General features: G+C 36.6%; 2 protein-coding genes and 2 long non-coding RNA genes across 4 annotated transcripts; all 4 read left to right on the forward strand.

The window, feature by feature from the left end:
• Positions 1–309,705: 309,705 nt before the first annotated feature.
• Positions 309,706–672,867, forward strand: LOC148127996 (low-density lipoprotein receptor-related protein 1B-like). Its single transcript, XM_087925379.1, has 11 exons — positions 309,706–309,775; positions 309,876–309,989; positions 476,031–476,168; positions 551,407–551,526; positions 553,664–553,792; positions 562,348–562,605; positions 584,207–584,369; positions 651,577–651,799; positions 657,002–657,173; positions 670,860–671,003; positions 672,623–672,867. The coding sequence occupies exons 1-11, from the start codon at positions 309,706–309,708 to the stop codon at positions 672,865–672,867; spliced, it is 1,776 nt and encodes a 591-aa protein (XP_087781505.1).
• On the forward strand, positions 355,974–357,412 carry LOC148127997 (uncharacterized). The gene is made up of 2 exons (XR_015740789.1): positions 355,974–356,111; positions 357,025–357,412. It is a non-coding gene; the product is annotated as an uncharacterized LOC148127997 (long non-coding RNA).
• A 5,491-nt stretch (positions 672,868–678,358) lies between the features above and the next one.
• On the forward strand, positions 678,359–687,222 carry LOC148127998 (uncharacterized). Its single transcript, XR_015740790.1, has 3 exons — positions 678,359–678,539; positions 684,633–684,852; positions 687,037–687,222. It is a non-coding gene; the product is annotated as an uncharacterized LOC148127998 (long non-coding RNA).
• A 3,338-nt stretch (positions 687,223–690,560) lies between these two features.
• On the forward strand, positions 690,561–974,501 carry LRP1B (LDL receptor related protein 1B). Its single transcript, XM_087925463.1, has 77 exons — positions 690,561–690,573; positions 691,464–691,586; positions 695,395–695,535; positions 700,410–700,535; positions 707,096–707,212; positions 718,778–718,858; positions 741,309–741,473; positions 745,457–745,639; positions 748,052–748,252; positions 749,170–749,415; positions 752,774–752,971; positions 757,204–757,408; positions 760,283–760,447; positions 761,762–762,006; positions 764,703–764,834; positions 767,797–768,024; positions 769,910–770,084; positions 771,301–771,395; positions 775,482–775,631; positions 799,302–799,442; positions 801,233–801,358; positions 802,413–802,544; positions 802,844–802,978; positions 803,729–803,858; positions 807,857–807,983; positions 808,155–808,267; positions 808,569–808,693; positions 817,483–817,854; positions 833,120–833,309; positions 834,562–834,766; positions 836,895–837,087; positions 840,779–840,904; positions 846,599–846,727; positions 846,894–847,013; positions 847,415–847,528; positions 849,429–849,578; positions 849,707–849,829; positions 850,496–850,615; positions 851,997–852,125; positions 853,267–853,389; positions 862,543–862,730; positions 866,570–866,753; positions 868,113–868,198; positions 875,237–875,359; positions 877,959–878,140; positions 880,204–880,403; positions 882,106–882,294; positions 883,305–883,453; positions 883,792–883,885; positions 889,560–889,676; positions 898,278–898,397; positions 900,884–901,003; positions 901,799–901,915; positions 905,044–905,150; positions 907,276–907,405; positions 909,579–909,685; positions 910,579–910,711; positions 916,446–916,568; positions 916,986–917,108; positions 918,284–918,421; positions 920,882–921,016; positions 922,253–922,372; positions 925,656–925,897; positions 929,641–929,864; positions 930,929–931,035; positions 933,856–933,972; positions 937,986–938,159; positions 939,358–939,483; positions 940,619–940,783; positions 944,137–944,298; positions 950,056–950,230; positions 952,818–952,922; positions 963,416–963,492; positions 964,811–964,901; positions 965,746–965,884; positions 969,230–969,328; positions 972,891–974,501. The coding sequence occupies exons 1-77, from the start codon at positions 690,561–690,563 to the stop codon at positions 973,029–973,031; spliced, it is 11,241 nt and encodes a 3,746-aa protein (XP_087781589.1). The 3' UTR covers positions 973,032–974,501.
• Positions 974,502–990,366: the final 15,865 nt, after the last annotated feature.

Below are 990,366 nucleotides of genomic sequence, written 5' to 3' on the forward strand. Positions count from 1 at the left end.
ATTAAGGAATTGCAAATACAATCAAGAAAAAGTCATTATGAGTAACTGAGTATGGTATTAATCCAAAAATTGGGCTTATCACAAGAAGTGATATCCTTAGACTTTGGATAAATTCCATCAAAGTCTAATTTATTTTTAAGCTTTTTCTCCCCCTAATGAAAGCATGAATACTTCAGTGGGGCCAAGAGAAAACCAGTAAGAATTTTTATGTATTTATTTGTTAAATTAAATGTATTTGCCACCTATCTTGCCATGGGGCGATTCCAGCAACCGGGCCACACAATCAAGCGAAGTCCCATCCGCGGGATGTAGGCAGCACGCAAAACCACACCTCCAATCTGCAGAGAAACCTTTCTGCATGGAACTGGTCCCTGGGGCCCAAAAAGTTGGGAGCTGCTGTTCTAGGTGGTTTTACAATAAAAGAAAGGAAGAAAGATGAAAGATGTATAAACAGAACAGAAGTAAAATGCTGTAATAGAACACTACAATAAACGAGGACAAAGGAACACACTGAGAATGCATCAATATGATAACCCAAAAGATGGATGGGTGGAGAGCAGAGAGCAAGGAGAGGTGGAGGGAGAATCTACCATCAATCTAACAGTCTAAGGTCCTGGAAAACCCAAGCTGGTTTTCTTCATAGGGTTGCTACTCACAGTTGCTGTGTGCAGAGCATGAACCATTTTGTGCTCTATTTTCTGGATACCAAAAAAACAACCAGACCAATCAAAGTCAGGCAAGTATCTTATCAATTTTGTATGTGTGTGTGTGTTGTCACTCTCTCCCCAAAGAAGCTGGGATGAGAGAAACCACTTAATTCCTTACGCCCATGTTCCTGCAGTATTGCAAGATTTTCTTCTCACTTCCTTAACCTATGGGAGAAAATTACTGAGTACCCTTAATGCAGGGGTGGGCAACTATGGCCCTTTTATGAATTATGGACTTCAACTCCCAGAATTCCTGAGCAAGCCATGCTAGCTCAGGAATTTTGGGAGTTGAAGTTCACAAGTCATAAAGGGGCCATAGTTGCCCACCTCTGCCTTAATGGAAGCACAGCATTTAATTTAATAATTGTAGACAGAATCACCATGTTGGCCCTTGTCTGTGGTTACAGATAGTCCTCGACTTATGACTACAATTGAGCCCAAAATTTATGTTGCTAAGGAAGACGGTGGCTAAAGTGAGTTTTGCCCCATTTTATGACCTTTCTTGCTACAGTTGTTAAGTGGATCATTTGGACATTAAGCGAATCTGGCTTCCCCCATTGACTTTGCTTGTGGGAAGCCGTCTGGGAAGATTGCAAATGGTGATCACAGGACCCCGAGAAAGTGCAACTGTCACAAATACCTGCCAGTTGCCCAAGCCTCTGAATTTTGATCCCATGACCATGGAGATTCTGCACCAGTTGTAAGTCTGAAAACCCATCATAACTCACTTTTTTCAATGCAGTTGTAACTTTGAACCAAACGAAAGTCGAGGACTACTTGTATTCCATCTGTGATCCTCAAGAACTGATTTTTTGTTTTTAAGTAAAAAAAAGTCAGAATAAAAATACAAAAACGGAGGGGAAGAAGATCCTAAGAAAACAGCAAAGCATTGTAACAGCAACGTGACATATCGGAAGGAACATGACCTCCTTACAGGCCATTTCAAGATTTTATTTTATTTTTCCTTCTGCATTTTCCTTCTCTTCAACTTCACACTGAGAGCATTGAGCAGAATGAACAGGGCAAGAACCAAGATTGGTTTACTTTGTGCTTCTTTTCAGAATGGTATAAAAACCGTACAAATTAAAAACAAATCTAGCTAAGGCATGAAGATCAATAGAAAGGAATGAACCACGTCTTTTACCCTGAGTTGCAACGGCGCTGCTGGTGTGGAAGAAAAGATGCCAAAGGCGGCGCGTTTAACGAGAAAAATTCTCCCTCCAAATTCAGCGAGGTTGATTCCCTCAGATAAATGAGAGATGACGGACGTTAGGCAGCCTGAACTGCTTCCTCTTATATCTAGGCTGCTAAATCCTCGTTTGTTAAGAAGCCTGGCATACATAGAGGATTATTATTTCTTCGGGAAGTAAGTGGTATAAAACTGCTTTACCCGCTTGTTTCGGGGTGAACGAATCCCCCTCCCCCCGCTTTCCTCGCTGAAGCGATCCGTACGAAGTAATGATTCTAGATCGATCCTACAGGGGTCGCTCTAGCACCACGAACGGAACAGCTTTGCTCGAGGCGGAGCGAGATACTACTTCGCGTAACGAGGGCAGGCAGAGAGCCGCGAGTAGCAAAAGGCTGCTTGCTCGGAAGAATCTGCCAAAGACTCCGGCGCTATTTGAAAAGGACGCTTGGAATCGGATGAAAAGATGAAAGGTAGAGAGAAGAGACACACGCACTCGTTTAAGCACACATACACACACACACATACACCCGCGCGCGCGCAACAGGCGGAATCCTGTTTCGAGCTCGCTGTATTTCACCGAGGGTGTATTTTGTTTTTGTTTTTGCTTGGCTTTCCTGCGGAGGCCCTGGGCTTTCAAAAGGCTCCCTGGTTTTATTGCAGCCTCAGTTGGCATCCCGACGATGCTCCGGATCGCATTTGGTTTGCCTTTCTTTGAAAAGGATTTGTTTTTTATTAACACGAGAAAGAAAACTTACTTTCAACTCGGACAAGAGGGAGAAAAAAAACTTGTTATTGGGTTACCTGCTGAAGCATGTTACTGTGTGTTAGAATGGTATACTTTCAGGCAACAGAAGTGGGGCAAAGAGAATACGTTTATTTATATTTTATTTATTTGTTGTCCTACCTTTTTTTTTAAAAAAGAAATAACTCAAGGTAGTGACTCAAGCGCTAATGCGCCTCCTCTTTTCACTTTTTTGGGGGATGGGGGGGTTGTTGGTCAGAACTAGAGTTACTGGCCCAAAGTCACCCAGTTGGATTTCATGCCTGACAGTACTAGAACTCACAGTCTCCTGATTTCTACCCTGGTGACTTCTGCCCCTCTTATCATGTGCTCCTATGAAAGTTCTTGGATATTGCTCGTATAAAATCAGAAGAGCTGGACAGCTGCCCTTTGAGTCACAACATAATCCTATTGATTTGCCCAAATGGAAAAAAAAGGGCTCCACAAAGCAGTATAGGAGAGAAAGATGGCAAAATGCTTAGCCAAAAAGTAGATCACACTATCTATACTGATTCCCATCTTCAAGAGAAGGTTAATCCGTTGGAAAACACCCAATTCCATTATTGTAACAGGAGGCTCTTTTGTTTTCCACTGCTTCATGATTTATTGCTGACATTTTTCTCTCCCCTCTCTTTCTTTCTGTCTCTCCACCCCCACTCCAAAGAGAGAAGGTTAGGGGGCTGTGGGTCCCATCTGAAAAGCAAGGTGAACACAGTTGACAAATGTTTGCAACCAGAAGCAGGGTCTGGGCTGAACAAGATGCTGAAGTAGGGGGGTAAACGAGGATTGTATAGGTGTGTTAAAAAGTGTGATTACAGCAGATACGGCTTTTTTTGCTCACCTAGCAAAGTGCTAGCATGCAAATTTATTCTTTCACACAGTCAACAAAGTTTTGAGATTCTTCCTCTTCCCACGGTAACATGCCTGAGTTTATGTTTTATTTATCTGCTCTTCTAAACTTTCCACCTTGTATTCATAAACTCAATGTCGGATATACAGCACTCCATTCGCTTCCTCCGATGTTCCCCACAACAACCTTGTAAGGTAGGTTGGACTGAGAAAGAGTGATCGATGCCATGAGTCACCCAATGGCTGAAGCTGGACTACAACCTGGGCCTCCCTGGTGCCGGCCCAAAATCTACATCAAAGTATCCTATTACAAAATAAAGAGAGCTGGTTTGGTGTAGTGGTTAAGGTGTCAGGCTAGAAACCAGGAGGCTGTGAGTTCTAATTCTGTCTTAAGCACAAAGTGACTCTCAACCCTTGGAAGAAGCAAATCACTTCTGAAAAATCTTGCCAAGAATACTGCAAGGATTTGTGTAGAAAGTCACAGGAGACAACACTGACTCAAAGGGATCAGGAAAAAAAAATGAAGAAAGGTATCGATTGAAAAGATGCATTCTTGGTGACGAGTCTGAACATTTGGCTGACTGTGCAACCAATGTTAATAATAATAAAGAGCTTACGAAGCAAAACTTATTGAGAAAGAAAAAAGCTGGGTAAAAGTTAGAACTTGGATGGGAGACTACTAGGAAGTCCCAGGACTGTAGGCAAGAAGACAGTGGCAACCTGCTTCTATTCTGTTATTGAGAAAGCTGCATGAGGATATGTACAAAAGGCACTCGGGACATAACTTAAGAAGTGCAAGATTTGCAACACAGGACCTTCCACATTCCCGGCCAGATATTAGCAAGAACTAGTGAGGGAAGGAAGGCAAAAGCCTACTCACAAACTTGATAGATCAGAGGCCCCCAACTTTTGCGGCTTGACAGCCCAGTTGCGGAGGAGGGGGGATCCAGGCCACTTGAGCAGTGGGCTGATGTGTGTGTGTGTGTGTGTGTGCAGTTCCACTCGTGCAAGCAGCGAGCCAATATGTACACACATGCACAAGCAGTTCTACTTCAAGTGGAACTGGGTGTGCGTGCCAACTCACCACTCTCACAAATGGAGCAGTGCATGTGCACACCAGCCTGCTGCTTGCACAGCCCAGTTCTGAATAGGCCACAGCCCTGTAGTGGACTGCAGCTTGAGGATGGGAGACTCCTGTGATAGATGATAATTGAGAGAAAAAGAATAGATAGATAGATAGATAGATAGATAGATAGATGGATGGATGGATGGATGGAGAGAGAGAGAGAGAGAGAGAGAGACCATAACATAATACCACAATTTTAGGTGGGGAATGGTTGCTTTGGATTTTTTCCTCCTGCAAAATGAATGAATGAATGATATATATTGATAGGAAATCCAACATTAAACTAAAACCAGCTCCTTCAATTTGGTTTATACACAAACATATATAATTTATCCATCTCCTACACAGATCTCATACCCCACTGATTCATTCAAAGCAAAATCTCCCAAACCATTTTTTTTTAATGTACAAAACCTAGCTGGGCCTATTGCTTGTGCCAATTATAAGCATCCATGCCTAGCAACGATCTTCAGTTTTCTAACTGCCTTATAATTTTTCTATCATTAAAAAAATTACCCTTGGATGTATTTTCCTGGAAGCAAACCCTGCAGAATATTTATTTTCGTATTGACACAAGATTGTATTGGTGGTCAGCAGCATTGAACTGCATGGTCAATTTCCTCTAAGAAACCAGAATCTCAGACAACGTGGCAGAATAATCTATGTTCAGAATAAAGCAGGTGGAGGGAAAAAAAAAAAAAAAACACCAGGTATACAAACCAGAGGTGGCATTCAGCAGGTTCTGACCATTTCTAAAGAACCGGTAGCGGAAAAATTGAGTAGTTCAGAGAACCAGCAAATCCCACCTCTGACTGGCCCCACCCCCATCTATTCTCTACCTCCCAAGTTCCCAGCTGATCGGCTGGGTCTTCTTTTGTTCCCCTGCACAGGAGAACAGAGCTGGAAAGCAGGCTAGTGGGGTGGGGAAGGAATGGGAATTTGCAGTAACCTTCCCGCAGGAATGGGGAGGGAATGGGGATTTTACAGTATCCTTCCCCTGGAGTGGAGTAGGAATGGAGATTTTGCAGTATCCTTCCCCTGCTATGTCCACCAAAACACGCCCATAGAACCAGTACTAAAAAAAAATTAAATCCCACCACTGGTACAAACTCCACCGAAAGATATGAAAGCTATTCTTTCCCTCTTGCTTTGAAGGAGGAATTCAACAGGGCACAGGGCTGAGAAAGAAAAGAATCCAACTTGTCTTCAGACTGTGTAAGATTACCGCTTAAGTCTCTTTGCAGACATCACAATAGTTTTGACAGATCTCTAACAAAAGGTGGCTATAAGAGCATTCTAATCCTAGAAATGAGCATGCACATTTTGTGAGCTTTTGAATTACATCTTTTCTAGCTGGATCTGCCTTTTCTATGGTTCATGTAAAAACAGCCTTCCCCTATATTTTAGAAACGCGGGCTGAAGAGGAGTGAATTTAAATGAGTGCAGTGGGAGGAGGCAGAAATCTCTTGCTCACCTTCAGGTGATAAACTAATTTTCCTTTGCAATTTTCTTCTTTGGGGCAATACTTTCTTCTTTTCTGCATCTTGATAAGTCATTTGAAATGTCAATCAGTGAATGGTAGCTCTGAAAAAAATAAAGCCCATGCTTGGGATCGCGAGAAAAGGGATCCCAAATAAAATGATTTTATTAAAATAAAACTGTCTTGAGTTGTCCATGTTCACATTTGGAAGGGTCCTTACTTTAAGGCTGCAAAGCTTTCTAATAGTGTAGAGCCGTGTGCTATTTCTTCTCCCACAGGAATAGAGTAGAGTGAAAAATGTCAAAAAAAGAAGATAATCTGCAGGATTGAACACTTTCCCTTTGGAGAAAAAATGATACATGGAGTCCTCAGCGTACGACCATAATGGAGCCCAACATTTCTGTTTTAAGTTAAGTGAGTTTTGCCCCATTTTATGACCTTTCTTGCCACAGTTGTTAAGTGAATCACTGCAGTTGTTAAGTTAGTAATACGGTTGTTAAATGAATCTGTCTTCTCCGATGACTTTACTCATCAGAAGGTCACAAAAGGTGATCACATGACCCCAGGACACTGCAACTGTCATAAATATGAACCAATTGCAAAGCGTCTGAATTGTAATCCCATGACCATGGGGATATCACAATGGTCATAAGTGTGAAAAGTGGTCATGTCACTTTTTTCAGTGCAGTTGTAACTTTGAACAGTCAGTAAATGAACTGTTGTAAATTGAGGGCTACCTGTGTTTGGGGAAAATTTTAATTTAGGAAAAATCAGGAATAGATGTCAACGTGACCACCATTGAATAAGTTATCATTGTATGGTCTTCTCTGACTCTCATTATAGCAGTATTCAGGCTGAGTCATCAAAGCTGTCTGATGAGTTGATTTTTTTCCACCCCAAAACTGAAACCAACTAACTAACATTTGAAGGGTAAGACTATCAATAGCCATTAAGGTCATGTCATGAATTTATGGTGAGGGAAAATGGATGGTTTCTATATAGACCAGATTAAAGGGATCAATTTTAGTTTAATGTTAGATTCCCTACTAATATGCAGCATCCATCCATCCATCTATTTTGTAGAAGAAGAAAAAGGCAAACCATGTCTCCCATGAAATATTGATGTTAAGAACAGAAAGAAAAGAATATTTACCTTTAATAACCTGTGGTGGGTTTTGTACTTGTATCAAATTAACTTTACTGGGAAGTAATATTTTGGACTAGGTAGATTCATATTCTGATGGAGAAATTCCCTTGTCTTCTAATCTAGTTTACCTTGCCATTGACTTTAATGAGAGCTCCAAATAACACAATTGAACTGAATGAGGAAGGGACTCATGTATTGTTTCTCTGTGTCATATAATATATGTAGATATATGCATAATTTTGTATTTGTTTGTTCTGTCATGTTTATGTAGTGTATGTTGGAGGTGAGCTGCATGCCACAAATTTCATTTTAATGTATGCCAATTAGTGTACATTCAAAGTGACATTCTATTCTATTCCGTTCTCCTACCACCCTGGCTGGGATTGAATTCTGGTCTCTGCCAGGAGCTGCTGCTTAGGCCCTGCAGTAAATCTCCCAAGAGCCAGAAGAAGACTCATAAGCTTAGCACAAGATTCAAGGATGAAGTTGGATGCAGCAGTCCTACCAAGCAGCCCCAATTACAATAGTTTCAGATTCTATGAAGTTTTAAAATCTTGGTCTTTATGTATGTCCAAAGGTTTCAGTCCTGAATGTCTTTCTTCTACCTTTTTGTTACGATGGAGAGTGTCATGCCCCTGGTGGAGTCTGACTCTGAGGAAGAGGAGGAACAGCCAACAGGGAGTGGGAGTGTGGCTCCAGAGGTGGTGGAGGAGGCTGGGGAAGGGCAGATGCTGGCTGAGCAGTCAGAGGAGGATCCAGGCCCATCCCCTATCCATCCTAGGTCACGCAGGGAGGAGAGGATCAGGGAAAAGTGAGGTCTACTCAAGAGGAGATTACCATGATCCTCCTTGTGGTTTGCAGGTAAGAGCTATGTATATAAGTTTGCAACTGCGCAGTTAGAATTGCTGAAGTCAATTAGTGTTCACCTTGAAAGAGGCTTATCTTTGCTGGCGTTCTTCCTGTGGACTTTTCTCAGTTATTTTCCTGGAGTTTATAATTAGTTATCTTGGCTTGCTTCAGAACTCTCATCAATGCGGTTTGTTTTGGTTTTCTGTTTGCCTCATTATTTACTTTTGAGACTTTAAACTGTGCCAAATAAAACAGTGACGTTAAGTTGAAGGCTTTACCGGACTTTAATATATGTTTTGGGTTATTTTGACAGACTATGGGTCATCATATTGAGCATTCTGCTCATTCCTTATGCCAATTGTTGATGGCACTTGGCCTTAAGAAATGGTCCCAATTGGGACTGGGCTTCTGATTTCTCACCTTACCAGCTCATAGCCTCCTCAGGTCAAAACAATAAATTATATTCACTACATCACATAGATAGGCTTTTATGATTAATGGAAGGGTTCCTGATGATGAAATAACCACTGGGAACAGCAGATATACTGTAGGAATGTGTCCCATCCATTGCAGATGGGATGGTCATGTGTCTGTGTGTGTCCACAAGTATCTGAAGCAGCATCGTTACTGTGGTGAAAACCTCACCCCTTTTGTATATATGTCGTGACATCACGCATATTTAGGAAAGGGGCAGAGTGCATTATGACATTGCTTTTATCACTTCAATGAAAACGTTGGTATCTATTATGAAATTTATCTATTATGTATCCATCATCCATCCATCCATCCATCCATCCATCCATCCATCCACCCTAAAATGCTTAATTGACTCCAGATCCTCCGGCATAATCTTCAATTTGGCATTGAGTTTTTCCTTAAAATAATTAATGAGTCTGATACCTCAATGTCTGTCAGGTTCAGGTACAATAAAACCTCTGGTCACGACCATAATTTGTTCCATTATTTTGATTGCAACCTGATTTGGTCGTGACCCTAACCTAATTTTGGAAATGGGGCATTTACAAAAAAAATGGCACAGAAGAGGAAATTGAACGCAAAAAAAATGTGCATTTTTTAGTCAGAGCCCGATTTGATCATGGTCAGAAGTGTTCTAATAAACCAATTTTCTTTTCTCTGACATGTGGCTAGAGACTTTTGATTTGTATGAGGGTAGATTTGTTGGAGCCCTGACACAGTATTTACTTACTGTCAGGTCTTACAACAGTTCATTTAGTGACTATTGAAAGTTACAACAGTACTGAAAAAAGTGACCTCTGTCCGTTTTTCGCACTTATGATTGTTGCAGCATCCCCCTGGTCATGTCAAAATTCAGACGCTTGGCAACTGGCTCACATTTAGGATGCTTGCAGTGTCCCAATGTCATGTGAGATCCTCTTTTGTGACTTTCTAATAAACAGAATCAATAGGGAAGCCAGATTCACTGAACAGCCGTGTTACTAACTCAACAACTCCAGTGATTCACTTAACAACGATGGCAAGAAAGGTCATAAAATAGAGCAAAACTCACTTAAACAAATGTCTCACTTAGCAACAGAAATTTTGGGGCTCAATCGGGGTCATAAGTCATGGACTACCTGTACTCTCAAATCTTACCCAGCAGGAAATCAGAGAGCCTTTGTATTTGGTAAATTCAATTTGGTACAGTCTTGGAGAAAATAACTCCCAGTTTCCTGTTTTCTACCTTTTCCTTCCTACTGTCTCGCTCTCTTTAAAAAGTTACACTTCATTCATTTTAATATGTACATGTCAGTAGACAGGAATAGTTTTAAACAAGATGAGTTTTGTCCCTATTTAATTCCCTAATATCCCCTTCCCCCCACCCCAAGCATTGGCATTGTGATTTGAAAGCTGCCATAAAATCCCCTCCCAGTCAAAAATGCTGAGATAGTAAACAACTGTTCACGCTTCTTTGTACTCTGAAGTTAGCATAAAAGCTGAGCTGAGCTGAGGGAAATGAGTGGGACTGAGAAAGTGTTTGGGAAATAATATATTAGATGACAATTCAAAAATTCTTACTGTTATAAATGTTATGATCTTTGTATGTCTTTATTCTCTTGTATTTTTTGTCACACCTTCTAGTTCTACCAATTCCAACATCCACTGTGTTATCAAATGTCTCTTCCTTATTAGTCAGTCTCTTAACTGAGAGCTATGCTAATGCTAGCACTTCAACAATTTCCTGTGTGTGGCAAACACAACAAATTATAAAATAAATATATAGGTAGTCCTTGACTTACCATAGGGGTGTTCCAGTCTCTCAGGGGTTGCCACAAAGAAGAGGGAGTCAAGCCAGTGGTGTTATGCTACCAGTTTGGCCTGGTTCGGCCAAACCATTAGTAAAAATAACTACTGGTTCAACTGAATTGGTAGTAAAAGAAAACTACCAGTATGGCCGAACCAGTTCCTCTGACGATTAGCTGAGAGGATAAAAGAAGTGACAAGTGCATGGGCAGGTGGAAGGGTTGCTCATAGCTTTTTGTTTCTTCATCCTTTCAGCTGATTGGTTCATTAGGGTGATGCGCGTGAAAGTGAGAGGCGCATGCACGTGCAATCACCCACTGAACCGGTAGCAACCAAGGTAGGAACCCGCTACTAAGTCGAGCTATTCTCCAAAGCACCTGAAGGCAGCAATGGATGGAAACTACTCAAGGAGACAAGCAACTTAAAACTGAGGAGAAACTTCCTAATAGTGAGGACAATTCATCAGTGGAACAACTTATTTCCAGAAGTTGGGAATTCTCCAATATTGGAAGTTTTTAAGAGATTAGACAACCATTTGTCTGAAATGGCATAGGGTTTCCTGCCTGAGCAAGGGGTTGGACTAGAAGACCTCCAAGGTCCCTTCCAACTCTTGCTACTCTGTTAAAAGGGGATCAAATGACCCTGTCACATTGCAGTCATCATAAATATGCGTCCTCTAAATCTTGATCACATGACTATGGAGATGCTGCAATGGTCGTGTGAAAAATGGTCCTAACTCCCTTTTTTCTGTGCTGTTGTAACTTTGAATGGTCACTAAATGAACTGTCGTAAACTGAGGACTACGTGTATTTATGTAAATAAAAACCAGTAAAGGATACACTCACTTCCCTTTTGCATATGGATGCATTCAGGCCCAAATGCATGTGGCTTTTGTAGTATTAATCAACACTTTAAGCAAATTTGTTCAGTGTGCCAATAGATTACAGCTAATGATTTAAACCAAGATTATCCTTATTTTTCTCTTTCAGATCAAGAATAATGCTTAACTTTTGAATGGTGTACCATCCAGATTCAAAAAGTAAGTAGAATCAGGACAACTAAATAGGACAAGTAGGAACAATAATTAAATTTGCTTTTATGTTAACTTTCATTTAATGAGCATTGCATTTTATTAAATATTTTAATGTTCTTATGCTCCATATATCTTATACTTTTTTTTCCACTGACTTGAATTAGAAATTATGATTGCTTTAGAGTTTAGAGGAAGTTAACTTAGCCATATATTTCCTTGAATAATTAACAGATGGAAATAACAAAATATTAAGACAAAGCAATATGATTTTCCATGTCATCTTTATCTACTTTAAGATCAAGGAAAGAGTGCTATAGCATATGTGAAAGCAGCCAAGAACTGTGGTGGTGCAGTGGTTAGAATTCAGTACTGCAGGCTAATTCTGCCCACTGCCAACAGTTCAATCCTGACAGGCTCATAGTTGACTCGGCCTTCTATCCTTTCAAGGTGGTAAAATGAGGACCCAGATTGTTGGGGGAAATAGGCTGATTCTGTAAACTGCTTAGAGAGGGCTGTAGTAGAGCACTCTGAAGTGGTATATAAGTCTAAGGGCTATTGCTAAATATAAATCTAGGGTTAGGGTTAGAGTATTCTTCGTTGGTCATTTTGAAGGTGTGCAGCAAGAACTCACTGAAAGAACATACGATGTGCTACAAAATGTGTGGTTGTGTGTGCAGCTCACTTTGTTATTTTTTAAATGCTAAGGGTAGGCAAATGCATAACCTCCAGATGTCTAAACATGTTTAATTCCAGCATGTATAGTTAATCTGTGATTCAGAGCATGGTTTGAATGTCATAAAACGAATTGAATAAACCATAGTTGTGTTAATCCCATGAAGAGGCTATAGCTTAGTTTCTCTTTTTAGAGTATCTTCTGTATATGGAATTATCCTCCCATTGATCTCTCTGTGGCACTTATTGCTTTGGTAACCATTCGTTTGGTCATGTCCTCATGTTAGCCTTTGTCTCTTCCCTAACCCATAGCTGAGGCATTTTAAAGTCATATTTAGTTACTCCAGTCTCATAATAGAGTTTTCCTCCTTTTCCTGGCACAGTTTTGGCACACCCATGATTAAGAATGCATCATTTAATGCAAACCATTTCCCCTGGGTTGCATTAAAGGACCAACTGCTCTGTTTTGTTTTGTTTTTAAAGGGAAGGGTAAATTTTTAAGTGGGAATTAAAGGACAGCGTTAAGTAGATCCCTGTTGCTTCATGCTTACAAGAGCAGCCTAAAGTGGATTCGTTTCCAATGAATTGTTAGAAGAACACAGAGGTGCATCTAATGTTAATTTTGGTTTTTTTGTGTGTGCATAAAGTTAGGCATAATACAGACTTGGGACTTATGGTGGAACAGATTTCCCATGAGCCTCTGGCTTCAGAAGTTGGGACATGACAATTGTTTTAATTATATTCGGAGTCCGCTGAGCTTCCATTCACATTTGGGATTTGCACTTTCAACAACCATGTATCTGCCAAATCTGGGAATCGGTGGATGTTTTTATTTCTTTTGAAGACTTTTACAAGTTTGTACTATCCCTGAATGCCCCTCTGTGCTTTGAACGGCTGGTAATACACTTATTCTGAAACTTGTACATGGAGTAAGTATGTGAAAAAACATACCGATACGATGCAAGATATTGTGTGTGGCTTTGTGTGTGATTCACAGATTGGTCCTTAAAAGCTAGATATTTTATAGTAGAAATCTTATCTTTCCTGCCATTGTATGCTAGGGGGTTAAAAGGAGCTTAAAGTGGACAGCACAAGGGTGTCTTCCTATGAATGAAAACTAAGGGCCAAATCAAAGTTTTCAAAATCTGTAGTGATCTTTCCTGTTATTTATACATTTCTAGATTAGGGTTTGCTACTACTTCTAGATCAGTGATTGAGGGATGGATTGAATGTGTGCCATCCAAGATTTACAAGTGGACAACACCCACTGTCCACAGGCTATCATACGAGGACAAAGTATGCATTGTAAAGATAGCTTGGAGGTGGGAGATACTTCCAATGTAATCTACTGGGTCCCCTGCATGGATTGCCTCTGTGACTAGGTAGGACAGATGGGGAGGAAGCTAACCATCAGATTGCAAGAATATAAGCGAGTGGTCAAGATGAGGAAATCCAAACTCATTGGTAGCTTTGCATTGCAGTGAACAAAAACACACATTCAATTTTGCAGCTACTATGATTGTTGGCCGAGCAGGCACAAAAACAGCCAGGGAAGTGATTGAGGCCATGGGAAATGGGTCCCTGGTCAATGAATAGGTATGCTGATTTATCACCTGCTTATCCAGTACTTAGGAGGTGAAGGCTTGGCAGCACAAGCAAACAACAGCCAATGATTTAATAGCCACCCATCAACACCCCAATCTACATCTAAAAAGCCACATGCAATAGGTACCATATAAATAACACAGAGAGAAAACATGCACTCTGCTAGAGAGAAGTTCCCTGAAGATGAGCTACAGTACAAGTCCGAAATCTTGGAAGACCAAACCTCTGATCCCGATGATCTACCAGATTGGATCCTGCAACATTATTATAGGATACATTTATTCACTTTCATTTGCCATCAAGTTGTTTTCAACTAGCCATCACCTAGATAGATTTTCTCTGTGATCTAAACCAGTATGGAATATGATTGAATATTGCACCATGGTGAATAGGAAGGTTTAGGAGCTGTTCAAAGAAATTATTCTTTTTTAAAAAAAGTATTCCATTTTCATCAAATAGTATCATAGTAGCTTCCATCTATATTTATTTTTGGCAATCCAGACAAACAGGCCCAAATGTACTGTATATGTGGGTCTGGTATGTTTGTGTAGTTTTTATTACATTTCATTCCATGTCATATTTTGTTTGCTATGAGGATGGACTTAAGTATTGCAAAGTATTGATTGACTCATGGCATTCTCTGCTAGCATAAGCTCTCAAGCATAATGATACAGCATAATGCAATACAGGTAGTCCTTGACGTACGACCAGAAATGAGCCCAACTTTTATGTTGTTAAGTGAGATACTTAAGTGAGTTTTGCCCCATTTTACAATTTTTTAATCTCAGTTGTTAAGTGAATCACTGCATTTGATCAGTTAATAACTTGGCTGTTAAGTGAATCCGGCTTCCCTATAGACTTTGTCAGAAGGTTGCAAAAGGTGATCACGTGACCTTGGGACACAGCAACGATCCTAAATATGAACCAGTTGCCAAGCGTCTGAATTTTGATTACATGATCATGGGGATGCTGCAAAGGTTGTAACTGAAAAACGGTCATAAGTCACTTTTTTCAGTGCCATTTTAACTTTGAACGGTCACCAAATGTACCATTGTAAGTTGAGGACTACCTATACAACATTGGCAGAAATTAGCAAACAGCAAAGACAATTGTTGGCTGATTCTGAACTTTTTGGGGGGTCCTGAAGATTCATACATTATTGGTAGATAGAATTCCTTCAGCTAAGCTACAACAGGGAAGACTTAAAGAACATACACACATTCTTAGAGCACTTACATCTCTTCTGCGACAATTAAATGACTATGATTGAATTCCTGCTGAAAAGTTTCCAGAGTTCCTAAATAGGCAAAAATGACTAGACCTAATGATTTAAAATTGCAAAAATAGTCAGCAGATTGGTGCTGTTATTTCACTGTTAAGTCTCCTTTCGTGTTAAGTTGACTCCTGCTGACCACAGGAACAGGTCCATGTTGTTTCCTTGGCAACTATGTGAGTTAGCCCCCACCTTTATTTGTTTTTGACTTCTCCGTCATTAATTATTCTCTTCATACAAATTACAATTAAATTGGGAAGAATGTGTGTCTGCAGCTATCAACAATACAGCAGGAGATGGTTTACATGCTTTAGATATTTAAATGAATGTCTGACCTTTTTTTAATTTCTCTAATCGGTTTGGTAGATGAGAAGAAAGGCTATTCTGAAACCAGAATAACTAAACATAAGGGTTAAGTTGCCTGTCTCATGGAGTAGAATTGAGAGAAAGGAGGATTTGCCCTCTAACACAGTTAGTGGGATTTCTTTGTACCATAGTTAGCCAGTTGTAAGGAAGAATCTTGGAACAGCTCATTTTTCTGCATCCAAGTTTGTTTTGATATTACAGATAAGTGCCCAGCCCTAGTCTGCACACATCTCTGCAGACAATGCCTATTAAAATCTGCAAATGCATTCCTTGTTAGCAAAGTATCAATGCTTACAAAAGATATTTTACTCTAAATGGGCTAAACGGATTTCAGTACCACAAAGTTGCTTCCGTTTATAGGAAGATAACTTTAGCGAGCAGACACTTGTTAAAGGGGGGGAGGAGCCCTCCCTAATTTTGAAGTGCTTTTCTTAGAACTATGCTGAATGCTTCATTATGAAATGGATTCCTTAAATCCAAGCGAGGCTTCTTTTCTATCTTGCTCTCCTTCCCGAATCCCTTTTTTCCCCTCCTTCTCACTATTGTTCTTATGCTGCTTGTTCTGTGTCAGCTGCTGCCTAGCAACATTTTTTTAATATCTGGAAGGACAGAGCAGGACATGGGGCTATGTCCCAAAATGTTGCCAATCTAATTCCCTAGCAACTTGGGGTAGAGAGAAACTTTCTCCTTGTCAGAAGCTGCAGAGATCAGCCCCTTGACACAGTCCAGTACCTTTGATTCCTACAATCACTGTCTTTTCTCTCAGTGTGTGGACTGACAGGAAGTAGGCGAATCGACGGTTGTGACCGTCAGGCATGCAACATAGCCATTGACACAATCAGTAGAAGAAGAAAACTGATTTCTCAATACGCTAATCAAAACAAGTCCCATAATTGTGAAAGTAGAATTCACTCAGGGTGATAATTAATATTCTCTGTGGCTTTAAAGTAGTAGGGTAAGGAATGATTGGTTCAGCTTTGTTAATTTATTTCAATAAGCTATTTCATAATATTCTATAGCTTGATGAATTCATTTATTTAACTTGTCAGTATTAATAACGCCAATTAGGAAGAAGTTACAATACACTGCAGGAACAAACTGGTTTTGAATAGCATTTGTAGGTTTGATCTCTCTGTTAGTTCTCTTTATCAATGTCCTTGTTTTTGTAACAATTTTATTAAAAATTTACAGTTAAAAAAGAGGAAAAACTAATACAAGCTACAAAAAGAAAAGTTTAAGAAGAAGAAAGCACATAAAAGAAAAATACAGAAAAAGAGAAGAAAAAAAGAAAAAGAAAATCCCAATTTATCATCAGCGTTGATGATACTTTCAATCAAGATCCTCAGTAGCATTTATCTACTTCATAAACACATTTAGAGGAAACCTCTCTATATATTCTTGGATATAACCTCAAGGTAGTTCTTCTAAATGCAATTGTATTGGGATATACCTGAGAAAGTGTTTGGAAAATTGTTTCGTCAATTTTCAGCAATTGTTTTCCATTGAAGGCCCCATGGGCTTCAGAACTGGGTTTGTGGTTGTGTTCAACCTTCCCCTGGAGTATTCTTTTTCTAAACTAAATCTAGAACACTCATCAACAGAACCATTCTAGAATAAATGCTTTATAAGCATACTTTATTAAAAAAATGGAAGTGTCCGGGATTCTAGAAAACTAATTATTGCGTTTGATTGCCTCAAGTATTACTATGTTTGGTTGTTCCTTCTGAGGAGAATAGTATTAAAGTTGTTACATTGGAGAATGACAAAAAGATTGCTGGATTACCTATATTTCTTGCAGCAGTTCTCTGTGGCTCAAATTTAACTTAACATTGTTTTGCCAATAGAAGAAGGGACTTCTCAATGCAATTGCCAGTACTACTTTTAGAACAAATGGTTAAAATGTGCAATTCTTAAAAATAAATTTAAAAAGTGAGCTTTCTCCTTATAAAGGGTTATAATAGCCTTTCCTAAAATACATATCTGGAATATTTTTAAATTTTAAATAGGTTTATCATTTACTGATTTATTTTCAGGACTTATAGGCTATTGCAATCAACCAAAAATAAACACTTTCATGTTCTATTTATTATCACCTTAGTAAAAAATAAAGTGTATTTTAAACAATGAGTGTCCAATCAGTGCATCATGCTGTTTGGGTGTATAGGTGAATTAAAAATAATGGTTTTTTTCTGGTAGAAAGTAAATAATATTGATTTTTTTTTTGTAAGTTTTATTTGAGTTTTCACAAAGAGAAAAAAAATACAAATAAAACATCTTTTTTGAAAGTAGCATAATCCCAGGTTACATTTCTCCGTACAGACACAAAATCAGGTTCATGCTCATTTTTATATTCTGTTCCATATCTTATTACTGTTTTACATTTTCTACATAGCTTCTCCCCTCTTTTAATTTTCTCAATTTTATTTTAATTATCTCATCTCAATTCAAATCATTGTATTTATATTTTTTGTCTGTCCTGTTTCAATTATCTATTATCTTTTCTCATTAAACAAAATTTGTCCTGTAGTTACTGATTGGAGTATGACGCCTTTATATCTTTTCCCTAAAGTTGTAACATTCAATATAATACATAACTTCCATTCAGATTCTGCTTGGTACATTCTTAAAATACACACTGTATTCTTAAAAAAAAGAAAAAATATATAAATGTATCTAATTAAAACAACATTCCATTCCAATTCAATTCTATCATTAATATTAATATTCATTAAAGTCTTAACATCTTTAACATTACTTTTTAATTAAATATCATACTTCTATGGGAACAATTATAAGCTTTCCATAGTTAATTCCCCCCCTCTTCACTTATATTTTATAAAACATTAACTAATTAAAATGTTCCCGTTCCTTCCTAATTCAATTTTCTCATTTATTTTATTTCACCTTTTTAATCACAAACATTTCACTAAATTACACTAACTATTTTATCCCTCATTTCCAATTTTCTAAAGTTATTTCTATTAGTAATATAACAATACAATCTTATGTACCTTTACAGAATCCCTTTTTCGGTTAGATTTTCACCCATTATCTCTAAATAGCTCCTGTTTCTCTATATCTTGCCCCAGTCCTTTGTAACTTCTTTTCCTTTCCTTCTTCCCTCTCTTCTTCTCTCTCCACTTTTTACCCCCTTGTCTCTCTACCTCTATTTCTCTCTTCTGTATTTCCCTTTTCTGTTGCTTTCCAGTTCTGTACTTATTTTTTGAATTATTTTTCTTTTTGGTTGGTTGTTTTTTTAAGTCTTAAATTCTCCATTCTCTTCCCCCCCCCCTTTCCTTTTTCTTCCCCACATAGAATTACTTGTTCATTAAAGATAGCTTCTTCTTTGACCCAGTCTTCTTGTTTTGCAGTCTTTTGTTGTTTCTCATAGTTCCAATCTCCATTTCTAAGAATTGAAAAATGAAGCCAAAAGAACCCTTCCCTTCTTGTGCATCTTCTTTGTCCTTTGTAAGTTCCATTTTCAATTCATCCAGAAGTGGTGCATTGTATAAATTTTTAAACAACCACCCAATTGATTTTAGTCATTCAAATATAATAACCAAGAATCCAAAGATCACCAAATAGTTCAAATACACGCAAGCAGTTTCTTTTTTGCTCTTTTTTTCCCCACTTTCTCTTCCTGGGATTACTATTTAGTTGCAAAGTTTCAGTTAAAATGTATCTTTTAGAAGTCTTGATGAAGTTTTACTTTAAATTCTTTTTAATTCCAGGCAGTCTCCTCCCTCTTCCAGATCCTGCCCTTATTCTTTTTCTCTCCCTTCCTGCTTATGAAAAAGAAAGTTTTTAATGTCCAGAAATCTTTATTATCCCTTTGGCATTTTGTTTTATTTTCAGCTTAATTGCCTATTGATGTCAAAGCGGATTTCTCCAATTTCTTATTTAAGTCTCTTAGCTGTCAGTATAGGGAAGGAGAGAGAAGGGGAAAAAAAGCCAAGCCTTTCCCTTTTCACTTTCCTTCGCTGCTTCCGACTCTTCTTTGGGAGCAATGTTATTTTTCAGTAAGTTTAAATTACAGGGTACCTTGGTTGTTGCTTTTACAGTTTAACTTGGTCAGCCAAAATGTTATCTTCTTATCTTCCTCCTGCACATTCTTTTCTGGTTGAGTTCTTCTTTGTGGTGGCCATTTCTGACCACCGCTGCAACCGCCTTCGGGAAAGGGAGTAATGGCCAGCTGAGGAGGAGAGATGCGGCTCTCCTCGACCCTGCTGGCAGTCTCCCCCCACTTCACCACCTCTACGGGGTGGCTTAGCCCCGAAACCAGCTGGCTCTGGGCGCTCCAGCAGTGAGCCCAGACAGAAACCGCACATGATCGTGGATTTCTGTCTGTCGCCGAAGCCCTTCAAACTGGAAGAATAATATTGATTTTAACAATATATTTACACTTCTGTTTCACATTTGTAATTTCGGTACATAAATTTGATTTCATAATGGACAGTGTTTAATGGAAATGAAACAGAGATAAAATAATCTAATGAAAGTGAAAAATATCTATTCTGTAATATATCTTTTAAAATTATCCATGATAATTCCCTTTTAGTCATATTTTATTTATGGAGCTGTTTTTAACATGATTCCTTAAAGATAATTGAATTTTTATTTATATATTGTTATGTCCTACAAATTCTCCAATTCAATTTAGAAATACTTAAAACTTAAAATTATAATTATTCTTTTATAAATGCATGTAAATGCCCATATGATACCTAATATAGATTCAGAGCCAGTATATTCTTCAAACAATCTTCTCAAGGGTAATATTAAAACTCCAAACTCTTTTCATTATAATAATATTTCAATGAGAATAAAGAGAAACACAACAAATAAATTAAAAAAAAATACTTGTGATGACTGGGAACATTGTTTAATAAATGTAATTAGATAATACAGATTCAGGTTTAAACTAAATTTATACCCAAGTAAATTATAGAAGTGCCAAATTAATAGGCAGGTTTCAGAAAACGTGAATGGACCTGAGACCAGTTAACTTTGTAAAATAGATAATGAGAAAGCAAGAAAAATCAGATTACGCTTTGTCCTTCTTTTACATTATTGGCTGCAGCAAAGCATATGGTGGGGTAGATCCTGCTAATGTAGAATATATTATGGCTAATATAAATGCCTGAATAGGGGTCACCAACCTTTTTAGTACCATGGACATGTGGTGACAGCTTCAGTAGCTTTGATAGTGGTAGGAATGGTTACACATGCACAACCTAAATCCCACACATGTGCAAATAAAGCTTTGTGTGCTCACCCACCATTTTAGTGGCCCGGTTCCCAATGGACTGTGGCCTGGGGCTTGGTGACCCCTGTGCTAGAATAATTGATTATTCATTCAGGAAAACTTTACGATGAACTAGAAACTCCTGAAAACAGGAATTTAAAGAACCTAAATGGTTCCAATTTAGATCTTCTCCTGATTTTATTTTACATTCTCCTTGACAAAATTCTAGTATCTCACAATACATTAGCCATTTGTGTTTACTTAATATTTCTCAACTATAAAATGCTTCTTGTCCTGAAAGCCGCAAAGGTGTTTTGGAGCACAACCTTGGCTTGTGTCTATTCCATGTTATCAATATAGCACATCTAGCTTTAAAATCAATATTAACTTTGACTTTATCATAGCCCAAATAGCCATGCCACCCAAATGTCTGGTCATGCGCTTCTAATTCCAGAAGCCTTTTATTTCTCAGTGGTACCCAGCCTTTCACCCAAACCAAACAGCAAGCTGCAAAATACAATTTTAAATTAGCTAAAACCAATCCTTCTCTTTCCTTTCCATCCTGTAATACCTTATATTTAATTCAAACAAGGGACAAATCAAGGTTCTTCCCTTTTTTCCTATGTCTTTTATACTTTTATCTCTAGTTACTGGCAAGATCACAGCTCACAGCTCCATATTTATGGCTAGTATCACAGTCTGGCTTTTATTACATGTATCTTTTGTTTTGTAAAACACATCAATTGTCTGCACTGTTTAATAATAAACAAAAAACATTTCCACTGAGGTTTGCTTCATTTGTCTAATTAAATTGTTGTTTAACCAAAACACTTTCATTAAATTGTTATCATTCAAAGTAACAATCCCCTTTATCTATTTGCATATTTTATATCAATTCTTGTTCAGCTGTTTGCTTAAAGTTCTTAAGTTTTATAAAACTATTTTTAATGTATTGATTTATAATCCAGAAAAGAATGACAACTCACTGAGTAAAATCTTATTCTGCCACAATGAAGATGTCTCTTTAGTTGGAGATTAATTAAAAAACCCAGACTAAGAAATGAGGTTCGGCTGAATTTTATGTCCATATAAATTATTGTACTGTCAGAACCAGCCCAAGAATGACATAGAACAATCTAGCCACACTTCAGTTCTTTGCTCACACCATAATTCTATATTACTTTAGCCCTAACAGTAAATCTATATTACTTTAGCCCTAACAGATAAACCCTGGAATATTCTAGTGAGTTGCTTTCCTAAACCTCTTCCCCTGGCTCTGATCCAGCACTGGGCTATGTTGTCTCTTGTCTTTTCTCTCTCTGTCTTGGAATATACTTCTTGGGAAACTACCACTTCATTGTGGCCTCTCATACCACCTCTCTCTTAGCAAATAGAATCCATCATATCTATGGATGTAAACTTAGATGGAATCCCTTGAATCACAACCATTGAGTCAATCGCAAAAAGTTCCATCCCTGAAGCTTACTCATGAGAAACAGCTGTCTGGAAGGTAAGTGGATGATCTCATGATCTCTCCTTTGTCCAGAGACATTTTCAGGCCAGCATGCACACTCTGGCTGCTGTTCTTCACTGTAATATGAATCCCTGCTCTTTCAGAGATCTTTAATTCAGGTTGATCCTAACCAGAAGCTCCAAAGAGAAGAATACTTTTTTGTGACAACAAAGATAATAATAATTAAAGTAATAGATTTGAAAGTAGCAATGCATGGCTGTGAAACCTGGACATCAAGCAAGAAAAGGACAAAGTAATGGCTGCTTTCAAATTAGATTTGGAGATGATTAGTAATAGTGAAATATTGCAAGAAGAAATATTGCAATTCCTCTTGGCCTGAATAAAGAGAATTAGCTTCCTTGAGATAATCATCAGTAAACAAAAATTCTCAAACTTTTGAGTTGTGGCACGTAGGTGGAATTAAAAAAAAATCAACAGAACAGCAAAACTTCAAAAAAAAAGGAAAAATAAATAAAACCCAAGAAAGTCCAGTTGCCTTTTAGAAAAAGCACTTTTGTCATTTTCACTTCAACCTTAATTTGAAAGCTTGGCAGATGTACTCTTGCAACTGGACACATTGTCAGCCTTGGGTTTGGTTAAGGCTGCTTTTTTAAAAAATCTTATGAGGAATAAATGTTAATGTTCTTATCTAATACTTATCTAATCCATGACAATCCTACCGAATTACATTCCGTTTTAGTTTAAAAAAAAAAGACTGCATTCTCATCCATAACTTAGTGTCTTGCAGTTATATTTAAATTACAGAGGAGCCCACTTCTTCAAGAATGTGAATGGCATAAAGAAGATTCCATGCAATAGGTATTTTCTCAGAAGTCAATTCTGTTGATTCCCAAATGCTTTGTTCCCAAAAAATAATTTTAGAATTGCATTCCAACACAGTGGAGTGTTGGAAGTGCTGATGGCCATTCATTTCCATGGTTTAGTGTATCTAATTCTGATTCGGAGCAAACTCAAGTTCTAGGCATCATTGCCTGGGGAACATTCAGGACTAAAAATAGAACCCTATTCAAGAAGCAGGGGATGACCTGAAGGCTACTGCACAAATGTATCAAAACAGGGCCAAAATGCATACTGCTTTGAGAGACAGTGTGTGCCTACAGGAGTGCTTTTCCTTCAAAATTAATTTTTAAAATGGCAGTATTTAGTCCATTTAAAAACAAAACAAAACAACACACGAGCTTGTTGTATAAACCAGGGGTGGTGACATGTAGAAATAATGCATTCCCAATTCATTTTTGTTTTCTTACCTGGAGAAATAGCCGCAGGCAAATTATCAGTTTGAAAATCACCAGTATGCAAAGGTGCAGGTTGTTGTTGTTTTACCAATTCCCAAAGAAATCCAAACAGGAAAAAAAAATGATCTTAGATTTTCCAAACCAAGAAGTAGCCTGGGTTTATTGAAGATGCTCTGCTTCTAGCATTAAAATATTGTTTAACTTACAGGTAGTGATAACCTCCCCATCAACCAGTAGTGTTTAGCTAGCCCAAACAGAAAACTCTATAAAAGATCAGTTGCAAGGGGGGAAACCAACTTTGGGTGGTGAAGAAGGATACATGGCAACACATGGTGGCTTGGAAGTCCTGCACATTCCTACATGGCATTTATGCAAGTGAGCTCATTGACTGGCCATAAGCTGGGGATGCCAAACCTGTTCTGATCTTATTCTCTTTCTGACCCTATTGGTCCTAGTCCAGTCCTAAATTGTATCTAGAATACATATTACAGCCTCAGAATCCAAACAGTTAAATGGGCAGACGATGCAATAGATTGTGATTAATGGGTTCAATTCAACTTTTCCTTCTCTCCTATCTCCTTGCCTGTAAACATAGGAGGCAACCATAATGATTTTCCTGGGGTGAAAAATCAAAGAACATATACAGCGAGGCACTAATGACTTGGGCATCTTGTCACAGTATTGACAGCTAACCCCCCCCTCCCCAAGGAACTTTGGGAGGAGGGAACCTCAGTATGTAGTTGAGATTTTTTAAGGGAGGAGAAGCTCTTCTAGCTAGCCTCCTAACTTACTAGTGTTGTATCTGCTGTGGCTTTGCTAGAAGGTCAAATACCTTCCCAGTGTAGATAATCATGCAGTGCATCTTGAACTGCACTGAAGCTTCCTGGCACTTAATGCAGCTTGTGATGCAGTGATGCTATAAGAGTGCACCAAAGCACACCCATTGCTGCTCAACCCTCCACATTCTGGGTTAGCTGTGATTTCCAAGTGGTCTTCAAGTGCAGCCTCACATTGCAATAATCCACATGCAGCATGACCAAGGCTTGAGTAATCGTGCTGAAGATTGACACTGAGAGTTGGAAGATGGGATCCATCACTTTCAACCACTGACATTGCCTTCCCTTCGAGCACCCCATCCTTGGAGCCCCCTTATCCCCCATCATGATGGCATCGCCTGTTCTTACTTCTCATCCTGTTTCAGCCTTCCCCCATTCCCTCCCCTCTCCATCCCAGCCAAGTGATCCACCCACACCCCTTACAACCCATTGCTACCTCCAGCTCTTCCTGCTTTTAGACACTCAACCACCCAGGAATGCTGCCATGTGGCCTGGGCATCCAACCACACCAACAGCCCCTACCCAACCACTAGCAAAGGGTAGCGCAAAAGGATCAATCCAAAATGGCCACTTGCTGCACCTCTGTTCACTCTCTCCCCCTACCTCCAATCCCAAATCTAGAACTTTTTCAACCAACTCACTGCGTCAGCCTGGGCCTTCTCAGCGATTTTACTCAAGCATCAAGCCAAGAAGTGAGCCCAAGGCAAAAACACAAGCACTGTGTAAGGAAGGGTGTTTAACAACTGTATGTGTCGTGCAGTCTCTGGTGAAAAGTTTATTCTTTTTTTTTCTGCCTTGCTTTCTGTCAAGCCAGCTGGCTTATAAGGTTACCCAGGGAAGCTCCCAGACAACCCCGACTTCACAGATAGATTGAGTCCTCTCGGTTTTGCCTCAATTCCACTCTTGGGCTTTCCCTGCAGATAAATCTCCAAAACGGGCAAAATCTTCTGGCCAAGAAGCTACTTCTCGGTCCTCGGTCCTCCCTCAAGAGGCAGCTGCCACTCTCCAAAGGCACCTGAAGTTTCCAGGTCTCTGCAAAAGACCGGTTTTTTTTTGGCCGATCCATTCCATTTGACCCAAACCTCCCTTGACAGTTTGCCGTTCAAACGACCGTTCCCATGAAAAAAACACAAAAACACCCCTCTCCCCCCCATTTCAAATCTTGCCCTTCTGCCCGCTGAACAGACTTGGCTTTCTCTGCTTCTCCTCTCCAGCATCTAACCAGCAAGCCTCTTGGGCTAACTCCTAGAATTACCGGGGTGATTCCTACATCCCTTCCCTTCCCCACTACACACACACACACACAAAAGGGGGTGGGGGGGGGACCGGGATGCGGGGTGGGATGCCAGTGGCTCATTCCGGACTCCCGACTCGGAAGGATGGAAGGGAAACGGGAAGGTCGAGGTCCTTTTCCCGCGTTCAGCCCCGTGTCTTCTTTTCCCTCCTCCTGGGATGGTTACGCGGCGATTTCTCGGGTGTTCTGGGCGCCGCCTCTTCTTCCCAAGTAATAACTATGATTTATGGGGGACGCACAGGCGGGGACTGGGGGAGGGGGGAGCGGGGGGAGAGAGAGAGAGAGAGAGAGGGAGGAGGGAGGGTAACGGACGGCGGCGGCAGGAGCAGGAGCAGCAGCAGCAGCAGCTCCCGCGATTAATCAGTGAAATTCGCCTCCTCTGGCACCGCTCGCCGCCGCTCTTCCTGACTGCCCCTCTTTTGCGTGATGTAAGATCAGACGCGCTCTGCATCGCGGAGTCAAGGCGCACCACCTGCTCCGGCTCACAGCCACCTCGGCAGCCGGCTGAGAGAAGCAGGCGAGGCGGCCAGCGGACGGACGGACGGACCGAGGGACGGGGAGGGAGAGGTGGGGGGGGGAGAGGGAGCTGAGGCTCCCCGAGCAGATTGTTGTGGTTGTTGTTTCCCCCACCATCACCACCACCACCACCACAGCCACAGCCACAGCCACCACCTCGGGCAGGTTTGCCGTTCCCCGCCGCTGTCCCGCCACCAAAGGTCCTTCGCTTCGGCGCGACTTCCCCGGAGGGCGCCGCCGAAACCCCCTTTCCGGCGCTTCCCAGCGGACCGCCCGAGTGGACCGAGCGCTCCTCCAGCCATGCCCGCCTTTCTCCTCGTCGCCTGCCGCTTCGCCCTCCTTTCGGGATTATTTCCGATCGCTCCGATCCCGGCGGTGGGAGCCGAGCCAGGTAAGTCAGGCGTCTGGCTCGGGTGGGGGGGCGTTGTTCTTTCGCCTTCTCTCTTGCTCCTGCTTCCCCCGCCGCGCTCGGCGTCCGATTTTTATTTTTATTTATTTTAATTTTTTTATTATTTTCAATGTTTTCCTTTTATTATTATTATTTTTTTGGCTAGGTCTCAAACTTAGGGCCAACTCTTGGCAAGCCCGCCTGTGGCGGAGAAGCGCTTGCCTTCGCTCGAAGAACCTCCGTGGCGCTGGGATCGGGTGCAGGGAAGAAGCGCGATCCTGCCCTGCCCCTGCCCTGCCCTCCGCCGTCGAGCGAGCGAAGTCCGGTCCTCTTGCCAGCAGCGGGTGCCGACTTCGCTGCGCCTCTGCAGAGGGTTGGCGGGGGTTGCCTTTCTGAGTTCCCTTCCCACGCTCGAGGTTTTGAAAACCTGCAACTTTTGTTTTTCTCTTCCATCTGTCTTCTCCCCCCCCAAAAAAAATAATGTAAAGGGAACTGGTCTGGTTTGCCTTCTTCTTTACCTCGCTTCCAGGTGGATTTTTTTTTTTGGGGGGGGGGGGTAGGGAAAGGTAGAGGACCCGAGCGCGCCGCTCTGCGCTGCCAAAGCGACCGCGGGCTACAAACTTCGCTCGTTTCTTCTCGTTTGGCTAAGCTGACCAAGCCTTCCCAGAACCGGGCTGAAGTCTGAAAGTCAAGCGAGGCTTGAGATGGGAACCGCACACGATTTCCCCCCACCCACCCAACCCAAAAAATCTTGGTCCTTCACAGGCTTCCTTGATAATAAATGCTGCTTATCTCTTACCCTAAACATCCGTCCTAAAGAATGAAGTAATCCCTAGGGATTACTGTGGAAATTTACTTCCACATCAGGACGATTTCGAATTGCAATCCTTCACGGGACTTCCCTTGAGATGGAATCTGTCCTAGGCTTAGATTCCACCCTTGCTTACTTGGAAGTAAGTCTTATTGTCTTCGGTGGGATTTACTCTGAAGTCAGGGTGCGCTTAGGTGAAAGCGCCATCCTAGGAATGCCTTCTCAAAAGTCACCCTTCATATGGCTTGGATAAGACTTGGGTTAAAAAAACAACAACAAGGGTAACCTAAGCAGACGTGAATGTGTCTGGCTGTTGCAAGCATCCAGATCTGCTTTGGGGTGAATTTATTTGGGCTCGGTTTCTAACAGAGGTGGTGGCGGTGGTGGGGAAACAACCCCAAATGGTGTGACCTTTGAAAGAATATTTATTGTAGTTAAAATCTCTAAACTGTAGTCAGATGATCCTGGTTGGTGCCCCCCAAAAAGAAAGAAGAACGCAGGACTAATTTAATTATAATTCCCACACCTCCGTGATTAAACAGAACAAGCTATGCTAGGAAAACTTCTGGAATCCTCTGATTAAAATGAGCTGTCCTGCTACCAAGATGATGGGGCAAATTATCTCTAGATGCACTTCAGGCTGCAGGAAGCCTGGAGAATGATACAGAATTGTGCTGTCGGAGCAGTGCTAGGTAAAACAGGCTAGGCACCTCCATCATACGACAGCAGTTCTTCATTGATATAAGGTTATAGATTTATTATCAAGCAAGAAATAATAGGCAGGAATGGTGCAGGCAATGTATCTCCCTAACATTATTGGCACACATGTGAAACTCTCCTATGTTAGGGTTTGGTGAGGGTTCATCTTCTCCGGCAGTATAATTTTGCAGTTATTGACTCTTCACTGCTTTGAAAAAAACCTTTTAAAATATGCTTCCTTTGGCTTTTTTTTTTAATCTCACTCTTATCTATTGATGTTCATTTAAGCAGTTGGGTGTTCCGGCAAGGCTACATTAAACTATCCAGCAACATTTAAAACAACAACAACCCACAAGCTTTGCTTTTCTTTAAAAAAAAAGCCCCCTAGAATCCAGACTTTAGGATATTTGCAATATAAACATCTAGATATCTGCTCAAAAGCAACTTCCATTAAGTTCAATGGGCTTGGTCCCCTGGTAAGTAGACATCCAATTATCATCTTTGGCTGCCTTTTTGTACTTTCCTAAACATACAACTGTTCCTGTTGGTTGCATATTTAAGAGAATAACTTCCATTGATTCCAGTGGGACATTCCTGGGAAATTGTTTGGAACTAAGTTTCATTAAAATGGCAGCAAAGGGATGTTGGACAAGTCTGTTTGAATTTTATTACCTGATCAACAAAGCAGTTTTCAGCTGGATAACAGCCTCTCTCCCCCCAGTCCCTTGATATCTGACAAACAGGCAAAAAATATACAAGAAAAATATCCCTCTTGCAGTGTGGTGTGTGTATCCCTGCATTTTGCACGCCAGAATTCCCACATGTTGCATGTCTGGTCATTATGTTCCTTTTAAAAGTGACAGCTACTGTGAAAGAAGTCCACCACATGGACTCATGTAGATGTTCCTGCATAAAGCACCACTTCTAAAAAGACAACATGCATTTCCATGTAAATAGATTCAAAATCCAGGGACCTGTCCTACTTTTGGATCATGTCCTACTATCTTCCAAATCTGAGACACAAATTATTTAAAAAATAAATGGAGGATTAAAACTGTGGGCAGAATATCAGCATGTTGCCTATTTCACTGGTTTGTGAATCACGCTAATTCCTGACATCGATTGTTTTCTTGCTCACTGAAGAAAGGTACTTGATTTAAACGAAGGTTATTTTTCTGTATTTTGTGTTATGTGCCTAAAGTTTATTATCTAATTCTCTAATTTATTAAAGAGAAATGAGTTAGATTTATTTATTTGTTCCTTCATTTATGTATTGTAGCTCAAAACACACATCAAAGTAAGATATGTACTTTCCACTTCATTGGTACTTAATTCAGAAAGGTTAGTGATTTTTCCCAACTCAAACTTTGTTTCAGGTTAAATGTGAAGCAAACTCAGATAGTTGTTCAAGGTGTGCAAACCGCAAACCGCAAACCAAATAAGGGTGAGAATGCAATAAATATTATGATCTATAGCTGACAAGAGGGGGGGGGGGAATCTAGATTCTTATTGTTGTATGGGAAATTATACCTGCACTGGAAAAACTTTCCATCTCTCTCTTTTTGCTCTCTACAAGCTTGATACCAAAGTGTTTGCTGTCTGTTTAAAACTAATTTGAAGAAATACAAATGGCTTTAGGTATGCTGTTTGGGGCCCTTGTTTCTCCTGTAATTGAACTACTGAACCTGTTAGATCAATTTCCCAGCTGGTTATAAAAAAATTAAATAGGTGTTGCACACTACAAGTGACAAGAACAAAAATCATTGCTTGGCAGAGTCTCAAAAATATAATGCTTTAGCCTTGGGAAAGATTTGAGTTGAGAAGTGTTTGAGAGAAGATAAAGGAAGGACTATGAGGTAAGTCCTTGAAAATCCTGAAAATCTTCGATATCCATGTCTGAAATTTCTTCCTTAGATACTTCATCCTGACCCAATTTGGGGATCTTCAATGTATCATCCTTTCCAGCATGTATTCTAGAACTTTACAAACTTTGATTGAAACAGAATTCTTACAATTACCATTAAATTTGCTGTAGAAATTATATTTACAATGAGCCCTAGAAACTAAAGTGACTGTCTTCACTTGGTATAGAGATTGGCAGATAGCAGTTTATTTAGAAAAATCAGGAAAATGCTTTCTGATTTGGTTTGGTGTGCCTTTTTTTTCCGGCTCAGTTCCATGCCTTTTAACACTCTAGGATTATGGGATAAAAATACTCTGTCAATTTAAGTTTGAATCAATCCACCGTGAAAATTCAACGTCCTGTACGTTATACTCACCAAATCTTATTCACCCAGAGCCAACTATCTCATCATACCGCTATGGCATGTCAGATCAGAGAGAAGCTCAATGAATGTTTTTTAGAAAGACCTGGAGGTTGTGTTTAAATGTGTTGGATATTCCAAACTTTAAAGAAATGTATCAAAACATGGGAACTCTTAGGAAGAGACATTTTTTTTCCATCAGATTAAATTGAGGACATATCACTAAGATCACCTAAAGGGATTAGAAGAAGAAAAAAACCTTCTAAATTACAGTTTAATGCTAGTTTTCTTTTATAGGTTGCAGCATACCTTTCAAAAAATACAATTGCAGGTGGCAGGTTGCATTTGAGAATGTCTTGTTAGGTCATAATGGAAAGGCTTGGTGAAAAATGAATGAGAAGATTTGTAACATGGGAAAGAGGATGAGGAAAACATCTATCAGAAGGTTATTTTTGTAATGTTGGATGCATGGATGCACAATTTATTTTCTTGACATGATTTCTTATGGAAAGCAACATTTTGTAAAATTCCGAAGGAATTACCTTGATAGAGAGATCTAGGTATTGATGTTAGAAGCCACAGGATAATACTAAAACTTACTTCAACTTCAGGATGGTACCTTTTTTTTCCAAATGACAACACATTCCCATTTGTACACGGCTACAACTGAGCCTAGATGGCATAATATATACATACATTCGAGCAAACATTGTTTTTACAAAGTTGAATTTTTATAACAAAGTTTTTCTCAAAATATTTGCAGAAGGTCATTCTGGAGTACCAATAGCTAAGAGATGCCAACTTCCTTTAGCATTATATTTCGGAATGGCACTTTGAGATCCAAATCCAGCCAACCATGGGTGGGTGATGTCATGGAATATGCTTAGAAATAGAAGCTGCAAATTGGCAGTTTGTGCATTGCTAAGCTGCTTATGTAACTTTACAGTTTTTTTGCATTTTGGGTACAAGTTCAATTGCAATGAAAGAAGCATCTGCACTTCAAGGCTTAATGGACCAAACCAAGGGTCATACTTGGCTCTGGTGAGCGGACAATGAAGCCTAGTGTAGCTTCAGATTTTCTGAAGCTTCCTTACATGTAACCTTATTACAGATTCCAGGACCCTCCCATTGTGTGTACAATATTTACAAAATGTATACACAGCTGAAGTCTATTTTAAACCCAAATCAGATTGATTTCTATTGAGAAATCTAAAAGGTTTCTGGTTAAAGATGCTTTCTGGTTAAAGATGCTAAAAGACAGTGATTTGCTTGTTTTTTTCCCAACAGAGACCTGTTTGTTGTGTTGTGTGTATTTTTTTAGCCAACAAAGTTCACATCCGACATCCACCTTGCAAAGAGCATATTGGTATTTATGAGAAGTATTACATTGTCAGACATGAAAGCACACTGTGCAGTGGATCAGACAGATGTTACACCAGCAAGATGTCCTTGCTGTTTAAACTCTTTCATATATTGTTGACTTAACAAAGGTTTCATACAAAGCTGGTTTGATTTTACCTAAGGAAGATGTCGTGAATAAAATCTACGGGAATTTTTTTTTCCTCCTGTATCCAATGGCCAACCATATGTCACTTTTGAAGACTTACATCTAAAAGGACTGCTCGTTTTATCTGCTAACTATATGTAAGTAGAAGCTGCAGCAACTTAAAACAGAAAGGATCTGTTTATCAGACAGTAGATGTGAACTGAAAAGGAATTGCTTTGCACTGATAACTAAAGATTTAATAACTGAACTATTTTTCTTTTAATCCTTATTTTAGAACTTTTTTTTTTGTTATCTCTCTGTTTGGCTTCCAAAGGGTCTTACTGAGTATGTTTTTAGGCTTTGCTTTAATCTCATTATTAATACTTTAGAATTAGAAGCTGAACATTTAGAGTAAAAAAATGTGCCGTTTCACATGAAACTCCTCCTTGTCGATCTGATAAAAAGCATTCTCAGCGGTTGTAAGATGGGAAGTTCAAAAAAAGCTCTTCTAGGGTTTCAGGAGAGAGTTTTTTCTCTCTCATCTTTGCCAATCTCCCCATTCCTTCATTAATATATATTGTAAATATGCGCAAGAAGATTTACAGAGGAAAGGCACGGAAGGACATGGTAGTATAACCCGCTTTGATTCTTTACAAAAATATTATATACGGGGAGCAGAATTTCCTCTATTTAAGACTTCTGTTTTCTTTTCCAGTTTCCAGTTAAAAATTCTAGAACCAATGCCAAATCTCATATTTTTTTCCCACTGGTTGGTGTACATCGTGCATGGGGGAAAAAAGGCAGATCACAGGATTATCTCAGTGTTGCATACAATTAATAATAAATAATTATCCTTCCCATTGTCCCTCAATAGCATTCAAGACGGAGCACAGGTTGTTCTCTTATTCTGTTTACAAGTCGGCCTCAACTAATAACGGTTCATTTAGTGACAGTTCAAAGTTGCAAGGGCATTGAAAAAAGGGACTTACACTTATGACCATTGTAGCATTCCTGTGATCACAATGCAGATGCTTGGCAACTGGCATGTACTTTGGGGGTCAAGCGATCACCCTTTGTGATCCTCTGACAAGCGAAGTCAGTGGGGAAGCCAGATACATTTAACAACCGGGTTAGTCATTTAACAATTGCAGTCATTCATTGAACAACCATGGCAAGAACGGTTGTAAAATGGGGCAAAACCTCAGCTTAGCTATGGAAAGTTGGAGCTGAATTATGGTCGTAAGTTGAGGACTGCCTGGACAACAGTGTTCTGTGCATGTTTGACTTAAAGACTACCCCTCCCCTGAACAAAATCTGAGTGGATTTAAAGTGGGATCATCCATGGGTTGTGCGATTTTCCACTAGCGTCTTTGAGTATCACCAAATCATTGTCCTTTTTACTGTTAAATCAGCACTGTGGTGTGGAAGAGGAACTAAGATACTAAGATCTTGCCAAAGTTCAGCTTCCTGCTTATCGCATCACAGCTGAAAAGGCCTACGTGTGTCAAGAAAAGTAGAAAGTTTGGGAAGGGACTTTTTTTCTTGCTCATACAGAATTATCCTCATTCTGCATTCCCATTTCTCAGTCTGAGAGTCCAGAAAATCAAAACTGGTCAAGTAAATGCTTAGCAAAATAAGAGCAGGGAAATTGGAATCAAGGAACCTTTTGAGAAATGATGAATGTCAAAAAGCTCTCCACCAAGTTCAAAGCGTCCCAGTTTCTAGGTTACCAAACATGCGTCTGCGTACTTAAGGAAATACACTGAATTTTCTGCCATTTTATTGTACATTCAAGTCACTCCTGATTGCAGGTAATTGCTTGGACAAGTTCCTGCAGTTTTCTGGCAAGATTGTCAGAAGCGCGTTGCCACTGCCTCATTTCTAGAGCTGAAAGGAGGTGACTGGCTTTGTACTGAGGATGCGACTAGAATTCACAGTCTCCTGGTTTTAAGGCCTAGCGCCTTAAACCACTACACCAAACTGGCTGCCATAGAGAGTACACTTAAGAGATGGGTGGGAAGGATAGCATTACAGAATTGAGAAAAGACTCGGCATTTGGGTTGACAAGTGACAGACATACGCACTATGTGCATTTCAAACAATTTTGTATGAATCTAAATTCACGCTTCACCCCATTTTGAGCAAATTACATTTTTAAAATAGTTTGGTGTTAAACACTCTCACTGGGGATTAGTAAACTATGGACGCAGATTTGCTGCTGAATCAATATATTCACCATGGAATGCTGTGCATATTTACTCTTTCCCAGAAGCACATAGGACAGTATAGAAACCTCTTTGTTTTTGTTTGTTTTTGTTTTTTTAATGATAGACAGCATTCTGATTTTCTTGGACTGAATATTCCTTAACACTTTAGACAATTAAATATGATGCATTTAATATGTAACCCATATTGACATCTCTGCTTCTCCGTTTCTCCTTCACTTTTTAGAGCTGGCTATGGAGTGGGACATTGCCAGGATTCCCTTGCCCACTATTAAGTTAAATGAGTTGTGACAGTCCTCAATCTTAAGAGGAGGATCAGATGTAAAGCTGTCCAGCTGTCTTTCAAAGGGATGAGATTTCACATTTCAAAATCTCTAGCACTGACTCTGGAGGTTACCGAAGTCAGATCCATCCACTTAGAGCTCAGCAGACTGGAGAAAATTTGCTTTAAGCAGGATGATACCATATAGGAAATAAGACAGTTTGGTAACACAATTGAAAACAAGCAGCACATATGCAGAATCTTAACCAGGTGTCAACCCGAATAGCGGATTCATATATCATGTTGAGTCACTTTGTGATTTGTCTGGTTTTGGCTTAGGAATGCAACGGGAATTCAGATGGTGTAGTTTATAAGCTATCATAAAAGGGAGTAGCAAATCGTCAATTGTGGCTTATCTGACACATTTCAATGAAGCCATTAACATCATGCATAAACCAGTTAGGGTGGCTTTGGATTTGGTAGCATCGTTTGATTAAAATAATAGAAAGGGCATGCAATTTTTTCCCCTTTATTTTTGAAACGGCCCTCGGGAATATATTTTATATATATATATATATTCCCAAGGGCTGTTTCAAAACTAAAGGGGAAAAAATTGCATGCCCTTTCTATTATATATCAAAGACAAAGGTAAAATGTACAGGACAAATAATTCTCTCCCACATTCCATTTTTTACATAATTAGAATACCTCCTGAAACACCTTAAATGAACAGTTCAGCCAGAAGATATAAATTTGAATAGACTTAATACTAACACATCTCAGTGTTCTTATAATTACAGGGACTACTTACTGATGGAATGTGCAGAGCACATTAGGAGCCTTAATTACACATTCTGTTTTTAATCTCAAATGGCAATGTGTTCATAATGCATGCAGTTTTCCAAAGAAATTTAAAACTTGCATCACTTTCCTTGTTTCATTTCAAGATCCTCTGTGAGCGAGTGGAATTAGTTAGGGTTAGTTGAAAGCACTTTGATCAACAAAGAACATCAATATCAGTATTGTCCCTGCAAGTATTAATCAAACCTATCTACGCCTAACATTTTTGATGCTGATACCTGCTGTAACATTCAACCCTTAACAATAGTTTTGAATATGATGTAGCTAGTTGTAAATGGCTCACCTTCATTGGCCTGATGAAAGAATCCAAATGACTTTCATCTCTGCTCTGCAACATCCAACACTTGAAAAAAAAATACTGCAATATGGTCCAGAAACCCACCACCACCACCACCACCACCTTCTTATCTCTAACCCTCCCTCTGGATATCACCTAAAGGAGACCATTTCACTCCCCTGTACATGGCCTCAAATGGTTGTGTCCGATTGTGTTCTGTTGTTTGCAGAGTCTCTTGGGATTCTGACTTTTGTGGGTTTCTGTTTTGATGGATACAACACACAGGGATGGGCAACTAGAACATTTCCAAGCTTCTGCTCAGCCAAAGAAATGAGATTACAACCTTCCCCAAATGTAATGAGGTTGTTTCCCCTCCCTCCCCTACACACACACATTTTAGTACCAGGAAACCACTAGCCTGGGGGAAAAGATAGAAGATCAGCTAGACCAGTATTGAAGAAGAGTGAGCCATTCTCTTCAAGTTAAGAGAGCTCTTTTTCTTTTTAAAGGAGCAATGGCTAGGCCTGCAGGAATCCTGCTGGTAATACAAAAACATAGCCAGTGTGGGTAGAGCATATCACTCCCTCTTCCATTTTTTTAACATTTAAAGTAAAATATGTAGGCTGAACATATTGAAGTGTAGCAAGGGATTTGTTTCTTTTTTACAGACATGCTGTGGGAAAATGCATCACTGTTGGCAGCTGGCCATTGAATATGAGCTTCAGGTGTGAGGCTATGGGAACCACAAATATGAGCTCGGGGACCACATGAGGTAGACAAGCTTACAGGCTACAACTTGTATGTCTTTAAGTATAGGAGAATTTAAATGCAACACTGTGTGAATGCTGGCATTGAGGTAGCAGACTGTGATCTCATTATTCTTTTCCTCCTCTACATTTCTGCTCCATCCTTTGAAGGTCATTATTCAATTATTTTTACAAGAGACAACCTTGCCTAGATGAGCATACTTTTCAATACCCAGTGGTATTTCAAATACACCTGGTATCCTGAATTGCACAATGCCACTATTGAACCGTAGTTCATTCTTATACAGCTTCTACCCTGAAACAAATGTATGCTAAATTGTAGAGTTAGGAATAGAACATTAAAAGAGAATGCATTCTACTCACACTGTTATTTTTATGAAGATTTCTCCATCTCTTCGGTTCCCGCTGAGTGCCTGCCTTGCATGAGCATTTGTGTCTGGCCATAACTTTCAGAGGATTTCCATGGATGAATCTGGTGACCTATTCTATGCTCCCTCATACACATATAAAGTCCCTGGTTCCTTATATTTGAGCAAGCTGAGATAAAGTGATTTTGATTCAAGTTGTCATATAATGGAAGAGTGCTTACTCTTCAGAGGATATAGTTATATTAAAATCTCAGTGTAATAAGTCCTCTCACCTAAGAAGATTTCAGATCTAACAAACCAAAATTTATCTGGACAAGTTCCCATCCTGATCATGGATTAAGTTTCGAAGTATATTAGACAGCATTGACATAAACCTTCAAACTGATATTCCGATTTTATGGACACTGTTCACTCCCCTACATTATGGGTAACATTTAGAGTTTCTTGTATAAAAAAAAAACAGAGGAAGAAATAACCAGGTGTCAAAAATGTTGTGCCTTTGGCATGTATCAATCACATGGGTTTCTGATGCGGCACAAATGATCACACACGAGTCTTGTATTGTGAACAAGCCACCTACAGTATTGGCACATGTTGCCTGTTCCCTTTCATTTGATTCTCCTTACTAATGTTAGGAACAAACAAATCAAAGATGATTAGTTAGATCTGCCACTTAAATCAAGATTTGTGCTGCCTTTTATGAGCTGGGATCCATAAATCAGGAACAAGCCTCGGCTTATCATCCTGATCCTGACTTATAAAGGGGAGAAAAGGCTAAGCGTTCAATCCAGTTGACATACTAAACTCAAAATATGAATCCTTTTAGTAGTGAAACACCAGATCAAATATCTGGATAGAGTGATGGTGATGAGGACTACAAAATGAATGTGATGTCATCTTATCCAGATAGGGTTGTTTTTTTCAAGGAAACTGGATTTTTTCCTTATCTTTTTTTCTTTGCCTCTCTCTCTCTCTTTCTCTTTCTCTTTCTCTTTCTCTTTTTCTTTCTCCCTCTCTCTCTCTCTCTCCCTCCCCTCCCTCTCTCCTTCCCACTGTCCCTCTCTCCCTCTCTCTTTTAAACAATAAGATATGTTTATTTTCCAGCTAACAAAATTATGTTTTTCCCATACTATTAATATTGATTGAGGGCATGCATTATGTAGAGGAGTTCATAGATTGCATGCATGGACCTTTGGGGAACAATATACAGCTAATCCTGCTGATGGGATGGGATATTCCTCGGGCTAATTACTTCTACAAAAGCTGTTAAATAAAGTGGTATCTTAGGAAAGAGATCTTTTTTCAGATCAATACATACACACACACTTCTGTAATTCTTACTAACTCTGTTAGTAATCTGTTAACTCTCCCTTTCTCTATCATCTTTGTCTATCATCTCCATTTCATCTCTCTATTTTATCATCTCCATCTCTTTCTACCTCTATCTGTATTTCTGCTCCTACTTTTGCCTTTATAATCTCTATCTCTATTTCTAGCTCCATCTCCACCATCTCCATTTCCAACTCTATATCATCTCTCTCTCTCATTCTATTATGTCTATCTTTATATCACTATCACTATCACTATCATCCCTAACCCTATCGTTGTCCCTGAATTTGCTTGGTAAATTATTTGATGAATTTTGTAATAAAGATGAGGCTATTAACACTATGTTGGGAAACGTAATTAAAAGCAGCCGTTCTCTCAAGTGCTGAAGTAACAACACAGAGCAGAATGTGGTAGCAGATGCATTTCCTGAGATGTTTCTCAGTAGATGGTGCTCAGAGGTAAAGAAACGTATAGGAATGACAAAATGCAAAGCAGTAGTTGGAACTTAAAGGGACAAGGTCACGATTTAAACACATAATTGGATTTTTTTTTAGCCTAACTTTAGACACAGAAAACATCATTTTAATGGTTCTTGGACTGCAGGTCTTCAGTTTATGTAACTGTGGAGCGTTTTTTTTTAATGATTTAATAGGATTTTTTTTAAAAGCCAACATATATCTCCTGGGAAGAAAATTGTCAGAATATGTTTTTAGTGATATTTCATATTGCATTGTAAATAAAAGTGGATCATGTATACACCCAAAGTACTCTGTCTCATCCTTTATTACCTCCAATTTCTGATCTCCAGAATGTGTATGTATAATGTTTCTACTTGTCCAGAGGCTGGATATTTTATTGTATCTATGAATAAGTTTCCTTTTACTAGACATGTCTCTTGGATGATGTGGATTAGAGTAGGATACCTTATGATTCACTACTAGATGACACGTCATGTCAAATTCAATATTATCAACAGCTTAGAATTGAGCTTTAAGGATCAACAATTAGCACTATCAACTTAGAAGCCAACAACTTGCTCTTGACTATGTCTATATTTGTAAGAAAGCTATATGCATTAAAACATTTTTTTTACTATTTTTTAGTCTTGAAGGTGTTTTTCCTCAGCAAGTTGGAGATTGCTATGAATGGAGTTATTTTCAGAAAATATGGGGAGAGTTCAGATTCTTTTCATTTTAACACCTAATTTTGGTAGATTCCATTGTCTGAATGGTTTTTTCTCATTCACAAGATCAAACTGGCCAAGGCTTTTTGTGTTATGCCTATGATAAAAGAAAAGGAAAGGAAAGGAAAGAGGATTTCTTGTTCTTTCCATGTGTATAATCAAACTGGATGGGCATCTGCTAAGGAATTCAGAAGGAAAAGTAAAGAGCTACTTGTGTATTCTTAACATTTTGCCATCCAAGACAACTGAAACATTTGGCCTAATGATCCATCCATTCCTGGATTTACATCATCTCTTTCACAAGGGGCCCCCAACCACCAGTCTATAGATTGGCACAGGCCTGCAGCATGCCAGAAACCAGGCCATGCAAACAAGCAAAGCCCCATCCATGGGATGCAGGTAGCATGTGAAACCACATCCCTTTTGGTCCATAGAAATACCTCCCTCCACGGAACTGTTCCTTGGTGCCCAAAGGTTTAAAGCTGCTGTCTTACACAACATCATTCTCTACACTACACTACAGCAAGATCCATTTTATTTCTAAAGAGATTTGTGGCAAGATTGATTTTCTGATTGACTAAATGAAAGATTATGACCCATTTGACAGATACGTATTACAAAACAGCATAAAAAAATAAAGCATATTATAAAATTGAAGCACCATTACAAATCCAGTATTGCAAAATTTAATTAATGGATTAATAGAACATTTTGCAGATGGCGGAATTTCAAGGTTATAATTTAACAAAGGTGGTATTCAGCATGTTCTGACCAGTTCTGAAGAACTGGTAGCAAAAATTTTGAGTAGTTTGGAGAACCGGCAAATACCGCCTCTGACTGGCCCCTCCCCTATCTATTCTCTCAAGTCTCAGCTCACTGGATGGGCCTTCTTTTGTTGCCCTCCACAGGAGAACGGAGCTGGAAAGCAGGTTAGTGGGGTGGGGAGGGAATGGGATTTTGCAGTATCCTTCCCCTACCACGTTATGCCCACAGAACAAGTAGTAAAAAAAAAAAAGAATGCCACCATTGCAACAAAGGAACACTTGAGCAATTTGAAATTGGAATCCTGTGTTTTCAGCCACTTATTGGATCAATTCATGAAATGTTTATAACCCAAACAAGAGTACCAGAGGTGGTATTCAGCAGGTTCTGACCAGTTCTGGAGAACCGGTAGCAGAAATTTTGAGTAGTTTGGAGAACCAGCAAATACCACCTCTGACTGGAGATTTTACAGTATCCTTCCCCTGCCACGCCCACCAAGCCACACCCACAGAACCGGTAGTAAAAAAATTTGAATCCCACCACTGAAGAATACGAGCAAAGCTAGTAAAGGCCCAACTGTCACTTTGGTGTGATTTTAGATGATTAATCTAAAATCTGCTCTGAATTTATTTAATGTACATATGATGGTTTGGCCTTGACATTTTATAGTAATTCAAGGATTTTAAAGAAGTTTTCTCATTAAGTGATTTTTTCCCCCCAAAAAGTCAGAAAGCCTAGTGATATATATGTGGGCAAATAAGGCATTTAATATGCAGACACACCACTTTGGAAAAGGGGGAAAATATTTTCCTTTTTATTCAAATAAAACTTTACTACATAAAACTATTTGATTTACTTTTAATGTTTAAATGTTTGAAAAGTTATTGCCATTGCATGCATATTACTGTAATATATTCTTATTGCCAGCATGATGCCCCTAAATATCTTTTCATATAATTCTTCCTCTGGAAAGATTTGATGTTCTGACAGCACTGCACAGTTTTGTGCTACAGGTTCACTACAGAGAGAAAGGCATGTGTTTCTCTCCCCACCCTTTTGCCAAGATAAAAGCTCCCAGGAATGTCTCTTGTCTTGTTCTTGTTATCAATAGAAGGTTCCTTCATAACTTCTCTATACACTGCAGGGTCTCCAATGACTGGGAAGCTGAACAGGGCAGGGCCTGCAGAAGAAAAGTTTAAGAAATAAGCAAATATGTAAAATCTAATAATTTTACCACTACTGAGTTTTTATCTAACCACAGGTTGAAAAGCTTCATTCTCTCTCCTTGCAATGAACAAAGATAACTTAAGAGTTTAACTTTTCTATGCACTTCTACACAATGGAACATTCTCTTCCTTTGAATAATTTTATGAAGTAAAATTTAGGAGAAGAGAAGAAAAAAATAAAGTCTGTGTGTGTGTGTGTGTGTGTGTGTGTGTGTGTGTGTGTGCTTATAGAAACGTTCAAACAGTCCATGGAACAAAGGTGTTGCACCATAAAACATATTCCCAAAGTATGTATAAGCGCATTAGCGTGCCTACCATACCTGTCCTATTGTTTCTTTTTATTTTTCTTATAAGTATCCATTTCATGTATACATAACTATGTTTATACTTATACCTGTTATCTTGTTATACCTGTTGTACCTGTTATCTTATAATCGCTTGACAATACATAATAAAAATAAAAAATAATAATTATGTGCCACCTTGCTGTCCATCCACCTTCAATGCCCAACATTTCAAAGGCTGTGTTTGGTGATTCTCTCAGATCAATAATTCCATCCGTGAGAGCAGAGGTCTCCAAACTTGGGAACTTCAGACTTGTGAATTTCAAGTCACAGAATTCCTCAGCCAGGCATACTGACTGAATTCTGGGAGCTGGTGTCTTAAGATTGCCAAATTTGAAGACATCCTGCATTAGAGGATGGAAAACCTCTAATTGATATGCATATCTTTTTGGTTACTTAATGCTCTGCAGCTGTTTTGTTTTTTCTATCCTGTGGTACTGTTGATGGAAGGGTATTTTTTTAAAAAATGTTATCATTACTTAAATTTGTGCATCAACCAGTTGGATCTATTGACCATGAAGTGGCAATGAATTGTTGGGTGAGTGGGTGTGTATCTCTTGGTTACTATTTAATGGTTTTCCAGATTTATGTAGGTGGTGAGCATGTGTAGTTGAAAAGCTAGAATTAGAGGAAGGAGTCTAACTGTGTGGACTGGGAACTGTAAACTACCCAAAGAATATTAAAGGACAAGAGGAAGGAAGGACCCAGCGTTCTTGGCAAAAGCCAATTGGAAAGGGATTATTATGCCAGACAAGCTACAGATTTACAAGGGAGAGTCAATGGTAGGTATGTATGTGTAGGGGGTGAGATGAAAACAGTGTTTGAACCAACAAAATCAACCCTCCACCAGATGTCCCAGGGCAGGCTAGTCATTTCAGAATTTTACACATTCTATGTTGGCCAGCCAAGTGGTTGACCAATTCACTTAAAAGAAAAAGCTGTAGAAAAAGTTGAGTTTCTTGAATACCTCATGCCAAAAGAGGCAGAACCATTTGGAGCCACATGTTTGTTCCCACAAAAATCATCTCAGACCAGTTCCTCCACATGCACCCACATGCCCAGCTATTCCTGTGCGCAGTGTCTAAAAGTGGAATAAAGAAGAAAATACCACTTCCAGAAGTACCTTAAGCCATCCTCCAGCTGCTCGTGGATGGAAATAAGATGCTCACTAGTGGGTGAAAATAAGATACTCACTAGTGGGTATGTTTCTCAGAAACCCTAGTAAATTCCTTGCAAAGGCTCAAGGGGGATTGTATGGATTGGACTTTTATGAGTTTTTTTGGAAAGAGCTCTTTGGATTAGAACTGATGATGTCTATACATCTATAAATGATGTCTTCTTCTCCTTGAATTTCTATTGTCTGCCTTGCACAAGCTGGATTTGGCAAATGTGGCTCAATTCAGCTATATTTTTTCATGACCACAGAATTTAGCAAACTAGTAGAATTAACATGAGAACTGCTATACAACTTGTGTTGTGTTGTATAACAAACTGTGGCTACTTGTACTAACTAGAACAAATCAACACCAACACTGTTTTTTCCAACCTGAAATGTTTTTAGGCTCAGTGCATAATTTGAGCAATTAATATTATTGTTTTTCTTTCTGCCTATAGACTGATAATAGTCCTCTGCAATAACATACAATACTCTGCTTTTGTTGTTATGCCTTTAAATCTTACCAAAGCTGTTCTGTCTCTAACCTACAATACATACTGCTAATTATGAATGTTTTAAATATATTTCACTTGTTTGATCTTTTTTCACTTTTGCCACTGCACACGAAATAGCAGCCTTGAAGTATGAAAAAATATGCAGACCATTGAATTACCTGATTATGCTTTTTTTCCTCTCAGTGTGAAGATTTATTACAGCAATTATATTAATGGCCAAAGATCTACAACCATTTAACCTTAAACTATAACAATGTACTATTTTCTATTTTTAATTAAAGTAATCATAAAAATTCATTATATGAATATATACCAGGGACATATGCATGTATGTTCAGGCTCACTGAAGTCAGTGGTTATACTATTAGTTTGAATCGGATGAAGTTGAGTGTTTGGTAAGCATTTTATTTTTCAAATATATGAATTACAAATTGCTTTTTTCATTAGCTCTTAAGAATAGTTAAATACAAAACTAATTTGTAGCATAGCCATTTGTAGCAAACTGGGCCACATTTTCCCCCTTTTGTCACTACTTCTAGGCTTGAATTGTCGTAGAATGTCAGAATGCTTATGTTGTATTTTTGTTTTTTATTTAGACTATACACTCTCCTAGAATACTGAAATATAAACCCTATGCCAGTTCCAGTTTTGTGTAGTGGTTAAAGACAGAGAATTCTAGTCCTGCCTTAGGCATGAAGCCAGTTTGCTGACCTTGGGCCAGTCACTTTCTCTCAGCTGTATGGAGCAGGCAACAGCAAACCACTTCTGAAAATTCTTGCCAAGGAAATGGTGCGGACTTGTCCAGTCAGTTGCCAGGAGTCAAAGACTGACCTGAAAGCACAAAATCAAAGCCAAACACTCAATGCAGCTGTATTCCTTCCAACATGCCCCCCAAAATCCTTCCACAGATTCGAATAACATAGCTAGAGTACTTTCCATTTTAAATCTGTTAACTATTGTAATGCCACATGAATGAGGCACATGATTCACTCACTTATATTCCCATCAAGATGAACACATTTTCCCAAGAGGCTGTTCTATTGGAAATGGTTGTTGAACAGTGCCCTAACGAATGTCAAGGAAATAAAATTATTCTTATGTAAAATGAGAATGTTGGCCAGATATAGATATCTATAGTACTTGTTTGATACTCAACTGCTTTGAATCTCATCAAATTTGGTACTCAACACAAAGCTAGAAGTTTTGTCCTGATACTTATCATTTGTTTGGTACTCAATACACAAATTAGAACTTGTCAGTGTCAACTGTCTTGTCACTCACTAAATTATTCCTTATGGGAAAAAATAGTTTGTTAATCATTGTTTTGGTACTCATTGCACCTCCTGGAACCAATTAACAATGAGTACCAAGGTACCTCTTTATATTTAGATGCTATATTGGAGGTGGGAAAAGTGAGAGAAGTAGGGAGGTTAAAACAACTCCTTTTCTTTTTTAAATAGGGAATAAGAAATCCCTGGTATTCAGGTAATAGTTCTTGAAAAAGATATGTGAAGGTGCCTAATAACTTGACCCCTGATATTTATTGTGTAATTTACAAAATCATTTATCTAATATTTTTACATTAAAGTAAATGCTCTGACATTTCCTGATATAAACTGTACCTAACTATTCATATGCTAGTGAATTTCCACTTTCATCCATCCTACTCAATAGTGTCCTCAACTGTCCACCTCTATGGTAGACTGTTATTTTAATTGAATTTCATTCTGTTACCAAGTTTAAGCTTGTGATTATCTGTTGGTGGTCTTCATCTACAGCAAGAGACCCCACTCTAGTTGTCACTTCTGTTATTTTGAGAATATATCTTGGGCATTCTCATGAAATAGTTCCTGTGATGGGCATGGTATTTAGTTATGTATCTGAATATATACAAAATGCTTTTTGTTTCAGGATGCTTTCTACTACCCCACAATTCTTCCAAGATCTCTCCCTCTGTGTCTCCCCCTCTCTCAAATAACATAAACTAGAAGCTTAGTTACTACTAAGAAAGGTTTTGTGGGTTAATTGGCATTCATAGGCATCATGTTAGAGATGCATAGCCTAGAGCCAACAACTTGCCTCACAAGTTGATGGCTCTATGATGGCTACTCCTGGAGGAAAGAGAGAAGAAAGAAAGAAAGAAAGAAAGAAAGAAAGAAAGAGAGAGAGAGAGAGAGAGAGAGAGAGAGAGAGAGAGAGAAAGAAAGAAAGAAAGAAAGAAAGAAAGAAAGAAAGAAAGAAAGAAAGAAAGAAAGAAAGAAAGAAAGAAGGAAGGAAGGAAGGAAGGAAGGAAGGAAGGAAGGAAGAAAGAAAGAAAGAAAGAAAGAAAGAAAGAAAGAAAGAAAGAAAGAAAGAAAGAAAGAAAGAAAGAAAGAAAGAAAGAAAAGAAGGAAGGAAGGAAGGAAGGAAGGAAGGAAGGAAGGAAGGAAGGAAAGAAAGAAAGAAAAAAGAGGAAGGAAGGAAGAAAAAGAAAAGAAAAAAGCAATTCTGAATTCTTTGCCTGACATGGAGATGAACAGAATTAGACTATTCTTTTTCCAATGGATGCTGTTATAGGCAAGCAAATGTGAAAGACTATGTGAGGTCTCTTTTGCAGTCTTTATAAGGTACATTGAAATATTGCTGTTAGCTGATGACAGATACACTAAGAGTTATAGGAGTACAAAGAGTCCCCCAAGTACTTGCAAACCCTGATAAGCAGCTGCATTTTTCAGAGAAGTACATTTCAGAAATAAGCAATTTTCAGATTTCATTAGCCAGTAACAAGATTCATAGGAACATTTGCTTCCAAGTGCTGCTTAAAATATTTACTGTTTAAAACATCCTTCAGAGTTTATATCATTCATAATGTCAAGCTTCTCGCCGCATCTTGATGAAAGATTTTTCAGAAATATCTCGAATGCCTATTACATTGCAATCCTTCCCCTTTTCAAAAAGCACCATCTGTATTTCTTATTAAAAACAAATTAGTTTTAAATAAAATCCATTATCTGGGCAATAGTACATAAGATACCTTGGCTAAACTTCTCTTTTCATTACTTAGGATGGGATGGTTGCAATTGGGGGTCTTTTGTCTGAGCAACCCATTTAACATTCATTTAGCAATGTGCAAGCTACATGTGCTTCTTTGGAAGCTCGGGAACATCTGCTCCCTACCAGATGAGTTATTTCAAAGCTAAAGTATTGGTGGTTAAATGACATTAATCTTGAACTGAGATCTCTGGAGGCTCAGATTAAAGGAAAACCATAACCAAAAGTGAATTCTCCGTCCAATTGCTTCAAAGACATTTAGGTAAATCAGTCTGTATCCATGAAAGTATATTTGAAGGTAAGTCTCACAAATGTCAATGGACTTCCTCATTGGAGAAAGTGTATAATCTCATATGGTGAAATAATACAGCATCTCTTTCAGAATTTGTACTCTGTTCACTGCCCATATCTATTGAACTTTGTCTTCGATCAAGAATATGCTGTATTTATTTGTAATGTCTGCATATCTTGGATACAGAGTGAATAAGGTAATAATAATAAAATGCATAGAATATCAAATATTAGAGATGGAAAGGCCCTCTTTCTACATTGATTTCTGGTGCTTACTATCATCCATAAAAAAATTGATTGTTATTTTTCACACTATTTTGTCTTTTGGTCACTCATTTTTTAAAATCATTTTAGAGTACAAGCATTCATAGTTTTAGATGAAAACCCTTTTAGTTAAATGGGTCTTTTAAAAAATATTATTTATATATATATATATACAGGGGATGAAGGTGGAAACTACTGTTAGCTGTCCAACCCCTTCTAATGTGAATGTATTTATTTATTTAGCATATGGCACGTGTTAGCCAGGGATCAGCTAGGTGGCTGGCTGCCTCTGTGAAAGGAATTTTTTCAGGTGGTGTTATCTTTACCTGTGGGACATCTGAATGCTGGTAGGCAATTGGGGGAGGGTCCTTTCTTGTCACTCTCCGGTTTATTTGCTCATAGGAATCAAGCCGCCAAGCTGCTGATCTCAGCAGGGTGCAGGCCCAGAGTCTTACCACGTGAGCCACCGTGGCCCCCTATTGGAATTTTAATGTCAAATTCCCTCCTTATGGAAGGTCAACAGGATAAGGGCAGGTAATACCTGGGGGTTTGGGGGGCAAGATGTTCTAAAGAGCCATGGCCATTGCAGAGAAGGTTCTGCTCCTGGACCCAACCAGCCAGAATTTCTGGACAATTCCATTACAATTTTGATCGTAGTTATTCTGAGGTAACCCCCAAGTTAATGTAGAAAAGTTTAAAGAAAGAAACACAGATTTTCGTTTCTTTCAAATTATAGGTAAAGGTTACACTCAATACAAACATATCAAATCTTACATTCTTCTAATGATACTATCATATTCTATATAACACTGAAGAGATTAAATGGACTATTTCCTAAGTGAGTCGTTCATCTGGTTCACTTAATTAATTACTTGCAGTGTAGAGTACACGCTGCTCCTCAGTCTTTACATGATATCCGATTCACTAAACGTTTGAGAACCCTGTTGCTTATCGCTGCCATTTCTTGGCAAATTTGGCAAACCATGTCTGCTATTGGTGGTATCTTTGCAGTGAAAATGAAAGTTAGCTACCGTTCTGAAAAAGGCTTCCCGAGACCGTAATTAAGCATTATTTTCATTCCCAGCCGTTAATGGGAATTATTTTCATTCCCAGCCGGTAATGAGTCCCAAACAGCCCCTTTGAGATAAGAGCCCACCTTTCTTTCCTTTGAATTACTGCCAACAACTAGAGTGCCAAATGAACTATAAAAAACCAACAGAAGTACAATGTCCACACAGAGCTTCAAGGATTAATCCGAACAGAACAAACGACTTTGCTTCCTGCAAAGGTTTCATCGCCTTTGCCTGTCCTTTACACCTTATGGGAGGGGCAATCACCTCCCAGCCTTACTCCCGAGTCACCCATTTTGTTTCAGCTGCTCTTACCTTCTAGCAGCTCTGGCACACGCACACTGGGAACAGGCTCCCCTGGGTCCTCTGCCTCACTGCTGCCAGACTCTGGAGGCTCCAGGGGCAGCACCCCACTCCCAGATGGTCCTGGCCCCATCTCTACATCAGACACAGGACCCTCATCTGAGTCCTGTCCAGACTTCCGGACAGGTCCCCATTCTTCCCCACTGTCTGAACCACAATAGCTACATCCATTTCTATACAAAAGTGGAATTCCAGTTCAATTCCAAATCTCTTTCAGGATGAGGAATGGTTGGGCTCTTACACATACAAGGAGGTACATGGTTAGAAATGTGTCTTTGGTTAGAAATGTGTCCAGGAAACAATCACCATGTAAGATCATCAGTGTCTGGGTGATGATCAGGAAGGGTAATCAGAATGTAGAGATCTCATACCCTTAACATTCCCCCACAACACTGTTTCTCATAAGAGGAGACTGGCATTTAATCCTCTTCAGACAAGACTACCCAGTCCAACTGAAATTTTCTAGCTATTATCTGAGCTTGACAGGAATTCCATGCACACATCTGCGGATAAGTCAGCAGGATATGTTAAAAAATATCAAGATGACAGCCCAAAAAAAGGTAGAAGAGTAAGAAGTCTTCATCGTCACCTTACATTTAAGACACCAAGGACTGTGTAGGGTGGAGGCAGTTCAAGAAACAACCAGTTCTCAGGTATGAGAATTCCAATTTCTGTGTGCTACAAGACAAATAGAGCAGGTATATCATTCATTTAAGGACTGATGCTCCCTTTGGTACATTTCTTGGAGCAATCTATCAGCCGCACATTAAAACCACTGAATTTTCTGTGAAATCTTCAAATGCAAAACTGACTTATATTACAGACTTTTAACCTAGAGGTCATTGCAACATAAATTACTATAGCCTCTCTCTGGTCTGGAGGATTGCAGGTAGCTTATTTCATATCTGTGTTTCTATTTAGATCTCCAGTTACAAGATTGGATCTATTAACAACTCCTGAATAAGCACCTTAGGGAAATATAAATCCATCTACCCTTCTACAGTCTGCCTAACCACTTGCTGACAGCTCTTCCATCCGTTCAACATTAAGTTTTACTGTATTGGTCCACATCAAATTGTTACTGAGAGTAGACATTATAGTTCAGCCTTCAACCATCATAGATTTGAGACCAGATATATAAGACGTCTATTGGGATTAAGCAATATATAGGATTAAGTACCTTATTTTTTAAAAATCACTCACAGTGACTTAGGCTATATGGGTGGTATAGCAATTTGAAGAATGAATGGAGCCAATAAATATTATTCCATATTTAAATGTAGCAAAATAACATAGCACACAGACTGTTCATATTGTTCTTGTGAGCCTTATCATTATTTGTCTTTAGATACTACCGATTTACAATTCTGGAGGCTCAGTGGCTGAAAAGGATTCTCTCTCTCTCTCTCTCTCTCTCTCCCTTCCCTCTCCCTCCGTCTCTCTCCTGCACATATTTAAAAGAGTATAAGAACCATGCTGAAATGTCATAAATATTTTAAAGTAATCTCAGTTGGACTACATCACGCACCAATATAATGATAGACCCTCATTTTCTGTTTATTCTATTGTGGATCATCACCCATTTCTTAAATGTGGGAATTCACAATGCTATCTTCTAACTATTTCCAACAATTGTACCTTCCACCTATCAAGTTCTACTTCAAAAATATTGTTTTCCATTCTTAACCCCCCACCTCTCTCTCTCTCTCTCTTTCTCCCCCTCCCTCCCTCTTTCTCTATATTTACTCTTGCAACATCTTCAGCTCCAATTGGATATAGAATCTGTCACACTCTCCTTAATTTTTCACTATTTGTGCACTGTTCTGTAATGATTATATTCCTTAAAAAAGAAAAACCTTCAAATTGAAATATAGGCAGCTGATACAAAGCTTCAAGTTTCAAGCTATTTGTGCACTGTTCTGTAATGATTATATTCCTTAAAAAAGAAAAACCTTCAAATTGAAATATAGGTAGCTGATACAAAGCTTCAAAGTTTCAATGAATGCTGCTTCCTTGCTGAAGTGAATCTGAACTATCCCTTGCTCATGGTCATGAAGCTTCAGTGGATCCAGATTCTATGAAGAAATGTTCTTCTTTCTCTGCTCGTTGTAACATCGAGGCAATGATATAACGGGAATCAAGTGTATATGTGTGTCTTTGTGTGTTGGGTGTGTATAAAATTTCTAAAGAAAATGGGGAAAGGGGATGTAAAGGTATCCATGTGTGCAAATATCTGGGAAAGCAAAGGAAAATAATGGAGGCTAATAAGGAGGAAACAACCCGTTAAAGAGAAAACAGGGTCCTGTAGACTTACTCACACTGGGACAGATCAACGACATTTGGCTTTCCTGCATGGATGAGAGGTCCTACAAGGCCCATAGTCTGGACCAATCTGGATCTATTGCCAAATCACTGAATGTTTAAACCAGCTTCAAGAGTAGCTGGAAACCACAGCAGACAAAAAGTGTATGTAGCCATGCAGAATTGCCCAGTCTCATATACAGAAGGCATATAAATACAGGTTATTATTGGAACACACACTGCAGACAGAACTGAATGGGCAAAATACTAATAATAATTAATAGTATTAAACATTAAAAAATAATTTATTATTTATTTAGCATATGATGAAAGCACGACAGAAGAGAAGTAAATATATTTACACAGTCCACATAATTATAAGCAAAGCTACTATGAGGGTGTGGCAATGGCCTCATAACTGGATGTTCAGTTCAGTTTTCCAGTGATCACCTCTGGCGATGCTTCATGCAGGTCTTCTCTGGAACCAGAGAATACATGTTATGGGCAATTTGCACAATATGTTTAATAGTTTATATTATTCATTAATTATTATTAAACTAAAATGATATGTTAATAACTATGTAATACTATAAAATACATACTAATAAATATCAGTCTTGGAGACTTTAATCTGCCCTTGCACAGTGCTTTGTGGCCCGCCAGCAGCCGGTGGAGCTGGCAGCAGACTTGGACAGTGAAGAAGTTGGGGAGGGACATGGGCCAGTCCTGGAGCCTGGGGAAGGCTCTGATGAGTGCTCTGCATCGGAGGCAGAGATGGGGCCAGGGCCCTCTGACAGTTATCAGCTGCCTTTGGAGTCAGAGATCAGTGGGGCAGAAGAACAGCTGGAGCCTATTCCCAGTGTGCACATGTGCAGATCTGCCAGGAGAAGGGAACAGCTAAGAAACAAGGGTTGACTCGGGAGTAAAGCCACAGGTGGATGGTGAATGACCCCTTCCATAGGGAATAAAGAGGAGTGAAAGGGGAGTGGTGTTTGCAGGAGACAATTAGTTCAATTCATTAGAGTGAAGTTCTGTTCCTGACTTCTTGCTAAGTATTATCTGCTACAGAGTAGTGTTTGAAAGATATCGTTCTGGCAGCTCTTCAAGCCTGATAAAAGTCTGTAGCTGTGAACTCTCTTGCAAGACAGTTGGCCGGGAGAGGAGAGGAATTCTTTGCAGAGAGGAATTCACTTTAAACCAAATAAAAGGGGTTTTATCAGGATGAGGAGTCGGCTTCGTGCTTTTGGGAAGCCTAGGTCAGAACAGGTACAGAATCTGGATCAGCTCAGGAGTTCATGACCATCATGATTACCATAGACCTAATTCAGGTTCATGATGTTGCTCACATGTTAGTGTTTAACCTAGGGCAGTTATAATATCTTCTGAAGATGATCATAACCTATAGTCATTTGTCATGATCAAAAAACTGACCAGTTGCTTTGGGATTTTTGTGGAGTTGAACCTATGAAATTGCTCTTTCCAAGGTGACTAATGTATGAACTTCACAAAAGGAGGTTTGGGTTACTCCCCAGGTGAACAATGGATGGATTTCACAGAAGCCCCTTCATGGCATAGGGCTTCGCTACTTAAGAAACCGCTTGTTTTTCTACCCATCTGGTTTGGACAGTTAGGAAAGGATATGCTAAGATTCCTGTTGATTAAATAGTGTCACCTCCTAGAAACCTAGGAAGTATACCTTCTCTGTGATGGCTTCCGTTTGTGGAACAATATCCACCAAGAGATGCCAACTGCTCTTATCCTTTTATTTATTTATTTTTCAATTTGTTAAAGAACAGGTTTCTCTTCCAGGCCCTGGCGCTAAGAAATTTTTGTCCTCCAGTCAGCTGTATTCTTTATCTTTTGTAATATTTGTAATACATACTTTAAATTGCAAGTGGTCTATAATCACCGTGTAGTTAGATAGCCCTGAAATGGAAATAAAAGAATAAATTAAAAAAGCCAACACAGTGATCATGCTAAAAGATCTGTAATTATACAGAAAAGATTAAAAATGAAAGAGGGAAATAAGGCTTTCTTAATGTGTACCATAGCCAAAGAACTATACCATAGCCAAATTCATGCCACTAACAATCACTCGTAGATATCCAAAGCAGACACCAAAATACCAACTGGATTACAGTAGCATCATAATGCAGATCCCACCTTTAGATACTTTTATCAGATATTTGGATGTTAGAAGACGAGAATGAGTTTATGATATCCTAATCCGAGTTTTATCACTTTTACTCAAATTTGTGCTTCCTCAAAGTCTGTGCTCATAATTTATAGATTTCATACAACATTTTGAAGAAAGAAACTTTGTATCAATCAACTCAAACATCACCACAATGCAACTGTTCTCCTTGTTTCATACATTAATTATGAGGCCCTTTTTAAAAAAAGAGAAACAGGTAAACTGAGATTAATAATCCAATTGTGTGATCACTATTCTAACCTCATTATCTGCTATTCTATACAACTTAGAATAAAATTCAAAAAATAGTTAATTAATAGACCCGGAACCTGGATACACTTCTCCAATAATATTCTGCCAGAAAATGATTCGATATTACATTGCTTAATTGGTTTAAATCTAAAAGGCAATACTTATTAAGTTTCTCTCTCTTTCCCAATATTGTTGTCAGGTGCACTATTAAAACAAATGTTTCAGAATCATAAAGCTTGTTAAATTCATATTTAACTGAGCCTGGAGACCTTGGTTGATCAGGAATGGATGGAATTCATAAACGTTAAACATACTTGAATTTTCTTACCCAGGGATTAACTTTAGCTATCACTGTTTATTTTTGCAAGAAACATTCAATCTCAAGTAAATGCTTTGGCAGTAACTCATCCCAAAGTGCCTATCAATATGAATTAAAGAACTCCAACCACATACCGATTCCTTTCCATCTTAACAAAATATTTATCAATTGAAAAAGATATGGAAGTATTTAAATATGTATTTAATTTAAATATCTCTAAGTGAGAATATGGTGAAGTGGGGTTGACCTAAAAACGGTACTAGATTTTGTTTGAGATTACCTCCTCTTATTCCTGTATGCTAATATTCTAAAAAATAAAATAAAATAGAAGTGCTTGATGTTAATCAGCCAGTTTGGTAATAAGTGTTAGAAATACCTTTCTCCATCTGATATTTCTTTGTGAAGCTTAGGACATAATAGGTAATCAAAATTGCACTATTCGCTGCTTGCTTATAATTTGCAGGATATGAATATCCTGCAAAGAAAGCAATCTCAGCTCTCAGCTCTTTAAGCATGTATCCGCACTTAAGTGGATGCGCAAAGCCTTTAACATTTTACGTTACAAAAGGTACCACCACGAAATATGGTTAATATTAGAAACCATTATACAAGTGGAAACATTCTTGTCCTTCTTATCTGATGCACAAGGAAAGCAGTAGCACTCTGCTAAGAAACAATGCATAAATATTTGGGAGAAATGGAGCAATAAACACCAAGTGATAAAATTGAAAATGAGACCTTTAATCTTAGTGTCATAGAGTCAAAGGCTCTAGGATCTGGAAGGCATCATAGTCAAGCTACTTAGTTCTCTGAACTGTCTTTCAGAGAAGATCAACCAACGCAAATCACATACAGCAGCCAGCTGCTCATAGCAGGGACCATTCTGTATGATTAAACATGAGCAGAGGAGCACAGAATACTTGTCAATTATAATTAAATGAAACTCATTCCACAGATTAGGTTGAAGACTTTGTAATGCTTGATCATTAGAGAACTGAAGGAGATAATACTCCGTCCCTGCCTCACCACTTGTCGAGGTCATTAATTTCTTTCTTAAGAGTGCCACTCTGAAGCCCTGAAGATATATGGCCATGATTGAAACCATATGGAGTCCAGACTGAAGTCAAATTGGATGGCGCCCTAAAAAAAAATAAGTCAATTTTCTTTTTTAGACCCTGGGCTTCTTAAATCTGATGTACATTCCTATTTGAAATAAGAACCAAACTGGCAAGGAGAAAGGAGAGACTATTTCTCCTATTATCCTCTCTTTATATATCTGTCAGAAAGTTTTCCCTTGTTATTTCTGAAGGTTGCACAGCTCTGTTGAAAAACGTATTTGGGAAATATGACAGGCTGCAAGAGGCGATGGGACCATAAAGTAGCTTCTTGTAGCATTCCACCACTGGAAATACTCCATTCATTCATAGCTTTTTTCAGGAAAAAAAGTAGCCTTTCACGTGTAGAAGAGCAGGCCTGGAAAGCAAGGATTGTAAATAGAATAACATCTGCCATTGGTTTGTGTTTATCTATCCTGCAGAAGAATAAAATATGCACATCCAAATCTAACAGTAATAGAGTCACAGGGAAGCTTTCGGATTTACATACTTTTTAGTGATTCTGGATGCTGGTATCAGTAAAGTATTTGATGCATAAAACTGTCTTGCCCACATCCAAAATGTGCACCCATGTAAGGATAGCCTCTATCAGACTAAAAATGAATAGGCATATATGAAAATCATGCCTATAGAAGCATGGTAAAAAAATATTAGGTTCAATTATTTTATCTAGATTTCTTTAGATTTTGGATACTTCCAAATAAGGCTTTTAATATGAAGCTGCCTTGCCCTGAACATGAATTATGTTGGAGTTTCGATGGCATTGTCTTTAAAATGCAGCCCTTTTATGTTTACTTTTTTTTAAATTTAATTCTTATGGTAAAAAAATGAACTAAAGGCAGGGAGAGAAAAGAATAATTGAAGAATCCTGTTGATAAGTAGCATTTGGAGCTATTCATCTTGGAACAATTCATCTTCAACATATTTGAATTGTTTTCATATCCAGACTTCTATGGTAACATAATTAGAAGTGAAAAAATGTATACTTGGCAATTCAAATACTTTTATCTTCATTGAGCTATAATAGCCATTTGGGCATATCCCTTAAAATCCTTATGGCTTAAAATGTGATGTGCCAATGAGATGGTAATAGAAGTCTTAAGGAAAAATATATATCACAAAAGGATTGATAAGCAAGGTGGAATGTTCTTTGTAACTAGAACTCCAAGAAGAGATTTTTGAAAGAGAAGGAAAATAAATCAGGCCTAAAAAATTAATTGTATTGCATTCTTCAATAAACATTAGAGCTGTTTCAGTAAGTCTGGTCAGGATTCTATCTTTACTTGTACAGTTGAAAGGTTAATTACTCATTTACTAAGCAATGCCATTTTCTTTTTTCTTTTATGATTATCTCCACTTGTTATAAGCCCTAAAGCTACTTCCAGAATGCATTGTACTCCTGCATTATGCCTGTCAATTAGAGTTATTAAATCATAGAGTTTAAATAATGAAATCCAAATATATATTAATATACTTATGTCAATGAATGCCTACTGTTCTGCATTATGAATGTGACCAATCTGATTTCAGCAGCAGATGAGCCTTTCCTTGGCTAACTTCACACTTCAACCGATGTTCCTGGGGAGTTGTGGATATTGGACTGGTATTCTACATTTAAAGTATTTCCTACTAGGATTTTCACAGATGGAAATTTTTTTAAAAGATGAAATATTGTTCTGTAGCTGTAGATTTGGTATTGCAACAGCAATGAGCTGGTTATAAATTTATTAGTCAGTGAATACTGCTGATGCTTAGTCACAACCAAAGTTGAGTCATAAGCTATATTTCACGTGTATAATATTCATTTCTCTTACCCAAAGAGTCTTTTTTAAAAAGTTATTAACAACATCATCATCCAACTGTAAAAATGACTGTGCGTGGAGCTGCATTAAGCTTCTTAATAAAATTGGACACATTGGCAAGTAGGCTGCATCATAAAATGAAAACTTTAAGGGTGTTTTTAGAGAAGGGGTATCCAACTCAAGGCCCACGGACCGGATCTGGCCCACAAGGTGCTTAGATATGGTGCGTGGGGCTATCCTGGAAATAGTGAAGGACCGGCCCATGGTGCTTCTGCCAGTAAAAACAGAGCTGGTTTGGGCCACGTGTGGCCCTCCTGAGCTCCACTTTCACTGGCAGAGGGATGCAGGAGACTGTTGCAGCTGAAAACGAAGCTCGGGAACATGTTTTCGCTGGCAGAGCGCTTGCGCCACCACAGGCACACCCCCAACACAAGTGACATCATGCTGGCCATGCCCACCGTGGCTCTCCTGAGGTCAAATACAACACTGATGTGGCCCTCAATGAAATCAGATTTGACATGCCTCTTTTAGAGGATATGATTGTGAGAGGATAAAAGTTCAAGAAGAAAATAATATCCGAAGACAAATTAGTCTGGTGGTGATAAAATATACACATTATACAAACAGTCCTGTACCAGATCATAGAGATGAAATGACTTTATTTCTCAGAATTAATAGTGTTCATGGATGAGGAACAAAATGTATTATTTGCATCTATTTGTGGAAGGACCGAAGTTATATTTTAAGAGTACAAAGAGGAAGCGTAAGGATGTAAAGAAGAGTTGATATGACCAGATGAAAGCAGACAAGTCCATGAAATGAGTAAGAAATGGTAACCAATTAGAAATAGTCTTCTAATTTTCGCTTGGTGACTCCATGAAATTTTCTTGATCATTATATGGAATTGGTCAACCATTCCTTCCTTCTGGAATGGTTTGTGACTCCCTAATCTATCCTATAAAATTGTACTCCCATCCTGATGATGAATCAGATCCAATTTTATTTAGCTTCTAAGACCAAGAATGTCAAGCAGGTATTACCACTTGCTGTTGAGGCTCATTAGAAGAGACTGAAATAAAAAGCTACAAAGCCTTATTTTCTAAACATCTACCGGAATCAAAGTTTGGAAGTATTATGGAACTAAAAGTGTGCTAATAAAAGATGAAGATGCTGGTTTAACTTGTTATAAAATACAGTGCGAGCTCAAATATGTGAAATATTATCTTATAACAATCAAATGTCAGATAGAATTCAAAGGTCAGACAGACATATGATGAAAAATTTTAGTTACAGTAAGTTTTATATAGATGTTAACCTAGCAATGTATGGAACGATCTTTTTTTTTTCCTCATAATTTAAATTAGCAGACTCTTTCTGTACATTTACTTTTTTTTACTGCATGAAGCATTATTATAAATGACATATTTCTAACATTTGGGGAAGGTGAGCTTCCCCAAATGTGGTGCTTTAATGAGATTGTCACTATAGCAACTTGCTTCTGATGATACCATTTGTGACTTCTTCTACACAGATGTACCTTGCCACAATATAACTATGGGATGCTGTTTCGTGTTTTTCTCTTAAAACAGTGATTTTACAGTTCTCCTTATACAATGTTTCTGCATGAGATGCAATAGTTACAATATAACAGACAATACTTTCATCATGTTTGTCTAACTCTGCAAATACTTTTTCCAGATTTAAATTTAAGGAAATACGAACAGAATAAAAGTAAGCTACCAGTTCTATTTAAATGATTAATGCTAAAATAGAGAGGTTGCATAGCATTTCTAAAGTCGTTATTTGATCAAGGGTTTGCAACTCTTCTAAAGTTTAAGTTTTAGAACATACGATCAGGGGTGGGCTTCAAAATTTTAGCAACCCGTTCTCTGCCAGTTGCTGGGTAGATGTGACAATAGTGGGTGTGGCCTAGTTGGCCTCCTGCACCATGGTGGGTGGGGGGCTGTTTTCACCCTCCCTGGGCTCTGGAGGCTTTCCTTGAGCCTCCAGGAGGGCGAAAATGGCCTCCCTGAGACTGGAAATGGGCCTGTTTCCAACCTTCTGGAACTTCCAGGAGACCTATTTTTTACCCTCCGCGAGCCTCCACACAGAGCCTGCACTTATGTGGGATCGAAAACAGGCCATGTGGGGACTCCTGGGAGTGGCACGGTGGGGTGGACGGGGCCAGCCATGGGTGGGATTTGCCAATTTGCTGAATCGGCTATAAAATTAACTGGGGAGAACCAATAGCAGCCCATCCTTGCATACGACTAAGAATGTCATACATCTGGAGTAATTAGATGTGGCTCTTTGACGTTAGACTGAAGTCTGCTTGCCTGAGCAAGTTGGATAAACTGGTCTATACTTTAATGAGTCCTTATTCTATACAGATTGTCCTTGACAACTGAGCCCAAAATTTCTGTTACAAAGTAAAACATGTGTTAAGTGAGTTTGCTCCATTTTACGACCTTTCTTGCCACAGTTGTTAATGAATCAGTCAAATTGTTGTTAAATCTGGCTTCCCCAATAACTTTGCTCATCAGAAGGTCATAGAATCCCTAACTGATGATCAAGTAACACTACTGCAGAAAAAAAAAAAGTCCCTTCATCAAAACATATTAGAAAGATAAACTTTAAGATCTAAAATTTAACAAGATGAACACAACATTTTTTCCATAGTTTGCATTGTGTACTATATGTTATTGGGATTAATCTCCATAGCAAACTAATGAGTATTGATACTATGATACTATGGTAATTTATATCATTTGTATTTGAACACTGTATTTGTATTTCCTCCATTACTAAATTAAAACAGAACATAGGCAATATTTATTCTAACATTTATAGTCATAGCTTTAAATGAAGTAATTTTATGTTCATTATGCTGTATTACAAAACATCTTAGGTATCATATGTGTTCAACATTTTTTGGTTGTACTATTAAATTGCTTGAGCATTCAGGATTGTAAAACTTTTGTTTTCTTGCAAAAAAAAATATTCTTGTAGGTATTTTCAACTTTATCACATCATGGTAGGTGAGACATGCTTCCTCTTTGCATTTGAAATAAGAGGGATTGTTGTGGAAGACCATAAGAACAAAATGTTAACCTCAACCAATAAGGCAGACTTCTGGTTGCATGGAACACCTGGACAAGAAGATTTCTACTATACTACCAGGGCACTGTTAGTCCCAATGCACCTGCTGGATTAGGGAACCATTATGATACCTTGTCTCAATTTATTGTACCTTATTGTGGTTGAAGTCCATTGCTTTGATATGGTCAATTGGCAAAGCAATAATTCTACTTACTGTATTTACTTACTTATTTACTGTTGTTCATGCACTCAGTAGTCCCTGCTCTTTTCTACTCACAGTTTGGTCAAAGGAGTTAGGAGCAGCCTTACTTAACAAGCCTTACTGCACATTGTGTAATTTCAACTTTCTTGGTTGGTCCAAGATACTTTTTGACCTTGCTGACCCTTATGATCCATTCCCAGTTTAGCCTCAGGTGTAGACCTAATGGTTCCCTTAATTCCATACTAAGCAAAAAAAACCAAACAAACCTAGATGTTATGGAATAACTCAAAGAGACAAAGGGCATCTCTATGGAGGGCTTTCTCCAGCATCAACATCCATTAGCTAGATATCATGTTATTCCTTGTGCTGATTTATGGCTCAGCTAACAGCCTACTTCAAGCCACATAGAACTCTAGGTTTTGCTTTGCAATGCTGAAACACTGCAGAGTTTGTAAACAGATCCTATCCCACGGCTGGGAATTTGTTTCTACTTACCTCTCAAACCTTGGATTAAAGCCAACTTTTCCCCACACCTCATAGAGGGTTAATCTCTATGGATCTTTAAAGTGACACTGAATGATAATGCCCCAGCATCTTCACTTGTCCCGATTACTACAAGACAATTTTGCATCTCTTCCTCCGTGCACACCACATGAATTAAAAATCTGTTGGACGCCATTGATTGACTGTCATTCTTTGCACTCTCCTCAGCTGCAGAATAAATTCTGGCCACATATGGTTGAGGGTTTTTTGTGTACGTTTTGAGGTTGGCAGCACTGACTGTGATTGAAGATCAGATTGAAACTGGGTTTAGAAGAGTTAGTTAGTTGGGTTTAGAAGACTTTTTAAAAGCCATTGTGTGCTTTTGCATTAAGCATATTTGGCATGGTATTGTTGCAAAAATTATTAGGCAAAATGTAACATTCCTAAAATGATTTGTATGTACAGCTTATCTTTGTGATTTTTTTTTAAAAAAATCATCAGATGTAAGAAGGGGCACATCTATGGGACTAGTAGAATTAAGATTAAGAAAGCAATTGGAAGGATTGCTTGGATATGTTATACGTATTTACTATATTAATTTGTTTATAAGATAATAGATAGATAGATAGATAGATAGATAGATAGATAGATAGATAGATAGATAGATAGATAGATAGATAGATAGACAGACAGACAGACTTTTTTCAGCAATACACTAACACTTTTCTGCATCTGTAGAAATATTCCTCAAGTGCTCTCAAATGGACCACCACCTCAACTTTATGGTCAGAATTTGAAGTAAGATGTTGAAGATCCTACTCTGCAGAATGAACAGACTGGACCCCCAAATATAGCAGGCAGACTTTTCACATTTTGAAGCAATTGAAGTCATGCATATTGCCACCTAAACAACATGGTGCTCCCATTAGCAGGGGACAGAGAGCACCCTAAGGTAACCCATGGTGTGGCAGCTGACAAGTTTGAATGGTGTATAAATGTGCTTTATTACTATATATCTTCAAAAGAGATAATACAATAAAAAAGCTGAAAAGGGAATGAAAAGAACAGAACACATCCTCTTTATCAATCTACACCCAGATAAGGAGGAAATAACACCAGACAAACAAACAAGTGGAGAACAATATCCTAACCAAGGAATTACCAAAGAGAAAATGACACCCCCACCAACACGGGCAGACAAAGCTAATTTGTCTAAACAGAGAACAAATCTCACATTCATTTTCATTTATGGTGTTACCTAGTTAAGTAATAAAAAAAAATCTACAAACAAACATCCAAATTCAGAAAGCACAAACTAATCACTTCTTTGGTTTCCCTCATCTTGTAGTAGCAACTTCCCCAGGAAAATCTGAAGAATTCAAAAATTTGCCAATTATTTTATCCAAGTTTGCTTGGTCCTACTAAAGATATTAGCTGACTAAAAATTTAAAAAAAAAACAATCCTGTGTCTTTTCAGCTTTCCAGGGAATTTGAAGGTTTGAGGAAGAGCCTTTATGAGTTGGATAGGAAGGTTTGACAACTCAGATCCTTACCCTAATCCTTGCATGGTGAATATCAAAGCTTATTCCAACTCTGGTTTTGTACATAATACAATGTAAGGTGTAGACTGTATGGAGGAAATAGACTGATCCACAGGAGATCTCAAGATAGATTTAAGATTAGATAACATTTTGATGCATCATGTTGTGCCATCTAGAAAGGTTTTGGAAGTTGGGCTGTCTGTATAGAAAAAGGCAAAGGAGAAACTGGTACTTCCTATTTGACAGAATAATGGATTGGTGAGAAATGGGATTTGAACTGCTTGTAATAAAGACAACTGGGAAGGCAGGACTAATATTAGTGAATAAGAAAAATTTCCACTGATGATTTCTGTCCATCCTTGGAGTGAAAAGAAAGCAACACACAATCCTCATAAAAACAACAGAAACTCTTTTTCGCAGACTGTGCATTGCCTATAAACATATAATATATTTTAAGATCTCTGGTGGTCTTTTCAATGCATTTCAGCATCCAATGCTTTTTTTTTTTTTTGCATGATTAATTTGCTTCTATTTGCATTGTGGCCTTGGATACAGCAATCTGCAGTTAAATCTGCTATTATGCAGATTTTGTCTGTAAGGGATAGTGTGATTGATGAGTTTCCAAATTAGCAAGGGTGTAGGAACTAATATAGATGTAAAACTGATCTTTGCCGGATATTCTCAAAGTCATTATTCACTGAATAAGATGGTAAATGAAGGAATTATATAACCATCAGCTCTCTAGACAAATAATTTTTTTCTTCTGTTTGCCTTCAGGAAGTGAATGTACCTTATTCCTTATGATTGATTGACCTATGGGGGTGCAAGCAATTTTCAGACAAGGGATATTTAATGATGTGACAAAGGTGGGAAAAGTAGGACAAATTGGTTTCTTGTCTAAATATTCCTGGTTTATATTCATGTTAACACAACAATTCACTACCTCTTCTTCAGTGATGGCTTTAAGTAAGCACAGCTGTGAATGAAAGCCGAGAAAATATATAGTTCAAGATATTAGGTGATAATTCAGTGGCAAATAGAAAATTAAATGGAAAAAGAAAGGAATACTGGTACATTATTTTAGAGCAGACAGTTGGCAGAAGTGCCATTTTTGAGCTGCATATATATGGTTGACCACCAGGTGACAGCAAAGATTTAGATTTTCTTGTGTCTCTTTGCTGCTGCTTCGGCCTAGATATGACAATGTCAATTTTTTCTTTATTACTTGAGAAGTCAAGGTCATGATTTTACATTTTCTAGTAAGATAGCTGCTCTAGAGGAGAGTTGGGATTGCAATTTTATTTTATCTTGTAGCAAAGAACATTCTATAACAAAGGTAAGCTGATTTCAGGGCTTATGCGATCTATTCTAGTTTAGTTTGTTATTTAGAACAGACAAAACCAAATAGAAAAGCCTAAGCTCCTTCCCAGCAGAAGCTAGACACAAAAATATTGTGGATGGCTGGTGATAATCCACGTAAGAAGGAACAAGGGTGCCTTTGAATAGTGCAAGTTATTAACCCTCCCCGTCTCCAAATATTCTTCCATTATTTTGAATGAATAGAAGAAATTGAAAGGCAGAAATTGATGTCCCCCATGGAAGGCAGCTGAAAGTCAGAAACTCTTGGTGATTTATTAGTCAGGTTTACCAGATGTATTTGTCTGGAATGGTATAGGGTCTCTTGCTTGAGCAAGGGGTTGAATAGAAGACCTCCAAGGTCCCTTCCAACTTTGCTGTTCTGTTAAAATGTCTGACAGAAAGTCCTCCACTTATGTCCACAATTGAGCCCAAAATTTCTGTTGCTTAAATGAAGCATTTGTTTAAGGGAGTTTGACCTCCTTTTATGACTTTGCTTTCTAAAATTGTTAAGTGAATCACTGCAGTTGTTAAGTTAGTAACATGGTTGTTAAGTGAATCTGGCTCCCCCCATTGACTTCGCTTGTCAGAAGGTCGCAAAAAATGATCCCATGACCCTGGGACACAGCAGCGGTCATAAATATGAGTCAGTTGCCAAGTGTCTGAATGTTGATCACGTGACCATGGGGAATGCTGCAATGGTCATAAATGTGAAAAAATGTCATAAGTCACTTTTTCCAGTGGCATTGTAACTTTGGACAGTCCCTAAATGAACTGTTGTAAGTCAAGGACTAACTGTGTAGAATAATGCTTTATCCGTTGCTTCATTTATTGGTATCATTGTCTGGAAGTACTTTCTAGTGTCTGATAGTGGGTTTCCAGACATCCTTGTGTGAGGAAAAATCAATTGTACTTAAAACATGTCATTTACTCCAAGTTGTATCTTCCTTATCCTTTCCAGTCCACCTGAAAGGATCTACTGCCCTTCTCCGCGTTCTAATAAATGTAGTTTTGTAGCAACTGTTAGAAATGATTCATCTGAAGTTCCCTTCAATGCGGTATTTCCCATTCACTTTGAAACCCTTTCCTCATTTATAAGTGTCTGCTGATTTGTTAACGATAGTTTTTCATGATAACCTCATTAAGCCGGCCTCTTTGTTTACTCATGGTCCCTGGCCAGCAGCAATGCACTGCACAGACCAACCAATTAAACAATATAAATTAAAGTCATCAAATCAAATTCCATGCTGGTTTTTAAACTCCATTCAAAGTCAATCAGCAGAGAATATAAATATAAATGCAGCATATGTGACATGAATTTAAATAATATATGCCTGGTGGCTTGGTTATAAGGCTTGAAGAAGTAAATGATTTGCTTGGGCTAACCGTCCTTGTTTTAATGAAATGGAAGTTAAGGTTTTAACAAGTATTGTATTATTGTTATTGGACTGTCTGGGTTGTAATATATTGTCTGACATCGCTGTATGTTTTTTTTCCCTTTCATGCGGCAATACAAGAAAGAAAACTTGAACATGAGGGTGGGTGCTTCTCATCCCATTGCATCTGGGCAGGAGAAAAGGGGGCAGTGGTCACATGAATGGATAAAGCATAATGCTCAGTATAGGACCAAATAGCCTTTAGAACTCCATCTCCTTAAGATGCTTCAGATCACATGAGAGAACAAAAATAGTACCTGCCTGCATCATTTTAAAGCTTTCCCCTGGATTGGACAACATTTATCTTACATCAAGAAAATGATGGAGTTCATTTGAAGTTTTGTAGACACAGTGTCAAGTGTGAAAGACCAAGTCTACACATGAAGGTTCCACTGAGCTGATTTGTTGCTCAAAGCCTTTGCACAGGAATCTTCTCAACTAATGGTCAGTACCTGCTTAGAGTTAAGTAAGGGTCAACGGCACTTAAAGAGGGTTGGACTAATTTTGCTTGTGACTGCACAAGGGACTCTAGATCTTTCTTTTCACTCTTGTCCCCAGTTCTGCCATTCCTTCTCCCACACCTTGGCTCCATTTCTATTGTTGCACACTTTGAATAGACTGTTTTGGAAATCAGATCCAAAATACCACACAGTCCTGCTCAACAAGTATACTGTTCAATAATTTGTGAGGCCATATTATAAAAAAGCTCTGGAGAATGGGAAAGGTTAGTTTTGGTTATGTATGTCTATATTGAGAGATACAGTCTTTGAATTCTGGTTCTCGATAATTGTTGAAGGTCTTTGCTTGAGTACTTTCAAAACTTTCCCCAGAAACTGCGCATTTAAGAGGTAATGATTCAGTAGCTAAATTAGACCACCAGAACTTTGTGGCAAGTCCTCTATACAAACACACTTTATCTTTTGCGGCTTTCATGTGAAAAGGGGGGCCATAATATATTCAGTTCTATAAATAAAGTCATTATGCTTCATTGAATTTTTTCTTTTGCTTCTGAATGTTCATTAGTAATAAGAAGGATATGAATATAAAAAAAAATGGAAGGACACTGACTAAAAGATAACCTGGGGAGGAATTTTTCATTTTGGAAGGTGATGACATATATAAAAAAAGTAATGTCAAAAAGAATGCTGTGAAATTTGGACTGACCCTTATTTCAGCCACTGATTAGATGTTACAGCTTCATCATCAATATCTCATAGCTGCCTGTTAAGCTTTTCTTTTAAGCTGATGCATGTCCTTGAGACAGAAGTGGGTAATATCTTCCTGGAATGGCATAACCCTAACAGCCCAGAAATTATATATGGACAGGGAGACAGAGAGACAGACAGAGAGACAGACAGACAAAACGATAATACCAAAACGGAAATATATGCATGACAAACTTTCCATCTGTCAATTACAAAAAGCCACACTGTTGTATTCACACATATACTATGCTAATACATTACAGCATCCTAGCTTCTTATGGATGAATTTGAAATATATGAAAGCCAAAACCAGATAAGGCAACTGTGATATCATATTTTTGTGTATTTAATAATAATATCCTACGACAATACCATTAACACCAGCTTATCCCAGATATTTGGGAAGGACTTGATGGGTAGATAAAAATGCCAAATCCAGTTTAAACATTTGGCTGTGTGGAAACTGTAACAAAAACAACAGAATAAGGTTGCCTCAAGAAGCTTGGTACAAATAAATACTTAGCAAACATATTAAGGAATGCCAACAATGTAATATTAAATATAAACATTAACTCATTGCAAAAACAAAAAGAACAAAAAACCAACAACAGCAACAACTAATGGACAGCATGGCTACAGTTATAACTGAATGAAAAATCAACAAAGAAAAAAAAAGGTGTACCACAAAAATGGAAGACCAGCTTGGAAAACAAGATTAGCATGCTACGATCAGATGCAAGCAATCTAGAACAGATGAAAGGAAAAAGCTGAAGAACAAGAAGACCAAAGAATACTTGATCAAGAAATATCATCTGAAGATAAGGAAGATCAAGGAAACACTGGAAATAATAAATCAGCAAATATAGCTATACCCAAGAAGATCAGTAAATATAAAGTTTAAATTGCATACTATAGGTAGAATCTCCAATTTCAATTGAATCAGAAATGTTTCTACTAATTCATCAATGGGGAAACTGTCATGAACCAGTCAATACCTGACAAAGAAGAAACAGTGCATTTGGGGAGAAGCTCTGGGACAACCCAAAGAAATATAACAAGAATGTCACTTCGATAAAGGAGGTGGATAAAAATAAAAAAAAAGAAATAAAAGAATGTGTAATAATATCAGAAATGGTATTAATAGGAGAATGGTAATAATAGGAGAAATGGGCAAGATCAAGAATTGGTTACCACCAGGAAAAATGTACTACATGGTTTTTGATTGAAACATCTGACTACACCTACTCATTGCCAAACATACTTCAAGTAGGTGAAACTGAACATACAACAAGGTGCATTAGAATAACAGCAAGAAATACACCGGCCTGCAAGCAAGAACTAAAATAAACAAAGTAATAGTAAATTAAGAACTTATAATACTCTACAACAAGCATCTGCCACATAACATCCCAGACTTAACAATTGTTGATAAGAAGAAAAAAAATGGATCATAGACATTGTAGTATTTGGAGCCAGCAGAAAGAGGAGAAAGAACTGGAGAAAATCACAAATACCTGCAAATAGAAGAAAATGATTGCGACAAAAGAAAGGAAAGGTGGTATCAATAAAACACCATCAGTTAATTGCAGAAGGCAATCCAATCTAAAATGTTTGGCTGACTATATAACCATCTGTAATAAAAATAGACATTTCCACATTTCTGTTTTTATCTACAATTTTACCCATGATTCTCAAAACAAATAGATTTATTTTCATTTACCATAAATATTGTTCAGCTTCTTGTTTAATTTCTTTTGTAGACCCAAATGTAAATAACTATTTATTTCCATTATCATTCCTTTTTTGGATTTCCAGGTAATGTAGAAATTCAGCTGGCAGACCTCAGGTGTTCCATGACCACTCCAGCTTTATCTTATTGAAATTAAATTGGATATTTGACAAGAACATCTGGTTTGTCCTACATACTAAAAGAGTAACAGTGATTTGTTTAATTTGGATAATAATACCTTGGCACATTAAATCAAGATAAGTGTGAACCCCTTTTGTAGGCCATAGTGGTACATTAAATATTGCTTCCCATTTTGTCCATCAGAAAATGAGGCCTAATGGCTTCAGATGAGCAAGGATATTAAATCAATTTAAATCTGCAAATGTCATTTCCTGGTTTGGGGGCGGGAATCAACACTTACTGTATTTAATGATGTTTAATGGGAAAGGATTCTCTGTGTGAACAAAATAGTTGTGAATATTTCAGCAGACTAAACAGGGAGATGATCATCCAAATACAGTCATTATCTTATTGAGATTCTCTTCATCCCAATTTATTCTGAATAAAACATTGACACACACAGACTTATGTTGTGATCTGGCAGGGTTTTTCTTACTTTCTTGAAAGAAATATAATCTAATTACACAAAATGGTGCCATCTAAATAAGCGAGAGCCGTTGTTTGCTTTCTGAGATTTATATTGTACAAATCACTTCATATTTCTATGTAATTGTCACCCGAAGCTGTACTATGCAATAAGTATCATTAACAGAATTTCTTTCATAACAGGTTTTCAATTCACCCTGATGACTTTCATTTGACTATCGTAAAACTGTACTGGCTTGGGAAAGGTACAGACCATTGGGGCGGTACAGTCCATTGATTTTAATAATAGCATAATGTGTCAGATATAGTTTCATTGTTCTTTGTAAAAAAATAAATGAATAGTTCTCATTGAACTATTCTCACTATTTTGGCTTTTGGATAGAATGACTGGTTCTACTGTAATAGGAAGGCGTTAGATTGAACAATAGTTTTACCAATATTGCAACCGATGTTCTGTATTTATAGAAAGAAAAGAAAAAAAAAGGCTCATTTAAAGACATTAAATAGGTGATAATCAGCCTGGCATTTTAAAACCTGTAATTTTGTCTGAAACTCAAATTTCATTATTTTCAAAGCTACAGTAGATGATTAAACATGTCATTCAGCAACGGAAGGCATTAATTTGTAATCACTACCCTATCAAGGGATTATTATGTGTGCAGTAGTGCTGGCTAGCACAACAGCCTCATGGTCAAGGCCTGATTGAATTTTGACCCACTGGGGAATTTGAGACACTAAGCCTCTTGAGGCTGAAGCCCACCCAGACCTGTGTGCACCAGTTTCAGTACAGATGGAGAAATCACCAAACTAGGCATTAAAAAACCTTTGCTGTTTGCTTTTTAGAGAACCAAACTCCTTTGTGAAACAGATGAAGAATCATCTGTTGGAACTCTTAGAGAGCCTTTAATTGAGTCCTGGCCCATGAGAGAGCTTTCAAGTGTTATTAAAACTCTTAATTTCTTCACCCATAGTCCATATAGGCAATGGTGACATAAAAGAGGAGGAGGAGATAAGCAATTCCAGAAGAACTATGTATTATCTGATCTGATTTAAACGCTCATTCAGTCTTTCCTTGCTCTTATTTCAGTGAAGGAAATCTGCCTGGAGAATTCTGTTTCTGGGAGCTCCTTGGTGCTCTCTGAGTTTGCTTGTTTTCTTGCAGATATTTCATTATCCAAACTAGGTATCATCATCCCCCCCTCCCAAAAAAAAAAAATAGTAAGAGAACACCTGTCTGATCTTGATGAAAACAAATCACCGGGGCCTGATGGATTACATCCCAGAGTTTAAAAGGAGCTGGCAGAGGTCATCTCAGAACCACTGCACCATATTTTTCAAAAATCCTGGAGCACCGGGGAACTACCAGAGGACTGGAAAAGAGCTGATGTGGTTCCCATCTTCAAAAAATGAAGAAGAAAAAAAACAGACCCAGGAAACTGTAGACCAATCAGCCTAACATCAATACCTGGGAAAATACTGGAAAAGATAATAAAAAAACAGATCTGCCAACATCTAGAAACAAGTAAAGTAATAACTAGCAGTCAGCATGAGTTTGTTAAAAACAGATCATGCCAAACCAATCTTATTTCATTCTCCAACACAGTGACTAAATTAGTAGAGCAGCAAAATACTGTGGACATAATATATTTAGATTTCAGCAAGGCATTTGACAAAGTAGACTACAACCTACTTCTTAATAAGCTAGAAAAAAGTGGAATAGATAGCACCACCACTAGATGGACTCGCAACTGGCTGGCCATCGGTACTCAATGAGTAGTCCTTAATGGGTCTAAGTCTACATGGAGGGAAGTAAGCAGTGGGGTGCCACAAGGTTCTGTCTTAGGCCTAGTACTCTTCAATATCTTCATTAACAACATAGATGAGAGAATAGAAGGGGAACTTACCAAATTTGCAGATGATATTAAGCTGGCAGGAATAGCTAACACCCAAGAAGATAGGCTCAAGATCCAGATGGATCTTGGCAGACTAGAACACTTGGGCCATATCTCACAAAGTGAAATTCAATGTAGAGAAAAGTAAAGTCCTACACTTAGGCAAGAAAAACCAAAAGTACCCATATAGACTGGGTGAAACCAGGCTCATTAGCAGTGACTGTGAGAGGGATCTTGGAGTCTTAGTTGACAACCAGCTAAATATGAGCCAGCAGTGTGCAGCAGTGGCCAAAAAAGCTAATGCAATCCTAATTTGTATTAACAGAGGAATACAATCAAGATCAAGTGAGATACAAATACCACTCTATAAAGCCTTAGTAAGACCACACCTAGAGTACTGCATCCAGTTTTGTTCACCACATTATAAAAAAGATGTTGAAAATCTAGAAAATGTACAGAGAAGAGCAACCAGAATGATTAGGGGACTGGAGGCTAAAACATACAAGGAACAGTTGAAGGAAGTGGGCTTGGCTAGTCTAGTAAAGAGAAGGACCAGGGGAGATATGATAGTGGTCTTCCAATATTTGAGGGGCTGCCAGAGGGAGGAAGGGGTCAAGCTATTTTCTAAAGCTCCTGTAGACTAGACAAGGAATAATGGATGGAAACTGAACAAGGAGAGATTTTACCTAAGGAGAAACTTTCTGACAGTGAGAACAATCAGCCAATGGAATAGCTTGCCCTCGGAAGTTGTGGGAGCACCATCAGTTGAGACTTTCAAGAAGAGATTGGACTGCCATTTATCAGAAATGGTGTAGGGTCTCCAGCTTGGGGGGGGGGGTTGGACTAGATGACCTACAAGGTCCCTTCCAACTCTGATTATTGGTCTGTCTGTCTATCAGTGCTAGATCTATTGATGATGATGTTACCTAGTTTGGTTATAAAACATCTGTAAGAAAACAATCAAGTTCACAGAGCATCAAGCACCCCACAGTTCAACCTTGAGCTACAAACGTTCTCCTTTATTGAAACCTGCTTCTGTGCACAGGTCTTCTCTGCTGGATCAAACTGAAAAAGCTTGGGAAATGATGCAAAAAGTGGAAACTTTTTATGTTATTATTCTTGATTCCCTCCAATATTGGTTCATAAAAGTGGGAGGGGTGGATCTGCTTTTCAACATGACATCTGAAATAATCGAGAGTGGCACGGAGTTTTTCATTTTCAACTTTACTTTTCATCATTTGAACGTCAACAATGTATGATTCAGGACTAGTGTGATTTTATTGTACCCATCCTTTTAAAAAAAGGTTAATAGGGAAATTGAAATCCTTGGTATGAGAAAACCGTTTGTTTTATTAAGACATTTCATTCCATAATGGGAAGAGCTCTAGGATTGAAGCCCAAAGATTCATCTTGCCAGAGTGAACAAACCAATCTCTCTGGGAAGCAACTACCTCCTACTGCTGCTTCTCAGAAGTATAGTGATCAGTGGTAAATTTCTTCTGAATAATGTTTAGCAATTCACCTCAGGCTGCAGTTTTAGTTGTTGGCTCAGATGTATTTTCCATTCAAATTAGATATACTTACTTCGAACTAAATATACTTGGGACAAGAGATGGAATCTATTCAAGCTTTAAATCTGGGACAACCACTTAATCCATGAATACATTCATTGTTCTGTTCCAATCTATTTATGCTATAGTAGTGTGTGCCACATTGTAGTTTTGACAGCATAGGGCAGGGATGTCAAACTCAAGGCCCGTGGACCAAATCCAGCATGCAAGGTGCTTAGATCTAGCCCTCGGGGTTGCCTTGGAAATAGTGAAAGACTGGCCCATGGTGTCTCTGCCAGTGAAAATGGAGCTCAAGAGGGTCACACACGGCCCTCCCAAGCTCCATTTTCACTGGCAGAGGGTTGCAGGAGGCCATCACAGCCAAAAATGAAGCTCGGGAGCCCATTTTCATGGTAGAGTGCTCCAGCAATCACAGGTGCCCCCAACAAGAGTGATGTTGAGCTGGCTATGCCCACCCTGGCCATGCCCCTCCTGTCCCCGAAGGTCAAACACAACCCTGATGCGGACCTCAATTAATTTGGGTTTGACACCCCAAACATAGGGTATTGGCATAGCATAACTTGGTGTCTGGAGACTTGTGGATAGTCTCAAGCAGAAATGTGACTACTAGTCAACTAGACTCCCACCAAACTGACTGCATGAGAATGGTAAGATAAAATTTTGGGGAAGGAGGTCAGGCCTGTGCCACGATCTGCAGTCCAGAGACATTAAACTTGCCCCCTCTCTTAACAACTGCCTTCAGTCTAGCTGGTGATTCCACCATATCTGGAGAGATATTTGCATGCAGATAGTCTGGTTTTGAAGTTAGACAAGATCAGCTGTTTTTTCTATAGTGTTCCCAGAATGAGTAGAAGGGATTTCTCAGTGAAGGGATAGACAGATAAGTAAGAAGAATGATAGATAAGTAATGGTAGATAATGGCTTTTTAGCCATTATTAATCTTTGCAGAAAACAATGGAAAGAATGCACATTCCTGAAAAAGATAGGATTATGATTATTTACAAAAGGCAGAATACTGGGGTCGCCTGTAATCTGTTGCCAGGGTTTTGGAACAAAAGTGCCCAGGCAGGCAGGTTGATATGGAAAGTAATCTCAAAGTGAAGACCTTCAAATATGTGATGGTATTTTTTATATCCTTATAACTTTACAGAGAAAGACTAAAAGTCACCAAATGAATTTCTGTAACTGGGCATAGACTTGAAACTAAGTCTCCCCTGGCCTTAAGCAGACCCTTTAAGCACTACATCCCAAATGAAGGTGGGTGGAACAAGAATAATAATATTTGAATACTTCTCTCCTCTCCTGACATGTGATATTTAGGCTAGGATATTTCTGATGTACCTGCTTTGAAGGTTATGGAAATTTTTGACATTCAAGGGAGAACGAAAGAATTAGTGTGATCCAGTTTCAAGAATAATAGCACTACCTAGACCATTTTCTGAAAATCTACATCAGCATTTTGTGCTGCTATTAACCTTTTCGATTTCCCTAGGGAAATCTGTGATGTGGGGAAGGAATGATGGCTTGAACAGAATCTGGGTATGATTGTATCTCTTTCAGAGCAAGAGAGTTTCTTTAGAATGCATATAAAATCATAATTCAATGCTTTGAATCTCTATATTATTGTATTACCACCACCCCTTTTTTTTTTCTCTCTCTCTCTCCACAGATCCACAAAGGAAATATAACAGTTGTTTTAAACTGTGTTTTCAAGGTGACAGATGTCTGGGTGTGAATTACTACTTGTTGAACAGAACTAGTCATGGAAATATATATTCCGCATTTTGCAATAATAGCTAGCAATTCTGGCCAAAATAAAAATCATCGCTATGTACTCATTTAACAGTTGCTATAAATTACACATATTGGTTTCCATGCATAAATTAAACTACGATAATTTAAATGGAAATACAGTATGCCATATTTTAGAGAAAAGGCCTATGGTTTCATACTAGGTACATCTTCTGATGATGCCAGATGTTAACAGTTGATAAGCAATTTAAAACCACAGTTCTCCCTTTTTAAACTTTATATTTCAACTGGATTTGGACTGGAGTGCCCTTCATAATTTGCACACTGAAAGAAAAGATTGTTTGCAAGGATAGGAAGGATAGTGACCATTCCATTAACATAAAAAGCAGGTTTTAACAACTTATGTCCTTGATCTAAATCCAGCTTTCAGAGTGACATGCAACTTCATCCTATCAGCATTTGGTCTCTCAATACTAACAGGCAATATGGAAGATTTCCCTACTCCTTAGTGGAAAAAGAGGTGATAGAATACAAAGCAGGGGGGAGGGGAAAGAATTAGTACCCCTGGTAGGTGGTAACACCTAGCATTCTTGGCCGATTTAGAATACCAAACAAGATCAGATTTAGTTGTGTTGGTATAAATCAAAATGTCAAAAGTACCTCTTGACATTTTTGTGTTTGGATTGTACTGTTTCATAACTATGAGAGCAGGTAGCACTTCTCTCTCCCAACCCAGTCTGAGAAATGTAGAGTGATACACAAGACGGAGGACTTGAAGAAAATGTTCCAGTAACAAACTGTTCTGTTATCATATCAAGAAATGGTATCTCCACGCATGTAACTAGACATCAAGTTCAATTTGAAAGTAATGTTTACCTTATTGAGGAAAGAAAAAGAAATTGGTGAAAGTCAAGTTTCTTCATAAATTTTGTCCCTTGCTCATTTTATAATGGAAACTTGTAGAATAGGAACTACTGTCTTCCAGATACTGTTGAAAGATAACTCTTTGCATATTTTATCATTAACCATATATGCTGGAATATTAAGTTCTTTAATATTGAAAGGGAATGGGAATTTGTCGTGAAGAAGAAGAAGAAATAATTCTTCATAAAGAATGTACTGCAGGTCTTCTCTTTTCTCTGGCTCAGAACTTTACAGGTCCCTCATCTTTGTTGGAAAGAGATGTTTTTTGAACACTAAAGAAAAAGGTTATTTGACCCAAAGAAGCCTGCAGTATTTCACTATCAACTTCTATTCTTACTTTTTTTTCTGATGTATCGCTGGTCTTTGAAATTTGGGTCTGAAGCTCTGGGTAAGCTTGGATTCTATTTTTGGAACTTGATTTGTTCCTCTTTTCTGCTTGAAATTTGGCTTGGTTTCTGGACTAATTAAAGTTCCTGACTTTCTACAATACTGTGCTTATAGATTTGCTGGGTCAACAGCTTAGCTATGTCTGTGACAGACTAAGAAAGCAGGTAAAGATAATAAAAGTCGAAGAAAGCAACTTTTGTTCAAAGGATATAAATATACTTTATATTTATAGTTTTATAGATATAGATTATCTTTTCAGCTTTAAACATACGTTAACTGAAAGTTTTTTTCCATCAAATAGTGAAACTGTTTCGCAAATATACAGTGGTCTTTCAGGAATATCTAAGGGATAAGCTTAAAATCAAACCAGCTATTTGTTTAAATCCTTGACTTGGAGCTTGAGGATGAAGGATTGGCAGTGGAGGTAGAAGGAGGTGGAGAACCAGGCAAGTTATTGTGAAGAATGAAGAATTTGTGGTTTTTCAAAAGTGATTGGATTGAAATCCCCAGTGGGCACATGCTACATGGCTAATGGTAACAGAAGTTGCAGACCAACAAGAACTGGAGAGTCACATATTTATCATTAACTGTCTATGTACAAAGGTTGAATGAAAAACAATGCCTATGTTATAAGTCACTAACAGATGGGGGAAATGAGAGGCTAGAAGCTCTGACATGTTTTTTAGCCTCTGTTCCTTCACTTCAACCAGTGAAACATTTCTGTGAGAAAAGTGAATACTTATCAGCACACTTTAGGCAATGTGCTGAGATTGACTTGACTGCCAAAAGAATCCATGCATAAAAAATTCACCACCGAACGCAGGTTGTTTATAATGATGACTGTGCTGATATGCATATTATGCATTACTGGGTCAAAAATGTAGATGGTGAACTGAAAAGAACTGATCTCTGTGATAAGGAATGAAATAGATAATCTGTGACATCAGCTGCTAAGTGTCACATGAGAAAGGTTGATGAACTGATTAAAGACGGCTGAAAGATCACTCAAAGGGAAATTGCTGTCAAGCTTGCCATTTAATAGGAATGTGTGGGTCGTATTATTGATGTTCTTCAGTATCAGAAGGCTTCCCCAAGATAGGTTCCTTGAATGTTGATGGCAGAGATGATAGACCGAAGAGTTTAAATTTGTTAGCAACAGTTGTCTGCTGTGAGAATGAAGGTAGGGAATTTCAACACAGCATTGGGCAGCAACAAAACATTGGCTTATCATTATGACTCAGAAATGAGGTGTTCAATCCATTGGAGTAACTTCATAAAGTTTTACCTGTAAAGAAGGGAATTCCAAATCCAGGTTTTGGCAGAAAAAAAATGGATGCAGTATTCTGGGGACACAGATAGTGTCATTGACATAAATGTCAAGGATTTCCTTGTCCAGTTGTGTCCAACTGTAAGGGCCAGTGCTTATCTCTGTTTCTTAGCTGAGGATGCCAGCATTGTCTGAAGACATGACTGTGGTCATGTGGCCAGGATGACTATATGCCAAGGCACACGGAATGTTGTTACTTTCCCACTGAAGTGGTATCTGTTTATCTACTTGCATTTGCATGCTTTTAAACTGCTGGGTTGACAGGAACTGGGGCAAGTAAAAGGAACTCACCCTGGCATGTAGTACCCGAGTCTCCAGCTGACAAACCCAACATCTTTAACCTTAAATTGGACACCAATACTAACACTAAGCATTACATGAAAGAACTTAGAACTTTGAAACAATAATTAAGTGGAGTTTGGAGGCACAAGCAGAAATGTTACTAGGCCATCTCATGAACCACCTGAAGGCAACTGTAAAGATGAATCAACTATTTTACATCACTTACTATACAATCCAAATTTGCCCCTGTGTAATTTTTGCTAGAACTGAAGGAATACCTTTATGAGCAGTTCTTTGCCTCATATGTTGGAAAGCACTTACCTGTCCTGGCTGAAGGGACATGTTTCACAACAGCTTTAAGAAACTTATCCATTAATGGCAAAAATATGTAATGAACGGTAGCGATTAGGTAGATAACCACATAAAAGAAACAAAAGAGCTCATTTTGAAGATTATTTTCTTATTTCATAGCTCTATGAAATATAAAGCTGTGGAATGGAGGCACTATTTTTCATTCAACCTTCATATTTTTAGTAAGCTGGGAATTCTGGAATGGCCATTATTGACTTGTAAAGCACATGCTTTGCATTGGACAAGTTTCAATTCAAGCTCTAAAAAAATGATTCAGCAGCAGAAATTCAAAGGTCAGGAAGAAATCCATGGAGACTTGATGCCAGTCAGTATAGTAAATACTGAATAAAGTGGACTCAGATTCGGTGTGGCATGTACATCAGCAAAATGTACAACCTGTACTGTTGCTAATCTAAATAAATATATGCAAAAGTCTGTCAAATAAATTATCATAGCACTGACCAGGTGACTTAGAAAGAGTCATCAGAAGATTAGCTATATATATATATTGCTCCTCAGGTGTCTCTTGCATTTGATATGTTATATAAAGTAAAGCAAAGCTGAAATGTTCTAACAGGGATTTAGTCAGCAAGGGGAGTTACACATGAATAGTAGAAATAAATATAAAGCAAAACTTAATTCTGTAGGTGCAGTGAGATTATCAGCAACCCTTAAGAAGCAGGGAAAACATGTCTTGAAATGAGAACAAGCAGCTTCTCTCCTCTAAAGTACCTGCATAAATTCCCCTCTGGCTATTTTTGATTTCTATAATTCATACTTGCAGAATTAAAGAGGCTATCCTCCCTCAAAAAAGTTATTAGCAGGGAAGGTGGATAGACCAGGGGTGGGATTCTACCAGTTCGCACCTATTCGCCAGAACCAGTTGTTAACATTCTAAGCAGTTCGGAGAACCGGTTGTTAGAAGAAATTAGTGGCCTAATCCTGTAAGGAAGGCAGGAAGGAAACATTCTGGTGTTGCTTACAGAAACTGCCTCTCCGTTAAGCCTTATTACATTCTTGGCAAGACTGTCTCAGGAACGTCTCTGGAGTTTTTTCCCCTCCTTTGCTGGTACTTTGCTTATGTGGAGTGACCATTCAAAGTTACAGTGGCACTGAAAAAAGTAACTTATGACCATTTTTCACACTTACAACTGTTGCAGCATCCCCACAGTCATGAGAGGCCAGGCAAGGAGATGCGTACTTAGATGTGAGTGATATTGAGTTGGCCACACCCAGCCAATAACATGACCAATAACATGACCACCAAGCCATGTCCATCAAGTCACATGACCATCAAGCCATGCCCACAAAACCGATTGTTAAAAAATTGAATCCCACTCCTGGTTATTAGCTTCTTTGCGGGGTAATGCACAATGAATCACAAACTAAAAGAGGTGCCTACATTTATTTAGCTTCAACATTACTTTAATTTCATTGTAGTGCAGTTCATAAGTAAAGGGATGCTTTATATAGCCAAAAGGAGTTCTCCAAGAGGACCTGATATTGCATGTCAAGTGTGAAACTGACATATTTCACTCAATAATCAATATACTGTAATAAACTCAGGGTATCACACACAAACTTACTATCAAGGCTCCCACAATCCACTCCCATTCAAATCATGAGTCTCTAGCTGCATCTCTCAGAGTTAAAAAAGAAATCTTTTATTAGGAGTGAACAATATTGGCATTACCTGGATGCAGCCAACTCTGAGACACATTATTCATCTCACCCTTGACCTTGGTCTTCCCCCACCCCCTGGATGTATATTCTCCAATGGGACACATTCATAGCCAAGAGTCATCAATCATGTTCTCCAGTAATAATCTTGCATGCCAGAAGCTTTGCTGGCCTAGCAGTTATCTATCAAAATATTTAAGGTATGCATTGCTTCCCCCGCAACTCCCTTTCTGCTGATAACTCTAAAAGATCAGAGTAATATTTTTGAGTTGACACTTACCCAATGGAAAAGCTCTCACCAATTTTATGCATAAGCTATTTCAGTGACAAAAAGTGGAGTTTCATGTCTACCCATGCTGAATGAGAAATGGGATTTCTAGAATAAACCTCTGTGTAAATCTATATGGGTTCCTGAAAAGAACTATCGTAGCCTTTCTGCAATGGAGCAGGAGGCAACAATTTCAGCTTTAGAGGCAAGCTAAGAAAACTGTTCCAGCTTTTTAATTAAAAGTTGTACTTTAGTTTTGCAAAGGTCATGTTAGCCAAGGGGAGAAAAAGCCCATGTTACAGGAGATCATGCAAATTCTTCTTTTTAAAAATTGAGGTTATTTGCTGGCTACAGCAGAATAATTGGTTTTGCAGCCAAAATAGGGGTAGAAGGGAGGACTCAGAATGTCAGTATTGGCAGCAGGTTTTCTGTGCCACGTCTACTTGCTTTGTCTTACCTGCTGCAAGAGGTTAACAATATATGAAAGGGGTTATGGCCCCTCAATTTAATTCCCAGCGTTGAATATCGAAAGAGAGAAAATGAGTCTGCGATGGATTCATATATTACAACTTCATCAGATATTAGTTCAAGGTCTCCTTAGAGAAAACCAACCAAGCACTATTGAAGCTAAACAAGATGGATGGCCAATCACTGCTTTGCAGAGCCAATTATCAGGGTATTGTGCTACCACATCCTTCCGGACCCACAAGTATGTGTGTAGCAGGAAATTGAGCAATGTGGAAGACTTTTGGGGGCCCAATAATGGGACAAGGGGATATGTGCCAGCTTTAGGTTATCAGTCCTATACTGAAATACCCTTTAGCCAGGGATGGGATTCTACCAGTTCTCACCTATTCGCTAGAACCAGTTGTTAACATTCTAAGCAGTTCAGAGAACCTGTTGTTAGAAGAAATTACTGGCCTAATCCTGTAAGGAAGGCAGGAAGGAAACATTCTGGTGTTGCTTACAGAAACTGCCTCTCCGTTAACCCTTATTACATTCTTGGCAGGACTAGACTTCCTGTCTCTGGAACTTCTCTGAAGTTTTTCCCCCCTCCTTTGCTTTTACTTTGCTTGTGTGGAGTGACCATTCAAAGTTACAATGGCACTGAAAAAAGTGACTTCTGACCATTTTTCATATTTATGACTGTTGCAGCATTCCCACTGTCTTGAGAGGCCAGGCGAGGAGATGCGTGCCTCGATGTGAGTGATATTGAGCCAAAATACACCCAGCCTATAACATGACCACCAAGCCATGTCCACCACCTAAGCCACAGAACCGGTTGTTAAAAAATTTGAATCCCACCCCTGCCTTTAGCACAAGGATGTCCATCTGGTGGCCCATTGGCCAGATGCCTCATGCACAGGCCACGCCCATCCCAGTTCCACAAAGAGAGAAAACATCACAAAACGTCATGTGTCAGCAACATGATGCAGCAAGTTTGACACCCGTGCTTTAGCACCAGAGCATGAGTAGGCAAGATGTGTCCATTCTTATTTTAAGAGTCAGTAGAGCCCCCTCCACCACCATAATGATGCTTAGTTTAATTAATTGGAGAACCTATTGAAATGTCAATATAAAGTTAAAGGATATTTTAATATACAGTAATTAAAAAAAAAGTTTCATCTACAGTTGTAAGCTGGAACACAAGCATAATGTGAACCTAATTTACATGCTCAATGTGCTTATTGTGGCCCTTGCCTACATTTTTCCCTCAAACTATTAATCATAGACTCAAGCTAACTAGAAATGGCTTGCATTAGAGGAATAACTGCCTAGTGTTATTGGATCCATTTATCTTTCGGTTTCCTCTTCTCCTTTTTGATTTAAAGGAACCTGTAGATGATAGAAAGAAGAACAATATGATGCAGCTTTAACTATGTGTACATATAACTGCTGTGAAGAATATCAGAAATCACTTCTTTATATCTTTTTGCTTTATAGTTTTCTTTTCTTGAAAGTTTTGCTTTTAAAAAAATCTTTTTCTTCCTTACTTTATATTAGTTTGCATTTTTATCTTGTATAAAATTTTGGTGTTGCTTTTTTTTTTTTTTAAGGAACTTGAGTTGCTTTTTATATTTCGGATGGACCTCGGGGCACTGACATGCTAAAACATGCAAACTAATTGATTCTGGATTGGTTTTAGGAAAATGTGGTTAAATCTAATTCTACTTTGTCCTGGTAAAGATCACTTACAAAGGGTAATTGGTTTAAAAAATGGAAGTCAGTGCCCATATTCTCTTGGTGGAAAAGCAAAAGGGAAGGAGGGAGGAGAAGAAATGAGTGTGAGGCCCACAGGGAGTGTTTTTGTAGCTCTAACTTCATGGTGAGGCGTGATGTCTGAAGTAGGCCAAAGTCTAGAGAAATCCCTTATGTTTCTCTTGAAGCTTTAATCTCAAGGTAATGACAGAGAAATGGTCAGAAAGCGGCTTCTTGTGATTACTTTAGCTCCAATGAGACTCCTGTCAGCAGGCAGAATGCGGCATTATTAGAGGGAGGTCACCCCAAAGCATAGGCGCTGCATATCTGTGCTGCTGAATATAAGTAAAATATCAAAGAAGAGGTTAATGTTCTGGGGAGGAAGGAGAAAGCGAGAATGCTCAGGAGGAAACATAGGTGCACAGCAATTGGCTCTTGGCTAAAAGGTACGGTAATATATTATAGAAAGGTAATTAATCAGAATGAGGAAGACACAAACAGTAGATTCTCAAGGGCAATCAAGAGCAATCAAGAGAATATAAAGCACTGTTTAGAAAAAAAATGGAAAGCAACCAGGTGTCTCATCTCAATGAGATCTGCATTTGCTTGCTAATGTTACTAATTGTGATGATTATGTGGTTTAGCTGTCTACCATTGGAGTATCAGCTGCATTTTACAAACTTTGCTCTGAAAACATTTGATCCTGTAAACATTTTGATATAGATAGGAGAAACAAGGGCAAAAAGGAAATGCCAACAATGGAATTAAGGGTAAGTGATCCTAAAGCGCTGGTTTATCATGCAGATAGCCCACATTTGTTTCAGAGGTTATTAGAACAGTGTCCCTCAATCGCAGTGACTTTAAGATGTGTCGACTTCAACTCCCAGAATTCCACCAGCTGCCAAGGCAACTGATGGAATTCTGGGAGTTGAAATTAACACATCTTGAAGTCGCTGAGGTTGAATTGAGGTTTGGCAAAAAAAAAATGGTGATTAAAAACAACCACAAAAATAGAGTAATTTCCCCCAACCTGTTAAATGGTAGTAAGCAATTTTGGTACATACTGTAGGACCTTAATAGATTCCACCTTCCCAATCTACTCTGGGACTCCCTAGGGAAATATTCTAAATAAAAAAATAGTTTCAACTGGTTCAGAAGAGAATTGACAAAGTTTCTGCTTCCATCTCCGTGGACCTCTTGAATGAAAGCTCAGCAGGGTTAATATTTATGGAAACCTTAAAGTCATCCCTTGACATAGTGCAGTTCAGTCTGGGACTCTGGGGCATAGAATCACACCCTGATGCTCCAGAATTGGTTGGGTTCCTTATCTGTAGTTTTCACAGATGTAATTAAGTGAATAAAAACTTCAGTTAGAAAATCACAAAGTAGTCAAAATAAGGGTATCTGAGATAAAGCAGGGATTTCAAGATTTTTGCTGAATGCTACAGGTGAGATTACAAAATGGCTGTTGTACAAGATTGCCCATTCATAAAACATCTACCTTGATGACCTTGGAAAGCCATAAAAACAGTACTTCCTGCAACTGCATATTTACTCTTACAAAATATCCACTTCACAGAAAGGAAATTAACACTTGGGGAACTATACTGAGGCAAAACAACCATCTATCAATACCTCCCATAGTAATGCAACTGACAAACCCTCCATAACTCATGAAAACAAGCCAATTTATTTAATTCTTATACCATTTTCAGAGGTAAACCATGTAACAAAAGAAAATCAACCCATTCTATCAGCCATGCTCTCTCTCTCTTTCTCACTCTCTCTCTCTCACACACCCAGCTGTTCTTTTCCAATCGTGTCATCTTTTATTATTTCTGAGTTGACTGAACATATTTTTAAAAAGAGTCCTAGATTGGAGATACCTGCCACTTTTAATTATCAGAACATTGCTGGTGCCTAAGGACAGTTCTGGTAATAAAGGTGATATAGCAAGCTGGCACTTTGCTTTTAATTATGCTAGCCTCCCAGTGAAATAATTTTAATCATTTTTTTAAAAAAAATCAAGAGAAAAAGAGGACACCAGGTGTGAGGATCAAAGCTGGCAAGGGAAGCATTTACATATCTTATGCCAGAGGAAAACATTTTATAAACAAGGGGCAGATGGGAAAAATCCCCTCCTGGGCCAGAAACACCAGTTAAAGGACAATGGCCTCAAAAAAGTGGTAGAGGCCCAGTTGTTTATGTAGGGAAGGATTTCTGGGTGAAGAAATTCTAAGATTCACTATTTCTTTTTTTTTTCCATACCAGCACAGTTTAATATGTATATTCATCTTATCTGTTCAACTTCATATCTTTTCCCAACTTCTCTTTATTTCTCCCTTTCCTTCTATTCAATTATATTTCTTTTGCCTTAAATTGTATATATTCATTATATCCATCTGTCTTATTTAAAATATCATTATTCTCTTCCAACATTCTTCTAACATTTTGATAAACAAACAAAACACAAAACATAAATACATAAAACTTCTTTTGGAAAGCGGCTTACCCCGGGTAACATCTTTTTGTACAGACATAAATCAAGTTCATGCTCACTTAATATACTATTTCATATCTTATTTAACATTCTATATTTTCTATATATTTTCTCTCTTCATTCACTCTCTTAATTCTATTTTATTTATTTCATCTCAGTTTAAATAATTATACTTGCATCTTTTGTCCGTTCTCTTTCAATTATCTATTTTTCTTTTCTTTCTAGTACAATATTTCTCCTGTAATCACTGGTTGAAGTATGACAACTTTTTATCTTTCCCCTAAAATAATACATACTTTCCATGCTGATTCTGCTTAGTACATTCTAAGTATCACATTTTAAAATAATAAAACAAACAAAAAAAGGAGAATTAAGTTTATAAAATAGTAAAAACAATATTCCATAGAAAGTTAAACTTTATTGTTAAATCTTAAACATTTTTATACGTTCCCTTTAATGTATCATTGACTCATATAATATTTCAGTTTTCTAACTCAATTTCAAATACTAATATCTACGATACAATCTTATGTACTTTTGCAGAATCATTTTTAAAATTATAGTTTACCCTTTGTCTCTGAAAAAAAACTGTTTTTTAACATCTTGTTTTAAACCTTTATGACTTCTCTTTCCTTTTTCCCTTCCTTTCTTATCAATTCTAGCCTTTTTATCCCCCCACATCTCTCAAACTCCACTCTCTTAATCTTCCCTCTCTGTTGTATTTCTCTTTTCTGTTGCTTTCTAACATAGTATCGATTTTTCATCTTATTTTTCCCTTTCTTGGTTGCTTTTTTAAGTTCTGAATTCTCCGTTTTCTTTCCCCCCTTTCTCTTTTCTTCTTCAAGTGAGATTGTCTGTCCATTAAAGATGGCTTCTTCTCCTTCATCCCAGCCTTCTTGTTGTATTTCTTGGTAGGTAGAAATCGCCATTTCTAAAAAGTGAAAAATAGATCCAGAAGAGCCATTGCCTTCTTGTTCCTCTTCTTTTAACTTTTGAAATTCCATTTGCAATTCTTCAACCGATAGTGCCATTTTTTCCCCCCTTAAGCACAACCCGGTTTGCAAGGCTTCGGCGGCGGCAGGAATCTGCGATCGTATACGGTTCCTGCTGTGCTCGCTGCCGAAGTGCCTCCGATCCAGCTGGATCTGGAGGATATGGTTGCCCCGTAGAGGCAACCGAAGAGAGAGGAGATCTGGATAGGGGCATGGAGGTATCGCAAACCCCCTCCTCAGCCGGCTAAACTCCTTTTTCCCAAGGCGGTGGAGCAGCGGTCAGCAATGGCCACCACAAAGAAACCTGCAGCTGGGTAAGATTGTGCAGGAGGAAGTTGGAGAAAGTGAAAGTTTTTTGGCTGAACCGGGACAAGAAGGAACTTTTAAATACCCTGGAATCTTAATTGCTTGAATGATATATTATTTCCTAAGAAGATTGGAAAGCGACGGAAGAAAAGTCTCCCTCCCCATGAAAATAGCTGATGGAAATCGGAAAAACCTGCTTGGGCATAGAAGGTAATTAAATTTCAAACTTAAAGCCATGAGGATAAAAGATTTCTGAACATTGGAATCAAAAATTAAAACCTTTTTTGCTATAAGTGGGAGGGAAGAGGTAAAGAACTTATTTTAAGATTGTATTGAAGGAGACTGCTTGCAGTTTACAAGATTAGAAATAAATGACAATAAGACTTCTAAAAAATTACTTTGGGACTGTGTAATTGAACTCTACCCCAGGAAGAGAAAATATAAAATATTTTATAAAATATAAAAAGAATAAATATAAAATATAAAAAGAAGAAGTGCTAAATGAAATAATTTGCTCTGATTTGGATTGCTTTATGACTTTTGGATTTTTGGGAACTATTTTTTGAAGGATTAAGATTCATAGGATGGCTTCCTAAATATGCAAAACATCTTATTTATCCAACATTCTCCTGCCTGCCTATGAATGGAAAGTTGAGAGACTTAATCACCATACCTGGTATGAAATCTTTTCCCCTAAGGCAGGTTTCCACGCACATATTGGTACACACAAGTGTCACACTAAATAAACACAAATTACAAAATCATGGGGTAAAAGCTGCTGAACTCCAGCAGATCATATCTGCACTCAAAGCCAACCATAATGTAGCTTTAATCATGACTTGTTTTCTTTTTGACTAGTACTTCAGGAATATTTATCGCTGATGTCCAGACAATGCCAACAACTATTGGTTCCATCAGGGTTAGAAAGCTATCATTCCCAGGATTGAGGGAGGCTGGGACTGTCTCTTTTGCCATATCCTTCAGTTGATGGAATAAAAAGATGGAATAAAAAGAACAGCAAAAATGCTGCTCCAAGAATATCTTTTCTGTCTGAACACTTTTGCCCGGTAAATGTATCTATAGACTAGAATGGAAGTTGGGATATGGACAACACGATAAACTATATAAAAATACTAAAATAAACCATACCAAATAAGAATTTTCATTAGAAATCTCTAAAACCAAGTTTGACTCCAGTTTTCACTAATTGATCAATTGATTTGGCTTTGCAGCATTAATCTAGGTTAAAAGAAGCTATCTAAAACTTCTGCCTAAGGAAGATACCTCTCTCTCCCTCACCCTCTCTCTGATTTGTTCATATTTCAATATGGGGGAATGTAGTAATCCTGGACTTCACCATTTTGTCATGTTAGTCTGACAGTTGCTGTTTAAACACACATACATATACAGATTGACATTTAACATAGTATACACTTTCATTCTAATTCTGCTCAGTTAATTCTCTGTTCAGTTCTTTTGTATGGCACTGATGATAAATATTGGAGTGAGATGAAATGTGTCTCCTTCATTGTTTTTCCAATACTGGAATGTTCGTAAAATACTATTTATCTCCATATCCAGATAGAACATTTAAAAAACCATGCATACAATGGCATTCATGAAATTCTTTGTTCTTTTTTTTCCATTTTTTGGATTAGAATTAAGGTAATGTAATATTCCACCATGTTCCTTTTTTGTTTTGGTAATATATATATATATATATATATATATATATATATATATATATATATATATATATATATATATTTATATATATATATATATATATATATATATATATATATATATATATATATAGATAGAGAGAGAGAGAGAGAGAGAGAGAGAGAGAGAGAGAGATTTTAAAAACATCTCTTTCAGTGAACAATGTGGTTCCAGGCTTACACTTCAATACAAACATTACCTTAGAATATATTTATCTTTCACATTCAATTCTATATCATATCTTTACCATTTTTCCCATGAATTTTCTCCAATATTCTTATTTTCTTTATGCTTATTAAATCCATTTTCAGTTTATATATTAACTTAATTCATTTTTCTTTGAATATTCTCATATCTTATTTTATTGACTAACATTTTTATTTTTTATTCTAAATTCATTGTACCTTTATGCTTTTATCTATCACATTTACAATTTTATCACATACTTGTATTTCATTATTCAGTATTTCATCTTAAGTCTAATAATTCCAAAGATTCCCCTTTAATTACCAATTAGAGTATTCCACCAGTGGTGGGATTCAATTTTTTTTGCTATCAGTTCTGTGGGCGTGGCTTGATGAGCAAGGCAGAGGAAGGATACTGTAAAATCTCCAGTCAGAGGTGATATTTACAGTTCTCTGAACTACTCAAAATTTCCACTACCAGTTCTCCAGAACTGGTCAGAATCTGCTGAATGCCATCTCTGGTGCTAACCCTTTGTCTTATACATCCCTCAGTTTGTTCCCTTTTAATCCATAATCAAAGTTTATCATAATATCATCACTTTATAATTATCACATTCTCCTATATATCACATATGATTATAGATGGATGGATAGATAGATAGATAGATAGATAGATAGATAGATAGATAGATAGACAGATAGATAGATAGATATTCTACATAGTATTCTTTCCCTCAATTACTTTCTAAATAATTTATTATTTCAAATATATTGATATATTCACTTAATTATAGAAACTGATATTAGCCTTTTCATTAAAATCCTCATAATTCATTTTAACTGCAGTCTTTGTTTTATTAAATATAATTCATCTTCTTATTATAGCTTCCAATTTTCACATTTATTTCAGTTATGTCCATACATAAATTAACAATAATCCTTAAAAAAAGAAGCCAATTAAAAAAGAAATATCAGTTCCATTAGCTTTTAAAAGCTACGTTCTTATATATTATATTACCTTGCAGAATCCCTTTTCTTTAATCTTTATCTACCCATTATCTCTATGTCTACTAACTAAACAATTTCTTTTCATTTTTATTCGGTTTCCATATCTTATTTTCTGGTTCTTTTTCTTATTATCTCTTTCTTCCTTCATTTTTCCCTCCATTTCTTACTTTGATTTTTTATCCCCTCCCTCTTTAAAACTTCTGTAATTCCCTTTTCTGCTGTTTCCTTTTTCTTTGTTTGGCTTTCCAAACATTTCCCTTTTTAATTATCTTTTAAAATCTCCAATTTTTAATTTCCATTCTTTTTTCCCTTTGTTTTAGAGTTCATTGTTCCATTTGTTCATTAAAGCTGGTTTCTTCTTTAATCAACTCCTCCTCTTCTGTCCCTCCTTGTTGTTCTTTGTTCTCCAGAATTGCAATACAGCACAATTCATTTCTTTCATGTAACATTTCCCTTATGTTTCTTAATTCCATTTTTGGAACCTGTCAAAATTCAAATCCTCTTAAATTTATTTCCACCCTTCTTTTCTCTCTCTCTAGTCGCCACTTTGTAATCCTTTTAAAAAATTCTTTATACCTTGATTCCAGGGTATCTTTATGTCTATATATTATGCCTGGTCTCCATGCTGTCCATTTGTTCACCGCTCCAGCACAAACTTATTTCCCAGATAGTTTCTCGTCTTCAGGGCAGCCATTAAAGACTGCCACTACTACCTGTCTTCAAGAGGAGTATACCTAGCCAAGGGGGGAAGATGTGGCTTCCCTTGACCCAGCTGGTGGTCGCCCCCTCTTTCACCACCCCTCCAGGGTGTATCCAGTTCCCTTTGGGATCTTTTGACAAATAGAGCACGGATCAAAGCTGGGCATGAGTGCGGTTTCCAATCTGTCTTTGACGGAAATGCCACCAGAAGTTCTCCACCACATTTCTTAATTATTCAATTCTGAGTTCTACAGCATTTCTTAACTTCATATGCCTGATTCTGAAACCCATGGCAATTGATAATGTACATAAGAAACTATATGATATACAACAATACACATCTCTTAACAAATAAATGTGAAATTTAGCTTGCTCTCTTCTTTCTCTGTCTGCCTCCATATCAAACCAACACAATAAAATTGTTAAAAATTACAGTTTCTAAATATTCTCTTTCCATCTGTCCTCTTCATTCAAATAAACGGCAAAGATGCAACTTGGAGTTCCTTCAGGACCAAGCAGCCTTGGCTAATCAACTTGAACTCATTTTCCTACAGTCCAGTGAAGTAAAGATAATTTATGTCATTTTTGGACTTCATGTAACTTCGGCATATGCAGTTCCCATTTAAAATATGAGGAGAAGAAAATAGAATGAAAAATTACTACGCTACATTGAGTGATCAATGAAGAGTTGCTGAATAATGAGGAGGAGAGAACCATATTACAGAGTACAATTTAGGAGCTAACCTGCTTGTGCAAGTTGTGTTAATTAATGACTTATAACCAGCAGTTTAAAATATTAAACTTTAAAGCAGATTCCAAATTGGAGGAAGAGCTGTTTAATTTTTGCACCCTCTATCCCAGATAGCCGATCTACACAGCCATCTCCATTGGGTAGCTGAGATCCATTTTCATTTGTATTGAATTTATATTCAAGCTGTGTTCTAAGGATGATTGAAGGACTTAGAACTGTTTCATTTATTTTATCCTATAATTTTATGTACATGATCTTTATTCCACCTTTTTTAAAAGCTTTATTGGTAAGTCAAGGCAGTGAACATATATAATTACTCCTTCATCCTGTTTTCCCCCACAACAACCCTATGAGGTGGGTTGGGCTGAGAAAGATGTGACCAGCTCAAAGTCACCCAGCCAGCTTTCATGACTAAAATGGGATTAGAATTTATGGTCTCTTGGTTTCTGGACTAGCACCTTACACCATTACACCAAACTGGCTCTCTCCTTTGGGTTTTCCTCCCCTTCTTTTTAATTCTTGTAGTGTTGACTCCTGGTGATTATCTGGATTAATCCCTGCAGTTTTCTTGGCAAAGTTTTTCAGAAGTGGGTTGCCATTGGCTATTTCTTAGAGCTGAAAGAGAGTGACTGACACAAGGTTTCCCAGTTGGCTTTGTGCCTAAGTCAATACTACAACACCCAGTCTCCTGGTTTTTATCCTGTTGCCTTAACCACTGCACCAAATTGGCTCTCGCCTTGTAATGTTACTGTAATAATAACTATAATAATGTTACTGTACTATTACTGTAATAACATTTTCTAATATATAGAAAAACCGTGAGTTGGGGATTTGTTTGAGTTGATTTAGTATAAACATATCTGGGGTCAACTTATGAAAATAAATGGAATAGTAGAAATTCAAATCCTGACTGTAATATAGAATCGTAATTGCAGTTTTTACTAGGTCATCCTACGCAAACCTGAAAGAAATTAAACAGGGACAGAAGAATCTAAGAACTTCTGAAAAATAATTAATCATAGAAAAAATTATTAACAATCTTGAAAGTCTGAAAGCATTGCTCCCTATGCTTTCACTTTTGAGAGAATAGTAAGGGTCCCATTTGAGATGCATCTCACACTCCTTTTCCTTCAGTGAGTTGAGAAACATTTTGCCCAGTCATTTTTTCTAGGCTTCAGCTCTTCCTCCTGTTTCCCAAGGTCATTCACACATACCATTACATTAGATGACCTTTTATTTTGGGCAGGAGGCCTGGTTTCCATCTGTCATTCTGGCAATGGGCAATTTTACTATTGATGTGCTTTTCTCTGACCCTGTGAGAACTAATTCTCACAGCTAGATTGTTCTGGGAAATCAGCAGGGCCAGGTTCTCCATTCCATGCTCTACCAGTTTTCTCGGATATTTTATTGAAAATGACCTTCACATTCATTTTTCGAATGTGGCATCTACTCATAACTTGTTCCAGCATCCTGCAAACAGTTGAGCTGAAACAAGCGCCTGATTTTATTGCTCTGACATTCGGTGCCTTCAGAATGTTTCCTGGAACAATATAATTGTATGGATCCTTTGTAAAACAGCCTTGGGCTCAAGGAAGAGTGGGGGGAAAAAGGAAATGCTATTTCTTTTCACCCTTTTTTTCTTTTTCTATTTGCCTATTAGCAGTAGTGAATGCACTATTCTAGATATGCTGGTATAAGAAATTCTTCATAGGTCTGCTTTCTGGGATGCTAGTGTTATTTTGAAGGCTCCAAAGAGTAATGGCTAATGCCTGTAGATATCCAATATGGTGGAAAGCTGTCCACACTGGCCTTAAGATAAAGGTATGAGGAAGAGTGTGAGAGGAAAGATTTATTGATTTATTTGTATCCTATCTTTCATTATTTTTACAAATAAGTCAAGGCAGTTAACATATGCCACAAAACTTCCTCATCCTATTTTCCCCCACAAAAACAACCCTGTGAGGTGTGTTGGGCCAAAAGAGAGTGACTGGCCCAAAGTCACCCAAACAGCTTGTATGGCTGAAGTAGAATTTGAATTCACAGTCTCCCATTTTCTAGCCTGGAGCCTTAACTACTAGGCCTCTCCCTTGTTTGGGATGCACCTATGTAGAAAGAAAGCATAATGAGTGTTAAGTATGAAGAACAAGGATTCTGATGGCTAATAAGAATAAAATAGTTAGAGCCTGCTTTTCTGTCCTAAGGACCATTTTTTAAAGTGGCCTGGACCACAATAATTCTTAGATTTCAGAGTAAGAGGGACAGGTTTTGTTATGAAATTGCTCTTAAGCTACTGGCACATTGCTAAATGCAACCTGGGACTTTTTTGCTTTTCTCTGATGAGTGAAAAAAAAGGGGGTTCATAAAATGGCTAAATCTTTCCATTTATTTCCTAACTCCCAAATGCCTAGTTTGGTTCTAAACCAGGGAAAAGAGAAAAATATGTATTTTGGAGTATTTCACGGTTGGCACATGGAACACTGGAAACTGCCAAGCTTTTACAAAGAACTTGGATCTGGTTTGATTTGAGTAACTTTCATTAGCAATCTGGTTTTTAAAACTGAATCAAACATAAAAGGCACTGCTGGATATTGAGCAGGGGTGAGATGTATGAATTCCATCTATGCAAGCTTGCAGATGTGTGCCCTCAAAAAGCGCAATTGCACAATGAATGAATCATATTCTGTATGCTACTCAATTAAGCCATCATTTTATATATAACAGGTTCTTCTACTTGCTTTGTCTATCAAGCATTTAATTTTAATATCGTACATAAATACATACTTTATCAGTATCTCCATTGCTGGAGAAAAGAATTATGCATTCTTTAAAGTACACTTTAGTTATATAAAATGTAGATTGCATTGTCAAAGTGTAGCTACTTATTCATACTATTGGTATTTTTCATGCTCTTTTCAATTTTTTTCTAGTTCTGCACCACATTGATTTGAGATTTGGCTTTGCAATCTTTACATCCCATCAACTTACATGACTATTTGCAACTTACTCTGGTTCCTTCCAGTTTTAATTTCATTTATTTTTTTACCAAGCATCTTTCTCAATGACCAGCGTACAGAGTTTTGAAATCTCTGCATTTGAGGCAATAAAATCTTTGCAAATGAAGGCTAATATACATATCCCAGGATAATGTTGTAGGAGCCAATCTCATTCAATCACTGGGACCAAAGGTTTGTTCTTCCAAGCTTTCAATTGGAAAATTTCCCTGAGGGTGGGCTTCAGCACAAGTCCAAAAAAACTTCAAAGAACAAACCTCTGGTCCCAGTGACCAATTCAGATTGGATCCCGCAGTAAAGTTTTGCAGGTAATGTTTTATTTTCCTTAGCTTTTGAGAATATATTATGGAGTTGCTATATTAATGTATAGTCATTTATTAGATTGTACTGTCATACTATTTAATATATTTGAATATGATAGGTTATAACTAAAATGTTGCTAACTAAAATTTTGTTGATCTAGAATAGATCAACAAAAATGCTTTTATTTATCAGTATGTATTCATCAAATTTCTACATGGCTCATCTCATCTGAGCAGTTAATGGTAAAAACCTCTTTTCTTGAGATGCTTAGATTTTCCAAAGGAATTGGGGTACGTGTACAAATATGGGTGTCAGGATTCCAGCAACCACTCTAATTAAATCAGGATTCTCGAGCCAAACTTCAATAAACTTCAAAGGATTCATTAGAGGTGACATACTGGTACTGCCCTGTATAAAGCCAGTTCTGGCATACATAATTTAGAAGTCACCTGTCATCTATGACCATGTTTCCCCTTCCCCCCCGGGTATTTCAAAAACCAGATTCTCCAATTGAGCATATTCACAGTCTGGGTGTCATCATTCACATTCTCCAATTAAATATATTTGTGGGCAAAAACTCTGATATTTTAGTTACAGTCTTTTAAAGATAAGGGTTGGAATGTATTTTCGCTTTCCCCCCCTTTTTATGGCAACTACTAAAACAGTCATAGGAATGTTTTATGAGTAGACAATGGGCATGTGTACTGATTTAAATTTCTACAGGTGGATTACTCCTGTAATTAAACCTTTGATTATTCTCAATATGATATAATAAAACTTGGATTTGATCCAGTGAAGCTTTTTTAAAAAAACTTTTATATCATTAAAGTTAACTTTATTTCAGCTCAGCACTATTTCAGGTCATGGTCAGGTGCTGAAATCAGCAGTTCAGTAGGACCTGAAGATCTCACTATTACCTCCTCCATCACTTTCATTCCATGTTATTAACAAGTTTGGTGTGGGTCCCCCGACACTTAACTAGATACATAGCTAGCTCAAACATCATATTCAAAATGTGTTAATCGATCATTCCTCAAGAGACTAAAGAGTGTTATCAAGTAGGATGCTATGAGAAGCAGTTCTGAACCCTGCCCTATTTAATATTTGCACAGGGTTTGGGAACAAAAGAGGTGGGGAGAAGGTTGATCGGATTTGCAGCTGGTATGAAACTGTACGATGTCCCTAATACCTGAGAAGATGAAGGCAAAATTCAAAGTAATCTTGATACGTTGAAGAAATGGGCTGCAAATAACAGAATAAAACTTAAGAGGGGCGAGTATAAAGCATGAAGCAGTATTACTATGTGTATGGAAAGAAGCAGCTGCAACTTTAGTTTGCAACAGTGCATATAAAATTTCCAAATCACAGGAAGTAATGGCTTCCTTCTCTTCTGCTCTTGGTCAGAATCCACCTTCAGGTGTCCACTTTTGGGGCACCACATTTTAAAGAGGATTCAGAGAAATTATAGCAGGTCCAGAGAAAGTCACTGAAGATAGTAGAAATGAAACCCTAAAGAGAAAGATTGAAGTTTAGCCTTAAAAAAGACTGGGAGTAGGTTGGGGGGCGGGTGGGGAATATGACTGCAATCTTCAAACAATTGAAAAAGGTCACATAGAAAGTCAGAACTTGTTCTCTTTTGTTCCAGAATTTGCAAAACACAAAAGAATGGATTTAAATGACAGGTTCTAATGGAACATCAACTCAGCTCACAGAGTGAAAGCAGTTCATCAGTGGAATATGGATAGATGGTTGGGGGCGGGCTTCCTTTTACTGGATATATTGGAGCAGAGGTTAAGCAGATCAAAGGTAAAATTCAGTGGCCTTGAATGACTGCTTCCAACTCCCATCCTTTGATCATGCATAGGCAAACAGCATTTAAACCAAGATGTGGATGGAGGTTTAGTGAGTAACAAAAGAAAAAGAAAAAAACCCAGGGAGAGATAGATTGTGCTCTCGTGGAATAGTCCAGAAGCTTTGCTTTACTCTTCGTTTTTCTCTGATGATGTGCCAGCAATGAGTTCAACTATAGAAAAATTAGGCTGAAAAACTGAGTTAGTATTATGCTAAAATGCATATGCTTTTTTTGTGAGTTACCTGGAATGTCCCTAAAATTAAATAAAAAAAAGATCACTGGAAGAGTTTTCAGAGGAATTGTGATGGATGGCTCTTCTCTTATGACATATTCACCGACTAATCATGGAATTTATAATGACCTCATGTTGTTATAAAATGCCATTTGAAGCATCTAAATTGGAGATTATCCTAATGGTAAACTCAAATGTTAAACATAATGGCAGCAAATTGCTTGGATACCATCCAAAGCTAAACGTTTTAAGTTGTCGCTCAGGTCCATTCTGACAGTATTCAAATTTTATTTAGCTGTTTTTCTTTATTATGTTGAAGAAATTTCTCTTCCCATTCAAATTTATCATAATGGCTTTGGAGCAATAGCAAAGAAAGAGGAAGGAAGGGAAAAGAAAAATATGTTTAATTAAACAGAGTCTCAGTCATTGAGACAATTATTTTATAAAGGTAATTGTATTCTAAACACAAAGATATTATTATTTATTAATAATAAAAGTGTTAAGTACAAATTTCTTCCACTTAGGAAGTTTATCAATGGTTACTGCTTGCTATATATGACTTATAAGCTAGAGCAACCTTTGTGACTTTACCTAACTGACATACAATTTGTTTAAAACTGCCAAATCGGGGCATTCTTAATGTCCCATTTCCCACCTGATAAATCTTATTATGTTCCGCTCTTCCCTTCCAGAGAACAAAGGAAGCCCTTAAAGGAGCTCTATCATTAAAGAATTCTTTAAGCTTGAAGTTCTTTTGATCTTCTCAGCTGGTCTCCCTTTCAAGACCTAATGAGGCCCAACCTTACTTAGGGTCTGAATCAAGAGAAGATTAACCACGTGCTGTCAGCAGCTGAGGCAATGGTCAACTTGCTTAAAGACAAAAGTCACAAAGCGAAGACTTACCTTTGGTCTTCCTCACTTCTTCCTCCTGTCCCATAGAGGTGACCTAGCTGGGTTCAAGGCAAGGGTGGGCTGCTACCGGTTCACCCTGATTCACACGAACTGGCAGCTAATTTTATCATTTTTAATAGGTAGTTCAGTGAACCAGAAAATCCCACCTCTGGCTGGTCCCACCAACCCCATCCTGCCCCTCCCAGGAGTCTCCATGCGGCCCATTTTGGATCCCAGGAAAGTACAGGGCCCGTGCAGAGGCTTGGAGAGGGTGAAAAACGGGCCTCCCAGAGGCTCCAGAAGACCAAAACGGGCCCCGTATCCGGCCTCCAGAGGACCTCCAGGGCCCAGGGAGGCCGTTTTTGCCATCTTGGAGGCTTGAGGAAAGCCTCCGGAGCTGGGGGAGAGTGATGCACCTCCTGTGGTGCAGGAGGCTGACTAGGACACACCCATTATGGCCATGCCCACCCAGCAACCAGGCAGAGAACCAGTTGCTAAAAATTTTGAAGCCCACCCTTGGTTACAGGAATCCAGTTAACCACTATACCGCCATAGTTACTGTTGTCTATATGTCTGTGTTGCCAGCTAGTGGTTGTCTAGATTAGGGGTCGCTAACCTTTTGGATGTCATGGACCACCATACTCACAATTTTAAATCCCGTGAACCACTAATATGAATTTTGACTGATGCTGGCTTGCTGATGTTTTCTCAGTGTCTCTTCAGAAAGCAGCAGAGATCCTGGGAAAATCTCAAAAAAAGGCTGCAGGAAATTTCCCCACTCAGTTTTCCTACTGATCAATCATTCTTTATTTGAGGTCACAGGATACCGTCTCCAGCTCCGTTCTCAGGCGGGGGGGAGAGAGAGAGAGAGAAGAGAGACTTTTGCCTTCATGCAAGGAAAGCAGCAGAAACCTTTCTTTCTCTCTCCCAAACTCTGCCAGAAATGGGACTTGTTGTGCCAGCAAAGCCTCTTGGAGCAGGATCCCAAAGATTCATTTCTGGCAGAGTTTGGGGGAAAGAAAGAAAAACATTTGTTGTTTTCCTTGCATGCAGCCAAAAGCAGAAGAAGAAAGAAGCAGAAAGAAGCAGCCCGGTGGCCAGGCCAGGCAGCTGGGGCAAGGGGGGCAAATTCTCCCCTTCGCTCTTTCCCCCCTCCCCTCACTACCTCGTGTTGTTTGCAATGCAAGCGACGCAGGTCTTGTGTTCTCCCGGGTCATGTGGGTGGCGCAGTCTTGTGTTCTTGCGCAGCCTGGATTAATCGCTTTGGGGGATGCTTTGGGGGGTGACATTTCTCTGTGGACCACCAAAATTTCCTTGAAGACCACCAGTGGTCCCCGGACCATTGGTTGGCAGCCACTGGTTCAGATCTTTTCAGCCAAAATTGAGCAAGCCTTCTTCTCCAAAGTCACAAAGGGGCAGCCTAAAAGGCCAAGGGCAAAACTACCAATAGAAGTCTGTGTGGTGATGAGGCAGAAGGTTTGGGCAGGTAGGAAGAAGCCAAAACAAGCTTCCAAGTCCTTTCTTCTGGCAGCTGCCAAGGTACATTTTAAAAGCTTCCTATCAGGACAATTGGCCCTACCATGACTTACCCATAAAAACAGTTTTTTAAAAAGCCACCTATGTGAGACAAGGAGAGGGAAGAAAAGTCATCAGGTACTATATCTGAGAGAAAAGTGTATGAGATGGAAGGGTCTCTAGGTTTGGTAAGAACATATTTTTATTACTCTTTATTGTTATCTGTTGTTTACATCAATGTCTTCCTTTCCTCATGTTTTCCTCAGAGTATTTTAATAACCACATACGTACATTCGCACACACTCTTAGTACAGGTAGTCCTCAACTTATAACAGTTTGTTTGGTGACCATTCAAAGTTACAATACCACTGAAAAAAGTGACCTATGACCATTTTTCACATTTATGACCATGGTCATGTGATTTACATTTGGATGCTTGACAACTGGTTCATATTTATGATGCTTACAATTTCCTGGGGGTCATGTCAGAGGTGGTATTCAGCACGTTCTGACCAGTTCTGTAGAACCGGTTGGGAAAATTTTGAGTAGATCAGAGAACTGGCAAATCCCACCTCTGACTGGCCCCACCCCCATCTATTCTCTGCCTCCCAAGTCCCTGCTGATCGGCTGGGTCCTCTTTGGTTGCCCTACACAGGAGAACAGAACTGGAAAGCAGGTTAGTGGGCTGGGGAGGGAATGGGATTTTGCAGTATCCTTCCTTTGCCACGCCCGCCACACCACGCCATGCCCACAGAACCATAGTAAAAAAAATTGAATCCCACCACTGGCATGCGATCCTGCTCTGCAACCTTTTGACAAGCAAAGTCCATGGGGGAAGCCAGATTCACACAATAACCATGTTACTAACTTAACTGCAGTTGTGCTTGTAAGTTGAGAACTATCTGTAGATTTGTAGAGTGGAGCTATCTAACATTTACTACAAATCTAAGTCTAAATATTGGTTATTGTTAACGTTTGTCTCACACAGTCAGCCAGATGGAGATGTTTAAGACTGAATTTGGCATTTTTATCCACCTATCAAGTTCTTCCCAAGGACCTGGGATAGGCAGATGTTGATATTTTATGATGTTAGAGGCAACTTTGCAGGATGTAAGCTGTTCAGAATAAAGCTGCCTTTTGCAATTAATTTATGATCATTTTGTCAGTGCAGATGATCAATGCAGATGGTGTTCAAGTGATGCTCCAGTTACCCAAGTGATGCTCCTATTAGAATTGGTAATATCTTTGTTCCCTTTTGCCACAGTTATGCTACCTCTGTTGGTAGATCTTTACATTTTGTTATTTTCTCCAGTTCTTTTTCTCCTATTCCACTGTCTCCAGGTACTGCCATGTCCATTATCCAGACTTTTTTTATTAATATTATTGCAGTAAATGTATCAAAGTGATACAGATATAGTCTGGAGCTTTGCCTGTTGATAAAAACTCAAGTATGTGAACTGATGGGACATACTGTATATAATGTGAGGTAATTTATAAGCACATTGCTAATGCCTGAAGATTGCAGTTGAATTCCACTTCCAATTTCCTGGAGGCATTGCAAATTAAGTGTTGAAGTGGTTGATGGAAGACCTGGCATTGAGGACTTTATTCTTTCTTTCATCCCATACCAGAGAGATCCTTCCAGAGATCAAAGGTAGCATGTAATTATTAAATAACATTTTTCATGTCTTTCAAAGACTGTGAGTTCTAATATCTCATGGCTCATTTGTAACTGTGTCTAAATTCACTTGGAAATAGAAAGATTTTTATGATGCCCTGACCATACTCCCATTCAGGCACCAAAAGTTATCATGTGCTTTTAAAGTTACAGTTACAAGTCTTCTCTTTTTACTGCCCTTTCCTGAACTTTTCATTTTAAAGAGATTTTAGCACTTTTTAAAAGCCAAGTGAAGCACTAAGTGTGAAATAGATGCCTTAGACCCAGGTAGGTTGATGCCCTGAAATGGTCAAAGGAATTGCATTAGTTGTTTTTTTTTTTAATCATTGGCTCATACTTTCTGCCAAGTTATTTTGTAACTAATGTTTTTCTGTAGAACAAAAAAAAAAAGGCTAATTTCCTAAACTGCCTCCTAGAAATTAAATTTTTCACAGAAAAATTTATAGGACAGGAGAATCATCCCTGTATGTTCCTTTCTACGTTTCCCCCTTCCTGTTATAATTGCACTGGACCATAAAACAGTTTCCCCACCATAGCTTCAAGGTTTAAGGCCAACATTCAGATTCAAAAGAAAGCTTCCCCACCCAAACATTAAATAACATCCTCAAAGGTCCCCACACCCTTAAATGTCTGTAGAGATTCTCAATCATCCAAGTCATGGCTGTCCGAAAGGTACTTTCTCAAAAGCAACTTGACTTTCTTGTTTTTATTTATTTATTTGATTTATTTGATTTGTCAATCACTTACAAGATAATAGATATGAGTATAAACATAGTTATTAATACATGAAATGGATACACATAAGAAAAATAAAAAGAAACAATAGGACAGAGACAGTAGGCACGTTGGTGCACTTATGTACACCCCCTACAGACCTCTTAGGAAAGGGGTGAGGTCAATAGTAGACAGTCAAGTTTAAAGTTTTTGGGGTCAGAGTCAGGTAGAGTATTCCAGACATTGACCACTCTGTTGCTGAAGTCTTATTTCCTGCAATCAAGTTTGGTGTGGTTTACCTTGAGTTTGTATCTATTGTGTGTTCTTGTATTGTTATGGCTGAAGCTGAAGTATTCATTGACAGGAAGGACATTGCAATGTATGATTTTATATACTATACTTAAATCGGACCAAAGGCGATGTAGTTCTAGGTTTTCTAGGTCTAGAGTTTCAAGTCTGGTGGGGCATAAGGTATTCTGCAATGAGTAGAGGAGTGGAGAACTCTTCTTGTGAAATATTTCTGGACTTTCTCAACTGTGTTAATATCAGATACGTAATGCAGGTTCTAGACTGATGAGCTGTATTCAAGTATTGGTCTAGCAAATGTTTTGTATCCTCTAGTTAGTAGTAGCCTGTATTTTATTTTCTGACTTTTTTTTGCCAATATGTAGGGCAGAGCATTTATTTGTTGAGACTTGAAGTTGCCATTTGTTTGACCATTCTGATACATAGTCAACGTCTTTTTGAAGGGTATCGGTATTGTCTGTGGTGTTGAATAGATTTACATCATCAGCGAAGAGAACACAGTTGCTCTTGATATGATCACAGAGGTCATTTATGTAGATTATGAAAAGAGTTGGTACTAGAACACTGCCTTGGGGGACACTACTGTTGACAGGTACAAAATTTGATAGGATGCTCCCAATTTTGACCATTTGTTGTCTGTTTGACAGGAATGCTTCTATCCAGTTATGCAGTTGTCCAGAGATACCGTAAGATTTTGGTTTTAGGAGTAGTTTGTCATGTACCACTGAATCAAAGGCTTTACAGAAGTCTATGTAGATTGCGTCTATTGCTTTGCTCTGATCGAGTTGTGTAGTCCATATGTTTTTGAAGTGTAAGAGTTGCAGATTACAGGATAGTTTTTTCCTAAAACCAAATTGTTTATTAGAGAGTAGGTTGTTTGTTTCTAACTGGAGGATGATGTATTGGTTAATAATTGATTCTATGACTTTATAGGTGACGGAGCATAAAGAGATTGGTCTGTAATTTTCAACTAGGCTGGGGTCTCCCTTTTTGAAGATGGGGATGACTGTGGCTTGTGACCATAGTTAGAGATGGTTTTAGATTGCATAGTGCTTTTTCAACATTGTCTTCTGTAAAATTGATATGTATTAGATCATTGTAGTTGTCTGTGATTTGACTAGGAAATACTGGGCATGATCCATTGCCGTTTACAAATACTAAGCCAAAGAATGTGTTAAAGAGATTGGCTTTAATGGTGTCGTCATTGCAGTCTTTACCATTAGGTCCTTTCAGGGGTGAGATGGACCTTGAGTGTTTTAGTTTGTTGTTTACAAAATTGTAGAAAGCGCGGGTGGAATTGGTGCATAGAAGGTTTTCCTCTTGTTTAATGTGATAATTGGTGCGTTCAGTCTTTAACTGGTGGCATACATTTTTGTATCAGCTTTTGAAGTTGGCAACATGACCAGATTTGTTTTTCCACCAAGGTGATTTCTTTTTGGATTGAAGCTTCGTTATTGTTTTGGGTAATCTTTTTTTTCTGGTTTTGGGAGTTATTGGTACATATAGTTTGCTAACTCTTTTGACTTCAAGTAAAAATATATTGTATTGTAATGGTCTTCAACAGTATTGCATCCAGTGAATAGAAGCTGCCAATCAATGGATGAGAGATTGTTGTCTATAAAATCATAGTTGCCTGTTTTGAAGTTATAATTGGGGATCACATCTTTGTGATGATTTTTGTGTGGACGTATACTGGATGTATATTGAGACAAAAGTCAATCATGTTGTGGTCACTGTTGGAAAAGGGTTAATTTGTATTCCGTAAATTGAATTCAAACTATTGCAGAAGATGAGATCGAGGCAGTTAAGTTTAGTATTGTTGGTTACTAGTTGTTCCAGTCCCAGATTTGTTACAGCATCGTAGAAGGTTGCATGTACGGATTCAATTTTACATTCATTTAGGGTCCAGTTAATATGAGGTAAATTGAGATCACCAAGAAAGATAAAAGTGTGTGGGCAGGATGTTGCCCATGTTAGTAATGAATTTAGCTTGTTTACGTGTTTGATGGCATAATCAGGGGCTCTGTAACATAGTAAGAATCGAAATGTGATATTTAAGGATAAAGATTCACAGATGATGGTCTCAGGAAGAGCAAGCTCCTGGGTAACTTGGATGTTTTTTAGATGTAAGGACTTTTTATAGAAGATAGCAACATCACCTCCTCTACGGATTTCACGAACTGATCGGTAAACATGATAGTCTCTTACTGTGGTAATGGAGTCAGAGAGAGATGTGTTGAGCCATGTTTCACAGACAAATATGATGTCAAATTTATCTGTATTTAGTAAGAGGAGAAATTCAGGTATTTTATTCACAAGGCTTCTTACATTGAGTAGCTTGTATTTAAGCCCAGTTGTAGTTGGAATTGAGATAGTTAGGGGCGTGCATGCCTAGTCTTGGATGATGGCGGATTGTTTGAAGTAGGGTTGGTGATAGTGGATTGGTTGAAGTAGAGTTCTTTGAAGATGTTTTGCTTCTCATCCAAGAAGCTTCTTCAGTTCGTAAAGAAGAATTGAAGAAGCTTCTTGAATGAGAAGCAAAATATCTTCCAGGAAAAACAACGGAAGTCCAGTTATCTTTTGAAAAAGCACCTTTGGGACCCCAGATCCTCAGAATGTATTATTTTTACAAAAAGTTGTTTCAGTCTTCTGCTTCTTCCCAGTAGTCAACAGAGCTTCAGCTGATCTAGTTGCTGGCAGAGAGATGTAGAGATGCTCAGAGCTGGCAGATTTAAAGTTATTGTTAGTAATGATGACAGCACTAATGATGATGATAGTACTAATAATGATGACATACTGTTAGCAATGATGGTGGTATAATTTTTAAAGTTGAATGCAGCCCCTGCTGTGAAAAAGTTTGCCCAATCTGCTATAAATCATATTGCAGACCTCTCACCGAGATACTGAAATCTCAGCTGTTCTTATCCCATCTAATACATGAGCTACTTGATACTACAGTTTGCAAATATAGAAAAAGCTGCATTTCTTTTCCTCTTGTGTGTCACCCATAAATCACCAATTATGTCCCCAGTGGTAATCTGTGGTAATCAATAGATGTCACAAGAGCTGATGGGTAATCCTTTCTGTTTGCCAATGCAGTTCGATATCTTGAATTTCTCCACATTGGGTACCTTCTTCATGGGTTGTTTGAAATGCAAGTGTCAACATTCCCCAAGAGTAATGCAAGACTGTTCAGGGCAATGACTATAGATTCTGGGAATTGAAATTGCAACTCATGGTGAAGACATCAGGTTGGGTAAAGCTAATGGATGACATAAACATTATAGGTAATGCAAATCTCAAAGGCCGTCTGCCTCTTTCTTCTAAGAGTCATATGCCTACAAATATAAAGGAATAAGGCTGAATCAACTGAAATTACACAATAATGGTAGCTGGTAACTAAAGGAGCAATCTAGTTGGCCATTTGTGACTGGCATGAGGTGATTCAGCAGAATAATGCCCATTATGTAGAAGCTGCTCTGGTTGTCAATATGCTTCTGGGCCCAATTCAAAGTGTTGGTTTATAATCTAAAAACCAATTTACAGCTTAGGCCTTTGCTATCTTTCAGATTATCACCTCTGTGCAAGTTTTGACCAATCCATACAATGTCACCAAGGGCACAACCCTTATAGAGATCAGCTCAAGAGTATTGGACCTGGAGAGTGACAATCTCAATGGCACAACATGGTCATTTGTGACCTTAAGAACTGGGTCTAAGATTTAAGGAAGTGGGAACATGTGTAAAACAAAGGTTTTTTTTTCCCCTTGTACATAATTAGGAATGGGAATAATCAGAACTTGAAGATTTCTCTGGTACAGTCATATGGCATTATTTAAATAAATTGATGTCTAAGGGAATTTGTCCACTTGAATCACTATATCCTTAATCACTCCAGATAATTACACTGCTTAAAAATTCAGAGAGCATATATCTGTACATTAGCTATTACAAGGACTGTGTTTTAACAATGTAATTAAGTAAATTTATTTTTTTGCTTTTTTTAAGCCTCTGTGACCTCCCACTAATTAAATAGTATTTTGCAAGACCTCCTAGTCAAATGTAAAAGCAACTGAATGTGGAACTCCTAGTTGAATTTGTAAGATCTAATGGAAAGTCTAAGGAAATATGCATTACAGATAAATTGGTCCCTTCAGAGCACATATAAACATTTGGAAGGCTCCTAAATGCTTACCTCATTTCTCCTGGGGAATAATCGGAACATCTTGATAAAATATGTACTTTTTTTTCTTCAGCATCCAGATGTTCAATACTGACTGGGGCTGCATACAGTTGTGGGAGCACTAATTACAGTCAATGACAGTAGAAGTATGAGACAGATATTTATAACACATCTTCAGGCATAGTTAGCTGCCAGGTCTATATTAAGAAGACATACAATTTACATGAAATGAACAAACAGTATACAGTATGCATGCTAGTTCTTAGATAAGCTTGCCAGTTTAGAAAATCCTCTATGATATTGCTGATCTTTCTTTAATGGCACATCTGTGGTTCATTCTACTTAGCTTGATATTGCCTGTCTAAAGCTATTAAATTGGATCCAATATGGCTCATTGCATATATATGCATATATAAATACACACAAACCTGTACCTAGTTTCTTAGAAGTTCCTGTTAATTTTAGTGGACTTACTTCTTGCCAAGTGTGAAGTCTCTCTAAACCTCCCCAACTACCAGGACTAGGATCAGACTATGCAAAAACCACAGGCTCCTGATGAGGAGGCAGACTGCACAGACTTTCTGCCTTCTCATGCCATTTTTTAAATATACAGTATATTTCAGCATGGATCCGGGGCTAGCAAATTTCCTTCCTTCCTTCCTTCCTTCCTTCCTTCCTTCCTTCCTTCCTTCCTTCCTTCCTTCCTTCCTTCCTTCCCTCCCTCTTCCTTCCTTCCTTCCTTCCTTCCTTCCTTCCTTCCTTCCTTCCTTCCTTCCTTCCTTCCTTCCTTCAGGCATTAAGAACCATTTCTCTGAAAATTGACGCTACTCAGCCAAAATCAATGTCAGTACATCTGTTCAGTTTGGGTGACATTTCTAACTTGTCTAGACTGTTATGCTGGGCTGTTTCAGATAAAAGTCTCTGTATTTTGAATGTGTTATGAAATCTAGGCAGCTGCGCTTTCAAGATTAAAAGATGCTTGCATCCTTTAAGACATCCTTCACACAAAACAGCTTCTGCATTGGAATCCCTATGCATTGCACTTAGCCCTAACAATGCCATAAATGCATACTTTCCCCATCCCTATGAATTACTGGAAGGGTGGCAGAGAACTTACTTTCATTGAAGTGACTTTAAATATACCGCTGTATGTATTTCCTAGGGCTGGAAGAAATAATTGAACATTTTTATAAGGATGCTGGAATGCAGTGTTTCAAATCATATGAGGTTTCCCCCCAAAGCACCCCCTTTTATGTGCGCACAGCTTAGTAAATATTAATTTTTCTTTGTAAGAGGACCTGCGTTTCCACAGTGATATGAAAGAAAACGTGTTTATCTGCTTATTAGGAATGTGACTTGACACATGTCAAAACGTTATGAACTAATGTTGAGGGTTTTGTTTAATAGCAAAGGCACACTTTATATTCCTATAAGGAATGCATATACCCAAGAATATAGCCAACACTTTATGAAAACAAAATTAGGATGAATGCATGTTCTAGGACACAATATCATGAATACAATGAAGGACCAGCTTTGATTTACAATACTGAAACACCAACTAATCCTTTTAAACAGAAAGAACAGCAGCTACAGGGCAGATTGACTCTTATTGCTTCTAATTCTGAATTGGAAAGGAAGATAATTTTGTTACTTCTCCCTGAAAGGCCTGGTTCTTTCAACAATTAATGTCAAGCAAATTGGGTGTGTAAACCAGGAATAACCTAGAGGAAGATATAGGAGCTACAGCATTAGCACAAGAAAGCAAAATATGGTTGTTTCTTCTCCTGGGCTACTGACTTTTTTGGCACCTCCTAAATCATGGGGATTTGTGCACATATATAATTCCATTATTTAGCACAAGGATGTGCAGTCGAATCTTTAAAATAAGTTCATCGTATGGGTATGTGTGTTATACTCATATATCTGCATGTGCATATGAAATAATATAAAGTACACTATACAATATTCATGCTTTTTGCACACGTTTAATGGAAAAGGAATATCAACCGAGGCTGGTTTTTTTTTATGTTCAAGCTTCTCTAAAAATGACTTGAAAGTTTGGGCAGATTGTCAGGGCAGGTTCATCAGAGACAATCCTCTTCTCTAACATTCTTCCCTGGATGTTAGACACAAGATCTTCTCTGATCAACAAAAAGACAAAGCATGAATATTCTGTTGCCAAAATAGTATTAGATTCCAATTTTGGCAAGTCATGGATGCCTTATAATAGGCCTCTCTCCACATAGGCATCTCTCCACATGATCTCCTCTGAAAAAAACCTGTTATACTGAGCTTAAAATAGAACTTTAATGCAATAAGATTGTTTCCATGCTCAACAGGGTCCAATTCTGATTACGGACAGATGGATAACAAAAAGGCCGTTAGCCGAACAGAAAAACTGAATTGATATATGGCAGATTGAGAGTGATATAACAATTAGAGAAATTGTGCGGTGACTTTATTTAGACGTATGTGTACTATGCATTGCTTCATCTAATATTTCTTAACATATTTTCCTTTCAAATTTAGTCCCAAGCCTTCCATTATAGAGGAGAAAAGTAAGCATGTTAGATCAATATTTATTTCTTACAAGCTTTCAAAATCAAAGTCAGGTTGAGTAAATATTATACAATAATAATATTTAGCCAGCATAGCTGAAAGGTATCTAAAAAGTCCAGAGTTTTATTAATTAGGAAACCTACTATAACACCATTCTCTAAGATGGCTTTTCAAGTAACTTTCTTCACAAAGTCTCTCTCTCTCACACACATACACACACACAAACACACAAAGCAAAATTTGATCTACAGTACCATTAAATGGATCTTAGCACCTAGGTATTCTAACAGAGTTCTATTAAAATCTTTATATATAATTTATTTTTTTTCTTGTTCTTCGAATCGTATATTCAGAAGCAATAGAGATCAAATTTGGTCTACCAAGCTCCATGGCAGCTGTTCAGATACTGTGGTAGAAGACAATTATGGGCTTTTTTTCTATCCTATTTAGAGACAAACCTAAATCTTCCAGCCCTTCCCCACAGCATCTAGTCTCCAAGACCCTGGCTGGGTTTTTTCTAGTCAAGGTAGTATTCTTAAATTACAGTCCCTAGAAGTTGCTTCAGGATTCTAGATGAGCTTTGTCAAAGCAGGATACAGAATGAAATGTATTTTAAAACATATATTATTAAACAGAAACACATCATAACAATATCAATATTTACTGCCAGATGATTAGGCATTATAACACTCTTATGTTTTCCTATGAGGGAAAACATATATGTTCCCATCTCCATTATCTTCCATGACTTGCAGAAAATCAACTTGATTTGTGTACCTTTCCAGTAAATTCAGAATGCTAGTTTTCTAAGATGATAAATTACAAGAGAAAAAACATCAAGAATAATGTAGGCTTGTCGTTTCAAGGCAGGCAGAGGGAAATCTATGATCCCACAACACCAAAATTAGCCAGTATAGCCGATGGTGATGGATGATGGGAACCATTGTTCACCAGCATTTAGTGTTCCACAGGTTTCTCATCCCTTCTGCCAGGAGTCCCCAAACGTGGCAACTTTAAGACTTGTGGACTTCAATTCCCAGAATTCCTCAGCCAGCTATGCTAGCTGGAGAATTCTGGGAATTGAAGTCCATAAGTCTTAAAGTTGCCACGTTTGGAGACTTCTGCCTCCTGCAGAGAGTCACCCTCCACTTTGAGGAAAAGAAAGAGCAAAGGCAGAACTAGTAACATTGACTCAACTTTACATTCATAAGGAAAATTAACATTCAAATAGAGGTAATATAGAGTTGGATTTAATGTTGTCTGTTTGACTATGGAATGGAAACTGCTGGTAGGATAAATTTATCCTTTCCCCACCACTCTCTCACTCTCTCTCATTCTCCCTCCCTCCCCCCTCTTCTTTCTCTTTGTGCTATTCCTTTCCACCCTTCCTCCCTGTGTAGCCTAAATGTATTGTGGAGAATTGGAGCAGAAAAAGAAAGTAAATTCCCTTTGTGCAATATGTGGGTTGGAGCCAATACAACTCCCTTTGTTCTCTTTCTTTTAAAGTGCAAAGCCATTTTCAAACTACTGGCAGTAACAATCTTTAAATCCCATACATAAATACAGTTCTCTCTTGGACAGTTGCACGTTTGAGAATGTTTCCTTAGTTTTCCAGTTTGGGTGCTCTCCCTTTTATAAACTGTCTTATCTTCAAAAACACAAATGTCAAGAAATCATGAACTCAAAACTTGACTGAAATGCATTAGCTACTTTAAAGCTCTGGTAGCCTTATGGTACTGGACTGATTATGCCTTGGGACATCATCTAGAAAATAATATTGCAGGTCTGATAAAGGTTCTTTAATAATGACCTGTAAGCTGCCCACATTTGAGGACTGAATGAATTATGCCCTTATACTTTTGAATAATTAGAGTAATGAGACTACCAACCACCTCTTTTTCTGTTCCTAAATTTTGACTCTCCATCCATTGGAAATTCTGTCAGGAATTCTAGCCACTGTAGTTGTTTGTAGATATACTATGGTTGCCTATAGCCAACCAGTCTGAAATAAATTTTGACAATAACAAGCAACAGTAGAAGAATGATAATAATGTAGGAACTGCACCTTGCAATTGGCACCACATCAATAATAGCATCATCTCACCTTAATATACACGGTTTGTGGTTCCTGCACATTATCTTCCTCTAATACATCAGTGTCAAACTTGATTTCATTGAGGGACACATCAGGGTTGTTTTTGACCTCAGGGGCTGGGGTGGGCATGATCAGGGTGGGCATGGCCAGCTTGACATCACTCGTGTCAGGAGTGTCTGTGATGGTCCAGGCGCCAGCGAAAATGAGCTCCCAAGCTCCATTTTCAACTGCAATGGCCTCCTTCCGCCCTCTGCCAGTGAAAATGGGTGCCCCCCCAGCTCCATTTTTACGGGCAGAGGACAGCAGGAGGTCGTCGCAGCCACAAACAGAGCATGGAGGGGAGGCACGCAGGCCTCCTGAGCTCTATTTTCACTGGCAGAGGCACTGCGGTCTGATCCATTGCTGTTTCTAGGGTGGCCCTGCGGGCCAGATCTAAGCCTTGAGTTTGACACCCCTGCTCTAATAGGCTGCAATCGTTCATAAGCAATGCCAGTCTGGATGTCACAGAGAAGAAACAAGCCCAACTTTGTGCAAAAGAACTAATGGATACAAGTTTGATTTCAAGGGTCAAAACAAGGACAAAATAACATCAAGAGCATCTCAGTCTCAAAGTACAGTATATTCCCTTACAGGTCTCAAAGTAGACATTTTGGGTGGGGGGGAGGGAGTTCACTAGCACAATTTGAGAGATTGCTGATCTTACGTACAATGAGTGGTTTCAGGCTATCTCAAAAGAACTTAGCAAATTCAGTGGGCCTTTGACAATTGTTAATGGATAAGATACTTGTAATTAATTTCACATGTAATTTGCATCTGTACAACCACCCTGTTGTTCCCTCCCTTTTTTCTGGCACGCTCATCCCCATTTAAATGCTGTATTAGTTTAGTCACTCAATGCATCTGATGAAGTGGCTTGTAGCTTATAAAAGCTTGTGTCTTTTAATAATTTTGATTAGCCAGAAAAGGTGTTAGCAGATTCCTGCTCACTCATGTCCCACAAACATACTTTCCTGATTATGTCATGCCATCTCTTTGTCTATGTCATATTTTGAAGGATGTCTTTAAGGGTATTTTCTGAAAGGCTGCTGCTTAAATCATTCAACTGAAACCACTGTAAAACATTTCCTCCCCTTTTAAACTAGATTGCCTGCTATAGATTTACGGAATCTTAGATTTGGAAGGTACTTAACATGAATATATAGTGTAGCTCCATGGCTGAACATATACCTAAAACATTCCTGACAGGAATCTCAGTGGTGTAATGTATAGTTTTGAGCCGATGAAAATAACAGCAGAAGAAATCTGTTTCCCCCAATACTTTTTTGGGATTTCCTGAAGGCATTTCAGCGGTTGGATTTAAATTTTTTTGCTACTAGTTCTGTGGGTGTGGCTTGGTGCGCATAGCATGGCTTGATGGTTGTGGCTTGGTGAGCATGGCAGGTGAAGGATACTGCAAAATGTCCATTCCCTCTTCACTCCTGAGGGAAGGTTACTGCAAAATCCCATTCCCTCCCCACCCCACTAACCTGCTTTCCAGCTCTGTTGTCCTGGGCAGGGCAACAAAAGTAAACCCAGCCAATCAGGAGGCAGAGGATACATGAGAGCAGGGCCACTCAGAGGTGGTATTTGCCGGTTCTCCGAACTACTCAAAATTTCCGCTACCATTTCTCCAGAACTGGTCAAAACCTGCTGAATGCCACCTCTGATGCATTTGGAGTATTCAATAAACTGACATTGGACTCAATATCCCTCTGGATATTTTTATGATTTTATATGATCCTTCTCTGGCACACAAACCTGCATGTGTATCTATTACACAGGAACCCGAGGCAAATATATAGTGCACCATCCTCCTATATTTCTTCACAATAATCTTGTGAGGTAGTTTGGGCTGAGAGTCACCAAGTGAGCTGCTGTAGCTGCAGATAGAGTAGAAACAGAATCTCTCTGGTGTCAAATACATTAGCCACTATATACAGTATAAGTCCTTGCCCATTCTGTTTCATTTTTCAATTGCTTCATACTCTGAAACTGAGTATATACAAGCTCATCCTTTGGCTACCAAAATCGTGCCCTGGTCCTGCCCTAGTCCACAGGAGGGCATGTGAACCCATTTTTAAACTGTCTCTTATGGCTTTTTATAACCCAGTGGAAAAGCCAGCAGGAATTCTAAGCTGTTCTGAGGTGAGAACTACAACATACATCACTGTGGTGATAATTAAATTAAAATATGAGCATAATTATGCCACCTGGAAAAAGACAGGGGAGGTCATGGTTAAGCGATGACACCAAATGGCAGGATGTGGCATGGAGGAGGAGAAATGAAGAAATAGAGAATGAAAGAAGTGATCATCTCCAGAATCATAAGGAAGGATACAGAATGAGGAGACAAGAAAAGATGGAGGAGGAAGGTCATGAAAGGCACTTTGCAAATTCTACCTAATTAACTTCTCAGTTGATATAGCAATGATGAAGCTTTGCAAATGAGTTCAGAAAGAGCATCAGGCAATACAACTGCCTCTTCCAAATGACATCCTTTGATGCCAAGGAAGCCCTTACAAGGAGGAGCAGATGGAATCCTCCTATGATTATTCAAGGGCAGATCCATCATTCCATTGGATATTTAAATCCAAATTTACTGAACTGTCAGAGTGTAGAATTGAGAATAGGATATTGCAAAGTGATGGAATTCAAAATGAAATTGTTGAATTATTGGAAGGAACAAGAAGGAAGGAAGGAAGGAAGGAAGGAAGGAAGGAAGGAAGGAAGGAAGGAAGGAAGGAAGGAAGGAAGGAAGGAAGGAAGGAAGGAAGGAAGATTTCTGAAGTTTCCTATCAGCTTCCCACAAGGAAACCCACTGAGGAAGCTGCAAAAAAAAATCAAAAATTGCTCTTGCTCTCCCTGCTTTTTTGGCCATGCATGGCCATCCTCTTTAGGTAAGGAAATCTCTCTGAAATAAAAGCTCAACATGGCATGGGTTGTTTAGTCCGTATTAATGTAATGTAAATGCAGTGTACTGTAATGTAAAATGTAAAATGTAAAATGTAAAATGTAAGGAAAGGAAAGGAAAGGAAAGGAAAGGAAAGGAAAGGAAAGGAAGAAAGGAAAGGGGTAAAGGAACGGAAAGGAAGGGAAGGAAGGGAAAGGAAAGGAAAGAAAAGGGAGGAAAGGAAAGGAAGGAAAAGAAAGGAATGAAAAGGAAGAAAGGAAAGGGGTAAAGGAAAGGAAAGGAAAGGAAAGGAAAGGAAAGGAAAGGAAAGGAAAGGAAAGGAAAGGAAAGCCTTATGTGTTTCAATCACCAACCACCAACGGATTGTGAACCAATTTTTTCTTGCATAGCCCATTCAAAACAGCTAGGCCAATATTAGGTAAGAAAATATAATTTAAATCCTGCTGTCATAACTACTGCTTTGGAATAATCATATGAAAATGGTGAGTAAAACTTTTTTAAAACTATGTTCTGACATCTAAGGCAATAGATATCCTCAATCAACTAATTACTAAGCAGCTGAATGGCATAAATTCAGGTAAAACATTGGTTAATGCTCTTTAGACAACATTAATTAGATGTCCTGAAACTCCTACAGTTTTGAATGTATCAGCAAAACTTTTTATAGGTCAAAGCAATAATTCAGTTCTAGTGACCTCTAAAATCTTTACTAAAGTACTGTATATATTTACAACACATCACCAATTCAATACACAGAATTAAAGTTTTGTATTTTACAAAATCAAAGATCGAGTTTTTAAAAGTGTGCTCCTTATGATCTTTAAACATGATTAATTATTTTAGGCTCTGTTGGGCTCATTAGTAGATGTTTTTAGAAGTCTGATTATCTACCTTCTAGTATTGGAAATATACCTTGACTGTAACCTTATGGCTTTTGGCTGTTATTGCTTAAGTAGTCTTACAATGATGAACAAAGTTATGGAAAGGAAATCAAGGTTTAAAGATGTTAATATATTGCAAATACATTTCAAACATTTGGAATTTGTCCATTTAGGAAGAAATTAGGATTATTCTATACTTAGACTGTTGCCAAATTATTGTCATGCGATTCTAGAAAGATGGTTGTGTACTAGATGCCAAAGTTTGTCTTGATTAATTTTTCCAAGAGTGAGTACCATAGCTCTCCTCAATCTTTTTTCTCCATATTGAATAATTTCTTTAGCCTGTTTTCTTAGAATATGTCCTCAACTCCCGGTATCATCCCTGTTATCTCTGCTGAATTTGTTCTAACCTATCAATATTCTTCTGTAAATGTACTCAGAATATTAGGTCGTTTTCCAGGTATGGAATTAGTGCAGAGTGAAAGAAAGTAAAGATTTCATATATCTTTGCTACAGCATTTATTATAATATAACACAGAACTGTGTTAGCTCTTCATCTGTTGACTCACATATCTGGTTCATGTTCAGCATGTTGACAATGACTTACTTCACCCTATATAGAGTTTTCAAGCTGTCTTACATGTTTGCCCCAGTGGTGCATTTCAAAAAATGTTTGTACACGGCCTTGTACACGGCCTGCTTTAGTTCTACAGAGGAATTATTGAGTCTGTCATCTGCACCTCTATAACTGTCTGGTTTGGGTCTGCAACTAAACAAGACAGACACAGAGTTCAAAAGATAATTAGAATGGCAGAAAAAACAATTGCTATCAACCTGCCTTCAATTGAGAACCTGTATACAGCACAAGTCAAAAAGAGGGCTGTGAAAATATTTATAGACCCCTCACATCCCGGACATAAACTGTTTCAACTCCTACCCTCAAAACGACGCTATAGGGTACTGCACACCAGAATAACTAGACACAAGGACAGTTTTTCCCCGAATGTCACTCTGATAAACAACTAATTCCCACAACACTGTCAAATAATTTACTAAGACTGTATTACTATTCTTATTCTCATCCTTCCTATCTCTTCCCGCTTATGACTATAACTGTGTTGCTTGTATCTTTACAATTTATATTGTTTTATTTGTTTCCTAGTATGATTCAATTGCTTATTAATAGCCTATGACTATCACTGTGTTTTATCTTATGATTCTTGATGAATGTATTTTATTTTTTCTTTATGTACACTGAGAGCATATGCATAAAGACAAATTCCTTGTGTATCCAATCAGATGAATTCTATTCTATTCTATTCTATTCTATTCTATTCTATATTATCTGTTCTAACATTTTCCATGTATTGATAGTAAGCACACCGGTTGATAATTACTGGATTTTTTTTTCTTTTTCGAATGAATGAATGAAATATTGCTATTTATTCTGAGCCTTTGGTATAGGGCAGGAGAGAAATTGAAGAAGGTACAATAATTGAGCATAAAAATTCCAACACTCTCCTGGGAGGAGTATATAGTAACAGCATTTCTGGTTTCCCTCGAGTATATGTGAAGGCATCTGAAAATGTCATCAGATCAGCATCTCCATTGACAGAGTTTCTTAAGGGCATTACTTGGGAAATCTAAACATAGAACAGACATTTTAAGTAATACAGGAGCTTGTGTGTCAAACCATTATGGCATACAATGGTCTGACCTCCCTTTTCAAGTCAAAGCAAAATCTGTTTTTAGTGCCAGGGCCCAATATATGATAAATGAAGATGTTTTAGAGCAGTCAAAGAAATTGGGGCAGCAAGGTTAAGAACCAGAAATATAGCAGTCTCTAGACAGTAACCTTCATCCGTGCAATGCTTTATTTGATGCAGCATCAGGTCAAAACTAGAACTAATTATGAAATGACAGAAAAGAATAGTTTCTGCCTTCATACTCCTCAACTATTTTTATTAAGGTACCCAGGGGGCATTTGTTTTCTTTGCATTTTCTTTGCAAACACTTTTTTTAATTCACGAGTTTAGCACATAATGTGATTCTGACCTTTGTCATTTTTTGTCAACACTGATAAATATTTTTCAATATGCCCAGGTTGAAGTGCATTGTTAGATTTTTTTTAAAGTTCTTTTTAATTAAAACTATAAAAAGGGGTAGATAGGGTTAGGGTTATGTAGATGGGTAGCTGAATAGGTGGATGGATAGATTTGTGGCTGGTTAGTTAGCTAGATAGCTTGATATTTAGAAAGATGATAGATAGATAGATAGATAGATAGATAGATAGATAGATAGATAGATAGATAGATAGATAGATATTGTTGCTGTTGTTCATTTGTATGCTACTAACTCCACTGATTTTAGGTGTTTTAAACTCCAAATAATTTGCAAATCCGAGTACAATGTATAAACTAGCCACAAATGCCATGGTCTCTGAGACATCTAAAAATGAGACTCAGGAAAATTACCTTTTAAAACACACAGACAGTTACACAACTATACAAAGTATTTTTTTTTTCCCCTTCCATGAATTGGAAGCTCTAATATTAGAAATCACAAAGATACTATATTTGTAATTGGCCAATTGCTGGAAGAGAGCCATTTGGTGCAACAATTAAGGCATCAAGCTGGAAACCAAGAGAATGTAAGTTTTTTTACTAAATTCCCTTCACCTGACAGTATAAATTGTCCATATTGAAAATTATGGAAGTTCGTACTCATATTAGGAAAGTTTATTTTATCTGTATCACATTACCTGTCCTAGCTAAAGTTTAGGTTTGTGAACATTTCCAAGTATCTTGATGCTTTTGCATCCTCTATTTTAGTAGAGTGCTATGGATCAACTATGTCCTCATTTGCTAAGTTAAAACCTATAATCAATATGGCTTTCTTCCTAAATTGTATTGCTTGAAAAAATAGAACTTGAATTTGCAGTTCACATTTGCAGTATGCAGAACCTTTCAAAATTTATCCCTTGCTACAATGCCCCCCTTTTAACCCTAAGCAGCAGTTCCAAGAACTTTTTAACAACGTTCTGAGCTTGGTATGATGTTTCAAACTCAAAGGAGAGCTCTATTGAACTGGAAATCCATCAAAAATCTTGAGAGCAGCATATCTCATACCCTGTGAAGCTGTTTTGCATTAGAAATAGGGTGTTTCAAACTCAAAACAGGATGCTTTGAGGTTTTTTTTAAAAAAGGTTTGGATTTGAAAACTTTTGCATGTGGTACATGGAGGTGCCCTGCTTAAAATATAGTCAGTATATTGAATATTGAATTAGATACTCATTTAAATACTTCGCAGGGTCGTTGGTGCTCTCTGAGATTGGTGGTTTTCTTGCAGGCATTTCATTACCAAACTAAGTAACATCAGCAGGATTGTTGATGATGTTCTTACCTAGTTGGGTAATGAATTGCCTGCAAGAAAACCACCAACTTCAGAAAGAACCCCACAGTTGAACCCTGAGCTACAAATATTCTCTACTATAAATACATTGTAGCTTGAAATAAGGATGTGATGGGAGGACAAATGTTTGATGAAAATTGCTGCCCCCCGGGCTTCACTTTTTGTATGTTTAATTTTTGTGTTGCTTTTACTTCAAAGGGAAGACACTGTGGGGCATTCACATCTTCCTTTCATTCAGACAAAATGGCACCTGTCAATAATCAAGCTTCTGTGAAGCATAATCTTCACTGTTGGAGACTTTGTCACCTCATGGTTTTCACAAATATATAATCCAGTTGCTGAAATGCTGTTTTGGCATACTGCGTAGGCTAACATACTTGATGAAAACATTTCAGGTTATCTGTATTTTTATAACTTGTTGTTATCATAAAGCTCAAGTGAGGTTTTGGGTTTGATTTCTGATCAAATCCAGATCCAGTTCATAGTGGCAAGACTCAGTGTCAAGTCATTTATTGAATGCATCTCATGGATGCATTTGGGGCGGGAGGTGCTAGGATTATATAGACGGAGATGAAAATTTTGGGGTCACACAATAGTAGCCTTTGTCTGTGGAATAAATGTAGAATGTTTTGATTAAGTTCAGGCATCATGTGAAGGCAAACACCATCAAATCCAAATCAAACCTTTATTGTCAATGCACAACATGTGTACAATGAAACTGAAAATATAGCAGAGGGCTGACAAACTTACAGTCTGCAGGCTGGATGCATTGCATGTTGGCTGTGCCCACGCCCAGTTTAGCGAAGGAAAAAAGTCATGTGACACCGGCGTGATGACACAACTTTGACACTCCACATATAGCATAACATGTAAACTCAGCCATTATTATTTGTAAATTGTATTTAATAGATTGGGTAAAATCAGCTAATTATGATTATTTCATAAAGCTTGGTTATGTGATATATGAATGTGAAGGTATGTGAAGACCATCACTGGATTGGCTTGAATGTATAAGGATTTTATCAGAATTTCTTTATTAAGAAAATACTTATTATTTTAATAATGTTGGCCTCATTATAGTAGACCCTTATGATCTTGAGCTTCAAGTAATAAGGAAAGAAAATCTTTATTTGATTGTTTTGGTAGTTGTATTTTATAATGTACCAAATTTTCAACTATTTGCCTGTTGTGAAAGCATAGAACTGTTCATGTGCTGTCCAGACAGTATATACTTAATTGGGAATTGAGATAGTTAAGTGAGAATTGGGAGCTGTCCCCTTAAGGGAATGCCTCATGGTAAATGTACTTAATGCATCATGGGAAATGTAGTTCATGTCATGTGGTCACATCTGTAATCATGATTGGTCACTGAATTGACCCTTGGTTGGGTTGGGGGAGTTTCCTTTACTCTTGCCGGGACCCTAGCTTCGTGCTGGTGCCTTACCCTTTGCTCCATCCTTATGGGATGAAGATCACTATGCTTTCACACTATGAAGTCAGATATGCAAAGATTTGGACATTGAGATGAATCTTGACATAACTGTGAGTTATACCTTGAGGATGCCTTGTGATTCCAATAAAGAAACTTTGTGTGGAAGCCTTTGTAGAGTTTGCCTGTATGTCTTTCTATTCAGCCAGCAATTTTAAAGACAGAACAGTTCATGTTATGTTTATTGTTGTTGACAAGGTCTGAGCATCTAAATATTCACTGGAACACCAATTTCCTAAAGTTCTTTACTTTAACTTCATTTCAGTGTTAACTCAGCATTACATTAAAACCCTTCCAAAAGCAGTGATCATTAGGATAGTGATATTTTTGTACATGCATTTTTAAAACAGCCATTGAGCACATTCAACAGCAGCCAAATTATTAACCAATCCATCATCCTCCACTTAGAAACAAACAACCTACTCTCTAATAAACAATTTGGTTTCAGGAAAAAACTATCCTGTAATCTGCAACTCTTACACTGCAAAAACACATGGACTACACAACTTGATCAGGACAAAGCAATAGATACAATCTACATAGACTTCAGTAAAGCCTTTGATTCAGTGGTACATGACAAACTACTCCTAAAACTAAAATCTTACGGTATCTCTGGACACCTGCATAACTGGATAGAAGTATTCCTGTCAAACAGACAACAAATGGTCAAAATTGGGAGTGTCCTATCAAATTCTGTACCTGTCAATAGTGGTGTCCCCCAAGGCAGTGTTCTAGGACCAACTCTCTTCATACTCTACATAAATGACCTCTGTGATCATATTAAGAGCAACTGCGTTCTTTTCGCTGATGATGTAAAGCTGTTCAATACCACAGACAATACTGATACCCTTCAAAAAGACCTTGACTATGTATCAGAATGGTCAAACAAATGGCTACTTCAAATCTCAATGAAAAAATGCCCTGCCCTACATATTGGCAAAAAAAAAATCAGAAAATAAAATACAGGCTGAATAGTCAAGACCTTGTTGATGATCCAAACTCTCAAGGATCTTGGAGTACTCATCTCTAATGATCTAAGTGCTAGAGCCCACTGTAACTACATAGCCAAAAAGGCGTTAAGAGTTGTTAACATAATCTTAAGTAGCTTTTTCTCTGGTAATATTATGCTAATAACTAGAGCATACAAAACATTTGGTAGACCAATACTCGAATCTAGCTCATCAGTCTGGAACCCACATTACGTATCTGATATTAACACAGTTGAGAAAGTCCAGAAATATTTCACAAGAAGAGTTCTCCACTCCTCTACTCATTGCAGAATACCTTATGCCACCAGACTTGAAATTCTAGACCTAGAAAACCTAGAACTACATCGCCTTTGGTCCGATTTAAGTATGGTATATAAAATCATACATTGCCATGTCCTACCTGTCAATGAATACTTCAGCTTCAGCCATAACAATACAAGAACACACAATAGATACAAACTCAAGGTAAACCACACCAAACTTGATTGCAGGAAATAAGACTTCAGCAACAGAGTGGTCAATGTCTGGAATATTCTACCTGACTCTGACCCCAAAAACTGTAACCTTAGACTGTCTACTATTGACCTCACCCCTTTCCTAAGAGGTCTGTTGGGGGTGTGCATAAGTGCACCAACATGCCTACCATCCCTGTCCAATTGTTTCTTTCTTTTTTTCTTATATGTATCCATGTATTCATAACAATGTTTTTTTTTTACTTATAGCTATTATTTTGTAAGCAATTGCCAAAAATAAATAAATGAAAATAAATTTTAAAAGCTAACTCTGCCATTAGACAGGACTCCTAATTTATTCTTTAATTCTAACCTTGTTGAACATATTTTACCTTCCATTGAAAACAGTGTTTGAGTGCCTAATGGATCAATTAATATTGACTTTTGCACGGCAAGTAGAAGCAAATAATTGTCTAAAAGAAGATATAGGCTTAGATTAGGAACAGTAGAATTGTGAAGGCTTTTATCAGTAGGCTTCAGTATCATAGAATATATCACAGAATATCATAGAATATTCAGATATAGAAATCATGAATAAAGGAAAACATGATTGCCCTACTTTTTTTTAACCCAGAACAATGTATTTAATTCCACATGAATTTTAAAAAAAACACACACTCATGTTATTAATTTCAGAAATTGGTTTAGGATACACAGACAGACAGGCAGACACACCAAACTGGGAGAATCTAGAAAAGAAAGAAAATTCCCCTTTGGATTGCCCTTGAATTTGCTTTTCACTTTGCAGGCTACAAGTGGTAACACTATTCCATCAGATGGTCCCATATGGTTAAAGGGGCAAAAATATCATAATAAATGGCCAAAACCATATTCTACTTTTTTTCCCCAGGTATTGGCTTATGTTGAGTTATGGTGATTTACATGCATTCCGTCCTTTGAATTTAAAGGGATGCTGGCTTTTATTATTGAATCCCTAAAGAAAGAAAGAATAGAATAGTGTAGCTAATTAACATTGGGAAGCTTCTAACTGCATCAGGGCTTGTTTCTTGTGACTGTTACCTGAAGGGAAGAGCTGGTGAGGTTACCCTGCTGATCTTTTTAGAAGCAATCAAATTCCTGAATTAGGAAGACAAATGACCCCCTCAATGTTCAAAGATTTGTTTTTTCCAACTAATACAGGGTGAAGCAAAGATTGTTGCTTGGAGCTTGAGTGTGGGCTCTTTTGGCAGGGGTGGGGGATATTGATTTGCTTTCGGAGGAGGCTTTCAGTACATATACACAAGATAGCAATAGCAATAGTTTTTACATAGACTTATATACTGCTCCACAGGAGATGTGGTGGCTCAGCGGCTAACACTCCGAGCTTGTTGATCAGAAAGGTCAGCAGTTAAAATCCCTAGCACCGCATAACAGAGTGAGCTCCTGTTACTTGTCCCAGCTTCTGCCAACCTAGCAGTTCGAAAGCATGTAAAAATGCAAGTAGAAAAATATGGAATATGTATGTATGTATGCATGCATGCATGCATGCATGTATGTATGTATGTATATGTATATGTGTGTATGTATGTGTGTGTGTATGTATGTATATATATATATATATATATATTTTCTTAAGTTTTCGCGGGTACTTACATGTATGGCATTCAGCTTTGTTCGGGTATTTTCCCACGTCATTGTAGTTGTGCTTTTAAAGTTGTAGCAACGTTTCGGCAGATGAGATTGTGCTTCCACCACACTTCCTCGTAGAAAGCAGACTCACACCCACACAGAAGATGAGCCACGACCACAGACCAGAAGCCGCACTGCAGCTGCATCACTACCCACTTTAAACCCCTCCAAGCCATACATGAAGCAAACTGACACCCACCATGAAGATGCAGCACGACCACGAACTGAAGCCGCAGGATCACAGCTCACCATTTTTTTTCTTGATTTCAGTAGAAGAGAAAAAGACAACAGAAGGATGCATCTAGGGTTTTTTTTTTTGGGGGGGGGGAATCAGAATTAACCCCAATACTAGAGAAACATTCTGCTTATTCTGTTCCCACATAACTAAAAAAGTGGCAAGATGGAGAAAAATAAGATTTGTGGACTGAAAAGCCATACATACTTTCCTTTCTATCTGTTATACAAATTGAACATCCTTGCCCTCAGAAAAAGTGACCTTTGCATGTACAGGAACACATTTGACTGCAACTGCCCACCATTGTTTCAGAGTATTCAAAAAAAAAAATTAGTAGAGGTAGTCCTTGACTTACAACAGTTCACTTAATAACCATTTGAAGTTACAACGGCACTGAAAAAAGTGACTTATGACCATTTGTGACACTTACGACCGTTGTACATATGATCCATGGAAATGTGATTTACATTTGTATGCTTGACAAATGACTCATATTTATGATGGTTTCAATATCCCTGGGTCGTGTGAATCCCTTTTGCAACCTTCTGTTGAGTAAAGTCAATGGGGAAAACAGATTCACTTAACAATTGTGTTACTAATTTAATAACTGCAGTGATTCATTTAACAAATGTGGGAAGAAAAGCTATAAAATGGGGCAAAACTCATTTAACAAATTTCTCACTTAGCAACATAAATTTTGGGCTAAATTGTGGTCATAAGTTGAGGACTACTTGTATCTACCTTAGCAGATTTTTCTCATGTTTAGTGCATAATGGGTCTGCAGCAGAGGTGGTATTCAGCAGGTTCTGACCAGTTCTGGAGAACCGGTGGCGGAAATTTTGAGTAGTTCAGAAAACCGGCAAAGCTACCTTTGACAGGAGATTTTCCCCTGTCATGCCCACCAAGCCACACCCACAGAACTGGTAGTAAAAAAAATTGAATCCCTCCACTGGTCTGCGACAAATATTTTCATATCTCAGAACTTCATTGTTGTAAAAATGGTTTTATTGAAAAATATTCTACATGTAATTCTGCCATTTGTGTTCTCTTGTGCATATTTTCACAAATTTGACAATCTGGCAATTCTTGTAACAATGAGCTTGGCTCATGGAGAGTATGTGGATATAATTATATAGCTTTCTTTCAAACAGTACAGAACTGGTTTGAATATCTTTTTCCCAAGATGCTTACCGAAGTTGGATTTCCTGTTGATCGTCAGACATTGGAAATCTGCCATCCTTAGATATATTTTTTTTTTCAAAATCAATGAAGTCTGCAATGTGTTGGGACACTGAGAACATTAACAGGGAAAATACAGTTTGCGGTGTAGCAGGGGAAGTAATTTTCTGCAATACATCTAAAGTGTCATCAGTACATCAAAAAACTTCAAGGAAACTTGTTCTCTTGAAATTGAAGTGGATTAACACCTAATCTTCAGCTTTGTGCAGTGCTGGTAATGCAAAGGAATGGACATCAGGACTTATTTTTGTTATACTTGGATTACATGAGAATTGTGCTAAAAACAAGACATTTCATTACAAAAGTGTGTTCGGGGTTTTATAAGAAACTAGACAACCTGTGACCCATTGGGTCATCATTTCAGAGATATTTCCTTACCTAAACAGAAAAGCAGAATGACCATGGGTAGGTAAAGATCAGTGGTAGTAGAAGTAACATTTGACTTCCTGTTGTCTTCACCATTAAATTTCCTTGTGGGTATATAGCAGTGTCATAAATCTCCCCCCTCCCTCCCTTATTCACTCACTCACTCCATCTTTCCTTCTTTACCAGCAGGCAAGTAAGTGAAGGAAAACACATGGGAGTATAAACACAGAGGAACCAGTGCAGGGGGCATCATTTTTCCATTTACTTTCTCCTTACAAGCTTTCCACAAGCAAAGATTTTGTTAGTGGAAAGTGGGGACAGGGGGAAGCATCAGCAATCATATCAGTTCCCCATCAACTTGTGGGAACCCATCAGCAAATGTTGAAAATGATGCTCATGTGATTCTGACTGAACATAGCAGTGACACTTAGCAACAAGGCAGTGGCACTAAAATTGCAAAGATTTCACCAGGTTTCCTTCCCTCAGAATAATGGATCCTATCATTCTGTAAATTAGTTAATTTGAGATGCCTTTTTGACAGTTTTGCCCTATGATGCCCTATGATCTCTTTTTCTTTCTTATATGTATAAAAAGGATGTGTGTGTGTGTGTGTGTGTGTGTGTGTGTGTGTGTGTGTGTGTTCCAGCATAACTTTGGAATGCCTCGAGCAATTTCAACCAAGTTTGGTACACAGATGACTCTGGAAACAAATACTGTGGGGATAAGACACTCCTAACACCCCTTGGTGTGTGCGCGCACCTTAAAATGGCTACTAATGTACAGCACAGTTGACTTGCCATGGTAACGGCTTCACAATACTCCACAAGGGGGCTCCCACTTGTGGAGAAATGGAAGAATTTGCGATGCTGCGTGAGAGACAGTTCAACAGCGTGAGTCCCGACTACAGGATTTTCCTGTCTAATAGGAAATGCAATGCTGGGCAATGCCGGGTTATTGGCTAGTAGTATATAACAGCGAGGAACTTAGGTCATCATTTCAACAGTGAGCTTGAACTGAAAGGATGCTTTTCTTTTCCAGGTATAAATACATGTGGGATATTAAGTAGGTAGGAAACGGTAGCCATTATCTAGTACATTCACCAAAGAAAATAGCAGAAATTCAGAGGGAAAACTACACCAGTGACATTTTGTCTCCCATTTTGTAGCCATAAGATAGCAGAGAGGCAGAGAAACCAAGAATTTTAATGTTCTATTCTCTGCAAATGCTGCCATAAGTTCCAAAAGAATCTTGAACTGAAACACCTAATCAAATTATGGAAATATTCTTTCATTCAAAACATAGGTACTTGGAAGAAATCACCGGTAACACATTTTGACTTGTGGATACTTTAGCTAATGTCCCCACACACATCTTCTGTAATTTTTCATTTCTTTATTTCAATTACATTTCCCAGTTTGCTTGAAAACTTAACTGAAATGCTCTTCCGATTAGATCTCTCCTGTGTCTGTATTTTAAAATAACCTTGGACCAAATGCATCCATTGCTACTCAGCTCGTTCTAGTTTTCTTATCAAAGAAAATTGCATCAGGGTCTTAAATGTGTGCTTTGCATGCTTGCAGTGGATTTCATTCAGGTAGTGGTGTTCTATTTAATTTTTTTACAAGTCATTGGCTATTTTCCAACAGAGGCACTTCTGGAGAGAGAGAGAGAGAGAGAAAGAGAGAGAGGGAGGGAGGGAGGGAGGGAGTGGGAGAGAGAGGGAGAGATGGAAAAGTTGCATTGAAGAAGCAATGTACCACAAATTCCACATATTGTCAACAAACACAACATTCTACAGAAACACAACTCTTTTGCATGAGTTCATATGGCTGTTTTCATAATAAGAAAACAGAAAAAAAGCTGAAAACAAACCAAATAGAATAATTATGCAGCTGATGGTTTTTCCAGCCTTTCTGCTAATTAAATGGTATTATTTTTAATATCTGGCTAAACTCATTGTACATGTTAAAAAGTTGATGCCAAATTTCTTTCTAAGCAGTCATTATACTTGCAAAAAGCATGTGATCACTTCTTTAATTGCTTATTGGTGTACATAGAAAAACAATTTGCATGTTGCCTCTGGATTATTATTACTTTTTTTTTTATTTAAGAATTATTATCAAGAAAGTTACTGACATAGACTATTCCAGACATCTATGAATTCCCACTGGGGTGGGGGTGGAGATATCCAAAATGCTGGCAAAAGTGCCAAGCCAATCAATCAATAAAGAGTACGCATACATTGAATCTCAGTTGCTGCATCAATTCCCCTTAAGCTCACCCTTAAATCTAACATTAATCACCATCATCTGCCACTTAGAAGCTAGAAAGTCTGTGCCAGGAAAAATGTAGAAACATTGATTGCTTTCTGTGTGATGCCTGGTGGATAAAGCTAACAGCGTTTCTGTTTGGCTAGCTGAATAGATACTTGGAGGTGTCTTTCTTAAATAGTTATATTATCTACCTGTACCTGGAAACCAAGCATTTTCAGAAATATAAATGGAAGGGAGGTCCATACACTTTTGAATCCGAGCACCTGGAATAATAGTGTAATGGAGCTAAGCTGGGGTACAAATGATGTTGTTGACACATCTCACAAAAGTATATTGTAACATGAGTAAGGAAGGCTGAGGTATTTCTTTAAAAGAAATGGGAAAATAATATGTGGCAGGGACACCATAGAAATCAATAAGTATGGGTTTCGGTCTGCAGCGCTTTGGGGCAGGCAGGAATCCGTGACTGTGCATGGTTTTTGCCTGTGTTCACTGCCCGAGTGCCCTGAGCCACCCGGCTTCAGGGTTAGCCACCTCCGTAGAAGGTGGCGAAGACAGGGGGGACCTGGCAGGGTCAAGAGATATCGAACCTCTCTTCCCTAGCTGGCAAAACCCCCTTTTCTGAAGGCAGCTGAGCGGCGGTCAGAAATGGCCACCATATAGAAGCGCTCAGCTGGGAAAAGAAAGTGCAGGAGGAGTTGTGAAGAAGTGAAAGTGTTTTTTTGCTGACCGGGAAAAGTAACAGCGAAAGTATCCTGGATTTTAAAAGTTGCCAAAGACACATCGTTTCCAGAGATTTACAAGCGGCGAATGGAAATTTAAAAGGGAAAGTTTCCTAATGTGACAGTGAACAGAACCACAAGAGAAATCGGAAAGCCCACATTGGAGGTAATTGAATGCTAAAGGGATAAGGATTTCTGAATATTCAAAAAAAAACACCCTTTTTTTACTGTAAGTGGGAAGGGAGAGGAAAAAAATTTGGAGCAGAATTTGAAAGTAAGGAGGAGATTGCCTAGAAATTCAAAGAGTTATTAAATATTAACAAGACTTCTAAAAGATATATTTTAACTGGAACTTTGTGACTAAACAGTAACCCCAGAAAGAGAAAGGGAAGAAAGAAGAAGGTACTAAAAGAAATAGCTTATTTGGATGGTTTGGTGATTTTGGAACTTTTGGGAATTACCTTTGATTAAAAGCACTTGGGTGGTTGTTTTGGAAAAACCTTTTCTCTCTACAAAATGGCATCACTTCTGGATGAATTGAAAACTGAACACCAAAAATACAAAAAAGAAGAACAAGAAGGGAAAGATTCTTTTGGCGCTCTTTTTCAATTTTTAGAAATGGCGGTTTGTACTTATGAAAAACTGACTGTGCAACAGGGTGATTGGGATAAAGAAGAAGCCATCTTTGATGAACAAGTGACTCTATTTGGGGAAGGAAAGGAGAAAGAGGAAAAGAAAAAGGGGACTTTAAGACTTGAAAAAACAACCTCCAAAGAGAAAAATAAGGTGAAAAATGGATACAATGTCAGAAAACAATAGAAAGGGGGAAAGCAGAAGAAGAAAAGGGAGGTGGAGAGACAAGGGGGTAAAAAGGGCAAGGAGAAGAATAAGCAAGGGAGAATGGAAGGGATGAGAAGCCTCAATGGTGGGGAGCAGGATGTAAAGAAACAACATTCTTTTAGAGACAATGGGTAAATTTAATTGAAAAAGGGGTTCTGTAAAGGTACACTAGATTGTATTCTTATATTTGTATTTAGAAATAATGTTAGAAAATTAGAAACAACATGTAATCAAAAATGGGATAAAATATTTAGTGTAATTTAGTGAAATTTTTGTGAGGAAAAAGAAGGTAATGAAATAAATGAGAGAATTGAAGTAGGAGAAATGGGAATATTTTAATGAAATAATGATTTAAAATATGTGATGTGGGGGGGAAATAATTATGGAAAGTATAAGTGTTCCCATAAAAGTATGATATTTAATTGAAAAGTAACATGTAAAGTGTTTAAGATATAAATGAATATTAATATTGATTAGATCTGTATTGGCATTAATAGCTGTTTTAATTACATCATATACCTATAATTTTCTTTTTTCTTTATAAAAAACGTTGTGTAATTTTAGAGAATAAAATTGTGAATAAAATAAATGAAATGAAATAAATGAGAGAAGTGAATTAGGAAGGAACGGGAACATTTTAATTACTTAATGTTTTATAAAATATAAGTGAAGTGGGGAGGAAGTAACTATGGAAAGTTTATAAGTGTTCCCACAAAAGTATGATACTTATCTGAAAAGTAATGTGTAAAATGTTAAGATTTAAATGAATATTAATATTAATGATAGAATTGAATTGGTAAGGATTGTTGTTTTAATTATATTATACATTTATAATTTTTTCCTTTTTTTAAAATATAGTGGGTAATTTTAGAATGGGCCAAACAGAATCCCAATGGAAGTCATGTATTATATTAAGTGTTATAAATTTAGGGGAAAGAGTTAAAGGCGTCATACTCCAATCAGTGTACAGGAGAAATTTTGTTTAAAGAGAAAAGATAAATGGATAGCTGGAAATAGAACAGACAAAGAATAATAAGTATTATGATTTGAACTGAGATGAGATAAATAAAATAAAATTAAGAAAGTTAAAAGAGGTGAGAAGTTATATAGAAAATTGAAAGTGATATGGAATGGTATATAAAATGAATATGAATTTGAATTTGTGTCTGTACGAAGAGTTGTAACCCGGGATCAAGCAGCTTTCAGAAAAGATGTTCTATGTTTTTATGTTTTGTTTGTTTGTGTATTGTCTTTGAAAATCAATAAAACTGGTTTTTTTAAAAAAGAAATCAGTGTATATAGCATGTGGGAAGAGAAATTCAAGAGGAAGCGTTGTCTTTCCCTCATAATATTATAAAAATGGCCAGCCTGCAGGTTGTCAATGTCGCCAGCTTGTTTTTGCAAGCTGCAAAGACCCCTAGGTTCAATAAAATAAATGCAGTTTAAATTTCAGTGAAAATTAAATTACCTGTTTTGTAATTTGTTTTCCCAAGATAAAATAACACCAAAACTTTAAAGTCTCCTTCCAGGACTGAACATTTCAGCCATTCCCCGTGATGTTTTATTGACGCCTTCAGACATACATTGTCTAGAAAATAATCTATTGGAGTGAAGTCCAAGTAACACAGTTTCCCTGCTCTTTTATTAGAATAAAGGATCTTCCATGCAGCTGAATAGCAGTAAGTTCAAATCATACAAATGAAGAGCTATCTTTACATAGTTCCTAAAGCTAAAGAATTTCCTAATACAAAATTTGGTGATCAATACTGATTTTAAAGAGTGACAAATTAATGACTGATATAATGGCACATGGTTATAACAATTATGCAATACTTCCAACACTAGGAGACTATGTCTCTCCTGAATATTTCCTGGGTACCAATTAATTCCCATTGGCAAGGGAACTAGTGTCATCTGTCTAGACCAATTAGGGAATCACTGCCCTATGCTGTATAGGTAGTCCTCAATTTGCAACCACAATTGAGCTCCAACATTTTGTTACAAGATGAGTTTTGCCCCATTTTACGATCCTTCTTGCCACAGTTGTTAAGTCAATCACTGCAGTTGTTAAGTTAGCAACAGGGTTGCAAAGTGAATCTGGATTCCCCATTGACTTTGCTTGTCCGGAGGTCACAAAAGGTGATCACATGACCCTAGGACACTGCCATTGTCATACATATAAGCCAATTACCAAGAGTCTGAATTTTGACCATGGGGATGCTGCGTAGGTCATAAGTGTGAACTCAGTCATAAGCCACTTTTACAGCCTGTCAGTGTTCCAGAAAAGCAAACTCCAAAAGCAAAACTCTGAGACCTTTGTAACTTTGAACAGTCACTAAATCAATGGTGGTAAGCAGAAGACTAATAGTACTATAAAAATTCCATGTAGAGGAACATTGACAGCAACTTTCTGCCGTTCTTTCAAAGCATTCTTAAAAATAGTATTTATTGTAGCAGATTGTTTTCTAGTTTAGTGAGGTGCATAATTGCTTTGCAGCAAAACTCTTCCCATCTCACAACTTTAATATCTGATGCAGGTTTATAAGTGTAGACTATTGTTTTTCAAAATCATTTCTTTGTCTTAATAAAAAAAAAATATTCAGTATGTCATTCTGCCATTGAATTCTCTCATGGTTCTTATTTTCCCAAATCTACCAGTCTGGCAAGTCTTGTAACTAAGGACCACTCTAAAATAACATATACGATCTAATAAGGATACTAGGATGTTTATGTACCTAGGACAAATTGTTCCACCTGGTGGAAAACACAGGAGGATCAATAAATGTCAATTGTTTTGTTTATTCTTTAAAGAATTACCTATTTCCTTTGTTTCTTAGCAAAACCACTCCTTGTAATCACCTGCTTGCAAACTAAGTACATCCCTAATGTGATATTTTGATAGGTTCTTTATTCCATCATAGGGATTTTCCATTGTTAACTGAAGCATTCCTAAGCAGGAATTGGGGAAACAGTTGTTTTCTGCAGCTGCTTTGGCAGCTGTCGCTCCAATGTGCTGTATATTATATTTAGTAATTTTTGTGATCTACTAGAAAAAAGAATAAGAGCAAAAAAAGATGATTGGAACCATTCTGGGGCAACAAATGATCAGTTTGTGTAATTATTTGCATCGCGCTTAGATGCTCCAAAGATCTAATGTGAAATATTTTTCTTCTTTTTCTAAAAAGTAAAAAAAAAAAAAAAATCAAACCCTGGGGTAGTAATTTCACAGTCTGTTAGCACACTCTGTTCGTGCTTGTTCAAAGGCAGCTGGGTAGAAGAACTGGAGAATTTGTCCCTGCAGAACAGAGTTTGGGTTTCTGCGTTGTGAGTTGATGAACTGAAACAATGACATTCAGCAAACAAGTTTAAAGCTTTTTGTGGCAGATATGAAATAGAGAGCAAATATTTCTAGTGGACTGTATAGGTTTGTGCTATCAGAGGCTCAGATTGCCTCGGTCAATCATGAGCCCTTTGAGATGAAACTGGCGACAGCCTTGCGTAAGTCAGGCCCATTGACTTTTATTGTGTTGCGACTTTTATCCTCAGCACCAATCTAATACAGCAATGACTGGCCTTTACATTCTAGTTTAGGCCATCAAAGGGAAATGTTGCCACACGAAGGGAAGAAATGACTTATTGACATTGTCAGTGTCAAACATTCCAGCCCCGAGCCATTGGGAACAACCACAGGGTCTTACTCAATAATGTGGATTGCATTGCTATGGCTTTCTTTGCTGTGGCAGGTGTGTGAAAAAAGTCCACAATTGGAAGGTTAGTACTTCAAGGTGGGGAGAAGCTGAGAGAGCACAGTGCTCTCTTTAGTTTAGGAGAATGGAGCTGGTTTTCCTTCAAAGGTTGCAGAATTACAATTCCCAAACATCATTTAAATAGACTGGGGAGGGTTACCCAGGTATTCCTACAAAGCAAACAACATTGAGAAATATAATAAATTATAGGCACGTGGTTCCCACTTATTTATTGTACCACATGTGATTTTGGAACAACGTTTGCTCTAGAATCACAAGAAAAATGGCACAGGGTGGCCCCATTTAGACTGAAAAATTGCAGTGCTCACACCAAAGGCAAAACAGATAGGTTATTATTGTATTATTTTTTAACGTGCAAGCTATTTAAAATACGGTTGTTGATCACATTGGACAATATCCTGCAATTGAACAGAATGTTTTTATTATGTTAACCTTGGAGGTTCTATTGACTATGTTCATAAAAACAAAGGTAATCAAAATAAGCACAATAGTAAAATCCAATCCCAGTACTATACTATTGTGTAGCTGCAAAGATCCATAACCTTTGGCTAGTGCTCCCAGGTTTGATCATGATGCCCTAATTGCAATGATTATCTTATTTATTTTATTTATTTATTTATTTATTTGATTTGTCAATTGTTTACAAGATAATAAGTATAAGTGTATACATAGTTATGAATACATGAAATGGGTACATATAAGAAAAATAAAAGAAACAATAGGACAGGGATGGTAGGCACATTGGTGCGCTTATGCATGTCCCCTACAGACCTCTTAGGAAGCGGGTGAGGAAAATAGTAGACAGTTTAAGGTTAAAGTTTTTGGGGTTTGGGGAAAAAACCACAGTCAGGTAGAGTATTCCAGACATTAACCACTCTGTTGCCGAACTCGTATTTCCTGCAATCAAATTTGGTGCGATTAACCTTGAATTTGTATCTATTGTGTGCTCTTGTGTTGTTATGGTTGAAGCTGAAGTATTCATTGACTGGTAGGACATTGCGATGTATGATTTTATATACCATAATTAGATCAGACCGAAGACGGCATAATTCAAGGTTTTCTAGTTCTAGAATTTCAAGTCTGGTGACATAAGGTATTCTACAATGAGTAGAGGAGTGGAGAACTCTTCTTGTGAAATATTTCTGGACTTTCTCAACTGTGCTAATATCAGATACGTAATGTGGGTTCCAGACTGATGAGCTGTATTGAAGTATTGGTCTAGCAAATGTTTTGTATGCTCCAGTTAGTAGTGTGATATTACCAGAGAAAAAGCTACGTAGGATTAGGTTAATAACTCTTAATGCCTTTTTGGCTATGTAGTTACAGGTGGCTCTAGCACTTAGCACATCATTAGAGATGAGTATTCCAAGGTCCTTTACAGAGCTTAGATTAGATCATCAACAAGATCTTGATTATTCAGCTTGTATTTTATTTTCTGATTTTTTTTTTCTAATATGTAAGACAGAGCATTTATTTGTTGAGATTTGAAGTTGCCATTTGTTTGACCATTCTGATACATTGTCAAGATCTTTTTGAAGGGTATCCGTATTGTCTGTGGTATTGAACAGCTTTACATCATCAGCGAAAAGAACGCAGTTTCTCTTAATATGATCACAGAGGTCATTTATGTAGAGTATAAAGAGAGTTGGTCCTAGAACACTGCCTTGGGGGACACCACTATTGACAGATACAGAATTTGATAGGACACTCCCAATTTTGACCATTTGTTGTCTGTTTGACAGAAATGCTTCTATCCAGTTATGCACTTGTCCAGAGATACCATAGAATTTTATTTTTAGGAGTTGTTTGTCGTGTACCACTGAATCAAAGGCTTTACAGAAGTCTATGTAGATTGCGTCTATTGCTTTGCCCTGATCGAGTTGTGTCGTCCATATGTTTTTGCAGTGTAAGAGTTGCAGATTACAGGATAGTTTTTTCCTGAAACCAAATTGTTTATTGGAGAGTAGGTTGTTTGTCTCTAAGTGGAGGATGATGGATTGGTTAATAATTGATTCCATGCCTTTACAGGTGATGCAGCATAAGGAGATTGGTCTGTAATTTTCAACTAGGCTGAAAACTAGGGTCTCCCTTTTTGAAGATGGGGATGACCATGGCTTGTGACCATAGGTTAGGCAAGGAGCTGGTCCTGAAAGATTTTTCAAAGATTATGCTTAGAGGTTTGGCTATGGCAGTGGATAGCTTTTTTAAGAAGTAGGCACATATTCCATCCGGCCCAATAGATAGAGATGGTTTTAGATTGCGTAGTGCTTTTTCAACATTGTCTTCTGTAAAGTCAACATGTATTAGATCATTGTAGTTATCTGTGGTTCGGCTAGGAAATACTGGGCATGATCCATTGCTGTTTACAAATACTGAATGTGTTAAAGATGTTGGCTTTAATGGTGTCATCGTTATAGTCTTTACCTTTAGGTCCTATCAGGGGTGGGATGGACCTTGAGTCTTTTATTTTGTTGTTTACAAAATTGTAAAAAGCACGGGTGGAATTGGTGCTTAGAAGGTTTTCCTCTTGTTTAATGTGATAATTGGTGCATTCAGTCTTTATCTGGTAGCATACATTTTTGTATCGGCTTTTGAAATTGGCAACGTGACCAGATTTGTTTTTCCGCCAAAGTGATCTCTTTTTGGATTGAAGTTTCCTTATTGTTATGGGTAATCTTCTGACAATCAGCACAATAAACATCTAAAGAATTAAATGTCTGTATAAAGAAGGAAGAATGGCAGCATAAAAGTGGGTGTGTTCACCACACTGGGTACTGCCACAAATGTCCAAAAAATGCTTTTTCCGAAAGACAACTGGACTTCCTTTTTTTTCCTTTGAAAACCTTTTGCTTCTCATCCAGGAAGCTTCTCCAGTTCATCTCTAAGAAGCTTCTTGGATGAGAAATGACACATTTACAAGGAAAAACAAAACAAGAAAGTACAGTTACCTTTTGGAAAAAGCACTTTTTGGACAACCATGACCTGGATGATTGAGAATCTCCCTAGATATACTGCCACAAATATTTCATTTTCGTTACTCCCTCTTTTCATTGTAGGGACATGGACAGAGAAAGAAAATACAACTTGCTTTACTTGCATTTGATTTTGTTTTCCTTTCTATTTGCATATGTCAAACTGGGCAAGCAGGTTTAGAAGAAACACAGATGTGGCTGTAATCTCTTTTGATAATTTACTGTCCCAGTCAACCATTTAAGCTTGGGCATCTCTACTGAAATCAGTGAGATCCCTCTTTTATTTTTTCAGATAAAGCAATTACCAGATTATTTTTTTCTAAAGAGGTGACATATAACAAAAACAGGAAACACTGAAGACTGATTTCCATCTCCTATTTGATTTTGGGGCGGGGGGAATGATTTAAAAAGACACCATAATTACCCTACCATAAACATCATTGTCTTTATAATATGATTCTTTCTGTCCTCAGGAGCTCCAGTATGCTCAGTGACACTCATTCATTACAATGGAAGGGACAACACTAAAAATTGAAGTCACACTTGTTTTGCAGTTTTGCCCACTTCTAAAGTAGCTGCATAAGATGCACCTCATGGGCAGGACACCAAATCTGTCACCTGCACATAACTTAGATCATTACGCATGAAGAGAACTCAACCTTTTTGTAATGGAAAGAAAGATTTTTTCTCTCTCTATGTGAAGCAGGCCGATGTCATTTTACTCTCAGGAACCTGACTGTTACTTATAAGTGAAAATAAAATTAGTTCAACCTATCTGTGCAAGCAAAACAAGAGATGGTCAAGGTGTATTTGAAACAATCAATTGCACACCAAAGGCTATGATAGCAAGAAGACTCATGGAGCCAAATGGTGGAGATCAAAAAAGAAAGAAAAAATGTTGCTCTTTTCTTTGAAGTTTCTGACACTTAACAGAGTTGCCCTTGATGAATCTTTTCCTTGTATGTTCTTTCTACCCAGCACGTTACTGGATTTTAACAAGACAAACAGCTTTATCAAATGACTCTTGGAGCAAATGTCTCACCACAAAGTGATGAACTAAGTAGTTCTGAGCTCTCTCCGATCGATGCTATCAGTTGGATGGGTGCACAAGGAATTGACCTGTACATCTTTTTCTTTCTCTCTTCTGGGTGGCAATGAGGAGAAGGAAAAGGCTGCTTTGGTGTACACAATAGCGGCCACAAGACTGACTGCTTTCTGCTTCAGAATATCTAAAAATAGGCTTGCAAACATGGTCTACCACTTTTGCAAGGAAACAAATCACAACAAGATAGACTGTCGCGCACATTGGCAAGGTGGAGGTTGTGTGGGGGTTCTGTTTCGTCAGGTATGGAGGGACTTATGTATGTTTAGTTTTCTTTTTAATACTGTATTAATCCTCTTGGGAAACTCAATGTTTGTCTTTTCTACTTGGAAATGAAGTACCTGGATACAGCTCTAAGCTTCCAGGCTGTCAGTTTTCATTTCCAGACATGCAGAACTAGTTTAGTTGTTCTATGAAAGAATCTGTCACTTCATAACTTTTACTACCATGAAAGGATGAGCATGTAAGACTTAATTATTTAATGAGATTTCTATGTGCTGCATTTTTATTGCCTCAGGGGCAGACACATTTTGGAGACTAGGAGAACCATTGAGATTACATGATGAATGTGCTTACAAAATGGCAGCCACTCCCATTTGACAAATGGCAAATGGCTTTCCCTCCCATCCTCAGATTTATTCCCTTTCAGGGAGCTCCTTATGGGGCTCAGCATATTCCTACAAATAAATACACTAGATGATGTTGCTAAATGAAGAAAAGTATGCTTGCTTAAAGTTGTTTGCTTCTGCTGCGACTGCAGCATTGAAAGGAGTTCAGGTAGATAGTTTGTGGCATCTTAGTCAAGTGCGTTGAGAAACACTAGAGCTGAACAAAGCCTTCTCTCTGAAAGAATAACAATGGACTTTCTGTAGCACTGCATTTGGAGAGAATGTGAGTTTATATGGCTCACATTTTGCTTCATTTCATCAAGATACATTAAGTACTGCTCATATCAATTGAGTTCAATGAGATTTCCAAAGTCACTGATTTGTTATATTATAGATATCTAAACTACACGATAAACAAGTATATCAAACAAAGGTGTTATTTCAGATTTTTTTTTTGGGGGGGGGGGGTTACATTTCATCCAACTAATGCTGCATATTCAGAAAGTCCTTGTCAGGTACTTGTCTGTTTTTTAAAAATTGAAATGTTTTATTTGCTTTTAAGGAAGCCCTGATTTAGCTACTTGCCTTGGTTTCATAGTTTTTCTAGTATGTATTACTATTCATTTCCATACGTCATTACTGTGAGTCAAGACTTATAATATGCTAGAGATACAGAATTACTTGGGTAATAGCCAGTTGAAGATCTGATAATAAATTTCATAGTTTCCTACTTTCTTTACCAAGCTTTTGAAAGCTGGAATGCTTGTTGACAAAGTGCGGAAAAAGTTTTTTCCAGATCAATAACTATATATTTTAAGCTGCAAATGGAGTACATACAGTGTGATCATTAATTCAATCCGCACTGCAAATTAAAATTGCCCTTTAGGATGAAAATTATAAAACAATCAAATATTAAGAATGAGGAAGGAAAAATGTCAAATGTGATTTCTTAATTGGCAATTATATATTTTTTCAGATAGACTTCAACATATCCAGTGAAACAGGAAAGATGAAAATGGTCATCTATTAATACAGTATTGTAAAATGAACTATAAATTATATTAGAAAATGATAACAGTGGGGCTAGTAATGGGTGTCCATAATGCAGTTACCTTAAACTTTCAGGGCTGATTGTAGCAGCAGTTTCTAGGACAGAAATGGTCATTTTGCAAACATATGGATGCAAGGTCTATATAATATCATGACAGGTATCGGTTAATTGAAAAAAGTGGGAGGGAGAATCCATGGATTTAAACACAAAGAAGTTCTCTATATATTCTCAGTGACAATGGGGCAATCAGCTGATGGGGCTTCATTTTTGTGAAGATTTTAATCTAGGTGAGCCATGTCTGTGAGTCTTCTGCCAAGTCTAGCTAAAGAGCTGAGCTAAATCATGAAGTTTCTGGAGATCTGTGATTTACCGTCAAGTCCTGATTACTAATTCCTGATAATAATTAAAATAGCAGCCAACTGTCACCTGTTGGGTGGCATGAGTGATAGTTTAGTCAGGACACTGTCATCCTAATGATTGGCTGAAAGTGTGAGGAATAACTTCTTCAAGGTTATGGACTAAAACAAGCATCCTATTTTTTTCTCTTTCATCCTGTTGTTGGAAGAAATAGCCATCTGGTTCAGTTGCAAGTCGGGAGAAAGGCACCGGAAACATGGAGGCTGAATGGAAAGATGGTTTAATGATGAAGCAACTCCACCAAGCACATAGTTCTGGTGTAGTTGACCACATGGAGTTGAGAGTGGGGGGTATTTATATCTTCTCTTGGGCTTTGCACTTGAACTTCCTGTTCCTGTGCAAGAACATGTATTCTATTGGCTGTTGTTTGACTCCCGTGGAGCTTGTCTGATCTAAGTTTGGTTGAAGTTTGAACTGCTGGGGGTGGTGCAACTGAGATGATGCAATGAAGGGGCTTTAGACAATTCCTATTGTGGCTGAGGGCTAATCCTACCTTTGTTGGATCTTGGGGAGGGTATTTGCCTATGAATAGAGCTATCTATCTCTTAAGTGCTGACATCTGCTGTAGGCTATTAAAGAAGGTGGGGGCTGCTTTCCAAGAGCGTGTTTCTCTATTTCTCATCCAGGGAAATATAATATTCCGCCTTTTTAATATTTCTCAAAATATTTCATTCTTTTAGGAGAGAGGTGGGTGCTAACTTTCTACACTGACTTCCTTGCATGCTCTATTGAAGAATTTCTCCAGAGGGGAAGGAAAACAAAAAACAAAAATAGCTAAGCTACGGAAGATATTGGAGTTCTTTTCCCCTTTAACATCCACCTTAATTTAGTAGAAAAGTTTTGAATTTATTCCATTTCCTAATAGTAACCATAAAATATGCGGACTGATTCTTGCCTCCCTGCCACAAAACATCCCTGCTATCAAAAATAATTTGATTGATTTGCTTGTGTCTGTAGATAGTCTGAATCAGGTTCCTCACAAAGACGCTTGTACAAAATCATAAATCTTGCTTCCCGTCCTAACTTTGTATTTCAGTTTAGATTATATTTTCATTAATTCATGTACTATTTTTACTGCCTTGCAGACAACAGGGCAGTGATGAGAGAAATGTTTATTCCTATTTATTCATATCAGATATTCCCAACCCCTATCCCATCTATTGTGCAATGCGAAATGGCCTTGCAGTTAGCAAATGCATGCGGCAGCAGCCGATTTGCTACAAGATGATTGCATGTTGTGCTGATGTAAGGATCCTTTGGGCACAATGAAATTTCCCTGTAGCACCATAATCCTGACACTTCATTTCAACTCTGGAAGTGCTGTGTATATGCTCTACTGCTGAGCTGTATCACCTCAACAAATCAGTAGTTACAGTTATTTCCTTGTAGCCTGAAACTTGGGCTTTGCAGTTATTTGCTATCTACATCAGCGTCTAAAGGGGGGAGGGATAATTATGCCCCCCAAAGCTTAGCAGTCTGATCCATAATTGCAGCATACATTCTGAACCCAGAGAAATCACACAAAAGTCATAACCAGAATGTCAGGTTGGAGCTCTTTGACTGAAGCAATCCTCTCAAGCAATTTGCCATAATGATGATTTACTTCTGAGTAAACTTGCATCAAATTGGGTTGTTAAGACATTGTATGGAATCTTGCGGCAGCTCTTCTGACAACTATCCTGGGGTTTGCTGCCTGACTGATGAAGTGTCATCACCCCATAAATCATGAGTTATCCTTCAGGAGTAGCTTTATCTCTCATTTAGTGTGAAGTAGTCTTGATGAGCTGATAAGTATTTGGTAAAACCTTGTTTCTTATCCTATGGGGGCAGTGCTAGCAACAGAGAAAATGGGCTCAAATCTTTCATAATCACAGATCACACATATACAATCGCACAGAGACATCTAACAAAAGGTACAAAATGTTTTATTTGCAGCTGTAGACTTTCACATAGTCCTACAAAACATTCAGATCAATTATTTATGGATTGCTGGCACTGTGATTTGTTAAGTGCAGACAGTGAGATGGCTGGACTGCCCCTATTCTATGTTGACATCAAAAATGGTTCAATATCAGTCAACTTTTAAAGGTAGCAGCTTCGGGACATGAAAGAGGAGGTTGATGCATATCTTCAGTTCATTACTATGGGGAGGGGGAATCATTCTCCCACTCTGGCGGGGTGAGAAAACTCACGTGAATGCTTAGCCTAAGAGTATAAGCATGGCAGCTTACCCTGAGAAAGTTGCTATGAATATTGTTCCTTGCAATCCTCGGAGGTTCTCACCAAATTTGGAGCCTATCAAATTGGCCTTTTTCATAACATTTCAAATTGAAGTTGCAGCTGGTCCTTGGACAGATGAATAAATCTTAAGGGTTGTTTTTTTGTTTTTGTTTTTTGCTTCAGTGCTCAGGCCATTTCTGTGACTGACACACCAAATAGTAGCCACCAATCATTGAAAGCAACACTGCTGTCATGAATTTAATCCGCGTGCAATAATTAATTACGTATTTCCTTTCCCTGGGATTTAAATTGACCGCTCATATTGCTGAAATGGATTTTTCTAAATGTACGGCCACACCTGCCTTGAGAAGGAGCAATTATTTTGAAGTTGTTCAAGGGTAGCCTGGCCTTATATCTCAAGGCTGGGGAGGCAGCAGAGCCACCTCAATTCAAATAGCTGACAATCGGATTAATCTGGGGAGATGACGTGAGTGAGATCATATGTCAAGGGGATGATGATGAAGTGAGAATAATCCAATAAAATACTTTGAGATCTTTGTCAGGGGGCGTGAAAAGCCATGGCGAAGTACATTGAGAAAGAAACATCAAACTAATTCAAGCAATGTAGGGTCCTGTGTTCCCATGAGATATGTAAGATTTGGAAGAAAAAGCTGCTGGAGCTAAAATTGAAACAAAATATGGAACAGCTGACCAGATATTCTCATCACTATCCTCCTGAGCATAATGTAAAGTAAAAGAGACTTATTGATCAGCTTAGGTTTGCAAAGTGGACAATTCCTATTGACTTCGCCATCCTTGATTATTTATTTATGAAACTTATATACTACCCATCTCACTCTGACTCTGGGTGCCTTATAATTAAAAGATGATGAGCAAAGGCACTGTTTGGAGAATGCTGGTAATGCAAAAACAGCAAAGAGCTGGTTTAAATTGGTTTAAAGCTATAGCATCTCTATGTACATCAGGGCTGTCAAACTTGTGGCCAGTGGGCTGGATGCGTCATGCCCTGGCCACGCCCCCGCCCAGTTTAGCAAAAGGGAAAAAAGTCCTGATACGTCACATGATGCCACCATGATGATGTGAGTTTGACACCCCTGATCTCCATACAGATAGTCCTCGACTTACAGCCATTCGTTTAGTTGCTGTTCAAAGTTACCACATCACTACAAAAAGTGGCTTATGACCCTTTTTCACACTCACAACTATTGCAGCATCCCCGTGGTCACACAATCCTAATGCAGACACTTGGCAACTGGCATGTACTTAGGACTGTTGCAGTGTCCTGAGGTTGTCTGATCCCCTTGGGCCATCTTTTGACAAGCAAAGTCAATGGAGAAGCCAAATTCACTTTACAATCATGTTACTGACTTAACAACTTCGATTAAGCCAGATTCACTTAACAACTGTGGCAAAAAAGGTTGTAAAATGGGGGCAAAACTCACTTAACAACTGTCTCATTTAGTGACAGAAATTTTGGGCTCCATTGTCATAAATCAGGTCTGTCAAACTGGCAGCCTATGGCCCGGATACATCACGTGCACCCACCCCAGCTCCACAAAGGCAAAAAACGTTGCAACATATCACAATCTGGTCGGTGATACGATCGAGATTGACACCCATGTCATAAATCAAGGGCTTGCCTATTCTCGCATAATCACATATTCTTTGAGGGTAAAAGACAAAACAGAACCTTAGGCAGGTGGAGAATGACCCTAGGCAGAGTAGCGTTTTCTAAAGCAATGACTCCTAGATGACTTTGTATGTGTATTTTTAGAAATCCCAGCTTATTTGACAGCTGTGAATATTAAAATCCAACACACCTGCAGTATGTATATATGTGCGTGTGTATGCATGCATACACAAGCACAGACACAAAATATATGATTATTTATTCACCTACAGCAACATTGCTTGCGTTATGACCATATACCCTGCAATTAAAACAATTATTGCATTGGATATACAGCACTGATTGCACAAATCAACATCACATTTTCTTTTCTGAAAAGGACCCATAGACATCAAGAATCCAAACACATTCCTCATGCCTAAGAGCACAATATTGTTAAATACTGAATATAGTGTGGTCTTGATAGGGGCAGATAATGGAATTTCAATAATATTTTGGCTACCATCTTTGCTACAGTTCAAGGGTTCCCGTGGATCACTGTTCGTCTCAAGCCACAGCTAGCATAGTTCAGATACTCTTCTTAAACCCCAGAGTATGGAGGTCTTTGCAGCAGGAGAAAGTAAAGCTATGGACCCTTATTGTGGGATTTTGAGCAGGTAGCAAGCATGTTAAGAGCAAGCTGGTCACCTGCAAGATTTAAGGCACTCATTTCATCTTTTAGAAAACTCCAACCACTAAGAACTCCAGTAGATGCTTTTTCCCCACCATTCAGGAGGACAATAGGGGAGAGTTACACTCTTCATAAGGCAGAATGTTTCTCCTGCCGACTCCAAGGACATCATGAACATCTATAGCCATGTTCCCCGGGGCCCCTTGGCAATAAGGTGAAGCTAGAACTTCTCACTGCTGTTATTTGGGGTAGCAAAATGTTGGGTCCCTCAGCACATTCTTTTGAAAAATGAATAAAATATGGATTGCAGAGAAAATAGTACTGATGTGGGTTGGGACTAAGAAGAAATGTAAACAGAAAATTACTTCCAAGAAATGCCTATGAAGGTGAATTAGTAGAAACTTCCTCCTTTCAGTTTCACTGTAGAAATGTGATGGTATGCAATACATATACTTACTCACAGTGCTTCAAATAAATCTCTAGTAAATTAAAAATTAAGTTGGAAAAATTTTAAGAGAATAATATTTTACACCAAACCGTTTTTCTTAACCATAATTTCCTCACTTTCACTTTTCTCTTCAGCTATAGTTGAGACAATTAAGGGGAAAAACACCGGTTCCTTTTTGAATATCCTGTATTTTTTTATAAAAATATAAAACAGAGAAAGAGGATAATCATCATTTTATGGCTGTGTATGGAGATGCTGAATATTCTAGGTACAAAATGATTTGGTTGTACAATCATCCCTTCCCCCCCCCCCTCCAACAGAGCTTAGCAAAGACCAATATCCTGAAATCTAATGAAGAAAATTGAAGTCTAATTAGGACATCCAAGGAAGAATATTGAAATGTAAAGTACAACCCTAATTAAAAGATTTTGTGGAACTTCAGGATTGGTTTTATTTAAAATTTAGATGAAATGGAAAATACTTCAATATTATTCAGCTGACCGGGTTTCTAACTGTCAGTGATCTGATGACAAAGCCTAGGGTTCTGCACGTAAACAAAGATGCATAGGTAGAATAGAAAATAGCATAGAACAGAACAGAACAGAACAGAACAGAACAGAATAATAGAGTTAGAAGGGACCTTGGAGATCTTCTAGTTCAACCCCTGCTTAGGCAGGAAACCCTATAGTTATATCCTATGTCAGTGGTGGCAAACCTTTTTGGCACCGAGTACTGAAATGGGAGCATCCACGCGGGAGTGCCGGAAACCGGAAGAGCAGCATGGGAGCACCAGAAACCAGAAGCTCAGCTTCTTGGCGCATGCATGTGCACCGGCCCCTGGTCTTCTGGTTTCTAACGTGCATTGCACGCACAAAGCCCAGCACACCGAGGAGCTGCTTTTCCATTTTCCAGTGTTCCTGCACATGTGAAGACCAGCTGGCCAGCGTGCATGTGCGCCGGAACCCAGAAAACCAATGGGTGATGGCTGGCATGCCCGGAGTGATGGCTCTGCATGTCACTTCCGGCACGTGGGCCATAGGTTCACCATCACGGTCCTATATTATCTATTTAAATACTGAAATACTGAAACTCTTCTGGAAACCAGTCCATCAAAAATGAGACATATGAACTCTTAACAGGGATTGTACTAATGTTTGTATTAGCTAGTTCCAAGGATTATGATGAAGGATAGGGCTGCTACGGTAGCATTATGGTCTTTTTAAAAGTTTATGAAACCATTTTTATACTCTCAAATTTTATATCCCCCAGAGAATGCAAAACTTTATTATTTTTATATGTTAGTGTCTTTTCTTTTCTTTTCTTGTTCTTGGACATTGATTTTATGTAGTGGCTTGGTTCTGTTTTTAATTTTTTAAAAATTTATTTATTTATTTGTTTGTTTGTTTGCTTGCTTGTTTGCTTATTTACTTACTTATTTATTTATTTAATGTGTTGCTTGGTTTTGTTCTTTGTTTCTCAACAGAACTTTTTGCTTATTGGCTTAATATAGAAAGACAGCAAGTTAACTAAATCAGCAAATGTACTCAAATCTACATTGGAAGAAAAAGACTAAGCAAACAATCCTTAAGAAGCCATTAGAAATGTTAATATCAGAAAACACATATATCTTCAAAATGTCTGATGTTTGTAGATAGAAGATAGATAGATAGATAGATAGATAGATAGATAGATAGATAGATAGATAGATAGATAGATAGATCATGAGGGCTGCAATAGTTAAAATACATATGAGCAGCTTCAGGAATTCTGGGAGTTGAAGTTCACAGGTCATAAAGAAGTCAGAGTTGCCCACCTCTGCACAAGAGGATTTTTTCTCCAGAATTCTCTCATCTGGGATGCTAATGAATAATCTTCTGATCTCAATTCTTTAATGCCGGGCCTCTTTCCTCAAAATATCACAAAATTTCCAATTTTTAAATGTCACAAAATATCAGCAAAGTTTAAAAGACAAGCAGCAAGTCAATAGATGTTTATATTCTGGACTTGCTGTTCTTTTTCATTTCATTTTACAGAAGGGGGGAAGAATTAACCTGGCACTTCATCTTCATTTTAAAACAAAACGGAGGGTAGGATGGAGAGAGACAGAAATAAGCCTTAGGGAACACATTCATTGAAAGTATTGATTACCATAAAGTGCAATTTTCTAAGAAAACATAAAAATAAATAAAGTATACAAATACAATAAAATGATTTGAAATTCTTTGGGAGACAGATCACTTTTTAAAAAAAATGATGGACAGTGTTATAATTAAAAAGCTATCAACAATCTGGGGTTTTCAAAAGTACTTTGTCACCTGAAGCACATTCCTTGTAATTATCTTTTAGGCTTTAAGCTAGATCACCATTAACCTATGAAGAAGAAAGGTTACTATGCTTTCTGGTGTGAGAAATTGTATCATCATGTAAATTAAACCCTGTTAGGCAGTCAAATTGGATTTGGGAAAATGATTGGGTATTAAATCTAGTCATGGATGCTCTCAAAGAGCAGAAAAATATGAGCCACTAAAGGGAAAGAAAAGCCTTGGAAAGCGTTAATTTTTCTCCTCCAAGCATTCTTTTTCTCTGAATTTTTTCCTCTTAAATTTTTATGACTACTATATAAGGACATTTTTGAAATGTTGGTCTCCATAAGATACCCCTCCTCTTCTCCCAGAGAATGCAAAATGAGTTGACCCCAAGCCAGATTGCTGTAATACCATTACAATAACTCTCCACTATGAATCTTCCAGCAAGCAATTGTCTTGGTGAATACACAAATATTCCCACAAGCAACAAAAAGAAAAATACAACTATCAGAATATTCTACTGATTAAAAAACAAAACTTCAGTGTTACTCAACAACATTTTTTCCCACCATGCAATTCTAGCCTAGCACTTTTAACCACTATTCTGCTCCCACTCTCCTTATTCAAATAATATTTAACTGCATTTTTTAAAATGGATTTATATGTTAGGAATTGTAATGAGGTCTTCGGGCTATTGTTATGCAGTCAAATTTGGAACAGAAATATATATCACCTGTAGAAATATTTGTATACTGTTTCTATATATTTATCAGAGTAGCTTGTTAGTCCGTTGAAGCAGTAGTAATTTACACCTTAAATTTTCCTGGATTACTGCTCATTTCATAAGGCATCCAGAGTACCATGCTGTGGTGGGGTATGTACATACATCCTTTGGTCTCAATGTAACACACCACTCACCAGAAACAGAGTATGGATCATCAAAGCTTTTGCTGTAATTAATTCATCCAAAAGCCACTGTACTTTTTTTCATTTCTGGACACTGCATGTGTAAGTGATACTGACTGTGATGAGGATGTACAGATCTCTGTTGTTAGGCAGGAACCCCCACAACAAGAAGCTGTCAATCATATTTTCTCTCTACATTAAAAAGGAACACATTTGTGGCAGTCCTGCATTTCAACTGTCTGTTTCATCTAGTATCATCTTGGGTCAAGAGGATGGTTGGAAAGTATAGGTGCACATACTGTCACATAGCAAAGGTCATATTTTCCTGAGAGATGTTCTCAGATACAAATAGTGTTCTTCAGAAGGTTTTACTTCTAAATGAATTGTAATTGTATACATCTGTGAAAAGACAATGTTATTTTTTTAAGTTCTCATTGTATTCGTAACTAAAAGATAGAACATAATTTTATAGATTTACCAGGTAAAACAAGGGTTCCTTGTTGTGGTTTGACTGGGAACATCTCAGTGTTATACCTCTTCTTCTGACTGGTTTAACTGGTTCAACTAAGCCATATCAAGAACATAGTTTTTTCATTTATATGCCAGAAATGATACGGAAATGGGTTTTATACAAAAAGTATTGTACAATACTTTTATACAAAAAGTATTGTATTCAATGCTTGCTAAATCTTATTTTCTTGGGAAGTGAGAAATCAAGGACACATTGGATAAATTCATTCCATCTTAATGGATCTTAGATTAAGTATATTTTTGTGTATTTTTTTGTTGTATGCCTCTGAGATAATGCAAACAAGGACCCTCGGTTCACAACACTGCTTTCTTTTGTTTGATTCTTATGAGACAGTATAGATAGAGAGTGATAAACACCATAAATAAAACTGGCTTCTCAGCATTCAAAGCTGTGTGTAATATTTAATTGCTTCTCTGACACACATATACACTCTCCATACATGTAAGTGCTGAGGACTATGAAGGTGCCATTATATCCCCCTAAGAAACCTGTCAAAAATGATGTACTCAAAATTCTGTTGTAGACATGCTGTACTTGTGTTGAACAACACTCTTGCCTAAGATGACACTGCCATTCTTAGCAGGAAACATCTTGTCTCTTGCTAATACAATGTCTACAGCAGAGAGTTGTATCATTTTGCCACAGGATGTGCAATGGGTACTTTATGTTTCAACAATCAATAGGATAAGATCAGGTTGCTTGTAAATTTAAAGCCTCAACAGGCAGCTCATATTTAAGATGTAGCCTTTTCTTTGGAGGTGCTAGCTGAAATAGATAAAATCTGCCAGCATTTTAGTGGCCTATAGCCAGCAGTGAGTCTTTGCTTTCAATTTGTAGAAAAAGGATAATTGAGATTGTGTGCACAACAAATCAGAGGATGCCTCAGTGCCATATAAACCTTTAATAAGCCTTAAAATTCAAAGCCAAGGCACATTGAAGCAAATTGCAAAGGGTACAGTTACTTTGTACATGAAAGGGGGCGCAAAAAACCCTCTAATATGCTTTTAACTTGATTCTCCCACTCCTTCACAAGGCCATTATTTATGAACTTGGCCAAAAAATGACAAAAGTATTCGTAGGAGAAAAAATATATATAAATATTCTCTAAAATGATTTAGTTAGCTCTTGGTTGTTGCCTCGGCAATAGAATATTTAACTGACAATATTAGAGGAAACAAAATCTTGTTTAAATGAGAGCAAAGGCATCAATGCTAAAGACATTGTGATCTTAATGTCATTTCCTTCTTCTCCATCTTCCCTGAGCAGTTGGCAGGTCGGCTCTTGGGGCTCAGGACCCCGGAAGCCCCCGGTTATTGGGATGCTGCTTGGCAATTCAGAGATTTGGGTTAATGTCATCATTCCAACCTACAAACTCCAAACCAATAGACTCCGAGACAGGCATTCTCTCAAAGTTCCATTTTATTAGTCTAGTCATACTGGCACATCTGGGAAAACGTGAATCGGAGAGTTCTGGGTTTTCCCTTCATAATTGAAAATCCAAAACCCATCCCCTGCACCCATCAGTCCATCACATGATCCAATCACCAGCTGTCCCAACTGGAGACTTTCCCAGGTGCAGGTTGGCTTGTCCTTGACTCAGAAGAAGAATAGTGTTATGTCTAAACTTCCACCTCTCTGTAAAATCCCCCCTCCCAAATTCCCAGGCACTACAATGTGGCAGCATAGAAGTTTCTAAGTAAAATATGACTTCCAAAGCTGACACTTTAATGTTATCTGAATATAATTATTTTTAAAACATGGCTCTTTATGGGAACAGAGAATGGGTAAGTACTGTAACTAAATGTTGTCATTGTTTCTGGAACAAGGAGAAGTGAGAGGCAGTGTGTGTGGCAATGCTTAAGGAGCCAAACTAGGAGTAGAGCAGAGGTGGTATTCAGCAGGTTCTGACCAGTTCTGGAGAACCGGTAGTGGAAATTTTGAGCAATACCACCTCTGACTGGCTCTGCCCCTATCTATTCTCTGTCTCCCGAATCCCAGCTGATAGGCCGGGTCTTCTTTTGTTGCCCTGCACAGGAGAATGGAGCTGGAAAGCAGGTTAGTAGGATGGGGAGGGAATGGGATTTTGCAGTAACCTTCCCCTGCCATGCCCACCAAGCCATGCCATGCCCACCAAGAACCAGTAGTAAAACATTTTGAATCCCACCACTGGAGTAGAGAGTCTTGGGTTCTAGTGATTGGGTGATTTGGGGCAGCCTCGCAACAAGCCGACTGATAAAGAATACCACGTGTTTAATCAGTAATAAGCTTTGCTGTATTGCAATACATGCAATCCTCCAAATAAGCGGAACAGATTTTGAGAACAGGAATCTAAAAAACAAAAAAAGTTTCACCTAATATCTCCTGAAGCTATGAATAGGGAAGGAAAATTTGGAAAATTAGGACTAGGTAAACCATCTGAAAGAACGTGTGGGGAGAAAAGAAGAAGAAACTCTGAATAAATTCATTTGGGATGGGAGGAACAAAGAAAAAAATTGGAAAGTGATATCATTTCATGTGAAGAAGCTAAGATTTCTACCTAACGCCAGAAAAGCATGATGGAATGTGCGCTGAGAGAGAAGCCGAGATTAAGATACTACTGTAAGTGCTCCCAACTTGGATGGAGGAAAGTGGGAAAAATTCAGAGTACCCCACCGTAGAATCTCTCAAGACAGATCTAGTAGATCAGAGAGTTCTACGGTGGTCCTTGATTTACAACCATTTGTTTAGTGACCATTCAAAGTTACAACAACACTGAAAAAAGCGACTTATGATTGGTTTTCATGGTCACGGGATCAAAATTCAGGCGTGTAGCAACTGGCTCCTATTTATGACAGTTGCAGTGCCCCAGGATCATGTGATCACCTTTTGTGACCTTCTGGCCAGCAAACTCAATGGGGAAGCCAGATTCCCTTAACAACTGTGTTACTAATTTAACAACTGCAACTTATTGACTTTAATAACGGTGGCAAGAAAGGTCATAAAATGGGGCACAGGTCACTTAGCAAATGTCTTACTTAGCATCAGAAATTTTGGACTCAGTTGTGATTGTAAATTGAGGAGTAACTTTAGCTTTACTTAGGCAAGATTTTGTCCCTTTAGGAGTAAGCAAATAAAGGAAGTAGGTTGGGTTAGAAGAAGAAAAAAAGAGGTCAAGTGACATTGTCAAACAATTCCCAATGATTTGATTTAGCCCCAGGCAGGCTGTTCCACACAGCGTTCTAACATTACTATGTTTGGGGAACAGGAACTCCAATTTAAAACAAATATACAAACCTTTTTGCCAATATAAACCCCCTGACAACTATAGTTGGGGAAAATGAAGTCTTCCATAATGAAATTCACTGAACAGGCTGATCAGAACACATACATCTTCGGTACACTGATTTGACTGCCCACCTGAATGAATGGGAAAAGAGATAACGATGTTGTGCTATTCTTGTCTTGTAATTCCAATCTTGTGATTCCAGTCAGTCTTGTGATTCAATCAGCCTTGTGATCTAACCAGTCACAAGACCGATTGATCAACCAGGACCTATACAAACGAACAAGACACTGCAGCCAAAAACCCCACTGAAGAGGTCACCTAGTTTGGTAACAAAAAGTCTGGGAGCCAAGCAGCAAGCTTGGAGGATAAACCTCTGCCTAAATCTACAACCCGAGCTACAAATATTCTCTACAATTCCTAAGATAATGAGGTGATAAGGCCTTGGAAGTACTTTCTTGGCACAAAGATTCATGAATATAAGACACTTGGAAAAGAAAGAGGACAGAGACGCCATGTTCTCAGTTGGTTTGACCCAGTAAGTTGATTGGGTGCTTCCAGAAACATTGGAAAGAAGATCTGATGGGCTACCAGATCAAGGATGTTGTGGGAACAGTTCTAGATGGGACGTGTATACACACATATACACAACTGAAGTGTCCATGGTGCTAGGAGTACTAATGATGTTACCTAGTTGGATAATGAAACATCTGCAAGAAAACAACTAAGCTCAGAGAGCACTAAGACTCCTCATTTCAACCTTGAGCTACAAATATTCTCCTTTATTGCTATATATGCAAAGCTTCTGGTGCCCATTTCCCTCTTCCCCTCCTATATCAGCAAAGGCATCTACAAGTAGTCCTCATCTTATTATCTGCTGCTGTTTGGAGTTATGTGGGACCCTCCAAAAACACAAATAAGAAAATTCTGATGGCCACCCCTCCACTCAGCAACTGGCCCATATTTACAGCCATTTACAATGTCCCATAGTCCCATGACTGCAATTTACAATGTTTTTGCCAAAAATTGGCATGTACTTCTGGTTTCCTATATAAAGAACACCCATTGGAGACAACAGGTTTGCTTAATGACCATAGCGCAGAGAAAAAAGTCATAAAATTGTGTTGATCACCTGATGACTCACTTAATGATTTAAGGCTGTAATTCTGGGCTCAATTATGGTTGTAAGACAAGGTCTGCATATAACACAAACTGATGGTGAAAAAAATTGTAGGTTCTCTGTATTGCCTTTTTTTCCTTGCACCTTAATAATTCAATGCAAGTCCGTAATGATGCACATTTCATCATTTGCCCCTGCTTAACTTTCCTTTCAGTTGTGGATTATATTATTTTATAAACAGAACCTTTTTGCTTAAATGACTCTGTGAAACACTGCAACTGGGCACTACAGAAATGACAGGAGGCTCATAGTATTAACATGCTATCCTTTGAAAGTCTTCTCTGGGAGACACGTTCAGAGTTCTAATCCCTGTTTCCTAAGCAGCCAAGAAAGAATCCAGCTTATTTATTTGTTTTTCTCTTCCTGATCCCCTGGCTGGATTTAACAGAAAGATAGAATAAGATAAGGCTTGATCTTTCAACCTTTCAGCTGCTTCACTGGCCAGGGCAGATTTTGCTCTCAGCATGAATCTTTTCCATCATCACCTGAAATTCTAAGCCTGGGTCCGTGTATCCATTTTTATCCTAAGAGCAGAAGTCCTGCTTTTATCCCTGTCAGGCAAAGCTTTAGAAGAGAAAGAGCTGCTCATTAAGGTATTTTAAGCAGAAAGATTTTTTTTTTTAAAAAAAAGCATATCCAACCAAAAGAGATTTTTACAATTGACAGCTGGTGAAATGCTTTAGGTGGTGACATTTGCCTGTTAATATATTCCTACTTCTGCCATCTGCTCCACATCATCTTTCTTCTGGGTTTTCAAAATTATGCAGGCCTGTCCTCAGAAAGTGACCTTATGACTACCAACATAAAAAGAATGCATTGCTTTGATCAAATTGTACGTAATGGGAATGTGATTACAGAATATGTTGCCTTCTTCTTAGGCCCCCAAAGCAATGTTTTTTTCCCCTCCATCTTTTCTTTTTTCCATAACTGATTTCAATTGCTATTTCATATTGTGACACTTATAATTCTATACAGCAATCTAAACCTGAAGATTCTGACAGACCTCAGTAAGTTCCATAAATCCATTATATTGTTCTGAATAGAATTTAAATTGGCAAACTGTGCTAAGCGCCAGAATAAATGTACTAAGAACATCTCTTCTTCTAGAATGGTAGCTGCAAATGATTTTATGAATCATTAGCTCTGATACAATATTCTTACCTGTTTTGGAAAGCATTTGTGGATCAATTTCTTTTCATCTGTGATATGATGTGAATGAGTTTTGACCAAGTAAGTATTGTAGAAGTCCAACACAGTTTATGACCAACAGATGTTTTAAATATTGCAGTAACGGATTTTTTGTCTTCAATAAAAAGAGAGATGCAAATTGTGAAGAATTAGTCGTGCTGTTAAAACTATCGAAATTAATGTACCTAACTATGCTTTTTACAGTGTCTTCTTTATACACACTTACATTGTTTATATAATTATGGTTTGCTGAATGAGGTACAAAGGGTTGGATGCAAATGAGCCATAAATTCGACCCATAAACCAGAGTTGCCTGAGTTCTAAATCACAAACTACTTGGTATGTAATGTTATTCTCATAATGCTGTTCCCACAAAGCCTGTCAGATTCCCTTTTCCACAGTATCTAGAATTGGGGGGGTGGGGGAGAGAATCACCTGCTAAGTGTGGTTTTGTCTTTTCTTTGAACTATGTTCTACCTCAGGAGTGTCTAGCCTTGGCAACTTTAAGACTTGTGGACTTCAATTCCCAGAATTCTGGAAGTTGAAGTCCACAAGGCTGGCTGGCTGGGGAATTCTGGGAGTTGAATTTCACAAGTCTTAAAGTTGCCGAAGTTTGATTTCTCTGGTCTACCTATTGTGTAGGATTGTAGTGTATGTCAATGTAATTTAGTGGTTAGTGGGTTGGGCTAGAAATTGGAGAAGACTGAGGTTCAAGTGGGTAACTTTAGACAGTCATTGTCTCTCAGCTCAAAGGTGGTTATATGAGGAAAAACAAGATAAGTTATATAAATGTCTACTTGAGCTCCTGGAGAAAGGTGACTATCAAGTTAGCAATGAAAATAATGTTTGTATCAGGAGAATACTTACAAAGTTTCACAACACTAGCCCTTTTTCTCTTGGCCAAGCAGGCAGCTGTGAACTTGGCTTGATTCAGTCATTTATCCAATTTAGGTGTTTCCATTGTATGGTTTAATTGGGGTGGGTGGGATTTGTTTAGTCCTGTGCATGACTGATTCTGTTTGGAATTAAGTTTAATCTCTGGTTAATTGGCTGAATCAATTAATTGTTTTTTGACATTTGCATATCACACTAATTCTCCCCACGATTTGATTGAAGAAGTGCGAATAGGGCCAATGGATTGATTCACATATCACATTAAAGCATTACATGGTTTGCTTTATTTTGCCTTTGTGTTGTACCAATTCAGGACTGAATTTTGACTGGAGACATTAATATCCTCCTTTGAATACATTTTGTCAAATGAGTGACATGCATTAGTGAAATCTCCTCAATATATTAGATTGACTTTCATATAAATTTCCTAAATAAATAAATAAATAGGTGATGGACTAATTAATGGCAGTGTTAATATTGAAGGAAGATGACTGAATTCTGAACCTACAGAGTACTTGAAACATTTTCTAGTAAGTAATGATCATATTATGTTTCTGGGATGGAAAGAACAAAGAACTGTCTGTCATACTTTTCATGGTTACTGTTGAGGATTCTATCTCTTCAAAGAAAATTGTAAACCAGATCTGGCATTAAGATTGGTGTTGCAGTTGCAGGACAGATCACACAAAAAATTTGCTCCATTTTACCATATACAGCAGCTTTGAGTTTATTGCATCAGCCACCATTCTCTTTCTCCTCTGAGATCCAGTGCTGTAGTTTGTTTAATTATAAAAGGAGCATCTTAGTTTAGAAAGATGCACAGTTTAGTTTCTGCTGTAAGAGTGATGATGTGGCAAATCAAATAAAGAAGTATGTGCATAGAGAAGCTTTTCCAGGCAAAGCAAATTGGAGCACTGCAGTTGAAGCTGTCGGTCTGTCTACCTAGCTATATCTATTTACCTATTTACCTAGCTACACCCCATCTTTATTATTTTTTATAAAGAAGAAGAAGAAGAAGAAGGAGAAGGAGAAGGAGAAGAAGAAGAAGAAGAAGAAGAAGAAGAAGAAGAAGAAGAAGAAGAAGAAGAAGAAGAAGAAGAAGAAGAAGAAGAAGAAGAAGAACAACAACAACAACAACAACAACAACAACAACAACAACAACAACAACTTTATTGTCAGTGTACAAGTACAACGAAACTGTGGATGCTCCCCAGCAACTGTTCGTAATACAATAAAGCCAAAGCACTTAAAATTGAAGATAAGAAAAATAGAGTGCCCACGTCTCCATTTGCAATTAGAGAGTACAGTATCTATGAATATACACAAAATATACATCCAACACTGACTGTGATACTTTGCCGAGTATAATACACAAGAGTTGGATTGTACTGTAATATGTTATTATACATCTGAATGGGGTATTGAGATTTCACATCTTTTCACATCTTAAGAAGGTGATGAACACACACAATGCTCCTTCTTCCTCCTGTTTTCCCCACACTGTGAGATGGGTTGGGCTGAGGGATCATGACTGGCCCATTGTCATGCAGCTAGCTTTCACACCTAAGGTGGTACTAGAACTCATGGTCTCCTACTTTCTGGGCTGGTGCCTTAACCTCTAGAGCAAGATTATCAAACTCATGGACCGTGGGCTGGATGTGTCACATGCTGGTTATGCCCACCCCCAGTTTAGCAATGGGGGGGAAAGTTGCAATACATCATGTGATGACAACGTGTCATCACGAGTTTGACACCCCTGCTCTAGCGCAAACTGGGTCTACATTTGTCTTATTACCATATTATTTTCATGTTTGGGAGATGGAGAAAATAAAACAAGAAATCCATCCCCCAAATAAGATTAGTAATGCATATTTCATGTATTTCACCTGCCTAAAAACTTCATCAGACAGCATAGATTCCTGCGACAGAAGAATGATAGATCACTCTGAAAGATTTTATACAAAATAAGACAAATACTAGGCTTTCTTTCAAATGGAGTATCTCATTTTTTTTTAAATGTATAGTTTTTTCCCTCTTTTAAACTATTCCTGTCACAAACAAGTATTGAACTGTCTGCAGCCAATCCAATAGCTCAATACTGTGTGTAAATATCACTCTGCTATTTCAGTATTATAAAAAGTTAACTGCAAAATACAAATGGAAAAAAAAACAAGTTTTTTTTTAAGGCAAGTATAAACCAGGTGGAGCTTGCATTCTATTTTGCATAAAAGAGTAGCACTATACTGATATTATTTAATTTGCATTTTGCTAATGCAAAATGAGTAGATAATAAAAATGCTCTTGAGTAGAATTATCTGGTTTCCAAACATATTTTCATCTATTAGGACAGAACTGAATCTAATCAGTAAATGTTGTGTTTGCTTTTCTGAGTGATGTAAAGTCCTGAGGATTTCTGGAAGCGGCAGACCCAATCATTAATTCCAAATCCATTGATGATATCACAATGCAGTTTGTACCAGTGTTATTTTTCTTCTTTATCATTACTGTCTGTTTCATCTTCCATTGCTGTCATGTAATATAATTGGCCCTGTAACCCATGTGTTATGGTGCCATCACAAGGCGATATCTTAAGAAGAAGCAGCACTTTTTGCCACTTGTATTTTGTAGTTGGTTTTGCAGTTGGGTGATATTCACACATTATTTTATGAGCCTGGAGAATGCATGAATGCATGAAGGAGGTGACTAGCCCATGAATGCATGCTTTCTAAAAAAAACCACCCACTCTAGCAAGAGCACCAAGAAGAATAGGGCAACTTGTTGTCTTTACACCACTGATAAAATCCAGCTCTTCATACTGGCATTAACTTCTTGATCTCATCTATCCTTCCTGTCATTTTGAAATTCAGTATAGGGCATGCCTTCTTAATTTGTAAAATGTGCCGTGTGATTTGAGGTTAAAGAATGAAGCAAGCAAGGTTTAAGCCACCATTTGCTATGAAGTGTACAACTTTAAAAAAAAAAAATCCTTGCTTTTTCAAGTTGTTCAAAGAATGAAATGGACAGAGGGGAGAGAGAAGCAGCAATGGGAGTGGCAAGAGAAATACTTTCCTAAAAATAAAATTGGATTTTCTATAAAAGCTACTAAAATTAGAAGAACATAGGACCAGATCAAAATGTTACTCCAACTAGCCTACTATTCTGACAAATTACTACTGTCTAAGGATGCAAGTAGGATTTATTCCTTAGCTGAAGATACCAGGAATACAGCTAGATCAGTGATAGAGAACCTATGACACAGGTATCAATTCAACCCAATGTTTTGGGGACACATCAACATTCACCAACACTCTACAATAACTATTCTTAAAAGCATGCTCCATTCTTGCATGATTTATGGAGATTGCAGAAGCAGTGTGAGAATGCGCTATGCTTAAGGAACACCATGAGGTGACCTTTTTGAGTGGCTGCAGTAGCAGTGCAGTAAAATTGAGGCCCAGGCCTTGTCTTCAGGCCCAGCTTTGGGGCTGCCACTGAATGCCACTGTTCAGGGTGGCCTAAATGTGGAGAAATTAGAGATTTTGTTTGCGGGGAGGCGACACACCAACACTCAGGTTTGGCATTTTTCACATGCCAAGCCCAAAAGGATTGCTATCGTGACACTATACTCAATCATTGTATCAAAATGGTATGTTTTGAAGCAGTAAACGTTGTTTTAAATCATCGTAAAATTCTTGACGTAAAACAGTTCTTTCAAAGTTACAATGGCATTGAAGAAACTGACCTATGATCTTTCCCCCCTCCAGGGGTGGGATTCGACCGGCATTACTATGGTTCCGTTATTACGTTTTGTGCATGCGTGTAAAATAATCTTAAACTGTGCTGCCCAGACAGCTGAAAAGCGGTGCACAAAGGTGTGCAGCATTCGAAAAGCCTCTTTTCCCCTGCTTTTTCAACCTCAGCTGTGCCGCAGGAAAAAGTAGGAAATAAAGGATAGGTAAGAGCCTGGGCGGGCAGGTGGGCCAAACAGCAGCAAACACAGAACTGGTTCTGTGTCTGCTGCTCTTAAGAGCTACCAGTTCTATAGAGCCGGGCATAACCGGTAGCATCCCCCCTGCGCCCTCCTTATAACCACTGCAGCATCTCCATGGTCACATGATCAAAATGCAGATGCTTGGCAGCTGGCTCATATTTATGACAGTTACATGTCCTGGGTTCATGTAATCATCTTCGGACAAGCAGAGTCAATGGGGGAGCCAGATTCATTTAACAACCATGTTATTAACTTAACTACAGCAGTGATTCCCTTAACAACTTCAGCAAGAAAGGTCATAAAATGAGACAAAATTAATTTAACTAATGTCTCACCTAGCAACATAAATTTTGGGCTCAATTGTGGTTGTAAATCAAGGACTACCAGTATAAATGTCAGTAAGACAGAAAGAATGGAAAATGAATTTCAGCTTTAGCAAACTGTTTTTACTGACTTGAGCCCTACTATTACTATTACTACTTCTACTATTGCTACTTCTTCTTCCTTTTTAAGATGTAGTCTTGTTCAAAAAGAAGAAGGAAGGAAGGAAGGAAAAGATTATCTAAACTCTAATAGAAGTTGTAAGAGATTTTATTGTAAGTAGACATTGTTCCTCAAAATGAAAGTGACTGCTCTTGTCAGGTCTCAGACAGGGGTTTATTTTTCACTAGTGATAAACCATCATTTATGGCAAAGACATTTTATCTAAAGAGCGCCCAGAGCATTATTGAAGTATTGGGTAGTTATTAGAAACTGTTGCTAGATATTTTATTGCAATAATTTATTAGATCCAAGCTAGAGACCCCACAAAGAAAATTGATGTATAATGCTGGGTACAGGTGGAAAATAGAAAGCTTCTATGCTTTTGAATTATTATATTCATTTGTTTCCTGACTTGGCTATTAGTCTTTTCTTTCTACCAAATGTTTGCTGAATGTTTCAAGTCTTCCAGAATGCAATATTACCTAGGAATGTGATCTCCCAGATTGCCTTGCTGATTGACTTACCTTAACAGATGGAAAAGAGATGGAGCCAATTGAGACCTTTCAGTGCCAATTGTTAAAATATATGATAAAAATAATTCCATCATTGCCACTTTGATACCATGACTGATAAAGACCAGACTTATCCATACTGCAAAGAATCCGCTCCTGTGAACTCCGCGCAGAACTCAACAACTGTCTAGACAGTGGAGAAAAGGATCTATACATTGACTACAGAGCTGATTGCATCAAAAGGAAGTCATACAACCCACAACTCTACATCCAACTCTACCCCATCCAATCCAACATCACTCAAAACTAGGCATGCACGCCCCTAACTACCTCTATTCCAACCACAACTGGCCTTAAATGCAAGCTACTCAATGCAAGAAGCCCTGTAAATAAAATACCTCAATTTCTCCTCTTACTAAATATGGCTAAAATTCGACATTATATTTGTCTGTGAAACATGGCTCAACACATCTCTCCCTGACTCCATTACCACAGTAAGAAACTATCATGTTTACTGATCAGATCGTGAAATCTGTAGAGGAGGTGGTGTTGCTATCTTCTATAAAAAGTCCCTACATCTAAAAAAACATCCAAGTTACCCAGGAGCTTGCTATTCCTGAGACCATCATCTGTGAACTGTCCTTAAATATCACGTTTTGGTTCTTACTATGTTATAGAGCCTCTTATTATGACATTGAACATGCAAACAAGCTAAATAGACTACAAACATGGGCAGCATCCTGCCCACACGCTTTTATCTTTCTTGGTGACTTCAATCTACCTCATATTAACTGGACTTAAAAAATGTACAACAGAACCCACACATGCAACCTTCTACAATGCAGTAACAAACCTGGGACTAGAACAACTAGTAACCAACAACACTAAACTTAACAACTGCCTCGATCTCATCTTCTGCAATAGTTTGAATTTAATTTACAGAATACAAATTAAAGAACCCTTTTCCAACAGTGACCACAACATGATTTACTTTTGTCTCAACATACATCCACACAAAAATTTGTAAACAATGGAATCCCCAATTATAACATCAAAATAGGCAACTATGATCTTATAAACAACAATCTCTCATCCCCTGATTGGCAATTTCTATTCTCTGGATGCAATACTGTAGAAGACTATTACAACATATTTTTACTTGAAGTCAAAAGAGTCATCAAACTATATGTACCATTAACAACTCCCAAAACCAGAAAAAACAAATTACCCAAAACAATAAGGAAACTTCAATCCCAAAAGAAATCACTTTGGCGGAAAAACAAACCTGGTCACGTTGCCAACTTCAAAAGCCGATACAAAAATTTATGCCACCAGATAAAAACTGAATGCACCAATTATCACATTAAACAAGAAGAAAGCCTTCTATGCACCAATTCCACCCACGCTTTCTACAATTTTGTAAACAACAAACTAAAACACTCAAGGTCCATCCCACCCCTGAAAGGACCTAATGGTAAAGACTGCAATGACAATACTATTAAAGCCAACCACTTCAACACATTCTTTGGCTCGATATTTGTAAACAGCGATGGATCATGCCCAGTATTTCCTAGTTGAATCACAGACAATTACGATGATCTAATACAAATCAATTTTACAGAAGACAATGTTGAAAAAGCACTATGCCATCTAAAACCATCTCTATCTATTGGACCAGACAGAATATGTGCCTACTTCTTAAAAAAGCTACCAACTGCCATAGCCAAACCTCTAAGCATAATTTTTGAAAAATCTTTCAGGACTAGCTCTTTGCCTAAACTATGGTCACAAGCCACAGTCATCCCCATCTTCAAAAGGGGAGACTCCAGCCTAGTTGAAAATTATGCTGCGTCACCTGTAAAGTGATGGAATCAATTATTAACCAATCCATCATCCTCCACTTAGAAACAAACAACCTACTCTCTAATAAACAATTTGGTTTTAGGAAAAAACTATCCTGTAATCTGCAACTCTTACACTGCAAAGACATATGGACTACACAACTTGACCAGGGCAAAGCAATGGACGCAATCTACATAGACTTCTGTAAAGCCTTTGATTCAGTGGTACATGACAAACTACTCCTAAAACTAAAATCTTATGGTATCTCTCGACACCTGCATAACTGGATAGAAGCATTCCTGTCAAACAGACAACAAATGGTCAAAATTGAGAGCGTCCTATCAAATTCTGTACCTGTCAACAGTGGTGTCCCCCAAGGCAGTGTTTTAGTACCAACTCTTTTTATTCTCTACATAAATGACCTCTGTGATCATATCAAGAGCAACTGTGTTCTCTTCGCTGATGATGTAAAGCTATTCAACACCACAGACAGTACTGCTACCCTTCAAAAAGACCTTGACTATGTATCAGAATGGTCAAACAAATGGCAACTTCAAATCTCAACAAATAAATGCTCTGTATTGCATATTGGCAAAAAAAATCAGAAAATAAAATACAGGCTGAATAGTTAAGACCATGTTGATGATCCAAACTCTGTCAAGAATCTTGGAGTATTCATCTCAAATGACCTAAGTGCTAGAGCCCACTGTAACTACATAGCCAAAAAGGTGTTGAGAGTTGTTAACTGAATCTTATGTAGCTTTTTCTCTGGTAATAATACACTAATAACTAGAGCATAGAAAACATTTGCTAGACCAATACTCAAATACAGCTCATCAGTCTGGAACCCACATTACGTATCTGATATTAGCACAATTGAGAAAGTCCAGAAATATTTCACAAGAAGAGTTCTCCACTCCTCTACTCGTTGCAGAATACCTTATGCCACCAGACTCGAAATTCTAAACCTAGAAAACCTAGAACTACGCCGCCTTTGGTCCGATCTAAGTATGGTATATAAAATCATACATTGCAATGTCCTACCAGTCAATGAATACTTCAGCTTCAACCATAACAACACAAGACCACACAATAGATACAAACTCAAGGTTAACCACATCAAACTTGGTTGCAGGAAATACGACTTCAGCAACAGAGTGGTCAATGTCTGGAATAATCTACCTGACTCTGTGGTTTTTTCCCCAAACCCCCAAAACTTTAACCTTAGACTGTCTACTATTTCTTTTTAACAAATTTTATTCAGTTTTTGACATTAAAAACAAAAATCTCTTTTTAGTGGACAACGTATTTCCGAGTCATCACCTTTACATACAAATAGGACAGCAATTATACATTCATATATGCATACTTAATTCTATTATTATTCTATTTTCCATTCCAAATTTTCAGTAAGGAGAAAAACAAACACATTAATTCTAGCCTCTTTCATTAATCTCAATCGATACATCTTTTTGTTTCATTTCAATTATTTCAAATATAATCCTTTAATATTTGTTTTAAAAATAAAGATAAACAATATATGTTTGCATTATTATTATTATTGTTGTTGTTGTTGTTGTTGTTGTTGTTGTTGTTGTTGTTACCAATGTCGCTCCTTGCTTTTAATAGTCTATATTAACTTATTAATTTTGTTGGTTCTTTAGTCTGTCATATTCCCTTTCCATTACACATTCTTTTTATAAATTCTAGATTAATACACATTTTAACATTAAAGAAAAAAAAACAAGTATAGGTTTCCCCCTTTTACTGCTTTGAGTGTGACGCCTCAATGATTAAAATATACCTTTATTCCCTCATCTTGACCCCCAATAAACCATTATTTTTAAGAAGTTACAATAATAATCATTACATCTTTTCATTTGGCAAATAAAATCAAATAAATAAATCTGTGAGCTGTCATCATTGTCTTTTTCTTCCCTTGTTATTATGTGCTTATGGGACAAACCACATTCTTTTATGCCTATGGAGATTCTCAGTCATCCAGGTCATAGTTATCCCAAAGGTGCTTTTTCAAAAGGCAACTGGACTTTGTTTTTAACTCTGAAGGTGTTTCATTTCTTATCCAAGAAGCTTCCTGGATGAGAAGCAAAATGTCTTCAAAGGAAACGAGAAAGTCCAGTTGCCTCTTGAAAAAACACCTTTGGGACACATCCTTTTAATTTAAAACTTTGTTTCTCAAACTTATGCTACCATATTTTGGGGGATTTCTGGAAATTAAGAGGGCAGCAGGATTTTAAAAAGGCAGAGTGGGACTAACAAAATAAATGGATTTTATGGGCAGGTAATGTATGATACCACTGAGGCAAATAAACACCACTGATACAAGTAAATAGCTTCATCATCACGAATCTTCATTATGGAAATGATAGCCGAACCATTTTGCCCTGAGTTTAGTATGGTAATTTGTATTTTATTTATTTATTTATTTGTCAAGCAAGTATTAGATAACAGGTATAGTTATGAATACATGGAATGGATATGAATAAAAGTATCCATTTCATGTATCCATATCCATTAGTATGGTAATTCTGCCAACTTTTTTTTTTTTAAAGCCAAAAGACAGTTTTGAGCCTGCAAGTATCCTTCTGAAACATTGCTTTGAAAGATCCTATTTATCTGAATGACTGAGCTCTAAGAACTATTATGCTGATTATATAAAATTATAAAAATCTTGGTTAAAAGTGTTCTGCTATTAAATGGATTTGGATATGGGCTTAGGAGTCGGTCAGAGAATGTTAATACAGTAGTTTCACTTTAATTGTTAGTGCGGTTTTTTATTTATTTATTCATTCATTCATTTATTCTTTCATTTATTTGTTGGTTTGTTTGTTTGTTTGTTTGTTTGGAGCAGGAGAAAAAAATAAAGAATATAACATAGTCCTCTCTTTCTCAAATGTCTCTGAGATCCTCATATATACAATTATTTGCTCTAAGTATTCCCTTTAGAAGTAAACATTCCAAATGAAGCTTTCATGAGTACACATAAACATACACACAGACACAGACACACACTGCAAAGAGATATTAATACATTTAGACATACCTGAAATAAATAGTCTAAGCCCTAGCAATGAAGCAGAAATAAATATTTCAAGGCTGGAATCTATTTGGTTTGATTGTCACATATTTGAGTGCAATGTAAGGAAATTATGTTAGTAGCACATATTTTTCCTATCCTGGCTGTATAGCAGAAGACTTAGTGCAAAAATCTCTACTGAAATTATGACATTCAGTCTCTCTGCCAGCTCTAGCAACAATTAGGATTGTGAATCTTCTTAAACCTACTTCTGTGACTGTTCTATGGAAAACTATTTAACATAACTTTAAAGCTTTGTACTACAAACCTACTGGGAACTGTTTCCACTGAGGCAGTAAATGTCATCTGGCTTTACCATCTGAAACGTCAGGTGAAGGCTCACTTGACTGAACTCACATTTACTACATGCCTTTAAAAAATGCCTACCCAGGAAATATGAACTGTCTGACATCCAGTTGGGGAGCTTTTAGTCTTAAGAATCCATATCTATCATTTGAGAAGATTTAGTCTAAACACAGATTTACCATTCCAGTGAGAACTGGGCAAAGGTTCCTCTCTTCTTTGTGCTTGAAGGCTGCTAATGAACTTCCCCCTATGATAAGAAATGGAAAGCCAATGAGCTCTATAATTAATGATTCCCCTGGCAGGTATTTCTTGTGCTTTGAACAGCAGTGCAGCCGAAATCTGGTGAGCTGAAGCAAGCATTAATCTCATAATAAACTGCTGTGTTTATAGAACTTCAACCTGCAGCCAATAGGCAGGATAAAAGTCTAAATCTAGAGAACCCTTGTTTAGTTGCTCTTCCTGATTCTATGCACCATAGCACGCCAGGCTCTCCTGTCCTCCATTGTCTCTCAGAGTTTGCCTAAATTCATGTTCTTTGAGTTGATGACACTATCTCATCCTCTGCTATCTCCTTTTGCCTTCAATCTTTTCCAACATCAGCGTCTTTTCAATGAATTCTCTCTTCTCATTACATGACAATAGATTAGATAGATAGATAGATAGATAGATAGATAGATAGATAGATAGATAGATAGATAGATAGATAGATATAAACAGATGTAGATGTAGTAGAGATGATGGAGAGGGAGATAGAGATATGATTCTGTATGGCGTGGTTTCTCTGAAAGGTGGGTGTCCTTGCCTATCATCAGGAGAAAACTGAAAAAAACCGACTAATGAGAAATGCAATTTATCAAAAATAGAAGCAAAGTGGAAGAGGAGATAGAAGTGGCATAAGGGAAAGCAGCATTTTCCTTTCTGAGCTACAGAATTATAAATGATCACTGACCATTACAATGAAGAGATACAGAATATTTGAACTTTTGGCTTTCCTATATACATTCATTCATTCATTCATTTGATTCCTCTAGCTGCCCATCTCAAATAGGTGACTGGACAACTTATTTATTAAATATTAAATTCTATTGTATAGTGCAATATTAATGCAATATCTGTGGTTTTCAATTCAATTGTATAGAATGTGAAGGATGTGTGTTTGTGTTTTACTTTCATACTTATAATGTACACAGAAGATGGCATTTAATTTCATTGTATGAGGTGCAATAAAGTAAAGTAAACTTTAAAAAAAAAAACCTAAAGAAATTATGCCAATTTATTCTATGAAAGGAATTTTGTAGTAATGTATTCCATTATTTTAAGATTTTTAAAAGTAAATAAAAGGTATACAACCAAAAGAAAGTTGTAAAGAGATGCTGAAATCTTGATCAGTTCACTTTCTTTGTTTTCATTTCCTTTGTTTTCATGCCAAGGGCATGCAAGGAAAGAGCTAGGAAGCCTCGTTGTGTATTTTGAATCCGCTCATAAGCTTCTTTACTGAAGTAAAAAAACATTAAATTTTTCCTCCTAAGGATTTAAAAGTAGATAACCCCATGATGCTGAACACAGATGTACAAGAAAAAAAAATACCACTACTGCTCTACTTTTCTGGGGGAAAAATTAGTCCACATTTTTTTGTTTAAATTACAAGTTCTAATAATATTAGAGGTCTTCTAAAATTATTAATAGCTATTCAAACCTTAGTTAAAAATATATTAATGAATAGACTCCTCCCCCATATTCCAAGTTGCTCTCATAGGAATTATTTATGTTTAGTGAGTAATTTAGAATTACTCTAAATTCTTTTTCTTGTACTTAGGATCTTTAGTTTGTTTCCTATTTTCTTAACAGAAAACAAATCTGCTTTATCATTTTATGTGACACAGATTTTGTTTGAAGACATCTGCCATGTTGTCTTGTAACTATACCTGGATGTGTCCAAAGAAAACATATTCAACTACTTAAAAAAAAAACAAAAACTTTTCAGCTTGGTATCTGAGTCCCTCACAATCTTTGTTACAGTCCTTTGAAAAAAGACTTTCTTCATCTCTTTTTATGGGTGTAAAAAATTACAGCTTTATAACTATTATTAGAGAATATGGTATTTAAAAGATTTGGTAAGCTCATTAGTACTTTTTAAATATATATATCTATATTTATCTATTTTAGCACATCTTAGTGTGTTTCTTTCTCACAATTAACCAGAAATGCAAGTTGTGAGAAACAGAACTATTTTGACAAACCAGTGTTCCGTGTAATGGAGTATTAGATTTTTACACCACACATAGCACCCCCAAAAAGAGTTCCTTCCTAGCAAATTAAATTCCAAAATCAATGTTCAAATAATTTTGTTCTGGCTCAAATAGAAAAACACAGAGAAACTTCAAATAAGAATGTTCTACTACAATTCAGAAGGATATTACAGGAGACACAATAAAAATGTATCCAGCTATTAGAAAACTAGTTTAACAAGGGATTTGTGTCCTTTTTAATATCCTTTCTAGAACAATTAATGTCTTTTCTAAAAGCAAACAAAACAATGTCATGTCCCTTAGAAATAAATGCACGTCAGATCATAAAAATCAGCAGTAAAGGTCCTAATTTCTGTATTTTTCGTTGTGTTACATCTGAGCAAAAAGTTACTATTTTTAACTATAATAAATGATTTTGCATTAATTGCATCAATCCTCCAACCTCAGGTATAATGTAACTTATCTTGTACAGAAAAAATGCCCATTCATGAGTAGTAGAATACTTTTAGAAGTGAACAATAAACCCTCAAAAGCTGGATGCTTTAAAATTTCCTTTTTCTATACTTACAATATATAAAATTTATAGAGTTAGTTATTTCCTGCTCACATTTTCCTTCATAATTCTCAAAAAATATTAAACTCCTACATTTTAATTTTGAACCCACAGTGCAGTATATATTGTTCTTGTTCCATACTAGCAGGCTTGAAGACCTGCATTCCTATTGGTCCGGAAGAGTCGGGCCATGATTGGATGAGATAAGAGCTCGTGATTGGTTCGTAAGGGGCTTGCCGCGATTGGGTAAAACCAAGCGCGGCAAGGTCAAAAATCTGTCATTGGCTGCCTAGCCGTGGCCGGCTCTATAAAAAGAGCTGCCGTGGCTAAGGAATGACCTTCCAGCACACCTACCCAGTCAGTCATTAGGGCAGAGAACCAGTTGTTAAATTATTTGCCCCCACATGGCCCCGCCTCACTCCTCCCCTCCAAGCACCTCTTGCCACATCCGTCCTCGGGTGTGTTGTTCACCTCTCTCTCTTTCTCTCTCTCTCTCTGTTTCTCTGTCTGTCTGTCTTTGTGTGTGTGCGTGTGTGTCTGTCTGTCTGTCTCTGTGTCTGTGTCTGTGTGTCTCTGTCTCTCTCTGTGTGTGAGTGTCTCTCTCTCTCTCTCCTTCTCCCTCCCTCCCTCTCTCTCTCTCACTGTCTCTCCCTCTCTCCCTCTCTTGTCTCTCTCTGTGTTTCTGATGTCGCTTCTATTGCCAGGGGCGAATGGGGCAAGGTCACATTATGACTCTGCATCGTAATGGACTCCAGGAGGAGAAGGAGACACTGTCTCCCCCATTGTGAAATACAATGCAAGAGCAGTGGGCAGGCTATGGAAGTGGCAACAGCTCCGAGCCCAAAGCGGCTTATAGCTCTGAGCCTGAAGCGGGGGAGGCGAGGATTGCCTTGAGCGCAAATATACCACGATGAAGGCAGAATACTGTTGTCATGCAAAGGCAAATACAGGAGTGCTTCACTCCTGTTCTGGAATATGGAGCGAGTCTCCTTCTCCTGCCATCATCCTTACCTTCTTAGGCCAGTGGAGAAGTGACTGGGAGGGGAGGGGAGGGTCCAGCCAGCGGGGGGATCAGCCATCAGGGAGTTGCAACGGATGGCCAAAAGAGCTGCATGTGGCTCCAGAGCCGCAGCTTGCTGACCTCTGCTCTATTGGATACAAATTATGTACCATCTATGGGATGCAACTCTTGATAAGCAACAAACAATAGTTTCTTGTGTATGTTCCTATCTGTAAAAATAGGAAACTATTCTCGGACTTGCTGTCCATGCAGGAAATGACCAAGGTCAGGAAACTATCTTTATGGTAATGGCATCAAAATGACAGAAATTCTTTCCAAGGGAAATTGGTTAACCTTGTTTTGCTTACTTCTCGATTACAAGAACAGTATTTCTAAAGAGGCTTTTAACTTGTAATGCTGGATCATTGACATGTATGTTGTGCTTTGTCCTATGTGAATGTGATACCAATGTGATTTTAGATACCTTACCTAAATCATCTTGAGGAGACCTTGTATTGTAAAAGGCAGATTCAAAAATGTGATAGATACATAAACAGTGCAGATGTTATACTGATAATGTATCATGCTATTTAAATGTTGTAAAGAATAATAACTACACTAGTGGTTTAATGTTCTTAGTTTCCTGACAGATGACTAAGTAACTTTGATTAGAACAAAGTTGTTTGTCTCATCAAAGTGAATGCCACCTTTTAAAAAAAGGCAGTTCAACAGATGTTTCGAAGCAATTTTTGCTGCTTTTGTGAGACTGCAGAACACACTCATGGTAGATAAACATTGGATAAATTAACTTAATTTTGGTTAGTGCATGTCTCAATTGGAATTATATTATCTACATTGTGCTGATTTTCTGGAAAATCTGTTCCCCGCTGGAGAAAAAAAAAAGCAATTGCTAATTGTCCTTCTTGTTAAGGAATCATATCTTCTAAAGCTAATGCACATCTCTTAGATTTTAGGTCTTTAAAGGCTCAAGCTCCCTACTAAAACTGGCAAGCCCATGCATATGTAATAGACCTACAAGTGCTAAAATGTGCCGTTGGTTTTCTGGGATCTATTTTCTGGGATCTGTTCCCAGCTGTCCTCTACTATGTTCCCAAAGAGTTAAAGGGAGTGTTCTGTTAATAATGGCACCTTATCACAAATCTTCATGGGGAAGCACTATAAATGGAGCTCCATTTGTATTGGAGTGCCAGAATCCACGCGTGTAAATTTGCCCTTACAGCGTGCTGGGTAATGGTGCTCTTCAGGACTCCAGAGGATTCCCACAGGCAATATTTGGATAGAGCAGTATTGATAGAAGATCTACATGCAACAGACATTGGTCCCCATGGAGCAAAACAGAGCAACTCAAGGGCAAGATGCCACTGACAGGATGTCTGCACATTTCTGAAGATGATTTCACTCAGCATGCTCCTGGGGAATCTCCCTGTGCTGAGCTCAGCTAGTTAGTCATCCAACGGTCCAAAGTTCTACTCTGCAGTGCAGTACAATTTGTGGAAATGGCACTGACTTTTCAAAATCTGTGCCCTCACTCCCCTGAGTACACAATTTGTCAAGGCAGCTGTAGTCTCTAGAAAACAGGAGGTCATCCTAAAGACTCTTAACAGGTGTCAGTTACAAAAGTGAACAAAGCCACAGCAAAAGCTAAAAGTTTAAGGTGGTGTATCTTTTCTTCTTTTTTTTTTAAACATTTGTCTCAGGAAAGTCCCCAGTTTGGAACCATCTTCCCAAAACCTAAGTTCTCTTCGAGTCACCCTTTTAAAATAAAAATAATTATCTATAGAGGCCTATAAATCAATGACAACCATAGTTTTCCCCTTTAAGGTTAATTAGCTGCCATTATCTGTGAGATATTGTAGAAATGAATGACAACTTTGACTGTAGTTGTGAAATCAATAGGAGCAATAGAATAATCCGTTTTGAATTAGATGATATTATATTTCCTTTCTTCCTTTGAAGTTAGATACATCTTTCTAAGGCAGTCAAAGTGATTAGAAAGCCATTATAACCAATAAGACACTGTTACTGGTAACCTCTGTAGATGAAAATTCAAAAGGAGCTAGACAATCTTACCAGGTTTAGCTGTGCTTTTTATACAGACCTGCTATGCAAAAGTGTTATAATTCTTAAGAAGCTTAAGTCAAATAATTTCTTCTTTGTGTGAATTAGACAGAAAGAGGCCATAGAGTGTAATTTAGATGCTTTGTGGCAGAATATGTAGAGAAAAAATTAATTTGGGCTTTGATCAAGTCATAGTATATTCCTCTTTTCTTGATTAGAGTTCTGCAGAGATTATGTCTCTGGTTCTTTTCAGAAAATTAAAAGAATGGATACATATAAGCTTTGCATATATATTTAAGAACAGGATGTTTCAAACTTAGTGTGGATGATTGATTAATAAATATGCCCCACGCTGGCCTATATGCCTTATTTATTCCTTCAGTGGCTTACATAGCATAAGACAAATTTAAAATATCCACAGTAAGCTTAAAAGTTAAAAACAAAAATCCATAATAGTGAAATAAGGACAAAATAACATTTGTTAAATAAACTATGTTTCTGAGCAAGTTAAAATTCTGCCTGGAACAGGTCCTTCTTCAACATCTGCCTAAATGTGCTCAGAGCTGGCAATAGCCTCCTCTACACAGGGAGATATTTGCAAACAATTGGCACCAGAGCCTCATTATTTTAGATTTTTTTTACTTCCCAGTGTTAAGAGAATAATTATTTTCTAGATGATCTAATAAGTTTGATCAAGCAGTCCAACGGATATTCAGGTGCCAAGGCATAAAGGGCTTTATAGGTAAAAATTGTCCAGAATCTGATTAGGGGCCAGTGTAGGGCCTGCAATATAGATGTAATATGTTTTCAATTACAAGAACCAGTTATCACATGGGCCACTGTATTTTAGACTAACTGTAGCTTCTGAGTGGCTTTAAAAGGCACTCCCCCATAAAAAAAAGATTGCAGTAATCTAAATGGGTCATAACAAGGATATGATTTGAAGTAGCAAGTTTCTCTTGAATCAAGCAAGATAAAACTGGGATACCAGCCAAAATTGGGCAAATGTGTTTTATCTATGGCTTCCATTTGTTGAACCAGCAGAAGCTACCAGTATAAGTCTAGAAGGACCCCCTAAATCATACTCTTGTTCTTTCTGAAGTAATGCCTGGCATCATTGGAGGAATTGATAGCAATAACACTTAGACTTATATACCGCTTCATAGTGCTTTACATCACTCTCTAAGTGGTTTACAGAGTCAGCATATTGTCCCCAACAATCCAGGTCCTCATTTTACCGATCTCGGAAGGATGGAAGACTGAGTCAACCTTGAGCCCCATCAGGATCAAATTCTTGGCAAGGGCCTGCAATACTACATTCTAACTCACAGCTCATTGATTGTTGAACAAACTGTGTGCATCTCTTATCTGGGTTCAGCTTTAGTTTGCTCTATCCCATTCAACTTTTATAGCATCTAGGGACTGGGATAAGATATCAATGGCATCTCCCATTCAGTGTGGTGTAACAGTGTAGAATTAGTCCGAACCAGTAGTATCCCACCCTGGGTGGGGCAGGAGGTTCAGAAGACCCCCTCCCTAGTTTCTTGGGCTATAAAGGAGATGAGGGAAAAATGTACTTTTAGTCTTGCAGATTCTATCAATATCGCTGTACAATAAGTAGAATTGGCTGCCCTGATTGTATTTCCTATCTAGCTCACCCCATAAGATTGACAGTCTTGCAAGTCTGAAACATTTCTCCCCCAACTGTAGGAGTTGACCAGGCTGAGCCGGAGGGTTCAAATCCCACAAGAGATTGAAGTCCAGCCCACTTTGAATTCCGTGAATTCCATTGACACTTTATCTATCACCAATTTTCTTGACTGTTGGTAATTCAGATTCTTATAGAGAGCATTAGCATACAATAAACTTACATTCATTTGTACTGCCCAAACACCTGATTTACTGTGTTTGACATTGACAGAAGATGACTTAGAGATCATTTTATCCACTTCCTTTGAGTTCTTCACCCAGAAAGAGTCTAAAATTCCTAAGTCACCAAAAGCTGTCTAACAGCACTCAATATTGTGGAAATTGTGAGTGATTCTGTCAACAAAGTGCAATGCAAAATACTCATAGTAAGTAGGTGGAAGATATTTCTTTGACTTTAGCCTAATATGGAATTAAACCGTCTACACAAACCTGCTGGATTACAGCAAATTTTTCATCCCCACGAAAACATTGGATGCATTGTGACTTGCTCGCTCATTGAGAGGTGGACTAACCACTCAGTTGAATCCCAATCTGCACCGAAGTGATGGTTCATGGTGAGATACAGGACAATCCTTCTTACTTAAGTGCTTAAGCCACTCGGCAAGCATTTAAGAAAAAATGCATCTTAACCATCTTTCCTTTGATTCAGTTTTTCTTTCTGTGATTCAAAGAGATGTTACCTCTGTTACAATTTTAGGGTACTATTACAAAATGCAGTAATAGCATCAATATTTTTTTTTCCAGATAAAGAATACACAATTAGCTAAATTTAAGCTAATATTATATATTGGAGGTAGCTATTGGGCTAATAATAGATCCCACCTCCCTCTCCCCGCGCATCCTGCTTCCTCCCCTCCCAAATTTTAATCAGAATATTGTGCAACACATTTCATAAATAAAAAAAATCATAAATTGTAGATTTACTATCAGTGCCAGATTTACTAGGAGTAGACTATTGGATAAATGCTATAGAGATCACACAAATTCATGCTTTAGGGTTTACCTGTCAGGTGTGATTGAAGAATTGGGTGTGACTAAAGCTGCTTAGGTTCTTGCAATGATTACTTGACAGTCTGTTAGCAGAAAAGGTCCTACCTTGTCATTTTAGGCTAATACTGGCCTTCTAGAAATTCAGTTAGAAGCCACATCAAAAGCAAGAGGCTGACAGGCTGATCAGCCATCCTTTGCCTTCAAGCATGCTCCGTTAGTTGTCTGTTTTGTAATTTCCATTCAGTTCTTTCTCATCCATCTGGCTTTCATGTTCCAACACATTGGGGTTATATCTCCTTGTTTCCTGTTGGTTGCAGTATCTTTATCTGTCAATTCTACAAAGCAATAAATAGCTTGTGTGATCAGTGGGCTAGCAATGAGATTCCAAGGGAGTAGGAAGATAGAAAACTGAGATCAGAGAGCAAGTAGATTAGTCACTTACTTATGGATTGAAAAAAAATCTATACAGGCCCAGCTTTATTTCTTTACAAAGAAATAAAACGGCCAGACAATTTCTTTTTGGAGTAGGCATCATTCTAATGCCTATCAATAAATAACATAAATCATCTAATAGCATAGAGTTAGAAAGGAAAATAAAATCAAGAAACATATAGAAATATATGTCAATGGTATATGCATGCTCATTCTTATTTATTCTTATTTATATATATATATACACACATACAAAACAGATACACAACTTGAAAGAGTTATAATGCAAATATTTAAAATATTAATTTTTAATATTTATCATCAGCAGTATAATAAGAAAAGGCCTTGTTAATACAGCTAAGTAATGGAAAATTGATCTGAGTCCATTTAGCCTTGGTTATAGAATTTTTTCAAAGAGATTTTTTTAAAACCAAAGAAATGTCACAGTGATCTGGAAGAAAATGAAATTTAAGGGTTTTTATGATAATAAAGAATATTATAATTTTATGATAATAAAGGTTATTACAATTAAAAGTCACAAGGATAGTCAATCCCAGCAGGAATCACTGTCAGATGATTTCCCCATTTTTTTCCAATTTGGGAAATTTTTAAGAAAATAATCGATTTTTATCTCTTGTGTGGCTAGCACAGGTCAGTCTATCACTTTAGGATTTACTTGGTTCCCTCTTTGTCTGACTGAAAGTTCATTTAAATCTTTTTTTTTTTTTTGCTTGAATCTGTAAACCACACATTCATAATATGAAAATAGAAAAATATGAAAAAAAAGTATTTTGTTCTGATGTTGCTGACTTGCTACTTTTGTTAAAATAAGAAATTACCTGCAATTCATTAATATATATCACATTGTTTTCCTTTAGAACGTTTATAAGAACTTGCATGGTGATTTTATCTATCCTCGATAATTGGTTTATATATTGCTATTAGATTAGTATTTTCAATTCTGCTATAGTAATAAAAATAGTGTTTCGGGTATATTCTAAATATACGATTTCTGGGCCTTAATATTCCAGAGATCTACTACATTAGAGTTTTTCAAACTGGGACCAGTAGATCTCTAGGTTTCTACGAGGACTTGAATAAGTTATAGGGATTAAAGGAAAATCAGAACAAAAGCCTTCTTCATAAAGCTCCTTTCCTCTCATGCAAAGAAGTTTTTACAACCCTTGCTCATATAGTGACTATCTTGATTAGTGACTGTAAATATCCATGGTGATAATAAATGGCAATAAATAACTTATTTTCCAGCCAATGTGCACATTTATGACAAATTTCATGGACCTGATGAGAAAAGCCTTCAGGTTTCTGGTTAATTTTGGTTAGCCAGCTGGAGGATTCTAATAATCTAATTAAAATAGAGTGGGCAACTATGGACCCTTTACAACCTAGGAACTTCAACTCCAAGAATTCCGGATTTTAAGTCCGTAAAGGGGCCATTAAGGCCACAGAGCTAAATTTGTTAATTTGTGCTATTTGTGGAATGTGCTGCTTTGTGGAGAAAAGTAGCTCAGGAAGACATTATTTGTTTAAGCAATCAATCTCTTTGTCCTGCAAGGGGGCAAAAAAGCTAAGAAAAACAGGAAAACCTTATGAAAGAATTATATCTGAAAGAGATGGCAGCAATTAGTAATTCTCCCCCTCTCCCTCCCTCCCTCCCCTCTCTCTCCAGTCATTTAATGAAAAGTTACTGGAATAGATTGCAGGTACTAAATAAGGAGAAGGTGGTTTTTTTTCCCCCTTAGTCTCTTGTAGATCTGCTATGCGATCCTTTCTGACTTTATGTAAACGTTCTTTTCATTCCCTTATTGTGGCTATTATTAGGACAATATAGAGCATCTGCAGCTTTCAGGACTGCAAAATGAAGCTCCTCTGATTGAATTGTTAAAGCATCAGTGTCTCTTGAAAGGTTCGCCAAGCTGCTGCAGAAGCTTTTCCAACGCCTCTGTGCACAAGGCAACTTTCAAAGCAAACCCATCCCTTTAAGGTTATTTTTAAAAAGAGGTGCCGCTTGCAATCCTGTGCATTGAACAACACCTCTTTCAAGTGTTTTGCACAACCTTAGCTATTACACTAACATGAGGGAAACACAATTCTGAAGAATAAATGTATATACAGTAGTTTTGTTGATGTTTTATGTAAGATGCCCGAATAGTAATAAATATAAGATCTTGGTCTTGAGCCTTTAATGCCTGTCTTGGATAATGCATTGTGACATCATATAATGAGCATGTATTACTCAGTGAGAATCATTCCACAGCAATGTCACAGACAGAAAAGGCAAAGGCAAAGAAACCCCTGTCCATTGTTTGCATGCCCATTGTAGTTTAAAGACAATGTGATTGAATTCAGGTGATTTGTTATGTTACCTCATAGGCCATTTATCCCATCTGAGACAACTTCAAGAAGGCTCTAAGTATGACCTGAGTGGACTTTGTTTGCTTGCTTTTAATCTCGATGTGGCATAACTTGAAATATACCTTGGCACACAATTTCAATTGCTTTTCTTTATCTGATTGTTTACAGCATGGAATCGCATAGTATTCTTGAGTGGAAGCTCCTAAGCCTTTAATTTATATTTCCGATGGGAATACTTACTGCCTTTTGTGTATGTCAATCAAAAGAAATTTGTCTGAATTAATTCCATAAAGTCGCAAGAAACATTCATGGATCTTCATGAGGGAAGATTAAGACCTGGTCCATCATGTACCTAATATAGATCTTCTCTCATAAAGATAGTCCATAAAGTACAACAATGGAGCCCAACATTTCTATGCAAAACAAGACAGTTAACTGAGTATTGATCATTTCATAATCTTTCTTGCCTCAGTTGTTAAGTGAATCACTGCAGTTGTTAAGTTAGTGACACAGTTGTTAAGTGAATCTGGCTTCCCCATTGACTTTGCTTGCCAGAAAGTTGCAAATGATGGGCACATGATCATGAGATACTGCAACTGTCATAAATACATGCCAGTTGCCAAGCATCTAAATTTTGATCACACGACCAAGGGGAAGCTGCAATTGTCATAAATGTGAAAAATGATCATGTCACTATTTTTTAAGCCTGGGTTGTTGTACTTCAAGTAGTAACTAAACTAATAGTTGCAAGTTGAGGACTACCTGTCTTATGACCTCTCTCCATTTTTTTTCTATATTTGATTTTTTCTTTTTACTTTAAAAAGAGTTCTGTATATAGATTTCAAAGAGGGACGCGGTGGCTCAGTGGCTAAGATGCTGAGCTTGTCAATCAGAAAGATCAGTAGTTCGCTGGTTCAAATCCCCAGTACTGCATAATGAAGTGAGCTCTGGTTACTTGTCCCAGCTTCTACCAACCTAGCAGTTCAAAAGCATGTAAAAATGCAAGTAGAAAAATAGGGACCACTTTGGTAACAGTGTTCCGTGCGCCTTTGGCATTTAGTCATGCCGGCCAAATGACCATGGTGATATCTTCAGACAGTGCTGGCTCTTTGGCTTTGTAACGGAGATGAGCACTGCCCCCTAGAGCTGGAAACGACTAGTATATATGTGCAAGGGGAACCTTTACCTTATATAGATTTCAATACTTAGCCTGGCTTTATGTAATATTACTTTGCTACATATTGATATTCTGGTAAGTACACAATACTTCCCTGTAATGCTACTTCTTGCATTTACATAATGATTGCTATTGTACCAACAGTAGCAGTGTTTGTAAGAGTGTGTGTGTGTGTGTGTGTGTGTGTGTGTGTGTGTGTGTGTGAAGTTACTTGGGGTAACAGGAACACAGTCCTGCCATTTTAAACATGGGTTTTTACATTAAAATTTCAATTCTTAGAGGGGAGAAACGTTATTTTGCTTGATGCAGAGAAAACAATGTTAAACATATTCTCAGTGAAAACAAAATATTTGTCTCCAAGTATTTAGGGGGAAAAAAGCAATGGAGTATAGCAAGGAGACCTCCATTGCCTGAAATTTGTGTGGTTAATCTTACCAGGAAAAGCTCAGATGGGCTTTTTAACGCTATCTCTTTTCCTTTCCTCTCACCTTATCTATGCATTGTTTCAAGGTCACATATCACACATACCACTGTCTCCTCTGTTGTCAGTCAGAGAAATACCATCTCTCTCAGACTCACACCCTGCATAATATTTATTTTTTAAAAAAATCAATACAATATCTAGGGCCACAAGGTCAAAGCCTGCAGTTATAGTTTCTTGGACCATAGTAATGTAGTCATCCTGTCTCCTGTTCTGCACACATTATTTCTTTCTTTTTCTTTTTTCTTTTCAAAATGCAGAGGCATCTTTCTCTGGCAATGCTGAAGAGAAAGGGTGAATTCCTTCCATATTCATAAGTCAAATTTTGTTCATTCAGCTCCTCCGTGCAGCTGTATCAATTCATTACAACATATCATTTCTGCTGAAATTGGAATGGATCTAATATAGATCCAACCTGATGAAGGTGGTAAAAGAATTTGTCAGCTAAAATATTAACAAAGGACACAGTGTTCACAGAGACTACGAAGAGTGCCCTCTATAATTGACTACTATTTAACTAACATTTTATTATCAGAATTTATCAATGTTTACCAGCATGTAGTGCTCAGCTGGGTACTAAATAAATCTGCCATTTTTCATTTTAAAGCTCCAGGAATAGATTGGTTTCAATACTACAGTGATAATTGATGTGTACTTTTGATATGCTGCTAATGAATAAGATGATCATATTTGAACTGCGTATTTCCAGTTAGCCACCAGACAGCAGCTAAGGGATAGAGAACATTTAAGTCATCTCTGGCATCTAGTAGCCATCTGGATTTTTATTGCCTAGATGTGGTAACTCTATTCTAACTTTGGTTCCTTCTAGGCTGTAACCTTTTTGTACTGCTAAAAGATTTATTTTCCTCTGCATTGTTATGGAAAGAAGAAAACAATAGCTTTTATGTAGCTCTGAAAGTATTGCAATTAACTCATTGAGCAATACCAAGGACTGATTCCTTCATAATATTGCCTAAGACATTTTTCATAGATTCGTTTTTCTCCGTTGTTCACAATGACACTTCAAAAGTGAAATAAATTAAAATATGAATGGGTTAGCTAGAAGAAAATCTGTTAAATATGAAGAAATTCTTCTAAATCAACAATTAGCTTGAAGCTAACAATAAATACAGAATCTAAAATCAATTATGGAGTAAGAAAAGATGCAAAACAAATTAAGCTGATATAAGAAAAGCAGCAGAGATTTATTCATAGAAATTAGTTTGAAATCTGAAGAAGTTATTGAAATACATTTTGGTTTTGAACAGAAAAACAGGATTAAAAATATATTAACACATAGTTAAACGTTGGAATAAGTCATCTGAGAGGATAGCAGATACATATATACATATATACATACATATAAATACTAAATACATAAAAACTAACACAACACTAAGAAAGATTTTGATTTCCTTTGCTGCAAATATAAATATAAAATTATTTCTTACTCATTTACTCACTTATTTGTAATACCCAGATTTTTTTTGTTCGTCATCAAATTCACAAATCATTTTTCTGTTTCATGCAAATCATCTTTAAGGAGTTTCCAGTCAATCATAAATGTAGATATCATATTTTTCTCTAATCAAAGAGGATAATTTACCCATTTCCTCAAGTTCCATCCTCTTCAACAATCATTCCTCCATTGTAGGTAAGCATCAATCCTTTCCACTTTTGAGCATGTAATAGTCTCAGTGTAGTTATTACACACACACACACACACACACACATTTATACATTCTAGACAGTTTCTTTGGTGATAATATATCATTTTATCAACATTCATTTTAAGGCTAGAACATAATGTAAATTCCAATCCTTTCAACCGCATATATTTTCCACTGTCCATTTGTATATTGTCATCTTTTTAAATTCCCGTTGCATCTGTTATGAAGTTCCCTCTGTTTCCACCTCTTCCTATTTTCCTTCTTTCATTTTCTAAACAATCTCTTACATTCTAGGCAGAATTCAGTCTAATCTTTGTTGTTTAAAAGTAAAAATAATTATTTCCAATTAATCCTATTGAAATGAGACCTTTTTCAGTGTTGAGTTTTTCAGCTAAAAGGAATATTATTTTCTGTTGTGCAAAATGGAGATCTCTTTCAAAATAATTATAAAACTATTATCCACTTTCAATTTTGTATTAAAATGCTACTGGAAGACTTGGTACCTTATCTTCTTCTTAACAAAATGCCACAAAATAAATGTAAAGTAGATTGCACTGAGATTATTTTTAATATTTTTGTTAGCAATTCCTCATATTACTTTGACACAGTTAATTTTCAAAACAATAAACACAACCTTTTGAAAATTCAGTACAATATAAACAAAGAGGAAAATGTTATCTGTAAGAATAATCTAGAAATCGGAATAGATACTAATAAACAATTTTGCTATAGAAGTTATTTATTTAAACCATTTTATACATTTATATAAATATGTCAATTATGAAAAAATATTAAATACTCCTTAGGATAATAATCACGAAGTTAAATAAGGATGAAGTTGCATGCACGTTATTTCGTATTTGTGATTAAATTAGTTGATGGTTGGTACTTCCGTAATCCAGTTGGAAGGTAGTTTATTTTTATCATCACCATGATTGGATCCCAGTATGTTAGCTATACATTAATCAGAGAAGATTAACTGATGATTCTTCAGTTTTTGTGGTGGGTACTGCCTCATATTGAAAACAGAATTAAACTAAATATTTTTAATCATACAAATCAGTATATAGTGGATAAATTAATAACTTGTTTGTAGCATAATCCTGTCCAAGAGGAAAAATAGGCTAATAATTGGAATGCAAACAAACCTATCACTATGGAGATTACACAGAAATGTGCCCTGCTCTGACAAAGCAAAGAGAAAAAGAAAGACTAAGTATAGGAGAGTTAAGAAAATAGTGGATTTTATATTGTAAGACATCATGACAATTTAAAATTATTGGAGTAAAGATGATATTAGAGAAAGTTGCAGGTGAGCCTCTTACCTTGCTCTAGAAGGCAGGATAAGATGGCCCACTAATATGATTCTTTTTTCCTTGTCACCATGGAGACCAAGGATCCTCTGATTTTCAGGAAATGTAAAAACAGATCTTGGGTCAGTAGACATAATTTGATACAAGTTATGGATTTGCTCCCAAAACCATTGTCAAGATAAATATGGCCTTCTATACAACTAATAAATGTTTTCCCCACAATTAGCATCTCAGGCTGCTACCCTCTCAAATGATCTTGGGCTGTATATGAAGCCAGAAAGCATTTTTGATGATAAATTTTTTTGCGTGAACATGACATTTGTTCTTTTTTTAATTTCAAAGATTCTTAAAATAAAAATAGTTAGGAATAGTGGCCAGGTTAGAAACCACCTCTAAGTCCTGACACAAAGCCAGGTGAGTGACCTTGAGCTGGTCATTTTCTCTCAGTCTTAGGAAACTGGCAAGGACAAACCATTTCTGAAAATCCATGCCAAAAAACCTGCAGGGACTTGTCCTGGCAGATGTCAAAAGTTGAGTGACTCCAAGGTACCAAAAAAAAAAAAGAAGAACCAAACAAAAAAAAATTAAATATCAGATAGGTAATAGATCTGATAAGTATTAAGGGAAATATTCAAAAGTGCAATATTGAGAAACCAGTCTCTGGCATATGCTTTGAATGGCTCTGGGTTTCTTCTTTCTGCTTGATTGGAGGCTGTGTGGGGATATCATGAAAACACAAGATATAAATAATTGAACATTATAAATAACTTAATAATGAAATAAATTATGTGTGAGTTGACCCCTCTACCTTGTTTCAGGTTGTCAGCCTGCCATAACTGACAATACAAATTAGAATGCTATATGTGGGCTGGCAGATCACTATGTAATAAGAATCACATTAATTAATTAAAATTTAGAAATTACATATTGGCATTTCAACTATTTCATTAGCAGCTGCCATCCAAGGGTGTTAGATTCCCCATACTATTTTAGAGAGGTGTTACTTCTTCAGTCTGTGTTTATAATTTTATGGACATTCCAGGGAAGTTGGTTTAAAGGAATCAAGTGGAATGGAAACGGTAACACTTGTGCATGAAGAATTTTAATTGAGTCTGCCCACATAATTTGTCTTTCAGCAATCTCCCAGATAACTAGATTTAATATGCTGTTTGCTTCTTGACTATCTCCGCCCCAATTTTGGCCATGTTATTAGATTTATTCGTATTCATCCTCAGTTTATACATTGCACAGTGCTTTTTATTCTTTCATTTAAGGTGTAAGAATATTTCTCAAATGAATACACTATCTATATTTGTCACAGAACAAAAATGGATTTCTCTACAGCACTATTTTTGAAAAGTCTTCATTTAGGTGGGTTCTACTTCACTTCTAATGCTTAGCAAAAGATAGTTTAAATCACAGGTGGTATACAGCAGGTTCTGACCAGTTCTGGAGAACCGGTAGCAGAAATTTTGAGAAGTTCAGAGAACAAATACCACCTCTGATAGGGGACTTTACAGTATCCTTCCCCTGCCACGCCCACCAAGCCATGCCCACAGAATCAGTAGAAAAAATTTGAATCCCACCACTGGTTTAAATCATATGAATTTAACACCCATATATTTTTGTAGCTTTTGAACAACCTCAAAGCAGGAAGCAATTGATTGAGTAACCCACATTGGTCTGATTTATATAGTATACAACATTTTCCTAGGGAATAGGTTTCAGATTAAAGTAAACCAAACCAACAACAAACCCACGTTAGGACTTAATATTCTACATAGTTCCAGTCACTGAGTGACAATAGAAAGCTGTTCATTGCTGGGATAGAGTCACTTCACATACAGCTAGAGGTGATTTGCCATTGCCTTCATCTGGGATTTTTTTTTCAACTTTCCCATCTACTTGAAGCTTTTCCGTCCTTTATAAGCAATGACGTCTTTCTCCTCCTTTCATATCCAAGACAAGCAAAACCATTAGAGCCTTGACTTTTCAAAAGATAGATACTACCAATAAATGCCTGAATTTAATATTCAACATTGTTCAGCCCAGGGTGATTTAAAGAGTGTTTTAAGTCTTCAGAAGTCCACTTGATGTTTTGTTTTGCACCTTTGAATCAGTGTTGATTCCTGGTGACTGCCTCAATAATTCCCTGCAGTTTTCTTGACAAGATTTTCAGAAGTGGCTTGCCATTGCTTCCTTCCTAAAGCTGACAAAGAGTGGCTGGCCCAAGAATACCCAGTTGGCTTTGTGTCATAGTTGGGACTAAACTCATGGTCTGTTAGTTTCTAGTCTTGATGCCTTGACCATATACCGAACCAGAACTCCCATTTCAGATACTGAGATGAAAAAAGGGATAGACTATTATCATGAGCAACAATGTTTCATTTTTGAATAAAACATCCCATTTATATGGTATTTCTTGTACTCCCAGTTGTTCATTATGGGTAAGTACAAAAGCATCAAAAGCTTCCCTAGAAGAGAGACGAAGAGTTTTATGCCATTCCTACCCTGAAATGGAATTCTGTAGAAGATGAGTCAGCTGTTTGTAGCTTCTTTCAAAAGCCACTTGGAATTAAGTGGAGCCCAATAAAAACTGTTTAAAACAATATTAAGTCCCTATGTGATCTATGACAGAAGTGACAATCTGGGGTATCTATGAGAATCCCCGTTCTTAACTATATAAAATTGTCAAAAAATGAATAAACCAGCCAGTGCCAAGGGAGACACAGAAGCACTAGTAATAAATGCTAAGGTTTTGAGACTATTTTCCAGTTAGAGAGTTGGGTACTTCAAGCCAATGCAACCTCTGGAATAAAGAAAAATCCATGCAGTTCGGAGAAGGAAAGTGGCTGCAACCTAAACACTGATTGGTTGGTTGGTTGGTCAACTGATTATCTGCTATCAAACTGATGTTGACTCTTAACTACATAGATAAATTTTCTCTACGCTGATGCTGGCTTTGGAATTCTGTGAGTTGAAGTCCACAAGTCATACAGGGGCCATAGTTACCCACCCTTGCTGTAAGTGAAATTAGTGGCCTCTCTTAGCTCTCCCCTTCAGAAAGCAAATAAAATTAGAAGCCTTTTTCTATGGAAAGACCCTAATTCTGATAAGAACCTCATGAGTTGTGCAGAAAAGTGAGACTCCTGAGAGGACGGTTATTGACTTTTTTTTTCTTTCGCCTCCATAAGTGGCTGTTTCAGAATTTCACTGAAGCCATGTAGGCAATTGCCTGCATTCCCCTTCATTGTGGTGTAGCCATTCAGCTTCAAATTGTTGCAGTCATTCTTGAATGGCTTATTTATAGATCCTTAGGCTGGGAATGGTTCAGAGGAGTTAGCAGCTGGAAAAAGAGTTCAGAAATTGCTTTAGGGGAAACAAAGCCAGTTTGTCACCTTCCTTTCCAGCCCAGTGCATGTTGCAAGGATGACACAACTGCTAGGCCTTTCATTTTTCATTCTCCTTTTCATTCTCAGCCTGGACATGAAGCTAGGATTGTTCATAAAGATCGCTTTTCATTTTGCCTTGTTCGAGGAGAGCAAGAGGAACAGTGAGACCCACCAAGGTTTAAAAATACAATCCAATCCATTATGGGGGAAAAAAAAAGATAGCAATAGAGCAGAAATCATTTAAAAGCCCTGCAAGCATCAGAGATGCACTGCTGACAATTGAGTATTCAGAGATAGGATCAAGTTGGATGTTCTGGTCAAAATGAAATGTCTGGTTTTGCAAAAGGAAAATCTCTCCAGGGCAAGATCTGCATCCCAATGAGACTGGGATGGGGTAGCTAGAGATAGATATTGATAATGGTAATGAGCAGTTGTCCTGGAGAAGACTGCTGCTTATTCCTTGGACAGTAAAAGTGACCAACAAGCAAGTATCGAAGCGCAAGACACCAGACACAGCACTGCAAGACAAAAATCATAACACTGCAAAATCACACCTAATTTGGCCATGTCATGCAGGGGAATTTGCTGGAGAAAGCAATTGTTTTGGGAAGGGTTAGCAATAAAAGGAAGCCAGGCTACTAAAGAACATGGTGGAGAGGCCACCAACAAAGCTGAGACCAGCCAGAGAGTAGAACAACGCAAAGAAGTAGCGCAAGATCAGAAGATGTAGAAAGACCTGGCCCATAAAATCGCCACATTTGCATAAGGAACTTAAGGTGTATGCAAAACATTTTTCACTAATTGTGAGATAGGGTGGAATGAGAAAGAGTGACCATAGTGGATGGTGGAATTGCACTTGGAATTCCCTAGTCTAATTCCAACAGCTCAATTACTTCACAGTACATACTTTGTTCCAGGGAAGGAATAAAAAAAGCTGCTTTTATCTAATCATAACAATAAGAGATATTAAAAATAAGTGGAATAGCCATATAACTTTCAAAGAACACCATCTTAGAAAATTGCTCTGTAATATAATGATTTAAATATAATGGGCCAGCTACCATCACTATATTATAGTGGATAATATCAAATATAATTGAATGCAATGCCCCTGTGATACTGGCAGACATCAGATTAATGTTGGAATCAAAGTCTCAATGTGAATCATTTGGAACTAACAATCACTGAGAGCTAATTAACTGTATACTCTTAAGGGTGATTATTAACAATAATATTAAACAAATGATTAGGCTTATAATTGTTGACTATTTATGGTATACAGATTTTTTTTTGAAAGAGTTGAATGCATATCAGGTAGTATATACAGTGTCCTGTACAAAAACTTCAGATTCTGGAATTTCTAGATGATATATCTACTGTATGTATCTACCTCTATTTGGAAAACTCTCCAAGTAAAGAGATATGTGACAAAGAAAGTTCAGTATCTTCCTCAAGCCAAGATAAAAAAATTGCTTTTGACTTAATTCCAGAACATGTGAATAATGTTGACATTTACTAAATCTCATATATTTCAGTAGTATTTTTTTTTACTACCAGTTCTGTGGGTATGGCTTCATGGCCGTGCCAGGGGAAGGTTACTGCAAAATCTCCATTCCCTCCCTACCCCACTAACCTGCTTTCCAGCTCCATTCTCCTGTGAAGGGCAACAAAAGAAGACCCAGCCGATCAGCTGGGATCGGGAGGCAGAGAATCGGGAGGCGGGGCCAGTCAGAGGTGGTATTTGCCGATTCTCCAAACTACTCAAAATTTCTGCTACCGGTTCTCCAAAACTGGTCAGAATCCGCTGAATACCACCTCTGATATATTTGCTATAAATGGCCTAGAGTTAAGAAAGGAATTTAGAGTTAACAAAGGAGTTTGTATAGCTGTATTGTATTATTGTATATGATAATGTATTGTATTTCATTCGTATCAATGTATTCACTCATATTGATTGCCTGGTGGATTGACATGAAACTATATATTTATATGCACAGTATATGAATAAATTAATTCTCATTGTTTTAATTTCAAAAATTTAAAAACAAGCTGAGATCTTGAAAATGGTGACTATACTCCATATTTCATGGTCAATTTCTATGAGATTATATAAAGCGGTCAGTTGCCAGGAGAGTAGGAGATGTACTAAATTAGGAAGGTTGTTTTCTGAGCTTCTTTCTCTACCCATTATACAGCTCTGGCCTACATCCTCTCTTATCTCACCATTCCCTACAAAGAAATGCCACATTCCCCAAGGCCTTTCTTGCAAATCATTTACCCCTCCTTTTCCTTTTTGTGCTCTTTTTCCAAACTATTGCACAAAATGATTGGAAGCACTCCTTGTAGAGATGCTGTCACCAGAGTCACCATTGCCTTGGGGGTTAACTAATTAGAGCTGATTTGGGATCATTCTGCATGCTACAACTCTTCTGGTACTATTCTCACCATTATAAGCTTATGGGTTCCCTTTCATATGTTGATGGCACAGTATTGGTTCAACTTTGTTTTCTGTTCTCAAGAACATGGTATGGGAGAGTTGTCAGGTAACATTTTTGCATCACTCAGGGATTTTTCAAGGTGGGCAGTTTTTCTGTTTCCAGCATTATGTGGAAGTTCATATAAGATGGCGGCTGCACCAACCTGGCATCCATCTTCTAACTCATAGAATAATTGTAGTTTAAGATTATTCTGTAAAATGTACTCTGAATGCCCAGTAAAAGCAGCATAAGAATAATGTACATTTTACAATGTTATGAGGAAAGTACTGGCAATTTTACTTTTCAGAAAAGTAGGCCAAACATATGATTGAATAATAACTTTTCCCCCCTGTCTTCATTCTGTGTTAAACCACAAATTGACTTGTTAGAATTTGTCTTTCTTTAGTTCAAAATATAGCCCTAAAAGAAAGCTTAATTTTCCAGGAATCTTTGCATTTAAAAATACCTGGTGAGTCAATTACAGAGTTATATCATGGAGCATATGAATGTACTTGGAGAAGAAAGAGATGAAGATAAGTTATTTAATTCAAGTCAGAGGTTGCTATTTTTAAAAAAAATGTTCAGTCCAAAGAAATAGGGTTGAAGAGCCCAATGAGATAAGACAAATAGAATGGTAACATTAAAAGGATAATATTAAAGGTCTAAACTTGTATGAATTTACAAGTAGCACGAATGTTAAGGCTTACATCTTTTCACAAATGACAATGCTAGAATGAAATTCTATTCAGCATGAAGAAAGCAATAAAACCAGACCTTTAAGTCTTTGAAATTTGAATGCCTCAATAGACTGTGGAACTAACCATTGCGGGACTCTTTTCCAACCTGAATGAAGAATTACATATCTAAGCACCCGCAAAGAAAATTAGATTAAAAAATATTTCCTTGACCAATTCCAGAACTGGAAATTCCTACATCCTTTTTCTATATTATAATGAAATATGTGTGGATAATTGGTTGCCCCACCCCCAGGAACAGAATTAGGGACCTGAATTCAGACTTTCTCATTCTCTTTCCAAAAACAAAACAAAAAAAGGTGATTAGTGGTGTTTTTAATATTTTCATTTTTTTTGCCTTATGAAAATCTCTCATATTTTCACTGGACTCTAGATAATTTCAAAACAGGTATGTTTTGAATATTCCACCTTATATTCACATAACTAGCTCTATACCCATGCTTCGCTATGAAATTATTGTGATCGGGCTTAGCTTTTGGAGAGGAAAATAAGGGGAAAAATTATGTCTCTGCCTATGAACATCCATCGGTATTCATCTGGCTAGCGTCCTGTCAGTGTGTGAGAGATTTGAGGGCTGTTTGGAAACTGAAGAAGTATTTACTGTGTGAGCAAGAAGGAGACAGCAAGGAGCCTCGGCGTGGTTTAGCTCAACTGTTCTGTACTAAAGCTCGTTGCTGCTATGAAACTCAAACTGAATCGAAAACTCCTCTGCTCTGCTTGTGTTTTGTATTTGGAACAGATTTCTTTTCAGGTGTGGAGAGGGAATAGAACTCCTTAGCACCAGAGCGTGTTAATAATAATATACGAAATACTAATGCTCTGATGGTCATTTTGAAAAATCCTTTCTTAGTGAGCACCTAGAAGCCAAGAGGAACATACGCGCCAAATTTCAAGTTTGTAAGCTTTACAGTTCTGGAGATTTTGTGATTATGCATGAGTGATATTTCGCTTTTATATTTATAGATAAATTACCATGTCTGCTACATATTGAGGAGGTGTGTGTATGATATTTTTTCCTTTTATAGCACTGCAACAGTTTGATGGAGCCTGGTCTTGGGGGAAATTGTTCATGGCATTTAGAATTCATATCAGAACAAAAAAAAATTAAATGCCTTAGCATAAAACATAGCAATTTAAACCTAGACCCATGTCAACTAAATAAAGTTTTATAGAGGTAATAAGGACAGACATCACCTATTTTCTGAGATGGTGCAATACAAATGTAGCATTGTTTTGAAGAGATCAAGTAAGATCCTAAACTGGAATGATTAAGTGTATTCCTATAAATGAGACAATCCTTGTATCTTGCATAGAAGTATAAAATCATACCAAAATCTGATTGATGTCAGAATATTATTTGAAATTGTATCAACATAATCAGTATGCTATCATCCTGAAATGGAATCACTAGCAGTCCTTCTTTTCACTGAATGTCTGGCAGATGCCTAAAACATCTATCCAAAAAGAAAGGAATGAAAAGTCAGTAAAATAAAAAATGATTGCCCAAAGATTTTTCAGTTCCTTTTACATGCCACTCCTGTCGCATAAGATTGAAGGAACCATAACACAAGGATTTGTTCAATAAGGGAAAAAAGATCAGTCAACAGCAACACAAAAAGTAGGCCAATCTAACCTCTGATTTCTCTTTACCGTGTAGATCAATATGGCTTGAAGTCACCTTCTATGAATAAATAGCTTCCAGCTCAAGGGATAGGCCTGTCAGGACAGAAGAAGCAGAAGATTTCTTTGTCTCTAAATAAGCCAATAGGCAACAGGGTTTGATAAATAATTGAACCCTTAGGATTTGGGCAGAGAAAGACAAATGTCAACGTTTTTGGGAAAAGTAAAAGGAACATAAGCTGGTAAGCATAATGCTGACATGCCAGAGGAAAAGTCTAGCACATTTTTGGTTTTCATCACCTGGCATTTGCCTCTATTACTTCTATATATTAGATTTGGGCACTGATATCAGCTGTAATATATTTTTGTAAATGTATATTGTATCAGTAATATGTCTATGGAGATTCTCAGTCGTCCAAGTCATGGTTGTCCAAAGGTGCTTTTTCAAGGGGCAACAGACTTTCTCTTTTTAACTTGAAGTTGTGTCACTTCTCATCTAAGAAGCTTCTTCAGCTCTGACTGGATGGTGGAGAATGGAAGAATTTATACTCCTTGCAGACAGTTGGTCATTTGCATTCTTTTAGAGGCCATTTGGAGGTTTATCTGTGTCCTTGGGGTCACCTGAGTAGTGCAAATAAGAGTGGAGTCTTCTTGGAACTGCTGAAGGGACTTTGTTGTAGACTGGAGATAGATGATGTCGTATCCCTGCCACTCTGTTGAGAGAGAGGAGAGGCCTGTTCACTTTTGACATAGATGGCCTCTTTAACCTCTCTTTCAAATCAGCGGTCCTCTCCGTCCAAAATGTGGTCTTTGCTGTTCTTCAAAAGAGTGGCGTTGGTCTTTCAAATGCAGATGGACCGCTGAATCTTGTCCTAAAGGGTTTTTATCAGTAATAACAGCTTCACCTAGCCAGTCTAATTGATTGTTACAGTTGCATTCCATACAACATCTGTGAGGGGAAGGATGGCATATGAGACACGTTTTCAGAACATTAGCTCATGCTGCACATTCTAGCAAGAAGTGATGTGACATGATGCATCACCTGCAAACACACAGACAAAAAGAATTGTTTAAAAAAACCCACCCTAATATGAAGCTGACTGAGTCAGCCAGCACACTCTGAAAAGTGGAAATGTAAATTAGTTTTTTTTTTTATTTTAATTGTAGGTTATGCATGAATGAAAGGTAGCAATGGCACTGAATATACTTGAATATTCATAACGTAATGGACATCATTTTGAACACAGGAGACTGATTCTACATTGTATAAAAGTCTGCATTGCAGATGGTTCTCTAGATTTGGGCAATTTAGGTTTGTGCCATTCTGTCCTTAATTACAGATATCTGGAACTTCTGAAGCAAGAATTTCAGGGCAAATTGACTTTGGCGAAGACATATTGAGAATGAGTAAATCCATGAAGTTAAAACTGAAGCCCTTCTGATGTCAACTATTTGTCTGACTTGGCATAATGTAGGAGTAGCTATTTTCATGCTGGATGCTTAGGCCTAACCCAAAGGACAGGATGTGAATGAGATCTCAACCTGTGAATCTTCAACATTTTGCTTAGTCTACGGAAGCCAGGTATTTTGAAGAACTTGGTAAAACTAAGTCCAAATCAACTAGATTTTTTTTTTTTTTTTTTTGCCACTTGAAATATGAAAAATCCTAGAATTATCATACTATGGCAGTACAGGTGCCTTCTCTGGCAAGTATTATAGGATTGAAGGACAGTAACTTGATTTTGTTCTATTGCTTGTATCTGTTATATTGAATTCCAATGTGATATGATCACTCTCCCCCAAAGTTCCTGCAACTTCAATCCCCTTTATCATTTCATCTCTGTTAGCTGCAGTCTTATTTGTGATCCTAATACCTGAAGCTCTATGAAACATCTGGGCACTCAACTCTATTATGAATGTGAAAATATGTGAGTACAGACTGCTGTCTTTCCATGACTAGGAATTTATTTTCTATATTGATATATCGTATTTTTAAGGGACATGGTGGTGCAGTGGCTAAGATACTGAGCTTGTCGATGAGAAAGGTAGGCAGATTGGCGGTTCGAATCCCTAGCACCATGTAATGGAGTAAGCTCCCATTACTTCTCCTAGCTTCTGCCAACCTAGCAGTTCAAAAGCATGTAAAAATGCAAGTAGAAAAATAGGGACCACTTTGGTGGGAAGGTAACAGCGTTCCGTGTGCCTTCATTGTTTAGTCATGCTGGCCACATGACCACAAAGACATCTTCAGACAGCACTGGTTCTTCAGCTTTGTAATGGAGTTGAGCACCGCCCCTAGAGCTGGAAATGACAAGCACATATGTGCGATGGGAACATTTATCTTTGCCTATATCGTATTTAAAAACTGTCCATCTTTCTCATAAAGCAACTCTGGGCAGTGTGCAAATAGACATGTAAACATGAAAACTACATAGAAATATCATAATAAAAGACAATTAAAAACAGGAATAAAATAGTTGAAGTACCAGATTAAAGTCTGAATGAGTGCTTGAAGTTCCAGATTAAAATCTGAAAAATTCACATAAAATGCATTTTTAAGTGCAGAACTCAATGAAGTAGCAACTCTTCACATAGAATGTTACTATTGCAACATAGGATAAAATGAGATCAGGATTTTTCAATCTTGATAACTTTAAGATGTACCAATATTAAACCTCAGAATTCCCCAGCTACCCATGCTTGAAACACTGTTATTTGAAATAATAGTTTGAACCCTTGGTATGGAATAGGCAGAGCTATTCTTAATATAGATTATCTGGAGCTAAAATACATTTCCCCCCTAATGTCTCTGTTACCTTTGCAATATTCTATAGCTGAAGAATCAAATTACTGAAGTAATACAAGAGGCTGATCCAGGCTTTCAGTAATACTATCTTTTATTAACAATGTGAGTCTGATTTTCTACATTACTCCTCATAATAAGGATGTCTGCAGAATTTTAAACCAAAGTTTGGCAGAATCTCAAAGCAGGGGGCATGGGGAAGAATTAAGCATTTTAACTCGGGAAGTATTCTTTCTTTCTAACAATTGATTAGCATCAGGAATTCAGCCTGCAAATAAATATCAGTAAACTATGGAAAGGGGCACTATATTATCCAAAAAGGAAGTTTTCCTTTGTTTTCCTGAGTATTTTTCTTTTAATGCGGTGAGAATGTTTAAATGATCTGTTAAAGAATCACCTTGCCATGGTTTTCCACTAGTCTTGGTGCTGGTTTTCACCTGACATGAAGTCCTCACAATGCCAGAGGACAGGATAAGAAGTAATGGATAGAAGCTTGTTAAGGAGAGATCCCACTTAGAAGTAAGAAGAAATTTTCCGAGAGCAATTAATCAATGGAATAGCTTTCTGCAAGGGATTGTAGATGCTCCATCATTGGAGGTTTTCAAGAATAGGCTGGACAACCATTTGACTGGGATGGTATAAGTCACTTGCCTTGAGCAGTGGGTTGGACTAGAAGATCTCCAAAGTCCCTTGAAGCTCTACAGTTCTATGGTTCTATTGAGCAATACAATGTTATGATGGAAGTGCTATCTATATTTTATTGGGGTTGGAGATAGGGATGGGCAGGATGACAGAACATGGTAAGTGCACTGTGGGAATTTAGGTAATCCTTATTTATTTATCAGCACCACCTAGAAAGAATCAACTGGCTATGAGATAAAGTTGCAGATGTACTTCTCTGCATCAAAACCCCAAGGCACAATTTGACAGGCACAATATGCTTTTTCTATCTGTCTGTCGGTCTGTTTCTGTCTCTCACACACCAAGACCCAAAATAGTGCTTCTGTTTACTCTAAAATACAAGCTGCTTTCTGTTTCACTCTCACCCAGAGAGATGTATGCAGAAACACAAGCACCTGCTACATGTAAAAAATTACTTCTTCAAATTGTATTGGCTTTATGTTTCCAAAACAATGGGAATTTCCACTTTTTTCTCTCAAAAGCCTGGGGTGGAACACTTGCAACCTTCCAACCAGCTTCAGACTACAGTGCCTTTCCCATCCAGCCTGCTGAACCTCAAACCCCATCAGAAGAAATAATAGCTTTTGGAGACACGTTATCAGGCCCTTGGTCCATGCTTGAACAGCCAATCTACATCGCCTTATTTGTGTGCCAAATGCTGTTGTGTGCCTTTGACATTGTTTTCACTGAGCTTTTTAAGACAACTCCAAGTTTTCTGATAAATAAAGATGAGAAATTTTATCTATGAGGTTTCATATGTATGATATGTATTATGAATTTAACAGATTTAACAGATAATCAGAGTTGGAAGGGACCTTGTAGGTCATCTAGTCCACCACCACCTGCCCAAGCGGGAGATCCTACACCATTTCTGACAAATGGCAGTCTAATCTCTTCTTGAAAATCTGAAGTGATGATGCTCCCACCATTTCCGAGGGCAAGCTGTACCATTGGTTGATTGTTCTCACTGTCAGAAAGTTTCTCCTTATTTCCAGGTTAAATCTCTCCCATCTATTATTCCTACAGGCGCTTTAGAAAATAGCTTGACCCCTTTCTCTCTGTGACAGCCCCTCAAATATTGGAAGACCGCTATCATGTCTTCCCTGGTCCTTCTCTTCACTAGATCAGCCATGATTGTCTTAGATCTAATTGCCTATACACATACAAAAACAGCATCAGTACTTTAAATCTAAGATGGATGGATGATTGGATAGATGGATGCTTGGATGGATGGATGATTGGATGGATGGATGGATACAATCTAGTTTCCTATTCTTAAGCTCTTAGGCCATAAAGATACAGATGTTAATGATGTCATGCCTCATATATGAGGTATTACATGGCTGTGTTTTACATTACTAAGAAACAAAACAAAGTCTGCATTGTTTACTAATACTTTCTTAAATAATATATATATATATATATATATATATATATATATATATATATATATATATATATATATATATATAAAACCATTATATATATATATTTTGAGAAACTGCTTTATATTCATAAATAAAACATACCAAGGAATTTTAAAATGACTGAAATAAGTAATAAAGAATATAGTAATAAGTAACGATAATGATAACTCAGTGGAATCGCTTGCCTTCAGAAGTTGTGGGTACTTCATAACTGGAAGGTTTTAAGAAGAGACTGGATAGCTATTTGTCTGAAATGATATACAGTAGGGTCTCCTGCTTGAACAGAGGGTTGGACTAGATGTCCAAGGTCCCTTCCAACTCTGTTATTTTTTTATACTGTAATAAATAATATTCTGTGCTAATTTAGTGTGCTCTGAGGCAGTGGTTTGCAGACATACATTCACATTAGCCTATCTTTGATTGTTCTATTGTTGTTGTTGTTGTTCGGCTCACATATTGTGGGAGTATTGTGTTTACTTTGGAATCACTAATATCAGGAGTTTATAAAAATAAGTCAAAAGATTAATCAGAATCCAAGAAATAGACACATGTAGTTTAATTTATTTATTTAAACTGAGTGTGAAAGACTGCATGGGTACAGATGAACTGTACAAGTTGGATCTTAATAAGCCATTTGACAGTACAACTGTAAATATCACTTAACGAACCGGTATTTAGATCAATAGAGAACCAGAATAGAGAACTAGAATACTGAATCCTTTTTTGCAATTAAAACGAACATGACAGTCAGCAATCCAGAAAACCACTGCCTTTTGCATAATGCATTCAAAAGGAGGCTAATCAACCAACTGCCTGAGATATTTTAATTTTGATTCCATGAGGAATTGAACTTGATTGACTTAGTAACCACTTACTAGCCAATTATTTTTTGATTCTAGAAATCCAGAAGGCTGCAGTTAATCATTTCAAAAATGTCTACCTGTCTGTCTGTCCGTCTGTCCATCCATCCATCCATCCATTTATCCGTTCATCCATCTATCCATCCATCCATCCATCCATCCATCCAACATGGTGAAGAAGAAAAAATCTAAAAGCAAAATAATTGGGATTTCAGTATTGAGCTATGAAATTGAATACAGCATTTTATGCGATCGTTCTGTTATATTTTCAGACTGAACATTCCCAAGGATGGCATTTATTGTCAATGTCTATAATTTGCATTACCAAGGGTGATCCATGAACTCAAGGGGCACAGGCCCTGTGAAGGAATGCAAAATGTTGGAGCTCTCATCTCTTGAAATGTGCTGGTCTTGTGAAGGAATAAAGACGATTTGACTTGACATCTCCTGCACCCTTGCCCTGTAGCACCAGGCTGAGTTTCTTGTAATTATTGCACTCTTAAGAACAAGCAGAGTTAGTCTTGTGTTTTAAAGAATATGTACCTTTGCCCTCAGAATTTTAGTTGAGGAGAAGGGTTGAGTCATCTGGGGCTTCAAGTACTTTTGAGACCTTGGATTTCACTGAACTGAAGGAGGCTGCTTGCAAACTACAGGGAAATGGCAAAGTAATGGCAAAGTAATGGGAATAATACTATCCTAAATTTCACTAGCGAAATTAGGTGGCTTTTTTTCTTGGAGGTCAGACCACTTTATTCTGCCCAGAAAATTCATCACTTTATGTTAAGATGTTAAGTGGATTGTTTAAAATTTATTTTTAAATCAAACTGATGGTAGGATTTATAGCTGTTCTGGAAACTGGCTGAAGGAAGGTAGGAATCAGGAATATTTATATTCTTTAAAATTGTAACAGTTTGTGAAAATGATCTGGAAGTTGACAATAATCAAAACAAATGGAAACAGGTTTAATATAAATTCCCCTTTCACACGCATCTTACCTGTACCGTAGTATTAAATTATTCTTCAGATCACTTGAAACGCCTTCATGCTAGCAAGGTTAATACAGTCCTATTGCTACGATAATAGAAGTGTTGCTGGATTTTCATGCCATTCTCCATATTTGCAGCCAGGGATATTATGATTATTTTACAGTTATAATATTCGAAGCACTTGGGCTCAGCCTGCATTTGAAACATTTATAGAAACAGATAATTTATCCAACAGCATTTATTAAAATTTAGCAATCATAAAAGTAGAGCAGCTGTGCATGCAGACATGGGCCAATTTATTTATTTATTTTTGTGCTTTAAGTTAGTGATGACTCCTAGCAATTGGAAATCTCCTCAGCTTTTTATTCCTAAAGTCCTTTTATTTTCCTTGCCAAGGTTTTTCAGCAATGCTTTGCCCTTGCCTGCTTCTGAAGGTTGAGAGAGAGTGGCTGGCCCAAAGTCACCCACTTAGATTTGTACCTAAGGCAAGACTGGAATTTACTCACCCCTGATTTCTAGCTCGGTGTCTTAAGTGCTACATGTAACTGGTTCTTATGGCAGATAAAACATAAAAAGGTTTCCAAATAAGAGAGAAATATTAGAATAAATCAAACAGACAGGCTAACACTCTCTGTTTAATAAATTACACACAGTTAGGAGAACACATACGATAACTCCCAACTGCATAGTTTAATTTTTACATATTTTTCTTCCCCTACCTCTGCTATAATGGCATTTCTTATTTCCATTGGTATATGTTTTTTTCATGGACCTGTATGAAATATGAGAGGCTGTAATTTTTACAACCAAATCCAGTACAGACTGTTATTTATTCTAAATAAATTCCAGTACAGAATGTTATTTATTCTAAATAAATTCTTGGTAGGTAGCTGAGGAAGACTGATGAATATTTTTTCTCATCAGCAGGATTTTATCTTGAGATAATATCCGGTTACCAGATCATTTTAAAATGCAAAGAGCTATTTCTTCTCAAATACAATGTGCTCCCCTTCCCTTGTTATTTTCTAGTATTTTAGGATTTGCCTCTTTTCCCAAGCTGTTTTATAAAACTTTCAAACAAGGGGGCAGCTTTTTAATAACACTGTAAACAACTTCTTGGATGTTGAACTATGTTTTACTAGTCAGTTAATCTTTCTGAATTGCTTGATGAAAGTTCCACTATTATTATGTTAGACCACAAATACTTTGTACATAAACATTATTTCCCCAAGAAGCCACTAGTCTATTAATAGTGTCACTATTTTCTCAATCGCACTTACCGTGACTTTGGCAAAGACCCTTTGGCTGTGATTCAAAAAGTTTATCCCCATTCTCTCACTCTAGATAAGCATTAGATTTTATTCTTCCTCTGTTCTAGAACCTGCTCACCCTTATAAATATTCCTGGTGATCTTTTGTAATTCAATTATTGCAGCTCTTGTGATAGTTAAAGAAGAAGAAGCTCCTTGGCAAATAAGTGAAATGACATTATTTTTAACAAATTGGGTAGAATTTCCAAGCTTCTATAGACACAGACTTTGTCTACAATTTGTTAAAAATAATGTTACCAGTGTCACATTTTATACTTTTATGTTCAGTATGTTAGTTCTTTTTTTTTTCTTTTTTCTGAGAATTCCTATCAGTATTCTTTTTCCCCCCATATGATTGATAGCTTTGTGTGTTCAGATAAAAGCTTTTTGAGGGGTCCTTGGTGCTCTCTGAGCTTGCTTGTTGATGTTACCTAGTGAACATGATGAAATGTAAGAAAACAACCAAAGCTCAGAGAGGGCCAAGGACCCCTCATTTCAACCCTGAGCTACAAATATTCTCCTTTATTGGAAAGCTTTTTGGTCCTTCAACGTATTAATAGAAAAAAAAACCCTGTTTAATCTCTCTTTTTCTAATAACCAGAATATACAGTTATTACGACATTATCCTTTATAGAGAGATGATCTGAAAATTATTCAGCCAAATATCAGGACTAGTGTGCATAAGAACTTAATTACTATGAAAATATAATCATGTATAAGCTATAAGGGAATAAATTTTAGGGAAGAGTGCTTTCATATATGAAATATATGATTTTATTCATATATTTGTGAATAAGATTATGATGGATTATTTCTATAAAAAGAACATCTACAAATAACAATTCACATCTTGCATTTTGTGGTAAATAGTAGTCTGCCCCCTTCCTAAATCTTTGGAAACCAGATAGGGGCCAGAATTATTTAGAGATTTTGGTCTGGGTTACAAGCCAAATGCAAATTGTTACTAGACTAGAGAAATGGGTTGTGACATCTGAGTTGTCTTCCATTTGATTCTTTGTGCCTAATAGACAGTGTTTGCCTTCTTGCAGCAAAGAAAGTAGTTCAACACAGAATAGAAACATTTGACCACTTTGTTGAATCTGAAAGTTTACATGATATACTAGCTGTAGTCAGGAGTGAGATTCAAATTTTTTAACAACCAGTTCTGTGGGTGTGGCTTAGTTGGTGGACGTGGCTTGGTGATCATGTAACTGGGTGGACGTGGCTTGGTGGTCATGATATTGGCTGGGCATGGCCAATTCAATATCACTCACATAGAGGTACTCATCTCCTTGCCTGGCCTCTCATGACCGTGGGGATGCTGCAACAGTCGTAAGTATGAAAAATGGTCAGAAGTCACTTTTTTAAGTGCCATTGTAACTTTGAATGGCCACTCCACACAAGCAAAGTACCAGTAAATGAGGGAAAAAACTCCAGAGAAGTTCCTGAGACAGGAAGTCTAGTCCTGCCAAGAATGTAGTAAGCGTCAATGGAGAGGCAGTTTCTGTAACCAAAACCAGAATGTTTCCTTCCTGCCTTCCTTACAGGATTAGACCAGTAATTTCTTCTAACAACTGGTTCTCTGAACTGCTTAGAATGTTAACAACTGGTTCTAGCGAATAGGTGCAAACTGGTAGAATCCCCCCCCACCCGGCTGTAGTAAGTGAGTTGGAAATAGGAAGAATGGGATAACATCTCAATTCTGATTCCCAGCACCAGAACTGTGACTGTGCTGTTATGTACAGCTATATAAATAGGTAGTGAGCTCTGTGTTCGGCTGCAGTGGCCTCCTGCAACCCTCTGTCAGCAAAAACAGAGCTTGGAGGGGCCACACACAACCCTCCCAAGGTCTGTTTTCACTGGGAGAGGCACTGTGGGCCACTCCTTCCCTGTTTCAAGAGTGGCCCCTTGGGCTAGATCTAAGCACCTTGAGTTTGACACCCCCAGTATACAACATTGATTCTATCAAGACATTTACTTTTCAATTGGACTGGTTGGGGACTCATTGGTAAGGAAACATTGGGGACAGATTACCCTCTTTGGCATCTTTTTCCATCGCATGGCCCATCTGCTCTACCACCCAACATTATTAAGCATTTTTGTTTATGTGAGTTAAATGGAATTAAGATCTCTCTCTCTCTCTCTCTCTCTCTCTCTCTCTCTCTCTCTCTCTCTCTCTCTCTCTCTCATTTTAAAATATTTGATGGTTTGCTGACTTTAATGCTATATTGGGTATAGAAGTTAGCAACGGGAACTCATCATCTTTAAAGACAAAGTACAAGGGTAATTATATCTAAAATCTTGCATGGAACAGAAGCTTTTTCATGGTCTGGTTCCAACAGAACAAAGACAAGTAAGAGAATTCTCTTCAGGAATATTGTTTCCACAGAAAAAGTCCTTTTCTTCTTTTTATCAGCTTGAGACATCTTGTTGACATGCTGTGTATCAAGGCCTTTGCTTCAATGGAATAACGAACATACTGGAATCTTACAGGGATGGTGTGCTCATTTGCAAAATGACAAATGAAGCTGGGAAAGTGTATGTTCCTATTCAGACTTTCAAGCATAGGTTAAATTAATGGTTTGTCAGGAGAGAGATGCATGGAAGGAAATGTGTAAGAACTTGTGGTTTATAGTATGTGTCATGTGGCTTACTGCATGGAAAACAAGGAAGTAAAAAATAGAATAATAATGTGCACTGACTCCTGAAAACATTTCCCATGGGAGGGACAATTGTTACCAGAGAAATAGATGATACAGCAAGTGGGTTTGCATTCGTGTGATGCTCTTGGATCACTTGCAAAAGCCAGAAGAGTCATAAGTACATTTTATAAAATAATAGCAAACATTTAGAATGTATTATGTCTGGAATAGAAATGGCAAAGGCCATGTCTAATTGTGGGGTTAGGATTTTTTTTTGGTGGGGCTGATTTATGAGTGGGAGTGCACAGTACACAGGAATCTAAAGGAAGGGAAAGGAAGGGAAGCGAATAGAGCTATGTGTCAACTAAAAAGGTATTCCTTTGGAATTTTTAGCTGCCAGAAAAGGGGAATGAGGGAAAACAAGGCATTCTTGAAATGCCTAGATAATCAACTCGGCAACCCAAAGTTGTCGGAGCATAAGAAGGTTATTGGAGAGCATGATGGATGACTCTTGGAGGCTGATGTGTCCTATTGGAGAAGTCACATCCAGAGGGTGGGGGGAAAACCAGGATCAAGGGGAAAATGTATGATATGATTTAGTATCGGCTGCACCCGGCCACGTGCCATCATGACAATTTCTAATAAACTAATTTTTCTGAGATGCGGCTAGAGACGTTGCTTTGAATGAGGGTGGATTTGTTGGAGCCCTGACAATATGTTCTTTAGGCAATTGCCCTGTGGTCATTCCCCTGCCTCTGCCCCTGCTCATAAGTGGAAGAAGATTCCTGTGGCTTATTTTAGTTGTGTTTTGTTACAGATACTAGAAAAAGACAAAATTAGAATAGAAAACCAGGAAATGACAACTATAATTATCTCCGTCCATCTGTCCTTTCATCCATCCATCCCTAAGTTGCAATCAGATATCTCTTCTACCCACCTATGCATCCTAATGGATTGAAAGCTGGTTATTTCTTAGCAAGAGAAGCAGTTGACATCTTTGTACTGTTATTATGGCACGCTGTCTGATCTTGGGCTCTGTGAACTTGACTGGAAAAGGCTTTTAGCCTTCAACCCATATCAGAAACTTGTATCAACTTTCTCAATGGGCTGAAGAAATCCATTCCTCTTGATAGGAAAACTGCTACTGTCAAATCAAGTCATTGTGCTTCATTCACCAAGCTTCTTTTATTCAATGAAGATGTAAAAAAGGACTTCAAACTTCCCTTGACTTCTTCTGAAAGTTGCCAAACTATTTCTTTTTTTTTTTTTTTACCTTTGGGATGGTCTGCCATAATCAGTTATTGTCTATTTTCAAGTTACTTTAGAACAACATCGAGAACATCATTCTCTGTGTGATATAACATTATTTCTGTACTTCATATTTCTATACTTTGGAGGAAACAGCTGTCCTCATGAGAATGCTTTACTTTTTATTTTTAAAGAAAACAATCATATTAACATAAGCTATCCCACCCCAATGCCTATGGAGATTCTCAGTCATCTAGGTCATGGTTGTCCTAGTGATGTTGTTTTACAAAAGTCAACTTTGGACATTGTTTTTCCTTGAAGATGTTTCACTTCTCATCCAAGAAGCTTCTTCAGTTCTTCAGAACTTAGAAATGAAAGATCTTAAAGGAAAAAACAAAGTCCAATTGCCTTTTAAAAAAATGTACCTTTGGGACAATCCCATCTGAATTTTTCTCTCATGCACTGGAACTATTTTAATGTCTGAATTTCAGGAAAGAGTTTCTACCCCAAAATATGTTCTAGAAGAGGACCATACAGAAAAAAAATCAAAATTCCTTTAAGAAGAGTGAAACTTCTGGTGATAACTGGATAATCCATATGTTGATCCTGTCAGTAATACAAAACTGGTTTGCTCTCGTCTTCTTCTAGCCTAGGCTATAGCACTAAGATATCCTTATTGTCTCATATCCAAACATCAATCAGATTTGATTCTTGGTAACTTTATAAGATCAGCTATGTTCAGCCAGGTGTGGTCTCCTGCAATAGAATTATTTTTAAAGAGTAAAGTAAAAGTTCTCAGCTATGCTTCATAATCTGGTAGTGTATCCTGGATCTATATCAATGATAGAAAAAATGATCTTGACCAAGGCATGCGGAGGGCAAAATCATTAACTTTGGAGTGATCCTGTTAATTAAATCATATGCAATTTCTTTAATTGATGGAATGATTTCCAAGAATGATTTTTTTCCTTCTAAGAGAACAATAATTCAAACTTAGTGACAGCCTTTAGAGGGAATTGCACACAAGATTTTAGGGAAAGTAATACAGATTTGATTGTTCATGTCATATGATTTCAGGAAAAGCAGCTAACAGCATTGAGTTGAGTACTACAAAAGGTTGTGTAGAGACTTTACAGAAATTCATATGATAAATTTTTAAAGGACTCGTGTCATCAGTAGACATTGCTGATAGACTTTGGAGGGTGAAATTTTCACAGGACAATTTTGTGGTGGGTCAATAAAGATATTTCTAGTGAGATTTATTAATAGATCGCATAGCCAGTCAGAAATTTATTTAACTCTTTGACTATAAATGTAACATCAAAGAGATCCTAGTTTATATGCCTATGCTTATTGCAGTGCCAGCTGAATCGTCTGATTAGCATGAGATATATCTTGGGAATTCAAAAATATCATAGATTTATAGTGTTTTCACAGGTTCGCATCATTTTTTCATTTCCAAGCAATTGCATGCTATTTGCATATTTTTATCTTACTGAAATATGTGCACAATTTCTGCCATATTATTGTTCAGAAGTATCCTCATTCTTTTATTGCTGATTTTGGGTAGGCAATCTGTCTGATGAATTTTCTTCTTTATTTGACTTAAGCTGCTGTCTCAAATATCACAAAACAGATATCGAGCGTTTGAAAAAAGGAAGCCTTAACTAAGGTTGAGATTCTCTTATAAAGGCAGAGGCTGTTGTTAATATCAAAGAATAACAGTGCAATGTGATATTCACATTAATTTCCAAGTGACATTAGTTATCCTATCACTTTTCGTATCTCCTGGGCTTGGATGTGTTTGCATCATTTCCACTGAAACTGATGAGAAGTCATTTGGGGCACTGCAATGTTATCCACCTACTTTAATAAGCCTGCAGTCTCCTAGATCATTTGGCTTTGCAACTTTATTTGCAACTGTATGAATCTTGGCATACATCCGATCTGAAGTACATGGGAAATTTAGAAAGATTATTAATCACACATAGGTGTGTAGCAGTACAGATTCTCAACTTGGGAAAAGGGCAATAGATTTAATACCACATATTTCTGGTAATACTGTTTCAATACAGAAGGATAAAGAGCCATGGTGGGGCAATGGGTAGAATGCAGTATTGCAGGCTAATTTTTGCCAATGTCCAGGAATTTGATCCTGACTGGCTCAAGGTTGACTCACCCTTCCATCCATCTGAGGTTGGTAAAATGGGAACCCAGATTGTTGCGGGCAATATGCTGATTCTGTGAACTTCTTAGAGAGGACTGTAAAGCATATGAAGGAATACATAAGTGTAAGTCCTCTTGCTAAACTCCTGGATTTCACAGATTTAAAGCCGGTGTGTGTGTGTGTTGTGTTGCTAAATGCCCTAATTCTTACACCATGGAACATCCTTGCTGGACATTGTCTTCCTTTACTTTGTAACATTTCATTTTGCTTGGATTTTCATGTGAGAAGGGATGGATTCATTTGTTACAAATGTCTTATGTCATCAACAATCCAAAGTAAATTTAGTGAATTCCCTAAATTCGTCCTATAAGGCACAGGTCCATGTCTAAGTTCTGTGTCTATGTCCTTTTTCTCTAGGCGATAGGAAATGCCAGCTGTAAGAATGCAATGCCAACAAGGCATAAATCTTCATGAATCAAGCCATAGTCATGCTTTAATTCTATTTCTCTAATTCCACTCATAAATTATGAACTTATTATTTTAAGGAGTTATTTATCAGAGAAAAGTGCTAATTGTTTTTCTTACGTTGCTTTTACTGGGATTTTTTTTTTCAGTTGTTTTAATAGAGGAGGAAGAAGGAAGTTCCTGATTGCATGCATGTAGGAACAATCACTCAGTAGCATAGCAGATGCTACATTCCTAATCATAAAAAAGCCATATTCAAACCACAGCACAAAAACAATATTAGAGAATTTTGTGAAATCCATGGATTAAATTAAAATTAAAATTAAATCCATGGATTTAACTAACCTAATTCATGTTTACTGAATTGCCCTGCTGATCAGGACACAGTTACCTTTGGTACTCTACATGTTGTGGGATTTTATGAGCAATTCTTATTGCGTACAAAAAATGCTTGTATTGTACTGGGAAAGTTGTTTATGCAAATGATTTTACAGTTGTGTATTTTTTTTTAAATGAACCGTAGGATAATACTGATACTCCACAGAGTGAATCTGTGATGAGAGCAGGCAAAACATAATGGGAATTTAGTATAAGCTGAACAGCGTTCCTATTAAAGAAAAATAGGAATGAACCTGCTGTGATACTTCAGTGGATGTCCTCCAAACACATCACCTTGTCTTACATAGGCTAATGGCTGAATTGGTACATATGTGGGGGGGAAAGGAGATCTAATTACACATTTCATTTAATTCCTTCTCTTCAGTAGGCATGGCTGGGCTGAAAGACCAGGGGTGCTTAATTCTCTTACTTCAAAATTGACCAAGCTGGGTGCAGACTTTTTCCTCTTAGTAATTTCTCTTAAAATGGGAACCGAAAAGGAGGTTTGGTTGCGTTACACTGCAGGATCCTTTGTTCTCACCTTCTCTGTACTTCATTAGGGTGTTTCAAAAGATAGATTGTAAGTTTATGCAGCCCCAATTTACCCAGGAATAGATGATTTCTTTTATTTGGTGGTTCACATTTCAAGATGAATAGATGAATCATTATATTAAACAAAGATGCTACTAATAAAGCTGTATGGCAGGAGTTTGACATCATATGATATCAACAATTGTATAAATAGCAATATATGGCCTTGCTTTATGGTCCTTGTCTAGTCCTATGAATAATAGTATGAATCAACCTTCTTCAATCAATTGTACCAGATGTATTTGACTACAGGACCCATAATTTCCAGTTAGTCCATCATGTGTTACCTGGGAATTGTCATCTGATACATCTGAAAGGAACATATTTGAGGCATGCTGACATAAGCTATGCACACAGCACTATTTTTTCACTGATGAAAGGGGTAGAAAAATCACATTTTCAGATTCATAGACAAGCATATATTTGGACATCATAACTTTACTGGGAGGAAAAACTTGTAAGAGTCTAATATCTTTATGTAATTTTTGAAAAACGCATTTTAAATTGTGGTATTTGGACATTGATTTTGGAATAAAAGGATGTCAAAATAGATTAAATGTCATTGCTCAAGCATCTAAAAGCTGTCAGCATCTGAATGTACATCATTTACTCAAAGGCTAAAATGACATAAGAAATGAATTTCTTGCACTATTTTTAAGTTCTTATAGCTTGCAATTAAATGGTAAGTCATTAGCTACTGGCTTTATATATAACACTCATTCTCGAATGATTTTTTTAAAAGCTTGATTTATAAATGAAGATTAAAAACAAGCCAGAGTAGAACAGTAACTATTTTTCATTATTATTATTTCTTCATAAGTATATCATCCTTTGGGAGAAATTCTCATGTAAAGACTGGTCTTTGCTTGCAGCATGAGGTACCATATCAAATGTGTGCTGGGTGCGGAGAGTTATCACTGCTTTATGATTAATGCTTTTCCTGCCATCTGGGAAAGATATGCAGCTCTTCTTCCCTCTTAAATTCACTATTGAAAAATAATTTTGCATATCCCTGCGCTATTAACAATTTCCAAACATAATACATGGTAGAGGTAGAGGAACATCCAAGCTTCAAGAGTTTATTTATTTTATTTATTTGGTTTGTCAATTGCTTACAAGATAATAGGTATAAGTAAAAACATAATTATGAATACATAGATACATATAAGAAAAATAAAAGAAACAATAGGACAGGGACAGGAGGCACGTTGGTACACTTATGCATGTCCCCTACAGACCTCTTAGAAAAGGGGTGAGGTCAATAGTAGAAAGTCTAAGGTTAAAGTTTTGGGGGTTTGGGGAAGAAACCACAGAGACAGGTAGAGTATGCCAGACATTGATCACTCTTATTCCAGACATTGACCACTCAATCAGTTCAGTTCTTTAACCTTCTAAAACCATTTGTGTAATTGTGATTACCATTTGTGTAATTGTGGTTTATGAAATAATCTGTAATTACTGGTCTGTACAATTCAGCAATTATGGTTTAAAATCTGCAGTGCTTTTGTTCACTGAATATAGTACCCCAACGTCAACCAAGTCATTGCTTGAGTTAACTTGATAGTTGAACTCAGCCATTGTTTTCTCCCAACTATGGAACAATATAGCTAGATGATAGCTAGATAGATAGATAGATAGATAGATAGATAGATAGATAGATAGATAGATAGATAGATAGATAGATGATAGAGAGATAGGATAGAGAAATAGTGATAGCTGATAGATGAAAGATAGATAGAGATAGATGATATATAAATAGAGATAGAGAGATAGAGATAGATGATAGATAGAGAGGGGGGGAGGGAGGGGGGGGAGAGAGAGAGAATTCTAATGTATTGTGATTCCCTATGTATTCCCAAATCCTGACTGTTCCGAATGTTCTATTCTATCCCAGTTTTACCAAATATCCCCAATAAATTGTAGCAATGCAAAATGATTTTCCTGAATTAGCTTTGGGCACAATGCATACCTAGAGAACAGAAATGGCTTGGCTCATCCTATTTATGCTTCTGCCAGTGAGGACATATCACATCATATGATATGGTGTGAAAGAGCGATACAATAAGCATGAGGGTTTATTGTAAAAGATAAGTTTATTTATCACCTTGTTAATTTGGGGAGACTGTGAATCTCTTACAAGTGAATCTTTTAAAATAGACTTTGACATAACTGAGCAGGCTATGGTGCAGAACAGTGGAAAAGTGAATCTCTTTTTCCCATTGGTGTTCCTTTCTACCATTGCTTAAAACCATTGAATTTGGCAAGCATGGTGAATAGATAGTGTATATTGAAATGGATACTAGTTCGTCTTGCTTGTTTTACCATTTAGACTATTCTGCAGGGCTTCTCAGAGCGAACAGAAGATTTATTCATGGCACTTTGCTTTTCCAGAGAAAGAATCCTTTTAATAAGAAATCATTTCTTTTCCCTCTCAAAGCTTTCAAGTGTGTGAGTGTGTCTCTATGTGTGCATGTGTGTGTGTGTGTGTGCGAACCCCCTCCTCCCAACACACACACACACACACAGACACACATCAATGCTGGGATATACAAGGCAACCAATGGTTGGGAAGGGTTTTGGTTAATTTTCAATCTCTCACAAGCCCTGTCTGTGTGGTAGAGCTTAATAGCTTTGTGAGAGAACTGAAGTCTCATTCTGCACCTCTGTGAATTTAAATCCAGGTCACAGAGAAGGCAAATAGCAAATGACACATTTACCATGCCACCCAGCTGCCTCTCCTAATACAACAAGAATGCTTCTGGAATAGACACCGCATGCTGATACGAAGTTCTACGCATTTCACTTTTTTGCAAGAGAAATACAAAATGTTGCTTATCCCACGACAGTGGCTATTTTTCTCATTTATAAATCCCCCTTTTCAAGACGTCAGTGATGTACAAAACACGTCAAAGTACCCTGAACATTAAATAATAATAATAATAATAATAATAATAATAATAATAATAATAATAATAATAATAATAAAGCTGTCCTTTCCTATAACTGAGCATGCTATTCCCGATCATTGAGCCACATTCAAAGGCCCTGTAGCCATCAAAGCAGCCAAATAATCTTTTCCAGATCTAGGCAGTGAGACAGTATATCATACCAATCACGGAGTTTTTTTCTCTTGCATTTTCCCTTCGAGACACAGCATTTTTTCAAAAAAGTTGCATTGCTTATGTTTTTTTTTTTCTTCCTTTCTCCTTTGAACGTCAGAAATGAATCTCGTTTTTTTTTTTTGTTTTCAATTTGGTAGTTGCGTGGGCATATTTGGATTTGGAAACTGCAGAGGGGAAAAAAAATCACTTGTTGCCTAAATGACAAAACAGTGGGGGTTTGGGGGAGGGAGATTTTTTGCAATAAAAGAAAAAGAATCCGAGTGCAATCATATGGATTGGGGTTTTGTTTGGTATTTCATCAGCGTCCCTGTAACACTCAACTGAGTGAAAAATGGAAGAAATATGTCTCTCTCCATATCTTTGTGGACACTGTAATTGCCTTCAGAAGATTTCCTCCAAATATATCTTCCAAGTGGAAGGACATAAGAGAAAGGACAAGTAGACAATGGATCTTGCCATCTTCCTAACTACAGACTGTTTTCTCCAGAGAGTTTACTTGCTATTTACATCCCATTGCCTTTGATTTAATTATAATTTTCTCATCATTCATTTTATGTTTGCTTTGTTCTGTTATAGATACTTTGTTTAGAATGTATTAAACTTTTCTGAAAACTTCCCAGAAAACAAGTTATTAAATATCTCTACCTACAGTTTATAGTTATATAACTCTCTCTGTATATCTAGATCTATAATATCTATATCTATATATCTATATCTATATCTATACATACTTATAAAATCTCCACAAAAATCAAAAAGAACACTAATAAAGGATTTATTTTTACAGTAAGTTTATAAAAAATGCAGTTAAAAAGGTTAAACAATGCAAACTGAAAGAAATAAAAGAAAAATAATAAAAAGCAGAGAAAAGAAAAAAATGTAAAGAGAAAATAAAGAAAAAATAAGAATATAGGAAAAAAAAGGAAAGGAACATATAAAGAAACTACTTTTTTCATCACAACAAATATAAATAAACTTAGTAATTTATTAGCTTCTGTTACAATGTAACAAATAATCTCTTCTTATACATCATTTCTTATCTATTAATAAATCCTTAAAATCTTATCGTTTAGTTCTGATCAACAAAAGTCCATTCAGGGTTATGCAAAGTAACAGCATATAAAGTCACTTTTACTTTTAACAATCTTGAACTTTAGTCCCTTCAAATAATGTCCTAGAATTTGATTTTTTTTTTCCAGTGGATGATATGTAAATTCTGTTTTGGAACCAGTACAAGATATTTCAGTTCTCCAAAAGCTGTTGTGATGTGACATTCCAAACTATTAGAAAATTCTTCACAAGCTGCCTCTTTTTCTGTTTACCATGCTTTAAAAAGGGTGTTTGTGTTTATATAGCAGTATATTTGAAAAAAAAAAATCAGTAGGCTCTCTTTTGTGAAACAGCACAAAAGGCTTTTATATAGGCAGTATTAAAATAACTTATAAATTTATATTTGACTGTTCAGATATTATAATCTTTGTTACATTTTCTGCAATGAAATGAGTTATTTATTGACATTATGCTAAATATAAAAAAGATTATTTGGAGAACTGATAGTCATATTAAATTCCTGATGCTGTTGCTTATTTCATATCAACATTTCACCATTTTTATTAAAAAAAAGAAGATGCACAAGTTGCATTTCCTTTAAGAGTTGTATTAGCTTTAATGAATCAGTTCCTTAAAACAGTGGGATCAATTTTCAGTCTGGTGCAAAGTGTAACCTTGGTTTAATGAATACAAAGAGGTGCTTTGCTTGTATTTTCAAAGTTTAAAATTCTCCTGAACCTTTTTGGGGAAACGCATAGCTATCCTATTTTGAGAGAACAAGCAATTCAATCTTGTCCTACTTATCTTAGTGGTAACATTAATAGGATCTAAAGTTCTGTCTTCATTCTCATGTTTTTTTAATCTCTCTTTTCTAAAGGGCAGAAATCTCTTTTCTGGGTTGGGTTGGTTTGACAGAGTTCTACTATATGCCTGTATTGAATGCAAATGATTAAATTTTTATTCCTAAGTATTCAAATCATCACAAAAGCAACAAGCTATCATGTTTTGCCATCTGTTGATAACATTTCAAAATACTCTTTAAAAGAACCCATGTTTGTAGATAGAGAACTAAATAAATTACAACTTACCTTTGGCAACTATTTAACTAAAAATGACCAAGTTTCATTTTTCAACCAATTCTTCTTTTGTTTACTATTCACACCTGTGATTTCTAATAATTATTTTCTTGTTGTAGGCATAGTGGAAAAATCTGACTGCCTGGAATCTAATATTGGAATCCAATAGGCACCATATTGTTGGGCCTGTTAATTAACTCTATTTTATTAGATGCCAAATAAATTTCACTCACTGAGTGACGTATAGAGATACATATTTAATCCTATTGATTTCTGTGGGAATTAGAATTCATGTCATACCCCAGATTTCTCTATGTGGTTCTGCAGTTTGGTATGTTACATTTCATAGTAGAATGAATGAGCAGGGTAACTGAATTCTCTAGGACATCCAATTATTCTCCTTATAACATACTTTGTTGTGAGGAATAAATATATATTAAGGATAGGCACTTAAAGCATTATAGATATGGATTAGATCAGCAAGGTATTGTTTGAATTAATGAGTTGTTTAGGATGGGAAGAATATCACAGTTGCATCTGTAAAATGGCAATGACTGTGTTCATTTTTATGTCATAACGTTCCACAGGTTGTGTTAAAGTGATGACAAAAAGGAAACAAAAACCTGTAATCTTCTTCTTATCTTGGCTAAACTAAAGAAACAGGTAAACAATATGGTAACAATGGTATGTTCACAGCTGGAAAAAGATGTCCCATTCTGAATGTGCAGACTTTCTTCTGTTATCAGTCAAAAGAATGGCTTCTTTACTAGTCCACACAGAGATCTTGATTAAGTGGCTGAGAACATTTCTGCTGTAGCAGGCTAAGAGATAAAATGGCTTCTGAAAGTGAAAATAATCCAGTCATTGAGATTAATGTCAGCCTCTTGACAGGTGATTACTCTTGAAAGCACAATTCTTACAGAAGCTTCTTTAACCAGATTTATTGAAAGGGAAGAAGGAGAATGAAAACAACTGTACTGAACAGATCCAGTTTCAGAAGTCATTTTCATTCCAATAAATAGTACTTAGTTTGGGGAACTTTCTATGTGCTTGGAAGGATTCTCCCAGATTTCCTTTTCCATAAATAATTTTTGTGGGCTTTTGGGAAGTAAAGTTTGACTTTTTTTGTTAGGAAACATAACAATACTGACTCATATTCTCCTAAAGATAGCTCTTGAAATTCCTGTTTGCTATCAGCAATATTACTCAGGGATACTTGAAAACCATACCACTTTGTAGAAATCATTTTGAAAAAAATGTACATCTCATCTAAATTTACCATCAAGTCCAAAGTAAGGTGAAACCCTGAGGTGTTTTCAAGTAAAATTAGACTGAGGATTACCTAATGAGGGAAACTCTGAAAAGAGGACTTGCTGAGAGCAATACAGTTAACTTTTCAGGAAATAAAAATGAAGTTTGATGTCTGTGGAATTTATTTATTCTGACCTCCCAACAATCACACATAGTGAACCCTGGGGAATCTATTTCTTATTGTGATATCTTTCATCCTTGTGTTACCTAGTCATAGGCTCAGCATATATAGAGAATGACACAATTATGTCGCTTCCATCTCTGTGAAAGGAAAGATGTGGAGGAATCAATAAAAGAATGCTTATTTCAAATTGCAGGCTCCAAAGAATAGAATATTTAGCAAAAAAAACACAAACTTTTACCTAAACAAAGCTTTACATTTCCTTGAAGATGTCTTCTTACCATGACCTGAGTAATATTGACATTTCACTCAATGTGATTCGCATATTCCCAAGCAGGTTTTGTTGCTAGTCAAAGCTTGTAGACCGTATATTAAAAGAGCTGTAGTTCTGAAGTTACAATAAATCTGTTTACTTTTCTCTCTTGTGATCTTGTTCTTCTGTAGCTTAATACATAGTTCACGTTAAGCCATAGTGACTCGATATTAATGTGAATTAGGTGTATAGATCCCAAAACCAAGGAACTGTATTGTGTGCCAGACCAGTAGTAGGATTCAAAAAATTTTTACTGCCAGTTCTGTGGGTGTGGCTTGATGGGTGTGGCAGGGGAAGGATACCGTAAAATCTCCAGTCAGAGGTAGTACTCAAACTACTCAAAATTTCTGCTAACAATATTCCAGAACTGGTCAGAACCTGCTGAATACAACCTCTTTGTCAGACCCTATTCCTAAGAAAACCTGCTTATCTAACTCTGAGTGGTATACAGTCCTGTACATCTGCTATTTGAATTAACAATAAACACAATATAAATAAGAACATCAAAATTAAAAGTAAAAATAATAGCTGACAATACAACCATACATCAAGCAAAAAATCCGAGCATTCTAACTCATTATCAAGTAGAGAGATGCTTTTCTGGAACAGCTCTGAATGTCTAACCAACAGCTTGAATTTGAAAAGCAGATACCTTTAAGAGTAGACAGTTTGGTTTGTGAAAATTTCTTAGATATGCTGAAAGAGTTAGATGATGGCCGCAACTGCTGATATAATTCATTCTATCAAGATATTATTTACAGGAGCAGTTGAAAATTTTGATCTCCTATTTTGTAAGTAGCATTTACCTGTTCTCGAGAGTTGTCCTTTTATTTTTTCCTGGCTTTTGAGTTAGCTGAAACATTAGAAGGTCTAACAGAGACATAGGAACCAATGAATGAATGAGGAAGGAAAGAAGGAAGGAAGGAGAGGGAGGGAGGAGAAGCTATCAGAATGAATTTCACTGTCTTTCTGTCTCTGTCTCTGTCTCTGTCTCTCTCTCTCTCTCTCTCTTTGTGTGTGTGTGTGTGTGTGTGTGTGTGTGTGTGTGTGTGTGTTTAGGTTTGTTTTTCTCCCCCAAATCCCTTACGTACATTTCTTTTCTTTTCTTTTTTGCTTCCATGTTTTTTTTTACTTGACCAATTAAAAAATCATGTTAATAAAGCCCAAATAATGTCAATAAATTTTCAGATTACACCCTTTTTCAATTAGAAAGAACAAAAGATAATATGACCTGTTGCATTTACATTGTAAAACTGATGCTTTATTAAATATATTGTATTGTTGCATTTTGGTAAGAAGTAATAACATGCACTAACTCAAACCTCAGATTTAATATTTTCAGATGTTTATATTTTTTGGCACACAGAAGTTGACTTATAGCCAAAAGACTATTCAGCATCAGCAAGGCAAAGATATGACTCCAACTACTCAGTGGTTTGCAGAATTAATATAAATCAGCTATGAATAGCTAATGAACCATGCCTTCAATGTATTGATATGTCTGCAAATATATGTTTTGTATATTTTGTTTCTTTTTTAGCTTTCCCTCCTCTTCTTTTATTATTTTCTGCATTGTGTTTCTTTGGTCTTTTTTTATATTTAGTTATGTTTGTATCAGAGGTGGTATTCAGCAGGTTCTGACCAGTTCTGGAGAACCAGTAGCAGAAATTTTGAGCAGTTTGAAGAACCAACAAATCCCACCTCTGACTAGAGATTTTACTGTATCCTTCCCCTGCCATGCCCACCAAGCCACACCCACAGAACTGGTAGTAAAAAAATTTGAATCCCACCACTGGTATATAGGATGCATGAATAATCAAGATAATAGTTTAGCACCCGAACACTTTTGCTTTCTGCTAGTATCCTATCTGACTGCTCAGAGAGAATTGCCAGGGGGCTTATTGTGAGGTTCAAATTCTAATGAATCAGTCAATAATCAAACATACAAACTTCTGTGATGAAAAAGGGAGGCATGATTTCTCATTTTCTTTCTCAACATATGAAGAAAAGTGTTGGACTGGCATAAGAGAACAGAGATTCCCTTCCAGAAGCTCCTCCTTTCATACTATGGGATTTATCAAGTTGGCATGGAGCAGTGGTGGGATTCCAAAAATTTTACTATCAGTTCTGTGGGCGTGGCTTGATGAGCGTGGCATGGCTTGGTGGGTGTGGCTTGGTGGGAGTGCCAGAGGAAGGTTACTGCAAAATCTCCATTCCCTCCCCATCCCACCAACCTGCTTTCCAGCTCCATTCTCCAGTGCAGGACAACAAAAAAAGACCCAGCCAATCAGCTGGGACTCAGGAGGCAGAGAATAGATGAGGGCGGGGCCAGTCAGAGGTGGTATTTGCCAGTTCTCTGAACCACTCAAAATTTCCACTACTGGTTCTTCAGAATTGGTCAGAACCTGAAGAGGTGCTGAATACCACCTCTAGCATGGAAGATAATCTAACCATTGAATGCATAAAATTTCTCTTCACTGCTGTGGGTGTGTCACTTTTATAGTTCTATTCCACTGATAGCCTCAACTTACAACCATTCATTTAGTGACCCTCCAAAGTTACAGCAAAACTGAAAAAAGTGATTAATGATAGTTTTTCCACACTTATGACCGTTGCAGCATCCCCATGATCAGGTGATCAAAATTCAGACGCTTGGCAACTTTCTCATATTTATGATAGTTGCAGCGTCCCGGGGTCATGTGATCACCTTTTGTAAACTTGTAGCCAGATGCACCTAACAGCCATGTCACTAACCCAACAACTGCAGTGATACACTTAACGATTGTGGCAAGAAAGGCTGGAAATGAGGCAAAACTCACTTGACAACTGTCTCGCTTAGCAACAGAAATTTTGAACTCAGTTGTGATTGCAAGCTGAGGACTACCTGTACTTGTGGTCTGACTACATATAGATTAAATCCCACCACTTCCTTACTCTTATTATTATTATTATTATTACTTGCCCTACTTGATGCAAGAATCACAGTCAACATTTGGTACAATGGATTAACATTACAGTCTCAGTCTCTCTCTCTCCCCCTCCTCTCTTTTACATTTTTCAACTCAGCTAAACAAGATAAACATGCTAAAAACCTTTAGGAAGTAACAGAACAATAGTTAAGAAATATCAACTTGCTCATGGGTGGGGGGGAGGAGGTTGTGTTTCAAATGAGACCCAGATAGATGGCAACATTGTAGATGTTTTAAAATAGACTAGGTTTGCCAGGAAACTAAATTAACATAACTGGTGTAATGTCAGTGATATCAAAGTAATAATAGAGTAGGCAAAATGCAATAGTGTTGTATACAACCTTAAGTCAACTTTGAACATGGCAAGTATTTAACAACAAAGAATTGAAAACCGGGTTTCATGACATTCCAATTGCTCTCTAATAATTGCATTTTGCTAGATACAGATGTCTAAATCTCAGTATCAGAGTTATACTAGGGTGTATTTTCTCATGTCTTTGGAATGTGACACATTGTTGTACAAAACAACGTTAACTTGCATTGTGTACTTCTTTTTCCTCTTCTCTTCTCAGCATCCCCATTTTTAATTTAAAGTAAACTAGGAAAGGCTGCAGGAGGAAGGCACAACCTACATGATTTGCTCAGTATAGAATAGAATACTTTATTGGCCAAGTGTGATTAGACACACAAGGAATTTGTCTTGGGGCAAATACTCTCAGTGCACATTTGTCAAGAGTCGAGAATCATAATGTACAACAGTTAATAATAGTCATAGGGTACAATAAGCAATCAAATCATACTAGGAAACAGTCCATATAAATCGTAAGGATACAAGCGACAAAGTTACAGTCAGACAGTTACAAGTGGGAGGGGATGGGTGATTAGGAGTGATGAGAAGATTAATAGTATCAGTAGTGCAGACTTTGTAATAGTTGAACAGCGTTGAGGGAATTATCCCTTCACTGTTAGATGGTCACTCTTCGATTTTATCCTTTTCATTTCTCTACATGAAGCCAGCGTATTAACATTTCCCCCCCATACTATGCTACATCTATTCTGTCATATTTTGTTCCAATAGTTGCTACCTTACATCCAATAAATGTTTTTTCTGAAACCTGGAATATGTTACAGGATGGTCTTTTTTAAATTTCTGTGGAACATTTTGTTCTGCAGAAAACTAAACAAACAGTTTGTTCTTTATTTTCTGGATGAACTGTCTGGTAAATTTTCTCTTAGCAAAATCTTAGCAAAATCAAATAATAACGAGGATTTATATTTAAAAAAACCCATCAGAATAATGTGTAAACATGCATAAATCTTTGATGGTGGGTGTCACACGTCTTACATTTAGACAATCACATCTTTATGAAAGAACAATACAGGAACATCTCAGTAATTACAATGCAAAAATAATCTATAATGAAGAACAGAGATTTCTAACAAGGATAATTGTATGCAAATTCTACTGTCATGTACACATATTTTTGCACTCTGCAGCCCACAGGTGCCATCCAAACTCACAGGATGCCCAAAGTCCTTCTGTGAGGGACATGGGTGGTTCAAAACTGTGATGAATAAATAAATAATGGCATTCATATCCCCATAGGATATAATTGTTTTTCTAAGAAGCAAAACAAAAATAAACTTGAAACTATTATTAGTGTAAAAGAAAACAATTTACATTAACAAGTACATTAACAAGTGATAAGATATTTGACTGGAAGCCAAAAAACCTGATAAACTAGACCACGGGTCTCTAAAATTACTGGACATTCTGGGAGTTGAAGTCCAAAAGTCATAAAGTTGCCAGGTTTGGAGACCCCTCAACTGGACTAATCAGTGCCATGTCAGGACTATTTTGATTGGAACAGTTATTTATTTATTTATTAGATTTTTATCCCACCTTTATTATTTTATAAGTAAATAATAACTAAAGAAGAAACCTAATACTCCTTTCTCTCCTATTTGCCTCACAACTACATCCTCTTTGAGATGAGTTGGGCAGAAAGAATGGCCCAAAGTCACCCAGGGGGCTTTCATGCCTTGGTGGGATTCTACCAGTTTCCCTACCAGTTCAGTGATCACGTACTTTGCACATGTGCGCGTGTGTGCAGCTTTCCAAACACCAGCTGAGGCTCTGCTGCACCAATCATTTAAGAGGATAAAGAACATAAAAGTGCAGGGGTGGGTTGGAGGGCCAATCCTGCGCTTTTCTCTTCTTTCTCCTCTCAGCTGATCGTCAGAGCTTTTTTTTTTTACTACCACTTGGGATGAACCGGTAGCAATTTTTGCTACCGGTTCAACCCAACTGGGCCAAACCGGTAGCATTTCACCACCGCTTTCATGTCTAAGGCAGGGCTAGAACTCTCAGTTTCTTGGTTTCTAGGCCAGTACTTTCATCCCTGTACCAGACTGGCTCTCTGTTATAGTAACACTCTATCTATGTGAACCAGTGATGGATCTGTCCAAGATATCTTTTCAGGTTGATTTCTTGGAATGGGTTCAAACTTCTCTTATCTCACCATTGCCTTTGGTTTTTCCTTCCTCTGCTCCTGCAAGGCAATTCCCTATACTCTACATATTGGCTCATTATCCAAAGTGATTTAGTATGTATCTGGGGATTTGGCATGCAGTGCTAGTTCAGATGGAATGCAAGGGACTCTGAAATGTCAGAAGAGATATCTGAATGTTCTGTAACAATGGATGATAAGACTGTTAGTTAATGCACCCTTAATTTTGTTACAAACATTGTTCCTTAAATTCTATCTCTCTATCTCTGATGTATTATGCTTTTGAAGGGAAAAAGAGTCTTTGGAAAATTGAGGGGTGCTCCATCTCCTAAAACTGTTGCTTTTTTTGTTTTGTTCTTGAATTACACAGCCCTTCTCCTTAGCAGCTGCAGTGTGCACCTAGGAAATACATTTAAACACAGGCAGTCCTTGACTTACAATAACACATTTAGAGACCATTCAAGGTGACAACAACACTGACAAAAGTGATTTATGACTGTGTTTCATGCTTACAACCATTACATCATCCCTATGGCCACGTGATCAAAATTCAGACACTTGGAAACTGAACTCGTATTTGTAATGGTTGCATTTTGTCATCTTCTGACAAGCAAAGTCAATGGGGAAGCCAGATTCTATTGTTAAGTGAGACAGTTGTTAAGTGAGGGTTGGGGTTAGGGTTGTTAAGAGATGTTCTCTGGTAAGAAATGTCATAAAATGGGGCAAAATTCGTTTAACCAATGTTTCGCTTAGCAATAGAAATTTTGGGTTCAATTGTGGTTGCAATTCGAGGACTACCTGTAGTTGCTAACATAAACATATTAACTATGCACCTTTTCCTTTTTAGATACAAAGTGCTGCACAGCCTTAATTATAACCAGCATAGTGCTAAACAATTTCTGAAAGAGAGTCTCAGAAGTGGAAAAACAATAATGACGTAATAGGTTTTCTTTCTGTGATTAAACCAGAGATCAGACTAAGCATTATTGTGATTTGTTTGATTTTGGCTTAATGTTGTATGTGATCCCATCCAGTGATTCGATCTAATAGAACAAATTCAGTCAATAAAAGTTTTTTTTTTTTTATCTGAGGATAGAAAGTTGCCAATAATATCCTGCCAGAAAATAAAGAAAATTCAATTTCTGATACAGGGTTTTTTAAAAATTTTGTTATTTTATTTATCTTCCTGGGTTATAAGTTGTTTAAATTATGAATAATGTTAAACAAAGTTGAAATAATCTAAATTATTGCCTATCTATCCCTTCCTATAATATTGTATCCATTTTTACTAGGACCTAAACATTAATGATTTGGTGCACAATAAATTAGCTAATATTTCTCTGACTCGACAAAAGTGAAGAGTACAGTATATTCTTTCTAGAAAGAAAAAGAAGACTATTGTGAAGAAAAATCCAATTGTACACATGAAGCACTGAAAGAAACCATTTATTTATTTTATTGGTTTGTCAAACATGTACAAGATAACAAGTATAGGTATGAACATAAACATGAACAAAGGAAGTAAATGCAGATAAATGGGGACAGTAAGACAGGGACTGTAGGCCCTCCTCCTTTAAGGACCTCTTAAGAATGGGGTGAAGTCCACAGTAGACAGTTTGAGATTGAAGCTGTGAGGGTTTGAGGCTGTAACAACAGAATTGGGTAGAACATTCCAGGTATTGACCACTCTGTTACTGAATTCATATTTTCTGCAATTGAGTTTGAAGCGGTTTACCTTGAGTTTGTATCGATGGTTGCCCATGTATTATTGTGGTTGAAGCTGAAGAAGTCATTGATAGGCAAGACACTGTAGCAGACAATTTTGTGTACTATAAAATACTGTAGTAAAATTCAATGGATCCTTAAGAATTTTTGCTAAAGTCTTACTCAAACTGGTGTTGATATTGACTGGTAATTCTGAGAACTACAATCCTAAAATGAATTTGGAGAGCATCAGGTTAAGATTAGAGAAGTACAGTGGTACCTTGGTACTTATTGTTAATTGGTTCCGGGAGGCCAGAAACGATGAATATCAAACACATTTTCCCCATAAGGAATAATGCAGTGAGTCACAAGGTAGCTGATACCAACAAGCTCTAGCTTAAGCATTGAGTACTAAACAAATGATAAGTACTGGGACAATATTTCCACATCAAAATGTGTTGAGTACCAAATTCAATGAGTTTCAAAACAGTTGAGTATCAAGATACCATTCTATCTCTGATTACTTTTGCACTGATTCAATTACGTAGCTCCTGTATGTCTGATTCTTGAGGAATGTGAGAAAAAAGTACACATGTTTTTTTTACCTCCATGCTAGCTCCAGAATTGCATGGACATTGTGGCTGACAATCAATTACTGAGTATGAAAATAAGATTTCCTTTCTGGAAACTGAGTTCTGTAAGTCAACATAGCTGGCATTCATAGTGATTGCTCATACTTACTGAACTAAAAATCCAGGAAAAGTTAAAAATCGATAATTAAAGATATTGAGTCAGAAAAGTATTTTAAAAATAAACAGGGAATTAGATTGCTTTGGATGCATGCATCCAAAAAAAAAGCATATTACTGAAAATATGGATTTTACTTGCTGGAAAAATATTTTTTTTAAATAATAAACGATTGCTACACGAATAGTCAGAAGAAAGTGTGAATTTGCTAACTGGAGGCCCCTGAATTTTATTAGAAAGATTAGCTGAAAGTAGCATACAACCTCTATTCGTTCCTGGGCACTTAGGTATATGTAACCTATCAAGAAAATGATAACCATTGTGGGAATGATTTTTCCCCTCCCAATTCCACTCCACCAAATCACCCTTTGAGATTGCTTACCTTGTACAGTAGTTTTGCTTTTGCCTCTTTGGTGGAAATATTTACCTTACTGTTGTAAAAGGAAGAGGAAGAGGAGGAAGAGACAGCTGGTTCTGATTTGGAAGTTCCAAAGCATAGACCAACGAATGATCCTTACCAAAAAAAAAAAAAAAAAAAAGTTTTAGCTGATGTAACAATTTCACATGAGCATATGTAATTTGCATTAAGAAAAACACTGTAGCTTCTTCAGAAATAGTGTAGGACAATATTTCCATGCATACATGAAGTTTATTTAAGCAGACTGCTCAGTGTATGTTATTAGTGTAGGTTGGCATTCCTTTTGCTAAGAAATTTCTTAGGTTGGCATTTCTTTTGCTAAGAAATCTTCAGTTAGATTTGGAAACCTGTATAGGCTTAAAAGCGGGGGAGGGAACAGTATCCAGGTTCAGCCATCCCCATTGACTGTTCCATTTTGCACTTAGACAGACTTGCGGTTATCTTCTGAAGTTTGAGAAGTTAGTGAGAAGCAAGATATTTTGACTTGGGACTGTGTTGTAGTAGCATTTAACTAATAAGCTAGATCTACATTCATGATATTGCCTATGCAAAACCAGGAAGTAAATAAAAAAGTTGTGTTAATTTCAAGCTCCATTAGGTACAATACCAAACAAATAGGAAAAGACCAAATGGTAGAGAAATTTATTTTCAAGTTTCTGAAGTGGTATTAAAATCAATGAAGAGGAAGTATTAATAAAATCTGAATAATGCCTTCATTGCCTCTTTTTATTATGAATGTTTATGGCAAACATTGAGTAAGTAATTGTTCTGTGCAAAAATGATTGCAGACAGAAATGTCAACAGAACTTACAGTATTGCATAGAAGACTATAGAAGCAAAAACTCAATTTCTATATTCGATAAAATAGAAAAATGAGGCAGGTGGGAGAGGAAACACAATATTTATATGCATATTGCTTGTATGAAGGGTATATTTCATTGATTAATTATATATACACCTGTATCAACTATTAGAACAGCAGAGTTAAATGATATGGATATGAAAAACTATTAATTGATGGTATTCTACACAGTTCTGTCTTTACTGCTCTACTGTTTAATATATATATCAAGGGGGGGTCCAACCTTGGCAACTTTAAGACCTGTGTACTTCAACTCTCAGAATTCCTCAGTCAGCCAACACCTCCAGATGCTGACAATACCAGAGGAAGGGACTGATGGGAAATTCTCCCCAAAACTTCACAGTATTTATCTAGTATTTATGCAGTGTGTGCTTCAGTCTAATGAGATTAAAGTTTGTTAGGCACAAGGAAAACATGAGCTGATCAGAGCAGTATGTTTATTGCTGTTTGCCTGTACACAGGAATCTCTCTAGACTGAAGCACATATTACTTAGCTTCTGGATACTGTGAACTTTTAGGGAGGACCTCCCTTCAGCCTTTTCTTCCCCACAAGAGACTTAAGGTTAGTCAGCCATTTCACTCCTCCCCTCAACTCAGCCCCATATTACACCACACCAAGGCAGCAACCAATACCAGTGAACACTCAGCTAATGTTAATTATTCATTTGTTTAGCTTTGTTTTTCATTATAATCCAATATTGTTGGTAGTTAACAATAGTAAAACCTAAATGTATAAAGCAATTGTGGTAAAAAAAATTGCAAAATTATAAAATCATAAAACCCAAAGATGTAGGAATATTCTATATTCCAAGTATCATGCATTACGAAAGCCCCTCTCCCAAGAATTGAACTGAAAATGTAAACTGGAAATCTGTCTTTTAGTGGGGTGGGTGAGTTACTTCAAGGTGTAAGTGTGCTGCCTAAAACGGTCCAAATAAGGTAGAACAGGACAAAACAAACAAATCCATTTTTACTGTGATTGTGAACCAGTAAATAAATAGAAATTAAATCCAGAAAAATGGTGGCTGAAGAAGAGCTGAAGAAGCTTCTTGGAATGAGAAGTGAAATGAGAAAAACTAAAAAGTCTAGTTATCTCTTGAAAAAGCACCTTTGAGACAACAATGGTCTGGATGACTGACCATCTCCATAGACATTCATTTGATGTCTATGTAGCTATGATTAGTTTTGAGGTTTTTCAATCCCTCAAAAGGATTCTCAGTTTTGAGAATGCTTTTGCCCCACAAAGAATATTAGATTTGTAGATGGTGACTGAGGTGAGGAACGCCTTTTCAGTGTTATGATTAGAGCAGCAGTGGTGACTCTTCCTGATCCACCAATCCTTTCCTTAATTACAACTGATTTTGCAACAAGCAATTCTACAAATTGCAGAGTTCTACAATTCTGCAAATTAGTGCGAAATGAAGCAGCTGGACTGCTGATCAGCACAATGTATAGGGATGTAATTTGCATCTAACATGAAGCTCTACATTGAAAGATTTGGGCTAACAACTAGATGCTTTCTATGAACAAGTTAGGTACTGACCTTAGAATAGTTAATATCTGACTATCTCTTGGACCACCTCTCTCATAATAACCCTACCTAATAATTAGAGGAGCAAGAGGGACCTTTTTTTAATGATTTTAGTTGTAGCTATGATTAGTTTTGAGGTTTTCAATTGTTATGTTTTAAGTTCTGCATTTGTGTTTGTAATAAGCTACTTTAAGTGAAAAAGAAAGGAGAAAAGCTGGCTAGAACTGGATAGAAATATCAATTTCCTGAAACAGAAGTGTATCAAAATATATCTGCACCTAGGTTTATATATTTTATTTCCAAGGTTCAAATTTTTGGCTATTGCCTTTGCAAATCTCTGAGCAATTCTTCCTTATCATTTCCTTATAAATTGAACTGAGCTGCAGCCAAGCAAGAGGTGATGGCCATTCCATCTGGCTTGTCACTACTTCTACTTATTTTCATTTTTCAAACTATTTCACCTGGAACATAGAAGAGCTAATATGTAGTATGAGGGACTGGTGCCCAGGTGTGCTATTTTTCTTTTGCTTGCTCGTCTCTTTCTTTTGTGATATGCCTTTTAGATTATATCAGGAAGCAACAATCTTGCTTTCACTAACTGAATGGAAACCAATCTAGGAATCTGTCTTTGGGGAAATGAGATAGGAAGTGCTTTCAGTCCAATAAGTAAACAAGCCAACTATTGTAGCATATTTCATTCCAGATGTACCTTAGCTGAGGAAGACCTATAACTTTAAAAAAAAAAACCAAACAGTTGTCATTTCCATGTGTATGCTGCTGTCAGTCTGGAGATTGGCTGTTTATCCATTCAGACCACATTAATAAAACTGTATCAAGTATAATAGTTATATCCCCACATATCTCAGAATAGACCAAGAAATTTAACACTCAGTAATTAAATTTTGACAAAGTAAATGTTTTATGAATATAAAATGCCATCAAGCAGGCTGTAGAAAATCTGAGATGTGAAAATATTTGTTGATATACATGTGCACACACAAGCACACATGTCCAACTGACTGGTTACAAATTATTCAAGTTGTTCTGAATATCTGTGAGGGTAAACTTTCAATATCAATTGGAAGTTTTAATCATTTTTAATGCCATGTTGTGGCAATTTATATTATTGTTATTTAAATTTGCTGGTTCATAGCTTTTGCCCATGTTTCATTTCTTTTCCTTCAACACTTCTCTCTGTGTTTGTGTGTGTGTGTATTTAAAATTCACTATAGAGAAATACTGAGACTTAAACAATTGTGCTGTGAAAGAATGTTGTCAACATTATTAGGCTATGTGCCAAAAAAAAATTAGAAAAGGCAGATTGAAAACCAATTGCCACTCACTCAACCTCTGTGGGGTTTACTCTAAATTAATCCCATTGGAATCATTATAATTGTTTGAAAAAAAATGTCACATACAATGTCCCTCCACTGCATTGAAATTAAATGTCATACTACAAGAGCCAGTAATAATGAGATCCAGTTTGGTCCATTGTTTCAGGTGCTGGCCTAGAAACAGCTGCTAACCTACTATGTAGCATGAACCTTGTAACTATAATAGAATCTTTCCTTCCTTTATTCCTTCCTTCCTTGATCCAATAACAAAGATCTCATGGTTGCATAATGAATATTTTATTGTGAAAAAGGATTCATTAGGGTCTGGGCCAAAATTTTGCTTGGTTTGAGTAGCCAGCAACTACATTCAGAATTCACAGACACACACACACACACACACACACACACACACACACATACATGCCAGTGGTGGCTTGGGAGGTGGGGATATTACCTGAAGCAAGATTTGTAGGGAACTAGAAGCCAAATGGTATGATAAATGGTTGTGGGAACCGGGTATGTTTAGCCTAATGAAGAGAAGGACTACCGGGTGACATAATAGCAGTCTTCCAATATTTGAGGAGCTGTCACAGAGAATAGGGGGTCAACCTATTCTCCTTGGCACCAGAAGGCAAGACATGAAACAATGGATGGAAACTAATCAAGCAGAGAAGCAACCTGGAATTAAGGAGAAATTTCCTAACAGTGAGGACAATTAACCAATGGAACAGCTTGCCTTCAGAAGTTGTGGGTGCTCCATCACTGGAGGTTTTAAAGAAGAGACTGGACAGCCATTTGCCCAGAATGGTATAGAGTTTCCTACTTGAGCAGGGGAGTGAACTAGAAGACTTCCAATGTCCCTTCCAACTCTGTTATCCTGTATAAGAAACAGGATCAAACAGGAGGACAATCTAATATCCATTGTAGCAAAAATAGATGTGTAAGTTCAGAATAGCTTGCAGTACCATGGACAAGTCACTGGACACCAGGAAGGCGGCCTGTGGAATCCTGAGTACAAATGATTCCTTCTCTCCTCTTTTCAGGCATTGGGCTGCCTTTCCTAGGTACCCTTTCTTCTATAGAAGGTGAATGTCCCAATTAAAGAATGAATCATAAACCATAAGTTAATAGACTTTGGTTCAAACTTAAGACCTGAATCAATTTCTCCTCTAGCATTACTAAACCAAAGGACATAACGAACTGATTCTCATTTAGACTGGAGCTGGGTACTAGCAAAAACCATGCAAATGTTAACATAAGATGCATTCCCTTTCAGAATTACATAGTTTATACTTTGGAGGACAAATAATGCTGTATTTTAAGAGATGTCATTTAACAGCACTAGGAAAAAAGAAGACAAGAAGAACAAATAACAAACTTAGCTGCTGAGCATAAGGAAGCATCCATAATTTGCGTTTAACTACTTTACATTCTCCACTGAATCTTCCTTCCATTTAGCTTCTATTTTAAAACAGTGAAAACTGATTAAGAAACTCCAGTAACATTTCTCTAATTAGTATAGCTGTTGTAATGGTGCATGGTATATGTTCAGTGTATATGCATTTTAATATCTACTTCATTTTGTAAATTGGTGTTGTGGCACCAAAAGGACTCAGGTCAATTAGTTGCAAGAATACTCTACGAACATTATTTCCATAACAATATAAAATGCACATGTAACAACAACAGATGTAGCATTGAAATACCATTGATACTGAAGCATATTTATTCCTTCAGAAACTAGAGCTGATCTATACCCCCTATGTTTTCAGAAGTATTTGCAGAAACTTGGGTACGCCTAAGAACGCATTAAGAACCTGACCATTACTTTAGATTCATATAACCATGTAAATATAACCTATGGAGATTTCAACATTTCTCAAATCACAGTGTTCTGTGTTATGTGATAAATTGATTTTAATAAGTTAAAAAGAGTTTCAGGAAGCTATAAATGTCATTAATGAGAAGTTTTGGAGGAGCGGGAGCATCAAAATTCTTACTGGATATGCATAAATCCCTTTAGTACAACTAGTAATAGATGTTTGAATTTTAGCCAAAAGTCAAATTCTTATTGCTGACAACTTTATACTGTATATAGCACTCGTCTAAGCCTGTTGTTGTTAGCTGGCAGCAGGTGCGGACGGCTGAGGAGAGCGAGGACTCAGATGAGGGGCCAGGTTCATTAGGGAGTGGACTGTTGCCTTCAGAGATTGTAGGGGCTGGCAGCAGTGATGAGGAGGTTCCCGAGGAGCCTGTACCAAGTGTGCATGCATGCAGGATTGCTCATAGGAAAGAGCAGCTAGAACAGCACGGGTGACTTGGGAGTAAGGCTGCAAAGTAATGGCCCCTCCTTCAAGAAGATAAAAGCCAGCTGTGAAATGAAAGTTCTTTGCAGAAGGCAAAGATGTTTTGAAACTCCAGCGTTGTGGACATTCCAGTATCCTGAATTTGTATTTGAAGATTCTTGTATTGCAAATTATTTCTTGTCTGTTATCTTTTGGCAAGTTTGGCAAGGCTTGTGCTTATCACAGCTAATTATTTTGCAGAAGCATTAAAATATTTCTGTTCCCTTTGGATTGTGTTTGATTTGTTGGAAAAGGGTGTGGGTCAGAACAAAGCCATACTTCTCGGACTATGTATCTTTCATTTGAAAAAAATAATAATAATTCTGTTGGATCAGGCACTTGGTCATTTACCATGAACTACCATGATTGCTCTTATTAAATTAAATTAAAGGTATTAAATTAAAGAGGTTGGTTCTGACCTTTAAAGCCTTTCAGGTCATGGATCCAGGTTATCTGAGAAACCATCTCGCCTCAATGAGATTGGCCCACCCAATCTGCGATGGCAGGTGGGGCAGGCTATGAACCTCATTGAGCAAGGAATCCAGCTGATGGGAGTTAAGGAGAAGAGTCTTCTCTGCCTTGGCTCCCGTCCTCTAGAATATTGTACCTTTTGAGGTAAGATCCACACCCATCTTTTTGGCCCTCTGAAAGGGCCAGAAGACCTGGCTCTACCAAGAGAACTGGGGCTCCAATGGGGCCACCCCATTTTGGAAGCAGTAAATGGACTAAGACCCCAGTTTCTCCCTGTGGGCATCTTGCTCCCTTCCTTCCCTTCTTTGTTATTATTAAAGTCAATTTTAAAGTTAACATTTGTTCTAATATTTCATCATGTTGATTTTAATAATTGTAAAGTATTAACTACATAATAGGGTGTTGTTTTTTTTATAAAAAAAAAGGCCTGAAGGATGATCAAGGATAGTTCATAATGGAACTAATATGGCATCTTTGCTTTGGCAGCCTGCCTTTCAATGTATTTGCCTGGAAGTCCTAAGTCTTTCCTCCAGATCTTCTCCTTCAGAATAATTGCTCATTCAACATCTGATTGCAGTATGGATAGCATTCTTAGATGAAGTTTCTGGCTCCTTCTTCAGCAGTACAATTCTTTAAAAATGCCACCCCTGCATGGCAGTTAGTCTCAATAACAACCAACACCAAGACAAATGGAGGCTGTTTTAATGATTGATTGCAGCATGAAGGTCTATGAAATAAATGTGCTCTTCATAGTTGTGTGTGCCATTTAGCAAGCTGTCAGCAGCATCTGCGAGTAAGGTGTGGAGGGAGAAAATAGGATTAAGGATATTGTTACCTTAATCAAGTCCTTGCACAAATGTGAACACAACCTGTTAAACTTAATTTAGAACAGAATAATATGGCTCTTAAATTTTTGCTTCAGCATTTCACAGTTTCTTTTCCACCATGACACCCCTTTACTTCAGATCTGTTGGGGAAAAAAATAAAAGTAACAAAAGAAGGAATGAATTAGCGGCTAGGTGCAGACGTGGGAAAAGCAAATGGCAGTCAAGTTAAAGTGTGTGTGTGTGTATGCGCCCACACACACCATACTGTCTTAGTCAAAGCAAAGAATCCACAGAATTAATATGCCATTGATGGCTGTGCTAATGAGGAGCTCACAGACAACTCTGCCACTTGTGTGATAATTGCCCTATTAGCACAGCAGCCATTAGATACAGCATCTGGATAGTGCCTGTGTCCCCTTCACTAAGGGATGGTGCATGCATTTATTTACGATTTCAGTCCTTAAAGTGTAAGCAAGATGAAATTCCTTGTGAAACACGAGAGTAAAAAAAAAAAAAGCATCTGAGCCAGACATGCTGCTCTAATAAAATGTGCTGAAAATTAGTGCAGCAAAACTTTCAATTTAATGGGCCTTGACTTAACAGACTTTGGATTTAATGGACAACATTTGAGTTTGACTTCACTCCCATTTAGTGAACAAAACCCACTAAGCCCACATGCAGATGGCATAATGTGATAATTATGCAACTGATGTAAATGTAGACAAATCTTCAGCTTTGATGGGTAGTTTGATTTAATGGACACCTATTTTCCCCCAAAGGTCCATTAAACTAAGATTTTTCTGTATCAAGAATTATCTGTTTATAGCATTACCATTTGACAATTAAAGATCAGATTGTGGGTCTGAGTAGAAATTAAATTCTGGGGACACTGTGGAAGAAACTATTCTTTTCCTCACCTTTTCAGTACAGGAAATGTTTACTTCAGTTTTTATTAGTCATGCATGTCAAAAGGCTCTGACCAAACCACTCTAAGCATGGAAATTAAATGGGGTCAGAAACAATCAGTACTTGGATGAGATGCTATCAGGTGATATAATGCTGCTGGAGGGAAACCTGAAAGGTCCAAAAACATCCTGAATGAAACAGTGGCAAAGCACATCTATCCTGTGTCAATATAATGGTATCCAGGTTCTCAGAAGGAATGAGGTATGGTTGTATTCAAAGAATCATCAAGATACTTTAATAAATGTATGTTTCTTAAAAACTTTGTTTTTATCCATACATTTATTTGAAGGAGATCAATTTCCAAGTCAGCTGATAAGGATGATGATGATGATGATGATGATGATGATGATGATGATGATGACATTTATGATCATAATGGATGTTTATTGGAATCAGGCTTAATCAGTGGGACAACTTGCCTCCAGAAGTTGTGAATGCTCCAACACATAAGTTTTTAAGAAGAGATTGGGCAACCATTTATCTGAAATGGTACAGGGTTTCCTGCCTAAGTAGTGGGTTGGAAAAAAACCTCCAAAGTCCCGTCCAACTCTGTTCTATTCTATTCTATTCTATTCTATTCTATTCTATTCTATTCTATTCTATTCTATTCGATTCGATTCGATTCCATTCCATTCCATTCCATTCCATTCCATTCCACTCTACTCACCTGCTGATCTTCCATCTTAGGAATCTGATCTTCAAACTCAACTGGAACCTCCTCCCCATAAACTTTCTTAACTATCATGAAGACGTGAGTTGATACTACACTCCCATCTCACATGTTTTCCCCGATAAAGAAAGTACAAAAACAGGGAGATGGAAAACAAATATAGCTTTACAAAGTTTTTATAACTTCAGTAAATATTTTTATGTGGCATCTATAATGATCTGGAATATACCTACGGGAGCTGTATTCTGGATATTTTTAATTTTCTCTCCCAGAAGCAAGAATAATTATATCAACTTTGGTCAAGCTTCCCAGTTTGGTAATAGAAAGAAATTAGGTACTTATATGGTTAATCCTACATATGCTTCTGCCTCTGTTCCTCTTTATTCAACTTTTACCTTGCTGTCCTCACTTTCTGGACTTTGGTACCATACAAAGCCTTAAATTGTCAGATAGATCATAAGATATTGACTTGTCAGGGTTTTTTTTAACATTACCAAATAATAATACATATTTTTATAGCAAAATATCTCCTCATCACATTCATTTGAAATTTTAAAATCTTTGCTTTTCCATAAAAGGCATTATGTCTGCAAATGTCAACCCATTTTGCCAAGAAAAGAAAGTTGCTGCAACGTCTTTAAGTAAATACAATTTTCAAAGCCTATTGAACATCAACAAAAACTTTTTGACTTATTTATTTCAAATGGCAGACTTTATGCTTTGAACATTTAGCAATAACAGTAGTACTTATGTACGACCCCATAGTGCTTTACAGCACTCTCTGGGCAGTTTACAATGCCAGCATATTGCCCTCAACAATCTGGGTCCTTATTTTATTGACCTCAGAAGGATGGAAGGATGAGTCAACCTTGAACCTCGCCGTGATTGAACTTGGGGTGGGGGTGGATGGCGTTTGCTGCAGTATGGCATTCTAACTACTGTACTGGTGCTCCAGTCATTCCCTGAATTTTTTTTTTTTTCAGTTGTGTCAAACAAATGCAGTAATAGTTGGTTTCCAAAGATAGTGGGAACCTAAAGCTGGATTGGATTTCAATACTTTGGATTTAAGTCAAATTTCTGATTTAACCTCACTATTGGAGGGGGGAGAGGGAGGGGAACCTGACCCAAATTTTATGCTCAGAACTCATCCTGATTATGAGTATGATTATTTAGATTCAACAACACTTTGATCCTACAATTCCCTTAAAAAACAAAGCAAAAACCACTGTCAACTGGGTAGATTCTAGAATTGCTCAATCCAAGGCTGTAGCGACCCTATTACCTACGTAGCTTATCTGCAACTGTGAACTAATCTTGTCAAAGGTTCTCCAGTCAATATTCTGTAAACAGCTCTGCTATGTGAATGTCTAACAGTTCCAAATTTGGAACTTGCAGTTGCATGCCCTGTTTATTTTTGATAAGACCAAGTGTTTGCAGTTCAAATTTCAGGATCCTATTCACTAAGTCACACTCTGTTATTAGCATTAATGATATATATGATAAATGTCTGCTAATTAGCTGGTGCTTGAAAATGTTTTCTGGTGACTGCTTCCCTTGTGAACAATAACCCCATTATCGATTGATTCTCCACTCCCCCACCACCACTACCCAAAACAATGAATACTTTAATGGCTAATTTTAGACAAATTAATTACATCTTCAATGATCTCGGGATCGCTGATTTAAAAAGCCGAGAGAGAGATGACTGTATAACATACTCCCACCCTCACTCAGTCCCTCATTCTCCTACATTTGTTTATCCTAAACAATGCACGACACTTAGCATAGGAAATTTGCACAGTATAAACAATTTTTCTATAAACAACTTTCCTCCCAAACCCCTCCTTTCCTTCTCACAATATTAGAGCTGAAATCTGAATTTACTATGGCATTTCATTGGGTTGGGATGAATTTTCTATCTGAGCTAATGTTTATTGTCCCTCTATTATGATATGGCATATATGCTACCAAAGGTACCCAAATATTATTATTATTTTAAAATTATTGTAAATAATTTAAAAAATATGAAATATTGTTATTTTCATATTTTTATGAAAAATATGAAATAATACATGAAAATAAGGCTGTGACTTGACATTTTCCCCAGCAGGCTATCTCCATTCCTTTGTCAATACACATTGTCACAGAATACAAAACTCATTTGAGCTACCAGAAGCTACCTTGAATAGATTTAGGCAAGTTTGAGAGTTGTATGGCTTTGGCTAAGGAAAGAAGCGGATTTGAGCTTATGATGTATTAGAGTTTGCAGCAGAAATTCAAGTCCAGAAAACACACAGATGACTGATTCAGCAGGATCATTAACTTCTTTATAATCGTAATATTTGAAATAAAGTTTACAACACCATTTGTAGATTCTTTCAATGGAACATAAGCAAAAACATAAGCAGTAGCAGCTCCAAGCAAGGATGTCTAGTTTCACTTTCAATTCTCAGCAAAGCACACAGAGCCAAACCACACCCAGGCTGTCAGCTCCCATTAGGTGATCTGTTGCCATGCTTGCTTTGTTAACCATGTCTCTGCCAGTTAATGAATATACTCTGACTTGACCAAACTGCGGCTTTCCTCACAATTAAAACCAGAGGAAATTTTATGGAATATGCAGAATCAAATATTGCAGAGAAAGAGGAAGGGGGAAGGGGGAGAGGAGGAAGAGGTTTATTGTTTTCTGGGAATGTTCCAGTGTAACAGTGTACAGGACCTTAAAAAATGGAGCAGAACTGTTTATGCGCCCAGAAACAAGAATAAAATAAAATTCAAGGGAAATATAGAGTTCAGTCTTAAGAACTGCATTCATCAGCAAAGCAGATATCCTCCTCATGGCCTCTACTCTATAATATATAATTGCATTTATTTTGAAGGTTATGCAACATCCTTCTCCCTAGGATGTGCTTGGCCCCCAAGCTCCTCTCCTTCCACAAGGGCCTGAAGACCTGGCTCTGCCAGTTGGCCTGGGGATCAAGTGGGGGAGTACATCACTGGAGGCGGCAGCTGGAATAACTTACCCCTCTCCCCTGCCTGCACTTCCTGCCCCTTCTCCGCTCATCTTCTTATTTTCATATTATTGTACCTTTATCTGTATTATTTTATTTCTTTACTGTTATTATTTTTACAACTCTTAATCCGTTTTTCCCCTTTGGTTTTACTGTTGTAAGATGCTCAGAGAAGTCCCATGGTGAGTTAGACAGCAAAACAATTTAACAAATAAAATAAATGTTCTAGTTCAGATTTCAAAACTGAGAGTGCCGTCTGGAAGAAATGAAGTCCTATTGCATAAGCGAAAGTCTGCTTTTGCAATACAGCCACTGATGGTAGTTCATGATGGCTAATGAGCTGAACACCGATATAGAAATGGCCTTGAGAAGTTTTTTTTAATCAATGTTGAATTTAGAAATATGGAATAGAATTAATATGGGCTTTGAATGAATGCAGATACAGAACAGGATTTGAAAAGAGAGGTAGGGGACTGGCTGGAATATATAAAAAGGAAGGAGAATTGTGAAGGAGACCCAAGATGTTATATTATATGTTATCAGCAAGCTACCCATTTAGAAAGCTTCCAGAAACACTAATGAAGTTAATTTGAAGTCTCTGGACCCAATCCCTCCATGAATTCCCCTGCCATCAGCCAATTGAAATTCTGGAAGAGGCATAATTCTGCTCCCCCAAAGGGTATTTGGTTAAAGAAAGTTGTGCAAAATTATTATGAAATTATATAAAGCGATGCAAACGGTTCCAAAAACACTGTATTGTGCTAGCAACAGTATTATGTTTATATTTATATTTATTAGTATAGGAGTCTCTGTGGCGCAGTGGTTAGAGTGCAGTATTGCAAGCTACTTCTGCAGCCAGCTGACTACAATTTGGCAGTTCAAATCCTATCAGGCTCAAGGTTGACTCAGCCTTTCATCCTTCCGAGGTGGGTAAAATGAGGACCCAGATTGTTGGGGACAATAGGATGACTCTGTAAATCGCTTAGAGAGGGCTGTAAAGCTCTATAAGGCAGTATATAAATCTAAGTGCTATTGCTATTATCACTTTGGAGAACAAATGGATGATGTTAAGATGTAAAAGTGGTTTTGGCCCACCCTTCCCAACATGTCTTTAGAAAATGGGTCTAAGCAGCCATATTGGGGAAACATGGAGACCCTGCTGCCATCTATGTCACTATTAATAAAAATGCCATTGGTATAGGAGCATATCTGATTTGGGAGGCTTAGCTACTGTTGAGAATGTTATTTTCTGGATTCCAATCCTTCTCATTTTTCTTAGGGCGGGGACCGGTAACATCCTCTCCCTTTCAAATAGTCTGAGATGGACAGATTCTACTGAAAGAAGATGGTCCCTGATGTAACTAGGACCCAAGCTTCAAAGGGTTTTACAGTAATTACTAGCACCTTGGTTAAGGCCTCTGGGTAATTAATGCAACTCTTAAAGAATAGCCTTAACATCTGCCAGCAAACATACGGTTGTGTTCTGTGCCAGCTACAGCTTCCAAATCACCTGCAAAATTCATACATAAAGCAAACTGTAGTAGTCTAAGTGAGAGATAACAAAGTACTGCCTTCAGTCTCTCCTGGTCCAGGAGTTGGTGGCCCTAGTAAGCCAACTGGGCATGTCCCAAAGGTACTTTTCCAAAAAGCAACTGGACTTTCTTTGTTTTGCTTGAAGACATTTCACTTCTCATCCAAGAAGCATCTTCCACTGAAGAAGCTTCTTGAATGAGAAGCAAAATGTCTTCAAGCAAAAGCAAAGAAAGTCCAATTGCCTTTTGAAAAACCTTTGGGACAAGCATGACCTGGATGACTGAGAATCTCCATAGACCACCAACTGGGCATGGTTTCCATCTGCTGTCCTGGGAGGAACCATGAGTCCAGCAGAACCCCCCAGATTGTGCATGGATGCATTTAGTGAATGTTTAATTCTTCCTATATTTAAAAGTTTAGCTTAGCTTAGTTTAAAACTCTATTATCTACAATTGATAAATTTCGGTTGGTGTCTGCAGAACTTTAAAAAATCTTGCTGTAACATAATGACCTTAATTACCAGTTACGTCAATACATTGAATTTTTCACATTCTGTTTGTGTCTTTGAAGTGACTGGATCATATTCTGTTTGCATATCTAATAATCACAAGATGCACACTCTTAAAATTAAACATAATTTCTTATTGAAGCTCATACACCAGATATTAAGCAGTTTAAACCAGTATTTCTAAATACCACAAAATCTTCTTGATCTCTAAAAAATCTGTTCTACATAGCTGTTTATTTTCAAATGAGATGCTTAATTGACCTTGGTGTTTAAACTTGGAAAAATGACTGCACCACACTGTTCCTTTTATTGCTGCTGTGCAAGTGAAAATATACTGTAAATATTGTGTTGGCCTGGCTGGGTAATAAGTAGTATTGCAGTTCCTTAAAAATGGTGCATTTAATCTAGTGCTTTTGAAATGGATACAATTTTCTTTCAAAGTTATTGCTGCTAAATACTGGAAATCAGTTCTAAAAAAAATGTTCTTGAGAATAAAAAGAAGCACTCACAATATGTAGGTTTGTGACGACCTATCCAAGTGAAGGGTAATCAACATTTATCTTCCTCCATTTCTTCATCTCGGTACTGTCTTTAATTTAAACCCTGAGACTTACCCATCAATTACAGCATGACCAATCTTTGAGCAACTCTAGTTGGTCTGTCAACCTACTGGCACCTGTGCCTCTTAATAATATTTTACCAAATGGACATATTGCTGCCACAGTACTGTAACATTCTGCCTTTCACACTTCTGAATTAACCATATCCGAGTACAAAATCTATCTCTGACAAATCCGATCAAGTATCCGTTTGCACGTATCTGCCGAGCGTTTGGCACTGTGTCCACTTTACAGTGTGAATAAGTGTGACAGGGATAAATGTCCTTGTGCCTTCCTAATCATTTCACACTTTTGGTGAAAGTATAGAAAACTTAAGCATGGTTAGTGTATGTAATACAGGATATATAAGAATATGTTTGACATTCTCTATTCTACAGGAAATACTCACACTCGCATTCTCATTACATCAGTGTGGTTGCATTATGTCTTTAATCTCAGAAAGAAATTTGGATTTGGTTAAAATTTTGGCATTATGCTAAGTCCTCTTACTATTTATTTATTTATTTGGGATAATTAATTGTAAGCCATGCATTGTCCATTGAAATAATGGAAACATCCAATTGTGGTTGTTTTCCAACAAAATGTGCTTGAATTGACAGAAACGAAAGTTACTTAATAAGTACAACTAAAATGTTATCCTGAGTCCAATGTATAACCCATTCAATAACATGTAACTAGTTCGGATTTTATCCTGGCTTGACCACAATCCATTAAGGTTTCCTATCCAAATCTAATTCATCTGTTTTTAATTCCTGGAAAAACTGGTAAAGGTACTGAGACAAATTCTTCCTGCTCCTATTTCAGACTCAGTCTATACATTTATTGGCCTTGTCCAGCAGACCATCCTGAACTGCAACATGATTAAATAAATGAAAGATAAGTCAGACAAGCAGAATTCTTGGCTCTGTATTGATTATGAGGACAACTTTTCACAAAGATCAGCCTCCTGTGCCATGAGACCAAGAAGGCAAAGAACATTCCCATTCTTTAGTAGATGGAAGCCATGGTGGGATTCAAATAATTTAACAACTAGTTCACCCAGGGTCAGGTTAGCTGTTGTGGGAGGCATGGCCCATCCCCATCCTCCAGCTCCACCGTACATGTGGGATGAGCCTCCCACAATGGCCAACCTGACCCTGGGACAACCAGTTGTTAAATTACCTCCTCCCCCTGCTATCAAAATGGATCCTGAATGCTGCACTGCAATGGAGAAACTGGCAATGGAGTGTCTGGTATGACGGAAGGAGGAGTAGCAGGTGGCTTCCTTTTTCCCTCGTGCCAGGTACTCTGTTGCCTGTTTCTCATTTCAGCACAGAACCCAGGATCCACTTTGATAGTGTGTGAGGGGAGGGGGCAATTTAACAACTAGTTCACCTGAACTAGTGTGAACCAGCTGAATACCACCACTGGATGGAAGGTCCCGTTAATAGGTGTGCTGCTTTAGAACTTGTTTCTAATTCATAGTTAAAATAATGAGTGATTTCTAGAACTCTCTTTCTCTTATGACATCTCTTTGGAGCTTGTGATTGTTACCACATTTCATAAATATTCCATGAATTTGTTATGTGCATTCCTTGGGGTGCCCAGAAACAGCTACTGTAGTCATAGTTATGCCAATTTCTGGAACTTTCATGCTCCAAAATGGCCACATGAATCATAGACAAATAAGAAAATGACAGGAAGGGAAGAACTCCATTTCTCTGAAAAATGGTATGGGTGCCTTGTGATTGTGCAAGGAAAGCTGTTGATCAAGAAATTTAAATGGTCTTGGGTGGAAGTTCCAGTGCTACTGCTAGGTGGGATCAGATTCCTTCATTTCAGAGCAGCTGACCTCTTTATAACCCATAGATTGTATCACCTTTCCCAAACTGTCTCTGAAAACACACTTGCTGGAGATTCTGGGAATTTCAGTCCTAAGCCATATAGAGACTTCCCTGTAAAAGAAGGCTACATTAACTGCTCCATCATAAATCCTTACAATCCATTAACTCTGATTTGGGCAATGTTATTGATTATATAGTTATACCTCAAAGTCTTGTTAGATTACTACAAGCTGTAATCTTCAGAATGTAGAATTAAAGTATGTTGTTATGATACATACCAGCTTCCTGAAATTGCTAATTAGGGGATGACTGCCAGATTCTGAGCTCCCCAAATTATTGCTGTGATTGTGAGTGATGGAAAGCATGCTTCCATATTATATGTGTACCCGTTCTAAGCAGTTCCTCCATAATGCTTTTACATCAAGCAACGACCAACATATGTTTGCAGAATTAAGATCATCAGCATAAGTCAATGTGTGGGTGCCACAGGAAAATGATGCCATGAAGAATAAACTCCTAAGCCACTTAGGTATAAGAGAGCCAGCTTGGTATAGCAGTGAAGGCCTCAGGCTAGAAACCAAAGGGAATGCAAGTTGTACGTTTTTGGCTGCCTAACTTTGGGCCAACCCCTCTCTCTCAGCCCTTGGAAGCAGACAAGAGCAAACCACTTCTGAAAAATCTCATCCCCCCCAAAATGCAGGGACTTGTCCAGGCAGTCGTCAAGACTTAAAAAGTTGATTTGAAGGCATAAAAACAAACTTGCCGGTAAAGGTTAATTTAGTTAATATGAGTACAGAGACTGTGACAGATTATTCCTTTGAGGATGAGATAGTGAGGCAGATTCTTAACAAGGAGAAGGCTGGCAATCTCATTAGAGGATTGATCTTCAAATCTTTCAGCAGTAGGAGCTAGGATCTCTGTGGTTCTGGAAACTAATTCTAGGGTACGAGTGTGTGGGTGCCACAGCATGGCAGGTTTTGAAAGAACATGAAGGGATAAATAGTACCAAAACAAGCTATTTTTCTTTACTTCTATGATATGTACTGGCTGTCGAGTCAGGACTGCCTGAGTCAGGACTTTCTACAATAGAAAAAATGTTGGAAACATAGAAATAGCTTGGATTATCAGGCTGGTTTATATCAATCTTAAGCATGGGGGGAAGGACCCTGCTTTAGTCACTGCCTTAATGTTAATTCTCAAATTAGCATCACCAATTTATTTGTTGGAAGGCGAAAGCTGCTGAATGAAGATCTAAGAGTAAAAGAAAGTTCCCAGAATTCCAGTCACATGACTTCTACATTGGCACTCAGTGCAGATGTATCAATTAATTAAACTTTATTCTGAGGCCAGCTTTAATAATGTATTCTGAGTAGTGTTGCACTTAATGTGTACAGAATGGAATACTGTTGCCAGGGCTAATATAAGGTGATTGGATTAGAAGTTGCTGGCTTCTATCTTTTTCAAAATATATATTTTTTAAAAAACTGGATAAATGTACGTGCACTGTGCTTTAAGCCTATTCATTTGTCTATTTGGTTTATTTTATCTCTCCTTTATTTTTGGTCAAATGAAGGCAGCATGCATACCTAATGCCCCTGTCTTTATTTTCTCAAGAGGAAAAACCCTGTGGGATGGAATAGAATAACAGAGCTCGACTTGGAAAGGAACTTGGAGGTCTTCTAGTCCAACCTCCTGCTTAGGCAGGAAACCCTATACCATTTCAGACAAATCATTATCCAATCTCTTCTTAAAAACTTCCAACGTTGGAGCATTCACAACTTCTGGAGGCAAGTTGTTCCACTGATTTACTTGTTCTAACTGTCAGGAAATTTCTTCTTACATAGTTCTAGGTTGCTTCTCTCCTTGATTAGTTTCCACTCATTGCTTCTTGTCCTGCCCTCAGGTGCTTTGGAGAATAGCTTGATTCTCAAATACTCCTTAACTTTGATACTACCTTTCTTGCCAGAGATCTTTATCCATGAACCTCATGGTCTCATTCTTGGCAGAAGAAGGTTCTTTTCTTGTACTGCCTTGAATTAAGTAGTCCACTTAAGTCTTCTTTGTGGCAGCCTCTGAGTTATTGGAACACTGCTATCATGTCTCCCCTAGTCCTTCTTTTCACTGAACTAGGCATACTCAGTTCCAGCAACCATTCTTTATATGTTTTAGCCTCCAGTCCCCTAACCATGATTGTTGCTCTTCTCTGCACTCTTTCTGGAGAATGAACATCTTTTTACATCGTGGTGACCAAGATAGTGTTATGTTAGTTAGGATAGTATTAGTCTGAGATTGACAAGGGGGAACTGAATATCTTTCTTTTAGGTAAATAATACATAGAAATTTATATTCTCTTGAAATGGCTAGGCTTGTAATGCAAAATTAAACAAAGACTTATTTCAATCACTAATGGGTTATATCTTGGTTGCACTTTATTCTTTATGAGATAGCTACAGTATATAAAGTGGAATCATCTCTCTCGTCTTCATCTTGTAAACAAATACTCCTTAACCTTGAGATGATCTCATTGACATCTGCTATAAACAAATACTCCTTAGCTTTGATACTACCTTTCTTGCCAGAGATCTTTATCCATGAACCTTATGGTCTCATTCTTGGCAGAAGAAGGTTCTTTTCTTGTACTGCCTTGAATTAAGTAGTCCACTTAAGTCTTAAGTAGTCATGGTGATATGGTCACTTCCATATCCAGGTACTTAATTCACTCTCCTGTTCAGGTCATAAAACTGTCACTCAAATTTGCTGTGCTGAAGACAGAGCAATACAGTTGGGCTGGTCCAAAGTCACCAAGCCCTTGTGAGGACTAGAACTCTCAATCTTCTGGTTTCTAGACCAGCAATTTAACTGTTATACCAAATTGCCCTTTACTACTCATTTTTGGTAAGTCAGGCTCCTGCCTGTAGTCTACATATTAAAACAGCAAACTGGTACCTATTTATTGGCCTACAATCCACGTTTCTGACATATATTGTTTCCCAGATACTCATTCACTCTCCTGTTTATGCAACAACCCATGAGTTGAGAAACTGGATATGCCAGAGCTCTCTCTCTCTCTCCCCCCTCCCTCCCTTCCTCCCTCCTTCTTCCCCCTCCCTCCCCCTCCCCATCTCCCCTCCCTCCTGCCCTCCCCCCTCTCTCCCTGCATGTTTGAGCCAGTGTGGAGACAGAAAGAGAGAGAGATGGCAAGAGAGAGAGGTTAGAGATAGAGATGATGGAGATGGAGCTAGAAATAGAGACAGATTATAAAGGCAGAAGTAGAGGCAGAAATACAGATAGAGGTAGAAGTAGAGAGAGGGGGAGACTGGGCCAAGTCACACAGCGGGTTTCATGTTGAAAGCAGAACTAGACGCCATGGTTTCCTGGTTTCTAACCTGATGCTTTAACCATAATTACAAACTGGCTCTGGGCTGTCAGAGATATTGGTTGCTTTAATCCATAGCTGGTGCGTAGGGCCTTGGGGTCATTGGTTTGATGGGGATATTTTTGATAAATGATATTGCTTAGCCACCTCACAACCTTGGTAAGATATCAAAATGTCATTGGATATTTCAGGAGGGAAAGAAAATAATGTTTAAAAAATCTTGTGCAGTTGTGATACTTCAAATCCGTTATTTGGTTTTATTAAGGTAAAGTTTTCTTTGGCCATTTGGATTTAGCTATTGGTTCTGTAGTAAATACTGCATGAAGGAAGACCACACTTACAGTGACAATGATTTGAACCTATGTAGAATAGAAACCATGAATGGTTAAAGAGTGCTTAATTGTTTGATCCATGCATTTGATATATGGGCAATAAATGGAATATTTCAGCTGTTATTTTTGTTCTGCCATTTGAATAGAAAACTTGGAACCTGTAAATCATTGATGAGAAATGTTATTCCACTGGCTTTTCTCAAATTTCTCAAATGTTTTGCCTACATTGATCTCTTATACCAGGAATGTGGAAATTACATGTAACTTTCCAACATGCCTTTCTTGAACTGTGATGGGAAGACTGATGTTTATTTAAGCTAAGAACTGCATTCAGAAAACAAGACAAAAATGTTATTTAAAGATTCTGAGTTTCTAATTCTCAAAATGAGTTATTCTGTTGACCTGTAGAGGTAGATAAACAAAAGCTTTAAAGAAGGAGAGCACAACCCTGCCAGTGGCTTAGATTAGAGTGAATACATTTTTACAGTAAACAATAAACAACCGTGAATTAAAAAAAACAACAACCAAGAACCAATATAGGGCAAGCGTCTAGTATACAAACATACAGCAAACCCCACTCCCTGATGATGTTAGCTAGTTGGGTAATGAAACATCTGCAAGCTCAGAACACAGCAAGGATCTAAAGTTTAAGCCTGCACTACAAATATTCTCTTCTATTGATATTTCTGCCCTGTTGCTTCTCTCTTAAACATTTGAAGAACAAATTGAATAGAGTTAATTGATGCTCCGAGGATAGAAAGTGCAGCCTCTGGAAAGCATTCTGGATATTTTTCTTTTCTGCTTCTTTAAAAATGTAACCTATGTTGCAGTAGTGACATTGTTATCGGTGCGGTCCAACATTTGCCAGAGGGGAGAGAACAGTCTATTTAAACCTACACAACATAAAAAGAGTTAATTCTTATTTTCCTGAACTTTACTACTAATGTCTACACTGTGATTTGCAGAAGTTCACGAGGGATCATCAGCCTCTGGTTGACTGCTCTCTAATTCGGAGCTGTGAACCCAAGCAAGAAGTAAATGAAAGATGGTCGGTCATGGGATGTAGGAATTGGAAATCTGGCTAATGCAATTTACCTGGAAAATAGCATTCTTTACATTTTAGGCTAAATGAATAACAAGACATTCCACACACACACACACACACCCAAAAAAACCCAAGAAAAACATTTTGACATTAAGCTGTAAGGTAGTCAAATAGAGGATTTTGTCCTTGTTTGCTGGAACTGGGTTTATTACCCTGAAATATTTAATATGCTCCCATGGAAGAGTATCCCCTATGGTTTTATAGAACATGGTCTATTTTAAATTTGCTTGTATTTCCTCCTCCAACTTTATACTTTTAGGTGAATTGCATCTGCAGGAGAAAAGGGTGTATCTACATTTTGACTCAGCAGCCGCTATATGGGGATGGGGCAGAGGGGTGGGATGTATTAATTGCAAGGATGCAATTGTCTTTCTCTCCCCCCATCCCCCTCAACTTCTTCTCAAGGATCTGAATTTTTCTACATTTTCCTCTATGTGTTTCAATTAGATTTTGAGCCCTAATCTGCACATGTATTTCTGAATTTCTGGGTAACCTGTTGTGAAGTATTTAAGATACTGAAGCAAATGACTTGGCAGAAGGTGTCTTTGGAATTTAGCAAACTTGGTGTGGATATTTTTAAAATGACAGGAGTGAGAACTTTGCTATTGCAAAGTGGTTATTTGAGAACAAAGCACCAAACTCTGTTTGAAGAAAGGTGGATTTAACAGGACTATCGATTTAAGATGGACTTGTTCAAAGAAGCATAGTGTTTCCAAAGTAAAGAAATAAATTATTTTATGGCTGCTAATGTGGTTTTATATGACGTCTTCATAGTGCAATGGCACTCCCTTGAAAATCTATACCAAAATTCCTAAGGAGCGGGATTGCCAGCCTTTTTCTTTTGCATTGGCTGCTTAAATTCAATTGGTTTTAAGCAGAATTTTTGAGTGAAAAATTGCAGCTTTTTTTCCTGAGATGTAAACAACTGTATGAATTCATATATTGTATAAATAAATACTTTATGAGGTGGCCATTTTTATTCTGTCTGTCAAGGATTTGTGTACTTCTTTTTATAACATTTATCTTTTAATCTGTATTCTTATAATTTTATAATCAGTTGTTTTATGTAGGTGCTGTTCTGTTGGATTGCTGTACACCACCCAGTGTGACAGCTATACAGTACAGATTTGAATAATGAATAAATAAATTCAAATAGAAGTCTCTACCTGTGGTTGCAGTGCTGTGAAAGACATCTCAAATTATTTTCCTACCATATCAGAATTACAAATTTAGACATAAAATTGTTTCTTATTTTATCAACCCTGGAGGCTCGATGACTCATGAATTGCTGTCAGCCTCAACTGCTGCTTGAACATTAAATTATTATCCTTATTAATCACAGTCAATGGGATTATTCCTAGGTATTGTTATCATTTGATAATAATATATATATATATATAACTTAATAATAAAAAAACTGGTTTTGAAGGATAATGTGCTGCTGATTGATACCAAATTTCCACCTTCTCCGCCCCATTTTTGTTGCATAATCAGCCTCAGTATTTCAACCTGCGTGTCTTGGCTTTATGGATTTGTTATGCTGAGTTGTACTTAACATTCATTCCAGCTCTGATGTTGTCAGTCAACAGAATTTTGCTGTGGGGAAATTAGATTCAAACGAGATTCCTTTAGTTAAACAGGATTAAACCTATGCCTTTTCATTCCCAGTGATTCCTAATGGCAAAACACTGGTAATCATCAGAACGGGCATATTATTGGGATCACATGTTTCTTCCCATATCAACATCCAAGCAACCTTGCTTTGTTCCTTTGAACTCTCCAAAAGGATGACAGTGCAATCATTTTTGAATGTTCAAATACAGACCGGTAATAAATTAAATGTTTGTCTTTCCCTAACATTGTTTCAGCCTGACATTGATTTATTCTAAACATCCTGTTGCCTAAAAAACTAAAAACAAAACAATTTCCCCTGTGTCTCGGGCTTGCATTTAATTTTCCTATTATGTAAGGAATGGTTTTCATTTTTTAAATCTCGTTTCCAATTGGATATGCTGAAGCTTAAGGTTCCAGGTGAACCTTAATCAAATTGCATTCTTTGTGTGCCCTCTTCTTGATGTGAACCATCAGCTCATAAAATTACTCATTATGCCTTTCCTTAAGATATAATAGGCTGTCTTCCAGAGAGCAAATATAATTTGAAGGAGCTAAATTATCCACTGTTTCTGTTAATTTAGTCCCTCATTTGATGTGATAGTTGAATATGAGGAGGAACTGTAAGAGCGTCAAAGTTCGAACTGAAATGGTTAATCCATTAGAGAGAGACATTCTAGTGGTGAATTCCAGGGGGACTGCAGAGCTTCAGTATGTGAAAATTCTTCTTTTGTGTCTGTGATCAAAATGAAGCTGAGCAGAATTACTGAACAATAAAAGTAAATTGTTACTTGTGCCTCTCAAGTCCCAATTAAATAAACATTATGCAGTAAACAACGTTCTGGATTTTAATTAGGATAAAATGGCACCCCAAAACATTTATTGTTCATTTGTATTTATTCCTCAGTTTTTCCCAGATCTGGTTGCTTTTAGAATGTGATGTTTATTTGATTTAAAGAAACAGCAAAAACATCCATATCACATTTGGTCAATGAATTGTCAAATTTCAACATGCTTCTGGAACAATAAGGATAGAAGCCATAGAAGCAATGAGAGAAATGATTGATTATGAATATGTTGTTTTTGAACTTTACAATAATATATTTATCACCATCTCCCAGATTAAGGTTGTGAAATTTAGTTCTTCATACCTACCCTTGCTGGGCCCTATTTTCTAGTCAAGTTGAGTTTTAAAAATGGGCAGAAGTGGAGACCTTTTTCTTTTTTTAAACTTTTTTTAAAGGAAAAACCTCTTCAAGCACCAGATAGCTGTATGCCTCCAAAATAGCAGCAGTAGCATTAATTTGGGAATAATCCTTAACAATAATTCCAAGTAGAGACTTACATTTAAAACAGAAAGAATAAAGAAAGATCCTACATTCACTCTGTTCCGTATCATTGTATGCAAACTAGAATCCTACATTCAGGTCATATCTCTGATTTTTTTTAGAAGGTCAAAATAATCTGCTGCAGTTTGAAAGAACCAGATGTGCAATAATAACTATTGCTCGATAGGCTCAGAAGTATAGACATATGTGTGGTAACAAAATCATTATCTAGATGCATTTGATCTGAATGACTAGGCATTCCTTTTCAAAGTACAAAAGGGCTATGATAATTTTGAGTGTATTTATAGACTGAATAAGGGTTTAAAGAGCCTTAGCCTCTAACAGTGGTTAGAGTGCAGTACTGCAGGTTATTTCTGCTGACTGTCGATTACCAGCAGTTTGGCAGTTCGAATCTCACCAGGCTCAAGGTTAACTCAGCCTCCCATCCTTCCAAGGTGGGTAAAATGAGGAGCCAAATTGTGAGGCAATATGCTAACTCTATAAACCACTTAGAGAGGACTGTAAAGCACGATGAAGCAGTATATAAGTCTTAAGTGCTATTGCTAAAGGCAACTGCTGTCCAATATGTACCACTTTTCCACATTAGCATAGTGCTTGGAGAGATACAGACTGAGGTCATATTGGAGAAGATATTATTAATTCCTAAATTTTTCAGGTATGCATATAACTGAAGACTTTGCATATACTACGTTATATAACAGCTCTGGTGATGTTACCTAGTGGTAAGGTTTCATGCTCAGAGAGCACCCACAGTTACTACATTATATTTATTCTATTCCAGTGCTACAAATTAGTTTCCAAAAGAGGGAGGTTTTGTCACTATAATATATAAATAATCTACAATAAAACTATATCATTAAATTATCATTGAGATAAATTGATACATAAATTATTTCTATAACCCTTACCTATGCTCAAATATTAATTTCTTACGGCAGTCACACATATGCAAAGAATACATGGAATAATTATCTGCAAGTATTGTGTGATATTGCATAGTTTTATCTTTTAAATGTTGTTTTAGGAGACCAATGGTTAGTTATGAATATTTAATAATGGTAGTAATTGTTTATCTTTATCTCATATATATTTCCGTGGGTCTTTACATATGAGTTTATGATTTATTTTATAAACTAGCTTGAATTTCTTGTCTTTAACTGAAAAAACACTACATTAAATATTTAAGATTCTAAATGTGTTAAATAGCACAGTGAAAAACAAGAAAGTGAACATTTGGGCTAATTGGTTTTTTTTAAATCATCTTAATTTGTTATAGAGCATAATGAAAGATGTTTACTCAAGAACATCTGCTATATGACAATATACTTTTCATATCTTTGAAGCAGTTCTACTTGGGTGGCACAGCAGGAACTTTTCATTTAGATTTTGATTAAAAGTATTGTTTTCCTAGAACAATCTTAAAGTTCAATGGGAAAGAAATTATAACTCTGAAGTTGTATTCATATTGCTCTCAAAAGAAACAACAGCAATGGTAGAACAAATATTATTTATTCTATTCTACTTTATTGGCCAAGTGTGATTGGACACCCAATAAATTTGTCTCAGAGGCAAAAGCTTTCAGTATACATAGGAACAACAAAGTAATATAAACATAAGTTACAATAGGAGATGATAGTAGGAAAGATGAGAAGGATAATATAATATACACCTATTACAGAGGTAAATATCCTTAGATATAGGACAGTGCTGTGGGAATTAGGTGTAATTCCCACAGTAGTCATCATTACCATCCTCCTCCTCTATGGAATAATATATGGAATGCCACCTTGTTGTAGTGGAGGAGCTTGTATACATCAGTGATGTTGAGAATATCCTGGTGAGATCCTACCTTCTAAAAGGGTTATCCATATCAGAAAGATCTCAGGTGTAGTCTTGACTACGTGTATCTACAATGGGACCCCACTAATTGCATCACCTCCAGCTTCAAAGGTAAGAACTAGAAAGACTTTTCATACCAGGTCAATTGTCACCTGGATCAACAAGGGCTGCAGCAGAAACTTTCGGTTTAGGCTTCTTCGGCGACGGACCGAAATCACGATCGTGTATGGTTTTGATCCATGCTCACCGCTGGAGCGCCCCAAGCCACCCGGATTCAGGGCTGAAGCCACCCCATAGAGGTGGTGAAAAAGGGAGAGCTGTCAGTGGGGTTGAGGAGAGCCGCATCTCTCCTCCTTGGCTGGCCATTACTCCCTTTTCCAAATGCAGTTGCAGCAGTGGTCAGAAATGGCCACCTCAAAGAAGAACCCAACCAGACAAGATTGTGCAGGAGGAAGTTTAAAGGAGAAAGCTTGATTGACTGGGTTGAATGGAGAACATCTATTTAAGGTACCTGGAACCTGAATTTTAAAGACTAATACTATTCCTAAAAAAGATTTTAAGTGGCAAAAGAGAAAGAGAAAGAAAATGGAATTTGCTTTTTTTTCCTCTCACATTGACAATTTTAATTGAGTTGGAATGTTAAGAAGAAGAGATTTGAATAAAAAATTGATACCAATCCACTTTGACATTAATAGGCTATTTCTAGCTGAAAATAAAGTGTCAAAGGGATAAAGATTCTTGGATAATTTAAAAATTTTCTTTAAAAAAAGAGAAAAAACAGCGGAGGGAAAAAGGAAAAAAGAGGGTGGAATCTGGAAAATGGAGGATACCACCTGGAACTTAAAAAAAATTGATAGTGGAATTTTAACAAGGCTTGCAAAATATACATTGTAGCTGAAACTTTGTTACAAGATAACAAAGCCCCTGGAAAGAGAAAATGAGAAAAGAAGCAAAAAACAGTTTTGGATTTTTGGATGATTCCTGGAACTTTGACTGGAGGATCGTAATGAAACAAAATAAAAGCAATTGTGGGTTGTTTAATTTTTTTTTTAAATGGCATCATTCCTTGAAGAGTTAAAAATGAGACTTAAAGAACAAAAAGAAGAAGCATAAAAGGGAAGAGGATCTTTTGGCTTCGTATTTCAAATTTTAGAAATGGAGATCTTGAACTATGAAAAACAACAAGAAATGCTGGCAGAACAAGAAGGGCGGGACAATGAAGAAGCCATCTTCAGACCAGTTCAAACCAGTCACTCTCTCATGGCACTGGGAAGAAGAAATGGCCAACCATTTCTGAAAATGTTTATTCTATTATTTATTTGTTCATTTCATTGTTTATTAAAGTTTATGCTGTGCATCTTATTGACACTGCAACAAAATGTTGCCAACAAATTGATTTATCCAGGCAATCTCAAGGAATTAAGATGGAAGATGTGTTCATAAAGACAAACATGTAGAAAAAGCATTTGGAAAGGAAAAAGCAAAGTTAAAAAAAAACACAAACCAAACCTTCAAGTAAATTTGAGCAATCTGAAGAATTTAGGCTATGTTTAAAAAGAAAAAAAGTTTAAGCTTAGTCTTATAGTATGAAAGAACATTAGACTCAGAAAATTTAGAATAAATGAAGCAATCCTTGTGGCAGTGCTATTAGACTGAATTATTCAGTCTAAACAAAACACCGGTTAGTTTGGAACTAATCAACATTTCTGCTACAAAAGCCAGAACATTTGACTTGCTCACAAATCCTGATAAAGAAAAAAAAGAGAGTTAAATATGGAAAACTTTGTGGTAAAATGATAGATAGAATAAAAAAATACCCTCAATGCATCAACAATGTTGAGAAAGAATTTGATGGAAGATGTGCTGATAACCACAAAAATGGTTCAAACACACATCAAAAAGATCAAAACCAGCAGTGCCCCAGGAAGAGATGAACTGTATGGTTTTTGGCTCACACATTTGACAAGCCTTTATTTCAGCTAAATGACCTTCTGCAGACAGCAAAAAGGAAGAGTAGACGGCATCTGGATGAACATCTCTAGTAGAGAAAAGCAAGGAAAAGAAACTTCCTCTGATACCTACAGCCCTATACTTTACCTACTGTTCTTGTGACTTAATAGAATCATGCAAATCTCACATACATTTATTCTGAAAGAAAATGCAGAACAAACTATAGACTCCTAAAAGGAGAATGGCAGAAATTCAAAACACCAACTATTAATCAACTAAAGGGCTCAAAGAAAAGAGGAAAAAAAAAACCCAATTTGCTCCAATAGACAACCCTATAGCAGTATTGCCAATCATGTCCATAGGAACTGATGTAGAAAATCCAGCTTTACAAAAAAGCAACAACCACATATTTGAAAAAAAGGTTTGCCATCTGTGAGCAATATTGGAGGGTTTGCAGTATTCATACTGATAGACACTTCTAACATACTATACCAGGAGGTTATTTGAGGTAGCAATACTTGCAGATAGTCAATTGATGCAAAACAACTGACAAATTTAACAAAATACCTTAATTTATAAATTGTGGTTTTAATATTGACCAAAAAAAATTAAATTGCCATACTAGTTGTAATTAGAGTTTGCCATATATCTAGACATTTAAATTTTGACGATATCATAATTTGGCTAAAGACTATCCTACCAGGAACAGCTTATGATGACACCTCTGCCATATTTTAAAGGAATATATTTATATCCTAGGACTGAGAGAAAATGAGTGTCTCTCCATAAAACAAATACCAGCCGAAAAACTGCAAATACTATGAAGAAAAGGATTGAATAACTAAGGTCTATTGTAACTGAACAATCAAAAGATTTTAAAGAGGGAATTGAGTTTGGTTTCCTTGAATTCTACTGGGCTTCTATCTGTATAGATCTGCATATAATTTTGCTATGTGAATAATATTTTGTAATTCAGAGGCATGTTGCATGTGTCATGATTATAAAGAACAAAATGTAATTTTATATAATAAGCAAATATTTAATCCTGTAGGAATTCCTGCTCGTACTGCCAAAATATGTATATGAAAAAGTACTAAAGTTCCTGATTCATTCCCTTTGTTTTCAATTTTGCAGACCCATCAGAGCAGATATGAAGCCTGTTTATAATACTGGATGTTTCTCATTTTTTTTTTTTTACAATGTACAGTGCAGGTTGGATATCTATGGCCTGTGGCTCGGATCTTGTATGCCCCTTGAAATCATCTACCCTATACTCTCCCAAACAAATATTCTATCCACCTTAACTATGGTGTCCTTAAATAGAATGCAAGGTTGTAATTCTATGTCAGGCTTGATGTAGAATTACACGGTTTTAATAAACTGTAACAAATTGGACAATATTATAACACTCCATATGAGTGTCAGCCCATAAGTGTAACCAAATGAAGAAACCAATGCCATCGGGTCCAAAATTACTTTTATTGGTACAGCTATAGTAGCAGAATCTTTCAAGTCTAATATGCTTTCTTCCTCCCTCACTTTATTATCATGCAAATTAGGAGAGGCTTGCATTAATTTATTGGAAAGGGCTCAAGCTGCACTTGCCTGATCATTGCCATGATAGTATCTTTTCCTTCAGTCTTTCAAGACCATTCTCTAGGGTTTCTACAAACTGACTGGTTTATAGTGTGCTTTCAATTGCTGAGGTCCACTCTGTCTTCCACTGTAAGCATTTCTTTCTCCAACCACAAGAGGCACCCTAAGACTATGCAGAGAATGCCCACACTTTACCCACTGGCCACATCTCCCTTTTGTTTGCCTTAGAAAAAAATATGGTTTGCCCCAAAGAGTCCTCTCAAGTGCCAATGTATTTACTCAAGAGAAAGGGAGAGCGTGGGCCACTATCCACTAACATACATGGCCTCAACACGCTCAAGCCTTTGGCAGAAGAAGGATGCTAAACCCATTGTATACCTTTTGTATAACAGATTTATATTTGTAATACTCCACAGATTTTAGTCCCTGAGATTGAGATGGTATCTGGAACCAATGCAATGGTTTTATCTTTCATAATAGAACATGTCCCATCTTGTCACATTCTAGATGTATTGGGACTCCAACATTTCTAGCTGAATGGTATTTCAGAGTCAATAGATAGTGAGATAGGTGGCATATAAATTTACTAAATATTTCACACTGCTTGGAAATTCTGAGATCTGAGCCTAAACAAGAGAAGGCCAGCTCTGATCTCTCTTCCCTTATTATATTTTGGAAGAGGAAATCTGCCAAGTATGGTTATACTCAATTTGTTATCTTCCAAGCCTAATTTTGTTCTCTCCCATTTATGCATGTTTTTAAACAAGTCACCATACTCATTTTATTTAATGTGCACAGGCATTAAAAAAAATGTCATAGAAAGCACCCTTATATTAATGTATGTGTTTTGTGTATGGCTTCTTGATGAATAATTGCATTCTGGTTTGCATATAGATTCAGAAAGTGCAAATTAGATACGTGGGCAAAACTAATTTTTTAACTATCCATCATTATTATAACGACAGCAAGCTCACATGAATAATCTGAAATCACAAAAACTTAAATGTTTAGTACTGATCCTTGTTGCTTTTATTTTTTTTTTTCTCAGTGGGATAGTATGAAAAACATGTACTTATTTTTTATCTCTTTCTGATTTACTTTTATTTCTGCTTCCAGGTGTGTGTGTGTGTGTGTGTGGTGTGATTTTGAGGGAGGGAGAGAAAGAACTGTAGAGAAAAAAGCTTAAATCATGAGGTATTTTTTAAAGAGTGATTTCTATTTTTAGCTTGTAGCTAAATGTGTTACCTTTCCACTTATTGAAGATCAGCAGACTCTTCCATGACCTGTTTCTCGAATGATTACAAGAGATAGCTGCCACTGTGACCTTGAACCAATGTTGGGAAGATGCCCTTTTGTGAAATTAGAGCATGATGGGTAGATATATTAGATTGAGGGGAAGATGTAGAGTCAATGCCAATTCTTTTAGCCTTCCCCAGTGATACAATATGTGATTGTATCCTCCTCTGGGCATGCCTCTTTTAAGGTCTAGGTCCAACCTGCCTACCAGTTTCAGATGCCCTAGCAGTATCTGAGGGAAAAATCAATGCATTATCATCATTGTTACAACTGAAAAGAGTTTTATATACTTACAGGATGCCATTATTACAAGCCTGCATTTCTGTTGGTATTTCAAATGGAACCACCTATTTTCTTTAGTTTCTTATAGACCATGACTGGTTCCTATGCTGACAAAACACTTATTCTGGAATATTGAGGAGCCTGCCTCTTTCGGTTTTCATATGACACATATATATTGAGGAATGTTCTCTGTCTTCCAGATGAAGAGTGATTTCCAGTTTTTATATGGCTACTTAAAATGCATGGTTTTAATTTTAAAGTTTGCAGATTTTTCTTCTTTTAATCCCGAATTAGGGACTGCGGGAATGAGTCTATTGATTGCAGCAGCCTCTAAATAAATAAATAAGTTGTCCTCAGTTACAAACTGACACAAAAAACCCAATATCTTTTGTGTTTTGAATGCTGCCTAAGCTATTTCCCTACAGGCACTCAGAAAAATAGATTTGCATTTTATGGAAAATGAAGTTTACTGAGTCAGGCCACGATTCGTTTAGCTAAGTGATTGGCATTTCATATCCCAAAATTGCTTCATGAGATTTCTTTCCCCCCAAATGTTATTCAAAACTGCTTTATCCAATACCATGTCTAATTTTGATGAAATTTACAGGATTCTCATTATAATAATTATGTGTGATTGATTCCTAGAAAGTAACTAGTTACTGATACATAAGACTAAATATTCACCACTATTGCAATACTAGTAAATAGCTTTGATTTCTCAAGTGTAGACTGAAGTTCCTTTACTGTACTGTCATACACAATTGGGAGGATAAAATTAATATTATTTGTATATACCACCTAGAGTCCCTCTATGAGGGAGATGAGTGAAAATCGATGGAACTTCTCAATCATCCAGTTCATAGTTGTCCCAAAAGTGCTTTTTCAGGAGGCAACTGAACTTTCTTGTTTTTCTTTGAAGACATTTTTCTTCTCATTCTGGAAGCAGCTTCTTCAGCTCTGACTGGATGGTGGGGAATGGAAGGATTTATATTCCTTGCAGACAGCTGGTCATTTGCATCCTTTTAGATGGTTGTTGAATCACTTGGAGGTTTATCTATGTCCTCAAAGCCACCTGAGTAGTGCAAATAATTCCTGTAGTCTGCAATCCCTCTCAGAGCTGAAGAAGCTTCTTGAAACATCTTCAGAGAAAAACAAGAAAGCCCAGTTGCTCCTGAAAAAGCACCTTAGGGAGATGGGTGCCTTTTAAAATGTGGGAAATTAGATGCCTTATTCTTACTTAACCTGCTGAAGCAGGGTTGCACTGCTGCAGAAAATAAGTGCTTTATACAGTATGTTATTTTATTTTCTTTTTTTTTTCTTGTAGTCCTTTTCCTTTTAGTTTCTGTTAATGTTTTCTATCCTTTTAAATTTAAATATTGTTTTATTAATTGTCTATGTGTGTTGTAGTGAATTTAGGTCTTTTTTTTTTAGCTTGTAAAAAAAGTAAAATAAAAAAAAATCAGAAAATAAATGATGTGGAATAATGCCGGCCCCAATTTTTTTCCAGAAAGAGTTGAAGGTGAGACAGCATTTGATAAAGAGAAGCTGAAACATTAAACTTTTTCTGCTCGAGTACATCACCCCTGGTTAAAATTAGGCAAGTGATAGGGGCTCACCGCATTGTGTGGCACTTGGGTCTTGAACCGCCAAGCTGTAGACCTTTAATGTTTTAAGACTCAGCATCTTAACCACAGAACCACTGTGTCCCATTTAGTCACCAGGAGTGCTAAAAACCCCACATGCTATACATTTTCTGAATGTAATCCAGAGATCTGGTGGCCTTTGCAGTCTTAAAGCTCCCCATTTCCCCTCTTCCCACAGAGATAGCATCACCAATTCTTATAGGAAATATTTCTTTTGTATCTGGAATAGCTGCTGTTCGGGCATACAGGTACACAACAGAAACTTGCTCAAAGTGTCCCACACTTGTATCACTTTTTTTGTGGTTGCTCCTGTTCTCTGGGATGATCTCTCCCCCTTCCCCATAGTATATAATGAGTCTCAACTCTGCCCGTCTTTAGGAAAGTTATGAAAATCTGACTTTATCCTGGGTTGTTAGGGGCTGGTTGAATGGTGACCTTTTTGTTGTTGTTGTTGTTGCTGTTGTTGTTCTGTTATGGCGCTAATCACTGTTTTATATTTATATATCTTACATGTTTTAATGTTCTATGGTTGGAACTGGGGTTATTGTTTGCGTTTGTGTTGAACACTGCTCAGAATCACACTGATTTGTATTGGGCAGCCTTATCAAGTCTATCAAATGAATGAATGAATGAATGAATGAATGAATGAACGAACGAACAAACCTTCCTTCCATATCTATGTCCTGTTAAAAAGAGCTTGATAGGGACCTGAGTGCATCATCATTGCATTGTGGAATATGTTCTTTCTGATGTTTGGGTGTCAATAAAGCATTGGCATATTATTTATAAAGCATATTTATTAAGAGAGCCAGCATGCCTTAGTAATATTTTATATTGCCATCCGGTAGATCCTGGTTGTAACCCACTTTCAGTCACAGACACAGAGAGACAAACAGATAGACACACACACACACATGCACACAAACACATGCACACACTGGGCAACTGAGTTACTCGCTCTCCACCTAACCTACCTCCGAGCAGTTGTAGCTGTGGGGGAATCATTAAATCTAACAATTATACTGGCCTTGAGAAATCATTGTGGGGAAGAATGTGGTAATGCAGACAAGGATCTGCCATTGTGCACCTGTAATTTAGGACACTAAGCATACTTTCAGGTGAGCGTTCATTTGATTTCATGCAACATAATTCTTGAACCCTGAATTTTATAGCTTACATAATATCCTTTGCCTTTATCTCTTTGGCAAGAAAATTGTTGCTTTTACCTGATCCAGTACTTTTCAGCTTTTGACATATTCTTTCAGGAAAATAAGTACTCAGCCACAGAATAAGGTGCAACCTTTCATGAATAAAGAGACTGATGATAATACTGGCTTTTAGCACTTAGTTAAGGCAGTTTACATTGCTTGCATTATGTTCCAAGAGAGAAGAGGTTGTTTTCCATCCCTCTCATCTTCAGTAAATAGGACTTCCAAGTCACAAAGATACTGTTCAGTGAAAAACTAGTTTTGTTTCCAACAATCAAATTTAAACATAGGCTGCACTTTTCAGCAATTTCCACAAGGTCACATTTCAAGCACCCATGATGCTAATGACGTTTATGTACTCCAGCTTCATTGTGTTAATTGTGATAATTGGTAGCCTGCATGAGAAAGCAAAAACATAAGGCATTTATACTCTAAAATGGCAAACCTTGATTTTTAAAAAAATAAAAGCTCATAAGATCAATACCAGGGGGTTTCAAACATTTTCAAGTCACAGAATTTGTTAAAGCAAAACCTGCAGAACTCTTGATCAAGGAGCATAGGTTGAGTAGCAGAAAACTGGCTGCATCTGAATAAACTTTTTGTGGCCTTAATCTCTCGTGAAATGCCATCAACGTCTTGTGGAATCTTGGTGTTCCATGGAACTCTGTTTGAAAAGCCCTGCTCTGTTCCACTACAAAAGGTTTGTGTATGTGGTGGAGGAGACACTAGGAATTGAACAAAATCAGCCATTCTCTGGCATAAATTTAACATAATTGGGTTGCCGATAGAAGAGAATATACTGTATCTAGCTCAGGTTGAACTGTGGCATCCTTGGTGCTTTCTGGGCTTGGTTATTTTCTTGCAGATTACCACATTAGGTAACATCACTGTTGGTACATGTCTTGAAGAAAACACCCAAGCTCAAAGATCACCAAGGACCTCACATTGGGTTGATAATAAAATGAATCCTGCTCCCCTTAGCATGATTTACCAGAAAATCACCTGTTCTCTTCGTTCTCCTGCAATCTAACCCATTTGACAAAGTTTGTAAAAGTAGGAAAATAGAGAAAGCCCCTAATACTTGTGAATTTGGTCAATGTTTCCAAGAATGGCCTCAAGGCAAGGAAACACTTCTCTGGGAGTCAAAATTCCATATTGATTGTACTTTATAAAAAAAAAAAAAACTCATATATTGCTTTCTGAAATCTCAGCCAGCTTTGTTAAATTTGGTCAATTGTTAGAAAACAAAAGACTTTTCATCTTCATTTTTTTCCGCAGAAATAACCTGCTGATTAGATTAATTTCTAAGCCAGCTTTAACCTCAACTAATTTTGAGGAGACAGCTTTAACCTCTACTAACATTATTCTCTTTTTTCTCCTGATTTTATTTATAAATTTTATTTATCTAATGATCTGGCTACAGGTCAGTTTTTTAATAAAGGTATAAAGGTTTGGAAGCTTATGGAAACGCGTGTTCAGATTCTTTTCCAGTTAAGAAAACCAGGACAAAAAGTAGTTTCACATCTCTTAAAACTCAGACAAAAAACTTCTAACAAATGTGAAATAAAATTGTGTTTTTAAGCCAGGGAAGAAAAGACATTTCCCCTCTTAACAGCTACTTTTAAATGACCCTTTTTCACTTCAATATATTTTGGATGGAGGTGAAAAAGGGAGCTTCCTGAACCAGCTGATGGTAAAATAAATTCTGTTATAATCATTTCAAGAATAGGAGAACAATATGCTTTGGTCTATTCTCAAACCAAATGCATCATGAAAGTTCTACCCAGTAAACCCTGAAATATAGATGTTGTGTGTCATTTCCTGTGTCCTGCACTTCTGACAGATAAATTTGCCTCTCATTGTTGACCTTTGAAAAGAGACGTCACATTAACACTCTGACATGTTGCATTAAACTTTTTCATGCCCTCCATATCTCCAAAGTAGGTTTTTTTTTTTTCAGTTTGGATGACTTATATCTTTTCACATTATCCAGTAGGGGAAATCTGCACTGCAGACCTGTGATAAGGAACACCAGGGAAAACATATTGCTTGCTAAATTCAGCACTCAGCTAGAAAGAACAGCAACAAAATATGCACTGGGTTGCTCTCAGAATTAGATCTTGTTAGCAGATTCATGCTGGCATTTGATGACTAATGTGGCTTCACTGACAAGCATGAAGGAGAGGAGCACAGCTTATCTACAGTTAAACACTATCAGCTCCAAATGACAATTTTCGCTAGGGACTCAGAGTTGTGTAACACTTTTAGCAAGACTGAACAGGGGCTCTCCCCAAAAGGCAACACTGCTGGGAGATCATCTGGTCTGGTTTCACAGCATTCAAGATGTACACTTGCAAATTTGAGAGAGTATTCATGTCCCGACTGCTCTGCAAACTTCATGTCTTAGGATCATATAAGAAGGAATGGCTGAATTAGGATGAATCAATTTATTATTTGATCTTGCTTGAGAAGAAGCCTAAAATCAAATCAGCGTTTGTGTAGTGGCAGAAACAGGGCTTTGCTTTTACTCCATAACATGCCTATTACCTTGTGTACATTAATAAATCAATAATAACACCCTCCGGGGTAAGAATGTACCAGGGAATGAATTTACCTGAAAGAATGTTCAGTTTTATTTCTTCCTTATTTGAGAGCTGAGGATAAAAATGTTTGCCTCCTGATCAGGAAATATGTCTCACTGAATTTGAAGTGATTTTGCCATAAAAAGGCAAAACAGTGCAACACTGAAATTTTACCACTTGTTAGGGGAAACAAAAATAACCACATCATTTTTAACAAAATAATGTCTTTGCTATTCCAATTTTGCTTAATGTATGGCTTTGACCTCTTCTAATAGTATTAGTAAGGGTTATAATTGCAACTCCCTTGACTCACTTCCATGTGTATCGTGCACCATGTTACTCATAAGTGTGACATTTATAGGGGTTTTGACCTCATTAGCAAGGCCAAAACAAGAGAGACCTTGGGGCCTCATTTCCAGAGAGTTTAAGGCAACTGATTCAGTGATGTTCAGGGCTCGCTTGCCAATATTATATGTGATTGGAAATCTCTGAAGTGAGCAACTAAGGTTTTTAAAAACAACTCCACCATGGAAAATATATATTTTCCATGGTGGAGTTGTTTTTAAAAAAACATTTCTGAGATTCTTGCCTATATAGTCCCAGTTAAACCCCAGTCCAGATTTGGAGAATTGAATGTAGCAAATGCACTTCTGTTAGGGATGTTTGAAATCCTGGCTGGTGTGTCAAGGATTCCATAACTATTAAATGGTGTACCTACAGGGGAAAAATACACATTCTGTTCTCAATGCAAGGAGAAACTTGCAAGCCAGTGCTTTGTGCATTTCTGCCTGAACAATATTGCAGCTGTTTCAGCTGTAGAGTATAGGAAATCCTGAAAGCTTTTGCTCCTTTACAGGTCTAGTGAGCAGAGGGCCCACTTAGTAAGAAATGTCATAGGTTTAGGTTCTATGCTTGCTAGATCTTGCAGGGGAAAAAAAACAACCTTTCATTAAATCAGCAGCAAAAGGCAACAGCTGCACTGAAGAAGCAGACCAGGGGTGGGATGCAAATATTTTTACTACCGTTCCTGTGGGCATGGCTAGGTGGGCAGGGCCATGTGACTGGGTGGATGTGGCTTCTTCTTCTTCTCTTTTGCAGCACCCCCACACACACCCCAGTGATGGGATTCATTTTTTTTTACTACCGGTTCTGTGGCTGTGGCTTGGTGGGTATGGCAGGGGAAGGATACTGCAAAATCTCCATTCCCTCCCCACCCTACTAACCTGCTTTTCAGCTCCGTTCTCCTGAGCAGGGAAACAGAAGAAGACCCAGCCGATCAGCTGAGACTCAGGAAGCAGAGAATAGATGGGGGCGGGGCTAGTCAGAGGTGGTATTCCGAACTACTCAACATTTCTGCTAACGGTTCTCCAGAACTGGTCAGAACCTGCTGAATACCACCTCTGCCCCCCCCACCTGTGCTCCATTTTTTTTAACCTCCTGGGCCTCAGGGAAGCCTACTGGGAGGCTGTTTTTGCTCCAAGGAAGCTTCCCTGAGGCCCAGGAGACCAAAAAACAGAATGTGGGGGCTCATGCAGCACCACCACCCCGCATGCACCCCTCTTTGCCTCCTGGGCCTCAAAGAAGCCTCTTGGGTGAAGCAGTAAGAGAGCGAGTGGGATCCTGGCACAGCTGATCATTGGAACAGCTGATCATGAGAGGGAAAAAAAGAAATACCAGTTCAGCTGAACCGGTAGCTGTTTTTTTACTATCAGTTCAGCCGAACAGTAGCATTTTTTACTACCGGTTCGGCCAAACTGGGCTGAACTGGTAGAATACCACCACTGAAGCAGATCTCATCCCATAGAAAAAGAGACAGAAAAGTTTTGCAATACGAAGACAAATGTTCAAATGCTTACTCAGACACTGAATCAGAGACAAGGACATTTAACAACAAGCTAATGTTAAAGAGGCCATGTAAATAGAATTAAAACTGAAATGTAAATGGGCAGGACACATTGTATGTGTTGCTATCAAGTTGCCATGGACAGGAATGCTTTACAAGTTGACAGTATGTTTACCTAACAATAGGTGGACCCCAAAAGTGACTTGGGGTATCCTTATAGTTACATATGCCCACTGAGATGAACTCTTACAGGATTGAGAAATAGATTCTGAAAAATTCTGTGTCTCATCTGAAACACAACAGTGCAGGACCAAATGAAATATACCTATCTGATAATATTACTGCTTTGGACATAACCATCAGCATCTCTCTCTCTCTCTCTCTCTCTCTCCCTCCCTCCCCTATTCTTCATGACAAACTGCACTTAATGTGTAGTCCTTAATGAACTACACATAGGGAAGTAAGCAATGGAGTATCCAAGTGTTCTGTCAGGCCCAATACTCCTTAACATCATCAGAAACAACTTAGATGAGAGGATAAAAGGGAACTCATCAGATTTGTTGACAACACCAAGCTGGCAGGAATAGCCAACACCCCAGAAGACAACCTCAAGTTCCAAATGGATCTTAACAGACTTGAACACTGGGCCCTATCTGACAAAATGAAATTCAATGGTGAGAAAGCTAATGTTTTACAGTTAGATAAGAAAAAACAAATGTATAGGTATAGAATAGGTGAAATCTGGCTCAATAATAGTAACTGTGAAAGGGACCTTCAAAGTCCTAATGAACAACCGCTTGAATATGAGCTAGCAGTGTGCAGCAGCTGCCTAAAAAGCCAATGCAGTCTGAAGATGCATTAACAGAAGGATAGATTCAAGATCATGTGAAGTGTTAGTACCACTTCATGATGGCTTAGTTAGACCACACATGGAATATTGCATCCAGTTTTGGTCACAACAATATAAAAATGATGTTGAGACTCTAGAAAGAGTGCAGAGAAGAGCAACAAAGATGATTAGGGTAGCAGACACTAAAACATATGAAGAATTGTTATAGGAATAGGGTATGTTTAGTCTAGTGAAAAGAAGGACTAGAGGTGACATGATAGCAATGTTCCAATATCTGAGGGGCTGCCACAAGAGAAGTCAACCTATTCTCCAAAGCACCTGAAAGTAGGACAAGAAGGAAGGACAGATACAACCAAGAACTAAGGAGAAACTTACTGATAGTGAGAACAATTGACCAGTGGAATGGCTTGCCTCCAGAAATTGTGGGTGGTCCAATACTGGAGGGTTTAAAGAAGAGTGTGGAGAGCCATTTGTCTGAAAGAGGTATTGGGTCATCTGTTTTGGGGTGGGGGGGGTTGAACTGGAGGACTTCTGGCACCCCTTCCAATTCTATTAATCTTTCTGTTATTGTTGTATTCGACAATCATTTTTATCCATCCTATCAAGCCCAAAGAAAATCCAGAATAGTTGGAGTAAAAGATCTAAAGTCCCTTCCAACTCGATTGTTCTATGTTCTATGTTCTCTCTCTCTCTCCCTCTCCCTTCCTCCCTCTCCCTCACATATAAATGCCACTCATGCTTATCTAATCATTTAAAAATGATTCATTCAGCTTTTGTCTTGGTGAGAGGTTAATCATACATATTCCTTAATTGCATTAGGTGACAGAGACTGAGTGTGCTGTGATCTGCAAAAATGGTTGATTATGTCATAACCTGGTTTTAAGCAATGTGCCATATTAGTTATAGGAATGTCATAAGATTGAACTAAAACTGTTGGGGTTTTGATTCGTTTTTCCCTCTGTTGGAAATAAATAATTGCTGAATGAAATTCAATGGATTCAAATATTATCCCCTTTCCTTTTTCTTAGATGAATTATTACTCCCTTGTCCTGTTACTTCTATTTAGGATAATAAGCTTAGTAGTTGTGTCTGCAGAATTAGAAAAAAAAAAGTCAAGGTGGCTGTCACAATGATCCAAGATAAGCTCTGCCTGTTTTTTTTTTTTTTTAATGTGTATCACATGGACATGGCCATAGTGTTGTGGCCACCATCATGACTTTCTTGAATATCCCTGTAGCTTAATTTCTAAGTCATATAGCTGAAGGCAGTTGTTTGAATGAAGAAACAGCCATTATGAATGCATAAAATTTATGCCACAGTTATTGTATTTGGAATCCTGACCTTTCTGAATGTCAGATACTTTTGAGTTGTATTTAAGAACATTTTAAATACATACCCAAATCCATTTATATCTCAGGAAAGCCATTCCAGAAGTAAATTCAAACAGTAAACTGCATTTTGCATCTGGCCTTCAGCTTTTGATGCAAAAGATCATTTGCCTTCCACAGAATGACCATTTTTAAAAACAAACAAACATATTTTTATAAAATGTCAATGGAAGTAGTTGTTGGAATCACAGATCTCAGGAAAACTGTTGCTTTTATTATATTTTTCCCCTAAATTGAATTTGACATCCTGCTTGTGTTACTCTATTTCTCCAATATTTTTCATCTTTGAATTTCACCTACAAAGAGCTCATCTCTATGTTCAACAGCATAAATTGTACCTTCCTCTAAGAAAATATATCCAGGATAGTTATTCTGCCAAACTGAAGTTTTCACAAATAGTCCATACTCTAAAGTAAAATGCTGAATGTCAAATGGCAGTCACCAGGGTGTAAAATTATATCTTGCACATTTCTCCTCAGAAAAAATATTTTTAAGTGTTCTGTGGATGAAGCCTTAAAGGATGGAAAGATTGTTTGTTTATTTTTACTGAGGATGTTTTTTCCTGAATATATTCTTGAAGAACCGTCTTAACCTCCAACTGCTGTCTGGTATGTTCAGAGATCAACTTTATCTTAAACACTAATCAGAAGCAGCACAAGGGGAATTTTTTTCAAAGCATAAAATAAGCATATCAGGAAATTGCTTAGATTTGCAGGTGCTAGGAGTGATCAAATGGAAAAGTTCTGATTAGTTGAAGACATCAGCGTTCTCAAAAGCAATGTTTATCCTTATTTCAAAACAAAAATGAGATGCTCTTTTGCTTGACTAAGAGTTAAACACTAAGTCACGCTGAAGTCAACATAGACATTCATCTCCCTATAATAAGGATAGCTTGCATGCATTGGAGCCTCTGGTTATAAATTGCTTTTTGACAAATTTGGTATCCATAATGTGTGGACAGCCTTTGTGAAATGAAAATTTGCATCCATTTCTTGATAGATGGCATATTTGACCGCAATCATGTAGAAACCAATTGCAGGAATCTTTGTAGTCACACATTTAATTGGCATTTTTGAACTGTTATTATCTGTGTGTTGGTGAAGCTCTCATATTGCTAAGTAACACCTATGACAATTTTTTAGATTTTTTTTATCCCATCTTTATTATTTTTATGAATAGCTCAAGGTGGTAAGCATACCTAATACTCCTTCCTCCTCCTATTTTCCCCCACAACAATAATGCTGTGAGATGGGGTGGATTGAGAAAGAGTCACCCAGCTGGTTTTCATGCCTAAAGTGAGACTAGAACTCACCATCTCCTAGTTTCTAGCCTAGTGCTTTAACCACTAGACCAGTGGTAGGATTCAAAAACTTTTACTACCAGTTCTGTGGGCATGGTTTGGTAGGTGTTTGCGTGACAGAGGAAGGATACTGTAAAATCTCCATTCCCACCCCACTTCAGGGGAAGGTTACTGCAAAATCCCCATTATTAATTATCTATATCACCAAGTGAAGCAGGTTCTTTGATAGAGAATATTGAATATTGTATCCAAACTGCTGCACCTAATTTAAATTTAAATAATATGGCTGGTATTCAGGTTTAGGGGTTAAAAAAAACCAAATGGAGAGTAAATAGAAATAGTATTATTCACAGATATAAACACAATTGCATTCCTTAGCTTAGGACTAAAAATTGCAACTATCCATTTAATTGTGCATGAGAATTGTCTTAGAATGACTGTGCCTTGTATGTATATCATTAAAATCCTATAACCATTCATAGGATATCTGCAAATATATGTAGTAGATTTTTTTAGTGTCATTAATAGGAAAAAACTCTTATTAATGCATAATTAAAAGTATCAATAAACCAAATTTCCCAAGCAAGTTGTTATAGAAAATTTTGTGAGTATAACCACATGCTGACATCTGCTTTTAAACAATATCTGAATGCAGTATTGCAGGCTGACTCCTGGCTGACTGCCAGGAATTCAATTCTGACTCAAGTGGTATATATGTCTAAATGCTATTGCTATCACTTTCAAGATGTGGTTAAGAACTCTCCTCAACAGCAGTCAAAATATTAGCAAGATACACTATTAATTATTCCCAGAGAATCTCCTCTGTCCCACCCTGTGCCAAAGTGAAATATGAATAATAGAAGGATAAAAGCCATTCATATGCCTGTTTATAGGAGTGATTCTAGACTCAAACACTAGTTTAATTTTATTTCCTCCTAGAGCAGAATGTTTAATAACTAGTAGTGGTTCTGTAAAAATGATATTTTCTTAAATATGACAGGAGTGTTTTCTTTTTTTCTCTCTCTTCTGGGCACTGAATGATACAACATTTAGACCATTTATCATACATCAAGCAGAACCTGAAATTAATGTGCCTGCATAAATAGATTTGATTGTTGGTGATAAGAAGTGAAATCAAATTATTTTTCCACCTATGTGGTGAATTGAAACTATGGAAATTGCTGATTATTCAATGCTGGATATGGCCAGTTATTTCATCACTACCTAGGTCACTCTGTGTGTGAGAGAGAGGGGGGGAGGGAGGGGGGGAGAGGGAGAGAATAGAAAAACAGACAATTGTGTGGGAGAGAATGGCCAACCATGGCCTATTCCTTCATTGTTATGTCATCCCACGTCTCATGAATACACAAACTTGTAATTATGAATATGTATGCACTACTTTCATGAAGGGGTCCAAGATGGAGACCTGACAGCCCGGGTTTGAGACCTGAACTTCACACAATGGGATGAGCTCCCATTGTTGCCTCAGCTCCTGCTCCCCCAGTAGTTTGAAAGCATGCAAATGTGAGTAGACAAATAGGTACCACTTTGGTGGGAAAATAACAGCATTCCCTGCACATTTGGCATATAGCCATGCTGGCCACATGATCGCAGAAATTGTCTTCAGACAACGCTGGCTCTCTCAGCTACAAAACTGAGATGAGCACCATTTTCATGTTGGACATGACAGGAAAACCTTTGCTTTTTTACTTTCATAAAAACTATGACATTTATTTTTTATTTATTTAAAAACATGAACATAACCATCCTTTTTGTAACCGTTTATGGATGGCTCCCAATCAAAACATACTATCATCTTTGACAAAGAGGACTTACAGTATCTCTGGACACCTGCATAACTGGATAGAAGCATTCCTGTCAAGCAGACAACAAATGGTTAAAATTGGGAGCGCCCTATCAAATTTCTGTGGTGTTATAGAAAATTTTGTGAGTATGTAACCACATGCTGACATCTGCTTTTAAACAATATCTGGCAGTGCAGGCTGACTCCTGGCTGACTGCCAGGAATTCAATTCTGACTCAAGTGGTATATATGTCTAAATGCTATTGCTATCACTTTCAAGATGTAGTGGTTAAGAACTCTCCTCAACAGCAGTCAAAATATTAGCAAGATACACTATTAATTATTCCCAGAGAATCTCCTCTGTCCCACCCTGTGCCAAAGTGAAATATGAATAATAGAAGGATAAAAGCCATTCATATGCCTGTTTATAGGAGTGATTCTAGACTCAAACACTAGTTTAATTTTATTTCCTCCTAGAGCAGAATGTTTAATAACTAGTAGTGGTTCTATAAAAATGATATTTTCTTAAATATGACAGGAGTGTTTTCTTTTTTTCTCTTTCTTCTGGGCACTGAATGATACAACATTTAGACCATTTATCATACATCAAGCAGAACCTGAAATTAATGTGCCTGCATAAATAGATTTGATTGTTGGTGATAAGAAGTGAAATCAAATTATTTTTCCACCTATGTGGTGAATTGAAACTATGGAAATTGCTGATTATTCAATGCTGGATATGGCCAGTTATTTCATCACTACCTAGGTCACTCTGTGTGTGAGAGAGAGGGGGAGGGAGGGGGAGAGGAGAGAATAGAAAAACAGACAATTGTGTGGGAGAGAATGGCCAACCATGGCCTATTCCTTCATTGTTATGTCATCCCACGTCTCATGAATACACAAACTTGTAATTATGAATATGTATGCACTACTTTCATGAAGGGGTCCAAGATGGAGACCTGACAGCCCGGGTTGAGACCTGAACTTCACACAATGGGATGAGCTCCCATTGTTGCCTCAACTCCTGCTCCCCCAGTAGTTTGAAAGCATGCAAATGTGAGTAGACAAATAGGTACCACTTTGGTGGGAAAATAACAGCATTCCCTGCACATTTGGCATATAGCCATGCTGGCCACATGATCGCAGAAATTGTCTTCAGACAACGCTGGCTCTCTCAGCTACAAAACTGAGATGAGCACCATTTTCATGTTGGACATGACAGGAAAACCTTTGCTTTTTTACTTTCATAAAAACTATGACATTTATTTTTTATTTATTTAAAACATGAACATAACCATCCTTTTTGTAACCGTTTATGGATGGCTCCCAATCAAAAACATACTATCATCTTTGACAAAGAGGACTTACAGTATCTCTGGACACCTGCATAACTGGATAGAAGCATTCCTGTCAAGCAGACAACAAATGGTTAAAATTGGGAGCGTCCTATCAAATTCTGTACCTGTCAACAATGGTGTCCCCAAGGCAATGTTCTAGGACCATTTTTTTTCATACTCTACATATGTGACCTCTGTGATCATATCAAGAGCAACTGCGTTCTCTTCGCTGATGATGTAAAGCTATTCAATACCACAGACAATACTGCTACCCTTCAAAAAGACCTTGACTATGTATCAGAATGGTCAAACAAATGGCAACTTCAAATCTCAACAATAAATGCTCTGCCCTACATATTGGCAAAAAAAATCAGAAAATAAAATACAGGTTGAATAGTCAAGACCTTGTTGATGATCCAAACTCTGTCAAGAATCTTGGAGTATTCATCTCAAATGACCTAAGTGCTAGAGCCCACTGTAACTACATAGCCAAAAAGGTGTTGAGAGTTGTTAATCAAATCTTACGTAGCTTTTTCTCTGATAATATTACACTAATAACTAGAGCATACAAAACATTCGCTAGACCAATACTCAAATATAGATCATCAGTCTGGAACCCACATTACGTATCTGATATTAACACAGTTGAGAAAGTCCAGAAATATTTCACAAGAAGAGTTCTCTACTCCTCTACTCATTGCAGAATACCTTATGCCACCAGACTCGAAATTCTAGACCTAGAGAACCTAGAACTATGCCGCCTTTGGTCCGATCTAAGTATGGTATATAAAATCATACATTGCAATGTCCTACCTGTCAATGAATACTTCAGCTTCAACCATAACAACACAAGAGCAAGCAATAGATACAAACTCAAGATTAATCGCACCAAACTTAATTGCAGGAAATACGACTTCAGTAATAGAGTGGTCAATGTCTGAAATATTCTTCCTGACTCTGTGGTTTTTTTCCCCAAACCCCCAAAACTTTAACCTTAGACTGTCTACTATTGACCTCACCCCTTTCCTAAGAGGTCTGTAGGGGGCGTGCATAAGCACACCAACATGCCTACTGTCCCTATTTTTTTTTTTTATTTGTCAATTGCTTACAAGATAATAGGTATAAGTAAAAACATAGTTATGAATACATGGATACATATAAGAAAAATATATATAAAAGAAATTGTTTCTTTTATATATATTTTTCTTATATGTATCCATGTATTCATAACTATGTTTTTACTTATACCTATTATCTTGTAAGCAATTGACAAATAAAAATAAAATAAAAAAAAATAGTCCAAAGGAAGAGAATGTTGTATTAGTGTCAATTAAGTATTTTGCTACTAGGATTATGATCTCCATTTATTGGCAAGAGACCTTGATGTCATCTATTGTTCAATGCATGTTCTAGTCACAGTTCAGTACGTTTGAAAGCTTACTATTCCCTGAATACTAGTACCTTCTAGAAATTTGTGGTCTATGTTTATACATTCAACTTAAAATAGAAATGAGCAACTTTTTTACTGCTCTAAAGCTTCCTGAGGGCTTTCAACTTTTCATGAAAAATGTGTAGAAAGCAGGAATGAAAAGCAAGGGTTAGTAGAGCTTTCCTTTCCTTTTTCTGCATCTAGCTTAATTGCTTATCTCTACAATATAATGTTTTTCTTGTGAAATTTAAACTATGAAGCAGCTGCAGTTTTGTGTGAAGACGTTTTCTCACTGAATTCTTTCTCAGAACCTCCCTGCAAAAACTTGGTAATCAAAGATCAGCAGCATAATAATAATTAGAAGTTGTTTTAGCCAACACATAAAAACTAACTTTGCAGGCAGAAGTAATTTTTTTTAAAAAAAGTGGTGTCACTTGTAATAAAAGCCACCTAATTTCTGCTTATTAGCATAAATTTATGATAATATGAACACAAGCATGTTAAATGGTAGTTGAATCTTGCCCTATGTTGGCCAAGAATGCAACCAGTTGTAGTTCACAGAAAAAACTATTGAAAATCCACTGTGTATTCAGTTTTGGTTTTTGTTGCTTTGATTATTGTTGGTGGTGATTTTATGAGTATGTTTGAGGTATTTTGATGTTATTTAACATAGGAGGGAAGGAAAACTCTGATTAAGGGTACTACAACCTCTGAAGGCAAATTATTCCATAGAACAGCAATTGTGATAGGGTAGGTATGCTTCCTGAGTCTTAGATATATTCTTTAATGGATCTGGATTGTGTCCTCCCATTGGACCAGAGGTGGTATTCAGCAGGTTCTGACCAGTTCTGGAGAACCGGTAGTGGAAATTTTGAGCAGTTCAGAGAACTGGCAAATGCCACCTCTGACTGGCCCTGCCCCCATCTATTCTCTTCCTCCCAAGTCCCAGCTGGTTGGCTGGGTCTTCTTTTGTTGCCCTGCACAGGAGAATGGAGCTGGAAATCACATTAGTGGGGGGAGGGAATGGAGATTTTGCAGTACCCTTCCCCTACCATGGCCATCAAGCCACACCCCCAAGCCATGCCCACAGATCTGATAGTAAAAAAAATTGAATCCCGCCACTGCATTGGTCTACCAACAAGTAGAGATGATTCAAGACCAGCACCTTCAGCTATATTTGGATAGGTCATTAGTAGGTTTCTAACCACAGCTAAACTTTCAACACCAAATCATAGACCTAGGAGAGCTAACTAATGTGCAGACAGAACAAGGGTTACTAATATTTGGATATTAGGAGGAAACTAAACTAAAATAAGGAATTGGCTGTTTCTTTAGAAAAATAGCAATAGCAATAGCACTTAGACTTAAGTACCATTTCACAGTGCTTTACAGCCCTCTTTAAGTGGTTTACAGAGTCAGAATATTGCCCCAACCACAATCTGTGTTGTCATTTTACCAACCTCAGAAGGATGGAAGGCTGAGTCAACCTTGGGCCGGTAAGAATCTAACTGCCGAACTGCTGGCAGCAAACAGGCAGCAGAAGTAGCCTGCAGTACTGCATTCTAACCACTGTGTCACCATGGCTCATAATGGCACCTTTAAAAACAAATAATCAGTAAAACCTTGTGATAGCATCATCATTTCAATATAATGGATGTTTCAAATATAGATTGTAGATTTAATGCATTCTTAAATTTATCTGATACAGCTGGCCTGAGAGACTGTATGCTAAACTGAATAAGACTTTATTGAGAAATAATGGAGCAGAAAATAAAGGACTTAGGAGCTGATGGATGGGTGGATAAAAGGGATAAATTAAAGAATGAATAGAGTCTCCATTGCAACTGCCCAAATATAATGGAGATGGTTTTTATAAAGAACAGTTTTCAGTATTTAGGGGCATACCTGGCATAATAAAAACTCCAGTCCCAAACATAATCTTGATAGTTCATACTGATTACAGTGGGAAATATAAAGAGCAAGTAAAGATAATTTGGGTCAGAACAGTGAGATTTAAAGTAAGCATCCAAAACATTGTCAAAAATTCCATAATACATTTCAGCTAAAGCTCAATCACCCTTTTTAAAACTAATAATTGGTGATGAGTGCATGTGTTTGTGTCATTCCCAAGTGCACAAAGCTGCATTAAATGAGTGATTGGTTTATATTTTCTCCTTTTTCTTCATGCCCAAAGCATGTAAAATACCTTTTTAAAAATGCATTGATTTCACTTACCGAGCAGATTTACATGCAGGCAGTTCGCTACTAGTAGGAGTGAATGCTAGTAAGGTTAAATTGCTTTCCTTTTCTGTGTGAAATGACAGAGCTTAAATCTTCCAAAGGGCTTAAGAAAGAAGCTAATATTTTAATTGGCTTGTTTTCTCTGTAGCCAAGATTAATAGCTCTGTCAGTGTGGCTGGATGATAAGAAACAGATGAACACATTGTGAAATAATAAGTTGCAGGAAATATTATGACAGCATTAATTTGTAATTTTAGGGTCCAATTCTCGTGTTTTTCCTGACTTGGTGACAGTTTTAAATGTTTAATAGGATTATATTCAAAACCAATGTTCTTGCAATCTTGCCAAGTTCTTCAAAAAGGTAGATGGGATTTTAAAAATCTTTTCTTAGTTGCCTATAAAGCAGCTATACAACCTGTTGTTGTATGATCTGCTTTCTAAAATGTTTCACCCAGAAAAAGTGACTTCAAATTACGTCCATGCAGCAATATTGCTTTTAATGTATATGAGAGTATAGGCACATTGATAAAAAAAAAACTTCACCAAAGGAATCCTCATGCAATTATTCATTTATATACAATTGCAGAGCTGGACAGAGACTCAAAAAGTTTGATTTGACAAAGCTTTGACTGAAATACCCCTTGGAGTTGAAGCACTGACCAAAACAGCATTTTCCTTTGAAGTTTCAGAAGTGTAGGTGCTAAAAGGGGCATCTTTGCATGCTCAGAGGCTGATGTCCAACAGATAAAGCAGTGTTGGCTTGCCCCATTAGTACTTCAACTCTGGGTAGCAAGATTGACTAGCAGTTTTCTGAATTAAGGCTTTGCCTTGAATTAAATTGTTTGAATGGCCTGGAATGAAGCAATACCTTAAAGCACAATACAAGCATGCAACGTTCTGTACAGGTAATCATTGACTTAAAGGTTTAGAATAGAATAGAATAGAATTCTTTATTGGCCAAGTATGTTTGGACACACAAGAATTTTTTCTTGGTGCAAATACTCTCAGTATACATAAAAGAAAAGATACATTTGTCAAGAGTCAAGAATCATAAGATACAACACTTAATGATAGTCATAGGGTACAATCAACAATCAAATCATACTAGGAAACAGTCAATATAAATCGTAAGGATACAAGCAACAAAGTTACAGTCATACAGTCACAAGTGGGAGGGGATGGGCGATAAGGAGTGGTGAGAAGATTAACAGTAGTAGTAGTGCAGACTTTGTAAATAGTTGGACAGTGTTGAGGGAATTATTTGTTTAGCAGAGTGATGGTGTTCAGGAAAAAAACTGTCCTTGTGTCTAGTTGTTCTGGTGTGCAGTGCTCTGTAGCATCATTTTGAGGGAAGGAGTTGAAACAGTTTATGTCTGGGATGTCAGGGGTCTGTAAATATTTTCACAGCCCTCTTTTTGACTCGTGCAGTATTAGTGACCATTTGAAGTTGCAACGGTATAGAAAAAGTGACTTATTAACTGTTTGTTACACTTATGATCATTGTACACCCCTGTGGTCATATGATCAACATTGGGATGCTTAGCAACTATCATATATGTATGGTGGTTGCAGTGTCCCAGGGTTATGTGATTCCCTTTTGCAACCTTCTGACAAGCAAAGTCAATGGGGAAGCCAGATTCACTTAATGACCATGTTACTAACAACTGCAGGGATTCACTTAACTGTGGCAAGCAAGGTTGTAAAATAGAGGCAAAACTCACTTGACAACTGTCTTCCTTAGCAACTGAAATTTTCGGCTCAACTGTGATCATAAGTCAAGGACTACCTGTGTAACATTATTTTTTTAAAAAAAACATAAATCTTTTAGCTGAATATGAGAGGTAAGATGTTACATTTTCACTAGTTTATACTGACTTTCCATGCTAGATTGGATGTCCTCGAAGCCTGTGGTTGAATTGAATTGTCTAGTTTATTTTGTAAATTTTTGCAATAACTTTGTAGAAGTGACCCAAGTACATTTCTGCCTGATGCATAATCCTTCCCCAAAGTTTCACATATTTACGTACCAGTCAAAAACACAGCACATCCATGATCTATCCTTAATTACCTTTTAGAGATATCCTGACAAATTTCTGTCGCGTACAAGTTATAATTGTACATAAAATCTGAAACCCTTGGCAGAATATGGAGTCCTTGTTTGAGGAAAAATTTATAGAATTTATAGAATACAGGTGTCTTCATCATCACCATCATTTAAGCCATTGTCTGTCCACTACAGGATGAAGGCCTCTTCCGCGTGTTTCCAACCAATGTGATACTGAGCTTTCTTTTGCCAAGTGGGCCCACAATAATTGCTAATGTCATCTTCTCTTAGATTTCTTTTAGGGAAGCTTTTTATCAAGAGGGATCAGTGGGGAGATTCAAAAAGTTTTATCACCGGTTCGATGGGTGTGGCTTAGTGGGCGCATTTTGTGTGCGTGCTCATACTTTGCATGCTCATGCACGCCAAATGCGTGCTTTATGCAGGTGCAGAGGCTTTCCAACTCACCTCCTGCAAACCTGCACTCTCCCGGGCACTTCATCAGCTGCTGCATGTCACTCTGCTATGCCGCGCAAAGCAGCTGCACTTCAAAAGCATAGGATAAAGGTGAGCATGAGAGACCAGGTGGGTGGGTGAGCCCAACAGCAGAGCAGCAGAGAGAACTGATTCGGTCTCCGCTGTTCATCACCGCTACCAGCTCAGCCAAACCGGGCCCAACGAACAGAATACCACCACTGAGTGGGATCCATTCTAGGACTACCTTGGTCCACCTGCCATTGGTTCTTCCGGCTATGTGACCAGCCTATTTTCATTTCAATTCTTATACTCCAGGAATCTTCAAACTTGACAGTTTTAAGACTTGTGGACTTCAACTCCCAGAATTCCTCCTCCAGTCATGTTAGCTCAGGAATTCTGGGAGTTGAAGTCCACAAGTCTTAAACTTGCCAAGTTGTTTTACTCTCCTGATGATATTGTATACTTTTGTTTTGTTCTCCATGTGCAGGTCTTTCTAGCTAGCCTTGTAATGCCAAGTGTATATCTTTCCATGGCTCTTTGTGCCACTCATAGTTTTTATCAGTTGTGAGGTTATGTACATGATTCACCAGCATATGTTAGAGCAGGTAGCGTACACCGATTGAAATTTTTTCAGGGAAGTTGTTCTTGAAAATTATGTTTAGCTTGCCGAATGCTGTTCGATATAACATGGCATTCAATACAGGTATAATCCACCAAAAACACGGGTGGTATCCTACCGGTTTGGTCCAGTTCTATAGAACCAGTAGCTCCAAAGAGCAGCTGACACCGAACCAGTTTGCTGGGATGAAGTTTTGGTCTGCTGTTTGGCCCTCCCACCCGCCCGGGTTCGAGGCTGTCCTTTAGTGGCTGTGTTTTCCTCCTCAGCTGCTTTGCATGGCACAACTGAGTGCCACTCGTCAGTTGGAGACGGTAAATGCTTTCCGGAGCTGGTAGCACACAAGCACATGCAGCGTGTGTTTGACCTGCATTTGTACGCTCCCTGAACCAGTTGTTATGCCGGTCCGATCTCACCCCTGAACAAAACCTAAGTAAACTTGATCAAATGTTGTGATTCAAGATGTCTAGTGTGGTACGAGCTATTCAAAATTCAATCCAAAAAATATTACCAGTTGCTTAATTTCTAGAGCTATGAATAAGATTTTCTGATTTCAATCAAGCCCTTGGGGAAATGTTTTTGGGGAACCCATTGCATTAAAAAAAATGTGAAATAAGAGTAACTAAAGGAGGGGGGGAAATGCCAAGAAGGTCTTGGTCACGAACAGGTTTTCAAAACCAGCACTTAGAGAGAGAAATAAAGACAGAATGGCACTAAGCACAATCTAGAAAGGAAATTAAAGTAATTCCATAGACTTTTAGGTAAAAAAATAATTGCTTAATAAGTTTTGCCTTGGGTTGCAATATTTAGGATTCGTAAACATCAGAATAAATTCTAGTTATGGTAGCTGCTACTGTTGCAGCTGAGTTGCAAAATCCTCTCTTCAGTCCTCCTTCTAAGCACCAAGTCTCTCTATTATAGTCAGTGTGGGAACTGCATCGAATAAATAAACAAATAAATAAATAAAAATTAAAAAAAGATACATTCCTTTCCACTTTATTGCTTCCGTGTAAGGTCTGCTCAATTTGCTTCTTCTACATCATAAATCCTATTTGTTTTGTTAACGTAGGTCACATTTGGTTAGGGATTTCATCTTTCATGTCCATTTTCTCAGGTAATCCCTTTCGGGATGAGTTTTTAATTTCCGCCAAATAGAGATTGTTGTGTGTAGAATTTCTTAGGGCCATATACTCTTCAATAGTGGTTTGGAGGAAAGAAACTCTGTCAGATTTTGCATAAGCACACCGTTCTTTGCTGGTCTTTATTTAACGTAGCCTGTCTTTTTCTTTTTTTCAGACTTCCACAAGAGTAGGACTAAAGGCTGCCTTAAGAAAGTTAATTAATTTCAATTAATGCGCCTCTCTTCCAGCAGCTGTATATTTTTGCCCTCCGGGATGGCACAAAAGCTTTAAAAGAGGGGCGGCTGTAATGAACTTTGAATAATTATGACTGTGAGGAGTGCAAATCCATTTTTTTCTGAAACATTTTCCATGTAAGGCATACTTCTTAATGTGTTTGAAATGACCTAATCAAGGACCCATTAAAAACAGTTCCACTGCCGAGGCAAGCCACTTGTATATAAACAAACCCCATTCCCTTCTAGCATTGATGATATTATGTGGTTAGATAATTTATTTGTTTAGAGATATCACAATAGCCAGGAGATTACAATGCTAAAGCGAAGTAGTAGCTTGGGTGTCAATTTACTACCTCTGCTTTGCTACATGCTTCCCAAGATACACCACAAGAGGGCGAGCTAGTTCCACACCAGAAAGAAAGACAACCCTCTTTCTGCAGTATCATCCAAGGTCTTCTCCCTCTACTGAAGCTACCTCACAAACAAGCATTGCAACCAGGAAGGTTCAGCGCCAGCAGAATTCTAACTGTCTGCACAAAGCGCCAGTTCATCTCCCCACTAAAGTAGTAGCTATCTATCTATTTGCACAGAACATGCTGAGGCAACTGAAGGAATGTCCTACCATGCAGTGCTAGGGCTCAAACCGCTGGGTAGTCTGCAGTATTGCAGGCTAGCTCTGCCCACAGCTAGGAGTTCGATCCTGACTGAAGGAGTTGACTCAGCCTTACATCCTTCTGAGGTCAGTAAAATGAGGACCCAGATTGTTGGAGACAATATGCTGTAAACCACTTAGAGAATTCTGGGAAGCAATATGAAGAGGTATAAAAGTTTAAATGTTAGTAAGCCAATAGCTGGATAATGAAATGTTTGCAAGACAACAACCAAACACAGAGAGCTGTTTGACCCTAAGCTACAAATATTATCTTCTATTGGACCTCCTTAATGCAGACCTGGGCATTTTATGGCCCTCGGGTCACATTTGGCCCTTTTTCCTGTCCTGATAATCCGGTCTGGCCCTCATGATGTCAATCAGAAATTAGAAATCAAATGTATGTACTGTACAGTAAATACCCTACATGCCATACAACTGCATTGCTTTTCTTTTGAATATGAACACTTTTTTCTTTCTAATTTACTTAAGTGCATGCATGTGTGCCAACACACCTGCACAGCTCTGTTGGTTTGGTCCTCCACAACAATCCCAGTTTCTCAAGTGACTCCTTGGGACAATTAATTAACTTAATGTCTAGTGACAAGCAAGTTGGGAGAACATTTTCCAAATGTGACAGAATGCCAAGGAGAATGTGGACAATAACGTTTGCTTTACATCCTGGGGTTCACTTATGAAGTTCAGCTCAAACAAGGAGAGGACAATAGATTTGCCCTTTATTCGTAATAAAGTACCACTCCTGAAGGACAGAGGAGTACTAAATGCACAATTAAGTGCAACATTTCTTTGCTTTCTTTGGTGTAGGGTATTTGGGGACTCTTTGTTTCTTTCATGACTCATGAACTTCCAATCTTTCTAATGCTTTGCTGCCTTGAAAAGATTTGAACACTAAATACGCAAATCTCAGTAATGCTTCCTTTTTATAGAGGCTCCAATTTTGTCTCTTTGAGTTAGATCAAAGGAATGGACATCAAACATGAAGTTTCAAAATTGCAGTAGAGAATTAGAGTTGTTTTCCTTATGTAGCAGGATTTGATACTGAATCGTTCCTTTCCTAGGATTTAAATTGGTTGCAGTGTTTGCTACTGGATTCATAAAGATATGACCATGAAATGTGTTACTAGATACGTGCAATAATTAATAGAAAAAAAAGTAAATCCAATCTTATCACAATGTTCCACTGATTTTGGTGGGTCCATACTCCTTTGTATAAGTGTATATCATTTCAGGATCAAAACAGGAAATTATATTATCATCAGCTCAGACCAGTTGGTTTATGGTGGTAGTGACTTGCTGACAAGGAGAACAAGCACCAGCATGGAGAAAAAATATATTTTATTTGGCAAACATGAAATCTTATTTGCCATTGCTTACATGTCATAGGTTGTCCTAAAGGAGAAAAAAATTGAACTGAAGAATTTTTATTTATCTGTTTATCAAATTCTATGCCACCCATCTCCTCTACCAGGCGATTTTGAATTTAGGCACAGCATATGCTTTTATTTCTCAATAGAATTTTAATCCAGAGCAAGGAAAATGGTAGAAGAACCTAAATCTATATATGGACCTTGCGTCCTTAATTCCCAAATTTACTTGTTTTAAATAATTTCCATAGCTTTATTATATCTTATATTATGAGCATATGGTATTTTAATGCCAACAGAAAACAAGATCAATCTTCTCCCACCTAGCTGGCTGGAAACTCTGGAAGAAGTTAATTGAGAGATTCAGAAATAAATCTGATTTTTTATTTAGAAGAGTGAGTCTTTGGATGAAAAAATAATATTCTGTTTGGAGTGTAACCCATTCTTCATCTCTAGAGTGATAAAAATGAACAAATGGGTAGAATAGTTAAAGCATGGAACAAGGCAGGCTTTTTCATGCTGCAAATTAAATTCTGGCAGATGTGTATTGCAGGTGTGGATCATCAACACTATGACAATCCAACTTCTAATTTTCCTGTAATGCCTTGATTACTTATGAGTTAATCATGTGTCTTGTGTTGATAGAAAGATTACCAAATGCTGCTTCATCAATTCTTAATTGGGAATAAATCAACATCTTTTGAAAAGGTGATGAAACAATTTAGTTTTTGTTTTGTTTTTTGAAGGAGAGAGAGAGAGAGAATTTCACATTTCTTGGATTTCTTATCTGCAATTTGTATAATAAAAATAAAAAGTGGCCAGATATTGAAGCAAAATGTGCAGACTATTTGATTCATCATAGACCAGTCTAAATCTATTCCACTCGCAATATGACATGTTGACAGATTTGAGCATGCACAAATGGCTCTCCCATGTTTGAGCAAAGAAGCAATGACAAGTGCTACTTCAAATTTACTGCACAAAATGATTTACGTAAATGTATTATAATCGGGCTTTGCATGTCTATGTGTGACAGGTTTTATTACTGCATTTAATGGTTTGTTGCATAGTTTATGGGATAATGAATGTAATTTCCTTGTGTAATTCCATAAATAACAAATTTTTAATTAGGATAACTATAGCAGCTTTGTTCCTTGGCCTAATTGATCTTTTGCTTTGTAAGTCGGGAAAAGTAATGTACATATGAAATGAGTTATATCAATTATAGTCCATGTGGTTTCCAAAGTGCCCAAATTTTGTTATTGTAATAAAACCATCATGAATCATTGGCTATTACCAAGGCAGTTATCTAAAGTATATGCAGTTATATTTCAAAGATGTTTATTTAAAAGTTATAGTTACAATTTATGATAATGGAACATGAAGTATCCTAACTATAACTAAAGCATTTCCTTTTCTTTTTTGTTTCTTTCTGGCTTAACTGGATTGCCCCAGCTTATTGGTGTTATATTCAATTGCATGATTTTATAGGAATGATTTTTTTTTTGTGGCTAAATGAAAGCTGCATATTAGGGCATTCAATGCACTATATCCATGTTTTTGGTATAGTTCTGATTTGTAAAGAAACAGTATATATAGCATGAATCTCAATGTCGAAGTGTGGGTTATGCACTAAGTATTTTCTATATCAGTTGCCTTTAATTATATGTTGGTTTTAGTTGGGCTGGTCCCTTTCTCCCTGTGTTTGTAGTCTAGCAAAAAAAAAAAAAGCCAGTCTGGTCTAGCAGTTAAGGCACAAAGTTAGAAAGCAGAAGACCATGAGTTCAAGTCTCTCCTTAGCCATGAAAGCCAGCTGGATGACCTTGGGCCAGGCACTCTCTCTCAGCCCAACTCACCTCAAAGGGCTGTTGTGGGGAAAATAGGAGGAGGAGGAAGGTGTGTTGGATATTTTCAAAGCCTTGCATTATTTGTAAAATAAAAGTGGGATACACATACATAAAGATAAAAATGACAGCAAAAGCTTGAATTGGCATACTGTATCTGTATTCAGCTATCAGTCCATTAACTTTAAGGTAGGGTAGGTATAGCATGCATAGAAATTTTCACTGAAACTTTTTACTATTCATGTCACTATTCAATGTTTTATATTAGTAATAATGTAAATTTAATTAGCTGGCTTTAAATTTAGAAACTTGGCCATGAGGGCATGATAGGCCTTTAACCCTTCCACCTGTGGGATCCTTTGGAACTCAGAAAAAAAAAAGCAAAGTCACAGGTTAGAAGCAACTTTAACAAGAATTAAATTGGCAAAGCTTTGAGCATCAGCCCTGCCTTACCATCCAGCAAACATAGAGACGAGCCTTTCCCTCTCATCTTTCTGTACTATTTTGGGAAACTAGTCAGGTTATCCATCTGTACTTTTATTTATTTTATTTTTATTTTATTTATTTGTCAATTGTTTACGAGATAAGTAAAAGTGTATACATAATTATGAATACATGAAATGAGTACATATAAGAAAAATAAAAGAAAAATAAAAGAAACAATAGGACAGGGACGGTAGGCACGTTGGTGCGCTTTATGCACGCCCCCTACAGACCTCTTAGGAAAGGGGTGAGGTCAATAGTAGACAGTCTAAGGTTAAAGTTTTTGGGGTTTGGGAAGAAACTACAGAGTTGGGTAGAGTATTCCAGACATTGACCACTCTGTTGCTAAAGTCGTATTTCCTGCAGTCAAGCTTGGTGCGGTTAACCTTGAGTTTGTATCTGTTGTGTGTTCTTGTGTTGTTATGGTTGAAGCTGAAGTATTCATTGACAGGTAGGACATTGCAATGTATGATTTTATATACCATGCTTAAATCAGACCGAAGACGGCGTAATTCAAGGTTTTCTAGTTCTAGAATTTCAAGTCTGGTGGCATAAGGTATTCTACAACGAGTAGAGGAGTGGAGAACTCTTCTTGTGAAATATTTCTGGACTTTCTCAATTGTGCTAATATCAGATACGTAATGTGGGTTCCAGACTGATGAGCTGTATTCGAGTATTGGTCTAGCAAATGTTTTGTATGCTCTAGTTAGTAGTGTGATATTACCAGAGAAAAAGCTACGTAAGATTAGGTTAACAACTCTTAATGCCTTTTTGGCTATGTAGTTGCAGTGGGCACTAGCACTTAGATCATTAGAGGTGAGTATTCCAAGGTCCTTTACAGAGCTTGGATCATCAACAAGATCTTGACTATTCAGCTTGTATTTTATTTTGGATTTTTTTTGCCAATATGTAAGACAGAGCATTTATTTGTTGAGATTTGAAGTTGCCATTTGTTTGACCATTCTGATACATAGTCAAGATCTTCTTGAAGGGTAGCAGTATTGTCTGTGGTATTGAACAGCTTTACATCATCAGCGAAAAGAAGCGCAGTTGCTCTTAATATGATCACAGAGGTCATTTATGTAGAGTATGAAGAGAGTTGGTCCTAGAACACTGCCTTGGGGGACACCACTATTGACAGGTACAGAATTTGATAGGACACTCCCAATTTTGACCATTTGTTGTCTGTTTGACAGGAATGCTTCTATCCAGTTATGCAGTTGTCCAGAGATACCATAGGATTTTATTTTTAGTAGTAGTTTGTCATGTACCACTGAATCAAAGGCTTTACAGAAGTCTATGTAGATTGCATCTATTGTTTTGCCTGATCAAGTTGTGTAGTCCATATGTTTTTGCAGTGTAAGAGTTGCAGATTACAGGATAGCTTTTTCTGAAACCAAATTGTTTATTGGAGAGTAGGTTGTTTGTCTCTAAGTGGAGGATGATGGATTGGTTAATAATTGATTCCATGACTTTACAGGTGACGCAGCATAAGGAGATTGGTCTGTAATTTTCAACTAGGCAAGGGTCTCCCTTTTTGAAGATGGGGATGACTGTGGCTTGTGACCATAGGTTAGGCAAGGAACTGGTCCTGAAAGATTTTTCAAAGATTATGCTTAGAGGTTCGGCTATGGCAGTGGATAACTTTTTTAAGAGATAGGCACATATTCCATCCGGTCCAATAGATAGGGATGGTTTTAGATTGCGTAGTGCTTTTTCAACATTGTCTTCTGTAAAATCGATATGTATTAGATCACTGTAGTTATCTGTGGTTCGGCTAGGAAATGCTGGGCATGATCCATTGCTGTTTACAAATACTGAGCCAAAAATGTGTTAAAGATGTTGGCTTTAATGGTGTCGTCGTTGCAGTCTTTACCATTAGGTCCTATCAGGGGTGGGATGGACCTTGAATCTTTTAGTTTGTTGTTTACAAAATTGTAAAAAGCATTGGTGGAATTGGTGCTTAGAAGGTTTTCCTCTTGTTTAATATGATAATTGGTGCATTCGGTCTTTATTTGGTGGCATAAATTTTTGTATCGGCTTTTGAAATTGGCAACGTGACCAGATTTGTTTTTCCGCCAGAGTGATCTCTTTTTGGATTGAAGTTTCCTTATTGTTATGGGCAATCTGTTTTTTTGTTTTGTTTTGGGAGTAGTTGTTGGTACATATAGTTTGATGACTCTTTTGACTTCAAGTAAAAATATGTTGTAATGGTCTTCAACAGTATTGCATCCATTGAATAGAGATTGCCAATCAAGGGATGAGAGATCGTTGTTTATAAGATCATAGTTGCCTTTTTGAAATTATAATTGGGGATCACAACATTGTGGTGTTTTTGTGTGGACGTATGTTGAGACAAAAGTCAATCATATTGTGGTCACTGCTGGAAAAGGGTTCTTTAGTTTGTATTCCATAAATTAAATTTAAACTATTGCAGAAGATGAGATCGAGGCAGTTGTTTAGTCTAGTGTTGTTGGATACTAGCTGTTCCAGTCCCAGATTTGTAACAGCATTGTAAAGGTTGCATGTATGGTTTCAGTTGTACATTCATTTAGGGTCCAGTCAATATGAGGCAGATTGAAATCACCAAGAAAGATAAAAGGGTATGGGCAGGATGCTGCCCATGTTAGTAGTGTATTTAGCTTGTTTACATGTTCAATGTCATAATCAGGTGCTCTGTAACATAGTAAGAATCGAATTGTGATATTTAAGGATAGTTCACAGATAATGGTCTCAGGAAGAGCAAGCTCCTGGGTAACTTGGATATTTTTTAGATGTAAGGACTTTTTGTAGAAGATAGCAACACCACCTCCTCTACGAATTTCACGATTGTTCCTCCTTGGATCCAGTCTCATCACAGCCAGGCCTTGCCTGGCAAAAGGAGCATTTTGCTACTCCATCTCTAGCAGCAAAGACCTATTAGCTGGAGAAGGGCTACTCAACATCCATTACACACACACAGTAGAAGCTTTCACATGAAGAGGATAGAGCAAAGCTCGTGTTTGGTGCTTCAAACTGACCTGAAGCTGAGTGGCACAGATACATGATATTAGGGTCAGATTCTTATTACTCCCTCATGATTTAGTAACATGCTGTCAGGCCCAACACCAAAGACAACACAGGGAAATCCAATCAAGTTCAATAGACAGAATCTTGCCAGACTAAGATTATAGGATTGTCACCTATTAGATGTATCCTGACAAATTCTAGGATGAGGCTACCCTGATTCTCTTCCCCTCTTTTCTATCCAGCATAGGATTGAACAACCTCTTAATCTGGGCTACTCTATGGGAAAGCCAGAAGTCTTCTCGACTACTTCTACAGGTGCATATTCCACAGGCATCATTTAGTAGTGAAGCACCAGGCTTTCCACTTCAAAAATATGGAGTGAGCCAGGAATATATTGCTCCTAGATGTCTTTGTTTTTTGCCCTTATGAGAGGGAGAGGGAGAGAAATGGATGATATAATTTTCAATGGGTTTGTTCCACCATATTCACTACAAGACATTCCCACCCAAATTTACTTTAGAGATTTCAGTATTCAAGCCCAACTATAAGGCATTAAAACTTCAAGTCTTTCAGACAGAGTTTTAGAAGTGGCAACTGTGGTGCCTGCCAGCAATTGTGGTACAGTCATATGCCATATGCATCATCGGTTGGTAATTGTCAATTCAAATTATGTTAGCAAACCAATTGTAAAAAAAAAAAAATTCTTCTGTGCAACTGCATTGAAGAAAAGTAAAATACTGCACAATAAATGAATGTACATGAGTTTCAGCTAAATTTTCTGATGGGACTTGTTGATGAGAGACCACACACTGCACCAGCAAGATGAACCTTGCAGCATTGCTGCTGCTCAAGTGCAGTGCAGCATCCTGCAAGAGGCTGCGCTAGTGTAACGAGCCTCACAAAGACCCATTTCTGGCAGAGTTTGGAGGAGAGAAACAAGCCAAGGTCTCCGTTGCTTCTGCTTTCGTTGCTTGCAGCCTAAGTTTTACAAAAGGCAGGAAAGTGAAATGCCAAGCTCAACCTGTACCCTCACCTCACATATTAAGCCCACATTCTCAACCTACTACCCAAGTGACCCTCCTCTCCTGCTGAGGCTTCAACTACCATTCGCCATGAACCACCCCACTCCCGACTGAGGGCAGAGCTAAAGTGGGAAGAAACATCCTACTGCGAGTGGCCATGAGTGGCTGCAGAAGAAGTTGGGCAGCAGCATGACAGGTTTCAGGGTGTAGGAGGTCTGGCTGTGGTGGTCCTAAGGTAAGTGGGTGCGGGACACATGGGCAGCTCCTTCCCCCACCCCACCCCCGGCTTGATTTTTAAGCCTGCGCCTCACCTCATCTCATACAGCCAGTCGGTAGGCAGGGCTTAACTGGGGCTTATTTTGTGGTAGAGCTTATTTTAGATACAGGCTATGGCTTGTTTTCAGGGTAGGTCGTATTTTGGGGAAAATACAGCAATACCATAATACCAAAACATGTTACATTACATCTCTCCCATGCACAGGCTCATTTTTAAATTCTTATCAACCTAGATAGGACTGCTAACACTAGTTAGTATTTTTGTCATTTTAGTGGGCCAACATAGTGCATCACCCTAAATATTTTAAAACAGTATTGCATTGTTTTATTACAGAATTGCTTGCTGAAACCAGGGGGTAAAACATGGCTTAGTGTGTTGCATAGCTTCCAACCATGGTGGCTATGTGTATTACTCAGGGTCTGTAGCAAATGACAAAATGAATGTTATCTGTCAGGAAGGGTGATAGTTGATATTGCCTGGTGGGGAAACTTGGTTCGACAACATGGGAAACCAAGTGGACCGTATGAACTTTCCTGACAACCTGTTTCAAATTCTTAAAAACAATCTTGCAGCAATTATAGAAGCATTCTTGGGAGCTTCTATTGCCAGAGAAAAGTAGGGAGACATATTTTCTCTGTGACATGTAGTTGCCATTGCATGCCATTACTAGTTATGATGCTTTCATTAAAAAAATACAAATGACAGATGCTTGACAGTGGAATCTTGGCATACAGTTCGCTTCGTGTTGGAGTCATCTCTTAATGGCAATAAACAGCAGTATTTACATCAGAGATTGCGCTATATTGATGAGATTTGGGAGGGGAAGTATCTCTGAGGCCAGAACAGCTCATTTCTAAATAACCAGGGTGGAGGAAGAAAGATACAAAAATAACAAGAATACATTTGCATAATGCATTCCCATTCCCAAGACAAGCTGCCCAGAGCTTCATTTGTTTGTAACAAAGACAGTAAATTGCTTATTGGGCAAGCTTAGTGGAAAATGTCTATGGTTCATCTGATCCCAGATATATCCCTGTGGGGCCCAGCTGTAAGCTTCGCATATTTGATATAACAGATCATTGTTGGCTACTAAGGAAAGAAGGAAAGGAATACTGATGATGTGTGATGTTCCACATCTGAAATTGGTTGTTCCATTTTATAGGATGGTCTAGATCAGGGGTTGCCAATTTTAGCAACTGTATATATATATATATATATATATATATATATATATATATATATATATATATATATATATATATATATATATATATATAGTATTCAGCTTTGTTTGAGTATTTTCCCACAACTGACGAACACAATACAGAAGCCTGATGATGGCAGATGAGATTCTGCCAAAACGTTGCTACAACTTTAAAAGCACAACTATAATGACGTGGGAAAATACCCGAACAAAGCTGAATACCGTACATGTAAGTACCCGCGAAAATTTAAGAAAATATGTGTCTGTGTGTGTGTGTGTGTGTGTGTGTAAATAAAACACATCCCATTCCAATTCAATTCTATCATTAATATGCATTAAAATCTTAACATCTTTAACATTTCTTTTCAATTGAATATTATACTTCCTTGGGAACACTTATAAACTTTCCATAGTTAATTCTTTTTTTTTCCATATTTCTCACTTCTATTTTTATAAATCATTACTAATAATTAAAAAATGTTCCCTTTCAATTCTCTGAATCATTTTAATTCATTTATTTATTAACCAACATCCCACTGCATTACAATAAATATTTTATCCTTCATCATATTTTCTAAAGTTATTTCTATTTGTAATATAACAAAGCTATCTTATGTACCTTTGCAGAATCCCTTTTACAATTAAATTTTCACCCATTATCTCTAAACAAACTTATGGTTACAATCCTTATAACTTTTCCCTGATTCTCCATTTCTTGTTTCTGTCTTTTACAACTTCTTTTCCTTGCCTTCTTCCCCCTCTTCTTCTCCCTCCCCTTTTTATCCCCTTGCCTCTCTACTTCTAACTCTCTCATCTGTAATCCCCTCTTCTGTTGCTTTCTAATATTATACTTATCTTTCAAATTGTTCTTCTTCTTTTTGGTTGTTTTTTCTAATCTTAAACCTTTCACTCTCTTTCCCCCCTTTTCTTTTTCCCCCCACTTAAAATTATTTGATCATTAAAGATGGCTTCTTCTTTGTCTCAATCTTCTTGTTCTGCAAGCGTTTTTTGTTGCTTCTCGTAGTTCCAGATCTCCATTTCTAAGAATTGAAACACGAAGCCAAAAGAACTTCTCCCTTCTTGTGCGTCTTATTTCCATTTTTAAAGTTCTGTTTTCAGTTCTTCTAAGAGTGATACCATTTTAAAAAAAATTAAACAACCACCCAGTTAATTTTAGTCATCTAGATGCAAAAACCAAAAATCACCAAGTAATCCAAATAATCCAAGGCTGTTTCTACTTGCTTCTTTTTTCCACTTTCTCTTCCTGGGGTTCTATTATTTTGTTACCAAGTTTCCATTAAAATGTATCTTTGAGGAATCTTGTTAAAAATTCACTGTAAGTTCCTTTTAATTACAGTTCCATTCCTTAATTCCAGGCAGTCTCCTCCATTTTTCCAGATCCTGTCCTTCTATTCTTTTTTTTTCTTCTTTCCAGCTTTTAAAAACTTTTAAATGTCCAGAAATCTTTATTATCCCTTTGACTTTTATTTTCAGCTTAGATGCCTATTGATGTCAAAGTGGATTTTTTTTTAAGTTTCTTGCTTAAGTCTCTTAGCTGTCAGTATAACGAAGGGAAGAAAAAAACCCTAATCCTTTCCCTTCTCTCTCTCCTTCACAGCTTCAAAATCTTCTTTGGGAAGAATGTTGTTAAGTTTAAATTCCAGGGTACCTTATTTGTTGCTTTTGCTGTTTGACCCAGTCAACCAAAACTTTCTCTTCTTATCTTCCTCCTGCACATTCTTTTCCAATCGAGTTCTTCTTTGTGGTATTTCTGACCACCGCTACAACCGTCTTTGGGAAAGGGAGTAATGGCCAGCTGGGGAGGAGAGATGCGGCTCTCCTCAACCCTGCAGGCAGTCTCCCTCCTCTTCACCACCTCTACGGGGTGGCTTAGTCCCAAAACCAGCCAGCTCGGGGCGCTCCAGCAGCAAGCACGGATTGAAGCCTTGGAGAGATGAGGTTTCGGTCTGTCGCCGAAGAAGCTCAAACCGGAAGTCTGTATTCTTTTTTTCTAATATATTGATGGCCTGATTAGAAATTTGAATTGAGGTAAAAATAAGAATACACACCTTTACATGAAGCAATAGTTAGATGGAAAGATTGGAGGTTGAAAGATGGTATTATTAGGCAAGTTTAAATAATAGGAAGATCGGTACTTGAATAGCATATTGTGACTTTGAACAACCAAAGAATGAAGGACCATGTACTAATACTAGGATTAACAATAGTGACTTGATTAGAAGCGAGAACAGAGGTAGAAATAAGAAATAGGAGGAATATTAGCAGATATAATTTTTATGTCTTATAAGTAATAATTTGATGGAAAAGATCAGAGGTTGAAAGATGGTATTACTATGTATGCTTATAATATTGGCACTAAAATAGAACATTGAAATATTGAATAACTTCTATAAAAAATGTATATTGATACTAGGATTATATAAGTTTGATTAATATAACAACTACTAGCCGGTAACCTAGCATTGCCAGGGTATTTATTTATCCCAATCCTGTATTAGACAGGAAAATCCTGTAGTCGGGACTCATGCTATTGTACTGTCTCTCACACAGTGTCTCAAGTCTTCCATTCCTCTCCTCTGGAGTTTCTTGACTACACTGGTGTTTCATTTCTTTAATTGCACTTGGCCAATCACCTGACATTTCCTTGGAGGGCTGAGAGTGAGCCCCCTTGTGGAGTACTGGAGTACTGTGAAGCCATTGCCATGCACTGTGCTGTACAGTAGAATCCATTTTAAGGTACACACACACACACAAAAGTTGTCTTACCCCCACAGTATTTGTATTCAGAGGGTAAGTTATCTTGAGGCATTCCAGAGTTATGCTGGAACATGCACACACACACACACACACACACACACACACACACACACCTAGATAGATAGATAGATAGATAGATAGATAGATAGATAGATAGATATAGATATAGATAGATAATGATTATCATTATTGATGTTTGTATCAAAATGAATTGTACTCAGGGACCGCACTATTCATGAATTGATATTGATGTATACTTAAAAATAAAAATCTAATAAAACTTGAAAAAATACCTGTGGACTTCATGCTATCTGGGAATTGTGAAAGTTAAAGTCCACAGGTCTTAAAGTTGCCACGGTTGGGAGTCCCTGGTCTAGAAAGCAAAATCTATTAGGTAGGCAGTACCACAACTCACCTCGGAAAGGCTAAGCATGGTTAGACTTAGCGCTTGAATGGGAAATCACTTGAAAATCCCAGAGTTGTTGGCTAATTTAAGAAGTATTTTGGGGGAGAAAATAGAAGAAAATGGAAGAAGGTAATTGTTTCCACTTAAATGGAAAGAAAACAACACACATCACTGGAACACTGTTCCATTGGTTGATTGTTCTCACAGTCAGAAAGATTTGTTTTAAGCAAAATCTTACTTTAAAAAAAAAACCAAAAACCTTGCTTGCCACCTTAAGAGAAAACAGCTCTCATAAATATGAAGACCAAGAAAAGAATCAAATATTTCCAAAATAGGAAAGGCAGTAGATCACTTCTCTTAATAAAGTTTTTTTATATATATTTGAAGTAAATGAATGGACTAGAATAGATATTTGAGAAAAAGGTATGATTGGTTGAACACAAAAAATGTGTACCAATTATGATTGGTATGTTCTATGCTCATAAAAAAACGATCTCTGTATCCTGTCCAATATGAAGAACAGAAGTTGAGAAGGTAAGATGATTGCAATATGTAATCAACATATGCCAAGTACTTGCTGCAGGTGCAGGGTCAATAAATATTTAAAATATTTACAGTAATTTTGCAAAATGTGTATAAAGTAAGGTACAATAACCTTTTTCTATTATTATTTCTAGCTCACTATTAAACCATAACAGAGTTGTTGATCTGAATCACACAACTGGGTCACTGAGATCAACAGCTCTGTTGCAGCTTAATAATGAGCCAGAGTTAATGACTTAACAACACATTGGAGGAAATAGAACAACAGTAGATAAATTTCTACAGCTGAAGTCAACAATGAGCCAAAGTCTAAATTGGTTGCACAATGAACATTGCAACATGTGACACTCTATTAGGATGGACAGCAAATCTACAATGATTAGAAGCACTGGAGATTACATCGCACAAAAGTCCAATTTTGCAGATAGCAGTGATTACTGCAGCTCCTAAATCCCCAAATCCAAGACAGAATATTTATTTATGGCAACCCAGGGAACAGAACAAATGCTCAGGCTTCGTGCTGAGAAAGAAACTTAAAATCTTTTCTGAGCTGTTTGCTGCTTGCCCCATTATCTCATTTTCAAAGCAGAAATAATGTTGACCTACTTGACCAACTTTTGCGGATTGTTTAAAAAAAAAGTAACACGTGAAAAACAGAAGGTGTAAAAACGATTGTACTTTAAAATGTTATGTAAATGATTTATAATAAGGGGGGTCACACAAAGCATTTGAAAGTGGGCTTCGGCAAAGTGTATTCACAGGAATGAAAATCTTCTCTCCCGAGTATTAAAATCAACCGCATCCTTTGAAATGCTTGTATGGCTGCATTGAAAGCTGGCTCGAACTGTCAGTCTGCATCCTCAGATACATGGGTAGTACTCAGCTTGTTCACAGTCCTGGCAGGAGGATTATTCTATCTGTGCATGTGCCTGCAAAGGATGCAGCTGCTTTAACACTCTGAGGAAACGCAGATAACAGATAATCAGAGTTGGAAGGGACTTTGTAGGTCATCTAGTCCAACACCCCCGCCCAAGCAGGAGACCCTACACCATTTCTGACAAATGGCAATCCAATCTCTTCTTGAAAGTCTCAAGTGATGATGCTCCCACAACTTCCGAGGGCAAGCTATTCCATTGGTTGATTGTTCTCACTGTCAGAAAGTTTTTTCTTATTTCCAGGTTAAATCTCTCCTTGTTCAGTTTCCATCCATTATTCCTTGTCTGGCCTACAGGCACTTTAGAAAATAGCTTGACCCCTTCCTCTCTGTGGCAGCCCCTCAAATATTGGAAGACCCCTTTCATGTCTCCCCTGGTCCTTTTCTTCACTAGACTAGCCATGCCCAGTTCCCGCAACCGTTCTTCATTTTAGTTTCCAGTCCCCTAATCGTCCTGGTTGCTCTTCTCTGTACTTTTTCTAGAGTCTCAAGATCTTTTTTATAATGTGGTGAACAAAACTGGATGCAGTACTCTAGGTGTGGTCTTACTAAGGCTTTATAGAGTGGTATTAGTACCTCACTTGATCTTGATTGTATCCCTCTATTAATGCAATTTAGGATTGCATTAGCTTTTTTGTCTGCTGCTGCATACTGCTGGCTCATATTTAGCTGGTTGTCCACTAAGACTCCAAGATCCCTTTCACAGTTACTGCTATTGAGCCTGGTTTCACGCAGTCTATATGTGTATTTTTGGTTTTTCTTGCCTAAATGTAGTGCTTTACTTTTCTCTACATTGAATTAGATATGGCCCAGTATTCTAGTCTGTCAAGATCCATCTGGATCTTGAGCCTATCTTCTTGAGTGTTAGCTATTCCTGCCAGCGTTCACTTGCCCTCTGCAATGCCACTGTCAACTCTCAGAATGGTTCTAGTTGAAGCCATATTTTTCTTGCTTCATTTTTTAGTTGCCATAGTTATGGAGTGGGGGGGACTTAGGGAATGTTGAAAGTTTTCCTCCAATATGCCAGACATAACAATGATAAGGCTCCTGAGAATCAAGGCCAAATCAGCATGCCCTAACAATTGCAGGAGGGAAGCTCATCACCTACTTGGTTGGCTAATGTGACCTGTGACACAAGAGGGGTGGACAATATCTATTCTTTAATGATACCAAAAATGCGAAAATTATTCAGTGTTGGTTTTACCTTTGACCCTGCCGATAGGATGCACCCAATAAACTGGATTTCTGAGGAAACCAAAGCCTCAGGAACTTGAATTGGTTGGATTCATTACTTGAAACCATGACAGCCTCATTTTTTTTTTTGTAAATTTTATTTGAGTTTTCACAAAGAGAAAAAAAATATAAATAAAACATCTTTTTTGAAAGTAGCATAATCCCAGGTTACATTTCTTCGTACAGACACAAATTCAGGTTCATGCTCATTTTTATATTCTATTCCATATCTTATTACTATTTTACATTTTCTGCATAGCCTCTCCCCTCTTTTAATTTTCTCAATTTTATTTTAATTATCTCATCTCAATTCAAATCATTGTATTTATATTTTTGTCTGTTCTGTTTCAATTATCTATTATCTTTTCTCATTAAACAAAATTTCTCCTGTAGTTACTGATTGGAGTATGACGCCTTTATATCTTTTCCCTAAAGTTGTAACATTCAATATAATACATAACTTCCATTCGGATTGTGCTTGGTACATTCTTAAAATACATACTGTATTCTTAAAAAAAAGAAAAAAGTTATAAATGTATATAATTAAAACAACATTCCATTCCAATTAAATTCTATCATTAATATTAATGTTCATTAAAGTCTTAACATCTTTAACATTACTTTTCAATTAAATATCATACTTCTATGGGAACAATTATAAGCTTTCCATAGTTAATTCCCCCCCTCTTCACTTATATTTTATAAAACATTAACTAATTAAAATGTTCCCGTTCCTTCCTAATTCAATTTTCTCATTTATTTTATTTCACTTATTTTATTCACAAACATTTCACTAAATTACACTAACTATTTTATCCCTCATTTTAATCATACATTGTTTCCAATTTTCTAAAGTTATTTCTATTACTAATATAACAATACAATCTTATGTACCTTTACAGAATCCCTTTTTCAGTTAGATTTTCACCCATTATCTCTAAATAGGTCCTGTTTCTCTGTATCTTGCTCCAGTCCTTTGTAACTTCTTTTCCTTTCCTTCTTCCCTCTCTTCTTCTCTCTCCCCTTTTTACCCCCTTGTCTCTCTACCTCTGTTTCTCTCTTCTGTATTCCCCTTTTCTGTTGCTTTCCAGTATTATACTTATTTTTCGAGTTATTTTTCTTTTCTTTGGTTGTATTTTTAAGTCTTAAATTCTCCAAGCCTCAGGAACTTGAATTGATTGGAAGCATTACTCGGAACCATGACAGCCTCATTTTTGACACTTTGGAGAGTCTTCACACTGATGGCTCATAGAAATATTGTAGTCCTTGCTTAGCAACTCCCTCGTTTAGCAGCCAGTTATGAAGTGATGTGATGAAGTTTATGACCAATCCTCTCCTCTACTATCTTCACAGGACTGCAAAAGGCCCAGGAAAGCACCCTTACAGTCTTAGCAATTCTTTGCTTAATGAGCAAGATCAAAAAGAGATATTAAATTTGAGCAACTGGTACACGTATATAAGGGTATTCCTCAAGTTGTAATCATTTGTTTAGGGACTGATTGAAGTCACAGCAGCACTGAAAAAAGTAACATATGACAATTTTTCATTCTTGTGACCATGGCACTATCCTCATGGTCACATGATCAAAATTCAGACAACTGGCTCATGTTAATGATGGTTGCAATATCCCGAGGTTATGGGATCACATTTTACAACCTTCCGACAGGTAAAGTCAATGGGGAAGTCAGATTCACTTAACCACCTAAGATAACCAATGCAGTGACTCGCTTAACAATTGTGGCAAGAAAGATCATGAAATGGGGCAACTTAACAACTAGGCTCAATGTGGTTGTAAGTCGAGGAGTACCTGTGTATTCATCCAACAACTCTAGTTTTACTGTCTCAAATAAGAAAATTCATGTGAACTTTTGAACTGTTGTTGGACCTTTTCAGAAATCTTACATTCTGTATTGGAACAATCTGAACCATGACTGAGATATATTTGGAATGCATTTAGATGTATAAAACCATTCTGTTCTTGCTAAGACCTACACTTTTTGTTATGCCTCTGTCAGAATCTGATTCGGAGGAGGAGGCCGAACAGCTGACAGGGAGTGGGAGTGTGGCTCCGTTGGCTGGGCAGAGCAGGAGAGAGGTAGAGCAAGGGAGTGGGAATTCAGAGGAAGACCCAGGCCCACCCCTCTTTATCCTAGAGCACGCAGGGAAGAACGGAGAAGGGAGCAACATGAGTTGTGTGGCTTACAGGGGAGGAAAGGGCCCTGATTCCCTTCATTAGCTGTAGCTGGGAACACAGTGTTTAAAAAGGGAAGCTGTGCTCAGCAAGCTGTTGTGAGCAAATCATGAATTTATCTGGTCTCATCATGGCTTATCTGTGTTCCTGGCATCTTTCCAACTGTATGAGTTTTGCCAAGCTTTCAAGTCTGAAATTCCTTCTCCTGCCTTGTCGAGTTAATTACTGCCATTTTAATTGTTTGGATTTTTAGTTACAGTTTGTATGTACCTTGTTTTGGACTGAATTTTCTCCAGTTAAAGGCTGTTCCGGGGAGAGTTTTTCTCCAGCTGAAAGTAATCTGGACATTGGGGGCAAAGTTGGAGATAATAAAGGGACTCTTCTTGCTTTTGATTATGTTGCCTTTGTGCCACACCCCGGGTCATCATACTTTTGAAAAATCAATGGATATATAGAGTTGCTCTTTTTTTCCCCTCTCTTCAGATCATTGCAAAACTACATTGCTTAGGATTTTAATTTCCCCCTTTTGCCACATATGGCTGGCTAATACTCTGTGAAATAGACTGTGTCTAGAATCCTTTTCAGCAAATCACATTAGACACTTCCTTCAAACAGCAGCATTTTCTTTGGATTGGGTTGTAGATTTGGATTGTTTAAAAACACAAAGTGCATGCTACATTTGGAGGAATTTTGAGATGCTGGTGTATCACAAATAGCAGATAAATCAGCGTATTATATTTAGAATATCTGACTCATGGTTGATCCTCTCTCCCCAAATTATATTTAGTACTGTAAAAGGGAGAACGTATTACTCTTTCACTTTTCAGTGTTGTTCTTGCTAATTATTATTTATTTTACAAAAAGTATTTTGGGGGCTGGGGAAAAAAAGCATGTTTAAGAAACATATATTCTCTAAGAAGCTGTAATGGTATTAACCAATCTTGGTTAAGAAAAAAATAGGACAAGGTCATTGCAGATAATCCATTGGGATATAGAAGGTAAATTATCTGATGGATGAAAATATATCTAAAAGTAAAATGCATGGTTTCCATGAGGTTTATGGTACAGTCTGTTTGATGAAATACATGTATCTGGTGCACCATCAGTTTCTTAGCTGCCATTAATAAAGTGAAATATGGCCAGTAGGTTTACTGTAAAGGAGTCAAGTGATAGCACAGATAAGGCCTGTTCAACTTTCCTGTTTTACTTTTTAATTATCCTTCTCAGCCTTAGATATGGAAAAAGATCTGGGGAATAATGAAAAAAGTCACCAGGGGAAAGAGCTGAAAGGAAAGGTTCAAGAACCATTAATCTAATTGTCCAGCTGCAATCAAACTCCTTCCCATCCCACAGCCCCCAAACCATATTTTAGTGAGATTTTTAAAAACTGATAAAGTGCCTTAGAAGATTTGGCTGCAAATGAAAAATGGTAGAAAAACATCTACCATCGTTCGACAACTGGAAGGTTCTCTTTTGGTATTCTAATTCCATTACAAAACACATAAGCAGAGGCTAGTCGTAAAAGCTTTATGCACAATGGATTTGCCTTTATGGTGACATCAGAAAGAATAACACAGTGACTTGGTTTGTTAAACATGATCACAAGTAGCAGGTACTTTTTCTTAGAGTTTGTCCTGCCTGTTTTCAGGGTTTGGTTTCTTTGCACTGCACTTGACATAGCAAATCTATCAATGTACTGTATGGTATGATGAAAGAATTGGGGAAAAAAGCTTGTGTCACTGTCTGGGTTGAGAAACAGGGACTGTCCCAAGGCTACCCACCTGGCTTCTATGTTCAAGGGAGGACTAGAATTTGGTTCTTTCTGCTGCTAACCCCAGTACCTTAACCATTATACCCTATGGGTTCCCACCATTGTAAGTAGCAATTTCAAAATATACTGTAACATGACTTCTAATCTTTGTTTAATTTATCTGCTAGTTTAAAAAAAGAAAAGCAGAATCTGAACCCTTTAGGATAAAACATTGTATGAATTTTCTTCAAATCTTTTTTTCCCCAGTAGCTAGTAAAGAAAATGTGAACTTAGGCTCAGAAATAATTGAGGGTTGATAAGCCTCCATAGTTCATCCCCAAATCTCTACTAAGTCTGTCTCCCATCTGCCTCCCTCCTAAAATTCCCTCAGTACTGGTTGGTGTTTCTTGTTGATTAATAAGGAGAAGAAAACATGTCCTTTATGTTCTCTGAGCTTGGTTGTTTACTTCCAGATGTTTCATTGCCCAAATAGGTGACATAATCAATACCCAGCTCATTAATGGATGATGATGATGTTACCTAGCTGGATAATGAAATGTCTAGAAGCAAACAACCAAGTTCAGAGAGCACCAAGGATCCCACAGTTCAACCCTAAACTACAGATATTCTCTCCTAGTGGAAGAAAGTTTGTTAAAGGAAATTCGTTGAACTTAGCTTGAAATATTTCACTGTTGTTAAATATCTGCTGTTTTTTCTTAGGGTTTAAGTTTTTTAAAGTGTGAAATGTACATCTACCCTTTTGCAAGATGTCATTTGATGATAATCTTTGGGATGCTCATAAGTAAAGATATCTTCCTGCTCTTCATGTAATATTACACACTTCAAGGGATAATCGTTCAGTCTTGTAATTCAGAAATATAGAAGGTTAATTTATATGAGCACATTATAAAATATTACATGAAAATATAGGTGTTCATATGGTCTTTTTAATAAACATTCATAAACTGATGGAGAAATAGGACTGAAATGTTTTAGAAAGTAGACTTATTAGTTCTAGTGTGCTTAAACTTACAATAAGCCATAATCAGATATCATACTGATCATAGTACAGGTCTAATTCATCTAATAGTTTTTAACTCTCCCTTCCCCAAATGCAGAGAATAATATGGAATGTGCAGGCTAGGCAACTTTTCTTGCTAACTCTCAGTGGGATGGTGATCATCTTCTTTAAAATTTCCTAAGAGAGCTTGATAAATGCATTTCACCTTCTGATGAAGAGATAAAGCATCACACTATTTGTGTTTTGTTTACTTTCCAAACAGCTAAAATATGGGAATTTAATTTTTTTTGTGAGGGGATGTCTCTGGGCTCTTTGAGCAGATGCAGCTCAAAAGTACTGAGGGCAGGAATCAAGTTATTCAGATCAGGGATGTCCAACCTTGACAACTTTAAGATTTCTGGAGTTCAACTTCCAGAATTCTCCAGCCAGCCATGGATGACTGGGGAATTCTAGGAGTTGAAGTCCATGAGGCTGCCAAGGTTGGACACCCTTGATCAAGAGCAGTGGTTCCCAAACTTTTTCAGTCCACCACCCCCTTGGTGCTACAAACTCATCCTCAGTGCCCCCCACCCAGGGGTGGGATTCAAATTTCTTAACTGGTTCTATGGGTGTGGCCTAATTTGTGGGCAAGGCCAGGTGGCCATGTGACTGGCAAACCAAATATAAGTGGTCCTCGCTTAATGGCCAGTTACTTTGTAAGTGTTCTAATTTATGACTGACCTCCCCAGAGCTACTTGATCTGTTTTTGGAGTTTTGACAGCTATGCACACACACAAACACACACACACACAAACACACACACACACACACACACTCCCTTCTAGCACTGCTGGAGCAGGTGTTGGACTAGATATCTCATTCATTTTCTCTGTCCTTCCTCCCTTTCTTTCTTTCCTTTCTCTTTCTTTCTGTCCCTTCCTTCCATCCCCCCTCTTTATCTATCCTTTTTTTTACTTTCTCTCTCCCTTTTTCTTCCCCCTTTCCGTCTTTTCTTTCTTGTCTCTTCCTTCTCTTTCTCTCTCTTTCCCTGTCTCTTTCTCTCTCTCCCCCTCCCTCCCTACATATCCCATTCACTTTCTCCTCCCTCCCTTCCTTTCTCTCATTCCCTCTCTCTTTCTCTCTCTCTCTCTTTCCCTCTCTCTCTGTCTTTCTTTCTGTCCCTTCCTTCCACCCCGCTTTTTCTTTGTGTATCCCTTTTCTTGCTTTCTCTTCCTTTCTCTCTCCCTTTTTCTTTCTTTACTTTCTTGTCAGTTCCTGCTCTCTTTCTCTCTCTTTCCCTTTCTTTCTCTTTCTTTTTCTCTTTCTTTCTTTCCATCTCTCTTTCCCCTCTCTCTCTTTCTTTTTTCTCTCTTTCTCTCTTTCCCTCTCTCTCCTTTCTCTCTCTCTCTTCCCCTCTCTTTCTTTTCTCTCTCTTTCTTTTCCTCTCTTTCCCTCTTTCTTTTTTCTCTCTCTTTCTTTCTCTTTCTCTCATTCCCTCTCTCTCTTTTCCTCTCTCTCTCTTTCTTTTCTCTCTCTCTCTTTCCCTCTCTCTTTCTCTTTCTCTCTTTCCCTTTCTCCTTTTTCTCTCTTTCTCTCTCTCTCTTTCCCTCTCTTTTCTCTCTCTCTCTCTTTTTCTCTCATTCCCTCTTTCTCTTTCCCTTCCTTAACCTATTTACCTATTAGGCATGGCCTAATCTGTCAAAGGCATGGGCTAATCCAGCATCACCCCGTTTCGCCTTTCAGAGGCTCCGGCCCTTAATTTCCCCATTTCTTCCCCCACGACCACCTCTTTCATTGTCCCACGACTGTAACTTTACCTTCCTCCCACTGCTGGCCGCTGAGGGGGAAAAACCTCCAGTGCCCCCACTTGCCTCTTATCGCCCTCCTGCCAGCCCCTTTGCCTTTTAACGCCCCCCTAAGGCATCCCACTGCCCCCTAAGAGGTGGTACCACCCACTTTGGGAATCACTGATCTAGAGAATCTGAGGGAATAATGATGGAAACATTTGAAAATGGAGAGGATACAATTGAAAAAAATTAGCTGGACCTCTGGTCCTTGGCAGGGAAAATGGAGTGGGCAGTAAAAAAAGAGAATGGACAGTTTTAAAAGACTAGAATGACATCTCCAGCTTATTCAACTATTGCAACAGTTAACTTATATTAAAATTGTAAGTTAGCATAACCATATAAGAATTCTGAAAAAAGTATTTAGTTAAAGTTTCTCTTTTTTGTCCATTAAAAAGACCTATTGACCTTCTTTTCTTAATTTACATTTATCCAGCTAACAAACTCAGGGCATACCTTTGACCTCAAAGAGACCAAAGACAAACAACCATTAAGCTTTAGGTTCATTTGGGGTTTAACTGGATATTTTCAAACGATAATTTTCACATTTGTAAGCAGACAATGGCTGCCACCTGTCTTCTAACTGTGCTCTTATTTTCCTCTTAACAGACATTTTCTGAATAGATAAAAGTACTTTTGGAAAAATTTAAAAAACAGGCAACATTTGCAAGCTCTTCTTGGTTTAGGGAGTCCTAATTATTTGCATAGGTTAACACTAATTTAGGCAGAATAGACTAAGGAAAAAGAAAAAAAAATATGGATGAAGGATGCAGTAATCCAGAGATTGCAAAAGCACAAATATTAATGCCCTTCTTGATTTGACCTATTGCCAGTTGATCATAACGAAGGATTGCAGTTGATCAGCCATGATATAATCCAAATACTCCATTCTGTTCCACGATGCATTGCTAGAATATAAGCATGGGCATCTACACAGAGGGGAAAATGAGGATGTGACATAAATGGTGTAAGTAATGCACTTGTGTCAGATGACACGATACAAGTACAATGTTTTACTCTTTGCAGAATGAAATGATGCATGTGTTATCCTTTATATACAATCACAGCTTATGATGGATGTACTATCTGGATACAGATCTATGGGGACCTTGGTGCTCTCTGAGCTTGGTTGTTTTTTGCTGAAGGCACTGAAGATGTTACCTAATTTGGGTAACGAAATATCTGCAAGAAATCAACAAAGTTCAGAGAGCATCAAGCACCCCACAGTTCGACCCTGAGCTACCAATATTCTCTTCTATTGGATACAAACCTATTAATGTAGCTATGTCCTATCTATTAAGTAGAACTACAACCACTCACAAGAAAGTCCAAAAACTTAGGATAATAAATACTTATCGAAGATAATTATAATAAGTTCAGCAAATGCTGTGATTCAAGGGCTAACTCTATTTCTAAATGCATTCAGACTCTCTTGCATTTTGTTATCCTTATTACCCTATGAAATGGATGATTTGGCCTTCTCTTTTGAGCAGCCACTCGCATCTGTCCTTTGATTTATAAAGGTCAAATTTGTTCTTACCTTGTTTACCTGATTCTGATTCTGAGAACTAACTCTCATACTAAGGACCATAAAGATTGTTTAAGGATGACCAGAGACTGGGAACCAAGAGGTGTTGATGAAAAATAGCAGATGAAAGTCCACAGATTGGATGCATCAATTCCACTAAAATCAATAGAACTTAATCAGCCTATCTGTATGCAGAGCTGAAGCCAGTGGATGCATTAGAGATATGAGGGAAGCTAAATTTGGGGCCCTTGTGAAGAGATCCTAAGGATGCATCAGTACGCAGTTGATATGAAAAATGACATTTTAGAATAGATTGTAAATTATAATAGACAAGGGATGCTAATTTTAAAATCTACTGTTATAAATATAGAAGACAAAAGCAATTTTGTGAACACCAATGTAGATCGTGATTTTGCCTATTTCTCATTAATTAGGATTAATTATTTTTTCTATTCAACTAATAAGGCTACACAAGTTCATAATTTTTCTTGAAATTATTTGTCTGTGCTTTTGAAACATAATTTTTAGAAATGTGCTTGTTCCTTCTGGAAAGAGTGTATCTTCATGAGGAGAGAATAATATTAGTGCTTATAATAATATGACAAGCATTATTCATTAAGGTGCTGCAACAGTTATATTACATTTCACATTTAAAAAAAAAACTAATCCAGATAGGTTAGACAGATGAAAGTTTTCTTTAAACTGGAGAATCTTTTAGTACATATTCCAGAAATATTTCTTGCAATTATAGAAATTCTACAGTGTTGTTGCAGATGCCAATTAATTTCAATGTATTTCATAACTGTTTATTAAACTGTTTAACTTTCTCTGGTTATAATCCTAAACTCATTTCCCTGGGAGCAAGACCCACTGAACTCAAACTGATGACTTGAAATCTACTGAGGGACATTTAGGAAGAAATTAAACTTATATCACATATAATTTGTCACATATATGAGCCCCAGAACAGGTTCAATATCCCAAAGGAGCTTTTTTAAACTGATAAATCTTTGCAAAAAAAAAAAAACCCTGTCACCACCAGAATTTGTGGCAAAAGAAATAATAATAATATTGATAATAATAACATTAATTACAGCTTACATTCTACAAGAATTGACCTCTGCCCATCCTAGGTCCTTGGGAAAGACTCGATAGGTGGATAAAATGTCAAATACAGTTTGAACATCTGGCTGACTATGCAATGAACCACCTTGACAAAATTACCATCAACCAAATGCAAAAGGCAGCTTTATTTGACACAGCTTACTTCTTGCAATGAGATCTTTGATACCATCAGACAACCACATGTGCCTGTCCCAGATCCTAGGGAAGGACTCAATAGGTAGACAAACATGCCAAATCCAGTCTAAACACCTGGTTGACGATAGGATTTACCATCATAATCAAAGGATTTGTATAGTTTCCATCTCTTCAAACATATTGTTCCTGGTGGTGTATGACAAAAAAAAAAACCTTGAATATAAATTCATTAAAATAATCAGGACACACACACACACACACACACAAAGTATGCCCTCCATATTTTAATTCTCTCAGGATGAGGCCATCACCTTCTTAACCCCAACATTCAAGAGAACATCCAGGTCCTCAAAGGCTTCCCAAAGGCTAATGGGGTCAGGCTAGCCACATTGCAGGGGTGAGACAGGCAACCTACAGGACAGGCAACCTAACAGAGAAAGCATAATAAATCAAAGTCTTTCTGACTTTGTAAAGGACATGCTGCTTTTGTTTTGTTTTTTTACAAGTTTAGATTACAAGGCCAGATGTTGGTCTTGATAGGTGTCTGGTTCAATCGCATCAGTTTACATTAATATTCCTGAGAGTGGTAGAATGTCTTCCTCCTAAAATGCCTGAATGATGGAGGATGATCCTGACATCCCACAGTGGTAAAGTGGTACTGAATACTGAACTCCCCTGTTGACTAATACTGATATGGAAGAATTCTGTATCTATCAACTGCTACAAATATGGGACTACCATGTTCTCCAAAGTGCAGTCCCAGTATAAACTTCTCCAGGGGAAAAAAAAAAAACAGGATCCAAGCCAGAGGTAGTATTCAGCAGGTTCTGGCCAGTTCTGGAGAATCATGGTGGAAATTTTGAGTAGTTTACAGAACCGGCAAATCCCACCTCTGACTGGAGATTTTACACTATCCTTCCCCTGCCATGCCCACCAAGCCACGCCCACAGAACCGGTAGTAAAAGAAATCTGAATCCTACCACTGATCCAAGCAGATAAAAATCAACCTATTCTGAAAGCAGATTTCATTTTTTATTATTAGTTTTCCCCATTGTAACACTTTTCCTGGAGATACTTATTCAGTGCCCATTTCATCATTGTGGGATATATCTTCCGGACTTCACTGGAAGCTTAATCTTTCTGTAGGCAACTGAGGGCAAAGGCAACTTGGTCATAGTAAAAATAATATATAATTTGGAAAACTTAATCTACCACTTCATCCCCTCACTTTACATCACTGTAGGTGTATGTTTTCCATGAAGCACAGATTATGAATGTGCTCCTTTCAAAATCCAAGAAAGAAATACTCAGACTCCATGGTTCAGAGCAAAGTTCTTCTTTTACTGGAAGATGAAAAGGAAGCTACAAATGGAATTCGAAGTGAGAATTTGGCGCGCAGATCACACATACAAAGAAATGGAATTGTTCCCACCCCCAAAGTCCAGAAGTCTCTGCCAATTAAAAGTTCCGAATATGATCATGTGAGCATCTTCAGGTAGTGATGAGGCCTCTGTCCGTTGACCTTGACATATTTTGATAAGACCTCGTAGCTGCGCAAAAAGGATAGAGGCTAGGAAAGAAATGGAAAATTGGAAAGAAGAAATCCCCCCTTCTTCTGCCCACAGTGAAAGAATGCAAAACACCTCCAGCTCTCTTCCCCCCCACAATTACCTCCTCCCGTTGCTAATGACAGCCGAAAGAAGTAAGCCTAGTAGTAGAGATACTAAGGGAGAAATAAAGGATAATAGTTGGGGTACCCAAGAGATCTTGAGGCTGACATTGGACCCCCAGAAAAAGGACATTAGTCCCTGTAAGAGAGAATAAAAGGATATGTTAAGCATTGCATACATTCTTATGGTTTATCAGGATACTTAGTATAAAATTTCTTTAGCAGGTCAGGAGCCCTAACGTCTTTTTCGTTCACCCACTCAGCATGAGAGGGGGAAATGTTTCCAGGCTACAAGATATTGTAGGGCGACCCCTCCTTTTTTCGAGAGTCTAAAATCTCTTTAACTTCAAAATGTTGTTCACCCTCAATCAACAATGGGACGGGGGATCAGTCTGGGTCGGTCTCAATGTACAGGTGTGTTCGGTTTTAGCAGGCTGACATGGAAAACAGGATGAATGCGACGAAGAGTCTTTGGTAGCGCTCAATTGAACTGTCACGGGATTCACAATTCGCTCAATAGGAAGGGCCCCACATACTTAGGGCCTAACTTCTTTGATCTCTGAGTGGTTTGCAGATACTTGGTTGAGAGGAATACTTTGTCGCCTACTTGATACGACTGTTGTGGGGCTCTTTTCTTGTCTGCAAACTTCTTATGGGATTGATGCGCTGGTCCAGAGCTTTGCGGCGACTGGCCAATTGAGTTGTAGTTGAGATATCCAGTCATCCAATGACTGGATATTGGGTTTCTCGCGAGGAAGTTCAGGTATGGGTACAAAATCTTGTCCAGTGGCCACTTTGAACGGGTAAAACCAGTGCTGCTGTGAACGGAGTTGTTATACGCTACTTCGCAAAAGGTAGCAGGTCCACCCAGTTGTCTTGCTGATAATTTATGTAACATCGGAGATATTGCTCTAGCACCCCGTTAGTCCTCTCGCAGGCCCCATTAGTTTGGGGGTGGTGGGCGGAGCTTAACCCTTGGGTGGAGCCTATCAACTTCAAAAATTCCCTCCAGAAGTTCGAGGTAAATTGAACTCCTCGATCTGATATTATACGTTCAGGAACACCATGCAGTCTGTAGACGTGTATAATGAACAGTTTGGCTAACGACTTCGCCGAGGGAATCTTGGTGCAAGGTATGAAATGTGCCTGTTTGGAAAACAAGTCGGTCACCACCCAGATCACCGTGTGCCCAGCACTCTCAGGTAAATCTACTATAAAGTCCATAGAGATTTCCCTTCCAAGGGGCAGTTGGCCTGGCCACATTTTGCAACAGACCTGGCGGCTTACCGGGAGGTCTCTTAGCTGAGGCGCAAACTGGGCAGCTTGCTACATAAGTTTCAATGTCTTTTTCAAAGAGGGCCACCAGAACTGCCGTTTCACTAGGTGTAAGGTCTTCACGAAACCAAAGTGACCCGCTGCCTTGGAATCATGAGTTTGTTGTAATACTTGGCTCCTCAGTGTTTTAGGTACATACAGCTTTCGCTCCCATCCAGGCTAACCATCTCTAACAGTGCAGTTATTTGCATTTGCCTGGAACTATTCATCTGTTTTCAAAGCTTCTTTAAATTGTTCGATCAAATCATTGGACAGATCTGCCTCTTGTTTCTTCTTTTGCGCCCTGGTGACCACTGGTGCTGCCAGCTGTGTGGTGGGCACAATCGGACTTATCACTTCTTTTGAACACTGTTGTATTGTGGCATCCTAGATAAAGCATCCGCCATAAAATTCTTTCCTCCTGGGATGTACTTCAGAAAGAAATTGAATCGTTTGAAGTACTGGGCCCACCTAACTTGCTTAGGAGATAGTTTCCAGGCGTTTTTAAGGCCTCCAGGTTTTTACATGATCAGTCCAAACCTCAAATGGGTACCTCGCGCTTCCAGAAAATGCCTCCAGGTCATTAGAGCCCAGCAGACTGCAAAAGCTTCTTTCTCCCAGACAGCCCATCTACGTTCAGTGTCAGTTAATTTACGGGATGTGTGAGGCACACGGTTGTAGTGTCCCTTCTCGTTTAATTGAAGTAAGACCGCTCCTACCGCCACATCACTTGCATCAGCTTGGATCATTTAAGGGGACATCCATGTCCGGATGCTTTAGCACTGGCTCGGCAGCAAATAGTCTTTTAGCTTCTCAAAAGCGGCTTGGCACCCATAGACCAATTCAACGGCTGGCTAGGCTTTGGCTTCTCGCTTCTCCCTTTGTTTTTAGGAGGTTGGTGATAGGCATGGCTATTTTAGCAAAACATGGGATGAATTGCCGGTAAAAGTTAGCAAATCCAAGGAAACTTTGAAGTTGTTTTCGGTTCTTGGTGGGGCCCACTCTAATACTGGCTCGTACCTTCTCCGGGTCCATCTCAAGACCCTCGGGTGAGATACGATATCCCAGGTAGTCAATCTTTTCTTGATGGAACTCACATTTGGACAATTTGGCGTACAATTTGGCAGCGCGCAATTTGTGCAGCACGGACTGCACCAGTTTCACATGTTGGTCTCTGGTCTCCGAGTAGATAAGGATATCGTCAAGGCAGACCAAAACCCCCTTGTATAAATGTTCGTGGAGCACTTGGTTGATCAATTGCATGAAGACAGCTGGTGCCCCTGTAGGCCAAACGGGAGAACATTGAATTGGAAGCAACCTATTGGGCAATTGAATGCAGTTTTCCACTGCCTCTCCTCTTTAATTCGGATTCGTAATAGGCCTCCCTCAAGTCCAGTTTCGTGAAGATCTTCCCCTTGGCCAGGTGAGCCAACATGTCCTTCATTAGAGGGAGGGGGTACACATTTTCCACGGATACCGCGTTCAAATTTCGGTAGTCCACCACCAAGCGCTTGGAGCCATCTTTCTTCTCGCGAACATCACAGGGGCCGCCACTCGAGGTCTGGCAGGTTGGATGAACCCTCGTTTCAAATTCTTGTCGATAAACGATCTCAATTCCTCTAACTCCTTTGGGGTCATCGAATACATCTTTGGTTTCCGGTAGTGTCACCCCGGTAGAAATTCAATGCTGCAATCGGTTGACCGATGGGAGAGGAGCTCATCGGAGGCCTCTTCGCTAAAAACTTCTCTTAGGTCCCAGTACTCTTCGGGATTTTCTCCTCCCCTTCTATGCTCGCCCCTGTGGAAGCTGTCTCAGCAGGGGTTTGGGGCTTGGGATGGGGATTCTCCCCGGTTTAAGGGGGTTTGCTCCTCCCCTCCCTGGAGGTTGGTCAGTCTGAATCCGTATCCACCCCTTTCTCCAGTTTACTTGGGATTCCATTTCCGAAGCCAGGGCAATCCCAAGATTAGGAGTGTTCCATCCCGGGAGCCACATAAAGCACAAGGTCTCGCTGTGGGTTCCCATGGTCATCTCTAAGGGGCTCCGTTATAAACCGTGCAGGGCAACTCCCGCTTCAGACCCATCTAATTGGTAAAAGGATATGGGCGTTTTCAAATTTCTCAGTCCAATGCCCATGCTCTTTAACTACTTTCATGCTAATTAGGCACCTCGTGCACCCGAGTCCAATAAGGCCAGCATTTCCCCCTCAGTACCCGAGGTGGGCACCCTTAATTTAATTGGAATGGTAAGGGGCCCTCGGTTAGGACTTACCGAGACGTCATCTTCCGAGTCGGTCTCACTCTCGTCGGGAGGAGTCGGGGTCCCAGTTCTTTTTCCGCTGGGGGAGTGACTTCTACAACCTCCCCTATTGTTAGCCCGGTTTCGCGAGGCCTGGTTGGGGAGGATTCGGCTTCCTTCCAGGGCCCCGTCCTTTTTTGGATCTGGCTTGACTCGACAATCCGCACCCGGGTGGCCTTCCTTCCCACAACGGAAACAGGCAGTGGATTTGGCCTTGTCATCACCCCTCCCTTCCGGGGCTTAGGGATCTCTCGGAGCCGAGGAGGGAGCATGGTGCTCCATGCGGAGCCTCCTCTGCGTCTACTTCGGGCTAGATCTATTTCCACCTCTTCCGCTAACAGGTACCACAACTGCAAGTCATGGGGATCCCTTCTGGAGATGCACATGTGGTATACCTCTTCATTTAGGCCATCTTTGTAGGCTTCTATTAGAGCTTCCTGGGACCAGCCTCGAATGCGATATGCCAGCTGTCTGAACTCTTGGGTGTAGTCAGCAACTGATCTTCCCCCTTGAGTTATGGTTTTCATCCTGATCCTGGCCCTTCTCTCTGCCAGAGGGTCTTCAAACCTCCTCCTCAAGGCAGTCATAAAAACATCAAGGCTTCAAGCAGTTGGGGGAGTTATCATTATACAGAGTCACCACCCAGTCAGCTGCCATCCTCCAGGGTTCTGGTAACACATCTTACTTTGGCTGCTTCAGAGGTGAACTCCCTTTCATATTCTGCCATATAGCTTCCAACCTGCACCAGGAAAACCCCAAGTCCTTGGGATTTCCTCCAAACTTCACATCTAAGGAGGGCGGGTGGCGTCTTCTAGGCATTACCCCGCTGCTGGGGCTCCCCAGACGGGAGCTGGTGGTTGCGCCGGCGTGGGATGGGCCAGGGGGTGGTGGCAGCCCGACTTCCCCAGGCTGAACTCGCTCTCTCTTCCCCTCATATGTTGGAGCCCTGCCGGGTTTCTCAGAAGCATCCTTAAAGCTTTTCCCGGCTTGATCCAGCCTGCATTCCATCTCCTCCCCCCTGCCACAGCCGTTCCCTCGCACCTCTTCGACTTACAGTGATTCCAGGAGGGGGGTCTTCCAGGATTTTTCCATCCAACTCCTAACGACCATCTGGGCATCTCGGTTGGAGTTTCTTCCAGTGTAAGGTCAGCTAACAAATCGGTGGCTGGCATCTCTGGTAACAGCATTTGCTGCCCCCACAGCTCCCTGCTCATCCTCCTCGCTGGCTGGAGATGACATGATGCCGAAAACCCCCTCGGAAGAAAAATTGGTGTTTTCTCCGGGTGGGCTGATGGGGACTTTTCGAATAATGTCGGTATGTGCTCCTTTCAAAATCCAAGAAAGAAATACTCAGACTCCATGGTTCAGAGCAAAGTTCTTCTTTTACTGGAAGATGAAAAGGAAGCTACAAATGGAATTCCGAAGCGTGAGAATTTATGCGCGCAGATCACACATACAAAGAAATGGAATTGTTCCCACCCCCAAAGTCCAGAAGTCTCTGCCAATTAAAAGTTCCGAATATGATCATGTGAGCATCTTCAGGTAGTGATGAGGCCTCTGTCCGTTGACCTTGACATATTTTGATAAGACCTCGCAGCTGCGCAAAAAGGATAGAGGCTAGGAAAGAAATGGAAAATTGGAAAGAAGAAATCCCCCTTTCTTCTGCCCACAGTGAAAGAATGCAAAACACCTCCAGCTCTCTTCCCCCCACAATTACCCCTCCCCGTTGCTAATGACAGCCGAAAGAAGTAAGCCTAGTAGTAGAGATACTAAGGGAGAAATAAAGGATAATAGTTGGGGTACCCGAAGAGATCTTGAGGCTGACAGATTTGAGTAGATATTGTTAATATATTAGGAGTAACTGTGATTGAAATCCATTGAACTAATATCATCTCCTTCTTTTAATGACCATATAATCCCCTGTGGGGTGGAGTCTGGGCAACTGAATGGAGCTAGTAGAGTGTTGACTGGCTGGATGCCCTTCCTGTTGCCAATGCAGAGTTTTGTTCAGCAGATGTATTTTCATTGTGCCCAGAAAAAAAAATATCTGCCTCTACCTAGGATCGAACTCACAGCCTCCTGATTGTGAGGCAAGAGCTCCAGCTCTAGGCCACTGCACCACTTCATCCATTGAACTAACATCTAGGATGAAATTGTGTACAGTTGATCCAAACCCACAAAAAAGTCCATGGTTTTGTATTAACAGGACAAATAAAAGAAAAGGCGGGACAGGTGGAATTGGAGAAACTATCTACTGTGTTATTTGCGGGTGGCGTTTCCAATTTAGATTTCTCTAAGGAGGCCCCAGTCTAAATTGCTCTTTCTTAAATATGACTTAAATATGATGGCCATGCTTGTTTCTGAGTAGGCCTGAAGGGTAAGAGCGTTTGCAACTGATGTTCTTTCTTGTTTGGGATGCCTGCTTGGGCTCTATTTTAACTTTGGCCATGTCAAAGCTAGAATGTGGGCATCGCATTCCATTTGTTACTGCAAATATATGTCTATTCTTACAGTAAGCATAGATTCTATTGAGAGGTCCTGCTTGGGGTGCTTTTGTGACAAAATAAATGGCGTGGAAGAAAGGTGATCAAAACATTTGGCGTGTCCTGCAAGTATTTTATCCCTATTTCTGCTTCTGAGATGGAGAATGATTTGGAGAATCCATCCTCCAGGTTATTGGCACCTATCGTACTTTACTGACAATTATAGGGCTTTGTAGTTCACAAAATGTGTGCTGTAACACCCCAAGGTGTTGCAGCAAACCTACAGGGATATTTTCCTATTTAAACAGCATTGTTTGTGAATTGTTTTGGGGGCAAAAGTGTCGGGATCCCCTCAGAGGACCATAATCTGAGATGGTTTGAGATATTTCTTCCGGAAATATTGAATTTCTCACTAGAGCATACAAAACTTTTGCTAGACCAATACTTGAATACAGCTCATCAGTCTGGAATCTGCACTGCATATCAGACATTAATACAATCAAGCGAGTCCAGAAGTATTTCATGAGAAGAGTACTACACTCCTCTGCTCGCAACAGAATATCCTACATCACCAGGCTTGAGATTCTGGGCTTGGACAACCTTGAACTATGCCGCCTACGGTTAGACTTAAGCGCAGCACACAAAATTATCTGCTACAATGTCCTACCAGTCAATAACTAGTTCAGCTTCAACCACAACAATACAAGAGCACACAACAGATACAAACTCAATGTAAACCGCTTCAAACTTGATTGCAGAAAGCATGACTTCAGCAACAGAGTGGACAATGCCTGGAATGCACTACCTGACTCTGTTGTTACATCCTCTAACCCCCACTCCTTTAACCTCAAACTAATCACTATTGACCTCACCCCATTCCTAAGAGGTCTGTAAGGGGCGTGCATAAGTGCACCATCGTGCCTACTGTCCCTGTCCTATTGTCCCCATTTATTCATACCTAATTCCTGTATTCTTACTCATGTTTATACATATCTATTACCTTGTAAGTGGTTGACAAATAAAATAAATAAATAAAATAAACCTCTGCTAAGGCTTCAATAAAATGGCCAAAATTAGCAGAAGAGTGAGAGAGAAAGAGAGAGTGAGAGCACTGTGGGATACAGTTGTGTATTTTCTCCCCTGTAGCCTATCTTTGATTTGTGCATTAGTGAGCATCCTATCCAGTGAAAAAGGACAATTTGAGCATATATACAGGAGGCTTCTGAGGATGTGTCATACACCAGTGTCGAATCTCAAATGCAGGCGTTTTCATGCTGTTGTTTCAGATTTCATGGAAGGCAAAGACTATATCTCATGTTTCTTGTTTCATTAATTGTCTTGCTTATTTTTAGTTATCTAATAACCAGGTCCATTCTTTAACTTTGCTTGTGTTTACAGATCACATATGTGAGGTAGGCGAGTTTCTTTGTCATGATCGTGTGAGCTGCGTGTCTCAGAATTGGCTTTGTGATGGAGACCCGGACTGCCCCGATGAATCAGATGAGGCTTCATGTAAGTAAAACATTGTCCTGGTTCCTTTGAACTGTTCCAGCTGTAAAAGATGGGCTTACTTTTGTTTTAATGCCCTAAGCAGATTCTTAATAATGTCACTGATTAAAACCCTTGAAGAAATATACTTTCAGAATGAAGAGGTGTGTGTGTGTGTGTGTGTGTGTGTAACATTAGAACGAACAATATCAGCCAAGCATGTGTACCATATTTCTTTTCTGACCTAGAAAAGGCAGCAAAGCAAAAGCCAAGGAAGGAACAAAATAATAATAGCACGCCAGATGTCATTTGCAATAAAAGTAAGGAGAACACTGAGACCTTGAACAAAAGCAGAACAGGAGAAAACAAGAGGAAAAGAAAGTAATAGGTGAAAGAAGCAATGTTTGAAAAATGTCAGGAAAAAGCTTTAATAAAACATGCTTAATCATTATAATAATAATAATGGGAAAAAGTCTTGTTTTTCCTGTGGCTGAGAGCTATTATAGAACAGCAGAGAACAGCACCCTATGGGCTTCTTCCAAAAACACCATGGTCTACTGATTAGATTATATTAAATCTTCATATTTCTAGTTTCCCCAGCAAAGTACAAAATGAAGAGTTCTATTTCATGTCCTCAGGACAATCATTTTGTGTAATAGGAGCTAGTAATGAAACTGATAAAGTTTTCAGGTGAAATGTAAAATAAGAGAAGAAAGACAGTGTTAAAGACTGGAAAACATAGAGCACCTTTCTTATGTCACATGAAGGATAGGTTTTTTTTAAAAAAAAACATAGACAATGAAGTAAGAATGAATGATGCTGTTTAAGTGATGGTATTTTAAAGTGTGATTCCTTCTCCACAAACCCAGTTTGGTATTGGTTGTTTAAAACCTTCGTTTATTTGTATACAAGGTATGTCATGTACCTAGGGACAGCAATTAAAAGAATAATGAATGCCAATTAATTAGCAATGATAGAATAATGGTAATTACATTTTGTTTTGTAGCAGCTTCAATGTATTCATTTAATAGGAACTAGATCTTGTCATCTCTAGGTATCTTGTCATACTTCCAATCTAGCTTGGACTATTTCAATTAATCATACATACTTGAAATTATTTGGCAGACAACTAGTTTTCCTTGAAGTGCTGATAACTGGGAAAAAAAGTTTTGGTAAGTTTTGTAAGCCCCAGGAATTTCAAAGGGAAATCTCATGCCTGCCTCGATTTGTCTCTTGCCATTGCTAAAGCCACCTCAGGGTAGGAAGTACATATCCTATCCTTATTATTTGTCACAGAAATGGAACCTGTTGTAGCAACACATTAAGTTGCAAAAAGGTAGCTATTTTCCCTCTGTCTCTTTCTCTTTCTCCGCATTCTTCATCATTATCCTACATGGTGATATCAATAAACGCAGTGGCATATAAGAGGCCATTTCATTCAAGGGTTTCTACAATACTAATGTGATTGCAAAAAAGAGGAGCTTTTACAAAACTTTTCCTAGCCAAAGGAAAATTCATCATTGTCTTTCATCTTACTTCACTAATCCCAGTCATAGCATGAAGGGTAAAGTATTTTTAGAGAAGTTCATGAATTTTACAAATAAGTATATCATTTGCTTTGTCAGTTCTGAAGATCATTATGTAGTCTTCATGGGACATCTATTTCAGGTTACATCTACAGGAGCAAAATTAAAAATCCCTGCCTCCATATCCCTCCCTCTCATAGATGTGCAGAGTAATAGTAATTTGAGTGTTTATTTCCCTTGAATATGTTTCCTGTAATTATATGTACAAAAGACAGCCAACCATAACTGAATCACTCTGGAGCAAGGCTTTCACTGCCACAGATGAGAGGCAAAGCACTGTTCTCTCTGTAGAACAGAGCTTACTAACCAAAAGGAAGAAGACTAAAGAAGGCTAAAGAACAAGAAGGTTAACAGTTCTGAGTAGAGGAAGGCAACCTGAGTTGAGGAATCCATATGGCCTTCAGCTTATGAACTTGAAAAAGCCAAGGGATCAATTCTGATCTCCAGCAATCAATAACTATGCTTGTAAAACAAAGAAGGGATTTTAGAAAGAAAGGAGACAGATGTGTCCCAGCTCCAAGTTGGGCTCTGCCACTCCTTGTCTTAGAGTTCTCTATCATGTGATCCTTGAAGTAAGTGCTACTTCATGTAGATATTCTAAAAGGTTACATCATGGTAACTGACTAAAGTTTATATTATATTAGAAACATTTCATTATTCATCTGGTCAGCTGGTATGGTCCAGTTGCTAAGGCGATTTAACCTTTTAGATACTCTTTGGTAGCCCGGATGATTGAAGCTCATTTACATATTGTGTTTCATTTTGGGAGAAACCCAAGCAGTAGGTAGGGCAAGAGTCAGTATATTCCAAAGACTCTCTGACTCTATGCTCTAACCCCCAAAAATCATTTTGACTGACGAAGTTATTTGAATGAGTAACAAAATGTCTCAGTTTAATAAACTTTGGTCCAGTTGCCATGATTTAACCCTTTTAGATACTTTTGGGCCTGGATGATTGAGTCTTCATTTATATACTTGATGTAGAGATACATAGGTGATTTCCAACTTCCTTTTCATTTCTGGTTCCCAGTCTCTGTCTCTGCAAAAGATCCATTTTTTGACTCTTTTTGTCAGGAGCCAACATTTTCTCTTAATTCTTTGTCCCTTTGATTTCTTTTCTATTTAATACATTCTTGGACTTTTGTTTCATTCAAAATTCCTCTCGTAGCTGTATTTTTTCTTCCCATATTTGTTATCTGCGATAATCCTTCCCACTTATTATTCACCTATTTTGGAGACATATATCAGCTTATCAGTCATCAGATTTTTTCCCCCCTATTCTGCTAGAATACACCATCCTTTTAGTTTTGCCTCCTTATGAGGCTTTCCTTTTCCATTTCTTCCTTCATCTTTCATTATTTTTCCCTCTCCCTTACCTTGCCTCCTTTCACGGCTCTTACCAAATCTTTCCAATCTGCCTTTTCCTGTCAGTTTCTAACCCTTCAACCTACAACTGCTTTGCTTCCATTCTTCTTGTTCCTAAGCTTGAGGCTTTCCATAATCACATCTATCTTTTGCTACCGCCATATAAGCTATACTGTTGACACATTCACCCAAGCTCTTCAATATTCCGTGTCATCACCATCTAGGAGATAAAACAATAAAGCCAGTGTCTACAGATGGCAGGCAAAAAGAAGCAAAATTTATATGGACGCACTCACAGTGACTTACACAGACACCCAGAGAGAGACACTCGTATGCTATGTGGTGATTGAGAATTCATGATAACTCTGTTCGCTTAGCTGAGTGTTTCAACTAGCATCTCCAATGTTCAGAACAAATATGCAATCTGTTACATTGCCCTTTATCTGCAGAGGAGAAACCTATCAGCTGTTGCTCTTCAATAGATTTTGTGAACTTACAAGCTATTGAATTTAAACACAGCACTAAGTGGATCCATCCAAATTATTTCTACCCAGTTGAGCTACTTAAGCATTATTAATATTATTTATTTTTTGTTGCTACTGTTGAATACCACCTGCACAAGAGATGGTTTCCCATTCATAATGAACTGGAAAAGTTCTGTGTTGATAGTTGCCACAATCTGGCATGTGACTGGGACTAGAGGTGCTGGAGCCCATACTCAGGAAACTTCTGTCTAGCAGAATGTGTGTTTGGACTATTCTGTGTGTAATATTTATATGGTGCCTGTCATGGGTGGTTTTTTAGATGTTGATTAGGTTGTTAATGGTTGGCTATTAAGACATTGGCTGTTGTTTCCTCGTGTTGCCACGCCCTCACCTTCTAAATACTTGACAATATTTCTGGTGCTTCTACACCACTACATTTTCAACCACAAATCTTTAGAAAGATTTCCAAGCACTTTGTGAGCTTTTTTCACCCTAGCTGATCCTGAAATGCTGACTATTTCAGAGGAGCTGATCAATATTTCCTCCAACTTCCAATAAGAAGACAAAAATAGACTTTCCACATCTGGCTCATCTAGCTCATGACAGCCAATTTTTAGATTTTCTGGAATTTTGTTGAGAGAGCAGAGCTGAGCAACAATGCCTATCATATCAATCAGCTGTTTGGCAATTTGGGCACAACCCCCAAAGGATATACATGTATGATAACACCATCTATCCTTGTCCTCTTTAGTGTTCTTCCTGAGACACTCAGAGAGAAAACCAGCTAGGAAAACATCAACACTAACTATTCCATTCTACTTGCTTTTGCTTCTTGAAGCAGTACCATGGGGCTTTGGCGAGAAAGAAAGAGCAAGAGCCCCAAGGCTAGGACAAACCAAACAGAACTGCTTCAAAACTGTTTCACATTGACTCCCTGAAGACAACGGAGACAGACATTGAATGATTTTGCTTCCTGTTGTGGACACTAACAGGAAGGACAGAAAGCTACCACTGTTTCACTATTAACACCAAAGTTCTATAGATGTGCTTTTTAAAAATTTTTATACAGCTATTTCATTTTCCTTTTCTGTCTAGTGAGGAAGAATAAGAGTATAGTTCAAGAAGAAGAAGTTTTGAGGATGGCCTCTAATATTCAGAAGATGTCCCACAGTGACTGAAACTGGGATAAGAAATCATCATAAAGTGAAAGCCCCAAATATGGGGTGGTAGACCTGACTTAGTAATGATGCATATGAAAAGGATCTGGGGGTCCTGGCATGATCCAGCATGCCATCCAGCTCGTAAAAAAGCTGGGGATTTTTAGGATCTATTAATAGATTCCAGATCAGAACATGTACTTGTCCAGTTTGTTCTGTCTTCATTAGGCTCCTCTTGGACTATTGTTCTGGGCACTACAGTCTAAAACTGACATCAGCAAAATGCAATAAAATTCAGAGAAGTAGTACCAAGATGATGAGGAGACTGGAAACCAAGTTCTATGAAGGATGGTTGAAGAAACTTTAATTTATAAAAGAGAAGAACAAGGAGAGGTTTAAAGTAATCTCAGCTAAGAAGTGACCTAGAGAAGAAGGAGTGGATTTTTTAAAAGTTGCTCCAGAGGACAGACCCAGAACTTTTGCTAGACCAATACTTGAATACAGCTCATCAGTCTGGATCCAATGTAATTAGATTTAGATCATTTGGTCATCAGGAAAAGAAATGCTAATGAGACCTTTAAAACTGCACTGCATATCAGACATTAATACAATCAAGCGAGTCCAGAAGTATTTCATGAGAAGAGTACTACACTCCTCTGCTCGCAACAGAATATCCTACATCACCAGGCTTGAGATTCTGGGCTTGGACAACCTTGAACTATGCCGCCTACGGTTAGACTTAAGCGCAGCACACAAAATTATCTGCTACAATGTCCTACCAGTCAATAACTAGTTCAGCTCCAACCACAACAATACAAGAGCACACAACAGATACAAACTCCATGTAAACCGCTTCAAACTTGATTGCAGAAAGCACGACTTCAGCAACAGAGTGGATAATGCCTGGAATGCACTACCTGACTCTGTTGTTACATCCTCTAACCCCCACTCCTTTAACCTCAAATTAATCACTATTGACCTCACCCCATTCCTAAGAGGTCTGTAAGGGGCGTGCATAAGTGCACCATCATGCCTACTGTCCCTGTCCTATTGTCCCCATTTATTCATACCTAATTCCTGTATTCTTACTCATGTTTATACATATCTATTACCTTGTAAGTGGTTGACAAATAAAATAAATAAATAAAATAAACCTCTGCTAAGGCTTCAATAAAATGGCCAAAATTAGCAGAAGAGTGAGAGAGAAAGAGAGAGCGAGAGCACTGTGGGATACAGTTGTGTATTTTCTCCCCTGTAGCCTATCTTTGATTTGTGCATTAGTGAGCATCCTATCCAGTGAAAAAGGATAATTTGAGCATATATACAGGAGGCTTCTGAGGATGTGTCATACACCAGTGTCGAATCCCAAATGCAGGCGTTTTCATGCTGTTGTTTCAGATTTCATGGAAGGCAAAGACTATATCTCATGTTTCTTGTTTCATTAATTGTCTTGCTTATTTTTAGTTATCCAATAACCAGGTCCATTCTTTAACTTTGCTTGTGTTTACAGATCACATATGTGAGGTAGGCGAGTTTCTTTGTCATGATCGTGTGAGCTGCGTGTCTCAGAATTGGCTTTGTGATGGAGACCCGGACTGCCCCGATGAATCAGATGAGGCTTCATGTAAGTAAAACATTGTCCTGGTTCCTTTGAACTGTTCCAGCTGTAAAAGATGGGCTTACTTTTGTTTTAACACCCTAAGCAGATTCTTAATGATGTCACTGATTAAAACCCTTGAAGAAATATACTTTCAAAATGAAGAGGTGTGTGTGTGTGTGTGTGTGTGTGTGTGTGTGTGTGTGTAACATTAGAACGAACAATATCAGCCAAGCATGTGTACCATATTTCTTTTCTGACCTAGAAAAGGCAGCAAAGCAAAAGCCAAGGAAGGAACAAAATAATAATAGCACGCCAGATGTCATTTGCAATAAAAGTAAGGAGAACATTGAGACCTTGAACAAAAGCAGAACAGGAGAAAACAAGAGGAAAAAAAAGTAATAGGTGAAAGAAGCAATGTTTGAAAAATGTCAGGAAAAAGCTTTAATAAAACATGCTTAATCATTATAATAATAATAATGGGAAAAAGTCTTGTTTTTCCTGTGGCTGAGAGCTATTATAGAACAGCAGAGAACAGCACCCTATGGGCTTCTTCCAAAAACACCATGGTCTACTGATTAGATTATATTAAATCTTCATATTTCCTAGTTTCCCCAGCAAAGTACAAAATGAAGAGTTCTATTTCATGTCCTCAGGACAATCATTTTGTGTAATAGGAGCTAGTAATGAAACTGATAAAGTTTTCAGGTGAAATGTAAAATAAGAGAAGAAAGACAGTGTTAAAGACTGGAAAACATAGAGCACCTTTCTTATGTCACATGAAGGATAGGTTTTTTTAAAAAAAAAACATAGACAATGAAGTAAGAATGAATGATGCTGTTTAAGTGATGGTATTTTAAAGTGTGATTCCTTCTCCACAAACCCAGTTTGGTATTGGTTGTTTAAAACCTTCGTTTATTTGTATACAAGGTATGTCATGTACCTAGGGACAGCAATTAAAAGAATAATGAATGCCAATTAATTAGCAATGATAGAATAATGGTAATTACATTTTGTTTTGTAGCAGCTTCAATGTATTCATTTAATAGGAACTAGATCTTGTCATCTCTAGGTATCTTGTCATACTTCCAATCTAGCTTGGACTATTTCAATTAATCATACATACTTGAAATTATTTGGCAGACAACTAGTTTTCCTTGAAGTGCTGATAACTGGGAAAAAAAGTTTTGGTAAGTTTTGTAAGCCCCAGGAATTTGAAAGGGAAATCTCATGCCTGCCTCGATTTGTCTCTTGCCATTGCTAAAGCCACCTCAGGGTGGAAGTACATATCCTATCCCTTATTATTTGTCACAGAAATGGAACCTGTTGTAGCAACACATTAAGTTGCAAAAAGGTAGCTATTTTCCCTCTGTCTCTTTCTCTTTCTCCGCATTCTTCATCATTATCCTACATGGTGATATCAATAAACGCAGTGGCATATAAGAGGCCATTTCATTCAAGGGTTTCTACAATACTAATGTGATTGCAAAAAGAGGAGCTTTTACAAAACTTTCCTAGCCAAAGGAAAATTCATCATTGTCTTTCATCTTACTTCACTAATCCCAGTCATAGCATGAAGGGTAAAGTATTTTTAGAGAAGTTCATGAATTTTACAAATAAGTATATCATTTGCTTTGTCAGTTCTGAAGATCATTATGTAGTCTTCATGGGACATCTATTTCAGGTTACATCTACAGGAGCAAAATTAAAAATCCCCTGCCTCCATATCCCTCCCCTCTCATAGATGTGCAGAGTAATAGTAATTTGAGTGTTTATTTCCCTTGAATATGTTTCCTGTAATTATATGTACAAAAGACAGCCAACCATAACTGAATCATTCTGGAGCAAGGCTTTCACTGCCACAGATGAGAGGCAAAGCACTGTTCTCTCTGTAGAACAGAGCTTACTAACCAAAAGGAAGAAGACTAAAGAAGGCTAAAGAAGAACAAGAAGGTTAACAGTTCTGAGTAGAGGAAGGCAACCTGAGCTGAGGAATCCATGTGGCCTTCAGCTTATGAACTTGAAAAAGCCAAGGGATCAATTCTGATCTCCAGCAATCAATAACTATGCTTGTAAAACAAAGAAGGGATTTTAGAAAGAAAGGAGACAGATGTGTCCCAGCTCCATTGGGCTCTACCACTCCTTGTCTTAGAGTTCTCTATCATGTGATCCTTGAAGTAAGTGCTACTTCATGTAGATATCTAAAAAGGTTACATCATGGTAACTGGACTAAAGTTTATTATATTGAAACATTTCATTATTCATCTTGGTCAGCTATGGTCCAGTTGCTATGATTTAACCTTTTTAGATACTTTTGGGCCCGGATGATTGAAGCTTCATTTACATATTGTGTTTCATTTTGGGGAGAAACCCAAGCAGTAGGTAGGGCAAGAGTCAATATATTCCAAAGACTCTCTGACTCTATGCCTAACCCCCAAAAAATCATTTTGACTGAAGAAGTTATTTGAATGAGTAACAAAATGTCTCAGTTTAATAAACTTTGGTCCAGTTGCCATGATTTAACCCTTTTAGATACTTTTGGGCCTGGATGATTGAGTCTTCATTTATATACTTGATGTAGAGATACATAGGTGATTTCCATAGGTGATCATTTTCATTTCTGGTTCCCAGTCTCTGTCTCTGCAAAAGATCCATTATTTGACTCTTTTTGTCAGGAGCCAACATTTTCTCTTAATTCTTTGTCCCTTTGATTTCTTTTCTACTTAATATATTCTTGGACTTCTGTTTCATTCAAAATTCCTCTCCTAGCTGTATTTTTTTCTTCCCATATTTGTTATCTGCGATAATCCTTCCCACTTATTATTCACCTATTTTTGAGACATATATCAGCTTATCAGTCATCAGATTTTTTTCCCCCCTATTCTGCTAGAATACACCATCCTTTTAGTTTTGCCTCCTTATAAGGCTTTCCTTTTCCATCTCTTCCTTCATCTTTCATTATTTTTCCCCCTCCCTTACCTTGCCTCCTTTCACGGCTCTTACCAAATCTTTCCAATCTGCCTTTTCCTGTCAGTTTCTAACCCTTCAACCTACAACTGCTTTGCTTCCATTCTTCTTGTTCCTAAGCTTGAGGCTTTCCATAATCACATCTATCTTTTGCTACCGCCATATAAGCTATACTGTTGACACATTCACCCAAGCTCTTCAATATTCCGTGTCATCACCACCTAGGAGATAAAACAATAAAGCCAGTGTCTACAGATGGCAGGCAAAAAAGAAGCAAAATTTATATGGACGCACTCACAGTGACTTACACAGACACACAGAGAGAGACACTCGTATGCTATGTGGTGATTGAGAATTCATGATAACTCTGTTCGCTTAGCTGAGTGTTTCAACTAGCATCTCCAATGTTCAGAACAAATATGCAATCTGTTACATTGCCCTTTATCTGCAGAGGAAAAACCTATCAGCTGTTGCTCTTCAATAGATTTTGTGAACTTACAAGCTATTGAATTTAAACACAGCACTAAGTGGATCCATCCAAATTATTTCTACCCAGTTGAGCTACTTAAGCATTATTAATATTATTTATTTTTTTGTTGCTACTGTTGAATACCACCTACACAAGAGATGGTTTCCCATTCATAACGAACTGGAAAAGTTCTGTGTTGATAGTTGCCACAATCTGGCATGTGACTGGGACTAGAGGTGCTGGAGCCCATACTCAGGAAACTTCTGTCTAGCAGAATGTGTGTTTGGACTATTCTGTGTGTAATATTTATATGGTGCCTGTCATGGGTGGTTTTTTAGATGTTGATTAGGTTGTTAATGATTGGTTATTAAGACATTGGCTGTTGTTTCCTTGTGTTGCCACGCCCTCACCTTCTAAATACTTGACAATATTTCTGGTGCTTCTACACCACTACATTTTCAACCACAAATCTTTAGAAAGATTTCCAAGCACTTTGTGAGCTTTTTTCACCCTAGCTGATCCTGAAATGCTGACTATTTCAGAGGAGCTGATCAATATTTCCTCCAACTTTCCAATAAGAAGACAAAAATAGACTTTCCACATCTGGCTCATCTAGCTCATGACAGCCAATTATTAGATTTTCTGGAATTTTGGTTGAGAGAGCAGAGCTGAGCAACAATGCCTATCATATCAATCAGCTGTTTGGCAATTTGGGGCACAACCCCCAAAGGATATACATGTATGATAACACCATCTATCCTTGTCCTCTTTAGTGTTCTTCCTGAGACACTCAGAGAGAAAACCAGCTAGGGAAAACATCAACACTAACTATTCCATTCTACTTGCTTGCTTCTTGAAGCAGTACCATGGGGCTTTTGGCTTGAGAAAGAAAGAGCAAGAGCCCCAAGGCTAGGGACAAACCAAACAGAACTGCTTCAAAACTGTTTCACATTGACTCCTGAATGACAACGGAGACAGACATTGAATGATTTTGCTTCCTGTTGTGGACACTAACAGGAAGGACAGAAAGCTACCACTGTTTCACTATTAACACCAAAGTTCTATATAGATGTGCTTTTTAAAAATTCTTATACAGCTATTTCATTTTCATTTTCTGTCTAGTGAGGAAGAATAAGAGTATAGTTCAAGAAGAAGAAGTTTTGAGGATGGCCTCTAATATTCAGAAGATGTCCTACAGTGACTGAAACTGGGATAAGAAATCATCATAAAAAGTGAAAGCCCCAAATATGGGGTGGGTAGACCTGACTTAGTAATGATGCATATGAAAAGGATCTGGGGGTCCTGGCATGATCCAGCCATGCCATCCAGCTCGTAAAAAAGCTGGGGATTTTTTAGGATCTATTAATAGATTCCAGATCAGAACATGTACTTGTCCAGTCTGTTCTGTCTTCATTAGGCTCCTCTTGGACTATTGTTCTGGGCACCACAGTCTAAAACTGACATCAGCAAAATGCAATAAAATTCAGAGAAGTAGTACCAAGATGATGAGGAGACTGGAAACCAAGTTCTATGAAGGATGGTTGAAGAAACTTTAATTTATAAAAGAGAAGAACAAGGAGAGGTTTAAAAGTAATCTTCAGATAGCTAAGAAGTGACCTAGAGAAGAAGGAGTGGATTTTTTAAAAGTTGCTCCAGAGGACAGACCCAGAACCAATAGGTTGAAATTGTGGGGAAGTAGATAGAGGTTCAGTATTAGGACAGACATCCTAACATTAGGAGCTGTCCAGCAGTGGAATAATTCGCCTCAGGAGATTCTGTTTTCTGCTTTATTGGAAAGGTTGGTTAAAGCAAAATGCTTCAACAGATCCTGCAGAGAATAGAATGTTGGACTAAATGACCTTTGAGGTCCTGTCCAATTCTATGATCTTCTGATTTTATGATAAGATCAGCAATGGTTGCATGTGATTTTTGGAATCCAATGTAATTAGATTTAGATCATTTGGTCATCAGGAAAAAGAAACTGCTAATGATGTGACCTTTTTAAAATTGCTAGCAGCTTCATCCAACCTAAATGTGAAGTTCCCAGCTTCGATATACAGTATATAAGGGGGAAAAAAACTCAAAATAAACAGTATTTTGTACTGGGTCATAGGATCCGTAGTAACTATATCAAGTATATTGAAAACTATTCTGAATGTTTAGAGGTAGCATAGTCAAAACTGTGCTAGGTATTCTATTATACCACTAGATCTTGACACTAGGGAAAGGGTTTTTTTATGTTCTTCCTTGATGGATCTGGAAAAATCCAAATGATTGTAAATTATGCTATAAATACTTCAATCACTAATTCCATCATTTCCATATCAACCCCTATCCAAATTAATATATTACTCAAAATTAATAAACACATCAAAATGAGGGGGAATCTTATTGTGAGATTGCAAAGTTATTGGTTTTATTTTATGATTTTATTTTCCTGTTATTAAATGCTGCTAGTGGAATGGAGAAATAGATAAAAGAGAGGGTGGGACTTGGCAAGGGATTCTTGAATTCTTTGATGTTTTTAAGCCCTCATCCCTTGACAGAATAAACTCTCAGAGCTGACCTTTGAAGACTAAGGGTCTCCAATCCTTAGGGTTCCAGATTTAGCACGTTAGTTTAAAGTTGTTACAGAAAAAACTCCGATCTGACGTGTAATTTAAAGGAAAGTTCCAGAATTCTCTCAGGCTGGATTGCAACTTGCCTGTTTTGATAAAAACCAGAGTGTTTCCGTGCAAAAAATACCAAGTGTGATTACTCACCTCTTCAGGTGAGATGCCGATTGTCAGACCAAAATATTTGCGTTATAAATAAAGCTTGTTTCTTAAGCTCACATTTGTCTTCCTGCTCACGTTTAACTGGAGAGGCACTGTGACTTTCATCAATAGAGGTGTATTTCTTTTCAACTGTTTGTCTACTTTATAAATGTGTACAAAGCAAACGGCACTGAGACCAAAAATTATTTTCACTGTGGATACTCAGCAAAAGCATTACGATCCACTCAGGTATACTTAGTCATAAACTTTGTGCTGGCCTTTCTTAAGAAGGTGAATTTCACCCTAGGGTGTCAAAAGTGCTTTACAGCCAGAAATAAATCAAGGTTTGAAAATGTCCTCTCCCTATCTTTGGTGAGAGCGAGATCTGGGGAGGTCACACACACCCCACACACAATCCCTCAAAATGCAAGGATTGCAAGTAGAAATGAGAACATCCAATTCCCTAAACCAGGTCGTGAATTGTGCCGATACAGGTCTCTGTGATTTGTCAGCTGTGCTTATTCCCGACAATTTATCTATCTCTGGGAATAAAATGCGCAGCTGCACATTTGGAAAGGATTTAGACTGCACCTTATTCTGCCTCACCAGCACAGTGCGGTCATAGGGGAACATCAGCTTTTCTTCTACTTTAGTCACGGTTAATTATCTGATGCCTCTTTTGTTTCCCGATCAGGTTTGCAGAGAAGTTAATTTAACTGAAAGCTGATGGCAGCGGTTCGCTTCCTTGAATTCTATGCAAACGGTTACAACAGTGCTGGAGAATAATATGGGCCCTGAAGTCTAGTGCCTGATGCCCAAATGTCAGGAATAATTAGATCACATTAAGGCTTAATTGCCAGCTAAATTGCACTTTCTCTAGGTTTGGAAAAAAGTATGTCTGCTCCAAGAAGGAAATTGAGGCTTGTTTAAGTTTAGAAACAGAGGGGCAAATTCATCTTTTTAAAAGGACACATACACAAATAATTCATAGCGAGATCCACAGCATCTCTGGGTTTTTATTTTGTTTTTATTTCAGGCAGCAGCAGTGTGACTTTTATGGCTCAGTTATTCATTTCCAACAATATGAAGATTTACACTGGAAAGTTGGGTTCATCCTTTGGCACTTTCAGATCGCTACAGGGAAGCAACAGATATTAAAAAACAAACAAACTTCCCTGCATCCCTAGAGGGAAACCTTAACTCTTTCTAATTTATTCCCAGATGTCTATGGAAATTCTCAGTCATCCAGGTCATGTTTGTCCCAAAGATGCTTTTTCCAAAAGGCATCTGGATTTTCTTGGTGGTTTATTTGTTTGAAAACATTTTGCTTCTCATCCAAGAAGCTTCTTCAGTTCATGAGGAATGAAACATTTAAAAAAAAAAAAAAACCAAGAAAGTCCAGGTACCTCTTGAAAAAAGCACCCTTGGCACATTTATTCCCAGATGATACTTGAATATTCCTTGAGCTGTTGTCCATTTGGAATTTTTCTTGTTGCTTCCATTGTTTTATTGCTTCCCAGTAATCAATACTGATTATTGACTTCCCTGGCAAATTGATACCAACTTTTTACTAACATCTGATTTTAAAAAAGAAATAACATTTGAGGATATGGAAGCCAGATGTAGATGACCAGGCTGAGCCCAACTGGAGGGGTCAAACACACCATCAATTTGCAATCCCTTCACTCTCACAATGGATTCCATTGACATTTATCTACTGCCAATTTTCCTTGACTGTTAATAGCTCAGATTTTTGTCGAGAGCTAGCATGGATTAAATTTGTACTGATTTGAACAGCCTTGGTTTCTGATTTCTTGTGCCTGACACCAGGAGGATGGATGCCCATCTCCATTGCTTTTCATTTTCATTTAATACTGCCCAGTGCAACAGTGGATAAGTGATATACACAACTGAGAAGCAGTATCACTGATTATTCTCTTATAAAAAGTATTCACAAATTGATGAGTTACTCCAGATACATCATTTACTTTGGTTTGGTTTTTTGGGGAGGAAAGTGAGATAAAAATATTTTCCTTATTTGCAAATATATTAACTTAAGTAACTTAAGTGTTCCTGCAAGTATCAAATCCATTATCCCAGCAATAGTTTTGTTTTCAATGCATAGGGAAGGAAGGAAGGAAGGAAGGAAGGAAGGAAGGAAGGAAGGAAGGAAGGAAGGAAGGAAGGAAGGAAGGAAGGAAGGAAGGAAGGAAGGAAGGAAGGAAGGAAGGAAGGAAGGAAATTTGAACACTTGCTTAATTTTTGCCATTCCACTTACTGAATTAAGAGCGGTCATTTTCTGAGGATCTGTATTTTTGTTCAAGAACCATTTTCTTAACATTTGGCTTCTGTTGAGATATGTTAATTTCTTTTATAGATCCTGATGTTACCTAACACCAGAACCATAAGATTTTATTGAACTTTAGTTTGTTTTCTGGGTTTTTTAAAATTTGGTCAATTAATTTGTCATTTGGTTAATTGTGTGTGCCAACCAAAAAACAGAAATGTGAGATGGGCAGCTATACGGATTGAATTAAAGAAAAAACTAGCAATGAAACTGAACATTGTCAGACCAGAGATCCCCAGAGCATTTAATGCATTGTCACAAAATGATTGTGGTGGAGAAAACAGGAGAAGTAAGAAGTAAAACATATGTCCATCACCTTGTTTTATTCATAAATATAATACAGGTGGGATTTAAAACAATATTTTAATGGATCTTCAATGGAATCAGGGTTTTTTTGTATTTCCTTGATGCCAGAAGTTCTATTTACCAGAAAATAAATTGATTCCAAATTGTTATACTTCTTCTACTATGTCCATTTTAAATTTGATTTTTTTCCCCTACATAAATATTATATTACATTGGGCTACAGATATGCACTGGTTTTGTTGTTGTTGTTTGTTTGTTTGTAAAAATGGCCAATTCTTCTGTTTTTTTTCAGTCTTTCAGTTTGTTTCCTGAGAAGTGCTCTAGGACAGTTGTCCCCAACCTTGTGATTGCCAAGGACTGATTCTCTGACGAGAGGTTTTCACGCAGACTGGAGGGGGCATGGTTTTGTGCACTTCTAGCATCCCATAAGTTGCATAGATGGGGTTTCACTCATTTTCATGGCATGCTGAGGATCAGTGCTGGTCTCTGGGCCTGGAGATTGAGGAACCCTGCTCTAGGAATATGAATTAAATGAAACAGTAAAAGGAAGCTGAACGCTGGCCTGAACGAGGGATATCTGACAGGACTATTCTAGCAGTGCGAGTCAATATAATACCTACTTTCTGGAAAGTTTGAAAGTTAGGAGCACATCAAACACAGCAAGAATGATTTCTCTTCCTTATGCATGTGTGTATGTGTGTGTGTTTTTATACTTCTTTTAAGCTACAGGGGAGAGGCAGTTTGGGGCAATGGAAAGGGAGAAAAGATGTGAGAGAAATAACTCTTTTTCTGATACATATTTTCCCACTGAAATCATCCCCTAAAGCTTTTCTTTCTGAATGTGCAAACTGTGCCTTGGGATTTCATAGCAGCTATTTGGGACAGATGGGATTTTGAAAAGAAGAACAGCCCAGAGATGATCTAAATGATCCTATAACCAAAAAAGAGTTGGAAAAGTTATTTAAAATGTAGGACATGCCCTTCCCAGGGACCGTGTGTGTGTGTGTGTGTGTGTGTGTGTGTGTACTGGTTTTCTTAAGTTTCCGCGGGTATTAATATGTATGGTATTCAGCTTTGTTTGGGTCGCTACAACTTTAAAAGCACAACTATAATGACATGGGAAAATACCCGAACAAAGCTGAATACTATAGATAGATAGATAGATAGATAGATAGATAGATAGATAGATAGATAGATAGATAGATAGATAGATAGATGGATGGATGGATGGATGGATGGATGGATGGATGGATGGATGGATGGATGGATGGATGGATGGATGGATACATAGATAGATAGATAGATAGATAGATAGATAGATAGATAGATAGATAGATAGATAGATAGATAGATAGTATTCAGCTTTGATATATATATGCAGGTCTTGGCATGTTCGAGTCTTTTCTCGTGTAAGATTGAGAGTATCTTGGCAACATTTTGATGAGGTCCCACTTGCCTTCTTCAGGCTGGTGCTTTTGGCTTCATGCTTGTGCGAGCATGCTTGTGTTGTCATTTCAACATTGTCAACCTCCCCACCAGTATATATAGGGAGACGGCAGCTCCGATCACACTTTGCTCACACAAGCATGAAGCCAAAAGCACCAGCCTGAAGATGGCAAGTGGGACCTCATTGAAACGTTGCCAAGATACTCACAATCTTACACAGGAAAAGACCTGAACACACCGTGAAAATCTATGAGTGTGTGTGTGTGTGTGTGTGTGTGTGTGTGTGTGTGTGTGTGTGTGTGTGTGTGTGTGTTATATATGTTTTCTTAAGTTTTCACAGGTACTTACATGTATGGCATTCAGCTTTGTTCGGGTATTTTCCCATGTCATTGTAGTTGTGCTTTTAAAGTTGTGGCAACGTTTTGGCAGAATCTCATCTGCCATCACCAGACTTGTGTATTGTGTTTGTCTATATAAATACCCATGAAAACTTAAGAAAACATGTATGTATGTATGTATGTATGTATGTATGTATGTATGTATGTATTCAGCTTTGTTCGAGTATTTTCCCATGTCATTATAGTTGTGCTTTTAAAGTTGTAGCAATGTTTTGCAGAATCTCATCTGCCATCATCAGGCTTCTGTATTGTGTTCGTCTGTGAGTCAGACTTTTACAGTTGTTTCAATTTTAAATCCAGATCCCCCAAACTATATGGCCTCCCAAAAATACACAAAGAAGGCATATCTCTCAGACCCATAGTCAGCTCCAGAGGAGCACCACTGCAAAACCTAGCTACACACTTAGTAAAACAGCTACAGCCCCATGCTGAAACAGCAGCTTCACATGTACAAAAGTCATACCACTTCTTGGAAATGATCAAAGGTCTACATGTGGAAAAAGAAGATCTGCTTGTAAGTTTCGATGTGGTTTCACTATTCACTCAAGTCCCGATAAAGAAACTCTTGAAATCATCAAAAATAAATACCAACCAGCTAAACACCTCATGGAACTAACAGAACACTGCTTAAGCAACACATATTTCATATACAAAGGACAAAGATACAAACAAATTGAAGGAGCCCCTATGGGATCACCATTGTCACCCATCATTGCAAACCTGTTCATGGAAGAATTCGAATTAGTCCTGGCTAATGCCACCCACAAACCCAAACTATGGTTAAGATACATCGATGACACATTTGTGATTTGGCCCCATGGAAAAGAAAACCTAAACAATTTCCTAACACACCTAAACAGCACACACCCCAAAATCAAGTTCACCATGGAAATGGAAACAAACAAACAACTACCATTCCTAGATGTACTAATCTACAAAAAAACAGATGGCACACTAGGACACACCATATACCAGAAGAAAACACACACCAACCGCTACCTCAATGCCCAATCCCACCACCACCCAGCACAGATAAACTCCATGGCCAAAACACTAATCGCTAGAACCAAACACCTGGAAGACAAGACACACATAAAGGCTGAACTATGCACCCTGACTAAAGTACTGACAGCCAATGGCTTCCACAAAAGCAAAATCACCAGCTTGATCCACAAAAACACACTGAGACATAATGGAGACCTAGAAGATGAACAGACCTATGGAACAGCTGTCCTGCCCTACATAAGAGGTACTACAGACAAAATCAGTAAGATACTACATAGGCATCACATCAAGACTGCCTTCAAAACAGACAGAAACATAGCAGCCATCCTTAGAAACCCCAAAGATAAAATTGACCTGGAAAACCAAGGCATATACGAAGTCTCCTGTGCATCATGCCCGGCCACATACATTGGACAGACCAATAGAAGAATAAGTACCCTCCTGGATGAACACAAAAATGCAGTAAAAAAGCTGGAACACACTTCCTCACTAGTCCAACACATGAAAGCCACAGGTCATAGCATCAACTTCAATGGCACCAAAACCCTAGCCACTATAGAAAACCCCAGCTACAGAATTATCAGAGAAGCCATAGAGGTTGAAAAAAGACCTGAAAGCATGAATAGAAGAGATGACTCCACCAGGCTGTCAATTATCTGGAAGCCCGCACTCACAAACAAACAAATCTCCATACCACAGGCCAGGCAAACACCTGGGCACAAACAGACCCCCCCGATACCTCCAGCTCAAACACACCCCAACCAGGCACCCAAATGAAACCTAGCTTCCTAATAAATGATAGCCGTCCATTTACTCGAAGCCAAGGCACACTAAAAGCCTCCAATACAGCAAAAAAACAATGTTGCCAGCCAATCAAGACAAAAAAATGCTACAAAACAGACAGAAGATATTAGAAACACCAATTAAGCAGAACACAGCAAACTCCAAGACCAATAAACACAGACCAAGACTCCCAACCAATCAGGATGAAGAAAAAAACATTCTGGCACAGCGGTAGGCTAGTCCCAAATTTAAAACTGAAACAACTGTAAAAGCCTGACTCCCAGATGAACACAATATAGAAGCCTGATGATGGCAGATGAGATTCTGCTGAAACGTTGCTACAACTTTAAAAGCACAACTATAATGACGGTGCATTGGAAGCCCTTGGAATAAGATACGTATCATTGTTGCGAGTAATGAACTCAGAGAAGTCAGGACTCTTGACACTTCATTCAGTTTCAAGAGATCCTTTATTGAGTACATCATATTGGCAGTTAGAAAGGTGAAGCCAACTCTAAATTATTCCCTTGGTCAGGGATAGTTAAAAGAATAAGACCTCTCCACCCTCTTTTCCCCCTCAGGTCACATGGGCCAATCAGTCCAGATGTAGGTTCCCACTCAAGTTCGACAAGTGTCCATCGAATTGACCTCGGTTCACACATTGGCTGGTAGATGCTGTGGCTAGCCGGCTGAGGCACCACATTCTTGAGTTCCACCCTATGTTCTCCCCACTCCTCCTTGAATGGCAACCAAGAAACAAAGCAGAAGGAAGCATGTCTTCAACTGAAGACATTTTGCAGGTTGACAATAGGGCAATTACCCTTTCTGTGGATCTGATTTAAAATGGCAAAACATCTTGTTAATGGAAATAGCAGCCACATTGATTTGGCTTCCATCTTCTTCAGGAGAAAACATTCAGTTCATGGGAGAAGCAAATCAAAATGGGGAAAAAAAGCAAACAAATGAAAATATGCATCATAATTATGCATTTGTTTTTTGTTTTTTGGCTGTTGTTGTTATTGGATCTGGCAACCTTAGTATTCATTAGATACAAAACCATGTTTGCTTGCACATTTTCTAAACTAATTCCTTCTATGAGGCATTTTATTCCAATTAATCTATATGGGTTCTCCTGATTGTTGTTTGGGTTTCTCCTTCTTTAAAATTGATTTAAAGGCAAATAGACTGAGTGTAGCTAAATGATCATTATCCCAGCTTTCTATTCAGGCTTCTGTCCCAAAAGCTAGTTTAAAGTGCATTGGAGAAGAAAAAGGAACAGCACAGAGGCAACGTGCAGGCAACTATACTAAAGCCTCCATAGTTTCTACAAGCTAATAGAGCATTTTAGAACATTTAGGAGTCTCTAAAGACTTGTTCTTGTTGATAGTTAAGGTCCGTTATGATTGCTGGAGGTATTCTTTTCCCTTGCACTATTCTACTTAAATTGTTCCAAAGGGAGTATTGTTCTTCTAATTCCAGTTTGATCTCCTACAGAGAAGAAAGGAAGAAGAATTCCACATCAGTTGCCTCTGTGTGATATCTGCACACCAATTCCAGAAAATACATCTCTAGTGCCTCTGCTCATTGCTCCTTTAGGTACATTTCTTTCTTCTGATCTCTGCTTCCTCTCCTTCTTCCATAATCTTATACAGGAATATAATTCTTTTATGAAGCTGCACTACCATCTATCAAATAATTACTGAAGTATGTAGCCCTTACTGGGTTTAAATCACTGTCCTATCCCAGCCCAAATCAAAGCTGCAAAATGCAAATTACTCTTAAAGTTAACATATTTTACTGTCACCACAATGGATTATTTTTTGAAGATGGGAATACTTCCATAATTATCTTGTCAAATTTGAAAGTTCCAAATTACAGAACATAAACGTATTAGGGATTCTTTATTGTCTGAGTTTATTTTGTGCAGAACAATATGAATATAGAGTTTGCTATGGTGTTTAGTTCTTCAGTTCACTCAAACTTTTCTTCCTTTTCTTCATTTCCCCATGAGATGGAACATACAATTCTTTTGATAAGTAAATAAATACATGCACTGAAGTACTATTCATATGCAAATCAATGAATAGTGTAGTTTTAGATAATTTTATCCAATTTATATTATTGTGAATTTTTGCTAATTTGCTGCAGTAAATAAAATGTTTGCAAAGCACATCTGCACACAGTAAGGGAAGTATCTTGCAATTATAAATATGATCAACTTATAATTCCCTTTAAAATACTTCATCAATGAAGTTTGTTTGATTTGATGGCTTTGATGCATCCACATAAAATAGCATTCACATAAAATAGATTCTCTCCATCATTTTCTGTCCTAATCTGCCCTTCAAATACTGCAGTCATTGCCACTGTGACTGACTCCAACCACCTTATTGCTGGCCATCCTCTCCTTCTGTTTCTTTCCACTTTTCCAGCATTACAGCCTCTTCAGAGAATTGATAACATGTCAAAGTGGTGAACCTGTTTCATTTCAGAGCCACTATTTCCTACAATGTCAACAAGCTTTATCAGTGGTCCAAGTGATAATATTTATGGTCTCCCAAATTTCTAAAACCCCATGCAGCTTTCTGGCTGTAGCTGTCAATAAACTGAATGAAGGGGAAAAACAACAACCCTAAAACAATCCAATATTCAGGGTGGTTATAAAATAAGTCAGTGTTTCTCAACAATGACAACTTTATGATGGATGTACGGATTTCAGCTCTAAGAATTCCCCAGTCAGCATTGCTAGCTGGGGAATTCTGGGAGTTGAAGTTCGGACATTGTTAAATTGCCAAGGTTGAGACACATTGAAATAAAGAAATGGACAATAAATGTAATGGGGCTTTAGAAGCAGCTTGTTTCAACATGCAAAAAAATAAAATAATTACTTTCTGCTTTACATATAAATGCAAATAACCAAACTTTAAGTTTATGACAATTTATGATTACATCTAGTTATGAACACATGTATTTAAATAGCTGTCTGATGGAAAATCTCACTCTATCTGATCAGCCAAGTGGAATTTGAGGATTGTTGGATTATTTATTTATTCCAAATGCCTTTTTTCCTGCTACCTCACTCCTATGAGTCTAGGCATTTTACAGCACAGCACAAAATACATATGATACATCAGTGGTCCCCAACCTTTTTTGTACCAGGGACCAGTTTCACGCAGGAACACTTTTTCAAGGACCAGTTAGGGTTTTTTATTTATTTATTTTAAAATTATTATTTATTTATTTATTTTTATTTTATTTACTATTACACTATCAACTCACCAAAATTAACCAATGTTGGAAGATTACTAAAAATGTGTATAAATGCAAGACTAGACTCCAATAAAGTCATCATGATTCAGTTGATCATGATCAAACAAAAATATATGTTTGGCAAAAATATATGTTTTCTCCAAAAGCGTTTTGTAAAGTAATAATCCACAATTCAGATTTTACATTTAGGATGGGTTTGATCTCCCTTATGGTCTTCAGCTTTCCACAATCTCAACAATTGTAAGGTGTGTTGGGAATTCAGAGAGTCCAAGTCCACACATTTTAAAGTTGTTGAGGTTCAGAAATCCAGGCATATAAGGAATTCCGGAGATTCATTCCAAATACCTGGAGAGCCCACTTCTTTCCGGATCTCTCTCGCCCCATTTCGCTGCAACTCCTTGGCAAGCAGAGCATTGTCTAGACTTCTTCCAGCTGAAATAAGACTTTCAATTACCTGGGAATAAATCCATATTAAACCAGTCAAACTTTTAGTAGATATTCACTGTGTAACTTGGCTAAAGCTACATTCTGCCCTGTGTGTTTTAGGATTCTCGTTTCTTTCACTTTCTTCTCTTCTCCTCTCCTAGTTGTTTCGGGTGGTGACTGCCTTTGCCTCCACCCAGCGCCTTTTGTCACGCACCCTCGTCCTGCCCCAGCTGACAGCTCCACCGCCCCCGCCACTGCTGCTGAGCCATGGCCCCGGCGCCCCTCCGGCACCCCGGACAAGCACAGGGCTGCTTTTGGGGGCTCCCACAAGGGGTCTGGATTGGGATCTCAGACCCTTCATTCCACCCCACTCCAGCTTTCGGCTCGCATGCCTCTCTCACTTTCACTCTCGCTCCCTTTCCCCAGGCGGGAAAGAGGCGCTTCATGGCGGAGCCACTGGGACGAGCTTTCTCCCCACCCTGCGTTCCTTTCTCCCTCAGGCCGCCGACTGTTGCTGCTGAGGGCAGACTTTGAAACAAGATGGCGCTCAAGCAAAGTAGGCGGCCCAGGCCAAAATGATCCACGGACCGGTACCGGTCCGGGGACCGGCGGTTGGGGACTCCTGTGATACATTATAATAAATCAATATGTTTCATAGTGACATATATAACAAGCTATGTTTGAATACAACGTTCCTGGCGGACAGACCTGATATCACAACATTTCAGCCCTGATGTATTGCACTGTTGCTGGTGAGTGTTGCCTTAGCAAGATTTATTTTGCTACAATAACATTTTGAAACATGGCAGAAATAAAAAGTTCTTTCTAGAGTCTGTTTTGACTTTGTTGGCACAAACAGATAATTACTGTATTTGTAGCAGATAGATTTACAACCCACAATAATATTTTGTGCTGTTTGAAAGGCTGTGGTTCAAGATAATGTCACTTTCCCTTGGGCCTCAGTTACAGTGTAACTCAATATAAATACTCTTATTATAACAACAGCACATTTGGCCCTTAGACATTGCACTGTAAAGAATGTGGTTTATTTAAATAGTGGTTGGATGTTCTTCTTTATTCAGTACTTGGAGATGTGTTAAAGTGTAATGACTGTTTTTCCTCTCAAAATTACTGATGAAAACCATTGTGATTCAGAAGCAGATGGCTGTTCCAAAGAAATGTGAAATTGCTTATCTAAAAGCTGTGTGGCTCAATTTAAAATTGAAGATTTAGATGTTTTATTAGGCATACACTGAAAATTGCTATTAACCAATGAAAAGGTTTTGACTGGGGGTGGGAGAATAATACAAACTGAAAGGACATCTGTACAACATATTATGTAAAAACCATTGCGTGCCTCATTCTATCCAGCTAGCAAAACATAATTTGGTATGCTCAGTAGTGTACCTGAGGAGCAATCAAAAGAAAAAGTTGGAATTAGTCCTTAAAATACTATCTCTCAACTGTGGCAGTTTTCTGCTAACTTATATCTGTATCTGGCTCTGTAGTCTCATATTTACAAGTCAAATTGCACAGCACAAAAAGTAAGAATTAAGACTTCTAAGCATTTTTTTAAATGGGGCCCTATATAATTCAGTAAGTTTAAATTTGGATAGGAGTGGTACATGCCATAGCTGTTGATACAACTGTCTAAGGACTAAATTATAAATTATATTCAACTGCTGGCATCTTCCACTCCCTGCCGCTCAATCCAAATGGCCTATCAAAGAATACCACATTAACATATATAACAGGACTTCAGTTAGGATTGGAAGTCAGTGTCACAAAAAAGAAATCAGCAATCAGAAATAATAGAGTGCAAGAGACAAGCCAAGTCTGTAATTAAGGGGCTGCAAGTTTTAACTTTTGTCTCTGTTGCAGCCAGGCTCTGTTTTAAGATCCATATAACTGAAACCATTGCGGCAAGAATTAGATTGGATTCGATCAGAAGTCAAAATCTGAGGATGATTCAGTATCCTTATCCTGTATCTTAGTAAGGTGAAGGTTTCCCTGTCCAGTTATGTTTGACTCTAGGAGATGGTGGTCAGCACTGTTTCTTGTTCAGGAGAGCCAGTGTTGTCCAAAGACATTTTCCTTGGTCATGTGGCCATCATACATCAAAGATGCATGGCACACTGTTACTTTCCCACCAAAGTGGTACCTATTTATCCACTCATATTTGCATGCTTTCAAACTGCTAGATGGGCAGGAGCTGGGGCAAGGAATGGGAACTCAGCCCTGGGGGTCTCAAAGCTGGGTTGTCTGCTTTCCAGGACAAGACAAGCTGAGTGCCTTTAGTCACTGAACCATTGTGCCCCCTCTATCTTAGTAGCAGCAAATTTTGAGATCATTTATGGATGGCCACCAATATCTATTGCCAAACACCCACTGTGTACTCTTTGCTATATCCAACTGCCAAATGCCATTGCCAATGCAGTGTGTGTTTTGAATAGTGTTGGACACATTGCCGCTCAGCAGCATACTTCTACATTGCTGCTAGTAACATACAGTTTCAATGAAGGCCGTGATGCTGCTTATCTTCCTGGACCACAGTTGTCTAACAAAAACCAGGCGCTGCTGAATTAACCATCCCATGCCTTTGCCCTGCCTCAGAAAACTTCTTCATGGGTCCATCTGCTCCACTTTGCAGACTTTTAGTAACCTCCAGAAAAATCCTTCAGAACTTCCTGCTGCCTGTTTCAGCATAATGTGATCAGAATGAAATTTTAGCAGAATTAGATGGCACAAATTCATCCCGGACATTTCTTTTTAACAATTTTATCGGAGGGGGAATAAGCCTGGAATGTTTTTTCCAAGCTCCTCAGTTAAGTGGAATGGAAAATAGCAGACCTTGATTTCCTGGTTTCATAGGATTGTTCTTTCGGGTTGAGAATAGTTTCCTTTGTGCACAATTATTGATTGCTTTAAATATAAAACACAATCAGATATCTTGATAAAATGATTCTAGAGTTGCAGTTATGTGATTTTGCTGTGTGAATACTAAAAAATGGGAGTTGAGATTGCAGTGTTGCTTTAAATCCTGAAATTGGATTCCAAAACGTATAAATGCTATCAGATATTTCACAGTGTGTGAAGAGCAAACATGTATACTACATAACTAGTTTATTGTGAGTGGAAAAGTTTCAGACATAGAAAGTGATTTATTTCTTTGCTGCTATTTAAAGCTAACTTGTAATGAACAAGCATTCTGGAGGAAGGTTTGCTCTTCTTTCTTAGATAATTTCACAGTTAAGTAGAGAAGATGCTTTTAAAATTGGGACTTTTCACCACATATGAAACAGGAAACATTTCTGTTTGATTAGGTCTACCTGACCTGATCTGGAAAAAAATTGGCCTGGTTGATCAATAGACGGCTGCAAAGAAATGGAGACAACTCCAGACATTTTCAACCTAGATATATTTAGCATACTCCATTAGTTTAAGATCCACCTTCAGCTAAAGTGTTAATCCTTTAGTCCTTAATTGGCAGAAACATAAAATAGTATGATATATGCTGCCCACCTTTATCTGGCAAGAGGCATAATGCTGTCAAATGGTGCTGTTATGGATGTGCTAAGGATAAGTGGATTATGGCAGCTTTGTGTACATCACTTTCTGCCAGATGTCACCAGTGGTTAGAAAAATATCCACTGCTCATTCTCCTTAGGAACCTAGGTCTGGAGAAGGAAAAAGAGGACTAACTAAGTTTTGACAGATGGCTAAACCAGTAGATATAACCATCTGTCAAAACTCATTCCGGTTTAAGTCTAGGACAGAGGTCTCCAAACTTTCCAGATTGGTGGACCAGCGGGGGGCAGGAGGAGAGGGGATCCATGTGAGCATGCACATGCATACAGCTCCATTTGAGCTAGTGGCAGGCATACATGTCCAGCTGCTTGCACAAATGTGCACTCGGCCACCCATTGCATGTGCAAATGGAACTGAGTGCATACGAGGGGGGTCGCCTGCTGCTTCCTCAACCCAGTTCTGAATGGGCCATGGCCCAAGGCTTGGGGACCACTGCTTGAAGACTTTTTACAGGTACATCCAAAGGAAGCCAAGTATCAGTTGAACATGGAGGAGTGCTGTTCCGGAATGATGCTAAATCCAACTTCAAAAGCAGCCCTAAAACAGATCAAATGGAGAGAACAGCATTATAAAGCAACAGAGAACCATTTCAGTCTCTTCCATTTTATTTTGGAATGCCTTTGCTGGTCAGCAGTTGTTCAGAAATCAGCTTTGAAACCTGGTAGGCATGGAAAGGTCTGGTCTGAAAAAAAAAACTGGACCACCCAGTCTTAGGGGGGAGGGATTGAGTCTGGGGGAGGCATATTCACTCCAGTTTCACATTTCTCCTGGCTTATGCTACAAATAAAAAATACAATATGAAAAGACTGGGGGCTAATTTAATGGAGGAATTCTAACTGGCTCATTACGATAATGTGTCTAAAGACTAAAGATATAAGTAGTACTTCAGTTCTGGATTATGTCAAGGAATAGAAAAATTGGGCTTTGTTTAATAAATATTTAAGCAGTTGCTGCAAGAGGGGAAAGTAAGAAAATGATTCACCGGTAAAATCTGTACTTTGTGTGTTCAAACACCTAAAAGGATTTTTTTTCTAAACAAAATGATAAAAAGTATCATTTTAATATTCCTCACTGCTAATGGATTATAATAGAAAATAGGGCAATGACAAGAAAAATATTTTAAGGTCATGCTTCAAGATGCGTGGCCTGTTGCTGTTAAGATCTTGATTTTAAATGGTAGATTCAATATAGTAACAGATAAACATAGATAAACATAACTGTAAAACACACAGCCTTCCTCCCTCTCTCCTTCCTTCCTTCCTTCCTTCCTTGCTTCCTTCCTTCCTTCCTTCCTTCCATCCTTCCTTCCTTCCTTCCTTGATTTCCTTCCTTCCTTCCTTCCTTCCTTCCTTCCTTCCTTCCTTCCTTCCTTCCTTCCTTCCTTCCTTCCTCCTCCCTCCCTCCCTCCCTCCCTCCTTCCTTCCTTCCTTCCTTCCTTGATTATCTGAAGGCTATGGTTAAAGAAAGGTCAAGATTGTAATATAATGGCATAAATGAAAGTCCACCCACCTTTATGTAGGCTGCATGAATCATACCTATGTGACTGCCATCTTGAATTATTTTTTATCTTCTCCTGTTGATTTTCTTCCTCCCTCCTCATAGCAAACAATTGTATTTCATTCAATTTACCTGAGTTCACTGTTACTAGTGCATATACAGAAAACCAGGACAGTTGGTGGGCTGTATACAATGCTTCAATAATCATAACTTTAAGGCAACTCTTATCACAGAATAAACAGAGAAAACAACATAGTTTTTGTTGTGATTCAGACCTGAGTTGAAGTCTTGTCCAAATTTCATGTCCAGCTATGTTCTTTATCATGTGTCATTTATCCTACAGCCATCACCAATTATTTTACTTAGTTTCCAGTGAGTTTAGGGGGAAATCTTATGGAGCATTTAAAAAACTACTGAGTTCTGACACCTTTGATGAAATCAGAAATAACCTAGAACTAATTGGAAAGGTGCTCATTTTATTTAGTTGTTACCACATGCTACAAATGCAACCTATAGGAAAACAGGCAGCTCTCTGAGGTGGTTTGAAATTACACTGCCTTTTATAACTACTTCATATTTTCAAATATATGTCCTGTAATAATAAAACCTCCCTACCCTTGATATACCACTGTGTCTTATAGATCCGGATATAATCATATATCCTTAGAGCTGGTGTGAATGTACCTCCTACTTCAGGCTGTTCTGCTGAAGCATGGTCTTCTTGCAGTTCCATTTTTCATTTTGATAAATGCACCCCAGTAACAGCTTTTCAGCTGAAAGATATTACACACTGGTTCATATCACAGAACAAGGAATATGCTCGGGGACAAAGATGAATGCCCATGCTCAACAGAATGTCAAAAGTGCCAGGGACTCTGATAGAAATTCTTTAAAAGCATAAGCATGTCTTCATTAAAATGCATCATCTGTATCAAAGATGTTATTTACACTGAGTGGGGAGATATAGTAGCCAAAACAAACCCAAGTAAGAATAACATTTTAATTTAAAGCAAAATGACAAACACAAGACCAAGGATATGACAATGTGGAAAGCTGGAATCAGATGGAAGCAAAATTATTTATTCTTTATTAGCATCAGAATTAAGCAAGCAAGAGTAAAACAAAATATCAAGCAAGAAAAAAAGTTCCCATCAATTTGGGGTGGCAAAACAGAAGTGCTATGGTCAACATTGTAGATCTAATGTCATATCAAACTAATGTGCATTTTGAAATTCTGAAAAAGGATCAGGATCAAGTTGTTGTTGCTGTTATTGTTATATATGGATACATATATATGGATATAGGATATATGGATACTTCATAGCATCATCTAACCTTCACTGAAAATCTTTCTTCATTCCTGTTATTTTGGCACTATAGCAATTGGATGACTATAGAACATACCATAAATCACTAGAGTAGAAATCACCACAGAATGACATCCTGAATATGAATGCCAATTTTTGATCCAATTGCATGTTGTATGCAGTCTTCAGTTTCAAAAGCATACTTTTGAAAGGTTTCCTAGATGTTTCAATAAAGGAGGAAGTCAGTTCTACAAGTATGCCCTGCTGTGAACATATACGTCTCCTTAATTAGTAGAGAGGTCCTTTCACATTAGAGTTCCATTAAGGTGTAAAAAAAAAAAAGGCCAGCAATATTATCCCAAGGAGCTCAAAAGGATGTCTCAGTTCTTACAACTTCAGACTCTCAGTCTTTAGAAGCATCTCAGATGAAGGAAAATCTGTACACCCTATCTTCTGTAGTGACCTATGATAGCCATCATGGCATAGAAGTGAAGACATTGGACAGGGGAGATGTCCAACCTCAGCCCCAGAAGCTCTCTGGATCCTTCTGAGCCAGTCAGTATCTCTCAGCCTATCTGAGCTTACAGGGTCATCATGGTGGGGAAAATTGCAAAGAGGGTTTGTACCAGAGTTGGTATTCAGCAGGTCCTGACCAGTTCTGGAGAACCGGTAGCAGAAATTTTGAGTACTTTGAAGAACCAGCGAATACCACCTCTGACTGGAGATTTTACAGTATCCTTCCCCTGCCATGCCCACCAAGCCATGCCCACAGAACCGGCAGTAAAAATATTTGAATCCCATCACTGGTTTGTAAACTTGCTTGAGCTTCTGAAGAAAAGATGAGATAGAAATCAAACATACAGTCAAATGTAATCTCTTTGAATTGGCTGTGCCATTATGACTAGGAAATGATGTTGATGGAACATCAAAACTATGAAACACTCCACTTGGGTTTGTATTTATAAAAAAGTTTTTTTTGTGGTGGGATAATGCAAATTGTCCACCAGGACCAACTTGGGAATCAGCATTTGCAGGACTTCTGTAAGCATACTTAAAGAAAACTATAATAAATTCAGAATCACAACTTATTGCAATACTCAATGTTTTAACTTTAGGGTGTAAATATCTGTAAAAGAGTAGCATTGTTGTCATTGCAATGTTTTTTTTTCTGTAAAAATGGATCTGAAGTAATTAAAGGTGTGCTTGTGTGTGTATGTATGTGTAGATTAGCATGCACACTGCACACACACACACAACAGTCATTTAGCATCAATGCATTTGTTTCAGAATGAAGAACCTTAAGCAATGTAAATAAAATATGCATGAGATAAAGGCTTATATATAGCAGAACTGGAAATAATACAATCATATTAAAATATTTTAGTTGTTTTTTTAAAAAAATACCATTTGGTTCATGTTATGTGTCACACTAGCAGTTCAAACAACTGGGGATTCACACCAATTTCCAGTGTAAAATGCAGTTCCTTGAATGCAGAATAAGTGGTCACAGAATGAATGTTCTATGGAAATATAACATTTTTCAAGATGCCAACGAGTGGACACTGAATTTTTTAATTCATTGGAGATTGCTCCAATTATCAGTCCATCATGAATAAGTGTTAGATTTAGAATGGAAAGCAGTGTAGATTTCACCTATTCTGAAAGGTATTAATTAGACAAGATCACCACATGAAAGAGCATCTTCAATTATCATTAAAATTATTCCACTGAACATTTCCATAGAGGAATGCTAGAACAATGCAGAGACAAAGAAGCTGTCAGATGGTTGAGGTAAACAGCCCGCTCATATAACATGCCTATTCCCAGGAAATCTGCCTAACATAATGAGATTGAGAAATCACAGCTACTGTGGACTTAGCCCAGCATTAAATAAGGTTGGGGACTAACCTGCTAATAGAATAACTGCTGATTAACTTAATCTGCCCATGTTTTTTGCAGCTGATGCAGCTACCTCTGTCATCTCTGCATAGTTTATTGTTCACAAGTTCTTGATTTCACCTACCCCAGAGTGGATATGATTGACGTTGGCTCTGCTTTGCAGTTTGTTGTTCAGCCGTATCTTCTTTTATATCAGGCAGCTCAACTGCAGAATATAAGTCTGGGAGCAAGCAACACAATGTACTGTGATTGGCATAAGTTATCCTTGTAGGGTCCTTGGTGCTCTCCGAGGTTGGTTAGTTCTTGTAGACATTTCATGACCCAACCAGGTAACATCATCCGTGCTAGAAGGAGCAGGGTTTTCTCTCTGTTTACATAGCAATAGCACTTAGACTTATGTACTGTTTTACTGTGCTTTCCAGCCCTCTCTAAGTGGTTTACAGAGTCAGCCTATTTCCCCCAGCAATCTGGGTCTTCATTTTACCTACCTCGGAAGGATGGAAGGCCGAGGCAACCTTGAGTCTGGTGAGATTTGAACTGCCAGATTGCAGGCAGCTGACAGCAGAAGTAGCCTGCAGTACTGCACTCTGACCACTGTGCCACCATGGCTCATGATAATGGCTTGTCCTGTCTTTGTTGGTAGAAGGGTTCTTGGTAGTTACCTTAAGTGACTATAAAGCCATCCATGGATTTGTTATGCTTAGGTTTATCAAGTTGCCTGATCCTGTCTTAACTTTTGTTTTTGTACTGCGATTTGAATCTTGTTTGCTGATCAGAGTCACTGAGAAGTAGTTGGGTGATCATACAAATTTTAATCATCATTATCATCGTTGTCATTGTCATCATCATCATCATCTACCACTGCTTTGTAACCCAAGAGAGGCAGCCTGAGATATATCCACACACAAGCTTTGTCCCCCTTTGGGGCATGAACACCAGATCAAAATGTACACAGAGTAGAAATGTATATCAATCTGACTTCAGCTCCCCTCCTTTCTTCCCTAGGAGATGCTAGGAGTGGTAGTGGCATGCAAAAAAATCAAAATGGTGGTTGTGGTATGTTTGAAATCCTGCCACTTCTGTACATATTCACCATGGGAGAGAAAGAGATGGAGCTTTGATTGTGCTGCCCAAGGCTACTATATTGGTGCTGTTTTTGTGTCCCTTTCAGATGCTGTTAAGCCACAGTAAAGAACTGAGTGGAAAAGAAAGAATAGACTAGAATTAATATAGAGGTTAATTCTGCGTTATCTTCAACTACCTATCTGAGTTTTTCTTTTGGTTTTCTACATTCAAAAAGTACATTTTATAAGGCTTCTCTTATTTATTTCAATAGTAACACAAACAAAATCTGTTTTCCAACGAAAAGCATGTGAGAAAAATAACTCATTTTTAAATGGATGAATAAAAATGAAAGAGGTTTGAACTTTGGGTGTTGCTTTTATGTCCTCCGGGATTCTTGCTGAACATCAGGATAAGGATTCAGGATAATAATAAGAAGCAGTATGGCAAACATCTGGGCCTATTGAACATTTTTGCTGCAATAATATTTTTACTCAGGCCAGGAGAGCACAGAATTTCTTCTTAGTACTGTTGTTTTAAGACACTAATAATTTTGTTCCTCAAAAAAAAAATTAGAATATTTTCCTATGGCGTCTAGAAGTGATTACAGCATATTTGTGCAATTAATCCAGCATTTTTTTTTTCATGCTTGATTGAACTAATGAGAGCTCCAGGACAGCATTTTAGGCTCTATAAGGTGGTCAGACGCTCCTTTCAATTTTCAAGCCAGGTCTCCATGCCAACATATGTTTCTTCCTTTTATTTTCCTGCTTCTGGCATTGGTTATTTCCAAAGTTAAAAGAACGTTAAACTCAGAAAGTCCAAGAACTGGATGTAAAGATGCCAATTAGCTGGGTGGGAATCGGTATGATTATGAATATGAAACCTTGTTAGCCTTCTGGCATGTGCTGGAAACCAAGCAATTATTTCCGCAGTTTCTTTATAACAGGATTTTTCCCCTCAAGCCTAACTCCATTGTAATGGATTTCAGGAACACATGGATATAATTGTTTGCCTCAATACAGAAATAAATTGCCCCCGGATTTTTTTTTTCTCCTCCTAGTCTAGACCACTGTTGTGGTATGTCCTAGTGGTGTCCCATCCATGTATTCAGTGCAACAAACTCTGCTTTTTGAGATCAATGCTACTACCTAAATGATTCCATTTAATTCTTTAGTTTCACTGAATTCTCATGTGTTCCATAGAATGAGAAGAAATGATTTAAAAAAAAAATCAGACCCCTGAGTGCCCTTCATAATCCATAACCAGAACACTCTAGAAACATCAGAAGACTTTCACCTTAGAACTTTCAGACACGGATAATTTTTCTATAATTTGCCAGCCTCTTGTATCATATAAATACGCCACTATTGAATTAAAATTAATTTTCTAGGATAATTAAAGGCTGGAGAAAATTATCAGTTTTGACTTCTTTCCAACTCTGAATACTAACCAGAGCCTGGATCATCACTATTTCCTGATTGCTGTGAGGCAAAAAAAAAAAAAAAAACCAGCCATAAACATCCATTCTTTTTTTGTCCCTTAAAAACCCTGTATTCTTTGCTAGCATTTATCCTTTCAAAACCTGAAGAGCATGTTCCTGGATGCAGAATAGCACAAATTGAAACTCTGCCAATAGTATGGCTAAAATGTTCATTATGCACAGCGCTGGATAATTTGCAAGAATCAACAGAGAAATGAAAGCTCACTTTTTATTTTTGTCATGGAAATAATGGCCGGTGTGCCTGGATGCCTGTCCCTTATTTCTATGTGTATTAGTATCTTCTTTTTGAATCTGCATTCACTGCATGCCTGGGAGGCTTTGTTCATGCATAATGCTCTCTTTCTGAAATAGGAGAAGTGAATCCTTTCATCACAGGGAAATATTATGATCTGAAGTGCATCAACCCTAATGAAGATATCCCCACAAAGCACGAAGTCGCGCATTGTACTAGCAATTGTAGCTGTTTGAAATGTCATGAGTAAATCTAAGATCATGATGTTAATGTTAGAAATCACATATAGTATAAGTGATGGTGAAAGCGATGCTGTCGCATGCAGCTTATATTCCATTGGTACTGTTGTTTTGCCAAGCCTTAAACAAGACATGCTGCAGATTAATACTAAAAAATATCCCATCAGACCACAAAAGCCCTCATTTGCAAGGATAAATAGATGCAAAATTTTGTTTTCATATTGTGATGCATTTTAATTGCTTTAGCATTGAAGAAAATAACACATCAGAATAAATACAGAACCTAAGACCCTTTCTCTTCTCTATACGCAGAAGAATACTACTATTTTAGGTGACCCTGGAAGTCTTATTATCTAGAGAAAGACACTTAAAACATCATCTAACATTTCCAAAATGTCTTTTGCTCAAGAAATGCAAGATTTTAAAAATGTATTTAGCTTTAATTCCCTGCTTTTCCTTGAGTCTGGTTTTCAGCTTTTACACAAGGCATCCTATTAGCACATCAGCTATTTGCTAGATAAAATGCCTGGGAGATACTTTACACCTTGAAGTGTTTCCTTTTAATCCATAACCTAACAATTCCAGTGGAAAGTGCTGAATGAAAATTAAGATTTAAAGACAAATAGAGAAAAGGTAAAAGAAGAAACCAACCTGAAAATGCACCATTTGCAAAATATGCAAATTATGACTACATAAAAATTAAGAACACGGACGTGCCAATCACTGAGTCTAGGAAAGTGAAAACCTAAGAAAACCCAAAACCTCTAGTCAAAGGTTGCTACAGTAACCCAAGAGTCAGACATCTGGAGGATGATAGCTTGACTAACTCAGTAACAAGAAAGTGGTAAAGCCCGTAAACATTCATTAAATGGAAATATGTCAAGCGCCAGGGAAATCAGAAGATCAGGCAGTTCGAATGTGTAAATGGGATTTATTGTAAGCTTAAGCTCTCTACAAGAATCTGAACTACTAATGGTCCAGTTGGCAGTAGATAAAAACCAGTGGAATTCAAGGTGGGCAGGACTTTGAACTCCTGTAGGTGACTCAAGATTGATTACACATTTGACCTCTCCCTCAAGCTCAGCCTGGTCATCTGCTACAAAATAGCAGATAATAGCACTTTTTTTTTCCATTTAAAGTTTCAAAGAGAATCTGTCATTGATTTGGTCTCATGGGTGCCTCATGACTGAGGAAATCCATTACTCAAGGCCTTGAAACTTGAAATGAGGAACAGGAAAGGAAGGGGTATGATGATGAAGATGGAGCCTACAGTTTGAGCTCACAAAGTATGTTAAGTAATTATTCTTCATTGATGTTGCACTTTACTTGCAATAATTACACAACGGTTCATGTATTTTTTCTTTCTGTTATATGATAACATTGATTCATGTTATGGTGTTGTGTAGAATGAAATCAACATGTTGTCTTTCTGTTTAATATAACTTTATTAAGAATTTTATTTACAATAGTAAAAATTAATACAAACTAAACTTAGAAAAAAGAGTAAAAAGAAAGAATGAAAATTGCAGGAAAATGAAAAAGAAGAAAAAAGAGAATATAAGAAAGAAAAAGAACAGAAATATATTTAAAAATTTCCAATTATAAAGTATAAACCAACTTAATAACTCTCCATTCCAGATTATACAGATATCTCTTCACCCCATATTCTACCCCTTATTGATAAGCAAAACTATAAAACATCAACTTTTCAATCCTTGTGTCAGCACCAAAACTCCTTAAAGAGTTATTATTTTAGCTTTGATCAATTAAACCAACTTTACATTTCTTTCTTTCATTTAATCTTTAATTCAATCAGATATTGTCACGAGATTTGATATCTCTTCCATTCTTCTTTATCCCAGTTCATTTTGTGCATCCAGTAAACCTCAATTTTCCAAATCATTCTTGTCTTGTCATTTGTAGTTTCACTTTTGGTCCTTTTCCTCTTTTATTCCACATCTATCCTTCCATTAACATTTTTTGAGACATGTTATATCCATAAAAGCAGATATCATTATAGTATTCATATTAATTTCTGGCTCCATTCTTCATAAGATTTCCTTTAATATTTCTAATGTTACAGTGTTTTTATTATTCTGTAAGTCCAAGAATTAACTGACAATAAAGAACAGGCTTATAACTTTTTTTCTTCTCCTTAAAATTTTTCCTCTTGTATCCAGTTTAATATCAAAAGTGAATAAGCAAAAGCTGTGTTTTTGCAGAATTATTTTTCAGTGAATTCCTTCAAATATAGTAGTTCTTTTTTATTTACTTTTGGGTTCATTGAATATATTTTTCAGTGAGAATTGTGATATATTCAGATAAATACTGTATATCTCATAATGCCTCCTTGAATTTTTTTTTTAACAAAGATACAGTTCACATTAAGAATTGTTTTAAGTGGTACAAGATGAAATCTATATCAGTCTTACTTGCCTAGATTGCCATCTCTTTCTCTCTCTCTCTCCCTCTCTCTCTCTTTCTCTCTCTCTCCTCCTAAAAAAGTAAATAAATAAGTATTGATTTAACTTCTTTTTCTTGTTGTGCCATATCATATTGGATGTTGGTGATCATGTTGGTGATCCTATTTATCAACAGCTGAATGAAAGAGTTTTGCCCAAACCGCTCCCTTAGATTTTGAAGTTATGATGTTCTTCTTCTGCCTGGATCTCATTTGCCTTTAGTCTTTCCTTGGAGGATTAAGTGAAGTATGGCGTATTTTTCTGGGTGTAGCATCACATGTCCAGAATTGATTTAACACAGCAACCGAAATATATTTTTCTGAAGCAGCTGAAAAACACCATTATTAATTATCCCAAAGGTGTGTGTGTGGGGGGGGGTTTCCTCAAAAAGCAACTGTTTTTTGTTTGAAAAAAACAAAAACAAAGTTCAGTTGCCTTTTGAAAAAGCACTTTTGGGACAACCATGACCTGGATGATTGAGAATCTCCAAAGACAACTATTATTGATTCATTCAAATGACCACTGCTACTCTATTTACAGAAATTTAGAATCATGGAAAGGTATTTCAAGAACTATTTTTATTTGTACTTTATTTTTAAAAAGCATCCTGCAATTCTTAAAACATTTAAATTCTATAGCAAACTTTAAACCCCAACTATTTCAATAAAAAGAATTGTTAGCATGGTGGGGTTTTTTTTTCCAGCAGAATTCTGTAAGCATAGGGAAGAATTGTAAGAGTGTTACTGAGACTGGGGGTGGGGGGGGTAGGAACAGATTGAGGTATTCTTATGAAATGATTAATATCCCGGTGCTACAAAGGCAGCAGCAATATTTTCATGTATAGCATTAGCTTAGAAAAGTCATTTGGTAACATGCTAATTTTATAAGGTTTCTTCCTTTTATAAATCCATATATTGTTACCTCTATGTGCATTAATGATATCCTGTATTTTTAAATACTGTGACTGCTCTTGGATCATAAATAAATAATAAATAAATGGTCAGAGGTATATCTGCCTGATTCCTACTAAGGAATGAAAAGCTTAAAAGGGCAAGGAATCCTGACATGATTGAGCGCTAAGCAACTAAAAAGTCGAGTATCTATGTCAGAGGAATGTGCAGGGCCATGAATTATGTGGCAAACTAAACTCGCTAATGAGAAAATGGAAAACTAGCACCAGCTAAAATCAAAGGTCAAATGCTAAGGCTATATTACTGCTATATGCATAATCTTCTAATACCCAACCCCATTGCTTTTAGCGCCTTGCCTTGTAGTCTCTGAAAACAACTAATAAGTTTACTGTAATTTTGAACTTTACCACCATGCCTCTAGTGAAATTTCCTACAATAGCATCAAATCCTCGAGGAATCTCATTTTAGGGTCAATAGATGCTTCTGCAGTCTTAAACACTTTTGCTTCTTTGTAAAACCTTTCTTCCTCCATGAAACCAATATTGTTGTTCTTGTTTATTTTCTGTTGGTTTCGATCCGTTGCATGAATCCTTCGCCTACTTTGGGTGACCTTCTTCTTTCTGGACTATCAGTCTTGTTCAGTTGCTGCCCTCAAACTGGCCGCCTGTGCATAGGGGTGTATTAAGCAAGAAAAGCCCATTTATACTGCTCTCACAGAGGCTTGCCTTTGATTAATTGTCCTTTTAGTCAAACAATAAAGAGGCTAAACCTTCCGGTCACTCCCTAGCAAAAGTCTCCACTATCTTCTGTTAAGATGATTCAAGTTTGGCATCTCGTTGCTATTTTTCCCAACGAATATGTGAAAGTCTCTGCTTCTATAATTTCCTTTCCAAACTAACTTATATGTAGGCCACGTCAGTCAAGGTGCTCTACTGTTGCTGTTGTTGCTGTTTCCAAGCCATCTGCTGCATAGTTGCACTAATTCTTTTTAGCAGCTAATAGGTATTCAAAAGAAGTTGTAGACCTTTAACATAACTGAACTTGGTTTTTATAAGAAGCGCTAAGCCCTCAAGAGGATAAGCAGAGAACTAACATACTTCAGTCTAAGCCTGAAACTCTTGACTTCCTCTTGAGGAATCATTTCATGTTAAGTTGACCTGGTCTCAGATGTGCTGAGATTTCAATTCTAAGAATTATGAAAAGCTATGAAGTTAATGACTAATTTCACAGAGATTTGTATAGTATGCCCCCTCCCCCTTCCCAACAGTTAAAAAGACATCATTTGAAATATATATGGGAAGTAGCTTTTGTATCTTTGAAAAAATTTGAAATATTTCTTTTTACTGGAACTTCTGTGTGCTATGAATATGGCACATTGTTTTAAAGCGTCAGTTCATCTGCTAGAGACAATTTGGATAAAATGATAGCAAGGTGCCATTTTTCCCTCTTTCTTTTTACTTGTATAGGCTCAAATTTATATAAAAAAGTGTTTGATGATTGTCATTTTTTTACTGGGGTGGATGCATAGCTCAAAATCTACTCTGGAAACTTGTGGTGTTATCTAGGGCAGATCTGGAGTTTGCTTGGAAAAGGAATAGGATGAACAGGACCCACAATACATAGATGCCTACTCATACAACATTGCATTTTGTGCTTGTGTCTTAAGTTGTCCTGAAGTAGAGCTGGCAATGATATCTTTATATAAAATGAGGTAGCCATGCTAGGAAGGAAATGCTGGCAGGATAGGGGAGGTGAAACCAAAATGATAAAGGATAAAGCAAGGATGAGTCATAGCCTCTGCAATTCTTGAAACTTATTGTTAAGAAATCACTTTGGTGGAAAAACAAATCTGGTCACGTTGCCAACTTCAAAAGCCGATACAAAAATTTATGCCACCAGATAAAAACTGAATGCACCAATTACCACATTAAACAAGAAGAAAACCTTCTATGCACCAATTCCACCCACACTTTCTACAATTTTGTAAACAACAAACTAAAAGACTCAAGGTCTATCCCACCCTGAAAGGACCTAATGGTAAAGACTGCAATGACGGCACTATTAAAGCCAACCTCTTCAACACATTATTTGGCTCAGTATTTGTAAACAGCAATGGATCATGCCCAGTATTTCCTAGTCCAACCACAGACAACTACAATGATCTAATACATATCAATTTTATAGAAGACAATGTTGAAAAAGCACTATGCAATCTAAAACCATCTCTATTGGACTGGATGGAATATGTGCCTACTTCTTAAAAAAGCTATCCACTGCCATAGCCGAACCTCTAAGCATAATATTTGAAAAATCTTTCAGGACCATCTCCTTGCCAAAACTATAAATACTAGCCATGGTCATCCCCATCTTCAAAAAGGGAGACCCCAGCCTAGTTAAAAATTACAGATCAATCTCTTTATGCTGCGTCACCTGTAAAGTCATGAAATCAATTATTAACCAATCCATTATTCGCCACTTAGAGACAAACAACCTACTCTCTAATAAACAATTTGGTTTCAGAAAAAAACCATCCTGTAATCTGCAACTCTTACACTACAAAAACATATGGACTAGACCAGTGGTCCCCAACCTTTTTTGTACCAGGGACCAGTTTCACGCAGAAACACTTTTTCAAGGACCGGGGGGGGAGAGACACTTTTTCAAGGAGGGGGGGAGGGGGAGGAGTCCGAGTTTGGTGGTTTGCTTGCAGACGTTTCATTACCTGACTAGATAACATCTGATGTTGTTACGTAGTCGGGTAATAAAACGTCTGCCAGCAAACCACCAAGTTCAGGGAGGCTCAGGACAAGTCCCTGCAGGATGGCTGAGAAGCCCCGCCTCTCAGCCCTGCCTCCCTCAGCCTCATCCCTCAGGTGTCTGCCTCGTTCCTCTCTCAGTCGCTCTCTCGCTCCTCCACCAGCCCAGGGAGAAACTGCTTCAAAGAAGCCAGCAGGGTGGCTTTTCCTGTCGGTGCAGCTCCTCCAAAGCACCCGTTCACCCCCACCCCGCCGCCCGCGGTTCAATCCAGTGCTCCGTTCTGCCTGCCTGCCTGCCTGCCTGTCTTTGTTTCTGGTTGTTTGGAGCAGCTTCGGCTGAGTAAAAGAGGCGAATAGTTATTATTCTCAGTCAAAGCTACTCCAAAACAACCAGAAATGAAGGCAGGCAGGCAGGCAGAACGGAGCACTGGATTAAACCGCGGGTGGCAGGGTGGGGGTGAACGGGTGCTTCGGAGGAGCTGCGCCGACAGGAAAAGCCACCCTGCCGGCTTCTTTGAAGCAGTTTCTTCCTGGGCTGGTGGAGGAGCGAGAGAGTGACTGAAGAGAGGAATGAGGCGGGAGGAAACCGAAGCCGCTGAGTCGGAGAGCAGGACAGGCTTTGGTTGCTTCCTCCCTCCCCTTCTTTCATTTGTGTCCTTGATCCCTGATCCCAGCAGCATTCACCAAAGGCGAAGAAAGCCGCCATTTTTATTTTATTTTTATTTTCTTTGCAGCCCGGTACCAAATGATCCATGGACCGGGACCAGTCTGCGGCCCGGTGGTTGGGGACCCCTGGACTAGACAACTCAATCATGGCAAAGCAATAGACACAATTTCCATAGACTTCTATAAAGACTTTGATTCAGTGGTACATGACAAACTACTCCTAAAACTAAAATCTCATGGTATCTCTGAACACCCTCATAACTGGATAGAAGTATTCCTGTCAAACAAGACAACAAATGGTCAAAATTGGGAGCGTCCTATCAAATTCTATACCTGTCAACAGTAGTATCCCCCAAGGCAGTGTTCTAGGACCAACTCTCTTCATACTCTACATAAATGACCTCTGTGATCATATCAAGAGCAACTGCATTCTCTTTGCTGATGATGTAAAGCTATTCAACACCACTGACAATACTGCTATCCTTCAAAAAGATCTTGACTGTGTATCAGAATGGTCAAACAAATGGCAACTTCAAATCTCAACAAATAAATGCTCTGTATTACATATTGGCAAAAAAATCAGAAAATAAAATATAAGCTGAATAGTCAAAACCTTGTTGATGATTCAAACTCTGTCAAGGACCTTGGAGTACTCATCTCTAAGTGCTAGAGCCTTCGGTCCGAACTAAGTATAGTATATAAAATTGTATATTGCAATGTCCTACCTGTCAATGAATACTTCAGTTTCAACTATAACAATACAAGAGCACACAATAGATACAAACTCAAGGTAAACTGCACCAAACTTGATTGCAGGAAATACGACTTCAGCAACAGAGTGGTCAGTGTCTGGAATATTCTACCTGACTCTGTGGTTTCTTCTCCAAACCCCAAAAACTTTAACCTTAGACTGTCTACTATTGACCTCACCCCTTTCCTAAGAGGTCTGCAAAGGCCATGCATAAGCGCACCAATGTGTCTACCATCCCTGTCCTATTGCTTCTTTTTATTTTTCTTATATGTATCCATTTCATGTATTCATAACTATGTTTGTACTTATACCTATTATCTTATAATCTCTTGACAAAATAAATAAAATAAAAAATAAATATAAAAATGAGACAGCCATGCTAGAAAGGAAATGCTGGCAGGATAGGGGAGGCGAAACCAAAATGATAAAGGATAAAGCTAGGGTGAGTCATAGCCTCTGCAATTCTTGAAACTCATTGTTATCAGTCAGAAAATTAATAATAATAATAAAACTGTGTTCACTTTCGTTGGGTTCCATTGGGGTATCCAAAAGAGTGGTGTGTATGTCTGTTCGCATCTGCCATTTTGACTCCCCCCCGCTTCAGATATCGTTAAACTGGGGACTACAATAATTATCTTATTGGGGAAAAATGGTAAATACTCCCACTGCTTAATTATAAAAATATTTAACTTTGTCAGTTGTAGTTTAGGCGTGGCATTTTTAGTTTCCTTTTGCCTTCCACAATGTTCTTCTTTTCCTTTTTTTTTTTCCTCCAGTGGTCCCTCTAAATATTGTTCTTCAAATTTTCTCTTATTTCCTTGATCAATTTCTCTTCCAACCTTGCTTTCTTAGGTTTTTGTTTTATCGACTATAAGTTCTGTTCCTCATTGGAAGCATTACAGTACATGCAATAAGATTCCTGTCCCAGATATTTGAAACTAGCTGATAACCCGGCATTGTCTGGGTGTTTATTTATCCTAATCCTGTATTACACAGGAAAAGCCCTGATTTCGGTGACCCAGAACAAATGTAATTTGTAATGTTGGATATTACCCATTACCAGAGCGATCCCCCTTGTGGAGTACTGTGAAGCCGTTACCATGGCAACTCCACAGCACTGAACAGTAGAAGCCATTTTAAGGTAGTATAGTAGAAGCCATTTGAAGGTACAATAGGCTGTATCTTAAGAACACCCCCCCCCCAAGGGGTGTTATGGGTGTCTTATCCCCACAGTATTTTTTTTTCCAGAGAGTAAGTAATCTGTGGTTGAAATTGCTCGAGGCGTTCCAAAGTTATGCTGATATACAGTATATATGATAACTCAGGTAGTATGACTGCTGGGTTTTCTAAAAATCAAGAAAATAACTGGAACACAGGTAGAAGAAAGTTCCAAATGTTTGCAAACTTCTTCCAAGTTATATGGCAAATCAACGGATTAACTCCAATATATGGAGTTAATGTGGCAGATCTTAAGAAGAATCCCCTGATTCTAATTAGATATGATTTCTTCAAAGTGCTGCTTAACATTTTTAGGTTCTGGGGAAATAACTAACTAACCTATATGCCTTTCTTCATAGGCATCAACATAATTTACTTGAAAATGCATAATCCTTTGTACTGGATTTATGTAAATATCACTTGAAATTTCCCAAGTCAATGCCTTCTCTCTCATTTGCACTCTGTTAGAGAAATGAAATATATACAGATATTGGGGGAGAGGGAAATAATATTATTCACAGGAAAACAACTTTTGAATAGATACATTATATAATATCATATCAATCTATATAACAAATCAAATTAAATAAAAAAAACCCAAAACAAATATCTTTATTGCGTGCTTGACCAGCCTTTACAAGAAAACAGAGAAAAAGTTTGATGTAAAATTTCATTGTTAGGAAAGAGGGAAAATAGGACAATAAAATTACATAATTAACAAGCTTTATGCAGTTATATAATTTGGTGATAATATTTTGCCACCAAATATGTGAATGTTGGATTAGCATCCCTTAAAAGGTAATAAACATAAAATATATCAGTGTGATCAAATATTTAAATCATGTTTTCAACATTGTCTTAAGGGGGATACACACACATACACACACACACACACACAGAGAGAGAGAGAGAGTATGTATGGTATTCAGCTTTGTTGGGGTATTTTCCCACATCATTATAGTTGTGCTTTTAAAGTTGTAGCAACGTTTTGGCAGAATCTCATCTGCCATCATCAGGCTTCTGTATTGTGTTCATCTGTGAGTCAGGCTTTCACAGCCATTTCTGTTTTAAATTTGGTGCTAGCCTACTGCTGTGTTAGAATGTTTTTTTCTTCATCCTGATTGGTTAGGAGTCTTGGTCTGTGTTTATTGGTCTTGGAGTTTGCTGTGTTCTGCTTGATTGGTGTTTCTAATATCTTCTGTCTGTTTTGTAGCATTTTTTTGTCTTGATTGGCTGGCAACATTGTTTTTTTGCTGTATTGGAGGCTTTTAGTGCGGCTTGGCTTCGAGTAAATGGACAGCTATCATTTATTAGGAAGCTAGGTTTCATTTGGGTGCCTGGTTGGGGTGTGTTTGAGCTGGAGGTATCGGGGGGTGTCTGTTTGTGCCCAGGTGTTTGCCTGGCCTGTGGTGTGGAGATTTGTTTGTTTGTGAGTGCGGGCTTCCAGATAATTGACAGCCTGGTGGAGTCATCTCTTCTATTCATGCTTTCAGGGCTTTTTTCAACCTCTATGGCTTCTCTGATAATTCTGTAGCTGGGGTTTTCTATAGTGGCTAGGGTTTTGGTGCCATTGAAGTTGATGCTATGACCTGTGGCTTTCATGTGTTGGACTAATGAGGAAGTGTGTTCCAGCTTTTTTACTGCATTTTTGTGTTCATTCAGGTGGGTCCTTATTCTTCTATTGGTCTGTCCAATGTATGTGGCTGGGCACGATGCACAGGGGACTTCGTATATGCCTTGGTTTTCCAGGTCAATTTTATCTTTGGGGTTTCTAAGGATGGCTGCTATTTTTCTGTCTGTTTTGAAGGCAGTCTTGATGTGATGCCTGCGTAGTATCTTACTGATTTTGTCTGTAGTACCTCTTATGTAGGGCAGGACAGCTGTTCCATAGGTCTGTTTATCTTCTAGGTCTCCTTTATGTCTCAGTGTGTTTTTGTGGATCAAGCCAGTGATTTTGCTTTTGTGGAAGCTGTTGGCTGTCAGTACTTTAGTCAGGGTGCATAGTTCAGTCTTTATGTGTGTCTTGTCTGCCAGGCGTTTGGTTCTGGCAATTAGTATTTTAGCCACAGAGTTTATCTGTGCTGGGTGGTGGTGAGATTGGGCGTTGAGGTAGCAGTTGGTGTGTGTTTTCTTCTGGTATATGGTGTGTCCTAGTGTACCATCTGTTTTTTTTTTGTAGATTAGTACATCTAGGAATGGTAGTTGTTTGTTTGTTTCCATTTCCATGGTGAATTTGATTTTTGGATGTGTGCTGTTTAGGTGTGTTAGGAAATTGTTTAGGTTTTCTTTTCCATGGGGCCAAATAAATGTGTCATCGATGTATCTTAGCCATAGCTTGGGTCTGTGGGTGGCATTGGCTAGGGCTCTGGATTCAAATTCTTCCATGAACAGGTTTTCAATGATGGGTGACAGTGGTGATCTCATAGGGGCTCCTTCAATTTGCCTGTATCTTTGTCCTTTGTATATGAAATATATGTTGGTTAAGCAGTGTTCTGCTAGTTCCATGAGGTGTTTGGGTGGTTGGTATTTATTTTTGATGATTTCTAGGGTTTCTTTTATCGGGACTTGAGTGAATAGTGAAACCATGTTAAAACTTACAAGCAGATATTTTTGTTCCACATGTAGATCTTTGATCATTTCCAAGAGGTGGTATGAGTTTTGTACATGTGAAGCTGCTGCTTCAGCATGGAACTGTAGCTGCTTTGCTAGGTATTTGGCTAGGTTTTGTAGTGGTGCTCCTCTGGAGCGGACTATGGGTCTGAGAGGTATGCCTTCTTTGTGTATTTTGGGGAGACCATATAGTTTGGGGCATCTGGAAGATTTTTCTCTTGGGATGATCTTCTGTTGGATCTCTTTGCTCATGTTGCTGGTTATGATTTTCTTCCTGGTTATTTTTTCCAGATATGTGATTGGGTCTGTGTTTATGGGTTTGTATGTGGAGTCTTGGAGTAGGTCTGTCAATTTTGTTTCGTAGTCTTTTCTATCCATTACTACTGTGGCATTACCTTTATCTGCTGGAAGTATGATTATGCTGCTGTCGTTCCTTAGGGCTTGCAGGGCTTTTAGTTCCTCTTTGTGTAAGTTGCTTTTGGGTGGTTTGCTTGTGCATAGGATGTTAGTGACTTGGTGTCTTATTCTATCAGCTTCATCTGTATTTAATTTAGTTAAGCTGGATTCTACTGCACATATGATGGATTCTGTGGGGATTTTTTGGGGTGCTATAGCATAATTGAATCCTTTGGTTAGGACATCTATTTCTGTTTTGGAGAGTTCTCTGTTGGAAACGTTGTATACTAATTGTTTCAGGTGTTGTTGTGAGTTCTTGGGGGGTTTCTTGTCATGTTCTAATTTCTTTAGTTGCTATAACTTTAAAAGCACAACTATAATGATCTGGGAAAATACCCGAACAAAGTTGAATACCATACATATAGATACCCGTGAAAACTTAAGAAAACACATATATACAGTATATATATGTGTGTGTGTGTGTGTGTGTGTGTGTGTGTGTTTTCGTAGATTTTCACGGTACAGGTATGCAGGTCCTGGCATGTTTGGATCTTTTCCTATGTAAGATTGAGAGTATCTTTGCAATGTTTCAACAAGATCCCACTCGCCATCTTCAGGCTGGTGCTTTCGGCTTCATGCGAAAGATGGTGAATGGGACCTTGTTGAAACATCGTCAAGATACTCTCAATCTTACATGGGAAAAGACCTGAACATGCCAACGCCTGCATATATATCTCCCTAACCATAAAGCCTACAAACTTGAAATTTTGCACTTATGTTCCTCTTGGCTTCTAGATGCTCACTAAGAAAGGATTTTTCGAAATGACCATCAGAGCATTAGTATTTTGTATATTATTATTAACACTCTTTGATTCTAAGGAGTTCTACTCCGCCTCCCCACCTGAAAAGAAATCTGTTCCAAATGCAAAACACCAGGAGAGGAGTTTCAGTTTCAGAGCAGCAATCAGCTTTAGTTCAGAACAGTTGAGCTAAGCTACGCTCAGGCTCTTGTCTCCTTCTTGCTCACACAGCAAATACTATTTCAGTTTCCAAACAGCCCTCAACTCTCTCACACACTGACAGGATGCTAGCCAGATGAATACTGATGGATGCTGGTATGCAGAAGCAGAAATTTTTTTCCCCTTATTTTCCTCCCCCCAAACTAAGCCTAACCAAGTTTCGTGGCGAAGCATGGCTATCGAGCTAGTTTTTTAATAAAACTGATTGAACTTTTTCTCAACATTCTGGTATGTCAAAAGTTGTCCAAATGAACTTAGTAAAATTTATCTTTGAACCTGATTTCTCTAAATGTATATAACCAGTTCTATTCCTTCAAAAAAAAGTACATCAATAATTCTTTTCTTTAAAAGAAAGGGAAAACAGCACACATTGTCAACTTCACACCTACTTGTGAAGTGTGAAATTTCTGGGGTGCATTATTTATTTAAGTTTGGTTCCCTTTGGAGACAGAAGCCTGGAGGTTTATGGAATTTTACAGAATTTATTTTTTACTTACAAGTAGACAAGCTGTTTATAAATGAATATATAGCTTAATAATAAAGAGCCAAATGATTATAATAACATAGACATCTCTCTGTCTCTCTTCTTCCCTCCTATACTTATTTTTCTTTTCATAAATAACATGCAGCTCCTTCCCATTTAAGAGGACTTTATATATCTTTATATATCTGCCTGTCATTTATCCCTTTGGGGGCAATTCCACACTGCATTTTAGACTTTTTTTCCCTCCTTTGCTGCCTTTGGCTGTTTCTTAAGTCAATCTCAGAAACAAGAAATTTCAGTCTGGATGGCAGTGGGTTGACAACAGGACCGTGGTAGTGTTCAGTCTGGATTACAGCCATCAGAAGACCACATCGGTTCTTCCGGTGGGTAGCTGGAACCAATTTGCACTGGCTTATGACAGCTGATTGTTAACTTTTCTGGAATTTTGCAAGTTGATTGACAGAAGAGGTGAGTTTCAGTACCTAGCATACCAATCAGCTGTTCAGCAGGATAGCAGTACACCAGCAGCAATGGAGGCAACATGGCAAGTTGTTTTATTGCTTGTTTTTTTCAAATAATTGATTAAATGTTAAAATTGTACAAATAAAAGCTACAAAGTACAAAATATAAAGGAATAGAAATTTTTAAAAAAGAGAAGAAAAGAAAAAAGAAAGAAAACAACATAATATAAAAGAAAACAAAATAAGAATAGAACAACAAAAAAGAAATGTAAATAACTTACCCCTTAGTCTCAATAAGTCTAAGCAATTTTAATAACTTAACAGTTTCTCTTAAAATACAATAATTTCTTCTTCCCATATCACATCTCTTAACTATAGGTAAATCCTTAAAAGCTCATCATTCAGTCTTGGTCAGCAAAAATCCGTTAAGGCTTTCCAGAAATAACAACAATGATTTTAACCTTGGCCAGATAGATCAATTTTATATTCCTTCCCTTTACTTTTACCAATCTTGATCTTTAATCCCTTCAAATAATGTCCTAGAAGTAGAATTCTTTAATTTTTTTTATTTTTTGTCCCTTTCAACCAGATCTTTCAAAACTTTGACAGGTCTCCTTTGTAAATCTAATATAGAGAAATTATCCAAATCACACTCCTGGTTGGCTATATGTCCCTTTTAATTATCAATGTCAATTATTTCCATTTTTATATATAACATTTCATCTTTTTCCAGATCATTCCTGTAGCCTGTCATTTTCAAATCCACATTAAAAACTATTTTGGTCTTATTCAATAGAACTTGTTCCTCTGCCACAACGTTATTTGTACTGGCATTCTTAAAATTAACATTTGAGCCAATTGTTCTCATATATTCTTCAAAGTTAAGGTATTGCGCTGTATTCTATATTAATAAGGTGTTTTTCTCCATTAATTGTAATTTTCTTTTTATTTTCTTCTAGCGTCCAACCTTCAAATTCTATCTTTTGACATCATTTTCTTCTCAGGATTCAAAACACAATCTATTTTCCCATGGGAAAGATTCATTTATTGAAACTCAAAATCCCATTTCAAATACTTCTAGACCTTTTATCCATTTAAAACTATCCAAAAACAATATTCTAATGACGTTTTTGCTATTCATTTCCCCAGATTGCTAAATCCTTAACACTTCAAATTGCTTTTCCTGAGTATTAAAGGAAATTCACCCAGTGAATGCCAGTAATTCAAAAGTAATTTCAAAAGTGATTAAGAAATAAGACTTGAATGATTTTTGTTTCCATTTGGACTATATCACAGTTGTGGGCCTAGAAGGAATCATTTGACTTCGTAGTATTCCACTCCTTGGCCAATCACAAAAAAAGTTAATTCTATGGTCTATTTTGAAGGAGTACCTGTCCAGATTACATGTGGGCAATCCCACAATCTCTATTTGCTCCAGAGAGATTTAATCAGCCAGGATTCATCCCAGGACACTGATCTTCACCATTATGCAATATGTCATCACTGCTCCTTCAGGGATGCCTAGATTTCCATGTCCTCACTAAAAGTCCCTGGTGGGGCACATCCTTAAACATTTATGAACTGATACCGTTGGTTCTTTCCCTGTTTTTAACACTTCAGATCCAGGGCAGGGTGACCTGAGTTCTGTGGAAAATGTACCAGTGATTGTGTTTTCCTTTCAGAGGCTGTTCTTTCCCCATTAATCTTTGTGATTTTCTTTGGTATCCCAGCTATTTGCACACATGAATGCATTCATCCCTGCTTCCCACATTATCTCATTTGACAATAAAGTAGATCTTTTGTTTCTTTTTTCTTTTTGGCACCATTGTTGCTCTAATAATCGAAACAATAGGAGAACAAGTTGTTGTTTTGTTCAAACATTCCTCTGTAAAACTATGGAAACTTGGTGGCAAGGAAAAAAATCTAATAACTCAGATTCAGAGAAACAGTAAGAAGAGGTGCTTTGCTCTGCAAATTAAAGATATTTAAAAAATTAGGAAAGGGAAGGGAAGATTTGCACAACTGTGAGAAAACAGCAGGAACATGCTTCACACATCCTGGGCAAGAAATAAAGATACAGCCTACTGGGAGTTGTAAGAGGTGAACAACATCATGAACTTCTTGAGTTGAGGATAGTTCACTGACTTAATGGACCATTACTGGATCAACTTCAGGATTATAAAATTTATGACCATCTGAGAACATATCAGCAAGCCAGGTCAGGATGAAATAGCTGCTCAGGGAAATGAACAGCCACTGGAGGTGAGGGGTGTGTGAAGGTACTACAGCTAATCAGAGCTGGGACTGCTACTAGAATGGAATGAAGCACTGAAGGCTATCTGTACTAGAGGTTTTAAGATTGCTTAGGTTGAATCACAACTGTTTAAAATCAAAATTGGGAAGCATGCACATCTGAGATGGTTTGGGATGGGAGCAATTAAATTTCAACCATTCCTGCACTCAAGAAGCAGTGGGTGATCTGTATTGGCAAAAGGCCAAGCAGGAAGTATGATTCTTTTCTTAGATCCTATGAAGAGATCATTGGTACTCTACTTAAGCAGCATGCCTTTGTAAAATTTAAAACTTTAGATAGTTACTGCCTGTGATCCTGATAGCATATTCACAGAAATCTGATAGAAACCCCATAAAAATAAAATATAGCTACAGTAACCTTAAAAGTATACAAGATCATTAAATGCCACTTGAATGGAATTATTTATCATTTCTAAAAGGTCAAACTTAAACCTAGATAAATGGCTTGAGGTTTTAGGTCAAAGCTAAAGCTAAATAAAAATACATACATACTACCAAATTTACTTTCTGGTTTATAGGAATGTAGTAATAGGTATGAAATCTTTCTCTTTTCTTCTTGCTATTATTAAAATCTTTGTGCATCAAAAAATATACTTTGCTTTTGGTCCATGGATTTTGCAATGCCAGTCTGAAGAATTCTTGCCAAATATAGGATTCTTTTTCAATACAAGTAAAAATCACATTCTCCATCGCAAAACACATACCTCAGTTTTAACAGCTTGAGAAGATCTGAGTTATCATTGCATACCTCTGATTGAAGTGTACATCAGCCTCCAATTTATCTCTCACAATAATATTCTGGAACTAGAAATGGCTAAACCTGGCTGTGTTGATTTCTCACATACCTGTTGGAGGCCTCAGGACACTTTCTCAATTCTCTGCATGCTTGAATTCATGACCTCAATCCCTCACCCTGCTGCACTGAAGGATAAGTCTGGATACAAATTCTACCCATAATCATGTACGTGAAAAGAGAAACTTTGATGTTATCGGACTATCTGCCTTATCAAGGTCCATAACAGATGAGAATGATTATACAGAGCTCAAGTAAGCATGAGGACAAGTCTATTTAAAAGAGTGATTAAAAATCTATATACATTTCACCCCCGACAAGAATAGCAAGAATGTTCAAGAATAAATCTGAAAAATGCTGGAAATGTCATCAGATACCTGGCTCATATTACCATATGTGGTGGACTTGTGAGGACGCTAGAAAATATTGGACTAAAATTCGCATGTGGTTGGAAAAAATGACAAAGAAACACATAGACTTGAAACCAGAGATCTTTTTATTGGGAATCGTACCTGATACATACAGTAAAGATTGTAAATGTATTAACAGCGGCTAGGATTGTATTTGCTAAAAACTAGAAAAATGAGAAAATACCATCGCAGGAAGAAATTATTAAGAAAATATTGGAATGTGCTGAAATGAGTAGATTGACATTTGAAATTAGAGAACAAGAGGATAAACAATTTTATAAAATTTGGGATCTTTTCTATCAATGGTTAAATAATAAAATATAATAATAGAATATCTAGAATTCTAGGAAAAAATGAATATATAAAGATATATTTCTTTTCTTTTTTTGATATCATATCTATAAAAATGTTTTTAGGATAGATTTGGTATGATTACATGATTTGTTATAAAATAAACTAAGTAAATTATAGTTATCTCGCAAAGTATGAATATGAGTTATTATGTAATGTACCGTATATACTCGAGTATAAGCCGAGTTTTTCAGCACATTTTTTGTGCTGAAAAAAACCCCCTCGTCTTATACTCGAGTGAGATTCCCCTCTGGAAAAAAAAATGGTGTGGAGCTCCGGAGCTGGGCAGCCGCTTCCCTGCTTCCGTGTTTCCTTTGCAACTTGTAAGCATGGGGGTGATCGGAAGCAGAAAAGTTCTTGCATGAGGATATATTGTTTTTTTGTTTTTTTAACTGTTTTTAGGGGGGGGAAAGACCCACCATCATGTGAGAATGCTCAGACACGAAATCTATCTGCCCGAAAATAAGTGTGTGGGGGGGAGCGGGGAAGGATTTTAACAGAGGGAAGATGTAGGGAGAAGGCAAAAGCGACGGAAGATCCTTCACGGGAAACTGAGGGGGAGACTAACCCTTGGTCCAGATGAGCCCCCTTCCCCACCCCTAAGGAAGCAGAGGCAGCCAGCAAGGGCAGGCAAGCCCCACTTTGCGGACTCCGTCCATCCTCGCTCCCACCCACCCACCCACCCAAAGCCACAAAGTCCCCCAATCGCACAGCCCAGAATCGCCCTCCCCTCAGGGGGCAGAACGACGCCTGGTCTTTCCCGAGACAAGAAGCTCCGCCGTGCAATGAAAGCACCCTGGCTCTAGGCTCACTGGCTCAGAAAACAACGCGAGCCGAGGTGGCTTCGGCTCTGCTTGGCTTCGTTTCCTCAGCCCCAGCTGCTTTCAGTCCGCTTGGGAGGAAGAGGAGGTGGTGGCGGCGGCTCACGTTGTTTTCTGAGCTCTAGGCTCTAGGCTCGCAGGCTCAGAAAACGCGAGCCGAGGTGGCTCGGCTCCGCTTGGCTTGTTTCCTCAGCCCCAGCTGCTTTCAGTCCGCTCAGGAGGAGGGGTAGGAGGTGGTGGTGGTGGCTCGCGTTGTTTTCTGAGCTCTGGCTCTGGGCTCATGGGCTCAGAAAACAACGCGAGCCGCCACCACCACCTCCTCCTCCTCCCGAGCAGACTGAAAGCAGCTGGGGCTGAGGAAATGAAGCCAAGCAGAGCTGAAGCCACCTTGGCTCGCGTTGTTTTCTGAGCCTGCGAGCCTAGAGCCAGGGCCTTTCATTGCAGGGCGGGGCTTCTTGTCTCGGGAAATGCCAGGTGTCGTTGCTGCCCCCAGAGGGGAGGGCGATTTGGGCTGCACAATTGGGGGACTTCGTGGCTTTGGGTGGGTGGGTGGGTGGGAGAGAGGACATTGACTTTAAGCGCTGCCGACCGAGTGTTTCACAAATAACAGTGGGACCTCCGTCCACCACCAGCCCTCCCTCTTTTGCCTCCTTCCTTTTGATCAATCAGGTTTTCCCAGTATTTGCTCACAGCTGCGTTTTCTCTTCTGCCGTGCTAGGCATTGAACGTGAGGATTTCTGATTCCCCTTACATGCGTGTGGCTATGCCGCGGGGCGTTTTCTTCCAAACGCCCCATGGGCAGAGAACATTGACTTTCATAATAGTGAGATCATTTCCCAAATTAATTGATTCACTAACCCAAAAAAAGAAGATGATGATGACAGTGGGAGGCAGGAGTCACTCTCTCCCTTGCAAGCCCCCAGTGCCCGGGGCTGGCGAAAAAAGCAAGAGCCGTTCTTATGATCTCTCTCTCTCTCTCTCTCTCCCCATAATACATTCAAGCCCTTTCCAGCACGTGCGATCCGCCCCCGCCGCTTTGCACTTTGCAAATGCAAAACCCCAGGATTTTGCATTTGCAAGGTGCAAAGCGGCAGCGGCGGATCGCGCGTGCTGGAAAGGGCTTGAATGTATTATGGGAGAGAGAGAGAGAGAGAGAGAGATCATAAGAACGGCTCTTGCTTTTTTCTCGCAAGGGAGAGAGTGACTCCTGCCTCCCACTGTCATCATCATCTTCTTCTTTTGGGTTAGTGAATCAATTAAACCTTTCATGATAGTGAGATCATTTCCCAAATTTCCCTTAAATCAGGGAAGAAATCAGAAACAAACCTTTGGACTGAGAATAAGCCTGTTCCTATGATGCCATTTTTGTTCACTGCAGTGTGAAAAGCGTGAAAAAACACACTTCTTTTTCTTCATCTTCTTGTTCCCTATTTACTGGTCTCTTTCAAAGAGGAAATTGTGAACATCAAACTTATTCTCAACTGTCCTAGTGAAAGTTTTTATTGGTATCTATTTTTATTTTTGAAATTTACCAGTAGCTGCTGCATTTCCCACCCTAGGCTTATACTCGAGTCAATAAGTTTTCCCAGTTTTTTGTGGTAAAATTAGGTGCCTTGGCTTATATTCGGGTTGACTTATACTCGAGTATATATGGTAACTGTAATTGAGACTACAAAAGGGATGCACAAAAAAATGGTAAACCAACCGACACACTGCTTGTATATTTATGAAAGAAAGCTGGATGTTTTTATGTTTTTTTTGTTTTGTTTGTCTTTAAAAACCAATAAAATTGTTTAAAAAAAAATCTATATACATTTCTGTGGAGTTTCTTCTTCCTGGTTTTTATACCTTGTACATTTTCTTTAAAATAAAACATGCTTGGAGTTATTTTTACAAACATATGCTTTTAATTGCTTTTGTGCTAATATAAAAAGATCTGAATGTATTTTTGATTGGACATGTCAAATGTTGAAGGATAACTGTACTTCAGTTAGCTCTTTAAAAGGCATAACATTTAGAAGAAAAAGGTTTCTCTCACTCCATCTTATATCTGCTGTTTCTTCAAGGCATTTATTTGTCATAGGACAAATCCTGCTTTCCTCTATTAGGAAGTGTGGTATTGTGGGTAAACAAAACATGAACAAACAAAAACTCTAAACACAATGTTGGTATCATACTCACAGAGAGCCAGCTTGGTGTAGAAGTTAATGCATCAGGATAGAAACTGAGAAACTATTAGTTCTAATTCCATCTGAGGAACAAAGCCATCTGAACAACTTTGGACCAAGCACTTTTTCTTAAGCATAAGAAGAAAAACAAAACAAAACAGCAAAGCACTTCTAAAAATTTTGCCAAGTAAACTGACTAGATTTTTCCTAGCAATCACCAGGCATCAAGACTGGCTTCTTCCAATTTTTCATTTAACAACTTGATAGCTATCAAAAGGGCCTAAATACAAATGCATTCCTTTGTAATAAAACAGAGGTGATCCTTATTTTACTGACCTCTGAAGGATGAAAGACTGTCAACCTTGAGCCTGGTGAGATTCGACCTGCCAAACTGCAGGCAGCCGGCAGCCAGCAGAAGTAGCCTGCAGTACTGCGTTCTAACCACTGCATCACCACCACTCAGCCATAGACTACATAACATCAGCAGTGCTAGAAGAGGGTGGGGTTTGCTTTCTGGAGCACTGATGATATTACCTAGTTGGTAATGAAATGTCTACAAGCAAACAACTAACCTCAGAGAGTATTAAGGACTCCATAATTTAAGGATGAGCTACAAATATTCTCTTCTATTGGAACTTCTTGCATAATAGTTGAAGGATATATAGCTGAACTTGGTTGCCTAATAGTCATTTCCTTGAAATACAAGTGTTTTAACTAAAATCAGGCAAATGGTCAAATGATTTGAAGATTTTGCATCTTTAGCATCAGACTGATGCTTTCAAGCATCCATGGTTTACCCAGAGAACTGACATATTTAGAAAGTACATAAGGAAAGAGGAAATTGTTGGTTAGAATATTGTTTACAAACCAAACCAAGCTAAAGGCTCTGTGGTAGTGCAGTGATTAGAATGCGATATTGCAGGCTAATTCTGCCAACCGCCAGGTGTTCAGTTCTGACCAGCTGAAGGCTGACTCAGCTTTCCATCCTTCTGAGAACAGTAAAATGAGGACCCAGATTGTTGGGGGAAATATGCTGATTCTGCAAACCATTTAGAGACGGCTGTAAAGCACTACGAAACAATATATAACTTTAAGTGTTATTGCTATTGCTAAACCCAAGCTGAACAAGCAGGTTTTTTTTAAAAAAGCATCATTCTTAACAAAACAATATATCAGTATTGATATATTCCACAGGGGTAACTTGGTACTCGACTGCTTCAAAACTCACCATTGAATTTGGTTCTCAATGCATTTTGACGTGAAAATGTTGTCCCACTACCTGTTTAGCACTTGACATGCTGCTACAGGAAGATGGGGAAGGTTGTGGGGATCAGACAGGAAGTCAGCCATGCTGAAAAGGTCACTAACATAGGAAAAGGGTTACGGCTGAACAAAGGGTTACATGGTAAGTCATGGGACTTGTTTGGGTCTCATCCTTTTTAGTACCTGTCACACCTCTCAGAATTAACATCGAATATTGTATTTTTTTTAACCCACTCTCAGAAAAGTTTATCATTTACTCTCAATTTTCAAATTAGAAATATAGCATAATATACTTATGCTTTTTTTTTTGAATACAGGAACCATGTAGGTGGGAGGATTAAAGAAATATAGAGATATATATATGGGCTGAAGTTTAATTTTTATTGACATTTATAACTTCCCTCTGAGGTTTAGGGGAAAATATGGAAACAAAATCAGCTCAGACAGTTACAAATGAGAAAATATTGCTCAGAGCAAAAAGAACACTGCAAAAACCAAGCTCCAAATTAAAAGGAAGTAAACAGAAGCTCAGTTTAGCTTGCAAGGCCTATTGATGGGGTGGGGAGGAGGAATGCAGCTTTTACTTAGTGCTTAATGGAGGTGTAAAAGAAAGAGAACCTTTTCAAAATGTCTGCTTGGAAACCTCATCAAAAATATATAAGCGAGATTTCTGTCTTTTACTCACAGTATAATTTGTAATCAATGTCCAAACCAGAAATGTCAGTCTAGAATCATAATGCTGCAATTTTTAGTCACTGTGCATAATTTAGCACAGCGTGATTCCTGAGATAGCTCACAATATCAAAGCATATTGGTTTTAGAGGATTTAACATTTGTATAGGGCGAACATACGATATCAATGTAGCATAATGACTTTAGTTCGAACTTTGGCAGTTCTCTTAAATTTAAGAATCAATTCAGAACAAGAATGCAGTACAATATACTTGAAGGAAATACAATAATTTCCTTTATATTTTGGTTTTTAATACTTGAAAGTCTTTTAATCTATCTTAATATTTAATATATTATCTTGCAGTTATGATATCAGGAGATCTGAACCTTCTACAATAATATCAGCCTTAGATAGATAGATAGATAGATAGATAGATAGATAGATAGATAGATAGATAGATAGACAGACAGACAGACATCTGTGGAAGGCTGATATTATTGTAGAAGGTTATATATGTATGTGTGTATGTATATACATATATACATACATTTAGGAATATGGGAGTATAGGTAGTCCTCGATTTATTATGACAACTGAGCCCATAATTTATGTTGTTAAGTGAGACATTATGAGAGTTTTATCCCATTTTATGACCTTTTCTTGCCACAGCTGTTAGCAAATTACTGCAGTTGTTAAGTTAATAGCATGGCTTTTAAGTGAATCAGGCTTCCTCACTGACTTTGTCCCAAGGTTGCCAAAAGAGATCACATGACCCTGGGACATTGCAACCATCATAAATATGGGTCAGTCACTAAGTGACTGAATTTTGGTCATGTGACCATGGGGATGCTGCAATGGTCATAATAATGAAAAATGGTCATAAGTCTCTTTTTTCAGTACTGTTGTAACTTTGAATATTCATTGAATGAACTGTTGTAAATAAAGGACTACCTGTATTGGAACCAATGAAAATCTAAGAAATAATTGTAATCATTGTCATCCTTTAGCTTTATGACATCTTTCCATTTGTATCAGCCCAATTATTGGGAAGAAAAACTGCAAGTTTATAACTGTATTTTGTACATGCTGAAGAATTAAGCTTGTATGCTTTCTGTGCAAGTCCCAAATAGAATAATAAAAGAAAACAAACTGGCAAAATTATAATGTGGAAAAAAAGATTCTTTTCTTTCAGGGATCAGTATCTAATCTTGTATGCTATTCAGCTGGTGCATAATTATTTAGAAAAAAGAGTCACCCATTCAAATCTTCCATTTGAAGGCAAAATCCTGCTGAGAATAGTAACTATCTTCTTGCTGATGTGCATGAAAATGATTTCATTTTGTTCCACTTTGGTTTCTGGTATCATTTTTGGATCAGGTTATTTAGCACACATGCATCACAATTAGTGCTAGTGCATTTTTAATACTATATTTTTAAGGTGTCTTTCTGTCTGCCTTTCTAGCTTGCTCATGCACCTCTCTAATAAGAAATAAATACACACAAAGGCATCAATGTTGAGATACAAGACTGCAATCACATTGCCCTCCTTAACAATGGCAGAGGTGGTATTCAGCAGGTTCTGACCAGTTCTGGAGAACTGGTAGCGGAAATTTTGAGTAGTTCAGAGAACCAGCAAATACCACCTCTGACTGGAGATTTCACAGTATCCTTCCCCTGCCATGCCCACCAGCCATGTCCACAGAACTGGTAGTAAAAAAAAAAAAATGAATCCCACCACTGAACAATGGGAACTAGAAACAGGTAATCCCACAACATTAACAACAAGGCAACCAGAGTGAAAGAAAAAGATGTGACTTTGATATGATTATAAAAGTCCAGGAACTGTTGTAAGCCTGTTTTTTGTGGACCCTTCAACTAAAAAAATAGGAGAATTGTTTTCCATAGAAGATAGAGAAAAAGGAGGAAGGGTCCTTTACTTTAAGGAAACAAACACTTTGCTTCAAAAGATTAATATTCCAAATATCAGCTTTAAATAAATTATCTCAAGGCTAGCTAACATTTAAGTTAATTTTTAATTAAAGGATCAAATTGAGACCTAATGGAAATCCAACTGTTTATATAATTCTGGGTGCAATGGTGGGATTCATATTTTTTTTTTACTACTGGTTCTGGGTGTGGCTTGGTGGGTGTGGCAGGGGAAGGATACTGTAAGATCTCCAGGCAGAGGTGGTATTTGCCGGTTCTCCAAACTACTCAAACTTTTCGCTACTGGTTCTCCAGAACTGGTCAGAACCTGCTGAATACCACCTCTGTCTGGGTGGAAGAATTGAAAAATAAACTAGGAATTTTACATTGGGCTTCTGCTAATAATAGTTATTATTAGTTATATTATCATATAATAGCTTAAATTAGTTAATGAGTAATTTCTAGATGGAAGTTTGCAAACATTGTGTCCATTAAAAGTTTTCACTATTGATTGCAAGTAAAATGACTGATCCCTTTAACTCCTGGTGTTAAAACACATGAAAAACCTGCTGTCCTGCAGTCTCCTTGTGAGGAACAGCCATCCAGAGCACATGTGGGTGATCCCCCAGATTCTCCTTATCCAGAGAGGTTCCAAGGAACTGGTCAACATTGTTTCTTGGTTTTTGGCACAATCATCAGCTCCACTTTTGCAGAGCTATTTTTAACTTGTCGTACTATTTCTGAAAACCCACCATCTTAAGTTTTTGATTTAGGAATGGAATATAAATCATCTTCATCCACATCATCCTCATCATAATATGCTATAGCTACCCTCAAGTAGCCATTTCTGGGCTTTAGGTTTTATACCTAATTTTATACTGATATAGATAATGAATGTTTTATGTGCATAAATACATTCATAATGAATTTATTTATGATAACTATGATCATGATTTATCATATATCTTTTATGTACCTGACAGCTTATGCACTGAAGACAAATTATTTGTGTATCCAATCACACTTGGCCAATAAAGAATTCTATTCCATTCCATTCCATTCTATTCTATTCTATGCCACAAACCGAGAGCTTAATTGGTGGGTTTTTTTTTTAGATTAAGGCCGAAGTGTCCAAATTGCCCTCAAATTTCAGTAGACAATTTAAAATTTCAAGAAAATTGGAAAAGAAAATATGTGGAATACAACGTATTGTCAGAAAAAAATAAGAAACAAAATCCATCTGATCATTTAACAGCTAGAAATTGCTGAAATACAGGATATGTGATGCTTAAGTGTTTAGATGCTATGAATGAGACCCATATACATTATAAGAGAATTATAAGATTTGATTTGTATGGGTCTCAGCCTGAAAGCCTCATGACTTCTTTAAGGGCCTTATAACTTTATATTACATTGCTTATGTTCACTACTGACCCAGGAGGGATCAGGCATAGGTAGCTCCCATACAGCTCTCTAGTTTGAGAGACAAATAAGAAGGAAGGGGTTCTATTCATAGCATCTCTGGACTTCCCGTCCTACAATGTACTCTCACCCAGGCCAAGGACTGCTCTAACAACTAAGCATGCTGCTAAATATACAAACATTTAACATGTCGCTGCTATCTGCCTGACTGTAATACCTAAAAGTATCTTTCTGACTAACGAAAGAGCATATCAGATTAACTCTGCAGTGGTTAGGTTGTATGCCATGCATTTGACTTTGGTGAAGCAATCTGTTGTGTTTTAGTAAAATCTGGACCCACCAAAATTTAAAGCTGTCAACAGCTTCTGAAATAACTGGCAATGAGTTGAGGTTAAATAACTTAAAATAAATTATGCATAAGAAATATAGAAAATGTAGAATTAGGACAAATAGATAGATAGATAGATAGATAGATAGATAGATAGATAGATAGATAGATAGATAGATAGATAGATAGATAGATAGATAGAGTGGATGGACGGACAGACGGATGGACAGACAGACAGGCAATCAACTTTTTCAGCCACTCCATTCTCAGGTGACCCTGTGGGCAGCTTCACAAACTAAAAGCACAGGACAGGACAGAAAACAATACACAGCAAAGAATTAAATACAATAGGTCTGTAGAGGACAACCACAAAAGGCATAGCCTACCACTACTTCAGAACAAGGGGATAGGCTCATTCCTATCAGGACTCTTTAAGAAAAGGATCACCAACCTTCTCTCTACAGGTAGATGTGACCTGCCACCCAAAATAATTCATGGGGTCACACTATCTATGGAGCAGTGTTTGTCCCATTACATTGGCTCCTTCCTCCTGGTCAGATGGGAAAGTATGCTGCAGGATCTATCAAACAACAACAACAAAATGACTGGCGGGATCCAGGAAGAGACCCTTTTCTGCTGTTGCTCCCGCCCTGTGCAGTATTCTCCCCCCAGAGTTGAGGAAGGCCCCCATTCTCCTGGCCTTCCAAAAAGGAAACCAATCACGGCTTATGTACATGTTTATATTTTATCTTTTGAACACCACCCGAAGTCCCTCTTTTGAGGGAGATGGAGGTTCAAAAATGTGAAAAAATAAATAAATAAAACTTCAGCCCATTCACCTGGCTCAAGAGACAGACGAAACGGTCCCTACTACCTCCTTAAGTAGCCACTTTGGCAACAAATGGTGACAAAGGATGATTTGATTGGGGATTGTGTCTCATTATGGGAAGGATTTCATTAAAAGGCATACAAAGAAGGTGAAGGTAACGAAAAATATTATGGAAGAACCAATCTCTTTCACAAATAAGAGGACAAAGCCATTTGAAAATCAGCCTGATGAGTTCGGGCAACTTTTAAAACTCCTCTCCTTCTCCCCAGTGAGTTCCTTTTCAATCTAGCAGGCATATTTTGTTCAATCCTAAATATAGCTGGCATGATTAGAGGGGGGGAAACAATCTGAATAGATTTTGCTGATACTGGGCTTCATTTCAAAAGCTCAAGACACTGTGGGAGATGGATAAAAGGACTTGAAAATGAATAATTCTCTCACCCTAAAACTCCTTCAGTAAAGTGGTAACTACAAACACACAAGCAGCTTTCCATCATTTAGTTGCAATTTTGGGATCAATATAACTCAAATCTTTAAAGTTCTTCAAGCAACACTTTGAATTTTTTTTCTGATGAATTTTCTCTCAATTCTCCCACATTTCTGGGATCTGAAAGCTGGATTTTTTAAAATGTGAATTTAAGTCTAAACACACTTTTTGGCCCCTTCTACACTAATAAATTTTCATCCATATTTGTTTAATACTATACTTGAGATTATCTTATGCGTACAGATCCGTGTTTTAACTACTTGTTACTATTCCATGAGTAACTGGGGAGAAAAAAAGATAGGAAGTCTGTATTTTATTCAATTGAACCAGGAAGTTCATATGAATATTTAGGAGCAGATATTCATTTATTAAAACATTAACCCTAGCATTTAAAGAAGTAACATCATTCATTCAGAAACAGTTTAGATGATCATCTAGGCTGCTATGATTTAGTTTAGGATGCACAGATGCTTGGAAAATTTTCTGTATATACCTGTGAGCTTCATAGAGTGGAAAAGAAAAATATAGTAATTATGTCTTTGTACAGCTCTTAATTATGTTGAATAATTATCATTTTTAGTTTTAAAAATGAAACATGCTGCAGTTGGAACTGTATTTAAAGGGGAAAGTGAGGTCAATGGCATAATTCTTCATACTGATACTGGCTTTCCATGAAAGTCAGTTGTCCTAGATGGTGTTTAGAACATCTATTGAAGATTCATTAACACAGATGTTAAATAGCCATTGCATAGTACTCTATATAATCAAAATAAATGTTGTTTTTGATGGTACTCATTGCTAAAGTTCAGTTAGGAATAGATGATTTTGTTCTAATGAACAGATCCGGATAAATGACATAGATAATCATCACTCTATATGGCAAAAATAAAATATGTAATGATCTCAATAGCCCAGATAGCCTGAGGAAATTGAATTCTCCTTTGAGAATCTAGGAATCCTTGACCCTGGCATACCAGGTTTGACAATCAGGAACTTATGCTCTTTATCTATATGGCCTGATTTATTTATTTTTTTGCTCATTGTATAAACCTTGATAATCTTTTTCAGAAAACATCACTACCAAAAATAGTTTTAGAATAGCAACCAGATTTATGGTTTTTTTTTTTAAAAAAACCATTCTTTTCTGAACTAGACTTTCTTAGTAGCTTGGATGTTTGTCACCATCAGCACAGATGGGCTTATTGAGGTTTGTAAGCAGCTCTCTCTGATTTGCATTAATATAACATGCAGTTCACAACTTGGATTTTATCTGGATTATTAATGAATCTTGAGAATGAGACTTTTAACACAAATATCACCTGGAACAATCCTGGACCCTTCCTTGGTTCAATGCAGCAATCGGACGAATTTTACTACTCCCACTTTTCATGTTGTTTCTATCTTCCAGAGAAATAATACTTTATAGCGATACAAGTCAGGAAGTCCTCCACTTATGACCACAACGGAGATCCCAAAATTTCCATTGCTAAGCAAGTTAAGTGAATTTTGTCCCATTTTACAACTATTGTTGCCACAGCTTTTAAGTCAATCACTACAGTTAAGTTAGTAACACAGTTGCTAAATAAATCTGGCTTCCCCATTGCTTTGTTTAATCAGAAGGTCACAAAAAGTGATCACATGACCCTGGGACACTGCAACCATCGTAATAAGTACATGCCAGTTTCAAGCATCCAAATTCTGATCACATGACCACGGAGTGGTGCTGCAATGGTCATAAGTGTGAAAAACGGTCATAAGTCACTTTTTTTCAGAGCTGTTGTATCTTTGAATGGTCATTAAACAAAGGGTTGTAAGTCTAGGACTACCTGTAGAAGGAGATGGTCTCTCTTTTTAGGCTAACATGACTTAATTCTTCAGCAGATTTGTTCAGTATTTGTAGCCAATGTGTTTTAGTGAATGTCTGCTGAGGTTTTTTTCAGTTTCTTGACATAGATGTTCCCATTCTTCAAAACACACACACATACAGACATTCAACAAGAAGCTAAAACATGAAGTTTTTAACATCATAATGTATAAGTTATCCATTACATGGTAAACAATTTCACATGGTCAAATCTACATTGTAGTTATAATCTGAAGCAAAACCCCAATGATAAATGGTTGGCTTTTGTTTTTTGTTGATCGACTCACCAATAGTGTTAGCTCAGGATACATATTTTAAATACCTTTATTCCTATTGAGACAATATAGTTCAACTTTTCTTATTTGATGTTGCTGTTCGAAATGTGAGACTAATGATCAGTGCTTCGGAAAGTCTGTCCTTGTATGTGTTCCTGTGAATTGAAAATGTCAGAGAGTGAGAAAATATGTCAACTGAATTTCTACCAACCTTATCAGGTACACACATGGAATCTTAATTTATACTACCATTTCCATATACTTAATCAATTAGTACAAGCCATTTGTTTTAATCAACAGTGCTGACAGAAAACATTATTATCCCTCAAATTGTTTTTTTCGTTAAAAGACCCATTGATTGATACCTTGTTTTCCAAGTTAAGTTAACAGAAAAGCCTTGCACTATGATTGATGGTGGGTGGCTCACCAGTTCTTGCCAGTTCTTACAGCTAGGAAGGATTACTGAATTAAATGTCTACCCCTTCTTCTTAAAGGTATCTTTATAAAACAGGCATCTCATTCTTTAGAGGTCCAAGGTATTTGTCTTTCTTATATGGTCAGCATCAGGAAAAGAAAGGAAATAAACACTTATCTATCCCCCACCTCCCCCTGTTTTTCACCAATTAGTGATAGACAAAAAGTAAATGAATCCATTTCTGCTCCTGCTATTAGAAAACAGCAGCAGCAATAAAACAGCAGAGAATATGAATCGGCTTTCTTCTTTCCATCTTTCTGAAAATTAATGCCACTGTAGAATATTAAAGATGGGATGAACGTGACAATCATTGTGGGGAACCTCACAGCACAGCTCTATTCTTATTTAATTATTTATGTATCATTCGTATTATTTTGATGAATAACTCAAAGGGGCAAACATACCCAATGCATTTCCTCCTCATATTGTTACCACAACAACAACCCTGTGAAGTGAGTTGGGCAGAGAGACAGTGGTTGACCCACACCCACCCATTTGGCTTTCATGGCTAAAGCAGACTAGAACTCACAGTCTCTCCTGTTTTCTAATCTGGCGTCTTAATCACTAGCTACTAAGATATTTCAAGCCTTTCTTCTTTGCTGTCTCAAAGATTTTCTGAGAATAAACAACATTTGAAATGGCAAGCAGTTGATCATGGTCTACTTTAGAGTGACAGGTAAATAAAAAGCCAGATTAACACAGGGATAAACAAAGATTAACAGGGAAAAATATGTCATTTTACCTGGGCTCTTGAGGACTACAGAAAACCAGAAAATTCTAGGAAAATGTAACAAGCAAGAAGGTTAACATTTGTGGGTATTCTAGTCCTGCTAGGCACAGACTTTAATATTGTGATTGATTGCGTGGCTGACATTTTTCAACATGTCTCAATCTGGAGACAAAATAATAATATCTGAAATAAGAAGAGTATTAGGCAATATGACTTTGGGCAAATGAATATTAGACTAAAAACAGAACCAGTACAATTCCCTAGGAAAATTTGCTATGTTATAAAATAAATAACTTGAGTGTCTGTTCCATATGGTACTAGCTGCCATTTATTATATCAAAATACATTTATAAGAAATTAAATCTATTTTTTTGCATTTTATGCTTTACGAAATTAATATAAAAGAAGCCCCTTAGCACAAACTTTCCAAATGCCTTGGGAGAATTGGCTAATAGTAAATTTTGATGACACGAGTGAGGTAATTTATTTTAAAAACTAAGATTTTTATCAGCAAAATCAATTATAGAAAATTGTTCTAACATTGATCAAAATTCTCACCATGATATTTCATCCTTCTGTTTCTTAGTTTTCCAAATGTAAATTATTTTCTTGAGTTAGCACTTTCCCCATTCTAAATACAATTAATTAGAACATATGGAGTATTTGTATCACAGTATGCTATATAAACATTCAAGGGGACATAATTAATTGGGATACCACAAACAGCAGGTTTCTACGAGCCTAGTAAAATTCATGATAATCATTTTAACCTAACTTACGTTTTGAGTGTCTGAAAGACGAAGATGAGTGTAGCAGTAGCAGCTTGGTTTCAAACTTTTTGTATCTAAGGCAACATTTTGAAGACTTCATTGAAGAAAACAATATGCAGAAATTAAAATATGCAGAAACCAACAGAGAAATGCCATCTTGAATATTAAGACCTTTTATGCTCTTCACATTTTCTTACCATTAGAAAAAAAAACATAGTTTTGCATTTCTTTTATTTGAAAAGACTGCTTTATAAGTATGCAAAGTCTGTGAATGACTTTTCACTCAGCTATAATTTTTATTATTTACTGTAACACTTGGACATTTTGTTTTAAATTTACATTTCAATCAGGTTTCACACATACTTGAAGAAAGGACAGGTCTGTTTCATTAGATTTTATTGAAAAGTTGAAATCCATTTTATGTTGAGATTAGGAATGAACTGTACAGTAACCTTTTTTCCTCGCAGTTACAAGTTATGCAGGTAGCCATGCTGGTGACTTAATTTCTTTCCAAATATTTATTTGCTTTTTTTTTTAAATAAAGTTTTATTGAATTTTAACAAAACAAATAAAACATCTTATTTGAGTACAGCATCGTTCCGGGTTATCACATTTCCATACAGACACAATTTCATATGCATATTCATCTTATGTATTCAACTGCAGGTCTTATTACTCTTTTTCCAACTTTTCACTATTTCTCCCTTTACTTCTCTTAATTTTCTTTGATGGTTATCTCATTTTCTTCTTATTCAATTCTATTTCTTTTACTTAAATTTCTATATCTTTTTATTCATTGTACTTATACTTTCGTCTGTCTTGTTTACAATTTCATATGTTCTCTTACAACATTCTTAAGAAGCAAAATTCATTCATTCTTTCTTTCTTTCTTTCTTTCTTTCTTTCTTTCTTTCTTTCTTTCTTTCTTTCTTTCTTTCTTTCTTTCTTTCTTCTCTCTCTCTCTTTCTTTCTCTCTCTCTCTCACACACACACCGTCAGCCTTCATTCCCTCTCACTCCAGGTACCTTACTAACAAGGGGAAGTGAATCCAGCATTAGAGAAGTTCTTTATGTAAACGGACTTGCATTTGAAGCTCCTGCAAACTACCCCATGGCTGGATTTCCCCCCCCTCCCCCCAGGGTTCTTTCCCTCTCGCTCCAGGCGCTTTACTCATAAGGGGAAGCGATACTTCTAGTGTCCATGAAGAATCCAGCCTTTGAACAGTTTTGCAGGTTAATGGACCGCTGCTCCACCCACAGTCATGTGTTTTCAAGTGGCTGCTTGAAAATGCATGGCTAGGGCGGGGGAGCAGTCCTCCTTTAAACTGGGGCAGCGAGCATTGGGTGGGCAGGGCAAGCGAGTGAGTGGAAACTGGGCAACCGGGTTGGGGGCGTGGCCAGCTAGATGTTGCTACCGGTTCAGCGACCCATACCAAATTCTTGCTACCGGTTCGCCCGAGTAGGTGTGAACCAGCTGAATAGCACCTCTGATGTAGTCGTTATGTGAGCCATCCAGTTTTATAACCTATTTTTTTTTTGCTGTGTTTGTTAAGTGAATCCAGTTGGCTTTGCTTGTTGGAAGCTTCCTGGGAAGATCACAAATGGCAATAACATGATCCCAGGACAGTGCAACTATGTCGATTGCCAAGCACTCAAATTTTGATAATGCCGAAACAGTCATAAGTCACTTTTTCAGCAGTGTCATGATTTTGAACAGTTGTTAAATGAATGACTGTAGGTCAAAGACTATCTCTACTCTTCTGGGGTTCTTCCTCAGGAGGGATGTTTTCAATTGATCTTATAATTCATTTCATGGGGTGGGCCCTTCTCCAGTGACTTTGGGAAGTTTAAATTAGGCAATAGTTAGCAACCTAAGGAGCTAATTCGCCACACAGACTTTGCTTTATTTTGCTTTACTTTATCCGTTAAGGATGAGCCAATCTGCACAATTTAACTAAACCAAACTCAAAAAGTTATTAAAAGGTTACAACTTGCATCACAATTGCTTTCTTGATTTAATTCCCAAAGCCCGTTGCACGTGCCAGGTATACAGAATGTGGATGAGCAGAGACTAGATCAAACATTAAACACATTTAGAAAATATGATGCACAAACAATTAATTGGTCAGCTGTGAGAAGCTTCTAAAAATAAAATGTCAGGGCTTGGCAGAAGAGATGAGTTTTCGGAGTCTAAGCAAATAGAAGAAGAGAAATGCCAGTATATTTACTGTAACAGAAGCTACAAAATACAGCAGGAAGAAAAACAAGAGAAAAGTTGTCTAGCAAGTTCTTTCTTGTTTTGTTTAAAAATTAATGGTAGGGATTTTAAGCAATACAAGGTGAATCCATTCGAAAAAGCTTTAAGGGAGAAGGGAATTTCTATGTGCAAAAATGGAATTCTCTATCCAGAAAAAGTAATGTTTTGCTCCTACTTAAATAAGAAAGATTGGTAGACGATAGATTGATTGATAAATCAATTGATTAATTGATGATCGATTGATCAATAGATGTGAATTTTGTAGTGTGTGTGTGTATGTGAGAGAGAGAGAGAGAGGTTTCATAGTTGCAGTTCATGACTGTATTTCATACATGACTCTAGTTCAATGACAAATACTAGTAACCAAGTCTGTTAGGAGGTGGTCTTTGGCACTCTCCCTTTCTCACTTGGTCAATGGCTAAATGTGACACCTGACCTCTAGGATTAGGTTGATTCTGCAATAAAGATCTTATTTGGAAATATTTATCAGGCTACAGCTGACTCAGCAACAAACAATTCTCCTGTGGCTTAAACTCGGATTTGCTTCAGCGGACTTAATTGACATGATGACAGTACAGCTGTCACAGCTTTGTATATAGCAGGCTTTCCGTTAATATTCACTGTTGTTTAGCTAGAGCTATACTCATTTCCCCCCGCTTTTCGATGCATACTTTTTAGGCATTGTACAAAATTGAAGAATGGTGGCAAATCAAGGTTAACGTATCACAGAGGGCAAGAGTGTAATTTATCTGTGATTTGTAAGTGCTCAGATTTGTCTTTATAGCCCTCAGGAAGAACTTAGTCCCTGTGAACACTCTCCATTTATGAGAAACATATTGATATTCACACTCACTTTTCTACATGAAATTTTCTCTATATTATCACCCTGTCATTCAGAGGCGAGCTGTACCCATACCTCTATTTAGGGCATCAATTTTGTGACATCAAGCCATTTTAGAGGATTGTAGCACCACAGTACATATCCACAATAGGTACATTGAACAGACGTTGGAGGGAAGAGAGAATTAGAGCTTTCAAATTTAAAATAAAGGCACATGGCTTGGGAGTAGAGCTTTTTGCCATTATTCTGTTCAGTACATGAATATATGAATAAATAGATATATAATGAGACAAAACCTGAAGGATTCAGGTTAGGAACAGATTGTCATGGAAAAAAATCTAAGTGGTGACTAAGAGTTGACTGTGACGATAGCAAATAATCAACATCAATGTAATAAGGATTCCTGTCCTGCAGGAATCCTGCCCATGTCTTTGGTCCAAGATTATTTTTGCTCAGAAGTTATGATGAAGAGAAAGAGATGATGGGAGATCCAGAAGAAATGATCTTCTGCATGCTATTAGATGAGTATGTTATCTGTGAAAATATACTTGTTTGCAGTAGATTGTATGGAACAGTAGCTGTGCCCTTTCACCAAAAATATGTGGTAATTCCTTGGTCAATAGAAGATAATTAAAGAGATTAATTAAGTTTGTGCCAGTAAGTGTTGAGTCCTGAATATCTGCCTGGACAAGTCTCTGCAATTTTCTTGGCAAGATTTCAGAAGTGGTTTGCCATTGGCTCATTCTTCCTAGAGTTGAGAGAGGGTGTCTAGCCCAAAGGCAAAGGCAGGACTAAAATTCATGGTCTCCTAGTTTCTAGCCTCATGCCTTAACCATTACACCTTAACTTAGCTGCCTTGTGTATTTGAGTTTGTATTTGTGTATTTGAGAACAGAATCAATAATCTCATTAATTTCATTTTTCAAACCTAGATATTTTTAAGTGCATAAAGTGCAAGTATCAAGTCCATATCCTTTGCAACACAAAAAATTAGAACTTACTCTATACCTTAATCACAAATCATGTTTCCGTAGATATCCTTAAAGGAGGATACATAACTTTGCCCAAGCTTGGTTCATATAAGTCTCTTGATTAGTTGAAGAATGCAAGTATCACTGGTAGAGATGAACAAATTATTACATATATTTAACCATGGAATATACTTTAAAATCTTGTCACAACTAGAGTTTTGAAATCAAACAATTGCACAGAGCAGCTGTTCCCAAACTTGACTACTTTCAGAAGTGTGGACTTTAGCTCCCAGAATTCTCCATCCACCATGGCTAACTGGGAATTCTGGGAGTTGAAGTCCACATGGGTTAAAGTTACCAAGATCAGGAGGCCCGGGCAAAATTATGTTGAGCCATAAGGTATATAGTAATGAAGTGAAAAGAAATCAATATCTGGGACACACTGTTAAATGACCTACACATTCTTTGCAATTCTGCATTTAGGACGATTAGTCCATTAATAATTCAGTGTATGTTCTTAGCATATGCTTTTTATTTTTATGCAAATGAAATACTATTTTTTTCTTCTTTATTCAATCTGTCTGGATTTGTTTTTTATTTTTTACTTTAGAATGAATTGTTGTTGAAGTAACTGCCTTTACTTGAAACTCACTGACTGATTGGCTGCTTCACACAAGACAGAATGTCATATAGACCAAAACCCTAGTTTATCAAGAAATCTCTTTGATTCTGTCATTAATTCTTTGTGAATCTATAATTTTAAAACGTATGGCATTCAGACTGCCTGCTAGATTTTAATTCTTCAAACCTCATGGGATGCAGTTCAGCTACAGGTTCTATTGTTTTTTCCTATTGTGATGCAGATGTGTGTTTCAAAAGCTAATGAGCTGTAGAAGGGGAATAATGTATCTCTCTTTATTTTCAGTCACTTTGAAAAAAAAGGAAGGCTCAAAATCCTAACACCTGTACAAGCTGCCTTGAACAAATTTTAAAAGCCACTCTATTGGTCTTTAATTTTAGAATGTTAATGCCCTCCTCTTGACTAGCCAATACTTGTGATCTTCTACAGGGCTTTTCATCTTTTTCCAAAAAATATTCTTGAGAACTTAGAGCATTTCCAACTAGCATTGCTCCTTATTGAAATAATTGATTAACCACCTGAACATCTGCTTGTAGTTTTAATTGCTCACCTGTCCTCATCTATTCTCATAACTCTAAAATTGAATGTTTAAAAGCTGATCCAGGAATTCCATATGCTGTCGGTATTATAACAAGTGTCCTAAATAAATTATCTTGGAAATTGGCTAAATATTGGTGGAGATAGCATCGAGCATATTCCATGGGCAGAAGACAAGCTACATATTGATCTGTGAAATATGGGTCAGATAATTAAAATGGTGAGAAATAAAGAATGGTGTGTTCTCAAATTTGGATTTAGATCCCCAGAACAATTATTATTTTTCAGTAGATATAGCATCTTGGAATGAACTCAGGTGACAGAAAGCCTTAGGTAATATATAGTTTCACTTTTATTTTCCCTAAATGTAACCTTGTTTTATATAACTACTGTATTCAGTTTTAAAACAAGCCAACTTCTTTTAGGATTATTAAAAGGAATGTGTGATATGCCATTATCCTTGTTTCTGTGCAAGCAATCAGGTTTAAAAGGAAACTCTTCTTATAGTCATACAAGAAAAAGGATTGGAAAGAGGGCAGCTGAGTCTTTGCTTACATGCAGACATGGAAATGGCTTGTTTTTGGTGATTATCCCATTTTTTTTTCATACAGCACAACTTCAGGTCATGAACACTTCTAACCATGACTAAATCAGGTGCTGACCAAAAAAATCTGCTAAATGTTTCACTCTGGTCGCGAACACATCCTCAGATGGCAATCAAACACAGCCACGGCGATTTCCCCTTCTGCACCAGTTTTTTTGTATGTGCATGCGCAGTCAGTCTTGCTTCCGGTCACGACAAAATCGGGTTGTGACTGAAGTCCTGGAATGGATTATGGTCATGACCGGAGGTTCCACTGTATTTCTCTTTGAATAGTTTGTATCAACTGAGCAATATAAAATATAAATATGAGCAATATAAAAGCCGATACAAAAATTTATGCCACCAAATAAAAACTGAATGCACCAATTATCACATTAAACAAGAAGAAAACCTTCTACGCACCAATTCCATCTTTCAGGACCAGCTCCTTGCCAAACCTATGGTCACAAGCTACGGTCATCCCCATCTTCGAAAAAGGAGACCCCAGCCTAGTTGAAAATTAGAGACCAATCTCTTTATGCTGTGTCACCTGTAAAATCATGGAATCAATTTATTAACCAATCCATCATCTTCCACTTAGAAACAAATAACATACTCTCTAATAAACAATTTGGTTTCAGGAAAAAAACTATCCTGTAATCTGCAACTCTTGCACTGCAAAAACATATGAACTACACAACTCAACCAGGCAAAGCAATAGATGCAATCTACATAGACTTCTGTAAAGCCTTTCATTCAGTGGTACACGACAAACTACTCCTAAAACTAAGGTCTTGTGGTATCTCTGGATACCTGCATAACTGGATAGAAGCATTCCTGTCAAACAGACAACAAATGGTCAAAATTGGGAGCGTCCTATAAAATTCTGTACCTGTCAACAGTGGTGTCCCCCAAGGCAGTGTTCTAGGATCTACTCTTTTCATACTCTACATAAATGACTTCTGTGATCATACCAAGAGTAACTGCGTTCTCTTCGCTGATGATGTAAAGCTGTTCAACACCACAGATAATACTGCTACCCTTCAAAAAGACCTTAACTATGTATCAGAATGGTCAAACAAATGGCAACTTCAAATCTCAACAAATAAATGCTCTGCCCTACATATTGGCAAAAAAAATCAGAAAATAAAATACAGGCTGAATAGTTAAGACCTTGTTGATGATCCAAACTCTGTCAAGGATCTTGGAGTACTCATCTCTAATGATCTAAGTGCTAGAGCCCACTGTAACTACATAGCCAAAAAGGCGTCAAGAGTTGTTACCTAATCTTATGTAGCGTTTTCTCTGATAATATTACATTAATAACTAGAGCATATAAAACATTTGCTAGACTGGACTTCCGGTTTGGGTCTCTTTAGCGACAGACCAAAATCCACAATCGTGCGTGGTTTTGATCTGTGCTCGCCGCTGGAGCACCCCGATCCTTTGGATTCAGGGCTGAAGCCACCCCGTAGAGGTGGTGAAGTGGGGGGAGATTGCTAGCTGAGTGAAGTGGAGCCGCATCTCTCCTCCTTGGCTGGTCTAAACTCCCTTCCCCGAAGGCGGTTGCAGCGGTGGTCAGAAATGGCCACCTCAAAGAAGAACCCGACTGGATAAGATTGTGCAGGAGGAAAACAAAGAGGAAAGCAGGACAGACCGGGCTAAACAACAGAGAACATCTAAGCAAGGTACCCTGAATCTAAAAGTACCTAGAGGGATACCTCTGAAAGAAGATCTTTAAGCGGCGAAGGAGAGAGAAAAGGAGCTTAAAAACCTTTTTTTAAATCTTTATATTGACAATTACAAATGGTATGGAAAGAAATTTATATCAATCTATTTTGACACTAATAGGCAACCTTAAGCTGAAATCTAAGTGTCAAAAGGAGAATAAAGATTTTTTTTCTTGGTTATTTTAAAGCCCTAAAAAGGAAGAGAGTGGAGGCAAAAGTGTGAGACTTGGAATAATGGAAAAATGGAGTGCCACCTGGAAAAATAAAGAGGATTAACAGTGAAACTTTGAAAAGACTCCCGAGGATACATTGTAACTGAAATCTTATTAAAAGATGCAGTAACCCATGGAAAGGAAAAGGAAAGGAAAGAAACAAGAAGGAACAGTCTGGGATCATTTAGTGATTTGTAAAAAAAAGTTTTTGGCATTGGTTTTTTCTTTCTTTTTCTGTTTTTACTTAAAGTCAATCGGGTGGTTGTTCAAAAGTGTTTAAAATGCCATCACTCCTGGAGGAATTGAAGATGAGTCTTAAAAACCAGAAAGAAGATGCAGAAAGGGGAGGAAGATCCTTTGGCTTCATATTTAAATTTTTTGAAATGGAGATCCTGAACTATGAAAAGCACAAGGAAAAGCTTCAAGAGCAAGAAGAAGGGCGGGACAAAGAAGAAGCCATTTTCAATGATCAAATAATGCAAAGTGTGGTAATAAGGGGAAAAGGGGGGAAAGGAGTTAAAAATTTGAGATCAAAGGAAACAGCCAAAAAGAAACAATAGTCTGAAAAAGAAGTATAACAGCAAGGACAAGCAGAAAAGAAAACTACAGAAGGGAAAATTAGAGAAGGGTATAAAAAAGGGGATGAGAAAAAGGGGGGAAAGATAGAAAGGGAAAGAACTTATGAGGGACAAAAACAGGAAATAAAGAAAAAGGGGAAATGTTCTAGGATTAAAGGTATTTGCTCAGCTAGAAAACACAGAGACAATGGTTAAATTAAGTTAAAAGTGAGGATTCTGCAAAGGTACAAAAGATAGTGTTGTGACAGTAGAATACTGTAATAAGTTAGAAATGAAATAAGTAAGTAATCTATGAGATAAAACTGTACTGTTATGTAATGGTATGTTTATTTATAATTAATGCAATAATGAAGAAGAGAGAAAAACATTGCAATTGTTTCTAAAGATTGATAAAATATTGAAAAGAAATGTGAAAGATTTATAAGGAAATTTATACCAGTTATTAGAATGAATTTGAATAATTATTTTGCTTATTAATAGTAAATAATTTATAAGATAAAACTGTATGACTACCCAATGGTATGCTTATTAACAGTTAAGTAATAATGAAGAAGGGAGGGAAACATTTCAATTGTTCTCAAAGATTGATAGATATTGAAAAGAAATGTGAAAGATTTACAAGGTTCATAACAGTAGTAGAATGATTTTGAATAACTATTTTGTTTACTAGTGTTTATATATATATATATTGTTTTTGGTATGTTTTTAGAATTTTTCTTTTTACATTTTCAAGGGGAAGTACCAAGCAGAGTCTGAATGATGAGATCTACATGATATAAAATAGATATTAGAAATTTGAATGTTATAATTTTAGAAAGCACAAATTCAATGTTTAATGAGATTTCATATGATAATAACAATAAGATTTAAAGGTGTTGCACTTCGATTGGCAATCATAGGGGGAATTTTGCTTCTTAAGAATGTTGGAAGAGAACATATGAAATTGTAAACAAGACAGACGGAAGTATAAGTACAATGAATAAAAAGATATAGAAATTTAGGTAAAAGAAATACAATTGAATAAGAAGAAAATGAGATAACCATCAAAGAAAATTAAGAGAAGTAAAGGGAGAAATAGTGAGAAGTTGGAAAAAGAGTAGTAAGATATGAAGTTGAATACATAAGATGAATATGCATATGAAATTGTATCTATATGGAAATGTGATAACCCGGAACGATGCTGTACTCAAATGAGATGTTTTATTTGTTTTGTTAAAACTCAATAAAACTTTATTAAAAAAAAAAAAACATTTGCTAGACCAATACTCAAATACAGCTCATCAGTCTGGAACACACATTACGTATCTGATATTAACACAGTTGAGAAAGTCCAGAAATATTTTACAAGAAGAGTTCTCCACTCCTCTACTTGTTGCAGAATACCTTATGCCACCAGACTTGAAATTCTACACCTAGAAAACCTAGAACTACGCCGCCTTCGGTCCGATCTAAATATAGTATATAAAATCATACATTGCAATGTCCTACCTGTCAATGAATACTTCAGCTTCAACCATGACAATACAAGAGCGCACAATAGATACAAACTCAAGGTAAACCGCACCAAACTTGATTGCAGGAAATACGACTTCAGCAACAAAGTGGTCAATATCTGGAATACTCTACCTGATTCTGTGATTTCTTCCCCAAACCCCCAAAACTTTAACCTTAGACTGTCTACTATTGACCTCACCCCTTTCCTAAGAGGTCTGTAGGGGGCGTGCATAAGTGTACCAGCGTGCCTACCGTCCCTGTCCTATTGTTTCTTTTATTTTTTTTATTTTTCTTATATGTATCCATGTATTCATAAATATGTTTTTACTTATACCTATTATCTTGTAAGCAATTGACAAAAAGAAACAAATAAAAATAAAATATGACATAGGACTGAGCCTTATAAGAGGAAGGGAGTACATAAAAGCAGAATAGGGTGGGAGAACAGTTTAACCTCAAGAAGAATTAAGTGATTTTCAGTATAGGAATCCATGAGGAATGCGTGGGTGGAAGAGAGGAAAAAGAAATGAAGAAATGTGTAAATGTGTATTGTAAGGCCGCCAAACATGACTTATATACTTCTATCTAATGTCATAAAACAAGTGCAAATGTTTGGGTATTGAGATTTATTTATTTAATTTAGAATTAAATTAAAATGTGACAACATAACAGAATAGCAGAGTTGGAAGGGACCTTGGAAGTCTTCTAATCCTTCGAAGTCTTCTAATTTCCCGCTCAAGCAGGAAACCCTATATCCTATATCCAGACAAATGTTTGTCCAATCTCTTCTTAAAACTTCCAGTGTTGGATCATTCTTAACTACTGGAGGCAAGTTATTCCACTGATTAATTGTTCTCAATGTCAGGAAATTCCTCCTAAGGTTCAAGGTTGCCTCTCTCCTTGATTAGTTTCCACCCATTGTTTTTGTCCTGCCTTCAGGTGCTTTGGGAAGGAAGTTGACCCCCTCTTCTTCCTGGCAACCCCTTAGATATTGGAACATTAAAATTCACCATGTTGCTTATTTCCTCATTTTTGTGACATCTCTCTTTATATAGGACATCTCTGATTGCAGGTATTTGTTTTTACTTGGGACCAGAGTGTTTTTTTTTTCTTGGTTTTCATGCACAGATTGAAATTCTGCAAAGATATTAGCGAAAAACAGATTCTAACTGATCATTATAACTGAGGTCAGCAAAATGTCTACGGGACAAGGTGCAAATACTGAATTAAGGCTCCCAGTTCTATAGAACACCAACCTCTGCTTTCTGTCTTCATCCTTATAGGGGGAAATGTTGAAATGCCAGTAGAAGTGAATCTCTTCCATCATGTACACAATTCCCTAAAGCTTGGTACATTATTAAGTCAATGTACCAAAAAAACAGCTTGAAGTGATAGCCACATTTGTATTATAGACAGTATAGATTGCTGTATAGCAATATCAGTGCAACTTAGACTTGTATACCACTTCACGGTGCTTTACAGCCCTCTCTAAGTGTTTTACAGAGTCAGCAGATTGCCCCTAAGAATCTGGGTCCCCATTTTGTTGACCTCGGAAAGATGGAAGGATGGAGATTCGAACAGCCAAATTGCAGGCAGCCAGCAGGCAGCAAAAGTAACCTGCAATACTGCATTCTAACAATCATAATGCATTTATATTCCAGAATATGTCAGTAATGCATGTTTATCTGGTGATGTCATAAGGCTGGCATTCAGATAATAGCATTAGAGTGTCTGAAAAAGATTCGATGTCTGTTATATAGAATAAATGATAGGCCAGAAAGAATTACCAATTACACTTTTATTTGTGGCTTTAAGAATAAGATAAGCATAAATACAAAACATTTGTTTTGTTGTGTGCAATGGCAAGAAACTGAGGTAGAAAGAACCAGCATTTTCATAATTATATTTAGTTTGAAGAAATGTACTTGTAAGTGAAAGAAATTAGGACTTTTTCCCTCTACGGAGTGTACTATAATTCCTATCAATTATATAAGGGTAAGGTTACTTTGCTAAATTATATTTTAATAGTTGTCAATTTACAGTTATCATAGTAGTACTTCTTTTATTAAAAAATAGAATACTATTAGATGCTCTTAATATGATTTTTTTCTCTTTTGTCCTTTGATTAAAATTAAATTTCAGCTTATTCTTCTTCTGTTTATCAGTCTATTAATGTAACTAATTTAATGAAAATATCACTGAAGAATATAAATATCACTGAGTAGAAGATTAAAAGTTCCATATAGAAAATAATGATCATTTTATTTGAACAAAGATGTTTGCCTTTGTGGATCAGTTTACTCCACATAGTCTCAAGAAACTGAAAGTTGCACTGCAAACAGCATCCCACAACTTTTTTAAAAAAAGTCTCTACAAGTGACTTCTCATTTTATAACATTATTGCATTTCATTTGTTATCAAAAGTTCACACATTTTCAGCACCTGCTATTTTTATACAGTGCAGATATGAGTGACCATCCTGAATGTCTCCCTACTTCATGTACTTCTGAGTATTTTTTTAATGTTAAAGTATTTCTATAGCTCCCCAACATATATAATATGTAATAAAAAAGAAGAAAAAATATTATAAACTCAGCCACCATATCCTATTAACATTTACTAAAATATTAATATGGCAGTTGGAACTGAATCATGGAGTTAGCAGGTCTACTGACTTGCAAGATAATGATCATAGCTCGCACAGAATAACATAAGCATGTAAAACTAAGTTTTGATTGTTTTTCTGTCTTATTGATCTGAAGGTGCCAAGAGAAAGCTTCTTACTGTAGCTTTTATTTAAAAGTGTTCCATGAAAAAGCTTAACCGGAAGCATGAAGCAATTTCTCTGAGGTTGTTTGGGAATGACTATGGCATATGGAAGATTGTGACTTGGAAGATAAGAGGAACATGAATGAATGAATGAATGAATGAGTGAGTGAATGAATGAATATATTGTGCTTCTGTGAAGCTAAGAGGAAGGAGAAAGATGCTTGTAAAGTGGTCTGATCTTGTAAGTGCAGTTGATGAATATTTACAGGAAAGATGTAGTGATTTGAGGGCCTAACACAGGGGCCCTGTGGTGTGTTTTTTTTTAATGAATTTTTCAAAAATGCTAGATAGAATGATGAAGTGAAAAAGGTTGTGGATGAAAAACATGGATATGAAAGAATGCAAAAAATGAGGATGGGAGAAAATGTATGAAGTATTGAAAGAAAAAGGATAGTTACAGAGAAAGATGATATTTAAAGACCAGGCAATGAAAATATGGAGTGATTTTGCTGAAAATATATTTTAAAAAAATTCTTTGAGGTGGAGGAAAGTTACCAGCAAATTTAAAAGAATTAAAAATGAAAATAATGAAATATGTTAGCATGAAACTGAAGTGAGGGAATGTTGGAAGGGGTATTTTAGATAGTTGTGTGAAATGCATAGCAAAATAACTCAAATAGCAATAGCCTTTAGACTTATATACCACTTCACAGTGCTTCACAGCCCTCTGTAAGCTGTTTACAGAGTCAGCATATCACCCCCAACAATCTGAGTCCTCATTTTACCCACCTCAGAAGGATGGAAGGCTGAGTCAACCATGAACTGGTCAGGTTCGAACTTCTGGTAGTGGGTAAAGTTAGCCTGCAATACTCCATTCTAACCACTATAAAAGCTAACATACAAGAAAAAAACTGGATGAAAATTAAGTCATAAATGCTGTTGAGAATATTGAAAAATGATATAAATGCCATCATACAATGTGTAGTTGAAGAAACATATGTTTTGTTGATAGAGGGGGCTGTAAAACTTCAACAGAATTGTGAAAACTGACTTGTGCCTGACCTTGGAAAATGCTTTATTATTCCCTATACCCATGATGGTGCCATTTGTATGGGCACACAAGCCCCAGCCAAACTTACCTGCACTGCTCATGCACACGTCTCCCAGGTGATTTTTGGCCCATTTGAGGCCTTTTTTGCCCTCTGAGAGGCTCGAGAAAAGCCTCTGCAGCCTTTGGAGGCCAAAAATTGGGCCCATTTTGGCACTTCCGTTATTTCCAGAAATACCGGAAGTGCTGAAATGGCCAGTTTTTTGGCCTCTAAAGGCTACAGAGGCTTCCCTCGAGCCCACAGGAGAGCGAAAATGGATTCCCCCGGGCTCCAGAGGTCCTCCAGAGGCTGAAAACAAGCACTTCCGGTATTTCCAGAAGGACTGTTTTTCGGTCTCCTGAGGTTGCAGAGGCTTCCCTCAAGCCTCTGGGAGGGCGAAAAAGGCTTCAAACAGGCCAAAAATCAGCTGTGAGGCACGCACATGTGCAGTGAACGTAAGGGGGAGTTGCATGTACATGTGCAGGGGGCAGGGCGCATTGCATTGTGGGTGCTGCATTGTAGGTGCTCGCACACATGTGCTGTCCTTGGGATTTGTTTGTGAGGCAAGCACTGGAAAATGTTTGGAAGAATTCTAATCAAAAGGGTGTGATCAAATTGTAAAATTTGAAAGTATGTTGGAGCTTTGTGTCTCACAGGGCTAGGCAAGCCAGTTTTTTTTTGCTCTTCAGCAAATGTGAGAAAGAAAGGTCTCTGTGTATTTGTTGGCTTACAGAAAGTGTTGGATGACGTGAATAGAAATAAAGTTGAAGGTTGGTAGCTGATGGTGATAAGAGTGGCATATGATGGAACTAAAATGTGTGAGAATAAATAAAATACTTTCCAAATAGCTGAACATGGGACAGGGAGTAAGAACAACAATGTGTGATGTCCTCATGCTTGTTTAATGTATTTATGGATACATTTATATTAAAAGTGTTAGTGGTAACATTAGAACTTTTGTGTTTCAAAGGGTAAATCTGTGAACAATTGCAAATCATACCATGTAGTTAATTCCTAGAGTAAGTGGCTGATTTTTTTTTTTTTTTGCTCTTTATTAAAATTGAACAATGAGTAGAAAAAAAAGTGCAAATGGTGGTAGAAAAATAGTGGGTAGTATGAGAGTTATTCTGAGGAATTGATATTTGTTGAAACGTTAGCCAAAAAAATGATTGTCAAATCAACAATGATTGTCAAGAAAAACCATAATAAGTTGAATGCAGTGGATATAGAGATAGATTCACAGTGAATGGAAGATGAAGAAAGGAGAATTGAGTACAAAAGTGAGTGGTATGAAAGCAGCATATCAAAGTGGTCATGTAAGGAGTATGAATGGGAATTGAATGACAAAATAATATATGAATAAAGGCAAAGGGATCAAGAGAAGAGAAAGACCGAGAAAAGCATAGTTGGATGCAGTTGATAAGACTCTTGAGAAAGAGAATATAGGATGTTTAATGAATGAAAGGCAGTATATCTAAAGCACTATATAGATATTTGGCAATTTCATAATGATGGAAAAGTAAGGAGAGACAATTAGTTTTGGATATATCTTCTTGTCTACTTGTGTGTTTAATTTCTTTGGCTTGCCATTTCCTATGCTCTTTCTGTACTTTGCATGTTGTTGCTTACTCTGAAAAGAAGTAGATTATTGAATATATATGCATTTTGGTGTAAAGATTTTCTTTTTGTGGGTCACCAGAAGGATAAAGTAGATTCACATATTATGCACGTGATGGTGATAAATTTATGCTACAGAATTCATTCCTAAATGCCTTCACATAGATTTTGCCTTTTACAATTATTTGTGAAAGTACCCTTCAGGAAACTGCATGCATATAAATCTGTCTTATTTGTTTATTCTAATCATATCTCTATTGGAGGCCAGGTCTGGGTTGCTTGTCCAGCTAGGCAGAAGGGACTGTGCTGTTATTGTTGTTTTTTTGAAGGACTACAGCATCTCATGAAGAAGTCCCTACACAGTTCTTCAATTCTCAGCCTTTATCTTGTAAAATCTGGGAAATATTCTGTTGAGACAAAGAAGCAAAATGGAACTGGATATAAAGAAATTGTTGCAGTGTAGCCTTCAAGAAATTACTTAAAGCTGCATTAGTTGGATTCTTGTCTATTGATGACTGTATGAGTTGTTCCTTTCCATATAGTGTTACATCTCTGAACATTTCTCCTTCTTCTGTCTCTTTCTGCCAATTTTAGTATTATGCTTTATAGTTTTATACTCCTTTTTTGTCCCTGTAAGATTTAGCAACAGAACCTGCCTGGGCCTCAGCATAAATTTATTAGTACTACAAAAGAAAGCCATTTCAGAGAATTAAATCAATTATCTGAAACAAATAGCACTACTTACTCTCTAGATTGTGACTACATACTGATATTCAGAGGAAGCTTTCTCATTAAATGGTGAGTAAGATTGTGAAATATAGGCTCTCACAGTAGAAGATCATAGAACAGATAAGCCAATCATCATTTTCTTCCTCTCATCCAGATAGATAGATGATAGACAGACAGACAGACAGAGATGATAGATAGATAATAGATAGATAGATAGATAGATAGATAGATAGATAGATAGATAGATAGATAGATAGATAGATAGAATTGAAATTGTCTATGGACATCAATTTTAGCTTGTATCTTAATGAGATTCATAAATGTGTTAGATTAAAGCAACCACAAACTATATTTCTTCTTCATGTCATAGAAAATGTCCATAAATAGAAAATTGAATCACTGAATCATATATAGGAAGTAATGATTAGATCAACAATTTAAAACATTAAAAGCATCTCATAAGAAGCTATCGTGGTTTAAAACATGATCATTGGTCATCTCTTAGCCATAAAACTGCACATCAGTCATCATTGTTAAGGCTTAGAAGAAACTGCAGTCTCTATTATTATCCCTATTATGCTTCAATTGAAGCAATCAAGCAGAGCTCTTGCCTAATAAATTGCATTATCAAAACAGAGAATGGGAAGGGTCAGCTTTCTTAATTCTCTTTAATTTACTTGGGAGAATTACCCTGGCTGCTGCCACATTCTCCCAGCAAAGTGATTTGCAGAGCATTTGGTTATATGAGGTGGTGATCATATGTCTAAGTCTCAGAATTTTCGGGCAATTTTTTTTTTCAAACTTTTCTTTTCTTTAGGACAAATATAGCTTCCTTTATACTATCTTGAACAATGCATGCACTGTCTGGAAGTTTACTTCCAGGCTAGTTAAAAGGGAAGCTTATATATGCAAAACCTTATTTCTTATATCTTAATATCCTGTATTAGATTTCTATGTAAAGATATAGATTTTTCTGCATTATAGTACTTGTCCTAGATTCCCAGATCTTTTAACTTGTTGTGAGGATAATGCCTAAAGGATAAGAGCAAGCATTTTTCTTTCACATCTCCTCTTGTCTCCTATTGGTGATGTTTCCAACCACCTAAATCTATTTTGGTTGAAATATATTACAAGGAGCTTGACATGAAGCCAATGCTGATATTGTACTTAGAGCTTAACACAGAGGGGAGTAGTACTGGCTTAATGTCCTCTTAACAGAATAAATCACCACATATACACTGTGTAAAGAGCCAGAAAGGAGGGACTTGGAGAAAAAAAATTACAGTGCACAGATTGAAGTGAGGACTAGAAATAAATTCAAAATATCCCTGTCTTGATTTTGTAAGATGGGACAGAGAGAGACTTAGATTGCTTTTAAGACTATGTTATGTTGGCCTACAATAATAAAGTATCATATCTGGAGTTCTTGCTGTATCTGTTTCCTGATTTGGCCTACCTCAAAGGGTTGATACACACCCATAATCTAAATATGTGGAGCAGAGATGGGTATCAGCTCAACAAGACAGGCATGGCTAAGAAATCAATGTCATGTGGTTCAGGACTATTTTTTATAGTAACCCAATCTTGCAGGTCTGAATGTACTTTCCTGTTCTTCAAGTTATCTTTGGAACTAGGGGGAGGCTTGTCTGAAATGTTTTCTCAAATAATTTTCTTGGCCAGGGCTCAATTCCCGCTTATCTTACTGTTGCCTTGGTAGTAGTTCTTCCTACTGACTTTTGAGGTCCTTTCCACTTCCCTCTATAATATGTCACAATCATTGACAATGCTGGCAGAAATTAAAGCTGATAACTGCATCAGTGAAGGACATGGTATAGCTCAGCAACCTTCTACTACATGTCATTTCATGACATGTATCTTCTTTACAAATCTGAAGGAACATTTCTGTCAACATTTACCGCTGTTATTTCACTGTCTAGTTAACCCATAATGTGCTACAGCTTCTACCATAATATTCAGTGAATGACTGCAATTGAGTTTCATAAAAGTCCAATGTATTTTCTTACTCATTTTTCGTTATAGCATTAGTTTTTTAAGATTTTTTCAGCAAATTAAGTCTGAAAGTAATGCCATCTTATTTTAATGAAGCTACTTTACTATGCAGCCTTACAGCATTTCCTTGTTTACTTATATTCTGCTTCAATTTTACATGCAGTATAAAAACAGTCATTTATGAAGAATACTATTCTCTTCCTTTGTGTTTACATAATTTAGACCACACAGACAACTTTGGGAATGAAATACTTGGACTCCACCATATTCCCAGCCACCAGTAGTTTATGTCCATTTCCTGGTAGATCTAATATTTACTTTCTATGGTATACTTTTCCATATGGAAGTTCAGAAATTTAAAATTACTGAACTTCTAGCTAGTGTAAGTTTGCTAAAAATGGGTAGGTATGCTTACCTAGGAAAGTTGTTCTTAACGTAGGTAATCTCTGTTTCATTATCCTATTTTCTCAACGTATTAAATACTGATCTTTATATAAAAATGTACTGTATTAATGTAGACTGCAAGGCGATGAACTAATGAGAGTGAGTCCTAATTAAGGAAGTCCAGCAAAACTAAACTAGAATAAACTAAAAACTAAAGTAAAGTAGAATAAGGCAAACCTGAGTAAAATTACAGTTATTGAGCCATGTTGGATTACTACAGGAGTATGAAGAATCGGCAAGGATTCAAAACCTAAATCAGGCAAACTGGAAGGTGATAGAGAAAGCAAGACATAAGAGGATATGGTTGATGTCAGGACTGAGGATTGATATAGTTGGTGAGAAAATACATGGTTGCACTTACTAGTTGAATGTAGGAAAGAATCCAAAGAAATGAGAATGCACAATGGGAAGTCCAAACTAAAAACAGAACAAAACAATGGGTAGTAACAACAATAGTATATCATTAAGGGATCTTACAAAAACAATGCTGTGTCCCATCCTTTTGTAGGTGCCTATGATGGTGAAAGAGTTCAAAGGGGGCATGGGTTTTAACTGCCATGTCCATTTGATACCCTCCCCCAGACAATCCCTACTGAAAACTAACACGTATTAAACCAGTTTAAAACCATTTTCTAAGTATATAATAATAAACACCTCATATATAGTAGGTCATGCAGCTATAAACAAAAAAAGAAATAGGGCAGCATTTTTATGGCACATGGTGCTGGATGCATAATCCTCACCTACTGGTTGGTGCACTGATCACTGTAGGTATTTTAAAGAAATAATAATAGTTGTTGGAATTTAATTTGTGGATCTGAGCAACAATCATTAAAGTGTTACTGAACAGTTCCCACAAATTAGGCCATAAAGTACAGTATGTGGTATATATTTATATCTATGAATACATTTTGTGATTAATAAATACAATGTTTTGTGGTTGAATGATTAACATTTTTTCTGGTGTTTACTTGTTGATTTTAATTTCCAGATAATTAGGCATATGCATGTTTTGCTCATTCTTTTTCATATTACTGAATGTATTGCTTAGTACTTCTCACCTTTTTAAAAATTGTTTCTAATAATAAGAAAGTTCTTCACCTCAAATTCTAATTAATTCTGCCATGTCATAATGTTTAATTATGAATTTTCATCAAACTTTCATTTGGCATGAAAGGATTTGCTTAGGGATAAGAGTCTGCCCTAAAATGGAATTGCTTTATTTCAGACCTTTTGTGAATGTTCAAGAAGTTGTACAATCCCTGCAAGCTTTTAGGATTGGCTTTGTCGATATCTAGCTGACAACACAGGTAGAAATGGTTAAAAGCTATCTGAGCCATTCTTCAATTTTCACTTCTGGTGATGTATTCTGTTTTTTGTACCTATAGTTGAAAAGCACCTTTTAGGCCACTGAATCCAATTCCCTGCACAGTGCAGAAATCCAAATTGAACCATAACTTCTGCTTAAAGTCCCCCAGCGTCTCATCCAGCTTCCCCTTCCCAACCTCAATTTCTCTTCATTGTTTGAATTGAGGATTACAATGTATTGGAGAATTTGTTTCTTAAAACTATCAGTTCCTGATTCAACCACTGTTTTGTAAACCATCCACTGCATTGCAATCATTTTGTGAAAGTGTCCAAATCTTTGTTTCAACTTTTGTATTATGTTCCCAGGCATAGCAAAGGTGGTATACCCCAATTTCAACTCTGAATGAATTAAGGGAAACGGCTTGAAATATTCAGGAACATCAGAGCTTCCATTGCAGTTGAATGGAAACTACTTTCACATAAGACCCAAAAGTTGTTTTTTTTTTCCCTGTAGGTAACCGGACTTTCTTGTTTTTCTTTGAAGAGGTTCTGCTTCTCATCCAAGAAGCTTCTTCAGCTCTGACAGGATAGTGGGGAATGGAAGGATTCCTTGCAGAGAGCTGGTCATTTGTACTTTTAGAGAGTTGTTGAAGCACTTGGAGGTTTATCTGTGTCTACTGGACCTGAGTAGTGCAAATAGGCTGAAGGTTGACTCATCCTTCCATCCTTCCATCCTTCCAAGGCCTTCCTAAAATGAGGATCCAGATTGTTGGGAGCAATACTATATGCTGACTCTGTAAATCACTTAGAAAGGGCTGTAAAGCACTGTGAAACAATATATAAGTCTAAATGCTATTGCCATTGCTACAACATGCAGAGTAAAGACTGTAACAGCCATTATGTAGGGCAGAAAGATAGAAGACTAGCAGAGTGTATCCATTAATGTTTATTAGCAGTCAGGCACAATGACAACTCCTTAATCTCACAACACATGGACAAACTCAACTATAGGTTCATCTAGAAAATTGTTAGCATCCTACACCAAGGTTAATCAAAAATATTAGGGAATTCCTGGAAGTTTGGCACCCAGGCAAATTAGCCATCAGTAGACACATAGAAATAAATCATTTTTACACACCATTTAAGAGATAATAAAAAATGCTAAGAAGGGAACAAAAACACTAGAACACATCCTCTCCAATAGTCAATATCCAGATAATCAAGGATTAACACCAGGCAAACAATCAAACTGTAAACTATACCCTAATCAAGGAGAAAACCACACCTCCATCAAAACCGGCAAGCTACTATACATAAACAGGAAGCAAATTCCACATTCTCATTGGCTATGTTACCTCGTAGAATAATGAAATGTCTTCAAGCAAACAGCCAATCTCAGACAGCACTCAGGACTTCACATATTAAACAGTGGCCAGCTTCCAGAAAAACACACACACTTACCGGGTTTTCACCTCTTCTCAGTAACATTTAAGAAAAGTTACCTGTGCTATGACATCATGACACTGCAGACTTCTTATTAATCACTAAATCGTGCAGAAGAATGCTATAAATGAAAGTCATTTAAAGCAATACATGACTCTTTTTGAATATTATGAATAAGAAAAGACAGACCTATTTATTCCGTCCAATCCAACATGTTTGCTTGTAAAAGAAAGGGAAGCTTCTCAACTGCAACAATAATAGCCAATTGTATAATTAAACTTCAAGCAAACCATATCCCTATTTTTCTTTAACAAGTAGATTACTGCAGTGGTTTGCTATATGGCATTTTAAATACACTTAGCATTTTAATATTTTTCATTGGGATTCAGATTCTATCATGATGGATGAAGGCCAGTTTTATTTTCAGAGGTTTTTTTGAACAAAACAATTTCTTTAACAAAGATGGACTTTAACATTTACTTAATGACAGATATGAGCAATATGACAGAGTAATTTTACTGCATTCCTAATAATGCCATTGTCAAAGGGAAGATAATGAATTGGATATAGTGTCTTTCCCAAGGGTATGAAGTCCTCAACAGGATGTTTAAATTCTGAATTCATACACTTGTTTATAGTTCTTCAGTTATGGCAGAACATTCACCTCTGTCTCTTTGATGACTTGTTCGTGAAGAGAATACACAAGGAAATATGCAGAATTATCAGAAGTATTTTGCACAAATGCAAAACAGGAGAGAGAGAAAGAGAGAGACGGAGAGGAAGAGGGAGAGCACTGAATGAAGAAGAAGGATGTCTCAGATATGAACATAATTATTCTTATTTCTTCATCTTGTAGAAGAATGGAAAAATGAAAGCTGTTTTAAAATACACAATGTTAATTATGTGCATTTTGAAAGAGTAATTGCAAGTAGCTCTTTTGCATTACATAACAGGGCTATATAATAGTCAGGCTGAACACTAATTTTAGTCTTCCTCTTTACATCTTGAGTTTAAAAGTTTTATCAGCAGAAAAGTCTACATTGTGCTGGAAAGCAAAGGATGAGTGGAATATTGTAGAGGCAAAGAGAACACATGGATATGATTATTTATTTAAATCAAATTACATTTTTCATTAAGATAAATATTGACTGAATTAAATATTATTTAATTTAAATAATGACAGTATTTAATTCCTGCTGCATTCAGATAGGTATGCATATCTTCAGTATTAGAATACAGTTATGTGGATGAAGTGTACTTTTCCCTTAAAATAAAATCACTGTTTTCTTCACACATTTTACAAATCATAATGCATGTTAACTAGGTATGTGTGTGATTTTTTTTACTGTATTATCTTGAAAGTAAACCACCCAGAAATAATTGGGATGTTATTCAATGGTGGGATTCAATTTTTTTTACTACTGGTTCTGTGGGCATGGCTTGGTGGACGTGGCAGGGGAAGGATACTGCAAAATCTCCATTCTTACCCCACTAACCTGATTTCCAGCTCCGTTCTCCTGTGCAGTCCAACAAAAGAAGGCCCAGCCGATCAGCTGGGACTCAGGAGGCAGAGAATAGATGGTGGCGGGGCCAGTATGAGGTGGTGTTCCAAACTACTCAAAATTTCCGGTACCGGTTCTCCAGAACTGGTCAGAACCACCTCTGATTTTATTCTCAGCTAAGAAAGACAAGATTAGAAAGATAAATAATTAACTTTTTATGGATGGAAATACTATTGGAAGAGTTAAAAATGAGACCTCATATACAGAGAACTATTAGATAATTATGTATAATTACTGTATTGTTTGGTTTGATATTGAGATGCACTTGTGAAAGACATAGGTTGGAAATGACTTGTCACAGGTGTAACTGAATGACAAAGTGTTTGCTTTGTCTGTTCACCAAACCCAGAAAGAGCTGGGAAAGTCTACTTTAAACTCAGAAGGCCACATCACTTGTTGTCGACAATGATCAAAACTCAAATGCAGAGTTTGTAGAAGTTATGTAAGTTCCCAATGTTCATGAGGCATGTGGGTAGAGAGGAATCTCTCTTGTCTGTCCTAAATGGTAGGACTTTTCTGAGTTTTGAAACCATTATTTGGCTTTAATATTTAACCAGCTTGGAAAAAGGGAAGTCTATAGAGTCCTCAAGTTCACACCATGGTTTACATCTAGAAGTAAGCACCAAAACAAATATAACATTTATAAAAGCATGTTATGAGAGCTTGGCCTAAAGCATGGGTGTCAAACTTGCAGCATCACATTACCATCACGTGACATTTCATAATGTTTTTCACATTTGTGGAGCTAGGGTGGTTGCGGCCTGTGTGTGATGCATCTGGCCCATGGGCCACCAGTTTGACACCCCGGCCTAAAGTATATTTTCTGACAAGATGCCAATAAAAGTGTGATCTAAAACTAATTGCCTAGCTTGAAAGCCCCCTTGTTCTTCTGCTAGGATATTTTCTGACTTGACTCACTCTAAAAGTTTATATATATATATAAAATAATGCCTAGCTGACAATGTGCAAATTATGCTAAGGAGGCTAATGGACTTGTAATTAGCAGGCTAATCCCAGTTGCCTTTTTTATTGATTGGAACTATCAGAATTAGCCTCCCACCCCTGCTTTGCAATCAGGGCTTCAATATCTATAAATATAAATAGGGAGACTAACACAGGGGTCCACCAATCCAAATTGCTCTAAATAACTTCAATGGAAATACAGTCATTTCCTGGGGTTTTATTACTCTTAATTGTTTAACTAGAGATCTCCTTTTTCTAAGACTGTTATACTGAGTGTTACAGGAGCCGCTGGGGGAGCAAACTCAAATTATACTCTAAGTCAAGCTCAGAAAGATCCTCCTGCCTTTGTTTTATAATTTGAAATCTTTTATTGTCTTCAAGATCAAATGTTCTGGACACCCCCAAATTGAGAATCCATATAGCATTTTTGATCATATAAGAAACATTTTGTTAGAATCTAGGAAATTGTGATGACCCAGGGTGGGATACAAAACAAACACAGTCATAGAAAACAGGTGAAGCCCCTTTTATTCCTTCTCTTTGCTTCCAAGCTCCGAATAGTCTTGACAGAAGCCAAAAAACTCCCACATAAACAGTACAAGAAGAAAGGAAAAAGCAACACAAAACAGGCAAGATAAGGGCTGGAGGATGTCCACAGATAACACGCACTGGAAAGGATGCCAAACTCAGAGAGGAACCATAAACTAGAGATATTTCCATGCTTTGTTTCCAGCGTTCACCAGTACACATGTCCATACTCTTATTCAGTTGTCACATCTGCAGCCCATGAAGAGGATCAAGGCCCTCTCCTCCCAAGTAGACCACGTCTCTCCTTTATCCTCTCCTCCCTGCGTGTCCTAAGATGGATAGGGAATAGGCCTGGGTCCTTCTCTGATTGTGCAGCCCTTCCCCAGCCTCCTCCACAACCTCCGAAGCCACACTTCCACTCCGTCGGCTGTTCCTCCTCTCTCTCAGTGTCAGTCTCCACCAGGGACATGACAGAAATAATGACCTCTTAACAGTCAGCATTCCCTAATTATGGAATAAAATTATCAGGTTTCTTTTTAATGCCTGAAGAAAACTATATATTACTATCTGGCCATTTAAAGAAGAAAGTGGCTAACCCTATAGAACAAATATAAACACCAAAATATAAAGGAGACAATGCTCAGAGTCAATGGACTAAGGCATGGTATACTTGTATTTAAAACTCAGCTAGCCCTAGTCAGTCTTTCCTGCATCTGAAATATTGTAAAATTATTATTATTTTTTAATTTAAATTTAAAGTTTATGCTGAAACAATGAAATCTCCTAACTTGACTTTATGCTTGGATTTATGCTTGAACACAGCATCTGAAAGTTTAAGCCTTGGGCTGAAAGACATCCTAAAGTTCAATGTCTTTCTAGACATTTTGAAGCTTATCGACACCCACTCACAAATAGAAGCCTAAAGCATCTCCAACAATGTTCTGCTGGGTTTTTCTTCTATGTGTCACAAATAAAAAAAATACAAAACAATGCTCTAAATGTTTCATTCTGAGGACTTTTTACCACTGAATCCTTTTTTCTTGCTCAAAATGAAACTCATTGTAACTTCCTGTTGTTAAGCTTATAATCAGAATAAACTTTAAAAAAAGAATTCCTAATCATCATTTTAGAGAGAGCTTTTTTTAGTCTTTTTGGACCCACCAAAGACAGATCTAAAGACTTTGTATGCTGCATTACAATGCCCTTATAGGTTCAGTGCTTGTGATTTTTTCCCAGTTAATATCCATCATATTCATAGTGAGTTCTGAACATTTCAATATGCTCCAAAATGAGGCCTCTTTCTAATTTGTTCTGCAAACTGTTATTCATTGTACAGTTAAAGATGGAAAAAAATAATGAGAAAAAAATGGTTGGCTTACATGATGATTTATTTAGAAAATCTAATGCAAAAATTTAACAGAAAGCCTGCTTACAGACTTAGAAGAGAACTTGGATCATAATGAACAATCTCATGTTAGTTCTTACGGTATCTGTCACAAAAAGCAAAGAAAACTGCAACATGTTCTTTTTTTTTTGCCCCCTTCACACAAAATTCAAAAGCATCAAAAGGGTCCTGAGACCCATCTTTTTTCCAATAGGCACTCAGACCAGCCATGTTGATTCTTATTAAAACTTTATCTCAACTATCCAAAACTCTTGGGAGTTCAAAATGTGCTTAGAAATCCAACAAGAACATATTTCTTGGAAGATTATAAGTACTGGCTGCCTCTGATCAAAGAACTGATATAAAGAAAATAGCCTCTCTGACTGAGATTGATTTCAGTAGGAAGAAAAAAAAAACAACCCACTAAGGTAATATGAAAACAGTAGGAGGCCTAATGTAGTTATCTCTATTGGGCAAACTCTTTAATGGCTCAATTCAGAGTGAGTTTGGTATTGAGGTCAAGGATTAATATAAATTGCTCAAAGTCTTCAAAAGTTATTTCAGCATCATGAAGATGTTGGCACAATTGTAAAACCGAGGAAATATTGATGTGATGCTTGTCAGGTAGATTCTACATCCGGCCTGAACTTTTAAAACCATCCTTAGATCAAATCCTGGGTGAAATTCTTGGCTGTTACTTCTTCTACTGCCTGCGTTGCTTGCTATTTCTTTCTTCTCCACATCTTACTGAAGAGAGCTAAGGAAGTGTCCCAAATGCAAAGGAAGCAGCCATTGGCAAAAATCAATGAACACAGGCAAATATAAGGGTTACAATATAGACAAGTTTTAAATAAGCATTGATAGGATTTGTCTATAAGGAAGGCAACAACGTTTGGATTTTAGAGAGTGGGTGGATGAATGCTATCAAATGACCAACTCACCCATTCCTTAGCCATTTTTGTATTGAAGTGAATCTACGTTGGACTTCATTTAATAAGACCACTTATGTAAAGCACACATGAAGAACTCACCTGGTAGCTAGTCCAATGTTCTCCTCCACATTTTTTTTTGTGGGGGGGACAGAAGTTCTTGAGATATTTATGAAATCGGAAAGAGAACACTAACCTTTTTATTGTTATTTTTCTGCGATTAGTAACTAGAGGCATCTTGCCTATCATGAAAAGGATTTGCTTAAGTTTATATGTATGTATGCATCCCAACACAGTTCATTGGGTGATCCTCGCTTCTAATATTGTAATTAATAGAAGAAAATTGTATTATTTTTCCATGCCGCCACACTATGGTAAAGGTATATCATCATATTCATTGGGAACATTTGTAATTATTGTGTTCATAAAGAGCTATGTTACATAAAGCATTTGTGAAATAGATTGGATTTAAACAAGAGGGGGGGACAGAAAGAAAGAAGAGGGAAGGAGGGAGGGAGAGAGAGGGGGGATTTATATAAAATAAGGGAAATATATGTGTCCCAGAATAATGTTGTAGGATCCAGTTTGAATCAGTCACTGGGACCAGAAGTTTAATCTTCTGAGCTTTCAGAGTCATGTTGGAGCCCATCCTCAGGGAACTTCTCTCTGTAGGAATGTGTGTATATAGTTCAGCTTCTGGTAAGATATAATTTTGCCAGAAGCTAAACTATTTGCATTCACATCAGGATGAATGTAAAAAAGAAAAGAAAAGAATGCTGGTTCCCCCCCGCCCCTTCTAAAGTATAATTACAGATTTTGTGATTATTATTATTTTATGGGAAACATTAATATTTATATTGGGCAATGTATTGAAAGTGACTGTGGCTGTGGTCACATATAACAGGGAAGCATAAAGTATAATTTACTAATCAAAGCATCTGATTCATAAATACCAGGCCTTAATAGTGTGTTTTAGCACATTTTATGGATGTATCCAATATCCTTTTATATGTGAAATGCTGACTTTTATCCAACAAAATATATGGAGAGACATCTCCTTGGTTCCATATTCTTTCATTTTTTTGCATTAATTTATGATTACCCTGATGGTTATTATAGATAATCTGTAAAAGAAAATATCAAAGAACTGAATAATTTAAATCTTAATGTTTGTAATGAATTCAGTCATAGGTAAGCACTAAAGATATGGTATCTACCTTTAGAAATAAGTGACAAAATTATTTGTGTTGATCTTGTTTTCCGTCCTCACACCCCAAGAAAAAGCTAAGTAAAAGCAGTCACTGATAGAGGTCATGATGTATTTTGCCATATCCCTCTGAAGGATTTCATGTTAGAGAAGAAATGTCTACAAAGTCTTAAGCAAAGAACTGTTTAATTGATTCCTCAACTTTTTAAAATTTATTTATGATGTCCGTGATAGCTGTATTGGAAGAGTGGGAAAAGATTAATAGAACAAACTTGTTTTTCTAGTGGAAATTCACAAGAAAAAAATTCTACTGGCATGAGAAAGGAAAAAAAGATTAATAAAAGAAATGAAACTTTTTTATTGTAGGAATAAAAGCATCAACATCCAGATGCTGCAGCACATCTATAGTTATAAGCTAAAGCCAGAAATCAGTCAATGGACCCAATTTAATGATTCTTACTTAGAAAACATGTGTAAACCAGTGTCATGCCGAAAAACAGAAAGGCATTTAATGGAATACAGGCGGACTTGTTTGATTCCGATAATATTTGTTACCATCATGGTACTATGTATTTTGCTTCTCATCCTAGTAGTACAAGTCATAGAGAAGGGTCATATGTCCCGATGCGTAAGATATAAGATTACAGTAGGCATGCTTTCTCTATGATGTCTAGTTTATATCAAATAAATGGGAATCTGCTTTTTCATTCTTGCTGGAATAGAATGATTTCAGTTTGCCTGACTCTGCAGGTCAATAGTATATAGTTCACTATCTCAGAGAACCTTCATTTTGGGGGTGCTTGGCACCTGTTTTTTTTTTTTTAAATCCATATAATTCCACAAATTACAGTTAAAAATACCTTACACTGTATAAATTCCTTATTGGAGCAGAATTTAATTCTAAAATTCAAACAAGAGAAAACTTTAATACTGGCTTCCATTTATGTCTCAGATAGGAACAAGGGACAATTTAATGATTTTTTTTTCCCCAAAAAGCTTATATAAATTACAAATGATAAAATAATTACTGGTATTATTGAACACATGAATGGAATATTACTCTCAAATTTAGACAAATCTTCCCAGGAGATAAAAAGGACAAAAGCTCCCGGGATTTTTTTTTTCAGTTTATAGATCTATTGGCTTTGATGGATGCATGAGGACCAAAAAGTCCAGAAGCTAGGGACTCTATTTTTCACATCAAGACACCAAACATATTCAAGAATTGGCATGTAATGACTTCAGGTGAAGAAATGGTGGACTGAAAATAACACAACAAAAATCAGAACAGAATTTCAGTAGAACGAAGAGCTGGTGAGTGGACTAGCTATTCATAACTCATCTATGGACAAGGAGAGAACTTGAAATTGCCCAAAATTGCTCCAGACAGTTGCTTCTAATGAGTACATCACAAGACAAAGGTCTGTGGTGGCTTTATTGCTCTGGCAGCGGAGAGAATAGCCATCTTTTTGCTCTATGGGAAAATGCTTTTGTTTTGAGTTATTTTAAAAAAATAACTGATAAATGATAAGACTTAAAAATTGAACACAAGGGCGTACTACTATAAGGAACTAAAGATTACAAATAATCTTTATTTTTTCCTTTATCTTCACTATTGCAGATTTCTTTATGCCAAATGAAAAAGACAGAACGATTCATAATTCCACATTTTCAATTTTCATATAGTTTTGAAACATTTGAATCTGGAAATTCCTTTGCTTTTTCAGTCGATATGGTATAAAACTAGTAGATGTTTCAACAGTTTTGTATAAATGGTGACTGACTTCATTTTCTGGATTTTTCTTGGCATTCTCTATCTCATTTCATCAAAATATTTTATAAAAACTTGTTCATTTATGGGATTAACAAGTGAAATGTACATTTAGGAAATATGTCGTAATATGCAGTCTGCCCGGGTTTGTTGCCAGAGACTGTTAAAGCTGAAACAAAATTGCTTGTAATTCCCAAATGTCAGCTATATATCAAAGAAACTGTAGGATTGAAATCAAAAACAGATCCAAAAGTGAAACATTGACTAATAATCCTGGGTACAAGAAATATCATACAAAGGACTTCCTGGCCATGGACATCATCTGTTCTTTGAGTAGTAGGTACAAGTCAAAGTGAAACCCAGGTTGTGCTCCAATTTTGAATGAGGAGGTAAACCTCATCCAAGTCCAATCGTGGAAACATCCCCAACCCAGAGATCCCAAACAGCCACAGCCATTCAGGATTGAGACAGATATTATTTTTTGCCATACCAGAACATTCTCTAGGTACTGAGTCATAATATCAACAGCTTCAGTCTCAAAACTCCATCAAGTTCTTTGCAGCAGATGGAGGCTTGAGTGGAAGAGTATAGAAAATTAATGATTCCCTAGTCTTTTCTACTGATAGATACTATTCCATCAGGGAATGAACACAAAGGTAACCAATTAGCTTCAATTTTAACTTATGACTTATGGGTTCTTGTGAATGAGGAACACGCAGCATTAATACAAGGAGTGACAAAAACACTATCTTCTTGTTCATTTCAGGACTGAAGAAATTATGAAATAGGTGAGCCAAAATGCAATGGTAGAACGAACCCTTGCTCAGCTCAGTGATTTTGCATTCCTCAGTTACAGAGAAATAAAAAGCATTCTGCCCTGGGGAAAATTCACCAGCTTTGTCTAGAATCATCCAGGAATTTCTAAGTAAACAATTCTATAAGATCAGCTTCTCAGACTCTCTCATTTACATTGCAGGAGCCTAGTGCAATTAAATGAAAGCATTATTGTGGTTTTTGAATCTAGGAAATTGTGAAAAGGTTGTCCTATCACTTGGCCTCAGTAGTACCTATTTATTAAAGCACAGAGCTGTCCTTGTAAAGCAGATGCAGTTTAGCCTGGTTGTCTATGAAACCATAGGAGATGTGAATGTTCACCCTGGGCCAGCTCTGCCTCAAGCAAGATGCATTTAACTAGACTATGCTTGTCTATTCCAAATTCATGAACTGAGAAAACTCTGAACTCTTTGTCCTTGAACAAAGATACTTTTATGCCTCAGAAGAAAAAAAGGTGAGCGCACTGGTAAGATGTTCAAAATACATCAAGCTGTATTTCAGCTCTCCTTATCAGTCATAGTCAGGCCTGTCAGTGTTGCATTTTTAACCCCCCCCCTCTCTGTGTGTGTGTGTGTGTGTGTGTGTGTGTGTGTGTGTAAAGTACATCAGCTGCACTGCATTTTAGGATAAATTGATTTGTTAATAAAGCTCTTGAGTGCTTTGAATAATTTTACAGCAACCTCCAGTGTTTTAAAATTCACACTAAAAGAGACATCCTAGATATCAACAGAAAAACAATCCGAGTATACTCAGAAGTTTACCAGTTGAATGATCTTTTTCTATCAATGAAGAGATGGAAACATAAAATTAGTTAGGAGCCGAGAGGACTCAATCTTCTGGAATGTAGTAGAAATGTGATTTTAATAGTAATATCACTCATTCCATGTACAGAATTTCATATAAGTCTATTAATTAAAAAAAACACAGATCTTACTATATGTAAATATTACTACATATTACAAATTTTACATATGCAAATTTATTACATATACTACAATCTAATTTGCATGAATATTAGAAATAATTGCACATTATGTCTAATAGACAACTATTAAATACAGAAAATGCAAAGGAAGAGAAAGGTGGTAGATGCCAGTGTTCCTATCAAATCCATACATGGCTAAAATGAAATACCTACACTGCCACTGTACTATTTTGTTATTGTTCTTTGCACTTAATTGAGAAGATGTACTTGTCTTTATTAACGCACTAGAATCTTGTAATGGAATCTTTCTCTGTCATTTTTCTATTAAAATAATAATGTAATAGAAAGAAGAACAGAATTCTGACATTACATGGGCAATATCTACAAAAAAAATGAAAGGAAAGTAGAAAAAAGAATAAAGATAAAATCTGGCAATGGTTTACAAATGGAACATTAAAAAAGGAACTGAAGGCTTCATTTTGGCTCTCAAGAGCAAGCTATTCAGATTAATGCAATGAAAGCCAGAATTTAAAAATTGTCAAATGATTCAAAATGCTGATTGTGCAGAGATAGAAGAAACAGTAAACCATATACCATAAACTGATTGTAAAGAATGACATAGTATACTTACTAAAATGATTCATGGAATATCTGTAAAAAATATCATGTACCAGTAATGAAAAATTGGTGGGAAGGGTTCAAAAAGTAGATGAAAATAAGGAGATTAAAATATGTGAGATTTTCAAAGATAGACTGGTAAAGTCACACCAGATATAATTGTGGTTGAAAAGAAAAAAAATATATGATGTGGATATTAGAAAAGAAAATGAAGAATCGAAGAACATCACAAAACTATCAAGATCTGAAAGTTGAAAGATTATGGTATCAACCAGCCATGGTGGTCCCAGTGATTATCAGTACATTGGTTACTGTAAAAAAAAAAAAATGGAGGGCACTTAGAAATCTGCTCATTGACAAAATTCACATCAGTCAATTGCAAAAAGCTATGCTACTTGGATGTGCACATATATTATGTCTCTGAATTATGACATGCTAGGATCTTCACAAAAATTCTGCATACGAAAGCCAATACCAGCTGAAGAACTGGCAGCTATGATTTCACATTGTTGTGAACAGATAAATAATATTAGTGACAATGATTACTATTTACTATTAATAACTACTAGTAACTAGTAGTACTAATTACTTTTATTTTATTAGTACAATAATACTAATAATAATAATCATACATCAACAACTGCCTATCTTAGGCCCTTGGGAAAGACTTGATAGGTTGATAAAAATGCCAAAACCAATCCAAACATCTGGCTGACTATGCAACCAACCATATCAACAGTACCTGAAGAGAGATAAAAAAGATCTGGAAAAAAAAAACCCAACAAAATGCAACGACTTGCAAATAGAAGAAGTGTGAGAAAAACAAGCAAAGGTAGTACCAATAGTACTAGGCACCTTGTGTGCAATTCCAAAACATCTGTATCACCATTTGAACACCATCGACATTGACAAATTCACTAACAGTCAATTGCAGAAAGGCAGCTTTACTTGGAAAAGCTTTCATCCTTCAATAACATTAACACCACCAAACAACAAGACTTGTCTATCTCAGGGTCTTGGGATGGGTGGATAAAAATGCCAAATCCAATCTAGGCATCTGGCTGACTGTATGACCATAATAGCACAAAGTAGTAGTATTCCACTGGTTCGGCCCGGTTCTGATGTATCAGTAGCGCCGAAGATCAGCTGACAGAGAACCAGTTTGCTCCCAGTCTCTCCGATGCTCTGCAGTTGAGCCTATCCGCCCACCCCTGCTCCAAGATCCTTTTTAACCTCTCAGCTGTTTGGCACAGCAGAGTGGATTGCCCTGCTAAACAACTGAGAGGTGCAGTAGGTTAGTTTTTACTGTTTTAACGTGTGTGCAGTGTGCATGTTTGGTGTGTGCGTGTGCATGATTGTGTGATTGTGCGAGTCACTCAAGTCACACGATCCCACCCCTGCAGCCACGCCCACCAAGCCACGCCCACAGAACCGGTGGTGGGAACTTTTGAATCCCACCATTGCTCCATCCTTAAAAATTGTTAATAAGAAAGATAAAACAAGTCTGGATAATGGAGGCTTCAATACCTGGAGACAGCAGCATAGAAGAGAAAGAACTGGAGAAAATCACAAAATATAAAGACCTGCAAATAGATATAGAATGACTATGGCAAAAGAAAGCAGAAATAGTACCAATAGTAATAGGAACCCTGGTTGCACCACTTGAACACCCTTGTAAAATTGCAATTGCAAAAGAGAGCTTTACTTGGAACAGCTTACACAGTACAATATCTTTAATATTATTAAACATCACCATCTGTCTATCTGAGGAATTTGGGAAGGATCCGATAGGTGAACCAGAATGTCAAAACCTCTGTGTGACTAACCATAATAAGAATAATAAATCTCTATTGCTTTCATCTGGAAAGTATCCCTGTCTCTCTGGAGTAAATTGCTTTCCTTTTCGCTTTGAGATATCTCCCCATTTTAGGAATATGAAAAGATGCATTGTCAGACGACTTCTAGAGAAATTGACCATTTCATTCCACAGTAAACATTTATCATAAAAGGGGCATTTATCACACTGTTTGTGGCAGAGTGTCTGGATAGCGTGCGTTTTTATTGTGTGTGATTTATATCCATTTGTTAGAGAGGTGAGTGAAAGATAAAGGCTTTTGACACCCAGTCACTCTCTGTTGAGTCAAAATACTATGCATTAAAGTAACCTGAGTCATTTATACACTTGGCATTATTTGTATCCAGATTAATGGATTTACAGTGTCTAGCTTCAGTCACTTAGCTACCTATTGTACATGAAAATTGTGACAATGGCAGGTGTTGGTTGTTGGGTTTTTTTTGTTTTTTTTGTTTTGCTGATGAAAGCCACATTCTAGAATTGAATGTTCCATGAGAAATTGTGTTTGCGTTCTTGAAATTTTACACTTTCTGCAAAATAAGTGCCTCTTCTTTTCATTCCTGGGGCATCCAGCTTAACTCGAATTGTCTGTGGTTCCAAGGTGACATATTTCAGAAGATTGTGTGCATTAATCAAAGGAACTTCCCTGCCTATGTTGATTTAGGCTCAGGATAATATAATGCTGCTGTCAGTCTTATGATTTGCTGTAATGAGATGCTGAAAGAGAGGGTCTATTTTAAGAATATAGAATATTTTAAGGCTATAATATAAGCACCAGTCAAAAGAAACATCTTGTCCTTTTGCTATTACATTGAGACTGCCTCCGATGCATACAGCTTTGTGATCTCCTGCCTTTAGAATGTCTCCAGGCATTGGTGAAGTTTCTCAGAAAGTTCAATTAGCGCAAGTTAAAATAGAGACAGCGCTGTGAGTGGATTAGTTAGGACTCCCTAAGTTAGATAGATATACAGGTAGTCCTCAACGTATGACCGCAACTGAGCCCAACATTTCTATTGCTAAGCGAGACAGTTGCTAGGTGACTTTTGCCCTATTTTACAACATTTCTTGCCACAGTTGTTAAGCAAATCCCTGGTAGTAACGTCTTTGTTAAGTGAATCTGGCTTCCCCATTGACTTGGCTTGTTAGAAGGTTGCAAAAGGTGAGTCCCATGACTGCAAACGTCATAAATATGAGTCGATTGCTAAGCATCAGAATTTTGATCATGTGGCCATGGGATACTATAACGGCCATAAGTGTGAAAAATAGTCGAAGATCACTTTTTTCAGTGATGTCATAACTTTCAACAGTCGCTAATTGAACTGTTGTAAGTCGAGGACTATCTGTACTTTGATAATATTGGGATGATATTTTCCTCTTTTTTTCTCCTTTAAAGAGACCAAATTCTTGGAGCCTTCTTACATATTCTGCAGAAAGTTGAGATTTTTAGTTCTCTACTGTTTAGTTCTTTTCATCAATCTATGAAATCTACTTAATACATAGTATTAAGTATGGGAAATAAGAGGCTGAACCAGGGCTTAGTGCAACAAGGTTTATTTACAAGGACTGAACGTGCTTGCTCAGCCTGGAACTGGCTCGCAGCGAACAGCGAAAGGGCTGGACCCAGCAGCCTGCTTTTATAGCAGGCTGCTGGGAAACCCAGCCAATGAGAAGGGGCAGCCGCCCTGCAGCGTGAACGGACCTGGGTGGGAACTTCTTCAAGGTCCAGGGACATAACACCCCTTCCCCCAGATGCGAACACGCATAGTTCTTGAGGTATACGGGAGGTTTGTGCTGACGTCCAGAGCGGCGCAACTCTGGTGTGCTGTTTGGTGGATCAGAGTCCGTCGGTGACTGTTGGCTCGATGATGAGTCCCGAGTACCACCCTCGGTCGGAGCAGGCCCGGGGCTAGAAGGGCTGGACGCTGGGAGTGTCCTCACGCCGTCCTGGCTCGGATGGGTTGGACGCTAGGTCGCCGCAGTCAGCATTTGGATTCTCTGGTCCGGCTGAAGGTGTTAGCAGGTCATCGGGGTAGATGTTGCTGTGAGGTAGTTGCAGCGGACTCTCACCGGTCTGTGCCCACGAGTCGCGGCTGACGAGGGTGCCCTGGCATCTCCGAAGCTGGTCCAGATGTCGCCTCCAGACCCGGCCATCTTCCAGCTTAACCCGGTATGATCTGGGTCCTGTGATGGCTACGATTTCTCCCGGGATCCACAATGGGTCGCCAGCGAAGTTTCTCGCGAACACGGGTTCCTGCAAGACAAAATGCCTACTCCCGATGTGGAAGCGAGAGGAGAGTCAGGGCAGTAATGTGGGTGAAGCCTGTCCAATACAGTTCGCAGGCGTCTGCCCATCAGAAGCTCGGCCGGGACTTGTTGGTTACCGTGCAAGGGGTTGAATGCTGGCTCAACAGGAAACAGGATAGTTTGTGGTGCCAGTCTTCCTTGTTGAACCTGGCCAGGGCTTCTTTAGTGGTCCTAACAGCTCTCTCTGCCAGCCCGTTACTGGCAGGATGAAAGGGGCCGTGAAGATGTGGCGAATGCCCAGGTTGGCCGTAAAACGACTGAATTCGGTTGACGCGAATTGGGGACCATTGTCGGAAACAATGGAGTCTGGTAGACCGTGCGTGAACGAACAGGCGAGTCAATGCCTTGATGACTGCTTGTGAAGTGGTCGTGGATAGTTGTGCCACATCAATCCACTTTGTAAGAGTCTACGACCACGAGGAACATTTTGCCATGCAATGGGCCCGCGAGATCGATGTGAATCCTGGACCAGGGTGCGTTGGCACTTTCCCACTTGGTGGGGGTGGCAATGGAGGAGATGGACGGGAAACCTGGCAGGGATGGCAGGAGCTTACCCATTTGTTGATGTCCTCGTCGAGGCCGGGCCACCAAATGTAGCTTCGCGCCAATGCCTTCATTCTGACGATGCCCGGGTGGCCCTCGTGCAACGCCTCCAGCACTCGGGTACGCAGAGATGTCGGGATGACCACTCGAAAGTGCCCCACAGCAGGCAGCCCTGTAAGCTCAACAGTTCCTGTAAGCGGGTCTTAAATGGAGTGAATTTAGCTTCAATGTCACTGCCCGGCCACCCTCCTCACCCAGTCCAGTACCTGGGCGATCGTTTTGTCTGCTTTGGATTTATTGGCAATATCAAGGGCAGTGATTGGGAGGTCCAGTTGGGTGACCTCAAAAATGGCGTTGACCGGGCAGGGTCTTCAGCTGGAGCAGGCAGGGGCAGCGGCTGAGGCGTCTGCGTGGGACAATGTTTTACCTGGGCGGTGCACGCAGTCTATACGAGTATGCTGCTAGGAAGAGGGTCCATCTGGTCATTCTGGGGGACAGAATTTGAGGGGTCTGCTTGTCACCTGCTAGTAACCCTAAGAGCGGTTTGTGGTCCGTGACTAGCTCGAAAAAGTGGCCAAAGAGAAATTCGTGAAATTTCTTCACCGCTGCAACAGCTGCCAAGGCTTCTTTATCGATCTGACTGTAATTGCGCTCTGTTGCAGAGAGCATCCTGGAAAAAAAGCGATAGGGCCTCGGAGCCGTTGGGGAGCCTGTGGCTTAAGACTGCCCCAATTCCGAAGGGAGATGCGTCTGCTGCCAGTACTAATGGAAGGTTGGGGTCAAACTGGATAAGCACTGCCTCTGATGTGAGTAGCGACTTGACTGCGTGGAAAGCGGAGTCTTCTTTGTGCCCAATGCCAAACCGTTTTTTATCCAGAAGTCTGTGGAGGGTTCTGCCACAGAGGCTTTATGGGGCAGGAACGACGCGTAAAAGTTCAAGAGCCCCAAAAAGGCCTGCAGTTCCGCTTTGGAGGTTGGAGTGGGTGCCTCGTGTATTGCCTTAACCTTGGACTCCAGGGGGTGAATGCCTGAGGCGTCAATTTTATAACCCAGAAAGTCCACCTGTCTAGTGGCAATGGCACATTTTCTTTTTTAACTTGAGGCCATGCTGCCTGAACCTCTCTAGGACTGCTCGAACTCTCTGGAAGAGTTGGGGTCTGTTCCTGGCCGAGACTAAGATGTCATCAAGTAGGGTACTACTCCAGGAAGGCCCTGTAAAATCCGCTCCATGAGGATTGAAAATGCCTGGGGCAACACTTACGCCAAACTGGAGACGCTTGCACCGGAAGGCACCCCTGTGGGTGACAATGGTCTGAAGTTCTGTTGCTTTGGTCATCAACAGGGAACTGTTGATATGCTTGAGACATGTCCAATTTGGCAAAGATAGTGCCAGGTTCAAAAGTATGTAATAAATGCTGAATGACGGGTACTGGATAAGCGCTAACTTGCAAGAATTTATTGATTGTGGTCTTGTAGTCTGAGCAAATTCTCAGGCTACCATCTTTTTGAGGGTGTGACGATGGGCGTCTCCCATTTGGCGAAGTCTGTTGGCTCCAGGATCCCTTGTTTTAGTAATTTATCTAATTCAAGGTCTAATTTAGGCGAATGGCGAATGGAACTCTACGAGGTTTTAACCGAATTGGGACTGCCTGGGGATCGACTGAAAATGAGATAGGGGTGCCGTTATAACACCCTAACTCATCACTGAATACGTCTGAGTAATCAGCAAACAGGAGTCCGTGTCAGAGGTTGAGGTAGCATGGACTCCTGTTAGCCCTAAACCGAGGTGGGGAAACCAATCAAGTCCCAAAAGTGTAGGGAGGTTGCCGCTCACTACCACTAGAGGTAGGTGGCCCTTAAAGGTTTTAAAATTAACAAAAAACTTGCCTCTGCCGATTACAGGAATGGTCTTCCCCTGGTAGTCCTTTAGGCTAAGCTGGCACTTCTGGAGTCGGTTTCTTGATAGGCTGGGTTGAAGCTCCTTGAGGGTGTTCCAGGAAATAATGGAGAGCGCTGACCCGTGTCAACCTCCATGTTGCAAGGTTTACCTTCTAACAAGACGGAAAGAGAGATTTTACTAATAGAATAGCAAGTGTGATTAGCGCCGGAGGTGTGTGCGACAGTTTAATACTTGCCTTTGGGGCCCGGCATGTGCGAATGAAGATACCCTTTGTGCTGCGTTGTGTGAGGCTTGGCATACTCTTGCAATGTGCCCCTTCTTATGGCAGTTGTTGCAAGTGGCTCCTTTGAATTTGCATGTGGTCCTCAGGTGAGGTCCACCACAGGAAAGGCACAGGGTGATGTGCTTGGATGGCCCGGTGTTATCTTGTCTGGTTCCTGCTCTGCGGGCGCCTGGCGCTTGTGAGGCGGTGAATGTCGGCCTCGTCACTTGGGTCTTCCTCGTTGACCACCTCTTCTGAGTGGACGGAACTGTTTGCTTGGTGACAGGACCTTGGATCTCGGTGGCTGAATGAGATGCCAGCTCCTCTGCCAGGGCTTCCTCGATGGCTTGAGCGAGGTTAAGGTCTTTTTGGCGAGCAGCCGTCTTTGTAGGTGCAGGTCCTGACCCCGCAGACCAGCTGGTCTAGGAGCATGTCATCAAGATAGCTGCCAAACCCACAATGGAGTGCTGCAGTCCTGAGAGCAGCCATGTACTGATTGATGCTCTCTTTGTCCCCCTGCTTCCTCATTCTGAAGGTGAAGCGTCTGGCAATCTGTGAAGGTCTAGGAGAATAGTGGTTAGTAAGGATTTCTAACAGTTCTGTCCAGGGGACATTCTTTAACTCACGTGGAGCCACAAGAGCTGTGGCTGTATCGAAGACGATGGCTCCACAGTAGGTCAGGAAATATGCTTTCTTTCGGTGTTCCCTGCATCAGCCAATCCGATGGCGTCGATGTAATGATTAAACCGATTCTTGTATGATTCCCACTTCTCCTCATCCGCTTGAACGCTGGGAAGGCTGGATTGGAGTTCATGTTGTGGGTCTACTGGTTAACCTGTTGGGGAAAATGCTCTCTCTCTGGGTAGCAGTAGAGGTTTAGTGCCTGTGCTAGGCAAGTGCTCTCTCTCTCTGGGGTAGCAGTAGAGGTTTAGTGCCTGTGCTAGGCAAGTGCCTCTCTCTCTGGGGTAGCAGTAGAGGTTTAGTGCCTGTGCTAGGCAAGTGACTTCAGCTCTGGGGAAATTTCAATTCCCTTCTCTCTCTCTGGGGATCAGAAGGTGTTTAGACTGCAACGGTCGTTGGCAGCGTTTTTGAAATTCGCGCCTGTGTGGGCGTTAGCGATTTCGTAATACAACGCTGTGTTGTATTTGAATGTGATTCAGCTGACAGCTGTTTGAATTTCGCGCCTAACGGCACGAGCGGCTGCGGCTCGCAGCGCTACACTTCCTCTGTAGCTTATGCTAACAAGCGGCTACAGGCGCTTCTCACTTTCACTAGCTTGTTTGCTGATCGCTTTCTCTCTGGGTTGCAGATCAGCGTTCGTTCTCATTTCCGGGCTGATCGCTCTCTCTGGGTTGCGGTCGCGTTGTCCTATTTTGGCTGATCACTCTCTCTCTGGGCTGCGGATCAGCGTTTTGTGATTCAGCGTTGCAGCTTGCCTCTGGTAGCCATCCCACCTTCGTCGCCAGTATTAAGTATGGGAAATAAGAGGCTGAACCAGGGCTTAGTGCAACAAGGTTTATTTACAAGGACTGAACGTGCTTGCTCAGCCTGGAACTGGCTCGCAGCGAACAGCGAAAGGGCTGGACCCAGCAGCCTGCTTTTATAGCAGGCTGCTGGGGAAACCCAGCCAATGAGAAGGGGCAGCCGCCCCTGCAGCGTGAACGGACCTGGGTGGGAACTTCTTCAAGGTCCAGGGACATAACACATAGATTTTCAGTCATTGACTTATCACATTCCCACTGTATGCATTAGACTAAAAGAAGATATTAAATCAAGTTCTATACCCCCAGATCTGAGTGTTGGCTCAGAAGGATCTGTTATAGTTTCATTTTATGTAAATCCTTTAATTTGAAGCTGCTTATATCAGTTCTCCTTTAACCAAAACTCTGATTTGCTTGGTTTTGGAAAAGCCTTTGCAAAGGCCAGAAAGACCTTGATATAAACATGCTGTCAGACTGATGTAAAATATTGAACCATTGAAAAAGAGACATCTTTTCCAGGCCTTTCTTTAAAAATTAAAGATTGGATTGGATATGATGTGATGGCTTTGGCTTAGATTAGATTATTAGAGTAGATTAGATTCTAATAATTTATTTATTTATTAGATTTGTATTGCCGCCTATTCTCCATGGCGACTTAAGGCAGCTTACAACATATAAAACCACAATTTAAAAACAATAAAACTCATAAAAGCAAATAAATTAATACAATAAAATCCCCCACCTCTCCCCCAGCAACAGCAGATTACATGCGTCATTTAATGGGCTCCATCCCACTTTGGGTTCCCCAGGCCCACTGGCAGAACCAGGTCGTCAACACCTTCTAGAAGAGAATAGAGTGTGGGCCAGTCTAATCTCTGGGGAAAGGATGTTCCAGAGGGACGGAGCCACCACAGGAAAGGCCCTTATTCTGGGTCCTACCAGGCATAGCTCCTTCAAGGATGGGACCCGCAACATTCCCTGCCTCCCCGTTCTGATGGGTTGAGTAGATGTAACCGGCAAGAGACGGTCCCTCAGATAGCCTGGTCCCAAGCCACGAAGGGCTTTAAAGGTGACAATCAGCACCTTGAATTGCACCCGGAAGCAAATTGGCAGCCAAAGCAGCTCCCGCAGGAGAGGTGATACATGTGCACACTGAGGTCTGCACAAAACTGTGTGGGCCTGTATTTTGCACCAACTGGAGCCTCCGGATGCTCTTCAAGTGCAGCCCCATGTAGAGCGGGTTACAATAGTCAAGATAGGAAGTGACTAAGGCATGAGTGGCTGTGAGTAGGGATTGTTGATCCAGGAACGGGTGTAACTGGCGCACAACCTGCACAACAAAATAATGTTGTACCCTGCAATTTTAACACAAATAAGGCCCAACATCTAAACTTCCAGGGTGCTGGAAGGAAGCTACAGTAGTGTAACAATTTTGGAGATTCAATCCAGGCCTGAATGAAGCTTCTGAAAAGTGTTTGTATACTGGTATACTGATGCTTTTAAATAGGTGCTGCTCTGAGCTAATAACTCCTTTCTTACTTGGAGTTTAGGTCACCCAGAAGATGAGGACTGGTCCAGGAATAGCTCAACAAAAGTGGCTAAATCCTATTCTGTTCCAAACACCACCAAAAAGAATTGTTTAATTTGGGTGTTAGGGTCTTAGGAAATTATTTTTTAACGAATCTTAGTTAATTGTATCATTTATTATGTCTTCCTTCCTTCCCTCCCTCCCTCCCTCCCTCCTTCCTTGTAATAATTCCTTATAATATCCAACAGAACTCCCTCTCTGCATACTTTATTTATCTCACTTGATTATTATAGTTTTACCAAAATGAGGCTTCCTTTGAAGTGAATCCCATGAATTCGGGCCCTGGAAAAAGCACTCTTCTAGTTGGTCTAAGGATTTCCAAAGCTTTAGTTTATCATTATTAAGAATGTCATTGGATACATGGGGTCTCAGGGGCACACTTCAATCTTAACTAATTGTACATAAAGTCATTTGGAACAGGGAATCATTGTTCCTTGTCATCTGTCTTTCTTCTTCTCCAGAGAGAGGCACTATACAGGTGAAACTCGAAAAATTAGAATATCGTGTAAAAGTTCATTTATTTCAGTAATGCAACTTAAAAGGTAAAACTAATATATGAGATAGACTCATTACATGCAGAGCAAGATAGTTCAAGCCATGATGTGTCATAATTGTGATGATGAAGGCTTACAGCTCATGAAAACCCCAAATCCACAATTTCAGAAAATTAGAATATTACATACAATCAATAAAACAAGGATTGTACATAGAACATTATCGGACCTCTGAAAAGCATAAGCATGCATATGTACTCAGTACTTGGTTTGGGCCCCTTTTGCAGCAATTACTGCCTCAATGTGGCATTGCATGGAAGCTATCAGCCTGTGGCACTGCTGAGGTGTTATGGAAGACCAAGATGCTTCAATAGCAGCCTTCAGCTCTTCTGCATTGTTCGGTCTCATGTCTCTCATCTTTCTCTTGGCAATGCCCCATAGATTCTCGATGGGGTTTAGATCAGGCGAGTTTGCTGGCCAATCAAGCACAATAATCCCACGATCATTGAACCAGGTTTTGGTGCTTTTGACAGTATGGGCAGGTGCCAAGTCCTGCTGGAAAATGAAGTCAGCATCCCCATAAAGTTCGTCTGCAGAAGGAAGATTGAAGTGCTCCAAAATCTCCTGGTAGATGGCTGCGTTGACCCTGGACTTAATGAAGCACAGTGGACCAACACCAGCAGATGACATGGCTCCCCAAATCAACACAGCCTGTGGAAACTTCACACTGGACTTCAAGCATCTTGCAGTGTGTCCCCCTCCATTCTTCCTCCAGACTCTGGGTCCACTAAGCAACAGACCACTTCTGTTTTTCTTTAGCCCAGATAAGACGCTTCTGATGTTGTTTGTTGTTCAGGAGCAGCTTGACAAGAGGAATACGACATCTGAAGCCCATGTCCAGGATCCGTCTGTGTGTGGTGGCTCTTGATGCACTGACTCCAGCCTCAGTCCGCTCCTTGTGAAAGTCCCCAACACTTTTGAATGGCCTTTTCCTGACAATCCTCTCCAGGCTGTGGTCATGCCTGCTGCTTGGGCACCTTTTTCTTCCACACTTTTCCCTTCCACATAACTTTCTATTAATGTGCTTTGATAGAGCACTTTGGGAACATCCAACTTCGTTTGCAATTACCTTTTGAGGCTTTCCCTCCTTATGGAGGGTGTCAATGATGGTTTTCTGCACAACTGTCAGGTCAGCGTCTTTCCCATGATTGTGATTCCTACTGAACCAGACTGAGAGACCATTTAAAGGCTCAGGAACCCTTTGCAGGTGTTATGGCTTCATTAGCTGATTAGAGTGGGACACTTTAAGCCTAGAATATTGAACCTTTTCACAATATTCTAATTTTCTGAGATTGTGGATTTGGGATTTTCATGAGCTGTCAGCCATAATCATCTCAATTATGACACATCACGGCTTGAACTATCTTGCTTTGCATGTAAGTTGCTTTACTGAAATAAATGAACTTTTGCACAATATTCTAATTTTTCGAGTTTCACCTGTAGTAGGAAAGGCTTATACAATGCAATGATTTCTAAATTACACATTTTGAAGTTCAAAGAGGAGAGACGATGGCACGGTATATAAGCATCTAAATAAACAACACACCTTGTAATGTGTAAAGTGGCCTCATAGCAATATTGTGGTGTCCTTTATATTGTCAGTGCTATGTGGGTACATCAGTCACCACATATCCAATCAGTGCCATTGTTTCTCCATTTCCTTAGTTGCGTCTCTGAAAACACATTTGACAAGCTGTGCATCTTCTCTGCAGAAGGGAAAGTGTGTCTTTTGCCAGCAGGTCACAGTTCCAATTTGCACATTTTCATTAATCTGATTGGAAAGTTTGCCAAGTCACACTCATACTGAGATGTGTGAAGTTTCCTCTCAAGAGTTAAGGAGTGGAGGCTATCGAGGTGACAACGAGACATTAGGATTGCTAGTCACAGCATTCCAACAACATAACAATAATGACAAAAGACAGCTTTCAAATGATGCTTTTTATTTTGTAACAGGAAAACGATTCCATTTACATGCTTTACTTAATAAATGCTTAAAAATAATAATCTGAGCATAGGAGTAGTGTTTACTGAAGAGGCTACATCCTCATGTTATAAACAATTCCATCGGTATTTTTTTTTATTTTTCCTGTGGTCATACAATTCTGAATCTCATGAAACATACTTAATTTTTAAAATATGCTTTAGGGTTTTTGTTTCATGTCTTTCAGTCGGTATTGGCAAGTGGCAACAGCTGGGACTAGTCCCTGCAGTTTTTGTGGCAATATTTTGGAAGTGGTTTGACACTGCCTCCTTTCTAGGGCTAAAAGGGAAGGACCGGCTCAGGATCACTCACTGGTTTTGTGCCTAAGGCCAAATTAGAACTCACAGTCTGCCCATTTTTAACCTGATGCCTTAACAGCTACTTTAAACTGGCTCTATGTTTTACATCTGTTTGTAAAAGTTGAAGAAATTGGAATAAAACAGAATGAGAATTAAAGTAAATTAGAAATGGTTGTGCATTTTTGCACGTGAAATACAAAGATTGCCTCAAAGGTGCTTTTTCAAGAGGCAACTGGACTTTCTGGTTTTTCTTTGAAGACATTTCACTTCTCATCCAAAAAGCTTCTTCAACTCCTAGCTAGATAAGTTTTTGTTTTAATATTCTATGAGACTTTTGACTTTGGCTGAAGAGGATCAAATAAAAAAATATATAAAATTCATTGATAATTTCCATATTTCTTCTATATTAACAATTTTAGTTCAATGGTAACTTTAGGAAAGTCTCCAGAGATAATTACACAGGCTTTGGAGGACCAATTCAGTTGCTCCACTGGTATAACTATTTGCACCTCCAGGTAAATCACTCCGTTTTTAAATACAGTGGAATCTGGTACATGGAAGCAGATGACTGAAACTGGAAGCTAACAAAGGTGGAAATGTATGTGGACTTGACTGGGTTCTACACCCCAAATTTCTGGGTTTTTTTAATTAGGAAGGAGGAAATTTTTACAAGGAGTTTCCATCAGTGCAAACCAATCACCCTTCCCTTACAGCTGTTCTAATCAAATATAACATGGAGGGAGAAATATTATTTGATTAATGAAAAGTTTGTTTCAGTTGAGATTCTTCATCTACAAAGATAGGTTGGAAGCTGTTACTACACTTTAGAGCAGGGGTGTCCAACCTTTCTCCTTCCCTGGGCCACATTAGAAGATGAAAATTTGGTTTGGGCCACACATAAAATAAAATAACAGTAACGATACCTGATCATCCAAAAAAACCATAGAAAACATAGTTAACATATTAAATTTATTTGGAAATGTAATGAGATGTTTTTATTATTTATTAAAAATTATTTATTTTTTATCACGTTTTTTTTATCACGGTTTATTTTCCAGCCAAATTTTGCATGGGGGGAGGGGGGGAAGCTTGCCTGCCTCGCGCCTACCTCTCCTCCTGCAAATGGCCTGTTTGGATGAGGCAGGACTGGAAGGCAGAAGCAGCAGCGGTGGCGGGGGAAGAAGTGGCAGGGGCAGAAGCAGCAGCGGCGGCGGGGGCAGAAGCAGCGGCAGCAACAGCAGGAGGTGGCGCTCTGACGGCACCCGCCTTTTCTGTTGCTGCTTGGCCTGGCTCTCGCCTCGCGCCTGCCTCTCCTCCTCCTCCTCCTCACTGGCTCTGGCACGAAGGTTGGGGTGGGCACTGGGCCGCATTACGAGGCGACCTGGGCCGCATGCGGCCCCTGGGCCGCGGGTTGGACAAGCCTGCTTTAGAGTGAACTAAATTTTGTCCAGACTATAGATATATTGTAATTAATCTTAAATTGAAATAAGCTATATGCTTTTTTCACTGATGATAAATAATACTAAACTAACTAATCTGAATGGGGAAAGTGTTTATTATCTAGAATGGTAAAACAATGATTTGCCTGTGATTATTGGGCATATTACTGTTTATTTTTCAATGCTATATCTGTAATGTGGTTTTCTTGATTTCAGCCTAGCAAATTATATCTATCTATCATTGACTTTCAAATGTACTGCACAATATTTCCAAACCAGGTTTTATAACTTATAAACTAAGTACATCTCCGTTTAGAAATAAGTCCCACTGAGCTCTGTAACATTTAATTTCATGTAAGTGCTTGCCTGGGAATAATCTCCCCTGAATTAAGTGAGCCTGTGTCAACGTGTATATGATTGTGTTGTTGGTGCCCTAACAATTTGGGGGCTACTCAATCAGTGCGGCTTATAAATATTGTATAAATATTAAGGTTAAACATAACGGATTTGAAGTTGCTTAGTTTACCAGCAAAAAAGCTTCAAGAAAGGAAGCTTGTATTGATTCACAGAAAATATTTTTTCCATTATTTCAAGTGATGCAAACACTCTTAAGTAAAGAACAATACTAATTAAGGGTTTCCATGATATAGTTTGTAAACTAACAAGAATTGTTAGAAGATAAGGAAAAAAGGGGAAAAAAAATCAGTGATGCATCTCAGCAAAAAATTCGTTATAAGAAATTCTATGACATAATCTCTTTTGATCTCTCTAGAACACTGGTATAAATAGAGAGGCAGGCATGTATACACACACACACACACACACACACACACAACACAAACATGCAAAAAACTAAATATCTCTGTGTAGCACTTTCTGGCAAGATTGTTGTAATAACTTCAATTTTACCAGAAAGTGCTACATAGAGAGATCTAGTTATTTAATACTTTTTCACACATTATGAATTTGCTTCCTAATTTTCTTAGCAGACACAATATTGCATTGGACAGTCTCGGATGTTGAAAGAAGAGTACCACTACTGAATGACAATTCTTCATTTAAATATGTAAAGTTTTCAGCAAAATAGGTTTACTGTGATATTGCAATGGCATACTTAATGCTTTTTTCATAAGAGTTTCTATAGAGCAATTTTCAGAAATCAGGTTTTTTCTCTGATTATAAGGAAGAGATATATTAAAAATCCATTTTTATGACCCTGTAGTCCTTATTTGGGGTAGACTATGTAGATCTATATATAACATTCTACTAAATATGGTTTTATGATATCCAAAGGATTCATACATTTACCTCCTACTCTATGTAATTTAACAGAGCTTACTTGTGTTCTAAAGCCATGCCATTTTAGGGTTCCTTATCTCTGTGCTATAATATGAGTAGTCTGTGCTAGGAATTGATTATTATGCCACAGAGAAACAGGGACGATAAAATAAGAGAACATCAAATTTTTAGCATGTACCATAACACAATATGAAACTAAGTTTAATGCATGGCTTATAGCTTAGAATAAGCATTGATTTTGTTCTTCATAACTTTTTCATCCATGTAGGGACTTTCATACTAGTGTTTTACATCATTTGGGGTCAAGGGAACTAAAGGAACTGCCAAATTTATTTCTGACTCTTCCTTGAATTTTTGTGGTACTTCTGGCCAGCCTGATTTTTGTTGGGTGACAATTCTTGCTTCTTTCTGAGACCCAGTTCCTGGGCTTAGTACATCCATTAAGCTTTATCCTGCATTCTTAAAATTTCTAATATCTTTTTTTCTAAACCCATCATTCTCATATTTCTCCTTTCACATAGATCGTTAATTAATTGATTGGTTGTTTATGAAATTTGTTTAAAACTGGCTAGAGCCTAGGTAGCATTCAGGGTTTGTTTATTAAATTCAGACTCATTTAATCAGTTTGAATAAAATGATTAATGCAATGAATACAAAGCTAAGACAGTACAGAATTGTAAAGAGTGATGTTGCAAATCCAATTAAATTCTCAAAGCAGCAGGAGGATGAGAAAGTGAACACTAATTTGCTCATGGTGTTTTCCTGCAAGAAATAAACTTGCAAACACAAGATAGTATTCAGCACTTTTTCATGTCAGCAGAAATCTGCAAATAACAAAGATGATCACAGGTTAGTTTCAAAGTCCTTTCTGATGGATTTGAAGGTAGAAATGCAGTAGTGTGCCAGCTGCTTAAATAAGAGAACAAATCAAATGTCAAATTGTTTTCTTGAAACCAATGAAACTTTAAAGCACTTAGATTTATTTTGATCATGCTCATATTTCTATCCAACTCCTTTGTAGTCCTACCTTTTAATGATGTGTTTATCTTCAAACATAGCAGACTCAACATCTTCTTTGTTGCATTTTTTTTTTTCTGGGCAGAAAAAATCTGGAAAACCACCAGATGGCAGCAACAAATTAGAATTCTCTATACCCATGTTTTTTGTAGTCCAAATCTGTTGGCCCTGGGTTAAACTTTTGTTCATTCTTTAAGCAGAAAGACATGTTTAGTAACAAGCATTTATGCAGCCTCTCCAAAACATTAAATCATTGTCAGATATTTGCTTTCACTGATGATTTCTCTCTTGGCAATACGACAAGTACATGAAGGGTCAGAAAATACACGTGAGAACTTTGTAGAAGGTTGTGTAGAGGTTGCAGGGAGGTTATTTTAAGTGGCATTTTTTAAAAAAACTGAAATGTTTCCATCATCTGTGAAACCAATCAGAGGCAGAATGTTGCTATTAATAATCATTTTAATCTTTTGACTGATTAAGGTTAAAATAGTGATACAATAAAGCTGAGATTTTGTGGCTCCAGTGACTATTAAACTTAGTATCTGTAGAGTTAAATACCATGTTTTCCCCAAAACAAGACCCTGTCTTATATTTTTTGCCAGCAAAAAAGGCACTAGGTCTTATTTTGGGGGTGATATCATCCACTGACTCACCTCACTTGTGTGTGTCACCCCCGGCCTCCTTTTCACTGTCAGAGGCCTTCAGGAACTTATTCTGCAGCTGACAAGACTTTCCTGAAACCTATGCAGCTGATAACAGAGCTCTGGATCAATCCGGAACTCTGTTATTGGCTGCAGAGGCCTTCAGGAAAGCCTTGGTGGCTGCAGAAGAAATGGGCCGAAAAGACAGGTGTTGGGGTATGCGAGGCCTGGCTGCAACTGTCCGAAGGTAAGTAGTAGGGCAGCTTCACTCCACATCCCCACCCTAGCTGAATTTTTACCCGTGCACCCTGGAGTGGGCAGGGTCTTAATTAGGGCTTATTTTGGGGATAGGGCTTATATTGAGCACATTACTTGACCTTTCAACCATAGTGGAATAAAAGAATATCTTGGAATTTTCAGCTTCATACTACAGAATGGCATGGAGTAGTAATACTCCTCTTTGTCTTTGTTGTTATCAAAGAAAAGATATGTGGGTATTTGATGAAGATCTAGGCATTTTTTGTCTCTTGAGGGACTTAGCCACCCTGAGACCCATAGGTAATTGGACAGCTGCAAATTGAAGGTGGTTGGATCCCTTGTGGGCAGGGTGGTCTGTTGGGGCTTAACTGTGTGTTGATTAGAGTTGTGCATGTGTGAATATGTGTGTTGACTTGGGAGGAGAGGTGGAGGACAAGCAGGAATATGAAACCCCAGGCTCAGACAGGGTTTGAAATTATTGGCCAGTGTAAAATGGGTGTGTAGCGGGGTTTACCCAGATTGGAAATGATGGAAGATCTATCTGGCTAAACTGAGTATAAACACATACTTTTATAAAACTGATTTTGCATAAAGACATAATTCCATTCATAGGATTCTTAGTTTTATAGCTATCACCGGAAGCTTTCTTTTGACTTCTTTGTGATAGAAGATTCTGCCTTCTGATCATAAGCAGCTTTAAAAAAAAGTAACTGAGATTGAATGCATGATGATGGTGTATTCAATTGTTGTTAAAAAAATTTAAAAATGATCTATATACATTTTCAGCAAAATGTCACATGTGTATACCACAAGATGCTCAATTTTGGAAAAGAATGAATGTGTGTGATGATTGTAAGGATTCAACATTCCTGTTCCATTTATACTGCTATCCCATATCTTGTGTGGTTACACATTTTAAATGTTTAACTAGACATAAGTTCCACAAAGCTTGTTTCTGAAAACTATTGTATGATGTCGTACTATTGAATGAATATAGAAGTAGGGGATCGAAAGGTAACACAACTTTTGTTCTGGATTTAAAATTCTCCATGTGTGTTTCACTTAATATACAAGTCTTTGTTGGCTCAATGACTAGAAAAGAGTTAAAATGTTTCCCAGAAATTTGAATAAATCAAGAAATTTAACAATTTGTCAAGGTCAACTAAATGCATATAACAGAACCCCTTCCCCCAAATTATTAATACAATATGAAATATGCAAATTAATGTTCTCCTGACAACATAAATGTTCTTTTCCAAAAGCTGAAGACATGTATAAGAGACACTTCATAAAATTTAAAATAATTACTGTCAGTTAAATGTTATTTTAACATATTTTTAAATGCTTTGAATATAATTTCCATTAATGATTGCATTATACTAAGTTATGTGGGACGAGAGCAAGCATAGCCTTTTGAGACATTTATGGGAGATAGACGGGAAAAAAAAGTAAACTAGAAGATTGTGTTAAATTCAGCCTCTTGATAAAAGACACCAATATGACAAGACTGTTAATCCTGATTAATTCAACATCAGGCCTTAAAGTTTGTGTGTGCACAAGCAGATGTGCTTGCCACACAACCAACCAACCAAGGAGTGATGGCATTTAACTTCCTGAATCTTCACATATTTTTTTCTGAACTCAGATTTCAGGAAATTTAAGTTTGTTATTTCCCCAAATGATGACATGAAGAAACGAGACAGGTGGAATTAAAGTGAGAGCATCTGAAGAGGAAACAGTTTTTATCTCATTCCTTTCTCCAGAGAGAGATGATCACCATACTGAATGTTCAGTTGGGATATGAACAAATTAAGCGTTTCCTGAATTAGTGGTTGAAGTTGGTCTGAAGGCTGATGGAAGAAAGAAAGAAAAAAAAGATCTTAAATCATTGCTGAAATGGTAATACAGTTATGTAGCATTTGTATGTAGTGACTAGAGATAGTACACATTGGAATTAGGTGGGTTTTTTTCAATTTGAGGGAAAATTAGTATATCCAACTTACTCATTAAAAGCCAAACATTTTCCCTTCATAATCTAGATGTGGCTCATACCAAGTCTGATCCTCTTACCATATTACCCGCCCCTCAAAAGGAACAGAGAAAACAGAGAAAATTATTAGAAGCAGGATAATGCAATTTCAATACAGAAATTATTCCCAATATTGAATATTGTGTTTAAAATTGAGAGTGAATCCAATGGCCTTGTTACCTCAGGAATCAGGAATAACTAGGAAGATTTACATTGCATTTTCTTCTGAATGCATATATATGTTTAAAAGAAATTTTTAATCACAAACTATTGACAGAAAGAGTCTATTGCTCATCATTTCTGGTGTAATCCTATTATATCATAGAGGCATTACATGAATACAAAGGCAGTGATTGTAACTTGTCTCAACACTTACTTTAATGCTTTCAAGTAATTCATTGAATACCAGTGCCCTAATTTGATTGTGTTGATGAGTCCCAAGATGATGAACTAAACAAAGGAGGCCATGAACCAGTACAAAGAGAAACACACATCAGAGCTACTATGACATGAAAGAGAATTGCTGTGGTACAAGGAGAGCAAAGCAAGCAAACAAACAAACAAACAAAACTCAACAACTGCTGAATGACTTTGAGATGGAAGATTGCATGTGTTATTTTTTGGCTGCCCTAAAAATAGAGGGTTATAGTAAGTTGATTAGTAAATATTGCTAGTTCTGCGCTTCAGAAAATAGAAATAGAACTGTTTTGATGCTGTGTAAAGCACCATTTTAGATGTTACAGCTATACTTAATTTTCCTGTGTAGGATCACAGTTTGGAAAATATTAATTTCATGAGCTTAAATGTGTTCTTCAGCAGTCATGGTAAAATTACGAGGCAGCTCATAAATGTAAATGATTAAACATTGCAGGGATACGAATACAATCTGAAGAATTGCATGACACCTCAATACAGTCTGATGAATTGCCTAATGCCCCCCAGAGTTAAGCTGTGGGGAGATTGTAGCTAAAAAATTAAATAAATAAATGCTCCCTCAATCACATGTCAAGGCTGTTCTGTGAAACTTCTTGGGTATAAAAGATTGAGGAACATCAACCATATTAAAGCTACCTGATGGTTCAAAAATGCACCTATCCTCCGCTATTGTTAGAGATTCCATGTTGTCTGTGCAGGGCATGCTCCGAAATCCAGTTTTTGCAACTGACTGTGAAGTATTGTACAACTATCAAAAGTATACTCCAAAATAAATATTCTTTGAATATATTTTTTTTAAAAGCCTGATTGCATCATTAAGAAGAATAGTTTTTAGTTTTTGGTTTTAAAAAGCAGGTCGTGGTGCTGGATAGGAGAGGAAAAATGGGATGAAACGTAGATGCTCAAATCATGCATTATGCAAGGTCAGACCATTTAAGTGACATCTAGAAAGAGTTACTGGTTTAAACGGATTATGTTTTTATACCAAGCATCAAGCAAGCTTCAGGTTACTTCTATAGAGACGAGATCTTCCTATTTCAGAAAATGTAACATCCAGGAGTTTGTTGCTACCAGAGAAATCCTCTGACACACTCGCACACTTAAAACTATCTGAAGAACTTTCAAGTGTGGCTGGAAATGGCAAAGACCTCTGGCTAATTAGCAGCTGAAGATATTATTTCTCCCACCTACTGAGCCCAATATCCATGCAATTAAAGGGAAAAAGAAGGAACCAGTCTATTATCGACTGCAAAATTCTCAGGAAATGAAACCTCATCAAGGCCCTTCACAAATTATGCCTCTTTGATGGCTACTTCTGCTTGCTCATACATTCATCGATCAGCCACCATTTTTAAAAAAAATCTTCTAGCATTTTCTTTCTCCTTGCACTTAGGTAAAGAAGCAAGTTATACAAGCAAGGCAAAGCTTTTCATTCTTGCACGATCTATAGGTGTATTTCATTAAAAAAAAATCAAACAAAATTAGGGAAATTAACAACCCATATAGATTGTGCAAGGAAATCTGGAATCTGGAAACTGGAATCTGGAAACTATCAATCTGCCACCAGCACTAATATTCTAATGGTATATTAGTGACGGGAGTTAATACTGTACAGAAAGACAATGCCCATTTGCATTATCTTGAATAATTCTTTCAATGTATATATGGGTATAGAATATTCATAATTATCAATTCCTGGATATGATGACACAAAAATGATGAAATGTGTGTCATGACATCAGGATGTGAGTTCCACTCTTCGGTGCTTGTAATGCCAGATGTTCATTAGGTCATTTGCCTTCACTACAGACACTATGACAACATATGTTATTTGATCATCTATTCTTGTATGATGGATATTTATTCATGGATTTAAAATCCCACCCTAATTTCTCCTAATTTCACAATGACCTATCACAATGCCAAGCAATCATACTATTTTATTAATAGAAAAAACTGTAACCTCAATGGATATAACAATCAGAAACTGATCTGGTAATTAAAGAACTCTAAATTGGGACTACCATGTAAGGTGCACTTCATAGGGCAAAAGAAATATGTTACAGAAAATAGTAGGGCAGATGTTAGACCAAAAAGGCTAGAAAGAATGAACTTATTCTCATGTAAATTCCATGAGCCAATCTTATACTTTCCTGAGCTTTGATTTACAAGTGTCTGTCTGTGGTTAGATGTTCAACATTTTTAAGTTGCCAATATCAATTCAAGCCATCACCTTTGAAGAGAATAACAGTGTTTAGGAATATTGCTGCAAATTTAGAGTGAAAGCACTCAGGGGTGGGCTTCAAAAATTTCAATGGTAGGTTCTCTGCCCAATTGCTGGGTGGGCATGGACTAGTTGGCCTCCTGCACTACAGCAGGGGGGCATTTTCGCCTTCCCCAGGCTCTGGAGGCTTTCCCTGTTTCCGGTCTTCCGAAGTCTCTGGGACACTCATTTTTCCCCTTCCCTGAGCCTCTGCACAGGCTCTGCACTTACCTTTCATCCAAAACAAACCATGTGGAGATTCCTGGGAGGGGCGGGCCGGGGTGGACGGGTCAAGACAGGAGTGGGATTTGGTGGTTCACTGAACCAGCCATAATGTTAGCTAAGGGTCCACCCAAACCTGGGCAAACCCGTAGCAGCCCACCCCTGAAAGCAGTATAATACCATTAGAATATTTGTGATAGAGGCAGGTTGATAGTTTCCAGTTAAACAAAGGACTTGATATGCAAATATTGGTCTTTTTTAATCTTGCTTTTCATAGATAGATGCATCCTCTAAAATGAGTGTAAATTCACAAATTCACCAAAAAGGGTGGCCTCTTTTTTTTTCCTTCTTTGTTTTCCTGTGTATATGCTCCACGAAGTGGGGGGAAATTAGGATGGATGAGGTAGAGATGTTCAGGAGGTCACAACCCACAGAGTGCCTGCAGTTTTGGGGGTAGTATCTGCAATAGATATTATTTCATTCAGTGGAACTTACAAGTGTAGGATGATTCTGTTAAGCATTAGCAGCTCTCTGGTTGTGATTTCCCTGATAACCCTTAAAAGAGAGTGGGATTAAAAAGTGATTTGAGAACAATTCCCAAAGCATTAAGTGATAGTGTAAATAAATGAAATGCTATTTTGTAGTGAAAAATGAGTCATTGTAAGAAAAGCAGAAACGTGAAAATTTTTGCTAAATGAACAATGCGCCCAGCGCATTTCCAATAATTATTGCAACTTAAAGGAAACGTGCAGGCATTTCAAGAACATGGGATTTTGTGAAAGTGATTGCAAAACTATATTTAAGTCTTATGAGATCTATGTATCTAATCTAACTATGTAATCACAAAACTTAAAATTCTGTGTGTATGTTTGTGCATTTGTTTGTGTGTTGTGAATTTAAGAAAGCCAATTTGGTGAAAAGAATAAAGATGTGAATTAGAAGTAGGAAATTGAATTGTGGGTCTCCCTCAGCTAGTTTCAGAGCCAGTTTCATATTGGTCTAGTGGTTAAGGCACCAGGCTAGAAAGTGGAAGACCATGATTTCAAATCCTGATGTATTAATGAAAGCTAGCTGGATGACTTTGTTACTCTCTTTCTTCCAATCCATCTCACAGGATTGTTGTGGGGAAAATAGGAGGAGGAAGATTTGTTGGACATGTTTGCTGCTTTGAGTTATTTGTAAAAATAATAAAGATGGGATTACAAACACATAAATAACCAAATAAATATCTGGGTAACTTTGAGCCAATAATTAATTCTCAGCCCAAATTAAAACGTTTTAAAAAATCTACCAATGAGTTCTCATACTGGTTTATAATAGGCAACCCAAACCAATCCTTTATTGTGTTTTGACAAAATTCTGAGGAAAATATCAACACAATTGTATTCTGCATACCCTTCCATTTATTTTGATGGAGCACTGTATTAAAAGGTCTAGATCTTATATGCCATTAGAAGGGAGTCTTAAATATATTAAATAAGATATCATTATTTAAAAGAAATATAATTGGTAACCTCCACTTATGATCCAATATTTAGTATATTCCGGGTGGCTTGAATTTTTTAGGTCTGAATATACTGAACTTTGTGGCATGAGTGGAGATCACCAGTTACATTTCAGGTAATGATGAATAAAATATAATGTTGAAAATGGAGCAAGAAATTATTCCTTTTTAGATTGTTAAAACAGATTGTATTCTGGGTTTTATGGGTTCATTAATCAAATGTATTTGCTGTTTTAATTAAGGCAAAATCTCCTTCATGTCACTCCTGATTCCCGAGGACTTCATGGATACAACCATGCAGTTCCTCAGCAGCAGTATGGAAGTCTTTGATCATTGCTTTCTTATTATAATCTTCCCAGAATAATCTATAAGCCTGGTATTCAGCTCAAAACATTTCCCCCATCCAAAGGCCTAACTCTTCTTAGCTTCCCGGCACAGACCAAGTCACCCAAGTGATCCTATCTGCTGAAAAGCTATTTTCATGAGAATTGAAAAGAGAAAACAATATTTGTGTCCTGAACTATTCTTACAGTATATAAAAATTTTAAGTTTATATGAAGATTGCATTTCCTATCTCTTCTACATGAGTGCCTTATTCCCACCACCACAAAATATTAATAGGATAAATTCATTGACCTGAACATGTTGCCCGGAGGGATTTACCTTCCTCAGATTTTCCCTCTCAAGGTTGTCACAAAACTCTGACTTGAAAAGAAGAAATCTGACACTGGACCTTCCCTCCCACTTTTTACCAATATTCTAGCTCCAGAGAGTCACAAATGAAGCATGTCAAGGGTGAATTGTGGGTGGGCTAGGAGATGAGAGGAGTCCTCATTACTCTCCTTTCTAAAATCCAATGTAGGAGGATGGAAGAGGGGAGCATTATAATTAGACTAGTTTAAGATCAAAGGAAAATACGAACTTATCTGAAATTCAGACATACAGTTCTATCTTTATTTCTGGTGTAAAATATGAATTTGAGATTCTGAAATTGAATGATGGGGTTGCTCTGAAAGATTTCAGGTCAGCTATCTTTTAAGGTATCCTTTAAGAGAGAAAAAAGTTGGTTTAACAAGTCTGATAAACAATTTCAGTCCTGAGTCATGTATTATGATGAATTATATAGGTCAGGAAATACCCTCATCAACAAAGTCTTTGAGTCAATCTGTCAATTTTTCTCAGCCCAAGCCATTTCACAATGTTATTGTGAGGAAAAAAAAAATGAGGAAAGTATGCCATGTAGGCTGTTCCTTGAAGAAAGGCAGGTTACAAAGCTATTCAAATCAATTTGTATACTACTAAAAGTCTCATGTATGTTTGTAACCTTAAAATGGGAAGAACAGTACATCATAGGGCAACAATTTTTAAACCAAGTACTTCAAATGGGCTAACCTCTCGAATGCATCCAAAATCCAGAACCCATTACCCCCAAGAGAATAAATTTGAAAAACTTTTTGCCACTTCAGCACTGCTACAGTCTCTTGGTCAGTTGCAGTCACATGATCATCATTTCCAATGCTGTCTGACAGCTTCCAACCAGAGAAATCAATGGGGAAGCCAGCAGGAATATGCAAATCCAAAGCCAGCAGCTAGGCCTTGATTCAAGGTGGGGAAAGGTGTGCAGGGGTGTGAAGGGTCTGCTGAAAAATATGATGAGGGACAGGAAAGGCGTCTGAGAATGGAGCACATTTTAGGGAGGGTGCTTAAGGGTATGATGTGGGTTGGGGAAGGTATGTGTGAGTGTGCACATGGCTGCCACATTATGAACACAAAGGAACTGAGGGTACACAGGTGAGAGAGACTTGTGATTTTTCCTGATGACTTCTCCATTGAGTTTTTCCCTGCAAACTTTTCACAATGTCAGTGGGGAAGCCAGCAGGAAGTCAGAAATCACTCTCCACTGCTGCATACTTTCCCTGCTTTAGTCCTTCTTTTCATGTATGTATGTATGTATGTACGTACGTACGTACAGGAAGATAGCTTTGCTTTCTGTTTGGTCTTGTCATGGAATTGGAATTGCTAGCACTTTGGTGCCTGGAACTTGAATCTGCAGATGTCCAAATCTTTGTGCTTTCGGGATACATTAAAAATGCATAGTTAGGATTCTTGATAACATAGCAGTTAGTGATGGATCTTATTTTGATTCCTGACATTTTTATTCTTCATTTGTTTTCACAGTGATGAAAATTATGGATTCTGTTTTTATTTTCTTTCTCTGTATATTTGTGTATGTTCATGTTTTTTGCCAGCTGGTTTCACTATGAAGGCAGTTGGTAAAATTCTGGATATTGCTACAGGCAGGCTTATCTGATAATACTTTGAAAAAGAAAAAAACAACAACCACCTCTTTAGAGTTAATTTTCATGTCGTATTTAATGTCTTCCTCAGACCAACTGTTTCTAAATTAACACTTCTGTAGTTTGCAATATTTAACTGGTTTAATGGAGTAATAAATATGAAGTTTGTCTCAAAGTTATAAACTTAATTCAGGTCTAATACATGCATGAGGAGACTCATTAGAAAGAGACTATCCAGAGGAGCATCAAGATATAGACCAAAGGTCTTCAAACTTGCCAAGTTTAAGACTTGTGGACTTCAACTCCCAGAATTCCTGAACTAACGTGATAGGAGGAGGAATTCTGGAAGTCGAAGTCCACAAGTCTTAAAGATGTCAAGTTTGAAGACCCCTGATATAGAGTTTGAAAACAAACCAAATCCAACCCCAAGGATTCTTTTGAAAAGTAGCTGTCAAGTTGTTCAAGTTGCTCCTTTAATACCAGCCACTTCTGAATACTACTGATCCTCTGTTCTAAATGACTTTCAGCATAGCCAAGTTCTGTGATTCTCTATGTTATGCTGATCTTCAGATCTCAGCATTCAGGAAGGCTACGTGAAGAAAGTTTTTGGTTTGTTTCAGAGGCTGCTGGGTTCAAGGCAACAGTTGAGAGGGAGGGCCTAGCAAGGAACAATCTACTTCATGGATGCTTTCCCCTTGACTTTCTCTATGGTAAAGAGCAAAGGTCTTCAAACTTGGTAAATTTAAGATTTGTAGACTTCAACTCCCAGAATTCCTGAGCCACCATGACTGGAGAAGGAATTCTGGGAGTTAAAGTCTACAAGTCTTCAATTTGCCAAGTTTGAAGACCCCTACTGAAGAGGGTGCTTGAACCCAGAAGATGTTAGAAATGACTTCTAGAAGATGTAAGCCATCTAATGCTCAATGGAATTGATAGGCTGTAATGCTTGCATTTCTGTAGCTCTAAAAAGAAATAACTTGCATGGTTATAGTTACTAGGTACCTTAAGGTTTGGCTTATGAATTTTTCCCAATATTTCAATCAGAAGGCTTTCTTATTCAAAATATTTTCAGGGAGACAGAAGTTAAATTTAAATTTGTTAAATTTGGAAAGACACTAATGGAAATATTTGTTGGGGAAAAAAACCCAATAAATTGGATTCGATCTATAACCTGTAGATAAGTTTAACCTTTAATTCCAGGATATTGTCTATTTATTATCTTGGGTACAAAAATATTATTTAGTATCTGTCACATTTGGTTCATAGTAATTTTAATTTCTAGTGAACAGATTGTAGAATCAGAGAAGACTCTTGTTATTCACTAGGTTGATATCTCTTCGTTTCTCATTGTACTAGTGACATATGTTTCTAAGTATTCCTGGTTTTGAGAAGGAAAATTTTATTTTTACTTTATTTTGTAAAAAATACTAAATCTTTTGAGTTTTGATTATATACCATGAAGTTGGTACTGATTCTTATGGACCATATAGCTAGATATTCTCCAAGATGAACAATCCTGAAACTACTCCTTCAGGGCTTCCAACAGTACATTCATTGCTTCTTTTAATCAAGTCCATTATCATTGTTGCTGAACTTCCTCTTCTTCCCTCCACCTTTCCCAGCATTATAGACTTCCCATAGGTCTCCTAGACTGAGCTGGATTTTCATATAATGTTCCCAAAATATGGTAATTTGAGCCTGGTTATTTGGACCTTGAGAGAGAAGGTGGGATTGATGGTATTCTGAGGGGCCTTCTCCAGCACCAAAGTTCAAAACTACCAATATAGTTTTTATGATACTTCTTCAAAGTCAAATTTTCATTTATTCTATTTGGGGTCATTTGAGGTGTTGTATTATATAAATATTTTTGACAGTGAAGATGGGAAAGTTTGTTTTCCAGACTTCTCTTATTTTCCTTAAGACTTACTGTATCTCTCTTTAAAAATAACAAAACAAAAAGAGCAAAGATAAAAATTGGATTTTTATGCTAAGGGTGGAAGGATTGAGAGAATTAAATACTGTATAATTAAATCTGACATAGCCTACTATTCTCATTCCCAAATTTTTCCATAAAAAGGAAGAATAAAAAAATGCTGTTGAAATTCTACAATTTTGCCACCCAATTTGAGTGGTATTAATTTGTTTACCAACTGTCTGCAAATAGATGCTGGAGGGACAGTAGTTAATCATTCTTGGCCTATAATAGATGAATAAAACAGGTACAGTTTTATTTTAGAATTCACAAAAAATGGACCACAATATAGTTCTAATAGAGATTGTCCTATATGTGGTGGTAAATTCCATTTTCAGTCACTAGTAGGTTATGTTTTGTTTTTGTAATTAAGAAATTTTTAGGAAAAAGTGGTCACCTCAGGAAAGGAGCTGAGCCTTTAATATATCAAAGACTCATCTTCCTTTTCATCTTCTTCCCTCACCAATCCTAAACCACTGAAGATAAAATTGTAGTGCTGGGTAACAATGTTTGTGAATAAAAACCGATCCAAGAAAATGCAGAATGAGCTTAGGTCAACATAAATATTGCATACTGTGATTTTATTTGTTATTTTTTAAAAAATAATAATAATAAAACTACTGGGTTTCTAATGGTACAAAAGTACAAGATAAAAAAAAATGATATCCTTTATGTAAAATAAGAAACTTGGGACTTACATATGAAACCCTCCTTCTGAACTGACTGTCTTGAGAACAGGCAATATCCTGTTTTGCAATTGGGTAGAAATTAAAATGCAACTCAATGTCTCTTGCTTTTTGTTTGCTGTTTGAAGACCTTGGGCAGCTGCCACCTCCAGGCAAAAAGCTCCCTATTTTGGTACATAATTTGGGTTAGAAAGACATGGCATGTACAAATGAGACTTTGATGGGACTTTTATATAAACACAAATGGAATGTTACTTTCTGTGTAATGAGGCTGGAAGACAAGGTTGCATTTAGATCCCTGTTGTCAGGATATGGATTACATGCTTTGTGTGGCTCAGAATCGAAATAATCTCTTCCTACATCCTCTGGTTTTTTCTCAATAGAATCCTAGCCAGGAAACACAAGTCAAAGACCTTTTTTTGTTATGAAAACAAGTAAGTCTGCAGGTGACTTACTGTTTATATTAAAATTATAACCTGTTCTTTATTTTAAAAGATATGAACCTAACAAAGTGTACACTACTATTACTGTTAATCTTCTCACCACTCCTTCTCACCCATCCCCTCCCACTTGACTGTTTCCTAGTATGATTTGATTGTTGATTGTACCCTATGACTATCATTGTACGTTATGATTCTTGATTCTTAACAAATGTACCTTTTCTTTATGTATACTGAGAGTATTTACACCAAGACAAATTCCTTGTGTGTCCAATCACACTTGGCCAATAAAGTATTCTAGATTGATAGATAGATAGATAGATAGATAGATAGATAGATAGATAGATAGATAGATAGATAGATTGATTATATGTATGTATGTATGTATGTATTTATGGCATTCAACTTTGTTCGGGTATTTTCCCAAGTCATTGTAGTTGTGCTTTTAAAGTTGTAGCAACGTTTCGGCAGAATCTCATCTTCCATCATCAGCTGAGCAAGAAAGATGGAAATATAGAACATGATAGGGCGGGGCTGGCTAGGCGGGACCATGTGATGATTGGAATAACTGGTTCATTAGAACCAGCAGCCCACCAGTGGATAGAGATATATATGTATGTGTCTCTACATATCAGCACATGCTTTCCTTTTGGGATAAACAACATTATTTAAAGTGCAGAAAAAGTTGAATAAGAAATGGTGAGTAAGACTTTAAAAACATGAATTAAGAGTAAAAAAGGGTTGATAAATCTAATTTACACATGCTTCATGTATATCTCTCCATATTCTTCTATCTGTGCAAATTGTTACTTGTACCATACAACCAGTTTGATGTAGTGGTGAATGTGCTGACCTAAGCCTACCAAATTTATATACTGTATATTGCTACATACCAGACAATGTTTTCCTTTTGGGATAAGCAACAGAAAAGAGTAAGAAGTGGTGAGCAGGAAATTAAAGGCATTAAATAAAAGTAAAAGAAAAAAGATTGATATATCTTATTTGTGCCTACTTCTTTAATATCTCTCCATGTCCTTCTATCTTTGCAAGTTATTGTTACTCCAGTTCATACATTGCCATGTCTTCTTAAGTTTTCAGCAACTTCATCCAGCCCCAACTCTCTTGGTTTTCCTCTTCCTTTGAACCCTTTCATAAGTATATCCTACATACGATATATCTGTTTTGCAGTTTGATTGTTATTCATTATTTCTAATAAGAGTTGGGTCAGCCACCTCACACTGGTTACTCAATGATTGCATTCAGGAGTCATGGAAGAATGAACCTATATCTATCTCTTGTATTTTACTACAAGCAATTAACTACTCCATTCCCACTTCATGCAAGTTATTTTTATGTTCCTCCTGACATACCTAACACTCACTTCACTGTAACAAAGATGAAAGAGGAGCACTCTTAACTATGTTTGACAAACATTCACTCCTTGCATCCAATCACATTAGCCATTCCCTTTCTCTGAGCACTGCACATTTTAAAAATTCTCCATCTTTTCCCCCCATCTTTAATAAATGGGTAACCAAGGAAACCATTTACTTGCTGCATTTTTGTTTCTTTGTTTTTGATATTTCCTTATGACTTGCAATTGTTTGTTCCATTTTCTCTAGTAAATACAACTCCCTTGTTCTTCAATACGTTAATTTTCTGTGTCTATTATTCATTGTGTCATACAGTCTAACATTTACTAGAGATTTCAGCTATCAACATAGTATCCTTTCTATATAAATGTGTGTGTGTGTGTGTGTGTGTGCGTGTGTGTATGCAAAAAAGTAGAATTAAATGATAGAAAAATGCATAAACTTAATATTAAAAAGAAATCAATTAATACAACATGTGAATATACTATTGGGGCAAATTAAATAAAAACACAAATGAAAAATAAAGGCTTTTAAAAATAGGAACTAAAAGGTACAAGATAAAAAAAATGATATTCATACCTCTGATCAGCATACCTCCATCATCACCGTGAACATTTTTGGTACATTTTTGCAAAAATACATTAAACCAACAAGTGAATATCACACACTTTTTACCTTGCTTGGTGTTGAATCATTCACAATATACTGTGCATGTTATTACACGTACAGTGCTTTGGTTGCATGCAGCAACTCCATATTTGCATAAAATATTCCATTGTTCAACTCTACTCACTTGATCATATGTTTTCTCTAAACCACCAAATGTACAATTAACCTTCCTTCTCAAATTCATACATTTCTTAATGACCTGCTGAAGAGCAAAAATTTGATCAATGCACCTCATGCCTGGCATAAAGCCTTCAATTTTTCTTGCAGCAATCATTCTCCTACACATGCCTTTTAATTCATATATAGCCTTTTTCATATTTTCATTCCACTAAACACATTTTTATAGTCTGAATCATGTTAAGTCCCCACTTTGCCAAAGCTCTTTGTAATGTAATTCTTTTTATTTTGTTCCAGGTAGCTTCCACCTCTTGTTCCAGGTAGCTTCCATTCGCCATTCATTTTGGAAGATAATTCTTTAACAATTTTATCTATTATTTTGCTATTATGGTGGTATGAATGAATAGACATGCTTAAATGATGTATTTTAAAAAGCATTTTCTCTAAGAGGGTATTACTAAACAGTTACAATTCTTATTCCTTTTTAAGGCTCCAAAAAGACCTATCACTTTTTTTCCCCAGCTGTCACTTCATTTCTACCCAACAAAACATTTTCTCCCACTGGACTGCATTTTATACAGAATACTGCAAAATATTCCCAAAGGGACGATTTCCCTGGTTCAGAATAACAGAGTTGGAAAGGACTTTGAAGATCTTCTAGTTCAACTTCTGCACAAGGAGACCTAAGCCAGTGGTCCCCAACCTTTGCGGCTTGGCGCCCTGGTTGGGGAGGAGAGGGGAATTGGGCATGTGAGTGGCAGGCTGGCATGCATGTACATATCTCAACTTGCATGAGCAGCAGGCTGGTGCACACATGGGTGAGCATCCACTGGTTCACTGTTTGCACAAATTGAGCTGTGCACATACACACATGCTCCAGCTAGCTATTCATACTGCCCAATTCCAAATAGACCTTGAATCAGTAGTGGGCTACAGCCCTGGGGTTGAGGACTCATTCCCTAGGCCATTATAGACAAGTGGTTGCCCATGCTCTTCTTAAAAGCCCCCAGTGATGGAGCATTCATAACTTCTGAAGGCAAGCCGTTCCATTGGTTAATTGTTCTCATGGTTAGGAAATTTCTCCTTAGTTCTAGACTGTTTCTCTCCTTTATTAGTTTCCATCCATTATTTCTCATATTGCCTTCTGATGCATTGGCTTTTTTGGCTTCCACCTTGCACTGTTAGCTCATGTTTAAGTGGTTGTCCACTAGAACTCCAAGATCTCACTTACAGTTACTGTTATTGATCCAGTTTTAACCTAATTTGAACCTGTACATTTTTTTTTTGCCTGCATAAGACCTTACTTTCCTCTACAGTGAATTTCATTTTGTTGGAGAGGGCCCAGTGTTCAAGTCTGTTGAGATCCATCTGGATCTTGAGCCTATATTCTTTTTTTTTTTAAATAAAAAATTATTTGGGTTTTCACAAAACATAATACAAGTAAAATTTCTTTTTTTTTAAGAATAGCATGGTCCCGGGTTATCACTTCTCCATACAGACACAAATTCAATTTCATATTCATCTTTGTGTTCTATTCCATATCTTATTACTATTTTAACATTTTCTCAATAATTTTTCCCTTCCCTTAGTTTTCTCAATCTTACTTTTTAATTATCTCATTCCTTTCTAAATTCAATTATATATATATATATATATATATATATATATATATATATATATATATATATATATGGATCTTTGGTTGTTCGGGTTTTCTCCCGCGTAAGATTCAAAGTATCTAGGCAACGTTTTGATGAAGTCTCATTCATCATCTTCAGGCTTCTGAAGCCTGACCAAAACCAACCCTGATGATGCTAACAAAATCAGACTCGAAATCACCAACATCCTCTGCACTAGCAAACCACCCAAAAGCAACTTATCCAAAGAAGAACAAACTGCACTACTTAACCTGAAAGAAGACACCAGCATAATAATCCTACCAGCAGACAAGGGCAACGCGACAGTGGTTATGAACACATCTGACTACCAAACCAAGTTAACCAACCTACTCCAAGACCCCACATACAAACCCCTAAAGACAGACCCCACCACCTACCTAGAAAAAACTACCAAATCCAAAATAAAAGCCTCCCCCCATCAGTGAAGAAATCCAGCAAAGAATCATACCCAGAGAGAAATCATCCAGATGCCCTAAGCTTTATGGTCTCCCCAAGATACACAAAGAAGGAACCCCACTCAGACCAATAGTCAGCTCCATAGGCTCACCTCTACAAAACCTAGCCAAATTTCTCGCCAAACAACTACAACCCTATGCAGAATCCATCAACTCACATGTAAGAAACTCATTCCAGTTCATCGAGATCATAAAGAAACAAAACTTACAACCCAGCGACCTACTAGTAAGCTTCGATGTCATATCCCTCTTCACCCAAGTGCCAATAAAAGAAGCCTTGACAGCCATCCAAAACAAATACAACCCCCCCAAGCACATCCTAGATCTGACCAACCACTGCCTATCCAATACATACTTCACCTACAATGGACAAAAATACAAACAAATAGAAGGAGCACCAATGGGATCACCCTCTCACCTGTCATCGCAAACCTCTACATGGAACACTTTGAAACACAAGCTCTAGAAAAATACGACCACAAACCCAAACTCTGGCTCAGATACGTAGATGACACCTTCATAATCTGGCCACACGGGAAAGAAAAACTGAGCAACTTCCTCTCACACCTCAACAGCCTACACCCCAAAATACAATTCACCATGGAACAGAAGCCAACAATCAACTTCCCTTCCTAGATGTCTTGGTATACAAAAGATCCAATGGCTCCCTAGGACACACCATCTACCAGAAGAAAACACATACAAACCGCTATCTACATGCACTCTCACACCACCACCCAGCACAGATCAATTCCGTAGCCGAGACACTCATCTCCAGAACAAAATGCTTAGCTGATGAACAACACCAAAAAACCGAACTACACACACTCACCAACGTACTTACAGCCAATGGATTCCAAAGAAAGAAGATTACCCACCTAATCCAAAAAGAAACCCCAACCAAAATCCAAGACAGAGAACAAGAAAATGGCAAAGCCCTCCTCCCATATATAAAAGGCACTACAGACAAAATCAGCAAGATCCTCCAAAAACACAACATTAAAAACAGCATTCTGCACAAACAGAAAAATATCCACCATCCTAAGAAACCCCAAAGACAAAATCGAATTAGAAAACCAAGGAGTATACGAAATCCCCTGCACTGCCTGCCCTACCACATACATTGGACAAACTAACAGAAGAATAAGTGCACGCATTGAAGAACATAAGAACTCAATCAAAAAAGAAGAAATGACCTCTCCCCTGGTCCAACACCTCAAAGCCACAGGACATGAGATTGACTTTAAAAATACCAGAACTATCGTCAAAACCGAACACTTCAACAGCAGAATAATCAGAGAAGCCATAGAGATAGAAAAACGCCCACACAGCATGAACAAATGAGATGACACCTCCCGCCTTCCAGCCATTTGGAAACCCGCCCTCATGAACAGACGAGTACCTAACATGAAGAATGACACCAGACCCACACCCATGAGAGCCACACAAGATGCCACCACCACACTTCCATGTAGAAAAGAGACTCACACCCACTCAGAAGATGAGACACGACCATGGACCAGAAGCTGCACTGCAGCTGCATCACTACCCACTTCAAACCCCTCCGAGCCATACATAAAGCAAACCGACACCCACTATGAAGATGCAGCACGACCACGAACTCAAAGCCAAACAGCAAGATCACAGCTCACCAACTCAAATCCCCCAGCAACTAAGACTAACCTGAGCACAACCAAGCCCCCACTTGAACAGAACATGCCTCCAACCAATCAGAACACGGCCAACCCCCAACCAATCAGAACACAGCCAAACCCCTACCAATGAGAACACACTCCCACCCAATCAGAACACAGCCAAGCCCCCACCCAATCAAGTCCCACCTCCACTAGCAGTTAAAAGGAAGAAGCAGCTGCAATCTCACATTACTCTGAGAAGCACAGAGCCGAGACAGAAGCCTGAAGATGATGAATGAGACTTCATCGAAACGTTGCCTAGATACTTCGAATCTTACGCGGGAGAAAACCCGAACAATCAAAGATCCACATACAAATACCAAGAACCTCAGAAAACATATATATATATATATATATATATATATATATATATATATATATATATATATATATATATATATATCTTTTCTAAGTTTCAATACCTTTCTAGTCATCATATTTATACTTTTGCCTGTCCTGTTTCAATTTCATATTTTCTTTTCTCATTAAACAAAATTTCCCCTGTAGTTACTAATTGGAGTATGACACCTTTGTATCTTTTAATTTTTATCCATTCAACTCTTATTTAAACTTCAGTTTATGCCTTTACAATTATAACATTCAATATAACACATAACTTCCAGTCGAATTCTGCTTGGTACATTCTTAAAATACGCACCAAGTTCTTAAAGAGAAAATATATATATAACAATAATAAATAAAATACTTATTCTATTCCAATTCAGCTCTATCATTAATGTTAGTTATAATCTTTGACATCTTTAACATTCCTTTTCAATAGGATATCATACTTCTAGGAACACTTATAATATTTCCATATTTTTTCATGTTTCTTTCATATTCCTCTTCACTTAAATTTTTATAACACATTTATAATAATTAAAATGTTCCCCTCCTTTCCTAATTTCCTTCTCTCATTCTCTTTATTACATTTATTTATTAAACATTCCATTACATTACAATTAGTATTTTATCTATCATTTTAATCACACTTGTTTCATATTTTCAAAGTTCATTTCTATTTCTAATATAACAATACTATCTTATGTACCCTTACAGAATCCCCCTTTCAATTAAGTTTTCACCCATTATCTCTGTGTCTTGTACATTTTCCCTGTTTCTCTATGTCCTGGTTCTGTCCTTTATAATTTCTTTTCCTTTCCCTCTTCTCCCTCTTCTTCTTCCTTCCCTTTTTGACCCATTTTTTCTCTAATTCTGATTCTTTCTTCTGTAATCCTCTTTTCTGTTTCTTCCTAATGTTATAATTACTTTTGAAATTATTCCTTTTTTGGTTGTTTTTTCGGATCTTAAATGTTTCACTCTCTTTCCCCCCTTTCCTTTCTTCTCCCCACATAGAAATACTTGGTCATTGAAGATGGCTTCTTCTTTGTCCCGCCCTTCTTGTTCTACAGGCATTTCTTGTTGTTTCTCATAGTTCATTTCTAAAAATTGAAATACGAAGCCAAAAGAACCTCTTCCTTCTTGTGCATCTTCTTTCTGTTTTTTTAAGTTCCATTCTCAATTCTTCCAAGAGTGATACCATTTTAAAACCTTTTAAACAACCACCCAATTAATTTTAGTCCTTTAATTCAATAGCCAAAAATCCAAAAATCATCAAGTAATACAAATAATCCAAAGCTGTTTCTTCTTGCTTCCTTTTTCCACTTTCTCTTCCTGGGGTTCTCTTATCTTGTTACAAAGTTTCAATTCAAATGTATCTTTTAGGAATCTTGTTAAAGTTTCACTGTTAATTCCTTTTACTTCCAGGTGGTCTCCTCCCTTTTTCCAGATCCCACCCTTTTGTTTTTTCTCCTTCTTTTAAAAGTTTTTGAGAATCCAGAAATCTTTATTATCCCTTTGACATTTTATTTTCAGCTTAAATACCTGTTACTGTCAAAGTGGATTTTTGCCGATTTCTTGCTTAAATCTGTTAGTTGTCAATATAGGGAAGAAAAAAAAAAATCCTTTCCCTCCCCCCTCTCATTCACAGCTTCAAAGTCTTCTTTGGGAACAATGTTGTTCTTTATAATTCAAATTCCAGGGTACCTTGTATTGTTGTTTTTCCAGTTCGACCCAGTCAACCAAAACTTTCTCTTCTTATCTTCCTCCTACACATTCTTTTCCGGCCAAGTTCTTCTTTGAGGTGGCCCTCTTCATCACCTCTGTGGGGTGGCTTAGCCCCGAAACCAGCCAGCTTGGGGCGCTCCAGTAGCGAGCACAGATCGAAACTGTGCACAATCACAGATTTCAATCTGTCGCCGAAGAAGCTCAAACTGGATCTCCTGGATCTTGAGCCTATATTCTGTGGTGTGGGCTATTGCTGCCAGTTTCATATCATCTGCAGATTTGATTCTTGATGATTGATTGATGATTGGTTCTTCTATTATCACACCAGAGTAAAACATGCAGTCATGAATGCAAGGATTTTTGCTTGCATATAATCCTTACAACCTAGATTACATAATCTAAATTACTTTCTGACATTCTGTGTGGATTTTTTTATGATTATTTATAATTAAAACGACACCTTACTGTCTTCCATGTATTTATAAACTCCACAGGTTCTACTTCAAATCTTTCCCCTTTAGTTTCACAGAAGAAAAAAAATTTTTTTCATTCTTTTCATTCATGCTCTTTATCACTTGTTCCTCTTAAAGTTATGGTCTTGCATATTCTTTGGTTATCATGAGACAGGTTCAGAGATATTGACCTCTGCCACCCACTGTGGTATTAGTCAGTTAAGAATTTCACTAGTGTTATTTGTTTGCTTTTATTTATTTAAAAACTGCCTCATTTCAGAGGCAGTTTATAAATAAATAAGTAGGATATCTGTAAGTAGGATCCTAAAAATAATAATAATCAAGATTGAGCTAAGTGACCAACCTTAATCACTCTCATGCTACATGTAACTATTCCTATTAATAGTACAGCCATCATTCCCATTGTTTTCCAATACTTTGTCCTGTGTGCCCCAAGCACAATCAAAGTTCAATTTTATCCCCAGCATGTTCATATTGTTAGGCAGGCCAACATACTGTTGCCCGCATCTCACCATACAGGAGATATCTTCAGTAATACTGTATATAGCCGGGTCTTCTGTGGCAAAATAGATGCCATTTTTCCTCTTTACCCAATATCAGCCCCCTGGAAACTGGGGTCATGTGTAATTTCTCCTGTTGTGAATATATGTGAAGCAAAAATGTTGTAGTGGATTCTGTGTGATTGTGAGCATGGAGGTGGTTCATTTTTGAAATGGTTTTCAGTGCATCTTGAGCATCCTGACAGGAAATATCCATCTGCTCAGCAGCCAATGCATTGGTCCTTGGGTTAATTGCAAGAGCTGAACCATCTTGCCATGGCCTATTTGTCAGGCCCATATTAACTCCATCAAGCAACATTTTTCAAATGCCTTCATTTCTGCTCTTTTTAAAGATCAGAACACAAATATGACTTCTCCAATCATTCTTATCACATTCTGACGCCTTTCATCTCTCTTGATTGGAGGCCTCATATCACTATTTATCAGTAGGCAATGCCTATTTTTTCCCTTTGTAAAGATAGCAGAAATATCTCATAATTGAAGATTTATAGCAGAGTGTCATATTTTATGTCTCTTTCCTTTCTATGCAACTTCTTCATTCTCTTCCACTGTTTGCTGCTGATATTTACATTTGCCGAGATTTGATTCCTGACTGGATTGAAGCATACAAATATTTGAGTGCGTCAAACACCATGTAACTCGTTTTTCTGCATGCAACAGGTTGCAGCGTCTAATACAATCACTTTCTTGAAACTGCCTTAAATTCACAATACAAGAGGATAGTATGCATGATGAATATGTTATAGAATTACATAGAGTTATAATCTGCTACATTGAGCGATAAGGTGCAAGAGAAGTTCTCTTTTCACTATCTACTTGCTCAAATCTATCAGGATGAGCAGCAGGAAGAAAAATGGACAAAACCAAAATGATTGGGATAGACAAACCAGATAAGAACCTTATCCTAATATCTGAATAAAAGTTGAGGTCTGTAACTGATGAATTATGTTGCAAATCCTACAAAGCTACCTCTTTTTCATGGCACTTAATCTGTTTTTTTTTTCACCTTTGAATTACTGTTGACAGTCCCTGAAGTTTTCTTGACAAGGTTTTGGCAGTGATTTGTCCTTGCCTGCTTCCTGAGGCTGAGAGGGAATGACTGGTGCAAAGTCACTAATTTGGCTTAATGCCTAAGGCATGCTTGAACTCATGGTTTCCAGGTTTCTAACCTGCTGTTTAACTCCTACAATTTTATTACCAATGTGTTTTCCAAATAAAATGACAACAAAAGTGTCTTCTTCTATTCCCTTTAAACATTTATTTCCGAAAGAAATAAGAGCACAAGATCAGATCCTATGAAGTATTTATATGAATAAAGGCATGTGGGCAAAAATTGTGGAGGAGTTGATAACCAATTATGACTGAAGTTTTTGTGAGACATTGATGGACTGTGAATTTTTACTTATTTTATGTGGGAAAAAAGTCCAACAATTCGGTCAAGAGATATCTGTTTCCATAGAACAAAGTCTAACTTAGTGTAAGATTTATGACCTATAATAGGAGTTCTGTATTACAATTTTTGTGCTTTATGTTTTCTGTACAAGACATTCTATGAAAGAAAAACAGATTAAGAATAAAATTTTGTTTTTCTTTAGACACATTTCTTTCCAGCAGAAAACAGAGATTAATTTCACATGAACTCTACTTTTCCTAAAAGTATTAGACTCTTATAAGTCCTTTGAAAGAGCATGCGTAACATTCCTGATGAAAGTAATTTAGGTTTCATGTTGCTTTTTTATGTTTTAGACATAAATTTAATTATTTATTGTATACTGGGCAGTTTTATTGTGTACCACTAGATATGTGTTAAGTTTTCCATTGGAATTCCATTGGGATTCCAAAACAGAACGAGCTAGGAATTTCCTTCTGTTAATTTATTAATTTCCAAGCTTTTACTGAGCGTCTACATGACATCAGATAAATTAACCTGACTTTTTCTTTAGCTTTTATTATATTTATGTCTATATGCATATCAATAGAACTGTCAAGATGTAATTGTGTATAAAATTATATCAGATTTTATTTGTTTTTCTATGGCATCTGAGTAATAAATCTAAATTATATGTAGCCAAATTGCTTATCAGTAAAAGATAATTTAGGAGCACAGAACAAAGCAAACATAGGACATCACCCAAGAAGTATAAAACTGAAGTATATTGTTGTTGCCAAAACCTAGCTTACTTAAAACAACCAAATCACTTTGAAGATACAATGCACATTAATTAGGCATGCAGACAACTACAATGTACTGCAGCCTCCTAGCAAAGCACTAGCAGCTTGCTGAGCGGCCCTGAACAAAAGCTGACCTACACTTTATATACCCTTAGCTCACAATATTTCAAGGACAAAACAAAGAAAAAAACGTAGCTGCAATGCAAATTACAGCATGGCATTGGAATGTTTCTGGTAAATCCATCTGGGTGACCTTATTGTTATTTATCTCTTCCTATGAGGTCAGCATGCTAATTATACTACTTCTTAGATATGATGGTTGAATACAAACTATTTGGTTTACTGGACCATAGGGTCCTGTTGATTCCTCTCCATGTTGCCTGCCATCCAGGGTGAATTCAGCGTGCTATGAATGCTTTATTACAATAGCATATTAATAGCAGCTTCCATGTATGTACCAGGGCTGTCAAACTCACAGCCTGCAGGCTGGATGCATCACATGCTGGCCATGCCCATGCCCAGTTTACCAAAGGGGGAACAAGTCACGATACGTCATGTGACAACACCATGACAACACGAGTTTGACACCCCTGCTTATATGGTTGATAGTGAATGCAGCTTGTAAGTGTGTGGACAAATACCTTGTGCCACCACAATGTTATATATCTTTCCAGGAATGTTTCATTCAGTTATTTCTATAGGATTGGCTCTTTTTTGGGGGGTGGGGGGAGAGATGAGGGGATCATTTTTTCTGAGAGATTAGAAGTGGGGGAATCAAAACAGTTGGTGATTTATTTTATTGTATGTGAAATACAGTTTTTTGTTCCCTTTCAAATTTGATTAATGTTGGGGCAGATCACAGACCTATAATTTGAACAGCTCTTTATCTTGAGGGTGATGATTCATGTTTGGCTTCTAGATCTGAAGATTATGGAAAGATGGGTGCTATCACCGGCTTGCTTGCCCCTCCTGTCTAATTAAAGCCTTGTTGAAGATGGGATCAGTGCTTCCCTGTTGGTAGGAAGTACTATATTCTTCTTCATGCTGAAATGAGGTAGTTATTAGATGACTATTCTAGAAAATTTCCTTCAACTTTGGACACCTGTGGAATTATAGGCCCTCTGCAAACTTTCAGTTATCTTCAAAAAATAATTGATGCTCCAGAGACAATTGCAAATAAATAAATAGGAAAGCATACGGAACATAGCTTTTGAAATTTACTCCAAACATTTACTAACAGAGGCCATAGCAGGCATTGGCATTTTCAAATCTAGTTTGGTAAAGATGATGGCAGAGTGACTTAAAATCAATGGAAAGGGATAGCAATTACTCACTGTGAGTAAAGGTAGTGGTGGAATGGCCTGACATGAATGGAAAGGTATATGTTTATTCAGTTACAGTTTGTCTACCATCTTTAACCATACCTGAGCTGATCAGATTTAGTAATAGATCCAATCTCTGGTTATATCCTGTTTTAGTAGGTACTGCTTGATAGGGTATTCTTGAAAAGTGTCTAGAAATTCTAATAGGTGCACATCTCTTTTAGCAGGCTTTTAAATGATTTTAACATTAACGTCATATTTAAACTTTTTGGTTTTGACTTCTTAACTACCTTGACTAATCAAGTGTTTCTACCTTGAGCATAAAGGTGGGGTTTAACTTAAATAAATAAGCACATTAGCAATTGGTAACATGAGAGTTGGCCAGAAATAATAAAATTACCCATCTCCAATTCAATGTACTTATTTTCTAATTGAGGGAAAATATAAAATATTATACTTTATTTCTATGTTTTCCTTCAGCATTTTAGCATTCATATAAGAAAAACGTGCGTTCATGGATTCTGCAAAATTTTAGCCAAAATGAATGCTTTACTTTGGATTCATTTCAGTGTGAAAATAGTAATATGGCTGGACAGTATATGCTGACATTCAACTTTCTACATTTATAGATGCACTTTATAGATATAAATATCTTCAGGTAGATAACAGCGATGCACCCATAAAAGCTTGCTATAAATAGAGAAAAAGATAATATAGTTACAAGAAATAGAACATGCAATAAGGACCAGATTCAAAACAAAAGAATTCTCAAAGAAGTCCAGATAGAAGAAAATGCTAAATTTATCAGTAACCTTTTCAGAAATATATAGGAAAGTTGCACTACTACCCAAGAATGTGAGATCCTGGATTTTTGTTCAATGTCAACCATCTCTTGTCAACTGAATTATCATCTATGTCATTTATAGATGTAGATATAGATTCACATACACTATATATATACACACACACGCTTCATTAGTCACAGTCTTCTTTTTAATCAGAGATATTTTTCACTGTCAACCTGCTCTAACAGTTCTGCTTATTCTGAATTTTATTATTTTTCTGCAGCTCTGACGATCAAGAAAATGAAATTAAATGGGTTTTTAATCTAATGGTTTAGAGCATTCTAGGCAGCAGCTAATGTTCAGATTATTTAATCCAACCTTCATTTAATTTTAATAAATGTTGTGTCCAGGAAGGTTAAAGTTGTCTTTTAAAATGAGAGTTATTCAATCTGGATTGCTGTATCCCTGCATGTTATGGTCTGGGTATAGCTTCTAATAGGCAGAGGAATTATTTTCACTGCTTTCTGGATGCCTACTTAAATTGCATGATATTGCAAATAGTTTACCACAGCCTTTGTCAAAAGCTATTTTGGCATTCTTGCAGGGCATCAGAATAATCATTTTTTGTTTGTTGTTCCTTGCCAGGTTCATTTTCAGCTTTGTTATTCTCGTACCATGTCAACCTTTTTATTAGTTTGAACAATGAGCAGTATTTCAAGAATCTGGGATCTTGCAAAAACTGCTGTATATATACATATACATATACATATACATATACATATACATATACATATACATACATACATACATAACATACATATACATATATATACATATATATATATATATATATATATATATATATATATATATATATATATATATATATATAATTAAGTTTTCACGGGTATTCATATGTATGGTATTCAGCTTTGTTTGGGTATTTTCCCACGTCATTATAGTTGTGTTTTTAAAGTTGTAGCAATGTTTCGGCAGAATCTAATCTGCCATCATCTGACTTCTGGATAGTGTTCGTCTGTGAGTCAGACTTTCGCAGCTGTTTCTGTTTTAAATTTGATGCTAGCCTACTGCTGTGCCAGAATGGTTTTTTCTTCATCCTGATTGGTTGGGAGTCTTGGTCTGTGTTTATTGGTCCTGGAGTTTGCTGTGTTCAATTATTCAATTATTTGGAAGCCTGCGCTCACAAACAAAAAAATCTCCACACCACAAGCTAGCCAAACACCTGGGCACAAACAGACTCCCCCTGATACCTCCAGCTCAAACACACCCCAACCAGGCACCCAGATGAAACCTAGCTTCCTAACAAATGATAGCCGTCCATTTACTTGGAGTCAAGCTGCACTAAAAGCCTCCGATACAGGAACACAGTGTTGCCAGCCAATCAAGACAAAAAAAGCTACAAAACAGACAGAAGACATTAGAAACACCAATCAAGCAGAACACAGCAAACTCCAAGACCAATAAACACAGACCAAGACTCTCAACCAATCAGGATGAAGAAAAAAACATTCTGGCACAGCAGTAGGCTAGCCCCAAATTTAAAACTAAAACCACTGTAAAAGTCTGACTCACAGACAAACACAATACAGAAGCCTGATGATGGCAGATGAGATTCTGCTGAAACGTTGCTACAACTTTAAAAGCACAACTATAATGACATGGGAAAATACCCGAACAAAGCTGAATACCATACATGTAAGTACCCGCGAAAACTTAAGAAAACACACACACACACACACATATATATATTCTAATAAATATAAGTCTGCCTATCATGAGAAATTATATTATTTTAGCAGATGTGAGTGTGTTAATATTCTTTCTGTGATTTCTCAATTTTCTTAAAAGTAACCCCACATATGCTGTAAACTGTAAGCAACTGACTGATTCATTGTACATGGACTTTCTACAGATACTTTCATTCTAGAATTGCAGGCACAAAATTGACTGAAGTACCACTCCGGTTGTATCACGTTTATCTCAAGAGGCAGGCAGCCATTTTAAAACCAATATTGTTTAGGAATCCTTCCTAAGAGATACTCTGGGGTTCTGCATATTTTATTGTGCTTTCTTCCATCTTGAGTCCTCCACAATTTAGCCACTTGTGCATTACAAGTCTCTTCCTGCCATCTTCAGATCTAATAGACTTTGTTAATGATTTGGTACTTTAAATGTCCAGTGCTGTCAAAACAGCTCATTTCCACTGCTCCTGAATGCATATAGATAGTAGAATAATATCTCCCTAGTTTATTCTAGGCAATTGTTCCAAGTCTTGTTTCAAAGCATATTTGGGGCACAGGTGGATAAGAATACAAATGTCATACCTGATGAGCAGAAGTCTCTTTGCATGTTATATTCATATCATGGCTCCATTTAGGGGGTGAAACAATGAGGGAAATGTTCCCTGAAGAGAATGGTACCTTGGAGTGGGACATTCTGAATTTTTTTAAATAAAAATTATATTTATAACTTTTCACTGGATTACTCTGTTGGGAATGTATAAGCAGTTCAGAGGTGGAATACAAGCCCTGTAAATGAATGATCATACATCATAGAACAGTGGTTGCCAACTGGTAGGCCGCGGCCCACTGGTGGGCCATGAGAAAAATTTGGTGGGCTGCAGAGAAATCTCACCCCTAGACCAACCCCCCAAGGCAATTAATCCAGGCTGCGCAGAAACACAAGGCTGTGCAAGCTTACCCAGCAAGCTTGCCTGCTAAATTGCTATTTTTCCTTTTTCCAACCATCAGCTGTTCTGCTGTGCCAGGAGATTTAGATTAGCTAAGAAGCAGGAAATAGTTGTATTTCTTACTTTCTAGCTAGTCTTTAGATCTTCAGCTCTGCTTTTAAGCACAGCCAAACTAACCTTAGGACTGAAGGCTCTATTATTCAGTGCAGACTCATGGCAAGCAAATTTTATGTGACAGACTGAGCTAGCCGATGGCAGATAGATAGACCACTGAATGATTCTGTGAGCAACTCAATCTGCCTGCCTGCTTTGCCTGATTTTGAGTAAAAGTCGCTCTTTTTTTTATAAAAAATTAAATATTTACATACCTGGTGTGTTATGAGTTAATTTTGTGAATTTGCTTGCTAGCAAATTTTATGAGATTGCTTGCAAGCAAATTTTATATGACAGACTGAGCTAGCCGATGGTAGACAGAAAGATCTCTGAATGAATCTGTGATTCTGTGAGCAACTCAATCTGCCTGCCTGCTTTGCCTGCTTTTGGGTAAAAGTTGCTCTTTTTTAATAAAAAATTCAATATTTATATAAATATTTAGAATATTTACATACAAGCCATGCCCAACCAGTCACATGACCACCAAGCCACACTCACAAATTAGGCCACACCCACAGAATCGGTTAGTGGTCCCTGGGATTTAAAATTATGAGTTTGGTGATTCTTGAGGTCCAAAAGGTTGGCGACCCCTGTCATAGAAGGCATATGCAAAAAGAGGAAAGGGCCAAAGAACACAAGGCAGACTTCAAAGAAGATTGTCAAAGACACACTACAAAAACATCAAATAATAATGGTTGAAGCTGCCAGAATTATATGAACCAGAACTTTGTATCTCACTTGACACCCAAAATGGTAAAAGAGAAAATGAATGAATGAATGAATGAATGAATGATAAATAAATAAAATAAATAAATAAATAATAGCAATAGCACTTAGACTTATATACCACTTCACAGTGCGTTACAGCCCTCTCTAAGCTGTTTACAGAGTCAGCATATTGGCCCCAACATGGCTCCTCATTTTACCCACCTCAGAAGGATGGAAGGTTGAGTCAACCTTGAGCCTGGTGAAATTCGAACTGCCAAATTGCAGGCAGCTGGCTATCAGCAGAAGTAGCCTGCACTACTGCACTTTAACCACTGCACCACAAACAAACAAATAAACAAATAAATAAATATGTTTGTACTTTCCAGATAGAATTTATTGATAAATTTAAATATTAAGATCTACAAATCTCCAAACTGGAGTGTGAATGTTCTATGTATTTCAACAAAAAACATCTGGGGCACCAACTTATATAGTATCTTCTCCTTCTTGCTTTGAAAACAACCACAAGATCTTGGAACTGCCCACAGTTATAGGCCTCTGGTTGTATGGTACCATCAGGGTGTTATCATTCATAATCTGGTACTTCAACTTTCCCAAAGGGAGTAATTAATACAAAGACATTTAACTAGTACTTCAGAGCAGTAGAAAGGGAGTTGACATTTCCCAGCTTCCATTCTATGTTTCTCCCATTAGAGTTGGGTACAATGGAAGTGCTTGGTAGACAAGTTTTTTTATATTATGTCACTTTGCTATGAAGATCTCTTTACTAACATTTCAAAAATAATTGTTTTCTATATAATATTTAACATTCTTCCCACATTCTCTTTCCTTTGCAACATGAACACTTATGCAAATCACTTAGATGAAAATTATACTCTGAATGGGTGATATCTGTGCCTATAGCCTGTTAAAACAAGAACTAGACACTACGAAAGTGTCACATAATACCTTTAATTGAATGCCTGTGGAAATCAAGTGGTGGTTTGTTTTCAATACAGAGGTGAGTTTTACAGTTTCTGAAAATCTGCAATCATATTTCATTATTTTGGAATGAATCTAATCTGATTTCTTTTTTTTTTCCTGATATTCTGAGGCCAGATAACTTTTAAATCACTTTCTTTACAGTTGTCGTTTGTTTGTTTTGATGAACTAATGTAAATGAGCCAAACTGACAAGGAATAGAAATTGCAGCAACCTAAACAAGGTCTGTGAGTTTATCTGCTCAATGAAAGGTTGTTCTCTTGACACACATTCCTCACACTTCTGTGGTAGTGCAAAAAGTTTGGAAGAAATGCTCCAGGCCGAGTTGTGAGCACAACACTTTCCTACCATTCTTTAAAGCAGCCACCCTTCCTTGTTGTTTCTTTGAGAATTTGTAAAAAAAAGACACTAATGCTTTAAACCAGGGGTGTCAAGCTCAATTTCATTGAAGGCCACATCAGGGTTGTGTTTGACATGTGGGGGCGCTGGGGGGCATGGCCAGGGTGGGCGTGGCTAGCTCAACATCACTCATGTTGATGGAGCCTGTGGCAGCCTGAGTGTCCAACCACATTTCTTTCACATGTGGGATAAAATGAAGGTGAAACTCCAGATATTCTACACTGAGCAGCTCGGGGTGGGCAGAATGGTAAAGAATGAAATGGTAAAAGAATAGCCTGCTGGCATTTTCTCCAAAGTTGTAATCCTGGTGGTAGGTTATGGTAATGGCAGAGCTGGGGAGGAAGGTGGAAGACATATTCTAAAGATATTTCTGCAGAGGAGCAGGATGACTGTTGATTGCCTCAAGGGGAGTCTAGAAGGAGATAGAAGAAAGTTTCCTAGGGGCAGAAAAAAACACTGTAACTTAAGCATATTGGTGTCGACGGAGATTCTCAGTCATCCAGTCATGGTTGTCCCAAAGGTGCTTTTGCAAAAGGCAACAGGAATTTGTTTTTCCTTGGAGATGCTTCACTTCTCATCCAAGAAGCCTCTTCTGTTCTGACTGAAGCTTCTTTAGTCAGAATTACAGAAGCCTTCTTAAATGAAAAGTAAAAGTCTTCAAGGAAAAACAAAGTCCAGTTTCCTTTTGAAAAAGTACCTTTGGGGCAAGGATATTAGTAGGACTCCATCCAAAAATCCTGAAACTCACGTGCAGACTACTCCTTCATAAAAGCGAAAAGGGAAAAAGAGCTCCCCTGAATTTTATCCATTCTGCTTTGTGTATGCAGGAAATTGGAAAAGGTTTACAAAAAGCCAATCAATCCACATTAACCTCAGGTGGAAGCTGTAGGAAGCTGTACATTTGTCTGATTGAATAAATATTGAATATATTCTTATTAGAGATCCATTAATCCAAAAACATATTGCATTATTAACCAAGAGACAGGAAGGTTGTCAAAGCAAAGTGAAATAGGACAGCATTTTCTCCATAGCATTTCGATTTAGAGGCATTCTTGGAAAATTAAAAATTAGGAGAAACTGCACAGCAATGCTTAGGTTGGCCTTCCTGAGTGGATCAGGTATTTGGATGGAGGATCCAATTCACAAAACAAACACACACACAATATGACTATGCTTGTGGGTAACCAGAGAATGCCCACAGTGTTATGTACTTGTTTTGCATACTCGTAATACTTCATTCTTATTGGACAGATACTGCCGCCTAGCGATTGGTAGATAACAACAGTTCTGATTGGCCGCCTAAGTGGCGGGAGTTTTAAATAAATGCCATTGGTTGCGAGCCGCGAGCAGCCGCTATAAAAAGGGCTGCCGCGGCTTGGCTTTAGTTGAAGTTACTAACAGTTAATAAAAAGCTGAATTCAACTCCGGTCTCGAGTCTGCTTTGTTCTGGCGATAGAATACACAGCATGTTTTCAACTTCAAAAAGGACATAACAGCCCATAAAGAATACCTGCTTCCAATCCGCACTAATATAGACCTATAAAACGGTCCTGGTGAAATATACATATGACTCAGTGGTGGGAATTCATTTTTTTTTTTAACTACTGATTCTGTGGGTGTGGCTTGGTGGGCGTGGCAGGGGAAGGATACCATAAACTCTCCAGTCAGAGAGAGTTTGCCGGTTCTCCATACTACTCAAAATTTCCACTACCGGTTCTCCAGAATTGGTCAGAACCTGCTGAATACCACCTCTGGTATGACTGATTCAAAAGTACAGCCAAGTCTATGTTGAAAGATCAGTTTAAGTGTTTCCATGGAAAAGTTTTTTGGGGTGGGGCTTCAAAATCACTTGGCTCGAGGACAGTGGCACAAAAATATGCTCTTGAGTGCTCGAGACATAACATTGCTTGGAGTTTGTGCAGACCAAATAGCATAGCCAGAATATGATTGAAATGCATTTGTGCAAGGGAGAAAATGAAACTGTAATAAAAATGTATGCTGTAAGAAAGTTGTTGGCTGGGAAGTTACTGCTAAGTTGAGCACAGATAACAAAATGTCCTTGAAATTCGAAGGCCAGCTTCACTTTGCTACAGTTTCACAGCCACATTTTCATTGTGTCTTAAAAAAAAAAAAAAAAAACTGGATTTCCTAGCAATTACCAGTATTGTAAGGATTGTCAGTAGTACTGAGTTTACTACGAGCATTAGGGAAGTACCAGTATAAAAGCTTGGAAACTCACTTAGCTTTTAAGAGATTATTTCCAGGACAGAAGAGCAGGATATTGTCCAGCCTGCATTTCTGTGCCATATATCTTCTCTATCTAACACCAGCAACTGCCAATGTTGTGTGTGTCTCAAATCCTGTTCTTGTTTTATCTTTGGAATGGAAGCAGCAGCATGATCTACCTTACAGGAAACCACTGCAGTACAAAATCTAATATAAAGCTCTTTCCTGCACTTAAGAATAACACGTAATAATAATAATGTAATACAGTGCCATTTTGTACTGTATCTGGTGGCTGGTCACATCTAGAAAATGAAAGTACTTTATTTGGAAAGAGAAACTGTGATTGATATCCATATAACTATGTCCAAAAACATCATGCAGAACAATCCAGAAAAGGCCGTTCCATAGGTGTTTTTTCAAGAGGCAGCTGGATTTTCTGGTTTTTCTTTGAAGATGTTTTGCTTCTCATCCAAGAAGCTTTTTCAGCTCTGACCAGATGGAGCAGAACGGAAGGAGTTATACTCTTTGCAGACAGGTGGTCATTTGCATTCTTTTTAGCTCAAAAGAAAAATGAACAATGATTCCCTGTTCTTGGATGAGAAGCAAAACGTCTTCAAAGAAAAACCAGGAAGTCTAGTTGCCTCTTGTAAAACCACCTTTGGGACAACCATAACCTGGATGACTGAGAACAGCAATAGCACTTAGACTTACATACCACTCCACAGTGCTTTACAGCCCTCTCTAAGCAGTTTACAGAGTCAGCATATTGCCCCCAACAATTTTGGCTCCTCATTTTACCCACCTCGGAAGGATGGGAGGCTGAGCCTGGTGAAATTTGAACTGTCATATTGCAGGCAGCTGGCAGGCAGCAGAAGTAGCCTGCAGTACTGCAGTAGTCTGTAGTACTGCACCACCATTGCTCTTTCTCCATAGAAAATCTCCAGAAAAGGCTTTTCTTTCTAGATGCAGCTTATTAGAATTGTCCTATATTGATTGTCCAAGGTATTTGATGATGTTGATGGTGGTGGTGATAGTGATGATACACCAGGAAGATTTTAAACGAAAGAGTATGAACTAAAGGAGCTGGGGAAAAGAGCTACAAAGCTCTAGGATGTTTTGGGCCCCATCAATCTCTTGCGATGAGTACAATCCAGTAACAACTGGAATGCACTGGGAGGCTTACTGATGAATTAAACTTTCTCTTCCTATGTGCATCCCAAAGGTGCTTTTTTTCAAGAGGCAACTGGACTTTCTGTTTTTTCTTTGAAGATGCGTAGCTTCTCATCCAAGAAGCTTCTTCAGCTCTTTGATGAAGAAGCTTCTTGGATGAGAAGCTACGCGTCTTCAAAGAAAAAACAGAAAGTCCAGTTGCCTCTTGAAAAAAAAGCACCTTTGGGATAGCCATGACCTGGATGACTGATAATCTCCATGGATGTGTGATTTTAATCTAAATCTTGATTCATTCCAAATAAAGAGGCTGGTGGAGAGGAAAGCACATAAGGAGTTGTACTTAATGTCAGAAACATTTTGTTTGAATTCTGATGGAAAACTCTCACACTCTTTAGCTGAATGACAAAAATGGAGAGAGATCAGTACCGAAGCAATTAGTATCAAACTATTCTTTAAATAGTTTATTAAAATCATGTTGTTTTCTTCAGAAATCCCAGCTATTTCATTTTTTTTTTGTTTCAAGCAGTAGTAGTGAATTATTCTAATCTTCCTTGATCTGCTTTCAGCACAGATGCATATTTAAACCTGCCAGCCTTCTCACTAGGAGACTGCTATATTCCTAAAGCTAATCTCCAGTTTTCCTGCTTTTAAAGGTTTTTTATTACCATTTTTCTCATTCCTATGCAGCAAAAATAAATCATTAAAGATTTACAAATCTTGCAGCCTCCCCACCCAAAATCCGAGCTTTTTACCTCAGACCTGAAATTTTGCTGACATACCAAGATAATGTCATCTATTTGTCACTAGTTAGCAGTGTTGCTATTAATTGCAGCTTAATCTCCTTAGGTCAAACTAAAAGTGTACTTTCTGGATCAGACTTTTAGAAGCAGAATAATTTTTAAATCCCTTTTTTCATTCTTTAAGAAGAAAAATACAAAGCTCCAAGTACGCCTTGACATATATTTAGAGATGTAATTCCAAGGTCAGAAAAATTGAGTTCTGCTTTTCCAACTGTTATGGATGAGTGGTATAAGCAAAGAAATGAGGTTCATAAAGAAAGCCACAATCTTTAGGATTCCACTTAATATTGAGAAGTGAACTTCATGTTCCTGCAGGTGAGCATTACTGTATTAAAAATAAAATGATTATATTAGTAACTTTAAAAAAAAAATACTGAGTTATAGTTGTCAAGGATAAAATGAATCACTTTCAGAGATAACAGAAAGAAAATGAGGTGAAGCAAATGAATTGAGCATTAAAGAATTCTTTAAAATACTCTTTTAAAAAAAATAATAATCATACAATGAAGAAAGGTTACCCAAGAGACTAAAATAAAGAAAAATGGAAGAAGATCCCTTTCCCTAACAATACATGGACTTCTTCCTTTGGGAAAGCTTCTTATGGACAATAGACAAGAAACCACAATTCTCCATATGCCATCTAAAAGTGTTTGCTATATAAAGTATTTCAGAGGATCTGGAAATACCTTTCTTTTTGTTTCTTCTTTATAATGTAATATTACTCAGAATGAAGGAGCGGGGAGGGTAAATGCAAAACAAAGTTAGAATGCTTTAAAATGATTTTTCCATTCAGGAGTTATGCCTTAATAATTCAGTCAAAAAAGTTCTTCATTAAAATAAAGAAATTACTTTCCTGTTCTCTAATGAACAAATTCAGTACTGCAGGTTACTTAAAAATTGGGGGGAGGTGGGGGGGAATCAGAATAAGTCACAGAGAGAGTTTGGATACATAATTTATATTGATGGTATATACATCTTTCTATCCTGGTATTTCAAGTTTTTATCATTCATTCTCTTTTTCTTCCTTTCATCTTTATTAATGAAAATAAATAAATAAGCAGCTTGAAATATACATGCCATTGTATAAGCATCTGCATGCTAGTTTTTCCGATGTCCTGCTGTTAAAAATAAAACAGAACAATAATCTAATCTGTGATAAATCCTATAACCCAATTATGAAAAGATGTGGTTTTGTCAGGGGTGGGATTCTACCGGTTGACACCTATTTGCTAGAACCAGTTGTTAACATTCTAAGCAGTTTGGAGAACCGGTTGTTAGAAGAAATTACTGGCCTAATCCTGTAAGGAAGGCAGGCAGGAAACATTCTGGTGTTGCTTATAGAAACTGCCTTTCCATTAACTCTTATTACATTCTTGGCAGGACTAGACTTCCTGTCTCAGGAACTTCTCTGGAGTTTTTTTCCCTCTCCTTTGCTGGTACTTTGCTTGTGTGGAGTGACCATTCAAAGTTCCAATGGCACTGAAAAAAGTGATTTATGACCATTTTTCACACTTACGACTGTTGCAGCATCCCCACAGTCATGAGAGGCCAGGTGAGGAGATGCGTGCCTCGATGTGAGTGATGTTGAGTTGGCCACACCCATCCAGTCACATGACCACCATGCTATGCCCACCAACTAAGCCATGCCCACAGAACTGGTTGTTAAAAATTTTGAATCCCACCCCTGGTTATGTGCTTTCCTAATTTTTTAATTTGTACTTTGCAGTTTCAGCTGACTGATGTTCTAACTATCTTAATACCTGTAACACACAGCAAGTCAGAAAATAAACATGGATTTTTAAAAATAAAGAAAGAAAGAAATAACAAATATACCATTTAGAGGCTCCTCCTTCCTCAAATCCATTCCCATTTTTCTTTCTCAGCCCCAATAAATAGCATGCAACTGTTAATTCTGTTTAGGAATCATCTGTTGCGAATCATCGGATGATGCTCATATGAAAATACAGAGCATCATTGCTTCCCATTCTAGAAATACTTAAGAAAGATTCAATCCTAATTAGAATAATTTATTTTACTCTGCTGAATGCTCATAATTAAGTTTGGGTCTATTCAGAATAAAGAATTCAAACCATGTCAAATAAAAGTGGTATTTTTCAAGAATCTAGCTGATGTAAACAACTTTTTCTTAAGGTCTTTTTTTTCTGTGAAAATACTTGTCAAATATTCTGTCTGTCAAGAAAAATGCCTATTAACCTTTCATTAAAAATATTTCCAAATTGATTCATCAATTAACTTTATGTTTAAGAAAAGCTAATAACTCTTCAATAACCCTTTGTTCTTCTATTTATACTCACTCTTGTTAACTTTTTTAAAAAGATCTTCTGTAGCAGTTCTTCATTTGAATTAAACCCAGTTTGTCACACTTTCAAGTTTTAGGGATTTCTATGGAGGCTTGTGCAAATTATTCAAAGCAAAGCAGTCCTTAAGTGAAACTGTGACTGCACTTATGATCTTACTTCAGCTTTACTTTGCTTTGCAGACCTGCAAAAGTCATAAATATGAGGATTGGACATAATGTACTTTTCATTACTGTCATAACTGTGGACGGTCACTAAATGAGGCAAATGTAAATAAGGAGAATATATATATATATATGTGTGTGTGTGTGTGTGTGTGTTTGTAGATTTGCATGGGTGTAGGTATGCAGGTTTTGGCATGTTCGGGTCTTTTCCCCTGTAAGATTGAGAATATCTTGCACCAGCCTGAGGATGGTGAGTGGGACCTTGTCAAAATGTCGCCAAGATACGCTCAATCTTACAGGGGAAAAGACCCGAACATGCAAAAACAGACTATACACACACACACGCACACACACACACACACACTATGACATAAATTTTAAATGATTAAGTATCTAAACATTGATTCAACTGATGCAAAGCGTCAACTGATGAAGCTTCTTGGATGAGAAGTGAAATGTCTTCTTCCTCCTCAAAAACAGTCCAGTTACCTTTTGAAAAAGCACCTTTGAGACTGAGGGCAGGGTCAAATGCATCATTAGTTTAGAGTCACAAAAAACCCAAGTCCAGCCCCTCTTGCAGTCCATTGACCCTTATCTAGTGCCCATATGCCTTGACCATGAATAGTAGTTCATATTCTTGTATATAGGTAGCATGAAATACTCATAGTACTTTTAAACTGTCCTGGTTCCTGGTTTCTTGCGCCTGATATCACCCTTACTTTGAAGTTATATAAAATAGTACTTTAGAATTATTTTGCTTCAAATTGAGCAGCTTTGATTAATTCTATGGGATATCGTACATCTCAGCAGTGCTCCCAGGAAGTCAGCATGATCTTAATAAGGGCAGCAATCTGTTTGCACCCACTTACTGACTAACTAGGATCATGGAATAAACAAATATGGAACTGAGAGGGGTGTGGAAAAACGGTGATTTTCTTTTAAATGGCAGGCTTAACTCTCAAAGTCTAAAACGTATGGGTTAGAAGTCGAACTCACTTGAAGCCCCATTGAATTAAATATAAAATCATTTGTGTAATTGCATGCATTGAACTGCAAAATTGGGATGTCTGCTCATATTATTCCCCTGCCAAAGCAGCTACTGACTTAGATTGTTTTTTTTTTTAAAAAAGCAACATAAATCCCAAAGCCACGGATTTTATTGCAGCTTAAGTAGAACATCAGAAAGCAAGAGAATCAGTCTGTTATTGAAATAAATATCTCTTGTGACTAATAAACTGCTCAGTCAAGTCAGAAACAATTGATATGCTGGAAGGTACCCACTGTGAAGGAGACTCTAAGTCAATACACTCTATTCTCAATAGGGTACCTAGGTTTCATTTCTGGAAAAAATACACATAGGATTTTGCACTCTCAAATTGTGGGCCTCTAGTTTTGTCTATAAGCAAGTCACCATTTAACTTTGTGAGTTTGGTTTTGAAGTAAACATGTGAAATCAATCTCTCCAGTTGGAATTTTCTGTGTACTAATGACAATGTGCTATAATTCTATCATATTTTTATATATCTCCATTGCTTTGCAATCACTGAGAATTAAATTTAACTTCATTCATGAATTATATTTATACCCTGACACTGTTCTATAGGGGTAGATTTTCAGTTGCTAGCTGAAAATATTTGTGCCCTTATTTAAAGTATGTATACTTTTATCCATAATGCTATGATTAGTCATACTGAACCACAAATAACTCTATCTACAGATGAGGGTGGGTTTTTTTTGTAATATCTTAATTGTATGTGTTGAAAGAAACATTTAATTATTTTTATGAACTATTTATAGGCCAGTTTAATGACTCTGGACAGTTCGGTTAAAAAGCGAAAAAGACAAAAAAATATAAAAGAGATCATAAATGGCCCTAAGACAAACTTATTAACCAATTCACCAGACAACAAACAAAAAATAGTGACTCAACATTGTGCCTAGGAGATTAATTGCTCTTTAATAGCTTCCTGAAGGTTATAAGGGAGGGAGGGAGGGAGGGAGGATGGAAGGAAGGAAGGAAGGATGGAAGGAAGGAATGAAAGAAGGAAGGAAGGAGTCTATATAACATTTTACTCAGCTAAATAACAATCCCATACAATGTTAAGTCAGTTTTAAGCAGAAAACAACTATACTGCATTTTGTTCAAAGAAATAATCAACAGCAGACGTTGAGAACGAAACCATACAATTTCTCCATAAATGTCTTCTGCAAAAACATGTTTATGAAGACGCTGGGAATTGTGAGCGCATGTATGCAGGTACATACATGTATATACATCTGTGTATGAGACTTTGGGTGTACAACAATTAGTATCAGGGTTGCTAGAACTTGGAGGTTTGGTTGCTAATTCTCTATGCTTGTATGTTTCCTACAACCTCTTTTTTTTAAAGAAGAAACTGTAGCTCAATAGAAGAAAAATATAGATTGGTTGATAATGTGACACTAAGGAATGTCCGCTCTTAGAGACCACATAGATACCTTTTCTCCAGGGCAAGTTGCCCCAACTTATCTTTCAGACCTTTCAATATTGTATCTACTGCCAGGGTAATAGTTCATCATTCTTGCTGCTGGTTGTCCTCTTTCCTTTGTTCCTTTCATATTTCCCAGCATTATATAGACTTCTACAACATTCTTTTGCCACTCTTTGTACGTTTTATACGCATTTCCCCCCTCTTCTTTTACTGGACACCTTTAAGAAAAAAATATAAACAAGTACTAAAGAGAACATGAGAAAAAGTAAATAAAACTGAGATTGATAAACCAGAAACTTTCTTATTTTGAATCTCTTGGAATTCAACCTTTCTTATGTATCATTATTTGTGCAATACATATATTGTATAATTCATTCAAAGATTAAGAATCACTATAAAACACAAAAATATTTATATCAATACAATATAAATAACTAAAGTTATATATTACAGTAACAATAGAAGAGAATATTTGTAGCTCAGGGTTAAAATGTGAGGTCCTTGAATGCTCTCTGAGCTTGGTTGTTTTCTTGCAGACATTTCATTACCCAACTAGGCAGTGGTGGGATTCAGTTTTTTTTTACTACGGGTTCTTTGGGCATGGCTTGGTGGGCATGGCAGGGGAAGGATTCTGTAAAATCTCCAGTCAGAGGTGGTATTTGCCAGTTCTCTGAACTATTCAAAAGTTTCTGAATACCACCTCTGCAACTCTGAATACCACCTCTGCAACTAGGTAACATAATCAGTGCTAGAAGGGAGTGGTGGTTGCTCTCTGTTTATATACTAGTGACTTGCCCCAAGTGTTTATTGGAGTATTTTGGTAATTCATTGATTAGACTATTTAGCTTGATTAGGCTGTTAGCTTTGGTAGTTCATTGACTGGGGTATTGTTTACTTCCTGATTGTTGATCTAATGTTAATCTTGGTGTTAATCTCTGCTTATCTGGGTGTTGATTGCTGGCCAGTTAACTTCTACTCACTCCACAGTGTTATTTCTCCCTTCTCTATGAGCTCCTGATCTATTTCAAATGATTTCCCAAGTGTTCAGAGATTTGTGCTCCAGTAGGAGTGAACCAGATGTTTCACAAGTAACATATTCCTCTAGTGACATCTATGACATTGGATGGGGGAGGGGGGGAAGGCCTACCATTATCTGTGTCCCATTAACCTTGCTGACATTGACTCCTTAATTGGCAGAGAAAAAATCAGACTATTATCCTGTGAAAGTTCTGATCTATCTGGAAACACCATTCCCTGCTCAGAAAACTGATTTTCTTTAATCACTAGTTCATGAGCGCTCCTCAACTTTATGATGATAATATACTTGGCATCTGTTCAGGGCCTTCATATCATTTCTTACTTTATGTGCTGAAGGGCATTTGAAGCAGATGCCTTGGATAAAACTTGGTGAGCATTGGCACATTTTGCAACCAATCGACAGAGAAATGACAAATGATGGATGGTGAGGTCTGCCTCTACACATATTAAGCAGGTACAGCCCAGAAGAAAGAACTTGCATATTGACACAAGCAGGACTCATTGATAAAGAAACCAACAGAATCCTTATTAGAAGCCATTATTTAATCAGAAACCATTTTTCAAATAAATGCATCCCATTTGAACATAAATATAATTTGAGCAGCAACTGCTAATTAGTTGGGATCCTTGAATGACAGTGGGGAGCCCAGCACAGTTTTTATAATGAAACTCCAAAATATTAGCTGTGGGCTCATTCTGGCCATCTGGCAGCTACAATATCTTACTGAGAGATTGTATGTTTTTTAAATAAAACACTGGAGTTTACAACATTTCCCATAAATGGTCCTGACAGATTCTTGGATTTCAAATTTTCACACACAGCAGCATTTCATCAGAATATGTTTTAGAGTCTTGACATTTAACAGTGAATTTTCACTGTAATATGGGGGCAGATGTTCTTAATCTCTATCATAAATTCAGCTGAACACACTTTACATTATGATTAACTCAAATATCTTTCAACTGCTAGGAATATGAGTATACGAAAGAGATGGATTGCTTTCAATAAAATGAGTGTTTGTGCCTGCAGAAACTTCTATTTTCATCTCTTGACAGGAGACTTAATCTAAAACAGTAATTTCCAGCAAATTCTAAGTGTCTGCTTTGACTACATCATTGTACAAGGAGTATACTGTCAATGATTGAAATGTATGTTTAGTTGTAGACATCAGGAGTAAAACTTTCTGAACATAAAATATTCCTTTAAAATTAATCTATCATGACAGCTGATTTCAGCATTCATTGGCAACTGCTACTCAAAAACGTGCAGTCCTATCTGTGCCACAGCACTTCTCCATTAAAGTTCATACCTCTGTAATTATTAACTAGATTTTTTAAAAACAGCAGGAGGAACTGATGAAGCAGGAAACAGCAGAGGAAGGGACATACAAATGCTCTCCTGACTAAATCTCTCAGATTACTGCAGTGCATTCTACATGGGTAACCCTTGAGGAGTATTTGGAAGCTACAACTGGTACAGAATGTAGTGGTGTGGACAGTTTTGGAGGCCTGTTGAGTGGGCTATGTTACATCACTGTGGCAGGATACTGGTTGCCAGTTTGCTTCTGGATCCAATCAGGGTGTTGGTTATTACCTATAAAGGCCTTTCTGGGATGAGTCCAAGGTATATAGCAATAGCACTTAAACTTATATACTACTTCATAGTGCTTTACAGCACTTGGTAAGTAGTTTACAGAGTCAGAATATTGCCCACAATAATCTGGGTGTGATTTTACCATCTTCAGAAAGATGGAAGGCTGAGTCAACCTTGAGCCAGAGAGAATTGAGCTGTTTGTAGTCAGCAGAATTATCCTGCAATCCTGCATTCTAACCACTGTGCCACCATGGGTCCTATAAGGAGCCATCTCACCCCAATGGGATTGGCCAGTCCCATTCGCTCCAATTGAGGAAGCCTATTTTGAATCCTTCTGCTAAAGAATTTTACCTGGTGTGGTCCAGAAGAAGAGCCTTTTCTGCTGTGTCCCTCATCTTTTGGAATATTCTCCCACCCCCCAAACTCCTGGCCTTCTGGTAAAGCCTAAAATCTTTGCTCTGCCATTTGAAGTTGGGCCCTGATAGTATTGAACCCATCTTTCAATTTTGGATGATTTCTGGAAAAAAGGTCTCAACTCAAAAAGCCCAAAAGACATAATGAAAAGTGTATTATTTCAGGTTCTGGGAAAATGTGAAATGTGAAAATCTTGCGGGGATTAGAAGGAAAAGCAAAACAAAGCAAAACAATTTAGTGCTTCGAAGAAGGAGAGATGCTAATTCTCTCTTTCTTCACTTCTGTCTTGTTTTCTTTAAGCTTTATGGTTTTTTTTAGTTATCTCTATCTATGAAGTGCTGAAACTAGGGTTCTTTTGCCCGTTGCTTCTAAACTTATAATAAATTATTCATGTGTATGTTAGCTCTAATGCAGATCTCAACTTCTGTATCATTTATAATGCTATAAAACCTGGTGTGAAAATATCTGCAGAGCTTCTGTAATTAAGATGGAAAAAAAATATAGATGGTATTTATAGAAAACTGTACATGAGCACTTTTATGAGAATGACAGTTTCAGGATATTCTATATTATATGTACAAGGATGTACAAGTAAGTAGTCCTTTTGAAGGTACTCTAATGGTCTGTTCTCTGAATATAGTAGCTGTGTGCTGTTGTGCAATTTACTTCAGTTGGGGAAGTCTAGAATGGCTCCTGGTTCATCAAAAGAGACGAAATTCCCTTCATCAAATTAAATACATCCTGTATTGCCTGCAAACATATATACTTATAACTTATACTTATAGCTTATTATATTTCTACTAACATGTACATTAGTTTCTTCATCATTATCACCTTTGCAAGTGATTAATAGGTTTCTTAAAGTTAAGGAATGACCATTTACATGTGTCAACCTCCTTGTTTTACAACAGATGTAAAATCCTGCTTTTAGTGTGTTACATGAAATCACAAGAAAAGTCAATTGACTTTATTTTAAAGTTGCTGTTGAAAAGAACTTTAAAATATTAATTATTTAAGCATTCTGCAAGTTAATTTTTTGGGAGGTTGGGAAGGAGATGGGGATACATTTCCATTGATGGAATTCAATCAGAAAAGCAAAGAAGTAGCAGAGCAACTATCAGGGGGACATTTTTTAGCATTGAGGTTGGCCATTTGCAGAGTGAGCAAGCTAGCATTATGGGAGCCCACAATTCATAGGTGGAGACCAGTGGTGGGATTCAATTTTTTTTACTTCCAGTTCTGTGGGGATGGCTGGTGGGGATGGTGTGGCTTGGTGGATGTGGCCCCGTGGGCATGGTAGGAGAAGGATAATGTAAAATCTCCATTCCCTCCCCACTCCAGGGGAAAAATACTGCAAAATCCCATTCCCTCCCCACCCCACTAACCTGCTTTCCAGCTCCATTCTCCTGTGCAGGGCAACAAAAGAAGACCCAGCTAATCAGCTGGGACTCGGGAGGCAGAGAATAGATGGGGGCGGGGCCAGTCAGAGGTGGTATTTGCTGGTTCTCCGAACTACTCAAAATTTCTGCTACCGGTTCTCCAGAACTGGTCAGAACCTGCTGAATACCACCTCCGCTGGAGACCCTCATCCAGTGCCCCAAAGCTTCAACCAAGGATAGATATGGATCTGCCTTATAACTATATTTACAGGAAAACTTCAGTCTGTTCAGGACTAAAGGGATTATTAAATCCAAATTTATATTAGTTCCATCAGTTGTCCTCATTTGCATCATGACATTATGATGCAAGTAATATGATTTGCAAGTATGTAACATGTCATAAGATCTGATGCAAATAATGGAAACTGGCAGAACTAACGTAAAGTAACACCTGGAGTATTTTGGATGCAATACACTTCCTTATTTCAAGGTGCTGACTGGATGAAAAATTGATAGGTGTTATCTGTAATCTCTAAATAGGGGACTGTTAAGTCAAAATTTTACCACACTGAAATACAATATATCAGCTTCAGGTTATGCAAAGACATTTTTTGGGGGGGGGGGAGGGGTGGTGAAAAACATACATATTTAAAATGTGCAGAATATCTTTGACTTAATTAACAACGTTTGAAAGTATTTTGCAATCAAAGTTCAGTGGTGCATTCTAATTTTGCAACTAGTAATCCTAAAATAATGCATAAAATGCATTCAGAATTTTGAAAAGCCCTGAATTTGCTTAGTAAGGCAAAATACATTCTCTTGTGATTTCTTATTTGTACCTTTCCAAATGCCAAGCAGCTTTTTTTTTACTAACGACGTTACAGTTTGATATTGCTTATTATTATCTAAGCTTCATTCATGCCAATGAGACATTTTGTAGTAATATGTAGTAATAAGACTGGTGTATTGCAAATTTTCATTTTGTGGCAGATAATTTTGGAAGGGAATACTTTTTCAAAAGTATTGGAAGTATTCTAGTTTGAGGGGGCATTTTAAAAAAATGTAACTCAATTGTTCAAAGTAGATTTTCAAAGAGACCCATTTTAATATTGATCTTCTAAGCAATCTTGACTTTAACTGTTTATAATCATAGCAGTTGACATTATCATCTTCTTCTTCTTCTTCTTCTTCTTCTTCTTCTTCTTCTTCTTCTTCTTCTTCTTCTTCTTCTTCTTCTTCTTCTTCTTCTTCTTCTTCTTCTTCTTCTTCAAATCTGTATAAAAGATTTAAGTCTCATTAGTCAACAAAAAGTAACAAAAAGTAAAGATATATCAGTAATGAGAAAATATGATGGAACACATAACGATCTCTAGAAGAAATGCATTTTGTAAGTTATATATTTGAACATTTGTCTCTCATTAGAGTCCTTTTTCACAGTCTCCTGATTTTCAGCCTGGTATCTTAACCACGTCAACAAACTAGCTCAGGCAATAAACAAGGACACTGTTAAAAATTATTCTCTCTTGGTTTCAAATATACTTGGTTTCAATATACAGTGGTATGCCACTGCTTTAATTGTTTTATCATTTTGTTTATATACTATATATTATTGCTAGTTGCTTTGCAACTATGACATTTATGAGACAGAGAGAAAGAAGGAGTTAGTGGTGAGTGGTGAGAAAACTAATCTTTTGGTCATACAAAACCCTAGGAGTCAAAATATCAAACAGCATTTCTAAATAATGTCTACATACTGTGTGAATGGCCCATGAAATGAGTCATATAAAAACTCAAGTTTTTACAACTGAAGGTGTTTATGGCATTGCCAGGGATCTTGAAGTTATGATATATAGCTGAATGAAAATGCCAGCCGAATGTGCGATTAATGTTAAAAAATGAGTAGGCCTGCTGATACTTGAAAAAGAGAAAAAAAAACCCAAATAGTAGTTAAACTGGTAATTATTAATTGAAATCCTATCTAACTTGCAGTTACACACTTCTGGGATCAAGCAATTTAGAATCACTCAGGCCTGCCATTTTCACCGCAGAAGGGAGAGCTGGTTTAACCCTAAGGAGACCTTCCATATTACATGTTAGTTGCCATTTTGTTCAATTAAATGGTGGAAAGCTCTTTCATGGTTGAGGTAATCCACACACTCTGCAACATTATTTCTGCAGTGTAAACAGTGATGCAGGTATGATTCTATCAGATATTATTTAATAGCATCTGAGATTAACCATTCATTTTCAATGTCTTTCTTAATGACCTAAAAATAAAAGTTGTGGTTTTCACAGTAGCCAACATTTTCAGTGGTCTGTTCATTAGTTTTCCAAGATCCCTTTCTCTGTGGTCTGTACCAGTGTAGTTCCGTATTGGAGATTAAATTTAGGGGTGGTTTTTGGTTTATATTAGCTCGTCTTTACTTTTATTGAACATTTTTGCCATTTTTTAAAATAAATATTTTTATTGTTTTGTATCACAGATTCCATTTCTATATTGAACAGTGTGTTTTCTAGATGTCCAAAATCTTAAAATATAAACATTATCATAATCATGTACTTACAAACATATATAAGATAATATCAATTGTTATTCGAAAGTATACTATCTTCCATATTAACATCAGTTATATAACCATCAAAATATTTACTAGTCAAATTTTCTTTCTCATGTAATCTATATTTTCACTTATCTAACCTCTGTATCTATCTACTAAGCATTTGTAGAAAAGTTCCCATGTTATAAAATATTCCAAATCTTCTTTTTCTTTAATTTTTAGAGTTAACCTAATCATTTCTGCACATTCCAGAATCTTTTTGATTATATTATCATCTGTAGGGGTGTCTTCATTTTTCCAGTATTGTGTGTATTACAATCCTAGCTGTTGTAAGAATATGTAAAATTAAATATGTATTACCTTTATTATAGTTTTCTGGTAGTATGCCCAACAGGAATGTCTTAGTTTTCAAGTCTATGTGTTGTTTTGTCATAGTTTCCAGCCATATGTGAATTTTCTTCCAATATTTATTTGCTTTGGGACATGTCCACTACAAAAGACCTGGTGTTTGGTTACATTTCTAACATTTAACAGATTTGTTTTTAGACATATTTGCTATTCTTGCAGGTGAATAGTGCCATCTACAAAACATTTTATAGAGATTCTCTTTATACGCTGTTGACATTATAAGTTTATAATTTCTATTCCATATTTTTTGCCACCTGTCCAACTCTATTGCATAGCCAAAATTCTTAGCCCAAATTATCAGTTTCTTTTACTTGTTCTTCCTCCAATTTAATGGTTAATAAATAATTATATATCCTCTTAATTAATTCTACATCTGTTCCCATTATAATCTGATCTAGCTCATTTGGTTCATTATAAAACCCATACTCCAACATTTTTGCCATTTTAACATCCAGTTTTCCTTGTTTAATTTTTTTCCTTTTTTGATGAGATAGTGGGAGCCTTTCATCGTCCCCTTCTAATAGAGATTTCTCAAATATAGGTTGTGCATATGTGTGTGTTATGTATACTGTAATTCTACAAGTTTATTTTTAGACAATGAGTGGGAGAAATTGCAACAGGAGGACTGGATTAATATGTCCAATCAGTTTATAAGACAAGGACTTTGAAAGGGAATGCAATCTTGGTAATTAAGCTATGAATAGCACTGCAGAAGAAATAAGAGAAGAAGTAAGAGATTTCGTACCCTTCACTCAGATCTCATTGAGTCCTAACTGTATAATGTAGGCTTAGCTGTTTTCTAACCATTCAGGTGCTGATCCCAACATAAGCACTCTTCTCAAGATGATTTGAATTAGTCACTTAAGCAAAACTCTGAAGCCCCTAATTACACTTCAGCACTTAAAAGCAAGAGGCTTGAATCAATGCACTCTTTTGATTGGACTTTGGAAACTTTTAGTTGTTCTGAAATGCAGTCAAACAAAAAATCCCACCTTGAGCTAAAATGTTTCCTCCTTCTGCAAATGTATCCATGAAGCTATTTCTTTTTCTTGTTGCAAATAAGTGTTTTCTATCTTGAGATTTATCTTCATGCAGATGATGGAATAACATGCAAATCTAATGATTAAACTGCAGACATGTTTTTAACTTTGCAGACAATAGAACTGCTCTTTGACTCTTACCTGTAACATTGTTTGTTAGAGTTACAGCTAACATCATTGTCCACTTTTATTTATACCCATTAATTAATAAAAATCAGATGCAATACCACACAGTAGGTAATTATTTTATTCAAAGGATTTGTGACTTATTGTAATTACAATACTGAAATTATCAGAAGCAAGTTAAACAAGAATATTATTATAAACAGCAATATATGATACAAAACCAAATAAAATTAAAGTTTTTAGATTACTTTTTCATCAGTACCTGTCAAAATTTTATCGAAATCAGTCCACTTATCATAGATACCTTCTGTTTTAACATCTTTATCAAATCTAGATTGTATTTGCAAATATGAAAACCAATTCATTTTTACACCTTGTTCTTCCAACACTTGCATAGATTTAAGTTCACCCTTTTCATTCAATATCTCACCATATGTAACTGTTTGTTCCTTTTTATATATTATTGGATAGGAAAAAGCTTCAATAGTAGATAACCATAGTGGAATTTTAAAATAATATTGCTTTTTTATCTTCTCCTAGTTTAGAAACAATGCTTCTCGAATATAATGTCTTCTAAAATACCCCTGTGTTTTAGTTCCCTTATACCAGAGGAAGGCATGCCACCCTAACAGCAAGTCATGTCCTTCTAAATTCAAAAGTCTAGTATTCCTTAGTGTTATCCACTCCTTTACCCACATCAGACTAGTCACTTGGTAGTATAATTCCCAATTGGGCAAAGCAAATCCTCCTCTTATTCTTGCATCTTGTAGCAATTTAAGTTTTATTCTTGCTTTCTTCCCCTGCCAAATGTATTTTAGCACTATTTTGTTTAAATCTTTAAAAAATTCTTTCCCTAATCTGATTAGAATTGTCTGGAATAAGTATAAGATTCTAGGCAATACACTCATCTTAATTGTAGCTATTCTCCCAATCAGTGATAATTGTAAATTTTCTCATTTTATCAAGTCTGTCGCAATCTGTTGTTTAAGTTTAAGATAATTAACCTCCTTAAGCGTGCTACATCATGATGATATGTGTATCCCTAAATACTTAACCTTATTTGTGATCCCCAAAACTTCTTCCAATTCTTTCTTTCGTCTTACTAACATCTTCTTTGCTAAAATCTTTGTTTTATCTTTATTTTCAAACCTGCTACTTTCCCATACTCTTCTATCTTTTCTATCAGTTTGGGTGCTGACTCCAGTGGATCCTCTAATATAAATACCAGGTCATCTGCAAAAGCTTATAATTTATAATCTTCTTTTTTTTAATTTTCATTCCTTTTATTTCTTTTTCTTCTCTGATGTTCCTATTCAGCACTTCCAGTGTTAACACAAACAACAGAGGCTACAGTGGACAGCCTTGTCTAGTCCCTTTTCTTATATCTATAAAGTCTGTTAACTCTCCATTTATCAAAACCTTTGCAGTTTGTTAATGATATATCGTTTCTATGTCTTGAGTAATTTTTTTTTACCAAAGCCCATTTGGTCCAATTGTAACAGCATAAAACACCAATTCACATTATCAAAGGCTTTTTGTGCATCTAAAAATATCAGAGCCATTTGTTTTTCGGGTGTGCCTCATAGTATTCCAGTGTATCTAAAATTATTCTCATATTATCTTTAATCTGTCTCTTCGGCAGAAATCCATTTTGATCAGGGTGAATAAAATTGTTTAAGTATCTTTTCAGTCTTTTTGCCAGAATTGAAGCAAAAAATTTATACTCTGAATTTAATAGTGATATTGCTCTGTAGTTTTTAACTTGCTGTGGTTCTGTGTCCTCCTTCAGTACAAGTGTGATATATGCTTCTGACCATGTTTTGGGTATTCTCTTCTTTGTCATAACTTCATTCATAACTTCTAATAAGTAAAGATTCAATGTTTCCTGGAATGTCTTCTAAAATCCCACTGGCAAACAGTCCGGACCTGGTGCTTTCCCAATGTTTTGCTTTTTTAAAGCTTCTGTTAATTCCATCATTGTTATGTTACTCTCTAACATTATTTCAATATCTTTGGATATCTGAAGCAAATTTGCTTCCTGTAAGTATTGTTGAATTCTTTCTTCCTGAACATTCTCTTGATGGTACAGTTTTCCATAATAATCTTGAATAATTTTTTTCTTCTCCGCATTTCCATAGCATACATGTCCTTGTTTGTTTATCAATTGATTTATGCTTCTCGAGTCTCTTTCCTTTCTCAATTTATATTCTAGCCATCTGCCTGGTTTGTTTGCATCTTCAAAATAGTTCTGCTTAGCATTTATAATTTTTTTGTGCTATTTCTTCTTTTTCCATTAGCCCCATGTTATGTTTAGTTATGTCCATTTTAATTTTAATGTCCTTTTTTGTGGAAATTTCTGTAGTTCTTTTTCCAACTTCTTGTAGTCATTTTCCAATATTTTAAACTTTTTTTCTGTTTTATATTTCTTTTCCTTGTATAGTCCATTATCGAGCCTCTTGTATAAGCCTTCATTGTGTCCCAGAGGTTCTGTAATGATGTATCATCTTTTGTGTTTTCTTTAAAGAAGAAAGTCAATTCTCTCTCATTTTCTGTTTAAAGTCTTTTTCCTTTAATATCATCTTATTTAAAATACATCTAGATCTCCTTTTTTGTCCTTTCCATACAAGTGTCATTGGATTGTGATCTGCCCAGGTACTTGCTTCTATTTCAACATCTTGTATGTTAGAAAGCAATTCTGTTGACATCTTGTATATTAGAAAGCAATTCTGTTGACATCCATATCATATCTATTCTAGACCATGATGCATGTCTATTTGAATAAAAGGTATATTGTTTATTTTCTGCATTTCTCTCTCTCCATGCATCTTTTAAGTTTATCTCATCTGCCATTCGAAAGAAGGATTTTGGCAATGTCTTTCTAGCTTTCTTTGCTGTTTTTTGTGTTTTATAGTCTAATTTGTCATTTATTATTCCATTAAAAGCTCCCATCAGACAGATATTAGCATAGTCAAGTTCCATTATTTTCTTATGTAATTTCCTGTAAAAATCTTCTTGGTTATCATTCGGAGTATAAGTTGCTATTAAAAGTATCTTTAGATTATTGTCCATTATCTCCACCATCAAAATCCTTCCATCATCATCTGTATATATTTGTTCCACAGGGAGTGTATCTCTAATGTATAATGTATAGCTGAATTCAGTCCATTTATACTAATTGTAATCAGTTTTCTCCCATCCATTTCAGACTTTATAAGATGGATTTGTTGCTCTAGTAGATCTTGGTTCTCGTTGCTCTCTGGGTACACCACCTATGGCTTTTTCTTCTTTTTCAATTACTGCTATACATTCCTCTTGAAATTCAATTAACAACTCTTATTTTCTTGTATCTTCCTCCCTTTCTTTGAAATATTCCAGATAGAATAACTCAGCTTTTTCAACTGTACCAATTCTGTGTCTTTGTTCCTGCCAGGTAAACATGAGACCTTCTGCTATCAGCCATCTGTAATTTATCCCTCTCTTAAGTAACACTTTGGACAAGAATAAATATTTTCTTCTTATCTCTCTCACTCTTCTTGGTACCTGTTTCAGTACCACTATTTCTTTATCTTTGTACTTTAGTGTTTTTTCTCTTGCTGCTTGCAGTATTTGTGATTTAATTATTTTCTTAATAAATCCGATGTGAATTTCTCTTGGCAGTTTATTTCTCATCACATATCTTGTATAGACACGAAAAACCTCATCCCTTCCATCTATCATCTTCTCTTTAGTTACCTTTAATGCTTCTGCCAGGATTTCTGTCATCATTTCAGTAAGGTTTTCACTCTTTTCTTCTTCTATATTTTGAAATCTAAGATAGAATTCTGATCTATCAATTTCCCATCCCAATGATTGCAGAGATCTGCCCTTGTCTCTTTCCACTTCACTCAGTCGGGTATCCATATCTCCAATCTTCTTATCTCTTTGTACATCTTGTTCTTCAATTTTCTTGATTCTGTCCTTGTATTGCATCATCATCTGTTGAATAGTTTCAATTTTCTCAACTGTCTTTTCAGTTCTTTGCTCAATATTCGTTCTCTTTTCAATATTATCTGTTTTTACTTGTATCTTTTGAATTCCTTGCATAATCATCTGCAGTGTCACTTCTTTCTCCTTCTCTTGTTGTAACATCACCTGTATTGATCGTTGTCCTCCAGATAGTAAGGAGGAAGAAGTCGGGATTGAAGAAGCTGAGGCTGGTATCTTTCTGCTCATCTTGGAGTACTTAATAGAAAAATTGAGAAGAAAAAGCAAGAGCAGCCAACTACCACTCCAGTAAAAAAAAAAAAAAAGCTAAAAATAAAAAAGGGAAGGGAAAAAAATCTTCAGGCACTTGAATACCTTAATCCAGTTGGTTCTAGTTATGTAGAAAAAAAGAAAAAGAAAAAAAGTAAAATGGAAAAAGGATGAAAAAATAAAAAAATTAGGAATTTTTTTTAAAAAGACAAAAATCTGTGTATTCCCCTTGCTAAAAAGGTAGAACAAAGGGAGGAGGGAGGGGAAAAAAGTAGTCTTATTCCTGCATCGAAGGACTCAACTCCAAATATAAAAAAACCAACTGGGTGGGGGAGTAGAAAAAAAGGGGAGAGAGAAAATGCAATTCTGTCAGTAAGCAAAGCACTGCTACTAAATGTTCGAGGCTCTTTACTAAATAAAAAAAAACAAAATTTCCAGTTCTGTTTTCAAGGTCACTTCAATCTTCTTTCTTCAATTTCAAATCCAGACTCCATCTATCAGTATTTCCACAGAAGAGCACCTGCAAACAATCTACATGCTCTTCCCAGTATCTTTTCAATGGAAAGCACAGTGTCCTTGAATGTAACACCAAATATATCAACAAGAAAGAAAGGAAAACAATGTATCCAAGCCTCCAGGTTCCCTTTCCTTTCCCTTCCCCTCTAATATTAAAACCAGGAATAAAAAAATAACAAAATAAAAAGAGTCTAAAATTATTAAAGAGAAGAAACAAGAGAAAAAATTTTTGTTTCCAAAAAGTTATTTTGAAAGGAAAAAATTAAAAATTAAAAAGGAAAGACCAGTCCAGTTTAAAAATCGAAAAGTTTTTACAAAAATCCAAAGTTCTAATAAAAAGAAAAAAACCCTTCAGGTTTAATTTGTGCTTAATCTCGCCTCTTGAGCACTTTTATCTTCACTTTTAAATTTAATTTTTAGTCTTTTAGGGTGTTCTCTTCAGAAAAAAAATAAGTAGAAAATTATCTCACCAAACTGACACACTTTCTTTCCAGCTTTCTTCCGTTCAGGAGCTGTCCCAGCTTCAGCAGCTTTAATGGCTGCCTCTCTGCCACGGGAAAAAAGGGCTTCTCCTGGATCTACCAGGGACTTTGCGATGTCCCTGGGATTGACAGGATGTGCCCTCCTCAGTCACCTTCTCTACAGGACGGTTTAGGTCCATTGGGACCGTCCTGCAATGGAGATATCAGCAGCGATCTTAGAGCTTAAAGATTGCATGCTGTACCGCCACAACACCAGTTCCGCCCTCTCAGACAATTCATCATATAAATTGCCTTACGAATTCAGATTGGTTGCCATTTTCTTTTTTACATGTTTGGTGTAGACCTCTGAACATTCAGTCCAGCAGCATTTTTTTCTGTAAAAATATTAATAAAAATATTGTGATTTGACCCTAGCGACTGACTTTTGATGCAACCTGTATATTAAATAGTTGTTGATAAATCTCAATCACTGAAAGGTGTTGAGATTTGAATGTAATAACTGATAAAACTGCTGAGGTTTGAAGATGTGTCATGTTCTGCCTATGTTCCAGAAAACTGTATGACATAAGCAGTCTTCTCTTAATTTATTTGCCATAAGCTAAATAAATAATAAATTTTGATTTATTTAAGGACCAATGAAATGGGTAGACTAATAGCAAATAAACAATTGTCGCAAAGTTGTGACACTGAAAGCTAATACAATTTAATGAAAGGGCATAACAACTCTACAGATTATTAAATCTCTAGGAACAGATGAATGAAAAACGAAATTTCTTGACTGAGATGAACATTCTGGCTACCACAAATAATCTTTGGTCAACCACTCATTGAGCTATTTTGATGTATTAGCTGTTTAAAGTTTTCATATATATTTCTGTAAAGAGAAAAATAAGAAAGCGCTGGTAGTTTGAATGTGTTCAGTAATGGAGATTTAGGAATTGATACTTATTTTAGTAAAAGGCTTAATAAATTAAAACTTCATCGCTCTATAAAGTGCATGGAAATTATACTTTTATCCATTTCAAAAATCTCCTTTCATTGCTTCTTTATGGGTTTGAATTTATTGCCCAAATACTCTATTCTTCAGGAATATAGCATGTTCATTTCAGCCTACACGTATGAAACATGGATTTAATGGTATTTGTGTGGATTAATCTTTCTAGCTTAAGTATGGTGCTACTTTGCCTTAATTACAGTCATTAATCAAACATCACTGTATAACATTGCAGAAAGATACCACGGGTGTTTGACGTTATGAAATTGCTGCAGAAATATTTTCGTTTGGATTGCTGGTTGCTTTTAGATATTATGTCAGGTATCTTGCGATGGGTTAGCTTTCTTCAAAAGTGCAAGTAGCTCCAAGAGCTTTACTCATGCTGTGATCCAGCCTCAAGTATAAAACTGAGGTAGCTATGTCATACAGGGGTTAGCAGGTTGGTTTTTGTATATAACTATTGACTGGGACTAGCAATGTGAAGCTGATAGTCAAAGCAGGGCAACTGAAGTACATTTCTCCCATAATTTACTTCAGTATTTTTTTTTCATATTTGCCTAATATATCTTGCATAGAATATCAATTGTATGTCTTCCTTTTATAACAATACTTTTTATGAAATTTTAGCAGTAATAAAAGATAATCTAAAATGAAACAAGAAAAGAAAAGAAAGAAAAAGTAGAAGAAGGGATAGGAAGGGCAGAAAATTAAAAAAAGAGATGGAAAGAGAGAAAACCAGAAATAAAAATATGAAGGAGGTTATTTCTTATTTTCTTTACACCAATTACAAGTAAACTTAATATCTCTCTTCCCCTTTAAAGTTACATTACATAGATCACTTCTTCCCATATCTCTTATCTGCTGATTCCATCAGCAAAAATAGTAATGGTTCTATTCAATTTCACCAAAAAGTCCTTAAAGGATTTCCAGGATTTTATAAGAATATTTGTTATCTTATCTCTGCTCAAACAAGATCATTTGATATTCTTTTCTTTTGTGCCAATTAGCTGACATTCTTAATCCTTAATTTGACTTTAAGGTGCTATTGTAGGGCATGGTTGCCATCCATATTTTCTTCTTTCTATTGTAGAAATTTTTTGAAAGTTTCGATAGCGTACTTTTTTGTTCATCTCTTGACTTAATATCTGCATTTCCTCTCTATTGTGTATCTCTCTTATTTTCTGCAACCTCTATTTTGTTTTGCAAGACTTCCACATTGACTTTAATTTTGTTTACTAATCTATTCAGTTATCCTATAGATTCTTCCATCTTTTTTCATTGAAATCTCTTTTAAACAATACGTTCACATAAGCAGACATTGTTGCTGTTGTTGTAGATGTGAATTTTTTCCCTAGTTCCTTATCCTTAGAAATCTTTCAAATGTAATATGTATTTACTGTCATCCTGTGTCAACTTCAAAGCTGTGGTTTTGCTGTCATTTCATTTTTTCTAGTAATATCATTACATCAAGAACAAAAAGAAAATATTTTTTTCTTTTTTATCCTCTCTAGTCTTTATGACTTTGGTCTCTTCTAGAACTCTGTATTTCCATGATCACATGGTCTGTTTCAAATTTATTTTATGTCTTCATTTTTCAAAATTAACCAATTCTGTCCTCATTGAAAGCCTAAAAAGTCTACATTCCTACAAAGGTATTATTTGATTTCTTTAATTAAAAAAACCCAGAAGTCATAAGATTTCAATTTTAATGGATTCCTTACTCTGTTTAATAAAATTTATTTAACTATTATCAGGTATTTTGCCATAAATCACAAATTCTTTAAATTGCTATATAACTCTTTGCTTTGAACTGACATGGAGGATCACTCACCATCAGTTTATTATGATTTGCTGCTCAAAAGATCTTTATTAGCATTAGAATAGTTTTAATAGAAAAGTGCTATAGAAAATAAGGTTTAGTGAACTCAATGTCCTTATAGGCTCCACTGCAACTTGAACCTGTCATTGTTCCTGCATCTTTCAGATTCACAAATCAACCCTAATCCTGTGTTCTACTTGCAAGGAACAGCTGTCCAGAGCATGTGGGCAATCGCTGTAGAGGCTCTGTTGACCCAGGCACATTTCCCAAACATTAGTGTACATGATAGGATCATCTCTTCTCCTTCGGAGATGACTTAGATCACCATTGCTTCACCCAGAATATCCCCTGTAAATATATTTAATTTGCCCTATAATGCCAGTTGATAATATTATATCCTACAATAAATATCAAATGGCTTGCAGACATAGCAGGTGACTTATGGAACTAAAGTAATTCAAGCAGTTAATGCAGAGGTGGTATTCAGCAGGCTCTGACCAGTTCTGGAGAACCGGTAGCGGAAATTTTTAGTAGTTCGGAGAACCGGCAAATACCACCTCTGACTGGAGATTTTACAGTATCCTTCCCCTGCCACGCCCACCAAGCCACATCCACAGAACCCAAAAAATAATGCATCCCTTCACTGAGTTAATGGTCATTTTATCTGCAAATGGTAGGACTAGCATTATATAACCATATTCAGTTTCCAGAACTCCCTGCAAATTAATTCCATATTTTGAAATCTACTTTTTCTTCTTTAACAGATTAATGTTTATAGACAGATATAGATATAGATGATATAGATATTATAGATCTAGATAGATATAAGAATTAATGTATTTTTCTATATAAACTTTGCATTTGAATAGAGAGTATGAGAAGTTATGTAGAGAAAAAAATCTTCATAATAATAATTTATGCTGCTTGCCAGGATTTGTCTAAAAAAAACAAAACAATACACATTTCATTGTATGGATACCCAAACTCATTCAGACCCATTCTAAATCTCAACCATTGTCTGGGAAAAATAGAATTAAAGCAATATTTTTATAAAGATCTTAAATAATAATTTGTAAATATTTTAAAAATGTTAGCAGCTATGCCTGTTTGTGTGTGGTGTTTGTGTGTAATAATGTCTGTTTGTTGAGATGATATTTTTTATATCTTCTCTGAATTATTGACTCATGCTGGCTAATATTAGAACCCCAAGCTCTTGTTGTAATTATATTGAAAAATAATAATTAAATAAAGTTTGCCACAATTTAATCACTGTCCTTAATTTTGCCAGATATAAATTTCAGCTTCTTTAAACTTTAGGAGAAAGTAAGTCTGCCACAAAAGTGATAAATTGTGTAGTTTTAAAATAATCCTGTTTAAGCAGTTGATTTTCCTTTAATTATGTTAATCCTTATTAAGAAACTATAATTCTGCTAGTAATGCATAGAAAAGCTGCATGGCAGAACTAATGCATAATAAAGATTGTAGCTAGCATAAAAGTGGGAACATTATGCAAATACACGATTGTACAGTATTTTCTTTATATTAGTAATCCTTGTGCATCCGAACAGAATTAAACTGCTTATTAATTACCCTTTTCTATTATTTTAGGTCCTGAAAAAATAGAATTCAAGTGTCCCCTGAATCATATCAAATGTACTGGCTCAAACAGATGTATTCACATGTCTCAACTCTGCAATGGCGTTTATGATTGTCCTGATGAGTATGATGAAGGAGTGCACTGTCGAGGTAAATGACTTTGGGGATATGCAAAGAAAATGCCCAGATACTTTACAAAATAATGTCCTATATATATGAATCTATACCAGGCTAGAAACTTTCCTTTGCCTACTTTTCTTTGTACCACTTATAAAACTGCCATCCTTGTCATATCACATTTCATAATTTAATATAGGAATACATGTGATGTAGTATAGTAAGCTGGATTCCCAAGAGGGAGAAGAGGTATATTACAGAGTAATAAGAGACAGCTCAGTTCGGTTGTTTTGTATGAGAGAAAGAGATTGAAGACAGTCCCTCCCCAATAGTTCTCAGAATACATGGTAGATGCAGATAGTAGAGTGCTTCAATTTGGTAAGATTCTGTCTATAGATGTGAAACAATAAAAAAAAAACCCTCAGCTTAGAAGTATCACCAAATATCTATCCTGATTTTGGGCCTGCCCATCTAATATTACATATCAATATAGCTTTCTCATTCCAGTAAATCTGAAATTTAGTTTGTTGTTGTTTTTTAGCTTTAATTAGCAGTTGTCCATGCCAATCCAATCACAATATTTTTGGTTATTGTTTCTCCTGTAATTGCTTCCTTCTTCAATCCATTAGCAATATCCCCTGTACTGACTCCATCTTGCTGCGAGACTTGTCAAATCATCATATTTTAAATCTTATTATCTCTTCAACTTAAGTCCTTCTACAAGTTACCCATCATCTCTCATTTTCCTGTGTACTGGGGTCAGCTATGCCATTTTCTGTGTCTTCCCTTCTGTATTAATCAGTGTATTTCTTCCCGCTCAACATTCTTTTATTCAGAATGTATATATTAAATTACCTTTTTGATGTTTCTTACTCATGTGTCAAATTCATTGCTCAAGTCTCTATCTCTCCCCTTGACATGTGTACCTTAAAAAAAGCAATGTTATTGCAATTGTAAATGACTATCATGATCAAATATTCAGTACTATATTCAATGTTGGAAAAGGTATTGAAGTCATATTTTTCAGATGACCTTCCATGCCTAGAAGGTTAGCCTAATATGATATGACAGAATGAATTGTATTATCAGTCTTACAAGTTTAAACATAAAACATGTTAGATATGAGAATAACTACACCGTATACTGTTTTGTAGTGGTAGCAATATAATACTTCAATCTGTAAACTATTGCCCATATTCCTTGAATAAGATCCTGAAATTATTTTAAAAATAATTTTATAGAATGTGTAAAACATCAGAAACAGGATTACTGCCTTCTCACCATGATTTTAAGAGGGGGAAAAAAACAATTTTCCTCAGGAAGCTACATGAAGTAAGAGCACACTCTCCTACCCTTTACAACATCAAGTTTACCAGCATTTATTGTTATTATTGTAAAAGGAAAAGTGTTCCTTTTATTAATATTTGTGAAGGTACTAAGGGGCAAAAGGGGTAAAACCTCATTAGAACAATAGATAATGATGCTTATTTGTTGTCCTAAACTTAAAGATAAACGTTGTTATAGAATATAAAGTGTAGGTAAATTGTCATTTAGAAGGGAAGGGAGGAGAGAGAAAAAAGGAAAAATGAAGATTAAAAGGAAAGTTTTGTTCAATACAACTTTATGCAAGATCTCTTCTTACTGTATAATATACCCCTAAACTCTATTTTTGTGCTTAGATGTATTTGTTCTATCCTTCCTTCCTTCCTTCCTTCCTTCCTTCCTTCCTTCCTTCCTTCCTTCCTTCCTTCCTTCCTTCCTTCCTTTCTTTCTTCCTTCCTTCATTCCTTCCTTGTTCTTTTCTTTTTTTGAAATAAGGGACAGTATAATGAAATTGCTATTTTCTTCATTATTTTAGATGACATTTTTTTAAAAAAATGGTGTTATTGATGAATCAAGGACATCCATCCCTTTCATCTTCATAAAAAATATCGTTACTTTATTTTATTAGAGATCTTCTGCCTTAAGACTTGGTACCTAGTTATATTAATGTGTGTTGCCTATTAAATATTTGTAACCTGCTCATATTTACTTTTCATTGTTGAACTGCATATTAGTGTTTTCTGTTTCAATAGCAAGTGATATAATGAACTGCGTTATTCCTTTATTTTTCAGTTTAATCATTATTACAAAGTTATTCTTAATTCTTACTGAATATATTCAAGCTAATGTATCAGCACTGATGATTGCTTTAAATTCACCAAGCACAGGAAACTACAATGAATATAATGAAAAATAATTGATTACCTTGTTTAATTGACACTTTCTATGTAATTTAGCCTGAAATAGCTAGACATTTAAGTTTAGGCAGAAGAAGAAAAAATAAAATTTATATTCAAAATAGGAAATTCAGAAGATATTGAAAAAAATCTGATAATATTTAGAAAGATTATATAAAAAAGAAACATACACACTGTCTTATAAAAAAAACTATTTTACAGAAACACAGAGATATAAAATCAAATGCCAATCATGCATTTATTCACAGTTTTAAATTCTGTTTGCCAAATTGCAATTAAAAATTCATCTCTTGCACTGTAAGGGGAATGCTCACCCAGGCAAGTATTTTAACCTTAGCTTTGTTCATGAAATGCTTTAAACAAGTAATCAATAATTTGAAGATGACCTTAACTATAAAATGATACTGCAACAGTCATTGTGATTGTAATAAGACTCACCCCTATATACTTGAGGGCAGCAAAAATATTTTGGAAAACAATTTCAACTAAGTACTTATTTCCCATTATCAGATAGAAAATGTTTAAATACAGTTATCTATATGTGCACAACAATACTCCTTCATCTATATTAATTCCACTTGAGGTTTCAAAAGAGTGATTAAAATGTGGTACAATATTTCAGTTCTTTCTGTATGTATTTATATATGAATAATACTTCAAAAAGGAAAACTTAACATCTAGAATAGGGGTGTCAAACTCAAGCCCTGGGAGCTGGATCTGACCCACATGGTATTTAGATCTGGCTCGCGGGGCTACCCTGGAAACAGTAAAGGACTGGCATGAGGTGCCTCTGCCAGCAAAAACAGAGCTGGGGAGGGCCATGGGCGACCCTCCCGAGTTCCATTTTCATTGGCAGAGGGTTGCAGGAAGCCACTGCAGCTGAGCATGCAAGGCAGTGGTGGGATTCAATTTTTTTTTTACTACCAGTTCTGTGGCCGTGGCTTGGTGGCCATGGCAGGGGAAGGATACTGTAAAGTCTCCAGTCAGAGGTGGTATTTACCAGTTCTCCGAACTACTCAACATTTCTGCTACCGGTTCTCCAGAACTGGTCAGAACCGTCTGAATACCACCTCTGATACAAGGGTTGTGGGTGGCCCTCCCAAGCTCCGTTTTCTCTGGCAGAGGGTTGCAGGAGGCCATTGCAGCCAAAAATGGAGCTCAGGAGCCTGTTTTCATTGGCAGAGCACACAGGCCACCACAGGCTCCCCCAACCCAAGTGACATTGATCTGGCCTTGCCTACCCCATCCCTCCAAGGTCAAACACAACACCCCTGATCTAGAAGGAGTTTTGTTAGGAAAAACAAGATTTTTCTTCAACACTTTGAAGAAAACTATGCCAGATCACGAGCATTTGAAAGTCTCTTTAGATTCAGGCATACTTTACTATGCAGTATGAAGCATCATTGCTTGAGAAACATAAACTATCTTTGGATCCCAAGTGTGATTTTTAGGTCACAGCCCTAATTACACTTCCCTGAAAGTTTAACTTCACTGAACTTGGTAGAACATTTATTCTGAAAACACTACAGAGTTGAATAGTTCATTGTCTTCAATTTCATTTTCTTTTATCTTTTATTCCATGTCTCTTCCAAATGATCCATCGTGGGTGAAGTAAACCTATAGAATAATCTGGAGTTTGTTCAGGTTTATTACTGACTGCTTCATTCTAAACCATACTTTAAAGGTGTGAAAGAAACTGTTATAAACCAAACAGTGAAACAAAGAAATACTGGGATATTGAAAGAAGTCTAAGACAAAGAAACACAACAACAATGACTTTTTAAGATCTGTCAGGCTGCACATTAAAAGAAACTCTCTTTGTCCTGAGGGAGCCTGATAGAAATGTGGTCAGTCATTGTTCTTTAAAGTGTCAGAAGAGAGAAAAGAAAACTTCAAAAGGTTCAAAGATTTTAAAGAAAGTTGGGACGGGTCTCTAAGATTACTGTAACTTTTAGTGCCTGCTCCCTTTAAAACTTAATTCATTACAAGTCTGGCTTGCATTCCAAAAAGTTCCCTGTTATTGATCAATAAAGTTGAATATACTTCACATCAACAGTTTAAGAAAATAAATTTATAAATCACAGACTAGGGATTGCTGAGAAATTTGCAATGAACAACATTACTTCAGCAACAGAGTGGTCAATGTCTGGAATACTCTGCCTGATTCTGTGGTTTCTTCCCCAAACCCCAAAAACTTTAACCTTAGACTGTCTACTATTGACCTCACCCCTTTCCTAAGAGGTCTGTAGGGGGCGTGCATAAGCGCACCAACGTGCCTACTGCCCCTGTCCTATTGTTTCTTTTATTTTTTATTTTTCTTATATGTATCCATGTATTCATAACTATGTTTTTACTTATACCTATTATCTTGTAAGCAGTTGACAAAATGAATAAATAGGTAAATAAATAAATTGCTTGAAGAAACAATATGGTTCTTGATTAACAGCAGAGATTCTGCCTGGGACTAACTACAGCTGGAGTGGTAAAGTGATTAAGATGTTGGACTAGGACCAGGAAGGTGTGGGTTTAAGTCCACCCTCAGCCTAGACACTCAATGAGTGATCTTGATCCAGATATTCTTACTCAGTGCAACCTACTTGGCAGGAATGTTGTTGCATAGAAAAATTGGAGTACACTGTGCTATACATCCTTCCCTAAAAACCACAATATAATATAATTTATAGCGTAGCATGGCATAGCAATAGTATAGTATAGTTTAATATAATCTATATTTATTATACTACATCTACTACATTATATTTATTATGCAATATCAAGTGAACCTGAGAAGACTAATGTAATTTTTCATGATTCCATTTTTATAATGATATAATAAAAATGTATGAAGTGATTTGAAAAAAATACTCCCAAAACATATTTGAGCTCCCATGAAACTCCTCACATTTCAAGCCAAATCAGATAGAAAGTTTGGAGGAGGTAATATTTCCTTCATTTATCATCAAAATCAGCTGCTGTAATGTTTTTCACATCTCAGCATTCAGCTGATAACAAAAACAGTTGAGAGGTGTACAATAAGTTAAGCTCCTTGGAATACTTGCATAGCTAAATGCTTCCCACAAGCTCTTTATACATAAGGAATTTACCTGTCAAACATGTGTGTTAAATGATTTTTCCCTGATATTCTATCTTTCACAGGAGGGGAAATTTAGATACTGAAGAGGCATGCTATCTCTCAAGTGTGTTTTAAACTGAAGATGCAGATTGGGTAGTATCCTAATTAATATATCCTTTCTTTCCCCTCATAAACTATCATATGCAAAGTGAGCAATTATAGACCAGCAAACTTTTCCTGATGGAAACGTTCTGTCTATCACTTATTCCCTTCATTCCTGTATGGTTAATTTTATAGTTTTCACAGGAGTCATTTTAATTAAATCCTTCCTTCGCCAAAAAGTGAGATACAAATGTCATGAAAAATGTAATATTTCTCTATTATTTTCCAAAATAACATAAAAATGCTAATCAAAGTTCAACAATGTGTAAACACTCTCCAGTTAAACCTTTGCACATTACAATAGACATAGGTTTTGTCAGGGGCATTCTTCAAAAACACAGATTCACATATTCATATTTGATGTTTGCGGAGCATAAAATCTTTGTGGTCACAGTCTGAAGTTATGTAGCATGGCTAATTCTTTGAAATCACTTGCAGAATTCATTATGTTTGCAGATATCAATCTTTTCCCTGTGAAAAAGTACAAAACAAAGAAAAAGAAAGGGAAATTATTAATTCTTATGTCTGAGTGCAGCACAAGGGCAAAATAGACTGTGAAGGTAATCTACAAAACTGGTAACGATAGTGCTTAGCAAGATAAAATTGGATGCAAAAAATTAAGGAGAAGTTACAGAAAAGAGAAACAATTAAAGAAAGATACGAAGGTGGAAATACACAGGGGAAATTTTGAGTGATTAATTATGAGAGAGTTGGATTTAAACACTGAAATTGGTTCCTGAAACATAGTTCTCCAAGTTAAGCTTAAGTGGCTTTCATGCAGAGAAGTAGGGAGATTAATTCATCAAATTATAAGCAGTATTAGAAGTCTCCCATAGAATTTCAGCAGAAACAAAAAGAAAAATTGGAGGTGATTGAAAATAAGTTTTCATCATAGATTGCTAGAGCTAGATCATTTGGGGGGAGTTGCTTTAATTAAGTGGTAGAAAAGGAACTGCTCCCCTGCTTTCCTGCCTCATAATAATTGTAGGGTTCATAGAGTGCACAAATGGAAGAAATTAAACTTGGGACAGGCAATGAAACAGATCATGCTTTTAGATCATACTTGTGTTTAGGTTAGGTTTTGCAAAAATCTCTAAATTTGGAGATCTTTTCTGTACAACATGAGTGCTGGCTGGCAGGGATGAGAAGATGGACTTTTTCTACAGTGGTCCCTGCTCAAAGGATCATCCTCCCTTTGGGGGATTAGAATGGCTCCAACCCTGTTAGCCTTTCATAAGATCCTAAAAACCTGCCTATGTTCTTGAGTCTGAGGTGCTGAATGTGTTAAGGGCCCTGTTTTCTGGTTGTATTGCTAACTAGCCACACACAGATAGTCCCTAACTTACAACAGTTCATTTAATGACCATTCAAAGTTACAACAGCACTGAAAAAGTAACTTATGGTCATTTTTCACACTTGCAGCACCTTCCATGGTCACATGATCAAAATTTGGATGCTTAGCAACTGGTTCATATTTATAATGGTTGCAGTGCCCCCAAGGTCTCGTTATCCTCTTTTGCGACGTTCTGAAAAGCAAAGTCAGTTGGGAAGCCAGATTTACTTAACAACTGTGTAACTAACTTCACCACTGCAGTGAATTATTTTAACAACCATGGCAAGAAAAGTCGTAAAATGGGGGCAAAATTCACTTAACAAATGTCTCACTTAGCAATAGAAATTTTGGGCTCGATTATGGTCATAAGGTGAGGACTACCTGCATCTTGGCTACTATGTATATTTAGTCTGGATGTTTTTATTTTGTTGTTTTAAAATGTTTTAGTGGCTTAATTGCAATATATTTTTTTGAATTGTAAGCCATCCAGAGTCACCGACTGAGATAAGTGGCTTTAGAAATTGAATAAATAAACAAGCAAACATATTATACATGCCAAATTGCTTGAGAAATTGCTTTAAACCAACAGGTAAAATTCTAAAAGCCTATAGCTTTCCTTAGCTGCCTGGCAGGAAGCTGATTTCTCAGTAATAGAGATAAATGCTCTTGTATCTATATAAAATACACTACTTATCTTTAGTGAAAAATTTAGGCTGAAATATATGAGATATATGAGGAATAGAAAAATAATAATAATAATGAAAAAAATGAAGTGTAATGATTGGTGGAACATTTTACACACAAACACCCCAACACACACACACACACACACACACACACACACACCAACACACAAGGCAGGATAAGAGCAAGCACTTGCCAGGAAAAGGAAGATGTTAATCTTCCAGTTATAGCCAGAGATGGTATTCAGCAGGTTCTGACCAGTTCTGGAGAACCAATAATGGAAATTTTGAATAGTTTGGAGAACCAGCAAATACCACCTCTGACTGGATTTACAGTATCCTTCCCCACCCACACCCACCAAGCCACACCCACAGAACCGGTAGTGAAAAAAATTGAACCCCACCACATTTTAGCAGTCAAGGAGATTCAGAAAGTGGCACTTGCCAGAATGTATCTATAGCAACCCAGCCCCAGTTTAACCAGAATTTGATGTTAAAGATATATTGTAAGCCCCTAAGGCTTAAGAACATGCAAGTTCAGTGTTTTAAGATCTCAGTTCGTTTTGAATCAATGCTGAAACAACAATGTTATAAAAACTGTATATCTTTTGTAGTATCCAAGCATTGAATGTTGCTTCCTGGAGTCTGGGTTTTTGCTATTCATTCTGACTATGCTGTAACCTTGGACTGTTTTTTTTTAGTTCATCACAACTCTCTAAAAACATCTCCACTTTGATTAAGCTGATATGATTTCTTACAAGTATTATGTTTCACAATTTTATTCAGAATATGGAGACCTGATATTATATTTTTTTTCCCATGATGCTGCTACATTTATCAACTTCGCCTGACAATATATTTGTTTTTTATCAGTTTTTCACGATCTTTCAAAATGCTTTTATTTTGATCTCCATACTCTCTTGTTAATTCAAAAAGAATCTGTGGAATTGCTTTATGCATTATTTACATTTAGAGGACCATAAGTCCTGAAAGGTAATTTAGAAACTTTTTAGCTAATTAACCAGCAAAGAAATAAATAGGTTGCAAGAATAGTTTATTCAGTAGCAAAATCCACTGGGACTGGCAGTTCATCTAAAGCACCAACAACTAAATCTTTGTGGTTACTAAGTCTAAACTGCATCTGTTTTATTATCTTTCTTCGGCTTGGCTTGGCTTTAGAGAAGGGGTATCAAACTGGATTTCTTCGAGGGCCGGATCAGCATTGTAGTTCTTCTCTGCAGGCTGGGGGGAGAGTGGCGGAGTGAGACAGATGCCTCCTGCAGCACCCTGCAGGCCAAAATAGGGTCCGTGCGCAGCTCCCCTTAGTCTTATTTTCACCCTCCATGGCTTCCTGCAGCACTCTGCCAGCTGTTTTTGGGCCCATTTTGGGGTTGGTTTCTTGGGCTGTTTTCTGACCATTTTTGACCTATTTCAGTGCATTTTCAGCCTGTTTTCAGCCTGATTTTTGGCCTGTTTCCAACCCTTTTTGGCCCATTTTCACCAGTTTTGTGGCCTGTTTTCAGCCTTTGGGGGCACCTTTCTAGCCTGTTTTGGGCCTGTTATTTGGCCCATTTGGAGACCATTTTTACACCTTTTTAGGGGCATTTCTGGTCCATTTTCCAGCCCATTTTCATCCAGCAGAGTGCTGCAGGAGGTCATGAAGAGTGAAAATGAGGCACAAGGCATGAATTTTCCAAAGCTTGAGTGTGCTTGCATAGGATATTTTATTTACTTTTGGAATTTATAAAAATAAAATAGAAATTCATAAGGAAACTATTGCAGGTTCATTGTTGTTGACAGTAAGAATAAGAACATTACCGAAATGAGTCACAGTTCAGGTATTTGGATCTTTAGTTGTAGAGAAGAGGGAAACTGGTAAATCTACACCACATCTATTCAGTGGATTTTACACTCTACAGAGGCAAAGATTATAAAGCATTTGTTATGTCTGTGGAACTGGTTGGAGTTCCCAACCAGGTCCGCTGTTTGAGCGGGAGCATCAGCCGCTCCCATTGGCTGGCTCCGTTTGACAGTCGGCTATAAAAGCCGGCTGTCGAGCAGAGCCAGCCCCGTTGTCGCCGGCTAGTCTGCCAGTTAGCAAGCAGACGCGACAACCCTTTATTCTCTGCAATAAAGCCTTGTTCGTTGTACGCTCTGGTTCCTGCCTCTTCCTTACCATCGCTCTACAACAGCATTCATGCTTTACTATATGCCTATATGCTACATTTTATATGTCTCCATTTTATACTTAATGGATCAGTGCTGCTTCCAATGATATATCCTACTGGAACTGTACATAAACTGTTAATTCATATTCAGTACAAAATTAAGTATAATAGCAGGTTATGTTGAAGGAGTCATAAACTCTTCCATGCAAGTCATGAGCACTTTGTATAATACTTCAAACTTGCAAAAGACCAACAATGATAATATGTCAATGCCTTATGTTTTCTCAAAAGAGAAGCTTTTATAATGTTAGAAAAATTTCCGATATAAAATTCATCAATTTTGTAAAACATTTCAACATTATTATAAATGTGCCTACAAAAGATTTCCCTCCCTGCTTATTGAAAACAAACCCATCCATAGTAACTAGAATTTTTATAACTTCATTTGTTTCTAAATATATTTTTTTTAAATTAAAATGTTTTATTTTTAATAATTTTTTAAAAGCTCTTCCACAACACCTCTAATTTTCTTGTCATGTTTTTGATGATAATTATAAATCGTTCTGACACATTTTGTTTTTAGAGTTGCAAGAAAGAATGAAGACAAACTGAAGTTCATTCAATTCCCCGAACTTGTTTTCTGCAGCATAGATAAAAGGACTCAAATTTATTTTTTCTGGGATGCTGCTAAATTTTGAACATTTCCCAGTCGTTTAAATGAAGGCTTACTGATAAATTAAGCATCCTTGAAAATGTCAACTCTAGTGTACGGATACACTGTAAACATTTTTTGTTACAATATACTTGTAATATAACAGTCACAAGAATCTTGTTTTCCTTCATAATCCACTTGGAGATGGAGTGATATCTGCTTTCTCTAAACCATAGGAAAATGTCATGTGGTTTCTTTAGGATTTGCAAATCTGGAGGGAAAAAGTTATATTATTTCTTGTGCCAGAAGAAAGTTGTTGCCAATCATCTTTGATGCAAGAAAAACTGAGGATGTTCTTACCCAAAGGAAATGTTGTCTTGTCCAGCTGTAAATGCCACTACAACTGTGAGAAGAAAGGTTTTCAAAATGCCACTGGTGATTTTTTTAAAGCTATGGAACAATTGTCCGGTCATCATCCTACATTATTCTTATGATACTCCTGCTCTAATATACCCAGACCTGTGAATAATTCTGATGCCAAAGCACTACTAGACTCTTGTCTGATTTTAATATGAAGACATTAGTTACCAGGAAAGATAATAGCAACAGAAATAGCAGTTAGACTTGTATACCGCTTCACAGTGCTTTTACAGCCTCTCTAAGTGGTTTACAGAGTCAGCATATTTCCCTCAACAATCTGGGTCCTCATTTTACCCACCTTGGAAGGATGGAAGGCTGAGTCAACCTTGAGCCTGGTGAGATTCGATCTACCAAATTGCAGGCAACTGTCAGTCAGCAGAAGTAGCCTGCAGTACTGCACTCTAACCACTGTACCATTATTATATATTAAATAAGTTATATCTATCTATCTATCTAGATATGGAGAGAGAGATAGGGAGGGAGATAGGGAGAGGGAGGGAGGGAGGGGAGAGAGAGAGAGAGAGAGAGAGAGAGAGAGAGAATAAAAACCAAGATTGGAGAGTACTACTCTAGAGAATTAATCTAAACTGGCAAGGTTGGGTTTTGCTAGCTGTTTGTTGTTAGGTCTGCTCCCTATGGATGCATTACAAATTCTCTAGCTGCCTCTGCTGAGAAGGGATTTTAGATGGCCGTACTTTCTATTCCTTTTGTTACTTTAGTAGTGTGCCATTTTCCCTACTCCACAGGCTACATCTGGGTGCTGAGAAACTCAGCAGCATCCCTGCTTTGAGCACTATTCAGGTGGGAACTGTAAGGTTGCTGAGGTGAGTTTCACAAGAGTTTAATCTTCTTTCCTTTGTTAGCCCTACTGACAGTCACAGAAGAAGGAGTAGGCTTCTGGGTGAAATCAGTGATATCTTTCCCAATGCTGAGGAAAGGAATATGCATTCAGGGAATTTGTCAATCCATGGGTTTCAATCAATTTGTCCAGTTGTGAGAACATTGTTTCTCAACCTTGTTGTTGAACTAGATTGCAGCTTGGCTATTCGGACTTGTCTTATGCTGAGTAGTTGTCTGCCTATCCAAGGAGTTGAGGAATGAAGCTATGAGGAAGAACTATTCTTTCGTAAGATCCTAAGGATCTGTCTCTGCCAGTTGGCCAGTAGACCAACAGCACCATAGAGATGATTGGTCAAGTAACAAAAGATCCCACCTCCCCAACTCTTCCCCCACCCTCTCCACATGTTCTTGGTTTTTAATGTTTGCTTTTAATTTATTATTTATGTTCTAATGTGTGTACAGTATATCTTTTTGACTGTTAGCCACCCAGAGTTATTTTATGGTAAAATGGGCAGACAATAAATTTTATAAATAAATAAACTCATGCTGATCTTTCCATACTATTCTATGGATTTTTTAAAAACAAAAATTCTTAACACTGAAAATGGGATAGATAGCTAGATAGCTAGATAGCTAGATAGCTAGATAGCTAGATAGATAGATAGATAGATAGATAGATAGATAGATAGATAGATAGATAGATAGATAGATAGATAGATGTGGCATAAAATAAAAAATAGGAATTATATTTTGACTAGCTCATGTTTGAGGGCATCATGGGGAAGGAAAGACATTCAGAGTCTTTCTTTCTTTCCCCTGCTTTCAGATCTTGGAAAGGAGAAAGAAACAAGCAAGAAAGGGAGAGGTGGTATCATAGTTGGAGCCCTGTCTGTTGCTTGGAATGAGAAGTTGCTCAGTCCTTTAAAAAAAAGGCAAATTAATAGCCCTATCCTAAGTAAAAGGTTATATGCAAACATAATATTGTTTCTCTTGTTCAACTTGTACAACTTAATGATGTTAAAGAAAATCATTGTACATTTTACAAGGGAAGCCATAAAAAAAATAGTCCAACGTATATCTTTAGATTGACTTCAAAATAAGCATAACAGAGCTCAATTGAGCTTTCTGTAAGATATATGGGCAGCTTAGCAACAAATCCACTCAGAGGATGAGTAGCATTTGCTACTTTTCATTGTTTGATCAATTCATGTTAACAAGAATTAATGTTCACCTTTTATGGTTCACATGACAACTTCTTCCACGAGAATGAGATATTGGCCTGTGGTTGCTTCTTGTCAGGTGAAATGCTTTGTCCACTTAGGCTGATAAAGAGCCACAGACAATTTGCCATAGTTTATGAGTTACTTCTTTTCCATCCATCTTTCAACCATGGCAAAATGGCACTTCTTTTTCCCCTTAGTCATAAAGTAAACTTTGGAGAGGAAATGTCAGTCACAAGAAAGCAGTGATTACTGCAATATGATCATTTTATTGGCAGGGACTTTAAAAGGCTACTGTCTAACTGTATTATGTTAAAATAATGGCATTCCTCTCTGAGAATATGATCACTTTGAAGAGATAGTGAAAGGCAACCGCTGTACAGACATTTGAAGTCAATGGGATTATACTGAAATTTGAACATATCATATATCTATGCAAGTGACAAGCCTAACAAATTTGTTTTAAGTTTCCAGAGCAAAACCTGCAGTTTAGTGTTCTGCTAATAGTCATCTCATAACTTCAAACTCTGGATCAGATTTGTTGCAAGGTTTTTATTCATATAGACCTATTCTGATGTGCAGGGATTTTCATATTCACCATATCTAGAGTTGGATCAAAACACAGTTTAGGGATACATTCAGTGGTGGGATTCAGCCAGTTTGCACCAGTTCAGGAGAACCAGTTGTTAACTTTCTGAGCAGTTTGGTGAAATTGTTGTTGGAAGAAATCATTAGGGCAGAGAACCGGTTGTTAAATTATTTGAATCCCACCACTGGATACATTATATTTTCAATCCTCTCTTCCATTCCATTCACAACCCAGGCTGCATTCTTCAGGGGTTTGATCTGTATTGACAAAAAATATATATGCTTTTTCAGAACAATATTTGGCAATTCAGGTTGTAGAGTTTGGAGGCTGAGATTCATATCAGCACAATTAAATTATTTAAAGTTATTCCATGCAAACTTTTTAACTCTTTCTCTTGTATTAAAATGCCAATCTATACAGAACCTTCTTGCTTACAATTCCTGAAAAAGAACTTTGCCTTCAAAGGGACAGTATGTATTATTTAATTCTTGCTGGGGTTTCATAACTAAGTGAAGAATCCAGCTTTGGCTATCCCTTTAATCTGAATTTTGGTTACAACCTGCTCTGTAATTGTTGTATGTTAAGTTACATTACATGAGATGATCTTCCATTAGCTATCATAAAAGTTAGCTAAAATGATGCCATTGTTCATTAATAGGGATATATTCTACGGAAGACAGTCATCTAGAAAAAAAACATTAAATTGTTAGATACTCTATTCCCATTTTTAATTCTTTCTCAGAGAGACAGCAATAGAATTAACATATGACTTGAATCACCATTCAGTCTTTTTAATGAGCAGCTTGATCATAATAAAGCTGAAAGTATTTTGATTGACAAAAAGAACAAAACATCCCTAGGCAAATCACTGCATAGAACAAAGATAAGCTGTTGTTAGACTTTAAATGTTAATTACATTATAGTGCTTACAAACTTAATAATGTATTATTATTATTATTATTATTATTATTATTATTATTATTATTATTATTATTATTATTAGTTTTATTCAGCTGGGCTAATTATGGTATTAAGAGTCCATTTTCCAGTTTAGCTTTTAATTTGTCACAGTGGTGGATTTTTTTTTAAAAAAAATGCTCAATCAGGTTGATATTTGTGTAAAAGTTTATTTTTCAAGTGCTACATTTTCAAATCATCAACAAACAGTCTGGTACTTTACAATTTCACTATTGAACTGGTCTTACTAGTATTGTTGTTTTTGTTTCTTTCCATAATATTCCATCTGAATCTTCGTGCCTGTATCTTAAATCCATTATTTGTGGCCCTATACTCTTAGAACAGCATAAAGCAGGCAGACCTTCTTTCTGAATTACATGTTTTCAGGCATTGGAATGGTTTTGGATAGTAAGATGGGTGGCAAATAAATTAATTAAATAAATATTTGAAATTTGCTATCATAGCTCCCTTTATCCTTCCCTTTTCAAGGTTAAACATTAACAACAGTACCCAATAACACCTCTGATTATTGTCATTGCCCTTCTCTGAATTTGTTCTAGTTTGTTGGAGATAGGTATGTCTAATTTAATGAAGAGAAGAATTAGGGATGACATGATAGCAGTTTTCAAATATTTGAGGGGCTAACACAAAGAAGAGGGGGTCAATGAATTCTCCAAAGCTAATGAAGGCAGGACAAGAAGCAATGGATGGAAGCTTATCAAAGAAAGATCCAACCTAGAAGTAAGGAGAAATTTCCTGACAATGAGAACAATTAATCAGTGGAATAGCTTGCCTCCAGAAATTGTGGGTGCTCCATCACTGGAGGCTTTTAAGAAGAGATTGATACTTATTTATCCAGAATGCTAAAGGGTCTCCTGCTTGAGCAAGGGGATCGATTAGAAGACCTTAAAATTCCCTTCCAATTCTGTAATTCTATAATTCTGTAATTCCCTGAAGTGTGGAACTCAGAATTGAACATCGTACTTGAGATCAAAGATGAACAACTTTGAGAATAAAATGTAAATGCTGAATTTGTCTCTAGTAACTTTCTTTCTTTTACTTTTAGCATATTTTACCTCTTCAATATAATTTTATTTGAGGGTTCTAGAACATTAGCTATCCACCCCCATTTTGTGGCCTTCACTGATCCAATCATTGTTCTTCCCATTTGTGTATATGTGTATATATATATGTGTGTGTGTGTGTGTGTGTGTGTGTGTGTGTGTGTGTGTGTGTATCTTTGGTTATTCGGGTTTTCTCCCACGTAAGATTGGCAGTGTCTAGGCAACGTTTCGATGAAGTCTCATTCATCATCTTCAGGCTTCTGTCTTCGGCTCTGTGCTTCTCAGAGTGACTGAGAAGCACTGAGAAGCACAGAGCCAAGACAGAAGCCTGAAGATGATGAATGAGACTTCATCAAACGTTGCCTAGACACTGCCAATCTTCGCGAGAAACAAAACAAAGATCCACAACAAATACCGAGAACCTCAGAAAATATATATATATATATAATATATATATATATATATATATACCATACAACCTACAGAAACATATATATATATATACACACACACACACACACACAAATGATTAATAAAAATGTTGAACAGCAGATTCCACAAGATGAAACATTTTGGCATTTCACCCACCACCTCACTCCAGTTTGATGAAGTGCTGTTGATGAGCATTCCTTGACTACGATTTTCATGTCAGCTATTTAGTTAATTGTCATGCCATCCAGCCCATGCTTAATTAGTTTGCCAATCAAAATGTCACTGAGTATTTTGTAAAACCTTTTCTTCAATGAAGATAGATCATCTTCAGCATTCCTACAATCTATTCAGAAAACTCAATAAAAATGAGATAAGAACAAGAGTTGTTCTTAACAAATCTGTGCTGACTTTTGATAGTTATTTCATTGTTTTCAAGGTGCCTTCAGCAATCTCTTAATCATCTTCTCTACCTAATTCCCAAATATCAATGTCAGACCAACTAATCTATATTTCTCTAGGTTTTTCTTGCTGAAGATAGTACATTTGCCATCTTCTAGCATTTCAGATAATATAGAAAGTTTTGGCCAAGCAATCAACAAATTGCTTCAGTATTCTACAATGAAATTTACCTGATCCTGGAAATTAAACTCATTTAAAGCAATTAGTATTCTCTGAGTATGTTTCTATCAGTCTCAAACTTCAATCCTTCCTATTCACTTTGCTCATCACAGTTGGATGACTAAAATGGGAACTGGGAAGCTGAGTTGTTTCTTTATTACCTATTAACATTTTGCGGTCTTTATTGAACAGCTGGTACACTAATTCTCTTCCCTTCCTTTTCTTTTGAAAGACTCTGAATAGACCCTTTTTTGTGGTTCTTTGCATTCCTTGCCAATTGCAGGGAAAACTAGTTAGTTTTTCTTGTACCAGCTCCAGTCTATTTATGTATAGCACTTTCTAGGTGACTTATTACTTTATACACCTTCTATTTGTAGATTTATGGGTTTTTTTTACCAGACCTTCTGGCATCTTCTACTCCCTCTTTCTCTCCCACTCTTCACTTTTCACAATTGAGCTTTTCACATCCCATTATTCTAACCAATCCAGAACTCTTTTTCTCAATACTTCTCTTGTTAGAAGCTTATTTATTATTCCTTTGTGTTAATTAAAATATTTTTAAAGAACAAAATATATTATTTGCATTACATTAAGTTTTAATTTCCCTTAAATAGAATAATTTTAAAAAATGCTCCATGATGATATCGTCTTTTTCGTGCATAATCCAAATTTTATTAAATTGTCCCTTTTCAATGTCATATCAGATTTTCTAGTGTCTACATCCACTTCTTAAAAGGGAAAAGTATGACAAAGCGAGAAAGGAAGAACCACACTTTTAAGCTTGTTCCAAGCAGATGTTGATATAGCAAAAGTCCTCATTATTATTACCTATAACTCTTTTGAAAAATCTGCAGGATAGCAGTGGGAAGCTCTGCCTACCTAGTTAGTTCATTGGGTAGAAGTAGAACTCAGCCCCAGTATTAGTCTTATTCACATATCCACCTTGTTAGTCCAGATGTTCTTTATATTACTGCCAAATTAATTCATTGGATATGCAGTGCAAGTCTTCTTTTCTATTGCTTCTGTTTCTTTTAACTAATTTGTATTCGTTAATTACTACATCTTAGTTATAGAACTCATTCCACAAAATCTTTTTTATGTATCCCATATCATATTTTTTTTTCATATTTCTCATTCATTCAGTTATTGATTCATTCAATATGCACCCCTTTCACTGTTGAAGCAACTCTAAGTGGCTTATAAAAGGATAAAAGGTACAATAAAAAGAATTAATATGAACATAATTAGATAGAAACTAAGAACCAAGAGGATAGATGGCATGGGATGGTACTTTTCTGTATCCCGTCAGTGACCCCCAGTGTAAAGCATCCCGTCAGAGCCAGGTTCTAAGGTCCTTCCAGAAGGCCCAAAAAGTGAGGGATGGATCTGACCTATGGCAACAGAATATACTAAAGGGAAACTTATATTAAGAATTCAAGCTTATTTTGTTTCCCTTCACCCCATATTCTAAGCATTACTTTTAGATAAGGAGGGCCACAACCCTATCAACCATATCTTTCTGGGTTTTTTTTAATTAAATATTTTTAAAGCTACAGCTTTTAACCTCTTTTTTCAGCAACATACATCTTTATTCAAGATGTTTACATCAGATCGTATGCTTCCAATCCCTACAAGATCCAATTCACCATGTTTACCAGTGTGCTTTGGCGCAACCTATTTTGTGCCAGCAGTTCAGTATCAAATCAGTCAGGTTACTGCCTCAGTCATTATCAAATTGTCCCATTTGGAAGAATACTTCCTTCCTAGTGTGAGGTGCAAGTGGCTCAGTGGCTTAATGATGCTGGAGATGGCCTTTGCTCTGGCAGTTCAAGTCTTACCACCATGTGGTAGGGTGAACTCCCATCACTTGCCTCAGCTTCTGTTCACCAACAGCTTGAAAGCATGTTACATGTGAATAAATAAATAGGTACCACTTAGATGGGAAGACGAGCCAGTGCTTCATAAGAATGGTCAGAACCTTGCCGGTGTTGGACCTTTTCGGATATGATGCCCATTTACGAGACAACATCGATAGAGGGAGGAAGCCCTAGATGATACTGGAGGGTGCTGTTAATGTTTTTTTTTTTTTGGTGTGGAGCTAGCTTACCCCCTGTGTACCATCGATAGCACACAAGCATGAACTGAATGGGCTAGTAAGTCTTAAGGCAACCAAATAACTATTCTGTATTAGCAATGTAGTCTTCTGGCTAATATAACATTGCCATACAATAAATAAATCCTCCATACTGTTCAATTGGATTTGGTCTGTTTTCATACTCAGTCTTTCTTTCAGTTTTTCATACAATAACATATTTGTCCTGCTCTGTTTTCAGATACTTATCCCACAACTGACAGAGAAAATCCTCATCCCTTTCTTTCAACTAATCCATTGGGTTGGAAGGAATAAAAATGAAAATTGGGGACAGGAGAGATCATAGACCCATCGACTTTGAAGTTAGATCACTAAATAATAATAACCAAGTAGTTCTGACAGATTTCTCTCTACTTGAAGATATTTGGAGAAAGGGATCTAAGCTCTTACTGGGTCATTGGTTCCACTCTTGAACTGCCCTTAATGTTAGGAACTTTTATTCTAATAGCAATTAGAATATTCGTTCCTCTAAATTAAATCCTTTATTCCGTATCCTGAAGTCTGAGGTGGTAAAGATTAGGACCTGAATTTTCTCTATCTATTTTCAGATAATTCAGGAATGCTATCTTTTTTTTTTCCCCAAACATAAACATGTCTGGCTCCTCTGCCTTTCTTCATGTGGAGGATCTACAGACCTAAACTAAATTCCATAGTGATTTGATAGAAATGGAAAATTTTGAAACCTCGAATTTTGTAAGAGATTATATGAGGTGAGAGTCTGGGTAACATTATTTGGGAAAATTCATCAGGGGAGGTTTATTGTTGTAGCAGTGATTCTTTTTTTTTAAATCCTTCCTCTCATTTCTTTAAAAGAAACAAATAACAGGCAATTGTTCCTATAATAGTTACAGCAGAGACTGTTTTAACTATCATTAGCTACCGATCACCATTTTTGGGCTCATATTACAAAGTATTGATTTTCAGTCTCGGTTAAAGTTTTTATTTTTAAATCTCTGAAAATATGTTAGGTCCTGCTTTCTCCTCCTCCTCTTGGTTGAAGAATAATGCTCTCTAACAGAATAGAAGAATAATGCTCTCTTGGTTTGATACTGATTTTTTTGATACTGATTTTATGGACTGTTCTTAATCAAAGTTTTTTTAATGCCTCCACTGATATATCTGTAGACATATAGTAAAACCTAAACATCTTCAGATTAGTTTAGTTTACTTTATTGTCATTTCACCTCGTACAATGAAATTAAATGCTGTCTTCAGTGTACATCATACATAAGAAAACTATAAAAAATAAAACAAAAACACACATTCTTCACCTTCACATAAAACCTAAACCTCTTCAGATAAAGGCTGGTAGTTAATTAGTTGTTACAATAATATATTGTTTTGGCTGCAGGTTTGTCAGCAGGGCCTGGTGAAACCCAGTTTCTCTAAACTTTTCTCTCCACAGCAATCACATTTGTTCTTGAAAATGTTACATGCAGTAGAAGATCAGTAGACTGCTGGATGACCACCTATGGTGTAAGATGGAAAATGTATTTGTTTGTTAGATTTTTATCTGCCTTTATAATTAATTCAAGGCAGTGAGCACACATAATGCTTCTTCCTCCTCCTATTTTCCCCAGAACAATAATTCTGTCAAGTGAATTGTTCTGAGGGAAAATGACTGGCCCAAAGTCACACACTAGCTTCCATGCCTGAGGCATGACTAGAACTCACAGTCTCCTGATCTTCAATCCAGCTATGCCAATAGCATTTCTTAACCATTAACTACTATGCCAATAGCAGATTTCTAAAACCAGGCCCAAACCACTGCACACGAGAATCAGACCAACTGAGTTATTTTGTGCATGCATATATTAGACTTACATACTGAAGCGGACTTTTAGTCCACCTTAATCTATCTTGGTGCTTTCATTTTTTTTATCCCTTCTTTTTTATTATGTCTTTGTTCTTCACTCTGTCCTTCCCTTTTATAATTTACTTAAAGAAGAAATTAGAAGCCTTGGTGGCGCAGTGGTTAGAATGCAGTATAGCAGGCAATCTCTGCCCACAGCCTGGAATTTTATCCTGACCAACTCAAGGTTAACTCAACCTTCCATCCTTCCAAGGTCAATAAAATGAGGATCCAGCTTGTTGGGAGGAACATGCTGACATTGTAAACCATTGTAAACCATCCAGAGAGTGCTGTAAAGCATTATGGAGCAGTATACAAGTCTAAGTTATTGCTATTTCCAATTTATAGTTATGATGCAATAACTAAAGTTCAGTGTCTCTTATTGGTGAGCCAAATGCTTAAGTTTATTCTACATGATGATGAAGAAAAAAGTAATATATTGTATGAATATACTATATACAGTATGTGGATGTAATGGAAGCATGGATGATTAGTAAGGTCAGAAAGGTATGGAACAATATAGTGAACAATTTTGTGTACGCTGGTTTTAACTGTGTGCCTTTTCCTCTATCTCATATCTTTAAATTATTTTGCATATTCTTTTTTGCCTGGTACTATGTATAATGTTGCTTATCCCGAAAGGACCTGGCACAATTGCTGTATACAATATATATATATGCATTATCTGCTATATTATTTTTGTACAGATTCTCCCTCTGCAGAGACATGCAGGAGCATTCAGTAACCTCAGCAAAGCATAAAGTTACTTGACTGCTCAAAACCCAGTTTCAAATATATCCTCTGGGAAAGGAGGTATCACTTCACAATATTGTGTAATGTCAACATATAAGCTGCAGCAGCTGGCTCTTTGGATTTGGAAAGAATGATCACTAGTTGAGAACCTGTTTATCTGATCACACGGCCTCTTGTGGATCTTTGCCTTACAGTGTGTTACAGAGGAAATGATTGTGCAGGGCAAGGTAATTCATTTTCTGAAGACAGTTTATTGCTCCGAAATATACTATGGACCATTAGAGGTCAAAATTATCACCGATATTGAATAAAGCAATAGTTATCTTTATTGCAAATCATTGGATGCAACTACAGGAGGGACTAGGCCATTGCTTGCTTGCTTTGTTGCAAAAGGAGTATGATAATATTTGGTTAAACAACAGATAAAAAAGGAAATAGAATTATTTTTGTAAAGGCCAGGGGCCTTCAATGCAAAGAGTTATAGGAACAAAATCATGACTTTGCAGACTATTCAGTTCAACATAATTTTCAATATGGAAAAAAGAATACTTGGAAAATTCCTATTGCAGCACTCTGTGTACATTTATAATAAATTGATAGATTTTTGGTATTTTACTTGCATACCTATTTATTTATTTTCTCTTGCAAAAGTAATATCCTGGCAGAGGAGCTACAGATTAGATTATCTTTCTTGTCTGTGATGATAATCATGTCAACTATGTAAAGCAAATCACTAAAACAGTGTGATTATCAGGACCACACATGCATAGGTAGATCGGCATTTTAAGATATTTTGGGATGCTACCCAGTTAAACTTCCAGGACACACAAAATCCTTTACAGAAATTGCACATTTTCTCTTGCAAATAGCCATCTCCAGTGCCAGGATTTCAGGACTGATTCCATTAGGGACATTTAATCTCAGCCACAGAGCGTTAGAGTCCCTTGCTATGAATGACTTCCCTGTACATAATCTCTATGCGAAAGAGGCTAATCTCTTAATACTTGAGTCGCTTGCAGTTTATCTCCTTTGAATGTGCTAGCAGGTATTGGAAGCCTGGAGGAATCTCACAAAAACATCAAGGCCTAGTAAATAAATGTCATTGGTGATACAGAATGGGTGATAAAACAATGAAAAACACCTTGTATAGGCATGTTCGTTCCATTCTCCTCCCCACCACTTCCTTTTGTGAACATCCACCATTTAGAAGCTTCCCGAGTTGAATGTAATCTGGTGGTCACACTCTTTAACTGGTGGTGTCATATTCTATATGATATCTTTAGAAGTTAGGATTTGATTATTATTCTTTCATTTCTTTAGTTAAAGTTGAAAAGAAATACCTGAGGATAAACACCTTGGACACCAGGTCTGAGCCAAGAGATACAGATTCTATTCTATGTCATATGGGTAGCTAAAGTCAGTTCCTTAAGACACTGAAAAGAAAAGAACTGAGCAGACAATAGATGCAGACCTAGTGGCAAAGGAAATGTTTTGTCCTGTGCACTAAAAAAATGTGACAACAGTTGAACAGTAACGATGCATATAAACCAAAGGCTCAGCACTGCTTGATCGTTAAAATTAACTTTTATAATAACTTTTATAAACTGGCACTTCATTTACAATGATATCAAAACAGGCTTACTGGTAGTCCTCGTTTAGTGCCTGCCTTGTTTAGCAAGCATTCACAGGTTCATAAGGGATGAGGAAGTAACTCTGAAACCAATTCTCACCTTTACAATCTTTGTGGTCTGTAAGGCCAAGGAAAACTGAAGTGAAATTGTAAAATTATGGTGAATAAAAATTATGGTGAATAAAAATAAATGAATAAAATTATTCATTTAGCGACTGCTTTACCTAAGAACCAAGTTACCGGTACCAATGTTGGTTGCTAAATGAGAACTATTTGTACAGTGCTTCAGAAAGAGAACATAAGAAGCTGATCATCCTCTCACATTATGATTTAGATTATTTATGTTGTATGCACAAGAAAGTCAGAATAATAATTGCGCATCCTCCCACTACCAGGGAAGTTGCTTTTAGTATAAATTCCTTCCAGTAAAGTGTACATAATATTGTCGTCTTCATCTTTTAATTTAGTTGCCGGTGGGTGCAAATTTATACACGTTTATTTGGGGGGAAAGCTCAATTGAACATAAATTTCATTCTAGAAGCTGCAGAGGGAGCAAAATTGGAGAAAAGTCACTTTCTCTATGTTCCTGTTAGCCTAACTGTGCATCAGATAAGTTATCTTGTGAAGCTGCATATATTTCTGTGTGTCTGTGTGTATGCAGACATACACACACACACAAAACCACAAACACATATACATATAGAGACAGATCAGACAGAATAACAGAATTGGAAGGGACCTTGGAGGTCTTCTAGTCCAATCTCTAGCTAAAGCAGGAGATCCTACAGTATACCATTCCACACAAATATTTGTCCAATCTCTTCTTAGAAACCTTCAGTGATGGAGCTTCTGAAGGCAAGCCATTGTATTAATTAATTGGTCTCACTGTCAGGAAATTTCTCCTTATTTCTAGGTTGATTACATGTACACACACATTCTCCTACATTATAGCACTTAGCAGTAGCACTTAAACTTATACAACACACCATAGTGCTTTACAGCACTCTCTGAGCAGTTTACAAGTCAGCACATTGCCCCCAACAATTTTACTGACCTTGGAAGGATGGAAGGCTGAGTCAACTTTGAGCCAGTCAGGATTTAACTCGTCGCTCTGGGCAGAGTTAGTCTGCAATATTGCATTCTAACCACTGTGCTACCAGGCTCTTATATTATAGATAGACCCTCTTTCAAGATTTATAATTATTGTCCTGAATTCATGAGCATCTCTTTTAAAATGTTTGATTTTAGACAACCCCAATTGAAACTGATTGTAAATAATTTTTACCCACGTAATTTGCAAGAAAATGGAATAAGATAATATTTTGAGCAACCTGATTAATATTCACTCTTCTGGAAATTTAGCATGAACTTATATGAAGTATTCTTATTACAATGGTTTCCATGACGCTGTTAAACTTAATTACAGTCAGAAAAAAGAAAATTAGTTGCTTCATCTTGCAACAAGCATCAGAAAACTCTGGTGTACCATTTGAGTTACTCTAGCCTCTTTTCTACTTAAAAAAGAGAAGCGGGAAGGCTGATCCATAAGTCTACATTGAAGTTACAAAAAAGCTTGTTCAATACTTTAGCTGTATTGTCACTGAAGATCAATTCTCTCTTTCCAACAATGCTTCAAACCCAATTATCTGTATGGAAGCATAAAATTATGCCTTCTTTCTGGTCTTTCAGAGTAACATATGCAGCATGCATGATGCTGAAATGCAATCCAAAGAATCACGTTGTTCCTAACTAAATAGAAATGCAAATGAATCAAGTAGCTAGTATTGTTTAGAAAGGGGGAAGATTCTTTCGTGAACCACCTGAATATTGTGTACTTTTAGCACATTTGGTAGTGCCCTTGCTGCAGATACTAATGCAATTAACTGTTAGGTTAATTCCATATTTAGTTTTGCTGGCCTGTCCAAATCATAAAAACTGCAATAGCCATATTGTATTAAGGTCATCTATAAGGGATGGCAAAGACATTGTATTTGCTAGCCTTATGAATTAATTATTAAAATTGCCATCAAGGTACTCATAAAATTACACAATATAAGTGTTTGAAATCTTGGTCAGGCTCCCATTTTTCTTTCATTCTATACTATACAGTGGAAGCTAAACAGTAATTGCAAAATAATTAGTGATCTTCAAGTTTGGTATTCTCTCTCTTTCCCTTTTTCTCTTTTTCTCTCTCTCAAAGAGAGAGAGAGAGAGAGAGAGAGAGAGAGAGAGAGAGAGATTAATAATAAATAAGCAACACTAAGCAAGAGCTACCTAAAGCATAACCAAGATAAACTTTCAAATCTCAGGTGCAAGATTAAAAAGCTACATATTTACCTAGTGCTGAAAGTAAGATAGTATTGAAGATAGCATTTTCTAGTAAATTTCCTGTGCATCTTTATGAAAACCATAAAACCAGCTAACAATTACCACAAAATTTAAATTTTACCTTAAAGCAATGGTATAAGATGTTAAGCTGAAAAATTTTTAAATTATTTATGTATCTGTTACATTCATAGGCTTCTGCAATCCCAAAGAACACTCAGTGATTTCCAAAGATAAAATACACAATAAACAATTAAAATACATAATTAAAGCATCCACAATTAATTTATGTAATCTTACAATATAAATTATATGGACAAAAAATCCTGTTTGTAAAGCTGGCCAAGATGGTAGTCATATATATCTACAATGCCTCCAAAAGTTATCTGTTTTGATAGATACTTGTTGTCTATCAAAGTTATTTGTTTTGCTCCTGGAAAGCAAATTAATTTATGAAAGCATCAGATTCTCAGTCAAATCCTAGCTTAAAAGGAATAACAATAGCCTGGGAAAAATTGTTAGAATAAAGATGTCTTTGCTGTCCACAATTTCATAACCTCTTGGGCTTTTTTTTTTTTTCAATTTCTGGCTGCCACAAAATTGGATGTGCAGCATTCATGTTTTGTGTATCTAATATGGGGGGAAAGTTCAGAGAACAGGTCCAGAGCAGAAGTATTGTTATTAGATAACTTCCTATGCAGGAACAATTCAGGCTATTGTAGTTTGTAAAGGTTAAAACTAGATCCCTGAGATAGGAGGTATGCTAACAAAACTCAAATCTGGATACATGAATCTTTTCCTTAAGCACATCAGCAGCTCAGGACTGCATAATTATTTCCCCGCAAATAGGAGGTCAGGAGTGGGATTTGAGGGTTCTCCAAACTGCCCAATCTTAATTAGGGTCTCTCCTGAACCACTGCAAAGCCCCAGAAGCCCATCCATGCATCACACCTCAAAAGACCGAAACTGAGTATGTGTAACATTCTCTGAAACAATATGATGCTAGTTTTGTTACCTATCAATATATATATATATATATATATATATATATATATATATATATGTGTGTGTGTGTGTGTGTGTGTGTGTGTGTGTGTGTGTGTGTGTGTGTGTGTATTCCATAATTGCAGAGTATTGGCTGCAATAAATCATATTTTTCAGGTGGTAATCAAAGACACCATGCATGTAGCTACTTCTAATCTGATTATCTGCATCATCCTGCCACGAGCTAGTGAGAACTTGATCGTACGTAGGCACAATGCAGTAATTAAGGCTGTGCAAGACTCCCAATTCAAATCCAAAAGATGTTTCATCATCTTTCCTCTCAAGGCAGGTGTGAAACTTAGCTGAAGCTTCCAAATCTTGAAATAACACACCTAAGGCTAAATTTTAATGTAACTCTGGGACGACAGCCATTATAAGTATATGGCAGTCACTAAGTCACAAGTCTAAATCAGACAAGCATCTTCTCTAAATTAGTCCTCACTTTTCCCATGTTTCTCTTTGAGTAATGAACTTCCTACCTTATATGCTTTGCACTTAGTCATTAATGACAGCCACCTGCTTACCCTCTCTGAAAATATCTTGTTACTGGAGACTCCTGGCAGCCTGGAGAAGAAGTGCCTTTTTCCAGAACATTGCAGCAGCTGTGTGACATTTATTGTATTCCTACTCTTGTATAGTTCAAAACATCTTTTGGAGATTTAATCTAAGGAGCTGCATACTCCTTATGGTAATGCAGTCTGCCATATAACTAGATACACCCATCTACAGCATCACATAGTCACCAAATAAAATGGCAATTTTCTTGCCCACTAAAATAATCTCAATAGATAAGAATACTGTTTTCCCAAGTAATGGTATACAAGGAAAAAAGCAGTTCTGATGACGTGGGTTGATCATGATTATCATTGAATGTTAAAGCAGAAGACATTTGGGGAAGTTTTCCTTTCTCTTCAATTTGGGAAAGCACAAAGTTGTGACTCTCAGCTGTTGTCTATGAACCTTTCAGGATGATATGATTATTTATGACATGGTGTCTCTGCATAAGTGAAGCTCTGACTGGAAAAGGCTTCCTTCCTAAGCATAAAACACTTATTTTTAGCTTGAAACAATTCAGATAGCCCTCGACATACAACCACAATTGAGCCCAAAATTTCTGTTGCTAAGTGAGGTGGTTGTTAAGTGAATTTTGTCCCATTTTATGACTTTTTTTGCCACAGTTGTTAAGTGAATCACTGCAGTTGTTAAGTTAGTAACAGGATTGTTAAGTGACTTGGCTTGTCGGAAGGTCGCAAAAGGTGATCACATGACCCTGGGACACTGCAACCATCATAAATATTAGTCAGTTGCCAATTTTGATCATGTGACTATGGGGATGGTGCAATGGTTGTCAGTGCAAAAAATGGCCATAAGTCACTTTTTTCAGTGCTATTGTAACTTTGAAGTCACTGAAAGAACAGTTGTAAATCAAGTACAACCTGTGCTATAAATTTGTTTAAAAATAAATACTAATTTTGCTTCATTGAACTGTTGTAAGTTGTTGTCATTTATAACTAGTTGGTTTCACTATTCTAGAAAAAAAAATCAATGAGTCCATTTCAAACTTAGAATATCTATTTCAAACTTCTTCTCACTTACTGGAAGTCAGAACACTCCCGGAAAGGTCAGAAGAATTCCTTTTGAATTTTGAATTTAAATAAAGAAGAAAATATTCTTTTATCTATTTCATCATATCCCTAGAGAGGACTTTCTTGTTAAATTCTGATTTGGTAAGCATGCATGAAAGATTCATTAAACCCTCTTTTATAGGCTTTTGGGGAATTGTAAAGTTCAGGGAAGCCATAATATAAGGTTGTTGGGTTGCATTATATTAGATAAATTATAAATGATGCGGGTCTAAATTGCACATAATTTGTGGTAGATTATCACTGATTAAATAATTTGTCCACATTGATTAAATGGATGTAATTTTAATTGAAACATTAGAAAAATCAGCATATATTGAACCGGGATTAATGATAACTTTTTAAAACAGTTTTTCCCCTTTAATTAAAAAATAAAGTACCAAACCCTAATGGAAAGACTGAAATCCTTTGACAGTTTACTGTTTGATGTTTATTTATTAGTTGCACTCCCACAGAAATCTTCTCTTAATATATCTCTTCTTAGTCTATTCAGGTGATAAATATATGCCAAATTCAACTACACTGTTTATCATTTTAAAAAAATAGCAGGGTTTATATACATCTCTGTCTTTATGTATTGTTGTTTCACTCTGAAAAAGTGTATGATGTATTATATATCAAGTAAAAGAAGGCTGTTCTCGTATCAATTATACTACTATAATAGATCTCCAGAGCAAAAGATTATAGGATTCCTTCTTTGAGCAAACAGAATTTTGGGTAGACGTTTCTTTATTATCACTTGAATAGAGAAACATTGGATATGTATTTATCTGCATGCATTTATAAATGTGTACATTTATGTTGAATGGTTTATTTACCTATATATTTGGTTTCAGGCAGGGGTAGGCTTCAAAAAATTTAGCAACGGGTTCTCTGCCCGGTTGTTGGATGAGCACGGCCATGCTGGGTGTGGACTAGTCGGCCTCCTGCACCACAGCAGGGGGCGGGTTGCCCTCCCTGGGCTCCGGAGGCTTTCCTTGAGTCTCTGGGAAGGTGAAAACAGCCTCCCCAGGCTCCAGAGACTCTCTGGGAGCCAGAAACAGGTCTGTTTCCAGCCTTCCCAAACGTCCAGGAGGCCCGCTTTTCCTCCTCCCTGAGCCTCCGTGCGCCCCCTGCACTTACCTGCATCCAAAACGGGCTGCGTGGGGACTCCTAGGATAGGAGGGGGTGGGGTGGGCAAGGCCAGCCAGGAATGTGATTTGGGGCTTCTTCAAACTGCAGAGAAGCTTAGCTAGGGCTCTCCCGAACCCCTGCAAACTCCCAGCAGCCTACCACTGGTTTCAGGTTCAACCTTTCTTATGTGCACATGGCAAATATATGGATATTCTTTTGGACTCTGCATTCTAAGGGGAATGTTCTGCAGTTTAAGGTGTTCTTCTTCCATAATGTCCCCAGCTGTTTCTGGAACCAAATTCAGAAATTTCAGTTCAGTAGTTTGGAAATAGGGTTTAGCTGATGCTTTGTCTCCTCAATGGCTACCATAACATCTTCTTGCCTTTCCAATTCCTGTAGGGTTTTGGGTCTTCATATGAACTGATCTATCAGTGTTTTGCCTTTTCCTTTTAGAACTCATCCCCTTCTTACCCGTCTCAGACCTTGCCTCTGTTTTTCAGATATTTGCACACAGATGTTTGCCTTCACAAACACTGCTTTCACAAATACTTTATCACCATTGATGTTAAAGATTTCCTTAAAACAAAACCCTCTTATTATATAGTTTCATTGCTACAATTGCTCAACAACAAATTAGAACATAGCAAGTACCTTTTCATCAGAGTGATGAATGGCCAAAAAACATTGCACAGAGTGAAACATGAATATTAGTTAGCAGTGTATTTCTGTATAACCATCTGTTGGAATATCTGCTTGTTTTCAACACTGTGCAAAGGTTATTCTGGCTGCAGTAAGAATATGCAGTGTTATATATTTGACATTTTTAGGAATTTGTCTATTAAATATCCCCAATAGGAAGAATTCTGATTTTAATTCAATTTGCTCCGCCGTTAATTCCACTAACCATTTTTTTTATTCTATGCCAGTATCTCTGGGCTTCAGTACAGGACATATGAAAAAAATGTTCCCTGTTTCTTTTTACATTTCCAGCAATTCGGATTCATGTTAGGAGACATTTTCACTATTCTCAAGGGTGAGAGATGCCATCTATAAAACATTTTATAGGCATTTTCTTTATATGCTGCTGATCTTGTAATTTTATTATTCCTTGTCCAAACCTTTGGAAAAGGTTTGCCCTCAAGCTCTCTTAGATTGGCTCTACACTGGAAAGCTTTCTCCCCACAGAGTAACAAATCCTTTGTGCTTCCACAGAGCACCTGTTGTATAGCATATTCTGAAGGCATTCTTAGAATGAGTGGAAATATTAACTCTTAAATGTTTGATTTGGAAGCCTGTGGCAGAGCAATCCATTTGGCACCTTGCGCGTTTAGGCTTTTAGGCAAACGCCCTGCCTTTAACACCTCTGCCTTGATGACAACAGCATATCCTATAGATCTTTTATGAGCTTTTATATGCGAAGATTCATTTCTAAAAATGTTAGGCCTACATCTAGTAACATAGTATCTAATAGATCGGTCTATACAGTTTCTGCAAGTATGATTACTTTTAAACAATCATGTGTCTCCCTCATTAGCAACAGAGTGGCTAGATTTACGGTATTGACTGTATATCTGTGGATTTGAAGGTTGTTGCTTTTTCTGCTGCTAAGAAGGTAGTCTCAAATTTAGTAAGTCTTGGGTTGGTAAATGTTTGTCACAGGTTCTATGTCACAAGGCTTCAACTTCATGTGGCACCTACAGATTCAAGGTAAACTCTAATACCACATTGGTTTTCTGAATCATCATAACTCCAAAAGGATAGCATGGCTGATGGTATTGAAAGCCTCCAAGAGATCAAGTATGCACTACCCCATCCCACTCCTGCCAGAGATCATCAAAAGACATGACCAATGCCATTTTCATCCCACATCTGTCCTTAACCCCAATTCTTCCTTCATCTCACTATTCCTAAGTGAACTTTAGGGCATTAATAAACTAAACATAGAAGCCAGATGTATCTGTTCTGTAAACTTTGTATTAAGTATCAGGCACATTTCTTAAGTAATGAATAATTGCAGGAGGAGAAATAATTAGATTTATTTTATTAAAAAGGACTGCTTTGAGTAAGTAGAAAGTATCTCATTCGGTCACTTTCAAAGTCAACTGAAAGTGTCCTAGTGGCTTCAATTACCTAACTAAGGCCTAGAATAAATTGAATCAATTAGTGGAGTCTATCAGCCTTTGACTGAGCCTTCTTTGTGTCAGTTCTGTGTGTCTTCACAGCTTGAATGAAACCGCCAGCTGCTCTAGTTATTCAGGTATTCTGAAAATGAAACCCAAAAGCTTCAGAATGGTTATGAACACCAAGCGGTTTTAATTATCTTTTATATGCGGAATCTTCATTCAATAATGCTTGAATTAGTAGCTATGCTTCAATAAATAGTTTGTGAAAGAACTGCAATGGGCTGGGTAAAGGTCAGAAGTAATATCCCTACAGAGGAATAAAAATGGATTATACAAATAATTACACAAATCTTAATATGCTTTAAGTGTAAGTCAAGCCAAATAATTTAAAGTGGACAAAAGTATATGACTATACATGTAAGGGGGAGGAGGCAGGCCTTTGTAATTTCAGCTATGTGAAATTATGTACTGGATTCAGTAGATGTGTTGGTTTTTATGGTTCAAGATGTGGCCAAAGTGACTGATGGTTATGCTGGTGATAAAAATGTGAGAACAAACATAATTGTGATAAAGCGAAGCCCTGCTGATGGTTACTGGAGTGTAATCTGGCAATTAGTAACCCTGGGAGATTTCAGTCATTCTGTGTGATAAACAATACTTTTTTTGATTTTTTTGAAAATGCATTTGGTGTTAAACTTTCATAATATACTGTATAAAAATGGAGCCAACTCTTAATTGTTAACCTGTTTATATCATTGTTGTATGTATAACCTGTTGTTAATTATTATTCTTAAAAGTTAAATTAGTCTCGTATTTAATGAATGAAAGCAAAATTATTCAGAGAGGGAATAAAAACCTGGATGGGTTTTGCCTAAGTGAATGATAGAATAAAGTAAAATGATCAGCTAATTCCATTTTGTAGAATGCTGTGGAAGGGACAATAAGAAGAGGGAGTAGAAGTTTTGAAGTACCCATGTACATAACTTGATGTTTGAAAAATTATTGCCAAAGATGCTTTAGAACAGGGGTGTCACACTTGTGTCGTCATAGCGGCATCACATGATGTATTGGGACTTTTCCCCCCTTTGCTAAACCAGATGGGGGAGGGCCAGCACATGATGCATCTGGCCCGTGGGCTGTAAGTATGACACCCCTGCTTTAGAAGATTTGGAAAGGGTTCTGCTATTCACTAAAACAGTTATTTTTATCCCCTAGTCATAAGGAGCTGGAAACATAATGACATGTTCTTTGAAAGTCCCATTAAAGTCCTTTAAACTTTTAGGAAACTTCTTAAGGAAGCTAGAAAAAGATGCAGTTGCTTTAAGCAGGTGCCAACAAGTGCTGCATAAACACCCTCCTTATTCTGTAGCTCCTCTTCCAACTTGAATCCAGAGAACTAAATATTCCTTCTCTGCAATTCAAGACAAATGTAATGTAATTCAATTCCAACATGCACACAGATGGAAGTCATTTCATATTGTTCCAAATTTATATGTGGTTTAGCATGTTTATTTGTAGCCATGTTAATTTTCATCTATTCACTAACGTTGTTAGATGCAAAGCATGACATAGTTTTGAAGTTGTCCAAATACATTCTATAGTTGTATTTGATTTATAGTAGCAATCACATTTGTTATCCCAACATTTGTTCAATACTCATTTTATTTGACTGTTGAATAAGTTCCCTCTCTGTTGCATCTTACATATTGTTTATATCTTATACTGAAGGGATTAAAATTAATAAATTAAAAACCTTGGCCAAATTGCAATTTCTAATATAATTTTTCAGTTGCCCTATTAAACATGGCTTATTTTTCTTCAAGTCAATGAGTGATATAGAATGGACAGCCTTTCTGACTATATATGAGCCATTTGCTGGACTTTCCAATCATATAGGAAATGTCAGGTATCCTATAAACAAACAAACAATCCTTATTAAAATGGTCAGCCAAACTGACAAAGGTCATCTCCAAAGCCTTGTAAAGTTAGTGCAGCAGCAGCTCCTTCTAAGCCAGCTGCCAGCAAAGGACTTGCAAAGAATATTATATTTGTATGTTTTATTTTCTAATATTCTTTGCCAGAAATGAATTTAATAGAAGATGAAAGATAGTACAGTATTAAAAGCAAAATATTTCTGTGGGGTCTTTGGTGCTCTCTGAACTTGATGGTTTTCTTGCAGATGTTTCATTCCCAGATTAGGTAAGATCATCAAGGAATATTTTTTTGTATAATGATAGGGATTTTGAAATTTTCTTTTCAGCTAAGGCAGGACTTGGACATAGCATTATTGTGAACCAGTATCACAATTCTTGCTAAGAATTCAAAGATAGGAATTCAAGGATTGGAATCTCTTTTCCAAATTTCTGTATGAAGATAGGCATCATTTTAGTTCCAGATTACTGAAATACAAACTAGGATCTTGTCAAAAATGGTAAGCAAGCCTTTGATAAAGAGTCTGCCCAATTTTGTGGAATTCTCACTTCTCCTATCTTTTGGGGAAGAATGTATCTACCCTTTCTTCTTTTGTTTCTCAATCTTCTCTCCAACTCTTTTCTCAATTCTTTCACCTCACTCCTCCTCTTCTTTGTTCTTCTGATTTGCTATTATGTTTTTGGAGGCTGACTTGTCCAGGGATGGGCTTCAAAATTTTTAGCAATGGGATATCTACACAGTTGATGGGTAGTGTGGCCATGGTGGGCGTGGCCTAATCAGCCTCCTGCATCACAGCAAGGGGCGCTTTTGCCCTCCCCTGGCTCCAGAGGCTTTCCTTGAGCTTTCAGGAGGGCAAAAATGGCCTCCCCGGGCTCCAGAGTTTCTCTGGAAGCTGGAAACAAGGCAGTTTCTGGCCTTTCCAAGTCTTTTCACACACCCTGCATTTACCTGCATCCCAAAGAGGCCATGTGGGGACTCCTGGGAGGGGCAGGGTGGGGTGGGTGGGGCCAGCCAGGAGTGGGATTTGGGAGGTCTCTGAACTGTGCAGAGTCTTAGCTAGATGGTCTTCCGAACCCCTGCGAACCCCCAGCAGCCCCACCCCAGGACTTGTCCATACCAAGCACACACGAAAACATGCTATTTCTGTGGACGTCCAGTTGCCATCTTTCAGTCTTTTCATCAGACGATGAAAAGCGAATTTCCACAAAAACAAATCTTAACAGATATCTGTTTTTATAATGAGGGATTTATTCATCTATGTTCGTTGACAGAGATGCAGCCTATCCAGAGAAGGAAGATCTATCTCTCTTAAAATCAAACCTGGATATTACATAGAGATTTGTTAATATTTTCTCCAAATCTTTAATGACAAACTATCTACAGGAAATGGTGATCAGAAGCAGAGGAGTGGTACTTGGATAAATTGCTTCGCTTAGCTAATTGCCATTCCTTTCCTCAAATTAACTTACTTTAGATGCAGGATGTGTGTGTGTGCGCGCGCGCACACGCGCATGCGCGCCCAAATAATAGAATTTGAGAGAAAGAATAGGGAAATGGAAAAGAGGTTAAAACACCTTCCCTATTCATTTGTCCTTCACTGATGATTGCAATGTTTTTTAGGAAAATTGGAAAGTGGGAAAGAATTACATGGAAGAAATTGCTCCGTAAATCATATTTATCCTGAGACAAAATTATGCAGTGATATATCAATAGAGGCATAATAGCATCAAGCAAAACATTAAAAAAAAACATACTGTGTAGATATCTTAAAGTAACCCTGTTTCTGAATTTGCAAATATAAAAGTATTCTACAAAGATGAATACATGTATGCAAATGGAAGTTATGAACCAACTTTATTTATGACTAGAGAATCATGGAATGATTACGTAGTATTCCCAATTACAAAGAAGAAATTCTATGGGTAAAACCAGCTGTCTGTTCAGACCTTAATTCAGAGAGACAAGGCTGGGGAGAGACCTTAGATTAGAAGATGGTAACCACCAGGAGTGCGCTGCTACCAGTTCACCCTGGTTCGAGTGAACCTGTTTTTAATCCTAGCCCTGCTCACCCTGCCCTACCCAGGAGTCCCCATGCAGCCCATTTTGGATCTCAGGTAAGTGCAGGGCCCTCACGAAGGCTTGGGGAGGGTGAAAAAGAGGCCTCCTGGCGGCTTCAGGAGCCTGGAAACAAGCCTCTGGAGCCCGGGGAGGGTGTAAAATGCTCCCCCTGGTGGCCCATTTATGGTCCCAGGCCAGGATGGTGCAGGAGGCGGACAAGGCCATGCCCACCATGGCCACACCCACCCAACAACTAGGCAGAGAACCGGTTGCTAAATTTTTTGAAGTCCACTCCTGGTAACCACTGATGAAGCTAAGCTTTTGTTTCTACTTGTGAGGTCCTTCACATAAGTAGCTCATGCAGGGGACATTGATTTGAGAAATTAAACTGTTCCACACAAACAGTTTTAACATTTTAAGGGCCCACAATGTGTATATACTATTCGTGACATAATGGCCAATCTATATGTTGATGAAGCATAACAAACATTGATTTCATATATTTCTTCAATATATGGGTTAGGGCCAAAACTGTGATGACTGTTTCCTTTCAGATCAACACAATAAAGTCTAAGAATGAAGGGCGGGGGGGAGGGGGCAGTTGTATTTGGAGAAAACTGAAGCATGTTAAATATACAGTCCTTTTCCCCCTGCATGTTCAAAGTACAAAAGATTCATGTTGTTAAGCATCTAATGGAACATTTCTCACTTATGTACATAAAATATATTTTGCAAGGTTCTCTGTATTTTCATGGAAGCTCATTATTTTCAGATGTGTAAAACTAGTTGAGCAGCGGTTTTTGTGAAATATATGGATTGCCCATAAAAACATGGATTGCCGATAAGCACAGCTACTCTTCCTACACAAGATGTTATCCAATGCATTCACATTAATTAGCACACTTTTTATGGAGAGAAAGACAATGGAACAGAGAAAGAGAGCTTTAGATTCAAATGGTTTTATTTTCCTTAATATACAGTACATGTTACATCTCCTCCTTGTAGCTCAGACTGGCACACCATTACATTAGGTGAGTTTAGCAAAGCTATAAGAGGCTTGGTAGCACCAATATTTTGCTGCTTTGTAAGAAATCTCCTAGATAGTTGCATTTAAAAATAAACCCCAAAACAAATATATCATTCCCATTTATTTTGATCTTCACTATAAATCCAGGTAAACAGATTAAATAGTTTAGTGATTGTGGAAGGTCGGCATATCTGGATCTTTTGCTCCAGGGTTCTTTGCAATCCAGGAATAATCTCTGCACATAGTCCTAAATGTTAATCCTTGGTAAAATGAAATATCTCTGCCTTGCAGCTTAGACTAGATAGGTTCTAGATAAACAAAAGGGGGGATTTTTAAGCAGATTTTAATGCTATTCCTTGATCTCTGTAGGACTGTATTCCAGTTAGCAAATCCAATAAAGCCACAAGCTTTAAATAAACAGGACAGCATTTTTTCCATATTCAAAATAATTTAGATCACCTTGGTTTAGTTAACAGGGATAATTGTATATTTTTTGAGAGCTTTTACTCAATAGTAGCAGTATACTGAATACCCACACATAAAGGAAGAGATCTGATTCCTTTACTTTCCATTTAAGAAATAATTAGCAAGTTTAAGAAAGATGTATAAGGCCTATGTGGATGTATGAATGTCATTGCTCACATCATTGAATTAGATACCAATTGGATTGATCACAAAGAAGGCCGTTATGATGAATTAGTAACCCTTGGCATGGAACTGCATCTTCTGACAGCGTGCCAATAGCTAAAATAAAAGCAGTTGCAATTGATTGAAATCTACTTGATTTGAAGAATTATATTAAAAAAGCTTTTATTATAATGACATTTTTTTCTTTAAAAATCCATTGTAATATTTTCTAAGATGATTCGAGGACACAAATTCAACTGACGTTGTGGCCTCCACTTAGAAAAGTTTTTTTTTTTTTTTTTTTTAAGGAACACAAGAATACATCTTGAGATCTTTTTATGACATTTTTTTTTGTTTTGTTTTTACAATATACAGTAGAGACGATTTGTATTCTATAAATCCATAATTACATTTTTGACTTGCCCTATTTACTTAATAAAAAAGCAAAATGTTAGATATTTTGTCTGTAGTTAGGTGGCCCATTTTTAAAAAATAAGAAGGACTAACAGGGCAACGTGTGAGGAAACGAGATCAGCAGCAAAAACGGGCAGTAAACTAAAGCACTGTTCTCAGATTTTCATCATGCCAATTTTGAATAGAAATGCAAATAAGGTATCTGCTGTCTGAATTAATGCTGGTTTCCAATTAGGTCCACTGTCACATAGAGGTGAAATGTCTGATATATGTAGAGGCCAAGAAATTGGAAAAAAGTAAAATCAAGTTTCAGTTCTATCTCCTCTAACCGCTGCAATAACATAACAAATGTCTTCTGTTTGCCATGAATGGGATGGAGTATAGACTTAATAATCTGATATCATTTCTGGATTAGTTCAGTGAGGCATAACCTATATTTTAACAAAGTAAGAACTGCAGGTATGATTTTCCAGGCACTATGCTCAGACTCTTGTTGTTAGTTGCAAAGTCATGTCTGGCCCATCGCAACCCCATGGACAACATTCCTCCAGGCCTTCCTGTCCTCTACCATCTTCTGGAGTCCATTTAAGCTCACGCCCACTGCTTCAGTGACTCCATCCAGCCACCTCATTCTCTGTCATCCCCTTCTTCTATTGTCCTCAATCGTTCTCAGCATTAGGCTCTTCTCCAGTGAGTCCTTCCTTCTCATTAGGTGGCCAAAGCATTTGAGTTTCATCGGGTCACAATTCATCAGTTGTCCATAGCTCAATTTTTTCCAGGTTAAGAGGTTTTTTTATTAGTTTATATTATAACAAACTAAGAAAATACAAAAGCAAATAGTAAGAAAAGTAGGGAAGGGAAAGGGGAAGGGAAAAGTGAGGAAAGAAGGGGAAAAAGAAAGAAAAATCATTGACTTCTGACTCCTCTATATTCCTTGATGGCAGCAAGACTGCTCTATGCACAGAAATGGTAGGACATTTTGATCCCGACGATGGATGAATGGCTATAAAAATTGATGGAGATAGCAGAGATGGTTAAATTCACTGTTTTGATCAAAGGGAAAAAATACAAATACTTTTATTTCTTCCTGGAAACTGCTTCTGGACTTTGTGCTTGAGGTAGAAAAGAATGAAACTTTGATTTTGGGTTTTACCAATCTGATAGATTTGTTGTTATAGAAATGGCTAGTTTAAACTATTATGTAAAAGTAAAAAGTTGAGCTTTGATGTTAATGCCTTATTCTACTGCATCAAAGGGAGTTGGAAGTCATAGCTCTGGTTTTTCCAACCTTGATTTCTGATCGTAACTTGGAGGTAATTATAGTTGATCAGATTCAGATATCATAGTAAACCATGATAGTACAAATTTGAAAACAGAGTTACAGAATCTCTGTTCACAGGAAGGGGCTCACGGAAGCACATGATCACCGAACCAGTTGTTATACCAGCAGCATCACACCCTTGGTTTTCTCCAATATTCTGGCACTTCTCCTATAATCCAGAAATTCTCAGAGATTACAGTCAATATGATTCTCTTATCACATCGATAGTTTCCTTTAAGATCCTAGTATGTAATCCATCCAGCTCTAGTGACTTGAATTGATTCAAAGCAGTAGGTGCACTTACATAACTTCTTTACACTTTGACCTACATCTTTCCTTTACCCCCCCCCCTTTTTCCAGCTTCTGAGAGGCTGGGACACTCTTTTTGCATTACATTTTCCCTAATTAAGAGAGATTTTTTTTTACAATGCTTCTAAACCCCAAACCCTGAGAAAATCACACCCCTGCATACGTACAAACAAGATATAAAATTGACATTAGCATATTAAAATTAATTTAAAATGTTTTTTTTTATTATATACTTATATTGGATAATTAACTGACAGTTTGAGTCTCACACACACACACACACACACACACACACACACAAGTGGACTGGAAATATAGTTTATTTAAGGCAAACATGATGTCTGGTAGAAGAGACATGTGAAATTATTAGAAGAGTAGAAGAGACTTGTGAAACTTATAAATAGGTTGGATTAATTATGTAGCTTATATCTAATTATTAATATTAATTATCAATTAGAGCAGGGGTCCCCAAACTTGGCAACTTTAAGACTTGTGGACTTCAACCCCCAGAATTCCTCAGCCAGCATAGCATTGAATTAGAGTATCTCATCTCTCCTTAAGCACTCATACCACTGTTTCCTCCATTTCCCTCCTAATCATCATCTTGTGAGTTAAACTGACTTAAGGGTGAATGACTGTCCAAAGTCTCCTACTGAGCTTTCAAGGTTGAGGGTGGACTTGAACTTGAGTGTCCTCAGTCAACAGCTTATCCATTACCTCATGTTCTCTGCCTTTCAGTTCGTCTCCAATCGCTTTTAGTGCCCTAATGCACTCATTTTTGAAGACCTATGGTGACAAATTACCCCAAAGAAAGAGAAAGAAGGGGATCCCTGCTATTATTACCAAAACAGCGATGAGAATGATTTATGATGGCTTATGTAATTAGAAAAGTGGTTTTCTTTCCTTGCATGAACTTCGTAGCTCTTAGAGAAGGAGAATGCTAGATCCTGAGGCATTTTTTTTTGGCATTTTTTGAGGCATTTTTTTTATTTGTATCTTGCCACAATCTCAGTACTCAGAGCCGCAGTATCTCAGAGTAAAAACAACAGAACTGAAACAAGATACACTCCAAAAACACAAAAAAAGGAAGCCAAAGTAGGAGGTAGAAAAAAGTAAGTACGGGAAGGGTAAGATGTTACTGAAAGGTGTTTGAAAAAGCTCAGTTTCTAATAACTGCCTAAAAGATCTCAAGGATGGGGCCAGGTGAGAAGAGGCCCCGTAGTCAAGGGCACTGCTATGGAGAAGCAGCACCTTCTCAGCTTTGGTTGCCCTTAGATTCCATAAATGAAATTTCTGACAGAGGTGGCTTAACCCATGGGAGATGTTCAACTGACTTCTCTTCATTTTACTAGAAAGTGAAGAGCAGTGAATAATTATACCTTCAAACTTTTTAAAACCCTTGAGAATTGATTTTTTCAGATGTCCTTCCACAATACATAATGGTGAGAGGGAAAATGAAGAAAGGTGCCTCATATTATACTGCAAACTGGCCATTTCTATTTGCACCCCAATATCAGGTTTAAATCCATGAGGCATAGGGTTACCTTTGTGGTATTGCCATGCAATGCTTCTTCCTGTAGATACCTGTGTATCTTCTCTCATTTATTAGCTGGGAGTTCTCATGAAAACCTAATTAGAGAAATTAGGGATTTTTTTAAAAAAAATAGATTGGCTCAAGAAAGATCTGTGATTTCTTTAAATGCATTTGCAAAGAGTGACTATAATTTATGTGTCTGTCAAAGCAAGACTGAATAAAATGTAGAAGAAGCAACAGGGGAGTGTTCGACTTCTGACAAAGCAAAATGTTTTGCTTTAATTTAGCACTAATTCTTGCACACATTATTTCTCACTTATATACAGATTCCAAGAGGTATGATTAATGCCTTGTTCAGCAGTGAATATTGAACCATTCTAACCATTTGATGTCTCAGTGCTACTGTTTGTTGCTGACCTAACCATCTGCTGATTACCCAGAATTGTTCTCTTACTACTCACTGCCATCTGTGAATTACTTGGAACAGCCATCTTCAACCTGCCTGAAAAGTCTACCACTCTCCTCCTCCGCCCACTCCTCCTCCTCTCCTCCTCCTCCACCTCCTCTTCCTTCCACTCCTCCTCCTCTTCCCACTCCTTCTCTCCTTTTCCACCTCCTCCTCCTCTCACTCCTCCTCCCCCTCCGCTTTTCTTCTTTCATCTTTCTTCTTCTTTAGACCATCTTATAACCACAAAATCTATCTTTCACAATATATACTGTTTCCACTTGTAATTTCATACCTTTGGGCCTTATATCAGAGTATTTGCATTAATTTTTTCCCTGCCTCTTTCTGAAAATGAGGTTTACACATTATTTACATCATTTGATCAAACATAATAGTTGCAGTTATTAAAATCATATGTTAAACTTTATTTTCACATAACAAAATTATAGGAAAAAATACTGATTATAACATATAAACTTTTCTATTTAACTTTTCAGTATTTTTAAGTTATCAGATTATTCTAAATTTTAACATTCCATAATTTAAAAAAAAAAAAGAAAGAAATTGGAAAGAACAATCTTTGCTACAGTATAACAGCACTGTCCACAACAGTTTTGCAAGGAAATAAAGCTAAAACTTTATTCGTACAACTCTAGGCATAAGCCAAAAGGAACCTCTGAATTAACTAAGGAAGCTGGTGTAATGTTGCTTTCTTTGAAGGATGAAATGAGGGCAACCTCATGTGAGACAGCAAAAATGCGATGATTCCTTGGCATGTTCATATGATATTTAAGTGCAGAGAACAGCCCTAAATATGGCCTCGGCAACAAGATTGTACATAAACAGGAGTTCAGAGAAAATGTTTCTGGAAACAGATTGTAAGTAGCAAAGAAGCATTTTTTTGCTTGACAAATAAATAAATAAATAATAAATAAAAATCAACCAATTCTATAGGATGGCAAAAATAGTGGTTGAAAGTCTTGGACCAAACCTGCTAAAGAAATGCAGGAAATGTACATATAAACCTACTGGAGAAATTTTATTTATTACTGTAAAAGCATTTTTGCACTTTAGCTGCAGAAATCCTGAGGGGTATTCATGAATAAGATCCTTCAGATTAATAGATACATATGAAATGATTTGAATCGCTTTTTCCATCCATTGGAATGTTATATTTTGCTAAAGCTGATCCACATCTCATGGATTTTTTTTTAAAAAAGAGGAAAAATTACTGTGTAAGCAATGCTTATTTCTGAAACGTGTAAAAAAGCAATCATCAGAAAAAGACTACAATCATCATGAGCACAATAGTAGGATGATGGACAACTTTTAAATTGTTAGATCAATAATGGATTAGATGTAAAGACAGCAAATTGAATGGTATTTCAGCAAAGCCTCATCTTAATTCACAAACTTTTATTCTCCAATCTTACTGATGACCTGCACTCTGGGGCTGTGTAAAGCATTCCAAAGAGGCAGTTTGTAAAGTGTATTAATGTTAGCAAAGCACATTTCTTTGGAAAAGTTAAAGCAGCTGCGTCCTTGGTATTCTCATATTGACACTTCGAAATTTGTCCTCACTTGCTGATGCTGTCTAGCCATGGAAAGTGCTTGCACTGAGATCATCTACAATGTAAGTGTAGATGCACATTTGTGGGAAGGCAGACAGGATGTTAGAGACCCCCCACACACACACACACTTCACACTGTTTCTGTTGCTCCCCTCTGGGAAGAGGTTTCGACATGTTTCTAGGAGGACTTCCGGATTTTATAACAGCTTTGTTCCCTATGCCACCTGTCTGGTAAACTCACAAGATTTGTTTGTTTTGCGATGTACATGTATACATCCAAACTAGGTTGTGATGTTTCTCCGTGTCATATAATATATGTGGGTATATGCATAATTTTGTATGTATTTATTTATCTTGTCATGTTCACAAAGTGTATATTGAAGGTGGAGATCTTTTGAGAACTGTATGCAATGGAATTTCATTTTAATGTGTGCCGATTAGTCTCCATTCAAAGTGACAATAAAGTTATTCTAAATCTCAGGGCCAACTTTTCAAACCATCGTCCCAGTGAAGGGGTCCTTGGTGCTCTCTCTGGTTGGTAGTTGTTGGGCAGACATTTCATTACCAAACAAAGTAACAGCATCAATGTTAGCAAGGAGTGGGGTTTGCTCTCACCTTATAGCCTAGTGGCTTCCACTATCAGTGGGAGTGGTCTTGCAGGTTCTACTGCTCCAAAGGTAGTTGGTTGGGATGTGTATTGGTAGCTTGATTGGCATTTTCTTGATTGGGATATTGTTTGCTTCTTGGTTTTGTCTGATCTCAGAGAGATCAAGCTCAGAGAGCAGAAAGGGCCCACATTTCAACCCTGAGATACAAATATTTATCAGAATCATCCCAGTGTTGTAAAAGATGTGACTTTGTTTCACATGCTAATGTGAACCACCTTCACGTGCTTCATTTTCTTTGAGACATGTGTGTTATTTTGTTAACCTTCAGAAATTGGTAAGAGGCAGGTTCAGAATTTATGAGCAGATCCAGGAAGACCTTTGTCTTCCCGCAAAACACCCCCCCACTGCTGTCAAGATAGGAGGAATGACTTTTATTTTATTTTTTAAGACATTCATACCCAGATGAGAACATATAACCTTTAGAATATCTAGGCCCAAAATTTGTAGAGCTGTAGGGGGTCATAATCAATACCTTGAATTCTACAAGAAAACAAACTAATGGTTATCAAAGCTGTTGTAAGAAGGAAATCATGTCTAAAAGAAGGAAATCAATAATTTAGATAACTAATGCTAAGAGTTCAAGCACAAAATAGAATCCACTGGATTTGAACAGTTAAATAAATTTAAAACAATAATATTAATATTTTGTAAGATTGACCAGTCTTCTTGCAGAATTTTTTAAAAAAGGAGCTGATTTTCCTATCTCTACACACCTCCACACTACAGGGACAGGATATGGCACTATAGAATTCTTTGCCAATAAGAGACATAGTGTGTCCCTTACACAATAGGGACACGCTTATTTTTGTCATACCCCAGAGTTAGAAAAGAATAAAGCATACAAAGTGATCCCTGGAAAGACAAGCGATGGTAGTGGAGCAGGAGGCAGAGCTGAGCTCTGACTAAATGTCTCAATTTATGCCCCAACATAAAATCAGGAAATTATTAAACCAAAAATTCATAAAGGTACTATGAAAATTACACTGGGGATGCCTTTCAAAGGTTTTGGATTGTATCCATATAAAAGTTCTTCTAGGATACATTGTACAGGATATGCAACTTTTTCAGTTGTCCTCCATGAGACGCTTACGGATCAAGGTTCATTAATAGCACGCTGCTCTCTTCTTACATGTGCTGAAATGTAATGGTTGAAGATTTCTATAGTTTTTGGTCAACTTTAAATTTTCCAGTTGCATGCGTTTTACTAACTAAAATCTTGCTATGTAGGAGGATATGGAATATATAGTTTCCATAATGCTTTACGTTTTCCAATGGGGTGCTGAATGAGGATGCTCACTTTTGTAACTTGGATGCAAGCATCTTGTTGTGATAACAGATGAAATATTGATTAGCTAATGCTCAAAGGAAGATCTGTGTTCTTTGCATAACAACAGTTTTATGTGCTTCTAGGATAGCAATAGTACTTAGACTTATATACTGCTTCACAGTGCTTTACAGCCCTCTCTAAGCAGTTTACAGAATCAGCCTATTGCCCCCAACAATCTGGGTCCTCATTTTACTGACCTCAGAAGGATGGAAGGCTGAGTCAGCTTTGAGCCTAGTGAGATTCGAACTGGCAAATTGCAAGCAGAAACAGCCTGCAGTACTGCATTTTAACCACTGCACCACCGTAGTGAATGTTACATCTCTGTTCCACAAGCAAGCATCAGTTTGCTTTTGGGTCCAATTCAAATTTCTGATTTTAACATTTAAAGACCTTCATGGCATGGGACAATAAATACTGTTTGATTTTTTTTTTAAAGAAAAAAAGGCATTCTAAGCAATGCATTCATTTTTTTTATCACAGAAATTCTCCCAATGGCATATCTTAGCATGTCCTTCTCAGTTTTAATCCATGTTGTAATATAATGGTTCTGAGATAACATACATTCCATATTAGCCATAGTAATACAATTTATCCAGATTGTGTTTTTTTAAATCTAATATTAGCTAAGTGACTGGACCCAAGTCTAATTATTTTTTTGTACAGATTTGTAAACAAGATTCTCATTTGTATAACTTGAGCTGCTTAAACCCCCATGAAAGAAATGAAGAATAACAAACAACCTCTCCTAAGCTATCATGATTTTTTTTTTATGCTCAAACATGAAAGCATAAAGAATAAAATAAAGTTCAGAAACTTTTTAGATATAATTCCCATTTGCCCCTTTTCCACTTACAGTACCAAAGACTTATATTTTGTAATTTTCCCATACTTTTTCTGCCTTGGCATTCTGCTTATAAAGTTCTCTGTGTTACACAAAACAAGATGGTGATTTTGTACTCTCCCTATCCTCCCAGTGTTCAAAGGCACAGCCTGTTTATGCTTTTGAAGGGACAAAGGGTGGTTTCAGGCTAATTGGCATAGAAGGGAACCTGAAGGAATTTGAGGAACTCAAGTAGCCTTTAATGACTAAAGAGAGCATTGATTTCTGTTCCAGGCTTCCCAAATGCTTGGTTGTAAAGGTCTTTTTCTGGTGGTAGTAGATACGCCTCAGGCGTACATAGCTCCAAGAAGAAATTTTATAAAAGAGGAAAAAAATATCAGTTGCTTAGAAACAGCACTAGAGACATAAGAGGAGCACATCTGATTCTCCCTTCCTCTCATATCTTTATTTTTCATTTCTTTCTTTCTTTCTTTCTTTCTTTCTTTCTTTCTTTCTTTCTTTCTTTCTTTCTTTCTTTCTTTCTTTTTTGGAAACACAGAATAACGGGATATATATATATATATATATATATATATATATATATATATATATATATATATATATATTGTGTGTGTGTGTGTGTGTGTGTGTGTGTGTGTGTGATATATATGTATATGTATATGTATATGTATATGTATATGTATATATATATATATATATATATATGTTATTCAACTTTGTTTGGGTATTTTCCCACGTCATTGTACTTGTGCTTTTAAAGTTGTAGCAACGTTTGGCAGAATCTCATCTGCCATCATCAGGCTTCTGTATTGCGTTAGTCAGACGAACACAATACAGAAGCCTGATGATGGCAGATGAGATTTAAAGTTAACAATGTTTGGCAGAATCTCATCTGCCATCACCAGGCTTCTGTATTGCGTTAGTCAGACGAACACAATACAGAAGCCTGATGATGGCAGATGAGATTCTGCCGAAACGTTGCTACAACTTTAAAAGCACAACTACAATGATGTGGGAAAATACCCGAGCAAAGCTGAATACCATACATGTAAGTACCCGCGAAAACTTAAGAAAACAAATATCAAACCTCTACGGGGAGGAAATAAACAGCCAGACCAAAACCTATGAGAAGCTGAAAATTAAAAGAGCAGGAATACTATGTGACCTCAAATTCCTATGCAGCTGCAGAGACAACAATGCAACACTGCTTCAAATTAACATTTCATCACAGCACAGCAGCTACTAAACGTATCCTGAAAAGAACTGAAATGGCTCTACTCTGGAACGAGCTCCACAGAAAGAGATTCCAATTGGATCAGTTAAACAAAGATTTGCTAGCACTACACTTGGAACTGAGCAGCAAAATCCACCCTCTACTTTGGGACAAGTTAAAACAACTTACAACTTGGAGAGCTGAAACTGAATCCACTTACAAAAATGGCAAACTCTTGAAGAAACTAAAGAAATTAGAACATGACAAGAAACCCCCCAATAACTCACAACACCTGAAACAATTAGTATATAACATTTCCAACAGAGAACTCAACTCACCAAAACAGAAACAGATGTCCTAACCAAAGGATTCAATTATGCTATAGCACCCCCAAAAATCCCCACAGAATCCATCATATGTGCAGTAGAATCCAGCCTAACTAAATTAAACAGAGATGAAGCTAACAGAATCAGACACCAAGTTACCAACATCCTATGCACAAGCAAACCACCCAGAAGCAACTTGCAGAAAGAAGAAATTAAAGCACTACAAACCCTGAAAAGAGATAGCAGCATAATCATACTTCCAGAAGACAAAGGGAACGCCACAGTAGTAATGGATAGAAAAGACTATGAAACAAAATTGACAGACCTACTCCAAGACTCCACATACAAACCCATAAACACAGACCCAACCACATATCTGGAAAAATTATCCAAGAAGAAAATTATAACCAGCCACATGAGCAAAGAGATCCAACAGATGATCATCCCAAGAGAAAAATCTTCCAGATGCCCCAAACTATACAGCCTCCCAAAAATACACAAAGAAGGCATACCTCTCAGACCCATAGTCAGCTCCAGAGGAGCACCACTACAAAACCTAGCTAAACACTTAGCAAAACAGCTATAGCCCCATGCTGAAACAGCAGCTTCACATATACAAAATTCATACCACTTCTTGGAAATGATCAAAGATCTACACATGGAGCAAGAAGATCTGCTTGTAAGTTTCGACGTGGTTTCACTATTCACTCAACTCCCGATAAAAGAGACCCTTGAAATCATCAAAAATAAATACCAACCAGCTAAACACCTCATGGAACTAACAGAACACTGCTTAACCAACACATATTTCATATACAAAGGACAAAGATACAAACAAATTGAAGGAGCCCCTATGGGATCACCACTGTCACCCATCATTGCAAACCTGTTCATGGAAGAATTCGAATCCAGAGCCCTGGCTAATGCCACCCACAAACCCAAACTATGGTTAAGATACATCGATGACACATTCGTGATTTGGCCCCATGGAAAAGAAAACCTAAACAATTTCCTAACACACCTAAACAGCACACACCCCAAAATCAAGTTCACCATGGAAACGGAAACAAACAAACAACTACCATTCCTAGATGTACTAATCTACAAAAAAAAAAAAAAAACAGATGGCACACTAGGACACACCATATACCAGAAGAAAACACACACTGACCACTACCTCAATGCCCAATCCCACCACCACCCAGCACAGATAAACTCCATGACCCAAACACTAATTGCTAGAACCAAACGCCTGGCAGACAAGACACACATAAAGACTGAACTATGCACCCTGACTAAAGTACTGACATCCAACAGCTTCCACAAAAGCAAAATCACCGTCTTGATCCACAAAAACACACTGAGACATAATGGAGACCTAGAAGATGAACAGACGTATGGAACAGCTGTCCTGCCCTACATAAGAGGTACTACAGACAAAATCAGTAAGATACTACACAGACATCACATCAAGACTGCCTTCAAAACAGACAGAAAAAATAGCAGCCATCCTTAGAAACCCCAAAGATAAAATTGACCTGGAAAACCAAGGCATATACGAAGTTCCCTGTGCATCATGCCCGGCCACATACATCAGACAGACCAATAGAAGAATAAGTACCCGCCTGGATGAACACAAAAATGCAGTCAAAAAGCTGGAACACACTTCCTCACTAGTCCAACACATGAAAACCACAGGTCATAGCATCTTCAATGGCACCAAAACCCTAGCCACTATAGAAAACCCCAGCCACAGAATTATCAGAGAAGCCATAGAGATTGAAAAAAGACCTAAAAGCATGAATAAAAGAGATGATTCCACCAGATTGTCAATTATTTGGAAGCCTGCACTCATGAACAAAAAAATCTCCACACCATAAGCCAGGCAAACACCTGGACACAAACAGATCCTCCCTGATACCTCCAGCCCAAACACACCCCAACCAGGCACCCAGATGAAACCTAGTTTCCTAACAAATGATAGCCGTCCATTTACCCAGAGCCAAGCTTCACTAAAGGCCTCCAATAAAGGAACACATTGTTGCCTGCCAATCAAGATACAAAAAGAGCCACAAAACAGACAGAAGATATTAGAAACACCAATCAAGCAGAACACAGCAAACTCCAAGACCAATAAACACAGACCTAGACTCTCAACCAATCAGGATGAACAAAAAACCATTCTGGCACAGCAATTGGCTAGCCCCAAATTTAAAACTGAAACAACTGTAAAAGTCTGACTCCCAGACGAACACAATACAGAAGCCTAATGATGGCAGATGAGATTCTGCCGAAACGTTGCTACAACTTTAAAAGCACAACTACAATGACATGGGAAAATACCCGAGCAAAGCTGAATACCATACATGTAAGTACCCGCAAAACTTAAGAAAACACACACACACACACACACACATATGATCCATGCATATCAGTATTCACAATTATAATTCACTACACGATTGTAGGTAGCATACAGCCTTTGTGTTTGGCTTTTATTGTGGTTGTTTTCTATGCACATTCACTACTTTAGGGGTGGGGAGATTAAAAAACCACTCCCCAGGAATCTGATAAGACTTTGTAGTAAAATAATAACACTAATGATAGAACCAAGGTGATTAAAAGTTATTGTACTGCTTATCTCTGAACCACTACAAACAAAATAGTTGCCTGCAATTTTAATAGTTCCTGTCGTAACCCAGGAGAATTGTATCAAGCATGATTTGAAAAGAGTAAAACACAAAATTCTTTATCCTCATGTCAGTGGAGCATTTATGTATATTTCTATAATATCAATCTGATTAAATCAGACTTTTATACGTGTAATTATTACTAGGTTTGGCAAACACAGCTGAATGGGGACGATTGAAAATGCCAACTCTGTGAAAAACTTTTTTAATGTAACAAATCTTACTCCCTGTGTGCAAAAAATCAATTCTTTGAACAACACAAATCCTGAAGCTTTGGGGGCGGGGGGTGGGGAGAAAACTTTAAGGCAGCATATGCAGAAAGACTTATGTTCTCTTTTGGATCTTATATTCGTAATAGTAGAGAATTACAAGGTAATCTCTGGTTTGAGAAGTTAAATTTTGTTCACTTCCTTCTGAATAATCTTTTTGAAAAGAATGCAGTTTTAACAGAGAAGTGAAACAGCTTGCAAAGCTTTGAAAAGCTCAGGAACAATAGCAGTGCCTTCACATTTTATCATTTTATATCATAAAACAAAAGCCTTTGAAAGGTTGAAAACCTCTTTATTTTGTTTGATTGGAATGTCAACATTTTAACCATACAACCTTTTTGTTTTGTTTTTCAATTTATTTGCTGCCCAGTTTTAAAAGGGTTCTGAGTGGTTTACAATAACACAAAAGCAAACCTGAATTAAAATATAATCAACAAGCCAAACCCTGGGAAGCACTATTTCAAAGAGAACCTACAATATATTAATAGTGAGATTTCTACAGTACTTTTTTCGTTCTTTCTTTTTCCTTTTCATTCTATATCATGTCAGTTATGATACTTGCAATAGTTTATTTTAATTAAAGAAAAAAAAATGGTTCCTACATTTCTGCAAAACCTTGAGTTTTTCCAAGTCTGCTAATGTCTTTTTTTAAGGTGGATGAGTCTCTTTGACCAAAACAAGATCTTGAAGAATTAAAATTAATGTTGGTTCCTGTTTGTGGTAAATTATGTTTCATGCAGGCAACCATATTTCCAGTATTTACCCTTCCTGGTTACCTATAATAGTCCATTAGCTTCAAAACATGAAGATGAAATAGAATGAATTTGATGTTGATCCAATCTCTGGTTAAATTCATCCTTGAGGTGCTTCCTTCCATGGCTACAAAACATTGAGAAGGAAGGAAGGAAGGAGGGAGGGAGGGAGGGAGGAAGGGAGGAAGGAAGGAAGAGGGAGGGAGAACATCAGAATTTATAAACACTACTGTAGTCTATGGTTGTTTATGGTATAAAGTTCTTGACTTCCAGGGTCAGTTTTATAGGATTTTTTTTCAACTCACTGTCAGGAAGGAGATGACCAGAACTATTTTTGTCATTACAAAGTCCACTTGTTACTCCTTGAAATAGAGCAAATAGAGAATTTTATTGGTGACGGTGAATGGTAGTTTCTCAGAGGAATTGTGAGAATGTGCTTCCTAGCCATTATTTTCTCAGTTAGGGTACACTTCACTTCTATTGAAAGTGGACAAGAGATGGGTCAGAGTTATTTCTGATGAGTTACATTTCCCAATCTGGTCACATTTCCACTTTTTTTCTGAAGATCGAAAGAAGAATGCAACAGTTGCTGCTCCCTGTCTCTTTTAAAAGGTCTTTTAGATTATTTGTTTCATTCAATAGAAATGAAAAAAAAAGGGTGTTATCTCTAGATGCAGCAATCACTCTGTTATAACAAATTATGGGTTTGTACCAGATATTTTTCACGAGTGTTTTTTGTTACTTTATTATCACATATTCTAATCTGAGGCTTTCAGTGTTTTGTATTTCCCATGCTTTCCTTCAAGTTTTAAATTTTATGTCTCTTTCTATCACCCTCCCCCTGTATTATTTTCACATTATTATAATTTCCTTGTTTCTTCCTTGTACATAGTAAGTTTATAAAGATAATTTATGTTTTTGTATATGGTAGTTCTTAAGAACAATGCTATATGTAAAATAAAAATAGAATACCATGTTTTTTGCTTCAGAAGATGCTCCAGTCTATAAGACGCACATTAGCTTTAGAGGAGGAAATCAAGGCGAGGGAATCTGCCTCTGTTAGAGTCCTTGCAGCAAATAACAAACAGCCTGGTCAGCTTCAGCACATTATCGCAGCCTGATTTAGAATGAGCAGCAGATTGGCAGTTGGATCAGCCTCCTGGAATACTGACGATCAGCTGTTCCAGACTGCCGGGATCGCTGCCACCAGTCGCCGCCAATCGCCACCTCCGTGCATCCCATTTTCAGCCTCTGCGGACCCCTTTTTCAGCCCAGGCAATGGGGATCACCACCGCTGCTGATCACCACCACCGTATGCTGTCTATCGCTGTCCCCACCATTCAGCGGTGGCGATAGGCAATGGCAATCCCTGCTGTCTGGAATAGGCAGACAATGGGACATTCAGAGACTGAAAATGGGGTGCCTGGAGGTCAAAAATGGGCACACAGAGGCCAAAAATGGCCAAAGGATGGGGTTGGAGGGTGGGTGGGGCTTTGGCAATATTCACTCCATAAGATGCACAGACACTTCCAGCAACTTTTGGGAGACTAAAAAATATGTCTTATGAAGGAAAAATATGGTAAATATGGAAAAACATTTGCAAATAAAGAATAATGATAAACCTAAAATTCATTTGCAGTTTTGACCAGAAGTAGATTACTCAATAACTGGTTCTGGCTTGTTGATATTTCAGTTACAAATAATAGTTGTTATAAAAGTGGTTAATGGTTTTGGGACAGAAAGGTTGTGTTGTGTAATAATTGTGATTTTCCTGCTTAAGATAAAATAATGTGAAGCTACTGTTTTTTTCTCCAGTATATTTATTCATTTGGGAAATCCATTCTATTCACAGCATTTAAAGGGTGCTCATCCCAAATCGTACAGCTAAATGTCTGTAGAGATTCTCAGTCATCCAGGTCATGGTTGTCCCAAAGGTGCTTTTTCTGGAGGCAACTGGACTTTGTCTTTTCTTTTGGAGATGTGGGAGTAGGACTGGATTTCCTGAGGAAAAATTGCAAACTACAGGAACCATTAGCACTACTCAAGTGACCTTGAAGACACAGATAAACCTCCAGGGACTTCAATGACCCCACTAAAAGTATGCAGATTACCAGCTGTCTGCAAGGGATATAAATCCTTCTATTCCCCACTGTCCTGTCAGAACTGAAGAAGCTTCTTGGATAAGAAGTGAAATGTCCTCAAAAGAAAAAAAACAAAGTCTACTTGCTTCCAGAAAAAGCACCTTTGGGTCTTGGCACTAGATAAATACCTCTATAACATAACTTGTACAATCTGCCTCCATTGTGGCTTCATGTAGAGAGACGAAGCACCTGACAGAGCAGATGATTTATGGTCCAATCTCGCCCCATCCCGCCACCAATTGAAAGAAAATGATTGCAGAACTGTGCCTGCCACAAGAGGTTGGGCTGACCTTATTTGTGAAATGGAAGTCTATAGTGAATACAGGTAGCCCTCAATTTACAATCACAATTGGGACCAGAATTTCCAGTACTAAGCAAGATGATTGTTAAGTGAGTTGTGCTGGATTTTACAACCTCTTTTGTAATGGTTGTTACGGATATCACTGCAGTTGAGGCAATGGGAGCATTACTTTGTGTTGAACCCTCATGCTAAATATTGAGATGCTTATACCCCCATTAATACAACAAATGAACAAACACAAAAACAAGATGTGTCAGAAAGATACCGATACTAGCTGGAAAAACACCCCAATGTGTTTTGTTCAAGTGTAAAAAAGTAAAAGATTCCATGGATATCTTCTATTTTTTGCTACTTCTTCCCTAATTCATGAATCAGAGTTCACTCTCTTCATAATTTCATTTGTATATCACCACATTTACTGTTTAAGTTGGTGTCTTTATATCTGGAGATATTCACATTGATCATCTAAACTAATGCATAACAGTATTAGGTTATGATATTGATAGAATCTGAGAGTATGGAGGAACGATCATGAGTTTGTATAATTTTAGAACTTTTTTCACCATCATACTACCCAAGGAGGCAGTGAGCATTCAGAAGAAGAATCAAAGAGATGTCCACTCTCTCACTCTCCTTTCCACATTGATATATTGCTTTGGGGGATTATGGGATGGGTTAGTTTGACTGGTAGGTCAAATCTGTCCTCTAGCCCAGGGGTCTCCAACCTTGGCAACTTTAAGTCTTGTGGACTTCAGCTTCCAGAATTCATCAGCCAGTTTTGCTGGCTAAGGAACTCTGGGAGTTGAAGTCAATAAATCTTAAAGTTGCCTAGGTTGGAGACCCTGCTCTAGCCCATTAGTTGCTGATTTCTTCTCTAATATCATTATCTTTGTTTTTTTTAAAATTTGACAAAGTTGTCATTTTTGTTAAACCATAATTGCTTGTTTGTATAGGTACACAGACATACCTACACACACACACAGACACACACACACACACATACAGACACACACACACACACTTTTGACATGCATTATACAAAATCAAAAATAGTTAGGTTTCTTTTTTTGCTAAAGGCCTTTTAAATCACATTTTACAAATTAACATTGCCATCTTGAAATCTGTAATTCAGTATGTTGGGAGATTAAAATGATTTTATGATACTTTGACTTGTTCTGAATTCTGATGTCAGTGGGGTATTCAGTATTTATTTTGGGCAAAGCTTAGCCTTTTTGCCCAACACATAATCCTGAAAGACATTGCTGGCAGTCAGTGAAATACACAGTATATCACATTAAGAGGAAGAATATATGAAGACACCATTAATCCTGTGTGCGAAGTTGTTGGGGCCGGTAACTGTGATGTTAATGTATATATGGGAGCAAGCTAGGCTTTTTGCAGGCTTTCATTTCCAATTTAGCATCATTGTTGTGTTTTTATTGTTAGTGAGGATCTGTTTCAGATTGGATGGCTGTCAGTGTTATATATAATTGTGGTTCTGCAATACAGACAAACATATAATAGTGTATATATGACATTCAAATAGAATCATCTTAAATATTTCCAGTACTGTTCATAACTCAGTTTGCTATTAATGCATCTGGGTCAAACTGTGAAATCTATTTTCCTTTCAATGTAATGATTTAAAGATTCAATTGGCAAAAAGCTAGCTCTAGTATTAATATCCTTGTCCATTAATACACAAATACACACAAACCAACACACACGGAAAGAAATATATTTGCTTGGAGTTTTCAAAATGGATTATCTCCGCTTTTAAATTTCTCATTACAAACAAAGGTTAAAAAATATACTTCTATCTGAAAATCAACCAAATGTGCCTTGAGGTGTTTAATGTGAAAGCACAGGCAAGGATTCCTGAAAATGGAACCCAGCCATCACACTGTCAGAAGTTACATATGCTCATTCTTTAATTAAGCCCACTATATTCTTTTGACTTGGTGGTCTCCATAGAGAAGTAGATGCCAAATGATGTAGATGCCAAATCCCATTCTTGTCAATTTACATAGAAACATAATAAATGTAAGACTTGCTCCATTTAAAAGCATAACCTGATAAATAATCAAACTATTGTATATTATATCTTCTGCTCTGTCATATTACATTATGTGCTCCTATATTTATAGCTTTCATTGCACTTTTAAAAAATCAAACTATACTTTCATTAAATGGGTTTCATTCAGAGAAACTCCAGTGGATTAGTAGGAGTGGAACATTTTTCATATACATTATGATGGACAGTTTACTTTTTCACTATTAGTAGATGTTAACAAAAATCCTTGAGATTAATGGATATGGTACTATTGTTTTTAGGAAGCTTTATGACATTCTCAGAGGTGTCACCTTCCTTAGGCTATTTATGGCACTGATGTTTCAGCACAAAATTTTAAGGGTACCAGCAGGTATATTCTCTGTGGATCACTTTCATAATCCTTTGGACATTTCCAAAAATATTTAACAGATAAAAACTAAGTTCTTGACACACTTAAAGTAATCTGTATAACTACATTTTGGATCAATATCAAGCAATGCTTTGAAAGTTACATATAAATTATATTGTTATATTTTAAACTAAGTGAATTTTATTCAAAAATAATCAGAAACAACACATGACAAACAAATATTCAGAAGCTAGAAGAAAAGCATATGTAGCCAAATAAGATAAATGGTTCCTTTCTTGATTAAAGCAGGTACTGCACTGAATTTTTATTAAATGTAATTCCTATCAAATATTTTTCGTAAGACTATTCCTGGAAAAAGTATTGCAGAATATTTTACAGTTTTCTGGACCATTGTCTCAGTTTATTGCAAATTTCATTGAAAACATTTAGGGAATCATGAGATTTGAATAGTTCAGACAGTCACAAATAATCAAAAGCCAATACTGAATTCTTCTTTTGACTTTACAATATATAACAACATTTTCATTTAGTTCAGAAAAGTGTTTAAATGTATTAGTTATTTTATAAATAAAACAGTTCTGTTTTCTTAATCATTATTTTCTCAGGATAACTCCATGAACACACAGAAGGCTATAGTTTCTTTTTATCTTCTTTTTAAATTATTTGAGATGTGTCTGATAGTTACATTAAAAATACAAAACATAAATACATATATACATGTTTTATGCAAACAGGCATACACATATATATGCAATAAATGTATATATTGATGTGGAAAAGAAAGTACCATGTATGTGTCCCAGGCACAATTCAACTGGTATAGAATACTAATTTTAAAGAGATTAATTCAAATATGAAATTTCTTATTTTTATGAAGAATTTCCTTTCCAACATACCTTGCATCTTCTAATATTTGTGTTGATCATTGCAAAGCAAAATAAAATACCTGTATAGAATAATACTTTGTTGTGCTAGTTTATTTTTTAAAGTGTTGTAAATATTGGAAACATGAAAAAGAAGTACATAATGTGCTACAAACCATTTCATAATATACTTTGGTTAACTTAAACAGCTGTTTGAGAGGAACCCAATGCATATTTCTGTTTATAAAATAATTTATTTCAATTCCTGAAACTGTAGTTGGTCTAATATAAGTTAACTCACAATCTGTTTAAATGTTCTGTTTCCTTAGTCAAGTGATTATGAATTATAAGTTTCTAGAGAAATGCCTGCTAGGGGAAATCAAACATTTAAAGGTTCATATTTAAAATGTGTGTATAAAAGGGAGAAGGAAAGTGGGGGGAAAATTATCGCTGAGAAATGTTGCATGTATTGTAATTCCACACAATTTTCACTCACAGGTTTAATAATGAAACAGCCATAGGTAAAAAAACAAAACAAAAAAAACCCCCACCAAGTCAGATACATTAATCAAATTTACCTAGCAAAACATATAGTTCCATCCTAAATAGTATTTCTAGGATGACCCCAATCCTGTTGGTCTTTCATAAGAGTTTTAAAAACTGGCTATGCACCTGAATCTGACACCTCAAACACTTTAGGCACCCCTTTTCTTGATTAGACTGCCAAATATTGTGACAATTTTCTTGGCTGCCTTATACATTTAGTTTGTACTGTTTTCAGTCATTTTACAATTGTTTACCACCTAAAGTCATTTAGTTGTGATGGGAGGCTATGGAAATTAATTAAATAAATAAATCTTTTTAATTTCTATGATTGTATAAAACAGTTTATTCCATTACAGTGGAGCTGTTGTTTTCTTTCTCCTGCTTAACCAAAGCTCAAATACAATTCTGTGCACCAACATAAATTCCCAAAGCCCCATGCTAAAAAAGAACTATGTTTATATGTAATGAAACTAAAGATCTAAAGATTCTGCACTACTGCTCTTACTACTACTAGTAGTACTATTTATTATAATAGAGCATAAAATAGAAGTAGTAGAATAGAGCAAAGCAGGTAGCTGATATTAAGAGGGGGAATATTTTTTTAAACAAAGAGCTATATCGTTAGCACAAAATAATGCAGAAGAAAACTGGTTTAAATCATTTGTGTATATTCCTATGGGTCTTACCTTGAGTTTCTATGAAACTGATGAAAACAGTCTTGTTTCAGTTAGAAATGAGTGGGATGTGAAGTAAAAAAGAAAAAAAGCAAGCAGCAAGGTATGTTTCTGTTAATCAGTTGAAAAAGATGGCAGGTGTCAGGTCTCAGCAGTTGCTTTTTGAGGACAATATTATGATAATCAAAGCCCTTTAAAAAGGCCTTGGCCATGCCATTAATTTTATGCCAGCATTTCCTGAATGTAGTTTATTACATCCGTGAGTCCAATTCTATAGCTCCCATGTAATAAATCATCAGGAAAATCTCCTATGTTTTTTAATTGATACATATTTTAAGCAACTTTCTAAACCTGTAATTGCTGTTTTATATAAGTAGAAGCCTCTAAAATTTCACATTGTACAAGTATGTGCAGTCCACAAACAAGGATTATATTTTTGTGCGATCAGCATTATTATCACATTGGAAGATTTCACATTGTTGCGCCAATTTTTGCTTTTGCTTTTGTTGTCGTTTTTGCTGCTGTTGGTCTTCAGCTCCAAGATTAGAATCCTTTGTGCATTCCAATCTAGCATTTTTTTCCTATAGTCCTGAAATTCTTACTTTTCCATATCCTAAAATTTGCCATTTCTATGTCAAAAACCTTAGTGCTATTATGTTCAGGATGGTTTATTTTTCAAGGAAACCCATGCACATGCTTACAGCATTCTGGTACTTAAAATCAATATTTATAATTAAATGGTAATTATTATTTTTTAATTCATCCCCTTTCCCATACAATCCTCTCCTGCCTCTCTAATTAATTTTACTAACATTAAAATTGCTTGTCCATACCACATAAAACGGTTTAGGAAGCAAAGCACGCTAATCCATTATTATCACTGCTGCCAAAAGTAAACCATCAATGAACAATCAGGGAACTATAACTAGTAAAGCATTTTTTCCCCACTTGCTTCTATTTGCTTTCAAGATAACAAAAATATGAAAAAGATGCAGTGTAGATTTTCTTCTCTCCAGATATTGGCTTGGCAAAACTGAAGTTGTTGCTAGCATTGGCTACCAATCACCCCATTTCCTTTATTGCTGCTTTGCAAGAAGCATCCAAAACAGGAAAATTATGAGATTTGGGGTGGGAGAGAGTTTTCTTGGCTTCCTGTGAAGCTGAAAACTCAAACAAGGCAGAAAAGGTGTATGAAGTGTTCAGGTTTTTTGTCAGATTACCTGTTTTTCTCCAGTTAGGAGATCTCTTCTCACTTGTGAGGAGGGTGATAAGACGTGAGAAGAACCAGATCAGGGATGGAAGAAAAAGTGAGGTCTCCTTACTTTTTCTGAAGTAGTCATTAAGGTAGCTGGAGAAGATGTGATAATTCACCCATGCAATCAACTGGAAAATCAGAAGGAAAATATATTCACAGAATAAGACCAACAGGCAGTGGTGATCCCTGCAGCCTGAAACAGCTGATCAGTGGTATTCCAGGAGGCCAATCCAACCGCCAATCAGCTGCTTGTGCTAAATCAGGCAGTGCTGAAGCTGACCAGGCTGTTTGCTGTTTGCAGCAAGGAGGCAAATTGCTGGGAGACAGAGGCTGGCGGGTGGTGGAGAGTGAGTGGGTGGGGTTTGGCAACATTCGCTCTATAAGATGCACAGACATTTCCACCCACTGTTTTTGGAGGGGGAAGTGCATCTTATAGTCCAAAAAATATGATACTTTTACATTTCTGTAGGGTTACTGAAATGCTCATCCAGCCTTTTCATTACAGTCTAAATCAGGATCCCCTAACTTCCAGGCTATGGCTCATTATCGGGCCTTGAGCCATTTAGAACCAGGCAATAGAAGTGGCATATAAGTGTGTGCCTATGTGCACATCTCCACTTGTGCAAGCAGTGGGCGAGCGCATGGACACACTCTCCATTTGCATGAGTGGTATGTGTGTGTGTCCACCACTCGCGCAGGTCCATCCCCCCTGCCCACCCCAAGCAGGTCTGCAAAGCCCAAAAGGTTGGAGTACTCTGGGCTAGATGGCTCCTTGATTAACAAAATGATTGGCATTGCTTAAAGCAAGTCACTGTGTATTTGTTGTATCAAACACATTTTTGAACTCAGGTCAATCATCAGAAGAAATGAAAAGAAAATTGACTCAACATCACACATGCAATGACCAATAAGGACACTTATGACAGATATGTTTTTAAAAATAAAAAACCAAAAAGAAACAGAGCTGAGCTGTTTTAACTTGGTTGCCAATGTCTTTTATAATACAAAAAGGGCTCTGAACATTTATATATTATACATAGTACATTTCACTACAGGAATCGAAAACAGTTTCTAGTGAGATTTCTCAGCCTAGTTTTTGACACAATTGACATGGATCACTGGTGGATGAAATTGCTGCGAGGAAGCACTTTTAGTTCTGAGCATCATATATAGTCCTTCAAGATCAGAGAAAAATCTGCGGATCTTCCAGAGATAGGAATAACCGTACCATTCATATCTTTATAGCAGGAATTTTTTTTATTTTATTTAACACATATTTTTCCTTCATCAGACTGCAGTTTGGACTAGAAAGCCAGGCTCGATAAAATAGACTTCTGAATATTAAAATGCAAATCAGTGAAGGTCTTTCTTGAACAAAAAAAATATTTAGATTTTGAGGTGCTGTTTTCCTTAGAAAATTCCCAGACAAGATCCTTCCAGTGTCTATCAAATTCATCTTAAAAAAGGTCTGCTGTAAATTTTCCAATCAGTAAAAAATCAGTAAATCAGTAAATCGGGGGGCTCAAAAGAATTATTTTCCCCTCCCTCTTGGGACAGCCAGTTTTTTAAAAAAAAGATAAAATCAACTTCTTATTACAAACAGACAATAAGAGTTTATAACATGAACCTGATAGCATTAAAATATTTTCAATCAATGAAGCTTTATTACTACCTCTAGAAAAAAAACAGATCCATACTAATACCCAGACACTATCATACTGATATAAAAATAAGCTTTAAAAATGATAAACTCTTTAACTTAGTGGAATAGCCTGTCCTCCAGAGATTAGTGTGTCTTTCATTCAAACTTCAATCCAAAAGCCACTTTGGGGGGCTTTATTTCTAAAAGTATAGCTTAGAAAATAGTACATCACATTGAGACCCTACTAAACAGAGATTAAAATTTACATATGCTAATCTATACAGTAGGCATGCATGAAAATTTAGAGAGATTTACTCTAAAATATTAGAAACAAAATAGCTCACCATGGGAAAAGGCTTTGACCAAATGATCTTGATGTGCTATACAAGTGCCCATTTATTACCAGGCAATTCCAAAGCACTATATTTCCTGAGGAGATTACAGTTTCTCATTCTGATATTTTACTCTGGAGAGGAGGAGATATAATGTTGTCATCCACTGGTGATTCTCTTGAGTTTCTGTACTCTTTACAACAAAATAGACCAATATATTAAGGAAAAATAGGGTATTCCTTGTCTTAGGACCACAATTGAGCCCAACTTTTCCATTGCTAAGCGAGACAGTTATCAAGTGTGTGTTTGCCCAATTTTGCAACCTTTCTTGCCACAGTTAAGTGAATTTCTGCAGTTATCAAGTTAGTAACACAGTTGTTAAAGGAATGTGGCTTTTGAATGGTCACTAAACAAATGGCTGTAAGTTGAGGACTACCTATAGAAACTTTGGTGCCTTGCGATGGATAGCATTATAATACAGTCAGTATTATAAATAGTGTGTGGCATTCCATTCAAAACTTTGGTTGATGTTTATAACAATCCAATTCTCTTGTCTAGCACACACCTTACAATATGCCCGGTGCAAAAGTGTCATGTAAGCGTTTTATTTTTATCCACTCTGACTGGCTGCTTGATCCTACTTCATGGACAAGGTGCTGCCCACCAACCTGGCCCATTTGAATCACCAGTTTATTAGCTCGGGCAGTTCAAAGGTCAGTCTTCCCCTGACTAAATCATCTAGCAATATCCTCTAGATGAAACCACAAATCTTTCTCTCCTCACTCCTGAATCCTTGACATCTTTTGTCTCTCTCCCTTTGTTAGCTGCAGAGAGTTGAAGCCATGTCACTTTTTATTATTTTTAATTAATCTTTACTTCCTGAACAAAGCGGTTGTCTGTTATTCTTTTTATTTTAGAAGGCTTCATTTTAGGCAAACCTCTTCCCTTTTACCTGCCTTTTTAGTCAATCTGTCTAGGCCAGGGGTGTCTCCTGGCTACTTTGTCATAAACTTTGGGTTCTTGAGAAGTGATTGAACAATTCTAGCAGAAAAAGATATTTGGGGGATTTTTCTCTCTCTCTCAATTGGAACATATATGGTTATTATTTATATTATTTATATAATATTATTTATATTATTTCTTAATAATGTTAGATCTTAATTTCTTAATAATATCCACATTTGGAAAGTATTACTTTCACTTTTAGCCATGAAAGGTTAATCATACAGTGATTAAAACATACATTATTCCCCTGCTGTATTGCAGCAGAGGTGACTGATACCTAATTAAAAATCAATAACCTCTTCAGAGTTTCTCTATTAGCTATCTTCCTCCCTGAAAAATATTTATGCATCTGTATTAAGATGTGTATATCAGTGTAGCTATTTCTACATTTACAAGGAGATATAGGTAGATAGATGATATATAGTGGATGGATGGATGGATGGCGATTGACTTTGGAATTATTAATGTTTTGTGAGACACGTTTTGGTGAAGTTCTGTGGATATTTAAAGCATTGGAACATACGTTTGCTGTTTTGGCTTTTGGCTTTATTACAACATGCTTTTGCTTGTTGGAAGTGAGCTGTAAATTACTTCTGATCAATGGTTAATCAACCATTAATTAATTATGGTTAATTACTTCTGATCAATGATTAATTACACTTTGATGGTAATCTCATAGGCTAGAAAAGCATCTTTTTAGACCTTTGCTATCAAGATGATCTGTGCAGAATTGCTGTGTCCCTTGATCTTGATGTACATCTTCAATAAACCCTGTCTTGCACATGGCCAACTTGGAGCACTCTGGTGAATTTGACTCATTCAGTAACTTGTGTTTTTTCAGCAGCAAAGCCTATCTAAATCCATCGCAATTGGCTATTTTCTTTTTGTTCCCCAAACCTACAACTCATGTTAAACAAATTTACTCTGCCAACAGATCAACCATTTTTTACTTTCTCCACCACCTCCCCTTAGAAAGTTTATGTGTGAATGCAGTTGTTTATCTCCTCAGCTCACCACTTTCTCTGGCCAGTTTCCCAGCTTGTTTTTATCACAGTGCAAGAAGAGTGTATATGTTTGAGAAATCACATGACAAGATGGCAGACCGTATTTCTACTTTCTCCATTATATCACTGATTTCGGTACTATACTTCTGGGTTGCACTAGTAAAAAAAAAAGACAAGGAACAATTATCTTTCACAGCAGGGAGACTAATTCACTATTTCATTTTGATAATAGCCTGGAATGATTTGATTTCTTTGATAAATTATGGATCTGACCCTCATTACTACTTCCTTTAACACTTCCGTGACAACTGAATGTTTGCTAAACTGAAAAAAGGAATGAGATATTACAATTAGTTGTTTCAAACTTTCAGCTTATACCTCTGAAGAGAGAGGTGGTCAGGACCATAACAAAACTATTAGCAATATCCTATTCATTCAGTGGCGGGATTCAAATAATTTAACAACTGGTTCTCTGCACTAATGATTTCCTCCAACAACCAGTTTACCAGTTCTCCCGAATTGGTGCAAACTGGCTGAATCCCACCACTGCATTCATTCTTTCTTTCTTTCTTTCTTTCTTTCTTTCTTTCTTTCTTTCTTTCTTTCTTTCTTTCTTTCTTTCTTTCTTTCTATCTTTCTATCTATCTATCTATCATGTGTATGGGTGTGTGTGTGTGTATTAATACACACACATAGAAAAAGACATGCATATGATTACTGTCTTACTCTAAATACAAGGGACAAGAATGGATTTTTCTATAGTAGGCTATATGCTGTTGAGCAAAGTCTCTTTGTTTCTGTTTCTGTTCCCCTTCTCCCTCCCACCCCTTCTCTCTGTCCTTTCCTTGTCGTCTCCTTCTTTCTTTCTCTTTGTGGCAACTTCTGGAGAAATCAAGGACTCTGCAGTGAGACTATCAAAAACCTTAAAATATAAGAGACTTTTCAGAAGTAACAGCATCTTCTTCCTTCCAGGATTTCTAGCTATTAATAAATTGCATAGTGCTTTTATCATCTATTCATGTTTATTTGAAAGTCTATATGAGTTCAGTGGAACTTATGTCCAAGGGATATGCAGTCTTACTTCAATCGCACCCATGATCAATATATCCTAGCAGACTTAATTAGTTGTACAATTCTGAAACAGAAGTGAATGAAAAAGTGTACAAGTATAAAGGTATTTCAGCTCTTTACTCTTTTTTATCTTTTTTGCAATTGAAGCCAAACAATAGCATTGGCATATGATTTGTTTGTGATACAAGAAGAACATGAATGGATTCCCCTCCTTTCATGTGATGAAACAAAACACATTACATATGCAATAGTTTTGTTACCAGCTTCAGGTTATTATAATTATGCATGTGAGTTGTAATAAAACTTGCTAACGTGATAGGTCCTTCTCATCCATTAAGAAGTTAAGAGAGGTAAGTAGTATATTCTGTTGGGTATATTTGGAGCCCAAATGCAAAACTCAGAAAAATCTTAGTAACACCTTATACACCCTTGCTCTTTCTGAAGTGAATCTTAGATAAAACAGGGCAGAATCTTTCTTTCTATTAACTGAATGTCTCTGAAATAAAAAGTAAGCCAATCCACCACTGTCCTATTGAATTTCAAGCTTCAGCTGATCAAGGAGGAGTTTGTGATCAATGAAGTCAATGGTAAACAGATGGAAAGTTGCTGTAGCCAATTAACCTTACCTGAGTTAGTGGCAATCAATAGAGCATTTGTGACAATTACTGACACCATTTTCTCTACTACAAGTTCCAAGAGCAATGAACCAAAAACTTGAAAGAATTTAATTTTGAAAGTATCTTAAACAGAGTATGTAATGGAAGACTTCAGGGAGAACACACTGTTTTCAAACTTGCACCAATTGATGCATTCTTGATATTAAATTGATTTCTGTATTTTGAAAGTTGGCTTCTCCAGGAAGGATTCTAATATCCCAGGTATTTTTTTCTGTTTAGATTATGAACTATTATTTGGAACTTCAATGCTATTTGGCAACTTTCAAAACTAGAGCTTTTAAATATTGGCATATTTTTAATAGAAAGGATACCTTGTATGTGAAGAGTTGTTGCAAACAAACAAACTACAACATTCTGTTACTATTAAAAATGACACTTGCTCAATCAATATGTTAAATTTCATGGTTTGACAAAATCTATCGTATGGCTCTAATTCAAACCAATGTGATAAAAATTGCCATAGTTATAGCTAAGTAATAAGGAAATATATTATTTTTGTTCTTTCCCAGAGAATATGCCATATTTTAAATCAAATTTTGGGAAAGCCTTCTAATATACAATCTACAGGCCATCACGTGCAGGATTCACAAACTATAATCTTTTTAAAATTAAAATTTAATTAATTTAATTTTTAATGGATTTTGAAGCTGCCCAACTCCAAAAATATTCTGAACTTTTAGGAAACGTTAGCTCTTTTGTATGTGTATTAAATTGCACGCACATTGAAATAAGTGGAGTTTTGATGACATTACTGTAATTGCCATCTTTTATTATGATTCGTTGCACAATCAGCCAGATATTCAGACTGGATTTGACACTTTCATTGATCTATCAAGTCCTTCCCAAGGCCTTGGTACAGGAAGATATTAATGTTTGGTAGTGTCAGAGGTATTATTGCAGGATGTAAGCTGTTCCAAGTATAGAATAATTATTTATTCTGCTGAATTTTGGGTCAGCTACAATTTCTGAGTGATTTTCAAGAGCAGCCCCAAATAGCTGGCATTGCAGTAGTCTAAACAGGAAGTGACAAAGCATTAATAACAAAGACAAGGGCTACCCATGATAGGAATATGCACAACTGATACACAAAATGGAGCTTTGCAAAGGGCCTTTCAGGCCATTGTTACTATCTATTCCTTGAGCAGAGCTGTATGTCTGATAGGAGTATTATAGGAAGACAAAATAGTTATTCTATTCAAATTCATCCTAACAACTGGTATTGATTTCATTATAAATCTTCACATTTCTTTTCAATTATGTTTTATAAGTCTTTAAGAACAATTAAAATATTTCCATTCCTTCTTATTTCAGCTTCTTTTACTTTTATTCCCTTTCTCTCGTTATTACATTTAATTATTAGTAAGCATACCATTACATGACAATACCAGTTTTATCTTATAATTTAATCACCTGTTTCATTTCTAGCTCATTACTGTTTCTACTATAGCAACAGTATCTTTTGTACCCTTGCAGAATTCTCACTTTTAATTTGATTTAACCATTATTTCTGTGTCTTTTAAATAAGCTAATACTTTTAATCCTTATACATTTCCCCTGTTTCTTTATTTCCTGTTTTTGTCCCTTATAACTTTTTTTCCTTTTTATCTTCCCTCCTTTTTCTCACTCGCCTTTTGTCCCCGCTCTCTCTAATTCTTCTTTCTGTAATTCTCTTTTCTGCTTCTCCTTACTGTTGTGTTTATTTTTCAAACTATTCTTTTTTCAGTTGTTTCCTCAAATTTTAGATTTTTAACTTTTTCCCCCTTTTTTTCCATTTTACCCTCATTGCGTTATTTGATCATTAAAGATGGCTTCTTTTTTGTCCAACCCTTCTTCTTGCTCTTCAAGCGTTTCTTGTTGTTTTTCATAGTTCAAAATCTCCATTTCTAAGAATTGAAATATGAAGCCAAAAGATCCTTCTCCTGCTTGTGCTTCTTTTTTCATTTTTTAAAGTTCAATTTTTAATTCCTCAAGGAGTACTGCCATTTTAAACACTTTTAAACAAACACCCGATTGACTTTAATTAAAAATCCAACACCCAATGTTCTAAAAATCACCAAGTAATCCAAAACTGTTTATTCTTGCTTCTTTCTTCAACTTTTCTTTTCTGGGGGTTCTGTTATCTTTTAATAAAATTTCAGTTACAATGTATCCTTTGGAAGTCTTTTTAAAGTTACACTGTTAATCCCTTTTATTTTTATTTATTTCCAGGTGGCACTCTCTGATTCTTTCCAAGTTCCACCCTTTTTTCTCCACTCTCATCCTTTTAAGGGCTTTAGGAGTATCCGGAAAGTCTTTATTTTGCTTTTGACACTTTAATTTCAGCTTAAAATTGCCTGTTAGTGTCAAAATAAATTTCTTACTTAGATTTCTTTTTAACATTCAAAGCTGATTGTAACTGTCAATATAAGAAAGGGAAAGAAGGATTTCCCCCCTCCTTTTCTCTCTTCTCCGCCACTTTAAAAATCTTCTTTTAGGGATAACACTCTTAATACTTTTAATTCCAGGGTACCTTGCTTAGATGTTATCTCTGCTTAGCCTGGTCTGTCAGGCTCTTCCTCCTGCTCAATCTTGTCCAGTCGGATTCTTCTGTGAGGTCGCCATTCCTGACCACTGCTCCAACTGCCTTTGGGAAAGGGAGTAATGGCCAGTTGAGAAGGAAAGATGCGGCTCCCCTCAGCTAGCAGATTCCCTCCTCTTCGCCACCTCTATGGGGTGGCTCAACCCCGAATCCAAAGGATTGGGGCACTCCAGTGGTGAGCATGGATCAAAACCACGCACAATTGCGGATTTCAGTCCATTGCCAAAGAAGCCCAAACCGGAAGTCAAGAATTTGTTCTTGAGCCTTATGACATTACAACATAGTCAAAACATGTTTTGTGAAAGGAAGTAGAATAGGAAATGAATATGTTATTCTTTGAAAGAAAGTACACTATGAAACTTAATGCATTATTCTTTGCTAACATTACTCTTAGCACTATTGTTACCAAAACAATCCTTATTCTAAATGCATGGACATATGTTCCCATGCTGGTAAGCAAATGACTGGATATTTACAAATAATATAACAATTGTATCTAGTAAAGCTATCTAACGATTAAAAAAAAGTATTAATCCAATTTTTTTTGAGTACATACCAAGACTTTGATTATGACCTTGAGTAAATTATGTAATATATTAATTAACTCGGGATAATTTAATTAATAATTAATATTTCCAGACAAGTTTAAGATGAGTACCTGTTCATAAAACTCAAGCATTATTCAGAATAAAAATAAATCTTTAAAAGCACTATTAATACCAGTGCAGGGCTAGTGAATTAATTTATCTAAGAGTAAGTTATAATCTTAATAAAGAAATCACTCCATTTTTCAAAAAATTAATTAAACAAACATTTTGCTCTCAGTTTGCTAATAAAAATACCTATTCATGGCCTGTTATATATATTTACTCAGAAGTAAAATTCACTGTAAAGTTCAGCTATCAACATGCTCATGGAGATAAATAACATCTATCCCATTCAAAAGGCAATATCAAAAAGCCAAAAAGGAAACAAAAAGATCAAAATACCTCCTCACCAGCAATCAACATCCAAATGAGCAGAGTTTAACCCTAGACCAACAATCAGGAAGTAAACAATGCCCTCATAAAGGAACACCAAATCTCAGACAAACAAGTTAATAGCCTAATCAAGGAACTATCAGGACCACTGCCATCAATATGGACAGGGCAAACCACTGTATAGTATATAAAGAGAGAGCAAACCCCGTTCCCTTGTAGCATGGATGATGTTACTGAGTTAGGTAATGAAATGTCATTTAGCAAACAACCAAACTCACAGAGCACCAAGGATTCCACAATTCAATCCTGGGCTATAAATATTTCCTTCCAAAGTTCACTGTTTTTAATGGCGCTTTCTGTATGGTTCATATAAGAACAGTTTTCCACTTCTAAATTGTTAATATGTTATAAGATGAGAAAGCTTGAATATAATAATTTCTCGGGAAAAGTTTAGATCCAATATCTCCATATCTACATTGCTCTTTCTTCAAAGAGGATAATATGGGAACATCTCAACTGACAACTTGAGTACAAAAATAAAAAGGAAAGTTGCTGATATGGGGACCAGCAAGAAGCAGGTTCACTCCAAAACTAAACCAGTATTTGAGAATCAATTGATTAATTATTGTTTCTCTAATTTATTTGTAAATTTATGATAGTTTGGGAACTAGCTTTCAGCTTCTGACAGTGTCCATAGCAAAATGTTCTTTTCCTGCTTTTCCTTTTTTCCCCTTTTAATCAAATTGGCTCTTTTCCTTTCCTGTTATTTGTGTTGTTGGTACAAAATGCTTCTAACTACGAATATTTTTAATGCTTATTTGACAATTTGTACTCCATCATTGTGCCAGTCATGCCAAAAAGACAAATACAGGTAGTCATTGAGCCCAAATTGTTTATTGCTAAGTGAGACACTTGTTAAGTGAGTCTTCCCCATTTTACAACCTTTCTTATCACAGTTGTTAGTGAATCACTGCATTGGTTAAGTTAGTCACATGGTTGTTAAGTGAATCTGACTTCCCCATTGATTTTGCCTGTTAGAAGATCTCAGAAAGGGATCACATGACCTAGGACACTGCAGCTGTCATAGATATGAGTCGGTTGCCAAGCTGAGTTTGGTTCATGTGACCATGGGGATGCTGAAACCTTCAAAAGGCAGTCATAAGTCAAATAGCCCCTAAGGAAACTGTTGTAAGTCAAGGACTACCTGTAGTGTATACATGGAGCAGTTTAAAATGGAGAGCGTAAGCTAAATAAGCTAATTAAGTCCAAAACTGAATTTAAGAAAAAGAAAAAAAAATAGATATCTCAACTTTCCTTTGGAAGACCCGTCTGTGGCCACAGGATAGAAAATAAAAACCAGAACAACTAACGGATGGACACTTATTTAATTTACATGCAAGGAAGAGATAGCACGGTAAACTGAATGCATCTGGAAACATTGGGGAGAAAGTGGAAATGAGCAAAGTAATTACCCTGCTAGCCCAAGTTTATAACTTATTCAGACAATAATAGAGCACATCTGTCTTGTTCATGTATTTCACATTATCTGAAATTTGAATCATTTGCTACCGCATTGGCCTTTGACTCTGCACAACTATGGATAAGCAAGCACATGAATCTCAATTCAGTTCTCCATTTCTGGTCTCCATGGTATGTATGCCGTGACAGAGTTATAGGACCAGGTGTGCGACCAGAGATCATTACAGCTTTCTTATTTTTTTTCATTGAACAGTAGGTAAATCTCATAGAGAAGGCCAACAAACATAAAATAACAACTGCCTACATGTATTTCGAACCAGCAATTGAATTCTATCAATCATAGTATCCTTTGCTGTCAAGAAACCAAACAAGAGAGGCCTATATTGGAGAAAGAAGTAAAAAAATAAAATAAAGCTTTAGGGCAAATTAAATTATACCGCCTAATCTGCAAAAGAAATATACCTGGAAAATAGAAAATTTATAATGTGTGAGAAAAGCTACCTCTAGAGTCTAGACATCAGTGTATGACTGCGGAATAATAAAAAGTAAGTGAATAGATGCAATCAATTTCAGATCCATAGAACTGCAATTCTGAATATACAAATGATATTAGGGTATGTATGGTGCACTGTTATAATATGATTGCTGTGGAAAACCTGTATTAGCAACCTGCCTTAAAGTCACTTATCCTTTGGAAGGCTTCAAGGGCAGAAGCTGAGTGAATGATTGCCTTGTATAGTGAAAAATGATGCCTCGGTTATTTTAAAACAGAAGAAAAGTGCTGCAATAAAATTCTTACTTGTCCAGCCTGCCTCACAATAGAATGTAAAAGTAACTAGAAGAACAAGAGAACCACAGTTCAAAGCAGCACCTTAACAATCACCTATGTTCATCCAAATGGTATTTAGCACAGACAAAAATATTATACACAATGTGAACATTCATTTTGTATTCAATTCAGTATTCAATGTTTATGTTCCATGTACATTCTTTCAAAGGATCGAAAAGGATTGAGTTGCCAGTTCTTGTAGATTTTCCCCTTCTTTCCAGTATATTAGATTAAATCCAGATTTAAAAGGCCATCCTAATATTGCCAGAAGTCTCCAACCATGGCAACACAATTTCCAGGCTGGCTGGGGAATTCTGGGAGTTGAAGTCCACAAATCTTAAGGTTGCCAAGTTGCCAAGGTTGGAGACCTCTGCTATATGCATCTACCTGGGAATGTGGCCAAAGGTCATTCAGTAGGCTTACTGAATTTGTATAACACTGCACTGTTAATAGAAAATTCATCCCGAACTCAGGGTACTACATCACTCATAATTTAAATTCCCTTAATATCACAACAAAAAATATACATATTTGCATGTGAAATGGGATGCCACTGAATTAGAGACATAGCTATCCATCTATCATCTGTCATCCAAAATAGATTGATAATATGCTGCATTTTACAAGATTTATTGGGCGAACTTGTGCCTTACTTTATTCCATATAGGCATCTGTGGCATACAATATATAATTTCTGGTGCATTACTTAAGATTATATTTACAAATATACATCTGATTCTTTTCCGTTCTCTTTTTGTCACAAAAGATAGAAGCATATGTTATCTAGAAAAGGAAAACATAAATGTATACATTGAAGTTAAGGCAGTCTATTAAAATTAGGAAAATTGTCATATTCTTATGCTGCAGTGTCAGGCAACAACATACTTTATTAACTGTAATGTTTCACTACAGTGTAGGATAGTGTTGGAAGAATAACAGAATACATGGTGGTCAAGAGCATTTTAGCCTGCAATGAAATATAGGAATAGTATAACCATGCTCAGTATAAATCTAGATCCGCCCCCAAGTGTTCTTTTGGGATTGCAGTCTTAATTCGGTGAAATATAAAGGATGGGTGATTTTACCTAGGAGAATTCTATGAAATAACAGTGTTGGTGCTGGCACTACCAACAGACAGGCCCAACCAGCTGTCTAAAGTAGCATTTTGCCCATTGAAGCAATTTAGCAGAACAACAGATGGTTGAGTAATGCACTTTGGAGCAGGAGATTGCAAAAGGAAAGGGAAGAGAAAGGAAAGGGGGAAAGGAAAGGAAAGGAAAGGGAAACACAGTTCAGATCTAGCTGATTTTGTAAAATGAATGTGAGAAACTTTTGCAGTATTGTGGAAAAGCTGATACATTAATCAGTTCCCAGAAGAGCTATACAATTCTAGCTCTAGTCACTTTAAATGAAGGGGGTGATACATAGAAGGGCCAGAGGACCTGAGGCATGGGATGCATAAGAATGAGATGCAAAACTCCCACTGTTTAACTTGTTAATCTATTACCTTCCGTGTTAAGGGAACATTTTCTCTAAGAACCTGAAACCTGATTACAGAAGTTGTAACTGGGATATTATCAGCTGGGGACTCCTTAATTGAATCTATGTTACATTATATATGAGGAAGAAAGGTAGACGAAGGGCTGTCTTGGTTTCATCCTGAGGAAAAGGGTTACCGTCACCTGTTTCTTCTTCTAGTTAGCCTCTGTTGTTTTCTCTGTTTGACGTATAAAATCATGGAACATCTATTCCAGCCTTCAGTTAGGCACAACAACTTGTGTGAGCCCACCCATAGAAAGTTTCTTCAGTTAATCACCTCAGTGGTGGGAATCACAAAATTTTACTACCGTTTCTATGGGCCTGGCTTGGTGGGCATGCCTTGGTAGATATGGCAGGGGAAGGTTACTGCAAAATCCCATTCCCTCCTCATCCCGCCAATCTTCTTTCCTGCTTCATTCTCCTGTGCAAGGCAACAAAAGCAATCAGCTGAAACTCAGGAGGCAGAGAATAGATGGGGGTGGGGCCAGTCAGAGGTGGTATTTGCCGGTTCTCCAAACTACTCAAAATTTCCACCATCGGTTCTCCAAAACTAGTCAGAACCTGCTGAATACCACCTCTGAATCACATCCATATTTAATGCTATGTGTGAATGTAGTTCCAGTTTCTTTTGTTAGTTAAGTATTTTTAATTCCACAATGACTCTGGATGGTTTACATGTCAACAAAAAAAAAAAAATGTATATAGGTATTATGAATAAAAGAGATCCAGAAAGAACAATACATATCAGCAACTAAGCAAACAGAACTATTTCTATAATACATTTTAGTGCTAAAGCTGAGATATAAAGTTAGCTACTGAACCCATTGGATTGGGATTTGGGTGTTAAAGCTCAAATATTAAGTCCTTAACTTACCACTGATCATTTAATGACTGTTCAAGGTTATAATCTACCTACGTAAGACTTACTAAACTGTCATCAATAAAAAGTCAAAACTTTAGCTTCAGAACTGGTTTAAAGAATTTGGAGGCCTGCTACAACATCAGATTTGGAGCCATCACTTACCCAATCATGGATTCACTGCAGATGAATTCCTGCAAAATGAAATCTTAACACTGTATATTCAAAATGGAACAGCACAGAATCTAAACTGAAAAGGACTCCATCTAGAAAAAGATATTGAGTGCAAAATTCAATTTGCAGTAAAATAGAATGATCCTATTGGCTCAATCCACTTGTTGGCTAATACGAAGCTATGTTCGTTTATCAAAAATCCAGGTGTCCCAATCTATCTTTTGGTAACATGGGGCTACATTAGCTAATGGGTGGGCTAGCCCATTCCAAAGCCCCATTCGTTCAATCTACCCATTGGTTAATGTGGAGTTGTGTTAGTGTAGCTGGTGAGTGGACTTGTTACCTTCAAAACCCTTCTGATTTTTTTGCTTCGTTTCCCCACAACTTCATTTTTCCATTGGCATCTGCTTTGCTTGGAAAGCACCTTTTTTCTGAAGACCAAGGCAGCCATATTGATTGTAACTTCCTTCAACGGGTTGCCTTTAGAGTCCATGATTATTAGTACTTATATTTATGGTATTTCATTTTACTTTTGATGTGAAATATATGCACTTGATTACTAGCTCTGTTCAACTCCATGTTCTGTGGGAGCTCCACTTGTACAGAACAACTTCCCCATAAAGCAAGGATGGCCCCTTCTCTCATAACCTTCTGAAAGTTAATTTTTAAAAAGCCTAATTGTTACAAAAAGCTGAATATTCTTTTTTCTCTGATTCTGGTGGGGGGGGTATGTGTGTGTATGAAATTGGTTTTTTTAGCAATTAATTTTATTTGGAGATTCTTAGTTTTAATAGCCAGGTCATTGACTTTCAACTAATTAACTTTTTTTAATACAGTTTCAAGAGTGAATGTTATGTGGCTCAGGGTTACTGTATGTGTGAATGTTTTGTTTGGTATGTTGAAAAGGTTAGAGATGGATTGGCTATAAACTAGATATACTGGCACTGACCAAGTTTCCAGAAGTGGATTTCCAAAGGAGACTGTACCAATTTGGGCTCCAATCTCCTGGGCCAACACAACTTGGATCTCTGATCATGCTTTTGATCGATGTGACTGTCTCCATTGGATGCCATTGATGGTGGAGACAATGGCAAAGATATCCTAGTGAAGATCTGGGCCAGACTGCATTGGTTAGACACATGAAGCTCTTACTGCTACATATTAGAAGAATGCAGTTTGCTTCTATTCTATAACCTTAGACTCTGCTTATTGAAGATTATTAACACAGAGAATTGGCTTAGTTTCTGTGCTCCTAAAACAGAGAATAGAAAATTGAGATTTTTGTAATCAAGCCAATTATCTACATGGAGTTTTGGAGATCTATCTTGAAAAATTTAGCAGTATTCAACCTTCCTTATCTGAAAAAATAAAGTCTGAGAAGCAGGGTTCAGAGTGGAAATTATTGAAGTTTAAATTTATCTGTCTCAAAACATTCCAGGATAAGCTTCCTCTGCAACAGATATCTGATTTATGATTTCTTTATCTAGGATAAACCATTTTCAAAACTTTTTTTTGATATGACATCTTGCGCGTATACAAGCAGTTTCTCAACGCTTGCAAAAACAAAGCAAAACTAGGTGATAATGTGCATAGGTAATGATTGGGTTTGTGTTTTTTTTTGTCCTGTGAGATTATCCTGTGAGATTACTAAATGCTCAGTTAGAGAAAAGACAAAATATTAAGGAAAAAATATGAATAAAAGGAAAAGATAGTTGACAACCACTGAGAAGGAAGTAAGGTACAAAAATAGAAAGGCAAAGCTTATAGAAACTGACAAAGTGAAAGGTAGAAACTGCAGCCTTTTCTACTAGTAAGAGTTAACTGATGTAAGTCTCCACCACCAGCAGAACACCCTCATGGAAACTGAGTGGCTGTTCTCAAAATGAGACTGAAGAGAAAGATTTACTATTTACCACAGGTTAAATGGGTAACCTGGCAGGAAGATCTTCACTTTGGTTTGATTTACTGCCGTCATCCCATTCTGGGAACAGTTGAGCTGCCTAGAATTAGTTCAATTTAAAGTTTTTTAACCCTTCTTTTGCAGCATTCTCCTGCCACAATTCAGCTTATACAGCTCTAAAATAATAATTTAACTTCAAAAGGAAGGAAGGAAGGAAGGAGGGAGGGAGGGAGGGAGGGAGGGAAGGAAGGAAGGAAGGAAGGAAGGAAGGAAGGAAGGAAGGAAGGAAGGAAGGAAGGAAGGAAGGAAGGAATGGAATGGAATGGAATGGAATGGAATGGAATGGAATGGAATAGAATAGAATAGAATAGAATAGAATAGAATAGAATAGAATAGAATAGATGTGTCACCTTGTTATTTTTAAATATATACCCCATATATGAAGGAGTTTAGTGCTTGGCAGCAGTATTTTCTTAAGGCTTGCAAACAAGGAAATTATATATCACTATTTAAGTGAAGTCCACTTTACTTCTGATTTTTTTTCTGCCATAATATATTTCTTTTAACAGTGTATTGTCTTCTCTTGCAGAATTGCTACCCAAATGTGAACAAATGCAGTGCCAATACAAGTGTGCCATGTCCATGAACGATACTAGATGTTATTGTGAGGAAGGATACGAAGTTGGCAGAGATGGAAAAACCTGCCAAGGTAGAGTAACTATATTATACAGTATTATTCTAAAAATTGTAGGAAAGCTGGCATTTAGTGAACTATACAGATTGGGGGTGGTGGTGGTAAACTTGATTAAACTTGATTTCAGGAGAACTTGCCCAATGCTTTTTTTGTATTCTCTTGTCTTGCTCCCACCAATCCATCCATTTCTTCCCTGGGATCTCATTCAGAATGTTGCACATTTTTCACCAGAACAAATCCTGTTTTTTCATTGTAAATGTTTACTGGCATGTAACATGCAACTAACATTCCTGCATTTTTCCCCACATCACAACCATTTAGATTATATCATTTCATACAGCCTAATTTACACTGTAAGCCTTTTTATTCATACCTGGAACTATGCCTTTCCTGCCAGTTAGTGTTCTGACCAAGGCTTCCTGAGACTGTAATTAAGCACACACTTAGTCCAAACAACTCTTGTTTTATTTCAGTGCTGGGAATTATGTTCATTCCCAGCCTGTAATGAGTCCCAAACAGTCCCTCAAGATAAGCACCCACCTTTATCTTTTTGAATTGCTGCCAACAACTAAAGTGCCAAATTAATTGTAAAAAAACCAAACTGTAAAAAACCAACAGAAGTACAAAGTCCACACAGAGCTTCAAGGTTTAATCCAAACAAAGCGAACAACTTTGCTTTCTGCAAAGGTTTCTCTACCTTTGCACTTCCTTTATAACTTAGGAGAAGGGCAATCACCTCCAAGTCTTACTCCTGAGTCGCCCCTTTTGTCTTAGCTGCTCTTGCCTTCTAGCAGCTCTGTGCACACACACACTGGGAACAGGCTCCCTTGTTCCTCTGCCTTCCTGCTGCCAGACTCTGGAGGCTCCGGAATCAGCACCCACTCCCAGATGGTCCCTGGCCCCATCTCTGCATCGGACACAGGACCCGAAGTTCTCCCAGACTCCTGGACTGGTCCCCATTCTTCCCCACTGTCCGATTCCACTGCCATTTGCACAGGCTGCTAGTGAACCACAACAGTTATTCATCACCTCCAGAATATCAATATACTTTTAAAATTGTGATCAATGATCTGCATTTACTTTTACTCATATCTATTACAGTCTTTTCCTTTTTTAAAGATACAAACATACATTATCTCTGTTTTCATTAGTTTCAACCTTCATCTTTCAGTCTTTCAATAGAGTTAGTATTCATCGTTGTATCCCAAAGGTGCTTTTTCAAAAGGCAACTGGACTTTCTTTGTTTGTGCTTGAAGATATTTCCCTTCTTATTCAAGAAATTTCTTCAGTTTTCACTTGAAGATGACCTGGATGACTAAGAATCTCCAGAGATATTCATTATTGCGGTAATGGTCACAAGCTCCTTGAGAGGGAAAACATCAATCTTGCAAGATTGAAAGTATTTCTCCATTCCTTTCCTACTACTTTCTAGAAAACTAGAGAGAGTTCCTTCTGAAATGCTTTCCATTCCATCCCCACTTCTTTTACATGCCAATTGTCCCATCTGTGGCTCCCCGATAGACCTTTGCAATCTATCAATGTTTGTACAGTTTGATCACTGTTCCATAAATACAGCTGACCCTACCTTATCCCCAAATATATGCATACTATTCCATTCAAATTAGTATCTCTAATCTAATAAAGAATGCAAAGAAGAACAACAAAGATGATTAGGGGACTGGAAGCTAAAACATATGAAGAACTGTTGCAGTAATTGGGTAGGTCTAATTTAATGAAAAGAAGGACTAGGGGAGACATGATAGCAGTGTTCCAATATCTAAGGAGCTACCACAAAGAAGAGGGAGTCAAGCTATTTTCCAAAGCACCTGATGACAGACCAGAAGCAATGGTTGGAAACTAATCAAGGACAGAAACAACCTAGAATTAAGGATAAATTTTCTGACAGAACAATCAATCAGTGGAATAACTTTTCTCCAGAGGTTGTGGGTCTTAAACACTCAAGCTTTTAAAGAAGAGATTGAACAACCATATGTCTGAAATGGCATAGAGTTACTTGCTTGAGTAGGCATTGGGCTGTCACAATAACTTTATTATTGTAGACACCATCAACATCCTGCCAAGGAGATAAAGTAGTGATAAATACAGGATTGATTCCTCAGTATAATTTAATTATTTTTCTTTTTCTTTTCAGATTTTAATGAATGCAATCTGTATGGATTCTGCAGCCAGACATGTCAAAATATCGATGGATCATATATTTGCAGCTGTGTAGAAGGATATCTCCTTCAACCAAACAAAAAGTCTTGCAAAGTGAAAAAAGGTAAGCAGCAATATATTGCTGTATTTATTTGCTGTGATTCTCCATTAAATATCTAGCTGAACCAGATGCTGAACGATCTCTAAACCAGCACTACTCTGTGTTCTTATTTATTAATTTAAATCCATTCTCTTTACTCTAATTGCCTTGATCTATATTTAGAAAACATGAACAGAATTTTGGAGTTGTCATAGATACAACAGTTCTTGAAAAAGAAAATCAGCACAACAACAAATAGATGCGTATAACCTTTCCTTCATTGTTTTAAGGTAGGCTTTAAAGTAATCTGAAACAATTTGAGAAAGATTAACTAAGACAATAAAGAGTTGTACTTGTTAAGGTTTATAGAATTTTCAGTTCTAATCTCCTGGATCTTATATGATGCTTCTTCTTGTATCTTATCTATGGTAAATGACAATCAGAAAAGACTTTTCAGAATCTTTTCAAAGTTACAGTGTAGGATGATGCAGGCACAACAAACATTGTAGTCTTAACAAACACAAAGGATGTTTAATTTATTACAATTTCTGATTAACAAAATACCAGTAATCTGCATCACACAGAACCTGCAGATGTATGAACATGTTTTGTCCTTCACATATCTCATCCAATTTAAATTCTTCATCAGTTTAACTACTGTATGTGTCTGGTGAAATGAGCTACAGTTCATGGGAGATTATTGCTTTTAATAAAATATGATCGTCTGAAAGCCTCCTTCTAATTCCTGTACATAGATGACTGTTCATAACAATTACTTTAAAGTAAACAGAATGTTTTTGCTTCGGATGCCAGATGTGTCACCATTTTGCTCCTGGTAGCATTCAATGAAGGTTATGTGTGTATGTATGTATGTATATGCGTGTATGTATGTATGTGTATGTATGTATATGTATACACACACACACGCACACACACATAATAAGAATCTAAATATTTAAAGGAATTGGTAAGATTGCTTTAACAAAGCTGAAGGGAAAAATAATTTTCCTAATCAATGTAACAGGCTAATGTTTTTCTTGTGAAGTATTCACAATTGACATGCATTAAGTACGCATATGCGATATTTGTAATCCAGGTTGACTTACAACCACTTGCTTAAGAGCAGGTGAAGGAGTTAAAATACTGCATCCTGTTTTGGTTGCCATGATGTAAAAAAGATGTTGAGACTCTAGAAAGAGAGCAAAGAAGATCAACAAAGATGATTAGGGGATTAGAGGCTTAAAACAAATAAAGAACAGTTGCTCAAATTGGGTACATCTAATTTAATGAAAAAAAGGACTATAGGTGACATGATAGCAGTGTTCCAATATCTCAGGGGCTGCCACAAAGAAGAGGGAGTCAAGCTATTCTTCAAAGCACCTGAGGGCAGGACAAGAAGCAATGGGTGGAAACTAATCAATGTGAGAAGCAACTTAGAACTAAAAAGAAATTTCCTGACAGTTAGAACAATTAATCGGTGGAACAACTTGCCTCCAGAAATTGTAAATGCTCTAACACTGGAATAAGAGATTGGACAACCATTTGAGTGAAATGGTATAGAGTTTCCTACCTAAGCAGGGGGTTGGACTAGAAGACCTCCAAAGTCCCTTCCAACTCTGTTATCCTAGACCATGCAAAGTTACAACAGCACTGAAAACAAGTAACCTAGGACCAGTCCTCACATTTACAATCCAGCACAGCAACCCCATGATCACGTGATCAAAAATCAGGCACTTAGTAACTGATATGTGCTATGGTTGTAACATCCGGGAAGGTGATTTGATTATTTGAAATCTTCTCATCAAACCAATGAAGGAAGCAAGATTTACCACATCATTCACTTACCAACTGCAGTTATTCATTTAACAACTGTGGCAAAAAAAAATATCATAAAATCTGACACATTTAATATCTGCCTTGTTTAATAACATAGAACATAGAATAACAGAGTTGGAAGGGACCTTGGAAGTCTTCTAGTCAGTGGTGGGATTCAAAATAGTTTACCACCATTTTGGTGGCTTGGTGGGCGCGCTTTGCGCACGCGCATGCCAAAACGCTCGCTTTGCGCAGGCGCAGAGGCTTTCCGACTCACCTCCTGCAATCCTGCAATCTCTCTGTCGCTTCAGCAGCTGATGCACGGAAATCTGCTGTGCCGCGCAAAGCAGCTGTGCTCCAGAAGCAGGGAATAAAGTTCAGTATGGGAGCCCAGTAGGCGGGTGAACCCAACAACAACTCGCCAGAGAGAACCGGTTTGGTCTTGGCTGATCTTCGGCACTACCGGTACACCTGAACCTGGCCAAACCGATAGAATACCACCACTGCTTCTAATACAACCTCCTGCTCAAGCAGGAGACCCTATACCATTCCAGACAAGTGGATGACCAATCTCTTTTTGAAAGCCTCCAATGAAGGAACACTCGCAACTTCTGAAGGCAAGGCAATCCATTGGTTAATTGTTCTCACTGTTAGGACATTTCTCCTTAGTTCTAGGTTGCATCTCTCTTTTAGTTTCCATCTATTGTTTCTTGTCTTGCCTTTGGGTGCTTGGAAAAATAAGTGGACCCTGTTTTCTTTGTGGTAGCCCCTCAAATATTAAAACACCGCTATCATGCCTCCCCTACTTTCACTACTTTCACTACACTAGCCATACCCAATTCCTGCCACTAATGACCTGAGTTTTTTATGTTTTAAACTCCAGACCCCTAATCCTCTTTCTCTTTCTTCTTTGCATTCTTTTCAGAATCTCAACATCTTGTTTATATTGTGGTGATCAAAATTAAATGCAGCATTCCAAGTGTGGGTCTTACTAAGGCTTTATAAAGCAGTACTACTACTTCACGTAACCTTGATTCTATCCCTCTGTTAATGCAGCCTAGAACTGGGTTGGCTTTTTTTAACAGCAGCAGCACACTGCTGGATCACATTTAAATGACTGTCCACTAGGACTCCAAGTCCACTAGTAACTCTCACAGTTGCTGTTGAGTGAGGTATCACCTATACTGTACCTGTGCATTTTGTTTTTCTTGCCTAAATGTAGAGCCTTACTTTTTTCACCATTGAATTTCATTTTGTTAGATAGCCCCCAATGTTCAAGTCTGTCAAGATCCTTCTGTAACTTAAGCCTATCTTCTGGAGTGTTGGCTATTCTTTCCAGCTTGGTGTTGCCTGGTGCCAACTCTATCAAAAGTCTAGGACTAATTATAGATATGCCTGCTTGCTCCCTTGTCCCTGTCAAAGGAAACTAAACCAGTAGCTGTAATAACATTTCTAAGAAGTAGAAATAATATTCGTGGAAACTGTGCCTAATTAAAACCAAGCTACTAAGTTACTTTACTTAGTTATATTTTATCCCAGAGAATGAGTGTTTAGTTGAATTTTCCAGTGTTTTAGAAATTTATTGCACTGTATTTGGGAAACTACAGTGAATATGGTAATAAGGAAATGTGAAGGGTAGAATGTGATTAAAGATATTGATTATCCCAGGAAATTAGGGCTTGTTTAAAATTCATATTGATCCCCAAAGCATAGCAACAGTTTTGAATTAATCTGAGAGAAAGCTATACACCAAAAATCAATGTCATTGTTCTTCCTGTCATACTCATATGGCATTTAACTGATGTCATTGCTGGAGCTATAATAAATAATGCACAATTAGTAATTAATAATACAGAAGTAGTAATGCTCCTGATGCACTTTAACCCAGTGTTATTCAATGAAGACAGCAACAATAGTAATACCAATGTAGCTGAGATTTATTTCTGAGTAGACATATATAAGGTTGTGTGGCTACTCATATTAGACTAGCAACAAAATGTCAGTAGGAGAAATAAATAAGGGAAGAGGCTCCCAAATCAAATATTTCATAGCTAAGATGTCATTGAAATGGAGACAGGAAAATATGGTGACAAGCAGTTATTTATAAAGGGCTAGAGGAAAAAATCTTTCAGCTGGAGCAGCTCGGTCCCCCATACAAAATAACATATATAATCCCAAATGTGGTATTTGAACCATACAGTATTGTTCCATAACTGTGAGCAAAAAAATGCGGCGATCATCCAGCATATTATTCAGTGGTGGGATTCATATTTTTTTTGGTTCTATGGGTGCGGCTTGGTGGGCATGGCAGGGGAAGGATACTGTAAAATCTCCAATCAAAAGTGGTATTTGCCAGTCCTCTGAATTACTCAGAATTTCCACTGCCAGTTCTCCAGAAGTGGTCAGAATCTGCTGAATACTACCTCTGATGTTATTAAATTATGCCCTCATAAAACTCCAGATCTATCAAGAGTCTAACTTACTTAGAGTGATTACTTAGATATGTATTTGTACAGGAGGTTTGCTTGAAGAAAATATGAATCGACTAATCTGTAAACATGAACTTGGACCAAGAAATACCAAGGAATGAGACCCTCCCCCCAACAAACCTTAAGATTGACCCATCTTTACTGTTTTTGGTCGAAGAGGGAGGCAAGGAGACATATTATCAAGCTTTCAACAGTCTCCTATTGTAGCATAGATCAATAAAGTAGATGTCTCGAATTTCCTGTGGTGTCTGTTTCCTGACTTGGCCAACCTCAAAAGGATGGCATCAATTCTGAAGCTTGCCTGCTTTCTATTTGGAGAGGCAGGAGACCTTGCTTCTGATCGAGAAGATGGCATTTGATCCTCAGAACACCCTGCTGTGCATTGAACATCTTTCTGAAACATTATTACAACAGCCAGGATTTAGGGAAACAAATCTACCCAATCCCAGAGTGCAATTAAAACAGCATGGTGGTGGTGTAATGGTTAGAATGCAGGCTACTTCTGCGGGCTGACAGAAGTTCTATTGTGACTGGCTCAAGGTTGATTCGGCTTTCCATCCTTCTGAGGTTGGTAAAACGAGGGCCCAGACTGTTGAGGGCAATATGCTGATTCTGTAAACTGCTTAGAGAGGGCTTTAAAGCACTATGAAGTAGTACAGAAATCTAAGGGCTATTGCTATTGCTATATGAGGCAAGCTTTGCCTCAGCCAGAAATAGCGACTCAGCAACCCAGCCAATTTCTGTGCTTTCAGGAGTGGGGTGGCCAGGGAAGTTCAGAGAAGCCCAGGTTCAGTTCTTGATAATCACAATTGTCATCACTTCTTCTCCACCTCTCCAAAATCTAATAGAAACAATAAGAGAATAGAAACAATAGAATAATAGAAACAATAACATTCTTGTTGGCAGAAGCAATGGAAAAAAACAGTAGTGAGAGAACCTACAACAGAGGTGGCAAAATCCTAGTTTCATTTCTAATTTAAACTGAGCTGTGTAGCACAGAAGTAACATTCCATCAAAGACTAGTCCTTTTCACATTTTAAAATACTTTTTTTTGGAGTGGGGAAGGACACTAAATCTATGTCTTTATGGATCCTGCATAAACCTGGGAATCCCTTTGTAAGAGAAAAAGATACACACACACACACACACACACACATCCATCCATACAAAACTATATCCTATTCTTGAAAATTCTTGAAATTTATTTCTGAATGTGGAGAAAACAGTAGTTCTTGATGGTGCAGAATAGAGAAGGGATAATTTGTTTCCTACTTTCCCTCTCTATTCTGTTGTTCTATGTACATAAATGAGTTACTGCTGGATTAACTACTTCCTTTGGGACTTGTCATGCTAATTATCCACAGTAATCTATTTAGTGGCTCTGGAAAGTTCTGTGTCTTTTGATAGATAGATAGATAGATAGATAGATAGATAGATAGATAGATAGATAGATAGATAGATAGATAGATAGATAGATTATATTGCAGGACTTCTTGCCTCTTGTTTATGTCTCTGTTTTTGCTTCCTGTTTTTTTCATTTTTCCAAGTAAAATACTTGTATGCTTGCTAAAGTTTACCAAATAAACATTAAGCTTTTTTTGTTTGTTCTAATTAATTGTTTGCTTACTCTGATGTGGACACAGGGGTTGATTGAAAGGGCACTGGGAATTAAATTGGAAGTTGCACTAATTTTCCAACAGGAATTATGTTGTAAATGTAGGGGAAAAGCAAAAAATAAATACAGTTCAAATGACAAATGTGAAAATAATTGACTTGACTTTGATTCATACATGACTAGTGTTAGGTCAAGATTCAGATTAGGTCAGTTAGCTAAATTTATCTTATCAAGATCAGCAACAATCTGGATATTCATATTCACTCATTTAGCATTGCCAAAAGCAATTAAAAACAGTAAAAAAAAGATACCTAGGAAGCTTCTTAGCAGAATCAGTGAAAAATCCATAATTATTCAGTGTTTAGAAAACAGCAATATATACCTAGCAGAACCATGCGGTCTTTTGCAGTTTAAATGGACTTTCTGTGCAGTAGGATTTTCAGAAACTCTTTAGGAAATGTTGAGGATACTTAGGATACTAAGGAAGTTAAGTAAGACCACCAGATCTACTACTCATTTCCCCTACTGTACATTGTGGCTGATCAGGTGTTTGAGCTTTTAGGGGCTTATAATATGAAATCAGAATTTTCTTCAAGAGTTTCAAAATTGTTTTTCGGGAATCTGTGAGGCCATGATTTCATATTTTGACAGATTATTTGTGTAGCATGTTGTTTGCTTATTCATGTCAGAAGCATCACCATTAAAATAAATCATACTATGTGACATAAATTTAAAATATAAAGTACAGGATTAAAACATGTACAAATTAAATAGTTCTTGCCCAGAAAGTAGGAGCATTGTGTTCTGTCATACTGCCATGAGGTCTTCAAGTGTACACTGAGTGGGGGACAAAGGACAGGTATACATATGTGTTGTTTTCTGCATGGCACCACAATTGCAAAGAGCACAAACCATCAGATACCCCCATTTGTTCAGAGTGTCTCTGGATATTGCTGTATCCATATACAGTCTAGTCAATGATTTCCATACTTTTCAGCTTTTGACAGAGCCAGCTCCTCCATTGGTTCCATCCAGAGTTGGTTCTTTGTAGCTTTCCACACTGCTTTCAAATTCTTCAAAGTCTTCCATTGACCTTTTCCTGGATTTTAATCTTTGTTGAACTAGTTGTATGCCATAGAGAGGGTGTTGTCTTGATATTGATGATTTGAGCGTGTCTGTGTATGCTGCTGCTTCCCTGTGAATGGGAGGCTTGGCAATGCTCGGTGATAGATCTTATCTCAAGGGGTAGGTTTAAGGCATCCAGTAATAATTCTGCTAGCTTCATTGAGAGCAACATCTCCTTTCCAGCAGTGGTGGTGTTCAGCTGGTTCTCAATGGATCGGGTGAACCGGTAGCAAGAATTTTGCATGGGTTGCTGAACCGGTAGTAAGTTCTGGCTGGCAATGCCCCCCATCCGGTCACCCTCCTGCCAGATGCTCGCTCACCCCACCCGCCTGCCTGACATTTGCCTATTTCTTCCTTTTTTCCCCCCTCCCAATAATCAGCTGTAGATAAGATCAGCCATGTCAGGATTCCCCTTGCTGAGTCCCAGGAAGGCAAAAAATGGAGGGAGGAGCTCAGCCCGCCTCCATTTTTTACCTTCCAGAGACCCAGAGGAGCCCTAGGGGAGCAAAAATGCCCCTCCCCAGCTTCCTAGGCTAGGAAGCTCCCAAAACAGAGTTTGGAGGGGTGCTGCATGCCCCTCCCATGCTCTGTTCCTTTTCTTCCACACACACACACACACCTGAGGCTTCTCTGAGGTTAGGAAGCTCCCAAAACAGAGCTTGGAGGGGTGCTGCATGCCCCTCCTATGCTGTTCCTTTTCTTCCTGAGCCCTAGAGGAGCCTTAGGGGAGCCAAAACGCCTTCCCAGAGGCTCCTCTGTGGCTAAGAAGCTCCCCAAAATGGGTGGGGGCTGCAAAAAAGCCACGCCCACCCAGTCACATGGCCACGTCCACCAAGCCACGCCCACAGAACCAGTAGTAAAAGTTTTTGAATACCACCACTGCTTTCCAGGCATGTGCTGATTTTTACCAGATTGGGCAGGTGTACTCACCTGGCGAGTAACAAAGAGCTAGAGTTGTTGTCTTAAGGACCCTTGCTTTGGCACCAGCAGTGGGATCCTACCTGTTCCACTACCAGTTTGGTGATTGCAAGTGCCTGTGCGCACCTCAAACGTGTGCACCCCTAACATGCGCACACAGCTTTTCCCACACCAGCTAAGGCCTGCAGCTCCAATCAGCTGAGAGGATAAAGAAGAGAAAAGCGCAAGGGCGGATAGGAGATCCTGCGCTTTTCTCTTCTTTCTTAGCTGATTGTCCCAGGCTTTTTCCCCTCCTCTCAGCTGATCGTTGGAGGCTTCTTTTACTACCGGTTCAGCCGTAGCGGTCTGAAGTGGTAGCATACCACCACTGTTTGGCACCCCAGGTAGAACTCACTGATTTCCTGAGGATGCCATTTCATCCACTGATCTTTATTTTAGTGTTGGTATTTTAGTGCAGCACATTCTTTCCTTTTCTTCTTTTAAGCATTTAAAAGAACCTTCATCGAACAAAGGGAGCAAGTTATTTTAAGTGATTTATGTAAATGTTGCAAAAGTGGGTATGTTATTTTTATTTGCTGATTAATCTTTCTTTCTTTGGCCTCTCCTTTTGTTTTTAGAACCTAATGATCTTTCACCTCTACTGTTGATTGCAAACTCGGACGCTATTGATGTCCTATATGTAAATGGAACCAGAACATCCACCTTTGGGTTTTTGAGAGGAAGTGGAATTCAGACACTGGATTATACACACAATAAGAACACAATCTGTTGGGTTGAATCAAGAGAATCTTCAACTCAGTTAAAATGTGTTGAGACATCAAAAACTGGAAAGCTGACTGACGAATGGATAATTAGCACCATTCCTAATCTTCATAGTAAGTATTGTAAATCTGAAAAAGTGACATTTTTCTAGCAAAATTATAAGAAAGTTTTATAGATTAATGGTATTTTATTAATGCATGAATAAAATGGCACATTTTTGGCATATTATGAAGTAAATTCTTAGCTGATTCTGTTTATGTTTTGGGAGGTACAGATTTTTAAAAGCTTTAAATATTCTGTCTCATTTATTGTTACATTTAGATCCTGACTTTTGTTTAGGACTTTGAGGCAACATCTGTAATGCTTCCTGCTCTCATTTTTCCTTGTAACAACAACCTTGTAAGGTAGATTTGGCTGAGATAGATTGGCAGGCCCAAGTGAAACTTTGAACTCACAGATGAAAGAAGACTTCAGCATGGGTTTTTTTTTTTTCAGTGCCAAGTCTAATTTTTACATTACATTTACATTATTTCAGTGAATATAATAGAAATGTATATAGTAGTAATAGAAAGAAAAATCCAAAGAGACAGTGAAGAGGATTTTTATCTTATTAGTTTAAACCTGTGAATGCTGCCCATCTAAGCCACCCTTTCCCCAGTCAGCTTGCCTTATATCAGGGGTGTCAAACTCATGTCATCACGGTGACGTCACGTGACGTATCGGGACTTTTTTCCCCCTTTTACTAAACCAGGTGTGGGTAGGGCCAGTGCGTGACGCATCCAGCCCATGGGCTGGGAGTTTGACAGCTCTGCCTTACATTAACATCATTATATTTCATCATTGATTAATGATGAAAATTAGCAAGGACAGTAGCAGCTAAGGTGGTTAGATATTTCCTGTGTGGCATATGTGGTTAAAAATGGATGGAATAAAATGTCTTTGCAGAATCTGAGGGCATTAATGCCAGCAAAAAGATATGTCCATATACACCAAAGTGTAACACATTCTCCAGAAGGATTGCATGAATCCCTTGCTCGATTTGGAAATTATACTTTCGTTTTGATGAAGTCTATACATACATCTTTTTTACAGCCCCACAGTACAGTAGCACTGATTCATATTCAGTAATATTTACAATCAGCTACTCTGGATTTTTTTACAAATCCCCATATCAAAACAATTTACAGCTATAATTTGAAAATAACATTTAACACAGCATAGTACTTAAGCAAAATAGTTCCGTTGAGATCAGCATATGTGGGACTGATCGGGGTAGATTGTAGGAGTGACACCGAAATATCATTTTAAAATATTTTATTTATTTAAATATTAAATTATTGTATTTTATTCCATTTTCATTTTAAATCATATTTTATCCAATTCCATTTTAAATCGTTTTTATCAGATTTTTAGTAATACTTTGTGTCTGGAAGTCTGCACTTGATACGGCCCAAGGGCTAATAAATAAAGTAAAGTAAAATTACTGGTCTAGTTAAGTATCCCTGTCCTCTACTTGTTCAATTGCATTCTTGATCTTAGGTATTTACCGTAGTGTCACCTTTATGTCTGTTCAATGTTATTTTGTTACTGTCAGCCCTTATCTCTAAGCCAGTATTTCAGCTCCATGAATTCCACCAGCCAGCAGGCTGGAGGAATTCTGGGAGTGGAGCTCTGCACAGCTTAAAGTTGCAGAGGTTGAAAAACACTGCAGACTATCAAGAAAATTTTTGAAGTAGCAGTGAACCTGATCCTACACCCTTCACAGCAGTCTCTATATTCCTGTAAGCTGCTTGGCTTTTTTTCCTTCTTTGTATAAGGCAATGAATGTTGGCCTCACAGGACTTCTCAGTTCTTGGGCTCAAATAAGCTATTTGTCTCCAACCCACATGTACATAGAGAAGCTCAGCCATGGGTCGAGTCATAATCACTTGCAAAAGTATTTCTATGCTACATGCTTCCAGCATTGCAACTTGCAGAAACATTTTAATAAAGGAGAAAAAAATATACCTTCATCTGAATGCATTATAAACAGACACAGAAAAGTCGACTGACATACAATTATGTGGGAATTATCTTTGTGCGAAAGTGTGTAAGTCTGTGTATGCACACATTTGTGGTTTGTAAGTTTAACTTTTTTGTTATTCTATATAGAGTAGGAATGAGGGGAAGGTAGGTAGGTAGGTAGATAGCTGGAGAGAGAGAAAGAGAGAGAAAGAGAGAGAGAGAGAGAGATGGTAGATAATAAGCAAAGAAACTGCTCAACTGGGTAGGACATTGAATTCATTTTTTTAATGAATTGCTGCTCACGTTGAGGAACAATTGCATTCTTCTGATATTTCAAGCCCAATAGAAATCAAATTGATTAGAGACCTGTTTCAGGTTTATTGATGCAGGATTATGGGGAGGAAACCAGGTGTAAATAGTGGCATTCAGAAGGTCTAAGGAGCTGGTGTCTCTTGTGCTAGTCCCTTCTCTCTTCGTTAGTGTTGTTCTCCTCAGGCAAGAGTGGCTGTTCAGACTAACCTGCAAGGCCTACTGCTGTGATGGCGAACCTATGGCATGCATGCCACAGGTGGCACACAGAGCCATTTGTGACAGCATGCGAGCTGCAGGTAAACTTACCTCACTGCGCATGCGTGCACCTCACAGCTGATTTTCGGCCAGTTTGGGGCTATTTTCGCTCTCTCAGAGGCTTAAGGAAGGCTTCTGCAGGCTTTTCAGGCCAAAAACTAGGCCCGTTTTGTCACTTCCTGTTTTTCTGGAAGTGATGAAAGTTTAGTTTTTGGCCTGCAAAGCCTGCAGAAGCCTTCCTCAAGCCTCTGGGAGGCAAAAAATCAGCTGTGAGGCGCAGTGCAGGTAAGGGGGTGGCGGGGGGTGGGAATTGCATGTGCATGCATGCAATGGGGGGCGCACATTGCCTTCTGGGTGCAGGCATGCGAGTGCGAGTGTGCAAGCGTGCACACAATTTTTGGCACAGGAGCAGTGGTGGAATTCAAAATTTTTTGCTACCAGTTCTGTGGGTGTGGGTTATTTGGTGGGCGTGGCTTGGTGGTCATATGACTGGGTGGGTGTGGCTTAGTGGTCATGTGACTGGGTGGGCGTGGCCAACTCAATGTCACTCACATCAAGGGGTGCCTCACCTGGCCCCTCCCCTCCCAGCCATTCCTTGTCACCCAGCCTCAACTTATCTATAGTTCTGTAAAAATGTTGTTCACCTTTTTTGACTTTATTATCTGCATACTATAGATGTCCTTTCATGGACCACCGAAAGGAGGAAATGGCTCACATGCTTTACTCAAGAGTGTGATATAGGCAACAGGCTTTTAAGGGGCTGCCACAAAGAAAGGGGGGGGGGATGAATTTTCCAAAGCACCAGGAGGCAAACAAGAAGCAATGGATGGAAACTGAACAAAGAGAGAAGCAACCTAAAACTAAGGAGAAACTTTCTGACAGTGAGAACAATTAACCAGTGGACCTGCTTGTCCCCAGAAGTTCTGGGTGATCAATCACTGAAAACTTTTAAAAGACTGGACAGCCATTTCTCTGAAATGGTATAGGGTTCCCCCAAAAGTCCCTTCTAAGTGTTATTCTGACACCTTACCCAGGACCTCTACTCAGAGTTTGGCATCCTCAGTTTTCTGCCTGAGCAGGGGCTTGAACTAGATCTCCAAACTCCCTTTCAACTCTGTTAAACACACATGTATTTATGTTCTGGACTATAGACATTGAATGCATGTAAACCCTGGAAAATATGTGGTAGTCCTGGGCAAAAGAAAGGCAGTAGAATCACTCTAGGTGTAGGGACAGGGCAAAATATTAACACATGATAAATAATGGAACAACTAAAAATAATAGCACAGTTTTCTCTGTCTCTCTCTCCCTTCCTATTTCTTTTTCTTTCTTTCTCTTTCTTTCCTTCTCTTTCTTTCTCTTTCTGTCTTTCTCTCCTTTCCTTTCTTTTTATCTCTCTTTCTCACACGCACACACACCACACACTCTCTCTCTCCCTATTTCTTTTTCTTTCTTCCTCTTTCTTTCTCTCCCTTCATCTTTCTTTCTCTCCCTTCCTCTTTCTTTCTTTCTTTCTTTCTTTCTTTCTTTCTTTCTTTCTTTTTCTTTCTTTTTCTTTTTTTCTTCTCTCTCTCTTTCTCTCTCTCTCTCTCTCACACACACACCCCTGTCAGCGTTCTTTCCCTCTCGCTACAGGCACTTTACTCACAAGGGGAAGTGAATCCAGCATTGGAGAAGTTCTGCAGGTAAATGAACTTGCATTTGAAGCTCCTGCAAACTACCCCATGGCTGGATTCCGCCCCCCCTCAGCGTTCTTTCCCTCTCGCTCCAGGCGCTTTACTCATAAGGGGAAGCGATACTTCTAGTGTCCATGAAGAATCCAGCCTTTGAACAGTTTTGCAGGTTAATGGACCGCTGCTCCACCCACAGTCATGTGTTTTCAAGTGGTTGCTTGAAAATGCATGGCTAGGGCGGGGGAGCAGTCCTCATTTAAACTGGGGCAGTGAGCATCAGGTGGGCGGGGCAAGTGAGTGAGCGGAAACTGGGCGACTGGGTTGGGGGCGTGGCCAGCTAGATGTTGCTACCAGTTCAGCGACCCATGCCAAATTCTTGCTACCGGTTCGCCTGAGTAGGTGCAAACCGGCTGAATAGCACCTCTGCACAGGAGCCCCAAAAGGTTAGCCACCACTGGCCTACTGTATGCCCAGTTCTGTTCTCTGCTACATTCTGAAAAGGAGAACAAGGGGATACATTTTCCTTACCCTTCTCCATTATCTCAGCCAATAAAATGATTAAGAACTAAGGAAATTATTCTGCATCTAAGGTGAGAATTTTATTTTGGAAGAAGTCCAAAGATGGGAGGGAGCACTCAGATGATAGAAAATCCCTGTTCCTGAGTGGTAATGCAGGTAATCGTTAATTTACAACTGGTTGCTTAGCAACCATTCAAAGTTCACTCAGAGGACTATTTACAACCAGGATTCAAAGTTATGATGGCTAAGCTCTCGTGGTCACATGCTAACATTTTGGGGACTTGACAACTGGCTTGCATTTATAGTCATTGACATGTTTACTTCCAGCTTCTGAGGAAAAAATATGGCTATTGCAGCCAATAGATTTGCTTAATGACCACACAGACAAAAAAATATCAAATGCAGTCATGTGGTGACCCATTTAGCAACCAATCTAACTTTCAATAATAATTCCAGGCTTAATCATGGTCATAAGTGGAGGACTACCTGCAGGGGTGGGATTCTACCGGTTCTGTCCACTTCTGTAGAATATGTTGCTCTGAAAAGCAGCAAACAGAGCATACATAGAACTGGTTCTATGTCTGCTGCTGTTTTGGCCCACCCACCTGCCCGGGCTCTTACCTGACCTTTATTTCCTACTTTTTCAACTGCAGCTGCTTTGCGCAACACAGCTGCCATTGAAAAAGCCGGAAAAAAGTTTTTTTTTAATTGCTGTGCACCGGCGGGCAGTGCTTCTCAGCTGTTTAGGCAGCTAGATGATGATGATATGCACATGTGCGCAAAATGTAAAATCACAGAACTGGTAGTTACACCGGTGGGATCCCACCCCTGACTACCTGTAGTAACACTTGATTGGGTTTGGCAGTATAGCACATAGTCTCCAGAGCCTGAAGAAGAATCTGAATAGTGTTTTAACTTTAGTAGATCTAAATGGCTAGAGACTTTGTGGTCTGCCTTCTTAATTCTTGTTTATAATAATTAGGATAACAGAGAAGTTGCACTTAATCATGTCCTCACTGTATCAATTGTATCAGGCTTCATTAACAAAAGGACCATAGAAGGCTGAGAAATTTGAGCATTTTTTCTAAAATAGACGTGATTGTGACTAGAGAATTTAAGCACTACATAGCCAGTTTTATGATTGTTTTTAGATGTTTAGCCTTTCTGTATGCTTTCCATAATATAGTGTAAAATAATGCTATAGTTTTATCATTTTCCCAAACAACCTTTTTTTTTTTAAGGAAAATATAGAATTATTTCAACTTGAAATTTTGTATTGTGAAGATTTGGGGGGGTGGTGTTTTTTATGGAGCCACTGAGTTAGAGCATGTACTTGTAAAATGAAAAATTAATTTAAAAATGGAACAGAATCATTTTTTGGCATAGTCAGATTCCCAGTATATGATTTTTTTTTTCTGAATCATTTCAGGAGCGAAGTCATTTACTGTTTGAAAGAAATATAAAAAGAGTGAGAGGAACAATAACGTATGAAAAGGCTGGGTTATTCTGTCAGCATGTGTAAGCTCTTCAGTTTATCAATATGTCACAGAACATCTGGGACATCATGTGATACTCCCTGCACTCAGTCTGGTGGTTCTGATCATAAGATGTCATTTTTTGTAGGCATCATTATATAAAAACTGTCAAGGCATATAAGGCAAAGTAATGAGGTAATTGGAAAGTATTTTAAATATCTGCCACTGTATTTGTTTCCAGATTATCACTGGAATTTCTTTCAGTCCCTCATTAAACATTTCAGTATTTATTTCTATCCTGTATCAGTAGTAATAGAAGATAAAGCAAGCAAAATGTGCCTTTCCCCTTAATATAATTTTAGGTTTTCCACACTCCTAGAGGAAATTGAATATGTGTATTTTTTCTTCTTCTCTTGTTCTTTTTTTAAAGAGTCATAGAGATTAACTATATGATTCATTAAGTGACATCTGAAAATGTTTAATAAAGCAAGGAAAGGCCCAATGTGTAAAGCAAAGCTAAAATGAATGCAAATTTAGGTAATTTTTTATCCTGAAACTTTCTCAATATTTGGTAAATTATAGGTATTCAAGCTCTGTATAATGTAGTCTTTTCTGGAATGGATGGAAACTAAAAATAATATAGGGTTAATTGGAAAATTTTGCATGCCAGAATTTAATTTATCCAATTATATTAATTATATTATACACAAGCTCTTCTAAAATAGTCTCTTTAACCCTTAAACACAGTTGTCCCAAAAGTGCTTTTTTCAAGAGGCAGGTAGAGTTTTTGGTTTCTCTTTAAAGACATTTAGCTTCTCATCCAAGAAGCTTCTTCTGCTCTGGCTCTTGAATAGTTGTTTTTCAAATAAAATTGTTGTTGTTGTTAACAATCAAACTTCCAAAGTAACATAACACATAGATGTGAATTAAATGAATTGTTAGATATATGTCAACAAGATGTCAGGAGCAGACATTTTATAGATATCTCTCTCTTGAGATTTTTTAGCTTTCCAGGTCCATGATAATTAGACTACTACTAAAGAACTGGCACTGCTAAATTTGAGAATCTTTCTAAGTCTGAACTCTCTAAGAAAATGGCAGGCCAGAATACTTTGAATATTTATACTTAGGACGCTCAGTGGTGGGATTCTACCAGTTCACACCTATTCACTAGAACCGGTTGTTAACATTCTAAGCAGTTCAGAGAACCGGTTGTTAGAAGAAATTACTGGCCTAATCCTGTAAGGAAGGCAGGAAGGAAACATTCTGGTGTTGCTTACAGAAACTGCCTCTCCGTTAACCCTTATTACATTCTTGGCAGGACTAGACTTGCTGTCTCTGGAACTTCTCTGGAATTTTTTTTCCTCTACTTCGTTGGTACTTTGCTTGTGTGGAGTGACCATTCAAAGTTACAATGGCACTGAAAAAAGTGACTTATGAACATTTTTCACACTTACGACTGCTGCAGCATCCCCACAGTCATGACAAGCCAGATGTGAGTGATATTGAGTTGGCCACACCCAGCCAATAACATGACCACCAAGCCTTGTCCACCCAGTTACATGACCATCAAGCCATGCTCACAGAACCGATTGTTAAAAAATTTAAATCACCACTGAGGACGCTCCTTTTCAAAGAGATTCTTGGAATCTATTTTCAGAACCTTAAAGTAGCCCTGTTGTTTTCCAAATTCATAAGACTGTTTCAGAAGCTGCTCTTAATTGTTTCTGCAAGCATATACATATACAATTCCTTTGTTTTAATGTGTGTATGGAGGGGAATTGGGCAACATAATGGCAAAGCATGATTGTGTCTATGCATGCATGAGGAATCAAGAGAGCCTTAGAAATTGTTTCTCAGTTTCTTTTTTCTTTCTACCTTCATGAAATGTGTTGATAGTAATTTTGAGTTTTTTTGGGAAGGGACTTATACATTTCTTCAGCTGAAGCCAATTTTGAATGGTACACTATTTCAACCATTGTGAATTCAGATCCATTTTCTATAGGCCAGTGATTCTTAACCTTTGTATATAATATCATCACTCATGGTGACCCTGGTTGCTCAGTTTTCCTAACTTTCTGTTCCATGACATTAACTGCTATATTCTTTTCTGTTGGCAAGTCTTACTAAACATATATTTGCATTTGTGCCTGTGTATCCATATGTACAGTAAGTTTATATATAAACAGGTTAAATTAAATATATTATGCATATATTTAGTTAATTAAAGCATCAGAATGCATCTACATGCATGCCCATGAAGCAGTTTATTAAAATAAATATTGTCCTTCCTTTGCTGCAGATTTCTAATCTGTTTTAGGGTTACCTTTACCATTAATAATAATGGTTATAATCCTTGCCTTGAAATTAGAAAGTTGCTGATTTGAAATCAAGCATTTTTAAAATCTCTTTGAGCTTCCTATTTGTCCCCATTTTTGTTTTTAATTAGTCCAGCATTGTATCTTTTCATTGTTTTCTCCAGTCATCTGAAGTAGAAGGGTTTCATCCTCAGCTCTCAAATAGCTAAAATAAACTATGGACACTTTTGACTTACCAAAAATGAGTATAGGATTAATAGGGGTCTATTTTTGCTTTCCAGAAATGTTTGCACATCTGTTTTGGTGACGGAACAATGGGGCAGTGTGGCAGTGTTTAGTCTCTTCCCTTCTTGCTTTCTCATCCCAAATTAAAGAATGAAGAAGTGCAGGGCTTTGCTGTTACTTTTCTGAGGGGGGAAAGAATAAACAAAAAGGTGTTGAAATATAATGAATATGTAATCTAATAATATGTGGAAGAGGTTGAATATGTAGTCAATTCTAATAATGGCTTTAATAAGTGAATGTGTGAATATAAGTGAATTATAGATACATATGTGTGAAGTCCTATCTCGTTAATTGAGCACTTTAACTTCTAATTTTTCTAAATTTCATATTGGAATAGTCATGTTTGAATTGAAACTTTACTTGAAGCTAAGATAAAGGTAGTAAAATGTAGTTGACAGTCTTCTAAAACCTTTTTTTCCAAGAAAGCAGAAATAAGCCTAATGTTGACACTAGAGCAGGGGTGTCAAACTCGCGGCCCACAGGCTGGATGCATCACGTGCTGGTTCTGCCCCTGCCCGGTTTAGTGAAGGGGGAAAAAGTCTTGCTACATCATGTGATGACTCCGTGATGACACGAGTTTGACACCCCTGTTCTAAAGTATATAGGAGACTTGATATTTAATTTAGAAGTGCTACTTTGTTTTTGTTTTTCTGCTTCTTTCTTTTTTTCTGTAAGAACTTTGAAGAGGGCATAAATAACACAAATATTCATATTGCTTTGGCTGGAGTGACTTTTTTCCAAGATAGTCGGTGCAGTTTGGACTGTGTTCAGAATGTACAATATGGGAAAAGAAGCAACAGATGTCTTCTTAATGGTTTTGTAATTGCCAATCTCATCTAGTGTAATTATGTTCGTATGAACATTTGAGTGGTTTGCTCATATTTTTTTTCCAGTAATGTATGATTTTAGGGACAGCAGATACTTTAAACGTGGCAATTTATATTGGAAAATGGGTTTCAAAATCAAGTTTCAAATAGTGGGAGGGGAAAATCTTGTTTGCTTAGCCCCATCTGGTTTGGTACAATAAAACTCAAGACAGAGAGAAAGAGAAAAAGAAAAATTTAAAATACTATAATGATTTTTTTTTTTAATGATCATTGAGGAAGCTGAACTGAGCACAAAATTAAAACACACATTCTACCTTTTCTCAAAGACATTTCTTTCATAACATTTCACCAGAAAATGAATCCATATTTTATTAAAATATTATACCCAACTTTAAAATGTTAATTGGCTATTGCTCATCATCTTCATGAGATAATAGTAAAATATTATTAAAATAGTATATAATATATAAAATATTTATAATATTTATTAACTCTGAGAGAAAGAAGTTAGATTTCCACAGTCCATTTTGCCCTTCAATTATGATGCAGCAAAAAAGCAAATATGAAGTACAATGGGAAGGAAAATGGAGAGAAAATTACACAAACAGTTCAAATATCACAGGTTAATATAATCATTACATCTAGTTCCTTCAATAATATAATTCATCAAATGCTGGATATTTCATAATAAATTTATTGATGCTAAATTATGCTTTAGTTTAACAGATTACTTACTTGAAGTAAATAGCCAGTTTTGATTTGCCATCTACGCAGATGTAAAGGTTGCTTTTTGAATGCATCATTACAAAATGTATCTATAAAACTGCATTTATTATTCAGCCTAGAAGCCAAACAAGTAGGAATCTATCCATATGCTATTAAAACTCTTGTTCCTGTAACCTTTCACTAGGTGAAATAGTGTATCATAGGGAAAAGTATCACAAATGGACAAACTTACAGAATGTATCCAAAATTCAGAACTCATGACTCCTGGGGAATTAAAATTGGCATAAAATAGTTTATGACATAATACAAAACATCCTAAAAGATTTATTGTGCTAATGTTTGAATGTACTACACAGTTCAACATGGGCCATTTCAAGGCAGATATATCCCTGAATGTATTCCAACTTTTCCACTGATGGCAGTATATTAGAAGTTCTGTCATTGTTGAAGGCATTGAGGAATCTGCTAAGGAAATATCTCTGAAATGACCGACTGGTGTTCATGGGCTGTCTAGTCATTTACAAATTTGCAATCATTTGGAAGTACCCTCAGCCAAATGCAAAGTTTAACTGAAATATATAATTCTTTTTCTCTGGATCTGGCCTAAGTAAGAATGGTGGCAAAGAAGTCAGCTGTTGAATTAATTAATTAATTAATATGAAAATAATAAAAATGAATGAATGAACAAATCAAAATAACAAATATGAATGAATGAAAATAATGAAAATGGATGAATAATATGTCAGGTTTAAATGCATGGCATGCATTATCTCAAATAAAAATATTCATCATTGACAAAAATTATAGTAGAAAAAAATCTAGAATGTACACATCTTAATTCTCTGTGACAGTTCACTTAATTTGGAATTGTTTCTTTTCAGTTCCTTTCTGGCCCAAAACTCAGAGCAATAACAGAAAAAAAAAAAACCCTGCAATGTTTAATCTACTTTTCTTCTATTATTTTTTGTTTGTTTGTGTTCATGGGTAGGTATGAGAACAATAGCACAAAATATAAGTAGAACAGTAATAGTAATTAGAACTTTTTTTCTATTTAGGAAGATTTATTAAGGTTTCTGGTTTCTTAAGGTAATTGGACAGAACGTTGGATAGAATTCCAGCAGTGGAAACTGGGAGGAGGGGCTGGAAGACCACCATAGAGACAGTATTCTTCTTCTGTACAGAGTTTCAGTAAATATGTTTTAACCATCAAATACAAGATGAAAGAGTGGCCAATGGTGATAATATATAACTAGGTAGAAAATTAAGTTTTCGACTAAACACAAAATATAACCTCTTCTATGTAACTTCAGTGATGAACATAAGTAATAAGAGACTTATTTCTGTAAAAATTGTTTTATAAATAAACTGCTAGAGTTCATTGAATAATATAGGCCAATGAAAAAAATCACTAGGAAAGAACAATAAAATTGGCACTATATAATGCCTTTATAAAGTTGGTGAAGCTACCATAGGTAGATTATTGCCTATAGCTCTGATTATCAAATATCAAAAAGGAAATTATAGAAATGATAGATGCACCAACATTGATTATAAGAGGGACTGTCTTCTCTTTATAGATATCCATGTATAAATATTGATACTGACACATAGACACACACAGAGACACATACACACAAGCAAAGGGAAAATTGATGTAATATATGCACCAGAGAATTCAACATGCTCAAAATTTATCAGCAGAGTGTTGTACTTTGGGAGGTTTCCCTCTCCCAGTTGTGGTAGAGTTGGGGTTAAAGTAATCCAAAAATGTCCCTCCTGTAATGTTTCATCCTTGGTTGACCTCCTGCTGCCTTCCAGAAAGTTAGAATCTGGCTTGATGCTATGTGGCTCTGATGTAGACAATCTGTATGGGTTTCGTTCTTGTTTGGTTTCGTTTCGTTCTTTTGTTCTTCTCACAGATTTGCTACTTATGATGGTTTCTTACCATTCACAAGTTCATAGCAGTATGCTGTTGAATATAACTTGTTGATAATCTGTATGCATTGTTTATGGACTATGTACAATCATTTAGCGATTTTACTATTAGGGCAAACAAAATTTCAGAGAGAATCACAATCAATGGATTCATACTCAGCTGATAGGGGCTGGGGTGGGGGAGTAGATCCTACACTTGCAGTAGAATGCTGGGAAGAAAAAAATAAAAGAATTCAGTGGAAATATTCCCTGGAAGAATCCAGTTAGGTTGTACAACAGGAACATATTGTTTCTAAATGAGTTCTGTGATATGTTTAACTGTAGCTATGCCAAGTATTTACCTGAAAAAAGTTTCAAGACGAAATTTATACAGACAAACCTAAACATGATAAGTCAGATGGAATGAAATATATATATTTGTTGACAACAGAACTTTAAATATTATTCTGGGCATAGAAAGCTGTTAGTCAGTAGCTCATCTTCAGCTCAATAGGAAAGTGAAAAGAAAATTCACAGTTCCCTTGCCAATATGAAGCAATTTCACAAGGACTGATATGAATCTTCTTGAATGGTATAAGATCTGCCAATATTTCAAATCATTAGAACTATATTTCCCTTGATAATTGCCATTAATTTTCCATTCCCTTCAGTCTGTAATGGAATGTTTCCTTTGGCAACTGAGACAGTTGAAATATATATAAAGATCTAGTAATAATGAACTTAGTTTCCTATTCTGATTACAAATTATATAGATAGGTTTATTTTGCTAATAGAGGGATAGCAGATAAGCCAGTAGTTTTACTATGCAGAAATCATGTTATACTCACACTGAAATCTTTAGAAAGAATACAGATTTCATTACAGATTCATAATATAACTTGTTGCTTATTGCTTTTAAATTCTGAATAACTTATATCCAAGGTACCTAAAGCCAGAGGTAGTGTTCAGCAGGCTCTGACCAGTTCGTGAGAACCAGTAGCAGAAATTTTGAGTAGTTTGGAGAACCGGCAAATGCCACCTCTGACTGGAGATTTTACAGCTTCCACTGCCATGCCCACCAAGCCACACCCTCAGAACTGGTAGTAAAAAAAAAAGAATCCCACCACTGCCTAAGGCAATGGCTTCTTCTTCAAGGTTTGTCATGGTAGATCACACGGAAAGACATATATCTGTGGCAAGAGTTGGCTCATTTACCTGCCTCATGAGGCCAAGCTTTTTCCATGGAGGGGGTGTACTGTATATGGAAGTGTCTTCTCTGTTGGATAGCACTAATAACAATAACAAAGAAAACATCAGTGACTAGTTAATAACTGGCAAAATGTATCTGATCCAAAAAGATCTATGAAAGGAACAACATAAATAAACTATAGGGTGATAACATGCTTACCTACAATGTTAAAACTAATCTTGTCTAAAATGTTACTAAAATTTCACAGTTGCGTCAATGATTTGAAACTTTATGGAAAATCATAAATCAAAATCCAGATATTGGTAAACACTGTAACAATTTTTAGCACAAGAATTTGCCTAGAGAAATGTGGTACAGTAGCAGTGTAAAATCACTAACAAGAATGAAACTGAAATGCCAAAGAGACAAACCATGAGAAGCCATCAGAATGATGCTTACAAGTATCTGGGCATTCTGCACTTGGATAACATCAAGCATGGACAAATTAAAAAATGTGAGGAGTAAAGAATACATCGAAATAATGAGAAACTTGCTGAAAACAAAATTGAACAGTGGAAACACCATCGAAGCCATCAATACCTGGACCATACCTGTGATATGAAATTTAATTCTTAATTGGATATAAGATGAACAAGATGAAAAACAATATAAAAACAAAAAAATGGATGACTGTTCAGTATATATTATACCCCTTTGTGATATTGATAGATTACACCTGCCATGCAGAAATTTAGTTTATTACAAGTCAAACGAACTGTTGAAGAAGAAATTATCTGATGTAAAAGATAGTAATGTAATAAAACACAAAAAGAATGTTGGCAAGGAAAAGCATTACATGGTCAATTTCTACAAAATATCGAGAGGAAAGTGGATAAAGATGAAGCCTGGCAATGGCTTGCAACCAAATCATTAAAAAGAAAGAAAGAAACTGAATGCTTAATTTGGCTGCAGCTATGATTCCATATTTTTTGCATATAGTAATAATAAATATCTAAGCAGTCTTAACCGGGGTGTCAAACTCACAGCCCACAGGCCGGATACAGCACATGCTGACCACATCCTTCCATTTTAGCGAAGGGGGACAAGTCATGGTACATCATGTGATGACAAGGTGACGCTGCAAGTTTGACACCCCTGGTCTAAACCATATAGCTAACTGAGCAACCAACCATAATAATGAATCAGATAACATCTGCCTATGCCAAATCCTTGGGAAAGACTTGATAGGTGGACAGAAATGCCAACTCCATCCTAAACATCTGGCTGAGTGTGTGAACAACAGTAATTTAACTTCTAGGTCCCCTGGGCAATTTACAATTGTCAAAACATTTACTGTAAAACAAAGAACAATTCAAACAATAGCACAAAAAAACAGTGATTGAGAGCAAATAAACAAACTCTGGGAGGAGAGAAGATGAGAAAGGGGCATCAATCATCCTCTCTAAAGCCCAGGGGGAAGAGCCAAGTCTTTTAAGGCCTTTTAAAATCCCAGTAGGGTGGGAATCCTGAATCTCAAAGTTAACCTCATTCCAGAGGTTATGTGGACTACCTCCCACAGAGGCTTTTAAGAACACTTTGAAATGTTATGAGAGGCCTTGGTTGCTTGGTTGGATGGATGGATGGTTGGATGGATGGATGGTTGGATGGATGGTTGGATGGATGGATGGTTGGATGGATGGATGGTTACTTCATGAAAATAAGAAGATATGTGGGGAGCAAGCATGTATAGGGGAAAATGTCTGAGTTTCCTTTTCTTTCTATTAGTTGATGTTTTATTCACAGTGTTGTTACTGATTGGAAAGTGGAAGGAAAAGGAAAGTAGATGTTATCCTGGCCTAAACTTCCTCCTTTCATTTGCCTTTTCAATTACTGCTCCATTGGCATGCACACAAAAACATATGTAGACTTGTAAGAAGAGGTTATAATGGAAGATAATTTTGGTCTTAGTTTTCCGTGGTTCATCAGCTCATCTGATACCACAGAATAATTCTTAGGGATTCATGAAGAAGTTGGAATCAAAGTCAAATATTAGTCCAACCTTCCCCCCCCTCGCTCTTTCTCTCCCTCCCTCCTCCCTCCCTCCCCCCATCTCTCCTTGTGTGTGTTTGTGTTTCTGTGTGTGTAAAGGTAAAACGGTTTTAGGTCTTTTTTCATTTTTTTTATTAAAATGAAAATGAAAATAGTGGGAAAATATAAGGGTAAAAGGGAAAAAAACAAAGAAAAGCATTGACTTTTGATTTTTTTTTAACTCAGTAGACTAAAATAGCAGTCTCAACTTTTTACTTTTTATTTTTACGTACTTATCATGTAGTAGCCAATTCTACAACAACAAAGTCATCTAATCAGTATAACCCAGAATTTTCTTTTTTTCATCTGAAGATCAAAGTCCAGTAATGCTTTCCAAGTAGAGAGAAAATTGAATGTATTCTTTTCTTTGATTAGAACAGTTAATTTGGGTCTAAGCTCTTGTAGAAGTTTTAAGTACCTAAACTCTCCTTTATATCCCCCTTTTTTTCCTATTGAGGGATGGATTTAAGGTGCAAAATGTGTCCCTGTGTCAAATCTCAGGAGATAAAATTCTCCTGCATCAAATTAAGTGTTGTGATCTGGAAAACAACTGATGATGTATTATGACAGAGAGAATCATATCTGCCAATAGCCAAGATGAGGTATCTTTGTGCCTCCTGCTTCCAATCAATCAAAAAGTCAATTTTCATTAAAATGTAATCATCACAGCTATAGTTCTTTTAATTAATGGCTGGATAACAGGTGTAGTTATTAACATTCATATTTTAATTGTTTGTTAACATTTTAACATACCACAATTTTGAATACACCCCCCCCAAAAAATATGTCTATTTCTGGGTGAGATTTAAGCTTTTTGGGTGGGGAGGAGTTTAGATAATATTAAAATTTGTTCTGAGTTGAGCAGCTTATAAACCCAGTAAAATAAAGTGACAACAGCTGTTTAGGACATCAGTTGCTAAATATGATTGTTGTTAATCTATATTATTTGTAATTCCTAGGCAATTTCCAGCATTTAATGGGCAAAATGAATATCACATCTAAACAGTGTTGAATAAGGTTCTGCAAGTTTAAGTGGATTTAATTTACGTGTTAGGAAATATAATTTGATATTTCAGCCAGGGACAACAAAAGCAGTGTTAAAATGTTCTTAGTAACATTTTAAGATACAGGCTAATTAGTCTGTACATAATTTGCCTCTAAATTAGATATTGCCACATAGGGTCTAAAATGCAATGTAAGGTTTTTAGTAGTTGGTTCCGAGATGTAGTTGAATTACCAGGGAGCTAGAACAGGGGAAATTTAAAAGGAAGCATTAGTATTATAATCAACTTGCCAAACAATAATTTGGTTATAAAATTCAAAGAAATTCTGTTTATTTGTTCAGCAAAAATAGTACAGAAATTAAATGCCTTATTCATTAAAAATGCATCTACTAGTTAAGTAGGATTGTTGTTATGGTTGATAATTATACTTAGGAAAGTATAAAATATAGTTTTTAGGGAAAGGGAAAATTTTATAATTTATCAGAACTTTATTATATTAATTAAAGAATACTGAATTAATGCAGTGCTAAAGTGCCATAAATATATAACCATATAATATATCATTCAATGAACTATTTTGTAAGTCTTACTACTTCTCCTTTCTATTTCTTCAAATGCAATGGAATATTGGAAATAAAATTCCATAAGGGAACTTTTTGTGTATATGTCTGCCCATCATCAGGATAACACTACAATAATAGATCAAGACCAAATTTGGTAAGAGGGGATAAAGGATGACAAAATATGATTTTGAAAATGATCCCAATCCAGTGAATGGTGCAGAAATGCCTTCTGTAGAAGAAGCACTTGGATTACATCTCAGGAAGTTGCTGAATGCTCTGGTGTAAGCCCCTCCCCTTGTTTATATGAGCAAGAGGAGAACTCTTTCCTAGGACTGATGATGTTACCTAGTATGGGTAATAAAATGTTTGGAAGGAAACAAGCAAGCTCAGAGAGTACCAAAGACCCCTCATGCATATATATACAAACCAGATGCAACAATCAGGGAATAAGAACAAATATGTAGTAAAAGCAGAATCCAACTGATTGAGAGGTTGAGGTTGAGATTCTATGTCCACCCCCCATTTGTACTTTACTTCCTTCCTCAGCCATCTTTTAAATTTTAATATTAATGTCTATTATTTTAATATCTCAATTTTAATATTCTTGTTTTTACTTTGTTATAAGTTGCCTAGAGTTGCCATCTCATGATGGTGAGATGGGTGGCATATACATTTAATAAACAAATAATAAATAAAACAGCAGACTAAAATGGATCCAGACAAGGAAACATCTAGTAGAATCCCAATCATGTTGTAAGACTGACTTTGTCAGGGTAATGATTTAAGAGCTGACCAGCTGCTATAATGATGTAATACTGAGAATGTGTCAGCAAGGTTTTGGGGCCGATATCACTTTAAGAGCCTATAATAAGAAGAGGTCCTGTTGGGATATATCTCTCTCTATATGTGCTTCCACTCTGTAATTTCTGATTGCTGTTTGTTTGAGGTTTGACTAAAGTACATGTGTGTACATATTCTTTGTAGATAAAGCCACTATTTAAAATACAAACCTCTGCCTACTGTATTTGCTCCTGGGTTGTCTCACATAGTCACATAGTCACACTGTGCACACTCTGACATCTTATGTCTCTTTCTGTGAGTGAAAGGTGGTCCGGTTTACCTTTTGCCTAAATAGGTATTTCTTGTATCTACCAATGTAATGCATTTATGGAATTATTGGTAGTCAATGAATGAGTTTTCCTTAATGTTTTTCTTTTCACTCTTCAGGCAATAAAATCCATAGTTTAACTGCATGCTGCGTGAAGATCTTGTTTATGGGCAGAAGCTTTTCTTATGCTGTCATTCCATAATGTTTTACATTGACTATTCATAATTGTAATTCTTCGAGGATTTGTGAAGTTTTTCTTTTCTATCACTTGCTTCTGTTTTTAGCTAATCATGTTGAAGTAAACCATGAGGGGAATTATGTGCATCTTTGTTGGTCTATGTCACCTCCATAACAAAATAATCCTTGTTTAAATATAAACTCGTAGTGATAAGCAGCAGTAGTTGGATTGTATTAGGAAAAAAATCTGATATGTTTTTTTTCTTTGTACTGTACCTTAAGACTGGGAAGATTGCAATATGTTTTTATAGTTTTAAATGTATAATTTTGTATAATTTTACCAAAAATGTATAATTTTACCAAAATATACTGTTTTAAAAAACTATGCAAGCATAGTAGCTATGAATTTATCACAGATGTTCATGATTCTTATTGCTTACAGCATAATTCACTCTTATGATCAGACTCACATAGTTCTTCCTTTTTGAAAATATGTGATGGATTTCCGGTTTGTTCCTCGTCAGTGTCGGTGCAGAATCTGCGATCATGCACGGTTTTGCTTGACCTCCCTTGCTGGAGGGTCCCAATTGGGACCCAAACCACTCTGGTGGGGTGGTGAAGAAGGGGGAAATTGCCTGGAGGGTTGAGGGGAACTGCAACTCCCCTCCCTGACAGTATAATCCCTCCCAAAGGCAAGCTGCAGTTGTAGTCTTAAAATGGCCACCATGAAGAAGAAGAACATTCTGAGAAACTAAGTTTTGTGCTGGAGAGAGAAGTAGCGGGCAGAGTGTGAACCAGGCAAAGGACATCACTTTTGAGGTACCCCGGTATCAAATTGAAGGGCTATTTTGGAGGAAAGCAGTGACCAGAGAAAGTGAGAAAGAAAATGGATTTTTAAATTTGGATTTGATTATTTTACTGGACTAATCTGGAGGAGAAATTTAAAGAAAATACATTAACACAACAAAGGTTTAAAAATTAAACTGAACAGATATTGAATTGTGGGTACTTAAAGGGCATAACTAAATGCTGGAATTGAGTGTGTTGAAAAGAATAGCTAATGATTGAAATTAGCAAACTTAATAAAAACATCATATTCAACAAAGAAAGTTAAAAAGAAAAAGACTCAAGAGCGCCACCTGATGGTACAGAAAACTTTAATATGTTTTAAAATAAGTGTCTGGTCTTTTTGAGACTTTGGATCTTGGAACTTGAAAGAAAATAAAAGGAGCTTTATTATTGTCATAGAACCACCTGGTAATTTGGGAAACAGTTGGGAGGCCTATTAGAAGATTTGGAATAAAGATTCAAGAGTATGAATTATTGAAAATAAATTCAAAAGATATTGGCTGAAATAAGATACTGGACTCTGAATTGAATATATCTATGAAAGAAGAGGATTTGGACTATTTAGGAAGAGGAAAGAAAAAGAAAAAATGAGAAGATATAATGGAGGAGCCACTTGTTGATATAAGACTGGACTTACAAGACATAAGATCGGATATGCAAGATACAAGGGACATGATAAAAATTAAATTTGAAATGTGTAATTATATATTACAGAAATTAGAAATGGTGACTCAGCATACACAAGAACACAATAAACCAGAGGGGGAGGAGTTGTATAAAGAGGAAGCCAACTTAGAAGAACAAAATGAACAACAATTATTCAAGCAGGGGGGGAAAGGAATTAGAATTTAAAAAATGTGGTCTGATGTGATTATAAAAGGGAGAATGGGTTGGAAAATGGTTAAAGAGAGAAGGGAAAAGCAGAAAAAGGAGGTGCAAAGGAGAAATCAAAAGAGGGAGACAGAAAAGTTTAATAATTGGAATGAGAAAAGGAGGGGAGTAAGAATGGGAAAAAAAGGGAATTAAGAGAAAGGACCAGAAAATAAGGAGGAAACAAACAAGGATGAAAAGAAGGTACATTGTTCAAGGAGTGAGAGATAATGAGTGAAAAAAAAAAAAGGATAAGGAAGGGAATTCCGCAAGGTAATATGTTGGGACATATAAGAATATATTGAAAATAGTATTTTGTAATGTATAGATGATTCATAGAGAAAATATAATGCGGAATCTGAGAAAAATATATATATTTGTGTTTTTTACTAGATAGGCAGATTGATATTAAGGCAGAATGAAGGTGGTTGGCTCGAATTATTAACTAGAGGAGACAACCATATTTACAGATAAGGATTGATAAAATGACAAATGTGACAGGAAAAAAATAATAATATGAGAAATGAAAATAGAAAGGAGATGAGAATTTTAGATAATATTGTAAAATAAGATGAGAATATACTAAGAAAAATGGAAGGAGATATATTAGATTTGGAAATGAATAAATGAATATAGAATTGAGATAAGAATTTAGATAATATCGTAAAATAAGATACGAGAACATGAATTGGGATTGGATAAAATAAGCTCAATATTTAATAATGACAAGAATGATGCAATATGAAATTAAACAAATAAAATGAATAGGTAACTATGGTCATGTTTGTATTGAGAGGTGAAACCTGAAACCACACTGCTTGCCAAATGAGAATTTTTCATTTAAAAAAATAAAACGAAAACAGGGAGAAAATTGAATAATGGAATTATTAGATATGTTTAATTGATATGATGGTAGGTATTTGGAGAGAGTAAGGTTGAAAATAAATATTGAAGAAGCATGAATTAATATGAATATAATGCAATGAGAGATGTATGATATACTGATGCCACACTGTTAATGTATTGTTGTTATATGTAGATTGAAATTTTAAAAAAATTGAAAAAAAAAGAAAATATGTGATGGAAAAGTCATAATTACTAATGGTATTAGCATGAAACATTGCGCCTTTTAAAGTGTAATATTATTATTTCTATGACAATAGGGTATTTTAATCTGAATTTTCCCCAACTTCCAAGAAATGAACTGAAAGGCAAGAAATCACATGCCATCCAAACTGGCAGGGCAAGCTACTACATACAGTATATACGACAAATTTACATATATTACTATATATAAACATGTGGTTGGGTAATGAAATATCAGCAAGCAAACAACCAAGCTAAGAGAACACCAAGCATTCCACAGAACTTAATAGAATTTTTTATAAAAAAATTCAGTTTGACTAAATTTTACTTAGTTTGTTAGGCATCTTGTGTAATCCTCATAGAATTAGCAGCACCAATTCTTTCAGATGTATAGTACTATTCAACTAGTATTATTTCAATAATTTGTTATGTTGAAGTAATAACTGATTTAATATTCTTTTCACTATGACAGATATACGGCATATGGCAGTTGACTGGCTTACGGGCAACTTCTATTTTGTGGATCATACCAGTGACACAATCTTTGTATGCAACTTTAATGGAACAGTGTGTGTTACTCTGATTGATCTTGATCTTCATAATCCCATGGCAGTTGCTGTGGATCCTACTTTCGGGTAAGATGCTTAGAATTATAAAATATTTATTTAATATAATATTTATATTTTCATGTGAAAAAGAAAAGAAATAATTGGCTATTGTGGTTATTTCTCATTTGGAAATAATAGTTGTTCTTTAAAATTAAATAAAATTTGTACTGATTTGAACAAAAAAAATTATCTATCTATCTATCATCTATCTATCCTTTAATATAAAATACAATAGAAAGATATGGTATGGTACAATATCAGGCCATATCTAAAGCAGCAAGCAGTTAGATCAGGGGTGTCAAAGTGGCAACCTGTGGGCCAGATGTATCACATGCAGGCCACGCCCATCCCAGCTCCGCGAAAGGAAAAATCATAGCGATATGTCATATGACTGCAACGTGACGCCATGCGTTTGACACCCATGAGTTAGATTGATTCCTTTCAAAAAAAAAAGTATAAACTTATTGTTTTAAATAGAAGTTATCTTTCTATGCTACATAGAAAATCTGGTTTTGAAATGTGATGTTGAAAGAAATATACTGTATATCATATTAGAGAAGAAATATTTTGTTCAAGTTTCCTTATTTTAAAAAAATCTGGTAATATGACTAAACTGTTGAACACATTTCTTTTTACCTTAGGTAAAGTATGGCAGCTATTTTTCTAGTATATTGTGATTCTTAAGCCTTACAAAGGAGCAAGTACGGGAGAAAACAAATGCATTTTTAAAACTCAGTTCATGGTTGGTTGCTGGATGTAAGCGATCTGTAGTACTATCTGCCATAGATTTACTTAACAATAAGCACCAGTGAAATTGGTGGGATCTATTTGCAGATGTTTCCAGCTGTGTATGACTATAAGGTTTGGTAAAAAGGTATCTTACCTTAACTTTGGAAATCCACAACTAATATTTATTTCTATCCCCATTTCTATTGTGTGGTTTATAACTACTTGCATGTTCTTAATACAATAGAGAAGAAGAAAGTTATCTTCCTAGCTGTGATTTTGGGGGGGGGAGGGGGGGAAAGGAAGACAGTATTTTGGATATGAGCTACAGTGATTTCAGCCCTGGCCTAGAGGTGGCACTCTCGCCTCACAATTAGGAGGCTGTAAGTTGGATCCTAGGTAGAGGCAAATGTTTGGAATAGATTCTCCTGCTGGAGCAGGGGGTTGGACTCCAAGGTCCCTTCCAACTCTGTTATTCTAAGTTCTAAGATTTAAACAATGTTTAAATTACAGAACCATTATAGTTACAGAAATGACGAGGTGGAACTTCCTTCCATTGTCTTAATACTAAATGCTTGCATTATACATTGTTTTATTGGAGAAATGCACAGACTTTCTAAGGACCACCAAAAGACATTGTATTGCAAACTCTTGGAATTGTGTGTCAATTTACACAATGAATAAACATTCAACTTTCATGGGTTTGCAAAAAGTTTAGATTTTTAGGTTTTCTTTGTCCCGACTTTATCATTATTTATATATAAACTCAAAGCACCAAACAATTCTTTCCACCTTTTATTTTCCCCATATGAACAAGTTGAGCTAAGAGAAAGCAACTGGCCCAAAGTCACCCAGTTAATTTTCATAGCCAAGGCAGGATTCAGTTTCATAGTCTCCTGATTTCTAGCCTCGTGCTTAAATCACTAGACCAAACTGCCACTAATTCTTATGAGAGCTCCTGATATAAAATGCCTCCATAACTGACTTTGGTTTAGCATAATCTAAAATTTCAGAATAGCAGTAGAATTTGAAAAGTACTTACTTGGTTCCTCTGTTATCTCATTTTGATATGAAATATACAAAAAGATATGGCACAAGAAGAGAGGATGCTACAAAGCGATCTGTTAAGTTAATGCTTCTCAACCTTAGCAACTTTAAGATATGCGGTCTTCAATTCCCAGAATTCCCCAGCCCGCATGACACGCTAGGGAATTCTAGGAATTGAACTCCACATATCTTAAAGTTGCTAAGGTTGAGAAGCATTGTATTAAGTCATCCTTAGACTTGCTGATTTTCTCCAGACAAGCAGAAAATAGAATTTTGTTTTCCTTTCCTGCCTTCCATCCCATATTTCAGACCAAAACCCAGATTATTTACTGCCATTTGTCCAAAATTCATAGGCCACTTTATATGTCAATTGAATTTTTTTCTCTCTGTAAATCAGTGTCTTTCAAACTTGATAAATTTAAGATGTATGAACTTCAACTCCGAGAAGTCTCCAGCCAGTCTATTACCTAGGGAATTTGGGGAGATGAAGTCCACACAACTTAAAGCCACCAAGTTTGAAAGACAATGATGTAAATGAAGTAGTTTTGGATTAAGTTGTCACATGGAACTCCTGTTGGGAGCATCCTAATCCTTCTGAAGAGTATTTCCATACTTCAGGTATTATAGGCTTGTTGTTGTTTGTACAACCAGTAGTCAGAGGAAAATTACCATGACTTTGCTTTCCCATTAGTAAAGAACTAACGGGATTATACTGTACAAGGGAGAAAATTCATTGCCAATTTTTGTTTATGGGAAGATTAAGGCTTAATTAATGAAAAACAGTAATAAAATAACCATTCAAATCTGTTAGAGCATCAGATTGAAAGAATGCTTTTAAACATTTTAAAAAATATATATATTTACCTAATAGATAATTAGACAGGTATGCATGTTCTTAAAAAAATTAAAATGTTTTGAAAAAGGGAACTGTTGCTTCATTATCTGATCACCCTGATAACTATCAGATAGATATGTTAATAATGATTAGTTTACTGCATTAAATATGGACAGGTGCTTAATGAAAGAGGTGAGGATCTTGAAGTAGCTATTTCATCTATGTTTACATTGTTTTGTAATACGGTTGTAGCAGCTGTATGCCATAAGAATGCCCTTAATAAACAGCAAAATATTTACTGGAGAAACAGCTTGTTATCCATATGTGGACTTTTGTCACTCTTTTTGAACCTCTGATTGAATATTAAGATGAATCATCACAATAGGCTTAGCTGTGACAAGAACAGCTTGTGTGCAAACCATGAAAAGGAAGCTGTATAATATAATTTTCGAGCAGAACAACAGATGGTAAACTCAACTTGATCTGACTGGAGTGATGTTCCTAAAGAAATTACTATAAGTTATATTTAAGATGATTTGTTTAGTAATTCCCTTAACAAAGAACAACAATTTTCAAATCATCCACCAGCATTTTTCAAGTACTTTTGCTTACATGATGTGTTTGGATTTTGTTTGATGAATTATAAATGATTTAAGTGTTTCTTTTCTTTTTTTGGAAGCAAACTTTCCCTGGTAGAATTTAAGAAAATACTCCAACTGTAAATATAAGAAAATGTGATTGGAACAATTTAAGAAAAAAAAATCTGTGGAACCTTTATCTTAATGTTTTCCCTATGCTTCCAATATTTCTCTATGTACAAAAAATACAGTATTTTAAAATAAATCTGTACAGGGTTTCAAAGATTCAAAGAAAACATAGTTGTTTAGTTTTATATTGGACACAGTCTCAAATAGTGGCAGAGGGGAGAGCTGTTGAAAATTTAGTAATCCGTGATTGAGTACATGCTCTTAATTCTTTCAGTGGTTTTGCCAGTCCTGGATCATCAACATGCCTTGCAATCTCACAACGTCACCTTTAGCATCTGGACCAATTGATTCCAATTCAGCTGTAGTTATTAGCAAATACACTAAATCCAATTTTCCAGTTGAATTTAGCAAGGCAAATTTGCAAAGTATTTTCATCTCACCTGCCTTCTAGCTCCTCAACACTTCCGACAGAGATTAAGCCATTGAACTGAAAAGGTTCCACACTATAATTTTCATTGCACATTTAATAAATTGAATAATGACTGTTTTAAAACAAACACCCCAAACCATTGCAAATGAACGTTCCTATTTTTTTAAACAGCCAGTAAATCAGTGGGATGGGAGATTGGGGAAAAGAATGGAATACTGAAGCGGGTGATGTTGTGGATAAATTGAGTATTATTGTAAAACAGAATTATTGTAAAAGTATTGTAAAGCATGCAATGCCTCCCTTATCCCAAGGCATCTTTCTATGGTATTGTTATATCATGAGAAATTTCAAATGAATAAAGGACAAAGTATGATGTGATATGCTTTGTGTACAATAATGAAAACAATATTGAATATATGAAAAAAAATGGAACCTTACACAATATGGATCATAATCTGATTGTCCTAAGGTCAATATAATGGAAATATTCCATTCATCTAGAACGAACAAGACTTTATTCTTAAATCTTGTATTTTAGCCTAATGTTGTTATTCCCTTATTTTATTTGCCCGGAAATAAATTGATTTCAAAATAGAAGAGAGGATGGCAGCAAATAATATACAACTGACAACCAGAGCATTGTTTGGCAATAAAGGGATGGGAATTAAGTCCTGCCCTAGCCATGAAAGTCAATATCACCTCACATGGTGGTGGTTGTGGGGAAACTAGCAGGAGGAAGGTGTGGTGGATATGTTCACTGCCGGGAGTTATTTGTACAAATAGTAAAGGTGGGATACAAATTAAATAAATAAATAATCAGATAGAAAATGACTATATATGTGTAAAGTTCTCTGAAGTACTTATCTTGGAGTCACTTCTTAAATGCATCTCTTCCTCTTTCAAGTTCAATCCCAGGATGCATGTATTTAGAAATAAATAATTTCTTAGAGGGCAGCCTACTCCAGCTAATGATTGAAGCCATTTTTGGAACTTCAGAAAACTTTCAGGAAAAAAAAAGAATCTGAAGAGCAGGATAAATCTTGCCTCTTATAAAGGGAAAACTAAAACCCAATAAGAAAGTAGGCTGTGGACATATAACAAATACATTAAAGCAGAGATGTGCTGAAGTGTAGAAAAACATCTGAGTCAACCCTTGAGAAACCTGGAAATCAACCAAAGTATAAATATTTCTTTCTGTGCATGAAATGATGTTATTGAATTACACGTCTGTAACATTTGAAGCTGTATTGTCACAATTTCTTTTCTTTTTGTTTTTTTACTCCAACTTTGAAGTGAAAATTTATTCTCCTGGCTCTTTGGCATCAAGACTTTTCTCATTGCTTTTTACTGTTAACCCTTTCCGGCAATTACTACATTCCTATATACAGTAGTAGGGAAAATTCCGTGAGATAGATGGGAAGTAGGCTGTCAGCTGTTGGAAGAGATAAAGAGAAAGGTGAGAAGGTAAGGGATAGGAAGACAAAATGGTTGATATAGATAGGGAAGTAGTAACAGTGATATTACAGCATTACTAAGTAGCTACTCCCTGTGCAAATTTGCTACCCAAACCATAGATAACAGCTGCAGTTGAATTGTTGTCTTCTAGTCATTCAGGATGATGTTTGAGCAATATTGAAAAGAAAATGCAAATTGCACAGAAATAAAATGTTTTCTGAAACAGGGTCTCCTTGGTTAAGCTTTCGGATTAATTATAGCATTTTGAAAGACCATTAGCTTTTCTTTAAAAGCGGGGGGCAGTGATTCATACATGTATTTGATATTTTTATGATAAGTCATCTAAAATATTTTATTTCTTTTAAGTTTATTTTTGCCTTAGAATTTATTGTCAGAGTGCTGTATTGTATAAAAATCAATGTTCTAGTTTCTATTCTTTATAAGAATAGAATTTCATTTAATAAAAGTGACATCTATTTTTACTGGATTTTGCGCAGAATTTATCATGAATAAATTTTTGTGTAATGCATTGGAGTAATTATTCTCATCTGTCAACCAGAAGCTTGTTACCTATTGTTTCATGTATTAGCTTTTGAGCTATTTTCTTATATATAAAAATAATTTAGTGCTGTTCTTTCCATGCTAAAGCAACTGTTGAGAAAACAGATATTTGTTAGATTTCCCTATGATATTGGTTAATTTCTGTTGCAATATGAAGACTCAAAAACAGATAAAGCTCCCAGTGATTAACCTTCCAACATCATTACTTTAACATCTGCTTTCATCAAATTATTTCAATCCTATTTAAAAAATAAGTTTTATTAACTGAGCAAAGGATGCCACCCATAAACTGCTAATGGCTTACAAATGCAATATAATGAAATAATAAAAATTTATTTACATAATATTTCCCCACTGAATATGTACAAATAGCATTTGTCTTTAAGGGCATTCTTTCAAGTTAGAAGATATTCCTTTCTGGTAAATATGAGCTTTGACACCTTATTGTAAGAATATACTGTGGTTCTTTTTAGGTTCAAAGGACTAGTGAATCATTTCTGTGGTAAAATTTGAATTGGTGTGCATTTATTATTGTAAATATACACAGTAGGGATCAGAAACATAATGAATCATGAGTCGAGTATGTCTTTATTTATTTCCATGATTTATATGGCTTCCCACGTCACAGCAGTGACTGGCCTGTATACAAGAATGAAATCACTAACCCTGGCATACACAGCACCAAAGATAAAACAGTGACCCCATTCATAGAAAAACACATCATCAACAACAACAGAGTTTATCTAACTTCCTGGCCCAAACATCTGGGCAAATAGCCAGGCATTTAGTGTCTTATAAAAAACTAACAGTGTCAAGAGCATCTGGGGTGTGGATGCTATCTATAGGACAGGCTCTGCAACAGAAAGGACTGTAAGAAGGTCCTATTAAAATGATGTTTGCCAATCGCAGCAGTGGCAAAACTAACAGCTTGAATACCTTTAAGAATAGCTATCTATATAACATGTATGATACAATGAGGCAAACTCAGATAAAGTGAAAATATTTGATGTAAATATAGTAAGCAGGAGCAGTTTTGTTGTTTATGAATAATTAGATGTGATCACAAGTCAGGTGCAATGGGATGGAGCTTAGAACTTAACTGCTTTTCCTGATTGTTTTCTTTTTTCATAATGACCTTCATTTTACATGATGACAAATGGTGGTGTCAATATCAATACTCACACTTGGAATTTGACAGTGATTTACAATTATCTCTCAAGGTATAATGAGTTTGGATTAATAATTTTAATTAATCAGTGAAATAATGATGTAATATATTGATGATTTTCATATTTTATAACAGCTGTAAATTCTGTTCATTTACTCATATTTTATTTTTCATCATTATGTCTTTTCCTGTTGGTTGTTTTTCCATGTGTGTACTAATTTATTTTATTTTTAAATGCTTTGAAATATTCTTTATTTTTTTTAAAAATAACATTGTTTCATAAATGAGAGCTGGAGAATCTAAATAACCAGAATTTAAGTAGAATATCTAGAATTTAGATATTGAATGCATTTATTCATGAAGATTGTTTTAATGAAGTCTAACTCTGCATGTACATACATTAAATTGGCTCTATAATTATGGCAATGGTATTAATAATGTAGTTTATGGACATTTTTCCTATTAGCAAGAATTTCCTTTTCAATTTAATTATGAAAGTATTTAAATATAAATATTTTTATGAAGAAATGATATGATAGACATATTAGAAAGTCCCAAATCTTAGTTTGGTTATATAAAATTAAATAGATGAAATATTTCTCACTTTCTAGGAGATGAGTATATATAACAATTAAGAGTTTTTATATTATTTTTAAGTGCACATTTATTTTCAGAAAATAAGCATTCTATTCACTGTGCATTTTTTAATACATGTCTTTATATGGAAACTAATGTTATGTTTCTTCAAAAGAAGTAACTATTTGTTTCTATGTATGTGGGGTGTAATGCTTGTGTAGGAATATCCAAAAGAAGCAAAGCAAAAATAGTTGGAAAATGGGGAAACAAATAATTTCATCTTTTGAGTTAACTTTGTTTCCAATTAATTTCTAATAAAGAAGAAGTTGTGATAAAGAAAATGAAATGACACAGAACTATTTTTGTTCAAAAAAATTATTAGAGATATATTGGAAAAACAATATTCAGTCTAGAAAATATATTAACAGTAATGAAAAATCAAATACTCACTTTAATCTATTTTGTATAATAATGCATTGTCTGTTTCACTTCATCAGACTGAGATCTGTAATTGTCTTCCTTTTGATTCTCTTAATCTAATAAACAATGTTAAATGATTTTTGAGTTTCTAGACACAAAATTAGAACTGCCACCGCCAGTCCTTATATCATTCTACCTTCCAATTTACTATTATTCTCACTTTGATGCAGATAGGTTACTTCTCATTAGACACTTAGGTTTAGCTTGTCGTCACATATTTGAAAAAAGAGCTTTTACAGGAAATAATTATGAACAAATAATAAGTTATGAAGTAATATCCAATAAATTGTAACAAAAGACCTAGAACAAGAGTTATAACTTATGTCCATGTTTATGGATTTTAGTTTGGTTTAATCATTAAATAACTTGGATTGGATTGCCTCCAAGAAGACATTCTTTCAAATGCAAGCCCGTGAGCCATGTCCAATTTTGACAATGGTCTTGCCCTGGAATACAGATAGTCCTCGATTTACAACAGTTCATTTAGTGATCACCCTTCTGTGACCTTCTGGTAAGCAAGTTCAATGGGGAAGCCTATCAATTCACCTACCAAATATCTCAGCAACATAAATTGTGGACTCAATTGTGATTGTAAAGTGAGATTAGCTGTATTCTAATCTTGGAGGGTATTTACAACCTCCTACTTGAGATTGGTGGAACAACTTCTAAAAATTGTGGCCACACTTTCCTGGGCAGACTCCATAACATACAATCTGAGCTTTCTATAAACTCTAAGAGAAGCAACAACCAAGTATTTGTACACTTTAACCTGCTTCATTTTATTTTAATCTGCCACTTCACTGCTTGCTGCTTTCAGTGCATGCTTAGAGAAAACCATGGCTTTGTTCTCATAAAAATTGGCAGGGAGGTTTTCTTCAAAGAGCAATAAGGGGCGAAGGGGTTCAAAAATTAAAAGGAAATAATTTTGAATTCTTCACAAGTTTGAATTTAGCATATCCCAGTAGAACCCTGATCTTCCAAATGTCCCTTTAGATCAGAAATAGGTGACTTGTTATTTTCTAGATACTTTGTACTTCCAACTATCCCAGGTAGAGATGATAAAAACTGCACTCTAAAACATTTGCAGGGTATCCATGCTTTGTATATCTGACCTTTAAATGAATGTCATAGTATAAGTATCTTTTGGAGATGTACTGTAGTATCAATAGGACATGGTTTCCTAGTATTTAATCAATGATTGAATCAATAGTATGAAATTCATTTGTAGATAACTCTGTACTGCTACTGTGGATGTTTGTATAGCTTTTATAAAATCACATTTGACTGGATTTAATTTGGTCATGAGCTTAGATTATTTTGTAAGATAGTGGCATTCTCATCTGAACCCTGAAAATCTTGATAATAAGAATGGTAGTGATGATGAATTGAATGCAAGATTATGAAAAGCAAACCAGCAAATAAACAAGACTACTTTCAATGATAATATTATATTTCTGAATTTCCATGAGATAGATTTATGATTTGCCAACTGGATATGTTTAAAGTCCACCTGATTACCAATAAACCTCCATTTCATCTGAAAAGAGAAGAACAATTCTAAGAGCAAGGAAACAGAGAACAGTTTGTTCACAGCAAACTTTCCTAAGACTTTTATTGATACTTCCAGTTTCTCAGCTGGGATGTGTAAAGAAGTGGCAACATACCTTCGATATATTGCAATGTAAATTGATTTAGTGCATTATCATTATTAAAAGAAGCTGTGAATAATTATCTAGTTAACCAATAGATTACATCAATTTATACTATATAAGTATATACTTATGGATTTAGCTCAGAATCTACAAAGCACTATGCTTTAGCAAGCTTCCAGATCACCTTCAGAGATGATGTCCAAAAAGCATTGACCTTTTTAGCCATCATTTTTTCAGATTGTAATAATGACATCATAGATCATTAATAGTTGGAATCTTGATTAAGGAATATCTTCCCCACTAAGAACTTGTCTAAACATTATTGAAAATATAGGGAACCTTCCTGAACATCCTTAAACTTGGAATGATACTTAAGTGGGGAAGCAAGTAAGCATTTTATCTTTTGTGTCCCTTGCTTTTGGAATTTTCTTTCTATCTAGCCCAGATCAGAAGTCTGCTTGCTTGTTTTGTTTGTTTATTGTACTATGTAACAAATATGAGGAAAAGCAGATAAGTATAGAAATCTTTCCAATTCTATTAATCTGAGTACCTTTTGTTAGCAAATCATTGTCTTTTAGAACATAAAATATACTCAGTATATTATATACTATAATATTTTAAAAATACTTTATTTAAAACTTTAACTAAATTTTCCATCTGCTGATGTTAACCTGCCATTTTGCTTCAGAAATAATGGCAACAACTAATATTCTAATTTGATCCTCACATCTCCCTGAGACTGTGTTTAAATTTCTTCCACTTTTGTTTGTTGTTATTTTTCATTGTGTCAGAAAGTTTTATAACAGCTTAGCAACAAACAGAAGCTGCTTTGACTGCGTAGCCAAGATCATCAAAAGGGTATGCAAGAAGTGTTTTAATTATCATCATCATTCTCTCAGCAATTGTCTAGAGCCATTTAAAATGCAGATAGAGAAATGTAGGAAGGAAATCTGCTTAGAAATTACCCTAATAAGCATTTTTGTTATACAAACATGAGAAGACATGCATAAGCTGCTGTGAAAGTCAGGGAAAATCAGAAACTGTCTAACAATAAGAGTTCTCAATACTAAGATTAAAAAGTCCCCAAAGAGCTAAATCATCTGTTATACATAAATGTAAGACTTACTTGCTAAATGCAGAAAATTAATGTAGTCAAATAATCTGAGCATCACAATGACTTAGAAATGAAAACCAGTATATTCATACTAACCTTCATCCATTTATATATTCTATATTATTTTTGCAGCATTATTTTATTTATTTTACAACTCCTACCCCCAGAGATTTTAATTTGTTATATTTATCCAGCCATAGTTTTTGACATGATTTTGCTATGTATGTATTTGAGGGAGGGAGGGAGGTCAGGCCTTAGAAAATGTTTGAAAATTAGTGTGGATAATTTCCAATTTAATTTGCATCCATCTCACTTCCAGTCAATCTCAACAAGATCAGAGCAAGCACCCATGCCACTCAATGCACCTAACAAAAATTATAGCTTCATGTTTATGTAACATCAGCAAGCATCAAAAGTAATAAACTGGGGAAAAATGAGACCAAAGGCAGACCAAAGCAGGAAGGAAAAAGAGAGACATGAACAACAGGCAACAATTTATATTTTTCTGTATGACAATCTACATCTATTAAAGGCACCGAACTTTCAAAGCCACTGTAAACAATACTAATTAGCATGGACATCTCCAAAGGGAGGAGAATTTCCTCTTTTAATACATTTTTACAATATAAGAAGCCTCATACAGGGGCATCAATGTTACCAAAATTAAATTTTGGTCATATGTTACTGCCTCTTCTTTCCAGTCTTTCAGAACATATTTTGAAGCTGCACAGAAGACCAAGAAGAAAACCTGAGAAGAAAATGGCGGTTTTGAGCTACTGGACAGAGAACATTTTCACATGGAGCATTACTAGCAGCCAGGCAGCATAAAAGATCTCATTTTGGTCCTTCAGTTAAAGATATCTTACTTTTTGAACTAGTTTTGTTTTCTGACTTCTGAAACTGTTCTGTCTTCTTGAGGCAGCTCCAGAGCTGGCAATTGATTCAGGCTTAATAAATACGGTTTTTACCATCATACTCTTCTTTTACTTTTCTCATAGCTATCCATATGATGCCAAATCAGATTAGTATAAATAGTATGTGCATTCCTTGTTTATTGAGAATACAAAAACAAATAAATGGTGAACAGGAATATATTAGTTTCTCTGGAAGAGTCTAAATAATTTTGAACGTACTGAGAAAAACTGGCGGTAATCAGCATTAAAATATTGTATTTCTTCTGTTGGGACATGATATTAACATTTGGAAACTACCTACGTCTAAACACTGTAATGTCATGTTCCTAACTTTGTAATCAAGCATGCTGGTGAAGACAGGAATTTTAGGTACTGATTTCAAAAATGTAGAAATATGATATAAGCACCATATAAATAAAAACTCATAATTGTCATACCATTTTTAAAAATTGAGCCAAAAGTATGTTTTTTAAAGTTTGGGCAACCTTGAAAGTCATACCCACACAAACACAGACACACACAGAGATTCATGAAGCAAAAAGCAACAACAAGCACCACCTTTCAAATAATGTAATGGAACTAGAAGAAAGTGTATAATTTTACTCAATTATATGTTGTCCCAGGAATTTGTATAGTGGGACGATAATTGTAAGATACATCTCAAGCTTTTAGTGAAGGGAAACTATGTAATTACTATGAAGAAAAGGGCATTTCACAACTAATGTGCTATATCCTACATAGCTATAATGTGCTATATCGCTAAACATTTTGTATTGATGTATGGGTTTTTTTCCTTATGAATATTTAAATGAGGTTTGAGCTGGTTAATGACCTCAATAAAGTTTTACTTACTTTTTTCATTAATAAAATATAATTGTATACATGCATGACTTATGTTGACCAGTATATAGATGTTGCTTCTGTAAAGCTACTTTTTACTTTAGTTTTTATTTTCTGATTACTTTAGAAACAAAAAATATCAGACTGCCCTTGAGCATATTCTTAAGAAATATAAGTACATCTGCTCTTTTTCCTGACTTAAATCTTACAGTTTATAAAAGCATGTACCTTCATCACAGTTTATTGCATACTCCCATATGAATTTTCCCCATCTGTTCAAATTTCACTCCTTTTATTATCTTCCACAATTACATAAGACAACAAGCAATACAGTGTGTTATATCATCTCAACTGCTGGTTCTTTTCTTTTCTTAATCAATTTTATCAGAAATGTCCATTATTCTTATCTTGTCATTCATTTCTGCAATTGGGAATAAATCAACCTATTATTTTTGGCCACATAATTTGAAGAAACAGGTGCCAAAGAAACAGTTCTGATATATTCTCCATTTCTAAGAAGGTAGGAATCTCACATCTGGAATTCTGCTTTGTTATGGTTGTTGTTTTGGGGTTTCTTAATGTAGGGACTAATTTATTTTAACCTCAAATAACCCAAGAGGATATTCTGAGCAATTTAGCACCTATCCCAAAAGTGTTTTTTTTTTCAAAAGGCAACTTGACTTTTTTTGTTTTTCTTTGAAGACGTTTTGCTTCTCATCCAAGAAGCTTCTTCAGTCAGAACCTCTTCAGTTAGAACTGAAGAAGCTTCTTGAATGTCCCAAAGGTGCTTTTTCAAAAGGCGACTAGACTTTCTTGTTTTTCTTCAAAGAAAAGATGAAGAAGCTTCTTGGATGAGAAGAAAAACATCTTCAGAGAAAAACAAGAAAGTCCAGTTGCCTTTTGAAAAAGCATCTTTGGGACAACCATGACCTGGATGACTGAGGATCTCCATGGAAATTTAGCAGCTGCTATTTTTGTAACAGTTATGCCAACCCATTTATTTTGGAATACATGCTATAAAAGAACTCAGTCAAAACCTTGTCCTTACAATTTTGACATGAATCTGTACAATTTGACTTTACTGCATTATTCTGAATATGTTATTTTCCTTTATTCAATATTGATGATAGCAATTCAATTTTTCTGTTGTATTAGCTTAAAACCATACATAGCTTTTAAAATACATTTTTGATGTAATACAAATTACAGAATCCTGAAAAACCACCAGCGAGATCCAGCAAAATTTCAAAGTACTATTAATGTACAAGTATCTAAGACAACTAAACTTTTTTTCCCGCCATTGGACAAAATTATTTTGGGAAGAGTTGAGGAGGACCTGCCTCCAATCTTCATGTTCAGAACTTCAAATGATAGTGAACAATTGGAGCAAGAAGCTTATTTGTTGTTTTCTCTTCCCAGAATCCTATAGATGGGGATAGAATACAAAACCCGTGAAATAAATCAGAAGACTCACTCTTCCAGTATCTTGCATCTCTGCAATACGTTTTCTTAGAGTTAACAAAGACATGGGATATAGTAGGATGGACTGAGTTGGAGTAGGGAATTGGCAGATACGTGACAGTAATATATTTGAGTGCTTGAAACCTGAAATATAAAAGCTATGGTGGAAAAGAGGAGGTGGGAATTCCCTTTGTATGCGAAAACATTTGCTTATGCAGTATGATTTGAACCCACCGAATGAATGGCACAGCAATGAATAGAAGCAGTTGAGAATAAATTAGCTGTACTTCTTAAGCTTTAACTGTATACTTAAAAAAGGACTTGCTGTTTAACATCCATTTTCATTTGCAAAATGCTGATATAACCAATAGTAAGATTATTATTATCATTTGCACAGTTAGCTTTCTGCTATTTATTAACATACTGATTTAGGACTCCTTATTATTTGTAGTGCAAAATGTACTTCATCACAGAGGAAGGGTATGTATATAACACCCACACTGCTTATCTTATCTTTTGTATGAGAGCCTTTTACTCATCATGCTGACTCTACTTATTTGGAGCTCTTCTATTGTGTAGCTAACAGGTGTGCAATTTTGCTTTATCCAAAGTTATTTAATTCAGGCTTGGTTGCAAAACTCCTTCAGAATGATAACCAAAGGATGGCAGCCTCCTGACAGTGTTGCAAAATATCAGCAATGTGATTGTTGAAAAATCATCAGCATGGTTTCACATTATTTTGTTTTGGAAAACTCATAATATGTAATATAAGCTCTAAAAACCTTTTGCTCCAAGCCAGAGAAAAATGTCAACATAAAATCTTGCCCTCAAAAGTCTATTTTTTTATACATTGAGGTAGGTGGTTCTTCCGGTATCAGGGCCCTATGTCTTAAATGGTTTTATAGATAATGACCAGAACTTTGAGTTGCACCCAAAAACTGACTGGCAATCAATGAAGTTCATGCAGCAGTGCTGACAGTAACTGTTGGAAGTGCTTCCTGATCGAGGAAGGGGTGCAGTTGCGGCACAAGATGAACCTGTGCAAAGGTGCTCCTAGTCACAGCTTCCATCTGCTCCTTCAACAACAGAAGGACAGCCAAGTTGCACACCAGTTTGGAATACTGGTTGGAACAAGGAAGCATTATACAATCATAATCTGTAAACATTTCAGAGAGGGCTAGAAAGCAGTATATAAGTCTAAGTGCTATTGCTATAATGGAAAGGTCCCTGACTCAGGAGACCAAACAGCCACTCAGTTTTGGCAGGACAGAGCTGAAGTCCATTTTGCCTCCATTTACAGACACTGAGTCTGGTTGAGTTATAAAACTGGCTATCATAAGTGCACTGATATCAAACAATGAACTGACCAATCACCTCACCCAATGGTTTCACATAGATGTTAAACAGAAGCGGAGAGAGAGTTGATCCTGAGGCATTCCCCCTCTACTGCAACATAGTGCCTCCCGCTCCCCACCCCTGCAGCTGACTCAGAAGGATACTGTGATTGAGGGTATCAAAAACTGCTGGGAGATCAAAGACCCTTAGAATGGGATGAACCACTAACATCAGAGGGAGGGAGGAAGGGAGGAAAGGAGGGAGGGAGGGAGGAAGGAAGGAAGGAATATCTTGGCAATCAGTCAGCTCTCTGTACTTGACTGTTGGTCCTGGCTCCTTGGTGCCTCTCATTTAGACGAGCTTTCCTAACAGATGTAGGAAACTTTGATATAAGCCATTGAAAATATGATCTTACCTCTCAGCTACATATGGACTCTGTCTATTTATGTGTGTAGGCATGACATACTTGTCTTCAAGTTTTGATGTAAAAATGTGCCATTTAACTACATTTTGCAGAACAGTTCTCAAATGCCATTGTGAGACCATGCAACTTTTGCCACACTAAAAGAAAACTATGTAAAGAATCCATATCTGAAACTTTCCTGCTAATCAGTATTAAAAGTCCTTAGATATATGGATTTTCATAGTAAGAACAAACTTTTTAAGGTCTTATGTTCATACACAAATCTTTGAAAGGCATTTGGACGTTCTAATACTCCAATTTTTTCCAGAACAATCTACAGCTCACTTATCTTTTGATATGGGGTATTTGCACATTACTAGAGGAAAATGTATGAAACTAACAGAAATATATTATTCCTATATCTGTTCTATATATGCTGCATATAAATGTGTATGGTCATAATTATTTATTTGAAATATTTAAATATACTATATTTGAAAATATGAAAATATTTTTACCACTAACAGACTTTTCAGTAAGCATGCGTAAGTAAAGTTGGTCTTCAGCAAAGTAGACATGACTTCTCATTGTCAATCATCTAGGTTTTAAACTTTAAAAACATTAACTTATTTTTTACTTTTCCTTGGAATTTCCCATTAATTAATTGAAATCATGCTCCTATGACTATTCAGGCCCTAAAACTCTACTACTTTTCAGGAGAACTTCAATGAAAATGCAGTTGTGACTGTATCTTTTAAGTGGTCAACTATATTATGCAGTAAAGCATATACCCATCAATTTGAACACTATGAATGCTGGTAATTCAAGTTATGCCAGATGGCATCTTTAATGTTTCATAGTGCTTTTAATATTTTCTTTACCAGTAGCTCTTTTATTTTAAGTGGCATCATGGTTCTGAAAAGTTTTTTTTATGGACTTGAATTTTAAGCAGGGCTGAGAAAATATACTTCTAACAGATGCAGGCAATTCAGAGGCCATTCAGTCACAGAAAATTTGCAAATGTTATTGGTACAGGGAAGAACAATAAAATATTTTAATTCACAGGTTATTTTCCTGTTATTTATATAATTTTAGAAAATATAGGTGTTAACTCCATAAAAGCTTGATATAGTATCATTTAAATCATAATGAGAAAAAAATCTGAGTAAAGCTTACTCTCTCAGATAAATTCAAACCATTGGAATGAACTTTTAAATACAATAATTGCTCCTGATGTAATCCAAACATTGATTTTAATAGAAAAGTTTAAGCATATGTTTCAAATACTGAATTCACTATAAACTTAAACGGCTAATGTGACTAAATTGTATCCATTATATTTTAGTTAATTTGCTTATTAGAATTGTAACTCATTTTTTACCAATCAAGTTGTCATATGAATATATGACATCAATTCAATACCATTAAATCTTGTCATGCTTAAAGAAGTGTGATACTGCTGCAATTTTGCAATGCATTAAATGCAAAGGATGAAAGGAATGAATGAGGAAGTTGACACAGAATAAGATGTGCAAAGATTCAGACTTATTTTGACATTAATGATAGAATATATCTATCACATATGTCTTGTACAGTCTCCCAATTTTCCAAATATCTACTACTTCATTTTGCCTATTGGTAGGGCTAATTTACAGAATAACAAAGGACAGTTCTGATTTAGTGATTTATATGATAGTTTTCCTGATGTCACATTAAATCAAAGAATTGTCTCTTATTTAAACCAACTTGCTTATCAAATACTCTTCCTCTGCAAATCATAATACCAAGCTTGCTTCTTTGTTCCTCCACGAAATACAAAGTTGTCTGGAGCAAGATCAGAGGAACAATATAATACAGATGTAGTGATCATGTGCGATTCAATAAGAAAATAAAGTGGTTTTAAACCCTGGCCAAGTGTGTTTATACCTACACCCAAACTGTAAAATATTATCTCCAAGAGTTCAGTAATGTGCCCTATAACAAGGGTTATAGGGTCACAGTCTGAGGGGGTCACCTTAAAAAAAAAATGATCAGACTTGTGAGGAAAAAATGGGAGCCCCATCAAAACTCACTCGCTCTTTGCTTGTGCACGCCTGGAACGGTCAGTTATAATACAAGTAGTCCTCAACCATTTGCTGTGATGGTAAAAAAATTATTACTACTATAGCCATCTGTTTGGTAACTTTTTGAGTGTTACAACAACACTCAAAAAAGTGACTGATGACTGTTTTTCACACTTACAATGTTTGCGGCATCCTCATGATCCTATGATCAAAATTCAGATACTTGGCAACTGGCATGTATTTATGACAACTGCAGTACCCCGAGGTCATGTGATCGCCTTTTGCTACTTCTGACAAGCAAAGTCAATAGGGAAGCCAGGTTCATGTAACAACTTAAGAACAATGACTGAGTTAATAATTGTGGCAAGAAAGATTGAAAGATGGGCCAAGACTCATTTAACAATTCTCTTGCTTAGCAACAGAAAATTTTGACTCGGTTATGATTGTAAGTCAAAGACTGTACTACAAAGTGAGTTGTACAACTGTATTACTACGTTTAAGATTATTCATCTGTAGAATATTTACCAGGGTGTCCAAAATGAAAGGAAGAATGGAAACTTCTATTACAGCATTTTGCACAAAATCCAGATTTTATTTCTGGCCTCCCCATATAAGAACAGGAAAGCTGGTGTTTAAAACTCTGAATTGCTATTACCAATCCTGGTAAGCTGAATTTAGTTAGGTAGACCAATGTACTGATACTAGAAAACTGCTTCCTATGTATGTATATTTTTTAAAAAAAGAGTATTATCTTCCACCTAATACATATGTGCAATGGAAGTAAGTTGTCAAAGGTTAGAAAAAGGAGGTAACGCCTTCCAAATATTTAACATGCTTTTAATATTCTTAAAACTGTTATGCTATACTTTGGTCTTGAAATTTGGTATTAATTTACAAAAAAGTACGGTACCCCAAAGCATTAGCATAGAAGCATTTTAAAAAAACAGGCTTTCTATGTTCTACTTCTTCCCAGCTTGATTACTTGTTTTGCAGTCTTTTTTTTTTTTTAAAGAGTAGAACATAATTCCCTTCTGCTGTATTTATACTCTCCGAAAACTGCATTATTGATACTCATGTCTGTATTGATTTATGGTAAATATCTATGTCTGAAGAAAAAAAAATACAAAACTAAAGGACCTACTATCTTTTTGTTTGTTACCTTTAATAAAAGCTGATCTTGTGACATATGGACATTTGGTATTTGTCAACTGTACAAATTCCTATGATATATAGCAAATAAGATAAATCACCTTCCATACACAAGCCATTTTTAAAAAGATTATTGATATTAAATAATTTTTTATTCAGGTAATGTATCATTTCAATCTGCTCTTTGGATTAGTCCCCTTATGATGATCAACTTATTATTATTTTATTATTTTTATTTCTTTTATCTTGTGTTTTTATTTCCTGTAAGCCACTTTGGGTTGCCATGAGCATGTAAGCGGCAATATAAAATTTCCAAATAAAAAAAACTTCTCCATATAGGTACAGTCTCTTTATGCTGATAAAACAGTATCTTGCCAATTTCTTGGTTTCTGTTTATTTTTCCCATTGGTACCTACCACAGTAAAACCAAATAATTATGATCTCCTGATTGATTGATTGATTGATTGATTGATTATATGCTATAAAAATCAGTGTTAAATCCTAGTGACCACATAGATACTCTCCAGAAGGATCTGTTCCCAACCTAGTTCCTCAGATTTTCCAACTGTGGATAGTCTCTTGGCAGACCTAAACATGAATGTGAAACACTCTTGGAATAAAGACTGAAACTAGTAAGGTGGGAGTCTTCAATTCTCATTACAGACAAAGCTTTTTTTTAAACAAGGCACAGATAGAAGAAACTCTCAAGATTACAAAATAAGCAGCTATATGTTGATGACCCCTCCCAACAAAAAAAAAAAAACCCTCAAAAAGGGTGGGAAAAGAGATCCAAGATTTAAGACATCCAAGACAAAGATGCATAAAGGGAAAGCTTCTGGAAGCCTATTAAGAATAAGCATAGGTTTCATAGGTTTGGCTCCTTAATTCATTTCTATGAATATGCTTATTTTCTTTTTATGTCTTTTGGCAATGCAGAATGTGGACAGAATTCAATTGCCATTTCCTCTGCTTGGCCCTGACACTTGGCTACATTTTCAGCATATCATGTATTAGGGATATAGACCGTACCTTTTAAATGTGAATCTCAGGAGGCATTTTCATATCAAGTCTAAAAGATTACAACACTGAATCTCAGCAATATGTGTTTCCTTTTATTTTATTTTATAAATAATGTTTTATTACAAAGTAAATTAATATAATGTCACTCTTAACATTAACTAGTATTAATAGTGATTTTTTAAAAAAGTTGAATAATCATCTATAACATTTTCTGTCCTAAAAATTAACTAGTTATTCTAACAATATAAATGTGTTTGGCAATTTTATGTACATTGGATTGTTATCCAGCCCCCTTTATCACTTTGTAAGCGCCTCAAGGCAGCAGCCATGCTTAACACTCCTTCTTCCTCCTATTTTCTCTACAATAGCAATCTTGTGAAGTGAGTTGAGCTGAAAGAGAGTGACTGGCCCAAGACCACTCAGCCAGTTTTTCATATTTAAAGTAGGACTAAAACTCATGGTCCCCTGGTTCCTAGGTCAGCACCTTTGCCATTAGACCAAACTGGTTCTCTTTGTTGTGAAATTGTGTTTATTACTTTAATCATTTTTTGAATTCTGTATGTTCATTTTTTCTGAAATGCTGGGAAGATGTTGGGCCTCCAAAGGGAATCAAAAATATGTGCTAAATTCAGAAAAAAGTGGGAGAGGGTTTCATGACATAAACCTGTCCAAAACAAATCAGAACAATTTATAATACTTATAATATTTAAAGGGAACACAAATAGGCTGAATACATTTTAGATTACAACTCTCTTCTTTCTCTCATGGTGTACGGGATTGTTCAGTCCTGTCCTAAGTTAAGGAAAAAGTAAAAGTACAAACTAATTCTATTTATGTATCAAAATAACAAGTATCTCAAGGTGTTTCACTGAATAGGAACTAGTCATATAATAGCTAGGACTACTTTTAATAGCTATCCTTGACACCTATTGAGTAGATTATCATTATTTTGAGCTGCCTTCTTCTCATCCAAATAATTGGTGTTGATTAGTTTGAATGATGAAACTACCTATTCACTAGAGATTTTCTCAGCTACTGAGCTCAGCTAAACACAAAGAGCTCTTATTCAGTGACAGTATACAAAAAAGAAATGAAAATGAAAGATGTTGAATATTGTTTAAGCTATTTTTCCCCCTTGAAGCTGGCATATGACTTTTTTACTTTGATCTAGCATTTATAGATTTATTTTATTTATTTATTTATTTTTGTCAATTGCTTACAAGATAATAGGTATAAGTAAAACATAGTTATGAATACATGGATACATATAAGAAAAATTTTTAAAAAGTAAATGAAACAATAGGACAGGGACAGTAGGTATGTTGGTGCGCTAATGCACTCCCCCTACAGACCTCTTAGGAAAGGGGTGAGGTCAATAGTAGACAGTCTAAGGTTAAAGTTTTGGGGGTTTGGGGAAGAAACCAGAGTCAGGTAGAGTATTCCAGACATTGACCACTCTGTTGCTGAAGTCGTATTTCCTGCAATCAAGTTTGGTGTGATTAACCTTGAGTTTGTATCTATTGTGTGCTCTTGTACTGTTATGGTTGAAACTGAAATATTCATTGACAGGTAGGACATTGCAATGTATGATTTTATATACTATACTTAGATCAGACCGAAGGCGGCGTAATTCAAGGTTTTCTAGGTCTAGAATTTCAAGTCTGGTGGCATAAGGTATTCTGCAACGAGTAGAGGAGTGGAGAACTCTTCTTGTGAAATATTTCTGGACTTTCTCAACTGTGTTAATATCAGATACGTAATGTGGGTTCCAGACTGATGAGCTGTATTCGAGTATTGGTCTAGCAAATGTTTTGTATGCTCTAGTTAGTAGCGTGATATTACAAGAGAAAAAGCTATGTAGGATTAGGTTAACAACTCTTAATGCCTTTTTGGCTATGTAGTTACAGTGGGCTCTAGCACTTAGGTCATTTGAGATGAATACTCCAAGATTCTTGACAGAGTTTGGATCATCAACATGGTCTTGACTATTCAACCTGTATTTTATTTTCTGATTTTTTTTGCCCACATATAGGACAGAGCATTTATTTGTTGAGATTTGAAGTTGCCATTTGTTTGACCATTCTGATACATAGTCGAGGTCTTTTTGAAGGGAAGCAGTATTGTCTGTGGTGTTGAATAGCTTTACATCATCAGCGAAGAGAATGCAGTTGCTCTTGATATGAGGTCATAGAGTATGAAAAGAGTAGCTCCTAGAACACTGCCTTGGGGGACGCCACTGTTGACAGGTACAGAATTGGATAGGACGCTCTTTTGACTTCAAGTAAAAATATGTTGTAATGGTCTTCTACAGTATTGCATCCAGAGAATAGAAATTGCCAATCAAGGGATAAGAGATCATTGTTTATAAGATCAATTGGGGATTCCGTCGTTGTGATGATTTTTGTGTGGATGTATATTGAGACAAAAGTCAATCATGTTGTGATATATTCATACAATTCTACTAATGAGAATATTCATTAAAACTTTCATTTCTAGTGGTTTAAACAGGAGGAGGGAAGGGGGCAGAGGGATCAATTTCAATATTTTCCAATCTTCATTCTTATTTTTTTCAAAGTTCTTGTTGAGATGTTTTGGGAGGAAAATCAGGTAGAGGCTTCAGTGAATGAATTAAAATTGCTTTCTTCCCCATTGCACAAGGAGGAATTATTAAGCCTTAGTCAGGTAGAGCTATTCCATCTATAAGGAGCAAAAATTAGATCCAATCCTTTTTCTAACTTGTTTTTCAAAACTTAGTTTAACTTTGGTGACTGGCTGGAACAAGAACTTTTAGAATTTGGTTTTTTATGTGTATTCATTTTAAAGCTGTTCCTGAATCCTGCTGAAAAAGATCATGTGAGTTTTGTAATAGTACTAGTAGTAGTTTATTAATTTATTAATCTTACAACTGTATCAAAGATAATAAAAAATGCATCTAATTCTAAGGTAAAACTGCTTAAAAATATAGCAATAAAACACACATCTCTTCGACATAGTCATTAAAAAGAATTGGGGCTAGAATACAATACTGTCTAATGCCATTATGGGTATAGATATATTCTTAGTTGGAGAACCATTTATGCTCATACGGACTTTCAAATGGGTGTTTGAATAGAAAGCCTTAACTAGAAGTAAGAGTCTGGGTTCCATATTTATGTTGGCCAATTTATCCAACAAAATGTTTCTGTCCTGAAACCTCTTTATTTATTTGTTAAACTTATTTGCCTCCGATCTTGCCATGTGTTAGTCTAGGCAGCTATTTTACATTTAAAGGTGTAAAACAGTTTCTTGCCAATAATTTTTTTTTTGCTATCAGATAGTGTACAATAAAACAATTATCTATTGTGGAGCACTCTGGTCTAAATCCTACTTGTTCCTCCACTAACAGATCCCCCCCCACATCCATTCCATTCCATTTTGCATTTAGAGGATTACTAAATAAATTTGCACAAAACCACTCCAAACTGCACCTGGAATAGGATTATCGCTTAGCCCTAGGATGGAATGAGACAACTCGCCACAGTCATCTTGCCATGATCATCTCACCTTGGCCAACTTGCCACAGGACAATCCCATGGGACAGCTTGCTATGGGACAATTCCATGTGGGCTAACTCAACAATAAATGTTATCTACCACTGTTTCTTTGACATTATTTCCATTGACAAACATGGAAATAAAGTCAAAGAAACAGTGGTGAACACTGCCATAGCTGAACCTTTAAACATAATCTTTGAAAAATCTTTCAGGACCAGCTCCTTGCCAAATCTATGGTCACTAGCCATAGTCATTCCCATCTTCAAAAAGGGAGACCCCAGCCTAGTTGAAAATTACAGACCAATCTCTTCATGCTGCGTCACCTGTAAAGTCATGGAATCAATTATTAGCCAATCAATTATCCACTACTTAGAGACAAACAACCTACTTTCTAACAAACAGTTTGGTTTCAGAAGGAAACTGTCCTGTAACCTGCAACTCTTGCACTGCAAAAACATATGGACGACACAAATCGGTCAGGGCAAAGTAATAGACGCAATCTACATAGACTTCTGTAAAACCTTTGATTCAGTGGTACATGACAAACTACACCTAAAACTAAGGTCTTGTGGTATCTCTGGATACCTGCATAACTGGATAGAAGCATTCCTGTCAAACAGGCAACAAATGGTCAAAATTGGGAGCGTCCTATCAAATCCTGTACCTGTCAACAGTGGTGTCCCCCAAGGTAGTGTTCTAGGACCAACTCTCTTCATACTCTATATTAATGGCCTCTGTGATTATATTAAGAGCAACTGCGTTCTTTTCACTGACGATGTAAAGCTATTCAACACCACTGACAATGCTGCTACCCTTCAAAAAGACCTCGACTATGTGCCATAATGGTCAAACAAATGGCAACTTCAAATCTGAACAAATAAATGCTCTATCTTACATATTGGCAAAAAAAATATCAAAAAATAAAATACAGGCTGAATAGTCAAGACCATGTTGATGATCCAAACTCTGTCAAGGACCTTGGAGTACTCATGTCTAATGATCTAAGTGCTAGAGCCCACTGTAACTACATAGACAAAAAGGCATTAAGAGTTGTTAACCTAATCCTACGTAGCTTTTTCTCTTGTAATATCACTCTACTAACTAGAGCATATAAAACATTTGCTAGACCAATACTTGAATACAGCTCATCAGTCTGGAACCCGCATTACATATCTGATATTAACACAATTGAGAAAGTCCAGAAATATTTTATGAGAAGAATCCTCCACTCCTCTACTCGTAGCACAATACCTTATGCCACCAGACTTGAAATTCTAGACCGAGATAACCTAGAACTACACTGCCTTCAGTTCGATCTAAGTATAGTATATAAAATTATATATTGCAATGTCCTACCTATCAATGAATACTTGAGCTTCAACCAAAACAATACAAGAGCGCTAAATAGATACAAACTAAAGATAAACCGCACCAAACTTGATTTCAGGAAATACAACTTCAGCAACAGAGTGGTCAATGTCTGGAATACTCTACCTGACTCTGTGGTTTCTTCCCCAAACCCAAAATCTTCAACCTTAGACTGTCTACTATTGACCTCACCCCTTTCCTAAGAGGTCTGTAGGTGGCATGCATAAGCACACCAAAACGTGCCTACCATCCCTGTCCTATTGTTTCTTTTTTTTCTTACTCATATCCATTTCATATATTTATAACCAAGTTTATACTTATACCTGTTATCTAATAATTGTTTGACAAAATAAACAAATAAATAAATAAACAAACAAATAAATAAATAAATTGTCCCATGGCAAGCTGTCCGGCAGCAAGTTTGCAGCAATGAGATGGATGCGGGAAATTGGCTGTGATGAGATGACTACGGTAAGTTGGCTATGGTGAGAGGACCATGGCAAAATGTCCATGGCAAGTTGGCTACAGCGAGTTGTCCTAGACACCCTCCCCCCAAGGAAATAATGATTTTCTTACCTCAAATTTCTAGTTAAATCATTTTGAACTGCTATGTGAGCTGTAACACTAACAGATGATTTGGGGCTTGTGTCTGTTTTTAGAAGCATTGAACTAAGGATGACTTCCTTATAAGTCTGTCTTAGTCCTTGGCTACCTTCAATTAACATTTCACCAAGATTTGGACTGCATATTGCTTCCCTGTGTTCTATTTTATTCCCATTACTTACATTTCCATGAGGCATAATGTTTTATCAGGGAACATGGAGCATATATTTCCAAGGATTCATTCTTAGTCTTTTCCATGTCTATATTTCACGTGACAAACCAGCAGATGGTTCCTCAGGCAGCTAGAGTGACCAGTCATATTAGAACTTTATGTGTCATATAATGTGTCAGCTTTATGTGTCATATAATATACTGTATATAGAATATCCATTTGGTATGCGACAAGGTACTGAAAGAGTTAATTGAGTTTGTTTCTTCAGGAAACTGACTTGCTTTGGGAGGTACAGACTAATTACCCAGGTCGTCTCTTCCCAGGGACAGTAGTGACAGAACTTTGTTTGGAGTTGCCTTCTTTTATTTTGTTACAGTTAAACTTTGAAGTAAAAGCACTCTTATTGCCATGTTATTAATGGGCTAATATCTTCTCTGTGAAACACAGGTAGTGGGAGTATCTTAAACTTGATCAAAAAGGGTTCATTTTGAACAACTTATTGGAAATAGTAGGGGAAAAAAGATTCATAGGGGCCATTGGATAGGGCCAATGGATAGGGGCCATTCACTCTTCCGCAAATCAATCCTCTTTCATGGTGTAGAAGTTGATTGAGGGAGTGAATCTTCTGGATCCCCCTTTCCTTTATTTATTCTGTTATTTTGGATATATAGACCACTGTAATCTGATTTGGCTGTAAGTAACAATTATGATTTGCTTGCTTTCCACCCAGTGCTTCTTAGGAAGGTGAAACTTGCTTTGCATGCTCTACTGGATCTAGGTTTTAGCTGATTCCTCATTCTCTGTTTAGGTTCCAAATTAGGGTCTGCCATTATTATCTGCTTTTGAATCATAGTTGTCTCTGCATGACCTTGTTTTTATTGACTCAACAGTAGCATTTGGATGATTAAGTTTAAGGTTAATCTAAGGCTGTTGAGGTCCACTTTGTTGTTAAATATGATCAGAAGCTCAAAAATTAGCAATACTGTTTGTGCTAGTCGTAGACATGGTCTGGTTATAGACCCAGTTTCATTTTTGGTTTTTTAAAACTACATCGCCTTGTTGCATAAGCCTTGTAGCAGCTAAACAAATAGCTGCAATATGAAAAGGGGAAGCTTCCTCTGTTATAGCGGGAGAAAGATCTAAAAGCCCTCTATCTCTGCTTGTAGATCCCATTCCAGTGGACCATATCTAGTTGAGAGGCTATCAGTAAAAGTAAGGTTTGGTTACAAAGGGCAAATAGCTATTTGCTTTTTAGGTATCAACTCTGAGCTGCTTAAGTAGGCTTCAGTGAAATCAAGTTAAAAATCAAAAGTGGTTTTAGGGATATTTTTTTTAACAACAGATGCTACCTCTCTACATTATCTCTCTGGACTCCTGATAAATGTTATGATTTTTATGTATTTGGGTATCTGTTCCAATACAAATCTTATCCAGCTAGATTATGCTCTTATCAAATGTTGTGTGATATGTGCTTTTTCAAAGTCAAAGGGAGAAAAAGAAGCAAATATTTGTATTTTCAGGGGGGAAAAAAATCTAGCTTCTAAATTTAAATTGCTTCTTTTATTTTTGTTTTCTTTTTCTTTATATTGTTTTTGGCATATTTCTTTTCTCTTTTTCTACTTTTTATTTATTACCATTTGTTCATTTTTTTTAATTATGTAAAAACTTTCAATCAAAATTAAGAACAATTGTTTCTAACCTGGTGAGCAAGAAAATCATACTATTCTTGGAAGTTAGATTTGCTAGGTATGTATCTTTTTAAGCGTACACAGTTTTTTTCTAAAAAATACATAAGTGTAAAATTTAAAATATGTCTAAATTTGACCAGCACACATCGGACAAGGATTTTTCCATTTATCTAAAAAGCTAATTTGGCCTAGATGAATTTTCAGCAATATTGACTGGAAAGTATATCCTGCACAAGAAGGCTGAGACAACCTTAGAAGACATAGCATGGGCTTATCGCCCATAGAACCCAATATCTTCCAATATTTTATCATTTCTCATTCCTACATATCTTCTGCTTGAGGTGGATGTTGCTTCTAATATTTAGAAATGCATAAATAAGTTTTGTATACTCATGAAAACATAGAGCTTGGCTGAGGCTTCTGTCAAATTGTGATAGATGATATCCATGAAGTGGGAGGTGGTGTGATGCGCTACATTGAGGCATCTATTTCCCAGGAAGGAGGAAGCATATTCCAAGATAGTGAGCAAAGCAAGAGACCACACACCCTGGAATTGGACTGCAGTCAAAGGAAGATATTTAGGATAGCTACTCCCTAAATTTCCCAGTTATAACTACTAGGGTTAGAGTGGTATAGGTTTAGTTGGCAAGATGGCATGAGCAAATAAAGTGGTAGACGTTTAGTCTGTCAAGGTGTCTGTATGGTGTGAGCAAATATATAATTGAACATCGGTGCGATGTTCTATGTTATTTTTGGCCTGAGCCTGACACAGATTGAAGCTTGATAGCATTCATAGATCTGTTTGTTTAATATATGGGATGCCCTTTTAATTCTGACGGTGATGCTACTTTTCTTTTATTCTTTAAATAGTATTTATTTATTTACTGCTTGGCGGGATTATTAAAAGAAAGCCTGGCCCATAATTTTCACTAAGTGCAATCATCATCATCATCATCATCATCATCTAGTTGCAAACATTACCATATTATGTGCTAAGCTTTAAATAGAGATTTAATTTTCTTTAAATCACAAACTTCTGGTGATATTTAACCTTCACCACATCACATTATTATTATATTTGCTGAAGTTAATTCTTTTTGAATTGTGTGCTGTCTTGAAATGCTTAATCAAGAGAAAAGGTCATCTCTTAATTATCTGATTCAAGATCTTTTGCTAGGCTTGTTCTATTGATAATTTTAAATAACACGGGGTTGCTTAATGGGATGTCTATAATTTAAAAGGCATGAAATATTGCTTTAAATCAGTATTTTTATCATTTTAGCTTAACACATATGATTAGTTTCTGACATTTGCCACTCTGCCAGAAGGCTCTGGGAAACCAAAACCAGTGTACTGTTTAGGAATAAAGCTTAAATTTTATCCCTGAAATCTCTTCTTAATTAAACTCTAGTAGAAGGATTAGAAATAAATACCTAGCCTGAAGTTATATTCAACAGGTTTTTAGTTAAAATCTGATAGCACAAGGTCTGGCAGACCACTTTTTTATTTCTTGGTGGGGTTATTAAAAAGTAACCCATATTTATCACTAAGTGCAATAGGAATCATCTATATAGCCACACAGAAGTTTCTACCAAGGGAATGGAGAATGGAAACATTTATGAATTGGTCATTTATTTATTTATAAAATTAATTGACCACCCAGCTTACCATAGGGTAACTCTGGGCAGCCTACAGTTACATATAAATTAAAGCATAAAAAGTTAAAAGCAAATATTAAAACCTAAGGACACATGAGGAAGACAGGGACAGAGTGGGGGAGGTGGGATCTGTTGTTACTCAATCAACCACCTTCATCGCTCTGTTCACCAACTGGAGCCCCCAAGCTGACGTATAAAGCCATGTCTTAGGCACTTATGAAAAGTTAGAAAGGTTGGGACCAACCTCACATTCGGGGGGCAAGATGTTTTGGAGGGCAGGAGCAACAGCAGAGAAGGCCCACTTCCTGAACCCTATCAGCTGGAAAAATCAGGCTGACGGGACCCACAGCATGCCTCCTCTGCTGGCATGAATGATACAGGCCAATCTCAGTGGAGTGAGATGGCCTCTCAAGTAACCTGGACCCATGCCATGAAGGGCTTTAAAGGTGATCACCAAGACCTTGAATTGCACTTGGAAGCAGACTGGTAATCAGTGCAACTCATGGAGCAGAGGTGTTACAGGGACCATTCTTGGGCCGCACAAAACTACCCATGCTGCTGCACTCTGCACCAGCTGTAGCTTCCAAAAGTTCTTCATGGGTAGCCCCATGTAGAGTGCATTACAGTAGTCCAGTCATGAGATGATTAGAAACTGATGAATGAGCGCAGGGATGCTGGCATAATTCAAAACAACAACAACAACAAAGCACTAGTTGATCAATTTCCTGAAGTCAAGTGACTTGTTCATGCAACTCTTTGCAAGACCTTCTATGACTGAATACAATTCTTATTTAAGAAAATGAATCCAAAGATTGTATTGCATGAACTTTATGAAAAAGATAAAAGAAATACAGCTGTATTAAAATATAGACACAACTGTGCAAATCCTGTAAAAGATTCCTTTCATTTTTGGAAAGGTGAGAGGCCAACCAACTGACATTCCCAAACTGGCTTCATGCCTAAAACAAGACTAGGACTAGCATCAAAGTTTTTAGCCTGTGCCTTTAACTACAACACCAAACTGATTTCACTTAAGCCATATAGTTAATCTCTGAGGGAGATGGGTGTTTAAAAAATACAAAGTAAATATGAATTTATTTATTTAAATAAATTATTATTATTTTATGAATGAATAAATGAATGAATAATAAATAAATAATCTTTTTGGGGGGCTCATGCAGTTGTGTCAGTAGCTTCTTCTGCCAGTCTGTATATGAATGTGCATAGATAGGCCCAGTGATGGGATTCAAATAAATTAACAACCAGTTCTCTGCCCTAACAATCTCTTCCAAGAACCAGTTCATCGAACTGCTCAGAAAGTTAACAATCGGTTCTCCCGAACTGGTGCGAACTGGCTGAATCTCACCACTGTATAGGCCACTTCAGTTTGCTCATCTGTATTCCTAAGTATCTTTGCAAGTGGAAAATAAATGGAACAGCAACCAGTGTGGTAATAAATTGTAATCCTAAAGATAAAATATCAGCCTAACTTTTTTTTTTTCAAAAAGTCAAAACCCAAGTTCAAACTCCTTTGGGGCATACACCTCACTGGATGACTTTGATGCTCATTTACTTCATTTCTGCCTTTCACATAGGATTGCAGTGGACTTGAAATTAGAAGAAATGAACTGCACAGGTGCAGCTTGATCTTTCAGAGAAAAAGTGAACTAGAAATGCAATAAATTTATTGTTGAATAAAATGAAAGGTAGTCCAGCCTAATAATTAAATTCTTAAAAATATACTCCCTCCCCCCCCCGCCCCATTTAATTAAAAGAATAACCAGGATAGAACATCTAGTAATCCTACCTGCCTTTGGGGAAAGAAATTTAAAAAAAACCCCATATATACAAGTTCCTTCTGGGTGAAAAATGAGGATTTAGAGAAGACAGCAATAAATAGTGGATTCAGGAAGCAGATCTGTTAGGTTGTTCAGCTTCAACCTTTTCTTCCACTTTCTTTAGTGATATATTATTTCTTTTTTAGCTTCACCGATTTCCGTTTCTGTCTTATATGTGTTTGGGTGTCATGGATGTATGTGGTGTACTCAGGACACTTTTGTCAAACTATAAGCATTCCTATATCAGTCCCCACAGGTTCGTTGTGATGTTTTAAACACGTTCAGGCTAACAAAACTTAAGATGAATCACACTTCTTGCTTGCCCTAGCTACCTACCATTTTGAGAGACCGGTAAAGTACATTCCTTGGCAGTTGGGAATATGTCCTCCATTTAGGTTTTCTTGCTCCCTCCCCTCCCTGCTGCTTCTTTGGTTGCAAAGACGCCCATGCAGCACATCTGCTGCATTTCATACCGTCTTACAAAATGCATCCCTAGCAGATGGTTTGTGTGTTGTCTGGCAAGCAGAGTCTGCCTAGTCCTGGAGGAGGCCATTTCATACTGGATTGCTGGGCTGCCTGCCATGAGAGGTTAGACCTTTCTTTCTTTTAAGTTGTTCAGCAGAGAAATCCTGAACTATTAGCCATTCCCTTGTTTATTAAATTGAGAGTTTTCCTAGTTCTTATTCTAACCCTAGTGACAAACACAATTGTAAAATCTGGCCTTTTTTTAAAAAAAAAAATCAATCCTCAAGAGAAAGCAGTTGATTTTTTTTTTTTAAATGGGTAGGAAGTGATAAAGGAAAATATTTGTAGCTCACAGTTGAAATGAGTGGTCTTTGATGCTCTCTGAGCATAGTTGTTTTCTTGCAAAAAGGAGAACCCACCAACTATGGGCTGAGTTTACTGCTGTCTAGATGGAGCCCGGAAAAGGATTTCTTCAGTCAGCTTCATATCTATCTGGTTTAAACCCATAGAGGACAAGGAATGGAAGACCTCAGGACAGGAAGGCCCTTAAGGAAAATACACTGCTCAAAAAAATAAAGGGAACACAAAAATAAGATAACCTAGATCTGAATGAATGAAATATTCTTATTAAATACTTTGTTCATTACATAGTTGAATGTGCTGACAACAATAATCACACAAAAATCAAATTTAGCAACCCATGGAGGTCTGGATTTGGAGTTACACACAAAATTAAAGTGGAAAAAAAAAACTACAGGCTGATCCAACTTTGATGTAATGTCCTTAAAACAAGTCAAAATGAGGCTCAGTCGTGTGTGTGGCCTCCAAGTGCCTGTATGACCTCCCTACAATGCCTTGGCATGCTCCTAATGAGGTGGCGGATGGTCTCCTAAGGGATCTCCTCCCACACCAGGACTAAAGTATCCCCCAACTCCGGGACAGCCTGTGATGCAACGTGGCGTTGGTGGATGGAGCGAGACATGATGTCCCAGATGTGCTCAATTGGATTCAGGTCTGGGGAACGGGCAGGCCAGTCCATAGCATCAATGCCTTCGTCTTGCAGGAACTGCTGACACACTCCAGCCACATGAGGTCCAGCATTGTCGTGCATTAGGAGGAACCCAGGGCCAACTGCAGCAGCATATGGTCTCACAAGGGGTCTGAGGATCTCATCTCGATACCTAATGGCAGTCAGGCTACCTCTGGCAAGCACATGGAGGGCTGTGTGGCCCCCTAAAGAAATGCTACCCCATACCATTACTGACCCACTGCCAAACTGGTCATGCTGGAGGATGTTGCAGGTAGCAGAACACTCTCCACGGTATCTCCAGACCCTGTCACATCTGTCACATGTGCTCAGTGTGAACCTGCTTTCATCTGTGAAGAGCACAAGGCACCAGTGGCAAATTTGCCAATCTTGGTGTTCTCTGGCAAATGCCAAACATCCTGCACGGTGTTGGGCTGTAAGCACAACCCTCACCTGTGGACGGCGGGCTCTCATACCACTCTCATGGAGTCTGTTTCTGACCGTTTGAGCAGCCACATGCACATTTATGGCCAGCTGGAGGTCATTTTGCAGGGCTCTGGCAGTGGTCCTCCTGACCCTCCTTGCACAAAGGTGGAGGTAGCGGTCCTGATGTTGGGTTGTTGCCCTCCTACGGCCTCCTCCACGTCTCCTGATGTACTGGCCTGTATCCTGGTAGCGCCTCCATGCTCTGGACACTATGCTGACAGACACAACAAACTTTCTTGCCGCAGCTCACATTGATGTGCCATCCTGGATGAGCTGTGCTACCTGAGCCACTTGTGTGGGTTGTAGACTCTGTCTCATGCTACCACTAGAGTGAAAGCACCACCAGCATTCAAAAGTGACCAAACTATCAGCCAGAAAGCATAGAAACTGAGAAGTGGTCTGTGGTCACCACCTGCAGAACCACTCCGTTATTGGGGATGTCTTGCTAACTGCCTATGCTTTCCACCTATTGTCTATTCCATTTGCACAACAGCATGTGAAATTGATTGTCAATCAGTGTTGCTACTTAAGTGGACAGTTTATTTTCACAGAAGTGTGATTGACTTGGAGTGTTGTTTAAGTGTTCCCTTTATTTTTTTGAGCAGTGTAGTTTACCTCTAACTTTATTAATAAAAAAAAAACCCTTTAGGATCTGCAATTTAATATTATCAATGAGACACTTACGTTGCTGGTTTGAAATGTTTCATGACTATCCATTTCCCCCCAAATCAATAAATGCTACTAGAACAACATTGCATTTCCATCTTTATTACTTGTGAAGTGTATACCAAGAACATCTGCTGTGCAATGATAAAACAAATGCATATTACAGAGCCACTGTTTTCATTTTGGGGCCATCATCAAAACTCATTCCCATTCAAATTGAATAAGGATTAGTAGGTATCTCATTAATGTCCACTGCTCTATTGCAAACATTATATGGTTCTGTGTTAGCTCCCATTGTTGTTAAATGGCCGCCATAGATTTAGCTGCCTGAATTGCAGGGTCAAGTGGATTATAAATCAAATGGCAATCAATTTTTGGTTGATTTCCATTTGCATGAATTGAAGGGAAAATGAATGGCTCCTAGATTTCTCCTGCTTATATGTGAAAATATTCTGAAATAGGCTAGAAAAGTGTGGAGCAAAATTCTGAGCACGTAGATGATTATCTGTTTGCCTGAGAAGCAAAAAGGACAGAATATTTGTTGGCTGGCAGATGTTCCATACACTAGATATAGTAAATGGGATTATTGTGTTAGGGTTTTAACAATGGAGAAATATGGTTTACATTAAGAATGTCTTGTTCTTTGCAGTTCTTCAGAATTTTTCAGTACTATCAGGGGGGATATAATTTCTGTACAATATTCCAACTACATATGCCAGATAGCTTCTTTCATAGTAATCTCATTAACTTTAATAGCATTAGCTTACAGTAAGGAATTTGACAATTGCCATTTTAGAGTCACCTCGTGCTATGGCTGTGAGCATTGTTGAAATCCTCTGGGTCTCCCCTTGAAGGAGTTTTTATCTGACACTGCAACTAATGATTGAGTTTCCCTTATCATCCTTTGGAAAACACCTTTTCCCCTCTTATACAGTTAAAACTCAGATGAATTTCAGTAAAATCATTCTGTTTGTCAGAATTTTCTTTCTAATTGGAGAGACCAATTGCTATCCATTTTCAGTCAGCTCAGATTCCAAATGTATCTTTCCAAGATTTGCTGATGTGAGACTCCGTGTCAGCATTCCAAGTAATGCTCATCCAGTGAGCCCATTGGAGCCCCCACCTCATTGTGGAGGAACAGGAGGTGAGGAGCATTCTGAGGGCTGTGGACTCTAGAAAGGCTGTCAGTCCTGACAGTATCTCTGGCCAAGTGCTTAAAGACTGTGCTGATCAGATGGATAGAGTCTTTACCAGGATCTTCAATCAGTCTTTATCCCAGTCCACTATTCCATTTGTTTGAAGGCTTCCACTATTGTTCCACTGCCCAAAATATTCCCACTCAATAACCTAAACAATTACAGACCAGTGGCAGTCACCACTAACTTTATTTATTTATTTGTTTGTTTGTTTGTTTGTTTGTCAAGCAAGTATTAGATAATGGGTATAAATATAAACATGGTTATGAATATATGAAATGGATGCGAATAAAAAGAAACTTTAGGACAGGCATGGTCGGCACATTGGTGCACTTATGCACGCCCCCTACAGACCTCTTAGGAAAGGGGTGAGGTCACTAGTAGACAGTCTAAGGTTAAAGTTTTTGGGGTTTGGGGAAGAAACCAAAGTCAGGTAGAGTATTCCAGACACTGACCACTCTGTTGCTGAAGTTGTATTTCCTGCAATCAAGTTTGGTTCAGTTTACCTTGAGTTTGTATCTATTGTGTGCTCTTGTATTGTTGTGGTTGAAGCTGAAGTATTCATGGACAGTAGGACATTGTAATAGATAATTTTATGTACTACACTTAGGACCAAAGGCGGCGTAGTATTAGGTTGTCTAGGTCTAAAATTTCAAGTCTGGTAGCATAAGTAGACCAGTGGAGAACTCTTCTCATTAAATATTTCTGGACTTTCTTGACTGTATTAATAACAATATGTAGTGTGGGTTCCAGACTGATGAGCTGTATTCAAGTATTGGTCTAGCAAATGTTTTGTATGCTCTAGTTAGTAGTGCGATATTACTGGAGAAAAAGCTATGAAGTATTAAGTTAACAATTCTTAATGCCTTTTTGGCTATGTAGTTACAGTTGGCTCTAGCACTTTAATCATTAGACATGAGTACTCCAAGGTCCTTCACATAGTGGGGGTCATCAACAAGGTCTTGACTATTCAGCCTGTATTTTATTTTCTGATTTATTTTGCCAATATGTAAGACAGAGCATTTGTTTGTTGAGATTTGAAGTTGCCAGTTGTTTGACCATTCTGACACATAGTCGAGGTCTTTTTGAAGGGTAGCAGTATTGTCTGTGGTGTTGAATAGCTTTACATCATCAGTGAAAAGAACGCAGTTGCTCTTGATATGAGGTCATAGAGTATGAAAAGAGTAGCTCCTAGAACACTGCCTTGGGGGACACCACTGTTGACTGATACAGGATTTGATAGGGCGCTCTCTATTTTGACCATTTGTTGCCTGTTTGACAGGAATGCAGAGCTATCCAGTTATGCAGGTATCCAGAGATACCGTAAGATTTTAGTTTTAGGAGTAGTTTGTCATGTACTGAATCAAAGGCTTTATAGAAGTCTATGTAAATAGCATCTATTGCTTTGCCCTGATCGAGTTGTGTGGTCCATATGTTTTTGCAGTGTAGGAGTTTCAGATTCTGAAACCAAATTGTTTATTAGAGAGTAGGTTGTTTGCCTCTAAAGTGGAGAATCATGGATTGATTAATTATTGATTCCATGGCTTTACAGGTGGGACAACATAAGGAGATTGGTCTGTATTTTCAACTAGGCTGGGGTCTCCCTTTTTGAAGATGGGGATGACAGTGGCTTGTGACCATAGGTTTGGCAAGGAGCTGGTCCTGAAAGATTTTTCAAAGATTATGCTTTGAGGTTCTGCTATGGCAGTGGATAGCTTTTTAAAGAAGTAAGCACATATTCTGTCCGGTCCAATAGATAGAGATTGTTTTAGATTGCATAGTGCTTTCTGAACATTATCTTCTGTAAAATTGATATGTATTAGATCATTGTAGTTGTCTGTGGTTCGACTAGGAAATATTGGGCATGATCCATTGCTGTTTACAAATACTGGGCCAAAGAATGTGTGAAAGAAGTTGCCTTTAAAGGTTTCATCATTACAGTCATGAAATGCTTTGAGAAATTGGTCTGCCAGCACATCATTTCTGCTCTTCCGCATACATTTGATAAACACCAGTTTGCAGACAAAAGAAATAGATGTACAGATGCTATATCCAGTGGTGTATTAACCATTAAACAGACTAAGCACATGCTTAGGGCACCAGACCCAAAGGGGGCACCACAAAGTTGAGAATATGGCTTTGTTTGTACAGTATGTACAAAGGAGGAGGGCACCAAGATTTGTCAGTGTTTAGGGCACCAGTGAGCCTTAATCTACCACTGGCTATAGGCATCACTCTTCACACTGTTCTGACTCATTTGGAACAATGGGGGTGGGTCTATGTGAGGTAGCTTTTTGTAGATTTTACTTCCACATAGACTAGTGCCTAAATTTATGGATCTTGGACTTTTTTATTCAATCTGCCTTTGGATTATGGATTTCCTGTCTGGCCGCTCACAGAGGATCAGATTAGATAATTATATCTCTTCAGCCCTTATTCTTAACACTGGTACATCACAGGTTGCATATTGAGTCCCTTACTTGATATTCTTTATGTGCATGACTGCATTCCCACTCACGCTAGTAATACTATTACTAAATTTGCAGATGATACAACAGTGGTAGGAATCATCTCTGGAGGAGGATGAACCTGCCTATCAAGATGAGGTGGACCGGTTGTTTTCGTGGTGTAGAGACAATAACTTGGTCCTTAACACCAATAAGACCAAAGGGCTTATAGTGGACTATAGAAGGAATAGATCAGACATCCAGCCTTTGCTTATCAATGGAGACTGAATGGAGCAAGTGGCCAGTTTTAAGTTTCTGGGTGTTATCATAAAAGAGGACCTGATCTGGGGCATTCATACTGCAACACTGGTCAAAAGGGCCCAGCAGAGATTATACTACCTGAGACTTCTCAGGAAACAACAACTGAATGAAAAACTGCTGGTGACCTTCTACCGCTGTGCCATAGAGAGTATTTTAACTTATTGCACCTGTGTATGGTTTGCCAATTGCACAGTGGCAGATAGGACAGCACTCCAGAGGGTTAATATCATTGCCCAGAGGATCATTGGTTGCCCTCTTCCCTCTTTGGAAGAACTTTATAGCTCCCACTGCCTTAAGAAAGTTCAAAATATTCTTAAAGATCCATCTCATCCTGGTACCCTTTTTTTTGAACTATTACCATCTGGCAGATGGTACAAGATAATAAAAACAAAGACAAATAGGCTGAAAAACAGCTTCTGTCCCAGGGCAGTAACTATATCAAATTCTATTGTATAGTGCAATATTAATGCAATATCAGGTTTTCAATTCAATTGTATGGAATGTGAAGGATGTGTGTTTGTGTTTTAATTTTATAGTTATAATGTACACTGAAGATGGCATTTAATTTCATTGTATGAGGTGCAATGACAATAAACTAAACTAAACATAGAAAGCAGGCATTTTCCTCAAAGAACAGTTTATTGGATACATCATATTGGCACAACTGATGAAAGCTAAAGTTTCTCACAGCTTTCACTTAATTAAAAAAGAAATGTTTCCCCTTTCCCCCTTCCCCCTGAATTGGTCACACTGTCCAATGAAGGTACTGGCCGGTTGCTTGGTTACTTCAATGCTCCTCTGGCCAGTCACCTGTGAGAATGTCCTTGGTTCCTACAGGAAAACTTTATTATTTTGCTACAAAACCCCATCTAACTATTCCCCCCCCCCCTGTTGTGTGGCAGCCCTGAAGCCTCCAAGATGGCCTCACCCAGGTTCACTTCGGGGTTGACTCCAAAGGATTGAAGGATAGCATCATGTTACACTAAACCTTTTTTTTTTTATTCTTTTTTTGATTCTTCAGGCAGGCGGGAGTCAATAATGACTGCCACGTTTAAAGCAGAGACTAAATGTTTTTGGGTGGTCTAATTAGGTGTCAGGTATTGATAAGTTAAGGTGAACTTAAGGTGACTCCTTGCAAATGTAACATATTCTAAATGTATTTGGCATCTGTCAATGATGAAGACAAAGCAGGGTATTGTTTATTCGTTTTACGGTATGTTGCCACAATTTGGGACTAGAAAGAATGTAAAGGTGCCTGATAAATTTATTTTTATAGTATTATAAATAAATGAAGTCTGGATCAAGTTTAGGATAGTTAAACAAGGGGGAGGGAAGATATTTTTTGTATTTGTAAAGCTACAGTCTTCCATTATGGCTTTAGCAGCTTTCTATAGCTGAGCAGCTTTCTATAGCTAAAATTCTTAATACTGTTTTTCCTTTTAAATAATCAATATGAAACCACCCAAGGATGAGCAGTGTCACTTTTCTAAGCCTACTTTTTGAATTACATTTGTTCGCTCATATAGAAATGGGAAAGCCTAGTCTGCCAAGCTGTATTATCTGTCTTTTAAACTAGAATCCTTTCTTCTAAAAGTATCCTTTGTGCAAAAAAGCTTGAGAAGAATGGTATTACACAGAGAAGAAATGGGACGGGGGGGGACTGAGTCCTGTTCTTTTCACATACAAAAATACCATGAATTCAGTAATAACAATTTCTGTATTCAGAGTTCTGAATGAAGGGACTAACATTTGCATTTTTCCAGTTGGCTGAAGTGAGTTAAATGAACAAGTTTGAGGTTGTAGGTTGCCAATTGTGCAGTCTGTCTTATTTCTTCTGTCTGCTATGATAGAAATCATACATTTGTTCAAGTGTTATCTATTTCAGGCCCATTTATTTTTCTTCTGTCTCTTCCTGCACAATCCCACTTGTAGGTTTTGCCGTTGTGTAGAACTGCATTTGAGAACCTATAAATCTATGTTAGAATTGTCGTTTGCCAAGTGCATTCTCAATGGGCATGATTTTAGCCAAGTTTAGAAATGTCTTGGACAAGATCTGAGCACATTCTACCAGAATATCATGTTCTTCCCTACCACCATGTCTCCATGTAGTATGATAGATCTTCACAAGTCTTTAATTACTCTTTTTCATTTATACTACAGGAAGAAGAAGAAAACCTTCAGTGCAGATATGAGGGGAGGGATAATGAGCAAAGATTAAATAATCCTTTCTAGGAGAAGCAAAACTATCATTCAAAAATTTATAAAACTTTATACAACTTTTATTTATTATTCAATAAAGATGGAGAATGCATGATGTGCTCAAATTAAATGAGATAATACACTTAAATTATGTGTGTGTGTAGTTATATATATTAACTTCACAGTTCTATTTCCTATAATTCCAGTCATTACTGCTGAAAATTCATCTAGGCAGAATTAGCTCTTTAAATAAATGGAAAAATCCTTGTCCAGTGTGTGCTTCTCAAATTTAGACATATTTTACATTTTGCACTTAATTTTTCTCAAAAAAACCCACAACCCTGTACACTTAAAAATATACATATCTATTTCCTATAAAGTGGAATGCACAGGTTCTCTCTAAGTTTCCTAAAATAAGAAGTGGGTTGACATCAAAAATGCATGAACTATATCATACAATAATTTTTTAACTAACATTAATGATTATCATTATCATCACCTTCTTTCCTAGATTACATATGCTTGTGTCAAAGTGGAGAGGCCTGATAAATGAAGGTCAGAACCTCTTGCAAACAGATCATTATTTCAAGTACAAGCGAATTTTTCAGGGACAGTCAGCCACTGGCATCAGAGAGTAATTTAGTTGTCTGCATTGATGTTATAGTGCTACCTCCAATCTACAAAGCAGCTGCATTACAAGTAATCTTGTAATGTAATGTAAAGCTAATATTAGATGTCAAAAGAAAAGCCAAAGATCAAATGGACATGAAGTGTTAAATGCACATTAGCTCAGATAACTTAGAAGCTTGGTTGGTGATCATTAAAAAGTACCCAAAGTTCTTAAGGAAGTGAAAAATATTTAACTTTGTGTTATTCAGTGATAATTTTGTTAGTCTATTTTGTCCTATTCATTATAATGATGCTTCTGGCATGTATGTTTGTTTATATGTGTATGTTTGTCTATGTATGTATGTGTGTATGTATGTGTCTGTGTGTAATGTTATGTGTATACATATACACAGTTTAAGCAGAAGAATGATTTTTGAGAATCAAATATTCTATCATCTATCATACAAGAATGTTAATCAAAAGATCAGGTAGAGCAATATCTATCTAATCCTGAAATTAGTTGGACAAATATCAGATTTAAAGGGAGAAAAAGTGAGATCTTAATTTTTGTATTTGTGTTTTTCATGCAAATGAAGGCTATTAACATATACCTTCAGTATATAAAATTTTCTGTACAATGCGTTTAGCATATAATACATGAAGTATATTTTTCTAATTAAAACATGACTTCTTTCTGAAGATGAATATATAATATCCTTGAGCTTCTTTCATAATGAAATTAGTTGTAGTAGCCAAACTCTCTGAGCAATAAATTGCCTACCAGTTAGCCTTTCTTCACAATGTCTAATCTCACAGAAACATCATGTAAGTTTGAGAGAAATTGCTTGGTTATCTTAGATGACTTCAAGAATTGAGCAAACCCAAGAACAAAGGCTAGAGATTTCTGAATAGTGATGTATAATTGGAATTCAAAACACAATGCTTTTAACACATTTAGATCAATCTCCAGTATCATGTTACTCTGAACACTAGAATTATCTCCCTAGCCTGTAGCATCAATGATGTAGTTTCAGAGACAAAAAACAAAGCAAAAATAATAATAAAAAAGACAATGAATTTTTCTGGAAAACTGTGATATCTTGTGGTATAAAATTAAACTAAGGGAAAGAAAGCCATAGTGAAGAAATGTTTTAATTTCCCTCAAATTAATATCAAATTAATGTGTTAAATTAATACAATATTATTAAAAAACAAATCTACCTACCATCTTTTTTGCAGGCTTCAGTGGAAGTGGATTGGAAAGGAGTATATTGTGTTTAACAATTAATAAAAAATGAAAAATGACATTAAAATAATTCCCTCTTAAAGAGTCTACAATAACAAACTGCTATGAAACTCAGCACTGAAGAATAGAAAAACTCTTTCCATATGCCTGAGGAATTGAACATGGGATATACTCTAGACTTTGCTGTAATTAGATTGTCCTTGTCCTACCCATCTCTGAAATACCACAGATTTAGATGAAAAAGGTATTATATAACATCCATAGGCAGTCCATTTTGTGTTTCTTTTATGGATTTCATGCTTATCCTCTTCAGCTGTTGCACAAATGAAGGATAAAGCTAATAGTCAATCCTGTTCAGAATGAAGGACTTTTCATTTAAAGTTCTGAGTTATCATCTAACATTCTTTCCAGTGTAGGTTGATTCTTTTTGTTTACTTTCCAAATCTAGGGCTGTAAAAAGATTGCTGGCCCCAAATCTCAAACCTAGCTTTTGAGTCTAACAAAGGACTATAAACTGGGTGTCTCTGCTCCTTGACCAACACCTTAACTGTTACATCTTAGCAACACTTTCACCATTACATCATGGTGGCTCTCCCAATATCTTTCTTTGTAATGCATATTTCTCTGAAACTGTGTGATAGAGAATTGATTGATTGACTGATCTTATTTACTCACTGAGTTCTATCTATGTTGATCTACACAGCTTTGAACTTAAGTAGATATGTTTGAATGTAGGGGTTTATTCAGGGGTGGGCTTCAAAAAATTAAGCAACCAGTTCTCTGCCCAGTTGCTGGGTGGGCATGTCCATGGTGGATGTGGCCTAATCAGCCTCCTGCACCATGGCGGGGTGGGTGGGGCATTTTTGTTCTCCCTGGGCTCTGGAGGCTTTCTTTGAGACTCCAGGAAGGCAAAAAGAGCCTCTTTGGGCTCCGCAAGCCCTCCAGAGGCCCTCCGAAGCCTCTGGAAGGCCCATTTTTCACCCTCCCTGAGACTCTGTGTGGGCCCTGCACTTACCTGGGATCTAAAATGGACTGTGTGGAGACTCCAGGGAGGGGAGGGGTGGGCGGGGCCAGCCAGTTGCCAGAAGTACTGATTTGGTGAACCAGATGTAAAATTAGCATCCAGTTCGTCCGAACTGGTGCAAACCAGTAGCAGCCCACCCCTGGGTTCATTCCTTAAGAAGCATTAATTCTAACTATTAATATATTAAGAGAATATCTGCAAAAGATTTAATAAATGCTTTGAAAATGAAGAGGGGGCGGGTATTTCTTTCTTTACAAACTGGCCAGTAAATCCTGAGGGTTATCCTGTAAGGAAGAAAAGTGCTTTCCCCTCTGCCTTTTTCTTTATGATTTTGTTTCCTCTTTTCTTTTTCTTATTTTCCTATACTTATTCTTTTTTTTCCAATTGCTTCTCTTTCTCTTAGTTTGTATTAGTTTGCACTATTGTAATTAAAAATGTAATAAAATTATATCTAGAAATAAAGAACAATTCTAGAAGTTAAAAAGGTCTGTCCTTGTCTTCAAAGAATGGCTGATGATCCCTTCCGGTGACAGAGCAATTGGGCAATAGGTGCATATATCCTCAGAGATAAAAGAAGCATATTGCTGAAGGAATTTATGTGAATTGTGGACATCTGAAAATCAACAAACTTCCTTTTGGAAATTTTTTTAGATAATTTTAGGAGAAAACGTCAGTTATTATGCTAACATGGGTGCTGACCAGAAGTCAAAATAAGTTGGGTTAGGGTTCTGTTCTGATTATAGAAAAAAACATGAAGACCTTTACTTTGATTTGGAAACCACTTCTGGACTTTGAGCTTGAGGTGGAAAAAAGGTGAAACTTTAACTTGGGTTTTACCAATTAGATAGCTTTGTTATTACAGAAACGGCTAGTTTCTATATTATGAAAAAGTAAAAAGTTGATGGTAGATCTTAATGCCTTATTTAACTTCACCAAAGGAATCAGAAGTCAATGCCTCTTTTTTTCTTTTTTCTTTCCTTTCTCCCACTATTCACTTCCCTTTTTTCCTCTCCTAATTTTCCTAATATTTGCTTTTGTATTCTCTTTGTATGTTATATTGCAAACAAATAAAACTATATACATAATAAAAAAGAAATCAAAATAAGTTGGAAGGTAATTGGCTTGCAATCAACTTAAATGATTCCATTTCAGCATATTTACCTTCACATCAATAATAACCTTACAAAAAACTTTTATGCAGGCAGTAATTTATTCTGATAATTGCAAAGAACTCTGGGCAACTGAGAAGAAGAAAAGTTTTTTTTATATATAAGTGAATTTCAGCATGAACATCAATTCCTATTTGTGACCGGCTTCTAGATAATACTTATACTAAATCTTGATTATACAAATGAGCCATGAAACAGTCAGAGGTAACAATTTCATAGATGTCACAATCAATTTTTGTGTTTACCACTGAATGAAAAACAAGAGACTAGATTTGACAGAAAAAAAGTTGGTAAACATATGTTTCATCATCTGAGTTTCTCGTGATTGAGTGATAGTATTTCTAACTAATAAATATGTATAATCAGAATCTCTAATACTCCTGGAAATAGGTGATCTTATATTAGCTAAAGATTTAATTTCATAAGAAATTCATGAATTACTCTAATTTTTATTTTAAAAAATGTCCACAATTGCACTGTTTACATAAACATACATATATACTGAGCTAATGTACTTTATCTGGAGCTAAATACAAATCTGTTTTTAGATGTATAGTCCTTTATTAAATAAATTTTTAAAATAATGCAAAATAAATATGTCAAATAATATTTTCATCAATAAAGGAATATATCATAACACATTGCAAGGACAAGTAAAATACTAACTTATTTTATATACACAATATCTTTTTCCATTGTTTACTAAAAGCAATTCAGTGACTTAACAATGGCTTTGTGGACAGATCTACCATAAGACTTAGGAAAAAATATATTTGTTATGAAAAGCCAATAGTAAGCTTGCTGAGATTCTTATTCATGACAAATTATGGATAACTTCTGACTTCATCCCCTATAATACAGCCATATTACTGCAGCATATTCTGCTATTCTTGTTTTGGCAAGTTATCTACTTCTGTTATAATTTATGCTCCATTAGTATTGAACAATTCTTAAATGCCATCATTGCTACAGGCAGTTCTTGCTTAATGACCATTCAGAGTTACAATAATGCTGAAAAAATGTTTTTAATGTTAAAAAAACTATTTTAATGACCTCTCTACATCTCTGCCAGTACCCCACATAATTGTTTTATTAGAATAGCAATATTTTAATCATAAAAGATTGAAAGATTGAATTGCATGTATTTGGTCTGAATTTCTAATATATTTGATGCAAATCAGTTCTTGAATTCCTGATCCAATAAGAGAATTTCTTACTAATAGAGAAGAAAGATAAATATGAAAGTTTAGAATTTGGTGGGGTACCTGTTCAGGATTTGATTCAAGAAGTTTTAGTGGAATAGAAGCAATGAATCTTCCATAATAATCCCCAGAGAGACCTAAGCACAAGTTATTTCCTGTTTCAGGGGACCTTGATTGAAAAACTAATTATTTAGCCAACATTTCATGTCAGTTTTATAAACAACTTTCTTTACTTCCTAGACTTAAATCTCTTCATTCTGGCAGAAACACTTAGTAATAGTAACTCTCTTATGTAGGAACATCTGTGTCCTGGACTGAAAGGGAAAATCTGGAAGATTTTTATGTGTGGTTTTACGCTGTCCTTTATATTTTGCCTAATTATTATGTTTATTTATCCAAAAAGGCATTAGTAGATTTTAATAATACCTTCTGACAAATAATGATGATAACATGAAAGAAGGCAATATTTTCCTCCTTCGATCTCCAAAAGGGTTGGTTACTGAATCGGTGCTGTTGCTATTCATTGTTTAATATGGAAGCTTTGGATATCTTATTCTGATATATATCCTGTTGCATTTAAATTCAGCACTGTGTTCTGTTTTAAAGTAGCTTTTGAAAGAAAATGAAGGGTGAGGGTGAGGGTAACAGCTATGTGCTGATGAATCCTGTTCCACCAATAAATAGGCAATCATAATTGGATGCAACCTTACTTCCACAACTATTTCATTTCTATATTCATTAAGGAACAGTCTGAGTGAAAAACACTGGCTGGAGACAACAACAATAACAACACTGAAATGTTATAAATGATTTCCTATAATCTTTCCAGGCTTTCGATTCAGCTATAAGAGGTTCATTTTTTCAAATTAAAGACTACCCCTCCTGTTTTAACTTGTTATTATTATGCAATGGGTGATGGCTCAGTGGTTAAAGATGCTAAGCTTGTCAGCTGGAGACCTGACAGCCAGGTTTAAGAGCCAAGCTCTGCATAATGGGGTGAGCTTACTTGCTTCAGCTCCTGCTCACCTAGCAGTTCATAAGCATGCAAATGCAAATAGATTAATAGGCACCACTTTGGTGGGAAGGTCACATGACCATGTAAATTGTCTTCGAATAACACTGGCTCCCTCGGCCAAGAAATGGAGATGAGCAGAGTTGGACACGACTGACAATGAAACTTTCTTTTACTATTATATAACACATATTGAAAGTAGTATTCACTAAATATTTCAGGGAAAATTAATTTTGCAATATTATGTTCTCTTCTAGCAATAGATTCGCTATGCTCAAATGTTCTTACTTCGGTTATATTAGAGATGTTGCAGTATAGAATAATTGGTGATGCTTAGAGAATTAAGACTTGATGATTTCTTCAGTGGAAAACTACTGAATTAACATTCTTTTTTATCTGGTTTTCTTTATTTCATTTTAAATCACTTACTTTCCAGTACTTCTTTTCTCTTTAGGGCTATTATTTTGTTCTGGCTTGCTGATGAATATAAAAAGGCATTAGTCATGTCTCTATTTAGTTACTGGGTTGCTAAATTACTTTTGTGTGCAATTCACTTCCCAAGGATGGAGGCTATACTTTATTCTAACTTTTTATTTGTTCCATTTGATTTTCTGGAATAATTTACAGATAATTCATTTTTGGAGTAATTATAAGGCCAAATACTATCACTGGTTGCTTAAAATGACCTTCCTTCTGATATATCAAATATATCTCACCAAATCTGCAGAAATTATTTATTTTGTAAAATGTCTGCCATTAGGAAAACTTTTTCTTTCATAATGTAATTAGTTGCAGTAGCCAAACTCTGTGAGCAATCAGGCAAGTATGAATTTAATTAATGATAAAACAGGTACAACTAATGAAGGACAGAAAGAGTATTGTATATTATCTGTGTTTTACATTGTGTTTTATCCTTTTTACAATGAAAACAAGTAAATATAATTAGAGGGATTTGTCCCTATTCACCCAGTGTCTGATCTCCATGGCAAAAGTTTTTGTTTTGTTGGTTTTCTGAATGGAGCCTAACATTATTAGTGAATGAGTTTTTATATAGAATCACGTAATAAAAAGGGAATTCATTATATAGGAATTATGTAAAATTACTAGATTGTTTCTGAGAGGCCTTTAAACCATTTTGCCTTGTTATCAGCAGCGCAGTCTTGTATCTATAAAATACTGAATTTGATTTAAACTTCATTTTAATTGGAATACAGTCACTGACATAAATTTGATTTTTTTAAATGAAGACTGGGTTAATTTCCACTGATTTAAAGTGTTATTCCATGTTTGGATCCCATTCATTGAACAAAAAAATTTCAGGCCTTTTGATTATGTTCCAAACTCCAAGCTAATATATTGTGATATCATTTTTCCTTATATTTTAATCCTTTTGCTTTAGAAAAGGAATGTAAACCATGTTGAGGTAATTCCCCATTAGGAGAATGAGCGCATACAGGGAGACGTATAGAGAGTAGTGTTTGAATAATACACACACAGCACACAGATACTGTACAGTAAATGTAGGTTTTTACTTCCAGGAACATTTAAGCAAAGTTCAAAATACAGTCCAAAGTCATTCACAGGTAAATCAGTCAGTTTTCAGTCCAGGGATAATCCGGTAACAAAGCCCAGTATCAAAAACAGTTCAGTATCAGATTTACATCAAATCTGAGAATATCAGTCAATTAGAAGAAATGGCAATATTCTCCAACAGAAGGAAAAAGAGAAACTCACTGAGACTTCTTCTGAGACTAAGACTAAACAACCCAGGTTTCTGGCTCTATCTTATGGCTGTTTGAGAAACCACACCCAATTACACTTTTAGGATTCTCTTAAAGAGACAGTATTAAAATGTCTATCCTGGTTTATATATTGTCCAACCCAAATAGCTGTTAGGTGACTTACATTTCTAATAAACCAGTTAGAATTTTATTGGAATGGATTGTATAAGCAAATACATACATGCATAAATATGCTTTAAAGGAACTGTAAGTATAATAATTTGATGACCCATGTCCAAATACCCAACTGGCAATGTGTGTGTGTGTTGCACTTTTAACTGGTCCTGTGGTGCATGTGACATTCAAAGCAATAGCAAATTGTGCATTTGTGAGTAATCTAATCTAACTCATTATGATGATGTTTATTGTAGCATTTCCTGGAAAAGACGGATGAGACAAGCTTTCAAATACCAACTTTTGCTGACATTTAGTCAAGCATAGGTCATAAAATATCACTGCAAAATAATGTTACTATAATTTATTTTAAAACATTAAAATATGTATTATTGATGAGAAAAAGTTCCTGATTTTTATATCTACCTTGGAACATAAAACTAACAAATCACAGTATTAGCTATTCCGAATTGTAGATTTGATGAAAGAAGGTTGGTAGATTAAGTAATAAAACCATTGTACATTCAATAGAAGAAGAAGAAACCTTTCAGAGACAACTACAACTTTATTTTAGATGAATATAACCAAAAGATAAACATGAAATAAACATTTTTTTCAGAGCTCTTAATCTGTATGATCACTTCTTATTCACCATGCCTCAACTATCTTTATAAATTTATTTAGTTTGTTCAATTTCTTTTTATTGAGTGCCATTGTCACTATAGTACACAAGTACATACTGGCTGTCTCCCTAACTGTAATGCAATGATACCTTTATGCTGCAGTTTTAGTTTATACCAGTAGACTTATACATTCCTTGCTTTTAGGTTATTTTAATTCTAATTCCGCTAAAGCAAGATGAAGGGGAGAGTGGTCATGGATGGATTTAGTGGAAAGTGAGTTGAATAATGTCGATCCCATCTCTGCAAAGGAATTTGACATTTTATTCAGTTACGCTACTACAATATTACAAATACCATTATTCATACTAATTTTAAGATTATCAATTTTGGGTGTAGTTGCTATTGCAAGTTCTGCCATAGATTCCAATGTTTCATCTTCTAGGTATTAGTTAATATTATTGCCTGACCTATTCTCCCATCTCAGAACTAGCTTCCAAACACTTTTAATAATTTATCTCTCCTTTAGTCACACTGTTACAAAGTATAGGTGTGCGTGGATATATTTTCTATGTCTATTTCACTAAAAGCAATGACAAAAATGGCAATTTTGTTTGATTTGCCTCTTCTAAAAGTCCAATAAGAAGGGGATATTAAGAGGACTGAGTCATCTGGGTTTGATATTGTTCATAGACCAAAAAGTAATACTGCTGTAGTTTCCCACTTGTGGGAAGTGGGAAGCTACAGCAACCCAGCAACCAGGCAGAGAACCCATTGCTAACATTTTTAAAGCCCACCCCTGAGTGGATCCCTTCTTCTTGTTAGGGTGAGAATTTGATCATTACTATTTTTTTCAATTCAAACCATTTTAGTTTTCTCCTTTGTAAGCTGATCATAGTAATTCCTAGAATTGAATAGCACATAAGTAGCAAAAGTATGAATCAATCCTTTCCAAAAACATTTTCAATTTTTTTTTACCATATATGGTATTCAGCTTTGTTTGGGTATTTTCCCATGTAATTATAGTTGTGCTTTTAAAGTTGTAGTGACGTTTCAGCAGAATCTCATCTGCCATCATCAGGCTTGTGTATTGTGTTTGTCTATGAGTCAGGCTTTTACAACCGTTTCTGTTTTAAATTTGATGCTAGCCTACTGCTGTGTTAGAATAGCAGTATTCTTAAGAATATATATATTCTAATTGCCAGAACCAAACGCCTGGCAGACAAGACACACATAAAGACTGAACTATGCACCCTGACTAAAGTACTGACAGCCAACGGCTTCCACAAAAGCAAAATCACAGGCCTGATCCACAAAAACACACTGAGACATAATGGCGACCTAGAAGATGAATAGACCTATGGAACTGCTGTCCTGCCCTACATAAGAGGTACTACAGACAAAATCAGTAACATACTACATAGGCATCACATCAAGACTGCCTTCAAAACAGACAGAAAAATAGCAGCCATCCTAAGATACCCCGAAGATAAAATTGACCTGGAAAACCAAGCATCATGCCCTGCCACATAAATTGGACAGACCAGTAGAAGAATAAGTACCCGCTTGGATGAACACAAAAATGCAGTAAAAAAGCTGGAACACACTTCCTCACTAGTTCAGCACATGAAAGCCACAGGTCATAGCATCGACTTCAATGGCACCTAAACCCTAGCCACTATAGAAAACCCCAGCTACAGAATTATCAGAGAAGCCATAGAGGTTGAAAAAAGACCTGAAAGCATGAATAGAAGAGATGATTCCACCAGACTTTCAATTATCTGGAAGCCTGCACTCACAAACAAAACAATCTCCCCACCACTAGCCAGGAAAGAACCTGGGCACAAACAGACCCTCCCTGATACTTCCAGCTCAAACACACCCCAACCAGGCACCCAGATGAAACCTAGCTTCCCAATAAATGATAGCCATCCATTTACTCGAAGCCAAGCTGCACTAAAAGCCTCCAATACAGGAAACACAATGTTGCCAGCCAATCAAGACAAAAAAAAAATGCCACAAAACAGACAGAAAATATTAGAAACACCAATCAAGCAGAACACAGCAAACTCCAAGATCAATAAACACAGACCAAGACTCCCAACCAATCAGGATGAAGAAAAAACCATTCTGGAACAGCAGAATTTAAAACAGAAATGGCTGTGAAAGCCTGACTCACAGATGAACACAATACACAAGCCTGATGATGGCAGATGAGATTCTGCCAAAATGTCTCTACAAAAGCACAATTATAATGATGTGGGAAAATACCCGAACAAAGCTGAATACCATACACATATACATATACATCTATATATACAGTATGTTTGTTATACATATATATATATATGTACATACATACATACATACATACATACATATATATACATACACTCAGTGAAGCTCACTATCAGCGCAATATTGATGACACCAAGCTCAAACACTCCTGACAATGAGAAAGTTTCAAGAAGTTTTACACAGATAGAGATAAAATAGTGTGTATTTGGCACTCATCAGAGCTAACAAGTGCAGATAAACAGTGATCCATTATTAATCTCTGACATGGTCTTTGCAAGGAGGAATGGAACCACTGTAACGTAGTTCCCACATGCCAGAACACATCAGATTCAATTGTATTAAAGGTTCCTGAAAGATCAAGCAGGTTGAACCAACATATTCGTGCTGTCTCTCCCCCATAATAAGTTCTCACAGCTATTTCTACCTTTAAAGTAGAAGCTGGATTGATTCCTAGTATTCAAAAAATACAATTAAAATCCTACAAACATTCTACATTTTCACTAGAGACAAACAGGCCAATGAGAATGAGTGATTAAGTCATAGTTTTTATTTGAGGTTTACTGTTCCAACAGATGACTCATTTCACTGCCATGCTAAAAAGAAATGTTGCTGTGTGTTGCCAGGGCAGTGTCAAAAACTGTCATGTCTATCCTTCAGAAAAGTAGTAATACATCAATTAGAAACCAAACCAAACACATTTTTAAGATGTCAAACAAAGCAATTTGTATTCTTGGAGAGAAGAGTGGGTGTTGAGCAAAGAATTCAAGCAACTATTGTAATCTTCTTTAACTTAACTACAGGAAATATGGAGATGGGAGGGACAAATCTAGTTCCCTATATCCTATTGGAAATCAACTGAGCTCAAAAGACAAAGATAGGAAGGAAGGATCCTCAGATCAACAGTCTCATTGTCAAAAAGCTCACAGACCAGGGAGATACATAGGGAATCCAAAAGAAATCCCGAACTCTTCATCTACCTCTCACAGGCTTTTGTAGTCAGTAGGCTGTGAAGTGCTCCAAAAATCAATATAATTGAAGTCACCCTTCCAATATCCATTTCTGGAAAGTCCTCCAAACCTATTTATCTGAAGGTTGACATTTGTTTTTATCACAATGGAAAATACGCTTGAAAAATGTCATATAAATAATCATGTCATTGGCCATAAGAAAGGTAGGCAGGCAAGCAGCATGGAACCCTGACATTATATGAAGCATTGGGCGGTCTGGAAACTTCTATGCAAATTTATTAAACGTTAGGAAAGGAGAAAATATTTTCCCTCAAGTATATTTTAGCATATCTGCTATTTCAGCAGTGTTTTGTGCTTGCTACTATTCTTTTTGAGGGTGGGGTCAGCACTTTATCCTATAAAACTAATTAAAAACAATAAAATGAATTTTCTCCTGGGAAAATGTTCTCAATGCTTATAAGCAGCTCCTAGCACTAAGCACCTAGCACTAAGTAATTTCTATGGATAAAATATAAAATAATGGATGTTATGAGTAAGTTGTATCATTCTTAACTTCTCTTTCCCAGAGAAAGTATCAAACTTCTTTACCTGAAGTTTTCACAAACTTTTTGCTTGTAGTATGCTGAAATGAAGTAGCTTGTACTTTCTTAGTGCACTATTAAACAAGTGACTTATACATATCAAAAAACATTTCAGAAAAAGACAACAGCAATGATCTCCATACTGTTGTCAGGAAATTTCATCTATAGTCCATGAAATCATAGTCAAGACTGAAGGTGGGTGTTACCTTTTCAAATATCTAATTATCCTTTTTTTTTAAAGTAATGCAAGAGTGTCCAAGACTTTTAAGCTCTAAAAATATGGTGACATGGTACATTTGACAGTTTTGAATTACACCATGTAGTTTAAGCATAAGTTTGCTATTCTATTACTATTACCAGAAAATTAGGAAAAAAAGTTTCACTTTTCTCTTGTAGTCACTAAAAAGCAATAACATGTAATTATTTGTCTGGATGTCTGATTTTTACCGCTGGAAGAATTATTAGAAGTCTTAGGATAATAATAAACATCTTTCAAAGAATACAAAATATCTTGAAATTACAGCATGTATAATTTTCTTTATAATCCTCCAAGTCTCTTGAATATGGAGGGAGGAAAATCAGCAGAAATGGATTAGGAAACATCTAGAAAATGAGAATTATAACAGAACTGTGTGCCTATAAATTACCATGCTGTCATCACATTCATTATGTTTCATGACTCCCATTAATAACAGGTCATAGAATTCCTTTTACATAAATTAACAAACAGATGGAGGGAGGGGAAACCAACATGTAAGAAACTCATCGAAGTATGCAAAAAAAGTGTTAAACGGTTTTTTTTTAAAAAAAACAACTCTTTCCAGCCTTCTTTAGTTATATTAGAGTTTTTATTAATTCATTGATACTGGGCCAAAAAGTACCAGAACTTTCAGAGCCATGGCACCATTGATCTATATTTGGTGGTCCCTGGAAATATGCCTTCTCTGCTGCAGCACCCACATTATAAGAGGTGGCACAATGGTTAGAATGCAGTATTGCAGGCTAACTCTGTCCACAGTCAGGCATTTGATCTTGACTGGCTCATGGTGGACCTAACCTTCCATCCTTGGTAAAATGAGGACCCAGATTGTTGGGGCAATATGCTGACTCTGTAAACCTCTTAGAGAGGGCAAGAGTGAAGTGGTATATAAGTCTAAGTGCTATTTCTGTTGAGTGTTCTTCCTTCCAAAATTAGATTGCCCTCATTCCTTTTCTGAAAGGCCTTCAAGGCCTAGTTATTTGATCATAACTGGGTCTACTATCATCTTGTCTTGATAGCTTGTCTCAATGGCTCCATTGTTGAAGGGGGCACTTTTAAAGAACCATTTAAAATCATATTTTTGAAATTTTAGGATGCTTATTATTTTGTTTATTATATCTGTATTTGCTGTGTGTATACTTTTTCAGTTATTTATTACTGTACACCACTTAAAATGCTTTGGTGAAATGGGCAGCTATATAAATTGCATAAATACGTAAATTAGTAAATAAAACCTGTGGTGAAATATTTGAAGAAATACTATGATTTCAAGTTCTCCATCAAGAGTAATTTTCTTTGGCTTATTTTTATTGGAGCTAAATATTTTAATATTAGATACATTATATGTGGTTACTTCTGAAATGATAGTCTTTGTAATACCTTAGTTTACTATAAGTTAATTTATCCTTATTATTTTATGCTTTCCATCTACATCTGCCATCCAAGTATATGAATTTAAACTTCCATAATTTTCAGAAATGTGCAGGCTAGCTAGAAAATAGTCCCCACATCTGGAAAGAATCCAAGTTGGGGAATATGAATCATGGTGCTATGATCAATTGTATCATCATCTCCTATCCAGATAATTGAATTGTGTTATATGGAAGATTGTTATTAAAGACAATTTGGAAATTTCCATTAGTTCAGAAATCACTTGCTAGCTATGTGGAACCATATTAAGTATCAAAATAATTATTCTGCCTATTCATTAATGACTCAATTTATGTTACTGGGTTGATTTTTTTTAAAAAAATGAGTAACCCAATATTTGTAGGAGAATCATCCCTCACAATAGAAAGATTCCTCACTCATTGCATTATGGTGTGGTATGTTGGCTTGACAGCCGTGGATAGAAAGACATTACAGAGGGTGGTGAGCACAGCACAAAACATCATGGGCTGTCCTTTGATATCAGTAGACGACATTGCTAGGGCTCCTTGCCTTAGAAGAGTGAGGAAAATCTTCAGGGACGACTCACATCCTGGTCAGCACTTCTTTATCTTCCTACCATCTGGAAGGAGATATAAAAGCATAGCCAGCCACATAAACAGGCTGAAGAACAGTTTTTATCTGTGAGCTGTCAGACTCCTGAATGAAAAATAACTTACAACAACATAGTACGGTTGACTTGAGGGTCCGGCGTGATGTGCAATATGTTCACATTGGTGCAATAGGATTGTGTGTTTGTTAGTAGGATTCACAACAGCAGAATTTAATATAAAAGAAGGAAACCACTGCATATAGCAAGCTTTTGGGGACTCCCTGACTCCATGATCTATCATACTACACTGAATGCTGATACAAATTCACAAAAAAGTAGAGCAAATTGCCATAAGAAAAAAGATTCTGACTAAAATCTCAACTTCTTATTTAGACACAGTGGTAGTTCAACATTAATTTTATATATATATAATATAATATATATATATATATATTCATATTCTTAGGGCTTACTGCATAATATGTTCATATATAATTGATTTTAAGTCATTTATTTAGTAAGTGTATCCAAATATTTTAGTCTCTAGAGATACAATAGAAACTAGACTCAGCTTCCTAGAAAATATGAACTTGAAGTGAATTAACTGCTATTAATCTTAAACCATCACTAAATCTAGTAATATTTGAAACTATTTTAAGCATGCTAGCAGGCAAGAGAATATTAAAAATGTATTTTCAATTAAATCATGATTTCTATCAGAGCTTGGAAAACACATCAGGATAAAGGGAGGTGACAAATGCTCTAGAAGTGATTATATCATTTTATTACCTTTATTCTGTGACTAAAGATCACCAATGTAGATTCATCTGAACAGTTCTTGGTTTGCACTGAATTATTTTCTAATCAAAATTATTTGTGTTGTGACAACCATGTAAATCATGTAGACAAGTTAGTACAAATTATACTATAGATTTCCAGCAAGAGTTTTTTTGATGATACCTCATTGCTTCCTAAGTGTAAATGTGACTGCTTGGTTCCTGACAGATATCTTTTTAAGCCTGACTGATTGTTTTGTCATTTGGACATGAACAAAAGTAAATGAATGGAAGATTTGCCTTGCAAATTGACAAGGTAGTATGTTGCATAGTCACACTGTTATGTCTGTCTGTCTGTCTGTCTGTCTGTCTATCTATCTATCTATCTATCTATCTATCTATCTATTTATAATCACACACTAACAAATGTACGCTTACATAAATTTAATCTTTGGAAACTTAAATATGTTGATCTGTTCTTCTTTTGGATTTCAAAAGTGACATTAATTAAATGTCTCAATGCCACTTGTGGGGTAACGTTTGATGCGATCTTCTATCAATTTGTGATAGCTTTGCATTGCATTTTTGATAGCTTTTCCAGTCCAATTATCATCTAAAAAGAAGTATGTACCATATAAATCTCTTTACTCTCTGCAGTGCAAGAATCTTAATAATTGTATTATGGATATTTTATCCCCTAATTAGATGAAGAATTGGAGGACTTTTTTTTTACAAAAAGTAAGACGAAATATGTTACATTATAATTATAGAATTATTGTTGAATTACTGTGGAGAAAGTAATAGAGAAATGATTTCCCACTTTCTTACTCCTTCTGATAATCAACTCAAGAGATTAATGCCAACAGCTCAAATAGAACCATTGAGAACTAGGAAAGAGGATTCAATGTGCCTGGCAGAAATTGAGGCATTCAGATGTGCAGTTTCTTTTCAATACTAATTGCTTTCTTTTCCCCAAACTCTAATTAAGAACAGATTATAGAAAACTTGACTTTTAGCCATATAATGTTGAGAGTGTCTGTCTGGGGAAAATATTTATTTATTTACCTAACAGGTTTTAAGACTGCACAACTCCTTCATGATTTTGGAACAGCTTTTAAATAAAAATGTATACAAAACATATACAAAAGATCACAAATGAGCAGAAGAACATTACACCAGTTGCAGATCAATTGTAACCAAACAGGGTCCCATCATCATTTTATCACTGGAACAACAACCAGGTCTCTAACAACTTCCTAAACGTTATAAGGAGGACAATATATTCTTGGTGCATAATCCCAGCATTCTTTGCTCGTCCTGCTCAGGAATATCCTGTCACCATGATAAGGCAGCATGGTAAGACTTGTGGAGTTGAATATATAAATAGTACATTTATTAATTTTTTACCAATATTGAAGGAAATAATGAACGTGCACAGCTTATTATTTCATATATGTGGTATTTGCAGTATGGATGATGAGGATGATGATGATGATGATGATTTGTGGATTACAGGACAAACTTAGAAATGTGACTAAGTTGAATTGATTCTACTCTGAATAAACAAAATATTGAAATAATCAGTATTTAACAAAATGTGCATATATTAATATGAGTATAAGAGACTGGTTATCATGGTACAGTACAATAACTTTGTTAAATTTATATTATTTTGAAAAAGTTTTATTTGTGACTTATTAACTACGTTAATAGTTGAAGGAACTCGAGGCTGTATGTTATTAACAATGCAACACCATCTTCTATCCTGAAAGTTAGACATTTTCTGATTACAAAGTAAAACTTAAAAATCATTCTTACAAAATATATTTTCCTTTCCTCTTTTATTCAGAATTGATAGACGTTCATGAAAACAAGATGAATTAAACCAGGAACTGCTCGTGCTAATTATAATTGCTTAAGTTTAAACAGGGTTTATTTACATTTCCAGAGAGTAACAGATTAAGTAAGAATAAATCCGAACACTGGTACAGCAAAGAAGTACAGTATTTCAGGATTATGACCTATACTTAATCCCCTTCCCACAAACAGAAGACAAGTCGATTTATCTATTATAGTAAGAAAATAGTAGGCTGCTGTTTTGTTTCATTTATGCCTTTAGCCTGCAGCATCAGCCACATACCATGCTTTTGTGTAATTTGTTTTCTTTTATTAACTATCTGTGACAGTGGAATAGGAATTAGTACAAGTGCAGAGCCAGAGAGAGTGCTGAAGGTAGAGCAGTATCTATTGCATAAACACCCCCTCCTCATTTTTACAAGTGTAGCAGCCATCTAAAATGGGACTTAATGTGAAACTAGATTACACAGAAGCAGTTGCTCATATGGATGTCAGGAAGCATTGCTCTGATGCTGCAGCAACTTTGCCATCTGCTACCATTTTGCAAGTTTATATATTTGAAGATCTGTCATCACACAATCTAGAAGAAAACCGAGAATTGTTACTTTACTGGTTGGTTTCACTTTAGATTATCAAGATATGCAGACTGTCGTTGTGTTTACATGCTAAGCTGGGTAATTTATTCTATTGTTTGAGTCCAGTCAGCCATGGCTTTTTACCAAACCACATCTAAGCAAACCGGAGTTTTTCACAACAATGTGAATTCTTTCCAGTTTTCACTTGTATAAAATTACAGTCACCCCTCTGAAAATTAGAAATACTTAAAGATGTCATGATTGTTCTAAGCAGCACAGGAAAGGTTTTATAAAGTTTAAGAAAATATTATGGACAGTTTACCAAAATTAATTTGTTGCTGCTTCCTCATCTGTTAGAATTATTTTGCTTCTATTTGGTGTAATTGTGTTGTGTTTGATAGAAAGCTTGATCCTTTATGCATCCATTCTCTTATACATTTAGCAGAATTTGTGTGCTTTCTAGTGGGTTATCAAATCAAATTCACATTTCTTCTCTCCTCCCCCCCCCCCATTCCCAGAACTGACTTGGAAATGAGCCAGAGGGTCATTCATTTTATGGAAACACTGTTTGCATTTACAGTCATTGCCAAGTAAGCAGACTTAGCCCATGCCCAGGATATCCAACTTCTAGCCTCACGTATATTACTATGAATGACTTGGATGAGGAATTACAGAGCTTCTGAATGACTTTCTCTAAAGTCATCTCATTTTTTTTCCAGCCTCCTAGAAATATGCATGGGGGAAGGGATGGAAGGGTAACTGTAGCTGCATGATCTAAACCTTACAACAGTTCATTTTAGATTAGAAATGAATATGTTATGATATTTAGTCAGGTAACAGGTACACCAATTATGGCTGTTAATTAAATGAGGGAAAGATAAAGTTAAATGCAGAGGAATTTTAATGGAATTTTAAAGAAATGTTTTGGAAGAGCATGTAAAGGGCTAAGCAAGAAGTTTTCAGCAGTGGATGTGGATAAAGTAATTTTGAATGAAACTTGAATTGGGATGGGCATGCTCTGGAGGATCTTACAGGTCTGCTGCTTTGGGATGTGAATGGGCAGATCCTGTTTTATGCAGGCTCTGTTATGGTGTTGGCTGAGAAGCCAAATGTTCTGCAGCAATCGTGAGCCAGATTGCATGATGCAATGAGGTATAGAGATCTGAAAAATTAATGTCTCAGTGACCAAGTTAGACGAATTTGACAGGGAAAATGGGACAAAAAAAACCTGGAGGTTATAAGCAAATGAAAGGCAATTTGGCGTAGCAGTAAAGGTGCTGGCCTAAAAACCAGGATATGGTGACTTCTAGTCCCGCCTTAGCCATGAAAGCCTGCGGGGTCAGTGGTCGCCAACCAGTGGGCCGTAGCCCACTGGAAAAATTTTGGTGGGCCGCAGATGAAATGGCCCCCAAAAGCAATTAATCTGGGCTGCACAGTTCTTGCGCCTCCCAGTTCTCCGAGGAACCCCAGAGCCAGGCCCCTGAGATGCATGCTCCTACACCCGGTGGCGGCGGCAACAGCAGTCCCCTCCCCCAGCGCCCACTGTCAGCTCCTCCCCATTAGTTTTCTAGCTTTGAATTGCTCCTGGCTCTCTCTCTTTCCTCTCCCCCTGACCACGTGCAGGCAGGAAAGGAAAGGGAGGCGGAGCCATGCACAGCTCTCCCCTTTTCCAGCCCTTGCTGCCTCTTCCAACATCGAAGCCTCAGAAACGCAGGCAAAGCTGCCACAGTAGTAGCGTCCTGAGTTGCCTTAGCATGCTCGGTTAGTTAAGAATTACCCTACCCAGAGAAGGAAATGGTGCTGGAGGAGGAGGCAGTAACGGAGAAGCAAGCAACTCAGGGCGCTACTGCTGTGGTGGCTTTGCCTGCATCTCCGCTGCTTCGATGTTGGGAGAGGCAGCAAGGGCTGGAAAAGGGGAGACCTGTGCATGGCTCTGTCTCCCTTTCCTTTCCTGTCTGCATGTGGGTGGGGGGGGGGAGGAAAGAGAGAGAGCCGGGAGCAAATCAAAGCTAGAAAACTAATGGGGAGAGCTGACATTGGGCGCTGGGGGAGGGGACTGCTGTTGCCGCTGCTGCTGTGTGTGGGAGCGTGCATCTTAGGGACCTGAGCCGGGAGGCACGGGAACAGCAAGTGGGAGTGTTGATTTTGAAGAACTTCTGGAACACGGTAGATTGGTGTTTTGTAGGTCTCAGTGAAAGAGTGAGCTTTGTTTCATCTCCTTTCCTCTTCTAGTAATGTGAGAAATGCTTTGTCTCTCCCCCCCACCCCCAAATAATCACTGGCTGTGGCTGAGTTTGGCAGCAAAGTGCCCCCAGGGCCACCTTTCCTTGCCTGTCTCCAGGTGATGCTGGAAGAGCACCCCCCCCCCAGCTTTTCCTCATCTGCAGATCTGAGCCTCTCAATCCTCCACCCGGGATCTGAAAGGAGCTCCCACTTTCTCCCCCTCCCCTCCCCCAATTAATCACCAAGAGCGGCAGTCCTTCTGCAGGCAGATGCCTGCTGAGAAGCCCCTGGAGTAGCAACAAAGGGGCGCTGCCCCCCAAAGAGAGCAAAGCTCCCTTTCTGCCTCTGCTTCTCCCAGCGGCAGTTGCCCCGAGGCCCCTCAGCTCTCTTGCTCTCTCTCTCACACACACCTGCCCGCTCTTCTGTCTCTTTGGAAGGTGCCAGGTGGGGGGAGGTTTCCAGCCCAGAACGTTTTATTTTGTTATCATTAAGCGTTTACATTTTTCTCATCTGCCATCAGGCTTCTGTATTGTGTTGGTCTGTGAGTCAGACTGTTACAGTGGTTTCAGTTTTAAATTTGGTGCTAGCCTACTGCTGTGTTAGAATGGTTTTTTCTTCATCCTGATTGGTTTGGGAGTCTTGGTCTGTGTTTATTGGTCTTGGAGTTTGCTGTGTTCTGCTTGATTGGTGTTTCTAATACCTTCTGTCTGTTTTGTGGCTCTTTTTGTGTCTTGATTGGCTGGCAACATTGCGTTTCCTGTATTGGAGGCTTTTAGTGTAGCTTGGCTTCGAGTAAACGGATGGCTATCATTTATTGGGAAGCTAGGTTTCATCTGGGTGCCTGCAGTAATACAAAAAAAGTGAAAGAAATATAAAAAGGAAGAGGAAACAGGCTGAGAAGAATACCAAGAAATCAACTTTATGTGATCATTTGGCAAGTTTACGAACAAAAGGGAATTTATACATATACAATATATTAATCTATGGATGTGGTAGAAGTATGAATGTTTTACAAGGATAAAAAAGTATAGAAATGGGTGCAGGTTGATAGTAATATAAATTAGATTTAACTAGGTTTCCCTTTTACAATATTTCATGTCTTTAACTTCATTTATGTATTATTTGGTTTACTTATGGCTAACTTCAGAATACATCCAGAATCTGGGGTCCATGACTCCTGTCCAACTGAAACTTGGTAAATTTTATAAAACATTTGATGACATAAAAATGATCATAAAACAGTTTATGACATAATACAAAATGTCATAAAGCATTTCCTATACTTATATTTGTGCTGTACAGTTCAACATGGACCATTTTCAAGGGAGATGCATCCCTGATTGTATCCCCAATTTTCCCAATGAACGCTGTACATTGGAAGCTCTGTTATTGTTGCAGGCATTCAGGAATATGATAAAGAAATACCCCTGAAAGGATGACCCAACAGATCACAGGCTGTCTAATAATTACTTATATTTTTATTTCTATTTTCCCCTCTTAAAATAGGAACTTGAGCAGTGTTCCTAGTACCCATCTCTTTTTACTTTCACGTAGACAACTATTTGAATTATACCAGATTGAGAGATTGTGAGTACCAAATATCATAATTAAGTGATCCATATTTTTTTATAATTTTCCAAAAGTGAGTAGCTTTCTTGTCCCCTTTGGTACATGGTAGAAGAAAAGCTAAAAAAAACACCCTCTATACAAAGCTTTGGCATTGTTTCGGGAGAGACTGGACAATACTGTCTTTGAAGGAAGGGGGTTAGATAATTTTTTGTAGAAGACATAATACTTGTCCAAATTGGGAGAAGATACATTTCTGTCTCCCACGACAATATGAAAACAATTATACTTTCAGAATGGCTTACAGTGTTACACTGCTTATAATAATAGAGGAATGTGTATTTTCAATATGATGTTCAAAGTAATAATTGAAAAAAAGAAAACATGAGTTGGGGGAATTCTAGATCAGTCATACAGAGCTATTCAGCTTCTTCAAAAGCAAAACCCATTGAGGTTAATTGATTTGCTCCTAAACATTTAGGTATGGAATTGCATACATTTATTTGACATAATTATATACATACATTACTTGAAGAAATAGGGAAAACTGAAAGCTTAATTAAGTCACTTGACAAACAGAATAGACCTCAGATAAATTTATTATTTATTTATTTTTATGTATTGTTCCTCCTGACTCTCAGAAGTCTGCAATATAACCACATTAAAATCAGATCAGAATATGGCACTGAAAATTACAACCCACTTTGGTATCTTTTTTTAAAATTTATTTTATTTGGTTTGTCAATTGCTTACAAGATAATAGGTATAAGTAAAAACTTAGTTATGAATACATGGCTACATATAAAAAAAATAAAAAATAAAAATAAAAGAAACAATAGGACAGGGACGGTAGGCACATTGGTGCGCTTATGCACACCCCCTAGGAAAGGGGTGAGGTCAATAGCAGACAGTCTAAGGTTAAACTTTTTGGGGTTTGGGGACAATCAGTTGTCCAAAGCTATTCCATGAAGTAAAATTAAAGCTTTGAAGAAAAATTCTTTCCAAAACACCACCAGGGAAAATGTTGTCTTAGTCTCTGGGGACAGACTATTCTATAGGAATAGTCTTTTTCTGTCTCCCCCAGACCAAATCTCACATAACAGGAGCCCTATATTCCTGTATTGTGGGACAGAAGAGAATAGAGAAGGCAGACCTGGAGATTCCTGGGTACTGGAACATGAATGGATTTGTATATTAAAATCAACACTTTCAATTGTCCTGAGAAGCTAATTGGGGGCCATTGCAGTGCCCATAGCATTGGTGGCATATAGCTGTAAGGATGGGAGGGCATAAGGACGGGAGGGCAACTATGGCTCCTTTACTACTTATGGACTTCAACTTCCAGAATTCCTGAGCAAGCATGTAAAGGAGTTATAGTTGCCCACCCCTACTGTAAAGGCTCTCCTTTGTTGGCTGGAGGACTGCTATAAATTACACGAATACAAGTTTCTTGATACTTCAAGGGCAGCTCCCTTGTGTAATTCATTGTTATTTTGTCAAAACTTGGAGATTTTGATGGGCATTCAGACAGAGATATTCTAAACTATAATTCTTACTCTCTCTGCTTTATTGAAATATATTTTGATGACTAAGAAAAAGGAAAATATATGTGTTCTGTGAGGGAAAAGTTTTCTACTTGTTAGTTTTCTAACCACTATTCTATTTAAATTAATGATATTTTAATTATGGCAAAATATTAGTTTTACTCCATTTTATCCCAATGTTTGTTTCTTACTTTTTTTCTTAACACAATATATTTCTGCTATAGAATTAAAAAGGTAGATTCAAAGTAATGTTTCGGTACTATTATATAGATCAAAAACATTTTATCAGAACCGTTGTTTTGGATTGATGAAATTTAGATTAATTGGACTTCATTTCCCTTTTCTATGCAGCAGAGATGATTGAACTGACATTTTGAGATTGGTAGAGGTTTTTCTACAGGTAGAGATGGTGAAATATAATATCTCCACTGCTGCCATTATCATAGAATAAATTACAGAAATATATCTTGCAGAGATCAATATTTCATATGAGAGAAAACAATCTTTCATACATGTCAGTGTTAGACCATTAAGATGAGATGATGGCTGAACTGATTTAGGAAATAGGTTTAACACTAGTAGTGTTTAAACTTGTATGACAAAAATACGCCTGCTACTGAAACTACAGAAGCATCTATGTGCTTTTCACATCACAGAATAGATTGACAATATTTCTTGTGTTCTAACTTTTCAAATGTAAAATTTATGTATCTGAACTTCATCAAAGACCTGTCTGACAGTGGTTGTGCTAATCAGTGGCATCCCTGCCTCTCCCCACAACTCAATGGTGCTTCCTAACCAACTTTATGTTGCTGAGCCAATGAAGTTCATCAGTTCTGCTGCTGCTCCAAAGGAAATGCAATGAAGTTTCCTTTGCTGAATTCCTGCAATGCCTGAGGCAGATGGATCCACATTGGCTGGAACTGTTGTCTCAACCCTTTCCCAGTTCATAGGGTGTAAAGGCAGCATGCTATTCTGCTTCCATTCCATCACTATTTTGTGCTCTGTTCTTTCAAGATCAATTGAATCTCTTCTTTTCCCTATCACCTTCTATACCACTAACAGTTACAAAAAAAGCAAGGGCCCTTTATACTTATTTGCTGGGACCTTAGTGTCTTCAAAGAACATTGCAATGCGACCTGCTTTTCATAATTCATTCATCTGGAACATTAGCGACACTGTCCTTGGTTTTTCCATGCATTAAATAATAAATTATTTATTTTTTATTCAACTTTTATAATAACTCAAGGCAGTGAACATAGCTAATACTTTTTCCTCCACCTACTTTCCTCACAGGTGTATAAAACCTAACTGCACATCTTATATTTATTTTATTTAATAAATTAGATTTATAAGGAACCTGGCGGGGTGGTGGAATAGTCAAAGCAGCCTGTGGAATAAACACAAAAGACATAGGCACAGATTAAAATAAACCAAGTAAAAGAAACCTAGTTGAGGGAATTGAAGGGGAACTTACCAAATTTGCAGAGGATAGTAAGCTGGCAGGAATAGCCAAAACCCTAGATGATAGGCTCAAGATCCAGATGGATCTTGACAGACTTGAACCCTATCTAACAAAATGAAATTTGGCGTAGAGCTAAGTAGTCTTACACTTAGGCAAGAAAAACCAAAACTACTATCCAGACTGGGTGAAATCAGACTTAATAGCTGTAACTGTGAGAGGGATCTTGATTAGGGGACTGGAGGCTAAAACATACGATGAACAATTGCAGGAATTGGGCATGGCTAGTCTAGTGAAGAGAAGGACCAGGGGAGACAGTCTTTCAATATTTGAGGGGTGCCACAGAGAAGAGGGGGTGAAGCTATTTTCCAAAGCACCTGAAGGCCAGGCAAAGAATAATGGATGGAAGCTGATCAAGGAGAGATTCAACCTAGAAATAAGGAGAAATTTTCTGACAGTGAGAGCAATCAACCAATGGAACAGCTTGCCTTCAGAAGTTTTGGGAGCTTCATCATTGGAAGCTTTCAAGAAGAGATTGGACTATCATCTGTCAGAAATGGTGTAGGGTCTCCTGCTTGGTGGTTGGTGGTTGGACTAGATGACCTACAAGATACCTTCCAACTCTGTTAATCTGTTAAATCCAAAAGCTCCAGTAAATTAAAACACAAGTATGAGCTCTTTAAAGTCGTGGCAGAAAAATGTATTAAAAGTAGAAAGAACATTGGCCAAACCCAGTTCCCCAAGAGTGTACGTTCCATAGCCTGGAACTGATAGAAGAGGAAAATCCTCTTTCTCATGCTATATTTCTGGACAAATTCTCAGCAGCTTTCCTCAGAAGGATTTAATTGCTGGGTAACTATAGAATGCAAGGGAAGAAAAGAAAAGTTGATTAGTTCTGATCTCATGAATGAGTAAAACTCAGTCTGTGCCAGAGAATTGCTTGACCTTAAATATAATGATGTACTCTCTAACTGATATGGCAGTAGATAAAAATATTTAGATTCATCAGTTTCTTACCATTAATGAGCAACACAGTGTCTGTAATTTAACTGACTTAGAGCAATGTTTATATATAAACCACAGCTTATTCTTAGCATGATTTAGGAATTCAGCCAATAGTTTAATGGTCAATGTCATTGTTTAAATTATGGTATACATGACTTACTGTGATGGATAAACCCAACCACCAATTAGAGTAGCCAAACCTTACACATTGTACATTGTCTTGCTTTTTCTGTGTGTGTGTGTGTGTGTGTGAGAGAGAGAGAGAGAGAGAACTTACATAATAATCAACACAGCCTTTTTCTTCTAAAGCTATTATTTTTTACTAAGACTAGAAAACAATCTTATTAGTTTTCTAAGCAATATTTAAACATTCAGTCTCCAGAAAACAGCTGCCTTTTCCCCTAGCATTAGAGCCATGGTGGGATGGGCTTCCATTTACAAATGTAATTTAATCTCATGGGAAATTAATCTTGTTAAAATATTGTCAGGTTAATTGAAATTGATTTGTGATTTACTAAACACAGTATTTGCTAATCAAATATCAGGCTTAGAAGCTTTAGTGGTTTCAGAGATTCCTATTAGTTTTACACTAAATGTAATCAGCGAGTCAAATATGTGGATAGATAAATGCGCTGGAACATTTTTTTTGCTTTCTTTTTAAAATGGATAACACTTATCTATCAATAATTTACCTTCCACAAGATGATACGCTTTGGGATAAATGAGTTAGTCATGAAGTCTGGATTACTTCTATGTGTTATTTGTCAATACCTCACATTTACTTTCTGTCTGCTTAATTATTTCTCTAATGTGTTGCTTCAGGCTATTGGAAACTATCTTCACAAAGGCATACATGGATTCTTATGTTCTGGATATCCTCAATAAAAGGGAAAAATAGGCATTTGATACCTCCCCTTTGCCAAATGAAGCATCATGATCTGAAATAGGTTTTCTGTATATGTAACTAAAATATTCCTTCCTTCCTTTATGAATATTGGTGCTCATTTTTCTAAAAAAATATTATTACCTGTATTTAATACTTACATTGCTCTCATTTATAGATAGAGGTTTTCCTTACAATTATCAGATGAAAATGAAAGTTCCAATAAAAGAGACTATTTGTAGCACAAGGTTGAACAGTGGGGTCCTTGGTGCTCTCTGAACTTGGTGGTTTTCTTGCAGACATTTCATTACCAAGCTAGGTAATATCAGTGCACAGCACATGATATATCAATGATGATAATGTCATTTAGTTTGGTAGTGAAATATCTGAAAGAAAACCATCAAGCTCAGAGAGCACTAAGGACCTCACTGAGATGGAAGAGCCTGGTTAAAGGATTAAATTCCTGTTTCACATATTCATAATTATTTCTTTTTACAAATTATTTTTTCAGCATTTTAATAAAATACAGCAACTAAGGATCGACAGGTGGGCGAATAAAACCATTGTTATTTAACTATTTCTATTTTGAAAAAAAAAACTTATGAACTTCAAATATTTAAAAACAACGAGGTAGTATCTTAAAGACTAGCATATGTATTATGAGATAAATTCATGAATATGTTTGTTAGTGTTCAGGTACCATATGATATTTCTTTATTTTTCTATAATAAACTGAGAATGATTTTCTTGTGAATGCTAATGTGTAAAATGTTAACATAAGTGAAAGACACAACTTTTCTGTTACAGATTGCATTTTATGTCCTTGTGGTTAAACATGCATAATTATTAAAATGTGTCTGAAATTTCTCGTTACAGGAAACTCTTCTTTACAGACTATGGAAATGTTGCTAAAATTGAGAGATGTGATATGGATGGCATGAACAGAACAAGGATAGTAATTTCTAAAATAGAACAGCCAACTGCTCTTACACTTGACCTTGTCAACAAATATGTTTACTGGGTAGATGACTATCTTGACTTTATAGGAGTGGTTGACTACCAAGGACATAACAGGCAAACTATCATTGAAGGCCAACTGGTAAGTATCATAGGCATTTATTTTATAAATAATGTCATAAATAATACAACCGTTGCCATCTGAAATGTATGCATTTGTATGTATTTGTATGTGATGTGTATATTAGTATGTGTGTGTATGTGCAGGTGTGTGAATATACTGCAAATGTACATACACATGCATATATTTAGTATAAAAATATGCTGTATACACATGCACACATGAACATATACACACGTATATAGTATATACCCGTGATTGCAAACCTATGGCATGCGTGCCGGAAATGGCACGCAGAGCCGTTTCTGCCAGCACGTGAGCTGTCGCCCCAGATCAGGTGTACTGCGCATGTGCATGCGCCTCCTTCCAGCAAGCTGATTGTCCGGTATCTGACATGCATGCATGGGGAGGTGGAGGGGTCGCACATACAATGCATTATGGGTGCAGACACGTGTGCACGCACATGCACGTGTATGCACACGCTTTTGGCACATGAGGACAAAAAGGTTAGCCATTACTGTTGTATGCAGTATTTATACACACATGTACATACTACCATATACATCACACACAAATACACACAAATGAATAAATGTTCAGATGGGAATAGTTTTAACCACTTTATTTATAGCATTATGATGACAGCATAAGATGTTTTTTAAAAAACGCAACAATCAATCAGAATAGAGCTGGAAGGGACCTTGGAGGTCTTCTAGTTCAAATCTCTGCTGAAACAGGAAGCTCCGTACCAATGATGGCTAACCTTTTCATCCTCACGTGCCGAAAGTGTGCGCATACACATATGTGCGCGTCCACATGTGTCTGCACCTATAATGCACTGCGTGTGCGACCCCTCCACCTCCTAGCGCACGGGCGGCAGATATCTGACAATCAGCTGGCTTTTGGGAGGTGCACGCGCATGTGCAGTGCACCTGATCTGGGCGACAGCTCACGTGCCGGCAGAAATGGCTCTGCGTGCCACTTCCAGCATGCGTGCCATCACGGCCCTGTACCATTTCAGATAGGTGGCTGCTCCAGTGATGAAGCATCATGTGAGCATTCTGTCAAGTTCATAGATTACATATGATTTCCACTTGTGCTAGTCCATAGTGAATTTTTGTCTGTTAATGTTGCCCGTTAAACTCTGTTGTGATTTCAACTTTCTGAAGGTATGTGAAAATCTAAATGATGTTCACCGTGACTATAGATAATCCATTAATATTAGTAATGCACATTTTTGAACTACATCAAGATTATACAAACCCAAAACACAATGTATTACTCTTCTCTGCTTCTGTCTGTTGTTTTCTTTGTATGTGTCTCTTTCTATATACAACCTTGTTTTTTCAAATATGGAAAGATATTTCAAGGAAACGCCATTTTTAAAAAACCCATCATGTAAAATTAATGATGAAGCTTATTTTTCTGTATTAAGTTATATTCAAAACTTAACTGCTTAACTTCAAAGGGGACAGGGCCAATCAGCTCATGGACAAGCATGCTAATGAAAAGGGATTCACTCGCCTTCTATTTTCTCTCTGTTAGAATTTAAATGAAAAGAGGCTCAATATTCAAATAAATTAAATTATCCCGAAAGCTAGAATAGATAGAATAGATTCAGACAAGAGAAACAAAGATGACCAGGAGATTAGAAACTTAGCTACAGTATTTGAAGAAAGATAAAGGCAACTGGATATAATTACACTTGGAAATGTTTGATTGGTGATTTATAGCAGCTTTTAAGTTCCTGAAGGATTGTCAGAATGGAAGAAAACCATGTCTAATCCATAGTTGTCTGCAGAATACTAGTTTTAAATTAACAGGAATATGATTTTTGGTTTAATATCAAGAAAATTGGTCACCACCTACTGCAATGCTCTCTACACAAGGCAGTCCTTAAACAGCATCCAGAAACTGCAGTTGGTTCACAATGCAGCAGTGCATCCAATTTTGGGTGCATTTGAACAAACACTACTTCTGCCTGGGCTGCACTGGCTCTCCATTGCGTTTTTTGGTATAATTCACTATGCTGGTTCTCACCTTTAAATAGCACAGGGCCAGATTATTTGCCTGTTCTGCTAGGTTAGGTGTCAGGGTTCCAGCAAACATACCCAATGGAATCAAAGCTCCAAGGCAGGCATATTCCTCAAAGCATAGATTTAATAGGTATGTCATATTGGCACATCTGAGGAAAACCTGACTCTGAAGGACCCGAGGTTTTCCCCACCCAAATCAAAGCTCCAAAGTTCTTTCCTCCAGGTCAAACATCTGCCAAATGGTCCAACCAAGTTGCAACCATCCAGGCTGGCTTTGATCCACGCCTCTCCAACACCTGGTAGAACATCCTTGGCTCCCACAGGGAATAATGTTGTTTTGCCTACACATCCCCAGCTATCTCATATGTATGTATGTATGTATGTATGTATGTATATATATATATATATATATATATATATATATATATATATATACACACACACACACACACACACACACACACACACACACACACACACATATTTTATATATATATATATATATATATATATATATATATATATATATATATATATATATATATATATATATTTCTTAAGTTTTCGCAGGTACTTACATGTATGGCATTCAGCTTTGTTCGGCATTTTCCCACGTCATTGTAGCTGTGCTTTTAAAGTTGTAGCGACGTTTCAGCAGAATCTCATCTGTTATTTGGGTTTTCACCTGCGTAAAATTGGAAGTATCTAGGCAACATTTCGATGAATTCTCATTCATCATCTTCAGGCTTGTGTCTTCGGCTTTGTGCTTCTCAGAATAATGTGAGCTTGCAGCTGCTTCTTCCTTTTAACTGCTAGTGGGGGTGTGGCTTGATTGGGTGGGGACTTGGCTGTGTTCTGATTGGGTGGGGATGTGTTCTGTTCAGGTGGGGGCTTGGTTGTGCTCGGGTTAGTCTTAATTGCTGTGGGGTTTGAGCTGGTGAGCTGTGATCCTCCCCCCACCTGAACAGAACACACCCCCAGCCAATCAGAACACAGCCAACCCCCCAACCAATCAGAACACAGCCTTCTAACACTGTCTTCTAAAATGCCCCTGTGTTTTAGTTCCTTTATACCATAAAAAAGCATGCCACTCCAACATCCCCAGCTATCTCTATCTCCCCCACTCATGTTCCCACAGCTCCAACTGGCTTTGCTGTACAGCCCTAAAGATGCTCCCAAAATGGCAACAGCCCAAAATGGTTTCAGGGCTGACATTAAATAAGATGCACTCCAAGTCCCTTAAGTATTGCTATGTGGCAGGTCATTGTAAGTACATCTCCTTGGTGGCTGCCCCAACCTCTTTGGAACAGCCTCCCACCTGCCTCTTGGAAGGTTTATGAAGACCTGGCTATTCCCCATCCACTGGACTAGGGTGGAATTTCAGCTGTAAGGATTGTTGGTCTGTTGCCTATGAGGTTTGTTGTGAGCCACTTAGAATCACCATATGAGATAGACAGCCATAAATGTCCTGTAAATAAATACATAAAATACTGTAAATAAAATGTTATAGCATTAAAATGTCTTGACAATAAAAGCAACTGATGAAGGAGAAGATGAACACTGGAACATTACAAATGTTCAGGCAGATCATACATAGTCAACTCTTGAGGGTGACCTAAATGAGATATTAAACAATTGTATTACTTTGGGTTTGGAAAACATTAAATTAAACATATAGCTGGACCCTGAACTGCTTTCATTTCCCATTTGCATTCCTTTTTGGGGTAGGTAAGATTATCAATGTGCAGGAAAGGAGTAAGAAATAGTAAATAATAATTCTTGCCCCTATCAGATCTATCTGCCAATATTTCATCTTGATTTTCAACATCTCATTGGCTCCTATTTAAGGTTCTGGTCAACTTTATCCAACCCCCAATTTTTTTCTTTCACCTGCCTTTCCACCTGTTGATGCTTTTTTCATCTATTGGTTTTGTAATTGATTGTCATTCATTTTCTCTGTTTGATCAAACCACTAATCATACCCTTCATTTTGTTTATTTGCCATTGTATCTGATCCATATTCACCCATTACCCATTAATTATTTATCTTTTTTTTGTTTTACCACCTACAGTTAAATAATAATTTCCAACTGCATTTAACTTCCTTGTATATTTCTCCTGTAACATCCAACTCTCACTTCATATGAGTAGAATAGGAAAAAGTATCTCACATCCACTAGATTATTTGGATTTTTAGCCAACAATATTGGCAAAAGTACTTGGACATTCACATTACTTGCTCTTAAGCATCACACTTCTAAAATTCCCATACAGAACTGTACACATATCCATAATCCCCAACTCACATGACATTTACATTAACACAGGCATTTATTACACATTTGTTCAGAAATACATGTAGCAATGAAAGGGACAGTATGCACCCTTATTTACTTCCTGCTCAGTACTGAAACATTCACTAAGCATTTCATTTATTATTATGCATCCCTTTACTTCCACTTATACCACTATTTGCCAACCATTCAGTAACTAAGCTTCAAAATCATAGTCACACAACATATTCCATAATTAAAACTATTCACTTCATCATACTCTTTGTAAATCAGTGGACATAGAACAAATTTCTATTCTTACATTCATAAAGTTCTCAATGATCTGCTGAAGAATAAAGATCCAATCCGTATATCCCTAATTGGCATAAAATTGTGCAATACATCTCAAATTTAGCTTATTGCATCTCTATATCGTTTCAGTCAGAATATTGCTTCTTTTCCACCTTTACAAAACATAATTGTCAGACTTTCATCCTTGCAATCTGAATTGGAAACAGAAGAAAAAAAATGAGAATCTAAGAATTCTGGCGAGTGGTATTTATTATAAAAGTGGCACATGTTATTTCTCATTCCAAGGCTTCTTAAAATAAATGCACATTTTTCAAATGAAAAGAAAGGAAAATTCATTTCTGTTTTCTGTCTTAATGAGTTTCTCATTAACCAATAGTCACATTCTAGTTATGACTTTCATTCTTAATTTCTATGTACAACCTTTCATCATTATTCAAGTAAAAGAAACTGATATTGCACATCTATCTATTTATCTATGTATCTATCTATCTATCTATCTATCTATCATCCATCTGTCTGTCTGTATGTCTATATCTATCTACACACACACACGCGCGCACACACACATACACACATATATAATTTGTATTATTTTCCCTCAGGTTACTCATCTATATGGTTTAGCAGTATTTGAAGACTATTTGTATGCAACAAATTCAGACAACTTCAGTGTCATACAAATTAACAGATTTAACAGCAGAGATACGAAATTTTTAATGAGACTTGAAAATGCTAAAGATATCATTGTTTACCACAAGAGAATACAGCCAACAGGTAGGCAACCAGAAATCTTAATTGTAATCATTGAATGCTCTATTTGCTATTTAAGATTAGGATGTTAACCTTGGGTTTAATGAAGTTCAACATATTTGCTCTTCAGCATAGATATGAATTTTTACAGGGTTTAATGGAAGGATTAAATAACAATGGTTCATCTAATTTTATATTCATAATATTACGTATATTATCACATGACTGATAATAATTTCATTGGAGCCGATGGTATCCGTGTGGTGTTCCATCTGTTTTAGGATTGTCCGCAAGGTACCTATTGCTATTGGTACTACCGTTGCTTTCTTTTACCACAGGCATTCTATTTCTACTTTCAGATCTTTTTATTTTGTGATTTTTTCCAGTTCTTTCTTTTCTATTCTGCTATCTCCAGGTACTGCTGCATCCCCTATCCAGACTTCTTTGTCTTTCTTATCGACAGTTGTTAAGTCTAGAGTGTGATGTGGCAGATATTTGTCTGTTTGAATTCTTAGGTCCCAGGGCATTTCCGCTTCTTTGTGCTATTATTTTATCTATTTTGTGGTCCCACCAGTTCTTGCTTGCAGGCAAGTAGTATTTCTTGCAGATATTCAATGTACCATTGCTGTTATTTTGTCATGTCGTTGTTTGTAGTCAATCTATGTGATCTTCTTGCAGCAGCTAACTAGGTGGTTCACTGTTTCTTCAGTTTCTTTGCAGAGGTGATATTTGCTGCCTATTGCTGTCTTGTCTATCCTGGCTTTGTATTATATTTCTGCATACAATCTATATAGCAATTTCTTAAGGGGAGATACTTTGAAGTTTTTCAGTATTTTGTGAGAAAGTAAATAATGCGGTTTTCACCTTTTTAAAAAAAGGAATACTAACATTACAAAAAGTTAAAGTATCATTGATTTCATCTCACAGAGTTATGAGTAATTTTGCAAGACAGTTTTCGTACCACAATGAGGTGTATACAGCACAGAACACATCTGTAATTTTTATTTAATAATTCAAATTTCCATTAGACTACTATTATATAATTCGATACTACTTAAATTTTGGCCAGTTAAACTAGCATAGGACAAATCAATTAATAATAGGCACATAAATATATCCAATAAGATGAATGACTCAGAGTCTTTTCATATCAGAATATCCACAATAGTTGAAAATAAACTTTACAGAAATAAATTAATAGCAACAATGAGACACTTACATAGCTTGTGGTTACAAGTTTGCAAATGTAGCATGCTGCTAAGGATAAATATTTGGCTTTTCAAAAATTACCTCTTCAATAGCCACTAGATATTTCCACTCCTGTCTTGTTCACCATAATGCTCAATGATTTTGAACAGAAATGGAGAAAATGTCAGAACAGAAATAAGTTGCACTGATCATAAAGAAGTGAAAAATAAATGTACCATTATTTTTGTGACATGTTTACTATAATTTACTATTCTCAGAAGGGCTGTATACTGTGTAACTTTCAATAAACAAATACAAAGAAATGCATACACAAAAAAGAACTGCTGTGAATAATTACATGTGAATAATTGCACAAGTAAGAATGATAAATGACTAGTAAATATGCTATTTTTATGCAGAAGGTGGTTTCGTTACAAAGCATTATATTAACCAATTAGAGAAAAAACAAGTGAGCAGTGAGAAATATGCATGTGCACACACGCACATGTGCACACGCTAAACTAAACTAAGCTAAAGTTGATAAGATTTCTTAAAACATTAATTTCAAAGGGCCTTGGATGTATGTTTTGAGGACACAGCACCGGCTAAACAGAAAAGAGAGAAAAATTCTTGTGGCATAGTTAAAAGGTCATTTAAAATTACATTTAACATTTAGAGAGGTAGCTATGAAATATTTGATTAGTATTGCTTAATTTTTATTATGTTTTGATTATGGAGTGAAGATCTAAATGAAAATATGAGAAAAAAATATACTGACCTTGCCTGTTTCAAAATGAATCCTCTGGAATTACAGGATATTTGCAAATTATCCTAATTATTAGATTCATCTGGACATGGTTTGTTGGTCCTTCTGAGGATTTCTAAGCCTTACCTCATAATTACCTCAAAAAAAGATTGAGCCTCTGTGGCACAGTGGTTAGAGTGCAGTATTGCAAGCTACTTCTGCAGCCAGCTGCCTTCAATTTGGCAGTTCAAATCCCACCAAGGCTCAAGGTTGACTCAGCCTTCCATCCTTCCGAGCTGGGTAAAATGAGGACCCAGATTGTTGGGGGCAATATGCTGACTCTGTAAACTGCTTAGAGAGGGCTGTAAAAACACTATAAAGCGGTATATAAGTCTAAGTGTTATTGCTATAATCCTCATTTGCTGTTCCACATCTCCCAAGGAGAACCTGTTTATATGTACTATGGTTGCATTCCTTTCAGACTATGAGTCACTGTCACGGTAAGAATGCAAGTCTTTTATTATGTATGCACAATTGTAGAATTAAAGAGATGCCAAGAAGACAGAAGGACAGAGGGACAGAGGGAATAAAAAAGAAATTAACTATGTCTTCAGAGGATATTAGCACTGCCAGTTATGTATGCATAGTTACCTGGAAGAAAGGCAGAATAAAAGGCACCACCATTCAAATAATTTTGCCTACAAAAAAGCTGAAACACTAACACACTTCTAGCTTTTGTGAATCCCAAGATTATTGTATTTTACCTTGGACCTCCAACTCAGTAAGGCTCAGTAAGGCACTGCTCATCTGTTTGAAGCCAGTTTGGCAATTTACACATCCACTTTTCCCACAAAAAGTAAAGACAAGGAAGTGTCCCTTCTTTTAAAAAACGTACCTCAGGGGTAAATCTTCCCACTCTTGATTGGCTGCTCAGAAAATCATTTTCTAGGTTTGAATTATCACTGTTTAACATCTAGATAAGGGGTGTCAAACTCAAGGTCCAGAGGCTGGATTTGGCCCACAGGGTGCTTAGATCTGGCTTGCGGGGCCAGCCTGGAAATATCAAAGGACTGGACTATGGTGCCTCTACCAGCCAAAATGTTTTTGGCCAACAGAGTGCTGTAGGAGGCCGTGGAGGCCAAAAATGGGCAATGGGGTCCTCACACATCCCCCCATGGTCCGCATTGGCCACCAAAGTGCCTTCAGGAGGTATCCAGGCCACAAATGGGGAATACGGGGCCTCATGTGGCCCCCATGCCCTGTTTTAGGTGGCAAGGTGCTGTAGGAGGTGTCTATCTATCTCCCTCCCCTTTCCTCCCCCTTCCTGCCTCCCTGCCCGGTCCGTGGAGGAGAACTGCTGATCCGGCCTTTGAAGAAATCCACTTTGAAAACCCTGCTAATTGACAGGTTACAGTTGATGACAGATGAAACTGACATTTTATTTGATTCTTTTATGTCTGAAATCCATGGAATAGGTTAGGTATTCATCCACATTCATTATATTTCTTTAGAAATTTTGCTTTAGAAATTAAGATCTGAGAAACTTGTTCTCTTTATTTTTTGGAATATAAATTCTGAACTATACTTACATTCATTCATTCTAAATTTATATATGTAAATAAATTTATATGGTCACCCATATATGGACAGAAATTGACTCTGGGTAACCTACTGCAATCCTCTAAAGCAATAAATATAACACAATCATTAACTGAAACAGTTATGTAATTATTTAAAAAATAAAAACTATAAAAGCAGAAGTCGGAAAAAAGAGAATAATGGATGGCAGGAATGATAATAATGACAACAAAGCTGTCCTATGTTCAACCATCGCTTGGGGTCCCCAGGCCTGTTGGGGATCATGAGGGGCTTTCAAAAGCTAAGGAGCAATGAAGCTGTAGGCAATGCGGAAAAAGCTCATCAAATGTACCTCCCTAAATGGAGGAATATATAACATACTCATTCTGTGGGATCTGGTAGGACAGGCAGATGAAATCTGAAAGAGTCTGTCAGTCAGTCTGTCTGTCTGTCTGTCTGTCTATCTATCTATCTGTCTATCTATCTGTCATCTATTTCATCTATTTAATCTATTTCCTGCCTTTATTATTTTTACAAATAGCTCAAGGTGATGAACATATCCACACACCTTCTGTTTTTCCACAACAACTGCCCTGTGAGGTGGATTGGCCTGAGAAAGAAGAACTGGCTAAAGTCCCAAGCTCTGTAGGGCTTTAAAGGTCAACACCAGCAGCTTGAATTGATCCCATAAACACACTGTCAAGATTCCTGGTAGTTGGGATTCTCCAATTAGAATTTTGTACGGCAGAAACTTCAGTCACCTAGTTGCTATCTTTGAAAACTATTTCTGGAATGCATTTTTGGTTTCCAAGCTGTCACACTACTCCCCCCTCCCTTTCTGTTGGCAACTCTAAAAAGACCATAGAAATATTTTATGAATTGACACACACTGGTTACCATTCCATCCAGCCATACATAATTATTCATGCTGCTGCACTTTTGCAACAGTTGAAGTTTCTCAATACACTTCTAAGGCAGTCCTATGTAAAGCACATTGTAGTAGTCAGATCAGGAGGTGACCACAGCATGGGTGACTGTTAATAGAGCTCCTTGATCCACAAACAGGCACAACTGCTACAGAATACAAAGTTATGCAAAGGCCCTCGAGCCACAGCTGCTGCCTGCTCCTCTAGCAGGAATTATGAGTGGAGGGGGACACTCCCCTCAGATTGCGCACATAGTCAGTCTGGGACAGTGGAATCCTATCCACCACCAGAGATGGTATAGTCTTAGAACCAGCCCCCCCACCCCCCAAACCCCAAACCACTCAATGTTGCAAGATTTTGGTTGAAGCTTGTCATTCCACATCAACATGTTCACAGCCCTCAGACATCTGCATAGGGTCACCATATCATTGCTTAACTCAGCAAGAACAAATAATGTACAGTTAGTTGAAACCACTTTTTATTATTTGATTTGATTTGGAAATTACACTTCAGTAAATACATTCTGAAATTGTATTTGATTTTTTTTTAGCGGTTACACCACACTGATCAATCATACTAATTTTATAAACAGTTAGAACTCCAGATTTTCACATGGAGTAATCAGATCTTTCCGTTCCTATATCTAAACATTTGATATGTCTTTCTTATGAAGAACATTTCAATTGCCTTTGTCATTTTTAGTCTGCTTCCCTAATTTATCAATATTGTTTTGAATTTTTTTCCATTGTCTAGAGTATTAACTATCCTCCTTAATTTTGTATCATCTGAGATCAACATTCTCTCTGTTTCTTGCATCAGACTAATTTTTAAAAAGCCTTTGACGAGTCTGGTGCCAAACTCCATTATATCTCACTTGGTATCTCTCTCACTGTAGTTTGGTAAGGATTATTGAGCATTGTTTTCAAGCCAGTTCTTAGTCTACCTGAGTACTTGACATCCAGCACATAATTAACATGCAAATGTTCTATGGTAAGGTTGGGCACATCCTTCAAACAAGATGCTTTGCTACTCAAAGAAGCTTTGCTTCTTTTTCAAGATTCATGGAGTGCCTCTGTAAGCAGCAGGCATAATGACTAATTTCACTGATGAGGACAACTGGAACCACCTTGCCAAGCATTCATGCAACCACAGGTGCTTCAATGACTTTAACAGCACAGTCCTGATTTAAAGCATTTGTATAGTATTGAGCCATGGTATTTCTAGACATCACCCAGCAAGTGCCAGGAAACCAATTATACAACCGTAGTAGAAGCCAAGAATTGCAATTTCACTATCAAGGATTCCAATGAGCACTGTTTTTCTTTTTCCAACCCAAGTGTTGTATAAGATACTCAAAGCTCTAACCTCTTTATTTCTTTTTTTCACCCATTCTATGCAAAGAATGGACTGACCTCCCTTTTTTAATCTAAGATCCAGTTTACATTTGTCCCTTGCGTATGTAATAGTTATTCTTATATCAGATTGCTTCACTTTGCCACTTTTGGATGCAACACTCATAGATTTTTGGTCAAATATTTTACCAATATAATTCAAGTTATATTATGACCATAGTATTCCCTCAATCTATTAGGGATTTTTTTAAAAAATGACACAACATATTCTTGATAAATCCATACTAACCTCTAATAAATATTTCTTAGGACTGATTGTTTTATCATCTCCTCTAGAACCTTCTATGCAGATTGATGGTGGAATCCTAACAGACTGGTACATTCTTCCTTGGCACTCTTCTCTTCTATTTTTAAGTAACTTTTTCAACCTTAATTTTCTAATATTGCAAGATTTTTCTAGAATAATAACTAGACTTTCAGCCAGACTATCAGCAATCAATTATATTATCCTAGGCTCCAGTTAATCTGATCTGAATTTATAAGACAATATATACTGCATTCTCTATCTGGTTTCTATTTATTTTAATTTATTCAAGTATTTATGCCATGACCCTATCATACTATTTCTGTGGCACTGTAATAATAGAAGACTTCTGGAGAATTTGAAATCTTGAAATCATATCACTTGGGATGGTCTCTCCAGTGGTATTGCAAAACTGTGGAATTATGTTTGTTTTATTGCTGTTGCTTGTTATTATGTATGAGTATAGTGATGACATTTTTTAATTGTCAAGCTTGGTGTATATGTATTTTGATGTTATTATATTTAGTTGAAATGTGTTTATTTCACAAAATGTCATACTGATTATTATGATTATTCCCAGGAAGGAAAACAATTCCATCCATAATTTTACAAGTTCTAAATAATCAGTCTCTCACATTAAAATAAAGTAACTTGCTTATTAAAAAAAAACTTTACTGTATTACTCCGAATATTCCTGAAGTAGAAACATTCCATTACAACAGGATTCTGCAGGTTTCAGTGTTGCAAGGCTTCCTTGTTTTTAGTAGAATTATGAAATTTATCAAACAGATGAAAAATATTGATTTAGGCAGGCAATCATACATTGAGAATTAAGGTACCTGTACAGAATACTTCTGGGCACAAATAGTGATCAGTGCTAGAAGTGAGATCTCAGGCCTTTCTACATAAAAATTCAGTCCTTGTTTTTAACTGGTGTTGCTATGTAGCAACTGGGAATTGGAAACCTTTGCCAATCTATATCACAATCACTCGACAATCAACCCACAGATCCTGATTAACCTTTTGTGTATCCCTGCTTTACAGCAACCATAAAAAGGAAATGTTTTCCCAATCCTCAGAGTATAAATGTTTGCTCTAAAAGCTTGTTAATCTGTTTTCTCTTTTTTTTAAAAACCCTCATGGTTAGAATGGTGTAGTTTCAAATTATCAAATTATTTTTAGTTGTAGCAGGGAGATGAAACTAATGTTTCTTTTGTCCATTTCTTCTCGATGTTATTATGTTTGTTGTTGTTATTAAGGAGGATGATCTCTCTGCTTCTCTCCTTCCTGATCTGTAGCAATAGTTTGTAAAGACAGGCAAGTTCTTTGAATGTTTGTTCCATTTCACAACATTCAGCAGATGTTTGGGCCATCATTTTTGCTTTTGTAGCAAACATACATACATACATACATACATACATACATCAGTGATGGGATTCATTTTTTTTTTTACTACCAGTTCTGTGGGCCTGGCTTATTTGGTGGGTGTGGCTTAGGGTCACGTGACTGGGTGGGTATGGCCAGCTCAATGTCACTCACATCAAGGGGTGCCTCACCTGGCCCCTCCCCTCCCACCCATTCCTTGTCACCCAGCCTCAACATATCTATAGTTCTGTAAAAATGTTGTTCACCTTTTTTGACTTTATTATCTACGTACTATAGACCACTGAAAGAAGGAAATGGCTCACATGCTTTGCCCAAGAGGGTGATAGGCAACAGGCTTTTAGGGAGCTGCCAGAAAGAAGCGGGGGGGCAATATATTTTCCAAAGCACCAGAAGGGAAACAATGCATTTTCCAAAGCAGCAGAAGGATGGAAAGTAATCAAGGAGAGAAGCAACCTAAAAATAAGGAGAAACTTCCTAACAGTGAGAACAATTAACCAGTGGAATTGCTTGCCACCAGAAGTTCTGGGTACTCCAACACGGGAAGTTTTTAACAAAAGACTGGGCAGCCATTTCTCTGAAATGGTATAGAGTTCCCCACAAGGTCCCTTCGAAGTGTGATTCTGTTACACCTTTCCCAGAACCTCTATTCAGATTTTGGCATCCTCGGAGTTTTCCTGCCTGAGCAGGGGGTTGGACTACAACAGGGGTCTTCAAACTTGACAGCTTCAAAACTTGTGGACTTCAACTCCCAGAATTGCTCCTCCAGTCATATTAGCTCAGGAATTCTGGGGGTTGAAGTCCACAAGTCTTAAACTTGCCAAGTTTGACTAGAAGATTAACTCGGAGATCCCTTCCAGCCCTAGATTGCTGTGCTGTTTCAAAGAGTCTTCTGAAGCCAAGGTTTGTATCCTTCCTTCCTCTCCTTTTTTTTCTCCCTCCCTCCTTCGATGTATCTATCCATCCACTCATCCATATACCTTTCATTTTCTCCTCCCTCCATCCCTCTTTCTTTCTTTCTTTCTTTCTTTCTCTCCCTTCCTTCCATCCCATTTTTCTTTGTCTATCCCTTCCTTTCTCTCTTTTTCTTTCTTTCCCTTTTCTCTTTCTTTTCTTTCTTCTCTCTTCTCTCTCTTCTCTTTTTCTCTTTCTGTCTCCCTCTCTCTTTCTTTCCCTCTCTCCTTCCCTCTCTCTTTCTCTCTCTCTCTTTCCCTCTCACTTCCTCTCTTTCTCTCTCCATTCCCTCTAGGAAAGGAGGCCCATCTGAAACACACACAGGCTTCAGAGCTGAAGAAACTTCTTGGATGAGAAGTGAAATGTCTTCAGAGAAAAACCAGAAAGTCCAGTTGCCTCTTGAAAAAAGCACCTTTGGGACAATCCTAATCTAGTTTTGTGGGATTGGACCAGGGGTGGGATTCAAATTTTTAACAACCGGTTCTGTGGGGGTGGCTTAGGTGGTGGGCCTGGCTTGGTAGTCATGTGACTGGGTGGACATGGCTTGGTGGTCATGTTATTGGCTGGGTGTGGCCAACTCAATATCACTCATATTGAGGCACGCATCTCCTCGCCTGGCCTCTCAAGACAGTGGGGATGCTGCAACAGTCGTAAGTGTGAAAAATGGTCATAAATCACTTTTTTCAGTGACATTGTAACTTTGAATGGTCACTCCACACAAGCAAAGTACCAGCAAAGGAGGGGAAAATAACTCCAGAGAGGTTCCTGAGACAGGAAGTCTCGTCCTCCCAAGAATGTAATAAGGTAACAGAGAGGCAGTTTCTGTAAGCAACACCAGAATGTTTCCTTCCTGCCTTCCTTACAGGATTAGGCCAGTAATTTCTTCTAACAACCGGTTCTCTGAATTGCTTAGAACGTTAACAGCCGGTTCTAGCAAATAGGTGCGAACTGGTAGAATCCAACCCCTGGATTGGGACATTTCTATAGGCATCAGGCTTTTGAAAATCAACCAAGACCCTGTGATTTTCTTACTCTTTGGTAGTTCATTTAGAATCTATGTTTTTTGCGTTGTTGTTGTTGTTGTTGCAAGGATTTCATTTCTTGTCATTAAGCTTTCCTCCATGTCTGTGCCTTTTCTGTTGGCAGTCCTTATACTTCTTTCCATGAATTGGAATAAGGCATAGTCCTCACTGTAGCTGAGCAGCAAAGTATTTTAGATTATTTCCTCTGCTGTAACTGAGAAACAGAACATGGATTCTTTTATTAGATCTTTGAAATGTTAATTCTAGACCTGGGTCTAACTATGTGTTTGTAGCCACTTCTGAATCAGATGCTAATTTTTTTCTCTTTAGTTTTTTCAGATTCTTTTTCGGTAATCATATGTATGTATGTATGTACTTTTTCAGTCTTTTAAATCTAAAACTTTGTACCTGTTCGTATTTGACAGCCCAGGATTATTTCTAATTGGGTTCTACAATTCACTCTCTTTTTTAGGGATATATGCATTAGCTTTTCATCCAAATAATTTTAGGTGTGACACAGTTGAGTTGCTCCCATTCTAAAACTCATGTGGATTTTATTTCTAGCTTGCCCTGGTAGAGAGTTTGCAGAGCTGTGTTAAATTTTTCTTCTCTCCTTCCCCCTTTCCCCCAATCTCAGTAGACTTTGATGATTTCTTTCTGCAATCATGTTTTTTTTTGCTTAGGAATATAACTTAATGTGAGCATTTTCATGTTTTATGCCTTGTTATGCATGTATTTTTCAAACTCCTGTTTTTAAATTTCTCTGCCACTGACACCTAAGATCTCTTTATTTTTCTGTCAGAGTTGCTTTTTTTAAACATAAATAAATTCATAGTTTGAATTTCTCAAATAGTATAGTTTTATTTGTGAAGAGATAGGTGCAAGTATATACTTTGAGTGATAGTCTATTAATGTTACCAAGTAGATTTTATCGTTCTTTTTTATTGGCATGGGAAAACAAAGGTCAGAAAAAAATATGCTCTAACGGCTGTTTGAATTCAATCCTTAAAAAACTATTTCATTATCATAGAAAAGAGTTACACTTGAATTCTATTTGTTTCCTGTAGGAACAAACTTCAACCTAATGGTTAAATCCTCATCGTTTATTGTTTTATTTAGAGAACATCTATATGTCCAAACCATTTTGCATAATTATTATTATTTTATTATGCATGCATCTTGTTTGTTCTATGTTGCATAAGTTCCAGCAAATTAGCTGCATTGTTCTTTCCTTTTAATATTAGATGATATTCTTTTGTAATGGTGGAAAGTTCCTTTTTAGCAAACATTTACAATTGTGTTGCATAAAATAACATAGATTACTGTAATTTGCATTACATTTAGGCATATGCTTCTTGGAATACTAAATACCCACTTTTATTATGATTTATCAGCCCTTGTTTTTAATATTGCTATTTTTATTTTTGCTAAAGTAACTTTTCCTTGGTCAGATTTATGATTCATTTATACACACATCTTTGTTGTGAATATATATTGATGGGATACATCCCTATCCACAAAAATCTGTTTTTCTTTTCAAATTCAGAATTTATTCAGTTTCAAATAAGCACTTATTTACTAATATAAACACTATTTCCTTGAACTTTATTATTTTGCAATTCCTCTGCAGACCTTGATTTTTATTTTTAGGATTTTTAGGATTATATTTAAGATATCTGCTTTCGTTATCTTTCTCTATTGTATGGGTTTATCTCTCTAAAATCTGCATACTCTTCTAATACATTTGTTTCCCTTACAGTAATTATAGACCTAATTTCTCTTTTTTAATTTATTTATTTCATACATTTGTATAGCTCCCATCTAACAAAAAGCAATTCACAACAGCACCAACATGTGGAGAACTGAAATTGAAGCCAATCTATTTAAATAAGTTCCTCTGCTGGGTGGATCTGCCATTAACTGGCCAGTTTGGTGAATTATCAGAGCATGTGGCAAAAAACAAAATACAAGTTTTGTTGGAAAAAACAAATATATTGTTTAGGTGACATTTAGATCTTAGAGCTGAGAAAAAGGTCCTTTGTTCCTATCAGAATATGAAAATATTTGAAAGGAAATGTTATTACTTATGATGGCAATAGTGGTTTTCTTTATGACTGATTCGATTGAAAATTTAGTAATAATTAATAGTGAAAAGTGGAAAGTTGTGGTCTTCATTGGACAAGTTCCTAAAAATTTATTCTCATTACATTTGAGCAAGTCTCCACATACCATTAACTAGCTTCTTCACTTGAAATTTGATTTGCTCATTAAAAGTGCCTGGTCCTAATTTCAAAAAAATTAATGGGATTATAAATTGTTAGTGCATAAAATGTTGTTGTATGAAAGGTTAATAAATTCAGCCATCTTTTTCCAATTAGTAAAAGCAAAATTGGTTCCCTGTCCTCTTTTCTAGAACAAGATTTGTAATGTATATTCATCATAACGTACTAATTTCATGACTGGTGTTACTAAGAATACTGCTCCCTTTCTCCATTCTGAAACTAGCCTCCTTCCAGCCCAATCAAATTCGGCTATTGAAAGGTTTAAATTTGGGCTGACAATGAGACTTATCTCAGATAACAAACTGTGCAAGCTTCATTTTCTGATGTGAAAGATCGAGAAATTGTGCAGGGATCTGTGCTGCCAGGATCTCTACTACCAAATTCAAAGTGTTGGTTTTTCATTAGAATTCATTCCCCCTTTTAAATTAAATGGAGTGCAAGGTCTAGTCATGTAACTTGATCTCTCAGTGGCATGTAATAGAATTTATTTTTAATAAGTTTTTTTTTAATGAGTGTCTTGACATGATTAAGAATGCATCAGATATCTTCAGTTGTTCCTAATCTGTAACTTTCCAACTGCCTTCCAATTTATTCACTTTCTTCACTAACCCCAATCCTAGAAGGGCACAAGAGCTGAAAAAAGCCACATAAAATTAGGGTTCCCGCCCCCAGCAAAGGGATAGCAATTCACTACTCGATATATATGGTAAGTTTGGCTTGGACAGCTGCTCCACTCTACATTATCCCAAACTTTTGATTGGTATCAATAACTACATTCTAAATTTACAATTTTGCTTAGGAAAAATTTTCTAAACCTTTTGGTTATGTTTTTTTTTTCTTCCTCCTTTCTCTCAGATCAAAGTGTATATGTAATTTTTGGTTTCTATTTTAACTAATATCATTGCTATCATTCTTTTAATCTATGTTTGATTTTGTTATGATTGTTGTTAAAAAATTAAAACAATAGTCTCCTCTTTTGCATTAATGCAACAATAAAAAATATCCATATTAGGGCTACACAATTTTTTGGAAATGCTTTTAAACAAAGGATCCAGATCTTGAACTTACAGAGACATGTATCTTTCTATTGTTCACTAAAATGCTTTTTTTTTTCTTTCCACATTCCCTTATCCCAGGGAAATAGCACTGCTGCTTGAATAATTGCTTGAAAGTGTTGATTCCTTAAAGCAGTAACGTCTTGTTCCAGATTTTTACAAATGTTGCCAAGTTTGCATTTGTGCATCATACCAGTCACTTCTTCCAAATAATTCTGAAGCATTTTTGAAGCATACATTAGCTCATGAAAAATCGAGTGACTTAAAAACTGTTACTATAAGAACTTAATAATATATGCATATTGTTAGCATTTCCAGGCAGACCATACAGGAAACATGACCAGATGACTAACAGTACTTTATTGTAAAGTTATCTTAACGGTATCTTGAAAATCTCCCAGGGCCTCTTTTTAGCCTGAGAAATTAGGGAAAGTCCCTTCTGAATCTTTCTCATTCCATTAAGTAGCTGGAGGCAATGCCCTCTCTTATCTGACCATTCCCTAAGCAGTATCTTATCTACGTACCCTAATCTCCCAAGGTCTGATTTACCATTAAAACATATTGGTTATATGGTTGATAAACAGAAAGTAAGACCTCATTTAATACAAACAATCATGGAAATAAATGAAGAAATGTGGTTAAGAATAGAAGCTAAATGTCAGAGTTTATCTTCATAATATTTTTGTGTATTCCCTTTTTGTATGTTTAAAATCAAAATTATATCTGCGTCCTATAAGATAAACATTATAGACTTCACATTGTTCTGTAGTACTGTATTTTTTTAAACAATAATTGTTTAAATACTTTTTATTGAGTATGAATAATATATTATAACGTTCAGGTTGAACTTTTGCCTTATGAAGTTTGATCATCTTTTTTATTTTTAAAGAATTTCCAATGTGTTCTTTTTATCTATTCCAGTAAGAAGTCATGCATGTGAACTAGACCAGCATGGAAAGCCAGGTAGATGTTCACATATCTGTTTGCTCAGCAACAGCTATAAAAGCAGGACTTGTCGCTGCCGGATGGGCTTTGTCTTGGGAAGTGATGGCAGATCATGCAAAAGTATGTTTTCAGATATCAAACACTTTACCAGATAGAAGTTGTGTTCAGAGTAGTATTCTCTATATTAAATAAAATATTTAATAATACCAGTTGCATGAGGTAAATGTTAGCTGGTGGAATTTGTTCAGCAGTATGCTCTTACCATATTAAACCAATAAAATCAAGATCAAGTGAGGTACTAATACCACTCTGTAAAGCCTTAGTAAGACCATGCCTAGAATACTGCATCCAATTTTGGTCACCGCACAATAAAAAAGATGTTGAGACTCTAGAAAGAGTGCAGAGAAGAGCAACCAAGATAATTAGGGAAGTGGAGGCAAAAGCATATGATGAACGGTTGCAGGAACTGGGCATGTTAATCTAGTGAAGAAAAGGATCAGAAAAGGATATTTGAGGAGCTGCCACAGAGAGGAAGGGGTCAAGCTATTTTCCAAAGCACTTAAAGGCCAGAATAATGGATGGAAACTGAACAAGGAGAGATTCAACCTTGAAATAAGGAGAAACTTTCTGACTGTGAGAACAATCAACCAATGGAACAGCTTGCCTTCGGACATTGTGGGAGCTTCATCATTGGAAGCTTTCAAGAAGAGACTGGACTGCCATCTGTCAGAAATGGTGTTCTGTCTGCCTGGGCAGGGGATTGGATTAGATGACCTACAAGATCCCTTCCAACTCTATTAACCTGTATGTATCTATGGACTGGACCTTGTAGCAACAGAGATATATTTCATTATTTCTTGTTATTCTTGTCTCCTAAGGATAGTATTATCAAATCCTTCCCCAACTGTAATGCTTAATTGGAGTGTTTATAGAAATCATGCTGACCCAGATCCAACCACAGTGCATTATTTGTATTAAAATATAAAGTTCAAATAATTTTTCAGAAATTTCCTTTTCTTGACATTTTGATGTTAGTTGAGTCCTATGATAAGTTTGTATTTTGTATTCTGATAACCTGTGTGAACCAATGCAAAAACTACCATAATGCAAGTTATATAACCAAAATTTTACTTACAATTTTTAAGTGAATCCAAAGATTAAAAAAAAAAAAAGATTTGAATACTTGTTGCTCTGGGTGCTTGTATTTTCAATATTGATTACAAAGTTGCAATATGTTTAAAAAGAAAGTAATTGACTATATAAGAATTTATTTATACATATTCAGATAAAAAGTATAATCTATTACTTTGTGATATTTTGCTTTAGTTTTTGAGTTTAAAAATGAAAATTAAATTGTGTCTTTGCTGAACTTTACAGTACTATTACATGTTAATAGCAAACAATAGATCCATTTTTATACAGCACTATACAAGTCCATTTTGCACTAACAATAGTCTATCTCCTTTTGGACTTTTGAAATATTAATTGGTATAAAAAGCAGTGATTGATTAGATGTAATGACTGTTTTAATTAAATTTGACAAATTTAATTGGTTTAATTGACCAATCCTTCTTAGCTCAGATGCCTTCAGAATATCCGAGATCTTAATTGTAGATGTTGAACTAAAAACAAACAAAAAAGTTTTACCATTAAATAAAGCAGCTTTGGTTTTTAGCACTGTATGTTTTTAGCACATTATGAAAGATTTGTGATTTAAGTTTTTAATACTTTTTATATAGGACTAAAGAATGAATTGTTCCTGTTTTATGGGAAAGGACGTCCAGGCATCATACAAGGAATGGATCTAAATACCAAAATAGCTGATGAACATATGATCCCTATAGAAAATTTGGTCAATCCTCGAGCTTTGGATTATCATGCTGAAACCAATTATATATACTTTGCGGACACTACTAGTTTCTTGATAGGACGTCAAAAAGTTGATGGCTCTGGGCGTGAAACAATCCTGAAGGATGGTATGTAGTGCAAGAAAAAGATTTCAATATTGAAAACTGAAAATTTCACCCAAGCATTTTCAGGCATCAACTTAACTTGGTTTATTTATTTTAAAACTCTGAAAATTTAGATTTTGTACTTAGTAACTGCAGGTTCATTATTGCCCAGAATATTTTTTATCATATATTACTGGGTATCTGGGATTTAAAATAGCCTGTATTTTTAACATATACTGTGAACTACCAGTTTCAGTGCCATGAAGCATAGAGCAAAGAAGCTTTTGGAACCTGACAAAGACAGGAAGAAGCAGAAATGCTGTGGGTTTAAGGGAAACTAGCACTTTCAAACTGTTAACTGTGCCACTCTAATTGAAGAGAAATAATTTCATTTAGCCTTGCTATGTCAGGTTTCTGCCATATTCAAGCCAATTGACCCCATCTATAGTTGAATTTGGACATTTATAGCCTGAGAAGAGGAAGTGCAGTACTAATGTTTTTCCCCCTCGACATTTTTTTTAATAAATAAATTTTATTAATTTTACAATTAAAACAAACCAACAACACATACACAAATGAAAGAAGAAAAAAAGAAGAAAATAGAAAGAAAAAATAGAAAACAATTAAAAACATTCTCATCTTCAACAGTGGGTAAGATCTCTTTTTTTTTTAACCCTTAATTTATGCCATATACACACACCTAATCTTTACATATATCTGTATATCACTGCTATGAGTTTATCCTATCTTCTTTTGCTTTATAGTGTAAAATCTATCTTTGGTCTATCCATTTGTACCAGCAGTTCCAGCTATTGTAGTATATTGAGGTGTCTTTATTTTTTAGTGCCAGATTTAGTTTGTCCATTTCTGCACAACTTGAAATTTTTTGAATGATCATTTCCTCTGATGGAACCTGAGGCTGCTTCCAACATTGGGCAAAGGCTAATCTGGTCGCTGTCAAAATGTGTATTATTATGTATTTTGCTTTTTTTGATAATTGTTTGTCAAAGATCCCTAACAAAAAGGACTCTGGTTTGTATTCTATCTGCTCTTTTGTCATTTCTTCCAGCCAAATTTTGATTTTCTGCTAATATTTTTGAGCTTTTGTACAGGACCACCACATATGGAAAAAAGTTTCCTCTTTTCCTTTGCATTTCCAGCAATTCGGACTCATATTGGGGTGCATCTTCGCCAATCTCGAAGGAGGAAGGTGCCATCTATAAAACATTTTATAGGCATTTTCTTTATATGCTACCGATTTTGTAATCTTATTTTTTCTACCCCAGACTTTTCCCATTCTGTTAGGGTAATGCTACATCCTACATTCCTACTCCAGGCAATCATGTTCCCTTTTAAATTTCTTCTTCTAATTCGACTTCTAATAAATAATTATAAAAATTTGTTTTTTGTTTTTGCCTGATCCTAATAAAATTTTATCTAATTGCTGGAGTTTATTGTTGATTCCGAATTCTTTCTTGTCCTGTTTGTATCTACTTTGAATTTGAAGGTATGCCCACTGATCAATTTTTTTGTCCTCGCTCTTGAAGTTCTTGCCTCGATTTCAAATTTCCTTGTGTATCCAATAGATCCTTATATTTAATCATTTTAGTGATATCCAGATTATTTGGGTGAATCATCGCCTCCATTGTTGAAATCCAGATTGGTACTTTTATACAGTGTTTTTTCCATATTTTCTTCCAATTAGTTAATAATGAGTCTCTGATTAGATGTCTGTGGAAATATTTTTGACTAGTTTTCCCTACATCCCATAAAAAAGCATGCCCCTCGACATTTCTATTTTATTACCCATTTCATTGCATTTATCATAAAATAATTTCCCAATTGCCAAGGAAATACTACAAAACTATCATAAAGCAAGGAAAATCAATATTTAATGGAAATTGGAATACTTTAATAGTTTAATAGATTTAATAGTGAGTAGTATCAGGTTTGATATCCCTAATACCCCTGATATATTCTTCACTGTAAGAGGAGATATTCCTGAGGCTTTTAAAGGAGATTTTGGTTTGTCCTCTTTTTTAAAAACCATCACTTGACTCTACCTGCCTGTACAATTTTCACTCATTTTCCCATCTTCCCATTTTAGGGAAAGTGGTAAAAAAAGGTGGTTGCTTGGAAACTTCAGAGATTTCTGGGTAAAACAGATTTCCTGGATCCCCTTCTATCTGGATTCAGATCTGGCTATGGGACAGAGACAGCTTTGATCACACTTATGGATGATCTTTGGCAAGAGCAAGATGCAAGTAGTGTAACCATTCTCTCCATTCTTAACCTCTTAGAGACCTTCAATACCATTTACCCCACAAAGCTGCTTTGAGGCCAGCTTCGTGAGTTGGGATTGGGTGACACAGTTTTAACCTGTTTTAGCTCCTTTCTCCAAGCTTACTCCCAATCAGTGTTTAGGGAGTGAGAGATCCAACTCCTGACTGCTCACTTACACTGTCCTCAACATTTGGTACTCTCTTCTCTGTTATTGAAGCACTGGGTGAGATCTGTAACCACGGGTTGAGATATCATCAATATGCTGATGATACTCAGCTCTGCATTTCTACACATGGTGATCCAAGTGATGCTGTCACTGTCCTCTTGCAATGTGTGGGGGCTGTGGGGTCCTGGATGTGGGGGGGAATGGACTTTGACTGAACCCTGGCAAGTCTGACTGGCTTTGGGTGCATGGAACCTCAGCATTTGGGGTTTTGCCCTCTCTGGTTCTAGATGGGTTCTAGATGGGGTTGCACTTCCCAGTTCGAAGCTAGGGGTGTTCACCTGAAATCAGGTCTCCTGCACAAAGAGTAGGTAGTGAGTGTGACTGGGAGAGCTTTTGCACCACTTTGGTTTATGCACTTTTCCTGGATCATGAGTCTGCGCTCAATTATTCAATCCCCAACCCTTAAAATCCAATTGGTACAAAGTAAGGCAGCGAGTGCAGTCTTTGGAGCCCCTAGGATGGCTCATATTGCACTACTTTCCGTGAACTACAGGCTACAGGTCTGCTTCTGAGTGTAATTCAAAATGTTGAATTGCAAACCTTTAAAGCTCTGAATGGCATAGATCTAGGCTACCTGATAAACCCTATTATCCCATTAAATCTAGCCCATCCTAGTCAGTCTGGCAGAGTGGACATACTGTGAATGCTGTCAGACAAAGAACTGTCATGATCCAGAAGACCCTTCTCTGCCTCAGCACTCTCCCCTGCTGTCAGGGTTCCAAGTAACCCCTCCAACAGAATTAAAACTCCAAGGTGAAGTTCTTCCTCAAAGTACAAATTTATTGGAGACATCATGTTGGCACATCTGAGAAAACCCCAAAGCTAAATTCCTGCGTTTTCCCCTCCCAAAGTAAAACCCAAAGTTCCTTCCCCTGCATTCATCTCTGCATCACATGGTCCAATCAAATTAACATCCCAACTCCAGCCAACTTCTATCACACCTTCTCAGGTGCCAGTTGGATGTTCTTGGTTCCCATGGGAAAGAACATTGTTGTGATTATGCTCCCTCACTATCTACACCTCCCACCTTTCATTCCCACGACTAGCTAAACCATCACTGTGGCAGCCCTGTAGACTCTCTCAAAGGATGACTATAGGGCTGACACCCACTTTGAAACATCATATATGTATTACTGAGTATCTACTGGCCGGATGCCCTTCCTGTCACCAATGAGGAGTTATATTCAGCATATATATTCTCAATGTGCTCAGAGAGAAATATCTGCCTCTACCTAGGATCGAACTCACAGCCTCCTGATTGTGAGACAAGAGCTCAATTTCTAGGCCACTGCACCGCCACAAAGCATACACACACACACACACACACACGTATATATATATATATATATATATATATATATATATATATATATATATATATATATATATAATATATAATAATATATAATGTGTGTGTGTGTGTGTGTGTGTAAAATTGCTGTTGCATTTTTTGGGAGTGGTTTCCACCCTTCCTGTGTAATATATAGAAATAAAATTTGGGAAACTTTGCACTCCCAGTTCACACTCAACAACTTTGTCAAGAGATATTTTCTTCTATATTCCTTAATATTAATTCTGATTTAATATGGAGAATAAGAATTCTTCCTCTTTCTGCAGTACTTCTTAAAGCATTTATATTCTCTTATTATGTAGATCTAAGATGTTTTCTTATTTTTTAATGTTACAATGCATCACCTTACTTTCTTTAAAACCTATAGAAATGTCTCCTTGGTTATTATGGAATACTAGAAAAACAATTATGTGCAATGAGTCAGAAATATGAAGTTTCAATATGTAATCTGGTTTTAGCACAACGTTGCACAGTCTATATTACATTTTTCTTTGAAAGTTCAAAAGCAAAACAACAAATTAATAAACCATGTTGGAAAGTAGCCTGGTTTTCAGCTAAATATATTGCAGTATCTAACATGTTTAATTACTCTTGAAAATATCATTTTTGATGCTACTCAATAAAAAAATATAGAAGCAAATGAAAATATAAGATATCTTATTGGGAATACTTGATGAACTGTTATATATTCTAAACAGCTGTTATTCTAATGATCCAGCTGGCTTAATGTATCCCCTATCTTGCTTAGGTTTTTTTAATATAGATATGCAAACACACACACACACACACACACACACACACAATATACACAATATACACATACATATACACATATGTGTAATAGTTACTGGTACTTTAGATAAGCTAACTAGGTTTATTCCCCAACAGATACGATCTATATAATTATTTGCATTAACACAGTATTATCCATTAAGTACTGTTAATTTATTACCATAATCTTTCGTTCATTTACAATGCATATGTTTTGGCACCATTATTATTTTATTGCCAGGATATTCTTTTATTATGATAAAAGAAGCTACTAAGAGATAATTATTGATTCTGTACTGCTTTTAGATAGGCTATGCCAGGAAGGTATTTGAACCATTCTTCATGCTACCTTAAACTCCTGAAAGAGAAGGCTGGATATAAATCAAATATTGCAATTTTGGGGAAAAAAAAACATAAAATGGTTTACAGCATTGCAATCCACACCATTCCAGAAAATTGTCAACAGCGCAACTTGGTTCCATTATAAAGAATTGTTCTAGATTCTGCATTGCTGTTGCTTGGTCATTAACCCCTTTCACTTTGATATATTTCTTGCTTCAAAGTCTTGCCCCTTGATTCATGCTGAAGACAATAAGTTCAAAGCTATTTGTACTTTATAACTGGTCAGTTTAAATATTCAGTATCATGAATATTATGATTATAGTCAGATTATGATCACTATTTGCTTAGGCTTTTATAAAAGATGTATTAGCTTTATCTTGTTATTGTTTACCATTTTGTGAAATGCAACAGCAATTATAATTATAAATAACTATAATTATTTATGATTATATTAATGACTTATGTTGAGAATACTAGTAAAGATATTATAATACTATACACATTCACATGCACACACATAAAATTATATATATCTTGTTTGTTTACACAGATCTCGATAATGTAGAAGGCATTGCAATAGACTGGATTGGAAATAACTTGTTTTGGACAAATGATGGCTACAGGAAAACAATTAATGTTGCCAGGCTAGAGAAAGCTTCTCAGAGTCGTAAAACTCTACTGGAAGGTGGCATGTCTCACCCTCGAGGAATCGTGGTGGATCCTGTTAACGGGTAGGAAAACTTTCATCTTAAATAACAGTTTATCTAGTTGAAAATGCACTAGGAAGATTCACAAGTTATTTACAAAAGGTTGGTTAAGGTCATTATCATTTGTCATTTGTCTATACAGTCACCTGATTTGACTCAATATTGTGTATGTGTGTGTGTGTGTGTGTGTGTGTGTGTGTGTGTGTGTAATGAAATGAAATAGAAATGATTAAATGTGTGGTTATAACTGGACAGTCTCTGACCCATTGTGTCATCATTTTAGAGATACTTCCATACCCCAAACAGAGAAATGGAATGACCGTGGGCATACAAAAAAGCAGTGGCAGCAGGAACGACTCCTGATTTCCTGCCAGATGATAATGTGACTGCACTAACCACGGCAACATGGCAGCACTGAAGCAACTTTGTCAAATATCAATCCTATAGAAGTTATGGGTTTAGATTTTGAATGCATTTTATTAACTCCTTAACTCATTTCATTAACTCATTTGAGGTACATTGAAATTGTTGCCTTATGAGGAGCATATCACCCAACTGATGGTTACAAACAATAAAATAGAATTTTGGTACTATGTAGATATCAAGATACATGTACGCTTTGCATCTGGATAGAAAAATCAAATGCATAGGCATAAGACTGGGGAGATAGTACATGGGATTTTATGTAGTGCTTGTCCATTATGGGTTATTTAGAGATTGTTCTGTCTTTAACTTTTCTGGATGAATATAAAGACAGTTAGATAAACTCTACAAAGGCTTCCATACAAAGTTTCTTTATTAGATTGTAATAGGCATCCATAACTCACAGTTATGTTGAGATTCATCTAATGTCCAATCTTTGCATAGTCATCTTCATAGTGTGAAAATATGGTTATCTTCATCCCATAATGATACAGCAAGGGAACCAGCACGCTGCTGGGTCCAGGCAAGGAAAGAACAAAGGCTTCCCCCAACCCCACTAGAGGTCAATTCAGTGACCAATCAGGATTAAAGATGTGACCACATAACATGAACTACATTTCGCATGAGGCATTCCCTTAAGGGGACTGCTCCCAATTCCCAACTAACTATATACTGTCTGACCAGCATAGAGATGATTATTGAGCTTTCAGTTCACCAGGGGCATGCAATCAAGGTAACCCAGAAGAGTATCAGTTGTATGAACCAAAATAATGTATTAAAAATTGTATTTACACCACTTTTTTAAAAATTGGATCCTTACCTTTCTGAACAGATTTAACTCTTGACAGAATGAGGAAAGGGAACTTTTTTCTTCAACGCCGTTGAAATTCCTTGTTCTACTCAAAGAGACTTTATAAATGTTCTAGAGCTCTGGAGAGAGAAGTCTCTTGCAAAATTTACTTCCCAATCTTTCTCCATCAGAATCATTATTCTGAATGAAAGTTTTATTCATGTGTTCACCAAAAAAAGTGGATCAGCTATATATTTGGCCTCAAAACCTTGTTTCTAATTTATAGTAAAGCACATAGCTGCCCAGAGTTTCCTTGGACTGTGAGATGGGCAGCATATAAATTTAATAAACACATAAATAAATAAAATAAAAATAACTAAATGGTCCCAAAATAATTTGTAAGAAATCAGTTTAACTTCACTTTCCATATATTTTTCAGGAGAAAAGTTTAGGCCAGCTTATAGTTTAGATAATAATCAAGTTACAAGTGGAATTGGATCTGGAATTTCCATCACTAAGTGATGTGGACTTAAAGTGCAATATCATGTGACTTCATTGCTTAGTGGTGCCAATCTTTGCACTCCCCATTGCACAATGGGAAATGCGAAAACTTAAGAAAACAAATATGTATTTTATGTATGGTATTCAGCTTTGTTCGGGTATTTTCCCACGTCATTATAGTTGTGCTTTTAAAGTTGTAGCAACGTTTCAGCAGAATCTCATCTGCCATCATCAGGCTTCTGTATAGTGTTCGTCTATAATGACGTTGGAAAATACCCGAACATAGCTGAATACCATACATATAAATACCCACAAAAACTTAAGAAATGTGTGTGTGTGTGTGTGTGTGTGTGTGTGTGTGTGTGTGTATCAACTCCACTATCACTCTCCTTTAAAAGTTACTTCCCTGTCCCAATTCCCTAATAACTTTATTTTCTTCCACCACTCAATTAAAGCAATTAACTGAATATAATATTAACTCATATTAATAACATATTATATTACAAATGATTAAATACAAAGAAATAAACAGTTGTGCTTTCTGACTATTCCTCTCCCTACCTTGGTAGGGCAAGAATTTTTGGAATAGCAAAATACTGCAACAGTATTTTGTAAATTTTGTAGTATGTATAAATTTTGTCAGGATAAAGCTAGAAAAAGAAAATCTGCCTTGGGAAATCATGTAAACCAATTAGTATAACTCCATACAAATAATTATTTTCCTTATTGCAAAATACTGTGATTATAGTTTTAAAAACCAAGACATGATAAATTTGTTGAGTAGCTATAGTATTCCACTAATTAAAACACTATTTGCTCTGCTTTGGCTGGAATAAAAGTCAGCTTGGGATACGGTAGAACATTGGCTCAGAATAATAACATCAAGATTAAAATATCAGATGTCATAATAAATGCATTTTATAACATTTAGCGTTCCCTCTGCTTCCACAAGTTTCAGTGAACATTAGTTTAATATTTGTGCAGTACAGCCAAAAACAAGATAGTGGAACTTGGACAAAAATCAAGTTGTAATTAAATATATCCATAACATCGATTGTTAGCCTGTACATATATACACACAGAGACAATTCTCCCACCCACCCCAATATTTGTTTGGAAAAGCTGAGTAAAACAAGCAAGCACTATTAAACATTATGAGAGATGCAAAAAACCCAGGGCCAAAATCGAATTCAAAAAGCACTGTTATTTTTTTCTTTGCTATCTCTAAACAAGAATCTGATCTCGTAACAGTCAAGGCAAATGGGCTCCAGACCCATTTCGATGGACTTCAAGGGAGTCTGAGCTTAGGTTTCTTTCAGGGGTATAGGGACTCCAAACTGATGATGTGTTTGGCCCCCCTTTCGAAATCTGGCTGGTCATCCCCTAAATATCCAAGACTATTGAAACTGATTACATAGTTTTGATTTTTACTGAAGGAAAAAACTAATCTTATGGATCAGTAGCACATCTGTGCAACATCCACCCATCTTCTGGTCCACCTTTTAATTCGACCAGCAAACTTCAATACACTTCTTGGTATCTTTCTTTCCTTTACCTTTCCTTGGCAGTTGTCTCCATCACAAGCTGCTATCAATGTTTTTGCGTTTTTTTTCCCTACTAACTCGCACCATAAAACACCTTTATGTGCAACATGCATGAATTCTGACAGTATCCCAATCAAACATGTTCTCTTCCAGGCATGAGCTCTCTGGTACTCCAATCCAAAATTTACTTTCAAAGTTTGGGGAAAAGACCAAATTCAGATGGAATTTGTTTGATTTCTTTTTAGGGTCTTTAAATCAGTGCTTACTCATGGTGACTGTCTATAAACATCCCTACCATTTTTTTGGCAATATTTCCAAAAGTGATTAGCTATGAGTAAGTGTGACTGATCCAAAGTCACCCAGTTGTGCTTTGTGTCCAAGGCAGGACTGGAACTCATGGTATCCTCATTTCTAGACCTTTGCCTTATTTATTTATTTGTATCCCGCTTTTATTATTTTACAAATAAATCAAGGCAACTAACATATCCAGCACATCTTTCTTCTCTTATTTTCCCCACAAGAACAACCCTGTGAGGTAAGCAAAAGTGGCTGGCCCAAAGACACTCTTTCATGTTTAAGGTGAGACTAGAACTCACTTTCCAGCCTGGCACCTTAATTATTAGGAATCCTGATTCATTTGCTATTTGTGTTATTTCCTTATTAAAGCCTCCATTTATTTCTTTATTTAAAATACTTGTATTAGCTCCACCTTAAATTTCTGCTAGGCTTATAAGTACTATAAAAGTTAAAAATGTCAAAATTTTTAAAAAATGAAAACAGAAGCAATACCTGGTGCCACAACCAAACTTTCTCAATGCAACCCACAATGCTATCTTCCAACTCTGACTTCATCCAATTCCAGCACTTGGGAGAAATACTAAATTATGTTTGGCATTTGTCTCATGTCCTACTCTGAAACATAACCTCAATAGTGTAAAAGTTACAGATAATGGTGATTAAAATAAAATTTAAAAAGAAAAATGTTTCATATACCATAAATGTAAAACTAGCTTAGTTGTTTAGTTATTACTAAATCTAGGCACTAAATCTAGGCGTATAGAAACATATTGCTCCATTGTTTTGCGCCATCATTGTATTTCTATTAGATTTTATCAAAATAGGTCTAGCAAACTAGAAGACCTTTTTATATGACTAGGTAGCTACAAATATACTCATTTTGTAGGACCATGTGTATTACTTTACAGTAGGAACTGTAATTGCTAAATTCCATACTACAAATGAATATTATTGGAATTTTGCCTATTTTTTAATTAATATCTTATGCTAAATCATTGCCACATAATTTGAGCCTGGTTTTGGATGTGACAGATATAAACTGCAAAACACTTAGGACAATGTTTTAAGTAATATCCTTTTAACAAGTCAAATAAATGTTTTCAAGGTCTATTGATTCATTGTACTTTTGGAGAGAGTAAAGAGTATATTGATTAGGTTATTTACTTCAGTTCTAGACAGCTGACATAAAGATTTCATTAAAGGCATTCTCAAATGAGCCTTGACTGTATCTGAAACTGTAGTTTGTACAGCTTAGTATCATATGTAATAAATAAAGGATTATCTGCCAGGCAGTATTTCCAATAGGTAGAGCCATGGTAACTCTTAAATATATTTTACTGTTGCATTATTATTCAACATACTTACAAAATGATGTTACAAGAATTTATAAGTTCATGTCCAATCTATCTATCTAATTTTTGGAGTCCTTGGTAGTCTCTGAGTTTAATTGTTTGCTTGCAGACATTTCATTATCTGACTGGGTAACGTCATCTGTTAATGAGTGTGGGGTTTATATACAGTAGCATGCCCTGCCAGTATTGGTGGGATATGGTATTTAATTTTAATTTTCTCTATAGGTCTGAGTCATATTCCCAGTGTTTTAGAAACGATGACAGGATTTCAAGCAATGTAAATTAGAAAGCTATTAGAATTGATGAATTTTTTTTGTGAGTATCAACTTAGTGAAAGGTGAAGTTTCACAATTACCCAGATTTTTAGACTGGATTTGATGTTTTTATTACCTATCAAGTGCTTCCCAAGGATCTGACATAGGCAGATGCAATTGTTTGATGGTGTAAAAGAGTCATCATAGGATGTAAGCTGTTCCAAGTAAAGCTTTTGCAATTGACTGATGATGATTTTGTCAATGTTGATGCTGTTCAAGTGCTGCTCCAGATGTTTTGGGATTTGGGATAATAATATTATGTATGGGTAATCTTCAGTTAAATTCACAATATAAGAGTGGTAGAAACTTAATAATTCAAGTCACAGTAAGGACCTAAAAATTATTAAAGTAGAGTTGAAGAGTATAGGCAGTTCCAAGCAGGGTGAGTTTTTTGTAAAATTAGGGTGTTCAGATCTGATAAATTCAATATTTCCAGATACTGAGGAAGTTTTTAGATATCGTTCTGAGACTTCCAACAATTACTATTATTACTATTATTATTCTACATAAAAATAACAATATACACAACAAACGAGATAATCATGCTGGGTTTCACATCACAAATCACTTGTCGAACATTTCCCAAGTGTTTAGGACTGTGTGATGTATCGGCAGATTATGCAAGCCGATCCCAGTAAGGTGGCCTTCTGCAGCTGACCAATGGTGATCTTGTCAGCACCAATTGTTTTTACATGCTTGCCTAGGTCGTTATTATTATTATTATTATTATTATTATTATTATTATTATTATTATTATTATTATTATTATTTTCTCAGAAGAGGGAAAACAGAAACCTTAAACAAAAAATATGAAGGGATTTCAGGTTGTTTATGATTAAAATTCTAGAACTAAAATTTAATGGTTCAATTAATGTTTTTTATTTGTCATTTCACAGCTGGATGTATTGGACAGATTGGGAAGAAGATGAAATAGATGATAGTATGGGAAGAATTGAGAAAGCATGGATGGATGGTAACAACCGTCAAATATTTGTGACATTAAAGATGTTGTGGCCAAATGGATTAACTCTGGATTATCAAAATAATATATTATACTGGTGTGATGCCTATTATGATCATATTGAAAGAATATATCTGAATGGAAGTGACCGTAAGGTAAAAGAATATATAATACTTCCCCCCGCCCCGCAGATTTTCTGTTTAGTGAATTATCTTGCCACTTTGTTTATTCCCCTTTCTCTTTAAGGCTGCCTATTGATTATCTTGTGGAAGTACCCAGTCTACGCACTATTGGATTATTTTGTGGGGAAAGGAAGGAGGGGGGGGAAGAAGGAAGGAAGGAAGGGAGGGTAAAAAGGGTTTTGAAATCCTTGTTATATTGTAGATTAGATCAAGATACACAAATTCATGCTAAGTCTCATATGAGCGCTTACTAATTATCTTAATATATTTGGCCATAGTAGTACATGACATCATATATCAGCATTTTTAGGAATTTCGTAAAAAATGTTTCACATGAATATACACACTCATTCAGTAGAGTGTAAGGAAGATGGTCCTGAAAAAGATAGGTAAAAGCCATTACTAAATTGATGATGAAAAAAAAAAACTTAGGCCTATAAGAAGGAGACAATGTGTGGAAGAAATTTAAATAAACACCTTCCTAATTCACTTGGGTATAAGAAGGGGGAAAAGGTACAGCACAATCTACCTTGCAAGATTCTACTATTATAGCCATTCTCAGTAAAAGTAGTTTCAGTTTTTGTTTCAGAAGCTGATTCCTGGTCTGATTTATTTAGTAGAGTTGATATGTACTCACACACAAATTTACATGTACTATAAGACAATTTATGTATGAATTTTTCTATTTATTTTTTTTTACTATCCCTATGATTAGATAGAAAAAATGATATGTGAGAGATCATTTGGCTTTCTGTATTTCAAATTTGTCTTATGCTTTTTGTTGTTTTCATATGGTGAGTAAAAGTAATATTTTTATTTCATATTGGACCAAGTCTCTATCTGCGTGGCCAAATCATATTATACAGGAAAAAAACTTAGTCTCAGGTGTTACAGTTTTATTTAGCCTGGAATTTAACAATTCCTATAAAATTGATGGTGATATTTTTACACAGTTAATGGTCTGAAATATATTTCATGATGTTTATTTTGTATTTATTCTACTTTTAATTATGAACATTGCATAGATATGCTCTGTATAATTGCCATTGTTGAGATTTTTTTTTGTCTGTCCAATTCGTGTGCACTGAATTTAGATACAGATAGAACTGTTAGAATGATAGTTGCAATAACTTGTGAAAAAACTGATTTTACTACATTGTACCAAACCCAGCTTGGACATCTGTTATCTATCTTCCTTCTAGAATTAGTGATCCAAATTATTACAAATCATCAGAGCTGGTTTCTTGGGTTACCAATAATGGAAAATTAGGTAATCATGTACCTCAAGGTCTAGCCAAGGCATCACTTACTATTTTTATTTTGGAGGATTTAGTGCTAGACATAGAACTCTCTCTCTCCCCACCCACCCACCCAAACCCACACACTCATCCACATACACACACGCGCTCTCTCTCTCTCTCTAAACTGTGAATAGGACTGCCCATGATTGAACATCCTTACTCAAAGTAATGGAAGACAATGATAGTTTTGATCTAATAGACCTAAAATCCCTGTTTATGGAAGGTCAACATAAAGAAATTGTCTAAAAAGAGAATGCATGAGTTTTACATATTGCTTTTTCTTTTTGTTTAATTTCATACAGAAAAAGCACATCTTTTCCTATCCCTAAATTAATCTCTGAACAATTGGATGAAATTAGGCAATGTTTTGTGTCTTTATGGTCAACTAGTCCTTTGAATTTGTACAAATGGTTTTCCAGTACGTTTTTCTAAGGTGTAACAAAATTAATCACAACCTTAGTAATCTAAGTCTATATGTATACTATGTTGGTGTGGATTTTTGTTAGAAAAATGTAATTAGAAAGAATAGAGAACTCTTAATAATTAATAAGATATTTGAGAGGAATGTATAAGCCTTAGATATAAAGTAGATCAGCTAAGGATGAAATGGAATATTTTTTCTTTCTCCCCAACCTTTAAAAATCTGACAAAATTAGGAAATAGGTTTATTATCTGAAGATAATTAAATTGGTGCTTTAGTGATTGGATTTAGTGATTTTTTTCTGTAAAGAAAACTTTAAATATAGTTGCACACACATTAAATCAAATATTCACATTTTTCTTAATTTCTGATTAAATGTTAAATTATGTAATGATATATTGAATGCTACAACTATTCAATATCAATCAATTGTAGGTGATCTACAGTGGAAAAGAATTGAATCATCCATTTGGTCTATCGCATCATAGAAATTATATTTTCTGGACAGATTATATGAATGGGTCTATTTTCCAACTGGATTTGATATCTAGAAATGTGACACTTCTGAAAAGTGAGAGATCCCCTCTCTTTGGGTTGCAGATTTATGATCCCCAGAAACAACAAGGTATTGAAAATAACATTTCCTGCATTCACACCATGTAGCACTTAAATAATTGTAGTTATAGAAAGAGTAAACTTTCAACATTGCCTCAGACTTTCTCATCAATCTGTTGTGAACACACTAATCTATTAGATGTGAAATTAATTCTAAGTACTAAATCAATGCAGATGTGTAAAATATATTTAGTGAAAGATAAATACCACTTGTCATCAATGAAATAAACATGGGTTAGTTTTGAAAAAGATTTTGCAGATCTGTTGATGTAGTGATGCATATAAATCATCCCTTAAAATAATAAAATAAGTATATCTTCCACATCTTCTGCTGCTGCTACTGCTTTGGAAGTTACCTCTAGCTGTTTTACATGTGTGAACTTTTGAGTTAATCCTCAACATCATGTATTACAATGTTTGTCAACACCTGAGACAGCGTGCTTTTCAAATTACTCACAACATGCTGTTTCGGAGGTGCCACATATGTGCAGGGGAAGGGGGATGCATGAGTGATGGGTGTTGGGTGATGAGCAGGGGTCTCAAACACAATTTACCTGGGGGCCGCTGGAGGCAGAGTCTGGGTGAGGCTGGGCCGCATAATATTATACTTTATATTATACTTTATATTTATATTATACACTAATATTATACTTTCATATCATGGTGGGAAGCACAGGATATAGTCCTGTGGGCCGCAATTGGCCGGCAGGCCATGAGAATGAGACCTCTGGTGATGAGACTCATGCTGGGAGAGGAGTCAGGAGAGCAAGCCAGCTGTAGTTGGTTCAGAAGCCTTCCAGGCCTGAAGAGTACTTGCTGGAGTCAGCCAGAGAGCAACCGGGCTTGAAGAGTGCTATCTGGACATGGGCCAAAAAAGTACTTGCGGGAGCCAGCTACGAGCAACCAGGAACAGGAGGGCGGGGCATGCTGGGTCTGTATAGCTAGCTGGCTAGCAGAAGCCAGTAATGCTGGCTTTAGAGATCCTTTTACCTTGTATTGTTCACCATGTGCCAAGCTGAGACTCCAGTAAAGAGACCCATTCTGCTCACAGTGTGGCCTCTTCTTTTGCTGTTTTGATTTGGAACTGTGACATTGTTTTTAATAGAAATTTCATAAAACTAATTTTACAGAATTTGGCCATTAATTATGGTTGTTATTGTTATTGTTGTTGTTTACTATATCAACTATTCGCTGAAGATCATCACACTAGTTGTTTTATTTCCCAGAATAGGAAGTCAAGATATAAATCAAACAATAAATAAATCTCAATATTTTTCTCATAAAGAGTATGAAAATGTATGAATTTTCTAAAAATCTTCTGTAGCTAACAGAAAATTTACAAAAGAAAATTTACAAAAATAAATGATGGCAAGACTTAAGAAAACTTAAGAAAATCCTAAAATTAGCCTGATGAGGTATACAATTGGATCTGTGGTCCCTGGTGCTCTCTGAGCTTGGCTGTGTTTTTTTTTTTTTTTTGGGGGGGGGGAGGTTAGATGTTTCATTATCCAAACTTGGTACAGTAATGATGTTATTTAGTTTGGAAATATTTGCAAGAAAATAACCAAGCTCAGAGAGCACCAAGGATTTCACAGTACAACTCTGAACTATAAATATCCTCCTTTATTAGAATTGAGTCAGTCTGGAATGGGAATTATAGATTGAATATAATCTGCTAGATCATTAGGAGTGAGACTTATTCAGCGGAATTCCCTTTTCAGAAAAATATAAAACTTTCTTTAATCTCTTACAGTCAGAATATTGAGTGTTGTTAGTTTGGATAACTTTCACATGCCGAAAAAAATAGTGCTTTACTGCACTTAGTCTTCAAATTTACAGTACTTGCTGCTTTTTAGATCTGATTGTTATTTTATTTTATATTTATTGGGCTGGATATCCATATAATGATAATTACAGATGTCACTTTAGTTACAGCCAACCATTCAAAAACACAGCATTGACCTTTTATTTTTGTATTTTCTCTTATTTCTTTGGTTTGTTAATACAATATTCATCAGTATATAAAATATTGATATAAAGATATATATTGAGAATGAGTCAAAGGTTTAAAATACTGAGTTGCCTTTTTCTGTGCTATCTAAAGAATTTTGAAAATAGACTGGAATTTAGTTGGTTGCAGTCATGAAGAATTTTTACACAATGCCTTTGGTTCTCCAATTGGCAGGATGATTGACTTCATTTATTTCCTTCTTTTCCTGCAATCCCCAAGACGCTTATTTTATTTTATTATTATTTTTTTATGTGAATGTGTGTTGGAAGGAAGGGCATCTTGTCTAACAGTTAAAACAAACAAACCCAATCCCCACAATACTAGTGTTTTTTTTAGTAAAGAATGTGATACAGGTCCTTCGTTCAATGAACATAGAATTTAATTTTAGATAGAACATGGGAAACATTATTGGGATGGCAGAAAGATAGATACAAAAGTAAAGCAAAATTAACAAGGGATGAATATAAGCAAGTATACAGACATGTACTTGTGTCTCACACTGATCATGTTTGAGAGAATAGCAATAAATTCATGAATATGAAAACGCAATCAGTGTTGCTTAAAAACTATTATGAAGCTTCTGATAGTCATATTGATTCTAAGGCTAAGTAATAAAGTTGAATCAATATGGATATACCTAGCAGCTGTGCTTCACACTAATAGTCAATGGTGAATGGAACAATCTAAATTAAGTCTTATTGACGCAGTGCTGAATAGCTAAATAGTTAAGCTAAATAGTATTAAGGAGCTTGTAAATATCTAAGGTCTCTCCCAACATTTGGTTTATGGAATTAATTGGGCAAGTTCCAAAACAATGAGAAAGGCTTTCAGTCAGGCTTAGCTGTTCTGTCAAACTAATACTAGACCTGCTTCTGAACTTTCACTGATGCTCTTGAAATATTCTTTCTCAGGGGACAAAAAAGAAAAACATTATTGGACTTGGCCTGAATATTGTGACTTACATGTATGAAAGATTGTTCTTCAAATTCCTTAGATGTTCTAAGAACAGAACAGAAATGTCAATTTCAAATCTATAAAATAGATTCAGGTAGAATGTAGTGAAAACACCAGCAACATACAGTACATAATTTTTTTAAAAACGTAGATGTTGATGGCATTTCGGTGTATGTTTCTGCACTATAAACTCTCAATGAAGGCAGGCAATAATACATTGCATTTTCCATGTTGCACTACATATTTAAGAAGTCAATTGTCCTCCATTTTTCAAATATTCTATCATACTTAAAATGATAAAAAAGTGAACCAAGAATGTAAATGAATCAGCAATGCATTCCATTTTCCTTGATATATTTGCTTATTTATTTATGCACGCATGCTATATGATGGTATGCTTGCATCAATTCATCTTTGGAAATGCCTCAGCAGCTGCAGGCAGAAGGAGGGTATATTGAGGCCTGAAAATTTGATCTTCTTGCTTAATCATCCTGTGAATAGAATAGGATAGGATAGAATAGAATAGAATAGAATAGAATAGAATAGAATAGAATAGAATAGAATAGAATAGAATAGTTGGAAGGGACTTTGGAGGTCTTCTAGTCCAACCCCCTGCCTAGGCAGAAAACCCTACACCACTTCAGACAAATGGTTATCCAACATCTTTTTTAAAAACTTCCAGTATTGGAGCTTTCACAACTTCTGGAGGCCAGTTGTTGCACTGATTAATTGTTCTAACTGTCAGGAAATTTCTCCTTATTTCTAGGTTGCTTCTCTCCTTGGTTAGTTTCCACCCATTGCTTCTTGTCCTGCCCTCAGGGGCTTTGAAGAATAGCTTGACTCCCTCTTCTTTGTGGCAGCCTCTGAGATATTGGAACACTGCTATCATGTCTCCCCTAGTCGTTCTTTTCATCAAATTCTTTTCATCAAATGATTCCACTGAAATCTCTATGAAGTATAAACCAACCCCTTCGACCTGTTCTGTTGGTCCTTATAACAAAGTTTAGTTAGATTTGTTTGTCTGTTTTAAAAAAAGAAATATCTTTGTACAAAATGTGATATGTCTTTCTGATCATGGACAAAGAAGAAGGTTGCGGTTCAAATAAAATAAATAAGTTTGATTCATAAAGTGTTTCCTTGTGAATTACAAGTGTAAAAGATAAGACTGTAGGAAAGTACACTGATCCAAACAGTATGTCTGTAGAGAATTTTGTACCCACTTTTTCATCATGTTGCTTGAGATATTTTTATTTAAGGTTATTTTTTTTTGTTTTAATTCCAGGTGACAACGCATGCCGTATTAATAATGGAGGCTGTGGCACCCTGTGTTTAGCGATACCTGGAGGCAGAATGTGCACTTGTGCTGATAATCATCATTTGGAGGAAAACAGTACAACCTGCAAGTGTATGATCTTTATGAGAAAATTTTGTATTTCTTCTGTAGGAAAGATAGAGAATAACTATACAATATAAAAAGGGCAGGATTCACAAGCATCAAGCAGATAAAAAGCCCAGCATTTTGCATTAAGCGGCTTTCATTCTCTTGGGATTTCATATGATGTAAAGGAAATCCTTCTGAGAAATGTAATAGAAATTCCGAATGCCAATTGCTTAATTACTTATAGATGAGAAATTCACATGTGTATAAAACTTTTTTTTTTTTACAAAGAATCTTTTTAAAATAATAGTAAGTAATAATAATAATAATGAGACTGAAAAAGCTTTCTTGCTCTGCTTATAACATTACCACAATCCTTCTGCTCACCTCCAGCATTCTTCTACTTGTAATGAGAAGGTAAAAAGGATTGAGATAGAGAAGCAACTGGGGCACCAGCCAGAGTTGTATAAAGACTTCCTGGACACTGCCTCTTTCTTACCATTAAGTAATAGCAATTAATCTAGGAGACTCCCCAAGTTGTGGACGTCATGCTTTAGGGCAAACGCAGTAAGACACAACAGAACCAACAAAACTTGTGATGGGTGAACCCCACCTTACTAGATACATAATATAATATAAAATGAAGATTAAATTGCCTCAATTGTAATTTAAGTTAGATAATCTGACCTAAAAAAAGTGAAAAGCAGTATTGCTTCCTTTTCTTTTCAAAAGCTAAAGCTGTCAGTGTGTCTTTCAGAGCTAGATTTATTTAAACAGGATTATTGTGAAAGGATCAGGCTAGAAAGTAGAGTAAAGTGAGTTTTTACTCCTACCTCAAAGTCATTTTGGGCAAGTTAATCTTCAGCCCTAGGAAGGAAACAATAGAAAGGCAAACTATAGGAATCTATCCAGGCAGCTGCCTGAAGTGAAAAATGACTTGAAGAGATTCCCTTTCCCCTTTCCTTATTTTTTACACAACAGCATGGCCTTATTGAGACTGTGTCCCTCTTGGCTTGTAAATATGTTGTGAAGAAAGGATAATATTGTCTAACTGTTGACATACTCACTATTTCATTGATGCTTGTTAACTCCTCTTTGTGATGTATGTTTTTCAGTCATCATTAGCTGGACTCAGTGAGATCCAAAAATAGCTGTTTACATATGAACAAGTTTCTTAAGGATTTTCTTCCTACATATTTTTAAAAAGATAGCTGAAGTGTTCCCCCCCGCCCTTCACTTTGGATACAGTCTAACGAGCATCTGCCTGGTAAATGCTCAGGTCCATCCAGTCTCATTGACTCTACCCAAATTAAGGGATTAGAGCAGGAATTTCAAACTGGCGGCCCATAGGCTGGATGCAGCAAGCACAGCCACGCCCATCCCAGCTCTGCGAAGGGAAAAAAATGTCATACATCACATGATGGCAACATGACACCGCGAGTTTGACACCCGTGGATTACAGAGTCATAAAAAGGGGGTTTATTTGGGATACAATCTTCCCAATATCTTAAAATTTTCATGAAATTTGTGATCATGTAAAATAAATAATAAACATACCTATAATTTTAGCCTTTTTGATTTTATATTTTTATGATCTATACAGTTAAACACAAATTGACCTATTTGTCCCATGCAATATTAACATCATTATTTTATACATATCAATGTGAAATCACAGCTGCCAATTCTTTATCTGGTTTTGGCCTTCATATGCATCATATTCTTTCCAAGAAACCTGGGATATCATAACATACTGCATAAATACTTCCAAAAATGCCTGTAGAAAATAACAAAAATAATGGGCTTATATTATTGCGCACAAAACTACAATGATGTGTCTGCGTCCTTACCAGAAGAGCTCAACTTGAGAGCATCTTTACTTTTATCATATGTGTTAATTATTGGATGAATCAGTACGTATCTAAGAGACCACCACATTTTGTAATGTATGTAAAATGGCACAAATGGTAACATGAATAAAGAAAAAACATTCCCTTTAATATCTTAGTAATGCAAATATGTTTGCTAATGTGAAACAAATTTAAAGATATGTTGCTGCATAAGTTACTTTAAAACCAAACTAAATTGAAGATGAAATACCACATACATGATTTAATCAAAATATTTATTTTTAATTTGAGGAACATACTGTATATCTTGTTCAGTGTACAAGTAATTATAATATTAATATTTTCCATGTTCTTGAATAGCAGATTGATTGGTCCAATTTATATGGATGCCATATGCCTTTAAAAAAACCTACTGGTGGAGGGCGAGGCTGGCGTCGCGGTCATACGACGTGTGATCTCAAAGATCCAAGATCGCCGCCGATATCTTTGTTGCTGGATGGTCCTCTTGGACCTAAACCGTCCCAAAGAGATGGAGAAAGTAAAGAGCACATCCTGCTGATCCCAGGGACACCTCAAAGTCCCTGGTAGATCCAGGAGAAGCTCTTTTTGCTGGCAGCAAAGAGGCAGCCATTAAAGCTGCTGAAGCTGGGACAGCTCCGAAATGGAAGGGAATGGAAAGAGAAAGTGTGTCGGTTTGGTGAGAGGTTTTTTTTTTTTAACTTTATGATTAGAGAGAACACCCTAAAAAAGAGAAAGAATTTGTAAAATTGAAGACAGAAGTGGTTAAACAGCGATTTAAAACAGGAAGTCAAAATTAGTGTGTTTTTTTTTTACTGCTGGATTGTTTATGCTTCTATACTTTGAAAAAAACCTACTGGTGACCACCATCACCAACACCAAAAGTGAATGCTTCATTAAAATAAAACAAAAACAAAGCAAACTGAGGTCTAATACAATGTTCACCATCACCAATCGCTTATACTCACACTAGCGCTCCCACTAGTGTGGGCATAAAGTATCTCTAATATCCTGGTCTCAGTGCCAAAGAGAAGAACATGCATTAACAGATCTGACAATGCTGGTATGTCTATGGAGATTTTCAGGTCATGGTTGTCCCAAAAGTGCTTTTTCAAGAGGCAACTGGATTTTCTGGTTTTTCTTTGAAGACATTTTGCTTCTCATCCAAGAAGCTTCTTCAACTGTGACTGGATGGTAGGGAATGGAAGGATTTATACTCCTTGCAGACAGCTGGTCATTTGCATTCTTTCAGAGAATAGTTAAGGCCACCTGGAGGTTTATCTTTGTCATATTCTGAAGTAACTCTGTGTAACCCTTCAAGAAAATAGCAATAGTTTGACAAAAGTTTAACCTGATAGGAAAATGTTACCTAATACAGGTAGTCCTCAACTTATGTCCACAACTGAGCCCAAGATTTATGTTGCTAACTGAAAAAAATGTTGAGTTTTGCCACATTTTATGACTTTTGTCATATTTGTCAAATGAATCACTGCAGTTGTTAAATTAGTAACATGGTTGTTAAGTGAATCTGGCTTCTCCTTTGACTTTGCTTGTCAGAAGATTGCAAAAGGTGATCACATGACATGGGACACTACAATCATTATTGTGAATCAGTTGTCAAGCATCCAAATGTAAATCACATGACCATCAGGATGCTGCAAAAGTCATAGGTTTGAAAAATGATCATGTCACTTTTTAAAGTGCCATTATAATTTTGAACGGTCACTAAGCAAACTGTTGAAAGTTGAGGCCTACATGGACATAAACAAATAAGTAAAAACAAAATAAAAAAGATAGCACTGAAAACATTAAATAAGTCAGCTATATGTGCTTACAGAGAGCACCAAATAGAACTATTTTGAATATGGAATATTTTCTAAGAATTGAAATATTTAAAAATCTTCATTGAAAAAAAATTAGGCTTCCATTAACACTCATGTGTCTTATTTGTATCTTTGTCCCTTTAGTTAATTCTGAAGAAGTATTACCTAAGTTATGCAAAGTGGGTGAATTTCAATGCAGGAACAAACACTGCATCCAAGATAGCTGGCAATGTGATGGTGATGATGATTGCCTGGATGGCTCTGATGAACATTCAGACATTTGTTGTATGTATCTGTGAATAATATGATCTATAGTTTCTATTTGTTTCAGTTGTTGTTATGAGAGTTTAAATATAATGTATTCAAAAATGTAAACCTCTAAAGGAAATGAAAATAAAATAAACATGAAAATAAATCATGTAATTATTGGGCTATATAGACGTGCATTAGCTTTATATTCTACTGGAAGAGTATTGTTTCAGAGCATTAATAATGCCAATGATTTAAAAATCTAATGTGTTTGCTTTGATCAAATGCCCTCTGACCTTGTTTTGTTGCTGGGCCAGAGGCAAACTCTGCTTGTAAATGAAGATAATCAATTTAAATATACTGAGGATAGAATTACTTGCAGAAAATTGCTAGATATTTCAATGCTTCTTGGTAATATTTTAAGGAGTCTGAAAAATAGACATAGGTTTGGAAAAGGATATTTTTTTACAGCTTTATAACTTGTTAAAATAAGCCAAATGAAATCACAATACAAACAATAGTATTGTTTTTTTCAGATGTTTCAGAAATGGCAATTACTTATGTAACACATGACAGCAACCGTGTGTAGTATCTTTGTTTCCATGAAGTTTTAAATTTTTTCCAACTTTTTAAAAAGTTATAATGAGAAGAGATAGCGTAGTTCCATAGTGTTATATATAAGATCTTCTTTCCCAGAAGATCAAACATACATTTTCAGAACCTTGTTTTTCCTACCCCATGGGGAAAAAAAAAATCTTCAAACGCTTTAACACTCAAGTATTCATCTCCTTTCTCAACCCTTTCAAACTTGCATTTAAATGTTGATTGTGATGCCTAATACTTTGTCACAGTGGTTTGGGGGTATTATGTGATTTTATTGTTTACTTTTATGGAAAAAGTTTTTCAAAATGCTTTTAAGTTCAAATTTAATTGAAATTAAATATTTTAAAATACCATCTGGCCATACTTCTACAGTCCAAATAAAATCCCAATGTTCTCACCAGAGAGCCATGTCAGGTAGATCAGCAAGTCAATATCTCATTCACTCTTAACATACAACTGGATGTCATCCATGTAGAAGATGGTGTCTTAGCGTACATTGGTGGTAATTCCACTCTAGAACTTGTATCCATATGAGAGTTATTGTGATTATCTGATAAAGGAGGTTTAAGCCTTTGCAGAACCGCAGTGGAAACAGTACATCACCTTGATATATGGTCCAGTTGATGACCACTTGTGTAAGCTGTCTTGGATTGACTTCCAGTGTTCTCTTCCAGAATTCCATTCAGTTCTTGAGAAAGCTACTTAGTGGTCTTGTTAACTCTATAGAACACTAAGCATTCCTAGATCCATTTATGCAGGATTGAGTGGTAGTCAACCCAGACTATGCTCAGATGGGCCCGTCTAGATTTTGAGTTTTAGGTGATTGCTCTATCTGTGAGCAATTGGTGTTTTGATCTTCTGGTGTTGTCCCAATGCCTTTCTGAGCTTTGCTCATGTACTTTCCATATGGTCCTGTAACTTGGTGATCATGATGTGTGATAGAACTTTCCATGTTACAAGGAGGAAAATTATTGGCTAATAGTTGGATAGAGTTGATCCCTTGTGGAAGTCTTTTATGTTCAACTTTGTCCTTCCTTGGTGTTAATCAGTCTGGGTGGGAGGATGCTACTAGCAGCTGATTGATCTTTGCTGTTAGGCATCCATGCATAAGTTTCTTTAGACAGTAGATATATATCCACTCTTGGCTAAGTGCTGTCCAGCTCTTCCAGTTCTTGAGAGGCCATTGGATATCTGCTACTATGATGGTGACTGATTCCTACTCTGAGAGATGTCTATGGTCTGCTCTCAGGTCTTGTAGCCACTTTGCACTGATGTTATATACCTTCTCTTTCTTCCATATGATCTTCTAGAATATTCAGTTTCTGCTACTGGTGGCTCTGCTGTTACTATGTTATTGCACTGCAGTTGGGAGTACATCTTATTTATTTATTGAATTTATACTGGCGCCTATTTGCCCATGGCGACTCAAGGCATCTTACAGAATATAAAACCACATTTAAAACAATAAAAACTAACAAAAAGAAGTAAATAAATTAATATAGTACAATATAACAAAATCACTCCCCAATTCCCACCCCCTGCCCCGGTGACAGCAGATCACATGAGCTATTTAATGGGCTCCATTCCTCTCTGGGTTCCTTAGGCTCGCTGGCAGAACCAGGTCTTCACGCCTTCCAGAAGACTATTATAGTGGGAGCCATTCTAATCTCTGGGGGAATGATGTTCCAGAAAGAGGGAGCCACCACAGAGAAGGCCCTTCTTCTGGGTCCTACCAGGTGTATCTCCCTCAGGAATGGGACCCACAACATTCCCTGTCTACCTGTTCTGATGGGTCAGGTAGATATGACTGGTCACAAGCCATGAAGGACTTTAAAAGTGACAACCAATACCTTGAATTGCACCCAGAAGCAAATTGGCAACCAATGCAGCTCCCGCAGGAGAGGTGATACATGTGCACTGCTGCATTTTGCACCAACTGGAGCTTTCGGATGCTCCTCAAGGGTAGCCCCATGTAGAGTGCATGGCAATAGTCAAGATGGGAAGTGACTAGGGCAGGAGTGAATGAGTAGGGACCGTTGGTCCAGGAAAGGGCATAACTGGTGCACAACCCACAGTTGTGCAAAAGCCCTCCTGGCCATGACTGCCACCTGCTCTTTGAGTCCAGGAAAACCTCTAGATTATCCAACAGGTTTGTTTGGGATAGTGCCACCCCATCCAAGACCAAAGGTAGCAATTCCCCCTGAGCCAATGAACCCCAAATCCAGAGCTACTCAGTCTTGCAAGGGTTTAGTTTCAACAAGTTGCTCCCCATCCAGCCCCTAACAACCTCCAGGCGCTGTGAAAGGGAGGACATGGCATTACTTAACTCACCATGGACCAAGACATGCAGCTGAGTATCATCAGGATATTGGTGATACCTCAATATTGGATGATCTCACCCAGAAGCTTCATATAAATGTGGAACAGGAGCAGAAGGAGTACCAAGCCGTGCAGAACTCTGTAAAGCAGTGGGCAAGAGCTGGATCTCTTCCCTCTTATCAACATTGACTAAGAGTGGCCACAGAGAAAGAAAGTGAAACAGGACAGCACAAAGCCTCCCACTCTCATTCCCCAAAGCTGCCCCAGGAATATCATGGTCAATGGTATCGAAAGCCACCGAGAGGTCAAATAGGGCAAGGATGGATGCACTACTCCCATCTTGCTCCTGCTAGAGATCATCCAAAAGTGCGACCAATGTCATTTCTGTCCCAAATTGAGGCCTGAATCCTGATTGGTAGGAGACAAGATAATTTGTTTCATCTAGAAATCTCTGGAGCTGCCGCATGATCACTTCTCAAAAATCTTCCCCAAAAAGGGTAGATTGGAGACAGGTCAGAAATTATCCAACTGGGTGGAATCCAGTGATGGTTTCTTAAGAAGAGGGCAGACTACAGCCTCCTTAAAGTGCTGGGGCACTGCCCCCTTCTGTAGGGAAGCATTAATCACTGCCCGAGTCCACCCACCTGTCACCTCCTGGGAAGCTTTCACAAGCAGGAGGGACATGGGTCTAAAACATAGGTGCTTGGGCGCATACTCCCTAGAATCCTGTCCACTTCATTGGGGGCAACGAGGTCAAGCTATTCCCAGATAACTTGGCAAGAACCTGCCTCAGGGGCTTCCACTGGACCAGCAACCATGCCAGCATTTAACTGGGAACAAAGATGAGCAATTTTGTCTTCCAGAAAATCTACAAATTCTTCAGTGCGCCCTTCAGGTGGATCTCAATCTCCTTTTTCCCCAGGAGGAAGCAGCTCACCTTAAAAAGGGTCGCTGGGTGATTATCTGCAGATGCAATTAGTGTGGAGAAGTATTTACACTTCACCACACGAATCACCGCGAGGTAGGCCTTAGTAGCAGCTCTTACCCGTATTTGATTGAGTTCATCCTCTGTCTTCCACCAGCAGCACTTTAGACGTCTCCTCATGTATTTCATCCCTCTCAGTTTCTCTGTATACCACGGGACACAGAGAAGTCTACGGGTAAGGAGAGGTCACATGTGCGCAATCCTATCCAAAGTCTCAGTCACCTTCCTATTCCAAATATTGACCAAGAGCACAGCTGGACTACACAGTAGATCTGCAATTATAACCCCCAGCTCCTTCTGGAACCAATGTAATAGGTCTTGATGGTTCTTTGGAGAACATGGCATTTGTCTTCTTGGTGTCTGCTTCTCTGGTGTATCTCCTTAGCCTGATAGCTAAAGCTGAGCCTTTTTAAGCCATCTATAGCTTCATCTCTAGTAGGGATTCTTGCGAGGGCTCTATTATCATCTTCTAGCATACTATCTTATAGTATTTCTCTACTGAGTGTATACTCTGTGTGTGTGTGTCTGTCGGTACACACACACACACATATATATATAGAGAGAGAAAGACAGACAGAGACAGAGACAGACAGACAGAGACAGAGAGAAAAGCTTTGATTGGAAGAAAGTAAAGCATTTAAATGAGGAATGAAAGCATTAGTGAAAAATTAGATTAGCATGACCAGAGTAAGAGATCAAAAATATAAATCATTCATAGAGAATCAATACCATTCAACACAAGGTTAAGCATAATTAAGCCTTTCGTGGACTTAAAAGTTCGTATCTTCTCCATATTAAATTGTGTCCTTTGTTTTCTGGTGTCCTTATCGAAAGGGATATTTTTTTTATCCCTAGTTTCATAGTTTGCTCTAAGATTATAAAAAATGAAAATGCTAAACTTTTATTGTCTCTCTTTTCAGTGTATACAATTTATTATAAGACATATTTACAGTGGATTGAAATGGTTGTTGCTAAATATAAAAGGTATTATTATGTCTTCCAGTTAATCATAGTTGTCCTGACAATCAATTTAAATGCCATAATAACAGATGCATCCCTAAGAGATGGCTTTGTGATGGAGCAAATGATTGTGGTAATAATGAAGATGAATCAAATGAGACTTGTGCAGGTAAAAAGAAACAATAAAACAAATCAAGCATATTTCCTGGTGACTATGTTTGATCTTAAGCCTCTGTTGAGTATGTTCGGATCTAAAATTTTGGTTTGAAGTAAACCAAGCCATTACTGTTTACCATCAATTTTAAATAAAATGAGCTTGTTTCTAATATGGGTGCTGTTTTACTTAATCTTGTTAATTGGCTCTACTTTACTAAGTAGTTTCACCTGTCCATATGGACTAACAAATTATTGGTCTAGTAGAAGCATATGTTTTTCTCCCCTCTGCACTCCCTTCTGGAGTTTGACATTTAGCAGGTATGTTGTGAGATACTGTTATGAATCAGGCCATAGATTAATTGCCATATAAACTTTTGGTAATGAAAAGACCTAATAATTATTGACCATATTCTCTCTGTATAACACATTTTAATCTTGGCAGCTCTGCAGAATAACATGCACAGGCAAGAGATTTCCAGGCTAGAGGTGGTAGTTATGGAAACACTCAGTAATTGGTAGGCCTCATTGGAAGGATGGGGGAAAAAATCTATAGATTTAACCAAATGTAATTTTAAGAGAAAGCCAGTTTGGTTAAGGTATCAGGCTATAAACTGGGAGAATGTGAATTTTAGTCCTTCCTTAGGTACCAAGCTAGCTGGGTGACATTGGGCCAGTCACTCCAAGCCCTTGGAAGAAGCAATGGCAAAATATTTCTGAAAAACCTTGCCAAGGAAACTGCAGGGACTAGACCATGTAGTTTTCAGGAGTCAAAACTGATTTTAAAGCATTATTGTTATTATTTTAAAAGAGGGAAAATTGAATGGAAAGCTGAATATTTTATTTGGCTTTATTTTTGTTGCAATAAAAATTATTATCTAGCTGAACTGTGACCATGACACATCTATCAAGCTAAATTAAACTGAGATCTTGCTGAGCCTTGCTCTGAGAAACCTGAGAGTACTTCCTAATCAGTGCCAATGAGATGGCCCTGCTCATTGTGTCCTTATGAGGGAACGCTGTGGAACAATGGCTTAATAACAATAGAACTGCTGGCCAGAACTGGTCTGCACTCCAGCGGTTTGAGCCCAGCTCTGTGAGACAAGATAAGCCCCCTTCTACCCAGCAGTTTGAAAGCATGCAATATTGCAAGTAGATAAATCACTTCAGTGGGGAAAACTTAATTGCAGGGAGGCAGCATTGGACCTGGCTAGATATGAGGCAATGCACCACAAGGAGAAATGCAACTGGCAGAGGAGCCCAGAAGAGCCAGCAACCTGAGTGCCACTAGTCAGCTGGTTTAAGCTAGTTCGTCCACCCACACCCATCCCCGTAGTGCACCTAGGATAGGCATTCAAGGGCTGAACAAAATGAACTAGCAATTTAGGACAGCATTGTGTCTAGCATTTGTAAATTTCCCTAACATTGTATGACATGTGATAAATAAATAAATAAATAGAGTGAGTGAGTGAGTGAGTGAATAAGTAAATGAAGAACTCTGATGGTGTCTATTCACATTTTTTTTTCTCACTATTTCCTGAATTCCTTTCAGTTTAGCATTTTCATTGTTGATGAGAGGATTTTTATTTTTTGTTAAAAATATAAGGATTCCCAAGCTTATTAAGACTAGATAATTAAGATATAATCTTAAACTTCCTCTTGCTGTTTTATTCAAGACATAAGAGAATCAAGCTTGTTAATTAAGATTTTTTAGTTCCTTCTAGTTATCATATAATTATAAATTGTTGGATCTTGGAAAGTATCTAGTCCAACCCACTACTCTAATGTTATCCACCAGATAGCCACATACCCTTTCTTTAAATATTTTCAGTGAAGTACATCCTTTTGTCTACTGAGGCAGATTCTTCCCTTGTTGAATAATTCTATAACTGTTAAAAAAAGCTTCATGATTTACCAACAAAGACGAAATCCCTTGCTTCTTGTTATGCATTCTGGAACAACTCTGAACAATTCTGTTTTGGCAGTACCTATTTTTGAAGGCAATCATCATATCTCTCTGCAGTCTTCCCCCTCTCCCCTGTAGGCTACATACCTCTGAAACGGTTTATAAGTTTATAGGCTTTTCCTGCTTTTTCTTCTTGGTTGCTCTCCACTATACTAGCTCCAGTTTATCAATATCCTTCCTAAATTATGATATCAAGAAGTGGATGCAATCTAGGCACTGCATGAGCAACAGCAACAGAGAGGAGCATTAAGTGTCTTGGTTTTAACAATATTTTTCTGTGGATTCAGTACAAAACTGCATTTGCTTTTATTTGCAGTTACACTCATTGTTGTCTCATAATTCAACTTGTGCTTCACCAAGACAACCAGAGTTTTTTTACATGTATTGTTGTCCTGTGTAGTTCCTTTCAGCCTATACTCATGTCTGTTTTTTCTTACCCAAGTGAAGGGCTTTACATTTTTCCCCTCTTAAAATATATATTTCGTGGTTTTTTCTCATTGTTCCAGTTTGATATTCAGTGCTAACCTGTAAGGCAGACATTCTCAACAGAGACAATTATTTAAAGGGTTCCTCAAGGATATAAAGATTAAAAAAACAAAGCTATTCTAATGTACTTAATATCCCCCCCAGTTTCGTATCATCTGAAAATATCTCCTTTTTTTGTAGGAAAAATATTTCTATATCCTTCTAATTCACTTTTATTTTGTTAGTATGTTTATAGCATATCATTCATTCATTCATTGTCTTATTTTCTTCTGTTCAATCATGTCTGATTGTCAAAGACTGCCTGGACAAATCCTTGCACTTTTTCCTGGGAAGGTTTTTTTTTAAAAAAATAAAGTTTGCCATTGCCTCCTTCGTAGATCTGAGAGAAGGTGACCACTACACCAAATTGGCTCTCTGTATAGAGACATTGAGGAAGAGGAAGAAAGGAAGAGGAAGAGATTGAAGTGACATTTTAATGTTGAAATTTTAATAAATCTTCAAAAAAAATTATAATTGATTTATTCAGTATATGTATTTGTAATATATATATTTGACATGGCATTTAAAAAAGCTTATAGCATATAAAATTGCAACAAAATGTACAGTGCATGACATATATATATGTCATGTCTTTTCCCATGTAAGATTGAGAGTATCTTGGCGACATTTCGATGAGGTCCCACTCGCCATCTTCAGGCTGGTGCTTTTGGCTTCGTGCTTGTGCGAGCAAAGCGTGATCGGAGCTGCCATCTCTCTATAAATACTGGTGGGGAGGTGTGGTGTGCTGGCTCTGTTGTAAATGGGCTGTTTGGCTGTGTTTCTTGATTGGTTGATGGAATTGATGTTTGCAGATTGGTTGGCTTTTTCATAAGAACCTGTGTGGCTGAGGTGCTGGATGTATGTCTATCAGCCTCTTGTGTTGTAACAACCTGGGTAATGGGCTGTGTGATGACCTTCTGAGTTCTATTGTTGTGACATCCCAGATCTTGTGCTGTAATCTCTTGGGTCATTGGCTATGTTGTAATATCCTGAGGTTTTGTGGTGTAACCTCCTGACTTCCGTGATGTGATATTCTGAGCGGGTGGCTGTGATGTAAAGTTCCAGGTTTTGGTTTGGCTCCAAGTTTGAGGTCTGGCTATGTGTTCATGGCATGTGTCAGTTTGCTTGGTTTGGGGATTGGGGGGTGCAGCACCTGGTGATGCAGCCATGGTCTGGTTTATAGACGGTGGTTGCCTTTCGTCTGTGGAATGGGTTTAGGTTTGAGTCTGGCGAGGGAGATTGGCGGTGGCGTCATGTGTTGTTTTGGGTCCAGTGTTGGTTTTCGTGGCTGGGACTCATTTGTTGATAAGGGCTAATTTCCAGATGTCTGGTAGGTGGGAAGTATCATCCCGTTTATTCATTTTATGGGGGTGTTTCTCTATTTCAATGGCTTCCCTAATTATTTTCTTGTTGAAGTGTTCAGTATTGGAGATTAATTTGGTTCCCTCAAAATTAATTCCATGTCCTGTGGCTTTAAGGTGCTGGAAAAGGGAGAAAGTATTTTCTTCTTTTCTGACTGCATTCTTGTGTTCTCCGATGCGTGCATTTATTCTCCTGTTGGTTTGTCCAATGTATGTGGCTGGGCAATTGTTGCATGGTATTTCATAAACTCCTTCGTTTTCTAGCTGGATCTTGTCCTTGGGGTTTCTTAGGATGTTGGCTATTTTTGGGTCAATGCCGAAGGCTATCCTGATATTGTGTTTGTGGAGAATTTTGCTGATTTTGTCTGTGGTGCCTTTGATGTAGGAGAGGAGGGCGATACCGTTATCCTGTTCTGTGTCTTGGTTTTTGGGGGGTGTCTTCCTTAGGATTAGGTTGGTAATTGTGTTTCTTTGGAATCTTTTGGAAATTAATACGTTAGTGAGGGTGTGTAATTCTGTTCTCAGGTAGTCTTTGTTGGCTAGGCATTTGGTTCTGCAGATAAGGGTCTTGGCTACAGAGTTGATCTGTGCAGGGGTGTGATGGGATTGTGCGTTTAAGTAGCAGTTGATGTGTGTTTTCTTCCAGTGGATGGTGTGGGGTTTTTGGGTTTTTTGTAAATTAGGACTTCCAGGAAGGGAAGTTGGTTGTTGACTTCTGTTTCCATGGTGAATTGTATTTTTGGGTGTAGGCTGTTGAGGTGTGTGAGGAAGTTGTCCAGTTTTTCTTTCCTGTGTAGCCAAATAACAAAAGTGTCATCTACATATCTAAGCCAGAATTTGGGTTTGTGTTCGGATTTGTCTAGAGTGTTGGTTTCAAAGTGTTCCATGTATAGGTTAGCAAGGGAAGTTGGTTGTTGACTTCTGTTTCCATGGTGAATTGTATTTTGGGGTGTAGGCTGTTGAGGTGTGTGAGGAAGTTGTCCAGTTTTTCTTTCCTGTGTAGCCAAATAACAAAAGTGTCATCTACATATCTAAGCCAGAATTTGGGTTTGTGTTCAGATTTGTCTAGAGTGTTGGTTTCAAAGTGTTCCATGTATAGGTTAGCAATGATGGGTGAGAGGGGTGATCTCATAGGTGCTCCTTTTATCTGTTTGTATCTTTGTCCATTGTGGATGAAGTGTGTGTTGGTTAGGCAGTGGTTGGTCAGATCTAGGATGTGCTTAGGGGGTTGTATTTGTTTTGGATAGCTGTCAAGGCTTTTTTAATAGGTACTTGGTGAAGAGGCATATGACATCGAAGCTCACAAGTAGGTCGCTGGGTTGTAGGTTTTGTTTCTTTATTGTTTCTATGAAGTGGAAAGAGTTTTGTGTGAGGTGATGGATTCTGTGTAGGGCTGGAGTTGTTTGGCGAGAAATTTGGCAAGATTCTGTAGAGGTGAGCCTATGGAGCTGACTATGGGTCTGAGTGGTGTTCCTTCTTTGTGTATCTTGGGGAGGCATATAGCCAGCACCTCAGCCACACAGGTTCTAATGAAAAAGCCAACTAATCTGCAAACATCAACTCCATCAACCAATCAAGAAATAACAACACAGCCAACCAGCCCGCTTACAACAGAGCCAGCATACCACACCTCCCCACCAGTATTTATAGAGAGACAGCAGCTCCGATCATGCTTTGCTCACACGAGCATGAAGCCAAAAGCACTAGCCTGAAAATGGTGACTGGGACCTCGTCAAAACATCACCAAGATACATGGGAAAAGACCTGAACATGCCAAAACCTACATACCTGTACCTGTGAAAATCTACGAAAATATGTGTGCGTGTGTGTGTGCGTGTGTGTGTGTGTTTGTGTGTGTGTGTGGTATTTAGCTTTGTTCGGGAAGCTAAGTTTCATCTTATCAGAGAAGCCATAGAGATTGACAAAAGACCTGAAAGCATGAATAGAAGAGATGACTCCACCAGACTGTCAATTATCTGGAAGCCTTCACTCACAAACGAAAAATTCTCCACAATACTAGCCAAGCAAACACCTGGGCATAAACAGACCCTCCCAATACCTCCAGCTCAAACACACCCCAACCAGCCACCCAGAAGAAACCTAGCTTCCATTCACCCAAAGCCAAGCCACACTAAAAGCCCCCAATACAGGAAAGACTATGTTGCCAGCCAATCAAGACAAAAAAATGCTACAAAACATACAGAAGATATTAGAAACACCAATCAAGCAGAACACAGCAGACTCCAAGACCGATAAACACAGACCTAGACTCCCAACCAATTAGGATGAAGAAAAAAACGTTCTAACACAGCAGGAGGCTAGCACCAAATTTAAAACAGAAATGGCTGTGAAAGCCTGACTCACAGACGAACTCAATACACAAGCCTGATGATGGCAGATGAGATTCTGCCGAAACGTCACTACAACTTTAAAAGCACAACTATAATGACGTGGGAAAATACCCAAACAAAGCTGAATACCATACATATAAATACCCGCAAAAACTTAAGAAGATAGATAGATAGATAGATAGATAGATAGATAGATAGATAGATAGATAGATAGATAGACAGACAGACAGACAGACAGACAGACACAGAGAGACAGAGACAGACAGAGAGAGACAGAGACAGAGAGATTAGATATAGATATGAAATATGAATGACTCAAGGGGATTTTATTTGACCTCCAATCTGTAATTTTAATATCAATTTATCATTCAAGCAAGAGTATGTCAAGTAGATCAGTTTTCCTGTGGGAATGGACGCTGCATTCCACGTTCATGGTTGTGTGATCAAGAGGATGATTGTGGTGACCAGTCAGATGAAACAGCAACTTGTGGTAAGTTGAATCATAGACTTTATAAATATAATATTTGATTCATATAAGAAATTATTTTGTAATTTGATAGTACTCATGACAAGCCACGTAGCTTACACGCCACATAGCTTGTTGTCTTACATATTAAAGTCCTCTAGGAATGAGTATCATGCTCCCAGTATTTAGGCAACAGATGATTAGACAAATAGGTTACATCAATTCTTTCATAAAATAAATACTACCACTTTCCTGTGTATAATTCAGTATTATTCATTTTTTTGTTTTTTGGACACACCAACAACTTGACAAACTATATAAATCAAACACGTGAGATATAGAATGATTTTATTCAAAATAGATTAAAATGCAATCTTATATTATTGAGAAGAAACAATTAAGAAAACTTTTTATTACTCCCTTTCAGGTACTTTTTTTTAAACAACAACAACCAAAAGGATAATGTCTCTTCTTCCACATGCACTTATATCTTCCTTTCATTAAGTAGTTTAGCAAAATAATAAAATAAAATAAGCAGGGAGAGGGAATGATTAGAAATAATTCATTTTAGCAAATGATGGTGGTGCTTGGGAATTAGGGAAGAAGGGGTAAAGTGTCCTAAAATGAATATAGAAGCACAGGAACATTTCAGAAACAGAATGAAAACTTGTCTCCTATTGTTAGGAAGAATTTTATTTGACAAGAATATAAAGTCACAGCTGCAGACAGGAAGAGAAGGATAACGAAAATAAAAAGATTAGAAATTTAATCTTTAGAAAAAGATTAGAAATTTATTACTGCCAATGTTATAAAAAGTTTGCAAAATAAAGCTAAATAAAATAGTAATACTAAATAAAAAGGCTAGTGAGGTATAGAAGCCAAATCTGGAAATTTCTGCTGCTGCCAAATCCTACAAAGAGTTTATGTCTGTAAAGCTATGGAATTATGATGTTATGTTATTATTTCTGTACTATATAAACTTGTACTGCATGTGGATCTTGCTGGAAATCAATATGCTTCTATAAATTTTTGTGATTATAACTGCCTTTGGCATGAAAACTAGACTGCTCTGGCTTCTGCAATGTGACCATTTTATAGTCGCTAGCCACAGATGGGGTTTGTTAATCTTCTCTCCTTAGCAAGCTCAGCTGCACTGACTTCACTAGGAAAGAAAAAAATGATAAGAATTTAAATATATGTGGAATGCAACCCATCTTCCTTAACTCTATGGCCTCAAAATATCTAAGGTATTTCATAAATTATATGTGCAATGGAACAACATATTAATTCAGCTGCAATGAAACCACTTATTAATTCAACTGTTATGATTACTCTTTTGATATGCAAGTCTATACCCTTTTTAGTTCTTCCTTTCCTCATCTGGTCTCTTACAGGCACAGTGCTGACAGCAGAGGGATGACTGTTTGTTTAGCTCTTATGATAGAAAAGCTAGTATGGTTCCTCTCTTGGGATCTATAAGATTGGCAGAAATTCTTAATTTGGCTTCTTAGCTTTGTTATGGGAAAATGATTGACTATTATTAATGACAATCTAAATTAAGTCATGTTCATATTTGTCTTCTTTCCTCAAAAAAACCCCAAACCCTAAGCTTAATAAGGAGGTATAAAGTTACTGAGCTGAATATGTCTTAACATATAGCGTTCACGTGCCATAAAAATGAGAAAAAAAATGCTACTGTGGCCATAAAAGCTATCTACACCTCTAATTTAGGGAGAGAAAAACAGCAGGATTAAAAGGATTAAAATCACTGTTAAATGGTCTTTTATCCTTTTCAAGTTGATATTCTGTTTCTTATCACCTATATTGCATCAAATCTTGTGAAAAATAGCAGTTAAGCCACATGTTTTTATACATTTTGAAAATCATGTAATTGTTCTGATGCACCATCATTTTGGGGGTCTTTCTTTTAAAAGCTGAGCATTCTCTCTGTCTCTCTCTCACATATGTATATATACAGTATATATAGTATAAGTATAGTATATGTACTCTGTGTGTGTGTGTGTGTGTGTGTGTACATATACATATACACACACACACAGAAAAATCCACATATATACATACTGAGCCACGGTGGCGCAGTGGTCAGAGTGCAGTACTGCAGGCTACTTCAGCTGACTGGCAGATCGAATCTCACCAGGCTCAAGGTTGACTCAGCCTTCCATCCTTCCGAGGTGGGTAAAATGAAGACCCAGATTTCTGGGGGCAATATGCTAACTCTGTAAACCACTTAGAGAGGGATGTAAAGCACTGTGAAGCAGTATATAAGTCTAAGTGCTATTGCTACATGTAATTTTATTACACTTGTCTCCCACCCAACTCTTAACGACTCTGGGTGGCTTACAGCAATCATATAAATTACAATAAAGTCAATAAAACGTTAAACAATAGCAAGCCAATAGCAATCTTGCTAAAGGCCTGGGTGAAGACCTGTCTTCTAAACAACAGCACATTTCTGGGGTCCCTATAGATAATATTGTTTTATCAAAGGAACCTGGTGCAGCCCAACCTTGCAGGAGCAAATTGGCCAGGCAAATGCTATGGGAGAAATGAGAAACTCAAGTAAAGTGAGCCTACACCACATATAGATTGATAGGTAACAATAACCAGCACCTTGAATTGCAGCCAGAAGCAAAGTGGCAGCCGGTGCAGTTTGCAAAGCTGATGTTCCATTAATACTCATGCTGCTTCCTTCTCTATCTGCTTCTTCACATTCTGGAGGACTTAGGGAACCATACCCTTATCACATACATAATGCATTATCAAATTAGCCCTGTTTTATTAATAGAACAAAAAAAATCTAAATGCTATTGATGCATAAGTGGTCTCTGCTCTTGACATTTTTAAAAATGAAACATGTCAGAAGTGATAATATTGCTTTACATGGTCAGCTGTTGGAATATATTAATCCTTTCCTCTCGTGTTTCTTTCTTTTCTAGTCTTCCTTATTTTTCTCTCCTCTCTATTACACACAATATAGCCTAGCTTTCTTTCCCTGGTTGCTGAAGTATTTCCTTTGGGGCTTATCGATCTATATTGTCCACGGACTATTTTAAACATATTTTAAAGGACAATATTTGTAGCTCAAGACTGAAATGAGGGGTCTTTATAACACTAGCACCGATGATGTAATCTACTTTGGATAATGAAAGCTCTTAAAGAAAGCAACCAAATTCAGAGAGCACCAAGGACTCCTTAAAGACACTTTAATTAAACAGCTAATAATAAAGCAGACCAGCATGTTCCAAAGCAAAGTATCAAGCTCAAGGATGGTATACTTTTTTCAAGAATGCTTCTGGCTTCCACATAGAGAACAGAAATACTATAGTTGTTTTTTTTACAATAAACAAAAACAGAGAGAGCTGCGGGGGGGAGAGAGGGGGAAAGATAGGATGGCTGCCTGAGAGTGGGCATTGGTAGAAGTTACCCTGAACGCCCTTTCTATCTATGCTGCGAGAGAGCCCAGGATGGGTTGACTCCTTCCTATGACATTTATCTGAGTCTGTACTAAGATATAAAAGCCAGCCCCCAGAAGAGACCCCAGCTTTGGCAAAGATATTTGACAGACTGAAAGGTGTCTCTGAAAGCACAAATGAATACAGAAATATGACTTACCCTCTCCAGATGAATCAAGGAAGGGGCTGGGGTCTCTCGCAGCATAGATAGGGCGTTCAGGGTAACTTCTACCAACACCCATTCTCCTCCATGCTGCATCGAGAGCCCAGGATGGGACATACCAAAGCCTGCCTGTCCACGGGTGGGTCCTCGTCCAGCTCATCACACCGACTGTTGAACCACTTGTTGAAGGCAGTTGCCGAGGCAAAGACATCCAGATGGTAGTATCTGATGAAAGGAGATGGAGATGTCCACGTGGCTGCATGACAGATCTCTTCCAAGGGTGCTTGGGTTGCCCAGGCAGTTGGCCGCATTGGTGGTAGAGTGCGCCGTCAGACCTCGAGGAACTGGAAGGGCCACAGCTTTGTAGGCCTGCTCAGTGCAAGATCTGACCCACCTGCTAATAGTAGGAGGAGAGGCCTTGTGCCCCAAGTGAGAAGGGAAAAGGAAACAAAATGGCTTCAGACTTCCTAAAGGAGGAAGTGCGCTTAATGTATATTCTAAGAGCCCTACCTACGTCTAACAAGTGCCACTGCTGCTCTAAGTCATGATGCAGGAGGGGGCAGAAGCCAGGCAACATAATGTCCTAGGACCTGTGAAACAGGTGTTAACCCTTGGAATAAATGAGGGGTCCAGACTGAGGACAACCCTATCATTGTGAAAGGAACAAAGGTCCTGTCTGATGGAAAGAGCAGCGAGCTCAGATACCCCGCTGACTGAAGTGATGGAAACGGGGAACACTACCTTCAGAGTCAGGAAACAGAAAGACAATGTTCTAAGGGGTTCAAAAGGGGGCTTTGTAAGGGCATAAAGGACCACATGAAGATCCCAGGAAGGATACCTGTGAGCCACCGGAGGGCGCAGGTTGGAAGCCCCTTTTGAAAACCTGACTGAAGGGTGATGGGGTAAGGAAGGAAGCGAACCCCATGAAAGAACCGAGGAGAGGGCCTCAACACCTGCGTAAGGTGTTGGGGGCCAAACCTTTCTCCAGATCATGCTGAAGGAATCTAAGAACCTCTGCCAACTGGGCTAAAGCAGGAGAGAGAGACCCTCCCTAAGGCACCATCGGGAAGGGCCTTCCAGGTGGCATCATAGATGCGCCTTGTGGGAGGTTTGCAAGATGCCAGGATAGTGATGATGACCCTTTCAGGAAGATCACCCACCTCTAGCTGCTGCCGCTCAAGTGCCACATGGTCAGATTGAGCCACTGGGGCTCCGGGTGGAGCAGAATCCCTTGATGAAGGGAGGTTAGATGGGCTGGGATCCTCCAAGGAGAAGCCACCGACAGGTTGACCAGGTCTGCAAACCAGGGCATCCTTGGCCAATAGGGTGCCAGGAGGAGGAGCTCCACTCATTCCCCCAACATCTTCCAAATTACTGCCGGAATGATGGGAGTGGGGGAACGGCATAGAGGAGACTTTGGGGCCATCTGCACCAAAGGGCATTGGTCCCATCCGCTCCCTGGCAAGGAAACCTGGTGAAGAATCTGGTGACCTGGGCAATTTGAGGAGTGGAGAAGATCCACCTCCGGCGTTCTGAATCTGAGGGAAAGGTCCCTGAATAGAGAAGGAGGAATAGACCATTCTGCCTGGTCAACTAGGCTCCTGCTGAGCCAGTCGGCCTGGGAGTTGTTGATCCTGGAGAAGTGGTCCGCCGAGATCGACAACAGGTGTTGCTCTGCCCATAACCCCAACCGTAGAGCCTCTCTCATGAGGGCTCTGGACCTCATCCCCCCCCCCGCCGGTTGACATGAGCCATGGCGGTCATGTTGTCCATAAGGACTAGAACATCAGAGCCAGTCACTGAGTGCCTGAAATGCTTGAGAGCTAGAAAAATGGCTCTGAGCTCTAGCCAATTTATGGGAAGGGCCTGCTCTGACCTGGACCAAGGTCCTGAGCTATCTGGCCCTGCATATGGGAACACCAACCCAGGAGGCTGGCATTGGTGGTTATCACTAGCCTGTCTGGGACCCTGAAAGGAGTCCCTTCCAGATTAATGGGGAACACCACCAACTGAGAGATCTCTGGATTTGTGGTGGGAGCGGGACCTTGATGGATGAGTGGCTAGTTCCTGCTTGTTGGTAGGGAAGCAGGAACCATTAGAGTGGACAGGAGTGGAAAAATCCGTGGCTCTGGAGATATGACAGGGTAATTTGCAGATCCCGATGGGCTGCATGGATGAAGGAGGACAGAATCAAAATGTTGTCCAAGTAGCATTGGATCCTCACTGGAACAGAAAGCAGAGATGCCATCAATGCTGCCAGAACCTTCGTGAAGACCCTTGAAGCTGAAGAGAAGCCGAAGGGAAGTGCTTGATACTGGTAATGGGTATTCTGATAACAGAAACAGAAAAACTGGCAATGATGAGGCCAAATGGGGATGTGGAGGTAAGCCTCCGTGGAAGAGAGGAGATTGCCCTCCCGAATGCTCTCTAAAATAGAATGCAGAGTCTGCATTTTAAATAGCCTGTATTTTACAAATTGGTTGAGAAATTTTAGATCCAGGATGGTTCGCTACCCCCCATGAGGCTTTGGGAATGATGAAAGGTGAGAATAAAGCCCACGTCCCCATTGAGAGGGGGGAACAGGTTTGAATAGCTTGGATTTCAAGAATGGCCTGATTCATGAGGTCTTGCCTTGAAATGTCCCGAGAGACAGGACAGATAAAAAAAAAAAAATGGGGGGGGGTGCATTAGGAAGTCCAATTGTAATCCTGACCTAATAGTGCTGAGCACACAGGCATCTGCCATTGACTCCTCCCATTTGGAGGCAAAGAAGGCTCCCAAAGAAGGCAATCTCCGATGGGTGGGGAGAACGAGGGATTAATTAGAGCGACGGCAGGAATGACACCCACCCTCCCGAAAGGGCTGTTTACCAGTATAAGGAGCTGGGTGATAGTCAGCTCTCTTCCCAGAGGAAGAGAGAATTTTACGTTTATCTCTGGTTTCGATGAGATAAGGTTCCAGAGCATCGCCAAAAAGCTTATCGCCCGCGAATGGAACTGAAACCAGCTTCCATTTATGGTGTGACCCCACCTGCCAATTTCTGGACCATAACAGTCTTCTTGCTGCTACTGAAGATGCCATGGCCCTAGATGCAAATTTGGTGGAATTGAGAGTGGCATCTGCAGTGAATTCTGCCGCTGAGATAATCTTATTAAGGCCTTGGTGAGACTGAAGGTCAGGTGTAGGCAATCTAATCTGGAGTTGGTGCAGCCACCATATGGATGCCCACATCAGAGTACCAGAAAATGGGAATGAGGCCAGAACCAGAATGTCAACAGAAGGCACTGCCAGGGAATTGTCCACGGCTGCGCTGACATTGTAGAAATGCTTATCCAGAGAAGATGGGTGAGGACCTGCCAAAGGGGAAGCTCACTGTTCCTTGATCATGTCCAGGAGCAAAGTGGGAGAAGGCAAAACCCCTGGATGCACTACAGGCTTCGAAGCCACTTCCTCTGGCGACAACTTGGCAGTGACCAAGGCCATGCTGAGTAATGGCCTGAAGAGAGAAGGATTGAAGACCAATGCAGAGGATGTCTGCTCTGGGCGAGAGTCCTCTTCCTCTGAAAGATTTTGGTCAAAAATCTCACCCTCTTCATGTTCTGAACGAGAAGAGTAACTGTGTTCAGATGGTGAAGCCCATCCCTCCTCATCAACCTCCTCCCATTCTGGTAGAGAAGAATGGACCCTGAGGTCTTGGGGCCTGTGTAAATCAGGGTGATGAGGCAACTTATAGATTGAGAAGGGAGAAGGGCTTGAACCCTTTCTGGAGGTCGAAGGATTTGCTTGAAGCCTTCAGCCAATCCCTGCCTAATGGCCAAAGAGACAACATCTTGGATATCCCCTGGTCTATGCTCAAAGGTAGGGGCAGAAGGCTGAAGGCCCGCTGCTGAGGGAATGAATGTGGCTTCAGGCCTAGATTGAGAAGAGGTTCGAGGCCTGGAGGGAAGGGGAGGAGCATAGGGCCCAGAAACCTGTTGGAAATAAGGCCCAGATCTGCTTAGATCCTGAGGATCATTGTACTGCAAAAGCCTCAGGAGACAAGCTCATAGATAACTTCTCCTCCCCTGGGAGGGCTTGGCTGGGGCCCACAGGTATCACCTGAAACATGCTCTAGTTGCACTCCCTTCTGTTGAATAGTTCTGTTGAACTGCCTCTCTAGGGCTGCATGTCTACACTTTTCTGCCCTCAACTCAGCCTGAGTTGCCTTCTTAAGGACTAGAGCCTTAGCTCTGATTTTAGCAGCCACCTCCCTCTGGACTGATTGGGTGCGTTGCCTACAACTTTTTCTCTTATTGGCTTAAGAGACTGTTCCACTGGGGGGGTGGGGACTCTGCCTGACCCTTATCTTGCTCCATTTGAAGAATAAAGGCTCTTACGATGGAAAGAAACTGTTTGTAAATTTTTTGTATTAAGCCCCTTAGGGTATAAATTGGCCCCTGGGCTTACAAAATGGCCGCTCATCTTGTGGTGGAAGGCTTCAATCCAAGATGGCCACTGACTATGGGAAACAGGCTCCGAGATTGAAGAATTTCTCCTTAGGCTATAAAGAGCCCTGAGTGAAGTCAGCAAAGGAAGCTGGCCCCACGATCAGCTGGCTGATGGTGGTATCGATTTGCCAATTGCTTTTTACGACCGCTCAAACCGCAGGCGTGGGGGAGGTCTACAGACGCTGCCCAACTTGCCTGAACAGCGCTCTGGCAACACTGCTCCCAACCTTGCTTGAAACGAGGAAAAACAGCACTGAAGATCGCTGGTGAGTTTTATCTAACAGAAGCTTTCAAAGACACAGCTGCTGACTGAAAGGAGCTGAGACAAAAGCTGGGGTCTCTTCTGGGGGCTGGCTTTTATATCTTAGTACAGACTCAGCTAAATGACATCATAGGAAGGAGTCAATCCATCCTGGGCTCTCAATGCAGCATAGAGGAGAATTCTGCAGATCTAGGCCTCATGGAAGAAAGAGGCCGAATAAATGGAATCAAAGCAGAGGTCAAAGTCAAGAGACATACTAGAAAATAAGCCTGAAGAGAAAAAGGCAGCCAGAAAGGGCAGCATCTTTGAAAACTTGGAGAGAAAGAGAGAAAGAAAAGGGGGTTTGTTTCCTTCCCTCAGACCTGCCATGAGGAAAAAGTGGTTGTGAGCTGTTTACCTCAGAGGGAGGAAGTAGAAAAGGCACACAAAAAAGTAAAGATTGTGACAGAGCAGAAGTAGAAAAGAGGAACCCATCTGAGATTTAAGTCTATAGAAAAAAGAGTTTGGCTCTGTAAAAAAATGACAACAGTGAAATAAAGTAATTGAGATTACAGGAATATAGAAATCAAAAATAAATAGATATAGAAAAAAATATAAAAGACAAAGATATGAGAATATTGTAAAACTGGACTTTCAAGAATATAGTGTAGATAAAGAGCTTACAGAAGATAGCAAAATTATTTGCTTAATTAAGATTAATTTCTGAATTAATGATATATGTGTTTGTGTGTGTGTGCGTGCACGCACATGTGTATGCATGTATATGTGTGTGTGTGTTTGTATGTGTGTGTATGTATACACATACATATAATTCCTTTTTAAAAAGTTATTTGTAAACTTTCCTTTTGTAAAATAAAAGTCCCCCTCAAATTTCAAAATTCAAATTTTGTCAAATGCATTTTAATTCTAAGATATATATTTTTAATATTTTTAGTAACTAAGGTCAATATTTGTGACATTTCAAAATGTAGTAAATTTTGATTATATAAATAGTTCATATATTAAATCAGTCTACCATAAATTTATTTGAAAATTAATAGTTTTTCTGTTGAACATGACCTTTAAGCAGTTTTAATAACTGACACTGGGTATTATTTACTGTTTTGTTTTTCTTCAATTGTAGCTAAATTAATGCAGAAAATCCAAGCATGTTCTATTTTCTATTGTTTGTTTTCCTGAAAAACACCATATTTGCCATATTAATCTTATTCTGAGCCAAGTATACATTATACTGTGCTCTTAGGCTGGGCCTAGCACCATTTTTGGCTGGTATAGCTGGAATATTGACAGCATTTCACCCTTGGGCATTTTCCAAAAGGTCACTAGGGTGATAGGTAACCAGTCATAAAGCAGAGAAGTTATTTAGTTAATTTTTTCAATTTTCAGTTTCCAAACATTAGTGGTGCTCAAAAGTTGTGACATGGCTTGGGGACTGTAAAGATATTTTGGTTACGTTAAAATAATGTAGATGTGTTTGGTAAGTAATTACATAAATATTACTTTTTTTAACATTTTGTTTGTTTCATTTACCATACCTCACTCTAACCCTCACTTCCTGAAGACTTTAGCTTTCTCTTCTTATCTTTGTCTAGGGAATGGGCAGCTACTCACCCTATTATTTTCTAAGAATATTTGTAGGTCTTATATGAGGCTCAGAAATAATCTTGGGAATAAAAGATATGATGGAAGCTGGCAGTTTCATATATATGGATTTATTTTTATTAAATAAAAACATTGATAACAATGCAGAATCTAAGGTGATTTTGGCATATACCATAGGAAGTGTTTTCTGTCCCCTTGAGACTTCAGGACATGTTGCATATCTATAGGTGACTGTCCTTAGTGATTACATTGCGGTTGGTTTTTTTAGTCTATACTTATTGTATAAACAAGTAAAAAGAAATAAGTTTGATTCTTACATAATTTAAAAACTTTATTATCAGTTAGCATGGTGCAGAAATATCAAAGATTAGACTGGACTGTACATGAGCACGCAAGTAGCAGTAGTCTGGGTTATATTAAGTATGTAATTTCCCAGGATTATGAACCAGCTGAATCTACACAACTTCTTTAAACATTTCTGCCAAGTGTTATAAGAATTCTCTGTTCACTCCAAATCAGTTAAATCTGAACTCTGCACTACCATACTGCTAGATAATTGTAGGTTAGTATTCTCATGGCAAAACCACACCATAGTAAAGCCTCCTCCTCCACCCCCCCCAGTGACTTTGTAAATCTTTCTTGCTTCGACTTTCATTCTGAACTTAACATAAAAGCATCATGATCCAACAGTGGTGACATGACTTCTTTATTTTGATGCTATTTCTATTCTTATTTTCCTTCTTAATATTATATTTAATTTGTTTTTAATGCATATGATCACAGATGTTCAGCATGAACATCAAGTTATTATTGTGGCGATAGCTATAAAACATTCCTTGAGAATCACAACATTGCCCCACAGGGGCACAAAATCACTACAGGCTGTGAAGCAGTTAAAATTCCTGTGATATTTTTATGTTGTAAGCTTCTGTATACTTTTAGTATACTAAGAAAGGCAATTCCTACCAGAAGCATTTGTGCTTAATGCTTTAGCAAAATACTGTACTCATTTTTAAAAAATATACAAGTAGTTCTTGACTTATGACTAGTCATTTAACGACCATGTGCATTTACAATGGCCATGGAAGGGGTGCTTTACAATCCATAACCACCACCAAGTCATTGCAAATAATCAGACATTCCTCCATGGTTTCTGATCAGTTGTTGCATTCTGTAGTCATGTGACTGTAATTTGCATTGTTTTTTACCAGTTTCCAGCAAAAAATGACAATTCAGATCAATGGATTTGCACTTACAACCACTATATTTGCTTAATAACTACTCCATTTATTTAACAACCATTACAAAAAAAAAAGTTTTAAAATCACTTTGACCATGTAGGTGCCTAGACTTATGCCTTAATGACTTACAACCAGATTTCTGATTCCAGTTACAGTCATAAACTGAGGACGCTCTTATGTTATATTCATATATGCATTATGTTATATTCATACAAACACCTTTTTTCTATTTCAGATAACATATCTAGTTGACACAGCCAGCAATGTAATAACAATAGTTTTTGAATATTTATGAAGTACCAGATGCCCATATGTTGTAGTAAATATGATAATAAATTCTCCTCTCCTCTTTTCTGTTTAGAATTCCCAACCTGTGATCCACTGATTCATTTTATATGTAATAATGGAAGATGTATTAGTAGCAAGTGGCATTGTGATACAGGTAAGAATCAACTCTAGTCACAAATAATGTTTCTGTCTAACTTTCAGGAATCTTATTCAGCTTCCCTGTATCATACCCAACCTTGAAGTGGCTAAGGCTGAAAGTTTCATGTGATAGTGGTGAGAATTAGCTTTCATGTTAAATGTTACCTATTTAGTTTCATGTAATAGGTTCCATGTGAGCATTCAATCCACTATTTATACACTAGGAGTGACAAAAATTGATTTCACTAAATCTCATAGAAGTGATCCAATGTTTTGAAGATAAATATGTACTAAAAAATTTACCGATTAATCATATAGAGAGAATGCTTAGGATTATCTTATTGATTTCTGATCATTCACTTCTGCTTGAATATGGAAAGTGATAACTATTTAAACTATTATGGCTTCTGTTAATTAAATAATTGTAATATTGTGCATGCTTTTGCGTCTATCTATCTATCTATCTCAGCCTGATTTACTTATTTTTTATATCACTTATTTCTCTACACTTCTATGCTCACTCAAAAAAGATATTGATGGTGGAACATGATTGACCTGTTCTGATTAGTGACACCCCCCCCCCTTTAATTACTATCCCATAGCTTGAAATATACTGAATGAACACCCTAAACCAGAAAGTAAAATAAAACAGTATTTATTTTACTTAACAAAATAGGGAGTCACACATAATATATAAATGGGTACATACAAACAGTAACTGAAATGCCTATTGTTGCATCATGCATACATTGCATCACTGAAGAATTAAAAATATTGTAGGATACTTCCACATTCAGTGTTTTGGCAGATCATGCCACCTGGGTGAAACATGCTAGGACCATAATTCTTCTCTCACCACAGTAGCAGCATCCAGTATATTGCACCTTTGTTGCCTCAAATATTGCTAAGCATGTAATACTTAAAATGTTATAAGAATCAGCACATGTCTAGGATCTTGAATGTGTTTCCTAGACCTTTCATCACTCTGTTGTTTTGGTTATTGCTATACAAATATTTTGTCACAGTTTTATTCCCTGCAAGGTCTTCAGGCACCTTAATTATATTCTTTAAGCATAAAACTCACCTCATGATCTCACTGTAGGTGAGATCCCAAACTTTTACTTTGCACCCATTCTTTTATCTAAAGCTAGAATAGAATAGAATTATTTATTGGCCAAGTGTGATTGGACACATAAGGAATTTTTTTTGGTGCAAATTCTCTCAGTGTACATAAAAGAAAAGATACATTTGAATCTTGGAGGGCGGAGCTGGCATCATGGCGGTATAGCATGCGATCTTTAAGCTTTAAGATCACTGCTGATATCTCTGTTGCAGGACAGTCCCAACGAACCTAAACCGTCCCGTAGAGATCGTTACTGAGAAGGGCATATCCTGTTGATCCCAGGGACATCGCAAAGTCCCTCGTAGATCCAGGAGAAGCCATTTTTTCCAGCGGCAGAGAGGCAGCCATTAAAGCTGCTGAAGCTGGGACAGCTCCAGAACGGAAGAAAGCTGAAAAGAAAGCGTGTCAGTTTGGTGAGATAATTTTCTACTTATTTTTTTCTGGAGAGAACACCCTGAAAGATAAAAATTAAATTTAAAAGTGAAGATAAAAATGCTCAAGCAGTGAGATTAAGCACAAATTAAACCTGAAGGGTTTTTTTTTCTTTTTATTGGAACTTTGGTTTTTTGTAAAAACTTTTCAATTTTTAAACTGGACTGGTCTTTTCTTTTTAATTTTAATTTTTTCCTTTCAAAATAACTTTTTGGAAAAGTCTTTTTATGTCTTGTTTTTTCTCTTTAATAATTCTAGACTCTTTTTATTTTTTTTAGTCCTGGTTTTAATATTAGAGGGGAAGGGAAAGGAAAGGGAAATAAGTAGCGTTGCCACCTGGAGGCTTGGATACGTTGTTTTCCTTTCTTTCTTTCTTTCTTTCTTGTTGATACATTTGGTGTTACATTCAAGGTCTCTGTGCTTTTCATTGAAAAGATAGTGGGAAGAGCATGTAGATTGTTTGCAGGTGCTCTTCTGTGGAAATACTGATAGATGGAGTCTGGATGTGAAATTGAAGAAAGAAGATTGAAGTGACCTTGAAAAGAGAACTGGAAATTTTGTTTTTTTGATTTAGTAAAGAGCCTCGAACATATAGTAGCAGTGCTTTGCTTACTGACAGAATTGCATTTTCTCTCTCCCCTTTTTTTCTCTACCCCCCCCCCCACCAGTTGGATTTTTATATTTGGACTTGAGTCCTTTGATTCAGGAATAAGACTACTTTTTTTCCCTCCTCCCTTTGTTCTACCTTTTTAGCAAGGGGAATATACAGATCTCTGTCTTTTAAAAAATTTTCCTAATTTTTTTTCATCCTTTCTCCATTTTACATTTTTTCTTTTTTCTTTTTTTTTCTACATAATTGGAACCAACTGGATTAAGGTATTCAAGTGCCTGAAGATTTTTTCCCTTCCCTTTTTTATTTTTATTTTTTGCTTTAATTTTTTTTTACTGGAGTGGCAGTTGGCTGCTCTTGCTTTTTCTTCTCAATTTTTCTATTAAGTACTCCAAGATGAGCAGAAAGATACCAGCCTCAGCTTCTTCAATCCCGACTTCTTCCTCCTCACCATCTGGAGGACAACGATCAATACAGGTGATGTTACAACAAGAGAAGGAGAAAGAAGTGACACTGCAGATGATTATGCAAGGAATTCAAAAGATACAATTAAAAACAGATAATATTGAAAAGAGAACGGAGAATATTGAACAAAGAACTGAAAAGACAGATGAGAAAATTGAAAATATTCAACAGATAATGATGCAACACGAGGACAGAATCAAGAAAATTTAAGAACAAGATGTACAAAGAGATAAGAAGATTGGAGATATGGATACCCAATTGAGTGAAGTGGAAAGAGACAAGGGCAGATCTCTGCAATCATTGGGATGGGAAATTGATAGATCAGAATTCTATCTTAGATTTTAATATATACAAGAAGAAAAGGGTGAAAACCTTGCTGAAGCGATGACAGAAATCCTGGCAGAAGCATTAAAGGTAACTAAAGAGAAGATGATGGATGGAATGGACGAGGTTTTTTTGTGTCTATACAAGATATGTGATGAGAAATAAACTGCCAAGAGAAGTTCATATCAGATTTACTAAGAAAATAATTAAATCACAAATACTACAAGCGGCAAGAGAAAAAACACTACAAAGATAAAGAAATAGTGGTACTGAAACAGGTACCAAGGAGAGTGAGAGAAATAAGAAGAGAATATTTATTCCTGACCAAAGAGTTACTTAAGAGAGGAATAAATTACAGATGGCTGATACCAGAAGGTCTCATGTTTACCTGGCAGGAACAAAGACACAGAATTGATACAGTTAAAAAAGCTGAGTTATTCTATCTGGAATATTTCAGAGGAAGGGAGGAAGATACAAGAAAAGAAGAGTCGTTAATTGAATTTCAAGAGGAATGTATAACAGTAATTGAAAAAGAAGAAAGAGCATTGGTAGTGCACCCAGAGAGCAATGAGAACCAAGATCTACTAGAGCAACAAATCCTTATAAAGTCTAACATGGATGAGAGAAAACTGATTACAATTAATATAAATGGACTTAATTCAGCTATTAAAAGGAGAAAAATATTTCATAAGTTAGAGAAATTAAAATTTGACATAATCTGCCTACAAGAAGTACATATTAAAAAACAACATGGTTATATATTGAAACAACAAAAATTAGGGAAATTATTTACAGTGTTGACACAGTGTAAAAAGAGAGGAGTGGTGTTATACATTAGAGATACAATCCTTGTGGAACAAATATATACAGATGATGATGGAAGAATTTTGATGGTGGAGATAATGGACAATAATCTAAAGATACTTTTAATAGCAATTAAATGCTCCAAATGATAATCAAGAAGATTTTTACAGGAAATTACATAAGAAAATAATTGAACTTAACTATGCTAATATCTGTCTGATGAGAGATTTTAATGGAATATTACATGACAAATTGGACTATAAAACACAAAAAACAGCAAAGAAAGCTAGAAAGACATTGCCAAAATCCTTCTTTCGAATGGTAGATGAGATAAACTTAAAAGATGCACGGAGAGAGAGAAATGCGGAAAATAAACAATATACCTTTTATTCAAATAGACATGCATCATGGTCTAGAATAGATATGATATGGATGTCAACAGAATTGCTTTCCAACATACAAGACATTGACATAGAAGCAAGTACCTGGGCAGATCACAATCCAATAACACTTGTATGGAAAGGACAAAAAAGGAGATCTAGATGGACTTTAAATAAGATGATATTAAAGGAAAAAGACTTTAAACAGAAAATTGAGAGAGAATTGACTTTTTTCTTTAAAGAAAACACAAAAGAGGATACAACATTACAGAATCTCTGGGACACGATGAAGGTTTATACAAGAGGCTAGATAATGGACTATACAAGGAAAAGAAATATAAAACAGAAAAAAACCTTTAAAATATTGGAAGATGACTACAAGAAGTTGGAAAAAGAACTACAGAAATTTCTACAAAAAAGGACATTAAAATTAAAATGGACATAACTAAACATAACATCGGGCTAATGGAAAAAGAAGAAATAACACAAAAAATTAAAAATGCTAAGCAGAACTATTTTGAAGATGCAAACAAACCAGGCAGATGGCTAGCATATAAACTGAGAAAGGAAAGAGACTCGAGAAGGATCAATTGATAAATGTACAAGGACATGTATGCTATGGAAATGCAGAGAAGAAAAAAATTATTCAAGATTATTATGGAAAACTGTACCATCAAGAGAATGTTCAGGAAGAAAGAATTCAACAATACTTATAGGAAGCAAATTTGCCTCAGATACCCAAAGATATTGAAATGATGTTTGAAAGAAACATAACAATGATGGAATTAACAGAAGCTTTAAAAAAGCAAAACATTGGGAAAGCACCAAGTCCGGACAGTTTGCCAGTGGAATTTTATAAGACATTCCAGGAAACATTGAATCTTCACTTATTAAAAGTTATGAATGAAGTTATGACAAAGAAGAGAATACCCAAAACATGGTCAGAAGCATATATCACACTTGTACCGAAGGAGGACACAGACCCACAGCAAGTTAAAAACTACAGACCAATATCACTGTTAAATTCAAACTATAAATTTTTTGCTTCAATTCTGGCAGAAAGACTGAAAAGATACTTAAACAATTTTATTCACCCTGATCAAAATGGATTTCTGCTGAAGAGACAGATTAAAGATAATATGAGAATAATTTTAGATACACTGGAACATTATGAGGCACACCCTGAAAACAAATGGCTCTGATGATTTTAGATGCACAAAAAGCTTTTGATAATGTGAATTGGCATTTTATGCTGTTACAATTGGACCAAATGGGCTTTGGTAAAAAATTTACTCAAGCCATAAAAATGATATATCATAAACTGCAAATGTTATGATAAATGGAGAGTTAACAGCCTTTATTGATATAAGAGAAGGGACTAGACAAGGCTGTCCACTGTCGCCTCTGTTGTTTGTGTTAACACTGGAAGAGAAGAAAAAGAAATAAAAGGAATAAAAATTAAAAAAAGTAGAGTATAAATTACAAGCTTTTGCAGATGACCTGGTATTTATAATAGAGGATCCATTGGTGTCAGCACCTAAACTGATAGAAAAGATAGAAGAGTATGGGAAAGTAACAGGTTTGAAAATAAATAAAGACAAAACAAAGATTTTAGCAAAGAATATGTTAGTAAGACGAAAGAGAGAATTGGAAGAAGTTTTGGGGATCACAAATAAGGTTAAGTATTTAGGGATACACATAACACCAAGATGTAGCACGCTTAAGGAGGTTAATTATCTCAAACTTAAACAACAGATTGCGACAGACTTGATAAAATGGGAAAATTTACAATTATCACTGATTGGGAGAATAGCTACAATTAAGATGAATGTATTGCCTAGAATCTTATACTAATTCCAGACTATTCCAATCAGATTAAGGAAAGAATTTTTTAAAGATTTAAACAAAATAGTGCTAACATACATTTGGCAGGGGAAGAAAGTGAGAATAAAACTTACATTGCTACAAGATGCAAGAATATGAGGAGGATTTGCTCTGCCAAGCGATGAGTCTGATGTGGGTAAAGGATAACACTAAGAAATACTAGACTTTTGAATTTAGAAGGACCTGACTTGCTGCTAGGGTGGCATGCCTTCCTCTGGTATAAGGGAACTAAAATACATTATATTCGAGAAGCATTGTTTCTAAACTGGGAAAAGATAAAAAAGATATATTATTAAAAAATTCCACTATGGTTATCTACTATTGAAGCTTTTTCCTATCCAATAATATATAAAAAGGAACAAACAGTTAGATATGGTGAGTTATTGAATGAAAAGGGTGAACTTAAATCTATGCAAGCAATGGAAGAACAAGGTGTAAAAATGAATTGGTTTTCATATTTACAAATACAATCTAGATTTGACAAAGATGTTAAAATAGAAGGTATCTATGATAAGTTGACTGATTTTGATAAAATTCTGACAGGTACTGATGAAAAAGTAATTAAAACACTTTCTGGACATTTGCTAGAGTTTAAATTAGAGGAAGAAGAAGTAAAAGAAACAATGATTGCGTGGGGGGAAAAATTAGATATGGGATTAACTTAGATAAATAGCAAAAACTGTGCCCTCAAAATTATAAAATGACAATGTCAAGTGCATATAAAGAAAATTTGTGTAAGATGTTTTACAGATAGCACTTACCCTGACGAGAATTGTGAGGATGTTCAAGAATAAATTGGATAAATGTTGGAAATGTCATCAGATACCTGGTTCATATTACCATATGTGGTGGACATGCTTGGATGCAAAAAGATATTGGACTATAATCCAAACATAGACTTTAAACCTGAGATATTTTTATTGGGAATTATACCGGAAACATATTGTAAAGAATTGAAATATTTGATTGTGGCTAGAATTGTATTTGCTAAGAATTGGAAAAATGAAAAAATACCTATGCAGGAGGAAATTATTAAGAAAATCATGGACTGTGCCGAAATGAGTAAATTGACATTTGAAATTGGAGAACAAGAGGATAAACAATTTATATGATATGGGATTTATTTTATCAATGGTTAGATAAAAAGATAAAGAAAAAGGTAAAGAAATAGATTAGTAAGCCTTACAATAAAAGTTGATTGATAGAGATTGATATAGAATACAATATAAAATATATAACCATTGGATGAATGTATGAGATTAAATCATAATGAAAATTAGAATATCTCATGTAAAATGATGGAAAAATAGTCAAATGAATGTTTAATAATTGATATTACACAAGCACAAGCTGGATTGATCAGGGGAGAATTAATATAACTTGTGAGTAATGGTAAAAAAAGGATAGCACAAAAGATTGTAAGCAACTGACACACTGTATGTATATAATTGAAAGAGGGTTTTATATTTTTATGTTTTGTTTGTATGTTGTAAAAAATAAAAACTTTGTTTAAAAAATAAATAAAAATAAAAAAATAAATAAAATAAAATAAAAGATACATTCATCAAGAGTCATAAGGTACAACTCTTAATAGTCATAGGGTACAATAAGCAATCAAATCATACAAGGAAACAGTCAATATAAAGTGACAATATTATCATCATACAGTCACAAGTGGGAGGGGATGGATGATAAGGAGTGATGAGAAGATTAACAGTAATAGTAATACGGACTGTGTAAATAGTTGGACAGTGTTGAGGAAATTATTTGTTTAGCAGAGTCTAGATGACATTCGGGGAAAAACTATCCTTGTGTCTAGTTGTTCTGGTGTGCAGTGGTCTATAGCGTTGTTTTGAGGGTAGGAGTTGAAACAGTTTATGTCCGAGATGTGAGAGGTCTGTAAATATTTTCACAGTCCTCTTTTTGACTTGTGCAGTATACAGGCCCTTGACTGAAGGCAGGCGGGTAGTAATTGTTTTTTCTGCAGTCCTAATTATCCTCTGAAGTCTGTGTCTGTCCTGTTGGGTTGCAGAACCAAAGCAGACAGTTATAGAGGTGCAGATGACAGACTCAATACTTCCTCTGCAGAACTGTATCAGCAGCTCCTTGGGCAGTTTGAACTTTCTGAGTTGGCACAGAAAGAATATTCTTTGTTGTGCTTTTTTGATGATGTTTTTGATGTTAGGTGTCCATTTTAGGTCTTGTGATATGATAGAACCTAGAAATTTGAAGGTCTCTACTGTTGATACTGGGTTGTCTAGTATTGTAAGAGATGGTAGTATGGGAGGGTTTCTCCTAAAGTCTACCACCATTTCTACGGTTTTGCGTGTGTTGAGTTCCAGATTGTTCCGGTTACACAAGGCAAGTTGTACAACCTCCCATCTGTATGCATATTCATCATTATCTTGAATGAGACCAATCACTGTTGTGTCATATGCAAACTTCAGTATTTTAAAAGATGGATCATTTGAGATGCAGTCATTGGTATATAGGGAGAAGTAGAGAACGCACACAGCCTTGGAGGGGGGACTGTGCTAATTATACAGCTAGTCACAGAACATAATAGAAAAGGAATGAAAGCTAGTGACACTGATAGATATATAGCTGTGTTTAATTAAAACAAAGTCATACTAAAAATCAGACTGGGAACAAATGATTTTTCTGCCTGGGAAGGAGTGACAAATGGTGTCCTAGTCCAATTATGCAGCACAAAACAAAAGCTTTGAATGTTATATTATACTTGCCCTTTGAAGGCTGAGCCAGATCTCAATTCCATGAAGTAAGCTTGCTATTGCTTGCTATTCTCTCATATGTGGGTGACAATGTTTATTGTTATTTAACTTTATTTTATAATATTTGAAATCTGCCCCATCAAAAAAATACAAGGAGAAAATCAACACATAATCAATCACATAAAAACATAAAATACAACAATAGTAAATAGTCATTTGATCTAAAAACTCCCTAGAAGCCAAAGTTTCAGGGAAATAGCATGATTAGTAGGACCATCCAAAATGTAGTGAGGGTTGGGGACAGATGTACCTCTGGGGGCAGCATTTTCAAAGTTTGGAGGCCATTACCAAGAAGCATGGCCTTTGAACCCATACACTTCTCACCTTTTGCTTCTAGGTATGTTGAATCTTCAAATGGCCATCTCTATCTTCACATATCTTTTCCTCCAATCCCCACTCAGCTATCTGTTTTTCTCTGAGATGCTCTGTAAATACTGGAATGCTACTGGTATTTGCACTTTTTTCAGTACAGCATGCACAATAGGAGACTTCCTCAACACTCAGCTTTCAAATGTTTTATAAAGAAGATCTGCAAAGTTGCAAATTGGATAGACATTTAGTACCACCTAAAGAACCACAATAATAGACAAATTTGTTACTTTCTAAGCTGAGTTTATTGACCCTTTGGAAATAAAGACTAAATTTAAAAGAAAATGAGGGAACCATATTGGCATGTTCATAAATAAACTCCCACCTGCATCCTGAATATTAGACAAGTTCAGGAAGCACAAGTGAAGAACTTCTATATAAAGTAATTTCCTTTATATCTTGTGTAACACTATCCTATTTAAGATTCTGTTTTGCTGCACAGGTATTGAGTTAATGTATAATATAAATATACAGGTAGTCCTCGACTTACAACAATCCATTTAGAGACCATACAAAATTAACAATAGTGCTGAAAAAAGTTACTTATGACCATTTTTTCACACTTATAACTGTTGCAGTATCCCCATGGTCACATGATCAAAATTCATTTGCTTGGCATTGTATGACCGTTGCAGTATCCCAGAGTCATGATCACCTTCTGACAAGCCGAGTTAATGTGGAAGTAAATTTTACTTAACAACAGTGTTACTGTCTTAACAAATAGAGTGATTCACTTAATAACAACGGTTATAAAAAGTAGCAAAATTCATAAAAACAGTCTTGCTTAGCAATGGAAATTTTGTGCTCAATTCAAGGGGCTGGGTTTAATCTTTAAAGCTCTTTCTGGCAGTCCATCTTATCAGAAGGACTGACTCTCCCCAACTACATCAGCCTGTTCTATTCAATCTGGCAAAGAAAACAAGTTACAGACACCAACTGCCACACAGTTATGTTTAGTGGTCACAGGAGGTGGTACTGCTCTATGGAACATTCTCCCTTCCTATCTCAAATTCAGCTCTATTTTGGCTATTTTTATTTTTTTTTAAAAGTTTTTATTTTTTAAGACAAACATATACAAACAAAACAAAAACATAAAACCATCTTCCATTTTATATACATACAGTGTGTCAGTTGGTTACAAATCTTTTATGCTATCCTTTCATAGTCATTGCTCACAGTTTATATAAATTCTCACATTGTCAAACTAACATATGTTTATATATTTATCAGTTATTAATCATCCATAACTAAACTATTTATTCCATCATTTTATACGAGATATTCCAAATTTTATTATGAAATTTATATTATACTTTCATCCAATTGTTATGTATGTCTATATTATATTTTATATCAACCTATTAAACTTCTATTACAAAATTACCTAGTCTATTACATTACCATGTATTTTTGTCCAACCATTGATAAAACAAATCCCATATCATATAAAATTGTTTATCTTCTTGTTCTCCAATTTCAAATGTCAATTTACTCATTTCAGCACATTCCATAATTTTCTTAATAACTTCCTCCTACATAGGTATTTTTTCATTTTTTCAATTCTTAGCAAATACAATTCTAGCTGCTGTTAAAATATTTACAATCAAATATTTCAGTTCTTTATTGCATATTTCCGGTATAATTCCCAATAAAAATATCTCTGGTTTAAAGTCTATGTGTTGTTTTATCATTTTTTTCAACCATGTGTGGATTTTAGTCCAATATCTTTTTGCATCCAAGCATGTCCACCACATATGGTAATGAACCAGGTATCTGATGACATTTCCAACATTTATCCAAATTGTTCTTAAACATTCTCTCAATTGTCGTCGGGGGTAGAAGCCACCTATAAAACATCTTATATAAATTTTCTTTATATGCAATTGACATTGTCATTTTATAATTTTGAGGCCACAAATTTTGCCATTTCTCTAAATCAATCCCATATCCAAAAATTTTCCCCCACGCAATCATCATTTCTTTAACTTGTTCTTCCTCCAATTTAAATTCTAATAAATGTCCATAAAGTTTTTAAATTACCCTTTTATCAGTACCCATCAAAATTTTATCTAAATCAGTCAACTTATCATAGACACCTTCTGTTTTAAAATCTTTATCAAATCTAGATTGTAGTTGCAAATATGAAAAACAATTCATTTTTACACCTTGTTCTTCCAGCGCTTGCATAGATTTAAGTTCACCCTTTTCATTCAATTTCTCACCATATCTAACTGTTTGTTCCTTTTTATATATTATTAGATAAGAAAAAGCTTCAATGGTAGACATCCATAATGAAATTTTTAAGTAATATTGTCTTTTTATCTTCTCCCAATTTAAAAACAATGCCTCTCAAATGTAATGTCTTCTAAAATACCCCTGTGTTTTAGTTCCCTTATACCAGAGGAAAGCATGCTATCCCAACAGCAAGCCATGCCCTTCTAAGGTCAATAGTCTACTGTTCCTTAATGTTATCCATTCCTTTACCCACATTAGATTTGTCGCTTGGTAATATAATTCCCAGTTGGGCAAGGCAAACTCTCCTCTTGTTCTTGCATCTTGTAACAGTTTAAGTTTTATTCTCGCTTTCTTATCCTGCCAGATGTATTTCAACACAATTTTAAGTCTTTGAAAAACTCTTTCCCTTATCGAATTGGAATTGTCTTGAATAGATATAAAATTCTAGGCAATACATTCATCTTAATTGTAGATATTCTCCCAATCAATTATAATTGTAAGTTTTCCCATTTTGTCAAATCTGTCGCAGTCTGCTGTTTGAGTTTAAAATAGTTATCCTCCTTCAATGTGCTACATCTTGATGTAATATATATCCCTAAATACTTAACCTTATTTGTGACCTGTATTTCTAAAACTTCTTCCAGCTCTTTATTTCATCTTGCTAGCATGTTCTTTGTTTATATGTTTGTTTTATCTTTATTTATTTTCAAACCTGCTACATTTCCATATTCTTCTATCTTTTCTACTAATTTAGGTGCTGTTTTCAATGGATCCTCCAATATAAATACCAGGTTATCTTGCAATTTATACTCTTTTTGAGTTTCATTCCTTTTATTTCTTCTCTAATATTCCTATTCAATATTTCCAATATTAACACAAACAGCAGAGGCGACAGTGGACAACCTTGCCTTATCCCTTTTCTTATATCTATGGATTCTGTTAGTTCTCCATTTACCATAACCTTTGCAGTTTGTTCATAGTATATCATTTCAATGGCTTGAATGAATTTTTTACCAAAGCCCATTTGTACCAACTGCAATAACATGAATCACCAGCTCACATTATCAAAGGCGTTTTGTGCATCTAAAAACATCAAAGCCATTTGCTTTTCAGGATGTGCCTCATAGTATTCCAAAGTATCCAGAGTCATTCTCATATTGTCTTTGATTTGTCTCTTTGGCAGAAATCCATTTTGATCAGCATGAATAAAATTATTTAAGTATCTTTTCAGTCTTTCTGCCAACATTGAAGCAAAAATTTTATAGTCTGAATTTAATAGGGATATAGGTCTGTAATTTTTAACTCGCTGTGGGTCCTCCTTTGGTGTAAGTGTAATATATGCTTCTGACCATATTTTGGGTATTTTCTTTTTTGACATAACTTCATTCATGACTTCTAATAGTTGAAGATTCAGTATTTCCTAGAAAGTCTTGTAAAATTCCGCTGGCAATCCATCTGGACCTGCTGCTTTTCCAACATTCTGTTTTTTTCCATCATCATTATGTTCCCTTCTAACATTGTTTCGATATCTTTGGATATCTGGGATAATTTCGCTTTCTGTAAATATTGCTTAATTTTTTCTTATTGAATATTCTCTTGACAATACAGTTTTCCATAGTAATCTTTTTTTCTTCTCCTCATTTCCCTACCAAACATATCCTTCTTCATTTATTAATTGTCTAATCCTTCTTGATTCTCTTTCCTTTCTCAATTTATAGGCTAACCATCTGCCTGGTTTGTTTGCGTCTTCAAAGTAATTCTGTTTAGCATTTTTAATTTTTTGTGCTAATTCCTCTTTTTCCATTAGTCCCATTTTATGTTTAGTTATGTCCATTTTAATTTTAATGTCTTTTTTGTGGGAACTTCTGGAATTCTTTTTCCAATCTCTTCCAGTATTTTGAAAGTCTTTTTCTGTTTTCTCTTTCTTTTCCTTGTATAGTCTATTATCAAGCCTCTTGTGTAGGCCTTCATCATGTCCCAGAGGTTCTGTAAAGATGTATCCTCTTTTTTATTTTCTTTTAAAAAGAAAATCAATTTCTTCTCTATTTTCTGTTTGAAATCTTTTTTCTTTAATATTGTATTATTTAAGGTCCATCTAGATCTCCTCTTTTGTCCTTTCCAAATGACTGTCTTTGGGTTGTGGTCTGCCCATGTGCTTGTTTCTATTTCAATTTCTCGTATATTAGCAAGTAATTCTGCTGACATCCATATCATATCTATTCTAGATCATGATGCATGTCTGTTTGAATAAAAAGTATATTGCTTATTTTTCACGTTCCTCTCTTTCCATGCATCTTTTAAGTTTGCTTCTTCTATCATTTGATAGAAAGATTTTGGTAGTATCTTTCTAGTTTTCTTTGTTGATTTCTGTGTTTTATAATCCAATTGATAATTAATTATTCCATTGAAATCTCCTATCATACAAATATTAGCATAGTCCAGTTCAATTATTTTCATATGTAATTTCCTGTAAAATTCTTCTTGGTGGTCATTTGGCGCATAAATTGTGATTAAAAGTGTTTTTACATTATCATCCATTATTTCCACCATCAAAATCCTTCCATCGTCATCTGTTTAAATTGGTTCTACCGAAATTGTATCTCTAATGTATAAGACCACACCTATTTTTTTTACGTTGTGTCAACGACATGAATATTTTCCCTAATATTTTTGTTTCAATATATATTCATGTTGTTTTTTAATATGTACTTCTTGTAGGCAGATTATATCAAACTTTAATTTCTCTAATTTATGAAATACTTTTACTCTTTTAGTAGCTAAATTAAGTCCATTTATGTTAATCGTAATCAATTTTCTTTCAACCATATTAAAAGGATTTTATTGCTCTAGTAGATCTTACTTCCCATTGCTCTCGTACACCACCTACTGCCCTTCTTCTTTTTCTTTTTCAATTACTGCTATACACTCCTCTTGAAATTCGATTAGCAACTCTTCTTTTCTTGTGTCTTCCTCCTTTCCTCTAAGATATTCTAAGTGGAATAGCTCAGCTTTTTTGACTGTGTCAATTCTGTGTCTTTGTTCCTTCCAGGTGAACTAGAGGCCTTCTGGTATCAACCATCTGTAATTTACACCTCTTTTAAGTAACTCTTTAGTCAAAAATAAATATTCTCTTCTCATCTCTCTTACTCTTCTTGGTACCTGTTTCAGCACCACAATTTCTTTGTCTTTGTACTTTGTACTTTGTACTTTTTTGTTTTCTCTCTTGCCACCTGCAGTATCTGTGTTTTAATAATTTTCTTAGTAAATCTGATGTGTACTTCTCTTGATAGCTTATTTCTCATTGGATATCTTGTATAGACAAGGAACACTTCATCCATCCCATCCATCATCTTCTCTTTGGTTATCTCTAATGCTTCTGCCAATATTTCTGTCATTATTTCAGCAAGGTTTTCACCTTTTTCCTTTTCTATATTTTGAAATCTCAAGTAAAATTCTGATCTATCAATTTCCCATCCTAATGGTTCACTCCTGTCCTTTCAACTTCACTCAATCGAGTATCAATATCTCCGATTTTCTTATCTCTTCATATATCTTGTTCTTCAATTTTCTTAAATCTGTCCTCGTATTTCATCATCATCTGTTGAATATTCTCTCCTTTCTTATCTTTCTTTTCAGTTCTTTGCTCAATATTCTCTGTTCTCTTTTCAATCTTCTGGATTCCTTGCATAATCATTTGCAATGTCACTTTCTTCTCTTTCTCCTGATATAACATTGTCTGTATTGATCGTTGTTCTCCAGATGGTGAAGAGGAGGCTATTGGTATTGAAGAAGCTGGGGCCATTGTCTTTCTGCTCATCTTGTAATACTTAGCTATAAAAAAAGGAGGGAAAAAAATGAAAAAAAAAGAAAGAAAGAGCAAAAGCAAGCAGCTGCCCCTCCAAAAAATAAAAAAGGAGAGAAATCTTCAGGCACTTGTATACCTTAATCCAATTGGTTCCAGTAATATGCAAAAAGAAATGTGGAAAAAAGGATAAAAAGGATTTTTTTTAAAGAAAAAGAGGATAAGGGGAGGGGGGGATTAAAAAATGATAGTCTATGTATTTCTCTTAATAAAAAAGGAAGCAAACTAAAAATTATATTCTAGTTCCTGGGTTAAAAGGCTAAAATCCAAACATAAAAATCCAACTAGAGGGGAAGTAAAAAAAGAAAATAAGAAATAACAAACAATTCTACCAAAAAGCAAGCCACTGCCACTAAATATCCAAGGCTCTTTGGTAAATCAACTCAGACTTTCCAGTTCCAGTATTTTCAAGGTCACTTCAATCTTCTTTCTTTCAACTTCAGACTCCAGCTATCTATAGTTTCACAGATGAGCACCTGTATAAACAATCTGCCATGCTCATCCCACTATCTTTTTCAGTGCAAAGCTCAGAGTCCTTGAGTGTAACACCAATACACAAACAAGAGATAAAAGAAAACAATATATCCAAGCCTCTAGATGGCAGTGCTACTTATTTTCCTTCACTTTCACTTTCCCTCATAAATCTAAAGCCAGGAACAGGAAAAAAAAGTATTTTTTTTTTTTTTAAAGAAGAAAATAAATCTCAAATCAGAAAGAAGAGTCTAAATCAGAGCAGACTTTCAAGAAGTTTGTTAAAAAAATAAAAAAGACCAGTCCAGTTTAAAATTGAGAAGCTTTGTCAAGTTCCAAGTTCCAATAAAAAGCGGGGGGGGGGGGGCTTCAGTTTAACGAGCTTAATCTCGCCGCTTAAGCTTATTTCTCTTCATTTTTAATTTCACTTTAAGTCTTTTAGGATGTACTCTCCAAAAAACAATAAGTAAAAGTTCATCTCACCAAACTGACACGCTTTCTTCTGATCTCTTCCATTGTGGAGCTGTCCCAGCTTCAGCAGCTTAAAAGGCTGCCTCTCCGCTGTCGGCAAAAAGGGCTTCTCCTGGATCAACCAGGGACTTTGCAATGTCCCTGGGATCAGCAGGATGTGCCATTATCAATCACCGTCTCTACTGGATGGTTTAGGTCCAGTGGGACCGTCCAACAGTGGAGATATCGACAGTGATCTTGGAGCATCAAGATTGTGCATAGCTGCCATGACACCAGCTCCTCCCTCTCTATTTTGGCTATTATTTTAAGAGCTTGTTAAGTTATCAGGCCTGGAGGTCCCAGGGAAGTGGAAATATTCTGAGATGACTCCATTGTAGTTGATGTTTGGATCTTTCTGTGTGGTTTTTATATTTGAATATTTAATATTTCTCTTTTAAATAATGATTTTTATAATGATTGGGTTTTTATATAACTGATTTTATTTCATTATTGTATACCACCCAGAGTCACTTTTCGTAAGATAGTTGGCTTTATAAATGTGCTAAATAAATAAATATTAATTACTCTAAGTCATTGTAGTCTGTCATTGTGGTCTGCCATTAGGTCAAGCCTAACTTCTGTTTTTAAAGTTATTCTACTTGATTTGGGGCAGAAGCTTATAATCTGAGTAATATATGGAGGTCAGCAATGTTTCCTTCTCATTTGTTTCCTTTTCATAATCAAAATCAAAATAAAAATTAATTGTTTTTGGTAAATCAGAGCTTGTTGTTACAATTACATTTAAAAATTATATACTTTCTGTACCTTCCCCATCAAACAAATCTTACTTTGCTGAAGTACCTCTATTCTAAATCTATACATGAACTCTATTCTTGGCTTTACAAAACTGAAGGAAATAAAAAGTTGGATCTACTGTTTTCTGCTTAGTTATTGAGTACAAGAATAAATTGGGCATGAATAAAATGGTCCAGGAATCCCGTCTTGAGCAGCTTCCCTTTCAGCTGCCTGGAGAGGAAAAAGCTACCAAGTGAAAAGAAGCTACCTGGTCTAAAGAATCTACCTGGTCATGGGAGAGGGAAGCCGACGCAGGAAACGAACAAGCTGCGGGTTTGCAGCAACTGTCACCTGCAAGCTTAGAAGCTACCCAACTGTGGGTGAGTGTCTCCCCCGGCTCCTTATAGATCGGCGATGCATTTTTCAGTGGGACGAAGGAGCGGGTAAACAGCTTGAAGATTTACTGTGGACCCGAGTCAGAAACAACTTAAAAAGAGAAGACTCCAGAGCAGAAGGGGTGGGTGTAGAGATTAAGCGGCAGAGGTTTAATTTAAGTTTTTACCCTCTAACTCTGGAAGTTAAATGGCAGCTTGAGAAAAGAGTGATTAAAGGAGAAAAAAAGGGGGACTAGATGAGAAGAAGAGGTGTGAAGGTTTTTATTCAGGAAAACTGCCTTTTGAAACTGAGATTGATGTGAATTCCGATGATGGAAGAACTGGAATGATGTCTACAGTTTCCATTTAAATCAAATCACCAATAATAATTCTAAATAGCCACCAATTGGGGAGAACAAAGGAGACTCACGGAGAATTGATAGTCTCCTTATAAATCACCCAGCTCCATTTAAACAACCCAGCTGATTAGTCAGCCTGAATTTAAATTCCCACTCAACTGTTTGGACAACCTCCACTAAACCCCCATCCAAATCTCATCCTTTCCAAACTCCAAAGTAGATGATTGGTGAGCTCATTCAAATCTTCTCCATTCAAATCTATCAAACAGCAACGCTTCCTCTTTAAAACAAAAACAAAACAAAAACCCCAAAATGTGGCTTTAAGGAAAAACAAAGGAACTTTACACCACAAACCTCCAATACTACTATTTCAGTACCTCAAGACCAAATATTTATAGATAATGCTTTGTCTATAATAATTGATTTATCATATAATAGTATAATAATTAATTGTTAAATAACCACTAATTTACTGATTCATTGAACTGATAGAGATTTAATATTGTATCATTGATTATCTAGTCTATTGATTGATTGATTGATTCTTAGTAATAAGTTGATTGATTGATTTTTAGTAATAAGTAACCTTACATTTGATTTGTTCTCTAACTTATCAATTAACATTTATTAATTGTCAACATTCATTAAGTAACTGTCTACCTATCACATTAATTAGCTATTGTAATTGTTTAGTGTACTATTGTCATTGACCATGCCAGCCAGAAACTCCAAATCCTCCACTACCAAACAACAACAACAAAAATAATATCTCTACCAATGACCTCCCAGACTCCTGTACATGCTTCAGATATCTTAAAACCATCAATGAAAGCAAAAATAACATCAAGTGCTACCTAGGTGACAATCAAGCCCACCTTGCCTGCTTAAACTTAAACAGCAACCTAGCTGATCTCCTAAAAGCATCATACTTTCCCTTGTCCATCATGTTTTCCTAAGCTAAACAAACCAAGTACCCTGCCTGACAGTTGATAGCATAGAATCACTCATGCACTCAATAGAAAAACGCTTAGCAACACATTTTGAAACAATTATACAAGAAAGCCGAATTTCTCTTGGAAAAAAAAAATACAGCACTGATAAGCAACTACCTATCAGCCCAAAATCAAATCCCAACCCCACAACCACTACCACAACTACTACTTCAACTACAATCACAACTACAACCAAAAATAACCACCAAACCACAACCACAAATAATTACTATCCCATCAAATAATTCCACAAATGATATCTCCTTACTCATCAGAGACACCATGGAACGTGATCAGAAACGTCCAAACGCTATGTTATTTGCTCTTGAAGACACCAACGAAACAGATGACATCACCAAAGTTTGTAATATCATAAGCAACTCAAATACAACAAACATCTCTCCTGAAGATATCATTGAAGTAACCAGAGATGGCCCTGAGTCAAAATACAATGATGGCTCGGTGGCCCCAAAATTTTGTAGAGTTGCTTGCAAAAATGAGTCCAGCAAACACATATTCATTCATACAACAAATGCCATTGCAAAAACCAATCCCAACCACAAGCTCAAGACCAGATTTATCCATACTGCAAAGAATCCACTCCTGTGAACTCCGCAGGGAACCCAAAAGACGTCTAGACAATGGAGAGAAGGATCTCTACATTGACTACCGTGCTGATTGTATCAAAAGTAAGTCACACAGCCCACAGCTCCACATCCAACCCTACCTCATCCAACCCACCATCACTCAAAACTAGGCACGCATGCCCCTAACTACCTCAATTCCAACTACAATTGGCCTTAAATGCAAGCTACTCAATGCAAGAAACCTTATGAATAAAATACCTGAATTTCTCCTCTTATTAAATATGGCTAAATTCGACATCATATTTGTCTGTGAAACATGGCTCAATGCATCTCTCCCTGACTCCATTACCATAGTAAGAGACTATCATGTTTACCAATTAGATCGTGAAATCGATAGAGGATGTAGTGTTGCTATCTTCTATAAAAAGTCCTTACGTCTAAAAAACATCCAAGTTACCCAAGAGCTTGCTCTTCCTGAGGCCATCGTCTGTGAACTGTCCTTAAATATCACATTTTGATTCATACTATGTTACAAAGCCCCTAATTATGACATCGAAAATGTAAACAAGCTAAATTCACTACTAACAAGGGCAACATCCTGCCCACACGCTTTTATCTTTCTTGGTGACTTCAATCTACCTCACATTAACTGGACCCTAAATGAATGTAAAACTGAACCCATACATGCAGCCTTCTAGAATGCTGTAACAAACCTGGGACTGGAACAACTAGTAACCAACAATACTAGACTTAATAACTGCCTCAATCTCATCTTCTGCAATAGTTTGAATTCAATTTACGGAATACAAATTAAAGAATCCTTTTCCAACAGTGACCACAACATGATTGACTTTTGTCTCAACATACGCGCACACAAAAATCAACACAATGATGGGATCTCCAATTATAACTTCAAAAAAGGCAACTATGATCTTATAGACAATGATCTCTCATCCCTTGATTGGCAATTTCTATTCTCTGGATGCAATACTGTTGAAGACCATTACAACATATTTTTACTTGAAGTCAAAAGAGTCATCAAACTATATGTACCAATAACAACTCCAAAAACCAAAAAAAAAACAGATTACCCAAAACAATAAGGAAGCTTCAATCCAAAAAGAGATCATTTGGCAGAAAAACAAATCTGGTCACATTGCGAACTTCAAAAGCCAATACAAAAATTTATGCCACCAGATAAAGACTAAATGCACCAATTATCACATTAAACAAGAGGAAAACCTTCTATGCACCAATTCCACCCGTGCTTTCTACAATTTTGTAAACAACAAACTAAAAGACTCAAGGTTCATCCCACCCCTGAAAGGACCTAATGGTAAAGACTGCAACAACGACACTATTAAAGCCAACCTCTTTAACACTTTCTTTGGCAAAGTATTTGTAAACAGCAATGCATCATGCCCAGTATTTCCTAGTCGAACCACAGACAACTACAATGATCTAATGCATATCGATTTTACAGTAGACAATGTTGAAAAAGCACTACGCAATCTAAAACTCTCTCTATCTATTGGACCGGACGGAATATGTGCCTACTTCTTTAAAAAGCTATCCATTGCCATAGCCAAACCTCTAAACATAATCTTGCGAAAAATCTTTCAGGACCAGCTCCTTGCTAAAACTATGGTCATAAGCCACAGTCATCCCCATCTTCAAAAAGGGAGACCCCAGCCTAGTTGAAAATTACAGACCAATCTGCGTCACCTGTAAAATCATGGAATCAATTATTAACCAATCCATTATCCTCTACCTAGAGACACACAACCACTCTCTAATAAACAATTTAGTTTCAGAAAAAAACTATCCTGCAATCTGCAACTCTTACACTACAAAAACGTATGGACTACAAAACTCGACCAGGGCAAAGCAATAGATGCAATCTACATAGACTTCTGTAAAGCCTTTGATTCAGTGATACATGACAAACTACTCCTAAAACTAAAATCTTATGGTATCTCTGGACACCTGCATAACTGGATAGAAGTATTCCTGTCAAACAGACAACAGATGGTCAAAATTTGGAGCATCCTATCAAAATCTGTACCTGTCAACAGTGGTGTCCCCCAAAGCAGTGTTCTAGGACCAACTCTCTTCATACTCTATATAAATGATCTCTATGATCATATTAAGACCAACTGCATTCTCTTTGCTGACGATGTAAAGCTATTCAACACCACAGACAATACTGCTACCCTTCAAAAAGACCTATGTATCAGAATGGTCAAACTAATGGCAACTTCAAATCTCAACAAACAAATGCTCTGTCTTACATATTGGCAACAAAAATCAGAAAATAATATACAGGCTTAATAATCAACACCTTGTTGATGATCCAAACTCTGTCAAGGATCTTGGAGTACTCACCTCTAATGATCTAAGTGCTAGAGCCCACTGTAACTGCATAGCCAAAAAAGGCGTTAAGAGTTGTTAACCTAATCTTACATAACTTTTTCTCTGGTAATATTACACTATTAACTAGAGCATAAAAAACATTTGCTAGACCAATACTCGAATACAGCTCATCAGTCTGGAACCCACATTACGTATCTGATATTAACACAGTTGAGAAAGTTCAGAAAAAGTTCACAAGAAGAGTTCTCCACTCCTCTACTCGTTGCAGAATACCTTATGCCACTAGACTTGAAATTCTAGACCTAGAAAACCTAGAACTATGCCACCTTCAGTCCAATCTAAGTATAGTCTATAAAATCATACATTGCAGTGTCCTACCTGTCAATGAATACATCAGCTTCAACATAACAACACAAGAGCAAACAATAGATACAAACTCAAAGTTAATCGCACCAAATTTGATTGCAGGAAATACGACTTCAGCATCAGAGTGATCAATGTCTGGAATACTCTACCTGACTCTGTGGTTTCTTCCCCAAACCCCAAAAACTTTAACCTCAGACTGTTTACTATTGACCTCAGCCCTTTCCTAAGAGGTCTGTAGGGGGCGTGCATAAGCGCACCAACGTGCCTACCGTCCCTGTCCTATTGTTTCTTTTATGTTTCTTATATGTATCCATGTATTCATAAATATGTTTTTACTTATAGGTATTATCTTGTAAGCAATTGACAAACCAAATAAAATAAAAAAATAAAATCAATAAAATACTCACACATTTTTACAGATAATGACTGTGGTGATGGGACTGATGAACTGGACTGTCTTCATTCATGTTTTGACAACCAGTTCAGGTGCTCTACTGGCCGATGCATTCCAGGTCACTGGACTTGTGATGGAGACAATGACTGTGGAGACTTCAGTGATGAAACTAAACCAAATTGCACCAAAGGTCAGTGTTTTATATTTCCTTCCCAACTTCCAGTGAAATGTTTACCTTTATCAAATGAAATAATAGTCAGGATCATGATTTTAGCTGAGTAAGATGATTAATATAAGATTTTATTCCTGTTGAATTATGGCAATTGTATAAAATATGCATATAGCAATAAATGGTGTAGGTAGATATGTGTATCTTTGTGTGTGGGGGTGTCTTTGTGTTTAGGTCTGGGTCTCTGTCTGTGCATGTGGCATACATATATAAAACACATCAGGGAATGTCTTTTAAGAAATAACTTTTGGCCGTAGTAAAAAATTTGTTTTGCTCTTTAGGTGTAATGTAAAGTGCATGAGCAATACACTAAAAGCAGCTAGTTGTTGGCAGTGATAAAAGGAAAGCATGGTGGTAGCTTTTTGGTTTAAAATTAGATATTGTATTTTACTGTCTGGGAGAGGGAAAATATTTTTGTACTATGCATTAAGATGCAGGGAATGCAGATAAATCATTTGAGCCAGTCCTAATTTTATTATGACTTTGCTTTACTTCACTAAAGCAATATAGCGGTGCAAAGTTTCAGAGATGTTCTTTGTAATTTGAACATTTATTATTGAATAAGAAGCAGAGGAAAAGAATATTATATTAAAAATTATGCTACAGTATTTTAAATATTGCTGACAATGGGCAAAAACAATATGCTGCAGTCTTACAGGCAAGGTGAAGAATTCAGTTCATATCAGTACACTAAAATATAGTTCCTTTCAGTCGGCTTGAATGGAACGTACATATTCAGGGAGAGCCTAGGACTAGGTAATAGAATGAGTTATCAGTCTATAAAAAAAACCAGACTGCATATTTTATATAGCAGTCACTGTACTGATGATGATTCCAACTAGTATTTGCTACAGAGTCCTTATTTGCTATAATTTGTTCAAGGAAACATTGAATTATGAAAAAGAGTGAAACATTGGATTTTTTTTTATCATACTTTTCTTGCCAGATAAGTTATCAGATATATTTCAACAATGGTCTCAGCATTCTGAAATCTGATAAATGAGCATTTTGCCCCGCTTAATACTTTTCAACACTTTTATTGAAAAATAATATATTTACGATTCATAGGAATAAGTGCAACCTCTGAAAAAACTCAGAAGTCTCTTCCTCTTCTTGCAGTCAGTAGTATTTGACGACTTTTGTTAATTTTTTGAATGGCATTGTTTACATTGAAAGGAACCTCAAAATGTTTTCAGTAACTTGTAATACTTACATATGTACAAAATATTAATAAGAGAGAGAAAGTATACATTGCAGTTTCTAAAATTCATCCCACCAGTGCCCATATAGGAGGCATCTGTATTTTTCTGTGTTACAGAGCAACATGTTCTCCTTGTGAACTAATTCTGTTTCTATCTTTCTCTCTTCCTCTTCCTTTCCATCACCTTTTCTCTTGGACAGAAGAGAAAGAGAGAAAGAAAGAGAGAGAAAGGGGGGGAGAGAGAGAGAGCAGGGAGGGAGGGTCTAATCAGGGTAGGTGCACATTGTTTTCTTCTGTATGGGCTTGGTACGGGCTGTTCTCCCTTTAAATATTTTTGGGAATATGTAACTGCTCTGAGAAATGTGGGATAGATAGATTTTCATATTGTTTATTCAGATTCACATTCCAGGAGAAGATTAATGGAAAAGTTGGCCCTCTTCCAAGCTGTTTACTAACAGCCATTCACCCACTTGGGGTGAATTAAAGGATTTTTACTGGATTCTTTGTTCTAACTGGATTCAGTTCTTTTTTAAATCTGCAAGTTCTTCTACAGTACTGCAACAACTTATTTTTGTTTTGATTGTTTCCTATGCTCACACAAACAGAGATATTTCCAAATCCATTCTGTAATTTCCAATAATCAATTGCTTTAGGAAAAAAATACAATTTTGTGCTTTTTTGCTAGGAAGTACTGTAAGCCTTATTATTTTCAGTTCCATTTACACTCTAGTACGCATAAATAGATTTCAGTAATTATTTTGCTTTTTCAGTTCAGAAGTGTAACAGTCACTGCACAATGCAATGCAATCCTAATTCAGTAGATTCTGTTTCATTGAGGCTAATATGTATCTGCAACAATTTCCAATAGTTGAAAGTTTTCAAAAATGAAAATCCTTTAATTGAAATGAAACCACTTTTTCTATTATTGTAGTGTAGAGCCAGAGATATTTTCCCATTGTGTTTTATGTAGGAAAAAACTCCATGTAGGCTTAAAATATAACACATTTTTGCATTGCAGCTTTCTCTCATAGTGATATTTTTAATATCAATTGAATGTCTCTTTAGATATTATTAAAAACAACATAAATTGTTCATTAATAGGTATTTATCCACAGACTATATTTTTACATGATGTTAAACTGCCACACACATCTTAGTTGGAACAGTTTTACAACTCTTAAAAATGTTTTAATAAATACTTTCATACAATTCAACATACTCTATAATCTGGGGTGGGATTCTACCAGTTCAGCCCAGTTCAGGTAAACTGGTAGTTCTGAGGATCATCTGTGAGTGAACCGGTTTGCTCCAACAATCAGCTATTGGGCCCACCCACCTGCCCTGGCACTATTCTGACCTTTGTTTCCTGGTTTTCAAACTCAGCTGCTTCGCGCGGCACAGCAGATTGCCATGCGTCAGCTGTTTAACACACAGAGAGATTGCAGGAGAAGGTCAGTAGTAAACCTTCTGTGCACGTGCAAAACGTGCGCTCAACGAACCAGTTGTTTCCCCGGTTGAATTACACCCCTGTCTATAATGTTAGATACCTAGGAGAGAATTATTTACATCTCTTTTTTTCATTTTAAATGGAAATATACCATATGTGTAAAAGAGAGAAATGAATAACATTTCGAGCTTTGGACCACATCAGGATTGGATGGATGATCCTCCAAATGTTATTGAATGAAAATTCCTTAAAAGAGGTATTACTTAAGTTCTACATTTATTAATGACAGATTATATGTGTGATCACCTATTGTTCTTGTCTGGAAAGTTTCCCCAAAATTGGTGTACCCACTGGTTCTTTGATCTTTGCAACAATTGTTGGTTCTGCTTTTGTGGACACAATTTCAATTTTCAATGAAAAAAAAAAGTATCTTTACAATGGATTTTCACATTTATGACTGTCAAATTCTAAGTCCACTTCAGCATTTTTAAAATCTTTTCTACAAACTCTGAGAATGGAAATTGAACACATTTACAATTTGACGTTGGATCAAGATATATCACTATATCTGTGGTCTTGTCTTGCTGCTCTTATCAGGAAAGTTATTTTATTATTTTTTCTTTCTTTTACATAGGCTAAGGTTTTGTCTCTCATTATTTGTGATTTTGTCATTGGGGAAAAAAATCAAATTATTCTACACTTATTGAATAGAAATGTTCTCATTCTGTGAATGTCTCTTTAGCCAAAGAACAATTCATATGATAGTTCAGATGGTTAAAATGGATAGCACCACAGTATCTTTTCAATAGTTCCAATTATGTTTCTTCAATGAAATTCACACTGGTGCAAAACTATGAACAATATATAAAATAAACTTATCCATTATAATGGAGATGTATATACTTTTCTCCAACATAATCCTTATCTAACCTGAGGTATTCATTAGCTCTTCTCACATGATTGAATTGAATAAAGATATATGTAATTAATAATCAGAAGGCTGCTTAAAATGAAAGTGACAGTTTTAATAATCTATTTTGTAGAAATATAATAACCACACTTACATCCTTGTATATTACTGTGTAATTGAGTCCATGTTGTAAAAATATGGTTATGAGTTAGAATAGTATGATTCTTGTTTTCTCTATACAAAATGTGGCTCTTTACAAGAAGAATATGATACCCTGTACCACTTCCTTGACTGTATCCAAGTAACAATGAAAAATATTTGAAATGATATGAATTATCAAAAAATATTGTTAACTGATACTGTATTATCATCTTTTTTAATGTTAGAGATAGCTTCTCTTGGGAGATGCAGTGGGAAAGCATTTCAATGTTACCCAGATGGCAACTGCATTCCTGAGCTTTGGCGCTGTGATGGAGAAAAGGACTGTGAAGATGGTAGTGATGAAAAGACTTGTAATGGAACTATACGATCATGTGATGCCAAAACAAAGTTTTCCTGCAAGGCTACAGGTATGAAAGGGTAACAATTTATGAAAAGTTAAAACTAGTATTTTATTGTTAGCATTCTAGCACTATTTTTCTCATTTAGCTTTAAAACAGCCTTGTTATAGTTGAAATAGTATTTTCTTTCTTTTTTCTTTTTTGCTTATGGAAAGAATTAAGCTATAGCCGAGGGTTGTCAAACTTGTGTAGTCATAGTGTCATCATGTGATGTATGGTGACTTTTTCCCTTCGCTAAACTAGGCATGGGTGTGACCAATGCAAAATGCATCTGGCACATGGGCTGCAAGTTTGACAGTCCTTCTATAGCCCAAAGTTTATAAATTAGGATTGTTTAGAAAACATTGTTCAGAATCTCCCTATCTTACCAACATTCTTTGCCTAACCACAGGAAAACTCTTGCTTTACCTTGATCATATGTGTTACAGTATTTCCATCAGCTTTTTCAGTCTCTGTCCCATCTGCTGAAAGAAGTTGTATCAAAAGTTCATGTCTTTCTTCACTGAGTCTTTTATTTGGCCCAGGCCTTAATTATACTTATATTAACTAACTGCCATGGATTATTTAAAAAAAAACACTTTATCCTGCTCCTTTTACTTGTTTAGTCAATAGGTAATTTCTAGAGAGTTGCAAAATTCTGCTAATTGCCATTGCAAAGGAATATAAATGCCATCACAGCTTTAATTTTATACATTAAGCTTAACATTCTATAACGGTATGTTATGTATTTTCATAAAGAAACCCATTAATTAAAACTAATCTCTGAAAATAGATTATGTTATATTGAGACATTAGAAACCATCCTTGGACTGTATTGGGAAATGTCAATAGCAAAATAAATTTCTAGATCAATTGGTCACTATAAAGTGAAAATAATATTTATATAATTGGGTTTATTTTCATTACGCTGGGGACATTGTGAATCCCAACAGCTTGGTAACCAGTAACTGAAGTGCTATCCTGATTCATCTTGGATATATCCTGTTAGAAAAATGAATGTAATAAATGCATTTAATGAATGGAAAATTGATTATATCAGCACATATACCTCCATATTAATTGTTCAATTTTTATAGCTATAAATAAAATTCAATACTATATTCCTTAATAAATACTTTTTCATAGTGTTTGCCAAACCTGTAATAAATTAATGTAGATGTTGATCATGAAGATTCTCCATATGTAGCTACAAAATACAATAAAATATAGAATGATATAGCTAGCACACTAACCATTAATTAACATTTGGCATGAAAACTTGATCAAAGCTTTGACTGAGGATTTACTTGTTGGAAAACAGACTTTTTTATGGACTTTAAGGTCCTACTAACAAGAAAGTATCACATTTCTGACATATTAAACAGGAAAAAAAAGTTTTAAGAACAGTCATATTTCTTTCTTTCCAACCTCAGTAACATGATTAGAAACAAACCACTTAACCATTGGTAAAACCACACTTTTACCAATATTGCACAGTGCTTTGATGATACCTGTACAAAGTGGATAGTCATTAATACATTAAAAGAAATATACATACTAGCTTTTATCTATATTGCCCTCAATTTAGTACTTAGCATGAAGAAAAAGAAAAAAACCTCAGGTACCTAGTCCTAGAGAACAAATTGGACATATCTTGTAGAAATTGAATAAGAACATTCTGAAACAAGGCTCTGAGAAAGTTAGTGTATATCAGTAATTGGCCATTTGGCAACTGCTTTCTTTTCTTTCACTAGCTCCTTCTAGAAACAAAAATCAGTAATACACATCTTTAAACTAGAATCTCATTATTAGATCAAATGCAATATACCTCAATTAACTGGGTTCCCTATTAATTGAACCAATGTAATTGGGTTGAAAATAGTTATGCTTATTGCATTTGTTAATTCAGATGGAAAATATTTTTCTTCTTTTTTTAATAAGCATTTATCAAAGTCTATAAATTTCCACATAAAATGGCTTGAAATATATTTATTAAAAAGAAGAAGAAATAAAAATCCTTAGTTATCATGTCATATAAGGCATACACAATGAAAAAAAAATATTTTATATATTTTTTAAATTAAATTAGAAGTACTAATTTTATTTGTTATTTTCCCCAAGAAAAAAGAGTTTTCCATACCCAGAATAAAAATCTCACAAAACTTTCAGAAGATTCCCATTTGAAATGGCTTTTATTTACAGTTCCATATAGCTTTCCAATTTATGCATCTTTTATCTGAAATAAAAGATTGGGAATGGCTAACATTGCTTCATTTTTATAAAAGATCAGTGGTGAGTTTTGGATAGAGATTAAAAAATATATATAGGCCATCACGTGAAGTTATTTTTCTATAAAATAGTGGCATTACAAATAAAATATGAATGAATAATTAGCCTTGTTAAGAAAAGGAATCAATTTGTTTATTTTCTCTTTTCTTTAAGGGAGATGTATTAGCAAATCTTGGCTGTGTGATGGAGACATTGATTGTGAGGATCAGTCTGATGAAGATAATTGTGAAGGCTATATGTGTGGGCCGCCAAAATATCCATGTGCTAATGACACTTCCATCTGTCTACAGCCTGAAAAGCTTTGCAATGGAATAAGAGATTGCCCTGATGGATCTGATGAAGATGATCTTTGTGGTAATTATACTTGATCAAATGCAGATGTATGAAAAAATTAAATAATGGTCCCTAGATAATGTATCCAGACTCTCTCATCCCAGCCCACACCCCTTATGTAAATTTTAATGTTTGATAATTGAACTGTTTTCATCAAACCCTTATATGGTTGAAATTAATACCAAGCTGAAATATTGTTCTTCTTTCATTTTGCCCATTTTTTAAATAAAGCAAATTCAAAGGAGAAAAATTCTCAATGTTTATATACAAAATTTTGAATAGAATTCAAAGAATTCTAAAGGCACTTTAGGTGGCTATCAGATTTCATTTCTCCCCTCCTCCCTTCCCTTCCCTCTTCCCTTCTCCTCTCCTGTAACAATGCAGTTGTAATTTATCTGGAATTCACTGAAAATTTATAAAATTAATTGTTTTAAACTACATAATTTTCATCTTTCCTACATTGGATGTTGAGACAGGTTCATCCTCTAACTATAATCCATTCCCAGACTCTTTTTTCCATACAAATGAAAAGCATAAAGTGAACACAAAATAAACAAAGCATGTCAGGGCAGCAGGTATTAGTTCTCTACTGACACATGCAGAAGATTGTTATATGTATTTGTATGCAAAGACCATCATGCTCTACATTTTATGCAATATATTATTTACTTATCCCTACTAAATTTAATTTTTGTTATTCCAGCTTCTGAAACCACCCAGCTTGCCTTTTATTACCCTATTTTTAAACCTACAGACTATATTATTTATATATGTGAACTGAATGCCAAAGAATCTATGGTTCTGAATACACCTTTTATTCTTTTAATCTTATAAAATATATCTACGGTGATAGATTAAATTTTCATGTATGTCTCAAAAACACATTTCACCTGTTTTTATTGAAATAATAATAATAATAATTACTATTCTTATTTCAGAAGAATGTTCACTTAACAACGGTGGATGCAGCCACCGATGTTCAGTAGTTCCTGGAGGTAGAATTGTCTGTTCATGCCCCTCAGGATTGTACTTAAATTCAGACAATAAAACCTGTGACTATGTAGATTATTGCACCAAACATCAGAAATGCAGCCAAGTATGTGAACAGCATAAAAATGCTGTTAAGTGCTCCTGTTATGAAGGTTGGGAACTTGGTAAAGATGGTGAAAGCTGTGCTAATATTGGTAAGTTGACATTTGGCTATCTATTCACTATTACTAAGTATGTCTTACAAAAATTACATGTGTCAAAATGACCCATTTGCTTTAGACAAACAGGAGTCCTTTAACTCTTCTAATACAGAGGCTTCACAATTTGTTTCTATTCAGAAGACTTAAATGTTTTATATGCAATGTAGAACTTGATGATACTTGATGAACTTCTGTTTTATGAAAATATTTATGTTCTTTTTGTTTCTTTTAATAAAAAAATTAATCTATATCATCACATGTTCATCAGAAGATAAATGCCATTGAATGACAAATTTAGAAAATATTTTTCTAAAACTTGAATTAAAAATATAGTGGTCTAAGTATGAAAGTTTGTAGAAGCCAAATACAGAAAACAGGCAACAACAAATTAATACCATTCTCTGAAAGTGCATTTGTTATAACAACTTTTTTGATAACAATTTTTAAATGCTCTTTATTCAGTCTCACTGATCAGAGGCAGTATCTGAATATTTGGCTTTCTACGTATTGGTAGGTATGTGTAAAATGCAATTTCATATTTCCATTCCACCAATAATGAAGAACTTTGTGATTCAAAAATTATATATACATTTCAGAGGATGGTTATAGAGGATGGTTACATATGAAATATCTTCTTTATTCTTGCAATGGTGGGGGAATCATGGTTTTTGAGTTTTAACTGTGTAAATTTGAATTGTGCTAAATTTGTAGCACATTAAGAAGGAGCAAGGGAGGAAGGAAGATGCTCACAGCCATACCTACTCAGTCATATACTTTTACATCATACAAAATTTTATATTATACATGTAGTTCATATGCTAAATATGCTAAATGTAGTTCATATGCTAAAAATACTTTTTCTTTTCTTTTTCACATTTATTAGAAATATTGTCAAATTTATATTTTTAGGTTTCTAAACAAGCCCATAAGCCATCTTCATCTTCATGGAGCATTTGCCTTACAAAAGAAATAGAGATAAAACAATAACAGGTTAAAGAAAGGGTTGGGATTGGTCAGTGCCTCCAAGATCTATAGAATATTAAAGACATTTGTTAAGAAAAATAATGGGAAACTGGGAAGTAAAACCTTTCTATTTTCTTATACATGATTAGGAAGAGAACACATATATACTATAAAGTTAAATTAAAAAAACCTTTTGCACATGTCATAGAAATATATTTTGGAATAAAAAGTTATTATATTCCAATTATCAATAATTCTTCCCAACTCCTATGAACACACTGCAGTATATAGAGAAAGCAAGCAAGAAACATCAGTAAATTTCTCTGGCTCGGTCCTGGCAGCCAATTCTGATGAGTATAATGTAATAGTTAAAGTACTGCCCTAGAATTGGGGGGCTCAAGTTCAAAATCATCCTTAGCCTAGAAACTCCTTCTCATGGTCTGTTTAAAGTGCAGTCATCCAGTCCTTGACAGAAAATAAGCTAGCATAATTTGCCTTGCCAATGAATCATGAGTCCAGAAAGAGCTCCAGCTTGTAAAAAGGGACTGTTTGAGGCAGTGCCACCTTATCCACTACCTATGGTGGTACATTCTCAGATCCCAAAGGCCCCCAAATTCCATAGATCCCTGAAGACTATCATAGTGGCCATGACCTCCTGACTATCCCCAAACTCCATTTCTAAGGAAAGTGTGTTGAAATCTCCTGGGTGTAGGTTAATCAGCCTAAGGATCTCCACCAACCTAGAAATGGAGTCAAGGAGCTCAGGCAGAAAGATTACTGTGCAGAAGGGAGATTGTTGCGATAGCAACAATTCCAACTGATCTCCAGAGCCCAATGTAATGAACAGGTTCTCATATCCAGTAACTCAAATTATCCTCTAAGAGCAGCATCATTAGAGTTTCTCAGATGAAGATTGTCACTTCTGCATCCTTGCCCTGTGTTCTGGGCTGATGCTACACCCAAAACCTGGCTGGGCACCATTCCAAGAAGTGACTACCCCTTCCAGGTGCACGGGGTTTAGGTAATACATGTCAATTCAGCCTTCTCATTTGTTATTAAAGGCTGACCTGGCCTTTAGCAGCAACAGCTAGAAACCTAGGCATCTGAGATTCTGTGACCAAGAAATAGGATTTACCACAGGGGCAGGAATGCAGAACTAGAAGGCGGCACTGGAATTGAATTCAAGAAGAGCCCTCCCCCATCATATGTCCTCATACCTCTCAAGTTCAGAGGAGAATAATCTGAATATATTTAGCTATTACCAAATGAAAGGATCGAAAGCAGGCCATCCAAAAGAGAGGACTGTCCAATAAAATAAAACACACAATAATTAAATATTGAACTAATTATATGTACCGTATATACTGGAGTAAAAGTTGACCTGAGGCACCTAATTTTGCCACAAAAAACTTGGAAAACTTATTGACTCGAGTATAAGCTGAGTTTTTCAGCACATTTTTTGTGCTGAAAAAAACCCCCTTGGCTTATACTCGAGTGAGATTCCCTCTGAAAGAAAAATGGTGTGGAGCTCCGGAGCTGGGCAGCTGCTTCCCTGCTTCCGTGTTTCCTTTGCAACTTGTAAGCATGGGGGTAATCGGAAGCAGAAAAGTTCTTGCATGAGGATATATTGTTTTTTCTTTTTTTAAACTGTTTTTAGGGGCGGGGAAGACCCACCGTCATGTGAGAATGCTCAGACATGAAATCTATCCACCTGAAAATAAGTGTGTGTGTGTGGGGGGATTTTAACAGAGGGAAGACATAGGGAGAAGGCAAAAGCGACGGAAGATCCTTCAGGGGAAACTGAGGGGGAGACTCACCCTTGGTCCAGATGAGCCCCCTTCCCCACCCCTAAGGAAGCAGAGGCAGCCAGCAAGGGCAGGCAAGCCCCGCTTCATGGACTCTGTCCGTCCTCACTCCCACCCACCCACCCACCCAAAGCCACGAAGTCCCCCAATTGCGCAGCCCAGAATCGCCCTCCCCTCAGGGGGCAGCAACGATGACTGGTGTTTCCTGAGACAAGAAGCTCCGCCGTGCAATGAAAACGCCCTGGCTCTAGGCTCAGAAAACAACGCGAGCCGAGGTGGCTTTGTTTCCTCAGCCCCAGCTGCTTTCAGTCCGCTTGGGAGGAGGAAGTGGTGACGGCGGCTCACGTTGTTTTCTGAGCCCGCGAGCCTAGAGCCTGGATTTTTGTATCCCTGTTTAATAGACTCCAATCTAATCTGCTTGGGAAAAGTCTGATGTTTGTTTTCTTAAAAGAGGTTATTCTCTCCCTATTCTACAATCATAATATTCTACAAATATTAATGAGATGAATGTCTTTTTATTACATTCACTGTAATAACCTACTACTGATTAGGTTTCACAATAAAATGTACTGTTCTGTTTCCAGATCCTTTTGAAGCATTCATCATTTTTTCTATTCGGCATGAGATCAGAAAGATTGATCTGCAGAAACGAGACTACAGTCTATTAGTTCCTGGTTTAAGAAATACAATAGCACTTGATTTTCACTTCAATCAAAGCTTACTATACTGGACAGATGTAGTAGAAGATAAAATTTACAGAGGCAAGCTTTCTGAAACTGGAGGTATGAAATGTAGCTTAGATTTTATTTTATTTCTTAAATTAAGTGGTGCAGGACTCAGTTTAGGAAATATAATGAATGAGTTATAATTGGAAGTTTTTTTATTACATAAATTATAAATATGTACAAATACATTTTATTTTTCAAATGGTAAACATGTACATCAATACATATTATGAATGAGTAATATATATAAAGTTATATAAAGTGGGCCCAAGAAAAAGGGCCTTCTCAATGGTTGCTCCCTCCCTATGCAATGTCATTCTCCCAGAAATAAGATTGGCCCCATTTTGATATTTTCCCAGAAGGTTGTGAAGACATAAATCTGTCAGTAGTCCTGAGGACCTCAAGTTGATATGAAGCTGATGAAGTGATTGGTTTGATTGTGCTTGTTGCTTCTTGCAGGAGAAGTATTAGTGGGAGACTTAGGGGTTTTATATTGTGGACATTTAACATTGCAAACTGCTTGAGGTCAGCATTATAAGTTGGGCAGCTAAATAAATTTGCTAAATAAATAAATAGTTTTGAGGGTTTGGTGTTTGGTGATTGAGTATTTTCTTCATGGTTTTTTTGTCTTTCTGTTCACTATCTAAAAAATATCTGGGATTTTTCAAATATGTGTCACTTATGTGCTACATACATTTACTGCATTTAGCAGTCTGTGTGCATGTGTTTCTCTGTATGTATGTATACAATAAAAGTAATGTGGCTGAATTCATAAGGAGAATGCAGTCCAAGCAACTCATTTTAAACCTTCTTCTGATAGTAGATCAACTGCCATTATCTGAAATATAGGATGAATAGTGCAATAGCAATAGCACTTAGACTTATATACCACTTCATAGTGCTTTGCAGCCCTCTCTAAGCAATTTACAGAGTCAACATATTGCTCTCAACAATCTGGGTCCTCATTTTCCTGACTTCGGAAGGATGGAAGGCTGTGTCAACCTTGAGCCAGTGAGAATCAAACTGCCAAACTGCTGGCAGCCGGCAGTCAGCAGAAGTAATCTGCATCACAATGGCTCATTATAACTATGTTTTCAGATACTAACAAATGATTCAGTATTTGAAATATTTTTGTTTGATGAAATTCATGACAGGATCAAAAGTTATAGCATATCTCTATCAAAGATTGAAGAAAATTTTTAAAGTGGAAATTGAGATGTTTCAAACATGGGCTAAAGAACTGAAATTTCCAACAATGCCCTATCAATTGATTCATGTCCTTCAAAATGCTAAAATGATATCAATAGGACTGAGATTAAAATTGATTCAATATACATACAATGAAAAATGTATTTAAGCCACCTGTTCCTAAAATCTTGCCTTAGCTGTGATGTGCGCAAAGATGACATATGTACTCTGTACCTTTAGTACATTCAGAAGTTCATTACAAATATTTTTCTGCTTAGATCATAACTTTGATCATAGCAGCTAAAGGTAATCTTTGGGATCAATTTACAGATTTATAATTTTATGTGTGCTATGGTTATGCATCCAAAAATGACTACTGTAGGCTAATTTGTATATTCAAAAATTGCTACTTAGCTAGTTATGGATAATCACAAAACACCTATTAACCAGGAGTTAAAATGATTGCTTGCTGTCTTTCAGTTTATATTGTCTACTATTCTATTTATATTTTCTTTGAAGTATTACGTTTTCACATAAGAAATATGCAAACAAAAAGAAAAGAATAAAAAGAGGAGAAACTTCTATTAGAATACTTATTATCAAGCCCAGCATGTTTCAGACACAAGTTATTTCTTTAGATGCTTCTTTTTTTGGTATAATTTTATATTAAAAGCTAGGTATATCAGAAAGGGAAACAATGCAGTTCCTTTTTATTTCTCATACTTTGTTGTAAAGTTGCCTATTACTTTTTGAAAAGTCAGTTGATGCCTAGATAAGAATTTTGATAGTTAAAAAGAAGTTTTTGTGTGTTTTCATTTCTGTAATCTTGTATTGTGATTTTTTTCCCTGTGCTATCACATGAAAAAGTTCCAGAAAACCTGTGTCCAAATACTTTCTCTTAAACCTTTATCCTTTCCCTCCTCAAAATGTATAAAGTGTTGGCTCGTCATTCAGCTCCTTCAGTTGCTTCATGTCAGACCATTGAGGAGAGTTTTACCATGCTGTGCTTCCCTTATTATTTCTAACAAACATTAAATAGGAAGCATGTAAAGGATATATTCTACAGTTTTATTTTATTTTTTAATTCTTCTAATAAGACTTGAATTCAGAATGATGAAATGCATAGGAGATAAATGCAAAACACCAATAAAGGTTTGTAACAGAAGATATATGTTACTTCTGAGGTAAATTCAATCAGCAAGATGTTGGAAAGCAATTGTGTGGCAGAATTATAGCCATAATGTCCTTCTCAGATGGATCCATCAAAGTTCATTTGGGACTCTGTGCATTTCATACATCAATTTCCATTTCAAGCCAAGGCTTATTTTCTTTTTATGTGTCTCAAAATATTCACAATACATCTGTAGAATTCAGTGCACTTTATTTCTGAAAATGCCCGCAGAATTGTTTTATTAGTCTTTAATAAATTGTTATACTAACCATGGAAATTGCAGAAATTAGAAGAGCATGTGGAAGTTTTGGATCAAATATTTCTTCTTTTTCTTGAATTTTTGGTGCACTTATAAAATAATTTTTAAAAATTATTTTGAATATTTAATCTTTTTTTATATACAAAAGCCAAATCCGGCACACTGCTTGTATATATAACAGAGCTATAAAATGTTTCTTCTAAGGTTCTAATATAACCTTCACCATCAAGTCCCTACACTGTCTCCTTTCCTGGTCTACTAGCAGTAACTGCAAACCATAAGCTTAGAGAAAAGCAGTCTGCAAATTCTTAAAGGTAAAATATTGGAGGACTTCTCTGCAAGTAGATGACCTTGTTGAGTCATCAAATACAGGTAGTCCTTGCTTACTGACTGCTCATTCTGGGACTGTCGGAAGTTATGTTGGCACTAAAATGAAAGATTTATAACTGGTACTCAAACTTCCATGATAACATGGGCACATGTTCACATGACCATGTTATCATGATTCAGTGTTTAGCAACCAGCATACCTTTATGACAGTTGCAATATCCTATAGTCATATGATCACAATTTATGACCTTCAGAGCCAAGTTCTAACAAGCAAAATCAATGGCAAGAAGTGGCAGCCACATGATGTCATGCTTAACAACTGCAGCAGAAGTTGATGCAAGTCAGGTTGAATCATATGATATTTCATTTTCGATCATGCCACTTAGCAAGGGATTTGCCAGTCCCATTAACGTTAGTAAACAAAGATTTCCTGTAGTGTTTAAAATATTAGAAAAATTATGCATAAACTCAGCAGAAGCGGAAAAATGATAGTGGAACAGTTTTCATACCATGTTCTGCATGCATAGCTTGCAGAATTGTGACAATTATCTCAGCCCTAAGGGATTAGAAACAAGTCATTTCCAACAGTGCTATCCTTTTGTGATGCATTCCAAAAATATATGTTATGTAAAAATACAAAATAGCAAATGCGATTGAACCCAGTTGTCTTTAGAGACTTTTTGGCTTAAAAGTGAAATAGAAATACTTTTAATGGATAATATAGTATTAACAATTTAAATATTAATGATGGTGATCACTTTCACAATAGACATATCAGAGTTCAAATTCATTTCAAAATTATATGAGAGCTACTTTACAGTTATAATTACTATGATCATAGTTTTTAAATTATTATGCTTATCACCTTTGTTGTAATTATAAAATTATTGACTTATAATTGGAACAAAACCTTTGTTTATAATATATTCATATTAAAATATTTATGTTATTCAGAAGGGTTATATCTTCACCTCTTGACTATAGATAATGGAACTGTACATAAAGAGCCTTAAAAAACAAACCTACTAGGTACGTATCCAAAAGCATGTATGCCACTTTGTACATGTGTAAAATAGCAAACAAAAATAAAGAACTATCTGAAAGCCCCTCAACCTGATGATGCAAGTTTTGTAATGAAACATCTGCAAGAAAGCAAGCTCAGAGAGCACAAGGACTCCATAGTTCAATCCTGCTATATTTTTGGCAATTGCAAATATGTAAATCTATGAAAAATGGAACTACAAATGACCCGGGAGTGCTTGCTTTATTTTTTAAGAAGTACATCATTTTACTTTTTCTATAAATTTTTAAAATGCAAGATTTGTTGTAATATTTTCACAGGTGTAAGCTCAGTTGAAATTGTGGTCCAACACGGTTTAGCTACTCCAGAAGGTCTTACTGTAGACTGGATTGCTGAAAATATATATTGGATAGACAGCAATCTGGATCAAATTGAAGTAGCTAAATTAGATGGTACACTGAGGACAACCCTAATCGCAGGTGCAATGGAACATCCTAGAGCTATTGCTTTGGATCCCAGATATGGGTAATTATTCTTTATGTTATCTTACAATTTTAAAAAAATCATACAGAATTATTTCTTAATATTGCATTGCTTTAATATAAAAAAGAGAAAGAAAAAGAAAAAGCAGTAAAAAGAGGGAAACAACCAAAACATATTTTAAAGAAAATCATGGAATTTTTAAACACCTAGTTAAATCTCGACCATACAAAATAACTGTGGTCAGTCTATTTATTGCTTATTTATTATTAATAGTAATCAAGCATAAATTTTAATGCCTTTAAATCTGAGGAAGTACATTTTTTTACACTGGAGTTTTTTTCCTTTTTGGTAGTCCCAACCTTAATAAATTCATAATTCTTTATGTTGTGATAAATTGCATTTTAACTATATAATTCAAAGGTACATTTACATTTTAAAACTAAAACACTAAGTAAAACTAAAAAAACTGAATAAAACTAAAGATTAAAACACTGATTGCTTGGGATGGGCATGAGATCAGTCTGATCTCTGGAGAAATGATATTCAGAGGTGCCTCAACAGAAAGTCTCTCTACCTGGAACTAGCAAGCCAATATATATATTTAATATTTTGAAACTTCTTTGCCTATTAAACATTTTTACATTTTCCTTTGAAATACCTATTTCATTAATCCTCATCTACTTCACACTGAGTTTTTTGTTTTTTGTTTTACTATAGAGAAGTTAAAATATTACACTAATTCTGGCATCAGCTAAAAAGGATACATGTAGCTGACTATTATTAATGTATAATGAAAATGGCTAAATGGAATAATATCTCATAAAGCTTTGCCTAAATGGTAAATAGCATATGTACCAAGGGTGGTATTCAGCAGATTCTGACCAGTTCTGGTGAACCAGTAGTAGAAATTTTGAGTAGTTCAGAAAACTGGCCACCTCTGACTGGAGATTTTACAGTATCCTTCCCCTGCCATGCCCACCAAGCCACACTCACGGAACCGGTAGTAAAAATATTTGAATCCCACCACTGATATGTATACATAAACACACATGAGAGAAATTGTTAACATTTTGTATTCATTTCACCACTCTGTGTAAAGTAGTTTTAAATTTTACATACTCACTGCTGAAGAAAAGCAAAAACCTTCTCAATTTCACCTTGTTTCCTTCACCTGGGTGATTGTGTATAAAGCGACCTATTGCAAGCATGTTCAAGAGTCCAAATTGTATCCATACTGAATTTTAAATTGATATCAGCAGGGAGTTATGCATCTTGAATTAGTTGTGTGCTAAAACATCCAATGTTGTGTGCTGAAACATCTGTAAAGTGGTACTGTGAAGTCAGCAAGTAGTATTTCCCCTTTCAGAATAGATAAACAGAATGCAACAAGAGCCAACCCTCGGAATTTGATTATATGGGAAATAAGATGAGGTAATAGCTCCCCCCAATAGGGATCAAACTTTTTGCATTTTTTTCCTGAACTGCATTAAACTGGACAATATGAGAGCATAGCAATACAAAGCTTTAGAGAAGTACAAGCTACTGGAACATAATGGAGCCTCTCTAAATTTTGCATTGGACAAGTTAGTGAGTATAGTAGAAATACCATTATGAAATACATTCTACATGGCAGAAATAAATCACAACGACTATTTCACTCACAAAACGTAAATGAGACTGAAAAGTGTGTAGACAACCCTTGTATTTCTGTTGGGGGAGGAGAATTAAAACCCTGGAATAGCTCATTAGTGGGTGCTTCTTTTTAAATACCAATTAAGATTTTAACACATCCTTTGGAAAAGATAGATCGTGCACATTTTTTCTTGGAGGAATTTATATTTTTAGTAGCCAATCAATTAGCCTTCCTCTGGAAGCTTTTATGAGCCAGGAGTGAGTGAGTATAAAATGCAAGTGTATGTGAATATAAAATACAAGTATAAAATTCACTTCTACAAGGCAAAACAAATAATTCATCTATTGGCACTAGGAACATGGTTTAAGTAAGCATTCACTAAAATTACTTTTTAACCTAAAGTTCAAGCAGGAGTACATGCAGCTGATGTTATCAGCAATGTTTTGCAAACTACTCACAGCAACCTTCAGATAATTCCTTTTAACTACACTACAGAAGAAGATGTAATGCCTAGTAAATCACCTGAAATAACTCTACTGGATAACTGTGGTAATGTATTAGAGGCAGAGAAAAAGATTTCTTCCTTGCTACAGAGTAGATCTCACAAGAATGTTAATGTGTATTTAGATTCAGACTGAAGTTTTTTTTTCCTCTCCTATATTATTTAGTTTATGGTGCTTAACTAAATTTCCTTACTAAGAGGGTCTCATTCTATGTTGAGCAGAGGAATAATCTCTGAAAAATGCTCTGATAATTCCATAAATCAATTATGATAATAAATTCTAGTTGTAGAAAATCCCTCAAAATATTTAAGAATTATTGGAATAGGTCAATTTAGTACTATCCCTAGAAGATAAGGAAACCTGTAAATTAAAACTAAAATCAGTTAGCCTCTCCATTGTAGTGCTGTTTTTTCCCAATTGTATAACATTCAGATTAACTCCATTCTTGCAAATGAAAAATACTTTTTAACTTTTTAAAAAATATTTTGAAAGTAAATGAAGTAAAGTTATATTTGCAATCAGTATAGTTTCACTGTACCAGAAATTATAGAAATAAATTTGTTAGCAAAATCACTGTTTTTCCAATGGCAAGATATACAATCTATCATTTATTTACTTACTCACTTATTTACTTACTTATTTCAAAATATTTACATAATATGACTATATTGGGAAAAATGCCTGGGCTAATCATGATTGGTAGCTAATAATGATGTTTTTTTCTAAATTATTAATTATTTTATTTGCTCCCATTAATATGTCTCTTTTTGCATCATTCAGAATTCTGTTCTGGACAGACTGGGATGCTAATTTTCCTCGCATTGAATCTGCTTCCATGAGTGGAGCAGGAAGAAAGATCATATATAAAGACATGGATAGTGGAGCATGGCCTAATGGTCTTACAGTTGATCATTTTGAAAAACGGATAGTTTGGACAGATGCTAGGTAAAATATATGGATATGTCTCTTATAATTTATTTTCAGAATACATAACAAAGGGTAGAAAAGGTTATTTGGTTCTTTTTTTTAATGTCTAAAATTGTGCTCTGCCAGTGGCCTGCAGAGCTGGCAGCAGAATTGGACATAGACCAGTTCTGGAGTCTGGGGAGGGCTCAGATGAGGGATTTCTGCCCGACACAGAGATGGGGCCAGGGCCATCTGAGACTTATGTGCTGACTCCAGAGCCTCCAGAATCTGACATCAGCAAGGCAGAGGAACAGGGGGAGCCTGTTCCCAGTGTGCGCTTGTGCAGAGCTGCCAGAAGGCAAGAACAGTTAAGACAAAAGGGGCAACTCGGAAGTAAGGCTTGGAGATGATTGGCCTCTCCCATAAGACATAAAGAAGGAGCAAAAGAAGCAACTTTGCAGGAAGCAACTTTGTTCATTCTGGTTGGTTTAAAATCTGAAGCTCTGTGTTGACTTTGTGCTCTATTTGGCCTTGTACAGCTAATTGGCAATTTAGTTGTTGACAGAATTTCAAGGGAGATAAAGGTGGGTGCTTATCAGCCTTATCCTGAAAGACTGTGGCAGAGTTCTGTTGGACTATTCCTAAATTGCTTGGTACTCGCTACTGGCTGTGAATGCATATAATTCACAGCTGTTGAAATAATAATTTTAAAAGGTGTTTTTTGGAACAGTGTGTGATTGTTACTGGTCAGAACAAAAATTGTATTTACCACAAGAACATGTACATTAGGAATGGATACCAGTATAAGCTTCTTAAATCATTGTATTGCAAATCTTTGAACCACGAAAATGCATGTATTTGGGAAACAGATGAACATCGTTTATGTAGAATTTAAATAAATCTGAAAAAGGATATAGGAAAGTATTAGAAAATATATAACCACATAAAATGACTAGAACAATGCCCTTAAATCAAGAAAAGCAACATAAAGGCTACCTTTGGGAAGTTAGAGAAATTTTTTCAACCAAATATATAAAACAGAATATTGACCAATGGTAAAATATTATAATCTGCCACTGATGGTTAAAAGCCTGGAGATTTACTGAGTACATTCAATCTAAAAATTTATGATGTAAAAATTGGCTTATAAAGTTTTCTAACTGTTAAAAATAAATTAATTGAGTGGTAATAAACATTTGCGTATCACTTTTCTAGTATATGATAAGACTGATACAGTTAAGCGGCCCTTTGGGAAGCAATATAAAATTACTTTTTTATTTGTTTAATTTTCCAAGAAATAGATCATAGATGTAATAAGCACAATTTCAAGAGAATGTTTTAATCATTTTTCAGGTCAGATGCTATTTATTCAGCACTGTACGATGGGACTAGCATGATTGAAATTATACGAGGTCATGAATATCTTTCTCACCCTTTTGCTGTCTCCCTTTTTGGGAGTGAGGTATATTGGACAGACTGGAGAACAAACACATTATCTAAAGCAAATAAATGGACAGGCCAAAATGTTAGTGTGATACAAAAAACCAGTGCACAGCCTTTTGATCTTCAAATTTATCATCCAAGCCGTCAACCCCAAGGTAAAGTAATAATTTGTATAAAAACATTAATTGTAGCCTTTGTATTGTTATTCAACCATTGTTAAGTAGTAAATATAAATGGTAATATTTGTATACGTTTATGTGAAAGACTTTCTCTCTGTGTGTGTGTGTGTGTGTGTGTGTGTGTGTGTATGTGTACGAGCAACTGAGAAATCTGACATTTTGTATTTATCAAATATCAGTTTATATTTTCTATGGTGCTTATACAGATAAAGTTTTTGAACACTGTGGTTCATTGTAAGATTCGTAAACAAAGCATAAAATGAATTGCGTTCTGCTTCTGGGAAGAAGTATTAGACATTAGTTGTTAGGGAGATACTTTAATTTTGGATCAAGATAATAAGTATTGTGTGTGTGTATCACACACTGCACTGATTTTGGAACCATTCACAAAAACAGGTGAAGCCCCTTTTATTCCTTCACTTTGCTTCAAAGCTCCAAATATCCTTGACTGGAGACAAAAAACTCCCCCACAAGCAGTTACAAAAAGGAGGAAATGCCGTTTAAAATAAAAATGGCTATAAATTATGAAGAGTAAAAACAACACAAACCATACTGAAACAATTAAGAGAACCAGGCAAGATAAGGGCTTGAAGATGTCCACAGATATCGGAACACACACTGGGAAGGATGCCAAACTCAGAGAGAAACAACAGACTGGAGATATTTCCACACTTTGTTTCTAGCACTGGCCCATATGCATGTCCGTCCTTTTAACCAGTTCTCACAGCTGCAGCACATGAAGAGGATCCTTTCCTCTCCCGTAGACCATGCCATCCACATCTCTCCCTTATCGTCTCCTCCCTGCTTGCCCTAGGATGGAGAGGGGATGGGCCTGGGTCTTCCTCTGACTGCCCAACCGGCCTCTGCCCTTCTCTAGCCTCCTCCACAACCTCTGGAGCCACACTTGCACTCCCTGTCGGCTGTTCCTCCTCTCCCTCGAAGTCAGTCTCCAACAAGGGCATGACAGTATGTATATGTCTCTGGTTAAATACAGGGTATCTACTGGACTAAAATTCAATTAGTTTCTGTGTCAGATAGATTAGATTTATATCAATATTATAAGTAGTTGTTAGTTAATTCCATTTAAGCTTTGTAATACTTTGAAAATAATACAAAAAAATCAATGATTATTTTTAGAGAAATATTTTCACAAGCAATTTATGATATATTTCTGTTATAACTGAAATTGTTTTCATCAGTTTTTTATGAAAATATGTTTGCAATCATTATACTAGAAATCCTACCAATAACATAATATAAACATTTAATACATTACAGATATATATGTAATGTGTTATCCTTTATTATGCTATAATTAAGCAGTAAAGTACAGAACAACTTAAATGTAAGTCTCTCTATCATATTTCATTTATTTTAGTCTTAATAACTGCAGTGGGCTTTCATTGCTAGACATTAAACAAGTTATGTAAAAAGTCCTTAAACTTGTATCTTTTGCTAAGAATTTAAGGAAACTCAGCCAATACATGTCAATCCTAATATTCCTAATAGCTGCATAACAGTCAAAAGGCAGTCTTTGAAAATGCTTAAAGAAACAAGAGAAAGAAAAGAAAGAAATGAGGCTTCTTCATATAGGTTACATTATGTTTGTGAGCTTGAACAAAATCCCTCAATTCCCAGACATTCAATTTATAGCTGATCACAAAAACTTCAGTTTCTGCAGTCAATTCATGAGAAGCAACTGTTCAGAGTAAAAGTGAGCAATCTCATGATTTCTTTTTTTCTGGGGAGACCAGCCAGAATTCTCTTTCTGACTACCAATCTCAACTGCATTGCCTTCCTTTATCCTTCAGAAATATCAGACTTGAATCCTGATCAGAAGCTCAGCTATAAGAACTTTGTTGAATGTGTCAAGAAAGAGAAAACAAATAGTAGTGCCGATAGCCGCTGAGAATATCTCTGCCATTACCAAATCCATCAACCCACTTCTGAGAACATACTTAGGCACAATCCTGGATGCAAAAAAAAAGTATTATTTCCTTTCCAATGGAATTCAGTTCAAAAATTCAGCTGACCATATCTTGTAATACCAGACTTCAAGGCCAGATGATCATCTGTATGGATTGAGTATGATAGAAAATTCAAACCCTTCCAGCGAAGTTGCTTCCCTTCTGAGAATGTACTTATAGCTCAAGGAACCCATCAAGAGCAAAGTACTTAAGTCCTCTGGAAAAAAAAATGAAGAAAGCCTTCATGCTGCCATGAGCATGCAAGGGCTCACCCTCCCCCCTTTAAAATAAAAACAAAAATAAAATTGAAATTGAAATTGAAAATATAAATTTCTCTGAGTCTCTTTTATGGTAAAGCAAATGTTGCTCCCTGCTTTCCTCCTAAGAAATTCTTTTCCAGCCTGCAAAAAAAAGCAGAAATATCTGTCACTTTATGTTAAAGAGCAATGATTTATATGTTTCCATGGGCAAAATCCAACTCAGCATTTCTTCTTTTGGAATGATCATTGGATAATAATAATTGAATGTTAATAAATATCACTTCTCTGCAGGTTATAATATCTTTGTTCCCTTTCTCCCCTCTCCAATTACATTCTTATGATCAGTCAATCAATATGAAATCCTGCAGAATAGGAAACAATACAATATATGAATATAGGCAAATTTGTATTATAAACCAACCAGGTATTACATTTTTAATTCCAGCTTCTAATCCTTGTGCTGCTAACAGTGGCAGAGGTCCTTGCTCCCATATGTGCCTGATAAATCATAACAGGAGTGCTGCTTGTGCATGTCCTCATCTAATGAAACTGGCTGAAGATAAAAAAGCATGTTATGGTAAGTTTTGTACAGCTTAAAAAAACTGCTTAAAAGACAGGACACAGAGCCTCTGAGGTGCCATTTACTGATAATCTTGATGGTAAACTGTTGCTTCATATTAATGAATGGATTGCTTTTTTGCAGTTAGCTTGTGAAGATTTATTATCTTGGGTTTTTTTTTCTCCTTTTCACTATGAATATAAATAGTGTGATTCACAGAAGTTATCTTCCCAAAACAGGAAAATTTCAAAATGGGAAAATATCAGACAATGATGATGCAAGTAAACTATATAATGAAAAGCTTATTAGTTTAATCTCTACCTTTCTTCTTTTGAACTCAATATCATTCTGAGAGTCTTATAATGTAGAAGCTATTAAAAAAATTGTAAAACTATAATAAAGGCAGAAATGTGAATTAACTCTCACATACTTGGTGTTTGGGGAGAAAAATAAAACAAAACGGTATAATGCTTCATTATCAAGATATACCTTCATTATCAAGATATAACATGATATATTAACAAATATAATGTGTTCTTTGAGATATAGATAATTGGATAAAAGCAATATTGATGCTTTCATATAAAATTTCCATCTTCAGAATGGACAACTTTCCAAAAAAACTTTTCCATTCATCTTGGAGAGAGGAGCTCATTATACACATCTTTTTATATTTGCTTTTGTAGCAGGACACTATCCTTACCTTTACTGTTATTGTTGATTCTTTTCACTACAAAATTGCTCTTACATTTTTTCCGTGTTCCATATAGTTTCCCTCTCATATGTCTATTAAGATTCTCAGTCATCCAGGTCATGGTCAACGAAAGGTGCTTTTTCAGGAGGCAACTAGACTTTCTGGTTTTTCTTTGAAGACGTTTCACTTCCCATTCAAGAAGCTTCTCATCCAAGAGAGCTGAAGAAGCTTCTTGGATGAGAAGAGAAACATCCTCAAAGAAAAACCATAAAGTCCAGTTGCCTCTTGAAAAAAAAAGCACCTTTGGGTTTCTCTCTTATACTTTAGCATGTGTTTCTTTTTTTAAAAACACCATATATTTTATTCCTATAAGTACTGAAAAAGTAAAGCAAGAGTCCACACAATTCAGAGTATATTAAATTATACATAACTAAATATTGTACAAAAGATGAAATCCACAAACTAAGTCAGCTGAGTGACTTTGGAGCAGTCAATTCTCTTATTATTAAGTCATTTCTGAAAAATGCTGCCAATAAAAGTTTAGGGTTTTTTTTCCATAACATGAAAGCACAACTTTTCAAGCATATATTTGGCATATAAATTCTACTTTCAAGTTTCTATATTTTAGCTAAAAAAAATACTTAAATAGTTTAACACGTCACTATTACATCCATTCGCACTTTACTCATATTCTTGTACTTGGTGCACAAATTTATACTTCGTTTAGAAAAACTATACAAAACATTTTTTTCACTCATAACACCAAGAATCTGAGGGAATATTGCAGGGAATTGATAAGTGGGAGAAAGAGGTGAGGAGGTAGTTTTCATGACAATTTTGTGGTAGCTCAGGAGAAAATATAATATGACTCTTTACTTATTAATTTTATTTGGTGCCTGTCTGATTTTAATTTGATTAAGAAATGTATAAACACATGTGATTTTCTAAGTCAATGTGCAGCCTGCAGGAATCCAGTTTAGTATCCCCTATTTTTATTTGGGTTTGATATAATTGGTATAAAGAATAAAGACCAATTTTTTAAAAAAACAACATTTTTTTTCCAAAAAGGACCACATCAAAGTGACTCAAGCAGCTTTTCAGGGCCATGGATTTTGTAGGGCTGGGGAACTATATTTGGAAGATTCCATTGTATCCAGTACAAGGAACAGCTAACATAAGCAATAGGAACATTTCATATACTGCTTTCATATGAGAAATGTATGTATGTATATTGGAGCAGAAATATTCTAGTTATTTTTTTACACCCTTTCAATATAAAGGTGAGGAGATTGGTCTCTTTTTTGAAGGAGGAAGAAAATTCTCTCCATTACTTACACACAAGAAGATCATAGGGTGAGGGCCAGGTAAAGAGTTTCCACAAAGATAGATGATAGCAACAAAAACTACAAACTATTACGCCTATAAACAAGGTGAGAAGAGGGAGTGAAGAGCCAGAGAGTAGTTTGGGAAATAACAGTTGGGACCACTACAAATCTCAGCATTTCACTACATTGTTGAATAACTTTGTTTTCATTTGTTAATTTCTTTAAAAAAAATGGGGGGAGGAGAATGCAGGATTAATTGGACAGGAAAAAAAACCTCAGTTGAATCAATCAAGATCAGCTTTCACATCTCTGGACCATGTTTTGTTTCTATCAGTATTAGATTTTAAATTTATTTATTTAATATCAGCAAAATAGGTGAATTTTATTTATAGTAGGATAATATCCAATAATTCTGCTCTATTCAACAGCAAATTTTGTTCACACATAATAATACCAAATAAGTTATGCACTTGTATATTGTATTTTTAATACAGCTAGTCCTTGACTTATGATCACAAATGAGCTCAAAATTTCTGTTGTTAACTGAGAGAATTGTTAAGTGAGGTTTTCCTCCTTCTATATATTTTCTTGTCATAATTGTTAAGTGAATCACTGCAGTTGTTAAGTTAGTCACATGGTTGTTAAGTGAATCTGGCTTTCCCATTGACTTTGGTTGTTAGAAGGTCACAAAAGGTGATCACAATTTCCAGGATACTGCAACCATTATAAATATAAACCAGTTGCCAAGTGTCTGAATTTTGATCATATGACCTTGGGGATGCTGCAAAGGTTGTAAGTGTAAAAAATAATCACTTTTTTCAGTGCCATTGCAACTTCAAATGGTCACTAAATGAATGGCTGTAAGTCAAGGACTGCCTGTATGCAAATTTAAACATTATATATGTTGTTATACATAAAATTGCATTTCATTGCTCTGTAATCACATCTTTCTTTTTTATAGAAATGAAAAAGTTCCTTCTTTATGCAAGGCATTCAGAAATAAGAGGTGTTGACATAGAGAATCCATACTTCAATTATATAACAGCATTTACAGTTCCTGATATTGATGATGTAACTGTTGTAGATTTTGATGCAGTGGAAGAACGTTTATACTGGACTGATGTGAAAACACAAACTATAAAACGGGCCTTTATTAATGGGACTGGCTTGGAAACTGTCATATCAAGAGGTAAAGTGTGTACTTTAGAAAGCACTATTGTGTATATTTAAGAAACAAAACATAAATTAGCTTACCTCCCTAATTAACATATTAACATATCAACTGGCCATGTGGTGTTGTGTTAAGCTGGCCATTGTTAATTGCACAAAAATATTATCTTAGTTATATATTACATATTTAAGCATCCTACATCTTGGATTAAAATTATTTGGCTTGAAAACTACATTTTTTTCACTCCCCCCACCCCCTGTATCTATATATATGGTCATTGACTGTAATAAATAGATTTCATTTGTTTTGATTTAATATTTGTTTTTCTCTCAAAAATCCCAAGATATGCTTTGATGTCCAAGAACTCTTTGTTACATACAGTTTTTTGACAATCATATTTCGGTTAAATTTGATAACTTCATTTCTAAATCTAAGGTGCCTTTCAAAAGGCTTTAATTTCAAATTCAAATCATTTCAAATTTGATCATCTTGTGTTATAATGCCATCATGAAGTACCCAAAAGAAAATAGTAACTATATATAGTTGTTTCCAAATCTGTCCATCTGGTATAATAGTATGTGGCAATAACCTTAGGAGAGGGGGGAGGGTGCTGCCTAAGGAATTATCACAAAGAGGGTATCCCAGTTGCATTGCAGCAGAACAAAAAACCATCCGAAAATATTCTCCATAATTTATTAGGCTGTAAAAAGAGATGGTGGGGGATTTGTACTTTCAGATTTACATAAAGTAGAATTAGCTCATCTGGCCATGTTTCTTGTCTGATCTATCAGGGAAGTCTTGATACCTACAAAGAGAAGAGAAACACACCCCAATGGCCCTTTATCCACCGAGACTTTGAGCCATGAAACCTGATCTGGTTTAGCATTTATAATTTGTACTACAGAATCTTGGAGGATGGCCACAAAGTGTGCTAGTATTCAGTATAACATTTTTATCTTTGTTCTCCAGAATCTGATGTACAAAATGATGTTTTCTGCATGTAGAATATAGTCATCAAGATTATTAATCATTCATTTCTTTTTTAAAAAGTCTATTAGTGCTATTTAAGGTGACAGCTATCTCTCTCTCCTTAGTTCTGCTGAGTACAATTGAAGTATTGTCTCTTCATCAGACATAAATCTCTTCTGACAAGCTTTGTTAAATGTCTTGTGGGATATTCTATTTTAGAAGTCTCTACACCAGGGTTATTTGTATTGAACTTCATTTGAAATGAACTTTTCTCATTCAGTTCTTAATTTTTTAAAAATTTAACTTTAAAATGACAGATTTTATTTTAATGTTTTCTCCTTCTCCCACCCATGTTTTGAATGAACATGAATTAAGCAGTGAATAAACAATTGGTTGTTTAATTTAAATCCGTTAAAATTAAAGTTTGCATTTGTTCCATAAAGTATGAAATCTAGTCATATATTTGAAAATTCATGATCCATAGATTACAGTTATTACAGATAGGTTATTCTGTACAGTTGTTAGAATTAGGGGAGAGTGCATAATTTATTAAATATATCTGTTTCAAGGGCTTTTCCAGATTATATCTGCATGTATGCATTTCTTTATCAGGATACCTGAAGCTATGAGCATGCATATCCATACAGGTGGAACCTAAGAAAGGCCTGAAAGTGGTCATGCTAAACCTCAGTGCTATTTGGGTGCTTTGGACAACCCAATATGCACAATCTTCATTTTGCTCTTCATGCTTTTAATGTATATATTTGTTCAGTCCTATATATTTTAGCATAAAAGCTAATTTGAATTAAATAAAATTTAAGTATTGCAAGTCTCAAGTTACTTGGGGTTCACATAGCATATAAAATATTTTCAGCAGTAAAACTAACTAGTAGGACAGTTTGGGCAAATAGTTTTTTTGTTTTATATTTTGTAGATATTCAAAGCATTCGTGGACTGGCTGTGGATTGGTTATCACGTAATTTATACTGGATTAGCTCAGAATTTGATGAAACACAAATTAATGTAGCCCATTTAGATGGCTCTTTAAAAACTTCAATTATACATGGAATTGATAAACCACAATCTCTTGCAGTTTATCCAGCTAAAGGGTAAAGTATTATTCCTATCAGTACAGTTTTGGGATAGTAAACAATGTGCATACTTTGAGATATAAATTTGTGTTCACTTGTCAAGTTTGATAATATTTGTACTTTGGTGTTATATAATCCTATGTTAGCCACCCAGAGTCACTTGGCAATTGAGCAGCTATATAAATAGAAGAAATATAAATACATAAAAAGAGAATTTAGTAAATTCTATCTTCCTATAAGATGAAATCTCCATGGAGTACTAGTATGGAGACTCCATTTTCAAAAAAAAATGTGTCAAAAGAGAAAATATATAATAAATTAGATCTCTATGTATCCAATGTTTTTATGGATACCTATTTTATTTTTAGGGAACTTTGCTGTTGTATGTATGGGACAAGTTGTGATTTTTTTCATGATCAGTATTAAAAATACATTTTTGAATGGTTTAAAATATTTTTGATATTTTAATATTAATCACAGTCTGGAAATGATGTTATTTGTACCCCTCTAAAGAAACACACAGATTAAAACATTGTGTAATGTGACCTACACTTACTATCTTTGGAGTCTAAGAAAGTGCAGTTTATTTTTGATACAGCATAACATTTAAAAGTAGACAAAATATATGTATTATCATTCTAAACAATTTAATTTAAAAAATCTATTCCAATTTCCAATTAGAAAAGCCAAAATTGTTAAATATACTTTAAAGTTAGTTTCACATCTATAAGTTTTAATGCATTATTTCATACATTAATGTATCTTATTATTTAGTTATTTAATTTTATAAATGATGTCGTGCAGATATGGTGATCATTCACAATTCTTGCCAACTCATAATTCTTTTTCTGACTAGTTTTAGAAATCAGATTCAATAAGTATTCCACACAATCTCTGACTAAGGAATGGTTTCAGGATGATAGAAGAGAACCAATGTAAAGCTATATCATATTATGTTTGCCTAATAGTTTGGGGAAGTAGGAGATAAAAAATCACCATTATTAAAGCTCCATATTTTTCCCATATATCACCAATCCACATAACTTCCAGTCTGGTGCTAGAGTCATACATTTCTTTCCATAATGATAAAAGGAAAAAAAAGTTTGTATCTCCTGCCACAACTTACATAAAGTGATTGTTGCTCCAGAATGGATTGCATTTCTTTCTCTAATAAAATATGATTACTGTGTTAATATGCTTAATAGAACAGTATTTTATATCTATTTTCATTAAGGAAACTTTATTGGATTGATGGGAACACAATTAACATGGCAAATATGGATGGTAGCAACAATAAAATACTACTACAGAATCAAAAAGACCCAGTTGGTAAATATAGCTATAACCTCTTTTGTGTCAAGTTATTTTGCTATAACTCAAGAAATTATATTTGCATATGCACAAAGTAAACAGGCATAGACAATAGCAAATACTTCATTTTTCATTTTTCACGGAGTATTAGAATGCTGGAATTTTTATGACTTCATTCATTGTGCTAAGTCACAATCTGATTTGTTCATATTAGCATGTTGTATAAATTCAACAATATAAATATAGCCCTCTCATTACCAGTGGATTGTGAGTAAGATTTAATAAACTAGGATTTTAAACAAGCCATAACTTAATAACCTTGTGAAACAGTCAATTCAAGTTTGTGTTTCTTTATGTATGTAAAAATTTAGCAGACATTTGTAATGTCAAGGCAAGGGTATTTTGGTTTGGTTTGGCTTAGTTTTGATTATTATAGACCAGAATAACTTAAAAAAGATGATAATAACATAGATACCCCAAAAAGTATATATTGAAAATGCTATACCAAACACATATAAAAATATATGTTTTGGCATACCATATTTGTCAGTATATTACCAAAGCAAACAGATCATTTAATCATGATATGTTAAGCCTGATTCCTTTTTCTTCCAAAAATGGGACAATATACTACCAGTATTTTGTGTTTTTTGGATTTATTGACTTGGAAACTTTTATTTCTTTAGAACCTGTGTTGCTTAAGTGAGTTTTATTATGGCCTGTGTTTTATCTTTGCTTTTGTTTTTTTAATAGATCATAGTTTCTGTGTATGTGTGTTTATGTATGTTTGAGGTGATGTGTCTTTTTCTTGATATATTTGTAAGAGGTGCAATGTATGTGATATAAGTCTCTGTGAGGTGGGTTTGGAGAAATAGCTATGGACTTTCATGCAGGTATATATTTTTCCTATATATTTTTTTCTCTTTATTGACACAAGTATTTTAGTGGTAATTTTGGGTTACCTTACAGTTTGGATTTGGAGGACACAGTCCTCTAATTTGTGAATTTTGCACATGGAAGAATTAACCATGGCAAGAAGGCTATTACTAAAAAGAATAGTGCTTTTTCAAGATTTTCAAGGAAAATTGTTTGCTTCAAGGAACAAGCATTTTAAGCTGGTTTTGCCTGGCATCTTTGTAGATTAGTATGAAGCTTCGGTCATGAACAGTGGGATGCTAATGGTTCTGCCCAGTTTTAAAGAACCAGTAGCTCTGAAGAGCAGCAGACACCAAACTGGTTCTGTGTTTGCTGCTGTTTGGCCCACCCGCCCACCTGGGCTCTTACCTCTCCTTTATTTCCTGCTTTTTCAACCTCAGCTGCTTTGCACGGCAAAACGTAGTAACACCGGTTGAATCCCATCCCTGCTCAAGAACAAAAACAAACTGTATGTATGTTATGGAGATAACATTGATAAGCCATATTCTTCAAACCATAGTTTCAACTTGTAAAATATTGCCAAAAATATAGGATGACTTCCTAAATATAACACTAACTAATCAGGCAAAAGAACTCTGCCTTTGTAATACTTGAATATCCCATACAATTAAGTGTTCTTCATTGGCAGACCTGAGGGGAAAATTGACAAACTCCTGTAGCATTTCATACTGAATACCCTTGCTGTATTTTCAACAGATTCTAAGAAATAACATTTATGTTTAGGACATACATTATATAATTTAGATTTATTATTTCAATGTTCTCTTTACATTTCTGCCTTGCATTTCTTATTTCCCTTCTTTCTGTTCACAATGTCTGGCCACTAATGATTAGTCTTTTGCCTTTTTTCTATTAAAAGATTTTAGCAATTTAGCTTGTCTTCATTTTAGTTGTTGCTTTGCAAAATCATTTGGCTACGTAAAGTTATGGAATTATGAATAGCAAGCATTATAATTTGTAGAACAATTCTGTAAAAAACAGCATTATGTGCTGAGGCAGAAACACTTCTAAAATTGATCTCAAAAGTTTTATTCCAAATTAAAGGTAGGTTTGTAACAGGTCTATAGGCATGAATAATGTTTTAAGAGTCATAGACCACAGTTCATCTTCTTAACATTCCAAAGGATCTTGTCCTGTAGCAATATCTTTAGTAAGAGTAGAAGTATATTTGGAGACACTTTTTCATATTTGGAAAATTTAACTGTAAGATTTTGCTATTTTTATGGCAGATTTTGGCCATGGTGATTGAAGTGAGATGGGAGTGATTGGCCTCTGTCCTGATGTTTCTATTTTAACTCTTAACCCCTTCGCCATTCAAATGCAAAAATACAGTAAAAATCAGGCTCACAAATGAAAATTTGGAGCCATTTTAAAAAAAAATTAAAGTTGGGAATAGGAAAAGCAGTGTGGCTTCCAGTTCTCACTTCTATTTTTTGGCAAGGATAAAGAAAAAAAAATCCCATCAAAATTGGCTACACTGGTTAGATATTAGTTGCAGTTTCAAGGTTGAGGATCTATAATTGGCGAAGATGCTGACAATATGGTTTGGCAACTGCTCACTTCTGCTTACACACAAACTATTCCCGTTACATACATGGTTCCATAATGTTCCCTTACAACATTCTGCATAAATATTAAGTCATGATTTGTTGACTAAACAATAGTTGACTGGGTTCATAGATTTCAGTAATGAATAATTATGGTTTATAAGCCACAGTAATTGGGTTCACACACATTATGGAATAAGTCACATTAAGCCTTAGCATAATTCATTCAATCAACCATAAAGTTTTGCCTTAAATTGTGAGAACATTTGTTAAAATAATTTGACATGGCTGGTAATAATGGAAGAAAAAAGGTGACTTTTTAAAATAATTTTCATGTTCAAAAAATGGGTACTGCAAAATAGTATTAATTTCAGTAATCTGAAGTCTTCCCTGAATAGTTTTACCAAAATTCACTGTATTGCTTTTTCTATTAATAAAGAAAATATTTAGTGACTGACTAATCTACAGTATGTTTGCCTTTTGCTTATTGCCTTTAAAAATCCATTTACTTGAAATATAATTGTGTTACAATCTTGTCAGACTAACTGCTTGGCATTTATTAGTATGCACTGCTACTCAGTGAAAAATGGTAATCTTCAAGCAATTTGGTTCAATGAATTTTGCTTCTCTAAAAAAAAAAAGAGACAAGAAGAGCATTTTAAACATATCTATTGTTAAAAATTCCTCATTTAGATGTATTCTTTGTTACCAGAGGTATTAAGAACATCAAACAAAATATGGGATTGCATTAATTAGTATGCAATGTATTTAATACTCAATCTCCTAATGATGTCAAACCCTTCCCAAGTTTTTCATGTTGCTTAGATATTTTCACTTGTGCACATTGGTTTATTGAAGTATACAGTGGGGAAAAATCACACCAAGATAACAAATCTTTCTCAAAATAATTTTTAAAAACCTTAAGTACAGTAAATTAATAAATATTCTTTAGACTTATTTGTCAAATTCAATCAATGCAAAGCATTTATTTTATATCTATAGGTGCTATGAGCAAATGATACTTGTGGGATAATCATCCTGAAAGAAGAAAAAGTGTTTTCATATTCCTCTTTCCCTACAACTTATTTATATTCCCTATATTGTATGGTTGGAGATAGAGTCAGAATCATACAGGTTTTGACATAAAGGATGAGAAGAAAGAATTCAGCTTCCTCCATTGAATTTGCTTCTCAGAAGCTAGCTCTGGGGAGGTAGTTTCTTCACAAATGATGATTATGATCCCAGGTTGCTGCAACCATCATAAATATGTTACTTATTTTCATGCAATAACCAGGCAACTTAGGTAAATGTAACAACTGAATGAATAGAAAGTAAACAGTCAAGACAGAAAAAAAAATATATAAATGGAGAATTAAGAGATAAAATAACTCAAGTGATTTTGTTTAATACTGAGGTTCAGATTTTTATTTGCTTTCTTTTCAAAATAAACCTAAAAACTTCAATAAAACAAATCTAAAAACTGGGGTACTATTTTTTAAAATGATTTAGAAACCATAAATGAATTTTGCTGTTGTATAAGCAAATATGAACATGTAAAAAATAGAGTTCATGCATTGACATTTCTGCAAATATGATTCTTGTATCTGAAAATGTGTTTCAGGCCTATGCATAGATTATTCAGAGAATAAACTTTACTGGATCAGTTCAGGCAATGGAACTATAAACAGATGCAGCTTGGATGGTGACAATTTTGAAGTAATAGATTCAATGAAAGAAGAGCTAACCAAAGCTACAGCCTTAACTATAATGGGTAAGTGAACATATAAGTTAACATGATTCACTTCCAATAATTAACTTTCCTGATGCATATTAATCATCAAAAACTTGTGTTATGCCATATTTTCGTAATATGAATTTTGAAGCCAGCATTTCTTTTTGGATATTTTATGTTTAAAAATACTTTTATTTGTTTATTCATAAGGCTCCACAATGTTCTATTCAGTCAGGTAGGATAAGAAGTTTGAAGATTGTCTGATCTGAGGATTGCATGATTCAGTCAGGGATGTTCTTTTTCTATTGTACAATGGAAATATGTGTATCAACACATATGCACATAGACAGTACTTCTACAATATCTATTGCTGTCTTTATTATTGCTCTGTAGCTTTAAAAAAATCTTTAACTATGCAAATAAGAAGAATGATATTCATTTTTAGATAATTAACTGATCTAGAGTTATGGCTCATCTATTATTCATAGTTAAATATTAATAGTATAATCACTTGTTATTTTATGGAAAATTGATATGAAAAACCAAAAGGAAAAGGTAAAAAAGCATAATTAAAATAGAAGAATATAATAGCATAGCATAATTTTTAAAATGATTTCGAAGTAGTATTTCTGTAGTAATTATAGTTAATAGTACTGGAAGGATAGAAGATATTCTTGCTGAAGATGGAAAAAGACTAGGAAATCCGTTAGCAATGATTAAATAGTTGGTTATCTTATATCTAACTATATGCATTTAGTTTTGGCATTAGAGATAATTTTAAAAAATATCTTAAATGAATACCTTTAATGCAGATAGTCCTTGACTTATGACCATAATAGGGACCAGAATTTCTGTTATTAAGCAAGGAAGTTAAATGAGTCATACCCAATTTTTTGACCTTTTTTGCCATGGTTGTTAAATGAATCACTGCAGTTGTAAAGTGAATCACATGATCATTCATTCAGCTTCCTCTATTGAATTTGCTTCTCAGAAGTTGGCTGGGGAGATAGTTTCTTCACAAATGATGATTATGACCCCAAGTTGCTGAAACCAGCATGAAACATGCTGGCTGTCAAGTGCTCAAATTTTGACCCACATAACCATTACAATGTTGTGATAGTCATGGACACAAAGACCAGTTTTAAATCAGCTTTTTTCAGTGCCATTGTAACTTCAAACAGTTGCAAAATGAATAATTGTAAATCAAGGATTACTTCAACCAATTTTGCTATTATACTCTGATTTCATATTTATTGGATTAATGTGAAATAAAATACACTTTTATGGTCAGGTAACTGGCTAGAAATAGAAAGCAGAGAACATGATTACTAATCTAATCCTGAGGAAACAAGAAATCAGTTGCTGAAGTTTATGTAGTGATTTTAATACATTTATAAGAGATCTTGATTTAAGGTAATCAAGAAACCGATCAGGTTTTATAGCTGATACAAATTATTTCAAATGATATAAACCAAACCAGACACTAGTCTCTGCAAACATTCTTTTTAGCCAAACATATTAACCGCATACATATAAACAAACAAATTCCATGAACTGGAATTGACTCTAGCTAAACTGGCGAGAGATCTTGAATTCAGTTTTCAGCTCACTGCCCAGCATAAAGTAGTTTTGAAAAAAGCAGATTCAGTGATAAAGATTGTTAGGAAATGGATCAAAAGAAATTATTACAGCATAATAATATAATTTTTAAAATCTTAAAATGGATACTTCAAAGCATGAAACAATGTACAATATCTTGCCCAAATTCATTATGGTGTTGAAATGGTTTTCCTATGAGGAAAACATTCAAGACTTTCTGATTTACAAGTAAAAGATGCAATATATACAATTACATTTATTATGGAAAAATAGATTTGGGATAGTTAAGACAGCTGACTTGCAGGAGTTTCAGGACATCTATTATTTCTTAAGGTTTATGTGAATGTAAGTGAGGTTTACAGAGAAGCTGATTAGGTTTGCTGATAACACTGAATTATTAGGGCGGGGTGGGAGGCTGGTAAATAAAAGTGAAGTATATTCATAGCCTTGAGTTATTTATAAAAATAACAAAGGCAGGATAAAAATCTAATAAATAAATAATAAAACAAAAAACAATTTCTCTCAAGCAAAGAAATACACACACACACACACACACACACACAAACACACAAACACACTAGAAGTAGTTCAGTGTAAGTGTAATTGATTCAGATTGCAGGGAAAATTCTAACTTTATATGCATGCTGAATTGACTTGCTAATGTCATTGAAAAGTATCTGGTAGTCATAGTGGATGGCTTCATTAAAGTTTTAGCCACTGTGAAGCTACTTTAGGTGCTGGTGATCATTAGGATAAGTTTAAAAAAATAAAGCTGTCAGTATCCTGATATATTTATAACAAATCTTTGATATGAGCATACTGGAATAAAATCATTGTTTACCAGAAATAATACAGCAGAACTGCAAAATATATAGAAAAAGAAACTCATGATGGACATAGAACAATTCCTTTATGGGTAAAATATATGATTTTAAAAAATGTTACGAAACAGATCTTTAAATAGGTATGTAAATGTGTTGTACTTAATATAGAACAACTAGGTTGCATTTTTATACAAATATATGGATTTGGGAGCTCTTTATATATAACCTTTAGATTCAGAGGCTCTATAATGCTAAAAATCAACTAACAGGAAGCAACAGTGATACGTCTTTAGTGTCCTTGTGACATCTGATTGGCTGGATGTGAATTAGGATGCTAGAACAAAAGGACTTTTGGTCTGATACAGAATTAATCTAATAGTGTATAATATGCTTATGTCAATATAAGCCATAGTTCATTTAAATACAGTAACTTGAGTTCTATTAATCTTCATTGTATGCAGTCACATATTTATTCACAGCCTTTACTGTTAACATAAATGCAAACAAACTATAGTATATTATTTTATCTCTTACTTTATCTCATACCAACTTGATAAATGATTAAGGATTATAATTAAATATGCTTACAAACCTGGGAATAATTGTATCAATTGTAACTCAAATCTTCCAAGGATTGTGGTAGAATGGAAACGGAAGTTCTGCATGTAGCATTGGTATACCATTGGATGTCATGGGAGATTATGCTATTGGTGATTCATCTTGCCATTTTTGCTCTGATGTTTATGTATTAGGAGCAGTGTAGCATTTTTGGCCTGATGTTTATGCATAGTAAGGTATTAGAAGCAGTGTAGTCTAATGCTCCTCTGAATTTACTATTATTCCCTTCACAATGTTGATCAAGATAAGCTGTAATAGACAATAAATTCAATAAATTTATATTTTAAAAAAATCACTGGAACAATACTGAGATTTCTGGTTGAACGTCTACCTGCTAATGCCTTGCCTTTTGCAATCTTAGAGTTGCTATTGAAATAATGCTATGTGATACACATGGATTGCTATTCTCTTTTGCAAATTTTTCTTTAACTGACATTGTTATCTGTTCCTTCTCTGGAAAACAATTATATTTTCAAAGACATAATACATCATGTTACTATACCTTTACAGAGTTATATGGTATGTTATATGTGAAGTAGTTTTATAGTCTAGAAACTATGATAACAAAGCAAAACTCTTACCTAAAGCATTAACTGTCACTTGGTGTTAAGGTCTTATTCCACCAGCTTTATGAAGTCTTTGGTAGTTGTCAGTTTCCAGACCCAATTTAAGGTGCTGATATTACCCTATAAATGAGCTACTTTAAAATAGTAGTTAAAGGGACCAGGCTAAAAACTGGGAGAACATGAGTCCTAATTCTACCTGTGGCATGAAACTGTCTGGGTTACTTTGGGACAATCTCTCTGTTTCAGCCATAGGAAGAAGGAAATGGCGAAGCACTTCTGAAAAACTGGCTAAGAAAACTGTAAAGGTTACTTCAGGCAGTCAGCCATTACTTCAGTACTAAAATGAATTCAAAAAGAAATCAAAATAAAACAAAAAACAAAATTTCACCCTATAAGGCATTTAATGGCTTGGATCACTGTTCAGAACATATCACTCTGTACCTTCTATATGGGACTCAATGACTCAGTGGTTAAAGACGTTGAGCTTGTCAGTTGGAAAGCTGACAGCCTGAGTTTGAGACCCAAGCATTCAGGGGTGGGTTTCTACTGGTTCTGTCCACCTCTGTAGAACCGGTAGCTCTGAAGAGCAGCAGACATAGAACCGGTTCTATGTCTGCTGATGTTTTTGCCCACCTGCCTGCCCATACTCTTACCTGACCTTTATTTCCTGCTTTTTCAACTTCAGCTGCCATGCGAGGCACAGCTGCAGTTTAAAAAGCAGGAAAAAAGTGCTTTTTCAAAGGCTGCTTCTCTACACGCAGCGTGCTGGTGACAATTTACAGGCGCGCATGCAGCGTGCAGGGAAGCACATCGTAAATCACTGAACCTCGTAAATCACTGAACTGGTAGTTAACTCCATAGGATCCCATCCCTGCAAGCACTATATGACAGGGTGAGCTCCCATTACTTGCCCCAGATCCTGTCCACCTAGAAGTTCAAAAGCATGCAAATACAAGTAGATAAATAGGTACCATTTCAGAAGAAGGTAACAATGTTCCATGCACTTTCCTGTATAGTAATGCTGGCCACATCATCCAGACAATGCTTATCTCCCTCAGATAAGAAACAGAGACGAGCACTGCACCCTAGAGTCAGACACGACTGGAAATGGGAAACCTTTAGCTTTTGTTCCATATGCCTTCCCACAAGGACTTAGGGTAACCAGCTATCAGAGAGTAGGCCCCTACTACCAATCATAAAGTGACATTCCTAGCATAGGTTTCATTGTTTTAAAGTAAAATGCTTTATTCTCTTTTTAATCAATGTGTATGTATTAACTTCATTTATGGTCAAGCAGCAGACTCCATATAAACATTATAGGTAATTAAGATGGTAATTAGGAGGAAGACATTGGAAAATATATTTCACAAACTTTTCCCCAAAAAATTAATGTGACAATTTTTTTTTACTTTAATCTCTATTTTTACTGTTTATTTTAATAATATATATTTTAATCACTGCCTTTTATTGTACAGTTTAGTTATTACTGTGAGATTTTAATTGCTTGTTATCTTGTAACGCTGGTTTTGATACACAGAATTCAGAGTTTAAAAGTTGGAATAAATAAAGGAATAGAATTTCACATGGGATCTATTCGTTTAAATTAACAAAGCAGAAGATTCGTTTAGCACTAGAGTAACCATAATCCTTTTAACCATAAAATGAAATTGAAAATCCATGTCCTAACTTTTCCAGAAGTTTCTGCATAGATTTGAGTAATAATATACAATTTTTTATCTGCTACTCAGAATATTACTGTGTTTCTTTAATAAGGCTAAATAACATATCTCAATATTGTTCACCAAAATTTTACAGAATCCTAGGATTTGTCTACTCCAAAATTTGAATAATATTGGTATAGTTGTCAATATAACCACCTTCTAACTTGTACTTGAAACAGTTTTCAGTCAGTAAATTTGAAAATTGTACACATTGTTGAAGTAAACTGTTTCACAGTTAATTCTGCAAATACTATTTCTGTAAGTAGAAATTTGATGGTTATAAAAGCAGAAACGTTTGTGTGTGAGAGACTTAAAACAGTACTATATATCCTAATTGATATGTTTGTATTATGAATGTAAGAAGAGACAGATATACTATTTTGAGTGGCTGTGCTATAATGGAACATCACAGGGATTGGCTTTTTCTTCTAAAAGAGAACCAGGGCCTTGAATGGAATAAGGAATTATTTGGCGGGAGAAAAATGGTTATGAAAATTTATTGACTTTAAACAGTCTTTATGAATTAGTTTTCCATATTTAGAACTTATGGTTATAATCATATACAAGAGTCTGTTTGGCTCAATGGTTAACATTCTGGATTAGGAATTAAATTTGAGCACTAGACGTGCCAGCTGGCTGATTTTGATGCAATTGTGGTGGTCTGGCACTTGAAATGAGACGCAGGGAACCGTCTGAGCAAATGCCAGCCCTGAGAGAACCCAGGTACCAGCTTTTATTAAGAAAGAAATCAAAGTACAGAATCAAAACAATGACCTCAACCTCAGCAGCATTACCTCAACAGGGCCCCAGCAGGGCTGCGGAAAGTCCCATGAGAATATCTAAACACAGAAAGTCCCACGGGAATGGCTCGGCTGGGTACTGTGAACTTTCACCGACATTCCTGGTCTCTCTAAGCTTTGCAGACCCAAACAGGACAAACCACCCATAGCAAAGGCAATGCTGCCCTCACTAGGGGCATTTTTAAATCCCTAGATCTATGCATTAGCTGTACGAAAGACTTACAGAATATGATGAATATGATATATTACCACATTCCCTCCTTTTTTATTTATTCAAAGATAGGGGGTTTTTTAGTGGCATAATACACAGTTCCCTCGCGACTTGATCTCGTACGCTTAAAAGCTGAGGTACACATTTGAAATAGATTAGGAATACATTGAATACAGCAACATAACATAATAAGTATAATAACAATTATTACAACTAATTGAAGCAATAAACGTAACCATGAGCTGTCAGGAAGCCAATCCCATAGCAAAGCCCAAAGTGACTTATTGAAGCCATCTTTTCCTGCTTCGTGTTCAGCTATGCGGTCTTCCATATCATGAACAGTTCTTGTAATGTTAGGCTCATAATTATGTATAAAAACACAACAATGTGAATGAATTAAAGCACAAACTCCTCCTTTAGCAGCTAACATTATGTCTAAAGCATAACGATTTTGTAAAGTAACTTGGCGAATTTCAGACACTTCTTCATTTAACATCTTAATATTCTTAACAGTATCATTGAACATAGCAACAGTAAAATTATTTAAAATATGAATATCTCTATAGTTCATAGCTATTCCCAAAGGTGGGATTGCTGCCCTAGAAATCTGAGTCCACAAATTACCACCCACAGTCAGGCCAGAATCAACTTCTCGATTTCGAATACGCATCCCAATTGGTAAACCCTCTAATTTATAGATGACAGGAATTACAAATCCTATAGTACACACTCCAGACCAATCCTTTGGCCATTGTTGATAGGCAGTGTCCCCACATAACAACCATAACCCATCCGGAAGAGGAAAGTATTTTAAATGCTTATGATAGGTATTGCCGGAGGCTTGACTTTCCCAACTCCACATTAGCCACATCCAAGTACAGAGAACATATGCCCCATGTTGAATATCCGTTCTGCTTGTAACTGTCTGATTAATGCAACAATCCAATTTAGTCCTAAACGCTTTGTCCAAGGAGGATGATGTCTGAATCACTCCATTACATCCATCCACCGTATTATTCCTGGCAACACAAAACATACATCCCCCCTCCAAAGGAATAACCTTCTTACAGAGTGTAGTATTTCCCAGCAAAATAGATTGAGTCCCTACAGGGGGGCGGTAATAACAAACCGAGGCTTTGGTAGTGAAAGTTACCTTTGTTGTGAACAATGTTAGATTCCACTCTTCGGGGTCTGGACCCCAGTGAAGCCAATGTTTAAAATCATTATAATCTAAATTAGCACTGGTTTGCTCATTCAAAGGAACACCATGTAACAAAACTCCACCTTTCCCAGACCCAGGTACATGCATACAAAGCCAACAATTAGTTACATTTAAACTCTTTGCTGCAATCCGAACGTCCTTGATGTAGGAATTTTCCTTCCATAAATTATCTCCAAGGTCTCTAGTCTCTGAGATAATGGCAGCTCTCCGCCTCCGTATTAGAGTCCGTGGAGGCATAAGACGAATGGAAAGAGAGTCTGTGTAAGGTAACTTAGGCAACTCCAATTGACACCTATATTGTCCATAGTCTGAAACAGAAACATTAAACAGAATCAGAGTTGTAGCACAGGCTGAAGATATAATATCCTTGTCAGGTCCCGAATAAAGAATGTCTTGACCCTTATGCCAGGACCAATATGCTGGAAAAATCAAAGGATGCCGCTGTTTGCAGATCAATTTAGTCCGATTCCCCAGAGGAACCTGCTGCATACAAGTTGGCAATCTCAGATAAGCAGTCATCTTTTCCCAGCCTTCACAGCGCCGTGCCTGGATTGCCGGCATCAAGAGAATCAGGAACCACAGGTACGGAATCAGGAACCACAGGAACGCCATCCTGCTCCTCCGAAACCTCCTTCACTGGCACCTGCGAAGGCGCCTGAATGATCAGGCCGAACACATCGACCAGGAACCCAACGAATTTGACCAAGATGTTCTACTGCTGCATAACCACGTCCCCACGTAATCAGCTCAGCGGGAACCCATGCCGGATCCGGAAGAAATCGCACCAACACTCGAGGCCTCACTGCATCTGTAGAAGGGAAGAAAATGCCTGCTGGCCGCACTCGCAGGGGGTTACCAGACAAATTTAAAAATTTAAAGTATACAAAGCAAGATTTAAATGATCTTGAATTGCCGGAAGCCCCAGGAGCTTCCTCCTTTTTATTTAATTTAGCTAATATGTTCTTGAGCGTGCCATTATAACGCTCCACAATAGCTTGTCCTGTGGAATTGTATGGAATCCCAAATTTATGTTCCACGGACCACTGTTTGCAAAACTGATCAAAGACTGTGCTCCGATAAGCCGCACCATTGTCTGTTTTTAAAGTTTGAGGCGTACCAGCAACTGAAAATGTCTTAATGCAATGATTGATGACATGTTTAACCGCTTCACCTCTTTGAGGAGTAGCCATTAGAAATCCTGAATAAGTATCCACAGTCACATGTATATACTTCCAAGGTGCAAATGATGGATACTGAGTAACATCCATTTGCCAAATCATTGAAGGTTTCAACCCCCTGAGGTTGACTCCCATAGGAATAGCCGTGCCCTGTTTTGAACAAGTTGGACATTGTTGAATTATGGCAGCAGCTTCTACAGCAGTAAGCTTGAATTGATGTGCCAATGCTTTAGCATTTTGATGAAAATAACTATGGCTGTCCCATGGCTGGACAGTGAGAACTGAAGTTACAGCACTGTCAGCTTTGGCATTGCCTTGTGATAAAATTCCAGGCAAATTACTATGGCTACGAATATGGGCAACAAAACACACATTCACATGCTGCTCCAAACATCCTTGCAACAACAAAAGCAAACGTAGAATATTAGGTGATATTCCAGGAGACAAATAAGAACCTGCTACAAAGGGTAACAAATTATATACATACAAAGAATCCACTATTAGATTAAAATCCTGATTTTGAAAATTTTGAAAAGCCAAAACTACAGCAGCAAGTTCTGCCTGCTGGGCAGACTTCTGCTCTGATGTCACTTTTGTATGCCAAATTCCAGATTTATCTTTCCAAACACAAACACCAAAAATTTTTTTTCCTCCATCAGTAAAGACTGTAGGAGCATCTGATATACTGATTTAGGTCACACCCTGTCCCATTAATCTCTCATTTTGCTGACTTTGACCCCCTCCAGGAGCCCAACATTGTGCTTTAAAATGTCCAGGCTTCCCACAATTGAAACAAGTTCCTTTATTATTTCCTGCCTGCAGAGCCAGAGCTAAAGTCTCCATGTTAAAAGTCTGACTCCCTACCTTTCTACATGTGTTTATCAAATCAGCGATCTCTCGCTTTCCACTCGCAATAAGTGGATTCAGGATCTTTTTGCAATCTACATTAGCCTGTTCTACCGCTAACTTCAAAAGCAATTCATTCCGGGCAAATTGATTGTCAATTTGCCTTTCAATAGCCACTTTCAATCTGCTAATGAAATTTTCCTAGGGTTCATTGTTCCCTTGTTTGATGTTAGTAAAGGTCTTCTCACCACCTTCGCCGTCAGGGAGAGCCCGTATGGCTTGTAAAATTAACTGTGGGAGAAGAACGAACCCCTCCTCAGGCATTCCATCTCTCTGTTGATTTAAAGCAGCATCCACACCAATTTCTACTGGATTAAGTTGAATCTCCACTCCAAATTCTACCAAATCATCTCCTGATAATTCCCCTCTATCTGTTGCTTCTTGAATAGCTGCAGTAACTGCATCTACTTGAACTCTTAAAGGCAAACTCTTATCTTCTGACAAAGTATTTTCAGTGCCTGACAGTCCTCTGGATTTATCTGGAGGTGCTGTCGGTGGCAATAAACGTACCGCATGGTAAGGCGGCAAACCTTCTTCGGGGGGTGCTAGGAGCGGTTGCTCATGAGTAGCTAATGCATCCATAACCACCCTCCAGGTTAACAAAATTGAAGAAGGGGCACGAGGCTCCTCGTGCAAAAATTTCCCTATCTTTTTCCAGGACTCTACTTTAATACTACCTCCCTCTGGATATGACTGAATATGTTTCCAAACATACTGTAATAAGTCCTCAATTTCTTTCTTTCCTACTTCATGTCCTCTACTATGAACTCCAAACTTAAACCTATTCCAAGTGATCCCTCTCAATTCCCTAATGTGCTCTGTCTGAGCCTTCGAGAGATCTCCCCCCATACTCACGAAAAGAATCTATCTCCATCCAGCGAAGAAGATGAGGGCCCAGTCGACGTCCCGCGCGATGAGTATAGGATGCAGGAAACGTATAGCTTTCAAACTATCACGTCGGAACGTATAGCCTTTCAAACTATCACGTCGGAGTCACCACTTGTGGTGGTCTGGCACTTGAAATGAGACGCAGGGAACCGTCTGAGCAAATGCCAGCCCTGAGAGAACCCAGGTACCAGCTTTTATTAAGAAAGAAATCAAAGTACAGAATCAAAACAATGACCTCAACCTCAGCAGCATTACCTCAACAGGGCCCCAGCAGGGCTGCGGAAAGTCCCATGAGAATATCTAAACACAGAAAGTCCCACGGGAATGGCTCGGCTGGGTACTGTGAACTTTCACTGACATTCCTGGTCTCTCTAAGCTTTGCAGACCCAAACAGGACAAACCACCCATAGCAAAGGCAATGCTGCCCTCACTAGGGGCATTTTTAAATCCCTAGATCTATGCATTAGCTGTACGAAAGACTTACAGAATATGATGAATATGATATATTACCACATGCAATCATGCTTTCTTAGTCCTAGAAAGAAGATAATAAATGACTTCTTAAAATGTTGCCTAGAAATTTGTATGGACTTATTCATGCCAGGAGTCTAAGCTGAGAAAAAATTTCCCCTCCCCCCTCAAAAAAAGAACAGAAAAGTAGTCCTCAATTAGCAGCAAAGTAAATTAACATAATCAAATCACAGCTTCATGCTACATGTGATAGCCCTACATTAGAGAAAGCAATTGTGTATGTGGGTCACTAATGTGATTACACGTACTCAACTTGCAACCACACTTAGGACTAGAATTTCTATTGATAACCAAGGCTGTTATTAAGTCACATCACATCCAATTTTAGGACCTTTCTTGACACAGTTGTTAAGCAAATCTAAGGCTGGACTAGATACAAGGTCCCTTCCAAGTCTCTTATTCTGTTATATTATTCTGTTAAATTATTGCAGTTATTAATTGAATCATATTGTTAAATACCCATTGATTTTGTTTGTCAGAAGCCAGCTGGAAGATGGCAAATGGTGATCACATAACCCTAGGACACTGCAATCATTGTAAATATATGAATGAATGTTGGCAAACATTCAAATTCTGATCATATGACTATGAAAATGCTACAATGGTTAGAAGTGCAAGGGCGGATCATAAGTAACTGTTTTCAATGCATTGTAATTTTGAACATTCACTAAACAAATGAGTGTAAGTTGAAAACTACCTGAATATTTTTACTCAGATAGCCAGTGGAGAATATTTTTTAGGAACAACATAAAAATCCTTTCAACCATTATTATTAAAATATATAAAAATGCAGTTGACAATTGTCAGTCTGGATTCAGACATGGGCAGGAGTAGGTATGCAACCCTGGCCACACATATAGAATGCCTCAGGATTCAGCTATTTCCTCAATTTTAAACTCTATATGAAGCCGCTTGAAGAAATGATCCATTGGTTCTGGGCAGGATACCAGCAGATTGATGTCAATACTGCTGGATCTTGGGCCAAACATGAGATACTGTATAATATATCCTAACCTAGGGTCTGGAAGCAGACAGAAATAGGAGAACCTTTGCCCAGCCTCACCCGATGCACCAAATGCAGTTGTTCCCTCATCAGCTTGTCTGATATTCAGAAGACCATACCTCAGATAATTTGATAAGACATTCTTCTAGTCATCTCTTTGGGCTTCACCAACAGACATCAGGTTCTGGGAGAATATGAGCAATTTTCTCTTCAAAATGCTTCTCAGAAAACATGATAGCAACATGCAGAGAAGTTTTACTTCCTGCTAAATCTTAACATTCATGACTTTATTTTGTTTATTTATTTGGTTTGTCAATTGCTTACAAGATAATAGGTATAAGTAAAAACATAGTTATGAATACATGGATACATTTAAGAAAAATAAAAAAATAAAAGAAACAATAGGACAGGGACGGTAGGCACGTTGGTGCCCTTATGCACGCCTCCAAACTCTTAGTTAAAATAAAGACCTAAATCAATATATATGATGACTGGCATGAGGAAGGTAGAAAAAGCAAAGAACCTTGTTTTGAAATGAATCTTCTAGTCTATTTTAGGAGATTGTGTATGTGTGTATGCATGTATATGTATATATATATATGCTACTACAGGACAAAGAGAAAGCAGTAAGCAGTATATCATGTAGAACATTTGCTACTCAGGCTTCTGTTGCTTGGTTGCTTACAGCAACATCATTCTAAGTACTTTATATCAACATAAATATGATTGATAGGTAGCTGATTTTAAAATAGAAATAGGTCACTGGTAAACAATTGCACTTTCAGAGCTAATGAAACATAATATTAACATGAATGTTAGATTTATTAATATATTTGTAGTAGTAAAACATTCTAATATTCACTGGTGATAAATAAGCACTTGACACACTTAGATAATGTAATCCTATTTAAAATAATTGAACACCATGGCTGATTTACTAAAGCTTTAAGCCATCATTGTCTGATACCAGCTTCTCTGATAATTTTCTTCCCAATTTTTCAGGCTTGATTTTTATGTAGATTTTTATGTAGTTATTTTGGTTTAAAATAAAAATGAACTATTTGTGACATATAGCCCCAGAAAATGTGTTTAATAAAATGTTCAAAGGAGATTTATGGTTTTATAAACAATATTTCTGAGGCGGAGACTGCTGAATTAATTTACTGTTAATTGTGAGCTAAAATATCAAGATATCTAAAATAAATGAATAATAAATACTTTGGATATCTAAGCACCTATTTTTCTCTTTATATAATGCATGAATGGGGAAAAGAGAAAAATGTTACATTTCAAAGATAAATTATGCAAGTTAAGTATATATAAAATTAGTTTTCAGTAACAACATTTAAAAAATTGATAAGTCTTAACATAAATATATTAAAAGTAAACATTCACTTAAATAATTATTAAATATATCTATTAAACTTTTCTATCACAAAATTTGTAAGTAACATACTATTTTAATTATATTTATGATAATATTCATACATTTAGTCACATTCATTCAATTCTAAGATATATTTTCATATGTGAATTGTCAATAATGAAAAAATAATGGCCAATCAAAAATTATATTCAGATCCGTGTTTGAACATTTTCCATCTCTGTTTAACAATGTTGCATTTTTGTTGTTAAATAATATGTATAAAAAGCATTTATCTGTTTGATTTCTTATTAAAATTATATAGTTATTATTTAAAAAGCTGAATATTACTTAAATACTAAATGTTAGGAACTTTGATACTAGACGAAGCTATTTTTATTCTTTTTATGCTATGGTTATTTAACAACAAAGTTTAACATTTTAAAGTTTAGCTATTAAAATATTAATAAAATATTTTAAATTTCTAACTAATAAACTGTTTAGGTTAAAATCCATAGTATAATGAAAGAAAAAGTAAACTCTTAGGCATAAATGCAGGAAACCTAAGAATACTCCCAGATATAACTTAGTTACTTACTGATGTTGGAAAAGTTGACTTGGTGATTAAATCATGTTCTGATGAATTTCCCAATTCAACAAAAATGTTGTTCTTGACCTTAAGGCTACATGAAGCTGATAATAAAAAGGTTATTTTGAATAACTAGACTATTTCTTTACTTAAATGCAAATACTTAAATGTCAAGTTTCCCAATTCATTAATTATCTAGCTATTATTTTATTGATAAGGCTAGATTAATTTTTAAATTGATTTCATTCATTCATTCATACAAAGAAAATGTCTTTGGTACAATTCTGCACTCAGCTGGATTTTAGTGGATTATAAGAAGTCAAAGTCTGAGAGTTTGGTCATTGTCAATGCAGAAATGAAACAAGATAACAGCATGTGGCTATTTTTGAGAATTCTGTTTTGATTTTTTGAATTTTTTCAATTGTATAGGTGCAGGAGACAGCAAAGAAGGCCAATTCTCTAAGGGCTAGTGATGAGATTATCCTGTGCTGAATTGTCTTCTAATTCTAATATCTGTTGTGAAAAATGATTCTGTGATCTGAGAACAAAGATAACAGGATTGTCTATTTACATGATTGGAATTAGCAGGAGAGGTAGGTGGTCTAGAGACTATTTACTATTTATACAAACAGCGACTATCTTAATTAGTAGCACAGTAGGCAGATTACTCATACCATTATATGTTCCATTGGGGTGTGATCAAGTGCAGAAGCCATGTTATTCAGAAACATATGGAATTTTCCTTTCCATTTGAAAATTCATTAGTATGTCTCTTAGCAGTGTTAGGTTAACAGTATTCAGTAAATTCCATTACCTGATTGTATCAGGAACATTATTTTAATACTTCTAGATATGGAGTTTTTTTTTTATTTGCGAAATTTGTAACTGCACATCCAGGAAGAGACAGGTCCGTGGCTGGTCATTAGTTTCTGACTCTATATATTGACTCCTGCTTTCCTTTAGTTTTCATTCTAACTTTCATTGCTTTCATTTTCATTTTTGCTAGAAAAATGAACGTATGAGTAATATATAGAATAATACATAGTATTCCTCAGATTGACAGACTGACAAACCATTTCTGGTTGCATGGATTATCACTCTGTTTTGCAAGTGTTAAGTGTCATAAGGCGTGTATATATAAGTAGTCCGTGTGATTTACAAAATTAATTAATAATCTTTAATATTCCAAATGTAGGCAGAACCAAAACATAAAATTTGTCATAGTTATTTTGATTTAGTGAATTTATTCTGAATTAGTTTTACAAAGAAAAAAAATAGCATTGTATACCTTTTTGCAAGTATTTTGCATCTTTGATTTTCTGAATACATTTAATATGGCTGATTTGAGAACTTAATTCATAACTAAGGCATGCAGCCCCCAAAATACTTATTTACAATTATAGAAACTTCCTCTAAGGATTATTTGTTTTCTTCCAAATTGCTATTATTATTATTATTATTTTATAAACATGTCAGTGTAAAACATAGATTATATCTTATCTCATCAAAAGCATTTTCATATATCTGGAAAAATCTTTTCACAGAATCATTGGATTACAAGATACCAATATTAGGTTTTAGAATGGTGAGCATTACTTTTGCAGTCAGTGTGTTAATTAAGTTCCCTGTAAAATTTCTTAACATGACAGAATATATTAGTAATAATAATTAGTAATTTTCTCCTCCCAAAACAGATTACACTGATATTATTTAGAAGTATAGTAAGTATACACACAATACTTATGTATTTTTACTTTATTTTCAATAAGTTTTAAAATCATGATTACAGTATGAATTTTTCAAGCGTAGAATATGAATTAATGTAATTTAAAGAGAAACATTTGGGAGGGTTACCTCTCTTTCAGAAAACTCCAGACCACTGTAGCCTTTGAGATTTTTCCATGGTATAAAGTCAGTCTAGGAAGAAATAGTGACTACCCTCAGGCCTCCAGAAAATGTGTGTGTGTGTGTCAATGAAACCTTCAGTCTTATAAACAAACCTATTGTGAATTGTTTCATGTCCAGTGTTATCTATAGAGCACAGGTGTCAAACTCACCACATCACTGTCATCACGTGACTTTTGTGACATTTTTCCCATTTGCAGAGCTGGGGTGAGTGTGGTCTGCACGTGACACATCCAGTCCACAGGCCACGAGTTTGTCACCCCTCCATAGAGGAACTTAGGGGGGGTCTAAGTTCCTCTATAAATAACACTAAGTTGAGGGTGGAAGTTGGCTTTCAATAAGTGCTGCAGCCATCTTCAGGGTATAGTGCAACTGTTACCTGGCAATAAATAAATATAATATTTTGTAAGCCATTATGTAACCCACATCTATACCAAGATGCTGAAAACAATATCACTGTGGAAAAAAATCATTTACTAAATTTGGAATGATTTTACAATTTTCTTATTCCAGGAATTTCATCTTTCTTGTTGTCTATATTTGATTTGCCAAATTAATGAATTATACGGTGGTTGGAAAGGCAGGGGGCAATAATCAACCAAAGATTCAATCAACTTTATTTTAGAATAAAAATGATATTTCTTAAAAATGCTGATTGTGGTCAAACTAGCTTTCAGGCTTTATTTGAAATAAAAATTGAAACTATCATTAAAATTTGTCATTCAAATGGAAAATAGATTTTAGGCATTGTGAATATTTTGTTTCTTTTTGGCTTATCTGCTTCTTTTATGCAATTTTAAATAGAATAATACTTTTCATTGAGTATAATTGAAAGCTTTGTTTTATTATGTTGATTTTAGATAAACAGCTTGTAAATTGCAAGAGTTATGAATAGCTTATGATGAATCCAAATGTAGATATATTCCAAAAATTTAACAAGCATGGTTTGACTTTGGGGGGGAGGACAACCAAGAGCCAAACTATGATTAGAAACTATAAAGATTAATATAAAGTGACCCTAGGTTGTGAACAGCACCAGTAAAACTAGCAAAACCATAAGCAAAGATACAAAATAAATGGACAATCTACGCCCTAAGTTATTTTAACCAGTATAGATGCAATATAAATATTACAACAAAACTAATTCACAGGCTCCAAAGCTACTCCAAAGTCTAGGAAAAAGATTTGTCTTCATGTGCAGAAAATCTGTGATAAAAATCTGAATAGGACTGATCTGTTTGTTGGTAATACTCATGGGTGGAACTATTATGTTGCCTGGAATAGAGACATACCATGAGAAGAGTGTGTGCATTGCTATAAGCAAATTCAGCTAGAGGTATGAAATAAATCCAATTGTCTTGCTGGTAAGAAATACAGCAGCTTAAATATTGCAGCAATAGTTGGTTACAGAGGTGGTATTTAGCAGGTTCTGACCAGTTCTGGAGAACTGGTAGCAGGAATTTTGAGTAGGTCGGAATACCACCTCTGACTGGCCCCGCCCCCATCTATTATCTGCATCCTGAGTCCCAGCTGATTGACTGGGTCTTCTTTGGTTGCCCTTCACAGGAGAACAGAGCTGGAAAGCAGGTTAGTGGGGTGGGTAGGGAATGGGATTTTGCAGTATCCTTCCCCTGCCACGCCCACCAAGCCACGCCCACAGAAACTGGTAATAAAATTTTTTGAATTCCACCACTTGTTGGTTAACCTTCTCTATTGGAGGTCAGATGATGGGCAAATGACATATATTTTAATGCTTAATAATTGCAAGCGTACCCTCCAAACTTTGGAAGTACATTGACTTCTCTGTCTTTTATAATATGATTGACCAACCTTCTATACCAGGGGTGTCAAACTGGATTTCTTTGAGGACCTATTCAGCATTGTAGTTCTCCGCAGGCTGCCTGGTGGGGTGGGGGAATAAGGTACAGACACCTCCTGCAGCACCCTGCTGGCCAAAATATGGCACAGGGGGACCCCATATGGTCCCCCATGCCCCATTATTGGCCTGGAAAGCCTCCTTCAGCATCTTGCTGGCCAAAACAGATCTGGCCCATGGGCCTTGAGTTTGACACCCCTGCTTTATACCTAAATACATGGAATAAAAAAAAAAAGAGCATTCTTGAGCTGTTGGAAGACTGCTGTAATGAATGAAATAGGTCAATTTGGTAAATAAATCTACTACTACAATATGGTAGTATAAATCTGCATTAGAGGAAGATCAGTGATGAAATCTACAAAGTAGTGTCGAGCATTTGTGTATGTGTTTAGTGGTTGCAACAAACCAAATTGCTTACCAGGAATTGGTTTTGATCTCCAACAGACATGGAAACTATAATCCTTTCTATCTTAGACTTCTCTTAGAAGTCTATATTGACTTTTAATGATTCCCATGTGTTCTGCTGTCTGTTGTCATGGCACAGCTCTACTCCTTCCTCTCTTAGGAGAAGAGGCACATATACACATCCATTGTACAATAGCACACTCCCACCTTTGTTAAAGGTGAAACAGTATCATGTTGGTCAGTCTTGGGTTTATTTAACCAGGCCCTGCCATATACATTCTCTTCTGGAATGCCTTAATCCAATCAAAAAGATCATCTAACTTCCTTTCTGCTCTCAGCCTTTTGTGTTAATCTGCCTTACTGTGGAATCAAAAGTTGCTTGGCTGCAGGAATGGGATCCGACTGGTATAACTACCAGTTCTGTCATTCTGTGTCGTGCGTTTATGCATGAGTCGCGCGAGCACAATTTATGACCTCTGTCCAGACAGCTGAGCAGTGCTGTGTGCAAGTGTGCAGCGGTTGGAAAAGCTCTTTTTTCCTGCTTTTTTAACCGCAGCTGTGTCACACAAAGCAGCTGCAGTTGAAAATGCAGGAAATGAAGGTAAGGTAAGAGCCGGCGGGGAGGGGAACAGCAGCAGATATAGAACCGGTTCGATGCCTGCTGCTCTTCAGAATTACCGGTTCTAGAGAGGTGGACAGAACCGGTAGAATCCCACCCCTGCTTGGCTGTAGTATCGATGATGGGGGCGTGGGGCATGATTGGAAATCTCTTACTCTGGCTTGCCTTAGAGAGTGAAAACTTGCCCTGGGAGTCTGCAATAAATGAAATGTAAAAGTAAAAGAAAATTGTATGCATCTAATTTGCCAGGATAGGAAAGCTGTGATGTTTGTCTAAATTTTTATGCTCAGTATGGATTTGTATATAGTAAGTGGGTGGGTGGGCTGCTCCTTCCAGCAGGTGTTTCCATTGTTGTAAGGCATTTTTTTTGCTACCAATAGCATAATTTCTCTCTGCTTTGTACAATGCTCTTGAGTAAAATGCACATGGAAGTAGATCATCTCCGTCATCCTTCTCTGCTTGGAATAGGACTGCTCCTATCACCATATCTGATATGTCTGTTTTCACTAAAAGGAATCAGGGTGGCAGAGGAGTGGTTAAGAAGTTGTGGAAACTTTGAATACAACCTTTAGTCTGGTTATTTGTAAACTGTTTTTTCTAGATTTATGAACATATTTGCAGACATTTTAGATAAATATGTTGTTATCTATTTGGGTGACAACTTGTTTTATTTAGATGTTTTCTCCTTGCATGTAACCCATGTCAGAAATGTATTACAAAAATTATAAGACAAAATTATGAGCTTTTTGGTATATTAGAAAAATGCACTTTTGATCTGACTTAACTGGACTATTTAGGTTATAGAATATTCCCAGAAGGCATACTGATGAAGCCAGCAAAAGTTCAGTGTATTCTATTATTGATACCCCTCATCCCACTCCATCCCAGACATGGAGTCTTTACAAATGATAAAACCTAATATCTAATAGAAACAATAGATATGATTGATCCAAAAGTCAAGAAATTAGATATAGTATCTCCCAGTTAATAGTATAACCAGAATATAAATATAAACCATATTGATAAAATTTGAACAAGCTTTCTTAACAACATTATATAATTATCAAGAATAGCCTTAATGTCATTGGCATACATGGAAAAAAACTAATTTAGTTGAGTACTGCCCCTATCACTAATGTCTAAAAGAAGATAATGGTTCAAAAATGAAATACAAAATTGGAGACAATACTAATCTTATTCAGTAGATTGAGACACAAATACATTGGTAATAACTCAAGTCACAGGATGAAAATACCACCTGGTAATCAATTGATAATGGAAAGCGATTATCTGAAAATACATTTTGTAAATTGAATCTGATCCATATCAAAATACCTTTTCTACATCCAACAAAATATGAACAAGTGGTACTAATTTATCTGCAGCTATATCCATAATATTAACCACCTGGTAAATATTGTAAAAATTAATCAGGTTTTTTTGGACTTCTGGGGACAGCAATGGCAGAAGGAACATGGCCCAGAGAAGAAAAATATTTCATTATTCTAATAAGAAGAGATCCATCAATATAATGGAGCAATATTTGACTACAGAAGAAATTAAGCCTGTTTGAGAACAATGTACTCATAAAATACAAGATTGTTTGAAACTATAACAGAGACTATAGAAGAATACCAGATTTGTATAAAGCTGACTGATTTAAATATGGATTTGGAGTTTAAAAAACTTCTAGATTACCAAAGAGATATGGAAAAAGATGCTGTGGATCAGAAAATGGACTTAAAATGGCAGATCGTAAGTGATATGGAAAAAGATGCCAAAATGGAATTACAAATGAAAACAAATTTCTTAATAATTAAAGGGGACATACAAATAATATGAGATACAGATTAACAGAGTTGGAAGGGATCTCAGAAGAGTGATATAGAAAAGCTTCCTATTTTGGATTTACAAAGTGAATTTGTGAAACCAATAAAACTGTTTCATAAAGAAGACAAAATGATAAGAAATCAACTTGTGGGACATTATTTAATTTTAAAAAGATCAAGCTTTTTAAAAACAGACAGAAGTTCTGCAAAGTGAACTTATTCAATCAGAGTTAATGTATATATATGTTGTGGTTTCTTAAGGCTCTGAGATCTCTTTTTGACCAGGACAGAATGACGCAGATCTGTTTATAAGTGGGCAGAGATTTCTTTTGCTTGCTTGCTTTCTTAGATAAAGTGATCAATTGAATTACAAAACTGTTTTTTTTGTAAGGCTAATGCAAATATATATGTGTGTGCCTATGTGTGCCTGTGTGTGTGTGTTTTACCATTTCTAGTAGCTCTTAATAGATTTTTGCCAGTTTGGATTAAATGATGAGTTTTTACAATTTGATTATTGATAAGGAATAAGATATAGGAAGAAAATATGAATTTCTGAAATTGAAATACTAGAGAAGGTGTTAAGTTGCTGAAAATGTTTATACTTGTCTGAAGAATGCAGGGAATTATCTTTTATATGTCTTCTTTTTTTCCTGTATCTTTGGACTTTTCTTTTTTATATTGCCCTTAGTCTTTTACCTTTGTATTTTTAAATATTAATAAAGTTGTTATAAAAAGATTTTATTTTTTTATAAATCCAGTTAACCTAGGTGCTTTGAAGATGGTATTTTCTGTTGTTAATGTTGCAGTTAATATTTAACATAGATATTGCTCTCTATATATATACTATTTTAGTATATAGATATTGGCCTATAGCTTCCATATCTTCTAGATTCTTTCTGTCAGATTTTAATATTAGTGCAATACAGTCCTCATAAAATAATGAAGGAAATATTGAGATACTGAATGATTGATTCAAAACTGACATCTAACCATATAAATGCCCCAGTAGATCAATAAAAATTCAACATGAAATCCATCACTTTATCTGATTTTACCATTTGCAGTGTGATCTTTAATAATGTGATTGTTGATGTATTGTATCATTATGATGCAGATTGGAATATGAGTTGATGAATAGCTCATGGAATACCATACATTTTTGTATCCTCAAAAGGAACATAGAGATTGTTAAATCTGGGCGGTGGGTCCCAAGGAGAGACGAGACTCGAAATAGTGACAACAGCTCTTTATTAGGAAACCAGATACCGAGACAAAAACTCCCAGCCGAGGCAGCTCCTTTTATAGAGCTGGCTGCGGCTAGGCAGCCTATGACATGCATTTGAGCTTGCCGCGCTTGGTTTTACCCAATCACGGCAGCCGAATAAGAACCAATCAGAACGCTTAGTTTTGTCCAATCACGGCCCGGCTTTTCCGGACCAATAGGAATGCAGGCCTACAAGCCTGCTAGTATGGAACAGAGATCAAATGACAACTCATGCGTGACATCACCACATAAATGCTACAATATGCATCTGGCATATAAATAATGCAAGTATGTCATGTATGATGTCATCATCTGAGTATCATCAGTTTGCTGCAGAACACATTATCTCTAATGGTATTACCAATATCAACTCAGTAGTTCCAACTGTTTCCAGCTGTATACAAGGATGCAAAAAAAAAAAAAAGATATCTGTGCCTGAATCTCACTGTCAAAGCCTCCAGACCTTATGTCTCATCCTTCTGTGAATAAAGGTAGAATCACAGCAAATTACTATTCCATCCCATCATCCAGTGATAGCAAAGCTTTGCTTAATGCAGTACATATTCAACATATGGACATGCATGTGTTCAGACTTAGACAGAAAAAATGCTTCAGATACTACCTGGACGCTTTCATTGTACTTCTCAGCAGCATTTTAATAAAACTGTGCCTTATCCTTGCATGGTATCTCTGAAGTTTCTTCTAGGATAATTCAATTTAAATTCAAGGATCTCCAAAGCAGGTTTCAATAAATTTGAAACTATTTTAAATTTGTTATTTAAAATAATAAATTGCCTTTTAAAAATATTTGTAAAAGAAGTTGGTTTAGAACAGAGCTGTCAAATCCGTGAGCAGGATGTGTCACGTGCTGCCCACGCCCAGCTTAGCGAAGGGGGAAAAAGTCACGATATGTCACGTGACACACGTTTGACACCCTGGATTTAGAAGAAGCTGAATATGGCTAGATATTTAAGTGAAATGGGTTTAGTTGCACTGGTTGATTATCATTTTGGGGGGAGAGAGAAGGAGTGCTATGTTGTCAATTTTTATGGATTTTTCAGTGAATTTTGATAATCATAGGATATTGTATTAATGGTTGAGAATTGGATTCACAGTCTTATATTGTCTCAAGGTTACTATTAGGGAATAATAGTTGAGAACCTCATGGTGTTTACATTTTTAATTCCATGGGATCTTTTATTTTATTTTTTCCCTTGTGATCAATTATTACATGATATTCCTGGAAATAGTCATTCAGAGATTTGAAGTTCAGTGAAATCAATATGCTCATAACATGTAACTTCATTTCATGTTTCCATCTGTATCAGGACTCATAATTAAGGTGTTTCATAGTTAAATGGACTAGTAATGTAGGTAGTAATGGACTAGAGGAAAGCTAATAAACGGAAACTGATTACAGATAAGACGGAGATGCTATGTTTAGGTGGCTCTCAGTTTGAGAATTAGGAGAACAGACGTTTGTAACTGAAATTTCACTCCCTTCAAAGCAATAGACGTGTGTTTGAGGCTTTTACTTGATTAAAGGTTGTAGTGGAAATAGGTGGCATTGTAGCACAAAGAGCCTAATAGACTAGGATAACTTAGCCTCATGTTTCATGACTTAAATCATCTGCTGATTAGATTACTGCAGTGTACTTTCTATGTTACTATTCTTGCATTTTTCAACTTTTTTCTAGTTTCACAAACTCACTGTTTTGTATGTATATGATTATGTATATGATATGTTTATTAATTTAAAAAAAATAGAAATGGAAATGCTTAATTTTTACAGATAAAAAGTTATGGTGGGCAGACCATAACTTAGGCCAACTGGGTACCTGCAATAAAAAAGATGGAAGGAATCCTACAGTTTTGCGAAACAAAACTTCAGGAGTTGTACATATGAAAGTGTATGACAAAGCAGGACAGAAAGGTAAACCACACGTTAAGATTTTGAATAATTAAATACATAAATCCATAAATCCTTAGAAATCTCTTTATCGAGCAATATACTTCAGCTACTATGAACTAAAGTGATTTTTTACTAGTTTCTTCTTTTTCCATAGTTATCTGTGCCCCCCAGAAATTTCCTAATCGTTGGAAAACTCTAAGACATTAAGTGGTAATGATAGAGAACTACTGGAAGATCAAAACAAAACAAAACAAAACAATTACCTACTTTTCTATAATAATTATCTTTATAGCTCGGGGTTTCTGTTGATAAAAGTGCTCTATGCATTCATGAACATTTTTGCTTTGGAGCAACTGAAAGAGAATATACTGTGTTTTATTAATATTGCTTTGTAGAATGATATTGGTTGATGTTAACTTCAGTGTCTTAATTAAAACTAAAGACATCATTGCTTAGTTTATTATCTATCTTAAAGTATCTTCAATATATATTCTTTGTTATATATTCTTTGTAACTTATCCCCGTTGTTCAGTTTTCTTTGTTAAAGTCAGAGCTTCTTGCTCTGAGTTTGGAAATAATGGTAGTCTATTCATGTCTTTATATGTTGATTAGTAAGAAAAAATTGAGGCGTTTACATCATAATCCAATCTTTGAATGAGTGAATCAGGGAAGCTTTAAAATCTCTCCATACTATCAAAACCTAAAACCTTGAATGCAATGACATTCAGGCTTCAGCTGACAAGTTGGGACTAAAATCAATTAGGCAAACTCATAAGAACTCAATAACTAGTGACAAGTATTTTTGTTTATTAATTTTTTTCATCTACTTGGCTGCCTGCCTCACACTGGGATTCTACTAGGCTTTAGCAAAAGATGTTAATCAAAATGTGTACTTTTCCCATTAAAAAAAAAAAGCCTTTTTAAAGCTAACTTTATTATTCTATGGGCAACTGCTTAAAGCAATTTCAGAATTCCTAAAGGTGGGCAAGTGGTAATTTGCTATCTTTACTTCCAAACAGAAAGGTACATCATGCATACACCCTATGTTACAGAGCAGATGACCTATTTTTATGAATTCAATATGAAACTAATTAGTAAAGTCCAAGAGTGTGATTCTACTAGTTCGCACCTATTCACTAGAACCAGTTGTTAACATTCTAAGCAGTTCAGAGAACCGATTGTTAGAAGAAATGACTGGCCTAATCCTGTAAGGAAGGCAGATAGGAAACATTCTGGTGTTGCTTACAGAAACTGCCTCTCCGTTCAGCCTTATTACATTCTTGGCTGGACTAGACTTCCTGTCTCTGGAACTTCTCTGGAGTTTTTCTCCCCTCCTTTGCTGGTACTTTGCTTGTGTGGAATGACCATTCAAAGTTACAATGCCACTGAAAAAAGTGACTTATGACAATTTTTCACACTTACAACTGTTGCAGCATCCCCACAGTCATGAGAGCCAGGTGAGGAGATGCGTGCCTCGATGTGAGTGATATTGAGTTGGCCATGCCCAGCCAATAACATGACCACCAAGCGACGCCCACCAACTAAGCCATGCCCACAGAACCAGTTGTTAAACAATTTGAATCCCACCCCTGGTAAAGTCTACTTAAAAATGAGTTTGATTTCTGCTCACTACACAACTGTACTTACAGCTAAGGTGTTCCCTGTTCCCAAATACTGATCATACACAACCCTGCTTAGCTTTCAAATCCAGACAATATTCATCAGTTGTTTCTACCTACTAAGATATAAATATAATTTTCAGTACCTTATAAACATTTTGTAAAGCTTCATTGTTTCTGTATTTTTAATAGGTAGCAATTCTTGTCAGATCAATAATGGAGGATGTTCCCAACTTTGCTTACCAACTTCAGAATCCACTCGAACATGCTTATGCACTGTAGGTTATAATCTTCAGAAAAACCGCATGACATGTCAAGGTATAATCATTTATTTATTTTCAAGGGCTAAGTAAAACAAATCAAAATACAAATTTAATAATCCCCAAAGTCAATTGTATTATTGGTAGCAGAAGAAAATAATATCTTGCTCTGAGTCTTATGATTGTGTTTCCTGGAGGTTGGGTAGGTTTTTTAAAAAAGATTTGATTTTTTTATTAATTTTGTTGCTGAGTTTGTGTAATAAATATCTATAGTAATTGATACAATCTGCCCACAAAATGTAAACATTCAAGGCATCAAAAATAGGGATAAACAAGGTTTTTTATCTGTATTGTATTTTATTGAGATACATATTGACAGATGTAAAAGCAGGGAATTTGCACAATCGTTTGTGGGTACTAAAATCGTTATACAAAATAGTTGTAAAATCAAATAATTGATTTCAGTTTACTGATCATAAAATAAATAAAAACCTAATCAATTTTCAAATGATATCCCTAGGACAGGTTCTTAATTAAAATTAACTTGATGATTTGAACATCAATTTTCAGACTACTTGCAAAAAATGTTGACATAATCATGGTTAGAAGCTTACAGTCTCAGTTCAATCACTGAAGTCCAAATTTAGCAGAAGTATGTGTCAGTAGACTCAAGCTTCTTAAAAGTATCTTTAGATAGATACAGATTACAGTTCCAAAAAGATGTAATAAAATGTCACGTGGGTCATGTGATCATCATTTGTAAACTTCCCAACTGTTTTCTGACAAACAAAGGTCAATGGGAGAAGTTAGTTTCTCTTAAAGGCTTAACAACTATGGCAAATAAGATTGTAAAATGGGGCAAAATGGAAGCAGTGGAAATTTTGAGCTCAGTTGTGGTCGTAGGTTGAGGACTACCTGTACTAGCTTTTAATACGATTCTGGTTATTCTACATTGATTTTTCTATTTTCTTTCTTGATGATCCCTCCCACTTCATCATAATACAACTGATTAAGAGCCAGAAGTTTGTCTTTTGTCTTCAGATATCTGGTTAATTTTATAACTGCTTATGATGATAACTATTGTTAACATTTTGAAATATTTTTTTCTCTAGGTATAGAGTCATTTCTCTTATATTCTATTCATGAAGGAATCAGGGGAATCCCTCTTGATCCAAATGACAAAACAGATGCATTAATGCCTATAACAGGAACATCTTTTGCTGTTGGTATAGACTTTCATGCAGGTAAATAAACATTTTCCTTATAAAAGCCTTATAATTTTGGAAGTCTCAAAGTTACATAGGATTACTATTCTTCGTTCTCAGTAACACAGATCTATATTAAGAAAAACAGCTGCAAAAATGTAAAAAGAAATGCATATGATGTACACTGATTTTCAGTAAGTATTGTACCCAAACATTTACAAATGGGAAAAGAGCAAAGATGAATTGTAGAAAAAAATGTCATTTCAAACTAAGAGATCAAAGCATGCCCAATAAATAAGATATTGTTGGAAACTGTATTTTAAATATTTATTCTATAGGAAATGATACAATCTACTGGACTGACATGGGATTCAATAAAATAAGCAGAGCTAGCAGAGATCAGACATGGAAGGAAGATATCATTACAAACGGCTTGGGAAGAGTGGAAGGCATTGCAGTGGATTGGATAGCGGGTAGGTTTTCTGGTTATTTTATTATTTATAACTATTTTACTTTATCTTTTCTGATTTATAGCCAAGCAATTCTTTCAGGTTTCTTTACAACAGTAAACATATTTTGCATCTAGAATTACCAAATGAATTTTATTCATTAGTATAAACAAAATCTAGTCCCTTTTTTTTTAAAGCAGATACTTTTTTTCTTTCCATAGAAAGTGGGATGCTTTTCCTCTGGAAACTGTACTTTTTATTTTATTGTATTGAATTTTGAATTCTCCAAGAAATACAAATGAAATGACATAGCTAATCATATGATGATGGTGGGATGAATATTTTTTACTCAAAATAGGTACATTGAATCTGCAGTAGACTAATCACTTTTATCCTGGGTCCCCACAAATATGAAAAATTGCACTGTCAAAAATGGCATTTTAACAAATTAAATATAGGGGAAGAGGATTTTTCTGACAAAATTGGATTTTAGGGTGACAAAAAGGGGTCATATGATTTGGCTGACCATTGATTGGTCAGCCAAATGGTATAGATGTATTTTTAATGGTATAGATGTATTTTTAACATAAGGAAGTTTGCAGGAAGAAAAATTATTCAAATAGAATAGTACAAATATGCCTACTGATTTTTCTTTTTAGTAATTTAATTTAGAAAAAGTTGATATTAATATTCATTTATTTTGTTTGTAGTCATAACTGAGATGTTTAATGATATTCTTATGTCTCCATAACTGCATTTTCTTATTGCTTCCAGGTAATATATATTGGACAGATCATGGCTTCAATTTTATTGAAGTTTCTAGGCTTAATGGCTCTTTTCGCTATGTTGTCATATCTCAGGGTCTGGATCAGCCAAGGTCCATAGCAGTGCACCCCGAAAAAGGGTAAGTTGATAATTGATATGCATGCAAGTGAATACATTTATTAAAAAGCATTTTAAAAAACTGAAAAGCTGATGAGGAATAGTGTGTAAAATGGATCTAGGAAGCTACAATGTAAATTTGATATTAGCCCACAAACCACTAAAGCTTTAAAATACTGCTCCAACAATAGCATAAATCAGGGGTGTCAAACTGGTGGCCTGTGGGCCAGATGCATCATGTGCAGGCCACACTCATCCGAACTCTGTGAATGGGAAAAAGGTTGTGAAATGTCATTTGACGGCAATGTGACACCTGTGGCATAAATGGAATCATGTTGAACTACTTTACCATGCTGTTTTGTGAGCTGTTGATATGTGTAAATTTCTTTTAGTGCTCAAGAAAAATAGTATATTTTTAGAATAATAGAATAATAGTATATTAGTAAATAGTATATTTTGTTGCGTCTTCAATTACAAGATTACATTAAAAAGGAAGCACAGTTAATATTGAGATGAAATTATTGACCTAGATTTTATTTCAGCATTTCCAAATGATTAGGAAGATCTGGGCTTCGTGTATTCAATAAGTTGATAATGAACATTTAAACTTTAATTATGTATACTATAATATAACATAGTATAATATAATATGGACAGACAGAATAGAATATAAGTGTTTTTCTTTAAAGAAGCTTGCCATTGGGAGTACTAGAGACACTTTGATTATGATAATCTAGGTATCTCCTTTTTATTTTACCTTTTTTAAAGCCATAAATAGAACCAGTGAGCTCCTAGAAAACAGTAGGCAAATATGATTCTACCTCCAATGGAATCATACCAGCTTCCATTTAAACACCACTTTTAAAGTGTTTGAAAATTAGTATGGGATATGGAAGAGTGCTGGTAAAACCTGTGTTTTGCTCTATACATTTTAGATACAGTTTTAGTTTTAAAAAGCTTTATGATGACATGTATGCATTTGCCTCCGTTAGAATGGGGGGGGCGGGGAGTCCATTTGCCTCAGTGCCATTGTTAGTTTCAACAGAAATGGTTTTTTTTTTTCATTTTTGTCACTCAGCTTGGGAAGCTTAAAAATTATGCCAAGGTAGTTGAAAATTAGAGAGTCAATTTGATGTAGTGCTTAAAGAATCAAGCTAGAAACTAGGTGATGGCACAGCTCTACTCCTTCCTCTCTGTAAATGTAATAAAGGGAAGTGGTCACTGTTTAGTAAGAGCTCAACTTTAAATATAACTATCTTATCAAATAGATTGCAAGAGGTCAATTAAAAAGCAGTTGTGCACAACCCTGAGGCACCACAGAGTTTTCCAGCACCTTTTGCCATGCTATTTTATACTGGTAACCCTCGAAGTATAACTGTAATAGAGCCTGCCCATTACAGTCAAAAGCCAGGACAAATGTTAAATGAACTGCCTCACATAATGACTAGACATTCTGCTCTCCCCAGTTCAATCATTAAGCAATTGTTCAGGTCATTCAGTGAGCATAGGACCAAGCTAGGACTCCTGTAAAAGATTTTTGCTGTTTGTCTAACTGCCAGCTAGGACTCTAAAGAAGGGTCCAAAGGCAGTTGGACAAACAGCAAAAAGCTTTGCAAGGACCCAGCTTTCTGCCCTGTTTGTTGCACAGGTTGTATCTAAATGGCTAAACTGTTTGATATGACTTTTTTCTTCAGCTCCTCAAGGCAAAAAAACTGTAGAAAGATTTTTTTTTTTTTGGTTGCTTCATTCCTTTCCTGTACTCTTCAGCCTGGAGTCAGAGTAAATAACTTACAGGTTTTGTCACCCCTTCTCCAGCATGCAGTAAATTAGCAAATCACATTTTAAAGGGGATAGGTATTGGAAGGCAGAAGCAAGGTGTTTAGTTTCAGCACCGAAGGTATTAGTGGGGTGAGAGAATGATGAACAAGTCTAGCCTTCCTAACTTTCTTGGGTTTATTGGAGAAAAAAAGTAAGTTTGGGGGAAAGAAAGGGCATTAAAGCAAGGGAAAGATTTTAGGAAACATATCTTGTTACTACTCCCTTTGCATGCATGCTCTGGGTTTCCAAAGCTTAGCAAGAGCCAGGGGAGGTTTGCAGAGCCAGCTGATTGGGACAAAATTCTCCAAAAGCAATTCTGTGAGGAATTTTTGGAGTGCTGAAAATGGAGACATGGGAAACAGGCCAGAGTGCTACAGGGTCTGGCTGGGGTGGGATTGGGGAGAGAGAAATTAGGAAACACTGCTGCATCACCATGGCCGGTCATAAGGCCAAATATATCCAGAGGGGGTTCTATAGCCATCATAATTTTGAAACAGGGTCATATGTAATTTGGGGGGCATCTGTCAAAACTTTGAATGTTCATTTTGTGTCGTGTCCTATCTCAACGGCTACCTATAGAGAGAGCTGAAAACTCTTGATTAGCTCTAGTAATAGCCTGCTATATTGATTCTGGGGTACCTGGATTTACCTTGCTTAAGGATATCCTTTGAATGGGAAAATAGCTGCCAAAATGGGAAAGAAGACTGCATTTGGATGATCCCGAGTGGGTTTTGGAAGGTAATTTTCCAATTTATCCCATTGGGCAGTAGTCAAGGAAAGCAGCCTGCAAAGGGGGAAATAGACTAGGCAAATTAATTACTGCTATTAAAGCTACATTCTCACAAATTGCAGGCTAGATGTTTATGGCATCAAGGTGGTTAGAAATCCACACATAAAAATTTCCTCAGGTATCACCTCTAGAAGCTTCTGTTCTAGCTTTGAGGGAATGTACAACAAAACCCTACAGAGTCAGCTCCTCCTGGCACCAGCTTTGAGGAAATGTACAACAAAACCCTACAGAGCCAGCTCCTCCTGGCACCAGATTTTTTTGCTATAAGTACAAAGTAATCTAGAAAGGCAGGGGTCTCCATTTTCTCTCATCCTACATATTCCAGAAAATTGTCAATCCTGTGAGGTAAATCAGACCAGGAAACTGACCACAGAAAAATTAGAACAATACTTTATTTAAGATGGGTGGCAACAAAAGAATCTTGCAAGTCTGTTTGTGTTTTTCTTTCCCTTCCTCATATATCCAAAGAAGTTGTGGGAGTCAGTCTGAGTCTCTCTCATTCTTTTTCCTGCATCTGGGCTTACACTTGCTTCTTCTACACTTGTTATTTTTCTAAAGCTTTCTGGCAGCTCTCTCCAAGGTCATTTCTATGCCCATCTCTAGAAATCAGGGTCAATCCACTATGATTAGTTCTTGGCCAATCCATTGAGTGGTCCATGGGGGGGTGAACTTCCACCTCTAATGGAAGTTCACCCAGTTGTACTTTGGGGAGGAATGAAATGTTGGTAAAGCAACAGTGTCTCCATAATTTGGAACATAGCCAATTACAGTTCTGGTATCAGGAAATACGATGTTGGACATGAAATGATTCTTAATTGGAGGAATGGAAGAAACAAAAAACATATATTTTAGGTTGTCAGAAATGCAACCTGATGTCAGATATGTCTCTTTCTTTCCTCATGTCAGGAATAGATGAGGGTTCAAAACCATATTATCTAGAATTGACCAGAAATATATGAGTATGAAAGTTTTACAATTTGCAAGCTGAGCTTCATATTTCAGCTTAACAACAAAAAAAGCACAAGGTATATTTACAGATACAGAAACATGTATTAACATATTAGAAAGGAAAAAGTACAATACCTAAAATGAATAGACATCAGCAATTTTTCTTTTTTAAAAAAATGGAAATATTTTGTAGGTTTATTTATCTCTGAAAATTACTACCTTTATAAAGTTGTAATATTTATTCTAGGCTTTCTCTTCTAGACCTTGGCTTATTTTAACTTTTGTATAGGATTATTTCCTCTCTTTTAAGCCATTTCAGGAAGTTTCTTATATGAGTAGCTATATGGGGAAAAGGACTGCACTGTGAAAAATTGTGATGATGGAAACTTTCACAAATTTTCTTCTATTCCATCCCGTTCATTTCAATAAACTTATTTTTGATCATAATATTTTTCATATTCTAGTTATTTATTCTGGACAGAATGGGGACAGGCACCATGTATAGGCAAGGCTCATTTAGATGGATCAGAGAAGACTGTTCTTGTTGGTACTGGTGCCATGTGGCCTAATGGAGTTTCTGTTGATCTTGAGGTGAATTTTTCTATTTTTTCTGCAAATTATTCATGCTACAATATGCTAAGATATGAATATCACAATATATTTTATTGCCTTAATTAAAAATAGGATAAAATATTTGGAGTTTACTTTTTGATTGATTCTTAGGAAAATAAATTATATTGGTGTGATGCTCGGATGGACAAGATAGAAAGGATTGACCTTGAGAATGGAAGAAATCGGGAGATTGTACTGTCGGGAAGTAATGTGGATATGTTTTCAATCACAGTCTTTGGGGCTTACATCTACTGGTCTGACAGGTAATTTATTTTTCTATAAGTATTTGTGTTTCAAAATGTTACTTCTGTGCCAGATATTTCACCCTTATAGAAATAGCTGTTCCTTAGTAATATCACTAAAAGGCTCTCACATAGCGATAGGGATTTTTTAAAGGCAGTTTAATATTCAACATAGCTAAACTATATCAACCTTGCAAAACAAAACAAAACACCAAAGTTTCTTCATTTTCTGTTAGGCCCTATGTTCCTTGCATATTAATGTCTCTTTCACTTTTAATTAGTTGAGAACTATGGGTCAGATACCTTCAACATTTTTTGGCAGAGCTCATGCAAATGGATCTATCAGACGAAGCAAAAAAAACGATGCCACAGAGACAGTATCCATGAGGACAGGCCTAGGCATAAACTTGAAGGAAATAAAGGTTTTCAACAGAGGTCGTGAAAAAGGTAATTCTTTTTTTTTTTTTTAACTTATTAAATGATGTTTATTCTTCTGTAACAATAATTCAGATTCCTCTTATTTATTTTCCCATGCTCTGAACTTATGTATACAGGCAGCAATAACCACAAATCTTACAAGTTCATGTTTTCTTCTCTGATTTCTTTTTTTTTTTTTTATAAATTTTTTTATTGTTTTTAACATACAAACACAACAACAAAACATAAAAAGCATCAGCTCCCCCATATTTTTATACAAACAGTAAGTCGGTTGGTCCATCGGTTTTGTGCATTCATCTCATAGTCACAATTACAATTACCTTATATTACTCTTATTATCAATACAAATTTATAAATCATAGTATCACTATTAAAAAAAAAGAAATTTGACTAAACTTTTATTCGATCATGCCTTTATGAGATAACTATTTTATAATTTATTCTAAAACAAGTCTTATAATCATGCCAATTCTCAAATAGGAAAAAAAAAAAAAAAGAAACAGAAAACTTTATATAAATATAGTATCAAACACCAATAAGAAGAAAAGAAAAATAAAATCAATATTATTTCTTGATTGTCTAACCTTTATATTTTAGTATTTCATCATTCAGACCATTGATAGAAGAGATCCACATCGAAAAATTAGAACAATACTTTATTTGAGATGGGTGGCAACAAAAGAATCTTGCAAGTCTGTTTGTGTTTTTCTTTCCCTTCCTCATATATCCAAAGTAGTTGTGGGAGTCATTCTGAGTCTCTCTCATTCTTTTTCCTGCATCTGGGCTTACACTTCTGCTTCTTCTACACTTGTTATTTTTCTAAAGCTTTCTGGCAGCTCTCCAAGGTCATTTCTATGCCCATCTCTAGAAATCAGGGTCAATCCACTATGATTAGTTCTTGGCCAATCCATTGAGTGGTCCATGGGGGTGAACTTCCACCTCTAATGGAAGTTCACCCAGTTGTACTTTGGGGAGGAATGAAATGTTGGCAAAGCAACAGTGTCTCCATAATTTGGAACATAGCCAATTACAGTTCTGGTATCAGGAAATACGATGTTGGACATGAAATGATTCTTAATTGGAGGAATGGAAGAAACAAAAACATATATTTTAGGTTGTCAGAAATGCAACCTGATGTCAGATATGTCTCTATCTTTCTCATGTCAGGAATAGATGAGGATTCAAAACCATATTATCTAGAATTGACCAGAAATATATGAGTATGAAAGTTTTATAATTTGCAAGCTGAGCTTCATATTTCAGGCTTAACAACAAAAAAAAGCACAAGGTATATTTACAGATACAGAAACATGTATTAACATATTAGAAAGGAAAAAGTACAATACCTAAAATGAATAGACATCAGCAATTTTTCTTTTTAAAAAATGGAAATATTTTTGTAGGTTTATTTATCTCTGAAAATTACTACCTTTATAAAGTTGTAATATTTATTCTAGGCTTTCTCTTCTAGACCTTAGCTTATTTTTAACTTTTGTATAGATTATTTCTCTCTTTAAGCCATTTCAGGAAGTTTCTTATATGAGTAGCTGTTGTGATTGGAAGGATCGGTCCTGTTGGGAGTTTTGACTCTGATGACTGTTAGATCGTGGATTGACGTCAGAACCAGGAAACGTTAATCTGAAGGGCAAGCCAGTTAATTAGCACGTTGTCTTAATGGGTATAAAAGGACACAGCTGAGCTGGTGCCTTTCGCCAGGAACAAATGACTATTTTGAATGAGGACGTTACTGCAAAGAGCTCTCTGTTTGTTTGAATTTCAAGGAGTCCTAACAGTTTCTGCCAGCCGTTATCTTGTTATTTCCTTCAGTTTGATTTGATTGTGAAACGGCTGCTTTCTGTTTGTTCGTTTTGAATTTCCAAGAGGAGACATAACAAGTAGCTATATGGGGAAAAGGATTGCGCTGTGAAAAATTGTGATGATGGAAACTTTCACAAATTTTCTTCTATTCCATCCCATTCATTTCAATAAACTTATTTTTGATCATAATATTTTTCATATTCTAGTTATTTATTCTGGACAGAATGGGGACAGGCACCATGCATAGGCAAGGCTCATTTAGATGGATCAGAGAAGACTGTTCTTGTTGGTACTGGTGCCATGTGGCCTAATGGAGTTTCTGTTGATCCTGAGGTGAATTTTCTATTTTTCTGCAAATTATTCATGCTACAATATGCTAAGATATGAATATCACAATATATTTTATTGCCTTTAATTAAAAATAGGATAAAATATTTGGAGTTTACTTTGATTGATTCTTAGGAAAATAAATTATATTGGTGTGATGCCGGATGGACAAGATAGAAAGGATTGACCTTGAGAATGGAAGAAATCGAGATTGTACTGTCGGGAAGTAATGTGGATATGTTTTCAATCACAGTCTTGGGGCTTACATCTACTGGTCTGACAGGTAATTTATTTTTCTATAAGTATTTGTGTTTCAAAATGTTACTTCTGTGCCAGATATTTCACCCTTATAGAAATAGCTGTTCCTTAGTAATATCACTCAAAGGCTCTCACATAGCGATAGGGATTTTTTAAAGGCAGTTTAATATTCAAATATAGCTAAACTATATCAACCTTGCAAAACAAAACAAAACACCAAAGTTTCTTCATTTTCTGTTAGGCCCTATGTTCCTTGCATATTAATGTCTCTTTCACTTTTAATTAGTTGAGAACTATGGGTCAGATACCTTCAACATTTTTTGGCAGAGCTCATGCAAATGGATCTATCAGACGAAGCAAAAAAAACGATGCCACAGAGACAGTATCCATGAGGACAGGCCTAGGCATAAACTTGAAGGAAATAAAGGTTTTCAACAGAGGTCGTGAAAAAGGTAATTCTTATTGTAGACTTAAGTGTTTGATTATACACTTGGAGATACTTATTTATTTATTTAATTTATATTGCTGCCTATTCGTCCATGGTGACTCAAGGTAAAACCATATTCAAAATAAAATGTAAAACCATATTCAAAATAAAAATAAAAACAATAAAAAACTAACAAAAAGAATCAAATAAATTAGTAAAGTACAATAGAACAAAATTTGGGAAAACAAAACAAAAACCAACTCCCACCCCCTGCGCTGACGACAGCAGATCACATTAGCCATTTGATGGGCTCCATCCCACTCTGGGTTCTCCAGGCCCGCTGGCAAAACCAGGTCTTCAGTGCCTTTCGGAAGAATATTAGTGAGGGGGGCATTCTAATCTCTGGGGGAATGATGTTCCAGAGAGACGGAGCCATCATGGAGAAGGCCCTTCTTCTGGGTCCCACCAGGTGTATCTCCCTCAGGGGTGGAACCTGCAACATTCCCTGCCTCCTCACTCTAATGGATCAGGTAAATGTCACTGACAAGAGATGTTTCCTCAGATAACCCAGACCCAAGCCATGAAGGGCTTTAAAGGTGACAACCAGCACCTAGAATTGTACCCGGAAGCAAATCGGCAACCAATGCAGGAGAGGTGACACATGTGCACACCGGGGTCTGCATAAAACCATGTGGGCCGCTGCATTTTGCACCAACTGGAGCTTCCAGACACTCTTCAAGGGCAGCCCCATGTAGAGCACATTGCAATAATCAAGACAAGAAGTGACCAAAGCATGAGTGACTGTGAATAGGGGCCTCTGATCCAGGAAAGGGCATAACTGGTGCACAACCCGCAGCTGCGCAAAGGCCCTCCTGGCCATGACTGCCACGTGCTCTTCAAACAGGAGTTGTGAGTCCAGGAAAACTTCTAGATTACACACAAGGTCTGTTTGGGGTAGTGCTATCCCATCCAAGACTAAAGGAGGTAATTCTCCCTGAACCAACGAACCCCAAACCCAGAGCCACTTGGTCTTGTAAGGGTTCAGTTTCAACCCATTGCTCCCCATCCAGCCCCTAACAGCCTCCAGGCACTGCGAGAGGGAGGACACACCAACATTTAATTCACCAGGGGCTGAGACATACAGTTGAGTATCATCAGCATATTGGTAATACCTCAGTCCATGGTGATGGATTATCTTCTCCAGCGGCTTCATATAAATGTTGAACAGGAGTGGAGAGAGTACCGAGTCCTGCGGAACCCCATAAAGCAGTGGGCGAAGGCTGAGTCTACTATGGTGATGATGCTATTGTTTACCACAATGAGTTTTGAAATAAATGAATGATTTAAGTTTTCCATAGTGGATATTGGCATTAGCTTATAAATGAGTTCCATCAATTTATGAACAAAAATTTGAAACAATACATACACAAATTTAAAATGACTCAAAGCTGTAGGAGATCTATAACATCTCTGAAGACAGGAGGAGGTTTCAAAAGGATCTTGAACACAGGATTCTTCCCAACAAAATGAAATTCAAATGTAAGAAATGTACAGTTCTGCACCAATAGGAAACAAAAATTAGATGCACAGATATAGGGAGGACAGTAGTACTTGTGAAATAGAAAGTTCTTGGTGTCCTACTGGACCATAATTTAAACATGAATCAGCAGTACACTGTAGTTGCCAAAATACACAATGTAATCTTGGGCTGCATCAGCATAGATACTACACAGCTGAGATCACAGGAAGTAATAATTCTACTTATATTGCATTGGTTGGACCACAACTGGAACATTATGTCTTTTTGCCTCTACAATAGAAATAGAATATTGAGAAATTTGAAAGAGTGCAATGAAGAGTGAAAAATGATGGTACACTTGAAGGCTACATCTGATAAATAGTAGTTAAAAGAACTAAGTATGGTTAGCCTAAATAAGAGAGGACTAAGTGGAAACATCACAGTAGTCTTCTACTACTTGGATGGCTGTTATAAGGAAGATGATGTGGATTTATTTTCCATAGTGCCCAGGAGATAGAACAAAAGCCACTGAGTGGAAGCTTTACTGTGAGAGATTCAAAGGTGGAATAAGGAGATATTTCCTGACTTTGAGGGCTATTAAGCCTTCCTTCTGGAGTTATGGGTATGCCATCATTGGAAATTTTCAAGCAAAGGTTCAGCAGCTGTTTGTCTGAGATGATCTGAGTACTCCTGGGAAGGGTGTTAGACAACAGGACCTCCAGGTTCCTTCCTATGAGGTCTCTATTGTACATGAAAATTAAAGACACTTATTGATAAGGTTAGTGTTAACTAACCCTTACCCTCATCATAACCCCAGTCCATTATAACTGAGATATCAAAGGGAAAAATCTTGTGAATTTTTTTTTTCAAACTATGCTCACTCTGGTCAGTATTGATGTTTGGCCATTTTGCAAGAAAAGCTCCAATCTAATAAAATGTGTGTATGTGTGTATTTGTGTGTTGTATGCTTGTTGTACATACTCACAACATGAACTTTCTTGCAGGCATGACAGAAAAATATATTGATAAAAATATGCTGCATTGTTTTTGACAAATGCTTTCATATTTTATGCATATTTATTCAGAAATAGTCAGTGACACTTACTCTGATGTAAGTATATATAACAATAGTAAACAATCTTTTATCCCATTAAAGACAATTGAAATTTTTCTTGAGTGTTTGTTAGTAAGACAAGTGATGAAAAACTGTTAAGAAAGGAGTGGAATATTTCTGTAGCAGCACTTAAAATAGTCAATTATCAGGAAACAAGTCATAATAAGATTCCCATATTAAGGCATACATTTGGTTTAATTAAAGAGATGATTTGTAAAAGTTTCCAAATTCCTCTTTTCAGTCATTTTTTCAGGAGGGATGAATAAAAATGTTTAAAAGATGTTTAGAAGTAGCAGTAGTGTCTTGAAAAGTTTTCCAAATGGCTAAAATGATATGTAATAGAAGGTTTGCTAAATTTCCAGATCAGAATATCCTGCAGAGAGCATAATTCTATGACATAATTTTTATTATTAGGAAAAAAATAGAAAACACCAATTTAGTGTAGCTACTATCTTTTTGAAGTCTAAAATGTTGTTATTGCCCCAAATTTGAAAATTAGTACCAATTTCTCTTCTACTTGTTAAAGTTTTAAATTAAAAATAATCACTTTGATTGTGTACAGTATAGAATCCACAAATCTTTAATAAACTAGTAAGTTGCATCTGTTTACATTCTTATTGATAGGAAAATAGTGAGCATAATTTTTGAGGAGGAAGTGAAGATAAGAAATTTGTACATTAGGAGACAATAAAGATAAACAAAGAACCTCTCCCCATCCCCAGTAGATAAGCAGCTCTCAAAAAGTTGTAAAAGTTGTGTTGTTATGAAGATTGTGTTTTAGAAGGTTCTGCATGGTGGTTATTGTTAGGAAGATATTTTCTATGAGATTTCCAAATTTAGCTTTGTGTCTCAGAGTTTACAGTAGGGTCTCAAATTCGCAGCCCATGGGTCAGATGTGTTATGCACTGGCCACGGCCATGCCTGGTTTAGCAAAGGGGGAAAAAGTCATGACATGTTACATGACACCGCTGTGAATTTGACACCCCTGGTTAACAGCATTATCTCTCTCTCCCTGATGTTTTCCTCCTCCCATCACTAGAAAGTGGTTGAGAGATGTAAATAGTGCATGACATGTCCTCTCAAGTTACTGGATTTTCCCACAAGCTGACCAACTGAGCAATCACCACAACTGCCACAGCACCCAACCTGGATGATAAGATTTCTCTCACCCTTCTTGTACTGCACTTCACAAATAATGTTTTCTTCTTTTTCTCATAGGATATTTTCTGCAGAGTTAGGATTCGGGTTATGGTTAGGGTTCTGCAGAAAGCTAAGAGGGGCTCTGAAACATACAAAAATTAGGCAAATACCAGCTTCATGCCTATTAGAAACCACGAGACCATGTTGACTGTAAAAAACAGCTTAATATAGTTCCTCAAAGATAGTTCTTTGAAACTTTGTCAGATATGAAGCACCCATTTGAAGCTTCATGCAGTCATAGTTGTCAGGGCAAATATAAATGAGAATATTCTTCATCAGTGTTCTTTTTCACTTCTGCGTCAATTCTGCACTCTATTTTGAACTCAAGTTGTTTTCTTATATTGAAATTGTTATTTATAGTTGCCAGATTTAATCAGTTTATACTTTGACAATAAAAGGCTCTTATAAAATAAGGATATTATTGTATTTTATTTATATTAGAGAAATTTAAACCATTTTTAATAGCTGGCTTATTCTTCAGGAGGTTTTTATATTTACATATTTTCATCCAGTCATTCACTGTTTTCAGTCTAAATCAGTTCACTGCATGATGAAGGCCTCTTCAGTTGCTTTATGCTTTGTCACATTGCTACATAGCACACCTTTGAAATGAGTGACATAATTTGTCCAATGCTTCTCTAGATATTTTCTAAGTTTTTCAAAATTATACAATTCTCCCATTCTTGACTAAAAATTTTAGTGATGAAGTCATTGAAAAATCTCTGAATCAGAATCATGGCACTGTCAAACTAAATATGACCATGAAATGGTATTATGGCTTTAGTTTTATCAACTGTCTAATTTCCAGCAGTAAGCCATGAATTTAAGCCATGAAAGACTTTAACCTGCTACTTCATGCATAGTTGAAATGCACAAGAAATTCATTTTGGCAAAAAAAAGATCATTGGCAACAGTGTATTGGCTTAATATCTGTTTAAAACTGGTGTAAAATCTGCTATTGCTTTGCTACCTTCAAACTGTGGAATAAAAACTGCAGTTTTGAGTTTTACTAAAAAAACATGTTTATAATTTCTCCCCCTTTAAAATATTTCCACCCCACCCTACAACACAAATAACAACCAATTTGTTCATTTTGTTTTCATTGAATGGTAATTGTTTCAATGAACATGAATGCTTTTTAAAAAGCTGAAGATTAAGCAACTTTACTGAATAGTACACAATATAACACATAGCAAATAACAGTGCCAACATTTTCTGTTTGGTTTAATTTTAATTGTATCAATGAATTTGTGTGTCTGTTTGTGTGTGTGTGTGTTCTTTTACATTACATATAGAAAAGCAGGCTTCCTTCACAGACAAATATTTAGATCCAGCAAGTGATCTAGCTGGCAGAAAACATGGGGAGAAATTTCACTCACATTCCCTCCTTGGACTTCCCACTTTATCAACAAATAGATTATGAACAGTAGATGTGCTTGGAGGAACAGGATATTAAGAAGTTTATCTTTTTGCTTCTGCTGACAAAAAAAAAACATTCAGAGAACAATGAGAAACTGATCTAGTTCTAAGAAAAAAATATTCAGTACTTTAATATGCTTAAAGTTAGTTTATTACTGTCAATGAAAATTTAATAACATTTTAGATTTAAATTTAGATTTCTTTTATCCTGTCTATATTATTTTTATTCAAAGAAGTGGCAAACATAGCTAATACTCCTTCAGTTTCCTATTTTCTTCATAACAGTTTTCTAAAACAACGGCCCCCAACCTTTTAAGCCCCAGGAACTGGTTCTATGGAGAGGGTTTTCCTGCGGACTGGAGGGGATATGGTTTTGTGTGCTGCCTTGCATCCTGTGGATGGAGCTTTGCTTGTTTGTGCAAATGTGCAGTCCAGTTGCTGGTATGCCATGATCCAGTGTTGATCTACTCTAAAGTGAGTTGGACTGAGGGAGAGTGACTGGATAAAGTCACTCAGCCGGCTTTCTTGACTACATCAAGAAAGCCAGCCTCAATCTTCTGGTTTCTAACCTAGTGCCTTAATTACCAGACTAAACTGGCTTTCTTTTTTGGCATATGAATTGAATTAAACATAACAATTAGGCATGATTTAAATAAATACACTATGTTTATATATTTTATTTTTATACTGTACTATATATTCTTTTTTTCCTGTAGGAACCAACATTTGTGCCAAAAACAATGGTGGGTGTCAGCAACTTTGTCTCTATCGGGGAAATGCACAGAGAACCTGTGCTTGTGCACATGGTTATCTAGCAGAGGATGGTGTGACATGCTTAAGACATGATGGTTACTTGCTTTATTCAGGAAGAACAATACTAAAAACTATACATCTTTCAGATGAGACAAACTTAAATTCACCAGTGCAACCTTATGAAAATCCAGAATATTTCAAAAATGTAATAGCATTGACTTTTGACTATAGACAGAAAGGAAGAGGAACTAATCGAATCTTCTTTAGTGATGCACATTTTGGAAACATACAACTTATTAAAGATGATTGGACTGGTAGAAAAGTTATACTTGAAAGTAAGTATACTTTTTAACAATGAAGTTCATTTCTTTATATTTATTTACTTACTGAAAATGGTGTATTGTGTAGCATTTGCAACTCTGAGTGGCATAAAAGTTTTTTTTTTATTTAAAAGGAAGAGAGGATTATTAAATATATTCTATTTCATTAAACTAAATATTCTGGATAAAGAGATAAACATTTGTAAACATGCTGTCAAATCATGATTTCCCTATCCTTTTCCTTAAATGAAAACTTTTAGAAATGTTTTTCTTGAATAAGGAGAATTGGAGATGGGGAGAGAATTCTGAAAGCAAAACTTCTAGAACTGGGTAGAAATCAATGATTACAAAAATTAACTGGCTCATTATATTAATGATAAATTGAAGATTTGCAATTCAGGATTTATAACAGGCATAAGTTATTGGTATCATTAATTGTGGTTCCCAATTAGCTAAAAATGCCATATAGAGACATCAGGACAAAATATGTATCGAGACATCTATCATTTTTTAAAAAAGTAAAATAAAATTATATGCTTAGTTAATTTGCTTAAGAAATTTCAGTTTTGAAAATCTGACATTAAAAATGTTGACATACTGTGTGAAACAATGTCTACCCTGTCCCTCTCTTGCATACTATTTTAACACTATCTTTTTTTTATTCTCACTTTTACTTTTGTTTTCTTCCTTATTCAATCTGTTATTCAATACTATAGCATCTTTCTTAAATGCATCTTTTTATCTTTTCAAATACTTGGGGTAAAACTTTTTAACTAAAATATTTGAAAGCTATGTGATACTATTCCCAACATCAAGACAGAATTCTGCATGGAATACTGATATAACTAAGGCTAATACAATGGTTCCAAGGTGGGCGGTACTGTCCCCTGGGGGGCGATGGGATGCCTTAGGGGGGTGCTAAGAGGCAAGGGGGCTTGCAAGGCACCGGCCCTGCAGGGTCAACCCATTGACTGTTGCACCACTCGAATGCAAAACTCACTCGCGATGCCTTGAATGCCAAAGCTGCACATGATGAGCCTTGCCAAGGGGGGGAGGTGGGAGGTGGTGGAACGGGGGTGCCTTAGCTTGCAGACTGACCTCTCTGGTGGAAGCGGCAGAGGCGCACCAGAAGGCCCAAAGCAAAACCTTCCCAAGGCATGCAGTGGAAGGGGTGGGTAGTCCAGCGTCAGGGCCCCCTTCCCCAGAGGAGAACAAGGGAGTGCGCAGCGCCTGCCCGGCCTCCACCTCTCCAGCCAGCTGGGCTTGCATGCAGGATGCGGGTGGGTGCAGCCGTGGCTCTCCAAGGCACGTGGCTTGGTTCGGTTCAGCTCTACGTGGCCGGGCCGGACCTAGAACCTAGCCTCCCTCTGCAGCCCAGTTCTTCTGACCGAGCCCTGCATTTGCTTGCTTGCTTGTTTGCATGCTTGCTTACTTGCTTTCCAAGCGATCGTTCCCTCCGCCTCCCCTCCACTGGTCTGGGCTGCTTCTGCATGCCTTCCTCCTCCCAGGCAGAGCTTAAAGATGGGCGGAGCACTTCCCCGAAGTTGGGAGTCTCTGAGCGTGTGCAGAGTGCCTCCCCTTGCTTGACCTGATGGAAGTGGACCTTGGGTCGAAGCAAAGAGGGTGAAGTCGGCTGCATCGCTACCCTGGGGAGGTTGGCATTGCAAAATTGGATATCAAAGAAAGAACTGGGGCAGGGGGCTGGAAAAGAGGCAGAGGGGCAGCTGCATTAAGGAGCAGGAAGATCTTAGCCATGGTTTATTGACTAAGCTGGAATCAAACAGCATGCTAAACCCTAAACCACAATGGCTAGGTTGATATCTTCAGCCCGCGTTTCTCAACCTTGACAACTTGTGTGTACTTCAATTCCTACTCTGGTTTTGCTCTACTTTCCCAAAGTGCCACTGCTGTTGCATTCTGTCTGTCTGTCTGTCTATCTATCTATACATCCATCCATCCAAAAGGTATTTCTGTCTATCTGTCTGTCTGCCTGCCTTTCTGCCTGCCTTCCTGCCTACCTACCTGCCTGCCTGCCTGTCTTTCTGTCTGTTTACCTACCTACCTACCTATCTACCAATATAGATCTATCTATCTACCTACTACTAACCTACCTACCTACTTATCACCTACCTATCTATCTATCTGCCTGTCTGTCTACCTATCTACTTATCTACTTACCTATCTGCCTACCTATTACGTTAGATTCAACTTTATTGTCATTGCACATGAACGCAAGGAAATGTAGTTAGTATCTAACCAAAAGTGCAAAACAACTATCCAAAAAGTCAGTCTGTCTGTTTTCCTGCCTGCTTGCCTGCCTGCCTACCTACCTACCTATCTACCTATCCATATATTCATCCAAAAGTTCTGCCTGCCTGCCTGCCTGCCTGCCTGCCTGCCTGCCTGCCTGCCTGCCTGCCTGCCTATCTATCTATCTATCTATCTATCTATCTATCTATCTATCTATCTACCTACCTACCTACCTACCTACCTACCTACCTACCTACCTACCTACCTGCCTCTCTCTGTCTCTCTCTCTCTCTCCACATCCATCCATGTTCGAAGTGCCAGACCAGCAGGCACATCGGGAAAGTAGAGCAAAGCCAGTCTGGGAGGGAGGGAGGGAGAGAGAGAAAGAGAGAGAGAGAGACAGACAGACAGACAGATCTGATGCATCAGATTGAAATGAGGTCTAGTTTAGACTGAGGCCCTTTTCCACATTGAAACATCTTTGGCTTCTATTAAAGGTTTTGTGGACGAAACATGTCAAGACTATCAGGAAACTCACATTTTGTTGAGGCTTTAACAGGATCCATTGGACCAGATCTTCACCCTAAAAATTACTTTTCCCCAATGTATTACAGTGCCAATTCTAAAGAATGCAAAACCAAAATGTACTGGTAAATTACAAGGAGAACACACACACACACACTCCCTTCTAACCCTGCTGGAGCAGGTGATTGGACTAGAGTAGATATGTCATTATCTTTCTTCTCCCTCCCTCCTTCTTTATTTCTTTTTCTTTCTGTCCCTTCCTTGCACCACCCACTCTTTGTCCCTTTTTCTTTCTTTTCTTCCTTCTCTCTTTATCTTTCTCTCTTTCCCTCTCTTAGGCTCACCCCATTGACTTGGTGCACTGCTCTGCTTGGACTTGCTTGGGCAGGTCCCTCTGGTGCAGCGGGCTCAATGGGGTGGACCTGCGGGGCTGGCACCTCGAACATGGCAGTGGTGGCATGTTTGAACAGTAGAGCAAAGCCAGAGGTTGGTAATTTTTGCTGCAAAGAATGACAAAAGCTTCTGGGCTGTGCACAAGAAGGGACACCCATGTCAATGCAATTCAGCAACATAAAATAAAGAATTACAAATAAAACAAATCAACAAGAATCGGAAAAGCATCTCTGATTAGAGTCAATTCACTACTAGAATCTAATCAGAGATGCTTTGCAGATTCTAGTCTAATGATCTGCTCCAGCAGGGTTAGAAGGGAGTGTGTGCATGGCTGTCAAAACTCCAAAAACAGGTCAAGTAGCTCTGGGAAGGCCAGTCATAAATTAGAAAACTTGCTAAACAACCAGCCATTAAGTGAGGACCACTTGTATTTGGTTTGCCAGTCACCTGGCCACGCCCAACCAAATCACATCTACCCGGTTATGTGACCAGAAAGCCATGCCCAGCCAGCAAGCCACACCACCCAGTCAAATGACCAGCAAGCCATGCCCACCCAGTCACGTGACCAGCAAGCCACACCCTCAAATTAGGCCATGCCCACAGAAATTTGAATCCCACCACTGGGTGGGGGGCTCCAAGGATGAGTTTGTAGCACCAAGGGGGTGGTGGACTGAAAAAGTTTGGGAACCACTAGGCTAATACCTTAGTCTGCACTTAACTTCCTTATCTTACTAGAAAGCATCTTGGTTGACCAAAGCCATAATAAGGAATGGAGGTCAATATCTGGTAGTCCTTTGAGTGCATACATAACATGCATAACTGCAGGGAATAAAGAGGGCAATGATAAAATCATGTAACAATCATGCATCCATTATTCCATATTTCATCAAACATTAGGATACAAATACCCGATCACAGCATTTACATGGTTACATTACAGTGCACATATTATCATGTTGGCAAAATTGCAATTTGCTTTGAATGCTACTGGTGATGACTTCGGCATATCAAAGTTGTCAATTTGAAAGGTAGTTGGAATGAACAGCAAAGGGAATAATGAATGAAACTAAAGAAAGCAAGAAAAATAATATAATTTGTGTCACAGAAACTAATAGAAAGAGAAAGGATGTCACTTTTTTCTGAAAATGATCTGAACGTATGGCACATAAACGATGAATACATGCAGGGAAATGAAATTAACTATGAATAAAATAAAAATAAAATGGTATTGCCTAAATATTAGATGTACCAGAAATATGAATCTATAGATTGATTGGGGGGGCTGTACAATATTTTCAATAAGTACAATCCAAAAATATTTTGTTAGGTGATATGTATGAGTAGATAACTGAAACGAAGTGAGAAAGTGCTGGAAAAAAAAGATTGGATTATTTAGATACGAAAAACTAAATAAGAATCATGACTGTCCAGTGAGTACTTGATTAGAAAAAGGACTCTTACTACATTAACAAATACATGATTAATAAATATTTATTAAATCTATTCCAAAGTACAAAAAGTGAATGAATATAAAGCTAAAACATTATTGATTTTACTGTCTATGATGAAATATTGAGATAATTAGTAAAAAAAAGGTTGATGAGAAGTGGTCAAAAGGAACTGGAACTCACAATTGCTTGTTTAAGAGTCAAAGATCCAGTCTGGAATTCTCAGAGTCAAAACACTCCTGTAAAATAGCTCAGTCATAAAGGAGGTTAATATTGCTCCATTCAATCCTTACATTCCCCAGTGTTCCCCTTTGATTTTTGCTCGCCTTACTTTGTAATACCTTCCTCATACTATTCCCTCTCAGTTTTCTCCCCATCCCATCTTCAAGCTGCTATCCAGTTTTATTGAATTGCTGCTTTGCTTCTCTTCAACTGAATCATCCTTGTTTTTTGCTACTATGTTTCAATAGATCTACTGTTGTTATATAAGAGATTGTAAAGGCATTCGTGTATACAGATATCCAGAAAGTAAAGGAAAAGGGTGGGAATTAGTATGGATGAAACAGATCCTAAAAGGAGCAAGTAGACACTAATTCACCTGCTAAGACAGATGCCAGCCTATGAGAATTGTCTTCCCTATGTAGATGTGAAGGGCAAGAAGTAGGGAAACAGTCAATCAAAGCCTGCAATGACCATTATCCAGATTGAATTCAGATCTTTCCCGTTGCCAGATATTTACAGTCCAGACTGCAATGTTTAAAGTCAACTTCAGGAAGAGCAAGAAGCAGCATGGTAAAGAAGCAACTTACAACATAGGAGTGGCTTCACTGAAAATGCTCACTAATAAAGCAATTAGTATCAATGGTATATAGAATATTATCAGTCTACCTTTCTATTTCATTTGGACATTTGTCACAATGAAAAAAAATCATACAATCCACATCCACCAAACATGTTTATCTATAGCATATATCTAATCACATGTGTGTTGTAAGGGAACCTAAAGATACATAAGCTGCCTTTTGCTAAACAGTTTTTTCACTTCAGTAAACAGATTTATATCTCACAAGCATCATACTGCTTAACGTGTTTTAGTTCACTGGACACAGATTTATTACTTAGATATAATCCATTATCAAGCATGTTTCTAGTTACTGGAAATAGATTTACTACTTATATACAAACCATTATCAAACATTGTTCCAATTCATTGAAAATTGATTTCATAAACAATCTGTTATCTGACAAATTTTCAGTTCACTGAACAGATTTGTAACTCATAAACAACCCATTATCTAAGAAATTTCCTTTCAGCTCAGTGAAAGTAGACTTATAATATATAAACAACCTCTCTAATGTTTCCATTCACTGAAAAAAGATGTAGAAATTACAAGGATATTAATAATTGATAAAAATGTTGCCATACCCACACACACTCATGCATGCACACACACACACAATACACACACACACACACACACACACACACACATATACATATACACATAGATATCCTCAGTGGGCACAGTGGTTAGCGTGCAGTACTGCAATCTATTTCCGTTGCAGCCAATTGCCTGCGATTTGTCAGTTCGAATCTCACAGGCTCAAGGTTGACTTGGCCTTCCATCTTTCCAGGATGGGTAAAATAAAAACCCAAATTGTTGGGGTCAATATGCTGACTCTGTAAACCATTAGAGAGGGCTGTAAAGCACTATAAAGCGGTATATAAGTGTAAGTGCTATTGCTATATCTATAAAAACAGTTATCACATTTATAATTAAATATGCTGTATGCTCTATTCTCTTGTACAGTTAAAAGCAACAGTATATTGTTAGTGTGAGATCACTTATGAATGAACAACAAGGTTTTTATATTTATATATTTTACCATTAAATATTAGCAGCCATATAATCTTAATATTGATCCTTAATATTTCTAGAACATAACAGTTTCTAGTGAAATAATATCATTCATTTTATTCATGGATTATATATTTGGGACATGTCTTTGACTTGTTTTAGTCATTTTTATGATCAGAAACATGTTGTATTTCTATACTTCAGTAATTTTCTGAACTGGCTAGATAAGACAAAATGTTAAAAATGTCAAAAAGTATGCTACTGCTTATAGAGAATTTTTAAAAAACAGACTATTTTGCAAATATAGTTGTTCTGAATCCTACATTTAGAATAAAGTATGTAGATTATGCCTAGATAATTTTGTAAGAGCACACCACTACTATAAAATTATTTTATTCATGATTACAGTGGTATGATTTTCAATTGTTTTTATACCAGATAAGCAGGCAATAGATCATTTATTGATGGTTTATTGTCTGCTTATCAGGTATAAGATTTTTAATCAGGGATAAGTAAAATCAATTTGTTAATGTGGCAATCATATTACCTGTGAATAAAATACATATGGAAATTCTTAATTTTAAAATAATATTATTTTATTTTTTCTATTCTTTTCCTTTATTAATTTATGTATTTATGTTCTTTCCTGGATCAAAGTATCTTATATGTGATATTTATTGTCATAGTGATTGGCATTATTGCTATCATTGTTGCTTATATCATTGTAGTTTTTTTATTTTTATACTGATGAATAAAACTATATGAAGCCTAATTATATTTAATGTTTATATCAAATTAACTCTCCAAATTGAATCATTTTGAATCAGATCAATCCAGTATTCAGAAGGCCTTTGTGTAATTATTAGTGTTAAACTAATGTTGTCATGGTGGCATCACATGACGTAATGAGACTTTTCCCCTCTTTGCTAAATTGGGCATGGGCGTGGACAGTGTATGACACATCTGGCCCATGGGCCGGGAGTTTATTTTTCCAAATAAAAATGAGATTGAATTACCATATATACTCGAGTATAAGCCTAGTTTTTCAGCACAGTTTTTGTGCTGAAAAAAACCCCCTCGGCTTATACTCAAGTGAGATTCCCTCTGAAAAAAAATGGTGTGGAGCTCCGGAGCTGGGCAACCGCTTCCCTGCTTCCGTGTTTCCTTTGCAACTTGTAAGGATGGGGGTAATCGGAAGCAGAAAAGTTCTCGCATGAGGATATATTGTTTTTTCTTTTTTTAACTGTTTTTAGTGGGGGGAAAAGACCCACTGTCATGTGAGAATGCTCAGACACGAAATCTATCTGCCTGAAAATAAGTGTGTGTGTGTGGGATTTTAAACAGAGGGAAGACGTAGGGAGAAGGCAAAAGCGACGGAAGATCCTTCAGGGGAAACTGAGGGGGAGACTCACCCTTGGTCCAGATGAGCCCCCTTCCCCACCCCTAAGGAAGCAGAGGCAGCCAGCAAGGGCAGGCAAGCCCCGCTTCGCGGACTCCGTCCATCCTCGCTCCCACCCACCCACCCACCCAAAGCAAACAAAGTCCCCCAATCGTGCAGCCCAGAATCGCCCTCCCCTCAGGGGGCACCAATGACGCCCGGTGTTTCCTGAGACAAGAAGCTCCGCCATGCAATGAAAGCACCCTGGCTCTAGGCTCGCGGGCTCAGAAAACAACGCAAGCCGAGGTGGCTTCGGCTCCTCTCGGCTTGTTTCCTCAGCCCCAGCTGCTTTCAGTCCGCTTGGGAGGAGGGGGGAGGTGGTGGCGGTGGCTCGCATTTTTTCTGAGCTCTAGGCTCGCGGGCTCAGAAAACAACCCCCCTCACGCGAGCCGCCGCCACCACCTCCTCCCCCCACCTCCTCCCGAGCGGACTGAAAGCAGCTGGGGCTGAGGAAACGAAGCCAAGCAGAGCTGAAGCCACCTCGGCTCACGTTGTTTTCTGAGCCCGCGAGCATAGAGCCAGGGTGCTTTCATTGCACGGCGGAGCTTCTTGTCTCAGGAAACGCCGGTCACCTTTGCTGCCCCCTGAGGGGAGGGCGATTCTGGGCTGTGCAATTGGGGGACTTCGTGGCTTTGGGTGGGTGGGTGGGAACGAGGACGTTGACTTTAAGCGCTGCCGACTGAGTGTTTCACAAATACCAGTGGGACCTCCGTCCACCACCACCCCTCCCTCTTTTGCCTTCTTCCTTCTGATCAATCAGGTTTTCCCAGTATTTGCTCACAGCTGCGTTTTCTCTTCTGCCATGCTAGGCGTTGAATGCGGGGATTTCTGATTCCCCTTACATGCGCGTGGATATGCCACGGGGCGTTTTCTTCCAAACGCCCCACGGGCAGAGAACACTGACTTTCATGATAGTAAGATCGTTTCCCAAATTAATTGATTCACTAACCCAAAAGAAGAAGATGATGATGACAGTGGGAGGCAGGAGTCACTCTCTCCCTTGCAAGAAAAAAGCAAGAGCCGTTCTTATGATCTCTCTCTCTCTCTCCGGAATACAGTCAAGCCCTTTCCAGCACACACGATCCACCCCCGCCGCTTTGCACCTTGCAAATGCAAAAGCGGAATTTTGCATTTGCAAGGTGCAAACGCGCAGCGATCACGCGTGCTGGAAAGGGCTGACTTATTCGAGAAGAGAGAGAAGAGAGAGAGAGAGAGAGAGAGAGAGAGATCATAACAACGGCTCTTGCTTTTTCTTGCAAGGGAGAAAGTGACTCCTGCCTCCCACTGTCATCATCATCTTCTTCTTTGGGTTAGTGAATCAATTAAACCTTTCAGGATAGTGGGATCGTTTCCCAAATTTCCCTTAAATCAGGGAAGAAATCAGAAACAAACCTTTGGACTGAGAATAAGCCTGTTCCTATGATGCCATTTTTGTTCACTGCAGTGTGAAAAGTGTGAAAAAACACACTTCTTTTTCTTCATCTTCTTGTTCCCTATTTACTGGTCTCTTTCAAAGAGGAAATTGTGAACATCAAACTTATTCTCAACTGTCCTAGTGAAAGTTTTTATTGGTATCTATTTTTATTTTTGAAATTTACCAGTAGCTGTTGCATTTCCTACCCTAGGCTTATACTCGAGTCAATAAGTTTTCCCATTTTTTTGTGGTAAAATTAGGTGCCTCGGCTTATATTAGGGTCGACTTATACTCGAGTATATACGGTAATCAGTTTTGGCTATTTTGAGTTAAAGCACTGAAACAATTTTTGATTCACTGAATCAGATCAGATTAATTATTTGATGTGAGTTAGATCTAGCTGATATGCACACATCTACTACTGAATGGTGTACTAAAAGAATAACAAGAAAAAGTTTGTAATTAAGCAATTTAGCAAGCATGAAAAAATATAGAAACATAACGTTATCTACAGATCCCTGTAGATCTTTAAAAGAGTATTTCACCCAAATGAAGGACCCATTTTGAATCAGCAATATGGCCAGAAGTTCCTCTTTGCAAAATAAACAGCTGGTCAAGTCAATTTGCCCCATATGGATATCTTGAGGAGCCATTTCATTGTACCAAAGCAGAGTAACTCCCATCCTAACTCAGACAGGACATCCATAGAATTGAGGCAAAATTAATTTGAAAGACAGTCTTAGAATTCTTGCTATTCAGAACTTTGAGGATCAGATGTATTTCTCTTGATAGAGAATGTTATAAAAAAGCTATCGTCTGAATTTCTTTTCTCTAATCACCACACTGGAAGCCCTTAGCTCCTGTGGCTATTGAAGGCTTTACACATTAATGCCAACATAAGCAGTTAATGAAGCTTTCAAGGATCCCTGTTATTCTTTAGCAATTCCACTTAATACTCTGGCTGCAGCATTTGTGTGCTAACTCTGTTTTCCAAGCCATCTTCATGATTATTCATGAAGTAAATCTAGAATTTTAAAGAAATTTGATCCAAAGGGGGAAAAAACAATATTTTCAAGGAGGAAAAGAGGAGAATAACTGGTATTTTTTTTCATTTTTCTACATACAGAAAATTATTCCAAATTACTTTTATTTGTTTACCTTTTTTCATGGTTCAAGTACGCTACTTGTATGTAAAAAAAAGCTACATGGAAAAATGAATATATAGCAATAATAGCACTTCTATGCTGCTCCATAGTTCTTTATAGCATTCTCTGGGCAGTTTACAATATCAGCATATTGCCCTCAACAGTGTGAGTCCTCATTTTACTGACCTTGGAAGGATGGAAGGCTTAGTTAACCCTAAGCCTGTCAGCATCGAATTCCTGGCTGTAGGCAGAGTTTGCCTACATTACTGTATTCTAATCACTGTGCCACCAGGACTATATAATTAATACAGAGTGGGATTCAACACAACTCTCCATTTATTGAAGACTGTTTATAATCATGTTTTTTAGTTTTTTAGTTACCCTGTTATGGATGTTTAATTATGGATATTTTAATAGCTTATCAAACTCCTGTTCAAAAATCTTTTCACTTCCGCACAATGAATGTGAGATGAGAACAGTGAAAACCAAGGAAGAGTTATTTACCTATTTGTTGTAATATTTATTGAATTTGTGTGCTTTTTGGGGGGTTCCTATTAAGCAATTAGGCCAATTAATAGCATTAAAAAACTCTGCAAAAATCCACAAAAAGTAAACATAAAATGCAAAATTCCAGAGCATATTCTAGATTTCATAATTAACATTATGAGGTTATAAAATCTGTACCATAGGGAACTTTGAGCTGTTTTGAACATGTACCAATAAAATAAGAAACATCTTTCTACCCTTGGCCTTGATTTTTGGCAGCATGTTAGTGAAGCTGAATTGGCCAAGTAAAAGGAAGATATTTCATTCAAGCTTTTGTTTCTTTAAATAATATAGGGTCTTAAATGAAACAACAACTAACAGGTTAATCAAGAAGGTTTTTCAAAAGGGAGAGGAAAAAAGTGAAGGGAAAAAAGACAGAGTGAGGTGAGTCAGCGATAAACCTAATAAATTTAATTGGGGGTGGACTAAGGAGAAAAGGAGTTGGAATATGACAGATGATGGATTACTAGTTTTAAAAAGAAAAGAAGGCTAATTGATTCTATAATATAAGCTGAATAACATCTTGGTTAAGAACTTCATGAAATAGAAGACAAAAATTAAGATTATTAATTAAGACCTTATATCCAGAGATATAGGCAAAAGCAGCTACTGGAACTCTTCAACTTACAACCAATTACTTAACAACTGTCTGAAGTTATAATGGATTTCAAAAAAGCTACTTATGAATTGTTCTTGAAATAATCTCTGCCTCACATCTACACCTTGTGATCATTTAATCACATTTCAGAATTTGGCAACTAGCTCACATTCATGACTAGTTGCAGCATCCTGTAGTCATTTGTTTCTATTGTCTAACAGAAAGTGATAAAAACACCCATTGGGTAATGACTATGACTGAAATTCTGGGCTCCGTTGTGGTCATAACTTGAGGACTGCCTGCATTCAATTTATGAAAGATTAGCTACCGCGTTTCTCACATAATAAGGCCGGGCCTTTTTTTTTTTTTTTAAACCCTGAAAAAACGGCTAGGCCGTCTTTTCGGGGGTGACTTAATTTCCCCCCCCTTTCATCCTCATCTAGAGCGCCGTTGGAGCTGCCGCTGCCGTTTGGAGCTGCTGCCACCGTTTGGAGTGCCATTGGAGCTGCTGCCGCTACTTGAAGCTGCCGCCGCCGTTTGGAGTGCCGCCTCCACATTTGGAGCTGCTGCTGCTGTTTGGAGCACCACCACCATTTGGAGCGCCACCGCCACTCCAAACACGGTGGCAGCTCCAAACATGGAAGCGGCAGCTCCAAACGTGGTGGTGGTGCTCCAAATGGTGGTGGCAGCTCCAAACGGTGGCGGCAGCTCCAACGGCACTTCAAACGGCAGTGGCAGCTCCAAACGGCAGCGGCAGCTCCAACGGCACTCCAAATGGCGGCAGCAGCTCCAACGACACTCCAAACGGCGGCGGCAGCTCCAATGGCACTCCAAACGGTGGTGGCAGCTCCAACGGCACTCCAAATGGCAAGTCCCCCCACCCTTCCCCCCATTTTGCATGTTTTAAACTAGGCCTAAATTTGGGGGGAGGGGCTTAATTTGATTTTATGCCTAGAAAACATGCTGGGTCTCCCTATTGGTGAAGGCTGTATTATTGGAGAAACACGGTACTTGGTAGCTAATATAATTCAGTTTTATTCAGTCAAAGCACCTATTTTCATTTTTTTTCTGAGAATGCACTGTCTGAAGTCTAAGAAATTAGTCAACCTTTAGCTTTCTAGGATAATATGTGGTAAAATAAATATTTGGAAAAAATATTTGATTTTATACATTCAATACAATATTTTTGAGATCACTGTAATTTTAAAAACTACATACAAATATTCACTTACAAAAATGTTTTCAATAAGGATCTAATCAGATAAGCTGCCTGCCAATCAGCAAGTTGTTCAAAGCTTATTTTTATACATTTTTATTTTTGGTATGTTGCTTCCTTAGGAACTCTGTGAAAGAGAAAAAAAAAATGGGGCCTCATTGTGCCATTTATAATATAGCAATAGCAAAAGCACTTAGACTTATAATACCGCTTTATAGTGCTTTACATCCCTCTCTAAGTGGTTTACAGAGTCCGCGTATTGCCCCAACAGTCTGGATCCTCATTTTACCCACCTCAGAAGGATGCAAGGCTGAGTCCACCTTGAGCCTGGTGAGATTTGATCTGTCAAATTGGCTGCAGCAGAAGTAGCTTGCAGTACTGCACTCTAATCACTGCACTACCGAGGCTCATACAAGTGAGCTATTAAAAGTTATCTTAATATCGATTATAGTTTTCAAAACATTTACATCCCAGTTACCAATAATTGCCACTTGTTAGCCGCTATACCAGAGGTGGTATTCAGCAGTTTCTGACCAGTTCTGGAAAATTGTTAGCGGAAATTTTGAATAGTTTGGAGAACTGGCAAATACTGGGGATTTTACAGTATCCTTCCCCTGCCACACCCACCAAGTCACGCTCATAGAGCCGGTAGTAAAAAAATTTGAATCCCACCACTGCGCTACACATATACTTTATAAATAGTTAGAAAACAACCTCATTTCCAGAGTCCTGCCAAATAAAATATTTGGCAGATTGTTTCTAAAATTATAAATTTGATAAATACAATGAGCCCAGTAAACAGAACATCAAGTATGTGTTCAACGAAGATGCAACATCTTCAAAAATAGATGATATGCCATTCAGTACACTGTATACTTCATATTCTATTACATATTCTTTTAGTCCATTAAATCCAATATATTTACACATTCTGTATTAGCAAATATTCTACATATTATTATTCAATGTTTGTTTGATAATGCCATATCTTTCCCAACACAATTGGGAGGATAAAACAAAATTACCCCGTAAAAAAGATTTATACTGGAGCCAGGAGCACTTGGCAAAAATTTATATTATGAATTGTGCATTGTAATATCGTGAAATCAGGTCCAATTTTTAGTAATTCTGTAAGATGTCATGATCAAAGTGCAAAAGTGAAGCTTGTACTATTGTCAAGTCATTTCCCCTACTATCTGCAAAAATTGATGGCTGGAACTGAAGCAATGACTCACATATATAGATTTTCTGATCTTAAGCTTTAGCCGGTCTCTAAATAAGTTATGGTCAATAAACAAGGAATACATTTAAGCCATCATGACTCAGTTGAAAAATCTGTGAATGTTCCAATAGTAATGAATTTTACTTAATCATTTAATGAAATAATAAAACAAAGATGATATCTCAAATGGGAACTTAAAGGGTGAGAAAAAAATTAAGATTTTAAGGTCCAGAATTCTTGATGAAAAATTTTAAAAGAAAAAATACTAAAAATAAACCAGCTGTCAGAGTCTGTTGCTTTAACTTGAGTTTTTCAGTTATTTTATATTACTATATTCAGCATATGAAAAAAAAATTCTATGTGATTTCTCCAGCTATTGATTTTTGTCTTACTGTTTTGTTCTCCAGGGAAGTCAAGTCCATAGTATTTATAGGGTGTGTCTTATTAGTGCAATGCAATCCATCTTTGTTAAGTTCAATATAGGTAATACGTGACATTTGGCAATGTATGATGTGATCACTCTACAACCATTTCTGAAAATCAGAAGCTGTTGCTTTCTGTTGGGCAGACAGTTAATTAGTTACATGTTATATTACTGATTAAATTTAGGTGGAAAAACCGTTAACCTACAACATTGATTTCTTAGAGACTGTAAAACCTGATGGCATATCTCATTTGCTTCTTTTTGTCTTATGCACCAAGGAATAAAATATTGCCATTCTGAGACCTAAATTTATAATTAATCTTCCATATATTAATTGGTATAAATCATAGATCTTTTAAGATATAGCACATTTATTCTAATTGTATGCAGTGAAAGTGATATACAGTGGTATCTTGGTACTTCTTGTTAATTGGTTCCAGGAGGTGCAATGAGTACCAAATACGATGAGTACCAACAAATTTTTCCCACAAAGAATAATATAGTGAGTCACAAGGCAGCTGACATCGATGAGTTCTAGTTTGTGCATTGAGTACCAAACAAACGATGAGTATCAGGATAAAATTTTCGTGTCAAAATTCATTGTGTACCAAATTTGATGAGTTTCAAAGCAGTTGAGTGCCAAGGTACCACTGTAATCAGACGATGCTATTCTACAATTTATAGGATAAAATATTTTTATATTGTATAAAACTGCATCTAAATATTAAAAAGTTATAGTTTTATTGTGTCATTCATACATTTTTCTTAATTAAAATCTGTATTTAATGATCTGCTATGACAGATGTTGGATCTGTGGAGGGTCTAGCATATCATAGGGCTTGGGATACTTTGTACTGGACCAGCTCTACTACATCTTCTATTACAAGGCACACAGTTGATCAAAAACGAAGAGGTGCTTTCAACAGAGAAGCAGTAATAACGATGTCTGAGGATGATCACCCACATGTATTAGCCCTTGATGAATGCCAAAAGTAGGTACCATGTTCCTACATTTTTTTATTGATTATATACCTTCCGAACAGAATTTTGTTCGCAATTATTACGTTGTAAACAAATGTGTTCCTTTCTTCTTTCTTGAGACACTGTTTGAAGAGTGTGAGACAAAAAGGTATATTTTTCTTCTTGGGATTATAGTCAAAATGTTTTCTTTCATTCTGTTGATCATTAGAATAGAGTTTTTCTATTAGTTTCATTAGTATTTGTTTCATAGTCAATCATCTTGGTCAGGGAATGAGTTGTCCATTAATGCAGTGGCCCCCAACCTTTTTTGTGCCACGGCCCGGTACTGGCATCACAAAATGATCCATGGCCCGGTACCAGCATCAGCACCCATAACAAGGCAAGGTGAGCTGAGCGATCAGCCAGCCAGCCGCCCCCTGCTTCTCCCCGCCACCTTCAACTCCTCCTTTGTACCTTTGTCAATGGGCTTCGCTTTGGGACGACTTCAGGACGGTCACTCGGCTCACCTTGCCTTGGGTGCTGAAAGAATCCTCGCGCCTTAGTTTCGTTTGAAGCCCCCCCCCTTCAATGAAACTAAGGCGCTAGGATTCCTTCAGGACCCAAATGCCGCTTTCCAACCAGAAAAGCTCACCCGGAAGCACTTTCTTGTCAAACAAGATGGTGGCGCCCAGCAAACCGGCGGCCAGGTAGGAAATGTTCCACGGACCGGTCGTTGGGGACCCCTGCATTAATGTATGATGCTTAAGCATAATCTGACTTCATTTTTGTCTGATTTTTATTTATTCATTCATCTCATTCTATAACCATACTAGGTAGAAATTAAATTCTTACTGAAATGTTACGTACTTTGTGATCAATCCACTAGAGTTTTTTATTCCCAAAAGCTCTCCAAAGAGTGATGGCAACTGTAGACCTTATATTTTACTATCGTGGTTGAATATTGGGCAGTATTTTTTTCTACACAAACACACAAAAGTAGCTGTTACTAGCATTTTAATGTAAGATAATAATCATTTTTCTTTAAATTTACCAAATTTCCATGCTCTCAAATTTTCCCTTACATTTGCCAATTGATGGTCTATAGAATATTTGAATATACATAATATGTCCTTCCGAGGTGCCTTTATTTTTTACTAGTATTACTTCAAGAAACACTAGTTTGCTTCTTATTGATGTATTGTTAGCTGTGATTTATACATACATTATGTACATTATTTAGAGGTGAAATGTATTTTTAATGCTGAAATTATGCTTTGCTTTTAGTTTAATGTTTTGGACTAATTGGAATGAGCAGCATCCAAGCATCATGAGAGCTACATTGAATGGCAAAAATGCACAAGTTGTAATCAGCAATGACATCTTAACACCAAATGGACTTGCAATTGATCACAGGGCTGAGAAACTGTATTTTTCCGATGGTAGTTTGGGAAAAATAGAAAGGTGTGAATATGATGGATCACACAGAAATGTAAGATCATAAAACTAACTTTTAGTAATGTATTGATATATCTATAAATAAATAACTGTAATATGTATTTTTTGCATATTATAAAATTATTATTATTATTATGGTTAATCTTTGGTGAGATTACCAAGGACCTAGGAACTGTTAAGACAGCATTATTATTATTATTATTAGTAGTAGTAGTAGTAGTAGAAGTAGTATTGTTGTTGTTGTTGTTGACTGAGTGTAATTAATAAAAGAGATAATAATATCTAGATGGATAATAGAATGGGAAAATATTGGATGACTGAAAAGGTACTTAACTTTTTTCCAATAAGGCCAGTTAGAGAAATGGTACAAAGTGTATAGAAACATTTCAAATGTAAACACACTATAATTCTCTATTTTAAGTTTGTGGGGAGGCATTTGAGGTTCTCATTGTTATAATAAATCTATATAATGCTAATGCTATGAATTTTTATCCTTTAATGTCACTAGCACAATTTGATTTTCTATTGACATATTTGTCTAATTTCTGTATAATAATGACCAAATAATAATATTTTTATTTCTATTTATTGAGGTGTTCACATGTGAAATATAATTTTATTGTGAATTTTAAATACAAAGCACAATGTAGTTTCATCCTTATATATCCCAAAAGTTATATATATGCCCTATTATATTAACAGCATACAATGCTTCCTAAGAGATCCTAGAAAACAAATACAGGAAGTCTTCAACCTACAACCAGTCAGCAACCATTCAAAGTTATGACATACCCCCCAAAAAAGACCCGACCCAAGTTCGAAGTTATGGCCATTGCAATTCCCTATCATGTTTCACCCTTATAAGCAACTGCAGGGATACAGCAGCACAACCCCCCAAACACACCTTTCTCCCTCCCATTCTGTCTGGTCCTATCAGGGCCTCCCAAGGCTATCCTGTGCCCTTCAGGATTTCACTCAGCCACACAAGGGACCCTAAAGAAGCTACCAGCATGCGGAGGGTAGTTACAGCCTACAGGTCTTGGCCTACTTGCAGGATTCAACCTGTTTCCTCAGCCAGATCCAGGGCCCAGCAGCACCCAAAATTACCTTTCATATTTTGCAGAGGAGGCTGGTCAGTGCTATGCAATATGAAGCTCAGCTTTTTTACGGAGGCTGCCAGCCTTTTGACAACTGCATGTTATTCTCCTAGCAAGTAGTACTTCTTGTGAGACTATACGGGGCTCTGTTTTTTTAAGGAGGCTCCCTAAACTCCAACACTTGGAGTTATAAATGCTCCAACACTGAAGATATTGGATAACCATTTGTCTGAAGTGGTGTAGGGTTTCCTGCCTAAGCAGAGGGTTGAGCTTGAAGACCTCCAAGATCCTGTCCAACTCTGTTATTCTGTTCTGTTCTTTTCCACAAACAAATGCTCCATAGAGTATCATGAGAAGTGCTACTTTCTAGGAAAATAGCACAAGGCTGCCCTGAGCCTTACAGTCTCTGTAGGGAAACTGAGGTTCACATCTTATCAGCCAGCCTCCTCTGCAAAAAACAAAAAGATAAAGTTGGGTGAGATGCTTTATTTAATGGCCATCACAACATACGGCTGTAATGGTCAGGCTCCGTCATGTGTATAGGTCAAAGATACACGTATTAAATATGGTACACAAAATTTTAATAGGCAGAGTAAGTAAATGACATGAGGTAGTTTCCCATTCAAGTGTGACTTACATACCCTCAAGATGGAGGGTTCATTTCACCAGTAGTAACCAGCAAATGGGAAAGATTTCAAATATAGGAATTCTATTTAATTCATTCCCACTTCTGAGTCTTCCCTAATTAGCTGATATTTTGTTATGTATTTTTTTAACTTAAAACAGATAAATTTTCTACTTCACAGATGAAGTGCTTCCATATTCAATCTAGATAAAATACATGATGAGATACTGATGAAAAAATAACTGTGTTCTGAACCATTATCTATCATTTCTTTTTATCTGACCTTGTTATTCTATACATTCTAGTGATGTTCAATTAATTTAATTTAGCATCAAAAAACTCTTTCACTATGAAGATTTCCACATTAATTAGAAATAAAATAGAAATATTGAAAAATAGATAATTTTACATTTAATTAATCCCTTTATTTTTTGAATCAGGTGATAGTCAAATCTGGACCTGGCACTTTTCTCAGTCTAGCTGTATATGATGCTTGGATCTTCTGGACAGACTGGGTGAGAAGAGCTATACTGCGATCCAATAAATATACAGGTGGAGATACAAAAATTCTTAGATCTGATATCCCACATCAACCTATGGGCATCATAGCTGTTGCTAATGACACTAACAGCTGTAAGTTACCAAGTACAACATCAGTATTTCTTTACTGGTAGATATTTTTTTAAAAAATCAGTAAAGGGATTATTTTTGCAGTTCATTATACTACTCTTTTAGATAGATATATATATATTATTATAGAGAAAACATAATTATCGCAGAAGTAACAATCTTAATTTGAAACAGTTTTCAAATAGTTATTTTTCCGGATGAGAAAGCAAGTTCTCTTGAAAAAGTATTTAAATTTGTCCCTTGCTTGAAATGTGAAATCTGTGGGAATTTTGATGAAAACTATTTGCAATACCCATTGGCTGGTGGGGCTACACTCCAACAGAAAAGCCCATCTACCTATCTCTTGCTCAAGGTAGCAGGCTAACAAAATAATTTGTATCCTTATATTCAACATGTTATAATGCCATAGTAACAAGGGCAAATGTTTAATTAAAAATTGCCACCTGGTTCAACCTACCTGATTTACTTACTGATTCTATAATTAGCACTTATCAGATCATCTAAGATGTTTTTAACATTTTTCACTAGGTATGCTTTCATTATTTCCAACTATGGTCCAAATTAATCAATCATTTCACTTAATGAACTGACATTTCATCTCATATTCAAATCCTCCTTCCAAATTAGCAAATTCTGATGTTAAATAAAAAGCCTGTTACCATGCAAATCACATAAATTCATCAAACTATTTCATCCCTGTTTCAAATTTGGAACTTAACCATGTCTTTTTTTTTGCAATATAATTTATATCTATTTCATATTTATTTATTTATTGATGATAATTCTGCTAAAATAATTAAAATCTGTACTCTTACATTGGAAGCCTCCTTATTTTTACCGTAGTGGAAGGAAGTTAGCAAATTTCATAGGGAGCTTTAGATGACCATGGTTACACTGATGAAGAAAAAAGGAAGAGTATTTCCTGATATTTACTCTTTGGTACAGATAATATTTTATCTCTTCAGTCTCTGAACAGTCTTCAGTTGCCTTTCAGCTATTTCTTTCTTACCAGAATAGTAAGTTGTTGTTTAGCATGCAATCTAGTTTTGCTTCAGACATCATTTGTGGATTTTTTTTTTCATTTTGTATATCCTAATCCAGAAACACATTGGTATTTTATGTTGATCAACGCATTATTTTGAGGGATCAACATACATAAAAATGTGCATACAAAAATAGGTATGCATACATGTCTGTCTGTCTTCTATCTATCTATCTATCTATCTATCTATCTATCTATCTATCTATCATCTATCTATCCTCATCTTAACACTCTTTCTCTTGTGTTTTATTTTCAAAGAGTTATTCTTCTGATAGATTATTGTTGCTCCTTACTAACCTCCTGCTTCATTGTTATCTCCCTGCTTAAGCGTCCTGATTCTTTGGCTTGGCTGGCAGTCAAGTTCTCTAAGTTTATGATATTGGAAAATTTCAAGTTGCCTTGTCTGGGGGTATGAAATCTGAGATAGTTCAGGAGTTTATCCCCACCATGATAGCAGTGGAACTGACATAGAATGGTTAACATTTGCCTGTATCATAGTTAGAATGCATTCTCTTTGCTCTAGAATCCCTTGGTGGTGCTCCAATTAGAGAGAAGTTAAACCTATTCACCTGGTCTGTCCCAAATGACTAATGGATCCCATTGGTTTTTAGAGTGAGTTTTTGATTGTTCTTCACATTCTGAGCCATTGTTTGGAATGAAGAGGCTGCTAGGGTTAGGGCTTTGGAGCAAATCATCATAATGTGGCATCTTCTAATGGATCCCAGGTTCTTAGCTCCTTGCTTTAACAAGGAACTAAGGGAAATAAATGCAGGAAACTCTGGAACAATATTTGAAGCATTTTTGGATTTCAATAATGAGTAAACCTGACCAAACACAAGTTAGAGTTGTTGTTAGGACTTACCTTCCAGCTGTAATGGCAGTAAAACATCAGTATTTCTCTTCCTTATTGTATCCACACATAGCTGCCTAGCGATCCAGTTAAAGTGAGAAATGTTGAGTTGGAGATTTTCCTTCAGGGCTTCTATGAGAGATATGTGAGACATTTGTCAAATAAAGTAACTTGGGTCTGCTTCCGGCTTGACTCTGGCTTTGAGGCTGATTCCATGGAAGTGACTGGTTCAGTCTGATTTGGTTATCTGAGTTGAGCTTGATCTTGTTGATTTTAATGACATGGACAGGGTTATTGGCATAGTTAACTCATCCATTTTTGTGTTGGACTCATGTACCTTCTGGTTAGTAAACATTTTCCAAGAGATGACATGGATGATCTTTGCACTGCTGAATCTTTGAAAGGGGGGGGGGGGGCTCCCACTACTGTTTAAAGAGGCTGTGATTTACCCTGTCTTTATGAAGTAGTCATTTGAAAAACAACTGCATTCTTTCTTTCATAGGGTAGGTTGTTGAGAAGGTTGTTGAACTGCAGATTCAAAGAATCCTGGAGTTAATTGATTATCTGCACCCTTTTCAGTCAGGTTTCAGAGTGGGCACAGAACCAGAATGGCATTGATCATCTATATGGATTGCCTCTGATGGAAGTGGGATGGGGATGTTGTGTCCATCTTGGCTTTCCTTTATTCTTTGTGGTTTTTAATACTTCAGTCACCCTATCCTTTTGGACCACTCCAAAGATTGGGAAGAGGTCCCAATTTTGCACTGGTTCTTCTGCTTTCCACAATGTTTAGTTTGTAATTATAGAAAAACAGAGATCTAGCATACAGTCCTATTTTGTGGGGGGAGGGGAGGCTTGGGTTCAATGATCTCTTATTTAAAATCCTAATGAAGCTACTAGGTGAGGCCATCTATCAGTGTGGGGTGAAGTATCATGAATATGATGAGAATAAGCACCTCTATATCTATCTCCCCACAAGGCTGACCAAGGGTTACTGTGGAAGTTTTGTCTCAGTGGGACTAGTCTCCATGGATAAGGAAGAATAAGCTTCAATTTAAACTTGACAAGGCTAAGTGGCTATGCAGTTTAGGAGTCCATCATTGGTTCCGAATATGGTAACAAACAATACCAGTGTACAGTCTGGGTATTCTTCTGGATTCATGGCTCCTATTCAAAGAGTAGAGGTAGTTCTTAAGTCCTTAATATAACCATAATGGAGCCCGCCCATTGCAGTCATAAGTCATAACAGTCATAAAATGGGTCAGTCATATGATTGACCTGATTTTGTGACCTTTTTCTGGTGGTTAAGCAAACAACAGTTTTTGTGAAATAAACACCACGGTCTTAAGTGAAATGCAGCAATGTTGCCAAGCATCCAAATTGCAATGTGACTACAGAGAGGAGGAAATCATCAGAATTTCAGATCTCCATCATAAGTGCCCTTTTACAGGTTTCATTGTAACTTTGCATGGTTGCTAAGTGACTGGTTGTAAGCTGAGGACTACCTGTAGATTGTAACTGTGACCAGGAGAGCTTTTGCAAAACTTCATTTTGTGTAACAATTGCACCATCCCTGGATCAGGAGCTCATGAAGACTTACTTCTGAGTGGATTAGTGCAATGTGTTGTACATACTATATATAATCCATGAAGAATTTTCTGGAAACTGTAATTTGTCCAAAATGTAGTCATACTATGTAATGTATTGGCCTTGCTATGTTAAAAGAGCATAAATATTGAAGCAAACTGTTCCAATGCAAATTTATTATTTGTTTTAGTTATACAATCTATTTTCCCCACCAGGTGAATTATCCCCTTGTGCCCAAATGAATGGAGGCTGTCATGATTTGTGTCTCCTGACACCTGATGGGCATGTTAATTGTTCATGTAGGGGTGATCGCATACTTACAGATGATAAGAGATGTGTGTGTAAGTACAATTGTAATTCATCCTTCCTCCCTCTTTCTTTTAGCATTAACCATGACTAAAAAAATTCAAGCTAACCAAAATTTCACAAGTTTCTTCATAAACAGAATGGAAAGAATTAAAGGAAGTTTTAAAAAATATATTGGGAAAACAACTCTGATAGATTCACCTATGTAGCAATAGATTTTTTTAAAAAAATGTTTTTATTGAACATTTTTCAACAGTTTATAACATATATACACTCTTTACAATGCCACAGCATCACGGATACTCATATATACCTAATAATTACATTACTAATCTTTACTTTTATTTCTAACCAACTCTACCATGTGTCCTAGTACAAATAGTATTCCGATTCACCTCTTATCTTTTAATTCTAGTGTAAGCTTGTTCATCTTGATGCAGTCTAAAATCTTTTTTATCACTATCCCTTCGGAGGGTATACTGTCATATGCATATACAATTCTGGCCACAGTAGTTATATGCAAAACAATATATTTATTTTTTTTTTGCTTTAATCTCCTCTTATTATCCCTAGCAAGAAAAGTTCAGGTCTAAACTCAATCTGTTGACTCGTTATTTCCTCTAGCCATTTTTAAATTCTAGTCCAATATCTCCTGCCTTCCGGGCATGTCCATCACATGTGAAAAAAGGTACCTTGACTATTTTTACATTTCCAGCATTCTGGGCTTCTGGTTGGGAACATCTTTGCCAGTCTAGCAGGGGGTAGATGCCAATGGTAAAACGTTTTATATATATTTTCTTTGTATGCTACTGACATTGTTAATTTATAATCCCCGCCCCATTTTTTCCCAATATTCTAATTCGATATGATACCCAAATTCTTTGCCCAGGCTATCATAGTTTCTTTAACAGTTTCTTCTTCCATTTTAAAATTCAGAAGGAAATTGTATATTTTAGCTTTCATCTTCTCCTCTGTCAGCAATAGATTTTTTAAAGTGTTCTTAAGTTTTCAAAACTCAAATGTATTCATAAACAGAACTGAAAGACAAAAGTTTTGTTATATTTCATTTCTTATAAACTTACTTGGGGAGGGAAAGATCTATATAAATTTGTACTCATTTTTGCATATATTTCTTTTAACATATGAATTTTGATATACAACTTACACATTTTCAGCAAAAAAAATAAAATAATGATTGTATTCCAGTTTTCATGATACTACCTGTTTATCTACTAACCCAGGGGTATGAAACCCAAGGCCTGTGGGCCAGATCTGGCCAGCAGGGTGCTTAGATCTGGCCCAGGGGGGCAGTCTGCAAATAGCAAATGATCGGCCCGCAATCCTCTGCTAACAAAAATGGGATGCGGATGGGGTGCATGTGCGCCCCCTGTAACCATTTTTGGCCTCTAGAGTTGTCCAGGAGGCCTTCCGGGCCTAAAATGGAGCCCCTGGAGTTGCCCATGAGCTCTTCCACGCCCAAAACAGGGCCTCCGGAGTCTCCCAGGAGGCCTTACAGGCCCAAAATGGGCCCTCCAGAGTGCTGCAGAACGCCTTACAGGCCTAAAATGGGGCCTCCAGAGTAGTCCAGGAGGCCGTCCTTGGCTCAGAAGGTTATAAAATATTTTAGCTTTTAGGCTTGCAGGATTCTGCTACTGTAGCCTATGTCAACAGTTTTATAGTTCTAGTCTTCCTATGGAATCAGTTTCTTGATCTGGTGTCTCTCGTAATAAGGTGATCAAGTAGATCAGGTAAGTATTAAAAAAACAAAATCACAGAAATGTATGTCTCCTTATTTTTATAAGTTTATAAACTATGTCTATGGAGATGCAGTCCCATGTCACACCCACTATGGCCACAGCCACCATGGCCACACACATCCCAGCTCTCCAAGGTCAAACCCAATTCTGATGTGGTCCTCAATGAAATTGAATTTGACACTCCTGTACTAACCCAACAAAAAGTATGGACATCCAGAATGATTGTTGTCATAAGTATTGTGTTGTGAATGAAACTGAATTTTTATTCAGTTAAGGAAGAAGTAATATAAATAGTGAAGATTGTGAAAAACATGAGAGGCCTGGTACTGGTAGAGAACTAAAGGCTTATCACACCCAGCATTCCATTTTCATTCATTTATTTATTCATTCATTTATTAAATGTATATGCTGCATTCCTCCCCAATAGGGTGACTGTTCTCATATTGTTTTTGTTTTTATTTGAATGTATTATTCACCCAACTCCAATGGATTCAGGGAAGTGTACAAAATCACACACACGCAAATACAAAAAAAAATCCATAAAAACAACTTTTTTTCCTTGAGGAAGAAAACATTTCTCTTCTCATCTCCCTCCCAATTATGTTCCTTCAATTTCTTGATCCCATCTTCAGGTAAATTATTGTATGCAGTTGTGCATAGCTCCTTTATGTATTTTACAGCAATAAGATATTTTAAGGAGCATATCAATGCATTGGGAATTAAATGCTATAAACTTTGCTAATTGAGTATTGAATTGATCTAAAGCAAATTTTCATCAATAAATTAATTTACAGTCACTATACTATAATTTGCCATTTTTTAATGACAAAGCTGCCCCTCTCTGGCAACATTAATTAAAAGTGAATGGGACATTCAGATGATTTATACTGATAAGAAACACTTTAATTAAGACTGTAGACATTGTTGTAGTGCAGTGTACTTAAAACAGCTGTGAAAATTATACCCTTAGAGCTCATTTGATCTTGTATGGACAGATACCTGATTTCCAAGTTCCAAGTGAATCTAATTAAAATATCAGTATTTAACAATAACATTTTATTTAAATATAGCCTTAAAACTGTCACACTTAGACCCATAACACACTGCAGATAATCCTGGGTAGAGTTGATTTGCTGTAAGTTCAAAACTGTAATTAACTTGGCAACATAACCAGGCATTAATACTTCCCAAGAGTACTCAAATGCTTAATTGACATAAATTTATTACATGCTGGTTGTTAGGAAACAAATATACATTCCTGTATTATATAACTTTTCAAATCATGCATAAGATTGTCCATGTGAACAAAGGAATTAGAAAACAAATGTTGCTCTGTTGATTCACCAGGTTGCCATCCATTTAGTTTCCAGTTCTGATTCCAGTACCAGTTTCAGTTTGGCTCTTGAACACTAACTGACCATTCATGAACATACTTTTATTCCAATTCCATATGTATGTGTATTGATATGACATTAGAACCCATGATGTGTTTTGTATAGTGAGCATGATTTCCCTGCATTCTCATTTCCACAGAAAGAATGCATCTTTATACAGGTGTGGTTTACCGAGACTTATGTTCTGAACTGCAGTGAGATGGAAAACAGATACTTCAAAAATGGGGAGAAATAGCTTGAACAATAATTGAAATCCAAAATTATTAAGTAAAATCCAACTTTGCATAAATCAAAGGCATTAATTGAATGGCAGTTTTGGTCTACAATCCCTGCATGTTCTTTGAATCTGCTCTGAATCTTTAGAGAGTATCTGAAATAGACTGCGAGCCTGTGAAGAGTGAGAGACAGTTTCCCATTGTATAAAATATAACAGCTTTTGCTAATGGAAATACTTCTGATAGAATCATACCAAAGCATTTCACCCACAAATGGAATGTACACTTGCGCAACATACTACATGAAGATAATTGAGGCATAAATATAACACTTGCAAAATAAACATGTGAGAAGAAGTTGTAGAAATACCTATACTGGGAAATTCAGGTTCTAGTGGCATTAACAAGGTGTTAATAATTTGGAGAAGGGAAGGAAACTAATAATGGAGCATCAAGGCCCTTTTCTTGTTCCAGAGCAACGGAAACACAAAGGTGTTCACCTTTTGATAGATTACAGTTAATTGTAGAAAAACATGTGTCAGAAATTTTCTATGGGTTCATGGCTTATAGTTATGAATTTAAAAACGAGACAAAAAGAAGCTAAAACTCGTTAAGGCTCCCTAAATATTTTGCTATAAAAATTGCAAGTTGAATGATGTATTCTTTTGCACTCAGATACAGTGTAATAGCAAGTTTAAAAAAATAGAATGAGATGTAGCCAAGATTGGAGAAAATATAATTTAAATATAGAGTAGTTTGAACTGATTCATAATTGGACCCACAATCCTCTCAGTTCTTTGCTCAACAACACCGTTCAACTGAGAACTAGTACCACAAATTCATTGGGCACAAATCACTTTTAAGAAAGAAAGCAAGTTTTGAACAAAAAATGTGCAAATATCAGATACTTCCTGGTGTTTCAAGGTTGGATGCAAAAATAAGGCAAGTACAGAATTTAAGAGACAGGGAGAATAGGATTTTGATCCTGTAAATGTGACCCTGGCAACAGAAAAGATTGGGAGGTTATGCTAGAAAGCATTATGAAGCCTTGGAAGTCAAGCACATCAAGTTAAGCTGACATCCATAAGATTTCTCGGTGCCTAAGCAAAGATACATTGTCAATGCTCAAATATAATAATAGATTTTGGAATAAAATCAATCTAAATTGAAATAAAAACAATTCAATTGGTTGTTAATAAAGGAATTAGTGGATTGTTTCTCAGAAATGAAAGCCATTTCACAGAGAAAGCAAACTACTCGACTGAATTAAACCTGTCTGAATACTGTTGAAAGTGTGTGGGTTCTGTCATGCACAAGATACTATAGTTAGCTGATCTATCTTATGTTGACAACATTTAGGAATTGGAACATTTTGCCTCCAAGGTATTTGGAAAATTAGTTAGCTAGTTAGGCAATGACTTGAAAACAGGTATGCATTTGAACATTTCCGCAATTCTTTGGGAACAATTCCCTGCATTTTTTCAATACAGAATATAACACCATTAGATTCTGCTTCTTCTATAACCAGCTTGGGTTCTTTTATGGGTTCTGAAAAGCTTTTGATTCTACTGGAGTTTCTTGAACAAATCCTTTGTTAGGGGATTCCATTAAAAATATAAATGGTATGTGTATGAAAAGCCCAGAGTTCATACAAATGGTCAGAAGATGAAACTTTGGTGGGAGTCTGTTCATGGATCACTTATTGAAAAAAAAAGTGATTTCAGTATTGTGTAAAATCAATATGGATAGAGTAAAACCAGTATGGGTAGCGATCAATACAATAGGTGTTTGATCTGGGGCATGACCTGTAGCAAAATTACCTATCATTTAGCTCAGCTAAGGAACTAAAAACATATGTAGATAATAAACTAAAATGCATGAACTTAAACATTTCAGGACAAATAAACAAATACAGTATTTTTGCATATTCATTTTTGGATGCAAAAGTAATGCATTTTTTCATCTCAAAATAATCATGAAACCATTTAATTTTTAAAAACAAAACCCTTCCCATATTCTACATGTTGTACCTTTTCCACACAATTTTATATACATACATCTCCACATGTTCCCAAATGACTGTCTTAAATAAATAGAATGTGAAATGATTCAAATACATAACTACAATGTATTTACATTGTCATATCAGCACAAGTTCTCCCTCTTCATTTTTGGGTCCCATGTTGATAGAGGGAAAGTTCATACAAAATTTAACGTTTTCTTTGTGAAAAATGAAAAGTAATACCATCTAGTTTTCCTGCCTCAAGAATACCTCTTCCTGTTCAGCCATATCTCCTATTTTTGAGGCTGCAATTGGCTTTCATGCCATTAATTTTGAAGTGAATACATTTTCTTCTTTTCAGCTAAAAACATGTCATGCAATTTCTACTTTGAATTTGAATGTGGAAATGGTGAGTGCATTGATTACCAACTTTCCTGTGATGGCATAGCTCATTGTAAGGACAAGTCTGATGAGAAGTTATTGTATTGTGGTAAGTCAGTCCACTACATGTCCGTTTCTTCCATTTGATTCTCTTGCCATATCTTCCTTTTTATGTAATGCTTTGAGCTACTGATTCATGTCTGCATGCCTAAACATTTCAGCTGTAATAATGCTGTGTAAATGACAAAAGCTATTTCTCTGTTTTAATTTATAAGAAAATAGAAGCTGTCAGAAAGGATTTAAGCCTTGCTTAAATCGGCGCTGTATATCTAGTAATCAAATTTGTGATGGCAAAAATGATTGCGGTGACAATTCTGATGAAACAGGTTGTGAAGGTACTTTTTTTAAAATAATACTTTCAATATTGATACAAATTTAAAAATAACTATAATTAATATGTTAATTGGAATGGGTGTTTGGTGAAAGGACTGTAATTCACTATTTGCTCAATGCAGTAACTACATTAAAAATCTGGTAAAAATTTTTTTTCAAAAAAACAATGTCACATTTATGGGATGAAATAACATGGGATCAGTAACTATTACTTTAGGGCCAGTTAATAATCTGAGGTTATCTAAATACAAAATATTGGGATCAACAGTAATTTGATGTCTAAAACCATATGTATATATAGAAACATATATAGAAATATATTTATCTCCTCATCAGTGCAACATGTGTTTTTTTTTTCTTTAACTTTTCTCCCGCCCCTAAAAATACCCTCTTTTTATTATAGTTTCTGGATGTTCTTCAATGGAATTCCGCTGTTTAGATGGAACTTGCATTCCAAAATCAGCTCAATGCAATCAGATTGTGGATTGTTTAGATGCTTTGGATGAGAAAAATTGCAGTAAGGAACTCTGTTTTTTAATTTATTTATTTATTCCTTGTGTATAATACTTTATTGTTTTTTCTCACTTCAGACCAATGTGTACTTCATGTATAATTAATTTGTATTTTATACACTGCTCAAAGAAATAAAGGGAACACTTCAACAACACAATGTAACTCCAAGTCAATCACACTTCTGTGAAATCAAACTGTCCACTTAGGTAGCAACACTGACTGACAATCAATTTCACATGCTGTTGTGCAAATGGAATAGACAACAGGTGGAAAGCAGAGGCAGTTAGCAAGACATCCCCAATAAAGGAGTGGTTCTGCAGGTGGTGACCACAGACCACTTCTCAGTTCCTATGCTTTCTGGCTGATGGTTTGGTCACTTTTGAATGCTGGTGGTGCTTTCACTCTAGTGGTAGCATGAGACGGAGTCTACAACCCACGCAAGTGGCTCAGGTAGTGCAGCTCATCCAGGATGGCACATCAATGCAAGCTGTGGCAAGAAGGTTTGCTGTGTCTGTCAGTGTAGTGTCCAGAGCATGGAGGCACTACCAGGAGACAGGCCAGTACATCAGGAGATGTGGAGAAGGCCATAGGAGGGCAACAACCCAGCTTCAGGATGGCTACCTCCGCCTTTGTGCTAGGAGGGACAGGAGGAGCACTGCCAGAGCCCTGCAAAATGACCTCCAGCAGCCCACAAATGGGCATGTGGCTGCTCAAACGGTCAGAAACAGACTCCATGAGGGTGGTATGAGGCCCCGACGTCCACAGGTGGGGGTTGTGCTTACAGCCCAACACCATGCAGGATGTTTGGCATTTGCCAGAGAACACCAAGATAGGCAAATTTGCCACTGGCACCCTGTGCTCTTCACAGATGAAAGCAGATTCACACTGAGCACATGTGACAGACGTGACAGGGTCTGGAGACGCCGTGGAGAACGTTCTGCTGCCTCCAACATCCTCCAGCATGACCGGTTTGGCAGTGGGTCAGTAATGGTGTGGGGTGGCATTTCTTTAGGGGGGCGCACAGCCCTCTATGTGCTCACCAGAGGTAGCCTGACTGTCATTAGGTACCGAGATGAGATCTTCAGACCCCTTGTGAGACCATATACTGGTGAGGTTGGCCCTGGGTTCCTCCTAATGCAAGACAATGCTAGACCTCATGTGGCTGGAGTGTGTCAGCAGTTCCTGCAAGACGAAGGCATTGATGCTATGGACTGGCCTGCCCATTCCCCAGACCTGAATCCAATTGAGCACATCTGGGACATCATGTCTCGCTCCATTCACCAACGCCACGTTGCACCACAGACTGTCCAGGAGTTGGGGGATACTTTAGTCCAAGTGTGGGAGGAGATCCCTCAGGAGACCACCTGCCACCTCATCAGGAGCATGCCCAGGCGTTGTAGGGAGGTCATACAGGCACGTGGAGGCTACACACACTACTGAGCCTCATTTTGACTTGTTTTAAAGACATTACATCAAAGTTGGGTCACCCTGTAGTATTTTTTCCACTTTAATTTTGAGTGTAACTCCAAATCCAGACCTCCATGGGTTGCTAAATTTGATTTCCATTGATAATTTTTGTGTGATTTTGTTGTCACCGCATTCAACTATGTAATGAACAAAGTATTTACTAAGAATATTTCATTCATTCAGATCTAGGATGTCTTATTTTTGTGTTCCCTTTATTTTTTTGAGCAGTGTATAATGCAGCAGACTTTATATAAACAATAAGTTCAATTAAACTTGAGTACATTGAACATGATAAGGATACATCCTGTGTTTGATCAATGGCAGGCAATATAATGTTTATGGGAAATAAATTGAACAACATAAGAAAAATTCCAGTGATGAGATCGAACTTTTAAAAATATATTATAATATATGATAATTACATTTTATGTTCTCAGATAACACAGATTGCAATAATTTCTATAAACTTGGAGTGAAATCTTCAGGATTTATTAGCTGTAACTTTACTTCACTTTGTATACTACCAGAATGGCTGTGTGATGGATCTAATGATTGTGGAGATTATTCAGATGAATTAAAATGCCCAGGTAATTGGGGAAAATATTTTTCTTCATAATAACGAACCCTATTGATTACTGCCATTTTTGTTTTTGTACAATTTATATTAAGATTCCATGATAACTAGAAATACATTGCTTCTTTTATTTTACTGAAGTTCGAAATAAGCATACATGTGAAGAAAATTATTTTGGCTGTCCTAGTGGTAAATGTATTCTGATATCCTGGGTATGCGACGGTCAGAAAGATTGTGAAGATGGAAGTGATGAATTACTCTGTGGTGAGTATTTTATCAATAATCCATGAACATTTCTTGCAAAAGAGCTGTTGATAATGAGTTTTCAGAGCACATTACGGGACAATTAATTTTTAAAATCAAAATCTAAATTAACATCATGACATTCTGACAAATTTGTATGGGTTTATAAAGCAAAGATAATGTTGGAACTAAGAGTATATCTGAATTCTTCTGGCATAGGTAAGGAGAACAGTTCAACGGTGATCATGAGTTGGGAGTGAAGGAACAAGCAGCACTGTGACATCAGAGTGGAATCTCTGCCTTTTTATTATATGTCTTATGATGGTGTCCACGCAAAAGGATGTGTCTTTCATTCTGATTGATACAACTGCTCTGTCTTCAGAACAACTTTTTAAAATTGAAACTGGACCTCATAAAACTTAATGTTAAAATAATCCCACATATTACATGCAGACTTTCAGTTTTCTGCTTACAGATGTGGTTTCGTTATAGCACAATTATAAAACTACTGAAACATTCATAAACTTTTTAAAAAACGAGCCACACTCTCTGTATCTGAACAATAGCTGAGATAAATTTGTTCAGAAAATATTTTCAGTTCATATTTAGACCTCCAGTTATAAAGAGCATAAAATATATTTTCGCAGTGCTGCCATTGGATGCTTTATAATTTACATCTCCTTTCAGATTCCTCCTGTTCATGGAATCAGTTTGCTTGTTCTGAACAAAAATGCATCTCCAAACAATGGACTTGTGATGGGGAAGATGATTGTGGAAATGGTTTGGATGAAAGTAAAGCTATTTGTGGTGAGTTTTATAATGATGCTAATTTTAAAATGTCCAGAGCTGTCTAGAGATGTATTAGTGTATTAGTGGAAAACTGTTGGATTTGGCAATGGCATGGAGCCTATGAAATAGTGACACCTTTCAGAAAATGGAAGTTTATGGTTTTTATGGTTTTAATGTTTTAAATATTTTTGTTATTATTTGATTATCTATATATATAAAACTGAAATACCACTCACACATCATCACAAAATCTCCATAACCATAAAGCCTACAAACTTAAAATCTGGCACATATGTTCCTCTTGGCTTCTAGGTGCTCACTAAAAAAAGATTTTTTGAAATGACCATCAAAGCATTAGTATTTTGAATGTTATTATTAACATGCTCTGATGCTAAGGAGTTCTACTCCCCCTCCCCACCTGTAAAGAAATCTGTTCCAAATGCAAAACACAAGCAGAGGAGAGGAGTTTCAGTTTTAGTTTCACAGCACCAAGCAGCTTTAGTACAGAACAGTTGAGCTAAGCCATGCCCAGGCTTCCTGCTGTCTCCTTCTTGCTCACACAGCAAATACTTTTTCAATTCCCAAAGAGCCCTCAACTCTCTCACACACTGACAGGACACTAGCCAGATGAATACCAATGGATGCTGGTAGGCAGAGGCAGAATCCCCCCCCCCCATTTTCCTCCCCACAAACTAAACCCAACCACATAGTTTGGTAGTGAAGCACAGGTATCGAGATAGTTTATTTATATTTGTATGGTTTTTTAATTGTGTGAGCTGTCCAAAGTCACGTATGTGAAATGGGCAGCTATACAAATTGAACAGATAAATTAGTAAATAAATCTGGCATAGCCTGTTCTTAACCTTAGTGCAATTCAAAGTGTCTTCAGATATTAGTGATGCACTGTTTGAAAGTATATGAGAATATTATACAGTCTAGCCTTTCTTAATGCCAATCTTGATGATGAAAATAATAAACCAACAGTATATGAAGATCTGTTTTATTTATTTAAATCCCACCTTTCTTATTTTTATAAATAACTCAAAGTGATGAACAAATCCAACACACCTTCCTCCTCCTATTTTCTCCACAACAACCATCTTGTGAGGTGATTTGAGCTGAAAGAGAATAACTGTTCCAAAGTCACTCAGGTGGCTTTCATGACTAAGGCAGGACTTGAACTCATGGTCTCCTGCTCTCTAGACTGATGTCTTAACCTCTAGACTAAACAGCTAAGCTTCATCTTAGGTGTTGTGCCCAGGTGAAAGTGATTTGTTTGTGATAGTATGCCATGTTCATCAGTTGGATTATTTTAAAAGAATATTTGAAAATATGTTCTGTGTGGAAGCATAACATCAGGATCTTGTTTGTTTTCTATTCTTTTGTATGTGTTTCATAGGCTCAGTAACTTGTGCTCCAGACATGTTCAGCTGTTTAGATTCATATGCCTGTGTTCCTCAACACTGGCTTTGTGATGGTGAAAGAGATTGTCCTAATGGAAGTGATGAACTTGCTACAGCAGGATGTGGTAAAATCCATTTTGCAAGATATACAAAACATATTTCCAATTCAATTTGGACTAATGAGATATGTTAATATTTGCTGTTTTTGTTTAGCAAGGCAAAAATACTGTGTTTTAATAGACTTAAAGAAATTGATTTGATTCTCAATAAGAAGCATATCTGCTATGAATCCACCTGTGCACCCAATGAATAGCGTTTACAGTAGTGATCTATAGAAGTTAAAGGCATATGTCTGAAATAAAATATTGCTTCCAATCCTGTATTCAGTGAAAGATGATTCCAAATTTAAGATGATCCATTAAAAGGAAAATTTATATAAGAATGACAAAAATGTTATAAATCCTTTTAATTTTATTTTCTGGCAGATGTGTGGCTTATGCCTTTTAAGTGTAAAAGAAATGTTACTGGTTGTGATAATTGGCTGGTGAGACTTTTTTTAAAGTGTGAAATAAGGAGAAAAAAAACATTTGACCACTTTGCTACATATCAGTGGCAGATTAAGACTCACTGGTGCCCTAAGCACTGACAAATCCTAGTGCTCCCCTCCTTTGTACATACTGTACAAATGAAGCCATATTCTCAACTTTGTGGTGCCCCCTTTTGTCCTGGTGCCCTAAGCACATGCTTAGTCTGCTTAATGGTTAATACACCACTGCTCATATAATAATAAAGATGACTCAAATCTCTACAATATTTTTGTCGACTGTTCTCTTTTTTCCCCTGTTCCATTGCAACTGGAGTTAATAGTCCAACTCTTTCTTAAATAATTTGTTCAAACTGTCCCATTACAGAATGTATACCAAGATGACCTAATTTGCTTTTTCTTTTCCTCCTCATCTACCGTATTATCAGACTTCAAAAATCCTGTGTCATACAATGAAAACCCACATAGGACATTAGGAAGTATATGAAATATTCTATACAGATAACTTTTAACGAGTATAATTAAAATATTTGTGTCAGTTATGTTAACTTCAAACTAGTTTTTCTTCTGTTCCTCTGAAGGAAGCCTGCTGGGAGGAGTTAAAGGATTACAATGTCTGAGTTATTTCTTTATAAGATTTTATATTGTCCGGTATGGAAAGTATCTTTATTTATCCTTTTGCTAAGAGAACTTCATTCTTCCCCTTTTATTATTTTTCTTAGCGCCCAGTAATACTTGTGATGAAAATACTTTCACATGCCACAATAAAGTCTGCATTTCTAAACTGTTTGTATGCGACCATGATGATGACTGTGGGGATGGATCAGATGAATCTCTAGAATGTGGCAAGTATCTTTAACAATTATTCACTATAAAAGAGTTCTTAAAAATTATCTAGATTTTGTAAAAAGAAAGTAAATTTTAAAAGAATAAAACAGTGCAATAGGGTAACATTGTTACCCTATTTTTATATTTTTCTTACTGGTATTTTTAAGTTTTAAAGAAAAGTAGACATGTGTAGACATCTATATGGGTAAGTGCATGAATGCGTAAATTTGATAGGAGACAGAAATTTATTATTAAATAATGAAACTTATGAATTCCGGTTCTATTTTGTATACTGTTGCATACTATTATTTCAATTTATTTAGTTGATGGATCTTATATGTTGTTCAAATGCAACAGCACATCCAACAGTGACTTTAGCAGGATCTAATTATCCTGAAGTTCTTCCATATACATTGATTATACAAAAATGCCAGATTATGCAAGAATTATACAAAGAGAAATTTATTATTTTGTGCTGTTTGAATTCTGTACTGGGCTTCTCTTTTCCAAAAAATCTGATTATAGAAAATTACATTACATAATTTTCTAATTTTGTTTACTTCTGGGATTTTGTTATAATTACAGTTTTCCATAATATATATCTTTGTTTTCAAGCTTTAATAATATATCAATTTATTTCAAACAAGTGTGAGAACTTTTTTTAGATATAAACTTCTGTCTTTGCATTGAAATTAAGATTCTCTGCCTCATACTCTGGCAGAAAAGAATAAACTTAAAGTCATTTAAAAATGATAGAAGACAATAAATTTACAGTAAAAGAAAATAAGTTACATTTTTCCTAAGCCTAAATTGAACTCCTAATATTTTTATAGCAATAAAATTTCTACTTTTTCAAATTAAATGTAATTACTTGTATATTTGTCAATACCACAGATTGATTTCTTTGATGTCTTTTGTAATTTCCCACTAACTGAAATTAAAATTTAATAATTTAGCATGATCATTGTAGCAGAATATAGGCCACAAAATTTTAATGGTTAACAATGAAGTAATCTATATTATTTATTTTAGCAGTTTATTGTGGAAAATGTATATTTCCTTACCCATACTATTTGAAAGATATAGCCAAGGCATCACAGATGTATAGAGGAAGACTTATGTAGTATATGGGCAATTCTCCCATGAGCTGTTCAGAGCATCCAGCGATGGGAAGGTACTTCAGTCCCTTCTAGGAAGGCTGGGCTTAAACTTGAGGACACTCCGCCTCCTCCACGAGACTCCTCCTTAACGTCCCCAGTTTTAGCTCAGCCTTTCTTCAGACAGGTTGCGTTATTGTTCTCCTGGTCAAAACACAATACTGGAGATTTAGCTGATTTATTTTTCAGGTCAGATAATTTCTGTCACCAACTACCCCTACCACCCCTGGGAACCTCTAAAAGTCATTTCGCTTAGGTTTTTTTTTTTTTTTTACATTCCTGCCTCCAGAGGCTAAAGCCTAATAAACGTGGAGGCTTATCTTTCCAATTTGCCCTGAGGCTAAAAGCCTCTCATTTCAGAGATGCTGCCTTAAACTTCTAAACAAGGAGGCTTATCTCTCCGATCTCTCAGCTGCCTGAGTAAACACTCTGTCCCTTCAAGGTTTGAAGCTTCAATTTAAAAGTGCAGCCTTTTTTCCTTTTATCGAGGCTCGAAGCCCCAATTTAAACAGTACAGCCTTTTTTCCTTTTATTACGAGGCTTTCCCTGCAAAACACCTCAGGGCAGGGAATTAGCCTTGCGCCGTCCTGCTGAGCAGTTTTGCTTTCAGCAGGCCGGGTGGTGATAGCTCCTTTCATTTTCATTCTGCCACAAGGCAGCCCCATTTTAAAGGCTGTGTGGTTAAATTTGCTGAGTAATTGTTACTATCTGTGAGGCAAGTTACCCAACAAGGTTTCCCTTCTTGGGGACCTGGGAAGGGGGGGGTCCCTACCACCAGTCCACTGGATAACAGGACTTGAACTGCTGGATTCCACAGGCAATAAGTGCAGCTAAACTGATCTAAGTATCAGTTACAGACATCTGTGCCCTCATATAGATGCCGGATCTGGAGGGGGGTGTTCTGGTCTCCATATTTGATATTACAAGTACTTTTTTCAAAAATTAACTTGATTGACTTAAATTCTAGAAATCTTTAAGTTATTAAAATAGAGATGTGTGTGTGTGTGTGTGTGTGTGTGTGTGTGTGTGTGTATAAAACAAAACAAAACAGAACAAGGAGATAACATTTGCTAAAGGCATCGGAGAACTATTTATTCCAGGATCCCCTGCTCCTTAATGTGATGACCCGTAGTCTCTCAAAATAACCCAAAACCCAAAACATACATTAAAGTCCAGTAATGCCTTCAACTTAACTTGACTGTTTTATTAGGCACAGTTTAAAGTCACAAAGTAAATAATGAGGCAAAAAGAAAACCAAAACAAACCGCATTGACAAGATTTCCAAAGCAAGCCAAGATAATTAATCATACATTCCAGGAAGATAACCGAGGAGAGTCCATGGGAAGAACGCCAACAAAGATAAACCTCTTTCAAAGAAAACATTAAACTTTGACTCCAGCAATTCTGACTACGCAGTTACAAACTTATATACATAGCTCCCAGCTGCAAGCCACGAGGAGGATAATGGTTATCTCCTCGTGAGTAGACTTCACTTTTCCCTGATCCTCTCCTCCCTGTGTGACCTAGGATGGATAGAGGATGGGCCTGGATCCTCCTCTGATTGCTCAGCCAGACTCTGCCCTTCCCCAGCTTCCTCCACCACCTCTGGAGCCACACTCCCACTCCCTGTTGGCTGTTCCTCCTCTTCCTCAGAGTCAACCTCCATCAGGGGCATGACACTTAAGGGAGCAGGCCCCTAGGTGTTCCAGCCACCTAATTTCATAGCCTCTTTACATTGCTAATCTATCAAAGGCATTACCATGGCCAGCAACTACAGCTCCAGTTCTAGACTAACTGCTAGAAATAGAGATAAGCCCACAGAGCTGAAAAAGACCTCTAAGGCAGCAGAGAAAGATGCACGCAGACACCATCAGGCATTAGAAAGGCAGATGGAAAAACGTACACGAGTAGCTGCACAGCCCACCTCTTGACCACTCATCATACCCTCTACCTCACAGGCCCAGAACCCTCCAACCGCCCCTCTGGATTTATCCAGAAGGAGCAGCATATCGATACAACCTCCCCAGGAGGCTCTTTCTAACATTCTCTCCTCAAGGAAGGCCCCAGAGGCAACATTTATGCCAACTGCAGCTGGCCTCAGATAAGACAAGGAACTTCTGGAAGAAATCCCTGCCAACATGAGGGCATGGATGGAGCTAGCTATCCAGAAGGGCATATCAGCAGGTGTCCAACAGGCTATTCAGGCAGGACGAACACCCTCAGCTTCGGTTTGCGGATCTCTTTCTGAATGATCTCTGGGCATCACAGATCCACATCTTCATCAGGTACCCCCCCCCCCGCAGAACTATCATTGCCCACTGTCAGAGAACCTCAGCACACACGGGATATGAGAGATCAAGGGGATCCAATGGATCAAATGGAGGAGGGTTCGGTACACACCGTTGACCAAGTATTGTCAGAGGTGGATCCACTAGAAAGGGGGATGTCTGACGATGAAGGCTTCTCACTTGACCTCCCCGTATTTACAGGATTATTCTGCCCACAATTATTTAAATCCCTGCTATTTAAGGCCAAGAACACCACATGGGTGATAATACGGGTACCCCTCCCCCATCAAATACTCCAGGGGAAGCAGAGGATCTCATATTCTCTCAATCAGTCACTGAGACAGAGGTTATCCCTGTGCCACACATGTTTTCCAATTTAGTGATAAAAACAATGGGCTGCAGCAGCCTCATATCCCGCTCCCCCGGGACATGATAAAAAATACTATAATTTGGCACCCGAGTTCTCTAAATTTCTAAACTCTCCGGAAGTGGACGAGCCTATTATTGCACTTACATCTTCCTCAGCCATCCCAAGTGAAGCTGAAGAGGCTCTCAAGTCTGAGGAAAAGAGGGCAGAACTAGCCCTCCGCAGGGCACACATCTCGGATGCATGGGCCATCAGAGCGGCCACAGCCACCTCCTTTTTCACCAGATCATTTCTCAGATGGCTCTGCCACCTGAGAGATACCATTCCAACCTCAAACATTAGGGCACATCAAGATGTGGCTAAATTAAATGCTGCTGCAGAGTTTTCAGCAGACGTTACCTTCAATGTAGTTAAATTTTCTTCTAGGGCCATTGCTTTCCAAATTGTGGCTAGAAGGTTACTTTGGCTCAGGCATTGGCAGGCAGACATCAAGCACAACTGGCGGCTTGCCTCAGCTCCCATCTCGGAGAACAAACTATTTGGCAGTGCACTTGAACCCTTCCTAATTGAAATCAGAACCAAAAAGAAAATTCTTCCCTCTCTTTTTTGTCAATCAGAGTCCAGCCCTTTTGTAGGTGTTCCTTTCACCCCTTCTACCAACCCTACTATCCAAGATTTCAAAGACAGCCTGGATTTAGACAACAGACAGAATTGAACCTGGGGACAGATATAGAAGGGGACTCCATCCTAGGAGACAATTTCGAGGAACAGGATCTAGGCCCTTCTGCAGGTCCAAGTAACGACCACAACAAGATTCCCACTGGCGGTCACTTAAAAATGTTTGCCAACCAATGGGACTCCTCTTCCACTGATGCATGGGTCAGGAACACAGTACGATTTGGTCTGGCACTGGAGTTCAGTTCCACCCCTCAGATTTTTTTATGAAGTCCCCAATTTCCGGGGATGCAGGAAAAAAAGGTTTCTCATGGACACAGCCATAGCACATCTACTAGAGATCCGGGCCATACAACCCATCCCTTCTAATCAAATAAAAGTCTTGGCTTTTATTCGCCCCTCTTTGTGGTCCCTAAAAGTTTGGGGGGATGGAGGGCAATCCTGGACTTAAAATGTCTAAACTAATATTTAGTTTACTGAAAATTTAAAATAACCACTCTCCAATCCATCTTACTCAGCATCAGAAAAAACAATGTCCTTACCTCCATAGACCTCACGGAAGCTTACTTACATATCCCAATTAGCCCCTCACATTTCAAATTCCTTCGTTTCTGTTACAACAATGTCCATTATGAATATATTGCTCTCCCATTTGGCCTAGCTTCAGCTCCCAGAACTTTTACAAAGGTCTTGGCTCCCTTGGCAGCATCATTCAGAGATAGGTCCATCCAACTTCAATGCTACTTGGATGACAATCTTATTCTGGCATCTTCCATCAATCAAGTAAATTCGAACACTCAAACTACACTTGTAACCCTACAACAACATGGGTTCTCAATCAATTGGTCAAAAAATCATTTAACACTTTCTACTAGACTCATTCACCTTGGCGCCATCACTGACACTCTGGAACGCAAAGTTTTCCTCTCTTCTGACTGACAAGAAAGCATTAGAGATTTGGCTCAACAGATCAGATCTCTTAGGAAAGTAAAACTATGTCTCCTTTCTAAACTGCTCAGAAAAATGATTTCTTGTATTTCTATTATCCCTTGGGCCCGTTTCCATGCAAAAACCCTGCAATGGTTCCTGTTGCCATACCAATACACCAGGAGAGACGACACCAGGACTCGCGTAAACGTTCCAGCAACAATTCTCAGGTCTCTACGATGGTGGACATGACCCAAAATCAACAAGGGATGCTGTTTCAAGGATCCACACAGGTCGATTGTTACAACAGATGCCAGTCTAGTTGGATGGGGGCCCCACTTCCAATCACATACAGCTCAAGGCCTTTGGACGGATTCAGAGAAGGCACACAAGATCAACTGGCTAGAACTGAGAGTGGTGTACTTGGCACTCTGACAATTCCTCCCGCATCTCCATTGTAAACATGTGCTCGTCTGAACAGACAACATAACTACAAAGGCCCATATCAACAAACAAGGTGGCACTCATTCCAATCTACTAATGAGGGAAGCAGAAACACTATTCCTGTGGGCCGAAACCCATCTTCTCTCTCTAAAGGCGGAACACATATCTGGAGTAGCGAATGTACAAGCGGATTGGCTTAGCAGAGCTGTTAGACCAATCAGAGTGGCATCTGGATACCAAGATATTTCTGGAGGCTACTCGGAGGTTAGGCCAACCGGTAGTCGACCTGTTTGCCTCACCACTCAATACACAGCTTCCCCGATTCATTTCTCATTACCCATCGCAGGGAGCAGAGGACGTGAATGCCCTCAGATGTCACTGGCCCACCGGACTGCTATATGCCTTTCTTCCCCTCCGTGTGATCCCCAAATTGATTCAGAAGTTGCTGGAAGAAAAAGTGGACCTGCTATTAGTGGCTCCTTATTGGCCAAGGCGAGCATGGTTTGCGGACCTGAAGGTCCTCTCGAAGGTACCACCGTGGAGGATCCCATCATCGGTCATATCGCTGTCTCAAGGTCCAGTGCTACACTTGGACCCCCAATGGCTAAACTTAGCCATATGGAAGTTGAACAGTGACGTCTGAGAGATGAACACCTTTCTTCTCAAGTTATTCATACTATTCAGTCGGCTCGACGTCCTTCAACGAACCGAATCTATGAGGCCACCTGGTCTAGCTTATGCCGTTGGTGTCAGAGGGTTCAGATCGACCCCACTTCCCCATCAGTAGCGCAGTTATTAGAATTTTTAAAGGAGGGCCTAAACAAAGGGTTTTCACCCAATACTCTGCGGAGACAGGTGGCAGCCCTGGCTTCGGTCATATCTTGGGATGATCTTACCTCCATATCTCATCACCCTTTGGTATGTCCCAACACTGGATGCTCTGAACAGCTCATGGGAGAAAGGGTGTTGGTACTTACCTGATAAGCCCGTTCTCTGTGAGCTGTGAAAAGCATCCAGCCCAACCCTTTTATTCTGTCTGGTGGGGGGCTATTCCAGCCAGGGTTATTACATAGGCTTAAGCATATAGGTATCAATGCCTCGGCTTCGCAAAACTGGGGATGCTAAGGAGGAGTCTCATGGAGGAGGAGGAGTGTCCTCAAATTTAAGCCCAGCCTTCCTAGAAGGGACTGAAGCACCTTCCCATCACTGGATGCTGTTCACAGCTCACAGAGAATGGGCGTTATCAGGTAAGTACCAACGTCCCTTCTGTATTATTAGGGTGCTCAGGATCAGATATATAATGAGCCATGATGCTTTCTACACACTTTAGATTTTATTTAATCAAAAGTAGAGTACACAACAGTTGCAAATCAGAAGTCTGTTTCTTCTGTCTACTGAAGTATAGAAATCCAAGAACTTAAGTTCCAATTTACAACACTTACTATGTTATGCAGCTAGGTCTCAGTTGCATATACAGTATTCCTTGAAATCCAGAAAATTGTAAGCTTTCTGCTATTCTTTTTGTAATTTCACACTAACTGAAATTAGATTTTAAGTAGTTAGAAACTGTCTGTGCCATATTTCTTGGCTGAAATCTTTTTTGCCATTCAGTGTAATTGCAACATCTTCCTGTCAGGGAAAAAAGTCATATGGGGCTGTAATCCATTACTGGAATTTGTTGATTATGCATAGGCACTACCAAAACAAGCAAATAAATGGGTGAGATAATAAAGAATTTGGATTTTCATTTTTGCTAGGATTTGTATCAGTAAAATGGCAAAGAAGAATCTTCTTGTTTTACCTTGTGGATAAGACCCTGCACGCAAAGATAAATTGTAAGGCTATAAATGGTATAAATATTTAAAAGCTGAGAATATATATAATTCTAAACATTTGAGTTATTATTATAATTTTTTAATCACTCTGGTTTTAGGCTATCGCCATTGTAATCCTGGAGAATTCAGCTGCGCTGATGGAAGATGTCTCTTAAATTCTCAGTGGCAATGTGATGGAGATTTTGATTGTCCAGATCATTCAGATGAGGATCCTATTAATATAAAATGCAGAAGTGCAGGTTCAGCTTTTAAAATATTTGTTCAATTTTGTTTTTATGTCCAAAATAATTTTATGGAATGATACAGTGTTACTAAAAAAAAGTATTTCTACTTGCAGACTACTGACAAAGCATGCTGATTGGGTAATTCATCGATTTCTTCTTATTATTTGGCATGTCCTTTCTGTAGCACCGTACTGGAGATCTCTTAATCCAGATGGTCTTTGAGACTTCTCTCTTTCCCTCAGTTCATCACTTGAAAACTGTTATGTTTGGATCCAAAGCACGTGCAAGCAAAGAGAGGCTGAAAGATAGAAAAGTATTCAGGCTCAACAGAACTAAATTTAGGTTTCTTTAGGGAGTATAAAGACTGTATAGACTGATGATACATTTGACTTTACCTCAGGTTCAGCAATGTCATCTGCACTTTGAATATAAGGCATTGATACTTGTTACTAATCCTTTAATATAATCCAGAAAAGAAACACAAGGAATACTAACTTTATCTTTATTATAAGGTTACATTAGCAGACTCTTGCAAGATTGGAAGTATTTTTCTACTCCTTCTCTTTTACTTTCTCCTGTTAATTGAAGTATATTTTACATGACAGTGGTCTACTCTGTGGCTTTTCTCCTGTCTCTCAGGGTCATTTTCATGTACTATTACATCTATAAGAGTAAGGAATTCACAGTAAGGAAGGAAGGGATAAACAGATTCAAACAGATTGAAAGATTTATTGTAGACAATTTGAATAAAAACAGTTTCTGCCCATTTGTGGAATTGATTTTCTGATCTGGTCTATCTAAAGGGCTGACAATACCATCTAGGGAGAAACATCAAAAATTGGTTGAAAAATCAGATCTGAAATTGGTGCAAATATTTCTAAACTTAAGGCTAGCCCTAAGTCAACAGGAAGAGAAATCCACCATAAACAAAATTTCGTATTTAAAATAAGCATTGTATTTAGCAAATGTGCCATATAGACAGTTGTCAAACTCCTGTTTTATTGAAATTAGTGTCCTATGTTCCATAAAGATTAATACATATAGATTGTATTGTTTTATACATTTATAAAAGCTGTAATAAGTTACAAATATAAAATTTATACATATTGTATAAATATTTTAAATCTGTATCAGTATATGCAAATGTATAATTTATTTGTAAATTAAACTATAGATCATAGTTTAAAACCTGATGAATAGTTACATACTTTTTGCATTCTGTTTCCTTTTACCCATTTATTTCTTGTTTTTAGAACAGTCATGCAACAATTCATTTTTTATGTGTAAAAATGGCAAGTGCATCCCCCAAGAAGATGTTTGTGATGCCAAACAAGATTGTGGTGATGGATCTGATGAAAGAAATTGCCATATAAATGAATGTTTGAGTAAGAAAGTTAGTGGCTGTTCTCAAGACTGTCAAGATCTTCCTGTTGGATACAAGGTTAGTAGTTTAGAAGTTTAAAATAATGCACTATAAAATAGACTTTGATATCCCCAACTCACACAGAAATGTTAATCATATGAGGCTTGCATTTGTGTATTTTATTAATAGTAATACAAGTAATAAAACTTTGTAGCTCATACTTCATTTTACTTTCTATGTGTCTTAGGAAAGGGAAATACTTTTGTGGAAGAAAAATAAATTGAAAAATATAAACAGATTTTTTTTAAGAGAACAGATGTACACTGAGAGCTTAAGCACCAGAGACAAATTCCTTTTTTCCCCCAACCTCACTTGGCCAATATAGAATTCTGTTCTATTCTGTTTGTTCTGTTTTGTTCTGTTCTGTTTTGTTCTACTCTACTCTATTGAAAAATGTAAACAGTTTTTTTTAAGAGAACAGATGTACACTGAGAGCTTAAACAGCAAAGACAAATTCCTTTTTTTTCCCAACCACACTTGGCCAATATAGAATTCTATTCTGTTCTGTTCTGTTTTGTTCTACTCCACTCTACTTTACTCTACTCTTAATCCAAGTCCAGAGAACATGCAAACTTCAATTTAATTTTAAAGTCTAATGTCATCAATTGGAGGTATTGACAAAAAAACAAATAGTTTTAAAGTATTTGGCTATGCCGATTTATGTATCTAATATGTAATTTTAAAAATTAGGTGTTCATTACTGTATTCTTTTATGTTTAAAGTTAATCTCAGAATATTTAGTGGGAGGAAAGCATGAATTTTTTCAGGTGAACTTCAGAAATAAGATATTATGTAAAATAAATATTTATTTATTCAATTTCTATAGCTGCTCATGTCAGACAATGACTGTGGGTGACTTACAATTCAAAAAATATAATACACTAAAGCTAAAACCATTTTAAAACAATAAAAATTAAAACATCCAAAATAATATGTACAAATCCACATTTTAGTCAGTAGTTGAAGCATCAAAAATACCACAGCAAATATAACATAAATATTTTAATGTTCTTCTAAATCATTGGTGTCAAACTCAATGCCCTGAATCTGGCTGGCAGGATGCTTAGATTTGGTCCACAGGGCTGCCCTAGAAACAGTGAAGGATCAGCCCGCAATGCCTCTGCCAGAGAAACAGAGCATGGGAGGGCCGCACGTGGCCCTTCTGAGCTCTGTTTTCACTGGCAGAATGCTCAGGCGCCCCCAACATCAGTGACATCAAGCTGGCCATGCCCACCCTGGGCACACCCACTTGGCCCCCAAAGTCAAACACAAACCTGATGCATCCCTCAATGAAATTGAGTTTGACACCCATTAACTTTCTCCATCACCATTAATCCTCAATGTTCGAATGCTTGTAACTTTTCAATTTCTCACACCGGAAGGTAAAGATACAGAAAAAAGTCATGCCTGCCTCTGTTTGGTTCAGTAAAAACAATTTATTTTTGTTAGAGATTTCCAGGAAAGAACCTCTCACCTGCCTAGTGTGACTGTATCCCAAAGCTATTGGACTTTGTAATTTTTAGAGCCTTGAATAAATGCTTACTTAGTGTCTAACTAAATTTGACTAAATGGTGTGCCTTTCTAGCATGACGACATTTTGAATAGGACTAAAAAAAAACCCAGACCTAGTAAATTAAAGATGAATGAATTTCATCTGATCTATTTTTGTTGCTGTTTTATGAGTTTATCATGTTCTATTAATTCTTCCTGTCTTCTAACTTTAACTTGGAGGATGTCAAAATGTTAACTGTAAGTTCTCTCCTCTAGGACCTTTTGTAATAGTTGGTGCATGGTGGAAACATGAAAATTCTGTTTTATATTGATTTACTGTATTTAGAGTCAAAGTAATCTCAAACAATAACATTCAGAATAACATATTAAGGAGAAATTTGAAAAACACTTCAAGAGTTTAAATCTTGCCACTTGTTTTTTGGTTTTTTTTGTAGAACTGAACTGAATTTCTCTCTTCAGGACTGTTAATGAGGCAGAACCTCTTCTTTTAAAACACTATCCCCTGGGCTAGGGCTGTAACTGTATGTCAGCAAAAGAAATGGAGCTATACATTTGCCTGATATTACGTGCAACTTTAAATCCTTTCTTCCTCTTCTCTTTTAGAAAACTATAACAGTTTTTTTAAAAGCACTTTTATGGAACTAGGCAAAATATACATATGAATCCAAAGGGAATGACAACTGATTAAGAAAAATGGAACAAACCAAAAAAATTCAAGCTGAGGAAAATATTCAATACATTTTTCTGCATTTTTTCTTAAAAACTATGTTATAAACCAGTGATCACCAACCAGTGGGCCGTGGAAAAATTTTGGTGGGCTGCAGAAGAAATGACCCCAAAGCAATTAACCTGGGCTGCACATTTCTCGCACCTCCCGGCTCTTCAAGGGACTCCGGAGTCAGGTCCTTGAGATGCATGCACCAACCAGGTCCCAAACAAGGCAGGTGGTGGCAACAACTGTCCCCTCCCCCAGTGCCCACTGTTAGCTCTGCCCATTAGTTCTTTAGCTTTGAATTGCTCCCGCCCCTCTCTCTTTCTTTCCTCCTACTCCCCTGTGCCCACGTGCAGGCAGGTAAGGAAAGGGAGATGAAGCTGTATGCAGCTCTCGGCTCCTCCAGCCCTCGCTGCCTGTCTCAACATCGAAGCCTTGGAGATCTATGCAAAGCCGCCACCGCGGTAGCACCCTGAGTTGCTTGTTTTTCCACTACTGTCTCCTCCTTCTCCAGCACCTCCTTCACTGGATAGGTAATTGTGAACTAACCAACCATGCTAAGGCAACTCGGGTGCTATCTCTGCTGGGTCATCGAAGCCTCGAAGAGCCAGGAGGTGCAAGAACTGTGAGTGGAATCATTTGATGATTTCAAAGAACTCCTAGAACACTTTAGATTAGGATTTTGTAGGTCTCGGTGAAAGAGTGAACTTTGTTTCACCTCCTTTCCTCCCCTGGTAACGGGAGAGATTCTCTCTCTCTCTGTGTCTGTCTCCCTCCCTCCCTCCCTCCCTCCCTTCCTTTCCTTTCCTTTCCTTTCCTTGCCTGTCTCCAGGTGAGGCTGGAAGAGCCCCCTCTCAGCTTTTCTTCGACTGCAGATCTGAGCTCTCTCAATTCTCCATCCGGGATCTAAAAGGAGCTCCCACTTTCTCCCCTCCCCTCCCCGCAAATTTTATTAAAGGGCAGCAGTATTCTGTAGGCAGATGCCTGCTGAGAAGCCCTGGAGCAGCGGCCAAGGGGCGCTGCCCCCCAAGAAGAGCAAAGCCACCTTTCTGCCTCTGCTTCTCCCAGTGGCAGTTGCCCCAAGACCCCTCAGCTCTGCTCTTCTGTCTCTTTGGAAGGTGCAGGTGGGGGGAGGCTTCAAGCCCAGAATGTTTTATTTTGTTATTAAGCATTTATGTTTTTGTTAAAATTAAATAAGTGTGTGTGTGTGTGTATAATTTATATTTAATACAATTTTTTATATTAAATATATTAGCTTTTTTTAAAAAATTCATATTAGTGGTCCTCAGGATTTGAAAGTATGAGTTTGGTGGTCCCTGAGGTCCAAAAGGTTGGCGACCCCTGGTATAAATCATACTCTTCTGGCCCACTTTATAGATTTTTTTTTCTATGAAATATTCCAAAAATCCAAACAATTAGATAAATTATGAAACTGTGATATATTGCCGATGTGTGTGTCTGAATAAAGCTCAAAATGAGCCATGGGTTTTTCTTTGAGTCCTGAGATTTGGATAACATGTATTAATAGCATTTCAATAAAATTGATATTGCATTAACCAAGAAAGTTAAAGAAATGAAAATAACCCTAGCCTTTACATGCTTAACACATAATGTGCTTTATTTTTCTTTATAGTGTAAATGTTGGCCTGGTTTCCAAATGAAGGAGGATGGCAAAACATGTGTAGATATTGATGAATGTTCATCTGGCTTTCCGTGCAGCCAGCAATGCATCAATACATATGGGTCTTACAAATGCTTGTGTATGGATGGTTATCAAATGCAACCTAATCCTAAGCAAGGATGCAAATCCCTTTCGGGTAAACTTTTTCAGCTATAAAACTATTAAAGTCACAGTCAAATTAAGCATAAAGAATAGGACAATTTTTAAAGTATTAAAACATTTATTTGCAACAATAGGTTTTAGCAAAATACATGTATATAAAATGAAACAATCAAATAAGTACATCCCCTCTTATATTAACAGTATTATTTGTCTGATATGCTTTTGTATGTACTTTGTCACCATTGCTAACAATGCAATAGTTTCAATACACATTTGTCTTCATTGGACAACATATTTTTTTTAATTGGATTGACAAGGATATAATAAATTAGGTCTAGGCTCTTGATAGAGTTTGCAATATAGTAGGTAATGGGTCATAGATTCCACCCGTACGTTATTGCATATGCATAAGTGTAAGTAACCCTCCAAATCTTCCATTCAAATAAGCTGTTGGTTTATTTGAAAGCAAAGTTCTGTAAAAACTTGTTTCAGGCAATGGGATATAAACAATTGTAAACAAGATAACATTCCCTGTCCTTCTTTAAGGAATTGGTACCACTTAGCTAACTTACACACCTGCTCTCTATCTTGTCTAAAATCATTAAAAAAAATAAGTTACTCCCTCAAAACTGTATAGCAATTCATTCAATTGTTTCCGTTGAGTTGTTTATGAAAGCATTATTTTGCTAAATAATTATCAGACATAAAGGCTAAATTCCAATAATATTATTACTTTATTTACTTTTATGTTTATTGATAGAGGTGGAGAAGGGAAATGTTTCTTTTTGTTTTGTTTTTCTTTGATTATAAAGCAGATTAATAAATTAAGGAAATTTGCATTATTTATTTATGTATTTATTCTTATGTGTTTGTCCATCTCTAATTCATCACTTTGGGCAGCTAACAACAGGAACAAAGTAAGGTGAACACAGCTGGTAGAACTAGTGGTTACATATACATTCCAAAGTGTATTAACATTAAAAATCCATATTTTCTTTTCAGAACCACTGTAGAATTCACTAATGGTTGGAAATTAAACTATGCATTCATTTTGAATCAAATGATTCTACCTTTTTTATGTCAGCTGTTACTTATTATCTATTTGTTACTTGAAAGCCAAGCTGTGTTTATAAATTCATTTTGGAAGTAAAACTTAATAGAGAATGTTAATTCTTCTGCGTTTCAAAGGCGATATTAAAGTACTCTAAAAAGGTGCTAATTAAATCTCTTGTTCAGCTTATGACTAATATTTGATTTTGTTTGAAATATTATGCTTGTAATGTTTATCTATACCAATGTTCATAGCATACAGCATTTAATTTTTCACTATTTATGTTTCTATTTCAAAGTTTCATAAATTAAGTAAAAAAACTACCATTATTTTTTCATATAGATGAAGAGCCATTCTTAATTCTGGCTGATCATCACGAAATACGAAAAATTAGTACTGATGGATCCAACTATACTTCAATGAAACAGGTATTCTCTAAGTGTCACACAAAGGATCCCTAGACAGTGTACAGAAATCATAAATCTTTTAAAAAAAGGTACAGTGGCCATACAGTATGTCATCATCATAAGGAAATGTCAATGCAGAAGTGAATAAAACATTTTAAATGGGCAGCAAGATTGACTCTTTCCCCCAAAGGTTATATACTTGGCATATGAGTATGCATGGAGTATACCACTGAAATCAATTCTGCATGTATATTATAACCAAAATTAGTTGCTTATATAACTTGATAGGAGTTTCTTTCAGTGATTATGCTATAGTTTAACAAACAGAATTTTTATGAATGTAGGGAAATAAAGCAATTAATGATTTATGGTTTTACATACATATTTAAATGATTTTTGCGGGATTTTTAAAATGAAATTTACAGGTTAATACAGAACTAGAGAAGATAAAGGATTTTTGAGTAAATAACATAATAGCAATAGCACTTAGATTATATAATGCTTTATAGTGCTTTACAGCCATTTCAAAGCAGTTTACAGAGTCAGAATATTGCCCCTACAATTTGGGTCCTCATTTTACCCACCTCAAAAGCATGGAAGGCTGAGTCAACCTTGAGTCTGCTGGGATTCGATCTGCAAAATTGCAGTAGGAGTAGCTTGCAGTACTGCCCTCTAACCACTGCGCCACCGAAGCTCCTAATGATATTGATAATAATGATATTGACTAAGAACATACTAATTTACTCCATTTTGCTGAACAAATCTGTGTTTGTTTATTTTTGCTTTATCTATCTGTTGTTCTCTTCAGTATTGTTTATTAGTATTTCGGGTTTCCAATCACTGGTTCCTCTTTTATTGTTTCCAGACACATTCTTGTGAAGAAAATTCTATTAACCTATTTTAAGTAAAATATGCAACTTGACTAGATTTGATGGGTATCCTATCATCTAATCAAGGTTAACTGCAGAAACGTATTGTTAATTCTCAATTGTTATTTTGGAGATTGAGAAGAACAAAAATAACAAAGATATAACAATTTAAGGCCTAAATAGTCTTCTGCTCAACTATAATTTTGACATCTATTGCAATTAATTACTAATTTTGCATGATCAAATATCAAACATTTTATGTGGGGAAACTGACTTTTTCTCCAAGTATTTCCTAAATAAAGAACAAATATTTCATTACAAGCCTTCTGAAGAAATTACCATAGCATACATCAAATAATGTGCTTGGTTATAGTCCAATACTGTTTCAAATTGATAAAAAATGCTTATGGAGTTTGCATTCAGAAACATCCACAGAAAACAGATTTTTTTTTCAAAATTACAAAACATCTGTCATGTTGTTTCAACACATGCCCTGTCTCTTCCATCATGTTATTATGTGGAGAAGAGTATGGAGATGGTTTTGACAAAAATAATGGCAAATATAACAAAAACATCTATTTTCCTGGGTCAACGGGGAAGGATGAAGAAGGTTGGTTTACTTTGATTTTCTTGGGTACAAAAGAGAAAGAAATACAAACTCTTTGAAGCTTTCAATACCTTTATTTTAGTCTATATTACTAAAGTAGAGATCAAATATTTATTTGTTTCCTAACATCTTCCTTGAAGGACTGACATAATAGAAAGACTAAAAAAGAAGAATTTGCATCACAATACAAAATATGTTTCATTATTTACCCTTTTGGCCTCTCCTCCCCACAAAATGTCATGCTGTGACACCAGTAATAATACTTTGTGAAACCAGTAATAATACTTTGGAACAAGAGAAACAGTTTTCATGGCTTCTCATTATTCAGGTGCCTCTCATAAATTATTATTTTCTTTAAAATGGTTACACGGCGGATTTATTTATTTTATTTATTTGCTAAGCAATTATAAGATAACAGGTATAAGTATAAACATAGTTATGAATACATGAAATGGATACATATAAGAAGAATAAAAAGAATAGGACAGGGATGGTAGGCACAGTGTTGCCTTATAAACGCCCCCTACAGACCTCTTAGGAAAGGGGTGAGGTCAATAGTAGACAGTCTAAAGTTAAAGTTTTTAGGGTTTGGGGAAGAAAACACTGAGTCAGATAGAGTATTCCAGACATTGACCACTGTGTTGCTGAAGTTGTATTTCCTGCAATCAAGTTTGGTGTGGTTAACTTTGAGTTTGTATCTATTGTGTGCTCTTGTATTGTTATGGTTGAAGCTGAAGTATTCATTGACAGGTAGGGCATTGCAATGTATAATTTTATATACTTAGATCGGACCAAAGGCGGCATAGTTCTAGGTTTTCTAGGTCTAGAATTTTGAGTCTGGTGGCATAAGGTATTCTGCAACAATTAGAGGAGTGGAGAACTCTTCTTGTGAAATATTTCTGGACTTTCTCAACTGTGTTAATATCAGATACATAATGTGGGTTCCAGACTGATGAGCTATATTCGAGTATTGGTCTAGGAAATGTTTTGTATGCTCTAGTTAGTAGTGTGATATTACCAGAGAAAAAGCTACATAGGATTAGGTTAACAACTCTTAATGCCTTTTTGGCTATGTAGTTACAGTGGGCTCTAGCACTTAGATCACTAGAGATGAGTACTTGACAGAGTTTGGAACATCAACAAGGTCTTGACTATTCAGCTTGTGTTTTATTTTCTGATTTTTTTTGCCAATACGCAAGACAGAGCATTTATTTGTTGAGATTTGAAGTTGCCATTTGTTTGACCATTCTGATACATAGTCGAGGTCTTTTTGAAGGGTAGCAGTATTGTCTGTAGTGTTGAACAGCTTTACATCATCAGCGAAGAGAACCCAGAGGTCATTTATGTAGAGTATGAAGAGAGTTGGTCCTAGAACACTGCCTTGGGCGATACCACTGTTGACAGGTACAGAATTTGATAGGGCTCCCAATTCTGACCATTTGTTGTCTGTTTGACAGGAATGCTTCTATCCAGTTATGCAAGTGTCCAGAGATAAGATTTTAGTTTTAGGAGTAGTTTGTCGTGTATCCCTGAATCAAAGGCTTTACAGAAGTCTATGTAGATTGTATCTATTGCTTTGCCCTGATCGAGTTGTGTAGTCCATATGTTTTTGCAGTGTAAGAGTTGCAGATTACAGGATAGTTTTTTTTCTGAAACCAAATTGTTTATTAGAGAGTAGGTTGTTTATCTCTAAGTGGAGGGTAATGGATTGGTTAATAATTGATTCCATGACTTTACAGGTGACACAGCATAAAGAGATTGGTCTGTAATTTTCAACTAGGCTGGGGTCTCCCTTTTTGAAGATGGGGATGACCGTGGCTTGTGACCATAGATTTGGCAAGGAGCTGGTCCTGAAAGATTTTTCAAAGATTATGCTTACATGTTTGCCTATGGCAGTAGATAGCTTTTTTTAAGAAGTAGGCACATATTCCGTCTGGTCCAATAGAGAGAGATGGTTTTAGATTGCCTAGTGCTTTTTCAACATTGTCTTCTGTAAAATTGATATGTATTAGATCATTGTAGTTGTCTGTGGTTCGACTAGGAAATACTGGGCATGATCCATTGCTGTTTACAAATACTTAGCCAAAGAAAGCATTAAAGAGGTTAGCTTTAATGGTGTTATCGTTACAGTCTTTACCATTAGGTTCTTTCAGGGGTGGGATGGACCTTGAGTCTTTTAGTTTGTAGTTTGCAAAATTGTAGAAAGCGTGGGTGGAATTGGTGCGTAGAAGGTTTTCCTCTTGTTTAATGTGATAATTGGTGCATTCAGTCTTTATCTGGTGTCATAAATTTTTGTATCGGCTTTTGAAGTTGGTAACGTGACCAGATTTGTTTTTCCACCAAAGTGATTTCTTTTTGGATTGAAGCTTCCTTATTGTTATGGGTAATTTGTTTTTTCTAGTTTTGGGAGTTGTTATTGGTTCATATAGTTTGATGACTCTTTTGACTTCAAGTAAAAATATGTTGTAATGGTCTTCATCAGTATTGCATTCAATGAATAGAAGTTGCCAATCAAGAGATGCGAGATCGTTGTCTATAAGATCATTCTTGCCTTTTTTGAAGTCATAATTGGGGATCCTGTCGTTATGATGATTTTTGTGTGGACGTATGTTGAGACAAAAGTCAATCATGTTGTGGTCACTGTTGGAAAGGGGTTCTTTAATTTGTATTCTGAAAATTGAATTCAAACTATTGCAGAAGATGAGACAGTTTGGCACAATGATGGTGAAATTCTATTCAAATCATATAAAATGTGAAAAAAATGAGTGCAGTTGTAAAAAATGCCTGTACTCTCTATTACTGGTGATTTTCTCTTGGAAAGCCAGTTTTCAAATTTTCCAGCTTACCTAATGTTACTTCCAGAAAATTGAAGAACTCTAAAGGAAATAGAGTTACTTTATAAAGCCCACGTAATACAGCTATAGCTTCAAGCATTAAAGTATATTATATCCTTGCAAAATTAAATGTGTTAGATAATGAATGTATGTTATTAATATACTCCTCAAAGATCAAAAATAAATCTTCCCTTAGTATATTTCATGCAGAATTGCCACAATCCACCAACTCCACGGTAGCCTACTTTGCAGGGAATTAAAAACAGCATGAACAGACCTTTAAACAACTCCATATCAGATTGTAAACACCTGGAGTGGATGCTCCATCCTGACTTGAAGACCAGGATCTGGACACAGCTCATGATATCTATATCCAATAATACTCAAGAAGGTTTTTTTTTTATAAGTAGGCAATTTTCAGTGTTATCTACAAAAACAGTTTTTAATCCCTTCCACCCATGAAAATGAATAGTATAGTAATTTGGCAGGAAAGATGGAGTGAGCAAATTACTGGAATCTGTCATTTAGAAATAGCATATTTTGTTCTTAAGGCTGGTCAATCTTCTGTAGCAAGGAAATATAGATTTGCACTGACAAAAATATTTGTGATCTAAAATCATTTCAATTAAGATCAGCTAAACAAACATTGCTTTAGGATTAAATAACTCGCAGGTATCATTTTAGGTCATAATGTAACTTTTAACTTACCCTTCAAAACAAAACTAAAGTACTAATAGAACAATTTTTCCTTCCTAAAATTTTGGGGTCTTCCTAGTGCTGCCAATTAATCAAGGAATACTATTCTAAATTCTTTTGGGAGAAGATCGAAAATGACTATGTCAGAAAACCTAAAATCTTGATACTTCATGAATGAGCCAGGAAGATTGTGGAACAAGAAAGCACTGTCATCTCATATTAAACTGAAACTTATATTGTCATATAAAGTTCTCTGCGGCACTTCTAGCCAAACAATAGAGATAATTTTCAGGAGCCTCTTCATATTAGCAGAACACTCAGCAGAACTCATGAGGTCACAGTTAAAGCAAGCTTGATATCTATTTTAAAATATGTATTAATTTTAGCTTTACCCCACTGCATTTTTAGATTTATTCTTCTTTTATCTCTGAACATGTTTAGATTCCATAGCCACTTACTCTCTCCTTATTCATTTTTCTAAGGTTTTATCTCTTGAGAATTACTGTTTTATGTTTTCAGAAGTCAGTCATATTTAGTTTGTCATATGTAGTAATTAAATTAAAGGTAATAAATAGTACCTTTCAGAAGAATATCCCTCACCCATGTGTATTCAATTCACCATACACCAGTTTAGACCAAATCATAAACCAGTATGAGCAGAATACTCTGTGAATCTAAATAGATAATAAATACAATAAAGTGTAAGACAAAATTAAAATACATTTTAAAAACAAGCTTACATTTATAAATGATGTTCAGGATGCAGTCTATATTATAATATAGACAGTAAAATTACATTAAGTATACCAACATCCAAAATTACGAAAATGTGATAATATCTAGCATTACAATTAATAGAACTTGACTAATGGAAAATTGGCTCATCATGTCCAACAGATCTTCCATGCTGATGTACAAAACCTAGCTACGTGTACTGTAAAAACCATCATTTGACCATAGGCTTAATCTCAGTAACTAGGATATTATCAGAGAGGATGATTTTGGTTTGGCTGTCTCAATAAAAGGAACAACAAATAACATGTTCTGTAGTTTCCACCTCTTTGGAATCACAGGGGCAAAGCTTTTCAGCCTTTCAGCCAATGATACTTTTATAAATTTCCCATCAAATCATGCAGAAAGGACAGCATGACATCAAACAAGACAGAAAGCTTTCAAATGGATTGGTATTTATACCTGTATAAGGCAGCTGGCTGCAGTGACTATGTATGTTTTTATACTGATGATAAGAAAGCTAGGGCCTTCCCTAGATCTGTTTGCTGCTCTGTATCCTTTTTCCTTTGCTTCAGGGTTTGTTTCACCTAATCGTATTTCATCTTGAGAACTGAAGGGAAAGTAGTCTAGATTTAGAAGGTTAGATTTGACAGCCTTGATCCATACAGACTGGTTGTCCTGAAAGCTAGACCTTGACAATAAAAGTTGAACTTTAATCAAAAATTTATGGAAGAGAAACACTCTTGACTTCCAACCTTGGAAGGTTGAAAGGCTGAGTCAATCTCAAGCCTGTAAGGATTGAACAACAGACTCTGAGCAGAGTTAGCCTGTAATACTGCATTCTAATCATTATGCCACCAGGGCACATACGTAAGAAGCTAAGATCAATGTACATGGGAATGTATATGGGAAGCTCATCATCATGGAGGTCAGAGGGCCTTCAGTTTTTAACCCATCTTTAGCTGATAGTCTCCTATGGACATGCTGTCTCCCACCTATCAAAAACTGAGATGGTTGGAGAATAGACAGTGGTGGTTACATCTTCTTATATCTTCTCCCATTGACTGGCATTGGAAACTTGACAGTATACTTGAAGGGGATAACATTTTTTGTTGGTTAACCCCAAGTTTCATCTGTGTTCCTACTCCAAGTTCTGTTAAAAGATAAAAATTAAATCTGAAAATTTGGGGAAAATAGATATATCCCTCCTTTTTAAGTATCCCCCTTAATTAATACTTGATAATTAATCTGATATGAATAGTTATCTTAACTTTGTTAATTTGTTTACAGCAACTGCTAAAGTTATTTTTTTCCTTTTCAGGGCCTAAATAATGTGATTGCAGTAGACTTTGATTACAAAGAAGAGTTCATCTATTGGATTGATTCCAGCAGACCAAATGGAAGTAGGATTAACCGAATGAATCTGAATGGGAATAATGTCAAGGTGATTTAGAAATAATCATGGATTTATAAATATTATTTGGATCAGAAGCTAATAGATTTTAATCATGACTCAGCTTTATTATGAGTACATATATTGCAACTATGGAACAGATTAATCATGATTAATTTAACTCAATTTATATAGAGTGTAACTAAATCTGGATGAAACTATTTCCCTCCTACTCTACAAATCGATTTTAAGTTGCACAACTGCAATTGTTTTTCTTGGGTGATAAATAGTTAAGGTTCAAATACTAATTTAAAAGCATATATATTTTAGTTGTATTTGTGCTAGTGTAAATCTTTAAGAATTTGCAGCTAGTCACACTATTTATTTATTAAATTTACCTGCTATGCATCTTGTAGTTCGAGGCAATTCTGAGCAGGTTATATAGCAGTGGTGGGATTCAAAAATTTTACCGCCAATTATGTGGCTTGGTAGGAGCGCTTTGTGCATGCACAGAGGCTTTGCTACTGATCTTGTCCTGCAATCCTGCACCCTCTCTGTGTGTTAAACAGTTGACATGTGGCAATCCACAGTGCCATATGAAGCAGCTGAGCTTCAAAACCAGGAAATAAAAGGTCAGAATAGAGCTGGGGCGGGCCCAGGAGCTGATTGTTGGAGCAAACCAGTTCACTCACAGATGATCCTTGGAGTTACCAATTCAACCGAACTGGGCTGAACCAGTAGAATACCACCGCTGGTTATATAGGCTTAGCCAATATGTATTTGCTTTAATGTTCTTAATCAAAATATTAAACAATTGATACATAGGATTATAAAACATATAGCTTATTCAGGATATGACATATTTCATAATATCTGTTGCATTTGATCCAATTGAACTTCTACCTTATTTAAGAATTCTTGGTAATAATTCCCTATTCTTTTGCTTTTTATTTTTAGACAGTTTTAGACTGTTTTCCAGGTGAAGTTTTTTTTTTAGAAATTGATTTAATTACAATAGAAACTGATATCCAGGTGTATTCATATTTCAAATCAAAATTCTTTTTGAACTATGATTTAATTAGTGCCTCTATGTACAATAGTGAGATAAAAAAGCATATTGTGGAAATTGAAATGAAATGCAAATCCTATGTATTCTCTGATTTAAAGTATCAGACAGATTGAGTTAAATGAAGAATATAGTGATTACAGTGGAAAAAAACAAGAAATAAATGGGGAATTCTCCCTATATAATACAGAAAGAATATATCGTTCATTTGTTTGTGCAGGATTTTCTTTTTGTATTTCATATTTATGTAACTTGTCATTCAAAACCAATTGTGTATTTTTACAGATCTCCCATCCTACTCAAAGTTAGACTTGATGAGAGTTTTCAGCAAACCTAATTCATGTCAAGGTTTCTCAATGAATGCCTGAATTGAGATCAACATTATGTTTCTATCCATAACTATACTTTTCTTCTTTCAGAACTGTTCCAAACCCATTTTCTCATTTTTGCACAATAGTTTTAGTTTTATTCACTAAACTGTAGCCTGTCATGGCTTTTCCAAAAGATGACGGAAACATTTTTTTAGCTGATTATGTATAAATAACATTGATAATAGACAATTTTGCCAAGGAAGTTTAGTTTAGGGAAAAAAGTGAACTTTTAATATTTCAGAGTAGATAATTGACCATAATTTAGATGAATGGACAGATAAATACTCAACCCCAGTTCATTTTTTCCTTACATTTCCTATAATCTGAAAGATTACACTACTACTTTTCCATGCCCAAAGAAAATTTAAATTTGTAGATATAGCAGCAGCCAGTGAGGTGGTTTGTTTGATAAAATTGTCCATAATAATTTCATACTGATAGACTGAAATGGGGTTAACCTTTAGGAACTGGAGGTGGTGAAGATGGAAGAATCTGTGCAACCAGTACCACTTGGAGTGCTTTGGCTGATAGTTTTTGTTACCTCTACATCAACCCATTTCTTTCCTGTTTATAAAAGTAAATTTTGAGAAGTTTCCAATAGTTATCTTTCATAGTGTCACTTAGTAAATCATATTGCTGACTGCTATTATGTGTTGAAGAAAAGCAGGTAACTAAGTTGTTATGTATTTGGATGTGAAGAAACCTCTAAGAATATGAGATGGGATTCTGCACATCAGAGAAAGAATTCATCGGGATATGCCTAAACTGAATATTTAAGTACAGTAATTAAGTGCAGTAATTTAAGTGGTGAGAAACAATTTGATGTAACGGTTAAGGCATAAATTCTGAAACCAGAAGCTCTAAGTTCTTATCCTGCCTCAGGCACAAAGTCAGCTGGATGACCTTGAACCAGGAGGTAATGAAAAATCTTGCCAAGAAAACTTGCAGGGACTTTTAATGAAAGATAAACATGTGGTAAAACAGGAATAAAATTACCATATAATGACTTCTGTTGATGTTGGTTAATTGTAGTATGCTTTAAGAATTAATATATTTTCTCTCAAATATTTTTCAAAATTAAGAACTTTCCAATTGCATAATTGTATTTGCCAGTGTAGTATAATCATTTACTCTCATCTCAAGGAAATGAAAATGGACTTTCCATCATTTTTAAGTGTATGTTCTGATACTTATACAGTTTTTATTTCTCTAGGTAGTTCATAACACAGCTGTTCCTAATGCATTAGCAGTTGACTGGGTTGGAAAGAATCTCTATTGGTCTGACACAGAAAAAAGGATGATTGAAGTATCCAAAATCAATGGCTTGTATCCCACTGTTCTTGTGAGCAAAAGGGTGAAGTTCCCTAGAGATCTCTCTTTAGATCCTCAAATTGGGTATGGAGTTATCATACAAATTAATAGTGCAATTGATTGTTTCTGGTTTGGAGAATGTTTATAAGGAAGTATATCCTTCTCAACAAGAGTAATGTTTAAAGGGAAGCATTTTTGGAGTTAATGTAGCTAAAATGAAAGATAATGGAAATAATTGTTATATTTAATATTTGAAAATTTCAGGTTGTCCCCAAATAATAATCACAAATTTGTCCAGCATAAATTTGAATAATAATGTCTGATAACTAATGACAGGTGAAGTAATTCAGCTGAGTTATTTTTTTTAAATATTATTTAAAAGTCATTAATTGCTATACATCTCCACTGAAGTTCCATGTGACTGTGGAATGTATATAGGTATCCAATGGAAATCACAGTCAAATAATGTTATGTACATGACATTATACAAATGGCATGAATTAGATACAATATAATTATAATGCAAAGTTATGTGTATATAATTCATATTGATAATGTCAAGATGCATGTGATATCCTTTGCCCCTTTCAGATACCCATTATTTTATTAGCTATTCCATAGAAGTATATCAGGTGAAAACCTGGAAATTTGACAATGCAAGAATGGTCACCTCAAAGAAGTTGTGCTTATAAATGAATTTGTTGAATTCATCTTTCATAAGATTGAAATCAGAATTCAAGATACCTTCTTGACCAATGTTCCTCATTCATTTGGTTCCTCCCCAGATGTTTGGTGAGGAAGAACCAGCAAAACTTTAATGAATATCCTTTTGTTACCCTCAGTTATATACTGAAGCCCTGTGACCAATATAATTTTCTTCATGTGATCTCTTAATCATGTTGATTGCCTTTTTTCTGACCAATATTTACTTAATTAATATCTTAATAGCAATCAGAAACTATACATAATATTCTATTATGAAAAGTGCATAGAAAATTGGCAATCCAGGAACATCTAATAGTACTCATGAGAAACTTATATACAAGTAAGAAGCCACAGTATGGACAGAACATAGTGAAACAGACTGACTCCAGGTTGCCAAAGGAGTGAGATGAAATTGTATCTTCTTTCCTTATTTATTTAACCTATATGTTATATATATTAAATGAAGCAATATTGGAAGATGAAAGTATTAAAACTGCAGGAAGATCAATATCTTATGTTATGCTGATTCATATTGTTGAACAGCAAATTATTTTGCTGATATCTCATTTAGGTAAGACTGGGATAACAGAAATGAAATACGTGGGAGAATTATATTGCACCTATACCTTCCTTTCCTTTAAATTTAGGGTAGCCCCCAAAGGATGCAGTATATTTTCAATATCAAAGAACACACTGAAATTTGTGATCGTTTATTTTTTTATGTTTTATTATTTATTTTATTAAATTTATATGCCATCAATCTCTCAGTTTGAAGTGGCCCTGAGAGGTTTACAACGTAACAAAACATACAAATATAAAAATAATCATAAAAACAGATTTTCTTGAGTAGGGAGAAGTTAATACATGGTTAATTATTGAGACAGAACAGAAAATAGTTTGGGTAGCATTATTTGATAATGTTTTGCTCATTGAAAAAAAATGACAGATGAGGGATATATTGGCTTATGGATTGAAAATCCTATGCCATTTTTTAGCTCCAAATATTTTTTCCATTCAGTGCTGAACATCGTAAATTAAATTGCCCAGGGAAAGATTTTGATTTAATAAACTATCATAAAAAAAGATACAAGAAAGAATGGGACATTTTAAAAAATTCAATCCATTGTACACTTTTTCTTTTGCCATTGTAAGATCATATTATCTCTTGCTTTATGAGTGAATATATAAAGTCAATTCAGTAAAAGAAACATAACTCAGACCTTAAGGTTTTGAGCAACATTAAGTAAATTATCAACTCTTTTGAGAGAGAATAGAGTCTGTCAGTTCTGAATTAGCAGAATTTATCAACTTAGCTCATTGATAGTGAACAATGTGATACTTAAAAATAAATGCTACATACAACTTGGTAGATTGTAAAATTTCAATTATACTGGTTGTATTATTTACACAGTAACACCATATTTATGAATTTTGTTTCCTAGTTATTTGTATTGGATTGATTGCTGTGAATATCCTCATATTGGACGAGTTGGCATGGATGGCTCTAATCAGACAATTGTGATAGAAACAGAGATATCTAGACCCATGGCTCTTACAATAGACTATGTCAATAGAAGATTATACTGGGCTGATGAAAATCATATTGAATTTGCTAATATGGATGGCACCCGCAGAAGTAAAGGTTAGTTACATTCCAAGAAACAAACTATTACAGCTTGTTCTTTTGCCAAATTTGTTGTATTTGGAAAACTATTCTTTTATAACCTACATTTTCTAAAACAATACAAATACCTAAAGTCAAATCCCATAGACATTTTACTCCATAAATTATATTAAAAGATCACATTGCTTGACATTTGTTCTAAACACTTCCTTACTTGTTTGATCTTTGGACATTCTTGTACATGAATATTTTGTGTGAAAAAACAAATAATAAAACATATTGTGTTAGGCCTATGAGGCTTGACTTTTGATACACGCTGTATATGAAGAAGCTAAGGACAACATAGTATGCATAGTATGAAAAACACTTGCCTTTTTAACAATGTTATTCATTCTCATAGTTTTTGCCAATTAATAAATTGATGCTTTCATTTACAGTATGACATTATTTGAAAGTTAGATATATTTACATGGAATTAGTTAATCAGTAAAACTTCATTTCAACTTATGCTATTCATGTCATATGTCAAAACTCTGTATTTAAATAATACCAGTTCATTCCTTTGTCACTAAATTGTCACCGGCAACTGTATAAAAATAAGGGCAAGGGAGAGAGAGGGATGCTTTCATTGTTTATGTAATGCAGATCTGTGGGATGACCTAAAGGGGAATATTGGATTCAGTGATTGACTGGTCATCCCACAAATCACATTACCATTGGTTGTCCCAATTGCATAGTATGATCTTATGAGATAAATCTTTATTGTTTACATTAATTCCACCTCTGTGTTTTCAAATATCTTATCCTGAGTACTTGCAGTACAAAGTTTTATGAGCTGTTGACAGCTGTCTGGTTTAACAACTGTTTTTATTTTTCTGAAAAAAACCCCCTCTCCTGTTCAATAATATGTGTATATTCATATCCATAACATAATTCCTTATGAAAAAGTGCCTTTAATTGTAGACAGAGTTTCAATTGGATAATGATTTTTAAAGTTTTAAATTGCTTGGCACAGGAAATTGGAGTGATTATTGTTTTCATACTACTTTGAGGATATCTAAAATTGGGGTATTTTCAACAGGAATTATTCCATCCATATAGTAACACAAGAGAATAACTGTTATCACCTTGCTGCCCAGGATTGTCTGCTTTGATTTCTGCCAATTTTTTTCCTTTCTTTCTTGAGAGAAAATGTTTTAAAAGATATCCTCCACATCATTTGCTGAATTTGACTTTCTATATTTGCCCTGTACCTTTGTTAGTAGAGTTTAGTAAGAGGTCTTCTTAGTTTACATCATTTGAGTGTCTGTTTTAATGGATTGTCAGATTTTGGGTAATTCTTTATCCTCAGAAGATACTTAGAGGAAATTTAGGAATTGCAGAAGGAAATACAGATTGAAAATATATAGAGAGGAAATGCAGGCAGGATGATTGACTAGATTAGAATGATAATTCAGCAAATGGAGAAAATGTCACAAAGTATTCAGTGAAGAGAAAACTAAAAGTGAAACAACTGTTAAAAGTCTTTCCAAAGAAGGCAGAGACTAAAAGACATATAACAAACAAGATAAATATGTAGTCATGGTGATTTTGAAGCAACTTCAGGCATAACAGCCAGGCCTCCAAAGAAGGCACTTTTAGGGTAGATTTTGCAATCAAAATATTTTAACTATCAGTCTTTCTCAAAATGAAACAGTAATGTTATTATATTCTATTGCAGTCCCTAATCAACATGTTCTAGGGGTGATTGCTCTAACATTATTTGAAGACTATATATACTGGACAGATGGAAAAACAAAGACTGTCAACCGTGCCCACAAAATCTCTGGAGCAGATAAAGTAGCCCTGATTAACTCATGGCATGCCATAACTGATATTCAAGTGTATCATTCATTTAGGCAGCCTAATGGTAAGAACTGATTTTTTAAGTCACATATTCATTCAAGCAAATGACTCTTTCTTGTTACCAGACTTTTTACTCAATTCTGCTTGATAATAACCACAAACTATTTAGTGTTTAAGATTGTTAGAGAAGTAAAATAGACATTAGAGAACTGGCTACTCTTCAAAATACCTATTATGATTATGATTGAATATGGTGAATTACAGATACAGTTTTAATAACTTATTGAGCTTCCTCCATTCTCCCTAGTTCTTGTAACAGATTGCGGGTAGAAATGAATACAGAAATGAATAATTTTTAATATTGGTATAATGATCAGATTCCTCCTGGGTCAGAAACATCTTCCAGATAATCTTTCCCGGACAACTAGAAATGGACTGAGGAGTAGAATTCACCGTAATTCAAATTTAGAACTTTCTTTAGCTGTATTCATACAATATATTTTGTGCAGAATTCAACATGATGAGTAGTGAGCGTTATCTTTCCCTTTTGATTATACCAATAATAATATTGCAAAGCCAATCTTCAAAAGCAAACACATATTTTCTGGAGCAGGGAAACTTTTCATGCAGTGTATAAACTTCCATGGAAGGTGGAAGCTTACACATAACAATGTCTGCACTGCAGAAATTCTCCATGTTTCCACGGTTGTTTCATTGGGACATAAACACAAAAAAGGAGCTGTGGGTACACTCTACTTTCTTCAAGTAGTGTGCACTCAACTCCTTTTTTGTGTGTTTATGTGAGGAGATATCTAAACACAACTGTTATTGGTGAATTATCTGAATTAGTTTTATAGAATATAAAATGATTTATGTCATACAAACTATTTTTATAGAAAAGTGGTAACAATTCAATTTTCATAATTTATTATTCTTACTTATTTTAAAAAATAATATTTCTAAAATGGAGGTATCAGACATGTTGGATGAATCTTTAAACTAGAAATATTACAGTTTTAGAATTAGTCTTGAATTTTATGGTATGTTTTAACTGTTATTTGTTTGCATTTCTAGTGGCTAAACATACATGTACATTAAATAATGGTGGCTGTAGTCATCTGTGCCTTGTTGCCCCAAACAAAACTCACACATGTGCCTGTCCTACCAATTTTTACCTCGCAGCTGATAATAAGACCTGCTTATCAAATTGCACAGCCAGTCAAGTATGTATATTGTTTGGAATGGAAGATTTAAAAAAAATACTTTCAGTATCTCCTTTTAAGTATATTTACATATTTTGAGATATGTGTCACTTCTAAAAAATTGTAACACTATACTATATATTTAATTCTCAGAAGTATATTATTGTAGCAAATACAATAGATTTATAAGCATGAAAGAATGAGACTTTTAAAAGTTGCTTACAATAATTAAAATCACATTTCAAGTATATCAGATTCTAGTCACTGACTTTTTATTCTACTTACAATATATAGAGACAAACACACACATCTTTGTATATCTATTTTGAAACTTTTTCTATCATACTTTTCTCCTTTAGTTCCGCTGCAAGACTGACAAATGTATTCCATTTTGGTGGAAATGTGACACTGTTGATGATTGTGGAGATGGATCGGATGAACCTGAAGAATGTCGTAAGTATAAATGAATATAATATTTTAGGAATACTATTCTTCAGACTTATCAATCATATTGTAAAAGTAATATTCATTTTTTCATACTGTATATTACATTTGAAAATGAAAAAATGTTACTACATAAAAATACAGTACCTTAATTCTTACAATGATCATAATTTTTCTAAGTGTAGGAGTTTCAACTGAACTTCAGAAATTAGATTTTCTACTACCCCTTTCTATGTATTAATTCTGCAATTAATAATATAAAACAGATTTATTAGGCTTTTGCTAATCACTTATAGAATGGGTGGTTGCAATCCATATTCTGTAGTGTGGCACAAATATGATTAAATCAGCTGACCATTTGATAATTTCACAATATTCTCATTTCAGTATTCAGAAAGTATGAAGTAAATGATGTCAGAAAACAACAAGCAACATTTGTCATAATTTTTATTTATTTGTACAATGAAGTTTCATTTACATCTAAAGTGATATAGATAGTTTGTCATCCACACTTTTTCATTCAGCAACAACATAAGAAAGGTCTTAACAGGTCTATCTGTAGCGATTCTCAGTCATTCGGGTCATGGTTGTCTGAAATATGCTTTTTCCAAAAGGCAACTGGACTTTTTCCTTGAAGATGTTTTGCTTCTCACCCAAGAAGCTTATTCAGTTTAACAGGTCCAAAATCAGCACCAGATATAAAGATTGCATCACAATTTAATTCAGATATTCTATCTTTAGTCCTACTCAAGCAGTATTAAGCTGCACTAACTGTGTTAGTGATTTGCTAGGACTATAAGTCACCCTTATTCAACAGAATCTTCTAGAATGTTAGCCAAATACAAAAAAATAAATAAATATCGGGCTACATTTTGTCACCAAATAGATGAATTTCATTGATTATTTTGAATATTCTCAAAGAAATAGGAACTCAAAACAAATATGCCTGTAACTTTTGTTTTACATTTTATTGGATAAATATTTTAGGGAAAATAAAATTTTTCATCTATACTAATGTTGATAAAATACATAACTTATACAAAGAAACAAAGAACAATAGTTATGCTTTTTAAGAGCTTGTCTCAATAGGTATCAGAACAATTAAACTTTCTGATTGCTGCCATTTGATGCCGCTTCAAAAGAATAGCAATTTGCTTTGGGAAGACAACATCTATATCCTCTTTGGCATATATGGGGTGATAGACACGTAAAACAGCATTACTTTTATTTCTTTATTTTAATCCTGATAGTCTCTATAGCATTGCGAGACTCATTTATTTGGATGTATGAGTAACATGGTTTTTTCTGTTTCTGTTTATTATGTTTTTGTTCATCTATATTTCAGTCATGAGAGTCACCCTATCAGGTTTCCATTGTGCCTATTACATTATATTTGGCTCTTTCAATTTATAGTTTAGACTCATCTGGTTTATTTCTCTGAACATTTTACTTTGAGCATTACAATATTTACAAGAAAAGCCATGAACTGTATCGATCAATTCTTTCAGATTTTATTATGCAGAAATCTTTACTTGAGATCCTTCCTTCAGGATTTTAATTTCCACTTCCTCACCCTCCCTCCTCTGCAACTCCCCCCCTCCCCAACACTCTTTATAAAACTGTTCTAATGAAGCTGGTCATGTTTTGGTCAAATACATTTTTATAAGTTCTTGTGAGGTGCCAGTCAATCTATCATGTAGGTAATTCAGATGTTTGTCTCGGAAAGCAAAATCTCTACAGTACAACTTGGAAGTTAGAAACTGATCTACTATATTCGTCTTTCTTTTTCTGTGGACTAGAAAAATGAGTAAGAATCCTAGCTAAGGACACCACAGTTTTATTTATTTTTTCCCAATATTTTTTTTTCAAAATCTATAGTGGTATGTTTGAATCACTTCTCTTCAGTATTCTATGTCCCACATGTATTAGCAAGAAAGCACTTGCTTTCTTAGAAGACATTCTGTTATGTTCTGATCTTTGGCCCTGAAAGACAACAATCTAATAGACTTATGTTAGCATGCATTTGTTTCAGTTGCTGATACTAGTTAGCTGTCAGTTGTATTGACTTTTCTCTTTGTCTTCTTATACGGTAACAGTTGTGTTGTGCTAGGGATCTACTCTCTTACAGTGCTTCTTTTTTATTTTTTGAACACTCAGAGCCTGTTTTCTTTGAGAGGACCCAAAAACTATTTCTGAGCTCCAGTGAGGCAGAACATGATTTGTGTCTCTTATGTCTGATCGTTGCTCTCATCCATTGGGCTTACTCCTCCATTTGATAGTCTTCCTTATGGAATATTTCTGTCACGATCAGGTTCTATTGTAATGCTTCCTTTCTTTGAACTGATACATCCTTCTTCTTTGTTATCAGTTGAAGTGTGGCCATTAAGTGTAGGCTAATTCTCTGGCTTTTTTCCAGGACTATACCAAGTTTGCAAGTTTTTTTCAGGAAGAAAGACAAATATTCTATAAACATTGCACATCTCAGACTCCTATTAATTCCTGTTCTCTTTTACCTTTTAGAACAGTGGAGAGGCTTTTATTTATTTATTTGTTTGTTTGTTTGTTTATTCCTCTTGTTCTGACTCTGTGATTTCTTCCCCAAACCCCCAAAACTTTAACCTTAGACTGTCTACTATTGACCTCACCCCTTTCCTAAGAGGTCTGCATAAGCACACCAACGTGCCTACCGTCCCTGTCCTATTGTTTCTTTTTATTTTTCTTATATGTATCCATTTCATGTATTCATAACTATGTTTATACTTATACCTGTTATCTTATAATTGCTTGACAAAATAAAATAAATTAAAAAAAATCATTCTCCATATACATTTGTTCAGTTCCTCAAATGGGTCTCCCTTATATTTCTTTCAAAGTTTATGCTTACATGACACAAAACAGTCACTTAACTAGCCCACACATAGTATATTGGACAATCAGCAGCTTTCAAGATATGCTGTACCTGCTGCAATTACAAATTATACAGGAGATTGACTTTCTAGCCCTCACAGTTGAGCAAGCAGCCTCTCAGAACACATAGCTGCTTCTGGTTGTTGTTTCACTGTCTTGGAAGGTTTATCTTAACTCTTCCTGTTCACACATTCAATAAACTAATTCCCTGAAACCTAGCTGCCTTATATTCCTCAACAAGAAGTCAATAGTCTCAGGTTACACCCTTTTCAAATTAGGCAAGTACTAAGCAACTCTGCTGATCTCCCATTCCCCATTCCCTGAAAATAGTAAAGTGGGTAGAATACTCGAGAGTGGGAATTTCCCCTGCTAAAATAAACAATACTCTAAGACAGTGTTGGTGAACCTTTTCAGCAATGAGTGTCAAAACGGGAGCATGGGCATGCGTGGGAGGGAGTGCCGGAAACCAAAAGAGCAGCTCCCCAGTGTGAATGCATGTGCTGGGAAGCTGAGCTTCCAGTTTCCAGCATATGCATGCGCGCCAGCCAACTGGTCTCCCGGTTTCCAACGTTCCCCCACTCTCGTGCGCTAGCCACCTGATATTCTGGTTTCTGGCACGCATGCATGCCAGGGATGTGTGGCAGAAACCGGAAGACCAGCTTGCCGGTGTGTACATGCGCACCAGGAGCTGCTTTTCCGGTTTTCAGTGCACCCCCACACACAAAGACCTGCTGGACTGCATGCATGCGCACACCGGAACCCAGAAGAGTAACAGGCAATGGCTGGAGTTCCCAGAAAGATGGCTCTGCATGCCACTTCTGGCATATGTGCCATAGGTTTGCCATCATGGAGATATAGCTAAGTGTGGTGCACCAATCCTTGGGTAGAGGGAAAAATGTATTTTTAGGCAACAGATGCGAAATGGATCTCGATACTCATCTTCCTTACTATAATTTAAATTAAAAGTAAGAAGTTGCCTCTTTCATTCAAATCTAGATTACCTAGAGGGAAACTAGGTCCTCTTAATTACCTTTTGCAACTAATGCTTCACAGATATTGAAAAGGACAACTGTTTCAAGTCATGATAAATGAATGCTTCTTAATTAGAGTTATAAGTCATGAGATTACTATTATGAGACTAATAAACTTAAGGTTTAGAAAACAATCTACAGATCCATTCTGTAGGAAAACAATAACAAAGGCAACAAAAATTCCATATCATTTTAGTATATACATTATATGTTTATTTATGTTATGCAGTTTTGAAATTGTTAACAGTTCAAAATAATTCTGTATAAATGAGAATTTCTAGACTGTATGTTGTATTAAAATATATGTTTTAAATATACTTTATTCATAGTAATAAAATTTCATGATAAATAAGCATATGGTTATATCCTCTACTAAGGATATTAAACTCAAAAGGTGGTTCCTTGAAATATTGATCATTATACACATAGAGGTAAAAACTGTAGTGCAATGTAATTATATACAAGAGACTAATAAACACTTTACTGAGGAGGAACATCAACAAATATACAGGTAATCCTCAACTTTCTATCACAATTTGGACCCCAAACTAATCATGAAAGTGAACAACGTGATCATTGAGAGAGATAACAATAGCTCTCTGAAAGTCATTGAGATCCTTTGGAAATTTATCTATACCCTCAAGGTCACCTGAATCAGAGTGCAAATAGGTGTGAAACCTTCTTGGGACTGCTGAATGGAATGGTTTGTAGACAGGAGACAGGTTCAAACCAAAATGTAAACATTCTGGACAGAGAGGACCACTGGTTTGAAAGAGGAGTCAAAGAGGCCATCTATGTTAAAATTGAACAGCCCTCTCACAACCAATAGGGAAAGATAAGATAAGATAAGATTGCAAATAGCAGTCACAGGTTTATGAGGTGATTGGAAACCGGCTGTAACTATGAACAGGTTGCCAAGCACTCAGATCATGATGGTGTGGGATGTGTGATATTTTTGCAATGATTAAAAAAATGTTTTATAAAACACCCTTTCCAAGGCCTTCATTAAGCAAATGACTGTAAGTCAAGGCTACATGTACAAATTATGATTGTTGATTTTTGATACATTTTACATATTGCCTTTATAGCAAATCAAATGAAAGAAAGCATTTGTGCTACTGATAAGGAACAGAGCTTTTGATACCAATTGGATTCAATTTATTGTGTTTAAAGATTAGATCTTTCTTGAGTCATGCTCACCTGCTAATCATTGTATGGAAACATCTAATCATTTGCTATGTTTTTTTTCTCCTAGGAATTTATTTATTTATTTATGCTTTGTGTTTGTGTGTATGTGTATACTTCCTCTCCAATTTATACCTCTGGGATTTCCTAGTTGTTTCCCAAGAAAGTAATTTGTTCAAGCTTAATTTTTTTCAAAATCAGCAAAGGTCAGCCAGGTCGAAAAGGAGTACAGTAAATGTAATCAGGAATAATATGAGTAAAACCATTCATTCAGTATAGAAAGGAGATGATCGATTAAAATTTCTAGAAATATAACACTGTAAACATATTACAATATGTTTTTCAATACTGTATTTCTATATGATTAAAATGATTGTGTCTTAGAAGAGAACCTTATGATTAATTAGCCGGAGGAAAGGAATATTTTTGAATCAATTATTACCTTATATGATTTAATTGCCTTTCTTCATTGCATAGAATTTCTGGGAATTTTTAAAAAGCCCCTATTTTACTTTATTACCAACGCATGCAGTATTCAAAGCCTCCCTTTCTTTTTTCAGCTGAATTTAAATGTCAACCAGGGCGTTTTCAGTGTGGAACTGGTCTCTGTGTTTTACCAGCTTTTATATGTGATGGGGAAAATGATTGTGGAGATAGCTCAGATGAACTTAATTGTGGTGAGTCATTATATGATTGATATAAAAGAAAAAAATATTGGACAACTGAAAAAATATTGTTCACTGTTCTCCTGTATATGTGCTGAAAACATTCCTTTATGTAATATGCAGGGGAAATTTATCCTTCAGGAGAATTGTGCTCGTGTGGAAGAAATTTTGATCAGAAATGTTTACAGGTTTTGAGATGTATACAGTCCTACAATATACCAACATAACATCTTAAGAATTGTATCTCTCAGATTTGATGCTATCTAATGTTGGTTCAACAGAAGAGTAAAAGATCTGATTTTTAAAAATAAGGCTCATTTGGAATTTTGATTCTGATTAACTAAAATCTTGAATTATTTGTTACTGCCAATACTAGTGTGTATTTAGAAATTTAACAGGTTGGAAAAGAATTATATTTGAAAATTCTCACCCAAGAAGGCAAATAATCAAAACATTATTTGTGTAAATGCCAAGACAGGATGCTCCTTTCCAATATGTGTTAAAAAAGATTGATCTACATAATTTAATAATTTAAATCATTTAAAAGAAGTAAAGTTAAACAAAGTTGAAAACTTAAAGAAGTAAAGGAAGGAGAAGGAAAACAAGGAAAACAAGAGAAGGAAATAGGAGGACAGAGAAAGGTAACATTGGTGGTATTGAGCAACCAGTGGAAGTGGTGGTTGTTAAGTTTGAACAATGAGAGGCTGAACCAGAGCATGAATGCAACAATACTTTATTATAATAATAAAGGGCTGACCGTGCTTGCCACGCCTGGAACTGGCTCGCAGCAATCAGCAACTGGTTGGACTTTGCAGCCTGCTTTTATAGCAGGCTGCTGGGGGGAACCAACCAATGGGAACGGGGGAAGAAATGCCCACGCAAAGTGAGTGGACCTGAGTGAGAACTCCTAGAGTCCTCAGGACATAACACCCCTTCACCCCAGATGCAAACATGCATAGTCTTTGAGGTAGACGGGGGGTTTGTGCTGGCGCCCGGAACGGCGCAGTTCGGGCACATGGTCTGTCTGTTCGGTATCAGTTTGTGATGGCTGAACCGGCATAGTGTCGCCAACGCGCTCTCTGGTTTGGGCATCCTCGGGAACCACAGGGTCGGTTACTGGGGGCGAGCTTTCGTGGGTTGGACCAGGTTGGTCAACTCTCTGGGCGCCGTTGTCCGAGTTCGGACTGACCGGGACGACTGCTGGTGCAGACTGGGCGTTGGGTGCGATGAGGCTGAGCGGCGGATGAGGTAGTTCTCCCTCGACTGGTGACTCTGGATTCTTACTGGCAAGGGTGCTGAGGCGCCTTCGTAGCTGGTCTATGTGTCTCCTCCAGACGCGACCATCCTCCAGCCTGACCCTGTACGATCTCGGCCCGGTGACGGCGATGACCTCGCCAGGAATCCATAGTGGGTCTCCAGCGAAGTACCTCGCGAATACTGGCTCCTGCAACATAAAATGTCTAACCCCCGAAGTAGAAGCGAGGGGAGAGTCAGGGCAGTATTGGGGGTGCAGTCTGTCCAATACAGTCCTCATGCGCCGGCCCATCAGGAGTTCCGCTGGGGACTTATTGGTGACTGAACAGGGGGTTGAATGCTGGCTCATCAGGAACCGTGAGAGTTTGTGGTGCCAGTCATCTTTGCCAAACCTGGCGAGGGCTTCTTTGGTGGTCCTGACGGCTCTTTCTGCCAACCCATTACTGGCAGGGTGAAATGGGGCCGTGAAAATGTGGCGAATGCCCAGGTTGGCGGCAAAACGGCTGAATTCTACTGATGCGAACTGTGGGCCATTATCAGAGACAATGGAGTCGGGTAGCCCGTGTGTAACGAACAGGCGTGTTAACACGTTGGTGATTGCTAGTGTGGTGGTCGTGGATAGCTGCGCCACATCAATCCATTTGGAATAAGCGTCCACGACCACTAGGAACATCTTCCCATGCACGGGGCCGGCCAGATCGATATGGATTCTAGACCAAGGGGCGCTGGCGCTCTCCCATCTGGTTGGGGTGGCGATGGGGGGAGCAGGACGGGATTCCTGGCAAATGCTGCAGGAACTTACCCAATTGACAATGTCCTCGTCTAGACCCGGCCACCACACGTAGCTGCGTGCTAATGCCTTCATTCTCACGATGCCGGGGTGTCCCTCGTGCAACGCTTCCATGACTCGGGTCCGCAGCGAGGTCGGAATGACCACTCGAGTGCCCCACAGTAGACAACCCTGCAAACTGGACAGCTCCTGCATGCGAGTCTTAAAGGGTGCGAATTTGTTATCAACGTTACCACCCGGCCACCCCCTCCTCACCCAGTCGAACACCTGGGCGAGCGTTTGGTCTGCCTTGGTTTTAGCGGCTATGTCAAGGGCGGTGATGGGCAGGTCCAACTGGGTGATCTCAAAAATGGCGTTGACAGGAGCTGGGTCTTCAGCCGGAGTGGGTAAGGGGCAGCGACTGAGGGCGTCGGCGTGGGATAGAGTTTTGCCCGGGCGGTGAATAAGTTTGTATGAGTAGGCCGCTAGGAAAAGTGTCCACCTTGTCATCCTAGGGGAAAGGACTTGAGGGGTCTGTTTGTCCCCGGCCAGCAGGCCCAGGAGGGGCTTATGGTCGGTGACCAGTTCGAAGGAATGGCCAAAAAGGAACTCGTGAAACTTTTTCACGGCTGCGACAGCTGCTAGGGCTTCCTTGTCTATTTGGCTGTAGTTTCGCTCCGTGGCCGAGAGCGTCCTGGAGAAAAAGGCGATGGGAGCTTCGGCGCCATTGGGGAGTCGGTGACTAAGGACCGCCCCAATTCCAAAAGGGGATGCGTCTGCTGCCAGTACTAAAGGAAGGTTGGGGTCGAATTGGATAAGCACTGCCTCTGACGTAAGTAGTGATTTGACGGCGTTAAATGCCTGGTCTTCTTTGGGTCCCCAGTGCCATGGTGACTTTTTGTCTAGCAATCTGTGTAGGGGTTCGGCTACCGAGGCTTTGTGGGGCAAGAAGGATGCGTAAAAGTTCAGCAGCCCCAAGAAAGCTTGTAATTCCGTTTTGGAGGTTGGTGTGGGGGCTTCGTGGATTGCCCTAACCTTGGACTCCAGGGGGTGAATGCCAGAGGCGTCAATTTTATAACCCAGAAAGTCCACCTGTCTAGTGGCAATGGCGCATTTTTCTTTTTTTAACTTGAGGCCATGCTGTCTGAACCTCTCTAACACTGCTCGCACTCTCTGGAAGAGTTGGGGTCTGTCCCTGGCCGAGACTAAGATGTCATCGAAGTAGGGTACTACACCAGGGAGGCCCTGCAAAATCCGCTCCATGAGGGATTGAAAAATACCTGGGGCAACACTTACGCCAAATTGGAGACGCTTGCATCGGAAAGCACCCCTGTGAGTTACGATGGTCTGAAGTTCCGCTGTTTGGTTATCAACAGGGAACTGCTGATATGCTTGAGACATGTCCAATTTTGCAAAAATACTGCCCGGCTCGAATGTGTGTAATAAGTGCTGAATGACGGGCACAGGGTATGCACTGACTTGTAAATATTTATTGATTGTTGTCTTGTAGTCCGAGCAAATTCTCAGGCTACCATCTTTTTTGAGGGGTGTGACAATGGGCGTCTCCCACCTGGCGAAATCTGTTGGCTCAATGACCCCTTGTTTTAATAATTTATCCAATTCAGCGTCTAGTTTAGGCCGAATAGCAAATGGCACTCTGCGTGGTTTTAGCCTGATTGGGACTGCCTGGGGGTCAACGGAGAATGAGATGGGGGTTCCCTTATAACACCCCAGCTCCTCGCTGAACACGTCTGCGTAGTCAGCGAATAAGGAGTCAGTGTCTGAGGTTGAGACAGCATGGACTCCTGTTAGCCCTAGGCCGAGGTGGGGAAACCAATCGAGCCCCAATAAGGTGGGTAGATTGCCGTTAACTACCACTAGAGGTAGGTGACCTTTAAAAGCTCTAAAACTGACAAAGAACTTGCCTCTGCCGATCACGGGAATGGCCTTCCCCTGGTAGTCCTTCAGGCCGAACTGGCATCTCTGAAGCCGGGTAGTAGATATGCTGGGGTGGAGCCTCTTGAGGGTGTTCCACGAGATTATTGAGAGCGCTGACCCTGTGTCAACCTCCATGTGGCACGGTTTACCTTCTAGGGAAACGGAAAGAGAAATTTTACTCACAGTGTGGCAAGTACGCTTGGCAAGGTGGTGCGTGTGACAGTTTAATACTTGCCTCTGTGGTCCCGAGTGCGAGGAAGGGGGTCTGTGCGCAGCATTTTGGGGGGCTTGGCAGACTCTCGCGATGTGCCCCTTCTTATGGCAGTTGTTGCAGGTGGCTCCTCTAAACTTGCAGGTAGCCCTTTGATGTGATCCCCCACAGGCTAGGCACAGCGTGATGTGCCTGGGTGGACCCGTGTTTTCTTGTTTGGCCCCTACCTGCGACCGTCTATCGTTGGTGAGGCGGTGGACGTCGTTTTCATCGTTGGGGGTTTCCTCTGCTTCCACCTCTTCGGAGTGGACTGGGAACGATGTCAGCTTGGCACTCGGGCCCTGGATTTCGGTGGCTGAGTTTGTTGCTAGTTCGGCTGCTAGGGCCTCCTCGACTGCTTGCGCGAGGTTGAGGTCTTTTTTTTGCTAGAAGGCGCCTCTGTAGGTTGAGATCCTTGACCCCACAAACTAATTGGTCGAGGAGCATGTCCTCTAGGTATGTTCCAAACCCGCAGTGCAGGGCTGCTGTTCTGAGGGCGGCCATATATTGATTGATGGTCTCCTTACTTGATTGCTTCCTTATACGGAACGTGAACCTCCTGGCGATTTGTGAAGGCCTGGGAGCGTAGTGATTAGTGAGGATCTCAAGCAACTCGGACCATGGAACGTTTTTTAACTCCCTAGGCGCCACAAGGGCAGCGGCGGTATCGTAAACGGTGGCCCCGCAGTAGATAAGGAAATAGGATTTTTTCCGATGCTCTCCTGCATCCGCCAGGCCGACCGCATCGATGTAATGATTGAAGCGGTTCTTATACGATTCCCACTTCTCTTCGTCTGGTTTGAACGCCGGGAATGCTGGGTTGGAACTCATGGTGCTGGAATGGCTGGGCTACCTGCGGAAAAAAAAATCTCTCTGGGATAGCGGGCGCTCGTGTGACTTCAGCTCGGGAGAGGTTTTTTGCTATCCTCTCTTACTCTCTCTCTGGGTTACCACGTTGGCTGTTAGCCGTTGGAGGTGTCTCGATTCACACCAATGTGGGCGTTAGTGACTTCCTACAGCGCTGTGCTGTGTTTCTACTGGCTCGAAATTCAAATGACACCTGTTTGAATTTCGCGCCAAATACAGAGCGGCTGCGGCTCGCAGCGCTTCACTTTCCCTGTAGCTGGGCTAACAAGCGGCTACAGGCGCTTCTAACTGTTGGACTAGACCGCTTTCTCTGGCTGCGGATCAGCGTTTGCTCTTTTGATCGCTCGTTTTGTTGGCTGCCCGCTCTCTCTGGCTGCGGGTCAGCGTTCCTCTAATCGCCAGCCGATCGCTCTCTCTGGGCTGCGGATCGGTGGCTAGTGACTCAGCGGTTGCATGGTGCTTCTGGTAGCCATCCCATCCTCGTCGCCAGTGTTAGGTTTGAACAATGAGAGGCTGAACCAGAGCATGAATGCAACAATACTTTATTATAATAATAAAGGGCTGACCGTGCTTGCCACGCCTGGAACTGGCTCGCAGCAATCAGCAACTGGTTGGACTTTGCAGCCTGCTTTTATAGCAGGCTGCTGGGGGGAACCAACCAATGGGAACGGGGGAAGAAACGCCCACGCAAAGTGAGTGGACCTGAGTGAGAACTCCTAGAGTCCTTAGGACATAACAGTGGTGGCAGCAGCCACGCAACTATCAGTTGCAAATGAGTGGTAGCAAAGCCTACGGCCACCACTGGCAGTGGCAGCATGTGTGACTAAAGGTGCTTAGAGTAGAGAAGAAGAGAAGAGAAAAGAAGAAAAGTAAAATTAAAAGAAGGTTAAGGAAGCAAAGGAAAGAGGAAGAGATGAAGAAGGAGAAGGAATGGTATTAAAACATATTTGGGACATGCAGCTGGATGTCTGAGAATGACAGTGACCACATTGGTGCAATGGAATATGAAATAGCAATGCACCATGACAAAACAGCAAAAACCAAACTTTACACAGCAGTAAAGAAAGGAGAAATAGAAGGACAATTTACATTTTTACATTAACAAACTATTTTATTTCAATGCTAGCCATAAGAGGAAATTAAACACTAGCCACAAGAGGGAGCAGAGGATTCACTTTTAAGTATTATTTCAGCATAAACCCAAGAGTGGTTTTAAAAAAACCCGCATAAACCCAGTTTAAAAAAATAATTTTAATGAAATTTTTAAATATTGTAAAATTTTTAGATTTTTGAATTTTTAAAGAAGTTAAAGAAAATAACCCAATGATTAAAAATTAGACCAATTTATTGTCATAAAATTAAATTCCTTCATAAACAATTTTTAATTAATTTTTTAATTTTTTAAAAAAACTAAATCTTTTAAGATTTTTAAAATTAAAAAAGAAGGCATCCAAGTACTATTAAATTAGACAAAATTATGCAAAATTAGAAATACTGCTAAAAAGATTTATAACTACTGGGAGCAAGAATTTACTATTTTCTATACTCTTTTACAATAACTGCAATCTGAGAGCCTTTTTCCCCCTTTTATTCTTTTTGCTCCTTCATTCTGTGGATTACAAACTAAATGCACCAATTATCACATTAAACAAGAGGAAAACCTTCTATGCACCAATTCCACCTGCACTTTCTACAATTTTGTAAACAACAAACTAAAAGTCTCATCCCACCCCTGAAAGGACCTAATGGACCTAATGCAACGTTGACACCATTAAAGTAACCTCTTTAACACATTCTTTGGCTCAGTATTTGTAAACAGTGATGGATCATGCCCAGTATTTCCTAGTCGAACCACAGACAACTACAATGATCTAATACATATCGTTTTTACAGAAGACAATGTTGAAAAAGCACTATGCAATATAAAACCATCTCTATCTATTGGACCGGACGGAATATGTGCATACTTCTTAAAAAAAGCTATCTACTGCCATAGCCAAACCTGTAAGCATAATCTTTGAAAAATCTTTCAGGACCAGCTCCTTACCAAACCTATGGTCACAAGCCACGGTCATCCCCATCTTCAAAAAGGGAGACCCCAGCCTAGATGAAAATTACAGACCAATCTCTTTATGCTGCATCACCTGTAAAGTCATGGAATCAATTATTAACCAATCCATTATCCTCCACTTCGAAACAAACAACCTACTCTCCAATAAACAATTTGGTTTCAGAAAAAAACTATCCTGTAATCTGCAACTCTTACACTGCAAAAACATATGGACTACACAACTCAATCAGGGCAAAGCAATAGACGCAATCTACATAGACTTCTGTAAAGCCTTTGATTCAATGGAACACGACAAGCTACTCCTAAAACTAAAATCTTATGGTATCTCTGGACACCTGCATAACTGGATAGAAGCATTCCTGTCAAACAGACAACAAATGGTCAAAATTGGGAGCATCCTATCAAATTCTGTACCTGTCAACAATAGTGTCCCCCAAGGCAGTATTCTAGGACCAACTCTCTTCATATTCTACATAAATGACCTCTGTGATCATACTAAGAGCAACTGCGTTCTCTTAGCTGATGATGTAAAGTTATTCAACACCACAGAAAATACTGCTACCCTTCAAAAAGACCTCAATTATGTATCAGAATGGTCAAACAAATGGCAACTTCAAATCTCAACAAATAAATGCTCTATCTTACATATTGGCAAAAAAAATATCAGAAAATTAAATACTAGCTGAATAGTCAAGACCTTGTTGCTGATCCAAACTCTGTCAAGGACCTTGGAGTACTCATCTCTAATGATCTAAGCACTAGAGCTCACTGTAACTACATAGCCAAAAAGGCATTAAGAGTTGTGAATCCTATGTAGCTTTTTCTCTGGTAATATCACACTACTAACTAGAGCATACAAAACATTTGCTAGACCAGTGCTTGAATACAGTTCATCAGTCTGGAACCCAAATTACGTATCTGATATTAACACAGTTGAGAAAGTCCAGACATATTTCACAAGAAGAGTTCTCCATTCCTCTACTCATTGCAAAATAAGGTATAAGACATTCATTTGTCCGGAATGGTATAGGGTCTCTGCTTAAACAGGAGGTTGAACTAGAAAATATCCAAGGAACCTTCCAATACTGTTATTCTATTTATTCTACTTGTTCAACCATTTTGCAAATGCTTTCATAATTATTATTATTTAGATCCTGTACTAGTTAATTGATTAATACTTGTACAACAGTTATAGCAACAAATCCATCTTGCACTTTTTAAAGTAGTGTCCGGTTGGACACAATGCTGTATTATAAATGTTTTATCCAAATGTTCCTTTTTATTAAATTTATTAAAATTTAATTTTAATGATTACATTATGATAAGATGATTAATAAAAATTAAAATTAAAAAGTAATGATTAGATGTTTCCTTAATTTAAAAAGTAATGTATGAGGAATATTTGTGTGCCTGTGTTTAATGTAATTACCTTCTTTTCTTCCCTTCCCCACACCCAACTTCCAGATACATATGTTTGCCTACCAGGTCAATTTAAGTGCACCAAGAATCAGAAATGTATCCCAATAAATCTCAGGTGTAATGGACAAGATAATTGTGGCGATGAAGAAGATGAAAGAGATTGCCGTAAGTCATTTTCTTAGATATGTAAAAAAATCAGAAATCTTCTAAACTTAACAGTCATGGCATATAAGAAGACATACTGGTCATAAAACAGAAAGCTAAAGATGATTCCAGCAAACATAGATATTTTGCATAGACTTATATAAATGGTAGCCCAGACCCATAGGCTATTTTTTTGTTGGGGAGAGGAACATTTTAAGGAGTGTCATGTAATAGGGCAGGAGGGAAATGAAGTGATTAAAAAACGCTGGTGGATGATTTTTCTAGAGTCCTACTTAAATTATTTGGATACTTCCAATGACTTTGGCTAGCTCCCATTTATGCTGGGCACTGGCCTATTGAAATCTCTATGCTAGATTTCTGAATTGATTGGTTGAATTGAAGGTTGATTGTGAGGTGGGGTGAGAACAATGAATGGGTGAATGAATGAAAGTTAAAAGTGTTTTGTTGCCCAAGTTGTCACCTATGACTATAATATTTTTCTCCACTTAGGATGGGAAGGTTGTTTGGGGATGATGGGATGGATAGTAGAGCTGCCACAGAATATGTGCACCATTCAAACTGCTGAGTGCCTGAATGCAGAAATGACCAGATGGGGTATCTGCTATTTTTATGAAAGATTAGAGTGGCTATAATTGTTTGTGTAGGTTGATTGTGAGGTGGGGTGAGAACAATGAATGGATGAATGAATGAAAGTTAAAAGTGTTTTGTCTTAGGAGGGAAGAACAAGGAATGGGAAGAAACTGGAGAAAAAGGCAGACAAAAATATTGCAGATGTGAGAAGCAAGGATAGGTATGGTAGAAATTTGAGGGTGACCTTTCCTAGGTATGCTACTGAAGAGTAGTCCAATGTCCAGGCCTCAGTATCTATTCTGTACTGCGTTATCAAATCCTTGGGGGCTCTGGACTCCTGGTGTTGCTTCTGAATGAATATTAGGTTGGCTTGCAATAAATCTTCACTTGGAGATGTCCACATGGATAAAACAGCCAAAGTAATATGTATAGTTGAGACCTGAAGAGGTCAAGAAGAAGGAAATATACTTAGCCAGGTTTGGAATTGGAATTAGCAGAGCGGTGGAGAGAACCAGTTTGGTCTTTGCTGCTGATCGCCGCTACCGGCTTGGCAGAACTGGGCCAAACCAGTAGCATACCACCACTGTTATAAAGAGGCACTATGTCCCTTCCTCAAAAAGCTAACATGCCTCAATGAATTCTGGATTTTTCAGCTTTCAGTACTATTGATTACAATATACTTCTGAATGCTTTTTTTTTTCTCTATAGTCAGTTCTAGTCAATATTGATGGAGGAGGTGAGAGTCTTTTAATTGTGGGATTCCACAGGGCTTAACACTTGCCTTCTTTTTTTATCCTATATGAAACCTCCCAGGTCAGGTTATTTATTGATTTAGGGTCTGGCATCATTAGTCTGCTTTGTATGCAATTATACTTTTAAATTATCCAGAGTCTTTTAGTTAGTCTCTAAATTCATGTAAATAAGTAGATAGTAAAAGATGCTATTAAGCAAGGATTTTAATGGCTGTTTTATGGAACAAATGATATTGTCCAAGTTTACACATAGTTTTATAATATAGTGGTTTTATTTAGCACAGAGAGAATAATATCAATCTGACTAATTGGGATTATCTATGGTAAGAAACAAAATATGGCTTTATCTAAGTGTTTAGATCCAGATCTTGGACAGATACTTCTGGCTTTTATCAAAGTCTGTGCAGTATGCTAGCTAATGCTGATGTCAATGGCAGGAAATGTTCAAAATAATGTTTTTCAATAAAAAAAAGTTTTTTCTAAGTTGTTTCTATAAATGCTATTTTCCACATGTCTTGTCAAAATCAAGTTCTAAAAAATAGATTAAATTACAAAATTATATTAAAGTAAAAATAATTAAAAGTAATACCCTATATCATGGAAACAAACCCATCCAATTCAATTTACTTTTGAGTAATCATCAGAGTAAGTTTAGGGTAGTGGTTAAGGCACTAGTGGTTAAACCAAGAGGCTGTAAGTCCCAGTCCTACCTTAGACACAAAGCCAGCTAGATGACCTTGGGCCACTCACTTTGTTTCAGCCTTAGGAAAGAGAGAATAGCAATTTCAAAAGAACAAAAACTTCGCTATCAAAACAGCAGGGACTAGTCCAGGCAGTCACCCTACGTCAACAACTGACTCAAAGGTACAAAAAAGTACATCAGTTAATAAATCAGTTAATAAATTTAAATTCACTAGAAAACACTAGTATTAGTGTTTCCTTATATTAATCAAATATAATATATTTCTTTTAAGTATTGTATTTTGCAATAAAGTACTGTATATTGTTGAATGTACTTTGATAAATTATTTTGAAGTAATAGTTTATATAACTGTGCTAAAAGGGTATTCAGAAAGATATATAGAATTTTAAAACTCTTTTTTATATTGAATTATCATTTTAATTCATTTTATGAATACACATCTTCCTTCTTTTATGTTAAAGCGGAAAACAGCTGTTCTCCTGATCATTTTCAGTGTAAAACCACAAAGCATTGTATTTCTAAACTGTGGGTGTGTGATGAGGATCCAGACTGTGCTGATGGGTCTGATGAAGCAAATTGTGGTGAGTACTGTAAACAAATTAATTTTCCTTATGTTTTTCTTATTTAATCAAAATTGGTATATTTAGAAAAGTATCATTATTGGCTATAGACTTGAAGAATCATTTTACTTATAATGCCTTATAACATTTATTTATCTAATTTATATGGCTACCCATCAATCAGAAGATTGTTTGTTGATTGATTATGACCCCATAGATTGATTCTTACCAGAATAACAAAATAGCAGAGTGGAGGGCTTCCAGTCTGATTTTGCCTTTAATGATTTGTCCCTAACTTCAGATTTTCTAACTGTGCACTCATTGCCAGTGAACTGAATTCATGCACCTTGCTGTTGATCATTTGCTTCTTCTCCTTACTTTTCAGGTATACCATAATGATGTTAATACATTAAACATTCTGTTATTTACATTCTGTCAGATAAACTCCGTGAAAGATTGAGGATGACACATTTTTCTGTATAATTTCTTATTGCATTTCAAAGCTAAAATATATTGTTTTATCTAGGGGTTTTAATGGACCAATTTTTTTATTCCAAAATTTAACTAAAGTATACTGATGTAAACCAGAAATTTAGTTTATTTATCAAAATATTCAATCCAAAATTTATTCTTTCTCTCCCCTTCTGCTTATAAAGTTTGCATTGTAATGTGGTTCTTTAGTTAGTTCTTTATTACTTCTACTATTGAAATGTGGTTTAAAATGTGATAACTGGTAATTTGCAATGCATTTTTCTTATCTCTAATCATGCATATCTAGAAGTATATTAACAAAAATAGTATTAATTTTTGTGGCAGATAAAAAGACATGTGGCCCTCATGAATATCAATGCAAGAATAGCAACTGCATTCCAGATCACTGGAGATGTGACAGTCAAAATGATTGTGGTGACAATTCTGATGAAGAAAACTGCAGTAAGTAATGTCATAGGACTGTACATTTGTAAATCATTCTACAAAAAAGGGAAAAACACATTTAGTCTCTTTTTCTACTATTTTTAAAAACATTTGTTTTACCTTAATACTATAGATAAATGATTAATAATATTAAAGATCAAATTTGAGGATTAGTTTTTCTATTTTAATAATTTATTAAACTAATAAAAATTTTAAAAATGTAAGAATAAAAATTTTAAAATAGAAAAATATATAGAAGCCATTTCATCATTCCTATACATAAATCTGCTGTACCATACAACAATTCTTGCAAATTTTTTAATGCTTATAAACTCTCAGAGGGTTTTCCAAAGTCTTTGATAAAGTTCCTTTTGTGTTATTTATTTATTTTATTTGGTTTGCCAATTGCTTACAAGATAAGGTATAAGTAAAAACATAGTTATGAATACATGGATACATATAAAAAAATAAAAAAAAACAATAGGACAGGGACAGTAGGGATGTTGGTGCGCTTATGCCAGCCTAAAGAACTCATGACTAAAGAACTCATGTCATTTTTTTGGATTGCTAATTAGTTAGAGCAGATGTGTCATTCTCACATTGCTATAGTGGCGTCACGTGACGTATCGGAACTTTTGCCCTCTTTGCTACATCATTTGTAGGCATGGCCAGCACATGATGCATCTGGCCTGTGGGCCAGGAGTTCGACAGCCCTGAGTTAGAGAGACAACGGGCGGTATAAGAATAGATTTCCATTTTTTCCAGTGGAGTAAGTAAAAACTCTCAAGGACCTGTGCTGAGACCAGTGTTTTTCACTTTGATCAATTATCCTGATTTAGGAGTAAACAGCGATCTGACAAACAGAGGATACCAAACAATTCTTCCAACAAAAATAGCCATGAAAAAATCCAGAAGGAACTCTTTAAATTGGGTGAATAGTCAACCAAATGCAAATGCAATGTTGTTTAAAGAAGTGTAAATACATGTACGTTGGGGGATGAGGTGGGTTAATTCAAATATCAATTGATATGGTTTAAAGAACCTATGACACATCATTGTGTAGCAATTGGGAACAAGGAAAATTCCACAGTAGAGACCATTAGTAATTGGGCTGCAGTTTTTTTTTAAATCCATCATTACAATGCCTTATATCAAACTATGGTTAAAGTAATCCACTGTTACTTTAATAATTGGATAGTGTTTATTATTGTGGTTTTATAATTTATTTATTTATTTTTTGTAAATCACTTGGAATTTCTATTGATTGAGACAGGATTTTATTGCAGAAAGAATTGAAATAATAAAAAATACCTGAGGTATCTTGATTCCAGCAGATTATTAGAATGTTTATAGGGCATTTTCTTCCAGGTTTTGGCATTTTTGTATGTCAGCTATACAGGGGATAAATTCCAGTTTTCCTTTTCCTAATTATAATTATATGAAGAGGAACATAATGGCTAAGGTGTTCAATTTAGATACCAGTGATTCAGGTGTTCCCACAACTCTAAATTTCAGGGGATGACTTGAAATAAACATATTTCAGCCCAGTTCACCTCACATGGAGAAGCCAGAATGAATTAGTGGAAAACCTATGATTCTCTAAGAACTGTGTTCAGCCCCTTTTCTTTCTGCTTTTAAGAAGTAAGAAATTTAATTCACTTCACTTTAAAGTATGTCATCTATGACCTGTAGAAAGTGATCAGGAGAATTGTTTCTTTCTCTTTTAATACACTAGGAGCTATAAAGTGAATCTGATTAGAGGAAGATTTAAAGCAGGCAAAAGAAAGCCTGCTTTGCACAGAATTCATATATAACCTGTAGAATTCAATCATAAAATGTAATGATGGCTGTTAATTTCTTGGCTTTAAAAGGTGATAGGATAAAGCTATTCAACACCACAGAAAATACTGCTACCCTTCAAAAAGACCTCGATGGTGTATCAGAATGGTCAAACAAATGGCAATTTAAAATCTAAACAAATAAATGTTCTGTCTTACATATTGGCAAAAAAAATCAGAAAATAAAATATAAGCTGAATAGTCAAGACCTTGTTCATGATCCAAACTCTGTCAAGGACCTTGGAGTACTCATCTCTAATGATCTAAGTGCCCACTGTAACTACATAGCCAAAAAGGCATTAAGAGTGGTTAACCTAATTCTACATAGCTTTTTCTCTGGTAATATCACACTATTAACTAGAGCATACAAAACATTTCCTAGACCAATACTCAAATACAGCTCATCAGTCTGGAACCCACATTACATATCTGATATTAACACAGTTGAGAAAGTCCAGAAATATTTCACAAGAAGAGTTCTCCTCTACTCGTTGCAGAATACCTTATGCCACCAGACTTGAAATTCTAGACCTAGAACTACTCTGCCTTTGGTCCGATCTAAGTATATAAAATTATACATTGCAATGTCCTACCTGTCAATGAATACTTCAGCTTCAACCATAACAATACACGAGCACACAATAGATGCAAACTCAAAGTTAACTACACCAAACTTGATTGCAGGAAATATGACTTCAGCAACACAGTGGTCAATGTCTGGAATACTCTATATGACTCTGTGGTTTCTTCCCGAAACCCCAAAAACTTTAACCTTAGACTGTCTACTATTGACCTCACCCCTTTCCTAAGAGGTCTGTAGGGGGCGTGCATAAGTGCACCAATGTGTCTACTGTCCCTGTCCTATTGTTTCTTTTTATTTTTCTTATATGTATCCATTTAATGTATTCATAACTATGTATATACTTATACCTATTATCTTGCATGCGATTGACAAATCAAATCAAATTAATTATTTGTTTTCCCTTAATTAATTAATTAATTAATTAAGGGAAAACAAATTGATCAAATGCTATCGGTTTTGAAAACTCAGTGTGATTTCTGAGTTGGGAACACTAAGCTGCAAATATCATTTGTAGAGGAACTAGAGTGGAAGCAGTGTTTCTATCTTGGATTTATATCCCACTGTTCAATCAGAAGTTCAAGGCAGCCTGTATAGCACTTCAGCTTCCTATTTCTCCTTTCATCATTTATATTTCAGTAATAAGCACGTAGTATCTTACTGTTTAAGAACAGAGAGAAACAAGCAGTTGAAAGGATTAGACTTTAGAGGAGTTTTCTTTTTTTCAGAACCACAAACATGCACTCTGAAGGATTTTCACTGCTCAAATGGAGACTGCATGTCTGCAAGATTCTGGTGCGATGGTGATTATGACTGTGCAGATGGTTCAGATGAGGTAAATTAGTATTTGGTTGTTGTTTTCCAAATCATCTATTTTGTTACTAACTGAAGGTACATCATGAGGAATCAGGTAGTCATAACAGTGCAAGAAATCAAGATGGAAGACTGTAAGTCACCGGGAAAATACCATCTGCAAAGTATAAAAGACTACAATATGCATTATTTTGAGCAGATCATTTAGGAAAATCACAATAACAAGTTTTTGAACTTTAAAAATAAGTTATTATGAATTGGCAATTAATTGAGAAGGGTGATCCGTGAATGAATCTATTTTTTATTATTGGAGCAGAGAGAATAATGGCCAATAGATAGTAAATCAGAAACTGTCATGCATACTGACCTCCATTCCATACAATAAATGCAGAGAAAAGGTTTCCTTTCGTTACATACCCATCATGATCCCCAGTGGTGGGATTCAAAATTTTTACTACCGGTTCTGTGGGCCATGGCCATATGACTGGCTGGGTGTGGCTTTTATTTTTTACTTTTTTGCCGCCCCCACCCATTTTTGGGAGCTTCCTAGCCTCAGAGGAGCCTCAGGGGGGGTGTTTTGCTCCCCTAAAGCTCTTCTGAGGCTCAGGAAGGAGAAAAACAGAGCATGGGAGGGGCACGCAGCACCTGTCCAAGCTCTGTTTTGGGAACTTCGTAACCTCAGAAGAGCCTGGATGGGCGTTTTTGCTCCCCTAAGGCTCTTCTGAAGGCAAAAAATGGAGGGGAGGGCTGACTGCATTTTAAAAGGCAAAAATGAATAATTGGGAGAAAAGAAAAGTGGGAATTATAGGTCCCCTTTATACTCTGTCCAAATACAAAGATAGGTGGCTTTATTTCCACATAAATGGAGAAAAGAAATATGATGAAAGGAGAGATTATCTGTATTTCACTAAGGTACTTCCTAATAAGGGTACTGGGGAGGAGAAAATCTGGAGTGAGAGATAATTGAGAATGAGTAAGTGATAGAGGAAAAAGGGGAAAAAAGTAAAGAAAATGGATACAAATAGCAAGAAAACAATAGTGGGTTACGTCAAAAGTAAACTATGTTTCTGTATATCAGCACAACATTCCTTACTTTTCAAAAGAAAAGGCAATATTATCATTAATATTATCATGTTATTTTTAAATTTTATTTATAAGTAATTGATCCAGTGAAAAAGTGATGGGCTATAATGGTCTCTAGGACACATCATTGACAAGAAATAGAATCAGAATGAGAACAGATAACTTCAGATTACAAATGCTGTGTCATCATTTTGGGGCTATGACAGCAAGTGTTTAAAGAATACTTTTTATCCTAAAATTGTTTTAGAAAATGTAGGCAATTTATTGTTATTTTGTTTATCAAATTTCTACATCTCACCTAAGTGACTCTGAGCAGTTTACAATAAAATACAAGTTTATTTGCGACCAAATAAATTTGATGTTGCCCAAAGAAGAAGGAGGGGGAGGGGGAGGGGGAGGACGACCAATGTACTTTAGCTGTGGAAACTCTTTAACGGGAAACTTCCTAAGGCCAATTGCTGGAAGATGTCAGCAGTTCCAAAACTTGCCCCATGATCAATATGTTTCAGAATTTTCAGAACAATGTCTATCTATTTCTTGTTTGTGTCATGCTTCTATCACATTCACATGTCTTTTCCAGTAATTTTGAACAAGAAATAGATCCACCTCCCACACTGGCTGCTTTGGAAAATTAGGAGGCCTGTTGTGATCAGTTAGTAAATGTAAGAAAAATACTAACAGATACAATTCAGTTGAAATTAACATGTCCTTCATCTAAAAAACAACAAAGATTTAAGTCTATGAGAATTTAAGGTAGATGTATTTCCACTATTCAAACTGTTACATGTGATACAAATATCTTGTATTGCATTTGTTGCTCTCTGCTTTGAGGAAAGGCAGAGTATTTAAAAAAAAAACAGAGAGCAAAATAAGTGTAATTATGTCAGTTTATTTTGATTAATAATTATTTTTATAACTGTTAGCCTATTGACACATGAGACTTCCTATTGTAGTTGTTAGTTGTAAAATCAAAGAATTTTCAAATAGCTTAAGGCCGATTTTTATTTGAAATACATTTGGTTGGTGTTATATTAATTAAATTAGTAGCATTGTTTTTATATCAGAGATATTGCGACTCTGACTGCTTAAAAGACCAGTTTCGGTGCTCCAATGGTCATTGCATAGCAGCAAAATGGAAATGTGATGGATATGATGATTGCATACTGGGAGAGGATGAGAAGAATTGTGATTCAGGTAAATATTTACCTATTACTGATGATAGGAATACCTATAATATGATGTGAAAAATAATATTAGATTTCTTTCTGAATATATATCCAAAATTAAATGATCATAAATTTAAGAAAGGAATATCTGGAAACTTTAAATAGTGCCTCTGCTTGGTTAATAAGCGGTATACAATTCTACTATCATGCTGTATATCATAGAATATGTGATATAATACATATATGATATATATGTATATTATACATATTCTCTTCCAAGCCTACATTAAAGCCTTACTGTTGACATACAAAAACTTAAAATTTGCTGCCACATCTCTTTTGATATGTATGCCATTGCAAGCAAAGTCCTTTGAAATTTTGCTGCTGGTAGTGCTACAGTGGGCAGTGCTGCCCTTCTAGCTGTGACATCCCTGTATAATTTTGGTGGCAAGTATCATCCTTATGATTGCATTTTTATTCAGTCACTTAATTGTTTGCTGGATTTATATCCCATCTTTGCTCCAAAAGCAGAAGAGCACTCTCTCTTCCAATATTTTTCCATGGTTACAAGATAGGGAAATAGTTTGGGTTAAGAAAGAGTGAGCCTTCATGGCTGAGGGGGAATCTAAATTTATCCAATCCTAGTTTGGTACCTACTATAACACCAGTGGTAGGATTCAAATTTTTTTACTACTGGTTCTGTGGGTGTAGCTTGGTGGGCGTGGCAGGGGAAGGATACTGTAAGATCTCCAGGCAGAGGTACTATTTGCCGGTTCTCCAAACCACTCAAAATTTCTGCTACCGGTTCTCCAGAACTGGTCAGAAACTGCTGTATACCACCTCTCTATAACACCATGTATGCTTTTTTATACTTTCATCTTAATATTATAGTTCATTCTACAACATTACTCTAAGTATGAGTAATTTGCACACTTGTACACAATCACAACATTTTTCTTTGATTTGGTTTTGTTCTTGACATTTATTTGGGTTTGTTTTAATTTATATACCAGTGTAAAATATGGATTATTTCCCAAGGATTTTTTTCTCGTTGTACAGTTTCTCAAAAGGCATGAAGGGAGCCTTTCAATATAATCCACTGAAACATATAATATTAAAATGAAGTAATAAGAAATGCATTGCATATTAAATATAATATAAAGCATAATTTAATATGGTCTGTAAAATATCAGAACATGATATGAAACAATAAATAAAATATTAAAGACTCCTAGTGAAAAAGTGGTAAACGAATTAAGCCTCACTTGAACTGTGATTCAGCTTTTTGAAAGTGATTTTAATTATTACCTTTATACAATAGTGACACAATAACATGAGATTTGCGGTTGCCATGTCCATTTGATATCTCACAGTTCATCCTGTCAAATAAGAAGAGAGCCAAATATTCTCATCATGTGCGGAATATTTTTGGGACATCCAAATTTACCAAAAAGGACAATTTTCTTCAGTATAAATGCACAACTTTTTCTAGCATGGGGATCACACTTCTCTTTTAATTTTCTCCTAAATGTCGATGGACCAAAACAAAGAAACAGTCAAGACCAGAGGTGGTATTCAGCAGGTTCTGACCAGTTCTGGAGAACCGGTAGCCAAAATTTTGAGTAGTTTGGAGAACCGGCAAATACGACCTCTGACTGGAGATTTTACAGTATCCTTCCCCTATCATGCCCACCAAGCCACGCCCACAGAACCGGTAGTAAAAAAAATTGAATTCCACCACTGGTCAAGACCATTGAAAAAATTAAATATATTAAAAGCTGGGGACTTTCTTAAAGTCCCCAGTTTTGCCCAATATATTTTATTTTTCTTCAGTGTTCAATTGCACTCTATGCAATTTTAAAAGTTAAATAAATCTGTATAAAAATGATAGAAATTTGATCTCTTTTGAAATATTGATTTCCCTAAAACCACTTATAAATGTATATAATGACAGAAATCATTCACAAACAGTATTTGTGACTACATTTTTTACCATTCTGTTCTTAAAGTCTTGATTGGTGGTATGAGGGCACAAATAAAAATATTGTCACTGGTCCAAATTTTTCACCATATTCTGTAAGGTCCATCATCTAGATTTTTGAAGATAAAGTAAACCCAAATACGGTATCTGTAATCTATCAACTATTACTCTGAAATTGTGTTATTTCATCTTGCTGTTCTCAATGTTTTGACTTAAACAGCATCTCCAATCTGCTCTTCAAGTGAATATGTTTGTGCCAGTGGAGGTTGTATCTCAGCATCTTTTAGATGCAATGGAGAACATGATTGTCCTGATGGTTCTGATGAAGTAAGACATTAAATATCTTAATCTGATCTAATGCTTTCTTTTACAAGTTTAGAAACTTGAATTTAAAATAACAATCCTGTGGAATAGCTTTTGACTCAGGAATTTATCCAGAAAACATAGATCCAGTAATTAGTAAAATTCTGTATTTCAATAATGAACATTAATGTTTTCATTGATATAAGAACAGTTGTGTTCTTTTGATGATAGTATCCAATTCTAAAATACTGTATATTAAAGATACACTTGGCTAATTGTTTTTAAAGACTTTTAAATCCTTTTTTTACAATTAAAAATTAGTTGGCAGGATTGCACATTTATTTATTTTATTATAATTGTACATAAATCCTTATTTTTATTGTTATTTTTAAAAATCTTTGTACTGAAATAATTTTATTTTGCCTATTGCTGTTTCCCAGTTACATTATTTTGTTTCCCCCAAATAATGCATTAATAAATAAAGGGAAATTGTGTGGCTGATTGTTTTGTGTATAAGAACCAATGGGCATTATCTCAATGGTGCAAGAGAATTGCACCTCTACATAAGCTAGGGAATTCATAGGTTATTTGATCTCTCCTTTCTAATTAATCCCCTGGACTTTCCTTAAAGATACCCTAATCTTCAAAATGTATTTATTGAGAGTATAAGGAGATTTGGGCAAGAGGGAAAAGAATAAGGTATTTTTATTGCCAATGAGCTTTTGAATATTGATTATTATTTACAGTTTAAAATTGTGAATTTAGCATTTTATATTTGTGATGACCATAATCATATCAATAAAATACCAATGGTTAAATTATTAAATTGGTTTTGCTGAATTCTAGTTGCTCCAGTTATACTTCCATTACCTTGATTGGTAATAATCACTGTTACATATGAATATATATTTATACAGATGCACTGTGTAACAGAATGTAAAGAAGACCAATTTCAATGTAAAAATAAAGCGTACTGTATACCTACCAGCTGGCTTTGTGATGGAATTCAAGATTGTGTGGATAGCAGTGATGAACTAAATTGTGACAGAGGTGAGAGTCCACCCCACCCCCTACCCCCTCTTTTCCTAGCTATTTTTATAGTTAGAAATTTGCTGAAAGTATATCCCATCTTTTGTCTAACCCAGGTTAGATGGGGATTTCCCATCATTTTTTCTCCTACAACTCTGTGAAAAAGTAAATGGCATAAAGCCACCCAACAACATTTTCTATAGCTGTTGGTACACTTGTTTTTCTCTAGTCCAAGTGCAACAAATTAACCACTACCTTGCATTATTCTGTCAGGATACAGCGTAGGTACTTTTGCAAGTCTATACAGGTTAGCCATTCTACCGAGTTAAAAAGACCGTTCTTTTGTGTTTCTCAAGTCAGATACGTTTTGAAAGCATTTTAATCTTAGGAATTATCTACAAATACTGCAAATATATTATTATCCTTTCTGCACCAGAAAGGAATTTAAGAAACCATTTCAAAAAGTCAGGTTAATGTTTTTTCCTCTTTCTATACATTATGGGAAAATTTTGCACTCATTGATGTTAAAGTTACTTTTTATTATTACACACACACGCATATAGTACAAATAAACAGTAATATTATTTCACTGATACCATTTTCATATAGAATAGAGATATAGATGTCTGATAATAGTAATTATAAAGTTTAAAATGCACTATTAAAATTGGTGGTGTATATCTACATACATTCACAATCATAAATACACCCTACCAATATATGTACATACAAAATATACAGTGTTCTTTTTAATTGTAGCAATAATCCTTATATAAAGAATATAATTCATAAAGGATGTTTATAACAAATAAAGATCTGACATTTGATTTCTTAAATTCTTTTGTGTTTTATTAATATAAATTATATTAACAAATAATAATGTAAATGTAGACTTATGTCAATATAATGTAAATGTAGACTTATGTCAATAAATTTGTATTACTTTATATTCAACATTCTTTTTTCTTCAGTATTAATATTTTAATTGCTGATTAAAAACAAGCACATTACAGATAGTCCTTGACTTATAACCATTTGTTTAGTGACTGTTCAAAGTTACAGTGACAGTGAAAAAAGTGACATGACAATTTTTCACATTTACGGCTGTTGTAGCATCCTCCCTGTCACATGAACAAAATTTAAACACTTGGCAATTGGTTCATATTTATGACAGTGGCAATGTCCTGGGATCATGTGATCACCTTTTGCAAACTTCTGACAAGCAAAGTCAACAAGGAAGACAGATTGACCAAGTTACTAACTTAACAACTGCAGTGATTCACTTAACAACTGATGCTAAAAAGGTTGCAAAATGGGGCAAATTCACACAACAACTGTCTCGCTTTGCAACATAAATTTTGGGCTCAGTTGAGAACCACCTGTATTCTAGAAGCATTAGAGAAATCATACAGATCCAGAAATAGATGAAATGTCGTTTTGAATTTTCAGTTTTAGTATTGGAGTGATTTTAGTGAAAATGTTTAATGGTGGGGATATCAGAATTATTCTTACTTTCCTTTATGGAAAGAGTTACTAACAGACACTAGTAGTAAATATTTATTTTCCCCTCTTGATGTTTAAAGTAGTTAAGATAGCACTTTGCTGCTATTCCTAGAATTTATTGCACCATCTCCAGAGTTATTCTCAGTGATTTATCAGATAGTGGCTACTTTTCTAGCAATGGGAAGTTTTGCAGAGTTTGTCAGGTGCCACCTTATAAATACTGAGAATTCTGTATAGACAGAGAATTCTACTTATGAAAGTCTTGCAATAAGCAGCAGGAACAAGAAAAGCAACATTTTAAGTGACATCCAACATTGTGTAATATATTTCTGGTACCACATTGGGATTGTCATTTTCTTTTTTACCCCAGCAGCAAAATATTTTGACCCAGATTTTAAAGGATACAGGAAACTTCAGGAAGAAAGGAATATCATTATCTTCCCTTTCCATTGTGGGATGCTTTCTTCTTCTATATAAATTTAAAGTGAATCTGAGCTACTGACAAAAACAATAAATAAAAACATCCATAACAAGCTGCAAATAAATATTCACAATTCAACTTCAAAATAGTAATAATAATACAACTATCAGGGATTACTACCAACATTAGTAATACTTGCTGCTCTTTATTTTAATTTTTGGAATACTTGCAGTTGTTAATAAAAACAATTGGTAATCTACCTTAATTCTGTTCATTGTACACAGTTGCTTGTTGAGATTGGTGGATAGATACAGGGATGGGACAAAACATCACAAAATGGGCCTGTTTCCACTTTCAGGTGGGCATCCAGAGCCCAGGGGAGGCCATTTTCACACTCCCAGAGGCCTGGAGGAAACCTCTGGACCCTTGGGAGGGTGAAAACAGCCTCCCCCGGGCTCTGGAGGCTCACCAGAAGCCAGAAACAGGAAGTTCCAGTAGGCCATGGTCACGCCAACCCAGAAACTGGGCAGCGAACTGGTTGCTGGGATTTTTGAATCCTACCCCTGGATAGACAGACAGACAGACAGACAGAAATAATCTAAATACCTGCCTAAAGAAACAAATCTTCAACAACTTCCTAAATATTAATAATAGTTTGGTCATCTTCTGGGCCAGTTGATTTGATGGGAGAGGAGCTCCAATAGAAAATGCTTGCTTCTGAATCCCTCATGTTACACCCACCCCTTTTAAATCCACTTCAGATTTCAAATTAGTATGCAAGAAGGTTTTCATCATAGTGTTAATCAAAGACCTAGTTTCTTAGTTTTATATATATTTCACCTGCATTTGGTTTTTAAAGTGCAGATGAAATAACACATCCTATTTTATCTAGCACATGTTAGTTTCATTGCAAGTGAACTGTTTGTCATCTGTTTCTACTGTGAAAGACATTATTAACAGATTATTTGAATTTTCTCTGAAAAGTAGGCAAATATAAAGTATGCACAGAAAATGTTGGGCAAGAGTGATTACACTTGAATTTGTATTCAGTGTAGATTATTCAGTAATCTGATTGCTTCAATACAAATATAAATGATGCATTTGCATTATTTATGCATACTTCATTTAATAAAGGAAACTCGTTTAGGATTTTCACTATAATAGCTAACAAGATTTAATATCTTAGATCTAAAAATGAAATAACAGTCTTTTTCAAAAATATATTTCTATGGGTGTCTAGATGGAATGTATTGTTAATTATTTTAATTTCAGATGACAAATTATATGAAGGGCATACATTTTTCATATTTAGCATTTCAGTAGCCTGATACTATAAATAGCAATATTAAAGCAGTACATTAATGTGTCTGATATTAGGGGTAATGAAAATAAAAGGCTTTATATTAATGTAGCACACCAACATCTGTGCTGAACACATTCTTAAGACAAAATTTTAGAAATACAATAAAATACATTTACTGCAAATTTAAAATGTTCACGTTCAGAATAAAATTTATATGAAGGAAAGTTTACTGTATTGGCCCTTTCCCAAGTTTCCAAGAACAAATTAATTCTATAAATTTATAGAATCAGGTTTTATATAAAGAAGAAATGCTTCATTTAGCATAATAAAGCTTCTATGCTATATTATGTTTATGGCTTTCTACATATGGTTGCATTTCCTTTTGCTTTCTCTTCTACTCCTTTATATTTGCCTCTTATCATACAAAATGTCAATAGTTTTGTTCCAAATGTTGTAGGATTTTGCAGTGGAACATTAAGATGTATTGGCATGGAACTGTAAATAATAAAAATTTGGTAATTTCATGAAAATTTGGCCACTACTTTTTAATGTATGGAGAGCCAATTTGGTCAAGTGGTTAAGGCACCAGACTAAAAACAAGGAAATGATAAATTCTAGTCCCGCATTAGGCATGAAAGCTGACTGGGAGACTTTGGGCCAGTCACTTTCTCAGCCCAACCCACCTCACAAGGTTGTTATTATAGGAGGTGGAAGACATGTTGGATATATTGAGTTATTTATAAAACTAATAAAGATGAGATAAATTAAATAACCCCTGTTATTTAGTTCTATGCCATCAATATCTTAAAAGGAAGAGATGTCTCCCCACCTTGCTGAACCTTCATTTATACTTAAATTGCATAAAGAAAAAAAAAATTGAAACTTCTGATATGTATGTATGTATGTATGTATGTATGTATGTATGTATGTATCAGTGGTGGGATTCAAATTTTTTTACTATCGGTTCTGTCGGCGTGGCTTGGTGGGTGTGGAAGGGGAAGGATACTGTAAAATCTTCAGTCAGAGGTGATATTTGCTGGTCCTCCGAACTATTCAAAATTTCGGCTACCGGTTCTCCAGAACTGGTCAGAACCTGCTGAATACTACCTCTGGTATGTATATATGTGGAATATGGAGTATAATAGAAAGGGAAGGTAAGAAGAAACGGATTCAGTTTGCAGTTGCAGTTTGTTAATAATGTTAGCTTGGCTATAATTCATCGCCTTAACAATAATTCATAAGTTCAGATCATATAATCTTCTTTAGATGCCTTCTATTTATTATCCCTCATCTATTTAGAGCAGGGGTCTCCAACCCCCAGTCCGTGGACTGGCACCCGTCTGTAGCATGTCAGCAACCAGTCTGTACAAACAAGTGAAGCCCAGTCCTCAGGATGCAGGCAGTATGCTAAACCACACTCCTTCCAGTCCATGGAATAACTTTTCTCCACAGAACTGGTCCTTGGTGCTGATTTAGAGGATCCTTGGTAGATGCAACTACTAAGAAAAAGCTATTGTTCCAAGTAGAAGCAGGCAAAGGATTGACCTTAATATGTATTATCTGCCCAGTAGCTTACCTGCTAGTATAGGAATGCTTGCCACTTCCTAATTTTATTACTTTTAATGGTAATTGCTGATGGTAATTACTGACAGAAATTAAGCAAAGTTTGGGAGCAGTGAACAAATAAATGTTATTCTGGTTTCTTTTAATTCAAAATGTGTTTTTAAAATGCAATAAGGTCAGTAGCTTTATTTGTGAGACTTTAAAAAAATGTACCAGGCTTTACAATTCAACTACAATCAACTACAACCGCTACCAGCAGACTGACAGCAACCATGAATCAATGACTAATTTCAGTATTTGATTATATTTTTCCCTTTAGCAATATTTTCTTGGTAAATTTACATATCTACAAGAAGTTACTTGTATCAGGAGGTTTAGGGAAAAAATCAGCTAAAAATTGCATTTTCCTTTGATCAAATTTCCTTTCATGTCAAGTCATATAAAATTTATATTGCTTATAGCAGTATGATGGCAATGAAAAGGTAAAAAGGAAATAGATAAGATGTCTTGTATTAGGAGAACATAGACAGCTAACAGTTTTGGAATGCACAATCATATGTATAGATTCATCAAATTTAGTAAATAGCTATTTTCTAAGAATAGGAAGTATTATTTTCCCAATGAAAGTTCTCAAAGTGATTTTCTCTCTTATTAGAAAAAAAAAGGAAGTATTCAGGCTGCAGGGATAAAAGAGTGTTTGGTACCAGTTGCTGGGGAATTTGGTTGAAAGAGTACGTGTGCATACATGTCCTGATTGTTAGCTTCTTATTTTCCCATAAACTGTGTTCCACTGGAGAAGGATCTACTACTATTCTTCATTATCAGTCTTAAATTTTATCCCTAGTAGCTATTTGAGCCAAAATCATGGAAATCTACCATGTCTTGTGGTATCCCAACATACATACATTTAAAAATAAATATTTATAAGATGTACATATTTTAGTTTTGAAATTTCCTTTTTTTAGGGAGGAACATATGTAGAGCTGATGAATTCCTTTGCAACAACTCACTCTGTAAACTCTATTTTTGGGTTTGTGATGGAGAAGATGATTGTGGAGATAACTCAGATGAATTTCCAGAAATATGTTGTAAGTTTGTGGCCTACAGCCCAATGAAAATATTCAATTAATGACAAATTCTCTTTAGTTGTTTTTTTCTTCAGTCCTGCTCTTGTTTTCCTTTGTCTTTGATTTGTATGAGGAGAAAATTTATGTCTTAAGATTACATGTTGTATACATTATATTTGAAGTAGGCAACATTTTGTGAAGATCCTTAGTATGTTGAGAAAGTTTCTCTTCATGACTCATGAGGAACATAATTGAAAGCTTTCCAGCTTATTTTCTCTTATCAACTAGAAATTATTTACATTAAATTAAAAGTAATATTAAGGAGAAGTATATCTAACAATTTAATTACATTTTTCCTGTTTGATGAAAGCAAATAAGTATGTAAAAGACATATTCTCTGCAGAACCAAATAATACACATTTTGGACTTTTTTCACAGTAAATTTTCCATGCCCTCCAACCAGGCCATACCGATGCAGAAATAATCATGTTTGTTTGAGACATGAGCAAATATGTAATGGGATTGATGACTGTGGTGATGATTCAGATGAAGATCACTGTGGTAAATAATCTTAGTTTTACAAACAAGAAAGAAACACTCTTTGGGGGGGGCGGGTTCCTTGCTTGTCTTAATAACTGAGAATATAACTCACAGATGTCTCAAGATGACTTGTGGATCAGTATTTATTCCAGTCTAATGGCGGTACAATAACAGTAATAAATTCATCTTTGATAGCTCTCAGATATAGTAAGTGTAGAGTAATAGCACTCGTTTGTATTTCTAGAATAGGAATCATACTGTTATTCTCAGCAGTAAGTGGTATTTAAATGGTCCTTCAGAAACCTAGTTAGCAGTTCAATATTGTGCTTCTGATCTTGCTTAATTTTGTTGCAGGTTTTTTTCTTTATTGATTAGCATTAATGTTCATGTTGGATTGAAAGCTTTTGTCAATAGGTTGAACTCCTAACTATTCATTGTTCCTGCTGAGGCCAGTGAAACATTGTATAAAATCAGTTTGACCAACAAGTCTCAATAGCTCCAAAATGACTAAACATGCATGATGATGTCATCAGATAAATGCTGCCATTGTGTAAAAACATGCTGATGTCAACAGTACGTATGTAAATTGTGACATTTGCCTGATGATGTCAACATGCACATTTTCCAATTCATCCCCCATGGACATTCATGTGTCTAGTCATCCCAAACATTTAGAACTTATTCTTTTTCTCCATGTCAAGAGATTAGGAAATAACTATATTTGATAGATTATGTGTCATTAAGTTGTTTTCAGCTCCTAGTGGCCACAAAAGTAATGTTTCCATGATAAGGAAAACACATCCCTCCTTCTTTCATTTGACATTCAGTTGCTTTAAATTGACATGATGGCAAAACTCCACTTTGCAGTATGTGAAAAGTAACTATAAATGTGATCCTGCTCCCCTACCCTTCATTATGTATTCAGCCTGTGTTGACTTGTAATTGACTTGAATTTATGAATAGAGTAGACATCACTCTGTGAGTGATGTATTTCTCCTTTAAGCAATTGTAATATTGAGATTTGGGGTTTCATATTCTCTACCCCAGGAACAATAGAAAACCTTTATTATTTTATGCTTTCTACACAGAAGGCACCAACATGTCAGGAAACAGCATTCTGTAAAGCCTCTTGCATTTATTTTATGAATAAAGTAAAAGTTCAAAACAATTAACTGCCCCTATGTATCTTTTTGCAGACAAAACTACGTATAAAGCCAGACCTTGTAAAAAGGATGAGTTTGCTTGTAATAATAAGAAGTGCATACCTATGCCACTAGAATGTGATCAGTTTGATGACTGTGGAGATGGTTCAGATGAACAAGGCTGTAAAACAAGTAAGTTTGATTAAAATTTTGATGCTCAAGGACAGAAAAAAAATATAGAACAGAATATGCATAATCTAATTGATTTTAATGTTCTTTTATGATAGACCTGAACAGTGTAACTCAAATTATAATTACTGATATTTTACATATCTGTTCATGGGATGGATTCGTTGATAGAATCTCAATGCTTCAACCATTATGTTATGACTGTCAGATACTTCAGTGTTCATCCTCTATCCAGAATGTAAACAGTTATTTTGTTGCATATGGCTTGGTCTCCAACTTGCAGTGCTAGTTGTATAATGGATTTTTCACAGCTTCCTTTGAAGTTGAGAAAAATGATATTGTGCTAAAGAGTCACAGTTGTCTATTAATATTTATATAGTTTATAATGCCTGGATGCAGTAGATTACAAACATTTGCCTCAAATGTCCCCTATTTCTTGAACCAAGAGGAGGAATATAGTTTTCAATGTATATAAAACACCCTCTTTTATTTAAACTTTTTATTACTTCAGTCCTGAACACTAAAAAAATGAAAAATACACTAATCATGTAGTCATGTGGAAAAAAATGGTAAGGAAAAAGGACACATGAGAATGTTAATCCTTAAAGGAAGAAAAAAAATGAAGACTGTGATATAGAGCAAAGCATCGTGATCAGCAATTAAACAGGGCATTATTTAATTAAAATATGAAATTAGTGAGAAATACTATTCAATTTCATTTTTTTATGATTTGAGAAAATAGTTTTCCTAGGCTATAATAGAGAATATCATAATTGCAGCTTCTTTGGGTACTCTCCAACAAAAATGAATTAAAAAAGGGTTGATAAAACTTTTAGAGATCATTAACTTTCCCAAATGCCTATGGGAATGTTTGCAAATTTTCACATAATATATTTTAAAATTTTCATCATATTTTAAAAAAATTAAGATATGATAGGGAATGAGGAAAGATAGTACATAACCACCAACCACCAACAACAACTTATTTCCTTGATATTTTGCTTTCCTTGCCCTGAAAACAATTAATGGGGAAAAAAGAAAAATAGGATCCCAAGAATGGAGAAACAATAAAAAGAAGCTGCTGATATTCTCCAGGAAAAATTGCTCAAGTTGCTCTAGGCATTTCAATTAAACTCATTTAAATTCAAAGTTGATCTCTGTTTAAGGTTCCAATAAAACATGCAAAGACATTATATTAGAAATTCTGCTGGCGATCTCCTTTACCTGTTTTTAGACACTTTCGTACATAGTGAGACAGAAATTATTATATTAAATTTAAGTTATTCCACCTGATCTGAGAAAGGTCAAACATCCAATAAAATGTGTACATTTGAATTTTTAGAGTTAATTTCTGACATCCAATTTATTTTGGTTCAGACCTATTTGGATGGTCTTCACATGCAAATTGGGTCTGAATCATATTTAAACATAGATTCCTTGTAAATATTCCATGTATTCCTCTCTTAATTTATTTTAATTATCTCTAATCATATCTAAGTACATGCACACAGATACACATACAGATATACATTTAAAAAAACTTTAAAAAACAAAACACTAACTCTTAAAACATTTTCAATTTTTTTGAAAGGAATATAAAAAAGGATCCTAGATTAATAACAATCTTTTAAGTAATATCTCCATTGAGGTCATTTTCTTTACTCTCTATCCCAGTTTAACAGCTTTAGTGTCAAACATAGTTAAGAAATTCATCCAGTAAAGTCCTTCCCAGAGGCAATAAAATCACAACAACTCCTATTTTGAAAGTTTTATTTCCTTTTGTCCAGAACCACCAAACAACTTTTGCTGTTTCTGTTTAGAAACTCTAAAACCTGGAACCAGGGCTGAAGCCAGTGCATAGAAACTGAGAGAAGATTAATCCTTTCCCAGTTTCTTTGTTTTATCAACCAATTCCCCCCAGAGAGTTGAAAAGCAAAATAGGAATAGTAGGGACATTGCAGGAGCACCTTCTTGTTTACCTGAAAAAGTGATAATGCTTAATCATAAATTAGGCATTAGTCCACATTTGAATGGGATGATGGATCATGGTTAAAGTAGGTTAATCTATAAGAAGCTATTGTTACAAATTGTGGTTAAAATACTGCTCCATTACCTATGCTTACTGGCTTAACATGTTGCATTAAATGAGTCATTCAGAAATTTCTAAGATGAATTTGGAATAATTGGGAGAGGATTCATGATACATGTTGATCCTCCAAACTGTTGAAACATACAAATGAAGTCAAAGCTGAAATATTTCCAAGCTTGTTTCAATCAAAAATAACTTCTGTGATACTCTGTTTTTTCTTAAGATCATATAAAAATAACTTCTGTGAAAATCAAGTTTGAAATATATCTTTTTGTACTAAATTTTGCTTGTAGAAAGAATCATGATTATACGTAGTTAGTATAAAATGTTAAATATTTTTTGGGGCAAATATTTAAATTTATGTTTGTTCTTAGGTTTGACTGAATACAACTGTGATAATAATGTGAATCCTTGTGGTGATGATGCATATTGTAATAAAACCAAAACATCGATTTTCTGCCAATGTAAGCCTGGATTTCAGAGGAATAGGAGAAACTGGCAATGTGAAGGTATTTCTGAAGCATTGCTTTGGACAATTATAAAAATGTTTCATAATATTACTAGGTAATGTTAGAAGTTTGATTTTAATAACAGTTGAAGTATAGAGGAAGTCATTTCATTTGTGGCAACTGGAATTACAGATTTTTTAAAAAATTCTCCTGAAAGTTAACCAGTCAAAATATAATGAACATTTTTTTAAATAGCAGCAAAATTAAGAATTTACTTGGTTTTATTGTTTCTTTATTTAATGAAAAACACGGAGACATATTTTAATATATATTCAATTGAAATATTATTTAATATCACTTCATTATAATTATGTATATTTCACATTTTGGGATAACGTTCCTCTGAAAGCATCTTTAATCAGTAGAAATAGGACTCTGAATAAAAGTATGGCTGCCTTAAGAATTATATTAATTATAATGCAATAGCTCCTTAAAGCACAGTCTGGAAAAAGAACTGTTTTTCCAAATATACACTGCTCTTTTTGAAATGTATTATCCTTTGAAGTATGAACATTTCAAATCTGAGAGTTCTTTGGATTCATTTCACATTAATTTACCAGCCTATTGGTGTCCTTGGTGTCTCATGGAATATTTATAATTTGTGTTCATGCTTATGGTGAGTGTTAAAATCTTCAATATTCAGTCAGCTAGAATTCAGGAAATTTGAAAATACTGAAATGTTTTGCGGATTGCAATGGTTTCATGGATCAAAAATAAAAGCCTGCAGATTTATACCTATGTTCAGTAGTGGAGTATTAAAAGGGGTAAAAGAAGTACCAGTGTGGTGTGCTGTCACAAAGAAAAAAATGTAGAAAACCTATGGAGCTTGCATCATGACATGCAATACTGCTTTCAGCATTTGAAAATTGCACTGGTTCCTATGGATACCTGTAACTATGATACTTTAACCCAGGCTTGCACAGTTTATATTAGATAGAGGGCATCCCAAGCTTTGTACTACATGAAAAGGGCTGCATTTTAGAAGTGAACAGCTCCAGGGCCAAAGTCTTGCCCCAGTTTAGGACGGGACTTCAGAGTTTTAACTTTAAAGCTGCTTTACAGAAATGGTTCTTTGACTGAACTTTTTCTATTACTGCTTTATACTATTGAAATATGGTTTTTGAATTGTTTTGAACAATGCTAAATTTGTTTCCAAAATTTAATGCCATCTGTCCCATCTTTCTGCAACAGCTTGCATGTGATTTGAAACAAATCATAAAGAATTTTCTTTTCTAGATATCAATGAATGTCTAATATTTGGCATCTGCTCCCAGCTCTGTATCAATGTAAAAGGGTCATATAAATGTACTTGTGAAAAGAACTATAAAGAGAAAAACAGTAGCTGCATTGCAAAAGGTAAGCTGACAAAATAATTCATGACAACAAATGGTCAAAATTGGGAGCATCCTATCAAATTCTGTACCTGTCAACAATAGTGTCCCCCAAGGCAGTGTTCTAGGACCAACTCTTTTCATACTCTACATAAATGACCTCTGTGATCATATCAAGAGCAACTGGGTTCTCTTCGCTCATGATGTAAAGCTGTTCAACACCACAGACAATACGGCTACCCTTCAAAAAGACCTTGACTATGTATCAGAATGGTCAAACAAATGGCAACTTCAAATCTCAACAAATAAATGCTCTGTCCTACATATTGGCAAAACAAATCAGAAAATAAAATAAAGGCTGAATAGTCAAGACCTTGTTGATGATCCAAACTCTGTCAAGGACCTTGGAGTACTTATCCCTAATGACCTAAGTGCTAGAGCCCACTGTAACTACATAGCCAAAAAGGCGTTAAGAGTTGTTAACCTAATCCTATGTAGCTTTTTCTCTGGTAATATTACACTACTAACTAGAGCATACAAAACATTTGCTAGACCAATACTCGAATACAGCTCATCAGTCTGGAACCCACATTACATATCTGATATTAACACAGTTGAGAAAGTCCAGAAATATTTCACAAGGAGAGTTCTCCACTCCTCTACTCCTTGCAGAATACCTTATGCCACCAGACTTGAAATTCTAGACCTAGAAAACCTAGAACTACGCCGCTTTCGGTCCGATCTAAGTATAGTCTATAAAATCATACATTGCAATGTCCTACCTGTCAATGAGTACTTCAGCTTCAACCATAGCAACACAAGAGCAAACAATAGATACAAACTCAAGGTTAATCGCACCAAATTGGATTGTAGGAAATATGACTTCAGCAACAGAGTAGTCTATGTCTGGAATACTCTATCTGACTCTGTGGTTTCTTCCCCAAACCCCAAAAACTTTAACCTTAGACTGTCTACTATTGACCTCACCCCTTTCCCAAGAGGTCTCTAGGGGGTGTACATAAGCGCACCAACGTGCCTACTGTCCCTGTCCTATTGTTTCTTTTATTTTTTTATTTTTCTTAGATGTACCCATGTATTCATAACTATGTTTTTACTTATATCTACTATCTTGTAAGCAATTGACAAAACAAACAAACAAATAAATAAATAAAATGATGCTGGTGCATGACCCTTTTGTGCACAATGGTACTGTAAATAAGAATACAACGGGATACAATGAAAAAGTATTTTTCTTCTGTTCCTACTCCTTAATTGGAAACAAAGCAATATAGTAATTTTGATGACAAACCATTTTATTTATAATCTGATTTGAAATTTTTCACATTCCTGCATATGATGGAAAATGTGAACAAATCTACCATTTTTTGGGACCATGCTAATGTATTGTTTCACTGCATAATATTTTTGTATGGGACTGAGGAGAAAAACAAAGCATTATTAAACTTTATCAGTATGCACTGCACATCTGCTCAAAAAAGAAGCACACAGTGAAAGTTTTTCTTTAGGTTTCTATTTGAGACTAAAAGCCTTAAAAGCATATAATGTAATTATGCTGTTTCTGTTTTAAAAGGAATAATTGCTTATGCATCTGGTTTTTGTTAATGTACATTTAATCTTGCATTTATTACACTCTTTTAATTATTGAAAGCAATAAATTAAAAAGTAATTTGTTTGTAGTTCTTGATCATACCATATGATCTGCTTGGAAAATAGTCTTACCTTTTCTGTCAGTGGGAGTCTCCATCAATTAGACTATTTTCTGTGAATAGAAATAACCATTTCTCAGAACAGTAAATCAGAATCCCAATCCTTCCCTTAAATACACTAATACCTTAATTCCAGAGACATATAAAGTATGTTTGAAATATTGCTAATATTACTGAAATCTTTAAAATTACTCAGATATGTCCCCTTCTGAGGAATCAACAAGTTTCCTTTTATTTCTGCTTTAACATAAATTTGGACTGTAATGGAAACTTCATTGGATTACTAATGTTTACACATAATACTTCCAATTTTCCATAATAAAACTGTACAACCTCCATGTATTTTCCATTATTTATTCTTAAAATATTTTGCAGTGCCCTTCATTAGTAAATATTCCATAGCAATTTACACAAATGGAATAGTGGAACTTTAAAATACAAAACGAGCAGCATACAGAACCTACTGAACTTTTAAAAATTGCCTAAAAATAACATATAATGCCTAGTATCTGGGAAAAAAATGTTGGCATGAAATGAACGTCTTAAGAAAACCTCACAGGTCATCTGAAATTAACCTGTTTTTTCTAGACACTTCTCTGAAAAGAAGTAAAGAATGAAAGATCAATACTGTGGTCTACAAGTACTCCTCCTTAGACATAGTCCTAAGTCTATTTGAAAATTAACTCTAATACCTATAATTTATTCAAAAATATATAAAGCAATTCTAAAAATTCCTTTTAAAATTTGCAAGAACTGATGCAAATATGCTGCCCTGATAGCTGTAATTTTATTAATTGATGTTTCCTGAAAATTTCCAAAGAAAACTTTAATTACATGATTACAGATGAGAAGTTATCAGGACATGGATAACAGTATACTGTCTTTCTCCCAAAGAAGCAACAATATTTAAATTCATAAATTTACTAGCTGAGCTTCAATTTATTGACTATTATCCAAATTAAGAAATTTAATAACAAAGTTATTATTATAGGGTGAAATAAAATTCCTGTTGATAAAACTCATTCAGAATTCCCTGTAATATCATATAATAGCTTTGTATTGAAGCAAATAGCATGGGACAAGAAGCAATCCTATAGAACTCATGCCAAGCCAACTCTCTATAACAAAACTTTTTGTAAGAACCAAGACCAAAGACTTTCTACTCTAATAACAGGTCTTAATATTTCAAGAAATTTTGAAAATAGGAAAAAAATCTACATACAATGTAATAAAACTTTGTCCTGTACTTTTAAAACAGGTAGAGGAAGGAATAATTTAAAAGAGAGGGAAAGAATGTGTTTAAGTATATATTATTATTGAAATGAGAATAACAATGTATGTGTTAGTTAAGTAAATTCAGGTAAATAAGAAATTGTCATAAGACTTTCTTCAACACATTACTTAACACTGGAATCATTCCTATTGAATTCAGTTAAATTTAAAAATATTTGAAGATAAGTAGGATATGGATTGCAATATAAAAACAAACATGTAAGTATGAAACATTAAATAAATGAATTTCTCTCCTTTTTAATAGTTGAAATTTACTTTATTTTTGTATTTCATTACAACAATTTCCAGGCTCTGAAGATCAAGTTCTCTACATTGCTAATGACACTGATATCCTGGGTTTTGTATATCCATTCAACTACAGTGATGTTCATCAACAGATTACACACATTGAACATAACTCAAGAATAACTGGAATGGATCTATATTATCAAGGGGAAATTATTATTTGGAGTACTCAATTTAATCCAGGAGGCATTTTCTATAAAAAGGTCAATGGGGGAGAAAGAAGACAAAGCAATAGCGGTGTGATAGTAAGTCAACAATCCTGAGATATTTTGCATGTTTTTATCTTGGAATTCTTTTTTCATTTAAATGTGACAGTTTCCAAATACAAAAAGTTCCATGTTGTCTGGACTTGGTTGTTTTCTTGAAAACTAGGCTACATTACCAACTAAGTAAGGTTCAGTGCTAGCTGAAGATTTTCAGTGCGGGCGCTGAGGGCATTACTTAATCAAAGGCAAACAACCAAGCTCAGAGAGTGCCAAAAGCTGGTTTAATACCAATGTCTTATTTCTTTGTATATCCAAATATCTCCTACGTAGGCTGCAACAAGCAATACAGTAGATTTCAGTACTTCTCAGCTTTGATTGGTTTATTGTCATGTTATTTCTGATTATCAATATCTTGATTTGGCCAATTATCCATGTCCTGAATATATCACAAAGAACTTGTTGGAATGCATTCCCTTTAAGGGAAGGGTCAGTGGTGCAACTGTGGCAGGTAGTCTACATTGCACCATTTTTTTCAAATATTAGAAGAATTCTATTGATGCTCACAACAGTGCAGGTATTTTGAAGCACACAGATCATTCCCTGCAGTAATATCTATAATATCTTTTGAGCATTCTGAGTTTTTGTCTGAGAAAGTCCTGTGGATGCAGTGTGTGTGTGTGTGTGTGTGTGTGTGTGTGTGTGTGTTTGCACGCGCATGCGTGCGCACGCACACAGAACTTTAGACATCTCAGATATTTGTATACTTAAGAAGGTAAGCATCAACCTGTTTTCTCTTTATCCTATGTGGATTTTTGTGAAATTTGCTATTTTTCACTTTCTGTTTTATTTTCATTTCAAATTGATTGTGATAATATTAACAATAAGCTAATGTTTTGGAATGGCATCATTATTTAACATTTTATTGCTTAAATGTTTTGTACTTTATTTTAATTCATTGATGGTTAATAAAAAACATAATACACGTGTAAACAGATGTACACAGATAAATATTCATAAAGAAATAATTGCTCAGTAAGGTTAATAAGGTTTGTCCAATCTAAATATATATGAAGTGAATGTAACTGAACTCAGTAAAACATCAGTCTTGAAATATTTATACTATATTGCATTTATGGTGCATATTTATAAATTGAATTGTAATTTCAAAAGTCAAAAAAGAAATTGTGGATATTGAATCAAAAGCTACTGTTTCCTATACATTATTTGTCTATCAATGCATATATTCCTAATAATTTAAATTTAAAACAAAAATTAAGAATGGTATATATTTGTATTTTAAAACTGCTTTTTAAAGGTATTTAAGTCAGATAAGCCCCAGGTGACTTCCTTCTGTCCCACATTGACATTTCTGTAGACTGTGAAGAGTCTTTGCAGGAGTTGGAATATCGCTATAGTTGTCCTTGACATAGGACCAGGGGTGGGATTCTACCTGGTCGCACTGGTCCTATAAAACTGGTTGTTTCGATTCTGCACAGTTCGGAGAACTGGCAAATCGCGCCATTGGCTGGCCCCACCCTGCCTTGCCCAGTCACTTCTTACCTGGCATGCAAGCCATCCAAATTGCTTGTGTTGTGCCTTCACGTAATTTTTGGTAAGTTGCTATTTTTCCTTCCCCGCCCCGACCATCAGCTGTTTTCTGAAGATCAACTGTGCCAGGCGATTTAGATTAGCTAGAAATCAGGAAATCGTTGGATTTCTTGCTTTCTAGCTAATCTAAATCACTGTTGTATTGCTTCACCTTTGCCCAGGAGGCTTCCCTGAGAGGCCCAGTCAGGGGTGGTATTCAGGGAGTTGGGGAGGGAAGAAGTGGCCTGAGAGCAGAGCTGAACCTTCCTTAGGACTGAAGTTTCTATTTTTCAGTGTAGACTCAGGCAGAAGATTGCAGAAAGGTAGATCTCTGAGTGAATCTGTGATTCTGTGAGCAACTCAATTTGTCTGCCTTGCTTTGCCTGATTTTGGGTAAAAGTTGCTCTTTTTTAATAAAAAATTCAATATTTACATAAATATTTACATACAAGCCATGCCCAGACCACCAAGCCACACCCACAAGTTAGGCCATGCCCACAGAATTGGTTGTTAAGAAATTTGAATCTCACCCCCTGCATAGGACCATAATTGAGCCCAAACCATGGTTGTAAGTCATGGCAATTATAAAGAATATCACCATGTATTCTGATTTGCCTTTGCCAGGCACAGTCATTAAAGTGAAAAAAAAACTGGAAAAAAAAACAGCTTGCTGAAGGAGGACAGTTAGCTCCTCTCTATGCACAGAAGCTTCATGATCCAAGCTTCTTTTCTCTAGGGCAGACCTTCATTCCCCTCTGTCTGCTGGAGACACTCTGCCCAGTGGAAGGCAAAATAAATCTGTTGGGCAACACTTTTGTTCTCAGAATGAAAAAATCCATTTTCATCCAGCCTCTTTGACAGCAAAAAATGCTGTTGAATGGAGAGATTCACTGGAGTCCATTTTCAATCAGTCTTATTGGCTGAAAAAAGGAGATTCCACTTAGTATGGGACAAAATAAGCCGAGCAGTATTTTTGCTATCAAAAATGGCTGAAAAAAAATCCATCCTGAAACTCAATCAAAAATCCAAACTCAAACTCCCCAGGCGACTGAAGCCTGCTATCTTTCCTACTGAATTCCCTCTTGATTTTGTGGGAGTAGTCGGTAGGAAATATTTCAGATGGCAATCACATGATTTTGGGGTGCTTGGCAACCCATCACTGGCACAACCAGGTTGTCAAGTGTCCAAATTGCAATTGCATGACCATGGAGCGCAACGACACCTGAAGGTTAGGCACTGGTTATAAGTCCCTTTGTCTAACACTGTTGTAATTTCAAGTGAGCTGGCCCTCCTATCAAAACCAACTGGAATTAACTGCAGAGGAAGAGGGAGAACCAGCACAACACTGTGCTGCCAAACCCCAACTTCCAAGCTGGTCCAGAAGGCTACCATGATCAATGGTATAGAAACCTGCTTAGAGGTCAAGAAGAGCAAAAATGGATACATTACCCCCTGCTTCTTCTAGAGGTCATCCAAGAGTGACATCGATGCTATCTCAATCCCATATCCCAGCCTGAATCCTGAGTGAAAGGGGTCCAGATAATAATCCACTTCATCCAGAACCCTATGAAGCTGCTGTGCAACAGCTTTCTCCACAACAAACCTGAGCATTTTACAGCACCCATGCCACATCTGGTCTTTTGGCTGTCCCTGTTCAGCCTGCTTGAAGTTAATCAGAAATTAAAAATCAAATAAGTAAATAAGTGTGCTGCAGGAGGCAGGAGAAGAAGGTGAGTCGAGTTCAACGCTGCACAGTTGTATTGCACTCCTTCAGTTGACTAGCTGAGGTTTTTTCACCTGTTTGCTAAACCCTATCAATTGATACTCCAAATACCATTTGCATCATTGCTACTATATGGTCCCCTTAGAGCTATTCTTTGTTATATATACTCATGAAGAAATTATGAAACGGCAATTGCAAAATCTTAATGGCTTAAAAGGCAAAAATACAATATACAAAGCAATTGTGGCAATCTATGAAGCATAAAGTAGAATGATATCTAAATATTTTCGGAAAAATATAAATTTGAAAGCAATATAGGCTATTAAAATATATAGATTTTTATACTTTAAATGTTCTTTCAAGCTCAATGTTAAAATGGTAGGCTTCTTTATAAACCAATCAGGTCAAATAATTAAATAGCAGAGCAATTTAAAACATCTATTTTTTATTTATTTTTTTGCTTTCTTTCTAGTGTCCTGAATTCAAACGCCCTAGAGACATTGCAGTTGACTGGATAGCTGGAAACATTTACTGGACTGATCATTCAAGAATGCATTGGTTTAGTTATTATACAACTCATTGGACAAGTTTAAGATACTCCATCAATGTGGGACAAATAAATGGACCAAACTGCACAAGACTCCTTACAAATATGGCAGGAGAACCATATGCAATTGCCGTAAATCCGCTGAAAGGGTATGTTGTTAACAAGAACTTTTATGATAGGCATTATGTGAACTATTATATAATGAAAGTGCCTCTGGAATGACATAGTTTCTGTGTTTGCTTGGCCCTACTCTTCACAGAGAAGGAAATTAGTTCTTTCTTGCCTGCTTCTTTACTTGTCGGAAAATTCTCATTTAAAATTACTCAAAATGCAAATTCCCTATGAGATCAGCTAGAATGACTTTAATATTTTAATTTAAATAATAGCCAGTTGAATAATCCAATGGATCCTGGTAAAGAATAGAAATATGAATACGCAGAGGACTGAAACAAACATACAATACAGAAAATAACATACAGAAGAACACTGAAAAATATAAATCTGTTTTCAATACTCATTTCACTTGAGCCTGATTACATCTATACTGCCTTGAACTTCCACTTCTTATTACAATTCAAACAATGGCTAGCAGATGCTATTTAGAAACAAAATAAACCATAGCTCAATAAAATTGTGTCCTATGCCTTGGGAAAATATGTGAGGTTCTCAGATACATGTTTACATTCAGGGAACAAGACAAAAATAAATCTGTGTTATGAAGACACCACTAACTGGCAATTTTAGAAGAAGGAATCCTTGGCCTTTACTCAGAGGATATTATAAAGTGACCACATTATAAAGAATGGCCACTGGCTTATTATCCTGCATCCCTAGCAATGCTAACTAGCCAGGCTTATTATTCCTGACTTCACATCTCAGTCCTGCGTGAATATGTCTGACCAGGGCCAACAGGAAGTCATAATCTTTAGATGTTACCATAGAATGAATGCTTGTAAGAACCTTATAGCACATCCATAATTAACCAGAGATATTAAAATATCCCATGACAAGTTACCATGTACATGGTCTAGAGCTTATATCTGGGCATTATTCTCACTTGGGTTGATGGAATAGAGTTTCTTCAGTTTCAAAATAAAAGATAGGTAGTTTTGTGAATTCTCAGAAGAACATAAATAAATTGACATATAGCAGTAGACTCTTTGTGTTAAGTATAATGGAAAAGTACTATGTGATTTATGTTTGGGATTTACAGCATGATGTATTGGACTGTAATTGGAGATCGTTCTCATATAGAAGAAGCAGCGATGGATGGTACTTTGAGGAGGATAATAGTACAAAAAAATTTACAAAGACCAACAGGTACAGCTAAGTTTTAATAATACATTATATATTAAGGGACTTCATTTCAGCTATTCTGAAGTGTTATTCTGTTATATTGCAACCTAGCAATAATCCTGATTTGGTATTTTATGTATTGTTCAATAGTTTTCTATATGCTGGAAGAATTACTTTTTCTATTTTTTGTTGCAAGGATGTACTTTCCACAGAATCAATTTTTTTTCTTTTATTGAAATATCACAACCAGATTGTACTTTTAGGATAACATATCTTTGCAATACATAAAACAATATATAACATATAGAACTATAGTACTTGTTTTTTGATGCTTATTAATTCAATCATAGTATCTGCAAGAAGGATTAAGTGGGGTAAATGACATAATGAACCATCCAGAGTTGCATTTTAAGATAAGTAGCTATACCAATCTTTTAAATCAATATGAAATGAAATATGCACCACAATGTTGTGACACGTAGTACATAACTTACACACTTGAATTCACTGTTGGGATCCAATGTAAAATGTTGGGCAATGTTCATCCTGTTTCCATCATTGTGAGTTGTACCTGATTGTTTTGATTGCAAAAGAACAATTTTAAAAGTTTCCATATACAGTAACAAATAGTTACAGCTGCATTTGACCATTACATCTTTTTAAAATTTCTATAATTTAATATCTACAGCTTTTAAAATAAATATGCAAATCAATGCATGTGATATTTTCTTACTAACCTTACAGGCTGGTAAGACAGATTGCACAATTGCTGCTTTCTGACTATTAGAATGAGTAGCATACAAATAAATCAATAATATCCACATTGTTAAAGTTCATTGTACAGATAAATTAATATTAATATTTTATTCAATCATTGATAATATGTGCAGGTTAGCAATTATCTCCACATATGACTAAGAAGAATAATGAAGGACAATGTGAGAAAGAATGCTTTGACATCATTCTTATTTGTACAGTAAACAAAGTTCTTCAGTGTGGATATAGTCCTAACAATTATAAAGCATGCAGCTATCAAAGCATTCTTTAAACTGGAATTTTACAAGGAAATATTATTTTAACAATATATCTCAATATATCTGAGTTGACATAACAATCTGTATATTGAACTTAGAAATTTATATGTTATGCAAGAAATATAACATAAACTTTAAGAAAGCGGTATGAAAAAAGTACAGCTTTTTGTAAGTATACATTACAGGAATAATGTACATTATAGACATTAGGTATCTTTGCATCCTACATATATCTGTGATTTTTTTTACTATAGAATATAGACATAAGTTTCCTTGATAAAGAATGAAATCTTGGGAATCAGGAAATTATTGGAGACTTAGCACGGCAAGCAATTAAAGAAGATTGTGTTTTCAATCTTTCTAAGAAACAAGAAAGATTAATGCAATGTATTTCTGTTTTTGCTCTTATATACTAGAGTTGTTAGGAGAAATTATTCTTATTTGCATATATGTGTTCTCAGTATTGACATAAAAGTTTTACCTATCATTTAGAGTGTATGAATCAAGTGTTAAAATATTAACAAATAAAAATATTATCAAAACAGTGGCAGATTGCGAAACTCTGAACAAAACTCTGTATTACTGAAATTTTTTTAATGTCTTGTCAAAGATTGAACAAAATCTAAATTAAATGTCTGCACCTGGGAAAAGTTGGAGCTGATTTAAAGTACAGTAGATAACTTCAATGTTCATGATTTTTCCGAAGTGAAAATCAAATGTCAAGCATAGCCAATTTTAGACTGGATTAGAATTCAGTAATACTCATTATAAGCCAATTTTTACTTTGGAAAATGCACATTGATTCCACCATAATTAATGCTGAATGTGAAATCAATATTGCAAAGTGAAGTACTCTGTTGCAAACAAACAATATATAGGAATTCAATAATATTCAACTTATTTATTATGATCAGTTAATTTATTGGTCCTGGATATACCTTCATTTACTTGCTTAGACCTTATAGTGATTTTATGAAACTTCATAATAGATTTATTTTATGAATTTGTAGTCAGTTTACTTAAATAGGTGAATATGGCATGTTTGATTTTTCTCATTAACATTTCTCTTCCTTAAATTAATTTAATCTTTGCTTTTTCTATTTGTGATTTAAAAAATAATAATCTGCTTTAAAATATTTATATTATTGTTAATCTTTTTAGCATACATTTTAATTTGCTTAATTTTTAGCATACATTTTCTACCCACCATCTTTTAAATTTTTGTATCCATTTTATACTAATATCTAAATTTTCCTACCTTCTTTTCGTACTTAGTCTGATGTAAAGCAGTTTTTCTAAGATAATATGTATTTCTTCATATCTTTCTTTCATGGTGCAATTTTTTTGGCAACTGGGAACTACATTAAGTCTAGAAACCTTACTTTTGTAAGTATGAAGGATGACGGAGTTTCCTTCACATTTATCCTCATCCCTAATTTAGGTCCTCTTTTAATCCATTAATGTAGCATCCAAATACAAACTACTATATAGGCAGTTTATACCAGGGTTCTCTTTTGGAGACTTCTTCATCCAACAGTTGTTATGTATAACATCTGCATTCTCAAACACTACAGGCACTGTTCCTGTGCATCTTTCCGAAAGGATGGATTTAAGTATATCAAGAGTTATATAACTGTCTGCATGTTGGGACTAACTACGTTGTTCTATGGAGAAATTCAAATCTAGAAGCACACTTCTAAAATTTGGTCTCACCTATTGTTTTGTATAGTTCTGTAAAAAAATCTAGGATTGCAAGATTATTTTCTTATGCAGTGTTTTACATTCAAATTCTTAACTAATATGTTTGCAGGTCTAGTGGTTGATAACTTCAGTCAACGCTTGTTCTGGGCTGATTTTGAATTATCAGTAATTGGCAGTATTCGTTTTGATGGCTCTGATTCAGTTATATGTGTTAGCAGCAAACAAGGTAAGTGTATATTTATATAAATATTTGAGGGTTCTGCTCAGTATCTTAGCTGTTCCCAGCATTGCACTCTTCTGGACAGAGAGCTCTAATGTTCCCAGGATCTTTTGGAATCATTGTTTCAGCATAGCAGTCACAGCTCCGAGTGCTCGTACTACCACTGAGCCAGTTTGGCCTTTACTTTTCACATCCTTTCTAATTCCTACTTAAAGCCTTGGTACTCCAGCTTCTCAAACTCCTTCCTGATTTTGCTGTCCCTTGGCACCACTACATCTATGACCATCACTGTCTTCTGTCTGGTCTACTATCACAATATCTGTCATAGTATTGATTGGCCACTACCTACCTGTCCGTCTGGATCTGGAAGTCCCACAGGTTCTTAGCTCTGTTATTCTCAAAGACCTGTGGAATCTCCCATTTGGACTTGGGAAGATCTAGCCCATACATTATGCAGGTGTTCCTATACACACTGCCAGTTACTTGCTTGGGTTGTTCAGTATATGCTGTTCCTTCCTGGATCTTACATCCTGCCGGCATGTGTCTCTTAGAATTGTCTCAGAGGCCTCTCTAAAGGTGCTTAGTGCCTGTTCTAGTACTGCTATGATTAGTGCTTAAGTGCTGATCATTATCTTCCATTATCCCATGTAGGATCTTGTCTTGCCATAGTACTTGCTTTGTCTAAATTTCCTTCTACAACTGCTGCTACCTCAGGCATTCTCTCAGCAGAATATCAATGGGTACATCTTTTGATTGAACACTCCGGGTTTTATTCAGGACAGTGGCTTTGACATTCCTAGACTCCTACACCACCCATGGATGGGCAGGTGTACAGTTTCTGGGTGTTGGACTTCAGGTGGAAGTTTTCATACATTATGAGGAGCTTCCAGGTCTTCACATTTGGCAGTCTCCATGTCCTTCATGGCCAATTCACTATACCAGCAAGGTATTTAATACGTGGCAGTGTATATGTGTTGATGGTTGACGATGTGGATCTTGCTCTTTTCATTGAACTGTCTCTTCATGTCCCTGTCTTTGATGATATTTAGAAGTTGCTATCTTCCTTGCCTTGTCTTTCTGGTTGCTATGTGACTGTGGGGTATCAAGCAGGTATGTGACCTGCTGGTAGTTTTACAAACCAGTTATGAGTACCTTGGTATCTCACAATTACAGGGCAACCAATATCTTGTTGACTCAGTATAATGCCAGTATCCACAGATCCATGTTTATGTCATTGAGACATAGGATTTCCTGTAATTAATTCCAACTATTCTCAGATTGTCTAGGCTTTACATCTTGGACAGCTGTTATATCTATGAGCAACTGGTATTTTGAGCCTCTGGTATTGTTCTCAATGCCCTTCTGAGATATGCTTATATACTTAGCCATATGGGTCCTATAGCTTGGTGGCTTTGGTACCTGATAGGACTTTCTATGTTGTTATTATTGTCTGCTAGTAGGATGTGAAGCTGTTTCATAACCAGCGTATTTCCTTGTGTTCAGCAATCTGAGTGGGAGTCTGTTGGGAATCTGCTCCTAGCTGGTGATTCTTGTGTACTGCTAAGCAATCATGCATTTTTGACAGAAGATATGAATAAGTTCCAGGCCAGATGCTGTCCAGCAGTTCACGTTCTTGATTCAATACTGGATGTCTAATAGCGTGATAGTGACTAGTTCTTTTACTGGAATCTTTCTGTGGTCTGCTCTCAATTCCTACAGACACTTCGCAGTAATGTTATGTATCTTCCCTTTTTCCTATATGTTCTTCCAGTTTTGTTCAGTTTCTACTGTTTCTGATTCTGCTGTTACTGTATTATTGCGTTGCAGTTGGGATTATACTTTAGCTGGTTCTTTGGAGAACAGGACATTTACCTTCTTGACCTCTGCTTCTCTAATATAGCTCCTTAGCCTAGTAGCCAGTGCTCTGAGACCTTGTTTAACAGTCAATAGGGCTTCACATGGAAATAGGAGCTGGGTTTTTTTTTCACTAGCCAAGTAGTTCCAGCAATTTACTAATTTATCTCCAAATTTCCTTGATTTTATCCTTTAATCTCATTTTCTGGGGGTGTGGGGGAGTGTATGCATTACTTCTCATCGTGATTGTGTAATCAACTGCCTCCAGGATTATTACAGAGGCTGTAATGTATTCAGTTTACTGGTTTGCATTTGTAAAGAATTTTGTGAGGGCTTTATTGTCATCTTCTAGTATATGTCTGAATATAATTCTCCACTGAGCATTTAATTAATTAATTTATTTGATTTGATTTGATTTGTCAATCGCTTACAAGATAATATGTATAAGTATAAACATGAGTAAGAATACAGAAAATAGGTACGAATACATAGATACGAATAAATTCTAGGCACAATTATGCACTTATGCACACCCCTTACAGACCTCTTAGGAATGGGGTGAGGTCAATAGTGGATAGTTTGAGGTTAAAGGAGTGGGGGTTAGATGATGTAACAACAGTCAGGTAGTGCATGCCAGGCATTGACCACTCTGTTGCTGAAGTCATACTTTCTGCAATCAAGTTTGGATCTGTTTACATTGAGTTTATTATATCTGTTGTGTGCTCTTGTATTGTTGTGGTTGAAGCTGAAGTAGTCACTGACTGATAGGACATTGTAGCAGATAATTTTGTGTACTACGCTTACATCCAACCGTAGGTGGCATAGTTTGAGGTTGTCCAAGCCCATTAAGCATTGGTTGTAAGGGTTGACTGTTTAGCTTTACAAAATTACAAGTTTGCAAAGCTTTACAAATTTAAAATTTACAAATAAATAAAATAAATTAAAATCACTTGAGATTTTTAAGCAGAGATTGGACAATTTGTTTTTCTGGGTTTTCTTGAGTCCAGGAAGTAATGTATAATTAGCCTATCTGTTTATGAAAGTATCTTTCTCTTCACTAGACTGAAGCATTGGGTGATTGGCTATTTCTCAGTGTAGATGTAGGTCTTTCATCCATCCATAGTATCCTCCTATGCTTCATGTATCACGTCTCATTACATCTGCTGTTTTAGCATTCCATCAATTCCAGATTCTTTCATTTATGAATGATTTATTCCAATAACCTATTTACTGTCAGATTTTCCTGGTTCCCCAACATCTGATACAGACCTTGTGATGCTTCTAGGCATCATCTGAGTCATTATGACTCTCTTCGTTTGTGGCTCTTATATCTGAAGTAGCCAGGTGAAGTGTTAGGGAGTCTTTGCCTAAGGACCCCTACTGGTAAGGTGTGTTTGTTTTCAATTGAATTGTACAGTTTTTATGTTGTATTAAAAGTGGAATAAAATTTGATTTATTTTGGTCTGATTTTTTTACATCTCAAAGCCTGGCATTTTATTAAGAGTGTGTAAAGTTTTTATATATCCACTGGATGTATATGTGTGCATATGTGTGCATGTGCAATGCATACTGTGCATATCCCCAAGATTTTGTTTTCTCCTAGAGGCTTTTTAAAAAAAAATTCTACCCAAATTGAAGTCAATGAACAGAAGGACAAAAGATTATGCTTTACTGCATTGTTTACAGGACAAAGTACTTTGTTATCTTTTGATGCTTCTGCATAAGTATTAGAAAATGATAATAATAACTTTCCTATTTGAATTATTTTAGCTGAGGAAATTTTCTGTAATGTTAAAAGCTAATTCAGATTCTCCATGCGTTCTGTTCATAAGAACTCCCTGTTCAGAAGAAAGAAAATAAATATGAAAAGTGGGATAAAAGATTTGCCTTTTTTGTTGTATTGAACCCCAAAATACTGTATGATAAATTCTATAGTATAATTATCAGTTGAAGTACTTCATCTGGATCTTTTGCTGGATAGGAAGGATGCATATTTCCAGTGGAGAAGTCACATTGGATTCCTTATTTTTCTTGTCAACTTTATCAACTTCAGATGCTGTTCATAAAATCAAAATATCACTACAAAAATACCATCATTAGTTTATATGTTAGTATAGAAATGTCACATCCAAATTGAAATGTGTATTTCTTTTTACTTATTTAAGGCTTACTACATCCTCATAGAATTGATATTTTTGAGAACTATATATATGGAGCTGGACCTAAAAATGGTGCATTTAGAGTGCAAAAATTTGGCCATGGTGCCGTAGAATATTTGAATTTGGAGACTGATAAAACAAAAAGTGCCTTGATTTCACATCGCTACAAGCAAATACATTGTGAGTATATTTTATTACTTTCAGGGAAAATAATTAAAGTATTTCAATATTCAAAATAGCATACAAAATAAATATATAACTTATTCACCCCTTCCCATGCATTGATACATTAGACTTCAGAGACTTAGTAAATGAACTATTTTGGGATAGCATTAGGAATAGCAATAGCACTTAGACTTATATACCACTTCACAGTGCTTTACAGCCCTCTCTAAGCAGTTTACAGTCAGCATATTGCCCCCCAAAATCTGGATCCTCATTTTATTGATCTTGGAAGGATGGAAGGATGGTGAGATTCAATCTGCCAAACTGCTGGCAGCCAGTGATCAGCAGAAGTAGCCTGCAATACTGTACTCTCATCACTGCGCCACCATGTCTCTATCTATAAAAGCTATAGAAAGATCTCTTACTGGGCTTAATAATAAAATGCTTTGTAGCTACAAGAGAAGAAAAATATTTTATTATAACAATCTCTTCCCTGCTAACCTTTGGGACACCCATAAATTCTCTTCTCTTGCAATGAACCTTTACTGCTAAAGGTGCTCTTTAGTTGGAGACACATTGTTGGGGAAGAGGTCATGAAGTAGATTATGACACAAAGTGTGGTATATTTTCTTCTTCATTACAATTTATGGTGTAGACTCCCTATAAATTTGTATAAAAACAAATAAATAAAATGAAATCCTGATAGATGTTTGAGGGAGATTGTGTTTGGTTAGGTTTTAGGTTCTTGGTTTGCTTTGTCTTTTGTCCTTTTTGTTTTTTATTCCTTCAAGTCATTTTTTTTATTTTGTTTTATGCCTATAGTTTTCTTGGCAAAGTCTTTCAGAAATGGTTTGCAATTGTCTCCTTCCTAGGGAGTGACTGGCTCAGGATCACCCATCTGGCTTCATAATTCTCTCAGTTTCTAACCTGCTGCCTTAACCACTATATGAAACTGTTTCTTGTCATTTGTGTTTATGCCTTCCATAAACTGTAGGATACCAAATTGCTTACCACTTCTTGTCTGAGAATCTGTTCATGAAAACAGAGGATCAGGATTTGTTTTTAGTTGTTCCCTTTTCTTGTATTAATGGGATTGGGGGACAGGCTCAGGGCTAAATCTTAACGTTTATACTATAAGGGCCTTGCTTCTTATTTCATTATTTATTTGAAAAATAATCCATATTACGCTTCTTTCTTTTCTCCTTCCGAATAGCACTCAATCCTTGTCTGCAGTTAACCTGTGAGTTCCTGTGTTTACTCAATCCTTCAGGTGCAGCTTGCATATGTCCAGAAGGAAAGGCAATGTTTAATGGAAAATGCAGTGATTTGAACATGTTAGGTGGGTACTGACATTTATTTAAGCACTTAATCTTATATAAAGTAATTGTGGATGAGTGAATAATGCTAAATTCTCTATTTTTATATTTCTTTCATTGTCTGAAATCTAAGTAAATGAATTCATTTGAATATTGTAAACATGTAGGTTATTAATTTTGATTAGTATTTGACTTCTAAAATCTTGGCTTTTAAAGTCAAATCTACCTAAAAGTTGTATTCAATTATCTGAATTTCCTTCCCACTAAATTTGCATATTTTAAAAGACATCAGCACCTCTCAATGCTGTTAGTTATTTATATATTATACTTCTGCTCTTCTACAATCAAAAATCTCAAAGCAGCTTACTGGATACATAAACAAAACATCCATAACGAGGTTAAAACCAATCAAATGAATCACAACAATGATAACAATAATCACATCAGTTTCCACATATAAATATAAAGACACAAAGTTGGCAAAGAAATAAATATTGCAGTTTACAAATATGACATTTGGGATTTGAATATTGAATATATCGGGACATTAGCAATTTTGGAAAAATCTACTTTTGTTATGATGCTGCTACAATATTTTAATTCAACATGAGTGCACAGTTCAGCTGTACCAATTACACTAAGATTAGATTTGTGCAAAGAATTTACAAAGGAAGCTGGCACAAAGAAAACACTTACATTCATAGCTTCCAGGGTCCTCTTGAAGGCTTGGTAACTTTCACAGTTCAGCATGCCAGTTCCCCATAACCATTCTTTTTACCTCTAATGGAAATGTTATCTGTGTATGCAAAACATTAATTCAGAATACTTAAGAGAAACGACAAAGGAAGTCAAGGCTATGGAAAGTTAGTGCTACTTCAGTGCTTCAACAATGATGTTTTGCTTATACCAATGTGCTGCATGACTTACTCAGTTGAGTGCTTTGCAGAACTCTATTAGTAGCAATGCCTTGAGAAGAAACATTCACCTGAGTTCTGAGCAGCAAACAGCACTGGATGGTTGTAACTGATGTTGTGTCCATTAATACACTTCTGTGCTAACAATTTCTTCATTCTAGTTCTTTTATTTCATTTCCTGGATGAACAGTGAAAGTGATAATCATCTCCTGTCATGATCTTTGTGTTTATATCTTAAGTACAGATGAGACTTGTAAGCTGGCTTGTGAAAATGGAGGTAGATGTGTTATAAATGAAAAAGGTGATCAAAGATGTTATTGTTGGCCAAGTTATTCAGGGGACAGATGTGAAATTAACCATTGTAACAATTATTGTCAGAATGGAGGAACATGCCTAGCTTCAGTTCTTGGTAAATATTTTTTTTTAATTTTCTCTATTTATTGTAGACAATGGAAAACAATTATTTTATAGTTTCATTATTAGTAATGAAAATTCTGTGATTATGACTAAAGCATAAAGCTCTAAAATTTATATGATTTTTCATTTTCTTCTAGAAAAAATGATATTGACATATGTAGAAAATGTGCTACGAATGGCTTCCTTGTTTTCCTTGCAGTGTGAGAGTGTGGAAACCTCACATCCAGTGTAAAGGGTTATGTGGCAGATTTAAAAGAGGAAATGCAATTCAGGCACCCATTTTTTCCTCTTACCAACCATATGCATAAATTTCCAAGGATTTAAAATTATTCCTAAAAATGCATAGTTCTGATCAATTAGACCATTATAATCTAGCTACCTGTTCTATAATTTTTGTTAGATAATTTTACGTAATTTTACAGAGATCAATGGCTCTAAGAAATATTTTTATTTGATTTAATATTCCTTTGTTCTGTGATGAAAGTGTTAGCCTGCTATTAATGCCAAATGGGTCATGAGGGGCCAGTATAGCTAATTTTAAAGACACTCTCACCTAAGGTAAGAAAATGAAGTATTGAACTATTGAAGAACAATATGGTGTTTCTACCTCTCTTCAAATGTGTCTCATAATATTAAAGACACATGAAATGATTTCTTAGAGGCTGATTAACTACTGGCATAGTCAGTAACTCAGTGCAGACAAAAAATGCAAAATGAGATTGTATAATAAGCTGCATGTGCTCAATCAAACAATCATTAAAAGTAACATGAGGCTGCAGCTCTTTTGAACATATATTTAATGCCAGGATTCAGATAACTATGTCAGGAGATATGAACATTAATTGAGAAGAAACCAGGGCAACTCTGTAGCCTCTCATAATAGAAATAGAATATATTGTTATTCAGTTCAGATTAATGCTTTGAGAAAGAATTGTAACAAATGAATGCCTATTAGATAGCAGGGTGAAGATACTCAAAAATGGTTGAGATGTAAAAAAAGTGTAAGTCCCATCCACATTTAGTGCAATTTTGTAATCTTTTAGGTAGAGAACTTACTGCCTAAATTATTAGTCACTACTTGTAAAACAGGGCAAAAGCTGACAACTAAAATACTCCTGCATCAGTAGTTGATTTTATGTACTATTTTATATTCTTAGATCAGGAGTGTCAAATTCAAGACCTTCAGGCTAGATTCGGCCTGCAGGGTGATTAGATCTCGCCCGCAGAACTGCCCTGGAAACAGCAAAGGACCTGCCCACGGTCCCTCTACCAGCCAAAACAGAGCTCAGGAGGGCTGCTCATGGCCCTCCTGAGCTCTGTTTTCACTGGCAGATGGTTGCAGGAGACTGTCATAGCCAAAAATGAAGATTGGGAGACCATTTTTGCTGGCAGAGCATTAGGGCCACCACAGACATCCTGACACAAGTGATGTCAATCTGGCCACATCCAGCCTGGCCACGCCCATCCCAGATCCCAAGGTCAAACACAACCCTGATGTGGCTCTCAATAAAATTGAGTCTGACACCCCTCTCTTAGATCTTCATAAAAGAGAGCTGAAATACATGCCATCCCATTGAGTTTTCCCTTCATTAACTAAATGATTGTAAGAGCATTTTTCATTGATATCCTGTAATTGTATTGGGTGGCCAATAAAGGTTGTAGGAGGATTTGGGTATAATATTTGCATTTAAAGCTGTAGTGAATTGGATGGTTAAGGAGGCCTTATTATTCCAGTATTGAAGAATTGTCCAGCTTTAAGTACTGATAGTATTATATGCAATCAATTAACAACTATATTTTTTCATCTACTATGGATACTAAGTGCTACAGGTACAAGTGCTTAGGCCTTAATATTTTCCTTAATCTACAGCAGTTTGTCAAGTAATTTATCAAGTAAATTATTATTGTTGTTGTTGTTATTGTTTTTGTTGTTATTAGTTCTCAAGTGAATATATTTGAAGATAATATAGAAGAGCTCCAGTTAAAACATTCCAGTGCTGTTCCTGTGTTTTGGCAGAATGATTTTAATTGTAGATTATATGAATTGTAGTTCAAATATTTGAGTGTTATATAATTATTTTACAGCTTCATATCCATGTGCTCTTAGTAGCCATTATTAGTTTAAAGAAAAGGATATCAGCTTTGGATTCCTACCCAGTTACAATACACTAAACCTTCTAATTCTGAGTTGGATAATGGATGGGGATTAAAAAGGAAGAGGCAGATTAGATTATTAGATTAAGATATCAAACAGCTAAATAGCTGAATAACATAATTCCAATAATGATAATTTTTATTGTATAGCCTATTTACTTATTTACTTACTAATACCTTTCCCAATCAAATGTAAATTAAATTGCAGAATGATTATTTAAATTAATTATTAGTGGCTCAATTCTAAATCATTACAATAAAAGTTGTTTAATTTTATTATGCTCTGTTTCTGAACAAGTTCAAATGTTAAATATATTTATTAGTAAGTTTATATTATAGTATTGATACATTTTCAATGCTTACATATTATTGAATGATATTCTTAAATTAAGTTGCACTGTGCTTTGATTTTCTGTAAGTTGGAAATTGATATATAAATATTATATTACTAGTATTGGTATTTCTAATAATTATAACGGCAAATAATTAAATTCACTGTAAATTATTATTTGCTACATGAGGAGATAAAAGAATTGTAAGTTTTAGATTATTATCTACACAAATAGTTGAAGAAATTCCACCGGTAAACTGTATATTTAGTCATTCTTTTCTTGTAATTTATGGTATTGGGAAATTCTAGTGTGGTTCTTATGGATAGTTTTAATTAAAATGTGTATATATTTTTCAGATTTGTTAAAATAATATCTGAACAAAGAAATATCATAATTTAATTAAAATGTACATATGAAAAATGTAATTAAAATTCAAAATAATGTGAGCTACTTTCAAACTAAACAAATTATTGTAATGGATTTTAAAGAAATATAAAAAGCATAATCAAGGGCTTTGATTTATAGATAGTCCTCATTCAGCAACTACCTCATGTAATAACCAATTGCAGTTATGATAATGATGGTGATGAAAAAGTAAGTTTAGGGCCAATCCTTGCAATTATGACCTTTACAGGTCTCTAACACAAAGGAAAATTAAAATAATTGCTTTGCTTAACAACCAATTTGCCAGTCCAAAATTATGGTAACTAAATGAGGACTGCAAGTATATGTGTTTAAAATATTTGTAGATGTCATATGATTCTGATTGATTTATCTATATTCTATAACTTATCAGTATGAATAGGGAAGGTGCACATAAGTAGAGCTATCCTACCAGATATTTCATTTTGTCTTGTAGGAAGACCTGCATGCATTTGTACAATGGGGTTTACAGGTCCAAATTGCAATAAAACAGTCTGCGATCATTTTTGTCAGAATGGAGGAACTTGCAGTATCACTGCTGGAAATCAGCCCCACTGTCGATGTCAACCGGAACATATAGGGGACAGATGTCAAGATTGTAAGTGCAGAATAACTGGAGTATAATTAACAAAAATCAGAATGGAATTGCTATTTTTCAGTTTTTAAAGGCAATCATTTGGCAAAGCACTGTACATCCAGAACAAAACTATATAATTAAATGTGAAATTACAATAAAGGTTCCTTTTATCAGACAAATATAATAACAAAACAGGCATGACATATTTTATTACTATATTTTTATTTATCATAATGGTTTAATAGTGTGTGTGTGTGTGTGTGTGTGTGTGTGTGTGTGTGTGTGTAAAAATTGCTTTTATTTTAAGCTGTATTTTGAACCCCTAGAACTACTGAAACTTGTATGGAGAAAACACTCTTTAACTTTTGAAAAGGAATAAGAAAACATTAAATTACTAAAATGGTCCAAACATTTTAGATCCAGTTCTTATACAGTATATCTGTAGCTTTCCTTCTGTCTGCAAAACTATCTTCTCTTTTACAAAGACAAATCCTGGGAGGAGGGATTAGACAGGGAAGCAAATCCTAACCTTCTTATTGGCCATTATATACAATAATGTCTACCTCATAAAATACAAGTTAGTTGCAACATTAACTGCAATAGTTTCTGCTCTAAATAACGACGATAAAACAAGATTACAAAGAGATTGTCAGTTTCTGGAGTGAGTGAGTGTGTGTGTGTGTGTGTGTGTGTAGATAGATAGATAGATAGATAGATAGATAGATAGATAGATAGATAGATAGATAGATAGATAGATAACAAACTCTGGAGGATTTAAATACCAAATGCTAAAAAAGGCACTTAAAACAAACCATTAAGAAGAACAAATTCATCAGCCGTGTTTTTGCCAAAGCAAATTATTTTCAAAACTAGATACATATTGAGAATATATTGTCTGGAGATTAATAAAAGTTTCCAAACACTTTGGGGGTGCGGGGTATTTTCATTTATTCTGCATTAGGGCACACAACACGCCTGGAATGCAGTTCAAAGAATAAAGTAGTGCCAGAATGAAAAAGTCCAGTCCAGCCAGAAAAAAAATGCCTACATTCATTTCCTCTTGCCTTTCAAAGTAAACAACCTCATGCAAGGTACAGGAAGAGAAGTAAGGAGAAGATAATGCCAGGAGATAAGAAAAATACATATATTTATGTTCTTTCAAAAAATATTTACTTACGCTGCCATCTATATACCCCTTACCACATTGCATTTTGTTCTTTAAACCTCTTGCCAATCTCATCAACTTCATTGAATCATACTTTGCCTGTCTTTCCCTTCCTCTCATCCTATTTATGCAATCTTTACCTACTTCCTTGGTCAGTTCATGCTTATTAGTATTTTCTTTATGATCAAGCCATATTCCATTTATACTGCTCATACTGTTGCTTCAATTCATATACTGTACATTCTTTCTATTATCAAAGTGTCTTGATGTAATCTGGAGATGCTGCTTCAGTCAGGACACTTTCCAATCATGGTGATACTTTTTTATATATACAATACCACTTCAAACTGCAAGATAGGTGGTATATTAATTCAATAAATAAACAATAAACACAGAGAAAAAAAGAGGATATAATATCCTCATTGTCAGTGCTACTAACAAAACTTAATGCATTACAAACATGTTATATATTTGTAAGATGCTGTTTCTTGGTACTTTTATACTTAAGTAATCCATGTCCACTGAATATTAGTCACTTTTACCTTTCTCCTGACTTAACCCATTCATTTCCATATGAAAAAATGACCAGAATAACAGAGTTGGAAAGGATCATGGGGGTCTTTTAATCCAACCCACTGTTCAAGTATAATCTTCTTCACCATTAATTCTCATTACTGCTATTCCTCTTAATGAAGTGCAGACAAAAAAAATGATAGATAGAAGGAAATAGTTTCAAACAATCAAATGATGAATAAATTTAAAAAAAAAATTTTTTTTGCTGTACATTTAATTATATATAAGGGAAAAGTGAAGACAAAGCACTTATTTGAAGTGCAGTGGCAGCACTTGTATACCTGAACTTTGATGCTATCTGAGTTATTAATTAGATCAGAGCTCCATTTATGATTTCTTAAAGTGGCATCGGATACCAACAAAATCAAAATGCCTGTCAAGAATTTATGGACATTTTATTAAGCTGCTATTATAAAGTCTTGGGGCACACAAGAGCTTCTGCAATTTCATAGCGAGTACTCTAAAAGTGATCATATGAATGTTCTTGATGATAACCAGTGACTCATAGCCTGTTTTTTAAAAATATAACACAAAAGTAAAAAAATACTTTGCTTTTGAGTTCAGTGGGGTCATTTTTATGCTTTCTGTTAAACTTTAATGGAAATATTATGAAAATTATTAGCAAGGATAAAGGTGGAAAATTAAAAAAAAAACTAAGAAAAGAATTACACATAACGTTAAAGCCATTTGAAAAATTAAGATGTAGGATGTAGCATCTAGAAATAATATATAAGGAGTATCTGGAATACATCCTTATTATACAGTACTGAGAAAAACAATCACAAGTGGGGGGGAGGGATGATAAAGAGTGGTGAAAAGGTTAATAGTAGTAGTAGTGCAGACTTTGTAAATAGTTGGACAGTGTTGAGGGAATTATTTGTTTAGCAGAGTGATGGCGTTTGGGAAAAAAACTGTCCTTGTGTCTAATTGTTCTGGTGTGCAATGCTCTATCGCGTCAATTTGAGGGTAGGAGTCGAAACAGTTTATGTCCAGGATGTGAGGGGTCTGTAAATACTTTCACAGCCCTCTTTTTGACTCATGCAGTATACAGGTCCTTGATGGAAGGCAGGTTGGTAATAATTGTTTTTTCTGCAGTCCTAATTACTCTTTGAAGTCTGTGTCTGTCTTGTTGTGTTGCAAAACCAAACCAGACAGTTATAGAGGTGCAGATGACAGACTCAATACTTCCTCTGTAGAACTGTATCAGCAGCTACTTGGACAGTTTGAGCTTTCTGAGTTGGTGCAGAAAGAACATTCTTTGTTGTGTTTTTTTGATGAGGTTTTTTAGGTGTCCATATGATAGAACCTAGAAATTTGAAGGTCTCTGTGTTGTCTAGTGTTGTAAGAGATGGTAGTATGGGGGAGTTTCTCCTAAAGTTTACCACCATTTCTATGGTTTTGAGTATATTCAGTTCCAAATTGTTCCGGTTACACCATGAGGTAAGTTGTACAACCTCTTGTCTGTATGCGGATTTGTCGTTTTCTCGAATGAGACCAAACACGGTTGTATCATCTGCAAACTTCAGTATTTTAACAGATGGATCATTTGAGATGCAGTCAGTGATATATAGGGAGAAGAGAAGTGGAGAAAGCACACAGCCTTGTGGGGCCTGCTGTGCTTATTGTACAGATATCAGATGTGATTCTGCCTAGCTTCACCTGCTGCTTCCTGTCTGTTAGGAAGCTTATGATCCACTTGCAAGTATGTTCAAGTACCGCTAGTGGGTTTAATTTACTTAGAAGAATGGCTGGATTGAATGTTGAACTGAAGTCTACAAAGAGATCACTTGTGTAGGTATTTGGAGATTTTAGGTGTTGTAGGATGAAATAATAATAATAAATATTAAATCACATAAATCATGCATAAATGGACATACAGATTAAGGGAAAAATATATTTACCTGAAATTTACCTAAAAAGAAATTCATCCATCCAAATGTTAATGTAAATGTGTAAAAGTATTTATTGTGTTGTATACTAGTATCAGATTTTAAAATCTACAAATCTTATCTAAAATAATGAAATATCCATTAATAAACAAATATTTATTAATATTTATTTAAACTTTATAAAAATGTGAGAATTTAGACAATATTAGAAAAGTTATTACTTTGCGGTTGCAAACTCTTATCACATATACAGGTACTCCTTGACTTATGGCCACCATTGAACCCAACATTTCCATTGCCATGAGAGGCAGTTGCATTTGTTAAGTGAATTATATCACATTTTACTTAACAAAATTTTTGCAGCAGTTGTTAAGTAAAACATTGCATTTTTAAGTGAAACAATGCCATTAAGCAAATCTGGCTTCATCCATTGACTTTGCTTGTCAGATGCTATCTGAAAAGATTACAAATGGTGATCACATGACCCCAGGACAGTGCAACTGTCACCAATACAGTTTGTTAGCATTTTGATCACTTGATCCATGAGAATGCTGCAACTGTTATAAGGAGAGGTGGTATTCAACAGGTTCTGGCCAGTTCTGGAGAACAGGTAGCGGAAATTTTGAGTAGTTCGGAGAACTCTCAAATACCACTTCGGACTGGAGATTTCACAGTATCCTTCCCCTGCCACACCCACCAAGCCACGCCCACAGAACCGGTAGTTAACAAAATTGAATCACACCACTGGTTATAAGTGTGAAATGGTCGAACGTCTATGGAAATTTTGAGTCATCCAGGTCATGATTGTCCCAAAGGTGCTTTTTCAGAAAGTAACTGGATTTTCTTGTTTTTTATTTAAAGAGATTTTGCTTCTCATCTAAAAAGCTTCTTCAGCACTGACTGGATAGTGGGGAATGGAAATATTTATATTCCTTGCAAACAACTGGACATTTGCATTCTTTTAGAGATTTGTTGAGGACACTTGGATATTTATCTGTGTCCTCAGGGTCACCTAAGTAAATGGGTGTGGAGACTTCTTGGTAGCAGGATGTTTTCTGCCCTGTGTCCCTTCACTGTTGAAGACAGGCGCAGGCTGTTGGGGATGAGTTTGTGTTGTCTGCATTTCAAATTGAAGTGCAAATGGTTCCTGTAGTCTGCAGTTTTTTGGTAAATCTGTTTAAACTCCCACACCATTTGAAGGGTGTTCATCCCAAAGTGCATAGCTAAACATCTATGGATATTCTCAGTCATCCAGGTCATAGCTGTCCCAAAGGTGCTTTTTCAGGAGGCAACTGGACTTTCATGTTTTTTCTTTGAAGGCGTTTTACTTCTTATCCAAGAAGCTTCTTCAGCTGTTTGTAAAATTGATCATGCCACTTTTTTCAGTGCTGTTGTAACTTCATATGGTCATTAAACAAATAGTTGTAAGTAGAGGACTAATTGAATTGTATAATGAGAAATAAGAAAGAGACTTAAAGACATAACTTATGTTGTGGTATGGCAATTTTGTCCTATAAAAGATCAATAGTATGAAGATGTAATGGTGACAAAATACAGACATGTTCATATTTTGAGAAAACTGCAGTAATAACACATATTCTAAGCCACTACAGAACTGGATTGCCAAATTGAGAGGATCTATTCATTTTTCTTTTAGATTTCCAGTTGTTCACCAATGCCTGTTAATGGGAGGTCACCATTGTCTGTAAAAAGCATTTTGTTTCAGGGTTTTTTGTTTGTTTGTTTCCTTTTTATTTTATTTTGTAATTGTGAAACAAGAATTATGTTAGCATACAGGTATTCATTTTGTATGTTTCACATGCTTTATATCAGACATTATTCTTGGATGGCTGGGGAAGAGGAAAAAAATATGGCAAATGTTTTTTTTTAAATCCATAAAGGAACATCCCTGAGATTTAAGAAGTGTCTTTTAAAAACTGTTGAGAAATTTTTGTCTCATTTTGAATATTTTTAAACAGATCTATTGGATTATGTCTTTGAAAAATGTATATATGTGTATATGTTCATGTCCTATAAAGATTTTTTTCATAACTTATTAAAATAATTATTGATTCTAACAACTTATTAATATGCTTATAAGAGGATAATTTTATAATGTCTTATGTATGTATATGTGTGTATTCATTGCAGATATTTGCCACCATTATTGTGTTAATTCTGAATCTTGCATCATTGCTGATGATGGCAGTGTAGAATGTTTCTGTCCTCTACAATATGAAGGTGCAAAATGTGAAATAGACAAATGTGAAAAATGTCATGGAGGTCAATGCATCATAGACAAGAAAAATGATGACATAATGTGCAAGTAAGTTAAAGCTGTGATAAATCATGTAATTGAATAGCCAGAAATGTTTCAATATATTTGTAAATATTGGGCAAGCCAATATTATTGTTGATAGATCAAGTCTGCCTTATCTGCAACTACAGTAAGCTGAGCAGATATGAATTAAAATATGATTTTAAAATATAAAATGAACTATGAATTCAGGCTTGTATAGACATGATAATTAGGCTACCATGTAAGAAATACTCCAGCAAAAAAGAAAGATTTTTATATCCGTTAAAATCAAAATTTATTACATGTGTATAATTAATTTAGTAGATTTTAATTAAATCAGATAGGGAATTTTGGGTGTTCTCTGAATAGTGTACCTTAATGTACAATTTGCAGTAGCCATCTGCTCTGTTATAAAAATATGTGCATAGATGTATTATTGTGGGAAAGTATTTTAATTATACATTTTCCATATTGTAAATGTCCCATAGTAATTAATTTATAGATTAAAATATTTATGTTTTGCCTTTCATGAAAAATTAATTAAAATATATACTGTATATTGTAGTTTTAACTGAATGAAAAACTAAAAGGGTAGAGAAAATCAAAATGATAGTTCCAAACACACATTTATACAAGAGCATTATTTAAAATGTAGTGCAATTTGCTCCTTGAATTTGTTAAGTAATCTACCAGGAATTAAAATTTAATGTCATTTTTAGAAATTCATGTTAATATCAGATTTGTATCAATAAAACTGAAAAGCGAAATATTACTTCCAATTTTAGAAGAATTATTGGCCCTTACTAGCTATTATCAAATACATAAAGATCATATCTCAGCTATTATAGAATACATAAAGATTACATCTGCTGGATAGTATATTTTTCATTATTTTTTCTTTTTTTAAGTTATTTTCTTTTACCAACAAGAATAAAATACAATACAGAAAAATAGAAAAACAACCAACCAACACTAACAATAAGAAAAAAAATGTACAAAGAAAAAAAGAAAAATTTAAATGTCAAATATTAACATTAAACACAAACATTATCATTAAACATAAACATAAAAATTAAATATAAAAAATACACTACGGCTAGATACTGAAAAGTAAATTAAAAAACCTGATAGCTTTCCTATCCTTATTTAACAAAACTACTATATTAAATAAACAAATACTCCAGATGACAAAGTCTCTGTCCAATAATCAAGTTTCCCAACATCTAATCATAATATATAAGTAAAACAAGAAAAAAAGACATTAATGTTAGCACATTAATCATCAAATCTCTCTGTTATTGTATTTAATATATAGAAAGTCCACAAAATAACTTCCAGTCTCTTATAAATTTATCTCGTCCAGGGCTCCTCAACCCCCAATCTGTGGCCTAGTACCAGGCTACAACCCATTCAAAACCAGGCCATAGAAGTGGGTGAGCACATACATGTACATACGCAAAATCATCCCTTTCTCCCTCCCAATCTCCACCCCAATCCCATCCCAACAGTCAACAATTGGCACCTCTTTTCATTTCCAATGCTTAGCAAGTACAATCCTCACAGCAGCACCATTTAAAAAAATAGTGCCCCAAGCTCTTTTTCGATTGGTTTATCCATAATACCTTAAAGAAAAGCTTCAGGTTCCATTTATATTTTCAATATTTTCTTCATTATCTCTTTCTTTAGCATCCTATAAAACCTTATATTTAATTCTTGTTTTTTTGTTTTTGTTTTTTTCAAATAAATTTAGTTATACGGTATCTTTCTGACACTTTAGAAGAAAAATCTTTAATCAATATCAGTGTTGTCTGGAATAGAAGTAACATTCTTTCCATCAATAACAAACCTAGTTTTTCTCATCTGTTTAAATATGACTTTATCTCCTTCCATATTTTAACATAATTATTTCTATAAAGCTTAGAATTTTCATCAGTAAGAATTAGCCCCAAGTACTGTATCTTTTTTACAACTTTAAGACCAGTTTTAATTTCCAATTTCTTCTGGTCTTCCACGTTCATATTCTTGGTAAGTATCTTTATTTTAAGACCACATTTTTAAAAATATTTTAATCTTCCTCACAACATATTCAATATTTTGTAGTGGGTTTTCCCACAATCAATTATTTTCATTACTTCTGCGTTATTAAACTGTTACTGGGGCATGGCCACAGCAAAGCATATAAACAAAGAAACAGAGATGGAAATCATTCATATTTCTACTCCCTTGATAATAATGTTATTAGTGAGATAAAGATCTTGTGTTGTATAAATACACATGCCTTTAAGTTGTCATGATATTAAAAGTAAGTAAAGCTATTGTTTCTGGTCACTAGAATCACTCATCTAGTACTAAATAACAAAATTGTCAACATCTATTATAACAACTACGCCCCAAGTCAAGGTCTCTGATCTTGCTGCATAGTTTGTTGAACATACCAAACATATAATTGATTGAGTAACCATGCTAAGTTAAGCTGAGCAGCCTGTAATGGCTTTCTTCATTAACCAAGGAAAGTAATTTAACATACTATTAAAAAAAATAGAATGACTGAAGCACCCCATTCATCAGCACTGGCATAGTTAACAGTGACATGTTTTCCTCCTACAAATCATAGCTGCACAAATGGAAAAATTGCATCCAGCTGCCAATTATGTGATGGCTATTGCTACAATGGTGCAACCTGCCAGTTGGATATAGAGACAAATATACCTGTCTGTCTGTGAGTATCATGAAATAATTTGGGCATCTTTATATCCACATGATTCCTAATGCCACTTTGCCAAAGTAATTTCTTCTTTCAGAGTGATACCATGATAATGAAAATTTGCTCCAGATTTGGCTTTGGTTTTGACAATTGTCAATGGCAAGGACAGGAGAATGGCACCCCCTAACTACATGATACTATTTCTATGTTATCTATTTTAATTATTATATAGATTGCATTACTTAGAGATATAGACATATTATCTGTTGTTCAAAGACAAATATATTGTTATGAATATATTTATAACACTTGCAATGTTGTGGAAATAGTATTGTACTAAGGAAGCATTTAAAATCCAAATTTTAAATTAATTCTTAAATCATAGTTATCCATATGATGTGACCTTTTAATATGTATGTATATTGCAATTGTGTTATGGTAACTATAAAGGTAAAATTCACTCTTGTAACTGGCTCTATATGAAATAAGTCTAAACTGAGTATCCTAATTTTAATGTATGTGAAACATTTCAATGTAATTGTCCTTAAAGTGCTCATTAAAAGAATCCTTAATCGTTCTGTTATAGGAAAAGATTGTCAGATATTTGGATGTAATGATATTCTTCCAAATACATCATTGCTGGGTGATGAATAAAAATGTGTTTATTTATTACAAATTATTGGAGAAAAAAGGAATGCAACATGTGTTTCCATGAGAATAGATTATATTTGGGCAGGATCATAATTCTAATATGGGTACAGAGACTGCATATAGAATTATTAGCTTCTGTCCTTTGTCTTGGATAATAACCTGATACATTGGGATACTATTATGTATGGAATGTCAGTGTATTCAACTGGTGCAAAACTTGAATTAATTCAGAATTTAGGTAACATTCAGCCAGGGGTATTTGAAGGTTAGAGGTAGACTTTAATCTCTCTTGGCCAGCAATTATCAGGCACTACATAGTGCCTGCCTTTGTATCTTGCTGTTTACCACAATAGAAGAAAGATCAAATTGATTCTGTTGAATTCTGTGCCAGTTCTATGTTTGACAGGATTGCACCCACATTAGCTTGGTTTTCCAAGCTGTAAGATTTAATGAAACTAATAGTTTGGACTTACCATGATCAGGTGGAGCATATTTGCTTATTGTTCATTTTATCAGCTATGTATTTGCATTTAAAAGATATCAGCAAAAAAAAAAAAAAAAACAAAGGGAGAATATTTATTTATTTAGCTGTATTTTACTGAAATTCTGCAGATGCTCTGTGGGGTTTAAAAATCAGCGCTGTGACCAGAAAGTGAACCCTTGTGATTACTACTGTCAGAATGAGGGAATTTGCACTTTAACTGCGTTTAATGAACCGAGATGCAAGTAGGTTTAACCTTCCACTTAATGCTGCACATTTTGTGACATCATTTCAGGCCACAGTTCATTGGTTCAGATCATATACATCCATATCATCTTGCAACTTTTTCTTAACCTCAGGGTTCATTTGTGTAATTTAATTTAGTTGTTTGAAAATTTGTTAATGACTATATTAAAAAGTACAACATTGGATGTAACATTCCCTTATTATTAAGCCAAAACTTTATGCTACTATATAATGAAATAATATGACATCAGGATGTTTAGAAAATAACCCTGTCTTTAAATAGAACAATGTTTATAAAAAAGGCAAATTATACACAAATTCATCATATGCTATTCTATTCTAGTTAATAGAACAAGTAGACAATTTGTCAGCTGTTGAAGTGACAAATAGCTTTGTGACAATAATAAGAAAATAATTTTAAAAAGCAATTACTACAATAACAGCAAATTAGCCAAGCTATCTTAATCTTTTCATTACCTAGAATTTATTTACCATTGTATGTATGTTTCAGAAAGAAATAGGTTTCCTAGATCAGTGTTCCTCAAGAAATAAACTACATCTGTCTTAATTTTCCGTTGTTTTTAAAATCATAGCTTCAGGTTAGATGAATAAAATTCATACTTAGTTTTTTTTCTGACAGAGCATAGTCTCATAGAGAATTCACATTCTATTGAGTTTAAGCTTACTTAACTATACATTAGCTTTTTGCTAATAAATATAAGTGAGAGATAATTCCAAGTTCATGACATCAGAATTATTCCTGTATTGGGCTCTAGATTGGTTGTCTAACTGAAAGCTGACCTCTGTTCAGATTGTTAAGTTTTCTTCTTGATATCAGCATAAAAATTTACATCTGTTTATGCCAACCCACCTTTTTGCTATCTTTAAAATGTGGCAGATATTATATGCAAAAACTGTTGCACAGAATCATATTCCATGTAATGTGAATTGATCCATTATCAGTTTTCAAATATATCATTACTTTCACCACCAGTCAGTCTTAGATATGTTCACTTTTTCTTGTCATCCTTCTATATTTCCTAACTTTTCTAATTTCTAGTCTTAACTATTCTATTGTTCTTCCTTTTCAACTTTGCATATTGTCAATTAATTGAAAAAAATGGAAGAATATATTTTAAGATTTAAAGTTAAAATTATTCAAAGTATCTTTTAGGGTCTGGGTGAGCAATGCAAACTATAATGCAATCTGTATTTCATTTAATACAAATATAATTCTTCATTAAATAATAATAAAATATGACCTCTCTGGCAAATCTCACTGTTATAATTGCTATGAATGTAATCCATTATTATATTTATACCAAAATGTACATCATAATTTTTCAGTGTATATATTCTATTTTATTTTTTGTGTGAGGATGAAAGCTAGAAAAAAACACAAAAAATAACCTTTTCCATTATAATGGATAAATAATTTCCATTATTATATCATATATATACATGGAAATAATAATGTACTATTTCTCTCTTTTTATCATTTATTTATTTATTATTATGTAACTTTTCTACCATTAAAACAATCCAAAATGAAATAAATATAATTTAAAAACAACTTTAAACAATACATTTAAGTATGTAGTAATGCTGGAAATATGGTATCATCACCCAAGGACTGACAAAATATAATTGTGATTGATACCATAAAACTTACAATTGAACTATAATTTTATATTTTGGAACATAAGGTTACAATAGTTAATAATTTTATTTATATTTTATGGTTATGATTTCTAGCATATAGAGAATTTTCTGTTCTGAGGTAACACAAAATACTTAAGATATAAACCATTTGAAAACACTAATCCCTCCCCAATTTTATTGAAATTACTGTAGTGATAAAATACATATCAGAAATAATTTAATTTCTTCAGTTTCAAGCTTACAGTTATAATTTACTGCTTCTAATTTATATAAATGCAAACAAGGCTTTTTCCCCTTTTGGTAAGACATGATTTTATAAATACAATTGAGAACATTTTTAACTCCAACTCTAAGCATATGGGGTTATGCGATTTTTTTATCTTGACCGATCATTCATACTTCTAGAGCTATTACAGGTTTGCAGATATTAGTTGCAAGATTTTCTGCTTTTCTAATTAAATCAGACAGGTGGTCTTGTTCTAACTAGTAACTCTTCGACTTTTCTTCAACCTTTTTGAGTGCTGTCTATGTTCAGTAAATAAAATCTCATTCCTATCCTCTTCTTCAGTACTCTTCCCTTGAATCACATACTTAAGTGCTTTATGGACTTCGGACCATTCTTAAACTAAGCCTTTTTAAGATCATTAGCCAAAATAAGAGTTCCATGTCAGCCACTTAAGTTGCCAGTCATTTCCTAAAAACATTTCCCACAGTCTTTCCATGTTTCTCTAAAAATCCTCTTTTCCTTTCTCGATCTCCTTTCTTTTCCTTTTGGGTTTTTCTGTGCCTAAGGGGCTTCAATGACTCTCGGAGAGTTAATGACCCACCTTCAAAGTGCTAACAACCAAATGATTACAAGACATATAAATCCTTCCATTCCCCAGCATTCAAAGAGAACTGAGGATACTTCTTGGATGAAAAGCTAAACATCTTAAAGAAAGTTACCTTTTGAAAAGCACCTTTGGGGCAACCATGATCTGGATGACTGAGAAGCTCCATACTTATCCTATATTCCATATAGGAATAGAGATGAAATCCTGATTATTTCTAATCCTGCAGCACCATGCAGAATGTCCTTTCCATGCACATTGTGGGGCAGAAATCCTTTGGTAGGTTGCAGGAACATTTAAAAGTGAAAGGCCTGCTTGCTGGAGGATGTCAGCAGGAAGCACTTTTATTCTTTCTGTCTAATGATCTGCAACCAAGAGTCCTAGAATTGCAATCATTGAATAATGCAATAACATGCTCAATGATTAAAATTTTGGTCCCAATTATGGTAATTAAGCAAGGAGGACTACTACTTGTATGCAGCGAGCCCATGAGAGCCCATGACTGAGTGCAGGCTTATTACATGGATGTCATAAGGGGAATTTACCAGTTGACATTCTAGGAGCATGCAGTTAAATATAGATTAATAGAATTGTATCATTTTTGAAACAAGTTTGTTCTCACTTAATATGTTTAAATGAGTTTATTACTATGTCTCATTTTTTCTGTGTTTCTTTTCTTTTGTAGGATATGTAGAATAGTATTTGCTAGTTACATTCACTATTAGATAAAATTGTATACTTTCAGAGTTTGAATTTATCTGGATACCTGAATGACCAAGATAGTTCAGTAAATACAGAAACTTAGTATGTCTCTCTTTCTCTTTTCCTGTATAATATGAACATCATCAACAGTCAGCTCATTTCATTAAGTCCTATGCCATTCCATGCTAAAGTAATCAACTTTACTAATGTGAAAAAGATAAGGAAAAATAAATAATGTTCAAGCAATATAAAACTATATAATGTATTTTAGCACACATTCCTATATATGTCAATCTGTAAATTATCCCATGAATTTAACACAATTGATTTCCATATAAACCTATGTAACAATGCAGCTTATTCATGAGTAATGCACCTATACATTATGCCTTTAATTGTTTTCAATAGAAAGAAAACCATTCCTTGAATCATCCTAGACCAAATTTCTAGGATAACATTAGTACATCAATGGTAAACCAGTGTCCACAACATTTCTTATATATACCAGAAATCACCAATTAATCTATGATGGAAATATCTACCTGATCCTAATTCTTCTATAACCCTTGAATGTAGAGGCAAAATTCAAGTTTTAATTTGCATTTTAATGCAAACTTAACTAGTTCATATCTGTGCAAGAATACAAATGTAGTTATATGCTGAATCCTTATGTTTTCCTAATTTTATGATGCAGTTTGCATTTCAACCAAATCTTTTATAATGTGTTTATTGGATAGAACTACTGTATGAAAGACAGAATGGGGAAATGGTTTCTGTCAGCTCCACTGCATGTGTCTGATTTATTGCTTTATGTATTAGAATAGTAAATTAGCTCACATTGTAATTTTTCATTTATTAATTTATTAAACGTGTAACTGTGCTACTACAATGAGCCTCAGCAGCTTATATTTAGACACCTAGACAAGATTTTGTTCAAACATAAAGATAAGATTTAAGATAGTACTGATATATACTAATTCTGTAAAATATGGAGATTTATTTCAATTCTGGGAATTTATTAAATAATTATTCACAATCTTTATGTTTGTAAGTAATCTAGATTTAGTTTTGCTACCAAATGTGGGTGAGAGCTACAGTATATGACTTTTAATGCCTTCTCATTTACCTCTACTGTGTTCTGCATGGGGATGTTCTTGAAGACCATCCAGAAATTGCAACTGGTCCAGGATGCAGTGGCACATGCAATTTTGGGTGTCCTTCAATTCACCTTAAGAAACAGTCTCTTATCATTGCCTTGTTTAAGTTATGATGGATCCTTAAGAATAGATTTTGGTTTTCTTTAAAACATTTGTTAGTCAGCACTCTATTTAAGTATTGTAATATGGGGAACAAACATCAGTATTTTGTAAATTAATTCTCCTCTCATGAGCTTACCAAGTTAGTAATAAATATTTTATATTTAAGTACCTATTGACTGATTTATAGATTACATGTCATTGTCAACTCTTAGTAGCCACATAAATAAAATTTCTCCATGACAGCCCTTAACCTGGTCTTTCCAAAAGTGCATTCATTGCCATTGTAACTGAATCCAATTACTTTGCTGGTTATCATCTTCTTCTCTTTTCTTCCCCCAACTTTAGAACATTTTCCAGAGAGCCAGGTCTTTGCATAATCTATGATAATTTTAATGTGGTCATTTGTAGCTCTAGTGAGAACTATGGGTAGATTTATTTAATAATCATATAGCAATATAATTTATAGTTTATTTTTAATATTATCATTCAATAATAATTTGCATTTTTAAAACAATAGATAGATAGATAGATAGATAGATAGATAGATAGATAGATAGATAGATAGATAGATAGATAGATAGGACAGGACAGGACAGGACAGGACAGGACAAAATAATATTCTTATCTTGGAAGCTTTAAAGGCCTGTTCAGATGTTCCCAAAAGCTTGATTCCTAATCATCACATGGAATGTCCATGCTGGGAACCTGGTAACAAGGTCTGATGTTACTAACTTCTTGTTATTGTTGTTTTCAATTTTCCCATTTTGGAATTTTCTAATTGCCTCCCATACAAGTAGTAATTGAGCCTGATCCCACTTCACATTTTTAAGATCACTCAAGTCAGCTGAGTAGATATACTATAGCTGAAGTAGAGACTTTGCAGTTTAGATATCTTGAGCTCGTTGAATTTTATTTGGCAACATATCTGTTTATAATAATATAAAATATAACTTAAGTATAATATATACTTAATTTATTATGTTAGAGATAACTTTTTGCATAAACAAAAATAAGACCAGGTTCTTAACATGTTTTCAATGCTTAATTGATTGGCATGCGTTACAGTATGCTAAAAAACGGCTAGTTAATATAATGTCTAGAGCATTACATTTTATAATGCATAATTAAACTAAAACATATTACCTTGAGAAAATGTATTAATCAATTAGTACATTTAATTGTATTAAAGTAAAAGTAAGTTGTATTAGAACAAAAGTAATGTCTGTTGTAGATGTTGTTTATAATTAATAAAGTGAACAAGGAATAAAATTAATATGTTAATGATGATAAAATCCACAGATAGATACAATCAAACTAAATAGTAATTTCAAATAACTATTTTGAAAACATAGTGTGGTCCCGGCAAAAAGAATATTTATTTTTCTTTATACTTGATAAATACATACATAGACAGAATTAATATTTATTAAAGGATTGGTGTGCATTTTTATCCTTCTGCCAGCTATTAAGTCTCCTTTTCATATTGGTAAAGGCTCATGAAATAGCCTTCAATTCATATCTCCTATGTCATTACTTTTTTGCAAGTTGCCATAGAGAGATCTCTGGGCTGTTCTCTAATGAAAAGATCTATGAGTTAGTTCTGTGATTTCCCCCCCGCCCCGCCCCCCACACACAGTGCAATAGTACAAAATTAGGTAATGGGAGTCTCTCCTTATTGAACAATTTCTTCTTCAAGTGCAAATCCAGGAATAACCCTCTATCTATAAATATGACAAAATAACTGCATTGTATCTGGGATTATCCAGAATTCAGTTATCCAGAATTAAAACTCCCAGCAGCTGCACTGAATACAGATATGATGATACAGCTATAAGAGTTGCAAGGTAGTAAGATCTAAAAAACTATTGGATCTACCCAAATAACTTTAAAAAATGAAGAGTTGTGAAGTGAAGTTCTGCAATCACAGAGTTATACTAAAACCACCAGTTGTATGATTGAATTTAACACTTACATAATTATTTATATAATTTGTAAACAATATTTTATGTAATTCGTAAAATGATGAGTTTATCCATTTGTATTTAGGATAGGCTTATACATTGTAGCTTTAAATATAATTTCTCATTTTATGTGGACCTGTCAATTTAGTAAGCTATAATCATTTGATGCAAAGTTATTTTTCATTCTGCAAAGACAATTTTTTTCAGTCTATTTCATGAGGTAGGATTCCATGTTCACCTTTTCAATGCCACATTTGAGGATATAGCAAGCAGAAGGCAGGCTTGTCTAATAGCAATAGTTCCGTTCTTCCATTCTGTGAAGTTAATACTACCTTATTTTTGTAATAAAAGCATTTCCATACATTCATTAGTCACACCTGCCAATGTACTTATTATCTTGTGAATATTTCTCTCTTTCTGAATACATGCATACATACACACACATATATTCCATAATAAATGTTCCTATAGTCCAGAAATTAGAAAAAAAATCTTATTATGACATTTCTTATGAGAATATTCTTTCGGCAAATAAAAGTCACAAAGTTGTCATCAAAATGTAAGCAGTCACTTCGAGCATTTTTTAAAATTAATTCTGATAATTGTTTCATAGCCTGTAAATCCTTTCCTTCCCCTCAAATACACTTTTTGTTTTGCTTTCAACTTTCTGCCATTAATGCAGATTCTTTTCACTATGAAATAATTTGTGATATTCTCTTGTCATTGAAGATAAGAGTGTTATTAAACGAAATTGTTCTGTGACATTATTGTGTTATTGTTGTTTTGCATGTAATGAACCTTCTACTTAATGGTTACTTATTACATGTCATGCTATATAAAAACCTTAGAAGAAAAGAAGAAACTCTTAAAAGAAAAGTTTTAAATTACATGTGTATTTAAACTGCCAAGATTCTGTTAAACTGGTTCTCCTTTATATACATAATATATAATTGTTAGAAAGGACAATATTTTTCTAGAGTTGCATATTTTAAATGAAAAAAAAAATGATTATGTGCCATCCAATGGGTGTCAACTCTTAGCAACCATAGATTTTTTCCATAAAAGCGAGAAAATGTGTATCACTAATTATTTTGTATATTTTTTCTTACATATCAACCTATTTGAAGATTTTTTAAAAATCAGTAATAACAATCAAATTTTATCTCACAGGCTTTAAATTAAGTTTGAAGGAATTAGATTATATTTGAAGTTTTAGAACGAAGCTGAAGAGTTGTGGCATACCAGCATAGCACTTCTATCATCTCATTAGGAACATAGAAAATTGCTTTCAACCAGTCCAACTATTTGTGATTATTCCTCACTCATTTGATAGTATTAAACAGTGCATGCAAAGACAATAGTTTGCCACTCAATTAACGGAAGACATTTCAGACCATTATATGTATGCATTATAATTAATGTGAGTGAAGACAAAAAAAAATAGAAGAAAAATTCATTTAATCATAATGATAGATGTATTTCTCATTATTTTAAAAGAGCAAAGAGGAAATGCAGATTGAAGGAGGTGCTGCTTTACAGCTTTTAATAAATGAATATATTAAAACTAAATGATAACTCACCCGGTCTTGGAGACTCATGATATTTACCTAGATCAGCAGGAGACAACCTTCTCAAGATGGAAGCTTGCCACAGACATGACTTGGGGTAGTGGTAGTCAAAACTATGCTGAAATAATTACAAATCCAGAAGCATGCTATAAGCCTAGGAAAAAGAGAAAATATAAGAAGCTCAGACTGGCTGTATTCTAATTTAGAAGTGTATAAGAGGGAAGGAATACAAAATACAATTAGGCTTTCAGGATTTTGTTACCATAGTCTATTTACAGTAAAAAAAAAAATATAGTTCCAATCAAATTGATGGAATCTGTTTACTGACCTTGCCTAACTTGAATGGTTGACAACAAGAAACAACTTTCTTCTATGTGGTTCCCACCATTTGGAATGCAGTGCCTCAAAGTTCTGTTTGTCTCTTATTCTTTAAGTATTTAGAGAAATGATAATATCACCTTTGTGGCCAAATCTGTAATTGTTAACTATTTTAGTAAATGATTTTTAGTTTTAGTTTAGTTGCATTTTTAATGTTTTGTACTATATTTTAAATAATTGTAAGCCCTCTTGAATGGTAGAGTATAAAGAAGAATTGAGTGTAAATTCAATAATGAAACAAATTTTCAATCAAACTCAAAAGTATCAAAAGTATTTAATTAATTAATACCTAGCACTAGGGTATGATAAGTGAAACAAGATGTTCATTTCAGAATAATATGATCCAAAATTGTCAATATTGTCATTTAATAAGGATTTTTAATTTTAATTTTTAATTTGCAAACACAGGACAGAAGTAATTGTTACTATTATAATCCAGACTATAAATAAAATCTATTTTGATCAGCTATTAACTGAAAGTAAATTCATTTTAAATTTGAACACATTGTAAAACCCAGATATTATTATTTAGCTAACTCTGATTACTTCTGTTTTGAAATATAAATCTACTAACAATGACCTTTATAATGGCTTGTACTTAGATTTTGTTCTAATTTTATGATAATTAATCAAAAATATTTATTATTAAATTAAATGTTATATCTATGACTATCTACAAAAAAGTAGTATAATAGTTGATACTTGGAAACATGGTAATTCATGTAGAAAACTGTTCCTCTGGGTTAATGTGCTATTTTTACTTATTTTAGATGCCCCACAAACTGGTCAGGTATACAGTGTGAAAGGCCAGCTCCTAAGAGCAGCAAGTCTGATAATATCAGTACAAGTAAGTTGTGTTTAATTAATACCACATTTAAACTATTGTTTTTCTTGTAGGCAATATATATTTAAAAATATGGAGCTCACTGTCTTTATAATTTCTGCCCTTATGCAGAACAAGGGGAGAGAAAAGGAATAAAGGCTCAATATGCAAGATGATTATTTAATAGTAAGAAAAAAAAAGAATGATAGCTGTAGATTTGGAGAAGCAAAGATGGCAGCTTGAATATAATTGAAAATGAGAATATGAAGATCAGATAAATTGTGATTATACGGAAGAATTAGGATAGGTTAAATCTATGTCTAATTACTTGAATTTGATCCTTTTGATAAATATGAGTTAAATTATGACTAAATCATCCTCCAGATTTAAAGTGGAACCTAAATTCAACAAACTTAGTAAGAAATGACATATAACACTAACTTGGGTAATTTGAATTAGCTCCACAGATCATTTTCAGATCAGTAAAGGATGAGTCTGGTGGCCTCAATTAAACAACCTTCAAACACACACCAAAAAAAGGAGTATGATATGTAGAGTGAGAGAGGTGTGTCCCATTCAAATATGTTCCGATAGTTAATGGTTAAACAGTATTTTGTATATTTCATGTATCAAAGCAAAAGCATGTATTGAAATGCATGAGAGTGCTCATGTACAGCAGCATTATTTACAGTTTCCTAAACAGATAGATCTTTTCCTGGCATAGTTCTGTTTATTAGGAAGATATGTATTTGATGTAAGTAATTGGAAATAGATTTTGTATGAAAAAGCACATTTTTGCCTTTATGTTCCAAGTGTTGCATTGCCTGGTTTATTAACTTTCAAGAGCGAATTAAGAGTTATTTTTTATTATAAATCAAAATACATTCTATGCTTGACAGATGGGATATTTTATTCTTTGTTTATGCTACGTTAATATAGTGATATAGTGTCATGACCACTCTCCTCTAATCAGGAGTCTTGTGCTCTGCTATGACAAACTAATGAAATAGATTCATTGATAGATTTATTCACAGAGGTAGGGTGATGAGAAGATTGTCAGATATAAACACAGTGAATTTGATGTATTCAATACTTATTCAAAGAGGCCTTGGAATGGTGTTTAGAAATAGTAGGCAAGCAACCTATGGCAACAGTACAATAAAGTAATATATTGAAACCTGATATGTATACAACTCTTCAAATATTGTGCAGTATTTAATGCTATTAACGCATCTGTTTGTTAAAAGATATACAAATGTATGTTTGATAATGCATTTTTCAAAGTTAGTTTTCCAAATTTTAGCTTCATAGCCATCAGAGATGTTTATATTATTTCTTGTAGGAAGCATTGCAATCATTGTTCCTCTGGTCCTGTTGGTGACTTTGATTACTACTTTGGTAATAGGTTTGCTCCTCTGTAAAAGAAAACGAAGGTAAGTATTTATCTTCTTATTATTAAGCCTTTGCTAAGTTTTTGGCAAAAATTGCTTCATAGATATGGCAAAGAAGTTTCCAAAAATTGGCATCTACATTATAGAATTGTCTCATCCCTCTTAATTTTCTGTAACTCCCTCAAATTTGGTTCTGTTATCAGGCCTGGAAATCCCAATGGAATTATGAGTTGCTGAACTGGCTCCATTGCTTTTTTTAATCATATTTTTTTAGTGTTAACAGTTTTTATATTGCTGTTTTACAGGTTTTTTATTGCATGCCACCCAGAGTTACATTTTGTGAAATGGGCAGCAATATAAATATGAAAGATGGGTGGGTCAGTGGACGGAGAGATAGATTTCATGCTCAACTGAAAGGAAATTTTATTTTAATTTATATTACTAGCTGGAAAAATTTTCTTACCTCTATAGATCTTTGAGGCAGCAGGAACATAAAGCAGAGCTTGTCTGCAAGAAAAAATATTACATTGGCAAAAGTTATAGACAGAGATTAAAAGGATTTTTTTTTTAAAAAAAGAAAAAGTATTTTGTTAAGTTTGAGTTTGATATCGTAGTTAAACGAAATGGAATGAAGTTATTCAGGGAGACTTGTGAAATAAAAAAAAGTTCTTAAAAACCAAATTCCAAGGAACTGCCATGGAGAAAGGAAATACCAAGGGACAAGTTTCTGCCAATGTTATCATTGAATAAGTATTGGTATAAATAGCATGTAAATATTTGCATTTCCCCCCACAATATAGACATAGCTTAGGAACTTTTAGAAGAATATTTTGACATGTGTTATTTTATATAGGTTTATTTCCTATTTCCCTCTTATATATTGTAGGACAAAAACCATCCGACGACAACCAATAATAAATGGAGGAATCAATGTAGAAATTGGAAACCCATCGTACAACATGTATGAAGTGGGGCATAATCACAGTGAGAGGAATCTTTCAGAGTTCACATTAAATCGAGGAAAGGTAAATCAAATTTCTGTTACATTGCTTCCTCAGTCATGTTCCATGGCAGTGAACTACTGAGCTGGATTAAGATCCAAAAATGCCTATACATGAATGGAAGGAATCTTTTGGTAAGGGGAGAATCTATGATCCAACAGAGGCTTTTACTGATGGAAGGGACACCAATAGGGGTGGGCTTCAAAAATTTTAGCAAAGGATTCTCTGCCTGGTTGCTGGGTGGGTGTGGCCATGGTGGGTGTTGGCCTCCTGCACTATGGTGGGTGGGTTGCCCTCCCGGGCTTTGGAGGCTTTCTTTGAGCCTCTGGGAAGGTGAAAATGGTCTCCCGGGGCTCCGGAGGCTCTCTGGAAGCTGAAACGAGCCCATTTCCAGCCTTCCTGAATTTCCTGAAGGCCCATTTTTCACTTTCCCTGAGTCTCCACACACGCTCTCCACTTACGTGCCTCCAAAACATGCTGCATGGGAACTCCTGGGAGGAGAGGGATAGGGTGGGCAGGGCCAGCCAGGAATGGGATTGCACAGAATCTTAGCTAGGGGCTCTCCCAAACCCCTGTGAACCTCCAGTAGCCCACCCCTGGACACCAGCAGAATAACAGTGTTAGAAGGGACCTTGGTGATCTTCTAGCCCAACCCCCTGCTCACACTGGAAATTCTATACCATTTCAGAGAAGTGGTTGTCCAATATCTTCTTAAAAACCCCCACTGTTGGAACACCCACAACTTCTGAAGGCAAGCCATTCCACTGATTAAGTCTTCTGTCAGGAAATCTCTCCTTTGTTCTAGGTTGGTTCTCTCCTTGATAAGTTTCCACCCATTGCTTCTTGTCCTGCCTTCATGTGCTTTAGAGAATAAGTTGAGCCTCTCTTCCTTGTAGCAGCCCCGACATATTAGAACACTATCATGTCACCTCTAATCCTTCTTGTCATTAAATTAAACATACCCAATTCGTGCAAATGTTCTTCATATATTTTAGCAGCTTTCACTGACGCTCTCTCTTCCTTCCAGCTGCTCTCATCAAAGATTACACTGTTCCAGTAGAAATCAGGTAGAGGCATAGGGCCATCTTTTAAAATATTTCAATCACTTTCATTTGCAGAAGCCTCCAATGGATCCAGTGCATTTATGCCTGATCCATGATGGTTCATTCACATCAATAAACTAACGTGTGCACTCTTCAAATAAAGATGTGATCTGTGTAATAGTTCTACATTACATATTTTAAAGCTAGAATAAGATACTGCATTTTAAATTATAACATTGCCTGTGCTGGTTACCCTTCCATAAGTGTATTTTTGTGATTTAAAACATGCAGGTTTAAAAAAAAAAACAGTGATTGAAATACTTGTGTTTTTGCCATTGTAAGTCCAGTTTATTTCAAGAAAGCTTGTTCCTCTGGTTCCTATTATGCACTTACAGAGGCAAAAGAGCATCATCCTTTACTGATTCTTCAATGACAGCACAAGTATAGTTACAAGACAGCAAGTAGGCAGAACCATAATGTATGAACATAAGAATGGATATGAACTGGTAGGATACAAATAGTAGTACAGCATAATAGTTCCTGGACCAGACTTAATATTCTAATAATTGGTCCAATTTAACTTCATAGTCCAGGAGTTTCCTGCAGGAAATTCACAAACAATGAGTAAAAGTTATTTTCTTTCACATTATCTATTAATAAAAGAGATTACTCCACATGACAAAAAAAATTAGCTTACAATGACAACAGGCAGTGGTGAGTCTATCATCCTTGAAGTTATTTGAATTCTTATAAAATTATCTGAGGTAGTATCTATTTTCATGTTCTGTAGTATCAGTATCTTCAATTATGTGCTCTGAAATAAAAACAACTACTGCCTATGAAATAGGAAGGGCAATCCTGATTTATATTTATATTATATGCAAAAGAATAAAAGGTTGTTACTTACATATTATGTTATTTCTGTGATAGAATACCACAATTGCTTGGTTGTCTAAACTAAGTAGGCAATACATTTTAACATTTTTTAAACAGAATCAGTGTCAGCAGATGCAATGATCCCGTGTTCATTTCTTCTTTGTATTGTATACATTTCTCTGATGCAGTGATCTGAATGGTATTGCTGCAATTGTCTTTGCATATGTGGTATAAAGTATATTTTTCTGCTGTATTTTTCACTTATTTTTAAGCACATATAATTTTTATATGTATCATTATGCCATGTTTCTTCTTTTCTTTTTCTATTGTTATTTTAAAAGCAATAAAAATAAAATATATTTCCACATATGATATATTTTCAGGTACATATAAGCACTGTCTTGGAACTCTATATATTTTTAAAAGTGTACTTTAGTTTCTAATAAAATAATTCTTACAGTTAAGAGAAATGGTATCATTAGGGCCTAATCATGGGAAGCACATGGTGTCCCTGAAGTTTTATGGGTCTCCATTTAATAAAGAACTCTGGGAAAGATGATGACAAGACACAATTGATTGAAATTTCCACCCTCCCTCCATCCCCTCCTTTTTTGGGGTGGGTGGGGGGTAACATCAAAGAAACATTTTACCCCTAAATTGAGGGGAACAAGCAATCATAACGAAATAACAGAGTTGGAAGGGATATTGGAGGTCTTCTAATCTAACCCCCTGATCAAGCAGGAGACCCTATACCAGCAGCCCTCAGGCCAGATGTGTCACACATTGGCCATGCCCATGCCTGGTTTAGTGAAGGGGGGGGGGGAAGTCACAATATGTCACGTGACAATACAAGTTTGATACCCCTGCCCTATACCATTTTAGACAAATGGCTGTCTCTTTTTAAAAGCCTCCACAACTTCTGGAGGCAAGTTGTTCCATGGTTCCATTCATGGCTGGGCAAGAGCAGGACATTATTCTAGCAAAAGGGAAATCTCAAATCCTACCAGTGGTGCTGCTTCAGGGGGATGGGGGAGCAGAGAGAACATGTCCCATTGTTCCAAATAATAATCACCTCTATGAATTCCTGAAAGGTAGGCCTTCACTAATACAAAGCCTATGTTACTCCATTCCAAAATAATAGCTGAGTAATGGATTAGATATGGTGGTATTTTTTAATCAATCAAGTTTGGACAATATGCTGTATTTTGTTTTCTTCCTACATCCTTCACAAAATGAAAATTAACTTGATCCCATTATGTTTCCAGTATGAACATCTTCCTGAATGTAATCTAAGAAAAAGCTTTTTTTAATTTTATTTGTTTCTGTAAAGGGGAAAATGTTACACATGTGTTTTCACTCACTGTTTGCTCACACTTTTCAGAATGGAAGGGGAAGATGTATTATTTTAAAATAAGAAAATAAATTTTGAAACATGCTTTATTCAATGCAGGGCAGATACATAGGAGGAGGTCCCACAGTTTTCAAGCTCCCTCACACGGCACCACCCATCTACCTAAGCTCTGATCTGAAAGGACCTCTAACAGCAGGGGTGAGAAACAGTCATTCATTTTCCATCTTCATTTTATTACACTGCTTTTCCAACAGTTACAAATGTTTCTATGCTTTCTCACATATATGCCAGAAATATTGACTGAATAATGAATTTCCCTATTAACTAGGTCTACAACATTTAGGCAGCATATTCTTATTCACTTTTGAGGAACAAAGTAGATGTGATGTTAATTATGGGAATAATTGTGTAAAAAAAGTATAAGTTGTGTATTTTTGTTGTATGTAAAATAATAAGGATATCATATCTTGGTTGCAAAAAATTGGGATGGCCTCTAGACTCTAGCTGAAATAGATTTCTGCTAGAGTCTAGAGTCCATCCCAAATTTTTGCAGCCCAGATATGACACCCCTATTATTTTACATAAAACAAACATTATACACATTAATTATATTCCCATAATTAACTTTACATCTACTTTGTTCCTCAAAATGCAACAAGAATATGCCATGGCACACCAATTTATAGTTTGGTGATAAGTTATTTTCTTCCAGAGTCAAAACATACAAATTATACTATATTGGAAGGGTGCGCTGAAATTAGTTTCATGTAGCTTTTCATTTTTCATTTCTTAACAGAAAGATTCTTCCTTCAGGACAAATAATGTCAAAACTTAGTTCTCAAAAGATATCAGACCTGTGTAAGATGAAAAGAAGAAAAGAGCAGAATTCTTTCTTCTTCAGGTTTTCCATCTCTATACATTTTCCCATCTGAACAATAAACAATATTGGCTCCATGGTTGCCGTAGAAGTCCCAATTTTGTGATTCATGAACAATTCTCCATAATACCCCTTTTTGGATTCTAACTTTGTCTAATACTAAGGAAGTACTGATTCAATCTTTTCTAAAGGCTTAAGGTACAACAACACACATTACATTGGCAAGATTCTCTTCCATTTTAGTTTCAGGGAAAGAAATAGGAAAAATCTTTGGACTTCTTAGATGTTCTCCCAGAGATGATATGATGGCAGTCCAAAACCATTTGAACCTTACATATTCATAAATATGTGCTTAGTTTTGATAGAGTTTCATTAGCACAATATATGCAATTAAAAAAAGATGCACTGAAAACACATTCAAAATACGTTTTAAAATAAGGCAAAAACGTTAATATTCTCAATTTACTCATTTGCAATCATCTAAATAATATGTTGAAAATATTTGAACTATTTTAAATATGAGTGACATTGTTATTAATCATCTTCATTGGCAAACATGCATGTATTTATATATTTCATTTTTCGTGATTTCTATAACTGAAAATCATTTTGCATGTATTCAATTCTGCAAAATGACTCTTCTTCATAAAAAAAATTGCTGGAAAATGTTTTACAAAATAAAGAGTGGATGATTGGAATAATGTAAGGGACTTCGTTACTCTTTTATGCTGAGCTTCTCTGATCATGATTGGAATAATGTAAGGGACTTTGTTACTCCTTTATGCTGAGCTTCTCTGATCATGAATTTTTATATTCCAGCCAATTTTATACTGCTTGACACTCATTAAGAATGCATCTTAATTCTGTGCAATATTTAATACTACTTATTTTTTACTATGGATACATGGACAAGTAGGACTGGTTGCATATGGCAATAATGACAATAATTGGGTTTGAAGACTCAAAATGTGAATTAAATCATGAACTCATGCTATGAATGTTTCCAATATTGTTCTCAATAGGCTTAAAAACAGGGTGACCTTTGTTTATCTCAGTGTTTGAATCATGCTTTCTCAGTGTCTTAAGATCATCAGAAAAGTGAACTCATTTAAGCACAAAGCGGATAGGAAGCAATTTGGGGCAGACCTGTAGTCTGAAATTCTGGCTAGGTTTATGACTGAAAAAAGAGCACATCAGCAAAATGTTTTTCAGTGCAATTGCAATAGATCTTAATTTTTTGGGTATGAGGTATTGCTTTCTAAATGGGCATACAACAGAATTATTTCAACTATGCATCTAGCTAGATCCTTTTGAACTGTACACTTAGAGAGATGTACAATAAACCACCAGACAATAAAATAAGGGCAGACAAATAGCTAAACTGGCCAGACCAAAAGCCATCATGTCCTCCATTTTGTTTCTGGTTGCTAATTTTATCACCCAAGAAATCTAAATTACAACATGAATATAGTAGTTTTTGTTTTCCATCAACTTGTATTAGGAGCTATATTGCCTCTGTATCTGCAGGGGAGATGTAGCTATCAGAACCAATACTTATTTATGCTTCATAAAATTATTGTCCATAGAAGCAAACATTTAGAACAAAATGCAACATTTCATAAATTAAACATAAATTCACATATTTCATGTTCTTCACCATGAAGCCCTTTGTTTCCCCTGAAAATCTATTTGAGAAGGCTGAAGTCATAAGTTTCAAAGGTACAATAAACAAGGTAAATTACTTCATATTAGGCAGAGGAATGTTGTAGCAGTCACATTAAACTCTTGAATTTACAGTTTCCCGTCTCACTGCAGTATAGTTGCAGAGTCTATAAGTTCTATTGATTCCCCAAACAGGAATTTTTAGTGGTACTCAAGCCGAAGGGAGATACAGGCAAGGAGAAAGTTTAATTATTCAAGCTCTTTGCACAATATTGGATTTTACCAACATAATTCAAATTAAAATTGCTTTTCTATCTGCTCTTTGCATCACCACTCAGCCCTTTCATGCACATTAACCTGGATACTTTTTCTGCTATACTTCTAACAATAGCCCTCTTGTAAGGGAAAAACTCTATTTGAGCATCCTTTTTATGTGCCCTTGTAAGTCTAAATGCACTAAGTTTAAACTATACACATAATATGTATGGATACAAATATACATAGTAGTCCAAAGATAACCAGAACATGTCTATTGATGTTAGTTGCTCCTGTCTCTCTTTTTTATTAATAATAGCTTGGTGATATAACTGCTAATTCTAGATTAAGTTAAAAACAGAATTTGGGTCTAAAATAAACCATTATAAGTATCTTGGAAATTAGTCCATTACTGTTTTGGCTTGGTAAAGACTAAACATTGCCCTTTATGTTTTAATAGCCTGTTTCAACCTTCAATCAACATCTGGATAAGGAAAGGGAACCCATCTGATCCCTCCCTTTTATTAATTTTTACAAAGCTGGTGTTTCATTAATATCTCTGCTAGGGAATAGAATAAACTTTTAAATCAACTTCCAAATGAGAATCCTTTGGGGCTTGTCAAGCATAAACAGTCATTCATGATCTATAAAGGAAGGGTATGTCTATTGTAAAGCAAAACAAATAATCAGCTGGGACATCTGTGATTTTCTCCTCCTCCATTCCAGATAAATTTAGATTCTCCCATGTATGTCATCACTGATGTACAAAGGGTCTCAGATGAAATATTATAACAGCCTCTATTCCTTGGTTTAAAAATCATTCCTTAGTGTCTTGTGATGTATTTTTATTTATTTATTTATCAAATTTAGATAAATGTATGCACATCATGTTCCTTTTCTGATTAGCATTCACTCAGGGGACTTACAACAGTCTAAATAACAGTTGCTATGTTTGTCTGTTTTCAGCCAACAAACTATTCAAATCCTGTATATGCAAAGTTATACATGGATGGGCAGAATTGCCGAAACTCCTTAGCAAGCATGGATGAAAGAAAAGAACTTCTTCCAAAGAAAATAGATATTGGCATAAGGGAGACTGTGGCATAATCCACTGTAATCTTTTGTATACTGTATAAATGTATAAAATATAAGGATTACTTTTCTATGTACCAACAGTATTATAATTGTTTTGGCATCAGCATTACCTCTGGATATTTTTTCAATTTGGTTGGTGGTTATCTGGGTCCTTCTTTTGCTGATGACTTGACTGACCATTTGTATGGTATTTTTATGAAGAAAAAAAAACTGCACTACCGTACAATTTGCAACAATGCTGCTGATATAACACATACTGAATTTGTTAAAAATTTGAAGAAATTTGTAGTGTGAATATGGGCAATCTATTTTGTATGAATTTTTTCCTTTGGTTTTACTTAATCTACTGAAGACAATATCTGCACTTTTCCATAATATGGTCTGAAGACTGTAGTACAGTGTGTGAATTTGTTTTTGTTTCAGATAGTGGAAGTATGATTGGGTTGTTACTCTCTTCGTGCTCATTAGAAATTCACTTCAGAACCTTAAAACTATAGAGCTAATTTCACAATCAAACATAACTTGCTTTTCCAATTAGCTTTAGGTTGCAAAGAAGCTATGAGTACTATAGAAAACATCTAATGGCCTGCATGAGCACAGATTATTCTGTTTTGGAGATTCAGTGATTGTCCAAGCTATACTAAACATATATACCATGTAAAAATTCTTCATATTTAGTAAAATCTTAGTGAATTTAGTGATATACCACTTGAAGTGGTGAGACTGTAACAGATGTGTGAGAAGGCCTCTTCTGCAGTCCTGATCCTAAGAGGGTGTTGCCAAGTCTGCACACAACTTTATGCATTTCTTTAATCAGTCACAGACACACTTTGTGTATGATGAGTTTTCCTATGTTGACAGGAGAGCAAAAAGCCATAAGCACACACATGGAGAACCAGATTCTTAGGAGGAGGGAGGAAACTCAACCCTTTCACAAAAACATTACAGCAAACAAGTCTTCATTCTTTTGTATCAATCAACACATTTATTTAAAAGCAAGTATGAATAAATTTTAAAACTTCTTCAACAAACCTCAAGCTCACATTCTCAATTATGGAGAGTGTAAAAATGTAATCAGTTTCCAGCACTTTCTCTGGCATTAGCTTATTTTATGTTGTTATGAAGAATAAAAAAAATGAATACAATATTTGCCTTTTTTTTAATTGTGGCAGAAAGATGTCATGTAATTTGTTTAGGATGTTAAAAGATAACCACCCATGGAATCTTTTCTAAACAACTTTAAGGCACAAAGTATTTCTCACACTAGTATTCAGAAAACTAGAGGGCTTTTCATTCCTCAGCTACGTTGCTGATTTTAGCTGTCATGATCCATTAATCTAACAGATTAAATACGTTTGTGGTGGCTCTATTCCCTTTGTACAAACATTGCAAAAATAACAGCTGTTTTATAAGATAATTTTTGTTGTATTCTGTGCATGCATACTACCTATTTCTAAACTTTGCCATGTTGAGGCCTTTATTAAAAAACAACTTGATTCAAGTAAATACAAGTGCAGTTTTGCTTGAACAATATTATGCATATTTTGCAAAACTTCAGTTTTTCAGTTTAAAACTGTTTGATTCTTAATTTCATTTTACTTGGTTAAAAGAGTCATGCCGCCTATATTTCTAGGTATTATATATCTACAAAAACATTGGCTTCCTTTAATTAAATGATACATTTCATTATTGGACTGAACATTTTAAGTGCACAAAGATATTACATAAGCAACATAAACTAGAAACAAATAAACATGAAATGAAGAGAATTATATTAAAATCACATTACAGTGGGATATCAGTTCAGTGGATCTTCTTGCTATGAACTTTGAGTGAAACAGATGTCATTCCTGTTGTATATTCACCATTTCACATCAAATGAAGGAAACAATGAAAATGATATAGTTTGCCTAATGACACTGTAGAGCACGGGTGTCAAACTTGATCGTGTATCATGATGTTTTTTTGGGCTTTGCGGAGCTGGGGTGGCTGTGGCCTGTACGTGATGCATCCGGCCCATGGGCCGCCAGTTTGACACCGCTGCTGTAGGGGGATTGGCAACTCTCTGACCACAAGTGGTCTATTAAACAGTTTTGATATTCCTTAAAAGCACTTTGTGGAGGTGGGGGGATTAATTTTTAACACATTTGCTTGGCTTTGTTATAAAATTCTTGATGAAAAATAAACATGTGGCCCAGAAAGAAAAAGAGGATTACATCTGCATACATGTAACATAACAGCCAATGTTCAAAAGCAGATCCTGTTAAGCCCCTTTACCAAAAAGAGATATACGTTTTATCTTTATTTATTCTTAGCCCTTTCTCTTCCGCTTTCTGTTTCTTTGCCAAAATGCAGGTTCCTTCCTTTTTATTCTTACCTGGGAAATACTATTAATTTTAAAGAAAACTGAATTAATATTTATGGATTTTGATGCTCCTATTTAATGAAGCTGCAAGTCACTTGGACTTATCCTGTCCATTTGCTATACCTAGGATCCAATCATTTCTGTTTGGCTTTGAAATAATTTCAAACACCTTAAGGTGATTTTAGCCTTCTTAGTCTCACCTTGAACTTTCCACTGCTAATTACTCCATTAATTATCTAAGGGCTGAACTATATTTTCTTGATATAGAAAATAAAAGGTCATAGTATTTCTTTCAAAATTCACATCAGAGATATGCTAGGGAGGTTTTAAATATCCCATTCCTGTTCAATCATAGTCTACTCTCTGGATGTGCTTGTAGACTTGACATTCATAAAAGTGAATTCTTAAAGCCAGCAGTAGACATCTGTGCTAATGTATTTCCAATTAGTCTATATTGTGTTGGAATGGACTCTTGGAGTGACTTTCCTTTTAATGCACTGCAGCTCAGAAAAGTTTGTGAGTACAGGAGCTTTTCATTGGCAAAAGCTCTCACTTCCCATATGCTCCTGGCTCAGGGATAGCCTCTTTTCTGTCCCTGAAAGCTATCTTTTCCCCTTCACCTTGCTGAGATGCTCTTCAAAGTAAAAAAAGGGGTAGTATTTTTGCATCTCTCCCTCCCAAATATCTATTGCAATTTTTAATTTCACAGAATTACTAGCCAAATGCCCAGAATAAGTCATGAAAATTGGGGAGGGGGTGACTAAAAGTTGTGTTCTTGCTCAGCATTTTGCAGTTGGGCAGCCATGAAGATGATGAGCACTGCATTAGCTTCCACTATTTTGGAAGAACTGGAGTGGACTGGAAATTATTGCATTATTGTTTTGGCAGGTCATGGTTTGTACCAAATGTGACTTCCCAACCCTTTCGGATTAATGTATTAATACGGGAGCTTCAAATTCTTCAAAACAGGTGCTCCCCAATATAGAAAAACAGTTTCAAAGCAGTGAATCATTACAGTAGCTGCCTATTTTCCCAACCTAACATTGTTGCCTTAGAAGCTGCAATTGGCTGTTTCTGCTAACTTAGCTTCATGTTTTTCCCCAGTGTAAGAAAGTAGCTGTTCATCCACAGATGTGTGGACACAGCAGGGGCAACTTCTGAAGCAGCTCCATGTCCCTGTACAAATGAAAGTTTGCTTTAATGCATCTAGAAAATACTTGCACCCATGCATTGCACAGCAGTTCTGCAAAAGTTAAACAGATCCAATATTTAACACTGTAAACCTGCTTGTATTTTTTAAGTGAAACTTTTTTTCAGAGGTTTTCATCATGGAATCTCATTCAATAAATATTTTACAGTGCTATCAGTGCTCATCAGTAAATAAGTATTAGATACAAAGGCTTACAAGATCTGGAATAACAACCTCTACAAGGTCATTAGATGGAAGAAATACACAAAACAGTAATTTTGCATCCCAGATCTGGCACCAAAGAATAAATTACCTCCCCAAATACAACAAGCACTTTTCTTTCCTCTTTATTAATAAAAACATAAAATTATTTTAATCTAAATTTTGCAATGCAAGAAGAAGAAGAGCTACAAACCTCCACAATCATAATGCTGCGAGAAATACTACATAAGTAACTAAACTTGGATTTACTAAATTTGGTCTTGCCATCCTTCAGATTTATTCAATGAAATATTTCCTCGATTTAAAGGCCCTTGGATAACATCAGATCACATCTGTCTATTTGTGTAGCTGCAGCCCATGCCTAAAATCCAATTCATCATATTATGCATGCTTAAAATACATAAAATATGCATGCATAAAATCCCTTTGTACTTACATGCAAAATGCATAAAATATGTGTACTACCAATGTATAATTTAATGTCATTCTTTAACAAACTCCCCTCTCTTGTATAGTCCATTAAACTGTGTGTTTATCCTTATAAGGAAGTAGCTCCATATCTATGGTTAAAAACAATGTAGATTCTCTGATAGATATCTTAAAATATCTTAATAAATGTTTGAAAAGGCATTGCGCAACAGACTCAGTAAGACAGAAGACTTACTCATGACAGCCAATTAATTATCACAATTGGAGGAATTCTAGACAAAGTACTTTCCGTGTTAATGTGAACTCTAATTAAAATTCATGTCTCATAAAAGTCACTTGACTCTCAATTATGATTAAGTAGGCAAGGTCATTAGACCGCAGTGAGAACTGAGCCAGAAGCAGAGCCCCAGTTACTCAGTGGCACTTCAAAAGTATTACCATGTTTTGGGAAGAATAGCTTGAGAAATACAAATTATAGTTCATGGTCTCCCTATATCAAATGTGAAGGACTGTTGGAAACAATAATTGTCTAGCCTTTTTGCTTGTTGTAGCATGGTCCTGAGTCAATGCTAAATTAAATGCAAACCTACTTCAAAATTAGTAGTAAATCCACATATTTTACATTAAAATTAATAATGGTCAAATAATTGTCAAGCTAAGTTTTAATTAGTAGACCCTGCCAATTTTCAGTCTACTTAACAACGGACAATTTTGTTCTCTTGATCTGTTGAATGAATTACTTCTATTTTAAAAGGAAAACCTCAAAGATTACATACACACACACACAGAGACACAGACACACATATATGTTTTTGTAAATTTTCACGGGTACAGTTATGCAGGTCTTGGCATGTTTGGGTCTTTTCCTGTGGAAGATTGAGAGTATCTTGGCAACGTTTCGATGAGGTCCCACTTGCCATCTTCAGGCTGGTGCTTTCGGCTTCATGCTTCCTCACTAGTCCAACACATGAAAGCCACAGGTCATAGCATCAACTTCAATGGCACCAAAACCCTAGCCACTATAGAAAATCCCAGCTACAGAATTATCAGAGAAGCCATAGAGATTGAAAAAAGACCTAAAAGCATTAATAGAAGAGATGACTCCACCAGACTGTCAAGTATCTGGAAGTCTGCACTCACAAACAAAAAAATCTCCACACCACAAGCCAAGCAAACACCTGGGCACAAACAGACCCCCCCCCATACCTCCATCTCAAACACACCCCAACCAGGCACCCAGATGAAACCTAGCTTCCTAATAAATGACAGCTGTCCATTTACTCGAAGCCAAGCTGCACTAAAAGCCTCCAACACAGGAAACACAATGTTGCCAGCCAATCAAGACAAAAAAATGCTATAAAACAGACAGAAGATTAGAAACACCAATCAAGCAGAACACAGCAAACTCCAAGACCAATAAACACAGACCAAGACTCCCAACCAATCAGGATGAAGGAAAAAGCATTCTAATACAGCAATAGACTAGCACCAAATTTAAAACAGAAACAGCTGTGAAAGCCTGACTCACAGACGAACACTATACAGAAGCCTGATGATGGCAGATGAGATTCTGCCGAAACGTCGCTACAACTTTAAAAGCACAACTATAATGATGTGGGAAAATACACACACACACACACACACACTCTAACTTATTTATGCTTCTGTGTAGGCTTTTCATGGTCAGTTCTCCAAATATACATTGTACAAACTTTTTTCAAGTGTAAACGTTGCAAATATTTTTTCCTGAACACATTTTTTCTTGCACGTATATATCACAACAAAAGTTGCAATCCGTATTTCAACAATCTGAAAATGTGAAATTTATATTTTGTTTGGAGCTACAACTGAGGTACCTTTGGATCAAAATCAATCTTTTCCACCCTCCAATTCTGCTAGGGGTTGTTGGGTTTTTTTTTGCAATTGCAGAAGTATTGTTGGTCCTTCAACTAATTTCTATCAATGCATAATTTTACGAATGGGTTATGAGGGGATCTGTTGCCACATAAGTCTTTGGGCAGTGCTCAAAATGCGTGAGGAACAAGTGCTATTTCTGAAGAGGCAGGAACATGGAGGTAGAAAGGAGAAGGTATTCCTGTAGAAATTTAAATTCTAATTTCTTTGGTACTTCAAGTTGGATTACACAATCAGTAGAGAACTAGTTGAGGTGAGATGTGATCTGAATAAACAGTATTTATTGTAGATATATTGTGGATATATTTTGAACTAACTAAAGATTTTCAACTAAGTTTTCATGTCTACCCACACCCGAATAATTGATGAGACAATTATTGGCAGATGGGAAAACATAGCAAAATCTCTGTTTTCCTATTAATTCACAAAACTATTATTTTCTTACTGATTCACTGTAGGTCAATTAACCATACTTGGCAAGGAGATGTATTTTACCCTGCAGAATAAGTTTAAGGATAAAAATCAAGAGTCAAAGGAACACCCAGCTTCTGGGTATACCAGCTTCTTTGTCTGAATATACTTTATTAAGAGCCATCCAGCCATTGGATCTCAGCCTTGGCAGAGGTTTATCAGCTCATATCCAAGCCATCACCACCATTTCCAAAATTTCATTTAATTTAGATGATGGGGAATATCTCTTGAGTTTAAGCAAGGATACATAGATATTTGAACCATGTCCAAATTGCAGAAATTATTATTTTAGACCAAATGTGCAGAAACCCATCAGAGTACTTCTATCCAGGGATGGGATTCTACAGGTTCACACCTATTCACTAGAACCGGTTGTTAACATTCTAAGCAGTTTGGAGAACTGGTTGTTAGAAGAAATTACTGGCCTAATCCTGTAAGAAAGGCAGATAGGAAACTGCCTCCCTGTTAAGCCTTATTGCATTCTTGGCAGGACTAGACTTCCTGTCTCAGGAACATGGGGTTCATGTCAGGCGAGTTTGCTGTCCCACAGTAATCCCATGGCCATTGAATCCGGTTTTGGTGCTTTTGGCAGTGTGGGGAGGTGCCAAATCCTGCTGGAAAATGAAGTTAGCATCACCATAAAGCTCGTCTGCAGAAAGAAGCATGAAGTGCTCCAAAATCTCCTGGTAGATGGCTGTGTTAACCCTGGACTTGATGAAGCACAGTGGACCAACACCAGCAGATGACATGGCTCCCCAAATCAACACAGACTGTGGAAACTTCACACTGGACTTCAAGCTTCTTGCAGTGTGTGCCTCTCCATTCTTCCTCCAGACTCTGGGTCCTTGGTTTCCAAATGAGATGCAAAAGGTGCTCTCATCAAAAAAGAGGACTTTGGACCACTGAGCAACAGACCAGTTCTGTTTTTCTTTTGCCCAGGTAAGATGTTTCTGACATTGTTTGTTGTTCATTGAAGCCCATGTCCAGGATCCGTCTGTATGTAGTGGCTCTTGATGCACTGACTCCAGCCTCAGTCCGCTCCTTGTGAAAGTCTCCAACACTTTTGAATGGCCTTTTCCTGACAATCCTCTCCAGGCTGCGGTCATCCCTGCTGCTTGTGCACCTTTTTCTTCCATGCTTTCCCCTTCCACATAACTTTCTATTAATGTGCTTTGATACAGAACTTTGGGAACATCCAACTTCTTTTGCAATTACTTTTTGAGGCTTTCCCTCCTTATGGAGGATGTCAGTGATGGTTTTCTGTCAGGTCAGCAGTCTTTGCCATAATTGTGATTCCTATTGAACCAGACTGAGAGACCATTTAAAGGCTCAGGAACCCTTTGCAGGTGCTATGGTTTAATTGGCTGAGTGGGAGACTTTGAGCCTAGAATATTGAACCTTTTCACAATATTCTAATTTTCTGAGATTGTGGATTTGGGGTTTTCATGAGCTGTAAGCCATAGTCATCTCAATTATGACACATCACAGCTTGAACTATCTTGCTTTGCATATAATGAGTTTATCTCAGATATTAGATTCACCTTTTATGTTGCATTACTGAAATAAATGAACTTTTGCATGATATTCTAATTTTTCAAGTTTCACCTGTAGATACCATAAAGAAAAAGAAAGTTATCTTTTGCCTTCTTTAATCTCCAGAAAACCAAATTCCTTCAGAATAATTAGGTGTTTGTTTTACTGGAATCAATTCAATTTTCTGCATTTTCACTTTTAATTTTGCAATGGAAACAAGATGATTAACAGGTCGGTTCATCTTTTACATAATATTATAATCTTAACAATTAAAACATGTGAAAATGAGTTGATTGTGGACCATATTAGATCAACCACACTGGCACATAAGTCAGCAACTATTCTTTCAAATAATCAGAATGTGCTGAAATGTGGGGGGAAATGTGTGAGTGCAAGTTCTTTTTTCTTTTTTTTTAATTATGGGAGTAGTCAAGGAGGGAGAAAAATAAGAAATATAGATGTTTATGGATAATTAAGTTCCAATCTGTATGATTGTCTGGAAGTTGTAGCTTTGCTTATAGTAGCATTTGCAAAGCATCACTCCCCAAGTAATCTAGACCAGCCATAAAGTGTGTCCCGATATTGTACAAATCACCAAATAAGGCCTGCATCATCATGCTGTCTCACTTATATTTCTTCCCTACATACAGTTCCCATTATAGATTCATTGATAGGCTTTAGATCAAGCTGTCAACAACATAATTCTCCAAAGCATCTGAGGGTTGGACAAGAAATAATGGGTAAAAGCTTGTTGTAAAAAGATCCAGGCTGGAGCTAAGGAGGAATTTTCTGTCAATGGGAACACTGGATAATCAATGGAACAGCTTGCCTTCTGGAGTTGCAGGTACTTCATTGCTGGAGGTTTTCAAGAAAAAAGAATAGGCTAAGTTGTAGACCTTGGGTGTTCTGACCTAGGCTTCTCAACCCTTGTTTCTTAATTGTTCCCTTTTCCTGGCAGTACTGTGCATGCGTACACTGGGAATAGGCTCCAGCTGTTCTTCTGCCCATTGATCTCCAACTCCAAAGGCAGCTGGTTCCATCTCTGCCTCCAATGCAGAGCACTCGTCAGAACCTCCCCAAGACTCCAGGACTGGCCCATGTTCTTCCCCAATCTCCTGTGTCCGAGTCTGCCACCAGCTCTGCTGGCCACTGAAGGGCCACAGTATTGGGATTCTAGTGACTTTGGCAAGACAAGACAGAATATCATCATCAAAGTTACACCAGGTGAAAATCTACCACATTTCATTTCCTCGTACAATGTTCCACCCCATGATAAAACAAAGTTGTCACCCAAAATTACAAGTTTTAAATCCACGGGGGGGTGGGGGGGGGTCTTTAACCAATAAGAGGAGGTACATGTCTAACTGTAACAGGGCTGTCAAAACACAGTGGCATCACATGATGTATTGGGACTTTTTCCCCTTTGCTAAGCTGGAGTTGGGCATGGCCAGCACATGATGCATCTGGCCCACAGGCTGCGAGTTTGACACTCTTGAACTATAAGTTTGATTTTTTTTTGTTGGATTAGGCCCATAATATCATAGTGTAAGACCATATTGGGAACACATCATGATACTTGAAGTATATTCCTTAAATATTTGGATTTCATCCTCTGTAAAGGAATGAAAGTGCTACAAGACCCCAACTGGACTACAAAGAAAAGTCGTCCCCCTACTTAAAATGAAAACACTTTCAGTGTAGCAGGTAGGGATAAAATACTTCCAGTATAGTGAAAGGACTGTAGGACTATTGCTGACTTCTGTTCATTTTGGACCATGTGCTCTCTATATCCCTAGTTTTATCCCAAATGCATGAAACACTACCCTATAAATATTGAAGATCTTAATTCAATTCAATTAAGTTTCCAGGAATGAATTTTGAGGCACTTTGCAAAGACTAATACACATAGTTTTTGCATAGTTAATTTCAAGTGCTTCTGCACTACAGTATTGGCAAATCATACAGCTGAAGTATGTTTGATTATGAACCTCTGAAATTACATATTTACATGGTAATAAATACAGGCAGTGTCACTTCATGGATAAAGGCAAATATATGTGTCCCAGGATAATATTGCAAGATCCAGTTTGGGTCAGTCACTGGAACCAGAGGTTTACTCTTCCCAGCTTTCTGTCTTCTGAGGACAAGTTTCAACACAAATCCGAAAACTCAGAAGATTAAAAGTGTCACACCTCGTTAGATATCTATATACTGTAACAAGGTAAGTTTAAGGAATAAGTGGATCCAACCACAGATTTAAAGCCTTCTGCTGCAAGCTATTAAAGTTGCAGATAGCAATAGCTCTTAGACTTATACACCACTTCACAGTACTTTACAGCTCTCTTTGAATGGTTTACAGAGTCAGCGTATTGCCCCCAACAATCTGGGTCTTCATTTTACTGACCTCGGAAGGGTGGAAGGCTGAGTCAACCTTGAGCCTATAAGAATTGAACTGCCAAACTGCTGGCAGCTGGCAGTCAGCAGAAGTAGCCTGCAATACTGCATTCTAACCACTGCACTACCATGGCTCATGGATGGATTCCTGCAGATGTTAAAACTGTACATTCAAAATGAAATGCTCACAAAATTTGAATTAAAGTTAATGATATTTTTAGAAGAAACATATTGAGTACACTGAATACTGAATACTTTTATTTATAAAATAATTAAATTCTTTGTGTTTGAATAGAAATTCACTTTCCTTGGCAGAGAGAGAAAAACATATATTTTTGAAAGGCTATTTCCCTTGCTTTTGGTTCTCAATACTTCTAGAAAGTAATTGTCTGTTTCAACCACACAAACAAAAGAACCAATCTATCAGCACAAGATTGCTCCTATTTCTAAAAGCAATATTCTGTTCCTATACTAGGTTTCCTATTCTTTAGCCAATTACTTTTTATAAGAGTACCTGTCTTCTCAAGCCATAGCTACCAAGATTTGGTGACAAACTTGGTCAAAATCTTTCTCAAATTCCAGACCTAAATGTTTAGTCACTCTAAATTTGTTGCAAGATGAATAGCTCATAAGAACAAAAGCTCAAAAGAGCTGCTATCTTTTGACTCTGTGTTCTGACCAAGGCTTCCTGAGACAATAACAAACATACGCTTTTCCCAAAAACCATTTTTTTATTTCAGTGGCTGTGAATTATATGCATTCACAGCCAGTAATGAGTCCCAAACAGTTTATGAATAGTCCAACAGAAGTCTGCCACAGTCTTTCGGGATGAGGCTGATAAGCACCCATCTTTATCTCTCTTGAAATGCTGCCAATGACTACATTGCCAATTAGCTGTAGGAGGCCAAATAGGTGCTTCAGATTTTAAACCGACCAGAATGAACAAAGTTGCTTCCTGCAAAGTTGCTTCTTTTGCTCCTCCTTTATGTCTTATGGGAGGGACCAATCATCTCCAAGCCTTACTTCCAAGTTGCCCCTTTTGTCGTAACTGTTCTTGCCTTCTGGCACACACTGGGAACAAGCTCCCCCTGTTCTTCTGCCTTGGTGATGTCAGATTCTGGAGGCTCTGGAGTCAGCAAATAACTCTCAGATGGCCCTGGCCCCATCTCTGTGTCAGACGCAGATCCCTCATCTGAGCCCTCCCTGGACTCCAGGACTGGCCCATGTTCTTCCCGACTGTCCAACTCTGCTGCCAGCTCTGCAGGCCACCAGCAGACCATAACATTCTGACTGTCCCAAGCAAAATTAACAACATGCTTGGAGGAAGATCAGGAAACAGGGGAGAAGGTCAGTAAAGTTTTCTTTTGACTTGAGACACCTATAAAAGCTTCCACAGTCCTGCTTGATCTGCAATATTAGATTCAGCAGGTCACAAAGTCTTGTGAGGATTCAAAAAAAGATTAGGAGAGCTTACAAGAGGTTGTATCCTGATACAAATGTCAATACACTCAAGACTCTAAGCCTACTAACCCCTTTTCAAAACTAGTTTGACTATAAGCCCAGTACAACAGCTTACATGAACTGTAATTGCTTCGTTCTGGGAAATGAATGCACAATAACAGAGGCGGGGCGGCTAGTCGAAGTTACTCAGGCTTTATTTAAAGCTTCACACACTTTAAAGGTGACTGCTCTGCTCTGCTCAGCTCAGCCGTGAGGCAACAGCTGTTGGCCTGTTTGACAGCTCCTTTTATACTGAGCTGTCAAACTGGCGACCAATCAGGTTGCAGCTGGGTAACCCCCTGCTGGAGTGGACCAGAGGGAGAACTGGAGACATAACACTTCTTCCCACCTTGACAGTACATGTGTATTCTTTGAGATAGACTGGGAGGCAGCGGATCCTTGTGGACCTGTGCAGCGCTGGCCCAGTCTACCCAATGCAGAGAGAAAAGATCAGGCCAGCAAAATTTCGGCCCAGTCTACTTGGTGCAAAGAGGAAGGCCAGAGAAGCTTCAGCCTAGTCTTCTCAATGCAGAGAGGAAAGATCAGTCCAATGTAGCTTCAGCCCAGTCTGCCCAATTTGGCCAGCAGGACTTCGGCCTGGTCTACACAATGCGAAGAGGAAACATGCCAGTAGTTTGGGGAGTGGCATCAAGCTGGCCATGCCCCACCTAGTCAGCCACACCCACCCAGTCAGCCATGCCCCCCAAGGTCAACCACAGCCTTGATGCAGCCCTCAATGAAATTGAGTTTGCCCCCCGCCCCTATAGGATGCAAAGAGTTATTGGATATTAACAATTAGATTTTATGTTTCTAAAAGTGGGGAAAGGAACTTTCAAATCTGTTCTTGGGCTTTCCAATGGCAAAAGCTGATCAGCCTGTCTACTGAAATGTATAGTTACCTCAAAACAGCCATTTTGTATAGAAAGTAAGCAAGATGCTTTTGATAGAAACACGCAATATTTGTTGCTAGGTCAATGGGGAATGATGCATATTTTAAGATCTGGAACTCTAGGGAGAAAAATTGTAAGGCTCACCATCAGCACGGCCTCCTGCAATTTATTTCAACACTTCTTTCAAATGGTTGAAGGTTTGGATAAATACAAATAGCTTTCAGCTTATGACTGGTCGCTTATCAACCATTCAAATTATAACAGACACCCTCCTCCCAAAAGCTACTTATGACCTGATTACAAAGTTACAGTGTAGCAGACTTACCCTTATGGCTGACTGCAGGAATACTGCACTACCCTCACCCATCCATCCTGTCCCACTGGGTCACTGTGCTCATTCACCCAAAGGAAATCAGACCAGTTACAGCCAGTGGTGGGATTCAAATTTCTTAACAACTGGTTGTGTGGGCGTGGCTTAATTTGTGGGTGTGGCTTGGTGGTCATGTGACTGGCTGGGCATGGCTTGGTGATCATGTGACTGGCTGGGCGTGGCTTGGTGATCATGTGACTGGCTGGGCATGGCTTGGTGATCATGTGACTGGCTGGCCGTGGCTTGGTGATCATGTGACTGGCTGGGCATGGCTTGGTGATCATGTGACTGGCTGGCCGTGGCTTGGTTGGTCATGTGACTGGCTGGGTGTGGCCAACTCAACATCACTCACATCGAGGGGAGCTTCTCCTCGCCTGGCCTCTCATGACTTTGGGGATGCTGCAACCATCGTAAGTGTGAAAACGGTTACAAGTCACCTTTTCAGTGCCACTGTAACTTTGAATGGTCACTAAATGAACTGTTGTAAGTCAAGGATTACCTGTACAAAAATACAAAAAGCTTCTTTGCTTGCAAAAAGCTGCCCTAAATACCAATCATTAGATTAAAAATACCTGCAAGCTGAAGCTACAAGTCAGGCAGGGTGGCCAGAGCACCTTGAGGAATTAAAATAGTTAAAATGCAGTGATAACTATCAAGCAGCCAACTCTTGCTCTTAAAGTGAAACTCTTTAGCAGAGAGGTCATTTTAGCTTTCCAGAAAAAGCACACCCAGGAGAAGCAATCCTTAGATCCATTTGCACCACTTAAAGACACCAGCTGGTCTCACTCACCTCACAAGATATCCTAAGAAAATCATCTAGATTTAAGCAAAGGTCACATGCCCCACAGAAAGGCAGTGAAAAAAAAAGTCAGTGCCAAGCTTGCATCCTGCCTCTTGGAAGTACACCCCAAAAGGACAGTGCCAGATATGCCCTCGCCCTTCTTGTCTTCTTCCTCTTCTTCTTTGTATTGGGTTGCCCCTCTAGCATAATTGTCCAGCTATTAAACTGGTATCATCAGTATATTTAAGGTTCTTGATGATTCTTTCCATTTTTCATTCCAGTTTTTACTCCTTGGCTCCAGCATTTTTGTCATATATTCAATATATAAGTTAAATATGGTATAGTATCTAATGGTATCTAATTTTCTGTTCTGTTCTTTCAATAAGCAGCTGTGGTGATGTGGTAAACCTAATTTTTAAAGGATATCTAGAATTTATTGCAGTTGACACAGCTAAAACCCTTAATATATCAATGAAGCAAAAATAGAAGGTTATTTTTTCAGAACTTTCTTGTCTTTCTCATTATCTGCCCTCTTCTGAACGTTGCACTGTTACCTTTTCATAACGGATCATTGTATAATGAAGATGAATGACAGAAGTGATGAAACTCTGTTTACTTTAGAGGAAGGGCCTGTTGATTAGGACAGCATTTTGGAGATTCATTATCTTCCTAAAGGCATACTTGATATGTAGCATTGTTTTGGGCACAAAATTCCTTCATTCAAGTTTTCAAAAGATTGCTTAAGTTAGTTTGCATTCTATTTAGCTGCTTTTATTGTTCCACCTTTTAACATTAAAACGATTTAATATTAATTAATTAATTATCTACGCTAGCAGTGTAAACGTAGAACAGTGGGTTATAAATATTCAACACCACAAAACTTATTTCCAAACAGTGAATGTTATAAAAGAATACTGATGATGTGCTACTGTAAATTATCACACATTTTGATTAGCTTCAGTAATTTGATTTACCACTTCTATATAAAAATAGTAGTTTTTAAAATTTGCTTTGGCATTTTATGCCTTCATTTTTGATCATTACTTTCTGTTAATGCCTCCGGTAATTTCCAAAATACAACTTGCATTCTTTAAATAATAAGAAATAATAGCCATTTTCTGGAATATATCTGAAGTGTTACCTCTCTTCCTTTTTTAAAAATAATGTTGAAAATGCTAATGAGATCTAAGTGACTTTGTCAGAGAAAAACATAAGCAAAATATCACCACGAATTATCAATGCCTCAATATTGGATTATTAGTTCCTAGGATAACAAATCATCCCTCTACCTAGACTAATTCTGCTGGAGGCACTCCCATTGATTCAATTGTGGCTGATGCAATAATCAAAGACTACAATACAAACAAACAAATAAATAAAGGAAAGAATAAAAAAGCTTGCAATTTTATGATGCTGAACTAATCAAGCAAACTTATTTCCTAAGTTTGGATTTAGAGAATTTTTTTAATGACCAAAATAATTATTTTTGATTTCTATAGTACTGTGTTATTTTTCTAAACCCACTTTGGTGCATTTATGTCCATAGCAGGACTGAAAAGCAACTGTAGGTAACTGTTATTTTTTTGAAACCTTGTATTTCATTAAAGAACTCCAGGGGCATAAGGGATGATTTATCCTGCTATTGTTGCCTACGGATTTTGCAAAATAAACTTGAGAGAAAGATATCACAGAGTAGGCTGCCATTGAGACTCTCGCAGGGAAGACAAGCAGTGGAGGCAGCATGTCCTGGAACTGCGCTGGCAACGGGGAGTTTGCTTTGGTGGCTTCGGCAGCGGCAGCAAAAGGCAAAAGGGGAGGAGTGGGAGGGAGGAGAGCAATAGGAGAGAAAGGCAAACAACGGAAGTGGTGATGAAAGAAGCATAGCAAAGGAACAGGGTGAATGGAAAGCAGTTTGGGGTGGGAAAAAGAAGAAAGTGGGGGGCAGTGGCAGCTGCAGCAGGGCTTTGAGCACTCCCCCACCCCAGTCCTCTCACAGCGCCTCTGCGTGTGACAGCAGTGGTGGACCTGGCTGCCTCTCGTAAGCAGTGCCGTCTCCGTCTCCACCTACTTCCTTTTGTTTTGCCTCAGGAGAAGTGGGCAGAGGTGGTGGAGACACTGCTTATGGGAGGCAGCCACACCTGCTGCCCTACTGGTTGGAGCACCGCCACCACCGCTTACTGCACCGCAGCCACCACATGGTAGGGAGAGTTGGGAAAGCCCAGGGATGGGGGGGCAAGTAGGTAGACACCAGCCAGCACCACCAGCGGGATGGGGCCATGCCATTGGGGAAGCCAGCCAGCCAAGCCCGGGGATGGGGGAGCAGGTAGGTAGGCCCCAGCCAGCACCACCAGCGGGATGGGGCTGTGCCATTGGGGAAGCCAGCCAGAAGAGCCCGGAGATGTGGGGGAGGTAGGTAGGCTGAGCAAGGCCGGGGAATCCCGGAGATGGCTGGGGGAGGATCAGGGAGACCTGGGGAAAGTGGGGGAAGGGCTACAATGACTCGCAGGCTTACCTGTGAGCAAGCAGATCAGTGGAGAGGCTCGTGTCAGCTCTGGGGTGCTTCTCTCACCTGCCCTTGCTGGGAGAGCCTCTCCCAGCAGAGCGAAAAGCTTTCAAGTTCCCCTCCTTTCGGGAAACACTCCTGGGCAGCAGAGAGAAACAGGATTCAACCACACTGGAAGAGGAACTTGCAAGCTTTTTGCTCTGCTGCAGCAAAAGGCAGGCAATGGCTGCCCTGGTGGGTGGGCAGAAGCAGGCTGCAGGCATGTCAGGCATGCGCACAATGTTGTGCATGTGTGATAAGGACTGACTGGGCAGGGAATGTAGAAGCAGGCAGAGAGGGGTGGGGCCAGCCAGAGGCCCGATTTACTGGTTCTCTGAACTCCCGGGCACCATACAACCAGTTCTATAGAACTGGGCCAAACTGGTAGAATCCCACCCCTGGTTACAGCACATTTGAATCAGTGGAGCTTGCAAGATTCCACTGTTCTCTCCACCCAGGAAGTTAAAGATCTCAACCTGACCAAAACCCAAGTTATCTTTCTGGGTTTTTTTTGTTTTTTGTTTTTGCAATTCCAAACAGAGATGCTCAGATGCAGGATGAGAGCCAGCCTGATGGCAAATGTGTCTATTCCACCACATGTGCTATTACCATGATTCTGTAACAATTCCCATGTTATATAGAAACTGCATTTGTAGTGCTTTGGGGGCATCCTTGATAAGGCAGCTGAAACCAGTTCCCAGGAATGACACCAAGTCTGAAAGAGGAGTAAACATCCTGACATTCTAT

Source organism: Pseudonaja textilis, chromosome 1 (genome assembly GCF_049901715.1).
Source record: "Pseudonaja textilis isolate UNSWEBS1 chromosome 1, rPseTex1.2, whole genome shotgun sequence".
In the NCBI taxonomy this organism is placed as follows: domain Eukaryota; kingdom Metazoa; phylum Chordata; class Lepidosauria; order Squamata; family Elapidae; genus Pseudonaja; species Pseudonaja textilis.

Excerpts from the sequence above, each read along its gene's own strand:
- LOC148127996 (XM_087925379.1), top strand. The coding sequence starts at position 309,706 with ATGTGTCATACACCAGTGTCGAATCCCAAATGCAGGCGTTTTCATGCT. Across the intron at positions 309,990-476,030 it reads TGAATCAGATGAGGCTTCAT|GTCCTGAAAAAATAGAATTC; the intron begins GTAAGTAAAACA and ends CTATTATTTTAG. Across the intron at positions 657,174-670,859 it reads CAAGAGAATACAGCCAACAG|TAAGAAGTCATGCATGTGAA; the intron begins GTAGGCAACCAG and ends TATCTATTCCAG.
- LRP1B (XM_087925463.1), top strand. Across the intron at positions 817,855-833,119 it reads TAGAAAAGTTATACTTGAAA|ATGTTGGATCTGTGGAGGGT; the intron begins GTAAGTATACTT and ends CTGCTATGACAG. Across the intron at positions 883,886-889,559 it reads GGATGAACCTGAAGAATGTC|CTGAATTTAAATGTCAACCA; the intron begins GTAAGTATAAAT and ends TTCTTTTTTCAG.